The 1,104,036-nt window shown below is 36.8% G+C and overlaps 6 protein-coding genes and 1 non-coding gene across 14 annotated transcripts; 2 read left to right on the forward strand and 5 right to left on the reverse strand.

Moving 5' to 3' along the window:
* Positions 1 to 53,250: 53,250 nt before the first annotated feature.
* LRRIQ3 (leucine rich repeats and IQ motif containing 3) lies at positions 53,251 to 288,579 on the reverse strand. Its single transcript, XM_067726576.1, has 9 exons — positions 288,408 to 288,579; positions 285,955 to 286,019; positions 267,242 to 267,490; positions 261,935 to 262,258; positions 228,114 to 228,247; positions 170,928 to 171,084; positions 129,805 to 129,913; positions 60,369 to 61,098; positions 53,251 to 54,427 (listed from the first exon to the last, which is right to left on the reverse strand). The coding sequence occupies exons 3-9, from the start codon at positions 267,488 to 267,490 to the stop codon at positions 54,271 to 54,273; spliced, it is 1,860 nt and encodes a 619-aa protein (XP_067582677.1). The 5' UTR covers positions 285,955 to 286,019; positions 288,408 to 288,579; the 3' UTR covers positions 53,251 to 54,270.
* A 49-nt stretch (positions 288,580 to 288,628) lies between these two features.
* Positions 288,629 to 601,397, forward strand: TNNI3K (TNNI3 interacting kinase). Of its 2 annotated transcripts, XM_067726575.1 has the most exons (27): positions 288,629 to 288,810; positions 290,142 to 290,309; positions 291,470 to 291,562; positions 321,252 to 321,360; positions 331,512 to 331,597; positions 332,693 to 332,790; positions 353,828 to 353,938; positions 399,869 to 399,967; positions 403,734 to 403,872; positions 410,321 to 410,465; positions 410,551 to 410,655; positions 414,415 to 414,509; positions 415,107 to 415,256; positions 428,120 to 428,206; positions 428,780 to 428,836; positions 429,789 to 429,881; positions 429,968 to 430,025; positions 430,153 to 430,347; positions 431,083 to 431,187; positions 499,329 to 499,381; positions 499,926 to 499,978; positions 503,814 to 503,946; positions 517,155 to 517,264; positions 542,770 to 542,829; positions 545,999 to 546,168; positions 597,660 to 597,739; positions 600,892 to 601,397. In XM_067726575.1, exons 1-27 carry the CDS (start codon positions 288,729 to 288,731, stop codon positions 600,966 to 600,968), a joined length of 2,811 nt encoding a protein of 936 aa, XP_067582676.1. In that variant the 5' UTR covers positions 288,629 to 288,728; the 3' UTR covers positions 600,969 to 601,397. The 2 variants fall into 2 exon arrangements, with proteins under 2 accessions (XP_067582676.1, XP_067582675.1); XM_067726574.1 differs by lacking the exons at positions 321,252 to 321,360; positions 331,512 to 331,597; positions 332,693 to 332,790; ... (19 more) ...; positions 597,660 to 597,739; positions 600,892 to 601,397 and adding an exon at positions 293,613 to 295,942 and having other exon boundaries at positions 288,642 to 288,810.
* LRRC53 (leucine rich repeat containing 53) lies at positions 522,607 to 535,915 on the reverse strand. Its single transcript, XM_067715947.1, has 4 exons — positions 535,828 to 535,915; positions 532,718 to 533,509; positions 527,566 to 528,063; positions 522,607 to 524,942 (listed from the first exon to the last, which is right to left on the reverse strand). Exons 1-4 carry the CDS (start codon positions 535,913 to 535,915, stop codon positions 522,607 to 522,609), a joined length of 3,714 nt encoding a protein of 1,237 aa, XP_067572048.1.
* A 9,606-nt stretch (positions 601,398 to 611,003) lies between the features above and the next one.
* On the reverse strand, positions 611,004 to 611,141 carry LOC137220322 (small nucleolar RNA SNORA70). The gene has a single exon (XR_010941625.1). It is a non-coding gene; the product is annotated as a small nucleolar RNA SNORA70 (small nucleolar RNA).
* An 8,455-nt stretch (positions 611,142 to 619,596) lies between these two features.
* On the reverse strand, positions 619,597 to 732,610 carry ERICH3 (glutamate rich 3). 4 transcript variants are annotated; one of them, XM_067726577.1, is made up of 15 exons: positions 732,206 to 732,610; positions 697,786 to 697,879; positions 695,187 to 695,312; positions 691,441 to 691,512; positions 689,700 to 689,828; positions 684,910 to 685,068; positions 680,356 to 680,574; positions 672,333 to 672,513; positions 664,459 to 664,645; positions 658,881 to 659,182; positions 653,678 to 653,908; positions 644,052 to 644,501; positions 629,817 to 629,942; positions 622,610 to 624,872; positions 619,597 to 621,991 (listed from the first exon to the last, which is right to left on the reverse strand). In XM_067726577.1, exons 1-14 carry the CDS (start codon positions 732,226 to 732,228, stop codon positions 622,645 to 622,647), a joined length of 4,527 nt encoding a protein of 1,508 aa, XP_067582678.1. In that variant the 5' UTR covers positions 732,229 to 732,610; the 3' UTR covers positions 619,597 to 621,991; positions 622,610 to 622,644. The 4 variants fall into 4 exon arrangements, with proteins under 4 accessions (XP_067582678.1, XP_067582679.1, XP_067582680.1 ...); XM_067726578.1 differs by lacking the exon at positions 689,700 to 689,828; XM_067726579.1 differs by lacking the exon at positions 680,356 to 680,574 and having other exon boundaries at positions 732,206 to 732,609.
* Positions 732,611 to 771,505: 38,895 nt separating this feature from the next.
* On the reverse strand, positions 771,506 to 796,219 carry CRYZ (crystallin zeta). 3 transcript variants are annotated; one of them, XM_067726582.1, is made up of 10 exons: positions 796,078 to 796,208; positions 791,311 to 791,360; positions 791,071 to 791,194; positions 789,279 to 789,431; positions 784,989 to 785,152; positions 780,606 to 780,657; positions 776,121 to 776,270; positions 772,886 to 772,987; positions 772,690 to 772,785; positions 771,506 to 772,243 (listed from the first exon to the last, which is right to left on the reverse strand). In XM_067726582.1, the coding sequence occupies exons 3-10, from the start codon at positions 791,179 to 791,181 to the stop codon at positions 772,079 to 772,081; spliced, it is 993 nt and encodes a 330-aa protein (XP_067582683.1). In that variant the 5' UTR covers positions 791,182 to 791,194; positions 791,311 to 791,360; positions 796,078 to 796,208; the 3' UTR covers positions 771,506 to 772,078. The 3 variants fall into 3 exon arrangements, with proteins under 3 accessions (XP_067582683.1, XP_067582685.1, XP_067582684.1); XM_067726584.1 differs by having other exon boundaries at positions 791,311 to 791,406; positions 796,078 to 796,179; XM_067726583.1 differs by lacking the exon at positions 791,311 to 791,360 and having other exon boundaries at positions 796,078 to 796,219.
* Positions 796,205 to 815,637, forward strand: TYW3 (tRNA-yW synthesizing protein 3 homolog). 2 transcript variants are annotated; one of them, XM_067726585.1, is made up of 6 exons: positions 796,205 to 796,479; positions 799,011 to 799,091; positions 800,183 to 800,281; positions 800,500 to 800,571; positions 802,772 to 802,905; positions 812,960 to 815,637. In XM_067726585.1, exons 1-6 carry the CDS (start codon positions 796,306 to 796,308, stop codon positions 813,186 to 813,188), a joined length of 789 nt encoding a protein of 262 aa, XP_067582686.1. In that variant the 5' UTR covers positions 796,205 to 796,305; the 3' UTR covers positions 813,189 to 815,637. The 2 variants fall into 2 exon arrangements, with proteins under 2 accessions (XP_067582686.1, XP_067582687.1); XM_067726586.1 differs by lacking the exon at positions 800,500 to 800,571.
* The last annotated feature ends 288,399 nt before the right edge of the window (positions 815,638 to 1,104,036 follow it).

Raw genomic sequence — 1,104,036 nt, forward strand, 5'->3', positions numbered from 1 at the left:
CTCCCAATTCCTTGAAAATTTTGCAGAGCAAACAACTGTCTGTTCTTCATATCTGTCATGTCCTTCAACATGTCTGTCTTAATCATGAATAAACCCCAGTGAATAGAACCCCATTATGAATCAGAGTACTCAGCAAAAGAAGGGCTCAATGAAGAAATGTACATCTCCAATTGAAGGATATTTGTTTATACCCAGAGTACTGGGGAGAAAATCATTTAAGCTCAAGTAAGAATTCAACTAACCTGCCATTTCATGTGCATGCTGTTTCCAAGTGATAAAAATATCTCACTTGATATTTTATAAGTCTGAATGGAGTATTAGCAGGAAATCCAGAAAGGAGCATGGCTGAATCCCCAAGTTTAAGTTATGTAAAATTAAATGTATTTTGCCTCATGAAATCTGCAACACTTCAGGGACCAAAAGGTTGGGTAGTTCTCTCCAAGCCAAAGCAAATTCTGCCTTGGTTTATGCTATAGACTATGTAGGATTAAGCTATTCAGTTCTCCATCCAAGGAAGAAATATATGGGAAGCTGACATTTAATCCACATTTGTCTTTTCTTCTGTCATCCTGTTTAGAGGAGAAGCATCATGCATTATGGATGTACTTTTATGTTAGCTGGAGAGTCTTCCCTCATCTACACTCAATCTGCATCCTTTCCATCCAAGGCAGAGATAAAGAGCCTCCCTCACCAATGTGAACTTCCAGTGAATATACGGATGGAAATACACAAACTAGTTGCAAAGATATGAAAAGAGAAGAATAGATTTGATCACCTGAAGGGAGCAAGGATTTCTCTTTCTGATACCAGGAAAGGCTGGATCACCTGACCTCAGCAGATCAGTTCACAAACCCTGAGCTGCCCTGGAACATGAATACTTTCATTTCAGCAGGCCTGGGGTTGTGATCCAGACCTGCAATGGAGGATTCTGCCATTGTTAACCACACAAAGGCATCCAGCTAAGAGGACAAGAGGAGACTGACATCTAGTTCACAGGCCAAGACATGCTTCTGGAAGAAGTAACATGTTTTTCTAATTCACACAGAAGTGTTCTCCTTTCAGAAACCATGGGCTTGAAGGACTTCACCTGCTCTGATGGAGTGCTTCTCCTAATTCCCTCAGAGGCATGGTATGGGCTAGTATTGGCCTAGAAACAAATACCAAAATAAAGCTGTTTAATCTCTCTTATTAAGAGATAAATAATACTAAATACAAAGTGGAAATAGTATGTCTTAAACATTTACTATGCCTCTGGCACTCTATTAGTTGTTTTCTTGCAATCTATTAAACCTTCCATAAACTTTATAAGGTAGATGCTATTACAAAAAACCTTCTTCTTAAACATCTTTCACATAAAGCATTCTCTAATCATTTGACATTCTCCACCTCCTCCCTGAAACATACTGAACAATGTTCATCAAACACTGAATGCTTGTAACCACCAGGCCACTCTTTAATACTAAAGAGTACTGAAGAATGCTTTTTCTTCATCCAGAGTTTGAGTTTTATGCTAATCAGCTGAGGTGGATTCTCAACATTTTAAGGTCAGTTGTCATTATTTTGAAATTATGTTATTTTAATAACTTGTAAACCAAAAAAAATTCCTTAAGAAAGAAAGTTGTTTTCTATAAACATTAAGTAGAATATTTAGGGAGTTGAATAAAGATGGGTCAATAAAAAGAAAATCTGTGGAATTATATGTTTGTGCAACCACTTTAAAAACAAAAATAAAATAAAAATAGAGAAATATTGTAAACAGACTACTTCCCAAGTGTCTAAGTTCTCACTCCTTTTAAAGAAACTAAGGCTGAAAATCATAGAAGAAACGTAGTGGGTATGGTTTATGCAAGACCTCACAGAAGCCCAATCAGCAGAGCTGTACTAAAATAAATGTTTTTTATTCTTTCTCAAACTATTGGCAAATGAGTATGTGTTTAAGTTATAATCAAATGCTTAAGTCTGTATACATCACTTTTTGTGATTGATCACTTTAACTTTTTAAGAGCATTTCTACTGTATTATTAACATTAGAGATGATGAAAATGAGTCAGCTTGGTATGTGAGTTGCAAAAAAATCACAGCGAAGAGACAACAGAGCCCCACATTTACCTTTCTATATCCAGCCCCGAGATATATCTTAAGATCCTGTTAATTTGACCTTGCCTCAGATCTGCAGCCTCATCTATTGCCAGCACTCCACTCATATTCTAAGCTAGATCCATGATAAACTGCCTTGAGTTTCCCTAATGCTCTATGTTCTATCATTCTCTCTGACTTCTAAGCCTTTAAACTTGGAACCACCTGTTAAAAACATTCTTCCCTTTCCATATTACCTGGAAAACATTTATTTAATAGCCTTAAAGTCTCGAAATTGGTGTCATTTCTTTTAGGATTATATCTATGACATTACTCTCACTAAGGATTAAAGCCCCTTTTTATATAGCATCTTTATTTAAGCCTTTTAATCTTTCATCATACTAGTTATTGCCTCTTGCTTATAATTTTGTCCCAAATAGAGTAGAGGCACATGTATTTTAAGCTCAAGATCTCTGTATATCCCATCATTGTATACATAGTATCAAATCTAATGTCTGGCACATAATTGGTGATCAATACATATTTGTGGAAGGAAATCAGGAAGGGAGATACTCTGAGAGAATTTTAATCAATTTTTTTATAAGGTAGGAAAATTATAGTGTCACCAAAAGATTATGAACTGTAAGAATGAATAACATGCCATGAAATTCTATATTTTAAAATTTCATTGCCATTACAGGAATTACATTATTTCAGACTCTGCTAATTAAAAATGTATAATTATTCAGTCGTAGACTAGTAAATTGTATCCTTGTAAATCTGAAGGATAAAAAAAGTCAACTTTCAAAGCCAAAGAAGAGTATGAAAAAGGATTACAGGGGAAATATTTATCTGATTTAAAAGAATTACTCAAAGCTCATTATAAGCATTTATCTGCATAAAAGTAATCAATAGTATAAGTGCAATTCATTGTTTTCTGTTTTTTACAGCTGGTTCCTTAGCAGGTTTTCTGTGCAATTCTTTCTTAACCTAGATTAGGTTACCTAAAATTAATGAAATCCATTTTAAAATTATAATTTAAAATTTTAATCAATTTAAATATCCTTCTATTTCAAGCAGTTCTCAAACTTTTTTCTACAATACACATGAAGGATCATCATTTATCTGATCATTCATATACTCATTCAATGAGCATTTATTAAGAGCCTACTATTTTCCAAGACCTTTGCTAACACTGTAAATATAGCAAAGAACAAACAGATATGACCCATCTTCTCATGGAGCTTATATTGGACTGGAGAAACAGAAAAAACAAACAAACAACAACATGAATAAGTGACAAGTGCTCTATGATGAAAATAAAAGTGTGATGTGACATGGAGTTATTTCAAACTGAATGATCAGAAAAACATTTTTCTGAGGAGGAGATATTTAAAATAAAACTGCATAGTAAAGAGGAACCAGCCATTCAAAATGCAGTCAAAGCATTCCAGGCAGGCGAGCATAAAATAAGGGCAGAGAGATTAGCAGGGACTGGATCATGGAGAGCTTTGTAAACTAAGAGCTTGGGTTTTATTATAAGTGTAATTGTGTGTAACTGGAGATTTTAAAGAGATGAGAGATCGAATGTGATTCCAAATGTCCTACACATACTCTGTAAAGACTGGTTTAGTAGAGACACAGGTTAAGGAGGAGGGGAACAGAATGGAAATACTGAAATCACTAACGAGGCCATTTTATTTGTCAACATGACACTAAATGGTAGCACTGGAGAAATAAAAGAGTGGACAATTTTAGGAGATTTTAAAGGAAGAGTCTGTAGAACTTTCAAATGTTTGTCAGAGGTGAGGAAAAGAGAGGAAAAAAGATTGACTCCTATGTTTTGGGGTTGAGCTACTAAATAGTAATGACATTCGCTCAGATGGGAAAGATTAGGGAAAAATTCAGTTGGGATGGAGGACCAAGACCTCTGCTTTGGATACTTAATAATTGAGATACTTATTAACTACCCAAGTAGATAATTCATAGAGGGTTGGTCCATGAGCCTGGTGTTTAAAGAAGAGATTGAGGTGAAAATAATAGACTTAGGATTCACCAGCAGAGAGATTGAATTTAAAGCCATAAAATTGGATGAAATCACCTAACAAAAGAGTAGAGACTGAAAATGGAAAAAAAAAATGGTACCCACAAAAAAGATGTATGACACACCAATATTTAAAATTGTGCAAAGGCATTGAAGACAGTGGAAGAGAAGCAGAAGTCATGAGGGAAAATGAAAGCCAACAAAATGTATTACCATAGAATCCAGAAGAAGAAAAAATTCCAAGGAGGAGGCCGTCATCTACTATGACAAATGCTGTTGAAATCTAGTAAAATGAAGAGAGACCAAAGTGGACTACTCACTTTGGCAAGATAATGATTATTAGATACAAAACATGATGAACAATTTTAGTAGAATGGTAGCCATGGAGGTCAGATTAACATGAGTTGAAGGAATGATGAAAGTGGAGGAATACAGAGAATACAAATGGATAACTCAAGAGATTTTACTATAAAAAAATGAAAAACCAAATGAGGATATACTTGAAGTGGAACATGACCTCAAAAGAAACTGAGTAAAAAAGACCTGTTCCTCAACCTAGTTCTGACTACTGTCAACTAGTGGGACCTTGGGGAAATTGCATAATTTTCATAAACCTCTGCAAAATGAGATTTCTCATCTGTACCTCACAGAGTTTCTATGAATATCAAATTTGATCACATATATATATATATATATATATATATATATATATATATATATATATATATATATATATAAAGTTCTTTGTGTAATTGCTGGATTGTATTAAGCCCTCTTTTATGGTAATGTTGTTATTATTATTTTCCTCTTTTCCTTCTGAAAAACTGGCATTAATGAATATTTTCCTCCTTGTCTTCAGCACATCTTACAAAAAGAATCAGGCTTAAAATTCCATTAGGGTATCTGTCAATTCTGGTGAAGGAGAGCAAGTCTCTTATAATATTATTAAGACAAAAAAAACCTTAAGTAACAGTATGATACCTATTTTATATTTGCTTCCAAAATGATAAGAGGTCAATTTAACATCCAGTTAGAATTACTATATAATCCCAAATTTTGGTTATATTTCTAGCTTGTCAATAGATTTTATTTTTGTAATTATTTTACAAATATATATGACACAGATATATATGTATGTCAAAATATATTTGTCTTTAATTGTGAGTTAATTATAATTTATGGTCAGTTTCAAGAATTCCAAAGATAATAATTAGAGAATCTAAGAGTTATCTTTCAAATATCAGCCAGAAATCTAGTTGGTCCTAGGATGGATTTTGACACTCTCTTAAGTAAAAGTCATTTACAAAGTCCTCACAAAGTTAAAGTCAAGCAAATATGTATAATAAGAAATTTAACTATTAATTTGTTCATTTCAGGATGGAGATCGGAACATTTTATGTTGTTTTGGAATTGCAGCTAAAACCTCAAAGTTCACTCAAAAGAAAGTCACCAAAAATGTGCCCCCAGGACTTACCGAACCATCATTCCTACATAACTCCCCGTCTACCTATTCAAGTAAAAGTCTAGGGAGTTTGAGGAATTTCTCCAAGTAGCAGTTACCCACTAAGAGAAAGAATGCAATCAGAAGACGGTGTTTCCACAGACAATTGAGGAGATGCTCCAAGAGAAACCACTCACAGAGACTGAAGTTGCCTGCATGTGTGGCGTTTTCTAAAAACGAAACAGTTTCTTCTCTAACACCGACCAATTCTCTAATTCTCTGACACCAACTGGGGTTCAACAATTCAATTCAATTCGTATACTAACTACCCAGAGTTAGCACAGACCCCACAGGTTACGGGCTCAGCCCCACAAGCCCGCTGAAAATAGGGTGCCCAGGCTACCCACACTTTTGCCCAGATGATTACAAATTCAAGGGTCATCACAACTTCATCTTCAGGTTTGATAATTCAGTAGAATGACTCACCACAATTCAGTAAAGCACTTTACTTACAAAAACCAGTTTATTATAAAAGATAACTCAGGAACAGCCAAATGGAAGAGATGCACAAGGCAAAGTATAGGAGGAGGTGGTACAGAGCCCATGCCCTCTCTGGGCACACCAGCCTCCCAGCACAGTGATGTATTCACCAACCTGGAAAGCACCCTGACTCCTGTTATTAACAATAAATTCAGGTTTCATTATGTGGGCAATTAAATCACTGGCAATTAATTATTGAACTCAATCTCTAGCCCCTTTCTGATCCCCCAAACCTGGGGCTGGGACTGAACGTTCTAACACTCTAATCATGCATTTGGTTTTTCTGGGGACAAAACCCCATCCTGAAACTATCTAGGGGCCCACCAAGAGTCACCTTGTGAGCATTCCCAACAGTAAATTGCAAGGAGCTCTGTGCCAGGAACTGGGGACAAAAACCAAAGTTATTTTTAATTATATCACACTGCATTAAAGGCAAACTGACACCTTATTCCTCTTGGATATTTGCAGTGGCCTGATAACTGTCCTTATGCCACTTCCAGAAAGGGGCAGCTTCTGGTAAAGCAGAGAGGGTGCACTGAGCTTTAGTTCTTTTAATATTTGCCTGAAACTTCCTTTAAAAAAGGTGAAGCAAGAATTAACATAACTAATTTGAGCATGTTAAGTAGAGTTTATTCTTCTCTAAATTGGTTACTTATTCATTCAATATGAATTTTTTTAATGCACCAAGCCAAACACTGTTCTATTTGTGCTGAATACAACTACAAACAGAACAAAGCCCCTTTTTTGTTCATGGACGACACATTGTGATGGAGGAGACCAGAGAGTAAAGAAGCAAGCACATATATGTAATAGTTTCAAAGGAAAGTGCTATAAAAAAAAAAGCAGGGTAAGAGTACAGGGACTTGGGGTAGGAAAGTGAGGCTATGCTAGAGAGGCCCTCATTGTGGAGTTGATATGTGAGCAGAGATTTGAGGGAAATGCAGGAGCAAGCCACATGAAAATCCAGTGGACTTATTTTGCTATTTCTCAAAATATGAATGAATATGGGAACTTTAAAATAACTAAAGAAGAAATTCAGGTTAAAGTAATGATAGTCTAAAGTAGAAAAGGAAAGCTTAGTCTAATTATCTGATAAGCATGTCTTGTTTACAATTTACCAACAACCTCTCTTTGTGTAGCAATCTTAACAAAAATAAAGGAAACATATCCAATTTTATGTCTTTCACACACACTAATGCTTTACAAGAACTTATTTTTTAAATCATGTAAACTGTATATTGCCTTCCAATCAATATGTGGAAATCAATGATGTAATGATACCTAATGAGATTTGAGGGATGTAATGCTTCTTCTTGTTCTTTAAGTGTGGAAGTTTGAATTACATGGATCAATAGACAATGATCTAAACTGCCCTTTCTAGCAGACAAAAGGGTATATCCAACTAAAGAACTAGGTTATGCAGGCACTTGGTGCAATTACTTTCTCCTTTAAAACCCACTAAAGAGTTTTCTTATTTTTCTGCTATGACATTTCCCTTATTTGAATTGTGGTCAATTCTGGATTTCCCTTTTGACCACTACCACACTGTCTGCTACTTTAGAAGAGGAACTGTGCTTTACTCATTGATTTACTCCTCACTCAGCAAGGGCCTGCACATACTAGGTAGAAATAAATGTTTGCTTCATTTAATTTTAAATTCTAGCTTTAATAGATAATATATTTGAATTGTTCAACAATCAAAATGGTATAAAGAGAGCTTTTACTCCCACACCCCTCCATCCCCATTGCCCAACCCCCCACCTTGCCCAACAGTTAACAACTCTCTTGGATCTTTTTTCAGTTTCTTTATCTAAACAAACACAGATATAAATAAGTGTAAACCCTTATTTTCTCCAACTCTTACACAAAGATGAATATAACCCTTTATTGTTTTACTTCTGACATTTTTCTAATTTAATAATGTGTCTTTCTGTAACCAAATGCCTTTATGCTTTTTGTTGCACCTGCATAGTACTCTGTTCTGTAGCTGCATTTCCACTGTCCTAAATGGTATTATAATTAATAACCTTTGCTTTGTGGTAGGTAGAATTCTATGACCACTGATGATCGACACCTTTATATAATCCCCCAGCCCCTGAGTGTGGGAGGGACCTGTGTATACGATGGATTATCACTCCCATGATTAACATGTTATATGGCACAGTTACCTTAAGAAAGAGGTTCACCTAGGTGGGCCTGACCTAATCAGGCAAACCCTTAAAAGGGATGGGGCTCTTCTTGAAGAAAGGAATTCTTTTTTTTTTTAAAATGTGGTCTGTTCCTTTACTGCTATCTTCCCCACTACCACCACCAAAACCAGGTAGGGTTTCCATTCGCCGTCCCCTCCCCCGAAAGGCACTACCTCCTGCCCAGGCAACAGTTGAGGGAGGACAGGACTTCAGGCTGGAGCTGTCATTAGGCCCTCCCCCAGCCCGGAGCCAGGGAGGGGAAGTGACAGATGGTGAGGGATGGATGGATGGATAGATGGACAGAGGGCTGGAGAAGGTGGGACCAGGAAGGGGACAGGAAGGGCTACTCCAATCAGAGGCCTGCTCCTTCCAGCCTTGCCTCTGGGGATAGGAGAGGCATGACTGACCATCAGGGCGGGGATGGTGCCCAGCTGGGCCACAACTCTTCTGGGGTGTCCAATAAACACGCAGACTCAGCACGGCTGATGCCTTGTGTCTCAGGGCTGCAAGAGCCACACACACCTTGGTTTCCCCTCAACAAGCCTAAGGGCAGCAGGAGAGGGTGGAAGAGGAAAGCAGCCCCTGCCCTGGGAGCCTCACAGGCTGTACCAGGAGAGTAGCCAGCCTGGGGTAGGGGCAGCCAGGTCTCGGAAGTGGCTAACCCACACATCATAGATGCTTTTGTTGGGTGGCACCCCCTGGAAGAGGGCATCTGGATCCCAAGAGCAGCCTTGGGGGACCGCAGGTTTCAGAGGCCACCTCCCAATAGCCTGTGCTGTTTGAGGGGGCCACCAGGGGCAGGAGGTGGGTGGCAGTGGGACCAGTGGCATTACCATGTTGGGAGTGTAAATGGACATGTAGGAGGTGGGCAGCTGCCCCCAAAATGAGGCCCTGTGACCTCCACCAGAGAGTCCCGCAGGGTCTGGGGTACCCTGCAATAGTGGAGGGGCCAGGCTCTGGGCTCAGGGGAGAGGGGTGAGGGCCTGCTCTTTCCCCCCTGGGAAGTTTCCCCCTCTGCTCCCATGGGCCCTGGGAGGGGGCAGATGGGCCACAAAGGCCTCTCAGAGGGCAGGAGTGGAGTGGGTACCTTGAAGAAAGGAATTCTAAGCAAGAAAAAATACTCCATGGCTAGATTTGAAAAAGGGCAGAGACACATGACAAAGAATGTAAGCAACTTTTTAAAATGAGAGCAACCCCAGCTCCCAGCCAGCAAGAAAATGGAGACCTCAGTGCTATAACTGCAAGAAACTGAATTCTGCCAAGGACCCAAAGGAACTTGGAAGGGGACTCTAAGTTCCAGATGATAAGACAGCCCAGCCAGCATCTTGATTTCAATCTGTGGCACCCTGAGCAGAGAAGCCAGTTATGTCACAGCTAGACTTCTGACCTACAGAAACTGTGAGATGGTACATTTTGTCATTTTAAGTCTTTCAAGTTTGTGGTAATTTGTTACGTGACTCCTCTTTATCAGAGTTTCTCAGGCTGTTCTTACTTGCTTAATTATTTTCCATATAAACTTTTTAGTTCTAGAAAAATAAAACTATGGTATTTTTAAATTAACTTAGGGACAATCGATAGTTTATTTAAGCATTATTTTTAATTTTAAGCATCTCTATTTTAAGAACATATTAATTATTTCCATTTTATGTCTACTTTTACTGAAAAAAAAGTATCCATTCAGGAACTATCCAGAGGAAAGTATCCATGGAGGTAACTTGCATTCTCTGTTGTGTAGCATAGATTTCTTTCTAGGAAACTGTTAAGCTTGGAGCTTATGGTAGTTTCTCAGGGCTGCCATAACAAAGTACCACAAACTAGGTAGCTTAAACAATGGACATTTATTGTCTTATAATTCTGGATGCTAGAAGTCCAAAATCAGGGTGTCAGCAGGGTTGATTTCTGGGAGGGTACATCTGTTCCATGCCTCTCTCCTAGCTTCTGGTAGTCTCAGGCTTTGATTTATAGATGATATTTTACCTGTGTCTTTATATCATCTTCCCTGTATGGCTCTCTATCTCTGAGTCCAAATTTCCCCTTTTTGCGATAAAACAACCATATTGGATAGAGCCCACCTTAGACCTCATCTTAACTTGATCATCTATTTCCCAATATGGTCACATTCACAGGTACTTGGAGTGCAACATCTTTTGGGGAACACCATTCAACTCACAGAAGACCTCTTCAGTGGTTTTTACACAGATATTTGGTTCCAGCTCCAGTAAAAATATGAAGAGTGATTTTTAAAAAAATCTTTTCTAAACTCTACTACCTTATAACTAAGTCACAAGAGACTTTTTTATGGAAAGATATTAAAAATAATAAAGAGTTAAACTTTTTAAAGCCCAAGACTCTTCACAATTCTTAAATGATGAGCTCAGCTTAAACTATATAAAGCATGTTTTCTTACAGAAATTTCTGACTCATCATATTCTTGGGAAGAAAAATCAAACAAACTGAACTCCAAACTTGTCAACTACCAAGATATTTGGGGGAAAAAAAAAAAGCTTAATTTTACTTTATTGCATTACTTGAAGTTTAGTTAGCATTTCATAGGGAAGGTACACCTGATCCTTTCAGAGTTTAATGAGTTTCAGTTCTTAAGTAAACCTTTATTGGACGAAATTAAGATCTTGCAAGATCATAAATGGAACAAAAGCAAAATCAAAAGCTAGTGGTGAGGAAGGTCATAACCTCAGATACAATCGTTTAGTCACTTGTTACCATATGCTGGGAATTCATTAGACTTCAACCAGCAGCTGTTGAGAGCAGACTCACCTGAGTCTGAAAATAAGAAATGACTTATATGCCTTGGAGTCAAAGACTAATCTGGATCAGATCTAATGGACAATTTACTATATTCTTCCACTCTTAATTTAATCTAACACGTGCATATGCAAGTGTGTGTGTGTGTGTGTGTGTGTGTGTGTGTGTGTGACTTTCATTGTGATGAACATGGTAGTCCAGGCTTAAGGAAGAGGAGTGGAAAGAAGGAATGAGATTGATCCAAATTTCATTTTCCTTTTGATAACTGTAATTCTACTCCTCTGTATGCATTTTTTTTCTTTTCCCTTCTATTTCTGAAAGAAAAATTGAAAGTCTAAAGCAGCTTCTTTTCTTTCTCTTTTCCTCCTGCTTCCCCCTCTGCCTTTGTCTCCCTCTTCCACTATTGCATCTAATGACTTTGTCATAGACGCTAGCAATCAGCAGTGAAGGCTGATCATCTTATTGGAATCACCTCTGCATTTATAATATCACCCTAAATTCTATCTTTTCTTTGGAAGCGGAGCACCCTTGAGTCCATAAAAATTACACCAACTCACTCAGCTTAGGAAAGTCTTCTTATTGTTTTAATTACTATTATTGACATTAATGTCGTTATTTTTATCTTTGCTTATTTTTTTTTCCTTTTCATTTATGCAGATTTGTAGAGTATTGAAGCAAAGGGAGGAGGAGAATCAAGTTGTCCAGAGTAAGCAAGCTTCTAGATGGACAAACTGAAGATGAGATGCTCAAGTAGTCTGTGCAGGGCAGTCTGCATAGAAAGACAGACCTTACTTTATCCTTAGTGTAGCCATGATAACATATAACAGCAAGGGAACCCTAGAGATCCTCTGGTTGGGTCAAACCTCCACAGATGAATAACCTGAGGCCACAGTCTTGCAAACAGTCGCTATTGTAGAGTCCACTGATTAACCCCAATACACATTCTCTCCTCTTCCCTTTTAGCAGTGAATTTTGGCTTCATAGCTAGAGACTATATTTCAAAACTTCCTGAATTAGATTTCTATTGCTGCCATAACAAGCTATCAAAATTTATCAGCTTAAAATAACTCCCATTTATTATCTGTCACAGTTCTGTAGCCAAGAAGTCCAGATGATTCAGCTGAATTATTGACCCAGGGCCTCACAAAGCCAAAATCGGGATGGTGGTTGGACTAAGCTCTTACCAAAGACTCTGAGCAAGAATCTGCTTCTAGTCTCAGATTGTTGGCAGAATTCAGTTCCTTGTCATTTTTAAAACTGAGGTCTGTCTTTCCTTAATACACAACCCTTCATCTTCAAATCAACAATGGCACATTGAATTCTTCTCATGCTTTGAATCTCTGACTTCCCTTCTGTTTCAACCACAGAAAGATCTCTGCTTTTAACGGTTCCTGTGCTTATATTAGACCCAACTGTATAATCTAGGATAATCTATTTACCTTAAATTCAGCTGATTAGTCATTTTAATTACATCCCTTTTGACATATAATTAAACATATTCATTAGAGAAACATTAGAGGGCAAAGGTTATGGATAGCACAATTCTGCCTACTACACCTGTCTTGCAGTAGAAGCCACCATGCCAGGGCCACCACTCTGCACAACACCAGGGGGCATCATGATCATGAAATACAATGCAAATGTTGCCTCTTGGAGGTTTACAACATGGGAGAAGCATACTATATAACTAGGTTTAACCAGTGGGATGTAAATGGAAATTATATGTATGACTTCACATTATTTTAAACACAAAGTCTATTGCCCTGTTTTTTTGTTCTCCTTTTCTGCTAACTTGAAAATGGCAATAATGTGAGCAATCTTATTAAGTAAAAACAGGAAAATGATTCTCTTGTGTTTTATGGTTTCTTTGTTATGGCAGTTTACCTTGCTAAATGTGTTGCAGAATCAAGATTAAGATCCAGGTCCCTTGATTCCCAGTCTAGGTCTTTTTATTGTCATATTGTCTCTCCTTAGTCACATATGTGTTTAGTTCTAAACACTGCAACTAAACATGGGGCTTATTGCTTTAAGTTCCTTCCCACTTGGTAGTCTAACATATTCTGGTCTCTCCTCCATTATCCTCCTCTTGTGTTCTCCAAAAGTTCTGTAAGAGTCTGAGATTGGGGAGAGATGGCAGGCCTGGTTGGAGTTTGAAAAGGCATGGTTTGTGTTAGTAATAATAAGGGTGAGGGACTTAGTTGGGTGAGGCTGACTTATGTAACACCTCAAGTCTCTTTAGATAAGAAATATGGGAGTAAAAGACATTTCATTATCTATACAAATTCCTGAAAAGTGGTGAATAATTTTAGCACAAAATATAATGTACCATAATAAAGAAAAAGCAAAAGATATGTTCTAGTAAATATAAAGAAAATATCAAGCATGTTCATTTTAGACACATCGATATGAAGAGTAACTAAATAGTTTACAGAAAAAATTGAGTACCTAAAAGTATGCATTCATAAAATAAAATTATTGGCAATCCCCCATCAAGTAATAGATAGCATTTGTGTATATCCAATAGCTATATTTTTCTGCTTCTTCATTAAATGACATTCAAAGTCTTCGTCATGTTCCAGATTTAGCAATTTCATTAATCTTGGCATCAGTGTGAGTATTGTTCTGATGAAGCCCTCTCTAAGGAGAGAATGCAGCTAATGTCTGTGATCTCTTAGCTCTTTTCATTCTGGCTGATAACTTTCCTCTTGACTCCAATTGCTTCTACAGTGCTGAGCTTCCCTGAAATGTTACTGATGATTTTCAGGCATTATTTATATTAAAGAAGATAAACCTCAGAAAACATGTAAGTGTACAGAGTGTAATCTAAGATAATTTAAGGAGTACAAAATCCCAAGGTAACTGGGAATGCAGATGTTGGATGAGAAATTGCCTTATATCATGCTGAATAGTTTCATATTAGGTTTCGCCTTGATATTTGGAAGTGCTTTTGAATCAACTACCAGTATGACTAACAATATAATCCCCACCTTGCAAAACATTATGTAAATTGTGTAATTATACAAGTTATTCCTATATATTAATAAAGGTGCTTTTTTTCACTCTATTCTCAAAAAACATGAAATAATTATGGACAGATTGGGTTGCCAATTTATCAGCCACAGATAGATATTGTTTCTTCTAGGGATGGCTGAGGAATTAAAGGCGAATGCCTAGGAAAGGTATAAATAATATTAATAAACAGAGAGGAGACAATAAAAGTTAGCAGGGTCCTGGGAGTCAGGCCCTTTGCTATCTACACTGCCTTTTGCAAGTTACTAAATAATTCTGAGTCTGCTTCCTCTTCTAAGACATGGGGATCCTAGTACCTGCCTCTCCATGGATTTTTGAGAATAAAATGAGGAAAAGGTAGAGAGCATATATCCATAGTTCTTGAAACCTAGTTGGTACCCGATAATGGTCTTCTCTTAGTTCTTCCAGACTTTGTAGGGGAGACTGAAAAGGTAAAGATTTAGAGACTGGGATATTCCCTGGGTACGAGTTCATTACCAGCCTCTACTAGTAGATAGTAGAGGAGTACACCAAGCCAAGCTACTCTTTCTTAAAGGAGGCTATTATACCTAAGTTTACCCCATGTATTAGTTTTCTTTTGCTGTGTAACAAATAACCACAAATTTAGTGGTTAAAAGCAACACAAATTTATTAGCTTAGTTTCCATATGTCAGGGGTCAAAGTAAGGCTTGACTGGTCCTCTGCTCCATGTCTTATCAGGGTATAACAAAGGTGTCAGCTGGGGCTGTGTTCTCATCTGCAGTTCATGGTCCTCTTCCAAATTGTTGGAAGAATTCAGTTTCTGCAGTTTTAGGACTGAGACTTCCATTTCTTGATGGCTGTTGGCTGTGAGTCACTCTCAGCTACTAGAGGCCACTGCCAGGTCCTAGCCAAGCTGCCACAACATTGTTCCTTAATTCCTCAAAGCAAACAGACCCTTGTATAACACAATCTAACCAAGAGAATAACTGTAAAATCATATTCTCAGGTCCTGCCATGCTCAAGGGGAGAGGACTATATAAAATTCTTATGCCAGTTGGTGGAAATCTTGGGGGCCATCACAGAATTCTGCATACCATAGTCTACTAACTTGTTTCAAAGAAAAATAATAAGATTCTGAGTCAGGAAGAAATAATATTTTTCCTTCATCAATATCTCTTTGTGGACCCAAGTGTTGCCATATCCTGCTGGTGTATCACCCTTCACAAACTGATTAGAAAAATCTTAGATATCAGATTCTAATCCTCTGCCATTCTGAAAAGACATTACTAGTCAGTCCCTTCATTCACATAGAAAATATGTTTTTGTCTTTTATTATTGATGTACAGTTGATTTACAATATTATAGTAGTTTCAGGTGTACAATATAGTGATTCAATATTTTTATAGCTTGTACTCCATTTAAAGTTATTATAAAATAATGGCTACATTTTCCTGTGCTCTACAATATATCTTTGTTTCTTATTTATTTTATATAAAGTAGTTTGTGTCTCTTAATCCCCTACCCCTATCTTGCCCTTTCCTACCCCGTATTCCACTGGTAACCACTAGTTTGTTTTCTATATCTGTGAGTTTGATTCTGTTTTGTTGTATGCATTCGTTTTATTTTTTATTTTTTACATATAAGTAATAACATAGAGCATTTGTCTTTCTGTCTGACTTATTTTGTTAAGCATAATACTCTCTAGGCCCATCCACATTTTTCACAGAACTAGAACAAATAATCCTAAAATTTATATGGAACCACAAAAGACCCTGAATTGCAAGCACAATCTTGAGAAAAATGAACAAAGCTGGAATTATCATGCTCCCTGACTTCAGACTATACTACAAATCTAAAGTAATCAAAAGATCATGACACTGGCACAAACACAGACACATGGATCAATGGAACAGAATAGAGAGCCCAGAAATAAACCCAGACACTTATGGTCAATTAATCTACAACAAATCTTCCTTCTGCAGATTCTGAGGAGAAAGTCTGTTTCCTTGCCTTTTTCAGCTTCTAGATTCTTTCCTTATTCCTTGTTTTTTGGCTACTTCCTCAATCATCAAAGTGTAACAACTTCAAATCTCTCTTTTCTATCATCTCTTTCTCCTCTTGCATTTTACTATAAGCAGCAAGAAGAAACCAGGACACACCTTCAATACTTTTCTTGTAAAGATTCTCAGCTAAATATCTAAGTTGATTTCTTACATATTCCTAGAAAACAAGTTAGGGGCATCCAAAATATAATGGTAGGAGAGGCATAGCATAAAAGTTATAGACAACCTCACTCAAAAGGAGAGAAAATGAAAAAGAGAAAAAAAGTCACTGATCTCAATTTCAAAATCCAACAAAGCCAACTCCATTACATTTTAAAGCCTAGGAATAATCCTCTGCAACTTGAGGCTCACCCCTCTTGGCCAGCAGTTCCACTATGACTCATCCTTCCTTTTTCATGAAGGGTAGCATGTTTGTAGCTAAGTGGTTTTCCTCAGCCTATTTACTGTTTATAGAATTTGGAGACTCCAACAGCCTTCCTTCATTTCATCTCCTCTCCATCCCTTTAGGGCAATGCTGGAAGTATTTCTGCTGCTGCAATAGTCTGAAAACTTTGTGGGTTTTCAGTGTATACATGGGGATTCATTCCATCAAACAGGAAGCTTTTTCACAGGTCTTTCTTAGATTATTCCATCTATATTTTTGGCTCCTCCTAAGTTGTCAAAGGAAATCCATGAGTCACACATCTAATCTCCTCAAAGAGTCTTATGTATGACTGAATACTGTGACTTGTTGTTCTTTCTGGGGTACTAACAAAAGATTGTCCAACCAGACCCTTGGTTTTTCTTCAAAGCACACTTTTCTGACAGTGAATCTCCTAACTGTAGCTTTTTTTTTTTTTTTTACAATCTACATAGGCTGAAAAATTTCAAAACCATCAAAACCTGATTCTTTTTTGATTAATAGTTGTTTCCTCAATTTATTGCTTCCTCTCTCATATTACTGAAAGCAGCAAGAAGAAACCAAGCCTCATCTTCAATACTTTGCTTAGAAATATCAGCTAAATATCCAAGTTCATCATTTACAAGTAAGCAACACAATTCAGGTAACCTTTCTGTCATACATAAAAAAGGATCCCCTTTCCTCCAGTTTCCAATAATATGTTGTTTTATTAGATTTTAAGGTTATTTTGATGGCAAGACACAATAGACTGACACTTGAATAGAAGAAAGGCAGAACTCACTGGACAGCTACATGTAAAAGGATGAGATTAGAACATTTCCTCACACCATATACAAAAATAAACTCAAAATGGATTAAAGACCTAAATGTAAGACCTGAAATCATAAAACTCCTGGAGGAGAATATAGGCACAACACTCTTTGACATAAATCATAGCAATATTTTGGAGGAACCTGTCTCCTAAGGCAAAATAAATAATAGCAAAAATAAACAAATGGGACCTAGTTAAATTCAAAAGCTTTTGCACAGCAAAGGAAGCCATTGACAAAACAAAAAGACAACCTAGTGAATGGGAGGAAATATCTGCAAATGATATGACTGAGAAGGGGTTAATAGCGAAAATAAATAAACAGCTCAGACAACTTAATATTAAAATACTTAATATTATAAAAACAAACAACCCAATTTAAAAATGGGCAAAAGACCAGAATAGACATTTTTTTCAAAGAAGACATACAGATGGCCAACAGGTACATGAAAAGATGCTCAATATCACTAATTATCAGAGAAATGCAAATCAAAACCACAATGAGATATTACCTCACACCTGTCAGAATGGCTAACATCAAAAAGTCTAAAATAACAAATGTTGTTGAGGATGTGGAGAAAAGAGAACCCTTGTGCACTGTTGGTGGGGATGTAAATTGGTTCAGGCACTATGGAAAACAGCATGGAGGTTTCTCAAAAACCTGAAAACAGAACTTCCATACAATCCAGGAATTCCACTCCTGGGTATATATCTGAAGAAAATGAAAACACTAATTCAAAAAGATACATGTACCCCCTGCAATGTTCATAGCAGCATTATTTACAATTGCCAAGATATGGAAACAACCCAAGTGTCCATCAACAAGTGAATAGATAAAGAAGATGTGGTATACATATACAATGGAATATTATTCAGCCATAAAAAGAATGAAATTCTGTCATTTGCAACAATATAGATGGAGGGTATTATATTTAGTGAAATAAGTCAGACAGTAAAAGATATATACTCTATGTAATCACTTATATGTGGAAACTAAAAAATAAAACAAATGAATCTATACAACAGAACAGAAATAGACTCACAGATTTAGAGAACAAACTAGTGGTTACTAGTGAGAAGAGGGGTTGGGGAGGGGCAAAATAAGGTTAAGGGATTAAGAGACATAAACTACTATGTATAAAATTAAAAAGCAATAAGGATATAGTGTACAGCACAGTGAAACAGCCATTATTTTGTAATAACTTTAAGTGGAGTATAATCTATAAAAGTATTGAATCACTAGGTTGTACTCCTGAAACTAATATAATATTATAAACCAACTATACTTCTATTAAAAAAAATAAAATACATATTCACACACACACACACATACAAGGGAGAGCATCCTTGTCAAGTGCCAGATGTCAGGGAGAAGCATTCTTGTACCATTAATTGTGCTTATATGTTTATTAAAGATACACTTTATCAGATTATGAAAGTTTCCTTCTGCTGCTGTCATGCTGAGAATATACACCATGATTGGAAAAAAAAAGAAGAGAAAGGCAGAACTGTTTTCTACTTACAGCTCTAAATGAGAGAAGGCTGCCATGCAGCCATTCAGAAGGTTGCAACCAGGGAGAAGGTAACAGCAAGCTGAAGCTGTAGGGGATGCTTATGTATGGTAAGTGGAGTGAGGCTTGCTAGGTTTCATAGGCTTCCCGTGGATTAGCTAATTTGAATAATTTCTCAGGCTCCGGAGCAAATGGGCTGTCCCTACTTGTCTGGTACCTGGCCCTGTGGTAATTACAGCTGGTGCATAGTGGCTCAGATATAAGTGCCTGATAAAGGAAGTGGTTGAGGTGTGGACTGAATCAGCTGCTACATAAAAGGAGACCTGGAAGGCTTCTAGCCAGGGCCTCAAATTTGGGTGAAGAGAGAGAGAAAGAGAGAAGGATTGAAGGAAGGAAGGAAGGAAGGAAGGAAGGAACGAAGGAAGGAAGGAAGGAAGGAAGGGTGGGAGGAAGGAAGGGAGGGAGGAAGGAAGGAAAGAAAGATGGAAGGAAGGAAGGGAGGGAGGGAGAAAGAAAAAGAAAGAGTGAGAGAGAGAAAGAAAGGGTGGAGGGAGGGAGGAAGGGAGGGAGAGAGAAAGGAAAAGAGAAAGAAAGAAAGAAGAGAGAGAGAAAGAAAGAAGGGAAGGAGGGAGGGAGGAAGGAAAGAAAAGAGAGAGAGAGGAAGGGAGAAAGAGAGGGAGGGAAGGATGGGAGAGAAAGAAGGGAAGGAAGGGAAAAAAAAGAACTCATGTTACATACGTTTTCAATGTCCTTCTAAGCCCTCACCAACAGATCTTTTAACAATCTATTTCTACCAACAGTCTGTTCAAGGCAATCTAGGCATTTTCTGTCTTGTTCTTCAAAGTTCTTCCATCCTCTCTCTACCCATTATTCAATTCCAAAACCACTTTCACAGACAAGTGTATTCTAAAATTGGCTTTTTCCACTAAATATATATTGGACATTTCACCAAAGTAGTAATATAGATCTACTTATTTTTCATAGCTGTATAGGCTATTCCATTATGTGGCTGTGTTCTCATTTATTTGTAAGTTCTCATTTCTGGGCACTTAGGTGTTTCTTAATTTTTTACTTTTCTAAATAGTGCTACAGTTGACATTTAGAAACTCTTTGAGTACTTATACAAGTATATATAAATTTTAAAAATCAATTTTCACATGATTTTCACAAAGTCTCTATCAGGATTTTGATTGGAATCACATTAAATGTAATGATTTATTTGCAGATAATTAAAGTCTTTACAATAGCACCCACAATATCTTTTATCTAGGTCTTCTTTTATGTCCTTTAATAGAGTTTAAAGTTTTCCCCCAAATTGTGTGCATAAACTCTTAAATTTATTTTTAGATACATCAGAATTATTGTTGCTTGTTGAAAATAGAATCTTACTTTCCATTAGTTTTTCTGGTTGTTTCTGGCTCTATAGAGGAATGCTTATTTCTGTATGTTAATCTTATATCCAGCCTCCTTCAGGACTCTCTTCTTAGTTCTAGTAGTTTGTTGAATTTTATGGCTTTCTATGCAAAGTATTATGTTGTGTGAAAATAATGACTACTTAACCTCTTCCCTCTGTAGTAGGCACTGTTCAGTGTGCCCATCCCCCAGCTGCTATGGATGTTACTGCTAATAGCTCACACAGGCCAGTCTCTCACAGGATGGGTCTTCAGTCGTGACCTGCCTCACCAAAAGGTGTCTGGGAATTATGCTCCTTCCCTCCAAGGGTGACCCATATCCAATGACTGATGGGATGAGGCTCCCTTGCCTTGAGACAGAATAAAACTTGGGTTCAATTTACACTTCAGAGATCTTCCCAGGAATTTATTTGAGACTAAACTTCATCTAAAACATTGTTTGTCAGCCCTTTGTTTTTCATTATTGTCCCCCTAAAGAGCCTTTATAGACAGTTTTGTTCCTAATCACTTACCCCCATGAAATTTTGATACCACAGGTAGATCATCTATCAACTATCTGTTTATGTACTATGGTCCTTTGGAGGGATACACCCCTCTGTAATATCTTTCACCCCTATCCCAATAACCAATTTTCACTCCCTTCAGGGTGATACTGTCCCAATGAAAGCACATAACCTAAACTACATCCTTGCTTAATTTCTTTCCCTAGCGATAGCTTCCCTCCTCCCTTGTAGGTTTCTCCTGAGCACATTCCCTGTATAAATTATTTGTACACGAATACTCATCACATGTTCTGCCTCTAGAGCCTCCAAACTAAGACACCTTACATTCTTGTCTAGTTATATACTTTTTAATCATTGTAATATAAGTTCCACATTTTTCTTTTGTGTTATGTATTTCTGAGCATTGTTCTATTAGAAGTTTAAAATATTTTTGTCAAGGCAAAAAAAAAAACTAATTGGAGCTTGATTTTAATTATATTAAACTTGCAATATAAGTTTAGACAAGCTGACATTTTAACAGTACTCAGACTTATCAACCAGAAATATGGTATACTCATTTACTGAAGCATTCTTTCATGCCTCTCAGTAAAATAGTACATGCATTTCTCATTCAAGTTATTCCTACATGTTTTACATTATTTGTTACTGCAAATGGAATTTTAAAATTATTAGTAGTATTTTATTTTCTGACTGCTTATTGTTTCTATGGAAGTGGTAAGCATTTCTCTTTATAAATGATTTCAAGGATATATTTAAGAGTAAAACCACTGCATTTTCAGATAATGCCAGGTCAAGTAGAATTGCTACTATCTTAAGAACAGGTAAGTAATTCAAAGTGAACAAAAAGTAGATAGAAATAAAATCAGGATCAAAACACAGGTGTGCACTTAATGATTTTTTTTTTAAAAAGGAGAGTCTAAAGAAAGACATTATAAATAAATCAAAAGAAGCCAAAATGGACTGAAGTCACAGGAGTTCATAAGTCTAAGCAGAAATGTAAAGTGTATGATGCTCTCTGAAAACAAACAAACAATGGGCAAGACAACTAGACTGTTAAAAAAGAAAAGGTCAAGCAAGAGCCTGCAAGTAATCATCTTTATTCAGCAATAACTGGGCCCCTGGTATAATAGTGAATTGTTGGGAGCCAACATTGCTACCAATAATCGCTTCTTTCATAGTAGTTCACTTTCTTTCACTAAATGTTTTAGAATCATCGAATCATTAATGTTGGAGTTATTTGACAACTTAGTTTGTCTTCCTTATATAAAAAATAAGGGAATGTAAGCTCCAAGTAGGCAAAGTTAAGCTCCAATTAAGCAAAATTATTTTCCCTGATTTCCCTTTTTTGGTTAAAGTCAACAGAATTCATCTAAGCCAGAAATCTGGGTCATCTTAATCCCACATGCAATCAGTGATCCAATTGCTCTTTATTTTTGAATCTTAAACACACACCTCACTAACTCATAGCCACAGAGGTATTTTAGGTCCTCATCATTGTCTCCATTCTTTCATGCCACAAGTATGTCTGTGCAGCTTCTGCCAGACACATACTGCACCAGACACTGCAAATTCAACAGCAAAATTCTGTTCGTCTCTGTATTAGGCTCCCACTTACTCCTTATTTTGATCTATCTTCAATACATTTCCTGAAGAATTGTTACAAAACACAAATATTATTACAATTTTCCTTGACTAAAATTATCAGTAACTTTCCACTACCTAATGGAACTAACATTGAACCCATTAGCTCTCCTCAATGTGATCTGTCATATGTTTTACCTCCCTTTCCTGCTTATGTATGTTTTTGGTCTACCATCCCACAGATCCTGTGCGATAGCCACAAAGAAGTATTAACGTTTACCCAAATATGACAGGTACTTTCATATTGTAAACATAGAATGTTAGCCTCCCTTTCTCTAGTATATTTGGGGGAAAGTGAGTATGTCTTGTATCTGATCCTGAGTCATCCCTTGGCTGTTGCTGTCATATGAGATATGATTTTCCCTACTGCTCTCAGCTCTAGTTCTGGTCATCATTCACTCTATGGCTGGGTAACAACTGATGTTCCAGGATGCTCTGATCTTCTATATAGTGCTGCCACTGCAGTGCTAGCTGCAGTGGAAGGTGATATGGGGACAGACACTCCTTCCTTTATGGGCCCATCCTGTAATTCTCCACAAGAATCAAGACAAAAAGTCTTATGTATGTAACAGACTTTACTGCAGTGTTGATAACTAGAAGAATTAAAATGAAGGTAAACAAATCTAGATGCTATGCATGATTGTTCCTTGTGTTCAAGGAAAAAGAATCCTTAATTCCTTTGTTCCTAGAATTGCTTTCCCATCCTGACATTCCTCCTCTTTCTCTTTGAAGGAACTGCATTCTTCAGCGCATCCCAGGGTTAGTATTCATCCCACCCTACCCCTGCCCCCTTCCCACCAGAATACTCTAACCCATCCCTAAACACTGAAGTTGCTCTAGCTTTAGAAACATGAGGCTTCAGCAGTACAGTCCAGGGAGTGCATTAGAAAACTCCAAGGAATGTTTTGTCACATCATGTATATTCCTTTAAGATCGCCATCACGGTGTGAGGTACCAATATACCTCCTAATTCTTCCTGTAGTTTTGGGGTAGGTAACTATTGAGACATGTACACACACAAAGAAGCCCTTTATAAGAACATTAGAAATGAGTCTAAAACCACGTTAAAGCAAGTTTTTTCTATATGTAAAAGGCCTGCACTATTTCCCCTGGTCACAATTTATGTAGAACTGAATCTTAAAAGAGCAAATTTACCTTCTTTGTACATTCTTTTTATAAGTCCCAGAGAATGCCCAAAGGATTATTGGATTTTTAAAAGTAGGCCATTAGGATACCTTTACAAACATTAGAACCATCCATTGCATGCTCCTGTCCAGAAAAACAAAAAGCGAAAAACAAAAAACAGGGGTTAGGCATGTGAGTGTTAGAGAGAGAAGGAAGAAAAATGATTGCCTTTTTATTTAAAATATTTTCACATCTTTTCACTTATTTCTCCTGCTAAAAATGCCACTTCTTCTAATGAAGAGATTCAAGGTGAAATGTGTTCTCTGGGATGCCTGTCCCTACTCCCCTGCAGTTTATCCAATAGTCTCCCCTGGGCCTCACATTAAATAACCTGCATTTACCTCCTCTATAGCTCTTAACACATTTCTGTGTTTGTTTACACCTGTCTGTCCCATGTAGCCTGTGAGTGAGCTCCTGTGAAGACAAGAGCTATGTTTTATTCATCTTTGTCTTCTAGTGTGTTATCACCATAGGTACTTAATAAACTTTTTGTGAATAAATGAAAGAAGGCATAAATTCCTAAAGTTATACAAGTTAGTGGCAGAGTAGACAGCAAAACTCAGACTTTCTGACTCCTACTCTAGTATTTTCTACAAACATTACCTAATTTAGTCTCCAAGTAACAATTAATTTCCAAATTGCAGGCTTGAAATTCAAGAGATTTAATGAATTTTTCAAGGTCATACTCATAATGTCAGAAGTGCCATTATTTCAGTCAAGATAGGGTAGATTATGCTGCAGAAATGACCTAAAAATTCCAAAGGCTTAAAACAACAAAGTTCTATCTGTCATTCCTCCTACAGTTTCACTATGGGTTAGGAGGGGGATTTAACACCTTCATTCAAAGACAAGGGCTGATAGAGCAGCCATAGTTGCGAGCATTGCTTATCTCTGTGCCAGAGGAAAAAAAGTGTTTTGGCACTAGCTGCCTCATGGAAGTTACACATGTTGCTTCCATTCGCAACTCATTGAATAAAACTGGTTATGGTCCCCACCCACCAACAAGGAGATCGTGAAGTACAATTCTACCATGTTCCTAGATGGAGATAATTAGTTAGCAACCATTTTTCATAGAAATTCAGGTTGGTCAGGACTATTGCAGAGACATCTGTAAGTATACCCCAGATGTTTAAGTTAAGTATAATTTTCATGTCTAGACTAGAATTCTTTCTCCCAAGCAGTTCTGGGATCTCCTTATTTCAGGAAAGATACAATAGATGTGGGTTATATTTTAAGATAATTCAGATTAAATAAAACAAATGTGAAACTGTTCAATAAATTATACATCTTGGCTTAAAACTAAGATATCTGAATGAAAAATAGCTGACTTCAACCATAGAGAAAATGATTATAGGAAAAACCATGAAAAGTTTTTCTTAGATGACTCAATATAAAGAAATGGACTTAAAGTCAATTTATAAATTTAAATTGGGTGATTTTCATAAGTTATATAAAAATGTCATGGCATACAAAAAAAAGGATACAATATTCTAGACCTAAGTTCATCATTAATTAGCTGTGTGTCTTTGGGTCTTTGGTAAGCATATATCTTGCTATATAAAATGAAAACTGCAAGAGATGTATAAGGTTCCTTGCAATTTAAAATTATTTGACCCATGTCATTCAGCTTGTCATAACTCAATTTAGGAGCAACTGCTATAGTAATTAGAGTGATAATAACTGCTGTAGCAAGTACACCCCAAAAGTTCAATGGCTTAAAATAACATAATTTTATTTTTCACCCACATAATAGTATTCCTATCTGACAGGTGGCCTTTTTCCATACTCTGATTCAGGGACCCAGATTTTTTCCATCTAGTGGCTACATCCTCCACTGGAGCCTCAGAGTTCTCTACCACCAGTCAGAAGAAGCAGGGAGAAGAGTGGAGAAGCCCAGTCCAGAAGTGGCACACATCACTTCTGCTCACCTTTTGTTGGACAAGGTCCTCACTGGTGAGAACACATGGCCTCATCTGGATACAAGGGAGACTGGAAAATGCAGTCCCCGGCTACAGACTCTCCTCTCAGCACCAACTTCATACTGTGGAAGTAGGGATTCAAATTTGTGGAGAACATCTAGCCCTCATCTAGTCTTTCTTGATGGCCACCTCCCTCCTTCAAAGAATTAACCACTCCTCTCTGTTGCTCCCCCTGTACTCAGACAGAACGCTATCCTGGTACCTCCATCACTTGATAAATATTCAAGGGCAGGGACCACTTTTTATTTAGTCTTGCACTTCTCAACACATGGTCCTATTCCTGGAACAAAGTAATTATTCAATAACAAATTTTGACTAAATGAATTTTCTCAAAATCCTCTCTGCCACCTTTGTGTTTTGTCACAGTATGTGAACTTGGAAAAGTACCTTAAATCTAAAAGAATTTTGTTATAGAACTTTATCAGAACCCAATGATCCTGCAAAGCTGTTAGGGATATTATATGAAAAAACTTATTAAGTGTCTAGATACAAATGATGATTCCCAGCCCTTAATTCTCCACTGGAAACCACAACCCCTTCATAAGTAGATGGAGGGCAAGGTTCTTTTTGATATCCTGATTTTAGGGACAGGGCTTGAAATATTCCTTCATTCTTTCAGTTTATGTCCATAAACCTTAGGTTTTTAAATGAAAAAGATAAGTCATATCATACCTCTAGAAAGACAGAATAATTAGACTGTGTAAACTTACAAAAAAATATGTATGTGTACCCTGAAAAACAACATTTAGACTTTATAGAAAACACCTAGAAGATTTTGTCCATAAGCAACAATGAGACATTTTGGAAAAATCAAGTTTTAGGTCAATTCTTATTTAGTCCGGACCAATATATAAATATGTAATGATATGTTTATTGCAGAATCCATTCATTTATCTGACAAACATTTATTAAGCACCTACTTTGACTTATGAACATAGACTGTTTAGGAAAAAAATCAAGCCATTTTTTCATATTACCTGGATAATTATCCAGGTGCTCATCATTGGATATGCAGCAAGATCTTTGGGGAGCATTTTAAATTATAACATACATGGCTCTTTAAGGACAAGAGGCCACATCTACCCATTGCTTGAATACCCAATAAATATTTATAGAATAAATTATTATCAAAATAAATCCTCTGGGTTTTCTTCAATCCCTTATTAAAACATTTTACCTATGACAATGTTGAACTTTATCAGAATCCAGTGATTCTAGAAAACAGAAATGTTTAAAAACAAACAAACAAAACATCTTTTTTTGTTCCAGGCAGTGGTTTACTGCAAAGAAACTTTCCCCATGTGAGTTAGGTAAGAATAACGGATGCTCCCCTTGTTTACCTATGACAAAGCCAAACAAAATCCCTCTCTTTGACTTACTAATGATTAGCTGAACTGTTTGTCTCCACTGATCAATCAGAACAGAATGCTTATTAAGCAAAGTTTGGTTAAGCCTCTCTCCTTCCTGCAGGCCTCTGAACTTTGACCTGAGCCAGCATAAAACTCCTTAAGAATCCAGCCTGAGAATAGGCAGCGTTAGAGTAACACACTCTCTGATCCACACTTTCATCCCACTTCCCCACATTCTGTTTTTTCTAGCCTTGTTTATTTTTCCCTATAAAAGACAAAACCCTGTCTGACTAATTTTTGAATGCTTGCAAATCTCATGGCTCATTGCAATAGTCCCCATCCCCCTATTATAACAGACCCTTTCCCCCATTGCAATAATCCTTTCCAAAAAGTCTCTTCTTTCTTCCAGTTTTGTTTTTTATATTATACCTACTTTAAAAGAAAATTACTCTCCCCCAACACACCCCATACACAAATGTGAACTAAATATCTAATAGACTCCTGACTTTATTTTTCCATCTGACCTCATAGGTATGATTTTATGACTCTCTGACATAAAAATGTGTATTAAAATTCAAGCTGAGTAAAGGTAAATATTTATACCAAATAAATATAATTTTGCAAATAAGAGTTCTGCATTCCATCTTTGGGTCTGGGGAGCACTTATAGAAGGACTACCTGAATGTTAGGGGCTACTCTGTTTTTATTATCAAACTCTCTTTCCTTAAGATTGAATATGTACTGCCATCTACTGGTAAGTGGTACATAATCAAGTCAATACAAATAGTGTTGCTTCCACAAAATTATGCGAGCATACTTGCTGAAAAGATGGTCTTCTCAAATATATAACAGACTTAACAACAGATATTCATGTTCTGTATGCATTATATATTGATCCACCATGTTTAAATACTCTTTTGTCTCAGATTTTCTCAAAAACATTTTTTAGTTGGTAAAATATTTTTAAATGATTTGGGGTTAAATATCTGAGCAAGTCAAATCATTACATACATTGAACAGGGTAGTAAAGTTCAGTATAACATAGAGCTCTGATGCAAAAAGTATGGTGTGTAGACTAGGAGTACCAGTATCATTTGGAAACTTGTTAGAAATGCAGAATCTTAGGCTTCTCCCCACACCCACTTGAACAGAATCTGCATTTTAACAAGATCATTAGGTAATATATATGCACATTAAAGTTTAAGCACTGATACAAAGTACTGTATAGCACTGTATATCAAAAAACTTTTTTTCTTTAAAGGGAAGTGCTCAAGAATTTTGTCATGGTTTCAGAATCATTTTTCAACCTTCAAATGGATTTCATCTTGCAATTAATTTTTTTTGAATCACTGTAAGATCAATCAAAGTAGTCTTGAAACAAATTATACCTCTGTTAAAGAAAGATAAAGAACAATACCCTCAGACTATATGTTAATATTACATTTGTGCATATTGAGGTTCATTATACTGTTCAGCAGCATTGATGAGACTTCCCATAAGATTAATTACTGAAATAACCATGCCAGCAGCCTTCCAAGTAGGTCAAGGGATAGATAATCAAGGGAAAGATCCAACCAAACTAAGGAGTTGGAGTTGAGAATACGGTCAATTCAGGCAGTAAATCACATGCACATGGGCACATATACATACATACATTGACAAGGAACTACCAAAATCAAGTTGACAGGCCACAGGGGCCAAACTTCAACAGTTCCCTGGTTGTTCATGGGTCCCACAATTACATGTATTAGAAGGGGATTCCATTGCCTCAAGCAATTTTATTTACGGTACCAGATGCCTCTTACTTGAAAAAGGAACACAGATAAAAGTGTACATTCTACAGACTAAAGGGCATAGCCTCAGTTTTTTATGAGCTATATATAAAAGGCCATTTTGGGGGGAAATTTGTTAAGACTTTCTTCATGGTTGAACACACAATTTTTAAACACTTCATGTATGCTTGAAAATGTGCATTTCCTAGTTATTGGGTGCTAAGTAGAGAAATCAAAATTGTTCATTGTTAATTATGTTGTCCACGTTTATACCATTACTAACTTTTTTCTCTGTCTGACCCATCAATTAATATACATACATTAGTGTCTCCCACTATGATGATGAATTTTTTTAAATGTATCTTGTTCTACCAATTTTGCTCCCTGAATGTTAAGGCTATTCTACTAGACTGTTTATATTTTTCTGAGGAATATAGTATTAAAATTATATTGTGAACCTCTTCATTTTTAATAATGCTTTCATCTTAAATTTTTATGATTTATACTACCCAAAGTAGGCCAAACCCCACAGGTTAAGGGCACAGCCTTCCACAAGACTTCACTACAAGCAGTACCCACGAGTTCAGGTGTCCAGAGGGCCACCCTCACTGCTAACCAGTTGGCTATAATTTCGTATAGGTTCTTTATATATGTTGAATATTAACCACTTACCAGATATATGATTTACAAATATTCTCTTCCATTCCATAGGTTGATTTTTCATTTTGTTGATGATCCCTTCCTGTGCAGAAGCTTTTAGTTTGATGTCATCCCACTTGTTTGTTTTTGTTGTCTTTTCTTTTGGTATCAGTTGAACTTTAATTTTCAAAGACAAAGACCGCCTTTCTAGGATTTCCTTTGTGTTGCCTTTTGCAGCAGGATTGAGATGACACTATTCATATCCACAAATAAATCTTCTGTCCATTCTCCTCCAGCAGTTGTTTCAGCAACTGCTCATTAAATTCCTAGCCAGGTGTCATTTTCTAATATCAAGGGTTCTAAGGCATCTAGAAGTCTAGGCATTCTATCATTAGTAGAGGTATAGGCAAAACCTTTAGCTAACTCACAATACACAAAGAGAGGTGGCGAGATAGACACTGGAACTGTAATGTCTCTTCAACTGTCTCATACTCCAGTTTTCTGTTGCCTAAATTAAAGCCTCACAATATTCTGCCTAGATTATTTTTAACAACTTCCTAATGGGCTTCCAATCTTGTCCCCTTCAAACCCATTCTCCACTTTACACGCAGAATGATCTTTCTAAATCACCCACTTAATTATGTCACTCCTGTCCTCAAAATCCTACATTATCTTGCAGCTGCTCTTAGGATAAAGTCCCAAATTCTGATAATACCTTTCAGGCCTTTTAAAAAATGAATTTCAATTAGTTCAATTCACTCTGCTATCTTTGTCCTTCAGGTCATTGCTCTTGCTTTTGTTTCTACCTGGAATACTCTTTCCACATCATCTCTTCATGTGGCTAACTCAGCTAAACCCTTAATCCTTGCATAAAATGTTCCTAAATTTCCAAAGGCCAGATGAGATGCTGCCCTCCTCTACCATCAAGTACTACCGTAGAACTCAGTACTTAACTCATTGCAGCACTTATCACTCTCTTATAGTTACCTGTGTACTCCTCTGTTTTCTCAACCGCTCTCTAAATTCCTTGAGGGTCAGCATCATATCTTAACTTGTTCACTATTCTATTTCTAACACCTAGCAGTGCATTCACATAGTAAGTGTTCAGTAAATTTTTTCTGCATGGGTGAATTAGTAAAATAACAAAATTATTCAGAAAAAGATATATGTTTGTTTTCTGCCAATATTTTCTTCTGTGAGTAGAACTGTTCCCAAACTCATTTTTAGAGAATAATTTTCACTAATCTGAATACATTGGAATGTTGCTCTAAAGTTAACAGATACAAAGAAGTAACATTTTATGTAAAATAAACTCATGTTGGACTCCATCCAGATAGAGTTAGTTGCTGATGTTCCCCAAAGTACTTCATTATAAGGTGGCCAGATTTGAGAGGCTTGGATGCCAAAATGACTAAAACATGTCTCTCTTACAAGGTAAGCCTTTCCAGCACAAGAAATGCTCCAGTGCTTTGCTTCAGAACACTGAAGTGCTTGACATGTAAGGAAATTTGTTAAAGACGATAGGTATTTTGAGATATTAAAAAAAGAGTAGAGAAGTGAAGCTTTTGTTCATAAAATAGAACTCTTTTGTTTTGCAAATCGAGTTTAATTCACACAGACACAAATATCCGCCACTCACTGGAAGAAAAGTGTGAATTTTTTTTTTTTTTTAAGGGGGAGAAAAATACTGTACTTTAAATGATCTTATTCTCCTACCTTGCCAAACTGGAATCATGCATAGCTCTTTATAATACTTCATGTCACCTTGCAAGAATGAAAACAAAACAAAAAGCTAGCACATTTTTTTTGTAAAATAAAGAAGCACAACCCACACACATATGGTCACCTTATCTTTGATAAAGGAGGCAAGAATATACAATGGAGAAAAGACAGCCTCTTCAATAAGTGGTGCTGGGAAAATTGGACAGCTACATGCAAAAGAATGAAATTAGAACACTTCCTAACACCATACACACAAAAAAGCTCAAAATGGATTAAAGACCTAAATGTATGGCCAGACACTATAAAACTCTTAGAGGAAAACATAGGAAGAACACTCTATGACATAAATCACAGCAAGATCCTTTTTGACCCACCTCCTAGAGAAATGGAAATAAAAACAAAAATAAACAAAGGGGACCTAATGAAACTTAAAAGCTTTTGCACAGCAAAGGAAACCATAAACAAGACCAAAAGACAGTCCTCAGAATGGGAGAAAATATTTGCAAATGAAGCAACTGACAAAGGATTAATCTCCAAAATATACAAGCAGATCATGCAGCTCAATATCAAAAAAACAAAAAAACCAATCCAAAAATGGGCAGAAGACCTAAATAGATGTTTCTCCAAAGAAGATATACAGAATGCCAACAAACACATGAAAGGATGCTCAACATTACTAATTATTAGAGCAATGAAAATCAAAATTACAATGAGGTATCATCTCACACCAGCCATAATGGCCATCATCCAAAAATCCACAAACAATAAATTCTGGAGAGGGTGTGGATAAAAGGGAACCCTCTTGCACTGTTGGTGGGAATGTAAATTGATACAGCCACTATGGAGAACAGTATGGAGGTTCCTTAAAAAACTAAAAATAGGGCTTCCCTGGTGGTGCAGTGGTTGCGAGTCTGCCTGCCAATGCAGGGGACGTGGGTTCGTGCCCTGGTCCGGGAGGATCCCACGTGCCGTGGAGCAGCTGGGCCCGTGAGCCATGGCCGCTGGGCCTGCGCGTCCGGAGCCTGTGCTCCGCGATGGGAGGGGCCACAGCGGTGAGAGGCCCGTGTACTGCAAAAAAAAAAAAAAAAATACTAAAAATAGAACTACCATACGACCCAGCTATCCCACTACTGGGCATATCCCTTGAGAAAAACCATAATTCAAAGAGACATGTACCACAATGTTTATTGCAGCACTATTTACAATAGCCAGGACATGGAAGCAACCTAAGTGTCCATCGACAGATGAATGCAGAAAGAAGATGTGGCACATATATACAATGGAATATTACTCAGCCATAAAAAGAAATGAAATTGAGTTATTTGTAGTGAGGTGGATGGACCTAGGGTCTGTCATACAGAGTGAAGTAAGTCAGAAAGAGAAGAACAAATATCGAATGCTAACACATATATATGGAATCTAGGGAAAAAAAGGTTCTGATGAACATAGGGGCAGGACAGGAATAAAGACGCAGATGTAGAGAATGGATTTGAGGACATGGAGAGGGGCAAGTGTAAGATGGGATGAAGTGAGAGAGTGGCATTGACATATATACACTACCAAATGTAACACAACAGCACAGAAAGATCAGCTTGGTGCTTTGTAACCATGTAGAGGGGTGAGATAGGGAGGGTGGGAGGGAGATGCAAGAGGGAGGGGATATGGTGATATATGTATATGTATAGCTGATTCACTTTGTTATACAGCAGAAACTAACTTAGCATTGTAAAGCAATTATATTCCAATAAAGGTGTTAAAAAAAAAAGAAGCGCAAATGTGATAATTTGGTGTATTATTGCAAACAAAGCACACGTTTTGAATGCTTCAGAGAAATATAACACTGTAGGTTGTTTCTTTCTTTTTTTTTTAACATCTTTATTGGAGTATAATTGCTTCACAATGGTGTGTTAGTTTCTGCTTTATAACAAAGTGAATCAGTTATGCATATACATATGTCCCCATATCTCTTCCCTCTTGCATCTTCCTCCCTCCCTATCCCACCCCTCTAGGTGGTCACAAAGCACCTAGCTGATCTCCCTGTGCTATGCAGCTGCTTCCCACTCAAGCTAATAGGTTATTTCTTATAACTGTATGCCAGGATGCCTATCAAAAGCACGTGCATGTCTAGTCAAGAGGCTGACATAGTTTCAAAGAGAGACCATTAATCTGGTGACAGCGCTCCATTAAACTAACTCTGCAAATCATTTTGTTGGAGGAATGAAATATTGAAGTGAGAGTAGGACCCTTGTTTAATCGTCATTATTGACTAATTACAACACGATTGCTTAGGGACAAGCCAATTTTTTGTACCATGTAGAAAGATAACAAAGATAAAGAAACTCCCATTTGGAGCAACTCAGCTTTTTAAGGGCATACATTTCTCCTTTTGACTCTCCACAGAAAACAAAGAGAAAGAAACTTGTTCTTCTATTTTAGTTAGGATGGATGGGAGCAGATTTAATTTAAGGTAACTTACAATTACTATAACACATTTTTATTCTGTGAATAAACTGTATGAAAAATTCAATAGAATTCTGAATAACTTATTATCTAATATCTCCACTTTACACGCTACTAAAGCTGATTATTTGTCTCTCAAAAAATAAAGTTTCTTAGATTTTGGTTTCCAATATAGAGATATGATAATAACAGCCAGAAAAATATTGATCTAACTAAAGGAATCAAGTATCTGTTAAGGTTGCATTTACCAGCTTTTTAATTTAATCTAAGTTTGCCATTAGGAAAACTCATGAGATTCTTTTTGGAATCATTCTCCCAGATGTACACTCAATTCTTGATTATCTAAGATAGCAGAATGTAGATAATAGCAAAGATAGCTAAATCTACAAATCACTCCCTTGCCTAAATCTCTACTAACAAATTCCACAAAGCAACTTCAAGTTAAAGTATTAATGATCAGGAAAATGACCAAAAGGTGAGTAGCAAAAGAGAAAAGAAAGAAAAGAGGACTCTGGAAAATGTGTTAACTGCAAGATTAACTCTCAAAATATTCCTTTATGAGGCGGTGGGGGGTGGGAGGAGAAGGATTCTTCCATTGAATAAAATGTAGGCCAAAGTTTGTCCTGCTGCGTGTAAGTAATATATACACAGAGATATAATATATTATGAGATATAAATAGAGTAACTGAACGGGCTGCATGGGACAGTGGAATACAATTTAGTTCCTGTAACTGCAGAATGATGCAGTAATTGGTTAAGCATTTTTCACCCACATATAAAATATCCTGAGTGTCTATAGTTGCTGTGCTAGGTGCAGGAACAGTGGTCAGTAAGACAGGTACAGTAACTGCCTTCATGAATCTTTAGAAAAACAGATATTAGGTAAATGACTACAATTAATTAATAATTTATTCATCAACACTGTGAAAAGTCTATGAGGAAATAAAGGGTGCTACAAAAATACAAAAAAAGGACCTGACTGAGTCTGAGACGGAATTATCCTCCGAGGAAGTAAAATTTAAAGGTGACAAGGGGGTAATTCCATTTAACAAAAACGTTATTGAGCATACGCTGTGTGTAAGGTACAACACCTTTTTTTTCCTGAACAACAGTGGTAGAAGGCATACCTCTAAATGTATTCCCAGGACCAAGAAAGGATAGCAAAGTCTGAATGAATAGCTTGCATTCTGTACTTATTAATATCTTGCCCAAGAAAGAGTCCTCTCAACACATGTTCTAGGACCAGATCCTATAATGATGTGAAAACAATGGTCCCAAGAAGCCTCTAGAGCTGGACTTTCTAGTGGAACATGGGTGGTTATGGGGCTGATAATTTGGGTACATGAAGCTCCAGTTCTTCTGGCTTCAAAAGCTTCCATTTTATATTTTATATATATATATATATATATATATATATATATATATATATATATATATATATATATAAAATATATAATTACTCAGCCATAAAGGAAGGATAAAATAATGCCATTTGCAGCAATATGGATAGACCTAGAGATTATCATGAAGTGAAGTAAGTCAGACAAAGACAAATATCATATGATACCATTTATATGTGTAATCTTAAAAAATGATACAAAGGAACTTATTTACAAAACAGAAATAGACTCACAGACATAGAAAACAAACTCATGGTTACCACAGGGGAAAGCGGGGGAAGGGATAAATTAGGGACTTGGGATTAACAGATACACACTACCATATATAAAATAGGTAAACAAGGACCTACTGTATAGCACAGGGAACTATATTTGATATCTTATAATAACCTATAGTGGAAATCTGTAAAAGAATATATAACTGAACCACTTTGCTGTACACCTGAAATACTGTAAATCAACTATACTTCAATTAAAAACGCATGAAAAAGATAAAAAAAAATACACCCCCACCCCCCACCAAGAAGAAACCTTCCATTTTATGTCTCCTATTCAGTAGGCTGAATTAATATCAACCTTAGGACATGGGCTTCTGTTTAGGAAAATGGTAGAAACCTGCCAGGCTGTTTTTAGCCTTTATATCAGTAGAAATCCTGGACTCTATAAATCCAATAACATTACATGTATGGACGGTACTTCAATGAGTGAGTACTCAACTGGTAATGAGTATCCATGTAAAACAGTATTGGTAATTTGTCAAGTGAATCTCAATGAACAATATGGTTTGCTCCATTCTTTTAAGAAGAAATATGAGTGCCTTAGTAGGTAGATAATGATGAAGATCACCATTCTCATTATGATAACAACTCATGTTTATTAAGTGCTTACTATGTTGCAGACCCTGAATAAAGCATTGAATATACATGATCTCACTTAAGTCTCCCAATAAGTCTATGAGAAATGCTGTAATCATCTTACAGATGAGAAAGTTTGGTCACTTATTGTCATTCAAAAAATATATTTTATACCAGGCACATTTTCTGTACTCTGAGAACACAAACCAGATCAGTATTTGTAAAGTGATGGAGGCTACACTCAGCAAATAGTGGACCCAGGATTTGAACCCATAATCTTATCTACCATGCTTTTATCCTCCCATTGTTAATGGTAGTCAATATTCAAAACTTTAATGAAATTTCAATTTTAATACAACTCTGAGTTGCAAAGTTCAGAGATAAAGGCAGGAAAGAGGTCTCTTGAGGAGAAGTGTTTGTTGTTCTTCAAGTCACATTCCTTACAGCTACAGTGACTCTCACTTGTTGCACTGGGCCTCCACCACCTTCTGGGCAAAGCAGATCCCATGAAAGCTATGGTCTGCGTGTGTTGTTTGATTTCAATTTAAAAAGGATTTTTAAAGTAGCCAAAAATTTTAAAGTCAGTTTAAGAAGCATATTTTAAGGTTTTGTTTTTTGGGTTGTTTTGTTTTGTTTTACACATTCATCTGATTCAGTGGCCCTTTATTGATTTTCTCGTGTTGTGTCTCCTCTTTGCTGTTTTCTTGGAAAGTGAATCTATTCCTTCTTTATTTTCTTGACACTAATATAGATGGTCCTATCACCTAAAAAGGTAAATTAAATCTGTAAGAGCTACAAGTTTGCTGGTTCAGTGATGACATGCCAGGGTTAAAGTAAGTTGATTACAACTCAAGACACCAGAAATGACCAAAGAAGAATCACTGGTATATGTCCATATTTACTCACTTAATGAAGGAACAAAATGATATTATATGGATGACAAAGTACATTGTAGTAGTGACTAATCTGATTTTAATTGCTCCAGAGTCCCAGTTTTTCCTTTCTCTATTTTTGAATAATGTTCAAACAAATCAATTCTTTATTCGTAGAAGACTTTTTTCACATTATTAAAATTGAGAAAAAACCCTATATATCATTGTGCTATTGGTTTCCATTTTAAATATGCCTACACATTTTCATTTGGAAATTGTTTGGAATTCTGGGCTAAAGCCTCTGTGAGTATTTGGCCAATTATGCCAAAAAGCTCAAGACAAATGAGACCCCTCTGAATGATCTAGTTTTGCATACAATGGAGATAAAACAATTGATGAGAAAACAGATCATTATCTAAGTCTTGCAGATTTACTTTTAACAATAAGATTGTTGATTTTTTTAACTGTATGAAAAATGTACCACTGTGACCTTCTGAAAATGAAAATTTCCATGGATACTGTAACAATTTCAAGTACGAGGTCATCTGAAAAATGTTCTTGTGATCATTTCTAGCCTAGCCATTTAGCTAAGGTTAAAAGCAAACAATACCAGTTATTTTTATGTTTATTCAAGTGTTGCCTTTTCAAACTTGAATTTATACAGTTTACTTCATATTGTTCACCTGTTTTAGCTATTTTTCATAGTTGGTAAATTCATTTCAGGTACATAAAATGCTTTTTTCTCTCCCCTCCCGTTTTTGCTCATTTCCAGTTTGGGAAGCTTATAGGTAGTATGAGACAGGAATTGATACAGTTGCTGCTGTTAACTACATTCATCAACTGTCAACTGTGTGCATGATATCAGATTGCATTAAGTACTGTGGAAAGTTATAAGTAGATAGATACTTAGCTTCTGCCCTCAATGAATGTGCAGTCTAATGAAATTCATATACACTCCTGGAAAGGTAAGATACCCTAGAGAAACATATTACAAGTATTTAAAGAGCAATATTTTCAAGTGCCAGTTCAACTGTCATAGAGAAATGTCTCTCATTCTTTGCTTAAAAAAATTTCATTGGGATTCCATTGCTAGTACTATTAAGAGCAATAGATATCAAAAGGGCCATGAAAGACCTAAGGATCTACAAAGATAACGTGGTAATTAAATTTTACAGAATGTCTAATAAATGCCAAGCCGGGGAGCTTTACATACATCATTTCACTTAATCCTCATGACAACCCTGCCTACAAGGTTTATCCCCATTTTCCACATGAGGAACTGAGGCTTAGAGAAATTAAGTATTTAGTTAGGTTATATAGCTAATAATGGCAGAGTCTGGAATGAAAACAAATTATTCTAACTCCAAAGTCCAAACTTTTCCCATTTCCCCACATGGCCTCTCAAGCTTCTTTACCTGGCCAATCTAATTTTCTCAACTATTTCTCCCTGCTATATTGCCTATGTCTACTCTCTGACCTCAGCCAATTTTTCATTATCTCCTCCTCTTTCTTTTGCACCTTTCTTCCTGGGCTGAACTGTATGTTGTCACCTCACTGGATGACACCAGCACCACCACCAGGCACTGCAACTTCTTGAACTTCTGTGTGGGACCCAGCCTCTCCAGCCATGCTTCTGGCTACAGTCAGTGACTGGCTGTCTAATCCACCAGCTCCACTTTCAGACGTTCCCTTCCTTCCCTCCTCACACATTCTTTAATCCCTAAACTCCCTTTAATCCCAACAATACCTTTTGAAACTGAGACTTAGACAGTTCCCAATTTATAAAGCTCCTCTTTCTCATCATCATTCATGTAATTGCAATTAATTTTTAATAGATAATTCTAGGGAAAGGGGATTAGTATTAATTGAGCAGTTTCTGTGCCTGACAGACAATGTCTGCTGGGTCTTGTGCATCTTACCTGGTTTTATTTCCAATAAGTCATTATATCTAAGGTAACTGCTCACTCTCCTGAGTGTCCAGGGTATTTATTAACTCAACTCAACAAATGTTTACCAAGTGCTCATTATATATCAGGCACTGTGTGGGTTGCTGATGAGAAAGTGATGAAAGGACAGGTCTCTACCCTCAAGAATCTTACAGCCTATGGGAAGAAAGGCAATGGACAAATACAGCACTATGTCATAAAAAATAATCACAGCCATGATTAGGGTCATATGCACATATGGAAGGGACACCAGACTCAGAATGGGAGTAGGAAGGGTAAAGTGAGAAGGAAAATTTTCCGAGGGAGGTGTATACATAGGCTATCTCTCAATTCTGAATATGGCTAAGCCAAAACAAGTAGGTGGTAGGCTAGAACACTGCCGGAAAAAAGAGGCACCATCTTCAGAGTGGCTGCGTGTGACTGGAGAACAGTGTAGTAGATGCTGGTGGCGAGCTAGAGGCAGAAGGAGGAAGCACATCTCAAAGGGCTTTGTGTGCCAGGCTAAGTTGCCTAGACATTAATCTTAAGGCAATGGGGAGGAATTAACGGTTTATTTTTAGCTAAGTGAGTCTAGATTTATACTTTAGAAATGTTGATGTGCCTGAGGTTTGGAGGTAGAAAACCTAGAAGAAGAAGAGAATTAAGGAGAGAAGTTAAGTGACTTCTCTGCAGTATATCCAAGACAAAGATGATGAGTGTCTGAACTAGTGAAGGCAAAACGTACTTTGCTTTAAGAAATAGATTTTAAAGATGTTAAATAGAAATGGCCTATAGGTTACTAGATACAGGGAAAAGAGGGGGACAGTGGAGCAGTTGGATCTAGGATGATACCTTGGTGTCTGCTTTGGATGGTGGGGCCCTGGGGAAGAGCAGCATTTGTCGGATGGAGGAGGAGTTGAGAGTACCTTTGGTTATAGCTTGAGGTATCTACCAAACTTTCAAATGCCCAGTGTACATTTCTGTATGAATCGATTGGGATGTATCACATGTTCATTTTTATTGTAAATTACTATCTCATGTGCATTTTTAATCTGACCAAATATTATTTTTTAATTATTTGAGCAAAGAGTGGGCATTGCCTTTTAATTCTTTGCATTCATCACTGGTCAAGCACAATATACTGCTTATGGTGGGAGCTCAGTAAAGATTTGTTTCTTGACAATTGAATTGATTGATTAATTGCTATGGGTTGACTCTAATACATACCAAGTAAAGTTAGATAACGTTTGCCTGCAAAGGCTTCATAAAGGTTTTATGTGTGAAGGTTAGAAGAATAGCAGCATAGTATAATTATGAAAACTTTATGTATTTTTTACATGTAACCCTAAATATGTAGTATCCTAAGAGTAATTATTTATATATATTTTGAGAACAAAGATTGTCTTATTTTGCCCTCCATCTTCTCCCCAGCTTTTATGGCATGAAGTAGGTATTCAAAATATATTTTTTGAATAAATGTGAAAACCACAATCACTAGGTCACAGTGTATTTAAATAGCTATCTACAGTTTATATACCATAATTCCAAATTATGAAAACCTATATTTAATAACAGTTACATTAAATAATAGATGGAGTTTACCCAACTTTTACCATCCAATAATCAAAAAGTATCTTTGTTTGCTATGTTTGTAATATATTTGCAGTTGGAGTCTGTCCCTTTATATCTGAGCAATTCTGCCTTCTGCTAGTGATGTCAGATAGAGGAGAGGCAGGGAGACCAAGAGATTAATGAAACAACCCATCAAGTTGTTTGAAAGGCAAAAATATATAAGAAAATCAAATCTGTTGAAATGCCCTATCCAAAGAGTGATGGTTGCATATTGTGTAAATTTACAGTTTCTGGAGGGAAAAAAAAAAAAAAAAAAAACTAAAGGAAAACTTCTGGGAGATAAATTGTTAATGACTTGTAAAGATGTCCATTTGGAAAAACACAGACTATCATCTTCTCCTCAGTGTCTACGTTACACCCTGGTAGCAAAGAACATTAACTCATTCTGACCATAAGAGTGAAATTAACTACACCGGGGAGTACTGAGTCCATTAGTGAAAATAGTTTCCCAAGGCTCTTGGTTAGTGATGGACTCAGACACCATGAAATAAGGGGGCAAGCTAGTCTTTTCAAAGAAAACTCAGTACTTTAGAACAGAGTTATTGCCTGTAATTTATAGGAGAAAGGAAAGGCAAAATCAGGTGAACCCTGCTGTATCTTACAATTCTCCAGAAAGTAGTAGTGAAAATGGAGTGGAAAAAACACACATACACAATATTTTAGGACAGTACCAGACTTAAGCCAGTGGGAGGTAAAAGGTAAAATAATATCCCTCAAATAGTGCTATAATGCAATAAACTATATTATTCAACTCATCATACAAAATATATTCTAATAGCAATAAATTCACTTTAAATGTTGGTAAGTTGTAAAATTGCATGACAAAGAAAAGATATTAGTAATATTTCAAAGGAAAAAATACAGAATGAGAAACTATGTTTAAATAACAATCATAAGAAGTAAAAAAATCTATATATCACTCAAAACAAATATCATTAATAAAATAATCATGGAAACATTCATTGAATTTAGATAATTTCCCTCTTTAAAGAAAACTCCTATTTTCTTAGTTTTCCTTCTCAGCTCCTTCTGAGGCAAGTGACAAGTCGATCTGTAGCTGACAGTCAAATTCTCCCTGGACCTATCTTTGCTTTTCTTGACATTTAATTTCTCAAGGTCAGTTTTTTGTTTAAAAATATATCAATCCTAGTAAGAATTCTGAGTTCAAATTCTTTTCTAAACCTGGCTCACTTGACAGAATATAAGATTTTTGAAATGCAAAAAAATTTATTTATTAAAAGCCACAATCAGGTCAGACTTGAAAAGAGATATAGAAAGAAGAAGAAGAAGAAGGAGAAGAAGAAGAAGCAGGAGAAGAAGAGGAGGAGGAGGAGGAGGAGGAAGAAGAAGAAGAAGAAGAGGAAGAAGAAGGGGGAGGAGGAGGGAGAAGAAGAAGAGGCAGCAGCAATGCAAAGTTATAGTATTAGGACTTACTTGATGTACATTTTAGGAACACATGCTTGCTTTTTGAGTCTTACAGGAATTAGAGTCACCGTGAATGATCTGTATTCATTCATTTATTCCTTCATTCACTCGTTTATTTTAAAAACATTTTTAAGGACTCTTTATATACCAATTACTATTCTAATTATTAAATATATATGGCATAGATCTTAAGTTTCCATATATGTGTAAATATGAGAAATGAAGTCTCCTTGGAATTAGCAGTTAAAAAGAATACCCAAATATTCTCCATACTATAGGTGAGTATGGCTGTGCATGTCCCAAAACATTTTATCTGCTCCCCAGCATTTCTCAAAGCCCTTGTGTTAGGCAAGTCCATGTGAAAATTTCTGGACAAAGGGCTAAAAGCAAATGTGACATATATCACTTTGGAGCCAAGAAATTTATGGGCTGTTGGACTATGTTCTTTCCACTATGCTCCCTTTCCTTGCCATAGCAGCCTTGGAGATCATGTGTAACAGATGCTGAAGCTATAAAATGGTGATGCCTTCCTCAGGCCCATTGGACACGTAGTATCAGTGAGAAATGAACTAAGTAGGACTAAGCCACTGAGACTGGAGGGTCTGTCACCCTAGCCTGACTATTTCAGGTCAAACAGCATGAAGAGATTATCCTGAAATGATAGAGGAAGTGCTGATATGAAATACAAAGGTTATATTTCAAACATGTCTTGACTTCTAGAAACTATGCATATCAATTCAGAAGTATTGCATATTATACAAATACAACATTCATTTCTCACCTGGTTGGTGACCATCTCTATTCATGAGAGTATGAAAGAAGGTTCTGTAGCTCTGACAGTCACGTTTTCTCAAGGATTCTTTCCTTCCTCATCAAGAGATTTCCAGGTTTCCAGTCTGTGGAGGAAGAGTTATACTGAAGACAAAGGGACTTTTAAATTTTAGTACCCATTGTTTTATAGGCCCCTTCCAAGGTCTTTTGCCTAACTTTATATTTGTAATTTCAGATAATTTTTCTAAAAGAGGATTCTCTCAAGTTGAGTAAGTTTCAGGACCAATAAAAACCTGGATCCAGCCCTACCTGGTCTTTTATATTACACTTCTTACCTAGCACTAGATGTTATCTGTTTTCACCAGGTATTGTCACTCTCTCCAAAAGTAAACTATATGAAAAAGTACCTCTTACCTGGCACTAGGCAGTATGCTTCCATTTTCATCAGGTATATACCTCACTCTCCTAAAGTAAAGTAGATAAAAAGGCCTTTTCTCCTCATGGTCTGGGAAAGTATCATGTATATATTTCCCTTTTAGGCAATTAAACCCAAGAGATAGTTCCTTTGGCTGAGTGTTTAAACCACTGCTTTTCCTAGCTTCAGTTATTTTCAGTAGCTCTCATTTGCACATATAGACTGGCACTGCTTATGTTCAAATGGAAACACATACATACACCCACAGACTTAAGAGCACACACAGTAAGTATATTTTATGATGTGCTGTGTTCTTTTTTGCCATATATTAAGGTGACTTTATAATAGAGACCTTTACCACAGGCCAATATCAGGTAAACAAGGCCAGTGTCTACAGATTTCTGACACACAAGTCATCCATTTTCATGAGGCCCAGCTTATCTCCAAGGCCACATATTGTACTCTGAGGCAAATTACCTGAACAATTAAAAGCCTGTGCTGATTTTTTTGGAGCTAGCACTCCCTGGCCCTTCAAATATAAGAAAACCAATGTTTGTATGATAAGCAGGTGGCTTTCGTCTTTTGCAACGCACTTTACTTTGTGTATCATAAGAGTAGTGGCATGATCGTGGCTGTCATTTTCATAGGGAGCCTAACTGCAGTCTGTATTCTGGCTAGCAGAATGGCAGCAGGAGAGGAGAGAGGAGGCCAGGAAAAGTATAGTTAACAATTATGCATGCAGGTAGTGTGTTAGGAACTCTTTCCAAAGCTATGATAAAGTACTTCATTCTTTGTTTAAACTCTCATAATCACTCTTCTTCTTTATCTAAAGAGTCACATTTTTAGAAGAAGCAAAATTCTAAAAAAAAAAGTCAGCTTTCAAGTTTGTTTTTTCCCTCTAAATGTGGGAAAAAGGGAGAGTAGGAGGTTTTTGAAATTACTATAAATGGGGCTTTTAACCTAAAAGTTGATTCCTCACCAGAACAGTTGAGATGGTTAATTCAAAGAATAAGGCAGATGAGAGTTTACTTCTTGAAATTTTAGTGGTACTTAATGACTTTATCTCAATTTTATCAGTCTGTAAATTATATTCATCAATCTGTTGCCCCTTCACAGGTGAGAAGATTTTAATAAAAACAAATATCTTAAAGGACAATCCTTTGTTCTTGAAACTATTCCAAGGACTAAATAGTATACAGAAAAAAATAAAAAATATACTATTTTCTTAGCACTGGGATACAAAATTAAATATAATACTAGTCAAATGGGTGGAACAGTATGTAATCAATTTTGTTGTAATGTCACGTAATAAATATTATAATGGAGGCATGCACAGAAGCACTGTAGGAAAACTCTTGCAGAGATACCCTTCAACTCTAAAAGATCAATCAGAAATTCTCCAAGCAGAAAAGAGGATAAGGGAAATTAAGACAAAGGAATTTGAGAATTGTGAATAGTCAAATGGCTGGAACATTGGGATTGAGAGTTGGCTAGAAAGGCAGGGGTTGGCAAGGTCATTAAGGATTTTTTTTTCTGCTAAATGAAAAGGGTTTTGACTTCATCCTATAACAATGGAGACACAACCAAAGAGTAGATTTGCATTTTAGAAGGATATGCGAGGCAGATTTGAGGAAAGAATTAGTAAGAATTAAACATTGCCATTGGAGAGTCACAGATGGAGAGTTTTGAAAGCCTAAATAAGAACATGGACAAGATTTGATTATATAAGGTATGAGGTAAAGAAGGATATTTGGGATGACCCATAGGATAGGTTCAAAACAGAAAGAAAGTTATTTTAGTTCATAGCATGTTGAGTTTGAGTTCTGTGGAGGACATCCAAGTAAACATATGCAGTGGATGGTTAGAAATATATCTGGAGCTCAGGAGCGATGCTTTTAGGACCTGTTAGAATATAAGCTATACCATAAACTATGGCCCTGCATTCTGTCAATCAGAAAACAAATATGGACTGAGAAAAAAATTGTAGACGGAAGGATGAGTAACAACAACATTTAAGGAAAAAGCAATAGGAGTGCAAAAAAAGGTCAAAGAGTAAGGAAGAATATGAACAGCACATGGTATCATGGAAGTTGAGGTGTAAAAAGATGTAGCAAAGAGGAAGAAATCAATATTATCCAATGCTTCCACAAATTCCAGAAAAATAAGGACTAAAAATTGCTGATTTAACCAATAGAAGATTATTAGTGATAGTTTTAAAGGTGATGCCACTGGAGTGTCATAGGAGGTAATAGAAATCTGATTTTACAGAATTGACATGTATATTTCAGTACACACACTTATAATAAAAATAAATATATATAAGCAGTTTTTCTGTTCTTTTTTTGGATGTAGACTTTAAGAAGAATCTTTCAACTTAGTTATCAAGGTGAACACACACTAAATCACAGCTGAGGAAGACATCAGTGAATGAGCACTGAGGACCACCTATAGTGTACAGGACTCTGCTAGAGACAGCTGGGAACAGAAAAATGGTGACACACATTCCTGGCCCCAAGGATCTTATAACCTAACTGGAGATGTTAAACAAGAAGACAGATGATCATAATACAAGGGAAGATGAGTGTCACAGGGCTGTAGCCTCAAAGTACCATGATTGACTTTTAACATGTGTCTTCTCATTACCAGCCTCTGATGCATGCCCTTCCAATTTCCCCAAAAGTTGAAAAGTTACAGCACTGAAAATGATTAACAATAATCATTTATTAATGTAAATATAAATTAATATAATAATTAATAACATTATTATAGCATTTCTTATGGCCCTGGCACTGTTCTGGGTGTTTTACATTCACTACATTTAAAATCTCCATGATTGGTTATTATAACCATTTGACAAATGATTAAGACAAAAAGCCTACTGTGCCACTTTCAGAAAAGAAATCATTTACACTTGAAAATTAAGGTTTGTTGAGATCAACTAAGTGTATTAGAATTTTTCTTATTCTTGCATGCAACTGACAACATTGCTAGTGAAACAATAAATGTACTCAGTGGAAGGATATTAGGTAACTCATATCAACAGGAGAAATCTGGGGACTGAGCTCAGAAAAATGAGCAAAAACCAAAGGAGGCTAGGTAGCAGTAGTCCAGGCTGGACAACGCCACAGAAATGATCAACTTTTGGTTTTCTAATGCTGGAAATTTGATGCTGTCACTATTGAACTCTTAATGCCACTGTGAATGACCTCTTGGTCTTTGTACCACTTTTTCAGGATGAAAAGTACTAGCATGAGCATCAAATGGCTGGTAGAAGTTGGGGTGACAATTATTTGATCCTTCTAAATTTTGTGTTGGGACACAGGTCCATAGCTCAAAGCATGATCTAACCAAAAGTATGTCCCCTGAAAAAGGGTATTCAGATGATATAGAGACAAAAACGCAAAAAAGAACTTGACAAATACCCAGCTACACCTTTCTTCTGATGCTAACACTTCTCATTCCCCCCAAAAGTGACTCAATTCTAATACAAATATTCTTTATTCAACAACAAAAAAAAAACCCATACATCCATTTCTATAAAGGAAACAATCCAAAGTCTCATTAGTTGCTATATCCTACTCAGAACTCAGGATCACTGTATAATGTCCCTTCCTCTTTAGGCCTATTATAATTACATTAATATTACACATATGGACTAGGGGAAATGGAGAGGAAGAAAAAAAGATACCAATTAAACTATAAAAATATGTTCATGACACAACAATGAAAATGATATGAGTAGAAGCTCTAATCTTTATTTCTGTATGTATTTATGAGGCCATAGTTAAAATATATGACTCCCTCCACTGTGGTAGACAGGCCTGTTTATTCCCTAAAAGCCCACAAAGTGGGAGGGTTTTCTGCAAATATAAGAAGGGTGTTGAGATACAGATTTTTTTTTTTTTTTAAAAAGGTTAAATGCCCACCAAACTGAGAAAAACATTCTCTAGTCTATCAGTACTTTGCCTCATCAGCTGAAAAAACTCCACTTTCCTAAAATAAGGTAGGAAGATAGATTATTCCCCTATCACTTCTTCCTCCTGGTTCAAACTCAGGATCTGTAGTAGCATAAAAATGGGACAACTCTTTCCCAATATGTGCAAGTACTGCTATTTACACTTCATTCTGCTGAATGACTCTGTATATTCATCCACTTATGATACATGAATTACAATAAACAGTTGATCAGAGAGAGGATATGCTTGGGTGTGTTGGGTGATGCTGATATTAACCCATATTAGACCTAGTTACCACAGGGGTATGTGTGAGGCCAAAGACAAGAAGAGCTCAGCTAACAGTCATGTATCAGTGACCCAGAAAGTGGTAGAGTGGGGTGGAGGGGTTGGGTGGGAAGCAGGGAAGAGAGATTGGTGAAAAGGACACACATACACACCTAAATCTGAAATGAAAGACTCCAAAATGTTAACAGTGATTATCTATAGGTTGCAGCCTTTTAAATGCTATTAATTTTATTTTATAAGTTTTAATGTATTCTCTACTTTTCAAAAATGATATTGCTTTTATAATTGAAATACAATATTTTAAGTACTATCGTGGTTCAGAAGATGTAAAATACATCTAATTGAAATAATCAGGCAAATTTTCATAGACCACATTATTGGGGTATTAGATATCTTGAGAATTTATTCTGCTAGTATTTGTGATATGGAGCATTCCAGCTGGGAGGGAGAAATACTGACATCAAAGGAGGAAAGCAGAAAATCATGGCATTTTTAAGAACCATTGGTATTCAGCATGATTGGAACATAAGTAACCAAGAATACTAGTAGAAGATAAATACTAGAAACAAATCAGGGAATTTGATAGCACTTCTAAAGAGAGAATTCTGGGCAGAGATCAAATATTGTTCTTTAATTTTTTTATTGTGTATATGCCTGTACATACACGGAATCTGTGTCTGTCTATGGGTAGAAAGATAAGAAATTATCCTGATTAAGTCTAGAATCTGCACAGAAGGCAAGAGTCATTCTATGAAAGAGTGAAACAGAATTCTAAGAAACTTTTAAAAATGAACTGGCTAGAAGAGTGGAGTAGGGAAACTAATTTTATATATATATATATATATATATATATATATATATATATATACACACACACACACACACACACATAAATTTACATATATAAATGTACATTTATATATAATATACAATATATATTACTATCTCAGTTTAATTGAGAAAAACTTTCTGTGCTGATTTTAGACATAAGCAATCTGAAAATACTGACATTCAAAGGCAGTGGAGGGGACTAACATGGGTAACACTTAAACGCCAGTAACCAGTAACACCAGTAACACTTACATGGCTTTCAGTAATTATTTGTAAGACAGATATGAAACAAGTAAAAAAGTATTTGTTATGAATTCTCCATTTCTCAATATTCTTTGTTCACTTTGAATTACTTCTAGATGAGAAAGCCTCAAATATTTCATATATATATATATATATTTTTTTTTTCCCCCTTTGTGTGCTCTATTTTGGGTAATTTCTAATTTCTCTTGACTGTCTTCAAGTTCTTTCTGCTCTGCCCAGTATGCTAATAAACCCACCCAATAAATTCTTAATTTATTATATGGCATTTTTAACTTCTAGAAATTGACTTGGTTCTCTTTTAGAGATTTTATGTCCCTGTTAAAATTCTCCATCTTTTAATCCATTTGGTTGATTTTTTCCTCTAATTTTAAAAATATTTATGAAACATTTTACATAAAGTTCTTGTCTACTGATTGCAACATCTGGGGCATCTGTGGTCATATTTTCCTACGTACTCATGTGTCTCACAGATTTCTTTATTGTATGTAAGACACTATGTTTAAAACAACTTGAGAGAATGGAGTACATTTTGTTTTCCCTTAAAGAGGGCAAGACCTTCCAGGCTGTTAAAAGCAAGGAATTGATCACTTCTATCCAATTAGGGATTGAGTAGGATGGGGGACCTATTGCAGCTTTAGTATTTTTTTGTTCTGTGGTTTTGAGGGTGAAAGCAACCATATGTATATTACCAATTCCTCATTCTAGCAGGTCTTTGGAATCTAACCATGAAGGTTACACATCTCTCTCTCTCTTTCTCTCTCTCTCTCTGCTTTCAAGCACAGCCTTCCAGCTTCCTGAATTACTAAAAACTCAGCAGAAGTTCCACTGGAGAAATTCAGCAAGGAGAACTAACTCTGCATTTGAGGGTTTTAAAGATTCTAATCCATTATACCAACCCAAAAATCTTTGTAAATTTATAAATTATGAAACTATAAATTTATAAATTTTAAATTAACCCAGTAAAATCTCTGCCTGACGAGTCCAAGTCTCAGCCTACCCATGCCCAGATTTTGGCATTTCTACTCAGCTAGGAAGGGGTCCTCCCTATTAAGAATTCAGTGCCTACACTTTTCCTTGCAACTACAGCTCTCCAACTGTCAGACAGATAGATACATACATGCATAATACATAATACACACATACATGGAGATAGAGGGAGAGAGAGTCTGAGAGAGAATGGTTATCCATTTTGGCTAGCTGTTATGGGGAAATATGACTTCCTATTCTACTCCCGCTATTGATTTCGAGTTTCATAGCATTGTGTTTGGAAAAGATACTTGACACGATTTCTATCTTCTTGAATTTGTTGAGACAGGTTTTGTGGCCCAACATATGATCTGTCCTGGAGAGTTTTCTTTATATGCTGGAGAAGAATTCTGCTGCTGTTCAAAGGAATATTCTATGTATGTCTTCTAGGTCCATCTTGTCTAAAATATTCAAATGCACTGTTTCTTTATTAATTGTCTGTCTGATGACTTTTCCATTGTGTGAGTCAAGTATTAAAGTGCTCTATTATTGTACTGTTGTTTATTTCTTCTTTTACTTCTGTTAGTATTTTTTTATATATATACTTAGGTGCTTCAGTGTTAGGTGCATAAATATTTACCACCTTATCTTGTTGTGAATTGACCCCTTATCATTATATAATGAGCTTGTTGTCTTTTGTCACCATTTTTAGCCTAAAGTGTATTTCGTCTGATATAAGTATAGCTACCCCTGCTCTCTATGGTTACCATTTGCTTGCAATATCTTTTCCTATCCCCTCACTTTGAGCCTATGTGTATCCTTAAAGCTAAAGTGAGTCTCTTGTAGTCATCAGTATCACTGGATCTTATTTTTTAATACATTCAGTTATTCTATTTCTTGATTGGAGAATTTAATCCATTTACATTTAAAGTAATTGTTGATAGTTAAGGTCTTACTATTGCCATTTTGTTAACTGTTTACTGACCGTTTTGCAATTTCTCTGTTCCTATCTTCTTCTCTTGCTGTCTTACTTTTTGATTTGATGACTTCTTGTGGTGGTATACTTTGATTTCTTTACTTTAATCTTTTGTGTATCTACTACAGGTTTTTCCTTTGTGGTTACCATGAGGTTTACATAAAATGTGTTAAAGTTATAACATCCTATGCTAACATATTAACATGATAACAACTTAACTTTGATAGCATACTGAAACTATACTTACCCCCTTACATTTTAGGTTATTGATGTTACAAAATACATCTTTTTATATTGTGTAACCAATAACAAATTATTGTAGTTAGTAATAAATAGTCAAAATAACAGGCAGACTAGCCAAATAATAGGAATAAAACTTTTATCTGGGAACATTTTGAGAGTCTCTTACTATGCTTGCCCTTGCATGATTATGTGAATGAACGTATATGTACATAATGGCTCCTTTCTCTTGCTTTTGTCTTGTCCATCCCTTTAAACTTCCCAGCAAACGACTTTAGATAGGTCTTTTTAGCTTCTGTAATTCCAAGGCTCACTCCTGCTGGCAGATAAAAATGCAATTTTAGGAAATATTTTTTTCAAAACACAATACAAAGGTATCAAAAAGACACTAGGTGAATTTAAAGAGAATAAGTCATTTCTTATGAACTCATGAAATCTCTACTGCCTTTGTATGTAAGTATGCTGCCATGAACTGAGTGCTTACCGTGATATAGTAATATCCTAAACACTTTACATACATCATCTCATTTATGAATGAAGAAACTGAAATTTCTATTGAACTTCCAAAGAATTTAAGCTCAGGTCTTTCTGATTCCAAAGCCTGTGCTCTTAATCATTGCACTCTATTATTATAGAGCTTGGACTAGTGGATTGATTATCAGACAGAAAATACAAATTTAACCTTGGTTCTAAGAAAGATAAAGAGGAAAAGCTTGCTAAGTGACCTCTTAATTTTCTTCTAAGATGACATGCTGCTGCTGTAATCTCTGGATACTGCTTCAGGCCTATAGTGGTCACTGCTTCTGTTAAGGAAACTCTAGGAAGAAGTGAAAAGAAATCTTTTCTTCTAACAGTATCTGACTATTCGAAGAAAGTGCTCACGGTATGTCACCTCTTTGGCTCTAATCCCCTTTTTTTTTCCATCACCCTCTTTTTTAGTGTAACCTGCTGCTACTTCTTCCTGTTAACCTTGACTTCAGTATAGCACTTTCCTATTTAAGCAAATTTTGTCCTGGTGTTTGTACATTGGTTTCAATGATGATTTATTTTGAAATACTTCAGTATTATTAGCATATGTAAACAAAGTTATTTTAATCTGTAAAAATACTTTAGGATAACCTTATTTGCATAAGGAATGTTGTAAGTAGTTATTTATTTGAGAAGTTGGTTATGTTTAACATTTGTATTGGGTTAGAAGAATCTAGCACCCTTGCATATATAAGGTCTAAAAAATTGCAAGCCCAACTGTCTATATTAAGGGTCGGGAAACTATCACCACCCATGGGCCAAATCCGACAAACCTCCTGTTTTTGTAAATAAATTTTTACTGCAACACAAGCACACTCATTTTTTTTTTTCATCTTATCTATGGCTGCTTTTGTGCCACAACATGGAATTGAGTAGTTGCAACATATACCATATGGTCCACAAAGCTTAAAATATTTACTGTCTTGTCCTCAGTGAAAAAGTTTGCCAAGGAACAAAACACGTGTTCTTGATCACACTACAAGCAATGATTTGGGAACCCAGACTCTTTTCATCTTGTGGCTCAGCCATCTTTAACATGTGTTTTCCAAGGTGGCAAAAGAAGAGGAAAAATAATGGAGGACAGTGCATGGTATATACCTGGAAGGGCTGCCAATCACTTTTACCTAGATTCCATTGGTCAAAATTCAGTCCTTTGCCTTGATTAACTGAGTAAGGAGGCTGGAAAATATGGGCTATTTGTGTCCTGAAGAAACAGAAAACAGGTTTGGTGAAAAGCTAGCCAGTCTCTGCCAAAGAGACCTTCTGCAAATTGAATTTTTGGGCTTCATATTTAATATGTGGTGAGGTAAGAGAAAGAAGTCAAAGGTATATTCTAAAATTTTAATATGGGAAACTTTAGATGGTTATGAACCTAGGGAAGTTTGGGAATATAGAAAGAGAAGCAAGATTGGAAAGGGAGGGAAATAGTAAAAAATAATAATAAATTCAATTTCAATGTATGATTTTTTAAAAGATTTCATGCATTCAAATTAGAGGTATCTAGCATGCATTTGGAAATATAGGAGATATATGAAATTTAAGATATAACCTAGAGACACAGATTTTTGATTCTTCAAAACATAAACAGCAAGCAGCAGTAAAAGTCATGAGATTGACCTGGGACCACACATAAATAGGAAAACAGAGCTATAAACAGAAAAAGCATTGTGTGTAATATGATATCTGCATTAGTACAAAGTAATAGAAATACAGAGATGAGTAAAATTGTCTTTGCCTTAAATAAGCTCACAGTTGGGCGGAAACTAGCAAGGAAATTATTGATTACCTGTTGTGTGATAAAGATTACAAAAGATCTGTAGTATGGAATGGGAACATATAAAAAGGGCAACAAATAGTAAATAAAGGTATTGATTGAATGAATGAATTATATTCAAATATATAATACAAAAAATTCTACCATTCCTTGAGAAAGCATCCCTCAGCTCTTAGATAGTTGACAAATCCTCCTATAAGTACACAGAAAAGACTTCTGCATCCACTACTACACACTTACCTTTATTAAGTGCCTACTCTGTGGAATGCACTATGTTGCTTTTTGTGTTTTTCTCATTCAAGTCTCATAACAATGCTACATGACATGGACTATTATTTTTAATTAAATCCCAAAAATATATGTATTATTTCCAAATACAGAACAGAAAAATGGGGTAACAGAGAGATTATCTAATTTGTTATGGAAATCTACATCTGTCATACTTTTACCACTTCACTGTATCCCCCTTTGTTCTTTTTGAAGAATAATTAGAAACACCAATACGACTTGCTCATTAGTTATCTGCAAATTAACAAGAAAAGGGAGAACTGATACCATGGATTTAAATAGACAGCTATTATTTTACAGAACATAAGGAAAATGCTACTAGCATTTTTTAGCAGTCCAGCATAGAAGCACAATGAACAATTGCTGTTGTAAAATATTTAATTTTGGGAAATTTACCATAGACTAATAAAATTAGAGAATTTTAAAAAGAAACACTTAAAAACTTGCATATATAACTGATGAGTATTAAAGAGAAATTTTGAATGGCATTAGTTACATTGTATTAAGTGAGCAGTGTCATAATAAGTGAGACATTTATCTTCCTAGATTGAAAATACTATTGAAAATCGACTAAAATTTTACAAAGAATTTTTGTATCTTTTTATATTGTTCTTTATTTTTCAAATTCTACACCATGAATATGTATTAAATAGACTTAAAATGAATATATACCATTTCTGAATACTTTATGATCACAATTACTCAATTACATGCATCCTTTCTCTATTTCTCCTCTCTGCCCCCCATATATGTAAAGGCAAACACATTGAAAGTAAATACACAAAAATCTTACAATCTACTAGGAAGTTAATAAGAATGCTTAATTTCCCTTTTACAATTTATATTTTCTAAATTTTTATAAGAACATGAGTCACCAATATAATGGTGAAACTTTTATTTTGAAAAAAGAAATTGTTTTAACAAAATAAACAGGAAATATAATTAAATATATGAAAGCAGGCAAAGAAACTAATCAAAGAACACAGTGTCTTAATAAAAGTCAATAGCTGGGGCTGAAATTACTATTCTAAGGTTGCCAGAGAAACTGAGAATGGCTTACAAATTGCTGTACTCAGGATATGAAACAATACAAGCAATGCCTTTGCAGTATTTCCTGCAATAAATTAAATCACTTTTCATTGTTCCTTGGATATCTGGATATGTAAGGAACCTTTAGGTGAGCCAACTCAACATGATTTAGGTTAAATTATGATCGAGAAGAGAAACATTTTAATCACTCTTTATATTTTTAGAAGATTTACATACAAATCCATCTTGTGACATAGAGTACTTCTTCTTTTATAGTATTATTTCAAAGTGCTTTAACTAAAAATAATGGCCATAAATCAAAATGACCATAGAATGTGATCTGGCATTGGTTCACTTTGTCATTCCATTGGGAACTTTAAGGATTAAATTCTTTTTCACAATTGCAGCTTTTGTTTTAGTATCTTGAAATCCTTCACAAGCTTTTTGAAAGGCAATTATATCATTAACAATCTTTTCTTCACAGTGTCCTTTATATATTTCTTGAGCCCTAAGAAGAAAAAAGTAAGGTAACAGAATAAGATACTTTTAAATGACTAAAACCATAACAATCAATCTAATTGTTAATTAAATGTCTTCAAAATAGATATATACCAAATGGGAAAAAGATAGAACTCCATTTATTGCTTAAAATATCATTATATCATTAAATAATATTCATCTTGGGCTAATATTTCTAAGTTTTCTATTAGCTATAACTGAGAATTTTTACAAACGCTGGCTTAGATTCCCAAAGAGGCATCTAACCAAACTATGCCATGACTTGCAGAACTTTTACTTAAGCCTCACTAAATCCAAGGTCTTTCTAGGACTCTACTATGGACTGAATTATGACTTCCACAAATTCAAATGTTGAAATCCTAACCCACAGTATCTTAGAATGTGACTGTATTTGGAGAAAGGCCTTTTAGAGGTGTCCTTATGAGAAGATGAAGGAACACCAAGGATGTGTATACACAGAACAAAGGCCATGTGAGGACACAGTGAGAAGGCAGGCATCTTCAAACCAAGGAAGAGAGGCCTCAGGAGAAACCAAACCTGACAACACCTCCATCTTGGACTTCTAGTCTCCAGAACTTGAGAAGACAAATTTCTGTTGCTTAGGTTACCCAGTCTGTGGTATTTTATTATGGTATACCTAGCAGACTCTTATTATGTTAGAGAAAGGTGAACCAGGTTACTCTGGCAAACCTGAGAAATGTCATGGGCCTTAGGAAAATTCATTCATTCATCCTCATTCATTCAAGAGTTATGTATTATAGTGCTTGGCACTATCCCTAGATCCTGGAAACATAAAGATAAATAAGACATGATATAATTTTGAGAAGCTTATAGAAAGTAAAGAGAAATAAAGGTATATGAACATATAAATGAAATACATATATTTATTTGTATTTAAGTATACTCAGAAATGTGGACTTAGGGAGTGGAAGAGAGGCCTAAGTCTAGAAAGTCTGCAACTTATTGACTATGTGATTTTGGACAAGTTACTTAAGGTCTCTCTATCTCATTTTCTTCATCTTTAAAAAGGGAATAATTCAACTCATGGGGTTTAGTAAAGGACTAAATGAGTTAATACATTTAAAATCCTTAGAGGAGTACCTAACATTTAATAATTTATTTTGTTGTATGGATAACAGTGGCATTCATCAGGATAGGGAACTTAAGAGCAGCCAGATGGGAAGAAAGATTAGAATTCTATTTTGGTAATACTGAGTTTAAAGAGCCTGGCTATCTATATGGAAATGCCTAGGGAGTTGAATACAAAGAAACCATGGCTTATGGTTAGGAGTACACATAGTGAAACCATTCTGCTTGGATTTGAAATACAGATCTGCAATTTACTGATTGATTTTTGGACAAGTTATTTAAGCTCTACATGCATCATTTCTTCACCTTTAAGAAGGGACAATCCAACTCATAGGGCTTAGTAGGGAGTAAATGAGCTAATACATTTAAAATCCTTAGAGGAAGGCTGGTATTTAATAATCACTCAATGAAAATTAGCTACAACTCGTTTGAAATAGGAGCTCTGGAGAGTAGTCATGTGTGGACATGCAACAGAGTAGAAGTCACAGAAAAATAGACCTTGCACATGTAATTAATTAATGGTACTAATTCAGTCTAAGACATTTATTGAAATAGCCCTCCTACAGATAACAATTATAAACTTGGACAAAATTTAAAAAACAAACTATTTAAAAGAATTGAAGAGTGAAAAACATAATAATCTATTATATCAATGTTTATATATACCAGAATCGAACAACTGGAAAATGAAATTAAGAAATTCCATTTACTATACCATCAAAAAATAAATACTTTGACATAAGTTTAATAAAAAGCATGCAAGGCCTATACCTGAATATGATAAAATATTGCTGAAAAAAGTTAAAGAAAATTTAAATTAATGGAGAGTTATATCGTGTTCAAGGATTGGAAGACAATATTACTAAGATGTCAGTTCTCCCCAAATTAATCTGTGAAGAGATTTTTGGGTAGAAATTAACATTTAAATTTATTTTAAATATATATGTGATTAAATTTAGATTACCATTTATTTTAAATGTATTAACTTTAGGTAATTTGAATGTTTTAAAAGCTAATTGTACATGGAAATGCAAAGGTCCTGGAATAACAAAGCAATTGTAAGAAAGGAGAAAAAAAGAGTCTGTATTTTCCTATTGCTATAAAACAAACTATTATAAAATGTATTGGCTTACAACAACCACCATGTATTATCTCATAATTTCCATGGGTCAGAAGTCCAGGAACAGCATGGCTCAGCTGGATTTTCTACTTGGGTTCTTACAAGACTGAAATCAAGGTGTCAGCCAGAGCCACGGTTCTCATCCAGGTCTTGAGGTCCTCTTTCCAAGATTGCTGGTTGTTGTCAGAATTCATTTCCTTCTCACTTTTTCTACATGGCTCCCTTCATCTTTAGGTCAGCCGTGTCATGTCAAGTCTTTCTCCTACTTTGACTCCCTCTGACTTTCTCTCCTGCCTCTGCATTTCAAGGCTCATGCAATATGCTGCCCCCATCTGAATAATCCAGAATAATCTTCCTATTTTAAGGTCAACCCTCAATTACATGTGCAGAGTCCCTTTGCCATGTAAGGTAGCATATCCATGAGTGTAGTATTGATGGGGACAAGGGCAGGCTTCCTGAAGATATGCCACTCTGGAATGCGAATTATTTTGAGCTAAAAACAATCCAGGCCCCAAAGAACCTTTGAACTTCCCCCTTACTGCCTAAATGAAATTAAAATAGGGGGCCTGTGTCAGGAAGAAGCTGTCACCATAGTTACTATAGTAAAGTATTAGGCATTGTAGACAGGGAGGAACCTAGCAAAGCCCATTTGATCAAAGTGCCTTATTGTCTTAGGATGGCCCAGCAAACATGTTTTTACCAAACATTAACTATTGTTGTTCTTCCTGTGAATAACCTTACTTCCCCTTGAAGCCTCAGACCCTCACCTTCTTCTCCTTAGTCCAGAGTATATATATACCTTACCTTGCCTTGCTGACTTTGGAATACTTCATACTTACATGGATTCCCTTTGCACATGTAATACATTTGATTTTCTCCTGTTAATCTGCCTTATGCTATTTTACTTGCCAGTCAAAGGAACTAATAGGGGAAAGAGGGGAAATTTCCCCTCCCCCACCATCTCTTATCCTATTTTTAGTCCTAGGGATCAGGGCATGGTATCTTCTTGGGGGCCATAATTCTGCCTAGCACAGAGGTCTTGCATTACCCACTTCCAGGCTTACTAAGAGCAAAAACAGAGGGATTATTAGCTCTTAACAGGAAAATGGGAAACTAATCCTGAGACAGTAGAAAAGGAAATGAGGATAAATATAGGATATGTAGAATTTTATAGATAGGGAATTGGAAAATTGAACAAATTCAAGCTTGAAGGCCTAAAATTCCTTTGGGACAGAGTGACTTGTTGAGAAGGAAAGGTCAGAGGTTGTATGTGCATAGGAAGCTCTATAGTTGATGAGGTTTAAAATCACTTTTGTAGGTAATGGGAGAAAGAGCAAGCACCTGAGGGAGCAGCTAAAGTTGGAGGCCATAGAATTGATATCAGCATAAATCTACAAGTCACTGATGCCTTCTAGCCATTTTTACCTGAATACAAAAAATGAAGATAGATAATTGGATTGTTCCAAGGTAGGGGCTGAGGTGGTTAGTATGGTGGAGGCAATGAAAGAAAAAGACATCAGCGACACTGGGTGAAATGGAAAAAAGAATAATCGAATTAAAGAACCCTGGAAGCTACACTAGAAAGTCTATAAGAAAGGTTACTTGAGGGATGAGTGCCACAATATATTTGAAGAATACATGTGGTGAAAGTAAAGGAAAAAAAGAGTTGAAAAGATAAAGATTTTAGCCATAAGTAAATATATGAGTTTAAAATTTAAGAGGTGGTGCAGTTCCAAGTGATGAGGTGGCATTTATATGTCTATGGAAATGAGTTTAAAGGGTTCTGGGATCCAAAAATGTTTAGATTAGGCAATTGGGAGGGTTGTTCTTCTGAATTTGGAAGTTAACAGTGATAACGGCAGAAGCTGGATAAAGAAAAGCTTTATATATCAGGATATAAGGACCACAGGGAATGAAGAGGGTAGTCAAGAAGGTCAATTGATGACAAAAATAAGGACAAGAAGAAGATGATGTAATTGGATAACTGACTTAGGTGCCAGATCTTCCAAGTTAAATGATACTCTACTTCAAAATGTACACGATGCTGTTCTGCCCTGAGCAGTGTCATCACTTTTTTCAAGTAGGGACAAGAATATTTGGGGAAACTTATGACCAGCTTTTACCTGATATAGAAATTCTTTCATTTTAAAGTCTCTTTTTAATTCATTCTTAAACACTCCTATGGGTATTTTATCAATTTCCTAAACTAGAGCTTTATGGTTCCCCTTTCTTCATTCATTTTTCCTCATTCCAGAGCAGGATCAGGAAGTTATATTCTCAGTAATGACTTCACTAGTTATTGAGATTCACCAGAATGCTTTTAGGTGAAGTGTTTGATACGTTAATGAAGAATCAAATGGCAGAAAAAGAACTGAGAAACTTCTGAAGTCTCTAGACAGATTTTACTTTTTTGAGTCACAGCTCTTTTCTGCACATTGATAATCTTTATTTGAAAACATTTATAATAAAACTCAGTAATGCCTTTTAGGATACATTATTGACATAACCAGAACATTGCCTTATTCCTGTGTACTCTCAAGGATAATATCTGTGCAGCAGCTTACAAGAGAAGATAATTCAGTTAATACACATTAGGAAGCTCACTTGACTGTGTATCCTCTACAGATTAATGATGGCCAGACATTCAATTTGCTGTAATAAAACTAAGCTGCTTAAAAATTTTCTTTAACATTGATTTGTGCTAGACTTACATTTTGATATACCAGACTAGCTTTCATTCTCTTTTCCAAAATATATATTTTCTATTACATTATAAAAAAATTATTTCCAAAATCTTTCCCTCTCTCTCTCTCTCTCTCTCTCTCACACACACACACACACACACACACACACACACACACACACACACACAAAGTATACATTAAGGAAAATGTTTTTAAATTTTGGAGGAGAAAAATATATTTTTCATACTTAAAAAGATATTATATAAAGTACCTCAGTAAATAGTTTTAAATTTGCTTATCGCTAGGAAAAGACAAATGCTTTCTTCCTATTTTACACTCCTTTCTAGTACAGACTACTTTTTTAAACAATAGCATTCTAAAATGTAAATGAAATAAACAGTTATAATGATCTTTAAGTATTTCTAGATAAGCCTTAAACATACGTATTCACAGTTTGGTCACTTAATATATAACCAGGATAAAACTGGCTGATAAGCTTCAATCTAATATCAGAAGAAAAAAAAAAAAGAAAAAAAAAACTATGTGAAAGACACACAAGGGTAAAAAAGGGTAAAATAAAATTACTGGGGGTCCTGTCTGGTGTACCCTTTAGAATTATCTGTGTCTTTTCATCTCTTTGAGCTATTTTACAACTCTATAAGCTGAGGAAGAGGATGACCAAACCTCTAGAAACTTGATGGAGAAGACAGGTGACAGATCTCTATGACAACCTTACCCTTGTTTACTGTGCTTTTCCTGGTAACCTCTCATAATTGGTTCTCCGTCCTCAACACCTCCTTTTGTCTTTAGCTGAAGATGGTATTTAAGGTGATGGCTTCAGCTACTTGGGGGAGTTACTCAGTTTTCCTGGGTCTCTCCCACGTGTAGATGTTATTAAACTTTTGTTTGATTTTCTCCTGTTAATCTGTCTCACATCCATTTAGTTCTTAAACCAGCCAGGAGAATCTAGAAGGCAGAGGAAAATTTTTTCCTCCCCAGCAACGTAAAAGCTTCTATTATATCAAAACTGTACTTACCTAATTTCCTTCATTTGTTGAAGTAAATCTTTTTGATATTTTTCAGTTGCCAGTTTTTGCTGAACAATTAGGCTCTTCTCTTTTAAGACAGCCTGCTTCTTCTTCAATCTGTCAATTTTAGTCATTGCTTTGGTCAAAAGAGTGCGCTCATTATTTAAGTTTTGAATTAATAAACGGTCTTTAGCCTTTTGTTGTTTTTCTTCCAGAAACAGGACTCTCCTCTCTTTTACTTTCTCAAGGTAGTTGGATCTGTCCTGCCGAAGTCGTTGTAAACCATTCTGAATGGTCTTATTATCTCTTGCAGTTAGTTTATGCGTAGCATGTATTTTCTTATTTAAATTTTCTTGAATAGTTATTCTAACTCGTTCTTTGGCCACTTGTGCCACGCTTACAGCTGTTACTTTATTTTTATAGCTTGCCTGCTTCTTTTGTTCTGAGCAATATTTATCAATATCATAAAGTGCTTGGAGTTTCATACCAGTTCTTTGTGTTGTAAGAAACTCTCTTCTTACACTCTTCTCCAACAGCATGTCTTTTATTTTAATTACTGGTTTTTGATGAGTGGTAGAAAGTGGCTCGGTATACATAGGAAAATAATCTTGTTCTTTTGCTTTCAATAATGCAGTATACCTCAGTGAATCTGAAGTATGTACTGGTAGTTTGAACACTGATATCCTAAAATCGACATCCAATTCTTCATCCTTAATTTTATCTTCAGACTCTTTCTGACCTACATCACACAGCAGACAAATATAATCCATTATACAAGTGTTAAGCACAGTTTATTTTCTGTCCCAATTGTTTTGAAAGCCACATTAATAAAATTGACAAGAACCAGTTATTTACTTTATTAAGGGGCATTTTTCCCAACTGATATTCCTTTTCAATTTGTGATTTAATCGTGATTTTTGGGGAGAAAAATCACTATTGGAATATTTTAACAAAGAAATGCACTGATTCCTATATTTCCTTTATTATCTCTCACAATTATTTAACTTGCACTGACTCAATAGCAGCATTTTACCTTATACTTATTACTTAATCATACGTATTATTTTTACATATAGTTATTATTATCTCATATTTGCAAAGGACTTTGTAATTCATTTTACCTTATTTTTCTTAACTCTGGTGGAAACTAATAGCTGCCTTAAAAATTGCTTTTCCCTTCATTGGATACTCAAAGAAATGAAATCTCTCAGCCTCCTTTGCTATTATGTGTGGCTGTGAGACTAAGTCTTCTCTAGGACATTGTCAGCAAAAGTTATATGTGTCATTTCTGGTCCAAGGCTATTAAGAAACAAATGTGCTTCCTCTATATTTTCTTTCTTCTTCTGACCCACTGCACAGAGATTAGGATAAAGTGCTAGAAGATGGTAGATCTACAAGGTAGAAGGACTCTGGCTCCCTGAATCCCTGCTTGAAAAAGTACTCGCTGACCAGGATTATCCAACTTGGACTCTTATGGAAGCCAGAAATAAAAGGTAATTATATTTGATCAATATATGTTTCTGGGTTTATTTGTTATCAGAGCCAAGCTATCCAATATAAAAACCTGAATCACATTGTTGTTCATTATTTATTTCCTGACAAACCAGTTGATGAATTTAGGACCAGGTGGCAAATACAGGTAAAAAAAGAATGCTTATTAATCTTCAGAAAATATGTTTCCCGTGTTTGACTGATTCCCTCTCTCTATTGAAATTGAATCTCTGCTAACTCTAGTCTATGAGGGTTTCATCTTTTCTAATCTTTTAATCTTCTATTAGAAGACTCTCTTAAAGTTTTTATATGTCATAATGCCAAATCTGATGGTGGAACATTTATGGAAGTCAAGGTGACCATGAAGAAGGGCAGAACCTGTGGGCTAGTCAGGCAGTAGGAAAGAAGTGAACAGGTAGGATTTTCACTTGAGGCCACAGGAATATTAACAGTAGAAAAGGAAGCAGAGCCTAGAGCAAAGTAGAAAAACAAGGCTAGCAAGTGAAAGCCGAAGTGTCCAAATATAAAGCATTAAGAGTTTGAGTCCAAAGCAAGGCACTAGAGACTCAGAGGAATGAAAGCCAGAATTTCAAGTCTAGAGTAAACAGGGTGTGGTCTGGAACAACTACCTAGAAAAGGTACTCTTATGGGTAAATTTAATTTTATGTGTAAACCTTGACATGGGAAACCTGGTCAAGAATAAAAGATCAGGGATAGAAAACACAACACTAAAATGTTCCTAAAGGTTCTGGTTTGTGTGGAGTGAGGGAGTTTTCTCATACCACCAAAGGATGCTCTGACACAAGCTGGGTGTCCTACAATTCAACTTAATTCTGATACTACCTACCTGGAGATAGGATCAGATTCCACAGGTTAAGAGCTCAGTCCTACCATCCTGCCCTCCCCCCTCTCTCTTTGGATGCTAATTGCAAGTCTAAGATAGGAGGGAAGGGGGCAGGGCACAACCTTTAAAAGAATGCCACAGTACATGAGGATACACAAAAACTGGTTAGAACCTACTAGGCCCAAGATGGCTTAAGACTGGACTTCCAGGGGCTTCCCTGGTGGCGCAGTGGTTGAGAGTCCGCCTGCCGATGCAGGGGACACGGGTTCGTGCCCTAGGTCTGGGAGGATCCCACATGCTGCAGAGCGGCTGGGCCCGTGAGCCATGGCCGCTGAGGCTGCGTGTCCGGAGCCTGTGCTCCGCAGCGGGAGAGGCCACAGCAGTGAGAGACCTGCGTACCGCAAAAAAAAAAAAAAAAAAAAAAGCAGTATATCTTGAGCCTCATTATACGCTCACTGTAATACATCAGCATGCTAAATGACACTCCCACAGGTGCCATGACAGTTCCTAGGCTAACCATAAAAGGCCAAAAAGTGGGCAGTGGCCTAATTCTTGGAAATCGCTGCCCCTTCCCCAAATAGTTGGAATAATCCTCCCACTTGTTAGCCTATGATATTACCCAGCCCATAAAGCTAACAACCCTATATCCTGGGGCCTCTTGCCTTCTGAGACAGCCCACACTCTGTCTATGGAGTGTATCTCTCTCTGAATAATTCTGCTTTCACTCTATTTCTGCTCGCTCTTGAATGCTTTCCTGTGCAAATCCAAGGAACCTCACTTGGCGGTCTGTCCCAAGGACTTGCCCAAGACCTGGGATGTGACCATTCTCTTGCACCCCATTTCCTGCAACAAGTCCATCTTATCATGTGTGCTTCTGACCAACCAGCTATAGATTGGAGGTTCCAACAACCCTCTCCTTGGTATCAATTAATTTGCTAGAGCAGCTCACAGAACTCAGACAAACATTTAAGTTAGTAAATTACTGGTTTGTTATAAAAGGATATAACTCAGGAACAACCAGAGGGAAGAGATGCATAGGGCAAAGGACTGGAAAAGGGTGAGAAGCTTCCATGCTCTCTCTCTAAGCACATCACTCCCCCTGAATCTCCATGTGTTCACCAATCTGGAAGCTCTCTGCACCCAGTCCTTTTGGAGTTTTATGGAGGCTTCATTACGCAAGTGTGATTGATCAAATCACTGGCCTTTGAAAACTGAACTCAATCCAGCTACTCTTCCCTCCCCAGAGGTCAGGTTTGGGATTGAAAGTTCTAACCCTCTAATCATGTGGTTGATTCCCCTGGAAACCAGCCCTCATCCTTAGATGAGTTCCAAAAGTCACCTCACTAACATAACAAAAGACGTCTTTGTTGCTCTGCTCTCATCACTTAGGAAGCGTCAGGAGCTCTATGCCAGAACTGGGGACAAGGACCAAATATATCTTTCTTGTTATAAATCACAACATCACAGTTACCAATCCATATATGTTTGTCCCTTAATAGTTTAATGTAAGTAAGTCTTGCCTCCTTGGTGAAACTGGAGGCTCTTTGAAGATAGAAGCTGTACTTCATTGTGTATACTAACTATAATTACTTTTTGGCTGATGATTGACATTTTTCTCAGTGGTTGCTTGAACATAATCCCATTAGCACTTTTAAAAACCTCCCAGTTTCCTTCTCTGCTTCAAGATATCACTCACTGCTATACAATTCATCTTTTAAAACTAGGACTCTAATCATGTCATGCCTTCCACCCAGACGAAGGAAAACAAAACCTTCATGGTCCTTTACAGTTAAGCTTAGGATCCTATATTATAGGAGAAGAGCTCCATTTTCCCCCCCTATACATCTGCCACATCTTTCCATCTTTGGGCTTTTGCTTATGTTATTTAATGTTTTGTCCAGTATGTTGTTTTCCCTATTTACGTAAGTTCACATTCTATGCATTTTTCAAGGTCTCTTCACATGTCACTTTTCTTTATTCTTTAAATAAGAGTGGATAGTTTTTAAATTCTCATATCACTTCCTTCCTTATAGAATTTACCACACATTTCATTGATATTAAAGCTCTATGTAGTAATTCTTTGCCATAGTAGCAAGCTAGATATAATTTCCTTAGTGGTAGGGACTGTACTTTTCTTTTTTTTTTTCATCCTCCATTCTTAGTATTTTGCAGAGAGTAGGGTTTTCTTTTTAGGGGGGTAGTGGGCTTAACTAAATAGTAAATGCCAATAAATATATTTGTTGGATGGATGAGTAGATGAATGAACGAGTGAATCTGTTGCTCAAGATCAATGTCCTTTGCATAGTGGTGAAAGCCTAAAATCTGGAGACAATTTGGCTGGATTTGAATCTAGTTCTACTATTTACTAAGTGTAGGCAAGTTATTCGATTCTCTGGGCTTCAGTCTGATAACTGTGGATGATAATACCCAATTTATAGGGTTCTAACAGGATTAAGTGAATTAATAAAATGAAAAAAGCCTGATAAAGTATAATATATAATTATTAGAGCAGGGCCTGACAAAGAGTAAGAACAATATGTTATTGTTTTTTTCATTATATTTGATATGGAAAACAAGGAGTTTATCTTATCTCTTTAATTCCATCAATGGCATAGTGTTCAAATAGCCACATAATTTAGTAATGACTGGGGAAAATACAGCAAAGCATTTTATCACACCCCTCAACATCCACTGGACAGTTAACACAGAACATACAGGAAAGGCTTCTTTGTATGTATATTTTGTTTCAGCACTTTATAATTCATCTCATTCATTACAGTAAAAACAGAAGTCAAGTGATGGAAATGTTCTCATATTTCCATAACCAAATTTATAAACTTGTCTGTATATTCATGCATCTTCTTCTACCCTGATACAATGAAGGAAGCATCCCTTCTTTCAGCAGAGGCCAAATTCTTTACATGTGCTTTGGTCCCATCCCCCTTTAGCTTCGCTTCTGCAATTATCCTAACTCTCTCCTTTATCATCCCCTCACTACTGGATCATTCACAGCCATGTTTAAACTACCATAATCACCTCTACCACCACCAATGCAAGAACAAGACTCCCTTGACCCTCATTGCCGTCTAGCTACTATTCCATTTTTCCTGTTTGATTTCAGAGTGAAAACTACCATGAGAGTTGTCTCCCTGTACTATGCCCTTTTATTCACCTTTTATTAATTTTTCAATTTATCAATTTTTTATTTATATATGGATTTCAACTCTACTGTACTCACCCACCTGTTGAAACTCTCCCTAACAAAAGCTTCTATGGTGATAAATACAAGGGACACATTTTTTCTGTTCTAATCTTTCTTGAACTCTCAATGGCATTTAACACAGCTGATCATTTCTCCTCCTTCAAATCTTTTTTTTTCCATATTTTCTGATTTCCAGATTCTCTAAAGCTCTCCTGATATCCTGAAGATATCTCTTTTTTTTTTTCCCTATGTTGTTTAAAACTCTCCTGATTTTTCTTCCAGCTTTCTGATGACTTCTTCTTAGTCTTGTTTTCAGACTCTTTCTTTTCACCAAATTTCTGGAGTTGTTGAGGACTTGATACTAGGTCCCCTTCCCATCTCTATTTTCTCTTCTGAAGTGAATCACGTTCATGGCTTTAAATATCAATCTCTATGCTGATAACTTTCAAATTTATCATTTCCACTTGGAAGTCTTATAGGTATTTTTCAAACTTGGCACATTCAAAACACATTCAAAAGATCTCAGTTGCTACCAATAATTAATTCCCTCTAAAATCAGCCCTTTATCTCAACAAATAACACCTAATAGTTTATTCATATTATCGATCAGTCTTGTAGAGTTTACCTCAAAAACATAGCCAGATTAACTGATTCTGTTCTTCCATTTCCTTGCTATCACCCTAATTCAGGTTTCTATCAACTCTTACTTTGACTATTTGCAATGTCTTCTTAAGTAGTCTCTGCGTTTCCCAACACACAATTTCCCACACAGTGATGAAGCCATAATAATCTCTTGAAATTGTGTCTTTAAAGATCTATGGCTTCCATATGCCTTCATGATAAAATTCAAATTACTTGTCATGGCCTATAAAGCCTTGCATGCTTTTATACTTGTTTACTTACCTAATATAATCTTCCAACTACAATTTATCATTTTCTTTAATATTGATTACCTCATAAGAAAGATATTACTGATCACCAATCATAACAATACAGTTAATATTTACTGAATGGTTGCTACACGTCAAATTGTTCTGAGTCCTTTAAACAAATTATCTCATTTAGTCCTCTTACCAATCTTATGAGGTAAGTACTGTACTGTTTTTATCCCCATTTTCAGATAAAGGAACTGAGGCTTAAAGAAGTAGTCAACTGTTGAAGTAAGATCCTAACATCTACCTAACATCTGGCAAAAAACAAAACAAAACAATCCTGAGGACTCTGGAGAATGTTCAAAAGCAAGTAGTTTTTAAGAGTGTGTTTTAAAAAAGTCAACATTCTTATAACAGAATCCAGAGGATTATGTAACATTTGCAATGCCAACAATATAACCCAAAACACATAACTATTAATGAAAATTTTTTCATGAAAGATAGCACTTCATATAAAATACACAACTCATGCAACCACACCTGCCATTTAGGCTCCTCCTTTCTGTAGTCTCTGTGAAGTGGTACAATATTAAGTAGATTGTGCTAAATTAAGGATTTATATTATAATCCCTAGAGAAAATAAATACATAAGGTGAAGAGGTTCAATGAAAAATCCAACAGATAAATTAAAATGGATTATAAAATGTATTTGAATAATCAAAAAAACAGGAAAAAAAGAAACAGAGAAACAAAAACTGAAGACATATACAAACCAGAGCAGAAAACAAGTAAAATGGTCCTGATCTAATAAGATTAATGTCCTTAAAAGAAGAGATACCAGACAGCTTACTTTCTCCACCTCTCCATGCACACAGACTAAAATGGCCACATAAGCACACAGCAAGATGTCTGGCGTGTACAAGCCAGAATGAGAGGCCTCCCTAAAAATGACCATGCTAGCACCCTGATCTTGGATTTCCAGCCTCCGGAACTGTGAGAAGATAAATTTCTGTTGTTTAAGCTCCCCATTCTGTAGCATTTTATTATTGAAGCACGAGAAGACCAATACAAAAGGAGTACTCTCTCTTCTGAATTTCTAAGCACAGTTCCCCAGCTGGTGTGATGTGGCAGACTAGTGAGCTGTTAATGAATAACGGAGTGCCCAGAGACACTGATCACCCTTGTGGAGAGTGGAGTTACTACAGCCTCTAGGCACCCCTTTGCCATAAATTTTATCTAGAGCCTTTGGAGTCAAGTGTGATCTGACACTACTCTACAGTCATGGCAATAGAATGGGGCTCAGGAGGCTTTCTATCACTTGAAAATGTACTTGAGCAGTGAGTTACTGTGTGTGGCGCTATTTACTATTGACAAGAGACTCATGAAATAGGTGCATAATATGGCACATAGCCCAAGGTGCGGCTGATCTAGGGTAGTGGCTCTCAAATCCAGACTATAGTCATCCCTCCGTATCCACAGTGGGTTGATGCTCATGTCCCTTACGTAAAACGGTGTAGTATTTGCATATAACCTATGCACGTACTCCTGAATCATCTATAGATTACTTAAAATACCTAACACAAGGTAAATGCTATGTAAATAGTTGCCTGTGAGTAGCAAATTCAAATTTTGTTTTTTCAAACTTTCTGGAAATTTTTTTCTGAATATCTTAGATCGAGTTGGTTAAATCTGTAGATGTGGAACTGTCAGATATGGAGGGCTGACTATACACGTATATCAGATACTTCAATCCATTTTTGGTTGATAAACATTTTTAATGACATACTTCCTAGAAGCAGAATGGCTTTTCTTCTGTAAATTAGAGTTTCATCATAATTTTGAAATATAGGATGATATAAAAATTCAATTAGATTTGAAGTCCATTCACATTTTCACACACATACAATCAAGTTTATACTTGTCAATGAAAGAAATGGGAAAATAAATTCTTGCACACAGAATCTTTCAACTATTGGAAATGTCTGAAAGTAAAGTAAAAAGTTTTATATTTTTATCAGTTATTCAGCCTAAATTACTTGTTATTGGAGACGATGAAGACTTAAAAATGATTATAATTAAAACTTGGTATATTAAATACCTATTGCTACTTAACGAATTACTCTAAAACATAAAGGCTTTAAAACAATAAACTTTTATTATTTCAGTTTCTTTAGGGTAAAAATGCAAGAGTAGTCTAGCTGGGTGGCTGAGGCTCAGAGTTTCCCAATGATATTATAATTAAGATGTCAGCCAGGGTTGCAGGCATCCAAAGGCTTGACTGCAGTTGAAGGATTCCATTCCAAGTCTGCTCGTTCACCTGACTATTGACAAAGGTCTAAGTTTCTTACTGGCTGTTGGTTGAAGGCCTCAGTTCCTTGCTGTGGGTCTTTCAAAATAACTACTTGGTATACATATGTGTTCTTCTGACATGGCAGCTGACTTTCCCCCAATCAAGTGATCTAACAGAGAGCCCAGAGCAGGACAAAATATCTTCTGTGATGAGTCTTATGAGTCACATATCATCTCTTTTGCCATATTCTATTCTTTATATTTAAGTCCCTAAGTCCACCCCACAAGGGGAGGAGAATTAGGCTCCACTTTTTGAAGGGAAGAGTATCAGTGGATTTGTGGACATATTTTAAAAATCACTGCATCTTGTGTAAATATTTTATGTTCATGGAATTCAAGCTCAAGTCCAACAATGAGATGGTTTTAAAGACATTATTTATAAGTTTTATATAAACTCAAAATTTGATATCTAATATTTTATATTCTATTTTTATTACTGTAATTAGATAATTTAAACAATAAATTTTCTACTAATTACAAACTCTCTCTCATTTTAACCTAGCACACTTTACAAATATTATTATTATTGATTTGTGCCATAACTGGAAGCACTGTCTTATAGCAGTGGGACAAAATCCACTCAGATAGTTCATAAAGAATTCTGCTTGTGCTATAGCTGCGCATCTTAACTCTTTTAGTAAGTTTTAGTTTTTAAAGGATAGGGGATATGTTATATATATCTTTATATCCTCTACTACAGTTAGCATAGTGTTCTGCATTTTTGGTATACAATTTTAAAAATTCAACTATTTATTAAATATAAGTATTATATACAAAACTAGAATTTAAAAAATACATGTGAAATGACTTTTAAATGTATTAATTTTTCTCAGAGACAGTTTGTGTTTTATAAGGAAGTCAAGAGTTCCACTACAAGATTTAAGTATAGCAGAGGGATGACCAATTTGAATTATCTGATATATACTTTCCTCATCATGTTAACTTATTCTTTCTTTTCCATTTTTCCCTTCTACTGACATCTTTTTTTCCGCTTAACAGCATTTTTGCTTCACCTGTGTATTACCTGACAATGGCATCAAGGTTCTTTATTAGATACAGCTGACAGCATTAAGAGCCAAACAGTGACTATAATAATCTAGGAGGTTGCAAAGTGAACTTTCCATACAAGCAAGTATAAGGTCTACATGTATAACAGCTTTGTATTGGTGACATTTTCCCTGCTTCTTTTATATTATTACAAGACAAAAATAATAATCACAAAAGTCACTTATATACAAGTTCAAATCTGTGAGGCAGATTGGTGATCTGAGCAGCTTCTATATAACCTGGAGTGACTTGATATCCAGTAAGAACTTGTCAGTAACAATAGGCCCCAAAATGGCATTCTTTTTTGTGAATTAGGGAATTGACAATAAATATAATCCAAATGAAAAGGCCTGAAGGTCACCTATCTAATATATATAAGGCAAGCAATACTATAAGGGGCAACACCTTTGAATATGAAGGGCATTGACATAAAATATTGCAAACAAACTGTCAAAACACAGTTCAAATAGAAAAGGAAAAACATGACATGAGGAAGTTTTGGTACTGCATCTCTGACCCAAACTTACCATAGGAAAATGCCTAGAGATAGATTGTTGCATATTTCCTAAACATTGCTTGACACTGTTATGGAGTTAATCCTTTACCTAAACTGCTGAGTCACATAAGAAAATAATTTATATAACTCTATTTAACGCTCCTCCTTGTATAACAATTTTTTTCAGAAAAAAAATTAGAACTGGCTACTTGAATTACAGGCTTAAAAAGGACAATTACTTGGCCATTGATTTAAAGAACTGTCATAAGATTGAAGAAAATAAGGTATTAACATAGTTTCTAGTTGCACACTTAACCTGAAAGACAAGAGCAGGGTATCAGAACCATGACTGGGTACACACATAGGTGTTCTCAGAAACCCCTGGTTGAATTTTTAAATGACAAGAAGCTCTTTAACACTCACCATTAAATTATTATTTATGCTTCCTCCATATAAAACGAGATGTTTAACAAATTGTAGCTATTAAGCAAATAACATGAAAATCTGAAACCCAAGCAAAATTCATGCTAGGTTTTTTTTTTTTTTCTTTAATGCTGCTACAAAAAATGGAAAGGAATCTGTCCATTAAGCAATCCTTTAATAAAATTATGGAGTCACATTTGGATGTCATGCCTGCCAATGATTTCTGTTCCAAAATATGTAGTAAAATGGCCTAAAGACCTTCACACTTAGAGAAACTCCATTGCAAGGAAGTCTTTTATATCTAACACATCACCCCACTTTAAAAAATAAAAAGCAAATAACACTCAGGGTCCAAATATACTCAGAAGCTTTTCTGTTTCTTTGTTTTCTCTTTCTTTTGCTATTTCTTAAGCAGAGGGCTAAAAGGAGTGCACACACACACAAAATGATGAAATGTTTAATACTGTTTTGGTAGATAATAGAGGGCATAAAATAGCTCTCTGTCTTAGTGTCTTAAAATGTCTTAGTACTTATTTTAAAAGTACATAGTTAGTTTATCATGTTGCTTTTTAGCATTCTTTTCTTTCAACTTGAAGAACTCCCTTTAGCCATTTTCTTGTAAGGCAGGTCTAGGGGTAATAAACTCCCACAATTTTTCCTCTAATATCAGGAACAAAGTAAGGATGTCATTCTGTCCAAAATAGTACTGGAAGTCCTAGCCAGAGTAATTAGAGAAGAAAAAGAAATAAAAGGCATCTAAAATCAGAAAGGGAGAAGTTAAATTTTCCCTATTTGCAGAAGACATGATTCTGTATCTAGAAAACTCTAAAGACCCCCCCCCACCACACACACACAAATGATTAGAACTGAGTAATCCAGTAAAGTCACAGGATACAAAATCAACATACACAAATCAGTTTCATTTCTATACACTAATGACAAACTATGTGAAAAAGAAATTAATAAATCAGTCATATTTATAATAGCATTAAAACAATGAAATACTAAGAAATAGATTTAACAAAGCAGGTGAGAAATCTCTACACTGAAAACATTAAGACATTGATGAAAGAAAATGAAGACACAAATACACAGAAAGATATCTCATGTTCAAGGACCAGAAGAATATTGTTAAAATGTCCATACTACACAAAGCAATCTACAAATTCAGTTCAATCCCTATCAAAATGCTATTGGCATTGTTTACAGAAATAGAAAAAGAACAATTCTACAATTGATATGAAAGCACAAAAGACCACAAATTGCCAAATCAACCTTGAGAAAGAACACAGCTAGAAGCATCACACTCCATGATTTCAAAATATATTACAAAGCTACAGTAATACAAACACTAGTGCACTGGCAGAAAGACTTTTAACAAATGGAGAATAGAATAGAGCCCAGAAATAAATCCGTGCATATACAGTCAACTGATCTTTAACAAAGGTGCCAAGAATATACTAGGGAGAAAGGATAGTCTCTTAAATAAACCGTGTAAGGAAAACTGGATCTCTACATGCAAAAGAATAAAATTGAAATCTTATCTCATATTAAACACAAAAAATCACTCAAAACAGACTAAAGACTTAAATATAGGACGTGAAACACTAAAACTCCTAGAAGAAAATATAGGAGAAATGTCATGACATCAGTCTTGACAATGATTTAATGGATATGACACCAAAAGCACAGGCAACAAAAGCAAAAATAGAAAAATGAGATTACATCAAACTAAAAAGCTTCTGCACAACAAAGCAAACAATCAACAGAGTAAAAAGGCAACCTATGGAATGGGAAAAAAATATTTGCAAATTATATGTCTGATACAGGTTTAATCTCCAAAATAAATAAGAAACTCCTAAAACTCAATAGTAAAAAAATTAATATTACAATTTTTAAAATAGACTAAAGACATGAATAGATATTTCTCCAAAGAAGATATACAAAATGGCCAACAGACATATTAAAAAATGTTTGGAGGGGGAGGGATAAATTGGGAGATTAGGACTGACATATACACACTACTATATATAAAATAGATAACTAATAAGTACCTGCTGTATAGCACAGGGAACTCTTCACAATACTCTGTAATGACCTATATGGAAAAGAATCTAAAAAAGAGTGGATATATGTATAACTGATTCACTTTGCTGTGCAGCAGAAACTAATACTACATTGTAAATCGACTATACTCCAATAAAAATTTTAAAAAAAAGCACGTAGCGGGTAGTGAAAGGCCAAAAAAAAAAAAGGTTCAATGTCACTAGTCATCAGGAAAATGTAAGTCAAAACCACAATGAGATATTACCTCATACCTGTCAGGGTCAAAACAGCAAAAGACAAGTGTTGGTAAGGATATGGAAAAATTGGAACCCTTGCACACTGTTGGTGGCAATGCAGCCACTATGGAAAACAGTATGGAGGTTCTTAAAAAATTCAAAATAGAACTACCCCATATGATCCAGAAATCCAATTTCTGGGTATTTGCCAGAAAGAACTGAAATCAGGATCTTGAAGAAATATTAGCACTCCTATTTCATTGCAGCATTATTCACAATAACGAAAATGTGGAAACAAATGTCTGTAACAGATGAATGGATAAAGAAAATGTGACATATACATAGAATAGAATATAAAATATACTCAGCCTTAAAAAAAAAGGAAATTCTGCAATATGGGACAACATAAATGAGCCTTGAGGACATTATTCTAACTGAAATAAGCCAGTCTCAGAAAGACATATACTGCATGATTCCATTTATATGAGGTATCTAAAAGAGTCAAATTCATAGAATCAAGTGGAATGCTGTTGCCAAGGGCTGGGGAGAAGGAAATGGGGAGTTACTAATCAACTGGCATAAAGTTTCAGTTAAACAAGATGAGTAAGCTCTAGAGATCTGCTTTTCAACATGGTATCAAGTAGTCAATATACTGTATTGTACACTTAATATTTGTTAAGAGGGTAGATTTCATGTTAAGAGTTCTTACCAGAACAAAATAATTCTTTTTATAAAAGTACAGAGTTAGGCCTAATCCACAAAATGCACCTCCCCACTTTGAATTTAACTAGTGTCTACAATGCAATGATAGATGTATTTCCTCCTTGCTTTCACCCTTTCTTTTATATTTTTCTTCAGTTTAAATACGCAGAGACCAAAAGATATTGTCAAGTTTCAGTGCAGCAATTAGAGTAGCCAGAACAGCTAGACCTTAAGTGTTATTTAAATAAGTCCCTTTAAGTAATTCTTAGGATATCAACCTCGAAATGACCCAATTTTATGATAAGATCCAATGATACAAGCTTCAAAGTATAAATCAACAAATAGAAATGTCAGAAACCTCATAGAATCTTCAGAGACTATATACAGTTCACTGTAATGTAGATATTTAGGATTTTTAATTGTTACTTGTGGTCATATTAGAGTTCATTTTTCTCTTTTTTTCTCATTACTAAATTATTAATATCCATTTCATTTCTATTATAATTCATTCTGATATGTTAATTATTCTTCTATTTTAATTTCTTTTTGGATAATTTACCTAGTAAGTCCAAGACTCTGTGAGCATTTATCCAGGCTCACATCTCAACTCTCAATTTCAGTGTTTTATTAATGTAATAGATACCAATTTCTCCCAATGGCAGCTACTTAAAATTACATATAGTCTCAATGAAGACCTTAATAGCTTCAAGCTTCCTAGAGTCATTTTGATTTATTCATCTATTAATTCATCTATCTATCCATTCTTCCATCCAACCATTCGTATTTCAGTAGCTTGAAAATTCAGTTGAAATTCAAGAATAAGTGTAAAATTTCTTATTCAAACTCCTTCCAGTTCTTAATTTTCTTAATTTTTCCTCTAAATTTTATCTTCCTTTTTAATTGTTTTAGAATTATTTGGTTTCTATGGATATTTTCAATCTTTCTTTAATAAAAAAGTTTTTTGCTGTTAAATGTAGCAATCAGATAACAAATATAATATATATGAAAAATGTATACTTAGCATTGAACATTTGCTATGTGTAAGACACTTTTGTAGACAAGGGAGGTGAGGCATTATGAAAGACACAGTCTTATGGAACTTATAGTGGGAGAAGACAGATAAAATCATAAACAAGAAAATATCAAGGAATAAGTGCTCTGATGAAAATCAATCAGGTTAAAATGACAGCAAGTCTAGTAATTATATTAGGTAGACAAGAAAGATTTTTTAAAGGAAATTCAATTTCATCTCAAATCTGAAAGATAATAAGGAATATTCAGTAGGAAAATTTTGGGGAAAAGAGTATTCCAGGAGAAATGAGAAGCTACTGAAAAAATAATAGGCAGGAACACATGGTCTGTTAGGGATACAGAAAGAAAGCCATTTTTGCTAGACCTCAGTGAGCAAAAGGAGGGTGGTGTGAGATGTGGTCAGAGAAGTACGGCAGGAACCAGATTAAATGGGACATTGTAGGCCACAGGAAAAAAGTTTGGATATTATTCTGAGATATAGAGCCGTTTAAGTAGGTGAGTGATATGATGTGTGATTTCACCATGAAGAAAATGGATGTGAACGTGGACCGCGAGAGGATAAAGGAGGGAAACTGTTTTAAAGGCTACCATAGAGGCCCAAACAAGATTTGACGGCAGGTAGGGCTAGAGTGAAAGCAATGAAGTTGCACAGAAGAGGAAAGATTTAGAATATGCTTTAAAGGCAAAGCCAATAAGGCTTGATGACAAATCAGATCACAGAGGAGAGGGGGAAAAAAATACAACCAAGGATGAATGCTAGCATTTTGGATTGAGGGACTGAATGGATGGTGATGCCATGTGTTGAGACAAGAAATACAGGAGAAAAATCAGATTTAATGACCTAGATTAAATATTCTTATACGCGTTAATCTTTTTGAAGTTCATAGCTTTCATACTCAAACACGAGCTAATGTTTCACTAATGGCGCATTTAAATTCTTTATTTAAAAAAATCATTTTCTGTTAATACAATGTCATTTAAAATATTTTATCCTAAAAATAAGAAGATCATTTTGAACTCATACTATTTGCTTCTGTTTACATGACTACTAATAATACTCAGGTAAAAATTGAGGAAAATGACATCTTTGTATACTTTTTATTTAAGAACACCTGGTAATTTTGAGGTACAGCTACAATTTCCACAAACTGAATTATTCAACGAAGGGCAACACAATTTGTTTAGATATAGTTTACCATATGAAAAATAAATATTTGATAAAAAGAAATTATCCTTATATTTGTACTTCATATTAACTTCTCTATTTAAGAGCAAAACAACTAGACCACATTATAATCAATTTATTTTCAATTATCTCAACAGTTTTACTGTCACATGAACCTTTAGCACTCACAGGAACACAGAAGCCAGTAACATTTGTGGTCAATGGAGCTTATCTGGTTATTCTAAATGTATTATACATTTATGAGCCACCTGTGAAGAAACAAGTGGTCTAAGACTTCAGTGTAGCTATGATATGAATGCTCAAAAATGGATCTGAAGCAGTTGATCTTTTCAACAAAGTGTATGACATCTCAGCACAAGTAGATGGCCTTGTGTGGTAAATAGGCTTTGAGTCAGCTTTGAGTTCTGGTGAAGCAAAGAATAGGAAGGAAAGGACAAAGAAAGTAAATGTAAAGAAAAAAGCAGAGACAACTTCTGTCATGCACTGAGTTTTCCCTGATTTAGGCAAATAAATGTCACTGAAATTACAGTGACAGTGGCCATTTTCTTCCAAGATGAATTTTCTTTGTAACAATACAAAAGTGTCTGAGGTCTTCCACTACCCCATCCCATTACATATATGCACAAAATGTGGTATAAATGGCCTAAGATATGATCCAAGATCATCATCATAATTGAAGGTTACAAAAAACTGTATATCTCACATGTAACAGAGTTATATTGGAAACTGACTGCAATAGGATAGAAAGTTAGAAAGATGCAGAGAAATTATCTTTCCACTTAATACCATTAATGTATTTCTGAAAACTAGACATTCTGTGTGAAACTACTACACAGGAGCCTATTTGTCTATATTCTACATGGGAAAAATTGTAATGTATTACAAGTTAACCACAAAAACCTATAATTTCCAAAAACAATGCCTTGAAAGTGATAGCAGTACAATACATATTTATAAGCACCTTACATACTAATATGTAAAATACTTAAAATATTGTTACTTGATCATCAACTAATAAGGTTGCTTACAAATTGTTGTTTTGATTTCAATGTTGTTTCAATTGCTCCTGTTAATGACAGCAACATCTCAGATAAACATCACCATTGCTGACATCCACATGTTTTAAAAATGTTTATCTGTGACTTTTTCAAGATCTTTACTGAGATATATTTAATATACCATGAAAATTAACCATTAAACCATTAAAGTGTACCATACAATGATTCTAATATATTCAGAGTTCTGCAACCATCACCACAATCTAGATTTAGAATATTTTTATTATGCCAAAAAGAAATGCTACAACCATTAGAGTCACTCTCCAGCCCCCAGCCTCCACCACCTCACCACACCTAGGCAATGACTTATCTACCTTACATCCCTATAGATTTATATATACTGGACATTTATTACAAATGAGATCATAAATATGTGGTCTTTTGTGATGAGTTTCATTATTCCAAAGAACTCAATTGCAGCTTTATGACTTCTTTCCTTTTTAAGTTTGCCTTTTGTATAATTTTAGAAACTTCTACTTATCTGGTAATTTTAGATAGAACAAAATATTCAAAAAATTCCATGCCTAGCCATAAACAGTGAAAACCAAAATAAATTTCCCTCTGGGCAAATGTTGGCTCAGTATTAAGGTCAAACTTTCTATAGGTTCCTGAATTACAATGAACCAGTCTTTTGATGATTATATTATTTTCCTTTACCCAGGTCCACCATTTCTGTAATCTTCTAAGGAACATGATGCCTCCGTCTATTTTTGCTCCAACAGCAGGATCTTAATTTGAAGATCTAAACTTCTCAACCTAATATCCTGTCAAATATGCATTCAACTTGGACCACACTGACCACACAGATCATACTAGTCCAACTCTACTGAAAAAATGGTTTGCCTCTTCCATTCTGTTGATTTTGGACCATTGGACAGTAAGAATCACTGTTGGATAGTGATTAGGCGAATAAAACCAAGAACAAAATTAGCTGGATTTCTGAAATGCCATATCCTAGTATTTCAGAAAGTAACTTTAAACAAGATATTTAACTTCCAAGGCCACAGTTTCTTCATCTATAAAATGGAAGAACAAAACTGCCTACTTTACAGATAAGCTGTGAGGATTGAGTGAAAAATGTTTGTCACATTGGAAAAAGTTTTTAAATCTAGGTTTTATTATCTAAGCTATAAATTTCACTTTGAACTCTACAAATTCTCACTTCCTTGATGATGACAGACATTTCATTTACACAAAGGCCTTTTTTTCCACACTCCTAGCTGTTGTCTCAGAATCTAAAAACAGCACTGTAGGAAGAGTGCTGCAATTAATCAGAATACACTGTGAGCCAATACACATTTACTATCTTTATCTGAGATAATAAATTTTGATTAACCTTTTATTATACAATAATTACAAATCCCTTCTGGAGCTTTTCTCTCTTTATAATATACTTGAACTACACTTCTTCGCCTCAAATATCTGTCACACCTGACTATTTTCAAACAAAACAAAATTCTAGATTGTGTAAATCTTAAAACTGATATTAATCCAGATTTGCAATTAATTTTTAGTTTAAAGGTAATTGTTTATCCATTTATTTGTTCACTATATTTTCAAATGACATGTTTATTGAGATATAATTCACATACCAAAGAATATATCTTTTTAAAGTGTGCAATTACAGTAATCAAGACAGTGTGGTATTGAGGAAGAATAGAAAAACAGACCAATGGAACAGAATGAAGAGCCTAGAAATAGACCCACATAAATATAGTAAACTAATCGTTAACAAAGAAGCAAAGGCAATACAGTGGAGCAAACTAGTCTTTTCAACAAGTGATGCTGGATCAACTGGACATCCACATGCAAAAAAAATGAACCTAGACACAGATTTTATGGCCTTTACAAAAATCAACTCAAAATGGGTCATGGACCTAAACCTTAAGTAAGCTTAAAATTACTTTCTGAAATACTAGGATATGGCATTTCAGAAATCCAACTAATTCTGTTCCTGGCTGAATTCTTAGATGAAAATACAGAAGAAAACCTAGATTACCTTGGGTATAGCAATGGCTTTATAGATGCAGCATCAAAGGCACAATCTTTGAAAGGAAAAATTGATATACTGCACTTTATTAAAATTAAAAATTTCTGCTCTGAGAAAGATGACATCAATAGAATGAGAAGACAAGCCACAAACTTAGAGGAAACATTTGCAAAAGACATATCAGATAAAGGGCTAGTATCCAAGATATAGAAAGAGCTCCTAAAACTCAACAATAAGAAAACAAGCAATTTAATTAATAAAATTGGCATAGATAAAAACAGACCCCTCACCTGAGAAGATACATAGTTGGCAAATAAACATATGAAGATATTCAACAGCATATATCATTAAGGAATTGCAAATGAAAGCAACAAAGAGATATAGTACACTCTATTAGAACTGTGAAAATCCAAAACAATGACAATACCAAATGCTGGGGGGGGGGGTATATGGAGCAACAGGAAATCTCATTCATTGCTGGTAGAAATACAAAACGGTACAGCTACTTTGGAAGACAGTTTGGCAGGTTCTTACAAAACCAAACATTGTCTTACCATATGATCCAGTAATCATGATCTCCGGTATTTAACCAAATTAATTGAAAACTTATGTCCACACAAAAACCTGCACATGGATATTTATAGCAACTTTATTCGTAATTGACAAACTTGGAAGTAACCAAGATGCCTTTCATACATGAATGGATAAGTAGACTAGGAACATATACACAATGCAATATTATTCAGCACTAAAAATAAATGAGCAGTGCAGAAGATCTACAAGGATATAGAAGGCTTCACCAACACTATAAGTTAATCAGACCTAACAGACCACTCAATGACAGAATACATATTCTTCTCAAGTGGCCACATTCTCCAGAATAGACCATATACTAGGCTATGGAACAACACCCAATGTGCAAAATGATTTGCTGAGATCATAATTGGTATTGTTTTAAAATTGTAGATCAAGTTGGAATATTGGTAATATTGTGTCTCCCTATCTATGAAAACAGAATATCTCTCCAATTATTTAATTCTTTGATATTGTCCACCCTAGTTTTATAGTTTTCCTCACCAAGATACTGTATATAATATATGCATGTAGATAGATAGATAGATAGATAAATTCAGATTTAGATTTTATCTATTTCACTTGGGGGGTTTGCTAAGGTGAATAGTAAGTTTTTCTTTTCAGATTCCACTTCTTAATTGCTGGTATGTAGGAAATTGATAGAATTTGTACATTAACTTTTTACCATTTAACCTTGCTATAATCACTTAATAGTTCCAGGAGGGCCTTTAAGGAAAACATTTATGCATAGAAAATAATGTTATTTGCAAACAAAATTTTATTTCTTCTTCCTTAACATGTTTATATTTCATTTCCTTTTCTTGTATTACAGCATTAACTACAATTTCCAGAGTGATGTAGAAATGCAGTGATGAGAGGGAATATCCTTGCCTTGTTTCTGATCTTTGTAAGAAAAACTAAATGGCTGAATGCATATGACAACAAGACTCATATATACACTGACTAGAGGAGACTCACTTCAGGTCTAAAGGCACAAAGAGACTGAAAGTGAGGAGATGAATAAAGGTATTCCATGAAAATGGAAATCAAAAGAAAGCCAAGGTAGCAATACTTATACCAGACAAAATTGACAATAAAATAAAGACTGTTACAAGAGACAAAGAAGGACACTACATAATGATCAAGGGATCAATCCAAGAAGATATAACAATTGTATATATATGTGCATCCAACATAGGAGCACCTAAATATATAAAGCAAATATAAATAGGCATAAAGGGATATATCAAGAGTAACACAATAATAGTAGGGGACTTAAACACCCCACTTATATCAATGGACAGATTTCCAGACAGAAAATCAATAAGGAAACACTGGCCTTAAATGATTCATTAGACCAACTGAACTTAATTGATATATATAGAACATTCCATCCAAAAGCAGCAGAATACACATTCTTTTCAAGTGCACATCATTCCAAAATCTATGGGATGCAGCAAAAACAGTTCTAAGAGGGAAGTTTAGAGCAATACAAGCTTACCTCAGGAAATAAGAAAAATCTCAAATAAACAACCTAATCTTACATCTAAAGGAATTAGAGAAAGAAGAATAAACAAAACTGAAAGTTAGTAGAAGGAAATAAATCATAAAGATCAGCGCAGAAATAAACGAAATAGAGAGGAAGAACACAATAGAAAAGATCAATGAAACTAAAAGATAGTTCATTGAAAAGATAAACAAAATTGATTAACCTTTAACTAAACTCATCAAGAAAAAAGAGGGCCCAAACTGATAAAATCAGAAACGAAAATGGAGAACTTACAACTGACCCAACAGAAATACAGAAGATCATAAGAGACAACTACAAGCACTACATGCCAATAAAATGGACAACCTGGAAGAAATGGACAAGTTCTTAGAAAGGTACAATCTTCCAAGACTTAACCAGGAAGAAATAGAAAATATGAACAGACCAATTACTAGTAATGAAATTGAATCAGTAATTAAAAAACTCCCAACAGACAAAAGTCCAGGACCAGGGGCTTCCCTGGTGGCGCAGTGGTTGAGAGTCCACCTGCCAATACAGGGGACACGGGTTCGTGTCCCGGTCTGGGAAGATCCCACATGCAGCGGAGTGTCTGTGCCCATGAGCCATGGCCACTGATCCTGCACGTCTGGAGCCTGTGCTCCACAACGGGAGAGGCCACAACAGTGAGAGGCCTGTGTACCACACACACACACACACAAAAGTCCAGGACCAGATGGCTTCACAGATGAACTGTACTAGACATTTAGAGAAGAGTTATACCGCTCCTTCTCAAACTATTCCAAAAAATTTCAGAGGAAGGAAAATTTCCAAACTCATTCTATGAGGCCAGTATCACCCTGATACCAAAACCAAACAAAGATATTATGAAAAAAAGAAAATTATAGGTCATTGTCACTTATAAACATAAATGTAAAAATTATCAACAAAAATACTAGCAAACTGGTGCTCGGTTCAAGATGGCGGAGTAGAAGGACATGTGCTCACTCCCTCTTGTGAGAGCACTGGAATCGCCATTAACTGCTGAACAATTATCAATAAGAAGACACTGGAACTCACCAAAAAAGATAATGCACATCCAAAGACAAAGGAGAAACCACAATAAGATGGTAAGAGGGGCACGATCACAGTAAAATCAAATCCCATAACCACTGGGTGGGTGACTCACAAACTGGAGAACGATTATACCACAGAAGTCCACCCACTGGAGTGAAGGTTCTGAGCCCCACGTCAGGCTTCCTAACCTGGGGTTCTGGAAATATAGGAATAATCAGTATTGTGAAAATGACTATAATACCCAAAGAAAAATCTACAGATTCAGTGCAATCCCTATCAAATTACCAATGGCTTTTTTTTACAAAACTAGAAAAATAACCTTAAAATTTGCATGGAGACACAAAAGACCCCAAATAGCCAAAGCAATCTTGAGGGAAAAAAACGGAGCTGGAGGAATCAGACTCCCTGACTTCAGACTATACTACAAAGCTACAGTAATCAAGATAATATGGTACTGGCACAAAAACAGAAATACAGAACAATGGAACAGGATAGAAAGCCCAGAGATAAACCCATGCACCTATGGTCAACTAATCTATGACAAAAGAGGCAAGGATATACAATGGAGAAAAGACAGTCTCTTCACTAAGTGGTGCAGGGAAAACTGGACAGCTACATGTAAAAGAATGAAATTAGAACACTTACTAACACCACACACAAAAATAAACTCAAAATGGATTAAAGACCTAAATGTAAGACTGAACACTATAAAACTCTTAGAGGAAAACATAGGAATAACACACTTTGACATAAATCACTGCAATATCTTTTTTGACTCACCTCCTAGAGTAATGGAAATGAAAACAAAAAAATATAAATGGGACCTAATGAAACTTAAAAGCTTTTTCACAGCAAAGGAAACTACAAACAAGACAAAAAGACAACCCTCAGAATGGAAGAAAATATTTGAAAATGAATCAACAAAGGATTAATCTCCAAAATATATAAACAACTCAGGTAGCTCAATATTAAAAACCAAACAACCCAATCCAAAAATGGGCAGAAGACCTAAATAGACATCTCTCCAAAGAAGACATACAGATGGCCAAGAGGCACATGAAAAGCTGCTCAGCATCACTAATTATTAGAGAAATGGAAATCAAACGACAATTAGGTATCATCTCATACCAGTTAGAATGGGCATCATCAGAAAATCTACAAACAACAAATGCTGGAGTGGGTGTGGAGGAAAGGGAACCCTCTTGCACTGTTGCTGGGAATGTAAATTGATACAGCCACTATGGAGAACAGTATGGAGGTTCCTTAAAAAACTAAAAATAGAATTACCATATGACCCAGCAATCCCACTACTGGGCATGTGCCCAGAGAAAACCATAATTCAAAAAGGCACATGCACCCCAATGTTCATTGCAGCACTATTTTCAATAGCCAGGTCATGGAAGCAACCTAAATGTCCATCAACAGAGGAATGGATAAAAAAGATGTTGTACATATATACAATGGAATATTACTCAGCTATAAAAAGGAACAAAATTGGGTCATTTGTAGAGATGTGGATGGACCTAGAGACTGTCATACAGAGTGAAGTAAGAAAGAGAAAAACAAATATCGTATATTAACGCATATATGTGGAACCTAGAAAAATGGTACAGATGAACCAGTTTGCAAGGCAGAAATAGAGACACAGATGTAGAGAACAAACATACGGACACCAAGGGGGAAAAGTGGGGGGTGGGTGATGGGATGAATTGAGGGATTGGGCTTGACATATATACACTGATTTGTATAAAATAGATAACTAATATGAACCTGCTCCTTAAAAATAAAATAAAATTCAAAAAAAATACTAGCAAACCAAATCAAACACTACATTAAAAGGATCATACACCAAGATCAAGTGAGATTTATCCCAGGAATACAAGGATTTTTCAGTATTCACAAATCAATCAATGTGATACACCACACTAAGAAACTGAGGAATAAAAATCATATGATTATCTCAATAGATGCAGAAAAAGCTTTTGACAAAGTTTAACATAAATTTGTGATAAAAACGCTCCAGAAAGTGGGCACAGGGAGAACCTACCTCAACATAATAAAGTTCATATAAGACAAACCCACAGCTAACATATTCAGCAGTAAAAAGCTAAAAGCATCTTCTCTAACATTGGGAACAAGAGCAGGATGCCCACTCTTGCCACTTTTATTCAATATAATATAGGAAGTCCTAGCCACAACAATCAGGCAAAACAAAAAAAAAAGAAAAGAAATAAAAATAATCCAAATTGGAAAGGAAGTAAAACTGTCACTGTCTGCAGATGACATGATAGTATATATAGAACATCCTAAAGATATCACCAGAAAACTACTAGAGCTCATCAGTGAATTCATTAAAGTTGCAGGATACAAAAATAATACACAGAACTCTGTTGCATTTCTGTACACTAACAACAGAAGATCAGAAAGATAAATCAAGAAAGCAATCTCATTTTCCATTGCATCAAAAAGAATAAAATACCTAGGAATAAACCTACTTAAGGAGGTAAAAGACCTGTACACAGAAAACCATAAGACAGTGATAAAAGAAGTTGAAGACAACAAAAACAGATGGAAAGATATAACATGTCCTTGGATGGGAAGATCTAATATTGTTAAAAAGACCATAATACCCAAGGCAACCTACAGATTCAATACAATCTCTATCAAAATACCAATGGCATTCTTCACAGAACAAGGACAAATAATTTTAAAATTTGTGTGCAAACACAAAAGACCACAAATAGCCAAAACAATATTGAGAAAGGAACACAGAGCTGGAGAAATCACGGTCCCTGACTTCTGACTATATTACAAAGCTACAGTAATCAAAACAGTATGGTACTGGCAAAAAACAGACACAAAAATCAATGGAACAGAATCAGGAGCCCAGAAATCAACCCACACACCACGGTCAATTAATCTACAACAAAGGAGACAAGAATATACAATGGAGGAAAAAACGTTTTTTCAATAAGTAGTGCTGGGAAAACTGGACAGATACATGTAAAAGAATAAAATTAGAACATTCTCTCACAGCATATACAAAAATAAACTCAAAATGGATTAAAGACCTAATTGTAAGACTGAGAACCATAAAACTCCTAGAGGAAAGCATAGGCAGAACACTCTTTGACATAAATCACAACAATAGTGTTTTGGATCTGCCTCCTAAAGCAAAGGAAGTAAAAGCAAAACAGACTGGACCTAATTCAACTTAAAAGCTTTTGCATAGCAAAGGCAACACTGATGAAATGAAAATACAATCTACTGAATGGAAGAAAATGTTTGGAAATGTTATGACCAATAACAGGTTAATATCTAAAATATATAAACATCTCATACAACTCAACATCAATAAAAGCAAACAACCACTTAAAAATAGGCAGAAGACCTTAATAGACATTTTTCCAAAGAAGGCACACAGATGGTCAATGATGGGCAATGGGCATATGAATAGATGTGCAACATCGCTAATCATCAGGGAAATGCAAATCTAAACCACAATGACATATAACCTCACACCTGTTAGAATAGCTAGCATCAAAAAAAAAAAAAAACACACAAATAACAAATGTTGGCAAGGATGTGGAGAAAAGGGAGCACTTGTACACTGTTGGCAGGAATGTAAATTGGTGCAGCCACTGTGGAAAACAGTATGAAGGTTTCTCAAAGAACTAAAATTAGAACTGCTATATGAACCAGCAATTCCACCCCTGGATTTATATTAAAACAAACAAACAAACATGAATTTGAAAAGATACATGCACTCCAATGTTCATAGCATTATTATTTACAAGACATGGAAGAAACCTAAGTGTCCATCAACAGATGAATGGTAAATAAGTAGTAATATATGGGACTTCCCTGGCAGTCCAGTGGTTAAGACATTGCCTTCCAATGCAGGGGGTGTGGGTTCAATCCCTGGTGAGGGAGCTAAGATCCCACATGCCATGCCTCGCAGCCAAAAAAAACCAAAACAGAAGCGATATTGTAACAAATTCAATAAAGATTTATAAAAAAAGAAGTAGTAGTATATATATGATGGAATACTACTCAGCCATTACAAAGAATGAAATTTTGTCATTTGTAACAACACGAATGGACCTGGAGGGTATTATGCTAAGTGAAATAAGTCAGAGAAAGACAAATACAGAATGATATCACTTATTTGTGGAACCTAAACAATAGAAGAAACTAGTGAAAATAACAAAAAAAGAAATAGACTCACAGATATAGAGAACAAACTAGTGGTTACCAATTAGGAGAGGGAAGGGGGGAGGGGCAACAAAGGGGTAGGAGATTAAGAGGTACAAACTATAATGTATAAAATTAGCTACAATGATTCATTGTACAATACAGGAAATACAGCCAAAAATTTACAATAACTCTAAATGGAGTATAACCTTTAACAATTGTGAATCACTATATTGTACACCTCTAAATTATATAATACTGTACATCAACTATACTTCAACAAAAAAAGGAAAAAAGTCCATTCTGATTTTCATTAAAAAACAAAAAAAATTTCTAGCTTCTTGCCATTAAGCATGAAGTTAGCTATAGACTTTTGTATTCTTTCCCAAGTTGAGGAAGTTCCCGTTTCCTAGTTTACTTTGAGTTTTTATCATCAATGTGTGTTGGATTTTGTCAAATGATTTTACTGTATTGAGTGGTCACATGATTTTTCTTTCTTAGCCTGTTCATGTAATTGATTATGTTATTTGATTTTTGTATGTTGAACCAGGTTTGGATACCTGGTGTAAATCCCACTTAGTCATGGTTATGTTTCTTTTCATTCATCAGTGGATTCAATATGGCAATATTTTGTTGAGAATTTTTACATCTATATTTATGGAATACATTGGTCTGTAGTTTTCTTTCCTTGCAATATCTTTTTCTGATTTTCTTACAAGGGTAATTTTGGCCTCATAAAATTAGTTAAAAATTATTCCCTCTGCTTATATCTTGTGAAATAAACTGTAGAGAATAAGTGTGATTTCCTTCTTAAATCCTTGATAGAATTGACCAATAAATCCATCTAGGTCTGTTGCTTTATGATTTGGAATGTTATTAATTATTGATTCAATTTCTTTAATAGATATAGGCCTGTTTGATTTTCGATTTCTTCTTGTATGAATTTTGGAAGATTTTGTCTTTCAGAAATTGATTCATTTCATCTTGACTATCAAATTTGTGGGCATAAAGTTGTTTTATTCATTTATTAGCCTTTTAATGACCATGGGATCAGAAGTGATATTGCCTCTTTATAAATATCTGATATTAGTAAAACTGTGGCCTTTCTCTTTCTCTTAATTAGCTTTCCTAGAGGCTTATCAATTTTATATATATTTTCAGAGCCAATTTTTTTCTTTTGTTGATATTCTCTATTGATTTCTTGTTTTCAATTTCATTTATTTCTGCTCTAAATTTTATTATCTGTTTTCTTCTCTTACTTTGAACTATAAATTCGTCTTATTTCTCTAGTTTCTTAAGGTGGGAGATTAAATTATTGCATTTAGATCTTTCTCCTACTCTAAAATATGCATTCAATGCTCTAAATTTCCCTCTAAACCCTGATTTTGCTGTATCCCAGTAATTTTGGTAAGTTGTATTTTCATTTATTTACATATTTAAATTTTCTCTTGAGATCTTCTTTGGCTTATATATTATTTAGAAACATTTTATTTAATTTCCAAGTATTTTAGGATTTTCCAGCTATCTTTCTGTTATTGGTATCTAGTTTCATTCCATTGTGGTCTGAAAGCAGATATTGTATGATTCCTATTCTTTTAAATTTTAGTGTTTTTAATGGCCCAGGACATGTTCTATCTTGGTGAATGTTCCATGTGAGCTTAAGAAGAATGGGTATTCTGCTGTTGTTACATGAAGTAGTCTATAGATATTCCTTATACCCAGTAGTTTGATAGTGTTTGGGGTTCACCTATGTCCTTACAGATTTTCTGCCTGCTGGATCTGTCCAATTCTGATAGACAGGTGTTGAAGTCTTCAACTATTACAGTGAATTCATCTATTTCTCTTTGCTGTTTTTTTCAGTTTTTGCCTCACATATTTTGATGCTCTGTTGTTAGGCACATAAATGTTAAGGACTGCTATGTCTTCTTGGAGAAATGACCCCTTATTGTTATTTAATGCCTCTATTTATGCCTGATAACTTTCCATTGTCTAAAGTCTGCTCTGTCTACTAATAAGCCCATCAAAGACATTCTTCATTACTGTTAAGGTGTTTTTCATCTCTAGTATTTGCTTTCAGTTCTTTCTTAGAATTTTCATCTCTCTCCTTACATAGGCCATCTGTTCTTTCATGCTGTCTACTTTATCCATTAGATTCCTTAGCATATTAATCATAGTTGTTTTAAATTCTGGCCTGATAATTGCAACAGCCCTACCATATCTGAGTCTAATTCTGATCTTTGCCCTATCTATTCAAGTTGTGTTATTTTATGTCTTATAGTTTTTTCCTGATAGTGGACAGGATGTAGTGGGTAAAATGCATTGCTGTAAATAGGCCTTCATTAATGTTTGCAGTAAGGTGTCAGGGAAGGGAAGCATTCTATGGTCCTGTTATTAGGTCTCAGTGTTTTAGTGAGCCTTGCCTCCGGAATATAAACTTCACATGTGTTTTCAGTCAACTCCTCCCTTAAGTGGGATAGGAATGCTAGATGGTAGTTGTATTTCCCATCTTCCATGTGGAAAGCTAGACTTGGCTTTGGTTAGGTAGGTATTTTCTTTCAAATCAGTTAGGCTCTGATTAAACCTCAGTAGTTTAGGCTCTTGTTATACAGTTTCTCTTAAGGGCAGACCTTGTTGTTAGGAAGAATAGAATGCTCCTGTGTATTTCAAAGTGATTCCTTTCATCCTCTCTTTGTGAGAAGCCTGAAAGTGCATTTCTCCAATATTTACTGTGAGAACTTATTTAAAACTCCAGGAGGTAAAACTCACAAAAATGTGGGGGTCCCTTAATGGCTGGGTCCCCTTGTCACTTTTATCTCTCAGACTTTCCCACATTGTGCCTCTAGCAATCCATTAATTATTTCAGGTTTTCCTACTCTGGCATTGGTTCCTCCAGAGGTTTCTGCTCACTGTTTCTCATTGAAAACTGTTCTGATTGCTCCTGAGCATGTGCACAGAACTTCTTGATCCTCAAGGTTGACTGTGATCCCAGAAGTATTCTTTGCTGTCCTTTCCCATGGTATCCCTGTTAAACTTCTGGGTGTTCTGTCACTTCACTTGTTGCTACCAGTTTCATGGAACTATCAACACCCTCTTATTGCTCTCCACCAAAATATCCATTGCTTTAAACAATGTCCTTTGGCAAGGAATTTTCCAACTGTTTCAGATAAACTCAATCACTTTAGTCAGAGCTCCAGAACTCTTCATCCTTATGGTCTGCTTCACCTCCTAGGCAGAACTTCTGTTCCACTACATAGAAGGTGGGGTGAGGGCAGGGGCCTGTTTCTACTGGAATGATAGTCCTGCTCTATGAGCAGACACATGGAAAGAAAAGTGGTAGCCTCTGGTCTTATTTGTTTGCCCCTCCCTGTATGGAAGCTCTGACCTAAGTGGAAGCTGGAGTAGGGGTAATCTAGTCCCAGTTTTCTCACCCTTCCATGCCTGAGGTAGAGCTTCCACTTCGGAGTAGAGGCTAGGAGAGGGTAGGGGTCTTCTGTCTTTGTCAGACTGGAATAAAGCTTCTGCAACATAGGGCTAGGGGAGGGAGAAATGCCAACAGCCTACCCCTCCAGGGTATAACTGTAGCCCTACACTAGGAACTGAAGGAAAAAAGAACACTCTTTTCAGCCTCATCTGTCCAGAGTAGAGTATCCTAGGTAGAGGTTCTGTTTCTTTAACTTGGAGCAAAACTGAAGTGGGCAAAGAAGCAGGTCATGGCTCACATGCCACAAACTCTCACTCTTTTTACTGAGATTTAGTAGATTTTCTTGAATGAATGTTCTCCATTTGCTATATGCCCTTTGGATAATTTACAGGGACTTTAAATGATTGCTTTTTATAATTTTCACCAGTTAAATGGTGGTTTTGCTGGAGAGAGGGTCTGACAGTCCTCTCTGGATGTCCCCCTTCTACATAGGATTTTGACTTTATTAAACTTGCAGTGTGACTCTAGGCTTTTGCCACATATTATTTTGCTTGGGGTTTGTTGGGGTTGTGAATGTAATTTTTTTCCTTTATGAATATGGCTAGAAAAGGTTATATTTAAAAATAACTATGAAGAGGAGTACAACAGGGTAGGCCTGAGTTCTAATATTCGGGTTACTTACAAGCCTCTTCCCATTTAGCCAAACTTATCATTCTTCACTCACTATACATTAGGTTCATAGGACTTCATTTTGATCCTCAAATATATGAAGCTTGTTCCTATTTTATAACTTTTGTTGTTGCCTTTGCTTGGCATACTTTTTGGCATACTACAACGTTCACATGGATCTTTCCTTTTCATCACAGAACAAGTACTATCTCTTCAGAAGCAACCTTACTTTTCTAAAGCAGACTGACATATAAAGAAGGTTGTGTTACCTAAAGTACCCCATCACCCTTCCCTAAATTCTCTATCAGATTTCTATTTTTAATTCATATTACTTACTACCATTTTTTAACATAGATCTTTACTGGAGTATAATTGCTTCACAATACTGTATTAGTTTCTGTTGTATGACAAAGTGAATCAGCCATATGCATACATATATCCCCACCTCCCTTCCCTCTTGCATCTCCCTCCCACCCTCCTTACCCCATCCCTCTAGGTCATTGCAAAGCACGGAGCTGATCTCTCTGTGCTATGCTGCTGCTTCCCACTAGCTATTTTCCATTCAGTAGTATATATATGTCGATGCTACTCTCACTTCACCCCAGCTTCCCCCTCCCCCCTCCCTGTGTCCTCAAGTCCACTCTCTATGTCTACATCTTTATTCCTACCCTGCCGCTAGGTTCATCAGTACCATTTTTCTTTTTTAGATTCCATATATATGTGTTAGCATACGGTATTTGTTTTTCTCTTTCTGACTTACTTCATTCTGTATGACAGACTCTAGGTCCATCTACCTCGCTACAAATAACTCAATTTTGTTTCTTTTTATAGCTGAGTAATATTCCATTGTACATATGTGCCACATCTACTTTATCCATTCATTTGTTTGTTTATATTCCTGCTTTAGAATGTAAACCCCATGAAATCAGGAATTTTGATTCTGTAGTCAGAGCACCTAGATCAACTTCTTATTCAGAGTATCACTTTATACCTTTAAAAATTGAGAACTTTGAAGAGTTTTTTAAATTTATACCATATTATAAATTAAAATAGAATTTTAAAAATTATTCATTTAAGAATAAAAAAGTCATTACATGTTAAAGTCAGTGATGCTATCATCACATATGTAGCCTCTGGAAAACTCTACCTATGAGAGAATGAAAGTGTAAAGGACAAATAATGTCTTACTATTATCATGAAAATAATTTAAACTTTGTAGACCTCCAGAAAGAACTGCTGGCCTACAGTGTCTGATATTACAGTAGCAACCTAAAGACAATGTATTTACAACCGAAGAATTACAAACTATGACAAAATAGATGGCACTACAAACCAGCCAATTAATTTTACTGTTTTTTCATATACTCTCAGCAAATGCTTATCCCAGCTTTTGCTTGCATACTTTCATTGAAGGATGTCACTAATTCTTGAAGTAGTTCATTTTAATTTTAAGCTTCTCTAATTTTAAGAAAGTTTTTGTATCAAGAAAGTCATCCCTTGCTTAATTCCAAGCCCCATAGCATCATAATTATACTTCCCTAAATGATCTTCCGTTGGTTATGATGCTTTTAAAGGGTGAACCATAATCTGAACACCAAGTACTGGTGTAAGAGTCCTGTCATTAGAGTGTAACAATAGGCTTTTCTTTCATTCTAAATGCCATAATATATAAAACCAAAGATCTACCAGCTATTGAACAGACACAAAATACACTCTCCATTCATAATAAGATTGAGGGCAACTGAAAGTCTAACTCTATATCACATGAATTTGCTTTAAGCCATGTATCCTTTAGTCTGTGTTTAAATAGTTTTTTTTAGGTGAAAAATTTATACCTATTCTTATAAAATATTATTTTATGGGATTGAGCTTATTGTTTCAGTCTCAATATTCATAATCCTATTCTTTCATTGGATATTAGCTAACTCTTCCAGCCTCATGAAATATATAATCATGCTGTTTATACTTTATACTAGGTCTTTCCTAAAAATAGTGAAATAAAGAGGGGGTACCAAGCTATTCCATTAAAAATATAACTCCAAGTTAATACTGATTCATTTATAATTGTTGTTAAGTATTAGAAAAAACTGTACCTATGTCTAAATATTTTCCACTTTATCCAGAATGTTCTTATGAGAATCTCTTTAATTCAAAGATATACCTGAAATCAAGATAGACTGTATAGAAATTATCTATCTATTGTTGTTTTAATACATAAAAATGGAAATTAGATTTAATTGACATAATTTGTACTCAGTAATCCCCTATGGGCCTCTATCATTTACCACCTATCTTGGTAAATTCTCAAAAATATTTTATGCAATGGATAAATTTCTTGGTGAAACCACAGAGAAATTTCATAGATAAAAGCTCAGGTCTATCGGCATATGAGGTCTAACAATAACAACAGAAACAATAACAGCAGCAGCTAACATCTATTGAACATTTACTACATGCTAGATATTTTACTGTGTGACTGAATTTATGCCATGTGCTCAGCCTTATGCCAAGTACTATACACATCTGTTATTAATTAATTTTTATAGCACACTTGTGGAATACCTTTTTAGTACATCCTTTTATTATACCCTTTTGACTAAATAAGATGCAATACTATAGTTAGAATAATTAACACTAGCAGATAAAACCTAAAATCGAATGGTTAACAAAGGTTGATTTTTTGCTCATGTAAATCTAAATTAGATGGGACCCCCCTCTTCTACAGTGTAGCGAGACCATCTGAAACATGAGCTCTCCAAGGACTTTGAAGGAAAAAAAGTGAGGGAATGGTGTGCTTAACTACCTTATCCCAGAAGTAATGTACTTACTTTGAATGGCAATCTACTGACTAGAACTAAATTTTATGGCCCCAATCAAACTTCGAGAGAAGCTGGGAACTGTACAGAAACAAGTGGAATATTTTGTAAGCACAAAACCATTGCCAGAGGTCACCACAGATCCTTTGATCCCCTTTTTTTCCTAAATATAAAATATACTCCTGAAGAAAAAAAAATTGAAAGTCCCATCAAGTTCAGCATCTCTAGATGTGTGCAACAGTCTTTAATCAGGTCTGGATAAAGTTTTGTCTAAAGACTAATGAATTACAAAGACAAGTCATCTGCCTCCTGCCCCACCCATCCATACACATACTGAATATACATACTGGTATAGGGAAAAATCAACTACAAATGGGAAGAACTGGAGGCACACACTAGTCACTGGTACCCTCTGTGAAGCTCTCCTACCTTTAGGTGTGGATGGTTCCTGGATTAGTCCTGATACTGCTTTTTGTGAGGAGTTCTGTCTTTCATTATCCTCCTTGGCCATATCTCAGGTGGGGCAAATTGCCTACTTTGGAGGCTACAAAAGCTTTCTCAGTGTATTTCCTGCTTGCTTGCTAAAGACTGGAGACTCAAGTGTATATTTAAGTCTTGGATGATCAAGGATACTTCAGACTAAGATACTCTGGTAATAGCTCTGCATTAAAATTTCAGATGTTGATCTATTTCCTTCTGTCCATTCCATGTGCCAGTAATCACATTTAGAAGTCTTTTGGAGTCATACGTAGCCCTCAGATCTGTTTTTTGGGGTTTTTTTTTTTTCTTACTTTCTTCCAATCTCTCTAGCAATTAATGGAAGTTACTATGAAGCTATCTGCAACAATAGGTGGGAAGCCCACACACTTAATCTAATCTCTGTCCTAAGTCACCATTTTCAACTAACAGGTTTGGGCCTTTGTCTCAAAGCCTTACTAAATCTCCTGTTTTGTTTTACTATTTGGGATTATAGAAGCAGACAGATTTTCCATAGGTGCAAAGCCCTAAACTTCTGAACTCTCCATTCTCTTTTATTTTGCTTTGAAAACCAGCTACTTTGCTGAGATTTTCTTTCTTTCTATAGGGTAATTTGCCAAACACAGTCCAGAATCAAAACTCTGTTTTTCAACTTTTTCCCCTAAAGCCATAAGTTAGTAGACACATAGTTTGCCTTCCAAGTTATAACAGGGAAATGCTTTGCTACTACAAAACTTAGATTGCCATTTTTTCTAGTCTCTATCAGTTTTCGCATCTGGTCACTAAGATGAGACAATATTTAAGGTTTTGCTATGGTATCAATTTCTGTATTTATCAGCATAATTAACCTTAATCTCTATAAACACAGTAGCTTAGCACAGTAAAGATTTATCTATTTCTCATCTAAGAACCAATGTGTGTCAGTAGTACCTTTCAGATATGCTAATGGAACACATGGCCTCCAAGATCTACAAGCAGGGAAAGAGAATGATGCTCTTAATTGCTTTTACTCTGAAGTGATTAAGTTTCACTTTTGCTCACCATCAAGTAGACGGAAATAATCACATAAATCCTAAGTGCGTGGGAAACTGGGCAATGTAGGAGAGTATATGGAATATATGGTATTGTCGCTTAGAATCAGAAAGTAAATCCAAATATATCTGACTCAAAAACCTATTTTCTTTCCATCAAGCTATACTTACTTTCATTTGAATTTAACCTTCCCCTCTCCGTTCTTCGTAGTAAGAATATTAAATATACTTGAAAAGGAATGTGAATTATTATACTGATATAAAATATATTTTTGTTTTCTTTGAATTTTATATCTGGCAACAAAGGTTTCTAGTTTTATATGCATGAGTATACTCTAATTACTCATCTGAAGTAATTTAGTTGATACTGCTTTATATCCTGGACTAAAATTCAGTCATTCCAGCAAACAATTTAGGAGAAAAGAAAAAAAAAAAAAGCACTGTTCAAATTGCTTAAAGCACAAATGGATTGAAATCAGCAAGATATGATGAATTGGATGAATTTGGAAGAAAAATGTTGGAGGCAGAAAATGTAATGTGTTTCAATGGAAACCATAAAATATCCTTTAGACTCTTCATTGCAGACTCATAAGTGGATTTAGAAAGACAAAGTATATAATGGAGGTAAAATAACTAAAAGTTGTATAAATCTGATCACAGGCACTTGGATATAATGACCGTCAAATAATTAACCCTGTGACCTTATATTCTGAATTGGAAATAGCAGTTTTGTTCTCAGAAATGTCTTTTATATAACAGCTGGCACTTTCTGAAAAATATCTGAATTTGCTTCCTCATAACTGTACCTGAAATATAAATGCTGTCTGAAATAACTGTATAGAATTGTCCCATCTTTCAGCTATACTTATAATAGAGGGTTAAGAAAACACTAACACACACTTGTAGGGCTGCAATGTCTGTCTGGTATGCCATACTCTTTCAGTATAAATCAAGAAATTTATGTCTAATTTCTAACAATGGAAAAAACTCAAAATACTAGATAGAACAGGTATTTGTGAAGCATCATGTCTCTTTAAAACATCTGACCTGCAGTATTTCACAAAGAAAAAATAAAATATTTGGTTAAGCAATATAAAATAAAAACTAGAAGTGATTATAGGTTTAATTTAAGTTAAATAAGATAAAGCATATATTTATTACAAGCTAGTAATTAGTAAAAGGAATACTGGATAATATAAAAAACAATCAGCAGTTAAGCTGTCATGTATAATTTGACTGATTTATTTGCTAATATAAATGAAACAATGTAGTATATATCCTTATTCATATGTTACAGGTAGGGCTTTTTAACTTCATAATCTTACAGAAGTTCCACTGACACATGTAATATCATGTCTACCACTAATATGCTAGTTCCATGAGGGTAGGGTTTTACATGCCTTGTTTACTGTTGGATTTTGAATACCTAGAGCTGTTAAAAAATATATATGTAGTAATAACCTAAAGTGTAGTTTTAAAAAATCTAAGTGTAATAAAATACTCTCTAAATTTCAAAACCTGTGGGAGGTATGGGAGGAAGGAGTTAAAGTATCCGAACAGTGACCCATTCATTCTGTTTATGAGGTGCCCATGGGGAAAGGAAAGAATGCAGATGATCTGGTCTAATTCCCATGCCATCTGGAACTCCAGAAAAAAAAATGGGCAATGATATTTTCTAGGAGGAAGAGACCTTATCTATTGAATGACCTTAGCAGGATGGTGCCTGGCTAAAGGATTGCTTGTATTAAATAAACCTAGAATGTATGAGGTTACACTCTCTGGAGAATGTCATAGAAACTATACAACTTTCTGAAATATAAAGTAGAAATATTTCATAATGGAAACACTAGTCTCTGTATGAGGTAAACCCATAAACCTCACTAGAGATTTCATCTATTTTGCTGGGCCATACGTGCAAATGCTTCAAGGGAAGAAAGAACCGGGAAAGCCACCCCAACGTCCCAGATCTCTCCCACTTCATCTGAGCCTCTTGATTATTTGTAACCTTGAAATTATTAGTAAAGTTTTAAATTGGCCTATGGATGAGAGAAAGTGAGAATGACACATAACTTATGTAATCATATAATATGTCATTCAATTTGGGACATGTTCAAGACTGAAAGGCACTATTACTAATAATTACACCAGGCACTAATTGAAACTTTCCAGAGCAAAAGTGAGACACATAGTCATGGTACAAATAGCCATGGGTGCTTCGTTCATTAGTGTATTTGTTTATCTGATAAATATTTTAAAAGTTTTGGCAACTTGAAATGTCATGGTGAGAAAGTAAACAGGGAAATATGGTCCCATGTAGGAGTTTCAATACTCAGCATGTATAAACTATGAATTATTCTGGCTGGTCTTATAGTAACAATATAAGGATCAGAAAAACCACAGTATGACATAATTATGTTATTTCTAATTAAACATTAAAAATCATATATTACCCTTGTGGATAGTTTGCTTCCCCACATTATGTTTATCCATTTGCTTACTTGTTGCCATGCAATTTCCCTCTCTCAGATAAATATAGTTTTCATTTCTACATTGATCAAGATCACTTAAGAATACTCTGTGTGGGTACGATACACTGCCAAATGTTAGGGAAGACAGAGAGAAAGAAAACCCAGTCATTATTTTCAATAAATTCATATTTTGGCAGGGGGAAGTTTGCCAAAAACGATCATAATAAAAAGTACATATAGGAGTTCCCTGGTGGAGCAGTGGTTAAGAATCTGCCTGCCAATGCTGGGACACAGGTTTGAGCCCTGGTCTGGGAATATCCCACATGCTGTGGAGCAACTAAGCTCATGTGCCACAACTCCAGAGCCTATGCTCTACAGCCCACAAGCCACAACTACTGAGCCCATGCTCTGCAGCAAGAGAAACCACTGTAATGAGAAGCCTATGTACCAGAACGAAGAGTAGCCTCCACTCGCCACAACTAGAGAAGGCCCATGTGCAGCAATGAGACCCAAAGCAGCCAAAAATAAATTAATTAAATAAATAAAAATTTTACAAAAGTACGTATAGAGTGTTATGAGATGTGTAAGATGAAGGCATTAATTGTAATTATTGAGGAGAACAAACGCTTCGTGGAGAAAACAAATGTAATCAAGGTATTGCAGAACAAGTGGGTTTCAACAGGCAAAAATGGATACATTTCAGTTGGAGGAAAAAACATAAGCAAAGGCACAGTGTCACGTTCTTGGAATTATAAGTAGCACTGTATACGTAACTGGAATATAGCCTTTGTAAAGAAGGATAAGCATTGAGATATCAGAGAATCTCTGGGAATATGTTCTCACAGGTTAAAATAAAACTGTATCAAGAAAAAGATAACAATCTGGACAACAGATGCTACAAGAAGCAAAATTAGAATAAAAATTTCAAATAATTATATTGAACTTACCAAAAAAAGTAAAGGGAATAAAAAGCAATATAAAACAAGAATGAGAAAAATTAGTAATAAAGGATATAAGTGAAAATCTTAGTTAGGTAGATGATACAAACAGTAAAATGGATGTTACTAAAGAATAATTCATGAGTTTAAAGATCAGACTGAGCAATTTTCCCAAAAGAAGCCTGGGAAGGATGAAGAGATACAAAATTAAAAAGAAACTGAAAGATACAGAGAAGAGAAGTAAAAGTGCTTAGGTAACTGGTGTCCCAGAAGGCGAGAAAAATAAAAATGGAGAGGAGAAAATATGTGAAGAAATAAATGTAAGATATGCTAAGTAGAAGAAAGAGTAAAAATAAATAAATATATATATATAATATAACCATATTGTAGTGAAATTTAAAGACCAAAGACAGAGAGACAACTTTAAAAGCCTCTAAAGGAATAAGAATAAAATGGTATCAGATTTCTCAACAGCAACACTGAATGCAAGAAGACAATGGAGTGATAGTTTTGAAATACAGGCATAATTCAGAGATACTACAGGTTCAATTCCAGACCACCATGATAAAGCAAATATAGCAATAAAATGAGACCCACACATTTTTTGGTTTTCCAGTGGATGTAAATTATATTTACACTATAGTATATTTTATTAAGTGTGCAGTAGTCTTATGTTGAAAAATGTATATACCTTAATTAAAAGTACTTTATTACTAAAAACTGCTAACCATCATCTGAGATTTCAGCAAGTCTTGGGAGATCTTGCCCTGACATTGATGGCTGCTGGCTGGAGTGTGGTAGTTGCTGAACATCAGGGTGATTGTGGCAATTTCTTAAAATAAGACAGTAATGAAATTTACCTCATCAATCCACTCTTCCTTTCACAAACAATTTCTCTGTAGCATGCAATGCTGTTTTATAGCATTTTACCCATAGTAGAACTTTCAAAATTAAAGTCAATCCTCTGAAACCCTGCCGCTACTTTGTCAACTAAGTTTATGTAATATTCTAAATCCTCTGTGGTCATTTCAACAATGTTCACAGCATCTTCACCAGGAGTAGATTCCATCTCAAGAAACCACTTTGCTCATCTATAAGATGCAACTCCTCATTTGTTAAAGTTTTATCATGAGATTGAAGCAGTTCAGACACATGTTCAGCCTCCACTTCTAATTCTTTTGGTATTCCCACCACATCTTCAGTTACTTCCTCCACTGAAGTCTTGAACTCCTCAAAGTCATCCATGAGGGTTGGAATCAACTTCTTTCAAACTCCTATTAGTGTTGGTATTTTGATCTCCTCCCATAAATCATGAATGTTCTTAACAGCATCTATAATGGTGAATCCTTTCCAGAATGTTTTCAATTTACTTCGCACAGATCCATCAGAGGAATCGCTTTTTATGGCAGCTATAGCTGTACAAAATATATTTCTTAAAATAAGACTTGAAAGTAGAAATTACTCTTTGATCAATGGACTGCAGAATGGATATTGTGTTAGTAGGCATGAGAGAAACATTAATCTCATCACATATCTCCATCTGAACTATTGGATGAGCAGTTGCATTTTCAATGAGCAGTAATGTTTTGAAAGAAATCTTTTTTTCTAAGTGGTAGGTCTAAACAGTGGGTTTAATATTCAGGAAACCATGTTGTAAAGAGATGTGCTGTCATCTAGGCTTTATTGTTCCATTAATAGAACACAGACAGAGAAGATTTAGCATAATTCTAAGGACCCTAGGATTTTCAGAATGGTAAATGAGCATTGGCTTCAACTTAAAATCCCCAGCTGCATTAGCCCATAACAAGAGAGTCCTTTGAAACCAAACATTGACTTTTCCTCTCTAACTATGAAAGTCCTCAATGGCGTCTTCTTCCAATATAAGGCTGTTTTGTCTACATTAAAAATCTGTTGTTTAGTGTAGGCACTTTCATTAATTATCTTGGCTAGATCTTCTGGATAACTTGGTGCAGCTTCTATATCAGCACTTGGTGTTTCACCTTGCACTTTTATATTATGGAGATGGCTTCTTTTCTTCAACCTCATAAACCAAACTGCTAGCTTCAAACTTTTCTTCTGCAGCTTCCTCAGCTCTCTCATCATTCATAGGATTGAAGAGAGTTAGGGTCTTGCTCTGGATTAAGCTTTGGCTTAAGGGAATGTTGTGGCTGGCTTGATTTTCTATCCAGACCACTAAAACTTTCTCAATATCAGTAATAAGAATGTTTTGCTTTCTTATTATTCATGTGTTCACTGGAGTAGCACTTTTTAACTTCTTTCAAGAATTTGTCCTTTGCATTTACAACTTGACTAACTGTTTGGTGCAAGATGCCCAGCTTTTGACTTGCCTTTCTCAATAAGCTTAATCATTTCTAGCTTTTTTTTTTTTTAATTTATTTATTTTTGGCTGTGTTGGGTCTTCGTTTCTGTGTGAGGGCTTTCTCTAGTTGAGGCGAGCGGGGGCCACTCTTCATCGTGGTGCGCAGGCCTCTCACTATTGTGGCCTCTCTTGTTGCGGAGCACGGGCTCCAGATGTGCAGGCTCAGTAGTTGTGGATCACAGGCCTAGTTGCTCCGTGGCATGTGGAATCTTCCCAGACCAGGGCTTGAAACCGTGTTCCCTGCATTGGCAGGCAGATTCTCAACCACTGCACCACCAGAGAAGCCCCCATTTCTAGCTTTTGATTTAAAGTGAAAAATGTATGACTCTTCCTTTCACTTGAACACTTTGAGGCCATTGTAGGGTTATTACTTGGCCTAGTTTCACTATTTTTGTGCCTCAAGGAATAAGGGAGGCCCAAATAGATGGCAAGAGATGGGAGAATGGCTGGTTGGTGGAGCAGTCAGAACACGCATAACAATTATTGATTAAATTAATCATCTTTTATGGGCATGCTTTGTGGTGCCCCAAAACAATTATAATAGCAATATAAAATATCATTGATTACAGATCACCATAACAAATATAATAATGAAAAAGTTACAAATACTGCAAGAATTACCAAAATGTGAAACAGAGACACAAAGAGAGAAAATGTGGTTGGAAAAACACTGCCAATAGACTTGCTTGATGCACATTGCCATAAGCCTTCAATTTGTAAAAAATGCATATCTACAAAGTGCAATAAAGCAAAGTGCAAAAAAATGAAGTATATCTGTATTGAAAGAAAATAATCTTAAACATAGACTTTAAAATTTATGGTACTTCCCTGGTGGGCCAGTGGTAAAGAATCTGCCTTACAATGCAGGGGACATGCGTTCGATCCCTGGTCCGGGAACTAAGATCCCACATGCCGTGGGGCAACTAAGCCCGTGTGCCATAACTACTGAGTTTGTGTGCCTCAACTAGAGAGCCTGCATGCTGCAAACTACAAAGCCCACATGCTCTGGAACCCGTGCACCATAACTACAGAGCCCATGTGCCCTGGAGCCTGCACGCCACAACTAGAGAGAGAAAAACCCACATGACAAAACTAGAGAGAAGTCCACACACCACAACTAGAAAGAAGCCCGCATGCCACAACTAAAAAGAAGCCTGCAAGCTGCAATGAAAGATCCTGCATGCCTCAATGAAGATCCCGTGTGCCACAACTAAGACCCGACGCAACCAAAAATTAATTAATTAATTAATTTAAATTTAGCCAACTTATTGTTCAAATGTGAGGGTAAAAAATTATTGTCTACGATAAAAGGTAAAAGGTTTTCTACTATAGCCTCATATATTAAACACTTTTGAAGAAATGTGAGATGAAACAAGATGAAAAAGCAGCCTAGGAGTTGCAAATGGTATGGAAAGTAAGGTCAAACCAACTACTTGATAAGATTTATCGTTTCTTAAAAAAAGTTTTTTTTTAATAAAATCAAATAGAAAATAAGGAGTATATATATGATGACACAACTAAAACCTAAACAATAATAGGACTTGATCCTGGACAAAAAATAGAATATTAGTCAGATAACTGGCAAAACATGAATATGGTTCACAGATAAGATAGTATTGTATGAATGTTAATTAAATTTCTGGTTTTGATAATTGTGCTATGATTATATAAGATGTAATATATGGGGGACGGGTGAAGGATATTTAGGAATAATTTGCAATTTTTGTAACTTCTGTAATTTGAAATGATTTCAAAATAAAAAATCAAAGGCAAGAAAAAAATGTAGATATCAAATATGAAGAAAAATAAGAAAAAAAGCAGAAACAGAAAGGGCAGAACAAACTGGAAAAAAAATGCAGAAGCTAGAAATAGGCGCAACTATCTCAATAAATATAGTAAAAATAAATGGAGTACAGAAACTGGACCAACAATTTCCTATTTTCATAACACACACACACACACACACACACACACACACACACACATATATATATATATAAAACAAAAATTCAAAAGTGAAAAGATGAAAAAATATATTAGGAATATTTTATCCAAAATACACCTGAGCAGCTATACAAATATCAGACAATAGAGGGTATGAGGAAAAAGCATTATCAGGAATAAATGAGATAAATATATAATAATAAAAGATTCAATTTACCAAAAATATGTAGCAATTATAATCATGTGGGTACTTCATAAAATAACTTCAAAATTTGACAGAATTAAGGAGAAGCAAACAAATTCACATTTTTAGTGGAAGATTTCAACGTATCTCTTTCAATTCTTGGTTAAGTAGACAAAAGAAAAATCAGCAAAGAAACAGAATATTTGGATAACAATGAAAAGTGTGATCCAATGGACTTAAGAATTTGTCATAACTAGTTTTTTACAAACACCAAAAAATAGGTAGAAGCAGGGATTGAAAAGGATTCGTCTTATGAAAATCATGAAAGTTAAAAGAGGCTGCTTCCTATGGGACTGCAACAGCACTCTTCCCACTCAGTACTCTCAGAATTGCTCATCTTTCAATTTAGAGTAAATTAATAAGTAGCCCAGAAAGGTTTGCATCTCAAACACAATGGTTTTACGTAATAGTAACTAAATAGTAAAAGGAGGAGACTGCCAAACTTCCTAATCTTCCAAACTAAGGTTTGTTGAACCCATATTTGAGTATGGTCAGAGAAAGAAATTATACCAATCATTCTGAAAGGAAATCTTTATACTGAAGGAAGGAGAAACACTGCTAAGAAGAAAAGGCATTTCTCATCCTGTATGACCTTAACTATATATTTGAATATGTTATTATTTAAAAATTGGTAAAGCGGATTAAAATGATCCTAAATAGAAAAATGTAATAATTGCAAAGTAACAGAAAATACTACTTGGTTAAAGAAAATAAAAGTAATTTTTAATAGTGACTTGATGAAAACTCATGCTAAAAAAATAATAATAAACTGTTGAAGCAACATCAGTACAATTTCTGGCTGCTTTAAAATTGACCAATTTGTTAAAGCAAGTATAAGTTAATTGTGATTTAAATAAAATAAATATGGGGGGGAATGTTATTTTTACTTTAATTCTTCTAATTATAATGATTTTAGATAAGTAAGATACTCTTTAACTCTCATGGCTTTTTTTAAACATCAGAAACATTAAAATAAATGGGAAATAATAGAATTTTATATAAAATGGGGGGGTCCACAATATTCGGAATGATAGCGGGAGTGACAGATTTTATTAGGTTTCATAGATTCAGATAGCTTAATCTAATACAACCATATTTCCATACATATGATTTAATTATTACATAGTGATACATTTACAGTCCTCAGGAGACATCACAGTGAAACAGAAAGGGCACTAGATTTTGGATCAGGAAACAGAGCCTGAGAATAGTACAGCTCTGAAACTTTTGGATTATGTGACCTTGGATAAATTATCTTAGCTCTTTAGACTCACTTTCCTCATCTGTAAAAGAGAAGTAATAAAATTAAATTAAATGTTACAATGTGACATTATCTAGCACTGGGATGGTTAACACATTTTAATGTTCATGATCCATTGATTGTGGCTCCACAAAGCATTCACTTGAGAGGGAAGTCAATCAGGATTCAGCATGATTTATAAGTGATGTTTTCCAAGGGTTAAAACATCCCTTGTCTGTAACAGAATATGTGCTCCAAAACTCCCTATTCCCTCCTTTTCACCTTCCTACCTTTCCTTACTTTTCCTTACTTTCATATAGTTAATATAAAATGTGAATACAAGTTGGCTCAATTTAAAATATCAATATAGATTTCAGATAAAAAAGAAAGAGTTAAATTGTTTAAACATATTAAGTTTTTTTGTTTCCTCCCTATACCCCAGTACCATAATCAAAAAGAAAAGAACATGTAAAGACAATGAGACAGAAAGAAATAAAATAGCAGTGACACCAAAAAAAACATTTGGAAGCTGGAAAGCAGATGAATGAAAGGTTACAGACAACAGATATTATAAAGTTTAAATTTAATGCAAGGAAACAAAGAAGAAGAAAGCTGATTCACAATACAGAACACTAAAAAGGCAGGGAATTTGAAACATGGTTTAAATAATTGTTTGAAAGGCATAATTAGGTCAACAGATCGTTCGGCAACCATATATAACCAAGTGACTCCTCCACCCTTTTGTCCTGATGGGAGACTAAAATTCATCCTCCAGAAAAGTTAAACCAGAGAGATTCTGCATTCAGGGACATCAAGGACAGCTAAGGATTCAGGGGTACCTGACTGAAAACTGGGAAATGAAACTCCTCATGCCAAGTTTTGCTGAGAACAGTGACAGTTACTCAAATATCACAGGCAAGATATTGGAACAGTCAACTTTTAAAGAAACCACATATTACAGGTCCTTGAATAAAGAATATTTATTCCCCAATTAATTATCCTACATTAAAGCTCACAAATCAATAAAACCCAACCATATGTATGAACAGAGTATCTAAGTGGCATTTTAGAACCTTATCTTTTTTTCTTATTCACTTTTATTTTTAAAATTTTTATTGGACTATAGTTGATTTATAGTGTTGTGTTAGTACAGCAAAGTGAATCAGTTATACATATACATATATCCACTTGGTTTTTTTTAGATTCTTTCCCCCTATAGGCCATTACAGAGTACTGAGTAGCATTCCCTGTGCTATATAGCAGGTTATTATTAATCTATTTTATATATAGTAGTGTGTATATGTCAGTTCCAATCTCCCAATTTATACCTCCCCTCCTTATCCCCTGGCAGCCATAAGTTTATTTTCTACATCTGTGACTCTACTTCTGTTTAGTAAATAAGTTCATTTGTACTCTTTTATTTTTTTAAGTTTCCACATATAAGCGATATCATATGATATTTGTCTATCTGTCTCTGACTTACTTCACTCAGTATGACAATCTCTAGGCCCATCCATGTTGATGTAAATGGCATTGTTTTGTTCTTTGTTATGACCAAGTAATATTCCATTGTATATATGTACCACATCTTCTTTATCCATTCCTCTGTTGATGGATATTTAGGTTGCTTCCATGTCCTGACTGTTGTAAATAGTACTGTAATGAACATTGGGATGCATGTATCTTTTTGAATTATGGTGTTCTCCGGGTATATGCCCAGAAGTGGGATTGCTGGGTCATTTTTTTTTTTTTTGCCGTACGCGGGCCTCTCACTGTTGTGGCCTCTCCCGTTGCAGAGCACAGGCTCTGGACACGCAGGCTCAGCGGCCATGGCTCACGGGCCCAGGAGCTCCACGGCATGTGGGATCTTCCCAGACTGGGGCACGAACCCATGTTCCCTGCATTGGCAGGTGGACCCTCAACCACTGCGCCACCAGGGAAGCCCCTCATTTTTAAATATGAGTGAACAAAGAAGAATTAGCAGAATTTTTTAGAAAATCTCTAAGAATAAAGAAACTTGGAAGAATAGCAGAACATAGCATGCAGAAGAACCACCCACAAACACACAAACAAATCTATATGATATTCATATCCTCAGAGATATAGAGAAGATATTGCATCTATGAACTAAGAACAGTGTGTGTGTATTTTAGAAATTTTATTACATAATTTAAAAAATAGAGTTAGAAGAAAAAAATGAGTAAATATCCCACGAAAGTGGATAAATATAAATAGAGATGAGGAAATAAGTGATAAAAAGTAGAAAAATAAGTGATAAAAAGTAGAAATCACTACAGAATGACTAAAATAACTTTATAGAAGCTTTGGAAATGAGTCAAAGATTTACAGCGACTAAGCAAATACCCAATCAGGAAAAAGCCACATTCAAAACATTAAGATATTTCATAGCATTTTTACTTGCAGTTTCCCACCCCCACCCCAGGGTGGTGAAGCACAGTCAGGAGGAATCAGCCCATTTTTAGTTTCTCTTCCTTAGGATGGAATGAACAGAGTAGAACTTGTTTGGAAAGTTCTAGCCTGTTTCTGGGCTGAAGGAGGACTGGTGTGTGTCTCACCTGATCCAAGGCTCAGAAGAGAAATGGAAATACAGTTTAGACTCCAGGCTAGAAACCAAAGAAATAGTAGTGAGCACCATAAAAACTGCAGGGAACTGCTGATCCACAGACCCCAGGGGGAAAACAATGTGGACTGAGAAATACAATAGAAAAATCTAGGACCCCAAAATAAAGCTGGCAAGAAACCTTTGGGAAATTAAGACATTTCACCAGGGGACATAAAACAACAATAAACAAATGGGACCTAATGAAACTTAAAAGCTTTTGCACAGGAAAGGAAACCATAAACAAAAGGAAAAGACAACCTAAAGAATCAGAGAAAATATTTGCAAATGATGCAACTGACAAGGGATTACTCTCCAAAATATACAAACAGCTCATACAGCTCAATATCAAAAGAAACAAACAACCCAATCAAAAATGGGCAGAAGATCTAAAAAAACATTTCTCCAAAGAAGACATACATATGGCCAAATGACACATGAAAAGATGTTCAACATTGATAATTATTAGAGAAATGCAAATCAAAACTACCATGAGGTATCACCTCACACTGGTCAGAATGGCCAACATCAAAAAGTCTATAAATAATAAATGCTGAAGAAGGTATGGAGAAAAAGGAATCCTCCTACAGTGCTGGTCTGAACGTAAATTGGTACAGCCACTGTGGAAAACAGTATGGAGGTTCCTTAAAAAACTAAACATAGAGCTACCATATGATCCAGCAATCCCACTCCTAGGCATATATCTGCAGAAAGACATAATTTGAAAAGATCAATGCATCCCAGTGTTCACAGAAGTACAATTTACAATACCCAAGACATGGAAGCAACCTAAGTGTCCATCAATAAATGAATGGATAAAGAAGATGTGATATATGTGTGTGTGTGTGTGTGTGTGTGTGTGTGTGTATAATGGAATATTACTCAGCCAAACAAAAGAATGAAATAATGCCATTTGTAGAAACATGGATGGACCTAGAGATTATCATAAGTAAAGCAAGCCAGATGGAGAAAGACAAATATCATATGATATTACTTATATGTGGAATCTAAAACAGTGATACAAATGAACTCATTTACAAAACAGAAACAGACTCACAGACATAGAAAACAAACTTATTGTTACCGAAGGGGAAAGGGTGGGAGAGGAGGGATAAATTAGGAGTTTGCAGTTAAAATATACACACTACTATATATAAAATTGATAACAAGAACCTACTGTATAGTACAGGAAACTATACTCAATATATTATAATAACCCATAATAGAAGTAAATGTAAAAAAAGAATATATATATATATGTATGTATATATAACTAAATCACTTTGCTGTATACCTGAAATTAACACATTATAAATCAACCATATTTCAATAATTTTTTTTCAAAGTACCTGGGAAAAACTGAAAGAAATGAAAAGCCACACATACACTGACCCAGACAGACTGCCTGCCCAGAAAAGACCCAAGAAGACCTTAAGCATTCACCCTGAGCTGAACTCAAGACTCAGGAGTTCACTAAATAATAATAATCTTCCATGCAAGTCTGCAAAGACTGGAACAGGTGGCTATTTTACAAATGTCTAATTTTCAACAATCAATCACAAGGTATACAAAAGAAATAGGGAAACAAGGTCCATTCAAAGGACAAAAAATAAATCCCCTGAAACCATCCCTGAAGAAACATATATATCAGCCTTACTAGACAAAGATTTTAAAACAACTGCTTTAAAATTTGCTCAAAGAGACAAAAGAAAAATATAGACAAAGAACTAAATAAAATAAGGAAAAAAATATGAATAAAATAAGAATATCAATAAAGACATAGAAATAATAAAAAAGAATCAAACAGAATTCAGGGGGGCAGAAAAATAAAATAACCAAATTGAAAAAGTTCACTGGAGGGGTTCAAAAGTAGACATTAACAAAAAGCAAGCAGAATCAGCAAAAGTTAAAGACAGCCCATTTGAAATAATTGAGTCTGAGAAACAAAATGAAGAGAGAATGTAGATAAGTGAACAGAGATTAAGAAACTTATGAGATACCATCAAATGCACTGATATATGCATCACGGTAGATCCAGAAGGAGAAGAGAGAAAGGAGCAGAGAGGTTATTTGAACAAATAATGGCTGAATATCCCAAATTTGAGGAAATACATAAATTTGCAAATCAAAGAAGCTCTGTGAACTCCAAGGAAGATAAACAAAATCAGACCCATATTGAAAGACATTATAAATAAACTGTCAAAAGCCAAAAGCAAGGAGAGCACCTTGAAAGCCAAAAGAGAAAAGTGACTCATCATATACAAAGCATTTGCAATACGACAATAAGCAGATGTATCAGCAGAAACTTTATAATCCAGAAGTCAGTGGGATGATATATTTAAAGTGCTGAATAATTATTTTAAAACTGTCAACTGAAAATTCTGTATTTAGTAAAACTATCTTTGATAGTCAATTTTATGTGTCAGTTTAGGCAATGGTACCCAGATATTTGGTCACACATTATTCTAGATGCTTCTGTGAAGGTATATTTTAGATAAGATTAACACTTAGCCAGTAGACCATGAGTAAGGATATTATATAATAAAATAAAGACAAAAAAGACATTATATAATAAAATAAGGACATTATATAATAAAGACATTATATAATAAAAGGGTTGATCACTAAGAAGATATAATAATTATAAACACACATGCGCCAAACATCAGATTTACAAAATACATGATGCAAACATTAACAGAATTGAAAGCAGAAATAAACATCTCTGCATTAAATAGTAGGAGACTTCAGTGCCTCACTTTCAATATAGGATAGAACAACAAAGAGATCAATAAGTAAACAAAGGAGTTGAAAAAACTATAGACCAATTGGACCTAAGAGACATATGCAAAACACTCTACCAACAACAGCAGAATATACATTTTTCTCAAGTGCACATGGAGCATGATCCAGGATATGCAATATGTTAGGTTGTAAGACAAATTTTAATAAATTTTAAAATTAAAATCATACCAAGTATACTTTCCAATCATAAGGAAATGAAAGAAATCAACAGCACAAGGAAAACTGGACAATTCACAAATATGTGAAAGTTAAATGGCACACTCTTAAACAGCCAATAAATCAAAGAAGAAATCACAATGGAAATTATAAAATATCTTGAGACAAACAAAAATGAATACACAATATTTTAAAACTTATGGGATGCAGCAAAATCAGTGCTAAGAAGCAAGTGTATGGCTGTAAATGATTACATTATAAAAGAAGAAAGGTCTCAAATAAACAATCTAACTTTATACTTTATGGAACTAGAAGAACAAACTAAACTTAAAGCTAGCAGAAGAAAGGAAACAATGAATATTAGAATAGAAATAACCAAAATAGAATTATAAAAACAAGAGAATGTCACTGAAAACAAGATTTGGTTCTGCAAAAAGATAAACAATATTGACAAATCTTTATCTAGAAAGACTAAAGAAAAAAAAAGAGATAAGGATCAAATAACTAAAATCAGAAATCAAAGGGGACATTATTAAAATTTTAGAAAAATTTAAAATATAAAAGAGTACTATAAACAACGGTATTCAAATAAATTGGATAACTTAGATGAAATGGTCAAATTCCTAGAAACATGCACCTACCAGTATTAAATCATGAAGAAACAGAATCAGTAATCAAAAACTTCCCAACATTTTCCCAAAAAAAGTCAAAGACCAGATGGCTCTACTAGTGAAGAAGAATAAACAGCAATCCTTCTCAAATTCATCAAAAAAAATTGAAGAGCAAGGATTACCTCCTAACTCCTACGAGGTTACATTAGCCTGATACCTAAGCCAGACAGAGAAACTATAAGAAATGAAAACGAATATCCCTTATGAATACTGATGTGAAAATCCTCAACAAAATACTAGAAAATTCAATTAAACAGCACATTAAAAATATTATACACCGAGACTCTGGGAGGGCGCACACCAAGGAGTACTTGACAGAACTTCTGCTGCCAGTGTTCTTGTCCCCACGGTGAGCCACAGCCACACCCCGCCTCTGCAGGAGGCCCTCCAACACTAGCAGTTTAAACCATGATGATGGAGGAGGCTTCTGGGAAGATGGCGGAAGCGTAAGATGTGGAGATCACCTTCCTCCCCACAGATACACCAGAAATACATCTACACGTGGGACAACTCTTACAGAACACCTACTGAACGCTGGCAGAAGGTCTCAGACCTCACAAAAGGCAAGAAACCCCCCACGTACCTAGGTAGGGCAAAAGAAAAAAGAAAAAACAGAGACAAAAGGATAGCACCTGCACCAGTGGGAGGGAGCTATGAAGGAGAAAAGGTTTCCACACACTAGGAAGCCCCTTCGTGGGCGCAGACTGCAGGTGGCGGAGGGGGAAGCTTCGGGGCCGCGGAAGAGAGCGCAGCCCCTGGGGTGCGGGCAAAGCGGAGAGATTCTCGCACGGAGGATCAGGGCCGACCGGCACTCACCAGCCCGAGAGGCTTGTCTGCTCACCCTTCAGGGCAGGCGGAGCTGAATTTCGGCTTTGGTTGGAGCACTGGGAGAGGACTGGGGTTGGCAGCGTGAAGACAGCCTGCAGGGCGTTAGTGAACTACAGCTAGCCAGGAGGGAGTCTGGGGAAAAGTCTGGACCTGCCGAAGAGGCAAGAGACTTTTTCTTCTCTCTTTGTTTCCTGGTGCGCGAGGAGAGGGGACTAAGAGCGCTGCTTAAAGGAGCTCCAGAGACGGGCGCGAGCCTCGGCTAAAAGCGAGGACGCCAGAGACGGGCACGAGATGCAAAGGCTGCTGCTGCCGCCACCAAGAAGCCTGTGTGCGAGCACAGGTTACCATCCACACCCCGCTTCCAGGGAGCCTGTCCAGCCCGCCACTGCCAGGGTCCCAGGATCCAGGGACAACTTCCCCAGTAGAACGCACGGCGCGCCTCAGGCTGGTGCAATGTCACATTGGCCACTGCCGCCGCAGGCTTGCCCCGCACTCCATGCCCCTCCCTTTCCTCCGGCCTGAGTGAGCCAGAGTCCCTGAATCAGCAGCTCCTTTAACCTCGTCCTGTCTGAGCGAAGAACAGAAGCCCTCTGGTGACCTACACGCAGAGGCGGGGCCAAATCCAAAGCTGAGCCACTGGGAGCTGTGAGAACAAAGAAGAGAAAGGGAAATCTCTCCCAGCAGCCTCAGAAGTAGTGGATTAAAGCTCCACAATCAACTTGATGTCTGTGGGATACATGAATAGACAACAAATCATCCCAGATTGAGGAGGTGGACTTTGAGAGCAAGATTTCTGCTGTATAGCTTTGCTTCCACCATTTGTCCTAGGGTTCTATCTGTCCTTTTCTTTCTTTTTCTTTTTTTTTAAATTTTTTCTTAATAATTAATTTTTTATTTTAATAACTTTATTTTATTTTATCTTTACTTTATTTTACTTTATCTTATTTTTCTCTTTCTTTTTTCCTTCCTTCCCTCCTTCCTTCCTTCCTCCCTCCCTCACTCCCTGCCTCCTTTCTTTCTTTCTTTCATTTGTTACTTCTTTCTTTCTACTTCTACTAATTCTTTCTTTCTACTTCTACTACCTCATTCCTTCTACTTTTTCTCCGTTTTATTCTGAGCTGTGTGGATGAAAGGCTCTTGGTGCTGCAGCCAGAAGTCAGTGCTGTGCCTCTGAGGTGGGAGAGCCAACTTCAGGACACTGGTCCACAAGAGACCTCCCAGCTCCACATAATATCAAACTGGGAAAATCTCCCAGAGATCTCCATCTTAACACCAGCACCCAGCTTCACTCAGCGACCAGCAAGCCACAGTTCTGGACATCCTATGCCAAACAACTAGCAAGACAGGAACACAACCCCACCCATTAGCAGAGAGGATGCCTAAAGTCATAATAAGTCCACAGACACCCCAAAACACCACCAGACGTGGACCTGCCCACCAGAAAGACAAGATCCAGCCTCATCCACCAGAACACAGGCACGAGTCCCCTCCACCAGGAAGCCTACACAACCCACTAAACCAACCTTAGCCACTGGGGACAGACACCAACAACAATGGGAACTACGAGCCTGCAGCCTGCAAAAAGGAGACACCAAACACAGTAAGATAAACAAAATGAGAAGACAGAAAAACACAAAGCAGATGAAGGAGCAAGATTAAAACACACCAGACCTAACAAATGAACAGAATATAGGCAGTCTACCTGAAAAAGAATTCAGAATAATGATAGTAAAGATGATCCAAAATCTTGGAAATAGAATGGACAAAATGCAAGAAACATTTAACAAGGACCTAGAAGAACTAAAGTTGAAACAAACAATGATGAACAACACAATAAACAAAATTAAAAATACTCTAGATGGGATCAATAGCAGAATAACTGAGGCAGAAGAACGGATAAGTGACCTGGAAGACAAAATAGTGGAAATAACTACTGCAGAGCAGAATAAAGATAAAAGAATGAAAAGAACTGAAGACAGTCTCAGAGACCTCTGGGACAACATTAAACACACCAACATTCGAATTATAGGGGTTCCAGAAGAAGAAGAGAAAAAGAAAGGGACTGAGAAGATATTTGAAGAGATTATAGTTGAAAACTTCCCTAATATGGTAAAGGAAATAGTTAATCAAGTCCAGGAAGCACAGAGAGTCCCATACAGGATAAATCCAAGGAGAAATATGCCAAAACACATATTAATCAAACTGTCAAAAATTAAATACAAAGAAAACATATTAAAAGCAGCAAGGGAAAAACAACAAATAACACACAAGGGAATACCCATAAGGTTAACAGCTGATCTTTCAGCAGAAACTCTGCAAGCCAGAAGGGACTGGCAGGACATATTTAAAGTGATGAAGGAGCAAAACCTGCAAACAAGCTTACTCTACCCAGCAAGGATCTCATTCAGATTTGATGGAGAAATTAAAACCTTTACAGACAAGCAAAAGCTGAGAGAGTTCAGCACCACCAAACCAGCTTTACAACAACTGCTAAAGGAACTTCTCTAGGCAAGAAGCACAAGAGAAGGAAAAGACCTACAATAACGAACCCAAAACAATTAAGAAAATGGTCATAGGAACATACATATCAATAATTACCTTAAATGTAAATGGATTAAGTACTCCAACCAAAAGACACAGACTGGCTGAATGGATACAAAAACAAGACCCATATATATGCTGTCTACAAGAGACCCACTTCAGACCTAGAGATACATACAGACTGAAAGTAAGGGGATGGAAAAATATATTTCATGCAAATGGAAACCAAAAGAAAGCTGTAGTAGCAATTCTCGTATCAGACAAAATAGATTTTAAAATAAAGACTATTAGAAGAGACAAAGAAGGACATTACATAATGGTCAAGGGATCGATCCAAGAAGAAGATATAACAATTGTAAATATTTATTCACCCAACATGGGAGCACCTCAATACATAAGGCAAATACTAACAGCCATAAAAGGGGAAATCGACAGTAACACATTCATAGTAGGGGACTTTAACACCCTACTTTCAACAATTGACAGATCATCCAAAATGAAAATAAATAAGGAAACATAAGCTTTAAATGATACATTAAACAAGATGGACTTAATTCATATTTATAGGACATTCCATCCAAGAACAACAGAATACACATTTTTCTCAAGTGCTCATTGAACATTCTCCAGGAAAGATCATATCTTGGGTCACAAGTCAAGCCTTGGTAAATTTAAGAAAATTGAAATTGTTTCAACTATCTTATCCGACCACAACACTATGAGACTAGGTATCAATTACAGGAAAAGATATGTAAAAAATAGAAACACACGGAGGTTAAACAATACACTACTTAATAACAAAGTGATCACCGAGGAAATCAAAGAGATAATAAAAAAAATACCTAGAAACAAATGACAATGGAGACACAATGACCCAAAGTCTATGGGATGCAGCAAAAGCAGACCTAAGAGGGAAGTTTATAGCAATACCATCCTACCGTAAGAAATAGGAAACATCTCGAATAAACAACCTAACCTTGCACCTAAAGCAATTACAGAAAGAAGAACAAAAAAAAAACCCCAAAGTTAGCAGAAGGAAAGAAATCATAAAAATCAGATCAGAAATAAATGAAAAAGAAATGAAGGAAACAATAGCAAAGATCAATAAAACTAAAAGTTGGTTCTTTGAGAAGATTAAAAAAATGGAAAAATCATTAGCCAGACTCATCAAGACAAAACTGGAGAAGACTCAAATCAATAGAATTAGAAATGAAATAGGAGATGTAACAACAGACACTGCAGAAATACAAAAGACCATGAGATATTACTACAAGCAACTCTATGCCAATAAAATGGACAACCCGGAAGAAATGGACAAATTCTTAGAAATGCACAACCTGCCAAGACTGAATCAGGAAGAAATAGAAAATATGAACATGCCAATCACAAGCACTGAAATTGAAACTGTGATTAAAAATCTTCCAACAAACAAAAGCCCAGGACCAGATGGCTTCACAAGAGAATTCTATCAAACATTTAGAGAAGAGCTAACACCTATCCTTCTCAAACTCTTCCAACATATAGCAGAGGGAGGAACACTCCCAAACTTATTCTACGAGGCCACCATCACCTTGATACCAAAACCAGACAAGGATGTCACAAAGCAAGAAAACTACAGGCCAATATCATTGATGAACATAGATGCAAAAATCCTCAACAAAATACTAGCAAACAGAATCCAACAGCACATTAAAAGGATCATACACCATGATCAAGTGGGGTTTATTCCAGGAATGCAAGGATTCTTCAATATATGCAAAACAATCAATGTGATAAACCATATTAACAAATTGAAGGAGAAAAACCATATGATCATCTCAACAGATGCAGAGAAACCTTTTGAAAAAATTCAACACCCATTTATGATAAAAACCCTCCAGAAAGTAGGCCTAGAGGGAACTTTCCTCAACATAATAAAGGCCATATATGACAAACCCACAGCCAACATCATCCTCAATGGTGAAAAACTGAAAACATTTCCACTAAGATCAGGAACAAGACAAGGTTGGCAACTCTCACCACTATTATTCAAGTTTTAGCCACAGCAATCAGAGAAGAAAAGGAAATAAAAGGAATCCAAATTGGAAAAGAAGAGGTAAAGCTGTCACTGTTTGCAGATGACATGATACTATACATAGAAATTCCTAAAGATGCTAACAGAAAACTACTAGAGCTAATCAATGAATTTGGTAAAGTAGCAGGATACAAAATTAATGCACAGAAATCTCTAGCATTCCTATACACTAAGGATGAAAAGTGAAAGTAAAATGAAGAAAACACTCCCATTTACTATTGCAACAAAAAGAATAAAATATCTAGGAATAAACCTACCTAAGGAGACAAAAGACCTGTATGCAGAAAATTATAAGACATTGATGAAAGAAATTAAAGATGATACAAAGAGATGGAGAGATATACCACGTTCTTGGATTGGAAGAATCAACACTGTGAAAATGACTCTACTACCCAAAGCAATCTACAGATTCAATGCAATCCCTATCAAACTACCACTGGTATTTTTCACAGAACTGGAACAAAAAATTTCACAATTTGTATGGAAACACAAAAGACACCAAATAGCCAAAGAAATCTTGAGAACGAAAAACGGAGCTGGAGGAATCAGGCTCCCTGACTTCAGACTATACTACAAAGCTACAGTAATCAAGACAGTATGGTACTGGCAGAAAAACAGAAAGATAGATCAATGGAACAGGATAGAAAGCCCAGAGATTAACCCACGCACATATGGTCACCTTATCTTTGATAAAGGAAGCAGGAATGTACAGTGGAGAAAGGACAGTCTCTCCAATAAGCGGTGCTGGGAAAACTGGACAGGTACATGTAAAAGTATGAGATTAGATCACTCCCTAACACCATACACAAAAATAAGCTCAAAATGGATTAAAGACCTTAATGTAAGGCTAGAAACCATCAAACTCTTAGAGGAAAACATAGGCAGAACACTCTATGACATAAATCACAGCAAGATCCTTTTTGACCCACCTCCTAGAGAAATGGAAATAAAAACAAAAATAAACAAATAGGATCTAATGAAACTTCAAAGCTTTTGCACAGCAAAGGAAACCATTAACAAGACCAAAAGACAACCCTCAGAATGGGAGAAAATATTTGCAAATTAAGCAACTGACAAAGGATTAATCTCCAAAATTTATAAGCAGCTCATGCAGCTCAATAACAAAAAAAACAAACAACCCAATCCAAAAATGGGCAGAAGACCTAAATAGACATTTCTCCAAACATATACAGACTGCCAACAAACACATGAAAGAATGCTCAACTTCATTAATCATTAGAGAAATGAAAATCAAAACTACAATGAGATATCATCTCACACCAGTCAAAATGGCCATCATCAAAAAATCTAGAAATGATAAATGCTGGAGAGGGTGTGGAGAAAAGGGAACCCTCTTGCACTGTTGGTGGGAATGTAAATTGATACAGCCACTATTGAGAACAATATGGAGGTTCCTTAAAAAACTGCAAATAGAACTACCATATGACGCAGCCATCCCATTACTGGGCATATACCCTGAGAAAACCGTAATTCAAAAAGAGTCATGTATCAAAGTGTTCATTGCAGCTCTATTTACAATAGCCCAGAGATGGAAACAACCTAAGTGTCTGTCATCGTATGAATGGATAAAGAAGATGTGGCATATATATACAATGGAATATTACTCAGCCATAAAAAGAAACAAAATTGAGCTATTTGTAATGAGGTGGATAGACCTAGAGTCTGTCATACAGAGTGAAGTAAGTCAGAAAGAGAAAGACAAATACGGTATACTAACACATATATATGGAATTTAAGGGGAAAAAAATGTCATGAAACACCTAGGGGTAAGACAGGAATAAAGACACAGACCTACTAGAGAATAGACTTGAGGATATGGGCATGGGGAAGGATAAGCTGTGACAAAGCAAGAGAGAGGCATGCACATATATACACTACCAAACGTAAGGTAGACAGCTAGTGGGAAGCAGCTGCATAGCACAGGGAGATCAGCTCGGTGCTTTGTGACCACCTGGAGGGGTGGGATAGGGTGTGAGGGAGGGAGATGCAAGAGGGAAGAGATATGGGAAAATATGTATATGTATAACTGATTCACTTTGTTATAAAGCCAAAACTAACACACCATTGTAAAGCAATTATACTCCAATAAAGATGTAAAAAATATATATATATTATACACTAAGAACAAGTGGGATTTATTCCTGGATTGAAAAAATGGCACCATATATGAAAATCAATGTAATATACATTAACAGAATGAAGGGAAAAAAACACACAATTATCTTAATCAATTCAGGAAAAAAATTGACAAAATTCAACACCCTTTGATGATAAAAACACCCAACAAACAGGGAATAGGAGGAAACTACCTCAACATAATAATGGTATATAAGAAAAAAGCACAGCTAACATCGTATTCAATGCAAAACACTGTAAATTTTTCCTCTGAGATCAGAAATAAGAAAAGGATGCCTGCTTTTATCATTGTATTTAATATAGTACTTCAATTCCTATCCAGAACATTTAGGCAAGGAAATGAATTAAAACACATGCAAATCAGAAAAGAAGAAATAAAATTTTTTCTCTTCATAGAGTACATATCCTATATGCAGAAAACCCTAAAGATTTTACACACACACACACACCCCATACTCACAAAATTCTGTCAGAATTAATAGACAAATTTAGCAAAATTACAGCATACAAAGCTAACACACAAATATCATTTGTGTTTCTACACATTAACAGTGAGGAATACCAAAAGGAAATAAAGAAAACAATTCCATTTATAATAGTATCAAGAAGACTAAAATATATAGAACAAACTTAACCAAGGAGGTGAGCAGCCTGTACACTGAAACCTTAACGTGTTGCTGAAAGAAATTAAATATGACACAAATAAATGGAAAGACATCCTGTGTTTATGAACTTGAAGACTTAATATTATTAAGCTTCTATTCAAAGTAATCTACGAATTCAATGCAATCCCTATCAAAATCCAGTTGTTCTCACACATACACCCCCATTTTAAAACTTACTACAAAGCTTTGGTAATCAAAACAGTGTGGCCCTGATATAAAGACAGACATACAGATCAATGTAAACAGAATAAGAGCCCAGATGTAAACTGCACACATGGTCAAATATCTTTCAACATGGGTATCAGAACTATTCAATGGGGAAAGGACAATCTTTTCAACTCCATTCCATATGCAAAAAAGTGGGTTCCTTACTTAACACCATATACAAAAATTAACCCCAAATGGATCAACAGTCTAAATATAAGGACTAAAACTATAAAACTCTTAGAGGGAAACACAGGGCAAAATGCTTCATGACATTGGATTGTTCAATGACCTCTTGGTTATAACACCAAAAGCACATACGACACACAAAAAACAAATAGCCTGTACTTCATCAAAATTTAAAACTTGTATATCAAAAGTAAAAAGGTAACCCACAGCATGGGAGAAAATATTTGTAAGTCATATATCCGATAGAGGATTGATATCCAGAATACATAAAAAATCATACAACCCAGCAACAAATATCAAACAATCCAATTAGGAAATGAGCAAAAGATATGAATAGACATTTTTCCAAAGAAGATATACATACAGTAGATAATCATAATAAAAGATACCCAGGGAGGGACCTTCAAGATGGTGGAGGAGTAAGACGTGGAGATCACCTCCCTACCCACAAATACATCAGAAATACACCTACGTGTGGAACAATGCCTACACAACACCTACTGAACACAGGCAGAAGACTTCAGACTTCTCCAAAGGCAAGAAACTCCCCATGTACCTGGGTAGGGCAAAAGAAAAAAGAAAAATCAGACACAGAATAGGGATGGTATCTGCACCTCTGGGAGGGAGCTGTGAAGGAGGAAAAGTTTCCACACACTAGGAAGCCCCTCCACTGTTAGAGACGGGGGGGTTGGGGGGGAAGCTTCAGAGCCACGGAGGAGAGCACAGCAACAGGGGCTTAGAGGGCAAAGCAGAGAGATCCCCACAGAGAGGATCAGGACTGACCATCACTCACCAGCCTGAGAGGCTTGTCTGCTCACCCACTGGGGTGGGTGGGGCTGAGAGCTGAGGCTTGGGCTTCAGAGGTCAGATCCCAGGGAGAGGACTGGGGTTGGCTGTGTGAGCACAGCCTGAAGGGGGCTAGTGCACCACAGCTAGCTGGGAGGGAGCCCAAGAAAATACCTGGAACTGACTAAGGCAGGAGACCATTGTTTCGGGGTGCGCGAGGAGAGGGGATTCAGACCACAACCTAAACAAGCTCCAGAGACAGCCGCAAGCCACAGTTATCAGTGTGGACACCAGAGACAGGGGCATGAAATGCTAAGGCTGCTTTTGCAGCCACGAAGGAGCCTGTGTGCAACCACAAGTCACTAACCACACCTCCCCTCCAAGGAGCCTGTGCAGCCAGCCACTGCCAGGGTCCTGTGATCCAGGGACAACCTCCCCAGGAGAATACACAGCATGCCTCAGGCTGTTGCAATGTCAAGCTGGCCTCTACAGCCACAGGCTCGCCCTGCATTCTGTACCCCTCCCTCCCCCTGGTCTGAGTGAGCCAGAGCCACCTAATCAGCTGCTACTTTAACCCTGTTCTGTCTGGGTGGGGAACACATGCCCTCAGGCGACCTACATGAAGAGGCAGCGCCAAATCCAAAGCTGAACCGAAGGAGCTGTGCGAATAAAGAAGAGAAAGGGAAATCTCTCCCAGCAGCCTCAGGAGCATCGGACTGAATCTCCACAATAAACTTGATGTATCCTGCATCTGTGGAATACCTGAATAGACAACGAATCATCCCAAAATTGAGGTGGCAGATTTTGGGAGCAACTGTAGACTTCGGGTTTGCTTTCTGCATATAATTTGTTTCTGGTTTTATGTTTGTCTTAGTTTAGTATTTAGACCTTATTATCACTGGTAGATTTGTTTATTGATTTGGTTGCTCTTTTCCTTTTTTTTAAAAAAAAATATATTTTTTTCCTTTTTCTCTTTTTTTGAGTGTGCATACGTATACTTCTTTGTGAGATTCTGTCTGTATAGCTTTGCTTTTACTATTTGTCTTACAGTTCTGTCTGTCCTTTTTAGTTCTTTTTTTTTTTTTTTTAATACAGTTTTTAGCACTTGTTATCTATTAGTGGATTTGTTTTCTGGTTTGGTTGCTCTCTTCTTTTTTCTTTCTAATTATGTTTTTATTTTTTTACTTTTAATAATATTTTTCTTATTTTAATAACTTTATTTTATTTCTTTCTTTCATTCTTTCTTTTTTTTTCTCCCTTTTCTTCTGAGCCTTGCAGCTGACAGGGTCTTGGTGCTCTGGCCAGGTGTCAGGTGTGAGCCTCTGAGGTGGGAGAGCCGAGTTCACGACATTGGTCTGCCAGAGACATCATGGCTCCACATAATAACAAATGGCAAATGCTCTCCCAGAGATCTCCATCTCAACACTAGACCCAGCTCCACTCAAAGACCAGGAAGCTGCAGTGCTGGACAGCCTACGCCAAACAACTAGCAAGACAGGAACACAACTCCACCCATTAGCAGAGAGGATGCCTAAAATCAAAATAAGGTCACAGACACCCCAAAACATACCACCAGACGTGGTCCTGCCCACCAGAAAGACAAGATCCAGCCTCATCCACCAAAACACAGACACCAATTCCCTCCACCAGGAAGCCTACACAACCCACTGAACCGACCTTAGTGACTGGGGGCAGACACCAAAAACAATGGGAATTACGAACCTGCATCCTGCAAAAAGGAGACCCCAAACACAGTAAACTAAGGAAAATGAGAAGACAGAGAAATACACAGCAGAGGAAGGAGCAAGGTAAAAACCCACCAGACCAAACAAATGAAGAGGAAATAAGCAGTCTACGTGAAAAAGAATTCAGAATAATGATACTAAACATGATCCAAAATCTTGGAAATAGGATGGAGAAAATACAAGAAACGTTTAACATGGACCTAGAAGAACTAAGGAGCAAACAAACAAGGATGAACAACAAAATAAATGAAATTAAAAATTCTCTAGAAGGAATAAGTAGCAGAATAAGTGAGGCAGAAGAACGGATAAGTGACCTGGACCATAAAATAGTGGAAATAACTACCGCAGAGCAGAATAAAGAAAAAAGAATGAGAAGAATTGAGGACAGTCTCAGAGACCTCAGGGACAAAATTATACACACCAACATTCAAATTATAGGAGTTCCAGAAGAAGAAGAGAAAGAGAAAGGGACTGAGAAACTATCTGAAGAGATTATAGTTGAAAACTTCCTGAATATGGGACAGGAAATAGTTAATCAAGTCCAGGAAGTGCAGAGAGTACCATAGAGGACAAATCCAAGGAGAAACATGCCAACACACATGTTAATCAAACTATCAAAAATCAGACACAAAGAAAAAATATTAAAAGCACCAAGGGAAAAGCAACAAATAACTTACAAGGGAATCCCCATAAGGTTAACTGCTGATCTTTCAGCAGAAACTCTGCAGTCCAGAAGGGAGTGGCAGGACATATTTAAAGTGATGAAGGAAAAACTTACAACCAAGATTACTCTACCCAGCAAGAATCTCATTCAGATTTGATGGAGAAATTAAAATCTTTACGGACAAGAAGAGCTAAGAGAATTCAGTACCACCAAACCAGCTTTACAGCAAATGCTAAAGGAACTTCTCAAGGCAGGAAACACAAGAGAAGGAAAAGACCTACAATAACAAACCCAAAACAATTAAGAAAATGGTAATAGGAACATACATATTGATAATTACCTTAAATGTAAATGGATTAAATACGCCAACCAAAAGACACAGACTGGCTGAATGGATACAGAAACAAGACCCATATATATGCTGTCTACAAGAGACCCACTTCAGACCAAGGGACACATACAGACTGAAAGTGAGGGGTTGGAAAAAGATATTCCATGCAAATGGAAATCAAAAGAAAGCTGGAGTAGCAATTCTCATATCAGACAAAATAGACTTTAAAATAAAGACTATTTATTACAAGAGACAAAAAGGACACTACAGAATGATCAAGGGATCAATCCAAGAAGATGTAATAATTGTAAATATTTATGCACCCAACATAGGAGCACCTCAATACATAAGGCAAATGCTAACAGCCATAAAAGGGGAAATCGAAAGTAACACAATCATAGTAGGGGACTTTAATGCCCCACTGTCACCAATGGACAGATCATCCAAAATGAAAATAAATAAGGAAACACAAGCTTTAAATGATACATTAAACAAGATGGACTTAATTGACATTTCCAGCGCATTCCATCCAAAACCAACAGAATACACTCTCCTCTCAAGTGCTCATGGAACATACTCCAGGATAGATCATATCTTGGGTCACAAATGAAGCCTTGGTAAATTTAAGAAAATTTAAATCGTATCAAGTATCTAGTCAAACCACAATGCTATGAGACTAGATATCAATTTCAGGAAAAAATCTGTAAAAAATACAAACACATGGAGGCTAAACAATACACTACTAAATAACCAAGAGATCACTGAAGAAAACAAAGAAGAAATCAAAAAATACCTAGAAACAAATGACAATGAAAACATGACAAACCAAAACCTATGGGAAGCATCAAAAGCAGTTCTAACAGGGATGTTTATAGCAATACAATCCTACCTCAAGAAACATCTCAAATAAACATACTCACCTTACACCTAAAGGAATTAGAGAAAGAACAAAAAAAATCCAATGTTAGCAGAAGGAAAGAAATCATAAAGATCAGATCAGAAATAAATGAAAAAGAAATGAAGGAAACAATAGCAAAGATCAATAAAACTAAAAGCTGGTTCTTTGAGAAGATAAACAAAAATTGATAACCATTAGCCAGACTCATCAAGAAAAAAAGGGAGAAGACTCAAATCAAAAGAATTAGAAATGAAAAGGAGAAATAACAACTGACTCCAAAAATACAAAGGATCATGAGAGATTATTACAAGCAACTATATGCCAATAAAATGGATAACCTGGAAGAAACAGACAAATTCTTAGGAAAGCACAACCTTCCGAGACTGAACCAGGAAGAAATAGAAAATATAAACAGACCAATCATAAGCACTGAAATTGAAACTGTGATTTAAAATCTTCCAACAAACAAAAGCCCAGGACCTGATGGCTTCACATGCAAATTCTATCAGATATTTAGAGAAGAGCTAACACCTATCCTTCTCAAACTCTTCCAAAATATAGCAAAGGGAGAAACACTCCCAAATTCATTCTACGAGCCCACCATCACCCTGTACCAAAACCAAAAAACGATGTCACAAAAAAAGAAAACTACAGGCCAATATCACATAGGTGCAAAAATCCTCAACAAAATACTAGGAAACAGAATCCAACAGCATATTAAAAGGATCGTATACCATGATCAAGTGGGATTTATCCCAGGAATGGAAAGATCCTTTAAGATACACAAACAACCAATGTGATAAACCGTATTAACAATTCGAAGGAGAAAAACCATATGATCATCCCAATAGATGCAGAAAAAGATTTTGACAAAATTCAACACCCATTTATGATAAATACCATCCAGAAAGTAGCCATAGAGGGAACTTACCTTAACATAATAAAGGCCATATATGACAAACACACAGACAACATCATTCTCAATGGTGAAAAAATTGAAACCATTTCCACTACAATCATGAACAAGACAAGGTTGCCCACTCCAGCACTATTATTCAATGTAGTTTTGGAAGTTTTAGCCACAGCAATCAGAGAAGAAAAAGAAGTAAAAGGAACCCATATCGAAAAAGAAGAAATAAAACTGTCACTGTTTCCAGATGACATGATACTATACATAGAGAATCCTAAAGATGCCACCAGAAAACTACTAGAGCTAATCAATGAATTTGGTAAAGTAGCAGGATACAAAATTTATGCACAGAAATCTTGCATTTCTACACAAGAATGATGAAAAATCTGAAAGAGAAATTAAGGAAACACTCCCATTTACCATTGCAACAAAAAGAATAAAATCCCTAGGAATAAACCTACCTAAGGAGACACAAGACCTATATGCAGAAAACTATGACACTGTGGAAAAAAATTAAAGCTGATACAAACAGATGGAGAGACATACCATGTTCTTGGATTGGAAGAATCAACATTGTGAAAATGATGGTACTACCCAAGCAATCTACAGATTCAATGCAATCCCTATCAAACTAACAATGGCATTTTTTACAGAACTAGAACAAAAAAATTTCACAATTTGTATGGAAACACAAAAGACCCAGAATAGCCAAAGCAATCTTGAGAGAGAAAAACAGTGATGGAGGAATCAGGCTCCCAGAATTCAGACTATACTACAAAGCTACAGTAATCAAGACAGTATGGTACTGGCACAAAAACAGAAATATAGATCAATGGAACAGGATAGAAAGCTGATAGATAAACCCAAGCACATATGGGCACCTTATCTTCGATAAGGAGGCAAGAATATACAATGGAGAAAAGACAGTCTCTTCAATAAGTTGTGCTGGGAAAACTGGACAGCTGCATGTAAAAGAATGCAATTAGAACATTCCCTAACACCATACACAAAAATAAACTAAAATGGATTACAGACCTAAATGTATGGCCAGACAGTATAAGACTCTTAGAGGAAACATAGGCAGAACACTCTATGACATAAATCACAGCAAGGTCCTGTTTGACCCACCTCCTAGAGAAAAGGAAATAAAAAACAAAAATGAACAAATGGGACCTAGTGAAACTTAAAAGCTTTTGCACAGCAAAAGAAACCATAAGCAAGACGAAAAGACAACCCTCAGAATGTGAGAAAATGTTTGCAAACGAAGCAACTGACAAGGTGTTTTCTCCAAAATATACAAGCAGCTCATGCAGGTGAATATCAAAAAAAACAAACAACCCAACTCAAAAATGGGCAGAAGACCTAAAGAGACATTCTATAAAGAAGATATACCAATTGCCAACAAACACATGAAAGGATGCTCAACATCACTAATCATTAGAGAAATGCAAATCAAAACTACAATGAGATATCATCTCACACCAGTCAGAATGGCCATCATCAAAAAATCCACAAACGATAAATGCTGGAGAGGCTGTGGAGAAAAGGGAACCCTTATGCACTGTTGGTGGGAATGTAAATTGATACAGCCATTATGGAGAACAGTATCGAGCTTCCTTAGAAAACTAAAAATATAACTACCATATGACCCAGTAATCCCACTAGTGGGCATATACCCTGAGAAAACCATAATTCAAAGAGAGTCATGTACCACAATGTTCACTGCAGCTCTATTTACAATAGCCAGGACATGGAAGCAACCTAAGTATCCATTGACAGATGAATGGATAAAGATGTGGCACATATATACCATGGAATATTACTCAGCCATAAAAAGAAACAAAATTGAGTTATTTGTAGTGAGGTGGATGGACCTAGATTCTGTCATACAGAGTGAAGTAAGTCAGAAAGAGAAAAGCAAATACTGTATGCTAACACATATATATGGAATCTAAAAAAAAAAAATATATATATATTGGTCTTGAAGAACCTAAGGGCAAGACGGGAATAAAGATGCAGACTTACTAGAGAATGGACTTGAGGACATGGGGAGGAGGAAGGGTAAGAAGGGACAAAGTAAGAGAGTGGCATGGACATATATACACTACCAAATGTAAAATAGATAGCTAGTGGGAAGTAGCCGCATAGCACAGGGAGATCAGCTCAGTGCTTTGTGTCCCACTAGAGGGGTGGGATAGGGAGGGTGAGACGGAGATGCAAGAGGGGGGAGATATGGGGATATATGTATATGTATAACTGATTCACTTTGTTATAAAGCAGAAACTAACACACCATTGTAAAACAATTATACTGCATTAAAGATGTTAAAAAAAGATGCTCAACATCACTAATGATTATGGAAAGGCAACTCAAAACCACCATGAAATATGACCTCACAGCCACTAGGATGGCTACCACTACTACAACAATAATAACAGAACAACAACAACAGCACAAAATAACCACTGTTGGTCAGTTTGTGGTGAAATTCAAATTCTTGTGTACTATTACTGAGAATGTAGAATGTTATAGCCACTGTGGAAAAAAGTATGGTAGTTCCTCAAAAAAGTAAAATAAAATTATCATATGATCCAGAAGTTCCACCTCTGGGTATACACACGAAACAGCTGAAAGCAGGGTCTCAAAGAGATATCTGTACATCCATGTCATAGCAGCATTATTCGCAATAGCTGAAATGTAGAAGCAACCCAAGGGTCAATTGACAAATGAATGGATAAAAATGTGGTACTTATAATGGAATATTATTCAACCTTAAAAAGAAAAAAATCTTAGATGTTACAACATGGATGAACTTTTACGACCTTATGCTAACTAAAATAATCCAGTCACAAAAGGACAAATACTGTATAATTCTGCTTTTATGAGATACCCATAGTAATCATACCCATAGGAATTCTAGAAACAGAAAGTAGAATGGTGATTTCCAAGAGCTGGGAGGAGGGGAGAATTGGGAGTCATTGTTTAATGGGTATAGTGTTTCAGTTGAAGCATATGAAAAGGTTCTGCAAAAGGATGGTCATGATGGTTACACAAGAATATAAATATGCTTAATGTACAGTTAAGATGGTTAAAATGGTATGTTCTGTGTTATATATATTTACCATCAAAATAATACAAGTGAAACATACATAAATGAGTGATATAAAATTTCAGATTAAAAAGTCACAATAAATTGAATTGAAAGAAAATCTACACAAGCAAACAAAAAAAAATAGCTGAGCCAAATCACTGTGAAACTGAAGAACACCTAGTACAAAGATAAAATGCTGAAAGTTTCTAGTCAGAAGAGAAAAACAATGAACAGAAGTTCACACACATCAGACTGAGAACTGAATGGCAATGGACTTCTCAAAGGAAACACTGGAAGCTAGAAGACAATAAAATAATTCTGAGAAAATTCTGAAGGTTCTACACAGTTAAATCATCAATTAAACATAAATGTAGCATAAAGACATGCTTAGATTTTCAAGGTTTTAAAAAATTTACCTCCTATATATAATTTCTCAGTAAACTAATAGAAGAAAGCACTGCATTAACTTAAGAAAATAAACCAAGAAAGAACAAGATACAGAATCCTGGAAACAAGGGTCACAACACAGCATAGAAACAAATGAATTCTCGGGATCACAATTGAAATGACGTACCAAGATGACAGCTGTTAAGAACAAGTTTAGAAAGCAAGCAGTCCTGATCAGAAAATTAAGGGCTCAAACAGAAGTATCTTGAAAATAGATATATGTGGGTGTGCTTGGTGATAAGTGGAGGTTTGACTCCTATGAGGTTTCCAAACAAGTTTTAAAAAAATAGTATAAGAAAGAAAACATAGCCTAATATATTGTGTGATTCAGTTGTGAGTAGTATTTACATAGCCATAATAATAAAAATAATAAAAATTAATTAACCCCCAAATAGTGATAATATAATTCTATTGGGAGAAAAGAGGAAGGAACATGTTAAGAGTGTGTATTAGGGAGGATTTATAAGATAATTAAACCTCTATCTTTCACAGTAGAAATTGTATATAATATCTAAAATTGAAAAAGAAATTTTAGCAGAATAAGCATATTACTAGGAAATATAAAAGTAAATAATAGAAGAGTCATTAATAATTATTAAATGATTATTGTCTTGGGTAGCAAGAAGAGTGAGTGGGGAGGTATGGAGCATGGGACTATTATTTTTCCTTCATTTCATTTTGGTTTATAAACCTAGGAGTTCAATAACTGGATTAAAATAAAATTACTTTTAAATAAAAGATGCAGAGCTTTAGGAAATATATAAAGTACATGAACCTTATAAAGAAGTGAGGAAATAATAAAGCCTGACAAATGAGGATCTGGTAGAGTTCGACAAGCTCACATACACAGAAGAAAAAAAAATCAATAAGGATAAAGACACTACCATGAATTTTTAAAAAGGAAAAAAAATCAAATATTTCAGAATTAAAAGGATGGAGGGAGGGGAAAATGGGAAATTGATGTTTAAAGATTATAAAATTCCAGTTTTACAAGATGGAAAAGTCCTAGAGATCTGCTGTACAACACTGTGCTTATAGCTAACAATACTGTATTGTGCACTTAAAAATCTGTTAAGAGCGTAGGCCTCATACTAAGTGTTCTTATCAAAATAACGTTTAAAAGGTTTAAGAGAAACCTTGAGAAAAGTTTTAAGAACTTCAAATTATTTTACAAAACTGTTTTTATGATTCTTCTGTGAAAGACAGAGGTAAAGAAAAGAATGTCATCTGATCATAATACATTTTAACAGAAGAAATTCTGCAAAAACAAAATAAAAACAGGTACACATATGATGACCAAAATTTTATTAACACCAAAATGTATTTTTGTGTACAAAAAATAATTATCTTCAAAGCCTGAAGGACATTTAATATCATTTTAACTGAAATAATTTATATTAATTAATCTGATACTTGACAGATTTCCTGAAGGAGGTAACATACTGGCACAGCCATATGGTAACAAAACTATCAATTCAATATGGTTCTCGCTAATACTTATTTCTCCTAATTCCCAACTTCTACTCAAAATCAGGTCCTTCATATCCATGAAACAACTTTCTGCATATATATATTTAAAACTATTGAAAGAGATATGAATATTTTATCTAGAAGTCTCAACATGTATTTCATATTTATAGTTCAAAATTAACATGCCCAACATCTAACAAATTTAATTACTCTTCATCAAAATATGTTCATTAAATATAATTTTAAATTCATATAACTAACCTTTTTGAATGAGATGTCTTGGTTTTCCTGTTTTTAATTCATATAAAATAGAAGAAACATGTTTTCTCTGTTCACTAGAATATTTTAAATCAACAGGAGAATGTATATTCTGTGGAAACAAAATAAAAACAATGACAACAATAATAATATCTCATATATGTTTTAGAGTTCTCAAAGAACCCTCACATGTATTATAACACATTATCATAATTGACTTTTATTTAAAAAACAACAGCAAAAACCTGTGAGGTAGGCAGAGTTAAGAAAAGATGAAAATAGTTCCATTATGTATGATTCTGATAAATTATTTTTCTATTAAGAGTTAATGATATACTTTGGACAATATTCTAAGGGAAATTGAGGGGAAGGGGGACCTATCAGGAGGGTGCCATGACAAAAGGAATCAGAGGGGAGGAGAAATAAGGAATAAACAAAGAGAAGCAAGATAATGTTGCCCAGGAAGGCTGATGGAAGATTCAGAGTAAGAAAGGAGGGACACAATTATTTTACAGAATACTAAAGGATAGTAAAATAGGTAGAAATAAATGGGGCCAGAATTATCACAGGCCTTAAAAGTACAAATGGATCAGATATGTGTGGAAGGGATAAGTAGAATATTGATAAGGAGCTTTGTGTAAAGCAGAGGCACTGTCAGATGTAAACTATACAATGTCTGTAAACTGGTTGAGGATGTTTTAATAATTGATAACTGTGTTATCTCTCTTTCTCTTCACAGACCATTCAGGATTGATACAGAGGAACCAGGTCAATAAAGAATCCAGGCTCTTTCAAAATGTATCATCTCTATCTTACTGCATCATCTACATGGCTTCCAGTCTCAAGATTTATTCATGAGTCAAGATAGCTACTAGAGCATCAAACACCATGTCTACATTTCAGTCAGCAAGATGGAGGAAAGGATAAAATGACAAAAGGGCACAGGCCATGTGTCTTAAGAAACTTTCCCAGAGGCCCTTCCAATAATTTCTGTTCATAACTCACTGACCTCCCACAGCTAAAAAGGAGAGGGTAAGAAATGCAGGCTTTTAGCTAGGTACTTTACTTCCTGGAGTAAAATGGTGGGTCTGTTACCAAGAAAGAAGAGAAGGACAGATATTTGTAGGCAACTAACAGTCTGCTACAGGAAATAAAAATATCAGAATCTTGGGAAGGGACATATGTTTGTATTTGGAAAAACTTTCCCAGGATATTATGCTTTCCTTGATGAGAACCACTGGTCTAAATTCTGAAGATTCACAAATACATACCCTCAGATAGATCTCTTTTCTGAGGTGCTTGGTTCTGTATATTTGTTTATGGAATACTTGTACAGTGCTTACCATTTGCCAGTATTTTAAGCTCTTTATAGATATTAATTTATGTAATACTCATAACCACCATGAGCTGTGTCTTTCGCCCTGGAAAATCTCACAGACACAACATACTCAAGAGATTTGAAGTCATATCTTTCCTCTAAACCTATTAATACTTATTTCTAGTTGTAGTGAATAGCATTACCTTCATCCAAGGGGAGAAAAAGTCACATAAATTCTCTAACGTGATAGCTGATAGAATTTTTAAACAGATAATTTTTTCATATTTCGCCTGCCTTGACTGTCCACTTATCCAAACCTCCTTTACTCTACAATTTAGAAGAAACACTTGGATATGTGTCCTAGTCTCCTGTACTTACAATTTTATGCCCAAATTCCTACACCATATAATACAGATATATTTAATTAAATATCCTTGAGCTTATTTATTTATTTATTTTTTTGTGGTACGCGGGCCTCTCACCGCTGTGGCCTCTCCCGTTGCGGAGCACAAACTCCGGACGCGCAGGCTCAGCAGCCATGGCTCACGGGCCCAGCCGCTCCACGGCACGTGGGATCCTCCCGGACCGGGGCACGAACCCGTGTCCCCTGCATCAGCAGGCGGACTCCCAACCACTGCGCCACCAGGGAAGCCCCCCTTGAGCTTATTTTTATCTTTTAAATTTTATATGTAATGTCATTTAACTGATTTTTTGAAAACATAGTCTCTATGCAGTGACTCATTGTGCAACAATATTTTTTAATGCTCATGATAGGTACTAGGTATTATCTCACCCTGGAATGAATCTGTTTTTATTCCTCTCTAAAAAATCCTTTACTATAACTCTTACACAACACTATTTTCAGTCTTTACATGACAAAAATATTACTTTTTGCTAGAAAGACAAATAAATAGCTACTTTTGAGTTAACCTATTCTCTATATTTAGAATTTTTTTTTAGGTTGTCAAGAATAAATATAATATAATAATACACTATCAAAACATGACTATTTTAAATAATGCTGTTTCTATTTTCATTTGGGCTCAAATCTTACTATTAAAATATGACAAAAAATGTAGACCACTGTTTTGCAATCAAATCTGTAACAATCAGTTCTAAATGCTTTTTCAACCTCAGATTTGTCCATCAATCTTCTTCAGGCCATATCATTCTTATATCTTCTTACTTCTATGAATTTTGCTCTATTTTGGTAACTGCTCTCTGTCTTTCCCTCCTGACAATGCAATTCATCATATGTTAAAAAATCACCTCAAATTCTACTTCAATCATAGAAATGGACCCTTTCTGTGCTCTAAATCTCACACTTATATTCTCCTCATGAGAAAATAATGAAAGTGGAATGAAAGGATATGTTCAACAATTTTTTCTACTAGTACTTATTTCTTTACACCCCCGAAAGAATAAGGAAAAATTTAAAAAGGTATATATCTATCTGTCAAATCTGAGTATCCAGACTCTATCACAAATAAAGTTAATTTGCAGAATCATGAAATTTAAAAGCCTCCAAGTCAAATCAGTAGCTAGCTAGTTCCTTTTAGAAATATATTTTCTTTAGTTTGCCAACTCAGCCGTTTTTATATACTATCCACATATCATTGTTTGTCATCATTTAAAATAACTTTCCCTTCCTTGGCTTTTATAAAAGAAGAACCATGAAAAATGGTGCATATGTGAGAGTGAAACAAATCTATAGAAAAATGATCAGAGTGTCTAAAGCCCTAAATGAACTGAGGCTTATACAAGCTGCCATCATAAAGAAAATGGGATGTTTGCTTTATGTACTGTAAGAAAAAAAAGAAAGGATGTGCCCATTTATTGATTGATCTTCAAAATGACAGAGAAAACAAGTTATGACAACACTGGAGAAAATCTAATATCTTGTTTTCAATAACAGAAAGGATATTCTATTAACTAAAGTGCCTTAAATTTAACACTGGTCTTCAATAATTTAGGAAAACATTTAAAGGATTTTTGGTAGCATTTGGAAAAGAAATAATCACCAAGGAGCAATATATATTGAAAATAAATGAATTACATCAGATATAATTTTATTTTTAACAGGGTCAGAATTAATTCAGGTTCCAATATCCTTGATATGATAAACCTGCATTTCAGCAACATGTTTGATAAACACTTTCACTACTTATTGAAAGACAGTATGATTAGGTGGAGATCAAAGATGTTGAGCTATCACATGGAAAAGAGTAAGGATTAATAAAATGATGCCAACCTGAAGGGAGATCTCTAATGTCTTGATATGTGGACATGTTCTTAGCCCTGTGTTGACAATAGTTATATGAATGATGTGAATAAAAATATAAAGAAAATGCTTATCAAATTTCCAAATGGGGTGGTAAAAGAACAAAATCAGTTAATTCTGGACAAATTTAAAAGATTATCAATAGACTGGAGCAATGGGTCAAATTGAATAGATGAATATTAATAGCAATAAATATTGCAGTTGGGCAAAATGAATTTAATCACTACAATAATATGATTTAAAAACATGAATGATAAAAAATATTTTAGTTAAGAGTAAATTAAAAGTCCATTGTGTGATGACTTTATGCTGTATAAGCATTCCATCTAGAATGAGGGAAATGGCAATCTTACCATTTTCATTTCTGAACCATAGCTGAAGTACTGTTTCAGGTCAGGGCAACATATTTTCAGATAATTATAGATAACCTGGAACATGAAAAGAAAGGAGCCTACCTACAGAATTATTTTTAAAGTAAGCCCTATGTAAATAAGCCATGTATAAATCTAGTGTAGAGAAGAGATCCGGGCTTCTCACATCCTCCAACTGCCATCTTCCTCATCTTGTAAAATGTATCATTATCTTATTCAAACCATAAAAATTTAGGATTTCATCTCTATTTTATCCTTTTTCTGAAACACTTTATCTAAGTCATCAGCAAATCTTGGCAATTCTACCTCCTGAATCTATTTCAAATCTGTTCACTTCTCTCTGTTTTCACTTTATTTCTCTAGTGTAAGCTATAATCATCCCTTCCAAACAGAAATAGCTTCCTATTGGTCTCTGCCTTAACCCTAGCTGTTACAAGATATATTTATATTTGTCAAAAGGTAAATATGATCATGTTTCTCTTTAGCTTTAAAATCCCATAATGGCTGTCCAAGGTGCTCAGTTCTTACTATGAGGTACAAAAACCCAGCAAAATATGGCCCTTGACTACACAAACACATCTTGTGCTACTCAACTTTGTTCACTATACTCATGCCACACTGGATTTCATTCAGTCCCTTGAACCCAACTCAACTAAAACAAGTTACTTCACACCTCAGATCCTTGTGTAAGCTCTTCCCTCTGCCTAGAACACTCTCCTTCCTATACTTTGCATGGGTAGCTTCCCATCCTTTAGGTCTTAATTGTAAATATTATCTTCTCAGATAAAAACATTCTGTGACAATCCTATGAGAAGTGGGCATCCTCCTATTATTCCCTATTTCAGCACACTATATATTTAATTCATAACATTTATCACAATTTTATTTGTTTGTTTACTAGGGTTACATCTTGTTTTTTTTTTTTTCTTTTTCCTTAGAATCTAGTCCACAAGGGGCTAAGGACTTTGCTTATCTTGTTTACTCAAAGCCAGGAATGGCCCCTGGCACTCAGCAGATACTCAATAATTATTTGTTACATGTTGAATGAATAGTACTGAAGCGAAGTGCTAGAAGGAATGAGTGAAGGTTTAGGAACTTTGGCTAACATAAAATAATATAAACTTCATTTGTTGGAAAGCGTCTAACAACTAGACATAATTTTAAAATAAATTCCTAGCTTACATTTTTAAAGGACTCTACCCCAAGTAACACTTTTCAATATTCTATTCTTTCATTCCTGATATTTTTCATACTCTATGGTTTCATATGGTTTCATACTCCAAAGTATGGTTTCATACTCCAAAGCATTTCACTGAGCAACCCTTTACAATTATCCTATCCCCTTCTTCTAAGCTCTTTATCATGTACATCAACACAGATTCTCTAAATTTTCTGAAGTATCTTTTACTTTATCATTTCTCAATACCCACAAAAAAAAATAAACATAACCATCTGATATGAATAATTATGTATTTATTCAGGCACATGTCTCTATCTACCTACATCACAATGACAACGAAATAACTCTTCTTTGATGGTATTGAGTGGAGGATGGTATTGAGTGGAGGAGCTAAGAAAAAATCATCTATAAGAGGTATGGAAATAGGGAGAGATAATCTGTATATGATTAAATATCATTCAATCATAATGAGAAAAAAAATTCTCAGAGTACTACTGAAAATTGGAATAGATTAACTGAGGATCTATGGAGCTTCCTGTAATTGACAAACCAAACACGTACATGGTTGTAAAATATCAGATGGATGACTGGAGTAGATATTTAATTCTCCAAAGAGAAATAATAATTTATCATTTAATACTAAGGAGTGGTGACAGTGGTAACAATTTCCTCAAACTCCTTTCTAGATCAAGGGTAAATAATTTATTTCAAATTTTCTGTCTTTGAAAATCAAGATTCCTTTTCAACCCTTAGTGGTTTGAGTTTCTAAACTTAGGCTAGTTAGTGTTCTGAAGATTGTTTGGTTTTGTTTTCACATTATATATTATACAAATCAGAGTCCTTTGACTTTAAAGGAAATTATAAGTCTTTGATCAAAGCATATTGTTAACAGAGACTCATTGTTATGTTATCTATTTATCCCTGTACTATCTATACTATCCTATACCCGAGCAAGTGTTTGTTTTGTCTATATTATATATTATTCATTGTAAGTAGTCTCCATTTCAAGGATGATTCCAAAAACCTCTTTAGAATCACAGCCAAGACACCAGCCCCTTGGTATCCTACCCCATTTGTTGTTTTTGTTATTGTTTCTGTTGCCTTTCCTCTTCTCAGTCAAGACATCATCTTTAAAAGTGCTAATCCAGATCTTAGGTCTTCTATATAATACTCAAAGAGATAACTTTAGGAGTATGCTAAAAACAAAACTAAAAAAAGTTGTTCTTTTATGTCTGAATGAAAACCTGTTAGCCCTAGTGTTTGACTACACACCCTCTCATTAACTTAGCAAGCAAAGCCTTCACCAGAGGGGAGGCTAATGTATAGTGATCCATGTATTGCAAGGTCCACTTGATCTCTGCTTTAAAGAATAAGTGCTAGTTAACAGGAAAAACCATGGAGGAAGGGGGATGGTTTAAGATAAAAATTTTATGAGGAAAACGTTACTTTTTAAGATAGTCCCCTTTAAGCAACTGGCAGGTTTAACTGATATTTGAAAAATTGCTACTACTTTGTATTTGATCCCAATCTTACTTTATCTTAACAATGAAGACTAGAAGTGAAGTGATAATATTCTTGATATGTGGGGAAGAGAATTCACAAAGGATGACCTGGAAAAACAAATACAGGAGAAACCTAGTAGATATAGAAAGAAATGTGACATTTCTCTTCTATACAAAAAAGTAGCCACGGGAAATGAGGATGGCTGAAATTATATTTTGCTGCAATTGTCCAGTTAAAGAACATGTGGGAAAAAAGCATTATAGGAAGATATGCTCCCTCAGTTTAAGAATGATTAAAGTCTAAGTTCTATCCTCACCAAGATTAGAGGTGCCAATGAGTAAATCATTGAGGCTCACTCTTTGCTATATGACACTGGTAATACAGCAACTGCTTAGTAGTAGTGGTTGTCAAACCCAGTAAAAAAGAGATGCTGCAAACTTCCAGAGTTTAGACTAAGTTACAATTTCAAGTTCAGAGAACACAACAGTAGTTCATGAATAGTAAAAATTGATAGTAGGCAGAGTAATGAAAGTAAAGGGCATGAAGAAATTTCGGAGTATACAAGTTTATGTTTCTTTGAAAATTCTCTCCAGAAATATATTTGATTACTATTTACATGACAATGCAATTCTATTCATAATCCTTTTAAAAATATATTTTTACATTGTCTAATAGACAACATATTATATAGTAATAATTGAAAATAATTCTGTATCTTGTTTGCCTAAGGATCACATTTTAAAAAGTGTAACTCTACATAATCGATACAATTTTGTTCATAACTTTCAAGCACTTATTGTGTTCTACCTTATATAGTAGTTAAGTACATTTTTCGTCCTTAGAAGAAATTATTCTCTCTGAGGACTGGGGCCATGGTTTACTTATCTCAATATCCCTGCACCACTTTGACTGGATTCTTCAATCTCTGTTGCAGTATCAACTCACAAATAACAAAAAAGGATTGAGACATTTGATTAGTTTTTTTCAACAAATATGTATTGAGTGCCAGCTATATCCATGACACCATGTTAGGCATAGGTACAAAGTTATTATTTTGTGAATATTTAAATTCTGTACTTCTCAAAATATGGCATAATTTAATGATTAACCCTATATATAGATATAGAAAACATGAGAAGCAAGATAAAGACATTGAAAGTGAGAAAAACATAGTAGAAAGCACAGGTTGAATGCTAAACACATTCCTGATAAAATGTGCATTTTATTAAACCTCAAATGTTAACTCAATTGATTAAAATAATATTTAGTAAATTATTTAGTAAATAAATAATTTTTAATCTAATCATTTTTAAATGAAAGGGATATAGTATGTATTAGTAATATAAGTTAACACTGCTTAAGTAATCCCCAAATGAGACCACTCACATGCTAGTATAGAATTTAATGATGGGCAGTGAAATATAATTTTCTAGGAAAAAAAACCCTTTTTTCCTTAGCAATAAAATATACAGCTCAAGAATCTATATTTCTAGGTATATTTGAACAATGTTTATATTTATGAGAAGAGGAGAAAAGAACAAAGAGACCTCCAATATTTTATGATGTTTTAGGTTGATCTCTAACCTATACACCTTAAGCAAATCTAGCATTTTAGAAAGTTTATGGTTTAAATTGGTTTAGAATCTGAAGAGGGGTTTATATTACCATAAAGAAAACATCTCAATAGATTAACATAGTAGCCGTATATATAATCATGTTTCTAAAGTAAAGCAAATTATAACCAACTTAAATATGCTTTATAAATACATACTTATAAACTATTAAATTGACTCAGTAACAATTACTTGGATAATACTTTCTAGAATTGAGGATTTAGCCTTCCGCAACTGGGAGTAATATACTCATTTGCGGAATTCAGAATATTTGTAAATGTTGCTTCATACAAGCTCTTATTACTAGACTAAGGACTAAAACAACTGTTTCTAATGCTGTATAATTATACTTCTTCCCTCCAAATGACACATATATCTCAGGAACTGCAGGGACTGTTTTGAGCAAAAAATAGATTATATAATATATATGCATACACATGTGTGTGTGTATAGAACAGTATATGTACACACACTTAGGAGATAGATAGATAGAGATGTTCAATAAAGTGCTTTACCTGACCCTGAGTTGCCAGCCTGCAAGTTCTACAGCCTCAGTACAAATCATAGTCTGTCCAACTTCACAATGTATCCAGCACAGCTTCCTAAACAACCTCAGCCCTACTGCTCTTATTGGAAATATTTCTGCCATGGTCCAAATGTTTATTATTTACATGAAGTCCAACATTCCTGAGGCGGGATAAAATGACTCAAAACTGCAGTTACCAAACTTTCAAATGCAAACAGGCTTATTTTCAGTTCTTAAGCTAATAAAGTAGGTATTGTCAGAATCCTTATATTTTGTTAAACAAAAACTTATATATAAAGAAATGCCTGCAATTTATTGTGAGTCTCCACAGGCTTTCTAGGTGGATATAATCACCGAAACCCATGCTTAGATGGAATATCTCTAAAATTATCTTAAATAGATCAGAGAGCAGCAATATGATTCAATAATTAATATTTTCCATGTCATGGTACCTAAATTTGTTTTGCAAAAATTCAATACTGTCAATTTCTAGGTGAGTTATAGTACACAAATCTTTGTCACTCAAGGCTTAGACAATATTAAAATACATTGAAATACCCACTCTCTCTTACCTTGAATAAACGAAAATTCATTTTAAGTAAGTGGTAAAGAATAGTCATTTTATTATCTTTTTATTTAAAAAGATGGACAGCTTGAAAAGTTTTGCATTAGCAGTCTTTGCAAAGCAAATTTTTTTTATGCTGGTACATTTCACTGGACTTAAAAATAGTAATATTAGCTTTCTCGCATGAGGAAGTAAATAATTTCGTGAACAGTTTTATGCAAGTTTCAAGTCGTTAAATTATGCTGGCTTGGATGAATTATTAAGTATATTTCTCTTTTCAACTTTACACTTATCTTGTGTTTACAGCTGATATCCCTAGTGTCCAATCAGAGACAGGTTTTCATCCTGTTGTCCAGGGAATGATGGGCACAATTCCTTTTGACACTGATGAGAGGTGAATACATAAATCCAGCCCACTTCAGTGAAAATTGACCCATAATTTTTTTTTACCCTGAAGAAAAATACAGTAATAAAGTTTAAAGATGGAAAAAAACTCTTGAGGTGTACCATTAGCTAACGATAATCAGCAAACATTATATTTTGCCTTGAGGACAGTGAGCTCCAGATTTGCTTTTTGGTGCTCATGAATTCTAATAATCATGGCTCTCTATATGATAGCAAGAAACCTAAAAATATGAATGATAGGTTTTTCACATTTCAATGAACTCAAAACTTAAAACTAAAAGGGAAAGGCATAAGTTTAAAATATTCTTCTACCTCTTCTCTCCCCTAAGATTTTTCTTATGAAATGAGTATATGCATTTCCTATAAATATTTAGTAATTGAAAATATACACAATTTCTCACATAAAGATTATACACCAACTTAAAAACATGTGGATCTTGTATAAAATTCTAGTGATGTTTCTGAACTAGCATTTTCAAAATTACATCAGCATTCCTAAGATTTACGGAAAAGAATGACTTGGCATAGTATGTCAGATCAATTGCCCCTAAATCAAATATCCCACCCATAATAGTAGCAAAAAGAAACACTGTGAACAGTTAAAGCTATCCAGCAAAACCATTTTCATTTACTTTAATATCCCATTAAGGATCTGCTATTAATTAATTTATCTATATAATTTAGTTTGTTTATACCATTGGCCTATAGCATTTCCAGAATAATGAGTTTTATTCTTATTACCACAGTATGGTAATCCCTTTTCCTTCTCTATCTTTGAAAGGTGTTCTAAGTTCTAGTGTAACAGGACCAGCAAGAAAATCTGTTTTACCTGCATAGTTCGTAACTTTGTAAGGTCCCTTTGAACTCTGTATTTTACTTTTGTCTTGCATCTTATTTTAATCTATCTTCTTTCAATGATAACCTTAATTCTTCCTGCTCCCATACAAAGATCTCAATGATAAGCAGAATTCTATTACCTACTCTTTTCATACTAGCACAGTGGATTAATATTTTCATAAAATATACTAAAATGACTCCATGAGTTATAAATTATGACTCAAAAAGTATAAGTAGAGTTTGGATTACACTTCTTGCAAATGCAACAAATAGTATTTTAAATTAGTAAATATTTGTTGAGTGCCTCCTATGTGCATATGACTATGCTAGGTAAAAGGTGGCAAAACAACTAAATTACAACCTGCCATAAAGTGGCTTATATTCCTAGAGTTAAGACATTCACATAATACAGTATGGTATAAATAAATTTAAATAGAAATATGCGTAAGACAAATACTAGTAACAATATTCCAACTAAGAGAAACTAATTTCCTCTAACATTAAAAAAGAAAAAAATCTTTGTTCTGGATGATATCAGGGACTTTATCCTTTTATTTAATGCTGTAAGCTGAAGACAGAAATAAAGAGGTGCAACTGTAGGAATAATCTCATCCTTAAACAAAAGGAAGTAAAGATGAGATTCCAGGAAGGAGGTTTTGGCCTTGACACCGAAAACTTAATTTAAGGTGAATGAACAAAGGCATTTCAGTGCCTACTTTGAGATGGAGACTGATGGTGTAATTGTAGAAAGAAGGCAATGTACTGGAATGAAGGTGAATTGGAGGGAACACATAGCAATGCTTTTATATATTAGCCCTATTGCTGAAAAAGAAGAGATTTTGCTCTCAATAACTGGCTAACTGATTCATAGTAGCCAAGATCAAATATAGTTAATTCTACAGAGCTTAATTCTCATACTAGAATCTTTCACAGTATGCAGTAATGGTTCTTTGCTGAAGGAAAAGCTGCTGGCAAGATATAATGCTCTATTTCTGTAATCATCTTTTCCCTCCTTTGGAGCTACTAAATCTCCAACATACAGACTCCATTCTCCTTGCAATTCTAGGACCTAACTATGATAGGAGATAATAAGACTAAGTCTATAAAACAATAAGACTAGTCTCCAGACTAATACTTGGAGTTCCCTATTAATTTACCTTTGCTCATAGCATAACACATAATTATGGTAATTAGTATTTTGTGTCATTCTGAAACCTTCACCACTCTGTTCTGCCTTTGAAATGTTACCAGTTCTACCTTGACATCTACCTTGGGCCATTTCCCAAGCCTCCATTCTAGCAATCCAGTCTTTAGTACCAGTTTTCTTTTTAAAACAGTCATTGAGCACAGTGTCTAGGCTTTGATACTCAATAACAGACTTCATTAATACCAGCTTTCTTTCTCAACCTAACCCAATTTCAATGTTGCTCAACTTTTCATATTAGTTGGTCACTTGCTGCTAGCCATGTGGACAGTGAATAGAGCTCACTGGATATAAAGCTACTTACCAGACTGACCCTCCTTTGTTAGTTCCTAGCACTATAACCATTCTGTCTCCTGTACTGCTCCAACAGCCAAGTCCAAATTCTTTCTTAGCCTAACCAGTTTTGCTTTAATTAATATATCATTTCCCATGAATTGCAAGATAAAATGCATGTTAAAGTTCCAATTTGCATGATACTTTTTTAAATGTAAATATTATCAGAACGTTGAGCTCACTGGAAAGCATATTGAAGAAACTGGGAACATGAATTAGGCAGATGTGAAATAAATAGATAATGCTTAATTTACATAAGGAAAACATGAGGCAAACAGGAGACTGAAGAGAAAGGTGAAGAGACTGAATCAGCTGACGTGTACTGTGTACAACAGAATAGTAAGCAAGAAACAGTTAAAAGATAAACTGACACAAAATTATAAAATGCCCACAAACTACTGGAATCTATGGTCTCTATTATGCTCTTTCATCTAGCCTCAGGAAACCTTACTACATTCTCTTGTCCTTTATCTGTGACATTTTAATACATAGAAAAATTAAGGCTGATAGCTATAAAATTTCACTCTTTACTCTCTCCTTTACATCATAAATAAAATAATTAGATACTCATCCTAACATCTGATTGCCCATTATCCTACACAAGTTGAATAGCAAATGTAACTTGTTAATTCTTAGTAATTTGATAGGTATGTAACTGTGCCTATGGTATTAAAATGTATAGAGAGAATTTTTCTTGCTAAATAATCATTTTAAACACTCAAGTGAAAATTAAAATGTCCATTAACGGCCCTATCCAACTTCAGTTTCCACAATTCCTCTCATAGTTTCTTTCCCATTCACACATTTTCAAAGCTAATTTTCACCTCCACAACTTTGTTCATATAGTTTTTTTTTTTAAGTCTGACCCTTGATCTTTTCTTTTTTGACATTCATTTTTTTATATGTTCCATCACATATTTGGTGCTTATTTATATAGATGTGTTGGTCATTATTCTATTACCTCATCTGAAAAACAAATTCTGAAAGAATGAAAATTTCCACTCTTCTTGATTTTCCCATAGTATGCTGAGCACTGAAGTTAGAGCAGAGTACTCGAAATTTATGCTCTGTGGTGACCTAAACGGGAAGGGAATCTAAAAAAGAGTGGATATATGTATATGTATAACTGATTCACTTTGCTGTACAGCAGAAACTAACAAAACACTATAAAGCAAATATACTCCAATAAAAATTAACAAAAAAATAAAACCAAGTTTTAACACTCATATCAAAAATGGTTATATTGATACCTATTTATATGTATAAATTTATGCCAGTATATATCTATTACATTTAAAGTTTGCAGGCAAAGTTGATTTGTGATTATGAAGGCCACGAAATTTGCAATATACCATGTGGTCTATCAATGGGATAAATAAACGTTCTATGGATGGAAAAATCAATTGTCTCTAAGGTCTTTGAATATTCTTTCCACTTGTCAACTCTTAGAAACTTTATCTCCACATCAAATTATCTATCCATCCATGAATCTTAAAACTGCAAACTTTTCAAAAATTTGGAGGTAAATAATATATCATTTGTGCACATGAGAGGAGTTTGTTTGCATGTTGATTTATCTTTGAATTTGAGTATGATGACATCAAACACAAATTCGAGGTTAATAGATTTAAATCTAAAGTATAACACAATAGTTAAACTACATTGCTAGAGATTCTTAAGATATTGGGCTTTTTTTTTCAGTAGCATATTATTTAAATAATAAAACTTCTGGAATGACAAAATGATTGTGGGGGATAGATATACAGATCAATGGAATAGAGTCCATAAATAAATCTTTACATATGGTCAATCAAGTTCTCACAAGGGTACCAAGATAATTCAATAAGAGGAGGATTTTTTTTTCTTTCTTTTTTCTTCCAAAAAAAAAAAAAATGGTGCTAGACAACTGGATATCCAATATAAAAGAACGATTCTGAACCTCTATCTCATACTATATAAAGATTAGTGCAAAATGAACCATATGCCTAAATTTAGGAGCTAAATTTATAAAACTCTTAGAAAAATATATAAAAATAAATCTTTGAGACAATGTTTAGAAAATGGTTTCTTAGATGTCATAAGAAAAATGTGTGACAAAAATACCCATGTAAATTGGATTTCATCAAAATTAAAAATTTACCATTAAGAAAGTGAACAGACAACCCACAAAACAGGAAAATGTTTTCAAATGATATGTATGATAAGAGACTTGTATCAAAATATATAAGGAATTTTTATAATTCAACAATAAAAAACAACTTATTATAAAATGATCAAAGGATTTTTGAATAGATAGCTCTCCAAAGAAGATATACAAATGGCCAATAAATATATGAAAAGATTCTCAGCATTATTACTCACTAGGGAAATGCAAATCTAAACCACATTGAAGTACCACTTCATACTCACTATGATGGCTATAATTAAAAATACAGAAAATAATAAGTGTTGGTGAGGATTTGAAGAAATTAGGACTCTCATACATTGATGATGTAAATGCAAAATAGCACAGCTGCTGTGGAAAACAGTTTGGCAGTTCCCCAAAAAGTTAAACATAGAATTACCATATCATTCTGTTATTTCACTACTAGATATATACACAATAAAACTGAAAAGTATGTCTACACAAATATTTGTACATGGATGTTCATAGCAGAATTATTAATAACAGTCATAAATTGGAAGCAACCCAAGTAATAAATGGATTTTAAAGTATGGTATATTCATACAGTGAAATATTATTCAGTTATAAAAATGAATAAAGGACTTATACACGTTACAACATGGATAAATCCTAAAAATATGCTAAGTGACAGAAGCCATACACAAAAGACCACATATTTTATCTTCCAATTATATTAAATGCCCAGAATAGGCACATTCATAGAGATAGAAAATATCTTAATGGTTGTTAAGGTCTGTTGGGAATACTGCTAATATGTATGGGATTTCATTTGGGATTGATAAAAATGTTGTGGAATTAGATAGTGATAATAGTTGCAAAAGTTTGTAAAAAGACTAAAAATCACTGAACTATGTACTTAAGAAGGATGAATTTTGTATTATGTAAGTTATATCTCAGTAAAGATGTTACAAAAAATATTGTGAAGTTAACAATACAGTTTTGGTAGTGCTTGTCAGAATTCTAATGAAATGTCAGAATTCTAATGAAATGTCAAAAATGTGAAGTACCAAAAAATAATAAATAGAAAGAGACCTGATTTTCCAGGTGATTTAGTTTTCAAGTTTTCAAAAAACTGTAAAGTATTGTTCTTCATGATAATTCAACAATGTAAACAAAAAGCCAAATAGACATGCAGAATTTTCTTTTAGCATTTGCTAAAACTGAAGCATAAAATAACTAAACCGTGTAAAACAACACATTTATCAAAAATTAACCATATAACACTTTCAGAACCTTTGAATTTATTAATAGAATTTTAATATGTTTTATTTCTTTTTGAATCCTAAATACAAAAAATTTAGTGGCATTTACAAAGTCATAATGAATCAAGTTTCAAGTTATATTACTTAGAAACAGAAACCTACAAAGCCATTTTTTTTAAAACTGAGGTAAAATGCTATTAGAATTCACCTGTAAAAAAAAGAGTGCTGACAATTATTAGGTACATATTCCCCCAAATACAGAATAGTTGCTCAATATCAAGAAGCAATGTACAACATACATGGGCTTCCCTGGTGACGCAGTGGTTAAGAATCTGCCTGCCAGTGCAGGGGACACAGGTTCAAGCCCTCTTCCAGGAAGATCCCACATGCCATGGAGCAACTAAGCCCATGCACCACAACTACTGAGACTGCACGCTAGAGCCCGTGAGCCACAACTACTGAAGCTCACGTGCCTAGAGCCCATGCTCCACAACAAGAGAAGCCACTGCAATGAGAAGCCCATGCACTGCAATGAAGAGTAGCCCCCGCTCGCCACAACTAGAGAAAGCCCACACACAGCAACAAAGACCCAATGCAGCCAAAAGTAAAAATAAAATATAAAAATAAATTTAAAAAAAAAGTAATGTACAACATACAGACTGTTATGGCAGTGATAGGAAGAAGAAACACTGACTAATAAATTTAACACTTTAAACTATAAAATCAACATAAAGTAAATCAGATTTGAGATTTAAAACATACTTGAAAAAAGAGAGGATGGTTATCAGGTCAAAAGAAAACTGTACTAATTATTTAATAACAGAAGGGAAACATGGAGAGTCAAGATGCATCCACAACTGGTAGAATAGAAATTTGGGCCAATTCTGAAGTTTATAAATGCCAGATGAAAGAATTTTTAAGTCTTTTGAAAAATAGGAAAGATTTATCAAGAAAGTCTGGAAGGCAAGACACCAGTGAGGTAAGCCCAGCACTCAAAGCAGCTTTTGTTCTCAGACTACCTGGATATCAGGAAGAAACAGCTTTTAAACTAAAGTACAGGTTTGGTGGCTCAGGAGATCAGGAGTCAAATATCAAAGCCCATGTCCACTCAAGGAGAGGATGCTGTCCACATTCAACTGGGAACTCAAAGGGCTACATGATGAAATATAAGTGAACAGCCCTAAACTAAAATGAGAGCTTCATAATTCATAAAATCCCAAGTTTTGAACTTTCAGGTGGCCCAGTATTGGTGGTACTTGGTGACAGCAATGAAAATATTATCTGGAGGAAAGTATTTTCATTCAAGGGTCCAAAATTCCCACAAATAACATTTCAAATATAGTGAGCAGTACGAAAGACCCAAGTTACTGAAATTAATTGATGCAGACTATAGAGTTACTCTGTTTGCTATGTTTTAAAAAAGAAAAGTCAAGTTTGACATAGCTACAGAAAAAAAACAAAAACAGAAAATGTAAAAAGGAAAGTTTGGAAAAGAACCAAAAAAGCCTTAGAAATCTGAAGACTAAATCCATATCAATTAGGAACGAAAATGGATGATCCAATGACAGATTAGACACAGCTAACAAGAGAATTACTGAACTGGAGGAGAAGTTGAATAAAAATTTCAGAAAGAATCATGGAGAAACCAAAAAATGAAATATGTAGAAGAGAAAAGAAGGATCATAGAGAATGCAAGTTCATTAGTAATAAATAGTAAACATCCTATTACAAGATTTTTGACATCAATGGAACTTAGCTTTGCTTTAACTGTATCAGGTGAATATATTAATTCAGATGGAAAGCTGCATGTCATCTGACATTTAAGTATTAATTTTATTTCATAATATTGTATCATAATATTCTACATTTATTAAATACTTCCTTTCTTTACTTCTTATTTTCTACCTTCTTTTCCATTTGTATTCTATATATCTGCTCTGTAGCAAAGGTGGCTATTTGTTCCCCAATATTGGTTCTTCTTCACTTTCATAATAGAATCCTTGATTTTTGTCTGGATACATTTCTGCACAAAATAAAAGCTACATATTTTAAGACTTCCTTGTAGTTTAATGTAACAATGTGACTAAATTCTGGCCAAAGATATATTGTGAGGCATCATTTAGGAACTTTACTTGAAAAACATCTACAAGTCTCCTCACTCCTTCTTCCTGGATAGCTGAGGAGTACATATGCTGGCTGAACAAGGGCAGTCATTTTGGATCTTGAAGTGATCTCTGAATGGAGGCTATGCACAGAGAAGCATAAGATAAAAAGAGTATGAGTCACTAAATATTTCATGGAATGGTGCCATCATATCAGTCCTAAACTGTTTACTTCTAGAATTTTATATGAGAGAACAAACTACTACCTTGTTTAAGTTAGTAACATTTTGAATCTCTGTTACTCAGAGCTGAATCTAACTTAAATTGACACTAATGTGGTAGTTGGAGGTGGATGCTACAAATAAAAGGTATAATATACAGCACTATCTTAGTACAGGATATTGCATAACAGGTGGTAAGGACTCAAGATATTGCAGGCTGACGAGCTCATGAGCTCTGTTATTATGGCTTCAAGACATTTCCACTTTGAAAGGCAGACTATATGCTGACTGAGGCTATGACGTTAGAGGAAATTATATAACAAAATCTGAATTTAAGAGTTAGGTGTTACCTGTAGCTTTCTTTTTTTTTTAAATTTTTATTGGAGTATAGTTGCTTTACAATGTTGTGTTAGTTTCTACCATACAGCAAAGTGAATCAGCTGTACATATATATATATCCCCTATTTTTTGGATTTCCTTCTTATTTAGGTCACCACAGAGCACTGAGTAGAGTTCCCTGTGCTATACAGTAGGTTCTCTTTAGTTATTTATTTTATACGTGGTATCAACATTGCATATATGTCAACCCTAATCTCCCAATTCATCTCACCCACTCACTCCTTTCCCCCTTGGTAGCTTTAAGTCTTATGAGAAAAATAAATCTGGCTATAGCTAGCCAGCATGAATCAGAGATGGAAATAGAATACAACTTTTATAAGGCATGTACTCTAATCTGGAATCTTCAATTTAAGTTTACTGAGATTATAGTAATTGAAGCCTTGGATAGATGAAAATGTCAACAGCTCTATTCCTCAAATTGAAACATTTTCAACAGGGGCTTCAAAGTGGAAATATTGATACCTGGAAGTATAAATGTCTATAGGCAAAGATAAGATGAAGAATTTTCTCGTCCCTCCAAAGCCTTTTGTTTCAGAGAGGCCAACCATGGGAGATCATATTAATTTGAAAAAAGAGAAAAAAGAGTCGAGAACAAAAGCCAATAAGTAAAAGAACAGAGTCTGCAGGAATATAAGCTATGTTTAGACAAGATCATTGTAGTTACCTAACCATAAAACTTACTGAAATCAGGTAAGTCAGAAGGCTATGAAGTTTTTGAAGGAAATGTGTTGCCAAAGAAATTAAAGTCCAGCCTGAAAATGCCTGTGTTTTTTCAGTCTCTAAAGCAACCCATAGGCCCTGAAATCTTTCAAGGCTATAAAACTGTTCTACACTCAAGAAGGACAAATACTCTGAAGTCCACTTCAGATGTGATCATAAATGATTATGGACAGATAAAATCTTTTCACAGAGAAGATCCAAAGAATTTCCAGATGTGCTTACACTACTGTGAAAGAAGAAAGTTTTCACTATTCCTGTCAGATAGATTTGGTAACTGCTATGGGGCCAGTGACAACTCTGCTTCTTACTCCCCTTTTCCAAATGGGAAATTTTAATTATGGTTATTCTGTTTCTATGCCACCTTATATACTGTGTATGTGGAGGGCATATTTTATATTTTAACTTATAGGTTGCTAGATCATGAAATGTTACCTTTTTTTTTTTTTTTTTTAGGTGAAGAAGACTGGACATCCACTAGTATAACAACTGAAATTAAGCTTCACTGAGAGTAATAAAATATTCAATTTCATTGATTTCTGCTCTAGTTTTCACTAATTTTTTTCTGATTTGGATTTAAGTTGCTCTTCCTTTTTTCTCTTTTTTCTAAAGTGGAAGCTTAGATTATTGCCCTTAGATCTTTCTTCTTTTCTAATATATGCATTCAATGCTATAAATTTCCAAGAACTGCTCTCGCTGTATCCAACAGATTTTGATAAGTTGTTTTCATTTTCAGTTAGTTCAAAATATTTTAAATTTCTCTTGAGATTTCTTTGACCCATGTGTCATTTGGAAGTGTTAGAAGTTGTTTAATCTCTAAGTAATTTGGGATTTTCCAGCTATACTCTGTTACTGCTATCTAGTTTCATTCCATTATGGTCTGAGAAAAGATGTTGTATGATTTATGTTCTTATAAGTGTTAAGGTATGTTTTATGGCCCAGAATGTGGCCTATTTAGGTGAATGTTCCATGTGAGCTTAAGATGAATGTGGATTCTGCTGTTGCTACAAGAAGTAGATGTCCATTTTATCCAGTTGATTGATGACACTGAGTTCAACGATGTCCTTACTGATTTTTTGCAGGCTGGATCTGTCCATTTCTGATAGACAGTTGTTGAAGTCTCCAACTATAATAGTGGATTCATCTATTTCTCCTTGGAGTTCTACCAGTTTTTGCCTCACATATTTTTGACATTCTTTTTTTTAGTTGCCTACATATTAAGGATTGTCATAACACCTTGGAGAATACACATTTTTACTGTTGTGTAATGCTCCTCTTTATTCCTGATAACTTTCCTTGTTCTGAAGTCTGCTGTGTCTGAAATTAATATAGCCATTTCCATTTCCTTTTGATTAGTGTTAGCATGGTATATCCTTCCCCAACCATTTATTTTTAATCTATGTGTCTTTAATAATTAAAGTGAGTTTCTTATATACAACATGTAGTTGGATATTTATTCAAAGTGATTATTGTATAGTCAGATTAATATCTATCTTATTTGTTTCTATTTTCCATTTCTTCTGTTCTTTGTTCTTATTTTTGTCTTCTATACTACCTCTGATCTTTGTAGTTTTAATAGAGCATTTTATATGATTCCATTTTCTCTCGTTTCTTAGCATATTAGTTAATGCGTTTTTTAAAACTTTTCTTTTTGTGTGGTACACGGGCCTCTCACTGTTGTGGCCTCTCCCATAGCGAAGCACAGGCTCCGGATGCACAGGCTCAGCAGCCATGGCTCACAGGCCTAGCCGCTCCACGGCATGTGGGATCTTCCCAGACCGGGGCACGAACCCGTGTCCCCTGCATCGGCAGGCGGACTCTCAACCACTGCGCCACCAGGGAAGCCCTCTAAAACATTTTTAATCATTGCCCTACAGTTTGCAATATAAATTTCCAACTCATCCAAGTCCCCTTTTAAATAACACTATACAGTTTCACAGGTAGCATGAGGGCCTTTTAATAATAAAATAGTCCTAATTTTTCCCTCTTGTGATTTGTATCACTACTGTCATTAGTTAGACTTATATATAAGCAGCCATAAGTGAATATATATGTATATAAGCTTACATCATTGAATACATTATTGCTATTGTTATTTTGAACAAAGTGTTATTTGTTAGATCAATTAAGGAAAAGAAAAACTAAAAATTTTAATTACCTCCACTTATTCCTTCTCTGATGCTCTTTCCTTTTTTATGCAGATCTAAGTTTCTGATTTATATAATTTTCCTTCTCTTTAAAGAACTTCTTTTAAAATTTCCTGTAAGTCAGATCTGCTGGCAACAAATTTCCTCAACTTCTGTCTGTGAGTCTCTATCTCTCCTTCACTTTAGAAGGATAATTTCCCAAGGATCAGAATTTTAGGTTGGTGGGTTCCTTCTCTCAACACTTTCCACCCATTATCTAACAGTTTACATGGTTTCTTAGGAGAAGGCAGATGTAATTCTTGTCTTTGCTCTTCTATAAATGAGGCATTTTTTGGCTTCTTTCAGGATTTTTTCTTTATCTGTGATTTTCTGTAGTTTGAAACAATATGCCTAAGTGTAGCTTTTTCTTCATTTATCCTGCTTGGTGTTCTCTGAGCTTTCTGGATCTGTGGTTTGATATCTGACATTAATTTGGGGAACTTCTCTGCCATTCTTGTGTCAGGTATTTCTGTCTCTTCTCTGTCTTCTCTTTCTGGTATCCCCATTATGTGTGTTACAGTTCTTAGATATTCTGTTCTAAGTTTTTCTAATTCTTTTTTTCCAGTTTTTTGGTTTGGTTTTTCATTTTGAATGTTTTATTGAGATATACCCAAACTCAGAGATTCTTTCCTCAGTGTTCAGTTCACTAATAAGCCCACTAAAGGCAGCCATACTTTCTGTATGGTGTTTTTTATTTTTTTTTAATCTTTAATATTAGTTTTTGGTTCTTTAATGGAATTTCCATCTCTCTGTTTACATTAGCCACCTGTTCTTTCAAGCTGTCAACTTTATACATTAGATCCCTCAGCATATTAATCATAGTTGTTTTAAATTTCTGGTCTGATAATTACATCTCTGCCACATCTTAATCTGGTTCTGATGCTTGTCCTGTCTTTTCAAGTTCTGTATTTCGCCTATTAGTATGACTTGTAATTTTTTCTTGATGGCAGGTATGATGTACTAGATTAAAGAAACTTCCATAAATAGGCTTTTAATAATGTAGTGGTAAGATATGGGTAGAGGGGAAGCATTGTGTAGTCCCATGATTAGGTTTCAGTCTTTCAGGGAGCTTGTGCCTCTGGACTGCAAACCCCACACATGCTTCTCAGACTCTCCCTCCCTTAGGTAGGACTGGATGATTAGAGTGGGCTGGAGTTGGGTATTTCTCTTCCCCTAGGTCAGTTAGTCTCTGATAAAGTCCCAGCAGGTTAGGCTCTGGTTAACTGTTTTCTGCTGAGGACAGACCTTGTTAAGAAGAACAGAATGCTCTGGCCTATTTCAAAATGGTTCCTTTTCCCTTCTCCCTGCTTGAAGCACATGGAGATTTTTCTCACATATTTACAGGAGGTAAACTTACAAAAGAGTGGGTATGAGACCAACTCCCCATCCCCCCCCCCCCCGCCTCCCAACAGCAACTGGGTCACCCTGGAGATTTTATTACTCAGACTTGTCCACATTGAGCCTCCAGGAATTCATCAATTACAATTCAGTTTGTCTACTACAGCATTGGTTCAAACAGTGGTTTCAGTTCGTGGGTTTCTGCTCTGGTAAGTGTGGCTCGCTGTATTTACCTGTCAGTCTCTCAATTTTTGGTGGCAGTGTTTTGTCTGTGACCTTACTTCTCTCACAAATCAAAGAGGGGTTGACTTTTCAGTTTTTTCAGTTTTTTAGTTGTTGTTAGGATGGAGTGGCAAATTTCAAGCTTCTTCCGAGCTGGACCAGAAATGAACAAGTGGTGACTTATTCAAGATAGGCATTTATTTCCATCTTACATGAATATCCAACTGTAAGATGTCCAGAACTAGTATGACAATTTGCTTCAATCTAGGATACTTCCAGCTTTCCACTCCACCACCCTAACTGTAACTTCATTCTAATGGTCTAATATGGAATTCCAGCCATGATATACATGTTCCAAGTAACAGGATTGGAGGAAGGCAGAGAAAAGAGACAACAAAGGCATTACCAACTGTCTTTTAGTGAAATTTCCTGGAATCAGCCACATCATACTTCCACTCATGACATGGTGTGGTATGGTAAACTGAATAATGGCCTTCCTAGATGTCTGCACCCTAATCCCCAAAACCCTGTGAATGTTACCATATATGTTAGTCTACTCAGGCTGACATAACAAAATACTATAGACTGGATGGCTTAAACAACAAAAATTTGTTTTCTCAAAGTTCTGAAAGCTGAAAGTCTAGGATCAAATGCTAGCTGATTTGATTTCTGGTGAGTGTTTTCTTCCTGGCTTGCAATGAGCCAGCCCCCTTTTCTCTGTGTCATCACATGGCCTTTCCTTGGTGCATGCATGGAATGGAAGGTAGGGGGAGAGAATACATTCTCCGGTGTCTCTTTTTATAAAGACACTAATCCTGTCAGATCAGTGCCTCACCCTTATGACCTTTTTTAAACTTAATTATTTCCTTAAAGTTCCATCTCCAAATATAACCACACACACTGGGCATTAGGGCTTTAATTAGGGTGCAGGAGGACCCAAATACTCAGTCCATAAGACATTGATAAAAAGGGTTCACAAATGTGATTAAGGATCTTGAGATCAGTTGATTATCTGGGGGAAGGAGAGTATATGATTTAATCACAAGAGTCCTTATAAAAGGGGGCCAGGCGATCAGAGAGGAAGTAGGAGCTGTATCAATGGAAGCAAGGAGTTGGAGTGATGTGAGATAAAGGTTATAAGCCATGTACGGAAGGCAGTTTGCAGAAACTAGAAAAGGCAAAATAATGGATGATCCTCTAGTGCCTCCAGAAAGAACCAGCCCTGCCAACACTTTGATTTTAGTAAAACTAATTTCAGATTCCTAGTCTCTAGAACTGTAAGATAATAAATTTGTGTTGTTTTATGTTACCAAATTTGTGATAATTTGTTACAACAGCAATAAAAAACTAATATACATGGCAACATATACTTTCAGGAAAAGTTGGGAAATGTAGATTATTTGAAGCAGCTAAAATATGGGAGTTCTATCACTGAGGAAGAAAGATAGAAAAGATATTGGGGAGCAACCATCACTCACTGCCACACCCAGAGATGCTGAAATTTTAGCTGAATATAGCAGTGGCATAGCCTTTAGGTTTTTCTCCTTTGGCAGAGGTTTGTGTTCTGTGTTTGGGAAGGATATATGAGAATGTTTGAAATTGTTCTTCAATATTCATTAAAACCTTCCTGTACAATGAAAGAATGCCATGCTTTAGCTGGGCATGTGTCTGGTCAGAATGAGACTATATTTTTTAGCCTCCTGTAGCCATACACCTAATTTGTAGTCAACCAGATGTAAGCAGAATATTGAGTGTCGGCTTCCAAGAACTTCCCACAAAGTGAACACAACCCCTTTGCTCCCTCCTCCTTTATCCCCGCTTCTTTCCTTCTAGTTACACTGAAGATCTAATGCCTGGAGCTGGAAAAGCCATCATGGACCATAAAATGACCCTGGGGATAGATGCCATGCATGGTGGGGCAACAGGGTAGAAAGAGTTAAGGACTCTGAGAATGTTTTGATGCAAAGCTGGTATACCAGCCATGCACTATCTCCAGATTTTTATGTGAGAGAAAAACAAATTTCTGTTTTAAGTCACTGTCATTAGGGGTCAATTACTCCCAATTTTAACTAATGCTCTCCCTTCCTTCTCTTTTAATACTCTCATAGAACTTTTCACTTTACTTTGCACTAGTTTTCTCTAGATACACACCCATGACATGTAGGACAAAAGTCTGCCTTTAAAATATAACACTGGTGCAGTCACTTAAAGATGCATGTCTTGTGAACTATTATAAGTAAGAGATTTAGAAGGAATCTCATTAATTAAATATATGATGTCTAGATAAGTCTCATGAGCAACTAACATTAGGCTCAAAATTTCTAGGTAATTAGTAAGAATGCATCTTTATGTAGACAGCAAATACACTCTAAAATTATAGCCATGTGTAACTACATTACAGCCACATAAGACATGGCATACAAAAAATTAGAAATACATTTAGGTCATTACTACTAATAGGTTTATATAAAGCATACCTAATTCAAGTGTTCCTTTATCATTATGTAGTTTCATTTAAAAACAAATGACAAAATTGCATCTGATAGAGTTGATGTTTAACACAGGCTCTCAAATTTTTGGTTACAGGATTCCTTTATACTCTAAAAAATTATAAGACCCTCAAAGAGCTTTTGTTTATGTGTTTATATCTTTCAATATTTACTGTATTAGAAATTAAAAGTATAAATGTTTAAAATATTTATTAATTTATTTTGAAATAGGAATAGCAAATCTGTTCCATGTTCACAGAAGTTATACAATTTTATAAAACAGAACTATATTTCAAAAAGTAAAATGATTGGGAGCATTTTACATTTTTGCAAATGTATTTAATTTCTGGCTTAGTAGAAGGCAAGTTTTCACATTTGCTTATACAATCAATCTCCCACAAGTCATGAAGTCTCTGGGAAAGCTTCATGATATAAGAGAATGAGACTGAAAAAAATTAATAATGCTTAGTGTTATTATTAAAATTATTTTGGCATTGGAGATAACCTTAAAGGATTTCAAACATCCACAGCAGTTCCTGGATTACACTTTAAGAACCAGTATTGTACAGAATAGCTATAAAAAACCACCTCACAAATAGAACTTATTATAAGAAGGCCCGTCAAAATGTACAAAAATACTCATAACTGTAAGGGAATACAATTTGGAGATTATATCAAGGTGACAGAGTAGATTCTAAAAATAACTGTTTTCCACAATTTCTCTTGGGTCAGGAGAAAGGGAGAAAAAGGAAAGAATATTTAGAAAATAATGAAAATAAGAGTACCTAAATGCATAAAGCAAACATTAACAAAGATAAAGGGAGAAATTGACAGTAAAACAATAATATTAGGGGATTTTAACACCCTATTTACATCAATGGACAGATCATCCAGACAGAAAATCAATAAGGCAAGAATTGCTTTAAACAACACATTAGATCAATGGACTTCATGGATGTGTATGGAACATTCCATCCAAAAGCATCAGAATACACATTTTTTCAGGTGCACATGGAACATTCCCCAGGACAGATCACATTCTAGAATGCAAAACAAAGCTCGATAATTTTAAGAGGATTGAAATCATATCAAGCATCTTTTCTGACCATAATGCTATGAGATTAGAAATTAACTACAAGAAATTAACTACAAGAAAAAAGCTTCAAAAAAGACAAACACATGGAGACTAAACAATATTCTCTAAACAACCAATGGGTTACTGAAGAAAGCACAGAGGAAATAAAAAAATACCTGGAGAAAAATAAAAAAGGAAACATGATGATCACAAATCTGTGGGACACAGCAAAAACAGTTCTAACAAGGAAGTTTACAGCAATATAAGCTTACCTCAGGAAACAAGAAAAATCTTAAATAAACAATCTAAACCTACACCTAAAGGAACCAGTTAGAGAAGAACAAAGCCCAGAGTTAGTAGAAGGAAAGAAAAAAAATAAAGATCAGAAATAAATGAAAGAGAGACTAAAAACATAGAAAAGATAAATGAAACTAAGAGCTGTTTCTTTGAAAAGATAAACAAAATTGATAAATCTTCAGTTAGACTCAACAACAAAAAAAGAGAGGGAGGGTCCAAATAAATAAAATTAAAAATGAAAAAAGAAGTTAAAATCTACACCACAGAAATACAAAGGATCACAAGATACTACTATGCACAATTATACACTAATAAATTGGACAACCTATAAGAAATGTACCAATTCCTGGAAATGTAGAAATACAAAGGATCACAAGATATGACTATGCACCATTATACACTAATAAAATGGACAACCTATAAGAAATGTACCAATTCCTAGAAATGTACAATCTTCTAAGACTGAATCTATAAGAAATAGAAAACATGAATAAACCAATTATCAGTAATAAAATTGAATCAGTAATAAAAAAAAAGCTCCCAACAAACAAAAGTCCAGAACCAGAAATCTTCACAGGTGAATTCCACCAAACATTTAAAGAAGAGTTAACACCTATCCTTCTATAACTATTCCAAAATATTGTAGAGGAAGGAATGCTTCTGAACCCATTCTATGATACCAGCATCATCCTGATACCAAAACCAGACAAAGACACCAAAAAAAAGTAAAGTAGAGGCCAATATCATTGATGAACAAAGATGGAAAAATCCTAAACAAAATGTTACCAAACTAAAATAAACAACATTAAAAAGATTACAGACCATGATCAAGTGGGATTTATCCCAGGGTTGCAAGGATGACTCAATATTCACAAATCAATCAATGTGATACACCACATTAACAAATTGAAGAACAAAAATCACATAATCATCTCAATTGATACAGAAAAAGCTTTTGACAAAATTCAATATCCATTTATGATAAAAACTTTCAATGAAGTGGGTATAAAGGAAACATTCCTCAACATAATAAAGGGCATATATGACAAGCCTACAGCTAACATCATACTCAACAGTGAAAAGCTGAAAGCATTTCCTCTAAAAAGAGGGAAAAGACAAGGATGCCCACTCCCATCACTTTTATGCAACATAGTACTTGAATAAGTATGAGTTATAGCAATCAGACAAGAAAAAAAAATAAATAAAAGTAATCCAAATTGGAAAGGAATAAATAAAACAGTGGCTGTGTGCATATAACATGATACAGTATAGAGAAAATCCCAAAGATGCCACAAACAAAAACTATTAGAGGGCTTCCCTGGTGGTGCAGTGGTTGAGAGTCTGCGTGCCAATGCAGGGGACATGGGTTTGTGCCCCAGTCCAGAAAGATCCCACATGCCGTGGAGCAGCTAGGCCCGTAAGCCATGGCCGCTGAGCCTGTGCATCTGGAGCCTGTGCTCCGCAACAGGAGAGGCCACAACAGTGAGAGGCCTGCGTACAGCAAAAGAAAAAAAAAAAAAAAAACTATTAGAATTCATCAATGAATTAGTAAAGTTGAAGGATACATAATTAGTATACAGAAATCTGTTACATTTCTATACACTAACAGTAATCTATCAGAAAGAAATTAAGAAAACAATTCCAATTACATCAAAAATGATAAAATACCTAGGAATAAATCTACACAAACTTGATAAATTGTAAGACTCTGATGAAAGAAACTGAAGATAATACAAACAAATGAAAGATATACCTTGTTCATGGATTGGAAAAATTCATATTGTTAAAATGATCATACTACCCAAAGCAATCTACAGATTGAATGCAATTCCTATCAAAATATCCATGGCATTTTTCACTAAACTGAAAAAAAATTCTAAAATTTGTATGGAAATACAAAAGACCCTGGGTAGCCAAAACAATCTTGAGGAAGAAGATCAAAGCTGGAGGTGTCACACACACTGATTTCAACCTATACTACAAATCTACAGTAATCGAAACAGTATGGTTCTGGCACAAAAAAAAAAAAAAAAACTTATAGGTCAATGGGATAGAATAGAGAGCTCTGAAATGAACCTATACTTTATGGTCAATTAACTAAAACAAAGGAGGCAAGAATATACAATGGGGAAAAAAAACCTCTTCAATGAATGGTGTTTGGAAAAGTAGAGAGCTACATGCAAAATAATCAAACTAGACTACTCTCTCAATCTATATACAAAAATAAAATCAAAATTGATTAAAGACTTAAACATAAGACCTGAAAACTTGTAGGAATAAAAATCCTACAAGAAATTATAATCAGTATGCTCTTTGACATTGGACTTAGGAATGCTTTTTTGGCTATGCCTCCTCAGGCAAGGGAAACAGAAACAAAAATAAACAAATGGGACTACAGCAAACTAAAAAGTTTTTGCCCAGCAAAGGAAACTGTTAATAAAATGAAAAGGCTGCCTACTAGATAGGAAAAGTATTTGCAAATGATATATCTAATAAGGGATTAGTATAAAAATATACAAAGAACTCATACAACTCAACATCAAAAAACAAATAACCCATTTTAAAAATGGGTAGAGGACTTGAACAGACATTTTTTCCAAGAAAGATATACAGATGGCCAACAGACACATAAAAAGATGTTCAACATCACTAATCACCACAAAAATGCAAACCAAAACCACAATGAAATATCACCTTGCAGTTGTCTAAACAGCTATTATCAAAAAGACAACAGATAACAAGTGTCGATGAGAATGTGGAGAAAAGGAAACCCTGATACACTGTTGGTGGAAATGTAAATTGGTACAGCTGCTATGGAAAAAGTAAGGTGGTTCCTCAAAAAATTAAAAATAGAACTGCCATACAATCCAGCAATTCCTCTCCTGGATATTTAAGCAAAGAAAGTGAAAACACTAATTAGAAAAGATATATGCACCACTCTGTTCACTGCAGCATTATTTACAATAGCCAAGATATGGGAGAAACCTAAGTGTCCATTAATAGATGTATGGTTAAAGAAGATGTGATATCTATACATCTATATATAGATACACACACACAGAATGGATTATTACTCAGCCATAAAAAAGAAAAATCTTGCCATTTGTGACATGGATGGACCTCTAGGGTTATATGCTAAGTGAAATAAGTCAGACAGAGAAAGACAAGTACTGTATGATTCCCCTTGTATGTGGAATCTAAAAAACAAAGTAAATGAACAAACACAACAAAACAGAAAAAGAGTTACAAATACAGAAAACAGGTGTTTGCCAGAGAGGAAGGGGATGTGAGGGGGAAAGAAAATAATGAAAATGAGACTACTATTCTCAAAACTATAGGATATAGTATTATCTTCACTGAAAGGTAAATAAAGGTATAATGTTGAATGTTCATTAGAAATCAGAAAAAAAATTGAGAAAATTATGTATTCAAATAAATAAGTGTGAAAAATATCTTAAAAGTATATCTATAAAAATGCTGGAGGGCTTCCCTGGTGGTGCAGTGGTTGAGAGTCCGCCTGCCGATGCAGGGGTCGCGGATTTGTGCCCCGGTACGGGAAGATCCAACATGTCGTGGAGCAGCTGGGCCCATGAGCCATGGCTGCTGAGCCTGCGCGTCCGGAGCCTGTGCTCCGCAACGGGAGAGGCCACAACAGTGAGAGGCCCGCGTACCGCAAAAAAAAAAAAAAAAAAAAATGCTGGAAAGTCAGAAAGAGAAAATAAAGATAAACATGATACAAAGTAATAATTTTTAAATTATTTAGTTAAAAGAGACAATTTTAATTACATTCAAAATTTGTTTACTAAGGCTACTTAAGAATTCCTAAAATCTGAATCATATAATGATGAGAAATGACCAAATTTGTTGTCAAAGATTTACAATTCTCTGACAATTTAAAAAGTCATATGAACTTGACAATTGCATGGGCAAGGCTCCTTAGTAAATATTCAAAAGATACCTAATTCCTATATTCCTGAAATTGTTTCAAAGCATAGGAAAAAAGAAAGTGTCTTAAGACAGACGACTGTCCTCAAAAAGCAGGCACCAAAAGAAAACAATACAACCTCACTCATTATTACAGAGGGTAAAATCTTAAAATAAGTATTAGCTATCCCAACTGAGTGATTCCCATTCAAACAAAAACACACAATGACTAAGGTCTGTTTTAAGAATGCAAGCACGGTTCAAAATAACAAGATATATTGATTTAATTCATTACCTTAGTATACTAGAAAAAAAAATGAAGACTCTCAATAGAATTAGAAAAGGCATGTAATAATGTTCAACAAATACTTGTGCTTTATATTTAATCCAACATCTCAGTACTAAGATACTTTCTTAACATGATGAAGAGTACCTACCAGAAATTTTGCAATATCATATTTCAAGATGAAATAATAGTGGTATTAGGATCAAAATCAGAAATAATACAAGAATTACAAGAATACCCATTTACCACCAATATTATTCTTGAATTTGAAATCTACTCAAGAAAACAAGAAAAATAGGAAAAAGTATGATTGTTGAAAAGGAAAAGTGATCATTTTCTAAAGAATACTTTGACAATCTAACAGAATAAACTGAAAAATCATTTCAAATAACAAGATAGTGACTAAAAAAATCAACACTAGTATTTATAAAAATACTAGTCTGAAATTATAATTTAAAAAAAATTCAAGTCTCAACATAAAATAATTGTTTTTATGTTTTGTTTTGTTTTGTTTTTTTACGCGGGGCCTTTCACTGCTGTGGCCTCTCCCGTTGCAGAGCACAGGCTCCGGGCGCGCAGGCTCAACGGCCATGGCTCACGGGCCCAGCCGCTCCGCGGCATGTGGGATCTTCCCGAACCAGGGCACGAACCCGCGTCCCCTGCATTGGCAGGCGGACTCTCAACCACTGTGCCACCAGGGAAGCCCTGTTTTTATGTTTTACGTATTATTTTTGGAATAATCTTAATGTGCAAAAGCTACGTGAATAATACTACACAACCTCAGCGAAAATCATAGAAATAACTGAATAAATAGAAATATATACAAAGGTCCTTAAGCAAATGACTCAACATTATAACATGTCTATTCTCCCATAATCACTTTCTAAATACAGTGCCATTAAAATAAATACCTTTTAATACACAAAATGATTTTAAACTTCATTTGAATAAATAAAACACAAAAATAGCCAATAATAATGAAAATTGGTTTGCCTTATCACAAATCAACATCATATAGCTAAAATATTAAAATGATGTTGTTTTCGAATAATTAGATACAAGGAGATTATCATGTGATAAATGTACTATTTTAAATACCTGGTAGAATAATACTTAACAAATGGTGTTGGAATAATTTACTATATATAAAAATATAAAGTTTTTTTCTTTTCCTCTAAAATTAATTATTTTTTTAAAAAAATTGAAGTACAGTTAATTTATAATATGTTAGTTTAAGGTGTGGATCATAGTGATTCAGTATTTTTGCAGATTATACTTCATTATAGGTTATTAAAAGATAATGGGTATAATTCCCTGTGCTAAATAGTATATCTTTATTGCTTATCTATTTTATATATAGTAGTCTGTATCTGTTAATCCCATACCCCTAATTTGTCCCTCTCCCTTTCCCCTTCTCCCCTCTGGTAACCACAAATTTGTCTTTTATATGGTGAGTCTATTTCTGTTTTCATATACTTCAATTTCTATTATTTTTCAGATTTCACATATAAGTGATATTATATAATATTTGTATTTCTCTGTCTGACAGTTCACTAAGCATAATATTCTCTAGGTCCATCCACATTGCTGCAAATGGCAGTATTTCATTCAAATATGTAGTTTTATCCTTACTACAACCCCAAACTAAAATAATTTCCAAGTGGAATGATATATAAAAGTAAAAATATAAAAACATAAAAATGTCAGAATAAAATAACTCATCTTTTTATAAGCCTAGAGCTGTGAAGAACATTTTTTAGCATTCTATGAAGAATAGACACCCCAAATACTCACTGGTTTTACCACATTAGAATTAGTTTTCTGAACAGCAAAAGACACTATAGATAAAACTAATACACAAGTGATAAACTGGAAAGAACATATGATAAGGGAAAATTTCACTGAAATTGTCCCTTCCAAGTTAAATGGAGTAAAATTCTATATAGCAAGTCCATACCAATAGAACAATGAACAAAGGATATGAACAAATAAAGAAAAAGAAAATAAACAAAAGCAAGTACAGAATAAAAGTGGTCAACATAAAAAAGTTATCTTTTATTAATGATAAGTATGATGTAAGTTAAATCTGCATGTTTCTTAATAAAACTATGTTAGCTTATTTGTTTAGACATTCCCAAAGGAGTTTAAGTTTTACAAATCAAAATCATTTAACTTTTACAAATTTTTAAAATTCATTATCAAATTTTGACATAAGAGGGAAGAGCAAATGAACCATGGGATGTCATTTAGAAGGGAAAATTAATAACTTGGAGCAAAATGGAAAGAGAAATTACAGTAATAGGTCAGGAGCTTACAAGGAGGGGGGCCTACAGCAAATTTATTTTATTTCTAGGCAAGGAGAAGAATAAGCAAAAGGACAGCTATCTGGAAATGTGCAATAGGGATATGGTTTCAGAAGCACAGAATGAAAACCATGATCATGCCAGAAAACCTGTCTTAAAAAGGAGTGGCAAAGTGCCTACAGTCTGGAAAATGAGGCAGGACAGAAGGACATAAATTTGATCCAGTTTTCTTCCTGTTATAAAATCAGTCTTCACCTCTGAGTCAGTTGCCCAAAAAGACTGAGAAACTTTGAATACTGAAGAGAGCTAAGCTGAAGGGTACCAGGTAGATTTCCAGTCTCTGCATGAAATAATTCAGGCAGGAATACTCCTTGTAGTCCTTGGAAATGTAGACACAATATCTTTATACACAGAGTAAAAGATAACTTCCACATTGTGTATTTTAACAAAAAAAGTTCTGTGGTTACAGTGCCAGTTGTCCTCTAACTGGTTCTAAAATGTCAGGATAGCATGCAGATATATGAGTGTTCTGGGTGAACAGCTGAGATGGAACTATGATTACAAAAAACATATGTTTCAATAAAGGAAAAATGGACACTTTATTGAATAATATTAAGAATAAAGGAATTTTTACTTACATTTGTATTTATATTTGTCTTGTGACCCCTAGGAGAGAGTCAGTGTATCGTATGTTACTGATATTACAGCTCTTAGGTATGTGCATGGGACCAACAGAATTGGTTTTGCAAGATGTTAAAAGATGCCAAGAAAGTTACCATCTGGCATAACTTATAAGTATCTCCCTTATGATTTTTTTTTTTTTTTTCGGTACGTGGGCCTCTCACTGTTGCGGCCTCTCCCATTGCGGAGCACAGGCTCTGGACGCGCAGGCTCAGCGGCCATGGCTCACGGGCCTAGCCTCTCCGCAGCATGTGGGATCTTCCCAGACTGGGGCACGAACCTGTGTCCCCTGCATCGGCAGGCGGACTCTCAACCACTGCGCTACCAGGGGAGCCCCTCCCTTATAATTTTTTTTCCTAATTTCTATCTATTTCAGGTTTAAGTCACGTAATTTTCCTTTATTCACCTCAATTCACAAAGTATTTGTTGAAAGGTACTATGAGAACTTCATAGTTCCTGTCCCTATGCCTTTCCCACATGTGTTATGCTATAAGATAAGTTGTCTGCTCAATTCTCTCATTTTCCTAGTGATCTCTCTGTTGACCTTGGCAACCCTCACAGTTGAACAACTCAGATTATGTATTAATCTAGCATCCACTTGCTGCTTTTTAAAAATAATTCTGAAATTGCTTGGTTATAAAAATTTTCTTATCCATATCTATGGAGTCAAGCATAATATATGGTGTCACAGGTTTTTCCAGAAAGGAGATACCAAGACATTTAAGTGTGCAAAAGGTTTATTGGGAAGTAATACTCTTTAAAGGAAAACGGAGGAAGTGGATTAAGCAGGGAGAGTCAAGTTTCTGCCAACCGACCAGGAGCTCTGAAGCAAAGTCTGTCTCTATCTGAAGGTCCAACAATGAGTAATAATGGCCAGGCCCTTGTAACACTGCCTTACTTAGTAATTGCCTGAAGGCTGCCTAGAGAATAGTGTGACCTCGACTTGAAAGCAGAGGTGGACCCTGAACAATCTAACAGCTGGAGCTGTCAGCTAGTCACACTCCTTGCATCTGAGCAGTCACAAATGGTGTCTAATATTACCCTTGTATGCCTCTGTCCTAATCTTATTCATTTAGCTCCAAGTTTTCTCCTTGCAGTCTCAGTAAAATCTTTGATTAAAGGGGACAGGCTTTACTTATTTTATTTTTACTGCCAGTGACAAGCAGGGGACCTGATATTTAGAAAGCACCTAGTAAACATCTGCGAAATTTTATTAAATGGATAAAGTTAGCCCATTATGTGTTGATTAAGTCAAAAAGCTACAGCTTCACTTTTAAGTCATCAGTTTTGCTTCTTTGGACCCCAAAACATAGGTGAATTAAACTTAAATTAAATTACCCTTAGCACCTGCTAGCCCTTAGTGACTCTTCTGATAAATATCTCATACTTCTACCTGACCCTAAAAGCCATTATTTCCCATAAGTCTTAATACTCAGGACAACTCCAGCTCCTTTGATCAGATCCTTAGATGTAGGCAACTGACTAAACTGTATTTGAATTTGTATACTCCTTTCAGTTCCATACTTTATATAATCAGTCCCTACCTAGTAAGTTATTCCTATTTCTTTCCCCTCTCCCTACAAGTTCCAGCATAGGAATTGTTTTATGGCAATCTTCAAGGCCTTAGAATTTGTTACAGTGCTAAGGACACTCTAAATATTCAAAAAAATACCCATTTGAAATGAACTGTATTGCTGATGGGGCCTGAAAATGACTGTTAGGCAATAACAAAGAGCGTGTAAGAATGTCATTACAAAGCTTTTTTCTTAAGACTTTCCTAAGTTAGTACAACATCCCAGAAACTCATTGATAATAAAGGCCACTTTCCAGTGTAAGGAAAGACTCTTCACAAAACACTGAAGTTAAAAAAATGAAATATCTAACCGTAAGTTTCTTTTTAACTCTCCACATAATAAAATAAGATGACCCATTCCACATCTCCTGAATCTGATATGAGATCAATGCTCACAATACTTTCTTAGTATCATCTACTGTTAAACTAAACAGAGAAGAGGGAAAAAGTCGTTTCATTATTTTTTGGCTTCTAAAACTATGGAGCTGATTATTCTTTCTCCCTGCCCCCCTATTTACCTGAATTCAAAGTAGGCACAAAAAATCCCAAACTCAAATATAATTAGTAACTTGGATTTGTAAAATTAATATTAGCACAACTTCACCCTGCCATGCAAGCTGTGCTCCACACAACTCCAGGGAATGTCATCCACACAGACTGTGATGTAAATGCACTCATACAACGTGCAAAGCAGCAGCCCTGAGTAAGGTAAAGTCGTCTCGTTCCTCTCTTACTCACATAGGCCATGTGATTATAAATCATTACATTTTTTTAATAGTAAAAAGAGAACTATACCCCAGTAAAAGATATACGGATGGCAAGTAAACATCTGAAAAGATGTCATCATATGTCATTAAGGAATTGCAAATTAAAGCAACAATGAGATACTATTGCATACCTATTAGAATAGCCAAAACCTACTTACACTGACAGTACCAAATGCTGGTGAAAATGTGGAGCAACAAGAACCTCATTCATTGCTAGTGGGAATGCAAAATGGTACAACCACTTTGGAAGATAGTTTTGCAGTTATTTTTTTTTTCAAAACTAAGCATCCTCCTACCATAAAATCCAGCAATCACGCGTCCTTGTATTTATCCAAACAAGTTGAAAATTTGTGTGCACACAAAAACCTGCACATGGATGTTTATACCCACTTTGTTCATAATTGCTAAAATTTGTAAGTAACCAAGATGTCATTCAATAGGTGAATGGATAAATAAATTGTTGTACCTCCAGACAATGGAATATTCTTTAGTTCTAAAAAGCAATGAGTTAATAAGCCATGAAAAGACATGGAGGAAACTTAAATGCATATTACTAAGTGAAAGAAGCCAGTCTAAAAAGGCTACACATGCTACATACTATATTATTCCAACTATATGACATTCTGGAAAAGGAAAAACTATGGAGACAGTAAAAATATTATAGGTTGCCAAAGGTTAGGGGAAAATAAGGATGAATAGGCAGAACACAGAGGATTTTTAAGGCAGTGAAACTATTCTGTACAATATTGTAATGGTGGATATATGTCATTACGTATTTCTCAAAACCCATAGAAGGTACAACACCAAGAGTGAACCCTAATGTAAACTGGACTTTGGGTGATAATGCTGTGTCAATGTAGGTTCTTTGATTGTAACAAATATACCATTGTGGTGCAGGATGTGGATAATGGATACTGTACATATGTGGGGACAGGGAGTAACATGGAGACTCTCTATACTTTCTGCTAATTTTGCTGTGAACCTAAAAGTGCTCTAAAAATAATGTTTATTAACTAAGAAAAGAGAATTGCTAATGTGGAATATAACATAAAATAGAGGTTCCTGAAGACAATATTTCTATATTTTTATTATAAAAAATGGAGATAAAATGTTTTTATCCACAATGCAAAATCTTTGTTTTTATTATATAAACAAAACATGATTTCTGATTAGAAAGAATATACAAAATTGTCAGAAAGAAAGGAATAATCACCTAACATTCTACCTCTTAAATAACCACTATTAACAGATTGATGATTGTGATTTTCATGTATTTTTAATGCATATGTGGTACAATTAAAAAGTTACTTTATATTTTTGAAACCTTATTAAAAATTATAATATATTAAAAGACAAACAGTTCCTCAGGTATGTACGTGTGTGTGTGTGTGTGTATATATATATATATATATATATATATACACACACACACACACACCTTTAAGAAAATGTATTTAATAGTAATCAATGGAAAGGGTTCACAGGAGGATTATCTTCAAGTATATTTTGCTCTTTTTTGTTTTACAAAAATGGTATTCAACATGGAATGTATATAGTTCCATCCATATTAGTTATGAGAAAAATGTATCTTTGGAACCAAAGGAAAATCAATAAAAATATCTTAGAATTCAACCAAATCATCAGTTCTAAAGCAAATCTTACTTTAGTATAGATGACTGCCATATTATGTTTCCAGGAATTATAGAATGCCATAAAGGAGAACAAGATGTGAACATTCAATGCACTAGAAGTGGTTCAATGTAAGAAATCTCTTCCAGAGAAATTGACTGGCTTGCCCTATGGATCTTTTTCCTCATTCTATTGATAACTAGGGAGAACATATGCACACTCTCCAGAAGATGAGTCAAGATAAAGGGTGTGAAATTCCAATATTAATGCTTCAAGGCAAGAGGGTGTTGCTCAAGTCCTAAGAAAAAATTAGATCATGATTCTAGGATGTGGGCTGTCAAAGAAAACAGAGATCCACAACACATAGATTTGTTCTATCTTTCCATGAGGTTATAACAGTAAGGGTTCCTGGCCATCACTCTTTCTTACCTCTTAGATGCTTTCTTTCCTTCCTAACAACATATGACTAAACCAGCTTAAGGAAGCTTCAAATGTGAGGGTGTGGAGGCAAGAGGAAAGAGGGCAACTAATCTTCTCTGAGATAAATATATGGCAAATTTCTTTCCTCTTCTCTTAATCTCTGTCCTTTTGGCTATAATGAGTGTGACTTTCTTTCATACTATACCCCTTCTAAAATTCATGTTTGCAATATAGGAAATAACTATTCAAGATAAAAAAGCATGGGTAACAAAGAATATCTCATAGTCTAGCCCAGGTTACTAAAATTTTGCAATGGAATTTTAGACCAAAGCCTCAGTTAGGAACTGCTTTGTTTGCTATTACTCCCAGTACATATATTTTCCTTGGTAACTTTTGAGTAAAAGGATTGACTGTGCAAAAGCAGATTTCAAATAGCTTTGGGTGCCCCAGCAAAACCCATCATAATAGTATCTAGATTTCCCTAAAATCCCACATAGTAATATACAAATGTCCCTAAAGTTTGATCTAATTGACCACCATAATTCTGTATTTATGTCAGTCTATTCAATAACAGAAGAAAAACCACCCTCTGACCAATATCTGTAAGCCATGGATAAATAATATCCCTAGCAATTGTTTTAGATCCTCAATGTCTTCTACTCCGATCCAGTTTTTTATCAGATTCTTTCATCATGGCTTCTAACTTTTGGTTCTGTATATCATTTACAGTTTATTTTTGCACCATTAACTCTGGATGTTTATATGGACTTCTGGCTTTGCACCACAGTATTTCCTAAATGAATGTGACTCGAACTCACTCCTCTGGTTCTTTCCATTTTAGATTACCATTAATATCAGAAATTTTAAGCCCTTGGGAGACCAAGCATGTTTCATCCCCAAACAGGAGCAGATTCAGACAACGATTGCTTTATCTAATTACTGAAACTCGAATTCCATTCTTGATTAAGCTTTACATTACTTTGCTCACAGTATCTTTCTCTAATGCACTCCCAGTATTAAATGCTGATATTTTCTCAACCCCTCCCCTTTCCCTACTCCCTAACTCTTTTAATGTTTTCTGGATCCTAGGTTCTCTTAGGTATTCTATAGTATTAACTGCTCTCACTATAGCTTCTAATAAATCAAGCTCCAAGTCACTAAAGACTAGACATGTGAGTAGTAAAAAATAATAAAAGAATAATATATCAACTGAGTGAGCTGAAGAGAAGACTAAAAATGAGGCTAGCAGAAGATGGAATGACAATTATATATAGAAGAAATAGATTCAAAGATGAATCTTACAATGAAAAATTATTTCAGTTACTATAAGAAAGTTAGCTTTGAAGACTTCATAATGTTGTATGAATAGTAGCTATAAACAATGAAAAAAGCATAGGAAAATGTACATATTTATAGACTATGAAAGAATAATTTTTAATAAATGACATTAGTAGTGATGTGGTTAGTAGAATTACTAATATCAAAGAGCTTTAGAAAACTCCTTATAATTAATATATTTTAGCAAAAGATTTATAACATTCAAAATACTTCCAAAATCTTGAAATGGTATATTACATGTAACTTCATAAGTATTAAATAACGTAACATTTATAATATATATTATTCCTATTTATGTATATATAATGGTCACTTGCCATGACACAACATATATACAAATATACATATATATGGATAGGTATATATACATCTACATTTATATATGGGTGTTGGCTATCAGTATATCCAAATTGGTTATCAGTATACAACATACCCATATCCAACTTGGATATCAGTATACATCAGTGAAAGTCTTCTCTAAATAAAGCTTATAAAAAGCAGGTGACATGCCTGAAATCAACATGTTTATATTCTACAAAGAGGGCAAAAGACACTTCACATAAACTTTATGGAGCATACTATCATCTGGAGCAAATTAATACAGTTGGCCCTGCATGCTAATGAGGAAAAAGTTTTGCATAAGATACATTTGCCTTTTAAACCTATGTTTTTATTCAATGGATACATTTTGGTGGGATTTAAGGGCTTGAGGACATTACTGTACTATATCTAGAACACGTGTCCTCAATTACATTGAAATCAGACTAATGTCAGTCTGGACAGTTTGTATTCCCTTCTAATTATGTTAATGTAATGGAAACATTTGTAGCTCAGGCTATTCAGGTACAGGTGCAAATATGAAGGAGTTTACAGACAAACAGAGTGCTTTATAAATTATAAAAAGTTCATTCCAGTTAATTATACTATAATGCCGAGTTTTCATTTTTACCATTACCTAATGGTAAAAGCAAAACAAAATTCTAAAAATAAAAAAGCACAAACTTTGGAGTCAGATGATCTCGAGTTAAGGCCTACCAATGTCACTTAACTGTTTGGCTTTTGGTAAGTTAATCAACCCCTATGAGCCTTAGTTTCCCTAATCATAAAAAAAGAGGTAAAAATACCTCTTACAGTATTGTGAAGAATATATTACATACCACATGCAAAATATCTAGCACAGTGCCTGGTACATAGTAGGTACTCAATAAATATACATTTCTTTCTATTTTTATTGTGTCCTTAAAGCAATAGATGATTTTGCACAAAATACTGAGTGAATATTATACTATATGTATAATTATCAGCCTTTAATAAACTAAATATTTCTTTATGTTTTCAGCTACTGAGAATATATTTTATATTACTATTAATAACTACTTCCAATAATTAATAAGAGAAAACACATATATAAAGCATAAATTATAAAATGGTTCTGTTAAGAGTGATTAATACACCACAAAAATTACATTTATTCTACATTATATGACTTTTATCACATCAAGAAAATCTCAAGCATAATATTAACAATGGAAGACATTTAAAAGAGATTAAAGAAATTATCACTAATAAAATATAAACTATAACTATAGTGTCTTAAAAATATTTCAAAGAAGAGTAATAAAATAATTATACTTACATGTTTCCAACATGCACGCTTTTCTGTTATATTGGTTCCAGGATGAAATAAGAGATCCTTAAAGAGCTTATCTTCAAATCCTTTGTGTTTGCAAATCCATTTTTTTTCACTTTCACTAATAGTTTTTTCCTGATGTTTTTCATACAAGAACAAGTGGCTGAATATAAAGGGGGGGGGGGAGAACGGTCATTTAGTTTTTTTGCAAAAAAAAAAAAAGAAAACTACTTATGAGTTCACTTACATCTTGCAAAACATAGTGGTAAACTTAATGTAATATTTGTTTCCATATTATTACTATATAAAGCTAGGCATTAGGGCTGGCTCATCAACATTCATCAAGGGATGAATGAGTGCTGAGAAATCTCTGGGGACATGAATGCACAAACAATTCTGTAACTACATCTGGCTATGCATTTTATAATATAATGTCAGAGAGAACATGACTAAATTATCTATAGAAATATGTTAACAAATATAAACTCTTTTTATCTTTCTTCTCCAGTAAAGAAATAACTTATTTCCACCTAGGAAAACTACTTTACAGCAGTACTGTCCAAGAGAATATAATGCATGCCACAAAGTAACTTAAAATTTTCTATTAGCCACACTAAGAAAAAAGTAAAAAGAAATAGGTGAGATTAATTTTAATACATTTGACCCTTGAACAACACAAATGTGAACTGCGTGAGTTCACTTATATATGAATTTTTTTCAGTAAAAATAGTACTATACTATCTGTTATTGGTTGAACCCACCACACTGCGGAACCCGCAAGTACACAGGGACAAGTGTAAAGGACTAGAGCATCTGAAGATTTTGGTATCTGCAGCAGGTCCTGGAACCAATCTCTTGCAGATAGCAAGCGATGACTGTATTACGTTTTATTTAACCTAATGTATTCAAAATATTACTAGATAAATGGCATCAACAAACTAATATCACAATAGTAAAATACTAAATGTTAGCTCTGTAAGATCAAAAACAAGGGAAGGATAACATCTCTCACCCTATCTATTCAACATTGTACTCAAAGTCCTACTCAGTCCAATAAGGCAATAAGAAGAAAACCATATACCAATATAATCTTTGAATACAGATGCAAAAATTCTAAATGCTAATAAAAAGAATCCAGCAATGTAAGCAAAGAATAATAAGACTATGACCAAGTATTACAAAGCTCATTACATAAACAATTTAATGAAGAGAAAAATGTAAGAGTATATAAATGGATGAAGAAAGACATTGGATAAAATTCAGCAGCCAATCTTTATTTTAAATTTTTTGTAAGAGAGGATATCAAAGTAAACTACTTCAATATCATGAAGACAAATTACCAAAAACCAATAATATTCATTATATGTGATAAAAGAGCAAAATCATTTGAATTAAAATGATGAAACAGGTAGGAACTTTACTGTTACATTATTAAATAGCAAAGGAAAAACAAAAATGACCAAGGAAAGCAATTTTTCCCTTTCTCAGATTTTTAAAGTGGGCTCCACCTGTTCATTCCTTCATTCAGATATTTTCACTGATGATCTACAAATTAGTTAGGGTGAAATATATTGAGAATAAAACTTATACTGGTTCAAATAAGACAGAATTTTACTTTTCTCACATGCAGTCTACACTGGTGGAGCAGCGCTGCTCCATAAAATAATTCAATCTTGCCTCAGCATACTCAAAGACACTGTCATTAACCCACATGACTAATGCATTCCAGCCCATGGGAAGGGAAAGGCATGAAAACAAAGGGGGTATAGTTACCATTTAAGTATTTGAAGCAGCAGTTGTAGTCATTAATTCTGTTCACTTACAAATCTAACAAAAACATAGTCAGATGAACACATTTAGCTGCAAGTAAAATTGGTTAACAAAATCTCTAGTAGTTACTCAACTGCTAAAAGAAAAGAAAAGAATGGATTTTCAAGGAAAAAGTAGTATTTTGAAAATGACCACTATGTGCTGTCTGAAGAGAAGAAAGTCTGTAATACCATGAATGTTATATTCTCTAATAAGTAGAGTTAGACAATATAGAAATAAAACACTAAATATATAATAAGTGAATTGCTTTTCACATAGGCTGGATTGGGATAGTATTGCTAAGAGGAAACAAGCTATAGTGAGAATCTCAGAAAAACATTCTAGTAAAGCAAATGACAAGTACAAAAGGCCAGGTGGAAGTATGCTTAGGGAGGCAAGAACACACTTGGCATGTTTGAAGAACAGGAAGGTCACTGGGATGGACAGTTACTGCAGAGTTTTAAGCAGAAGAGTGGCTTTGAGATCAGAGAAGATCAAGATGGTGAAGTAGGAGGATGTGGAAATAACCTCTCCCCAACGAACACATCAAAAATACATCTACATGTGGAACAATCCTCACTGAAAAGTAAGCAGAGACTGGAAGAAATATTCCTGTACAACCAAAGCTGTGAGAAAGATCCCCACAGAATCAGGTAGGAAGGAAGAGATGTGATCAGGTCAGGACCAGTGCCCCTGGGAGGAGACTCAGAAGAAAAGAGATACTACACAGATGGAGACCCTCCCTGAGGAATGAGCAGTTTGAGCCACATATTGAGCACCCCAGCCCTGGGGTCCGACACTGGGAAGGCAAGCCCACTTGTTTGGTTCCAGGGCCGGTGGGACTAACAGCAGGGCTGTGGGAAGCCTGCTTGTGAGGAGTATGCACAAACTCCCTTGCTCCTGAAACAGTGCAGAGGGGGTGCATTGAGACTGCAGGGTGGCTGGCTGATTTCCTGGAACTGCCCTAGCCTGTGTACCAACCTAAGGAGAGTGGTCACTCATGATGCAGCTCCACACTGGGGAAAGGGCTCTGTGGCTGAGGGACAAAGGACACTCAGACACAAAGCAGCAACTGAGAAAAGCAGGGGCAACCATTACTGGTGCTCACACAGGCAGTGCATTAGAAACAGTCCAGGTCCCTGCCAAGGCCGGACCACCAGAGCTTATGCCCTAACCCACACCAAGCCCACATGCTAGCCACTCTTGCCCCATCATTGCTTCCCTCTGGGGTGAGAGTGCCGGTGCTGGGTGTGGGAAGAGCAAACATTTAATGGGAACAGACAGAGCCAGCTTGAACATGACCCCCAGGGCTTCTGCTCCAGCAGCTTGGGACAGGCCCCGTCCCCCAACAGGGTGGTGACAGCCACTGAGCAGAGGAAAAGCCCCAGCTCACTCATGGCTCTGGACCTAGCCACTCCTTCTCCAGCCCCACCTCCTACTAAGATGATAGCTGCAAGCACACCTTGAGGAAAGATGTGACTACTATTGTCAGATCTAGCTCTCCCATCAAGGCCACTGGGCACACACAGACTGTAGAGAAATGCTTCCACACAAGGACATTCTTTCAGGACTGTAATAAGTTACTGTTTCACCTAATTTCATAGAGACAGAGAAAATTAAGCAAAATGAGAAGATAAAGGAATTTTGTTTCAATTGAAAAGGTAAGAGAAAACTCCTGAAAAACAACCAATGAAACAGAAGGAAATAATTTACCAGATAAAGAGCTCAAACCATTAGTAATAAGAATGCTAAATGAGAGAAAATTATAGATTAATAAAGTGCAAAATTTAACAAGGAACTAGAAATATAAAAAAAGAACCAATCAGAACTGGAGAATACAGTAACTGAAATGAAAAACAAACTAAAAGAAAAACCAACATTTGCATGATAGGGATCTGAGAAAAAGAGAGAAGAGAGTTGAAAATGTATTTGATGAAATTATGACTGAAAACTTCCCAAACATGCAGAAGGAAATAGATATCCAGGTACAGTAAGTACAGTGGGTCACAAACAAGATGAACCCAAACAGACCCACACCAGGACATATCATAATTAAAATGACAAAAGTTAAAGAGAGGATTCTAAAGGTAGCAAGACAAAAACAAAGTGTCATATACAAGGGAACCCTCAAAAATCAGCTGATAGCCTCATAAGGCTATCAGCTGATTTTTATGCAGAAAAAATTACAGGCCAGAAGGGAGTAGCATGATATATTCAAAGTGCTGAAAGGGGAAAACTGCAACCTAGGACACACTACCCAGCATGACTATCATTTAGAAGTGGAAAGATAACTTCTCAGACAAGCAAAAACATAAAGAGTTCATTAATACTAAACCTACCCTAAAAGAAATGTTAAAGAATCTTTTCTAAGTGGAAAAGAAAAGGCTATAACAAGAAGAAAGAATCTATAAAGGAAAAATCCCACTAGTTAAGGCAAATACATAGTAAAGGATGAAAATCAACCACTTAAATAAGCTAGTACAAATATTTAAAAACAAAAAATTGTAAAATCAACTATCACTACAATAGTCAGTAAAGGATACACATGAAGATATAATATATGACATCAAAAACAATATGTGTGGGAGGGGAGTAAAAAGTGTAGATATTTTAGAATGTGTTTGGATTTAAAGGACTACCCATTTTAAACAAATAGATATAGTTACAGGTCAACATATATGAACCCCATGGTAACCATAAATCAAAAACCTACAACAGATACACAAAAACTAGAAAGGAACACAGCATTCAATTAAAGAAAATCATCAATTCATAGGGAAGAAACTAATAGAAGAAGAAAACAACAGAGAAGAACTACAAAAGCAACCAGAAATAAGTGACAAAATGACAATAAGTACATATCTATCAATAAGTGATAAAATGGCAATAAGTACATACCTATCAATAGTTACTTTAGATGTCAATGGACTAAATGCTCCAATCAAAAGACATAAGATAGCTGACTGAATTAAAAAAAACAAGTCCTATCTTTAGAAAAAGCAGAACAAATTGAGACCAAAGTTAGCAGAAAAAGTAGAAAAAGAATAATAAAATGATCCCAAAGTTAGAAGAAGGAAGAAAATAATAAAGATTAGAGAGGAAATACATGAAATAGAGAACAGGAAAACAATAGAAAATATAACCAACCTAAGAGTTGTTTCTTTGAAAATATAAACAAAATCACAAAGCTTTAGCTAGACTAAGGGAAAAAAAAAAAAGAGAAATGACCCAAATTGACAAAATTGTAAATGAAAAATGAGACATTACAATTTATACCACAGAGACATGACACATCATAAGAGACCATTATGAACAACTATATGCCAACAAACTGGACAACTTAGAAGAAACTGAAAAATTATTAGAAACACAACTACTCGAAACAAATCAGGAATAAACAGAAAGTCTGAATAGACCAATTAACAATAAGGAGATCAAATCAGTAATAAAATGTCTCCCAATGAAGAGAAGCCCAGGACCAGATGGCTTCACTGGTGAATTTTACCAAACATTTAAAGAATTAGCACCAATTATTCTTAAACTCTCCCAAAAAATCAAAGAGGAGGAAACACTCCCAGACTCATTTTATGAGGCCAGCGTTACTCTGATACCAAAGCCAGTTAAGGACACTAACAGAAAAGAAAACTACAGTTCAATCCCTGTTGAATATAGGTGCAAAAAGTCTCAATAAAACATTAGCAAACTGAATTTAGCAGCACAGTTAAAGATCTTTCACCATGATCAAGTGGGATTTATACATGGAATGCAAAGAAGGTTCAACATATGCAAATAAATGTGATCCATCGCATAAATAGAATGAAAGAAAAAAGTCATATGATCATCTCAAGAGATGCAGAAAAAGCATTTGACAAAATTCAACTTCTGTTCATGATAAAAACTCTCAACAAATTAGGTATAGAAGGAATATAACACAATAAAGGCCATATATAATAAGCACTCAGCTATTATCATACTTAATCATGAAAAGCTGAAATATTTTCCTCTAGAATCAGGAGTAAGATAAGGGTGCCCACTCTCACCACTCCTACTCAACATAGAACTGGAAGTCCTTGCCAGAGCAATCAGGCAAGACAACGAGAGAAAAGAAATAAAAGAAAACATAGGAAAATGTTGGAAAAGAGGTAAAATTATCTCTATTTGCAGATGACATGATTTTATATACAGAAAATCTTAAAGACTCCATTAAAAAAAAACTGTTAGATATAATTGAAAAAGTCAGTACAACTGTAGGATACAAAATTAACACTCAAAAATCAGTAATGTTTCTACCACTATCGACTATATGGAAAAGAAATAGAGAAAAACATCCCATTTAAAATAGCATCAAAAACAATAAAATATCAGGACTAAACTTAACTAAGGAGGTGAAAGATTTCTACTCTGGAAACAATAATTAGTGAAAGAAATTGAAGACACAAATAAATAGAAAATTATCCCATGTTCATAGATTGGGAAAATGAATATTGTTAAAATGTCAATACATCCAGAAGCCATCTACAGATTCAATGAAATCCCTATCAAGATTACAATGGCATTTTTCATAGAAGTAGGAAAATATCCCAATATTTATATGGAGCCACTATATACCCAAATAGCCAAAGCAATCCTGAGAAAGAAGAACAACACTGGAGGCATTACATGCCCTGATTTCAAACTATATTACAAAGTTATAGTAATTAAAACAGTATTGTATTGACATAAAAACAAGCCCATATATCAACAAAACAGAATAAGGAGCACAGAAATAAAACCGTGCATATATGGGTCAATTAATTTATGACAAAGGAGCCAAGAATCAACAATGGTAAAAGGACAGTCTCTTCAATAAACAGCATTGATAAAACCAAACAGCAACATGGAAAGAATGAAACTCCTCCACTATCTTACAGCATACACAAAAATTAACTCAAAATGGATTAAAGACTTAAATGTAAGACATGAAATCCTTGGAAGCAGACATAGGAAAAAGGTCATTGGCATGGTTCTTGGCAATGATTTTTTGGATATGACACCTGTAGTACAAGCAACAAAATCAAAAGTAAACAAGTGGAACTACATCAAATTAAAAAGCTTCTGTGAAGCAAAAGAAATAAGCAACAAGATGAAAAGACAAGCTACAGAATGTGAAAAAATATTTGTAAGCCATATATCTGATAAGGGGTTAATATCCAAAATATATAAAGAACTCATAGAACTCAGAAACAAACAAAACATGAATAATCCAATTTAAAAATGGGTAAAAGACCTGAACAGACATTTTTCCAAAGAAGAATTCCACATGGCCAACAGACACAAGAAAAGATGCTTAACATCACTAATCATCAGGGAAATGCAAATCAAAAACACAATGCAGTATCACCTCATACCTGTTAGAATGGCCATCATCAAAAAGACAACAGACAACAAATGCTGCCAAGGATGCAGAAGGGAAGGAAGACTTGTGCACTGTTGGCGGGATTGTAAACTGATATAGCCACTATAAAGAACAGTATTAAGAATCCTCAAAAAATTAAAAGCAGAACTATGACATGACTCAGCAATTTCACTTCTGAACATATATCCAAACCACCCCCCACCCCCAAAAAAGCACCAACTCAAAATTATATCTAAACCACAGACATGCCTTATACAAAATACTAAAGGAAGTTCTTCAGGTCGAAAGCTAGTGACCACAAACAGTAATTTAAATCCACAAAAAAAATAAAGAGTGCTGGTAAAAAATTGTGTAATTATAAAACAATATAAATTCAAATTTCTACTCGTTTCTTCTCTTAACTAATTTAAAAAACAATTGTATAATATAATATTTGTATAATTGTATTTTGTCTAAAACATGTATAAATGTAATGTATTTGACAATAATAGCACAAGACAGCAGGTGGAAGCAAAGCTGTTTTGGAGTAATAAAATAATACTAGATGGTAATTTAAATCCACAGGAAAAAAATGAAAAGAACTAGAAATATGATAAATAGTATTGTCAATGTAACAAACTCAATGAATATATACTTGTTCTTCTTTTTTGCCTTAGCTCCTTTAAAGGACATAACACTTTATAAAGTGATAATTGTAATAATATACTTTTGGGTTTGTAACATATATATATGTAATATGTATAACATTAATAGCACAAAAAGTTGGAAGAGGTGATAAACATATACAGAAGTGACATTTTTATTTTTATTTATTTATTTTTGCAGTATGCGGGCCTCTCACTGTTGTGGCCTCTCCCGTTGCAGAACACAGGCTCCGGAGGCACAGCCTCAGCGGCCATGGCTCACGGGTGCAGCCGCTCCGCGGCATGTGGGATCTTCCCGGACCGGGGCACGAACCCGTGTCCCCTGCATCGGCAGGTGGACTCTCAACCACTGTGCCACCAGGGAAGCCCCAAAAGTAACATTTTTATATCTCACTAAACTTGTCACTATATACCTGAAATAAATAAGTTCAGATGCATATTCTAAGCCCTAGAAAAACACCAAGAAAATAACTAAAATTATACAATTAAAACATCATGAAAGAAATTTAAATGTTACACTATACAATATTTACTCAATACAACAAAAGTAGTATAGGAGTATGAAAGGAACAAAAAGATATGAGACACTTCTGTGAATGATGTTAATATTTAGGTTTATCTTAAATTAAATTATCTTATGTTTTTGATCTCTTAGATTATTAAATTTACATGGCTCCTATTTTAAATATAATTTTACTTTTTAATACATTTTTGTTTTAAAAAATTTCTTATTTAATGACTTATTTTTATAATGACATGAGGTAGATCCATAGATTGAGAAGAGGTAAAAATCATTTCCACAACCTGTTGATATTAAAACACAGTTTCCTTTTCATCAGAGTTATTTATTCATTTACTCTTTCATTTATTGCTCAAACACTTATTCAAAATGCACTGCTCTAGACTCTGGGAATATGTTGTAAAATTCCAGAGTTCCTGGTCTTATAGAACTTACACTGGAGGAAATTCTTGGCAGTAGATTCTCTTTTTCCTTATAATACGAATTATAAGAGAAAAATCTTAAAAAGTAAGTTTTAAGGAGATCACTTATTTCAGTTCAAAAATATTTGCTTAGGGCTTCCCTGGTGGCGCTGTGGTTGAGAGTCCGCCTGCCGATGCAGGGGACACGGGTTCGTGCCCCAGTCCGGGACGATCCCACATGCCACGGAGCGGCTGGGCCCGTGAGTCATGGCCGCTGAGCCTGCGCGTCCGGAGCCTGTGCTCCGCAACGGGAGAGGCCACAACAGTGAGAGGCCCGCGTACCGCAAAAAAAAAAAAAAATTTGCTTAATACTTATATTCCATTTTAATTTTACTTGAGGATCTCTAAGCAATTTTCCAGTTAGGAACTGTCTTCTTATTGACTACTGGCCAGAGGACCTGAATCATCTCGTCTCCTTAAAAACTCTCATTAGAAAATAGAAAATAGTTCATGAGTTTAAAAAAATGTGGGTTGGTTGTAAAACTTAGGTTTGCCTCTTTCACATGGGTTCATTAATCCATCAAGATTCTTCTTGGACAGTGTGAGACGGTCTAGATCTTAAGAAGTCAAGGAAAGTTGGGGTGGGTGGTTGTCCACAGAAGTATTCACATTGACTCTAATTTTCTAAGATTAAAGGCTAAAATGTGAAAATAAAAAAGTTATGGTATATGCCAGAGTTTAACTTAGAACTGAACCCAGTGAAATTGTAAGCACATTTTATTTGAGTATGCATGTATAGATTACACTGGAAATAATGCCTATAACTTTCATCAGATTTTCAAAGGAATCTGTGACACCCCCCCCCCCAAGTTTAAACCTTGAAACAGACATTAAAGTAAATAAGAATGTTCTAAAAGAGTAGAGGAATCAAAGTAAATAACAATGAAAACGATAAGAAAAAGCAAGTCTCAAACATTTAAAATGCATAACGGGTCAGCAAGATGACAAGGAAGAAGCCCTGGGCCCCCATTTCCCCCCAACAAACACACCACTTCAGCAACAATTCAGGGACAAATTCCTATTGTGAGAAATCCACAAGCTGATTGAAAGGCTCATGCATCCTGGTGAACATGAAACTAGGCTCACCAAAGCAAGTAGTGAGATTCAGGACATCCTTTCTTCAGAATCCCTACCCCTGGCACTGTACAATATGATCAAGAAGAGAACTCCTAGCTCCCAGCTTCTTCGAGGGGAGGGAAAGAGCTAGTTCATATATCCAGTGTCCCCAACTTTTCCGAGGGACCTCTTCAAAGGGTTGGCTTCTCTCCTGCCATTCTCAGATCTTTGACAGTCTGACACAGTCTAGCCACCTGGAGGAGAATGGAGACAGATGCTTGGGTTGGTAGATGCCATAATTCCTTTCCCCTGGCTCACCACTGAGTAAGTCGACAGAAACCACAGAATGCCACAATTTTTTGGGGGCTGCCCAAAGTACTGGCTTCTGACTTGCTAACAGTTAAGTGCTGATAAGACCTGGCATAACTTAGCTTCCTGGGGACTAGTGAGAGTAGAGATGGAGATCTGGGTTGGCAGTCACCATATCCCTTGCTCCCAGTTCAGCACAGAGCAAGTAGACAAAATGTCTAGCTCTCAGTGTCTCCCTGAGCAGGTGTGGAAACACTTAAATGCCCATCAACAGCAGAATGGATAAATAAAATGTGACATATGCCTAAAATAAAATATTATTTAGGCTTAAAAAAGAAGCAAATTTTGCAATATGCAGCAACATATATGAATCTTGAGGACATTATGTTAAGTATATAAACTGGTCACAGAAAGACAAATACTGAATGATTCCACTTACATGATTCACTCTGTCCTTTTATAACTCTGGAAAATTGGAATCATATATTAAGGAATACTATAATGACTTGAAACCTGATGACTAGAAAGCTAACATAAGGCCCCATAAATAGTTTCTAAAATGAAGACATATATTCACCAGATCCAATGCTCCTCCCCACTGATCAAAGATCCAGAAGAAATGTTAGGAAAAGAAATTGTGATTCTTTTCTATGGGATTAAGTAACAACACAAATTATTAGATTAATTACTAATTTAAAATTCAACATAGGTATTATAAATAACAAAATTATAGGATGATTGTTTAAAAGTTAAGTTTGACTTCTTATAGTTTGCTGTTGGTTACCTGGCTTCATCAGGTATATCAAATTATTAAAAAATAATCATTATAGTCAGTAAAACAAAAATAGTCATCATCTTTAGAATACTTATATCTCAAAATATGATATTATAAAGAGAAGTTAATACAGGAGCAATGATAAATTATAATTTTCCAGATAACTTTTACAGTGGTTGAGAGAAAAAATATAGATAGATGTTAAATGTATGCATAGAAATATTAGTAGTTGACACAGCCTTTAAATACTTCCTCCAACCACATTCACCCAAGTGGCTCATTACATTAAATAAAGTTTACTTAATGATAAGATTCTCATCTAGAAAGTATGACGCAAATTTTAATAAGGTCTTCTTTATTATACTTATTAGCAATAGTCATATTACTAGCAGAAGTAATACAATAACAGCTATTATATTCATAATATTAATATCACATAGTATGACAATTACTACTACTAGTAATAAAATGATAAAAAATAGAAATTTATATATCCATTTATATGCCAATTCAAATTCCAGAAATTGCTTCTAAGTACATAATAATGAATATGCATAAATATATGTTTATGGATTTTTATCCCTATAATTTTTATAATTTGGAGAAAATAAAAACAATATTAATGTCCAACAGGAAAGCTCACCTAAGTAGAATATATCTATTTAAAAGAATACATCTAGCTATTAAAAATTCTTATACAATAACATTCAACACTACAGAAAATAAAAACAAGCATGTTAGATAAAATAAGAGGTATAAATACAATCATTTTTGTAAAAAATTATATACATATATATACATTTAAAGAAATACAGACACAGATTATCAGCCTTTACCATTCCCTCTCCTTACGCACCATTGCCCAACCCCCATCTACACATTTGGTTGTATATTTTTCCCTTCCTCACATGGATACAAACTTTTGCCCTTGCTCTTTTTTATTTATTTTTTATTTTTTTGTGCGGTATGCGGGCCTCTCACTGTTGTGGCCTCTCCCGTTGCGGAGCACAGGCTCCGGACGCGCAGGCTCAGCGGCCATGGCTCACGGGCCTAGCCGCTCCGTGGCATGTGGGATCTTCCCAGACCGGGGCACGAACCCGTGTCCCCTGCATCGGCAGGCATACTCTCAACCACTGCGCCACCAGGGAAGCCCTTGCCCTTGCTTTTTATAAACACTGGATTTTGCTATATATATTTCTTTGTAACTTGCTTTTCTCTTAATAATCACTGAAATCTCTGTTAAATAGAGTTTAGAACTGTTATTTTTTAACAACTGTAGAGTATTTTATACTATCTCTGAATCATAAACTTTCAACAAAGGATACATAAGTTTTTCTAGGTTTTTTTTTTTTTTACTACAAATAACACAATCTTGCTCCCAGCTTGCCCCTCACAACTCTCTCCTCTCCCATCTCCCTCCCTCTCTCCCTCTCACACACACATACACACACACACTTTATCTTTCAAGTAGAAATTTCAAGAAGTGTTATTGCTGATGTGAGAGTGCATCAGTCAAACTTCAACAGAGAAACAGAACAAATATACGGCGAGGAGAGAGAGAGATTTTAAGGAACTGGTCCGTGCAATAATGGGACCTGACAACTCTAAAATCTGTAAAGCAGGTCAGCAGGCTGGAAATTCAGGGAAGAGCCGATGCTGGAGTCTTGAGTCCAGAATCTGCAGGTTGGAAACTCAGGCAGGGTTTCTACCTTGTAGTCTAGAAACAAAATGCTTCACCTGGAAATTGCAGTCTTTGTTCTTAAGGGCTTCAACTAACAAGATGAAACCCATCCACAACATGAATGGTAATCATCACTCAAAGTCTACTGGTTTAACTGTTAATCACATCTAAAAAATACCTTTACAGCAATATCTAGACCAGTTGGGCATCATAGTCTAGCCAAATTGAGACATAAAATTAACCATCATGGGGAAGGGGGCAGGGACAATGAATAGGCTGAACAGGTATGAGTTTTAGGGCAGAGAAAATACTCTGTATGACACCATAATGATAGATACATGTTATTATACATTTGTCTAAACACATACAATGTACAACACCAAGTATGAACCATATGGACTTTGAGTGATTATGATCTGTCAATGTTAGGTTCATCCTTAAATCCTCATAAGAAACATTATCACAATTTTTAACCTTTGTCAATCTGTTAGAAAAAAATGGTATCTCATTGCTTCTTTAGTTTGCGTATCTTTGACTATTAATGAGATTAATAATCTTTTCATATTTATGTTGGTAACTTATATTTCTTTTATGAGCTGTCTGTTCACATCTTCCACCCATTTTTTAAATCTGAGTTGTTTTTCTTTGTCCTACTATTTGTGTGAGCTCTTTATATGTTAACATTTTCTGATTTATCCTGACACATTCTTTTTTGGGTTTTTTTTTTTTTGGTTTTTTTTGGCTGTATGGGGTCTTAGTTGCAGCATGCAGGATCTCTGTTGAGGCATATGGGATCTTTCATTGCGGCACATGGGCTCTTCATTGCAGTGTGTGGGCTTCTCTCTAGTTGTGGCATGCAGGCTCTGAGAGCACATGGGCTCAGTAGTTGTGGTGCGTGGCCTCTCTAGTTGTGGCACATGGGCTCTAGAGTGCGTGGGCTCAGTAGTTGCGGCACATGGGCTTAGTTGCTCCACAGCATATGGGATCTTATTTCCCTGACCAGGGATCAAACCCGCGTCCCCTGCATTGGAAGGTGGATTCTTTAACCACTGGGCCACCAGGGAAGTTCCTGGTGCATCCTTTTTAATGTAAACACTTCTCTGTTTACAGCTTGCTTCTCTCCCACCATAAGGTTATAAGAATATTCAACTGAATTATCTTCTAAAGTTTTATATTTAATGCTTTAACCCATCTGAAATATATATATTTTAATATGGCATGCAACAGAGAAGCAATTATGGTTTTGTTCAGAAAGATAACCAATTTTGCCATTACCAATTATTAAATAAACCATCCTTTTCCCATATTAAAGTATTACTTCCATTCGTTAGGATCTCTTTCATATACAGAACTTTTTAGGACCCTTTATTCTGTTCATCTCATTTCTCTATACCTGTGCCAATGACCAAATATTGATTATAATGGCTTGGAAAACTGTTCTTTTTTAGTTGTTTCTTGACTATTCTAAGACATTTATTCCCTCAGAAAATTTAAAAGCATATTTTCAAGTGTCTCTACAAAACCAGGATTCTAATTAAAATCACTGTAGTACTAAAGTATTTACTATTGAAAAACACCCATGCGTAAGTGGACCTTCACAGTTCACACCCATGTTGTTCTAGGGTCAACTGTACCTATAGAATTATTAAAAAAAAAAAAAAAGGTAAAAACGCATTTTCTTCTTAAAGATGTGTGTGTATGTATATATACATATGATATATATAAAAACACAAAGGAGGGGGAAGAACGTGGAGCTCTTTTAAAGAAAGGAAGCTTCCACTTTAAGAAATTTGGGGGAAAAAAAGAGTAAATCAAACCCACAGGAGGCAAAATGAAAGGAAATAAAGATTAGAGAGGAAATCAGTGAACTAGAAAATTAGAAAACACATAGGGAAATCCAATGAAATTAATACATGATTTCTCGAAAACATTTTTTAAAAAGGCAAATCTCTAGCTACGCTAAGAAAAGAAGTCATAAGTTATTTAAAAAAAAGAAACTACATTACTGTTGACCTTACAGAAATTAGAAGTGCCATAAGAGAACTCTAGGAACAGCATTAGGTCCAAAAAGTAGACAATTTAGATGAAATGGAAAAATTCCCCAAAAGATACAAATTTCCAAACCTAACTTAATAAGGAGTAGAAAAATGAAACAGACTTATAACAACCAAAGAAACAAAACCAAAAAACCCCACTGAATTAGTAATTTAAAATATTACAATAAAGGAAAGCCCAGGCCAAGATGACTTCATTGGTGAATTCTACCAAACATTTAAGGAAAAAATAAAATCCTTCACAAACTCGTCCAGAAAATAAAGGAGGGAACATATCTCAATACTTCGTACGACTCCAGGGAGAGTTTTGCCAGCAGGCCAGATAGTGATGGATTCTTCTTTTTTTTATAAAAGGAATGGAAAATTCTTTGTAATATGGAGGTTTCACTGTAAAGGCATTTGCTTTAGCAGGATTACCTTAGAAGCAGGAAGAAAGATGACTTTTTAAAATTACAGGATCCAACTCCTTTGCCAGTTCTGTTATAAGAAAGATGGTGATTTAAATACAAAATAGCAGCAAACTGTGGAATCATAGAATCATAATACTTCTAAGAACTAACATTTGTAAAGCTCTGCCTATGTACCAATCACTCCTGAGCACCTAACAGGTATTATCTCAGTCTGTCCTCACAAACATTACTGTCCCTGTGTTTTGAGCCTCAGAAGAGATTCAGCTCACTCAAGGACCAAGAGTTGGAGCAAGGGCATACCAGTTCTCCCAATTTCTAGGTCAGGTCACTTCTCACCTCCCAGAGAGATTCTCTGGCAGACCGGTAAGTAACTTTGCAGGACAGCTTTCTGGCACTCTAGTGGGTGGCTTATCAGCAATTTCAAAAATAAAGAATTCCACAGGCATCCAGGAAGAATAGATGTATCTAAGTCAATATATATTAGAGATGGCAAAAATTCCTCGGGATTTTTGGTTATGTGGTTGGCGTTGTTCCTTATTTTGAGCATTAATGAGTTCTATCTACCTTCTCCACTCACTACTCACAGTTTTTGCTTTTGCTTTGGTTATTCTAGTCAGATTCTAAGAGGCATGTTGGGAAGCCTGTTCTTCGTCATTATTTTTCTTCATTGTGAATAAAAAAATTATCTTATCCTACTTCATTATGTCTCCTCTCTTCAGCAGAAGTTAAGGCTGAAGGGGGAAACATTTTAGTTCATTTTCATACTGAAACTCAAAACCATAAACAGTTAGAACAGGAAAATTTTAGAGTCTCGTTTTCCAGTTTTCACCCTGGATCCTTATTTACCTTAGTGTCAAGTACTAAATTAAGTTTATTGTTGTCCAGTTATTGTTAAAAAAAATCTTAAGTATTTTTAAAATGCTGTAAATTTATGACTGTTTCTTTCATTTATGATTTCTTTTGTTTTCAACTGTCAGATCTTATGGGCCAGGAAGGTCTTTATAATTATCAGAATAAAAATGATATATATTTAATAGGCCATATATCTAGCATAATTATAGGAGAAAAGTGATCAAAAATTTAAAAACATCCTATATTTAAATTTTGTATTCATTCAAATTTGATTTGTAACACTTTATTTTTTATTAAATAACAAAACCCAACAAGACACAATAGTTTGCATACTATTTGCTACTGCAGATTTCATATAATCAGCAACTTTGAATAAACTCTAAAGATATATATGTAAAATCTTAACAAGTATGGAATTGCGATTGCTATTAAAAAGGTAGATAATAACTTCAACCTGCTAAGGAAGGAAGCAAGGGAAGAAAAAGGAAAGTGGAGGGAGGGAATGAGTAAGGTTTGGCTACTATTCATGTAATCCCTTAAACCAAAATCTTTAGTGACACCCACTGTGTACTAAATTTTTGTGTTAATTTTAAAAATTATTTCTAACGAATTTTACATTTTAGAGCAGTATTAGGTTCACAGCAAAACTGAGAGGAAGGTATAGAGAATTCCTATATACCCTTTGCTCCCACACATGCATAGCCTCTTTCATTGTTAACATCCCTCACCAGAACAGTATGTTACAATTGAAGAACGTACATTGACACATCACTGTCATCCAAAGACCATAGTTTACATTAAGGTTCACTCTTGGTGGTATACATGCTGTGGATTTGGACAAATGTATAATGACAAGTAATCATCATTATGTGAGATACTGAGTATTTCACTGCCCTAAAAATCCTCTGTGTTCTGCCTATTCAGCTCTCCCACATGTCAACCCTGAACCACTGATCTCTGTACTATCTTCATAGTTTTGCCTTTTCCAAAATGTCAGATAGTTTGAACCACAAAGTATCTAGCCTTTTCAATTCTTTCACTTAGTAATATACATTTAAGTTTCCTCCATGTCTTTTCATGGTTTCACAGCTCATTTTTTATCACTAAAATTATTCTATTGTCTGGATCCAACATGTTATTTATTCATCAAGTCACTTACTAAAGGATGTTCTGGTTGCTTCCAAATTTTTGCTATTATGAATAAAACTGCTATAAACAACCATGTACAGGTTTTTGTGTAGGCATAAATTTACAACTGCTTTGGGTAAATACCAAGAAGCATATGGTAACGATCATATGGCAAGAGTATGTTATTTTTTAATTTCATTGATTTCTGCTCTAATTATTTTGTTTCTCTGTATTTTAATTTGCTCTTTTTTCTAGTTTCCTAAAGTGGAAACTTACATGACTGTTTTAGACATTTGTTCTTTTCTAATATATGCATTTAGTCCTATAAATGTCCCTCTAAGCCCTACTTTCTCCGCATCCCACAAATTTTGATAAGTCCTGATTTAACTTTCATTTAGCCAAAAATGTTTTAAAATTTCTCCTGAGATTTCTTCTTTAAACTATGTGGTATTTGGAAGTGTTAGAAGTTTTTTAATCTTCAAGTAATTTGGAATTTTCCAGCTAAATTTGTTGTTGATGTCTTGTTTCATTCCACTGGGTCTGAGAACAAAACACTGCATGCTTCCTATTCTTTTAAAGTTGTGTTTTATGGCCCAGAATGTGGTCTATTTGGGTGAATGTTCCATGTAAGCTTGAGATGAATGTGGATTCTGCTCCTGTTGTTGAATGAAGTAATCTATAAATGTCCTTTTTATCCAGTTGACTGATGATGTTGTTGAGGTGAACTATGTTTTTCCTGATTTTCTGCCTGCTGGATCTATTTCTGATAGCCAGTGTTGATTTCTCCCACTATAATAATGGATTCATTTGTTTCTCACTTGTAACTGTTCATATTTTCTATTTCTTCCTGCTTCAGTCCTGGGAGATTGTGCCTTTCTAATAATTTGTCCATTTATTCTAGGTTGTCCATTTTATTGGCGTATAGGTGCCTGAAGTAGTCTCTTATGATCCATTGTGTTTCTGTGGTATTGGTTTTAACTTCTCCTTTTTCATTTCTGACTTTACTGATTTGAGCCCTCTCTTATTTTTTTTCTTGATGAGTCTGGCTAAAAGTTGATCAATTTTGTTTATCTTTTCAAAGAACCAGCTCTTAGTTTCATTGATTTTTTTAAACTGTTTTAATCTCTATTTTATATATTTCTACTCTGATCTTTATGCTTTCTTTCTTTCTACTAACTTAAGGTTCTATTGTTCTTTTTCCAGTTCATTTAAGTGTAAGGTCAGGTTGTTATTTGAGATTTTTCTTGTTTTCTGAGGTAAGTTTGTATTGCTATAAACTTCCCTCTTACAACTACTTTTGCTGCATCCCATACACTTTGGACAGTTGTGTTTTCATTTCCCTTTCTCTCCACGTGTTTTTTAATTTCTTCTTTGATTTCTTCAGTGATTCACTGATCGCTTAGAAGCATATTGTTTAGCCTCCATGGGTTTGTGTTGTTTGCAGTCTCACAGCACTGGTTGGAAAAGATGCTTGATATCATTTTAATTTTATTAAATTTACCAAGGCTTGCTTTGTGGTTAGCATGTGACCTATCCTGGAGAATGTTCCATGTGCACTTGAAAAGAATGTGTATTCTGCTGTTTTTGGACTGAATAAAAAGAATCCCAATTGGAAAAGAAGTAAAACTGTCACTTTTTGCAGATGACATGATACTACATACAAAAAAACCCCTAAAAATGCCACCAAAAAGCTACTAGAGCTCATCAGTGAATCTGGTAAAGTTGCAGGATACAAAATTAATATATAGAAATCAGTTGCATTTCTATACACTAACAACAAACTATCAAAAGGAGAAACGAAACAATCTCACTTACAGTCATACTAGAAAGAATAAAATACCTAGGAATAAACCTACCAAAACAGGTAAAATACCTGTACTCAGAAATCAATAAGACACTGATGAAAAATATTAAAGATGGCACAAACAGATGGAAAGGTATAACATATTCATGGACTGGAAGAAGTAATATTGTTAAAATGACCATACTACCCAAGGCAATCTACAGATTCAATGCAATCCTTATCAAAATACCAATGGCTTTTTTCACAGAACTGGAACAAAAAAATTAAAAATTTGTGTGCAAACACAAAAGACCCTGAATACCAAAACAATCTTGAGAAAGAAGAGTGGATCTGGAGGAATCATGCTCCCTGACTTCAGACTATACTGCAAAACTACAGTAATCAAAACAGAATGGTACTGGCCCCAAAACAGACATATAGATCAATGGAATAGGATAGAAAGCCCAGAAATAAACCCACATACCTATGGTCAATTAATCTATGACAAAGGAGGCAAGAATATGCAATGGAGAAAAGACCATCTCTTCAACAAATCGTGCTGGGAAAACTGGACAGCTACATGTAAAAGAATGAAATTAGAACATTCTCTAACATCCTATATAAAAATAAACTCAAAATGGATTAAAGACTTTAATATGAGACTGGAAACCATAAAACTTCTAGAAGAAAATATAGGCAGAACACTCTTTAAAATAAATCATAGCAATATCTTTTTGGATCTGTCTCCTAAGGCAAAGGAAACAAAAGCATAAATAAACAAATGAGACCTAATTAAACTTAAAACCTTTTGCACAGCAAAGGAAACCATCAACAAAACAAAACAAAACGAAAACCTACTGAATGGGAGAAAACTTTTGCAAATGATATGATCAATGAGGGGTTAACATCCAAAATATATAAACAGCTCATACAACTTAACATCAAAAATCAAACAACCCAATTAAAAATGGACAGAAGATCTGAATTGACATTTTTCCATAGAAGACATATAGATGGCCAATAGGCACATGAAACAATGTTCAACATTTTTAGTCACCAGAGAAGTGCAAATAAAAACCACAATGATATCACCTTACACTTTCAGAATGGCTATCATCAAAAAGACCACAGATAACAAATATTGGCAAGGATGTGGAGAAAAATTAACACTTGTACACTGGTGGTGGGAATTTATATTGGCACATCCACTGTGGAAAACAGTACAGAGGTTTCTCAAAAAACTAAAAGTAGAACTACCATATGATCCAGTAATTCCACTCCTGGTTATATAGCCAAACAAAAACACTAATTCAGAAAGATACATGCACTCCAATGTTCATAGTACTATTATTTACAATAACCAAGAGATGGAAACAAACTAAGTTTCCATCAACAGATGAATGAATAAGGAAGAACAGATGACTGGTGTGTTTGTGTGTGTGTGTGTGTGTGTGTGTGTGTGTGTGTGTGTGTGTGTGTAATGGAATGTGACTCAACTATAAAAAAGAATAAAATTTTGCCACTTGTAGCAACATAGATGGACTTGGAGGGTATCATGCTTAGTGAAATAAGTCAGACAGAGAAAAACAAATACTGTATGATATCACTTATATGTGGAATCTAAAAAATTAAAACAAACTAATGAATATAACAAAAATGAAACAGATTCACAGATTTGGAGAACATACTAGTGGTTATCAGCCAGGAGAGGAAAGTGGGGAGGGGCAAGATAGGGGTAGGGGATTAAGAGGTACAAAATACTATATATAGAATAAATAACAGGGATACATTTTACAACAGTGGGAATATACCCAATATTTTCTAATAACTATAAATGGAGTATAACATTTAAAAATTGTGAATCACTATGTTTTACACCTGAAACCTATATAATATTGCAATTCAACTATACCGCAATTTTTTTAAAAAAGTTATTTTACTTTCACTTATTCCTTTTCAAATGTTCTTCCTTTATGTAGCTATGTTTCTGACCTAAACCATTTCTTTCTCTCTAGAAAACTTCTCATTTCTTGCAATTCAAGTCTACTTATAACAAATTCTCTCAGTTTTTGTCTGAGAAAGTTTTTATTTTCCTTCACTTCTTAAGGATAATTTTGCAATGACCAGAATTCTAGGTTGATTTTTTTTTTCTCTCATTACTTTGAATATTTCACTCCACTCCCTTCTTGATTGCATGGTTTCCTAGGAAAAGTCAAATTTAATTTTTACCTTTGCACCTCTATAGTAAGATGTATTTATCCTCTGGGTTTTTTATGGATTTTTAAAATTTCTTTTGATTTTTCTTAGTTTGAATATGATATACCTAAGTGTAGGTTTTTTAGCATTTATCTTGCGTGTTGTCCTCTGATGTTCTTGGATCTGTGGTGTGGTGTTTGATACTAATTGGGGGAAATTCTCCATTGTGCTTGTTGCAAACATTATGTCTGTTCCTTTCTTTCTTTCTTCTCCTTCTGGGATTCTTACTAGGTGTATGTTATACGTTTTGTAGTTGTCCCACAGTTCTTGTATAATCTGTTGTGGTTTTTTTCCAGTCTTATTTTGCTTTTCAGTTTTAGAGTTTTCTATTGAGACCAGAAATTCTTTCCTCAGCCATTTATAGTCTTAAACAAACAATACTAAATTATTTTGGAAAATTTGGGCCACATTGTCTTCCTTTGTGAAAAATTTTCCTAGTCCACTATGGTTTTCATTATCAAAGGTAACCAATATATAAACTCAAATGGAGTTTTATCATTTAATCCTGGAGAGAGTAAACTAAGAATAATTACTTTTTCCTCTAAAGCATTCTCATTCTACTCTATTAAAAAATACTGCTTCTCAAGTTCTTAGCTATCCTACTAAATGAAATAAGGAAATTCATATTCCTCAGAAATTATTAAAGCTTCAATTTAGGCATGCTCTCCTACTGAAAGTATTCTCTGACTTTCTACAAGTAAAGTTAATCTATGCCCAGTCCACCCCAAGGAAATACTTCATTGTAATGAGACTGACTTTGTTTAATAGACTGTCCTCTGAAATAGTCAAAGCCTATAGGTCACAGATACAAAGCTGGCTGTTAGAGTAGCTTAAATTTAAGTGCCATGTTCCCCATGTGATTTATTTTGAATTATATATTTTTAAAGCATACTTGCTTCTCAAATGGCCACACACATTTGCTTAAGAGAGTCAGAACTGTACTAATCTGAATCCACAAGAGGAAGCAGACAAAGGGGATCCTTCTATGATAGCTTGAATCATCAGGGCATGCACCAAGGTCATGCTGCTCTTATTATACCTCTTGAATTCTGCTGATTGATGTGCTGTTACTTCTCTAAATGCAGAAAGACCCACTTGATGTTTGAATGAGTCTATCCACCTCCCTATGCCATTAGTCAGCTACCGAGTTTAATACGCACAAGGAGATGGCAATAAAGCTTGTTTGTGTATCTATGTAGAAGTCCATTCATTTTGAAAGAAAAAAACATGCAAAATATTCTGAGTCTTACATCACTTCTGAAAATGGAAAACTAGTTTCTAAAAAGACTAATAAAAAGTCTTTTTTATTCTGAGTTTCAATGGAATAAAAACATCTTGTAAAGTATTAGTACAATTAAAATTATTCTGCATAAACTTGAAATAAAAAGAGAAAATGATTCAGTCTAATTCTTACAACTTAAGTAGAGCCATTATTCAACTTAGTAAGTTGAACGTAAGACCTGACACAACCTATTTTATTGATATTAAATTATTAAAATTGTTTACTGAATAATGAAATGTTCTTGATATTTTACTAATATTTTAACAATGATGATTTTTGGTTTGCAAATAGTAGAAGAAAGCACATCTGTGTACCAAGATAGCATTAAGCTAAGCTAATTTTAAAGCTGAAAATTTTAGATAACATTGGCTTGAATATGACCTTGAATTTACAAATTATGATTAATGATACCCACCATATGCAAAGTTAGATATTATTTTAAATTGTCTACATCTGGCAAATTCACCTTACTAAATATTTTTCATAGGAATTTTCACTTAAATTTATCATTTAAAATAGAATTTTCTTTAAAAAGAAATTGTGCTACTACTATCTTCAATATACCTAGTTTTTAAGGTAGAAATTAACTTAATTATACATAAATAGTCATTGTTGAATAAAATCAGTATTCAGAATTACATAATTTACTGTAACAAAATGATAGACTATTATAACTTTTCATCTTGTAATTCCAATATGAGGTCTCAAAATGTACTCTTCAAGTAGTGAAGGTAACTACCATCTGAATAATAGACATAGTTCTTAAAAGTTGCATATAATGCTTTTATATTATGAAATCATGTTAAGTACCTTATAAATCCTTATACTTAAAGTAAATCTTTTATGTGAATAATTTGAAAAGATATAATCATTTCCTGATTCCTATATATTACAATATTACTATGTTGAATACTATTTGATAAATTTATCCCTTTAAAAACTAGTGAAGTATTAATAATGTACATAAAATGAATGCATTAATAGATGTTAATATTCAAAGTTTGGGTTTCAGAATTAATTACAACCCATTTATTCCCTACCCTGTTTGTGGGCCTTCCAGTTAGTAAATCTTGTTTGTTCTCATTTCCCCCAACAAGGTGCCCTTAAGTTTGGTGGACCTATTGGCTACCCAGTCCTGACCTATGGTCTAATTCCCTAGATTATAACCAGCATCTCTTTCTTTCACAGGAAGTGTTATTTGCAAAATATTGGCATGATTCCAGAATATTCATATATCAAATATTTACTGAGTAATTAACAATATAGATTTCTAAATTATCAGATCAGAATCTACCTAGAACAAATTTCTGTAGTCCTGTTTAACATGACACACTTCTATGCTTTATATAGATTTTATAGTTCAGGAAAACTAAACTGATATTTTTCTACCAACTTAAAAATTATGAAAAAATGTTTTGGCTTTCTTGAACACAGGTTCAAGCACACCTCAAATTCAACTCAGAGACCAGTAACATATATAACAAAAACCAGCAACAAAATTATCCATCATATCATAAACTTAATTAAATTAGAAGTTTTCTCCTTATCTTCATCATAGCCTTCTATAACAGGGGTCAGAAACTTTCTGTAAAGAACCAGAGAGCAAATATTTTAAGCTTTGCAGTATACATTTGGTTTGTCCCATATTCTTCATTTTTTCCCACAACTGTTTAAAAAAGTAAAAAGCATTCTTCTTGGCTTATAAACCATATTGGATTTTGCCTACAGGCTGTATTTCGCCAACCCCTGATCTATATCACATTCTGAAACATAAATATATGTCCATACACACATACATATACACATTTTCCTCCCATTTTGCCTTAGAGACTTCTAGGGGAGAATGGAAAACAAGTGCATATATACATATTTTAATATAGATACATAAGTACATATACAAACTTACTGTAAACTAACTTTTTTAAAATATACATATTTATTTATTTATTTATAACTGTGTTGGGTCTTCGTTGTTGCACAGGTGCTTTCTCTAGTTGCAGTGAGCAGGGGTTACTCTTAATTGCAGTGCACAGGCTTTTCATTGTGGTGGTTTCTCTTGTTGTGGAGCATGGGCTCTAGGCACATGGGCTTCAGTAGTGTGGCTTGCGGGCTCTAGAGCGCAAGCTCAGTAGTTGTGGTGCATGGGCTTAGTTGCTCCACAGCATGAGGAATCTTCCCAGACCAGGGATCGAACCCGTGTCCCCTGCATTGTCAGGCGGATTCTTAACCACTGAGCCACCAGGGAAGTCACTGTAAATTAAATTTAAACTGTAGAAATGTTCTAGAGATCCCATATTAGTCTTGTCTATTATGATGCTATAGCTATACAGATAAAATGAATTTAGTGTACATTTAGTAGAGGTGCACAGCACCTGAAGAGCCTCCCATTCTGGCTTCCTATATTGATATATTATTATCTTCAATGTATGGATGGCTTAATATAAAAGATAATAAAAGATATTCCCTTTTTCATTTTCCTAAGAGCTAAGACATAGTCATATTATCTAGCTTCAGACAATTTAATGCTTTCTCCCTGGATTTTCACTTTCTAGGGAATTATCCAAAAGCACAAGGACAATGCAAGTGTTGACAGCAGCTGCCACAGAATAACAGGGTGACAAGTAGCTAGTAATTACAGACAAATGGAAGCACTCTGAGTAAATTGTTTCTCTGGTGGAGTCTTGGTTCTGTCTTCTCATTGCTGCTCATTTTTCAAGCCCAGTTGTGTGGCTTCCTGAACATTGTGTGAGCTTCCTGGATAAACCTCCAAGAAATTACATCATTGCCTAAGTGATTTAGAGTTACTTCTGTTATTTGCAAGAACTCTAGGTGCTACAAAATCTAATATTGCAAATTTTTATGCAGGAAGGATAAAAAAGTAATTGCTTCAATAATTTTATGAAAGAAGTAACAACTCATGAGCTATTCAGCATGATATAACCAGAAAGCCACCATAAACATATTACAACCTCTCTGAGAGTGATGATACCTATATAAATTTGAAAAGAGTTTTGTGAGATATTCTACTACTAAAATATAATGGACTAGTTTTCATCTTTTTAAATTTATAGTAAATATCTAAACATGTACATTCTTTTCTTTTTATCTACCTTTTAAGTGAATCCTCAATTGTTTCTATTATAATATCTATCAAGTAATTATATCTATGTCACATAACTACTGTGAGGATTGAGTGAGCTAACAAATATAAAAGTAGACTTAAAACCTTAAACATAGAAAAAGTATATTTCAGTAAAAATCTATTAACAATAAAGTCATTATAAGTTATGTTTGTAAAGTAATATATAATGTACCATTATATAACATGTTCCACTATATACAATTATGTGAAAATAAGAATTCCATTAGATTATAATCTCCATGAGAACAGTGATTTTTTAGTGTTTTGTTCACTGTTGTATCTTCAGGATCTAGAAAGTGCCTAGCCTATAGTAGGCACTCAATAAGGTTAACAGCTGATCTCTCAGCAGAAACTCTGCAAGCCAGAAGGGAGTGGCAGGACATACTGTAAGTGATGAAGGAGAAAAACCTGCAACCAAGATTACTCTACCCAGCAAGGATCTCATTCAGATTTGATGGAGAAATTAAAACCTTTACAGACAAGCAAAAGCTGAGAGAGTTCAGCACCACCAAACCAGCTTTACAACAAATACTAAAGAAACTTCTCTAAGCAAGAAACACAAGAGAAGGAAAAGACCTATAATAATGAACCCAAAACAATTTAGAAAATGGGAATAGGAACATACATATCGATAATTACTTTAAATGTAAATGGACTAAATGCTCCCACCAAAAGACACAGATTGGCTGAAAGGATACAAAAACAAGACCCATATATATGCTGTCTACAAAAGACCCACTTCAGACCTAGAGACACATACAGACTGAAAGTAAGGGGATGGAAAAAGATATTCCATGCAAATGGAAACCAAAAGAAAGCTGGAGTAGCAACTCTCATATCAGACAAAATAGACTTTAAAATAAAGACTATTAGAAGAGACAAAGAAGGACACTACATAATGATCAAGGGGTCGATCCAAGAAGAAGATATAACAATTGTAAATATTTATGCACCCAACATAGGAGCACCTCAATACATAAGGCAAATACTAACAGCGATAAAAGGGGAAATCGACGGTAACACATTCATAGTAGGGGACTTTAACACCACACTTTCACCAATGGACAGATCATCCAAAATGAAAATAAATAAGGAAACACAAGCTTTAAATGATACATTAAACAAGATGGACTTAATTGATATTTATAGGACACTCCATCCAAAAACAACAGAATACACATTTTTCTCAAGTGCTCATGGAACATTCTTCAGGATAGATCATATCTTGGGTCACAAATCAAGCCTTGGTAAATTTAAGAAAATTGAAATTGTATCAAGTATCTTTTCCAACCACAACGCCATGAGACTAGATATCAATTACAGGAAAAGATATGTAAAAAATACAAACACATGGAGGCTAAACAATACACTACTTAATAACGAAGTGATCACTGAAGAAATCAAAGAGGAAATATAGTAGGCACTCAATAAATATTTTTAGAATGAGCCAAAAAATAAAAATTAATAATTGTATGTCCTACCTGATATCATGCCATGAGACAAATAAGGTACACTAGTATAATTCTATAATTTGTAAATGAAAATTTCATTGAAATGTTATTTTCTAAGATCCTAGCAAGTGGTAGCAGAATAATAAAAATGCTTCATTTTGATCTGATCTGTAAGAGTTAGCGTCCTGTATCTATAACTTACTAGTTTTATAACCTCACAGAAGTTATTTATAGGAATGTTTACAGGATTAAATGAAATAGATTACATAAAATGTCTGGCACAAAATGCCAAACCAGAACTTGAACACATGTCTGCTAACTGTAATCCATTGCCAACTTTGGATAATACCAAAAAATTCACTGTAGTTAAGGATACCTGGTTATGCCAAAACAATTTTACATTATTTTCTAATAAGTGAAAAAAAGAGTAGGAGGTAGTCTTTATAAGAATCGCCTATGACCAATAAAAATTAAAAACCAAATTTGATCTGGCATTTAATCTCTAAAGCTTTCTATGTTTCTCAGTGTATAAATAAGGAGAATTTTTTTTTTAATTCTCTATATAAGAATTTTTCTCCTTTGATATACTCATTTTCTTTTATCAACCATCAAAGATTCTAAAATTACTGATGATTTTAAACCCAGATAATTTGATATTTGATAATAACATAAACTGCTACATAACCATCATAAGTAAAAATAATGTCGTCAAAATGCTAGTCATTTCAAGAGAGCTTTCCAATATCCAACATGATATTCAGAAAATGAAGTAAAAGTATGAGAACTCCTAAAGATTTAATAAAAAGTGTATGCATAATTGATACAAAAATAAAATATATGTGACACAGCTTTAACAAAATAAACACTTTACTTTCAAGGGAATTAAAGTAACAAAAATGCTTTTCTCAAGAAAAACTGGGGCAAAATTGGGCAACAGCAATTAACTTCATTTGATTTTTAATGTTTCAGTAATTTCAACATTGAAAATATGTGACAATGGCTATAATCAGTAGTCCAGGTCTTTTATAAGTGGCAACAATTTATTCCATCTTACAATCTTTAAAAATTAAATAAAATTATCTATAAGAGCTACACTTGACATATTTTGCTAATTTTACAGTAGTTACTAGTGAATTAAGCCCCTGCAGATAATTTGTATGCTACTCAATAATTCAAAAAATATATTTCTAATAAACATACTTATCAATTAGCAGCTTTTGGTTGTAAGAAACAGAAAACTACAAAGTTAAGGTGGCTTAAACACAAATGAGAAGTTACTGGCTACCAAAACTGAAAAATCCAGGGGTAAGTCTCCAGGCTTGGTTTGTTTGGAACTCAGCCCCATTCCTCTGAAGTTTTCTTGGCTCACCCTTCTTCCACGTGTCAATTCTACCCCAAGCAGGTGTATCTTATGTTGGAAAAGAAATAAGTATAGTAATAATCCAGGAGAAAGATAATAGATGATACATGATTACCAAAACCAAAAATAAAACAAAAAGCTTGTACCTCATGCTCATTTGGGTCAAACAGAAATTAATTCCCATGAGCAGGGAACTAGTATGGACTGGATTGTGTAAACCTACCAATCCCTGTGGCAAAAGACATAAATTTACTCTAACTGGCTCAGAACAATCTGGTCCCACCTCTAACATCTGAGTGTTTGATTTATCCTACTCTTCACAATGGTGAGTGGTGGAGTAGATGTTAAGTATACAACAAGAAGGTCCATTAAAATCTACCTTTTTGGAAATCAATATCAATTTCCTTCTCATACACATACCTACCAAATCAGCAATGTCTAGATGAAGTATATGCACCCCTCCTTCAAAAGGAAAGAATCCAAAAACACACCTAACATTGAATCTAGGTCCAAGTTCCGGATCCTTGGTAATTCATGGTCCAGCAACTCTGGATTAATACTCAATTATCCATCCCCAACCTACCTACCCAATATATAAATGTATATAAAAAATCATAATGACTACAGATGAATATAAAGTGGTCACTGGACCATAACATATATCATATCTTGCCAAAAAAGAATAGGTAGGACTTTTTGCCTGGGCAATACAGTTCATCCTCTGCAGTAAAGCTGAAAGCATTCCACTGGGCTTTCATCCAGGCACTCCCTTGAATACTGCCCTCTCCTTGAGATGAGCAATTATAAGGATGTCTGGAAGATGTTACTATAGCAGAAGACTATGTCATAAGAACTGGAATACTGGATGTGCCAAAGGCCTTGAGAAAATCAACATTTTCAGAAAAGTTTTAGATTTATCTGGCCACTTAATTCCCCTAAACACTTAGTAAGCTGTTCATATTTTCGCTGCCCACCCCCGAAAACAAACAACTTTCTCAATGTAGAAAAATCTTTCTTCAGCATAAAAACATTATGCTCTGCCCTTCCCACAGGACTAAGTTTAATGACTTGTATCTTCAACTGGGCTTTGCCTGGGGTTCCTAATATTTCTTTATGGTTTTATCACCAAATCAAAGGCTCTATCTTCCTAGTGAGGTTTACTATTCTTTGAGTCAGGAAGAGACTGCTTTATAGCAGGTACTAATTTCTTCTAGTTTCTTACCTTTCCAAGTCCTAAGTTTATCTTGGGGTAAATACATCATCTTTTCTATTGACAGACTCTCAGATTAACAGACGTTTCATCAAACTGAATTACAGATCATGGGCGAAAAAGACCCTTCTTAGCAAAGTCATATTTTCTTCCCGCACTGCTTTCATTTATATACATTTCATTATATACAATTAACATTTCAAGTTAATTATGTATCTTTCCTAAACTAATCTACTATTAGAGTTAAATATAGAGGAGACAAGCAAAATGCTGATGATACATAGGACCACAGAAGTAATCAAAATATTTCAGTATCTGGTACTTTTTCCTACTAATCCTCTCAACTTCATACCTTCCGTAAGCAAAAGTCAATGTATAATATAAATAAAAGTTTAACCAACTATTTCTTAACTACGCAAAAAGAATGACCAACTTGCCAGCTTAGGATAAATAATTTTTCCTCCTCATTCTCTTCCATACCTCAGTTTAGCCAGTTTTACAGTTTGAAGCCTATTCTTTATAGTATCAACTTATTTTTACACATAACAACAAGAAGCTCAAACTGGTATAAATATCAAAGGGTAATATCAGGGGTAGGGTAGAATTAAGGTTTTATTGGGGATTCCAAATCAATTTCTTGAGGACTGTTCAGTCACGTAAATCAATATATCCCTTTATTGTTTACACTAGTTTGTCTTGGATATTCTTTAATTTCTTCTACTTCTTTTATTAAGATAATCAAAACAATCCTAATAAAACAAACTGCCTTGTATCAGAAATTACTCATCTGGGTGTCAAGTGTATGGTCAAATCAGCCCAAATCACACTGTACATAAGGGGGAACAGTTAAATATAGAGGAGACAAGTAAAATGCTGATGATACATAGGACTATTGGTTCTATTTATATAAATTTTTATTCCTTAAATCTTGTCAACTATAAAATATTTCACAATAGGTGGTTAACATTGCTGGAATTATCAATAATTGCTTATTTATGTGAGTTTATTTTTAATATTATTAAGAAACATAAATTAGATTTAAGACTATAGAAAGGATGAGAATGGATGCTTGATAAGAGTCTTTTCATTGTAAGTAGAGTGTAGAGAGGTAAAATATGTGGCAATTATCTTTCTCATAATGCAGAAACCTAGATCAATTTATTTTTTAAAAATGTTATTTGTTTTTTAAAATTCTTATATTCCTTAGAATCTAAACACAAATTAAAGCAACAGTTCAAAGAAACAAGAAGTGGATCTGAACCCAGCTTTCCACCTCAGGACATTTACTTCACTCAGATAATCTTGACCTTTGGTATTACTGGTAGGCTTGAGTATTACATGTAGAGAAGTGCTTAGGGTCTCATTAGGATGGAGATTATAATGAGAAACCTTTACAAAAATCTAGGATCAGATGAAATGCACCTCCTGTGCACCAATATCATTATTCTCCTCACTCTACAAATTGCCAGAAGAAGAAAATTATCATCTTGGACCTACCTTGTCCCTGCATGAAAGAAAGAAAAACAATCTTCACTGAAAAATTTTAAAAGCAATCTATTCCTCACCTGGGTTTTCATTCCAAATTCAGACTACCGGAGTAATCTGTAAAACTGGAGATGATCCTTTTAAGTTCCAGTATACACTTAAAAGTAATCAAAACATCCTCTATGGGAAAACCAATCTTCATAACAGAGTGTCAAATAATTTAGAAAAAGTTCCAAGGCATATGAGTTCACACTCAAAATCACAGAACGCAGAAGGGAATGACATACAGTAAGTGAAATCCGCAGTAAAAGCAGACCGTAAAATCAAATCTGTAAAGATAGCAACTACTGGAATTATAAGTTACTCAATGAAATCAGTATGTTTAATATGTTTTACAAAATAAAGGGAAATTTAAAATATGAGGAAAGAGCTATTAAGAAAACAATACGAAAATCTGAAAGAGAACCAAATAATACTTCTACCTATTAAAATTAAAATTTCAATGGCTAGATTAAGTAGCAGATTGATTATATATCACTGAGGAGAAAATTATTCAACTGGAAGATTAATCTAAGGATCCTCCTTATAGGATGTAAAATAGAAATAATTATAAAAGAAAGATTAACAGACATTGTAAATTTGTATTTGTTGCATGATTTGAGAGTATTCAATTATGTGTTAAAGGGAAAGAGAACAAGCAAGCAGAACAGGCAAAGCTTGTAAGATGCCAAGTATAGATACTGAACTAGCAAATGAGAGCTACAGATAAGATTCATAAGACGTCTTAGGTATACATAATAAGTAAGGTACTAACCTGAAAAACACATTATATAATAGATGAAGCATAGGTGTGTGAAGAATACTGATATAATGGAAGAAATAATGTATGGAATGACTAAATAACATTTTAAAACATTCATAAGGCATTTATCACATCATTTTCAGATGGACAGTTGTGTCTCCCACCAAATCAATCATCCATCAGCAACCTAATATGACCTCATGCATGCTATTCTCAAAACATGAAAGTAAAATTCATCACTGCTTACTAAGTTATCAGTTACATAGTTTATAGCTAAGGTGAAGGACACTTGCTTGCTCCTACATCTCTCTAAAATGTCAAGAGTGTGTTGGCTCAAATCATTTTCTGGCTGTTGAAGACCCTCACTCATCCTCAACTCTGGTCCTTATAACCTAACCATCAGGGAAAGCCTGAGGGAACATAGTGAGAAACAGGACATATGAACATTGCATAATGCAGGATTCAGATAGTGTGGTCACTTCACCCCACTTGTACTCACATCTATTCCATTTTTCTCCCTTTCTTCTTGCTGTATGTTTTAAGTAGATTAAATAAATTAATTCAAGTATCTTAATTTGATCTCTGGGCTTTTTACTCTGTGACATCTGAAATGGCCTGCCTGGTAACTTACTTGGAGGTTATAATAGCATCTAGGTAATTTTCCACCACTACAGCTGGCAATAACAATGGGATGCAATTAAAAGGCATTCTAAGTAAATTATAAGAGAAATAAGATCATGTTTCACAAATGAATTTTACAATCAAAGCAATATTTAAGAGCCTGAACTACTAAAACTTACCCATAATACAGAACAGAGAAGAAACTAAGCTAGAGATTAGAAAATAAATCCAGAACAAAACTCAGTGGAGGCCTGATTACCCTCCCCAACAAGACCTTGGAATCAACAGGAAGAAACCCTAAGCCAAGGGTGTTACCAAATACCAACATATTAGTCTGTGAAGATGACCTCTGCTGTAGTCTACCTGTTAATATACTTAGAGACCACCATTGCAAAGAGGTAACTTCCCACCATAAGAAAAATGAGGAATATAGTAAAAATATTTTGAAGAGATTATCAATAAATAAAATGATGACTGGAAATTATCTAGAATTGATAAAGGAGAAACCAATCCTTAGATGCACACAGCCCAGCAAGTATCAAATTGTAAAATAAAAATAAATTGATTCTTAGAATTGTCAAAGTAAATATCTTCAGAAAACCAACAGAAATATCTTAGATTTAAATGTAGAGAGAGAAAAGGAAGATAACCTGTAAAGGAACAATTAGCCTAACAATTTACTTTTCAACAGTAACAATGGAAGCCAAAAATAATGAAAATATATTCAATGAGCTAAAGGAAAATATCTATCAGCCTAAAATTAGAATTCCCAAAAAAGTATATATCAAGTTTGATAGAGGAAAAAAAAGCCCCTTAAACTCTTTTATCTCCATTTTTTAATTTCATTTGTTTTAGCTTATAATTTTAGAGGCATTATGGCTATACTTTCATCTCTAAAATAAAACACTAAATATCTCAGTTCAGAATGGAATAGGAGAGTTTAACTGATTCTAAAACAGAGATTCAATAAATGCTCCTATTTGCAGGAGCATTTACAAGAGGTTCCTAGAATCTTTAAATCCTAATCATTCCTGGGTTCTGCAGTATGCATCAGCCTCAATCTTTGGCTTCTGATACTTTCAGGACAGGCTATAGCAGATGTTGGCAAACTTTTTCTTTAAAGAGCCAAATACAGACAGTAAAAATTTTAGGTTTCTGGGTACTACAATCTCTATCTCAACTACTCAGCTTTTCCATTGTAGCTTAAAAGCACATTGATAGACAATATATAAAAGAATGGGTGTGACGGTGTTCCAATATAATTTATTGACAAAATCAGGTAGCCATCTTAAAGACCAGAGATTTCTGATCTCTAGCTACAGGTTCCTAAGATCTGCAAAGTCAGTTATACATACCTATCTGCTTCCTAGTTTGCAAAATTTTGTTGTTCTCTTTCTCTTTGCCCTTCTCTTGCCCTCCCTCTGCCTTTCTAAATTCTCACACTATCAGTTTAATGGGATTTAGAGAGTGAGTAGAGGCAATTTGAAATGCCAACACAATATTATTTTTCAAAGTATGTGTTATTAAAGGAAAACTGCTAGAATTTTGTTGAGGAATGCACTGCAGAGACAGATCAATTTAGAAAGAACAGACATCTTTATTACATTGATTCATCCAATATCATAAAAATGATATATTCTTATATTTATTTTCATCTTGTTCTATCAGTAATGTTTGGTAGCTTTCTTTTCAGAGGTAATTCACACCTTTCCTTTCATGTATCCTTAGTCCGTGGTTTATGACAGCCATGGAAGTGCGCCGCTCAGATCTCCTTGAAGAGAATCCACTATGAGGAGCACAGCTGACTGACAGCCCCAGCTGCTGCCTCTTTAGATCCATCACTACATTTTTGCCAAGGCTATTCCCAGTCAATGACTGAGGTATTGTACTAGTGCTGGCCCATTTCTGCCTGATGCAGGATTCCTCCAACGTTCAAGTTTTGCTCAGGGATTCCCCAATGGTCTGGCCTAAATTTCTTCAGAATTGTGTTACTGAGTCTCTTTCTGCCCAATCCATTGTCTCTCTCCCTTCACAGGTGTCAAATTATCATCAGAGTGTGAAGGTTTCTCCCTGCCTATTCCTACTCCTTCCTCCTTTGTCAAAGGTATTTCTCCCAATAAATTTCTTGTACAACTAATCTTGTTTTTGTGTCAGCCTCTGGAAGACCAATCCAACAAATGGTGAGGCTTTTATACTACTATAAATGGTAGCTTTTAATTTCATTTTCCAATTGGTGATTGTTATTATATATTTAAATACTATTGGTTTTTGTATTATTATTTTACTAGCTTGCACATTCAAAATCATGACATCTATAAGAAATTACAATTTTCTTACTTTCTAATCTTTTAACTTCCTTTTTATTTTCCTTACTTTGTTCCACTGATCTATGCTCACCATTGCAGTACTAAATAAAAATGCTAACAGTTGACACCCTTGTTTTGTTCCTGGCCTCAGGGGGAATAATTCCAATATTTCACTACTAAGTATTAATAAATGTGTTAAAATATATGTGTTGATAGATTAAGAAAGTTTCCTTCTAATCCTAGATTGCTATATATATATATATATATATATATATATATATATATATATATAAACCTTAAATGACTGTTGAATTTTATGATTTTGGTGCAGACATTGAGAAAATTGTATACAGGTAGACCTCACTTTACAAGGTACTGCATTAATGAAACCCTGCATATACCAGAACTATAACCTCACTTTGCACAACTCTATTATATATTATTTTTCTATTACTGAGTAACAAATTGCACAAACTTTGTGGCCAGTCTGGGTTCTTTCTTATCTGGAAAAAATCTGCTTCTAAGCTCATTCAAGTAGTTAATAGAATCCAATTTTTTGCATAGGACTAAAGTCTCCATTTTTTTGCTGGTTATTGGTGGAGGGTCACTCCTAGCTCATAAAGTCACTCTCATGTCATTTAAATGTGGTCCCCTTCACCTTTAAGATAGCAACGGTACATCAAATCCTTCTTGTGCTTCAACTTTCTCTGATATCCTGTTCCACCATCAGCCAGAGAACACTCTTTGTTTTTAAAGAGGTCATTTGATTAGGTTAGACCCACTCAGATAATCTATCTTAAGGTCAACTGACGAGTAAGGAACCTTAATGACATCTGCAAAATATCATCTGCTGCATAATATAACATGATTGTGGGAGTAACACCAGGGAACAAAGATCATATGGGCCATCTTGAAATTCTGCCTATCACAAGTTAGATGAGATCAAGTCTCAGTTACTTTGGAACCTTGAAAAATGAGGACACACTCATTCAAAATATACACAAATTTTAGTTAACCTGATACTGGGCAAAGTGAGAAGCACTGAGGTGTTTTCCCCCACTCATATTCTGTTATGTGATTCGTTTTCTAATGTTAAACTAATTTTTTATTCTTCAAAAAACGTATGTTGGCTATAGGGTATTAACTACTTTGTATGTCACTAGATCTAATTTTCTAATATATTTTTAATAATTTTTACATGTGCATACATAAGACAGGCCTGCAATTTTCTTTCTTGTAAGGTCCTTTTCAGGTTTTGCTTTTAATGTTATGCTGACTTCTCAAAACATGAAAAGCATTCTTATTCACTCTTCGGAAATTTTGGTTAAGATGGTGTTATATGTTCCTTAGATGTGCAGGATAATTCACCAGCAAAGTCATCTAGACCTGAAGTCTCTTTGTGGGAAAGATTTTAATAATGGATTCAATTTCTTTAATGTATGAAGGACTATTCAGCATTTTTATTTCTTCTGTCAGACTGAAAATTGTGTTTCTTCAAAGAATTTGTCCATTTCACACAAACTGTAAAATTATTTGGCATAAGTTACTCATTGTATTCCCTTTAACTTCTGTGAAGCTGCAGCGATGGTCTTTATCATGGTAATTTGATTTTTGTCCTCTATCTCTTTGTTATAGCAGTCTTGCTAGAGCTTTATCAATTTATTACTCTTTGAAAATAACCAATTCTTGGCTTTATTGATTTTTTTAACATCTTTATTGGAGTATAATTGCTTTACAATGGTGTGTTAGTTTCTGCTTTACAACAAAGTGAATCAGCTATACATATACATATATCCCCATATCCCCTCCCTCTTACGTCTCCCTCCCACCCTCCCTATCTCACCCCTCTAGGTGGTCACAAAGCACCGAGCTGATCTCCCTGTGCTATGCAGCTGCTTCCCACTAGCTATCTATTTTACATTTGGTAGTGTATATATGTCCATTTGGCTTTATTGATTTTTATGCACATTTTCTCATGTTCACTGTATGCTTGTTTTATATTTCATCTATTTCTGACACTATTTTTATTATTCCTTTCCTTTTACTCTTTTTGGGTATAACTTCTGCTACTTTTCTATCTTCATGAGACAGATGCTTAGATCCTTGATATGCCAAACTTCTTCCTTTTTTATATATGAATTTAGATCTATTAGGCAATAATTATAATTTTGTCTTTTGCTTTCAAATATGCTGTGGTAGAAACTGCTAACTACCTTCCAATTCAAATCCTCCCTTTTAGCCTTTGTAACAAAAGCCAAATTTCACACAAGTAGCAAAATGGCCAGATAAAAGATCCTATTTCTTAGCATTCCTTGTTGCCAGTGTGCCCATATTACTAAATTCTGGCCAAGGAACTGTTAAGAGGAAATGCTTTATTCCCAATTAGGCTGATTAAAGTTGCTGTTTTAGTGTGGTGATGTGCCCTTTCTGCCATTCAGTACTGCATGAGCCTTCCAGCATGCAACCAGATATAGCAATTGGAACTTTGGCAGCCATTCTGAAACACAAGTGAACTTAGAACACACAAGATAGGAAGATAGAATAAAAAGGACACTTGGGTCCTGATTTTGTGCAGAGTCACACTTGTACAAAGTACACTTTGTACTTCTTGGACTACGGACTCCTCTAATATAAAAAATAAAACTTTTTCCTAGTTTAAACCATTATTTTAGGAGGTCTCTGTTACACAGAACTGAATCCAGTTATGACTAAAACATACAAATATATTGTTTCTTCTTTTAAATAAAATATTATCAAATTAGATAAAGCTTTCAGTAGTTTTAATATAATAATGATGACTACAGGCCTCTGTATTTTGCTCCTGGTCTGAATAGGATCACATATTATTTTCCTATTTATATACATATCTGATGGAACTATTTTGGACTACCATATGGTGCACTTTCCTCCTCAGGTTGCCATGGGACATTTGGCTTAGCACTGAAAATTCTTGATAATAGTGAATGGACACCAATTCTACAGCATTACCTTTCAGACACTGAAGAATCCCTTCTTATTGTTATGCAACACCTGGCTAAGAACGTAATCATGCTGAATTGTGGGCTTATAAAGCACATGACTATCAAGAACAAGTATATGATGTCTAAGCATGCTAAGATCAGCTCCCTAGCACAGCTGGATTCTGCACTAGTTCAAGATTTAGCCAAGGCTGTGGCAAAGGTGTAATTTGTAAACTTTGGAATGCTGTCATATCTGCAAATAAAATTGGCACCATGTGCCATCTGTACACATAAAAAAAAGATGTTGGATGTTATACATATGTGATCTCTGCTAAAACCCAGTTTATTACAACACTAGCATGCAGACAATTCCTACTTTAATACTATATGTCAAAAGAAATTTATAACCATACCATTCAGACAATCATAATAGTTAGATATTATTCTTAAAAGACAAGCTGAAACCTGTCTTTCTGAAAGTCCCATCCTTATTCTTGATCCTTTTATCTATTCTATTTACTATTTGTATATAGCATATATATACTAACAGTATACTACACTAGTATATATTGTACATATACTATTTTATAGTCAATATCATATACTATTCAGCTATTTTGAAATATCCTTAAGTAACTCTTTTGATATGTAAATATCCAAGTAACCCTAACCATTCTTCCTTGTAATTGTAGGATATTTGATTTCTGCAACCCTCTTATATTTTTAAGAAATAAATCCAGCTAATACATATCTAAAATATGGAAGTCACAGAAATTTAGCTTATTAGAAATACCTGGTGAATGATGCTGGTCAACCAGCTTCATGTTTTACAAGGGCACTCTGAAATAATAATCATGGCAGTCACATATTTTTTAAATCTACCCATATTCCCATGTAAAAACAGATATAACAACTAGATAGTAAAAATTTTTCATTACCTATAACAACATTATGTGAGAAGATATCCCCAGGAAATCTAAAATTTATAGGAATACGGAAAAACCACTGACATCCATCAGACCACTGTGATATTAGCAATTATGCAGTAGGAAACAAATGAAAGCAATGCATGTGATGGATAGAAATAAAACAAAAAATCTAAAGACACTTCCTGGAAAGCTTGGAGAGACAATTTAAGAACAGAGCTATTTTTAGTTTTTTAAGGAACCTCCATATTGTTCTCCATAGTTGCTGTCCAATTTACATTCCCACCAACAGTGTACGAAGGTTTCCTTTTCTCCACACCCTCTCCAGCATTTATTGTTTGTAGATTTTTTTGATGATGGCCAAAATCAACTATACTTCAAGAAATTTTTTTTAAAAACAACAGAAGCTAAATCCTAGTGGGGTTTTGCATATTCTAATAGTGTGTGGATACAAGGGTTCAGTGGTAAGATCTGAAGGTCCTAGAGAATTCTGGGCCTATAAACCCACAAAACTAATTAGCCAGTGCTTTTCTCTAGGTTAAAGCCCAAAACTGAGAAGAAACTCCTGAAGATAGAATCAAAATTGAGCAGCACAGAAACAATGGAGAAAAATAGAGAGGAAAAAAAAAGTCTGCATTAAAAAGGCAGTGCTTGAGACCAGAGAAAGAGAATTCAGAAAGTAAGCCATGATACTTCCGGAAACGACACACACACACACACACACACACACACACACACACACAACAAACAAGAACAGAATAAAGAACTTTAGAACCTGAAAAAAAGCTTCTTAAAGTTGATTAAAAACATTTCTCATAAAATGGGCAATACAATAGGATCACTATCTAAAGCCATAAAGATTATAGAGTTATTATAAAGCAAAAAGACAACAAGAAGCAAAGTAACATCACTACAGACAATAAAAGCAAGCCAGACAGTGAAGCCTGCAAAAAAGATAAAACTATAACCTATTATTTCAAAATAAACTTAAGTCCAGTTCTGCATATTAGGAAATTGGAAACTGTCATTCTGTCCTAACAACAACTAAAAAGCTGAATAGATTGAAAAACCAATGACATTTCTTGGATCTCTAAGACAGAGGAGAACACAGGGCACACTGTTGCCTTAAAGATTTGAGAGACAGGTGAATATAAATCATCACAGATTACCTGAGCAAACAGTCATAAGAGGAAACTGCCACCAAAACCAGTGACAATGTAGGAAAATCTGAACTGTCATTGACAAATTGCTGGAGGCTCAGTGTGCACAACACTGAGAGTTTAAAACTCCAGGGGTACTCAGTCATAAGGAGACTGCCACAGCACTGTGAGATTTACCTCCAGGAGTTCCACCAGATTCCCACAGTAAACATCAGAGAAAAATCTCCTTGTGCTTCCAAAAGTGGGAGGGGAAAATGAAACAATTTGAAATATATCAGAGCACTCTGTTCTTTTTAAACAAGGCCTGACCTCAGGTGAATGTAATTAACTACAGCCTAACCTACTGGGGTATTATCAGAGCCTAACTGACCTGGGAGAAGGGAAAACCCAACTGCAACTGGCCCAAGCCTTCCACATGAGAGAAAGGAAATAGAGTTGAACCTTGAACAACATGGGGGTTAGAAGCATCAACCTCTCACACAGTCAAAAATCCACATATAACTTTATAAAGTCAACCCTCCATATCCACGGTTCCACATCTACAGATTCAACAAACATTAGATCATGTAGTACTGGAGTAAGTATTTATTGAAAGAAATCTGTGTATAAGTGGACCCATGCATTTCAAACCCATGTTGTTCAAGGGTCAGCTGTACTAAACTCCAGCTCACTCTAGCAATCCAGTCACACCAAAGGGGGGAGAAAAAAAATGAGAAGCTCTTGTCAGTTTATAGTTCACATTCACAGACTCACTACAAGTCTAAAACTTAATCATAGGAGTATAGAATGCTACCCCTCCCCACACCTCAGCATCAGTAACCAAGACCAATTTTCAACAGTTCCTTTTACCGGGTACATAATGTCGAGCTATCAGAAAAAAAATGACAAGGCATACCAAAAGGAAAAAAAAGCACAATTTAAAGAAACTGAACAATGATCAGAAACACATGGCAGGGAAGTTGGAATTATCAGACCAGAACTTTTAAAACAATTATGAATAATATGCTAAAGGCTCTAATGGATAAACCACACAGCTTACAAGAATAGATAGGCAATGTAAGCAGAGAGAGAAAACAACTAAGATAGAATCAAAAAGAAATGCTAGAGATCAAAACACTGCAACAGAAATGAATATGTCTACAATGGGCTTATTACTAGATTGGATATGGCTAAGGAAAGAACATCAGTAGAATACTTGAAAAAAAAGCAAAGAGAACAAAGACAAAAAAAGCAGGATAGGATATGCAAAGGCTATGGAACTATAAAGGTGCAACATACCTGTGATGGAAATACCAGAACGAGAAGAGATAAATGAAAAGAAGAAATATTTGAAACTATAATGATGGAGAATTTCTCCAAATTAAAGCCAGACAACAAACCACAGATCCAGGAAGATCAGAGTTTACAAAGCAGGAAAAATGCTGAAACTTTACATCATTTTCAGACTAAAGCATATCAGAAAGAAGTCAAGGGAGAAAAATCTTACCTATAGAGGAATAAAGATAAGAAGTATATATGACTTCTTCACAGACATCATGCAAGCAAGAAGAAAATGGGGTGACATGTTTAAAGTATTGAGAGAAAAAATCTGCTAACCTACAATTCTATTCCCTATGAAATTATCTTTCAAAGTGAAAAATAAATAAAGACAAAAACCTAGGGAATTTTTTTGCCAGTACTGCTGTATAAGAAATGTTAAAAGAAGTTCTTTAGAGAGAAAAAAAATAAGTCATTATCTTGCATTTACAAAGAGTAAGGAGGAGAATCAAAGAAGGAATAAGTGAAGTTAAAATAAAATCTTTATTTTTCTTATACTTAAGAGGTAACAGTTTGTACAAAACAATAGCATCAATATATTCAATTATGTATATATATATAATATATACACATCTACATACAGCATACATACATATAAATGCTAATGTATGTATCAGTGAAATAACTGAAGTCAGTGGTACAAGGGACAGGAAGGGGGAATTAGGATTGTTTTGTTATTATATGATACTAATACTACCTGTGAAATTGTATAGTGTTTGAAACTGGGCTTGGATTAGCTATATATGTATATTGCAATCTCTAGGGCAAACACAAAGAAAGTGGTAACCAATATGCGAAGAAAGGAGAGAAAATGGAATCATATAAAATGCTCAATTAAAACCACAAAAGGAAGAAAAAAGTGGAATGTAAAATAGGAAAACAATGGCAACAAATAAAAAACAGTAATGGATATGACAGATATTAATCAAACTGTATCAATTATCACTATAAAGTTAATAGTCTAAATGCACAAATTTAAAAACAGAGGTTGCAGTGTGTTGCCAAGATGGAGTGGGAAGATCCTAAGCTCACCTCTTCCCACAGGCACACCAAAATTACAACTATTGATAGAGCAATTATCTATAACAACAACCTAAAGACTAGCAAAAAAGTTTTTCTACAACTAAAGATATAAAGAAGCAACCATAATGAGATGGGTAGGAGGGGCAGAGCTGTGATATAATCAAGAGCCCCAACCCCAGTAGGTAACTGACAAATAAGAAGATAATAACAACTTCAGAGGTTGTCCCCAAGGAGCAAGGGGTCCAAGCTCCACATTGGACTCCCTAGCCCATGGGTCCTGCACTGGAAAGATGATTCCCCAGAATGTCTGGCTTTGAAGGCCAGTGGGGCTTGCATATGGGAGAGCTTGAAGGCTGTAGGAAACAGAGACTCTGCTCTGTAGGAAACAGAGACACATTGCTCTGAGTGCCAGTGCAAACGCAGTAATTTGAAAAGAGCTTGGTCAGATCCACTAACTGACCTTAGAGATCCTCCCAGAGAGGCAGGAGGCAACTGGAATTCCTTATGGGGACAAAGACTCCGGCAGTAGCCATTTTGGGGAGGTCATTCTACCACAAGGACATTAACACTGGCAAGAGCCATTATGAAGTCCTCCCTCTAGCCTATTATTACGTGTGCCAGCCCCAACTGCCAGCACACCTATAGTAGTCAGCCCCACCACATTAGAAGGGCCCATGCAACCCACATAGGGGACATCCCCTAGAGCATATAGCTCTGGTGACCAGAGGAGAGTATGCTGCTGGGCCCCATAGGACATCTCCCACATAAGGCCACTTCTCCAAGATTGGGAAATGTAATCAACCTAATAAATAGAAATAAACACAGAGAATTAGGCAAAATGAGGAGACAAAAGAATATGTTCCAAACAAAGGAACAAGGCAGAACCTCAGAAAAAGAATTAAATGGAATGGAAATAAGCAATCTACCTTGAGGAATTCAAGGTAATGATCATAACGATGCTCAACAAACTTGAGAAAAGAATGGATGAACATGGTGAGAATTTTAATGAGGATTTGGAAAACATAAAGAACCAAACCTAGCTGGAGAATAAAATAACTAAAAGTAAAAATACACTAGAAGAGGGCTTCCCTGGTGGCGCAGTGGTTGAGAGTCCGCCTGCTGATGCAGGGGACACAGGTTTGTGCCCCGGTCCGGGAAGATCCCACGTGCCACGGAGCGGCTGGGCCCATGAGCCATGGCCGCTGAGCCTGTGCGTCCGGAGCCTGTGCTCCACAGTGGGAGAGGCCACAACAGTGAGAGGCCCGCGTACCGAAAAAAAAAAAAAATACACTAGAAGAAATCAACAGTAGATTAAGTGACACAGAGGAACAGATCAGCAAACTGAAAGACAGAGTAGTGGAAATCACCCAAGCTAAATAGAAAATAAGGGGAAAAAAGAAGTTTAAAAAATGAGGATAGTTAAGAGAACTCTGGGAAAAATAAAGCATAATAACTTTCACATTATAAGGGTCCCAGAAGGCAAAGAGATAGAGAAAAGGGCAGAGAACTTATTTGAAAAAAATAATTGTTGAAAATTTCCCTAACTTGGGAAAGAAAACAGACATCCAGGTCCAGGAAGAACACAGAGTCCCAAATAAGGAGAATCTAAGGAGGTCCACAACAAGACACATTATAGTTAAAATTGCTAAAATTAAAGACAGAGAGACAATCCTAAAAGCAGCAAGAGAAAAGCAACTAGTGAAGTAAAAGGGAACTCCCATTAAACTGTCAGCTGACTTTTCATCAAAAACTTTGCAGGGCAGAAGAGGGTAGCACAATATATTCAAAGTGATAAAAGGAAAACCCCTACAACCAAGAAAACTCTACCTGTCAAGACTTTATTCAGATTTGAAGAAAAGATAAAAAGTTTTTGCAGACAAGCAAAAGCTAAAAAAGTTCAATATCACCAAACCAGTTTTAAAAGAAATGTTAAAGGATCTTTTCTAAGCAGAAAAGACCAGGACTAGAAATATGAAAATTATGAAAGGAAGAATGTTATCAGTAAAGGCAAACATGCAATAAAAGTAGTGAACCAAGCACTTATAAAGCTAGTAGGAAGGTTAAAAGAGAAAAGTAGTAAATTTATCTATATCCACAATAAGGAGTTAAGGGATACAGAAAACAAAAAAATATAAAATATGATGTAGAAAGAGGAAACCTTCAAGATGGTGGAAGAGTAAGACATGGAGATCACCTTTCTCCCCACAAATACATCAGAAATACATCTACATGTGGAACAACTCCTGTAACACCTACTGAACACTGGCAGAAGAACTCAGACCTCTCAAAAGCCAAGAAACTCCCCCACGTATCTGGGTAGGGCAAAAGAAAAAAGGAAAAACAGAGACAAAAGAATAGGGATGGGATCTGCCCCTCTGGGAAGGAGGAAAAGCTTCCACACACTAGGAAGCCCCTTCACTGGCAGAGACAGTGGGTGGCAGGGGGGAAGCTTCGGAGCCACAGCAGAGAGCACTACAAGCCCTTTGCCTTGCAGAGGGCAAGGCAAAGAGATTCCCGCACAGAGGATCAGTGCCAATCAGCACTCACCAGCCTGAAAGGCTTTTCTGCTCACCCGCTGGGGCGGGTGGGGGCTGGGAGCTGAGGCTCCAGCTTTGGAGGTCGGATCCCAGGGAGAGGACTGGGGTTGCCTGTGAGAACACAGCCTGAAGGGGGCTAGTGCGCCACAGCTAGCCAGGAGGGAGTCCAGGAAAAAGTATGGAACTGTCGAAGAAGAAATAGACTTTTTCTTGCCTCTGTGTTTCGGGGTGCACGAGGGGAAGGGATACAGGGCACCGCTTAAACGAGCTCCAGAGACGGGCGTGAACCACGGCAATCAGCGCGGATCTCAGAGGTGAGCATGAGACGCCAAGGCTGCTGCTGCAGCCAATAAGAAGCCTGTGTGCAAGCACAGGTCACTATCAACATCTCCCCTCCCTGAAGTCTGTGCAGCCCGCCACTGCCAGGGTCCCGTGATCCAGGGACAATTTTCCCGGGAGAACACACGGAGCACCACAGGCTGTTGCAACGTCACGCTGGCCTCTCCTAACACAGGCTTGCCCCACGTTCTGTACCCAACCCTCCCCCCTGCCTGAGTGAGCCAGAGCCCCATAATCAGCTGCTCCTTTAACTCCATCCTGTCTGAGCAGGAACAGATGCCCTCAGGTGACCTACACACAGAGGTGGGGCCAAATCCAAAGCTGAGCCCCAGGAGATGTGTGAACAAAGAAGAGAAAGGGAAATTTCTCCCAGCAGCCTCAGGAGCAGCGGATTATATCTCCACAATCAACTTGATGTACCCCACATCTGTGGAACACCTGAATAGACAACGAATCATCCTAAATTGAGGCAGTGGACTTTGGGAGCAACAATATATATAAATATATATTTTTCCTTTTTCGCTTTTTCAATGTGGCTGACAGGGTCGTGGTGCTCTGTCCGGCTGTCAGGCCTGTGCCTCTGAGGTGGGAGAGCTGAGTTCAGGACACTGGTTCACTGGAAACTACCCAGCTCCACGTAATATCAAACAGCAAAAATATTCAAGAGATCTCCATCTCAACGCCAAGACCCAGCTCCACTAAATGACCAGCAAGCTACAGTGCTGAACGCCTATGCCAAACAATTACAAGGATGGGAACACAACCCCACCCACTAGCAGAAAGTCTGCCTTAAAGCATAATAAGGTCACAGACACCCTAAAACACACCACCGGCCGTGGAACTGACCAAAAGAAAGACAAGATCCAGCCTCATCCACCAGAACACAGGCACTAGTGCCCTCCACCAGGAAGCCTAAACAACCCACTGAACCAACATAGCCCCTGGGGGAAGACACCAAAAACAACGGGAACTACGAACTTGCAGACTGCGAAAAGGAGACCCCAAACACATGAAGTTAAGCAAAATGAGAACACAGAGAAACACACAGCAGATGAAGGACCAAGGCAAAAACCCACCAGACAAAACAAATGAAGAGGAAATAGTCAGTCTACCTGAAGAAGAATTCAGAATAATGATAGTAAAGATGATACAAAATCTTGGAAACAGAATGAAGAAAATACAAAAACCATTTAACAAGGACCTAGAAGAACTAAAGAGCAAACAAATAATGATAAACAACACAATAAATGAAATGAAAAATTCTCTAGAATGAATCAATAGCAGAATAACTGAGGCAGAAGAATGGATAAGTGACCAGGAAGATAAAATAGTGGAAATAACTACCGCAGAGAGGAATAAAGAAAAAAGAATGAAAAGAATTGAGGACAGTCTCAGAGACCTCAAGGACAACATTAAACACATCAACATTCGAACTATAGGGGTCTCAGAAGAAAAAGAGAAAAAGAAAGGGACTGAGAAACTATCTGAAGAGATTATAGTTGAAAACTTCCTGAATATGGGAAAGGAAATAGTTAATCAAGTCCAGGAAGGGCAGAGAGTCCCATACAGGATAAATCCAAGAAGAAACACGCCATGACACCGATTAATCAAACTATCAAAAATTAAATACAAAGAAAAAATATGTAAAGTAGCAAGGGAAAAACAACAAATAACATACAAGGGAATCCCCATAAGGTTAACAGCTGATCTTTCAGCAGAAACTCTGCAAGACAGAAGGGACTGGCAGGACATATTTAAAGTGATGGAAGGGAAAAACCTACAACCAAGATTACTCTACCCAGCAGGGATCTCATTCAGATTCGACGAAGAAATCAAAACCTTTACAGACAAGCAAAATGTAAGAGAATTCAGCACCACTAAACCAGCTTTACAACAAATACTAAAGGAACTTCTGTAGGCAGGAAACACAAGAGAAAGAAAAGACCTTCAATAACAAACCCAAAACAATTAAGAAAATGGTAATAGGAACATACATATCAATAATTACTGTAAATGTAAATAGATTAAATGCTCCAACATAGACTGGCTGAATGGATACAAACACAAGACCCATATATATGCTGTCTACAAGAGACCCACTTCAGACCTAGGGACACAGACAGACTGAAAGTGAGGGAATGGAAAAAGATATTCCATGAAATGGAAATCAAAAGAAAGCTGGAGTAGCAATTCTCATATCACACAAAATACACATTATAAAAAGACTGTTACAAGAGACAAAGAATGACACTACAGAATGATCAAGGGGTCAATCCAAGAAAAAGATATAACAATTGTAAATATTTATGCACCCAACATAAGAGCACCTCAATCCCTAAGGAAAATGCAAACAGCCATAAAAGGGAAAGCAACAGTAACACAATCATAGTAGGGGACTTTAACACCCCACTTTCACCAATGGACAGATCATCCAAAATGAAAATAAATAAGGAAACACAAGCTTTAAACAATACATTAAACAAGATGGACTTAATTGATATTAATAGGACACTCCATCCAAAAACAACAGAATACACTTTCTTCTCAAGTGCTCATGGAACATTCTCCAGGATACGTGATATCTTGCAACAAAAATCAAGCCTTGGTAAATTTAAGAAAATTGAAATCATATCAAGTATCTTTTCTGACCACAATGGTATGAGACTAGATATCAATTATTGGAAAAAAATCTGTAAAAAATATAAATACATGGAGGCTTAAAAATACACTACTTAATAACCAAGAGATCACTGAAGAAATCCAAGATGAAATCAAAAAATACTTAGAAACAAATGACATGACGACCCAAAACTTACGGGATGCAGCAAAAGCAGTTCTAAGAGTGAAGTGTATAGCAATACAATCCTACCTTAAGAAACAAGAAACCTCTCAAATAAACAACCTAAACTTACACCTAAAGCAATTAGAGAAGAAGAACAAAACAACCCCAAAGGTAGCAGAAGGAAAGAAATCATAAAGATCAGATCAGAAATAAATGAAAAAGAAATGAAGGAAATAACAGCAAAGATCAATAAAACTAAAAGCTGGTTCTTTGAGAAGATAAAAAAAATGGATAAACCATTAGCCAGACTCAACAAGAAAAAAAGGGAGAAGACTCAAATCAATAAAATTAGAAATGAAAAAGGAGAAGTAACAACTGACACTGCAGAAATACAAAGGATCATGAGAGATTACGACAAGCAACTGTATGCCAATAAAGTGGACAACCTGGAAGAAATAGACAAATTCTTAGAAATGCACAACCTTCTGAGACTGAACCAGGAAGAAATAGAAAATACGAACAGACCAATCAGAAGCACTGAAATTGAAACTGTGATTAAAAATCTTCCAACAAACAAAAGCCCAGGACCAGATGGCTTCACATGCAAATTCTATCAAATATTTAGAGAAGAGCAATACCTATTGTTCTCAAACCCCTCTAAAAGACAGCAGAGGGAAGAACACTCCCAAACTCATTCTACGAGGCCACTATAACCCTGATACAAAAACCAGACAAAGATGTCAAAAAAGAAACCTACAGGCCAATATCACTGATGAACATGGATGCAAAAATCCTCAACAAAATACTAGGAAACAGAATCCAACGGCACATTAAAAGGATCATAACCATGATACAGTGGGGTTTATCCCAGGAATGCAAGGATTCTTCAATATACATGAATCAGTCAATGTGGTACACCATATTAAGAAACTGAAGAATAAAAACCGTATGATCATCTCAACAGATGCAGAAAAAGCTTTTGACAAAATTAAACACCAATTTATGATATGCCCTCAAGATATGCCTTCCAGAAAGTAGGCATAGAGGGAACTAATTTATGATATGCGTTCCAGATATGCCCTCCAGAAAGTAGGCATAGAGGAAACTTACTTCAACATAATAAAGGCCATATATGAGAAACCCACAGCCAACATCATCCTCAATGGTGAAAAACTGAAAGCATTTCAGGAACAAGACAAGGAACAAGACAAGGTTGCTCACTCTCATGACTATTATTTAACATAGTTTTGGAAGTTTTAGCCACAGCAATCAGAGAAGAAAAAGAAATAAAAGCAATTCAAATTGGAAAAGAAGAAGTAAAGCTGTCACTGGTTGCACATGACATGATACTCTACATAGAGAATCCTAAATATGCTACCAGAAAACTACTAGAGCTAATCAATGAATTTGGTAAAGTAGCAGGACACAAAATTAATGCACATAAATCTTTTGCATTCCTATATACGAATGATGAAAAATCTGAAAGAGAAGTTAAGGAAACACTCCCATTTACCATGGCAACAAAGAGAATAAAATACCTAGGAATAAACCTATCTAAGGAGACAAAAGACCTGTATGCAGAAAATTATGACACTGATCAAAGAAATTAAAGATGATACAAATAGATGGAGAGGTATACCATGTTCCTGGTTTGGAAGAATCAACATTGTGAAAATGACTATACTACCCAAAGCAATCTACAGATTCAATGCAATCCCTATCAAATTACCAATGGCATTTTTCACAGAACTAGAACAAAAATTTCACAATTTGTATGGAAACCCCAAAAACCTGAAATAGCCAAAGCAAACTTGAGAAAGAAAAATGGAGCTGGAGGAATCAGGCTCCCTGACTTCAGACTATACTACAAAGCTACAGTAATCAAGACAGTATGGTACTAGCACAAAAACAGAAATATAGATCAATGGAACAGGATAGAAAGTCCAGAGATAAACCCATGCACATATGGTCACCTTATCTTTGATAAAGGAGGGAAGAATATACAGTGGAGAAATGACAGCCTCTTCAATAAGTGGTGCTGGGAAAACTGGACAGCTACATGTAAAAGAATGAAATTAGAACACTCTCTAACACTGTACACAAAAGTAAACTCAAAATGGATTAAAGACCTAAATGTAAGGCCAGACACTATAAAACCCTTAAAGAAAATCATAGGAACACTCCATGACATAAATCACAGCAAGATCCTTTTTGACCCACCTCCTAGAGAAATGGAAATAGAAACAAAAACAAACAAAAGGGACCTAATGAAATTTAAAAGCTTTTGCACAGCAAAGGAAACAAAACGAAAAGACAACCCTCAGAGTGGGAGAAAATATTTGCAAATTAAGCAACTGACAAAGGATGAATCTCCAAAATTTACAAGCAGCTCATGCAGCCCAATATCATAAAAACAAACAACCCAATCCAAAAATGGGCAGAAGACCTAAATAGACATTTCTCCAAAGAAGATATACAGATCGCCAACAGACACATGAAAGAATGCTTAACATCATTAATCATTAGAGAAATGCAAATCAAAACTATAATGAGATATCATCTCACAGCAGTCAGAATGGTCATCATCAAAAAATCTACAAACAATAAATGCTGGAGAGGGTGTGGAGAAAAGGGAACCCTCTTGCACTGTTGGTGGGAATGTAAATTGATAGAGCCACTATAGAGAACATTATGGAGGTTCCTTAAAAAACTACAAATAGAACTACCATACGACCCAGCAATCCCACTACTGGGCATATACACTGAGAAAATCATAATTGAAAAAGAGTTATGTACCACAATGTTCCTTGCAGCCCTATTTACAATAGCCAGGATGTGGAAGCAAACTAAATGTCCATCAACAGATGAAAGGATAAAGAAGATGTGGCACATATATACAATGGAATATTACTCAGCCATAAAAAGGAACGAAACTGAGTTATTTGTAGTGAGGTGGATGGACCTAAAGACTGTCATATAGAGTGCAGTAAGTCAGAAAGATAAAAACAAATACCGTATGCTAACACATATATATGGAATCTAAAAAGAAAAAAAAAAAAAGAAAATAGAAGAACCTAGGGGCAAGATGGGAATAAAGATGCAGACCTAGTAGAGAATGGACTTGAGGATATGGTGCGGGGGAAGATTAAGCTGGGACAAAGTGAGAGAGTGGCATGGACATATATACACTACCGAAACAGATAGCTAGTGGGAAGCAGCCGCATAGCACAGGGAGATCAGCTTGGTGCTTTGTGACCACCTAGAGGGGTGGGATAGGGAGGTTGGGAGGGAGACACAAGAGGGGGGAGATATGGGGACATATGTATATGTATAACTGATTCACTTTGTCATAAAGCAGAAACTGACACACCATTGTAAAGCAATTATACTCTAATAAAGATGTTAAAAAATAATTAAAAATGGGGGAAAAAAGTGGTTATCACTGCATGATAAGGTAAGGGAAATTTTAATCTAACTTTGTAGCTTTCTATATTTTTGTAACTATCCACAATAAGGTATATTATTTTCTTAGGCACAAGGAGAATTTTTTTTTTTTTTTTTTTTGCGGTATGCGGGCCTCTCACTGTTGTGGCCTCTCCCGTTGCGGAGCACAGGCTCCGGACGTGCAGGCTCAGCAGTCATGGCTCACGGGCCCAGCCGCTCCGCGGCATGTTGGATCTTCCCGGACCGGGGCACAAACCCGTGTCCCCTGCATCGGCAGGCGGACTCTCAACCACTGCACCACCAGGGAAGCCCCAAGGAGAACTTTTTAAAAACTTTTCTATATGCGGATATATGTATATGTATCGCTGATTCACTTTGTTATAAAGCAGAAACTAACACACAATTGTAAAGCAATTATACTCCAATAAAGATGTTAAAAAAAATCTGAGGAACAAAAGCAAATAACTAAATAAATAGGAGATATTCCATGTTCATGGATAGGAAGATTTTATATAGACAAGATATCAGTTCTTCTCAACTTATCTATATATTCAGTGCAATACCAATCAGAATACCAGCATGTTATTGTGTAGGTATTGACAAACTGATTCTAAAGTTTCTATTGAGAGGTACAAAATCCAGAATAGCTGAGACAATTGAAGGAAAAGGACAAATTAGAGGACTGAGATACCACCCAACTTCGAGATTACTATAAAGCTACAGTAATCAAGACATTGTGGTACTGGCAAAAGAATATATCAATGGAACAGAACAGAGAACTCAGAAATAGACAGAAATATAGTCAACTGATCTTTGATGAAGGAACAAAGGCCATACAATGGAGCAAAGATAGTCTTTTCAACCAATGATGTTAAAATAGTCATGTGCAGAAAATGAATACACAAAAAAACTAGACACAGAAATTACTCCTTTCATGAAAATTAACTCGAAAATGGATCTATTACATAAATGTAAAGTGCAAAATTATAAAACTCCTAGAAGATAACATAGGAGAAAACCTAGATGACCTTGGGTATGGCAATGACTTTTTAGATGTAACACCAAAGACATAATCCATGAAAGAAAGAATTGACAAGCTCGGCTTCATTAAAATTAAAAACCTTCTGCTCCACAAAAGACAAAGTTACAAGAATGAGAATATGAGCTATAGACTAGGAGCAAATTTTTGAAAAAAGGCATCTATAAAAGAACTGTTATTCAAAATATACAAAGAACTCTTAAAACTCAACAAGAAAAAAAAAAAACTCAACAAGAAGTAAACAAAGAACTCATTTTTTTTAAAAAGCCAATACCTTAACAGACATCTCACCAAAAAGATATATAGATGACAAATAAGCATATGCAAAGATGCTCCACATTATATATCACCAGTGAAATACAAATTAAAACAACAATAAGATACCACCACACATGCCAAAATCCAGAACAATAACACCAAATGCTGGTGAAGATGTGGAGCAATAGGAACTCCCATTCATTGCTGGTGGGCATGCAAATAGTATAGCCACTGGAAAAGAGTTTGGCAATTTCTTATAAAACTAAACAAAATCTTACCATACAATCCAGCAATTGTGCTCCTTGGTATTTATCCAAAGATGCAGAAAACTGTCCACAAAAAAACCTGCACATTGATGTTTATAGCAGGTTTATTAATAAATGCTAAAATATGGAAGTAATCAACACATCTTTCAGTAGGTATATGAATAAAGAAACTGGTACATCCAGACAATGTAGTATTATTCAGCTCTAAAATGAAATTATCTTATCAAGCTATGAAAATACACAGAGGAATCTTAAATCCATGTTACTAAATGAAAGAAGCCAATCTGAAAAGGGTATATACTGTATGATTCTAACTATATGACATTCTGGAATAGGCAAAACTATGGAGACAATAAAAAGATGAGTGGTTGACAGAGTTAGAGAGGGGGATAGGGATGACTAGGCAGAGGACTGAGGATTTTAGGGGGCAGTAAAAGTAAACAATGTGATTCCATAATGATGGATATATGTCATTGTACATTTGTCCAAACTCACAGAATGTTCAATACGAAGAGTTTACTGTAAACTATAGATTTTGGGTGATTATGGTATGTCAGTGTAAGTTCATCAATTTAAAAAAAAAATGTACCACTCTGATAGGGAATGTTTATAATGGGGGAGGCTATGCATGGGCAGGGGCTGGGAGTATAATGGAAATCTCTGTACCTCCTGCTTAATTTTTCTGTGTAACTGAAACTACTCTAAAATAAAATAGTCTTATTTTAAAAAGTAAACTAAAAGGTATCAAGAAAATTATAAAAGACACACAAGACCACATAAACTAGAATTAGACTAATTTAGAAATGCAATGATAGGGCTCAGAATAAGACATTTAAAACTCATTTTATAAATAAATACTAACCTAGGAGAAGGATAATTATAATGAACATAACAGAAAATACCCTAAGAGAAATGGAAGATGAAAATAAGAAAGATTTTAAAAATTAAAAAGAAATAAAATCATTAGATAAGGAACTAATATACTATGATTATACTAAGTACCCATTCAACAATTATTTTTTAAAAAACAATTATTTTAACTATATATCTCCAATCTAAAGACAAAAAAATCCTTTAACACGTTTTAACTTTATTAAATGTTTCTTGTTGATAGTAGTTTATGTATAGTAATCCTGAAACTATTTTGTGTTTATTAGCATTCAGCTAATGAGTAACATTACTGATAATGTTAGCAACCAGAATTCACATGGTGGAAGAAGGGAAGTGTAATATGGAAAGAAGAAGGCAGTGAAGAACCTTCTGTGTTGGACTAGCATTAGAAATTTGAATTTATGATTTAAAAAATCCATTTTCTATTCTGTCTGCTGAAACAGCCTAAGAACCATGACACTCCAGTAGCAATGAACACATTTAGTGCCCAGACCTTGGTTCCTAAATACCATTCCCTACTAAAAATACTAGGGCTTTTTGGAAAATAGCTGTTTCCAGGTCTTCAGAAATAGAAGTAAAAAGAGCACAGAGTTTGGGCTATGTTAAACAAAAGAACGTAACACTTGTAGATTTAACATACGCCGTTTCATCTCTTTATAACTGACCACAAATATCCAATACACCATAGCTGTCTGCCACTGGATACATATCCCAACCTCTCAACCAAGTTTAAATTCTTAATTCTTCATCCATAAGATAGAAAATGCAGGACAAACTCAAAAGCTCTGCTGTACTAAATGATATAAAGTGGATTAAAATACCTAACATGGTATTTGCATACCAATTTGCATACACCACACATTCAATAAATGTTTGTTTCCATTCTTTTACCTTTTTTTACATCCCATTGACCCAACTAATAATCCTCCTTGTGACCTCAGTGTAGTTACCCTTACTTAGGTTTAGGAGGCTGCCAATCTGATCCTAATATTTCATTCTAAGAATAAAAGTATGCCTCCCTTGTACCATATCATTTATATTAGAATAATACCACTTCAAAACATACAGCATCATGTATACATATATCCCCATATACATATAACTGATTCATTTTGTTATATAGCAGAAGCTAACACAACATTTTAAAGCAATAAAGATGTTAAAAAAAAGATAACAGCATTAATCATAATAATTTTCTAAATTTAGACAGTACTTCAAGGCTGTATATAAAATTACAACCAGTTTAAGTGAACAAATTTCCAGCAGAGTACAAAATATTTGCACCTAGGGAGACATTTCTTATTGCTAGAAATAGACATATGAGAGGACTACTAACTTGGAGCTTTAGGTTGGAGGAATCCACAGGCACCTCTCAGGGCAGTTTTGCATGTTTCTTAGATGTTCCTGTTTTTGCTTTTCCACAAATGAATCCAGAAATACTTTTCTTATTCTACCTTGCACAGTCTCTCTATTTATTAATATATTCATCAATTCAGCAAATATTTTTTGAGCATTTAACATGTGTCAAGCACTCTGTTATATACTATAGATACAGAGTATGTAGTACATTTGGAGATACAGATAATTATGCAGACAACTTCAATTCAGTATTGTAAGTGTTGATAATGAAAGTATGTGATAAACATTGCAGGGGCAAATATCACAATAGTTTTCCCTAAACAAATTGAGAGCAACTTGAGGATTTTTAGGTTGGTGAATAAGATTAGGTTTATAATTTTGAAAGATTGCTCTGCGCATGCTGTGGTAAATGTAATTGGAAAGGAGCAAGAAATCCAAGGAAAGAGTAAGTTTCCCATAAAATCATATAATGCAGAGAGCATAAGGTAGAAGAACAGCAATAATAATATTTTTTAAATAGCAGCTAATAAGAATGTAATATCCACATTTGCCAGATGCTATGTGCTTTATATTCATGATCTCAATTCTCATAAGCATGCAGCGAACTAAGTACCGCTATTAGTCCCTGCTCTCTACCATGTAACATATGAGGAAATTCAGGCCCAGAGTAGTTAAGTAATGTGCCTAATGGAACAGCATTTTAAAGAGAAAAAGAATTCAAGTCAGTCTGTATTGAACCACTGTGACATATTATTACTACTGACATTTCTCTCCACAAAGCTCATTCAAATTCTTTTCATGCATGCTGAATTTTCAGATATTGTTTCCATGTACAAAGTTTTTATCTCATGTTACAGGAATATCAAAGGAAATTTGATTCTAAGAGAGAAAAACTCAGTCCCAGGGGCATAAACTAAAGACAAATCCCTTTAATTAGATGTTTATTTCACAGAAAATGCATACTTAATTTAAATGGAACATATGAGATAGAAATAATATTTTAAATAAATATGTACCTGTTAGCAATTGCCTGATTCTTTTCACATCTTTTATTCCAAATCACTTTACTTTTCCCCCACTGATGAACCCACTCTCTCTCACACTTTGACCTTGGTTTGAAAAGTATATGGAACCTCATCCTCAAAAGTTGCAGGCACTATATTATGTTCAGTTTTTTTCTCTCATACTATCTCTCTTAGTCAGGGCTATTGCCATCTATGATTTAGCACACGCAGGCTAACACATAAGAACATACCCTCTGTCTTACCACAGAATGTTGAATATCATTTCAGTGAAATGTCCTAATCTTTCTTTCTCAGGGAATGTCTATTTGCCAGCTCCAGATCTATTTAATCCTACCTATATTTCAGGGCCATGTTCTATCTTATGAATTCTCCCATTTAGTATCTGAGAATAAACTATAAGAGAATGTTCATTTCTTTTTTCATATGTTTGATGTTTGTCATAACTAAAATAAATTGATGACAGAGTATCCTATCTTATCTCCCCAAGTACAATGTTAAGAGATTCTTATAGGAAAAGTTTTCCTCTGTTTGTAAAATGTCAGCTACCCGAAAGGGATGTAAGGAACAAAGAGAGAGGAAAAAGCATTAATCAAAGGGTAATGTAGACTGATGTGGTACCAGATGTTTTGGCAAAACTATCTTCATATTCAAACAAAATGCAAAATCCTCATATATATATATATACATACATATATATATATGGTTTATATTTCTCTCATGTTGTACATGGCTTATATTTCTATTATATCCCATTACATGAGAGAAATGTAATATATATTTTTGACTAATGTCTTTAAGTTTAATTTAAAATAACTATCAGAATTACTCAGACAATGATTAATAAAAACTTTAATGATTAGTTATTTATATGGTCAATTTAAAAGAAAAAATAAGAGAATCAAATTTTGATTATGCTGAATATTATATTACTATAGAATCTGTGGTGTGTTCCTAAAAATTAGTTTAAATAGTCTATAAAGTACCATTTTGACAGGGAATACAAAAAAGCATATATTAGAGAAATGTCTTTTTATCATCTTTTAATATTCAAATAGTGAAGAAAATAAAACATACCTCACTTTTTTCCTAACTAAGAAACCACGTATCCATCTTTGAACAATCAAAACTGGCGAGTTATGAGCCAGAATTTCATTAATTTTTGAAATAATAACTTTGATATTATCAATTTCATTCTCATAGGTTGATCCCTGTATAAAGAAAATATATTTAATATTTATAGCTCATGAAAGTATTTCCAAAAGATAGTTTAACTTGGTAGTCTGATGGTATAAACTATTAAAACATTCACGGGTATCTTATTATACACATAACAGTTAAATAATAAATCTATTTTCATATCTATTTTTATTAGATCAGAAGACCAAGAATTAGTAGCACCAAATAATTTTAATTCTCTACAAAAAAAATGCAAGATCAATGAGGATAACTTTCTCCATTCTAGATTCTTCTCACAATCTGCTATCATAGTTATAAAATTTTGCCCATAATCACGTTGATATCTGAAAGATAATGGCATGAATAGACATCCAATGAAACTCTAAAAGTATTCTGTGGATCATCACAGAGGAAACTGATACATGATGGATTTATAAAACAACTTACAGTAGTTCAAAACTTTGTGGCATCTTAACTAGAATGTTGCACACTTTTACTGGAAGACAGCACACTCCCCTGGCGAAAGATATTCTATATTGCCTTTAAAGAAATTATCTCTAAGATTATTGTTCCTGCAAATTTTTTATTTGGGATCATAGACTCCTTATATCCTACTGATCATTTGACTGGCTAGAAAAAGCCACTCTAGTTATGTCTTGAATGTAAAAATTATGCATTAAAAACCTAACACATTTCTTTGTAAGGTACCTACTCTGAAAATTATCAACCCCATCATGTTTAAAAAAAAATACCTTTACTACATATACACTTAATCAGCTCCAAAAAAAAAATCACAAAGCCTTGTAGATTAATACTACTTCAGATTTATACTTACAAACATTCATTGCTAATTAGCAAATCCTTTACTTTTGGCCCTGGCTTGCTTCTGTTTCCAACAGGAGCTACTGTAAACCTTCAGTACTATTCTCTATAAAGCCTTTTCCCTAGCACTAACTAAACATCTTGCTTCCTTCTCACAGAGAATATAGGACTATCAAGTCTGAACTTTATCAACTAACACTCCTCCCTTCCCTACAAATTTAACTATATTCCCACTTAACTCTTATATATCTAAACTGAATAGAAGCAACTTCTACTTAATCTTAAATCAAGAAGTATCTCACTTCCTGTCCAAGATTGGCTCTCCATCATGGTTAAGTTTAATCTCCCTGTTTTCAATTACTTCCCTGCTACTGTCCCTATGTCTCACCTATAAATATGATGTAGTCTCACCCATCTGTAAAATGCACACACACAAATAATCATACACATCCCAACCCTCCATCCTTTGTATCTAGCTTTTATTAAGAGTCCTTGAAACAGAATTCCATATTTGCTGTCCCACCTTCTCTCTTCCTGTATCTCAATCCACTGACTTCTATCCCTATCATCCTATCTAATACTTTTACAAAATTATCATTGGACATTTCTCATTGAAGCACTTCCCTTGGCTTCTATACACCACACTCTTGGGTTTTCCTATAACTAATGTTTACTTCTGGACTTTTTAAAGACCTATCCATACCCTACTTAATGTCACACTGAAAGGATTTTCTCCATTTTGTCTTTTTTCAATCTGAACACACTGTCCAGATGACTGCAACCAAATCCACAGCTCCAACACTCACCTATGTCCTGATGTCTCTCAGATTTCTCACTTTAAGCAGGAACTCTCTCTGGAGCTACAGAACAATATGGTCATACTGATTATCCAATTACAGGCTTACCTTGGAGATACTGCAGATTGAGTTCCAGACCACCACAAAAAAGGGAATATTGAAATACAGCAACTCACATGAATATTTTGGTTTCCCAGTACATATAAAAATTATGTTTACACTATAATGTAGTCTATTAAGTATGCAATAGCATTGTCTAAAAAAGCAATGTACATGCCTTAATTTAAAAAATATTTTATTGCTAATAAAGCTAACCATCATCAGGGCCTTCAGCAAGTTGTAATCTTTCTACGGTAGAAACATCAAAAATCACTAATCATAGATCCTCATAACAAATATAATAATAATGAAAACATTTGAAATATTGTGAGAATTACCAAAATGTAACACAGAGACATGAAGTGAGTAAATGCTGTCAAAAAAAATGGCACTTATAAACTTGCTCCATGCAGGGTTGCCACAAACCTTCAATTTGTGATAAATGCATTATGTGTGAAGTACAGTAAAGTGAAGTGCAATAAAACAAGATATTCCTGTAAACTCAACTTGCCCAAACATGAATCTTCTTCCCTAACCTGCTTTCTCACATGCTCTTAGTGGATGGTGCTATTGCCCATATGAACCTAACCCAGAAACCCTAGAACCATCCCAGGCTATCTTTCTCTTTCACTTCTTCATATCCAAATATTGCTAGATCCAATATATTCAACATCCTAAGCATCTGATCTCTACATTTTCTTCTGTTCTCTACCATTGCTTTATTGCATGTCTTTATCACTTCTCTAACTTACTAAAAATGTCCTGATATCTGAAATAATCCCTACTCCCTACTCCCTTCAAATCATAATATGCACTATTGCTAGAATGAACTTTTCAAAATGCAATGATATGATATGATGATATGGCATTTTTGCTGGTATATGATTGAAAGATTAATTACAAATTTCTTGACTTGGCACACAAAATCCTTGATCTAGTCCCTTCTTACCTTCTCAATCTCATCTTCCTTCACCCTATATATAATACCTTCCATTCTGGCAATATTCAACCACTTGCATTCCTGAAAACTACCTGATAATCAAACCTCAATGCTTTTTGCATGCCATTCCAGTTTCTTGACTGCCCTTCTCAATTACTTATCTTACAATCTTAGTCTTTTGGAGACTCAGTTCTTTCCTCCAAGAAGCCTTTCTTGACATTGATCTGAGTTTAATATCCTTCTACAATATTATCCTGTGTTAATAACTTATTTGTCACACTTGGCAATGGTGAATTTTATCTGAGCCCTGTGATCCTGGAAAACACTGAAGGTTAAGAAATCTCCTTAACCCTTTATTTCAGGAAATGGTTTTATACAAAGAAGAACGCTTCCACCATATTACTTAGATTGTACCCATGAACGTCCCTCTTGTTCGTCTTTGACAAGGCCCTGACACAGACTTTCTAAATTCACATTCTTTGCCTGTTAATGATTAGTTTAACTGCTTTGTCTATACTGAGCAGTCGGAATAAAACGCTTGTTAACCAAACTTTGGTTAAGATTCTCTCTCCTTCCCCTAGTCCCCTGGACTTTGCCCCACCCTCAGCCTGTTACCCTAAACAAAAACATACACACACACACAAACACACACATGCACACACACACACCATGAGACCAAATGTGATGAAAAAAAAAACCCATAAAATTACAGGAAATCACAACTATACCAGAAACCAGTAAAGGATAACATTTAAACAAAAGATTATATCATAGGGGCTTCCCTGGTGGTGCAGTGGTTGAGAGTCCACCTGCTGATGCAGGGGACACGGGTTCGTGCCCCAGTCCGGGACGATCCCACATGCCACGGAGCGGCTGGGCCCATGAGCCATGGCCGCTGAGCCTGCACGTCTGGAGCCTGTGCTCCGCAGTGGGAGAGGCCACAACAGTGAGAGGCCCATGTACCAAAAAAAAATAATAATAATTTACTTGCTCATAAGAGGCCTACACCCTCCCTCCCTTTCCTTATTTAGATGGTATATAAGCATGAATTCTCACCTCGGGGAGTTACTCATTTTTCCCTGGGTATCTTCTCAGTATACATGAGGTATAAATGTTAGTAAACTTCTGTTTGTTTTTCTCTTGTAATCTGTCTTATATTACAGGGGTCTCAGCCAAGAACTCAGAAGAGTAGAGAGAAAATTATTTTTGCTCCCCTATAGTAGTTTGGGAGCAGGGAGGTTGATTGCATAAGTAAGAAGGGAGGGAGAAGAATACAGGAGGGAATTTAGATGACTAGGTTTAAGTGGTCCTGGTCAGATGCTGCAGTTCTCACCAGCAGAGAACCATTAAGCTCACACTGCAGTTTACAGCAGAGTCCTGCTTCCCACCAATGTGTGAATAACTCATCTCTTTAAAGAGATAAACGAATAATCATCAGCTGTGGGTGGAGTTAGTGTCCCTGCCAGAAAACAAGTAACCTCAAGACAATACTCAAGTTTTATGATGTCCTAGAACAATTATCCAGTAAAATGCCAATAAAGATATCACTGCAAACTTGAAAAAATGGCATAACCATTTGATATCTGAGGACAAATGGATGTATCTACTTTCTAAGGGAAAGTAATGCATTTCCTCCACCATGTGAGTGATGACTCTGCAGAAAAACTGCCTGGGTTTAAATTCCAGTTCTACTACTTGCTAGCTATGTGATCTAGGGTAAGTAACCCATCTGTCCCCTATTCATCATCTGTAAAACAGAGATAACCTCACTGGGTTTTTGTGAGAAAATATTTGTAAAGCACTTAGAACAGTGCTAAAACATTCCAAGCATCCAAACAATGTTATCTGTCAACAGTTTAAGGACTTCTGTATACCTTATTTGATACTTAAAAAATTAGTAGAGGAATATACTAAGCAATTTATCCAAACTAACATAATGTAAAATTTAAAAATTAATAAATTAACTATAAAAGATGATTAGTACTAATATTTTCAATCCAATGAATGGAATTAAAGAATTGTAGTAAAAGCTTAACGAAGGACAACGCATGCTTAGGCAAAATACTATCAAGAATCAACAAAACAGATGATAGAATAATGAAATATCTATACTCTACCACTTGCTATTGTAACCCTGGGATGAAAATAGGGCTACTGTTAACCCTGGTATAAAGCATAATGGGGCATTTCAAAAGAAAAGTAAAGACTTTTGTAAAAATGACTCAGATGGAAGAGAGTATTTTGTGTTCCAACAGGAAGAGTACTTTAAAAAAAAATCTAAAACTACGTTCCATTCAGACTGCATGTAATTACATAAAGAGATTTCCAATTAATCTGATATTCTCAGTACATTTGTACGTATTTAATTTTTTCTTTACTTTTTCCATGTTTTTATTTCTTATATATGTATCTAGTCCCTAAAGTCTACCTTTTTCTATTCCATTTGTTTTTTTTTGTATCAGAATTTCCTAATTTGACACAGATTTTCTCAGCATAATTGAAAAATGTAAATCACACTAATCCCACAAGTATTTATTTAAAATAGAATTAACACATGCAGTTTTCACTTCTTTATTCCATCTGTAATATATTCACTTTAACAGTCACATGAAATGGTGAGTACCTGTGTGAAACTCCCCACAAAAGCTAGGAAGATTTTTTATTATTTTATAACTATTTCTAAGGATCACTGGTAAACACTTTGGGAACACACTATAGTCAATTCACAAAAAAAAAAAAAAAAAAAATTTCACCTGAAGCAAGCAACATTAGATAACAAAATAAAATTTAGAACCATAATAATAAAACACAATAACTTTTTTAGAAAAGAAGAAAAGCATAGACAAGAACAAAAACTTTACACAAATTTCCACCACTTGAAGTACCTATTATCATTTAAAAAATGTTCACTTCCAAATACTTTTCCCAGCTCTGAGCTTATCTTTTCATTCACTTAACAGGGTCTTTTACAGAGCACATATATATATTTTTTTAATTTGATGAAGTACACTTTACCATTTTTTCTTTTTAAACACTGTGCTTTTAGCATCACGTCTAAGTCTTTGCCTCGTCCTAGATCTCAAAGGTTTCTTTCAGTTTTATTTTCCTAAAAGTTTTTTAGTTTTAAGTTTTACATTTAACTCCAAGATCTATTTTGAGTTAATTTTTGTATGAGCTGTGAAACTTACATTGAGGCTCATTTGTGTGTGTGTGTGTGTGTGTGTGCGCGCACGCGCGCGCAATTGTTCCAAGTAACATTTATTGAAAAGGCTATATTTTATCCATCAAGTTCTGTTCATATTTTGTTAGATTTACACCTAAGTATTTCACTTTTGAGTGACTATAAATGACATTATATATTTAATTTTGGTGACCAGGTATTCATTTTTAGTACATAGAAATATGATTGATTTTTGTTTGTTTACCTGGAACCCTGCAGCCTTGCTAAGCTCACTTTTTAGTTCTAAGAGATTTTTTTGGTAGATTCTGTGGTATTTTCCACATACGTGATCATTTCATCTGCAAAGAGTTTTATTTCTTCTTTTCTCATCTGTATGTTTTTTATTTCCTTTTCTTACTTTATTGCACTAGCTAGACTTTCCAGCAGCATGTTGACAAGAGAAATGAGAACAGGTATCTTTGCTTTGCTCCCAGTATTGGGGAGAAAACATTCAGTCTTTTACCATTAAGCATAATGTTGGTTGTAGGTTTTATCTTGATGTTCTTTATAAAGAAGAGGAAGATCCCTCTCTACCTATTTTTCTGAGTTTTTTAACAATGAATGGATGTTGAATTTTGTCAAATGTTTTTTTTCCATGAATTGATATGATATTTTATATATATATATATATATATTTAGTCTTTTGAGATGGTGAATTATATTAATTGATTTTCAAATATTGAACCAGCCTTGCATACCTGGAATAAGTCCCACTTGCTCACGGTATATACTTATTTTTACATATTGCTGTATTGCATGTGCTAATATTTTGTTATAGATTTTTATGCTTACATTTGTTAGGGATATTTTTATCCCAGGGATAAATCCCACTTCATCATGGTGTATATCATTTTAATGTATTGGTGAAGTTGGTTTGCTAATATTTTGTTGAGGGTTTTTGCATCCATGTTCATCAGGGATATTGGTCTGTAATTTTCTTTTCTTGTAGTGTCCTCAACTGGTTTTGGTTTCAGAGTAATGTTGACCTTGTAAAATGAGTTTGGAAGTGTCTGCTTAGCTTCTATTCTTTTGAAAGTGTGAGAAAAATTGGTATTAATTCTTGTTTAAATGTTTGGTAGAATTCACCAGTAAAGCCATCTGGTTCTAAACTTTTCTTTGTTGGGAGGTTTTTGATTACTGACTCAATCTCCCTACTAGTAATCAGTCTGTTAAAATTTTCTATTTCTTAATGATTCAGTCTTAGTAGGTTGTATGTTTCTAGGAATGTATCCATTTCTTCTAAGTTGTCCAATTTGTTAACATATAATTGTTCATAGCAGTCTCTTATAATCCTCTGTATTTGTGTGGTATCAATTTTGATGTCTCCTTTTTCATTTCTAATTTTACTCACTTAGGTCCTCTCTCTTTTCTTAAGTCTAACAAAGGGTTGGTCTATTTTGTTTATCTTTTCAAAAAAAAAAAAAAACCTCTTAGTTTCACTTATTTTTCTGTTGTCTTTTTAGTCTCTATTCTGTTTATTTCCACCTGATCTTTCTTTATTTCCTTCCTTCTACTAACTTTGGTTTAATTTGTTCTTCTTATTTCTAGCTCCCTGAGGTGTAAAGTTAGGTTGTTCATTTGAGTTCTTTTTTTTTTTTCTTAACATAGGCATCTATCACTATAAACTTCCCTCAAAACAACTTTTGCTGTATCCCATAAGTTATGCTGTCATTCCATTTTCATTTGTTTCAAGATATATATTTTTTATTTCTTCTTCGATCCATTGGCTGTTGTATGTTGTTTAATTTCCACATAATTGTGAATTTTCCAGTTTTCTTCTTGTAATTGATTTCTAGTTACATACTATCATGGTCAGAAAAAATACCTAATATGATTTCCATCTTCTTAAATTTGTTAAGGCTTATTTTGTGGCCTAGCATATGATCTATCCTGGGGAATGTTCTATGTTTGCTTGAGGAGAATGTGTATTCTGCTGCTCTTGGATAGAATTCCTATGTCTGTTAAGTCCATCTGCTCTAACAATTAAGTCCAATTTTTCTTTTTGATTTTCTGTCTGTATGATCTATCCATTGTTGAAAGTGAGATATTAAAGTCCCTTACTATTATTATATTGTGGTCTATTTCTCCCTTCAAGTTTCTTAATATTTATATATTTAAGTGTTCCTATTTTGGGTATGTAAATATTTACAAATGTTATACCTCTTATTGTACTGACCTTTTTATCATTATATAATGAACTTCTTTGTCTCTTATTACAGTCTTCAGCTTACAGTCTATTTTGTCTGCTATAACTACACTTGCTTTCTTTCAGTTTCCATTTGCATGGAATATGTTTCCATTTGCATGGAATACATTTCCATTTGCGTGGAATATCTGTTCTTTTTTATTTTTCAGTCTTTTTTCTCTCTGTTATTCATATTGGGTAATTTCTATCTTTCCTTTCCTTCATTATGTCATCTTTCCCCTCCATTCTACTGTTTAGTTCATTTACTGTGCTTTTTATTTTGGTTACTGTATTTTTGAGTTCTCAAATTACCATTTGTTTCTTTACCGCTACTGTTACTCTGCTGAGGCCTCCAATATGTACATGTTTCAAGCATGTTTATAATTGCTCATTGAAGTATTTTTATCATGGCTACTTAAAATTTATCAGATAATTTTAACAATTCTATCTTCTCAGTGCTGGCATCTATTGATTGTCTCTTTTCACACAGTTTAAGATCTTTCTAGTTCTTTGTATGTTGAGTGACTTTTGCCTGAAACCTAGATATTTCTGTATTATAATACTTTCATTGTTATTTAAAATTTCTGTTTTAGCTGGCTTTGTCTGACACTGTTCCAGCAGGGGAAATGTGAGTCATTATCATGTTACTTCAAGCGGGAGGTAGAAGTCCAAGTTCCTCACCACTCAAGCCCCTACTAACCCCCAGCTGGGCAGGAGAGCTCATTGTTACTTCTGTGTGTAGGTGGGAGTTTCAACTTCTATGTGCTCTTCATTGACACTGCTATGGGTGTAGTCTTGTTATAGCTGAGCAACTGTGAAAGTCTTGATCTCCATTAGGACTCCTCTGACAACACCCAATAGGTGTTGGGTGGCCTCATTAGAGCCTCACAAGGATGGAAGTCCAGGATCTCCATTCAGGCTTTACTGGGATGGGTGCAGGAAGGACCAGTTTTCTCTCTGTGGTTATTGACTAAAAGTTATCTGTTTTACTAGACTGAATGTTTCTTGGTTGTTTGGATAGAAAGGATACTTCTATTTGTATTTCTGGTATTTTGTTTTTTTGTTTGCACCCTTTGGCCGTTCTGGGTTACTGCCTTCTTCAGCTAAAATTTAGGATATATAAAGGAAAAAAAAAAAAACAGCAAACTCACTCCATCATTTTCATTCCTCAGGTTCATTTGTTTAATGAACAAGTTTCTGCTCTTCATTACTCATAGTCTTTTTATGTTTGTTCTGTATATAATGTCCAAGGAATTTCTATAATATATAACATTATATAATACCTTATATAATAAATAGTAATTATATAATGTATATAATGTCCAGGGAATTGAGCAGTACTTTACAAGAGAAACATCTACTCTGTCTTCCCAGACGTGAAATCCTGTACCCTTATTTTTTTTCCTCCAGTTTTATTGAGATATAATTGACATATAGCACTGCATAAGTTTAACGTGTACAGCACAATTATTTGACTTATGTACATCATAAAATGACTACCAAAATTAGGTTTGTGAACATTTATCATTTCATATAGATTCAAAATAAAAGAAAAAGAAAAAAATATTTTCCCTTGTGATGAGAATTCTTAGGATTTACTCTCAACTTTTATAACATGTATAACATAAAGCAGTGTTAATTATATTAATCATGTTGTACATTACATTCCTAGTACTTATTTACCTTATAAATGGAAGTTTGTACACTGTGACCACCTTCATCCAATTCCCTCTCCCCCAAGCACCCTGCCTCTGGTAACCACAAATCTATCTCTTTTTCTATGAGTTTGTTTGTTTTCTGAAGTATAAGTGACCTACAACACTATATTAATTCCTGGTACACATGTAGTGATTCAATATTTCTATACATTACAAAATGATCATAACAATTAGTCAAGTTATCATCTGTCACTACACAAAGATATTATTATTGACTATATTTCCCATGCTGTACATTTCATCCCCATGACAGTATGATTATCTTTTTTTTTTTTTTTTTTTTTTGCGTTACACGGGCCTCTCACTGTTGTGGCCTCTCCCATTGTGGAGCACAGGCTCCAGACGCGCAGGCTCAGCGGCCATGGCTCACGGGCCCAGTAGCTCCGCGGCATGTGGGATCTTCCCGGACCAGGGCACGAACCCGTATCTCCTGCATCGGCAGGCAGACTCTCAACCCCTGCGCCACCAGGGATGCCCAGTATGATTATCTTTGAATACGATAATTTATTAAGATAAATATGTTATGTTGGCCCTATACTATTTTTTATCTATCTAGTCTTACATTTCCAAAAATATTTCTGTTATATATTTTGTATAATACAATTTTGTACATTAATGCCCAAACAAAAATAACTTTATTGTAGCTGTTATTTTTTATATCAACTGAAACAGTTCCTATTTATTCCACTTAACGTTTTGTGTACTGAATCCTACATTAAGATTAATGTTAAGTCTTTTGCTTTATTCCAATTAATATATATTTGCTTAGCATTTTACTTTTACTGCATTACTTTGGTTTTGGACATGATATTGCTAATAAACATCTTGATTTTGGTTTTTACATTTATTTATAATAAAATTATAATTGGTGTACATTTACTTATATGTATATCACATTCATAAATGTAAATATATAGTTTTTACACCTATAGTATTACTTTTGATATGTTGTCTTACAATGTTTTTGTATTTCATATTGACTGTATTTTCTCTTTTATCTTTTTTTTTGGAAAGCAAAACCATTTTAGATATTTACAAATATTATGTAATCTATATTACTCTATTAAGTCAAGCATGAATTCATTTAAAAATATTAATTTGGTAATTATATATACTATATGTCTATATATGCAGTTTTAGTTTTCTTTTGAAATTTACATTGGAATTAAGAATAAAGAGACGTTAAGTGTTTGAGCTAAATATCTCTACCTTGGAATATCAATCCTGTACCGCGTTTTCAATTTTTTCACCACGTGACAGAAAGTATTAACTGCCTTCTAAGAATCTATATTCCTTTCCTCCTTATTAATAGAATATTGATGGTCCTGGGACAAGATGGTGGAGTAAAAGGACACTGAGCTCACCTCCACTCATAAGCACACCAAAATTACAACTAACTGCTGGACAACTATCAATAAAAAAGTCTGGAACCTACCAAAAAAAGATATTCTACATCCAATGATATAAAGGAGAAACCAAAAAGAGATGGTAGGAGGGGTGCACTTGTGATATAATCACATCTCATACCACCTGGGTGGCACCTACAAACTGGAGAATAATTATATTGCAGAAGTTCTCCCACACGTCAGGCTCCCCAGACTACAGGCCTGGCATCAGGAGGAGGAGCCCCAAGAGAATTTGCCTTTGAAGGCCAGCAGGGCTTGACTGCAGGGGCTCCACAGGACTAGGGGAAACGGAGACTCTACCCTTGGAGGGGGCACACAAGATCTTATGTGCACCAGCACCTACGGCAAAAGCCATGACTCCATAGGAGCCTGGGACAGACCTACCTGCTTGTCTTGGAGGGTCTCATGGGATGATGGGAGGCAGCTGTGGCTCTCCCTGGGGTCATAAAAGCTGGGGTGGACATATTGAGAAGTGTGCATCTGCATGAACTCTTGCTGGAGACAGATATTTTGCTTGAATCATTCACACAAACAGCCAGCCTCACCGAACAGCCTATAGGCTCCCGTGTGGAGACACTTCAGGCCAAACAACCAATGGGGTGGGAACACAGCCCCACCCATCAATAGACAGGCTACCTAAAGACTTCCTGAGCCCACAGCCACCTCTAGACATGCTCCTTTACATGGTGCTGCCCACCAGAGGGCCAAGACCCAGACTCATACACCAGTCAGCAGGCATGGGCCCCTCCTGCTAGGAAGCCTGCACATGGCTCTAGACCATACTCATCCAGGAGAGGGCAGACACCAGAAGGAAGAAAACTACAATCCCACAGCCTGTGGAACTGAGTCCGCAAACAGATCAGAATCTACCACAGGACCAACTGGTCCCTGGCCCTTGGGTGACAAGAAGGGAGTGTACTGCTAGGACATCCCCTCCAGAGGGACACTTCTCCAAGGTTGAGAAACATAAATAACCTACTACATAAATAAAAATACAATTAGAAATTTAAACAAAATGAGGTAGCAAAGGAATATGGTCCAGACTAAGCAAGAAAAAACAGCAAAAATACAGCTAAGTGAAGTGGAGACAGGCAATATACCTGAGAAAGATTTCAGAGTAATGATCATAAAGATGATCCAAGAACTATGGAAAAGAATGGAGGCACAAACTGAGAATATATGAGAAATGTTTAACAAAGAGCTAGAATACATAAAAAACAAACAAACAAAGGTGAACAAATGAATAACTGAAATGAAAAGTACACAGAAGGAATCAATAAATGAGGCAGAGGAACAGATAAGTGAGCTGGAAGACAGAACGGTGGAAATCACTGCCGTGGCACAGAAAAAAGAAAAAAAAAGTGATAACATTAAACACACCAACATTCACATTATAGAAGACCTAGAAGGAGAAGAGAAAGGGCTTGAGAAAATATTTGAAGACATAATAGCTAAAAACTTCCCTACCATGGGAAAGGAAACAGTCACCTAAATCCAGGAAGTACATAGAGCCCCATACAGGATTAAACCAAGTAGGAAGACACCAAGACCCACAGTAATTAAACTGACAAAAAATTAAAGGCAAAGAGAAAATCTTAAAAGCAACAAGGCAAAAGCAACAAATAACATACAAGGGACGCTCCATAAGACTATCAGCTGATTTTTCAGTAAAAACACTGCAGGCCAGAAGCAAGTGGCATGATACATTTAAAGTGATGAAAGGGAAAAACCTACAACCAAGAATAGTCTACCCAGCAAGACTTTCATTCAGATTTGACAGATAAATCAAAAGCTTTACAGAGAAGCAAAAGCTAAAAGAATTCAGCACCACCAAACCAGCTTTACAACAAATGCTAAAGAAACTTCTCTAAGTGGAAAATAAAAGGGCACAACTAGAAAGAAGAAAATTACGACATGGGAAATCTCATGGTAAAGGCAAACATACACTAAAGGCAGGAAATCATCCACACATATATATGATATCAAAACCAGTAGGCATAGGAGGAGGAGAGTACAAATGCAGGATATTTAAAATACATTTGCAATTAAAAGATCAGCAACTTAAAACAATATATAGACGGCTATACCAAAACTTCATGGTAACTGCAAACCAAAAATCTATAATAGATATACACACAAAAAAGAAAAAGGAATCCAAACAAAACACTAAAGGTAGTCATCAAATCACAAGAAGAGAACAAAAGAGGAAGGAAAGGGAAAAAGAAGGCCTACAAAAGCAAATCCAAAACAATTAACAAAATGGTAATAAGAACATACATATCAATAATTACCTTAAATGTAAATGGTTTAAATGCTCCAACCAAAAGACAAAGACTGGCTGAATGGATACAAAACAAGATCCACATATATGCTGTCCACAAGAAACCCACTTTAGATCTAGAGACACATACAGACTGAAAGTGCCAGGATGGAAAAAGGTATTCCACACAAATGGAAATAAAAAGAAAGCTGGTGTAGCAATATTCATACCAGACAAAATAGACTTTAAAATAAGGACTGTTACAACACAAAAAAAAGGACACTACATAATGATCAAGGGATCAATCCAAGAAGAAGATATAACAATTGTAAATATATATGCATCCAACATAGGAGCACATCAATATATAAGGCAAATATTAACAAAACATAAAAGGAGAAAGCAGCAGAATACACATCCTTCTCAAGTGTACATGGAACAATGGAACATTCTCCAAGATAGATCACATGCTGAGCCACAAAGCAAGCCTCAGAAAATTTAAGAAAAGTGAAATTAGAAATCAACTATGAGAAAAAAAACTGAAAATAAACCCATACAAAAGTGAAGGCTAAACAATATGCTACTAAACAAACAACGAATCACTGAAGAAATCCAACAGGAAATCAAAAAATACCCATAGACAAATGAAAATGAAAACATGACAATTCAAAATCTGTGGAAGGAAAGAAGTTTATAGCAATACAATTGCATATCAGGTAATAAGAAAAATCTCAAATAAACAACCTAATGTTACACCTAAAGCAAGTAGAGAAAGAAGAACCAACAAAACCCAAAATGAGTAGAAGGAAAGAAAGCATAAAAATCAGATCAGAAATAAATGAAAAAGAAATGAAGGAAACAACAGCAAAGATAAATAAAACTAAAAGCTGGTTCTTTGAGAAGGTAAACAAAATAGATAAACCATTAGCCAAACTCATCAAGAAAAAAAGAGAGAAGACTCAAATAAATAGAATTAGAAATGAAAAAGAAGAAGTAACAACGGACACTGCAGAAATAAAAAATATCATGAGAGATTACTACAAGCAACTCTATGCCAATAAAATGGACAATCTGGAAGAAATGGACAAATTCTTAGAAATGCACAAACTGCCAAGACTGAATCAGGAAGAAATAGAAAATATGAACAGACCAATCACAAGCAATGAAATTGAAACTGTGATTTAAAATCTTCCAACAAACAAAAGCCCAGGACCACATGGCTTCACAGGCGAATTCTAACAAACATTTAGAGAAGAGCTAACACTTATCCTTCTCAAACTCTTCCAAAATATAGCAGAGGGAGGAACACTCCCCAACTCATTCTACGAGGCCACCATCACCATGATACCAAAAACAGACAAGGATGTCACGAACATAGATGCAAAAATCCTCAACAAAATAGTAGCAGACAGAATCCAACAGCACATTAAATGGATCATACACCATGATCAAGTGGGGTTTATTCCAGGAATGCAAGGATACTTCAATATACATAAATCAATCAACGTGATACACCATATTAACAAACTGAAGGAGAAAACCATATGATCATCTCAATAGATGCAGAGAAAGCTTTTGACAAAATTCAACACCCATTTATGATAAAAACCCTGCAGGAAGTAGGCATAGAGGGAACTTTCCTCAACATAATAAAGGCCATATATGACAAACCCACAGCCAACATTGTCCTCAATGGTGAAAAACTGAAAGCATTTCCACTAAGATCAGGAAAAAGACAAGGCTGCCCACTCTCACCACTCTTATTCAACATAGTTTTGGAAGTTTTAGCCACAGCAATCAGAGAAGAAAAGGAAATAAAAGGAATCCAAATCGGAAAAGAAGAAGTAAAGCTGTCACTATTTGCAGATGACATGATACTATACATAGAGAATCCTAAAGATGCTACCAGAAAACTACTAGAGCTAATCAATGAATTTGGTAAAGTAGCAGGATACAAAACTAATGCACAGAAATCTCTGGCATTCCTATACACTAAGGATGAAAAATCTGAAAGTGAAATCAAGAAAACACTCCCATTTACCACTGCAACAAAAAAGAATAAAATATCTAGGAATAAACCTACCTAAGGAGACAAAAGACCTATATGCAGAAAATTATAAGACACTGATGAAAGAAATTAAAGATGATACAAATAGATGGAGAGGTATACCATGTTCTTGGATTGGAAGAATCAACATTGTGAAAATGACTCTACTACCCAAAGCAATCTACAGATTCAATGCAATCCCTATCAAACTACCACTGGCATTTTTCACAGAACTAGAACAAAAAATTTCACAATTTGTATGGAAACACAAAAGACCCCGAATAGCAAAAGCAATATTGAGAATGAAAAACGGAGCTGGAGGAATCAGGCTTCCTGACTTCAGACTATACTACAAAGCTACAGTAATCAGGACAGTATGGTACTGTCACAAAAACAGAAATATAGATCAATGGAACAGGGTTGAAAGCCCAGAGATAAACCCATGCACATATGCTCACCTTATCTTTGATAAAGGAGGCAGGAATGTACAGTGGAGAAAGGACAGCCCCTTCAATAAGTGGTGCTGGGAAAACTGGACAGCTACATGTAAAAGTATGAGATTAGATCACTCCCTAACACCAAACACAAAAATAAGCTCAAAATGGATTAAAGACCTAAATGTAAGGCCAGACACTATAAAACTCTTAGAGGAAAACATAGTAAGAACACTCTATGACATAAATCACAGCAAGATCCTTTTTGACCCACCTCCTAGAGAAATGGAAATAAAAGCAAAAATAAACAAATGGGACCTAATGAAACTTCAAAGCTTTTGCACAGCAAAGGAAACCATAAACAAGACCAAAAGACAACCCTCAGAATGGGAGAAAATATTTGCAAATTAAGCAACTGACAAAGGATTAATCTCCAAAATTTAAGCAGCTCATGCAGCTTAATAACAAAAAAACAAAAAACCCAATCCAAAAATGCACAGAAGACCTAAATAGACATTTATCCAAAGAAGATATACAGATTGCCAACAAACACATGAAAGAATGCTCAACATCACTAATCATTAGAGAAATGCAAATCAAAACTACAATGAGATATCATCTCACACCAATCAAAATGGCCATCATGAAAAAATCTAGACACAATAAATGCTTCAGAGGGTGTGGAGAAAAGGGAACCCTCTTACACTGTTGGTGGGAATGTAAATTGATACAGCCACTGTGGAGAACAGTATGGAGGTTCCTTAAAAGACTACAAATAGAACTACCATATGACCCAGCAATCCCACTACTGGGCATATACCCTGAGAAAACCATAATTCAAAAAGAATCATGTACCAAAATGTTCATTGCAGCTCTATTTACAATAGCCCGGAGATAGAAACAACCTAAGTGTCCATCATCGGATGAATGGATTAAGAAGATGTGGCACATATATACAATGGTATATTACTCAGCCATAAAAAGAAATGAAATTGAGCTATTTGTAATGAGGTGGATAGACCTAGAGTCTGTCATACAGAGTGAAGTAAGTCAGAAAGAGAGAGACAAATACCTTATGCTAACACATATATATGGAATTTAAGAAAAAAATATGTCATGAAGAACCTAGGGGTAAAACAGGAATAAAGACACAGACTTACTGGAGAATGGACTTGAGGATATGGGGAGGGGGAAGGGAAAACTGTGACAAAGCGAGAGAGAGGCGTGGACATGTATACACTACCAAACGTAAAGTAGATAGCTAGTGGGAAGCAGCCGCATAGCACAGGGAGATCAGCTCGGTGCTTTGTGACCGCCTGGAGGGGTGGGATAGAGAGGGTGGGAGGGAGGGAGACGCAAGCGGGAAGAGATATGGGAACATATGTATATATATAACTGGTTCATTTTGTTGTGAAGCTGAAACTAACATACCATTGTAAAGCAATTATACTCCAATAAAGATGTTAAAAAAAAATAGAAAAGATCAAAGAAACTAAAAGCTAGTTCGTTCAAAAGATAAAAAAGAATTGATAAACCTTTCACCAGACTCACCAAGAAAAAAAGCGACAGAGCCCAAATCAATAAAATCAGAAATGCAAAAGGAAAAGTTAAAACCAACACCACAGAAATGCAAAGGATCATAAGAGACTACTACAAGCAATTATATGCCAATAAAATGGATAATTAGAAGAAATGGACAAATTCTTAGAAAGGCACAATCTCCCAAGACTGAACCAGGAAGAAATAAAATATATGAACAGACCAATTACAAGTACTAAAACTGAATCTGTGATTGGAAAACTCCCAACAAACCAAAGTCCAGGACCAGATGACTTCACAGATGAATTCCAGCAAACATTTAGAGAAGAGTTAATATCTATTCTTCCCAAACTATTGCAAAATATTGCAGAGAAAGGAACACTTCCAAACTCATTCTAAGAGGCCACCATCACCCTGATACCCAAAACAGACAAAGATATCACAAAAAAAGAAAATTACAGGACAATTATCACTGATGAAAATAGAAGCAAAAATCCTCAACAAAATACTAGCAAACAGAAGCCAACAATATATTAAAAGAATCTTACACCATGATCAAGTGGGATTTATCCCAGGGATGCAAGGATTTTTCAATATCCACAAATCAATAAGTGTGATACACCACATTAACAAATTGAAGAATAAAAACCATATGATAATCTCAATAAAAAAAACTTCTGACAAAATTCAACATCCATTTATTATAAAAACTCTCCAGAATGTGAAAAAGAGAACATGCCTGAACATAATAAATGCCATATATGACAAACCCACAGCTAATATATTCAACAGGGAAAAGCTGACAGCATTTCCTTTAATATCAGGAACAAGACAAGGATGCTCATTCTTCCCAACTTTATTCAACATAGCTTTGGAAGTCCTAGCCAAGGCAATCACAGAAGAAAAAGATATAAAAGGAAACCAAACTGGAAAAGAAGAAGTAAAACTGTCACTCTTTAAAGATGAAATGACACTATACATAGAAAATCCTAAAGATGCTATCAGAAAACTACTAGAGCTCATCAATGAATCTGACAAAGTTGCAGGCAGGATACAAAATTAATACACAGAAATCTGTTGCATTTCTTTACACTAACAATGAAAGATCAGAAAGAGAAATCAAGGAAAGAATCCCATTCACCACTGCATCAAAAAGAATAAAATACCTAGGAATAAACCTACCTAAAGAAGCAAAAGACATGTACTCCCAAAACTATACTACGCTGATGAAAGAAAATGAAAACAGCACAGACAGATGGAAACATATACCATGTCCTAGGATTGGAAGAATCAATACTGCTGAAATAACTATACTACCCAAGGCAATCTACAGATTCTATGTAATCCCTATTAAATTACCAAAGGTATTTTTCATAGAATTTTAACAAAAATTTTAAAAATTTGTATGGAAACACAAAAGACCCTGAATAGCCAAAACAATCTTGAGAAAGAAGAGCAGAGCTGGAGGAATCAGGCTCCGTGGCCTCAAACTCTACTACAAAGTTACAGTAATCAAAACAGTATGGTACAGGCACAAAAATAGACATATAGATCAATGGAACAAGATAGAAAGCCCAAAAGTAAACCCAAGCACCTGTGGTCAATTAATCTACAACAAAGAAGGCAAGAATATACAATGGAAAAAAGATAGTCTCTTCTATAAGTGATGCTGGGAAAACTGGACAGCTACATGTAAAAGAATGAAATTAGAATATTCTCTAACACCATATACAAAAATCAACTCAGAATGGATCAAAAAGGTATGTGTAAAACCAAAGAACTCCTAGAAGAAAACACAGGCAGAATATTCTTTGACATAAATCGCAGCAATATCTTTTTAGATACATCTCCTAGAGTAATGGAGATAAAAACAAAAATAAACAAAAGGGACCTAATTAAACTTAAGAACTTGTGCACAGCATAGGAAACCATAAACAAAATGAAAAGACAACCTACAGAATGGGAGAAAATATTTGAAAATGATGTGACCGACAAGGGATTAATCTCCAAAATATACAAACAGCTCATATACCTTAATATCAAAAAAAACCCCAAACAACCCAATCAAAAAATGTGCAGAAGACCTAAATAGACATTTCTCCCAAGAAGACATACAGATGGCCAACAGGCACATGAAAAAATGCCCAACATCACTAATTATTAAAGAAATGCAGATCAAAACTACAATGAGGTATCATCTCACTGTGGTCAGAAGGGCCATCATCAAAGTGTCTACAAATAGTAAATGCTGGAGTTGGTGTGGAGGAAAAGGAACCCTCCTACACTGTTGATGGAAATATAAATTGATACAGCCACTATGGAGAACAATATAGAGGTTCCTTAAACCACTAAAAATAGAGCTACCAGATGCTCCTGCAATCCCACTCCTGGATATATATCTGGAGAAAACCATAATTTGAAAAGGTACATGCACCCCAATGTTCACTGTAGGATTATTTTCAACAGCCAAGACATGGAAGCAACCTAAATTTCCATTGACAGATGAGTGAATAAGATATGGTGTGTGTATGTATGTGTGTGTGTATATATGTATATATATATATATGCATGCATACAATAGAATATTACTCAGCCATAAAAAAAGAATGAAATCATGCCATTTGTAGCAACATGAATGGACCTACAAGTTATCATACTAAGTAAAGTAAGTAAAGTAAGCCAGAGTAAGACACAGAAAGACAAATACACTGCTTATGTGTGCAATCTTAAAAAATAAAAAAAATGAACTTATTTACAAAACAAATACAAAAAGAAAACAAAGAAAATGAAACACAGATAAAGAAAACAAACTTATGGTTACCAGTGAGGAAAGAGGGAGGATCGGAGGTTGGGATTAACATATACTCACTTCTATGTATAGAAAAGATAACCAACAATGACCTACTGTATAGCACAGAGAACTATAATCAACATTTTGAAATAAGGGAAAAGAATCTGAAAACGAATATACATTTATACATATATATAAATACATACTGTATACAGTATCTATAACTGTATCGCTGTACTGTATACCTGAAACTGACATGACATTGGAAATCAGCTACACTTCAATAAAATTTAAAAAATAAAACAACAAAAATAGAACATTGGTTTTGTTTAAGAATTAAATATGCCCAAGTAAAAATACTCATCATAGAAGATTCTCTTCTCTCATGCTAGCCATGTGATCTAGTTCTGGTGGTAGAAGTCTTTCAGGTGGAATAACTAGAGGAGCTACTCTTTTCCTAATACAAAAAGGTAGACTTAGCTAACATGTGCTTTGTGTTCCTAACAATCCCCTTCCGCCTGATGTAAGCACATGCCTGGACATGAAAAAGCTCACTTCCTATGAGGGAAAATGTTCATTTGTTAAAGATACATAGCAGGAAGCTAGAATAAAGCTTGGTCCTTCACAACTTCCTTGAGAAGCTACACAGAAGGATTGCCTACCTCTAAATTCTTTGTTTCACAACAAAAATAAAATCCATTTAGCTTCCTTTCTATTACATGCAATCAAAAAACAATGCCAATTGATAGCACTGATTCCTTGCCCAGATCACTCCTATCTTAAAATTATAACTATATATCCCCTACTATATGTTTTTAGATTTTTAGATTAAAAAGCACTTCAAATTTCTAGCTACTTTGGTTTCATATAGTGAAGAAGTACTTGTGTTTTCCCATTTCTTCAAGATATAAGTAATTTCCAACTAGACACCAAAAAACCAAAGTCTATAAATTATATGTCACAGTTAAGAATAAACAGGTTCCTTCTAGACAGCTTCATTGTGTTATAGGGCACAAGTTTTTTTTTTTGTTTGTTTGTTTTTAACATCTTTATTGGAGTATAACTGCTTTACAATGGTGTGTTAGTTTCTGCTTAACAACAAAGTGAATCAGTTATACATATGCATATATCCCCATGTCTCTTCCCTCTTGCATCTCCATCCCTCCCACCCTCCCTATCCCACCCCTCTATGTGGTCACAAAGCACTGAGCTGATCTCCACGTGCTATGTGGCTGCTTCGCACTAGCTATCTGTTTTACGTTTGGTAGTGTATATATGTCCATGCCACTCTCTCACTTTGTCCCAGCTTACCCTTTCCCCTCCCTGTATCCTACAGTTCATTTTCGAGTAGGTCTGCGCCTTTATTCCCGTCTTGCCCCAAGGTTCCTCATGAGCTTTTTTTTTTTTTTAGATTCCATATGTATGTGTTAGCATAGGGTATTTGTTTTTCTCTTTCTCACTTACTTCACTCTGTATGACAGTCTCTAGGTCCATCCACCTCACAACAAATAACTCAGTTTCATTCCTTTTTATGGCTCAGTAATATTCCATTGTATATATGTATCACATCTTAATTATTCTTTCATCGGTTGATGGGCATTTAGGTTGTTTCCATGTTCTAGCTATTGTAAATAGAGCTGCAATGAACATTTTGGTACATGACTCTTTTTAATTTATGGTTTTCTCAGGGTATATGCCCAGTAGTGGGATTGCTGGGTTGTGTGGTAGTTCTATTTGTAGTTTTTTAAGGAACACCCATACTGTTCTCCATAGCGGCTGTATCAATTTACATTCCAACCAACAGTGCAAGAGGGTTCCCTTTTCTCCACACCCTCTCCAGCATTTATTGTTTGTAGATTTTTTGATGATGACCATTCTGACTGCTGTGAGAAGTTATCTCATTGTAGTTTTGAGTTGCATTTCTCTAACAATTAATGATGTTGAGCATTCTTTCATGTGTCTGTTGGCAATCTGTATATCTTCTTTGGAAAATGTCTATTTAGGTCTTCTGTGCATTTTTGGATTGGGTTGTTTGTTTTTTTGATATTGAGCTGCATGAGCTGTTTGTAAATTTTGGAGATTCATCCTTTATCAGCTGCTTCATTTGCAAATATTTTCTCCCATTCTCAGAGTTGTCTTCTCATCTTGTTTATGGGTTACCTTGCTGTGCAAAAGCTTTGAAGTTTCATTAGGTCCCATTTATTTATTTTTGTTTTTATTTCCATTTCCCTAGGAGGTGGGTCAAAGAGAATCTTGCTGTGATTTATCTCATAGAGTGCTCTGCCTATGTTTCCCTCTAAGAGTTTGATGGTGTCTGGCCTTACATTTAGGTCTTTAGTCCATTTTGAGCTTATTTTTGTGTATGGTGTTAGGGAGTGTTCTAATTTCATTCTTTTACATGTAGCTGTCCAGTTTTCCCAGCAGCACTTATTGAAGAGGCTGTCATTTCTCCACTGTATAGTCTTGCCTCCTTTATCAAAGATAAGGTGACCATATGTGTGTGGGTTTATCTCTGGGGTTTCTATCCTGTTCCACTGACCTATATTTCTGTTCCTGTGCCAGTACCATACTGTCTTGATTACTGTAGCTTTGTAGTATAGTCTAAAGTCAGGGAGCCTGATTCCTCCAGCTCCGTTTTTCTTTCTCAAGATTGCGTTGGCTATTCGGGGTCTTTTGTGTTTCCATACAAATTGTAAAATTTTTTGCTCTAGTTCTGTGAAAAATGCCAGTGGTAGTTTGATAGGGATTGCATTGAATCTGTAGATTGCTTTGGGTAGTAGAGTCATTCTCAAAACGTTGATTCTTCCAATCCAAGAACATGGTATATCTCTCCATCTGTTTGTAACATCTTTAATTTCTTTCATCAGTGTCTTATAATTTTCTACATACAGGTCTTTTGTCTCCTTAGGTAGATTTATTCCCAGGTATTTTATTCTTTTTGTTGCAGTGGTAAATGGGAGTGTTTCCTTAATTTCTCTTTCAGATATTTCATCATTAGTGTATAGGAATGCAAAAGATTTCTGTGCATTAATTTTGTATCCTGCTACTTTACCAAATTCATTGATTAGCTCTAGTAATTTTCTGGTAGCATCTTTAGGATTCTCTATTTATAGTATAATCTCACCTGCAAACAGTGACAGCTTTACTTATTCTTTTCCGATTTGGAATCCTTCTATTTCTTTTTCTTCTCTGATTGCTGTGGCTAAAACTTTCAAAACTATGTTGAATAATAGTGGTGAGAGTGGGCAACCTTGTCTTGTTCCAGATCTTAGAGGAAATGGTTTCAGTTTTTCACCATTAAGAACAATGTTAGCTGTGGGTTTCTCATATATGGCCTTTATTATGTTGAGGTAAATTCCTTCTACACCTATTTTCTGGAGTGTTTTTATCATAAGTGGGTGTTGAATTTTGTCAAAAGTTTTTTTTTCTGCATCTATTGAGATGATCTTATGGTTTTTCTCCTGCAATTGGTTAATATGCTTTATCACACTGATTGATTTGCGTATATTGAAGAATCCTTGCATTCCTGGGATAAACCCCATTGATTATAGTGTATGATCCTTTTAATGTGGTGTTGGATTCTGTTTCCTAGTATTTTGTTGAGGATTTATGCATCTATGTTCATCAATGATATTGGCCTGTAGTTTTCTTTCTTTGTGATATCTTTGGTTTTGGTATCAGATTGATGGTGGCCTCGTAGAATGAGTTTGGGAGTGTTCCTCCCTCTGTTATATTTTGGAAGAGTTCGAGAAGGATAGGTGTTAGCTCTCCTCTAAATGTTTGATAGAATTCGCCTGTGCAGCCATCTGGTCCTGGGCTTTTGTTTGTTGGAAGATTTTTAATCACAGTTTCAATTTCAGTGCTTCTGATTCATCTGTTCATATTTTCTACTTCTTCCTGGTTCAGTCTCAGAAGGTTGTGCATTTCTAAGAATTTGTCCATTTCTTCCAGGTTGTCCACTTTATTGGCATACAATTGCTTGTCGTAATCTCTCATGATCCTTTGTATTTCTGCAGTGTCAGTTGTTACTTCTCCTTTTTCATTTCTAATTTTATTGATCTGAGTCTTCTCCCTTTTTTTCTTGTTGAGTCTGGCTAATGGTTTATCCATTTTTTTATCTTCTCAAAGAACCAGCTTTTAGTTTTATTGATCTTTGCTGTTATTTCCTTCATTTCTTTTTCATTTATTTCTGATCTGATCTTTATGATTTCTTTCCTTCTGCTACCTTTGGGGTTGTTTTGTTCTTCTTCTCTAATTGCTTTAGGTGTAAGGTTAGGTAGTTTATTTGAGAGGTTTCTTGTTTCTTAAGGTAGGATTTATTGCTATAAACTTCCCTCTTAGAACTGCTTTTGCTGCATCCCATAGGTTTTGGGTTGTCGTGTTTTCATTGTCATTTGTTTCCACGTAGTTTTAGATTTGCTCTTTGATTTCTTCAATGATTTCTTGGTTATTAAGTAGTGTGTTGTTTAGCCTCCATGTGTTTGTATTTCTTACAGATTTTTTTTTTCCTGAAACTGATATCTAGTCTCATAGCATTGTGGTAAGAAAAGATACAGGATATGATTTCAATTTGCTTAAATTTACCATGGCTTGATTTGTGACCCAAGATATGATCTATCCTGGAGAATGTTCCATGAGCGCTTGAGAAGAATGTGTATTCTGTTGTTTTTGGATGGAATGTCCTATAAATATCAATGAAGTCCATCTTGTTTAATGTATCATTTAAAGCTTGTGTTTCCTTACTTATTTTCATTTTGGATGACCTGTCCATTGGTGAAAGTAGGGTGTTAAAGTCCCCTACTATGAATGTGTTACTGTCGATTTCCCCTTTTATCGCTGTTAGTATTTGCCTTATGTATTGAGGTGCTCCTATGTTGGGTGCATAAATATTTCCAATTGTTATATCTTCTTCTTGAATTGACCCCTTGATCATTATGTAGTGTCTTTCTTTGTCTCTTATAATAGTCTTTGTTTTAAAGTCTATTTTGTCTGATATGAGAGTTGATACTCCAGCTTTCTTTTGATTTCCATTTGCATGGAATATCTTTTTCCATCCCCTCACTTTCTGTCTGTATGTGTCCCTAGGGCTGAAGTGGATCTCTTGTAGACAGCATATATATGGGTCTTGTGTTTGTATCGTTTCAGCCAATCTGTGTCTTTTGGTGGGAGCATTTAATCCATTTACATTAAAGGTAATTATCGATATGTATGTTCCAATTACCATTTTCTTAAATTGTATTTGGTTTACTATTGTAGGTCTTTTCCTTCTCTTGTGTTTCCTGCCTGGAGAAGTTCCTTTAGCATTTGTTGTAAAGCTGGTTTGGTGGTGCTGAATTCTCTTAGCTTTTGCTTGTCTGTAAAGGTTTTAATTTCTCCATCGAGTCTGAATGAGATCTTTGCTGGGTAGAGTAATCTTGGTTGAAGGTTTTTCTCCTTCTTCACTTTTAATATGCCCTGCCACTCCCTTCTAGCTTGCCAAGTTTCTGCTGAAAGATCAGCTGTTAACCTTACGGGGATTCCCTTATGTTTTATTTGTTGTTTTTTCCTTGCTGCTTTTAATATTTTTTCTTTGATTTTAATTTTTGACAGTTTGATTAATATGTGTCTTGGTATGTTTCTCCTTGGATTTATCCTGTATGGGACTCTCTGCACTTCCTGGACTTCATTAACTATTTTCTTTCCCATATTAGGGAAGTTTTCAATTATCATCTGTTCAAATATTTTCTCAGTCCCTTTATTTTTCTCTTCTTCTTCTGAGACCCCTATAATTCGAATGTTGGTGTGTTTAATGTTGTCCCAGAGGTCTCTGAGACTGTCCTCAATTCTTTTTATTCTTTTTTCTTTATTCTGCTCTGCAGTAGTTATTTCCACTATTTTATCTTCCAGATCACTTATCCGTTTTTCTGCCTCAGTTATTCTACTACTGATCCCTTCTAGAGAATTTTTAATTTCATTTATTGTTTTGTTCATCAGTGTTTGTTTGCTCTTTTGTTTTTCTAGGTACTTGTTAAACGTTTCTTTTATTTTCTCCATTCTATTTCCAAGATTTTGGATCATCTTTACTATCATTATTCTGAATTCTTTTTCAGATAGACTACCTATTTCCTCTTCATTTGTTACGTCTGGTGGGTTTTTGCCTTGCTCCTTCATCTGCTGTGTGTTTCTCTGTCTTCTCATTTTGCTTAACTTACTGTGTTTGGCGTCTTTTTTTCGCAGACTGCAGGTTCGCAGTTTGTGTTGTTTTTGGTGTCTGTCCCCAGTGGCTAAGTTTGGTTCAGTGTGTTGTGGTGGAGGGGATTAGTGCCTGAGTTCTGGTGGATGAGGCTGGATCTTGTCTTTCTGGTGGTTATGTCCAAGCCTGGTGGTGTGTTTTGGTGTGTCAGTTGCCTTATCATGATTTTAGGCAGCCTCTGTGCTGTGGATGGGGTTGTGTTCCTAGGTGTTTGGCATAGGGTGTCCAGCACTGTAACTTGTTCGTCGTTGAGTGGAGCTGGGTCTTGGCATTGAGACGGAGATCTCTGGGAGATTTTCACCATTTGATATTACGTGGAGCTGGAAGGTCTCTTGTGGATCAGTATCCTGAACTTGGATCTCCCACCTCAGTGGCACAGCCCTGATGCCTGGCTGGAGCACCAACAGCCTCTCCTCCACACGGCTCAGAATAAAAGGGAGAAAAGAAGAAGGAAAGAAAGAATGAAAAAGAAAGAAAGAAAGAAAGAAAGATTAAAAAAATAAAATAAAGTAAAATAACGTTATTAAAATAAAAAAATAAGGAATAATTATTAAAACTTTTTAAATAAATAAATAAAAAATAAACTGGACAGACAAAACCTGAGCACAAATGGTAAAAGCAAAGCTATACAGACAAAATCACACACAGAAGCATACACATACACACTCACAAAAGGAGAAAAAGTGAAAAATATATATATATTGTTGCTCCCAAAGTCCAGCTCCTCAATTTGGGATGATTCGTTGTCTACTCAGGTATTCCACAGATTCAGGGTACATCAAGTTGATTGTGTAGATTTAATCCACTGCTCCTGAGGCTGCTGGGAGAAATTTCCCTTTCTCTTCTTTCTTCGCACAGCTCCTGGGGTTCAGCTTTGGATTTGGATCTGCCTCTGTGTGTAGGTCGCCTGAGGGCATCTATTCTTCGCTCAGACAGGACGGTGTTAAAGAAGCAGCAGCTTCGGGGGCTCTGGCTCCCTCAGGCTGGGTAGAGGGTGGGTTATGGAGTGCGGGGCGAGCTTCTGGTGGCAGAGGCCGGCGTGACGTTGCACCAGCCTGAGGCACGCCATGCGTTCTCCAGGGGAAGCTGCCCCTGGAGCACGGGACCCTGGCAGTGGCAGGCTGCACAGGTTCCTGGGAGGGATGGTTGGATAGTGACCTGTACTTGCAAACAGGCTTCTTATTTGCTGCAGCAGCAGCCTTAGCATCTCATGCCCATCTCTGGGGTCCACGCTGATATCCGCAGCTCACGCCCATCTCTGGAGCTCCTTTAAGCGGTGCTCTTAATCCCCTCTCCTCCCATACCAGGAAACAAAGAGGCAAGAAAATGTCTCTTGTCTTTTCGGCAGCTCCAGACTTTTTCCTGGACTCTCTCCCGGCTAGCTGTGGTGCACTAGCCCCCTTCAGACTGTGTTCATGCAGCCAACCCCAGTCCTCTCCCTGGGATCCGACCGAAGCCTGAGTGTCAGCTCCCAGCCCCCACCCATCCCGGCGGGTGAGCAGACAAGCCTCTTGGGCTGGTGAATGCTGGTCGGCACCAATCCTCTGTGCAGGAATCTCTCCGCTTTGCCCTCCGCACCCCTGTTGCTGCGCTCTCCTCCGCGGCTGTGAAGCCACCCGCAGTCTCTGCCCACAAAGGGGCTTCCTAGTGTGTGGAAACCTTTCCTCCTTCACAGCTTCCTCCCACTGGTGCAGGCCCTGTCCCTATTTTGTCTCTGTTTTTTCTTTTTTCTTTTGCCCTACCCAGGTACGTGGGGAGTTTCTTGCCTTTTCGGAGGTCTGAGGTCTTCTGCCAGCGTTCAGCAGGTGTTCTGTAGTAGTTGTTCCACATGTAGATGTATTTCTAATGTATTTGTGGGTAGGAAGGTGATCTCCACGTCCTACTCTTCCGCCATCTTGAAGCTCCTCTTCTGGACACAAGTTTTTTGTTTTTGTTTTTTTTTCGGTATGCGGGCTTCTCACTGTTGCGGCCTCTCCCGTTGCGGAGCACAGGCTCCAGACACGCAGGCTCAGCGGCCATGGTTCATGGGCCCAGCCGTTCCATGACATATGGGATCTTCCCGGACCGGGGCACAAACCCGTGTCCCCTGCATCGGCAGGTGGACTCTCAACCACTGCGCCACCAGGGAACAGGCACAAGTTTTAATCACATTAATTTGTTCTTTTAGAATGAACATAGACTTCTTAAATTTCTACGTCCATGCCCTTCTGATAAAAGAATAATACTTACTGAAAAAATTGTGTGAACTATTATGAGGTTCATTATAATTTTTCAGTTTTCATAATGTTCTTATACTCAATAAGTGGAACTAAATGTTTTGAAAATGTATTTCAAACACTACTAAATAAATAAATATCCCCATAGGTTGTCATTTATTACTTTCTCAAGTGTTTGTTTATACTGCTATAAATTAAATAAAATCTTTCAATAATCAACGAATAACCAAAAGAACATTGCTTCTATCAAAAATAATGAATAAAAATTTATAGGTAAACTGAAAAACTTTTATTCAAATAGATTTCTTTAAATCTCTACAACTCATAAAAATTTTGCTGGAATTTGGTGTACCTATATCTTTTTCAGGCTTACTCCAGTTGTGATGCATTATATTAATGCTTTCTCCACAACATTTTTCTTCAATTATTCCCTTTTTAACCTCTTTTTAAAAAATTAAAACTAATTTCCCTCAGCTTAAAAATACATTATAGTATCATGTCACTTTTTTTTAAGGCTTTCCATTAATCTTATTGTCTACAGTTAAGACATTATGTTTCCTTTGTCCAAAATTTTCTCAGAAAAGTTTCTATACTTGGCAATCACGTATTAACCATTACAATTTCATATATACCCCTACAAGTTAGTGAAATTCCAAAGACGTAATAACCTCTTCACTATCAAAAAGACTTTCAAAATAGTTTTGCATCAGTGCTACCTTTTATTGGTTCTTTAAAAACATTATTCTATTTTAAATCACTCTTTTCTCTTAAGTGGTAATAAACCATGCCTCTGTTTTTCCCCCTATGTCATTGGATCAATCTCTGTTTTCCTCATTATTTCCACTGCTTTCTATGCACAAAATGAGACTGCACTCTAAGGCTCTGTCCTTAGCTCTTAGACTTTATTGATCCCTACATTTTTGTGTGACAGCTTGGCTTCAACTATGAGCTCGAGCAAATGACTATTGGATTTACATCTTAGACCTAGAACACTATTTCTGAATTTTAGTTCTTCATTTCCAATGCCTGGCTGATATCTCAATATCAATATCCTTCCTCAAATAAACATGACCAAACTTAACTTTCTACCAAAACTCTTCAAATGCTACCATTTCTGTTAACTAGGTTATTTATTTCCCTGATTACTGATTCCCAAAGTTCAAAATGCCAGAGGAGTCTTTCTTCACTTATTCTTCTCCTATTGCATTCAATCAATTTTTTAAAAAAATCTTGCCAAATCTTTGTACTGGTCCTTTGTAATGTAATGTTGATTGTAGGACTAAGACCAAGACAGACCTGAAATCTCACCTTCATGACTGTCTAGATGTCTTAGATAAGTTCCTAAACCCCACTATATTTAATTTTCTTCCATAAAATAAGAGTAATACCTTTCCAAATCAAAGGATATGATGAATAGATAAAACACTTTTCAGAAAGTCCTTCCCCATCCACCCTAGCTGAAGTATTAGCCTAAATCTCTACCCGTTTCATCCTATGTTACCATTTTATTTTATTTAGAAATTAACACTATCTGACATTCTATGGTTGACTGATTGACTGTTTTTTGCTTACAAGTTTATTCCCTATGTCTTTCCACTGGAGTTCATGAGAGCAGGACCTTTGTCAGTATTATTTACCACAGAATCCAAAATAATCCCTCTCACATATTAGGTGCTCAATACATATTTGGTAAAGGAATGAAGGAATAAAATACATGAAGTGCCTGACACAATGGCTTCTAGAGTGTCTGTTCTCTACTTTATGCTGTCTTCTTTATTCTTTGCCACTGCTATCTTCCTGTATCAACCCTAATCACATCATTTCTGGCCTACAATAATTGGTCTCTCTGCCCTCATCTGTCTCTTAATCCCCATTAATCTGCTAGTAAAATCTGGATTAATCTCTTTTAAAAAAACTTTTTTTTTATAAAAACAAGTTATTCATAGACACCAACTATGACAGAATGTCTTTTAATTTCCTACTCAAACTACTTCAACAGCTCTTCATAACATTTATTAAGAAGTCTAAACTCCTTAGTATATCATCCAAGATTCTTTTCAGTACTCCCCCCCATCTCTAATTTCCAACTAATTCCTTATACAAAACTCAGTCATTTTGATTGTCCTTAAAAGGGTCATGTCTGTTCCTACCTTTGATTACACCATACCACACAACTAGAATACCTAAATGAAATTCTTCCTTTAGAGCCCTGGTTAAGATACCATACTTAAATACTGCCTTGTTTTATATTTCCCTACGTTTTTTAAACTATTATTATAGAATCATTAATATACTCATAATTTTTAAAGAATCATATGCAGCTATAAAAAGTCTTTCAACTTTCTAATCTCCAGCCTTCCCATGTATAATCACTGTTTATTGTTTATATATCCTTTCAGATGTGATTAATATTCAAATGCTTTTAGATTTTTCATCAATATTCAATGTTTATATATGTAGAATTATATATACTTACAACATATTATAAGCACTGTTCTGAAACATACATCTTTACTTTCTATATCATGTACCTGACTTGTCTAACACCTGCAGAATTAACCACTGATTTTGAATACTTACATGACTTAATTGCTCTAATATTCATATGACATGAAGCATGTTTTCTTCTATTTTTGTCTATCCATTTAAGTATTTTGTAACCTCCAACTAGATATCAAATTTCCCAAATACTTCTTTCAACATTTTAAAAGTCAACATACAATGGTGATTTGAACATGTAATGTCACCATATTAACTATTTAGAAATTGAATATTTTATCCTCTTCCATTAAAAATCCAAATAATAATCAAATGCCTGGAATTAAACATTGAAAAAAAATAAACTATTTCCTAATGGAATCATTCAAATATGGAAAAAAAAAAAACAGATCCACTTTCAATTAAAAAACAAATATTCTGAGTCAACCAAAAACTTCTAAAACTAAGAAATGAGAATAGCAAAGTGGCAGATATCAGATTAAATAAAATTTTAATTGTATTTCTATATGCTAATAAAAAACAATCCAAAATGAAATTAATAAATGATTCCATTCATAATATCACAAAAATAAATAAAATGCATAGAAATAAATTTTAAAAAATTAAGTGAAAGACTTGTACACTGAAAACAACAAAACTGAGAGAATTAAAGAGTACTTAAATAAAATGACAGTTCATGTTCAAGGACAAGAATACTATTATAATGATGGTAATTCTCCACAAATTGATCTGTAAATTCAATGGAATACTTATCACTATCCCAGCAGGAATCATTGTAGAAACTGACAAGCTGATCCTAAAATTCATTTGTAAATGCAAGGAACCCTGAATAGCCAAAGCAATATTGAAAAAGAAGAGCAAAGTTGGAGAACTCACACTTTCCTATTTTGAAACTTAACTACAAAGCTACAGTAATCAAGACTGTGTATACTGCCATAAGGACAGCTATATAGACCACTGGAATATAACTGAGAGTCTAGAAATAAATGCTTACATTTATGGCCAACTGATCTTTAACAAAAAATATCAAGGCAATTCACTGGGGGAATGGGGCTGGTATAATTGAATATCCACATGCAAAAAATGAACTTAGACTCTTACTTCACACATGTAAAAAAATTCATTCAAGGTCAAAAATAGACATAAATTTCAGAGATATAATTATTAAAATTTTAGAACATAAAAGAAAAATTTTTTAGCCCTGAATTAGGCAGAGTTCTTAGATATAACACCAAAAGCATGATCCATAAAACAAAAAATTCTAAATTGGACTTCATAAAACTCAAAACTTTTTGCTTCAAAAAAGACCATTAAGAAAATGAAAAGACAAGCTATAGGCTAGGAGAAAATATTTGCAATTCTTCTATCTGATAGAGGACTTATACCCAGATATCTGCTGTTACAAATCAATAATGAGACAAACACCCACTTTAAAAATGGGCAAAAAATTTGTATAGACATTGGACCAAAGAAGATATATGCATAGTTAATAAGGAGATGAAAAGATGCTTATCATCATCATCACTTTTTAGAGATATACAAATTAAAACCATTGTGAAATACCCTTTACACCTACTAGAATGTCTATAGTGCAAAAGATAGAAAATACTGTTTGCAAGGACATACAGAAAATGGAAACTTCATGCATCAGTGGTTTACACTTTTTAGAAAACAATTCAGTTTCTTAAAAAGTTAAACATAAACTTACCATACATCCCAACAACTGCACTCCTAAGTATCTACCCAAAGAAAATGAAAATATATGTCTACACAAAGACATGTAAGTAGGTGTTTACAGCAGCATTTTCATAATAACAAAAACTAGAAATAATCCAAATGTCCATTGGTGAATGAACAAAGAAAATGTAATATATTCACATAATGGAATAATACTCAGCAATCAAAAGGAACAAACTACTGATACATGCTACAACATGAATAAGGCTCAAACACACCACCCTAGGTGAAAGAAGGCAGGTGATAAAGACTACATATTCTATGATTCCATTTTTATAAAATGTTTAGAAAAACAAATTAATAGAGACAGAAAAGAGATCAATGGTTACCTAGAACCAAGTTGGGAGTGGGGATTAACTGCAGATGGGAAGGAAGGAAACTGGTGGAGTGGTGGGAATTTCTAACACTGGATTGTGAAGATAGTTATACAGCACTGTTAATTTACCAAGATTATGGAATCATACATGTAAGATGGGTGAAGTATACAGTATGTAAGCTATACCTCCTTAAAGCTATTGAAACATAATGGAGACCCAAAAAAGTCAAATATTTGTTTCTCTACAATTTGATAATCCTAAACTCAATAATTTTTAGCAGTAGGCATATAGGCTTTTATAATTTTTTAGTTATAAGACATTCCTAATATATTCACTAGTTTACTATATTTTATGTAAATGATAACAAATACTGGTTTATATAATTTAGGTAAAGAATTTAGAAGCTAAAATTTTACTTCTATACATTTATTTAAAATGAAACCGTAATGAAGCCAATTACCTTTTTCAAAGCAGGGCAGAAATTAAAGAAAAGTCGGTGGTTATATGTTTTGAATCTTTCAGGAAGATGCCAGCTCTGAATTATTTCTTCATCAGAAATCACATGATGATCCAGTGCTTTGAGAGACCATATACTGTTGACAAGAACATGTCTATATCCTTTTTTAAGGCTTACTGGACAATCAAACATAGTGAGGGCAATGAGGCTTGGACAAGCAGATAACATACATACATTCTTTAACTTTGCAAGCCCATTGTCATGTAGATAGAGAAGTTTTAGGTTCTTCAATCCACTCCAAAATCTGGTATCTGGTAGACTCTTGATCTGAAATATCATTAATAATAATATGTTAAATACAAATATAAATTTTCCATGAATTACACTGAAAAAGGAAAAATATTAAACATCTTCTATAGGTCAATATTTTCCCAAATGGCAAATTTCTCATTAGTAAGCAAAAACAGAATTTCTAATTACCCAAATGATGACTGGGGTAAAGCAAAATACACTAGGTGTCTGTAATTATTAGTGTAATTAAATAAACATATATACTCCATTCAATAAAAGTCCCTTTGTAATAAGCAAACTCTTTAAACTTTTATAAAATATTTTCCTTACATGAAAAACTTAAGGGGTCAAATCAATCAATGTTATAGTGATACTCCACATTAACAAAATGAAGGATAAATATCATACAATCATCACAATAGATATAGAAAAAGTATTTGACAAAATTCAACATCCACAAAAGACAACCCTCAGAATGGGAGAAAATATTTGCAAATGAAGCAACTGACAAAGGATTAATTTCCAAAATTTACAAACAGCTCATGCAGTTCAATAACAAAAAAAAAAAACAACCCAATCCAAAAATGGACAGAAGACCTAAATAGACATTTCTCCAAAGAAGATATACAGACTGCCAACAAACACATGAAAGAATGTTCAACATCATTAATCATTAGAGAAATGCAAATCAAAACTACAATGAGATATCATCTCACACCAGTCAGAATGGCCATCATCAAAAAATCTAGACACAATAAATGCTGGAGAGGGTGTGGAGAAAAGGGAACACTCTTGCACTGCTGGTGGGAATGTGAATTGGTTCAGCCACTGTGGAGCACAGTATGGAGGTTCCTTAAAAAGCTACAAATAGAACTACCATATGACCCAGCAATCCCACTACTGGGCATATACCCTGAGAAAACCAAAATTCAAAAAGAGTCATGTACCAAAATGTTCACTGCAGCTCTATTTACAATAGCCCGGAGATGGAAACAACCTAAGTGCCCATCATCGGATGAATGGATTAAGAAGATGTGGCACATATATACAATGGAATATTACTCAGCCATAAAAAGAAATGAAATTGAGCTATTTGTAATGAGGTGGATAGACCTAGAGTCTGTCATACAGAGTGAAGTAGGTCAGAAAGAGAAAAACAAATACCCTATGCTAACACATATATATGGAATTTAAGAAAAAAAAATGTCATGAAGAACCTAGGGGTAAGACAGGAATAAAGACACAGACCTACTGGAGAACGGACTTGAGGATATGGGGAGGGGGAAGGGTGAGCTGTGACAGGGCGAGAGAGAGGCATGGACATATATACACTAACAAACGTAAAGTAGATAGCTAGTGGGAAGCAGCCACATGGCACAGGGATATCGGCTCGGTGTTTTGTGACCGCCTGGAGGGGTGGGAGGGAGGGAGACGCAAGAGGGAAGAGATGGGAACATATGTATATGTATAACTGATTCACTTTGTTATAAAGCAGAAACTAAAACACCATTGTAAAGCAATTATACCCCAATAAAGATGTTAAAAAAAAATTCAACATCCATTTATGATTAAAACTTTCAACAAGCTGGGTATAGAGGGACTGTACCTCAACATAATAAAGGCCATATCTGACAAGCTCACAGCTGACATCAATCTCAGTGGTGAAAAGATAAAATATTTTCCTCTAAGAGCAAGAGTAAGACAAAGACGCCTGCTCTCACCACTTTTATTCAGCATAGCACTGGAAGCTAGAAGTCCTAGACAGAGCAATTAGGCAAGAAGAAGGAACAAAAGCCAACCAAATTGGAAATGAAAAAGTAAAACTGCCACTTTTTGCAGATTACATGATATACAGGCATACCTCAGAGATTTTGTGTGTTGAGTTCCAGGCCACTGCAATAAAGCAAATATTGCAATAAAGCAAGTCACAAAAATTTTTTGGTTTCCCACTGCATATTAAAGTTGTTTACACTGTACGGTAATCTATTAAGTGTGCAATAGCATTATGTCTAAAAATACCAATGTACATATCTTAAGTAAAAAATACTTTATTGCTAAAAAATGCTAACCATCATCTGATAATGTGAGATTGCCACAGACCTTCAATTTATAAAAAATGCAGTATCTGTGAAGTGCAATAAAATGATGCCCAATAAAATGCAGTATGCCTGTATGTGGAAAACCCTAAATACTGCACAAAACTATTTATTAGAACTAATAAATAAAATCAGTAACATTTCAGAATACAAAATCAATACACAAAATTATGTTGACTTTCTACACATTAAGTATTAACTATCAGAAAGAGAAATTAATAAAACAATCCCACTCACAACTGCATCAAAAAGAATAAAATGCCTAGGAATATATTTAACCAAGGATGTGAAAGATATGTACACTGAAAACTATAAGACATATTGAAAAGAAATTGAAGAAGACATAAATAAATTGAAAGATACTCTGTGCTTGTGAATTGCAAGAACTAATATTGTTAAAACGTTGATACTACCCAAAGCAATCTACAGATTCAACACAAGCCATACCAAAATTTCAGTGGCATTTTTCACATAAATAGAACAAATAATCCTAACATTTGTATGAAATTACAGAAAACCTCAAATAGGCAAAATGATCTTGAGAAAGAACAAAGCTGGAGCCCTCACACTTCCTGAATTCAAGGATATTGCAAAGCTATAGTAAAAAAAAAAAAAAACAGTATGGTACTGGTATTTAAAAACAAACAAACAAACACATAGGTCAATAGAACAGAAAGATAGCCCAGAAATAAACCAACACATATATGTTCAATTGATTTACAAAAAAGGAACCAAGAGTATACAAGGGAAAAGAAGAGTCTTGTCAATAAATTGTGTTGGGAAAACTGGACAGACACTTGTGAAAGAATGAAACTTGACCATTATCTTATGCTACACACAAAAATTAACTCGAAATGGATTAAAGACTTGAACACAAAATCTGAAACCATAAAACACCTAGAAGAAAACATTGGTGGTAAGCTCCTTGACATGGGTCTTGGCAATATTTTTTTTTGATTTGACACCAAAAGCAAAGGCTAAAAAAACCAAAGCTGAGCAAGTGAGATGATGTCAAACTAAAAAGCTTCTGCACAGTAAAGGAAACCATCAATGAAATGAAAAGGCAACTGGGACTTCCTTGGTGGTCCAGTGCTAAAGAATCCACCTTACAATGCAGGGCACGTGGGTTCGATCCCTGGCCAGGGAACTAAGATCCCACATGCCGCGGGGCAACTAAACCTGCATGCCACAAATACTGAGCTCGCGCACCTCAACTAGAGAGCTTATGTGCCACAAACTACAGGCCCATGTGCTCTGGAGCCCACGTACCACAATGAAAGATCCCACATGCTCAACAAAGATCTCGTGTGCCGCAACCAAAGACCCAACGCAGCCAAAAATAAATAAATCTTACCAAAAAAAAGGCAACCTACTGAATGGGGGAAAACATTTGCAAATCATATCTGAGAAGGGGCTAATATCCAAAATACATAAAGAATTCACACAATAGCAAAAACCCAAACAATCCAACTAAAAAATGGGAAGAGGATCTAAGTTAATGTTTTTCCAAAGAAGACATCCAATGGCCAACAGGTACATGAAAAGATACTCAACATCACCAATCATCAGGGAAATGCATATTAAAACCACAAATTCAGTCACCTCAAACCTATTAGAATAGCTATTATCAAAAAGACAAGAAATAACAAGTTGGCAAGGATGAGGAGAAAAGGGAACCATGTGCAGTGTTTGTGCAATTGTAAATTGGTGCAGCCACTATGAAAACAGCAAGGAGGTTCCTCAAAAAATGCAAAATAAAGGGCTTCCCTGGTGGCACAGGGGTTGAGAGTCCACCTGCCAATGCAGGGGACACAGGTTCGTGCCCCGGTCCGGTAAGATCCCACATGCCACAGAGCGGGTAGGCCCTTGAGCCAAGGCCGCTGAGCCTGCGTGTCTGGAGCCTGTGCTCCACAACGGGAGAGACCACAACAGCGTACTGCAATTAAAAAAAAAAAAAAATTCAAAATAAAGCTTCCATATGATCCAGCAATTCTACCTCCAGGAATTTATTTCAAGGAAATGAAAACACCAGCTCAAAAAGACACATACATCCCCATGTTCACTGCACCATTATTTATAATAGCCAAGATGTGGAAGCAAACTAAGTGTCTATCTATAGATGAATAAGTAAAGAAAATCTTGTGTGTATACACAGTGGAGTACTGCTGACTCATAAAAAAGAATGAAATCATGCCATTTGAAACAAAATGGTGGATGTTGAGAGCATTATGCAAAACGAAATAAGTCAGACAGAAAAAGACAAGTACCACATGATCTAACTCACGTGGAATTTAAAAAAGCAAACAAACAAAAACCAAACTCTTAGATACAGAGAACTCATTGGTGATTCAAAGACAGAGGGGGTGGGTGAAATGGTGAAGTTGCTGAAAAGATACAAATTTTCAGTTATAAAATAAATGAGTCCTGGGGATATAATATACAGCAGGGTGAGTACAGTTAATAATACTGGATTATATATTTGAAAGTTGCTAAGAAAGCAGATATTAAAAGTTCTCATCACAAGGAAAAAATTGTAACTCTTTGGTGATGGATGTTAACTTGACTTATTGTGATCATTTTGCAATATACACAAATATTGAACCATTATGTTTTATACCTGAAATTAATGTAATACTATATGTCAATTATATATCATTAAAAAATTAAGAAGTCAAGAAGCAGTCTTAAGACTATGGATTTAAGAAGTAAACCAAATCACATACTGTTGGTCTAGATATTTTAAATAAAAAATGTTTGCTTATACTTAAAATTTTTGTGCTTATATATATTTTTTATTTAGTTTTGAATTGTTTATATTTCACATATAAGACTACCTGGGAGAAATACTGTACATAGATAACATAAGTGCTTATTAAATATCAACTTCATTTATATGCAGATAACTGAAACGGCTATTGCTTACGTGATTTCCATGGAGATCGAGTTTGACTAATTTTATACAACTCTGAAGTGGACGAATATCTGTAATAAAATTGTTTGAGAAGATGCACACTCTAAGAGAGATACAAGATTGAAAACTTTCCATAGATTTTAAATGAAGGCCACTGAACTTCACAAAAACAAAATCTTTTTGATCTTCTATTATATTTTCATTATAGTGACTCCATTCTCTATGATTGGTTAGCTCTTCTGTGACTGTTCCATGAAACATCTAGGAAAAATGGGAAATTTTGAACGTTTTTTTTCAACTTTCAAAAATAAATCTATATGAAAAAAATACTTTCTAATAGACAGTGAGAATAAATGGGTAGAAAAGTTAAAATTTTTAAGAATATAATTTCCATAAAACCTTCTATTCCAAAGCATTTTAAATATATAACATGTATATAATTACAACTCAAAAATGTATCATTTCTCTCACCAATGAAATAATCAGTAAAAGGAAGAAAAACTTTCTTTTTCCTGAAATACTTAAAGAACATGAAATTCAGTGAAATAGCTGGGATAAAAACATCACCTCTAGGCAATATAACTAAAACAAACATAGAAAACTATACCCCTCAGACTTCCCCCATGGTGCAGTGGTTAAGAATCTGTCTGACAATGCAGCAGACACAGGTTCGAACCCTGGTCTGGGAGGATCCCACATGCCACAGAGCAACTAGGCCCATGTGCCACAACTACTGAGCCTGCACTCTAGAGCCTGCAAGCCACAACTACTGAGCCCGCATGCTGCAATTACAGAAGCCCATGCTCCGCAACAAGAGAAGCCACCGCAATGAGAAGACCGTGCACCACAGCGAAGAGTAATCCCTGCTTGCCGCAACTAGAGAAAGCCCATATGCAGCAACAAAGACCCAACATAGCCATAAATAAAAAAATAAATTTATTTTTTAGAAAAGAGAAAACTATACCCTAACATACCTTGTATAATAATTTTGGTTAAAAGATGTTGTTAAATAAAGAACAGCATTGAATGATAAATCCCCAAGTTAGGAGAGTGATCATCTTTGTGAGAAAGGCTGATAAATGCAGCTAAATGAAATTAAGGGGCAATAAAGGGCTACAAGGATGATTCAACAATGTAAATCAATCACTGTGATAAACCTCATAAATGGAATGAAGGATAAAAATCATATGATCATATCAATAGATGCAGAAAAATCATTTGAAAAAATTTAACATCCTTAAATAAAAACTCTAAACAAAGTGGGTACAAAAGCACTGCAATTCAGCATAACAGAGGCCATAAATTATAACCCTGCAGCTAACATCATACTCAATGATGAAAGGTTGAAAGCTTTCCTCTAAAATCAGGGAAAGGAAAGTGCCCACTCTCACCATTCCTATTCTACACAATACTGGATATCCTAGCTGGAGTAATCAGGCAAGAAAAAGAAATAAAATCAGAAAGGAAGAAGTAAAATTGTCTTTGTTTGCAGATGACTTGATGTTATATACAGAAAATCTTAAAGACTCCATCAAAAAACTGTTAGAACTAATTTAAAAATTCAATAAAGTTGAAGGGCACAAAATCAACATGCAAAACTCAACTGCATTTTATATTTGTTAACAATGAGCTATGTGAAAAAAATAAAGACAATCCCATTATAATAGCATCAAAAATACTCAAGTACTTAGGAATGCATTTAAACAAGGAGGTGAAAGATCTGTACACTGAAAACTGTAAGACATTAATGAAAGGAATTGAAGAAAACAAAAATGATTGGAAAGCTATCTTGTGTTCATGGATTGGAATAGTTAATACTCTTAAAATGTCCATACTACTACTCAAGTCATCTATAGATTCAGTGCAATTCCTATCAAAATTTCAATGACACTTTTCACAGAAATAGGAAAAGCAACTCTAAAATTCATATGGGACCACAAAAAAAAAAATAGGAAAAATAATCTTGTGAAAGAACAAAACTGGAGGCCTCATACCTTCTGAATTCAAAACAACATATTACAAAGCTACAGTAATCAAAATAGTATGGTACTAGCATAAAAACTGGCACATAGCTCAAGGCAAAAGAATTGAGAGCCCAGAAATAAACCCATAAATATGCAACAACAATATCTGACAAAAGAACCAAGAATACTCAATAATGAAAGGACAGTATCTTCAAGAAATGGTGTTGAAAAAACTGCCTAAGAATGAAATGTTCACATGCGAAAGAATAAAATTGGACCCCTGCCTTACACCACTCACAAAAATTACTGGATGGGGCTTCCCTGGTGGCGCAGTGGTTGAGAGTCTGCCTGCCGATACAGGGGACACGGGTTCATGCCCCGGTCCGGGAAGATCCCACATGCCGCAGAGCGGCTAGGCCCGTGAGCCATGGCCGCTGAGCCTGCACGTCCAGAGCCTGTGCTCCACAACAGGAAAGACCACAACAGTGAGAGGCCTGCGTACCACAAAAAAAAAAAAAAAAATTACTGGAAATGGGTTAAAGACTTAAATGTAAGAGCAGAAACCATAAAACTTCTAGAAGAAAGCTTAGGGGAAAAAAAGTTTCTTTTACATTCATTCATCCTGGTAATGACTCTTTGGATATGACACCAAAAGCAAAGGCAACAAAAGCAAATACCAACAACTGTGGCAACAAACTAAAAAGCTTCTGCACAGCAAAAAAAAAAAATCAAACAATCAACAGAATAAAGAGGAACCTATGGAATGGGAGAAAATATTTTCAAATCATAGATCTGATAAATGGCTAATTTCCAAAATATAAAAGGAACTCATACAAATCAGTAGAAACTGATAATAACAAAAACAACAACCTGATTAAAAATTAGGCTAAGTACCAGAATAGATATTTTTCCAAAGAAGACATATAAATGTCCAACAGATACATCAAAAAGGTGCTCAACAACACTAATCATTAGGAAAATGAAAATCAAAACCACAATGAGCTATCACCTCACACCTTTTAAAATGACTATATTCAAAAAGACAAGATTACGTGTTGACAAAGATGTGGAGAAAAGGGAACCCTTATACACTGTTGGCTGTACCAATGTAAACAGTATAGAGGTACCTTGAAAAATTAAAAGTGGAACTACCATATGACATAGTAATCCCATTTCTGGGTATATATCCCCCCAAAATGAAGTAATTATCTTGAAGAGGTATGTGCATCCCCATGTTCTTTAGTCCCAATGCCTAAGTCATGGAGGGAACCTAAATGTCCACTGACAGATGAATGGCTAAAGAAAATATGATATCTATTTTATATATACACACACAATGGAATATTATTCAGCCATGAAGAAGAAGGAAACTGCCATTTTCTACAATATAAATGCCACTGGTGGCCAAAATGTGGTGCAAGAAATGGGGAGATGTTGGTTAAAGGGAACAAACTTCCAGTTATAAGATGAACAAGTTCTGGGAATATAATGTACAGCATGGTGACTATAGTTAAAAATACTGTATTGTATACTTAAAAGTTACTAAGAGAGTAGATCCTAAAGGTCCTCAAACACACCGGAAAAAAAAAAAAAAAAAACATAATTATATGTGGTGATAGATGTATTATGAATCTTACCATGGTAATCATTTTTGCAATGTATATATGTATTAAAGTATCATATTATACATATTAAACTTATATAATGTTATATGTCAATTATATCACAATAAACCTGGAAGAAAAGATTTCTAAGTACAAATAATTAGGTATGTCTCATTTAGATTAATATTTGTTGTTAATTCCTTGAAATCCTTCCATTTGAATTCTCTACAACCAATATCCAATGTCCTGCAAAAAAGAATGCACATTCTTTTTTCATTTATTTACACTGTGTAACAAAGCACCCCTAAACCTACTGCCTTAATAAAAACACCATTGATTATTTCTCAGGTCTGTGGCTTAACTTAGTTCAAGTGGGCAGCTCTTTTTCAAGGGATGTTGACTTAATAAGATTCAGTCTTGTGGGGCTCATCCAAACTAACACCTACAAGGTGACTAATTTACATATGTGAAACACTGGCAAGGAGAGCAGGAAGGTAGGTTCAGCTGGAATGCTGGGATATACGGGTCTCTCTCACCATACTATCCCAAGGTCTCTCCATCTACACCAGTACTCACAATGTCATCCTCTCACAGGTCTATTCATGTGTCTCTGTAATAGGGAAGTAAGACTTTCTATATGGTTGACTCAGGGCTCCAAAATGTATAAACACAGAACCTGTAGGGCCTTCTGAAGGTTTAGGCCCATCTGGCAGAGCTTTACCTCAACCACATTCTATTACTTAGAGGAAGTTATTCTGATTATTTGAACTAGTTTATAATGTAGTTAGAGAAAGAAGAAAATAAAATATAAGTTGTTCTGAGCTTGGTGACCTCAGGCAAGTTATGTATATCCTCAATTTGTTATGTATCCAAATTATGTTCCTCAGTTTCCTCATCTATAAAACATGGATAGTAACAGTATTTGATGGAAATAATTGTTATGAGGACTAAATGAGTTGGCCTGAAGGCTTTAGAACACTGTCTGGCACATAGCAAGCACTGTAAAATGAGTATTACTTAATAAGGCAAATACCTAGCTCAATTAACAACTCAACATAGACTGCCCCTTCAAAAAGTAAGTTAGGGCACTTCTAGTTTCCAGTCCAACATATAAGGAGCTTAGAAGTTGTCACACCATCCTAAAAAGTAAAAGCTGAACAAAATGAAAAAAATCAACACATCTTCTTAGATTCCTCAGAAAAGGGAGGTCACACAGAGAGCCAATACCCCCAAAATCAGAGAGACAGTTAAATGGATATAGAGATTCAGAACTTACAGGAGCAGAAACTCACCAGCAGAGATCTCTGGAGGACCCAGTGCCTCCCAGGTAGGAAAACTGAACTATAACTGACAAGTTACTGCAGGCACAGTGTTGACAACTCTGAGATTAAAAATTCCAGGAAGGCCTAGTCAATGAAGGGACCACCTTGCTTTTGTAAGATTAGCATCCAGGAGCTCTAACAGGTCCTCAGGGTGAATACTGGACAAAAATCCTCTCATGCTTCCATAGGGGAGAGGAAATAAATAATTTTGAAATACACCAGAGAATTCTGTTCTTAATAAGGCCTGCCCTCAAGAGAAACTATTTAATGGACACTAAACAACTGAGGTTTTATCAGAGCCTAACTGACGTGGGAGAAGAGAAATACTCAACTCCATCTCCCTCTAGCCTTCCATTTGGAGGAAGGGAAACACCCAACTCCAGCCCATTCTTGCTATCTTGCCCACCTAAGAGTAAGGAAAACTAAGAAGCACTTGTGAAATCCACAGCCCAGGGGCACAGGCTCATTAAAAGACTAAGACCTTAATATATAACCATAGAATACTTCTTTTCTACCCACACCTTACCACCACACCACACCAGTATTTTATAAGAGTTCCTTTTACCAGTACATCATTTCTGGCTTTCAACAAAAATTACAAGGCATACTAAAAGACAAAAAACACAGAGTAAGCATAAGAACCAATATCAGCTATGGCAAAGATGTTGGAAATATCAGACTGGGAATTTAAAACATCTATGATTAAACATGCTAAGCACTTGAATGAAAAAAAGTAAGAACAGATGGACAGTGTAAGGTAGAGAGATAGAATTAAAAAAGAATAAAAAAATAATGCTAGAGATCAAAAATACTATAACAGAAACGATGAATGCCTTTGATGAGCTATTTTAGTAGATTGGACGTGGTTGAGGAAAGAATCTCTGAGTTTGAGAATATGTCAATAGAAACGTCAAAAACTGAAAAGTAAACAGAACAAAGACTGAAAAAAGCAGAACAGAATATCCCAGAACTGTGGGATAACTACAAAAAGTGTTCAATATGCATAATGGAAATACCAGAATGAGAAGAAAGTGATAAAGGAACAAAGGAGCATAAAAAATATTTGAAACAGTAATGATGGTGAAATTCTTCAAATTAATGTTAGATACAACCTACTGATCAAGTAAGCAGAAAACACCAAGCAGGAAAAAGGCCAAAAAAATACAACTAGACATATCGTTTTAATTTCAGAAAATTAAGGATAAAGGAAGAAATATGAAAGATGACATAGGAAGAAAACCTCTTATCTACAAAAAGGGAAAAATAAGAATTATATCTAACTTCCCCTAAGAAACTATGCTAGCAAGAGGAGAGTGGAATAAAGTATTTAAAGTGTTGAGAGGAAAATCCTGCCAACAAAAAAATCTATACCTTGTGAAATGATTCCTCAAAAGTGGATGAGAAAAAAAGACTCTCAGACAAACAAAACTTGAGGAAATTTCTTGTCAGTAGACCAGCCTTAAAAGAAATGTTTAAAATAGTCCTTTAGAGACAAGGAAAATAGTATAGTTCAGAAACTCAGATCTACATAAGAAAAAGGAAGAACACTAGGGCAGGCACAAGTGAAGGTAAAATAAAAATCTTTTATTTTTCTTATTCTTAGTTGATATAACAGGTAAAAGTCTGTTCAAACATTAACAGCAAAAATTTATTTGATTATATATGCACACATATGCTCAGTTGACACTTGAAAAACATGGCTGTGGGTAGGGGTGAAGACCCTTACACAGTTAAAAATCATTTGTCTCTCAGTATCCACAGGGGATTGGTTCCAGGATCCACCACAGATACCAAAGTCCATGGATGCTCAAGTCCCATAGTGAGCCCTCCACAAAACTATCCAAGGTTCTGCATCTGTGGCTTCAACCAGCACAGATTGTGTAGTACTGTATTTATTGAAAAAAAGAAAAACATAGACGTAGACCCAACAGTTCATACCCATGTTGTTTAGAAGTCAACTATATATTTTTGTATAAGTAACTATGCTATGTATAAATGAAATGAATGAGAGCAAGGATACAAGGAACAGGAAGGAAGAATCAGGAATTTTTTTTTATTACAAGATATTTATACTACATACGAAGTAGTATAGTGTTATGTGAGAGTGGATTTGGATTATTGCAATCTCTAGGGAAATGGCTTAAAAAAAGAAGTAAAATAGGTATGCTAAGAAAAGATAGAAAATAGAATCATATACAATGCTCAATTAAAATCACAAAAGGCAGAAAAAAATGGAAGGCTAAAACTGGTACAAAGAACAAGAGCAATAAATAGAAAAGATTAACAAATACAGATATTAATCCAACTATATAATCACTTTACAGTAAGTCCCCTACATATGAACAAGTTCAGTTCCAAGAATATGTTTGTAAGTCCAATTTGTTCATAAGTCCAACAAAGCTAGCCTAATTACCCAACTAACACAATTGGCTATATAGTACTGTACTGTAATAGGTTTATAATACTTTTCACACAAATAATACATAAAAAAAAACAAAAAATAAAGAAAACATTTTTAACCTTACAGTACAGTACCTTGAAAAGTACAATACTACAGTACAACAGCTGGCATACAGGGGCTGGCATCAAGTGAACAGGCAAGAAGAGTTACTGACTGGATGAGGGAGAGGAGGTGGGAGATGAGGGAGATGAAGGATCGTCAGCAATAGGAGATGGAGGGCAAGCTGCAATTTCACTCACACCTGATGTTGATGGCTCAGGTTCTGGTTCCTTGCTAGATTCAACTCTATCTACCCTTTTGAAAAAATGATCCAGTGATGTCTGGGTAATAGCTCTTTTTTTCTCATCATAGATGACACAGTAGCACTGGATTGCATCCTGAACGGCTGCTGCAACCTTCATGTACCATTCTATGTTCAGGTCCTGTGCCTCAAAAACTAACAGTGCCTCCTCAAACAAAGAAAATCCCCTTGCCATTTCCTGCATCGTGAATCTCTTCAGTGCTTCAGTTACTTCTTCTTCCTCTTGTCTCTCTTCGTCCTTTCTCTGGGACTCCAGTTCCATCAGGTCTTCACTAGTAAGCTCCTCGTGTTGCACAGCAAGGAGTTCAATGAAGTCATCTTCTTGCAGATCTAGCTCGAAATAAAGATACTGTACTCTATACAACACTGTAAAGTACACAAAGCACTACCACTTGTAGAGGATGCATGCACGTGACAGTGTATGCCAGACACACAAACTAACTTACGTGATTGGACATGTGAACACACGTTTGCACCTATGAAAGTTTGCAACTTGAAGGTTCGTATGTAGGGGACTTAATGTAAATATATCAATAGTCTAAGCATCAAAACAAAGACAGAGTGGATCAAAGTTAGAGTGGATCAAAAACTAGCCCAACCATATGTTGTCTACAGGAAAGCCACTTTATACATAAAGATTCACAAAGAATAAAGGTAAAGTGATTGAGGTGAATCTTAAAATATTCAAAGAAAAATTAATATGAATTCTTCTCAAATTCTTCCAAAATAAAGAAGATGAGGGAACATTCTGAAACTCATTTTATGAGGCCAGAATCACCCTCATACCTAAACAAAACAAAGGTATCACAAAAAAAGAAGATTACAGGGCAATTTCCTTGATGAACACAGATGCAAAAATCCTCAACAAAATATTATCAAACAGAATTGAACAATGCCTTAAAAGGATCATACACCATAATTAGGTGAGACTTATTCCAGAGAAGCAGGAATGGTTCAACATCCACAAATCAGTCAATGTGATATACCACATTAACAAAATGAGCAAGAAAAATCATACGATCATCTCAACAGATGCAGAAAAAGCATTTGACAAAATTCAACATCTCTTTATGATAAAAACTCTCAACAAACTAGGTGTAGAGGGAACACGCCTCAACATAATAAAGTTCATATGTGACAAGCCCACAGCTAACCTCATACTCAATGGTGAAAAGCTGAAAGGTTTCCCTCTAAGATTAGAAACAAGACAAGAATGCCCAGTCTCACTTTTATTCATCATAGTACTGGAAGTCTTAATCAGAACAATAAGGCAGGAATAGGAGATAAAAGGCATTAAAATTGGAAAGGAAGAAGTAAAACTGTCACCATTTGTAAATGACAACATATTACATATAGAAAACCGTAAGGACTTCACACACACAAAAAAAAACTGTTAGAACTAATAAAATCAATAACATTACAGAATACAGAATCAATACACAAAAATCTGATGCATTTTTACACATTAATAATGACTTATCAGAAACAGAGTTAAGAAAACAATCCCATTTACAATTGCACAAAAAAGAAAAAAAATACCTCAGAATAAATTTAACCAAGGAGGTAAAAACACCTGTACACTGCAAACTACAACACACCAATGAAAGAAACTGAAGAAGGCACAAATAAATTGAAAGCTATTATGTGTTCATGGAGTGCAAGAATTAACATTGTTAAAATGGCCATACTACTCAAAGTAGATTCAATGCAAACCCTATCAAAATCCCAATGGCATTTTTCACAAAAATAGAACAAACAATCCTAATATTTGTATGAAACCATGGAAGACCCCAAAAGCCAAAAAAATCTTGAGAAAAAGGAACAAAGCTGGAGCCACCACATTCCCTGATTTCAAACTATATTACAAAGCTATAGTAATCAAAACAGTATGGTATCAGCATTAAAAACAAACATATAGATCAATGAAACAGAGTAGACAGTACAGAAATAAAACCACACATATATGGTCAATTGATTTACAAGAAAGAACCAAATAATATATAATGGGGGAAAAAATTCTCTTCAATAAATGGTGATGAGAAAACACAGACACATGGCAAAGAATGAAACTTGACTGCTATCTTAAATCATACAAAAATTAACTCAAAATGGATTAAAGACTTGAAAGTAAAAACTGAAATCATATAACTCCTTGAAGAACATATAGGTGGTAGACTCCTTGACATTGGTGACAGTATTTGTATCTGACACCAAAAGCAAATACAACAAAAGCAAACATAAACAAGTGGAAATACATCAAACTAAAAATATTCTGTACATCAAAGGAAATCATCAATAAAATAAAAAGGCAACCTACTGGGTATTTGCAAATCATATATCTGATGAGGGATTAATAGTCAAAATATATAATCACACAACTCAACAGCAAAAATGATAATCCAACTAAAAAGTGGGCTGAGGATTTGAATAGACATTTTTCCAAAGAAGACACAGAGTTGGCTAACATGTACATTAAAAAGTACTCAACACAACCAATCACCAGGGAAATGTAAATCAAAACCACAATGAGGTACCACCTCGCACTCATTAGAATGGCTATCATCAAAAAGGAAATAACAAGTATTGGCAAGAATGTGGAGAAAAGGGAACCCTTGTGCACTGCAGGTAGAAATGTAAATTGGTACAACCACTATGGAAAACAGTATGGAGTTTCCTCAAAAAACTAAAAATAGAACTACCATATGACCTACTTCTGGGTACTTATCTGGAGAAAACAAAAACACTAACTTGAAAAGATACCTGGACCCCATGTTCATTGTAGCATTATTTACAATAGCCAAGACATGGAAATAGTCTATGTGTTTTGTGATGAATGAATGGATAAAGAAGATGTGATGTGTGTGTGTGTGTGTATACACACAATGGAATATTATTCAACTATAAAAATGAATGAAATTTGTCATTTGTGAGAACATGAAAGGACCTTGAGGGCATTATGCTAAGTGAACTAAGTCAGAGAAAGACAAATACTGTATGATCGCAGTTATTCATGGAATCTTAAAAAAAAAAAAAAAAAAAAAGGAAGCCCATAAAAACAGATAACAGATTGGTGGTTCCTGTAGGTGGGTAGTGGGGGTTTGGCAAATTGGGTGAAGGGTTCAAAAGGTAGTAATTTCCAGTTATAAAATAAATAAGTCATAGGGAGGTAATGTACAGCATGGTGACTGTAGTTAATACTACTCTATTTCATATTTGAAAGTGGCTAATAGAGTAGATCTTAAAAGTTCTCTTCAAAAGCAAAAAGTATTTTGCATGGTATGGTGACGGATGTTAACTAAACTTACCGTGGTGATCCTTTCTCAATATATACAAATATTAAATCATTACGTATTACATCTGAAACTAATATGTTATATGTCAATTGTACCTCACTTAATACTACAATTGATAGCTCCTCCTCTACCTACCTAAAAGCCTGCTTGTGGAGTGCTGCTAATTTTAAATATGACCATTAAAGAGGAATCCTTTTGTTCCTTTTAGACTCCAATAATTTTACAATTACTTTGTGAAATGTACATAAAAGTATATTATTAAGTTCAAATAATAATATAAAGTTCAAAAGGCAAATTTAGTTTAAGTACAGCAACACATTAGAGAAAGCATCAGGGCTCCAATTACAGTTTCAAAGAAGTTCTAGGCTTAAAAAGAAATCAGTATCAAATGAACTTATTTACAAAACAGAAATAGACCCACAGACATAGAAAACAAACTTATGGTTACCAAAGGGGGAAGGGGTGGGGGAGGGATAAATTGGGAGGTTGGAATTAACATATACACACTACTATATATAAAATAGATAATCAACAAGGACCTGCTATATAGCACAGGGAACTAGACTCACTATTTTGTAATAACCTATAGGGCGGAAAAGAATCTGAAAAAGAATATATCTGAATCACTGTACTGTACACCTGAAACTAACACAATATTGTAAATCAACTATATTTCAATAAAAAATATATAAGTGTGTATGTGTGTGTATATATATATCAGTAAATCTTTCGTTAGTTTGTATTGACTGTAACACTAACTTTAAAATTATCATATATTATTAATCATACTATAAAAACCATGTTTTTATAAAATACAATGTACATCAATTATAAATCTCATCTTTGTTCCCAAATTTTTCCATTTAAAAAACTAGTGGTAAATACACATAGCAACTGTAAGTGCTTATGATTAATGAATATCTAAGTTAAATGTTGAAAAGTAAAAACTCTTTATTCTGTGTATTTAATTTCAAATGAATATATAAAAAATATTTAAAATATTTTTCAAAGAAATGCTTTGTAACTGTGTCAATGACCTTTAGATATCATACCCATCCACTGGAATTTTAGATACCAATAATATAAGTACATTATTTTAAGTTAAAAGTGTATTAAAGTATAATATTAGTTTTGATGATCTATGTTGCAGTACCTTATTTTGTAAACATTAGTTATGACACTATAAATAAGTGGAATGCCAGACAATGGACTCTAGAATTATCATATAAGCTGATATGAAAAATAAAATCATATAAAAGGAAAAAAAGTTTTTTTGAAAAGCAAACTGTAAGGATTATAATTAGTAATATTTTATATCTATTGTGGTTGCAAACTACTTTAGTATGTCTGCAATAGACTGAAATCCATAATATATACAGTAATTATAATTTTAAAATACTTTTTATTTAGCCATTAAATTTATTAAATCAATCCTGTTTTGATGAAGACTTGCTATGATTTTACATCACAGAGAAAATGCTCTTTAAAAACTAAAGAGAGGGGTTTTAGTAGAACAGTCAGAACAGTACATGTCTCCTGGAAAATAAAAATGGAATTTAGTTGGTTTATAAATTAATGTAAATAAGCTTGCTTCTTTGAAACATTACATGCTCATTTCAAATGACATAAAATATCATTTGGAGCAAGAAATCAAGACTCACTTGTAATCAAGACATCTTACTTTTTCCCCTGTAAATATATTTGCTTTCTAAAATTTAGAAAGCTACATATATTTGTTATTAAAAAAAAAGCTTTTGTGAAAAATGCCAGTTTTCAATTTCTGTTTCTATTCCACATTCATTGATTGTAAAATCATAAACCTGAAAAACTAAAGGGTGATAAGCCAGAAGATAGATATAAAACAACCAAAACTAATTAAAACAGCCAGAAAAATACATGGACAGAAATAAGAAAATAATAAGAAAAATTTAACATAGCAAATATTTGTTTCTTCGCTTAAAAACTTTGGTTAGCATTCATAAAACAGAGTTTGAATATTCTAAAGTTGGGTCATTAATATACTTCTAGTAAGAGTAATAAATAGTGTACTTACTAATTGAAATTTAGTTATTGACTCTCCTAATTTATATTCTTCACCACTTGCCCTCTCTATGTCCTGGAAAAAAAACTCATGCTAATATTGGGACAGGTATATTATGATTTTATTACCTGACAGTCATTTGAAATATTCTACAGAAAAACTAAGAGAGCTACAGAAAATCGAAGATAAATTCCTGAAAGAGGCCAGAAGATAAAACATCTTTCTAACATAAGAACAAAGAATTATATTTGACTTCTTCTCAGAAACCATGCAAGCAAGAAGACAGTGGAGTACAATATTTAAAGTGTTGCTAGAAAAAAACTCACCAACCTAGAATTCTGTATCCTCTGAAATTATCCTTCAAAGTGAAGGAGAAATAATGACTTTCTCAGACAAACAAATATTGAGGGAATTTGTTGCCAATAGAATTACCTGGCAATAAATGTTAAAAGAAGTTCTTTAAAGAAAAGGAATATACTGTAGTTCAGAAACTCAGTTCTACATAAAGCAAGGAAGAGCACTGGGAAAGAAAAATGTGTAGGTAAAATAAAAATCTTTTATTTTTCTTATTCTTAATTGATCTATCAGATAACAATTTGTCAAAATACTAATAGCAAACAATGTATGAAATTATCTATGCTTAATTACATATCATATATGTATGAATGCTTATATATAAGTGAAGTTAAAGACAGCAGTAATAAGGGACAGAGGAAGGAATTAGGTTTATTTTCTTATTATAAGGTAGGGTACTTACACTACCTGGGAAAAGGTATAATGTTACTTGAAAATGGAATTGGATTAGTTATAAATGTGATTGCAAACTTTAGGGCAACCACTAAAAAAAGTAAAATAAGAACTATAACCAATATGCTAAGAAAGGAGAGAAAACAGAATCATATACAATGCTCAATTAAAACCACAAAAGCCAGAAAAAGTATGGAAGGCAAAAATAGGAACAAAAAACAACGGCAATAAATAGAAAACAGTAATGAATATGGCAGACATTAATCCAACTATGCCAATAATCATTATGATCATCAATAGTCAAAATGCACCAATCAAAAGAGAATGTAAGAGAAGACTAAAAAAAATTAAAATACAAGACCCACCTATACATTGTCTACAATAAAGCCTACTTTAAATATAAAGACATATAGATTAAAATGATGGAGAAAGATATACAATGTTAATACTAATCAAAAGAAAGCAGGAGTGGCTATATTAACTTCAGACAGAGCAGACTTCAAAGCAAGAAAAGTTATCAGAGATAATGAGAGCATTACATAGTGATAAAAGGGTCATTTCTCCAAAAAGACATACCAACTGGTAAGGTTTATGCTCCTAATAACAGAGGGTAAAACTATGTGATGCAAAATTAAAAGAACTGCAAGAAGAAACAGAAGAACTCACTATCATGGTTGGAGACTTCAATACCTTTTTATCAGAAATGGGCTGATCCAGCAGACAGAAAATCAGTAAGGACACAGTTGAACTAACAACACTATCAATCAACTGGATATAATTGATACATTCAGACTACTTCATCCAACAACAGCTGAATACACATTCATCAAAAGCTCACATGAAACATTTGCCAAGATAGAATACATTCTGAATCATAAAATACACTTTAGCAAACTTAAAAGAATAGAAACTATACAATATCTGCCCCAGATCACAATGAAATTAAACTAGACATCAATAGCAGAAAGATAGCTAGGAAATCTCCAAACAGGTGGAGATTAACAACACATTTCTAAGTAACACATATTTCTAAATAACACATAGGCCAAAGAAGATCACAAGATAAATTGTTTAATATTTTTAACGAAATGAAAATAAAAATACAACTTATCAAAATGTGCAGGATGCACCAAAGCAGTGTTTAGAGGGGAGTTTATAGCACTGAATGCAGATACTACAAAAGAAGAAAGATCTAAAAATAACAATCTAAATTTCCATCTTAGTAAACTAGAAAAAGAAGAGAAAATTAAATCCAAAGTAAGGAGAATAAAAGAACTAATATGAATTAGAGCAGAAATCAATGAAATTGAAAACAGGAAATCAACAGAGAAAATCCATTAAACCAAAAACTGGTTCTTTGAAGAGGTCAATAAAACTGATAAACCTCTAGCCAAGCCAAAGAGAGAGAAAGAGAGAGAGAGAGGACAGAAATTACTAATATCAGAATTGAAAAAGGGGATGATACTACAGATCCTGTGGACATTGGAAGGATAGTAAAGAAATACTATGAAGAACTCCATGCACACAAATTTAATAACCTAGATGAAATGAACTGATTTCTTAAAAGAAATAATCTGCCAAAACTCACACAAGAACAAATAGACAATCTGAATAGGTGTATACCTATGAGAAATCGAGTCAATAATTAATAACCTTCCAAAACAGAAGCATCAAGCCCAGATGGGTTCATTGGGAAATACTACCAAAATTTAAGGAAGAAGTTACATGAATTCTCTACAATCTCTTTAAGAAGATAGAAGCGAAGCAAATACTTTGTAATTTGTTCTACGAGGCCAGCATTATCCTAATACTAAGGCCAGTCAAAGACATTACAAAACTACAGACCAATTATTTCTCATGAAAACAGATGCAAAAATACTAAAAAAAATTAGTAAATCGAATCCAACAATGTATAAAAAGAATTATACACCTACCACCAAGCTGTATTTATCCCAGGTATACAAGACTGGTTCAACATTCAAAAACCAGTTAATGTAATCCATCACATCAACAGGCTAAAAAGAAGAATCACAGATGCAGGAAATGCATTTGATGCAATCCAACACCTATTCGTGATAAAACTCTCAGTCAACTAGGAATAGAAAAGAACTTCCTCAACTTGATAAAGACTATTTACAAAAAGTCTACGGCTAACATTGTGCTTAATGGTGAGAAATTAGAAGCTTTTCCACTAAGATGAAGTCCAAGGCTAGGATGTCCCTTCTCACCATTACTTCCCAACTTTGTACTGAAAGTCCTAGCTAATGCAATGAGACAAAAAAAAAAAAAAAAGGAAATAAAAATGTACAGACCACATCTCTGTTCACAGATGACATGATTGTCAGTGTAGAAAATTCAAAAAAACAGACAAATACCCTTGGAACTACTAAGTGATTAGAGCAAAGTTGTAGATTCAGGGTTAATACACAAAAGTCAATCACTTCCCTATATACCAGCAATGAATAAGTTAAAAACACAATACCATTTCCATTATCACTACCATAAATGAAATATTTACATATAAATGGAACAAAATACGTACAAGATCTATAAGAGGAAAACAAACAAACAAATGCTGATGAGCAAATTCAAAGAATAAATGAATGGAGAAAGACAATGTTCATGGATAGAATGACTCAAAATTATCAAGATGTCTGTTCTTCCCAACTTATCTATAGATTCAATACAATCCCAGTCAAAATCTCAGCAAGTTATTTTATCGCTATTGACAAACTGATTCTAAAGTTTATATATAGAGGCAAAAGACCTCCCAGTATCTAACACAATACTTAAGAAGTACAAAGTTGGAAAAATGATACCACCTGACTTCAAGACTTACTATAAAGCTATAGTAATCAGGACAGTCCAGTATTGTCAAAAGAAAGATAGATCAGTAGAACAGAATAGAGAGCCTAGAAACAGACAGACATGAATACAGTCAACTCACCTTTGACAAAGGAGAAAAAGCAAAGACAGACTTTCAACAAATGGTGATGAAACAGCTGGACAGCCACATGAAAAAGAAAATGAATCTGGACACAGACTTTATACCTCCAGAAAGAATAATTCAAATTGGATATATGACCTAAATGTAAAACATAAAACAATAAAACTCTTAGAAGATAACTTAGGAGAAAACCTAGATGACATTAGGATGATGGTGACTTTGTTAGATACAATGTCAAAAACATAATCAATAAAAAAATACTTTATAATCTATAGCTCATTACTATTAAAGACACGATCTGCAAAAGGTAATGCCAAATGAATGAGAAGACAAGTCACAGACTAGGAGAAAATCTTTTGCAAAAGACACATCTGCTAAAGGACTCTTATACAAAATATACAAAGAACTCTTAAAATTCAACAATAAGAAAATGAACAACCAGATTAAAAAATAAGCCAAAAACCTTAACAGACACTTCAGCAAAGAAGATACATAGGTGGCAAATAAGCATATGAAAGTCTCTCCTTAACACATATCATCAGGAAAATGCAAATTAAGAAAACAATGAGATACCATAACACACCGATTAGAATGGCCAAAAGTCTAACACTGATAACACAAACTGATGACAAGGATGTGGAAGAATAGGAACTTTCATTCATTCCGGTAGGAGTGCAAAATGGTATAGCCACTCTGGAAGACAGTTCGGGGGTTTCTCAAAAAACTAAATACACTCTTACCATAAAATCCAGTAATTGCATTCTTTGGTATTTACCCAAAGGAGTTGAATACTTATTTTCACACATAACCCTGCACGTGGATATATATAGCAGCTTTACTCACAATCACCAAAATTGGGAGGAATCAAGAAGTCCTTCAGTAGGTGAACGGATAAATAACCTGTGGTACATCCATACAATGGACTGTTTACTCAGCACTAAAAATAAATTAGCTATCAAGCAATGAAAAGACATGGTATAACCTTAAGTGCATATTATTAAGTGAAATAAGCTAATCTAAAAAGGCTCATACTGTAGGATTCCACCCATATGACATTCTGGAAAAAGCAAAACATGGAAACAGTAAAAAGATCAGTGGTTGAAGGATTTGCAGGATTTGGGGAATGAGGGATGAATAGGCAGAGCACAGAGGATTTTTAGGATAGTGAAACTACTCTGAATAATATTATAACAATGTATACATGTCCTTATACTGTGTCCAAACCCATAGAATATAAAACACCATGAGTAAATCCTAAGGGAAACTACAGACTTTGAGTGATTGTGATGTGTCATTATAGGTTCATCAATTTTAACTAATGTACCACTCTGGTGAGGTATGTAGATAATGGGGGAAGCTATGCATGTGTGGGTATATATGAGGGTATACTGGAAACCTCTGTAACTTCTTCCCAAGTTTGCTGTGAACCTAAATCTGCTCTGAAGATACAGTCTTTAAAAAAATTAAGAGAGAAAGTAAAATAGAAGTTTAGGGGAAAAAAGTTTTCCTTTGCCCTCGAGAAAGATGGTAAGGGTTCCTTCAATAGGCTACAGTGGGGAAAATTAGGGAAGAAATAGTCTGAGACCAGGGTAACTGAGTAATTACATTCAAAGAAAGGAAACAGTAAAAAAGAGATTTTTGCTTTACACTCCACATCAGGAAGAGTAAGAGGAGAAAGACTGGTTTAACAGAGATGATGCACAAGTAACGGAAAAGATGAGAGCCCCAGCATGAACTGGCCAAGCCATGTACCTAAGCTCCATGGTCCGTAATCAAGGACCTGCTCCATGTGGCTTAAGCTTCTTTTTATGAATAAGAAGAAAAACTTTAATGTGCTTCTCTACAACTTTCACACAACAGTCATATCCATGCCTATAGTAATAAAAATAACCTAACAGGCATTAATTGTAGATAAGCACAAGGCATCTTATTGGGGTGATGGAAATGTTCTATACCTAGCTTGTGATCATGGTTGCACAACTCAGTACATTTACTAAAAATCATTAAAACTCACTTACAATATGTTAATGATAGTTAAAGCATACCTCAGTAAAGTTCTTAAAAAGTCTATCTCACTTCTTTTCATGCCACTTCTTCAGATACTCTCCTCCTATAGAAAAAAAAAAAAAAAAAAGCCCAAATGCCTCCAAAAAACATCTTTTCTCAACTTATTATAGTTTGGTTTGTCTGATGTCCCCCCCTTTTTTTAAATCAACAAATCTTTGAAATCTTTATTTTAAATCATATTTGTTATCATTTTGATGTCCCTTTTGAAATGTGGAATTCAAGATCAAACACATCATTTCCATTTTATACAGAATAATGGGTTTACTACAGACCTGTACTGACATATTTTATTCTGGTCACAGTAGCTTATGACTGTTTAAACAACCATTATCACACTGTCTGATTATATAAAACCTAAACTTAAATAAAATCCTTTGACTTTTTTACCCACTACAATCAACTGCCAGAAATTTACTGCCACTCACATAGTATACAACTTTTTCATTTTTTATTTAAAAATTAATATTAGTGAAAATTTGAAGAAAACAGAAAAGACAGAAGAAGGACAAAAAACATAGCCGATATAGTATATTTACGTCCAGCACATTTTATGTAATATAATCATATCAGCAAAAAAGTAGCATCCATTTCTATGGCCATTCTTCCCAGGTCCAAGAAATGCTCTAACATACATTTAACACTCTGTTATACAGTCTATCACATCACCCTGTTTTAGTCCCCTCACAATTCTTATCATTTCTTAAGTTTTCTTATTTAGTTACCTTTTTCAGCATTTACCTCATTAGTATGTACAATCCCTCAGTTTATAGGCTCTATTGCCCTTTCTTTCCTTAGGACCTCATCTAATTCTGTAGTTTAAAAATTAACTCCATCTATATGCTGACAACTCCCAAAATTATCTCTCTTAAGTCCGGACCTGTCTTGTAAACTCCAGACTCATGTATAATGCAAACACATATACATACAAACTCCCATAACATATGCACTGCACATATATACATCTGTTTACTTTCCACATCCAAAACCAAATTCTGGACTCTCCCTACTACCCCAATAACCGTCCCTACTTCCCCATCCATATCCTTTCCCATTTCAACTGGTGGTCGCTCCAGCCTTCAGGCAGTTATCCTTGACTCCTCTCTTTCTTTCACATTCCACAGCCATTCCTTTAACAAATTGTATTAATTATGCCTTCAAACATATATCCAGAATCTAACCAACTTCTCATCACCCCCACTATTCCCATCCTGGCCAAGCCTTCACCAACTCTCACCTGTTTTGCTGCAGTAGCCTCCAAACAAGTCTCCCTGCTTCTATCATTGCCCCACTCTCCGCTAGACTCTATTTTCACATTTCCATGAAATGCTCCTTTTAAACATAATGTAAGTCACATAAAACCTTGCAATGGCTTTGTTTCACTCAGTTAAAAAATAAAATCCTTTATTTAAGCCGTTATCTCACTTTCTCTCTTGCTACTTCCCCTTTTGTTCTCTCTCACCTCACTTAAGTCTTTTGTATTTTCTAAATGTTCTTATTAAGAATGTTTTGTTTTTATTAACAAAAAAGAGAGCTTTTAAACAATAAAACTATGAAAGCATAATCTGCCTTTTCACTCAAATTCTTTCGCTCTAAGTACTGAATTAAATAACAGGGTCAATTCTGTAGAAGAAAAACTAAGTTAAGTTCATGGTAAGAACTTGTAAGGCCTTGAATGCCTATGTTCCTGATGAAACTTTAATGAAGACAGGCTTCTCAACTAAATTAAACTGTATGGTGCGGTAGAATGATGTCGGAGTTTGGGATTGAAATATCTTGCTTAAATCTTCTCTCTACTACTTAACTAATTGTGAGAGCCTGACTAAGTCACTATTCTCTCTCATTCATAGCTTTCTCACGTGTAAAGATAAATAGAAGAATCTGTAAAACTCATCATAAACTTGGTGTTTTACAAGAGAAGAAAACTTATCTATCGATACCTACCGAAAACACATCCACTAAGGCCAACTTATTCCCAGGAATGCTATTGAAAGTTCTAGATTAATCTGCATACATAAAAGGTTGCCAGAGAAACAGCCAAAAAGCTCCAAACGTTAAGGGCCTCATTGCAGAATTTTATACAACTTCCAAAAGCCTCTTAAGTTATCTCAAAACTGAGAGGTGTGGAGTGGCTCACTCTCTAGTAACTGCAAGGGCAAAGAAGCCACAAAGCTTCCTGAAGAGAGTACAGATTTTAAAAGTTCAGACTATGTATGTATCTGGACCTGGGGTTGGGGCAGATGGCTTCAGACGACGACCCAAGGGGAAGAATTAACTCTCAAGAGGTCCTTGGGAACTGCCCCTGGCTAAAACAGACCACGAGTTAGAAAGGACGAACGGCCTTTGAGAGAAAGCTAGAAGCTAAGTTGTAGTTTGAACTTCTCCTTAAGCGAGTCAGTTCTCGAAATTTCGCCGCCCAAGCAGGACAACTCACCGGGTCTACCGAGCTGCAAGGCTTTATGAGTTGGTAACAAGCGGCCCAGACCCGTCACAGTCCGACAAATCACTAGGTGGCCATTTATCCGTTCCGGAGGCCGTTGCTAGGGAAACGGAGCGAAGCCCCGGGCTCACCCCGTCGTGGTTTTCCTTAGGCAAGACAAAGAGCTTCGGGGGCGTAGTTACGTGAGTGACGCACGTAGGGGGCGGGACAGAGACGAAACCGGACCAAAGAACGGGTTACGTCCCAGGGCGCATGCGTGCGGTGCTGGGCTGCGGGATCGCTGGAGGTCCTCGGCGGTGTTGGGGAAAGTGAGCTATGGCAGCCACGAGTGCCCTTCCAGGCGTATCTTTGCGAGAAGCCACCCAGCGAAGGTTGCGGAGGTTTTCAGAGCTTAGAGGTACCAAAGGAGGAACCCTGGCTCTCCCCGGCAACGGACAGGGAGGGCACTTTACGTGCTGGTGTATTTGCTGGACTACCACTTCCTTTTATTAATCACTTGCGGGCCTAGGACGCTGGCCCAGGCGCAGTTAATGTTCCTCTTAAGTTTTTTTATTCTTCTGTCACTCTCCTTTCTTTACGTTATGCTTGTTGCTTTCTTTAAGTTTATTCCCAGTTGCTTATATATAAATATATATATATATGTATATATATGAGGAGGAATGAGAAGACAGTTATTAGCCTGACTAGTGAAGCTATAAATCCAAGTTATTCGTTTGGTTAGCTCATTAGCAAAAATTATTTTAAATAAACCTAAAAGATCTAAAGCATAGTGATTTGACTCTTACAAATCCGATTTTAGCTTTCTTCCACTCCCTACCTACTTCACCAATTTGTTCCATGATGTGAACACTTACTAAGTGAAAAGCGAAACAACACGGTGAAATTATTGATTAAAAATTAAAAGGGGTAACTTTGTATCAAAATGTTTTTTTAAAGCACTATGCCACTTGTCATTTCCTGTACAACTATCTAATTGGTCATATTTTTGTTGACGTTACTGCTTTAAAAATACAGAAAATAATACTTGGATTACAGTAAAATGTTCAGGACTATTAGATTCTAGCTGACTAGAATTTGTTAAAAACGCTTATTTGTCTTGTTTATCAATAAAGAAGAGCTTCCAACTGTCAGCCAAAAGTTCAGTCTCTTATTGAGTTCATCAGGGAGCTGGGAACTTTTCTGTTATCCAGAATTTGGTGTCATTCTCCAGTAACCTTTGTAAACTTGCATGGCTCATTTTAAGGCGATTAAAAAGTAAAGTGCCCACATTTATGAACACCAACATTGTAGCAATGGGTCCTTGGATTTAATCTTTCTTAGCCAACAAACATTAGGTGGTCCCTGTATGTGAAAACTGATTTTCAAAACTGGAGATTAATTTATTCCTTTGTCTCCTCTCTTTATTTAAGAATTGAGCTCATCTTTAGCAAGTCAAAAGTACTTCTCTTAATCAAGAAACATTACAACTCTCAGAAAATCTAAATAAATGGGACTGTAGACCATAAAAGGAGCAAGTAATCTAAAAGGAAAAAAAGTAGAATTTGTGAACAATCCTCATTAGAACTATTTTGAATCCTACTAGCTGACCACTCATTATTCCCTAATTCTCAAAAGCAGAAGATACATTTTTGAAGATACTATTACCTCTTTTTTCCTTCTTTCCAAATAGGTAAACCTGTAACAGCTAGAGAATTCTGATAATATTTATCACTTTCTTCTTACACATAGGCAAACCTGTGGCAGCTGGAGAATTCTGGGACATTGTTGCAATAACAGCAGCTGATGATAAACAGGAACTTGCTTATAAGCAACAACTGTCAGAAAAGCTGAAAAAAAAGGAGTTACCTCTTGGAGTTCAATATCATGTTTTTGTTGATCCTGCTGGAGCCAAAATTGGTACACATTTATGGTCAGATTTATATCATAAATTGTGGGCAGAATAATCACTGAAGAAAAGCTTTCCTGTGGCTTACAGTTTATACTGTGTGTCTTACCACCTATAGTCTTTAAAAATTTTTTAATTTTTATGTAAGTTCACTATTTTTTAAGAAAGATAAAAGGCATGGCAACTGTTTTTACACATTGTGGACTTACCATGAAAAACTTCCAGAATGTTATGTTACTTAAAAGAGAATTTTATTAGTCTTAATAAAATTTACTCAGGTGGTGAATATTCTTTTGGACCTTATCAGTAGGACTCTTAAGGTCCCTCTGAACTACACAATTTGCTCAGAAACTTACATGAAGAGATCAAATCAGAAAAAATAAATATTTGGCCTCTTGGGACCACAATGCAGAATGCGAAAGAGCACAGTCTAATGGCATAATTATCATAGATGTTTACTTTTAAAAACCAGTTTGTCCACTTTGCCTTTTGACCTTACCTTGCAAATAAAAATACATGCTATTTTCCTGGGGGCCATTTTCCATGTGATACTTAAAGCTGAAGCTCATTGATACCAGAGTTAGGGTATGTGTATCTGATACTAGCATGTCCTAATTAGCCAGTGTTTTAATCCTCATAAATATGTGGTCAGTACTTTTCTGATTCCCATGTTTGAATGAGATTCAGGCACAAAATGTTAAATAACTTGCCCATGGTAACTAGTAAGTGGAAGTTACATTTAAGATGTTTTTTAGGAAAACAGGTTCTAAAAATCTTTTTAGAAAGTAAATCTAACACATATATATGATCATATGGGAGAATTATTTTAATGGGTTTTACAGTTCATTACTCCAAGTGAACGTGTAAACTTACAGTCTTATAGTGTTGCAGATTGCTTAATTTATCATTTCTTTCTTTTTACTACTATTTTCAGGAGAAAATTAACTCAACTTTTATTACCAAGGGCTCATCTCTGGGTTTTATTACTAATTATTTAATTGCTAAGAAATGTGTATTTAATTTGATTGTTCTGCCTATACCTTTGGTCTCTGCCTGGTTAATTGTAGCCAGAGGTCATATCCTCAAAGTTATAACACTTAAATTTACTGTAATAACAAAGTTTTTGTAACTTTATGTGAAATAAATTGAGCTTTTTAACTTTGTTTTCAAGGAAATGGAGGATCGACACTTTGTGCCCTTCGATGTTTGGAAAAGCTTTATGGAGATGAATGGAATTCTTTTACCATCCTATTAATTCACTCTGGTAATGTTACACTTTACTAATTTACATTTTCTTTTAGTATATTACCTTTTATATCCAAGGGGCCTTTTTCTCCATTACTAATACTATCCCCTTTTTTTTTTTTCCTTTTGTCTTTGAAGTTATACTGCTTTGGAAACAAATATTTTATGCTTTCCTTGATATTTTTAGGTTGTAAGTAGCATAATATTTTTCACAAAATTTAACCTTAAAATTGTAGATCACATACATCCTCAACTTTCATGTATTGTTTTTGGTATACATATCGAAAATTATTTTCCTAAGATAGAACTCATCAAAATATGAACATTTCTTGACAATGCTTTAGAAAGGATTCTTGCTGTAGGGGAGAGGCTGGTTTAGTACTGTGATTACCACACTTTACACAAAACCTGTTAACACATTTTTATCTAGTTATTGGTGACCAAAGTCCATAATCCTTAGGAGTTTAAAAACAAAAAGAAAAGGTGGTGACAGAACATGGAGTTGACAAGAAAGTATAAAAGAGGGAAAATCACACACCAAAAAAGGGAACAGAAGGGTAGGAAAGAAGTAATCTCAGAGTATAATTTTTTAAATTGGACAGATTTGGTTGTATAAAAATTTGGGTTATGTGAAAGAGACCTCTGTTATTTTTCCTCTATGTACTGGAGGCTGGCGAAACTTTGTCATGGACTTGTACCAGTTCAGGAACAGATATTTTAGAGCCACTCATCCACATGGTTACCAAGGCACTTTTCATTTTTTAGGATTCATATACGGAACAATGATTCTTTTTAAAGATGATATCAAGTAAAACATCCAAGTTCTGATTTTAAGACTAACTGAAAAAGTAAAAGAAAAATTCAAATTTACAGTTTTATTCCAGAACGAGTATTATAATTAATTTAGTAAAAATTAAGTTAGACACCAGAAAATATATTTTAATACAATCGATCCTTGCAAATATATAATAATGCATTGATCTGTGAGTGGTGCTGAACCCTCACACAGTCTAAAATCTGCATGTAACTTCATAGTTGGTCTTCTGTATAGGCAGTTCCACTCTCCATAGCCACAGTTTCTCATCAGGGATTCAACCAACGTCGGGTCATATAGTCTTACAGTATTTATTGAAAAAAATCCTCATGTAAATGGACTGGTAGAGTTCAAACGCTTATTGTTCAAGGGTCAAGTGTAATTAAAAGTAGGTAATTCTTACAATGCTGAACTTTACTGTTGGTTAGTATTTGGAAAATGAAAAAGAAAGTATTAGCTCATTGGTTGAATGATGTACTCTGTAGTAAGTGCTTTGCATGTATTGTTGATCTCATAAAACATGATAAAGCAAGTATTTACATCTGCTGATTTAGTGTTAAGTCCAAAGATGAACAATTAAAAAGTGGTGAACCAGAATTTGAACGCATTTTTGTGTGACTCTTTCTACTATGCCTCTCACTATAATTAGTTACGTAAAAATGATGTAAGCTATTTAATGTACTTAAGCGAACACACTTTTCAAGGAATTAAGTCATGAGGCTCATCTTAGAGGGAAAGGCCTTTTAAAATTAAAAACAAATATACATTGTAAAGTGCTTTTAAATAAATGCACCTTTACTTCCTTTAAGTGTATGTAATTGAGGAAACACATTCCATTTGGAAATTACTCTTTAATAGATAATTATGTATATTAGTTTTTTGTGACTTTTTTTCCCCATGAAGTGGATTTTTAATGTAGGCGTTTAAACATGGTTGAAATTTGTTGTGTGAAATGTAGATATACGGTCATATTTTAGCTCATTGTCCTTTTTACTTGTTATCCAGTTGAGTTAAAACAATTCATAGTCTGTAAAGCATGTTACAGGTCTTTTCTAATCTAGAACTGCATTATAGCAAATCTCTACAGAATTGCTCTGTGAATTTGTCATCTGGAATTTATTATTCTTTCCTGGGATACAGTAATATATTGTATATTTTAAATATCTTTAGAGATATTTTGAGTTGTAACTGATGCTCCTGGGTTTTTAAATCTTATAAACATTTTAAAACAGTTATTTTGTTTAATTTTATATAGGTGGCTACAGTCAACGCCTTCCAAATGCAAGTGCTCTGGGGAAAATTTTCACTGCTTTACCTTTTGGTAGCCCCATTTATCAGATGTTGGAATTAAAACTAGCCATGTACATTGATTTCCCCTCACATATGAATCCTGGGATTCTGGTTACCTGTGCAGATGATATTGAACTTTATAGTATTGGAGAATCTGAGTATATTAGGTTTGACAAACCTGGCTTTACTGCTTTAGCTCATCCTTCTAGTTTGACTGTAGGTACAACACATGGAGTATTTGTCTTAGAACCTTTTAACTATTTAGAACATAGAGACCTCGAGTACAGAAGTTGCCATCGTTTCCTTCATAAGCCCAGCATAGAAAAGATGTATCAATTTGATGCTGTGTGTAGACCTAGAAATTTTTTTCAACAAAACTTTGCTGGGGGTGACATACCCTCTCTTAAATTAGACCCTGAGTATGTCTACACAGACAGCCTATTTTACATGGATCATAAAACAGCGAAAAAGTTACTTGCTTTTTATGAAAAAATAGGTACACTGAACTGTGAAATAGATGCCTATGGAGACTTTCTGCAGGCTTTGGGACCTGGAGCAACTGTGGAATATACCAGAAACACATCAAATGTTACTAAAGAAGAGTCAGAGCTGGTAGACATGAGGCAAAGAATATTTCATCTTCTTAGAGGAACATCACTAAATGTTGTTGTTCTTAATAACTCCAAATTTTATCACATTGGAACAACTGAAGAATATTTGTTTCATTTTACTTCTGATAGCAATTTGAAGTCAGAGCTTGGCTTACAGTCCATAGCTTTTAGCATCTTTCCAGCAATACCAGAATGCTCTAGCAACAAATCCTGTATCATTCAAAGTATATTGGATTCAAGAAGTTCTGTGGCACCTGGCTCAGTTGTAGAGTATTCCAGATTGGGGCCTGATGTTTCAGTGGGGGAAAATTGCATTATTAGTGGTTCTTGTATCATAACAACAGCCGTCCTGTCTGCACATTCTTTTGTGTGTTCCTTAAGCTTGAAGATGAATAGACACTTAAAGTATTCAACTATGGCATGTGGAGTGCAAGACAACTTGAAAAAGAATGTTAAAACATTGTCAGATATAAAGTTACTTCAATTCTTTGGAGTCTGTTTCCTGTCATGCTTAGACATTTGGAATCTTAAAGTTACAGAGGAACTGTTCTCTGGAAACAAGACATGTTTGAGTTTGTGGAATGCTCGTATTTTCCCAGTTTGTTCTTCTTTGAGTGATTCAGTTACAACATCCCTAAAGATGTTAAATGCTGTACAGAACAAGTCAACATTCAGCCTGAATAAATATAAGCTGTTGTCCATTGAAGAAATGCTTTTCTACAAAGATGTGGAAGACATGATAACTTATAGGGAGCAAATTTTTCTAGAAATTACTTTGAATAGAAAACAGTCTGATTTAGAGACATCTTAAATATTGTATACTCTGCCTTTCTTGATTGAGCAAGATTGCAGATGCAGGAATTTTCTGTAGACTTGTTTTTTAATTGAAGTGAATTAATGAAAATTATATTAACATGCTTGCTGTAGCATAAAATTAATAACAAAAATAAACCATTTTTAGATGAAAGAATAGCTTAAGGATGTAAGTTCAGAAAAGTGATTTTTTTTTATATTTATCACTATTTAAATTTTTCTTTTATAAAGATGACTTGTGGAACATTATTTTGTTCACAAAATACTATAATTGTTTTAAAGGTAATTTTCTAAATATACCTTCAGAATTTTTTCATCTTCTTTTGGGCTTTGGTTCCAATGAAGTTAGATGTATTCATTGGCAGTTCTCTCCTCAAGTGCATTAGACCTATTCTGATGAACTAATAAAAATGTCATACTGTAGGGTCTTCAAAGCACTGTAGGAATACTGTAGAAGTACTTTTTCAGAAACAAATCCATGACTAACAGAGTCAAATTAAATGAATGCTTAAAATATTGTGATAGTCTTAATTAATAAATAAGTATTAATAGATACAAACCATTCTGAAATTGATGATAAAAATCTATGTGACTTATCAGCAACCCTCAGTTGTGATATTTATGTATATATTTTTCAAGTTTCTTCCCAAGGAGTAAATAAAGATATATGGTAGCCATTTTTTAGCATTTACTGATTTACTTGCATAGATTTCAGAGGATGTTATGTGTTTGTCACTCATTAAAAGTTCAATGCTGTATTTCTAATCTAATTAATCTAAGGTGTCATCAGTTCTTAAGAATCGCCATTATTTTATGTTCCACTGAAAAAGAGAAAACACTACCAATAAAATATGCAATGCTTTTCTTGTTACTTGAAGTTTTTATTTATTGGAAATCTTTTTTAAAACCACTTAAATATAGATTTATGTCATTTAACCCTTTTGCAAATACATGTAGAGGAACAAAAAAGTGAAATATTAAGATACAGTCAAGACTTTTCTGAAGCTTCACATCTAGAGTCAAACTTTTCTAAAGCAATTTTCAACTCAAGAGTGGTTGATATCCATGTGCTATCTTCTAATACCATCTAGTACCATCTTCTGTGCTATCAAAGGTATTGATAAAACTTCATATTCTGCAAGTGCCACCACCACACTGATGCCTGGATTTACCTTCAAGCTATGGACACCAGATACCTGTTCTGCAAGTGGATGCTGATGCTGTTATTACTTTACAGAGTTGTTTCACTTTTACCTTAGTTAATCACATGTCTCTAGAACGTAGTTCTATTTAAATCAGTGGGAGGTTTCTGACAAATTGGTGGTCACCATGTTAATCATATTCCTGCACAATGTATGGATTCTAGTTGCTTTGAAATGTTATCTGTTCCAAAGAATTTGGCAGTGTCTCTTTCCTTGATATGCATCGCTTGGTGTGTAGTACCACACATGTATCACCAGCAGTGTATCTAACTCAACCAATGTGATAACCACATGCATGAATAAGTAATAAATTGGACATTTTCTCTTGATTTATCATTTTTATTTCGTAAAATCATGGCCCTTAAATCGTATACTTTCAAGGTTTGTGAAGGACAGCTACAATTTGTAACTAAATATATTCTGTAAACTTATTGATGAGTTAATAACAATGATCAAGAAGGCATGGGAAAAAATGCAACTTTTGATATTAATCTCCCTTGGGCATTTGTCTTGCAAACTAAACAAAACAGAAATAAAGAGTGTGCATTAATGCATACTAAGTGGGAATAAAGCTTTGAAAATCCAAGTTATATGCTGCTGAAAATCACAAAAATTTGATGGAATGAATCCAGAATCAATTCTCACAAGCTGTGATGATCCACTCATCTTCTGAGGCTAAGCAATACTACTTATGTTATATAAAGGTTACCAGATTTAGCACAGAGCCAAAATCAAAACTTGCCTGCTGCAAATTATATGTATAGCTATCACAGCTGGTAACTGGTGTGCTACACATGCCATTCAGATACACCATAATGCCTTTTGGACTTGAGCAACCTGGAGACCCAGAATTTAGGAAACTTGTTGTAGTCTAGCAGAATTAAAATAGAAAGAAAGAACTAAGGAAAAAAATATTAATTTGTTCAAAATTGTCTAAGGGATTTCAGGTGTTCTTTTTGTTGTTTAGCTGAATGAAACACAAGTCTTCATCTATGTCTATAACTAAATTATTAATAAAGAAAAGACCTTTTTAAAGGTACTTGAAAGTTACCTTTATAAATTCACTTAGTGCAGGAGAAATAATTCAAGCTACCATTAGCTGCTTAGTTTAACTTAAATTTTTTGTGCCTATAAAATATGTTTAGACAAAGCTGATTTCTATTGTGGTTGAGGAACACAACTTTAGTTGTTTATACTTACTGAAATTGTATTATTAATACTCTTTGTACTGAACTTTGTCACAAGTCCAACATGCTAGTGTTTGTGTTCCCATTTGTCTGTATTCATAAAAATTTTGGACTAGTTTATTTGTTTTTTGGGGTTTTTTTTTTTTTGTTTATTTGTTTTTAGACTTCTTTGTTTATTTGTTTTTATTCAGACTTGCCAGTTTGGCTGTTCTATAATAGACCACAATTTGGGATCAGGTTGAAAATTGGAATAAAGGATCTAACTTAAAAATGGGCAGAGGATATGAATAGACATTTTGCTTCTGGAGCTTTGGCCTGAGGGGCAGGCTTCAGGTTTATCACACACCTAGAGGCCTACCAAGCTGCTCTCAAGGAACATAGGCTATGTACACCATCTTGGTGCTCTCCCACTGCCTCGCCCCAGCTCATTGGTATCTCCCAGGAAAGAGCTCATTCACTTGTCTGGAGCCCTGATTTTTGCAACTGCTGCATAGGGGACACCTCCAGATTACCTGTCTCTGGTGGCCAGTAGGGCTTGGGCTTGTGGTCCCACAGGACAGTATATATTTGCATACTCTTGAAAGCTGCTGCATGAAGGTCTGGCTTCCAGTCAGCCTGAATCTAGGTACTGATATCCTCCCCTTTGGAACATTGACAGGTTTGGAGCATCCTTATCTAGTAGGAGCTATTAAAAATATAATAGCTGCTTGGACAAGCACAAAGGTTTGAGGGACAATCAAGAGCTGAGGTGGGTTGAATGACAAGGTTCACCTCCTACATGAGATCACTCCTTCAAGACAGGGTGAGGTGGTTATTTCATCTACTGTATAGAAACCAACAGAGTGTTAAGCAAAATGAGAAGAAAAAAAAAGATGAAGAATATGCTCCAAATGAAAGAATAAGATAAAACCTCATGAAATTACCTTTAAACAGAGATAAGTAATTTACCTGATAAAGGGTTCAAAGTAACGGTCACAAGGATGCTCACTGAATTTGGGAGTTATAATGACATATACATGTCAGTGTAACAAAGAGCTGGTTCTTTAAAAAAAAATAAAGCTAACAAATATTTAGCTAGACTCACCAAGAAAAAAAGACAAAGGGCTTAAATAAGTACAATTAGAAATGAAAGAGGAGATGTTACAACTGATGCCACAAAAATACAAAGGATTATAAAAGACTACTGTGAACAATTAAACGTCCACAAATTGAACAAGCCAGAAGAAATGGATAAATTCCTAGAAACACGGCTTTCCAGAACTGAATCATGAAGAAATAGAAAATCTGAAGAGACCAATTACTAGTAAGGAGATTGAGTCAGTAATTTCAAAACTCTCTACAAACAAAAGTCCAGAACCAGACTGTTTCACTGGTGAATTCAACCAAACGTTCAACAAAGTTAATACAGGAGCTTCTCAAACTCTACCAAAAAGTAGAAGGGGAAAGAACACCTCCAAATTCATTTTATGAAGCCAGTATTAAGCTGATACCAAAACCAGTCAAAGACACCATAAAAAAGGGAAATTACAGGCTAATATCCCTGATAAACATAGATGTAAAAATCCTCAACAAAATGTTAGCAAACTGAATTCAACAATATATTAAAAGGATCCTACACCATGATCAAGTGAGATTTATTCCAGTGATGCAAGGATGGATTGACATCTGCAAATCAGTCAACATGATATATCACATTAACAAAAATGAAGGATGAAAATCATATGATTACCTCCATAGATGTAGAAAAATCATTTGACAAAGTTCAACATCCATTTATGGTAAAAACTCTCAATGAAATGGGTATAGAGGAACTGCACCTCCATATAATAAAGACCATGTATGAAAAGCCCACAGCTAACATCAAATTCAGAGGTTAAAAGCTGAAAACCTTTTCTCTAACTTCAACGAGAAGACAAGGATACCCACTCTTGTCACTTTTATTCAGCACAGTTTTGGAAGTCCTAACCAGAGCAGTTAGGCAAGAAAAAGAAATAAAAGACATACAAATTGGAAAGGAAGAAGTAAAATTATCACTATTGAAAATGGCATGATACTATATATAGAAAACCCTAAAGACTCCACAAAATAAAGTGTTACAACTAATAAAAAAATTAGTAAAGTTGCAGGGTACAAAATCAGTACACAAAAATACGTTGCCTTTCTATATACTAATGAGAAACTATCAGAGAAATTAAGAAAACAATTTCACTTACAGTTGCATCAAAAAGAATAAAATATCTAGGATTAAATTTAACAAAGGAGATGAAAGGTCTGTATATTGAAAATTATAAGACATTAATGAAAAAGTTTAAGAAGACACAAATAAATGGAAAGATTCTATGCTCATGGACTGGAAGAATTAATATTGTTAAATGCCCATCCTACCCAAAGCAGTCTACAGATTCAGTGCACTCCCTGTCAAAACTCCAATGGCATTTTTCACAGAAATAGAACAATCCTAAAATTTGCATGGAACAACAGAAGATCCCTAATGGCCAAAGCAAGCTCGAGAAAAAAGAACAGAGCTGGAGACATCACACTCCTTGATTTAAAACTGTATTATAAATCTATAGTAATTCGAACAGCATTTTATTGGCATAAAACCCACCATGTAAATATACAATAGAGAGCCCAGAAATAAAACCACACGTGTGGGCTTCCCTGGTGGCGCAGTGGTTGAGAGTCCGCCTACTGATGCAGCGCGCTTGGGTTCGTGCCCCGGTCCGGGAGGATCCCGCGTGCTGCGGAGCGGCTGGGCCCGTGAGCCGTGGCCGCTGGGCCTGCGCGTCCGGAGCCTGTGCTCCGCGGTGGGAGAGGCCACGGCGGCGAGAGGCCCGCGTACCGCAAAAAAAAAAAAAAACCACACGTGTATGTTTGATTAATTTATGATAATGGAACCAAGAGTATACAGTGGGAAAAGAACCACCTCTTCAATAAATGGTGTTGGAAAAACTAGACAGCAACATGCAAAAGAATGAAACTTCTCCATTATCCTGTGCCATACACAAAAATTAACTCAAAATGGATTAAAGACTTACTCAGTTTTTTCTGTAAGATGGCTCTAGTAGTGCTTAGCTGTCTTTAACTTCATTTGAAACAATTTTGTTAGATTGTATTGTGACAGCTCTCATATCATGCATTAAAAAAAAAAAACTTATCAAAATTGGTAAATTTTTGTGTAGCCTTTTTTTTTTTTTTTTTTTCGGTACGCGGGCCTCTCACTATTGTGGCCTCTCCAGTTGCAGAGCACAGGCTCCAGATGCGCAGGCTCACCGGCCATGGCTCACGGGCCTAGCCACTCCACGGCATGTGGGATCTTCCCGGACCGGGGCACGAACCCGTGTCCCCTGCATCAGCAGGCGGACTCTCAACCACTGCGCCACCAGGGAAGCCCTGTGTAGCCATTTTAATATTGAAGATGAAAGAAAAAAAAGCAACATTTTTGGCATATTATGCTTTATTTCAAGAAAGGTAAAAATGCAGCTGAAACACAAAAAAGAAGATTTTTGCAGTGTATGGAGAAGGTGCTGTGACTGATCAAACGTGTCAGAAGTGGTTTGTGAAGTTTTGTGCTGGAGATTTCTCGCTGGATGATGCTTCATGGTCGGGTATATCAGTTGAAGTTGATAGCGATCAAATTGAGACATTAAGAACAATCAGGAGCTTCCCTGGTGGCACAGTGGTTGAGGGTCCGCCTGCCGATGCAGGGGACACGGGTTCATGCCCCAGTCCGGGAAGATCCCACATGCTGCAGAGCGGCTGGACCCGTGAGCCATGGCCGCTGAGCCTGCGCGTCCGGAGCCTGTGCTCCGCAACGGGAGAGGCCACAACAGTGAGAGGCCCACGTAGCACAAAAAAAAAAAAAAAGAACAATCAGCGTAGTACCACACAGGAGATAGCTGGCATACTCAAAATATCCAAATCAAGCACTGAAAATCATTTGCACCAGCTTGGTTATGTGAATTGCTTTGATGTTTGGGTTCCATATAAGTTAAGCAATAAAACCTTCTTGAACATATTCCGCATGTGATTCTCTACTTAAATGTAATGAAAATGTTCTGTATTTAAAACAAATTGTGATGGGACATTAAAAGTGGATACTGTACAATAATGTGGAATGGAAGAGATCGTGGGGCAAGCAAAATGAACCACCACCAACGACACCAAAGCCCGGTCTGCATCCAAAGAAGTTGATGTTGTGTATATCGTGGGATTGGGAGTCCTCTATTATGAGCTCCTTCTGGAAAACCAAATGATTAATTCCAACAAGTACTGCTCCCAGTTAGACCAACTGAAAGCAGTACTCGATAAAAAGCATCCAGAATTAGTCAACAGAAAACTCATAATCTTCCATCAGGATAACTCAAGACCGCATGTTTCTTTGGTGACCAGGCAAAAATTTTTACAGCTTTGCTGGGAAGTTCTAATTCATCTGCCATATTCACCAGACATTGCACTTTCAGATTTCGATTTATTTTGGTCTTTACAAAATTCTCTTAATGGAAAAAATTTCAATTCCCTGGAAGACTGTAAAAGGCACCTGGAACAGTTCTTTGCTCAAAAAGATAAAATGTTTTGGGAAGATGGAATTATGAAGCTGCCTGAAAAATGGCAGAAGGTAGTGGAACAAAACAGTGAATATGTTGTTTAATAAAGTCCTTGGTGAAAATGAAAAATGTGTCTTTTATTTTTACTTAATAGAAGGAAACTTTTGGCCAACCCAATAATACCTGAAACCATAAAACTTCTAGAAGAAAACATAGGCAGTAAGCTTCTTGACATAGGTCTTGGTGATGATTTTTTGAATCTGACACCAAAACAAAAGCAACAAAAGCAAAAATGGACAAGTGGAACTACATTAAACTGAAGCTTCTGCACAGCAAAGGCAAACATCAACAAAATGAAAAGGCAACTTACTGAACAGGAGAAAATATTTGCAAATCATATATCTGATGAAGGCTAATATTCAAAATATACGAAGAACTCATAAAACTCTATACCAAAGAAACAAAAGATTTGATTGAAAAATGGCCAGAAGATCCAAATGGATATTTTTCCAAATAAGACATACAGATGGCCAAAAGGTACATGAAAACAGGTTCAACATCATCAATCATCAGAGAAATGTAAATCAAAAGCACACTGAGATATCACCTCATACCTGTTAGAATGGATATATTTTAAAAGACAAGAAATAACAAATGTTGGAAAAGATGTGGAGAAAAAGGAACCCTTGTGCATCGGAGGAATGTAAATCAGTACAGCCACTATGGAAAACAGTATGAAGATTCCTCAAAAAATTAAAAATAGAATTACCACATGATCCAGCAATTCCTCTTCTGAGTATTTATCCAAAAAAATGAAAACATGAATTCAAAAAGATATATGTACTCCCTTATACATTTCAGTATTATTTATAATAGCCAAGATTTGGAAACAACCTAAGTCTTCATTCATGGACGAATGGATAAAGAAGTGGGATATATATATATATATACACACACACATATATATATACACACACACACATAAACATATATATAATGGAATACAAAGTGGAATTAAAAAAAAAACAAAAAAGCAACAAACAACAAAAAAATTAAAATTAAAACCAACCTCATAGATATGGAGAACAGATTGGTAGTTGCCAGAGGTGGAGAGTGAGGGGTGGGCCACATGGGTGACTAGAGTCAAAAGGTAGAAACTTCCAGTTATAAAATAAATGTCATGGGGATGTAATGTACATTATGGTGACTGTAATTAATAATACCATATTGCATATTTGAAAGTTGCTAAGAGAGTAGATCTTAAAAGTTCTCATCAGAAGAAAAAAACGTCTATATACATGGTGATGTATATTAACTAGACTTATTGTAGTGATCATTTCACAATATATACAAAATTTAAATCATCATGTTGTCTACCTGAAACTAATATAATGTTGTATGTCTATTTAACCTCAGTTAAAAATGCCCTCAAAATGGATTAAAGGGATAATAAATGCTGCTGATTCCCTACTGCATTGATATTTGCAAAAACAGGAGGTTAAGGGGGAAACTACCTGTGAATTAGTCACTGCCGTCATCTACCAGTGCCACAGCTTGATTATTGACATTTGTGTCTAAAGATGTTGAACCCAGGGATGTTATTACCCATGTAAGTAAATGATTTGAAACTAACAGACAATGTTTCCTTCTGGGCTGGTTGGACAAATAGTCTATCTTTTGAAGCCTCTGGCTACAGGAGTCTAGTAGCCTTCCAAAGTATAAAATCCTATCATTCAAAGAGAGCAATTCATCCCTGATTGTTGCAGATTGGTGCAATCCATCTGCTACTGTCATTTCCTAGCTCTCTATGCCAGAATTATATTTCTTTAACTGTGCTTCAATGCATCGCTGAGACAATCAAAACTCTAATGTCTATATTCTTTGGGCACTCTCTTATGGTGTGTTACCAATCTGCTTGTTGAATCTCCAGCCTCCTTAAAGGCTCTCAAAATCTTTGCTACAACCAACACTTTGTGGCTAAGTAATGTGAATGATTTTTAAAATGTCTTTTCACTAGTATCAGCTCTTTTCTCTCTGCAGATCATTCAGATGGTTCAAGTTAGTTTTCATTTACCATTTCATTGTAGGAGAGTATCACGTTGCCCTGAAAAGAATTAAAGAATTTACATCTTGAGGCAAAAATCTTTTAAAACACAACTCTGGAAATCAAGTAAGTATTTGTTTCATTTGCAGGTTGAGAAATGTTCCACTACTCAATGAAATTTTACATGATTGGTTTCTTTCCTATTATGTTTAGCCTTGGGGTTTGAGAAAGTAAATTATATCCACCAATATGCTATTCTTCAGAGAAATTTCAAACACTTTTAATAAAGCCTAGAACTAGAAAACTTTTACTACACAAAGAAATAATGAGTATAGCAAGTGGTCTAAGTACAGTTTTAAATGTACAGGTGCACTGACAGGATCATAAATTAACTTATGAAATTCACTGCTTATATATCAGTGAGATCAATTTTTAATGAAATTTAATAATAAAGATCATCACTCATTATAATTGGTTAAAGTTAATAGGGTTTCTAATTAACCATTATCCAGTCAAATCAGAAACTGTCTGTGGAAGCTAGTCTATGAGAAGGGAGGGAGAAAGTGTAGAAATTCTTTTTTTACTTGTTACAACTGCTGGTGTTTAAATACAAAATAAGTTTTTGCCATGAGTTTAGTAGAAAAAGTAGATTTTTTTGTTCCCTGAAAAATCTCTTTCCCCTCACTATATATGTATGTAAATCATGTAGATTATCTCTGGAAAGTTTAATCCTTCTCATTCTAATAGGTTGCCCAGTTCTGCTCTCTCCAGACCATATTCCAAACACTAGGCTGATCTGCACATATTCAGACACATCAGGATACTTAACAGAACCTAAGGGCTTTTCATTACCAAGATACACTTTCATTAGCAGGCTTTACAGATATAAATAGACATTTCCCCCTGTTATAAAGGTGCTTTCTTTAACTTTGAAAGTTGAGCATAAGGTAAACTAGTACAGCCAAAATGTGTTTCTGTTATTACTGACTGACTGGGCACATGTCCTTACTATAACCCTTTTCTAAGTAATAGCCTCTGCTACATATTTTTGGATGATGATTTACTGTGATTATGGGAGGAGGCCAAACTTAAAAGATGCTATGAATAGTATTGTATAAAGAGAATTTTTGTCTATAAAAACTAATATATCTTACTCTTATCAACTGAGCTTGAAGCATTTTATTTTCTACTCTCATGAAATCAGAAGCCCTGTAAGACTCTGTAATCTTGTCTGTGTCTTTGCTGCAGTATTCTAGTGACTCCAAAGAAGATACAACTTCTGAAATGGGTTCTAGGAATATAGTATATTATTCCTGAAGTTGCCTATCCGCAAATGAACGTATACAGTACTTTGAGTTTTCTAAATCACCATCATTTAGCAATAAGATCATTAAAACATGATTTTCTTTGTAATTTTACATTCTTTTGAACAGGGATACTACTCCAACAATTCTCTCTTCTCTCTTGTATCAACAGTTTTCCCTCTCTACTGGGTCATTCTCATCAGTACATAAATATATTGTTATTTTTCTAATTAAAAAAAAGAATTCTTTCTTGACTCCACTTCCTTCAGCTATTACTTCATTTCTCTGCTCCCTTAACACTAAAATTCCTATAATAAATTATCTGAACTTCCATTCTGCAATATATTTTATCCCATTCACTCTCCAACCTAGTTCAGTCTTTACCTCTTTACTTTACTCCACTGAACTTGCTCCTCTGAGGATTTCCAGGACTCTTTGTTTTGATAAATCCAGTAGTATCTTTGCAACAGATAGTAACTAGACTTATTATCGTGTTGATCATTTTGTAATGTATAGAAATATTGAATCTCTATATTGTACACCAGGAACTAACATAGTGTTAAAAGTCCATAACACTTGAAAAAACAAGCAAACAAACAAGCTGATAGGAAAAGAGATCAGATCTGTGATTACCAAGGGCAGGAGGTGGGGGGAGAGGGAATAGGATGATGGTGGTCAAAAAGTACAAACTTACAATTATAAATAAGTACTAAGGATGGATGTGATATACCACATGAATAATATAATTAACACTATATGTTATATATGAAAGTTTTAAGATAGTAAATACTGAGCTCTCATCAGAAGGAAGAATACTTTTCCCTTTTATTTTGTATCTATATGAAATGATGGATGTTTACTAAACCTACTGTAATCATCATTTCATGATGTATGTAAGTCAAATCATTATGCTGTCCACCTTAAAGTTATACAGTGATGTATGTCCATTGTGTCTCAATAAAACTGGAAGAAAAACAATTCACTATTCTATCTAGTTCTCATCTTCAATCCAGTTCAGCAGCATTTGTCTCAAGTAATCACTCCTTCTTTGAAATGCATTCCTCATTTGGCTTCAAGGAACCCCACACTACTAGTTCTTTTCCTAACTCATTCATCCCTCTTTTGAAGTCTCCTTAACTTGTTCCTCATCATCATTCTTACCTCATATCACTGGAAAGTCACAGGTCTTTGTGTTTAGGTTTCTCTACCCACATTTACTCCTTTGGATATCATTCATTCTCATATCATCTGTGTGCTATCAACTCTCAAATCTATATTTGTAATTATGAAAGTATAATTCTCAAAGATGTTAAAAATGTAATTCTCCTATAAATTGTGAGCATTCATGAGAATGCCATTTAATTCATTAATGATTAAATCAGTAGGATGATGAAGTTGGTTTCATATTGTTTCAGATGTTACAAGGAAGAAAGTGTTTATACAATATTAGAAATAACTTTGCTCAATAATAGAGTGAATTGTCTTATGAGATACTAAGCTTCCTAATGCCAGAAGTACTGAAGCAAAGTGATTGGGATACAATTTACACAAGAGTTTTCCCAAGAAGTACTTGTTTTAGATAAGAGGTAGGATTAGATAATGGCTGCTGGTTGAGTGTTCTGGAAAGCAGGATCTGAAATGGAGTTTAGAGTGCTGTACATTTCTTAATAAGTGCTCTTGAGACTAATAATTGTTCAAGGAAGGGAATAGAAGCAGGATTGAGAAGAAGAGAGAAGTCAAACTGTGATGCAGGCCCAATGACAATCTTGATTGGCTAATCTCAGGAGGAGTTCTGGTGCCAGAATGGCACTTTAGTGCTGTCCTGAGTTGGACCAGAGTGGCCACAATTTATAGCCCAAATCAATCATCACTGGATATGGCCATCTTGGGAAGGAGTATCTTGGGCAAGATAGCTCTCTGTGGCTGAGGCAGTCTGTGAATGGGGCTGACAGCTGAAATGTGTCTCCTGACAGCACTCCTGGTAGCTAAAGTAATAAGGTAATAAGCCCTTCACTGAAGAAAAAATGTGGGTGCCACATCACAGTGTCCCCTACAGTAACCTATAAAGTCTAACCCAATGCCGAGATTCTCTTTTTATATGCAACTATTTTAATAAAACATTGCATGTTGTAATTCAAGTTGAATTATGATGACTTCCAAACTAAGCATGCCATATTATACATAGTTTAAGTGGACTCAATCAATGATGAAAGAAAGGAACTATGCTTTAGTAGATATGTCAATCATTGATTTATAGAAGCAATTTTTTTATAATATATGTCACAAATCTACATGATAATCCCAAGTGCCAGATTTTACTTTTGACTAGCTGAGCAAGCTAAAATATTCATAAATTCACACGGAGCCAGATGGCTTCCCACTGAATATGCATTTGAATGATTCCTGTACATTATTTATTCCAAGAAGTGCCCAGAATACACCATCATCATAGCAGGGACTCCTAATAATTTTGTTTCAGACAGGAATCAAGGAATAACAGGTGTCCAGTGCTTACCATATTTTGGATTGAGCTTTGAGTCCATGTGTGTTTAAGAATTACTAAGAGCTCTAAAAATTCAAATGTGTAACACAATAAAATTGTTAACCATTTTTTATTAAGTTGATCAATAGTTTTTGGAGGGTGTATATTTTTTTCTTTTCAGTTTGAAATTCAAGATGTGAATTTCAAGTGAAAACATAATTTAGTTGGTTTCTTGACAATATTTGGACAAAAATGAAATGAAAAATTTCTGATTTTTAATTTTTCTTTTTACTTCATAGGGTTTCCTTTTCATTGAAGTCTGCTTTTCCCTTTTTAGAGTTTCCTGTTCTCTAGAGATAGTTTATCATTGTCATCTCTCTTGTGCTTACCCTTTCTTTTTTCCTTTAACATTGTCATCTCTCTTGTGCTTACCCTTTCTTTTTTCCTTTAAATATGGCAAGCAAGCACAGTTGTTTTATAAGCTGCATTTGATAATTCCACTAGCTGAAGTCAGTGGGGATCTGCTTCTGATTCTTGTTTTGCAGCTCACGTTGCCATGCTTTCCTGCGTGTCAGATTAATTTTGTTTGCTGCTCATTGTCCTTGGTAAAGTATCTGTAGAAATTCCCCATGGCCTAAGATGAATGGACCCTGCCCCTGGGGCTTTGCATTTGCTTCTGTCAGGAGACTGGAGAGACATTACCAATTGGTAACAATCTTAAACTATGTTCAGCTGAGGTTCTCTAGCCCCAGGCTGTGCACATCCACAGGACATATCCATAGTGAGCATATTTAGGGCCATAATTTCTCAGGGACCTTATTTTACTTTCTTTTTAATTTATCATGTTTTGCTCAATGCCGAAGCAGCCTTTCCACAATTCTTTTGGTCTGGAGTATAGTATGACAGATTTACTTCTAGTTGATCCTTAATCTGAAGGCATATTTTGAGGGGAGTTCCAGCTTAATATATCAAAAATCCCCTCTAAGAATTTCCAACATGTGGGAGCCCTGGGCCACCCTCTGATTATTTGGAACCTAAGACCAAATGTGTGTTTTTAGCAAGTTCCTCAAGGCAAAAATGTACTCCATTTTCCATTTATATTTCTTAGTTCAAGCTTTTCTCTAAAATGGTCTGTAAATACTCCGTTATTATTTTTATTTCTTCATTATTTTTGTGATTATTACTTTTATATTTTGTTTAAAATTTAAAAATCAGTCATCTATTCTCATTTATATGAAGCATAAATTATAATTCTTTAATTGACTTATTATTCAGTATTTTCCCTAGTGATGGTATATTTTTAATAGTAGAGGGCATGGTATGTTAGTGGAGGGGATGGCACCAGTAGATGGAAACTTTTGTAATGGATGTCATGGTCATGGACTGTAATGATCATGGAAATGCTAAATTTAGGAAGGGTTAAGAAGGAAAAAATGGGTTAAGGTAAACATCTAGAGCCTCAACCCTTTTAGTCTGTATTAAAGTAACCATATAATGAGGTAGACAGCCCAGCACCTAGCATAATGCCTGTTACAGAGATGATAAACTAACTGTTTTACAGAGGAAGTCAGGGAATGCTTAAGCAGACAAAGGCATGTTCAATGTATGTGCTTTGAAGCAGGAAATGAATCTACATAGTTCCTTCAAAAATAAGATGATAGTTTCAAACAGATAAATAATATAGACCACTGCTATGCCCTCTCTAACTTCAAATTATCAAATGTATATTGAATGTTAACTATGTGTCAGGGCCTTTGCTACACACTAGGGCTATTTTTCCTTGCTCTCAGGGTTTTCCAGTCTAGCAAATGATAAGACAGGGGAAGAAAAAGCCATTGCAGTCACTTGTGATTAGAGCTACAAGAAGCAAACTACAGGATGTTATGGGAGCTTCCAGGATAAGGGACTAACAAAACTACATGATCAGGAAAGGCCTCTTGGGGGAAGTGACGGAGAATATGGTTGGCCTGTTTATATTTCTTTTATTGTTTTTGTGGCGGGTAGGAGGAGGGAGAATGAGCAAGGGAATGTATATTAGCAGTGAGAACAGTGTTTGTGAAGATTGGGAGGAGAGAGTGCCTGGTCATAGGAGGGTCTAAAAGAGGTCCAGTCTGAAGTATAATGTGTGAGAATGAGTGGCTTGGGGAAATGTCTACACTTTAGGTTAACTTCGAGTCTTTTATAAAAACGTCTAGGTACCTTATTAGAAATTAAAATGCTGACCAAAAATAAGATTGATAATCTTTTTCAGAGAAGAAGGGAGGAAGTGATGTAGTTGTAGCAGTGGTGGTAGTAGTAGCAGTAATAGTAGTACTAGTAGTAGTGTGTGTGATGGGTGAGGGTAATCGTTCTAGTATTTGACTACCAAGTGACAAAGTTGACACTAGACTCTGTTGAACAGTAAGAAATAGGGAAGTAAAAAAAAAAAAAAATCCAGTGTATCTCCACAGATCACTTCCTAGTAAAACTATAAATTAAGGGAAAGTGGTGATTCATGTGATAAGTTTTCTTAACCATAAGTAGTACATGCTGAACTGTGTAGAACTGAACCAAGAAAAAGCTGGGAAAAAGAAAGTTCACAAGCAGGTTAATATAATATAGTATTTCACAGAGGCTTATTTACTTTGAACCTGAAAAAAAAAAAGCTGATTGAATGCAACACTTTAGTATTTAATCCTGTATTTTATATTCTCTTTAAACACATATTTCTGGGGAATGTTTTTGTTTAGGCATGAAGAGCTACCTTTTGTCTTTGTAAGATTTTATCATCATCTGTGCTGAACTAAAAATTCAGTATGCAGGTGACTTTTATTAATATATAAATGATACCACATATGATGTTATTATATCAATCTGATTTAAAGAGCAAAAAGAATGTGTTTCTGTAGTAAGATACATAGTAGAAAGCTACACAGTAGAAAAATAACATCAGTAATAACCAAAATACTTACATAAATACATATTTTTATAGCCCATAATCAGATATTAGCAAAAGCAATGAAACCATCTTCAAAGTTTTCCAGTGAGTCAAAATAGAATAAAATCTTCTACTTAAGCAGAAAGCTCAATGTAGAGCAAAGTATAGAAATTGGACAGTGTTTTAGATTGGTTCCTAGGTTACCATTAGCTCCCTGTGATCTGCATTAAGCCATAAGTTAAGATACATGAACATCAAAGGCCACTGGGCAATGTAAGTTTGGAATGGTTTGATAGAACTTACTAGAAAGCCTTTTGCAAATTTAAATTTAAAACAAAATACCTTCTAAGTGGGTAAAAATGTGCAGCCCATTCAATTATGATATCTAGGAAAATTTAATGGAATTGTTAAAGGAGCATTTAGAGAATATGTACAATTACTGTCTTTAGCCAGAACAAATATATTTCATAACCCATTTCTGTATTTCCAAGAAAAGTTTTCTTTCTTTGATTGTTCTTTCTTTCATGATAATGAGGTAGGTGTCCAGCATTGAACACTACATATCAAATGTAATCTCAAGAGACTTACAACAAGCAAAATTTTTATTATCCTCTCTATGAAATGATGTCTGTCTTTACACCACTCAGTTTCCTCAATGTTTCTTGCCGTAATGTACCAGGAATTCATATACAGTTTGCATAGTCCTCTCACTGATAGACACTGGCTTATGCTACTCCCCAGGTGCTTTTCTCCTCTGAGAATAAAAGTTTTCTTATTTTTCTAAGCTTTCCTGGTTTGACTTTTTTTTTCCTTTTGAAACTCTTATTAGCGTTCCTGTTCTTATTTTTCCACCATTGCTACCACTTTATGTACTGTTATTTGATATTTATGACTTTGCCCAACTTAATCTCATCAATTGTTTAGTCTCAAAAAAATCAAAATTAAGTTTAAATTACTTTGATCCCATCAGTTTTGTTTAGTTTGTTTTACTGTATAGAGCAATAATAGGGATTTTAATGAACATCATCTTAATAATTTCTCTGAACTCTCTAATGATATAATGATTTAAATTGTGTCCAAGCTCTCAATTTATCATATGCTCAAGCTTAGTTATTTCTGTTCCAAGATTTTAAAAACTCCACAAGAAGTAAGACCTATTTAAGTAATGCTATGTTCAAAAACGCTTCTTTAAGGCTTCCCTGGTGGCGCAGTGGTTGAGAGTCCGCCTGCTGATGCAGGGGACACGGGTTCGTGCCCCGGTCCGGGAGGATCCCACATGCCGCAGAGCGGCTGGGCCCGTGAGCCATGGCCGCTGAGCCTGCGCATCCGGAGCCTGTGCTCCGCAACGGGAGAAGCCACAATAGTAAGAGGCCCGCGTACCGAAAAAAAAAATATATATATATATATATTTATCTTTGCATGGAATTTCAAAATGCTGCAGTATTTTGTCTACAGACTTGATGATGGCTTCATCTGTATTCACTTTACCTCTGTTCCAGAACTGAGAAGGGAAATATTCAGTAGAATTTCCCTTACTGAAGGGATTGATTCTACTCACTTCAATTGGTTCAATCTAATTCAGTTTGATTCAATTTAGTTCAATTCAATTCAATGCAAAACAATTAAATTTATATCTATATCAATCAGGCACTGTGCTAGGCTGTTGGGAATGCAAAAATGAGTAAGACATAATTTCTGCTCTTAAGTTGCTCACAGCCTAACAGAAGAGATGAATGCATTAATTCTGTCTTCCGTAACGGATGCTTTAATAGAAGTAAGTGTTTCCCTCATATAGGCTTAACTCAGAGTAGGACTTTACAATGTCAGTTTGTTTTATTGTTACTCTTGTAAAAAGTATAAATATATATATATTTATATATATATATACACACATATACACACTGTATATGTATATAATGTATACATATTTATGATATATAATCTATATGCACTCACATATATAATTGTAGTGCATACTTGCCAAATATAAATGTTTGACCATAAAAAAGGAAGAGATATAATAACCATCCTTAATAACATCAAAGGATGCTGCCCTGATAGATCATCTTAAGATGATTTTGTGAATTAGTACATGTCCAGATTCAATAGAAAACATGAGAATTTTGGAATAGTTCAAAGAGAGGAAATGTGGTGTTTAGAGGATCCATAGATAACTATTGTGATTAGTTAATAAGTTAACCATTATGTAGCTAAATGAAATGGATGCCTTTCAGCATTATGAGAAGTGAAAGTTTGAGAAAGATGACCATGGAGTTAATTTGTTAAACCCCAATTGTTGACAAACATTCATCTCTCACTGTTCCAAATCCTCACAAGTTCCAAATCCTTCATAGCCCTTCACCAAAGGCTCCATCATTTTTTCCATGGCTGCATATATGAAGAAGGAAAATATGGGGACAATTTTAGGTTAACTGTTTGTGTAATCAGACCTAGACCTCAACTCGGAAAACTCTGGGCAACAATTAGGAAATGTTATCACATAGTAGACCAACTTAAACAATTAGAATTAAGACTTGGAATTTAAGTCTAGTATATTCCACCATGGCTTAACATACCTAGCCATGTGAGACACCCAGGTTGCATTATTTGCTCTAGATCTCAGGGGAGATTGTGATCTTAAAAAGTAACGTTTGTATTATGGTAAGAGTGGGGATCCTCGGGCAGGATGGAGGTGCTTCTAACAGTTTCTACCACTCTGTAATTCACAGAAAGCTTCACTAGTGTGGTTGACAATTTTTAAAAGTTTTTAGACTGAGATAAATCTACTAATTCACATCTTCCTTCCCCACATTAGTATGAAGCTCAAGTGCCACAATATGGGTTCCAGAGACAAAGCAGAATCTAGATACAGCAAGAAGAAGGTGGCATAAATAGTTTATGAAGTTGTAAACACCCCTCCAAGGTGCTGACACCTAAACTGAGTCCTAAAGTAGGAATACTACTTTTCATGGGAGACACGGGCAGGAATAGTAAAGGCAATCACTCTCCAGGTTACCAAACTGGGAAAGTACAATACACACTTCAAATGTAGTGTTAACTTCTAAATAAGGCTTTACATTAAAACAAATAGTCTTGAAGTTCACGACAATTATAGCCTACTCTTGATAATCCATGTTAAAGAAGGGGGTAAAATTGTGAAGAAAACATGTGTAACTTGTTCACAAATTCTAATTGAAAACATAATTTTTTATATGTACTTAGATTATTAAACTTGAATTCTGAATGGGAAGGATATATTATTTGGATGCCAATAAAATTAGATGTAAATATATTAGGGCATATATTGACTATATAAAATTGGAAGCACTTGGGTTTATTATCAAAAGTCTGCCTGGTATTAAAGATATTCTGAAACATTACTTGCTATAACAAGTCCCCTAACAACTGGCTTCAGAGACAATAGCCCCTGCAAGAAGAAATCAGATATTGGGTGGACCTATAAACTGTCCCAACCAAATACTTTCACCCAACCAAAAGTATTGATCTGTTAATGAAGATGTGGGTAAAAATTGACTTTTTTTACCCCCAACAACTTTACACTAATTTAACCATAGCACCCCTTTTAATTTATATTTAGGACATTCAAGATTATATGTTATAAAATTTCAGCTGTGAAGGGAACCAGCTCAGTTCCACAATTATAGTATAACATGGATAGAATACATTTTACAATTCAGTCATTGTCAGTTCTGATTGGTGGTATACTGAACTGGACAATGTAAACTGAAGGGAAATCAAGAACTTTTGAGTACATGCCAAAGGCTGATGCCATTTCTGACACTGACATGGTATCAAATGGGAAGAAGGGGGGCATGAAAGTGTATGGCATGATAACCATTAATCACTATTCTCCCACTAAGAAGACATAGGAGGAGATATAACAAAAATAATGATAACTGTGCTTAGACAGACTACTTACTGAGATTGTTTCTGCTTGGAGGGACTAAACAAAGAACTGTTCATATAGAATCACTCAGCAAGCTCTCTAACAACCACATGTTATATAGATCCATTTTTGAAACTTTAAGTAATTTGTCTTACCAACATCAAGTTAGTTTTCACTTTGAGGAACAGCCACAACTGGCTAATTGATAAGTAAAAAAAAAAACTTAAGTAGAACTAATTTTTTTCCCTTCTCCACCTTTTTTTCCTTTGTTTTTAAATGACAAACCTCAAGACATGGAAATAAGGTATTTGCCCAAAGACAATAATTAGTTATTAATTGAACTATAATTACAACACAATGTTATTTCCTTAGCAGGCCAGCTGACTCTTAGGAGGGGGGAAAGAAGGATGAAGAAGGAATGGAAGTGGCCTGAGTCATGAAGTTTAGATTGTTCTGATGGTTTCAATGCCTCAGAGAAATATTTTCCAATTGAAAGGTAGGTTTTATTAAATGTATCTTCTCATTACGAGTCATGTATGTCTCTATCATAATACAGATGCTTTATTACAATTGCCTATTTACATGTCTATCCCTGGCCCCGTGAGCTCTTTGGAGTGCTTGGTACAGTGCATGCTTATTGAATGAATAATGAATCAATCAATGAATAAAGAGCTAAGCTGACAATTGAAAGAAGTACTATCAATTGGGGAAAGAAAGTTTTAGCCAATGACAGAGATATTACTGTTTAATTTAGATTCTTTATAAACTTTACTTCATGTTCACCCAGCAACAAAGGAAGGCACAAGAAAGATTAAAATCTTTTCATTTTCAGTCATAGTATATTAGAAACAAAAAGAGTAATATTTTTTCTTTCTTTAATATACTCTTACAGTTAGAGATATTGAGAACACCTGTTTAAATTACTATGCTATTGATTTTTTCACATTTACTTTCATTATTATATAATAGTTACTTTCAATATTATATAACAAGTCCTATTCATTTTTGAGGATTAATCTGAATATTACCTCAACAATGTTCAGATTCATAATGGTGATTTACAGTTCCATCCAACATACCATAAATTTAGATATTCCAGTGGAAAAGAGAGGAAATTTGTTTGACAAATAAGAATCTTACAAATTATGCTTGTCTAATGCAAAAATATATTGTTTAGAGAGAAATTAAAGAATGATTTTACTTGAATAGGTATAGACATCTTAGTGCTCAATTTTTCTTTTAGATAACTTTGTTTCAATATGAGTAATTTAATGTTTATTAAAAGAAGGAAAAAACCTAAATATATACCAATTAGTAATTCTGGTTTACTGTGTTTAAAGCAATGATTCTTTTAATTGCTTGTCAACCAGATGCAACACATCAAAAATTTAAACTTTCCTAAAGCTTGGGCACATCTTAACAAGAACTCATATACAATGGAAGAATGATCTAGCTTTTAGGTGTAAATGAATTCACCATCCTAAATGTGCTAAAAATTATTTTAAGTGTATCAGTTTGATTTCTTGGGATACATGTTCTTTATAATTTCTCTGTTAGAATCATAAAGGTAGGAGAAGTGTCAAGGTCAAATTTGTATTTTTCATCTTAAAAGCATCCTTTTAAATATTTATGAAGAGACTAGTATAAAATATAAATAGCAGATGCACAAGTGTAGATTGGGATAAATAAATCATATAACCGAAAATAAAGGAATTCAAAAAGAATGTAAATAGGCTTATTGAAGGAGTATTAGAACATATCTATGTATATGCTGAAGTGTTCTGATAAATCAGTTGAAAAGATAAAGGCATTAACATTAGATTTAGGCAATTCAGTAGAACAGGAAGGTTGGTCAAAAAGGAATAGCTGAAGAAATAAGGTATTTACTAAATCTACCCTGACATTCTGACTGAAAAAAAAAAAAAACAAAAAACACAAGCAAGTGTAAAAGAAAAAGAAATGCTATTAGTTATGTATTCCTTAGAGAAGGCTTTTCCTTATAAGTTATAAACAAACATTCCTGGAAAAACTCAAATGGTCTTGTTAAAGAATTACTGTTTTTTGGTCTTATTTATTTATTGTTTTATATTTTCCTTAATTAAAAAAAATTAATAAACCTTTTTGTTAAAACAGTTTTAGATTTACAGAAAAACGGAGCAGAAAGCACAGTTTCCATATTCCTTCCCTTCCCCCCTCCTGGCCCTCCACAGTTTCCCCTATTATTAACATCTTAAGTTGGTTTGGTACATTTGTTACCATTGATGAGCCAATATTAATACATTATTATTAGCTAAAGTCCATAGGTTACATTAGTGTTTTACAGTTCTGTGGTTTCTTCCAAGTGTATAATGGCATATATCCACCCTTAGAATATCATACAGGAGAATTTCATGACCCTGAAGATTTCCTGTGCTCCACGTATTGCTCCCTCCCGTTCTCCCTGCTCCCCTGGCAACCATTCATCTTTTTACTGTCTCCAAAGTTTTGCCTTTCCCAAAATATCGTATAGTTAGAACCATATAGTATACAGCCTTATCTGACTGGCTCTTTCAATTAGCAATATTCGTTTAAGGTTCTTCCATGATTTTTCTCGGCTTGGTACCTCCTTTCTTTTATTGCTGAATAAACTTCCACTGTATGAATGTACATGCACATTCATTTATCTATTCACCTGTGAAAAGGCATCTTGGTTGCTTCCACTTTTGTGATTCAGCTTTACAATATGACACTATATATGCACAGCCAAATCATCTATTGCCTCACTGATTACCATAGGATAGAACCCATTGAGAATGTGAAGCAATCTTATTTTTCTCTTTATTTCAGTTTTCTCTCCTCTTTTCTCTTACGTGGAATTCAAAGGCTCAAAAACCTTCCAGTGAGTATGCATCTCACTTTAAGCCATTTTAAAATAGTGCTCCTGGAAGTAAGCTACAAGTAGCATCTACGTTAGAATCACTAGGGGTGCCTGTTAAAATTCATATTCTAGGCCCTACTCCTGATGTACTGAATCAGAATTTCTGGGTATGGAGCCCCGGTTTCTATTTTTTTTACAAAGCTCCTCAGATAGTGTCTACTCTCACTAAAGTTTGAGAAGGTGACCATTTTTGTAATTAGGTTGTGTTTTTTTTTTTTTTTTAATTTATTTATTTATTTATTACCTTTGTCTGTGTTGGGTCTTAGTTGCTGTGCATGGGCTTTCTCCAGTTGCAGCGAGCGGGGGCCACTCCTCGTTGCGGTGCACGGGCTTCTCACTGTGGTGGCCTCTCCCGTTGTGGTGCATGGGCCTACTTGCCCCGCGTCATGTGGGATCTTCCCGGACCAGGACTCGAACCCGTGTCCCCTGCATTGGCAGGAGGATTCTTAACCACTGCGCCACCAGGGAAGCCCCTAGGTTGTGTTTTTGATAATATATGACATTCTGCACTTCTGGAAATCTCACAACTGGTAGAGTAGAGTTCAATTTAGAGCATGTTATCAACTCAAGGTAAAAAGAATTTTTACAGAATTTTTTACAGAGAAGCGGAGAAAATATTTTCTGCTTCCATGTGGATGCCCTCCAGGATTCTTTAGGAAAGAAAAGCAGAATTGTTATCCTGGATCATTTACTTATTCCAGCCTTTTCTTCACAGCCCTGAAGGCACCTCCATTGCCCTCAATCCATGACCTAGACTCACAGTCATAAAAGGGCTAATAGATAGTGTTCCTTTGGAAGTAGGAAATTCAATAACATTTAATATGTTAGGTATTGAGATTATCATTTTCACCATTCTTTAGCAAAATTTATTGCCTCAGGGTGTAGAAAAATTCAATTGAGTTGCTGATTGGATTTCCAAACTCAGCAAAAATTGTAGCTTTGAAAGTCTAAGCTTTCATTTGTAAGAGCCAGCCTTTCTGAGAGAATAAAAATATTTTCAAAAATTAAAAGGAAAAGTTCTAAAAATCAGTGCATTAAACTTATGTACCAAAGAGGAAATTGGAAAGACAACGTAAGATGATATAAGAACTAGCTTTTCTTTCATCGGTAGAGGCAACACACAAACACACACACACAAACACACACACACAAACACACACACACACACACACACACACAGGTATAAGATTGGAAGTAGTGGAGAGAGAAATAAGAAAGAAAATCGGGAAAAATAGACAGACTTAGATGTCCTGAAGAAGGTCAAGAGCCCTGGCTCCCATCCCTGTCCCTCTGGATTCAAGGTATGAAAGCCATGGAAATCTGAGAGAAGGACACTTGTGCATTACTTCCCAAGGTGTAGCCCTGGGAGATTGCAAGCCTCTTAAAGAAGACTATCCAGTTTGGTCTTTAGGACTGTACTGAATGCTTGGTCTCCAGTACCAAGCATTTTAGGAAGTCAGGTGCATAGGCTAATGGGCCTGAGGGCAGCATGTCTGGGGAAAGCAAAGACTTTCTGACCTGAAGGGATGGGGGTCACACAAGTGCTGAGAGAAAGCTGGTGTAACTGAAGATGTCTGGCCTTCAAACAAGGAAAATGCAGAGTGCATGGATCAAGTAACCAAAGGCCACCACAGTGTAACAGACATCAACGGCCATGGCAGCATATACTGAGGAGGGGGGATAAGGAAAGTTATATCCAGGGGAGGACAGAGATGTCCATAACCCCAGATACCTGCTTCTCCAACTGTATCTGATCAGTATGAAGACCCTCCATCTGGAACTTAAATTACCTTTGCTGAGAAAAAGTAGTGAGGAATAATAAATTTGTCTAAGCATTTGCTTCAAAAGGAAACAGTTGTTTGAACATTCAACTATAATAAATATAAAATTCATACCTATTACATTGAAACTATAGCCTCTGGAGATGAATTTCAAGACTGAAATGTATATATTCTAGGTATAATTACATTATCCAAAAGAAATATATAGTTAAAAATTAGATAACTTTTCTTTCTGGGTTTTCCATTTATTCTCCATCTTACCCTGAGTTCATTTATATCAATAGAAATATGCATGTACAAAGAGAAATGCCCTCATGAAGTAAATGGAAGGTGAATTAAAGAGGAATTATGGGAGACATCAATAATAATATCTAACTTGGACTTTAGAATCATATAGACTCAGAATTGATTCCAGATTCCTCCACCTGCTAGCAAATATGGATTTTTCTCATCTATAACATGAGAATAATATATACCTTGCAGGATTGTATGAGGTATAAATGACAAAATGTATGTAAAGCATTTAGACTAGTGTCTGGCACACTGTAAGCATTCCATCTTATTATTTGTGATATTATTCTTGTTATTTTATGAATTGCTATTTGTAGAACTCTGTCATATTCTTAACTATGACTCTTATGGTCAATATAATCAACAAGTGGTGTAAATTAATCATGGTCTATGTTGAGAATTTCTTCCTACAAAAATAATTTTACAGCTCTACTCTAGGCCAAATTTATATTCATTTCTATTAGTAGCATGCCATAAGATGTGGGTTTCCATTATATATATACTATAGAGACAAGTTCTATCACCAGTCACTCTTTTCCAATTGTCATTACTTTGTCTCAGGAGAAAATGATCCTGAAAGAAGATCTAGGTAGTTTTAATGGCTCTTTGTGAACCTCAGATGTAACTGAATCATTTTCTAGATTAAAGAAATGCCCATCAAGGTATATATGGGTAGATAGCCAATTGATGAAGGCAAATAATCTTATGGAAGCATTTACTATTTATCTTTGATACAGCTCTTTTAAACAGACTGATTAATTCCCTTTATGATTTCACCCTTGAAAGCACAAACTATTTTGTTCTTTGTCACTGTTGTATGACATTCCATTTGGCGGTCAGCTTATTTTTAGCCAGACTATCAAAGTATTTTTCAACTGGACTGCCACTTCACTTGAACTTGGAATCTTGTAACCTGAGGAACTGCACTTGGGAAAAGAAGAATCTTCTAACAAATGGGAAATTATAAATCCAGACCAACCCAAACTTGTACTGGTAATTATTCTTATATCTTTAAATACAATATAGTTCAATAGTTGTTATATATAGTTAACATTTCACTGGAATATCTGCTAATTTTTACAAGAGTATAAGATAACATATTATATGAAAGTGTTAAGAAGATTATCTGAACTCAAATTATTTTTCTCTGAAAGATCTTTAGAGAAAAACAGAAAATTTCTTATAATTTTCTGTTTCTACTAGTTCCTAGGTATAATGTTACAGAAAAATTTTTGGAATACTGTTGAATATAGGGATTTTAGGATTACATCTTAAGTATCTAGTATTTAAAACCTAAAAATTCTTGTCTGGCAACTAGAGATTGCTATAATTATAATGCAATAAAATCAAATGAAATAAGTCAAATATATTCTTCTATGTAAATATATTATCCAATATCAAATGGGTTCTTAATTACTACGATTCAATATGATTGCATTTTAAATATAAACATCTGCATTTTAAACTCACAATCAGTAATTTAAATTAAGTATTGTATAATTCAGAGTAAAAAACAGAGTTTTAATCACTTGTATGTTATGATCTGTGTCTACATTTTGCAAAAGAGCTATGAGTCAATCCCTTTTGTTTTTCCTTACTAGATGAATGGAAGAAGAAAGTCAGTGAATCTTACGTTATTGTAATAGAAAGATTAGAAGATGACCTGCGGATCAAAGAAAAAGAACTTACAGAACTAAGGCATATATTTGGGTAAAGTTGTCAGTTATTATTTCTCTGTATAAGTGTTTTCATTGTTGATCTAGTTTTTAGCTGTATCTGTGTTTAAAAACACAACCCATATAACCTCCTATGTTAACCTTAGAATATAAGGTTATCTCTTCCTGCCCATTCATATAGCCCCTAAAATGCAAATATCTTATCTCCTTAAAATATGCCTTGCCTGTTCCCATCACTAAAGTTTAAAGAGAAAGGAACCTAAAGGCTAGCCTTTGAATACAAACGGTTGCTGATCTGAATAATCTTCTCTAGAATTAGATCATTCTTGTGAGCCATGCCAGCAACAAACAGTAAGACTTCTCTTCCCAAATGGTGGTAGAATGTTGGCCACATTTTTCTTTTTGGACTACTAGAGAACTCCAATTTTAACAAACCCTTTGGTCTCTTGACATTGAAACGCTGTCTGTTAATGAAACTGTGTATCATTCTTCCCCTGAACAATCATATACCAATGTGTAATATTGGCTTCAGGCTTTCAGTGGGTTTTGTTCCATGATAACAAGATAAAAATAATCTGGCATATTGTCACAACCTTGTAAGACACAAAATGTTCAGAAAAGAAGGGCAGAGCCCTTATATACACAAGCAACCTTTTGGAGAAATTGAATCTTGGCATTGAGAAACAATGTATTTTGGAGAGTCAATTTAAGTTAGCTGCCTGACTGAGGAAAAGTTCCACAAAAGCCAATTAGCCATGTTCACTTACAGCTGTGTTATTCATGTAACCCACTAATGACAAAGGATTCTAACAATTTTACTCGGAAAACAAGTGTAAAGCAATGACCAAATGACATACTTTTCAAAAGAAATTTCAGATATTGTAAACATACAAAGCTCACATAACTGGCAAATAAAATTACCCATGTATAATATAGTTTATATAAAATTTGTCAGTGGGTTAATAAGGCCTTCATAAGTATTCAATTTATGGTTTGGGAAGTAGTTAATTTTCCATGTTATTTAGCCCAAAATGATTAACTCAGCTTTGACACTCATGATGAGATACACTGGGATGACTTTTGCAAGTATTATCATATGCTCACTTATGGGAAAATATTTGAAAGCCCTGTAGAGATGTGACTGGCACTTTGGTATAATAGATTTATACACACATATTAATTTTGTTGGAAAAGAGCTATAAATGTAGAACTTAATCATAAACCCTCTAGCTCTTATTGACAGATAAATATGCTGAATGAAATGTGATCAAATTGGAGATTTTCCTCAACTTTATAAAGTTAAAATCTCATTTATTTGTTGTTATTTTTTAAATTTGGGAACTATTATGCAAATATGTCAAGACTAATTTAAACAGACATATCCTTTTAAGGATTAAGCTTGAAATGTACTTTTTTCTCTTACCACATCAACAACAAGCAGCTGTTTCTGCAGGTCCTACGGTAGCTGGATTTATTGTACCAGCTATATTCAAGGTGTTATTCCAGACACATCAAATATAAACCATTATTTAATCTACACCATGACCCTGTGTGATAGATAATATTACTTCTGGTGGATAATAAAGTAAGGAGCAGAGACGTTGGATTTGTCAAAGTCATATGGTCAGTAAGCACTGGAACTGGGATTTGTAGCAAGGTCTCCCCAGCTTCCTACTACACGCTGATTCTTGCTCCCAGAGTTTCACAATCTGGTTGAAGGGAAAGGCATATATAAATAACTCACAGAAGACAGCCTATGACAAGTGCTAAGTAGAAGAAAAAACAAGATGGCTTTCAAATACAAAAAAAGAAGGTTTGTTGTCTTGATTTATTCATTGGTTTTGTAAAGCATTCCAGATAAAAGGCATAGTTGAGGAAAGATATATAGGCAAGAATGGATGAGTACCATGGAAAGTCTACTGGTAGCAAGAAAACTTAATGTCTTGACCATTTTACCTAAGCTGAGTCAGAAAGCTGTGTCAGTCAGCATAAGGATTTTGCAACCATAGTTTTAAATCCAGTTTCTTTTATTTACAAGAAATGTATCTTTGGGTATATTACTTAATCTCCTTGAGGCTTATTTTCATCTGTAAAATGAGGTTAATAATAACGACCTTACAGGACATTTGAAAAATGATGTCAAATGCTGAGTACAGAGACTAACGCACAGTAAGCATTGAATAACTGGAGGTTTCTATTATCATGATTGATTGGGTAAATAAGGGCAGTCTGAAAGACTGAAGACTTTATTACCAAGTGAGAGTAACAAATAGTTTATTCAAAGTTAAGAAGTGAGAAAATTAGGATAAAGTGTTTTTATATCAAGAGGATGTTTTCAAAAATAAAAATGTAAAATGTTAGAACAATTCAAAATGGTGCCAAAATCTGAAGTATAACTTTTAAAGATTGTAATCAAGAGGTATTTGAAGAATTTTCAGACTAGAGTATTAGAAGGCTCATCAAAATGGATGTCAAATTCCCTGAGAATAATGGTAGGGCATTTTGAGGAGAGGAAGACTGGTAGCCTGGTGCTGAAGCCATTAAAGAACCTACAGAAATGTCCCATTAGCCAGAAGTGATAATAATGAGGCTGAGGAGAGGACTACCCACAGCCTAGAATCATGTTTCTCCAAGGGCTAAGGACCTCCCGCAGTAAAATAGCCAGCAGTTCTTGCAAAAATTTTAGAATCCATGATTCTACCCCATATCAAATGAATTAGAATCTCTGGGGATGATTTCCAGGGACCTGAATTTTTAACAAGCTCCCCAGGTAATACTTTTGCATGCTAAAAATGATAATTCAGCTAAAGTTTGAAAACTACACTTCTAGAAAGATACCTAAGTTGCACTGAGAACTCTGTCTGTGGTGATGTGGGTGAAGGGATGAGGAATATGAAAACAGAAAGCAGGCAACTAGTATGGTCTGCAGAGAGTCAAGGGAGCAAACAAACAAACAACCAGAACCAGAGCACTCTGCTTTGTCTGCTTCCATCAAGGCAGATAGCATCATAGGGAAAGAAAGAAAGTCGATCCTGCCTAGGGCAGAGTTCTCAGGATTTTCTTTTCTCTAGAATAATATGATGGATGACAAGGAAAGAAAAGAATGGAATATTGAGAATATAAATTGTCTTACTCATTGGCTTACACACCAAAATTTTCAGAGTAGTTGGGAAGTTTAAACATTATATTGTATGAGATCACATTTAATCGAGTATCTAGGACATTTTAGGTGTTAAATCTTAGAATCTTTCTTTCTCATCTTTATTCATGATTTATGTGATGTAAGAAATACTTTTGTGATGGACAACTGTGTAATGCTGCTTGACATCAGGCTTCCTCTAAACATATAGATAGAAGGAAAACTATAAGGTGCCTAAAAAGGAGTATTTAATACTAGAGTCATAGATCACTAGTGTAAACATAGATTTGCCTGTGGTTTTTCTTTTTGCAGCTTTTTTGGTTGTTTTCACTTATTGACAAGTTTCTTTATAGCATTCATGGTAGATACTAATTCCACTCATTAAAAGAGATTTTCTGCATCATAAAGCAAAACTTATGTCACCTCAAATACACAACCTCCTGGAATATCTTTCACCCACAATATAGTACAGAGCTATATAAGTTCTAAACTTAAAAAAGACAAACAGAACTAAACCATTATCTTGCTTATGCCAATTTATAGCAGCTTTGAAAAAAGAGCTTGCTAATGGAAATTGAATGTTCCTTCATCTTCCACGATAAAGTTGAATTCATTCATAATTTTAAACATTTGTTGAGATAAAAAGGAGAGACTGGAACAAATGAGGAAATAGAGAAGGCAGAAGAAGGAAAGACAGAAGTGGTACACTGGAGTATATTGTGTGGTTATTTCCTCCTCTTTGCTCTCTCTGATCTTTACATTTATCAGTATAATAGCACTTACTACCTGGTGCTGTCTTTATTCATTTTACAGGTCTGTCTAACCACTAGTATACATGTTCACTAAAGGCAGCTTCTTTGTCTACTTAGCTTTATTTATATTTGTATGTATTTGTAATAGCTATTTGTATAGCACTTGAAAGAAAAACAAATTAACAACTTAGCACCTACCATATGCCAGGCATGCTTCTAGGTATTTTAATATGCATTAGCTCATGTAATCGTAAATGTATATATGTAAGGTGCTTTGAGCTCGGTGACTGGCACATGGTAAACACTCAAAAATGTTAGTTAAAAACTAATCGTCATTGTTTATGTTCACATCCTTCTGGAGTAGGTATTGAGCTTGCCATTTTATACCTGAAGAAAATAAGACTAATCAAAGTAAACTGGCTTGAGCCAGGTTACACAACTGGTACAGTTGTGCAGGGATTCCACCCATCTGTACTTCACTTCAAAATGTATGATCTTCATGATCTTAGTTCTCAAACTAGGAAGGGGAAAGAACTATGGATAAGAACTATCTTTGAAAACTTTTCACCTACCCCGTGCCACTCTACAAGTTTGCTATGTCCTGTGTACTAGAACTGTCCCTGCATGTGGGAGTGGAAGAATATATTTTACACTCCCACTCCCACACCTTGGTGATACACGGGCCCTTACATGAACTTTGAAAACCACTTACATGATGGGTCTCCACATGCAACTTTTAAAAGGCTTCCAATTAAATTATTTTGTTTCAATGTTTTTAAATCTTTAGAAATTTTAGAACTATGTTTTTCTGATTTCATTGTCAAGCCTACTTTTAATCTGCTTAATCTGTAATATGTCTATGAAGAGATTCCAAAGAAGTTATAATTTTTCAGTGCTATGACTTTTCAACATAATCAGAAAAACCCTATTTTTTCTCATTTTTAATCTCATTTTGGCATTGAGTAGATATACCTTGGTCAATAATGCTAATATCTCACTTTGAAATTGATTAGGTTTAATAAATAAAAGTAGTCAAGAGGATGCTCTGTTCCATGGGAAAGCACTTGCACTATTTAGAAGAACTGAAAAAGAAAAAAAACGAAGGAAGTTTTCTGAGATGTACTTTCCTGCTTATTTTCTCCCTGAAAAGTTCCTCTGGGCCCAGCTGCAGTCCACCATACTTATGATCCAAATGAAATATCTTCCAAAAACCTACTTTTTCAGAACTATAACCAATTATGAAAATTAGCTATTATAAAATGAATAGCTCCAGAAACATCACAGACTGACCTTACCAAAGGAGAGTAAAATTCTCTATCAAGGTGCTAAGTAGAGTATTGAGGAAGTAAATTCCATCTTAAAAAAAATAAAATTGAGTGAAAGGATTATTTGGTATGTTTGATAAGTGCATTGTGTTAATTAGCAATGAAACAGAAAACAACAACGAAAAGACCTCAAACCAAAAAGCAGAGACTTCACATTGTCCCAAGACTGTCTACCTCTCTATTTCTTTTCTTGCTTGTCTAGGTAAAACTAGCTAAGTAATAGTTTTACAGGAATATCTTGTAAAAAACCTTGAAGCAGCCTGATATCAAACACTGTTTCTGTCCCTGTCTCTGTCTCTTTCTCTCTAGTTTAGTACATCACTCGCTCTCACTATCTCTCCCCCTTTTATCCTCCCGCTATTCTTCCCTCCTATTCCATACTGCCTCCATCTTCCCTTTCACTTTCCTATCCCCCTTCTCAAATGCAAAGCAAAACAATAAAAAAGTTAAAATAATATCAATGCTTTAGAAATAAAAGTTATTATAGCAGCTAGTATTTATAAAAGTCTTAAAAGATCTAACCCATTTAAACCTCACAATAACCCTATGAGATAATAATTATTATTGTACCAGTTTTATCATCCTTAATTATTCTTACCCTGCCACTGTAGCTCAATAATTGTTTATTGTATGAATGAAAGAATGAATATGCTTCATATTGTCAGTTTGCAGATTTGATCTGGAAGATATTGGACAAATATGTTTCTGGATGTTTCTTGGGGATATATCTTGGGAACAGATCTTATTGATGATTCTTCTGTTTTTATTGTTTGGGGGAAAATCAGCAGCAGCCATCAAGAACTGCACAAGAAGTTACAACCAGCCATTTGAAACCTAAATTATCAATTTTGGAAACTAGATGATCCATAACAAATTTTTACCTTCTTTCTACTTTCTTGGCCTTTACCTACATTTCAGCCAATGAATTAATTTAAGAAATTTTTCTACCTATCTGAATATTTTGGCTTTGGCCAAGTGTTCAAATGTTACATTTTAATAAGTTTCCATTTGTGAACATGTCAGATATCCTCTTGAAAGGATGAGGTCATGAGAAGTTTAGTTGGATCACAAAACTGCATACTTTTCTGGATAAAAGGTAAAGGCTAAGAAAAGAGTTCATTATGCTACAAGAAAGAAAGTAACCTTTGTGCCCAAAACTACCATTTTTAATGATGAAGGACAGAATTTACTATTAGAAATATATTCATATAGTGACTTCATTTTAATTAGGAACTTCATTCATGCACCAGCAAGCACTGTGAACTCATTAGGATATGTTAAGTTACAGTATGGCATGGCAGGTGATAAAAAATGTAAGGGAAAATTAAAAAATAAATTGAGCTTAGGATATTAGAATACATAAGTGATGCTCAACTGGCAGTCAATTTGACACATACAGTTCCTATAGAAGAGGCAAAAGAAGGGAAAATATCTCCCCTAGGAATGATTGCTTTAAAATCTCGAATATTTTAATTGCATGTATCAAACATTTGACAGGAACATTTGACTAGAAGTTAACAGGAAGTGAGAATTAGGATTCAAGTATAGCCCCAAAGTAACTCTCATTAAAAAAAAATTACATTCCAGTTATTAAAGTTAAGATAAAAATGTTACTATTAAAATTGTGCTTAACTGACAAACACTGTGGGAGTCTATTCTCTGTTTATTCATTTTGTTGGCATTAATAGAAGTTGCATGAGTTCAGGGAAAATAGAATTCAAGAGGAAAATAAAAGTAAGAGACTACAGCTCAGTTTTGACAAGGAGCTATTTAGGACTGTATACTGATTTACTTATGAATGGTCAAATCTAGCGTAAGATTCAGTAAGTTAAAGAATGATTGTTGAATAAAAAGTCTCTAATATAATTCATACTTTCAGTCTTATTTATGTAAACAATATACATTCATTTAGTGTGTTTTTTTTAAATAAAGCAATAGACTTTATCACCTTATTTTTTCTGTTTATTCAGTGTTTACTTTCTTTGCAAAGCTGCTTGGAGCATTAGAGATCAGGACTAATGCTAAGGTCAACTGCAGGATTCTCTCTATTGTGCGTGTTCCCAAGACTGATGCACTTAAATGATCCAGGAATTAGTGAACAGTTCCTATCAAGTAGACTGTTGAAAACAACCTGAAATGAGCATTAAGAACAGAGGTGGAGCACACAGTTGGGTGTTCAGTAGGTGTCGTGCCAGACTGATTGAATATACCATCAAAGTTAGAACTTGGAAAAAGAAAGCAATTGAGTCTACCTTCGCCATAAAATGATTTTCAGCACAACCATTTTTTCCTTTGGATTTTGTTGTTCTTTTAATATCTCCAGTGTTGAAAATGCCTTCCCCATAGTAATGATGCTGCTGGACTTGTATTACAAAACTGTGATTCTAGTAGTTGCTCTGAATCACTGATAGGTATTAGATGTCACAACAGTCAACTTGGTCAAAATAGGGAAATTTTACAGGTTGTGAAATGTGAGAGGTCAAAGAAGTTCAAACTTGGTTTGAAAATTGTGCTAAAGTTCTCTCAAGACTTAGACTACAAAAGGAGAGTTGTACATTCACAGTAAACTTGCTAAAAATAGTAATGATAACATATCATGTACCAAGTACTATAGTAAGCACTTAATTCCATTTTTCTTCACAACACAATGTCATGTGAATCATTTTGATAATTTTATAACTGAAGAAAGTGAGACTTGAGGAGGTTAAATAACTTGCCCAAATTGGAGAAAAAGAGAAAAAAAAAAGCACTACTTAAAGACAGGAACAGGATACGATTTCAGTCCTGGTGTGAATACAAGGCCCAAGATTTAAGTACCTACACTGCTGAAATGATTTTTTCCACTTTTAAAACATCAAAACATGGTATGTATTGCTGTATAATATTAGAGATACACATTGAAAAACTAATTTTTCTCAAGGGTTTATTGCTACAGAGGCGCTCTCAAGCTTTATCTTCTTTCAGTATTTGCCATTCAGTTTGTTATAGTTAGCTCAAAAGAAAGTGTCAATACTTCCTTCTCCCTTTTTCTCTTAGGCTGAAGGTTGTATAGTTCTTTACATTTAACAGAAGGCTTCCCTCTCCTGCCCCACTCCAATACTTTGTTTTCTGTCTTGTGTTCTTATTGTGTATTTCATTTGCTAGATAATGGAAGGACCAAGGAAGGAAAGCCAAAGCAGCTCAGAGCTTCTGAATCACTGTCAATCAACATCTTCAACTGCTAGCTACAGTTTTATTTTCCTTTTTATTTATGGACACTAATTTCCTATAAACTTTAAGAGAGAAATCCAGTCTACCTAGCTTTAAAAGCAGAGTTCAGCTCTTCAGAAAACCTGTACTATTTGAAATCATAACCACGGAGAACTATGAATGCATTTCCAAGTTGGGCTGCTGAGTGTACTTTATTTAGTAGTACCTATTAGTTGAATTTCTCCAAGACATCTATAATACACCTGGCTTTGAGAATTCAGATGTCTGGCTCAGGCAAAGGCCACATATTTCCAAGAACCATATTATTTTGTAAAGTTTCTGTTCATACCATGAAATAGCTATACCATTTACAATTAGGCTCCTTTGGTAGACATTTTAAATAGTGGTATTTTCATCAGATTTTTTTGTTTGTTTGCATTGTTCATTCAGCTGGGGAAGGTGCAGATAGAAGTGAGTTAAATTCTTAACTATTTTTCATGAAATCCTGGGCTCCTTGCTATATTATATTAGCAACATTTGTAAAAATGACTTGGTGTTCATTGTACTTCAACGTGTGACATTCCAAAGCAAGTTGAGGTATATTTCTCAATGTGAGTAACTATGTCTGTGGACTTTGCTACTGGGAAGTTGAATATGGAAAGCAAGAAAGTGAAGAGGGTGAGAAAGTTCTGCAATATTTCCATGTCTATGAAAACAAACCACTGGACTTGCCATTTCTAATTAAAGCATTTCACTGAAATCCTTCAAAAATCCCTGGAATTAGAGGCTTCTCTTTTTAGCAGCAGCCTGGAGAATAGCACCTTTTCTTTTTCTGTTTTAAAATTTCAGTAGCTTTTGAAGTTCTTAACTAGGTGCCTTGATGATAATGTTCTGAATTTATAGTACCTTTCAAGTGTAAGTACTTTACAAATGATATGGAAGGCTCATTCACCAAAGACTTTGCTATCTCACTAAAGCTGCTGGAGATTTAAATAGGTAGGAGGCAGCTTGAAATTAACCTGGGAGGCCAAAGATATGATCTCATTTCTACTGAAAAATGTCCTGGCAGTACCAGTGACCTCAAGAGCTCGAGAATTTTAGCTTTACATTTTTTTCAAAGGCTACCTATGGTTCTCTAGGGCCCTCCTGGTGCAATGGTCTTTGTTCAAAGGCAAGGATTTCATTAATTGAATCACTAACACTACTTCTCTTCCCACCTGGGACTGTATCATAGTACCTTATCAGAGTTTAGACCTTCTTTATCTGTGAAATCTGACCCAGTCAGAGTATAAGGAAACTTTGCTTCAGGCAGAATTTGTAATACATTGGGACTGTATTCCTTTCTCCAGTCTCTTATCAAATGATACCTTTTTTTTTTTCTTTTTGGAGAGAATTTCTTGAATTTCTCCCTAAATATTATATAAGGTTTTGATTGTGAGAGAAATGGGTTTATTTTCAAATACCTGTGTTTTCTACTTATACACAAATTTTAATTCATTAAGGTGTCCTGAAAAGTTCAAATTATATGTAGAACATAGAACTTGTATGATAGTCTTTAATTTAAACTTGGTCTCTCAAACTTTTAATATTATTTTCTCATGATTTTAGTTATTATTCATCTAGAGGTATACTCAAAATTCTTTTCTCTAGGTACAAAAGAATCCTAGAAAAGATATATTTCTGAATTTGTAGTAACAGGATTCCCTATTATAATTTTTCAAATGAAAAATGATAAACTAAAAGCTGAAATTTGTAATCATCTGTAAAATATTTTTTTCAGTTCTGATGATGCCTTCAGTAAAGTCAATTTAAATTACCGCACAGAAAATGGTCTGTCTCTACTTCATTTATGTTGCATTTGTGGAGGTGAGTGCTTGGAACTCAATACTTTATAAGCTGGCTATATGTTTATATGGTCAGTGATTTGAACTGATTAATAGTCTGCAAGAGAATTCTATTCATACCCGATTTCCTCTTTTGCTTTGCCCCTAGAACCCTGATAACCTTTAGCTGAAGAAGTAACTAACTACCAGGCAGATATTACAATTGATTTAGCTCTGAATTTAAGTTTTATTGCGCTCCTACCTTGAATCAAATTTGCTTGGGGGAAAAAAAAAGTATGTTTCAGTATCGGGCATGGCAGTCATGGGTAAGGTTAAATTCAGAAGCACTTAAAGCATTTCCCAAAATATCATCAAGCAGTTGCTTCACAGTCTGTAGTAAGATATGTGGAAGGTAATAAATGCCAAAGATAAAATCCCGAAGTGAAGACTGATCAAAGTGAAGACTAAGAGTTTAATTCCGCTCATATCTTGTTATGTTTGGTTCATTAATATATCCCAAGCACCTAGGATGGTGCCTGGCTTATAGTAGGTACTCAGTAAACTTACTGAATTAGTGAATGAATATTTTTTTGTTAATCCAAACTAGTGTCCTTTGAACTCAGTTTTTAAAAGAACACTAATATATAGTATTGATACTAAACATATCCCTTAACCACTCCTCCCAAACAGACCCTACTTAACAGATCTTCTTCCCAAATTTAAACACGCCTTCCCAACCTTAGGCATTTTCTCCAGATTTCTCTGATCTAAATAATCTCCATTGCTAATGATGTTCTGATGAATCCTGCACAGCTAGATTTCTATCTAAGCTTTTTCACAAATAGTTTACTAGGGTGAATTTTTTCATGTTTTTATGGTTTAAAACATGATGAGGAGAGCACCAAATAAAAAATGTAACACAAATGCATTAAAATATACAGCACTGATACAAAGTTTTATAAATGTAGAATTGTTCACTACTAAGGCTGTCAATTAACAGAAAACTTTACAAATGGCCTCCAGAACAGCAGTCTGACATTTTCATACATCAGTGTGATATTTATCATTAAGTTAAAGAGAGATTTTTAAGTCACTTAGTCTATCCCCACAATTTAACTTTTTTCATTTTTTCTCTAAGGCAACAAGTCACATATTAGAACCCTTATGTTAAAAGGTCTCCGCCCATCTCGACTGACAAGAAATGGATTTACAGCCTTGCATTTGGCAGTTTACAAGGTACAAAAGTTTTGTATTAGAACCAAAGATGATGTGTATCTGTAGGCTTTTTTTTTTTTTGCAAATTAGTGATCATGGAAAATATGCAGAGTGACCACAGAATTACATTACTGGATAAACTTCTAGCTAACTCTTTGTTGAGCAGATATCATCAAAACACATTCTTTTTTATTGCTTTCCATGTTTATCTCATTTAATTTTCACAAGAACCCTGAGAATGAATACTATTATTATCTCCAGGGTTACATGGATAGCTAGTGGTTAGCCAGAATTTAAGACTTGGCAATCTGGTTCTCTTGCCAGAGCTCCCTACAAGGAGACCAAGCTGCCTCTGTGCAGAAGATGAGGCTGCATTTGAGGATGAAAGAAGCACATTGAAGCTGCATTTTTCTGCATGTTTTCCTTAATAAAAATATACTTCTAGGGTTCTCTTTAGCGTCTTTCTTTTATTTCTCCTACTTTTGCTTCAGTTGTTTTTTTCCTTACATTAATCCTTGGTTCCAACATAATCTCAGGACCTGATCATAAAGTAAATATAAAAGTGGATTGGAAAGGCTGGGATACTCAGTGTTGGGACAGATCCTTGAGATTGTCATAAATATGAATTTATGTAACATATAAATTAAATATAAATGTTCATTTTCTGATTGTAGTAAGTTTCAACTTACTCTGTACTTATTATGAGCTAAATATCACTCTAGGTTTTATATACATTATTTCTTCTATCATTAAAATAACTTGTTGAGTTTCATATTAGTCCTTATTTTACTGAAAAGAAAATTGAAGATTAAAGTTGGTTATCCAGTAAATGTTAGGATAATGATTAGAATCAAGTACAGTTGAGTCTTACTGTTATATTACAAAATATTTTGTTCTTTCTCAATGTCATGTGAGTCTGTGACAGGATTTTATTTCAGTTTTGTATGTGCAGGTGTGGTGGTGGCAGAGGTGGGGGCTGGGGACAGCCCTTTGCTTGTATCTGGATCACTTTCACTTTGCAACCCTCCCCCAACCTTTAGAGAGTTTATCACTGTGGGGGAAGAGAGCCATATTTTCCCATGATTCACATTCACATATTCCTGTGATTCATCATGCAAATGCTCTAATACTCATCCTTTTTCCGGCCCCATCAATGCCTAGTCAATTTGTCCGATTCCTTCTGGGAAAAAGTGTCAGTAAGTGCTAAATTGTCTTAATACCTACTAATCATCCTACAAAACTTGAATGGAGACTGAGTTCAGGGTGTAGGAAATAGAGTCTGACACCGGCCTTTCTGCTGAATGGCAGGAGGTTAAAGTAGAAGAGTTTCAAGGAATAGGAAGCTGGTGGTGGATAGTCAAGGTGGTATTGTGAAACCATGAATTCTGAATTTGACTGTCTGGGATATTCTCTCTGTATTAGTTCATTTTCCCAAGATTTAGCATGACACAGCCACACAAATGGGTTCTGAATGACCTAAGGCTACAATCTTAAGAAAATATAGTTCTTCCACCTCTGTTTATCAAACCTAAATTTCCATTTTTAGAGTTCTCTTTGCTCTAGTTATTCTGTTTTCTTATACTTTACAGAAGAATATATGGACTATAACTTTTTTATAACAAATTTAAACAAATTTAGAATCTTAGGACACAAGGTAGGCAAAGATTCTTAAGAGGCCATAACAGAATGCATGATTACTTATTTCTTAACAAAGATAAAAACAAATTAACTTTACCATTCCACTTTAAACATAGAAACAATATAAAGTAGCCATTCATACTACTATTGTATTAAATATAGTTCTAATTATACCTTCCCTGGACTACTGCAGTAGGCATCTGATTCATTTTGGGCTGTGATTCTCTTCCCCCATATATTTTAATTCTTATTTTAGTTTTATTTTTTTTTTCTTTTCTGTATGCTTTTTTTTTTTTTTTTTTTTTTTTCTGTACGCAGGCCTCTCACTGTTGTGGCCTCTCCCACTGCGGAGCACAGGCTCCAGACACACAGGCTCAGTGGCCATAGCTCACGGGCCCAGCCGCTCCGCGGCATGTGGGATCTTCCCAGACTGGGGCACGAACCCGTATCCCCTGCATCGGCAGGCGGACTCCCAACCACTGAACCACCAGGGAAGCCCAGTATTATTTTAAACAAAATAATTTCCAGACTATTACAAGAAACTCCTATATATACTTTATCCAGATTTATTAATTGTTTATATTTTGTCCCATCTCCATCATCACTCTATTTTTTTTCAGAATCATTTGGAAGTAAAGACAACATTCCCTATAGCTACTAAATACTTTTATCTTTATTTCCTAAGAAAAAGGAAATTAACTTACATATTCACAGTACAATTATCAAAATCAGAAAATGTGACATTGATACTATGCTCTTTATCTAATCTATACCCAAAATGCAAATGTGGTCAGTTATCCCAATACTGTCATTTATAGCTGTTTATTTTTTTGTTGTTTAGCATTCAATCCAGAGTCGTATATTTTTAGTTTTCTTGTCTCTGTAGTCTCCTTTAAACTGAAGGAGTTTCTCTGCCTTTCCTTGCCTTTCTTGATCTTAGTATTTTTGATGAATACAGAACAATTATTTTTATACTGTTCTTTGGATTTTTAGAAATATTGCAATTGAACTTTATTGTTAATACTCACAAAATGAATAATGTGATTTTCAAATCGTTTTATTGGCCACATTCAATTACACACCCCCGAATGCTGGGCCTGCCTCAGACCTGAGTATTTTTCACAAATGAGGGCATCTCTGGTTTCTAGCAACATCTTGACTTTTTTTTTTTTTTTTTCTTCGGTACGCGGGCCTCTCACTGTTGTGGCCTCTCCCGTTGCTGAGCACAGGCTCCGGACTGGCAGGCTTAGCGGCCATGGCTCACGGGCCCAGCCGCTCCGCGGCATGTGGGATCTTCCCAGACCGGGGCACGAATCCATGTCCCCTGCATCGACAGGCGGACTCTCAACCACTGCGCCACCAGGGAAGCCCTGGTTGAGTTTTTTTAAGGGGTCAAATTTATTGAGGTATAATTTATACACAATAAAATTCACAATTTTAAGTGTACAAGTTGATGACTTTTGAAAATATATATATTCATGTACCATCATTGCTATCATGATATAACACTTTTCTATCATACACAAAAGTTCCCTCATACCTTTATGCAATCAATTCCCTCCTCCATGTCACCTGACCTCTGGAAACCACTGATGTCTGTTCTATCCCTATAGTTTTCCCCTTTCTAGAATTTTATATGAATGCAATCTATTCAGTTTGTTTTCTTTTATATATGGTTTCTCCCACTTATCATAATGCTGTTGTTGTGTGTTTAGTAATTCATTTCTTTTATTGGAAAGTTGTATTCCCTTATAAGGATATACCACAGTTTATTTAACTATCCATCTGTTGAAGGATTTGTTGATGGTTGTCTTTACATCTTGACTATTATAAATAAATTTGCTATTAACGTTCTTGTACAAATCTTTGTTTGAACTATGTTTTTATTTCTCTTGGGCAATATCTAGGAGTGAAATTGCTGGGTCATATCATAAGTGCATTTTAAATTTTAATAAGAAAATGCCGAACTCCTTACCAAACTAGCTACATCATTTTCCATCCCATCAGTAATGTATTAGAATTGTAGTTGTTCCACATCTTTGCCAACACTTCATATGGTCAGTATATTTTATCTTAGCCATTCTATTAGGCGTGTATTCGTATCTCATTATGAATATATTGAATTGCCCCAGTGACTAATGAAATTGAATAGATTTTCATTTGCTTGTCACCAAATTTTTTTTGGTATAGTGTCTGTTGAACACTTTTTCCCATTTTTAAATTTGCTTTATTGTTTTCTTGAATTGTAACAAACTTTTATATATTCTGGATACAGATTCTTTGTTGGATATATATTTTGCAAAAAATTTCTCCCATTCTAGGCTTGCTTTTTCATTTTCTTAACAATGTCATTTAAAGAGAAAAAAGTACTATGCATTATTTTTTAACTGATGACTCTAGTGATTACACTATAGATCCTTAACATATCACAGGTATTTTTGTTAATATTGGCCTACTTCACTTTAAATGTAAGACCCTTCCAATGATATAGTTCCACTCAATCTTTATTCTTTATACTGTTGTTACCGTATACCTTACATCTATACATGTATAATCTCCAATACGTTGTTAGAATTTTTCTGTTAAGCATTAATATCTTTTAAAGAAAGTAAGAGAAGAGAAAATATCTTTGGTTTTCAGCAGATTGGTTATAATAATCCTATGTATGATTTCCTGTGTACAATGCTTTTTGAACATTGAGTTTCTTAAATCTGTAAATTCGTTTTCATCAAATTCAGAAATTTTGACCATTATTTTTTCAAATATGTATGTTAGATTGTTTGATAATCTTCCAAATATTACCAAGTCTCTGTTCATTTTTTTCAATCCCCTTTCTGTTTTCAAAATTTGATTATTTCTGTTTATTTGAATTCAGTTTCAACACCATTTCTCTGCCATCTTCCATCTGATTCTAATCTACTAAGAGTTATTCATTTCAGATGTATTTTTCAGTTCCAGAATTTCCACTTACTGTTAAAATATAATTTCATCTTCTCTGCTATGATTACTCATCTGTTCATTTATTTTTCCATATTTTCATTTAAATTCTTGAACCTATCATTAGTGACTACTTTAAGTGCCTTATCTGTTGTTTCTAACATCTGGATTACCTTAGTGTTTGTTCTATTGAATGCTTTTCCTTTTGACTACATGTTACATTTTCTGGTTTCTTTACTTATCAATTTTTATTGCATGTTAGACATTATATATTATTTGTTACAGGAAATCTTCATTATGTCATCTTCCCTTAAAGGTGTTGAATTTTTTTTCTCAGGCAGAAGGCTAGGGCAATCATGGAATATTGTGGGGGCTTACTTTGTATCTTTCCCTTCTCCCAAGATCACAGTTCTTTCTTCATGTTCTTCATTGCCTGAGAATAGTCGTGTCATATATTTTGTTCCACTTTATAGATTTCACTTGTCAGTAGGGAAAATCCATACAAGTTATCCTGTCATGATCCCATATATTTTTAGATTGCTTCTAAAGTGATCTGCATAAGACACAAATCTACAATGTCAATGTTCATTTAAAACTTTCTATGGTCACCCATTGCCTGTCTAATAAAATTCAAACTCCTAAATTAGATATTTAAGATCCCTTAGTTCACAGTTTTGCTGAATTTACTTTCCAGACTCTTTTTGTGCAGGCTCTGAACTTCCAAACCTAATGGTTTTCAAATTTAATGTGCATGAGAATCATATGGTAACTACAGGCTTAAAATGAATATTTCCCTCTCCATCTCACACCAATCTAATTTGGTACATCTAGGATAGGCTGAGAATATAAATTTTTTATCAAAGAGTCAAGGCAGTTTTGATGCAAGCAGTCTAAGGCTACATGTTGAGGATCACAGTTCAAGTCTTGCAACTCAAATTGTGGCCAGAGAATCAGCTGCATCTGCCTCAAATGGGAGATTTTTAGGAATGAAGAATCTCACTCCCTATTCAACCAGAATTTGCTTTTTTTTTTTAATCCCAGAAAGCAGGTTTGCAGGCTAAAGTTTGAAAAGCACTGTTCTAGATTACTGCATTCTTTAGTTTAAGCACTTTCATACTTCAGTGTTTTTATTCTTGTTATTTCTTCTGCTTAAATACTTTTTAATTTATTTTCCTGATAGGAAAGTATTATTTATTTAAAACCAAGGTAAACTGAGTCTTCTTGAGCTTTCTTGAACTCTCAGATTTTACTGTACTATCTTTTGGGTTTCAGTTACACATTCACATTCTTTTTTATTACAGCACTTGTAATTATTTGTTTATTTCTATATTTCACATGTTGGACTGTGAAATTCGAATTTGGTAGTGAGTCTTTTTCTTTCTGATTCCTCAGTGTATAGGACCTGTAAAAGATCCTTGATAAATACTCTTGAGAAATTAATGAGTACCCAAACATTAGTACAAATAATACTTGATATTTATTGATATAATAATGTACCTTAATAAATACTGTTAGCTTAAAAGCTACACTATTCATGTTCATATCTCAGTTCTAAGACTTAATAGTGTTCATCTTCAGGCAAGTTACTCTCTCCCACTGTCTCTCTGAAATGGAGCAAATAGAATTACCTATTTCATTGGGTGGTTTACAGTTTTAAAAAGGACAAATCATATGCAGTATGACATGCAGCAAAATACTAACACATAGTAAATACTTAATAAAAGCTAATTATTATTGTTGAACTTCTATTTCAATAAACATTTAATAGAGACCTAATGTGTCAGCTATTTTACACAGAAAAATAAAAAGAAAAGGACCATGTCCTCTGGATTATTGCATTCTGAAGAGATGAGAATACCTAATAATAGATATCAAAGAAATGAAGTCTATACTTAGATCAATGGACTCCAAACATTTTTTATCATATGCCATATAAAATTAGCACCTCAAAATGCATATAATTTTTTATAAATTATAATCGTGAATAAAAATCACCAGTAAATAGCTCAAGGCAAAGTAAACTCTTTGGCAGACAGTGTTAAAATTTGTGGACATAAATTCATACTTCAAATATCATTTTTGATAATATCAAAATATTTTGACAAATTTATACTCAAAGATAATTAGACTGACATTAATTTTACCTAGAAATTTAGCTTATACAAAGCTCAGGTAAGTAGAATGAAAAACGCAGCTCTGCCATTTTCCTTTTCTTCTTCTTACATTAATAATATGTATTTGATCTATAGTTTCATCACAGGAATTTTCTGAAGATAATATGCCATTTTTTTAAGGATCAATTCAGTTAAAATAAGATATTAAAATCTATAAATCCACTGAATTTGGCTCACATAGCTATAATGAATCCTCATATACTAAATGCTAAAACTCATATATTAAATGCAGGCAACTCTCATCTTCTCTCTATTTGGAATTCCAAGTATTGATTTCTTATACTTTGGGTACTGTATGTAACACATGACAAACTGATATATGAACTGAGACCACCAGTGTAAATTTTCATGTTAAATATTGGTAAAATTTTATTATCTTTATATATAAATAAACATAAGCAGAATTTCTAGTATTTTCTTCTTGTACTTTAATGAATATTTCCTTACAAGACTCCTGTCATATTTGCATTCCACTTTGGGGCATACTTCTTTAGATGGTATCTAAATTGTACTCCTAAAATGAAATACAAGACTTTGGGGAAAAAATTGAGATTTATATAGTTTCAAAGATTTTAAATAAGAATGTTAATGGGGCTTCCCTGGTGGCGCAGTGGTTGAGAGTCCGCCTGCCGATGCAGGGGACACGGATTTGTGCCCCGGTCCGGGAAGATCCCACATGCCGCGGAGCGGCTAGACCCCGTGAGCCATGGCCTCTGAGCCTGTGCGTCCGGAGCCTGTGCTCCACAATGGGAGAGGCCACAACAGTGAGAGGTCTGTGTACCTCACAAAAAAAAAAGGAATGTTAATGAACAAAAGTTTATTAGATCATCTAATTTAACCTCACATATACAGACAAACCACTTGATGAAATTTCTTTGTGAATAAAAAGTAGCATTTTGATTAGTCAGATTCTTTTTAGCATTTCACGGGATAAAAGCAGATATTGAATGATCAGTTATTCTATCCTGTAGATGTCTAGCAAGATCTCATTCCAGTTATTTAGAAGAATTATTTTATATATTTATTACAAAGGGGAAGGACAAAGAAGGAGGGAAAAATTTAATTCAAGCCTATTTCTGTCTGGGTCACTAGACCTAGGTTCTTATTGCTACACAACCATGCCTATCAGAAAACTCTGTGTTTTCTAGTCCTGGTGATTCATAGCCTGGAAACCACTGTTTCTTTTGTCCATATATATATTTTTTTCCATAACATATGTGTTTGATTGCAAATTTGAGAGATTTTTTTAAAACTGTCCTAAATCCAGGACCCAAAGCACTTTTGCATACTTACCTTCCAGTTAAATTGCTACTTTTTAACACTGACTTGATCCATACTTTAAGGAACTAGGGAATATTTATACCCACAAATTAGAGCAATCTTTAAAATGGATTTTTTTTATACTCACATTTCTTCTTAGTAACCAAATACTTCATAATCTCTTTCTAAATGGACATGTTCTCAACGAAAAGATAGTAGGATTATAACTAAAGATGTTAACATATCCTTCAGTTCTTATTTTGGACAGCACTATTTCTTGAAGAGGATTCCCTGACCCCATCCCCCCAGGGCTGGATTACATACCATGTACTCTTAGCACCTTATCGCACTGTGAATAATGCTATATTTCACTTTCTGGTTACTTCTCTTCACCTTCCTCTAGATTAGGGGTCACAATCTCTCATGCTTTCAGGAATGAGGCAGTTAACATAAATAAATGAAGGTGTTAGATAATATAGCAAAGTTAAATGGGAACTAATAGACTCAATGTTTTTGATATACAAAAAGCAGTGGACACTATAGCAAGTTAGAGAATTTATGCCCTATGTGAAGGGAGCAGTCAATATTCAGGTCCAGTTAATCGTTGCCATATAGGAATGTAAGCCCAGTATTGTCCCAAATTTCAGAAAATCAGAAATTATATCAAGTTTCCTGATACTTGTTTGTTGACCATTAATTCACAAATTTTAGTTTTAAATACATGTACACATATACAGTACAAACCATGTACCTCATTTCCCATTGAGGCCTGTTTGTAACCTCTGATAGGAATTATGAGCACTACTAAGGCAAGGACTGGATCTAAATTGCTTATTATCTTATTTGAGCTCTTACAACAATTCCTGGTATATATTCATCAATATATGTGTTACATAAATAAACGAATAAAGTTATAATTCTGTGGTGACTGGGAAAAAGGAAAGTACTTCAAAGGAGGAAGAATTATGTTGACATTGAACAAAATAGTGTCCTATTTTGGTCATTAGAATTGGAAATTAGGAAATTGTCAGATATCTCTGTAAGGGATATTTTAGTGAATTTGTGGGAGTAGAAAGTATGAAAATGGATTGAAAATAAATTGTGTTAGGAAAAAGGAGGCAATGAATATTGATTGCTCCTTCAAAAGGCAATATTGGGCAGTGTCTTGATAAGTGGTGGGATCATGGAAAGATTTCTACGATAGTGTTTTTGAGTCTTTTTTTAAGGTCTTGACTCTTTGGATAAACATAAAAATTCACAGTCTGTTAAAATTTTTTTAATTATAAAATAAAATATAAGTGAAAGCAAATTAAAGAAATTATAATATTCAATTTGCTTTTTCAAACAGCATGTATTTGCATTCTCCCAAACTTCCAGAGATTCTGATTAGCTCCTCCCTGTTAAATCATATCTATATTATTGAAAGAGAAGACAAACATACTCAAAGGCCAATTGGAAGCAGCCCACAGGAAGAAAGTGATTATGGGAAACTGGAAAAGGGTCAGCAGAGGTGATGAGAAAAAAAAAAATAGTGCAAAAGCAAATTTGGAGATATTACCCTAGTAAGAGTACATGTACTCAATCTAAGAGTGTGTTCCTTCTCTTTTTTCTTTCATTTTTTCAAAATTTCAAGCAAAGTCAAGTATTTCCACCACACTGAAGTCTTTAATCATTTATATCTTTTGTGAAGATAAATTCAGAATTATTTCAACAAGAGGCATGTAGGTGTGAGCAGTTATTTTTACACTGATTAATGGATCCTTTCATTGGCAATGTCTATGACACATGAAGCAGCTTTAGTCCATTAAATTTTTATACCTGGAACTAAATATATTTCATACTGAAGCCCTGCATAGTTCTTTGTCCTAGAAGAAACCTTAATGTTCTTTGAAGACTACAAAACTGCTTATATTACTTTTATCTTTACAAACACAAACAGGCTATAACAGTTGCTATGTCGGGTTAATTAGGTTTATGAAGAAAAAACTGCTTAGGTAGGCACATTATTAAAATATTTATTTATATGTCTTATTTTCACACTCAGAAACGCTGTCTTCTTTCCAAAGCAAGTTTGGTTCTGCCTTGCAGCTTGATGGGGCACTTCAGGGAGCATTAATATCAGAGTTGGATAGGATATTACAGAAAACAATTTAGTCCAATTCAGAAATACGTCCAATCCCAGAAATACTGGGAAACGTCCAGTATAGGTAAATCTATAGAAACAGAAAGTAGATTAGTCATTGCCTACAGCTGAGGAGGATTGCGATGCCGTAGCTAAAGGTACACCGTTCCTTTCAGGGTTGATGAAAATGGGGGGGCTTCCCTGGTGGCACAGTGGTTGAGAGTCCGCCTGCTGATGCAGGGGACATGGGTTCGTGCCCCGGTCTGGGAAGATCCCACATGCCGCGGAGTGGCTGGGCCCATAAGCCATGGCCGCTGAGCCTGCGCTGAATATACTAAAAACCAGTGAATCGTACATTTTAAAGGGGGTAATTGTGTCTGTGTGTTATATCTCAATAAAGCTGTTACCAAAAAAAAACAAAAAGGAAAGAAATTGACGTATTACATGATTTTTTATTTTTTGTAATTTTTTTAACATCTTTATTGGAGTATAATTGCTTTACAATGGTGTGTTAGTTTCTGCTTTATAACAAAGTGAATCAGCTATACATATACATGTATCCCCATATCTGAAGTGGGTCTCTTGGAAACAGCATATATAAGGGTCTTGTTTTTGTATCCATTCAGCCAGTCTATGTCTTTTGGTTGGAGCATTTAATTCATTTACATTTAAGGTGGTTATCGATAAGTATGTGCATATTGCCATTTTCTAAATTGTTTTGGGTTTGTTATTGTACGTCTTTTCCTTCTCTTGTGTTTCCTGCATAGAGAAGTTCCTTTAGCATTTGTTGTAAAGCCGGTTTGGTGGTGCTGAATTCTCTTAACCTTTGCTTGTCTGTAAAGGTATTGATTTCTCCGTCAAATCTGAATGAGATTCTTGCTGGGTAGAGTAATCTTGGTTGTAGGTTTTTCCCTTTCATCACTTTAAATATGTCCCTTCTGGCTTGCAGAGTTTCTGCTGAAAGATCAGCTGTTAACCTTATGGGGATTCCCTTGTATGTTATTTGTTGTTTTTCCCTTGCTGCTTTTAATATTTTTTCTTTGTATTTACTTTTTGATAGCTTGATTAATATATGTCTTGGCATGTTTCTCCTTGGGTTTATCCTGTATGGGACTCTCTGTGCTTCCTGGACTTGACTGACTATGTTTTTCCCATATTAGGGAAGTTTTCAACTATAATGTCTTCAAATATTTTCTCAGTCCCTTTCTTTATCTCTTCTTCTTCTGGGACCCCTATAATTCAAATGTTGGTGCATTTAATGTTGTCCCAGACGTCTCTGAGACTGTCCTCAATTCTTTTCATTCTTTTTTCTTTATTCTTCTCTGCAGTAGTTATTTCCACTATTTAATCTTCCAGGTCACTTATCTGTTCTTCTGTCTCAGTTATTCTGCTACTGATTCCTTCTAGAGAATTTTTAATTTCATTTATTGTGCTGTTAATCATTGTTTGCTCTTTAGTTCTTCTAAGTCCTTGTTAAACGTTTCTTGTATTTTCTCCATTCTATTTCCAAGATTTTGGATCATCTTTACTGTCATTACTCTAAATTCTTTTTCAGGTAGATTGCCTATTTCCTCTTCATTTGTTTTGTCTAGTGGGTTTTTGCCTTGCTCCTTCATCTGCTGTGTGTTTCTCTGTCTTCTCATTTTGCTAAACTTACTGTGTTTGGAGTCTCCTTTTCACACGCTGCAGCTTTGTAGTTCCCATTTTTTTTGGTGTCTGCCCCCAGTCACTAAGGATGGTTCAGTGGGTTGTGTAGGCTTCCTGGTGGAGGCGACTGGTGCCTGTGTTCTGGTGCATGAGGCTGGATCTTGTCTTTCTGGTGGGCAGGACTGCATCTGGTGGTGTGTTTTGGGGTGTCTGTTACCTTATTATGATTTTAAGCAGCCTCTCTGCTAAGGGGTGTGGTGGTGTTCCTGTGTTGCTAGTTGTTTGGCGTAGGGGGTCTAGCACTGTAGCTTGCTGGTCATTGAGTGGAGCTGGGTCTTAACGTTGAGATGGAGATCGCTGGGAGAGCTTTTGGTGTCTGATATTATGTGGACCCGGGAGGTCTCTGGTGGACAAATGTCCTGAACTTGGCTCTCCTACCTCAGAGGCACAGGTCTCACACCCGGCCGGAGCACCAAGACCCTGTCAGCTGCACGGCTTAGAAGAAAAGGGATAATAAAAGAAAGAAAGAAAAAATAAATAAAATAAAATAAAGTTATTAAAATAAAAAAATAAAGTATTTTAAAAATAAAAGAAATTTGAAAAGTAATAAGAAAGAAAGACAAAAGAGAGCAACCAAACCAAAAAACAAATCCACCAATGATAACAAGTGCTCAAAAACTATACTTAAAAAAAAAAAAAAACAACCAAAAACACAGACAGACAGAACCCTAGGACAAATGGTAAAAGCAAAGCTATACAGACAAAATCACACAAAGTCCATCGCTTCAATTTTGGGATGATTCGTTGTCTGTTCAGATATTCCACAGATGCAGGGTACATCATGTTAATTGTGGGATTTAATCCGCTGCTCCTGAGGCTGCTGGGAGAGATTTCCCTTTCTCTTCTTTGTTCGCACAGCTCTCGGGGTTCAGCTTTGGATTTGGCCCCACCTCTGCATGTAGGTTGCCTGAGGGCATCTGTTCTTCGCTCAGACAGGACGGGGTTAAAGGAGCAGCTGATTCGGGGGCTCTGTCTCACTCAGGCCGGGGGGAGGGAGGGGCACGGAATGTGGGGCGAGCCTGCGGCAGCAGAGGCCAGCCTGACATTGCAACAGCCTGAGGCGCGCCGTGCGTTCTCCCGGGAGAGTTGTCCCTGGATCACGGGACCCTGGCAGTGGCGGGCTGCACAGGCTCCCGGGAAGGGAGGTGTGGAGAGTGTCCTGTGCTTGCACACAGGCTTCTTGGTGGCAGCAGCAGCAGCCTTAGCATCTCAGGCCCATCTCTGGGGTCCGCGCTGATAGCCAATGCTCCATCCATCTCTGGAGCTTGGTTATGTGGTGCTATGAATCCCCTCTCCTCGTACACCCCGAAACAAAGAGGCAAGAAAAACTCTATTGCTTATTTGGCAGGTCCAGACTTTCTCCCGGACACACTCCGGCTAGCTGTGACGCACTAGCCCCCTGCAGGCTGTGTTCACGCAGCCAACCCCAGTCCTCTCCCTGCGATCCGACTAAAGCCCGAGCCTCAGCTCCCAGCCCCTAGCCACCCCGGTGGGTGTGCAGACAAGACTCTCGGGCTGGTGAGTGCTGGTCGGCACCGATCCTCTGTGCGGGAATCTCTCCACTTTGCCCTCCGCACCCCTGTTGCTGCGCTCTCCTCCATGGCTCCGAAGCTTTACCCCCGCCACCCACAGTCTCCGCCCGCGAAAGGGTTTCCTAGTGTGTGGAAACCTTTCCTTCTTCACGGCTCCCTCCCACTGGTGCAGGTTCCATCCCTATTCTTTTGTTTCTGTTTTTTCTTTTTTCTTTTTCCCTACCCAGGTGCGTGGGGAGTTTCTTGCCTTTTGAGAGGTCTGAGGTCTTCTGCCAGTGTTCAGTAGGTGTTCTGTAGGAGTTGTTCTACATGTAGATGTATTTCTGATGTATTTGTGGGGAGGAAGGTGATCACGTCTTACTCCACCATCTTGAAGGTCTCCCGCATTGCATGATTAAACATCTTAGAGTCAGAGTGGACTGAGACATAAGGTGAATATTCCCATTGAATTAGGTCAGTGTTGGGGACAATACATTTAATATAAATGTATAAATTTGTAAGGATGTGGGGTTTACTAACATTTCCACATGCTTTATTCCATTTTGTCCTCATTGCAGTTACATAAGATGGATTAGATCCAGCAGGTATTAGATCCCTTTTCTGTGAAGAGCACATGGTCAAGGCTTGCACATGAAAGGCAAACATTTTGGAGTAGAAGGGTGGTTGGGGGTGGAAGGTAACATATCATTCAGAAAAGCATAGGATTCAGTCAGAAGACCTAAGTTCAAATTCCAGGTCAGTTTTGATTTAAATGCACATTAAAAGAAAACATTTTATCATATGGTATGCCTGTTTAGTTCTTGAATAGCAAACTCTGAAAGGGATTTAGGAGTGCAAGAGATTTATGTGGAAGTGACACCTGTGAAAGGAAAAGGAAGGAAGGAAGAAATGTTGGTCAGCAGGAGCTGTCAGACCACAGTGCAGACTTGCTAAAATCTCTGCCAGCCCAGTGGGAGCTCCAGAGCACACATTGCCGTTTAGAGGGGTGTCACATTGAGTGGAAATGGCTAGGTCTTTTTACCACCACCTTTCTCAGTCACTGACTGGGGGCCACCATGAAGAAATCGTAATCTCAGCTCTAATGCTGCAGTGAATCCTGAATGAGCTAGCTGAGGGAAGCTGCCAGCTAACCACCCTCCTGGCACACTTTCTTGAAGGGAGATCTGAGTGGCACATCTCTACATCTTCCAGACATGGGGAGATTCTCATGATTTTATAGTAAATGAAAAAGGGAGATTACCTACCTCTATGTGTAGTATGAGCTCAATTGTGTACATAGTAATTGATGATAAAAATTGTTTCAAACACTGTGATAAATGCATTACATGATTTGATTTAATCCTCACAACTCTATGAGATTCATACTATTATGAACTTCATTTTACAGAAAATAAAAAGAACCCACAGCTCAAGAGGTTAAGAAATGACTTCCAAATGTAGGAAGTGGCCATCAGTATGCAAATACAGGTTTGCTTTGCTGTGCTAATCTGTGCTCTATGTAGTTTTATGAAGGTACATACCTAGGAAAAAGAATGAAAGAAAATAAACACACACATAAATGATAATAGTGATTAATGGTAGGACTACAGGTTATTAAATGTTTATTTATTCCTTTATTTTCTATATTTTCTTCTATGAGATATTTTGATTATCTGTTGAGGCAAAACCAACTACCCCAAACTTAGTCCTATAATACAACAATCATTTTATTATTCTCATGGATTCTCATTTCAGAAATTCAGACAAGACATAGTGGGGATGGCTTGATTCTGCTCTACTGTATTTAGGGCCTTAGCTGAGAAGACATGAATGACTGGGAGTTACTCCATCAGCTGGGGAATTAGAATCCTCTGGAGGCTTCACATGTCTGGTGCCTGGGCTGGGGTGACTATAAGGCTGGTTTTAGATGGGTCATTTGATTGGAGAATCTTTATGTGCTATGTACCTTCTCCATATGGCCTAAGCTTCCTTACAGCATGGTTTCCTCAAGTTAGTCAAACTTCTTACATGGTAGCTCGGAGCTTCAAGAGCAAGTTTTCCAGAAAACAAGGAGGAAGCTATGTGGCTTTCTATGGCCTAGCCTTGGAAGAAACATAGCTCACTTCTGCCTTAGTCTTTTTTTATTTTTTAATAGATTTATTATATTTATTTATTTATTGGCTGTGTTGGGTCTTTGCTGCTGCACGCAGGCTTTCTCTCGTTGCAGTGAGTGGGGGCTACTCTTCATTGCAGTGCATGGGCTTCTCATTGCGGTGGCTTCTCTTGTTGCGGAGCACGGGCTGTAGGCGCACAGGCTCAGTAGTTGTGACTCACGGGCTCTAGAGCGCAGGCTCAGTAGTTGTGGTTCATGGGCTTAGTTGCTCCACGGCATGTGGGGTCTTCCCAGACCAGGGCTTAAACCCGTGTCCCCTGCATTGGCAGGTGGATTCTTAACCACTGTGCCACCAGGGAAGCCCTGCCATACTCTTTTGGTCACAATCCACCCAGATGCAAGGAGATGGGTCATAGATTTCACATCTAAATCATAAGATTGTAAATGAATGCTTGCTATATTTTAAAACTTCCAGAGGGCATATTTCCATAAACAGAAGAAAGTAAAATTTAGACATTAAATAGTCCCAGTTTAATTTTTATTCTGGAATAGAATTGGCAAAAACATTTGTGTGTGTGTGTGTGTGTGTGTGTGTGTATGTATGTGTGTGTGTGTGTTTTTAATTTATGTAATTTGGTAGTAGAGAATCTGAGCTCTCTGACACTAATAGCTACTTTTCCTGGAATTATCTATAGTACCAATTACAGAGTTAACAAGAAGCAAGAGAGTAGATTCTGTATTAGAGTTTTATGCGTAGGACAAAGTTGGAGTCGATACCAGTACAAAAAATTTTCATCCATTTACATAAATCTTCAGAGGTCTATTGTACCCCCAATTCTATTTTTCAAGGAGATAGTTGGACTGATTTTTTTGTCCAAGCTTCACCTTTCCACATAAGGATTTTCCTTTGTTTAAAAATAATAAGTATTGTACATGTGAATGCATTACAGAGGCTTATTTACCCCCGCAGTTTAGAATGCTTCTGTGTGGCCCACTGAATAATAATAATGTAAATTTGGCTAGAGAGGGAAAAACCTAAGGGAAAACCTGTCAGTTCCCCAGAATAATATTCCTAATGCAAGTCTTAAGAGGCTTTCTTTTAAAAAACTTGCCCTCAGATACTTTAGTATATTGCAGAGTACAAGTAATAAGTGAGATCAGCTTTATAATATTTAAAATTTGCCTGATGTTTTTATTTTCTATCAATTTCCTTTCCAGGAGATGTGCACCAGATTGCTGAATTTTAAAATTATTCCATCAGGAAACAATATTTCTGTAGAGTAGGGGAGAAATATTTGGGACTTGTCAGTTAAATACAACAAAATACAATAAAATGGTATCCTCTCAACTGTTTCCTTGAGCTTGGCACCAAAGAAAGACCAGTGAAAGCACTATGGAAAGTCAAAAGTGAAGTATGGACTTTGGAATCATACAGACCTGAGTTTGTATCTAGCTCCAACACTTACAAACTACTTAAGGCTCTGCAAGTACTTTAAATTCTTGAAACTGACTGTCATCAACTATAAAATAGGGTTTATAATATTTTTCTCATAGGTAAATTGTGAAGTTGGAAAGAAATGATTTTACTTGGTACTTAACCCATAGTAAATAATTTATAAGTAGCAGTGATTGTTTTGTTACATTTTAGCATAGCTTGGTAAAATTAGAGTTCTATTTTTATAGTACTTAATAAATACTAAGATATATTTAGATCAATCAGAGGTCAGCTTGAGAAATCCAACAAAGATACGAAAGGGTAATTTATTACTTTTAACTTTTGACCACACTATTTGCCTATTCTGAAGGAATCACAACACGCTTTCTCTTAAAATCCACAAATTCCAGCTAAATAAAATACAAAGACAGTTGAGGAAAAGATGAACGTGTGTTTACAAGAATCTGCCTGATAGATAAATATTTCATATGCTCCATGATTTTCATATAATTTATTTTAATTTAGCCTAATATGGTACTTGTCATAAGGTAGATGTTCATTAATAAATATTTGTTGAATTAAAGAATATCCATCTTTTTAATGATTTGTATGAGTTCTTCATATATTAAATATACAAACCACTTGTCAGTTTTATATGTTGTGTATATTTCTCCAATTTGCCATTTATCTTATAATATTGTGTTTTTCTAATACTTTTATTTGCTCATACTTCCCTCTATTAAAAAAATGATTTTATGCTTAAAAATACCATCTTCACCTCCCTGCATTTAAATGCCTGTCCATCGGCAAGGAAAAATGTTTTAAGGTGATGGCTTTCCCGTTTATCTAGACTATTCATGTCTTTAGCCCTCCCCATTCAAAATTAAAGGTTATTGGTGAGGTGGGAGTGAATTTCTGTGAATTGTTTTTTTTTTTTTTGGAGGAGGCAGAACTAGTAGACGTTTCTTAATTTCCAGTACTGGTTCAGAGCTTTTTTATGTTTTATTCTTTTGATTATTTCCATGAGTAACTAGTGAAGCAGAAGTGAAGTGTGGGGAGGAAGTAAAACGAAAGGAGAAAGAGGAGCTAGACGATGGAGTCAAGTCTATATCTTTTTTGGAACCTATACTGAGTCTGAGACGTCCATGTCTAATGGTAATGAATTTACTTAGTATTGTTTTGCCAGGTACCATTTAAGTGCTTCAGTGTATATGCATTATCAAATCAATTGTGGATATACAGTTTATATATGCATCAAATCAGGTGGATACAGTTGTTGTCCCCTTTTTTTATAACCAAGGAAATTAGTGTAAATGTATTATGTAACTTGCCTTAGATTACATAGTCATTAGCAGAGCTGGTATTCTAACTAGGGACGCTAATTCTAGTACCCACAATCTTAACCCTGCATCGTAAGTATACCAAATTTAACATGTGAAAAACAAAACATTTTATTTCTGCCTCAGAAACTACCTTTTCCTGTTCTTCCCTATCTCTGTGTCATGTCATTCTACTGCTATTTATTGCTCTTGGAAAAAATTTGAATACCCAATACAGTGGCCTGCAAAGTCCTACAAGATCAGATATCTTTGACCTTATCTTGCACAATACTTTTTCCTTCTTTTATTTCTTAACCTTATACTCAACACTGGCCTTAAACACACTAAGCTTACTTCCATCTTAGGACTGTTGCACTAGCTATTCCCTGTCATTTAATGGCCATCCTCGAAATTGTGACTTAGATTTCCCCTTTTTGGAATTTACCATTTATCTCAAAGTTTACCTCCTCAGTGAAGCTTTCCCTGACTACTCAATTTAAAGTAGTCATTTTATCATTTGCCTCTTTCCTCTTATAGCCATTGGTACTTTATGACACTGTATATAATATTTTTTATTTGTTTATTTTCTCTGTCTCCTCTCACATATATACACAGTAAAAATATAAGCTCCATGAAAGCAGGGATTTAACTATCTCTCTCACCTCAGTGTTCCCACTGCTCAAACATTGTTTCAACACATATGTTGTGAGCATATTTATATATTCAAGAAGTTTTTGTTGAGTGTATGAAAGGTTTATTGAAAAGGAGAATGATGTGGTCAAAACTGTGTGTAAGAAAATTTATCTGCTAATAGTGTAGATGATGGACTGCAATGAAAAAAGGCTTAGTCAAGGAGACCATTCAGGAGGCTATGTAGGGTGATGTTGGAAATAAGGAGAAGAAATGTGAGAGGTACTAGTGAGTCAAAACCAGCAGAATTCTGAAACTGATTGAGTTGAAGTGACTCAAGGTCAGTTGGAATAAGAAAGTGCCATTAATGTGAATAAGGAATGCTAGGAGATGATAAGTCACACTTGGGAAATTATGAATGGTATTCACAAGAGCGCTTTTGAATTTTTAATTTGAGATGCCATTGGTAGGCAGGATATATGGAATTTAGACTTAACAGAGAAGTCAGGACCAAAAATGAAGTTATCAGATTGTATAAGAATTACCAAAGGTGGCAATTAGAATGAGAAAATAGCTTAGGGCTAAGTTCCTAAATCAGTCAATTTTTGGAGACAGAAAGGATATAGATAAAATTAGCTTACCTCAGTGGAAAAAATGCTGGGGTTTTTTTGTCTGTTTGTTTGGTTTTTTTAGAATGGAGAAAACGTTAAGTCTGTAAACTGAGTAGAGGGAGGCAATGGAAGAGTAAAGGAAGATGAAATCTTTAACTTTCTTGCTAGAGCAGGTGTAGAGTGGAAGATTTGGAAACTATAACATTAATTTTTTTATATGAAGTTCTTTGCTAAAGTTTTTCAATTTTTATAACTTCTCAACCTTCACTTATGTGTGACAGCATTAAGAAATCAAACTTCATTTTTTAATGGAAGGATTTTCTTTTTTTTTTTTTTTTTTGCGGTACGCGGGCCTCTCACTGTTGTGGCCTCTCCCGTTGCGGAGCACAGGCTCCGGATGCGCAGGCTTAGTGGCCATGGCTTACGGGCCCAGCCACTCTGCGGCATGTGGGATCTTCCCAGAGGGCACGAACCCGTGTCCCCTGCATCGGCAGGCGGACTCTCAACCACTGCACCACCAGGGAAGCCCTGGAAGGATTTTCTTAACTGACAGTATTTGAAATTTTATGTATATGCATAAATGCAATGCCTATCCCATGAAGACTTGATTTTCTTGCCACTGGGTGTGTTTGAGATATTGATGGGCCAAGTATTATAGAAGTTGTGGTTTGAATTCTCACTTTGAGGGAGAGAGTTAAACATGAAGAGCTTTCTTTGCATTCCCTTCCAGATCTGGAGTTTTGTGAATATGTGGCCCTCCACATTACTCTTTTGAGTGTTCTGACTTATAAAATGAGGTTTATAGTAGTTATTTTTCATAGGATTACTTAGAGAAATATTTAATTCATTTTTTATCAACAACTATTTTTGAAGTCTCCATGTGCCAGGTTTAAATAAGTTAATGGGTATGAAAGTTTAATTACATAATAAAAATTCAATGAATGTTAATTTCTATTAATATTATTAAAAAGCATCATGTCTCTCCAAAGATAGAAATACAGTGCAAATAATAGTGTGAAGAAAGGAAGGATTATTTTGGTCATTGCATAAAGTATTCTAATTTAAATGCTCAAGCAATGTTTCAAACATTTTCACTGAGCGAAAACATTTTAATGAGTCAAGTTAAGAAAGACACTACTGATTAATTACATATAGAGCCCATGACACTATGTCGTTAATTATGTATAGGACCCATGACACATATGTGTTAGAGGAAAATCAAGTACTGAACTACCATGAAGTGGCCCACTGCAGCCAGTTCAATAGTGCAGTTTCTGGAGAAAGCACATTTATTGGAGTGACCTACATGTACGTTTGAGTTGAGTTTGCAAGAGCCTCACCATAGGTAAATGTCCTTTCTGTCTTTCATGGTCAAGTGGTAGAAGATTGATTATAATTGAACAGCCTGTCATCTGTTCCTACATTTCAACCATCTGAGAGCTGCTCTTTGCTTTCTCATGTGCTCTTGTGCCAGAAATCACACTTAAGTTTTCTTTGAGCGCCTAAATTGGCTGACAGTCAGGGAATCAATATATCCTGTTGCACAGTGTTCAAAGCTGCTATTGAGAGAAAAATAACACTAAAGATGTGTTTCCTTGCAGGATAGTGCAGAATTGATCACTTCTCTGCTTCACAGTGGAGCTGACATACAGCAGGTTGGGTATGGCGGCCTCACTGCCCTGCATATTGCTACAATTGCTGGTCACCTGGAGGTAAGTCATATCTTGGCCACCTTGAAAACAAACCTACCTCTTTGGATTCTTGTTTTCAAATGGTGGCTTTTGAGATTCTAGGGGTTGGTTTAATTTTAACTAATGAACACACACACATTTCTTTTGGGGTTCAAATTAAGCTATATAAATATTCTTTTGATAGTAAATTCAGTCTATTTTGTAACAGTGTAATCAAACATCAATTAATATAAAGATGGCTGGATATACAGAGGCTATATAGCAGTGATTAAAAGCATAGGTATTGGAGTCAGGCAACTGTTTCCACCACTTGCTATATTTACCTCAAGCAAGTTACTGTACCTTCAGACACCTCTGTTTTCCTCATTTATAAAATAGAAATAGTGATAAGCCTATTGTAATGATTAAATTAGATAATCGGTATAAAGCACTTTGCAGATTGCTTCATTCATGGTAAGGACTCAATGAAAAATTATTCATTAATTCATTCACGTGTGCATTATTTGATTTATTAAGCATCTGTTGTGTGCCAGATACTGTTCTAGTTACTGAGGTGAGAGTAGCAATTAAAACAGGCAATTGTTTGAAATTTAGTTGTAGTGTTGTCTATCCCTCTAGGTGTACACAAAGCACCGAGCTGATCTCCCTGTGCTAGGCGGCTCCTTCCCACTAGCTATCTATAAGGAAACAATAAGGAAAAAACAAACAATAAGGAAAAAATATTATATAATGTTAGTAGTGAGTACAAGAAAAATAATAAAATGAGGTAAAATGAAAGCAGAGTGAAGAAGTGGACACCATTTTAAATAAGCTATATAGTGAAGCTATCATTAATATATATAGTAGTATCTGCAAAGGCCCTGGGGCAGAAAATAGCTAAGTGTATTGGAGGGGCATGAGTGAGCCAAAGTCACTAGTGTATATGGGCTGGAGGCAGAGTGATGGAGACAAAGTCAGGTGATGGTTACAAACAAGATTGCAGTGTTTTAAAGGCCAGAGGAGGGACTCTGGCTCTTATCTTAAACTTAATTGTTGAGATATTAATTTCATGTATGCAGAGCACTTTAATTTACATTGTTTATTTAATTTACTGAACATATCCTCATGAAATAGTTTTTATTGTCACTGCCATTTAGTAGTTATAAAACAAAGGCTCTGTACAGTAATTGTTTTTACAGATTACAAAGCCATTGAGAAAAAAAAGCCATGTCTGGAATCTTGGTCATTTTACTCAAACTTCCATGATTTTCACACTCTATTAATTGTGGTAATCACATGTAAGCTCAACAGTGTAATAAATAAGCAGTCTTATGTCTTCATTATTAAGTAGTTATCTATTTCTCCCTTTTAGTCATGTTGCAAGTTAAAGTGTACTTTCCTCACTTACACACACATGCACAATTGTGAACAAATAGAGCTGCATATAAAATCATAAATAAAACCTGTAAAATAGGTGTGAGTCATCCCTCTTAACAGTGTAAAGTTGAAGGGCTCTTCATTCAATAAATATTAATATATCTCAATGGGAGCGAAATAGTTTCCTTCATGTTGACATTTCCACTCCTTACTATATTTCCCTGAAAATAAATTATCTTATTTCCCAGAAAATAAATCTTTCTTATGAAATTTATTATAAATATAAGTGAATTTGTATTACTTATTAGGAGAGGGGAAATCCCATTAGAATCACTTAAATGTAAATGGTTTCCAAAAAAGAAACCGAGGTTAGTGATAAAGGGAAGGTAATTATATGAAGTCTGGGTAGAAGAATTAATGAGGTAGACATTAAGTCCCAGTGACTAACACATTCAACCTCTTAATGCCAGGAAAATGACAGAAGTTTGGTTTTTTTTTTAACATCTTTTTGGAGTATAATTGCTTTACAATGGTGTGTTAGTTTCTGCTGTATAACAAAGTGAATCAGCTATATGTATACATATATCCCCATATCTCCTCCCTCTTGTGTCTCCCTCCCACCCTCCCTATCCCATCCCTCTAGGTGTACACAAAGCACCGAGCTGATCTCTCTGTGCTAGGCGGCTGCTTCCCACTAGCTATCTATTTTACATTTGGTAGTGTATATATGTCCATGCCACTCTCTCACTTCGTCCCAGCTTACCCTTCCCCCTCCCCATGTCCTCAAGTCTATTCTCTATGTCTGCATCTTTATTCCTGTCCTTCCCCTAGGTTCTTCAGAACCTTTTTTTTTTTTTTTAGATTTCATATATATGTGTTAGCATATGGTATTTGTTCTTCTCTTTGTGACTGACTTCACTTTGTTTGACAGTCTCTAGGTCCATCCACCTCACTACAAATAACTCAATTTTGTTTCTTTATGGCTGAGTAATATTCCATTGTATATATGTGCCACATATTCTTTTCAGAATATGTTTTGCAAAACAAAATCCTTTTTGTCTAGTACTGAGCTAATCACATTTTTGAGTGATAGAATTATAACAGGGTCAAAAACAAGGTGGTTAAGAGCTTGGTCTCTTCATCTCCTATTCAAATAACTGTTTTCTTGCTTTATCATAGTATGGAAGGAGATATTATATTGATTCTACCAGCCTTAGGGCAGATTTTACCAAAATAATTCCAAATAGATCTCTACTCTTGTCTCATGGTTCTCCATGGGTTCTCCAACTTCCTTCATTAGCTCTGATATAACATTTAATGACTTTTATAGTCAATCATGGATACTGCATAAAGCAGGTATGTATACGTTAGTCTTTATTCTCTTCTTATCTAATGAGCTAATTAAGTTACAGATCATATAGGAAAATGGTATCCAAAAAACCTGAAAGCATCATATTCAAAATACAGAATTTTTTAATTTGAAATATTTCCTTCATAGCTGTTAATTGCAATACCCACTTTTAATGCATTTCCCCACACACACACTCATTCATCCATTTAGCAAATATTTTTGAGCCTCTACTTTTTCCATAACATTGTGCTAGAATATGGGAATGATACAAGAAAATAAGGCATAGATTTTCCCCCTAAAGACTTTATAGTGTAGCTGGACACACAAAATAAATACACAAGAAAGTTTATATAAGCAATTCAAAAGTAAAATATCAATATAGTCATAACTATAGAAGAGAAAGAGTCAAAGATCAGAGTGGGTTTGATATTAGGAATAATTAGAAATATGATCATTACATAGCAAGGAATGGCAAAGAACACAAATTTAGAAGTGTTAGGATTTTACTGGGAATAGAGATCAAGGTGGACTAGAAGATTTAGGGAAGGATTTATGAGAGGTGGTTTGAAATTGGGCTGAACTTTGAAAAGTGGTAAGAACTGGACATAGAAAAGAAGAGGAATCATGTCTAAAACTGAGGACAAATGAGTCGAGTACATTTAGGGGAGAGTGAATAGAATGATAGCATGAAACAGATTGTGAAGGGTCCTTGTAGGATGTTAGGAATGGACCAGATTAAAGAAACCGAAGGGCTTCCCTGGTGGCGCAATGGTTGAGAGTCCGCCTGCCGATGCAGGGGACACAGGTTCGTGCCCCAGTCCGCAAAGATCCCACATGCCGCGGAGCTGCTGGCCCGTGAGCCATGGCCGCTGAGCCTGCGCGTCCAGAGCCTGTGCTCCACAACGGGAGAGGCCACAACAGTGAGAGGCCCGTGTACCGCAAAAAAAAGAAAAAAAAAAGAAACTGAAAATGGAAGTCCAAGGAGTTTAACTCAATTCAATAAGTAACTATTATAGTTTATGATGTACAATACACAAGACTATATGGTGTGGTAGATAAACAGATGAATAAAACACAGAAGTTCCCACACTTAAAGACACTTACAGCCAATAGGATTTTTTTCCACTAGGAAATGAGGAGCCATTGAGACTTTTTGAGCAAGAGAATGATTGGAGACATGATAAATAATGTGTTGAAGAGGATTTCTCTGACTTCAGTATTTAGTGTGGATTCCAGAGTGATGATATGATGATTAAATAGACAAAGATAAAGGATTGGATAAAGGATTTAATTCTGAGGAAAAACCAGTTACCTCCAGACACGTTGATTTGCTGATCACATACAAGTTTTCAAGTGGAAATGTTTGTTAATCATTTAAAAATATACAACTAGTATTCAGTGGAGAAGTTGGGACTTAATGAAAGTTTTTGGAAATTATACGTGATATTTGCAGCCATAACAGTAGCTGAAATTTGGCCAAGGGCTAAGCCTAAGAGAACATCCACAGAGACTTTAGGAATTACTGAATAGCCATTGAGGAGACAAAGAAGGATTGGTCAGAGTGGTGTGAGGGAAACAAGGATAATATAGTCTCACAATAATTAAGGGTATAGAGAGTTTCAATAGATAAAGATCCTGGGTATCATATGGTGTAGAAATGTTGAGTGCAATAGGGTAAAATATACATAATAGTATTTATTTGCTATACCAAAAATTTAGATGCTTATTCCACTCCTAGTTTTTACTCTTGGTTAGCAGGAATGGTGGCAATGGATCAGTGGGAGTTTCCTTTCATTAGTAGTCACTTTCCTTTATTGCCCACATTTTTCTGTGAAACGATAACTGATGCTAAGTCTGACAGGCCTCTTTGTCTACGCATATCAAATTCAGACCCTCCATTAGTGTCTCAAGTGTGTTTGTCCTCCCATAATTGTAAATTCTATTAAACAATTTTACAATAAAATTTACATTGACTAGGCAGCTGTCTTCTTCAATAATAGAGGAGAACACGTGCTGCAAACTCCTAGACATGCTGACTGCAATTTGAGACTCAGATTTAGATTTACTGTGCTCTGAAAAGCAGGCAAATATTGGTTGTCCTGAGTCTCACTACTTCTCCCTGACTAATTTATCCATCTATCAATACATATGCATGTGCTGCTTTATGCAAGGCCGGAGATTCTGTCGACAATCAATAAACATGCATTAAACTCTCTTCTCCCCTTTGAGTCCAGAGGGTACATGAGTCATATACTCTCTCAAGCATGGAAAATGAGAACAATTAACTAACATGTGATAGTGTTTTATCATTCACATACGTTTGTCGTTTGGTTCACCTGTGAGATAGTTACCTTTAGACTCAGTTTACCAGTGAGGAAACTGAGGATTGAAGAAGTTAAATGACTTCCACAGGACCATGCAGATAATAAATAAATGAGATGGATAGGACTCAAACCTGGTTATCTGACTTCACATCTGTAGTTTTGTAATTAAAAAAAACAATTACTCCCTTATGACTCTTGTATGTATTGCTGAAACAGGGCTTGCAGCCATAAGACACCAAACAAGTATTGAGAAAACAAAACAGAAACTGAATATGTTACTATCTAAGGCCCAGATATTGCTACATGTACAATTAAAGCAATATTAATTGATTCAAGTATAACTGTATATGGCACTTAGTAAATGGGCATAAGAACTCATGGAGATATAATGCATGTATGTGAGCATTCAGTACAGACACATACCCTCACATGCACACACATACATACACCCCAAGTGTATACACCCCACTTCATACTTAGTCTCGAGTATCTCTTTTAAAAGCTGTTACACTTTGGTGTTTCACGCAGTCGTTTCTGCAGTTATCAGGAGACAAATCAATTATGTGTAGCTTTAGGCAACTGAATAGCAAAGAGAAAAGCATGTCTGGGATGATGCAATATATAATGTATAGGAACTATGGAGTGTTTTCTTTTTCACAGAAAGGCATAGTTTCATATATACTTTGTGCAGGTGATAATATTATTTTCATAGTTGAATTTATTCTATCCTACCTCATCCCATTTTTGGATTGTAAGCACTTACTCAAGCACTGCTTCACAAATGCTTCCCAGTTCTTTTGGAATTTATATCTGATTTCAAGGAAATGTTGATGTTGTTCCAGTTCATTCTTAACTAAATCATCTGAATGTTTCAGGAGAGAGTTTTGTATACCAAGAAGCTTCTGACCCTGTTATTTCTTTTAAAATGGCTTGAGTTTTCTTTCCAAAGGCACAAACAAGTGAATTCTTGGAATTATAAAATGTGGTTTCTCTCTCTCTCTCTCTCTCTCTCTCTCTCTCTCTCTCTCCCTTTTAAAGAGATAATATACTCATGAGTTTTATAGCTTAAAAGTATCAGATATGCCTCCAGTTTATAACTAGGCAATAATCCCTTATGAACTTCATCTGGAATCAGAAAACTGACTTCATGTTCATTCAAAATTTTATCCTCATTTCCCAGATGAAAAAACTGAGGCAGAGAGGAGTTATGTAACTTGTCCAAGGTGACAGAGGTAATAATTGGAAGAGTGGGTGTTTACATGCTGTGTGGTGTCAGAGCCAGCTCTCACAATGCTACACTGCCCTTCTTTTAATCCAAACAGCAACTTCTCAGCCCACCTGACCAGAATTTAAGCTTTGGAAGTGGTAGATAGAAACTTAGAATTTAAATGTCAGGGAAATGTGCTCTATTCTCAGCTCTGAATTGTCTCAAAGACTAAGCACATCAAGGTATTCTGGTGCCTCTTTATATGAAACCCATTCTTCTAAGCTCTATTCCTTATCTCTGATATTTCTGCATTACATTTTTAAACAGCTTTGTTGAGATAAAATTTATATGCCACGTAGGTCACCCATTTAAATGTACAATTCAATGGTTTTTTTAGCAAATTCACAGAATTGTATAATCATCACTATAATTTTAGAACATGTTTATCACCCAAAAGGAAACGTAATATCCAATAGCCATCAGTCCCATCTACCCTTCACTGCTTAGACCTAGACAACCACTAACATACTGTCCATCTCTATAGTTTTGGCTATTCTAGACATTTCATATAAATGGAATCATAAAATATGTGATCTTTTGTGATTGACTTCTTTTATTTAGCATAACATTTTCAAGGTTTATTTATTTCAACAGGGTTTGTTTATATCAGAATCATGTTATAATTATAAATGCCTTTATTTAGCAAAACAGCAAAATGTATACAGTTCAACCAGTAGTGTAACTGGAGTTCTTTTCAACTACTCCTCTATTTTCATTATAAATTGATGCTGGAAGAAAAATTTCAACTAAACCTTCAGGTTCCAAACCTGCATTATGTAGTCACAGCATGTGTTCAAGTTGTCAGGCTAGGAACACCTCCATTAGAGAAAGTGGCCAAGTAGGGCCTCTTCCTGAATGGGTGTACCACCTCTTACATGCTAGATAAGGCCCCTGTTCAAGATTATCAATTCCCCTGCCTACCATAGACTCACTCTTTAGATTTTGAAGCAGTTATAAATTTTAGGGCACCTCTGTAAAAATGCAAAATTTCCTAATCCTTGAGGTTAGCTCTTATAGTTAAAATCCTAGTAATCAGTTCATACACTAAAACCTTGCTAATTGAAATATGATCCACTGACCAGCAATGTAGGATCATCAGGGAACTAGTTAAAAAATAGAATCTCAGACCTACCTAAAGTCAGCACTTTAACAAGATTCCCAGGTGATTGATATACATATTCAAATTTAAGAAACACTACCCTAAAAAGTATTAGGAGAAATAAGATTTAAAGATATCTGAGAGAAAGGTAGCTTGAAAATATGAATCAATAATTAGTAAGAGGTACCACCTTCGTTTGTTTTACAATTTTGCTTTTGGCTGACCCAAATTCAAATTATTTTAATAACTTTTGAAGCATCATTCAGGGCTTCTTCTAGAGCTCAGGATAATGACTACTCACTATGTGTAACATGTGCCTCGTACTATGACACACAGTAGGCACTCCATGCATATTAACCTCTCTTTTCCTTTCTGAGATGTAAAATCTTACAGGAGCAGTATTTAATATAAATGAAAGTTTAAAATATAACGGAGATACAACACAATAATTATAAATAACCCCGTTAAAACATAGGCTCAGGATTTGAACCGACATTTCTCCAAAGAAGGTCTACAAATGGCCAAGAAGGACATGAAATGATGTCCATCATTAGTCATTAGGGAAAAGCAAGTCAAAACCACAGTGATATACCACATCATATCCAGTAAGATGAATATAATAAAATAAATCATATAAAGAATTGGTAAGGATATGGAGAAATTGGAACACACATACATTATTGGTGGGAAGATAAAATGGTACAGCTGCTTTGGAACAGTGTGGCAGTTCCTGAAGAAGTAAAACATAGAATTACTATAGGACCCAGTAATTCCACTTTAGGTATATACCCAAGACACATGAAAACTTGTACATGAATATTCATACCATTATTATTCATGATAATCAAAGAGTAGAAACAAATGTATATCAGCTGATGAGTGAATACATAAAATTTGATATATCCATCCTATGGAATTTTATTCATCAATAAAAAGGAATGAAGTACTGATACATGCTACAACATAGTTGAACCCTGGAAATGCCATTAACGTGTGAACGCTGATGTGGTAGGAGGGGTGTAATGGACTTATCTTTTTAACATCCATGATTATTTATGCGTATATTTGTAGCTGGGCAAAAAGGGTATGTGAATTTTATATTTTGATAATTATTTCCAAAAAGCCTTTCAAAAAATGGATTTATTTACCTTTTACAGTATGAATACCTGCTTTCCTTTGCATAAAATAGCAATATCTATTATCTTTCCCAATTATATAAATAATAAAATCTTGTTAAGTATAAGGGATTGAGGTTTTTTTAATTGATACACTGTTGATTCTTTGAATTTCTTATCCTATAGGCTGCCTATTTTTGTATTAACTTTGTTTTCTTACTGACTTGGAAGATACCCTTGTACATTGAAGATTTAAGCTTTGTCATATCTGTTGCAGCCTATTTTATTAGTTTCCTCTTTAAGCATTTTTTAATATATGTTTTCAAATTTATGTGACTAGATTTTGAATTTTTTGCTTTGTGGCCTCTGCTTAGAAAGACTTGGTCCTTTAAAGATTGTGTAAAAAGGAAATCACAAATATTTACCTCAAGTACTTTTAATTTTGTTTTCCCCCCATATGTAGATTTTATCAGGAATGTCTTTTAGTATAAGGAATGAAATAGGAATTCAGTTTTTATTTTTCTTCCCAAAAGGTTATTCAGGTAGTCAAACAATATGTATTGAATACTCCTTATTTTCCCCTTTGTCTTGTATTTGGGTCTATCTGTGTATTCCAATGCTAATAGCAAACACAACTCTTTTATTAGTTAGTGTACCTTTAGGTTATGTTTTAATATCTAAAAGTGCAGGTACCCTCCCCTGGCACTTCTTTGTTTTCAGAATTTCCTTACTATTCTTACATTTTAAATTTTTATATGAACTTTAGAGTCACTAGATTACAATAGTAAAAAGCATGGACTCCAAAAGACTCTCTACATTTAAATCTCAGAAAGTATCTGCCACTTACTAGCTGTATGCCATTGGGAAAGTCATTTATCCTTTCTGGGTCTCAGTTTTCTAATTTTAGAAAGGAGATTATATTATTACCCACCATGTTGGCTGTGTGTGTGTGTGTGTGTGTGTGTGTGTGTGTGTGTATTAAGTGACTTAATATATGTTAAGTCTTAGGCACTGCCTAGAACACAATTGCTAACAAAGTAGGCTGTCATTTTTTATTTGTTCTATTTTGTTTCTGATTTTATTGTTATTGGCTTTTTTTTCCTAAGGAAAAAATGTGATGGTATCCTAACTAGGTTAAATCCTAATTTATATATTAATTTAGGAAAAATAAATAATCCCATAATATTGGGTCTTCCTATTCAAGAACAATATGTTTCTTTCCATTTATTTAAGTTTCTGCAGAATATTTCCCTTGTGAGTTTGTTAAAATTTATTCCTAGGGATTTTATCTTTTAGCTGCTAATGCAAATGACATTGTTTTGTTTGTTCGTGGTACGCGGGCCTCTCACTGTTGTGGCCTCTCCCGTTGTGGAGCACAGGCTCCAGATGCAGAGGCTTAGGGGCCATGGCTCACGGGCCCAGCTGCTCCATGGCATGTGGGATCTTCCTGGACCAGGCACGAACCCATGTCCCCTGCATTGGCAGGCGGACTCTCAACCACTGCGCCACCAGGGAAGCCCCACTGTATTTTTTTTAATTTGTTATAGTTTATATATAGGAAACTTTATTGATTATTGATTTTTAATTTTATAACCATTGAACTTACTGATTTATTGTTTCGAGTAGATATCTTAGGTGAGTCTTTTGTATATTCCTGGTTGACAATTATATTTCCTAGATGTGGTAATAATATTGCTTCCTTCTAATAATTAAAGTCTTGTTTTTCTCTTTCCTAATTGCATTGGCTGATGCTTCCAGAACAATTGTCATTCTTCCATTGAATGATTTTGTACTCCTAGAGTGATACAATTGGTCAAGGCACATTATTCTCTTAGCTTGCTACTAAACTTGTTTTGCTAATATTTCATAAGTGAAGTTAGTCTATGGTTTTCTTTTTTGTGTTATTATATTAGTTTGCGAGGTCTTCCATAACAAAAGACCACAGACTAGATGACTTAAATAACAATTTATTTTCTCACAGTTTGGAAGCTAAAAGTTCAAGATCAAGGTGTAGGCAGGTTTTGTTTCTTCTGAAGCTTCTCTCCTTGGCTTGCAGATGGCCTTCTTGCTGCGTGTTCACATGGTTGTATTGGTGTACAGATGTCTGGTGTCTCTCTGTCTCTGTCCTAATCTCCTCTTCTTATAAGGATACCAGTTGTATTGGATTAGGGACCACTGTAACTCAATTATGTCTTTAAAAATCTTATCTCAGAATACAAGTACATTCTGAGGTACTAGGGTTTAGGGCTTCAACATACGAATTTGACAGAGTTCAGGACCCATTCAGTCCATTGCAATGATCTTTGTTGGGCTTTGGAATCAATGCTGGATTTGTAAAAAAGTTTAGAAACTTTCTGTCTCTGGGTCCGTCTGTCTGTATTTCTTTCTCTGAGATTCTGGTATGTAACTCTATGTGATTTCACAGTATGCAGCACTGTTAACTTATCTCTGATTTCTCCCAAATTTTGCAGACAGAGAAACAAATCCTATATGAACATAATGGGCTACCACAATTCAGGTACAAAAAGCATAGGCAAGGACCAACTATACCAGTCAATGCACATCATTATAAATTATTGCTTAAATATTACTCTATCCATTAATGATGGATAGGTATTCTTATCACTATTCATTGGTATTAACTTTAAACTTGGTCTGAATAGTCATTTGCAGTTCCATGATGGCAAAATCTGAGAAAGCTTCATGTCAAATTCGTTAAGTCTGAAACTAAACACACAGTCTTAAATAACTGAGACTTGATTTAGGAACACTATATCTTCTGTGGCATTCAAAAGTGGTTTTCTCAGAAGTCGAAGCCAGAAACTCTATGCTCCAGTTACTGAATGTGCCCTGTGTTACAGAATACTCTTTATTAAAGGCAAGGAGGCAGTCTCCTACTGTCTAGGCTTTTGGTCTGGAAATTGAGACAAAATCATAGATCATGCATCATAATCAGTAATTTTATGGTCTCAGAAACAATGCTTTAAGTATGTATTAATTGTAATAATGATGTAAGGGTATGCTAGCTAAGTGTCACTTTTCTTTTTCACACCTAAGTCTTTGCCATAGATTCTATAAGCTATTTTTAAACATTAAGTATTGCTTTCGGGGTAAGGTAAAAAAAAAGCATAAGCAGGAAAACTTTATAGGCTAATAAAAATGTAAATGAGATGTTCATCAGCTTGCTACCCTAAAAAGTGATGAAAGAAACATTACCTGAGAAATTAGATTTAAAGATTATTGCTAATCAAATCAATCTGAATTAGAAATCCCTTTGTTAACAGTGTTTTTTGTGAATTTGCCTCTCTATGCCAACGCTTCTATGCACTGAATTGATTCCAATATCCTAGGTCCTTCATACATTAAAAAAAGCTAGGTAGCTAGCTAGATAGATAGATGTAAATATAGATATAATGATCTTTATATATCATATATAATTCATATATAAATTATACAATTATCAGCTACAGACATAATTTCCTTGTTAGGTATATAAGAAACAGCTATATATTTTGAGGCATCTGCACTTAACTTTCTTTTCCCATGTCATACTCCCTACGGTATTTGAAAACTGAGTTTTGAATCAAGATTTCTATAGCTTGCTCAAGTCACATCCCCAAAGTTTCAGAGCCTCCAAGCTTCCTATGTCTCAGGAGGGCAAAAAATTATTACTCTTCTTCCCCTCAATTAGGAATACATTGGAAGACCAATATTTTCTACCTGACCTTCAAATCCAACAGTAAATAGATAACAGTAAAGTAGATTGTGGGTGCCAAGTAACTTTCTCTCAGGAATGCTTCCTTCTGGGATGGTATTTAGGGAGTAGAGTCCTTTAAGTATTTTATCTTCTTTGAACATTGAGTGAGTTATTCTCCTTGATGACTCCCTTTGGTGGATATCCAAGAAACCTTTATAAATTTGCTGAGGTTAGGTGGAGTGAGAGGCTAGAACCCCCATGACTGGTCCTAGCAGCTACCCTCTCTCACAGCATCTCTTTTCTGAGATGCCCCTTAAGGGCACTCAGCACCTCTGCCTCATCACATGTTCCTGCACAACTGAATATCAGACAGATGTAGCTATTGTTAAGCATGGATCAATTAAGAAAGGCACATAAAGCCTTCTAGAGTTACTTTGAGAAGCAATTCAAGTGTAACCCCTTGTAGCATCTTTAACCTTGCTGCCCTTTTCCTTTTTTCTGTGCCCTAAAGCCAGCTACTAACTAACTTCCTAATCTCTGGGCTAAGCTATCCCATAATTACTGCAGATCTCCACACCTGGACAGGTCCTGACAGAAGTTGAAAAATCATTCTCATAATTCCCTCCTGAAAAGGTATGCATTGACTATCCAGGAAACTTGGAAGAAATTCCAAATTAAGTAAGACAAAGGGCTATGAATGCAAATCTTTTGTCTAGAGCTGTAAAGGACTGTCGTCATCCTCCTGTACTTCTTGTAGTAGTACTCTGACTTATAAGACTGTCCCCCAATATTTTATAGTTCACTTCATCCTAAAAACTAAAAATGTACCAGGTTCTCTAAAGCATGACTTTGATAAAGTCACTCCTCTGACCAAGAACCTTGGTGACTCCAAAATACACCCAGAAGTAATGACCCAGCTCTCCTACCTTTTCAGCCGTGGGTCCTCATATTCTTCATTTTGCAACCCATGCTCTAAATTAAATTAAATGACCCATTTATATGCCCTGTGCTTTTTATCACACCATAGTTTCTTTATAGTTTGCCCCTCCCACCCATCCTCAAAGTTCAGCTAAAATGACACCTTCATGAAAATGTTGGATCCCTCTACCTTGAGGTGTTTCTATGCTCTTAACAAGCACAGCACTTTATACCTTTATTGTAGCATTTAATACTGTGTGTTTTATAAACATGGTTTTATTTGATTGTTTTATTATATATTTTTCTTGAGCATAGGAACTGCATGTTAAAATCCTTACAGCCTCACAGGTACAAGTTTTGTGCTTTTGCATATAGTACACATTTTTAATAAATGTTTGTTGAATGACTAAATTAATGTTTAAGTGTTATTTTAGAAATTATACAAAATGAGTAAAATCATTTCTCCTCTCAATAAATGCAGAAGAGATTCTAATGATACCTTTTATGAGAAAAGTAGCTTACCAAATCACAAGCAATTTTTCTGAATAGCTTCATACAAATTACTCTTACAAATTCTATAAAATGAAGTATACAGCCTATGCAAACAAAACTAATGATCAAGTTTTACCTTTAAAATTTTTTCTCTGTCCATTCAGTATATCTTTTGACCTATTTAAAACATAAAGGAGGAATTTGGACTTAATCTAATGATGAAGCTTGACCCTAACAAAAGAGAGTAGTAGAATTTAAATTTAATTCTACTCCACAAAAAGGGAACATTCACTGTGAGATCTGCATGTCTCTCTATGACTTGGCTGAACTTTACTAATCCCCATTCTAATCAACAGTGTTGTCTCTAATCTAACATGAGAATTGTGCTCTCTGGCATAAAATCAGTTACTGACTCACAGTGCTGTGCTATCACACAGCCTCAACATTCATAGCTTGTGATCCATTTATGAAATGTCAAGATAAATAAAGATCTTTGGATTATTTATATCCACTTCCCCCCCCCCGCTGATGTAATACTTAGAGAATTACTATATGTCTAGTCCCTCTCCAGTTTGATTTTATATCTTTTAGTGTAATTGGTTGCCAAAGTGAATACACAACCTTTAAACTGATGATGCTAAGAAGGGTTGAAATGTGTTGTTCTAATACGGACTTAAAAAGTTAAGTTCTTCTAACTTTTCTGTGTTTTCCCTGTGAATCTCCTGTGAGTCAGGCAAACTTAGAATTTCCAGCTAAGTAAGCACTTTCTGAGCATTTCCACATATGAGGTAATATACCAACTATGGAGTGACAGGGATGTATGGGATACATTCTTTGCTTAAGATATTTTGGCATTCTACATTTCTTTCTTTTTTCAAGAGATCAAGTCTGGGCCCTTGCTGGAATTATTATTGTGTCTAATTTTGGTAACTAAGCCTTTCGAATCTCTCTGAGCTTACATAACATTTGTAATTGAACAAAACCCAGTACCAATATGTGAATAATAAATTTACCATTGAAACACTGCTGTCAAATTATGATAACTTCCTGCATTTTTGGCCTTAAAATTTTGCATATGTTATGATCCAGCAAATCCACTTCTAGAAATTTATTTTATGGAAATTATAAGAAATTGAATTGCAAGTGTGCCCATGTAAGATAAGTAAGTAAAACAAGCTAAATGCCCAGCAATAAACACTGACTAAATCAAAAAGGTACTTGGTAATGAGAACCTACCGTATAGCTCAGGGAACTCTACTTAATGCTCTGTGGTGACCTAAATGGGAAGGAAGTCCAAAAAAGACGGGATGTATGTATATGTATAGCTGATTCACTTTGTTGTACAGTAGAAACTAACACAACATTGTAAAGCAACTATACTTCAATAAAATTTAATTTAAAAAAGGTACATGGCACAGTGGGGTAGTCTGCAGTCATTAAACATAACATTGTGCAAGGCTATACATTGACATGGAAAGAGGTAAACAAGGACTTGTGAAATATATAATGTTATTTAAGCTTACTTATTACATTTAAAGTTTTTTTCTATCTTATTACTATAGTGAATACATTTTCTTAAAAAAAAAAAATTTACAGAAATGACTATACAATTAATGGCTACCTCTCCCCAGTCATTGTTACCCGAAGGTAACTGCTTTTGATATTTTGATGGATATTCTTCAAGATATTTTCATATATACATATTTTCTTCAAAAATAGAATCATACCAAATGCTTCTAAAGCATCTTTTGCTTATTTAAAAAATACTTTGGACAGCTTTCCAACTGTGCAATACATTTTTTATCCTTTCTAAAATTTATTTTTAATTGAGGAAATTATCATGCATATACAAGGATATATATAAACTTATAAGAGCTTCCTCATAAGAGCTTTATGTGACCTTCTGGTTTCATCTTGTTTCCCTAGAGTAATTGCTCTCTCTCTCTCTTTTGACTTATGATAACTATTCTCTTGCTTTCCTAGATATTATGTATATGTATGTGTACGTGTATAACATCATGAATTATATTGTTTTTAATTTTTTATGTTTTGAGCATTGTGTAAATGAAATCACACACATAAAATTTTTGTGACTTAGTTTATTTTGTTCAACATTATATTTGTAAGATCCATGTTAATTTGTATAGCTGTGATTCATTTATTTTCCCACAATTTATTTATTCAATTTAATCTTGAATGGATATTTGAACAGATTTAAATAATTTTCTATTACAGACAAGGTTGTAGGATAATTTTTGTACATGTTTCCTGGAGTATTATCATAAGATCTTCCCTAGGATATAAATCTAAGAATTGCTAGGTTATAGAGTATGTGAATGTTCAAGGAATTGAACTATTTTACAGTCCCACCCAGTGGATGACTGAATATGTGAGTGTTTTCTTGCTTCACATTGTCACCAACATGAGTATAGTAGACTTGTTTTTTCCCCCAAAATGGTGGCTATGGAATGCTGTTACATTTTGGTTTTAATTTGCATTTATCTGATTACTTATGAGATTGAACCTTTCTTATATGTATGTGGCTATTGGAGTTTACTCTTTCTGTGAAGTGCCTTTTTGTATTTTTCCATTGAATTGTAAGTCTACTTTAATTGATTCATTGGAATGATTTTCAATGTATTATGAATAATAATAATAGATTTATACATGTTTACAGGGGTTATTATGTGCCAGGAAATGTTCTAAGCACGTTATACAAATTATCTTGTTTTATCTAGGGGATAGACATCATTGTTAATCTTGTTTTACAAATTAAGAAACTGAGATGTAGAATGGTTAAATAACTTTATGTAGGTCACATAGCTAGTAAGTGATGTAGATGGTGTTCTATCCTAGGTTGTATGACTTCACAATCCCTGACCTTAACCACTGTTATAAACTGCCTCTCCTTTCTCCTTTATGGTTGTATGTGCTATAAATGGCTTCTCCTGATTTATGGTTAATGCTTGCATATAGTGTTCAAGAATTCCCCCAGACCTAATTTCATGAAGCTATTTTCTTCTTAAAGTTCTGCTGTTTGTTTTTAATATTAAGTGTTTTACCCATCTAAAATTGATTCCAATTTATGGTGTGAGGTATGGGTCCAGCTTAATTTTTTTCTATGTTCAATTGTCTCAACACTTATTAACAAGCCTATATTTTCCTTATTGATGATCTACAATATCAACTCTGTGATATATTGTGTCTATCTGTGAGTCCGCTTCTAGATTTTATTCTGTTCGATTGGTCAATTTGTCTATCCATAGAATATTATCACATTATCTTAATTAATAGAAAAAATCTTAGACTTTCTATCTAAATATTCAAACATCACATAAAATTGCTTACAATATCCTCAGTAATTTTAGTTTTCTACAGTATCAATAGTGGTATATTCTTTTTCATTCCATTTCATTTCATTATTTTGGTGTCTCTTTTTACTTGTCACTCTCATCAGAAGTTTAGCAATTTTATAAGTCTTTTCAAAGAATCAACTTCTGGCTTCATTGTTTATTACATGTTTGTTTTCTTTTTCACCAACTTCTGCTCGTACCTTTCTTTCTTATCTTACCTTCAAACTTATTTGAGTTAATTTTTGCTATTTGTTTCCTAATTCCTTAAGGTGGATACATAGCTTAACTCACTGATTTTTAGCCTTTTTCTAATAACTTTTAAGGCTATACATCTCAATATTCTATTTTAACTATACTGTTCAAGTTTTGGTATGTCATATTTTGTTATTATTCAGTACAAAATATTTTCTTACTTCTACTCTGAATTCTTTTTGACCCACACATTAGTTAGAAGTAAGTTTCTGGGCTCCCTGGTGGTGCAGTGGTTGGGAGTCTGCCTGCCGATGCAGGGGACACGGGTTCATGCCCTGGTCCGGGAGGATCCCACATGCCACGGAGTGGCTGGGCCCGTGAGCCATGGCCGCTGAGCCTGCACGTCCGGAGCCTGTGCTCCGCAATGGGAGAGGCCACAGCGGTGAGAGGCCCGTGTACTGCAAAAAAAAAAAGAAGTAAGTTTCCAACTTTACAAACAATATTTTTTATTTACCCTTTTGTTATTAATTTTTAAGTTAATTTGCACCATGGTCAGAAAACTTCATCATTAGTTTTCACAGTATTTCAAATATATTAAGTGTTGCTATATGGGCCAATATATGATCAATGTTGTGACTGTTTCATGTGCTCTTTCAATGAATATGCACTCTGCCTTTGTTTGTTACTGTTTTGTGTGTGCCAATTAGGTCAAATATTTGTGTCCTTCATATTTTTTATATCCTTTTGGATGGGGGGGCTTATTCTGTCAACTATGTGTTGAAATCTCCCACCATGACTGTGCATCTGTTTCTTGTTTTAATTCTGTAAGGCATACCTAGTATATACCTAGTATATATACCTAGTATATTTTGGTGCTATCTGTTATTAGGTATGCAGAAATTTAACATGATTATAGTTTCCTGGGGAAATGATCCTTTCGTTACAATGAATAGACCTTCTTTATCTCCTGCAATGCTTTGCTTTACCCAAGTAGTCTAATTTTTCTCACCAATTTTTCCTGCTTAGAATTTATTGGGCATATCTTTTTTTATCCTTTTAGCTTAAGCCTTTATAAATACTATACTTAGAGGTGTTTCTTATAAATAGCATAAAATTGAATTTTATTTTATCCTGACCCAATATTCATTTTTTTAATTTAAAGATCAATCCATTTGCATTGAATGTTATTACTTATATATTCAGTGTTAAATCTGCCAGTTTGTTTTGTACTTCCATTTGTTCCATCTTGCTTTATGCCAAAAATTAGGTGTCTGTAATCGTGATGGTCTGTTTCCGGACTCTTATTTTGTCCTACTGCTCTATTTGTTTGTTGTATGTCAAAACCACTCTGTCTTCATTGTGGAAGCTTTATAATGAGTTTTGATATCCAGGAGTATAAATGTACTAATCTTGTTCTTAAGATTTTTCTTTGCCAGTTTTGGCCTTTTACATCCATTATAATTTTAAAAATCAGTTTGTCAGTTTCTGGGATGTTACAACTGTGTTGTTTTTCATTTATTTACTTTAATCTCATATTCAACATATACTCACCCCTCCAATGTCACTACAAAAGCCATATTTCATTACTACATCATGCTCAGATTCCAGAATCTCATAAGATAATTTAGGTCCAAATGTAGATGAGGCTCCTTGAGTTCAGTATCTCTGCTATGATTTATCTCAATCTGAATTCCTGTGAACTAAAGAGACAAGTTATCTGTCTTTCATACACCCAGCATACAGTGGTGAACTAGGCATAGATTATCACAATAGGCATACCTGTTCAAAAAGTAGACAATGGGGCTTCCCTGGTGGCGCAGTGGTTGAGAATCCTCCTGCCGATGCAGGGGACACAGGTTCGTGCCCTGGTCTGGGAAGATCCCACATGCTGCGAAGCGGCTGGGCCCGTGAGCCATGGCCGCTGAGCCCGCGCGTCCGGAGCCTGTGCTCCACAATGGGAGAGGCCACAACAATGAGAGGCCCGCGTACAGCAAAAAAAAAACAAAACAAAAAGTAGACAATGAAGGTACACAACAGACAACCTGATATTGGTGTCACAAAGATTCAAACACCACAACATAGTCAGGGAATGCAAATAGTAATTCATGATTGTAGTGAGCTGTGAGGGCCCTTGGGCATTTATACAATTTTGAAGGTAAGCATTAAAGTAATAAATTGTGGTGTGTGTGTGTATAAGTTGCATTTAAATATAAATGCACAACTACAAATTGATAACTACAATTTTTATTATGCTATATATTAGCTAATATTTCATCATTCAACTTTGGAGTTAAATCATCTAAATTCTTAGAGGTATCATAAATTTGGAATAGATCAGGTCTTAGGTATTTGGATAAATCATCTATCGTCCTTATAAATCCTCAAATCATATCATAATTTTATACTTATCAAGTTTGGGCTATGAAAACTGAGCTTCTTCTCCCATATACTATATAGGACATGCTTTCCTGTACCTTATATGAGAGACACATGAGGGAATAATACTTAAGGTCATCAAAATAGTAGACATCTCATGGTTAATGAAATTCCTAAAACATTTTAGTTGTTTTAAATTCTAAAGGAATCAGAAAGTGTCCATCTTGGCTTATAAAAATAACATCAGTATCTCTTCTTGCAATGCCATAAATAAGACAGCAACTGGAAGATTTATTATTGATCTATGTTTAATTTAAAATTGTTTTTGGAATATAGGAAAAGTAGTGAAAGGAAACTGACAGCTTTGAAGAGATATATGGTCTGAAACTCTGTACTACATCACTCATTTTAAATTAAGACTTGATATTATTCTTTCTGAATTATATCAGAGGTGGAAAGAGACAAGTGAAGTCCTGTTCTTCAGAGGGGGAAAAAACAGAGATAAAGAACCTCTTGAATTATTGATTTTGTGAAACATGTCACATTATTTGCCACCATAAAGATAGTAGCCTCTAACCTGAGGTGTGCTGATTAGTGATGACCTTATGTGTTTGAATGCTTATGGTTATTGGCTTTTGCACTTACATGACAGAATATTGAAGTGTATTTTGCACTTAGATAATTTATCATTGTATATGTGTATAATCTGTTTATCTTGCTATTTATCATGCTGCTAGTGTGAGCCCAGGTTTTACAGTTACATGTCACATAAGCAGACTTCAGCATTTTTGAAAGAAACATCTTGATATAGTAGATTTCCACTAACAGTATGTCATTGGCTAAATTATTGGGAAGTAAAATATAACACAGATTAAGCCACCTGTCTGTGAAAACAACTTTTATTGAGTGTTTTCAAAATGCTAGTTATTTTCAAAGCACTTTACATTGATTATCTCTTTATATACTCATAATAACTCCATAAGATAGGTGATATTATTATCCTCATTTTAGAGATGTGGAAGCCAAGTCACCCTATTTGATGTGGGAACATTTGAGGTGGAGGAAACAGTACAAACAAAGTCACAGAGGCAAGAAACATCATATGTGGGGGAATACAATCAGTTCTGTGTCTGGACTTCGAAGTTTAAGATAAGGGGATTTGGAAAGACGATGCTAGAGAGTTAGGCAGTGGCTCTTTTATGGTGAGACTTGTATGTCACCTTCAGGGGTAGGAAACCAATATTTGTTATATTGTATTAAACTGAATTATTTGCTGATATTGGCATCTAAATAAATATGTTGAGTTAAAGAGGTACCAAATGACAAATTTTTTTATTCTTTTTCTTCACATTAAAAAGCTTTCCAAACTTTCTAGCTAATTTTATAACTTAGAATTCTATATATTTGTTTTCATTTTGAGTTCACAGTTGTGGATAGAGAACTATCTTCTTCACCTCAATAATTTTGTGGGCAGGATTAAATGGAATCTGTCATAATTTCCAAGAAACAAAAATCTAAGCAAATCATTAGACATCTAAGGACATGGTAAGAAACATTTCTGAAAAGACTTATTTGGCCAGAGGTGCATTAAATCCAGGCCGTGGACCACAAGAATTGTTTTTGTATGAAAAGTCAACTTTTAAAAGACCTAGAATATTCACAAAGTTATATATTTTACAGTGTATTTATATAGCTACATATATCAGTATCTCAAGTTTCTAAGGGTTTGCTTTCAACACAACTCATACGTGACCTCCAGCCAATGTTAGTTACCATTCCTGATAGAAACACCTTGAGTGGAATTACAGAATTATCATTTCAGTATTAGAGCTGAAGATGAATCACATAAATTATTTGCCAGAGAGCAAAGTGAAAGTCAGGAGAGTGTCTGGAGAGGAGCGTAGAGCACTAAAATCTTAAACCCAGAACGTTGGTGCTCTATGTCTAGTAAAAACCACACTTCTACTAAGATATTACACTAGAATTGAGCATGATTATTCATAATTCCTATCCCAGTTTTGAACAGATACCAGTCCTGAGGCAATATACCTATTGGTTAATACTGTGGTAATGCTCTGGAGACAAATTTAGGTTTCCAGTGTCAATTTTTCTGTTTACTACCTGGTTGGCCTTGGGTTGGGGTGGGGTGATTGCTTTACCTCTAACCCTAAATTTTTTTCTCTCTAATCTAATCGTGATAACAATATTTACTTTGTACGTTGTGAGGAATAACTGTAATGAAAGAACCTAGAACTCTGATACTGATATATGCAGGTTCTGTTTCCTTTATTCAGCATAAATACGCTGATGAAGTGTGATTGCGTATTTCAATGTAAATGTATATAGGAACTCTGGAAAAGATATGACTATAAAATACATAGACACTCCCTTTGTTTTGTTTGTGGTAAGAACACTTAACATGAGATCTGCCCTCTTAACATTTTGAAATGCATAATACAATATTGTTAACTATGGGCACTATATTGTACAGCAAATTGCTAGAGTGTATTCATCTAGCATAACTGAAACTTCATATCTATTGAACGACAACTCCCCATTTTCCCCACCCACCTGTGGGCTGCCACCCACCTGGCAGCCACCACTGTATTCTCTGCTAGTTATACATCATATAAGAAGAATCATGCAGTATTTGTCCTTCTGTCCTTCTGGCTTATTTCACTTAGCATGATGTCCTCAAGGTTCATGCATGTTGTTGCCTATGGCAAAATTTCTTGTTTAAGGCTGAATAATATTCTATTGCAGTATATAACACATTTTCTTTATTCATCTTTTGATGAACACTTGGGTTATTTCCATATATTGGCTATCTTGAATAGTTCTGCAATGACCATGGGAGAGCTAATATCTTTTTGAGATACCGTTTTCAATTCTTTTGGATGTATATCCACAAGTGGGATTGCTAACTCAAACAGTAGTTCCATTTTTAATTTTTGAGGAATATCCATACTTCCATAGCTGCTGTGCATTTTATATTCCTGCCAACAGTATACAAGAGTTCCTGTTTTTCCACAACCTCACCAACATTTGTTCTCTTCTTTTTTTTTTTTTTTTAAATAACAGCCATCCTAACAGGTGTAAGGTGACATCTCATTGTGGATCTACGTTTTCTGGATAATGATATTAGGCAATTTTTACATTCACGTTGGCTCTTTGTATGTCTTCTTTGGAGAAATGTCTGTTCAAGTTCTTTGCCCATTTTTAGTAGAACTGTTTGTGTTTTTGTTATTGAGTTGAGTTCCTTGCAGATTTTGGAAATTAGTCCCTAATCAGGTATATGGTTTGTAAATATTTTCTCCCATTCCTCAGGTTGCATTTTCATTCTGTTGATTGTTTCCTTTGCTGTGCAGAAACTTTTTAGTTTGATGTTGTTCCACTTGCCTGTCTGTGCTTTTGTTGCCTGTGCTTTTGGTGTCATAGTCAGGAAACTCTGGAAAGTGATGGATATGTTTATTGCCTTGATTGTAGTGATAATACCATGAGTGTTTTCATATATCCAAACTCATCAAATTGTACACATTAAATATATGCAATTCTTAGTGTATAAATTATACTACAGTAATACTGCTTAAAAATAAAATATGTACACATTTCTCTCTTGTCTGTTAGTAAGGAGTGATATAGAAAATTGGAAGTAACCTAGATAATTTCAGAAAAGGTACGAAAAGAGATCAACAGCAATAGTCATATTAAATGCTCAGGTGGAGAAAGAGTCTAACAGAGAATTCAAATTCACAGAATAGTCACAAGTCCCCAAAACAGAATTGAAACTGAGTGTGGAGAATTGACCCACTGTGTTCTGGGAGATGAAGTCTTTGGATGACCCTAGTGTGTCAGAGCTGCTCGTCAAAATCTATGTTCTTTCCTTCTTCCTGGATGTTCACGAAGCCTTCATTTCCCAGTCTTTCTGGCAGTTTGGTGTGGCCTCTGACTGAGGACTCAGTGAAATTCAGGTGTACCATTTCCAGGTGTGGCCTCCAAAAACTCCCTTAGCTGCTCCTCCATATGTTTTTCCCCTTTTTGTTGACTAGAATGAAGTCACCTCTCAGAGAAACCTTGGAAACCATTTGGTGAAAATAGCAGAAACTTCCAAACAACTGTGTAGAAGAGGGCTATAATGCCAGTTTGTTTACCTATTGATTATTGGTAAATGATCAAACAATGAACTTCTATTGGGTTTGAGACATAAATTTGAGGGTCTGTTTATCATAATAGCTGGTGTTACCATATTATAGTTATTAATTACAATGATATGGTAATGATATAATGAAAGTTACAGTATACTGAAATAAGACATCTGCTGTTCATTTTTGTGAGCCTCCACAAGAGGAGGAGGCATGGAGAGAGGAGTTGAAAACGGTAAAAGGATGGAAAGAAGTGGACTCTATCTCTAGATTGTGTCTAAGTCAGACTGTCAACTTTGACATTGATCCTCAGGCAGGATGCAAGCAGTTAGATGTTCTTTGAGAGCCAGATTAAAGTGAAAGCACTCTGGAAGCCTACCGTGGAACTCACAGGAAGCAGACTCACACAGACATTAAGTTCAGGATGTTTATCGGAGCCTGCTTTCAGAATCAACACCTATAGGGAAGGGGAGAAAGTAGGACTGAGCTGGGGAGAAACTGGACTGTGATACAGTGTCAACAAAAGCTCAGTCAATCCCTTAGAGAGCTCTGAGGATGGAGTGACCTCTGAGAGTTTTACAAGTTGGAATGAGGAGGCTGGGCTTTTATATTGGCAAAATAACCAATCATTAGATTCTAATGGTTGCAAGGCAGTTCTCTTTAGCCAAGGGAAATCTCCAGAGAAGGCAGACAGCTGAGGGCTGTGCTGTTGGCCCATCAGTATTCCCAGCAGCTTAGGTAATACATTCTTCAGACATTACCAAGCCTCTTATCTCAGGTGATCAGGACCCACTGATAAAAGAGAGAATTTGGGCTTCCCTGGTGGCGCAGTGATGCGGGGGACACGGGTTCGTGCCCCAGTCCGGGAAGATCCCACATGCCACGGAGTGGCTGGGCCCGTGAGCCATGGCCGCTGAGCCTGCGTGTCCGGAGCCTGTGCTCTGCAATGGGAGAGGCCACAAAAAAAAAGAGAGAACTTATATTCAAATACATACTATAGTTGACTATTTTGTTTTCATTTAACATATAAATACACATTTATTCATAACTCTTTTGATATGAGGCCAAGGCCTTTACTTTAAATGCAAGTCACTAGGTTGGATTCAGAATCCTCTTTCCTGCTTAAACAACCCTTACAATGGATCAGCTACAATTTATTGTTTTAGTATCTTTTGAATGAAATAAGAATTTAAAGATATATGCAAAGTAATCTGAGTATAAAATTTTGATAATTTTTATCACGACTTTTATCTGGTTATATTTCATTAGTCTTCTTTAATATTCATATAAATTACATATATAAAATAACAAGAAAACTAGCATTATCAAATTTGAGATGAAATATGACTTATTTTTGGAAAGCAGATGGTTCAAATCAAAGGAAGTGAAGTTCTAGAAAGAGACCTACCAGTTGCAAATGTTTGGGCAATATATCACCAGTCTCTGTTTTACTTTATAAGCAGCAGTCACTTTGGAACAGGCTATGTGAGCTCCCACTGCAGCTCTTGTTGCTATGCTGATGTTTTTTAAACTTTATTGAGGCATGATTGACAAATAAAAATTGTACATATTTAAGTTGTACCACATGATATTTTGATATGCGTATACATTGTGAAATAATTACCACAATCAATCTAATTAACCATCATTTCACATAGTTACAATTTTTTGTGTGTGTGATGAGAAGACTTGGGATCTACTCTCTTAGGAATTTAAAGTGTACAATACAATACATTATTATTAACTATAGTCATCAAGCTGTACATTAGGTCTCCAGAACTTATTCATCATATAACAGTTTTTAGCCTCTGACCAACATCTCCTTATTTCCTCCATCCCCTTAGTCCCTGGTAACCACCACTCTACTCTCTGTTACTATGAGTTTGATTTTTTTTTGAGTCCACACATAAGTGAGATCATGAAGTATTTATCTTTTGTGTCTGGTTTAATTCACTTAGCATAGTGTCCTCTAGGTTCATCCATGTTGTTGCAAATGGCTGGATTTCCTTTTTCTTAAGGCTAGATAATATTTCATTATATATATTTATATTTTCTTTATCCATTCATCTGTTGATGGGCACTTAAGTTGTTTCCATATCTTGGCTACTATAATGCTACAATAATCATGGATGTGCAAATACCAGTTTGAGATAGCGATTTTATTTCCCTTGGATATGTACCCAGAAGTGGGAATTGCTGGATCATATGATAGTTACATTTTTAATTTTTTGAGGAACGTCCATACTGTTTTTCATAATTGCTGTTCCAATTTACATACCCATCAACAGTGTACAAGGGTTTTCTTTTCTCTATTCGCTTATCTTTTGACTTTTGGTAATAGCCATACTAACAGGTGAGGTAGTATCTCATTGTGGTTTTGATTTGCAAATTTCTCTGATGATTAGTGATGTTAAGCATCTTTCATATACCTATTGGCCATTTGTGCGTCTTCTTTGTAAAAATTTCTATTCAGATCCTTTGCCCATTTATTTATTTATTTATTTATTTTTTACGGTACGTGGGCCTCTCACTGTTGTGGCCTCTCCCGTTGTGGAGCACAGGCTTTGGACGCGCAGGCTCAGCGGCCATGTCTCACGGGCCCAGCCACTCCACGGCATGTAGGATCTTCCCGGACCGGGCATGAACCCGTGTCCCCTGCATCGGCAGGTGGACTCTCAACCACTGCACCACCAGGGAAGCCCTCCTTTGCCCATTTTTAAATTGACTTCTTTGGTTTTGTCTTGTTTTTTTTTTTTGCTCTTGAGTTATATGAGTTCCTTATATATTTTGGATATTAGCCCCTGACCAGACATATGCTTTGAAAACATTATCTCCCATTCCTTGAGTTCCCCCTTCATTTTGTTAATTGTCTCTTTTGCTCTGCAGAAACTATTGTGTGATATAGTCCCACATTTTTTTTGCTTGTGTTGTTTGTGCTAAAAAATCATTGCCAAGACCTATGTCAGGGAGCTTTCCCTTATGTTTTTTTTCTAGGAGTTTTATGGTTTCAGGTCTTATGTTTAAGTCTTTAATCCACGTTGAGTTGATTTTTGTGCATAGTATAAAATAAGCACCCAATTTTATTTTTTGCATGTAGATATCCAGTTTTCCCAATATCATTTATTGAAAAAGCTATCCTTTCCCCATTGTGTATTCTTGGCACCGTTGTCAAAGATTAGTTGAACATGTGTGCGTGGGTTTATTTCTGAGTTCTGTATTCCGTTCCATTGGTCTAAGTGTCTGTTTTTAAACTGGTACCATACTGTTTTGATTTTTATCACTTTGTAATTTAATAATTTGAATGTAGTGAGTGTGATACCTTCAGTTTTGTTCTTACTCAAGATTGCCTTAGCTATTTGGGCTCTTGTGGTTTCCATATAAATTGTTTCTTCTATTTTTGTGAAAAATGCCATTGGAATTTTGATAGGGATTGCACTGAACCTGTATACTGCTTTGAGAAATATGGACATTTTAACAATTGTAATACTTCTAATCCATGAACATGAGATATCTTTCCATTTATTTGTTTCTTCAAATATTAGTACAACTGACTTTGTGTTTTGATTTTGTTTATTTCGTGTCTTGCATTTGTATTGAATTTACTTAACGATTTTTAAAGTTTTTTTAACTCGGTTAGGGTTAGCATTAGGGTTATGGTTTAAGGATTTCTATATATATGTCCTCTGTAGAGCAGGCCGCTGGGTCCATACCAGTGTACACTGTGGGGTCCTCCATTGTGAAAGCTGTGGAGGGTCTGTGACTGCTATCTGCTGTGGAGGCTATTGAGGTCTTCAGAGAAAAGGCTGCTGGGATCCTCTGCAGTGCAGGTCACTGAGGACCATGGTGGTACCCACTGTGTGGTTGATACTGATATCCCTCACCCTTCTTTGTTCCTAGCCCTCTCCAGACATCTCAGCTATCCCAATCTCCTCATAAATCCTATGAGTGTGATTGTTCTCCAGTTTTTGCTCCATTGCGTTGCTGCTGGTTCTTAATTGGACTGTTGGGCCATCCCAGGGCTATTTTCCTTCATGGATAGCAGTCTAACTGTTGTCTTATTGCTGGAGGGACAAAGGCTGGTATCTCCTACTCTACCATCTTGCTTTATCACTCCCAGATGCTTCTTCACTATGCTGAATCTGCCTTGCTTCTGAGGATGTAGCTGACTATATGTAACATGATGGGAAATCAACCCCTTCCTGTCTAGTGCACAAGTATCTGCCATGCCTCCTATTTGAATTTGATGACATGACACCTCTTGTTCATTTAGTTTCACTGATGGGGTACCTCATTCTAGCCAAGATGATAGAGGATGGTCAAGTACAATAATCTCCACCACCTCATTGTATTTTCTCCTTTGTACTTACAAACAAAACAAGGCTAACTTTTAGACAGCTGTAAGTCAGGTGGTCCCCAGTTAAACATTATTTCTTTTCAGGATAGAGATTTCAAATTATAGAACACTTGTTGCTGGCTTAGTTCATTTTTAATTTTTTTCACAACTAATCTTAAAATGCAAGATTCATTGACTTTGAACTATATTATATATGGTAAATTTAGAGCTGTTTGATATTTGAAAACATAACTTTTAATCATTATTCTTCTTTCACAGATGTGGAGCAATTTAGGAGTTAAAGTGAGTTATACTAATAAGTTTTCAGTTCTCATAACTAGAAAATTAATTCAGAACTTGTAGGTTTCTAGGTGTCAGGAAAAAAAATCCGTCATGTACAATGGAGGGTTTTTAAAATTATTAATTAATTTCCCTCTTAATAAAAAGAAAAAAGTTATTAGTCCAATTATAAGTCCGCTTGATTTCAAATGAAGTAGGATTAGATATGTTATGCTCCCTATTTTTTATATGAAAATAGCTATAAATATATTAACACAGAAGAATATAATACCTGAAACATGACAAAAGTAGATGCAAGCCCTTCTTTTTATAATAGACTCCCAGAGCACATTTTATGACAGTATCAAAAGCAGTAAACTGTTTTTAATATGGTTAGGAAATTTCTGTTATCTGGACCAAATTTGAGATTTCTTTGTTCTTTGGACATTTTATCATGTAAATGGGAGTGAGTCTTGCCATGGGTTTGAAAATGAAATTTTGGTCTCTTTGTTCACACGTCTCCTCTGAATACTGAAATTTTGTGCAGAGAAAATCCCCTGCTTTTTATATAAAGTTCTGTGCTAAATGATGAATACAATATATATTGTGTAGGTGTGTGTTGTGAAGGAATTTACAAACTTCACAGCTTTCAGGCCTAATCATGAGTGATTAAAATATAAATGATAAATCTTTGTATATTGCCTCTCTAACTTTATAAAATTAATAGCCTTTATAACCGCTGTGATTTCCATTTCATATCGTATGTATTAACATTCTGTGAGTTCCCTGTTCCCTTGCTTTTTTAAAGAAGAACAGCTTTCTGGGGATATCTGATTATTATATTGATACTTCTTGTGTGGAAATTTACATATGTTTATTCATTTATTTATTTTTTAATTTATTAAGCATATGGTCATAAAAGGCAAGTCAGGAGGGAGACGTAAATACAGAGAAATAGTGGAACCTCTCTTTTATAGATTATTAAAAATAGGATAAATCAACATCAGTCTCACTTGTTATAAGCAGTCACCTGCCTAAGAAGCCAGCAACTGGAGGTCCTTCTGGCTTCTCAGTGATCCTCTATCCCAAGATGTACATGCCCTATAGTGTATGGCATTGGCTGCTTTGGGTCCAGGGCAACACATTTATATAAGATACAAGGCTTATCACAGAATGTGTTCATGGAGTTGCAGCAGAGACAAGTTAAGGGCAAACAAAACATAAGGACAAAAGTCAGGGTGTCTTCTACTGAAGTTAGATCTACTGAAGACTGATCATTTCTTTGCAGACTTACTAGAAGATGGTGATGAGGTCTTTTTCATTTTCAATCTAAATAAACATAAAGAATTTAAATTAAGAGGAGGGCTTAGATCAAGAGGTCAATTCCTGATTATTCTGGACTATTTTCTACTTGGCAAAGTGGTCAAGCTAACCTTGCCATATGGTCTTTTTGGCCATTTCTGTCTTTATCATCACCTTGATTGGATGGTTAGGAAAAGAAGAGATCATGGCATCTGGCCTTTTCACTAGTCACTGATTAAAGATTCCATAGAGGAGAAGGGGAGAATCTTAATTAAAATGAGAATCAGGGATTATTATAATAATTATAATTACTACAATAATTATCATGAAAGAGTCACAAAATAGCTTTTACTAAACCTCCACTAATTGTGACCAAAATACAAGCATATGGAAGTGTATTTCTGGAAAGAAGCCACAACTCATTGGAACTTCTCTCTTATATGAATGCTACATAGTCCATGATTTGCATACAAAGTGTTTATAGAAAGAAATTAGGTTTTGTCATGATTTAGTAAGGGGAATTATTTGTGGCATAATGAAAGAGAGCTCATAACAGCAAGTTTACAAGTAAAGGTGTCTTAGAGAAGAAAAAGTAATCAGAGACAGTGAAGAGTCCATTATTGGCCTGCTATTCCTAAGCCTGGTGTTTAAAAACATTATATATTTTCAGCCCAGCAAAGAACCACTAGAGAATGAATAATGTATTTATTGTGCATTTCAAATGTATCAAGTATTCCCAAGCAAAAATATATTTTTATTGCATATTTCAGTCAACAAATGCCTACATTTGTACATTGCAACGTTAGTAAACTGGACTGAGACTTGACTGGTAAATATTGTAGATTTGATTTTCTCAGTGTATTTTTGACAAATATGACTGAGTTTTTAGTTTCTTGTTTTAATTGGATCTGTTAGAAAACAAGATAGTTTGCCCCATTATTATTGCTTTCCTAGAGGCAATTTTACTGCTATGATTATAAATAAACTTCTATTATAAAGTCTTATTTCCCAAAAGACAAGAAAATAATCATCATTCGTTCTCCCTTGTGTGAGTTTCATAGTTTCTGGCAATATGTAAACCTTAAGAGTTCATGTTCCCTGTTTAGACTTTTTAAGGCTTATCTTGACTTATAAAACTTTTCTTTTGTTATTCTACAGATTTTTCTTCAAGAATATTTATAGTGTAGAAGATGTAAAAATCGACTAGGGAAGAACAAATCAAGTCAGTAAATGCTTACTGAGCATTTACACACAAGAACGTAGTCTAGTTGTGGTAGAAATGGACAAAAGTATAAAATATAACTTTAAATGCCATCTAGGAGCTTGCAATGTGGTAAAGTAATCAAAGAGTAGAATATAATAATATGTATTCATTCTTTCTTTCACTCAGTTATTCAACGAATATCTACTGAGGAACTAATAGGTTCCAATATCTGTATTTTGACACTGGTAATTTAATGATGAGTAAAACTTAGTCTCACAGAGCTTACAGTCTGGTGGAAAACATAGACAATCAAAGAATCACACAAACAAACAGAATTGCCACTGTAATAAGAGCTATGAATGTCACCATGGTCCTATGCCTTAAAGAGGGTAATTTAGTCTCCCTTCTTCTGCCCTTTCCCCTCAGCCTATTCTGACAAGGCAGCCTGAGTGAGCCTTTTAAAATGTATTTCATTTAGAATTTGGAAAAGTAACTTCCACCTTTTTATTATTTGTTGTTTCTCAACTTTAAGTTCCTCAGACATACCAGGCATGCTCCTGCCTCAGGGCCTTTGTATTGCTCTTCTCACTGTCTAGATTGCTCTTTTTTACTAACTGAATATTTTACTCCCTTATCTTCTTAAGATCCTGGTTCAAATGGAATTTTCTCAATAAGGTTTTCCCAGATCATCATTTTTTAATGAAACGTCAAATCTCTGGCACTCTCTACTCTCTTTCCTCTTTTATTTCTCTCCAGCACTGATCACTATATTACAGCCTATTATTTATTTACTCTGCTTTACCGTCTGTCTCCTGTGCTAAAATATAAGCTCAACAAAGACATAACCTTTGTTGTTGTTTTTTTCTCTCTGTTGTCCTCAGACACACAATTAGCATTTTTAAAATGAATATGTCCATAGTCATTGAGGTTAGGAGTGAATCTCTGAGTAACTGTTAATTTGGCTTATAACTCAAGGACCTAAGTAAATGTTAAGCAAGTAAAGAGAAGAAGAAATAATACTGATAGTAGCAGTAGTAACAATAACAATTACCTTTAGTGCTAGCTAAGTACTAAATGTTTTACATATATTAACTCTTAATCCTTTAAATAGCCCTTCAGAATAGGTAGAATTATTATCTCCACTTTATGGATGAGAAGTTGAGACACAGAGAGAGCTTTCCAGGAAGAGGAAATCATATGTGTAAAAACTTTCTGACTATAGGAAATACATCGAGGAAACAGTAAAAGTGTGTGTGTGGATGGGAGCTGATAGAGTTGGGGTATGTGGTGGAAAAGGAAGAACATGGAGAAAAAGGTTGGGGGCCAGGTGACCAATGGATTTATTTGTAGAGTGACTCATACTCCTGATTCCTCAGGAAAGTTCCTGTTCATACCTGTTGGCCTGGTGTGATTAAGTGAACCCCCTTTTACTCTCAAAATCTCCCTGGGTTGGATGATAAACTGAGTTAAGGAGTTCTCTCTCCTTCCTAAGAGTAATAAGAAGCCATTAAGAAGTGGTAACGTGATCAGATTTCCATTCTGATAAAACAACTCTAGTTACAATGTTTAAAATCAACTGAATTTGAAGAATTTATGCAGGCAGGTATATTTGGAGGCAATAATCTATAATGATTGCCTGGGTATGGGTGGCATTAGTAGAGATGGAGAGACAAACACAGATTTGCAAAATATTTAGAGGGTAAAAATCAAACTAATTTGGTGATGGGTTACCTATGAGCGGGATGTAGGAGAAGTTGGTGTCAACAAAAACTCCTGGGTTTCTGGTGTCAGCAACTGAATAAAGGATTTCTACTTCATTGTGATGGGGAACAATGGAAGAATATCATGTGTGTGTATCTGTGTGTAAAATGGAAGGTGGAGGGTTGAGGATCCATAAATGTGAAGATTTTAAATGTCAGTTACATGATAAATGATCAAATAAGATGTCTAGTCAGTAGGTAGGATTTCATTGTTTGGATATGCCACAGTGTTTATCCACCTGTTGCTGGACATTTGAGTTCTTTCCAATTTTTAGGGATTACAAGTAAAGCTGCAATGAAGATTTCTGTACAGGTCTTTGTATGGACATGTGCTTTTATTTATCTTGGGCAAATATTAAGAGTAGAATGGCTAGATCATTTGGTAGGTTTATATATAACTTTTTAAGAAATTGACAGACTGTTTCCAAAGTGATTGTACTTTGACAAACTGTTGTACTATTTCACATTCCTACCAGCAGTGCATAAGGGTTTCAATTATTCCATATCCTCAGCAGCAACACTTGGTATATTCGATCTTTTAAATTTTAACCATTCTAATAGGGAATGAGTGGTATCTCATTGTGCTTTTAATTTATATTTCCCTAATGTCCAATGAGTTAAGCATATTTTTATGTGCTTATCTGCCCTTTGTATAACTTCTTTGGTGGACTGTCTGTTCAAGTATCTTGCCCATAATATTATTTGGTTGAAAAAGACTTGATTTCCTCATTGTGTTAAAAAGATATTTTCACTAGATATAGGATTCTAAGTTACTTTTTTTTTTTCAATTTTGGTATTTTAAACCTATTACTTACTGTATTCTTACTTGCATTATCTCTGACAAAAAATCTTCTGTCCTTTTTATTTCTGTTCCTCAATGTGTGTTTTTCTCTGGCGCCTTCTAAGATTTTCTCTTTATCACTGATTTTGAGCAATTTAATTATGATTTGTCTTAGTATAGTTTTCTTCTTTCTTGTGTTCAGGGTTTATTAAATTTCTTGCATCTGTGAGTTTATAGTTTTCATTAACTTTGGAAATTTTTCTGCCATTATTCCTTTAAATACTTTTTTCTGTCTCCTCTTCAATTACATGAACATTTGTCTGTTGGATGTTATCCAAATCCTCAATGATGTTCTTTTCATTTTTTCAAAATTCTCTTTTCTCTCCGTATTTCATTTAATAGAGTTTCCATTGCTGTATCTTCAAGTTTATTAACTTTTTCTTCTATAATGTTTAATATACTACTAATCCCATCTAGTGCATTTTTATCTCCCATATTATAGCTTTCATCTCTCAAAATTTGATTTTGGTCATTTTTATATCTTTTGTGCATCTACTTTCTAAACATATAGAATACAGTATTAATAACTATTTTATTGTCCTTGTTTGAAAACTCTAACATCTGGATCAATTTGGGGTCAGTTTTGATTGATTACTCTTTCTCTTCATTATAAGTCATATTTTCCTGCCTTTTTCATTCCTATTAATTTCTGATTGGATTCCAGATATTATAAAATTTATTTTGTTAGGTGCTAGATATTTTGAATTCCTATAAATAGTCTTAAGACAACCCCTCCATCTCTACTGGGATGCAGTTAACTTACTTAGAAACAATTTGCTCCTTTTAGGTCTAGCTTTTAAGATTTGTTTGGTGAGAATGGAGCAGTGCTCAGGGCAAGGCTAATAACCAACTACTGAGCACTGAGGGAAGTCTGTTGTGAGTATTTTACCCAATGCCCCATGAATCATGAGCTTTTCCAGTCTGGGTGATGAGAATAGGCATTATCCCTGGCCTTGTGTGAGCACTGGGCAAAATTATCACTAATCTCTGTTGGTTCTTTTCCCAGTCAGCTGTAGTTGCTTCACAAGCACACACTAATCAATGCTCAGCTTTACCCTCTAAGGATACCTTCTGCAGATCTTTGTATTTCTCTCTTTATGCAATTTTCTTGTGTCTAGTACTCTGTCTTATGAATTTTAGCTACCTTGGCTTCTCCAGATTAGTCCTTGTTACTCCATAATGGATGCATCTAAGAAGCTTTTTTTTAATGCAGATTTTTAGTATCTAGCAATTCTGATTCAGTAATACCAGGGAGGGTATCTATAATAAATTCTTCTTATAAAGCCTCAATGTCTTTCTAAAGCTATTGGGATATTTAATCACTTGTCTCAGTGATGACATCAATGAACCTAGAGGTCTAAAAGGATTTCATGAGGCAAGTAGAATTTGAAGTAGGTTTTAAGAAATAGTAGAATTTGGCAAACATATATTCTGTGCTAGGTACTGTTGGATGATCAAATATGTTTGAGGGATGAATGAATTGATTGATCTTCGTTTTTTCACTTAGCAAACTTTTACTTCAATTTCCAGGTACATTCCCCCTCTACAGATTTATTTATCTTTCCCAGACCAAATTTATAACTTATACCTCCTTTCTTTTGTTATGATAGGCCATATTTTATCTCCATCAACTCCATCTTTATATCATAGTCATTTTGTTTTGTTTCTTCTACTAGCCTGTATATTGCTTTTGAACAATTAATTTATCTTTGATCCCCAGAACCTAGCACACTGCTTAGAAAACTTAGGTGCTCAAAAATATTTGTTGGTTTGCACTGCTGTTCCCCTTTTAATATTCAGAAGTGGGCAGTAGGAACTATTTTAATGTAGAAGTCAGTTATGACCTGGATATTTTTAGTAATGAATTGACAGACACAATAGTATATTAGCTAACTTTTGCTGCATAAAAAATTATCCCAAAACTTTGTGGCTTAAAGCAACAAACATTTGTTATTTTGCCATTTTCGTAGCTCAGGGTACCTTATCTGGGTCCCCTCACTTAGAGTCTCTCACAAGGTTTCGGGTGGGGCTGTAGTCATCTCAAGGACTAAATGGAGAGAATCCACTTTTGTGTTCACTCTTGTAGCTGTTGGCAGGCTTCATCCTCCCGGGCTGTTATCCAGAGACATCAGTGCCTTGCCACGTGATCCTATTCATAGGAAAGCTCATAATAAGACATCTGGTTTCTATCAGACAGAGTAATGGAGAGATCAAAAGAGGGCAAGTTAGATGAAGTCACAGTCTTTTTGTAACCTGATCTCGGAAGTGACATTCCATAACTTTTGCCATGCTCTATTCATGAGAAATGTCAAGCCCACACTCAAGGGTACTATTTAGCCTCATAGATAATAATACCACTTATGTTTTCTCAAAAGCAATAACAAATATATACATAGATGGATTTATAGAGGGATTATGTGTTATGTCTGGAAGATAAGGGCTCTATTAACCCAAGAAACTTGGCATGATTCTATACTCACGTTATTTGGCCCTGTCTTTTCTTAGAATCAAAGAGGACTAGCAGGTAGATATAGTGGCAATTCTATTCTCCAAAAACTAGCAACTCTCTTTTGTTTAAAAATGATTTCCAGTATGCACTCTCTGGATGTCTAGCATTCCAGTGGTACCTCAGAGGTTATTCAAGGAGAAAGGAAGGAGTGCTAAGCTCATGCCCCTTACATTCAGGTGCCACCCAACCCAATTCTATCATAGTACCTCTGCTGAGTACTTATGCTGAGTTCATTAAGTAAAAGTTTGAAAAATTGTTTAAAATGTTTGAGAAACTGGGATTCTAGAGCAATGTTTTTTGGCTATAGCAGTATAGTATGGCATAGTCATTAGGTATGTGGGCTCTGGAACCAGACTGCCTAGGTTTCTTTGTATCCAGGTTCTGTCATTTGCTACACATGTGAAGGGATTGAGAAGTCTGGACTTGATACCACCCACAGTTATTTCTTGGCCCTTTCTGTGTCTGAAGCCAAAACTACTTGGGCAGATTTCATATTGCGCTTCTTTTCATTTTCATTGTAGGCTTCAATTTTTAGTCACTCTGTATTTATCTTAGTTTAACATGACCAATGGAATGGTTAATACATTTACCACCATTATTCCTACTGTTTTCTGTCCTGATAATAGGTCTCTGACTGAACGCTGTGTGTTCTTTTAATAAACTTCTTATCTAGAAAGAAAATTATCTATAATTGATTTCTATACCTGTCAATGCATACTGTTTCATAATCAGTTAAAATATTTTTACAACTGTGGATTTACCAATATCATTGTGTCACTTATTCTAAGTTATTGCAGACCAACATTTTCAATTATCTTGTTAAATAAAGAGCCTGTAGGATGTAATTGATTACCTACATCTGCTGTTCTAAAACAAATTTAGTTAGTATCCTGCAGTTCAACAAATAGTGAATTTTCTGGCTTAATTAATGAGGAAGCTCAAAAAGGGAATCACTAAATATTCCATATACTGTGCTCATAACTGTTAACTCATTAACTGTGCTCATAACTGTTAACTCATTAACTGTTAGCTCATTAACTGTTGATGCTGTCTTTTTTGTTTTTAAATTCTAGCTGCTGGAAATTAATTGATCATTGAAATAATTTTTAGAAGGATTCTTATTACTCATTTTTATCTAAGAGCCAAAATCTTTATGTGTTCCTTCTTACGTTCTATTAGTTTACTGCAACTCACCTTCAAAGTGTAATGTAGAAGTTGATTTTTCAAGTAGAGGCAAATTACATGTTTTCAATAGGTGACTTGGTCTGGAGAACAAAAGTCATGAGAAAACTCTTTGTCATATGGTACTCGCACCTCTCCATGATTATAATGTCCAGAGTGTGTGCAGTGTTGGGAGGAACATCACTGAAAGTGAGCCTAACTTGTACTACAGTTTTCAAGTCTCTACAATAGCAATATAGTGAAAAATGTTGGACCTTTGGCAAGTTATAAAAATAAACCTCATAAGAAAAAAATTGTGGCTTTTGAAATGCATAGAACATGATGTATTCATAACACAGTGAACATTGAAAGCCTGTTTTCTCAGCCAGGGATTTTAAAATAAGACCCTCACATAAGGAAATGCTGCAAAAAAAGTATATCTATAAGGAAGAAAATAGCACAGCAAGATGATGATTAGCTGAAAGGCTCAGATAAATTTGCCCCTCTTTTCTTAAAAGTTTCTCTTCCATGGGCTTCCTTAACAGGCATTCCTTTGTTCTCCTTCCTTCCCACTTTTTAGCCATAAATATCCCACAAATATGTCCTCTTACCTTCTGGAAGGGGTGTTATCTCCTAGCTTTAATTATTACTTTTCTAAAATGGTACCACTTGTATCTTCAGCCTTGGCCTCATGGCTTCTCATCACTCTTCATCCACCAGCTTTTCTATTTATGCTATCATAATTTCCTGAGAAGCTATGGATTTATATAATCAATGGAATTCTTTTATTATATGTATATAAGTTGATATATCTTTAAGCTGTATTTCTACAGCTTAAGAATATGGAGCTTCCCTTTAATTTCTTTGATAATATTATCTTGTGGAATCATTTTCTGAGTAATTTTCAAACCAAATTTAATTTTAACCTGAGATAATAAGAGGAAGATCACATGAGAACCTCATTTCTGTGACAGCCTGAAGAAACTATTTTCCAATAAGTTTTTGTACTCAAATATTTAATTTGAGCTATGTCAGGTTAAAAAAAAAGTCATTACAAAAATAGTGTTTTAAGTGAAAACCTCTATAACTATATGATAGAGTTCTCACTGAACAGTTGTAATGGGTGTCCAGAAGTCAGTATATATACATAAAAATAAAAAATTCTACAGAAAATAGAGCATAAAGTCAAAAGAAGTGCTTATTAAATTAAAGCAATGCTACCATCTAAAATGCTAAGTAATGTAAGCCTTGAATCCAAATGGATAAGCAATTAGTGGTATTTTTAACTGGTACAGCTTTTGGTAGTTGTTTGAAAACTCTAGTTTTGTTCACATTTGATTGAGGCATTGACCCTAATTGAAACAGCTGTGGTGTTGGAAAAGATCACAATGAACTGCTAAGGGGAATTGGAAGAAACTAGTTATGACAAGTGATTAATCGGAGAGATAGAAACTATAGGTGACTTACTTCACTCTGTACTCCAATGAAGATCTATAAAAATAAATAAATAAATAAATAAAATACCTAGACAAAAAAAAAGAAAAATATATATATATATATATATAGGTAATGTTCCTACTTCCTAAATTCATGAATTAGGCACAATTTTATCCTCATGCTCATTTTCCCATATAGGCTTCCTCTTTTACAGTCATCATTTATTGATAACTTCCATCATCTCTCCCCATCCCCAGTATGCTGAGTCATGTGATTCTACCATCTTAATGCCTCTAACACCCATTCTCCATCTCTAGGCCACTACTTCTACCTCAGATCATTTTTATCCTTATCTCTTTCTTTTCAACTTACTGCAAGACCCTGCTAACTGACCACTCTAGTTTTGCTCCTTCTTCAATCCATTTGCTAGACTTTTACCAGAAGGATCTTTTGAAGATGTAAATCAGAATATATTTTGCTCCTACTTGAAGTCTCTTGGTGAAACCCCATACGGAAAAAATTTAAGAAAAATCCTAAACTTCTTGTCCTTGTATATATAACTCTTCAAGATCCCTAACATACAACTTCTACTTAGAATAAGTTTTAACTTTATTTATTTTTCAGTCATCTGCAAACAATTACAAAGTCAGGATCATTCTTTTTTTTTTTTTTTTTTTTTTTTGTGGTACGCGGGCTTCTCACTGCTGTGGCCTCTTGCGCTGCAGAGCACGGGCTCCGGATGCACAGGCTCAGCAGCCATGGCTCACGGGCCCAGCCGCTCCGCAGCATGTGGGATCCTCCCAACCCGGGGCACGAACCCGTGTCCCCTGCATCGGCAGGTGGACTCCCAACCACCACGCCACCAGGGAAGCCTAGGATCATTCTTATTGATATACTGGCTATATAGGTATCCTTGAAAATCCTTGAAGAGCAACATCAACCAAGAGCTATATCCTGTACAGGACTATCTGAGATGGCAAGGAATTGCTAGCTGGCTCCAAATAAAAGCACACATAAGAAGACAAACAGTGGACTTCCCTGGTGGTTCAGTGGTTAAGAATCCACCTGCCAATTCAAGGAACATGGGTTTGAGCCCTGGTCTGAGAAGATCCCACGTGCCGTGGAGCAACTAAGCCCATGTGCCATAACTACTGAGCCTGCGCTCTAGAGCCCGCAAGCCACAACTACTGAGTTCATGTGCCACAACTACTGAAGCCCACGTGCCTAGAGCCCGTGCTCTGCAACAAGAGAAGCAACCGCAATGAGAAGACCACGCGCCGCAATGAATAGTAGCCCCTGCTTGCTGCAACTAGAGAAAGCCCACGTACAGCAATGAAGACCCAACACAGCCAAAAATTAATTAATTAATATCTTTTTTAATTAAAAAAATACAGTATGGGGTAGTATGGTACTTTGGACTCCTATAGGTCTGAGTTTAAACTTTGGTGCTTTTCCTTAAAACTGTGTAATTCTTAACCTTATTTTTCCTATTTTTAAAATGGGGCTGTTAGTAACAATTCCATGAGATTGTTGTGACCATTAAATGAGATATTCTCATTTAGCTCATAGATATTCTCAAAGCACACATTCTAATGCTTCATTCACATTAACAAAAATCAAAGGACAAGTGATAAAGATGAGATCAATGCAGGGGACAGTATAAACCCAGAGTAAAAGTAATTGGGAAATAGAGGGGAAATATATAACCAGACTATGAGTTGCCAAATAAGGTAGACCCTGTATTGGAGGAAGTCTGGGAAAAACACATGCAGCTGGAGAGAGAAGAGAGAGAGAAAGAGAGAGAGAGAGAGAGAGAGTGTGTGTGTGTGTGTGTGTGTATGTTTGTGTCTGTGTGTGTTGTAGAAATAGTAGCAGTAGTAGTAGTAATGATAGAATCAACTAGAGAATGTATAAGGCAAGATATAGCTAATAACTACCACATACTGAATACTTATTAGCTTACCAAGAATATGTCCCAAATTCTTTCCATGTATTAACTTAATTAATACAAGAGAATTAAAGCAGACAAAGGAAATCAGGAGAAAACATAAGATTTAGTGAGGAAAAAGCAACACTTAAGAAACACTTAAGAGATGAACAGAGAGTCACCTCTATAGAGGAACAATAAGAAGTTGGCAGAGAGGTAGGGACCAAACCCAAAGATCGTTATGTCAATCAATCTAAGGGAGGATCGGATCTTAAGGGGAAGACAAATAGTAACAAATGCTGGAGAAGTATTAAAATAAGGAAAAGAGCCAAGAGTGTCCATTGGAATTGACAATTAGTAGGCCTCTGATGTCATGTTCTAGAGAAGTGAGGTCTGAAGTCAGATTGTAGGTGGGCTGAGGATTGAATAGGAGGTGAGGATATGTGAATGAAAGGTGTAGACTACTCTCAAAAGAAATTGAAAATTTTAGGAGAGAAGGCAATGGTTCTATGGGACACAATTGGAACTGGTTATTGAAAGTTAGAACTGGAAATAATTGAAAATTTTCAAATCTAAATCCACTTGCATGTTAATATCTTTGGGATCATTTTGAATTCCTGAGACATAAACTTTAGAAAACATTTTCCTCTAAAGCTTTGATAATACAGATTTTCTACTAAATGGAAATGGATATTAACCCAGAATAGCTTCATGGTTCTGCTCTCTATAAGTCTCAGTAATAAAGGTTAGATAAAGATATACAGAAGAGAAAACTGTAGCTTTAAACAAACTATAAATCCTAAGGAAAACATCAGTGTAAGTTTGAATTTGAGGAAAACTCCAAAGAAGTCATAGGAAATGAGATATCACTTAAAGCCCAGAAAAATTTAATTTCAAAGTGTAGATATTTATTGAAGGTCTACTTGGTAGTATAAGACACTATATTTAATTTTGGCAATTTCAAATCTGATTGATTGCCATTTTATCCCATGTAGAATTTACCGTATTCTACTTTCTCTTCCATGAGACATTTAGTCCCTATTGATACAGTCTTTTTTTTCTTCTTCATCGCTGTCATTGATTTTCATAAGATGAAGTTCAGAGGGAGAGCCAAATGGGACCAACTCAATAAGTTAAAGTCCTACTGTAGGAGAAACATTCAGCAAACAAGAACAATGAGGACCTTTGTTCTTGTAGGCATTACTTTTTAAATCTCTGGAATTTTAAATCATGAGGTCTGGCTATTTTAGTTAGAAGGATTAAACTCCAGTACCTCAGGTAAAAAAATCTTTTTAACCTGGAGTCAAACCTTCTTGTACTTCATTGAGACAAGCTTAGAACATGAAAAAATAGTTTTAAAAAATTGATATTGTTATAATAATCGTTTACCCACAGTGATAATTAATGAAAAGATTAAGTTGTGAGGATAAGTAGTATAAGTATTTAGAGAAAGAAATGCTAAATACAGTAAAGGATTTGTGGAAGGTTCTCAGAGAACCTGGGAACTGAGCTTGGCCTTGAGACTGGGTATGTTATAGGCAGAGAAAGAGAACAGAGGTTTTCTAGGAAGAAAGCAGAATGTTTGAATAAGTGTTTAAATTACAACCTGGAAATTGTAGAGACTCTACTTGGATCTTTTGAGGAGTCAACTGGCAAATAAAAATATCTTTAAAGGGTAATGTATACAGTAATTCCCTTCTATCAAAACAAAGGGTTCTGATCCATTTTTTTGTGCTCAAAAAATGACCACTTAATGATAGACATTTTTGGTGCTTATTTCTTCCATCAGTAAAGGATACCAAGTTACTAGCCCAAGTTATTAGCCCCTTGGTTCTTTAATAATAATAATAGTGATATATATGTCAGTTATACAAATCTAAGTATGATAAAATTCATTTCTATAAAGAGTTTAAAGATTATTAAGATATCCTTTCTGTGATAAGACTTGTTTCAAGTATACAATTTCACCAGTAGTTTTGTTATTTTTGGGGGGAAAGAAATCAAAACTATGTATTTTCTCAAAAATTTTTAATACAACAGAATTTTATGCCCTGCAAAAATCTTAATGAGACAATGTATGTAAAACTCCAGTCACAGTTCCTGGCATGGAGCAGGCACTTGGGATTTGCTAAAGGTTAATTCAAAATAAATGATCAATAAATGTTCGTTGAATTGAATTGTTTAAAATTTCTATCATATAATTGGGTCCTAATTGTTAATGTTTAACTTCCCTTCTGACTGATGGTAGATATATATATTCCTTTTTTTGTTTTAACTAGAAATACAGTCCAATTCAACCATTATTTGGATGCCTATTCTCTGCTTAGCATAGTGATGAATAAAAGAGATTCAGTTTGGGACTTCATGGGACTTCATGTAGTGGAAAACAGGTGAAGTTGACCTACCAGCTCTTTCAGGTTCTGGAGTAGGGGAAGCATGGTTAAAATGATCTGATAGGGCTTCCCTGATGGTGCAGTGGTTGAGAGTACGCCTGCCGATGCAGGGGACACGGGTTCGTGCCCCGGTCCGGGAAGATCCCACATGCCGTGGAGTGGCTGGGCCCGTGAGCCATGGCCGCTGAGCCTGTGCGTCCGGAGCCTGTGCTCCGCAACGGGAGAGGCCACAACAGTGAGAGGCCCACGTATCGCAAAAAAAAAAAAAAAATGATTTGCTAGATATATGTTCCAGCCTAAACAATATGAGTGCATTTGTCTTAACCACATGACAGGCATATTTGTATATCACAATACATTATATCCCCATAAGATTGCTAGGAGATACACTCCCTATCATGACTTGAAATATAAGAATCAATAAATGCATTCAACTTATATAAATAACCTGTGAAATTATTCAGATAATTCCAGTGTACATTGCTCTCAATAGTTAAATATTTCCTTGAATTTTAAAACAAACTAAATAAAGCCTATAGTTCAATAATGACTCTGTGTGGTTTCATTAAAACTTACATTTTGAAAGTTTCTTAGAAGGCCAACACTTCATAATTAATGACTGTTCAGCAAAAGGTTGACCTTCTGAATGACTGGATAAGTGCAAACTTAGGAGGAAAAAAAAATTGCTTTGGACTATTTATTCAAGCCTAAAAGCCATTATCTTTTAGAATGAAAGTAAGTTCTAGAACTATGCCTAAGAAATTGGCTCTATATTTTAACATTTGAGAATCCTTTTTACAATAAAAATTCATGCTGTCTACTTTCTTTTATGCTATATATAAAATAAGAGAATTTGTAAAAAGCTTCATTTACCTTGATCGTTTGTGACCTCCTTTAAAGGTTCCCAAGATTGAACTCACAGGCATGTGAAGTCTAAGATACCAGACATTTGATATAAATGGCTCCAGCATTCTTTCCAAGCTGAATCTACAAAGCTTCTACTTTCTACTCTACTTTCTACTCAGAAAGCTTCCTCTTATCTGAGATTGAGTCAGTTAGTTCATTTACTTAAAGGTTAGTGTTAATGAGGTCAAGGTCACAGGAAGGGCCTGATGGAAAGAAACTTCGAAGTCGAACAGGCCTAAATTTGAATTCCAGTTCTGCTTCTTACTAGTTGTATGACCTCAAATAGGTTACAAAGCCTCCCTGAGGCTCAGTTTCTTCACCTTTAAAATGGGAGAGTAGAACATATCTTTCTATGTTTTGGAGTGAAACAGAGGCACTCCAGTTACCATTTATGCACTTAGTTCAGGGTCTGATACATAATGTGCCCTCAATAAGTGTTAATTGTAATTTTAATTTTTTTATTAGAAAAACAACTCACTGTACACGTTGTGTATTCTGTTGATCATTAGTCAGCAATATCCAAATTTAGCAAAAAGCATTGTTCTTGGAATGTATAGAAGCCTATACACCTGCTTATTATATTTTTGGACCCACCAGAAATTTCAGCTGTTCCAACAAGAATTCCTTTTCTCTTCGTATGACAATTACAATCAGTTCTAATGCTACCCCACTGATTGAATAAACTGTAAGAATAATCATGTAAAATAACATCATTTCAGTTCATATATGCTCAATGAATGGTGTATTGACACATGAACAAATGGATGATTGAATGAATGAACTATTTAATACTCTGGAGCACTTGGAAACAAAGCTTGAGGTGAGAGACTAGAGATTCACTTCCCTGCTAACACTGACTTGCTCCATGACTTTGAGAAATTTCCTAATTCCTTTGATTCTTGATTTCTTCCTCTTTAAAACATACTGGTTTGTTATGTAATGTCCATGACCCCTCACCACTTCTGAAGGGCTCTGATTCAAACAGGCAAGGAAACTTGACTTAGGAGGCAGTTTGTTTCTAGGAACAGAAGAGGTGTGGGAGCATATGTTCCTTGAGCTCTTGGATCTCATCTTCATGTTCTCTCTTCTAAGTCTAACAGACTTTTGAAAATTTCCCCAAATGTGTATTGTTTTACCAACTGAAGAATAGAGAGTGCATTAAGAAAATTCACAGTGAAAATGAACACATCTGGAGGAAATGATTTCCATCAGTTTTCTAGAGAAAAGAGTCTTAGAGATGAGCCTTTAGTAGAAGAAATCTAAAGGGTGAGCAGATTTGTTGGCAATCTGTGCCTTTCATTGGCCAATAGCTCCTTCTAGTTTTTTTCACTCATTCATTCGTTTATTCATTCATTCATTCAACAAATTCGTGTTGAATGATTACTATTTGCATGGCAACATGCTAGTGTAGGATTATAAAGATGAATTTGATATATACTTTGTCCTTAAAGAATTTGCTCTTTAATAAGGATAAGGCATGTATATAGATTTTTAAATGTTCTAAATGACATGAAAAAAATTTAAATGAGATTTAAAAGGAAGGAAGACTTAATTTTAGCAAATCAGTTGGCAACGAAGGGAGGGAAAGTAAAGAAATCTTGGAAGAGATGGCATTTAGCTTGTGTTTAAACATCTGTAGATTGGACAGAAGAGAACTTTTTTTTTTTTTTTTTTTGCGGTACGCGGGCTTCTCACTGCTGTGGCCTCTTCCGCCGCGGAGCACAGACAGGCTCCGGACGCGCAGGCCCAGCGGCCATGGCCCACGGGCCCAGCCGCTCCGCAGCACGTGGGATCCTCCCGGACCGGGGCACAAACCCGTGTCCCCTGCGTCGGCAGGCGGACTCACAACCATTACGCCACCCGGGAAGCCCAAGAAGAGAACTTTTGACTGAGGAAGTAATGTGAACAAAGACTCTGAGAAGTAGGAAATTGAGTGCAGTTTGTTTGTACAGTTGGGTTTATGAAAGGGAGTAATGGGAAATACATTTAAAAGGATACCATCAGATTGACAGGACCTTGAATGTGATAGTGAGGGGCTTGGTTTTCATTTTCTAGGCCAAAGCTAGCCATTGGAGATTGCAGAGAAGGGAGGTGGAAGAAAATTGTGTTTTAAGATGGTGACCCCCGAAGGAGAGTTGTACATTGTAATTGTAAAATGAATTTTGATGGGCAGATGCCACCAATGAATCTCCTAACCCAGCTCTCCTTCTTGTCCAGGCTGCTGATGTACTACTGCAACATGGAGCTAACATCAACGTTCAAGATGCAGTTTTTTTCACTCCATTGCACATTGCAGCATACTATGGGCATGAACAGGTAAGTCAGTGGCATTTCCGAAGCCTGGGGCATCACTTAAGTGTTCCAGGGTTTTCTTGAACTGTACTAGGTTCAAAGAAAGGATATTTAAGATATCCTTTGAATTAGTTTTGCCATCTGCTCATCAGTTCCCCCCTTGAAGAGCTTTTGTAGATCCATAGAAACATAGCAGCTACCAAGTTATACATTTTTACTGACTACTTTAGTACACGAGGGAGGCAGTAGAGTATATGGGTAAGTGGGTGGCTATAGAAATCGGCCTGAATTTGAAAAATTACTAGCTTTATGACCATGTGTAGGTTGTATAATATCCCTGATCCTCACTTTCTTGTCTACAAAATGAAAAAAAAATATTAATAGCACCTACCTCATAGGGTTGCTCTTATGATATTAATTTAAAGTGTTTGGCAAATGCTCAACAAATGTCACTGGGATGATACTAACACTAACAATAAAACAAATCATAAAGCCCATTCCAAAAGTTCTCTGAAAATAGATAACTTTTAGAAATGGAATTTCCTCTTTTCTAGTAACCTGGCATGTGGTAGGCTAAAAAATGTCTACCAAAATATGTTTACATGTTCACGTTCTAATTTGTGGAACCTGTGAATGTTACCTTAAAAGGGACTTTGCAGATGTGATCAAGTTAAGGATCTTGAAATGGGGAGATTATCCTGGATTATCTGGGTGGACCTGATGTAATCACAAGGGTCCATATAATAGAGAGCAGAAAATCAGAGTGAGTAGTAGGAGATGTGACAATGGAAGCAGTACATTAAAGTGATACAAGAAGGGGCCACAAGCTAAGGAATGCAGGCAGGCTGTAGAAGCTGAAAAGTAAGGAAATGAAAGCCTCCAGAAGGAATGCAGCCTGCCAACACCTTGATTTTGGACTTCTGACCTCCAGAACTCTAAGAGAATAAAAATGTGTTTTTTTATCCAATAATTTTGTGGTAATTTGCTACAGTGGCAATGGGAAACTAATATATGGGATAACCTAGATAAACTAAAAAACAATCACTAAATGTGCTTTAAATATATAATTTTCTTTAAATATATAGTTATGTATCAGAAACATATTTATAAATTTTGATAATCTGTAATTAAGTAATGATACGTATAGAATGCTTTAAAGTTTACAATGTAGCGTCATTCAACAAATAATTTCATTTGACCTTCGTGACAACCTTATGAACTTAATAAGAGTTACCATGTGAGCAAACTCATACTATGGGACAGGCACTATGTTAAGGCCTTTATGTGGATTTTTTTCTAATTTTGCCCCAACCCTAAAATCAGCTGTTATTTATCCCTTCTAATCAATGATACATATGGAGCTTACTCAGGTCAGGTAGCATGCCAGAGTCATGCAGCTAATAAGTAGAAGAGCTGGAGTATGTATTCAGGTCTGTCTGATCCCAAAACCCATCTTCATTCTGTTGTACCGAAGAGCCTCTTCTTACCCCTCTTCTATCAGTGAGCGAAATCATAAAGTCCAGGCCATTTACTGAAGTAGTGGAGCTAGAATTCAAGGCCTGGTGCTGTAATTCCACAGTCCGTTGATTTTCAACCTTAACATATTGAAAGAAAAATTTTATATGCTCTTTTCAAACACCATCTTTTAGCTATACTCAAGAAACTCAATAGAACCAAATAAAACAGAAATACAAATGTAATTAGATAATCAAAACTTAACTGTTCTTTTGACATTCTGTTTTTACTCTTCCTCATTTTATCTCTCTAGATCTGGTCTCAGTCATGCAGCAGAATTATACCTTTTTACCTTTGTACAGGTCATGCCATTGCACTGCCTGAGGATCCCAAGTTGAAAATCAAACTTCCTTGTGTCTCTGTGCTGTTCTAGTCTTTGTGCCTTTATTTCTTTGCTGGCTGGCATGTGCCTGGACAGTCTCAGACCTGCAAAGTGTGACCTCTAACTAGGGGAGACTGCTCATTTCATTGATAGGCTGCTCAGACTGCACTGGGGTGCCCTGGAGAGCTGAGCACTGAAAACGCTTCTGAAAGTACTGGGTCCAAAACTCAGGTGGCGAAAAAACTTTATACTTTTCTGACTTCAGGCACAGACAGGATATACACAGTGCCTGTTATTTGTAGAGTCATCCTCTTTGGCGATTAACCTCATGACCCAGCAGAAACATAAAGAGCTTCTATGCATGTTGTGTGGAGACCTAAATTTGTTTACTTTCCCTGAATATATAGTCACAGTATTATAAAATTATGCTAAAATGTGGATGGCCCTTTTATGATAAGGGACTCACTTCCTATGTGCAAAGACAGCACATAAGTAATTTATGGAAGCTATTGTCATTTACTAAAATATGCTGACAGGAGAATGGCACATTCGATATACTAATGTGCCATGTTCCTTGCCATTTGCTTATTTACTTATTTTAAGTGGAAGAGTATTTTACCAACAGCAGTAGTTCCTAGGTATATAATAATAGTGCTTAATAGACAATCGATTTCAAAGATAGTTTAACTCTATCCATTATAAAGTCACATAATCAGAATTTATGGAGCCTGTGTAAGTGGAAATATCTGCTTAGGAGTGCAAGGTTCTTGAAACTAAATGTCTACTGTTCAGGTTTCTCTTGAATTAAGTATTGGTCTGCTCGTTAGCCAAGAAATAGATAAAATACATGTGTTTCACATTGGTGCTACCACTTCTGCTATCATTTATTGAATACCAGGCACTTTTCTAAGTGCTTTATGTGTAATAACTTATTTAATTCTCACAACAACTCTATGAGGCATTCCCATTTTAGCAACGAAGAAACTGAATTTTCAAAAGGCCAAATAATTTATTCAAGGTGACATACCTAATAAGCAGAAGCCCAATTTCAGAACCTTTGTTCTTTACCTACTGCATGCAATAGGAAGTTTTCCCACATCCCACCCAGCTAATTTTTCGCCTAGAATTTCTATCGAATATATACCATATTCTTGAGAGGCTTCCGCTCAAGATATATTTATTTGCTGCCACAAAATAGTTTTAGAGCTTGAATTCACTTTTATGCTGATGCCACAATGGTCAAGACTTTTGAGGAGTCCTCCCATAACTGTTATTTTAATGGCACGGGTGCATCCTAACTTATCTCTTGGGATCACTATGATGAGTCCTAAAATTCACAGGGGAGGTAATGTCAATTTTAGAGAAATTATTTGGAAGGTTCCTAAGTGAATATATAAATAATTTGAAGGAATCCCGTAAATTACCTGAAACAACCCCTGGAAACTCTTGAGTTGTTTCTTACTTCATCTCTCTCTGTCCTCTTGGATGTGAATCTCAGCTAATTTGGGAAGATGCTGGGGGCTAGTGTGGCTATCTCCTGTTTACTCACAAATCAAAAAAGGACCCAGAACCCCAGTAGCAAGATTACCATTGGTGACCTATGTATGGAACCACTATGAAAATCAAGAATCAAGTAAGCACTGCTGGCTCTGGCCAGAAGGAAACTTTAGAAAAAATTGTTCAGAGAAGATTATGGGTGACTTGAGAGAAGGTTATTTATGTATTGATACAATGAAGACCCAACCCTGAAATTGCTCCAGTTTTAGATTTCTTGCTAGGTGATATAATAATAAATTCCTTATTGTTTAGGCCAGTTGAGTTAGGATTTTCTGTTATTTTCAGGCAAAAATTATCCAAGAGAAAACCTAAATGATATGTCTCCTTCCCTATTGCTGAAGGCATTGCATTACTGTTTGGCATTTGATACTAATTTCAAATGCATGGATCCTTTAGGTAACCCGCCTCCTTTTGAAATTTGGTGCTGATGTAAATGTAAGCGGTGAAGTCGGAGATAGGCCCCTCCACCTAGCATCTGCAAAAGGATTCTTTAATATTGCGAAACTCTTGGTGGAAGAAGGCAACAAAGCAGATGGTAAGATTATGTTTAGAAGAAGAAATTTGCTATCTTTTACTTTATGTATGCTTTTTACTTCTACTTTACTTATTTATTAGAGAATAATCTAAGTTGATTAATCTTGTACGCATGTACTAATTTGTTCCACAAGTCATAATTTATTATTTTTAATATATTAATTAAACCTATATGTTAATCCTTCTTTACATATTTTAGCTCAACTCTTAATGTATTAGGTGCTGCAGTAAAAGTAAGGGGTTTTCCTAAATTTTTCCTACTTTTTGTTATTCACTAATCTTTTTTTAATTGAGGTAAATTTTACATATAGCAAAATTCTCAAATCTTAACTGAATATTGACTTAAGTGAATATTTGCTTGTGGATACACCCATGTAAAAGCCACCCAGATCAATATATAGACATATATTCATCTGGAAAGTTGAAAATTTTTCACCTGGAAAGTTCCTTGTTGCCCACTTCTTAGTAACTAGCTTTCGCCACCAAAGATAATCAATATTCTGGCTTCTATTGCTATAGGTTAGCTTTTTTTCTGTTCTTGAAGTTGATATAATTTTGTGACTGCTTTCTTTTGATCGACAAGATGATTTTGACTTTTATCCATGTTGTTGCATGAATCATAATTTGCTCTTTTTTATTACCGAAAATTCTATGAATTTCCCACAATTTAACTGTTTATCCGTTCTCCTTGTAATGGAAGGTTAAATGTTTCTAGTGTTTGACTTTTGTGAATATAGCTGCCAGAAACATTCAATTCTTCTTGTGAATATATGTGTTAATCCCTCTTCGTTGTGTGTGTGTGTGTGTGTGTGTGTGTGTGTATTTAGAGAGAGAAAGAGAGAGAGAGAGAGAGAGAGAGAATTACTGCATCAAAGGGCATGCACATGGTTAACTTTTTAGGAAATTTCAGACAACTTTCCAAAGTGTTCGCAATATTTTTCACTCCCACAGCTATATATGAGAGTTCCAGTTGCTCCCCACATCCTCCCCAGTATTTGATACTACTGTTATTTTTAATGGAAATAGAGTTAGAATGTGATCAGGTTGGGGGAAAAAACCTTTAGAATACACAGAAAGATTTTAGATGCATTTAGTAGAATAGAATTTCCTGCAACTTTTTAGTTTTTTAATTACAAAATGAATTTTGGAAAATTGAAAGTATTGAAAAAAAGCTTTCTCTTTTTTTCCTCTTCCTCACAAACTTAATTTTTTGACACAAATTCACTCAGAGTTACATCTTGTCATTAAATTCTCTCAGGCATATCCAGCATTCTGATCCCCAAGAGACCTAATTAAAAGCCCAGCTGTAAGAACTGCTGGCCTTTGCAGCAGAAATGATGCACATTTCCAAAAGCACAAGGTTGTCAGATCTATAGAACTGCCATTTCCTTGGTCCAAAATTGAGATTGATATTCAGTTAATAAAACTAATCAATGTTTTCATTACTCTAAGGAAAACACAAAGGCTCCCAGAGACAACTGTAGCAAGAGGCTAGGGCAATTTCATTTCCATGTTGGAAACAGGGCCATTTTATTTGGTAACGTTTGAGAAACGTAGTTTGTATCATTTTCTGAGCCAGTGTATAATAACTCAGGAATTTTTTCTATAGCATTATCATAAACAACTTGTGTTGTCAGGATGCAAGGAATGCTGTTGTCTGGACCTTGTTTAAGCAGTCTCTTTGATTCTGTTGGTTTAGGATAGGCAGAGGTACACCAATGTGAATCACCGAACACATAATTGTTTTTGAAACTGCCTCACTCTTCCAAGGGGTCAGGAACCACTCACATTTTTCCTTTATTATCAAGGCCAACGTCAGCCTTTTATTCCTCTGCACAACTCCAAAGCTCAGTGGTGTCAAAATGAGTGTCATTTATGATCAGCATGTCTCCAGGATCAAAGGGCTCTTCTACAAAAGGCATTGAAATGTGTACTGCACCCGGATTCCCAGTACATACCAGCGTCATATGATATAATTTTTAACATTTTCTTTCTGACTCACACAAGCACTACATGCCTCCTACTCAATCATTTAAAAAAAAATCAAGTGACATGACTCAGATTTTTAAGTATTTTTACTTCCTTCTAATATACACTTGATATTTAAGTCCCTTTTGTACTTCAACCAATTGCAAAGAATAAATCAGAAAATCTTTTGTGCTGGTGGACACTGCACAAGATTTATTATCAGCTGGTTTACTTATTCCAAAATGTATCTAAGTCTCCAGATGATTTATTTTAGATCTGGACTTTGCCTGTGGTTAATGGACATAAGGGGAAGAATAAATGAATGACCCCAAAAGGAGTGCAATTTGAAATCTGGTATTTACAGCATGTTTCCGTGGTAACAGAATGTCACAAATGAAAATAAATTCAAGTTGCAAATTAGCCAAAATGTATTTCCGAAAGCACGTTCCGCACGTTTGTGAGGTTGACCTATTCAGTCACATATGTTTTAAGTCTCTAGTCTTCTTCCTTATACCTCGTAGGGCAATTAAAAAGGAGAACTGCAATGCTTATCGAATGAGATTGAAAAGGTCAAAATATTGCTGGACTCCATAGGAGGAAAATAGAGACACAATTCTCACAATTTATCATTTTAATAAGTTAAAAATGGAAAATGTTAAATTCAGAAACTATTAATTTTTTGTCATCTGAATGTTGAATGCTATAGTTCTCTTAACTGGAGAACTGGATACTAGAGAAAGTCACAAAAATTTCTAGGGCATGGTCAGTAAGGAGAAGTAATTTATTTTTTAAAATGTGTCTTGTCAGAACTATCACACAGATTTGTTACTGAAAATTTATTTAAGACACACTTGGGAGTTGCTTTAGAGAGCTGGTGAGAGGTCCTAACTTTGCTGGGTTAATATGGAAATGTTTATTTTATCTTTAAGATCAATGAGCAGAAATAAGCAAGAAGTAGCATCCAGCTACCTACCCATTCATCCAATCTTTCTTTCAAAAGACATTACTGAACATTTACTCTCTTCAAAGTAGAGGACTAGTGACCAAATATTTTCTTAATAATGATTTACATGTATTCCTTTGCTTGAAATTTTCCTTTACTTAAATCTCTAAATAAGATGTTAGAGCAAACAGAATATCATTCATACATTCAGTTTTCCTCAGGTAAGAATAATAATATATGCACTTTTTGTTTTTGCAAATTGGTCCAAGACAGAATTAAGGAATCAGAAGGACTGAAGCAGAAATACGGGTATATATATATATAAACTCTGCATCTGATGCAGATTTCTCCTGGCTTGTCCCTTTGGTTGGTATTTTATATCTTCTTTGATGAGAATAATGTCTAGGCCATTGCAGGTAATTCACCAAGTAAAGAGTCTGCTTTGAAGTTTATTGATTCAACTAGAGAAGAATAATGTTGGGTGGGACCAGGTATGGCTAAAGGAAAATTATGAATTAATGGAATATTGTGCTTCATTCTGCTTTACAATGTCCCCTCTGGCCCTCAAGAACTCACATGTGACCTCCTGATGCCCTGGACTCCCTGCTGTCCTCAAGCTTTGACTCATGGTATTGACTTTCCCTGGCTTCCAACAGAATGTGAACAAAGGAAAAGTATCTTAAAAAGGAAGATAATCAAAACAACCGGGAAAATTCTTCTGAAGGAAGTGTGTCCTTCTGAGCCACTCATTAATAGAAAAGATTCAAAGATTTATTTTTCAATAACAGTCTTGGGAGGAGGAGTTCAGGAACTTTGTTAAAGATTTCCCTTTGGCTTAAGGGCTTGCAGGTTGATAAAATAAGAATTATTGTCTACAAATATAGCAGCTATAAGGCCTAAACCAGTGTTCATTAAATGTTAAATGATGATTATATTTGAACTTTTTAAAATTAACTCTTATCTTGCCTTTCTTTTCCTTCCAACCCTTCATCATTAAAAAAGTAATTCGATCAATTCTTTTGGCTCTATGGATAATTTCTTTTATAGATATATAAGAATGAGAATGAATGGGATTTGTTAAGGGCTATTATTTTCTATTTTGAATAAAGCACCCTGTACAGATGGACAAAGTAGTAAAATAATAAAACAAGTGATTGTAGAGCAGTCGATCTGGTTATTTTTGGTTTTAAAAATTGTGCTAAAGCAGATCTAGAATTTAGCAGCTTGGTGTTGATTTGTTATTACTTCAGGCCTGTAATTATTGACTATTCAACTAGATTGTAAGTTATTTGAGGGTATAGACTCTATGCATTTATAGCTTATTTGCCTTAGCACCACTTAGCAAAATTCTAAGAGGGAAATTAGTAAAAAGGGAGAGTGAAGATTTTTATTAAGTATCTAATTTGTGATAAGCATCATGCTAGACACTTTCTAGAAATGATCTCCTTTAATCCTTTCAGCATCCCTGCTGCACCAATAGTGTTATTATATCCACTGTTACTTATAAGAAATCAATATCTCCAACACCTAGCACAGTGCTTGGTGCATATTGATTATTTAATACTTGTTGAGGAATGACTATGTGTCAGTCAGGTGTTCTTATTTGCAAGTGTTGGAAACTAATACTTGCTAATTTAAGCATTAGGGGAAATATTAAAGGATATCAATTAGCACACAGAATCTTCCCCAGGACAGAGTAGAAAGCCAGGTTTGGAATTTTCACAGTGAGAAATGGTGTCCAGAATCACACCCCAAAACTAATCCTTTGAAGGCACACTGCCACCCCAGCTAGGCACACACACCAACACTTGTGTTTCTGGCACCAATAATGCGGGGCACCCAGTCTGTGGCTGGACAACATTACCACTGGAAATTAGATGGAGCTATTCTACCACTGCTACTTTGCCAAGATAGAATAGACTCTCCTTTTGTGTGTCATCAGCTCTGATGTCAGAGTCTGAAATAACATGTTGATTGGAAGAGCCTGTAGATAAGAGTCCAACCAGGACGTGGTTGAGAGTGAAAGGGTCACTATTAAAAATTATTCTAGGATAAGAAGCCTAAACCAGGACATATGGTCACCCTCTACTAATTCTGTGCCCCTAACTGCAAAGGAGGCTTGGAAAGCATATTTTCGGCTTCTATGATAAAAGGTGATCTTGGCCTCTAGTCAGTACTTTCAGTATAGGGAATTTCCCAAATGTCAGAAGAGGTTATAAGTCTTGATTGGACAAAGAGAAGGTCAAATGCCCACTACTGAGTAATCAATTTAACAGTTAATGTTAAAAAACTATCTTAGATAATACAATTCATGAGGTCTTCCTCACTCTAAAACTTGCTGTCTTTTCATTATACCATGATTTGTATACCGCAACATGACATTTCTCAGTTAGGGGGACATCAGAACCTCCTACACAGTCTTGCGAACATACAGAGTACTAGGCCCCACGCTAACATATTGAGCCAAAATTTTGGGAAATGGTGCTCTGTCCAGAGTATTAAAATTTTAACATCTTCTATGGGGGTGAAAGGGGAATCAATTTGAAAGGAGATGCTTGTGGAAATAAGGCTATGAGTACCTTTTAGATACTTACTAGTTTCCTGAACTCTTCCACTGTGCAAGGTAAATTTTTTTAACATCTGTATCGGAGTATAATTGCTTTACACTGGTGTGTTAGTTTCTGCTTTATAATAAAGTGAATCAGCTATACATATACATATATCCCCATATCTCCTCCCTCTTGTGTCTCCCTCGCACCCTCCCTATCCCACCCCTCTAGGTGGTCACAAAGCACCGAGCTGATCTCCCTGTGCTATGCGGCTGCTTCTCACTAGCTAGCTATTTTACATTTGGTAGTGTATATATGTCCATGACACTCTCTCCCTTCGTCCCAGCTTACGCTTCCCCTCTCTGTGTCCTCAAGTCCATTCTGTACATCTGCATCTTTATTCCTGTCCTGCCCCTAGTTTCTTCAGATATATGTGTTAGCATACAGTATTTGTTTTTCTCTTTCTGACTTACTTCATTCTGTATGGCAGACTCTAGGTCCATCCACCTCACTACAAATAACTCAATTTTGTTTTTTTATGGCTGTGTAATATTCCATTGTATATATGTGTCACATCTTCTTTATCCATTCATCGGTCGATGGACACTTAGGTTGCTTCCATGTCCTGGCTATTGTAAATAGAGCTGCAGTGAACATTGTGGTACATGATTCTTCTTGAATTATGGTTTTCTCAGGGTATATGCCCAGTAGTGGGATTGCTGGGTCATATGGTATGCAAGGTAGATTTGATTAGATGCATTCCATAGATTTATGGGAGCTAGAAGAAAGCCTGCTTAATGTGGAAATAGGCTATAGGATAGAATTCTAACTTTTTAAATTGGTGGCACTTAATTTCCTTTATTATTGTCATTAATTGGCAATTTCCAGGAGTCTCTCAGGCACTTAGAAAAATCCCTGATACTACACATGAGCAGGTTGAGAAATAGAGGATTCCAGATAACATATGTTTCCCTTTCTTTTGATGACAGTGAATGCTCAGGACAATGAGGATCACGTTCCACTCCACTTCTGTTCTCGCTTTGGACACCACGATATAGTGAAGTACCTGCTCCAGAGCAATTTAGAAGTTCAGCCACATGTTGTTAATATCTATGGAGACACCCCTTTGCACCTGTGAGTATTATGTATACTTCCATAGGTACTGCAGGTATACTACGTGTACCTTCTTACTATTCTCAAAATATTTTCTTAACTCTAGGGCATGCTACAATGGCAAATTTGAAGTTGCCAAGGAGATCATCCAAATATCAGGAATAGAAAGTCTGACTAAAGAAAACATCTTCAGTGAAACGGCTTTTCACAGGTAAAAGAATATTTAAGTGCAATAGCCTCTAAACTTAGCTAACACCCTACAACACTGGAAGTCATGTACATGAAGCAAGAATGAATAGTGGCAGATGTTGCAATCAGAGAGCAAGACCAGAGGGTGGCCAGAGGACAAGGAGCCCAAGCTAGATGCACAGAGAAAAGGTAGACGCAGATGCTGCAGCCAGTACAACAGATGGGGCCAGAGCCAGATGCTGCCTTCCTGGCAGCAGCCACAAAGACAGGGACTGATGTTGCCAAGGCAACAGGCATATCAACATCTGTAAGCATATTGCTCCTATTCCACTACACTCTGCAGAAAGCTGCCAAAAGGAGCAGTGCCCATAATCCTCTTCCGACAAGAATATCATTACCAGAATTCATCAGCATCAAATGTGACATTTTTTCCTTACCACTTAAACCTTATGTGCAAATGTATCTACCTATCTAAGACATCCATCTGTCAGCCTGTAAGAGCTTAGTCAGGGTGGCCACTGAGGTACCTAAGAAGGCATTAGCTCCTTGCTAGGAATCGATTACAGTCCTTTGCAACGTGCTCTGGAAAAGCACCCTGAAGGAGCAGCTGGGTTTGGAAAAGTTGTGACAAAGAAAAAAAGAAAGAGAGAGAGAGAGGGAGGGAAAAGTTTGCTAAGAACTCAAGCGCATAACTCCCTAAAATGTCCTAAAGGAAAGCAGATGTTTTATAAAATTTAAAACCTCATTTTTTAACAGGTTACTGTTTTGCTTATAAAAATAAAAACGTAGTCATTTGAATTGAGTAAACCTTGAATATCAGATTATTTACCTACATATTACAGATCTCTTGGCTGTTAGCAACCTCTAAAACATGTATTTGAGACTAGTATGTTATTTACGTAGTGTTTGTCCTGTACTAGTGAATAAGAGAAATGAGACACTTTTTTTAAATACTGAACTAAAATTAAGCTTACACTTCTGCATCAGGCATCAACTTGTCAAATTTCACTTGGATTTCCAGATTTTTCTTATCACCCAAAGAGGTCAGACAAAAGGGAGGTGAAGAAAACTACCATTTATGGAACAGTGAATATGTGCTGGATGATTTGCATCCATTATCTCATTTAATCCTCCTAACCATTTTATGCAGTTGGATTTACTATCCCTTTTTTACCAATGAGAAAATTGAGGCTCAGGAAAACTAAGTAACTTGCCAAAGATTCTTATGGCTAGAAAAACATGTATTACATGCCTGACTAATTCCAAATCCTGTGTTTTTATATATCTTCATGTTCTAGTACCAAAATATTTTGTCTGTTTTCTACACACTCTGTAACAGAACAGATGCAAGAACTCTTCAGATCATGCCTTCAAAGTGTACCAGTGGAATTTGTCCCTGAAGGGGACAGTTGGCAGAACTGATATGTACGGGTTATTAGTGTCCTCTACCCATTACGTCATTCTTGTGGAGGCTGACACCACAGGCTAGTTTTCAAATCATTTTGCTACTTTGTGCACATAAATTGAAACCGACTATAATCAGAGGGTTATTGTCACCTTCAGAAGATTGTCTATATGACAAGATTAGTGAAGTGAGTTAAAACTAGGTATCCAATTGTTTTATTTTGTGCAAACCTGTGGCTGCTAGGAATAACGTATTAATATTTTCATTCTATTCATTTTAAGTACATATTTATAAAAGAAATTCTCCTTTTACATAAGGAACTGACTACAGTTATGAATTTTTCTATGTACAAATCACAGTGCTTTACACATAGTCAGCACTTAGTACATTCCTGTTATTGTTTTCATATGTCTGTATGTATACACATTTGTATACACACGTACACACACACACACACACATATATATATATATATGTTCTGAATTCGTCATTTCCTATAAATAGTTGCTTTGAACAGAAATAATGAGGTAATTCAGACAACGGAACATTAAAAGTATAGTGTTGGGCTTCCCTCGTGGCGCAGTGGTTGAGAGTCCGCCTGCCGATGCAGGGGACACGGGTTCGTGCCCCGGTCCGGGAAGATCCCACATGCCGCGGAGCAACTGGGCCCGTGAGCCATGACCGCTGAGCCTGCACGTCCGGAGCCTGTGCTCCGCAACAGGAGAGGCCACAACAGTGAGAGGTTCGCCAACAAGTATAGTGTTAATGGTCCTATTTATAATACAAATAACTAATGGTGATACGATCTATTACACTGAGATGGTTGTTTTTTATTCACTTAATTATTCAAGAAAGGCTTGTTAAGGACCTGTCTTGTGTTGTTGCTGGTAGGAACATTAACATGACACAGTCCCTTCCCTCCTTAAGGGAACTCTATTGTAAGGTATCAAAACACACAGAGGTGTATTCATTATCATAACACAATATGATAAGTGCCATAAAACTGAAATTACAAGGAAGCAGAGGAGATAGCAATGAACTCAGCCTTTGGTTCATGAGAAGACTTCATAAGGAAGCAATAGTTCAACTAGATAAATAATGGCATTTATTTAAAGAAAATAATAATATCCCATGAGAGAAAAAGGATTTAGGTAAAGTCATCCCAGGGAGAGGAAAGAGTAAGACCCAGTGAACTACCACTTATAGAACAAATCTGGAAGGAAAAAACACTGTTTTTCTGTACTCTACCTCAACATTCAATACCTCACTTCTGAAACACATGATACCAGTTTTGTGTGAGATTTTTCTACACCAAACAATTCTCCAGTTCTCTACAGACAACGAGTGGGTGTCCTAAAATTCATTTCAGTTTGGCACTGCCTACCTGGAATTAGCATCAGATCTCACAAGACTGCCCCTCTTCCCACTTCAGGTGCAATCACAAGTCTAACTTGTCACCTAAATCTCTCAGAACCTTCCTGTGTTCCCCCATTCCATTCAGTTGCCCTGCAGAATGCCTAGAAAAGAATTAATATCATAGGAGATATTTAATAAGAAAATGCTAGAAATTTTATACAGCTCCTTTCTTTTTTTTTTTTTTTTTTTGAGGTACGCGGGCCTGTCACTGTTGTGGCCTCTCCCGTTGCCAGAGCACAGGCTCCGGACGCGCAGGCTCAGCGGCCATGGCTCATGGGCCTAGCCGCTCCGTGGCATGCGAGATCTTCCAGGACCAGGGAATGAACCCATGTCCCCTGCATTGGCAGGCGGACTCTCAACCACTGTGCCACCAGGGAAACCCACAGCTCCTTTCTTGAAGGCCCATATTTGAGAATCTTAGGATTTTATTGCTTTATGTGCTTTTTTTCTCTTATCACCTCCTTCTCCTCTCTCTTTCCCTCCTTCTCTCATCTTTTTGGCACTTATATAAACATCTGCATCTAGAATAGCCTGGGTGAATCAGGGCTGTTTTAATTTTTTAGGGCTACCATAACTAAATACCACAGACTGGGTGGCTTGAACACCAGAAATTTATTTTCTCACAATTCTAGAGGCTGGAAGTCCAAGATCAAGGTGTCAGGTTTGTTTTCTTCTGAGGCCTTTCTCTTTGTATTGCAGATGGCCACCTTCTTTTTGTGTCTTTACATGGTTGTCCCTCTGTTCATGTCATCTGTATACTAATATTCCCTTCTTATAAGGACACCAGTCATATTTGGAGAGGGCCAATCCTAATTATTCCATTTCCACTTAATTACCTCTGTAAATTATACCTCTTTAAATTATAGTCACATTATAAGGTTATGGGAGTTAGGGCTTCAACATATTAATTTGGAGTACATACGTTCAGCCTTCTATTTTCCCTGTGTTATATTTTTGCAGTGCTTGTACCTATGGCAAGAGCATTGACCTGGTTAAATTTCTTCTTGATCAGAATGTCATAAGCATCAACCACCAAGGAAGGGATGGGCACACAGGTAAGACTGTGGTGAGAACATCACCAGTTTCTGATGCATGTGAATGCTTAAGAAAAGTGGTGGGCTTGGGGGGTGGGGTGGGGGTGGGAGTGGTCAACCCCAATGAGGGGGAATATTTTATCAATGACATCATTTAAATTGATGGTGCATGGTGATAGTAAAAGGCAGACTGACTTTGCTCAGTTTCATTATTGTGCTAAAGTATCTACAGTCAATGCACCCATTATGATCTGCACCAGGAACAGACTGATCCCACTGCCTTGCCCTTGGCTTGCTGCTGAAAAAAAACCCTTGTTTGGGGTCTTTGTTCTTTGATTTGTACAAAGTTGCTAACATTTATTCTGGTAATTACAGTGGATAGAGAAATACTAGAAATTGTGCTAAGCAAAAGGTAGTCTATATAGATCAACTAGGTACTTCTTTTCCTAAACTATGTCTTGTTTGCGCAAAGACAGAATTAATTCTTTGTCAAAGAAATCAACCCTTGCTGTATATCTCTGGCAACAATTCTATTATGTGGTAGTGACTGTCTTTTGAAAATTGGGTTTCAGTTTTCCCTTTTTCTCCTTTCACACTTTCATTCTTATTCTATCATAGGATTGCACTCTGCTTGCTACCATGGTCACATTCACCTGGTTCAGTTCTTACTGGATAACGGAGCTGATATGAATCTGGTAGCTTGTGATCCAAGCAGGTCTAGTGGCGAAAAAGATGAGCAGACATGTTTAATGTGGGCTTATGAAAAAGGTATACTTTTCACCATTGCATCTCTATAGTGATAACATTGAACTCTGTGCACAGATTATGCCAATGCATCAATAATTCTTTTGCTTGCATGACTTGTATACTCCCATTTCCTCTGGAGATTGTATTTGAATCGTTGGAGACTTGGATCAAAGAGTACAATAGGGAAAGCAACTCCTGGGCTGCAGATGAGCTGAAGGCATTCTTGGTATTGGCATTTTGAAGGGAGAAGGAGATATCACATTTCTAGACACTGGAGAAACAAAATTGTGATAGGTAATGATAGCTACTTTCTTAGAGTAGATGCAGAACTAGTCTTTACCTCTTATATAGGAGAATTTTGATGTGGATTCAAATTATTAAAAATGAAATTAATGCAAAGAAAGAAAGGGAGTATTTGTCACATCTAACCCTGCTAACAATGCCTGCACTAGAAAAAGTAAGGCAACCAATGTTTAGTGCTTAAGTATAAACTTATTTGAGCTCAAAGAGGTGAAAGCTTGGGCAGAACACCTGGTTTTAAATCAAACCATGTTGCTTGATCTTGAGCAAGTTATTTATTCTTGCTAAGCTTTAGTTTTTCATCTGAAAAATGAGGACAATAACAACTTCATAAGATTGTAAAGATTAAATTAGATAATATGTGCAAATTGCTTATAAATGTGGCTGGCACAAAATAAATACCTAATAATTGGCATTTCAGTAATAATAAGAGTGGTAATAGTAGTAGTCCAGAAATAAAGATTATTAATAGTGAATTTTTCATTTTAAAGGAGAGGAAACTAGACACAATTAGAAGGTCAAATAGCATCTTTGTCATTGTTATTACAATATACTATACCTCTTAAGAGAGCTCTACATAAATGCATAAACTCCAACAGAGTGTAAATTTTCAGGTGACATGGAACAGTACTGAAATCAGAGTTACAACTAAATACTGTAAAATATATCAGACTTTGATGCCTGCATTGTCTTATTAGGATGTTTAAAGTATGTAAAGAAGTATTCTTATCTTTTTAAATGTTAGAATCTTAGAAAACCGTACTTAAAAAGAGCAATTACTAAACTGGAAGAGTTCTTAGGCTACCAAGAGGATCTAAAAGGTTTTCTACCTTGAAATAGGTAGAGGTCCATTAATGAACAGAGAGATGAAGTTTGATGGATAGAAATAGAGAGCTATTAGACAAGGAGAGCTATAGAGCTCTCTATAGCTCTCTAATACCACAGACTGGGTGGCTTGAACACCAGAAATTTATTTTCTCACAATTCTAGAGGCTGGAAGTCCAAGATCAAGGTGTCAGGTTTGTTTTCTGACATAGCTGATATAGCTATTAGACATTTCTGATATAGCTATTAGAGAGCTATAGACAAGGAGAAAGAAAAACATAGGTCTGAAGACTGCTAGTGAGGAAATGATATAGGAGTTACTTTACTATAGACAAGTGAACAGACATGGAACAGCAAGGAATGAGTTAAGATATAGGCCTGTTATGTTTTTTACTTTTTACTTGAGTATTGTATAAACACACACGCGCATGCGCACACGTGTACTTGCACATTATAGCTCAATGAATTTTCACAAACTGAACTCACTCAGCGTCCAGATGAAGAAACTGAACATGGTCAGCACCCAGAAGCCCTACTTACATTGTCTTCCACTCACTCCCCAAAGAGGGTACCCCTGCCTTTTCGAGGCATAGACTAGCTTTACCTCTTTCTGTACTTAATATAAGTGAAATGCTATGCTACATACATCTTTATGTCTGGCCTCTTTTGACCAACAGTTTGTGAGATTCATCCATATTGTTGCAGGTAGCTCTAGACTGTTCATTCTTGTATGGTATTATGTTTTTAATTATATCACAATTCATTCATTCTGCTTTTTCAGGGCATTTGGATAATTTTCAATTGGGGACTATTAGGAACACTGTTGTTATACGTGTACATGTCATGTACGTGTCTTTTGATGAATAACTATATACATTTCTGTTAGGTATAACTGCCTTCTACTTTGTGTAAAAGAAAGTCCAGGTAATTGTATATTTGCATATCAGTTGGAAAATCTTACATATTCTGAAGCCTCGAGAGGGCTTACTAAGTTCTAGTTATGTTGCATTTATTCCAATGATTCTCAGACAGTGTCTCTCAATAAATTTGAGTTTCAGAGAAAGACTGTTTACAAGTCATTAGTCTTCCGGAAGACAGCTCCGAAGTAGCTGCTGCAGCTTATCTCTTCACAGGGTTTGGCTTTGTTTGTTTTTACTTGATTGAGAGTAATGGTTGAAAACTGGCTTTACTTTTATTTTTTGTGGAATTCCACACTTTATAAAACAGTGAATCATTGTGTAAGCTCCTAAGATTTCCTACCAAATGACAACAATAAAAATCCTTTAGCTTAGAGGACTTACCCACTGGTCTCTGCAATATATGCCATACTTGTCACCCTTATTTGTTCAACTAATGTGCCAGGCATCAGTGTTGCATTTCATTATTACTATGAATTTTAACAAATTGAATGTTACTACTCAGGAGACAGATGGATGTTTTGCATATGTTCTAGGGCAGAGCAAGTTAAACCAACAAAATAAATTTGTTGCTATTTTCTCTTGCTAGAGAAACGTTGCATTGTTTTCATGTGTTCAGGGAAGATTGAAATGGCCTTGTTAAAATATTGTCAGCAGTGCGTTGTCCCTGTTTTCTTTGGCTTTGCTTTCTCCTTCAGAGCGGGAGTCACCAAATTAATTGATATGGTGTACCAAGGATTTTCTTGAGCAACTTGGAGATGGAGTTGAAAAAGCACTAAAACTTCACTTGGAGTTCTTTCTTTGTGGAATAGAGATGATGTAAAAGTGGCCCCATCATGGCTTGCCCTGTACCCTATCCAGTCCTTAGAAAACTCAGAAGAGACTTCATAACCAGGGTCTGTCTATTTAAAAAGGAATACTTTTGAATGTGCCCAGTTTGAATAGCTCATCTTAGTCTACCCTCTTAAGATAGAACTAGGAGGCTTTCTCAACAGCACTCATCTCTGAATGGTTAGAAGGCAAATTTTTCATCTGTCCCAAACAAAATTTTTAGCTGACCCTCTCTGCTATTCTGTTATAGCACATTCAGAGGTGCTTTGGAGTTCTGAAAAGAATTATCTACTATCTTTTGGAATATTTTTAGCAAAGAGTTTACTCACTATGACTCCCTGTGGGATCAGGTATGAAAAATATTTTCCATTTACTTAGCCCTTTTAACCTAGAGATATCAAAATCAATCTTAGAAATAATTTGCCTGGTGACCTTGGTTCTAACCAGTAACCAAAAGCCTACTGGTTTAAGTTTCAATATTTCACTGCCAGATTGCTCAGAGCTCCAATTTTATAATACTTAGAATGTTTCCTCTCCCCAGTCTGTCCTCCCTCTTCTTTTCTACCGTTCCATCTGAGAGTAGCCATAGCTGTCTCACTCACTTGGATTTGTTCTGCTCTTTCCCTTGGGTACAAAGGACTTCTATGAATCAATTTAAATTAGCCAGAAGAAATAGCCAGCAGCCTGCTTATGTTCAAATCCTCTGCCCTAATCACCAGTAGGGAAAACCCATTGAAAAGACCTACACATAATCTTACATCCATTGCATTAAAGATGAAACTGCTGAATTGAAAAGATCTCAGCCAATTAGAATTGAGCACATAGCTCAATAGTGTGTCTGGCAGTTAGATTTGAAAAGGCTGCCTTTGACAAAGAAAAGCACTCCTTTATGTCAGGCTGTTTAGGGTCAGAAAATAACCCAAACTAGAAACAGAACTAAAACTTATTTGCTTCAGTACTGACACCAGTTAAAGTAATTTACAGAGGCTCCTATCCCAATATCTAATTACCCAGAATACAATATTTGTATACAGCAGAACTACTCTAATTCACAGTGACAGGGAGCTGCAGTTGGAGAATTAGTGAGTAAGTGAGCAAAAACAATAAAAATCAAGGTTCCTGTACCATGATATATACTTTGTTCATTCCTTTTGACAAGTGTAGTGTGGTGTGAATTATTTATAGTAAATGTACCATAGTGTATTCTCTAAAAGTAATGAAGTCTTACAGTTGTGAGTTTCTACAGCTTTCAGCCAGTAAAAAATAACTAAGAGATAAGGGTGAGGGAGGAGTAGAAGGAAGAAGAGGTGGCGTCCTTAAATATTTTGATAACTCTTCATCCATGGATTATAAACTCCCAAACTTCTTCTATATTGAATTCTTACCTCTTTGGAGTTTACTTAGTTTAATGAACATAGTTTAGTGTGCTAGGGTGGATTGGGTTGGGATAGAGGAAGGAATAAACAAAAGATTTAGATGGCATTTTAAAATCTATGTGCAATTTTGTGTCTACTGGTTACCTTTCTACATGTTTAGTTAACTTTTTTAAAAAATAAATAAATAAAATAATACCAACTCTCATTAGAATAGGAAGAACTTTTACTCTTATGGGGGCTAACACAAAAATTTTGAGACATAACTGTGTAAGAAGCTACAAACATTAATACAAACAGCAGAAGAGAACTTACAGTAATTAATCACTTATTACATATGCATACATAATATGTATATAATTTAATTATCAAAATAACCCTTTAAATTGGTATTACCTTTGTATTACAGATAAAATGTTTGAGACTTGGAGGTGTTGTCACACTAGCTCGAACCACACAGCTCTTAGGTGGAGAGCTGATACCAAACAGAGGTCTGTCTCATTGCACAGTTCAACTGCTTACCACCTCACTCAGAATCAGATAGATCTAAGTCCAAATCCCATACTTATTACTTAATGACCTTGGGCAAGTTATTTAACTGAGGCTTAATCTTCAAATTTAAAATGAGTAAATTAATAACCACTTTAAGAATTCTGCTGAGGGTTAGCGATAAGATGTAAATGTCTGGATCACAGATTCTCAATAAAAATAGTGGTATCTGTTGTTATTAAGTGGATAGCAGAGATACAATCATGCTCCCCAAAGCTTCCAAATCTTACAGTCTTTCCTCATTTACAACATGCTTTAGTGTCCAGTAAGAAATATGACATTGACATATTAGGATAATGGTCATTTTCTTTAAACCTCCTAATGAAGCATTTTATACCTGCCAAACACCACTAGACAAACCCGGAATATATAAAAGCTTGTGTTATTTGGTTGTATATATATTTCTTGTTTATGACTTAAGTAATACCATTCATTTAAAACTTAAAATTTAAGGACTACAGCAAGATCAAAGAGGTTTTGAAAATCACTAATCAAAATATTAAGCAATTTAAAATCATTGTTCTAATATGTATAGTTGCATGCAAATATATAACATAATATTTTAAAATTTTAGTACAAATTTGCAAGTCTCTTTACTACAGCAGGGTTTTCCTCCTCAGTCATGGAGAAGTATCAAAGATTCTGTGGCCATGTTTTCAAAACATCACACCATCTGACGTGCTGGATCCCTTTACTTGGATACCTGAGGAGCAATTAAAACTCAACAAGTCCAAAGTTGAACTTAATATCTTTTTTGTCCTCATCAGTCGGGTTCTTCTACCATATCCCTTATTCATTATGTCATTTAACGGCATTGCCGTTCACTTAGCACCTGAGTCAAAAATCTGGATTGATGCTTGACTACTTTTTCTCTCTCAACCTCCATTCCCCCATATCCATTCAATCAAAAAGTCTTTTTATTTTACTTCATACTTACATTTTGAATCCATCCTTTTTTTTTATTGTCACTGTTTTAATCCATAACCTTATCCTCCTTCTCCTGATCCATTTTAATAGTCTCATAACTACTTATTTTTTGTCTTTGGCATCTTTTGATTCCATTTTCTAACTGTAGTCTGAAAGATGTATCCAAGCTGTAAATAGGACCATATCATTCCCAGCTTAAAATCCTTCACTGACACACTATCACCTTAGGAAAAAAAAGTCTCAGTTTATTATCATGGCATACCTGTGCCCTTCTTACCTCTCAAACCTCATATCCAGTCCCTCCTGGCACATGAGTGACCCCACATGCTGCAGTCGTCATCACATTCACTAGATCCCTACCATTCACTAGGGTTTCACTCTGTGCCAAGCACATTCTACATCACATTATCCCATCAAATCTACACAACAACCCTGTTAAGCCAGCATCTGTTTACATGGTAGTTATGCAAAACTACTCGCTCCTCTATGCATATCATGTTATTCCATGCTTCCAAGCCTTTTCTCAAGCAGTCCTCTCTTTCTCTACACCCTCCCACCCTGCCTACCTGACTTCACTTCTTAAATTTCTTAATTGTATTTAACCTTCAAGACTCAGTTTATGGATCCTCTCTTCCAGAAAGTCTCCCCTGACATTCCAGCCTAATACACACATCCTTTCTTGATGTTTTATTGTGCCATACGCACATTTCTATCTCATGTTGAAACCCTCTCCCCCTAAACTTTTTGAGAACAAACATTTGGGCTGTTAATCTTGATCTTCCAAAAACTTAGTTCAATGGCTGATTCCTAATAGCTGCTCAATACACATTTGTTGAAGTGAAATAGAGAATGAGCAGATATTTCAGTCATAACATTCTATTCCATGTCTCACTAAATGGCATCTGATCAGTCATAATATAGTTGATCTTTTCAAGAATACTAATTACCGCTATTCTGTTTTCTCTGTAGGGATTTTTGAAATATCATAGGTTTTTTATTAACTGAACAATCCTAATACTCAAATTAATAGGCAGAAGATTTTAAAGAATATTCTAAATACAGCTCCTCTTTCTATTCATTGGAACTGCAAAATTTTTTACTCTGACTAGAATTCTTTTATTTTCCTTTTTTGCTTAATCAACTCATGCTTATCTTTCAAGTTCAGCTTAAAAGACAGTTCCTCAAGGAACTCTTCCCTGACCCCTCCAGCCTATTGTAAAATAGCATCGTTATGCACATTCACAGCATCCTCTACCTTTCCTTCCTAAAGCTTGGCTAAATACAATTTTGAGTAAACATTTATATATATTTTTTCTTTTCTACTATATAACATTCATTACAACAGTAAAGAGCATTTCTGTTTCAACATTACACTCTCGTACTTTGTACCATTCATTCGTTCATTCAAAAAGAGTGTTATAAACTTAATATATTCTAGACAGTATACTAGGAACCGAGGTAAAACAGTGAGTGAAACAGACAATATCCCCCTGCGCTTAAAAAGTTTGCATTTCTAACAGAAAACACAGGTCACGAGCAAGATAACAAATGGAAACTATCAGATAATAATAAGAGCTATGAATAAAATAAAAAGTAAGTAAAAAGTTGCTAAGTAAAAAGTAAAGTAAAAAGTACAAAGATGGTAAGTAAAAAGTTCAAGGACACTAAAATGGAAAAGTCACAGAGGGCTTCCCCTGGAAGATGTTGTTTGAGCTAGTCTCTCATGGGCACTCAATAAATATTTGTGGAAGGAAAGGGAAGGGAAAATAAAGGCAAAATGGGAAGGGAGAAAAAGAGGAAAGAGGAATGTTAAATGGCTTGGTTTGTATATAATGTCCTTTTGGCAAAAGCATTCATCCTTGTGGATTTTATCTCAAGATGAAGGAGGACTGGTGACATTCTTGTCTGGGCCTGGTGATTAAGGGATAAGAATCATGGAGGAAGCAGGGGGTGTGTTCTCTTTCTTGTGATATCAAAGTAAAGTATCTTTCAGATTTAAGTCATGAGAAGATGTAGCAAGTCTGGAATATTTGTTGCCTCTGATTTAATTGTCAGTGAATGGGACCTGTACTGTCAGGAGGAAAATGAGCCATAGAAGTGCAAACATCAGGGGCCATCCTCTGATCTCACTTTTCAATGTTTCTGGAAAGTGCATTTTTAACATGATGGGAAAGGGGGATAGTAAAATATTGAGCAAAGTCTCTTCAATATCATTGCTGTGAGAGTTTTATTTTTTGAGGCACATGTAAAGAATGGCCCAGGGCTTCCCTGGTGGCGCAGTGGTTGAGAGTCTGCCTGCCGATGCAGGGGACACAGGTTCGTGCCCCGGTCCGGGAAGATCCCACATGCTGCGGAGCGGCTGGGCCCGTGAGCCATGGCCGCTGAGCCTGCGCGTCCGGAGCCTGTGCTCCGCAAGGGGAGAGACCACAACAGTGAGAGGCCCACATACTGCAAATAAAAAAAAAAAAAAAATAGCCCAGACTGCTCTTTTGATGACCTGGGCATGTGGTACATACAAGATCAACAAGAATTTCTTGGCTTCCGTAATTAAGATCAAATCTCCATGTTTTCTACTTAATCTCAGACCCACAGGGTGTCAGAATCACAAAGGTCTTAGTACTGGTGTCATTCACCATTAATCTTCAGATCTAATTCTTAAAATGATTTTCGTAGCAAGCTTTCTTCTATGTTCTTAAAATAATTTCTCATAGCAATGAACAGCATTCATTGTTTCTAAGATGAAATGGTGGAGACTGAGAGACAACCTTATAGGGAAATAATAAAATTTGTACTTTTTCTTCTTGAATAATTAGGAATCCTCTGTTGTATACATGCCTGTGATGTAGATACTAAATTCTCCATGTAACAGCCCTTTGGATGGACTTGTAGCCTTAAAGAACAACCTAGGTTTTAAAATAAAGAGCTATTCAGAAAGTTTGGGGGGTGGGGTGGGGAAAATCACTCCAAATGTAAGGAGTAAAGGAACATAAGAAAAAGACAAATGAAAGGGGAAGCGTGGCATTTTGGGAATATAGACAAGACTGGAAGAGTAGGGAGCAGGAAATGAAAGGCACTTCAAGCCAGCAGGAGAGTCCCATTTGCCAAAACCCTTGGGGGCACTAATGAATAATACTCTGAAAGTACAAATCATTATTCTAACTGCATTAGGCTAATATCATAGCAACCTCCTATTTGGGTAAAATACTTGGATGTAGATAGTACATTCTTAGATATGGGAAAACATTTTATTTAATTAGTGGGACTTCGATTATCTCTGGACATGTTCCATTAGTGTGCCTTGGTTATCTGGTTATATCCATTATCAGGAGTTTGGCTTACAAGTCCATTTAGTGAGTTCCATCAAGGCATTTTTCTGCTTAACCCCTCATAGCCAAGTATCAGGGAGCTGGGTCCTAGTGATTTTCAGGTTTCTTTGCATACACTTGTAGTTTGTCAGTGCAGTGAGAGCAGAGGAGAATTTCCCATACATGTGTGCTTCAGCCCACAGTTAGCAGGAGGTGGGAAATCAGGCGGAGATGCCTTCCAGAGCCAACGGGGCCTCTTGGCATTTCCCTGGCAGCCTCATGCTTATCACCAGCCAGAACTCAGGCACTCATTAGGCTCTTGATGAAAAGCATCCTAAAGAAAATGCCAGCAAATTGTACCACTGCGCTGGCAGGAAATTAAAACTGCTCAGAGCAAGTGGAGCCAAGAGAGCTGTTGAGATGAAAGGTAACATCAAGGGTGTGATCACTGACTCACACAGGCCTTCAGGATTCAAGATGTGGCTTTCTGCTTCACTAGGGAAAGCAGGAGGCCCTCTCGGCTGTCAGCCACAGTCAGCCCAGCAGAGGGGCTGGGACAGGTGAGGAGGTGGGATCTGTGAATTAAGCTTTGTTGTACTTGGGTAAATGCTTGTGGTTTGGGTTGTTTTCTTTCCCCAAAGGAGCCTGTCCTAGGAAAAACAGAAATAAGGGGAAAAAAAGCTTGTTTCTGATTTGTTTTTCCTGGTCCCAAACACTTAAAGATCAAATTAAGTAGAATAAAAACTCCAAAAGCACCACAGGTCCTGTTAAAGTAGGAGCAGACAGTGTGGATAGGAGCAGATAAAACCTTAGAACCTAAGAATCTAACAAGGGGACAGATGAAGGGATGTTTTAATTCCAGAGGAAATTCTTGGTGGTGGTGCTAATTTATCCTTAGGCTCAAATGGCCATTAGCAATGGGGAAGAAAGAAAAGCTGCGCCAACATGCAAACAAAGCACACTGAGATTTGATTTTCATCACAACTAAAGGTGGTAGGCAGAGCAATGGCCCCCAAAGATGCCCGGGTCCTATTCCCTGGAACCTGTGAGTATGCTGCCTTACATGGCAAATAGCAAAGGGAATTAGGATTGCAGATGGAATTAAGGCTGATGACTAGCTGACTTTGAGAGAGAGAATATCCTGGATTTTCCAGGTGGGCCCAGTGTAATGACAGGGGTCCTTAAATATGGAAGCAGAAACAGAAGCCAGAGTGATACGATGTGAGAAGGACTCAGGCCAGCTGTTGATGGCTTTGAAGATACAGAAAGGGGGCCACAAGCCAAGAAATGTTGGTGGCCTCTAGAAGCTGGAAAAGGCAAGGAAACTGATGTTCCTCTAGGAGGAATGCAGCCCTGCCAACACCTTGATTTTAGCCCAGTGAGAACCGTGTCGAACTCTGACCTCCAGGACTATAAGATAACAAAGTTGAATTGTTTAGGCCACTAGATTTGTGGTAATTAACAATGGCAGCAACAAAAATTGAATATATTGGTATTTAGAAAATTTATCTGAAGTTCCGAAAATGAGTTTCCAAGTTCATTTACAATTCTTGAGGCAAAATAGTGAAGCAAGAAAGCAGTGAAAAGATCCAAAAGGCATATTTATGTGTTAGAACTGTTAGGCATATTACATATATAATCTATCTCACTTAGTCTTTACAACAGCCTTATGAAAATGCATCATCAGTTGTAATCTGTAAACAAGGATATGTTTGAAAAATAAAGACAAACCGTGTCCTTCAGTTAATTAAAATCCTCTAGTAGTCCCCCATCTCATCTGCATTAACACACAAACTCCTTATCCTAACCTATAAAGCTATAAAGCTCCACATCAATAATTTCAAAGTGTGGACTGCTGATCAGCATCACCTGGGACTTTGTGAGAACAGCAACTCTCAGGTCCCACTACAGGCCTTTTCAATCAGGATCTGAGAGTAGGGCTCAGGAATCTGTAGTTTAACGTGCACTCCAGGTGATTCTCATACGATAACATTTGAGACGCACTACCCCACATGTTGTGCACTCACCGACTTCTCCAGCCAAGCCTGGTACCACTCATCCTTGCTTGCGATGCTCCAGCCACACTGGCCATCTTTCATTTTCTGAACGTGTCATGCTTTCTCCCATTTGGGGCTCTTTTCATTCTCTTTTCCTTCTGACTAGTAGGCTCTTCCTTTAGAAATTTACCTGTTGGCTTATGTCTTTCATGTTTTGAGGTTTCCCTGATTGTGAGCACATGAGAGTCCAAAGAAAGAGTATTGATGGGACTGGTTCCCCATTATTTCATCATAACCTGTGTCTATGATTTGAGAAAATCGTAGATCTGCCAGCCATGAATAGAAAGCTATGGATGATAAGAAAATGGACACTAGTTGTTAACTCCATAGATTTAAGTTTTGCTACAAGTTTTAACAATCATAGTCACAATTCTTTTTTTGCTTTTTTTTCTTGAGGAATCTGGACTTGGAATGTTACATTTGAAAAAGCTTTTAGTGCTGATAAACATCTTAATCATTTCATCTTATGATCCTGCATGCTCTATTAATTTTAATTCTTTTCTGAAGGGAGGATTTAATAAGCAGGCACAACTCACAGCATATACTGTATACATTAGCTAGGTGTATTCAAACCAGTGTTAACTCTGAACCCTTCATGGTGGATAAGCACTTATACTTTTTCAGTTTCTAAATTTTGCCCTTTTTACAGTGAGTTCTGTTGCATTTCACAAGTTTCTTGGCAGGGTCTTTAAGGTCGATTTTGTTTTCTTCTTGTATAAATTAGCTACAGTAGATTATTTTCTCAGTTAAAGCATAAGATAGTATCAAAGTGTAGTTCTATTGAAAATTGTTTCTACTCAGAGGAGCATTTAGCATTTTTATTTTTATATTTTATTTAGCATTTTCACAATTATAAGTCCCTAGTACAATTAACAAACTCCCCAATTTTGGTGGTGTTATGTAATAGAAATTTATTTCTCAGTCATGTAACAGTCCAGGGTGGGTATTTCTGATCAGTGGATGGCTTTCTCCCCTCCCGTATGGCCTCAGAGCCCTCTGCATCCAGCCAGCAGATAGGGAGAGGAGAGAAGACTCACTTATTTCTTACAGTCCAGGCCTGGAAGTGATTTCACTTTTGCTCATATTTACTTGATGGGAATTTGTCGCAAGGCCACAATTGGCTGCAAGGGGGATACGGAGTTGTTGTCCCTGGGTGGGCAGCCATTCCCAGTGACAAAATCACTCTGTGAATGGGAGCTACAAATATTGGTAGGCAGCCAGCTGTCTCCTGCCACAAAAACCTATGCAGATTATCTTAATGCCCTGTTATACTGCAGTTGCCAGCCAAATGTAATGCTCAATCACAGCAAATACATCTCTCCTTCCTGGTTACCAAATGTGCTTTTCGCCCTTTTAATCGTGCTCTTATTATATACTCCCATAGCACTTGATATGTACTCATTTAGCAATTCTCATCATTTTTATTATTTGTTCAATTACACTAAACTTCCTGAGGGTAGGACCATAGTTGCCTTGTTCATTGCATCCCCCATACCCAACATAGTGCCTAAAATAGCACATCACATATATCAGTCTTGTTTTTTGTTAATTGAAGTGTACTTGACTTACAATATTATATTAGTTTCAGGTGTACAACTTAGTGATTCGATACTGTTATGCATTACAAAATGGTAGTAGAGTTTGAATGAATGAATGAAAGCACTAAATTCCTATTGCAGTGTATTACCTCTTAAGATTAATCTTGTTTCAGGCTACCTTGGTTACTTTTCGATCAGGTGGTGAGCTGAATAAATCAAACAAGAATTAAGACTCTTTGTCCTTCTTTGTCTTTTCATAAAGGACATGATGCAATTGTCACACTCCTGAAACATTATAAGAGACCTCAGGATGAATTGCCCTGTAATGAATATTCTCAGCCTGGAGGAGGTACCCCCTTTCTTATTAAATTTTCATTGTTAGTGCAATATTGTGCCTAAAGGTAAACCTGTGTTTCTATCACCAACATTCTGGGGTTAGGGATGAAGGCATGTCAGATCAGCTTTATTTTAAGAAGATTTACGTCTGGGTGAGGCTGAAAATAAAGAAGCCCCCACTTAGGCTACTTTCTGACTCACCAGTCTGCAGTTCCTCCAAGTTTTACATTCTCTGGACTGGATGTTTATGAGGCTGGTGCATGACTGGGAAGGCCTGGGTAAGCTGAGAGCAGTCATTTTCCATTTCAGTAATCTATTAAGGCAGAACAGAGAATACTCATATGCAGACACAAATTAAATCCACTGGAGTCTGCTAGACCTTGGATTTTTATTTTTAATCATTTTATGTACCCTCTAAATAAACACTTGCTGTACAGTTTCAGTATCTAGAGAAAAACCTAGAGTTAAGTTATAGTCTCACTTGGTGTTCTTAGCAAATTTCTTTTGTCACGTGCTACTTTTCATAGTGTTTAGCTTTTATGGAAAAAAATGTTTGCTACCTTTAACTCTATAATTTGATTTCTAGATGGCTCCTATGTGTCTGTTCCATCCCCTTTGGGGAAGATTAAAAGCATGACAAAAGGTATTTTAATATGGGACAGTTGTTATATTTTATTACTAACAATAGCTATTGCCTCAAATATGATAACTTTCTATTTTGTTTTATATATTACAAATGACTGTTTTCCAAGCATAAATAATATTATTAACAGACCGTTCTTTCCATAATTAACCTCATCTGCTATGTTATTTTGCATATGTCCTCTTAGTTCATGAAGGTATAATGGTGAAAATTCCATATGAATATTAAAAGAAGATCAAATTCACATAGACATTTGTATTTTTAATGAAATATAAATTATAAATATTAATATCTTTAAGGAGAATTGGGAAAAGGTTTGTCATAGGGAAAAAAATTGAAAAATAAATTATTTTTCAAAAGATCCCAAATAAGTAATACTTTGGGAACTTTTCTGAATGTATGCTATACACAGAAATTAATACCATTGAATCAGGAAAGTAAAAAATATTCAACTGTAAATTTATATTTATTTAGAATTTGAAGTTTTAAAAAATTATTTTTGGTTTTGAATGTTTCTTCTGAATAATTCATATGCTTATTTCCTAATTGGCACCTCTTGAAGGTTTAGTTTATGGATATTTGACTAAGCTTTTTGTGACAGGTTGCTGGCATTGACCAGATAAGACTCTTTATATCATGATGTGATATGGACTGTTCTCCAGAGTTGCCACATCATACAGACAAGCTAGTGGTTGACCAAATCAGGAATAAACCCTTAGCTCCAATAACAAAGGTCGGGTAACAGAGACAGAGAACTAACGGGCTTTTAATGTAGGGGAATAGGGATCATTTGTGATAAGGTTTTAGTATCTCCAAGTAGTCAATTACAGTCGGAAAATTAAATGTTACTAGGGTATGATGTTTTTGGTTAAGTATACATGTGCATGTGTGTGTAAGCATCCACATGTGTGCTTTTTATCTTAAAAAATAAAATAATAATTCCTGTTTGCAGAGAAGGCAGATGTTCTCCTTCTAAGGGCTGGATTGCCTTCACATTTCCATCTTCAGCTCTCAGAAATTGAGTTCCATGAGATTATCGGCTCAGGTAACCTAAGAAAATACTAGTCTGTTTCAGTTTAATGAGCTCAGTTTAATAATATGTGTTTACTTGTTTCTCTTAAACAATTTTAGGTTCTTTTGGGAAAGTGTATAAAGGACGATGCAGAAATAAAATAGTGGCTATAAAGCGGTAAGCAAGCAAATGAGAAAATTTAGCATCCAAGTAGAGCAGTAAACTCTGAGAAGTATATGCATGGCTAGCCCCTTGTTTTTGATTCATCTGTTGACTGAAGACTTCCTGTTGCTGTCATTTCCAGTTATCGAGCCAACACCTACTGCTCCAAGTCAGATGTGGATATGTTTTGCCGAGAGGTGTCCATTCTCTGCCGGCTCAATCATCCCTGTGTCATTCAGTTTGTGGGTGCTTGCTTGAATGATCCCAGCCAGTTTGCCATCGTCACTCAGTACATATCAGGGGGTTCTCTGTTCTCCCTCCTTCATGAACAGAAGAGGTATGGTCTCTGACTTATCATTTTACATGTCATTGGAATTACAGTTGCAACACCTCATACGCGTTCTGCTTAGGTGAGCTTTTACCTTCTGTTATCTCTGAGTGCTAGGAAATGTGACATTTTAAAGATGGCTAATAATTTATGTCCAATAATTGTGTTTTAATGACTAGAAAGATTTCTCTGCTTTCTTAACAGGAATTCAGTTTAAGATAACAAATTCAAGGAATTTAAATTGGTAACTGAAGCTTATAATAATTAGGCTAAACTTGACATACCAGTAAAGCAGATATGTCTAAGATCAGAATAAAATAATTACCAGGGGTCACAGTATTTATTTTTTAAAGTTTTAAGAAAGAATAGTCTTGCACAAGTCTAACTTGAATTCACTTCCTAGATCTATGCATATGATAATTAGAATGTGGTTTTTACTCAGTGATTAGATTCCATTTTTATGTTATTACAAAGAAATTAAATATAAAATTACAAAGATTATAAAATCAAGTTGACTGTTTAAATAAGAGGGGTTGGTATCTGAATTGATCTATAATTAAGCATTATCAGATGTAGAAAAGCTATTTTTCCAAATGTGTTGAATTTTTAGCTTAATGTTCAATCAAGCAAAAACGGCTGAAATTATACAGAATAACAAATCACACACACTACTGATTCCTTTTAGAAAGGTATGGTATTGGCTTTGACCATTTCATCCTCATTAAATCTATTTTTAAATTCTAGGATTCTTGACTTGCAGTCTAAATTAATTATTGCAGTAGATGTTGCCAAAGGTATGGAGTACCTTCACAACTTGACACAGCCAATTATACACCGTGACTTAAACAGGTATTTTTTTCCCTCTAAATAATGAACTTGGAACTGTGTAACTTACTAGGAGTCTAAGACAGATTTCAGTGAAGATACATTTTAGATTTATTGCAGAACACAGTTTTCTACTCTGTGGGTAAGGGAACAGGCTACCATAAGCCTAGGGGATAGAAAGGTTTGTCATTGTCTTTTACAGAAATAGAAAGCTGTATAACTGCCTCTCAGGGACCTTTCAAATCTGTGAAAAATATGCAGAAAGACTATGACATCTGTAAGATTCACCAGCTAGCTAGTTCTCAGGCCAGTAAAGTCAGATCAAGGATTGAGATCAATGACCATTATAGAATGTCATGTCTCATACAAAGTCAGGTATTATAGTAGGACCTGTTATAAAATTGTCTGAAATGCTACTTTTGTGCTAACATTTTGTTATTTTTTTCTTATAATTATAAACTCAGCCAAAACACAGCAGCTCATTTACCTAGTTATCATGTGAAGATGTTTTCATGTGGAATGGAGACTTGAAACGAATATAGAACTAGAATGTTTTGGTGGTGAAACCCCAAGGTTTTCTTTTTTTTAAAAAAATAGTGAATGCTTTCTCTAAGAGAAGTCTTAGAAAAAGGCTGATACACAAAAGGAGCAGCTTTAGTTGAAGGCAGAGTATATGGTGCAAAATTCTGTTCATTTACCACTTCCCACTGCCAAAGAGGGAGATCCTTGAACCATCTCTCTGGAATCTCAAAGGTGCTAAGGAGAATATCTGGAAAACCACCAATCTGATAAACCACTGGTTTATGAAACAAGCTGGATTATTCAAAATCAATAACTTTCATTTCATGGTTGCCAGTAAGTCAAGTAGATCCCATATATGATCCTTTATACAAAGCCCACAGTTCTAAAACTGCTCAATATTCATTAATTACTCCAGTCATTTGTTCAGTAGCTATTTGGGTAACTGCTATGTTCAAAGCCTTTATACTTAGCACAGTAGAGCCAAGTGAAACTTCCATAGACTCCATTCTCAAGGAGCTTTCCTACTCTAGTAGAGGAGAAAAATACCTAAATATGCTCTAGGTATAAAAATAACAAGTTCTCTTAAGGAAATAGTGAAATATTTTCTATAAAATTTCAGAAAGAAGAATATTAATTACTTCTGAGAAATTTAGAACAACTTTATGGAATAGGTGACCTTCGGGCTTGACCATAAAGGATGGTTAGAATTTGGAAGAATATCCTAGGCTTAGGGAAGACATGAAAAAATAAAAAAAGAGATTAGAAAGTTAAAACCATGTATAGGAGCACTGAATAGTTTCACTTCAGTAGATGAAATGTATAAATGTAGGTAGTGTATTTAATGTGTGAAGAGGACTCTTGGGAAAGAAAAATAAACTGAAACAAGAGCACAGAAATTAGTGAATGCTAGAGTAAGGTAGTTTAGACCTTGTTCTGTAAGCAGGAAGGAGGCACTGAGGATGTTAGAGCAAGGAGTCACAAATTTGGGACTGTAGTATGGAAAGATTAATTCAGCGTCTTTTTTTTTTTTTTTTTTTTTTTTTTTTTGCGGTTCGTGGGCCTCTCACTGTTGTGGCCTCTCCCGTTGCGGATCACAGGCTCCGGATGCACAGGCTCAGCGGCCATGGCTCACGGGCCCAGCCGCTCCGCGGCATGTGGGATCTTCCCGGACCGGGGCACGAACCCGTGTCCCCTGCATCGGCTGGTGGACTTTCAACCACTGTGCCACCAGGGAAGCCCCTAATTCAGCGTCTTTATAACAGATCAACTTGAAGGGAAACTAGTGAAGCAGTTGTTGCAGTGATCTAGATAAGTAATGAAAAGCAGAAGTTCACTAATGGCAGAGGAAATGAAAGGAAGAGACAGATAGGAGAGATAAAATAAATTAGATATGAAGAGTGGTTGAATCTTAGATATTGGAAGTAAACATATATAGGACTCAATCTATTTATAGTTGTTTACTAGTTTTCAACAAAAAGTTATTTCTTCCCTGTTATTTTCTTTACCTCTCTTTTAAAAATATTTTTTGTTAATAAACATTTTTTCTCTGGGTTTCAGTAACAATGTTCAGGAAACAGATTTAGGTGATAAATTAGCATAATTCCAACTGGCGATTTGTGAGTTTTAGGAGTATTGTTTCGTTATCCCAGCCACCTTTTCATGTATCATTGAAACAAATATGCTCACTGAAAGTTTTCTCTTGCTGCAACGCTTCACTTGTGGGGCAACTGAAAGTGTGTTCTGTTGCCCTGTGAGTCAGTGTAAGTTGTTGCCACCAGGTTATAAAGCAGGACCAAAAATATAAATGTTATTGATTAAAAGTGAAAATAGAACATGTATTATGTAACAGATATAAGTTTATATTTACCATTTTTTCTGTCTCTAATCTAATCTAAATACTTAAATTGTGCCAAAAAGTCTTCAAGTCTTATGAAACACTATTTCATGGGTGCCTTCAATGTAATAGAGTACCAAATTCTTGCATTCATTATTTGTGGACTATTTTCTACTGCTCTTTAATCTGGTAGCAATAAAACATTTTTTCAGTTTAATGCAAATGTAGCATGTGTACTGCCCAAAAGAGTCTAAGTCCTTCTCCTCAGGGTTTATTACTACAATCTGGTTAGGGACATAAAACATATGCCCAGGAAGCAAATTAATTGCCATTTAAGGTGGAAAATGATTAAGGGCCAAAATGATTAATCAGCAATTTTCAAAGGATTTTGAGTAAATTAAAGATCAAAGTAGAATGGAAAGCTTCCTGGAGGATGTAGAGCTAAAACTAGACTTTGAAGGATAGGCATGTATCTTTCCTCAGTCTTTTCATAGCATACTAATCCTTGTATTTGCACAATGCTTACAAAGTCCCTCCCATTGAAAGAGGTAGAGGGAAAGATGTACATCATAGAGTGAGGAACTCAGGCATTACATTTGTATTGAAATGACCTGTTTCCATGTTTCTCTCCCCAACTTTTCTGGGCAGGTCAGGGCCTCAGGAACAGCAATCCTGCGCTCTTCATCTCAGATTTCCAAAACTAAACATAGTGTCTTACACAGAGGTGTTCAGTCAATGCATTTTTAACTGAACCAAATTCTTGAGGCATTTCGATGAATGTCATTTCAGAAAGCAATGGCCTAGTTGGTACAACTATGACTCCTTGTAGATAGAGTCTGACTAACTTGCCCAATACCTTTTATAGTTCTAAAAGAAAGAAGTTGTTTGAGCTTACAGATCAGCCCACTGAGAGGGGACACTTCTATCTTTGGTTTTGTGGTTGTTAATTTATTTGAGAGAAAGGAAAACACTTTGCCTTTTCCCTTATAAGTTTCTTACCATATAAATCAAGGAATGCTTAAGGAAGTGGTTCTTTCCAATGATGATGATGAGAATTTATTCAGTGCTTACAATGTGAAAGACCTCTGCTAAGCCCTTGTTATGTATGCACTCATTTAATTTCACAGCAATCCTATAATACAGTTATTATTATGTCCATTTTACTGTAAGGAAACTGACTAAAGATATTAAGCCCACAGCCACATGCTTATAGCTATGTTATGCTGACGCAACCACAACAGCAAAACCAAGTCGGTACAGAGAGATAGGAGGAGGCTGGGTGATATTGGATGAGCATCGACCTCATTGATCAACCTTGCTCTTTGTACTTCAGTCCTATAGGCGCAATTCCTGTGACCCACCATTTCTCATACCATCTCCTTGTGCTTCTGTGTTTCTGCTTTATTTCTTCTTCTACACCCCATGTTCTGCTAGTATGGAGCAGAAGTTGCATATGAGGCATACGGATATGTCTTCTTTGGCCCATAATGTTTAAATATTTTTAAATGTGTAGTTTTAGGCAGGAAGGTACTTTTCAATTTGTCATAGACCCCCCCCCCCCACCTACCAACTTACCAGTTTATACCTTGTCCAATTTATATGCTCATTTTGTGGCATTGGAGTTTACAAAACATGGTTTACAGCTAAACATTTTAATGTTTTTTACTTAATACTAGCAGCTATCTTTGTTTTCTTGGTAAAGTCCATTTTCCAAATTTTTTGATGTTGAAACCAAACATCACTGCAAACATCAAATAAATGGTCTTTTCTGTATTTAAGTAAATAATATAACACTGTAATCAATGAAACAGTGATGTTTCCAACAGAGTGGCCATGGCACTCCCAAGAGAGATATAGAAGAAGCACTATAGAAATACCAGTTGTTATTGTGATTAATCCCTCACTTGTTCCTTTATAGGTCAAGAATGTGGATGGAAAAACACTCCACAGTATTCTCATCCATACAGATATTTATTTTTATATAACACAACTAATTAATTGGGGGTCTAGGTCTAGATCTGAGGGCTGTTTTTGAGTGTCAGCTTATTCGAGTGACTATAAAGGAAAATAATTAGTGATAATTTAAAAACAGCCAACTTGCTGATGACAAATGACAGATAATTTTAAATGACAATGCTAGTAAAGGCTAAAAGAATTTTAATTTTGAAGGTGGATTTAACTAAGTTAGTGAAGATTTCAGAAGGTATTAAAGAAAAAATTGATTAAAATTTTTAATAATTCTTTTAAGTTGATGTATGTGTTTGCCTTTCAGTTGAATACAAAATATAAAAACCCTGCATTTTTTTAAAAAACAGCAATCAAGTACAAATTAACAAATTATTAATTGTTTTTCTGTTACCTATTAGGTACAATTGTATTCCTTGATTCACATAGATTACAGAGTTCGCTCTCAGCTATTCCTTTCACTTGTGACTTTTCTAATAAGTGATTATACAGAAGGAATTTAGCATTCACTGGCAAATACCATCTTGCAAAGAATTCTAAGTACTTGAATGCAGGCCAATTAATTGATTACATTGCAATATTTATGGTAAGTCTTAAAAGAGAACCCTTGAAACTCATGAAATTCTTCACAACTCTACTTTTGTAAATCTCTAGTATAAAACCAGTCACAAGTGGCATTTTTAATTTTGTCTTTTTTTCCACTTATTTCCACTTTAAAATTAAGTGAATTAATTAATTAATATAAAATATTTGAATGGTTGATGTGAGCCAGAGTCTATGCTATGCCTGGAGGCACAGCTGAGGATGACAGACCCATAGCCCCTCTCCAGCAGAGCTTAGAGCCTAAGTATTATTTCCCAGTCATAAGAATCACCTGGGGACCCTCATTTAAGAATCAAAAACTCCTTCCTAAAAGGCACAGATTGAGAATGTCCTAAATTGGACCTGAGAATCTATATTTTTAAACAAGATTACCAGCCAATTCTTATAATCAAGCAAGGAGAGAAAACATTGTTCTAGTTGGAGTGGTTCTCACATTTGGCTACACATTAGAATCTCTAGGAAAACTTTAAGAAAACCCTGATGCTACTTAAATCAGAATCTCAGAGTTGGGGCCCAGGTGTCATATTTTTAGAGAGCAATACAGGTGATTCCAATATACAGGCAGCATTGAGAACTACCTTCTAGTCTAATACCAATTACTCCTCTTAACCATTTGCTATACAATCTCATCCTTCTCTTCTTCCAGGGTGGAGTGGGAATATTGGGAAATCTAGTCACAATGTAATTCCAAATGTTTTGTGAATCATTGCCCTAAATACAATATAATCATTCATTCATTCATTCAATAACTAACGCAAAAGACAGATCCACATGCTCATGATACCTATGGCACAGAGTAGGTTCCAAGATCCAGCAGTTTCCATGGGAGTTGTGCTATGTATACTAAAGCATTCTTGAGCACCTAATTTATAATTCATACTTAATATTAGAAAAGTTCCCAGGAGTGTAGAATCTTCATAAGCAGCCAAACAGAAGTAAAAGTTTCAATATTAGATAACTGAAGTGCACACAGTTCATACGAGTATTCAAGGCTATAAAACCCTGGAAGAATATAGACCTATGTATAGTAAATCAATACACACATATATAGAGAAAGACTCACATAAATGTATATGTGAATATTATACATCAATGCACATATAAGCATGCACATTTTCATGTTTTTGTAATGCTTCCATTCTTTCTCATCTGCAGTTCTGAAGAAATTAAGCCCTATGGAAAAGGATTTGAGAGATATTTTTCTCAATTCTCCCAAGGATGAGACCTAGCTGTTACCATTTGGGATTCATAGAGAAGTTAATTAATTACATACAAGGGATGCCTTGGGGCTTAGGGCCTGAGGGCTTAAGGGGTGCCTAATTATGAAATGTCTATATCCAAAATTGTAAGATGACTTCAGATTTTCAAAATTAAAAAAAAAAATTTAAGTAATCAGTTTCAATCTGTGTCAATTTCATTACTACTATGAGTAATGAGGGGAAAAAAAAACTAAGCTATACAGCTTTCCAAGATGAAATTTGGATTTGTTTGGCTAAGGTATCTGCTGCAATAACAGACCTCAAAATGTATAATGTTTCAAAAACAATAGAAGTTTGTGTCTTGATTGTGTGAATTAACAGGTTGTTGTGGTGGTCCCTTACCCATGAAGTTGTTCAAGACCCATTTTCAGCATGTTGCATCTAGGTTCTCCTTGAGGATCATCTCTATTCAAGTGAGCATAAATGGGACAAGAATATGTGAGACGTGCATGAAATGCTTTGTGGGCCAGGTATCAGAGTGGCATATGTCACTTTCAGTCACATCTCATTGGCTAGAGCTCAAATGGCCATGACTGACTGCAAGGAGTACTGGGAAATGTAGTCCAGCTGTGTGCCCAGAAGAGGAAATGAGTTTTGATAGGCAGCCAGCAGTCTGGGTTACATTCACCTTATTTGCACTAGTGACAACAGGTACTAGGGTTTGGGTAGAAGGGTGATCTAGATTTGCCTGAATTACTTGCACAAACAATGTCAACTGCATACTAAATATTTTTAGTTTATAAACACATTTTCACAATGTATAAACTAATACCACTAATTGGGAGATGTGGTGAAAGCTACTCAGTAAAGCATATTATATATAAGTTAATTTTGAAATAATTCTCATTCACTTTTTTTTTGTTACATTAAAAACATGAGAATAGCTTTGGGAATGTGGGGACATGTGTCCCTGAACCTAAACATGGTTCAAGAGTAAAAAACATGTACTGTAATAAGATGTAATAGTATGAAATAGGCTACATAAATTCAAAAACATCTCACAGTTCCATTTGCTCTAGGTCAATGAAAACACACACACATTTTTCTTTAAAAGTGAAAATTAAAACACAGACTCTGATCACTCTACTCATAGAACCTTATTATACCATATCCATCTGAAAGGGTTCCTCAGACATTTAATTCTACAAATGAATCCTATTTGCAAGGCTTCCCTGGTGGCACAGTGGTTAAGAATCTGCCTGCCAATGCAGGGGACACGTTCGAGCCCTGGTCTGGGAAGATCCCACATGCCGCGGAGCAACTAAGCCCATGCACCACAACTACTGAGCCTGTGCTCTAGAGCCCGTGAGCCACAACTACTGAGCCTGTATGCTACAACTACTGAAGCCTGCGTGCCTAGAGCCCGTGCTCCGCAACAAGAGAAACCCACGTACCGCAAGGAAGAGTAGCCCCCGCTTGCCGCAAGTAGAGAAAGCCTGTGCGCGGCAACGAAGACCCAACACAGTCAAAAATAAAATTAATTAATTTTTTAAAAATCCTATTTGCAAGCTTCACTCAGGTGTTGATATTCAGTCACATTTTCCATTCCCACGTCTGACATGATTAAAGTCAGTCTGTCTGTCCTCAGCTCCCTGAACCTCCAGATGAAGCAGACAGTTCCCTCTGACTCTCAAGTGCCTACCTGTTATTTAAATAGAAATTCACTGTCCAGCTCATCCTCCTCTTCTCTGATAGTAGATCCACCTCTGCCCTCTAACCTGATTCCCACAGTTCCCAGAGGGCCAGATGTGTCCCAAACATTCTCAGCACATTTCAATTTGGTTCCTCATCCTGAGCCAAAATAGCAGTCCCCCCTCCTTACTCTATCCTATAAGGTCCCTTAGTCCTGAGTTGTGCTTTCTTTGTACTCCTGTGGAAATAGCTAAAGTTTCCTCCCAGGCCCAGTTAAAACATTCTTCCTCTCTCAGCTGCCTCCATTAGAATGTCTGGTTTAATTTTGGCTGCATCCACCAATTCTAAAAATAGTGCTCGTACTTAACACCTCATTAAGTAAATTCCCTTAGACACATACTCCCTTTAAATTAAAACAGGTATATTTAAATCAGAGGAAAAGCTCCTTCATTCTGCCCACACTATCATACTGCTAACACAGACCTAGTCAAACCTGCCATCTTTCGCTGAAACTTCCATCAGAATCTTTGCCTCAATCCTCCCAGTTAGACACATCCCTGAATCTCACATCTTAGAGGTGGACTCTTAGCCACCCTCTGCCATTTGACACCATACACAAGATTATGTGTGTGTACAAAATAAATGTATCTGTGTGTAAAGAGAACATAGAAAGTCAGGGTTTGGCCAAAAACAGGAATTCTGTGATACCAAAATTCACTTTTGATTTGACATAAAAATGCTACTAGTCTGCACTGGAACCCGGCCTTAGACTTTCTTACACCCATGCTTTTTGTGGTGAAGTGGTTCAGTCTGCTGCCTCTTTTCTTCAGTACAACATGGCCATACCCTGGGAATTCCCAAAGCCAGAGACTGGAGTACTTTCCCTGTGGCAGGGTTACCTTCTGTCACCCCAGGGTGGAGCTTGGAGGAGAAGGGATGCACCTTTCGACCTGCCAAAACCTTTCCAGTGCTTCCCTATGACTGGCAGTGAACTTGCTGGCCTGCAATTTTCTAGTGTTGCTGGTTCCTCACATTGCCATTTTCCATCCTTTGGGGATATGGCCTGTATAGAGTCAGCTTTTGAAAATGTCAACAAAGGCTTTTCTCTGTTCGGCCTTGTTCTCTGCTCTCATTTCTTGGGAGGCACTGTGAGTGCCCCTCTTGGCACCATGTCAATTTCCTAAGCAGCCAACCTTTCAGTAATGATATTAATGCCACCTTGTGGTTATCTGTGCATTTCTCAGTTCATCATTTTCAATCTTTGCTTGCTGAGATTCATTTATGTTGTTGTGTTCTTCAGATCCTGGAGTTTATAATAGAGAGCAGCCTGACTCGGAATCCAGAGCCAGAATTGCTAGCTAATAAATGAGGAACAATCTTAATAGGTAGATATTTTTCCACTGATTGAATTTCAATAGCTCTACCTTTAATGTGGCCTAGAAAAAGAGATGCAGAAAATTATAAATTTTCTTGCCTTGCTTAATATTTTCTGTCTCAAAATCCTCCTTGTCAGCCTTGTGAGGAAGCAACTCTTCCAACAATGTTAGTCTTCTTTTGACTTGCAGCACGAACAGTTCTGGGAATCTGTGTTGGTGTGGGTTACCACCCTATTCGAAGGCCACAGAATGAACCAACTGAGATTGCAGGCTACGGAACCAGACCATGCGAGTTCAAATACCAGCTGTGTTACAGCTTACCTTGGGCCATTTGTTTAAGTACCAGTTTCCTAATTTGCAAGATGGCAATAATAATACTTACCTTATTGGGTTTAAATGAGAAGATGCATTAGATATTATTGTCATTATTTTTCTTAAGGAATATTTTCACTACTTAATATTCTTGAATGCCCAAGTTTCTTTACTAAATTAAATATTTCTAAGGACCTGTCTCCCCTTTTGATTGTAGTATCACAAACTTTGTTTATAATATCTCAGATGGCTAGTTTCTTCTTGTCATGAAGATGTAAGAGCTAACTGGATTGTTTGAAGATCTCATATATATATATAAAGATGGGCCAGGGAATTCTAATCCTGTATTACTTTCTTCACTGAGACCTCTCCATCCCATCATGGTTCAAACTTGCAACAGGGATTCAGTTTGACACTCCCATTGGGTTGATGCAGATCTAGAACAGAATTTGGATAAAAACATAGCTGAGGGTTGACAGGGTTATTTGATTATTCAAGATCCTTCTCAGTGATTGTTCTTCCTAAGGCTCATTCACAAAACTTAAGCATACAATTTAAACATCTGCCATTCAATCATTCAACAGTCATTTGTTGGGAACACAATGGCAGAGAAGGGGAAGCATCATCAAAGGCACATAGCAGAGTTCATGCCAGGAAAAAATGTCAAGTAGGAGAAGCCCTAGTTTTGCAGAGGATGTATGGAGCATCTATGTAGTTAGGCATCTTTCCTTCCCTATGCCCAGTTAGCTCACCAGGCTACTCAACTGGGATATTGTCCTTCTCACTCTAAGGAGCAAGGATGTTTTCAAAGTTAACACTGAGAAGGTTGCCCCCTGCTCTTCTTTCAATAGTCAAAGAAAAGAAAGAATTCATCCCTTCACACCCTCTTGATTCCCAAAAGACAGTCATTTTTCTCATTTCTATTTCTGTTCTCATGTGTCACTGTTGTGATGTCACTTGACTTCTTTCTGCCTCAGATTCCTCATTTGCAAATGGAGATAATGGTGTCTATGTCTACCTTCACAGAGATATCCTTGCAGTTGATAGGGGGTGTCAGGGCAAAAGTACATGGAGCACATTAGAGAAAGACTCTGCAAGAGAAATCAGTATATCATTTTTATTAATCACATGGAACTGAGTTGCCAGAAAGTCTCAGAATAAGGTTCATTTTGCATCCAACTGCTGGATCTCTACTATTTGTAGAGTAATCTGGATTATCTTCTTCCCACTGAGGGTGAAAGGTGTTGTGGTTATTAAATGGTATGGGAGACAACACACTTCTTTTCTGAAAGGCTATTACCTTGACCAGCATGGAGAAAAGAGCATGTGAGCCTCACAGAATGATTAGAACTCTTTAATCCTAAAGGGATGGTCTTTGTATCAATTACATTTTAAGCCTTGTATGTGAAGAACGTATTCTTAGTCACTAAATCCTCTTTTAATGGCTTTAACAACCTACAGAAAGTTAGTGAAAAGCATGCCTGGTGCCACAGATGAAACAGTGTTAGAGCATTGATGATGTCTGTCTTCTTTTCTTTGGGGAGGGAAATCCCCTTCTAAATTCTTAAAATAGCAGTTGGCTTTCATTAAATCTATTCAGAGTTAAGGGTCTGAGGATCTTGAGTGACCCCTTTCTTCGGGAACGGAGCACATTTTAATAGGCTTTTTCCTGTCTGTGGTCCCTGAAAGATTTAGCGGCTGGCAGGCCTCCTGAATTGCTGGGATTTGTAAAGGAAAGGATTGATTACATGCTTCATCTAATTCTTTCTCTTCCTTTAATTTCTTTTTTCCCATTTCATACAAAGAATGAGAAAGATATTCTGAGTTTCCTCCTATTGAGATATGGTTGGCCTTTAGGGCAGACATTTTAGCACTGAACTTTTATTAACCTCTTCTGGGTTTGACAAAGTTTCTTTATTTTTTTGCTTCCTAAATATGAGGCTGAAGAGCTTTTATTTACCAAGCCTGTTCCGCAGCATTGTAAGCAGTAGGGAGAAAAAGGTTTGGGGGGGTTTTCTTTTGTTTTCTTTTGCCTTTCTGTTTTTTGTTTGTTTTGGGGTATTTTGTTTGTTTCTTTCTTTTTTGTCTTTATCCACTGAATTTCATCTGTATTCTCTATCTGAAAAGGTAAATTTAATATAGAGCTTAACACACACTATTCGTTCTGATGAAAATGCCCACCCCACGATACCTTCTTCCCTTCTTCCCCTCAGTGTCCCTTCTCGCCCCTCCTCCAGTATCACTTTTCTCCTGGCTAATTCCTATTCCTTCTTCCAGGAATTGCTCCTAGGTGTTCCTACAGCACACCATGCTCTTACTTATCTCAGGATAGCACTCTTAAAATTGCTCATGTATTTGAATATATTCCCTGCTATACACTCAGGACAGGGGCTGTGGATTTTATTCCCAAATGCTTAGCACAGTGACTGAGCCCTAATAAAAGTTCAAGTAATATTTGTCAAATGCATGAATGAATTAATAACATTTTAAGGAATATGAGAGTATCATATATTAATGTTTCTTTGTGCCAGGCATTGAGCTCCATATTTCCAGGCATTGGCTTATTAAATACTCATAACTCTGTATGATAGCTTTTTTAAAAAGATAAAGTATAGAAAGGCTTAAAAACACTAAGCAAATTATCAAGGTGATACAGCTAGTAAGTGACAGACTAAGGTTATTCCCCATACTATATACTCATGTAGTCCAAAACATAGAGATATATAGTCATTTAGTCCCACAAACCAGGAGCGGCTCTGACTGAACAGCTAAGCTATTTGAAAGATTGCCTTACCAAGGGAGGTGTAGTTTATAGAATTCATAACAGAAATGAGAAGGTAATTTTTACTTAATATTGAACAATTCAAGTAGCATTTAATAATATGAAAGTCATTCTTTGGCTCAATTAAGACTGCTATCCCACAGGTCACTTACCTGGCTGTTTTGTGCTGCAGATAATTATTTGCATGCTAGTCACTAAAGCTTGTCCAAAGAAACAGTGAAGACTATAAGAAAAGAAAATGTAATCAGCTTTTTGACTGCTCTGATTTTCTAATTTACACAGGTGAAAAATTAGCCAAACAAGCTGGTTTTGCAATATAGATATAGCCCAAGACTATCTGATGATTCTTAAGAAAAATACAATCCCAAAATTCTAGTAATTTCTAGTCACTACTGACCATGTAGATTTGAGCCAATACCTGCTTTTTCTGAATTGATTGATTTTCCTTCTCAAAAGCAACATTTTATTTTCTAACCTGCAGCATTTCTATGCCTGACTGGAATATTTTTGCATTTGATTAATGTTTTCATTTGACTTTCAATGAGGTATCAAAACAGTTTGGCTTGTCACAGTCAAATTATTTAAATATCCTCTGAAAAGAGTATGTGGGAACTAAAATCAGATTCATGTGAACCTGAAAAACCAGTGGTGACATTTCCTGAACTTGTTATATTTTTATGTCTAAATTAATCGTTTCACAATTTTGCTTTATGTTGACACTCGACTTCTTAAATACAGTGATTATTGGATGCCTTAATGGAAAAGTTTTAATTTTTAACTGACCCAGAAGTTATTTTCTGGCAAGGATTTGTGTTCCTTTTTTAAATATTCCTTGTAATTTCAACAGCACAAATATAATATGCCATCTACTTATATTAAGATTTTTTTCCCTTTTTTTTTAACACAAATACCTAAGTTATCCTTTTCACTTCTTAGTTACTTTTTACTCCTAATTGATCAGAATTATCCCAAATATGGACTCAAATATGGTCAGCGTTCTCTGTCTACATTCAGTTTATGCCATGTTAAAGAAGGCAACATTAAAGAGTACCTACCATAAGATTTCATTTACATACAATTTTAGAAAATGCAAACTAATCTCCCGTGTCAAAAAAGCAGATCAGTGCTTACGTAGGGCTGAGTTGAGAGAGGAATGAACTATATCCAAGGGGAGTGAGGAATTCTGTTGAGGTGACAGAAATGTTTTGTATCTTGATTGAGACAGTGGTTTCACAGGAGTATATGTCTCTTAAAACTCACTGAATTGTTGTCTCTAAATAGATGAGTTCTTCCTTCTAATGTGAATACAAATGAATTGTCTAATGTAAGTAGTAAATATTAAGTGAAATCCTTAAAAAGAGATAAGCAAAGTAATATGAATTGTACCTTTCTAATCATGAACAAAAGGTATGTATTTGCTCTTCTTAAAACCATAAAAAGGAGAAACAAACATTTGCCAAATAATCTCACTGAGGATATCAAAACCAATTCTAGCTAGAGAAGAAGAATCAACATAACTGGATTGGAAGAAGAAAGGTTTACTCAGATGCCGTCACTGAATAGAAATCTGTATCACACTAAGGTCAAGTTAGGTGTCTGCAAATGTTAGCGTTCAGTCAAAGGACCGTAGACATTGACAGGAAGGGAGATGAGAGAGTGTCTTTGAGACTATGCGCTTACCCTCTATTTACTCTTGCTGGTTCTGGTCTGATGCAAATGATATTCAGTACCAGAATTTACTTCTCAGCCAAATGTGAAAGTGCATATATTGAATGGCGAAGAAAAGGCCCAGAGTGTTTATATGTCATCAAAAAACTGGTGGGATGAAGACATTAGATCTCAAGAATGGCAAACTGGCAGATACAACATCTGGAAAGAAAAAAACTACCCTAATATCACTAAGTTGATTAAAAGCGACGTGCTGCTAGATATGCAGCACGAAACTGTGGATCATGGGGGTGCAGCCTGAATGGCTTTTTTCAGTTTTCAAAATGTCATTTATGAGAGAAGACATCTAAAGTATCTAATGAAAATTGATGCTGTGATTCAGGAAAGATACAATGAAAGAATTAATTTACAATCAAGATCATGGAAGTGAGATTGCATGAGCAACATAACTCACGTGCAAGAAATATAAAATCAGATTCCTTCAAAATTAGAATTGTAAAGCACTTCTATATAAGTGTGAACAAATGAAAAAGTATATGTCAAATAACTGGTCTGTGAAAAATGTTCTCATTTGCACTCTGATCTAAGGTCAGTGTAGCCCAAATTCAGAAAATTGAATTGGACAATTCAGAATTAGCTGGGACAAGGGCATGAGCAATGTGAATGTTTAAGCTTCAACAATAAACACAATGAAGTTGTGATAAACTGAATCTTCTCTTTATGACTATAAATAACTCAGAAATGTATAGTTCAGATGGTTCTCATTTGAGCAGTAGTTTATTTAGTTTGCTAAACTTAGCTGGATACTAAGCTCCTCTACTCATTTGCAGGGCAAGGCAGGTTTAACCACTTCAGAGAGCCATTTGTTTACTTGAAAATGTTAAAATTTCTATAAGTAAGTTACACGGTATGTATCAACTATATATATATTATTCTAATTTAGCAAATACATTTAACAAATAGTTTTTGCTACAAAAACAAACAAGCACTAAAGGAAGCTGGAATTGTCTAGTTTCAAAGTCTTACCTCTTCTGGTAAAATGTCTCAACAATTAGAGATTACAAATACCTTATTTTATGTATTTTTTATTTTTACTTCATATTTTTCAGAATATTTTAAGGAAAAGTATGTTTTTTGTCTTTTGGGGTTTTTTGATACATAAACCCTACTATAGTGAGAACTAAGAGAATATACTCGGTGAAAGAACCCCCCCCCCAAAACAAGCAAGTTAATTAATACCTTTAATTAAAATTTATATTTTGAGCATTTGATCAATGAAGTGCTGTTAAAGTCATAAATTGGTCAAATGCTTGTATAACCAGTAAGTTTACACAACTTTATGCACAAGAAGTTTCTGCTCTGGAGGCCAACACTCAGAAGTGTGATTTGTTACGAAAAGAGGACTTTTGAGACTTCTCAAACTGAGGCTCTTCTCTCAAAAGTTGGGCTTGGCTTGCCCGCACTAGCTTACAGTATCATTTCTTGTATGAAAAAGTTACTGTAGGTTTGGGCCAAAAACATAGAGACTAAGAATTTAAGAATTAAGGTGGCAGTTTTAAGAGCAGTTTAGTATCAAAGAGAACCTATATCCCAGGTATGTGCATTTTCAAGTCAGAAATATCAAGGCTTGATCTGCCATTTCCTAATGCTGTAATGGCTAACAAGTTGTTTCTAGACATCGGTTTCTTCATTTATAAAATGGGGAAGATATCTACCTTACAGCAGTGTCTAGCACATAGTAGACATTAAATAAATTTTAGCTCCTGGTTCCAGACGTAACTTATTTGCATGTATGTTTACCAAGGTTCCAACTCTTATATATTTGCTACAAATAAGAGTTGCAAAGAATATTTGTCAAGAAAAATACTTAGTAATTATTTTTCTGACTTCTCACTCTCCCACTCAACCAAAATTCCTGGTGATCATAACATGTTTTGTTTAACTCAGCTAATCAGAGTGGGGTGGGTGTGGAGAGAGAGAGAGAAAGAAGGAGAAGAAGGAGGGGAGGGAGAAGAAGGAGGGGAGGGAGAAGAAGGAGGGGAGGGAGAAGAAGAGAAAGAAGAAGAAAGGAGGAGGACGACAACAACGACAACGAAGAAAATGTGCAGAGGCAATAGCAACGAGAAGAAATAATAGCCTGAAGGTCATTATTAAAAATGTACCTTCTAAAAGTCAAACCATAAATAGTCTCTTTCTCCTCTCTTCTGCAGTGTCAGACCTTACACAGCCACCTGAGATGCAGATAGGTAAAAAGGAAATATTGGGTCACCATAAATAATTCATAGGTGTATAATTGAGGGTTAACAGTACCCTACTTTTTGTTAATGTTTTGTTTAATCATAGCTTACATCTTCTGACTTATCTGGGAAAAAAAGAACAAGGGAAATGGTTGTTATATTTAGACATTTTCAGGGTATTTTATTATTATTATTTTATTTTATTTTATTTTGCGGTAAGCGAGCCTCTCACTGTTGTGGCCTCTCCTGTTGCGGAGCACAGGCTCTGGACGCACAGGCTCAGCAGCCATGGCTCACGGGCCCAGCCGCTCCGTGGCGTGTGGGATCCTCCCGGACCGGGGCACAAACCCGTGTGCCCTGCATTGGCAGGCAGACTCTCAACCACTGCGCCACCAGGGAAGCCCTATTATTGTATTTTAATTCTTGGAAAATCTACCATCAAATCACATGCACAGAATCCCATTCGAAACTTTCACGCTGCCCTGAGAAGCATCTCTCAGGGATGTCTCTCCTCTAGGCTTTCAAATGGGACATGACTGGGAAGTCCAGGAGAGTGCAGGAGATACCATTCTTGCTAGGAATTCTTGTTCCCTGTCTACAATATTTGCATGCTGCCTGCAGCAGGCAAATACTGCAAAAGTTTAGCCATCCTCAAAGCACCCATGCCACTGTAAGAACGTTGTTGAGTGGGGAGAGCACGTCCTACTTCATTGTTAGCTAACAAGCAAGGGGATAGACCACAGTTTCAGGACGCCATAAGATAAAACTTCATAAATCTCTCTGGCAATGTTACAGAGAGTTGCTTGGTATAGAAGCATTCACCATAGGTTGGGAGAAGTTAAAATAGCCCAGGCCAGAAGTCATAAGGGTATGAACTGAGACAGTAACAGTGGGAAAGTAAAGGAGTGTAAGGATTAAAGATCTATGGTAGAGATGAAATTGACTGGATCTGGTAACTGATCTGAAGTAAGTGTTAGGAGTAGAAAGGATTGAAAGATAGCAAGATGTCAGCCATGTATGTTTGAAATGCCGGTGAAATAATCATCATTACTTTATGTAAAATTGTGAGAAATATGGTATAGGGCATTTGGAAGTTGTCAGGAGTCCCACTGTTTTAGATGCAAAAGCCCCTGTTTCAATTTCTTGCTGGAATGGATTCTCTACAAATAAGGATAATCCTCCCTTTCACGTTTACTCACTTGGTTGACTTCCTGTATTCCACACTCTTCTCACAACAGGCTTTGCAGTTTCTATTTTCTGAGACTTTCAAATAAATGTGAGTTTGTATTGTGACCAAGTACCTCCCAAAATGCATAATTTTCCTCCTTTATCATTTTTGAAACAAATAGATGAAATGCAAAGAAGCTACACTGATGAGATGTTTAATTTGAGGTTTTAATTTTGTGAGCGCTGGGAAGCATAACTAAAGTTCAGGCCGTACATAAGTGTCTTCAGGAATACAAAATAAGCTATATTTTGTATCTAGAATTTTGAGAACATTTTCTGCTTAAACACAAACCTCTTATAGCTGTTTTTCTTTGTTACACAAGCACCCTGGGCAGAAGAAACAGAACATGTAGTCCTCACAGAGATGGCGAGTAAACCGCATGGTTGTTATTGTGACAACTAGTAGAAAACAATATGCTGGAGGAGAGGTGGAGGTGGAGGTGAAAAGGAGTGGACACTGGTTTTATATTTCTTTTATTCTCAGAATTGCAGGGCAGTTTTCTTCAATTTCATTCTAGATGATATCTCAGATAATTCAAACAGTGTGGAGAGAAAGGAATAATGAATTCGAAGGAGATACAAATAGGCTGGTAAAGACTGGGAAAAATGTGAGCACAGAAATGATTTGAAAGCTTAAAAAAAAAAGTTATTTACAAGCATTTCTCTGGATCAGCATACCACGTAAGTATTAAAAAAAAAAAAAGAAACGCACAGATGTGACTCATTCATCAAGATGGAAGAGGAAAAAAAAAGTGAGTTTATTTTAGATGGTGCAGAAAGCTACTGAAATGGCTATTTCATACCTAAAAATGCAAATGAAAATTTCCCAGGCAATTTCAATCTCTTAGGCAGTGTCTAAACACAGAAGCCAGTTTGAACAAAATTAAGGTGAGTCAAGTAACAAGTACTCACAATATTGCTTTTTTCTACTCTTTTTGGAATAGTATTTTAGATCTACAGTATAAAAATAGTAAAAATATATTGATTGATGCATTCATTCAATAAATACTTATTGGGCTTCTATTAGATTGAACCATGTGAAATTACCCTTTTTTGGTCAAAGTGGTTGCAAATTGACAATAACATATGATTCAAGGTAATACTATCTTTGAACTAATGGAGAAAATTTCTTTTATAATTGAAATCAATCATATGTATTTACTGAAGATGAACTGTAGATTCAGGACTGCACAGATGTTCCAAATCAGTGGTAGAAAATATTTTGAGTATGATAATCTCTTTTAGTATTAAAAGCTAGACTTCAGGGGATGCTGTTGTACCTTTAGAGTCCATCAAGTGAGAAAATGCATAACCAAGTTGGCGTAATGTCAATAACACTTATAAACAATATTTCTGTGTTTTATTTACTACAGTAGTGCTACATATATTTGAAAAATAACAGCATATATACACACATATGTGTAAACAGTATATATATATATACACATATATGTGTATGTGTGGTACATATACATTTATATATTTAATTTCTAGACAAAGCTTATTGCAAACTTGGATTGTTAGGCTGTATTAGACAGCCTTTTTAAGTTGCAAATTGCAGAAAACCCAACTCAGACTGGCTTAAGCAAAACAGAAAATGATTTTTGCTTATGTAACTGAAAAGTCCAAGAATAGATGTGTTTTAAACATGGCTAGATCTAGGATTTCAAATGATATCATCAGACTTCTTTTTTCTCAATCTCTAGGCTTTTTTTCTTACTGGCTTACTTATTCTTGGCTTTATTCTTAATCTTCAACTGGTGGCCACCGCGGCAGTGTAAAGTGGTCCCCTAGTTCCATATTACCAACACATGTCCTAGAATTGTATATCTATAATAGGCTCTGAATGGCCTTGCTATAGCCTCATGCTTATTCCTGAGCCAATTGCTATAGATGGGAGAATGTGATGTTCTAATTGGCCAGGTAATTCATAAACCACTCCTAGAATCCTAGATGTACATGAACCTCATGAACTAAAAGTAAGGAGGGAGAGAAATTCCTCAAGGAAAATAAAGAAGTGTGAGTGTATGCTAAACAAACAAAAATAAAAGTTTTCCAACTGTGTAATCCCTGTGAAATAACTCCTTTGCCACTAGGGATGATGGTATATGGTTTGACATCACTGCTATAAAGATTATACAATGAAAGATGTCTGTATAGCCTTGCCTTGTTCTTATAGGTAATTGGCTTATTCGTTTATCCCACAAGAATTAATTGAGAATCTATTGTGTATTATGTTTTGTACCAAGAGATTCAAATTTGACTAAGACATAGTTTCTGTTCTCAAGGAGCTCTAAACCTTGACAAAATTGATAAGTGATAAACCAACTATTATGAAAGTACGGAGGAAAGTATAATCAACTCTGTACAGAGAATATGAAAGAGCTCACAGGCGTAGTGATACTTGAGGTGGAACTTAACAGAATAGGAATTTTCAGCCAGAACAAACAGTAAAACAGCAGTGATTAAAATAAGCAAGGGTAATTTGATGCTTAAGAGGGATTCCTAAACTATTACTACTGTATGAGTTGAGAGAAGAAGGTACATAAGGGTCAGGAGGGAAAACTTTGAGTGTTCACACATACCACAGACACAAATACCAATGGGGTGAGGAGGGTCTGGAGCAGTTTAGAACATTATGGGGATTTAGAGAAGAATCCTATACAGCATCTCAGATTACTGCTTGATACTACAACTTTTCTCAAGAGCTATTTAACAGTAGAGAAGCCAATTAAAAAAGGGAGGAAAAAATGGGTTCACCAGTGCCTCCTGGTGAGAGAGAGAGGAATGGGAAGAAATTCACATTACTGCAGCAATGTCTTTGGGAGCAGAGTACTGAACCATTTCAATTTCTCGGCCTATGAGGAAAGAAGAAAACATCAGAAAAGTTTTGTGTGATTTTTACAATCTAAAATAGAGCTGACCTCGGTAGCATTTAGAAATAGGATGTCAGGAATATTGAAAAGTTTTAGTCTTAAATTCAAGATTCACTTTCTTTTCAAAGTTGATGATGAGCCTTGTACTAAAAGTCAGTTTTTAAGTAGCTATTTTGGACTGGCAAAGGGATTGAGTGAGCATAGCTTCTATGGGTTTTTTTTCTTCTATACAGATACAGCTATGACAGAGACATAGATATGTTTCCTTCTATAATTCATTCAAATCCATGTGCACACATACATATGATACACTGAATGCTATATTTGTTGATTTTTCCAGGTCATAGAAATTCTGGTACTTTGTACGTTTCTTTGTGATGAGGTAAAGAAGAGATTTTTTTAATGCATTCATAGTAGGAAAAAAGATTTTCTAAATTCTTTTTATTTATTGGTTATAATACTTAACTATATAATTCAGCCCTTTGTTATTCACAAGTAGTATTGAATCGTTAATAACACTATCAATGAAAAGGCATGTACCTGTCTGCATTTTGTAACAAAAAGCAGAATATATAAATAGCTTGCCATTGTTTGGTAAATTCTACTGCTCAGTTATGGGGAAGCTAAATAATCCATACTCCATGTGAACAAGTTAGAAAAGAGCATTTAATGAGCTATAGAAGGAAGTATTTTCAGAGTACCACACTCATTTTCATAAATGTTGCTGAAGAGGCAATTCCTCAAATATAATTCTCCCATTAGGATGTTAAGAGAGATAATAACACCTAAACACAGAAGGAAATAAAAGAAATAAGATGTCAAATATGATCAGATCTGTCTTTGCCATATGAATTCGAACAACAAAATTGCTACGTAATTATTTTAAAACTCTGCTTATTTTATTTTTCGACATTAAATTCTTCAACCAAGGGTCTGCCAGTACATTTGGACTTTGGATCATCCATAGTATTTGCACTTGAATGGAACTCATTACTTTAAGAGGAAAGAATGCAATTTCGGATCTAACCTTATTATTGCCATCTTAAATGATATTCATAGAGATGATACAAACTTTAGATTGGTATATATTGAACATTGAATGATAAACTCAAGTTGGAATAATCTGTGTTCTCATCTTTCATATTTTTAGTTTATTTCTTTGTATTATAATAACTAGCTTTTATTCCATCATAAAGAGTTATCCAACTGTAGATAAATGAAAATGATACTGGGTCAAGTGACCTGATTTCTTATATCAACTCATTACAGAAATTTATGTGACTCTTGGAAGTGATAGAATGGGGCATTATTAAGATAATTCAGTAGGCAACCCAGGAAGCCTAAAGACTACCTTGATGGTGATTATACCTCTCTTCCTTTAGAAGTCCCTGAGGAAATTTAGTACAGAGAACCATGACAAAGCAAGGAATGGTAAGGAATTACTGGCTCGGAATTTGGGCCCAAAACCTACTGAAAAATGTGTTTCTGCTCTGGACCATATGGAAAACTCATTTTCTCCCCTGTACTAGAAATACACTGAAGTCTTAAACTGTGGTAGGTCAGATCTTGAACCACCAATCATTACCCCTTCCCTGATCCTGATGTGTAACACCATGGATTAGTTTTGCCTGTTTTTTAGCTTTATATATTATATTCATAGACAGTGTTTTATATCCGGCTTCTATTGGTCAACATTCTTTTTGTGAATTTATTACAGGGTTCTTGGCCTCCTTAATCAATAGAAATTGATCAGAGCCCAGACAAGAAATTCAGGCAAGGCTTTATTAGGGCCCCTGCTGCAGTGGGGGGAACGAGAACAAACAACAGGTTCCCTTGCTTGTTCGCTCCCTGAGGGGGGGCTGGCGAGCTTGTTCCTTGTATGGGGTAAGGGTAGGGGTGTGTCCACGGGTCTGGCCCAAGAGGTGGCTTAGGCGGCTTACCCACACGTTAGGTGGTGGTGTGTGCAGGGGGCGTGTGCAGGGGGCATGAGCAGTACCCTGCTTTTGCTCCAGACCCCCTGCTTTTGTTCCGGGCTCTTCAAAAATGGCAGCTGGGTTTTCTGATCTCTTTGTATCTTTTGTCCAGAATTTGCCCCAATGAGCATGCACACAGTTACTTTTAGTCCCATATAGTTTCTTTGTATTTTGTTGCTACAGGAAAGGTGTGTCCAGGTGCAAGCATTGCAGCACTGCAGCAAAGGGGCCCAGGTCCCAGCATGTCTCATATTCATCCATTTAAAACACTCTACAGTATTCTATTCTTTTTTTTTTAATAGATCTTTATTGGAGTATAATTGCTTCACAATACTGTGTTAGTTTCTGTTGCACAACAAAGTGAATCAGCCATATGCATACACATGTCCCCATATCCCCTCCCTCTTGAACCTCCCTCCCACCCTCCCTATCACACCCCTCTAGGTGGTCACAAAGCACCGAGCCAATCTCCCTGTGCTATGCGGCTGCTTCCCACGAGCCAACTATTTTACATCCGCTAATGTATATATGTCGATGCTACTCTCACTTCACCCCAGCTTCCCCCTCACTCCACCCTCGTGTCCTCAAGTCCATTCTCTATATCTACATCTTTATTCCTGTCCTGCAGCTAGGTTCATCAGTACAATTTTTTTTTTTTAGATTCCATATATATGCATTAGCATATGGTATTTGTTTTTCTCTTTCTGACGTACTTTACTCTGATTGACAGATCCTAAGTCCACGCACCTCACTACAAATAACTCAATTTTGTTTCTTTTTATGGCTAATATTCCATTGTATATATGTGCCACATCTTCTTTATCCATTCACCTGTCCTTAAAAAACTAAAAACAGAACTACCATATGACCCAGCAGTCCCACTACTGGGAATATACCCTAAGAAAACCATAATACAGTATTCTTTTCTACAAATATACTTATTTTTCCATTTCAGTGTTGATGGGGATCTGGGCTATTTCCATAGTGTAAGAGTATGCTGTGCTGAAGATTCTTTACATGTTTTTTGGTGGTCATATGCATGCACTTCCATTGGTTATTTATTTAGGGATGGAACAGGGAAATTCCCAAAGGGGGAATTGACCCCTCAATTCTAGGCTCACATCTCTGGGTTTCCTTCTCCTCCTTATCTTAGCCCCTTAATTCTGCACTGTTTTTTAGCCATTTTGTGCCTTCAGATAGATTTTTTAAATGTTTGTATAGCTCCTCTCAGAATGAAGTTTGAGGTGCTATAACCAAAAGTGGAACTCTGAAGACACATCCTCTTTTAACTGATTTTAACTTGTCAACATAAAGTTTCAGGTTCAATTCCATATAGCAAATAGGATTATATTTTGTTCTGAATTTTCTTGCTTCTGAAGTAACATTTGTTTCTCTCTTCTTCTGTATTACTGCCAAACTTTGGGTATCTCATTGCTAATTTAATTAGGCATTGCTGAACATATAGGGGGATTCAATAAACATTTGATCAATAGATTCAAAACAATAGCAAGTTACCCAAGGGGGTAAAAAAAAAAACCCATTGTATTTGCTATAGCTATCAGAACACCTACATGACAAGTGAAAATAAATCAGTAGCTTTGTTTATACAGTGCCAAATATGCAGATTTGGGGAAATTCCTAAATAATCTGCTAGGTTTTCATTTTTATATGAATCTTTGGCATCATGTACACAGCCACATGGAAATTGGGTTCCTTGTTAAGAATTCTTGTGCATAGTTAATGAGAAACAGAGTTGAAAGACTTGGTTGAAGTCCATGCTAATTACATTACTGTGGATGATGGAAAATAAGCTATTTGTTTTTAAAGTGCTACTTCTGTGCTTCATCTTACCCGCATCCGATTCTCATTACCTTTATTTGAGTAAGGAGTTGAAAATTGTTCCGTCTTCTTTATGTGTTATCTGCTTAGGAAAGTATGTCAGTTAAGAAGCTGGTTCCCACCCCAATATCCTACTATTTGAACTAGATTAACTACTTCCTACCCATGCTAACACCTTAGTTCTGGCTCCAAGTCAGGATGTTTGGATAAGGATTCTAATAAGCTAATGCCTCTCACCTAGGAACAAGAGGTAATACATATCTGAGTCACCTAGAAAGACTTTATTAAATATGAATTCTTACCTCTATCTATTTTATCACACCAAAGGATGTATCAGAATCCATACTTCCCATTGCCCCTAACCTATTGAGACTTACCACCTTAGGAAATATTGGCTCAATATTGCAATCTTATTTGCTTTTTTTTTCCCCTGTAATTATTTCTCTATCTCTCTATATCTATTCAATTCCATCAGGATTGATAGCTTAACTTTTTATATCTAGTGCCTCTTAACTTTGCCTTTTCTTCCCAGCAACTTGATCCCTTAGATATTTGACACTGCTTGCTAAGCTCCAAGTGCCTCATCTTATTATCTTGGCCTATGCCAGTGGTTCTCAGACTACCATCTGGAAGCCTTATTAAAGCACTGCTTTCTGGACTCCATTCTCAGAATTTCCAGTACAGTAAATCTGTGTTAGGGCCAAAACTTTGCATTTCTAACAAGTTCCCAGGTAAGACTGATGCTGCTAGTTTAGGAACCACATTTTGAGAACCACTGGCCTATGCCGATCCCCCAGTTCCCTACAGTTCATCCCCTATATGAGTCACTTATGTTTGGGCTCTAATTCTTATCTGTATTTATAGCCCACTATATTCCTGCTAACTAAACTCCTGTTTCTGATTCTGTTTTTTTTTTTGTTTTTCTGGGGGTTTTTTAGCCCTGAAAGCAACCAGAGCTCTGTTAACTGATTTGATTGATTCATTGATTCATTCACATTATTTATTCATTCCATCATTCATCACATATTACTTAATGCCTAGTATGTGACAGTCGTTGTCTATACAAATGAGAAAAATACATGCTTTATTATTAAGAAGGCTATAGTTTAAGAAAGAGCGATCATTGAATAAGCTGATGTCAGTACAATACAATAAGTTTTATGATCATATTAAGCTTGGGTTCTACAAAAACACATAGATGAAAGATCTAACCCTGACTACACAGGAGCAGAAAAGGCTTCTAGAAAGAGAAGGTGCTTCAGTTGAGCCCTGAGGTACCAATTTGAGTTATCCAGTTGACAAAGTCAAGGCACCCAGAGAGGGTGGAGCACATACAAATAACTGTGAAACACTTAAGAATCTCAGTGTGGTTGATCAAAAGGTAATAGATGTGAGTCTAAAAAGAACATGAGGCTGAAGAATTAAGCAGGGGCCAAAATATACAAGGTTGTTTAGGCCAAGCAATGAGTATGGATCTGTGGGGAGTCATTGAAGGATTTTAAGCAGGTAGATGATCTGATCCTCATTACATATTTAGAATTAGAAAGTGGTGAAAAATACTACTCTTAGGAAAATAAGCAAAGCTCTAAGTAAATGATAATGAGAAAATAAACCCAAATAGTAAAAACTGATATTCAGTGAACTAAATTTTTAAAAACTATTAATGAAATAGCCCTTATACAAATTCATGACATAAAAAATAAAAATAGCAAGGATTATTTCACTATCTTATGGCAGAAACAATTGGCACACCAGAAGGAAAAATTGAAGAGGCTAGTTAGACAAAAGAATGAAGGTTAAAAAGAAATTTTTTTAGAAATGGAAAGAAAGAAACATGATTTCTTATGATCAACTGTTAGGTTCCCTGTAAACATCTGAGTAATGATAGAATAAACCAACTAAGATAGTATTAGTCCCTCATGATTTTCAAAAAGACAACTGAGTGCTAATTTGAATTTTTTACATCTGAATGTTGACCTTTTTCTTATATGAACATCTTCACATTTAGTTATATTCATTAATTAGTTTCTGCCAATTTGTCGCTGCTGCAAAAATTTACCACAAATTTAGCAACTTAAAACAATATAAACTTACTACCTCACAGTTCTATGGGTAAAAATCTGGGTTGGCTTGGCTGAGTTGTTTGTTTTTTTGTGCTTTTTTTGGCAAAAAGAAAAAGAAAAAAACTAAACAAAACAGGGTGCCGGTCAGTCAGGCTCTTATTGGGAGGCTCTGGGAAGAATCCACTTCCAAAGTCATTCAGGTTGTTGGCAGACTCAGTCCTTGTGGTTGTAGGACTAAAGTCGCTGTTTACTTGCTGGCTATCAGTTGGGAGCTTCCCATAGCCCCTAGAGACCTCTCTCCAGTCTCTGCATGTTGGCCACCATGTCTCAGAGCCAGCAAGGCACACTGAATCCTTCTCATACTTGGGATCTCTCTGACTTTCGCCACATCTCTTCTGACTCCAGGCTGAGAAAGTTCTGGGCTTTTAAGGGCTGTGGTGACTAAATTGAGCACTTCCAGTCAGTCCAGGATAATACCCCTATTTTAAGGTCTGTAACTTTAATTCCATCTGCAAAGTCCTATCTATCACATATAGTTAACATATTCACAGTCAAGGGGATGAGAGTGTGAACATCTTGTGCAGCCCATTCTACATACCACAACTCATATTAGGCCTTTCCATTTACTAAGGTAAAGAGAAACCGTAGTCCAGTGTGAATGGCCTATGCCATTTACCATTGTCATTGCAGAATTTCTCTGCTTCTCCTCTGTTGACACAAAGAACCTCCATAAATAGGCCACATGAGGCTAACTGCTTTAAGATTACCTCTTTACTTCTTTCTTTCTCCTCCTTTCATCACTCCATTTGTCAAAGTTAGTGTCTTTAGTATCAGTGAAAATGCCTTTGTGTCAAAGCTGTCTACAATAAATCAGTTGTTGATTTGAGCTCTTTTTAAGCTAATGAACACACAAGATTAGCATGTATATTTGAAGGCATAATATTCGATGAAAGCCAAAGTTAATGAGAGAATCAATGAAGATTATTTGCTCACATTTTTGCCATCCCTTCCCCACTAAAAGTCAACATTGCATGACAAATAATTCAACTATTGATGATGTAGTTAATATATACTATGAAGTCTACCAGGGGCTTCTAAATATGCTATTAACTCAGAACTCCTTGGAAGATGTAATTGTATAATATTCTTTATTGCAGTTATTATGCTGCTTTGCCTTCCAGCAGGGATTTCTGCCATATCAGATACACAGAAATGTAATTCTGATACCTAATGTGTAAAGGAAATGTGATGGCAGGTATCAATAGGGAATTAAATTAGTATTAACTTTTAATAAAATTTTGTTGAGGGAAACATTTTTTAGGTCTTATGATTAAAGATTTGCATTTTTGCACTTGATACAATCACAGGTTTTATTGTTATTTTGTTTTTCTAAAAATATATATTGGAGTAGAGTTTAGCTGGATCCTTATGTCTTCTTCAGACTCATACAGTTTCTTCATTTTGAAATACTTGGATCTTATGTGTTACTTTCTTTTAGTATTACAGAAAAGATGGAAGCATAAGCCACATTCCTTGGTGATTTGGAAGAATTCGGCAAGACAAACAATTATCAGAATATTTCTCCTGTCTTTGCTGGCCTTTTTCTGGTTCCTTTTTTAAATCTCCAGAAAAGAAGAATAAATTTATTTTTTGTAAGCCTAAATCCTGTGGTGTCAGAGACTGAGAGAAATACTTAAGATGCCAGGGGGATGAAAAGTACTATGCCCAACATAAAAAGCACTGCTCTCTAAGTACAGAGAATGTTACAATCCAAGTAGAGATGACGTCGTCTGATACCTGACAACTCTCTGGTCTCTAACCTTCATCCCCTTTCTGTATTATGAATTGTGCAGGATGTACAAAATAGAACCTCTTCTTAGGTCCTGGAGAAAGAGTTGGGGCTTTTGGCTTCTCTAGATCTGCTAGAAGCTAATGTAAGGAGACACCACTTATGATGCCTAAACAGGATAAAGGTGGAACTCTGGCATTAGAGTAGCCACCTACTCCTTGTGCAGGCCCTGCTGGGCGTGCTCATGGTTATCACCAAGTTTATCTCTTTCAGTTCCATGATGTCACTCATCATCATAGATCTCACTCGTAAATGTGATCTACTTTACTCTCGGCCTCAGTCACTGCTTGTACCACTACTACCACCCCCATGGCCAATATAATAAGCATCCTTCTCCAAGAAATCCCCGGATTCCTAGAAACCCCTCCTCTACCACTTGAAGAACAATATGTTTTTCTCTCAACCTCACCACACATATAATGGCTACATATGAGAGCCTTATACTTAGTAACAAACAGTCAACCTTGCTTCCTACCACGAAGTTCTATAGGTATGTGGGTGGGATTCTGAATGCAAAGCTGATGACAATTTTTCAGTATGGCTAGCCTTTCTTATGGAGTATTGGCTTTAGAAAGGACCTTAGCAGTCACTGAAACTCATTTACCTCTTCCACTTAGTAGCTCATGGATAAGATCAAATATTCCATTTTATTCACTCTCACTTTCTTCTTCCATAAAAATTGGAATTAATATTGCCATCTGCACAGTATTCCTGTTCCAATGAAGACTGAATAAGGATATGGTTCTAAGATACCTTTCATACTGCCAGGTGTGTAGCAGATATGTAACAAGTATGTCTCCTTTCCTCAGTTCTCTCTTTCTTGCTTTTGTCAGGTTTGCATTCTTATTTTCCCAGCCATTCATTCTCTCTAGGCAATATACATCTACCTGACACATTTTACCCTCCCCCAAATCAAATTCAGAAAAGATAGACCCCTAATTTTGTGTTCCTTATTAATCAAGTTAACTAACATTAGTCAAAAGTCATAGGCCTAGAATGTTAAATCCTTCTTTATTTAGTGTGTCTTGATAAACAAATCAAAAGTCCCTGCTTCAAATCCAAATGTAGCATAGTGTTAATTTTTGAAGTCCTTCAGGCTAAGGTTACAGTTTGACATTCAACTTGACAATTTTATAAACCAAATCTGTATACTTTGTGGTATTGTACTTTTTTATAGAAAACCTATTTCAACTCATCACACATATCCCTTAATTAGAAAAATCTTTCTCTTCATTATATGTAAATGTAGAAGACTTCGAGAAAGTAGACACTGAGCTAATGCCTCCACATAGCCAGAAGAACAAAGGCTCTTCATAGTACCAGATTTAGCTACTGCTCCATCAAATAAAATTACATTGGCACAGCACTTTGCAATTTATAAATACTTTTCCATCCATTACTCATTTGATCTTCTCAACAACCTGTAAAATAGTCAGGAAAGACACATTTATCACCAATTCGCACATGAGGAAATTGAGGCTAAGAGAGGTTATGTTGCTTGCCCAAGGTCACATAATTAAGAATTCCAGAGGCCAGTGTTCAAACTGAAGTCTGATTAAGGATAAAGCCCAAGCTTCTCACCATTATGATAAGAAGTCACCCAAATCTCCTTACTCAAAGTGCAGTGTTTTTGGCTCTAATTTGTGTTGTCAGCTTTTTGGGGTCATTATTTTAAAATATGATGAAGGGTTCTTTATTGCTTTGATTTTGCTCAAGGTTCCATGCATAACACTTTGAACTATGTGTTCTGCAATATATAAACTATTCCATATTTCTGATTACATTTATGTATATCTCAAAATTTTATGTAGAGATTTTGAAAATAATTTTTAGTTATTTTTTTATTATTAGCACTTGGATAGTATAGTGACTTTATTGTGAAAGCCAATGAGTAAAGTTGTAACAGCATTCCAACTTATTAAGTATTCCTAGATACTCTAAGAAACACAGGTTCTATGGAAATACCTCAACACCTGACTTCTGCTAAAGCTGCCTAGGCAAAAAGTTGTCTTAGTAGAACTAATTTAAAGCATAAATGAAAGAACGATTTTGTTTTAAAATAATTCTTGACTGATGAATATAGTAATGGGATTCTGTATGATGTATTAATTCTGATAAAATATTAGAGGACCCAGGCTCCTAATCATACCAATAAAGGCAATTTCTACTTTTTAATTATATATTTCCATCTATAGACTCTCACCTCAAAATATACAATTAAAGTAACTATTAACTTCCAATTCTTTATTTTAATAATGTATGACTTAATACTTCCTAGAGAGGTTATATTAATTCCCCCCAAATCACACAGAGAGTTAATGGTAAACAGAGATTAGAGCTCTGCCCAACCCTGCCTGTTAATCCTAGTGCTTCTTCCACTACTCCAGTCTCCCTCAATATTTGAATTTCCCAAATTTCATGAAAAAATAAATGTTGTGTCTCTTAAGAAGTAGAAAAGTATATTAATTTCTAGCAGAATAAGAAATTTCTATTTTTATCTGCATTTCACAATTGACCTCAAGTTATACTACAGCTCTTTCATAAACATGGTTTCAGACCTTGTCCTGTATTTCTCTTATGAGCTCACCATGTAAAATTAAGCCATGAAAGACCAGATATAAACTTGACATCTAAGAGGAGAATGGGGGAAAAAAGCCTAGTATTCCTTCCAAGATAAAATAGTATAATAGCCAAGATGATGAGATAACTATCAAAAGCCAATAGGGATCTTGAATTGAGACTTATTCTTTGAAGGCCTAACTATACTCTTAGGGTGCTCTCAAAATCAATAGTCTCGTATGAATGATCACAGCCTAAGACTGGCTTTGAATGATCTCACCAAGAGTTTCAAACAGACTGATTTCTTTCAGTGCTCACTCATGTCCTGTGGCAATTAAGAGATTGTTGAAAAAGAAAGGTTTCTCTCCTTGACAAATGGTGGGTTACTGTGGAAGGAATTTTTTGTCTTTATGTAGTTGTACCTTAGAGCATACATTGCATGCTAAGTTTCAGGGCTGGAAGAGTACCAATGGTCTTCTACGTTCAATTTTATACCGTAAAATTGATGTTTCTGGCAAAATGCATAGCATCACTAACTCTATCAGCTCCTAGGCTTTTATGATATCTATATACCATAGGTTTTTATATTTGAAGATTTCTCAGTGAAGGAAAACAGCATGACCATTCCATTAAATAATAAGCATGGCTGTAAGGCCCCTGAACAGGTAAGGTTCTATTCAAATGCTAATTATCATCATTATAAACCATTTGGGTTGCAACTAAGTGCGGATACCCTGAGATAAAAACTTTTTATCTAAAAGAGAGGATAATAACCATGGGTAAAACTCATTGGCTCTTGTACATATCAACCCGAGACAACCCTCAATTAGAAATTCTCTTAGTACAAATGCAGCAAAAAGGGGTCTAATGAGTCTGTCAAATAGGTAATAAACACTGTGGTGTGCACTGAAGAAAAATCTCCCCTCACCCCACATACACATATGCACAACTCTTGTCCAGAAATAATGACTTTAAAGAACTCCGCCTGCTGCCTGAAATTCTGCCAACACATTTATTCACTAAATCTTTCTTGATTGCCTATTATGTACCTTGCCCTGAAGAATAGAAGAATGAATACAAAACAATCACTACTCTCAAGAAGATAGTAGGATAGGTAAAGAAAGAACATTCAAAAGAAAGAATAACACAAGGGATACAGATAAAGTAGGGAAATATTAACATCTAACTGCTAGAGGAGTGGGCATGGGGGAAGAATTAATAGAGAAGGTGTGTTTGAATCTGACCTTGAAGGATGGACAGGATTTGGAGAACAGGCATTCCAGGTTGAGGGAATTAGATAATTAGAGAACTGTTTCCTAATAATGTTCAAATACCTCTTGAATGTATGCCTATCAATTGATGCCAGGTGACTCAGATTAATTTACTAGCTTCAACAATAAGACAGGTAGATGAGTCAAGGAAGGCTCATGGCTTCAAAATCTTTAAGTTTCTACTTGTGAGAATTTTTTAAATGTTACATATTTTCCTGTCTTTAGAGAATTAACAAACAAAAACATAAATTCATTGATTCCACTTTTCCTTCCAGTTATCCCAGTAGGTCTCTCCCCATCACAGGCAAGCTTCTAATAAAAATTGGAGACACCAAGCCATCTCTATTTCTTCTCCCATTCCCTATTCTGTACTCATTAATCTGAATTTCTACCTTGATTATCCCATGAAATGTTTTTTTTCAAAACCGTGACTTTAATTATGACTTTAGTTATGATTTCAAAATTTTATCTTTGGCACAGACCTCTCCTCTGTGCTCAAGGCCTAAATATCCAACTACGTATCTCACTTGGATAACTAAAAGGAGTCGTGAACGCAAAATATTTACCACCAAGCTTGTGATCACAACATTGTTCTTATCCAATGTTTCTTTTCTCAGAAACGGTACTGCCGTTTACCCAAGTGCACATACCAAAAGTTTTAGAGTCATCCTGCATAATTTCTTCTCTCTCATTACCATATCCAATCATACCAAGTCCTTTGATTTTTAACACATAAGTAGCTTTCAAATTTACTTGCTATTCTCTATCACTTTGCTACCCTCTTGGTTTGAGCTACTAATATCTCTCCCTTAGTGGCTGAAATAGGCTCTCAACAGGCCCTCCCAAATTTCTTCTTCCTCACATTAGTCAGTTCTCTACTTTGTGTCTGGGATGACTGTTTCAGAATATATAATCAATTATGTTACTTTTTGCATGTTGTTATGTTAAGCCCACCCCACCGCAGTGAATCATGCCTCTTGGGTATCCATATCCCTGCGTAGTCTGTTCTTACCCCAATTCAAGGCTCAGACAAGTGACTAAATTTGGCCAAAGGAGAATCAGGAAACATGACACAAGCAGAGGTTTGATAAGTGCTTGTTCACTGAGACTTGCCCTCTGGAACACTGCTGTTACCATGTAAAGAAACCCATGCTAAGAATGGGGAAGAGGAGGTGGATGCAGCTAAAACTAGGGAGGAGGAGGTGAATGCAGCCAGTGTAGCAGGTTTTTGAATATTTGGGATATTCAAGATTCCTACTAAACATTGTCTCACCTTGACTCTCTAATAAAAGGCCATATAATTTTGTACTGTTTCTTGGTCACACTCGATCTCGATTCCCTGTTCCTCAAATATAGACCATGAGTTCTAAGTGGGCTAGATAAGCAAATGTAGGTAACTCAGGAAAAGACAGTCATTTTGGCTAGAAAAGCAATTCAGTGCAAGGTTATAAGAGTGATGTCCAATTAACAATGACTTGATTAATCAGTTGGTCTGTTAAGTCATTCATTTATCTGTTTATTCTTTCACTTGTAAGGTAACCATCTATTTAAACATTTATTAAATGTTTACCATGTGTCAGGCATTGTCGTAACAGAGAAAGGAATAAGACAGGCTCTTCTAAAAAGCATTAAATAACAAGTAGATAGATATATTGGTTACACTCATAAGTGTGCTGAACCCAGAGGAAAGTCCTAGTTAGTATTAAGTAATCACTAGAAGATGTGATTTGTTTAACTTTTCTAGCCTTTGCCCAATATACTAACACAATACATTTCACTATATAAAGCTTATTTCATACTTCTCCTAAACAATTCCAAACTATAGTGGTTTCTAACATAGTGGTAATCAATTTTAAAGGAATGGTCACAGGAGAGCCACATATTCTTCCTGAATTTCAAGAGTGTTGTAAATTCTGATTTGTTAGTGTTCAAGAAATTAACTGATCTCCTCTGATGAAATGACTTTAATGCAAATTATACATGTCATTGCGTTTAACGTAATTTTGAAGATTCAACTGTCATGGAAGTTAATTGGAGGCCCTTTAAGTTCTATATGAAGAATATTGAGAGTTCTGCCTAACTTGAATGCAAGGAAGTACCAAAAATATGTTTATAGTGGGGTAATACATTACACTTGGTTCTTTAGTGTGCATCCAAGTTATTTCACTTTTTAGTGTTATTTCCTAAAAATGCTCAAGATGTCTTTCAAAGAGAATAGAAAAGAATGTGTAAAGCTAGAACAATATATAGTTTACAGTGCAATCAGTTGCAATCAGTTTTTTCAGCTGCATGATGGCAGGGAATTTAAAGCCGATATATTTATTTTGCATTTAGAATGCCTTAAGATATATACTATCTATTGGATTACACAACGATGAGCAGTCCTTTTCAATGGCTATTTGCTGTGTGGTAGCAGAATAGAAGCATTCTGCTAGTTTTAGTCTCATCAAAACCAACTATAAAATTTTTGAATTAGTGGATCACTGAGTGCATTGAGAGTTAACAATTTTATAATTGAGCTGTCGTGTTTATTAGTATTGTACTGGTAGCATCTGAACTGACCACATTTTAAAAGTCCTTTGAAGTTTTGATTTGAAAATGTTCCAACCATACATAACAATCTATGCTGATTATTTTACAACTTTGATTATATAGTACCAAATGTATTGTGCCTTTTCTCTAAAAGTTATATTTTGAAATTATGATGTAAGAATCTAATAGCAGTTCATTTTAAAGAATAAAATATGCATGGAATTTTGCATGAAAAATTATCACAATGAATGAAACATATGGCCATTTTGTCTAGCACACGAATCTTAGCCTTTCTTTTAGTTCTACTTTAGATTCTTATTCTGCTCGTGAATTTACGTCAAGTAATGGGCTGATAATTCTTGAGTGATGTTGAGTGCATTTTACATTGTTCTGCTTCTATTACCATCCCACAGTGCTCATTTTAAAATATCTGTATATAGAAATTAAATTAAGTTTAAGAATATTGGTTGTGGGCTTCCCTGGTGATGCAGTGGTTGAGAATCTGCCTGCTAATGCAGGGGACACAGGTTCGAGCCCTGGTGTGGGAAGATCCCACATGCCGTGGAGCAACTAGGCCCGTGAGCCACAACTACTGAGCCAGCATGTCTGGAGCCTGTGCTCCACAACAAGAGAGGCCACGGTAGTGAGAGGCCTGCGCACCGCGATGAAGAGTGGCCCCTGCTTGCCACAACTAGAGAAAGCCCTCGCATAGAAATGAAGACCCAACACAGCCAAAAATAGATTAATTAATTAATTAAAGTACCCTTAATTAAAAAAAAAAAAAGAATGTTGGTTGCTTGTTATAAGGCAAATACTATGTTAGTGCAAATGTTCTAAGCTGAATAATAAATTTATTCTGTCATCATGGAACTTAAAGTCTTATAAGGAAGATAGACAAGCAAATCAAGAGCTACAAAAGACATCTAACCAATCTGGAAATTCTGTCAACTCTTTCTTGAACATATGTCCAGAACTGGACCATTTCACACTCTGTGCACCACTACCATCCTTATCCCAACCACTCTCGTCTCTCTCCTGAACTATCAAAGTAAATCTCTAATTTATATTCCTCTTTCCATTCTTGGTCCCCTCAACTCTTCATTCTATTCTCAACAAAGCAAAAAAAGGCAGTTTTTTTTTTTGTTTTTTTTTTTTTTTGCGGTACACGGGCCTCTCACTGTTGTGGCCTCTCCCATTGTGGAGCACAGGCTCCGGACGTGCAGGCTCAGCGGCCATGGCTCACGGGCCCAGCCGCTCCACGGCATGTGGGATCTTCCCAGACCGGGGCACGAACCCGCGTCCCCTGCATCGGCAGGCAGACCCTCAACCACTGTGCCACCAGGGAAGCCCTTTACTGACTTTTTTAACATTTCCTTGCTATTTCCTTATGTCTTTTGTGTATAGACTAAGTTTTCTTTATATTCCTTTTCCCCAGTGATTTGAACAGTATACACCCTGTTCTTGGTTCTAGGTTGTGGTCATCTTTACATTTTTACAGACCACTGTTGAACTCTTTCTCTCTGTTTATTATGAGGGAGATGGGAGTCCTAGCTTTTTGGCCAAGCTGTGACTACTACGTATGTGTAGCCATTTCTGGTTTCCTTTTCAGGAGAGGCTACTTTTAGATGGTTTGCTTGACGAGCTCTGTGTACAGAAAGAGCACAAAGAACTATCAGTGTGGAAAAGGGAGAACTAGCATAGATCAGGCTCAGTCTGGTCCTAGACTCCTCAAGTCTCAGTTTTGAAATCTTTAAGGGACTATACATTAGAGTAATAGCTATTCTTTTCATAGCAACATTGTGGTTCTCAAATGTCCGAATATGGCACATAATGGCGAGAGGGAATTTTTCCTGCTTTGACATGAAGCATAGCACAGTTTGGAATTCAAAGACCAGAAGAATTCAAAGAGCTGAGTCAGTGTTTCAGTGCATGATGTGCAGCAACCTCTGGTAATAATCACCTTGCACATCATGGTGGGTACTACCAAAAGGGACCATGGTGTGGTGCCCTGGAAGGGCTGTGCTAATGATAAAGCGTAATGAGCAGAGCTGAAGCAGCAAGGACTGTTGAACAGGCATGGAGCAACTGAAAAGAAGTATTTGTTAGCACATATGACATAGTTCTAAGCCTCCTAGAAATTATTAAAGTAGACTTTTCCAGGAGATAGAGGTCTTAAATTAGTAGTTGGGGTTGTGGAAAGAGAGCTTATATAGTTAAATCCAAGAACGGTATTATAACTTTGGACGCCCCCAGTTGAAAGCAAGGATTCTAATATGCTTTTATTTTTCCACTCCTTAATATTTTCTAATATTATTTGAAATTAGATACATATATTTTTATTAATACATTTTTCATACTTTTATTAAATATCTTGTCTTTCAAGAGTAATTTTAACTCTTGCAATTTAATTTTGTTGTATTCACCACTCTCATTTGGAAAAACCTACCTATTTTGCTGGTATCAATGTTCTCTGGAGTTCTGTTATACTGCAGTTTCTCCATTTCTATCATTTTATTTTCTGTTCATTTCTTCTAGAGTAAATCTTTGTGTAAGACTCCATGATGTATAATTTGAACCTTTGAATATCTGCTAATTTCCTCCTAGTACTCTTATTTTATTTATTTATTTTTGGCCGCTTTGGGTCTTCATTGCTGCACACAGCCTTTCTCTAGTTGCAGCGAGTGGAGGCTACTCTTTGTTGTGGTGAGCAGGCTTCTCATTGCGGTGGCTTCTCTTGTTGCGGAGCACAGGCTCTAGGCGCATGTGCTTCAGTAGTTGTGGCACATGGACTCTAGAACGCAGGCTCAGTAGTTGTGGCGCACGGGCTTAGTTGCTCCTCAGCATGTGGGATCTTCCCAGACCAGGGCTTGAACCTGTGTCCCCTGCATTGTAAGGTGGATTCTTAGCCACTGTGCCACCAGGGAAGTCCCCTCCTATTACTTTTAGATATTAATAAAGGTTTGGCTAGGTTGTCTCTACCTTTTTACTCTCCACTGAACTCCAGAAGCTTATAGTTAACTTCCCACTGGTTATCTCCACTTGAACATTTAAAAGATATCGCAGAATATATCAGATAATGTAATTTCCAGGGCATAATAATGGCAATGGTAGGAAAATATTTCTGTTCTTAGGAGATACATAATGAAGTTTTAGATGTTATAGCAACTATGAAAATGTGCTGCTCAGATCTTCTATTGTGGGGAGCATAGTTGACTGCTCTGATTGCTGCTCTTATCGTTCCACCTCCAAGCAGTCATCTTAAACCATGAGACAACACATCAGAGAGTGCAAAGCAGAAAAGAAAGGAGTCTGGATTCCTAATGTCTGCAGTTAGCACAAGAGCCCTAGACTTTCTACTGCCAGGATTCTTTAATAAGAGAGGGAAACAAACTCCCATCTAGTTAAAGATGTTGTTATTTGCTATTGAGTTTATTTAGACAGCTAAGTTAAACTAAAACCAAAGATTTGATTTCTATCCCCACTCCCAAATCAACATTCTCCTTAGCCCATTCTTCTAGATTCTTAGGGGAAAAATCTTCCAAAAATCTGTATTTATTTATTTTTCACTGAAGTATAGCTGCTTTACAATATTAGTTTTTTTCAGGTGTACAACATAGTAGTTCAATATTTTTATAGATTATGCTCTATTTAAAGTTTTTACAAAATAATGGCTATATTTCTCTGTGCTGTACAATATATCCTTGCTGTTTATTTATTTTATACATAGTAGTTTGTATCTCTTAATACCTTACCCCCATCTTGCCCCCCCTTTTCCTCTCCCCAGTGGTAACCTCTAGTTTGTTCTCTATATCAATGTTTGTTTGTTTTGTCATTTACATTCTCTTTTTATTTTTTAGATTCCACTTATAACTGATAACAAAGTGTTTATCTTTGTCTGTCTGACATTTCAGTAAGCATAATACTCTCTGGTTCCATCCATGTTGTTGCAAATGGCAGAATTTCATTCTTTCTAAGGCTTAGTAATATTCCATTTTATATATAGAGAGACATTTTTTCATGTGCATGTTGGCCATCTGTATATCTTCTTTGGAAAAATGTCTATTCAGTTCTTCTGCACATTTTTAAGTGGGTTGTTTGTTTTTTGATATTGAGTTGTATGTAGCTGTTTATATATTTTGGATATTCACCCCTTATCAGTTATATGATTAGCAAATATTTTCTTCTATTCAATAATTTTTTATTTTGTCTATGGTTTCCTTTGCTGTATAAAAGCTTTTGTTTACTTAGATCCCATTCATTTGTTTTTGCTTTTTTTTTTTTTTTTTTTCAGCCTTAGGAGAGAGATCCAAAAGAATATTGCTACGATTTATGTCAAAGAGTGTTCTGCCTCTGTTCTCGTCTAGTTTTATGGGTTCAGGTTTTACATTTAGATATTTAATCTATTTTGAATTTATTTTCTATATAGTGTGAAAAAATGTTCTAGTCTTATTTTTTTAACATGTAACTCTCCAATTTTCCCATCACTACTTATTGAAGAGACTGTCTTTTGTCCACTATATATTCTTGTCCCCTTTGTTGTAGATTAAGTAATCATAAGTGTGTAGGTTTATTTCTGGGCTCTCTATTCTGTTCCATTGATCTATGTGTATATTTTGTTCTGCTACTATGCTGTTTTGATTACTGTAGCTTTGCAATATAGTCTGAAGTTAGGGAGTGTGATACCTTCAGTTTGTTCTTTTTTCTCAAGATTACTTTGGCGACTCAGGATCTTTTGTGGTTCCATACAAATTTTAGGATTAGTTGTTTTAGTTCTATGAAAAATGCCATGAATATTTTGATAGGGATTGCATTAAATCAGTAGATTGCTTTGGGTAGTATGGATATTTTAACAGTATTAATTCTTCCAAATCAAGAACATGGAATATCTCTTCATTTGTTCATATCATTTTCAAATTCCTTCATCAATTTTTTACAGTTTTCAGAGTAGAGGTCTTTCACCTCTTTGGTTAAGTTTATTCCTAGGTATTTTATTCTTTTTGATGCAATTTTAAATGAGATTTTTTTTCTTGCTTTCTTTTTCTGATAATTCATTATTATTATAGAGAAAAGCAGATTTCTGTATATTAATCTTGTATCCTGTAACTTTACTGAATTCACTTATTAATTCCAATAGTTTTTTGGTGTAGACTTTGGGGTTTTCTACATGGAGTATCATATTATCTGCAAAGATTGATAATTTTACCTATTTCTTTTCAATTTAGATGGCTTTTTCTTGTCTGATTGCTGTGGCTATGACTTTCAAGACTATGTTAAATAGAAATGGCAAGAGTAGGCATTCTTATCTTATTCTTGATTTTAGAGGAAAAGCTTTCAGCTTTTCACCATTGAATATGATGTTAGCTGTGGGTTTTTCATAAGTGGCCTTTATTAAGTTGAGATATATTCCCTCTGTACCAACTTTGATGTGAGCTTTTGTCATGAATGAATGTTGAATTCTGTCAAATGCTTTTCTGTGTCTGAGTTGATCATGTGTTTTTTATCCTTCCTTTAGTTAATGTGGGGTATCACATTGATTGATTTGTGAATATTGAACTACCTGTGCCTCCTTGATCATATACCCACTTGACTGTGGTATATATGATCCTTTTTGAATACACTATTGTGGAATAGTTTGCTAATATTTTGTTGAGGATTTTTTTTTTTTTCAGTATGTGGGCCTCTCACTGTTGTGGCCTCTCCCATTGTGGAGCACAGGCTCCGGACGCGCAGGCCCAGTGGCCACGGCCCACGGGCCCAGCCACTCGGCTGGCATGCAGGATCCTCCCGGACTGGGGCACGAACCCACGTCCCCTGCATCAGAAGGCGGACTCTCAACCACTGCGCCACCAGGGAAGCCCTTGTTGAGGATTTTTACATCTATCAGTCAATAGACATATTGGCCTGTAATTTTTCTTTTTTTTGTAGCACCTTTGTCTGGTTTTGGTGTCAGGGTAATGGTGGCCTGGTAGAATGAATTTGGGAGTGTTCCATCCTCTTCAATTTTTTAGAATAGTTTGAGAAGAATAGGTATTAGTTATTCTTTATGCATTTGGTAGAATTCTCATCTGAAACCATCTAGTCCTGGACTTTTGTCTGCTGGGAGTATTTTTTTAATTACAAATTCAATTTCATTCCTAATGATCAGTCTGTTCAGATTTTCTACTTCTTCCTGATTCAATATTGAAAGTTTGTAAGTTTCTAGAAATTTGTCCATTTTTTCTAGGTTTCCAATTTGTTGGAATAAAACTGTTCATAGTTTTCTCTCATGATTTTTTTGTATCTCTGTGTTATTGGTTGTTATTTCTCCTCTTTCATTTCTTATTTCATCAATTTGGGTTATCTCTCTTTTCTTCTTGGTTAGCCTGTCTGGCTAATAGTTTATCAATTTTGTTTATCTTTTCAAAAAACAGTTTTTGGTATCATTGATCTTTTCTGGCTTTGTTGTTTTGGTGGTGTTGTTTTATGGGTTTTGTTTGGTCTTTATTTTATTTATTTCCTCTCTTTATTATTTTACTCCTTCATCTGACTTTGTGCTTTGTTCTTCTTTTCTAATTCCTCTAGATGGAAAGTTAGGTTGTTTACTTGAGATTTTTTCTTGTTTGTTGAGGTAGACCTATAGCACTATAAGTTTCCCTCTTAGAACTATTTCTGTTGCATTCTATAGATTTTGGGTAGTTGTGTCTCGATTTCATTTGTCTTGAGGTCTTTTCTGATTTCCTCTTTGATTTCATCATTGATCCATTGGTTTTTAGTAGCATGTTACTTTGTCTCTACATGTTTGTGTTTTTCCCATTTTTCTTTCTGTAATTGATTTCTAGTTTCATACCTTGTGGTTGGAGAAAACACTTGATATGATTTCTGCCTCTTAAATTTTTGAGCCTTGTTTTGTGGCATAGCATATGATCTGTCCTGGAGAATGTCCCATGTGCACTTGAAAAGAATGTGTATTTTACTGTTTCTTGATGGAACTTCCTGTAAATAACCAGACTATTGTGTCACTTAAGTTCACTGTTGATTGATTGATTTTTCTGTCTGGATAATCTGTCCATTGATGTAAATAGGGTATTAAAGTTCCCTACCATTATTGTCTTATTTCCTATTTCTCCCTTTATGTCTATTAATATTTGTTTTATATATTTACGTGCTCTTGTACTGGGTACGTATATATTAACAAGTGTAATATCCTCTTCTTGTATTGCTCTCTTTATCATTATATAATGTCCTTCTTTTCCTTTTGTTATAGACTTTGTTTTAAAGTCTATTTTGTCTGATATGAGTATTGCTACCACTGCTTTCTTTTTTCCATTTGCATGAAATATCTTTTTTCATCCTCTCACTTTCAGTTTGTTTGTGTCTTTAACTCTGGCATGACTCTTGTTAGCAGCATGTATATGGGTTTTGTTTTTTAATCCAAAAAGTCACCCTATGTCTTTTGATTGGAGCATTTAGTTCATTGACATTTAAAGTAATGATTGATAAGTATGTACTTATTACTATTTTGTTACTTGTTTCCCAGTTGTTTTGGTAATTCTTCTGTTATTTTCTTCTTTTAGTTTCTTCCCATATAGTTCAATGATTTTTTTTAGTGGTATGCTTATGTTCTTTTCTCTCTAGTTATTATATATATATTATAGGTTTTTGATTTGTGATTACCATGGGGTTTATATGTGTTGACTAACAGCTATATCTACTTGTTTTAAATAGGTAGTCTTTTAAGTTCAAATACATTCTAAAAGATTTACATTTTTTACTCCCCTTCCCCAAATTTTGTGTTTTTGATGTCATATTTTACATATTCATGTTTATCCCTTTACTGATTCTTGTGGTTATATTTGATTTTACAATTCTTTGTCTTTTCATCTTCATACTAGCTTATATAAGTGGTTGATCCTCAGCCTTTACTATATATTTGCTTTTACTAGTGGAATTGTTCCTTTCCTATATATACTTCTTATTATAGCCTTTTCTTTTCCACTTAGAGATGACCCTTTAACATTTCTTTCAGGGTAGGTTTAGTATTGATGAACTCTTTTACTTTTTGTTTGTCTGAGAAGTTCTTTATCCCTCCTTCAATTCTAACTGATAATTTTGCTGGGTAGAGTAACCTAGGTTGTAGGTTTTTCCCTTTCAGCACTTTGATGTATCATGCCATTTCCTTCTAGGCTGCAAAGCTTCTGCAGAAAAATCAGCTGTTAACCTTATGGGGATTCCCTTGTATATGACTCCTTGTATATGTATTTTGCCATTTTAATTATGATATATCTTGGTGTGGGTCTGTTTGGGTTCATCCTGTTTGGTATCCTTTGTGCTTCCTCTACCTTGATATATGTTTCCTTCTTCAGGTTTGGGAACTTTTTAGCTGTAATTTCATCAAATACATTTTCTTCCCCCTTCTTTCTCTCTTCTCATTTTGGGGACCCCTATAATGCAAATGTTGGTACACTTGATGTTATTTCAGAGATCACTTAAACTGTTCTCAGTTTTTAAAATTTGTTTTTCTTTTTGCTGTTCTGACTGGATGATTTCCATTATTGTATCATCCAGATCACTTATGCACTCTTCTGTGTCACCTAGTCTACTGTTAGTTCCTTCTAGAGTGTTTTTCATTTCAGTTATTGTATTCTTTTGTTCTAGTTGATTTGTTTTATATTTTCTAGTTCCTTGTTAAAATTCTCACTGTGTTCATCTGTCTTATTCACTAATTTCATTAGCATTCTTATTACTAGTGTTTTAAATTCTTCATCTGGTAAGTTGTTTATTTTTGTCTCATTAGTTGTTTTTTCAAGGGTTTTCTCTTGCTCTTTCAGTTGAGACAAATTCCTCTGTCTTCTCATTTTGCTTAACTTTTTCTGTCTCTATGAAATTAGGTGAAACAATTACCTGTTGTGGTATTGAAGTGTTGTCCTTATGAGAGAGCAACCCTATACAGTCTCTGTGTACTCAGTGGCTTTGATGGTAGAGCTGGATTTGATGTGAACTCAAGTCTCTTTCCTCAGGGTGTGCTTGCAGCTATCACATTGGTAGGAGGTAGGGCTGGAGATGGAGAAGCCAGGGCCATAGCCAGGTGTGAGCTGGGGCTTCCCCTCTGCTCAGTGGCTGTTTTCACCCTATTGGGGCAGGGGGTGGGATCAGATTCCAAGTTGCTGGAGCAGAACCCTGAGTGTTGAGTCTGATGTGGCTCTATTCCCTTAAGTGTGTATTCTTCCTGCTTCCAGCACTGACACCCTCACCCCAAAGATGAGGAGCGCTGGAACAACAGGGGCCAGTGTGAGCACTCAACTTGGGCTGTGGCAGTCCAGTTGGGGTCAGGAACCAGGACTGCTTCTGATGCACTGCCTGTGTAGCTCCAGTAATGGCTTCCCCCACCCTGCTCAGATGCTACTTTGAGTATATAATTCTCCTTTGTCCCTCACGGCTGAGCTCTCCCCTTGGCCTCTGCCACCTCTGGCCCGCTGTGGAGTGTACCACAAGGCAGGCAGGGCCTGTGCTGGCTCTCAGCATGTGACAAGGTGCAGGCTATGGCAATCTGGCACCATCAGAGATCGGGACTGCTTCTGGTTTGCTGCCTGTTATAAGTGCCAGTAACGGCTGCCCCACCCTGCTCAAATACCACTTTGGGCCTGGGCTGCCTCTGTGTCTAATGGCCAATTTCTTTCCTCATTCATGGTAGCCCTCATTCCAGTGAGGAGCTGTGTCGTGAAGCAAGCAAGGCTGGAGCGTTTGCTAGGCTCAGACTGGGGTGCACACCGAGCAGTCATGGGAAACCAGCCAGTTACTTATACATTCTCAAGCCACACTCTCACTCTAAACCCTGATTCAGAATCAAGCAAGCATTTGCATGCTCCTCACAAGCAAAGTCCAGGCTTCCTACATCCCTCCTGTTAGTCCCACTGGCCTCCCACCAGCCAAGGGGGCTTGTCTTCCCTGTATCAGACCCCAGGGCTGGGGCACCCAATATGTGGCTGGAACTGCTCACTCCCCAAGGGAGGATCTCTGCCTGTATAATCTCCCTCCCCTTCTGAGTCTCCTCCCGGGAGCACAGGTCCAGACCTGATTGCTTCTCCTCCCTTCCTAGCTGATTCTGTGTGGATCTTTCTCATCGTGTTGGTTGCACAGGAGTCTTTATGCCAGTCTCCAGTTTGTTTTCCATGAGAATTGTTCCACATGTAGATGTATTTTTTGATGTGTTCTTGGGGGAAGGTGAGTTCCACTTCCCCATGCTCCAGCATCTGGATCTGATCCTATTATCAGATCACTTTGAATTTCCTTCACTTCAATCACCCTAACCCATGCATCATGTCTATCTTGGATTATTGCAATAGCCTACTAAATAGTCTCCATACTTCTGCCTTTGTCCCTATTATTTAATTTCTAGAGTGATACTTTTAACAGATGGGCTAGATCATGGCACTCTCACTTCAAAACCCTCCAGCCTTCCCCATTTCACTAAAAGTAAGATTCAAAATTTTAACAGTGTATTCCAAGATCCTGTGTGCTCTGCCCCCGACCCCTTCTTAACTTCAGCTCTTACCATGCCCCCCTTAGCTCAATTCTCTCCAGCTGGCCTTTGGGCAGTTGCTTAAAGTCCCTAAGCACACTCCTGCCTCAGAGCCCTGCAACCTGTAACTTCTGTCAGGAACCCTCAGCATCAGATATCATTCTGGCTCACTCCTTGACTTTCTTCAAGCCTCTGCTCAAATATCACCTTTTCAGAGAGGGTTTCCTGACCCCCCTATAAAAACTAGAACTCCCATCTCCATATTCCCTTTTCATCTTACTTTATTTTGTTTCTTTTCATGACATTTATCACTATATGATATATAGGTATTTGGTGTCTATCTTTTCCACCTTGAACGTAAATCTTATGAGAAGAACATTTTTTTTTCCTGTTTTTCTTACTGCTCTGCATTATCAATGACTGTAACAGCACATAGCAGAATTTCAAAAAATAATTTTTAATAAGTGAGTGGGGATAGAATGATTTGGTTAAAATCATGTTACCCCAAAGTGCTGCAGAACAGTATTCCATTGTCTTCTGGCATGCAAGTTGTCATGCAAAAACCTAAAGTAGACATGATTTTTATCCCTTTTGCTTAACTCAGTTTCTTTCTTGCATGCTTATAGGATAGCTTCAATTATCAAATTTTTAATAATTTATCAGGATATATTTAGATGTATCTGAATGGTCCTACCTAATAGGTAGTAATAATTGTCACGGAGAATTTGGATGCCTTCTCCTAGTTCCTCTTTTGTTTCTGGTGTCCTTTGTTTGAAAATGCTATGCCTGATTTAGCAGGGAATTATTTTTCTATCCAGTCCATCTATGTTAGTTTCCTATGGCTGCCATAACAAATTATCACAATCTCGGTGGCTTCACACAGCACAAATTTATTCCCTCACAGTTCTGGAGGCTGGAGGTCCAAAATCAAGACATCAGCAGGGTTTCATTCTTTCCTGAGGCTCTAGGGGAAATTCTCTTATAGCTTCTGGTGGTTCTTGGCCACATCATTCAATCTCTGCCTGTCTTCAAATTGCCTTCTCCTCTGTGTGTTTGTGTCTCCTCCTCTTCTGTCTCTTATAAAGACACTTGTCATTGGATTTAGGGCCCACACAGATCCAAATAAGATGATAATAATAATAAGACTCCAAATAAGATAATATTCACAGGGTCTGGGGATTAGAAGATGGACATATCTTTCTGAGACCACCATTCAATTCATTACACTATCCATGCTGCAGTTAAGGGGGTTTCCTTCAAAAGATTAGCAAGTGGGCTTCCCTGGCGGCGCAGTGGTTGAGAGTCCGCCTGCCAATGCTAGGGGACACGGGTTCGTGCCCCGGTCTGGGAGGATCCCACATGCCGCGGAGCGGCTGGGCCCGTGAGCCATGGCCGCCGAGCCTGCGCGTCCGGAGCCTGTGCTCCGCAAAGGGAGAGGCCGCAACAGTGAGAGGCCCACATACCACAAAAAAAAAAAAAAAAAAAAAGATCAGCAAGTCACTGATTTGTGCCATTGTATATTATGTGTATATCACAGTACTATTGTGAATTTGTGTATATATATTTGTGATGTGTGTGGACACATATATGTGTGTGTTTGGGGTTTTTTTATATTTGAAAAGGAAGCTCAGGTGTGCCTAGTAACAAGTGTCTACAACTTAGATAATCAGGACCTATATTAAATGATATGATAGATAGTTTCTCAGGCAAAAGTTTCATCCCAGTTTTCTTCCACAAGGTAGAAATTTTTGATAACCTACATAGGATGTTATCAAAGTAGCATAGCAAATGGAAACTGATGGCAAAAGCTAAGTATTATTTTATTTATTCATTAGATACATATTTCTGGAATGACTGCTAGATGCCAGGCACAGTGCTAAGTATAGAGGTAATTAACAAAGATGCCACAATATCTTAGCAGAGTATGATATAATGTAAATGTCTATACATCAAAATAGAAAATACTAAGTATCCAAGAAGAGGATGAAATCACGTGGCAAGGGAGTCAGGGACAGAGACAGAAGACAAACATTTTAGGAGCGATGTGCATTACAAAAAAATAATAGATTATTTTTTAGAGCAACTTTAGGGTCACAAAAAAATTGAGAAGAAGTCACAGAGGGGCTTCCCTGGTGGTGCAATGGTTGAGAGTCCGCCTGCCGATGCAGGGGACACGGATTCGTGCCCCGATCCGGGAGGATCCCACATGCCACGGAACGGCTGGGCTCGTGAGCCATGGCCGCTGAGGCTGCACGTCCGGAGCCTGTGCTCCACAGTGGGAGAGGCCGCAACAGTGAGAGGCCTGCATACCGCAAAAAAAAAAAAGAAAAAAAGAAATTAGCTTTGAAGTGGGCCTCAAGGAACAGTCTACAAATATCGGCTGAGAGCTGATCATGCGCCAGGAAATTTCCTATACATTGGGATATAGTGGTGACCAAGACAGGCAAAGAGCTTATGAGCTTACAATGAAGTGAGGAGGAAATGAGGCTGAGACAAAGGGGGAAAGAAGTGTAGGTCAGGGAAAATCTTGGTAAATGCCAAGAGTTGGGAATGTGTGTAGTCTGTAAGAGGAGTAAAAGAAGGATGTACTTACTAAATTGGAGACTACATGCTGGAGTGTCATGGGGGGAAACTGAGTGGAGGTGGTGTTGGATTACAAGGGAATTTGAAAGCCAGGGAGGGAATTCCAGGCTTGACACAAAAAGCTAGCAGGTTTTTATATATAGGATGCAATGCTCTAAAAGCAAGGGACTAGTGTTCAAAAATAATCTGAGGTACTGAAAGAAAAAAAAAAAAGTCATTCCTATCCCCACACATGCATAGTGTCCCACATTGTCAACATCCCCCAACAGAGTGTTACATTTGTTACAGTTGATGAACCTACGTTACACATCATCATTATTACCCAGAGTCCAAAGTTACATTAGAGTTCACTCTTGGTGTTGTGCATTCTGCAGGTTTGAACAAGCTTATAGTGGCATGTATCCACCATTATGGTACCATACAGAGTAGTTTCACGGCCCTAAAAATCGTCTGTGCTCTGCCTATTCATCCCTCTCTCCCCACTAACCTTGGCAACAACTGATTTTTTACTGTCTCCATAGTTTTGCCTTTTCCAGAATGTGATCTAGTTGGACATACAGTACATCATAGAGTATGCAGTCTTTCCAGACTGGCTGCTTTCCCTTAGTAGTATTCGCTTAAGTTTCCTCCAAGTCTCTTTATGGCTTGATCATTTCTTTTTAGCACTGAAAGTATTCCATTGTCAGGATGCACCACAGTTATTTATCCATGCATCTACTTTCAAGTTTTAGAAATTGTGAATAAAGCTTCTATGAATATCCATGCACACGTTTTTCATGTGGACATAGTTTTCAACTCTTTTGGGTACATACTAAGGAGTGCAATTGCTGGATCTTTTGGTAAGAGTTATGTTTCGTTTATTAAGAAACTGCTAAGCTGTCTTCCAAAATGGCTGTATTATGTTGCATTCCCTTCAGCAATGAATGAGAGTTCCTGTTGCTCCACATTCTCACCAACATTTGGTGTTGAGCTGTGCATTTTGTTCCTTTACCACATAGGTATGAAATGATTAAATAAATAGATTAGCATGCATTTTTATGCATATGTAACTACCAGAGGTGTAGAAATCTGTGTAAGTATAAACCAGAAAGTATGTGGAAGAAATTCTAACATACTCGGAGGAGTAAAACTGCAAATAAACATTTGCTATATGTTTTCTATGTTTAAATTTATACATTTAAAAGCTGCGGTTTGAAAATAAACATTTTAGATTTCATATATTCCATCTATCTAATTGCTCAAAGAAAAGGAGGAAAAGAGAAAGAAAGGATTCTAGCAAGACTGCCAGAGGCAGGTGCTGGGATTTGCTTCCATGAAGTGTCTTTCCTGACTTTCACTTTGCCTTTGAGGTTAGGCACAGGGATTGAGAAATACTTCAAAGAAGTTTTCTGGACATCTATGTTTTGCCAAGCTGTTGTAGCTTTCTCAAAGCTTTCAAAATTATCAAATACCGACATACATCTCCAACATCTCCATTTGCTTTATCAGGAAAAGACACTGCAGACAGCATCGCAACTTTCAGAATTCTTTATCATGTCATAAAGCAACAGCAGCCAAGATACCTCACTCAAGCTATAACAAGGCAATGTTGACATTAAGATGTAATGTTCCACAGATGCCAGTTTTAGCAATAGCTATAATAGGTGTCAGAGGAAACATTATCACATGATAGCTCTTTCAAGCTGGGAATGTGACTTTTATCCATCTTTGAAGGTAATTGTTTGACTTCAAGTTTACCTGCCACCTTCAAATGGGGAAAGTTAGTTTGTTCTTACGTGAACTGTCTGTAATTTTAATTAGTTTTGCTCTTTTTCTTATGTTTCTTAGTTTTCTTATGTTTTCTTAGTTTTCTTCTTTTTCTTTTTCTTGAACATGTTTACCTCTGTCCATTGTCATCATCAGTCACCTATTAGCTTCTAGGTGGGAGAGAAATTACTGGAACTTTCTTAAGAGTTCCTATGAAGTTTAAAGGCTCTTCCTGCTATTTGACAATTCCTACAACACTGCCAGCATGGATAGTATCTACGGAGTGCCCTGTGTGCAGAAAAAAAACCTAAAACTTCACCAACTTCTAATCCCTGAATATTCAAAGACATAGAAATGAGGGCTCATGATTTTAAGGTGCTTACAGCTGGGTGGAGGATGCAGAAATATACACACGATGAATGGTTACATTTATATAGTGTTCTACGTATTACTGAAGTCATACAGACTTGTTTTTCATCCTTACCATAATCTGAAAAGATAGCTCTTATAGATAAGAGAATTTCAGGTAACAACTAATTTGAATAATTTTTTTCAAAACAGACTCTCTATTGGGAGAGCTAGATTAGAGTCCAAGTCTTGTTTCTCTAAATCCACTGTTCTTTCTACTACAATATAGCTGGAAGGGTTTAAACTAGGAAGAAAGATGATTGTAAAATAAAGAAATTGGTAGAGACTTCACAGGAGAGGTCTAATTGCCAAGGATAAGAGTACTGACATCACCTGAAAGCTGGCAGGAGTAAAGATATAAGTCATGTCATTCAGGTGGGCGCCTGCTGGGCCTTCTCAGGCCCACTCTATAGATTACCACCATAAGCACTCTTGCATGGAATGCCCTACTGACAGCCAAACTCTCTATTTAGCAACCTTCTGAAAGCTTCCTTCCCACTTGAGCAAAATCTGAAAAACTGAAGAGTAACATGTAAGTCAAGGAAAGAGACCTGGATTGTTTTGCTTTTTAATTTATTCAGTTCAATAGGTTCTTTTTAGGACCTATTCATCCTAATAAAGGGTTTTCTAAATCTGGGGGTTAAATCAACCCTTTTGAGATATGTAATGACTTGTAATCTTTGGAACCAATAAAATTTTAGCACATCTTCTGGAAGACTTAATGCTTTAAGGTGATTTCTCCCTAAGGTTATTTGTTCTTTTGAGCACAGTTTAAAATTGTTCGTACATCCCCATTCATATGTCATAAAATGAGGATATACGTATATTTTTTATTCCATGAGGAACGTATCATTTGTTTATTTGTGTTGTCATCTTTGTGTCAGGTTTATGTGAATAAACTATGAATGTTTTCACAAGCATTATTTCATTTAATATTTATCTTTAAAAAAACTCACAATGCTAAAGAAGAGAAATTTGAAGTTCAGTAAATTAATTTCTTCCCCCAAGTCACTCAGTCGACTAAATGGCAGAGCTGATATTTGAACCCAATTGCTCTGATTCCCAAAGCCTTACTCATTCCATGTTCCATAAATGCCCTGTAGCCAACCTCCAAGGGTCTGAGTCTGGGGCCACTCCAAATCATCATGTCCTCTGGAGACCAGACACTCAAATAGATGTTTGCATTTGTTTCCTTGACTGTACAGCATGTGTGGATAACATTTATAAGATTGTTGTTTCCATCATCATTGAGTTAAATAGAAGGGCTATACACAAATCAAAACCAAAGCCAAAAACAACAAACAAAACAAAAAACCACTAAATACTTTAGGAACAAAATGTTCTGCAGCGCTGGGTAAGTACAGAATACAGAGTATCCACAACATGCTGGATAGTAGATGTTTTTAGAATAGTAATCATTTGTCACTTCCATGCTGAATGCAAAGACTGGGTAGACGGTAAACTTGAATAAAATCACCGGGTATCTTTTGGCTTTGTTTCAGCTGGTAGATTCATGAGTAACCCAGTCACATAAGGCCAACGTCATGAAATATGCATGTTGTTGAACTATTTAGTCACATATCATATTTTCTATTAATACATTCTCATTAGATTTTCTAAGCACTATCAAGGACATTCATCCTTTCATGTTCCAGCTAAGCTCCCCCTTCCAGTCCCTTCCATCACCAGCACCCCTACCTAGCTGCTCCACTCCCACACCTCACCTCTCTCCTTCATTTGGTCCCTTTTTGCTCCCCTCTCCATGTCCAGCCTTTTCTCCTTAGTCATCATTTTCTGTCCTTTGTTACATTTACTTTCTTTAATTTATAGACTTCACTATTTTAACGCTCATCCTCTTTGATTTCATAAAAAACAGTATTCAAAGTAAATGTTCCTAAATTAATGCAACATATTAGAAATTAGGCTGTACCTTCCAATTTAATTTTTCTTAAACTATTCTCTGTGACCCTGTCAGAGCATGTGTGGAGAAAAGTAAATGAATTTTCAAGCCAACTAGATGTGGATTCTAGCATAATTCTGACATTGTTACCAAATGTGTGGCCTCAAGGAAAATTATTTTAAGTTTCTCAGCTTCAATTCCTCAGCTCTAAGTCGAAATATTAATACCACCATAGAAGGCTACTATGGAGACTAAATGAAATGAGGAATTCAAACTACCTAGCTATGTTACCTTAGGGAAGTTACTTAACCTTTCTGCAATTCAATTTTTTCATGTTTAAAATGGTATAATTATTATACCAACCTCATTAGGTTCTGTGACAATTAGATAGGTTAACATATATTGCTTAGAACTGTGCTTAGCACATAGTTCTATTTAAGTGTTACTTACTGTTATTACCTAATATCTAACACCATGCCTAACATTGAAAGATCTCCTATCGATCTTTTCTACAAATGGGATTCTAATCAACATTATTGACTTGTCCATAGGGAATAAGTGCTCAATATGTAGGAGGCATAACGGGACAGATGTAGAACATATTAGAAGGTAGAACTGATGGTACATGGTGACATTTTTAAGAAGGGATTGAAGGACAGGGAGGAATCAAGTTTGGTTCCCTGGTTTTTATTTGGGTAACTCAATCATGGTGATAACTTTCACTAAGAGAAAAGAAGCAAGCTTTGGCCAAGAATAGGAAGGGCTTAGGATAGAATATGGTACAAGGACCAACAGCCTGTGGCATTTAGCAAAACAGAAGTTCACATTGGAAAAAAGAGATTTTTTGGAGTGGCAGGATAAAAAGTGAGAATAGCGTATTGAAGAGGGCATAGTCAGTAAAGAAGTAGAAGCAGTAAATTTAAGAAAACCCTTCAAGAATATGGACCAGAAAGAGGAAGAGAGAAATAGAATGTTGTCCAGAGGGTTACTTTGAAAAAGGCAGGATGTTGTATTAGTAGCTATATTGATTATTCACAACCATAATGTTTCTTGAGCTGCTGTAATTTGCCAAGTCCTAGGAGGCAACATATAATAAAATGTTTTAAGAATAGTTTTAATGTATCTGGGGGAAATAAGAGATATATAGAAAAAGAAGAAATAAGAAAAGAGAGCATATTCTAAATACCAAATGTATGGAACTGAAAATAATGTTGTAGGCATTCAGTTTCAGAGTCCCGGACGTGGGCTAGAATATTTGGGTAAGCTTGTTCTTGAAGCTGTTGCTTGCACAAGGGCATGGGGGGAGGGGTCAATGGGGTGAATAGAGCTTCAGGCAGAGCAGTCAATGATCAGTGGGGGAAAGTACGAAATGCTTATTCAGCTCATCTCCTTATCTTTAATGGAAAGGTGGGTTTGTTCTAAAGCTTTTTCTGTGTTCAGCAGTATAGTAGATGCCAAATAAATATTAACCAAATATTTGTTGGGTAAATGCTGATTATACAGGAAATAGACGGATAAGAATTTGCCTGGAATAAGGCTAAAAAGTGAAATCAAGGTTTTAAGTCTCAGAGAATTTATTTTGAGTCACAAATTTGGATCTATTTTAGAAAATAGAAAACAACAGTTTGGTCAGAGTAGCTACAGAATTCAATTCTATGGAATTTAGGAAAAGTCAATGCTGAATATAACCACCCCTTAAAATCCCTAATCATTCTAATTCTTTCCTTACCTTTACTTCTCTAGGATCAAGAAGAAAATTTAATTCAATAAGAGTTTATTATCGATCACCAATAATTTCCCTGGTTCATGGATCTTGTGCCCGTGGAGCTTATAATCATATTGGGGTCAGGTGCTGGGAAAGCCAGGATAAGAAGAGATCACTGGACTGGGTGCTGAAAAATGGGGATATTTATTTAGAGGAAAAGTTGGAAGTGAATTCACATTTGGAGGAGACAACAGGAACAAAGTGAAGGAGAGAGGAAGGAAGGCCCAGGGGCCATGGTGGGGACAGCCACGCAGCATTGACAAAGTGTTAGAACTAAAATAGCCCTAAACCTTCATGGCTGATGAGTTACATTTCTGTGACTAATACTCTATCCCCCAGCGATAGACCATCTAGTGTCTGGAAAAAAACTAAGAGCCCCTCTTCTCAGCAACCAAAGAGACGCTGAACGATTCGGCAAGTTTAAAAAAGAAATAGATCTGTTCATTCCTTTTGAATTTTCAAAGTGTCCTTGAAGGAAGGCATGCAAGATTAAGTACATTTGTAACCTGCCCTTTTGCAGACATGGGCACTTCGTCTCCCTGTGCTCCCTGAGAGGGATGGAGACGCCATAGTAAAAGTCGTAGCGTCAGATTAGTCCAGTAGGTAAACGGTTTCCTTTCTTGATTTACCTACAAATCCCTGCTTCCCGAAGGACCGCAAGCAAGTTCCCCTGAAGCCACACTGTTCAGAACACTCATCTGTGGCTCATTCTGAGAGTTAGAAGGAGACCCTCCTTAGAGGCCGAGCTCTGCAGCAGCACAGCCTCTGTTTGTCAGAGACAGAGCCTACTCACCTGCTCTCATGGAGCTGCCCGCTTCCGACGCTGCTCTGTTTAATACGGAAACCTTATTTGTTGATAAAGCCCAGCTCTCCTCTCAGCTGTTATTTTTAAGCTCAGCCCTCCTCTGCTCTACACGTGTACACCTACTTTGGGGTCTTTTAACAGGAAACTTGGCACATAATCAATGGTGTTTGTCACGCCGAACTCAGAGATTTTTCTTCTTTTACTTGTATTTCATATATTTCAGTTCTTATTCCATGCTCTCTCTGGCCTTTTCTTTTTCCCTATTAATGTCTAGGAATTAATTTTAACATGCAGAGATAGAGGGTTTATCACAGGCCTTTTGTGTCTCAGTGTTAAATAGATGCTCAGAAGGCCCATGGCACATTCCCGAAGAGTTGGTACTGGATCTGCTCTCTTAAAAGTGGGTGAGAAGAGTCCTATGACACTTTTGGGTACAAGTGAGTCTGGGTCGTCTGTAGTTGGTGCCCTTAGCATCTATGTCTCTGTATTTAACGTGGGCTTGGGTCTTCAGAGATCAGGGAAAATGAAGTAAGTGAGGCAGGAAAATGAACAGTTATTAGGAAGTCCAGTAGTGACCTTGACAGAAAACAAAGCTCTTCAAATTCTTCCTTTATAAACAGATCATTTAATAATTTCTAATATCCTTTCAAATTCTAATATATTGCTTGCTATATCTCTTGTTTGTCCTAAGTCCCCCAAGTTTTTGCTTTCATATTATTTTCTGTGTTTTGTTTTGGTAGACTTATGTTCTCTCCTCAATGTAAATAAATGCCCAGTGCCTTTCAGGGTTTACATACAAAGTGGGGTTTGCATATGAAACTTCGAGGTTTTAGTATTATTAAAAATCACTGTGTTCGGAAAAGTGACTAGGAAGCAGTATTGAGATGATAGTGGGAGCAACAAAAGCTGGAAACTTTTTTGATGCTTTTGATTTTGTGGTTTTATTTTGGTAATCAGGCCAGCTAATTATTACTTTTCTAACTCTTTGATGTCACATATCTTTGCCATTTTCATCCTTCCTCAAAATCCTGACCATGTGCTTTGTGGGAGAAAAGTTCCCCCACTGTCCTGCGACTGCACCCCCCCAAACATAGGTTTTACAACCAAATGTCTGAAGCCAAAACCCCCTGTTCATCCAGGGTCCCAGTGCATTAGAAAAATGTTAGATCCTGTGAAGGAAACATAGTGAATATGATGTTTTCCAATATTCCCTTTTTCAATTTTAAATTAAAATAAAACAAATGATATGTAATGAATGCATAGCTGTTGATGTCTGTGATATCGATTGTCCCTTTGTCATTCAAAAATGTTCCATTTTGCAGTTTGTGTACCTAAGATTCCTCATAAGATTACGCTCTGTTAAGAAGAATAAGCAATAACTTTAGCGTAGAAATGGAAATCATACTTGATTGTTGATTCTAGGGCACTATTTCGAAGAAACGTCACAGCCAATAGTGTGTGTGTGTGTGTGTGTGTGTGTGTGTGTGTGTGGTTAGATTTATTCAGGCATTATCACTGCTCCACTCGCGTTTCATGGTGCTGAGCAAATAGTAAGTGAAGAAGAGTATGGAGTTTTTTCACATTACCCTCAATAAATGGGTTTAACCACAACATAAATCTTATAATCCACCTCTTCAATCCCACTGGCAATGGGACAAATCCAGTAGTTTTAGAAGTAAGCCTTCAAATATACTTCTACTGACAGACTGGAGTTTGTTTTAAGAAAAGTCAAGGTTTTGCAATCCTTTGCATTTATTGGAGTTTTCTGTTTCCATGGTTTCTGAGAGTTCACTGAAATTAGGCTTTCAGTGTTTAGAAGTTCATGATATGAGACTTTGGTTAATTCCTTCTCTCTTACCTAGATTATGTTCAAGATTAGCATATTGTTATTCCTGAATGAGCTTGGGGGAGCTATCGTTCTGTCAACATGTTTCTTCTCCTGCATGCCTTTTCCAAAGGACCAGGGCAGTCTGTATGAAGCCAAACTAGGGTCACTTTTCGGCAGCATGGAAAAATAAAATTACAGTTCTTATTTTTAGTGAAGAACTACCTTCAAAAGATTAATAGAGAAATCCAGGCTTAGGCTTCTCTGGCCTTTGGCAAGGAGGGTGCCCTGATGAAATAAAATCTTAAAAATGAGTTTCAGAGGCTTCACACTTCCTGCAGAAGGACAACAACAAAATTTTCTTTTCGTGGTAGGCATCCTGGAATAGTTTATGTTGAGCCCCAAGGTACAAAGGATGTATCAAGAATATACGTAGGGGCTTCCCTGGTGGCGCAGTGGTTGAGAGTCCACCTGCCGATGCAGGGGACACGGGTTCGTGCCCCGGTCTGGGAAGATCCCACACGCCGTGGCTGGGCCTGTGAGCCATGGCCGCTGAGCCTGCGTGTCGGGAGCCTGTGCTCCGCAACGGGAGAGGCCACAGAAGTGAGAGGCCCCCGTACCGCAAAAAAGAAAAAAAAAGAATATACGTAGAGGCTTTATTTAGCTATGAAGCAGAGTATGTGATTTCTGATGTTACTATACAATTGTTACCAGGTTTCTACATGCAGCCAAAATTGTGGAACCCTCAAGTGGTTGCTGAGGGTCCCATTACCACATAAACATAACATAATAAGTAAATATCAATAAGTTCTCTGAACCCAAATATGCTATCTCCATTATCTGGGGCTCAAACCCAAGACCTCCAGCAGTTACCCCTCATGAAGATAATGAGTTTTTGATTAACTGTTGTTACCTAATGAAGTAGGAAGCAGAGATGATAGAAAAAAGTCAGAGGCAGAAAGATACCAAAAAGAAGAGACTATGAGAATATGTGTAGACGACAAGGCGCTAACTAGATGATTTGGAAATATTTTTTAGGAAAGGGTACAGAGCTCCAAAGCAAGTAGATGTGAGTTGCACTGCATTTCAAGGGTCTAGCTAACACCTTAGATTATACTTGAAACAAATTGGAAGCAGTTCAGAGTATGGGGGTCACATACTCAGAGGTAAAGAAGCCACATTGAGTTTGGCAGTGGCAGTTGCTCAAGGATGACTGGAGAGGAGAGAATAATGTGGTTGCCTATGCTGGAGGTCAAGAAGGCAGTGCTCCCCAGAGAGGGGTCTTAGGCAGGAAGAGAGTCCCAAGTGATCACATAGCTCTACCACCCCACCAGCAAAATGTGGCAGCAGGCAGATCCAGGGCCCCTCAGCCTCAGGTCTGAGTGATTGCTTGTCAGGCACATGTGTTTGTAAACTAATGACTTTCACAGTGTGATGAGATTGAAAATGAAGCCTAATTGCTTCCACTGATTTAACCCTTGGAATGCTTCCAGGCATGCCGATAGCCATGTGTCTTTAATCATGTGAGTTAATCACCATCAGGCATATAACAGAAAACAGTGGCTTATAGGAAGTCTGGGAAGCATTGCTGTTCTGTTACTAGATTTACAGTTTAGGGGCTGTCATCCCTTCAAATAAGGACACTGAGAGGTTAGCCATGCAAACTAGTGTTCGTTAGTAGCCACTGACATAGGCAATTACATGGTTGTATAATTCAGAAAAAAATGAATTAATATTTATGTGATTTTTTTAAGTGGCTTAAAAAAACTCTTAATGGCAGTGGAGTGAGAGTTGCAAGTCACCTTGATCCTTCTAAGGCCACCATGAACTTCGGTCTTGCTCTGGAAGAAAGTCAGAATTGGAAAAATCGTCTCATAAACAGGCCAGTCTGATTAATAGTGACAATTAGTACTGGACTATAGTGCATAGCCAACTGATTATGAATCATTTGAGCACTTTAGGTAAATTTTCAATACAGGCAATTAAAATGAAAAGACTCATGATGCTTACATAATGACTTCATTAAATTAATTCAGTTCTGAGGTTGGAGAAAATTTTCTTTTGTCACAAGGAACCAGCAGAATTTAATTTCCATTCACTTTTGTTTAAAAGAAAACTGGAGAAAACACTTAAAAGATATAAACACACACACACACACACACACACACCCCACATTGAAAACAGCTTGCTCTTTTTCTGAAAATGAACTGTTATTACTGTGGAAGAAAGAAGTGAAGGTCAGAGCATGGGTTGTATTCACATCACTTATTTGAATGAAGTAAATCTTTCCCTCAGTTACATTCTGTATTCTGCTAAGTGCATGCATTGTTGAGGTTAAAAGAACTTTACTGTGGAGTGATCTGTAAGGGACAGACACTTCAAAAAAGATAAATACTCAGTTCTGTTACATAAACAATTGACCCAAATCATTTGCTTCATGATGAAAGACAAAGCTGGAGCCAAGTCCAAATACTGCAGTATCAATGCAGTCAGGGAACCAAAGATTCTTTTAGGTGAAATGCAGTCATTCAATCAAGCAGCAGTAGTATTGTACGTTTAGACAATGAGAAAGGAAGGAGAAGAGATCTAGGGCTAAAAGTGAGTTGAAATATTCCATAGTAAAGTCAGTTTCTTTTTTTAAAAAAACTTTTTATTTTATATTGGAGTACAGTTGATTATCAATGTTGTGTTAGTTTCAGGTGTACAAAAAATTGATTCAGTTATACATATACATGTATCTATTCGTTTTCAAATTCTTTTCCCAATTAGGCTGTTACAGAATATTGAGCAGAGTTCCCTATACTATACAGTAGGCCCTTATCAGTTATCTGTTTTAAATACAGCATTGTGTATATGTCAATCCCAAGCTCCCTAACAATCCCTCCCCCCACCCTTCCGCCCTGGTAACCATAAGTTCATTCTCTAAGTCTGTGGGTTTTGATTCAGGAAATCACTTCAGTTTCAAGACTCATCACTTAATACCCAACATGTACACGGCTGTATGGTTTACAAAGCACATTTGCCTTTAAGTCATTACAAACACTCCGTAAGCTAGGTCCTATGTTTATTAACAACAACCAATACTGGGATTTCTGTGGTGGCACAGTGGTTAAGAATCCTCCTGCCAGTGCAGGGACATGGGTTTGAGCCCTGGTCCGGGAAGGTCCCACATGCTGTGGAGCAACTAAGCCCGTGCGCCACAACTACTGAGCCTGTGCTCTAGAGCCCACACGCCACAACTACTGAAGCCCACGCTCCTAGAGCCCGTGCTCCGCAACAAGAGAAGCCACCGCAATGAGAAGCCTGCACACTGCAACCAAGAGTAGCCCCTGCTTGCCTCAACTAGAGAAAGCCCGCATGCAGCGAGGACCCAATGCAGCCAAAAATAAATAAATAAATTTATTTTTTTAGAAAACCTATTTAGCAGTTCACAGTTTACAAAATTCCATGTGTTATCTCTTTTAATATCCTTCATTCCCCTCACAATTTTTAAAGATAGGAAAGGAAGACTTGAAAAGTTCAAGTATTATGATTTAATCACAGGACTAGAAACAGCAAAAACCAGGTATCCTGAATATGGGTCCTTGTCCTACCTACTACCTCTTATCCCTCCTATTCTTAAGACTCTTTCTTCTCCTTTGTTAATGATCTTTTTCAGAATTAATTCTTACATTCTCTGGATTCTTCTCTAGGTCTTTCACAGTGAAAACCACTTTAAATTCTAGCTTGTGATGATAATGTCTCTCCCTTTTAGTTTGCATTGCATTCCCAACCAGACTGCATTCTCTTTGAAGGCAGACACTGCAGTTTCTAGCCCAAAACTAGACCTTCACAGCAGGAAGAGTAAAGCTGAGCAGTGCTCACAGGGGTGACCATGATTGCAGCTTATCATTTCTCCTACAACACAGGATGACCCAGGGCAGCAAGAAAGCCGTTTCAGCTGCTGACACTGCCAGGTTGACCCGGCACACTTGTCAGCCAAACAGCTTGCTTCTGAACATAAGCCTCACTTGTAACAACAAAATCACAAGTTAGCAAATAACATGGGCTTTTAAAATCATACTCACTTAGATTAAGTCCAAGTGTTAAATCCAGAAATGCCAAAAAATCGCTGTAAGAATTAAGGACCAGTTGACCTTTATCTGCTTAACTTCCTTTAATGGTTTTACCAAACTCCCTGCTATCTGGAGAGCACTCCTCAGTGACACTTCGCCCTTAACCACGTGTCTGGAGAGTTTAGAAGGCAAGCAGCGTGTGCTGGTGGGCGTGGGCGCTGTTGTGTGTAAAGATTGGTGTATTATAGTAGCTGTTCTCTGCCTTCCTCTCGGGGTAGTCTATCTGATCTCCTGCCCCTTACCTCCCCTGGATTCCTTTCCCAGGTGGTAGGATTGGGGCTAAGGTGCTAGTGCCAGCAGTTACTGACAGGTTTCTTTATCAAATTCAAATTAAAAGGGTCTGACTCAACTGTTTCCACCAAATGTGACCATGTGCGTGAAGGTGCTCTGTAAAGCATCAGATATAACAGCAGACTCCCACTCCCCAGAACCTTCCACAAAAGCAAAGAAATAAAAATGAACCTCCCAAATGGTCTTCTGGGGGAGACGAAGTCTCAGAATTCCCATCGCCTTTCTTTTATTTCTCTCTTTTGATCCTGATGATAGCTTCCAAGCCACTGACACTCCTCATATGCCTGGCTTATTTCCCAGGTCGGATTGCAAGTACCCGTTCACAGTGACTGTGCTTCATTCCTGTGTATGACACATTAATCATACTCTGGGAGGGAGGAAGGTTAGTCTTTGCCTGCTGTGTCTTGGTGGTACAGAGGTGTACTAGATTACTTTCCATGTAGCTTGTTACTTCAGTCTTATGACCTTACAGTCATATACTGAACACAGGTATTTTAGACACTAGTTGGTAGACCATTCTTCACCCAAGCAAAATTTCTGGAATATCTGTCCAGAAATCCAGGCTTAGCAGTTTGGGCTCCTCAGGGCCCATCCAGACGATGCAAGGGTCAGCTTCTCCTAAAAAGGGCAGACTTTGGAGACTGAAATTTGACTGCTGGATTCACCTCTTACCAGCTATGATACTGGCCATCTTACATAACCGCTCTGAGCCTCCATTATCCATCTGTAGAAGAAGTATGCTAATACCAACCACAAAGTGGCTCCAGGAGGAACATAAAAATCTTGAAAGCACCGGCGTGTGCCCACAGGAGGCTCTCACGCAATATTTAATCCCTTCTCTCTTTACTACCACCCTTTCTGTTACTGTCACATGACTCCCACAACTTCCACTATTCTCACCCTTCTCAAAACTTGCAGTTCACGACATATCTCAGTAATAAACCCTTGAGCTCATCACTAATAATTATCACACCACTTCTATTATCCCAGCTCCCAGGTCAGCCCTTTCCCTAGGAACCCTCCGCTCCAATGCCAGTGACCTGTCAGATTACCTCTCTGACTCTGATATGACACCCATCAGGAGGCATTTGTGCTGTCACTAATTAGCACAGATTCCATCAACTTCATCCTTACTTGTCCCCCTCCATTTGCTTCACTCTAGATAGGAAGTATGGCTTAGCACTAAACTAAAAAATTAATGGGTGAATCTTAGAGGTAGTTCTAAAAATTAGTTTTCTTTGTTACTGAGCATTTAAAGAAGAAATGGACAGATCCAAAAGACTATCTTGAGGTGAAGAGAACATTTCATTTTATTCCAGCACTTCCCAAAGTGCTCTCATTCTGCAATGACATTTTCACAGCATCCTTTTTGACATTTGGCCCCATTTGCTGCTATGAACTCACATTGTCCTTATGTTCCTAAATTGTCACTACATCTTTGTTTTGTTTAATTTGCTATTGTTTGTTAAGGACAAAAGAGTTCACTTTGAATGTTATTTCAGTTTAGTAAAAATAATAGCTATTTATCTGGTGAGTCCAATCTTGCCAAGCACAAAAATGACTTTAGTCAAGTTCCTTAGCCTCCCAAGTCAGCCACTATACTTTTCATAAAAAATTCACAGGATTTTTAGTAAGACAGCCATTTCAATTTGGATATGTTATTGCTTTCTGCTTAAGTATTCCAAACTGGAAAAGTTGAAGATGATCCTAAGTTTTCTTTTTTTTTGCGGTACGCGGGCCTCTCACTGTTGTGGCCTCTCCCGTTGTGGAGCACAGGATCCGGACGCGCAGGCTCAGCGGCCATGGCTCACAGGTCCAGCCGTTCCGCGGCATGTGGGATCCTCCTGGACCGGGGCACGAACCCGTGTTCCCTGCATTGGCCCGCGGACTCTCAACCACTGCACCACCAGGGAAGCCCGATCCTAAGTTTTTTGTTCCCTTTTTTTCTCTATATCTAAGTTGTCCCAAGATCTAAACACTTCTTTCAAATATTTTGATGGATTCATCCTATTTTGTTTTGTTTTGTTTTGTTCTCCACTTTACCTTATTACTTTTGTCTTTCAGTACCTCAAATTATTTTTGAACACTAGTCCCTTGCTTTTAGAGCATTGCACCCTATGTATAAAAACCTGCTAGCTTTTTGTGTCAAGCCTGGAATTCCCTCCCTGGCTTTCAAATTCCCTTGTAATCCAACACCACCTCTGCTCAGTTTCCCCCCATGACACTCCAGCATGCAGTCTCCAATTTAGTAAGTACATCCTTCTTTTACTCCTCTTACAGACTACACACATTCCCAACTCTTGGCCTTTACCAAGATTTTCCCTGACCTACACTTCTTTCCCCCTTTGTCTCAGCCTCATTTCCTCCTCACTGCATTGTAAGCTCATAAGCTCTTTGCCTGTCTTGGTCACCACTATATCCCAGTGTATAGGAAATTTCCTGGCGCATGATCAGCTCTCAGCCGATATTTGTAGACTGTTCCTTGAGGCCCACTTCAAAGCTAATTTCCTTTTTTTTTTTTTTTTTTTTTTTTTTTTTTGTGATACGCGGGCCTCTCACTGTTGTGGCCTCTCCCGTTGCGGAGCACAGGCTCCGGACGCACAGGCTCAGCGGCCATGGCTCACGGGCCCAGCTGCAGCATGTGCGATTTTCCCGGACTGGAGCATGAACCTGTGTCCCCTGCATCGGCAGGCGGATTCTCAACCACTGCGCCACCAGGGAAGCCCAAAGCTAATTTCTTTTATAACTCCACTGTTTTCTTTGAATTCTTATGTTACCCACACTCATCTAAGCTTTCGTGAGCTGAATTTAAGGTCTTTGAGGATGGAATCTATAATGTTCATCACTTTGCATCTCTCATAGTGTCCTTTTTTAAAAACAACATATAGTTATTCTTTTACATTTGTGGAAGTCAGAGGATCAAAATTAGTTTTCCTGGGCTAAACTCAAGGAATCATCAGAGACAGTGCTTTCTACAGGCTCTAGAGGCGAATCAGTTTCTTGCTTCTTCCAGCTTCCAGAAGCTGTGGCATTCCTTGGCTTCTGGATGATTTGCTTTAGTTGCTGCCTCCATCATCACATTGCTTTATGATTGCTAAATCAGTCCAATGTTAGCATATATTTATATGCTTTTATCTTGATCTCTCCTTGCTGGGAAACCCAAGCAAAAGCAACCGTTGTTATTTGAAAGCCACTGGAGAAATAAGAACAGCTAAAAAAAAAAAAAGACCTTGAGTTATCCTTCTTTGTATGTTTTATTGTTATTCTTCTCTCAAGGTTCAGGTCATCAAAGAAGTGGTGTTAAAAAGGCTGAGTTTCTAAGGCAAAGTCAAGTTAGCAAGGGTAATTAACATTGCTATTGAGTTTGTGTTATCCTAAAATTCAGTTAGTTATCTAAGGTTTTGACTTAAACCGTAGATATACGAAAAATCTCTGTAGGGAATATCCTACAAACTTGACACTTTTCAAAAAAACTTTATTAGCGTAGAGTTAATTTACAATGTTGTGTTAATTTCAGGCATACAGCAATGTGAATCAGTTATACATATGCATATATCCACTCTTCTTTAGATTCTTTTCCCATATAGGCCATTAGAGAGTATTGAGTAGAGTTCCATGTGCTACACAGTAGGTCCTTATTAGTTATCTTCTTTATATGTAGTAGTGTGTATATGTCAATCCCAATCTCCAAATTTGTCCCTCCCCACCTCTTATGCCCAGGTAAATATGTTTTTTTTCTACATTTGTAACTCTATTTCTATTTTGTAGATAAGTTCATTTGTACCTTTTTTCTTAGATTCCACATATAAGCGATACCGTATGATATTTGTCTTTCTTTGTCTGACTTATTTCACGCAGTATGACAATCTGTTGTTCCATCCATGGTGTTGCAAATGGCGTTATTTTGTTCCTATTTATAGCTGAGTAATATTCCACTGTATATATGTAGCACATCTTCTTTATCCGTTCCTTTGTTGATGGACATTTATGTTGCTTCCATGCCCTGGCTATTGTAAATAGTGCTGCAATGAACATTGGGATGCATGTTTCTTTTCAAATTATGGTTTCTTCCAGATATATGCCCAGGAGTGGGATTGCTGGATCATATGGTAGCTCTATTTTTAGTTTTTAGGTTTTTGTTTAAATATCTTTATTAGAGTATAATTGCTTTAAAATGGTGTGTTAGTTTCTGCTTTATAACAAAGTGAATCAGTTGTACATATACATATATCCCCATATCCCCTCCCTCTTGTGTCTCTCTCTCACCCTCCCTATCCCACCCCTCTAGGTGGTCACAAAGCACCAAGCTGATCTCCCTGTGCTCTGTGGCTGCTTCCCACTAACTATCTATTTTACATTTGGTAGTGTATATATGTCCATGCCACTCTCTCACTTTGTCCCAGCTTACCCTTCCCCCTCCCCATGTCCTCAAGTCCATTCTCTAGTAGGTCTGCATCTTTATTCCCATCTTGCCCCTAGGTTCTTCATGACCACTTTTTTTTTTTTTTTAGATTCCATATATATGTGTTAGCATATGGTATTTGTTTTTCTCTTTCTGACTTACTTCACTCTGTATGGCAGACTCTAGGTCCATCCACCTCACTCCAAATAACTCAATTTTGTTTCTTTTTATGGCTGAGTGATATTTCATTGTATATATATGCCACATCTTCTTTATCCATTCATCTGTCGATGGACACTTAGGTTGCTTCCATGTCCTGGCTATTGTAAATAGAGCTGCAATGAACATTGTGGTACATGACTCTTTTTGAATTATGGTTTTCTCAGGGTATATGCCCAGTAGTGGGATTGCTGGGTTGTATGGTAGTTCTATTTGTAGTTTTTTTAAGGAACCTCCATACTGTTCTCCATCCTAGCTGTATCAATTTACATTCCCACCAACAGTGCAAGAGTGTTCCCTTTTCTCCACACCCTCTCCAGCACTTATTGTTTGTAGATTTTTTGATGATGGCCATTCTGACCGGTGTGAGATGATACCTCATTGTAGCTTTGATTTGCATTTCTCTAATGATTAATGATGTTGAGCATTCTTTCATGTGTTTGTTGGCAGTCTGTATATCTTCTTTGGAGAAATGTCTGTCTAGGTCTTCTGCCCATTTTTGGATTGGGTTGTTTGTTTTTTTGATATTGACCTGCATGAGCTGCTTATAAATTTTGGAAATTAATGCTTTGTCAGTTGCTTCATTTGCAAATATTTTCTCCCATTCTGAGGGTTGCCTTTTCATCTTATTTATGGTTTCCTTTGCTGTGCAAAATCTTTTAAGTTTCATTAGGTCTCATTTGTTTATTTTTGTTTTCATTTCCATTTCTCTAGGAGGTGGGTCAAAAAGGATATTGCTGTGATTTATTTTTTAAGGAACCTCCATGCTGTTCTCCGTAGTGGCTGTACCAATATACATTCCCACCAACAGTGTGTCTTGATAATGTGGAGAAAGTAAATAGCATGCTTTGGGGAAAGGTCCATAATATGACACAAGAATAATTCATAAAATTCACTGATCACCTACTATTTGCCAGGCACTTTTCTAAAATCTGAAATGCTGGCCTAGATGAAATGGATTCTATATCTTCTCTGCCACTAGCTACTTATATAATGTCTGTTGATACACTTAAATTCTCTGAGCTTTGTACTCCTCCTCTGGAGCTAAGAGGGTTAAACTAGGTTAGTTCTAATTTATCTTCCAATCATATGAGTCTATGAATTTTAAATATTTATAGACTGATGAATGATATTCAATAAGTACTTGCTGATTAACTAATGTAATCTTTACCCTTCCAAACTTGTGACTTTCTATTTTAAGTTTCTTTTATTTGTTCAAGAAATGGTTATTGAGTACTCCAATGTGATAAGGAGTATAAGCAGTGTGCCAAAAATAAGCACATGCTAAAAATGTTGGAGATACAACAATGAGCATAATCCCTGCATCCTGAGACATCCTGCCTCTCTCATACCAGGAAGCACTGGGCAGCCCAGTGACCAAATTCACTTGTTTCTTTTGCTAGAAGAGTAAAATTTTGCTAAACATTTCACTACCCCAACTCCAGTTAGCTGGTATTGTCATCCTTATTCTTGTTAACATAAAATATTTACTTTAGAGAAATTTAAACAAACAAATGAATAAACAAAATATTTCCTAGACATGTAACTTATTTGGGGGCTTCTCTACATGCATAGTTTTAAGCTATTGCCTCAAGGACTGCTATTTTTGGAAAAGGTGAAGCTTAAGTAGGGGTTCTGTGAGCCTTTCCCTGTGTTTAACTAAGGCAGCTCCATTTACAAATCTGTTTTCTATATTGAGAATATGCTGCTAGTTGTTTTGATAACCATTGTTCTAGATAATTAATTTGAATCAAAATTAAATTAATAGATAGGGTACTATACATATAATCATTTAATTTGACTGGTGATTCATGTTCAGCATGTGTTTTAATGATATCTATGAAATGTAACACTCATTATCCTTTGATAGGCTAAGGGATTGTGGTACAGGAAGTCACCTAAATCCTTCAAGGAATCTAGTGGTACAGCATTTTGATGCATTCTTCTTGCTGCCTTTGAACTTCCAGAGAGTTCCTGATGCTGTAGAGTTCTTTATCATGATAGTGTCATTCTCATAGCATGTATTAATTGGTAATTTACAGCTAAAGAGAACATATTGGGGTTTTTGTTTCAACACCCTATATTACTTCTACACTGAGCTCTTCCAAGCAAAAAAAATCTTGAACACATTCTAGATTTTTGGTAGTTGAAAAGAGGATTAAGTGTATACCATAAAAGTAAAATTCATTTATGATACAAGAGAAGTTCAAAACTAACTTTCTTATAAAGCTCAACTCAGCACCTGGAAGCACTTATATAAATGGTTCAATATCATACTGGACTTATTTGGGACTAGAAAATAATAAAATTTTCCTTTTTTGATCATGAAGCAAAACAATTAAGTATAGAGCAGATAAATTAATATAGTATGGCCTATGTGCACTAAAAGAAACCCAGTAGGAGATCTCCTAATGCTGAAATGACTCATTTAGAAACCAAATGTGAAATAAGCATAAAAAAAGGCATTCAGTAAGAAACACTCAAAGGCAATCTTGGGTCACAATACATTTGTCCATAAGATATCCCACAATTCAGTTCACCAATATGTGGGAGGAATGACCTCTCTTTGGACTGCCCCAGCCTTGATTTACTTCTTGAAAAAGACAGCCTTGATCTAGCTTGAATTCTGGTTTGGAAAGGAGACTTTGAAGACCTTTATATGTTTTCCTCTCCAAGACCTTAAAAAGTAGATTAGCCGGCCTCATTTCTCAGGCCTTAAAAACACTTCTTTGTCCTGGGATTCTAGCTAGAACATAATGACCAAGACATTGTCTGTAAAGAGTCCTTTTCCTATTCATGTCAGGTGCTGCCTTGAACTGTCCTTATAAGCCTAGGGTTCTAGCAAGCTTATTCCCTTGCTCTGACTCTGATATGCTCACAGGTACATTTTACTATTGCCTGTAGCCAGATTTTGTTAACAAATGAACATCAAAGAGCTGAAAAACTGATCTTCAGCTAATGGGTCTTTTTGACATGTTTAGAAGGTTTATCTAAAGTAGAACACTTTGTATACTTTCAAAGTCAGATATAAAATGACCACATTTTATAAACATTCCTTTCAGATTAGCAAAACTAAGAAAACCAGAGTCACTAATCTGAGATGTCTGTTAGCCTTTTGGGAGTCATTTATCCTCTGGGGTAAACAAGTGATGATTAGCATCCTCTTCATTGAGAGGCCATTCAGATTAGGAAATAGTATACTCAATATCTACTTTTTTTTCTTTTACAGTCACAATATTCTTCTCTATGAGGATGGGCATGCTGTGGTGGCAGATTTTGGAGGTGAGATTTCCATGAATAATGCCCAAAGTGGCATCCGTTTCTTTCTCCATTACTCATTGGTGCTGATATTATATGATGAATCTGAAAATGGATTTCACACTGACAGCTATACTTCTCTAAGTCATTCATATTTCAATGAATTTTAAAAGTATATCATTTATTTCGGTTTTTCCTCTTTCATATTCTCAGCTAAAAGAAAGGAAGTGAAAATTTAAATAAGTTAGAGGTTTCTTGGCATTTCAAACTTTTAGCTGTAATCTTTGACCTTGGTTTTTTTTTTTTTTTTTTTTTTTTGCGGTACGCGGGCCTCTCACTGTTGTGGCCTCTCCCGTTGCGGAGCACAGGCTCCGGATGCGCAGTCTCAGCGGCCATGGTTCATGGGCCCAGCCGCTACCGCAGCATGTGGGATTTTCCCGGACCGGGGCACGAACCCGTGTCCCCTGCATCGGCAGGCGGACTCTCAACCACTGCGCCACCAGGGAAGCCCCTGACCTTCGTTTTAAAATATTTCCTTTGACATTAATTTGTTTTCTGTTTCCCTCAGAATCAAGATTTCTGCAGTCTCTGGATGAAGACAACATGACAAAACAACCTGGGGTTTGTTGCTGTTCGTGTTCCCTATAATTATGAAACAATTGAAATGTGTAAACTCAGCATGAGAAGAAGGGAGGTGAAAGCAGCTTTAACTGGAAGAAATGTCATTCTCCCAAGGGCGGGATAATGTTTTATGTTTCTATTTTCAGTAAGCCCCCAAAAGAACTATTTCAAGGCTCTGTTAGAGAAATAGATTAGATATATATTTGGAAAATGTTACAGAAAAAATAACAGAATTTGTTTCAAATATAATCGAAAAGTACATGGCAGGCATGGATAATTGGCATTCATGTTTAGATCTCCTTATTAAGTGGTAGAGTTAACACTTAATAGGTAACCATAAAATCCATAGTTTACCCGTATCTACTAACAATTCATAGTTTTCCATTTTAACATTGTAAGGCAATAGGTGATATAGTCAAGCATTAATGTTTAAGAAAAATATAAATGCTAACATCTGAAGCAAGCATAATTGTACTCAAAATGTCTGCAATTAGGTTCATCATCTGCTTTCTCCCATCCCTTCCACACAAAGAAGTGCACTTTTCTTTCTGGACTAGCTGTGTTATTTAATTACCGAAGCTTGGGCTAATTTTCTGTTCCTTCCTTTTCCTGCTTCTGCTTACACACTGCTCCATCACTTTTTCTGTTTGTTTCTATTCCTTTTCTTTATTAAAGTTCATCCCAAACTCTCATTTACCACTGCCTCAGTTTGGGTCCTCTCCATCTTTTTTCTGGACCATTGCTCTAGGCTTCTAACTACAGTCCTCTCTTCCAGTTCATTCTTTGCAACATCAGCCAAGTGTTGTGTTCTGACAATTCACTTCTTCCTATAAACCATCGATGATGCTTAAAATGTTATACCCCCCCACCAGATGTGACCCCAAGGCTCCTCTGTGACCTCCTCTCCCACTAAACTTCTCTCAAGTCCCTTATGCCCCCGGCATACAAGCCATCTGGCTATTCCCCAAACATTTCATTCACTTTCACAGCCCTGTGACTCTGCCAGCATCATATTCTCTGCCCGTGAAGCCCTTCACTGTACCCCACCTGGAGGAAGTCTACTCATCTTGCATGGCCCAGGAAATTGTATCCATTTTAAGTAACTTCCCTCCCATAAACTTCCTCCCCCCTTCTCCTCCCCACACACTTTTCTCTCTGTGCTTTTGTAGCACTTTGTTTGCACTGCTATGTAGTACTCTGACTCACCCAACAAACATTTATCAAGGACCTACAGTGTGTCAGGCATCGTGCAAAGGGCCAGGAATACAAAATGCAAATAAAAGCTTAGTCCTTGATCTCAAGTAACTCATTTTCTGTCGGAAAAAACATAGTAATAAGCAGATAAGATTGAAAGCAGTGGGGACGTTCAGTGACAGAGATGTGACAAAGCATCATGGGAGCTCAGGTGGAATGAATAGGGATAAATAAGTTCAGACAGAGTGAACAACAGCATGAACAAAGGCACAGGGGAGGATGAGAAACACCAGACCTCCTGGGGGACTTCAAATAGCTTGGCATTGTTGGCATGCTCTGTGTGAGGAAGACAAAATGAGAGATGAGTTAAGAGAGGAAGGGCAGGAACGACATCATGGACCATGTTGTATTGTAAGTAGGATTAAGCATGCTGGTTTCCCCAATTAAATTTCACTCATTCATTCAACAAGTATTTATGGAATACCTACTAGATGCCAGACATTCTAAGGAACTGGGGATATTGCAGTGAACAAAGTTCTTGTGTTTATGGAGCTAATATTCTAATAGAAGAAGATAAACGTTGAACAAATTAACAAAATATATACCAGACGGTGATGTGTTATGAAGAAAAAATAAAGCAGAGTATATGAATGGAGAGTGATAGAGGGAGCCATTTAGATGAGAGAAAGAGAAAGATAACGTTTGATAAGAGACCTATGGTGGAGTTATCCATGAGAGGAGAAGAGCAGTGTAGAAGGGGGAACAGTAATATCAGAGGTCCTGAGGCAGGAGAGTCCTTTGTGTGTTCAAGGCCAGAGTGACTGGAGTGGAGTAAACAAGGAGGAGAATGGTAGGAGATGAGAGGTGGGAAGAGTGAGTCCTTTATTGACAGGACAAACAGATCTCATCTAGTACCTTTGACATAGAGATAGCTAACTCAGTGGATCTCAACCATGGCTGCACATTGAAATCACTTTGGAAACTTTGTAAAAGCATCCTTACCTGAATCCAACCCCCAGCAATTCTGATCTCGCTGGCCTGAGGTTGATCTTGGGTACATGTATCTTTTAAAAGTTCCCCTAGGTGATTCTAAAATGCAGCCAGTTGAGACTCTCTGACTAAATAACCTTTTGTCAAATGGAATTGAATTGAATTTCACCAATAGCAAGTAATATTCTTTTATCCTAGCAGTGGAGTCTTTAAGCACAGCACTACTCTAGATTTATTTTGAAGGTTATTTTCTTTCTTACTAGTTATGTGGCTTTATGTAAGTTTGCTAATTACTCTATTACCCTCCCCGTGAAAAAAATGGCCAGACTGTATGCCTACTCCCCCTTATGCAATGTTGTGACACAACACATAATATGCTATATAAATGGAGGCTATTTGGAATGTGAAAGCTCGTGTGGAAGAATTGCATATAAGCACCATAATCGAAATGAAGATATTCTTGGAAAGGTGCAATTATGCATGACTTCAAAATAATGTAGACACTTCAAAAGAATTATCAGCAGGCAACACTACACACAGAATTTCACTAGGAGTAATAAAAGAATACTGGTTTCTTTCAGTGGAAATACAAAGAAAGCAGGTATTTGGCAAAATCCATTGATACAGCTATGGAGCCATGGGGTTTTGGAGCTGGAAGGGGCTGCCTCCTCAGTCTTGCCCTTGAGGAATCTGAGGTCCAGGAAGCATAGGAGACTTTCCCAGAACTGCCCAAATAGTCTGCAGTAGAGCCAGAACTAGAATTTGCATCTCCTAACTCAAAATCTAGTCCTCTTTTTCCTAAACCACAAATAAACCAAATTTATGCATCCCAGAACGGAAACTTATATTTAAAAATTAAACGGAAACTTATATTTAAAAATTAAAAATACATAACTGCAAGTAAAAAGGGTGTAAATGATGCCGTGAAAACATGAGGGTAGACCTTTGTACAGGGAAACTCGTAACGTTTTATGGGCTTGCTTTCTGGAATATGGCGCGAACAGCATTCAGAAATAACACTGCTGGGAAACAAAGGAGATGTGACACACCTGATCCTGCCAGTGAGGAATCTCCTTCACACGAATATTCTGGGCACTACCCTCAGGCCGTTTCTCTCCTCAGTCATCAGGGCATTATTTATGGGTCTAATTTAGTGACTTCCTAAACTACAACCTGAAGCTCCAAAGGAGGGAAGCTTCCTCCCACAGTGCGTGACTCACCCCCAGGGAGGCATAGAGTTCTTAGATGAACCCATGGATGGCTATTCAGAAGCTTGTAAGGCTTCCAGGGGAAAGATGCTCAGAGTTACACAAAAAATTGCTGCTGCTGTGATCATCATTTCATGAGAGGCAGTGTTACTTGGTGATTAATATTGTTACAATATTTTGGAAAGAATTATGGATTTCATGATCTTCCAATGATAAAAAGAAAATGCCCTTTAAAAAACTAAACAGCAGCAGTAAACACACTGTTTTTGTATGAACGGGCCAGTTTATTGCGCACACTGAGGGCAGTATCGATGTTATTTTAAGTTTATATTTTTGAGAACTTCGAGAGAACACTTAACAAATCCTCACTAAGAAGAACACTATTCTACAGTAGAAGAACTAAGCACTTGGTAAATGACTTGTGGATGTTTCTTGACCCACAGAACCTCCGCTGGATGGCTCCTGAGGTGTTCACACAGTGTACACGCTACACCATCAAAGCTGACGTCTTCAGCTATGCTCTGTGTCTGTGGGAACTTCTCACCGGCGAAATTCCGTTTGCTCATCTCAAGCCAGGTAAGCCATGCCTCAATTAAAGTTTCTCTGAGGGAATTCCCTGGAGGTCCAGTGGTTAGGAGTTTGTGCTTTCACTGCCAAGGGTGTGGGTTCAATCCCTAGTCGGGGAACTAAGATCCTGCAAGACGCGGGGTGAGGCAAAAAAAAAAAAAGAAGTTTCTCTGATTTCCAGAGTTCTGTGCATTTTCACAAATTCAAGAAACATTTTTTTCCCCAAAATGACTATTCTTGGTGGATTGGCAAGGTGAGAGGTAAGGAAACGGTCTCAAATTGTTTAAAGGTGTGGCCCAATCCAGAAAACTTAATGGCCTATAACTATGTGGTTTTAGATACAGGCACACAGAAGTGTAGGCATATTTTATTATTAAAGTTTAGGGCTTTGATGTATCTGTTGTTAATAAAACAAGCAAATGATAATGGCCATGTGGAATGTGGGTACAAATAATGTGAACAATGCAATATTTACTTTTTGAGATTAGATTTAGAAGTGCCTTTCTGATGTGCATATAAGAGTGAACTGAAAGTAGCAACACATAAAAATAACCTATCAGGACTGCTTTCTGCTTGTCTCACATTATACAAAAGAGAATTGTTTTTTCTAATTTTGTATTACATATTTAGATGCATTCTAAAAATGGAACTTTGTGAGTGAGGCTATAATTTTGTTGTTGATAATATACATTGATACTCTGTGTACATGTAGAAGGTAGAGGTAGGGAATCTAATCACAGGAAAAAATGTACAAATATTTGAGGTAAGTTTTATTTGCATCTCTCTCTCCATTTTATTTGGGTTGCTCTTGTAGATACAACAGCACTGTCTCACTGTTTACTTACTTGTATCCACTGTGAGTCTAAAAACTCCTTGACTTTGCATCCCCAGAACTTACCGTGCTTGAAAAGTTGTTTTCAAATTAAATCGTAAATAAATTTTAAATGAATTGTATTGTAAGCTTCTTAAGTGGCCACCCTATCACAATATATCAGATGGATCAAGTCAAAAGGGATGTTAGGGAAAGACATATCTTACAAATGTGGATGCTCACGAGTTCAAAGTCTTAACCAGGATCACAATATTTATTAGTACTCATGTGCAGAGCAAAAGCCATAACTCATATTGTCTATTCAAGGCATTTTCCCCCTAATAACCATATGGTCTTTAATTACACTCTGCATAGTGTCTAACAAAGTACTTTTCACAAATTATATGCTCTTTATTTAATCGTCCTAATCTTTCTCTATATGCTTTTATGGTTTTAAATGATGAGATCTGGCCCTTATTATAGGGTGGATGAGAAGACTCTATTTAGAACGGGACCAAAATTGCTATTTGTAATGTCTTGCTCTGATATGCTGCTATCTCTCTACCTCTTAGAATTTGCTTTCTGGTAAGGCTTATGAGTATATGTTAAAAATCCACTATAATTCTAGACACATTGTAGTATTTTCACAAGAGAGAGATATGTCTCTCTTCCTCTCACCTCCTGTGTCAATCCATTCACATCCAATCCATTCCTGTGGATTTTACATCCTAAGGACATCTTGGATCTACCTACTACTTACCGTCATCTACCACCATCCTAGCTCAAGCCACCATCTTCATCATTTAAACTATTGCAATTGTCATTTTTAAAAATCAGGTTTAACTTATATAGTATAAGTTGTAGTATCACTTATGTAGCAAAATTTACCATTTTAGACTAACATTTCAATGAGTTTTAACAAATATATATTTAACAAATATATACAGTATAATCACAGCTACAATCATAATATAGAACATTTCTGTCACTCCAAAAAGCCCCCATGCATCTTTGGAATCAATTCACTTTTCCCACCTCCAGCCCCTAGCAACCACTGATCTGATTTATGTCCCTACAGGTTTGCCTTTTCCAGAATGTCATATAAATGGAGACATGTTAGTACATTTATTGGTAATTTATTCTTTTTCATTCCTGTGTAATATTCCATTGTGTTGATGTACCTCAATTTATTCATCCACTCCAAGTTGATGATCATTTGAGTTATTCTCACTTTAGGGCAATTATGAATATAATTGCCAAAACCGTTCAGGTTTTTGTGTGGATGTTTTCATTATTCTTGGATAAATACATAAGAGGTAATTACTAGATCTTATGGTAAGATTTTTTCCAAGGCATTTGTACCACTATGACTTCCCACCAGCAGTGTATGAGGATTTCAGTTGATCCACATCCTTGCCAGCACTTTTTTATTGTCTATTTAAAATAAAATATTAACCATTTGAGTAGGTATATAATGGTAAATAATTGTGGTATTATTTTATATTTCTCTAATAACTATTAATGTTGATAATCTTTTTGTGCATTTATCTGCTGCTCATATCTCTTTCTTTGGTGAAGTATTTGTGCAAATTATCTTATATACTAATGAGTTCTTAGATTCTAGGTAAAATCTTTCATCTGCTATGTGTTTTGCAAGTATTTTTCTCTAGTCTGTGATTTGCCTTTTCATATTCTTACCAATGTCTTTCAAAGAGCAAAACTTTTTAATTTCAAAGAAGTTTACCTTATCAAACTTTTAAATATTTTGTGAATCCTGTCTAAATTATTCTTGCCACACCCAAGATCACAAAGTTTTTCTCCTGTGTTTTCTCACAGGAATCTTGTAGGTTTAGATATTATATTTATAAGATTTATTAGAGTTATTTTTTTAACACTACAAGGTAAAAGTTGAGTTTGTTATCCTTTTGTTAATTTATTTGTTTATTTTTCAATATGGATACCAATTTTTCAGCATGATTTGTTTAAAAAACTTTCCTTTATCCATTAAGTTATTTTGGTGCTATTGTCAAAAATTAATTGACCACATATGTGTGGACTCTATTCTGTTCCATTGATATAAGTCTACCCTTATACCAATACTACAATACATTGATAAGTTATAGTAAATCTCAGAATCATTTACTATGAATCCTCCAACTTTGCTCTTCTTTGTTAAAATTGCTTTTGCTATTATAGGATTTTTGCTTTTCTGTATAAATTTTAGAACCAGCTTATCTATTTCTACAAAAAAAAAAAAAAAGCCTGTTTGAATTTTGATTGAAGTGCAGTGAATTTGTAGAGCAATTTGGGAAGAATTTACAACTTATGCATATTGAATCTTCCAACTGATAAACATAGTATGTCTCTCCCTTCATTTAGGTCTGATTTCTGTCATCAGCGTGTTTGTAGTTTTCATCATAGAAACCTTACACATATATTTTTAAAATTATTTCTATGAATTTTGTGTTTCTTGATGCTATTTTAAATGTTTTTTTAAATTTCAATGTATAATGTGTTTTGCTAGTATACAGACATGATTAATTTTTAAATAACAACCTAGTACCCTACAAATTTGCTAAATTAACTTATCAGTTCAAGTATCTTTCTTGTACATTCTTTGGGATTTTGCACATAGATGATTAGGGCATGTATAAATAAAGAAAATTTTATTTCTTTCTTTCAAATATGTGTGTATTTTAAATCTTTTTCTTGCTTTCTCACACAGGCAAGGACTTCTAGTACAATACTGAATAGAATTGGTGAGGTATATACCCGTATCTACATCTAAATTTTTATCTACCACCACTCTAGTTCAAACTGCCATCTTTATCACTTTAACTACTGCAATAGCTCTTTGATCATTCTCTCTTTATTCTTCTCTTCCTCTCCAATCTCTACACATCTACTAAAATGACATTTTAAAAACAAACCTGATTATGTGACCATTGCTTAAAATCATCTATGGCTTCCCATGTTCTTAGGATTAAATCTCAAAATTCTTACTATGTCCTGCAACACTCTACATGATTCAGTATCTCTGATCTTGCTTGCACCATTTCACTTTCTATGCTCCAGCCACTCCAAACCTTCTTTCCTTGCTTCCTTGAATGTGTTGCATTTCCTCTGGCCTCTGGGCTCTTTCACAAGCTCAGTTTCTTTGGTAAGTGCAATTAATGATGACTCCACAGAGATTACTGTGAGGATCAAAAGAGATGATTTTGTGAACTTTGTCAATTGAAATCTCTCTGCAACTGTAAGATGAAAGATAAGGGCAAACTGTAATATAAGGTCGAGGCTTCCTATGATTCTGTGCTTGAGTGGAGTTCTCATTCTCCAGGGAGCCAATATAAAAACTTCAAAGTCACCATTAATTTTTCTCTTTCCTTCTTTTCTTTCTTCTTTCCTCCTTTTTGTCGTTCTTCCCTTCCTTCCTTCCTTTTCTTTTCACTTGTTTTCTTACTTTCAATCCCCCTTTCTAAATATCTTTCAAATCTATCCACTTATCTTGCTCTCCACTGCTACTTCCTTATTTCACAAGTAGAATCCTGCACAGTATCTTAAATGGTATCCTTGTCTCTAGTTTTGCTCACCATCTTTTTTTCACCAATTGCCATACTATAACTACATTTAGCTTTCTAAATACTCAAATTTGATTATCTGACTCCCCTTACTTAAAGTCTTCAATGTGTTTCCTTTGTTCTTAAGATTTAAAAAATTTCATAAAACAATCTACAAAGCCCCCATAGTTATGCTTCTTCTTTCCTCCCCAGGTCTACTGCCTGCCACTTGCAGCCTGTCCTCTATGTTCAGCCACAGGGAACTATTTCATTTCCCCAACATGACACATTTCCTCTCACTTCTGTGTCTTTGCACACGTTAGTTGTTTATCAGACACACTCCTCCCCACTTTTCATCATACTAACTCCAATTTACTTTTAGGCCTTAGTTTAAATATTACTTCTTCCAAAAATATCTTCCTTAATTCTTCACTATTCAGTTAAGTGCAGTGTCCTTGCAATTTTCTCTACTTTGTTACCCTTTGCTAATTATAAAATGAATAGTTCAAAAAGATAAAGATCCCCTCTCTCATGGGCCCTCAGGAATATATACTCTTTTTGGAGGGAGAATATTATATAATAAAACAGTTAAATATCTTGCCTAAGAATAACTTGAATCCAATATCTCAGATACTGGAATTTATAGTACTTTATTGGCAAAAGAAGTTGTTCATGATAGACACTGAATTTTTTAAAGTTGGACAGTTACCATGCATCAAGAACTGAGGCTGTTAATATCATCACAGTGGTTAGGCAGTCTAGCAAATGTTCAGCAATGAATTATGTGAAGGATCAGATTCAATATAAGCTACATATTAGCCATTTACAATGAGCAACAAATCCATGACTACAGTGTGGGACAGGATTATCAATTATGGGAGTAGCAACATTACACATGGCTTATCCTCCTGGATTTAACAGAATCCTATCTCCTGGGTGAAATATATAAATAGAATACAAATATTAGCATTGACTCCTATGCAAGTGATGAGTATGCCTTCAGAAGAACTTGAAGTTAGGGTCTCTTTTACATAGTATATGTTCAAATTAACCTTATAATCTCAGGTTTAGAAAAAAATGAAAAAGTCATTACATGCACTGTCCCAAGGGTCACAAGATCAAATGCCTACAGGATCAGGGGAAGCAAGAAAACCCTTGATGCAGGATAATGTGATGAACTGGAAATCACATGCTCTGACTCAAGGGGACAGCTGCTACCCAGCCCCAGCCAAACAGTGCCATGAAGGAAGTATAGGGATGCTTGCTCACTGTTGCCATATCAACTAATTTCTGTGTGTTTGTTCAGATATCGAAAGATTTTTAAATATTGGCAATTAAGCAATTTTTAAGAAAATATTTTTCAGGCTAAAGAGACTTGGCATAAGTGTAAGAGCATGAGTCTTGCAAGCTTACTCAAACTGCTTAACCAAGCTATACTTCAGTACCTCAGTGTCTTTATTTTTTAAACAGGGATACTAGTAGGACTTGCCTCAAAGGTTTGGAATGATGTCTGGCAACAGTAAGCTCTCAATAAATATTAGCTATTATTATTATATTAAGCCATCCACAGTTCTGGCCAGGAACTGTGCGAGAAAACAAAGAGGAAAAGGGCATTCCCTTGTAGTGCAGAGACGGCATGAGAAAAGTACAGTCAGCGGAGTAAATCCCAGCTAGAGGGAAACACAGAGGGCAACAGCTCCTCCTTCGAGGGATCTCCTGCCCAGACTGGTGGGTAAATCAAGGAAGGATTCTTAGAGCAGATGATACCTGAACTGCATCTTTAAAAGATGAGTACTATTTAACTGGTAAATAGTGGGGAGATGGTGAAGGTGTCCTGGCAGAAAGCAGCCTGGGCAAGGTGCAGAGCATGAGAGATTCACACATCTTTCAGTAGCGATGAATCAGAGAATACAAGGGAATCAGCAGCAAGATACATGCTGTAAATGTAAAGCTAGAGCTACATGGTGAAGGACCTTCTGTGTCAACAATGGAAGTCACTGCAGAATTTTAAGCAGGGCAATAGTACAACTCTATTATCTTAGAACGCTCCCTCTTGCTACAAAGCAAAGGCTGGATTGGAGAAGTTTGAAACAGAGGCAAGGAACCAGGTAATCTAGAAGAGAATGTATAAAATCTTAACTAAGGTAGTGAAGAGAAAGGAGAGGCTGGTTTTGAGAGATTTTAACAGGACTTGCGGACATATTGAGGTGGAAGCACCAGGGAGAGGGAGGAGACCAGGAGGACTTCCAGGCTTCTGGCTTAGCCAGCAGGAGGATGATGGATACAGGAAGAGAGAAGGGCAAGGAGCCACGCTATGAAGTCAAGCAGAGAGACAAGAACCAGGCAAGATGAAAAAAGAGCTGGTATGACCTGGCAAACAAGACCTGTCCTGGATACATTTTAAAAAAAGAAACCAGCACCTGCTTCCCATAGTTTATTTCTCTCCTGGGCCTGTCTCCTTTGGTACCTCATGAAAAACCAAAGAAGAAATCTGGGATGAATTAATCCATCAGTCTGTATTTTATCCAATCCCATTCCCTTATTACCAGGTACCCAATTTTGTGGATCACTTTCAGATTATAGTTTGCAGCCAAAGAAGAGACCCTGTTATTTTTCTTTTGTTTTCATGTGTGGTGCCATCTGGTTCACAAGGAGACTCAGCTCAGTGTCCTGGGTTTCCTTAATGCCAGACTCTAAGTCTGGGACATGGCAGCAAATTAAGAACATCTGCCGATTCAGTCTAGCCAGATTCTGGTGAAACTTCGTATTGAGGCTTTACCTCAGAGTTGCAAACTGCAGTCCAGTAGCCAAATATGACTTGCAGACATTTTGTGTATCACAGGTGGTTTTAAAAATTATGAATTAATGTAATTTAGAGACCCAGTTATGTCACAGGTCTCATATATTTATAGCCATTTGCATTTGCTACACCTGCTTAATATTAGATGATTATCTTCTGCTCATATATAATTAGGATCCTAAAGCATCTTAAATATAATACCCTCAAAGGGCATAAGCACATTGATGATGTGGACTGTGCTTTGACAGGTGATAGGAAAATAAGAGTGAACTAAAGTTCTGAAATCCTATGTTTGCTATGCTGACATCTTTATCAGTTTATCACTGAGAAGAGTAATGCCAGCCACTCACTACACAGATCACTGGAAAGATCAAATCGGTCCAACGGATGGTGATATTTCTATGAAAATAGCTGATGTTAACATGCCAATACTTCATTACACTGACAAAGATTGCAATGAGAACAGACAATGGTGCAAATTAATCTATTCTTCTGACAGTCTGTAATGAGAATGGGATGTGGTTTTAAAAATTAAGCCATTCTTAGTACAATCTCAAGATTGCAATCTCATGGTCTCTCTCAGATGCTGTATGCTCTGGTGATACATCACTGAAAAGTGTCAGTTTAACAAAGAATGTGTCTTAGCTCTTGCTGGGATGGTAGAATGCATTTGCTTTGTCTCACCACAGCCCTGCCCATTAAAAACTATGAAGTACAATCAATTGTATTTTTTAGAACACACATACACACCAACTAGAAAAAAAATTCTGGCAATTTTATCTTAGTCAAAACTTACAAACAATATATTGTACTTCATTTCTCTCTTTTTTACTTTTATAAAACCTAAGAGAGGAAGCGATAAGTTAACTTTAGGAATTCAGAAGCTAGTACCAATTTATCCAAAAGCAATATAAAGCTAATTAAGTTCATCATGGAGAGCTGCATAGTCATCCTTTCTATAATGGCCACGTTGCGTTATAAACTGGGACTGACGACAGATGAGGTGCTTTTTTTTTTTTTTCCTTTTTGCGGTACGCGGGCCTCTCACTGTTGTGGCCTCTCCCGTTGCGGAGCACAGGCTCCGGACGCGCAGGCTCAGCGGCCGTGGCTCACGGGAGCAGCCACCCCATGGCATGTGGGATCTTCCCGGACTGGGGCACGAACCTGTGTCCCCTGCATCGGCAGGCGGACTCTCAACCACTGTGCCACCAGGGAAACCCAATGAGGTGGTTTTTAGCCTTGTGATTTGCAGTAACTCAATGCAATGTTTCACTTGGTATTCATGCTCAAAGAAACCTCACGAAGAACTAAGATTTCTCATCTAAACAGAATAGAAAATATACAATAATATTTTTGATATCTAGTTCTCTAGGTTCAGACTGAAAGGAATCAGTCAGAGCCTTAGATCTGTAGATAATAATTAAAGCAACCATAACAGCTAACACTTGTTGAGAGCCAACAATGCAACAGATGCTCTATGAAGACTCTTTTAATTCTGCCGATAAGCCATGGATCAGATTCTATTAGGATAAGATGTATGCTCAACATCACATGCTGGTAAGAGGTGTAGTCAAGACTTAAAGTCATGGCTTCTCGTCCCCAAAGCCCACACTTGTCACCATTACAGTGTGCCCTCACTGTTTCATCTTACATTTAGAGAAATTAATACTCACAGAGGCAAATTGGCTTAATTAGGATCTCCCAGAGAGTTAAAAGCAAAGACAGACTGAAAATTAGGCCTCCAGTTATGCTAGTTAAGGACATTTCTTAGTATTTATACTGCTTCAGTTTATTGAAGCCCCCTCCCAAAATGTTTTGAACAAAAGATAATATTATGGACTAAATATGCCACCAGATCGCAATAATTTATCTAAGTATGTTTTAATTTCACATTAAACTAAACATTATATTCATTCTACAGTGTTTCTTCATAGCTATGCATTATGTTCTGTCCTAAAATCATAATAATGGGCAATATATTAATTGGCATTAATCCATCATCTTCATTCATTTGTATGGTAAATGTGTACTGCGTCCTGTATACCATGATCTATATCATTTCCAATGAAATCGTATTTTGAACTATCTCATTTATTGATTCATTCACTGCATATCTATTGAATACCTACTAATTGCCAGTCATTGTGCTAAGCACAGGAGACACAATGCTGAAAAGACACAGTCCCTGACCTCAAGGAGCTTGTGATCTATTTGCAGAGACAAGCAAGTAAATAGGCAGTTAAGTTTAATATAATACATACTATTGTAGGACAGAGTGCTATGGGAGTCCATAGGAAGGTCATCCAGAGAGAATTCATCTAAGTTAAAACCTAAATGACAGTAGATGTAATGCAGAGAAAGAGGGTAGGGAAAAAGGAATTACAGGGGAAAAAGAATCATATTTCACAACTTATGATTGAACCATTAAATCAGTGAAATATACAGTAATTCATTTCTTTATTATTATTCATCCATTTACCAATTTCTTTGGAAAAGCATAACACTTCGTTTTTTTCTGCCTGTTGTCACTCACATAGAATGTTCAATACATTTTGAATAAATGAATGAAGGTTAACACATGTTGTATTGAATGCTTGTTCTGTTACTGGCCTCTTTTGAGAGACAACAATCACGATCTCCTTTCATTTCTTTTCTTGATAACGAAGAACTTGAATCCCCAAATCAACACCATGGTTATGCAGACCCTTGAGGTTGACTCACAAATTTGTGTTTAATTTGTCTCATTCAGGATAATGGGAGCTATGCTCTAGAATTGTGCTGTCCAATGTGGAAGCCACTAGACACACATGATTATTTAAATTTAAATTTATATTAATAGAAATTAAGTAAAATTAAAAATTCAGTTTCGCAATCACACTAGCCACATTTTATGTGCTTAATAGCCATATGTGACAGTATTGAACAAGAGAGAAGGACACTTTCATCATTGCAGAAAGTTCTTTTAGACAGTCCTACTCTAGAATCTAGATTATAAATTTGCCAAACTATTGATAACTATCTTAGGGTAATACTGAAGAAATAATAGGCACTCAATATTAAGTTATTGATATTTTCAAATGTATCCTTATTTTCTCTTAATAGCAAAGTTTCAGTCGTGAAAGTGGAAACCAACGTTTACATAAATCATTTCACATATTTTATGTAGCAATCAAGGTAAAAAATTGATTAATGGGTGACAGTCTCTTTCCTGAATCTGGAATACCAGAAAAGTTCCCAGCAGCTAGTGTAGCATGGCCACTCAGGCAAGACTGACAAAGCAATCTCAACGGTGACAAATTTCAATTCCATGACCCTTCACGTTGTATTGCCCACTTTCTGGCAGAGGTGCTAATGAGTAGTATCACTGCCAAGGGTGCGTAAAGCAAAAGGGAGAAGGAGATGCCGAGACCTTGCAGAATCTACTTTGAATAATGAAGAATTAAATATTGTTCATCTTAAACTGATTTTTCAGACACAGTGTCAAGAAGCAAACAAGTAACTTTATATACTTGATATCACAGTCTAAGAGTTTCAGAGGAGACGTTTGGCACCTGCATCTGAGTTTAACTCACTTTATGAATAGTCCCTCCCCACCCATTGGGATATGTATAATTAGTTTAAATGTGTTCACTACACCGGTTTATGTGCTTATAGCTGTACCAGCTCAACAATATCCAACTGATCATAAGGTGAAAAAGTAGAGTTAGAAGATCAATGATCATTAAGCATCAGTTTATTTGTTTGCTTATTTATGTACCTCATTCCAAAAAGAATTAAAAATAGTCAAGAGTAGCTACTGGAAGGAACCTAAAAAGCCTAGGTTTTTGTGACACAAAAAACATATTTTTTGAGTCATGTTAAGTTTGCTAAATATGTTTTGAGCAGTCTTTTGTTTCTTTGTTTTCTTAGTGTCAGCAACTGTACTTGATAGTGGCCAGAAATGGTTGGAAAATGTGATAATGCAAATATGTTACAAAGGACATTGAAGACAAAAGCAGGAATGAAATTCCTGACTCTGCCCTCAGCCTGGAACCATTGTACAATTAGATGACTGTTGCAAGGAAATATTGAAATTCCAAGTGGGCAAAGGACATGAACTTAATATTTTAAATACAAATAACTAATAAATATCTGGGAAAATATTAAGCCTCACTACTTATCAAAGAACAAAATATAAACAGCAGCAAATGAGCTGATATATTTACCTCTCATATTAGCAAAATCTTTTATAAAATGAGAAAACCTAATTCTGATTCAGGTATAATAACAACCCTCTCATACACTTGTTATTGAGAGTATAAATTATTACAACTGTTTAGGAAAAGTGTTTATCAGTATGTATCAAAAGTCTTTAAAGTGGTTGTGCCCTTTGACATATTAACTCACTCCTCAAAGTACCATAAATGATCTGTGAAATTGGGAAAGTCATATTAAAAAACATATTCTTTGAAGTGTTTACACTCAAATTTGAACAACCTGAAATTGAGAAATAATTAAGTAAATCAAACTAAACGCAGAGTCAATAAAAATATGTTAACATAGAATTTTAATAACATGAGAAAATGCTTATATTTAATTTAGGGGAAAAAGTATTACATAATTGTATATTGGACATGAGCTCCGTGATGTGAAGAATATATAAGAAATGCTCAAAATATTTTTACAATTGCTTCCTCTGAATAATAGGATTTTATTCTTTCTAATTCTCCTAATTTTCTGAATTTCTATGAAAAACAAGTATTAATTTTACATTTGGCAAAATTATATAGTAATTCTGAATGATCCATAAAGCAAAATGTTAAGTTGCATTGTATATAATTTCACTACATCTGCTGGATGCAGATCTATAAACAGAATTTAGCTGGAGTAAACTTTGGTGGAAGAGAGATAGTAGTTGTGGGTCACATCTCAAAAGTCATTAAGATATAGACAGATGATTGTGACATCACAATCGAGAACACAGGCAGCAGTATCCTGGAACTTTAGCATCCCACGGGTGCAGAGCAATTTTTCAGAGGAATAAAAGAGTTTCATGTGTTATTTACAAAGTGCTTTCAATGTGAAATGGCTGAAGATAGCATGAAATCTGAAAAAAGAAGTTGTGCAAACTACTGGTTATATTAAAATTTTTATAAATTAAAAACTATTTACATACACCACACACACACACAACCCACACATAACAATAGCACTTACCTTGCATGCATGGTTTAAAAGGATCGAAAGAACTTATGTGTATATCTACCATGATACTTGGTACAAAATGTGTTCAATAAAAGTAGCAAGAAGCTTGGTTTCCCAGGGATTACAGAAATCACTGGTTGCAGAACAGAAAAATAATCAGCACTCAGGAATCCACAAAGATGTCCTGAGAATCACAACACAGTGATGTGGAGTTTCAGATGAGCAACATTCAGACATCCAAGCAGGTAGGCCACACTAGAGAGTCCAATCAATGGGAACTATTAGCTAAAATGATGGATTTGGAGTATCTAACAAGAGTTTAGCAAATAGTAACTACTTTATAAATATTAAAATTTAAAATCCCAACAATCTTGTAACCAGTAACCAGAGTTAAATGTAAAAAATAATCTATTTTGCCCAAGTGATACAGGTGCTCTCAGGGGTACAAAGTTCCGGGGCATCTTGTCTTGCTATGTGTAGTATAAGCTCTTTAGCCTGGGATTTATGCATTGTATAGGCTGGTCCAATCTGCCTTTCAGTCTTTACTTCCTGAAACATCATGTACATACCCTGTGCTGCTTGCTATTTGTTCCTTTGTCTGTTCCTTTGTTCCTATATAAATCCCCGCTGCTCACCATTTGTTGAATGAACAACCGAAGAAACGAACAATTATAAAGATAAACTTACGGTAGCATATTATCCACTATTTTGCTTAAGCATATTAAAAAAAAACAGCATAGAGCCCTCTTTGAATCTCTGCTGATGTTGCACAGATTGATTTTTAATTATTTTTTTGTTGTCTGTTCATATGTTTCTTGAAATAAATATGTGATTTTCAAGACTGACGTGACCATTTGGTTTGCAGCGGCTGCCGCAGCAGACATGGCTTACCACCATATCAGACCTCCCATCGGCTATTCCATTCCCAAGCCCATATCATCTCTGCTGATGCGAGGGTGGAATGCATGTCCCGAAGTGAGTAATTTTTACTTCCTCTTAGAAAATGTGTTATGGTCAACATCTGTCACAAATAGTGTAGCTCCAAAGTCTACTTTCAGTGTGTATTTTAAGACTGTCAAGGCAGGAAGACTGATTTGCTTTCTGCTCTTTAGTCTCTAATTGCCTCAGTCTGAGTATCTCATATTTCTTTGCTGTTGCTCTCTGATTCTGAAATGTTTCTCACAACTGATTAGTAAGAGACCCTGGTATGACAGATGACTCAGTCTCGTCTCAGCTGCAATTTTATTAACTACGCCTGAACCACACTTAGTCACTTTTTTCAAGAAAGAAGTTTGGCACAAGATGGATTTGTGTGGGCTCTTCACCATGAGGCAGGCCTGCAGGTGAAGACCCCATGACCAGTGGTCTTCTTTGAGCCCTGGCTCAAGCAGGAGGCTAGCCCTGGTCCTAGTCCTTCTCTAACTCTCTGAGTGGCTGTATGACAAAGTAGCTAAGAACATAGATTTAGAGTTTAAATGGAGGAATCAATATTAGGGAAGGGGGCTTCCCTTGTGGCGCAGTGGTTGAGAGTCCACCTGCCGATGCAAGGGACGCGGGTTCGTGCCCCGGTCCGGGAAGATCCCACATGCCGCAGAGCGGCTGGGCCCGTGAGCCATGGCCACTGAGCCTGCGTGTCCGGAGCCTGTGCTCCGCAACGGGAGAGGCCACACAGTGAGAGGCCCGCGCATCGAAAAAAAAAAAAAAAAAATAGGGAAGGAATAAGTAAAGTAGGATATGTAAACAGTGAAAAAAAATTAATACGATCATAGATCTGAGAGAGTAGAGGGGAACAGTCATATAATCCCAGAATGAAATCCCAGATCATCTGTCTGTAGGAAAGGATTCTCCCGAAACGTACCAGACAGATTGGTGTCTACTTTGTTCTCACAGATTGACAAAGGAGGAGATTTCATAACTTCTCTCTTGATATCACAGTTTCATATAGTGTCTAAGAATCCCCCTGCCAGTATGTCTGATGTCTATTGAAATCCTTGTGTTTTGACGTCAGCCCGCATTGATTCTTCTGCTCTACGTGGAGGGAACTAGTTCACACTCTTCACACTGGAGATCCTCATACACAAAGGCCCAATAGCCCTTAATTATCCGGTCCAAACCATCCTAGTTATTGTTATCCTTTTCTTATATGACCTTGATTCTGATCCTTCCCAGACACTTTACCTCTCTTCAACAAGGGAGCAGATAAAGTAGACTGTTCGTATCTCACCAAAGGAGAAATAGAATAAACCCTAGTCTAGATGTTTGGAGAGAAAGCAAATTTCCCATTCTGTTTCTAAAGGCAAAACCAGACCACGTCATTACCCAATCCTACAAGTATACACAAAAACTCTTATGAAGAAAAAGGAAGATAATTATGGAACATGGACTGAGTATCTTGGAAGAAATAACCTCTTCCTCTGACCATTTAATTCACCAGATTATATATTTATTTGTGTAGAATCTTCTCTCACTACCAGAATGTTAGCTCCATAAAAGCAGGGACTTTTTTGTTTGTTCATTTTGTTTTCTTTGCTGCTGTAACCTCCTTACCTAGAACTGTACCTAGTAGATGCTCAAAAATATGTGTTGAGTAAATGAATGAATATCACTATTGCTTATCAGTGCTTCCAATCCCCTCATCTGAAATTCAATGTTTAGAAAATTGTCTTGAAAAATTACATGACTTAAAATAGTTTGGGGAAAGCTTTCTTTGTCTTTCAGTATGAATCTCAGGCATATTTTCTGGGAATAACTGTGTCAGGCACCTAATCCAGAATTTCCTTCTCTCCTTGGGGTATGAAATATTCTAAAATATACCATAACAATCAAAGGGAATCCCTTTTGTTTTTATTAACTGACTCTTCATGATTATAGATAAGGGACATGGAAGTTTTAATTTGGAGTAAAAGCAAGTCATTGGCACTTCTAAAAGCATTTTTTAGGTAGGATGGGTACCAGAAGTAACAGTTTGGAAAATGAGAAAGAGAAACCAGAATAGAATCAAAGGAAAATGCTATTAAGGATTAAAAATAAAAATACTAAGAGGTCAAAAATTGAGTGCTTAGTAGAAAAGTCTTGTTGTTAAGCAGGGAAGTACAGGGCTCTGGGGATGAGGTTCTCTCAGAGGAGGATGGAGAGAAAGTATAATAGGAAAGCTAAGTCTCTGACTGGCTGGCAATATTTGTACTTGTCAGTCAGGTGGCTCCCGGTTTGGCTGTGGTATCCATCTCAGCATTATAAATTTGAGCTGCTTCTGTATGTGACATGCCTAAGTCATCATTGCATTGCCCAGTAAGGTCTTCACCTAGTCAGTAAGCTAAGTACTGAGGAGAAAGGGAACAATGGGCTAGTTTTCACTCTTTCCTTAAATAATTATTTACTGAGTCTCTACTATATACAGCCCCAGGGATGGGTGAGGAGATTCAATGGAGATGTGCTCTTAATGGCGCTTAAGGTCTAGCGGTTATATGGAGATTAATAGAATAAACACATTACTGGTTTTATAGTTACAAGCCAAGGTGAAGGAAACCAAGATTAGATGAGAATGAATGCTAAAGGAACACTAGCAAGTGGGGGACAAAGAGCTAGGTCAGGGAAGGCTTCCTGGAAGAGGTGATACTTGAGCTGAGATTATAAGCATAAATAGGAATTTGATGAATGAATGGGGTTGGTGAGAGAGAAAGAGTTTAAGGAAACAGAACATGGGCCAATTCATTGTGAGAAAAGACACAAGGGAGAGACTTAGTTATTGGAACATTGTAGCTACTGAGGGGCTATACCAGACCCTCATTTGAAACAAATTCATATTTAGATCTAAACACTAACATCATGCTGCCTGGTCATTTTTTGCTAGGTTATCAACTTCACTTCTCATTCTTTGTTTTATGTCTGTCTTTGCTTCATTCCTTAAATTTGAAACACATTATTGTCTCCTGTGCATGTCTTCTTAGTCAAGACCTATAAAAATAGAAGAGGACAATGAAAACACTAGCCTATTAGAGATAGAGGGTGCTTGCTGGAAAACAGTGAGAAGTGGGAAAAAGTTCTGATAATTAGATGGAATCAGATTTTGGAAAGCTTTGGAAACCAGACTAGGGAATTTGGACATGAAATTAGACAATTATATTTTGTCTCTAAAGTAGTGAAAGATATGATAAAAGTAATTTTCTGGAAAGTTCATCAGAGTTTGGTATGAAGGATTTATTCACTTAAAGACTTGTATGTAGTTCCTGTGGTGAGGCAGGCACTGAATTATCTCATAGTGTGCACTGGAATAGCTAAGCATTGTTTCTTAGTGTAGGCTGTGTATTATATGCTCCACATTACCCTGGAATGTTTGTTAAAATGAAGACTCTGGGATCCTATTCTAAATCTACTGAATCAAAATCTCTGGGATGGAGCCTGGGACTTTGCATTTTAACGTGCACCCCAGGTGATTTGTGCCCAATAAAGACAGAGAACTAGTGGGGTGACACAGAAGCAAAAGACACTGAAGTCAGAGTCTCTAGCTGGGCTGCTATTGCAGTAGTAATCCAGTTGGTTACAACACAAAGACTACAATGGTTACCATGGGGATTCGGGCGCAGGGGTAAGTGTGAGAACTACTTCAAAGGAAACATAACAGAAGGAGGGAAAAGACCGGATTTAGGAAGTGGATGAGAGGAAAGAGTCCAGGAGAACTGTCATCACTGCCTTCTGAATGAAAGCTAGTGAACAGAGTACTTTTAAGCCCTTAGATATGAGGGACATTGTTGGCAGTGACAAACAAAGCTAACAGCTCTGCAGTAAAATGAAGGTGCTTAAAAGAAAATAGGAAAAGGGAAAAGAAAGATAGTTACAGAGAAAAAGAGTAACCTGCTCTACAAAACTGAGGGAGCTGGCAATTAGAATACAGTAAACTTAATGTGCAAGAAAAAGTTGGCATAGATGCTCTTCTTATCTTCAAGGTGCTTGACAAAAGGAAGTGGGATCCGGGGAGGCAGACAGATGGCATAGGAGTTGAGCTCGAGGAGGGAGGGGAGAAGAGTCAGAGTTAAAAGCAAGAACATTTTGAATCCAGGGAAAGAAGAGAGATAATAAGTTTAGGAAGTTTTCAAAATAAGAAAGTTGTCATTTGCTACCAATTCTGAATAGGAAAGAAAACAGGAAATGGAGCATGTAAGCAATATTTACATTGTTCTAATAGCTTTTAAGCTTTATAATATTGCCGCATGTAGCTATAAAGATATAGAGACTTCGATATAGAGACAGGGGAAGAGAAAGTTAGTTGCATTTGTGACCTTTTTTCCCACTAGAAAATATGAAATATTATAGTATTCTATACCATGATGTTAGGCTTTCAACATTTTACTAGGATATCACTAATAATATTGAGTATACCTCTATCTTTCAAATAAGTGTGGCTTTGAATAAGAAATGCTTATTCTACTATGGCTTTTAAATCTAATATTTATAAAGACATTTCTCTCCTGTGCATAAGGAAGAATACTCACACCAAACAGTAGTGGCATGCCAAACTCAAGAGCTCAAGCCTTGAAAGCTTACATGCTAATGGGTTATTTAGTTTTCAAAATCTTAATAACAATTGGCAATAAAGCTTGTTAATATTCCTTTTGTTCTGGAGCTATTGTGTTGATTTTGAAGTCCCATTTGTTCTAAAATGATTGAAGTCGAGATCTCCACCTAGTGGATTTATAGGATTTTACAGATTTTACAGAAATGACCTACTACATCTGGAAATCCTTAAATTTTTCTCTTAAAGAAACAACAGTTTTTAAAGACTTCTACTTAGGATCTAGCATAATTGTCAATAGAACAGTCGCAAATGGTTGAAATATGCCAATATGCATATCAGCTAGACTACAGTTAACAAACAAAGCTCAATTTTTATTTTCATACCATAATTAGGAAAACAGATCAGGCACAAGTATGAATGTATAATCATCTATGTCGAAAGAAATATTGTAATACCACTAATTGAGATGTGTATAGTAATTTCCATAAAATAATCATCAAGTGTAAATCTGCTCAAGTACTTTTTCTTATTTAATCTTTCATTTGCTTAAGGCTTTTTTTTTAATGTTTGTTTTCTTTTCCAGGATGAGGCACAACTCCTCTTTCCCATTTTCCCATTCCTTAGAGAAGCAAACTCAATTAATTGTGTCAAACATATCTCGTGGCTCTTTGATTTTTGCATTATATTCAACTGTGTACTTTTATCTTATTGATAACAAAGAGTTAGTGAAGATTTTTCCTCCAAAATACTGCATTTGAAATGCATGCAAAGGCTAGGGAGTGTCTGTGTGTCCTTTTGAAGAAAGCTAAAGTAGAAAAGGATTATTATTTGAGTTATTTTTTTCACTTTGTTCTGCCTCTAAAGGTGATGAATTAACGTATTCAGCAGAGGGTGGACACAATGTAGGTTTAGGAGCAGAGCTTTCAGCTTCATTTATTCTTCTAAGAATTAGAGACACCTTATTTTCTGCCTCAAAACTAATGTCTTTTAACTCTGGTAATGTCTCCCCTGTCATTGCACCTTCTTTATGTGCACTGTTATCTTTATCTGTTTGAAAATCTTGAACTTCTCTCAAATCATGCATCTTACTGTTAATTTTAAGATCTGTTTCACTACAAGGTAGTCTATTTTTGGTTTCATGGGAACTTGTCATTCTCAAATCCTTAGCTGTAATAGTCGCCTCAACAGAGTTTGAATCATATAATATATGTTTTTCACTTTTTCCATTTTCCCAAGTTTGTTGCTTTTCTTTTGTGGTGCCATTTAAGGTCATCTGTGTGGTCCTAATTAACATACTAGAATTTGCCTTGCTTTCATCGAACATTTTTTTCTCTTCTTTCCCTACTATTTTTATCTGCAGTGCTTCAGTGCCATCATCTCTGGGCAATGCATTTGTGCTGTCAATTCCTTTTTCACTACTATTGGTTAGAGGCCAGATGGCTTGAGTACTAAGAGAGGTACTGATATCCTTGGGAAGCTCTCTTTTATTTTGGTATGGAATAGAATTTGTCTTCATAAATGTAAAGTTGCCCTTGGATTGTGTTCGGGAAATAGGAGAGGAATCATAAGTTTCTGTTTTAGGAAGTTTCTTTTCTACATCATTTCCCTCACCCATAACACAAATTTCCACAATTGGATGTGATATTTTGGGTTCTGTCATTAACGTTTTTTCTTCGTTTCCAAGTTGTTCGTGACTTGAGAGTTGCTCTGCATGTTGTAAGGTTTGATTTTGATCTAAAGTATGTTCCTTGTAGGTTTCAGTCCTGTGGATTTGATTCCCCAGGGACAAAGAAAACTGATTTAGCTCACTAGTCTTTGATTTGTCCTGCTCCATGTTTTCAGTGGATTCTGTCACCCCTTGGTCAGTAGCCCCCTTAAAATGGTGGGATGGTAAAATATCCCTTCCTATGTTTTCCAAAGTCGCTGGTAAATAACAAGGAATGCCCAGTGCAAGGCGAGCTGCACCTCCCACTTGCTCAGTCGAGACGGGGGAGTGTGACTGCCTGTGTTCAGTCACAGTGGGTGTTGGCTGACGCAATGTTGATGGGTTTCCATCAGGAATATGACCCGTAGGGTGACAGTTGCCTTCCATAGAGCTCTGGTTGGCCACTGACAAGTTGTCAGCACTGAAGAGAGGAGCCTTTTTAATGTTTTTTCTGTAATATGGGGTCTGCTTTGGGGCATGTTTGAGAGGCAGCCGTTTTGCAGTGAATCTAACATAGTTGTTACTCTCTGACTGTTGGTGAAAATCTGCAGAGGACACAAGGTTTATTTTGGCTTCTTTCTCAGAAACTTTGGAGAATTTATTAGAAGGTGACAACACTTGTCTGCGTTTCTTTGGGAATTCTGGCAAGGATTTTTCTGGATGGACTCTAACTTTTCTAAAAGGATTTAAATTTAATTTTATCCTTAAATTTTGTCCTTTAATTTTCCCTTTGAAGTCAGATTGATTGGTTCTCTTCTTTTGCAGAATTTGTGGATCAGTAAGCCATTTTCCTCCTTTGTTTCTCTCCTGAGGATTGCTACATTTTTTGAGATCCAAGTTGGTCAGGTGGTTACTTTGATTTTTCTGTTCTTTCCAATGGCTTGATGTTTTGGATGACATCACCAAACTATTTTTTTCTACTAAATCAGGATGATGGAAGCTAACCCTCTTAGGGGAATATGTTTTCTTGATTTTTGTTGATAACCCCAATAACTCCATGTTGTCCTTACTCATCAGGAATTTTTCTATTGCTCTGTTAATTTGGATTTGCTCTTTCTTGGGCTTCGAAAGTTCTCGACGACTTGGCTTCCTTTCTTTCACATAATCTTGAAATTGATCACAGGGCACATATTTACAGATAAGACAACTGTTTGGCTGCAAATACCCAGGCCTGCTTCGTGTTAACAGCCCACAAGGATCATCATATTTTGATCTATGTTTTTGTAAGGTTTTTTGTACAGAGTGTTCCTCAGGCTCACAAGGCTTGGATGATGAGCCTGTAATAAAATGTCTCAGCCTGTGTGGTTGTAAGCCATTGTGTCCTTTTTCTATTGGAGGCTGCCATGATTCATTTGTTAAATGCTCTTCAAGACTTTCTCTTGCCAAGGCTGAAGCGGATGTTGCATATCTTCTACTAAATGTGTCACTGCTGATATCTGCTGAACAATAAATGCAGGAATTTAGCACTGAGCAGAGTTTTATTACCCCAACCAAACAGACGCTTAGAAGCCTTATGAGAGGTGCAAAAAGGACTCCTCTGATTATGGCAATTCTTGAAAATTTCCTGATTTTTAACCAAATCCTCAAGGGACATTGGGCAGTTTGGTGTGTTTGCAATGGCACTCTTTATGGCCACATTTTAATCAGTTGTGATGCTGATGTAAAAGTTGTGGAATTAGAAATTAAAATATTCATAGTTGTAAATCTTTAGATTAGTTGTCCATTAGGTTAGCTTTAAATATGAATAATATCTAAATTCCTTCCAAGTGGCTATAGTAATTTTTTTCTCAATTCATTTACCACTTGGGACTAAATATTAGGAAGAACATAATAAAATATTGAGTAATATATAGGTTTCAAGCAGATAATAACCTCAACAATAACAGAGAAATACTTGTGATGTTACTGGTTCCAATAAGGCAGAGTCTGTATCTGGTTTACTTGGCATCACTTAATATTCATTAAATATTTGTTAAATGAATATGTGGTTTGGACTATGGCCTGGTCTGTGTTGAAAGAATCTGCCTGAGACTCTTAAATGGTACATGTTAATACAATATTTATTAATGATACATGTTAAATAATATTAATGACAAAAATATTAGTATTAATTAATTGAGCATAAGAGGTAGGCATTGTGTTAAATATTGTACATTCATTTTTTCATTTAAGAGACCTGATCCCTTGGACAAGTCCTATTTTCCTAGCACATTTACAGAGGAAGAAACAAGTTTAGAGAGCTTGCATGTTTTCTCCCAGTTACATGTCAACTAAATGATATGGCAGAATTTGACCCAGGTCTGTCTGATACTAAACCGTATCCTCTTCCACAATGCATATTAAGTTTAAAATTACATCTTACCAGTGTACTTTTTCTTGTTTTGTGAAATTGGTTTATCCAAAGGAAGAAAGAAGTATTCCTTTCAGTGATAGAAAGAAAGAGGTGAAATAAGCCCCAACTTGCATCCAGTTCTAATCTAAGATCTAACTTCAACTCTCTGAGTAACCTTGAAGAAGCCATTTACTCGCTGGATATCAGAAGATTAGACTAGTGGGAACTTTATGTGGGTATAAAATTCTTCCAGGGAAAGAACTGCTAGCCTTTAACATATTCTAAGAGAGTTCTGTGGCCCAAAGATAAATATTAAAAGCTATTGGACTAGATCACCTCTAAAATCTCCTCTACCCCTGACATACTGTAATTCTATATTTCCGAGTTAGAAGCCCTAATTAGAGTGATATTGCCTCTTACAGACTTCTATTCTGGAGCAGGTGTGGTCTTGAACGTTTTCTCTCCAATAACTGTCCTTTCCAGCTTCAGTTCAATGCCTGGCATGTAGCAAAATTTCAAGTCTTTCTTAAAAGTAATTGTATTGATTTGACAAACCAGCATTTGTGTGAAACAAGAGACTGGGTTTTAAATGGTTAAGAGGCCACTTTCCCTTTAGTATAGGAGTTTCCCACAGAGAAGTGAAGGCTCTGGACAAAGCTAAAATGAAACATCTACCTAAGGTATGATTCTATTGAAAGGCTAAGTGCTTATTGCTTTATAAAATAAAACCTATCTGATCGGGTTTCTATGGCAGATGTTTTCTTCCTTAGCCATTCCTCTTTTCAGTCAAATCATCAGGCCCCCGAAACTGGTAAGATCTGAAGTCTGGGGGATGCAATGGCATAAACTCACATCCTGCTTTATACCACATATGGAATAACATACAGTTTCGTTCTTTTCCAATTGTCCCCAAATCCATCCTTAGGGCCAGATCCCCATGGTAAGAATTTCTTGGTGCAGCACCTCTGTCATTCATATTCTGAGAGGAAGTTCTGCCTGTTGTAAACCAATTCAAATAAATGACAGGAACCTCTTGACAGAGCAGCTGTCAAAGGTTTCACTGTTGAGCCTGAGAGCATTGCCTTACTATTCAGGGAGAAAAAGGAAGACATTTAATTCATTGCCTCCACCTAAATATTGACATCGCCCATGTACCGTGGGTAGATGTCACAGCCAGATTCACTCGGCTCCCAACATGGGACAATGAATTAAGTCCTGACTTTCCCTGAACTGGGAAGTTATCATCCCTGACAGATCAGCAAGCAAAGTATGTGTCTTGACATCATTCCTGAAATGAATCACTAGCATTAGAAGGCCGATTCTTCTAACATGTCATGCTCTGGGAAGGTTGCTTACTGTAGAACTAGCATTAGACTCGAAGGATGTTGGAATAGAAGCCAATACTCAGCCTCCTATAAATCTTAAGAGCACCGTTGCTATTTAAAAGGCTTCTTAAAAACAAACAAACCAAAAAAACACATTGTTAGGTGTCGGGTCACAAAATTCACTTGCCGATGGGCACAAGGTGTACTCTCAGCTCCTGAGGTTGGGAAGTGTTCATCTACACCCCACTCCATACGCACAGATACATGTCCATTATCTTTAGGAGAGGAATAGGCTGGTGCCACGATGATTTTTATGGCATTTCTCTTTTGAGGAAATCAAAGGAGGCTACCCTTTCAGAGGGATTTAAACAGAGTGGGATTTTCTAAAACAAGACAACTCACCTATTGTTCTTGTTACATGCTGTGGCAGAGTTTGAGGTTGGATCTCCCCAGGCTCACGATTCCTCAGCTTTTCAACTCTCTTTGGACAATATCTTGTAGGTAAGCTGGCTTCATTAAAAGCTGCCATATTCCCAGGAGGCTCTGAACATCCTGACTGCAGCAGTCTGCCACCAAAGGAGAAGAAAGTACTGTCTGCCCCATGGCCCTTCCCTTTCAGGTTAAGGGCTGTGGACTCAGAGGCCAGTACTGCTTGATGGCTGTTTTCCTGTAAGAGCGGCATTTCCTTTCTGGACCCCACAATGGACATGACCTTTATCTCGTTTTCCTGGGTTAAGTGGCAGTTACAGCATCCCTCAGCGTGGTAATTTCTTGCCTCATGATCACGCAGGGATTCATCGAAGGTTCTGCAAGGAAGGTTTTCTGTGTGTTCATTTGCTTTGCCTTGTTGGAGTTTCCAGTTAAATACAACTAAACCCAGGCAAGTGAGACCAACAGCTCCTGTGACAAATAGAGAGACTATTAAAAGATAACATCATAGGAAGAAACATATAAATCATCAAATGTGAAATCCACAAATATCAAGGTTAATGGCTTAAAGGGTGTCAAAATGGGTGGGAAATCTATCACCATTTGGAAAAATATTAGTCCAGACAGAGGATATTTAATCGACATTGTTCTGTTTTCCAATTTGGATCTTTCTTTGTATTGATTAAAAATTATAAGAAACAATACCATCTGGAATGTGTTTGACAGAAAAAGGGGTTTTTTTTCATGGACTGAAATTCATTCAAGATAAAATAATTCCTGCATTAAAATTCCTTTTCTGCTTATGGGAAATGAAACTTCCTATTTCTTAATCCCATAGTCAATAAAAGTAGACCACATTTAGCATTATACCCTGAAATTCTCATGTATAATAACCTCCTCCACCCAAAGAAAAGAAGATTCTACAAGCTATTGCCATATTTTAATCACCTCTAAAGATTCATCCGCTATCTCAGAATACATCATTGGCTTCTATTAGCATAAAGGTCAAACTACTTGGCATTCAAGACTCAGTATATTCTTGCCATAACCTTCTTTCCTAGCCTCATTTTTTATCATTTCCCACATTCAAACACTATGTTTCAAACTCTTCAATTCATTAGTCTTAAAATGTACTTCTAAGCCTTTGTATATTCTCTATGATGCTTCTAATACTTTCTCCTATCTCTGCTTATTTGAATTTCATTTATCCCTTAAAATCTAAGTCTTTTGCTATTTTTTTCCCATCTTGCAAAGATCACTCCCTTCTTTGAACTACCACAATAAAATTATTGACATCTAATCTCAGAATTCCTGGTACAGTCAATTCATGTTCTCTATAGGCTAGCTTATCCTCTAAATAACATTGTAAACGGCAGTGTTTCTCAAACTCAAGTGCAGAGTCTAACCTGTTTCTACCTCACTGTTTCTCATCTTGACAAATGGCATCCTCAACCACATAGATGTTCATACCAAAGTCTCTGAGTTACACCCAACTCTCTCTCTGACACAGTGATTTCCTTTTTTCTTGGCACTTATAACAGTATAAAATTATTGTGTTCACTTATTCATTTGCTTGTTCACTATCTGTCCTCCCCTGCTAGAATTAAGCACTATGAGGAAATGGATCTTTTCAGTCTTATTTGATATTGTATCTCCAGTGCTCTCAACACTGGCACAGAGGAGGCATACCAGAATTGTTTATTGAATATTCTTAAATAAACAGAAGGAATTCTGTTTATGAATCCTAATAATGAAAAGCACTGAGTGGTCTCATCTTAAAAATCTCCAAAATGATGATCAGGAAGACATGGTGTCAGTATAGACTGAGTTTGGATTTCTGCATTCAGAGTCCAGCTTTACCTATAACTTGCTGTGTGACCCTGGGCAAGTCAGTTGCCCTGGAAAACTCAGTTCCCTGACTCTGGAGATGAGGACACTGAATAAGATGATACCAGTGTTCTAGACTCCTTGATTGCACTATGCCTAGTTCTCTCCACTGCAGACAACTTTAATGAAAATGTGATGATATTTTTTAAACTTGAAAGAAAAGAGAAGGGGTCAGGGATAGTTGTTTCATTTTTTTCTGTTAAAGATGAAGATTAACCAAATAGAATAGCAGTTTCTGGCAAAATCTGCCAACCTTTTTGTAGCTTACCAGATCGTAACGTTTTAAGCCCCATTTTTATTTCTTTGACAACAATACACTCTTGGAAAGTGCTACAACATATTGAAATTATGAAATCTCTATTAAAAACACCATGTTAAAAAAAAAAAAACCATGTTTTTTAAAAGTAGTGGCAAAAGTTAGATCAGAACATTTTAATTGCCAAATCCTAGAGTCTGGGTTTTTCCAAAGGTTTTGGTTTTTAAATGTTAAAAACATGAAAATAATAAAATTTTAGAAACATCTCTGTATCTCTTACATGGAGTAAGAAAACTCAGGATTCAAAGCTCTGTTCTGATACTTTTCTTGGGAACATTTTCTAACCTCTCTGAGCCTTATTTTTCCTCCTCTATCAAACAGGAATAATTAATACCACTCAGAGGTCAAGTGAGATAATATATGCGACATGTTTAATACAGTATTTTGATATAGTAAGATTCAGTGAATCGTCATTGTTATATGTTATTGTGGTTGTAATTGCTGCTGCTGCTTTTTAGGCTTGGTATTGTCCTATTAGATCCTAAAAGCCTCAGCTGTTAGGAAAAAAAATCCAAAACAAATCATTAAGAGAATACTATTATGGCTGATGCAGTTACTAAACCAAATAATAAAGGAAAGAAAGACCTAAATTTTCTTAAATGCATGAATCAGCCACTGAAATGAGAGTAGGCGTAATCTGATTATGGGATAGAGTTTCTCAGTAAATTGTGTCCAAACCACGAGGAACCACTGACTCTCCCGCTATTGATGCTAGAGCTATGTCTGTGTCACATTACCACTCAGGTATGGTCACTTTCTATTACTGCAGAGAGCAAAAACAGCAGATTAAGCTCGTAGGTAGGCTGAACCTACTATCAAGAAGATGGCTGAATTTTCATTGCCATGGGCATTGTTGCAATTTTTAAAAAGTATTCTAAGAATATTTCTGAGTTAGAAAGACAACAAAAATGCAAAATTAATGATAAAAATCTCATTGAAGAATTGGAAATGTTAGAGCTTCATGAAAGCTTTCTCTTTTTATCCTCCAGTTCACAGAATAGGAAGTGTCAAGAGGTTAGGTGCCAATTAGCCACTTATCAGTTTTAAATTCACCAAATATGATTTTACATATTACTTGGAATTGTGATGATTTATCTATAGCCAAAGAAGACAATAGAATCAGAGGCCAAATTTTAGTTCTAAGTCTTTTTCCCACAATCTAGAGGGATAGATTATTGACCACACTTTCACTTCAGGAGGAGTAGCACCTTCGAAGGAGTAAATCGGTATCAAAAGTCAGAGCTGTTTTAAAGAGGAATCTCACTTAAAAACAACATCAAAACAACACAAAAACAACACAAAAAAACACAACAACACACAAAAAACCATTACATTTTTATGGTAATTTCACACGCAATAACTTAACATGCATGTAATAATATTCATAATTTATCAACATGTTAAGCTTCCTATCATTTTGACAAAGCCTTTGGAACCTTCCAGAATTTTTATCTATTTCTACACTAATGCAGAGTTGCTAACTTGGCAAAATCTTCTCTAAAACTAGACATAAAAGATACCTATAACATACTAAGTATTCTAAGAAACACATTTAAGGAGAAACTCTGTTGCTCTAGTGCTTTTGTCTTTTGTGGGAAATTATTTCTTAGCACGTAAAATTACTGTCATGGTTACACATTTTCTAAAACAATTTATCTTCCTGAGAGAATTCCAATTCACTTCCAAGTGAATTTGATTACTGCTGGTGGTAGTTTCACTGTCTAGACCTGACACTGGTCTCCATCTATCCTGATTAAAAGGAGCTAAAAATCTGATGTTCAAGTGATTCACTGGAAACCTGCTATGGAATAATTATTTATGGCACATATTCAAAGTATATCAGTTCAGTCCTGAATGCCATTTGCAAGCCTCTGGTCCTCCAGTGTTGGGGAACCCCCCACAAACACACACATCCCCACACACACACACTTCTCATCACCATGGCTACCCACAGGTACAAAGGATTTCACCATGCACTGAAAGCATACAAACATCTAGATATCTTGACAAATCTCAGGCATATTTGGTCTTTGACTAATGCCACAAAGCATCACATTAGATCATTCATCCAGTGAGTTGTAATGATAGCTGATGCATAGTTTAAAAAATTTTTAAACTACCATAGAAAATTTAAAGGATTGGATAGTATCCTCTCCTTAGTCAGTTGGGGGGTGGGGTAATGCTCCAAGTTTATAAACAAGTTAGACAAACAGAAATCTTAAAAGAATTCAAAACCCCCAAATAGAAGAAAACCAAGGCTCATAGCAGATTAATCACTTGCCCAAGTCACACAGCAAGTAAGAGCAGAGCCAGGTTTCAAACCTGGATAATCTAACTGCGGAGCTCATGCTTGTATAAGCTGTATATATGCTCTTGTATAAGCTTATAGAGCTTGTATAAGCTCTATAGTACTTATACAAGCACTATAGAGCAGGATGCACCTGGTTGTCATAATAGCATCTCCCCCTGCACTTGGTAAAGCCCACTGATTCTCACTCCACCACAGAGAAGCACACCAATGGGAGTGCCTTGAGGAAATAGACTATGTTTCATCACTTTTTTAACCCCTATCTCCCAGCATCTTAATGAATGTACCAGTACTGAAATATAGACTATTCCCTCATTACAGACAAGAAAACTGAAGTCTGAATAGCAGGTTAATGTACTCAAGATCACAGTGCTAGTTATACCAGGACTAGAGCTCTTGAATTCTGGTTCAAGACCCTTTCCTCTATGTTAGACAACTTCTTTGCAACAGGTAGTTTTTTCAACCTATGCCAAATCAACTAACATCCTCCCACACTACTGACAACCTCTCCCTTCCACAAGCCCTGGAAACGTTCCCCAGTTGCCTGAGAAAGGCATCATTTAGTGTACTTCAAGAATATGGAGGAAAGCTGGGCACACTTCTCCCTGTCATACCTGCAAAGCCAAGGACAGTCAGCAGGGCCACATCCTGCCCTGGGAAGAGGGGACTTCTGTCTTTTAGAGCCAGAGTGAGGTTGGCAGCCTTGGAATTGCAGTTAGTCTCAGACAGCCTTAGCACACTCTTTGCAGTGGCCACAGCCATGGTGGATGGCTGACAATTTAGGTCCTTGGCATTTCTGTGCGTGTGAGCAGAAGACTTTACGTAGTTTCTTAAGAACCAGGCAAGGGGGTAGAGATCACAAGTGCAGCTCCACTGGTTCTTATCTAAGCTCAGAAGGATTAACTGCTTCAGTGGAGTAAAAACACCGGGCAGGACTACTTCCTGTAGTCGAGGCAGCGGCCGGAAGGCATCTTTCCCAATGTAGGAAATACAACTGTTAGATAAATCCAGATGCCTGCGACTGTGGAGATCTGTGCCTCCGAAAGAACTGTCTGTCAGTTTAGTGACCTGATTCCCATCCAGCTGTAGCCGGGTCAGGCCCCTGGTGTTTCGGAACCAAGACCCTTGCGGGGCGCGGAGAGCGTTATTGCTAAGCGGCAGCACCTGCAGACTGCGAAGCTTGCTGAAGCTGTGATCGGTAAGCGAAGAGCTGGATATTTGGTTGTGCTCCAGCAACGACGTCCGCAACTTTGAAAGGGTGTGCAGGGCGTCTTCCCGAACATCCTCGATGCCATTTCTGCTCGAGGAGAGCAGAGCAAGATTAAACAAGAGGGACAGATTTGTGCTCTCTATAGAGGAGAGATATCCATCAGTGATGATTAAAACCCTCGTGGTCACAGGGGCTGCTGTGGAGAAGAAAAGCACAGACTAGAAGCGAGTATACACACGTGGGAGGGGAACACAGTGGAGAGCAGAGATAATCAATACCCTCTGAGTACAATCCTATCACCTGGGTAAGAACAACAAACAAAAAGAAAATGATTCTCTGATTTCTCAGTTTAAGGGGAAGGTGGCTCTTTTCAGAATGATGGATTTTTATATTCTTTGTTACCATGACATGTTTATTTGAGAAACACAAACCCATCTGTTCCTTTAGATGTTAAATTTAATTCATTGTTTTGGATTATCATCATTGATGTTTTTTTGAAAGTGGCTTTTCAGGCTTTCTCTCTGTGAGGCTGTGTACTGACCTGCTCCAGCCCTGCTGGCCCAAGACAGAGTCACTCAACAGCCGAGCCTGTATCTGAGCTTCCTAACCAGTTTTCCACAAGCAATGTATATTTATGCTGTGAAGCCAATCATCTTTTCTCTCAAACATAAAGGTGTGGATTGGGGTGGCAGAAGTGAGAAGGACCGTTGGTTTCTGCTTTTTAGCTCCAGGCTAAAAGTTGGCAACTTGGTAAGGATCTATGTTCTCTCCAGACAACCTGAGGATCTGTCAGTGGGGTTCTCATTAAAGTCTGGGCCATCTTGGCCTCCTGTCTAATATCTGTTCCCACCAATGAAGTCCATCATGTAATGACAGGTGGTACTCAGGGCTTCCAACTGTTAAATCCCTTCACCATAATCACCCTAGAGCTATCACTGCTCTGTCATTAGAAATCAAAGCGTTTTAACTCGATAAAGATGTATTATAATCAGGAGTTATTGTAACACATCTTTATCATGCTAAAATTGTTTTGACTGCAAATGACAGTGTCATAAGGATGGAAGAGTCCATTGTCCCTGGGAGGTCTACAGGTGATATTAGAACAATCAACCATGGGGGAAGCAAATCACAATTCCCTTATGAAATTCAGACTACATCACTGAAACAAAGAGATTTAAAAAAATGTAAAAGACAAAGGATTTCCACAGTGCCTTCTTTTGGAAGAATTGCTCCCATCTCCATAGCACGAGTCATGGGGCTTTTGTTTAGGGGTGTTATTTTTTTAGTATTTATTTTTAGTATTTATTACTGATTATTTGAATTCTATTAATTCTAACCAGTTTGGCATTTTGTTCCTTTCATCATTGTTTTTCATGTGGGCTGAGGGAGTTTTGTTTTTAAGGATCCTCAGTCCTCTAGAGATTTCTGACTCTGAGGGAGCAAGCTATTGTTTCTGTCAATTACTTCTTGTCTAGGACCAGACAGGCTCCACTTGCAAATCATCCATTTAAGTCTCTGTGTTTATGAAATCTAACTTCACAAATGTGACACTTTGTAAATGAGAAGGAATATATAGAGGTGTAGCAATGTAGATGAGTGATATTTGTTTCTTACAAACAGCTATCTCTGATCAAAATTTAAAAATGTAGTGAAGTCAGATCTATTTGAGAGGATGGGAGTTTAGTGTTTGTTAAGTGTTTTCTATACAGATCGGAGACGGTATACAGCGAACTAGCCTTGAAACTCTTTCCTGTCAGGAATGACAATGCCATCTACCTCTTAATTCTCATGGGGTCATAGGATTTTAGAAATGAAAGAACTCATTTTCTTCCACTCAATCTTAGATTTGTTTCTGAAATTTTTCCATTGGCATGGTTTATAGCTTGTTTATCTCTTCTTGGATATCAGGATGTAAATCACATTCTCCTCAAATTTGTTAATAAGGTGTCTTATTAAATTGTTGACTTAAGCAAGCAATATGTAATGAATACAGGCAGTGTATCTTGTTAGCATTTCTACAGCTCATTTACTACCAATAAAAAAAGACTACACTTTCAAAATTAGATGCACTTTGATAATAATCTGTTTTGCTGGTACATCACTTAATCTTACTAATGCTGAACAATTGCACTTCAGGTTCCTGATTCATTGATATTTCTTCCAGCCTGTGGTAGGTTTCAAATCTGCACAGAGTGTGGACAAAATATAATTAAAGTGATCATTTTTTTTCTTTTATTAAAAAAAGTATGTAACAATAAAATGGTGGTATTCTTTTATAAGAGCAAAATACCTCAGTTACCTCTGAAGGTCTTAAAGTAGTTTTGGTTAAGACCACCAGGGACGAACAGGAAAATAAAATAATATTATCAATCTTTAGTCACTAAAGAAAGCTTGCTCTTTAAAAGTTTACCTCTTTCAGACTGAGCCGAGAGATCAGTCAGTACAAAGAAAGGCATAGCAATGAATTTGTCAGGTACACTGAACACTGCTTTTTAGAGTTACTGGTTTTATTACCTACTATATAGGTTATCTGGTGACAGAGGGTTACATCCTTGGTGCACACCATACATGATGCAGGGCAGGCTGCCACCAACTGCAGCATAATAGCAAAGAGATGAGCCATCCACCTGAAAGGAAAGTAGAGAGCAATGCACGTCATAATGTTGGCATTTATTATCCAGGGATTTCAGTATATTCAGCTCATGAGGCATTTTGGTGATTTCTGCTTTTCAGTGGGCACTTTGGCTTCTCACATGATGCTAGATAAATGGCTGAAATCCTTAATTTGAATAGAATTTAAACTGAGCCGTTATAAGGAGCAAGGATATAGTGTGCAGCACAGAAAAATATGGCCATGATTTGTAATAACTTAAAATGGAGTAAAATCTATAAAAATATTGAATCACTATGTTGTACACCTAAAACTAATATAATATTTTAAATCAACTATGCTTCAACAAATATATATGTATACCCACAATAAACAGAAACACAAACTGAACTGTTAAAGCATTTGACCATAAATTCAGAGAACTCACATCCAAGGCACAGCCATTAATATAGATTATTAAAAAATTAAGTTACTTTTTAAAACACTTGATAGTTTGTTGAGCTTTTGCAAATACATTACCTTATTTAATTCTTTTAATTTGGCAATTCAATTTGAAGCTGAGAAAACTGAAGTTCAGAATGGTTAATAAACCATCCAAAGTCACATAGCTATTAGGTATTTAACACCAAGTCTTTTAACTCCAAATCCAGTGTTCTTTCTAGTATGCAGAACATAATCTCAGGCACTGAAACATATATTTATAATGAAATTATTCTTCACAGATATAGATGCCACAGATAGAGAGGGAGAATGAAGGAGCATAAAGATCACAAGCTCTACCTAGCTTTGAATTCAGCTCTCCTATTTACTGACTGTACTATCTTAGATAAATTATTTAATTTTTCTTATTTTTTCCTTTTCATGTTTAAAATAGAAATAATAAATGCCTACATTACAGAGCATTATGAGTTAGATAAAATGTTCTAAGTGTTTAGTAAGTATCATAGTTTTACCATTATTTCAGCTCTCCAATGAAATATTAACACCGTTTTGGATTTAATGTTCAAAAAAAGGCCATTCATTTATAATGTATTCCCTGATTGGTTTAAAAAAAAAACTTAAAGCAAATTATAATAAAAAACCTTCTACCCATACAAAAAGTTTGAAAATAAAATAAAATGTAAAAAAACATAAAACTATTAATTCTATCATTCTTTCAACAAGTATTTATTGAATTCCTTCTGTGCTCCAGGCATTGCTGAAGGCACTGGAGATAGAATAGCGAGTGATAAACTCCTGCCCTCATTGGATGGACATGCTACGAAGGGATGTAAACAATAAACAAAAAATATGAAAATATGTATTAAGTCATCTAGTGATAAGTTCTATGGAATAAGTAGGGCAAATATGGTGACAAGAAAAAACTGATAAAGTAACATTTGAACAAAGACCTGGGAAAGATGAAGGGTGCTGATCAGTCCAGGTGGGAAGAATGGTAAATGCAAAGTCCCTGAAGGCATGTGTGCTCTCAGCCTGAGGAAGTCAGCGTGGCCTGCTACACAAGAGGAAGAAGAAACCAGGAAATAGCAGGGGCAGGCTGTGCATGCCTTGGAGATGAATGCAAGAGCTTTGTTTTTTTATCCATATAAGATGAGAGTAATTGGAGGCTTTTGTGAGTGGCATTACTTCATCTGTAGCACATTTTTAAATAATTATTTTGGCTACTGTGCTCGTTACTATAGCTTTGTAATACAGTTTGAAATCAGGGAGCATGATACCTTCAGCTGTGTTCTTTCTCAATATTGCTTCAGCTTTTGGAGTCTTTTGGGTTCCATAACAGTTTTAGGATTGTTTGTTCTATTTCTGTGAAAAATGCCATTGGAATTTTGATGGAGATTACATTGAATCTGTAGATTGCCTTGGGTAGTTTCAACATTATTAATTCTTCCAATCCATGAGCATGGGACACCTTTCCATTTATTTGTGTCTTCTTCCATTTCTTTCCTCAATATTTTGTAGCTTTCAGTGTACAGGTCTTTCACCTCCTTGGTTAAATTTACTCCTAGGTATTTCATTCTTTTTGATGCAATTGTAAATGAGATTGTTTTCTTCATTTCTCTTTCTGATAGCTTGTTAATAGTGTACAGAAATACAACAAGATCTTTGTATATTGATTTTGTATCCCTGCAACTTTACTGAATCTTTTTATTAGTTCTAACAGTTTTTTGGTGGAGTCTTTAGGGTTTTCTATATCAACTCATCCACATACAGTGAGTTTTATTTCTTCCTTTCTAAGTTGGATGCCTTTTATTTCTTTTTTCTTGCCTAATTGCTATGACTAGGACTTCTAATACTATATTGAATGAGAGTGGACATCCTTGTCTTATTCCTAATCTTAATGGAAAATCTTTCAGTATTGAGTCTGATGGTAGCTGTGGATTTGCTACCATGTTGGGAACATACTTTTAATAGGCAAAGAATAGTAGCAGCAAAAGTAATTAGAAGGAAACTATCATAATACAAGCAAAAGATGATGGTTCAGACAAGGATGAGAGGTAGTCAGATTCTGTGTAATTTTTTATTATCATGATGCAATTTAATGTAACAAATTTGAGCTCAACTAAGCTATCCTGTGCAGTGGAACATGCTAGGTATACAGGAGTAAACAGGCCTTTGCTTACCCGCAAATCATGTTCTAGCTAGTGATATAGACATGTAAATAGCTAGTTGTAACACAAGAAAGAATGAAATAAATCTAAATAATAGTGAAAAATTATTTTGCGAAATCCTTGGATACTTTATAAAGGATGTGTCTTATGAGTTGGGCTTGAAGAGGACAGAGGGTTTCCACAGGCAGGAATAAGAGTTAGATAATTCAGACTGAAAAAATAGTAAGAACAATGTCCTGCATTGAGCAAAATATCTAATCTCAGTTCACTTCTTTTAGCGTACCTGGGCTGCTTAGAGTCTGCCCTATGCATATGTGGTTCAGAGGTCAGCCAGAGAATTAGGCAGAGTTTATATGCATATTCTGGGGCTCCCTCTCCCAGACCCCTTTCTTCTAGGATTTCCCCTCATTTTCTAGTGCTTACATGTGATAAGCAGGATTCTAGGATGGCTCCCAAGATTCCTTCCACTTTTTTCCAGGAATACCACCTACGTTTGAGTTTGGACAAAACCTATGAATATGATGAGATATTACTCCCATAATTATGTTTCCTCATATGGCAAGACAAAGATTATTCTGTGTAGGTATGACCTAATCAGATGAGCCCTTTAAAAGCAAAGAATATTTCTCCAGTTGGTCACAGGGGAAAAAGTTTAGAGAAACATGCCCTTGCTGGCCAGAAAGAAAGCAAATGGCTATGTTGTGAACTGCTTATAGGAGCCATGTGGCAAGGAACTATGGGCATCCTCTAGAAGCTGAGCGTTATCCCTGAACAACAGTTGGCAAGAAAACAGGGACCTGAAGGAAATGAATTCTTCCAGTACCAGTGAGCTTGGAAGAGGCCCCTGAGCCTCAGATGAGAATCACAGAGTGAACTAACACCATGATTTTAATCTGGTGAGGCCCTGAGCAAGGGACCCAGTTAACCTGTACTAGACTCTGACCCACGGAGATAATAAATGGGTTTTGATTTAAACCACTTGTGATAATTTGTTACAAAGCCATAGCTAATTCACTCTACCCTAGATGCCCTGAATTCTATCCTCGGGTTCTTCAAGCAGGCAAAACTGCAGGCTTACCGCCATCAGAATTCTAATTGCTCTCTAAGAGGCAGATGGGGCCTACTCTTAGGGAAAAGGTTGTAAAAAAAAAAAAAAAGATAAGAACCTTATCCTATGCCCTTCATTTCTTCTGTGACTCCCCTCCAAAATCTACCTGCTCCTGTTCACTCTCTGTTTCTTTCAGGTCACAGTCTTTTACATTTTATCCAGAGTTTACAGTTGTTATCTGGGGGAGGGTTGATCCAATATAAATGCAGTTTGTTCATTCAGATTCTAGATACATTTTGAAGGCAGAATGATTATGATTTGCTGGTGAATTAGAAGCAAGAGTATGACAAAGAGATAATTCAGATATTATCCTGTGGTGTTTGGAAGCAGAAAGGATAGAGTTGCCATTTACTGAAGCAGAGAAGACTATAAATGCAAGAAGTTGCATATGTGAGTTAAGAGTTCAAGAAAGAGTACTAAGCTAGATATAGATATTTGGAAGTTGTTTTTTAAAGCCACGAGACTGAATTAAATCCTCAACAAATTAAATAGAGAAGAGACCCAAAGACTGAGGCCTGGTGCAATTTAAAATTTAAAGATAAAGAGGAGAAGTGAAATCTAAAGAGAAGACTGAGAAATAGCAAGTAATAGTGAATTAAAATAATGAGAAAATAGTGACCTCAAGTCCAGTTGAAGAATGTTTCAGGGACAAAAGAATGATTATTTGCATTTAATGCTGTGCCAAGTAAGATGGATTTAGCAATGAGGAGGTAAATCTGTATCCTTGACAAGAGCAGTTTCAGCAGAGTGTTATAGGAGAAAACCTGATTGGGATGGAGGACAGATGGAAGGAGAATAAGAGTCCGCAAATTTAGGCAACTCTTTAGAGCAATTTTGGTGAACAGAGAAATGGAGTAGTAGCTTGAGGAAGAAGTAGAGTCAAGAGTTTTATTTTGTTTTTGTTTATATGTTTTTAAGATGAAAGAATTTATATGTCTGTAGGTTGATGGGATAAAACAATAGAAAGGGAACGCTGATGATGCAAAAAATAGAAGGGAGAATTATTGTCAGAGCGATGTCCTTGAGTAGATTAGCAAGGATAAGATCTAGTACACAGTGAAGGAATTGCCCTCGGATAGAATCAGGCAAAGTTCATCTGTAGAAAAGGGAGTGAAGGCAGATGATGTGAGTTTAGATATAGGTGGGTGGTTGAAGTATTAGCGGGAACTAGAGGTCTGAGGAAAGAGGAGAAGGTGCAAAACAGCCATTTAGAGAGTGAGAGAGAGTGAGCTAGGAATACAAAATAGACTCTCTAAACAGTACTGAGGGTCCACTTCAGGTTAGAGGGTCATAATTTTGAAATAAGAGCCGTCAGGATGGATTTAATCAAGACTAGGATTTTTCCAACTGTGTACAAAATTCATGATAGGGCAAGGGAGTTGAGGCTATGTGGGATGGAGTGAATATGATTGCCAGTGTAATCTAAGCTAAATCATGGAGGAAATAAGGTGACTGGATGATGGTGAAAAGATGGTAACAGGAACAAAAATTAGGGGAGACATCTGATGATAGACAAAAAGATAGAACAATAGTAGCAAAAACATGGTTTTTAAGGCTGAGTGATATATATATATATATATATATATATATATATATATATATATACACACACACACACACACACACACACACACAGGGGTTTATTGCACTATTTTCCTTTACTTCAGGGTACATTTGAAAATCTTCACAATGCAAAGCAGCATCTTCTTAAGTGGTAAGATGGTTTATGCAGTCAAAGTTGTTGGAGTCAGAGCTCCAGACAAAGTGAGCTGGGTAGAGAGGAGGTAGAGCCCCAGGGCCATCTGACGGAAACTGTGAGGATGCAGAGCACGGAGGAGTTGCAGGCATCGCTGGTAACAGGGCCTAGGGTATGAATGACCGGGGAGCTAAGTGACCAAGGGAAGGTGGAGGATAAGAGCATTGCAGAAGAGGAGATAAAGGGCCCCAGAGGTCAGGCCACCTTAATGATTATCTGCATGGATAATAAAAGCACTGAGAGTAGTGCTAGAGAGCATGACAGTGAGCCAGATGCAAAACCTTCAGAGAAAGGAGAGGGACTCTGGGGAAAAGCTTGACAAACTGGTGGCTCTTCCAGGAGAAACCATTTGGAAGTTACAATGTCAGTGAGAAAGACACAGACCCCCCCCCCCCCCGCCCCCTGCTTACCCCCAGTACCATCCCCACCCACCTAGAAGTACAGGAATATGTGAGAGAAAACAGCTTCCTCTTGAGAGAGCTCTGGGGGAAGCAGTGTCCTCAGGGGAGGGCTAGATATTAAGGGAGAAATTGTTCTACTAAGAATCTAAATTAGTTGGTTACTGTACCTGAATGTTAAATTGGGCTATCCACCTCCTGGCAGTGAAAGTTTCATAAAGGGAGAAATGATAGGTTATGTAACATGTCCTTAGGACCTGAAAAAAGAAGGCATATAATTTCTTCAAAAGAAACCAACTTTTTCTAAAATCCCGAGAATTTTTTCCTTAGATCCATAATCATTTATATATCTCTAGCAACTAGAACAAAGCTTGGAATATAATCAGAATACAAGAAATGTTTATTTGACCAAACTCATCTGACACGAAGGTTCATAGTGGACAATATCTTTAATGACAGTTTTTGAAGATTAAAAGCTCATCTTAACCCCTAAAGTAGGGCATAGTCATGAGGTTGCTATTGATCTTAGTTTTGAATCTGAGACGGTATTTTCAAAAATAAAGCTAATTATAAAATCAACTGTAGCAGTTCTTTCCCTACAGACACATTGAACAGTGTATTATAGGGCACTGAGATAGTTAATAGTTTTTAGTATTCACTTTTATTCTTTGATTTTGAAGAGGCAAACCTGCCGCGTTAAAGCGCACAAAGCTAATTAAAGCTTTTCCACTATTTCATTATCTGAATGTAGTTGCAAATTCTGACTTAAAACTCTTATCAGAGGGAGACTCAACATCCCTCCATGAACAGCAAGTGAACATTCAATTAACACTTCAATACAAGTGTATTTTAAATAAAAATCTATTTTATTGTTAATCTCATTCTTTGCACATTCAAATATCCAATTTTAAAATCCAAAGACAGATGCATCCCTTTTATTCTTTGGGGAAAAGAAGTCTTTTCTTTATTTACAGGGAAGACCTGAATTTTCTGAAGTTGTTACCAAGTTAGAAGAGTGTCTCTGCAACACTGAGGTAAGAACTTTGGCTTCTGAAATATGTCCATTACAAAGGCTTGAATATCTAATGACGTTGGGGAATGTAGTTAAGGTGGTGCTTGTGGAAAGAAAGTGTGTGTCCATAACGCCATTCATATTTTCACCCTGTCAATTAAGTTCTTAGGGTGGAGGAGAATTGACTGCATCTGTAGGGCAAAGGCAAATTCAGAGTGAATTGGGGCCCTTCCAACAAATAATCAGGCAAGCAAATAGACATGGGTATGCATAGCTTAAAAAATTGATATGTAAAAATTTAAAAATAACAAATGTGTTAGAAAGTAATTATGTAAATCATTACCTTCTATACAAAATTTCTTACAAACAATGAAATGTAAGCTAAAACATTAAGCCATTGTCCATTTATGTTCAATAAGAACCAGAAAAATTATTACTAAAATTAGCACATAAATTAATTGGGAGGCATTGCTTTTATACCACACATACTTTACATAAAGTGATGTGTGTTGGTAATGAGACTAATGGAATTTTCTTTCCTTAATATCAAGGAGCTGTTTGCTTTAATTTTCTCTATAATTGCCTTAATTTTCTATACACCTGTTCAGGAGATAGCATTTGAAAATAGGCAAGGGAACTGAAACATGAGCGTTAATTCAAAAATAATAACATATTCCCAAATGCAACTGAGTGCTACAGGAGAGAGGGATGGACATCACACATACAGGCTCACGTATAAACGAGTGTATGGAGGGGCAAAAATGCGGAAAAACAGCATCAACCTGAGATTGCACAACTAAATCCCAAAGTGGAACCATCCAAGGAAAGTTTTCTTTCCTTAAAATCTTAACAAAGAGTGACTGGAACCTAATCTTTTTTTTTTTTTTAAATATTTATTTATTTGGTTGTGCTGGGTCTTATTTCTGGCAGGCGGGATCCTTAGTTGCAGCTCGTGGGCTCTTTAGTTGTGGCATGCAAACTCTTGGTTGTGGCATGCATGTGGGATCTAGTTCCCTGGCCAGGGATCGAACCTGGGCCCCCTGCATTGGGAGCACGGAGTCTTAACCACTGCACCACCAGGGAATTCCCTGGAACCTAATCTTTTGGAGAAGTGTTCCAGGTCTGCGATTACTGCCTGAAGTGAGTGGCTCTGTCTCATGAATCTTTACTGGAACTTACAAAGAGGAAGCTTTACTCTTTAAACATAAAACTTCCTTTCCCTTCTCTTCAGTCCTGAAACAAATGAGGTGGAGAGAAGTAGAAGTATATTTGGTGGGACTACAGCAGCCCCTACTAACAAGAGCATCTGCCAGAGGCTTGTTGAGAGATGTTTTTCAGGCTTGAGTTCCAAGTAGCTTCTCACTCTGAACCTTTGTGTTTGACAGAGCAAGGCTGTGCCAAGCCTGGGATATATCCAGTTAGATCAGAGAGAGAATTCCAGAAACAGGGACAATGGTAGGATCTGCTAAGCTAGCTAGTCTTGTTATATTGACCAAGCCTCTTAGCACAATCTCCCCTAGTGGAAAAGACGAATAACTATGGGCTATATGCAAAGAGAATTTGCTGAACTGCATTGCACTAATTAATGAACTAGAATCATCTTTAAGGATCTTAACTTGTGTAGCTCCATAAGGCTCTATCCTCTCTACCCTTCAACTTTTTAGTCAGTGGTTAAGATCAAGGTGAGGAAGGCTCTGCTCATCACATTTGTAGATATAGTAAAGTTGAGAGAGACAACAAATATTTGAAAGCAGGAAAAGTAGTAGGACATGTCTAAGAAATAATTTAATAGGAATAAATATATCATCATACACCAGAGTCAAAGAAACAATAGTAAAAGAATCAAATGTTGGAGATATGGTTTAGGAGCATCATGAAGGTTAGTGGATAATAAGCTTTTGGTGAGTTAGAATATGAAGTATCTATCTTGCATCTGAATAAAGAATGTGATCATTCCTCTCTCTCCTGAGATGGCCAAACAAGATAGTTCCCAGTTATGTCCTTTTAAAGGGATAATTAAAACTGGAACACAAATTTTAGGGAATAGAGATCAGAGTGGTGAATGGATTGAAAATCCTGTATGTGAGAGCCAATTAGAGGAACCAGGGATGCTTATCCCAGAGAAGACAAATCTAGGATGAGTCAACAGCTGTTTTTAAACATCTGAAGAACTGTCATATAGGAAAGGGAATGGCCTAGTTCTCTGTGGGCCAACAGATGGAAATGAAGTACAATAATAGAACTGGTTAATTGTGAGGAAGAACTTTCCATTGGTCGGAGCTGTCCTAACATAAATGAATGGATCTGGAGACAGTGAGTTCCCCATCACTGGAGGTTCCCCATCAGATTGCATAGCTGACTTGAAAAGGATGCATAGAAGAGATTAAATCATTGAAGAGTTTGAAGGTTCATTTCAATACTGACATCACATGATTCTCGGAGCTTTACTTAGAAATGTCTTGGCTACTGTGAAGAGTTTAGAATTTATATATATTATTTTTTTTTAAACCAAAGTCTGCTCTCTACATGTCTTATGAAATTATAATGTCAAAGCACTAATATTCTCAGTCGTGTTATGTAGAGTGCATAAGTAACAAGGGTGTCAAAAGTTCAAGAAAACTACTTTCTTATTTTTTCCTCTTCTCTTTCTCATTTTCTTCCCTCACACTCTTCTATTTTCTAACTATACTTAACTCTTTGTAAATATTTTTTAAAATTCTCTTACAACAACTCTATTTAGTCCTCATGCTTGCTGGACATTAAAGCAGCCTTCATTTTATAAAATGGATGTATTTTTGGGAAAGTGTGTAAATTCATTTTATGTAAAGGGAATAATTGTAAGCTCCAATTTAAAGGAACTCTGCCATGAACCTCATCACCATAGTGAAAAATGTAGAGAATCTTTTAACCATTAAATAATAATGTTCTATTTTATGAATCTGATTTGAGCCTACTGTGTTTTGTTAAAGACAAGCATAAGTTTTATGGGCCAGCTCTTATCACAGAACTGGGTCAAAAAAAGCTAGCCAGGTGTTGCCATCAGAGGCTGAAAGGAAAAGCAAGCTGAGATGAATAGAAATTAAAATATGAGAAATCCTCGAATGGAAAGTTAAAATAAATCTACATTCTATACTATGATGTTAAGCCTGTTGGATTTATTAATTGATTGAAATTGCCCCTCCTTCACTCAGCTGATGTCGCCTGCATCAAGTAATAGCAGTGGGTCTCTCTCACCTTCCTCTTCTTCTGATTGTCTGCTGAGCCGCGGAGGGCCTGGCCGGAGCCACGTGGCAGCTTTACGGAGTCGTTTTGAATTGGAATATGCTCTAAATGCAAGGTCCTATGCTGCCTGGTCCCAAAGGTAAGTGGTAGTTGACAGTTACACAGTCAAGTCAGATTCCAGAATTTCATCAAGATAATCACCTGATTTGCTTAGTATCAACAGGGAACTTACCACCCCTGTGGCAAACTTTGAAAGGGGAGTTTTGAACCTATTTTTCCTCTAATATTTTGACCAAAAATTAGAAATTTTGTTGACTGTTAGTCTAGGTTCTCTAAGCTTCAGGTTAACTCTTGCTTAAGCAAGAATTGTCTAACTACAGCAAGAACTGTCTAGCTACAGCAACAAAAGGAATTTATTGAAAGTATTCTGGGAGTTTCTTATGGAATTTAAGGAAGAATTTCTTGTGTGGGAATCAAGAAGCAACTCTGAAGGTCTGAGCACCAAAAGTTCAGTGTTCTGAGAATTACCTTATGACCCAGCAATTCCACCCTTAGGTATATTTCCAAAAGAATTGAAAATAGATACTCAACAAATACCTGTACTCAAATGTTTATAGCAGCACTATTCACAATAGCCAAAAGGTGGGAAAAAAAAATCCATCAACAGATGAATAGATAAAAAATGTGGTATCCATACAATAGAATATTATTCAGCCGTAAGAGGAATGACGTACTGATGCATGCTACAGCATGGTTGAACCCTGAAAACATGCTAAATGAAGGAAGCCAGAGACAAAATTCACATATTGTATGATCCTATTTATATGAATATCCAGAATAGGTGTACTAGTCAGTTTGGGTAGCTATAACAAAATACCATAGATTGGATGGTTTAAACAACAGAAGTTTCTCACCATGGAGGCTGGAATCTGACATCAAGGTGCCAGCATGGCTGGGTTCTAGTGGGACTTTCAAATTTTCCTGGTTTACAGATGGCCACCTTCTCACTGTACCCTCACATGGCAGAGAGAGCTCTGGAGTCCTTTTATCTTTTGATAAGGGCACGAATTCTGTCCGATCAAGGGCTTCATTCTTCTGATCTCATTTAACCTTAATCACAACCTTAAAGGCCCTATTTCCAATACAGTCACATACGGGGTTAGGGCCCCAACATATGAATTTGGAGGGAGGGGGGACACAATTCCGTCAATAGCAATAGGTAAACCCATAAAAACAAAAAAGTAGATTGGTGGCCCCAGGGTCTGGGTTGGGGAGGAGGAAATTGGGAGTAACTGCTTAATGGATATGGGATTTTATTTTGGGGGGATGAAAATATTTTGGAATTAGATAGAGGTGGTGGTTACAAAACATTGTGAGTATACTAAATGCCACTGAATTTTTCACTTTAAAACGATTGATTTTATATGATGTGAACTTTACCTCAAAGAAAAACAAAAGCCACAAAAAAAAGTTTAAGCAAAGGGGCAAGTCAGAAAAAGAGGAAAAAAGAGTTCAGCTTTCTTCCATAGCAAACTGTGCCATTTACACGCCCCAATCCCCAATACACAGTCTCCTGCAACCTACAACATTCCTTGAGCAAGTCGCATAGCTGAGTCCAACATCGATAGGGAAAGAAAATATACTCAGCCTCTAGTGGGAGGTCCTACAGAGTCATATGGCAAAGGACATAAATACAAAAAGCATAACGAAGTAGGAATAAGTACAGTCTGCCATGCGAGAAAATATGATTGGTCCCTTTGGATTATATGGCCACCTCTGGTCTAAACAAATGTGGTTGGAGTGAAGGTGGGGTCATATTTCATGTATGTAACCCTGGTCGCCAATGGCCTGATCTGGATGGAGAACAATAAAGGCAGGCACTGTGAGCTCCATGGATACCCTACAAAGTGCATACTGCAACTCCTGGAAAGTCAGAAAAGACTGGCTTAAAATCTCTGTCCTTCCACATGTGCTCCAGAGCATTTGTACATGAGCCATTACACATGCGCACTTATACACACACATGCACATATACACATTCACACATTCTGTCATCAGAGTCAACATTTTTATCCTGAAGGTGAGGAAAGATTATCTGGATTTAGCAAGGATCCTATACCATCTACAAATTGCTACTGTTGCCTTTTTAGCCATAGTTATTATATTCCTGGTCTGACAAAAGAGTTGCAGCTGCAGCTATGAAGAGATGAGAACCTGAATCATGAACTTTAATCTATGGAATGTCATGAAGTTAAGTATCAGCAGGCTTGATTGATAACAAGGCAAACTGAACACAATTCTTTATTGGACTCCAGTCTCTCACATAATTTCATAAGGGGCTCATAGGCCAAGATTAGATTAGGTTCAGTCACAACATCATCTTCAATTCCATCTGCTCTTCTTCTTCTTTACTTGTGGTTTTAAAATTAATTATCTGAAGAGACAGATTTTGGTATTTCCAAAGCATAGTCACCCAAGCTTTGTCCACTTGAGGCAGAGATTAAGAGGATGAGCTGTGGAGTCAGATCTGAGGTTCAGTCTTGGCTTTACCACTTAAGAGCTCAGTGACCTTGGGCAAGTTACCTACATCTTATATGTAATATACAGATAGTAATACTAGCTCTTAGGATTGTTACTGGGAGAGGCAGTATTGTCACAAGAGTGACTGAGTGAAAAATGCCAACAGACCCAAGCAAAGAGTGCAAGTTCCCATAATGTAGGTAAGTCACACAACTTATAATACATAGACAGCTACCCAGATGGGAGGCACAGCAGCACACCCAACTGGATGAGCTGGGGGTGGAGGGAACACAGCTGCTCTGGCCTTCAAGAACCCGGAAGAAGGTACACCACTACTCCTAAAACTGACCAAACAGGGTGGGAAAAAATCATCAGGTGTTTTGAGATGCTCCCTTTGATATTCTCACATGGTTTTTTATACCTCCCTGGCCCTTCGGGACAGTTATGGAACCCTGATAAGTACTTGTCTGTCTACTTGGTACAAATTTCTCTTAACAGCCTAGCACACCCTGAGTATTTGTTGTGAGGGTGCATTGAAGGTCAGTTTGTAGTTGTATCACTCCTCTAGTAAGGTCAATCTTTGGACTGCTTGAAATCAACTCCAGAAATAAGTAAAGCATTTAGCTAAGTTGTAAGATGCACCATGTCTGTTTTATTCATATCTGTAACCCTAGTAGCTAGCAGTGTAATTGGAATGAAGTCAATATGTAACAAATATTTGTTCTGAGGATAAAAAAATTGGATAAATTGGCTCAATAATTTGTAATTATTATTGTTTTGGAGCATAATCAGTCAATAAGCTTTAATTATTTTCTCTATTCTTTCCTTTTAAATAGCTATCACTATTGCATTTCTACTGCATGCCAGGCACTATTTTAGACACTTTGAATACTCATTTAAGTAAACCTTAGAAGTTAGGTATTCCAATTTTTATAGATAAGGAAACTGAGGCTCAGAAAGGGTAAGTAACTTTATTAAGTTTATTGAAGCAGAATTGGAGTCCTCACGCAGGACTCTCCTATGCTTTCTGAATTTCTCTGGCACAGGAGGTGTCACTTTTCAGAAGTTTGACATATTTTGCCAATACTTGTATTTGCTGGACTTCTTCCAATGTCTTCTGGAAGTTGGTCAGGGAAAGAATTCAATTACTCCTCCCAAGCCTGCCTTTTCAGCATGTGTATAGGAAAGAGCAAATAAGACCAGAGATCAATAGGTTCTTCAAGTCAAAGAATCCAAGGATCCAGCAGGGTTGTGAGTTTAACAACCTGGAATTCAGCCGGCTCTTTGGCTGCACATTAAGAATCACCTGGGGAACTTTTACAAGTACCAGTGTCCGGGACCAATTAAACCAAAATCCATGGGGATGGCATCCAGACTTCAGGAGCTTTTAAAGTTTTCCAGGTGAGCCCAATATACATCCAAGCATGAGAAGCATGCTCAAAGAGAATACTACAATCTAACCTTCCAGTCAATCTGATGCAACTGATGGGGTAAACAAAAGAGGACCGTGAGTGCCAAGGTGAAACAGCAGCTGTGACAAAAGGCGACCATTCTGAAGGCTGATTACCTGTGTGGTCTCTCCCAAAAGTCCTTGCAAGGTGCTAGCAACCTCTGATCTAAGAGGCTTTCTAACTAACTCATTACAATCACACACGGTGTAATTTTTAGCCCAACATTATTTTTTCCTAAATAGCAACAAGATATGGCCTGTAGTCCTCACCCAAAATGTTCCCAATTTTGGGTCTTGGAGCCCTCAACAATGTCTTAAAAATAGTGCATTTATTTTTTCAATTTTGGGGTTATGAAAGTTACAGCCTGTAATTTTGTAATTCTTGATTTGGCGGGGGTTTTGGTTTCTATTTCCACATTTGTTTTTAATTATTATTTTCCTTTATAAAATAAATATCAAGGTGGGAAACTGTGTCAGATATCTTCTCCAAAGGTAATAGACATTTGTTAATTCCTGCTGCAACCCCAAACTGATGAAATCTGAGTTTGGGGAAGGCACTCCTGAAGTTCTGCCTCTTTTAAAATACTTTGTGTCTTTAGATATATTTGGAAAACTAAGCATGTGGCACTTGCTCCTCCCACAGGGTATGAAATCTCCCATCTTGTACATGGATTACATCATGTAAATTTAGAAATGACAAAGTGATACACAACCTTTCAGATGTGAAAACCAATTAGTGTTTATGTGGGGCTGGGCTCTGAGAATAGAACGCTATGACCTAGTTAGCTGTCCAGGAGAAGAGAGCAGAGATCCAGAGATTGGAACTGTGAAACAGATTGATTTGGAATTAATTTTTCACATTACAAAAGGGTCCATGAAAGGGTTCCTTTAAATAGAAAGCTTGCCTAGTGCACTTAGAATGCAATTCAACTTATAAAAGTTGAATATGTTATCAAATTTTAACTTACACATAGTTTTTCCAGAATGCAGCAACTGTGTAAGATGATAGCACCATGAAACCAATGCTCCTAGGAGGAATGAAAAAAGGAGCGGTGAGGGGCTTGTGTCCACTCGCTTCTGTGGAGCAGGATGGTTTATCCAGTTTCAGCCGTAGTGTGGTGTCTCTTCACCACCGAAGGGCAAATACTCCCCTTTTTAGTCTACTGCCTCTCCTCCATGCTTCTTCGTACTGAAACTTCCCTCAGGCCTCTTAAATATTCACTTTTCTTCCAATCCCTTCTTCATTCCCAATTTATTTCTCTTGCCAGCTCACCACAATCAGCAGTTTCAACCCATGGATCCAACTCTCTGTCTCTCTCTCGCTCTCTGTGTCACACACACACACATACAGTTAGCCCCCAGTCCATATGTCCAAACTTGGCTGCTCTGCTTTCTTTGTCATGTCTTTAAATTCTCTCCCTCGAGTCCCAGCTTCCCCATGCCATAATCCACTTAACCCTCTACTGCCAGTGTAATCCTCCTTCTGTAGACCTCCAATTATATCACTACCCTACTTTAAAACTACCAATAATTCCACATTGCCTCTAAAATTAAGTGACGTTATGTCATCCAGAATCCAAAATGACCAGTGAAACACATTTCCAGTTTTACCCCACAGTGAACATCAGATGTTCCAGTGGTTCTAGACATTGATCCCATCACTTCTCTTCTCAAAAAATTCTCTAGGGTTTTGGGAACTGTAAGACATATTTTTTTGATATTTTGGTATTTTTGGTATTTCCCAGTGACAAGGGAGGTGCCAGTGATATTTAGTGGGGGGGGCAGAGTGTTGAATTTCCTACAATGTTTTGGACAATCCCACAAAATAAAGAATTATCCTGCACAGAATAGCAATAGCATCCCTGGTGACACACACTATAGACAAACTAGAAGTTCTACTATTTCCCATACACACCCCATGTTTAATTTACTGTCAACCTATTCCTATATCCTATTTTTTAACCTCAACAGTCCCGCCCAATCTTATCAAAATATTAATCAGCCTTCAGTAATATCTAGTCAGCTTGATCACTATGTCATGAAAGAGCCTTTTCTGGGACTAACTCCTCCTCAGTTATGCCTTACCAAAGGCCACGGTAGTTTGTGCCACTTTATACATTTGTGTTATTTTGTCTTTTATTATGATCATTTATTTTTAATTCCCCATTAGTTCATAAATACTTTAAGGGAAGAAATTTTCTTTTGTGTTTTTTTTTTCTGGTGCCTACAATATCTCATTTATAACTGAACTGTAAGTGGTGAATATTAAATATTTTTATCTATAATAAATTAGAGGAATCATTAGTTGGCCTAAGAATACCATGCTTTGTATTTCTGAAATTTGAGTAAAACTGTGGCGCTCAGAATTTTGACCCTTACTTTCCGGTCAAGTTCAAATTTTTTTTGTCCAAAAATAATGAACAGCCAGTTAATTCAAACTTCTTTCCATCCCACCCCCTCACTATTAGGGCATTAAATATCTGCTTACTTCTTTGTAATAAAAAAAAGAATAGAATTTTGATGCTGGAAACGTGTGAAAAAAGAAGGCACTGACACATTCATTCCCAGTGTGTTTTAAAAGGGGAGTTTGCTTTGAGTTGAGGTAGTTGAGAAAGGTTTCACTGAAGAGAGAGATGATGGAAATATAGTTCAGGTATAAAGAGAACAGGATGAACAAACATGAAATAACGACCATGAACTTTCTTTTCCTCCTTTTTAAAAAGAATAGTCATCCCTTTCTCAGTGATCTATAAAAGAAGTTCTTTCACATATCAAGGATCTACCTTTAGATAGGTCTGTTTTCAGTTTTTCTATTCTGTTCCATTGGGACATTTGTTTATCCCTGTGTCAGTTGTATACAATTTTAATTACAATAACATTATTAAACTCTTGATTTCTGGTAGGGCACAGCCCATCTTGACTATTCTTGATTATTCTTGACTTTTTTTCTTCCATATAAATTTTATAATCAGCTTGCATTTTTTCACAAAAACGTAAGATTTTGATTTTAGGTATTTTAAACCTGTAGATGAATATGGGAAGATATGACATCTTTATGACATTGAGTCTCCCTTTCCATAAACATAGTACTTTTTGTATTTATTTAGATGTTCTTTAACATCTTTTAGTTAGGTTTTATAATCTTCTCTGCAAGGTTCTTATACCTTTTGTCATGTTGATTGTTACATTCATTGTGATTGCTGAAATAATTTGAATTCATTGCTACCATATTATTTTATTCTCTCTGGGTTTTTTTCTCACTCTGTCCTTTGCCTGTTTTCCTTTGGATTATTTGAATAGGCACTCTGGTTTTCTGTTCCTTAGTGGGTACCCTAGAAACTTTAACATATTAAACTTAATAAATTTTATATTAATATACTTGTCCTACTCCCAAATAAAAGAGATATTTTAGAGCATTTTAGTTTCATTCATTCCCTCCCAAATTATATAATTCTATCCATTATTTTATTTTATTATGATTTTTCTAATTCCACAACTTAGATATTATTTTAATGTTTTACACAGCTATGGTTTATTTAGACTTAAATAACGCAAGCTCAGTAGTTATGGTGCACAGGCTTAGTTGCTCTGCGGCATGTGGGATCTTCCCAGACCAGGGCTTGAACCCATGTCCCCTGCATTGACAGGTGGATTCTTAACCACTGCGCCACCAGGGAAGCCCTCTGTTCTCTATTTTATGGCCCCGTAATGGGAGATATGTAACCAAGTTTGGAAAAGCTATGGGATCTCTCATGAAGCTACATAAAAACAGAGGGATTTTAAAAGCTGCTGGGATGTTTGATGTCAGAAGAGGCTACCCAGGTAAAAGGCCAAAAAGAACAGCCTTCCTTCACAAGAGCTTTAGTTCATGAACACATTTGTCCCCTTAGGTAACTCTCACCTGAGATTCTCTTATCTTACTATTGAACGGAAAAGGAGTTTTCCATTCTGAAAACACCTTTATTTTCCCTCTTTCTTGAGGTATATTTTAGTGGATATGGGATTTAAGGTGTTTAATTATTTTCCCCTGAAACTTTAAGGTGCTTTTCCACATCTTTGTTGTTGTTGCTGCTGTTAAAATATTATCTGTGAATCTAATTGTCATTTATTTTATTTTTAATCTGCCCTTTCTAATTGCTGTTAGAATTTCTCTTTGTTTTTGGTATTGTACAGTTTAACTATGTTGTATACAGGTATGGATTTATTTTTATTTATCTTGCTTTGAATTTATTAGATGTCCAGAATCTGAAGATTGATATCGTTCATAAATTCTGGAAAATTCTCAGTCACTACCTCTTCTAATATGTCTTTACTCCATCTTCTCTCTTTATGGACTTCTAATTAGATGTATTTTAGATCTTCTCACTCTATTTTCCACATTTCTCAATCTCTCTTTTTTTTTTAAATTTTCCACCCTTTACTTTCTCTATGCTGCTTTCTGGTAATTTCTTCAAATCTATCCAGTACACTTGGTAGCTGGATCTAATACGCTGTTCTCTTCATTGCATTTCTAATTCAATTCATTTCTAATATCTATTCCAATTCTAGAAATTGTATAGCTTTTGCAATTTGACTAGACTCTTTTGAAAATCTGTTTCTTCTACACACTTCTAAATTATTTCTTCTTTTCATACACATTTATTTTAGATTCTATTAATATATCTGAATATCTGCTATTTCTCTATCTGAAGTTTTTGGATATAATTATGTAGTTCATTGTTCCTGATAATTCTTGCTCCTTGTTTTAAAATGTATTTAGAAATTTTTGTTTCTATTGTAGCTCATATTCCTTGGAACTTTATCGCTGGCAATTTTTTGACCTTTATTTGGTGTACGTTACTTCACAGATGATTTGCTTTTGCTCTTTCTGACTATCTGGGGACACTAACCCACCAAACCACTTAAAAACTTCAACTTGGAGTTTTCCATAAAACACATGTAGTGATATTTTTGTCTTAAAACTTGCATGTGAATGGGCTTGTGCATTGGACCTCTCAGGGAAAATATTTCATTTTTTCATTTTTCTCAGTTTATCTGGAGCCAAGGATAACATAGAGCAATTATCCTCTGTATCTTCCTATGTAGAATGGATATTATTATTCCTGGCTCACTCAATCTTGGTGTTGTCCTTCAAAGATTTTAGCTTTATACAGGTGTTTATTAACTGACCTCCCACCTGGCGTGGGCCCATGCTATTTCTCCCATGTAGTCCAATAAAATTCAAGCTTTAGGCCCACAAGAGTCAGTAGAATAGCTTCTTCATGGCACTTACATCTGCCTGGAAGTATAGTTTTAGCCAATCACTTACTTTTTTATTGGTATCTACACTAAATTGTAAACATCATGAGAGCATGAATATCTCTCCTTTTTGATTCTGTGTCTCCAGTACTTAGAATAGGGTCTAATAGTTGCTAAATACATACTTGTGGAATGAATGAATGATCATGATAGGCCTCACAACATGATTCCATTTAATCCTCACTTATGAAGTAGGCCTCCTGGTTTCCATTTTTCAGTTTGTTTTACAACTGAGACTCCAACGATTTAAGTAATTTTAATGAAACTGTATAGTGGAAAAATGGTAATTAGTAGTTGAATCTGGGCCTATCTGGTGGTGTTTCCATTACACCATGCTGCCTCTGGAGACTATGCTTGGCCAACGTGTTTGAACTGTCTTTAAGAAGAAACTTCTAACCTCTGGTTTGGGCTTTGAGGATAATCAGCAGGGAGCTATCCAGAGTACTGAACTACCTGCCTCGAAAACTCTTCCAGCTTCAATGGAACGTAGCTCATTCTCAGTCTATGGCCAGTACAGCCTTTGATTGAAGGAAAAATTTCCCTTCTCACTCTGACTACTTCTGATACTAGCCACTTTACCTCAGCTTATGCCTGCTCATAACAGATCTTTATAATCAGCTGCCTGCACTGATACACACCTAACCTGAACAAAACAAATTCCATATCTGCTGCCTCATTCACGAGCAGACTGTGGCCTAACCCTGTCCTCTCTCTCTTCTTTAATCATGTCTCTGGAAACCAGCCTGATTCCCTGGCCACATTTCTAGAAGCAGCAAAAACTAATCAGGACATATAAAAACATAAACTCCTTCCTTCTAAATATTTGGGGACCAGTTTTGAACATTACTTTAGTATGATTTCTTTATTGAATTAAGTACATTGTAAAACCAGACATCTTTTTCTCATTAAATGTACTCTCTACTATAGTAGTCAATTGAATTCACTGTATTAAAAACAAAAAAAGAAACTTTTAGCTGATATTTTTGTTCAACAAAATAAAACCTATCCAGTGATGAAGGTTTCATGAGTTTTTCAGTCCTGGAAATGAAGACAAACACTGCCCTTTAACTCATAAACACAATGAAGGCCCAGAATATTTTAGCTGATTCTACATAGAAATAATTTTAAGATCTATAAATTTAAGAAAATAATAAAAAGCATCTTTGGCTTTCTGAACTCTTTTTTACTTGTTAAACATTGTTGATTTAAAATATCACATCTAGTGTTTACAAAAGAACTCAGTGTGTATCAGAGCATCACATTAATACCTAATCCTCAATTCAGCAATGTATTTTGAGCTTGTAGAGAGTGGTCTAACTCATTAAGTTCTATGGGCCTTGTTCACATTGTTTGTATAGTGAGGAGAGTAAGACATTGCTTGCCTAATCAAGGGAGAAGGCTTTTTTTCTCAGGACAGTTATCACCTCTGGGATGTATAATTTTTGTGACACTCACTTTCTGAAGGTCAGTAATCAAGCTCATTAAGGGTCTGTGCTGGAAAAATATAAAAGCCAAAGGAGAGCAGCTGGAATCTAAGCAAGTGGCGTGATGCCTGTCATTTGCCTTTTATCTCTTTCTTTTTAAGCTCAAATCTGTCCATAAATTTTTTCTAATTAACAAAAGCAGAGAATTTCTTAATGTCATGGGGTATGAGGTTGAGAGAGATAATACATAGCTACACATGTTGTGTGAGGGTGTGAAAGCACTTCTTATACCTCTTCATAATGTGCTTGAATGTCATCTACTAAGGAGGGAAAATTAAAGAAAATGGAGGAAGTTAAAACTATTTCCATAAAGGTCAAAAAATAAGCATATCCATCTATTTATATTTATACAAAACCTCTTCACCACAGCCCTAGGTACCATACCCAGAAAGCACTGTAGTGAAATAAGAAAACAATTCCCAGAGGCACACATACACACAAAAAGTAAAAGGAAAACAGAAGACTGTAAATTGATTGCTGGTGCTCTCTGCATCTCATGTTGCTGATATCCTACAAGTCATCAAAATTGGAAATAGTCTGTTCTGAAATGCAATAGGGCTCAATGTAAGAACTTCCTTCCAGCTAATGTGGACCTACAGCAGATGTGTTAGTAGCTCTTTTCTAGTTGCCTTGCTCTCTAGCGCCACCTAGCAATCAGTTGACAAAGCACGGGTGAGGCCTTCGGCCCTCTGACTGCTGTACTGAGGAGACAGGCTTAGAGATTTCACTGAACAGAGGCATTCAGCCTTAAAGTTAGGAGCAGGTGAAAAATGTCAATTCTTTCCTTCAGTTCCTTGACTTTAAAACCACCCTTAGTTTGAAACAGCCTTTCTCCATGAAAAATGTAAAAGAAAGAACATCAAACAAAATATTCTGTTCAAAAGAGGAAGTGATGAAAAATAGGAAATTAATAAAAGTGAAGATATGAGAAGAGCCCTACATGTGTAAAATTGACACCTTTTTTATAAGCTTCAAGGACCTGATTTATTGTCAAGCAAAAAAGATTTGCATGAAAAGAGTGAGCAAGTGACATATGTAGGTTACTACATATGCACTCGAGAGAGGGAAAGATGCAGCTCTTACGGTGGCTGATGCTGTAATCTTGGGTTCTTTTCTATCCTTCAGCAGTGCTTGTTAGCAACCTAAAATGGGCTCCCTCATAACCCAAAGGGTGAGCCAGAGTGCATTTCCCTCTTCAAGCATTTTGTAATACTAATTAACTAATTCCCAGCCACAGGAAGGGAACCTGCAAAGATTCGCCCAAGGCAAACTGCTAAATGTGACAGATTTCTCAGTTTTCAATTAGGTGAAATGACATATTGGGACAACGACTAGCCTGACTTTCTAATGATAAGAGTTTCATGAGTTTTTCATTCCTGGAAACGAAGAGAAACTCTGGTCCTTTCTCCATTCATAACCAAAACGAGGGCCCAGACCCACTCTTGCCTTCATCAAAGCACATCAAAGCACCGCTTTTGGCGGTGATGGTTGTGCACGACTGATAGTAAAAGACCTGGTCCAAAAAAGCTGCTTTTGAGACTGCTGCTGCTCTACTGAAATGTCTGACAGGACACAGCACGGGGACCAAAGAGAACAACTGGCCTAATTAAATCTGTACAGGCAGCCCTGTGCACTGTTCAGCAGCCCTGACTCCAGCTCGGGCCCCGCCCTGCTCCCTCCTGACTCCAGTGTTTGTGCTTCGAATCTCTTGCTAGCATGGCAACTGTTGCCATGTTTGCAGTAATAAGAAGTGGGTGATGCTGGTGTCTCTGTAATGCTTCAGATACAAGAGCAGAGATTTCTAAATAGATTTCTGAAGAAGCTCTTACAATGGCACTGCACAGTTTAGCAGGTTTAATTCCTCATAGATTTTTTTTCTTCTTTTCACCTTTACCACCTTCCAGGTAGACTGAATCTAACCCTCATACAATGCAAAAACTGCAGCATCCTTCTTTTGCATGCCAGTATTTGAAACAGGAAATTTCTCATTAGAGAAGACATTTCACAAATCATTGTTTCTTATTATCTCCTTGAAAACCATGAGATTGAGTTTTTCTTAGTATTTAGGCAAGCAGTTAAGACAGCCTGAAAAAATCATGGACCCAGGGAAAAAAAGGTATTAACCAAAGTGGAATGAAAAACGTCTATCATTAATATTTTTTATATTGTCTGAGCATTTTCTATTAATGAGCAGGTGTTTTAAAGGCCTCAATTGCAAAAAGAATACCAAGAATGCACTAATGGAATATGTTTATTACCTTTTTTAATCCTTTTCCAAAGAGACAGCAAAAAAAAAAAAAATTAAATCCTCTATATTTGGCATTAATCAGGGACCTATTTGCCAACCAGTGTTAATGGCCCCCCTGCATGTCACTGGATGCCAATACAGCCTAGGACCTAGGAGAGAGATGTCAGAGATGAAGCCATGTGCACTGATGACAATGTTAACCTGGTCAAAAAAGCAAGAGAAGGCACATTGCGTGTTTTGATCACTTACTATGTTCCAGACACTATTACACATTTTCTTGTATGCCAGTCAGATCATTGACTTATCACAACTCTTCTACAAGTTAGGAGTTATTTATCAGTATTCTACAAATGAGAAAACTGGAGCACAGAAAGGATAAATAACCTTCCCAAGGCTTTGTAACTAGTAAACAGCAGGGCCAAGATTGAGCGTAGATCAACCTGACTCCAAAGCTTATAATCTTTTCACTACTTGCCAAGCTGCTGCAGTGTGAGACAGAGGGCTGCCCTCATACTAATCAACCCTGTGGCTTGGGCAAGTCCCTTCCCGCCCTGGGTTTCAGTGACTATTCTGAGGCATGTGAACTGGACCTTGCTACTCAAGGTGTGGCCCACAGACCACCAGCTTCAGCATCACCTAGGCGCTTGTTAGAAATTAAGACTCCTAGGGGCCACACAGGCCTACTGAATCATAATCTGCATTTTCAAGATTTTAACACGTGACTTGTGAATGTACATTAAAATTTAAGAAGCACAGGACTTGCCAATCTCTGTGGACACTTCTAGCTCTAGTATATTTAGAATGTTGTCCCCATTGTCTCTATATTTCTAGATCCTACCCCTTCTTCAAGGTTGCATCACCTCTCCCTACAAGCATTCCTAATTCCATCCTTACACTTGATGGAAAGAGTTTTCTCTCTTCTAAGAAAGGTTTCATTTACCTTACCTCACTTTCTACTTAGTATCATGTCTATGTTGTGTAAGTTCCTTGAGGGGGATACCCAACCATGTGAAATAATTTTATACTTGCAATACCAACTGGCATAGTCCATTACACTAAAGAAAATATGTTGAAAGAAATGTTGAATGAATCATTATCTGAATTTTGTTACAGATATCATATAGTGCTCCAGTTGCAAGATCCCCGTATTATCCATTATCCATATGTCAAGGCAATCACATTCCAACTTGCAAACAGCACACACAAGAGCAGTTTTCAAACTTCCTCACCCCACCTCCACCTTCTTAGCACACAGATACATGGAAGAGTCAATGAAGGCCAAGCTCAGCTCCAAAATCTCTTCTTCTTGGAAGTCTCCCTGGATACCTTCAATTGGCTAGATACACATCATGTTTGTTGCCATCTTATCCCGTGCATATCCCATCAGAATCAGAAACTATATTATAATAATTATAATTATTTCAGTTGTCCCCCTACACACAGACACACATAGTAAGTGGTAGGTACATGTATCTTAAATGAATGAATGAATGGCTCAATCAATGCAAACCTTTTGACTGACTCTAAAGTCTACTTTTTGTTCCACATTAGGGTCCATTGAAACTAAGAACATGGAGAAGCACAGTTCTGTGGTGAGATTTAAGCACTTGTTTTAGCCACACTGGCAATCCCTAACAATACAGCACTTTAATTTAGTGTCACATGAGCTAGTCATCCAGGCACACGAGCCCTGATGCGTAGGAACTTGAGTGCCTTTTAGATACCTCAAGGTTGAAAATCGAAGCACTGTTTGTTTTCTTTCCTGTCTCAGTAAGTCAATCATCCATTTTACATAGTGCCTGCATCATACCAGGAGTTTTCTAGGAATTGGAGAAGTCAAAAAGGGTACATAGTAAAATTTTTCCTGCCTTTAAGTAGCCTAGTATGGAATATAGACCCCAAATGTATTTATAATACAATGTGATTATACAGTATAAGACTCTTGGGTCAGGTAAACACAGAGGGAGGTATTTATGAGAGTGAGGAGAGACATACCATTGGCCTTGAGGTATGTCCAGCAGGTTGCCCATTTGTCCTTCTCTGGAAATGACAGTGAATTAGAGAGTAAGAAGAACACTAGCTATGGATTGCCAGGCAAAGAATCTATACTGAAGAGGAGAGACACTGAAAACATAGGAAAAAATAAGGAAAGCTGGTGGGGCATGGACTCATTAGTGGCACATGGTATAAATTTAAACAGAATTTATGGGAAATTTGTTACCAGATGACAGAGAAGGAAGATCCTGAGCTCACCTCCCCCCATGAACACACCAAAATTACAAGTACTTACAGAGTAACTTTCTATGAGAATAACCTGAAGACTAGCAGAGAAGGTTTTCCACAACTAAAAATATAAAGAAGAAACCATAATGAGAGAGGTAGGAGGGGTGGAGACATGGTATAGTGAAGACTCACACCCTCAGGTAACTGACTGACAAACAGGAGGATAATCACGATTGCAGAGGTTCTCCTCAAGGAGCAAGGGGTCCAAGCTCCATACCAGGTTCCCCAGCCCAGGAGTCCTACACTGGGAAGATGAACCCCAGAATGTCTTATTTTGAAGGCCAGTGGGGCTTGCATATGGGAGAGCCAGAGGGCTATAGAAAACACACTCTACTCTTAAAGGGCGTGTGCAAAATCTCACATACTCCAAGTCCCAGTGCAGAGGCAGTAATTTAAAAGGGACCTGGGCCAGACCCACTTGCTGATCTTGGAGAACCTCCCAGAGGGGCAGGAAGCAACTGGGACTCCCCCATGGGGACACAGATGCAGGCAGCTGCTGTTTTTCAAAGCTTATGCTACCACGAGGACAGTGGTGCTGGCAAGTGGAGTCTTCCCACTAGCCTATTAGCTCCGGGTTTACCAGCAGGTCAGCACCAGGCCTGGGACCCTCCAGGCCACACAGTCAGCTACACTGGGGCTCAGCCCTGCCCACCAGTGGGCTGGCAGCCAAGAGGGCTGAGTGCTAGCCCCACCTACCAGTGCACCCAGAGTAGTCAGCCACATCACAACAGAAGAGCCCATGCAGCCCACATAGAGGGCACCCTTAGAACATTAGAGGGGAATATGCTGCTCAGCCTCATAGGATGTCTCACACACAAGGCCACTTCTCCAAGATTAGGAAATTTAACTGAGCTACCTAATGCATAGAAATAAACACAGAGGGTTAGGCAAAATGAGGAGATGAGGAATATGTTCCAAACAAGGGAACAAGACAAAACCTCAGAAAAAGAAAAAAACAAAGTGGAGATAAGCAATCTACCTGGTAAGGAATAGAAGGTAATAATCAAGAATTCAAGGTAATTATGCTCAATGAACTTGGGAGAAGAATGAATGAACATGGTGAGAATTTTAATATAAAGTTAGAAAATACAAGGCAGAACCAAACAGAGCTGAAGAATACAATAACTGAAGACAAAAATCCACTAGAAGGGATCAAAAGTAGATTAGATGATAGAGCGGAATGGATCAGTGAACTGGAAGAAAGAGTAGTGAAAATCATCCCAACTGCACAGAAATGAAAAAAGAATTTTTTAAAATGAGAATAGTTTAAGAGACCTCTGGGACATCAAGCATACTAACATTCACATTACAGGAGTCCCAGAAGTAGAAGAGAGAGAGAAAGAGGCAGAGAACTTATTTGAAGAAATAATAGCTGAAAACTTCCCTAAGCTGGGAAAGGAAACAGACATCTAAGTCCAGAAAGCACTGAGACTTCCAAACAAGGTGAGCACAAAGAGATCCACACCAAGACACATTATAGTTAAAATAGCAAAAATTAAAGGTAAAGAGAGAATCTTAAAAGAAACAAGGGAAAAGCAACTAGTGACATACAAGAGAACTCCCATAAAATTATCAGCTGACTTTTCAGTGGAAACTTTGCAAGCCAGAAGGAAACAGCATAACAAATTCAAAGTGATGAAAGGAAAAAGACCTGCAACCAAGAATACTCTACCCATCAAGGCTATCATTCAGACTTGAAAAAGAGATAAAGAACTTTACAGAATAGCGAAAGCTAGAAAGAGTTCAGCACCACTAAACTGGCTTTACAAGAAATGTTAAAGGGACTTCTCTAAGCAGAAAAGACAAGACTACAACTAGAAATATGAAAATTATGAAAGGAAAAGATCTCATTGGCAAAACAAGCATATAGTAAAAGTAGTAGATCAACCACTTATAAAGCTAGTAGGGGGGTTAAAAGAGAAAAGTAGTAAAATTATCGATATTCACAGTAAGTAGTTAAGGGATACACAAAACAAAAATGTGATGTCAAAAACATTAAACATTGGCCAGGGAAGTAAAAACGTAGGGTTGTTAGAATGCATTCAAAATTAAGAGATCATCAACTTAAAATAATCACCTATATATATAGGTTGTTATATATGAACCCCATGATAACTATAAATCAAAAGCTTATAATAGATACACACACAAAAAAAGACAGAGGAATCCAAACATAACTAAAGATACTTATCAAATCACAAGGTAAGAGAACAAAAGAATCAAACAAAAATGGGCTACAAAAACAATCAAAAAACAAAATGAAAATAAGTACATACTTATACATAATTACTTTACATGTAAATAGACTAATGCTCCAATCAAAAGACATAGAGTGGCTGATCATGTACAAAATCAAGACCCATATATATGCTGCATAAAGACCTCACTTCAAATATAAAAACACACACAGACTGAAAGTGAGTGATGGAAGAAGGTATTCCATGCAAATGGAAATAAAAAGCTGGTGTACCAATATTTATATCAGACAAAATAGACTTTAAAACAAAGACTATAACAAGAGACAAAAAGTACAGTACATAATCAAGGGGTCAATCCAACAAGAAGATATAAAAATTGTAAATATATATGCACCCAACATAGGAGCACCTAATTACATAAAGCAAATATTAACAAACAAAGGAAAAAGTTGACAGGAACACAATACTAGAAGACTCTAATACCCCATTTACATCAATGGACAGATCATCCAGACAGAAAATCAATAAGGAAACATTGGCTTTAAACAGCATATTAGACCAGATGGATTTAATATATATATAAATAACATTCTATCTAAAAGCAGCAGAATACACATTATTTTCAAGTACATATGGAACACTCTCCAGGATAGATCACATGCTAGGCTACAAGATAAGTCTCAGTAAATTTAAGAAGATTGAAATCATATCAAGCATCTTTTCTAACCACAAAGGTATGACATGAGAAATCAACTATAAGAAAAAGCCTGCAAAAGAAAAAAAAAAAAAATACATGTGGAGGCTAAACAATATGCTACTAAAGAACCAGTGGGTCACTGAAGAAATCAAAGAGGAAATCAAAAAATGCACAGAGAGAAATGGAAACACAATGATCTATGGGACACAGCAAAAACTGTTCTAAGAGAGAAGTTTATAGCAACAAAAGCCTACTTCAGGAAACCAAAAAAATCTCAAATAACCTAAACTTACACCTAAAGAAACTAGAAAAAGAAGAACAAACTAATCCCAAAGTTAGTAGAAGGAAGGAAATGATAAAGATCAGAGCAGAAATAAGTGAAATAGACAGTTAAAAATGGAGAATATCAGTGAAACTAAGAGCTGGTTCTTTAACAAGATAAACATAATTGATAAACCTTTAGCTAAATTCATCAAAGAGAGAGGGTCCAAATAAAATCAGAAATGAAAGAGAAGTCACAACAAACACCACAGAATTACAACAATTATACACCAATAAAATGGACAACCAAGAAGAAATGGATAAACTAGAAATGTACAATCTCCTAGAAATGTACTAAATCAGGAATAAATAGAAAATATGAACAGATTAATTAACAGTAATGAAATTGAATCAGTAATGGAAAAAATTCCCATCAAACAAAGTTCAGGACCAGATGACCAGATGACTTCACAGGTGAATTCTACCAAACATTTAAAGAAGGGTTAACACCTATCCTTCTCAAACACTTCCAAAAAAATTGAAGATGAAGGAGTGTTCCTTATTCTACAAGGCCAGCATCACCCTGATACCAAAACCATAAAAGACACCAAAAAAAAAAAGAAAATTACAGGCCAATATCACTAATGAACATAGAGGCAAAAATTCTCAACATTAGCAAACCGAATTCAACAACACATTAAAAGGATCATATACCAAGATCAAATGGAATTTATCCCAAGGATGCAAGGGTGGTTCATAACTGCAAATCAACCAATGTGATATACCACATTAACAAACTGAAAATAAAAATCATATGATCATCTCAGTAGATGCAGAAGAAGCTTTTGACAGAATTCAACTTCCATTTATGATAAAAACTGTAAACAAAGTGGATACAGAGAGAATATACCTCAACATAATATGTGACAATCCTATGGCCAACGTCATACTCAACAGGAAAAGGCTGAAATCATTTTCTTCTGTGATCAGGAACAAGACAAGGATGCTCACTCTCTCCACTTTTATTCAACATAGTATTGGAAGTCCTAGCCACAGCACACAAGAAAAGCAAATAAAAGGAATCCAAATTGGAAGGAAGAAGTAAAACTGTCACTGTTTACATATGATATGATATTATATATAGAAAATCCTAAAGATGACACCAAAACACTATTAGAACTAATAAAAGAATTCAGTAAAGTTGCAGGAGAAAAATTAATATACAGAAATCTGTTGCATTTCTATACACTAACAACAAACTATCAATTAAGAGAAATTAAGGGAAAAATTCCATTTACAATTGCATCAAAAAGAATAAAACACCTAGGAATAAAATAAAAGACTTGTACTTGGAAAACTATAAGACATTGATGAAAAAAAACTGAAGATAACACAGACAAATGGAAATATATACTGTGCTCATGGATTGGAAGAATTAATATTTTTAAAATGACCATACTACCCAAAGCAATCTACATATTCAATGCATTCCTTATCAAAATTCCAATGGCATTTTTCACAGAATTAGATAACATAATTCTAAAATTTGTATGGAACCACAAAAGACTCCAATTAGCCAAAACAATCTTGAAAAAGAAGAACAAAGCTGGAAGTATCACATACCCTTATTTCAAACTATACTACAAAGCTACAATAATCAAAACAGGATAGTACTGACACAAAAACAGAGCAATGGAACAGAATAGAGAGCCCAGAAATAAACTCCCACTTATGTGGTCAATTAATCTATGACAAAGGAGGCAGAATATACAATGGGGAAAAGACAGCCTTTTCAATAAATGATGTTGGGGAAAGTGGACTGCTACATGCAAAAGAATCAAACTGAACTACTTTCTCACACCATGTTAAAAAATAAACTCAAAATGGATTAAAGACTTAAATGTAAGACCTGAAACCATATAACTCATTGAAGAAAACATAGGTAGTATGGATTTTGACATTGGCCTTAGCAAGAAGCTTTTGGATCTGTCTCCTCAGGAAAGAGAAGCAAAAGCAAAAATAAATAAATAGGACCACATCAAACTAAAAACCTTTTGCATAGTGAAGGAAACTATCAACAAAATGAAAATACAACCTACTGAATGGGAGAAGATATTTTCAAACAGTGTATTTCATAAGGGGTTAATGTCCAAAATATACAAAGAACTTATACAACTCATTATCAAAAAAACAAACAATCCAATTTTTAAAAAATGAGCAGAGGACCTGAATAGACATTTTTCCAAAGAAGACATACAGATGGCCAACAGACACATGGAAAGATGTTCAACATCAACTAATCACCAGCTAAATGCAAATCAAAACCACAATGAGATACCACCTCATGCCTGTCAGAATGGCTATTATCAAAAAGACAACAAATAACAAGTGTTGGTAGGATGTGAAGAAAAGGGAACCCTTGTGCACTATTGATGGGAATGTCAATTGGTACAGCCACTATGGAAAACAATACTGAGAATCCTCAAAAACTTAAGAGTAGAACTACCACACAATTCAGCAATTTCATTTCTGAGTATTTACCTGAAGAAAACAAAAACACTAATTCGAAAAGAAATATGAACCTCTGTGTTCATTGCAGCATTATTTACAAAAGCCAAGGTGTGGAAGCAACCAAAGTGTCCATCGAAAGACGAATGGATAAAGAAGACATGGTATATATACACAATGGCATATTACTCAGCCATTAGCTTTCTGCTCACACTAACATATCAAATAGGAAAGCTTTCAACTGAAGGTAACAGAAAACTCAGTGATAGTTGTTTAATAAAATAGGGGCTCGTTTTTCACACATAACAGGAAGTCTGGAAGGAGATAGTTATGGGCAATGGTACTGCTGCTTGCTGGGCTTTAGAAGACCCAGGCTAATTTTTTTCTCCTTCATCATTTTGAGCATATTGATCTGTCTTTTTCATGTTTGTAGGTGCTTGGTCACAAAATGACTGCAACAGCTCCAGGCATCATGTCTTCATTTAAAGCAGACTTAGGGAGCTAGCAGGTACCAGCATGGTTTTCTGTCCTATATACTTTTAGCAGGAAATCAATAGCCTTCTGGGAATATCAACTGCAAGTTAATGGTCAGAACCTGGCATGGAACAGGTGTCAGGTAGAAGAGAGGCTCAGGAGGAAGGGGATGATTTGCTGATAACAGAAGTGGAAGTTGGTGTGCTATGCTAGAAAAGGGCAAGCATCTTGGAGCCAGAGATATCTGTGTCAAATCCTGGTTCTGCCTCCTAAGCACAGTGTGAACTTGGGCCTGAGCTTATTAAAATAGTTATCATGATATTACCTTGTCTGGTTTTTGCAAGGATTGGAGGAAATACTTATAAAACACTTCAAATCATCCCTGGGAAGTTTGTGTTGTTTGTTTTAAACTAGAGCTAATTGTCCACTACTTCATAGCTCTACCCAGAGATGTATAAACACCATTCTGAGGCTGAGAAGAGAAAAATTCTGTCTGCCAGGAATTCAGAATCCTAATTCAGGCACTCTCTTCTCCTTTTTATCACTTATTCTCTTTGAGATAGTAGAATACTCCTTTTTTCTCATTAAATAGCAGCTTTACCCATAAATTTCTCATAGCTTGCCCTGACCCATCTACACTACTTGTTTGTCAAATTCAACATCGTTGACCATTTCCTAGTCAAGCTGCCATTTGGATTAAAGTCAGGGTTTCTGGATGTTTTCTATCCAATAGCTATTTGCATGAAAATGACAGAAATCAGGGGAAATGACTTTCAAGGATTTCAATTTTTCTTTCTTTGTAATCCCTGAAAAGAAAACTGTAGTTAATTGTAAACGTGCCTGCTAAATGCTAGAGTGCTACATGAAAATGGAAAAGATTTAAAATGCTTTAGAAACAACACATCTAAATATACTGTTTTTACCCAAATGAGCATTTTTCGTTCTGTAAAAGAAAAAAAAAATCCTTTATCGTTCAGGACAACATGAGCCTTATACATTTTTCTTCAACAATATTTTACCAAATCAACATAGAGAAAACAAATTATGGAATCTTAAAATAAGTAAAATAAAAATTGATGACAGGGCTTCCCTGGTGGCGCAGTGGTTGAGAGTCCGCCTGCTGATGCAGGGGACACAGGTTTGTGCCCCGGTCCGGGAAGATCCCACATGCCGCAGAGCGGCTAGGCCCGTGAGCCATGGCCACTGAGCCTGCACGTCCAGAGCCTGTGCTCTGCAATGGAAGAGGCCACAATGGTGAGAGGCCCGTGTACCGCAAAAAAAAAAAAAAAAAAAAATTGATGACAAAAAACCATGTTAAAATGTTGGTTGTTGTTTTTGACACATGACATATGTTAAGGAATAGAATACTTCACTGTGAAAAGTACCTGTGAAGTACTCTCTGGTACTGAGGGATTTGAACTTCATTTTTTTAAACAATTTTTCTGTTGCTTGTGTATTCTTTTGCTATTTTCCTTCTATTTTAAAGGGCAGACAGTTCTGAGTTTAAAGACTACTTAGAAAAGTTAAACTACCTTATTCCCCTCCAGATTTTTACTTCCTGAGATCTTTAGCATGAAAGGCAATAAATTACCATCCTTTTCTTATATCTGGATGGAAGGAGAAAAGTGAGATAATTGAAATATTATCAAGTTTCTTGTATTTTTTTTTCAATTACTGACCACTGAATTAGGCCAGCACCTTACACTATAGTTTGTCCTAAAGATCTATGTGTTACATTTGTTTAAATAAACTCCTCTTTATCTTAGAGAAACAGATATAGGAACTTGAACAGTATATACAGTTTAATTGAATATGGCTAGAATTGAAAAATTCATGGAATTAATCAGTTAACTCACAAATATGTGTTGGGCTCCTACTAAGTACACAGAACTACATCTGGCCCTATCCAGAGAGCCTCCAATATTTTGATAGCTAGACTTGTATACAAACTCTTGGAAAATTGAATACATTATCATTTGTTCTTTCCTACCTCTTTGTCTTTCCCTTTTTTCTTTATTTAAAAGGATTAACAATATTTTACACATTGATGAGAAAATCCCAATGAATATGTCATGTTCCCTATTTCTCTAGCCCCTTCATTTCCAGGGCTAGATTCTGTCGCTTTTTCTCTAGGTTGTTCCACTGGAGATGCATTCATCTAACATTTACTAAGCATCTAGTATGTGCCAGATTCCGTAATGGATATTGGGAATACAAATATGGATAACATATCTCCCTAGCCCTGAGAGAATGCAGTCTAGTGGGGAGGTCAGAGAAACCAACAGGAAGCTAAGTACTGAACCAGGTGTGGAATGCCCTGGGAGTCTGGGGAAGGTCAGAGGAGGCTTCCTGAAGCCAATGCTATTTAACTTGAATTTCGGGGAATCAGCCAAGCAGAGGAAGGAAGGAAAGGTATACTAGGGAAAGGAAGCAATAGGGGCAAAATTAGCTGGATGAGAACCAGTGTGATGCATTTGGGAAATAGCAAAGAGCTGGGTGTGACTAGAGCAGAAGAGATTCATGGAGATTTAAAGTGAGCAGAAGTAGAAATAAGAGAAGAACATGGAGACAAGGGAGTTCAGTATCCAAGGAGTATTGGAAGGAAGAGAACAGCTTTCCTTTATGTAGTTTCCCATCCAGTCGCTAAGACCTCAGACTTTGCATCCAGACGGCATGTAAGGCTTTGGATGGGACTAGATACAGCAACCAGTAGTCTTTGTTGAGACTGCACTGGAGCATGTCTCTAAATTCCACGTGACTCCTAGTGAGCATGATTTCTGCAACTGTGAATAGAATGGGTCATTGGAGAGACTCAGGTGGGTAGAGAAAAGGTGGTAATATAGATGAGACATCAGTGACATAGACACAGTAAAGCTCCAGGAATGGCCCCTGGGACTATGCACACCAGATGGCACTACAGGGGTGGCTCTTGACACTCAGCTAATTGATGACACCATGCACATGATCATCTGTTTATGAGGCTGTCTCTTTAAATGGTGAACACAGTGAAATAAAGATGTAAGGATCCAGGCATCATGATTTAAAAAAGAAAAAGAAAGAAATTAACTTACCCAAAGGTTTCACAACCTGTAGTTTGCTTATCCCTACCTTGAAAGGTGGATGATGAAACTAAGACCTACTGAGGTAACGGCCCAGCATCTCAGCCATATGCCTTATTCCTCTTTACATGCGTCTCCACTCCCATCTGCCTCCATCCTTCAATGACTAGAGTAGCTCCTGGCACATGGTAGTTCCTCATCAAAAGTTCATTGAGTGAAAGAACCAGCACCTACCACTGACAGAGTGCTATTTATACTGTTCCACGTTCCCTGTTGGGAACGTCATACTTTGTCCTTCAAAATGGGCATGCCACTGCTGCAGGCCTCACTCCACATGGAAAAGTTCTCTCTTACAAAGCCCTACGACTGGGCAGGTTGCGTGCACCCAAAGTTGGCCTTTTCTGCCTCTCACCTGGGAAAATGGCTCATCATGGAAAGTCATAGATGACTTTTGCCATCTTCTGATCATTACTCATGACAAGACACTAGAAGAAGAAAACACTCTTGACTCTTTAAAGTTGACGCTAGTTTGTGATGGTTAACACAGGCTTTGTCAAAGCATTTTGTTGTTAGATCAACCGAGCACATGGGTTCCTCTCCCAATATGTTGACTGGCCTGAGATCACAGCTCAGGTGCCTGAGAAGAGGAATTGGCTGTAGAGAAAGAGTTGGCATGACCCAGAGGGCCACACGTGCTTTTCTGGTTCATTCACTCAGCTGACGTTTATTGAGCACTTCTAGTGGGATTTGGGAATATACTTGACTAAGACCCCATCCTTTCTCTCAATGAACAAATAATTTTAACCCAGTGCACTAAGTGCTCTTGTCAGAGTGAGTCCGTGGAAAGGTGGAGACACAAGGGCACTGCCAGGAGTTGAGAACCTGATGGTGACTCTCTTGCAATGTTCCCTCAGGAGAAAAGGTTTGTTCAATAGGCACATGCCTCTTCAGCATCGTCCACATCTGCAGAGAATTTTGCATTCTCACTGCAAGAGTAATTCCTTTTCCGTTCCTCCCTCTTCCTTCTTCTTTTCTTCCCCCTTTTTCTCTAAACCAAACCTAAGCAAGTCTGCATTATCCAGAGGCAGCTGGTGCTACAATGGAAGAATGTTAAATGTTTAACATCTTGTCACTTGCAAAACTGATGGAGTCATCCTTTTTGTTTCAGAGTTTCATGTTTAGGGGTTGAAAAGCTAGATTGATGAGCATTACCAGAGAGAAATATTTTTTGAGAAGTAAGTGAAGCTGATGACACGTTACTTTACAGTTTAGTGAAATTCAGCAAATCTAATTCTATTATCCTGTCAAAGCCTCACAAAAGGGAGACCTGAAAGCACATTTAAGATGAATCTTTAAAGATTTCGGAAGCCACAACCACATCTGCAAAAATCAGATGCATCTGGTGCTGACAGACCTTTGTTTTTTGATAGACTAAAGGGAGTAAATAATCTTCCAACAACTAATTAAGTTTAAATAAAATTATCTTGGTGATGCAGCACCTGCCTCTTCCGCCTTGAAAAGATTGTCAAGCAGTAAACCATAACCATAGTTTCTTTTTTTAATTCAAAGGCTTTTCAAAGTTTACATGGCCAGATTTGTCCAGGCACACCAAAAACAGAAGTTTCCTTTATGAATCAGAGAACAGAGTACTGAAAAGCAGATTTTATAGAGCACCTAAAGCCAGATCACTTAGGCCCTTGTTTATTTTCACAATCAAGTATGAGATACAGTCTAATAAATGCATTCTTACCAAAATGTCAGGAGTGATTGTTTTAAAGCATTTATTCACAACTCTGTTTTTGTTTGAGGTTCACTAGCTGACAAACTGAAAGGGCTTTATCATGCTTTTGACAATTGGTGTGACTGTGTACATACTTGTACTGAAATGTTCATTATTAAGTCCCAGAGAAACATTGACGTGAAGGTTCCTCTTAATAGAAATTGACTTTTTCTCTTTCTGCTATTTAATAATCATTCATTAAAGAAGGAAATTCTCAATAGAATTTATTGAGAACTTACTATGGACTGTACATACATTATCTAATTTAATATTCCCAGCTACTTTGCAAGGTAGAAATGTATCTCCATTTTGAAGATGACAAAGCTTGTCAAAACAGGAAATATGCCCTGAGATGGTAAATAGGGAAGCTTGGGTTGACCTCAGTCTGACTAATCTGACTAATCCCAAAGCTCATATGTGCTCTTTCCAGGACAGCGTAAGAAATTCTCTTTGGAACTCATGATGAAAACAAACTCATGGCTATGGTTTAAAATGTGAGAGGGATGTCCCCAGGTTGAATTGTGTCCCCCAAGAAGATATGTTGAAGTCTTAACCCTCAGTACCTCAAAATGTGATCTTATTTAGAAATAAGGTTGTTGCAGATGTAATAAGTTAAGGTGAAGTCACACCAGAGCATGGTGGGCCCTTCATCCAAAATGAGTTGTGTTGGTATAAGAAGAGGAGAGAGAGACGCACAGGGGAATGCCATGTAAAGACAGTGAGGCAGAGGTGGTGGCATCTACAAGCCAGGAACACCGAGAATTGCCAGCTGTCACCAGAAGCTGGAGACAGGCATGGAACAGACTCCCTCCAAGCCCTCAGAAGGAACAAACCCTCCCAACACCTTGATTTTGGACCTCTAGCCTCCAGAACTGTGAGAAAATTAATTTCTGTTATTTTAAGCTGTCTAGTTTGTGGAACTATGTTACAGCAGCCCTAGGAAACTAACACAGGGTTAATAATAGAGCTATACCAGGACCAGCCTGAGACTTGACGTTAGGCGGATGCCCTGCATGAGAAGTAACAGTCACTTATTTTTCCTTCATCATTTGTGATTGTACAGAAAACCCACCCCTAACCCAGGATGAGAATTGAAAAACATCCTTTTGGTGAGTTCTCAGAAAAAAAAGTATGACTAACCAAAGTTATGGTTAACCTGTAACATTTTATAACACCCATACATGTCCCAAGGACACTGGGAGAGGAGGTGTTTTAACTGAAGTTTCACCGGTGCCTTTTTGATGGTTGATGTTTGCAGCCCGTCCTACAAGAGGCACAAGCGAAGGCCTAACTAGGGCAGGGGTCAAGAAGCGATTGCAGGTAATTGAGGTCAGACACAACTGAGGTCGGGCAGGTGACTGACATCCGATGTAGCCAAACTAAGAGGATCAAGGTTTGAGGCGGGCAGAGACAACAGGTGAGGACTGGAAACTGAACACTGATGGAAATTACATTAAATTAAAAGCTGGATCTGACAAGGACATTCGAGCTAGGTCAAACAGTAAATATAGAATCTAAGGTAAGTCTGAGGTTTTCATGTTCAGAAATCTAGTCTCCCTCAACTGGCTCTTTCTTTTGTCTGGAGATCTTCGGTTCTTAAAAGAACTGTACCCCTACCCATGCTAGCCTAATGCCCAGTGCAGCTAGTTTACCTCCTTAGTTCCCTCAAGATGCTGATACCTGACTCAGCAGAGAAGGAGGAATTTGCCTTCTGTGGAAAACGTGAATGGAGAGTCCAAAGTACTGACGTCCTTAGGAGCCTCATGGAGAGGAAGGAGAGATCATCCACCTAACCCTTGATGAAGTCGTCCTCTGGGCATCTTGGAGCCAGAACTAGTCTAAGAATGTAAACTTTAAGTGCAAATCATCCATAGCTATACTTTTTCCTAGTGATAACTTTGGTATTTCAAGATCTTTAAAAATCTGGCCATTTCTCTTTGTTCTAAAATGTCCCATTAGCCAGAAAAAAATTAGCTCAGGTTAAGACTAATCAGTGAATGCTGCTTTCCACTCATTCATTCACTTGTTTGGCTGAGCGTATTTGCTGGAATGGGGAGGGGGTTCCTAACTTCCAGATGTTTTGATAAATGCTGGTTCCTGACTTAAGATGATAACAGTTCAGTCAGGAAGGCATTATCAAGTCCATAGAATACAATACAATAAATGCCTGTAATCAAGAGAGCAAGTGCTTCCACCGTGGGGATTCCTGTGTGAGGGAAACCGTGAGAAAGTTTTCTGCGGGTGAAGCCTCTGTGAGGCAGGCAGCAGCAGGGTGGAGAAGTAGACCTGGTCTGTGCTGGGGACCTGAGCCATGGGGACTCGGCAGAAGGTTGCATGCTCAGCCTTGTTTTATAGGAAGACCGTTTCCACAGCTCTGCTGTGGCCTCGAGGCGGGGAAGGGGCTGCCTAGTGGCAGAGGAAATTCGTTATAATATTGTCCTAATCAGGCTTTAGTTAATCTTGCTGGGTTTAAAAGAGGAACGACAAGACTTGGGGAGTATTGCAGGTTACAAATAACATGGTGCCTATTTAATATACGAAGATGGCGTTACGTATTCCCAATCACTAATTCAAACATTTTATTTCTCCAGTACTAAGAATGGATATGTGCCCTCCGTATCTACACTCTTTTTCCATCCATTTTTATGACAGGTTAAGGCAGCTTATTCCTGGGATTTTCCAGTGTTAGAATATTCTTAGACAATATATCCTTACTGACAATTCACACAAACGATCTCAGTAATTGTTAACCACATGATAGACAATATTTTCTTTAGCAATCTCTCTCCAAATGTGACAGAAGTCTAAAAGAAATATTTACAGTGCATGTTCCCATAAGCAGAATTATAGGAAACACCGATAAAAATTCAAAACAGAAACACCATTGTCTCCAGCTCTGTTGATGTAGATTATTCATAGCATGTCCCCATTTCAGCAGATGCGATTCATTACAATGTATCACAGGAATCATTCTCCACACCTGTGGGCACTTTTCAGGTGCAATGTATCTGTAGGGGTAATTCTTTTAAAGGAGGTTAATAGCGTTAATCCCATTTTACAGATGGGAATAAAAGCAACTGGTTTATCATATTTTCTCAGGTCAGAGAGTAAATCAGTGCCTCATTAACATTCATTAGAATTTTCACTCCATTTAATTTCAAACTAAGCTCCTTCCCTAAGGCACTTAATTAGTATCAAGAATTTTCTGGCATTTACTCCACACTGATACTCATGTCAGTTGAGCCCATATATGAGCAAGGCACTGGGTTAGTGGTACAAGACCTTCCAGGAAATAGTGAGTGGGAGAGCTGAGCCAGCCTGCAGAAAATAGGATCAGTGTAGGGGGTAGCCTTTAATAACAATAGCTAGCAATAGTGATATTTAAGGAGCGTTCCATATGTGTGGACCCTGGGTTGAGCATTATTTATGATCTGTTATTTATAACTCTTAGTGGCCACCTCAATTCGACCCCATTTTTAAAATGAAGAAATGGAGGCTCAGAGAGTGACTTGTGTAAGGAATACTCTAAGTAGAAAAAGAATTTGAGACTATACCATCTGAGGCCAGAGTTCATGGTCTCAGTCACTAAGCCAGAAGTTCTCAAATTTTAGTATTCATCAGAATCATCTGAAAGGCTTCTTAAAGCACAGACTGTCAGAGTTTATGCTCGGGTATGTGTGATGCAGGGCCAAAATTTTGCATTTCTAATCAGTTCCCAGGGATGCTGAGGCTGGTGATCCAGATACCACACTTTGAGAACCACTGCTTTAAGCAATACTTAGTGTAATCATCTCTGACTGTGTTCAGCACAGAGTGGGAAGCCATTCAAAGTTTTTAGGCAAGTCATGACCTGGCCAGAGTTCTGCTTTTAAAAGATTAATCTGGCAGCTCTGTATAGGGTACTAGAGGACAGATGGCAAACCAGGAGTTTTCCATGTCAGGCAAGTAAAAACAGAGAAAGAGTAATAGATGTGAGGAAGCATTACCTCAGTGGAGTGGAGTGAGAGGACTTGCTGACTGATTGAGGGAAAAGGAGTCATCAGACGTGACCCTCGGCTTTTTGGTCTGAATGGTTAGAAGAATTGTTGCACCGTTACTAGAAACTGAGAGGACAGAGGGAGATCTACCTTCTTGTGTATTTCATCTGTTTCCATATAGTTTCCTACCATTTGCTGTCTTTATTTACTCTTTTTATTTATGAGATTTCCAAAGCATTTTCCTTCCCTTTACCTGTGGGACCAATGTATCCAAAGTGCACCTGTAGACTCTTGCTCTCCTCTGAGATGCTATTCGTATTGCCAGAAGACCTCGGAATCTCCCACTTTCCCCGTCAATTCCTCCTTTATAGCATGGCAGTGTAGCTCACACTCTGCTCAGGGACCTTAATGGATTCTACTAATCATGACTGAGTTCATGGTTTCTGTGTTTTACCTGCAGCCTGTCTGGAGAACACACTGTCAGTGACAGAGGCCTCATAAGCCATCATGAACGGTGTGCAAATAATATCTGTTTTTAAGTTCAAAATTACTGTATTGGTGTTTTGGTCTCACATTTTGCTTTTATGTAATTTCTTTTCCATAAATAAAGAATGCGTTTTTAAAACCCCATTTACAAATAAGCATCCTTGAGGGAGTATTTAGTCTTCAGTTTAAAACAAATGATCTTACCTTAAAGGTACAATTTTTAGCAGTCCTTAAATTGATTTTTCTAAACTAAAATAATAGGGAAGCTAGAATAATAGGAAAGAAAACTTCTGAGAATCTCTTTCTAAAGTAAATGGTTCTACAAATCAACCCCACAGAATGTATCTTTAAAAGAAAATTAGATTTTATACACGGAAATTTTCTAAAGTGAGGATAGGTATCTGTAATGAGGATATTTTATGGCTGAGATAAACCAAAGGGGTTAACGTTTATCGTGTTCACTGTTCTATTGTGAAATGCTTGTTGTCTATGCTTTATGAATGACAATTTGTTTTTTCAAAAAATTGACTGAACTAGAATCTTTAGTGTCAAAATGTAAATGCATGACATTTCAATACACTCAGAGTTCACCTGCTACTTTTCTTAAGAATCTGAGACCATCTCCCATGATTGCCACCAACTTTCTTCCTCAGTCCCTCCAAACCTCTCAAAAACCTCATGAATCCTCTTCTCTTTACCTTCAGATAGAGAAACAGTGTCCCTCCTTTCTACAGCTGGCGCCTCCCTCTCTCCCAGGCCTTGCTCCCTCCACTAATGTCCCTGTCACCTCCTCTGCCTCTGGCTCATTCTCCCTCAGCCTCTGCTTCAAACTTCTCTCTCCCCCACCAAAGCTGGTGTCTCACAACTTTTAAAAAGTGATAAGCTTATCATTCCGTCTCCATTTTTAATATAATAATAGCAAAAGAGGGGGAAGGAGGAAGGGATCCCTGGAACGCAGTAAGAGGTTTTGGGGGCTGGTCCACTTCAGGGTGACAAAGAAAGGAGTCCCTCTGAATTGAAATATGTCTAAGCAGCTGGGTTGGGGGGACTTGAAGTCAGTCTAACAGAAGGCAGGGGAGGCCCTCACTAAACTAGACCTGGAAGTTCCATGTGTAGCTGAGTCATTTTGGGGTGTTTGCTTGGGGGCTTCAATTTGCTTAGTTTTGAATAGTGGTGATGTGGGAGGCAGAGGGAAGCTTGAAGAGTCCCCAGCAGTCCCATGGTGGTGTCGGGGTCTGATCCATGAGAGCGCAGATCCACTTCCTCCGTGCTCTAGGCGTGCTGACTGGACAGTGGTCTTACAGCCCAATCCTCAGCTTCAATTTCAGAGCGTTTTTAGAAAATGTCCTCTCTCCATCCCGTTAAGGGTTTACAGAGGTGAAAATGATGATATATATGGAGGCTACAATCACGATATAGTAGTGATTAAGACCAGACTGTCCCAGTCAGACAGGCTGGGTTCACATTCAGGCCATAACATTTCCCACGTGTGATGTTGGCCAAGCTGATTATAATTAACCTCTTTCTATTTGCTGCCTCATCTATAAAATGAGGAAAATAATAGTGCTTCATGATTACTGTGAGGGTTAGGTGAAACAGTCTATGTAAATCACTTAAAACAACAGCACATAGTTACTGCTCAATAAATGTTAGCTATTATATGAAGTATGTATTCTTGTACCACAAATTCCTACTTTATCATACACATGCAGCACACACATATATATTCTATATTAAGTGCTACTATTTCCATAAAGCCTTTTTCATTTCTTCCTTCCTTTGTTTAGCAAGTAATTGGTAGGGACGCACTATATTCCAGGCACAGAGGATACAGTGATGAGTAAGATGGACCCAATCCCAGTCCTACAGAGTGGGTGAATGGGCCATTTCAGCAAAGCATGATAAGTTTTATGACAAGAGGGAGACAGAGGCTAAGAAGTGAATATATGAATGAATAAATGGGTGAATGAATGTTTCTAGCTATTTTTTACTTAAATGTTAAGTGTTTTGATCCCTGAAAATAAGTAAAAATTTTTTAAAACCTGTGCTAGTGTATTCATAATGCCATTTCTACTATGAATCATAACTGCTCCAAAGCCCAGAGTGATTGTGGGTCTGCAGTCAACTGTTGTTAATCTTCTAAACAGTTAGCTGGGATACAGGTAGAGCAAAAAGTCCAGATGAGGGAGATATTTCAATATCCTTCCAAAGATAGATGGTGGGAAGTAATTACTATCTGTCTCAGTTCCTACCCTTCTCACTTTTCCAGCTCTCTCATGCTGAGATTCACTGGCCAGGGATTGTTCTTTTTTAAAAATCTAGTTCAGGTTCTATTGTAAACTTAACATAGCAGGTGATGCATTCACGCCCGTGATGAATCGGGGCCAGACACAAATAGAAGGCTGTGGACTCAAGGGTTTCAAAGAGAGACATTTAGGGCGGTTCTGCACTTGGAGCTGCTGCTTGCACTTGCTCAGAGCCAGATTCCAAAGGAGGCAGCTGCTGCAAATGCATATAAAAAAGGGAGCATGTTCCTGGCGTTCCTATGGGAACCTGCGGCAGCTTGGATTACCCATTCCCCAGACACCGTTTCTTTTTAGCTTGGTGTCTCATATTAAAAGGGGGACCGAGGGATACACTTCCTGAGGGGTACTTGGGGGACATTTGTGGTGGGAGTTGCATGATTCATTCTCCCAACATAGTATAGAAGACTTACTACTGAGGATATTATACATTTAAAAAGCAGTATGAAAAAGAGGGACTCTGTCTTTTTTCCACATATTCCAAAACTGTAAGCGGTTGTTTTTCTAAGTCCCTAAAGTGTGCAAGTGTGTGTGTGTGTGTGTGTGTGTGTGACAGAGAGAGAGAGAAAGAGAAATATCTAAGGAAGTAATCCCAGAATAACACTATTCATTTTCTGATTTGAATATTGATTGCGAGATTTAAATCTGGATAAAAATCGGTGTTTCTTCAGGTTCAAACTCTGTTGCCTTTTTACCTTAGCCTCTGACTTTAGTGGAAACTTTGCCTATAGAGGGAATTCGAGATTAGACTGTGAACACATAAAACCTAGCACTGCATGATCCAAAGCTTCAATAGGTTCATGACCAGAAGCCCGAATTTCTAACACCGAGCCCAATCCTCCACTGGAAATTGAAAAATCCAAATTGCTAATGAGAGAAAGAACCCCATGTGTTCCCTTGCTCCAGCAGATCACAAGGCTTTCTCTAATGCAGCAATGCAGTAGAGCAGAAAAACAGGGGGCCACAGAGTGTGTTCTGATCGTACTCCTCCCGTATTAGTGACCAGGTCACTCACCTCTGCCAATAACCTGACCTCTCTGCCCTTCAGTTTCTTCAAATAATAATAATAGTAATAATAGTACCACCCATCCTACATGGTTGCTGGGAAGATGAAATGAGAAATTAAATATATATGTGAGATAGATGTTCTAACATTTAGGATTTTAAAAAGTGCTTTTATAGGCATGATCCTAATTGATGCTTGTGTGGAACTTAATGGCTTTGTAGAGATATGTATCACAGAATGGTGAGTATGATATTTGTGTTTTGCTATATTCTCTCTGTCATGTGTCTAAGAAAACAAAGTAGTTCTCCCAAGCCACAGTCCCAAAGGCAGGGGTGCATGTGGAGTTCTTGCTCTCCCCAGAGAAGTGGTTTTTGCAAAATGTTGGCATTTGGCACCAGCCCAACTGTGGCCACAGCCACAGACAAAGTCAAGTGATTTTTTCCTTCAGTGTCCACAAAGGCTTCAGTGAATTCTTCTATGTGAAAAGTCTTTAAAACACACAGTAACTATGTGGTACTTGGCATTAATAGTGTTTGGAAGCATTCAAAAGAGCCTGTTGGGTATTTCAACAGCCTGATCTCTGCCCCATTCAGCTCGTTATGGAAACCTGCAGCGGAGCTGCCTCTGTGGGCCTGCCTGGAGTGGAGGGGGTTTGGCCCTTCCAATAGTGAGGTGCAGGCCCTCTGCCCCTGGACCTGGATGCTGCTGCCTAGTCCCCCAGGCTGTGGCCAGACCTGGGGTAGAACCAACTGCTAACTCCCTGCAGGGCCTCCTATTGTATAGGAAAATGCGTTAACGAAAGGCCACATAAATTATTTTTTCCAGGAAGAATTTCATAAAAGATTTTCCATTTGTCTCAGTTCTGAGAGCTATGAATATTCTTTAATTTAATCATTCATTTAGCAAATGTTTATCCAGGGCTTAGACTTCTAGGTTCTATGGTTACTACAGCAAATGAAACAAACAAACTAGGAGTGACACTTTTTTTTTCAAGTAAATTATGTAGTATATTAAAGCAGGGTTAAGGGATAGAGAGTGAGAAAGAGATGTATTCTGTATTTTTAAATAGGATGGTCAGGGAAAGCCTCACCCAGAAGGTAACCTTGGAGCAAAGCTGTGAAGAGAGAGAACAAGAAAACCACAGGCCCCCAGGGAAGAGCATTCCAGATTATAAGAACAGCAAGTATAAATTCCTCGAGGCAGGATCATGTCTGTGAATTCAGGGAACCGCCAGGAAGCCAAAAAGAGCAAAATGGTCATAGGGAAGAGTAATAACAAAGTAGAGACGCAACGGGGGCCAGATCATGAAGGAGATGTAGATCCTTGGGAGGACTTGGGATTTACTGAGATTGAGAGACATGCCAATGCAGGGATTCAGCAGAGAAGTGCTATGATTAGGCTGCTTCCTAAAAGGATCACCCTACCTGTTGTACTTTATGGCACTGAAAGGAATAGTGGTCAATTAATTTGCTTTTTAAAAATTTTTTATTGAAGTATAAATTTTTATTGATTTACAATATTATGTTAGTTTCAGGTGTACAATTAAGTTATTCAGATATATATATAATATATATATACTTTTTTCAGATTCTTTTCCATTATAGGTTGTTATAAGATATTGAATATAGTTCCCTATGCTATACAGTAAATCCTTTTTGTTTATTTTATATATAGTGGTATATATCTGTTAATCCCATACCCCTAATTTATCCTTCCCTCCCCCCTTTCCCCTTTGGTAACCATATGTTTGTTTTCTATTTCTGTGAGTCTGCTTCTGTTTTGTAAATAAGTTCATTAATTTCATTTTTTTAGATTCCACATGTAAGTGATAGCATATGATTTTGTGTTTGTCTGGATTACTTCACTTAGTATGATAATCTCTAGGTCCATCCATATTGCTGCAAATGGCAATATTTCATTCTTTTTTATGGCTGTGTAATATTCCATTGTGTGTATATGTGTGTGTGTATGTATGTGTGTGTGTATATATATATATATATGCCACATCTTCTTAATCCATTCGTCTGTCAATGGACACAGGTTGCTCCCATGTCTTGGCTATTATGAATAGTGCTGCTATGAACATTGGGGTACATGTATCTTTTGAATTAGAGTTTTTGACTTTCCAGATATATGCCCAGTAGTGGGATTGCTGGATCATATGGTAGCTCTATTTTTAGTTTTTAAGGAACCTCCATACTGTTCTCCACAGTGGCTGCAATTAATTTGCTCTTTTAAATCTACTTTTCATTCATACAATTGTTTAGTAAATATTTTATTTAGCAGAGGCTGTGAGCTAGGTACCAGGGGAGACAGACAAATTTAAAAAGCAACGATGAAGGCCTTCCCTGGTGGCGCAGCGGTTGAGAGTCCGCCTGCCGATGCAGGGGACACGGGTTTGTGCCCCGGTCCAGGAAGATCCCACATGCTGTGGAGCGGCTGGGCCCATGAGCCATGGCCGCTGAGCCTGTGCATCCAGAGCCTGTGCTCCGCAACGGGAGAGGCCACAACAGTGAGAGGCCCGCGTACCGCAAAAAAAAAAGCAACGATGAAAATGTGATAAAGAACATAGCAAAGAGGGCAGCTGACCAAGTGTTGTGCAGGAGGAAGCCCGGGCCTGAAAGCTGAGTAGTGTTATCCAATGGGAAAGGAGAAGGAAAGAATGCTATAGGCAGAAGTGCTCATGAGAATGAGGGTGGTGTGTGTCAGGGATTCTTCTACCTACTTTACATGTATATCATCATATAATGCACACAAAGACCCTATGACTATGGTAGTTACTATATTATTATCCTCTGTTGTGCAGAAGGAAAGCGAGGCACAGGAAGATTAAGTTACTTGCTCAAGGGCCACAGCTAGGAACGGGAGGTGCTGGGACTGGAAACCTTACTCTGTTTGACTCAGACCTTAGGCTCCTGACCACTTGGCCAACCTGCACAGAGCACTGAGGCTGAGAGATGGAGCTGCAGAAATGACCAGGAGTTCAGTTCTACCAAATTCATTTTTAAAATATGTGTTGAGAGCATACTCTGTGCCAGGCCCCAAATGCCAGGGTGACAGAAATAAATAACAAAGCACGGTTCCTGTACCACAGGCGTATACAGTCTGCTGTGCCACACATCAAGGCTCAATAAATACCAATATAAAAATGGCCATGCAGGGCTAGCTGTGCAGACAGCCACAGAGAACTTCCTAGAGAATCCACAGTCGTGTTCCTGCCAACTCAGAAGGCAGGGGCAGTGGTGGGCCCAGCAGGCACTGTCAAACCCCGGGGCTGCCCCAGGAGTCAGAGAAGCATCACAGCACATCAACCCAGAGTAGGGTAAGAGCCCCCATATTACTGGCATGAGAGAGCTTTTCAATGAGAACAAGGCACCCTAGCAACCTAATACTATTTTGTTATTCAGGGTCTGACAGCAAAGAATACACAGAGGAAGACAGGAAAGCTTTGGTGTTGTGTGATGAGGCAAAAGGTCCCAGAGGTTTGGTATACATTCACTTAAAACAAAACAAAACAAAACAAAAAAACATTGCTTATAATTTTGTAACTCCTTAGGGTGTTTCAAATGGTTTGTGAAGATCAATGTTCTGCATGTTCAAAGAGTTTAGGGAGTTTTAAAATCTTCCCATTCAGACTGGCCTGTCATAAAGAACAAAGGAACATGGAATTTCTTGCAGGGATCTGACTTCATACAACAGAGCCTAGAGATGTAAAATCAACAGAGATGGCCTTTGAACTTTCCTCAATCCAGAAGGGGAAAGAATACATACTGCTCTATAGGTGCCTCTGTAGTTGCTGCTTTCATCTTGCATCAATACAATTGGTTTTATGATTTTTATTTACAAACCCACCCAGTGGCCATTATTACGAAGTAGTGGTTAAAAGGTTGGGCTCAGATGGACCTGAGTTCAAGTTCTATCACTTCTAAACTGTGACCTTGGACAAGTTAGTTGATCTCTCCAAGCCTCAAACATCTCCTCTATAGGATGACAATAAGAATATCCGCTTCTTCACAGGGTTGCAATGAGGGGTAAGTGAGACTACAAATTGTACATGTACAGTAAGCACTGAATAATTGTAGACTATATATTTTTTCTGTTTTGTCATTAGCTCATGTATTTTAGTCTGGATTATCCCTCTTCCAAAAGAAACTGTTACAATGAAAGAGTGGATTCCTACTTTCACTGAGGTTGTGTTGTTTGGCCCAGAGGTGGAAGGCAGCTTAGGGGAGCAACACAAATAGGGTTTATCTATTGCTCTAAAGCAGAGCTTAATAAACTATGGCCCATAAGCCAAATCCAACTTCCTGCCTGTTTTTGTAGAGTTTTAGTAGAACACACTCATACTTATTTACATATTGTCTATGTCTGCTTTTGTGCTACAACATCAGCAATTGTTGAATAGTTGCAAGAGTTGTGATCTACAAAGCCTAAAATATTTAGTGTCTGGTCCTTTATAGGAAAAGTTTTACAGAAAAAATCCAATCTTTCCAAGTCACATAGCTCTGAAACCGCATACATTGGAAACTCATCTCCTCAAGGGAAAATATAAAGGGTACCTTCAAGAAGTCAGCACATTTACTTCAACTCATCAATGCCAGGTGCGAGTGTGAGTCCTCGGGAGTTAAAGACTCGTAAGGCAGCATCCTTCCCCATGAAGAATCCACAGTCCATTTGGGGATCAGGTGAATATGCAGTGAGACAAATTCTGTGTCAATGATCAGAGCAAATGGCTGGGGCCACACTGAGGCCACTGTGGTTCATTCTTCCTTTCCACATGGCCATCAGCTCTGTCACAAAAAAGGTGAATCTTGAACAGAGGCTCTCTGTTTTCCTCCATTTCACTTTCCTATCTGTAGGAGAGTACTGAGAACCACCGAATGGTTGAGGATTATCATAATGGAGAGTCATTCTTAGAATTTTCTGGCAATGATGTGGAGGGTGGAATGGGCTGGGCAGGGAATAGGAACAGGAAGCCTTCTGCAAAGCCCACTGCTGTCATGCATGAACTGTCAGGGGAATACAGCTTATCCTTGAGTGGTGGCTAAAGAATTGGAAGGAGGTTGACCCATGAATCAGAAGTAAGCAAACAAAGTTAAAAATGGATGAAGTTGCAAGGAAAGAATCATCATTCGTTCATTCAATTATTCATTGTATTCTTATTTATTGAGTGTATAGTACATGACAATCAGTTTAAGGCACTGAAGATCTAGACACAGAAACACCCAAGAACATACTAGTCCTTGCCCTATGCAACTTACACTCTAGTTGGGTGAGGCATGCCATCTTAGTTTGCATCCCTCCAAAAACAGACCTGCTTTTCTCAGACATGGTCTCAAGAAGCACAGGGAAAGAAAGCGAAGGAAGGAAAATAAATAAGGGGCACATTAGTGCATAAGTCACTGCTGTGTGTAATTGAGGTTTAATCTCGTCTTATAACCAATGAGGGTATAGAACATGCCTCAGAATTTTCCCGGTGAGCAGCAAGAAAGCTGGAGTATTGATCCAACAACTCTTATTCCTCATTGATTTAGGGTCATTTGGGTATGGGGGGGAGCATTAGCTCTCCCCCTCCTTTAAGGACAGACATAGGAAGCTATAAGCATGTATAGAAACATCTGAAGGTACTTCTCCAGTAGGCCAGGCATGTAAGCAGAGTACTGTATCCACCTATACAGGTGACAAACAATGAATAAATATTCAAGAAAACTGAGATGGTGATAAGTGCTATGCAAACAATTAAAACAGGTTGATGGGGTAAAGAATGACTGGAAAGCTAGTTTAGATGGGATGGTTAAATGGCAAACACAAGGAAGACCCTGGAAAACAGCATTCAGCAGAGCTAAAAAGCAAATGCAGAGTTTATAAGACAGAAACAAAGAAGAGGAATAGAAGGCCTCTGTGGTGGACAGAGGGTAGAGAGCAGGGGGAGAGTGGTACAGGATGAAGCCCCAGATAGGCAGAGGCCAGACCATGAAGCAAGGGCAGGACACTGGGATGTTGTTTTCCACGTGCGGGGCAGTCACTGAGGAGTTTTAGGCAGGAACATGACATGATCTGATTAATATTTTTTAAAGTTCATCCTTGTTAGTCTTCTTCTCTCTCTTCCCTTCCTGAATGTTTAATACCAAAAGCCATTAGACGGGGCTGAGCGAGGTCAATTTCCCCATGGGGGTGGAGCAGGATGTCTGAGTCCAGGTAGGGTGCAGAGAATGTCCACGTGGATGGTGAGAGTGGTGAATGGCAGCTGCCAGGCAAAAGGTTAGAAGCCAGAGTGGAAGGGTGACAGGGTTTCCACAGGGGTTAGGGCTGCCCAGCCAACGTGCTCGAGCCCAGGTATGATGAGAAGGGCGTCCACATGGGAGAGCGACCTGGCATGAGAGATTGGAGTCCAAGCCTGGGAGGGAGCAATCGCGGGAGGGGACAGTGAAGCAGTGGTCCACATGGAGTGTCAGAGCCCAAGCACAGTGAGAAGGATGTTGACACAGGGAAGTTGTGGCCACTGTGGTCCCGTGCAGATCGAGACGGGGATCTGCACAGGAAGGTATCAGGTGTGAAGAAGTTGGAGCATGAGAGTGGTGAATGTATAAGTGCAGGTAGGCAGTCCAGTGGCAGTGATTGAAATCCAAGCAGGGTGAGGAGGGCATCCACTTGGGGCACCCAGGTGGGGAATATCCCAGAACAGGGTGTCAGAACACAAGATGGGAAGGAGGGCATCCTTGTGGGGACGGCAGTGGGTATGGGATGTTGGAGCCCAAGTGGGGTAAAGGAGGGTGTCTGTGTGCATTGACGGGTGGGCACGCAACAGCAGCCAAAGATTTATACGTTCGGGGCACTGATCAAATAAGTAAAGATATTAAGAATAATGGGAACCAGGTTTCTCATTGTCAGAGAAGGCATTATAGGTATGGGAAGGCAGGAAACTAGGAGAGACCCTGTGATGATTTGAATTGGAGATATGTGTGAATTTATTATTTGAGGGCAAGGAAGAGGTCTAAATGTGTTTACACATGTGTATATACATGTGTGTTCTCTAGCTTTGCCTGCTCAGTGAGAGGACCTGGGGGCATACCAAGCACCTGGATCTTGATTTCTAAATACTCTTCCACTAAAAGGAAACAGGATACTTTGGAGAAATGGCAGATTTCGAGTCTGGGACAAGGAATGTATAAAATATGCCTGGAACGTCTTGCGCCAGAAAAGAAAGAGGTACTCAGAGAAAGATGGGTATATATCAAAGGGACAGCGTGAGGGGGCTCCTGCATGTCAACTATGAGATAATGTGAGCATTAAAATAAATAACGACCATAACATTATTATCCATTGAATGAAATAGCAACTTTAAATCCATACAGATATAAATAAATGAAGATAATGAAAGTTGGTTGAGATATAGGATCTCTCCCCACAAAATACTTATTAATTACAAAGAGAAAAAGAGCAATTTTGTAGTGGAGAGTCCCGTCAGACACCACCTTGATTGAGTAATCAAAATTAACAGCACAATAATGGGATAAATCAAATGTATGAGATACAATGAAAAGAATACAGCATCACTTCTGTGGTACTTCTCACCAAAGATGCATAATCTTAATTTAATTATTAGTAAACCTCAGATAAAGCCAAAATGAAGGACATTCTGCAAAATAATTGGCTTGTCATCTTCAAAAATGTCGTGAGATTCAAGTAGAAACTGAGAACTGTTCCAGATTGAAGGAGCTTAAAGAAATATAACTGTGTTTTTCTGAATCGGATCTTTTTGCTATAAAGAACATTATTGAGATAACTGACAAACTTGAATGGAGTCTGAGAGTTGACAGTGGAATGAAATGGCTATATTGTGCTTATGTAGGAGAATGTCTTTATTTTAGGAATCCACTAATGTATTGGGGAGATTATAGCATCAGATTGGCAATTTACTCTCCAATGGTTCAGGTGAAAAAACATACCATAGTTGCAACTTTTTTTGAGATTGCTTCAAAATGAAAACTTAAAAAAATAAATATTCGCTTTGGCCACTTAATTTCCTCGGTCTTTGCACATGCCCCTACCCCAGCCCTTTCCCCAGAATTTCCCCCTTGGGAACCCTTGCTTGTCCGTCATGTCATTTCCTCTGTGTAGCGAGGGTACCCTTTAGAACATGTACCATGTTCCCTGGCATTAACGTTTACCTGTCTATGTCTACAGTTCTATTTACCCCAAAGCGTAGAGTCCATGCCCATCACACTCATATCTGTATCCCTAGTACTTAGCACAGCACCTGGCGTTGTGCTTGATGAACAACCATGTGGAGAGGGAGAGAGACAAGATTATAGGTGTAAATTTGGGAAACGCTTCTAGAGCCAACAAGGTCAAGTGGGGAAAGGAGGAGATTTGGATACTGCCTAGCCTAGGTCTGAATTATACAGCTGGGTGACCCTAGACAAGACTTAGACTCCCTGAGCCTTGGTTTCCTCGCGTGTAAAATGGGTTGTTAGGTGAAGCAAAGGTAATAAGCTTTGTAAGTCATCTAGTTGAGTTCCTGGTGCTTAGCAGGTATGCAACAAATTTTAGTTTCCCTTTTCACTTAAAAATAAGAATAAAAACCATCAAAGAAGACTAGAAGTTTAGAACTCCAGCTTATATGCCTGACTTTACTATAAACTTAGTATATGAACTTGGATACGTTATTTCACTTTACAAGGCTTCAATTTGCTTCTCAGTAAAATGGAAGGTGGAAAAATGGAGGGAAGAGGAGTGGGCTTAATGACTGTCATGCTACCAAGATCTCATAGTTCTAAAATTTAACAAGATTTTCCTTCTGGGTAATAGTGAGTACAGACAATGAAGGATAAGAAAGATTCTGCTATATTTAAAGGATGTTCCTCAGTTTAAGCTTAGCAGGCGAAGTCCGCCTGCTGGACTGTACAATTGACTCGTTTATACCTGTTTAAAGCAGAGGTAAATTGAGAGGTGGTAGCGTTGTTAGGTTACTGTTGAGCACATTAATAATTTATGAGCCGTCAAGGAATTAACACACACTTTCAGTTCACACTGCATTTTTCCTTATTCATAATTCTTTGCCTAATTGCTTTTTCCTTTAAAAATAAGGGAGCTGAGACCTTGGATATTTGCCTAATGGCTCAAACAGAGCCATGACCCATTGCCAAGTCTTTCAGTCCTTTTATAGCCTGGGGACATTTGCCATTGAAAGAAAGCTGATGGGTTTGATTTTCCTGAAAGAGATACTTTGCACTGACCTCTGGCCCCATTAGATACTTTGGTCATTGCCCATTCACTGTAATGGGTGCAATAAATTTGTTTTAATTTAGGACATTATCAAGTAGGGAATATTGACAAAGACAAAACAATGTTTTGAAAAGAGCCAGGATGAAATCATGAATAAATAAATATGTTGAATTTAGCTGATAAATTAACAAAGGTTTATTCATAAGAGTCTGACTAGACTATTTCAAAGTTAGGCCAAAGGTGATTCCATTTCTAATAGAAATGTCGTCTTTCTCTTTAGGCCAGAAGAAATGTGTGCATCATAGAAAGACATTGCAAAGTGTAGAAAGGCATTTATCCCTTCTGACAGATCTGTTTTAAATAGATCTGTTTTCAGCTAAATGCCAAAAACAGCCCGATGAGTCTCGTAGCCTTTTCTTTTCTACAGCAGGGCATTTATTTTCTTTGTGTAAATACCTTCATTAGGGATCTCAGCAGGCTGTTTCTCCACCTTTTCTTTGTATGAGTCCTTTAGAGTAGTGTCAAAGCACTGAAATTCTGGTTAAGTATTACCTGTCTGTGTTTCCTTTTGAGTGAAAGAAATGACTCCTAACTTGGATATATTCCTCTTGAGGAAGGGGATAAGGGTGCATATGGCACTGATCCTTACGCTAATATTCTTACACAGGTAACATCATTCGGACAGACAGCAGAAAGAGCCAATAAACCACAAAGCATATTTGCAAAGCTGTGAGGCCTTGGATGGTGTTGTTTTATGCAAAGTCCAAATGGCTAAATCTTCCAGGTTACAGGTAGCCCGAGAGCATTTTTAGCTGCATAAAAACTAATTGGAACAACTTGAATGGAAGAACATTTTGCCTGAAGTCTTTAACCACGCTGGTAACCTAATCGTTTTCTGTTCAACTTAGGGCAGTTTTAGGAAAATGAATCCATGCATGCAGCTTAGGAAACCTTACACAAGCCAGAGAGTTCGGGAGAATCATAAAAATCTCATTTAGAAAGTTTGGTGTGTGTGTCTCATGTTTTGACATCACTGCTCAGGGACAGGAAAGCCGTAGTTAGATAGGGGAAAGTATAATTTTTTAAAAGGTCTAACAAAGCAAGACAAAAGAAAGCTGATTCTGGTTTCTCTATGATGATGAGGAATATTTCTCCATGAGGAATTTATTGATCATCTTTATATGCAAAGGATCCAAAACTTTGTAACTCATGACTACTTCAGTGAGCTCTCCACATGGTAACACACCAACAGTTTGACATGTGCTGCTGTTAACTGAAGTGTATTTTAGAAGAAAAAGCGTGGACTGGAAGTCTGAAGACCTTTTGATCAAGTTCTGGTTCTGCCTCTTGCTAGCTCTGTAAGTTTATACAGGTTATTCAAACTTCTTGAGCCTGACTTTCCACCTGCATGGAATGAATACTTTCTCAGACACCTCATGGAGGTTTTGGAAAAATTCTTTAAGCTAGTCAATAGAAAAGTATGTGCAAGCTATAAAGCCCTCTGCAAATACAAGAAATTATTTTTATATCACTATGATAGGATAATGCTCTAGGTCATTTTATTTTTATTTGGTTGTTTTAAGTTCACCCTTGCGTGTAGACTACATGCATTTGCTGTAATTCACCAAATCAAAATCCCCAGCTCTGTAAAAGCCACACTTGGAAGAACATGATAAAAACAGTTTCGTTTGGACTGTATGCCCATCTGAAGTCTTCTTTGGAATGTAATTCAGTCAGAAGAAATTATGGCACTAGTAAATATTCTGAGAATTCATGAAATTCCACAGCCCAAACCATGATTCACTGCTTCAGTACCAAAAGCATTTGGAAGCCACAACACTGGCTGCTTCTGAGGCTCTAAATGGGGCCACGTGCACTCACTGTGGCACAGCCTGCTCCCACCACTCAGGAGAGATGGCACTCAAATTCCCCGGAGTCTCTTCAAACAGTATTTTTCTTCCTTCCTCGTGGACCTTCCTTAACAATGTACCTTTCCTTCCTCGTGGACCTTCCTTAACAATATACCTTTCTGGATTAAGAGATGACATAGTGTTTTAGGGTTTTTCTCCACCCCTCAGGCATTCAACATGAGTATTCTACAAATTTATCTTATATAAAAACTTTGTGAATCAGCGCTGAATTTTCCAGTACCAGCCTTAAACAACCTGTCATTCAAATCCTTAAGGATGGGTTTATGTGAAAGTGATTTCTCCACACTTGCCTTTGCTTCATCTTAGATGGCAGTGTGGTTCTTCCTTTGAAAAAATCACTAAGGGAGATGGTTCCTTCAGGCAACTAGCATGGTTCAGTTACTATATCAAATGAAACGTATATAGACAAAAAGCTACAGGGCTTCCCTGGTGGCACAGTGGTTGAGAGTCCACCTGCCGATGCAGGGGATACAGGTTTGTGCCCCGGGTCTGGGAAGATCCCACATGCCGCAGAGCGGCTGGGCCCGTGAGCCATGGCCGCTGAGCCTGCGCGTTCGGAGCCTGTGCTCCACAACGGGAGAGGCCACAGCAGTGGGAGGCCCGCGTACCGCAAAAAAAAAAAAAAAAAAAAAAAGCTACAAACACCAGCTTGAGTAGCAGCAGGAATGTGTAGCCAGGTATGCTGTGGCATGTGTGTGGGACTCAGGCATTCAGCCCTGGCCAAATGTCAGACAGTGCAGATAAGGCAGATAAAAATCTTCTGCCTAAGTGGGAACTGTGTAATCTCACTCTGTCTTTCCAACACATCGGAACTAGTTTCACAAAGTCTACGTGGTTCCCAAAATCCTTCTAAAGCATCATAGAATGTAAGAAATAGAGGTCATGTGACCTCCAGGTGGATACTTGGATTCCTCTGTAGCACCCTGCGCTACCAGATGCTCCAGACATAGCTTGAATACGTCCAGGGATGGGATGGTACCTCCTTCTAGAACATCTCAATCTATGTTTGGACAATTCTAATTTTAGGAAATGTGGTATTTTGTTTTAACTATTCCCAATGTCTAAGGCTCTACTTAACCTGTGGGGAATGTCACCTATCTGAGGTCTGTATTGGTTCTGAATATTCAACCAGTGGCAATCCCATCTAACCACTGGCAATCCCATCTAACCACTTGTCATCTGGCACAGATCTCCCCTTGTTACTTACAAAGCAATCAGAAGAAACTCTGCCCATTATCTGAATCTAGCTCTATGTTCTAACCTATGGATTTCCCCTTTAAATTTATCCTCACCAAAAAGAAATAAAGCAAATCTAGCATGATTTTTTTCTTACTAAAGCCATGCTAGCTTCTAGTAATCAGAACTTTTTTAAAAGGTACAGAAAAACTCTGTTTTAATATTCCTTTTGGGAGTTTTGCCCATATGTGCATTAACCCACCAGTTTAGCTTGTAAACTAACTCCTGCCTTGAAGAATTGAAGCTATATTTGGGTATATTCTATCTATTCTATCTGCTATATATAGTAAATGAACCTGCTAGTACTTTTCCCATTCTTCACAGTTCCTCTGTATCTTACATATATATTGATTTACTTCTCATTGGATAATATTTTTGCTCAACGTGCTTGTCATGAGTGTCACTATCTCTGCATTCATTTCAGCCAACATAGCCTCATATTTTAGTTTTGAATGTCCTTGTTGTCTCTGCTCAGGGTACATGAGTGACTGCAAACAGGCTATTTTGTGCTGACAAACCATAGTCTGAATGGTGTGCAGACACAAAAATACAAATTGCATGTTTTGGATTTGGGTTTGAACTGGCCTCATTAGCAGCCCATCTACTAGGTAGTCTATACCCATAAAGCATGGATTGAGAAGCAAAAAATAATTTCTGAATTTTGGTTCTGCTCTTCATGCTGGATAAATTATTCATTCCCTAGTGCACCTTTATAAGAGAAAATAGCTGATGATTATGCTTACCTTTACAGATACATCACAGAGCTAATATGAACTATTTAGCCTAAAATAACTGAAACATTTTTAACACTAAAATCAGATATATCAATATAATGTTGTAGTATGCAAAAACTAACCTAAAGACTATCTTGTTCTCTTTAAAAGAGAAAGTTTTATTCCATTCCCATAAAAGGTATACATAAAATTACATTATAATATTATATATCATTCATATATATGCCTATATATGATATATATTATCCTTTTAGCATAAAGAAAGCTACCTAGGTGACCAGGAGTATGAAACACTGAAAAATTGAGTGTTTTCCTTACCTGCCATTAGTTCACATTTACTTTCACTGAATTCATGGGGCAGCTGCATCCTGGAAATGCCTATTTTCACTGACCACAACTTCAGCAAACGGAGGTCCCGGTGTGTCTCTTAAACTCTGGGCTTCTGTGAAACTCCTGGTGAAGTCTGGATACCCGTGGGTTGAGATAAACTAGTTCCACTGATCAGGGTCTGGTTTCTTCTGCTTTGTTTGACTTGGGTGTGCTTAGCTTCCATCTGTCTGTCATCCTAGAATAGCAGCCAGAGACAGCCTGTGTGTTATCTCTTGGGCAGGAAGTTTAAGTCCCCTGGCATGAATTGCATTCAGCAACTAAATAAATAAGATACCTTGGAGATGGGCTTTTATTCATAGGAAACCAGATAGCCTTTTTGATGATAAAATATTTATTCCCTATTATCCTCTTTTTGCCAGGACTACTGCTTATGGCACGTTTCTTAAGAGGAGCTAGAGTGATAAAGAGGTTATAGGAATTAGTAGGGTAATTTTTATTTTCAAGAAAGTCTTGAATGATATTATATTGCCAAGAACTGAGTGTGATTTGTCATTTAATGTTGATTGAGATCACACCATGTCCCACTTTAAGTCAATACTTCTTCTTTTTAATCATTGTTTTCCTCTAAGCAACAACATTTTCACTTTATAGCTTAAGAAAGTGACCAAACGTAGTCACTTTTAAGGCAGCTAAATGAATTAATCAATGTGAATTCATGTAAGTGTTTAGAAAAATCTAACTACTCAAAATGAACATTTTGTGATAACTTAACTTTATTTAACACAATTTTATTATTTTAACTATTTACAAAGTACCAGCTAAGTCCTATTGGAGACCCAAAGGTGTTAGGGTCTCTGACCTGCAGGAGCATTCTGTTTAGTAGGGTATTAGTATACAAACACAGATCATTCTACACCAAGGCAGACTCTGATAAGCACTGTGCTAGGAGTACAAAGTACTAGAAGGATATGGAATTCTGACTGGGAGTATCCAAGAGGACTTTGAGGAAATGCTGTCTTTGAGTTGGAACTTGACAAATAACAAAAGTAGGTAACATTTATTGAGTGCTTCCTAAATGTCAGCACTGTTCAAAGTACTTTAAACGTATTAATTCCTTTAATTCTCTTGATTAACATTATAAGCTAAGTCTGTTATAATTCCCATTTTACAGTTGTACAAACTGAGGCACAGAACAGTTAAATAATTTGCCAAAGGTCATAGAGCTAGTAAGTGATGGAGTGAAGTTTCAAATTCAAGGAGTCTTGCACCAGAATGCTTACTGTCATTCTTAACCATAACACCATACTACTTCCTGTCAGGGAAAAATAAGATGTCACCAAGCAGATTCACAGCAGCAGCTCAGCCACAACCATGGAGAAGGGAAAATTCAGGAATGTTTGGAAAGGCCAAAGTTTATTAGTGTGGCTTGAATGTGGAGAAACAAAAGATGGATTTAGGAATTGTAGACTGTAAGATATAAACAGAATGCAAGGAGGTTTGGATTGCAGAAGGTTGGATTTGCAGGTCTGGCCTGAGGAACAGCAGTGGGGAGCAGGGAAGTGCCTGGTCAGATATTTGTCAGAGGAAGACCTTGTGGAGAGGAGGATTGAGTGACTGAAGAGAAGGACATCCTTTAGGGATCTATTAATTAAATCATTAAAAAAACAATTTTTGAGCTTCTCCTATGTGCCAAGCACTGTTCTGAGTGCTGAGCATATAGCAAGGAATAAGGGAGACAAGATACACAAGGCTTCCAATTTCATTGTTTGAAAGAATGTGGAAATAAATGGATGAATAAGCAAGATAATTTTATATAGTCCTGAAAGAAAGAAATAGGTCAATGTGATATAACAGAAAGCGACCATTGGCAGGGGAATGGCCACTTTGGAATGGTGGTCAGGGAAGACCTCTCTGAGCAGGTGACATTCCAACTGAGGCCTGAATGACAGAGGATCCAGTCATGGGGAAGGAAGTGGAAGGGTTCAGCAAAACAGGATTTGGGTTTATGAAGAAAAGCAGAATTAACAAATGCAAAAGCTCTGGACTGGGAAAGAGATTGGAAGGTTCAAAGGACAGAAAGAACGCCAAAAGAAGTGCTTAGCAGAGATGGGGAGGGATACAAGGCAAGGTTGGAGAGTTAAGCTGGGCCAGCGCCTTGTAGGTTAGGGTAAAGTATTTGTGTTTTATTTTAAATGAACTGGGAAGCAATTGGAAGGTTTTAAGTATGTTTTAAGTAGGTGAATGGCTTACTCTGTTTTATATTTTGAAAAGATCACTCTGGGTTATATATGGAGAATGGATTATAAGGGGACAGAAGTGAAAGCAGGAAAATCAATTAGGAGGCAAATTGCAGAGGTCCAGAAAAGAAAGAGATTATATGGCCTAGACCTTGAAGGAGGAGAGGTGGATGGATTAGGGTTACATTTTGGAGGCAAAGTTAAAAAGATTTGGATTAGGTGCAAGACATGGGAAAAAGAAAGGTACCGATGATGACTCCAAGAATTTTGAACCCACTGAATGGTGTGGTGCCTGTAATGAGCTAGAGAGAACTCTAGAGAGTTCTCTAGAGAACAGGGGGAGTTACGAGTTCTGCTATGGACATGTGGGGCTGTTCAGGGGGTAACTAGGTCGCCTCTTTGAGGATGCTAAAATATGGATGAGAGAGGTGGATACCACAGGAATTACAGTTATACCATTAACTGACAAATGTGACTAGATATCAGGGCGAGGGCTTTGATAACTTCAGGTTTGAGTCTGAAAAGGTAGAAAGGAAGAGATCCCATTAACCAACATGATAGAGTAGGAGAGGTTTGGCAAAGAGAAGGCTTAATGAAAGCCAGGAACCCTGAGGAAATTCCCATTTGAATAGTGGACAAAGGTACAGACTTTAGAATCTGAAAGACTTGGTTTTGCATCCTAGGTGAGCCGTTTACCAAACCCGTGTAACAAGTTACCTGGTTGCCTCAGCCTCTGTTTCTAATCTAGAAAATGAGAGAAATGATTTGGTAATGATAAGATAGTGATAAAGAGTAAATGACGGGCTTCCCTGGTGGCGCAGTGGTTGAGAGTCTGCCTGCCGATGCAGGGGACACGGGTTCGTGCCCCAGTCCGGGAAGATCCCACATGCCGCGGAGCAGCTCGGCCCGTGAGCCATGGACGCTGAGGCTGTGCGTCCGGAGCCTGTGCTCCGCAACAGGAGAGGCCACAGCAGTGAGAGGCCTGCGTACCGCAAAAAAAGAAAAGAGTAAATGAAATTATATATGTAAATGCTTAATACATAGGAATCATGCAATAAATACTATTATCACTGTCTCTTATAATTACTATTATAATAACAATATAAAAATAGCAATAACTGTTGGGATGTGTTTTATTTCTGTTGATTATTACTAAGATAATAATGTTCTGACTATTAGTTCCTTTTAAGCAAGGCTTGCAAGGATATTAATCCAGATTTGATATTCAACTCTTTTTTTTGCTATATTTAATCATCAAAACAAATTACAGGGGCTTCCCTAGTGGCGCAGTGGTTGAGAATCTGCCTGCTAATGCAGGGGACACGGGTTCGAGCCCTGGTCTGGGAGGTTCCCACATGCCGCGGAGCAACTGGGCCCGTGAGCCACGGCTACTGAGCCTGCGCGACTGGAGCCCGTGCTCTGCAACAAGAGAGGCTGTGATAGTGAGAGGCCCTCGCACCGCGATGAAGAGTGGCCCCTGCTTGCCACAACTGGAGAAAGCCCTCGCACAGAAACGAAGACCCAACACAGCAAAAATAAATAAATAAATTAATAAACTCCTACCCCCAACATCTTAAAAACAAACAAAACCAAATTACATATTATTTATGTACTTTTCCCAATTTACAGATCAATGCACTAAGGCTCAGAAAGGGTACCATGTGTAAGATTACACAGCAAGGAATTGGAGCCTACCTGGAAGAGCCAGGACTCACGCCTAGATCTGACATGCTCCAAATAATCCTGAACTCTTTCCCAACAAATCACCAGTAAGATAAAAATACCATTGTACCACTTTGCCAGTTCTCTGGGATCTATGCTGAGTGAATAAATTCTGTTTTATAAAAATGTTATTAGCAAATCACCACCGTGGTTTTCACAGTGTCTCATGGAATTTTCCAGTGCTGGACAATGTGCCTCTCAAGGCCTGTCTTTGGAGGACATGAAGAAAAGTCTTCAGTTCTCACCCATTGACAAATATGGTAAGTATACAGATTCGTCAGATTGACTAAGGAAACTACCCCTAGGAAGGCGATGTCTGTTTGATAATGAGGGAGAAAGTATTCTATTTTGTAATAAGTAGAGATGAAGGGTACTTTACAAATATTATATCATAAAAGTGCAAACTTTGCTCTTGTAAGTCTTGTATAAGTCTACAGTTACCTTTGCATTTAATAATGTGTGCATAAGTGTGTAAGTGTATGTGGAAGTATATGGGAGTGTGTGTGCCCGTGGGAAAAAGTACAGCTCTTTTTTGAAAATAATCTCCTGCATCTCGTGACATTCCAAACACCTTGTTTCCGCCTTATTGAGTCTACTACCTTGAAGTCCCATATTGTGCAGGTATAGGGAGGAGGAGAAAACTCCTCCCTACAGGAGGAGATGAATTTCCACAATTACATCATATCCTTGCTAAAGAGGAGTGTTTTCTCTTTAGCAAGTGCCGGAGGGTAAAATGTGAACCCCGCTATTCGCTCAAAAAGCTGGAGAGGAGGTGAGGGTATCACTGATGGGATCTGTTTTGCACAGGACTATTTTAGAAAGAATTAATAAAGCTCTTTGAAATAGTTAACATAGCTCTGTGCTCGCCCCTGGAAGCCAGAGGATAGGCAGCACCCCTTATCAGCTGCCATATAAATGTGCCAGGCCTGTGATGTCCTTTCTCCCACCTCTAAGCCTGAGAAGCTCTATATTTAATTGGAATTTTAGTACAATGGGCTCATTTATTCCTGGGAACTTCCTTTGACAATATGGAGGACTGAAAAAATGTATGTCAGTTAAAGAGAACAGATTTATTCCAAGGACTGGGTCTGTGGGAGAATAAATTCGGTGGTGTGTGCCTGGTTCTGTGATATAGATGGCAATAGGCCCTGCAGCTTTAGAATCCTCACCAATGCACCTCGGCTGCAGAGTATCATACCTAAGGCAATAGGAAGCCTCTAAGAAACGAAGAAGAAAATTGTCCTGGATAGATTCGACAAACTACTTGGGAACGCTAAAGAAAGGAAACTTTGTGCTTCCGACTCCCAGTACGTGTCTAGAATGCAGTCGAGTGCTTTTTATCATCAGCTTTACAACATAATTGGCCAATCCAGTAACGGGGGAAAATGTGCTCTAAGTGTCACATCATCACATTTTTTATAGATATAATATCGTTTTTTCAAACCTTTACAGATGTGACTGCACAACCACAAAATAGAGGGCACCCTTTGAAATGTGTGCTTTGACCAGAAGTCTTTTCTTTCATGGTGGAGTTTCAAGATGAAGCATTTCTTAACGATCTGTTTCTTAAAGGGATAAGACGTTGAGCAGAATTCCTCAAAATGAAGTTAGACAAAAGTGATGCAATGATTTTAAAAAGTAGGGTTTTCCTATGCATATATTGTACCCGGGGTAGAAGAAGACATTAGCATGTCTGAATGGAGTGACAGTCCCAATAGACAAAAAAGATATATTCAATATCTCCCACTAGGAACATCACATCGTATAAGAAAGAACTCTTTAATTGCCCTCCATTTCTACTTCATAAACTAGTTGTGGTATAACAGCAACTTTATGAACTGTTTCTTCCCCACCCACAGAACAGGGCTAGAGAATGAGGATAAAATTAAGTACCTAGCTGTACTTGAGACCTTTCACCCTGAAGTAACAAAACATGTAGACATGGTTCAGTCTTTCCTTAAAGCCTGTGTTCAAATTTCATTTGGTCCCTCTTAAGCTGAGTGACTGCACAGAGTCTGTCCTTCAACTCTGGTGATGATGGTATCAATAATAAATGTGAGCATCCATGCCCTGCTGATTTTGCTACCCGTCTCCGAAGGTGAACCCTCCCACACTAGAAGGATGGATGCTCACAATCAGATTTCCGCTGGAGTCCTATGGAGAGAGAGGCATGGAGCATCATAGGCCAGAAAAAGCACATGTGGTACATTAAAAGGTTGATTATAGTAATGAAAGGATTACGTGCTTATTAAAGCATCTGTCTATGCCTGGGATGAAGTTGCAGTTTCAGTCTGGACAAAAGGAAATATCTTTGCTCTAAGGTGTAGATATTTAGTCTGCCCAGAATTAGGATTCAATAATGTGTATCCTGCTTCCCCTAACCTAATCTCAGCTGGCCAGGGCCAGCCCCACTAGCAGGAGAGGACTGGTCACAGCAGCACTGGCAGCAGTGGTGCTGCCTCTCGGGAGAGTATATGTGCTGCCTAAGAGATTTTGACAGAGACCTTTCTTATGAAAATAAATATGCCCATCGAACTGCATATTGCCAGAAGTCTTAATGAAAATGTGGATAGCTGAGTTGGTTCTGAAAACTCGGCTATTAAAGGGAAGCAAAAGCAGCATTAGCTATTGACAAATGTGCCCATTTTCACAGAAACAATGAATGGTTTCCCTACTTGGAATGGAAAGGTAACTGCTTCCCTGCTCATGTCCTGCGTTCTCTAGGACTGTGGCCAGATTCTGAGGCACTAGCTCAATTCTCTGGACACACCCAGGGCTATTGTTTCAATGAGCATCAAATGCCACTAGTATTCAGACCTAAGCACTAAAAATTGGACTTTCAGATAGAAAAAAAAAAAACCAGAGCCAACCTGTTATAGAGAATACTCTTTCCTTTTCTCTACTGCCATCTCCACCTCCCTTTTCAGCCATCAACGGCTTTGCACTCACTGTGTGTCAGACACTGTGCCACTTGTCTGTGCATTACCAGCCTTATGACCTCTCCCCTCTACAAATGAAGACACAGGCTCAGAAAGGTTAACAAAAGTCGCAGAACTGGTAAGTAGTGGAGGCAGGGCTTAAACCCAGATTCGCCTGACCTGAAGCCCGTACTTTTAGCCATCATGATAAACCACCTTCCTGAACTGTACCCTTCTTTACTCCGAATTCAAAATGTCACCTGGCCAAACACCCATCGCTGATGTTCCTCTGGTCTCAGCTCTCTGTTTTCATTGTAAATTCTGCTTTTGTTTTACAATTGCTTGTCAGCAACTCGTGTCCAAACTCTCTGTTCACATGAGCCAGGAGAGGCTGCTGGGCAGCTGTGCGTTGCACTGGCTGAGGCTGGTTAAGAGAAATGGGGAGATGGGCTGAAAGGCCGATGAGTAACAGCTGAACTTCTTTCCTGATGCAGGCTATGTGTCTGATCCCATGAGCCCGATGCATTTTCACTCTTGCCGGAATTGTGGCAGCTTTGAGGACAGCAGCTGAGAGCATTCCGCATTTACCTAAGGAGAGTTTTCCCCCAGACTGACAGCAACAATTCTAACCATGGCAGCCTTGCTTCCATTTATATTTTACCCTCTAAGGTCTCCTTAAATTGGCTTATTCATACTGGTCCTATTTAATTCCCCACCACAAGTTGGGCTCTGGATTTGTGGCTGAGGAATGAAATGCAAAAGAGCCAAAACAAAATTTATTTGAAGAATTGTTTTTAATTTTGTAAAGGAAAAAATAATTTTATGTTGTTGGTTGGAGATGGGGCCTTAGTCGTTGGTGGGGACTTAACAATTGTTATGTTTTCATAGACTGAATTAAGTAGACGTGTTTGAGAGTCATGTGTTTGATTTCTTAGAATATTGTTCATTTTCTTATCTCATTATGTTACTTAAAGTGTCCAGCCCTGTGATTAAAGGTTCTTTGGTGACATACAAAATTGACTCAGAAGTGTATTTCATTCCAACAAGACTTCTACTGAGTACACCTTTCTTTCAGATATATTGGTAAAAATACGTATTGATCTTCAGATCAAGAAGCTTGCAGAAATACAACACTTATTATTTGGCCTCCTCTCTACATGGTACCTCTGTGCTCTGCTTGGGTGACCTGTTGCTGTCAGCACCGAGGTGTCACAAATGCCATTGGTACCATCATGAAACCGACCCATGCATGCAAAGCTGCCATTCATACCAGGGTCTGGAACAGTGCACTGGGAGGATGGTTGAGGTACCTGCTACCTTCAGAAAAAGAGAAGTCTTCCCTCCACACTCCCAACAAGGAAGACAGGAATGCTTCCACCAACAAAATAGTTTTGCCATTGAAAGACAGACCTGGAAAAAGACAGACAGGAAACCATGAAAATTCAGTGTTATAATTACTGCTATTCACCTTGGTAAGGGAAATAACATTAGTAAAGGAAGATTGGGCATCCTCTAAATCAAGGTTTCTGGATCTCAGAACTATTGGAGGGAGTAATTCTTTGTGGGAGCTGTCCTACACACTGTGGGATTTTTAATAGCTTCCTGGCTTCTACCTCCAGATGCCAGTAACAGCTCCCTAAGTCACAGCAATCAAAAGTGTCTCCAGACTTTTCTTAATGTGCTCTGGGGGACAAAAATCTCCCCAGGTTGAGGACCACTGCCCTAAATCCTGAGATTAGGGGGCTGAAGAGGAATGAAAGAAAGATAGAGCCTGACTCTGACTGGCTGCGTTTAGGCAAAACTGCTCTCTCCTCCTCCTTAGTAGTGTGGATCCGTAGACAAATGGAGCTCAATGAGTGCTGATTGCTCCTTCTATGTCTGTGGCAAGCTGCTCCGTTCTCCCCTCTCCCCTACCAATTAGAAATTATGTTGCTTGCGGGCAATTTCTATCAGAACAGCAACATCCCCTGTATTCCTTCAGAGCTTTTCCTTATGACCTGTGGTCGCGAAGTTGAAAGTCCCCACATGTTCTGAAGAGCTTGGCGACAGCCCAATGCGAATCCAGAGGTAGCAGTGAAAACCATGGTACTTCCAATTAAATTTATCCTTTTTCAAAAAAAAAAGGTCATGAAGAACCTAGGGCTAAGACGGGAATAAAGACACAGACCTACTAGAGAATGGACTTGAGGATATGGGGAGGGGGAAGCGTGAGCTGTGACAAAGTGAGAGAGTGGCATGGACATATATACACTACCAAACGTAAAATAGATAGCTTGTGGGAAGCAGCCGCATAGCACAGGGAGATCAGCTCGGTGCTTTGTGACCGCCTAGAGGGGTGGGATAGGGAGGGTGGGAGGGAGGGAGATGCAAGAGGGAGGAGATATGGGCACATATGTATAACTGATTCACTTTGTTATAAAGCAGAAACTAACACACCATGGCAAAGCAATTATACTCCAATAAAGATGTTAAAAAAATATATATCCTTTTTCAGCGCCCAGCCTTTTCACTTTCCCACCCAATTTTTCTGGAGTCACAGGTACTCTATCCCACCAAGCAAGTTGCCAAGGGGCTTTACCATAAGCAGGACCAAGGAGCTTGAAGTGACCATATTGGCAAAACGCCTTCTGGCAAAGACAGAAAAAGAGAAAAAGGGGGCTGGTTAAAGAACACCAGTCTCCACAGATCTCCCTCTCCTCCTTTGCTCTAGGTACTTTAGGAAACCAGCTGGCACCAGCCTGGGAAACTTTGGGGCTTAATCCTTTTGAGTTGAGTTGAAAGGAATAACTTTGAAAGTTAAAAATTTTTAAATATATACATACATACCAATTTTAACTAAAAGATTCACAGTAGATGTAATGCTGAATGTGTGTCTAATCAGGATTAAAGCAGGAATCCTCCCAGGTTTCCACTGAATGGAGGTCAGATCCAGAGGAATGACTGCTTCTGAAATACCCCTCTTTTAGAGGAGGATTTTCTAGAACAAATTTGTCAGGTTCCCTTTCTTTGTTTCCTTTAATTAATCACCTCCTCTCTCCACACTATATCTCCTCATGTTGCTGCTTCCCTCTGGCTCTTGTTAGGTATCTGTGTCTTGATTCCTGAGAAGGGTAACCTTTTCACAGATGCCAACCTATAGCTCACAAACCCTTTTCATTACTGCACTTTTAATGGGGCCCAGGGATCATCTGAGAGCTTGTCTCGAGACCATGGGGATTTTTGTGCTTTTTTTTTTTCTCCTTGCTGAAAAAAATGTCTCACTAATTGCTTTCTTTTTGTGCTGGTAAAAATGAACTTCTATGATCGTGTTTTTGCATGCTTAGCACATTAAATTTTTTTTTCCATGTGCATGCAGCACTGAGCTCACTTAGAAGATGTTCAATTAGCTATAATTGTAAGCCAAATTACAGCAGCACCAGGAGAGAGTTATTCCAACACAGTGATTATTTGGGTTAAATTATTTCCAAAGCTGACATTTCCCTGGGAAAGAGGAAAAAATGGGTGCCAATAGTAGGAAAAAGGGCTAGCACTAGACAATCCATCTGAAATGAAGGACCTGATTTCTTTCTCTCTCATGCTCTCTGCCTTTCCTTAGTTTCTTCTTACCTTCCTTCCTCCTTTTCTCCCTCCAACAATAATCATTAGCTTTGGAGTCACGTGGACCTTCTACAGTAGTTTTGTGACCTTGGGCAAGTCACTTTACCTATCTGAGCTTGTTTGTAGGATGGTGATAATAAAAATTATGTTGTAAAGTTGCTGTAAGGATTGCAAATAATATAAAGTGCATTGAATAGTTCCTGGCACACCATAGTCAATATTGTAAATGTTGTTGTTGTTTATTTTTATATTATGTCACCATGCAGCCAAAGAGCTATTCTACAGAAGTCGAGCATGAGAAGGGTAGAGATTTTTCTCTCTTGTGGAAATAACCATCAACATCCCTAAAAACCCCACCTTTGCAAAAGCAAACTGCCAAGCTTACGCTTTTGAGGCAGTTGGAGCCAAGATGCATCAGCCTTAGACAGTGACCTCTTATTTACACCTGAAATAAAATCTGAAGAGAAATGAAATCCTTTAAATCAAATACAAAAATCAGAAAGAATTTCTCAAACAAGGGGGATGATAATTAAAAATAGAAAGAAAACACATTTACTGAGTATCTGCTATATGGCAGGAAGTGTTTTAGATGATTTTAGGTGTATTTTTTCAATTAGTTCTCAAAATTGCTCTGGAAAGGGAGAATGCTCTTCCTGATTTTTCAAGTAACAAATCCAAGCTAGCATAGAATGGAATCAGGTTTCAAAACTCGGCTTATCTTGCACTAGCATCCATGAGTTTTTCACTACACAGTACTGCCTCCACTGTGATGGAGAAAAAGGAATAAAAATAGGAAACATTCACAATCCAGAATTGTGGTAAAAGCAAACAAATCTGCAGTTCTGCAGTCCTGAGGAAAATTTTGGGAATTACCCAGGAGAAGTTGCAGGGACAAAAATAAAAACAACCAAACCTGGGCTTCCCTGGTGGCACAGTGGTTGAGAGTCCGCTTGCCGATGCAGGTGACATGGGTTCGTGCCCCGGTCCGGGAAGATCCCACATGCCGCGGAGCGGCTGGGCCCGTGAGCCATGGCCGCTGAGCCTGCGCGTCCGGAGCCTGTGCTCCGCAACGGGAGAGGCCGCAGCAGTGAGAGGCCCGCGTACTGCCAAAAAAACAAAAACAAAAAAAACAACCAAACCTGTCTTGATTACTATGGCTCATGATTGCAAAGTAAAACCAAAAAAAAAAACACATCATCATTTCCTCTGTTTTAATTATGGAAAAAAGAGGGCTAGAACAATCTCAAGGTTCAAAAAACATACATTATTATTTTCTAGGCACAAAGAGCCAGAAATGATTGACAGAAGCAAGACTCTCACCGTGATAAGCAGGGACAAAACAATTATGAGGGCAAAGCACAGTAATTAGGGAAGCCAAGGAGTTTCACATTTTCCTCTCCTTATTAGCACACTGGTTAGGGAAAGTGAGGAGAGGTGGTGTAGCCATTACCAGTAGGATTTGAATACCTTTTTCCTTCCCAGTTTTGTGTTGCTTGTAGTTACTCAAGCATGCAGACTGCAGAGCTCCCCCTGATCAATTTCCTTCCATATTTCAGGAGGCACAAGGGCAAAGATGAACCATTTGACAATTGCAGTCCCTTCACAGGGGATCATTTGAGGGCTCAGCTGCTGCAGTAACAGACTGTGGTCCAGGACTGTCAGCTCAATTAGCACCATATGCAAAACATGATGGAGAAGCAAAGTTCCTCTCCCTCCTTGGACATCCTACCTTTTGGAAGGCTAACTAGATACAAAAAGAGCAGGGGTTGTACCTTTCTCCTCAGGCCAGAGATCCAAGGCAGCACAGCAGCCAACCCAACGGCAGGGTACTAATTAAATTAGGCTTCTAGAATTAAAACACTGCCCCAGGTGCCAGGCCCCACTGATGAGGATAGGTCTCCAAAGCACTCTCAGTCTAACTTTATGTTTAATTAGTGAGATAAAAGAATAGTATCTCAAATATCTGTCTTTTAATCAATGGACTCATATGCAGGAAAAAGGTATCTTTGCCATCTTTAAAGAAGGTTTTGAAGCTCACTAATTTCACTAACTTCCATCGCTTCTTTTATCTCAACTAATCAGGAAAGGGTGAGATTCCAGCAAGATCACGAAATGCAATGAAAATAATTTGAATGTTGGTTTGCCCTTCAGTTTTTACTCATAATAATCCATGGTCTGCTTAACACCACTTCAAAAATTAATCCACAGTGAAGAATGGCAGGTTCTTCTTTCAGAGGTTTTCTTTTCCCATCCTTAAATTCAAATCAGTCAGAGGGAACAGAATTAATGTCCAGATTGAGGATAGTTTGAGGTGAGAAGAATAAAAATGGACGGGACACTGGATGACATATGTTTATCCTGTACCAGGCATGAAATTGTAGGAGGCAGAATAGCACAGAGAAGTTCTCAAACTTTAGCCTATGTCAGAATCACTAGAGGGTTCATTCAAATGCAGATTGCTGGACCCCGCCCCAGGGTTTTAGAATCCGAAGTTTTGCAGTGGGACCCAAAAGCGTGCATTTCCAACAAGCTCCCCGGAGACCTGATGCTGCTGGTCCCGGGACCACACTTTGAGAAGCACTGGCATTGTAGTGAGCTTTCGAGTCAAGCATGGGTGAAAATCTGGTTCAAGTCCTCACTGTGTGTGACCTTCCATGGGCAAGTTACTCAGTCTTTCTGACCCTCGGATTCCCCATCTATAAAGTGGAGACAATGATTCTTACCTCATAGAGAGCATTAAGTAAAATAATGCATGAAAATCACATATCACAGTGCCAGGCACATGATAAATGTTCCATAGCAATCAGCCATGCTTAATATAACATTACTGGGAGAGCAATCAACCAAGCACGAAGGGCTAATCTTTAACTTCCCGGATGCTAATGAAAGGATTATGGTTTGAAAGAATTTAAGTGTTTGTAAGACAAACAAACCATATATTAGCATCCTATAATCCAGGTTATACAACAAAAAGAATATGAGAATAATGTAAAAAGCACAACATGAATAAAATTAGAACCAAATTTGCAGTGCAGTAAAGTTAAATATAAATGGTTAATTACTAATGTCTCCAAGGAACATGTATTAGACTCCTCTTCTGTGTTACCTCAAATCTTCTTGGTCTCACCTATGCCACTGGCCACTGAGTCATCTACCATCACCACAAACCAACTTCCTGTGGGCACAACTTGACCATACCTTGCCTCATATCAAGCCTGGTTCCTATTGCCTTGTACCCCCCACCCCCGCCCCCCAGATCACTGCCATTGGGGCACCCCTGTTGCCCTGAGGAGAGATGTCACAAGTTCTTGAGGCCTTTGCAGCTCAACCTAGCAGTTAACACTTGGGGACCTATGGAGTAAACCTTTGACCGATAGGGATCAGGGCCAGGGAATAAGGGCCCTTCAGGGATCAGGGCCCTTCTCCATCACATCCCAAATGTCCCAAGGCACAGTCATTCTTAGAGTCTCAGAAGAGTTTAGTGAGACTGACAATCAGTTGCCCTTGATTCCAAACACTGTCCAGCTCAATACCACACTGTAGGATTGGCTCTCCCTCCTACCCTGCCTCACTCCTGCTCTCCTCATTCCCACTTACATGGGATTGCTTTCCCTAAAGAAATAGTAGCACATGAGGTTTTTGCTCAGGCTCTGCTTGCTAGAGAGACCAAGCTAGGATAGACAGTATGTAAATAAATGAATTTTGACTGCTAGTTTCTCCTTAGTAAGAGGTGGTTTGTGGAATGAAGGAGTGAGCAATTGGATAATTAAATGAGAGTAAGAATGAATTAACAAAGGAATGAAGGGATTCGGTAGACTGCTGGGCTGAGATCATTTTAGCCTTGTTTCTTTCAGCCCCTTTGACTCTCCTATTGTCTTTGTTAAAAGATAAACTGTGGCATTTAAAAAGATTTAAGAATTTATTTGAGCAAAAGTTCATTTAAAGTGGGCAGTGCCAAATCGGAAGTAGTTAGGAGCAATCTACCTGCAGGAACCTGGGGCAAGACTTTTATGGAGAAGAAACAGAAACAAAGCAAAGCAGTTATTTGATTGGCTCTAGCTTAAGTGGTTGCCTTATCTGGGAAAGCCTAGTTGGTTGTTTGTGATTGGTGGTCCTTAGATTTTGATTTCTTAACCTTGAGGCATTTACAGGTTTAGGTTTGGGTTGCTTATGTAGGTTGGTAAGGCGTTAGAAACACCTGTCTAATGGCTTCCTTGTTTAATTAATTTAACACTGTTTTCACGCTTTCACAGTTTCTCTTTTATGTGTGGGATGCTTGATTATGCCCTTTGTAAGTAACACTGTCACCAGCAAAACTGGCTCTGTGCTGCTAGGGATCTGCTACCTTCACTCTAAATTTCTATAAGTTGATTTTTCCTCTCCCTGTTTAGTTGTTATTTCTCTCATTCTACCAATCTGCTTACTAATTTTTCTACTTTATCAGTATATTCCTATTTAGCATTCTCATTATTACTGCTACTCTTTCTCCTCCCTAGTTGTGTGTTTAGTGTCTCTACAAGTTGGAAATGACTTTTTACATGCCCTTCAGGGAGTTCTTTCATTTGCATGAAAATGACCAGTTTCCTGGCATTGCCAGGAGGGTACTAACCCCCCAAACAAACTCTGTCTCTATGGTGCTTCTTGTTCTTTCAATTTAATCATCCCTCACCCCTTGCTTGGAAGTCTAATGAATGAAATGATCTGTCATTGCTTTTGCGTTTAACTCTTCAATGCTCCTTAAATATGGGCTCCATGCAATTTTTTTCAGTAGCAGTCACAAAAGAATAGGGAAGCAAAGCTCAGATTTTGTTAGAGTCAATCCCCACCTACCATGTTACAGTTCCTCCTTAGTACAGTAATTGCCTGCCCATCCTTCAAGCCATAGTTCTTCACATAGACAACAAGGAAGCTGAATAAAATATGAACAGAGGGACTTCCCTGGTGGCGCAGTGGTTGGGAGTCTGCCTGCCAATGCAGGGGACATGGGTTCGATCCCTGGTCCAGGAGGATCCCACATGCCGCAGAACAACTAAGCCCATGCACCCCAATTACCGAGCCTGCGCTCTAGAGCCCATGAGCCACAACTACTGAAGCTCACATGCCTAGAGCCCATGCTCCACAACAAGAGATGTCACTGCAGTGAGAGGCCCATGCACTGCAGCGAAGAGTGGCCCCCGCTTGCTGTCACTAGAGAAAGTCCGCACACAGCAACGGGGACCTAACACAGCCAAAATTAAATAAATAAAATAAATAAATTATTTTAAAAAAAATGAACAGAATAGGGCTGGATTGGAAAGTCACCAAATTAAAGGCAAAGACGAGGATGAAAAGCAATGGAATAGAGGCATAGGGTTGTTAGTCTACCGCTCAGTTCTGCGGAACCCTAAATGTTCAAGTTTTTTGGCATCCACATATTCACCAAAAGTCTTCCATTTCCTGTATCACAAAGTCAATGCATTCTGGGGGCAAGTTCAACTGGTCAAATCTATGCAAAGCAAGCACATTTTAAAAAATTCTAGCAATTAAAATAATTGGCTAGCTAAGAAAAGACTGTCCTAGTTAATTGGTCTCCACTGAAGAAACATTAGGCTTAAGGGAAAATGTATGTTTAATAGAAGTAATAAGTTATTAACACAAATGGAAATCCTGCAAAATGTAAAACAGTGAGTAGTGAAAACTGTTCAAGTTGCTTGCTAAAGCTAAATTAGTTTGTTCCTTTCTCCCACACTATCCATTAAGCTGTTAACTGATTTAAAATATTAATAGAGTTCAGGAATCACAGAGAAACACCTCCTTATTTGCAATTTTTCTGTCAGATGTCTTACTACTGTATCAAAAATGATTATTCATAGTACAAGCGTATGCTGCAATTAATCAAAACCATACGGCACAGCAAACAGGCGTGTTTACAAATGTTTCTAGAGTTCTTAGCCTGGTTAAAAAACAGATCCTGTATCCCCTTATAATTTTAAGTGATCTGCCTTAAAAGTCATGTTTTCTCTTGTTTATATTATAGATTCCATAGAGTTCAGTTTTCCTGTGGTGCTAATTTATGGTATTTATTTTGTAAACCCGGCATTAATAACTATCAAAAAAAAAAAAAAAACCCACCATGCATTTAAAGGGAGCTATTAGTTGCATCTCCAAGGAGAAGATGACTAGTTTTCTGTGCCCTCGTGCAGCTGCCTGTCACCCTGCTGGGTCACTCAGGGGTTTCATAATGTACAGCAGGCAAATGAGTGTTTGTTATCATTTCTTAGGGCTTTGTTGCACAATGACTTTGGAGAACTGGGATAAACCACGAGTGTGTCACACAAAGCCCCTTTTTCCCATTCTTTTAAGGCCTGGTCAGAGACAGAAGCAACATCCTCATTCACACCCTCTTGTCTCTAGACCTTACCCTAGTTTCCACTCTGCTCTTTTTTTAACTTTTTATTTTAGATAATGATCAATTCACAGGAATTTCCAAAATAGTATACAGAGAGGTCCTGTGTATACTTCACCCAGTCTCCCCCACCGGAACACCTTGCATAACTACGGTGCAATATCAAAACCTGGAAATAGACATTGGTCTACTCCCCTTTTTATTTTTGAAAATTTTTTATTTTATTTTTTGACAGGAAAATAGGATTTATTGATGGATGTGAGTAAGGAGGGGACAGTGCCATGGGTGTCAGGAGCACAGGGCCCACCATTTGTCCAGAGGGCCATGATTAGGGATGTATTTGACTACACAGCCTGAGCCACTTTTCTGTCACCATGTTTTCAAATTCATCAGCAGTAAACTTAGTAAATCCTCACTTCTTGGAGATGTGGATCTTCTGGTGGCCAGAGAACTGGAACTTGGCCCAGGGTAGAGCCTCAATCACATCTCCTTGTTCTGCAGCTTGGTGCGGATGGACATTATGATTTGGCTACCGTGCCCTGGGGCTTTCCAAAGGCACTGTGCATACCTATCTGGAGCCTAGACTGGGGATAGCATTTCCAGTCATGAATGTCCACTGGAAAGGGCTGCTGCCAAGGTCCCTTAGGGCAACACATACAGGCAACAGGCTCATACACTACCCTACCTAGGAGGCTGCTGTTTGCAACCATTGCACACCAGGCCCCCAGGGGGAAAAGAGCATGGAGGCTGAATTGGCTGCAAGGTCTACTCCCATTTTTAAAGGGGCCTATTACTTACCTCTGAGTAGAAAGAGTCCCTGAGCCCATCTTATTTTACTAGCTACAGTGGACAAATTACAAAAGAGTGAAAAAAGAAATGAAAACTGAGGTATTCGGAAGGTAGAATACTCCTTTGCTTCTCTACTAGAAAGTTTCATACAACCTAATTGTTTCCTTGACCCATATGTGAACTCTTCCTTGAAGTTGATATAAGGGAAGAAATATCACTAACAAGAGCATTACAATTTTAAATGCCACTAAAAAGAACATTACAATGTTAAGTGCCAATAACAAGAGCATTGCAATTTAAAAATCTCTTCCCAACCATTTTAAGACAATTGTGTTAAACCATCATTTAAGAAGCTTTAGTTGTGGAAAAATTTAGTCTCAATCGCTAGTAATTTCATAGTCAACCCGAACTTTACTGGGAATTTGTAACTGTGAATATTTGAAAAAATATATTCTCTCACTTTACAATTAAATGATATAAATATTTTGAAGATTATGTCAAAAGTCTGTCTTTCATAACATGAGGACTCAATAATTTGAAGGGCTTTCCCAATATAAGTAGAACCTGCATAAAATTAAAATTTTTACTTTATTGCTGAATTTGCAGTGAATAAGGAAACACTTGAAAAAAAAAAAAAGGTGAGCTAAAACCATCAGTGATCAGGTAAAGACAAGGGAAAAGCAAGGTTGCCCTGAGGGCAATGGGCTATTAGTACTGAAATTGGTGACTAAGCCTTGTGCCAACAATGAGGGGGAAATTTATTAAAAATTGGCACATTAAACTGGACCCTGAAAGGATTATTCACAAACTAAAATTAACACAATATCACAGACAAATGAGAAACAAACCACCATGAATGAAAGTCAACAGAAATAACAAGCTACAGTTCCAAACACCGAAGATATCAGATATTAGAAGAATCGGTTTCGGAATAGAAAGTAGATACACATACAGTACTTAAAGAAATCCTAAAAATAAAATGACACAAAGTAGGAAAAAGTTAGCAAGCAGCACGGGACCATCAAAATGAACAGATAGATTTGCAGTTTTGTAGTTAAGGGAGAGGGTGTTGGAGTAGATAATACAATCACGTGCCTGGTAGTAAAATGAAGAAATAGGTCTAGTGTTGGTAGTAGACATCTGGTGGGTTGGGAGATGTTCTGACTAATAAATGAAAATATAATATCGCTGTGCATCTATTCATATATTTTTAAATTTGTTTTGCTCTTATAAGAAAATTTGCTCTTAATACTATTGATGATTATTGCCACTGTAATATTATCCTAGAGTTTTATCATGCAGTTTTATAGACCCTTTCTCCACTTTAAATGTTGATAGAGGTGGTACAGATACATATACCTTAGGTTTTTGGCACCCTTTGGAGATTCAATTTAGTTTCTGTATAAGTTGTTTTTATATTTCTCTTTTTTCCCCTGTAGTCAATTACGTTTCATTCTTATTTTATGCCTATTACACAAAAATATCAAAAGTTTTTGTGGATACCAGTGACTTACAATAAATAGTAAGTTTTAACAATTCTATATCACTTTTTAGCTATCTTTGGATTACATATTAACTCATTTTGAATATTTCAAAATCAATATTGAATTGTATTTCAGTATGTCTCTCAATATGCTTTGAATATAGACACGACTAAGGCTTACTGATGGACTTGACATGGAATGCAAAACAGAGAGATGAACAGTTTTTGTGAAAAAAAATGAACAGGTAGACTTGGATTAAAGATTAAATACAACTTTTAAGAAATGAAAAATAAAATTATTGAAAGTACAAGTACAATGAATGCATTAAATAGAAGATTAGACAGATAAATAGAGAAGAATTGGCAGATAGCTCTAAAGAAATTACACAGAATACAACTTTAAGGAACAAAAGGTGAAAAAGTCTCAGAACTTTTTTGCTCATCTCTAAAATAGGAATTAAAATACAGTCATTCCTCAAGGTCCATTCATGTTACTGCAGATGATAAGATTTCATCTTTTTATGGCTGAGTAGTATTCCACTGTATATGTATTATACCACACCTTCTTTATCTATTCATCTGTTGATGGACACTTAGGTTGTTTCCATATTTTGGCTGTTGTAAATAATGTAATGAACATGGTGGGTGCATACATCTTTTCAGACTACTGTTTTTGTATTCTTTGGATAAATACCCAGAAGTGGGTCATATGGTAGTTCTATTCTTAATTTTTGGAGAATCTCCATACTGTTTTCAATAGTGGTTGCAGAAAAACTAATAAACAAACACAAAATAAATGAACAAACCAAACCAAACAAAAACAGACACATAGACACAGAGTAGTGATTACCAGAAGGGAAAGGGTGAGGGGGGCAGAGAATGGATAAAGGGGATCAACTGCATGGTGATGGATGGAAAATAAACTTTTGGTGGTGAGCACATTGTAGGGTATACGGAAGCAGAAATATAATGGTATCAGCTTAAAGAAAAATGCACAACATAAAAGTTATTAAGTTTTATTTGGGGAACTTACTAAGGACTATAACCTGGGAAACCGGTTCTCAGTTTAACCTGAAGAGGTAGGGGTGGAGCCAGGATATATACGAATTTTTTGGCTGGGAAATATGTATAGTCAAGCATACATATTGGTAACACTTCACTGCTAATCATAAACAACAGTTAATCTCAAGTTAATAATTTTAGTGCTTTTCTATGTATGGGAAGATGCGAAAATCTAGGGTCAATGAAATTCTTCCTTAGATATGTATCTTAACTATCTACGTGAATTCTCCTTAGGGTGCTCTGTCAGTGGGTGACTGCAATGGATTGTGACTTAACATTTGTATATTGGGGTGATGAGCAACACTGTTTGTTCTTTTTGTTTACATTATACACATAAAACTTATATAATATTATAAATCATTTTTAGCTCAATTAAAAAAAATACAGTCATCCCTTAGTATCCAAGGGGCATTGGTTCCAGGACCCCCCCCCACCATGGATACCAGAATCCAAGGATGCTGAAATCTCTTATATAAAATGGTGTAGTGTTTGAATATAATTTATGCACATCCTCCTGTATGCTTTAAATCATCTCTAGATTATTTATAATACCTAATACAATGTAAATGATATGTAAATAATTGTAAATAAAATGTAAATGTTATGTAAATAGTTTCCAGTACATGGCAAATTCAAGTTTTGATTTTTGAAACTTTCTGGAATTTTTTAAAAAATATTTTCAATCTGCCATTGGTTGAATCTGCAGATGCAGAACAGAAGATAGGGCAGGTACAGTGGGCTACAGAGGGACAACTGTACCTGCCCTATCTTCTTCTGCTTGCCACTAGATTCTACTTCATGAGAACAATGCAAGGTATGTGTGATAGTAACCTATAAGTGGAAAACACTATTATATACCAACAGGTAGAATGGAGACTACCTCTGTCCCTTTCTGTCTCTTTCCCTCAGGCTATCCTTATCTAATTTATTTTTCTCTTTGTTGGTTCTCTTCAAATCGTTCTTGTTCATTATACTCTGATTTTCCCTGGACATAACTGTTGAGAGGCAAAGTGAATATAATCTGTGATTTAGCCCTTCCCCAACCCCTTAGGATCAACTGAGGCACCTGTTTGCCAGGTGTGGACTGGACAGGTGTGGAGCTATTTATCATACTGGTTAGAGGTGTTCAGCTGAGAGGCAACCCCTTGACTTGGGTGGCTCAGGGTGTACAATCCTTTTCAAGGATTGAAAAGTGCACTGAGCCTTAGGAGACACATGGGCTAGGAATTGCCAGGAGCACAAGTTCTTCTATTGAGAAGGGACACTCAACTCTCCATGGCTGTCCAGAGGCTAATCAGCCACAAATCTACGGAGACTCAGCTTCACAGATCCTACAGTTTGCAAATAGAGATTAAGATTTGAAAACAACAGAATCTAATTGCTATTAAGAAGCAATCCCCTCTAGAAGAGGCCTCAGCAGCGAAGAGAAGGATATTTATTGTCGTCTAATAGGGTATGACTCAAATACAGCCTCTCGGGCAACAGAAAATGATTCCAGCATTACCCTTGCAATTGTAGTGGTACTTGTGTGTTGGAAGCCCTCATCTTTGTGGTGTGAAGGGCAGGATACAAAGTTCTGGCTAAGAGAGTAGACTCTAAAGCAGTGGTTCTCTACCCCAGCTGCACGGGGAACTTTAAAAGAGACGGGTAGGGCTTCCCTGGTGGCGCAGTGGTTGAGAGTCCGCCTGCCGATGCAGGGGATGCGGGTTCGTGCCCCGGTCCGGGAGGATCCCACATGCCGCGGAGAGGCTGGGCCCGTGAGCCATGGCCGCTGAGCCTGCGCGTCCGGAGCCTGCGCTCCGCAACGGGAGAGGCCACAACAGTGAGAGGCCCGCGTACCGTAAAAAAAAAAAAAAAAAGAAAAAAGAAAAAAGAGACTGGTACCCAGTCCTACGCCCAGAGATTCTACTGGTCTGGGTGCAGCCTGGACGTAAGGATTTTTCAAAACCTCCCAGTGAGTTCTAATGTGCAGCCCAGGCTGAGAACACTTCAGAACGCTGGTTCTCACAGCTCAGCGTGCATCAGTGTCACCTGGTGGCCTTTTTAAAACACAGTTTGAACTCTAGCTTCTCAAGGTCTGGTCCCTGGCTCAACAATATCAGCGTCATGTGGGGATTTGTTAGAAATGCAGATTCTCGGTGCCTTACAGCCCTAACTAATTGGAAATTCTAGGAGTGGGACCCAGCAAATTTGAATTTAAAAGGCCCTCCAGGTGATTCTAATTCAAAGCTAAACTTTGAGAACCCCTGCTACAGACGGAGCCATTTTTTTTCTGGGTTAACCCCCTTCTGTGACGCTTCCTAGCTTTACAACTTGAATATGTTACTTCTTTTTGTGTCCAGCTTCATCACCTATAAAATAGGGCTAATAGTACCTTCCTCATAGCATTGTGAGGCTTAATGAGTAAAGAAATAAAAGAGTAAAAGAATAAAATGAATAAAATAGTAAAAGCATAATGTGTTAAACTGTATTATACCGATTTAAAGTAGGCTTCTGAAATCACATTAACATCTACCTTTTCATCTCAGTAGTTATTCAGAATTGAGATCTGTGGAGAAAAGCCTTGGCTCCAAAACAGTAATCACCTGGGGAGATTTTTTTAAGTCCTGTTGCCCAAACCTCACCCCTGGAGATTAAAAGAAATCTCCTCCGGGGAATTCTAAGGTGTAGCCAAATTTGAGAACCAGTGATTCAGATTTGAGTTTGTTAAGCCGATTTGTTTATGCTTAGATAGGTTTGTAATTTGTTGAATTCTCCTGGAGAGTTCTGTGCTTAGTAGGGAGCCACTAACATTATGATTAGTTCAGTGGGGAGAGTTTCCATTCATTTTCAAAGATTTCCTTTTCTTTAAATTAATCGATGGCAGGTGTGTGTGTGCACATGCGTGCACCCGTGTATGCATAAAATAACTAGTATGTGGTGCTTCTGCTGTCTCTAACCATAAACCTTTGCATTCTCAGTGGGAACTACAAACAGGCAATGACAAACCTCGGGACATCTGTAATTCAGACGACCAAAATATTTCACTTAAGCCGCATTTGAAAACTTGTATTTCAGCATTTGCAAAGCAAGAACAAAATTAGCTGTTCTAAAAAACAAAACCGAAAAAACACCAAGTTTTAGAGAGTGCATTTGATTAGAAATTTGGATTCTGTACCTCTAACAAGAAAATCTCACTAACGAGGAGCAGCATTGTGAAGTGAAAGAAACTCTAGACTAGAGATAGGAGTTGCAATCCTGTTTTGTCCCTCACCAGTGTGTAGCCTATTCCTCAGACCCGCTGGGTCTCTGTTTTCTCAATCTGATACCTACAGAGGTGCTCGTGGAACTTTTGATCTCCAGGGTCCCTATTACCTCTAATGTTTTATGAAAATAATGACCAATTTCTCTTCAGTCCACAGATTCAGATACTCCCTGCATCCTATCAACATCCATTAAATTTAGGCTTAAAAACTTCTAGAACGTGTAACAGAATTACCTCTGCATTTTAGTTGTCATTCTTTTACCAGATATTTATTGAGTGCATGCCATGTCCAGCCACTGCTCTTGACACAGGGAATTGAACATGGACCAGAGCAGACCATGTCTCTTCTCTCATGGAGCTGACATTCTATTGCACAACAAGTCAGCCTGTGTTACAGGAAATGTAATTGTCACAACTCTACAGTTCCTTTTCCCTTCCTCACAACATCTCACACTTGCATTCTAACAGATGGACTGGAGAAGATGGTGACGGTGTGGAAGGAGAGATTGAAAACCTGGCTAAAGTGAAGCTTTTTAATAATAGTCTTAAAAAGAGAGGAAGGTTGTAATAAATCATTCTTACTCCACCGAGGAGTGAAAGGACAATTAGTTCCTTTGTGCCAGTTGTTTCCAAACTTTTGTGACTAAGGCACATTTTTGAAAACTGAAATGTCTGTGGCATATGAAACGGTGAGGATTAGTCTCCTTGGTTATAGAAGCTGATTGCTTTTCAAAAGCACAGGTTAACAAATTACAGTCCTCGGGCAAAATTTGGCAGTCCACCTTTCTTTGTAAATAAAGTTTACACACCCATTTGTTTAAGTATTGTCTACAGCTGCTTTTGCCCTGAAATGTCAGGATTGAGTAGTTTTGACTGTGTGTACTGCAAAAATCACGGACTGATGAAATACCAAAAATGATTTCAGTGGCTTATCAGCTGACAAGTCAATTAGGTCCTAATTTAATGTTCTTGAAAACAAAGAATTGAAAACCCCTTGACTTGCAGAAGGATTTATTAACCAGCCATTAAGGTCATTCCCTTTCTCAATATCTGCACCATATTTCAAATTGTTCCTTTGTCATTTGTGTCATCCCAGAGACAACATAGTAAAATTGGTAAATGGATGAAGAGTTGGTCTCTATTATGAAGAGAGAATGGGAGATTGGCAAAAGGGAGATTAGTCTTGACTGCAGGCTAGCTCGCAGACAGGTCCATTTTATGGAGGTTGACGTCTACAAAGTAGCCTTAGCAGTGAATCCCTTGAAAAGCTTCATCTCCCCTCAGAGGTACACCCACACCAGCTTGAGGGTCTCTGTGTCACATTCGTACCAAGCTCCTGAACAAGTGTGAGATTTCTCCTATAATTTTGCCCTTTCTATGCCCTTTAATCATAAGCAGATATTTAATAGGACCAGAAAACACTTGACAAAAGAGACAGAGAGCTAGTTCTTATATATTCTTTGGTATCAGCTTATCTGTTTCAGGTATCTCTGTGTACCTCATTTTCCCTAGTAAAAAACGGGGTTTGCATCACTCCAAAATATTATAAGTTTGCAAAGATTATTAAACAGTCTGAGACTTCTGATAGGAATTTCAAAGGGAATGTGCATTCTCAAACATCCAGCATTTTATTGTAGAGTTTATGTTTTCTGTTATTTTAAAGAGCATGGTTTTCCTGTCACAGGGCATGATATTAGAGGGAAGGAGAAAACATAATAAAGAGGGAAAAATGAGTGAATTTGAGAGCAACTTTTAAACAATCCCAGCTGTATTTATTCCCTGTTCTTTGTACCTCTTGCTGCTGGCCACGATAACTGGGAATATCTTTCAAATGACACAGGTGGTATAGGAGACTAGAAGAAAATATTACCCAAGGTCAGAAGTGGTCTCTCAAGGGCCACAGTCCTTGAAGCTGTTGGAATACTTCACATGCTAGATGAATCTTTTTACAGCCTTCTTTTCTTTTCTCAAATAATGATCTCCAATGGCAATCACTGTGGCAAAATTATTGATCTTAGAAGTTTTAAACTACTCAACTATAATTTAAATTTACAACACAAGACTTTACAAAGCCATAGAAAAGGCTTAACTCAAGAAATTCAAATAACCTCATTCTGTCTATCTTTACTTTGGTTGTCTATTTCTCTCTTGAATTATTTAAATAATCTATCATATTCTTTGATCAATAATGACTGGAACTATAACCCTTTTCTTATTGATAAAAGACATATGCATGAGATTTGGTTTTTACTTCTACAAGTAAACAAAAATATGTAGAGATTCACATTTAGCATCTTAGTACCTATTTAATATTCCTCTTCCTAGAAGGAAGTGTATGTGATTAAAAAAGCCGGAGTTTGGAGTGAGAACACATGAGATTGGCCATGATTTTAGACAAGTCACTTAACTGAGCTTCTATTTACTTATCTATGAAATAATGATAACAATTTTCCTCTCTGATATTATTCCGTATATGTAAAAGACATATATGAACGCAGTCAGTATAAACACACATATTCAAAAAGTACAGCCCAATGAAAATAATTCTCTCTGCTCTACTCTATAGAGTTTAAATTTTGTAAGGAAAAGAAAAAGAAGATTTTAAAAGTCTGGTCTTATTTATAAAGGGACCATTCATGTCTTCTCTGTAAACATATGGTTTATTTATGCTTTTAATAACGAAACTAAGATAAATAATCAGTTCAAACATAAAATAATTTTATCAATATAGTATTTGCAGAGAAAGAATTCACTTCATCGAAATATCACAACACTGAATTTCACAGTCAAACCCACATGCAGACTGTAGTATAATTTTACAGAAAGTTTTGATGGAATGTGTTAAATACAAAAATAATCCAATGCAATTTCCATTTAGCACATTGTACAAAACTCATTCTTCAATGGAATTAACAAGTTTACAATCTTTCCCATAAGGTGCTATGTATTCAAAGTGCTCTGTAGCAATGAGGTTGAGATCAGCGAAAAAATACTGTAGAACATCACAGTAATACAGCTCAGTAATAAATGAAATTGGATATAATGTAGATGAAATCCACTCATAAAATGTAAGACAATGGAGATCTATGATGTGCCATGAGTGATGCTCGTCCCCAGTAGGGGATGGGGCTGAAGGACTTCACATATATATCATTACATGCCCAATAAAAATGAGTTTAAAGTTGAGGTCATCACTTTTATAAGTGAGTACCATTGCTTAGAGAAAAAAGAAAAAGAGAGAAGAGAGACAGATGGTAAAAGAGAGACAGAGAGACAAAGTACACAACGCTTCTGCAATCCATTTTCCAACTGAGACCAATCCTCAAAACAATCAATAGTCTGTGACAGCAGTTTTCAGACTAGAGGGTACATGAGAATTACCCAGAGGGCTTGTTAGAACACCAATTGCTCTGCCCCACCCACTGAGTTTCCAATTTAATGGGTATGAGATGAAGGCAGAAATTTGTGTTTGGAACAGTTCTGGGTGATGCTGATATCCTGATCAAGGGACCACATTGTGAGAACCACTGGTCCATTATACCTTTGATCACTGAATGACTCCTTTATTAAAATGAAACACATCTATAAAGATTAAAAAAAAAATAAAGATAATATGCCTGGTCCTTAGGGACACAGGGCAGCCAGTATGGATTGTATAATGATTAGGGCAGCAGTACTCAATTTTGCCTACGTAGTAAAACCAACTGAAGAATTAAAAAACAAAAAACTGATGCCTACACCCATCTAAAACTAATTCGATCTGAACCTCTGGGGTAGGGCCAGGGATTGAATCATTCATGAAAGTACCCCATGAAAGTCTAATGTGTAGCATAACTGGAGAATCACTGCTTTAGGATGTTTTCTTTCACCTCCTCACATAATGAAAAGATGGCCAAACATATGTGCCCTTTGGGGCACTGGCATATGAACAAAGAAAGATATCACAAGGAAATCAAAATCCCCAAGGGGCACACTGATACACAACTATTCCTAGTGATATGGGGGCAGGGGTAATTTAGGAAGAAGTGTGACCATGGATTTGCAATGCACTGCAGGGTTAGTTCACAGGTTTGAAATAACAGAACTTGGGAAGGTGAGCAGCATGCTAATTTAATCCAAGTTGAGTGACACCAACCGGAGTCTAGAGTCTAGAATGTTGCTGTATGGACTGATGTGCAATGTTTACCTGCTATAGTGGTTGTTACTCATTTTACGTAGCTAAATTATTTACTACATTGATTTAAATTGAGTGGCCCTATAAATAAGGCCCCCAGGAGTGAAATGCCACAAGCATTTACCTGTCTACCTCTAAAGCAACACTACAGAAACACGCAAAAACAAAGGGCAATTTGAAACAAGATTTACACTTAAAATTACTCATCTGGCATAAATAGAAAGCGTGATTATTTCTAAGTGTAAGTGAATAGATATGCCATGGAATCCTTTTCTAGAAGGACTTACAGGTCTGGAGCAATCTTTACCACTGAGTATACCGGGAAGGACGTTTAGAGCTCATTTTTACAGGCAAAGCCACAGATTGTAAATAAAACGCTCATGTGTGAAACTGGGACTAATGTGTGATTATAAATTAAAAGGAATTTAAACAAACCCCAGGCATCAGGACTGGGACTTTCAGGTAATCTTTGGTAAAAGTCAAACATTTGAAAACTATCAATTTGATTTGAATATAGACATGTTAACTACGTAGACTTAGATATCAGCCTCCTCCATTAGGAACCAGCACCCTAGGGAGCGTCTGAGCAGCTCTTCTCAAGGTACTTGAGGTGCTACAGACCAGCATTGGCAGACTGGGAACAGCTCAGACAAGCACAGGGATTTAAAAAAAAAAAAAAAAAAGAGAAAATCTAAAGTCCTCGTTAGCTGATTCACCTTGTTAGAAAGCAGAAACTAACACACCATTGTAAAGCAATTATACTCCAATAAAGATGTTAAAAAAAAAATCTAAGTTCCTGGTGAGATGCTCAGGTGATCCTTCTCTACTCTAAGTCTTCCAGAAGACATCTTGAAAATATCCTGAAAAATAACAAAAAGGATAGGACTATGAATATAATCACTCAGGATAGTAGAAACCAGGCACTAAGGATACGAGGGCATCAGGGAAATAGCAGGAACACGAGGAAATGTTGGAAATAATTTTGGTCTTTAGTCTTCAATATTTTACATATATACATATATTTTAACACATTTTAAATATTTTATATATGTTGCAGATATATGCTATATATATTTATTAAACTGCACAAAAGTGCAGAATGGAGACACAGAGCCCATTTAAAGGCGGACAATCACAAAGGGAAATTAATTCTGGAACAGAGTTTAAGCCTTTCCTCCTGTGACCTGTCCTTGTGACACCCTCTCTCCTCTGCACCCATCTCTGGGGCCCTGTAATGGAGGCAAGGAGGATCTCACTGCTTCCTAGAGCTGTGCTTGCCGAGACGGGGGCTGTGACTTAGAGCTGTGAAGGGAACAGAAACTGGTCCCTGTCCGTCTCACCCAGCCCCCTGTCCTGATGGGCTTGGGGCTCAGCAGCCCAGAGTTGAAGGGTGTGTGTGTGCAGACACTGAGAAAGGGATGAGCCAACCCAAAGGGGGGATCTATTTAATCCTGCAGACAGGGCAGGCTTAAACTCACCATCAGCTGCAAAGTCTCTTAGGCCTTCCTGGGGTTCAGCAGAACATCTGGGTCTTCACTTCCTCTGTGCACTGCATGCTCTCGCTTCTCTTGGGCCCCAGTGCAATTGGGCTTTCCAGTGAGTGTTCCTGCGTCCCGTGCACTCTCTCCCCTGGGCTCTGACCCTCTGTCTTGGGAAAATCCCAATCTGAATTCTTCAGCTGCCCCGGACTCCACACGGACTCCGCCTCCTGTGTGGGTTTAGCTTCCCCTCCCTCCCGAGCCGGCCCTGGCGGTGGGGCCCTCCCTTCCAGGTCAGAAGGTTGCCCTGGAGCCTCGACCTCAGCCTCCGTCTCCCAAGTCACTGTCGCCTCCTCCCTGCTCAGCACTGTTTCCTCTACAGCCACCTTGTGTGCAGCTGCCGTTTCTCCGAGTGTCTCATCCACTCTGTGCCGGCTTTCCTCCCCAGCCGCATCTGAGAAGAAGGCTTCATGCGCTTCTGTTTGCCCCCCAGCTGTCTTCGAACCTGCCAACGCCTCCCGCTCTGCGGCTGGTCCTGTCTCTCCTCCTCCTTGGTGGCGACCTTCCTCAGCTACAACCACGCCCCGCGAGCCCCTGTCCCCCTCGGTGTCCCCGTTCTTCATCAGCCCGACCCCCAGAGTGGGCTCTTCAAAAGCCACCTCCTCTGGGTCCTCACCCATCACTTCTTCACTCAACTTTCCTGCCATGGTGGATTCTCCCTCGGGAACATCTTCTTGTGTCCTGGCTGGGACAGCCGCTCCCTGTGGCCCCTGTAAAGGCCCTTCTTTATCCCTCCCCTCCCAGCTCATCAGGCTGTCTTGATGTTTGGCTGCACACTCCCGGGCCTCGCCGGCAGCCCCGGGTGTCTGTGCCTGCCCTGAGAGCTCGCTTTCAGGGGCTCCTGACATCCCCCCTCCTGCAGGGCTCGCGCCCTCGTCCTGCTCTGCGGGGCCCACGTTCTCCCCGAGGCGCAGCCCTGCTCTGCCTCTGCGCCCTGTGTCTCCAGCTTCTCTTGGTCTTTCTCCTCCTTCTTTCCCCCAAACCGTTATGTTTTCCAGGGACTTTTCAAATCCAGGGGATGCTTCAGACATGGTCAGTGAATCCTCTCCTTGCGGCCCTGCGTCTTCAGTCAGTTCAGATGCCCGCACGGCTGCTTCATCCTCAGCCCCATGCCCCATGTCATTTTGGGGGGCTTGTGTCTCTTCCTTGGGTCTTACTTCCTTCATGGGTTCCCCCTCTTCCTCTTTCAACTTTTGCTCTTCTTCTAAAGTGTCTTCATCCTGAGGCGCCTTTGTCCTTGCCACCGCTTCCCTCTCAGAGTTGGTTTCCCCCAGAGGTGTCTTTGGCCTCTCAGCTTTCCTTCTCTCGCACGCTGCACCTGACTCCTCAGGTGACATTTCTTTCCTCTCATCTTCCTTCTTAGACTCTGACTCTATCTCAACCTCCTCCCTTTCCACAGGGCCCTTACGAAGTTCTTCAAGGCTGTCCTCCAAAACCCCCGTCCGAGTTGCCTGGGCCTTCACAGAAGTCCAGGAGCTCAAGGGCGTTTCCCTTCCCAGAACTGCCCCCCTCTCCTTGGCTGGTGCCTCTCCCCACAGGATGGCCTCCTCTACTTTCTCGGGTGTAGCTTCTCCGGGTCCCACGTCCTCTAGGTCTGTGGATGCTTCCCCCTCACTGTCCTCCACACCTGGCTTTGCAGACCCGGCCTCGCTCACAGCCGCTCCCTCAGACTCTCCCTGCTCCGGCCTCGCTGCCTCTCTCAGGGCTGCTGCCTGGCTTGTAAGCACCGCCTTCTCCTCACCCTGCTCCGCGTCAGAAGCTGCCGTCTCCGTCTCCAGCACCGTTTGCTTCAAGGCCTGCTCCTCAGAAGCCTCCCCTTCATTCAGACCTCCAGAATCTCTTGCTGCTTCTTGTCCTCTGGGGTCTAACCCCTCCTTTTGTTGCCTTCTATCCCCTTCTGCTTCTGCCTCTGCCCCACTTACTACGCCCTGAGGGATCGTTCTTTCCTCTGTAAACTGTCCTACTAATGCTGGCTGCTCTACTGTTGGCTTCCACTGCCCCAAGGGAACTTCATTAACCCCTGCTTTTCCCCACGGTGCTGCATCCCCTTTTTCTTCTGTGTCAGCATCCCTGTGTTGGGGACCTCCATCTTCCTCCACTGCTTCTTTCTTCTCCAGTGTATGCTTTTCTGATGCAACTTGCTTGGATTCCTTGTTTGAGCTGAGTGCTGCCCTTTCCTCCACCGCTAAATTCCTATTCAGTGCTATAAAATAAGGTTAGAAATCAAGGTTACTTTAATCAAAGTGCAGGGAGGAGATATTACAAAAAGTCTTAGATATATAAGAGATATTTATATATAATATCAAGGGGCTACTTATATTATCTATACAACATTTTCTTGGTTCTAGGATGCCATTGACTATAACATGTACCATGATTTAACAATGGCTTTTCGTGATGAAAAGAAAAGGTATCAAATTTAATGGGCACATTGGTATTAAAGGAAAATTGAACATCAGAAATGTTGAAAACAAACAAAAAGTCCATGTCTTTAAATAATAAAATCTCTCTCTTTCTCTCTCTCTGTCACACACACACACACATAAACACACACACACACACACACATATCCCACTTTCATTTGAAATATTATGGCTTGCAGAAAAAATTATGCAACAAGGAAAATAGTGAGGACTTACTCTTAAGAATCATTGTTCCCTACAGCACGTTAATCTTAAGAATCATTGTTCCCTATAGCACCATAATATGCCTGTTAGCTTATGTTTCTTGTACTCATATGGGCATTTAGCAACAGAATCATAATACAATGTGAGCTGATCATTCATTATCCCACACATTACTCCCATTAAAGCTACTATATCTAGATATAGTCATCAAATAACTTTGTAGTTCAAGGTAAGACTTTTTACTAAATACACAAATTTGTATTATAGGTCAGAATACCTCCCATCTACATTCAGAAATTGATTTGCCTTTGGCAAAACAGGATCACAGAGCAAGACAGGACTTTTTAGTCTGGGACAATTTTCAATATAAATAACCTACTTGAAGTATTTCATAAGTTCTCATCCATAATTTCCTGCAAATCTGGGTGTTCTAGCTTTCATACTTCAATAAATACAAGTTCAATATGTTTCTTAGAAGGCTTCAAATAGATTTCTTATTATTTAGCAAATACATGTATTTCTGTTGCAATGATCCATGCAAAATAAATAAAGGCATTTCAGGCCAAATACCCAAAGCATTTAAATTTTCCAATTGCAGAATAATACTTAGGGAGATAGCTTCTAAAATGGTCACCTCAATGTTTTCTATCAATCTAATTTTTTTTCATTTGTAAAACATACTGGACTAGGTGCTATAAAATAAGTTATAAAACCAGGGTGTCAACCTCCAAATTATATAAATTTATAAAGTAGGCAAGTGTGTCTTCCTCACATTTTTTTCTCTTGCTTGCCCTTTTTTCTAGCCATCTCACCCCCACCCCATCACCAACAATCTCCCAGAAACCTAAAGCCCTAATCTTACTCACTTCGTCCCTATTCTGATACCCCATCTGGGAATGTCTTATAACTCCAGTTCCTCTCCTGACGCCACACCTGGCTGTCCTTTTTGCTTTCCCTTGGCCTCTTGCCAGCTATTAAAATAAAACATTTTGAAGTAAGACAATAATAGCACATATTACATTTCCCTTAAAAATGCATTTGGGGGCTTCCCTGGTGGTACAGTGGTTGAGAGTCCACCTGCTGATGCAGAGGACATGGGTTCGTGCCCCAGTCCAGGAAGATCTCACGTGCTGCGGAACGGCTGGGCCCATGAGCCATGGCCGCTGAGCCTGTGCGTCCGGAGCCTGTGCTCCGCAACAGGAGGGGCCACAACAGTGAGAGGTCCGCGTAACACAAAAAAAAAAAAAAAAAAAAAAAAAGCTACAGTAATCAAGACAGTATGGTACTGGCACAAAAACAGAAATATAGATCAATGCAACAAGATAGAAAGCCCAGAGATAAACCCGTGCACATATGGTCACCTTATCTTTGATAAAGAAGGCAAGAATATACAATGGAGAAAAGACAGCCTCTTCAATAAGTGGTGCTGGGAAAACTGGACAACTACATGTAAATGAATTAAATTAGAATACTCCCTAACACCATACACAAAAATAAACTCAAAATGGATTAAAGACCTAAATGTAAGGCCAGACAGTATAAAACTCTTAGAGGAAAACATAGGCAGAACACTCTATGACATAAATCACAACAAGATCCTTTTTGACCCACCTCGTAGAGAAATGGAAATAAAAACAAAAATAAACAAATGGGACCTAATGAAACTTAAAAGCTTTTGCACAACAAAGGAAACCATAAACAGGATGAAAATACAACCTCAGAATGAGAGAAAATATTTGCAAACGAAGCAACTGACAAAGGATTAATCTCCGAAATTTACAAGCAGCTCATGGAGCTCAATATCACAAAAACAAACAACCCAATCCAAAAATGGGCAGAAATAGAGATTTCTAAATAGAGATTTCTCCAAAGAAGATATACAGATCACCAACAAACACATGAACGAAAGCTCAACATCACTAATCATTAGAGAAATGCAAATCAAAACTACAATGAGGTATCACCTCACACCAGTTAGAATGGCCATCATCAAAATATCTACAAACAGTAAATGCTGGAGAGAGTGTGGAGAAAAGGGAACACTCTTGCACTGTTGGTGGTAATGTAACTTGATACAGCCAGTATGGAGGTTCCTCAAAAAACTAAAAATTGAACTACCATACAACCGAGCAATCCCACTACTGGGCATATACCCTGAGAAAACCATAATTCAAAAAGAGTCATGTACCACAATGTTCACTGGAGCTCTATTTACAATAGCCAGTACATGGAAGCAACCTAAGAGTCCATCAACAGATGAATGCATAAAGAAGATGTGGCACATATATACAATGGAATATTAGCCATAAAAAGAAACGAAATTATTTGTAGTGAGGTGGATGGACCTAGAGTCTGTCATACAGAGTGAAGTAAGTCAGAAAGAGAAAAACAAATACCATATGCTAACACATATGTATGGAATCTAAAAAATAATTTTAAAAAATGGTTCTGAAGAACCTAGGAGCAGGACAGGAATAAAGACGCAGTCGTAGAGAATGGACTTGAGGACACGGGGAGGGGGAAGGGTAAGCTGGGATGAAGTGAGAAAGTGGCATTGACATATATACACTACCAAATGTAAAATAGATAGCTAGTGGGAAGTAGCGGCATAGCACAGGGAGATCAGCTCGGTGCTTTGTGTCACCTAGAGGGGTGGGATGCGGAGGGTGTGAGGGAGACACAAGAGGGAGGGGATATGAGGATATATGTATACGTGTAGCTGATTCACTCTGTTATACAGCAGAAACTAACACACCATTGTACAGCAATTATACTCCAATAAAGATGTCTAAAAATAAAGTCAGTTATGAAAAATATTTAAAGAAAGTCCTCTGTTTTGCTAAGCTGGCCTCTAAATTTATGGAGTTAAAGAACATTCAGAAATACAGGGTAATAAAATTGACTAGCCACCATGTAATAATATACTATGCCTAAATTCTAGGAGAGAAAGTGCTAATGGCATCCAGCTGAGCTATTACATGCAAACACACACACACACACACACACACACACACACTCACACACACACAGGGGAGTCAGACATGACATTTCTGAAGCAAGGGAGAAAGAGTAATTGAAGCTCTTCTAAGAAATATCAATACAAAAATATGACATGTTCTTGATAGCAACCTCATGGGCTTTTGGGGGGAAAAAATAACGAATATAAGAAAGTGAGCAATGTTCACAAACAAGGGAAATCTGATTTAGTGGCTGAGTGTGTACTTGGGAGTCAGGCAGACCTGGGTGAGAATGCCAGCTCTGCCACGTAGTTGTATGAACTTGGGAAATAACACTTCTCTAAGCCTTCATTGTCTTATCCATATAACGGGAATAGCAACACTTGACTCACAGAATCCTTGTGAGAGTAAACCATAAAATGCTTAGCACAGTGCCTTGTTAGGAAGCCCTAACAAACCTTCCTTACACACTCCCCTCCCACTGCGTACAATGTATGATATTTTCTTGCTTGAATTGGATTTAATAGACAACAACAACTCTACCTGCCTTGCAGAAGTTTGGGGAGGTACACTAGAACTCCTCTGGTTGAACGCCCACTACGAAAGATTTGGATTCTCGAAGTTCAGTGTCCTTCTGCAACTCAGCCCACTGCAAGTTCAAGTGTCACCTGGTCCTCTCCACATTGCTCCGGGGGAACGGGAGCTCAGGGAACCAGCACAAGTGCAAATCGTCTGGCTGCTTCTATTTATTGTGAGTAATAAAGTCCTTTTTCTCTGACCGAGGAGTTTTGTGTCTTCTGATGTACCTGTGGCTGGCTAACTTATTTACTTGATAATAGAGTGAAATCTCATATACCTCCCAGCACTTGATGCCTGTTATTAAAAATTGGAGGTGGGGGTACTGTGACCATATGAGGAATAAAATGAATCACCCTCCCCCTGCCAACTGCCACACACACATACGTGTATTCAAATCAGGGTGTTTTTTAAAATTCATCCACTAAATATAGGGAAACCTGATTTCAAGGGCACGGGCTGTTTGACCAGATATGTATGAGTCATGGTCTGTTGAATCACTCTAATGTGCACTCTTGCAGCTGGAATACTCATCACCAAGAGCCAGGTCATTTGCTGATGGCAATGAATACTTCCCGAATTTTAAAAAATAAGGAGTTCAAGTAAATCCTCGTGAAATGTGCCTGGGCTCTTCATGTCTCCAGTGGGTCAGTTAGGTATATCCACCTACCTGGTCAGCTAACTGGGAAGCAGGCTAAGAAATAAGACTGGTCTGAAAATCCCTACCAGTATTTTTCATTATCTGAAGTCCTTTTTTAAAAAATTCTAAGCACCACTGTATTCAAAAAAGAATGATAACTTTCATATCTGCTGTCAGCTCCAAAGCTCCCCTTAATGCTTCCACCTCCTGCCATCATATTCACTAGTTGAAAAGAAAATAAAGGTAGTAGAAGGAGGAAACAAGGATAGGAAGATGAAAGATGGAAACAGCACTGTCTTTTGCAGAGGATTTCTGAAGGTCTTTCCTAGGTAATGATGTGCCCTTACCTGCACCTGTGTCAATCTCCACCTTCCTTGAGTGCTTCTCTCCTCTGTCTGCACTGCTAACACCAGACTCAGAGTCATAGTGGCAGTGGCAGCCGGGACCCACATCTTCAGCTACTACCTGTCCAACTGATTGGAGACCATATAAAATATCAAAACGTGTTTAAAACAGGTCATGGAAACATTGTAAGTGGAACAGCAGCAAGTGGGATTAATTTAAAAGCATTCACATTAAAATATGACTCTTTTTAACATTTATTAAGATTAAACAGAGTTCAAGCTATGATTTCAAAAAGAAAACACAATAGAAGATCATGAAGTAAAGAAATCCATGTAAAGAAATACTTGCATTAAAAAAAAACAAGGCAACAGCCAGAAGCAGTGATGGATTTGCCAAATACACATGCAATGAGATGACTGGAAAGGAGTTTAGTTGCCTTTTGCTTTTTAGAAACATGTTATGGCTTTTATAATCCCAATCATCACTGTTCCATTAGATTTCTAAAACTACCAGAACTGACTATACTATAAGCATTTCATCCATTAGTAGATTTTAGTGATTTGACCCCAATACTCACTCCATGTGACCAGAGCAAAAAAGCTATTGCATGATTCTTATAAATTTGACAGTAAAAGCTGTTGTAGAGATTCCTGTTATCTGCAGCTGATTACTGGCCCTGAACTTTAGGAACACAAAGACCTAAGAAGTTCAAGTCCCATACTAACTGTGTCAGCTTGGGTACGTTCTTTGGCCTAAGCCTAAGCCTCAGTTTACCCATCTGTCAAAAAGAGATATCTACTCAGTGGTTATATTGGGAGGATTAAATGAAATAATACCTGTAGAACACGCTTATATTTCACTTATTAGCAAGTGCCTGAGCACCTAATAAATAATAATAGATGATAAAATGATGAGCATGTCTATTATAAGTATTATCGCCCAACCTGATAATTCTCGACAACACTTTAATATCCATTAACTTTGTCTTTAGTGTCTGACACATCCCTGTCTATATCCCTTGCCTATCATCTGATGACCTGTGTCTCTAAATCCCTGCCATCTTTCATTATGCCTCCTCCTGGTTAACAAAAGTTCACTCAAATAACACTAGACCTAGATTTGCCCTCCTAGATAAGAGCACAGTTTCTCCAAAATACCCTTTCCCCCCTCCCTCCCTCCCTCGCTCTCTATCTCTCCCTTTCCTTCTCTGCCTACCTTCTCTCTTCCTTTCTTGCTTTATTTCCTCTCAGATATTCTGAGCAATTTGGTCCAAAGACTGTACTTCAAGAAAAAACACAACTAGAATGTGGACCCTTGCTCAGTTTAAGGTGGATTGCTAAGGAGCAGTTAGTTACTTACTGATCCCTCTGTGTTTGGAAACAAATAGTGAAATATCTGCCTCATGTGGCTTTTGGAGAAAAAATGGAAAGACTTAACTATAGTAATCCTAAGATAACAAACATGGAAATGAAAAGAGGTGCATCACATAGTTCCAATGTATTCTCTTTAAAAATTTTTTTGAACGTCAGTTTTCCTCATTCATCCAATACACCAAATAAAAAATGTCTTTTACAGTAATTTAAAGATGACATCAACTCATGAAACTTAGGTTATAGTTGGATTTTTTAAAACCAAGTCAACCTTTAGTTTAGTAACTTTATAACACAGTACCTATAAGTTAAATATCATCTTACCCACAGCACTGTATAACTAGAGAGTTTAAATAAATAGTGTTTTAGGTCTTTGTGTATAAATCTGCTTTGCTGACTAAGCAATAGAAATCCCAAGAATGGTAGGCAGGAGGGTTGGAGGAAGCCTGATTTGGTATCAATTACTGAAGCTTTGTTTCATCAGAGCCAACAGGACATCTAGGTTTCTCCCCCAAGTAGTCCATAGGCTAAAGAGAAATATGGTTTATTTTACAAATATTGAATCATTATGTTGTACACCTGAAATTAATATAATGCTGTATGTCAATTATACATCAATTGAAAATTTTTTCAATATGGTTTACAAAAATAATAATAAACAATTAGCAGCTATTGAACCAAAAGACTATTCTAAGAAGCCAAACAATACTAGCATAATCTGAAAATTACAACTCACTCAGAATTGCCTGAAGCATGTAATCCTTCTGTCTCAGGACTGTAATCACCACTTGCCCATGTCAGCTGGCTTGCCCCTGGAGGATTAGGCTTTGGAAGTCGATGAGAGCCTGGACAGTTAGGTGCTGCCTGCTTCAGATTCAGCAAGAATGGGACACTGGCCTGAGCATTAAGGATTTATTAGGTGTGAGATCAGAAAAGACCCCACTTGGTCATTTTTTTCTCAGATGTTCTTCTGAAACTGAAACTTAAAAGCAAGACCTTGGCCAGTGTCTGACTTTGACTGTTTTCCACCTACAGTAAAGGAGGACTATGCATGCTGAGACTCCCACACCAGCAATGTGACACATCACCCTGTTTCCTCTATCTATTTAGCCCTTCATCCCTCAAGGCTCCGCTCCTTCACCTTGCTATAAAGATGACCATTAAAGCAAAGAGAGTTGTCAGTTCCCACAGCATCTGTAGCAAAATGGAAGAGGCTCAAACAGAGAATTTCACAGAAAAATACTTTTTCCATTCAAATGATATAGGATATTTCAAGATGTTTTTAAAATACCAAAATATTATTGCATTCCAATGTGAGCTTTTTTTTATTATGAAAACAAACATATTTTAAAATAATATAAACATTGTACTTCCCCAAAATATGAAAATAGTACATATTCACTACTTAAAGCTTGAAACAATAAAAAGTACAGAGAGGAAAACAAAAATATCCTAGTTTCACCACTCAGAAACAAATACTAGTTAACATTTTGGCAGATTTCTAAGTATTTTTTACTCTTACTTAGATGACATTTTGTATCCCATTTTATTCATTTAGCAATATATTGTGACTATATCCACATATCATTATATAAGAACTATTCTTCAATAACTGCACAGAATATTCTAATAAGGTTTTACTAAAATTTGGCTAACCAACTGCCTAGTGTTAAATATTCAATTATTTCCATTTTTGTGATTAAAAAGCTACTTAAAATACTACTTATAATTATTTTATTATTTCTGACTATTGCCTTAGGATAAATTGTTGGAACTGGAATTGCTGGGTCAAAGAACATGATAATTTTTAGAAGCTTTTGATATATGTTTCTCTTTGTACTTCAAAAAAGGAGGTATCAATTAACAATTTCACCTATAATGATGAGAGGCCTTATGTCCCTGTACTATTGCTGACAGTTCTCAATTTCCACCAATTCTTTCTAAATTTGATAATTTAGTTATTGAAAAGTGGTAGCAAGGATATGGTTTGCAATATTAGTAGGCAAGCTTTCCAAATTCATTCCCTTTCCTCTGCTTGCTTTGAAACTACACAAATTGTTCCCATCTTAAAACATGCTAAGAAGAATAACTGAGGCAGAAGAATGGATAAGTGACGTGGAAGATAAAATAGTGGAAATAACTACCACACAGCACAATAAAGAAAAAAGAATGAAAAGAATTGAGGACAATCTCAGAGACCTTTGGGGAAACATTAAATGCACCTACATTTGAATTATAGGGGTCCCAGAAGAAGAGAAAAAAAAAGCGATTGAAAAAATATTTGAAGAGACTATAGTTAACAACTTCTCTAATATGGGTAAGGAAATAATCAATCAATTCCAGGAAGCGCAGAGTCCCATACAGGATAAATCCAAGGAGAAACACACTAAGACACATATTAATCAAACTATCAAAAATTAAATACAAAGAAAAAATATTAAAAGCAGCAAGGGAAAAGCAACAATTAACATACAAGGGAATCCCCATAACCATCTTTCGGCAGAAACTCTGCAAGCCAAAAGGGAGAGGCAGGACATATTTAAAGTGATGAAAGGGAAAAACCGACAACCAAGGTTACCCAGCAAGGATCTCATTCAGATTCGATGGAGAAATGAGCACCTTTACAGATAAGCAAAAGGTAAGAGAATTCAGAACCACCAAACCAGCTCTACAACAAATGCGAAAGGAACTTCTCTAGGCAGGAAATACAAGAGAAGGAAAAGACTTACAATGACAAACCCAAAACAATTAAGAAAATGGTAATAGGAAAAAACATATCAATAATTACCTTAAATGTAAATGGATTAAATGCTCTAACCAAAAGACATACACTGGCTGAATGGACACAAAAACAAGGCCCATATATAGGCTGTCTACAGGAGACCCACTTCAGACCTAGGGACACATACAGACTGAAAGTGAGGGGATAGAAAAAGATATTCCATGCAAATGGAAATCAAAAGAAAGCTGAAGTAGCAATTCTCATATCAGACAGAAGAGACTTTAAAATAAAGACTATTACAAGAGACAAAGAAGGACACTACAGAATGATCAAGGGATCAATCCAAGAAGAAGATATAACAATTGTAAATATTTATGCACCCAACATAGGTGTACCTCAATACATAAGGCAAATGCTAACAGCCATAAAAGGGGAAACTGACAGTAACACAATCATAGTACGGGACTTTAACACCCCACTTTCACCAATGGACAGATCATCCAAAATGAAAATAAATAAGGAAACACAAGCTTTAAATGATACATTAAACAAGATGGCCTTAATTGATATTTATAGGACATTCCATCTAAAAACAACAGGGTACACTTTCTTCTCAAATGCTCATGGAACATTCTCCAGGATAGATCATATCTTGGGTCACAAATCAAGCCTTGGTAAATTTAAGAATATTTAAATTGTTTCAAGTATCTTTTCCGACCACAATGCTATGAGACTAGATATCAATTACAGGAAATAATCTGTAAGAAATACAAACACATGGAAGCTAAACAACACACTACTTAGTAACCAACAGATCACTGAATAAATCAAAAAGGAAATCAAAAAATACCTAGAAACAAATGACAATGAAAACACGATGACCCAAAACCTATGGGATGCAGCAAAAACAGTTCTAAGAAGGAAGTTTATATCAATACAATCCTACCTTAAGAAACAAAAAACATCTCAAATAAACAAACTAACCTTACACCTAGAGCAATTAGAGAAAGAAGAACCAAAAACCTCCAAAGTTAGCAGAAGGAAAGAAATCATAAAGATCAGATCAGAAATAAATGAAAAAGGAATAAAGGAAACAATAGCAAAGATCAATAAAACTAACAGCTGGTTCTTGAGAAGATAAAAAAAATTGATAAACCATTAGCTGGACTCATCAAGAAAAAAAGGGAGAAGATTCAAATCATTAGAATTAGAAATGAACAAGGAGAAGTAACAAGTTACACTGAAGAAATACAACGGATCATGAGAGATTTCTACAAGCAAATATATGCCAATAAAATGGACAACCTGGAAGAAATGGACAAATTCTTAGAAAAGCACAACCTTTCAAGACTGAACCAGGAAGAAACAGAAAATATAAACAGACCAATCACAAGCACTGAAATTGAAACTGTGATTTAAAATCTTCCAACAAACAAAAATCCAGGACCAGATGGCTTCACAGGCAAATTCTATCAAAAATTTAGAGAAGAGCTAACACCTATCCTTCTCAAACTCTTCCAAAATATAGCAGAGGGAGGAACACTCCCAAACTCATTCTATGAGCACACCATCACCCTGATACCAAAACCAGACAAAGATGTCACAAAAAAAGAAAACTACAGGCCAATATCACTGATGAACATAGATGCAAAAATCCTCAACAAAATACTAGCAAACAGAATCCAATAGCACATTAAAAGGATCATATACCATGATCCAGTGGGGTTTATCCCAGGAATGCAAGGATGCTTCAATATACACAAATCAATCAATGTGATAAACCATATTAACAAATTGAAGGAGAAAAAACATATAATCATCTCAATAGATGCAGGAAAAGTTTTTGACAAAATTCAACACCCATTTATGATAAAAACCCTGCAGAAAGTAGGCATAGAGGGAACTTACCTCAACATAATAAAGGCCATATATGACAAACCCACAGCCAACATCATTCTCAATGGTGAGAAACTGAAACCTTGTCCACTAAGATCAGGAACCAGACAAGGCTGTCCATTCTCACCACTATTATTCAACATAGTTTTGGAAGTTTTAGCCACAGCCATCAGAGAAGAAAAAGAAATAAAAGGAATCCAAATCAGAAAAGAAGAAGTAAAGCTGTCACTGTTTGCAGATGACATGATACTATACATAGAGAATCCTAAAGATGCTACCAGAAAACTACTAGAGCTAATCAATGAATTTGGTAAAGTAGCAGGTTATAAAATTAATGCACAGAACTCTCATGCATTCCTCTACACTAATGATGAAAAATCTGAAAGATAAATTAAGGAAACAGTCTCATTTACCACTGCAACAAAAAGAATAAAATATCTAGGAATAAACCTACCTAAGGAGACAAAAGACCTGTATGGAGAAAACTATAAGACAATGATGAAAGAAATTAAAGATGATACAAACAGATGCAGAGATATTCCATGTTCTTGGATTGGAAGAATCAACATTGTGAAAATGACTATACTACCCAAAGCAATCTACAGATTCAATGCAATGCCTATCAAACTACCAATGGCATTCTTCACAGAACTAGAACAAAAAATTTCACAATTTGCATGGAAACACAAAAGACCCTGAATAGCCAAAGCAATCTTGAGAACGAAAAATGGAGCTGGAGGAATCAGGCTCTCAGACTCCAGACTATACTACAAAGCTACAGTAATCAAGACAGTATGGTGCTGGCACAAAAACAGAAATATAGATCACTGGAACAGGATAGAAAGCCCAGAGACACACCCACGCACATATGGTCACCTTATCTTTGATAAAGGAGGCAATAATATACAATGGAGAAAAGACAGCCACTTCAATAAGTGGTGTTGGTTAAACTGGACAGCTACATGTAAAAGAATGAAATTAGAACACTCCCTAACAAACACCATACACAAAAATAAACTCAAAACGGATTAAAGACCTAAATGTAAGGCCAGACACTATAAAACTCTTAGAGGAAAACATCAGCAGAACACTCCATGACATAAATCATAGCAAGATCCTTTTTGACCCACCTCTGAGAGAAATGGAAATAAAAACAAAAATAAACAAATGGGACCTAGTGAAACTTAAAAGCTTTTGCACAACAAAGGAAACCATAAACAAGACAAACAGAAAACCCTCAAAATGGGAGAAAATATTTGCAAACGAAGCAACTGACAAAGGATTAATCTCCAAAATATACAAGCAGCTCATGCAGCTGAATATCAAAAAATCAAACAACACAATCCAAGAATGGGCAGAAGACCTAAATAGACATTTCTCCAAAGATATAGAGATTGCCAACAAACACATGAAAGGATGCTCAACATCACTAATCATTAGAGAAATGCAAACCAAAACTACAATGAGGTATCACCTCACACTGGTCAGAATGGCCATCATCAAAAAATGTACAAACAGTAAATGCTGGAGAGAGTGTGGAGAAAGGGAACCCTCTTGCACTGTTGGTGGTAATGTAACTTGATACAGCCAGTATGGAGGTTCCTCAAAAACTAAAAATTGAACTACCATACAACCGAGCAATCCCACTACTGGGCATATACCCTGAGAAAACCATAATTCAAAAAGAATCATGTACCACAATGTTCATTGGAGCTCTATTTACAATAGCCAGGACATGGAAGCAACCTAAGTGTCCATCGATAGATGAATGGATAAAGAAGATGTGGCATATATATACAATGGAATATTACTCAGCCATAAAAAGAAACAAAATTGATTTGTTTGTAGTGAGGTGGATGGACCAAGAGACCGTCATACAGAGTGAAGTAAGTCAGAAAGAGAAAAACCAATACCATATGCTAACACATATATATGGAATCTAAAAAAAAATAAATGGTTCTGAAGAACCTAGGGGCAGGACAGGAATAAAGACACAGACGTAGAGGATGGACTTGAGGACATGGGGAGGGAGAAGGGTAAGCTGGCAGGGAGTGAGAGAGTAACGTGAACATATATACACTACCAAAGGTAAAACATATTGCTAGTGGGAAGCAGCTGCATAGCACAGGGAGATCACCTCAGTGCTTTGTGTCCTCCTAGAGGGGTGGGAGGGAGACGCAAGAGGGAGGAGATATGGGGATATATGTATACGTATAGCTGATTCAATTTGTTATAAAGCAGAAACTAACACACCATTATAAAGCAATTATATGCCAATAAACATGTTTTTTTAAAAAATGCTAAGTATTTTGAGCAATTCTATATCAGAAGAACGTTTTGCCAAGAACTTTTCATTTGAATTTTAAGAACATAAGAAGGCAATAAAAGCTGAGTAAATATATATGCAGGTTTATTCCAAGTTCCCAGTCACCTTGAAAACTATGCGTGTTCTTTGATCATTCTTTGTGTAGCCAATCAATTATCTTCCCAACAACTCACTATGACAAAATTCATGACTTACATCATCTACCTATACAGTAAAGATGTTCCTGTGTTACCTTTGTCATTGAAACATTGCTTACAAAGATCCAGGATTAATCACAACTCAAGACCACAGCTGTTTGAAGATAACATACTCAGAAAGCTAAATTCTGTCCTCCACACAGTAGCAAGAATCTTTTCAAAACTTTCAGCTCATGTCATTTGTATGCACTAATTTTTCCAATGGCTTCCTACCTCAGAATAAACTCCTCCCAACGGCCTATAAGTTTTTCCCTCTGGCCTCATTTCCTCCAGTCTCTGGCTTGTCCATTCTGCTCCTGTCACACTGACCTCCTTCCAAATTCTTCACTCAACAGCGATGCTCCCAGTTTAGACTCTGTGCATTTGCTGGGCCTTCTGCTTCCTGTGCTCCTTCTTCACATGACAGAGTGGCTCACCCCTGCACCTCATTCTGGTCTTTGCTCAAATGTCCCCTCACTGAGAGAGGACAGCCCTAAAAAATACTACCCCTTCCTCAAACCATCACTCTATGTCCTTACCTTGACTTTCTTTTCTGCTAGCACTTAGCCCAGATGCCCCATTACATGTTTACCTTTCACTTGTTAGGCACATCTCCTCCTTGAATATAATCTCCCATATAGGGAAGGACTTCGTTATGTTCACACCAGGGACAGTGTGGCATAAAGCAGATACCTAACAAATATTTCAGAAGAAATCTATTGAAACAAACAGCTATATGCTTTCACAATTCATTCAGAAATTGTATTTAGACTGCAACTCATAACACGTGATTTTCTTGTTCTTTCATCGAGACCATTCTATCCTGCCTATGTGATGATAAAATTGCATTTTACTTTAGTCCTAACAATTTTTAGGTCTATATTACCTGGCCAAGCACTATGACTTCCACTGATTCATATGTAAAAGTATAAAATGCCTACTTCTACATACATTTTACTTTATACTATATGATACTTTATTCTTAATATATTATTTATATTCATAATGTATAAATTATATTAATTTCACAAATCCACATGAATTGTTCCATCATTAGAACACCATGTGTCACAATGCATTAAGACAGCTTAAATTAAAAATAACAGAGAAAAATAAACACACAAAAATAACACTATGCCCTATAATACTGAATTAACTCTCAAGGGCACTATCTCATTGTAGCTAGCAATTATAATCTTTTACCTTATCCACTTCACTGCATATGACATATCTTTTATATAAATTCACCTGATTTGTTGGTGGACTGGACAAAGCCCAATTAAGTGTGACATATTATAAAATAGTTAGAAGGAAGTTATCATTTTATGTTATCAGCCTGAAAGGTAAGAAGGCATTGACTGTAGTACTTTACAAATTTATCCGTTACTATGATCTTAAGTGAAAACAATTCAGATTAAGTTGTATTAACTTAGACTCAACAAAACATCATTCATTGTACATCATTTTTTCAGCCCATAGACTTATTCTTAACATAATCACAATTTTTATTCTAGGTCTAGTTGAAATTGATTAATTCAATGCTATACAAAATGAGATAGAATCTTTTACACATTATCTCAGCCCCCATTTCACTGCAATCTAAGGTTCTAATCAGGGAGCTAAATAAAATACACACGTTTCAATCTTCACCAGCCTTCTGATCTAACTCATATAAGCTGTGACCTAAATGACCTTCATTTCAAGCATATAACTTTGATTCTATCCCTCTCTCCCTCAGCCACCTTACTGAAGGCTCAGTTAAGGAGGAGGAACCACCATAACCTCTTTGCTTGGCATCAATATCAATATAACTCACGATACTTTCAAGACCTGGCTTATTTTATCTGAAATTTTCTTAGGAATATAAAGGCTTTTGAGAATATCTGTCACTTCCTTTAGTCTATTATTCTAAATATTTACAAATTTATTGCATCATTTCCTTGAGTTTATTTTAAAAACATTAGCACCCAGCTGTCATAATCTACTAATCCTTAGGTTTTGGTACCATAATCCTTCTACATCGTTCTGAATATTTTACATGGTCTTTGTTTTATTTTGCTTATTAATATCTTATTTTCCACTGTACTTTATTCACTCTGCCTCTGGGCCTCTGTAATAGAGAAATTTTGTTCTTTTGTGGAAGATGGACCATAGAACAAATCTACCAGTTCTTACAAAGAAGGCAACATATTTTTAAGAAAAGTTGCAAAGTTATGATACCAAGGCAATACAATGGCATAACATATACAGTAAATAAGAATAAAAGTACAGTTATATGTGCTGATATAAAAAGATATTCAGGATACAGTGTTAAGTGAAAAAAGCAAGTTGTAAAACAAAAATGTATCATGTTTCCATCTGTATATAAAAATAAGGTCTGTATATACATAATATATGAATGCACTTATATATGTGTGTATATAGAGAAAATTTTCTGGAATCATGCACACAAAAAAACTTTTCCACAGTTATCTATCTCTCAGGAAAAAGAATAAAGGCCAAGGAAGGAAGCCTTTAGCTTTCATCTTATTCTCATCTGTTCTGTATAAACTTTTCAACCAGTCTTTTCTAAGAAAAAATTTTTTTTCAAAAACCTTAAAATGTCTATTACCTTTGATCCAGAAAGTAAACTTCTTGGAACCTAGCCTAAGAAAATAATTATTAATTTCAAATTATCGTAGGTAATAAGATACTAGAGTACTACTAGTAGTAGTAAAAATAGGAAAAATAGGGAAATGTTTACATTATGAACAAACCACAGAATGGAATAATACACAGACATTAAACATATTCATGAAGATTACATAATAACATAAAAATACTTATGGTATAAGGTTAAGAATAAAAAGCAAAATATAACATTTTATGGAAATATGAAAACATAACTTGTAAACTCTAACTTTAGAAATAAAAAGACTGACCATATGTTAAAGGTGATTTTTGTGTGTGATAAATCTATAGATAATTTTAAGCCATCTTTTCTCTATTTTCTAAATGTTATTTCATAAGCTGTTAATGAAAAATAAAAACTGATAAAGAGGTTTGGTACATATATTAGAGCATAAGAGAGATAAATAATCATAAACGTTGTCATCTAGTGTTGAACCCACCTCAATGAAAAGATAATAACAAAATGTTTTAAAATTATAGATGTCACCAAGTCAAGAACACAAGTTTCCCATAATAGTTGAGAAAAATAATAAACCTATACACTCTTCATTTCACAAATCCAGAGGGGGGAAAATAAAACCCACTCTCGGGCTTCCCTGGTGGCGCAGTGGTTGAGAGTCCGCCTGCCGATGCAGGGGACATGGGTTTGTGTCCCGGTCCGGGAAGATCCCACATGCCGCGGAGCGGCTAGGCCCGTGAGCCATGGCCGCTGGGCCTGCACGTCCGGAGCCTGTGCTCCGCAACGGGAGAGGCCACAACAGTGAGAGGCCCGAGTACCACAAAAAAAACCTCACTCTCTTCCAAGTGATATGATCCTAGTCGAATACTTCTGTTATTCTATTTATCCCCTAATTTCAACCTATATCATGTGCATCTTATTTTACAAAAAGTTGTCTACTTCCATAAATCCAGGTAAACAATCTAGTTTTCTGAAGTGGAAATAAAAGAAATACTAGTAATAATGTCAATGTTGCTACTGAACTTTAACATCCGTACCTTTTTGGTCAGCAGTTTGCCAAATTGTACAAATTTTCTAGATTATACATTACATGTACCAGAATTGAATGATAAAATCCAAGATCAAAAATTTGAATTATTTTATAAAAGGGCTTCAAATGTATGGTAATAAGAATCTTTACTCACATATGGCAAAATCATTTTGAAAATTTTGGGGGTCTTAATGTTATAATTCTAAGGCAGAGGTTGGCAAACTTTTTCTGTAAAGGGCCAAACAGTGAATCCTTAGGGCTTCGTGGGCCATAGGGTCTCTGTTGCAGCTACCTAACTCTGCCCTTGTAGAGCAAAAGCAGCCACTAAGAATATGTAAATAAATAAGCATGACTCTAGTCCAATAAAACTTTATTTTCTGGCACTGAAATGTGAATTTAATATAATTTTCACATATCACATATTCTTCTTCTTTTGATTTTTTCCAACCTTTTAAAAATGAAAGAAAAGAAAAGAGAAAAAAACATTCTTCACTCACAGGCAATACAAAAAGAAAAGGTGGTAGGCCAGATTTGGCTCGTGGGCTGAAGTTTGTCAAACTGCTCATTCTAGAGTTTTTGTTTAACGTATTCCAAGGTTATATCCCTTGCTACTTCCTGCTGTTTGGCATGCTTTATCCTCCTCCATTCCACCTTCAAAATCTTATCTAACCTTTAAAGCCTTCCTCAAATATGTCCTTCACGAAAACTTTCAAGGTGACTTCATCAAATGAGTCTTCTCTTCCTTTGAAGCCCCATAACATGTGTACCTTCTCTGGTTTTACATGTGACTACTGACCTTGTCCAGTTATTGGCGTGCCAAGCCTTCCTCTTAACATTTTATGGAAGGAACCCTCTCTTACACATTTCTTATTGACCACAGTGCATAGTAGAAGGTTAATGATAATGACTGAATGGAAAGATAACTATTCAACATCCTCAATTCTTAGCTGTAGGTACCAGTGGTTTAATAACAGCTTTTAAGTTTCTAAAATAAATGTTATAGACATTAAAAGCATTCATAAGTTTTCAAACGTAGATGAATTTTAGTACTATTAAAATGTGACAACAAATTTTACCTTGGAGTCAAAAAGAATTCCCACCATGTTGGCAGGGTAGACAGATGGGAGAGATTAGGGAAAGGCCTGAGATACAAGTTATAGGGCACAGCGTACTATGTGAGAGCCAAATAGCTGCAGGCACAACCGGCCATCCACAGGACACAGCTCAATCCTTTAACTGTCCTCCTAAGGTTGAGAAAAGTATCAGACCTTCCATGTGTCTAAGGTACTGGGGCCTGATCATCCTAGGACATGCTTCAAGACTTTCTATGTCAAATGGAACTGCCTAACACACCCAAGAAACCCCTGGATCAGAAAGTTACTCCGTTTCAGAGAACTTAAAGTGCAGTTTGGAGTTTTCTATGAAATTTTTATTTAACTATAAATTCCTATTGCACAGATAAAATTGGAAACCTTTAGAAACTGGCACCACTCTCCCTGAATTCAAATCCTAGGAATGCTTCTTATTAGCTGTATGATGCTTGACATCTTACTTAACCTCTACAAACCACAGTTTTGTCATCTGTAAAAAGGAGATAATGATAATAGAACCTAACTCATGGGGATATTGGGCTGTTGTGAGGATTAGACGAGTTAATATATGTAAGTGTTTAGCACCAGCACATAGCAAGCACCTATCAATGTTAGCTACATGTACATATAAATGCATATTTGGATAAGAACAAATAGCATTGCTAATACTAAATAACTTCTAAAAAGCTACACACACCCTTGCCTTCAGACATGTATTGTGCTTTATTTGATTCTTGAGATAGAACTGTCATAGGAAGGAATTTACAGAAAATAGGAAACAGGCTACTTAAGAATTATCAAGTAATTTTTTAAATGCAGTAAAGGAAAACAAGCTGAAAATACACGTATGATCATGTGACACAGAGAGAAATAGGAAAAAGTTGAATCCCTCCGGCATTATCACAATAGTATTTCCCAAGCTTTGGCAGAGTGCAATGACCAAGATCAGCTTCCATGCATAGAGACAATGGCAGGTCAACTCAATGGCCATACTTACCACCTTTATCCATCCTACGGGGACCTGCCTTTTTGTCCTTCACCTTAGCAGCGCTTCCTTCCCAAAGGTTACTCTTACTCTTTTCCTTGTCTTCCTTGGAAACATGTTCCCTGGACTTCTCAGATAAGCCCTCTGCAATCACTCGGGTTCCTTTCTCTGCTTCTTCTTCAAGAACATTCTCCAAGTTTTCCTCTATTGGCAGAGGCTTGGTCTCCACATCTACTTTTATTATTTCTTGGTCTTCAGTTTCGATTTCTAGAGAATTCTCAAGTGGAAGGTGGGTTTTTCCTGGCTCATCATTTTCACTCAACTCCTGGGAAGATGGACTTCGGACACTTTCATTTGGACTGTTCTCAGCGTGGGCTTCCCTGTCCCCCAGTGCAGATTCATCCTCACTGCAACTAGAATATGGGTGACTTTTGGATGAGGTTGATGAAGCAGTTCTTATATCTACAAAAATTAAAAATGACAACATCATTGCTTGTCCATAAAGGGAAATTTAATAATAATAATTGTGGGAATTATGCTAGTAATTAATCATACTAAAATTTTTAATATAGTTTAGTAGATTTGATACCCTTTCCCCATATAGTCCACATAATCGTCATGATAAAGAAAGACCTATGTAATCTGTGAGTCTATACAATTTTCAATACGAAGTCATATTTAACTGAAAACCAATTGTATTTGTTTATTTGTTGAAAGCCATTTCACTGGAAAACCTTTGCTAGTATCTATTTTGTTACAGAAGAAATTGAATAATCTTTCACTTGTTCAGCAAGAGCACTTATCTCATTATCATCTTGGATGTATCCACAGTATTCTCTGTGCATAAAGTTTACATTTTTATCTACTGTAACACCCGCCATACTGGTACACCCTGGTAGCTCGGTATGGTAAGAATATCTATGCATTTGCATAATACCTAGATACTTAATACTTTGAGATAATGCTTGTGTGTGTGTGTCTGTGTGCATGTGTGTGTGTGTGTGTGAGATCTGGTCTTTTTTATGGGTTCCCCAGAAGCAGACACTGAGATGAGGACTCATGTTCCAGTGATGTATTAAAAATATGCTCCAAGAGAAACTCTTCTGGGTGTGGGTAAAGCAGGGCAGGGAAGGGAAGAAGTCAATCAAGAGAGCTATTTCAAGCAACATCTCAGCCTCAGCCTGATCCCATGGGAACCTCTGAAGTCTAAATTATATTAGAATTTTTCTTCCCTTGAGGAAGGAGCTGGGCTTCCATACTCTGCTCCAGTCAGACATAGCTACAGGCCACCCTGGGGGGAACATGAACTCTTGGCACTCCCTTGCTCTTTGTGCCTGAGGGTGAAGCAAACCCAGTAGCCCAGGGCTGTTCTCTGAAGAAGACAGAGGATGCAGAAGCTGGAGATGGGCATACAGAATCGGCAAAAGAGATTCTAGGCTATCTATGCAGTACATTGATGTGATGCTACAGACATGCAGTCTGGAAACTTACCAGAGCCAAAAATGGTTGTGTATTTATTACCCACAAAAACTTTTTAAAATCTCCAAGAAAGTAACACACACACACTGACTCTGTAAGGAAGATGCACTGCCTTGGGCCAGAAAAATACAAACTTGCCTTTCATTTTTTTTAACCAAATAGACCTGTGTTTATAACTTTTTTATAGAATATATTTTTCAAATGAAATAGCCCATACTTACAAGCTGCTTAGCTTTTTTGTTTGCTCCTCTCTGTGTGCTCCTGATTCTTTTTTCTGTTTATGTTTCTTTCTGCTTGTCAGCTACCCAGATGGCTGTAGCAGCTGAGGCAGAGTTTAAGGGAAGAAATACCTGTCTTTACTCTTATCCTCTTCCCTCTAGACCCAATGGCTCTCCATGACAGGGCTTAGCATTTTAAGTATAGTCACTGAGACATACTGAGTTCCCACAAAGATGTGAGAGATTCTACACAGCAGTAAAAAATAAACTCCAAAAAGCCTTTAAGCAACAGAACCCCTTAAGTACAATTCCATTTGTTCTTATCTTCCAACTACCTTGACAGGCACCAGATGACCACTGTTTCTTAAAGGAATCACCTACTTCAGCCACTCATTCTTTATCTCCATTGTATAAGATCTGGATGTGCTGTCTCTCGGTGGGGAACGTACAGATCAAGGACAGTCGTTCTCTATCTTATTTGTACTAGTTCAGAAATTTCAGGGACTATGATTTCCCCCTCTCTTAAGCATCTCACATTTGTTTTTTAAAAAAGAAAAACAACTCCCAGTGTGCTAGTGGTTTGTTTGATCAGTGGTTTTCATTAATTGCACAATTAGCTAGGATACAATGTTATAATGGTTCTGCACGTCCAAAAATATCCGTATCTACCATCTGAATGTTGACACCAGGACTCTCACTTTTGGCTCTGAGAGTTGTTCACATAATTTAAAAAATGAGTGCTCCTCTTTCTTTAGCAGCTTCTATTAATTGTATTATTTTATTTCAAAGGCTGAAACATGCTCTGGTTCAATTTTGAGTCAGTCCTTAAGAAAGATCAGGTGAATGAATGGCCGCTGAGTGGCAAGGCTACCTGACCTCCCATAGAAACTCATTTCAGTTTTCAAATTTCTCTCTAACCTCCCTGTATAATTTCATTTCACTCTCATTTCTCACTCTCATTTTCATACAGACACTGAGGCCAGGCTGTGCCTACAAAAAAGCTCAAAATGCTTTAGGGCCATGGAATGGGATTTTCTACACTAATTTTATATATTCTCTTAGAAATAAAGTTTTTATGTGAAAACTTTCATATAAAGGAACGTTTTATATAAAGGAATTTTAGGGCCGATATGTAAATTGTAATTTTTGTTTTTCATTAGGAGGGAAAAAGTTGTCTTGGAGGTATGTTAGGAAACAGCTCTGCCTCCTACCAAATTCCATTTATCTCTCCAGTGCTCCCTCCAGGTACTGATGCTAAGAATCTGCCCTTGGTCTTCATGGTAGGGACCTGATCTGCACCCACTGCCTGAGTCCTTGGCCAAAGCCAGTGTGTTTGGTGCCATGGTTCTACACCCTAAGTAGGATCTCTGACTTTTCTCTTTCCACATTCAATCAGTCCCCAATCCTTCACTGTTTTCTCTTTTCATGTCATCATAAGTGTTCATTGATAACTATTCCTTCTTTTCCATCACTACTATTTCACGCAACACGAACTTGAGAGAAAATACTATGTTTTTCTGTAAGACAAACTTAGGTGTTCCAATCATGACTAAGCTACTCATTAGCTTTGACTTTGGTTATGCTACTTAACTTCTCTAAGGCTCTGTTTTCTTGGCTATAAAATGGGAATCAATTCCAATTATTGCTCTCCATAAATCATTGCAGAAATTACCTGATAAAAATTAATCTCACCAAATCAAATAATCATTGCTTATGATTTTCAGTCTTCTTCTCTCTCTGATATCATACATGATAAGTATATTCTAATAAATTTCTTTCTTGTGATTTCACCCTGTATATCACATTAAGCATAGTAGTCACAGTTACCACTTATTGAGGAAAAAAATAAAACCTGATCATGATTATGCACCTACTCTGTACCAAGCACTGAGGTAAGCACTTTACAAACATCTCATTTAATCCCATGGAGTAGTTAGTTATCTTCTTTTTCTAGATCTAGAAAGTAAGGCCCACGGAAGTTAAATAATACCCAATGTCCATTAGCTATAAAGGAGCAATTTTTGTAAAATACTTCTTTTGTAATGACCCATTGTATTAAAACCAAGACCACTCTATCTGCCAAAAGGCCTTCAAACAGAGGGCACCCACTGTCATGAACCCACTATTGCTTCTCTTAGCTAGATTTCCACTGTTACCACTCCAGGATGACAAATGGAAAATAGTTTTACATATTCTACTATATATGTATCAGTAATCTCCACTGTTTGCACTGCCTGCCTAGTCAATTTGATATACACCTGACCAAAGGTACCAACCACACACACACACATCCATAGTCAGCACCAGTCCAGCAAATTCAGGATGAACTCTGCTCTCTCTCCGTAACTGAGGTCCTGAGTTGTCCTCCATCTTCCTAGCCACTTACAGAGATTCATTCATTCACTAAATGCACATTGAGCACATCCTATGTTTCAGGCAATGTTCTGGTATTGAGGACACAATGGAGTAAAAAGCAGGCTAGATCCCTGCTTCCATAGAGATTACACACTCTAGACAGACATTGCTTCCTTTGGCATGAGTACAATAAATCAACTACACATATTTATTAAGGTATTTGTTCATTCTCTTAACAGTGACCATGGGTAGCTCTCTCAGAAGCTGTTGTACTCTTATTGAGATCCATAGCTACATAGTTTGTTTTGAACCAGTGACAAGTCCTGACCTCAGTTTTCAATCATTCCTTCACCCACTAGCATGATGCATTGTTTTACTACAGTTTAAATTCATTATTTCCTCCACTAATGTCCTGATTTTAACTACTTTGTTTTTAGCTTACTAGCTTGAAGCCCATAGAGACACCTCGATTTAAGTTCACAAACTCAAATATGAAAATTCAGTTAAAAATTTAGATCACTCCAATAACACACCATGTATCTCAACCCAGTGGACCCAATACTGCTCTAAGTTCTAACACAAATTATGTCTCTTTCCCAATTCCTTGGTCCAAGGTTTCACAGAAAAATCTGCATAAGTGTCACACCTATTTTCTTCAAATTAGCCTTGACATATGAATTTTTATGTCCTACTATTCCTTATATTAACAGTTGTAGATTATACTCATGAGTTCACTAAAATCTGTTCATATTTATAGTAGATACTGTGGTTTGGTCAATATTTTCATGTACAATAATACCTGATTAGACAAGTGCTTTGTATTCAATAAATATCATCAAATGAGTGTATGCTTAATGACAATAGAAGCAGAAATCACTGAATTCCATCCATGAACAGTAACTAGTTATTTGGTGTAAGGGAGAACATATGTCCTCATACTGGTAACTCATTATCAATTTACCAATGAGACAAATATATACATTACTTTGTATATATATATACATATCTAAAGTGAATGCAGGAGGAGAAGAAGAAAGCTTAAAAGTTCCTCCTTATTTACCTTTAACTGGATTTTCTAAATACTTAAAATACCAAGAATATAATCAAATCATGTATCACATTTTGCTGCTTAAATCTTTTTACATTTGTCCATTAATCTAGTCAACCAGCCATGCATTTCACAAGATTTTATTGAGTGCCTCAGTAGTGCCATCACTATGTACAGGGCAGATTCAAAATTGTAGAGAAATACCTCATAGAAAAGTATTTTATGTGAACTAAAAGATGATGCTGCATTTAAGTATTCACCTGAAAGCCATGACTTCCTATTTCAACAATCCAAAAGTGAAGATGAATTGAGGAATTCTTACAATTAAGAAAAATTAAAATGTGACTAATCATGCAAAACATCACAGACATAGATTCTAGCCAAAAGTTGCCTACAATCTTCCCCTAACCCTCTCTGGTCCGAGGAGGAGTCAAGTGACACTGAAGTCCACAGAGCGTGGTCTCATAGCATGTACAATTTCAACACAGAAGGAGCAGGCTTCCCTCATATGCATCCCTTCAAGCCCATAGTCAGGCCCAGAAAGGAAGAGTGAGATACTGGAAGTCAGTAAATCAAGTAAACAGAATATTTTTGTGATTCTGAGATTTTCAAAGTCTTTAAGGCCTACTTATTCAACAGACTGAAAAATAGCACAAGTAAAATACTATCTTTCTTACTAGAAAAAAATTTCACTTTAATTCTTATGTTCTTTTCTTTGTATTCTGGGAACAGATTCTCTCTCTCTCCCTCTCTCTCTCTCTCTCTCTCTCTCTCTCTCTCCCCCCTTCCCCCCGTTCTCTTTCTCACAAGGAGCTACTTAGTCTTTACCTCTTACTCATAGGTACTATCATCCAAACTGTCCCTAAAAGTGTATTCTCAGCAACATGACACTTTTCCCCTCAACTTTATAACATTCATCTATGACAATATATTTTCAACTGGTGAATTAGCTCCTGGGGTTGCCAACACAAACACAGAAAAAAGGAATCTGTCATTCTTTTTAAACGATGGGAAGTCTCACACATCATTCCTAAAGCAGGGTCCTCTGTTAGTGGGCACGCAGTCCCTGGCACTCCATCACTTGCAGGCTGCTCAGCACAGTGTATTCATCAAGGCGGGCCGATGCAATTGCTCACTGGCAGTTTAAATGGGGCCGACTTGTCACAAGAGTGACAGCCCGGGCAATTGTTTGCCCTCTGGGAACAGGTGCAGGCAGGTTCAAATGAAACACATCCAAACACTAACAGCGAGATTCTTAATCATGTCAATAAAAAGGATGTACCAGTGTCTAGGATTCAGTGGTCACAATATGCCTCTTACACTTTTGAAGATGAAGTGCTTTCTGGCTTTTCAATAGATTGTTCCAAGGAATCTATCATGTCATTATCATTTTTAAAGCACATTTCTTGTTTGCTGGATGAAATATCTAATTCTGATACTCCTCATGCTACAAAGCATGTTTTTGAATAACACAGGGTCAGGTTATCAAAATAAAGGGTTGGAAAATAAAGGAGCCTGGTGGTGGAGGAAAGAAACAGTAGTAAGCAATGAAATTTTACTTCAGAATAATGGCAGAGTTTTAATGTAAATACTGAGGATGCAAAGGAGCTCTTTAAAAGTATTATTTAATAACATCCTTATTGAAAAAACAAAATAAAATAGTTAGCCAGTTTAATTTTTGGCTCTTAAATCTCCCAACATTGTGGACTAGATTTTATATGTTCTGATAGCTTTCATTACACATCTATTTAAAATATTATATGTTCTATATCTACATAATGCAGCTAACTCTATACAATGTTTTTAATAAAATTCCAGTAATAATCATATAGTATAAATGTAACTAGATATCGTGGCACTAACAAAAGTATTTTAGTATTCTTGGTGTTAATCAAGTAACTGCTTAATATTCACAAAGTATCTTTAGGAAATTACCTCTGTGAGGAATAACAAAGACAACATACAGTCCTAGCTTTTGTAGTATAATTAATTTGTGTGTTATTAAATTAGCTTGAGGGGCAAAATTTAATACACATGAAACAATGAGTGAAAAATCAACTACTGAATGATAGAGTTTCATAAAATAAAGAGCTCAGTGAAGGCTGCCGAAGTAGGAGAGTCTCATGGAAGAGGAAGGGGATGAATTGGAAACAAGCAAAAGGCCTGGAAGTGGATTGGGGGAGTCAATCCAGGAAGGAGAGAGGTAAATTTGGGTAAAATTAGAAAATGTCCATTTTAATTTCCTCCGTTTAAAAGTAAAACAAAAAACAGAGGCTAAAAAATAGGATAAGATGAAGAGCTCAAGGTAAATGCCTCTAAAATGTACATTCTTAAGGAAACAAAATCCTTTTACTGGGGGGACTTGCTTTAATTTTAGATAAGTGGACATTGGCTGATTTGGAGAAATGTCATATTGTTTTTTTCCAAAATTCAGGCTCTGAATTTTGCGTCTTGGCTCTACCAGTTTCTGGCTGTGTGAGTTACTCAGTCTCATCATTTCCACGTTTCTTTACTAGTGAAATGGAGATTAAAAGTACCTGCTTTTTTTTAAGGTTTTTTGAAGTAAATCAGATAATTCATGTAAAATATTTAGCACAGCACTTAGCACAAAATAGTCTTAATGAACAATACCTATAGGATACCTTTTTAAACATAAGATTCCAGTTATTTAAATGCAAGTAGTATTCAGTGTTAATGTTGACCCATCACTATCAGTTATTCAATAATTACAGGTCTAAATGATTAAAGCCTTCCCTTGAAGTAAGATTCAAGTACTGCCTACATCCTTGTCTGCTTAAACAGAAAAAATTACTCTATCTTGGAAAAAAATCCATTTGATCCCAAGAAAGCAAGTTGATTATGCAGTACAAAAATAATCCCCAGATTACCATATGTTGAAATAATGTACTGACCCTTTGTGAAATCAATATTTGATAATTCACCACCATTATTGAATAAATTAAAAACTGAGTCCTTCTTTGTTCTGAACCGGTTATATTTATATGCAAACACACTTTCAATCTTTTTCCAGGTCCAAGTCACTTGTATAGTTTCTTTAAAATTTGATTCAGGTGACATCACTTTTCCATAGAATTCTTAAACTTTTTCTATGTCATATAGGAATATAAACTTAAATCCAATATTCATATTCAAAATGAGGGGAAAAAGCTATGTTTCGGCATGCCTAGAAACATAAAATGTAACTATTGAGAAATTAAAGAAAAGGCCTAATTTAAGACTTTACAAAAATTTTTCAATGCTAGATCATTAATATAGAGTAGTTCTTTCAACTATAATAAAATGGCAGCAAAACTTGTTTTCAAATATATTGCAAGTTAAAATCACTCTAATTTTTCACATTGTGCTTCACTCTTTACTCTGTCAGGAAGTTCAGGATTAAATTTTTAGTTCAAGCATAGTCATGGTCTCATGTGCAGTTCCTAGTAAAATTATCTTCTTTCTTACTCTAAATAATTTCTGTTCTTTATTTTATTGTCTTGTATATGTCTGCATGAAATTTTAGAATAGGTTTGCTTGAATTCGTTCTTGAACAGAATAGAACTACAAACTAAATATTTGTTCTTGTGATTACTTTATTTACTCTTATTTTGTATAATCCCTATGTATTCCTTGAATTCAAAATTTTGAGATCTTATACAGAAAAAAATTTGAGAGGTGAAAAGAATGAGGAAAATTGACAGCAATTCAAAAAGTCATCATAATGTTACCTCATTCTCTAGTCTAAAGCAAACTACAAAGACATACACATACTTAAATATAAGACAGGGTTATTATTATCACTGATAAATGCCCAGAATGTACCAGGGAAGATATTTTATTTACTAAGACCCACATAGCCTTGGCCAAACCCTTTCATGGGACAAAGCCAGAAATGTTTTCCTTCTTTGGACATTATTTTGGTAATTTAAGGTGTTTAAAAAGGTCTTAAATATTTAAGATATGCCTCAGATAATGAGGGTTTCTTTATCTACCCGAAAAGCTCTGTATTTTCCCTGTGAACATTCAGAGTCGTTTTAGGTTTGAAGATTATAAGGGGTAAGCTTTGCCAAGAGCAATAATCCTTCCATAAACTAATATGTCAGCATCTGCATTCCAGGTAAGTTAAGAAAAAAACATGAACATAAGGGAGGAATTTTCAACTTTTCCCTTAATTGAATGGGAGCTACTTTTCATTTTGCCAAAGCCACAAAAATGGTGTATATGTGTGTGTATATAAGAGGAGATAGTTTGAGATGAAAAAAGGGTAGTAACTTTCTACGTAAATAGAAGATGTGTCACTACAAGCTTCACGTGACACCCTGCTGAAAAATCCCAGCAAACTAAAGAAAGAGAAAGGATTGAAGAATGACTCCATAATTTGGATATCTATTGGAGAGGGGTTGATCAGCATCCTTGGTTAGGGAACCAGGTTCTGAACAGTCTCTTAAAGAAGATTATCTCATTAAATATAAGGAAAAGAAAAGTAGTGAGTACACTTGCTAAACAGCCTATGTCAAATGATAAGCTAATCAACTTGCCATGTTTATCCTCTTCCAATTCACTCTCAGAGCATCCATCAACCTCATCTTTCACACTGTCATCAGCATCTGATGCCTTCCACGAGGTTTCACTCTCCTTTTCAGCATCTGAAAGATCTTTTTCATCATCTGAGGGTGACTTTGGCATTCCATTCATTGGATCATCAGCCTGTCCTTCATTAGCTTTCTCATCTTGTTTCTCCTCATCTGCTTCGAAATCTTCTTCATATTCTGAGAAAAGAAAAGCTCCACTATGAGAATGAAAATAGAATCCCTAATACTTAACCCATTTCATTTTAATGAGAACTTTGACTCCATTATCCTCTCCTCTCTAGGCTTTTCTTCACTTCTTTTTCACACAGTTAGTGAACATGGAAAACTAATAGCAAATGATCAAAGATTGCAATCAGTTACATATACAAGAGCAGTAAAGAAATGAAACTCCAGGGGCTTCCCTGGTGGCGCAGTGGTTGAGAGTCCACCTGCCGATGCAGGGGACACAGGTTTGCGCCCCGGTCCGGGAAGATCCCACATGCCGCGGAGCGGCTGGGCCCATGAGCCATGGCCGCTGATCCTGCGCGTCCGGAGCCTGTGCTCCACAACGGGAGAGGCCACAACAGTGAGAGACCCGCGTACCGCAAAAAAACAAACAAAAAAAAAGCTCATTTACAAATGGACATCATCATCTACAATAACCAAAATGGACAAGAGAAGAACTTGATAGAAAACAATAAATTAGAAATAAATTTAAAATGAAGAGAACAGGATTATAATAATGAAAGTTAATTTGGAGACCCAGTGAGGCCATATTTTATAGGAAGAATGTTCAAAAGATTTGGATATCAAGTTAATGAATAGTGAAGTGGAAAATATTCAATTAATCAAGTCCAAAGGCCCTGAGAAGTAACACTGTGAATAGCACATTCTTTGAGAGAACCAAATGGACATCAAGAAAAGGCATTATGAAGGATTCTGTATCTGGGCCAGAACTGAAATCATATGCATTATTCATCCCTACAATCAATAAAATAATTACATTCCAAGGATAAAAATTCTTATAAAATAGAATATTCCTGTCACAGTCATAAATTTGCTTCATTTCTTCAGAAGTGTAACACATCTGTAGCAGAAAAAGGAAACTGTCACATCAGATAAACGCCATCTGTCCCTTGTGGTTATAATTTTTCACCTTTCATATTTAATTGTTCCCCTTTTTCTTCTGCCAAAAACTAAAAATCTTGAAGTGACAACATGCCAAGGATAGAGAGCAAAAGGATTTCATGCAGAACCAATTAAGCAAATAAACAATTATCTTTTAAAATAAAAATTACAGGAAAAATAAAGTTTTCCCTATTTTGTGTGTTTTAGTTATTAGATAGTCTGGCTTCTTCTCCAGCAGTGGGGGCCTTTCGGGTAATTACTTGAGAGCTGTCCACTCTGCCACAATGAAGGAAACTTAATTTAGAAATGCATGCCCTGTGCATATGAAGAAAGCTCTGTTAATGCAGAGAAGGGATGAGGGCGATGTGAGAAGAAAAGTGAGATCAGAAACTGTAATGGAAAAAGGCAAACAAAGAGAACTCACCACGAGAAAGTTTTCATGAAAGAGATTTAATATGGAGAAAGAGAAATGTGAATCAGTAGAACAAAATTATAAAATAAGCAAGAAGTTGAAAAAATTAGTTTATATTGCATGATGGAAACAAGACATACTAATAAAAACAAATATTTTGATTCAAATATTTCAGGCCAAGTAATGGGATAGCTTCTCACTTGGTTTAGTCAGCTGTCAATCAATAAGACTTTATTGAGACCCTTCTATTTGGAAGAGGCTAAAATTGCAAGATAAAAGACATTACAGTAACACAACCCCTGCCCATCAAGGAATCTCCAATTTTTGTTGAGGAAATAAGACGTAGGTACACAAGAAATACTGTACTCATGTTAGAAGAGTTTTTATACATGACCCTCAGTAATGTTCGTTTTAACACTATTGGGCTCAATTGCTGTAGATTTTTATATAGGACTCATGATTAATTATGTGCAATAGTGTCAAATAAGTGGAATAGAGTCAAACAAGGGTGGAAAGTCATTTGGAGATTGTGGAAGACTTCCTAGGAGTGGTTGAAGTTAGCCACAGAATTCACACACAGAGAGAAACACATTAGAAACAAGAGATATTTGCTGCTGGTCACAAGATAAGCAGGGGCCAGACAGTACATGAGTAAATTGCTGCAAGTCCATCAACAGTATTACAGCGTGGTGAAATATGAGGGTTCTGGAGTCAGGCTGTCATGTGTCCAAGTACCAGTTAAAGCACAGCTGTGTGACCTGTCAATTTGCTCAACATCTTTAAGCTTCAGTTTCTTCACCTATGATATGGGTGGTACCTGCCTCACAATGCTATGGGGACTATTAAAAGCAATAATCCCTAAAATATGCTTAGTATATTGCCAAGGACAGTAGGCTCCTAATAAACGTTAGAGATTAGTAGTAATCATGATTGATTGGGGGTGGAGAGAGTTGGTCATAGAATAGGAGCAATCACACACGATATGTGCTTTATCAACAGCAATACACTTTAATGGAGCCACCTGGTTAAAATCAGAGTCGTACAAGTGTCCACAATTAGGACACAATCACAGTTATATTATTGAAGCAGACCATAAAACTGAAGGATCATGTAGTGAACCACAAGAACAATCCCTGAATCCTATTTGGCAGGAGCTTCAGTGTTTTCTCTCAAAACACGAAATTCAAGGCTGCCCTGGCTTTGTTCTATCATCACATTTAAATATTAGCCTTCTATTAACCAGGAACACTGCATTAGCATCACAGCTCAAAGCACACCTCCTTTGTCTCATCTACTCATGTTTTCAATATGAATGAACTAGTGGCATGCTTTCTGTATCCCTGTTCATAATTTCTTCTGTTTCCCCATCTCATCTTTCTTCTTCCAGAGAAGGTAATTAGCTTGTTGTTTACCATCCCCACTAATGAGGAAGCAAGTCAACGCGAGGTCAACATCAATCCCTCCGCAGCTCTCCCTCGCTGACCTCCTCACAGGCTTCTTGCTGCCCTGACCATCAGCGGCTGTTCTACAGAGAGCTGAAGCCTTGCTCCACTGTTTCTTCTTTCCTTAAATGGAAATGGGCATTTAAAGTCCATTAAGGAGCCAACACAGAAGGAAGAACTTGGGAAAAGCTGTTTAATAGTCATAAAGTATGCTACTCATAGCACAGGCCATGTTGGTTTAAGAAAAAAAAATACAGAAATTGAACATGGCCTAAATAAACATACCTGTATGTTGTGAAAGTTAAAACACGAAAACACATCCCATTTGTTAATTGCTCTGCTGTTGCTATTGTTATCTACAGATATTGTAAAATTTTCAGTTTAAGATAAGAATAAAGACTAGAAAGGATCATGGAGAGAGGTAAGCTGGGTCAAAGTGTTAGGAGGGAAATCTTTTTTAGATAGTCACATTATTTCAGTAATAAACAGATATAAAGTCCAATGCTGTAACAACTCTGTAATTATTTTCTTGGATTTCTGAAACTGTTGGGCGGCAACTAGAGAAGGTGGGAAGAAGAGACCTAGGAGATGCCCCTTTCCTGATACCAGCCCTTCCACACTCATCCCAGCCAATGGCTAGCGCTCCTCTAATCCAGGCTTTGTCTCCTGGGTGCAAGAGGGACACTCAGGCAGCTCCCCTTTTCTGATTCTTTGGACATATCACCCACAACCAGGTAACATCAAGGATAGCTTGTACAGCAGAGGAGGTTATAAGTACAGTGTTTGAAAGTTTGGGCTTTGGAATTAGACAAGCCTGAGTATTAAAGGGTAGCAGAGTATGCCACCCCAAACTATGCCACTTGGGCATAAGGTTTATTTTGAGCTGAAGGCAATTGAGAAGTAGTAAATAGAAGAGAAGCTCTCTGCCCTCCCCCCATTTCCCTAAAAGCAGGACATACATTTTTGAAGGTGTCTTGCCTCCCCTCTCTCCCAGCAAGGACAAAAGTTAATCATAGGAGACAACTCTGATCCTTAGCAGCCCAGAGATGGCACCAGAGGAATCAACATAACACACTTCACTAGAACTAGCCCTTATCTGCCATTAGTTTCCACATAATATTTGCCTTCCCACAATTTGTTGCCCCTGGAAGCTCAATGTCCTTTTCCTTTGCCTTGTCACTTCTTGAAAAAATGTATTTTTCTTTTATTAAGATACCATATAAGCCCAAGTTCTAACCACCCCTTTGAGTTACTCAGCTGAGTGCTCCCGTACATATGCACGATGCACCTGCTAATAAACTTTTGCTTGTTTTCCCTTTTTAATCTCTTTTGTCAGTTTCATTTCCAAGGATACAGTTAATGAACCTAAGATGGGTAGAGGGAAAAGTTTTTCCGTTCCTACAGTATGAAATTTAGTTCTGCTACTTTCTCTCTGTATGTCTGAGCCTCATTTTCTTAAAATGGAGAGAGTAATAATATCTACTACATCAAAAGGTGAGGGTATGTATATATATAAGGTAAGGAGATATATATATATATATATATATATAAATGTGTATGCAGTTAGAGGAGGGAAAGAAACGAGGAGAAAGAGGCAGAGGAGAAGGATGAAGAGGAAGAAGATGAAGAGGAAGGAGAGGAGAGTGAGGGGAAGGGAGGGGAAGGGATAGGAGGGGAGGGAAGGGAAGAACAAGAAAACAAGAAATGCGGACAAGCTCCAGGACCCCAGGCCTACATCAAATGTTTTCAGTTATAGAATACTCTATCACTATATAATCATATAGGTTGTTCCTACCTGATGCCAAAGCATCAGTTTCACCAAAGCAAGTACATCAAATACTGAAAAAAACAGGCAAAATTCTGTTTGGTGAAATGGTCTCTCCCTGCATAAGTGAACAGAGCCTCTGGCTCACGCAGACGCAAACTCTCCTTTCCCGCCTTCCCCTCCAAGCACCTCCAACCCCCTGGAGTTAGGCTGCCCTCCTCTAAGACAGGCCACACAGAACTCCTTGCAAAATGGTTGAGAAGGTGGTCAGGGATTCCTCACCTGCAACACAGTTGCCTGAAGATCGAAACTGAGTAACAACATTTAATGGATATTTTTGCAAATTTTTATAATCACATTGTAAAGTCTTAAACAAAACGACCACACAAGGCAACAGCAAAAGGACCCAGTGTTACTCATTACCATATTTAAATATGTTTTCTTGGTCATCTTCCCAGACTTCTTGTCCTGGCTTTTCTTTACGTTCCATTTCTTCGACAGCAGTTCTCACTTCGCCGATCCCTGTATGTAGTTCTTGAGCTGAAAAAATGGCTGAAGCTGAGGTTTTGCTCCCCTTCATCTCTCTCCTTCTTGGTATCAGGTACTCTCTATCCTTCCTCAGTTTCCCGTCACCCTTCATCAATCCCTCTCTTCTCTCAACACTCTTTTCTTTCCTAGGTTTTGGTGAAGTTGTTTTTTTGTCAAGGCCCATTGCAATAATGCACCTAGAAAAAATATTAACATAAAGTGTTGATTAACCTTTATATATAGCACAATGGAACTGCAAAGATCTTTAGATCACTTCTCTTATTCCAGTAAGAAATGTTACAAGACACATATTTATCATAGTACACAGAGTTAATTAAAATAAACTACTTTCTCCTTATTAATAGCAAAATCTTGTAAACACAATTCTTAATAGTTTTACCCACAGTAATTACACAAGAAAAGAAAGCAACTTAACAGCAATGAATTATAGTCTCAAACTAAACTTTGCTCCTTAAAGTATATATTTGGCCTTATAACAGAGATAGATAGATAGATAGATAGATAGGTAATTTAAGTCCTTATATTAGAATTATGTGATAAAAGAACATTCAGGTTTATCAATAAAAGGAAGCTGAGATAAAAATTATCAGAAGAAAGATGTCATTCGGTCTTTGATAATTTATTATTCAACAAGACAACAACAAAAAGACTTACATACAAAATTGACTCTAAATAATTATGATAGAATTTTTAAGAAACACAATCAGTTAAATATTTTTGTGCCCTTTAAATAAACACTTCAGGAGCCTGAATGCTCATTTTAACAGAACTGTCATTATTGCTTTTAGAATGGCCTTTTGAAACCTGTACCACAATCTTTTGGTGATTTTTCCTGGCAATAAGCTTTTGTTTTGGAAAATGGCAATAATCTATAGAGGTCATAAAGTCATTCTAAGTCAAATCTGGTGAGCCAGCAAATGATCTGAATGTTTTAAGACATTAAAAAATATTTTAAAAAATCAGTTATAACAAAAGTAACATTAATAAATTCTTCTATAGCTTTTATCCTATCTCTCAAGTTAATATCAAAATAGGAATTCCAATAACTGTAATACATACATTAATAAAAATGATGACTATGATAACAATAAGAGTATCCAGCACTCCTTCTGTGCCAACCTCTTTACTGGGTACTTTATATACATGGTCTTATATGATATATTCCCCTACAGACCAATAACTTAAGAACTATCATTATCACTTTACAAATGAGGAAACTGAGGCTTCAAGGATTCCATGACTTGCCCAATTTCACCCAGCAGGTTAGTGATAAAGCTGGCTTTCAGCTCAGGACTGTTAGACTCCCATCACCTCCCACTGAAGTACACCCATATAATTAGATTACAGGTATAGCCTTCTCAGATGACTAGTTACACAGACAAATGTTACACTGCTGGGCTTACCACCAGGGCGTGCTCACAGTCTCCTCACAAAGACTAACAGAATGTGGAGAAGTTTTCACCAAGGCCTAGAGACAATCCCTGACCTGAAAGAGGTGCCTGGCAGCTACCAGTCTCCCCACTCCTCCTCTAGAACTTCACACATTCCCTTCTCTCTATGTCACACAACTATTGGGGAACTGGGTCAATTAGAGTGGGGTCAGAATGCAGTCAAGACTTTCCAGTCCAGGAAGAATAGAAACAATATGTAAAATCTGAAAATTGCCTCTATGTGAATCAAGTCCAATGGCAATTTCTTAAACTGAAGATATCACTGAATTTCAGCCATCCCTAGACTAGCAATAGCATAGGAATTGATCTTAATTCATTCTCCCAACAAGTAAATATGAGAACTTAGTTATATCACTTATCCTTTCACTATCTCCCCATAAAATAAAGCTAAAAGGATATGCGCTCAAAGTAACTATCAGGCTGTGAAAAATGGGATAATCAGAACATACTTACCTCAGCCATATTAAGCATGATAAATTATTTCTTGACTATAATGATGATATACGTAGCACACTGCTTTCCTTGGAATAAAGGTGTCATGAATCTTCAGAGACTATGATTACTAGCATTCCTTCTGTTCAAGCTATTCTTCCCTTATCAATGGCAACACCAAATACATTGATTTGGAGCCTCTGATATGCTGTTACTTTTAGTTTATGTTGTGACTGTGTAGAGGCTTTGATGCCTCCCTACTGCATGCACAGACTTTTTATTGCCCATCTGCTTAAGGGAAATAGGCAAACAAAGTGGATAACATCTGTGCTCTCCTCCTCACTGACTACCTATTTGACTTCTGAGTATAATATGAGGTGTTGATTCTCATTACTAAAGCTCAAAGCAATCTGCATTCTCTTGGTTACGCAATTCTTTTTCCTGTGTTTCACTTTAGCAACTGAAAGTAACTACCATGACTCTTCAAAGAGTTCCCATGATTGAGGGATGGATACAAGTGTGGAACCACCATACTTTGGAAGTGAACACTGCTAAGCTTTTCTTGTTTTCTAAGGACCTTAAACAGGTAACTCCAAAAATTTCTAAATCCTTCCTCCTTAAGCGAGAGAAGAGGTGTGAAAGAGTCATCTAGCAAGTGGGACAGTGAATGGTCTAGGGCAATGTATCAGGAATGCCTAGGTATATTTAGGACCTACCTGAGGTTGCTTTTCTGTTCCAAGTCAAATATGTGTTCTCCATATATGTGGACAAGTCATTTGTGGGCAAGTCATTTGTTTAACTCCCAGGAAAGCTAATGAGTTTGTATACAATCATCCATGTGTGAACACATTGCACTCTTTGGGAACTGCTGTATAAATCCAAGCTATAAAATGTTTGGTCCTAAACACTTTCTATCGAGGTTTAATAATCAGTGCCAAAATCTGATGGATGGCATCTACTCTCCTTTCAACACTTAACTAGCTTCTGTACAATTCTTTATATGATTTCACTTGGTTCTCTCTAGCTTCTTTCTTTGAAGTTTTCAAATAATAATAACAAAATGGTTGTGATGTTTAAGAGTAAGTTCTATTACCCTCAACTAAAATGCACAGTTCTCATATGACACTGGTTTTCATTTTTTTCTTAGCTTCATAATCAGCTGAAGTTAAGGCTCCAATCACTCTTTGACTGGAAAATAGAAATAATCAGCAGAGAACTTCCAGTGGATCCCAACACAGCCACCAACTTGCATCTCTCTCTGCCCTATATGCCATCTTTCTTCCTGTTACTACAGAAGAATGCTTCCTCTCATCTAAGGCTAACACCTCCATTTGAGCCCTATATCCCATCTCCTCTAGTCTACTCAAGCACTTTGCCCCAGCAATTTCTCTCTCTATGTCACGCCTGATCAATGTGTTTTTGTTCCCCCTAGGGTATCAACCCTATCTATCAGCTTATAACCATATTATAATATCTCCCATCTTAAAATATAATAAGCCCCCTTGGGCCCCTACATCCTCCCTCCTGGCTGCCACCCAGTTTCCATCCTTTAGAGCAAAACTCTTTAATAAGAGCTATCCATCATCTCTGGCTTTAGCTCTTCTCCAATTATTTCTTAAACCCACTCCAAACAAGCCTGCATTCCTACCACTCCACAATAGCAACTTGTGCTGAGATCACCAATAACCAACACATGACCAAATAATCATGCTCAATCCCGAATTTTCATTTTGCTTCACCTAACCACACCTTCGACCCAGTTGATTATGTCTTATTCTTGAAACATTTTGTTCATTTCCAGGACATTGCTTTCTCTGGGTTTTCTGTCTAATCACTGGCCTTCCTTCCTAGGTTTTTCCTGGTTCCTCTTTATCTTCCTCACCTTTGAACTAAAGTGACCAGAGCTTATTACTCAGGCATCTTCTCTTACTGCATTCCATTCTTAAGCAGTCTCATCCCATCTTATGACTCTAAATGCCATCCATATGTAAACAATTCTCAAATTTATATATCTCCAGCCTGGACCTCTCACCAGACCCCAGATTCACAGATCCAACCACCTACTCAACATTTCTACTCGCATATCTCATAAACGTCTCCAACTCAGGGTGTCCAAAACCAAAATCCCCTCCTTCCACTCCCAAAGCTGCACCTTCCATAGTCTTCCCCATGTTAACTGGGCATCTTTCCAGTTGTTCAGGTTAAAAACTTTTCAATCATCTCTGACTCTGCTCTTTATCTCATGCCCTGAATCCAATCCATCAATAAATCCTGTAAACCCTACCTTCAAAATATGTCTAGAACCTAATCACTTGTAACTCTTCCTACCACTCTCTCTCCTCTGGATTAAAGTAGTTTCCACCCTTCCCCACACCCTCCCTATTTTATTTTTCCCATAGGAGCTACTATCAGATCATGACAGGCCATTGCTCTAAACCTACCTGAGAGGCTTCCCATCCCTCTCAGAATAAAAGTCAAAGTCTTTGCAATGACCATAGGACTCTATATGACTTGACTCCACTGTCTCTCTGACAGTGACATCTTCTATCACTGTCCCTTTCTCACTTTTGCTCTGATCACACTAGTTTACATACACCAAGCATAATCCTGTCTCACACCCTTGGTATATGCTTTTCCTCTACCTGAAAACCTATTTGAAAAAGGAGACATTTTTTTCTGGTTTCTGCTCGAAAGACATCAGAGAGGCCTTTACTGACCATCCTACATAAAATAATACTGCCTTCTGACACTTGTCCCCCCTCATTCCTTATATCTCCCTTACCCTGCTTTGCATTCATCACGCATATTACCATCTAATATACATTAATTGGTTGTTGTATTATTGGTATATTGGCATGGGGTTATTGGTATATTATTTTCACTTCCCCTGTCAGAAGGCGCTCTATGGGTCAGGTTCTTTGGTTGGTTCACTGCCATGTTCTAGCTTGGCACAGAGTCAATTCTCCATGAGTACTTTCAGGAAAAAATTAAGCAAAGCCTGCAAGAAGATCTCCTGACTACCAACAGAATGTCCAATATGAAAACTGATGAATAATAGTCAAAACTGACCTTTTATCATGTATTTTTTTATGTCCGAGATTGAAATTAGGGGCATGAGAGTGATCATGGGGCTACACGATAATGCAGGCACACCTCTATTATGCAAAACCTATAATATGCAATTATATAAGCCAGATGCTTGACACATGCTCCAGAGCTCAGCTCAAAATAAATTACTACGAGGAATGAGGGGGGGAAAGCCTCTCTCTTTCCCTTTAGAGACAGAACTTAAAGCATCATGAGGAAAGGAAGAGGTAGAAAAGAAACAGAATTTGAAACACCACCAGCTTTTATGCCCACTATATAATAAATCTGAAAATCTACTTTATATCTTATAATTTTAAATACAACACACAGGATTGTGATAAACAACCTTTAACTTAGATATTTTAGGCTCATCTACATTGATATGATTCTTAACAAATCGTGCTGAGAAATACATCAGTAAAAGCATACAAAGAAAAATGTAGCAAAACTTGCCCTCTACCAAAGGACATTTGTTTCCATACTTGTAACAAGGAGATGATCTCTCGACACACACAAACCCAAAGTAGCCTCGTTTGCCTCCAAGTCTGGAACCTTTTCGATGCTTATATTCACAGCAGGAACTTAACCTGTCCACCTGTATCCCGTTCAGGAAAAAGGTGAGACTGAAGGGGAAACCATAGTGCCTTTTGGAAATAAACTGAAAGGTCTCTGGAATTTAAAAAGGAAATACATTAGTGAAAGCAACTGACTTTGAACTAACATGTTTTAAATCACATTTTTCTGTTATATAAGTACAATATTATTTTCTAGATCTCCTTTTTAACTTGAGGACAATTTTTTAACCACAAAAACACATTCTATTACTTATATATATAATAAATACTCCAAGGCATTATAAAACTCTTTGACTTGTAATAAAATAATAAAACCTAAAATTATATGAGCATTTAATATGGCCAGGCATTATGCCTAATTACCTTGGGTGTGTTATTTCTCAACAACCATATGAAGTGGAAATATTACTATCATTAGTTTCCATAATGCAGAAATTTAGGTTTAGAGCTCAGTAATTCAGCCAAAATCATACAATAAGTGGGAGAGTTAATGTTTGAATCCAAACGTCTCTCTAGATTCCACGCCTCTATCTTGCTATGTTATCTAGCAATAAAGTACATAACAAAAGGCTGCTGTGAGTTCAGTAATGCTTTTATATGACTATTTTTTTACTCAGTAATGCTTTTAAATAAATTTTTGTCTTTAGTTGTGACTTGAAACATCCTGATACATGTATGGATGAGGCAGAATTATTCCATCTTCAATCCATTCTCAGTTCTGCCTAGATTTGAGACCCCTTCTTGATTCCTAACCCACCCAAAAGTCTCACCAATAAATTAAGAACCACTGCTTGGATTTCCTTGGTGGCGCAGTGGTTGAGAGTCCGCCTGCCGATGCAGGGGACACGGGTTCATGCCCGGGTCCGGGAAGATCCCACATGCCACGGAGCGGCTGGGACCGTGAGCCATGGCTGCTGAGCCTGTGAGTCCAGAGCCCATGCTCCGCAACGGAAGAGGCCACAGCAGTGAGAGGCCCGCGTACAGCAAAAAACAAAAGAACCACTGCTTGCAATTAAAAATTTTTAATCATTTCAAGTCTCTATAATGCTTTTTGAAGAAGTCTCACCCTATACATCCCAAAACCCAATTCTGAGAAACTCTATGTTACAGAGTGACTCAGAAACCTGCTTCTCATGACACTTCTAATGTTACTTCCTACAATAAGCCTCCCTGGACTCTTCCACTTCTACCAATAATAGGCTTGATAACTTTTGCCTCTCTTTTGCAATATTTCCTATTGTTACACTTATTATTAAAATATGGCTATACCAGTGGTTCTCACGTTTTAGTGTGCATCAGAATCACCTGAAAAGCTTATGAAAACATAGATTTCTGGGCCTCACCCCAGAGTTTCTGATGCTACAGGGCACAAGAATTTGCATTTTTATCAAGTTGCCAGGTGATGCTTTATGCTGCTGGTCCAGGGACCACACTTTGAGAACCTTGATCTAGATGTTTGCTGCCCTGCATGTTTGTGAAATCCATGAGAGTTTAAATTTCATTTCCCCAGATCCCAGGACAATGGCACAGGAAGCCTCCAATAAATAATTAGTGAATCATTATTTTAACTCATTCTTTCATAGTCATCTAGAAATACTTTGTATATACCATACTATGCCCCTAAAAAATCTAAATCAGATGCAACTTATACTAAAGAATAGACTTATTGAAAAGGTAATTCCATCATTTATACCTTAGTATTTGTGATGTGAAATTAAACAAAATAAGAAAGAGAACATTGGCAAGTTAGTTTCTGGAGAAACTAAGGTACAATAGATATTAAAATCCACTTGTCTTTATATATGGACTTTTTTTTTTTTTTTTTTTTTTGCGGTACGCGGGCCTCTCACTGCTGTGGCCTCTCCCGCTGCGGAGCACAGGTTCCGGACGCGCAGGCTCAGTGGCCATGGCTCACGGGCCTAGCCGCTCCGCGGCATGTGGGATCCTCCCAGACCGGGGCACGAACCCGCATCCCCTGCATCGGCAGGCAGACTCTCAACCACTGCACCACCAGGGAAGTCCCTATATATGGACTTTTTAAGTGCTAACTAGAAAGCTAGTTTGACTCCTCTTATTACAGAAACTTGAATGAGACATTCATGTAATATGATCCATTCTGCTGCAGCATCACACCCCTTAACTCCCTAAGGACCCAGCCCAGGAAGAGAGTAGACTCAAGGAAATGCTGAGAATGGGCACAGGAGATCAGCTCTTGGACACGACTGCCCTTCTATTTTGTACCCACATGGTTGGAGAGCACATCCATATATTATTTCATTTCTTCCATTGTTTTTCAAACTTATTGAACAGAAATTGACACCCTCTACCTTTGGTCCCTTGTTACTTATTTTGTCATTTTATATTTTAAAATTTAGTGACACTTCCCAACCCTGACTTCATGGTTTCTGCATGGAGTAGTGGAAAGATTATAGACCAGAAATTAGAAGATTTTGGTCCATGTTCCAGTTCTTCACTTATTAGTTGAGTGTGCCTTGATGAGACATTTAACTTTGCTGCATTTCAGAATTCTCATCTATAAAATGAGGGTGGCAGGGGGAGTGCATGAGGAAGTGGAGTGGAGGGGGTGACTCAGTTTACCCACTTCACAGAGCAGTCTTAAATATTATAATGGGCACTATTAGAAAGCATCCTATAATATTTGTAAAATGTAGTTATTCGTTGTTGACTGACAGTGGTAGCACTGTTTTAGGCACTAAAGAGACATAAAAATACTGAAGAAATATCAAACGTGTTCTCCTCCCTCAAGAAGTTATAATTTAGCAGAAGAGACAAAAAGCAGTGTACCAGACTTCTAGAGTAAGGTCACCAAATCCTCTTCCCTTAAAATTTTGTCTCTGAAAATGGACCAAAGACTTAGAACACACTGAGCAGCAGTTTTTCATGAAAAAGTACTGAACTTTTGGTATGAACAGTGGGAATCTGTGGCATTCTTGCCTAGGGCTACTCCCATTGCCCTCTCCTGCCACTGCAGTTCTAGAAGGGAAGGGCAGGCCATAGGTAACCAGCAGCTTCACTGTCAGTAGAGGCCGACTTGATTTGGAGCAGAAGACAAAAAAACCTTGGTCAGTGGCATTACTAGTAATAAGCAGCAATCTCAGAGCAAACTGACAGGGAAGGTCAGAGGTTCTGCTGAGACTATAGTTCTAATTAGGGCAAGCAACAGGTCAATGGACTAGCCAGAAATTTAACAGGGAGATACAGGCAATAAGGCAGTCATAGACACATTCAATAAGCTTTCTGCACATCTCCAGCTAACTGGAAGCAGCATGGATTGGAGTTGGCCCAACTTATTCACACAACCCTGTCCTATTGCAAGCTTGCACCTGTGTACAAAGGAAACATTAGATCCTGGTGGAAAATAAAAGTTGGAACAGACTTGAAAACTGCCTGAACTTTGAATGTACTCCTGAACCCACTACAGTGTGTTGAATATTGCCCTCCAAAAATTCATGACCACCCAGAACTTCAGATTGTGACCTTATTTTGAAATAGGGTCTTTGTAGATATAATCAGGGAAGGATCAAGATGAGATTATCCAGAATTTGTTTTGTCCTAAATCCAATAACTGATATCCTTATAGGAAGAGGAGAGGATACACACACAGATACACAGAGAAGAATAACATGGGAGGATAAGCACAGGTTGAAGTGTTGGAGCTACATGCCATGAAACACCAAGCATTGCGGGGAATCACCAGAAGTTGGAAGAGGCAAGGAAAGATTTTCCCCTTCCGCTTTCAGAGGGAGCATGGCCCTGCTAAGACCTTAATTTTAGACTTCTGGCCTCCAGAACGTAAGACGATAAATTTCTGTTGTTTTAAGCCATCAAATTTGGGGACATTTGTTATGTCAGTCCCAGGAAACTAATAAACCTACACACTGATTCACTGGCAGAAGATGGAGGCTATATTGGCTCAAAGTGCTTGAACATGACCTCTGACAAATCACTGAATGTTCACTAAACTATGAAAACACAGAGACAACCCTAAGAGATTAGCCTAAAAAGTAAAAACAGAACAAAAAAAAAATCTGAGCAGAGACACCAGTGGCTGTATACGAAGGAGAGGGGACATGAATTTCACAGCTTTGCTCTAGATAAGCTACTAAACAAACAAACAAATAAAAAACCCAAGGAAAAAAAAGTGGGAATTCGGAATCCATAGTTGCTCTAATAGATGATCTAAATTGTCCTGTTTTCAACAAAAATATCAAAAGACACAAAGAAACTGAAAAGGGTATGACCCATACTCAGGAAGCAAAAGCCATCACACCCACTCCTAGGAAGCTGCTCAAGAGAAATGACAACTGATGTCTACACACACAAAAAATTGTCTTTGTATATTCATTACAGCATGACTTATAATAGTCCCAAACTGGAAACAATACAAATATCCATCAACTGGAGTAGATGAATAAAATGTGGTATATCCATGTAACAGAATGTATTCTCAGCTATAAGAGAGCAACTATTGACAGATGCTACAAATGGATGATTCTTAAAAACACTATGCAAAGTGAAAGAAGCAAGACACAAAATACTACCTATTGTATGATTTCATTTACAAGAAATGTCCATAGAAGGCAAATCTGTAGAGCCTGAAAGCAGATCAATGGTGTCCTAGGGCTGGCTATGAGAGTGAAGATTAATTGCCAAAGAGTGAGCACAAAGGAACTTTTTGAAGTGATGGAGATGTTCTAAAACTGTGATAATGGCTGTACAACCTTATAAAATTCCTAAAAATCAGTGAGTTGTACACTTACAGTGGAAGAATTTTATGGATTGTAAGTTACACCTATTTTTAACAACTAAAAAAGTCAATATATGATAAAGAGTAATAGAAAAAAGAAAAAAACAGTTAATGTAAGTCAAGGTACAATGAAATGCTTTGGTTTTAGGTATTAAGAGCCATTGTCATCAAAAGAGAGGGATAAAATGGAATAAAAGTCAGTTGGGAAAGCTTCACAGTCTTAATCTGAATCTTAAAAGATGGATACGGTTTGAACTTAAAATACGATTTTGAATTTAAAATCCTTTGTCCTATTGCAGACAAAGGAAAGAGCACAGGAAAAGATGATAACAATGTGGGGCGGGGCGGGGGGTGGGGAGGCAGGAGGCAAGGGGCTGGTGAAGCAGCCGCTGTGTTTGTGAAGAAGTAGTGAGGAATGCACAAATAGGTACAACAGGATCAGGTTATGGAAATACAAGAAAATGGGGCAGAAAAGGAATTATAAGAGAGCCAGAAAAAAGTTACTTTGTTCTTCGTATCCACATGAAGCCTAGAGGCCAACGTCTGCCTTGTTTGATAGGATGAATGATAAATAAAACTGCCTGTGAAGAACTGTACTCTTTACAAATAGCAGAAATATTCCATGACTTCATAGGTGTACATAATAAACAATCGATCTGTGGCCTGATGTCTAAAATCAAACTGCAACATATCATGAATCACTATGATAATAAAAGATGCACTTGCCATGTTCCCAAATAATTAATTGTATTGTTATTCTCATCCAAAAGCAAGAGAAATTAATGAATGCTACATTTTGAAGGTGTTTACTGCTCCAAGCCTAACTGTAAAGGCCCTTTTTTTTTTTTTTTTATTTTGCGGTACGCGGGCCTCTCATTATTGTGGCCTCTCCCGTTGCGGAGCACAGGCTCCGGACACGCAGGCTCAGCGGCCATGGCTCACGGGCCCAGCCGCTCCACGGCATGTGGGATCTTCCCGGACCGGGGCACGAACCCGTGTCCCCTGCATCGGCAGGCGGACTCTCAACCACTGCACCACCAGGGAAGCCCCATGGCCCTTTTTTTAAAACAGAAGTCTCCTAAAAACCTATTCACATTTCACTGAATCATGCACAGCTTTGATTTGTAAAAAGGGCGGATTATTTTCAGTCCAGCTAAATTGCTAAGATTGCTGAACCACAAGTCAACTCTGAGTCACCCAACTTTTCAATTTTGAACGATTACTTTCATGGCAATCAAGGGCAAGCTGAGACAAAACTATTGTGTGGACAGGATTCAATTACTTCAGTCCCCATTCCAACCTATTACTCAAGACTGTTCAATGACATAACAAAAAGTCAGTTCTGGGATCAATATGCACGCAAAATAACACGTAGCCAAGTAACATTCTCCCGTAACCTTTGGTTTTGCAATCTTATCACAGAGTGGACATCATCTCCCAGAAAATCATTCAGCTAAGCCTTGTTCTTTTTTCATCTGTATGTGCCACATTTCCCAGCAGTCAAGTAGCCATTTTAAATGAACTCTATTGATTAAAGCATGATCTAAGACCCAGGAAAATTTCATTATGTTAACTCCAATTTGAGACTGTAGCTAATTTCAGCTATTCATCAAAATTAATAGTTGAAAGTGATACTTTTAAAAAATAAGTGTATCTAATCACTATTATTAGGGGTTTCATACCCCTCTTGTTATGGAGATATAGGAAACCCTTTGCTACTGAGAATAGCTAACTGGGGCTGGATAGTACTAAACAAGGCTCTTGCACCTAGTCAGGGGGCTGGGATCTGCTCTCAACCCTGCTCAGAACTGGACGGATGACCTTGGGGAGCCACTGTACCTCTGGATGCCTCTCATTTTCCTCATCTACATAATGGAAGGAACGAACTCTCAGATACTATGACAAAATGAAACAAAGTAAATTACGTTTCAGCTAAGTATGTAAAATGGGAAAAAGTTTCTGGCATTATTTTTTAAAAAGAAATTTTATAGATTTTTATAAAGAAAAATGTTTTTTCATTATAATACAATATATATAATTCATTATATAATTCATTATAATATATAATATTTTACTTTAAGTCAAAACCAACATTCAAGTGTTTATCCTTTCTTATGTTGGTAAGTTTTCAATATTTTATCCCTAAATATGTATAGTTCTCTTTAAGCAGTTGAATTTTTTTAAATCAATAGTCACTGTTTTTGATTGATGAAGGAAATCAGAAAAGCCAAAAGTAACAACCCCATGTTTGCCCCCAACTCCTCCCTTTAGTCCCTAAGTCTATATCTAGATTACCCAAATATAAATATTTCTTTTAATCAGTAAAAACACTATTACTTTCTAAACAGAGTGTCTTAAGCAAGGAAATAACAAACATAATCCTGTAACAACTCTTCCTTTTAATTGCTGTGCCACAGAACTAAATACTGACAAAAAAAAAACCACTTTGGTACAATATGTGAAATCCTATATTGGATACAAAAATTATCTTATGCTAACAAACATGGATTTATGATAAAAGGGAAATGAAAATGTAATAAAAACATGTAGCCAAATTTTGTACTGTATTATTTAGGTGTGATTCACCCTGATGTTTATTGGATTTGTGATTTTATCTCAGCATAGTTCTAAAGAACAAATTGCCAATCTGGTATTTTTCTCTTAGAATAAGGTATGATGCAATTCACTATGGCAAGACAAACAGTTAACTTGTAAATTGGGGGACAGTTTATTCGTACAACATTTTAATGATCATATATCTCTATTTCAAGATTAATCTGTTACTGGGTTAAATCACTCCACATTTCTTTATTCCACAATCTGCAAGAGTAATTGCTGCTTCAGTTTCAATCATGGAGCAGTAAATCTGGATTTACTTTTAGGCAGCTGGTTAATAAGTCCCTGGATATGCATAATTTCATAGAGTGATTAAAGTCATTTTGATATTATACCAACAATAGCTTATCTAGAGCATCAACTGCAAGCAATTAAAACATTCACATTTTATGTGTACCTTTTTCAAGCAGTTTGCCTGCGTAGACACACAGGTTTTCCCCACCACAGTGCTGCTGATAAACTTTTATTTCATCCCGGAAATCTGAGTGATCATAAGCTATGTGCACATTTTTCCCCAAATAGATCATTGTAATAGCTGCATTACTATGCAGTGGTGTTTTGTGAATCCTTCTTGAATCCTAGAATAAACAAAAAAGGGGGGCTTATTAACGAATTACCTTCTAATCAGAGTGTGATCACCTTCTAATCAGAGTGTAATACAAAGAATAGAAAAGGCTATTTTTATGTACCTTGCAACAAAACCCTTATAAAATGTCAATCTATATACAGTGCACAAAAAGTCAAGCCCATTACAAAACAAATGCCTTTAACAATTATAGCATATATACATATTGGCTTTGTAGTTTTAATGTAAATTCTGGGGATTTGGACAAAGTTTGTCACCTTTTATCTTACGTGTGTGTCTGTGTTTTACATGCAACAAAAATATCAGTGACGGGAAGAGGAAACTACTCTTGGTTGTTTTTGCTAGTTCTCAAATAAAAATTCAAATCAAATTAATTAAATAAATATTGGTGACATAATTTTGTTCTAATTCAAATTGACATTAACTGTAATTTAGCAATTGTTTTTGTAATTGAGTGTTATCTTTATACTTGAGCACTGACAATACATCCTTCCCTGAGCTTATTCTTTGTGGGAGGGAGATGCACACATTTGATTCCTTCTATGGTCACTCTCAGGATCAGGAACAATGTATGCTGGGTACCTGGGGTTATCCAGTTTCACAGGAGGCATTCAGTTCAATGAAAAACCAACATTATTAATATTATTCTTAATATCAAACAATAAACCTAACAAAAAATATCACCTCATAAACCTAGTTGATATTCTATGGCATTGACCAATTTAAATTACTTATAAAATAAACACTAAACTTAAATACCAGAGATTAAATATCCAATGCCTTGCCTCCTAGTTTATATTCTGAAGTATTTTCACAGTAGTGAATAAGTATAGTGTTTGCCTAACCTCTAAGAGGAAGACCTGGAAAGAGAAGCAAGAAAAGGAAGAGGAAGAAGAGGCAGAGAAATAGGAATGGCTCCTTGAGAGACTTTAAGAGGTCCTAGTAAGAATATCATAGGTTTCTAGAACTATACAGATACAAGGCATTACTTTTAATCTACTTCACTTTTCTAAAAATCAATTTTTAGCTAAATGAAAAATGTGAAGAGACCAACTTTCAGTGAATCCAAGGCAATTATTTGACTTTGATCTCACTGAATTACAGATGCCGTGGAAGCATGCATTTTTTCAAGAATGACAAAGCTGCAAAAAAAATTTCTGAAGGAACTACTAAAATACTTCCATCTCCAAAGCCATTCCCTTCTACCTCAGAGGATTTTTTTCTCATTCACTCCTATTTCTTTGAAGCAAAAACCAGAAGTAGTAAATTTGATGAAATTCAGCAAATGACAGTCTGAAAAGTGTAAATGGGCGGGAGAGTCTGAGATTTAAAGTTTGAGCAAATTGTCTTGCCTGTGGACAGAGCTCCCAAATAGATAATCAAGAGAAATATTTCAGGGACACCAGGAGCCATGAACGTAAATCAGCAAACTGGATAATTCTTTGCAGATTAGAAACATCTCCTTGAGTCACAGTTGAAAGCAAAGGGATGATGGCAGGCCTGGCTCTTGGTTACAAAGTCATCTCATGTTTCCTCTTGCCTGAGCAACTGTGGAACGTGACATGCACATGTGCAACCCAACCCACAATCACCAGCCTAAGGCAAATTCAGCTCCAAGCTCCCTGGAGAGAACATTTATCATGTGCACACTAACCAACTGAGAGCCCACATCCACCCTCACCCTGCCTCTAACACTCTGGGCCAATATTCCCCTGCCCCAGCACCAGGTACCAGACAACTCAGGACAGCCCAACACCAGAGCCTGCCAAAATCATTCATACTATCCCATCCTATGCCTGCTTACCCTGCATTGCCCAATTCTTCCTCGGAAACCACAACAGAGGCTCTTTCCCACCTTTTCCTCCCACGCCTCTCCTGACAGCCCTGGTGCTTCCCTGGGTGGCCCTGCATGGCCTGGTGTGATGGTTAATTTTATTTATCAACTTGGCTGAGAGACAGTGCCCAGATATGTGTCAAACAATATTCTAGATGGAATTCTGACTAAAATAAACAGGGATGTCCCTTCCTCTTGAGAACTGTAAGGGACAAACTGTCTTTTTAAAGGTAAGTGTCTTCTGACCTATAAGTCTCAACACACCCGAATAATCATAAAACTGACATTTTAAAAGTCAGGCAGAAGAATTACTCGCTTTCATTAGGAAAGGCGAAGCTAGTGAAAGGTTTTAAGCAGGGGAGAAACATGTTGGGAGCTATTCTACAAAGTTTAATTTAACATCATTATGTAGAATCTACTACTACTGAGATGGACTCTGCTTACTCTCTTCTCCCCCTCCTGCCTTTAACCCTCTGCTTCCTGATTCAATCTGCTAACTTACTACTCACCTCTCAGACATCTGTAATTGCACAGGGCTTATCTGGAGTCTAGGAAGTAGATAGGGGGCCTCAACCAGATATGGAGAAAGCCCCAGACTAGTTCATGCCTGAAGAAGTTCTTTGCTTTCTCTATCATAAAACATATAAAAACGTAAAACAAACTGTTTTATTTTTTAATTGATAAGCATAATAATTAAGTAGGTTCTTATTTGAAAGCCTGTATTTTCACATATATAAACACTATTTATAGTACCATCCACATTTTCAGTAGGCTGCTGTGTGGAGTAGGTGACCAGCAGTTCTGAGTGGAAACACAGAATTTCTGCAGATGATGAGGTAAACCTCAGAGCAAAATCTAACTAGTCACATAGATTCTGTAAAAGCATTAAAAAAAAACTCTGCAGGTATTATATCTCCAAATTATAAAGCAACAGGGCACAGAAGCCATGTGCTGGGCTGTAAGATCTACACCCTGTCATTTGGTTTCCTAGACTCCAGATAAGCCCTGTGTAATTACAGATGCTTGAAAGGTGAGTGGGAAGTTCATGGATCATGGCCTAGAGACACAGACCACAGAAGCCAGGGACCCTGTTCTATACATTCACAGAGGAACAGGTGGCCACCAGCAAGCCACATTTCTTTACCTCTTTCATTTACCTCTTTCTTACCTTTTAAGAGCATTTGAAGGATGCTTTGGGATGTTAGTCATGAAATGAAAGAATGAATTTAATGTGTAAATTAATCATGAGAGCCATCTCTCCGTAAATGAATCTTTTCTAGATCAAAATAAAATAAATCTAAATACTAAAGTAAAAGAGCATGATTGGCATGAATGAGATGCTCAATGTCATCGGTCATTAGAGAAATACAAATTTGAAACACAGTTAAGATACCACTTACCCACTAGGACAGCTAGAATCAAAAGACAGTAACAAGTATTGCTGAGGATGTGGAGAAATTTGAACCCTCATACACTGTTGATGAAAATGTAAAATGGTGTAGTCACTTAGGAAAACAGTTTGGCAGTTCATCAGAAAGTAAAATGTAGAGTGATCATATGACCCAGCAATTCCACTCCTAGGTATACATCCAAAGAAATGAAAACATATGTCTATGCAAAAACTTGCAGGCAAATGCTCATAGCAGCACTACTCATAGCCAAAGAGTGGAAACAACCCAAATGCCCATCAACTGACAATGAGATAAACAAAATGTGGTACAACCATATGGTGGAATATTATTCAGCCACAAACAGAAAGTACTGATACAACCTGCAACATAGATGAACTTTCGAAACATTATGCTGAGTAAAAGAAGCCTGACACAAAAGAATATTTATTGCATGATTCCATTAATATGAAATATCCATAAGCAAATCAATAGAGACAGAAAGTAGATTAGTAGTTGCTAAGGGGTAGGGAAAGGAAGATTAGAGAATGACTGCTTATGGATATGGGTTTCTTTTTTTCTGGGGTGATGAAAAAGTTCTGAAATTAGATGGTGCTTATGGTTGCCTAACTTCTGAATATAATAAAACCATGAACTGTACACTGTAAAAAAAAATGCATAATTTACCACACTGTGCCAATTTTATTCTAAACCCCAGGACCTAGGAGCTAGTGACAGGTCCAAGAGACATCTAGAAAGCTACCGAAGCCATGTGGAAATGTGACCGCATTTTGAATAGAAAGACAAGTGTCAAGGTCTAAGCCTATGGTGATGGCCAGGTTTAGGGGTGAAGATGAAAGAGGCACAGAGGAGCAAGATGAGAGGTCAAAGGAGAGAACAAAGAACCGTGCAAGTAGAGTGCCATGGAGGCAAGAGCGGGAAGCTTTGAGGAAAAGGCAATAACAGCATAAAATGCTACTATTAAAGACAAATCATGGTAAGTAGAAAATAGAAACTAAGATGGTAGAAGTAAACCTAAATATACCACTAAATAAAATAAATGTCATTAGACTAAACCCACTTATTAAAGGAACAGAGATTCTCAGGTTGAAATAAATGCAAAGCACACATATGCTGCATAAACATATTTAAAGTCTAAAGCTTTAGAGACATTGAAAAACTTAAAGTAAAAGAAATATATATGTATAAATATAAATATATATTTATGTATATATATACATATATATTATCTAAAGAAAATAAGGAGAAATACTATTAGACAAAATAGATTTTAAGGCCAAAGTAATAAGAGATAAAGAGGATCATTTTTTAATAATAAAGAATATCTTCACCAGCAAGGTAAAGTATCCCAAATCTGAGAGCATATAACCAGGTATTCTCAACATTTACAAAGCAGAACTTGACTAATTACAAGAAGAAACTGACAAATCCACAACTACAGAGAATGAATTATCACTAGAACTCAGGAACTAAGAGACCAAGCAGATAAAAAAGAATGGTAAGGATGTAAAAATATGAATGACATAATTGGACATTTCTTACCTATTGAACATTTATAGAACTCTGCTCCCAACAATTAAAGAATCACATTTTTTTACAACGACTGAACATATCTTAGCCCACAAAGCAAGTCTCCACAAGTACCAAAGAATCAAAATCATGCAGAACAAGAATAAGATGCTTTCTAAATTACATTCAGTGAACTAAAAGGAGTTCTAGGATTTAAAATATGGCAGGAAAAGAAAAATGTCAATAGCTCACAGATATAGAGAACAGATTTGTGGTTGCCAAGGGGAAGGGGGGTGGGGGAGGGAAGGATTGGGAGTTTGGGATTAGCAGATGCGAACTATTATATATAGAATGGATAAACAACAAGGTCCTACTGTATAGCACAGGGAACTATATTCAGTATCCTGTGATAAACCATAATGGAAAAGAATATGAAAAAGAATATATATATGTATAACTGAGTCACTTTGTTGTACAGCAGAAATTAAATAGAACATTGTAAATCAACTATACTTCAATAAAATTTTAAAAAAGAAAAAATAAAAATTTAAATGGAATGTGTGGAAGATAAAATTGAAGAAATCTCCCAGCAAGTAGAGCAAAAAGGCAAAGAAGTAGAAAATGGGAGGGAAAAGCTAAGAATATTAGAGCATCAGTCTAGTAGTCCCAACATTCTCAAAATAAGGATTCCAAAAAGAGAGAACAGAAGTTAAAAAAAAAAAAAAAAAAAGACCAAGTCAGACTAAAGCCCTGTGAACTCAAAAGCCAGACATGCCAAGGTCTGTCAGAGCCAGGATGCCTGCTGACACCTGCTGTGTTTCCAATCTGAAATAGAATGCCCAGGGGAAGCCAGCTCAGATGCTTATCCGTGCTTCACTTGTCATGACCACAGGGTGGAGAAGTTGCTGCTCTCTCCTCTGTGCCCAACTACAGAAGCCCATTTGCCTGATCATATTCCTCCTGGACGTCCAGTGTCTGGCCCACACGAGGACCTCATTAGATGCCTTGACTCTGGTGAGCCCCATTTTTCTAGGACACACTCATGACCTGACCTCTCTCACCTCCCCACAAGGGGCTCTTAAAACTGTCAAGGAAATAAACCTAGATAGTGACCCAAAGACTCTATTCAGTTTATTTTCTCCTAGATATATTATTCTTTCATTGCAATGCTAGGTTTGCGCTTATTTTGAAGTTTTATGCATACAAGTAATAGAACTCCAAAGAAAAGCAGGGACTCAGTTAACACATTTGTCAGAATAGTGGTTGCTCTGGGAAGGAGAAGAAGATGTGACAGGGCAGGAAACAGGGGGTTTATCGTATGACAAAAGTGTTCTACTTTGTTGGAAAGTAATGGCATATACACAGGTGTTTGATTGTTGTTTAACTTGAACATATAGATTTTACATATTCTTATGGTTTATATGAGATTTAAACATGTTTTATAAAGTATGACCAGGTAGAGTTCGCCCTAGTAATATATTCTAGCATCAGAAAATCGAATGCTGCCACCAAATGAGGATGATGAGGAAGTCACCATTTTTGCAAGTGGGGGCCACAGCCTTCAAGAGAGCATGTTTGTTGGCCTGGTAGAGAACAATGCCAGCATTCAAAGAATTCAAAGTAAGTTTTAGTGGATGTGGTAGATTCTATCATTGCCCCCAAATATTCACTGCATGTCTCTATGAGAGGATGATACTTCCACTCCATTGCTGTCAGGCTTTGGTAATGGAATTCAAGTGTAAGTGACATGTGTCACTCCTGAATGGAATCTTCAGAGCATTCCATGGCTCTGCTGTCCACAAGGCCAAATACCCCAGGACAGGGACTACTCATCCAGTCTGGGTCCCAGAATTGCCATTGACCAGCAACAGACAATAATGAGAAAAAGAAATTAAATGTAAGCTGAGTTGCCAGGGGTTGCTTGTTAGACTGAGCTACAGTAAACTACTCTTCAGAGAACTCTGCAGTAGGAAAGGAGAAAACAGAAGTCTCAGGCTACAGAATGTGAGGAAAGGACTTGGTTACTCTATGCCTGGGTATGTTGAGAGACACAGATGAATACTAGAGGAAGGAATAAAAATCCAAATAGGAGAGGAGAATGACAGACAGTGCAAAGTGCCATGGCAGTGGAAAAGGATAAGATCAAGGAACAGGGCAGAGGGTGGGCCTCGGAGATGGGGGGTACAGGCTCTCTCAGAGACCGTAACAAAGAAAGAATTAGTGAAAGGTGGATTGAAAGGAGGAAATTTGAGCAAGCACAAGGAAGACAGTCTCAACTTTTAGAGAAGGTTATTGGTGAGGCAAGTTATTGGTGAGGCAAGCTGCTGGGAGGGAGATGTGGACAAGCGGTAAACAGAGCACTTGAACGAGGCTGGTTTTGGAAAGCCAACATGCCGTCAACATGCAATGTTGACACTTCGCTCCCTGATTCTCCATCAGGTGAAATGTTGACCCAGCCATCTGCTAATAACCACAAAAGTTACATATAATTGCTATTAGTTGTATACTTACACTCCAAAACTTAAGAGATCTTTTGCCTTCATACTAGCCTGTATCTGTATAAAGTATAACTGGCCTTAGGACCATTTTCTTTATCAGTATTTTAAGGAATGATTACAACAAGCTACAATATATTTTAAGAACACTGAAAGGAAAATATTTATGAATATTATACAGTAATTTGCCAAAAGTATTAAAAGTGAGTGTTAATAATTATTTTATATGGTACACTGTGTTTTTCGATATATTTAAAACCCTGAATATTCACAAATTAAATGTTAAAATACTTCCTGACATGTGATTGAATGGGCAAATTAAAGGAAATAAATGATTTGGAAATGGGTATAATACAAACTAAATTGGAATACAAGATTTACTTGATTTTTTTCTCAATTATGTTAAATTACTCAACTGAATTACTCAAATATTTGGTTTCAGATTCATTCAAGCTTACAATTACTACATTTATAAAATTATTATATTTCTTTATGCAAGTCATTTTGCATTAGATTTCATCTAGAAATCTAATAGTGTAATGTAATCGGTGCTAAATTAATAAAAGAAAATTTGATTCTATAATCACCCTGGTAAAGAGAGGTTCTAAGCCATTTGGAGCAGTGGTTGGACGAACTCTTCTCCTTCTCCATGTTTCAGGTCTATTTTCCCTTGTGATTTTTCCAGTAGGGGGAGGAAGTGGAGGAGGAATAGGCATCATGTAATGGTTAATCTTTGGAAATCGATATCGATTCAGTCCCTGTGAATTGTCCATGGAGTTCCTGAACTTCATCATTGCCTTCTTGCCCTGTAATCACATTTCATGACATAAGAACAAGTGAAGTAGAAGTGGTGACCCAACATAACCCAAAATTAAAGACAAGACTGTATGATTGACGTTGTGTGCAAACACAACTGATATCAATAGACAAACTTAAAACACTTCAATCTGTTGAAAAATGGCATTTTGTAGTACCCACAGCAAATTAAATTTTCATGGATTTCTAACCTTATTTAAGTATATTTTTTAAACCAAACATACAGTGATGGCATTTTTATAGTATTTTGGGGATTTTCCCTCAACAATCCATTAAATCTATGGGGACCCAGTACAATTAAACAATTTAAAATCAAGAAGTTCGAAGTGTTATACTTTGAGATAGGATTGGATAGTTCACTTAACGATAGGGTATTTGCACATTTTTTACACTGATTTCACCCACCCAGGTGTTATAACATTCCTTGGTAATATGGTTTCAAGGAACCAAAACCCCAGACTCTGACCCAAAGTCTCTATTCAGCTTATTTTCTCCTAGAAATTCAACTTGTGGGAATAAATTTCACCCAGATAACTACACAAGTACACTTATGTAAATGTGTATAAGGATACACACAGACACACACATGCACACACACATATGTCTAAAAAATTTAGTTGATCAGTTTGGGATTGACATGCCCATGCTGCTATATTTAAAATAAAATGCCTTTCCATGAAAAAAAGAAAAGAAAAAGAAAAAAAAGTTTAGTTGAACCACCAAGTCCATCAGTAGGAGGATATTTAACTAAATTTTGCTTTGTTCTGATAATAGATTCTCATCAGGCTTTAAAAAGAATAGTGTTAATCTATTTGTCCAGAGTCCTGACATAAAAAGGTCCATACAGTGTGATCTTACATTTCTTTTAAATAATTTATATGTGGATTTTGATAAAATCAGGGATGACTGGAAGACTCGGAACACAGGGTTGCCTTTGTGGATTTGAATCATTGTGGGGTGGTGAGGGCATATAAGTTTAGTCAACATGTATTACCTTAATGATTAAAAGCACCTAATGTATAAACAAAAACTTTATGTTTCAGGTATATTTGAGCCTCTGAACTTTCACATATTGAAAATTTTTGTATATCTGAGGTAGTTTCCCAAACTTTAAAGTATCTTTAATCATTTTTATCCGTTTTTTACCAATTTATTTGGTATTGTTTTAAATTCATTTTCAGCCAATTTATTCTTTATTTTGAGATGCTTAAATTGTGAAAAGTTATTTTTACGAAAGGAACGTCATTCCCCAAACATTCTCATTGCTGAATAAACAAAAGCAGTTTAAAGAAAGGCATGTATACGTCATATTTTGATTGAAAACAACATTTATGTGAACAGAAAGGGATTTAAATAGATATTCACCAAGGGGTTTAGAATTGTTAGAATGCTTGACATTGCAGGTATTATTTATGCTCTCATTTTTCTTTTCTTACATTTTCCAATTTTTCTGTGATGGTGTGCATTGACATCGTAATCACAAATATAAATTAAAGAAGTGAAAACAAGATAATAAAACAATAAAATCAATGAATCCAAAACTTTCTGGGCCTGGGGTCTATCTTTTAATTTCTAAGTAGTTATCAATCAATGGCATACCTTATTTGGAAATGGTTTAGTAAATTTTAAAAATTAACCTTCTGCTCCTTACCTTGCTTTTTCTTAGCCCAAAGCATCTTGGACATCTTCCCATGCCAGTATAAATAATTTACCTTATTTTTTAATATACTTTAATATGCCATAACATTTTTAAACAATAAATTCTTAGGTGTCTTCCAAATGTTCACTATTGCAAATATTACAATACTAAATATTCCTGAATCTGTTTCTTTCCACATGCGTGTTCCTAGGATAAATTTCAATATGCTAAAATGCTTGAGCATGTTCATTTAAAATGTTGATAGATATTCCCATATTGCCTTCAGAAATAGTTGTACCAATTTCTACTCCTATCAAGAGTGTATAAGAAACTCTCATTCTAAGGATAATCATTTTCAATCACACCATTAATTTTACTCAGTAGCATCTCAGCCAGTCTGTTTTGACCAAATTGCTTTTGCCTAAATCAAAGCTCCTCACCCCTGATACTTAGAAAATTCAACCTGCTTAAGTCTGTTGCACCTTCAAACAATTCCCCCATGCATATATTTTACTCTTTTAGTGGGTGCTTACTACATACTCCGCAATCATGCAGACTATTATTCTTTAGGAATTTCTTGTCTGATTTTATATTAAGTAATTTTTATCATCAATGCCATTGAAAGAATTGTATGTCCTTCCTGGCAGTATATTTTGCCTATGTACATCACAGTATAAGCTGCAAAAAGTTAGAGAATTTTGTCTGCTTTGATGGTTGATATATCACCAATGCCTAGAGCAGGACCCGGTCCATAGTAAGTGCCCAATAAATTCCACTGGATGAAAAATGTAAGTTTAGCTAGTTGAAATTAACATGGAATTGATCTCAATCTTGTCGGCATGTGTAAGCTACCATTAAGTGCAATCCCTCACTCACTCACACCCCAAAACTTGGAAATGGTAGACTAAAAGGCCCCGTGCAGATTTAATTAATAAATCTACCCAGTGGCTCAGAGCAGGTTTGGAAAATCACCTAAAAGAAAAATCGTTCGCTAGTCAGAAAAAATTAAATATTACCTGATTGACAGTGTTCACATATCTAACATAAAGATGGGTCCGATCGAGAAGAGTTAATAGATATAGGAACTTAGAAAAGAATAAAATCACCTTGGCAAATGTGGAAAGTGCCCATCTGAGTACTAACTAAGGGACAGGAAATCCATTGGGCTTTGAATATTTCCGGTCCTAAAGGCAAAGTTATCCCTGGAGGATAGAGAGGGCTTTAGCCAAAGACCTTTGAGCTTTCTGGTACCTTTGCCAAGCCCATTCCTAAGAGGAGACAGATGCATCAAGCTAAGATGACCTGATGCCATTAACATTCCATTCTACCATATTCCCTCATTCTGATTCCATACTCACCAGGCAACCTTCTCATTGTGATCTGGCTTCCCATGTAGGTCTGCCTATAAGGGGAAAATGTACTGCTCCTACAAGCTTTGATTTAATTGTTATCTGATGAATTAATGGTCCCTAATTATGATTTGATTCCCTATTTTGATTTACTATAGTGAGGAAAAATGGGCTTGTCATGTGTTATTTTAGTTAGCTTGAGACAATCTCTCGGGATCTGACTATTCCTGGACACTAGCTTGAAATGGGAAATCTCTGGACATTTAAAGTGGAGACCAGATCCAAGAAAGTGTCAACCTAATTGGCTTATGACCCAATTAGTTCCCGCCTAGCTTTAAGCAGTCGTCCCAGACAAAATGCCACCACTTTTGGTTTAATTTCTCCTTCTTTCCAAGAAACTACTATTAAGTTAAGTAAGGTTTGTGAAAAATGCTTCACAAGGTGAAAAGCATATTAAATGCATTTAAATATTATTTATCATTTTAGGGTTATTTTTGTACTTTTAATGTAAAAAAACAACAATTTATCTGTCTGAATTAATTTCTTAGTGTCAAGGTCATCTGTCAGCTTTAGATAAAAATATCTTAATTTCATATGTCATATGTTTCCTAATAATTAATGGAGCTAAATTCACCCATTTGAGCATAATTACAATTGTACTCATAACACAGATTCTATCTTAAGCTGGCAAATGTTTCTTCTTGGTCTTAAAAATGCAAACAATACCTTCCCTAATTACTAAATGTCCCAATTATCCTTCCCTTTTAAGTAACTCATATTTTATGGCTACCATACCTCCTTCCTGTGCTCTATTAAAATAAGTGAAAATTACCTGAGATATAACCTTGAAAAGGAAGCATAGTCAAGCTTCTGTGTGTGATTAATTCAGGATTTTTTTAAAGATGGACATTCTTTTCCTTCTATATCCAACCTTCTCCAGAGTCAAACTTGAAGCAATTTCATACACTGATGGTAAAGTAAGTCGGCATGCAAATGCAAACCTATTCTTGGAAAGTTTCATTTTCTAGGTTTCATGCATTTAAAATTTGGAAGCAGTCAAAACTTGGTCTATTCTGATAGAAGTCATATCTAGCTATAAAAAGTTCCTCTTTGTTTTTCACACAACCTTTCAAATTCATGAGAGATCATCTTAAATTATTACAAATCTATTCCTTACTCTTTTGCCCCAAAACACAGAAATTATAGGCCTTCCAATTAAAGTAAGAAATAATTAAACAGACATACATGGCAAGTGCTTAATAAGTGCACAGTATATATTTCACTAAATAGATTAATTGAATCTAGCATCTTAAAGACTGTGAAGAAAAAGCATTTACCCCAATGGGAAATGGAGCTTCATTTTCCAGCAATGAGGTTTTTGATCTGGACCCCGAAGTTACCTTTGGAGCAGTTCCTACTGCAGGATTACTGGGAAGAGGTTGTAATCGAATTGGAGGCTGCATATTTCCTGGGGCAGTGTATGGTCGAGGGGCTGTCTAGACAATTAGGGAAAAAAATTCCATTTAAATTAGTATCTTGACATGTTTCCAGGACCAATTAATAGCTCAACAAATTGCCTAGACTAATTAATGGTGCCTTTTTACTGAACAGATTAACCTTTAATTATGTCCTTCCATTATACATACTCTTATGACCCACCGTATTTGTTAAAACATATGGTGTGGAAGTCCTCTACACACCTAACTGCCGCAATTGTAGAGTATTTTGGATAAAGGAGGTGTTCTCTGTTAGGTTCCTGTATTTTATTCACACTGTGAACTCGCTTACAATACCTAACTGATGCTGTACATTGAATGGCTTTGTTCAATTAAATGTTAAGTTGAATAATGTTCCTAATTTAGACATCTAAGGGCCTATGATTAAAATGAACTCATTCCTGTTTAAATGTTTTCAACATCAACTCTAGTATGAGTCCTTTAGGTCTTAAGATTGGTGCTGAAGTAAAAGCAGACAATACAATTCAAAAAGAGGGAAGACAAATACTTACTTCTAATGCATTACCATTTATTCAACCTCTTCCTTGAAATACCAGGAAAACGAAACTGAAAAATTGTAACTGGCAACTTTGGAAAACACTGTCAAAATGGAGATGTTTTCCAGGCTGGATAGTTTCCATTTGCCCCTCTTCTCTGTCTCTTCTGTTCTGCTCTGGCTGCTGGGAGTTATTTCTTTATGGACTACGTCAACTAACCTCAGGATTCCAGTTGGATTTGGCCAATGAAAGACACTGGCAGGAGATCAAAAGACAGGAGGGAAGGAGACTGGGGTCTTAAAGCTCCTGGACCCTTCCCAACCAAGGTTATGATGGGCCAGCTGGGTCCCTCCAACAAAGTCCACAGCTCCTATCAGGAAGTCCTCTCCCAGAAGCTGCCAGCTGGTTCTGGTATCCAAGTCCTCTCTTTCCCCCTAAGCCTATGTGGTGTGGTTTCCCATTGTATTCACCCCAGCCTGCTTTACATCCCCAGCTGGTTTTCCTTAACCCCACCTGCATCTTTCTAAATAGTTTCTTTATTAAACCCTTCCTAATTACCCTATTTGTGTGAGCCATCTGTTTCCTGCTGAGACCCTGACGGATGCATTTTCTAATCAAGAATGTACTACAGAGAAAACCAAAAGTGCCGGTTCAGAGCATTAGATGTGTCTTTTGGAGCACTGACAGAACGTTGCAATAAAGATCAGCAATGTTTCAAAAATGGAAAAAACAAGATGTTTGGCCCAGTTGTTCTATTACAATAAAACAGTAGAAAACCTGTTAAGAATAATACATGCAAATTTGGGTAAGAGGGTATGAGAACAACATATATAAATGATAAATGAATAAGATTTATTACATTGACTCATGGTGTAATGGTGACAACAAATATTCAACTCTGGAAAAGTGTTGTATAAATACATAAAAAATGGTGATAGGGCAACTCCCACCAACCAAAAGTTGGTCTTAGCGCCATCTTGACAAGCATGTTATATGTTGCCAAAACTCTGATTTTGTTAAGTTAACACTTATTGAATTCCAACTCTAATCACTGTGAGATGAAAAAGTAATTTTTAACATCTAATGGCAACATGAGACAATTAGTTTCAAATGAACCACACAAATACTGCCAAAGAGACAATAACAACAAAATACCTGAAAACTAATAGAACTTAAAACTAAACGTTATTTGGAATAAGCCAATGAGACTAGTAAAAATTAAAGTTTCACAAAAGTAATTACATTTTATCCAAATGAATGAGCAAAAGAAGAAAATGATAAGGAGAAAAGAGGAATGGTAAATTTGAACATCCAAGTAAGAAGAGCCAGTTGTGAGCCAGACATGGGAAGGGGAGCAAAGAGACTATTCCCCAATATCTGTTTTCCTTTCTTCATGTAATAGAATATTTATTAGGGAACATGCCTATCACAAATAAAGACTGTATTTCCCAGCGTCTCTTGAAACTCCATATAGATGTATGCCTCAGTTTGGGCCAGTAAGATGTGAGCAGAAGTGCTATATGAAACTTCCAGATCATGCCCTTAGAAAGAAAAAATGTGTCTTCACTTTCCCCTTATCCCCTTCTCTCTGGCTGAAAGAGCCACACAGTGATGTATATACCATCTTGGTATACGTGGATGAAGGCAACTCACTAAATTTGTCAGATCAATGACACAAAAGGAGTCTGAGCTTTTGATGCCTCATAGAGTAGAGATGGTGCAGGAGCTGAGACTCATGCGTGTGTGTTGAGGCGGGGAGTGCATCCTTACGTTAAAGTCGTCATTTTTGGTCTCCGCATACAAACCTAGACAAGAAGCCAAGTGGACTGACTAAAGCAGCGCTTGGTTTAAAGAAAAAAGACATAAGCCTCTATGAGCCAAAAGGTGAAAGGTCTTAAAACCCACAAAGAGAAATCAGACTAGAAGTTTTCTGAACAAAGGGATCAGATCATGCAAAAGAATTCTTTTGATCTCTGTAAAACAAATATGGCTTAAAACCCACTCCTGTCAAAAAATCCAACTGAACACAAAAACATTGAATGTAGGACTTGGAAAGCAGGTTACTCTAAACTAGAACATGATCTATTGGCTGCTATGCGCTAGATGTTACTTCCCCACATTTGCATTCAGTTAGATGAATGTGGCAGTCAAATGTTTAACCGATTACATGTATCTCTAAAAACAAATCTGCGCCGTTCAACTAACAGCTGTGAACTACAAACTGTTGTAGTTCACATCAGGAGCCACCTTAAATTTGCTATATTTTAAACTGTTCGTAATATATTTTCTTGGAATATATATGGCACTGTAGCTTAACATTTTCAAAACTGTACCTGAATGTGAATTGAAATTGACTACCTGGTGATTACTCAACTTAGCTGAGCATTTCTAATTCTTAGAAGATCTCTGGGGGTGAATTTTCCAAGCATGTACAAAATTAGTTGAATAACTTCCACAGTTGTAATGGCATGGTGCAGCTAAAAGCCTACATGCTATTTTGAAAGTTTAGGTGCAATTGGTGACCAAGTGAAGTAACTATTCACCGTATGCTCTCCTTATTCACTCAAGAAAATTTAAAGAGAAAAATGGATGGCAATATCCCAAAAGGATTATTATCTTTATTCCAATGGCACCTGGAGGTCAGGAATCCAATTCGGAGGATATGTAACCAAGTTAGGAAAACAAAAAAGAAGGACTTGAATTTCTGTAACATGGGAACTGCAATTCCAAGATCACAATAGGTATCCTCTATGAGGCAGCAGCACCGCAGGGGGTGATCAAGTGAAGAATCCTGGCTTACCAGATAGAAAGGCTGCTAAAGTGCTGGTGTCAGTGGTTCCTGTAATTTTTAAATTACTTTCTCACACCTGCCACATTAACATCTCCTGGATGTATCATAAACTACTTATTGAGGCTGTTCAGCTGGAAAATTGAAAAGAAAGACTTTCAAGGGTTTTTCCTCCCTGAAACAGGTAGGAAGATAGAAAATGGCCCTTGTTTCTTTTGTTTCACCCAGGATAAGCTTTTGAGAGTCTAGTGAATTTGCCACCCAATAAAAGAATTATTTGTGTACATATACATTTAAATGAAGCCTGGAAATATGATAACAACAAAGGGAAGATGGTTGCTTTTCATAACTTGAGCTGTTCATCGAGAAATGTCAAAACATATTTACCTTTTGAAAATGTCAAAGCTTAACACTATATGTGATGAACCTACTTCAATAATCTGTGAAAGTGTTGCAATTCCTCTACAAATATTGTGGAATCCAAAAAAATGTTCATGCTAACAAGGAAATACATTAGGCCACACAAAGCCAGAATAAAGATGTCATCAAATCAATTCATTTAAAGCTGAAACCATCAACTGCCAGGAAATATTTTGCAAGTCTTTTCCTGTATCTATATTGTTTCAAGCTACCTTATGTTCCTTCAAGCAAATACCACTCCTAGGTTATAAATGAATCGAAGTGGAATGAAATGTCAGTGTGCGATTTCTTTAAACATAATTTCTGTACATTTAATTATTTTTATCTTAGACTGTGTGCATATACTTTTGATAAAAGAAGCTCAGATGTAAGTATCTGGCCCGACACGTTGTGCAGTACCATTGAATTTGTATGCATAAAGAAGCTTTAAGATAAGGTAAGAGTAGAGGAAACAGCAAGAAAAAAATCCAGAGGTCAGAAAATATAGAACATGCATGGAACAACCAATGGTTCAGTTGTGCTGCATTGTAGGGTGCTAAAGGGTAATCGTGGGGAAAAGTATTAGGATAGCCAAATTGATGTCATGTGGCTTGGGGTCTTAAATGTCAGGTGCAAGAGTCTGGGCTTTTCTATAGGTGACACAGCGCCAGTGAAGGTATTTGGGCATGTAAGTAACATAAGTAATCCTGCACTTTAAGAAAACTAATCCAGCAGTAACAAAATGGATTTGACAGGGGTGATACTGAATGAAGGCGGGACAACCAGTAAAGACAGAGTTGAATGGATACAAGATTATGTTTTCACTCAGTAGGATTCCCAAGATGATACAACCATGTACCCAGAGAGCGTTCTTTCTGAGAGTAATACAAAATCATGAATTAATTAGTTGGCATGGTGCAGGTCAGAGTGTTATTCACATGACTCACCAGTGTTACTGGACTGGAATGTCCTTCATCAACCAGAACACTATGGCCATGATTAGTCTTGGGGCCAACTGGGGGGCGGGGAGACAGGATTGGCATGTTATTTCCTATAGTCCATCCTGCGTGCTCTCCCTAGAATAAGAAAGTGATTTAACAAACCGAAGCATAATTAGTAATCTAGGTTACGTTAGTGCCTGCCGGATAAGAGGTGTTATATGACTAGAGAAGTTCTTTCTTATTCTTTTCAAAAGTACTCCCTCTGAGGACCATCATGATAATCAGGAGATGTTTCCACAGCTGTAATGGGGACTTGGGTGTGGTAGTGAAAGGCAGGAAATTGAGTATACTTTATCCAAAGAAATAGCTGTGCTCACAGTAACAGCTAGAGATGCAGTGTATCCTTAGTTTCAGCAATAATATTTATTAATCTGCTTTAAGCAGATCACTACAAGAAGCACAGTGTTCCTCACTACTCTGATCAGTAGAGACTACCAGAAAGTATTATTTTTCTGGCTTAAAAAATTATTAAATAATGCCATAAGCAAAGGGTTATATATTACATATGGGGGACCTAAAATATAGGTCTTTCGCCAAGTATAGCTATAGGTGAAAATGTTATGAATAAAAATCGTACAGAGGAAATGAAGTGTCTATCAGGAATTTCTGCCAGTGCTAAAATGTGCCCATGTATCTGGTTAGTATGTCTGGCAATCTGGACGAGAGTGAATAGAACACTGTTTCAGGAACCATTCTCCAGTAACTATTTTTTCGATCAACATTTCGGCAGATAAATTATAGAATCTATCAGTCCTCAATATAGGACACTATTGGTAAAGTTGACTTAACCACAAATCTCTACACACCAACTTTTCTGATTTTGAAAAACTGACTTATTGTCTGTTATTTAACAACACTTTTGTAATAAGAGTATGTTTTGACTAAGATAAAATAGATTTGAGTCTATCAGGCAAGAGGGAAAATTACTGTTTCCTATGGCGAGTTATTCCACAGAAGCTTTACGAATATTCATCAGTTTGTGAAATGTGTCTTAAGCCCCACATTTGTAATACCCTGAAAATGAAGAACAACACGTGGGTTTGAATGGCTCAAGAAATTGAGTAAAACTGCCAACCTGAACTGAAACCTTTCAAGCATGCCTAATTGAATCTCTCATCTCTTGATTTAAATTTACACATCTTCTAAGTTGACTGCAAAGATGAACTATCAAATGCAAAGTAAAAAACAACGAATTTTAAAATGCCTTCACAAAATGTCTAAATCTTAAGCTTTTGTTTGCTAACGTAGATCTTTCGTACCATATATTTTCAAGGGTCACGTTCACATGAAAATGTACCATTGGATAATTCTTAAAATGCCCCATTTTCCAACCCATTGGGAATATCACCATCTATTTTTACCTTTTATGACAAACAAATCTTTTGGCCTCTATCACAAATCAATCAAGAAAATACAAAAGCAAAATTTCAAACTTGAGAAGAACGGTTTCAAGTTTTTCTTACAATGACTTGTGCCTTATACAGTTTCTCTTGCACACCAGCTCCTATTTTGTCATGATCTTCTGTAATAATAGTGGCCAAGATTTAAGCCTGGTGGAACGATCGTTTGACCTCAGTTATGAGTTACCCCAAAATAAAGTGCCCCCAAGCCACTTCAATAATAATACCATTGGCCTTCAAAATCATGAAATAATATTATGAAGTAAAAGAGTTATGTAGCTCCTTACCTTAAATCTCTGAATTCGCTCCTTCCTAGCTAATGTCTCCAGTTTCTTTTTAATTTCAAGCTGATGGTAACGCTAAGCACACAGGAAAGAGTGGAGGAAAGAATCATATCAATTGTAGCAAAGAAATTTTTAGAGGAAAATAATCCCACTATCTAACTGTATTCTCATTTACCCCTCTTGTCATTGAGATGGAGAAGAATCACCTGCATAAGTGTGCAAGCAGGAATACAAATTGGTACAACTCTTTGGAAAGCCAATTCCTAACATACATTAGGCAGTTAAAAGTGTTCCTACTCTGTAACCCATAACTTTCATTTCTAAACTTAAGGAGAAGTCTGAATAATAAAAAAAAATTGTTTTATGCACAAATATGTTGTCTGAAAGGTTGTTTTTTTTTCCTTCAAAGCAAAAATTCAGGAGCAACATAAACTTTAAAGAGAATGGTTTAAGTTTTTGTTGCATCCATATAATGGAATAGAATATAATTATTAAAATAAGGTTCCTAAAGATTTTGGGGGTTTTTTGTTTTTTTTTTTTTAAAGCACTTTACTGAGGTATGATTGACATACAAAAAGTTGTACATATTTAATGTGTATAACTTGATGACTTTGGAGATAAGTATATACCTGTGAAACTCTCAACTACAATCTATGTCATAAACATATCCATCACATCTAAAGGTTTCCTCCCACCTTCTTTATTATTATTAGTTTGTGATAAGAACACTTAAGATCTATCCTCTTAGCAAATTTTTAAGTGTACGACACAATACTGTTAACTATAGGCAATAGATCTATATAGTAGATCTCTAGGGCTTATTCATCTTGCATAACGAAACTTTATCCCCGTTGAGTAATACCTCCTCATTTTCCTCTCCCCCAGGCCCTGGCAACCACCATTACACCCTCTACCTCTATGAGTTTGACTAGTTTACATTCTTCATATAAGTTGGATGTGGAGAAAAGGGAAACCTTGTACATTGTTGTTGGGAATGTAAATTGGTGCATCCACTGTGGAAAACGGCATGGTGGTTCCTAAAAAAATCAAAATTAGAACTACCCTATGATCCATCAATTGCACTCCTGGGTATATATTCAAGAATTGAAATATTCAACAATCTCATGTTCATTGCAGCAGTTTTCACAATAGCCAACACATGGAAGCAAGCTAAAGGTCCACCGACGGATGAATGGATAAAGAAGATGTGGTACATATATACAATGGGATATTATTCAGCCTTTAGATTTTGTTTAAAAAATGGAAAATGCATGTAATGCTGATAAAAGTAGGATGCAGAACTGCACAGAAACACAATTTTATTGGTCAAGCTCACATTACGTGCGTATCTGTGTGCTGGGAAAGTGCTTCGTGTGCATCATCTCCTCTTGAACAATTCCAATTGCTAAGCAGTCTCATTTTACAAATGAAGAAACTGAAGCAGAGGGTCGTGAACTTGCCCCAGGTCATACATCTAGTCAGTGGTGGAACTGTAATTTGAATCTTGGTCTATCTGACACTAACTTCCTGTTTGGCTTTTTTTTTTTTTCATAAAAACCCAGTAGTCATCTTATTGAACCATTCTGCAGCTTGAGACCCCCCTGGCTTTCAGGACACCACTCTATCAGGTTTTCCCACTGTTTGAAGGTTCTTATCTAGCCCATGTTGTTCTTCCCAATTTCCTGCAACGCACACACCACGAAGCTAGAAACCTCAGAGTGGCCCTGGGTGTCTTCTTCCCCGTTCCTCATCCAGGCAGTGTCGGTCTCTCTCCCTGTTCCAGATCCCTGTGGGCAGCGGCATTGCCCCAGTATGTCCACTACTGCTGTTAGCCCACACCCTCTGGCAACAGCTTCCTAGCTGACCTCCCACCTCCAATCTTTTCCAGCTCATTAATCCATCTTCCACATTTTTAGCAACATCATCTTTCTAAAACAGCTCTGCTCATTTATTTCACTCCATGCTGAAAAATGTTTCATCGTTTCATCACCTACACTGCAAACCTAGCTGGGAATTGAAGGCCTCCAGAAACAGGGCCCCAACTTATTGGAGAGTGTCACTTCCTGCCAGTCTTTCAACCAACTCACAGTGTAGTCTGGCCTCAGTGAGCTTTCCTTTCCATCCACAATGTCCCCTCACACCTCTGTAACTTCACACCTGCTGTCTTCACTCTCTGGAATGCCTTGCTTATCTTTTCATGTCAAGTTTCATTGAGTCCTCCAGGTTCAGTTCAAAAAGCAGGACCTCTGTTCAGCTTCCTCTGACTCTCACAGAGGCAAGTCATCATTCCCTTCTTTTCTGAGCTCAGTCTATTTGTTCCTGTCTTCTAGCATTTGATCACTTTCTACAGCATTTTTTAAAAAATTATATCTCACAGCTACATCACGTAGCCCCATACTGGTACATGGTAAGCTTGCAGTTAATGTTTATTGCATGAATGAATATGTGAATAGTAATACAACAACATTAGTAAACAGCATCAGCATAAACTAAATGTGAGACAAATGTAACAATTTAGAAATATTTTATTTTTAAATTATATTAATATATTATATATTATATAAAATTATATATTACACATTAACATTTATCTAAGCTATTTATTCCAAACTTTAAGAATACACAAAGACTCTTTAATAACAGCACATTTAACAGTTATGATGTGTGCATTACAGGAAATTTTGGAAAACGAAAGTTCAAGAATCAAGGCTAAGATAGAACTTGGTGCCTACCGATTAAGTTTGAAATTATGTATAATTAATTTTACGCTGTACTATTTTTTCAACATTAGTTGTAGGATTCCAACTAATACTTTTATAAAGAAGTGAATTTGGGAGCCATAAACAATGATTCTATGTAATTCATGCACATGACATAAATCACAAAATGAATTCCTAAATGAACAAATCATATACATCCGAAGAGAGCACAACACTTGCTCAATTTAATAGTAGCATAATAATAAATATTTTGAGTGGCACTACACTTAGTATTGGTTTACTGATGATTCTACAGTTGGTCATAAATGTTTAGTGCACCCACAGGTCAATGGTTTTATGAGCCAAGTTTTCTGATTTACAGCTACTTGGTCAAGCAGAGAAGTGACATGCTTTTTCACAGACATTAAAACGGTATTGATGCTTGAAACTACAAGTTCCATGGAGCGAGGCTAAAATAATTTATCGAGTTAGCTAGATATCCTTCTAAAAATGCCATGTCAGACTGAAAAAACAGTTGTTGATACTTGGGTTGTGAATCTGTGCTGACCAACGTGGCCTAAAGTAGGAGGGACAGCAGATGTTTCAATGCCTGCTCCTTGAAATTTAGCATACGGCTGAGCTTCGGAGCCTTCAAAGAATAACAAATCCGAAATAATTCATGGCAGTGGAATTACTGATATTTAAACAGATGTCACTTTTTTTTTTAGCAAATGGAAATTGAGGTACAGATGGTGAGGGCTGGTATGTTTTAAAGTAGCCATTACGGATTAAAACTCTACATTTGTTAAATTAAATATCACAAAATATACAATGATGTCCATATTTTTCCCTAACTGAAATGAAGAAATGCTTACTTCAGTGTCTTGTCTCCTCACTACCTAGAGAGATATAGAGTATTTCTCAGGTCACCTTGTTCCCTTCCTTTTTAATGAAATATAGGAAGAATTCCCCTGCTTCTGGGTACAGAAAGTATTATTAATTATCATATTAATAAATATCAGTTGTAAAGAAAATAGTTAATACTTGTACCTCCATATCAAGAACCTTATGGAAAATAGCCTGGGCTAAGCACTCCCGGATATATTTTTGGTGATCCCTCTTCATGATATTTAGCTTGTATTCCTTTTCAGAAAGTATCCTCCCATTTCTTGTGATCTGTCATGAATAAATAAAACATATATAGAAATACAAAGCAGAAAATGTATTGTTAGTTCCCTAAGAGAGAGAGATGGACCGTCAGTTGATCAGACAGAGAAGGAAGCAGTGTCTTTTAAGGCTAATGAGGTGTAGTGCTATGGCTGATAAATTTTCACTTTTAATGAATGTTTCATAAGGAAAAAAAAAGAGAAAGGCAGTCTCCTATACCCATCATTATGAAAACACATACAGGTGGTGCACTTGACGTTTAAAACAAGGTTTTCATTAGAGTAACAATTTTCCCTTAATGGAACCCAGGTGTTCTTTTCATTTCTTTTTTTGAACACGTTGGGGAAGAAGGCGTGGGGTGCTACCTTGAAATGATGAATAGGAGCAGTGATCACAGGACTGATGATCTCACAGGAAATACTTTGAAGGGCAAAACATGTAAGCTACAGAGGATCTCATCAATTTGTTTTTAAAATAATTGGTTTCATTACTTTGTTTTCACACTGCTTTTCTTCTTTCATTCTCTAGCCCAGAATGTAATTTAATTTGCTGTGATTCAGATTATACAGTACTGCAGATACAAAGTATTTCAGATTGGTTTCAAGTGACATCACTGCAAGTCCCAGGAGTGATAGTTTCTGAATTTTATTTACTTGTTTTTCTTTTATTCCTTCCTATGGGCATATTTGTTCTATTTTTCTACATCTTCCCTAAACTGAGGATGTTATCCTTCCTGGAATGTTCATCTTCCTTTTCACTTATTTAAACCCTGCTCTTCTTTCCATACCTAATTCAAGTCCACATATTTCTTAATTTTGATAACTAGTATTTTAGTACTGTTGTTGCAACCTATTGGAGTATCGAGATCAGCTAGAGTTGTGCTACGAGTGATTGATTATTGATCATCTTTTTTATGAATGCATTTTCTAATGGAAGAAAGCAGTGTGGTTATAGAAAGTGTGCTTGGAATTACGAATAACTCAGTTAGTCTTTGAAGTGTGTTGTCCATGGGATATCATGTCATGACTATCCAACCAGGAAAAACTGTTAAGAACTTCCTGCACTGCCCCTCCCTTAGCAAGTAACTTGTCATTGATATTTCTCCTCTGGGAGTATCTAATCTCCCCAACTAGACTGGAAGCTCCTATAGGGCAGAAGTTCTTAAACTTGAGCCAGCATCTGAAGAATCACCTGGAAGACAAGTGGAAAAAGACTGATGGACCCCACCCCACAGTTTCTGACTCAACAGATCTGGGCTGGGGCTCTAGAATTTGCATGTTCTAACAAGTTCCCAGGCGATGCTGAACACTCCTGATTCAGAGACTGTATCTGAACTGCTCTAGAGAAAGGGCTGCGTCCTTCCTGTTTGAGTTGCCATGCACATAATCAGTGTTCAATAAGTGCTTGTTAATGACGTTGATAAGTAAATACAAAGTCCTTCCCATTTATATATGAAGCTCACAGACTTTTATCTGAAGAAGTAGTGTTAATGCTACCCACAACAATTACAACAACAATTTATTACACATCTCTAATTGCTACAACAATCTTGAGAGTGGGGTATCATTATCTTTATTATCGTGGTATCATTATCTTTATTATCGTCCTCAACTGAAGAAGTTGGAGCTGAGAAAGTTAAGTGTTTTCCTGAACATTCTGTCTTGTAAATGGCAGAGCCAGGTTTCAGCCAGGTGTGTCTGATAACAAAGCCCCAGGAGACAAAAAGCAGGCTCTCTGAGAACTACCCAGACAGAGTGCCAAGCACATAAACAACAATTAGAAATGCAATGCATATCCTTTCAACACCATGGCAACAATAGTTAAGGAAACCCACAGTGTTTTAAGAAAGTAAACAGCTAAAATTGTTAGTCACACTTTCTATAACCACACCCCTTACTTTGAATGGAAAACTACAGTGTTTTTTAAAGGTTTTACATTATAGACATTTAGAGAACTGGAAATTTTCTGGAAATGATAGTTTTGAAGCTAACAAAAGACACTAATGTATCAATAAACCATCACATGAAATGAAAGAGTTTTTAAAAATTTAAAGGAAAATTTTGAACTGTTCATGTCTTCCACACCATATCCTGTGATTATTAAAAACAATATTTTTTTTCTGAAGACAGTAAAGTCTTTTCTATCCTTACTCGCTAACAGTTCCTGGTTTATACAATATGTTCAATAAATATGGGTTGAATAAATGAGTGGTAAATAAACAAATGACATATGCTCTTGAAAACTCCTAGGGATTTTCCTCAATAATTTATAAGTTGCCTTAGCAGCCATCATGACCTCTCTTCCTATCTTTTGAAACACAGCCTCAAATATATAAATCAGAGCTTTGGAAAGGAAGTAATTTGTCTAAAATGAGGGAAGGGAAAAGATGTCACCGATAAGCTCAAAGAGGAAACCAGAAATGATAGGGAATTATTGGATTTAATGAAACAAGAGGGCAGGTAGAAATGAGACCAAATCTTACCAGCCCTGATCTCAAGAGATGCCGCCTTATCCTTGTATTGTTAAAATATCCAGCCAGGTGTTTATCCGTAAGACTATTATATGCTGCAAGTAATCTGGAACAGAAAAATGAAACCATTAAGGTTTTATGAAGTGTTGCTTGATAACCAAGGCAATTCTTGACTCTCATCCCCAAACTGTGCATAATCATTCATTCATCCAGCCAGCCAGTCATTTACGTATGTGTTTAAAAAACAAGTATTGAGCACCTACTGTTTTCTAGGTTTGATGATAAGGACTGAGAGACAGCCCTGATGCTGTTTTATCCCACAGACAAGTACAGAAATCAGACATGAACAATTAAGTTGGTTATGAAAAATCCAATAATAGAAACATGCAAAAAATCGTGGGGACACAGAGAAGGAGGCCACCAACTCCAGTTGTCAAGAAAGTCTTCGTGGAGGAAGCCTGATGGAAAAGTAGGGGCTTCCTCAGAGGACCCTTCAGCCTCTGGTTACACACCCTAAATTCTAGTCACTCAAACTTCCTTGCACTCCCTAAACATATTCTCTCCTGTCTTCAGGACACGATGTACAGTCCCACTACTGGGAAGTCCTTTTCCTCAGCAGATATTAGCTAATGGAGAACATCTGTGATGCACAAGCATCTCTTCTCCCAAGAAACATCCCCTGATACAAACTGGGTGTGCTGTGTTACCCTCCCCTCTGTTCCTCTAAGACCTTGAGTTCCATTACACATCCACGATATGTTACTGCTTATTTCTTAGTCTACTCCTGTTGGTTTGCAAACTGGCACACACACAGAGAGGGCAAGGGAAGAGTGAAAAAAAAAGGCAGCCACTCCAGATTGGTAAGTGGCAGGATTAATAAGCAAAGGAACTTCCTTAAGAGGCTTGTCTTGGGCAGCTGCAAGATGAGTTGCTCTCCGCACCTGCCCATCAGAATCTTAAAAGTTTATATAGAGGCCTTAGCTGGGTTCAATCATGTACAAGGTCTCGATGACCTCCACAACATATTGCTCTCTTAAGTCTGCACCCTTGAAAATGGTCCCCACTGTGGGAATGGCGGGCAGAACGTATGCATTCCAAGGACAGGGGAGAGGGTAAGGAGCCTCTGATTGCCCAGGTCCGGCTTGAGGCGGTCACATCCTTTCAATGACCTCCTCCAATACCTCTGCTAGATTTGAAGGCCAGGATGGCGCATTATTCTCCACATCCTTATTTATTATGTACCTGAATAACGATGTGTTCAACACATGAAGATACAATTTTGTTTGGGACTCATTCTTACTGGTATAAATTTCAAACTAAGCTTCAGCTCAGCATTTAGAAGTGTTAACTTCCACATATATATACAGACAATTTCATTAATTCCACATCCAGAACCAAAAAAAAAAGTTCATAGATTACTGCTGATTTTTACGGTCTTTCATTTAAAAGAGGACAAATTGGTTCCTTGGTTACATGGTCAATATAAGTCTATAAAACAAAGTTTGAAACTACTTTTTCTAAGTTTTAACCTATCCCTCATTAATTATTATCTTACGAAAGCAGGCACACATATACATATACATGTATGTATACATGCATGCATGCATGTGCATCCATGCGTGTGTGTGTATATATATAAATATATATATACACACACATACACATATAAATGTGAGTGTGTGTATATAGAGAGACACAAAGAGACAGAGGGACAGAAAGAAAACACGCAAGCCTAAACGTGGTCCTAACGTAAAGTTGTCCTAAAACAAATGCACACCCTATTACCCGCCACAAAGATTTATAATCTATACATTTCATGAGCAGCTGATCCCTAACTTATTCTGAAACAAGAACAGGGACTCATAGAATCGAGTAAATATCATTAGCAACAATTTTATTTAGCTATTTGCACTGCCTTAATTACATGGAGATGGTATTGGTGGCCTTTTCCTGTCTCTTTTCTCCTTAATGCCCATCTCAGGAAAGTTCCGTGCTGTCAAATGGTAAGGAAAGTTTAATTTTGTCCACAAAAGAGACTGAAAAGCAGTTACAAAGCCCAGAAGCCAAGGTGCCACATGAGAGTTGCAGACCCATGAACAGCTGCAGAAACCATTATTTCACTTGGTTTACGTAAAAAGACAACCTGAGAGCTTCAGTAATGCACATACAAAACCAGCCCCGGATAATGCTTTGAAACCATCTTTTAAATGAACCGTCTTGGTGTCCTATAGTTCATCAAAGGTTTCCTGTCTCCAAAAGGTCAACGTTGTATCCCTTACCCTTTCTGAATCTCAGAATACCTTTTCAGCAACTCATTTCAGAAAGGTGAGCAGGTGTCTCTCAGTCCTAACAATCATGATTCCACAGTTCACAGATTCTTAAGATAAATCATTAGACTGACATCATATATAGTCTTTTGTCTGTTTTTCAGGCTCACATTTTAAAAAATCAATAGTTTTGGAATAGCTATGAGTGCTAAAACCCTGATTAAATGTAGTAGGGTCAAAATGTTAAGATAACGTGGACCTCCACTTCCCTGTTGACTGTAAAATATCCCATTCTTTTAATTCAGACTTTGAAACACTTCTAATATTTAGGTCTTAATAACAAAGCTTAGCCAGCTTTGGCACTACCTCATTCTAATTCTGCTCTCTCAGGCTCCTATTGAATGAGTCTGTGTGTGTGATGCCCCTCCAGTCTTACTGACAAGTGGAATAGGTCCAGGCGAGTTGAAATCTTTGCACACAATGATTTTCTCACCTCTTCCTGTTTAGGAAAGAATGAAGGTCCCTGGTTGGGACGCCATTTTTAAAGCATCTTTTTCCATGACTATGAATAATAACCAGCTGGGTCTCCCCAGGCTCAGCCATTTCTTTTTCAGAAAATGCCTTAATTTTTTTAACTGAAACTTTAGATAAATGAATTGTTTGCTAACAAGAAACTATACTAAATTATATACAGGTTTAGTAAAATGGTTATTATGGACTGAATATATGTTTCCCCCCAAAATTCATAGGTTGAAACCCTATCCCCCCATGTGATGGTATTAGGAGATGGGGCTTTCAGGAGGTGACTAGGTCATGAGGCTAGAGCCCTCATGAATGGGATCAGCACCCTATAAAAGAGACTCCAGAAAGCTCCCTTGTCCCTTCCACCATGTGAGGACACAGGAAGAAAATGGCCATCTGTGAATCAGGAAGCGAGTTCTCACCAGACACTGAATCTGCTGGTGCCTTGATCTTGAACTTACCAGACTCCAGACCTGTACGAAATAAATTTCTGTGGTTTAAGCCACCCAGTTTATGGCATTCTGTATAGCATCCTGAACAAACTGAGACAGCAGCTAATGCAAACGTTTCCACAGTCTACATATAAATGTCAACCTCATTCTGACCAACAAGCTTCCTTCACAGGGAGAGAGTAATAATCCTGTGGCTCGGTCACAACCATGATCTGTTACAGCCTTCCCACTCTGCTCCTCTTCAAGGGTGCTTGGTATGGGTTTGCAGCCTCCCTTTGCACGTACTCAATTACAAGAGCTTTACTGACCCAGCCACACTTTGATTTAGTAGAGCTCTTCTCATCTTTCTGCCTTTCCTCTCCACTCACTGCTACTGTTTCTCCTCACCACGCACATTTCTTCCTTGCACTCAGCACAACCCTGGGCCAGATGAGGTCACCTCACCTGGGCTTTGGGTTGTGTTGCACCTTGAGTATTCTACTCCCCTTGTAAGTTACTGCCTGCATCTGTTGCCAAAGCTGGACTTCGTGGTCATGCTGCCTCAGTCCTGTGATCCTCTCCTGTTCCAATCCACAATATCAACAACCACATTGGTCACAGCGACCACCCGGCCACTGTGACCACATCACTCAAAAGCCATGCTGTTCACACAAAGGCCCATAACTAACTGGCCAGACCAGCCTGACTCGCTGGCTTCTTTATATGACAGACAAGACTATTTACCAACCCCTGTTCACTGGGTAGAGAAAGACCTCCTTTCCGGTTCAATGCGCTGGAAAACACTGTCTCCCAGGAAACAAAGCAACCCTATCTCTATGATGGTTACCATTTCCCCCACTTCAATCCACACCTCCCTGTCCCTGCAGTGCCTGAGTATTAAGGAGCAGCTGCTGAATCACTGGGAGAGCCGCCTCCCCAGCTATAGCCTTTCAACGCTTGACCCCTGAACCCCTACTGCCCACCATGTAGATGACGTAATTGGGGCTCTGAACTAATAAGGTCAATTCCTATCAAGCCCTCCATTTGCCCCCAAAGAGAGAAAGAGTATTCCATAGAAACCCAGACTAACAGGAAAGGCACTATCATATTAATCAGAAAACATTTATTGTATACTATTCTCAAGGCATTCTGTACAGCACCAGGGATCCAGAGATGGCACAGACACTACATTGACAGTGCTCCCAATTCAGTGGGGAGGTATGCATGCACATACAGTGTGTGTGTGTGTGTGTGTGTGTGTGTGTGTGTGTGTACTTGATTTCTTCCTGTGTCATAGGTTAATTCTTTCACAAATAGTACTGAGTGTCCCCATGTCAGACACTGCGCCTTCAGCTGGGGAAGGAGTATAGTATCTCTATCCCATTCTGCAGATTACAAAGCTCTTCCACATACGTAGTCTCATTCATTTGCTTTCAGGCCTCTGGAATGTGAGTAATATCTAACTGTCACAGCTTTTCCATCTTCCTAAGATGGAAAAGCTCCAAAACAAGATTATTGCTCAACATGAGTGAGTCCAAGGAAAACATGCTGAAGGTAAGGTCTCCTGGACCATACTGATAGAAGAATCTCTTGAACCCCAACCTTCTCTCCCAGCATGCTGGACCCCACACTGTCTACTTGTGTGGAGGGAGAGGGATGTAGTGGTCAAGACTCCAGCTCCAGTCCAATCCTGGCTCCACCATTACTGGCTCCATAACCGGGAGCACGTGACTTAACTTCCCTGTCTATGCCTCGATTGTTCTGCCTTCCACAAGACACTTGAACACTCACACAATTCAGCCAAGTTATTTGCCACTTTACAACAAGGATCACCTTTCCTCCAGTTTCCAATAACATATTCCTCATTTCTGTCTGAGACTCCATCAGAATGGCCTTTACCATCCATAATTCTACCAATGTTCTGTACATGATGTGCTGTGTAAGAAGATGGATGCTTCCTCTCCAGCTCCCTTTTCAGAATCACCTTAAAAGTTCCTTCAGGAGAAAATATTTTCAAACCATATATCTGATAAGTGGTTAATATCCAAAATATATAAAGAATTCATACAACTCAATAGCAAAAACAAAAACCTAAATAATCAGATTAGAAAATGGGTAGAAAATCTGAATAGATATTTTTCCAAAGAAGGCATACAAATGGTCAACAGGTGCATGAAAATGTGTTCAGCATCATTAGCCATCAGGAAGTTGTAAATCAAAACCACAATGAAATATTACCTCACACCTGTTAGGATAATTATTATCAAAAAGACAAGAGATAACATGTTTTGCCAAGGATGTGGAGCGAAGGAAATCCTTATGCACCATTGGTGGGAATTTAAATTGGTGTAGCCACTATGGAAAACAGTATGGAGGTTTCTCAAAAAATTAAAAATGGAACTCCCATATGATCCAGCAACCCACTTCTGGGTACATATATACAGGAAATAAAATTACTGTCTCAGAAAGGTATCTGCACCCCCATGTTCATTGCAGCATTATTCACAATCAAGACATGGAAACAACATAAGTATCCATCAACAGATAAATGGATAAAGAAAGTGTGATACACACACACACACACACACACACACACACACACACATACACTTGAATATTATTCAGCCATAAAAAATAAGGAAATCCTGCCATTTGTGACATGAACAGAACTTGAAGGCATTGTGCTAAGTAAAATAAGTCAGATTGTGAAAGACAAACACTGTATGATCTCACTTATATGTGGAACCTAAAAAATCCAAACATATAAACACAATAGATTGGTGGCTGCCAGGGGCTCAAGGGCGGGAGAAATAGGGAGATGTTGATCAAAGAGTACAAACTTCTGATTATAAGATGAATAAGTTCTGGAAATCTAATGTACAGCATGGTCACTTCAGTTAACAACACTGTACTGCACACTTGAATGCTGCTAAGAACATAGATCTTAAATGATCTCACCACAAAAAAATTGGTAATTATTTGAGGCTGTGGTAGCATTAACTAAACTTACCGCCAAAATCATTTTGCAATACATATGTGTATCAAATCATTACATTGTACACCTTAAACTTACACAATGTTATATGTCAATTATATCTCTATAAAGCTGGAAAGAAAAGGTTTTGCATCTCACAACTTTTCCAGCCTCTACCTATTACCAGTTCCAAAGCTGCTTCTACATTTCTAGGTATTTGTTATGGCAGCACCCCACTTCTTGGTACCAATTTCTATCTTAGTCTATTCAGGCTTTGTAACAGAAATAGACTGGGTGGCTTAAACAACAGACATTCATTTCTCACAGTCCTGGAACCTGGAAGTCCGAGATCAGGGGGACAGCATGGTCGGATTCTTGTTGAAGGCCCTCTTCCTAGTGTATAGATGGCCACATCTTCTCATTTGTTCACATGGCACAGAGAAAGAGAGAGGCAAGCTCTCTGATGTCTCTTCTTATAAGGGCACTAATCCCATCACAAGGGCTCCATCCTCATGACCTATTTCCCCAAAGCCCCATTTCCAAATAGCATCATATTGGGGATTGTGAATTCAACATATGAATTTGAGGAGTATACAAACATGAGACCATAACAGAAGGCATAACTGTCTCCATTTTGTAGATGAGGAAAACAAGACTTAGGTTAAGTCACTTGCCAAAGATTATGTAACCTAAATCTTGTTCCTGATAACATACACCAAATCACAGTGAAACACACTTATAAGGGCTTGCTAAGGTGTGGACCAGGATGTTAAGTATAATAACGGAAAATTGTGAATCATTAAATATTCACAGAGATATAATTCCATCAGTTTCTAGTACAGAGATAAGAAAACTTTAAATAAAAATTCTTCAGATGAAAATTAGCTAATACATACCTGTCATTTATAATTAGCCATATCATTAGCATAAAAACAATGTACTGAAATCTTTAAATCATCTTACTCTCTTAAATATATATATTTCTGCAATCTACTTTATACTACAAATTACCTGGTACACTTGTTCAGAGAGAACATAAAGAATGTTTTTAACACAACCAGTTTTATTTAGCTCAAATTCTTGTGACTTAGCCCATCTGAATTAATGAAATTTGTATTCGTTTATTATTGCTCTGTACAAAACTATCACACGCTAGTAGCTTGGAAACAACACAAATTTATTATAGTTCTGGATGTCAGAAGTCTCATACAGGTCTCACTAGGTTAAAATTAAGGTGTCGGCAAGGCTGCATTCCTTCTGGAGGCTCTGAGAGAGGATTCTTTTTCTTTCCTTTTCCACATTCTAGAGGCTGCCCACATTCTCTGCCTACATTCCTTGGCTCCTGGCCCCCTTCCATTGCCAAAGCCAGTCAAGAATTTCTCATGATGCCATCTCTCTGATTCTGGTTCCTCTACCTCCCTCTTTCCCATTTAGGGACATTTGTGCTTACATTGGGTCCACCCAGATTAATCCAGAATAATCTTCTTATTTTAAGATCAGCTGCTAAGCAACCTTAATTCCATCTGCAACCTTAATCCCTCCCTTGCCATGTAAAGCAACATATTCACATGTCCTGAGGATTAAGACATGGACATCATTTAGAGGCCATTATCCTGCCTACCACAAGGTCTTTCTGTATCCAAATGTCAGGAAGCAGAAACACTGGACACTGAATGTGATGGCGTTTGGGCAATGATGTATATTGTCCAGTGATTTATCATGCCAACGATCCCCACTTTCAAAAAGTACACTTCCCAGGTAGAAGAAGGCAGTTCTTGGAGCCACACCAGGATGTACAAAACAAGTTGGGACCTACTTTGCTGATCTAATTTTGATATGCCACATGTAAGCACTAAGACAAAAGGACAAGAAGTACACCAAGGAACATCTCAAACAATTTACATTTTTTTCTCATAAGGATAATAATAGAGAAGTAACTTGCTTTAGGTGAATCTAATTTGTGAAAAGACAGATTATCCCATAGGACATAATTATATTCATGTCAAACACCATCTATTCAGCACTTAACACATTTCATTAAATTCAAATAATTATTATATAGAACACTAAGAAAGAAGAAAGCTTTACCAATTATACTATGACATACCATTGACTGTAACCTGCAAATGATTTTAGTAATGTGAAACGTGAAAAAAAATCATTTAGTATTAATGAAATAGATTTCCACGCTTGTTTACTACTACACATATTTAGACACACCTGGGAAAGAGAAAAAAGAAGGGATATAGAAGAATATGGAAGGGTCCCCACCATTAAAAGCCTCAAAATGAGGTTAGAGAAAAGGATTTTATGCATAAAACAATTAGAAAGCATATAAAAGTATACTTAAAAAGCACTCACAGTGGTGTTTTGGAGCTTGCCTATACTGGCTCTCATAAGACAATTGTTAAAATGTTCAGGAATTTTGCAAGCCATTGTCAGCTTGAAATTGGCCAGCTTGGGAGTATTTACACCACAGAAATTGGAAAACACTACAAATCAGGGCTCTTTTTTCTTTCTGAAAAGCCAGTTCACCAGCACACCAATGACTAAATTTAAAAATAAGTGGCAAGATATATCACATGGGATAAATCAAATGATTCATTATATGAGCCACATGTATGCTTTACATCCTTTTAATCCAGAAATTCATCTTTTGTATGTAGTATTTGACCAAAGGGGCTCATATTCTTATTCAACTGTTTCCTATCCCTAATAAAAAAAAAAAACATAAGGACTCCCACAAATACACTGACATTTTTCAGCAGCATTTTAAGAAATGTTATGCAAGATATCTCTTTACATTGCCACAAATGGAAAGGTTCAACTCACCTACCAATCTGGAAAAACTGATTACACTATTTTATGCTTAATAGAATCAAGTGAGACTTAGGTGAATGAGCACAGTTTTATTACTAAGGATGAGAAGCCGAGTGCAGAGGTGCTTTGCATTTCAGAGGTTACGAAATCTGCAATTTGTAGAGTTTGATAGTGTCCAAGGAGGGTCTATATCAAATTTCCACTGCTAAGGCAGGCTTCCAGGCAGATAAAATGTTTCTGCAACTCACATATTAAGTGCTTGTACTGGGAAAGCAAGTTAAACAAATCACAGGATACTGTGGCTTGATTGCTTTCATGCTACAGTTCATGAGGAATAGAGCTCCATCCACCAACCCAGACACCTCTCTTACTGTCCATCAGACAATATTTGCAAGAATCCACCGAATTCCCGCTCTACGAAGAAACTCAAGCCACCCAAGTTGAAGATTTTGAATCTCAGTAAGAGTCTTAGCAAAGAAGTTAATAAAATCTAAATTGAAACAACTTCCTCAAATAAAATATCTGAAAGCAACACTAATAACCAGAAAAAGCTTTTTATCATTAAAAACTGCATGTCTGATATTTAAGAGTGAGAAAATTTAAGAAATATGTGACCAGACACCTCAACTCTTAAGAGGCGCAATGATTTTCCTGTAATTATTTAAGGCAAATAAATCTCTAATACTTCCTGCCCAAAGTAAAAGAAAAGGATGAGATTTAGAGCCAGAAGGCTTGAGGTCAAATTCTAACTCTACCCCTTAAAAGATGCCTGCCCCTGGAGAATTCAATCTTCTTCTCTTTACAATTATTATCACCATGAAGTAAAATGCTGTGACTGCTTCCTGAAGTGGATGATCTGTGTTTCCTGGCCTGGAAATAGATTTACCTGGAGCTATTACATCATTGGATTATAGAAATTCATATGTGAAAAGGTCTAGTCAACTCCCTCATTTTATATTCAGGAAACTGAGGTTCTAGAAGTAGGCATGATTCATCAGTAAACTCAGATCAAAGTCCTCAAAAAGAAAATGCAGAATGTCACAGGATTTCCCATAAAATTGTCCCTATCCCTTTCCTAGGGTCCTTGTCTTGCTACCTTCCACCAGAATTTCTTTCACCCATGTTTAATCACCCCCTTTAGATTCATATAAGATTCTTTCCTGTATGCTTCTCACAAGTTGTAGAATGGAGCCATGCCCACAGTAAACACTCAGCCAAAACTGGCTGAATGAATGATTAATCAGTTAATAAAAACAAAATATATTGGTCCAATTCCCTGACCTATAACCTTTTTAAAAAAATCCCTGTGTAAGAATCACATTTCTTCTGCTTCAGGATAATAACTGAAAATAATCTATAACAAAACATACCCCAAAGCATGCTTTATATATTTGGACTTTTTTTTTTAATGCAGAATTCTCAGTGTGGATGAGCACACATTGCTGAAAATGTTAGTTTTGTTGTTTTGGTTTTGTCAAATAAGTGCCTTTGCAGTGTGCTACAAAATTGCATTAGAAGAAAAAGTTCCCAGGGAGACAGGAAAAAAACCTTTTGAGGAAACTTGAAGAACGACCAATACAGAAGAGCAATTGACATAAGGGTCAATTATTTTCCAAGCCCTTATAAGAAAACTCTTTGCCAACTAAAATTAAACCATGAATCTCTGCTGCCTGCCACTTTATAGAGGGTGACTGAACTGATATTGTATAAATGATTTTATATTACATTCTTCATTCTTTTTTATTTGCATCCTAACCTGCCATATCTCAGCAATTATGCTAAATATTGATTTACAATCTCTCAGTTTATTCTAACGATGCAGCCAGATGTGAACCATCATATTGTTTTATTTATGCCTTTAATATGATGGTTTGGAGTGACTAGTAAAAACAAAACTAGTCTCCAAACTATGCTGACTGCTGGCAAGATAGTTTTCCAATGTTCAGAGATGAGGCAATAGGAAAAGAGTGCATGGGGAATCAGCAGGCCTGAGACACACTAAGGTTGACTAGTTCCTTATAAGAACTGATTTGAGCCTCCAAGCTATTCTCTGGAGACTTAAGAATTTTATATCTTTGAATAGCAACAACAAAAAAAATTGTGGCCACTTAAAAAATATTCATTAATAGAAACATAATATCCAAATTAAGGGAGAGAATGAGGCTGTTTGGAGGAAAGGTGACCAGCAGGAAAGTTCCAGAAACAAATCATTTTTATCACTAGCATTTATTGATCATTTCTCTTTTTTGTAGCGTACCGTAAACTCTCTCTATAACATGCACTATGTATTTTAACTCTCAAAGCCACCCTGCAAAGTACTGTTATCCTCCCTCTTCACAGATGAGTAAACTGAGATGTAGAGTAGTTAGATAACTAGCTCACAACTAGTTAAAGGCAGATTCAGGATTCAAATGAGGGACCGCTCTGCTTTAATCACTAAACTGAACTATGTTCTATGAGGCACAACTGTCCAGTGGAGCTCAGCCCGGGGAACGAAAGGCATGTAGGGTGTCAGATAAGTGAACAATCAGCCTTTAAAGGATGCTAAGAAGGTAGGACCATCACAGATGATGATTGAAAATTCTGGGAGGATATTTTGGCTCAGTAAAGGAAAATTGTTTAAAAATCAAAGGAAGGGCCTGTAAGACGGTGTGCCCCATGCTCCTGGGACTGGATGGTTTTGTGACAGTACTGAAGGGTTTTAAGCAGGGAAATGGTATGACCAGATTTTTTTTTAACATCTTTATTGGATTATAATTGCTTTACAAGGTGTGTTAGTTTCTGCTGTATAACAAAATGAATCAGCTATACGTATACATATATCCCCATATCCACTCCCTCTTGTGTCTCCCTCTCACCCTCCCTATCCCACCCCTCTAGGTGGTCACAAAGCACCAAGCTGATCTTCCTATGCTATGCGGCTGCTTCCCACTAGCTATCTATTTTACGTTTGGTAGTGTATATATGTCAATGCCACTTTCTCACTTCGTCCCAGCTTACACTTCCCCCCTCCCTGTGTCCTCAAGTCCATTCTCTATGTTTGCGTCTTTATTCCTGTCCTGCCCCTAGGTTCTTCAGAACCAATTTTTTTTTGTTTTTTAGATTCCATATATATGTGTTAGCATATGGTATTTGTTTTTCTCTTTCTGACTTACTTCACCCTGTATGACAGACTCTAGGTCCATCCACCTCACTACAAATAACTCAATTTCATTCCTTTTTATGCCTGAGTAGTATTCCATTGTGTATACGTGCCACATCTTCTTTATCCATTCATCTGTCGATGGACACTTAGGTGGCTTCCATGTCCTGGCTATTGTAAATAGTGTAAATAGTGCTTAGGCAAAATACCACCAAGTAGTACCAATACTGCCACTCCTTGATGTCATAGCTGATTACCTTTGGGAGGCCTCTTTTTTTCCTTCTCATAATCTAATCTGACAATTTCTATGGTAACTCTCATTCGAATTACTTGTAAACAAAATTCAAATTCACTAAAAGAATATTGAACTTTGATTCTATGTGCTTCTGGATGCCCATATTTTCCAAGGCTAGTTTTATGCTTGTATTTAATATTCAGCCCTTCTGCTGGGTCAGTGATAATCATGGTAGACAGCTCTAGGTATGGGGCTGACCTGTCAGGGAATAATCAACAAACACCTATGGGCAGGTCCACAAGCAGCTGTGCACTTGGCAAAGAAGTGCTGTGTTTTCTAAATGTACTTTTGATATATCACATGAGGGGAAAAACTAAAAGTGTACTGAAGAATTTCTATCACACTTCTGTTGCTTATGTCCACCAAAGTTTAAGTTAGTTTCACAAGGGCTTGTTCTTTTAAAAATGTCCTGCTGTTTCTAATCATTTTTGAGACCATGTTACCAGTGGGTTGTCCACTCACCCCACCCTCTGGAAACAGAGAGATAGTTTAAGTCTTCTATTGCTACTTTTACTCTATAAGTTTCAACAAGTTGTTTAATCACATTATCCTCAGTTTCTTCATCTGTAAAAGGGGGGAAATAATAGAGCTTCTATTAAAGATTAAATAAGACAAAGCCAGTAAAGCACCTAGTGCAGTGCATGGCATCATTCGCTACTGTAGTGTTTAGCAAAGTTTTATCCTTAAATGAACCATATATACATTTGCCTGTGCTCAGAAAGGGGTAAACACACCATGCTTTGTGATCACAGAGGAGGTACATCAAGACTTGAGAGTAGGGGGACAATTCAAAAAACCAGAAATGAAATGAAGTCTGAGCCAGTAGAAGGAAACATAATAAATGCCAGGCCATGTGAAGAGGGGGTGAGGGAACTTGACTGTTCTAGGAAAAGGGAATATATGCAAAGGCCCAGGGGTGAGAAAGCACCATGGTCCCAGTCTTTACCCTATACTCCTGCATGCACACACACACACACACACACACACACACACACACACATCCAGAACCCCCATATGAAGCATGGAGGATTCCACTGTGTTTCAAAGGCCAGAGGATAAAACTGAGAGGAGGGTGGTCAGCATGCCAGCTGCCAGACATGCAGGTGTTTCATACAATTATTTTATGCAACAAATACAGAGTGCTTATTAGGTAACAGGCCCCGGGCTGTTGTAAGGTTACAAAGTCCCTGCCCTCAAATTATTTAAAACCAAGAGGAAATACAGGCATACCTCAGAGATATTGTGGGTTTGGTTCCAGATCATCACAATAAGGCGACTATGGCAATAAAGCAAATATCATAATAAAGTGAGTTACATGAATTTTTTGCTTTCCTGGTGCATAAAGAAGTTATGTTTACAACATAATTGTAGTCTATTAAGTGTGCAATAGCATTATTTTAAAAAAAGTAATACCTTAATTAAAAAATACCTTATTGCTAAAAAAATGTGCTAACCACAATCTGAGCCTTCAGTGAGTAATCTTTTTGCTAGTGGAGGGTCTTGCCTTGATGTTGACGTTGATGTTGATGTTGACTGCAGGGTGGTGGGTGCTGAAGGTTGATGGCTGTGGCAGTTTCTTAAAATAAGACAACAATGAAGTTTACATCAATTGACTCTTTCTTTCATGAACAATTTCTCTGCAGCATGTAATGCTGTTTGATAGCATTTTACTCAGAGAACTTCTTTCAGAATTGGAGTCAATCCCCTCAAACCTTGTCACTGCTTTATCAATTAAGTTTATGTAATATTCTAAATCCTTTACTGTCAACAATCTCCACAACACCTTCACCAGGAGTAGATTCAGTCTCAAGAAACCACTTTCTTTGCTCATCCATAAGATACAACTCCTCAACCATTAAAATTTTACCATGAGAGTTCAGCAATTCAGTCACATCTTCAGGCCCCACTTCTAATTCTAGTTCTCTTACTATTTTCACCACACCTCCACTGAAGTCTTGAACCCCTCAGAGTCACCCATGAGGGTTGGAATCAACTTCTTCCAAACTTCTGTTAATGTTAATATTTTGACTCTTCCCATGAATCACAAATGTTATTAATGACATCTAGAATAGTGAATCCTATCAAATAATAAGAATCTTATTTCTTAAATATATTTCTTAAATAATTGACTTAAAAATTGAAATTACTCCTTGATCCATGGGCTGCAGAAAGGATATTGTGCTAGCAGGCATGAAAACAACATTAATCTCATCATACATCTCCATCAGAGCTCTTGGGTAACCAGGTGCATTCTCAATGAGCAGTTGTATTTTGAAAGGAATCTTTTTTTCTGAGCAGGAGGTCTCAACAGTGGGCTTAACATATTTAGTAAACCATGTTGTAAACAGATGTGCTGTCATCCAGGCTTTGTTGTTCCATTAACAGAACAGAGGCAGAGTAGATTCACATAATTCTTAAGGGCCCTAGGATTCTCTGAATGGTAAATGAGCATTGGCTTCAGCTTAAAGTCACCAGATGCATTAGCTCCTAACAGGAGAGTCAGCCTGTCCTTTGAAGCTTTGAAGCCAGACATTGACTTCTCCTCTCTAGCTATGAAAGTCCTAGATGGCATCTTCTCCCAATGTAAGGCTGTTTTGTCTACACTGAAAATCTGTTTAGTGTAGCTAAAGTTTTCTGGTTTGTTTTTGTTCCTGGAAGTCAGTAGAAAAGCAGTTGTATGTGGTTATATTAGTGTCAAGATACTTAATTTGCTGACCTTATTATTTCAGAAAAAAAAATTGTATGTATTATATTTGTGGGAAGTTAAAATAATGCTTTGAGATTTTTATCAAATATGGAGAGTAGGTATTTATGAAAAACAAAGAAATGTCTATTTGTTCCCAATTAATGTAGATAAATTTTAAAGTGCATTAAAGCAATGGTAAAGCAAGAAAAAAAAAAGGGGCAACACCTTCATGAATTATCTTAGCTAGATCTTCTGGTTAACTTGCTGCAGCTTCTACAACAGCACTTGTTGCTTCACCTTGCACTTGTATGTTATAAAGATGACATCTTAAACCTCGTGAACCAAACTCTGCAGCTTCCTCACCTCTCTCAGCTTTCATAAAATTGAAGAGACTTAGGGCCTTGCTCTGGATTAGGCTTTGGCTTAAGGGAAGGTCGTGGCTGGCTTGATCTTCTATCCAGATCACTGAAACTTTCTCCATATCAGTGATAAGCCTGTTTCACTTTCTTATCATACATGTGTCCACTGGAGTAGCAATTTTCATTTCCTTCAAGAACTTGTCCTCTGCATTCACAACTTGGCTGACTGTTTGGCACAAGAGGCTTAGCTTTCGGCCCACCTTGGGCTTTTGACTTACCCTTCTCACTAAGCTTAATCATTTCTAGCTTTTGATTTAAAGTGAGAGATGTATGACTCTTCTTTCACTTGAACACTCAGAGGTCGTTGTAGGGTTATTAATTGGCCTAATTTCAATATTGTTGTGTCTCAGGGAATAGGGAGGTCCAAGGAGAGGGAGAGAGATAGGGGACCATCTGGTCAGTAGAGCAGTCAGAATACACACAACATTTATCAGTTAGGCTTGCCATCTTACAGGGCTGGTTCATGGAGCCCCAAAACAGTTACAGTGGTAACATCAGAGTTCACTGATCACAGATTATGATAACAAATACAATAATGAAAAAGTTTGAAATATTGCAAGAGTTACCAAAGTGTGATACAGAGACATGAAGTGAACAAATGCTGGTGGAAAAAATGGTGCCAATAAACTGCTCCATGGAGGGTTGCCACAAACCTTCAATCTGTAAAAAAAACACAATACCCTTGAAGCTCGATAAAGTGAAGCACAATAAAATGAGGTATGCCTGTAACGGCAGGATAGTCTGATGTGCTACAATCATAACGGTTTATCACGCCCAGCATGCATGAACTCATTTAATCTTCAAAACACTCTATGCATCCGATTTTTAATCCCATTTCACAAACAAGTGAACTATGCCCACACAGGATGGGTATCCCAGAAGAACTGAAATCTTAACTGGGTCTTGAATGACAAGTCAAGTGTTGAGGGAGGGAGTAAAATGTAAATGGGTGATGACAGGGGCAGAGGTGCTATCCAGACTCATGCTAAGAAGGGGGAAGATCATATACAAAATGTCCCAGAGAGACAGAGCACAAATTCCCAGTACTCAAGTTGAAACTTGTTAATTATTTACCATAGAATTAGCACAACCAAAGAGAGTTGAGTTCTGTAGTATTATTAAATCTTCAATTAAATCAGTTACATATCATATGTCAAATAGGCTTTAGTGGGTTGTCTTGGCTTAGAAATCTGATCACTATTGATACTTGACCTTGGAATATAATCTTGGATAGGTGCAAAGAGCCCATTTAAAATAAAACAAAAACAAACAGCCACTAATGAGGGCAACGCCAATAAAGCTACCACACATGTTGGGTGGGAAAGGGTGATGTAATCAACCCCTTTAAAAATCTTTTCATTCCTCTAAAATATAATTCTTATGTGCAGTAGTAAGGTTTAAAACAGTAAGGACATCTGGTCAAAGGTTAAAGAGGTTGACTAAATTTTAAATGATCAATCATTAAAAAAAGTACTCATAATATCTCACCAGTCCTTCTAGCATTTGTCAATGTCAAAGTAATGATGCAGTTTCCTGAGTTTGTCCTGAATCCTTGAATTAGATAAGAAAAGTAAGTATTCTGGAGAAGTAAAAATGCTCTGGGTTAGAGTTTCCATTTTTATAAAAATTCTCAGTTGCCCAGATCATGGTTTCTTTAAAGGGGAAGCCTCATTTACGGGATTATGAATAGGTGGATCAGTGCTCATTTTTACTGTAAAAATTCATGAATTTAAGAACAGGTTACTATTTAAAATAAATTAGTTTAATTGAACAAGAAAGTGATTTATGGTCTGGAAATACATTCCTTGTTTTCTCTTCCAATTAGTTTAGGCTATCTCTGCTTATTTTGAGCTGTATATTTATGTATTTTTGGTTGATGTACTTTGAGAATTAAATCTTAAGGATGTGTTAACTAATCTTATTATAGTAATCACTTCATAATATATACATATCTAAAATCATCACTATTGTACATCTTAAACTTACATGGTGTTATTTGTCAATTATATCTCAACAGGCTGGAAAAATAAAGCTAGAGAAAGAAAAACAGACAAAAAAAGACTTAAGCAGCATATGCTTTGTGCAAAGATCAAAGTAAATACCCATCAGCTGCCATTCACGGAGTCTCAAATATGTGCCAACAGTCCTGCAAAGGAGGTATTTATCTGCCCCATTTTTGAATGAGGAAAGTGAGACACAAAGAAATTCACTTCTTGAGTTCACATAAGGCATAACTGAGATTCAAACCTATGTCTTTCTGACTCCAAAAGTATTCCTCTCTCTACTGTAGCATGCTTATCTCATATTTTTTAAATGAAACATTGAGTTTCCTTTTGGAATATCATTCCTTTTCACTTAGAAGAACAAAAAAAAAAAAAAATAAGGACAATTTTCAGACAGTTCCAACTCTGCAGATACTTCAATCCCTTGCTCGTATCTCCTTTGCAATGCTCTAGCTTTCTGCCCACACTGTCCACTACACTTTCCTAATTTCCTTGGGTCCCATCTCCCAGCTTCCTTCTTGAGCCCCCTGGTTCCTGTCATAGGATTTTGGGATCTGCTTCCTGCTCCATGCTCTTGCATTCGGCCCTGAAACTTCAGACTTTTTCCCTCCCCTGAGTCAACAACCTCACTAAGGACTGGAACCTCAAACCCCTCTCCACAGACTGTAGCCTGAGATCAGCCTCACCCACTCCCTAAGCGTACATCCAATTCTGGAAGATTCCAGCCAAGGTCAAAGCTCTCCGTCTCAAGTTTGACTGAGGGGAAAGGAGGCTTTGTAAGAAAGAATTTAACAGTTATAACCTTATGTAAATGCCTGTGAATTGTGGTGAAAGAGTCATTTTCTGGCAGTTCAAGACAGAGATTCCAATTTCAAGGAGAAGAAATACTCAAACTCACTTTTGAAAAGGTTTAGGAGATGAACAGAAATAAATCTGAAATTAATTTCTGACTTAGAATTGAAGGCAAAGATCTTTCAGTTAAAAAAGAAAATCCTTGTGTGCACACTTGGTATTGTATCTGAGGTTCCAAAAAATGAGCAAGAGAAAGTAAGAGGAAGTTAAAGACAAAACCAAATTTGAGGTATCGACTTCTCAGGCCAGGCCAGCTTTTGCTTGGTTTTATAGCAAAAAACATGCCTTGCCTGCTCCCAAGAGCTTGTCAGCTAAATAAACAAGCAACGTTATTGTCTCCTCTCACTTATTCAAAGTCACAACTGGCTACTATTGCCCTGGCAGTGATGATTGTAATTATAATACTATGTTTTTATAATACTAGAGAGTAATTTGTACTTTCCTTAAATGTGTCCAGATGTTTCTCCCCTCTTTCAAAACTCACCCCCCAAAATTTAATCTCTCTAGGATGCCTTGTCCAATTAATCCAACTCTACATCTAGCTCAGGACTTGGGTATGGCAGTTCTCCTACAGAAAGCTGGGCATACTCATGTATGTTGCATCTAAGCTACCAGGCACTAAGTTAGCACATTAACACTTACTATGTGCCAGGCCTTGTACTAAATGCTTTAAAGTATTTCATTCAATCCTCACAACAACCTACAAAGCAGACATATGTTCCACCAGGATGAAAAAAGCAAGAATCAGAGAGACGATACAGAATTTATGTAGGGTCACACAGCAGCTATGTAGCCAATCTGAACTCAGACTATCCACATCCAGAGCCAGACAGCTCATCACTAAAGCTCTGTGCTGGACACTGCTCACTGGCTACCAGAAGCCATTCCCAAACACTTCTCCCTTGCCTATCGCCCACAGAAGTTAGGAAAGTCAAATCTATTCTTTCCCACTCTCTCTCTTGTAACTAGGCGTGTTCATTGATGCAGTTCTGGGCAACAAGGTATAAAAGAAAGTCTACTGGAAAGTTCTGGAAATGTTCTCCTCCCAGATTTTGAAAAAAATGTCGTTTTTTGCATCCATCTTTTTCCTTTTTGTTTGGGATGGCTTTATAAAGCTACTGCGCATGGATCTAGGGTAGTCATCTTGGTACCATGAGGAAAAGACCCAAAAAATTATAGAGATAAGGATGCTGATATTACGATAAAATACAATTGCCTCCCTCCAGACTACTTGTGAAATAAATAATAAGTGTTGTTATGGTTTAAGCCACTATTCATTTGGTTTTCTGTTACTTGCCGTTGAACATATTCCTGACTGATACCTACTAATCACCCTGCTGCCCGAGGATGGCAAAACTCAATGAAGGCTAGTGATTTTTAAATCTTTTTTAAAAACTCACTATTCAGGCCTTTTCCAGAACTCAAATGAATTTCTGGAACAGAATACGTGCTGAATATGGTAGCTTACTGACTAGCATTTAGTAGGAACTCAGTAAATATTAATTGAATCGATGAGCAAACATACTCTTGGGACTTACCATAAATGATCACTAAAATAGGTGACATATGTCAGCAATTACTGAGCTAAGTCCTGGGGATACATGGAAGATGTAGAGGGGTGTGGTCTGCACCCTCAAAGAGTTTGTAGTTTATAAGGGAAATATGAAGACAACTGGAACGCTATGAGGGAAGGGCCCACATGGTGCTTGTTGGTTAACTTTAAAACAGTAGTGTCTTAGAAACATCTTTTTAAAACAGTGGCCCTTTGTTAAAATAGGAATAATCACTTTAAAAATAGGAATAATGCACGGGAAAATGGAGAAGAAAGAAAATGACCAAAATGCTAACTAGGATTATTTATGGATGGTAGGATTTCAAGCAATTTTTACTTTCCTCTTTGAATTTTTCTGCTCCAAGTAGAAAATTTTCAAAAAACAGATAAGTAGGGCTTCCCTGGTGGCGCAGTGGTTGAGAGTCCGCCTGCCGATGCAAGGGACACGGGTTCGTGCCCCGGTCCGGGAAGATCCCACATGCCGCGGAGCGGCTGGGCCCGTGAGCCATGGCCGCTGAGCCTGCACGTCCGGAGGCTGTGCTCCGCAACGAGAGAGGCCACAACAGTAAGAGGCCCGCGTACCACAAAAAAAAAAAAAAAAAAAAAAAACAGATAAGTACAAGGAGGAAAATTAAAAATCTCTTGTCACTAGTACCCAGATATTTGAGATCCCTTCTATTAATCTAATTTATAGCAGATTAGTTTTACCTGAATCTAAGCAACAGAAACAATATTATTATAAATATCTTGGAGCAAGCTATGAAGAGAGACAATCTTAAAGTGAGAGCCACATAATATTCACAAATATGAAATATAATCCATAGCATATAGAGAATGCCAAATTAACTGCTACTATAAAACATTATGATTCAATTCAATTTAAAATCCTTAGTTTTTAATGCTGTTTCATAACTACTATGTGCAATTTATATTGTCTGTTTAGTTCCCTGCTGTGTCTTCCCTTGTTTCAATCTTTTGCCCTAAGAATTTTCATTAATTTATAAATATTTATTATTATTATAAGAAAATAATAACAGTCATGGAAAAATGGATCACCAGCTTAAAAGGTTCAGTTACCCCAAGTAGTGTCAGACGGAGAGGTGGGAAGTAATTTGATTACTAATCAGACTTAACAAAAGAAAAGCTTAATACTTACCAGTAGAGATCATTGACTTACTGCCGTAATTATTTCTCCTCACTAGTCCTTTAATCACATTTTCCATTTGCTTTTATTTTTATCTACCTTTTTGAACCTCTGGCTTCCAAGCTCCACTCCCTATGACCCTCATATTGTTCAATCGTTTATTCTCAGTGACCCTACACTTCTCATAAAAACCATCTTCAGCTTTAGCAGGACCAAGTGGGGAAAAAAAAGCATCAGGAGTTGAAAAGAGGTTGTATTAGTGTGCTAGGGCTGCCATAACAAGTATTGAAGACTGGATGGCTTAAACAGAAATGTATTGTCTCACAGTTCCAGAGGCTGGAAGTCCAACTTCATGTTGTCAACAGGGTTGGTTTCTTTTGAGGACCATGAGGGAAGGATTTGCTCCAGCCTTTGTCTTAGGCTTACAGTTGGCCATTTTCTCTCTATATCTTCTCATAGTCTTCTCTCTGTATGTACATGTCTGTATCCTAATCTCCTCTTCTTAGAGGGACACCAGTCATATTAGATTAGGGCCCACCCCACTGACCTCATTTAACCTTAATTAACTCTTTAAAGACCCTACCTCCAAATATAGTCATATCTGAGCTTCTGGGTGTTAGGACTTCAACATATGAATTTGCAGGGGAGGGAAGAGACACAATTCAGTCCAAAACACAGGTATAAAAAGAAAGGTGATCAATTTAAGTATGTAACATGGATTTAGACAAAAGTAACAAAGAATATATTTCCTGGGTACACAGAAATGCAAGCTGCTGCATTATGCTGAATTATGTGCTGACAACCATAAAATGATCACTGATGATCCATCCAAAGAGGGAACAGATACCTTCTGGATCCTGCCACGTCCATTCAGGTAGCTGGGATGCATGAGAAGAGGATAATGAAACTCTATAAAGAGAGTACCCAGAGCACGGGGCAGAAGAAAAAACTGCACCTCACGGTAATCTGCCCATAGACCAAAAAAAAAGAGTTAACCATACAAAAGGGACAGGAGATAAGAAGAATGAGTGAGAGGAGACCTGCCAGACAATGAGTAATTATTAAAAAAGTCCAGATCCATACATCTACACTTTGAAATGGTCTTCACTTTTAAAGTATGTTTCTTGTGGCTCACTATAAAAGCAACGATTTGGATCTTACATTTGGGTTGACTTTTTTAGTCAGCACAAGATACAAATGTATTATATGGTAAAAAATTACCCTTAAAAATTTAATTAATAAAGTACTATAGTCATGGTTTTGGGTATACCACACTATTCAGTAATTCTTTGTGTGCTTAAGTTTGAGAACAATGGAGCTAGGTGAAAGAAAGGAACTAAGGGAAAATCAAAGTGCAGTGTCCATACACTCAAATAATTTGCTTTCGAAGACACTAACCAAGTCTTGTTCAATGCGGTCAGTGAGACAGGCTGAGACCTGAGACCCTTTGCTGCAGTGCTGCAATGCTTGCTCCTGGACACACCTCTCCTTGAGCAACAAAATACAAAGAAACTATATGGGACTAAAAATAGTTGCATGCATGTTCACCTGGGGCAAATTCTGGACAAAAGATACAAAGAGACCCAAAAACCCAACTGCTACTTTTGAAGAGCCTGGAGCAAAAGCAGGGTACTGCACACACCCCCTGCACACACCACCACCTAAAGGGTGGGCTAAACACCTAAGCCACCCCTCTGGCCTGACCTATGGACACACCCCTACCCTCACCCCATATAAGGAACAAGCTCGCCAGCTCCCCCTCAGGGAGCGAGCAAGCATGGGAATCTGTAGTTTGTTCTCACGCCCGCCTCCTGCAGCAGGGGCCCCAATAAAGCCTTGCCTGAATTTCTTGTCTGGCCTCTGACCAATTTCTATTGATTAAGGAGTCCAAGAACCCTGGTCGGTAACATATTGGGTTGGCTAAAATATTCGTTCATGTTTTTCCGTAACATCTTATGGGAAAAACCCAAACAAATTTTTCAGCCAAGCTAATACTTTGTGACAACCATGAAGGGACTATTGTTCCCTTCCCAGAAGAGGATCTGGGCACCTCTGGGACCACCAAATGCAGCTTCCCTGTGGGTGACAAGTGGCCACCTGAACCTCTTGTTTCAGCGTCACCACATTTGGTAAGTCTGCCTTCCTGGCCCCTGGAGGCCTCAGTACCCTCATTCAGGCAATGCTTTCCCCTCCCCTTTGTCCTTTTTCTCTCACTACTTTTCCTTTCCCCTTTGTCCCTTTCCCTTTCCTGAAATCTCTCTATTTCTCTCTCTGTCCTCCCCTCTCTCTTACTTCTGTCCTATCCTTCTGAGAGAGTGGACATCAGACAGCAAAAGCATCACTCCTCTCAGCTTGTGAGACCATGCTCCCTTCATCCACAATGGCTCACCTTGACAGGCAACAAACAGAGGTGGGAGAAGCTCGCCTCACACCGTGCAGACCGTGGTCCAGCGGGCTCTCCCTGACCAGAGATTTATGGGAGTGATAGAGGTTCAAACCTCATATCTTGTAGAGGCTGGAAGTCTGATCATCCCAATATTCTCACCTTTATTTTCCTGCCACCAAGAGAAGTCCTGCTGGGAATGGGCTGAGGCGGCAGATTTCTATAAACTGGTGTACGTGTGGGTGAGAGTCCCACCTGAGGGTTGCAGTCCCACAGACGAAGTACAGCTCGCTGGCTTCCAGGTTTGATCACCTCTCCTCCTTTACCTCTCCCTTGGTCCTCATACCTGCACTCCCATCCCCTTCATCCTAAAAACGTCTTGTTTGTGTCTTTAAGTTTTGTCATTGGTATCTTTGTTTTATGTAGTCTTGTCTGTCCAACTGCTCCCGCAAGTGTCAGCTGACATTGTGGGCACAGTGGAGCACGCAAGCTTTGAAATACAAACACAGCCCACATTACCTGAGACACCAGCCTGGGGTTACTTAGCGGGATTTTAAAGAACAAAAAGGAAAGGGGAGGGGCTTGCATCTCTCTCCTCTCCCTTTGCAATGTAACTATTCTGCCTGGGCTCCCAAGAACTACCTGATTCATCTATAGTCCCCCACCCTGAAGGGAAAAAAGGGGCTATTTTAAATTCAAGTGGGAAAACTGTGAGATCTCTGGTTCTGTAGAAATTGGTTTGTCTGGCTTTAGCTTGTGGGTTTAGTTAATACAGACCTGCCTTTAGAGCCATCAACATTAAGTATAATACTTTCATTGTACCTAAGGTTATTGGAAGTCAATAAGGGCATATTGTTTCTGTTATAAAATCTGTCAACCAGGAAAATAAACTGATATGATTAAATTTTTAAGTAAATGTAACTGGGATAAGAACTTTTTGGTAAACTCTATAGGAATAATTATGTTTTGGAAATGTCCATCTAAAACAGTCTCTCCAAATTTTGGTAATTTGAAACTAAATTAAGTTAAATTATAAGAATTCATTGAATATTCAGGCCATTTCAAATAAGAGAAAATATTGGAACATTAATTGCTAAATAGGTCTAAATTTACTTACTTTTATCTTCTTATGAGACAGAAATTAAGCTGTTTGGTGCCGCCTTGAGATGTTTTTCTACCAATTTACGGAATGCTAATGTAAAAGACAGTTCATGGCTGCTTAAGGAAGGTAGGATGTGTGTTTTCAGAAAAGAAGGTATGAGGAATGGAAATATATTTTGTTAAAGGAAAAAGGGTGATTTTTTCCTAGAGCTGGCTATTTCTGAATGGGAAAAGAATATGGGATATATTATGGCTACATGAAGTTACAGAAGGTTTGAGAAAAAGGAACATTGGTTAAAGATTTTCGTAGGTGGTCAGGACTTTCTAAGGCTGGATTAAATTTAATTAGGAAAATGAATTTTATTAAGAGTAGGTTGATAGAAGACTGGATTTGGTTTCTCTCATAAGAGAACAAAGTTTTCCTGGAATGCTGCTTTTAATAACAGATTGTGTGAGTTCCTATGCCTTGAAGTGATCTATATTTAATTTTGAGTTTTTTTCCTCACCTTAGCTCAAGGAATAAGTATTGTTTCACAGCAACCTATGATCCTATCTAACCGGGCGTTTTAAAACTTTTAAAAATTTTGACAGACTTCCCAAATACATCATGGTTATTCTGGCCCACTGTTGCACCCCAGATGAAAAGGAGTGTATACTGAGAAAGGCCAGGGAACATGCAGATGGCCTACTGGCCACCAATCCATACCACCAAATTTATCAGGTGGGTGGGGATGCAATCCCAGAACATGACCCACACAGGCACTACGAAGATTGTGTAGGCCAGGCTAGGATGACACATTATATTACTTGTCTATCAGAAGAAATGAGAAGGTGTATGGTGAAGCCTGTAACTATGATAAGGTCTGAGAGGTTACACAGGAGAAAGATGAAAACCCGGTAGTCTTTCTGAGCTGGGTGACAGAGGCAACTCTGAGGCTTTCTCAGGATGGCTGGGTTCTGTCATACCTGGATACTAACTTATGGCCTAATAGCAAAACCCCTATATGAGGCTCTAAAGGGAGAAGAAAGGGACCCCCTTCGATGGAATAGGGACCACCAGTGGGGCTTTTAGACTCTAAAGACTGAGTTGAGTAGAACACCAGCACTGGGGTTTCCAAATTTGGACAAGCCCTTTACCCTGTAATTTCACGAGAGGGCAGGAATAGCTCTAGGAGTCCTGACCCCAAAGCTGGGACCGGATCAGAGACCAGTGGCTTACTTTTCAAAACAACTGGACTCAGTAGCCCTGGGATGGCCAAGCTGCCTGCGGGCAGTGGCAGCCACAGTCCTGTTGGTTAATGAGGCTTCCAAGCTCACCTGGGACAACACTTAGATTTGTTAACCCCTCATCAGGTACAATCTGTGCTGGAGGTCAAAGGACATCACTGGTTGATGGGGGGAAGCTTAACAAGATATCGGGCCCTCCTAATGGACACCCCTGACATTACCTTAAAGGTGTGCCAAATGCTGAACCCAGCAATTCTGCTTCCAGTGGCCAAGGGTGGAGACTTATTGCATCAGTGTATAGAGACCAGAGAACAAACTCACTCCAGCAGGTCTGATCCTCTAGATGAGCCTCCTGACAGCCCCGAGGTTGAAAGGTTTACTGATGGGAGCAGTTTTGTGGAAATGGGAACCCGAAAGGCGAGGTAGGCCATAGCTAGTCTAGACGAAATCACAGAAGCCAAGGCCCTGCCACCCCAGCCATCAGCCCAGAAGGCTGAACTAAGTGCATTAATGAGAGTTTTGCAATTACAGAAGGATAAGTAATTAAATATTTTCACTGACTCTAAATATGGGTTCCACGTGCTACATGCTCATGCTGCCATTTGGAAAGAAAGAGGAATGTTAACCACTAGAAATTCCCCCATAAAACATAAAGATTTGATTCTGGCTTTTTTAGAAGCAGTGGTAGCAGTAACCCACTGTAGGGGCCATCAGGGGGATGGATCTTTTGTGAGCCATGGGAACAGCAAAGCTGATCAAATTGCAAAACAGGCAGCTCAACTGCAGGAACCTGAACAAGTTATAGCCCTAGTGATTGGCCCCCCTGAGCTCCCTAGCCTTCCCCAGTATTCCCCACAGGAACAAGAAAATGCTGAGAAATGGGGCTATGAGAAGGGAAGCACAGGCTGGTATAAAAAGGAGAATAAGGTTCTAATCCCTGAGGCCCAACAATGGAAACTCACTAAGAGCTTACATGATGCCACCCACTATGCGAGGGATGCACTATGGGACTTGATGCAAAAGGCTTTTTCAGGGAAGGGGCTTAAAAGAACAGAAAAACAACGCTTACTTGTGATTTATGTGCCCATAATAACCCACAGACCCATCCAAACCCCACTTCATTACTCAGGCCAATTCAGTGCCGAGGGACATATCGGGGGAAGACTGGCAGTTAGATTTCACCCAAATGCCCCCACGATCAGGATATAAATAACTTCTGGTGTTTGTTGATACTTTCACAGGATGGGTTGAAGCCTTCCCCACCCAATCTGAAAAGGCTATGGAAGTCTGTTAGTCCCTTTTAAAAGAAATAAATCCTTGGTTTGGACTTCCAAAGTCCCTCCAGAGTGATAACAGGCCCTCTTTTACAGTCAAAATCACACAGGGGTTCACAATGGCCCTAGGGATAGACTACAAGCTACACACCTCTTGGCACCCCCAGTCTTCAGGCATGGTAGAGAAAATGAACCATACTTTAAAGAAAACCTAGCAAAGTTCTGCCAAGACACTGATGAGCCCTGGACCAACTTCTTCCTATTGTACTCCTCAGGGTCTGTGTAGCCCCCAGGAGTGGTCTGAGGCTTAGCCCATTTGAAACGACCTGTGGGGGGGGGGGCTTTTCATACTACTAACATTCTACTGGATGAGGAAGTGAACGTGGCCCTGAGATATATTATTAATGTAGGACAAGTTCAGAAGGCAATCCAGGACTATGCCAACAAGGCACTGACAGCTCCCACTAAAAATACAGAGGAAGGAGCAGTTCCTTTACAAATAAACCCCAAGGACCAAGCTCTTCTTAAAACCTGGAAAGAGGGGTCCCCTGAAGACCAACGAATGCCAAAATGGAAGGGCCCCTATAAAGTAACTTTAACCACCCCCGCTGCTGTCAAACCGCAAGGGGTATCTAGTTGGGTACGTTTGTCCAGACTAAAGCTTTTACCTTCAGAAACCCCACAGGTCAAAACAGATGAATACACCAGTGGAAGAGCTGAGATACCTATTCAAAAGCCAGACGCCACCAACAGGTAAGTAAAACGATGGATGTAGGGAGCTGGCTCCTATTTGAAACCTTAACGGGACTTGGAACCTCTCTCGTTTCCTTGGCTGACGTGGCTCTTGACAATTGTCTGGCCCCTGATTACCTTCTGGTAGAACAAGGTAGAGTTTGTGCGATAACTAATACTTCCTGCTGCGCTTGGAACAATGCGACGGAACAGGTAAAAATTAATAGGAAGGAAATATACGCCCAGGCAGAGTGGTTTCACGATTTTGACAGGGGCAATATCGCCTCCACTGTCTGGTCAACAGTTAAAAAATAAAAACCCTCCCAAAGTTAACATGGTTCCTTCCCTTTTAGGCCCTTTAATGGCTATTGTTCTTCCCCTTTCTAGCCCTTGTTTATTTAACCTTTTGATTGAGTTTGTGTCTTCTAGGCTCCAATAGTTTGAAGTAAGGCTCATGATGGCTCAAGGGATTCAACCCATTCCAGCAGAGGGTGGCCCAGGTCCCTACAGGTCCTTGGAACAGTCAACAAGGGACTTCTACACCTCTAGGGTAGGCTAGGGTCTGTGGCCCCTGTCCAGCAGGAAGAAGTTTCAGAAAAAGACAGCTTCGGCCCCTTACTGCTTAAGAATAAGGGTGTAGGGTCTCTCGGGGGGACTGAGACAGGCTGGCACCTGGGGCCCTTTGCTACAGTGCTGCAATGCTTGCACCTGGACACACCTTTCCTCTAGCAACAAAATGCAAAGAAACTAAATGGGACGAAAAATAACGGCATGCATGCGCAGTTGGGGCAGATTCTGGACAAAAGATACAAAGAGACCAAAAGTCCCAGCTGCCACTTTTGAAGAGCCCGGAGCAAAAGCAGGGTACTGCACACACCCCCTGCACACACCACCACCTAAGGGGTGGGCAAAACACCTAAGCCACCCCTCTGGCCTGACCTCTGGACACACCCCTACCCTCACCCCTTATAAGGAACAAGCTCGCCAGCCCCGCCTCAGGGAGCGAGCGAGCATGGGAATATGTTGTTTGTTCTCACGCCCCCCTCCTGCAGCAGGGGCCCCAGTAAAGCCTTGCCTGAATTTCTTGTCTGGCCTCTGACCAATTTCTATTGATTCAGGAGACCAAGAACCCTGGTCGGTAACATCAGGACCAATAACTGATCACTTAAACAAAAAATTAAATTAATGAGATAAGTATAAATACATTTACCTTAAATCGTTTATTTTAATTGAAAGCATAAATGTATGTCCTTTTCCGTAGTGCCAAGGGTTTCACTCTGAATGACTCAACTGATTCTCCTCTTTCCTCATCCTTTTTAAAAACATAAATCATATTCATAATAGATGATTTGGGATTTCAAGTTTAGAGAAAGTTGATGAAAGACACTTGCAAACCAGTATGGATGTGGAATCCTATTTTTTTTTCTTTTTCACAAATTTTACCCCCGCCTAATTTGACAGTTTATTTTAAACTGATGGACATTTATGGAATCATTCCAAAGCACACAATATTTTCAACTATTTGTGTGGGGAACTGAGTAAGCCATTGGAGGGAAATTCAGTCTGCATCCTACTTCTCTTGGTCTGTACCAAAATTAGCAACTAAAGTTTAAAAGATTATTTAAGTACTATATTCCAGAATCTGAAGTTTTCATTGAAAATGATATTTCTGGAAACTAAAAGTCTTGAAAATAGATAAACACCCCAGGTCAAGACTATTTGAGGTTGACTTTAGAATTGAAAATTGAGTCAGAAATGTTTTATTTTCTTGTCTCCCTGAAAAACTTTTCATAGCTATTAATAATCAAGATAAGTTGGGGAAGTCTCTACTTCTTACAGCTAGAGATTCCTTTCTTCAGTAGACTGGGAGAAAGGAAGTATGGACTGCTGCAGCATCCTGCATTTGACAGCACCCTGTGTGCTAAACCAGAAGTTTATAAACTGGGATATGTACTCCCCTGGGATACCCAGAGACTTTCCTAGGGGAACCCAGGCAAGGATTGTTTGAAGGGAATCAATTTCTAGACGCTCAGGTTTCCTCTGTACTCTCCTAAAACTGGTCTGCCTAAAAATGCACCTCCAAGCCATGTTGATCCACCTCCCTCCTCTCCGTTTTATAATCATCTTTCTACTTTCACAAAAGAAAGGCACACCTCTCACCATATGGTGTCTTCTTAGGATGTACTTAACTTAGAAAAACATCTGAGACAAAGGGACAATTTGAAGTATTATGTAGATGTTGATACAATAAATGGTTTTCTTGACTTGTCAATAAATATGATTGCAAGTAGTTTCCAAGCCTTTGCTTCCAACACAACTAAAGGAGGACCTAATTGAGCTGTAATTTGAAAAATCAGTGAAAAAAAAAATTTTGGTGACAGATCACTATGTGATTTTTGGCATATGACTCTGAAAAATTCAAAGAATTGAGTGATGTTGTATAACAAACAACAAATCCCTTTCCATTCCCATCTAGTTATGTGAAAGGTTTGTCAAGCCAAGGGATAAGAAAAAAGAACAGACTCTATAACAAAATTATCAGAGAGGAAATCAAGACAAATCAGCATGTTCAATTCACCTCGTTTAATCAGAAACAATTTACTCCTTGAAGTCAAGTTGTTAATATTTAATAGGAGGGTAAATAGAAACTACCCAATTTGAATTGAAATGTTTAATTACTTCAAATCTGAAATTCTGTGTCACAGATAATTTTGGTGGTAGGAGTGGTGAGCAACAAAGAGACGAGACCCCTACTACAGTCATACAAAGTACTACACTGTTTGCTAGGAAGGCAGAGATACCGTAAGAAGTCTCATTAACATCCAACACCATACATAGTTACAAATTGTGTGTGTGTGATGAGAACTTTTAAGATCTATTCCCTTAGCCACTTTCAAATTTAAAATACAGTATTATTAACTATTGTCACCATGATGTACATTACATCCACAAGACTTATTTACTTTATAACTGGAAGTCCGTACCTTTTAAACACCTTCACCCATTTTTCTACCCCCTACCCCCTACCCATAGCCACCATCAATCTGTTCTCTATATCTATGAGTTCATTTTGTTGCTGTTATTGCTGTTGTTGTTTTAGATTCCACATATAAGTGAGATCATTTGGTATTTGTGGTGATCATTTTGCAATATATACAAATATCAAATCATTACCTTGTACACCTGTAACTAATATGTTAATTATATCTCAATTTTTTTAAAATAATATATAATACCATGTTGGATTGAAAAAAAAGGCAGAGACAAAGTGCAATGGACACTCCATATGTAAATGACATAGTGGGTTTATAGTCTTTGTCACTTTTATATATACACATCCACTATCTAAAAATTGACAATTTTACCTATAGCACTTTGTACTCTGCCTTTGATGAAATAGGACTGAGTGATCAGGGAGTACTAAGGATGTGTTCATTCTTTCTATACCACACTTCAGTATACTCTGTTACTACAGAAACACTTCTTTACATTAAAAAGATATAAATTAAGAAGTCTAAACCAAAAAAAAAAAGCTTCTAAACCTTGGAACAATCTTTCCCAACATACAGCATCTTCTGCATTTTTATTTTGTTGAAAACTATAATGCTTCCCATTCTTCCAGTTCCTCAAAGCAAATTTACAGATGAGTGTGACTATCTCTACTCAGAGCCAAGCATATCTTTCACACAGGGAGCGCAGTGCACATGGATTCAGTGAGGATCCTTTGAAGGAGTCAGAAGAACCATATCATTTTATCCTCATGCATGACTGAGAGGTATAAAAACCCCCATTCCACCTCTAGGACTAGTGCACAACCCACAAACACCCACACAAACAAATAGCAACTCAGGATGAGATAGAACAAACTAGAGGGACTATCAATTGAAATTTTCCACTCTAAAACAGTTTCATTAGAGATGGCAGTGCCAGAAACAGTATTTTATAGTTGACTTCCTCCAAATTACAATGCAGCTCAGAATCAAAGTCTCTATTATAATCTTTGGCAGAAGTTTTTAAGACCATTTTTATTTACTCCAAACTATTGGAACGAAGTCAGCATAGGGCCTTTGCAATTTGTATGTCAAGTGTTTCCTGCTGTAATTAAGGAAGCAGTGGAACTCAAAGGAAGCACCAAAAGAAAGCATCAGGGCGTCCCTTACTGATTGGTGGAATTTTAGAAATTTTAAATTTCTGTTTTGTTGTAATTGCACTTTATTCTTAAAATGTAATAAATACAAACTGCTTCAGTAATGATGGAAAAGCCTTCTCGGCTTTAATGAAAACCTTTTATTTGCTACTGAAACTTTTATTATTTCCAAATAGTAGCAGGCAAGAAAAATAATGACTACTTATATTGAGGGAAAACTTTAGCAATTTGAATAACTTTGTTCTTGGGTGACTTTCACGGCATTAAAAGTTGTTATATTTATTGTTTTCATTTATTTTTGATGAACTGAAAACAAAAAATATATACCTGTAGACACCATCACAAAATTATTTTCTAATTATACATCAAAATACTAGATAGCTATGTACAGCTATCACCTGTCAGAGGTTGGTCTGATCTGGGTAAGAATTTCCATGTATTTAGGGCTCCCCTACATCTCAGCTGTTGACCATGAGAGGCAGCTAGTGTAATGGTTAATCACACAGGCTCTGCAACTGGACTCCTTGGCGTTTTATTCCAACTCTGACCCCTCCTACCGTGAAATCCTTGGAAATTTCTCAGTCCTCTGTTTCCTTATCTGTGAAAATAATGGTGACTAGAATCTGCCTCGCGGAGTGAGTGGGAAGATTAATGAGGTATTTCTTGTTACACAGTAGCCTAGAGCCTGGCACATGGTAAGCACTTGATAAATGTTTAGCCCTAATATGGTTTTCTTTTGTGAATGCGTCCACCTCTAGACTGGACACACTGTCAGATGATATCATTCATTCCATAGACATCTGTTGAGCATTTCTTTATACAGGAATAAGCAAAGGGGGCACAAAGATGAATGAGATATGGTGCCTACAATTTTAGTGCAAGATTATCATTGCATCTTACTGTCTTTCTTGCAGAGTACCGTGAAGCACACTCTCTCCCGAGATCACACATTTTCCTTTTTTTCCATGTGCTTGGAACTAATGGAGCTTCAGAAAAATTTCACTTTAGTTTCTGAAATCTTAATCATGCACAATTTAATAAGCAGCTACAGGTTTTTTCCACATTTGAAAATAGATGATTAAATGGTCTAATCAGATTCTAACTTAGCCAAAAACCTGAAAAACATAGGAAGACAACCCTAACTGATACATTCATTTTCCTGAATGTGGACACACTGCAAAGAGCAGCTGCAGAAAAATAGTGCCATTTACATCCCACTGACCCACAGCAACTAAAACTGCCAGGAGTTCAGCATCAAAGCGTTCAAGTACCTAAACTAAACTCTGAGATAAATAAGAAGCTTGTTTAGAACAGCTACATCACTTTCCAGAAAGTTCTGAAACTGACTTCCAGTATGGCACCTTATATGCCTTTAGGTTTTTCAAACATTTTAGTTTATGTCTAACGCTCAGAGAATTCATTAAAAAGTAAAATCTTTAAGTTTGACTGTAAATCCAAAGCACAACGACTACTGTGGTATTTCAGACATCACAAGCTCCAAATGATCTTAAATATGTTGTCCTCTGTTAATCTGCTGCTCTTGAAAATGTGCAATAAATTCAATTAAAAAGGAAAGCATCTTCAAATTAGTTGCAAGATCAACTAGGATATTATCTGCTTACTAGATGTATCATAATAAAAAAACATCTAATATGCATGACACTGTTTAATTCAGAAGGAAATTGGATACTCCGTCTTCCAATAAAAGAACCAAGACCGGTTGGGGGTTCGTTGTGTTTTGTTTTGGTTTTTTTTCTCTTTTTTCAACAGCCAGTAAATGACTGTTAACTTCCTAAAACAGGTTGAATAATTGCCAAAATATGTCTTCTGAGGAGTCACCCTGCCCAAAGCAACGGGAGCTCATGTGTAAACACACAGGCACATAGCTTCTTCCTTCTCACCTTCCTGCGTCACACCACCTCCCCTGGCCACAATACTTTTAAAATACCCCCTATGATCCTTTTGAGATCGGGCAGATAAAAATCCTGAAATAAGGGGTACCCCTCACAATGAAACCTCCCTCAATATTATATCAACTCACACCTCACTTGTATGCAAGACGCCGCAGTGAGGATTTATCTCTAAGCCCTGATTCTCCAAACGAATGCATATGCTGTGACCTCTATTATTGCATTAAAACACGTATGTTCCACAACACAGGATCCTCTTGATTCCAGCTAACGTCCCTGCTTAATGTATGCGTTTTTCACATCCATTTTTTAATCCTTCCTGAGTGAACATTTCAAAGCGAGCGAACATCAGTGAAAGGCGAGGGAGGAGATACGAAGCCTGGGATTTCTGCCATCCTCGCTGCGACCCAGAATCCGTATTATTTTTCTCCTCTCCCCAAGCCCCCTCTCGCCCCCTCTCGCCCCTTCCCTCCGCAGCAGGAGGGGGGCGGAGGGGCCGCTGGCTGCGTCGCCACCTGCCGCGGCGTGGAAGAGCTCCGTTTGTCACTTACCCAGCGGGGTGAGAATGGCTCATTTTTGCAGGATCCCTTTTGGACCCGCGACGGGTGCGGAGGGTGGGTGCTTGGGGCCCGTGCACGCCGACGCCGCGACTGTCGCGCTCGCGGGGTGGCTCCGCACTGCGGTCGCCCGTGCGCGGGGCATTGGGGCTGGGCCGCCGCCGCCCCTGGGCGCCCGGGCTGCACGCAGCCTCCCCGGCCCCCACCCGCCGGCGGTATCCACAGCCTCCCTGTTGCTAAGGCAGGAGGGAAGGCAGGCGCGGAGGCTCTGCAGAAGCCCGAGGCGCTGCTGGAACTGAGCCTGGGGAAGCTGGAAGTGAAGCTCAGCTTCCAGCCCTTTTTCTGGGCCCAGATGTGGGAGGAGACCCAGGCCTCTGCTCTGTAGCTCTGGGGCGCGGGGTCCCTAGGCACCTGAGATGTGAAAACACACACACGCAGGCACGCACACACCCTGTTTAGGCAGGTGTGCTTCCTGCTAGGCCCTGGGGAAGGGAGGGCTAGGTGATGGGCCGAGGGTAAGGTAATTAAGAGCAGGGAGCAGCTACAGTGTGCTGCCTCGGTTTCCAACTGTAAAACAGACCCTAGATTGCAAGTTCCAGGAAAAGAAAGCTTTGAGTTTTGTTTCTGCAACTGCCAGAGATTGCAATTGGTGGATCTCCTCCTTGGAAAATCCCCATCCTTGCTCCTAGCTGAGGTCCCCACCTCCAGCAGGCAGGACTGACAGTTCTGACATTCAGAAGGTGGGGAAAAAAGCTGTTACTCAGTGAAGCATGCTAGCACCTGGAACTGAACTTGTATTTGAATCCAGTAGCGAGAATGCAGGGCTTAGACGAAGAAGCCCGGATTTACGTGAGAGGGCCTTGGTGTGGAAGAAGTTTAAAGCACTGGATTCAGATGAGCTATTCCTAGTCCCGTTTTTGCTTCATCAGGTTCTACACTGGGTGATTTGATCTCTGGCCTCAGGTTCCTCATGTGTAAGTGAAGGGCTGGACACATCCACGGTGACTGAGCTCTCAGTGGATCTCAATTCTATCTCAGCCACACTTACGAGTTGGAAGGACATCAGCTCATTAATGGCATTCTGCTTTTCCACACATCATAAAGGCCCATCGAGCATGTTAGAGTCCAGCCTCCTTTGCACGACATTCAATGCCCTTTATCATCTGTCCCCAGCATCCTCACCAACCTCATTGTGACCACTTTCTCTACCTCTGCTACCCTAAACTCTAGCAAGACCAAATTTTGCACTATTCCTCTCATGGGAACATGCTTCCACCCTGACAACCTAACAAACTTCTATTGATCCTTCAACACTTACCTCAAACCCTGCCTTCTCTGACGTCCCCAGGTGAGTTGATGGCTCCCACCTCTGGGGCCCCACTCTGCCTGGACAGACCTCTGTCTCACCCTCACTTTCTGATCTATGGCTGTCTTTCCTACTTGAACCTGAGCTTCTCTATTTCATGGTATGTGTCTATTTTATTTTTCTGTATTCTCAGAGGCAAACAGCAGTTCAACAAATGTTTGGAGTATAAATGAAGGAAAACAATCTCTTCAAAGTGGTAGCATTTTTATTGAGTACTCACTAAATTCTCTCCTCCGCCCTTTATTGAGCACTTACTAACTGTTCATTATCTCATTTAATCCTCACCTCTACTCTCTGAGGTAGGTTTTCTCCTCCATTTCATAAGACAAACTAAGACACAGAGAAGTTATTTTGCCTGAAGTCTATAATAGCTCCTAAGTGGAAAAACCAGGATTCAAATACAAATCTGATTCCAAAGCCTGTGTTTTTAACAATTACAAATTCCTTTTCCCATAACCCTTGTGCGTTGCTGCAGAAGTCAAATTTTCTATACTGTCAGAGTTTTCTGACCTGAAAGACCAAGAGCCATCTCAGTGGAGACAAAATAGGGTTCTAGCTCAATAGCTTAGATCCAGAGATGGAGGACTCAAATCTGCTTTGGGAAGCACATGGCTAGAGCAGCTGGAGAGGGGCAGAGGCTGTCAAAGAAGGAAGATGTGAGATGTGAAAGTGGTACCTTATGCTTAAACAAGGAAGCCTTATAGATACCTAATCACTGCACAGACATAAATGGGACTTGAACCCACTCTTTCCCCTATAAGCTTATCCCCATTGACTGTCGTTCCCATTGGATGGTGTCCTTAATGCTTTCTGTAAGTAGATTTCACCTGGATAAAAATTGGGAGGGAAGGGGGAGGGACTATAGAGAGACTTTATAATTTTCCCAAGTGCTACCAACCCCTAAGGATGGTGTAAATAATATAATCTTATATAGGTACTAGTTGTTACATATTAATTCATTCGTGCAAATAGAAAATGGTAGTCTCTCACTGGTGGAATGAGAAAGGAAATTAAAATACACTATTTACATACTCAGGGTTCCATAGGAAAGACTCCATGGCACTCCGCAGATGGCAAGGTACCCTCAGCAGCATGTATTAATTCATAAATGGGGTTTGAGTTCTCCACCCCTGTGAGCTGCACAATTTCACATCCCTGATGAAAACTGCAAGGAAGCTACTAATTTTCACTTCAGAAAATGCTCACTGTGAGACTGTATTGGGAATTTAGCCAGAAGGAATTTTTATGTTAATTTCTAGGATGGAGATAGGAAAAGGGAAAAAAGAAAAAAAGTAAATTAAACTGTTTCAGAGACCAAATAGTCACAGGAGTCATTTTCATTTTCTCACAGGAAAGCAAGTGCCCAGATGTCCCCAGTAGTATCATAAATTTATAAAAGATTTCTGTTTTGTAGGAAGACCTGTGGAATTAGGGTTTAGCGGCAAGAGATTGATAGAAGCAGGAGAGAAGAAAAGACAAGAATTACTCCTACAATGCTGATTAGATCACTGCTTTGGTTGAATAGGAGCTAGACTTGAGAATCACAGATCTAAACCATTAGTGACCATCTCCTAGGTCAGGGGTGGGAAATCTATGGGTCAAGGGTCAAATTCAGGCTGCTGCCTATTCTTGTACATTCCACAAGCTAAGAATGGTTGCTACATTTGTAAACGGTTAGAAAACATCAAAAGAAGAATAACATCATAGGATACATGAAAATTACATGAAATTCACATTTCAATATCCATAAGTAAAGTTTTGTTGGAACATAGACACACATTTGTTTGTGAATCACCTATGGCTGCTTTGGTGCTACAAAGGCAGAATTCAGTAGCTGCCACAGTGACCTTATGACTCACAAAGTCTAAAATATTTACTGTTAGCCCTTTACAGAAAAAGTTTATCCACCCTGGTTTAGATTGTCACTACAAGCAGAGAGATAATTTACCCTTCTAGACTTTGAGAACAGATATCACATCTTTTACCTTTTATCCCCAGCACCTACCACAGTGCTTCTCACAGAGTATGTGCTCAATAAACAAATGAAGGAATGAATAAACAGATGGGAGGAATAAGTTTTCCCATGGGTTTATCTTTCTCCCACAGATAAAGATCAAGTCATTGAGATTTTCTCCTCAGATATAACAGACATGCCTGATGATTTGATGTGATCCCAGGGCTCCCTTCTTTTAGCAACACCGTATAAAACTCCAGTAAGAAGTAATGTAAGCATTTCATCAGGACACAGTTGTAGACGGTTAAGTTTACAAGAGAGCTTCCTAATACCTTACATCCTCCAACATTAGCTTGGGTCCTTCAAAGCTGCAACATTGAGAAGTTGGAAAATGAAGAACAAATGTACAAGGATTTAACTTCAAACCTGAATTGTTTTCCAGCCTTCCCTAATAAGCTTCCCTAATTGACTTAATTTCAGTGAGCCATTTAGTGAAGCATGGTTTTAGGTATAGGAAAGGCTGAGAGGCAAGTATAATGGATAGAGCGACAAATTCAAGGGGGAATCCCTAATTCAGAGTTCTGAGCAACCAGGATAGGCAAGATGTCTCCAAACCCTTCTACCCTTATTTCTGAGCTGGGTGGAATCTACAGACAGATTGGAATGGGGCAGTCACTGGAGTCATTTAGTGGCCATGGGAAATCAGTGGTATTTACTATGCTTGAGGTCTCAAAGATGAACAGAGGTCCTGTCTGCCCTGAAGCTTGAAGTCTATTGGCTACACAGACATGCAGACAAAGAATGATGTGGTGCCAAGTGCTGTGATGGAAGTACAGATAAGGTGCAATACAGAGGTGCCTTCTGACTAATGGTCCTATCCTACCCCCATCGCCCACCATTTCCAGCCATGTACCCGCTCTTTGTGATGCTGAACACCACTTCTCACTAATCACATTATTATTTCATCTAGCCTTGACACCCTGATTATTCCTCACCATCCTCTCCCAGGGATTCTATGCCAGGAGAGGAAAAAGACTGGCCCTGACAGAGAAGAGAGAAACATAGAAGCTGTTGGGGAGGCATAACCACTAAGGAATCTGTAAGGAGAATACAGGATATTTGTGTTTTAATTGTCTTCAAACAATTATATTACTGATAAATACATCCCCATTCCTATCCCAAAAAATTTCTCTAGGGAAGTCAGAGAAGGACTCACAGAGGAGGCAGTACGTAAGATGAGGCTTAAAAGATGTGTCAGAGTTGGCCAGGTAGATGGGGCTTGGGGGGAAGAGGATGTCTTCCCCAAGCCAAGACCTCCCCATTTAAGCCTCTCAAGCTGACGGTGGACTCAGTGTCTATAGACCCTGTCCTAGTTTCTGTAGCCCAAAAATTAATGGAGGTTGCGATTTGGATGAGAAAAAAGGAAGAGGAGGAAAAGAAGAGGTAGAATTGATGGTTTCATCAAGGAAATGGGAGTTGAACAGGACTCAGGTGTGTCAAGCCCCTGCTGCGGGGCCACCCCCCTCTTCTGACACAATGTCTATACACTGGGTGCTGTATACGCATATACTGTGTTGTTTGCATTCATATCTTATCTCCTCCAACTGCAGGCTGAGTTTCTGCTCTCTCTTCAGCCCAACTGAATTGCCATGAATTTAAGTACTTAATAAGTATTTGTTAAATAAGTGATACAAGGAGTGTAATTCATGTTTTCCTAGATGCTCCATTTGGAGGAAAGGATGTAAAGCAGGTGACATAATTAGAGTCATAATAATTCTTTCCCTGGCTCTGTCTCCACCCATGTATGAGTGAATTTGTTAGATGTTAACAAGCTCACCATGTCTGTGATTATCCACCATTAGCCAAAAATGCTTTCTAAGTCACAGACGTTGAATCTGGGGAGAGGAACGGAGCAGAGATCTCACAATGGCTGGATGCAACGGAAGACTATGTTTGCTTATTTGGTCCAATGTTTCCTAAGCAGCTATAGACGGCTGACACTACTGTTTGCCATGAGAAATAGCATATGTGGAGTCCATAGAATTTCACGCAGGCTCTGCTTGGCCTAATAGCAGAGAATATCTGTTGACTCTACTGTGTACCAGGCACTATTATAAGTGCTTCACTCCTTGGATCCTCACAACTGTAAGGTGGGTGTTATTTTTATTCCTGTTTTACAGATGAAGAAACTGAGATTCAGGTAAGTTAAATATCACCTGCTAAGTGGCACAATTGAGATTCAAATTCCATTTTCCGTGATTCCAGAACCCACAATTTTAAACACTTTGCTCTATTCCCTCCCACCTTCCAAAGGTAAGGAACATAACCACGCATGGGGAGGGTAATAATTGTAAGGTCACTGATCCAAGGAAAGTTGTTCTCGATTGTACCAAATATTCTCCCAGCTTTCCCCATGCACAATGGCTCAGTAATGTGGCTGGTGAAAAGAAACCAAAGACTGGGAATTTCATTTATTACCAAACATCTGTTTTCTGACAGAGTATATAGGATGTTCCACATCCTCTAGCCCTTAAGAGCAACAATCTCTAAAAAGTTTTACAGCTTCCTTTGGTTTAAATGGCACTGGCTCTTCCATGGAAGCAAACAGCACTGATCTTCAAGCATTCTGGCATCGTAAACTGCTGACTGAATTTTCTTTTCTCTAGCCAGAAGAAAAGGGGGAATGTATATACTCTATACAATGGAGTTGATTGTATAGAAAAAAACATTGCACTTCTTAAACTCAGGTTAAAAGTAGACTCATGGCATTGAGCAGAAGACTGGGATTGTTCATATAGGAGGTGGACGATAGAGAAGCTCATGAAACAAACAATCTGAACTGTAGTATTTATTTTTAAATAACAGCATAGCTTTATGACCTACTAATTCATATTACAACTCAAACTAGATTAAGGTCTTAATCCTAAAATTAAGGTGCTACCTGATAAGGTCCTTGAGAAACAGATATTGACTAAAGGTTTCTTTTTGGTAATTCACAAATTAATTTCATGTAAATGAGCACCCCTGGAGGAGCCTGAGTGTGCTTCCGCTAAGAATTGCTCAGCCCACACTTTCTCCCTAAGAGCACAAAGGTTAAAAAAAAAGTTGTTTCATTGTTGGAGTGATCATGGATTCTGAATGAGTGAGACTTTCCTATCACAATAAAAGAAATGGACACGTGGACCAAGCATCAAAAACATACAAAGGGGAAAATACCGTCCTGGAGTGCGAGCTGGAAACTGAGATTATCCACCAGTCAACTAACTGCGGGAAAACCCAAAACAGTGAAAATAAATCAATAGGTAGGCAGATTAAAAGAGCAAAATCGTGAGCTCCTGAGCTCTACAAATTCATTTGGGAAGAAAAATCTGGTGATTCTTTGAAATATGGATTTTGTAACACAGTTCCCATAGCTGACCCAAAGTCAGAATTGTGGGGTTTCTCCCTTCCTCTGAGTTTCTTTTTTAAGTAAGTTTTTCTCTCGTTTAATAAAGTGCACTTCAGATTCCACAATTTGGTAGAAGAGGAGGAATCATGACAACAGGGTTTACTGTCTGCACCTGCACAGGGCTGTTGCCATAGGGAGCTTTTGTCCCTGAGCTAAATGGTTGGCCTAGGCAAGGATCCAGGAGACGGGCTCTGTTGAGCCAGAGCTCCACATCACTGGACATGAGAGCAGGAAATTGCATGGCCTTGTCCCTCTGATGTGTTCTATAGGCTCACACAGGAACTGAGACTATTTCTTCAGCTGTAGCCCAAAGGGAAAAAAAGTGAAGCTGTTAACACTGGGGTGTGCTGTGGTATGGAGAAGTTTTGGCAAGCAGGGAAAAGAAGTCAAGAGGAAAAATACAGCTTTACTGACTTAAAAGGCAATAAGTGACATAGAAATAGGCAAAGTCTTAAATGGAAGGTACTTAGTTTCAATTATCTACAATCGCAAAAAGTAAGAAATGCATAAGTCCCCTTCACTTTGCTTGGCATCACGTCTTCGCACTTAAACTTGAGCGGTTATGCATATATGACATTTAGATTGTGGGAATTTCTTCAGATGTACCAATGAAGTCATGTTATAAAGAACTGGTTTAAGAAGAGGTAGAGACCTGGGTCTGAACTGGAATTCTGTCACCATGTGAGGTGCTTCTATTCACCCATATCTTCTTCTTTTCCACTTCAGATGGGGCTTGCACGTCTCTGTCACCTTGACATTAGGCCCGGCCATAGGTCTTGTTCTGGCCAATGAAATATGAGTGAAAAATGTTGTGTGTTACTTCAGGGTAGAATTGTTTGAGGGCTCCTGCAGGATTCTCCATCTTTTTTCCCCTGGGCTCAGCAATCAGCAACATTCCAGATGGTGGTGCTTTCCTTAGCCTGTTGTCCAAACTAAGGACAGCATGGAGCAGAGCCCCCTGCAGGCTCATGATGGACATGAACACAAATGAGGAACAAACCTTTGCTTTTTGAAGCCACTGGAGTTTATTGGCTATCACAGCAAAGCTGGCCTATACTACAGCCACAGAGTGCCTATGTGACTTTGGGAAAGCTACTGACATGTGCTATCCCTCAGTTTTCTCACGGGTAAGCTTTCAGAAAATGGCAGCTTGCTCATCCTCATAATAAGAGCTACACTTTAATAACTATCTACCCTGTGCCAGTCACTGTCTTCCCTTTACCTATGTATCTCTCATCCTCACGCCAATCTTATAGGTGAGGTGTTATTGATCTTTTTATAGATGATGAAACCAAGCCTCAAAGAGACTTACTAGCTTAATGCAAGTCAACCAGCTTGTAAGTAATCAGAACCAGATCTTTCTGATCCAGAGCTCTGACTTTTCCCACCATGCCTACTCCCCTAAAAGTAGTAATTAAGATAAACATCTTAACACTAAAGAAACAAATAAAAAGGGAATAAATTATTTAGTTTTAAATCATCTTTCTCACTAAAGACTTGGTTTTAATGACTCCAGCTAAAGCCATACCCAGAAATTCCTAATCTGAGGTTGCCAACTTCTAAGGGTGTATTAAAGTAATAATATGGGTGTGCAAGCTATTCTCAGGATTCTGGAAGAAAAAAGTAGACTTGCAGAGAGCAACATAGCTAAGCTAAATAAAAATAGCAGTTTTCTTTTTTATCAGAATTTATGGGTCATCTCACTGTGGTCCATTTAGCTTTCTCTTAGGAAGACAATATTTGTCATCATTCCTGAATAAAAATGCAGTATTTGTCAAAATATTATGTTTATGATGATTAAAAAAATAATATACAAGGAGCTCTTGGCTATAAAATGGTTGTTAAACACTATTATATCCCAAACCTCAGATTTTGACTAGGACAAGCCTAAATTTACTTTTTTCCACCTTTTTGCAACTTAACTCCTAGTAACCCAGTTTGTCCCCCTAGAGTCCAGAGAGGTACTAAGAAGCTGCACAGCAGGAAACATAGATGACACCACAGGAGGATGGCAAAAACTGCAGTATTAGTAGAGGGACCAGCAGGGGAGGGAATTCAGAGGAACCCATGAGGGAAGCAACTCCTCTGTAGTTAATTCGATAAAAGGAAGAGCTGACGGATGAAATGAAAGGGGCAGAATCAAAGTAACTTGTCAATTTGGGGGATATGATCACGACACCTAGAGTTTGGGAGAGGATCCATCTCAGAGGCATTTGCAAGAGATCTTTGTAGGAAATATGAATCAGAATGAATGAGAGGCAGTCAAATGAGGTTCTTTGGCCACGCCTCCCTCCACCTCCCACTTCTGGAAATTGGCTACTCATTTTCGGACTGATTAAACTAAATGTGCTCCAGGCGTCCACAGAGCAAACACTGTTAAATGTGTTTCAAAGAGACCTTTTGTCCAGAATTCTGGAGGACAGTTTCAGGTCTTGTCATCAAAACAAATAAGCAACTATACTATAGTCGCAGCAGCAGTAATGATAATTAAAGAAAAAATATCACCGAATATGTGCTGAGTGCCAACTTCTGTACTAAATACTTTAAATGCCATGTTTCATCTTACACTCAAATACTCTTATTTCCCCCTTTTAACAGAGAAAGGTGCTGAGAAGCAGGGAATTGGAGTAATTTGACCAAGTCACAGGCTTGTAAGGGGTGACACCTTCTTAGCAATGGCTCTCAGCCCCTGTGTTACACTGTGCCCTACATGGTGGCTGGAGATGAGCAAAACCACAAATGGAGGGTGTCATCAAGAAGGCAGAAGGGGACTTCCCTCGTGGCGCAGTGGTTAAGAATCCGCCTGCCAATTCAGGGGACACAGGTTCGAGCCCTGGTCCGGGAAGATCCCACATGCCACGGAGCAACAAAGCCCGTGCGCCACAGCTACTGAGCCTGTGCTCTAGAGCCTGCGAGCCACAACTACGGAAGCCTGCGTGCCTAGAGCCTGTGCTCTGTAACAAGAGAAGCCCCCGAAATGAGAAGTCCACACACCGCAATGAAGATTAGCCTCCACTCGCCGCAACTAGAGAAAAACCTGCGCGCAGCAAAGAAGACCCAACACAGCCAAAAATAAATAAATAATATAATCAATCAATTAATTATTTTTTTTAAAAAAAAGAAGGCAGAAGGGAACTGGTGTCTATCAAGTGCTGCCAGTGTGCTAACCACCCTCACACACTAGCTCATTAAATCCTCACAATTCCAGGGTTGCAGGAAGAAGAGGTATTATTATTCTCATGGTACAGGTGAGAAAATTGAGGCTCAGGGAGATTAATGCATTGGCCAGATAAGTAGACAAGGTGAGACACAAACCAAGGCAATCTACATCTATATTTAATGATGCTGCCTCTATAGCAAGTTGATTCTGATTAGACCTCAAAAAAAAATTATTTGCACAAATAAAATATCAAGATATCTGAACCAATTGCAGTTCATATAAGAAATACCTAGACGTTTGCTTGGAAACTCAGTATAAAGCCATTTTGTGACATGGCAACTAAGACATCAATGTGATACTGGTCTATGTTCTCAGATGGACAAGTTCTTCTGTGTTTTTCATTGATCTGATCACATCTGGAACACTGTGCCCCCATGATAGGGTTCTAACTCAAGGTGCTTATGTCACTGCATTCTCCAAGTTCAGAGGCAAGGTCCAAGCTCTCTGAGTGGTGCTCTGAAAGCCCTCTTCATTTGGTTTAAGGTAAGGGGAAAGTGGTCCCTCTCATCCATGGTAGGTAGTTGTGGAAACAGGGAGAAATCAATATGTGTATAGCTTTATTCAATGAAATCTTCACCACCAGCTTCTTCTTTCTTGCGATGAATTGTCTTCCTTCTTTTACCCTGGTAGTGAGTGTGTGATGGGCTGATGCACATCCTATAAGTGTGCCCAGCACTTCTTTCTAAGAAGTGTCTGGGACACCCATGTAGGGTCACGAAGGCTGTGCACAGCACGCACAATTCCAGAGTGTACTGTTCACAGACCATGATGTGAATGGTGCCCCCCTGCAGTTGTGCGGCTTGGCAGTCCTATTGGCACATACTGCTTTGTTCTCTGTCTGTTCTCTGCTGAAATTAAAATACAAAAGACTGTTTCACTTACTTCTAGGTATTATTGTATGGATAAATTTAACATTCCAAAATAAAAGAGTTACAATATCAAGTGTAAGTTTAGTAAAATGGTGAATACTCTGGAAACCATTTCATAGGCGAAACCACTGAGATAACGGGTGACGTCTAAGTTAAACATGATAGGACTATGGAAAGTATCAATGTCACCAAATATTTGAAAGGATTTCATACAGTAGAGAGAAGAGCCTGAGAAGTTTCATGAGAGATAATTAGGAGAAGAATTTCTAAGATGATTTTTGGCTCAGTAAAAGAAAGAACTTTCCAGAATCAAACAACAATCCTACTGCAACAACCCTATGAGTAGGAGTACACTTCACACCCATGTTATAGAGAATGTGTCCACAAATGGAATGGGCAGTGTTTGATGGTAGAGAGCTCATTATTTCTAGAAATAATCAAGAGGAAGAATCAGAAATGTTTTAGAGGAGATCCTCACACAGAGCTATATTAAACTAAACGGATTATAAGGCTTCTCCTAGGAAATCTTAACTCTGTGAACGCATGATGGCGGCAATCTCCTATGATCCTCCAGCCCCGGAGGAAGGAAATTCCTTCACCTCCCTCCTGGAAGGAGGCTGAGGCCTTATGTGAAGTGCTTGAACCAACCCTCATATGTCACAATTTCAAAATTTCTGTCAGGTCTTCTGTAACTAAGCAAACAGCCACAAAGAGTATATGTTTTAGTAAATGACCTATAGTTTTCACTCCTGGAAGACCCAAGAGTCACAATTTGAAAAGGGAGTGGGAATAGAAATAAGGAACCTAACACCTCTCTGTATATTAATGAGTTCTGCTGATTCCACTGTGTCCAATCTAGAATGTTTTTCCTCCTCCTTAAACCAGGAGTCAAAAACCCAAAAGAGGAAGAAAAACATAAGACACTAGGGGTGGCAGGCCTGTAGCAGATGAGGTCATATGGTCTGTCTAAACCTGGGCTCCAGAGCTCAGCTGTTTGTTGCCTTCTAGAAATGCCTTGTAGAACTTCCAAAGAAGCTAAAACGCCAGATGTTTTTGGTGAAATTTTCTCATTCTTAGAACATTATGTAAGTGAAACAAAAATTATCTGTGGTTAGAATTCTGCCCACTGGCTTCCAGTTTATGACAGCAGATGAGGACTCAACTGCCTCTGGAAAGGAAGGCTTGTCCTTCAGAGAATGTGGGTGGGAGGTCCGTGCATGCATCTATGTCTCCACGTGAGCCAGCATATGTCTACTGGGCGACTGAAGCTAAAGCAAAGTATGACCAGCTGTAGTGATGGGAGGATCTAAGGAAGGATCCGTTAGGGTTACTCCCCGACGTGGGACTGCTCTGCAGGATTTGAAGGGCTACATGCCATCCTGCACTGTCCTGCTGGAACCCCTGCACGTTCCTCTCTCCACCCAAAATCAAACTGGGGGAGACCACTGTACCCTCAGGTGATTCAAGCCCCTGTAGGTGGGGAGTACATTTTCCCCAAAGGCTACATGAAATTTCTCAAGGCCAAGTTTGACAAGAAAGACATTCTTAGGGAGAAGCAGAGATCTTAGGAAGTTCAGCAAAGATAGAAACTGGGGATGGCCACCAGGAGACCCTCGAGAATGTTTTAATTCCTTGGAAGCTTTTCCCTCAGACTGGGGGAAAAGTCACACTAACTGTATAATCTTAAGTGTCTTTCCCTGACTAAGGTAAAACCCTTTAGTTCACAGCACATCTGACTTCAGCCCTGTTTTTCTGGCAACTTGTTCATATGGATTTCAGTTTCAATAGAATTTTGGTTAAACGACAGAGCACTAGAAACACCAAAAAAGTGACAGGTGCAGAATAACTCTGTTTAACTGTATGGGGGAATGTGTTTAAAAAGAATAAATGGAGAAAGAACAGAATTTGAGGTACGGTTAGATTGTAAAGGTAATGGATATTATATACAGATATTGTAATAATCTATTTTCTAATCATGTGTGTTCCCTAAAATTATAAACAAGTCTCAGAGAGGCAGTCCTCAATTTTCTAGATTGAGAAGAAATGTGGTGAGTAACTCCAGGGCTTCTGCATTGTTTTTCACTTACCTAGTGAAGCTTGACACACTCAGCTATTCAGAGAAATCCATCAGCGTGGAGAGGCAGCCGCATGATGAAACGGCCGGCCAAGTCAGGCCAGATGGCGTCCAGCCTGAGCCGCCCCTGCACACAAATGGGTGTCAGACAAGGTCATCAATAGACCCTAAGCAATCCAGCTTTCCCTGCGCAGGGATGGTCAATGATGCAACAAGAATCGTGAACATCTGGGTGAGAACGTGCAGCTGCGCCTCCCCAGAGCTCTCTGGTCTCATCAGATGGCTGGCCTCCACTACTGTCTTTGGGGCAGGCCAGCTCTGAGTGACTGAGTGCTAATGACTATGAACTGGAGGGTCATACACCTGAGGTTGTATATCTGGTTGTCAATCATTTCTCAAAGTTGGCACCACTGCACAGGCTGACAATTAGCCTGAATAAAACTAAGGTGATGTTTTTAGTTGCCCCAGGCAAATCGGGCAAGCAACCAAAAATTACCATCAATGACGTGGAGTTAAAAGTCATATCCAATTCCCACTGCCTGTGTAGGCGGTTTGCTATCTAATAACAGGTCCTCTGCTCTGCTTTTCTGTGGTTCTTTGAACAGTCACCAGTAGTGGAGCTCATTATCAGAACAATGAGTAACAACCCATTTTAATAAATCCAGCTTATTTGGGGGAACTTGACAGACAGGATTTGCGGTGATAAAGCATCTGATTTATCGGATAAAGACCAAAGTGCAAGACTGCCCTGCTGTCTAGTCTCCTCTGTGGATGTAAAATTTAGTTCATTACCATTACCTCCTGGGATAACATTAATTCCACTCTGTACCAAACATCAAATGGCAGCACTGGTAAACCTGTCAAGGAATAGAGCTACTCATCAGCAATTGACATAATATTTGACCTGCCTTTTTAGGAACTGGCAATAGTTACAGTTCAACAGCCATGGAAATAATGAAGTTTTGCAGAAGTGCACAAGAAAAATCTATGGAAGTTATAATCCATTGCATAAATTGCTAATATTCTAACAGTGTTTGTGTAATAATGATCTAAACTTCTATAATTTTTTTAGGAAGAGAAGTTTAATTTCCTGCACTGTTTGGTTTCTTTTATCAGCAAATAGCTCAAATGCAAACTCTATAAAAGCCAAGGACAAATAAAAGGAGAGAATGTTAGGATTGAATTGAGGACATAAACTGCTGTAGGGTTTGCTTTCTGCACCTTAAGCTGGATAACATCTTGGAATTTCCTTTCTCTCTTTCACTATCTTATTTTTTCCTACTTCTTTCTCACCAAGCCCATGTGAAGTTCATTAGAATAATAACATTCTTGATTCCAATGCATCCAAAAGTGTATATTTTCAAGAAAACATATTTTGCCTGTCCAAATCGAATTACTTCTGGAATGGAAGTCACAAACTACTAAACAACTTAAAATCTTGTGCATGTAGTGAAATCAATAAACTTAGAAATATAGCTTGCTAACACTGCCAGGAATAGAGACTGATCTTAATTTATTTAGTAAACATTATTCTTATTGTCTCAAGGTGTCATCTTCCAAAAACTGGTTTTACCCTGTAATAGAAGAAAACTTTGACTTAAAAAAAATTGTCTCATCTATCTGCCCAAAAAGGTCTAAGAGGTATATGTGCTCTTGATGTGATGACAGATTCCTTTACATCTTTTTCCTTCAAAAGAAAACTTTGAGCAGGAATCTGCTGGCAAACACATCCAGAGCTTCCTTAGAAGCACTAAGTCTGACTCCCCACTACCACAAGCCAGCTGGGTGCTGAAAACTACCAATTCTGATAAAGCCCACCCCTCATGAAGATCCTTCAACGTTGAGGGATGGGTAGTCATATCTATAATTTTCCTATCTGAGACATGTGTTTTGGAACACGGAGATGGCTGAGAGTGAAAACAGTGAGCTGTGGTTGCAAATCACTGACTAGGCGAGTCTTGCCCATTGGAAGAAATTGAAGGTATTTTTATGCCAAGTGCCCCCCCTCCCCACAGCACTTACCTGCCACAGGGTAGATGCTAAACAAATGTTACTTTCACTTTTCTCCTCTAATACTACTCTATGTTCATATAGCATTTCAAAGAACATGAAGAGTATTAACATGCATTATCTTATTTGACCCTCACAACACCGTTTGGATATCAGCTTTATTTTATGTTTGAAAATACAGACAATCTAAGAGGACAATCTATATAGCCCTAGGTCACACAGCTAGTCTTAGGATCCATAACCCTGATCTTCTGATTTCAAGACTCAATCTCCCCTTTACTGCACTGAGCTGCAAGTATTTGGTAATGCGTATCTGGTTATTTTCTATCTTATTTTTAAAATTCTCTTCACTGTATGCCTTCATACTTCCAGGGATCATTTATCATCGCCTTTGTTTCCTTTTCTGTCTGTTTCTCTGGTTCCCTGGTTCTCAGGTTGTGAAAGTATTACAGGTATAATGTTCATAGGTCTGTGATTAAAAGTTCTTTATGCAGGATCTTGTCCTCAAAGTTAAAGATATCCTACAAACAAAGCACATTTTATTCTGGACCTTGTTTTTCTTTAAGCACTTTTGGTCAAATATCAAACACAATTTGCATTTTGCTTGTGAGATGGAAAGAAACAGTTGTGTGGCTATAGCTATTATTGTGCCATTACCATTCTGAGGTGTTGATTTCGTGCTTCACATTTTTCCTGTGTTCTTAACTTGATGTCCCGTCTTGAATTTTTATTTCACTCTAATCATTTTTTAAATTTGAAGTCTTCTTTTTACTTTGGCAATTTCAGTTGGAACACTACGTTTGAAAAAAATGTTCACAGAAAAACTGAAGGTTAAATCAGTTTTATTCTGTAAACAGTGCCTAAATTATCATCTCCTTCCCATAACAACCCAATTAATATGTTAGAGCATAACGGAAAAGCCAAAAACCGTGCTGAAAACGTAGAGCTAGTGCGACACCTGCTGGTGAGGAGCAAACTGTATTTTGTCAACAGCAGCAAAAACTATTTCAGATGAGGGTCCTCCCGGATACATTTTATTCCAACAAACCTGTCTTTCGTGACTATCCGGTATGTCTCAGGCTCTGTGACAGGTACTGGAACTACTAATAGGGCAAGATATGATCCTCCCATTCAATAATCTAACCATCTACTGGGGAAGAAATATCTGTCTGCACACCGATCTGTAGGGAGATTACAATTGTGTATGTCAGCACAGTAATTGGGTTGGAGACACACAAGATGCTACAGGGGCCTACAGAAGCAATTTACTCTCATGATCAGGGAGGGCTTCACAGAGGTGGTGATGCCAAAGTCTTGAAAGATGAATAGGTCTTCTGAGGCAACTTTTAACTGGGGCCAGTGTAGAATCCCAGAGCTGATCTGCAAATCAAGTTACTTTTATTTGTGTGTGAGATTGGGTGACTTTTCTAAGAGAAATAGGGGGACGGAGGGTTGGCTGCATTTTTTTTTTACCTAAGTCAGGGCAGGGAGGGGAGTATCCTACTTTTTACAATATTTTGGGGTATTTTTTCTATTAACATTTCCGTTTAGCCTTGAATTTTTACTAAATTTCCTCCTGTTTTTAAAACCTTGCTTCTAATCTGAGAATTTGAAATCTAAGTACTTAACGCTACACCAATTTTTCCAAAGAGGTCAAGCCACTTTAACACCAGAACGTGGTTAACAACTTGCAGCCATTCAACCAAGGTAGGAAGCAGGGCATGCGGAGGGGAAGGGGCTGCACCTTGGAAATCAGAAGTTATTTCAACTCACCTGGAGCACAGCGAGCATGGAGAGAGATGTGGCTGGAGAGCTGGAGAGGGCCCAATCCCAAGGGACTTTGAAAACTCAAGTAACAAGTGTGGGTTTATGAACTAGGCTTCAGGCACCACTGGAAGGAAGATGTAAGCGTGACAGTGATACAATCAGATTTTCTCATTAGAAAAATCACCCTGGCTGCAGTGTGGAGGGAGGGAGGAAGACTAGTGAAGGCCAGGCAGGTGAAGTAGAAAGCTGTTTAAAAGAGCGCTAGTGACATGAGAACCTGAATTGGGGCAGGAAATGTGGGGATGGGCAGAGTAGAAAGTGCTTTGGAAAGGAGCATCAGCCAGTATTAGAGGAGGTCTGGATGTGGACTCTGAGAAACAAGGATTTTTAAAGATACTTTATGCTTATATGGCTAAAAAGAAAAAGAACATTTCTTTTCCTTAAACAAAGAGAGAAAACCCTGTCTCTTAACGCAGATCTCTTCTTTTTCTTTGTATGTGACGTTAGGAAAGAGTTAAAATATTTCTCATCACGTGAAAGCGTAATTGCTCCACAAGCCAGGCATGCAATTTTACAAACTAAATTTGGAGACTTTCAAAAAATATTGATTACACCTGAAAACATTTAATGCACGCAATTTGTAAACAAGGGCCCAGAGACAGCAATTTGTATCAACAGTGCCTAAGTACTCCCATAAAAACACCCACGATCTTTGGGAAATTCAGATCACCATAATATTTTTCAAAGGAAGGTTTAAAAATCTTAAATGAACAGCTATGATTATAAACTGAGAAATTACGTATAATACAAAAGAGAGCATGGTTTCCCTTGCTGTCGAAGTAATTCTAAAGAATACATTTTGTCCATTGAGTATCAGAAAAAGGCATGCACTTATATTCATTTATTCTACAAAAATTTGCTGGGTGTTTGGATGAATGAGCTGCCAAGAAAGATACAAATATGAAAAACAGTATAAATCCCTCACCTTCCAGGAATGGATAGTTCAGTTCATTTTTCAAAATATCTGTATGTACACACTACATACACATATATGTATGCGTATATGCACACATGTATGTATGTGTACATATATATCATATACATCCATCAAACAATAGTCTTAAAACCATAAAGTGTGAGGAAATTTTCTAGAAATAAACTAAAAATCTCTTCTTCAGTAAACATATTTGACCTGTGACAGTTGAAGTGTGACAACAGATTATTTAATTCAAGTCTTTTCTATATAAAAACATAACTTTACAGCTTTAAAACAAACCTTATACTTTTAACCATCTATATCTAACTAACTAACCATCTATACTACCTAACAATATAATGTCCCTCCTTTAATTGGGTACATTAAATAAAACATAGAACCTTTAAAAAAGAAATCAGGTAACTGTTGGATTAACAACCCAAAGTTATAATATATATATAATATATATAAACTTCTTTGGGTACTACCTACAGAAGATATGCATTTTTAAAATAGTTTCACTTAATACATTATGTGGTTCCACAAGAATAATTGTTATACACAGTATTATTATCAGAAAAAGTATGTATTGAGTATATTAAAAGCAGCACAAAGGAGAATAAAAATTCACAACATAAAGTGAGTCAATGTTGCTGGGTAATGTGGTTATAACCATAACTTGCAAACATGTATCCTATAGTAACTAAACAGGCAAGCTGAATTATTTTTACCTGTAAAAATATTTGATCAAGAAATAAAAATTAGGGCTTCCCTGGTGGCGCAGTGGTTGAGAGTCCGCCTGCCCATGTAGGGGACACAGGTTTGTGCCCCTGTCCGGGAAGATCCCACATGCCGCAGAGCGGCTAGGCCTGTGAGCCATGGCCGCTGAGCCTGCGCATCCGGAGCCTGTGCTCCGCAATGGGAGAATGCCACAACAGTGAGAGGCCCACGTACCGCAAAAAAAAAAAAAGAAAAGAAATAAAAATTATGTTTATTACAAAGTCTACTTTTGAATCATCTGCTTAATATCTACAACATGTATTTCAGATGCTAATTTAAATGTCATCAGGTGGCATTTATTCATATTTTGGAATTTTACATTGGTCTGAGATGCAAGAATTGAAAAAAAAACAAAAACTCCAAGTTTCTTATAAAAAACTAGCTTTGGCTACATTATCTTGATTTCTTTATGGGAATGTTTACCGCATCCTGAGATATGAAGCAATGAGCCTTGGGGAGACCTTCAAAATGGCGGAGGAGTAAGATGTGGAGATCATCTTCCTCCCCACAAATACATCAGAAATACATCTACATATGGAACAACTCCTACAGAACACCTACTGAACACTGGCAGAAGACTTCAGACTTCCCAAAGATATATATTTTTTATTTTTTCCTTTTTCTATTTTTGTGAGTGTGTATGTGTACTCTTCTTTGTGTGAGTTTGTCTGTATAGCTTTGCTTTTACCATTTCTCCTAGGGTTCTGTCAGTCCTTTTTTTTACTATAGATTTTAGTGCTTGTTATAATTGGTGGATTTTTTTTTTCGTTTGGTTGCTCTCTTCTTTTTTTATTATTACTTTTTAATTTTTAAAAAAAATTTAAAAATTTTTTATTTAATAACTTTTTTTTTTTTTAATTTTCACTTTCCTTCTTTTTTTCTCCCTTCTGAGCCATGTGGCTGACAGGGTCTTGGTGCTCTGGCCAGGTGTCAGATCTGTGCCTCTGAGGTGGGAGAGCCAAGTTCAGGACATTGGTTCACCAGAGACATCCCAGCTCCACGCAATATCAAACGGTGAAAGCTCTCCCAGAGATCTCCATCTCAACGTGAAGACCCAGCTCCACCCAACACCTAGCAAACTCCAGTGCTGGACACACTACGCCAAAAAACTAGCAAGACAGGAACACAATTCTACCCATTAGCAGAGAGACTGCCTAAAATCATAACAAGGTCACAGACACCCCAAAACACAACACTGAACATGGCCCTGCCCACCAGAAAGACAAGATCCAGCCACATGCACCAGAACACAGGCACCAGACCCCTCCATCAGGAAGCCTACACAACCCACTGAACAAACTTTAGCCACTGGGGACAGACACCAAAAACAACGGGAACTACGAACATGCAGCTTGCGAAAAGGAGACGCCAAACACAGTAAGTTAATCAAAATGAGAAGACAGAGAAACACACAGCAGATGAAGGAGCAAGGCAAAAACCCACCAGATGAAGAGGAACTAGGCAGTCTACCTGAAAAAGAATTCAGAATAATGATAGTAAAGATGATCCAAAATCTTGGAAACAGAATGGAGAAAATACAAGAAACGTTTAACAAGGACCTAGAAGAACTAAAGAGAAAGCAAACAATGATGAACAACACAATAAATGAAATTAAAGATTCTCTAGAAGGGGTCAAGAGCAGAATAATTGAAGCAGAAGAACAGATAAGTGACCTGGAAGATAAAATAGTGGAAATAACAACTGCAGAGCAGAATAAAGAAAAAAGAATGAAAAGAATTGAGGAAAGTCTCAGAGACCTCTGGGACAACATTAAATGCATGAACATTCGAATTATAGGGATCTCAGAAGAAGAAGAGAAAAAGAAAGGGACTGAGAAAATATTTGAAGAGATTATAGTTAAACACTTCCCTACTGTGGGAAAGGAAATAGTCAATCAAGTCCAGGAAGCACAGAGAGTCCCATACAGGATAAATCCAAGGAAAAACATGCCAAGACACATATTAATCAAACTATCAAAAATTAAATACAAAGAAAAAATATTAAAAGCAGCAAGGGAAAAACAACAAATAACATACAAGGGAATCCCCATAAGGTTAACAGCTGATCTTTCAGTAGAAACTCTGCAAGCCAGAAGGGACTGGCAGGACATATTTAAAGTGATGAAAGGGAAAAACCTACAACCAAGATTACTCTACCCAGCAAGGATCTCATTCAGATTCAACGGAGAAATTAAAACCTTTACAGACAAGCAAAAGCTGAGAGAGTTCAGCACCACCAAACCAGCTTTACAACAAATGCTAAAGGAACTTCTCCAGGCAGGAAACACAAGAGAATGAAAAGACCTACAATAACAAACCCAAAACAATTAAGAAAATGGTAATAAGAACATACATATCAATAACTACCTTAAATGTAAATGGACTAAACGCTCCAACCAAAATACATAGATTGGCTGAATGGATACAAAAATAAGACCTGTATATATGCTGTCTATAAGACACCCTCTTCAGACCTAAGGACACATACAGACTGTGAGTGAGGGGATGGAAAAAGATAGTCCATGCAAATGGAAATCAAAAGAAAGCTGGAGTAGCAATTCTCATATCAGACAAAATAGACTTTAAAATAAAGACTATTACAAGAGACAAAGAAGGACACTACAGAATGATCAAGGGACCAATCCAAGAAGAAGATATAAAAATTGTGAATATTTATGCACCCAACATAGGAGCACCTCAATACATAAGGCAAGTGCTAACAGCCGTAAAAGGGGAAACTGACAGTAACACAATCATAGTAGGGGACTTTAACACCCCACTTTCACCAATGGACAGATCATCCAAAATGAAAATAAATAAGGAAACACAAGCTTTAAATGCTACATTAAACAAGATGGCCTTAATTGACATTTATAGGACGTTTCATCCAAAAACAACAGAATACACTTTCTTCCCAAGTGCTCATAGAACATTCTCCAGGAGAGATCATATCTTGGGTCTCAAATCAAGCCTTGGTAAATTTAAGAAAATTGAAATTGTATCAAGTATCTTTTGTGACCACAATGATATGAGACTGGATATCAATTACAGGAAAAAATCTGTAAAAACTACAAACACATGGAGGTTCAACAATACACTACTAAATAACCAAGAGATCACTGAAGAAATCAAAGAGGAAATCAAAAAATATCTAGAAACAAATGAAAATGAAAATACTACAACCCAAAACCTATGGGATGCATCAAAAGCAGTTCTAAGAGGGAAGTTTATAGCAATACAATCTTACTTCAAGAAACAAGAAAAATCTCCAATAAACAACCTAACCTTACACTTAAAGCAAGTAGAGAAAGAAGAACAAAAATACCCCAAAGTTAGCAGGACAGAAATCATAAAGATCAGATCAGAAATGAATGAAAAATACATGAAGGAAATGATAGCAAAGATCAATAAAGCTAAAACCTGGTTCTTTGAGAAGATAAACATAATTGATAAACCATTAGCCAGACTCATCAAGAAAAAAAGGGAGAAGACTCACATCAATAGAATTGGAAATGAAAAAGGAGAAGTAAGAACTGACACTGCAGAAATACAAAGGATCATGAGAGATTACTACAAGCAACTATATGCCAATAAAATGGACAACCTGGAAGAAATGGACAAATTCTTAGAAAAGCACAACCTTCTGAGACTGAACCAGGAAGAAACAGAAAATATAAACAGGCCAATCACAAGCACTGAAATTGAGACTGTGATTAAAAATCTTCCAACAACAACAACAAAAAAATCTTCCAACAAACAAAAGCCCAGGACCAGATGGCTTCCCAGGCAAATTCTACCAAACATTTAGAGAAGAGCTAACACCTATCTGTCTCAAACTCTTCCAAAATATAGCAGAGGGAGGAATACTCCCCAACTCATTCTACAAGGCCACCATCACCCTGATACCAAAACCAGACAAAGATGTCACAAAGAAAGAAAACTACAGGCCAATATCACTGATGAACACAGATGCAAAACTCCTCAACAAAATACTAGCAAACAGAATCCAACAGCACATTAAAAGGATCATACACCATGATCAAGTGGGGTTTATCCCAGGAATGCAAAGATTCTTCAATATATGCAAATCAATCAATGTGATACACCATATTAAAAAATTGAAGGAGAAAAACCATATGATCATCCAATAGATGCAGAAGAAGCTTTTGACAAAATTGAACATCCATTTATGATAAAAACCCTCCAGAAAGTAGGCATAGAGGAACTTAACCTCAACATAATAAAGGCCATATGTGACAAACCCACAGCCAACATAATAAAGGCCATATATGACAAACCCACAGCCAACATCGTTCTCAATGGTGAAAAACTGAAACCATTTCCTCTAAGATCAGGAACAAGGTAAGGTTGCCCATGCTCACCACTATTATTCAACAAAGTTTTGGAAGTTTTAGCCACAGCCATCAGAGAAGAAAAAGAAATAAAAGGAATCCAAACTGGAAAAGAAGTAAAGCTGTCACTGTTTGCAGATGACATGATAATACATAGAGAATCTTAAAGATGCTACCAGAAAACTACTAGAGCTAATCAATGAATTTGGTACAGCAGCAGGATACAAAATTAATGCACAGAAATCTCTTGCATTCCTATACACTAAAGATGAAAAATCTCAAAGAGAAATTAAGGAAACAGTCCCATTTACCACTGCAACAAAAAGAATAAAATACCCAGGAATAAACCTACCTAAAGAGACAAAAGACCTGTATGCAGAAAACTAGAAGACACTGATGAAAATAGTTAAGAATGATACAAACAGATGGAGAGATATACCACATTCTTGGATTGGAAGTATCAACACTGTGAAAATGACCCTACTACCCAAAGCAATCTACAGATTCAATGCAATCCCTATCAAACTACCAATGGCATTATTCATGGAACTAGAACAAAAAATTTCATAATTTGTATGGAAACACAAAAGACCCTGAATAGCCAAAGCAATCTTGAGAAAGAAAAACAGAGCTGGAGGAATCAGGCTCCTGGTTTTCAGATTATAATACAAAGCTACAGTAATCAAGACTATGGTACTGGCCCAAAAACAGAAATATAAATCAGTGGAACAGGATAGAAAGCCCAGAGATAAAGCCATGTACATATGCTCACCTTATTTTTGATAAAGGAGGCAAGAATATACAGTGGAGAAAAGACAGCCTCTTCAATAAGTGATGCTGGGAAAACTGAACAGCTACATGTAAAAGAATGAAATTAGAATACTCCCTAACACCATACACAAAAATAAATTCAAAATGGATTAAAGACCTAAGTGTAAGGCCAGAAACTATAAAACTCTTAGAGGAAAATATAGGCAGAATGCTCTATGACATAAATCACAGCATGATTCTTTTTGACCCACCTCCTAGAGAAATGGAAATAAAAACAAAAATAAACAAATGGGACCTAGTGAAACTTAAAAGCTTTTGCACAGCAAAGGAAACCATAAACAAGACCAAAAGACAACCCTCAGAATGGGAGAAAATATTTGCAAACAAAGCAACTGACAAAGGATTAATCTCCAAAATTTACAAGCAGCTCATGCAGCTCAATAACAAAAAAAACAAACAACCCAATCCAAAAATGGGCAGAAGACCTAAATAAACATTTCTCCAAAGAAGATATACAGACTGCCAACAAACACATGAAAGGATGCTCAACATCACTAATCATTAGAGAAATGCAAATCAAAACTACAATGAGGTATCACCTCACACCAGTCAGAATGGCCAATCATCAAAAAATCTACAAACAGTAAATGCTGGAGAGGGTGTGGAGAAAAGGGAACCCTCTTGCACGGTTGGTGGGAATGTAAATTGATACAGCCACTATGGAGAACAGTATGGAGGTTCCTTATAAAACTAAAAATAGAGCTACCATATGACCCAGCAATCCCACTACTTGGCATATACACTGAGAAAACTATAATTCAAAAAGAGTCATGTACCCCAATGTTCATTGGAGCTCTATTAACAATAGCCAGGACATGGAAGCCACCTAAGTGTCCATTGACAGATGAATGGATAAAGAAGATGTGGCACATGTATACAATGGACTATTACTCAGCCATAAAAAGAAATGAAATTGAGCTATTTGTAGTGAGGTGGATGGACCTAGAGTCTGTCATACAAGGTGAAGTAAGTCAGAAAGAGAAAATCAAATACTGTATGCTAACACATATACATGGAATCCAAAAATCTATCTATCTATATATATATATGGTTCTGAAGAACATAGGGGCAGGACAATGATAAAGACACAGACGTAGAAAATGGACTTGAGGACACAGGGAGGGGGAAGGGTAAGATGGGACAGTGAGAGAGTAGCATGGACATATATACACTACCAAATGTAAAATCGATAGCTAGTGGGAAGCAGCTGCATAGCACAGGGAGATCAGCTCCATGCTTTGTGACCACCTAGAGGGATGGGATAGGGAGGGTGGGAGGAAGACGCAAGAGGGAAGAGATATGGGGATATATGTATCCTGATATATGACTGATTCACTCTGTTATAAAGCAGAAACTAACACACCACTGTAGGGCAATTTTACTCCAATAAAGTTGTTAAAAAAAAAAAAGCAATGAGTCTTCATGAGGGTCAGATAAATAAGCAATGTTGCCAAACATGCAAGCTGTTTTGGCCCTCTTCCACCCTGTGGGGGACCAATTGTCCTTAACCAGTTTTCCCATAAACTTTGACACGCTTTACATGTAGCCAGGTGGATTCAAAATAAGGGATAAACTGCTTTCTCTTTTGATGTTAATGAGTGAAAGAAAACTATTTTAAATCTATTGAAATCTTTGGATGTATTTAACCATCATAGGCAAGATGATTTTAAACTAAGCTTTGATTCATATAGCCATACATGTTTCACCCTTGGTTTTACAGAATTGTTTAATCAGTTTTCAGTAAGATCACACACGTATATTTCCGCAAGATTTAGAGATGCAATCTGTTTTGTAGTAAAATACATAAACTGTTGAATGAAGGAAGGAAGGAAGGAAGGAAGGAAGGACATCAGTTTAATGAGTGAGTGGACTTAGATTATAACATTTCTTCTAACACAAGATTACACCAAACACCGTTATCTCTCATTGGATCATTGTAATGGCCTCCCATTGCATATTCTGTACACCAGCGGTCCCCAACCTTTTTGGCACCAGGGACCGGTTTCGTGGAAGACAATTCTTCCACGGACGGGGTTGGGGTGGGGGTGGCTCACGCGGTAATGCGAGCGATGGGGAGCGATGGGGAGCAGCAGATGAAGCTTCGCTGGCTGGTCCGCTGCTCACCTCCTGCTGTGCGGCCCGGTTCCTAACAGGCCTGGGGGTTGGGGACCCCTGCTCTACACAGCAGCCAGAGTGGTCTTGTTGAAACAACTCAGATCATGTATTTCCTTGACTTCTTCCTGTGGCTGCCAGTGGTGGATAATAAGTGAATTGCCAGTGATTACATCTCAACTTCTATTGGGGCCTCCTTCTAGTCTGTTTCCCTGTATTGCAAACACCAAAAAAGGCAAGTTTTATGCCTTTCCCTTCCAGTGATGTTCAAGGCACTTATTCTCTGTATAAACCACTCCCTGCTTTACAAAGTGTTTTTATTACTGTATCCAAACCCTAATGGGTACACTTCTAACTGAGATTAAAAATCTAAGTATTTCCACATCTATAAGGCTCCCTGTTACTGCGCTGTCACCTTCTATTACTCTCCCTCCCCCTCAGTCACAGCTCCCTGATCTTCCTGAAACCCACCACATGCTCCTTCCTCAGGGCTTTTACTTGCTATTCCCTCTGCCTGGAAAGATCTACATCCAGATATCTATCTGCATGCCTGACTCCCTCATTTCTTCTAGATCTCTTGTTCAAATATCACCTTCATGGGAGGCATCCCTGACCAAGCTACATAAAATAGCAATTGCTCCCAACCCTCGCTTGCCCCTTACTCTGCTTTATCTTTCTATATAGCTCTTATCATCACTCAACATTCCATGTACTTACCTGTCTATCTGCTTATCACTGTCTCTCTCCACTAAAGTGTAAATGTTATGAATTTACGGATGTATATTCATTGATGTATAACCTGCCTATAGAACAATGCCTGCCTGAGAGCAGGTGCTTAACAAATATTTGTTAAGTGGATGATGTTTATTTGAAGTAGTTACAAAAGGTTTTCATCAGATGGGAAAGGTAGAGGTTTTCACAATTTACCAACTACTTACTATGTGCAAGTACTAGTCTCTACCTTACTTGAGACAAAAGACCATCACCCATCCCTGGACAAACAAACAGAGCAGTGGGAGTCAGACAAGTCAAAGGTAATTGTAGTCAATTATACCTCAGTACAACTGGGAAAAATCGATGATTGCCATTCATTCACTCATTTAACAGGTATTTTTTGAGCACTTAATTGAAGAGAAAGAAAATTTTCACAAGCTTTCTCTGGGCCAAGCATTGTGGGAAGGCACAGTAAGATTTATGTAATATATTTTATGGCAACCCAATATGGTAAGTAACTATTATCCCTGACTTACAACCAAGAAATCTGAGGCCTACTAAGTAAGGCCCCAGGTTACCCCACTAGTGAAAGATAAAGATTAGACCCTAGTTCTGTCTGACTCAATACTGTTATTCTGCTTAAAGGGATGTGGAGAAAAGCCATCTAACCTGTTAGTGAGATCAGAACAGCCTTCTGGGGTAGAACACTGACTACCTCCAAAAGTAATATGCTGGAATTAGGCAAAGATTGGAGGGTAGGGCATGCCTCCATGAATGGCGTGCATGAAATATCGTGATACTCTACTTTCTATAAAGAAACACGGGTCTTCTGGGCTTCTGTTTTCATTAATCAAGTAGGCTAAATTTTGGCCCTCTGAATTACAATAAACACACACACACACACAAACACACACTCACACTCACACACACACACACCATTAGAAACAATGGCAAAATCAATTTAATATGTGATATAACCCAATCATGCAAGGCAAATAATCAGCATGAAGGAATTACATATAAAGATGAGACTGAGGAAGATCTAGTATTCCAGACTCTAACAAAAGAGATATGATTGCCTATAAACAATATTTTCCATTTATAGCATATAATTAAATAACTTATGTGGCAATTAAATTACATGCCAATTAAATAGAATTGCAAGTTTTAATAAAACAAGTTAAAAACAAGTGGAAGTTATTACTGAAGCACATCAATTGCTTTTTTTTCTACTAAGTTGAATTGACATTCTAAAAATTAATACTGACCTATGTTATGCACTTTCAGTAGTTAGAATATAAGTATAAGAATTAGGCTGCTAAAAGTTTTCAAGGTAAAAATTAAATAAGGTTAAGAGGGTTACATGCTTGTTTCATCCAAATGAAATAATATAGGAAAATAAATGTTTTGATGGATTGGTTTTATTTTTTTAAGCACATCTTTTTTTCTCTTAATCATCCAAAGTGAGGTTTTCTTTGAAGCAAGATGGCATGAGCTGAGCTTTGATAGCACATACTTGATCCAAATATCAATTTTGTAATTTATAGTTAAGGTACAAACATGTATACATACCTCTGTGTGTTCTTCTGGGACACAATTTAAACTTCAGATTAAATATATACATATGATATACATTGTGTGTGTGTGTAACTTGAGAAAGAAAATTACAGGTAGGAAAACCTAACCCACCCTTATACTCTTGATTCCTCAAACATTTGAGTGCCTGCCCTTGGCTAGCACTCTGTGAGGTCTTATTCCTCGACTCAAGAAGCTTAAGTTCTAGGGCTTCCCTGGTGGCACAGTGGTTGAGAGTCCGCCTGCCGATTCAGGGGACACAGGTTCGTGCCCCAATTAGGGAAGATCCCACATGCTGCGGAGCGGCTAGGCCCGTGAGCCATGGCGGCTGAGCCTGCGCGTCCGGAGCATGTGCTCCGCAACGGGAGAGGCCACAACAGTGAGAGACCCGCATACTGCAAAAAAAAAAAAAAAAAAAAAAAGAAGCTTAAGTTCTAGTGCAAGACAGTAGTTAAATGGAAAGATGAAAATATTCACTCTTCCTGATTAGCAACTGCTTATCATACTAAGATTCAGCCATTCCATCTTCTTTCCTATTCTGTTTTTTAAATTTATAGAAATTTGCTTTCATAAATGGTTTGAGTGACATCTGATGAATAGCTGCTCCCACATTCCACCTACTTACCGGAGGGAAGAATGTCTTGCTCATCTTCTAAATACTGCACACAGGAATACATACAAATCATCTTAAAATTAATCAAATGATTACTTTCCAACTTTATCTGGAAGAAGGATTATAAGTGGGGAATCAATGGCATGGACAGGAGTAAAGTAAGTTCTGAGTCTGAAGGGCAAATCAGAGGGGAAGGCTGAGCAGCACATGCTACATTCGATTGGCTAAACTTAAGTAGATGAAGCCAAGTGGTGAAAATAAGGCTGGAAATTGAAGGTTGATTATGGGTTTGGTCCAGGGTTAGGTTTCATTGAGGAGCTTTTGTAGGACGGTGTTTGAAGGTAGTTGAGGGTGTTCTAGTGACCAGCCTAGGCTTGATGGAATGTGAGGGCTGGTTAAGACCAATGGACTGAGGGGCAATGAGGGATCGAATGAATGAAGGGACTAAGTGAAGGTGAAGAGCAGGTATAATTAAAATAAGGGAAAAGGATTTTAAACTACCTCTGCTCTGGAAGCTGATTTCTCCCCTCTAATCACTTTAGAAAGGAGTATGATATTTTTCCAGTCCTCACCCCCTGGGTACTGGAAGTGACGTAAATGAGGTCACAGTCACAGTAATAACACAAATTCTGTTATTTGAATTCAGTCACTGGCTCAGGGCATCCAGCTCCCTGAAAAATCTTCCCCAAGTATTTCTGGGGGACTCAGGGCTGTCTAGACTGAGTCTACTTTCCAAGAACCTGAGTGCCGCTGCTTTTCTACTGGGCACTCCAGTCCCCCAGTCTGCCTCTGGCCACCCCCCACCCTTGGGAAAAATGGGCACAGTGCTTGGACCCACCTGGTTGCAAATTCCCTATTCCTTGGTGAAATCATAGTGGCCTGAATTTTTACTTTTTTTTTTTTTTTTTTTTTTTTTTTTTTTGCGGTACGCAGGCCTCTCACTGTTGTGGCCTCTCCCATTGTGGAGCACAGGCTCTGGACGCGCAGGCTCAGCGGCCATGGCTCATGGACCCAGCCGCTCCGCGGCATGTGGGATCTTTCCGGACCGGGGCACGAACCTGTGTCCCCTGCATCGGCAGGCGGACTCTCAACCACTGCGCCACCAGGGAAGCCCCGAATTTTTACTTTTAAAACGCGCTGTGAGTAAATTTTAATGCAACAATTAGGGTATGTTCCACAAATTAATACACAATGAATATTTATTGATTTATTCAAGAAATGTTTGCTAAGTTCCTTCTGTGTGTGAGGCACAGAGACGGATTTAGGAAATGAAAGACAGAGCTCCAGCACTCAAGAAAGTTACACCACTCTGGTCAGAGAAGCAGGCAAATAAATAGTAAACTGCAACAGCGTACAATGTGCTTATTTGGTTCTATGTTTGCGGTGTGTGTGCGTGGGTGTGTGTAGACCCATCTTCTTCCAAAAAGAATTTAAAACCCTAGGCAGGGTGGCAAGTGTTCAGTTTTACTCTAGGAGCACAGAGGAAATGTGCCTGATTCTGACTAGGGGTGGTTAGGGAAGACTTTCTCCAGGAGCTTATCCTGTTGGAAGGCCTGAAATTCCATGTGCTGCCTTGACCTCTTTGAGCCTCACAAGGCTCTGAAAGTTTAGCCATTGAGTTCCTCTGCTCTTGCCAGATAAGCCCTCACCTGGCGGGAAAGTCTCCCCACCCAGCTAGTTCCTCTATCAGTCGGACCGGCTGCAATCTATCCCATCCTCAACTTAATGGGTTTTCCCTCAATGCCAGCCTGTGAAATGCTTCAAACAGACAAGTCTCATCCCCCAGTGGGAACCACGGGGTCCCCTATCCTCTTGTTCCTACAAGGCCTGCTTCCCACACGCCATCTGACTTCTTCTGCCCCCAAGTGCACCTCCCATGTGGCCCCACAGCGCATTCAGTGCCCTCTTCTCCGGGCTGCGAGGATATGTGACTAATAACTCTTGCTAGTCTCTTCTAACCAGTGTTGGGTTGTGTGTTGAGCCATCTCACACTATTTAGGGCAAGAGATCCCTCCTTCACCACCTGGGTGACTAGAAGGTGATCAGAACAGTCATGCCAGTTAAGTTTTGATGAATGAATAAGATTTAGGGAGGTGGAGAAATGGAGAAAAGCATGTCAGAACAGAGATATAAAAGGCTATGGTATATTGTAGGAAGGACCAGTAGGTTGGTAAGACCCGCACGTAGTGAAGGCTCAGGCTAAAGAGGCAGGGCCCTTTGTGCAAAGCTATGGAGCTCATCATTCTTCCTAAAACACATTAAGAGATTTTAATCAGAACTTTTACAAAGAACACTCTGGCAGTGTGTGGTCAATGGATTTAAAGTAGGGCAAGAATAAAAGCCGAGCAGCCAGTGAGAACACCATGACAGAATTCCAAGCAGGAAGCACGGACAGTTCAGACCAAGGCACTGGCAGTGAGTCAGGTTCCATAGGTACAAAGAGAATAGAATCCATTCAACTTGGTGGCCACCTGGATGAAGGACTGGGGACACAGGAGAGGGAAGAAGAGAGAATGACTGCTGGACCTTGGTCACCAGGTTCAAGTTGTCTTCATGCACTGAGACAGGAAATACAAGAAGGAATAAAAGGTTTGTGACTGGGAAGAATTCAATTCTGGACATACTGATTTGGAGAGGTTTGTGGAACATCCAGCTGGTTTCCAGTGGAGAGTCCATATATAGGCCTTAGAGCAGGCTGGAGATAAATGTTGGAGAGTCATCGGCTCAAAGGTGATACTAATGCCTGTGTTCAGTATAAGGGAATGCATAAAGACAAGGGGGATGCCAGTCAAGGACAATGTACACAGGAAGGAGTCACAGAAAGTAAAGCACATCCACATTTAAGAGGTGAGTGGAAGAAGCGATGTTTGCAAAGAAAACTGAGAAGGGTCCAGGGGTATCAGGAGAATGATGTTCTGGAAGTCCAGATGGGAAAGAAATTGAGGTGTTTATATTTTAAAGGAGATAATGAAGGTACAGGATTAAGGGGATAAATGATAGCGCAAAGTTCATGAAGAGGCCAGAGCAATGGCATTCAGAGAAAAGACAGAGAAATTATGCTTAATAAGGGAAGTTATCACTTCCAATGAAACAGGAGATAAAGACAAAAGGATGCACATAAATTTGTGTGAATAGGGTTAGTATTTTCTTCATTGAGAGAAAAAAATTCCAGATAAATTGCCTACCACTGGGTGGAATAAAACTCTGGAAAACAGTGTTCCTCATTTGGTTAACCAGCAGGCTGATGATAAGGAGGCAAAAAAATTACAGCCACTTTAGAGTTTTCATTTATGTGGAAATGTAATTGGATAGACATAAAAGGAACATAATCTGAGATGCACTTAGAAGCTAGTGATAGGTCTGTAAACAAGAATATGTGAAACCAGTTAATAAACTCAAAACCTACTCTAGGATGAAAGAAACTGCAAGACATGTAAAAACTCAAACTACATGTATAAACTGTGAAATAGAATTGCAGTGTTAATTCCTAAGAAAATAATAGTTCGCCAAATAATACAAGGGTACGATTTTGTAAAAAAGCATTTGTCACACCTACTAAAAGTGCTTTGATTAGAAGTGATGCTTTCAGTTGGATCTCAAATGTGATGCTGCAATCAAAATAAAGGTCCAAAACAAATTGATGAACCCAGGTTCATCTTGGGTTTTATTTTAACCGTGAGTGAAGTCTGAGAGTTCATTACTAGGAATGTAAACACAAAATTTTCCCAAGATCAGAGAGTTCTTATCATCTGAAGAATACTTTATCTTTTTAATAGAAAAGGGAGTATTTTCAGAGGACAATGTATTATTTCAAAAAACAAGAATAAAATAAATAAATCATTATGATCCACTTAGTGCAAATTTAGTACAAATACACTATAATTTTCTATGGAGCATGTCATAAGAATAAATCATGAATTATCAACACAGGTAAGAACTAATTCTGAATGTGCAGATGTACAATTACAGAAGATTCAAGGTAAGATAAATGTATGACTCTGAGATGTAATGTCACTTATTTTGATTTTTGATATTAAACTCTAGATCTTTTATTTTAGAAAGCATTTCTCTTAAATAGAATTTAGCTACTGATTTGTCAGAAATAACTTTTTTGTTAAAAAATATTTGAGGGCTTCCCTGGTGGCGCAGTGGTTGGGGGTCCGCCTGCTGACGCGGGGGGCGCGGGTTCGTGCCCCGGTCCGGGAGGATCCCGCGTGCCGCGGAGCGGCTGGGCACGTGGGCCGTGGGCCGTGGCCGCGGGGCCTGCGCGTCCGGAGCCTGTGCTCCGCGGCGGGAGAGGCCACGGCGGTGAGAGGCCCGCATACGGCAAAAAATATATATATATATATTTGAAACTGTTGGAAAAATAAAAGTGTTGGGGGAAATTATATCTATCCCCCCCACTAAGATAAAACATTTTGATAAATACCTACGAGGTATGTCTTGCAATGCATTAAGTAAACACAGACAACTATATGGAAGTAGAATTATATTATGTATATTCTGTATCTGCTTTTTAAACTTAATATTCTTAATACTATGTCTTGAACATCTTCCCATGTTAGTAACTAAAGATCTACAAGATCATTGTAATTGCTACATTATGTTACACTGTATGAATGTATTAGCTTTTTAATCACTCAGTTGATGAAAATTTAGGTTGTTTCCATCATTTTACTATGATGAGCAATGCTGCAATAAAAACAATCTTGACATGTATCTCTACACACATGTCTATCTGTTTAGGATAAATTCCTGCAGTGGAGTTAGTGGATTAAAGGGAATCCACATTTTAAAGACATTGCCTATCTGTTCTCCAGAACAGAAACAATTCTCTACTCCCATCAATAGTCCTTTGGTGCCCACTTCTTGTACTACTTAAGAGGTTGAACAACTCTTTCCATAAGTTTGGAGCCACATGTATCTATTCTTGTACAGATTATCTACTCATGACCACTTCTCTTGTGGGGTGTTCATCATTTACTAATTAATTTGAAAAATTCTTTTTTAAAGTCTACTAATCTTTATCTGTTACTGGAGATCTTTTTCTACTTTTCCTAATTTGGTCTTCCTTTCATAATTTGGGCTTTTGAGTAATAGTAGGAGGGACTTTTCACCTCTCAAGATTGTGAAAATATTCAATCATGTCTTTGTTTTTTATAATTTCATTTATTACATTTTAAATGTTTGAACCATCTAAAAGTCTTTTGATGTTGCATGTGAAGTCAGATTGTAGTTAGTTTTTTCCAAATGGGTAGCCAGTTCTCTCATTGAGTAACTTTTCCCCCACTGAAAAGCCTTTTTTATCACCCACAAAAGTGAGAAGCCTTTCTAGATTCTATTTTGTTCCACTGCTCTATGGTTATTCTTGGACTACTATGTCTCTACTTTAGTAACCCTAACTTTGGGGAAAAATATTTCATATCTTCTGGGACTTGTTCCAACTCTTTTTTTTTCTGAAGAGTTCTGGCTATTTGCCCTTTTTTACACACACACACACACACACACACACACACACACACACAAACTTTAGAAACATTTTTTCAGGTTTCTAAAAAGTCCTATTGAGATTTTAGTATGAATTACTTTGACTTTCCAGAGTATGAGGGGAAGGAAAATCTTCACATGAATCTGACCAAGAATTCTTTCTTTGAGTGTTCTTCTATGTCACCCAGGAGAGTTTTATAGTTGTTTTTTTTTTTTTTAAGATCCTGTACATTTCTTGTAAATTTGGTCACTTATAATTTACCATTTTTGAATTAGTAATAGTTGTATTGCCATTGTGAATGGGATCTTTTCCCATTACATTTTCTAACTGATCAACTGTTTTGTATTAAATTTTTGTATATTTATTATGCAATTAGCCACCTCTCTGAACTCATTCATAGTTTTTCTATTTGTTCTCTTGCATTCTCCAGGTTTTAAATAACAGAACTGTAAATGATTCTTCTGCACACTCCCTTCCAATATCTGATTATGTAAAATTTAAGAAATTTAAAGGATATGCTTATTACTAGTACTTTTCATTAATTTTGCATAGACATAATATATACTATCAGTGAATAGACTTAGCTCTTTTGGTTAGCTCAGTAAAGATTTCCCTAACTACTATTTTTTCCCTGGGTTTTTTGGAGGGGGCACACATAATTCAAAAGTTGCATTTGTATTTGTTTTTTATTTGCTCTACCTTATTTTTTTTTCTCATCCCGTTTCTTTACATTTTTGGAGAGGGATAAAATTTATCCATATGACCAATGAAGTTTTCTGTAGTCAGTAATGCTGACCTGTACCTCCTATTTGTAAATAGAGAATCTGTGTTGGGGGTTTCCTTTTATTTTTTGCATATTTCAGGATGCTCCCTCTTCATTCCTCCCCTTTTTCTCAACTTATTCTTTATGGCTAATAAAAATGAAAGAATAATTATTTAGACACATCTTTGTGTAAGACAGAGTGCTAATAAGTACTTCATAGACATTAGCTTGTTTAATTTGTACAAACTCTGAGGTAGATGTTACTACCATGTTACATGTAAGGAAACTGAGACTCCAAATCACTAGGCAACTTGCCCAGGACTCCACAGCTAGTCAGTAGTAGAGCCAGGATTTAAAGCCAGGTCTTTTGCCTCCATAACCCATGCTCTTAACCCTACCAGAGGGTTTCATGTGCCCTGGCTCTCCTCCCTGCTCATGAGGGAGCTCAGTTCTTTTCAGATATACATCTGGAGTGAGGTGGTCTCCTAAGTGCTTGTGCCAGTTCCAGTGCCTGCTCAACTAGGGCATGAGCATCTTCTGCTGTCACCTACAAATTGGCACTTGCCATCTACCTCTACAATGATCAAATTATGAGCCACTGCAGCTACTGACATTCAACACCCACTGAAAGGAGTTCAGGGCGGAGATCAGGAATGAGCACTCTGTGCTCTGGGAAAAACTGGCAGAACAGGTCTTCAGATAACTATTTTCAGGAGAAAATTTTATGAGCCCAATTCTTGCATCTCCTCGTATTTAGAAAAGCACTAAAATCCTTCATGGTGACATCTGCTCCTCGTGACTAGCAGTAATCTTCTGCAAAAAATATGTGCTTGATTGTATGTACTCCCCCTTCACCAAAATCACACATATACTGACCTCCCCCACCCTACCTCTTTGGAGCAGTTTCTCAGAGCTATCTGGTCTCCCAGGCTATAGTCTTCATTCTGTCCCAAATAAAAAACTTAACTTGCAACTCTTACATTGTGCTTTTTCTTCTTTTTTCAGTCAGCAGCTCCACAATTCTTAGTCTGGCTTTGCTACAGTCAAATGTTCTTTGCATGAGTGCTGTATACTCTCCAGCATTTGCTGCAACCTGAGAGTCTGCTACTCTCCATCCATCTACAAGGCCATCTCTGGGGTGACTGTACATCCGAGAGTGCAAAGTTCCCCTTCCTCCTGAATCTGCAGTTGTACTAAAAATTGAATCCTGTAGTCTCTAAAGGAGATGAGGGATCCTGAGGGCTGGGCATACATCCCTAGCTGGCTCAGATAATTTCTGTGTAATAAGGGGTTTGATTCTCTAGGCAGTGTATCTCTTGTGGCCTGCGTTAGAGGCAGTGACTGAGCGGAGGCTTTTACTTACCTACTCTGCAGCTAATGTGGGTCAATAAATCAAATGATTGACACTGAAGTTAATATAAATTCCCAACGGACTTTGGTACAGAGTTTCTTCTTATCTTTAGTTATTAGTAGTGTCGCAGTCTTTGTGGGTATTTTTACATGAAACTAGCAAAGGATAAAATCCAAGACTGCTCATCTGTGGCCACATTTGAAACACAATTAATGAGCATCTGTATCATGCAGTCAGTTTGGGATCAGTGTTAGACTCCCTCTTTTTTTTTTTTTTTTTTTTTTTTTTTTTTTTTGCGGTACGCGGGCCTCTCACTGCTGTGGCCTCTCCCGTTGCGGAGCACAGGCTCCGGACGCGCAGGCTCAGTTGCCATGGCTCACGGGCCCAGCCGCTCCGCGGCATGCGGGATCTTCCCGGACCGGGGCACGAACCCGTGTTCCCTGCATCGGCAGGCGGACTCAACCACTGCGCCACCAGGGAAGCCTTAGACTCCCTCTTGAAGAACATATGTGGACTGTCCCCATCAACACCTAGTGGTCATTGACACAGGCCAAAGTGGATCTAGATTTCTTTCTATGATACATTTCCTAGGCTCTTTCCTTGGATGGAGGAAGCTCCCACAATATGAGCTATTCCTAAGCCCTATGGATTAAATTGTCTTATGACAATTTTAAATGACATTAAAAAAAAGTCGCTCTACCAAAAGAAAAGGTAGTGTTGGAAAGAGAATTAAGGATTGAGCTAAGGTGTTTTCCTGTCTGTGAGACATGGCTGAGGAGGCTGAGAGAGCCAAGGTCAAAGTGACCTGATCGGTCTTGCTGTTCTTGAGCTGTCTTGTGCAGAGAAAAAGCTTTTACACTGTGAATTGTGGAGGTCCCTTGGAACACATAGGATTTCTTGTCTCAGTAAAGCTGAGCTAAGGACATTATACAATGCTCCCTGATTTTTTTTCCCTTTCAGAAGCATCCAAGTTATTTTGGTACTTCTATGGCCAAAGCTACTTTGGATAGCAGGAGGTAACAAATGCATTGAAATATTAAATGTGTAACTGGAAATCCCAAGCTACACTAGGTGCCCCTCATCTGTATCCCCATGTCACCCCTTTGTGATGGTCAGTTTTGTGTCAACATAATGTCATCATGTTTTATGTGTTTACAAAGAGTCACCTGATGATTTTAAGTAGAGTACCCTCAATAACGCAGGTGGGCCTCGTTCAATCAGTTGAAAGCATTGGACAAAAACTGAGGTTTCCCAGAGAAAGAATTCTACCTAATACTGCAATATAAAAACTCTGCTAGCCTACCTCATAGATTTAGACTTGTCGGGCTCCATAATTGTAAGAGAAAATTCCTTAAATTAAATCTCTTTATACATACACATGTTTTACTCAGCTCTCATCCCTACTCAGCTCTAAGCTCAAAGATGTTGACTATGTCTTATACATCTTTGTATCCTCAAATTCCAGCATGGTGCCTTCTGAAACTCTAAGTATTCAATAAATACTCTGAAATAATGGATAAATGGATAAACCTTTGGCATGACAGTTTGCCTTCTTAGGCTCAGGGTGGCTGATCCATTTGATCTTTTAACACATTATATGATCCTAAGCAAATACAATTCTAAGGTCAAAGCAAATAGGAACAGAAATTCAAATGGTTGAAATGCAAAATAATGCTTGTTGATTCTACAAATTATTCTCTACTTCGTATCAGGGACAGCACTGATGAATGGGGTAGTAGCCCTTGGTCTATAAGCACCAACAGTGCAGTGAACATAGTTTGCTGAAAATTGGGACAAGAGCAGAACTAGAACGACAAGGAGATTTGTACAGGGAACATGCCCAATGCTACATAACCATAAATATGGTAGTTAATGCACAAACTTTGGCTAGTTTTGCCTTTGAAATTAACTGAACTGTATCAATGGACTGTGCAGTGTTAAGTGAGCAGTATGCCTTAGCTTATTCTATAGATGAGGCAAATGTGAAAACAGATTAAACTGACTTTTGCGGAATAATTATTCCTTTATCTTTTTGAATGGGAAGGAATCTTCCATTTTGAAATGTATATAAAATGCTAATCTCTAGGTTCATGACATTGTTTTTTTAACAATTTTTTCAAACATGCTATTTTTCACTCTACAAGACTCTAACCTGTAAAAGAAATAATAAATAAACTTGGAAAATGCTAACAGTAAAAACACTTCAGCCATGGCATGTAGAGCCAGAAGCCAACGACAGCCCTCACTTATAGAAGTTAGCAGTGCTTTCTGTTCACTGTGAAAGCAGGATTCCACATTCAAACAAGAAATTGTCATTCAACAGAACAAATCAGGTCAAGAGAATCAACCATATGATATACTAACAGATAGGAGGCTGTGATCACATGAAGAAAAACAAGAACAAAAATAACAATCAAACCTCATTTCCTGGGACATAATATTGATGGCAAGATTTCTAGGTAATCATTCCTTAATTTAGTTTAGATAAAACTTCCAACGCAGAACACTGTTAGGAAGTAACAGTGATGTAAAAGTGATGTAAGGCAAGTACTATATGTAAGACAAACTAGAAAAAGAGTTTTTAATTTCCTCTAGAATTTACTGTAGTTACCATGTCATAATAACAAAAGCAGATCATTCTTAATGTGTAAATTCATTTATTAATTTAAATAAAAATATATGATCCCCACCACATAAACAGGTAACTCTAAATCTACTTTGAAGTTGAATCAATCAATAAGCATCTATTTGGAAACTATGCACCTAGTATCATATTATATCAAAGATAAGGCTCCTGTCCTCACAGAATATGGATCATTGGTAATCAATCATTAACCTAGTGAATGTCATAATATATCGAGGAATATATTGGAAAACTAACAAATTTCTCTGGACATCATTTATCTTGCCCTTCTGAGAGACTTGTAGATCTAGATGAGATTAGTTTGGAAAAGGTGTCTTGTTTAGTCCAGAAAATCTTCAGAGTCCAATATAGTTCTGGGCTAATCAGAGACTAAAGAACCTTTATAAGGTTCTTTTTTTTTTTTTTTAAGATTTTTGGATGTGGACCATTTTTAAAGTTTTTATTGAATTTTTTACAATATTGTTTCTGTTTTATGTTTTGGTTTTTTTGGCCCCAAGGCATGTGGGATCCTAGCTTCCCAACCAGGGAACAAACCCACACCACCGGCACTGGTAGGCGAAGTCTCAACCACTGGACCACCAGGGAAGTCCCTATAAGGTTCTTATAAAGAAGTAGGCTTGGAAATCAAGCAGTCTTACTTTGAATTAGCATGTTTTAGTCAAAGGTATGGAATCAATGATCAAGTATCAGTTAGGAATTTCTGTAATGCCCTCCAATGCCAAGTGACCACTAATATTCTATTTCCTACTATGATGAATCCTTGATGAGAGGCAGAAGGCATAAAGAATATTCCCAGCTATAAAATAAATTGCACTCCAATGTCTATGATTGCTAAAGATAAATTTTTTTTTTAATATAAGAAACTCACTGAATCAAATGAATGCTAATTAAAGCAAATGTAGTGTACGTAAAACTGAGGTAAGAAACCTTTAATTACGCAGGAAATCTGTGGAAGGATTAATCATTTTAAGAGAAGAATCATTTTTCCAGTAGCCCCACTGCTATGAATGATATCTTCATGAGCCTGGGCCACCTTCTCCAATGGATACTGGGGACCTATTACTGGTCTCAACCAACCAATTTCCATTCCAGCTTGAAGGGCTGCTGCAAACTGCTGAAATTCCTCCTGAGGAAAAGAAAAAGTTTTTTCAGTAGAGGAACACATGACTTAATTTTCAGAAGCATTAAAGTTTTTCAGAATCTAAGAGAACATTAAGAATTTCTCACAAATACGTAGCTTTTGTCAACTTGTCCAGAACTACAAAAAAAGTAGTTCTCTATAGGTTAACCATTAGTGCAATTTGTCTGTGACGGTCTCAGTTTACAAAATACCTATCGTCCTGAAGTAATTAGTAATTGCGAATAGTATCTCCTTTCTCTTTCATAAGTGCCTTGGCTTGGAAAATAAAATTATACTGTCACCCTATCTTCTAGGGATGTTATCTTCTAGGGATTAATCCTTAACCCACTTAGATAACTAACTTTAACATCTACTTAAATTTTCAGTCTGCCTGACTAGACAAATTATATCAATGTTTAAGGTACCAAAATCAGAGTCACTTCTTTTCCTACCTTGGTGGATGAATAGAGAGCAACTCCTATTATGCTAGATTCCTTTGCCATGGTGTCCCGTGGGTTTATTTCAATAGGACCCCTGCTGCCAACAACCTAGTATGAAAAACAGCATGTCTATAGTTAAAGATGACTGCAAAATAGAGTTAAATTACGATAAAACTACAAAGTGGTAAAAAAAAAATGAAATACTTACTATTACTCGTCCTCCATGTGACAAAAGATTCAAATCATTGCTAAGATTTACATTAGCTAGCATTTCAATAATGACATCAACTCCTTTTTCACCAACAGATTTCTATATAATATAAAAGAATGCAGAGTAGATTAGGAAAAATAATCTATATATCATAGTCCCATATATTACAGAACTGTGTTTCAAATGACATAAGATGCTATATTTTAAAGACTAATAATGCAAATTTTAAGATAATGTAATTATATAGTGATGCTGTAATTCCAAGGTACTAGCTACAACATCTAAAATGATAAAGGTCTGTATTAAATAAATTGCTATAATGAAATAAAATTTGTCCAAAATTTTCAGGTGCTTAGACTCAACTTGACTATAAAGTACTTTTTCCTTAGCTGAAAATTTTCTATCTTCAAAATGTACTTCAATAGAGAAAGAAGGAACAAATCAAAAATCCAAAACTGGATATTGGGTTTCCCATTTTTATTAAAAAACAGAAAACAAAAGAAAAAAATCACTGGCTGTTTGCTGTTGCAGGATTGTGTGTGTGTGTGTGTGCATTCAGTTTTGTTCTAAGTGGTCTACAATCAGCTTGGCAGACTATTTCTTTTCCTTTGGGCTCTCAGAGGTCGGTTCCCAGCATCTAAAACTGGATCTGAAATAAGCTATACATATCTACCTTATATTCATTTATTTTAACAAAAAAATGAATACCTGTGTCAGGCACTGTGAGAGGTACTAGAAATGCCAAGATGGACATAAAGAGCTCAAAACAAAGTGAGGAAGATGGAAAACACTACAATCTTCGCTGTGATGTGATGGGCTAAGTACTATATTAGCAGAAATAAACCACAGGTTATGGAGGGAATAAAAGTTAGAACTCTGATCACCTGTAAAGGTCAGAGAAAATTCCACAGAGATGATGACCTGGGCCCTGAGGGATGAGTAGGAGTTCCTTAAGTAAAACAGAAGGAAGAGGGCGCAAGAGGAAGTTAGACATGAGGCAGTCGGTCTGGACAAAAGAAACAGAAAAGCAAAGATGTAGGGACTAAGAGTACAGGTTGGAACTGGAAAGTGGCCCAGCAGAGCTGAAGTACGTATCTGGGAAAGAGATGGGAGTGGGGGAAGAGGTGGGAGACAAGAAATTGCAAATTGGTTCAGACTGTGAAAACACACCAAATGCACGTTAAAAGATTTGGACTTTTGGGGGGCAGGTGTTCATTAATTAATTCTTGTGCCAGACACTGTTTTAGGCACTGGAGGTACAGCAGGGAACAAGAAAGACAAAAATTCCTATTCTCAGGGAGCTCTCATTTCAGTTATTTCTGAAGACTTTTTTCTTTCTTTCTTCCTTTTTTTAAACAGAGAACCAAATAATGCTGGAGACAGTAGAGAAGACAGAGGGGAGATTAGCTCAGCTGGGAATAACAGTCAAGGCTGAAGAAGATGAGGACTAAACTAAGTCACAACGATGACTGGAAAAGAGAAACAGAGACGTATATGAAAGGCATGTCAGAGAAGACACTGATAGATGAGGTGACCAATTTGATGGGTAGGAGGGAGAATGGTGATTAAACAACAGGGACAGGAAATGAAATGTGGGTTTCTGTCCTGAGGGACCAGATGAGTGTCAATATCTAGTAGGCTGATGGCGTGAAGGAATGAAACAGGCCAGAGGTAGTGTTGGAAACCAGCAGTATAAGGGTACGTATGAGATGAATCAGGATGGAGGTGCAGCACCAGAGAAGATTAGAGAGCAAGGGGGAAGACCTAAGGAATACCAACATTTAAGTAAAATGAAGAGAAGGGAGACTGAAAATGAAGTCGGAGAAGTAAGAAGAGAGCCAGCTTCTAGGAGGTGTGGTCAGGGTCAGACAGGATGAGGACTGAGCCAAGAGCAGCTGCCTGGTAACTAGGCGCTTACCAGCACCCCTGACAAGCCCTGTAAGTAGCTGGGGTGGAAGCAAAACTGCAGTGGAGGTAAGGAAGTAAGAGCAGTAAGTACCCCTGACTTTTTCAAGAAGTGTGGTGGTAAAGGAGGGGGAGATAAAAAGTTAAGAGAATGTTTTTGGAGAATAAGAGAGACTTAAGCATAAGGAACCAGTAGAAGAGACGGAATTAGACTGTAAAACAAAAACATATTCTTAAAATAACTGACAATTTTTCATCTCTGATACTGGTATCCTGAGTGCACACTCAATCAATTTTAGGTTCCCTCAACATATAACAAAGGAGTGCCTTTACTCAGTTTTTTGGCAAGATGATTTAGTGGTAATAAACTCTCGGTCATATTTTTCCTCAGTTTGTAATGACCTTGTTTACGCAGTAATCGGTACCTGGAATATACCAATTCTTTCTCAACATGAGCAAGTAGTTTGGGGATTAGCAAAGTAATAGGTGTTTAGTAAACTGCTACTATAGCACAAATGGAGAACTTCAGAATCTGTTTGAATTCTATTGCAGCAATGGAATGGATGCAATAATAACTAAATTCTATCTCGTGCTTTGGATGAGGTAGTGCTCACTCCTCCAAAGTATCCAGTAAACAAATAAACTTTACTCCCTAGGCCAAACAGATCCAGTTTTTAATCAGTGGATAACTTCTCTTCTATGAAAAATATACACCAATAGAAATTATATTAAGACTACCTTTTTGTGGCCAGAGGTGGGGTGGAGGTGGGGGATGGGTGACAGGGGTAAAGGTGGGATCAGAAGGTACAAACTTCCAGTTGTAAAATAAGTCAGTCATGGGGGTGTAATGCATAGCACGGTGCCTACAGTTAATAACACTGTATTATATATTTGAAAGTTGCTAAGAGAGTAGATCTTAAAAGTTCTCATCACAAGAAAAAAAAATTTTATAGCTGTGTATGGGGACAGATGTTAACTAGACTTGTTATGGTGATCATTTCACAATATATATTTAAAAAAAAAAACCTGCCTCACAGCTGCAAATACAAAGCTGTGGCTTTACTTAAAATGTGATTTGCATTAAAGAGTACCAGTTTTTATAGCTATAAGCCTCTAGAGAGGCTATATTTTACTTAGTAAAAATAAACAAGACAGAAATGATAGTGAAGGTTTGAAAACTAGACATCTCTGTTAAACTAATTAAATCTTTAAAACACACATAAGCAAAACAAACAACTTTAAGAGAGTAGTTGATAGAAGAACTTACCAAAAAAATGTCTCCCATGAAACAAAATTTTACTTTTATAAAATTATAGAACAATTTTACCTTAATTTTATCAATGTAGTTAGCTTCTTTGTGATTAAACACTTCGTGGGCTCCATTTTGCAAAACAATCTTTTGTCCTTCCTCAGTACCAGCTGTGCCCAAAACCTTTAAGCCATAAGCTCTAGCAATTTGGCATGCTGCTATTCCAACCTGAAAAACAAAATATGGCCCAACATTTTAGATTCTTTGCATCCCTGCAAACATTTATTAAATACATATAATGAACTTTAGGTTCTTCTAGGTTCTAGCTATTGTTAAGAAGTTTAAGAGCCTAAGCAAAGAAATAAGAACAACAGCTAACTATTACTGAGCATTTATAATATGCCAGGTATTACACTCAATACTTTCTATGTATTGCTTCATTTCATCCTCACAAGAAGCCTATGAAGTAGATATTGTTATTGTCCCTGGTCCACAGATGAGAAAATTGAAGCTTATGTATATGGAAACAGGAGCTGGACCGAATCAGACTGCAGAGCTTGAGTTTGTAACCACTGCACAAAATGTTCATTTAGCATCTGCTTTGTGCAAAAGATACAGGGTTTAAAGATGATGAAAATGTGCTCAATGACTTCATACTTTATTTGTACATATAAAATATTACATAACAAAGGTAAGGCCTCTACCACTTAAGTGGAGGAGACAGGTACATATATGACCAAATTAACTTATTCACTAATATGATGAATGTTTATTATTTATTGTGTGTAAGACATGATTCTTCATGCAAGAAATTTATGTTCTAAGGTAGGGGGAAGATAATAAACACATGAAAAAATAAATGAATAAAGTAAATTCAGAAAATGAAAAGTACTTGAAAAAAATAAAACAGCCTATTGGGTTATAAAGAGATAGGGAAAGGGGCCAGTTAGGTCATCAGGAAAGGCTGCTCTGAAGAGGTGAGACCTGAATGAAGTGAGGGATAAGCACGTGACGGTCGGGGAAGCCTGCTGGAGATGTTGTAGGCAGAATGGTCATGGTTGAACCAGGAATGAGCTTGGGGCCTTCAAAGGTCGGAAAGAGGGTCAATGTGGGACTTCCCTGGTGGCTCAGTGGTTGGGAATCCGCCTGCCAATGCAGGGGACACAGGTTTGATCCCTCGCCGGGGAAGATCCCACATGCCCCAGAGCAGCTAGACTCGTGTGCCACAACTGCTGAGCCTGCGCTCTGGAGCCCACTGGCCACAACTACTGAGGCCCGCATGCCTGGAGCCCGTGATCTGCAATGGGAAAGGCCGACGTGGTGAGAGGCCCGCGTGCCGCAATGAGGAGTGGCCCCCGATCGCTGCAACTAGGGAAAGCCCACGTGCAGTGGCAAAGACCTAATGCAGCCAAAAATAATAAATAAATAAATAAATTTATTTTAAACAAAAAAATGAAGAGGGTCAATGTGGCTTGAGGGCGGGACATGTGGGACAGCAGAAGATGAGGCCAGAGGGGCACAGAGAGGCCAAGGCACACAGGGCCTTGGAGGTAAAGGCTTTGGATTACATTTAAGAGCCATGCAGAACTACTGGAGAGTTTAAGCAGGAGAGGGGTATGATCCAAATTAGGCTTTTAAAAGAAATTCCAATTATATGAGAGGCAAAAGGAAGGTAGGGGGAAATGGGAGTAGGAAGACCAGGCCTGTCTTATAGATTGAAGGTGGAAGGTGAGGAAAAGAGAAAAATTAAGGATGTCTCCCAGGTCTTTGGCCAGATTAACTGGGTAGATTGACTAGGATAAGAAAGATTAGAGAGGATCAAGTTATTGAGAGCATTAAGAATTCACTTTGAACATGCTGAGCTGTATATTGCTCACCTAACTGAAGATGTAAAGTCATCAGCTGAATATGGGTATGGGCTAACAAGAATTCAGAATTGGAAACGTAAATTTGAGATTCATCAGTTTAAAGCCACGGGACTTGATGAAATGACTAGAGCACTAGATAAATGTGCTTAGTATAAAGGAGAAATAAAATTATTTTAGGATAAAATAGATAAAAGCAATTATTTAAATTGCAATACTAGGAAATACGTTTGATCACATGCCAAATGAATGGCGCAGATAAGGGTCCCATACATTTAGAGCAAGCTTTCTCAAACTTGGCACTATTGGGCCGGGTATCTCTTTGCAGTGGGGACTATGCTGTGCAGTGAAGGATGTTTAGCAGCATGCCTAGCTTCTATCCACTGGATGCCAGACCCCTTTACCCAGTTGTAACAACCAAAAATGTCCCCAGACACTGCCAAATGTCCCCAAGGGGGAGAAGAGATGATAGAAAATCACCCCTTATTGATAACCACTGGTTTAAAGGAAGGTAAAATGATTATAGATTGGGCATGATAGAAAAGAATTAAGGTGAAAAATGACGATAGAAACTAATTAAAATTGTAACAGAATCACAGACTCCCAGGCCTGAAATAGACGTTAAAGATTGTATGGCATATGGGAGTGATGAGCCTGAACCCACTTGGGTTACAGTGAGGATCTGTTTGATTTCACCAAAACAAACACTGGGAACTCACTGTGTACTGAGTACAACAGACATTCAATTCCATGAAATAACAATACACTATGTGGTTAGCATGACTGATTTTTGCTACTTTAATTTTCAATTAAAAAAACAGGGGGCTTCTAATAAAACCACATTTCAACCTAAGAGTTAATGTAAATATACCTCCTTATGCTCTAACTACTTCAAAGGGGCACTCAGTAGCTATTTTAAAGGTGCTGTTTATTCTATTCTTGTCAACAATTATACTAACAATATTCCTTCAATAGATTATATGTCATGATGTGTCAACTATTTTTTCTTCTATTTATTTTGCTGACACTAAAATAGGGCACTCCCCACCAACATATCGGAATAATAGCTGTGTTCATACATTCGACACCATTTTAAATACACAACATAATCCCAAAGGAATTTGATTTAAATGAGGACAGAAAGTACAAACAGAAGCAAGACAAAACCCAGCACTGTTTCCCTCTGATAGGGCAGGGAGGATCAGAAGTGCTTCACACACCAGGTCGCCAGCCTATCCCCGCCAGCCAAGGATTTAACAAACTCAGCCAGCACAGGGAACACTGCGGATTCTGCCTTTTAAAAAAAAATCATGGTGAAGCAACCTGGCTTTTTACAAGAGAGTAAAGGGAATAAAAAGAGATTTTCTTTAAACTCTTCTCTCCCCTTCCTACTGAAATCTCTCCCTTTGATACAGAGCACAAGGTTAGCTCTCTGAAAGCCAAAGCAATTTAAATACATGAATGTTTGACAGATCCTTTAGTTATTTAGGGTTAAATTTAATTTAACCCCCAAATAGCCTCTTCGCTGAAGCTAAACAATGGGCGTTTTTTGACAAGGTATATCTGTCATATTTTCTCAAGCCCCAGAAAGACAATCTTGGTGTTTTTTAGTAAATAGTCTGATCTGTGAAATCCTTCAGAATTAATCTATTGAAGGTACACAGGAAGCTGGGTGTGAAACCTGGTGATACGTTCACATTAAGTAACAGATAATGCAGAGGTCTGAATTCTCTGTTTGTATTATCTGGCCACGTTTAGAGGTAAATTCACATTCTCAGGATGCCTCTCATTATTCTGGGAACAATGTGGCATTAATAGGTTACTTCTTTCCCTCTACTCTCTGGAATACACAGTGCCCTGAAAGGGTTAAGCAGCTTCCTCAAGGTGAACCATCCAGCCCCAGGCCCTATATTTTAAAAATGCGAAATCCTGTCTCCAAAATTTCTAAAGCCTTTACGTGCAGGATAGAAGTCATGTGGATTTCTTGTTAAATTCCAACCTCAGAGCTCTAACTTTTCCTCTAAGCTCCTCGGAGGCAGATTGACAGCCAGTTTCTTGAAGAGGTTTCTGACAGCCTTGCGTTGCGTGATTTCACTGCAGGGCTGATTTTATAAGTTCTGAGTCCCCCTCCCCCGCAGCCCCATTAGCATTTTAAGCCATGGGTTGTGGTGTGAGGGACACAGCTGTATACTATGTACCCCACGAATGTCATCAAAGCGCAGCAGGCCAGGGGGAAGGGAGCTAGAAAGGACAAAGACTCTCGCAGTGTGGCTTTGCAGTGCTGTCTGGGGCAACAGTGGTAAAGCTTTAATGAGCCTTAGTTTCCTTATCTAAGGGAATGTGGAATTTACATTAACCTTAAAGAACTGTTTAAAATTCTAAATAAATATTCTTGTAACATTCATTACTTGAAGAGAAAAACAAAGCCAGTTTATCTTGGTCCATACCCAACACAGGTGGAAAACCTAATGCATACGTTTTTGACCTGGTAATCTATTGAATTAACCAAGAAATGCTAAACTAATGACAGGGAATCACCTTCAGAAGACGGAATTTAAAGAAGCCTCGCTACAAAAAGAAAAAAAGCACCCCTGACTATATTTACAAATTTGGCTTTTAAAAACAACTTAAAGAAATACAACGTGAAACGCACAAACGTAAGCTCTTTTAAAAATAAACTTAAAGAACGGATACTTACCCCTCCACTAGCCCCATGAACCAGAACACTTTCTCCAGCTTTCACACGGGCACTGAAAAAGAAAGCATAGCTTCATCACCTTACTCTGGAGCTAATTAAGCTCAATGCTTGTCATAATTCTTAAGAGAACTCTACCCTCAGTTCAACTAACACTTACCCAAAGAGGAAACTCATCGTGATATATAACCCAAGATATTCTCCAAGCTCCACAGGATCAAACAATGGTTCTTCAGAGCCACAGATAAAAGTAAACCTTCAATTCACTTATTCATTCAACAAATGTTTATTGGAAGTCTATCACGTTCCAGGCACCGTTGGGATGCTGGGATCACGTTATTGGGCTACCTTCTCAGAGGCCTTGTTGGTGTGTTAAGTGAAATTGCTTCACCTAGAGGAACTGGAGTCCGCCATTCATTCCCACAGAAAGTGTCGCAAAACAGGGTCGTTACAGCTCAGTCTTTATTCCATGGTAAACACAGAGTAATACCCAAGTAAACATAGCAGCTACTGCCTTCCTTCTCCATGCCTTTGAATATCTGGCTGCACAGCCTCTAAGCCCTCGCTTCAGGAAGCAATGCTGAGTCAGTGATGGTAAGAGAGTATAAAACACAATAAATCCTGTCACACAGGTTCCCCTGTCAGCCCCTAAAATGTCCAGACCCTCTGGTGAAATGACATATTCTTTTTACTTCTGGTTCATACCACTGTTTTTCTATTGCACTGAAAACATGGAACATGGAACGTGCAGCAAGACAAAAAGGGATGCCTTATCATTTCAGATGGACAAGTGCTGATGTCACAAGCCAGCAACCAATGTGTGATCCAGAGCTGACGCCCAGCAAGGATCCTTTACTCACCAGGACAATAGGGCGTGGCCACCCTGTACAGACATTATGTTCAATCTGGGAGTGAGAACACAGTAACCTGGAGTCCTGCTCAAGCCCCCGTGCCAACAGCTGACAAATGACAATTGTGAGTCAGTAAATGAAGTTTCTCCAACATGCTTGCTTGGAGATGAGGGGTTGAGGGCAGTGAGTTAAACTGAGGGTTTGCAACGATAAACTGAGATAGGTATTACCAAAACATTTAAAAAAGTAAAATACAAATGTAAGGGAATAGGATTACTAACGTTATGCCATGGGTCATGAAATGCTTCCCAATGATTGTTTTTTAAATCTTATAAACAACTCCTCACACACTAAGCACATTCTCCTAAACCTCTGGGCCTGCAGTGGGTGGAGCAAAAGCTGGCTAACCCTCTCCTGGATCCCCATGGCTACGATCCTTCTATCCTTGTGTAGGGTCACTGTGATGGTTAATTTTATGTGTCAGTTTGGCTGGGCCATGGTGCCAGATATGAGTCAAACATTCTGGATGTTTCTGTGAAGGTGCTTTTTTGGATGAGATTAACATTTAAGTCAGTAGTCTTTGAATAAAGCAGATTATCTTCCATAATGTGGATGGGCTTCACCCATTCAGTTGAAGGCCTTAATAGAACAAAGACAGACTTCTCCCAGAGCAAGAAGGGATTCTGTCAGCAGACTGAATTTGGATTTGAACTGCTGCTCTTATTGGGCTCTAGAGCTTGCCAGCCTCCCCATCAGATTTTAGACTCACCAAGCCTCCACAAGTCAATCTATCAATATATACATTCTGTTGGTTCTGCTTCTCTGGAGAACCCGAACTAACAGTCCTCTGTCCCTGGGGCCCATGGCAGGCCTGGAGCATGTGGCCTGGCCTTCTGTGCTGCTGTAGCACCCCATCGCAGTTACTGAAGACTAGGACCTGGCACATAGGCTTCCTCCTCCACCCCCAATCCAGCCCCAATCTGGGAGATTTCAACATTCGTGGGAGGAAACCCGCAAATCACAATTCCTGAATTCTCCTCTGCTTTTATCACTCTCTCCCTACACCTGGTAGCCACCCCTAACCATTCTACCTGAGGAATATGAGACACTAACAAGCAATATTAACCTCCTATCCTGATTCTGTCCTATACTCCTCCTATCCCATACTCTCTCAAAACTTCTTCTTCAGCTTCACAGATCGCTGTCTCTCAATTGCTCCTTTTCTGCCCTCTTGCTGCTCCTGGTCTCACTTCCCTCCCTAGTCAGCGTGGACCCCATGGTACATTGCCCCAACTTCTCTCTGTCTTCCTCCTTCAACGTCTCACCTCCCTGCCCACCAACGTTCAATAATTACACTACCTCCTCCAGGCTTTACAGATGAGTTCTCCTTTCGACTGAAGCCAATCTCTCTATCTCTGTCCTAAGTCGTCTCCTTGCCCTGCTCAGGATCTTGTTCCATCTGCCACTCCGCCCTCTCTTCCAAGCCTTCCATCTCTCCCTCTCTGACAGATCCTTTCTCAGCTACAAACATGTCCAAGTCCTGTCCATCCTTAAAAAAAACCTTTTGTTCCCACACTCTCCTCAAGTACTCTTCTACCCCTTCCTGCCTGTCTCGCCCACTTTTTAAGAGTAGTCTCCATTCAAGAATCGATTTTTTTTTCCTTCCTCAACCCACTCAATCAAGCTTCTGTCCACCACTCTACTGAAAATGAACTGACGAAAGCAACCGATGACCTCCTAATTGCTAAGCCCGGCTGGTATTTTTCCCCAAATAGCCCTCACTGCTGCATTTGACAACTAGCTTACCTCCTTGTTAGCAACATCAACTACTACCCCTAACACTACCCACACTGACTGTACTACTCACATACTAAGAGCTTTACATGCACTAATTACCTCATTTAATTCTCAGCAAACCCCATGAGGTACGTGCTATTATTATCATCCATGTTTTTCAAGTCAGTAAACGACAGTTGAGACAGGAAAGCAACTTGACCAGTAGTAGGTGGAGACAATACTATAACCTAGGTATTCCTGTCTTCAACACCTACGAGCTTAACAGATGTTTAACAGACGTGGTGACTCTGGACTCTCTTGCCCTTGGGATACACTCCCTTTGGTTCCCTTAGGACTCTGTTCCCTACGTTTGATCACACTCTTCAATGCTCACTAAGGTTCTAGTCTCACTCCACTGTTCTTCTCACTCCCTGAGGGATTTCAATGACTTTCATTTTGTCAGCTCTCCACATGCTGACAGCCCCAAATTTATACCTCCAAGCTTCAAGCTTCAGACTCTTTCATCCGACAGACTGCTGGACTTCTCCATGACGATGTCTGTCTTAGTTTCACATTCAAAACTGAACTCAGTTTCCCTTTGAAACTTTTTCCTCCTTCTCTTTGTCAAAGTAAACATTACCCAAGTTTAAAGCTGTAAGTATTCTTAAGCTCTTTCTCTCCCTCATTCTCCACATGCAGTCACCAAATATTTCTGATTTTACCCCCTAAACAGTTGTCCTTTCCTCTCCATCTCTACCACGACCCTTGCTCTAGCCCTTAAGTATTGCTCCTAGAGGGTACTTCTATAAGACCCTCCCATCTCTTTCTCCATTCCCGTCATCAAATCCATCCTTCGCATAGCAAATAGGTGATCTTACTGAAACACAAATATGACAATATCACTCTCCTGAAAAAAACACTGTATGACCCCCCCAATCCCTTAAGGAACAATGTGTGAGCGCTATAATCTAGCTTTTTATTATCTGAATCCCGCCTATTTGATAATGGCAGCTAACATTTATTGAGAGATTACTATGTTCCAACCTTATTCTTCAGCACTCTTTGCCTTGAAATCTTCTATCTAACAAAAGCAAACTGCTATAGCTCTTTCTCCCCAGATACCATGATGTTTGCCCCCCACACCAACTATTCCCATTGTCTAGGATGCCCTCCCCACTCCCAGCTACCCTTCCCCAGGATAAGTCCCTCTGATCCTTTTCAAATATCTAGAGAATTTAATTACAATATAGATTCTCAGGTATCATCCATGGAAACTGACCAGTGGGTCTAGGGTAGAGCCCTTTTAAGTTGCAGCAATTAGTTTCTGGAGCTGGATAACAAGATTTTTGAACCATGGCTTTAAAATAATCCAAGTCTTACATCTTGCCACGAAGCCCTAGCTCATCACCACAGGCACATCCCTTGTGATCCCATAGATACCTATGCACATCTCTACCACTGTCCTTTCCACATTATACATCAATATTATTACTCTAACTCCCTTACTCCCTTCACTTACTAGACTGTGAGCATGACGAAGACAAAGACAGTGTTTTGCTCTTCTTTTTTTTCTTCAGTGATTAGAATAGTCTCCCAAATTAGCAGTTTCTACTCCATAAATCTTAATGGGAACCAAATGGGAACCAAAAATGACCGACGGTGGACGGGTGGTAGGAAGCATAAATTATATATTATCCTCCTCCAGTTAATGTTGCCCTCCTCTAGTGCTGATTATAAAGCTGACAGAGTGTGTTATTACCTGTGAAGCAGAGCTCGATAGGCAGTAAAATACGGGATCCCGATGGCAGCTCCTTGTTTAAAGTCCAGTTTTTCTGGTAGTGTGTAAACAGTGTGATCGGCTGCCAGAGCATATTCTGCGTAGCCCCCAGAGATTGTGCTTGTAGTGAAAACCCTGTCACCTTTCTGGGGAAAGCAATAAATTAATAAATGCTTTAGGGATTAAAAATGATGTCAAAATGGGTACGATCCTTTATAATGCAACCTTTATAACAGGAAATAAATGAGTATTTATATACTGTTTTCTACATCCTAAGGTAGATAAAATAACTTCATAATACTTCATAAATATAACTTCAAATATAAAAATAAATAACTTCAAAATACCGAACATTTTAAAATGTTCTATTAATGGGAACTAGTAAAATAAAAATAACTTCAAAATACCGAACATTTTAAAATGTTCTATTAATGGGAACTAGTAAGAAGTAAAATCAAGGGAAATAGGAAAAATAAAAGAAAGAATGTCCAGCATGGTCTAATAATAATGATGATAACTAACCTTTATTGAGTGCTTGCTGTGCTAGGCACTGCATTAAGTGTCTAATGAGTATTATCTAATTTGATCTTCATGACAGCCTATGAGGAAAGTACTTTCATTATCTCCCTTTAGATAATCCCACTACACAGATGAGGAAACTGACGCACATACAAGTTCAGTAATTAGCTCAGATCAAGCAGTTAGTAAATGGCAGTTAATATAAAACTTTTTTTTTCTTTTTTTGGTCCAAAATACCAAGGGAGAAGAAACAAATAAAATGTAAGGTTTCTTCCACACACCAAACACCTGTTCTAAATCTTTTCCATAGATTTGTTTCTGTATTTCCCTCATTTTTCATGCATACACCAAACAGCAGGCAACTCTGCCTGGATCTGACCAGCAAAGATGAGCCAGGACAGATGTCTTCACCTGTCACAGCACTAGAAACATAAAAACTCTCAATAAACAAACGTCTGCTGGGTCCTTGCTACTGGAAAGCAGAAGCATGACTGAGGGTAAGGTAAGGCACCACACAAGCACTACAGGCCTGCCCAAAGTAACCTGCACACTAGGGAAATTAGACTGCCCAGTACAAGCACCTCTCCTAACTCCTATTTCTTTTTTTTCTCCATAATACATGGAAATCTTATAAGATTTCTTTTTAATTGAGCATGAAATAGGCAACAGAGTTGTTGCCACCTATGTAGGATTACAGATTCAAGAATAAATATATATGAGAGTGTACACACACACACACAACAGTTTACAAAGATACAGGAAAATAAAAAACACCTGTAGAAAATAGTTTTCATGTTACTTGTTATGCAGGTCAGCCTAAAACCAAACTTAGTGGCTAAGTTTGAGAAAGAACGGTCTTCCATTCCTTTCAGTAATAGAAGAGTACACTGTACAATGATGAAAATCATTATCATTTTTTGCCTCTTCTCATTATTGCCCCCCTGCAACACACACACCCAAGATAAAGTAAGAGAATACAGTTTTTCATAATCTATTTCACAGGTCTATTAAAGAACTAGCCTCAACAATCTCAATGTAGTAGAGAGAATATGAACATTAGAGTCTGCCATACCTACATTCAAATCCTGGCTCAGTCATTTATTAGCTGAATTCTATATCAGCTATGAATTACAATAAAAGCTAACTCTTATTTCTTAAAGAGAATAAAAAAGGAAATACTCCTCGGAATAAGCAAAACAGTAAGGCAGTAATTCTCAGTATACTTAAATTTGCCCTATAATAAAGCACTATGTGGTGAGGTAGAGATAAAAAAGGTTCAAAAGGCATCTAGGAGTCAAAGACAAGCATCACTGCTTAACAGTGTTGCCTGCAAATGGTCAAGTATGACTAATGTAAGATTAATTCTGTTTTTACAGCTTAAAAACACATTGCATTGATTTCAATATAATTCAAACCTGTTCTGAGAATCCACTACGGAAAGTAGTACTTCAAGTTCTGTGATGGATATTAATAGCAAGACACTCTCCCTAATCTCAAGCTTCTTAAATGCTAGGAAGAGGAAAAAAAAGGATAGAAATAATTACAAAGCAAGGCAAATACGATGGGCCATCAAAGATAGGTACAAGAAAAAGAAAGGAATTATTTCTAAGTTGAAGGACTCAAGAACAGCTTCACTGAGAAACTAGTATTTGAGGTAGGCTTTGAAGGACAGAACAAGATCTTGAATTGAAAACCAGACCTGGGAAAAGTCATTATGGATGAAGGAAACAAAGTACATCAAGGAACAGTGGCAGGAATAGGTGCTGAGAAATCATCAGCATTCATTCCCAACGAATAAGTAGTTTAATGTGTGGAATGTAATAGTTTCGGGAGATAAAATGAAAAGAAATGAAAGCTGGAGGGTAAAAGCCCTTGAACCCATGTATATAAGTTTCAGTTTAGTTCTGCCACGCAGAAGAGCCAATATGAACAAAGACACAGAGATGAAAGAGCATGGGATATGCAGGGAAGAACAAACAGTTATTACTAAAGAATAAACTACAGGGTGAGAAGGAATGGGAGATAAGAATGGAAAAAGATAGGTGGGGGAGAGAGCACGAAACAGTCTTCTTTCATAACATAAGCAGTTCCAGCAGTACCTTGAAATCTACAGAGAATTAATGCAAGAGTTAAAACAGAGATGTAGAATAATCATAAGTACATTTTAGAAAATTACTCCTTATAGAGCAAGGATAGATTCTCAGGGGAAGAAGGGAAGGTGGTAAGTTGTACCTATTATAGAAATCCAGGTAAAGGACCATGTAAGATAACCAGAACTACACTACAGGCAGTGGGGAGGAAAAGAGGAGAGAGGAAACAGTTCCAGTAAGGGAGAGCTGAGTGAGGGAGAGTGAATGGAGAGGTAAGCCTCAAACCCCAGATGTCACCAAGACAGTCACATGAGACAGCAGCAGATCTGCTGTGAGAAAAGATGAGCTCCCTTTTAGACACAATGAGTAAGAGGTTTCTGGAGGTTGCCGATGTGGGTCCTGTGCCCTGCAACACAACCTTCTGTGATGATGTAAATGCTCTGCATCTGCACTGCCCAATAGGGTAGCCACTAGACACCTGGGTCTATTAAGCATTTGAGTAAATGAACTTTTCATTTTAATTGAATGTGAATTTTAAATAGCCTTGTGTGGCCAGTGGCTACTGTATTTGGACAGCACGGGTCCAGAGTTTATTAGAAGATTCTAAGCTAAGGATATCACATGTGATAATGGAAACCAAGGGTGTGTATGAGACCATCATGAGGGAGAAAATATAAAAAGCAGAGTCTAAGTAGGGACGGCGAGCGCTGGGCAACACACCAAGATGTGAGGGGCATGCAGAGAAAAGGGAGCTTGAAAAAGGATGCCCAGAGAGGAAGGGAGAGAGAGGATGTCACAGGAGCTGAAGAAAAAGATTTTTAAGAAAAGTAAGTGGCTGAGAGTGTCAAGTGTCACACAGAAGTCAAGAGAGATAATGACATAAAAGGGCCCATTAGCTCCAGCAATATAGAGGCCATTAGTGACATGAGCAAGCATCGTTTCAGCGGAGCGGTGGGGGCAGAAGCCAGACTGCCACAGGCGGAGGAGTGGAAAGCTGTAGGAATTTGCCTGGCTTCCTGGGCCTGGGCCACGTTAATCTTCGCTGTCTCAGTTCAATTTTGGTAAATGTGCTGCCATAGTTGAGCAGGTCAAGGAATCATGAGGAAAGATGAAAGAACATGAATTTACTATGTTTTTTATGTCTTTTGGCACATAAATAATGAAAGCCCTGATCATAACATTTTCATTGACTCGGACACCTTGGTCTGAGTCACAGCTCTAAAAATGTAGAGCTGACCTTGCATTTTTTCATCTTTTACTGATTATTCAAAAGAATTAGCCTTCCCTGTATTCTGTGAAACTAATTTTATAGAAGAAATAAAAAACTATGCTGGCTGTGTATTACCAAGAGTTAGGAAATAGTATAATTTCCTTGTTTCTTTTCTTTCCTTACGTATTTCTGTCAAATCAAAGGATCATAGTTCAATTCTGCGGGGATATGGAAACACAGAAATGACCCAGCACTTATTCCCAACAATCAGACAAGCAAGGTCTCTGGATAAAAGGTAATTTCTTTTTTGACTAGAGGAGTCCCCCAAGTGGCAGAAATTGTGTAATGGGGCCTTTTAAAGACTTAAACACAGATATACTTTACAGCTATGTTAAAATGTTAAAAAAATACATACATATTAAGCTAAAATAGAAATAATTAAAAATGTAATACCTTGAAAGCAGATACACTCTCTCCGACAGCTTCTATTATTCCGGCCACATCTAAGCCAGGAGTATAGGGTAGAAGTGGTTTTCTACTGTAAGTACCAGAGCGAATATATGTGTCCACCGGGTTTATACCACATGCTTGGACTTTAATTAGAACCTGCAATAACAATGTACTTCAGTTCAAACAGAGCATTTAGGCATTCATTCAGCATTATGCTAGGACTGTAGTGATTATGGAAGCTATAAAAATGGTGAGGAAAACCCTGCCTTCAATGAGCTCACGTTACAGTTTTACAAACCCAACATATACACACACTATAATATTTAAAATAACTAATAAGAACCTGCTGTCTAGCACAAGGAACTCTACTCAGTACTCTGTAACGGCCTATATGGGAAAAGAATATAAAGAAAAAAGAGAGTGGATATATATATATATGTATAATTGATTCTCTTTGCTGTATACCTGGAACTAATACTACATTGTAAATCAACTATACTCCAATAAAAATTTAAAAAATAAAATAAAATCTGAGTGCACTAATAAAAAGAAAAAAAAGATAAGACAGAATGGTTTATGTGCTATAGTATAAACATTTGGGAAAAACAGTGGTGGAAATATGAGCGGATGTGTGGCAGAGACCACTATGTGCTCATCAAATCTATTTCCTCCTCCTCCTAGGCAGGTAGGAAGAATATTCCTTCCTGGCTCCTTCACAGTTTCGAGTAGCCAAATGGAATGTGAACAAAAGTGATGAGAGCTCCTTTCAGGCCTGGCCCACAAAGACCTTCCTAGGCAATTCACATAGTGTCTCCACCCTTCCATAGCAAACTCAGAAGAAAGGTGTTGAAGGTGGCAGAGCCACATGATGGAAGAAATCCAGGTCCCTAAATCACTTTGGAGGAGAACTCTATCCACCAACATTTTAGAATTGTGGAATTTAGTGAATGAGACATCATTTTCTATTGTTGAACCCTTGACATTTTGAGGCTACATCAACAATAGAAGCTAATTTTACCTTAACTGATACAGAACGATTACTTCTGCTATAAAAGTAAGGAAAGGTCTTACAAAGGAAGTGTATTTGAGCTAGGTCTTAAAGAATGAGTAGAAATTCTTTCAGAATGGGAGAAAAAGGCTATTTCAGGTTAAAGGAATAGTATGTGCAAAGACAGAAGGAATGACAGGACCTCTTGGGGAAACCAGATAAAGCTTGTGTTGTTACAGCAGTCTGTTGAGAAGGAATGATAAGAAATAAATCTTTGCCAAATTATGGCCACACTGTAAAAACTCTCATAAAGCTTGCTAAGGAAATTAGACTTGAGAGCCATGGAAGGTGCAATAATAAAAATACACAATTTTTATTGAAAAAGTATATTGTTGAAGTCACCGGAAATGATTAAACTCTGCATTTAAATTTTCTTATATGTGAAAAAGCATGTATGCAGAAGAAAATTATTTTCCCCATGCATAAAACAAAGATCATGACTGAAAGTCTGTAACAGAATAACTTGTTCAAACCTACTTATGACTCCATTCAGAAAAATCCAATTACACAGATGATTCTCAACTTTAAAACTTTTCTTACAAGATGTTATTCCTTTTCATACATTTACTTCACTAGTTAGAATTATGTTAGCCTTGTCAGAGCTTATAGAGGCAAACAGTGTAAACTCTGTCCTAATTCAATGTCTTTATAAAGCATTGTGAGTTTGCTTCTTTCGAACATTAGCTTGATGTGCTAGAGATGCACACTCAGTGTAATTATTGCCTGTTTTTAAGTAATGATTTCCACCTGATGGTCTTTCGGAATTGGTATGGCAACATTCGACTGGAGTTTCAGCACTTCTGGTCCACCAAATTCAAAAACTCTAATAGCTCTCATCAACTTCTGTCCAGTCGCCATGGTGACCTAGATACTAAGGAAAAAAATTAACATATTGTCATATTGTATCTAGGCTATCACTATGTTTTTTTCTCCTGGAGGGAGAAGATCAAACAATTTTTCAAACAACAGTTTAAATCATGAGCTTACCACTGATCTCATTTCATGTTTGAGGACCTTTCATCTTACAAATCCTTCAGCTGCAAAGCAAAGTACTTCATATTACTTCCTGTAGGGATTCAGTGCCTTCAACAAGGGAATCAAACATACAAACAAAAACATCTGGATAGGTGAGACATGATACAGTATCTTAGGTTTCCTTTGGTGTAAGCTTGGGCTGCAACATCTTGGAATTCTAGGAGCTAATTTAAGTTTTCTTAACATTAGATAAATAGATCTTCTTTTGTTAGATTATGTAATATTTCAAATATAGAAAGAAATATAAAGAATATAATAAACATTTACCTGCCACCCAGCTTTAACAAATCTTAACATTGTAAAAACCTAAAACATGTACATGTAACCAAAGCCTCCGGTACCCATCCCCAATCCCATTTCTGTCCCACAGTTTTAAGAGATGACTATTCCCATAAACTCAGTGCTCATCCTTCTCAGGCAAGATGTAATACCACTGCCACATGTATTTACATTGGTAAACAATATGTGCTATTGTTATTGTTTTTCATGTTTTCAAACTTTATTTAGATTGGATCATATTGTACTGAATTCTGAAACTTGCTTTTTCTTCTCAGCATTAAGTTTTTGAGATTTATCAATGTTGAAACACTTAGTTTTATGAAGCTCATTCATCTTAACAAAGAAGAACAAACATTAAAAACTAAAAACACTGCTTTGTATGTAATCTTTTTTAATAATGAGGGTAATTTATAGTTAACCTTTCTCCGCTACCACTGTTAATATTGAAATGAAAACTCAAGAGTTAAAATAAGTTCAGAAAAGGTAAAGTATTTATATAGAGAATTGGATAACTTTGAAAATCTTATACCTATAGAGATGCAATGAAAGGGCTTTGACTGATCTCCATAATTTTATTTGTGTGCTATGACAATTTCTTGAAATTAACCATATCAAATATCGTTAGACTCTGCCACCACCGGGAACATCTTTGCTAACTTCTGGAATAATCATATTCACCAACCACGAGCCACTGAAACATCAAAAAGAGTTGCAGAAACTAGGGCTTGAGATGAAAGATCTTTGCTGTACTGCAGTCCAACACAGGACTCCTCAGAACGGAGCCCATGCTAACTATAAAGTAGCGTTCCATGTGTGAAGGGAATCAAAGCACTTTGATGGTATTAATGGGAAGTTCTTGATATAATTGATCAAAAGTTGTGTCGTTTAAAAACCCTTTATTTAAAATGATTTAATATAGTACCTAGCACAGAGGAGAAAGTAAACTCTCCATTGCTAAAAGGCTGTTTACCAATGACATATCCTGAAGGGCAGCCCTCTTATAAAAAAAAGGGGGGGCAGAAGCAGGCATAAGCCTCACTGCACTGTAGAGCACCAAGCAGTCCTAGGGTGAGAAGTCCTGTGCAGGGAGCTAGGACCAGGAAAAGGCAGCTCACGCCATACCTACTACCCAGCAGTCTCACTACCGCATTTCTATTTGGGTCTTCGCTCAAGCTGAGTATTTCTTAGAGAAGAAAGTGAAATATATACATAAAGAAAATAAAACAGAAAAAGAAAAGGTTGCACAGATCAGACTTTTCCACTCTGAAAATAAGAAGATAGTTCTTTTGTTTTTTCCTTTTTGTCTTCAGCATGGTGTTGTGGAAAGAGTGTGGGCTGTGGAATCTGACAGTTCTCAGTACGAATCCCAGATCTATCATGTACTAGCTGTGTGGTCTTGGGCAAGGAAGTCACTTTTTTTGAGCTTCTTCATCTGAAAACTTGAGTTCCACTCAGGGTTACCATGCAAGAGACGGCAAGTATCAACCACAGAACCTGACAAATGTTTACTCCTATACATAGTGATATCACAGTTCCTTTCCCATCTATTTTCTCCTTTCCAATTTCTTATTCGTTAAAATATCTTTGGTTCTATAATTCTATAGTCATCTTTGATTTAATGTGACAATATTTACAGCACTTTTTTGTAAAATCAAGTCCTTAGCCTCAAAGAGTTCACAGTCCAGAGAATCATTTAAACAAAACACTAATACCAAACACTGGTTGTTATTCATTCAACATGTATTTTTTGAACGTTAACTGTAAGCAAGGCACTGTACCAAACTCAGAGAGCACAGAGGGCAAAGAGAACAAGCCCCACCTCTCCCCAGCTCCTGCCCACTCCACCCTCATCTCCCCCAATGCACACACACACCACGTTAAGAGGAGTAGCTCTTTTTCCACTTTCAATATCTACCTACTTCCTACCTATTTATTTCTTTCAAGCTCTCACATCTATCTTTACACCAACAGACATCACTGGTACCCTCAAAAAGCTGTAGCAATAATAAAGCAAAATTACCCTGAAATAGGATCTGTCAAAAATATCTAGCACATACATTTTTTCCCCTCACTTTTGGACATTTGCTAAGTTGGAAGAAAAGAACAAAGGAAGGAGGAGACTCATCCTTAATCCTGGATTTAGAAGACCCCCCTTCTTTGCCCAGTACTACACCTTATCCTATGGAGCTCCTAAGGAAACAGGGCATGACCTTTACAGCTCTGACTTCTACTTTGTTTCTGGCAATCTTACTTCCCACTGAGCCTTTGCCACCATGATTGATCAGGCTCCAATCTGCACTCATGGCCTTTGAACCCCCTCAACTACCCACAGGATCCTCATCTGCTTCATAATATAGGTACTATGCTAAAAAAATAATAAAATAACACAACACACTAATAGTAATTACAATTCTTAAACCCTTGCGATACCTGATTTCTTCTAAAAAGCACATCTTTCACACCCATTGATATAATTTTCACAATAGGTAGAAAAGCAAGCTATTAAAACCACCATTTAATTGTGTGCAGAAGTGGAAATAAAATCACCATCCATGTTATGGATGAGAAAACATTCAGGGGGTTAAGAGACTCACCAGGGTCACACGGAAGCACAGCTGGAACCCAACACCTTAAATATTGTTAGGTGTTTTTTTCCCCTTACTGTAAAATCCTTTTCATCTCACCCTTTGAAATGTTGGCATATAAGACCTTTAATTTCTTAGAGATTGCAGGTAGCATTACATATTTTATGATTAAGGTATCTGCTCTGAGTCTGAAAATTTTCAAATGCCCATAAGTTAAGGGCTCTACTAGAGATACACTGGATGTGATTCTATTAGGAAAACTAATAATTTCCCTATCTGTAAAATGGGGCCAATACTCCCTAGCATAGGATCCTTGTGAAGATGAACTGCAACAGCACATGGTGAGTGCTTCAGAGCACGCCTGACATGCTGTAAGCTCTATTATTCAGAGTAAATCATTTGCAGTCAGCAGCAGGCTTGTCACACTGCTTGTGTATTTTAATTAAGCCTATACTTCAAATAGGTTTTTCTATTTATCAAATATAAACTTTAAAGAACTAGAGCACCTTGGTTTAATGTTGGTTTTACTTTTTACCTCTGAAAGGCTGCCAACCATACTTTGCAAATGGAGGAAATACAGAATTTAAAATTCTTCCTCAAACAGTGATCTTTTCCAAGCTACACTTGAATCTATTTGGTTTAAATGAAAATTAAAGAGATAGGGAAAATGTGGGAAATATATTTTCACACAAAATGAACAGATCAATTCACAAAGCCAAAGCAAAGGCATATCATAAAAGCAAACAGAAAATTCTTAAATAATTCTTAAGAATTTCTAGCAAGAAAAAAAACTTGGAAAGAGAATCAAACATTACAAAATGTGCTGCTTTTGATCAAGAATGACTCATGTCAGCATATTATTTATTATTCTTAACCCAGAAAAAATTTTAACAATTAAAAGTAGCCACAGAAAAGTCTCTTCCTGGCCATGTGACCTTGTCGGGTTACTTCACTGGCCTGGATCTCAGTACCCACTTCTGTTAAGAAGGGGTGGAGAAGGAGTTGAATAGATAATTATTCTAAACCCCTCCAGGTATTCTGAGGAAAAGACTGGATGGAGCGGAGCTCGGTGCGATTTACTACTGCTGACCAGACACTCATGGAGCATCCCAGTGGTTTCAGTGGGAAGCACACCGCCATTTCTACTAGTTGCGGACTAATAGTCCAAACCTTTGCCTTTCAGTGGTTCAATCATTAACACACCTTTCTTGGTCACTGAGATAACTTTCCTCTACGAACTGCGTAAATATCCCACGATGTGTTCACAAGGTGTTTTGTTAATTTTCTTTCTTTTGAAAATTCTTCTAGGTGGGAGCCATGGGGCGGGGGGGCGGGGGATGAAAAAAATCTACACATTTCTCTCCAAAAGTAAGACGGCAACTCTGACGGCAAAGCAGGAGGAAAGGCCGGACAGAAAGAGCCCTGGGAAACAGGAGCCTGAAAGGAGAAATTGGCTCCTCCGGCTGCCTGTGGCGGGGGTCACAGCAAACGCGCGCGGCCGCAGGAATCCAGATCCCAGGCCGGGCCGAGGGGAAATCTAGAGGGAGGATAGGCAGGGGGAGCGGGATGGGGGGAGTACCAACAGGCGCCCCACCATGGGACCCGAAACGCTCACCCTGCCAGAAAGCAAAGCCGGGGTCTCAGGACCAGCAAGTAAAACTGCCCTGGTGATTTACGGATGACCAACTTGCAGCCCCTGGAGGGGAATAACTTCGGCCACGAACACCTTATTCATTGGTGCTAGGGGAGGACGGAACGCAGGACAGGAGCGCAGTCAAAATCCAGCACGGTTCCTTTGGGACGAGCGCGGGGGAGGTCCGCAGCCTGAACTAAGGGGGCTTTTTAAACCACTTACCCGGTTCTAGAGTGGGAAATCAAAGTCTCTGAGGGATCCCTCAGGTTCCACGGAAAAAAAGCACGGGCCGCGTCATCCTCGGCGCTTTCAGGCTCCGCCTAGCCCCGCCCCCAGGGGCGGGCCCGAGGAAGGAGTTTGGGCCTTTCCGGCCACCACTGGCTTCAATATGGCTGCCCCCAGGGAAAGGCGGGGTTAATGTGAAAGTACAGACCCTGACTCCCTCGTCGCATGGATCGTAGCGCAGAGTTCAGAAGATGGAAGGCGCAGTGTCTGAGCAAAGCGGACCTCAGCCGGAAAGGCAGTGTGGACGAGGATGTGGTAGAGCTTGTGCAGCTCCTAAATGGGCGAGAACAGTTTTTCACCACCAGTTCCTGCGCTGGCCGCATCATCCTCCTAGACCGGGTGAGCAGGACCCTTTGTGTCCTTCCAGCGCCTGCCCTGTAGTGTGCAACACCAGGAGCCTTGTGCTCACCCAATGTAACACCCTGTCTGTGTTTGTTCTTCTGACCGGTGGTCTCGGTTTCTTTATCAAGGAAACTGAGAGGCTGACTTAAACCAATGCTTCTAAAATTTTAATGTGTATGTCAATCACTTGGAGATATTTTAAAATACAGATTCTGATTCTGTAGGTCTAGAGTAGGGTCTGATCTGTATTTCTAACAAGCCCCCAAGTGATGCTGAAACTACTGGCCTTGGAATGATCTTGAGTTGCAAGGGTTAGAGAATTTTATTTTTTTAATACTAAGGAATTTTAAGGACTTCCCAGCCTGGCGAGGCGTCTGTCTTCTCGTTAACCGCTCTACCAAATCGTTGTTAACCACTTGATTGAAGATCGCTATGGTTAAGAAGTTCACTGCCTCCTAGTGGCTCACTCCGTTATTACAACTCTGGTAATTTTTATATTACCCGAGAAAGTACGTTAGTATGTAGTCTGTAATAGTGGTCAGTCCCTCAGGCTTTGGAGTGATACTGCTTAGATTCTAAATCAGTTTTGGGTATTATTGGCTATGTGACTTTAGGGAAGTTATCTAAACTTAGCCCCTTCTTGTCCCATGAACTAAGGATAATAAAGAGTATCCACTTCATAGGGATTCTATGTAGAGGAAATGGGATAATTTATTTGAAACCTTTAGCACCGTGCCTGGCATATTAAGTGCACTGTAAAAGTTAGCTGTGTGTTCATTTTAACATTAGGACTGAATTCAGAGCATGGAAGACAGCACACTCAAATTCATTCTTTAGCTCCTCACTGACAGACCATTTGCCTGTCTCCCAGGTTAGCAGGGCCTGCTCATTCTTATATTGCTTCCATTGCCCCCTGAGCACTGGCACTCTTGCTCGTCTTGATCTCTCTCTCTTCCTCCATTTCTCCTGCCCTGTCTTACCTGGATTTCTGCAGTGGTTTCCTAACAGGTCACTGAACTCTACCTGTTCACTGAACTCTACCAGTCTTTCTACCCCAAACCATGTTACTTAACAGATTCCCCTTTCTGAAGCACAACTCTGTGCATGTCACTCATCTATGCTGAAATACTCTAATATACCTTTCAGCTCTACTTTCCACTGTTTCTCTTCATCTTAATCTGTTTATTGAAACAACTATTCTCTTTTCTCTCTTATATTTATCTGCCTTTGCTCATGTTTATTTTTCCTAAAATGTCTTCCCCCGTTTCTGCATATCTGAGACGTACCTCCCCAGACTCCCCTTTTCTACCTGAATACAAACACACACATCCATTTGGAAGCCATGACTATTTCTTCTGAACTGCCTTAGGACTTTTTCTGAACCTCTTTTCATTTTATGTATTATCTTATACCTTGTGTTTATTTTCACTTTGCCTTATTTCTGGAAGAATTTGGATCAACTTACAAACAGGCAATACAAAAAGAAAAATAAAAAGTGAGAAAATCTGCATAAAGGGAGTATAGATAAGATAAAGCAGAGATGGCATTAGTTCTCAAAATATACCACTAGACTCTGTAAATTTGCTAGAGGTGGGCCACACATTTGGCTGTAAGATTTAGAGCAGCCAGCATAAGATCAGAAACATAAGTCACTGAGGTCATTCAGTGAAAACAAATCAGTTATTTAGGACAAGCACAGCTCTTCTCCTTTCCAAAGCCAGACAGCAAAGTCCCCTGTGTACCCACTGTATAAAAGTTACGTTGTAAAAAAAAGAAAGAGAAAATGCATAACTTTAAGGAAAAAAAAAAGAAGTTACCTTGTAGAAGTATAGTGATTTAAAAGTGCATGTGTTTCCTGCATCCTCTTTCCAGTGTCCTTGAGGGTAGGATCTGTTTATATCTAAAGTACCTCATAGAACTTAGCAAATAAACATTTTTCCAGTTAATAAGCAAAAAGTTATGTTAAAATATTTGCCCTCTCTTAATTTTGATCCTTCAATCCTAGCTCTGCCCTTTGGGACTACACATAAGGTCTAATCCAGAGGTCACAAATTTATGCCTATAACGACTAGGGACATAGGAAGGTATGAACAGATCAGGTGTCAGTAAAAAGTGGTAGGTCCTGTGTGGGACTGGAACAGTGCTTTCTTACAAAAGGAATTCAAAAAAAATTTTTTTTAATATTGTGCTAATCATATAAAACAGCTAGAGTACAATTTAGGGGCTATTCGTGTACAGCCCCTTGTGATAATCCCTTTGCTCCTGACAAAATCATGACCGTATTTCAGAAAATAGTTATTAAGTTCTTTTACCTTAATAAACAAATTACTTTCTATCTCAAATAATTTGGTTTCATTTTTGTTAACATTTACGTTAACTTTACCCAAAAGCCTGTTGAATTGTTCTCAGTAATACTTAAAATCACGTGGGATTATTAATTTAAGAAAGCCTAAAATATGCTATACTTTGTACTTATTATTTTGTAAATATTATATGATAAATTAAATTATGTTATTTTTTCACTTTAGGGTATAAATGGTTCTGAGGTTCAGAAACAAAACTGTTGCTGGCTACTAGTCACACACAAACCCTGTGTGAAAGATGATGTGGTAAGTTTTTATATATAAATTTAGAAATAAACTTTAATTCACAGTCACTTTAAATACATATGAAAAGAATAGAAAATTCAAGGTGGTTTATGTATAGAATCATAATGACTGTAGATTATAAAGCCTAAAGAGAATTCATTACAATGGCTTTTTTTTTAGTTGTGGGAGGTTATTATCTGCCCTGGGTTATTTAGTTTCCTAAATTAAAATGTTTAGATGAGTTCATATAAGTTTGCATTAGTCAGGCATTTTACATTACTGGCTCAGGTGCTTAAATGTTGTCTTCAGAGCTCACTCAGTCTCCATCTCCTTTGGGTACTGGTTCTCTCTGTATGTTTGCCCTTCTCTTCTGTGGCAGATAATCACTGTGGCAGGAAAGATAGCTGCCAGCAACCCCAGCAGAAAAAGATTTACTTTTTAAGATCCGTGTATCATTTCCAAAGGACACTGAGTCATCCTTCCTGGTTAGGTGTTCTCCCCACTGAGATCAGCTATTTTTGCCAGCAGAATGGAATGCTATCCTTGATCACACCTAGGCACTTGGCGTCTCTGATATTATGATAGTGGCAGTGATGAGTGACAGGGTCACGCTTGACAGTGCCATCAGAATCAAATGATGTGAAGGAGGGAGGATGGTGCAGGGAGACTAGGCAGACAGAAGTAACAACTGCCTTATATAGCTTCTAGCTGAGACATGATAGTATATGTGTCTCAAACCTCAATCTAACAGCAAAACATTTAGACAGACCTTCTACTACCTTCTAGATCTTCTAGTCTTTATGTACCACATTCCTTAATGAAAAATCTGCTATGGAATTAAATAGAGTAGTAGTTGACTTTTTTGAGGTATGGTTGGAAAGAATGACACAGAAGGTTTATGAGAGAATTAGAAATCAGGTCTCTTAAAAGAATAAGCAGATCAATAAGTTTTGGAGAAAGAGGACCAAGAAAACAGAGTGAAAAGTTACTGTGGAAGGATGCAGAATGAGTGTGAAAGTTCCTTGGGAGAATTGAAGTTACATAGGATAAAGGGTCACCAAAGAACAGGATCATGTACTTGTGTCTGATCCTAACATTTTCCGTTTATTTAGATTGTAGTCCTAAAGAAAGCGAATGGCGATGCCATTTTGAAATTTGAACCACTTGTTCTTCATGTGCAGTGTCGACAGTTGCAGGATGCACAGATTCTGGTAAAATTTTATGATTATACTTGAATTTATAGGTATGTGAGTAGATTTAATTTTAAACTTTTAAATTTTCTACCAAAATTAATGCAATGCTAGTTTAATCAACTAGTGTTTTATATAATTATAGATTTGGGGTTATAAGTGTTTCTGCAGTTTGTAGGGCTAAAGTGTTTATTTGATTAGCCAGATGTTCCAAATTTAACAAATTTATTTTCTTACAGCATTCAGTGGCAATAGATTCTGGTTTCAGGAACTCCGGCATAACAGTGGGAAAGAGAGGAAAGACTATGTTGGTACGACACCTTTTGGCAAAAAGCAATTTTTTGATCATGAAGTAATCCAGATTATTGAATAACCTTCTACTCAAATCTTCTTGTCATTCCCTTGCCCAGAAACCTTCAGTGACTGACTTTTCTGTACAGGGCGAAGTCCAGAGTTGTTAGATTTACATTTGAGGTCTTATTTTACAATATTCCCCTCCATTTACTTTTAACTTGATTCTCTCCGTCCTCCTCATCCTAAATAGTCAAGGCCCAGTTTAATCAGCACCATGATGTAGTGGAAAGAATCACAGACAGGGGGTCTAAAGTCTTCTGCCTGGATCCATCAGGGACTGAATTGTCTCAGCTATATCAGGGATCTATCGAACTACTGCCCTAGGGCCACATTCAGCCCTCGGGTGGGCAGTTCTAGTACACCCATTTGATTAATTACTGTCTCAGGTTGCTTTTGTGCTATGATGGCAAAATTGAGTAGTTGTGACAGATATTATATGGCCTGCAAAGTTGAAAATATTTATTATCTATCCTTTCACAGAAAAGGTTTGCCGACCCCTGGACTAGAAGATCTTTAAGGCTCCTTCTAAGTCCCACAGCCTCTCTGAGTCCTTTCCTGGCCAAGCCAACCCCTAGTGATTTTGCCCTATTCTCTCTGATCACACGTGGTAGCTACTGTTTGTGTTTACTGTTTGGCATGGTGTACATTGTTTGCTTTTGAACTACTTCAGATCGGCTTCCATTCTAGCTCCCTAGACTTTACTTTTTTCTATTTTTAACAGATAGCCTGTTTTCCAAAATGAGGTGGCTTAAGAAGAAGACATCTGTAAAGCATGACTAAACAGAAAATGAAAGCTCGTAGTACTGATTTGCATCCCCATATCAGTCCCCACTGCATGTGGTGGCCCAGGCAAGAACAGAGCCACTCTTTCACTTTCTCTCCTTTATCTTCCATATTCAATTAGCGACAAGTCCTGTCCCATCTACCTCTGATTTCTCACTCCTGACTCCACCTCTCTAAGCCCTCTGCCACTGTGCCTGCTTGAGCCGTCATCGTCCCTCACCTCTATCTTTATAGGGGTCTCCTGACTGGTCTTCCTCCTACCCATCTTCTCCTTCAGTCCCTCTAGCCAATACTGTCAGAATCCCCCTTTTAAAGAAGTCAAGGTCTCCTGGTGTTTTCTCAGGCCTTATTTATGCTCATGTTCTGCCAGCATACTTCCACCCCAGCCAGACAGAATACTATTGGTTATTTCCCAAATGTATTATGCTTTTCATGTTCCCATGACTATAGAAAAGTTAATCCTCTGGCTGGAATGCTCCCCTTCTCCCATTTTTACATCTGGTGAAATTACACTTACCCTTTAAAATTCCAATTCAGATGCCACATTTCCCATAAAACCACGACCTGTCTCAGTTAGTTGCTCCTCTTCTACATTTCCTTAGCATTTTGTGTGCACATGTACGTGCATGCATGCACATGTACACGTATGTGTTTCTTCTGTCATAGCACCATGATGTATTGTGATTCTCTGTTCACTTGTTTGTTTCCTGTTCAGAAGTGTTAGCTCTTTTAAGGGCAGGGACCATGTTATATTCATCCTGTACCTTCATACCTTACATGGGGCTTAGAACACTGCAGATGCTTAGTAAAGGCTTGTTGAATGAATTTTTATGCCTCATAATAGTTTTTGTTGTTTCTTAACCTATATCCAGTGTTTGGATTTACTTGGAATATGTTGACTGTTTCATCGGCAGCCCTAAAGCATTGAGAAAGCAGCCACTTTGTGAGATAGAAAAGGCATGGTTTATCTTGTAACCACCCTGCTCAAGCAGTGCTAAGAGGCCCTTTAGCATCCAGTCCATTTTGATTTTCCCTTGAAGCTTCTGTTGAGGTTTCATTTATTTCTTTTCTTTAAATAGCGTATTAAAGCTCCCTTAGCTTTAGTGACAGTGATACTGTTAAGTTCATTGGATTCTTTGATAATATGTGCTTCTCTGAAAGACAATGTATAGAATGACTTGCTTTACAAATGATTTTATACGATGGGAAAATCTATTTGACTCTCCTTTGATTCAACTGTATTTGACTAAATTATATCAAAGCACAAACTTAAATGTTGTAATGGAGCTAAACACAGCCCTGACTGGGACTTTTCTTTAGTTATCTTCAGTGTCTCTAGTACATAAGTCATCATATATAAATTGCTCCTTGCAGGCTGTCCGGAGCACACATGGCTTAGAAGTTCCATTAACCCATAAAGGAAAACTGATGGTGACAGAGGAATATATCAACTTCCTGATAAAGATAGCAAATCAAAAAATGGAGGAAAACAAGAAGAGAATTGAAAGGTATAGTCTTACATGCCTAGGTCTTCTTTGAAACTATTAATATACACCATCTTCAGTTTATACTCCCGACTGCTTTTATATTTGTAGCCTTATCACGAATAATTAAGATGATGCAAGTAACTGATTAGAGTAGGCCAGACTGCAATGGGTACTAAACGGAGCATAAAGGGGAGGAAGCTCCATGGAGGATAGTGGGACACGTGACTGCCAGCAACAGGCATAAAGGAGAAACAGTCACTCAGGTAAGAGAGCCCAGCAGCCCCAGGGACCATAACTGATCCAGTTGAAGGCAGCCAGGGAGGAGGTACACTCTACCTCCTGGGTGTGACCTACTGAAGACTACCTAGAATCTCCTTTTGAGGAGAACAGCCTGGTTAATTTTAGTCTGATAAATATTTTATACCTCTGGCTAGCTCAGAACCCCGCTCCTGTCATGCATTAGATTCGAATTGGCATAATTGTACCAGTCAGAAGGATTATGGCTATCAAGTCACATCTTTATATTTCTCTTGTTCTTAAACTTCACCTCCTGGTAGATTAATTTTACATGACTTTCTTTTTCAACTTTTTCCTAAGAATAGAATCTTTGATGTAAAGAAGTGACTATTATGCTGCCTTTTATATATGAAGATAAATGCCACTGACCTACCATCAGTAAGATGTAAATTTCTGAGTTATTTAAGGACTGATGGTCATCTTGTTGTCATTTATTATTTTCTTTTTGCTTTTTCCCCCACCCCTTTGGTCACCTCACAACTAGCCAATCACTACCTAAATAACTCCTGAGTCATTCTTCTCTCCCCACCCTTCTTGCCGTGTTCTTTATTCAGGACCATTGCAGTAACCTTATTAGCTGGTCTCATTGTAGAATGCTTCCAGTATGTCTCTCTGCTAAGCCATTCTCCGTATCACCATCAGAATCCCGTCTGAAATGAAAAGGAATACTATTGCTTAATTTGCCTGCTTAAAATTCTTTAATACCTAGAACTTTTTATGAAGCAGCTAAGGCCAGAAGTGCCAATGGCAGCAGTGTGGCATGGTGGAAAGGGGTAGAAATGGGCTCCAGAGGCAGAACTGAGTTTGAATCCTGCTTCCCCCACAACTTACTCAACTCTCTTGGCTTCATTTTTCTTGTACCTACTTATCATAGAGAACAATTTTAGTATACAGTAGATGGCATATGTATAATGACAGGCCCTGTCCGTGTTATGTCATGGATTCTTAGGATAGGATAGCCTTTCTCCTTGTTCACCGACTCATACAGAGAATAAACCTATAATCACATCAGTAGCCCCATCCAGGCTTTCTTAACCAGGGCTCCTTATTTGAACCACAGAATTAACAAAATTATTCGAGTGGCTATTTCTCAGTTCTCCCAACAGTGGTATATAACTTGTACTAGTCTAGATACATTGGAGAGAAGTAATTCATGACATACAATGGATGTCCTCAGGCATTAGCACTGAATTTTTTAGCGGAAGCCTGGCTGAAAAAAGCTGAGAGGTTACCTGGCCACAAGGTTCTTTGAGCAAACATTCTAAATATAGTGATGATTTCAAGTAAGCAACTGAAGGTACCCAGCCACTCCACCAGACTACAGAGTTTGAACTGTATGTAGGTACTTACTGGTAGCATTCCAAAAGTTGACTACGGTTGTTAGATAGTATTCTAGTGAGACTGTTTGCGAAAATGTACAAGGTAGCAAATCAATTTCTCTGTTTCCTTACTTGAATTTCAATAAGATTATAAATATAGCCCAAGATCAACTAACTATACACCTGGTGAAGTTAATTGAGTCACGTTCACCAACTATAAAATCAAATTATGCTTTAAATCCATTGACTCAAAAATATGTTTCGAGATTATGGTGTGCATGCTGCTATCAAGAGAGTCATGCTCATCATATAAAATCAGTGAAAAATTAAAGAAGGGTAAAAAGTTTCTTAAGATACTGATTAGAAGATTACATGTGAATTCAGAAAGGGTGAACAAATTAGGGAGCTGCTTTGGGAACAGCTGTATATTCAACCAAATGCAGAGAAAGAGTTACTCTTCTGCTGTGGAAAAGAGAAAAAATAAACACTGGAGGTGATGAGTTCTGCAATCAGACGTTGAGTACTAAAATTGGTTTCTCACAGGACCAAAGTTTCATAATTCAAACAACTGTAATAAGAGAATTTTTAAAATTTAAAATCCTAATGTGTAACATTCCAGCAATAAGAAATATTCTTGAGATACGAAAATCAAAAGGTAAAATAATTTTAATAGAAAAAAAAAGCCTCTTTTGTAAAAAAAACAATTCCTAAGCCCACTTCTTAGTGGGAAGAGTAAGAAAATTTCATACATAATGATTTCCAGGTAAAAAAATATGAAGTTTGGAGATCTATTTACCCATTACAAGTGGAGGGCTATCTTTGTAGCCGTTAATAAGAGATCAGGACTGACTTGGGTTGGATGGAATTAGCCATGTTCTTCTCACCAACTGTAATAAGACAATAAATGTTAAATAAAATGTAGAATAAACAGAAATAGAGTTATAGATGTAGAAAACAATCTTATGGTTACCAGGGCAGAAGGGGGTGGTGGGAGGGATAAATTGGGAGGTAAGGATTGACATATACACACTACTATATATAAAATAGGTAACTAATAAGGACCTACTGTATAGCACAGGGAACCCTACTTAATACTACGTAATGACCTATATGAGAGAAGAGTCTAAAAAAAGTGGATATATGTGTATGTATAACTCATTCACTTCGCTGTACACCTGAAACTAACACTACATTGTAAGTCAACTATACTCCAATTTAAAAAAACATGGCATCTTAAAAAAAAATTTTTTTTAAATATAGAGTAAAAGGGCCAAATATATTGGCATATAATATTGATAAAAATAAAGCAAATTAGACTGAAAAAGTAAATGAATATTTCCAATGGTTGGTTTTTTTGTGGTAAAATATACATAACTAAAATTTATAATTTTAATCGTTATACAGTTCATTGGCATTAGATACACTCACATTGCTATGCAACCACCACTATCACTGCTATTTATCTCCAGACCCTTTTCATTATCCCAAATTGAAACTCCATGCCCATTAAACAATAATTCTCCACTCCCCAAACTCCCAGCCCCTGGTAACCACTCTTCTGTTTTCTGTCTCTTATGATTTTGACTATTCCAGGTACCTCATACAAGTGGAATCATACAATATTTATCCTTCTGTGTTTGGCTTATTGCACTTAGCATAATGCTGTCGAGGTTTATCCATGTTGTAGTGTGATCAGAAGTTTACCTTATTTTTTTTTTTTTTGCGGGTTTGCTGTTTTCTTTTTTTTAATTTTTATTTTATATTGGACTATAGTTGATTTACAATGTTGTGTTAGTTTTAGGTGTATAGCAAAGTGTTTCAGTTATGCATATACATATATCTATTCTTTTTCAAATTCTTTTCCCATTTAGGTTATTATAGAATATTGAGCAGAGTTCCCTGTGCTATACAGTAGGTCCTTGTTGGTTATCTGTTTTAAATATAGTAGTGTGTATATGTCAATCCCAGACTCCCAATTTATCCCTCCCCCCACCTTTCCCCTTTGGTAACCATAAGTTTGTTTTCTAAGTCTGTGAATCTGTTTCTGTTTTGTAAATAAGTTCACTTGTATCATTTTTTTAGATTCCACACATAAGTGATATCATATGTTATTTGTCTTTCTCTGTCTGACTTACTTCACTTAGTATAATAATCTCCAGGTCCATCCATGTTGCTACAAATGGCATTACTTCATTCTTTTTAATAGCTGAGTAATATTCCATTGTATACATGTACCACATCTTCTTTATCCATTCATTTGTGATGGACCATTTAGGTTGCTTCCATGTGTTGGCTATTGTAAACAGTGCTGCAATGAACATTGGGGTGCATATATCCTTTCCAACCATGGTTTTCTCCAGATAGATGCCCAGGAATAGGATTGCTAGATCATATGGTAGCTCTATTTTTAGTTTTTTAAGGAACCTCCTTACTGTTTTCCACAGTGGCTGCACCACTTTACATTACCATGAATAGTGTAGGAGGGTTCCCTTTCTCCACACCCTCTCCAGCATTTATTTTCTGTAGACTTTTTGATCATGGCCATTCTCACTGGTGTGAGGTGATACCTCATTGTAGTTTTGATTTGCATTTCTCTAATAATTAGTGATGTTGAGCATCTTTTCATGTGCCTCTTGGCTATCTGTATATCTTCTTTAGAGAAATGTCTGTTTAGGTCTTCTGCCCAGTTTTTGGTTGGGTTGTTTTATTGATATTGAGCCACATGAGCTGTTTGTTAATTTTGGAGATTAATCCCTTGTTGGTCGCATTGTTTGCAAATATTTTCTCTTATTTGGAGGATTGTCTTTTCGTCTTGTTTATGGTTTCCTTTGCTGTGCAAAAGCTTTGGAGTTTAGTTAGGTCCCATTTGTTTACTTTTGTTTTTATTTCCATTACTCTAGGAGACAGATCGAAAAAGATATTGCTGCGATTTATGTCAGTGTTCTGATTGCATTTTCCTCTAAGGGTTTTATAGTGTCTGGTCTTACATTTAGGTCTTTCATCCATTTTGAGTTTATTTTTGTGTATAGTGTTAGGGAGTGATCTAATTTCATTCTTTTACACGTAGCTGTCTAGTTTTCCCAGCATCATTTATTGAAGAGACTGTCTTTTTTCCATTGTATAGTCTTGCCTCCTTTGCAGAAGTTTACTTCTTTTTAAGGCTGAATAATATTCCATTGTATTTAACATATATTGTTTATCCATTTATTCATCAATGGATGTTTGAGTTTTTTCTACCTTTTAGCTATTGTGAATAATGATGCTGTGAACATGGGTATACAAATATCTGTTTGAGTGTCTGCTTTCAGTTATTTTTGATATTTACCCAGAAGTGGAATTGCTAGATGATGTGGTAATGTTATATTTAATTTTTTGAAGAACCTCCATACTCTTTTCCACAGGAACTGCACCATTTTACATTCCCACCAACAGTATACAAGGGTTTCCTTTTCTCAACATCCTTGCCAACACTTGTTGTCTTTTGTTTTTCTGATAATTGCCGTTCTGACAGGTGTGAAGTGATATCTCATTGTGGTTTTGATTTGCATTTCCCTGATGATTAGTGACATTGAGCATTATTTCATATACCTGTCGGTAAGAATTTCTGTTACATCACTTTGCTGCTTTCCTTCCTGTTTATGGTGCTTTTTCTTAGCTTCCTTCTGGATTTCTCTTGTTATTCTATATGTCGGTTAAATGCTGTCGTTCTCCAGGATTCCTTTCCTGGCCCATTGCTTTAGCTACTTCCCCAGATACTGGTAGATCTTCCAAATCTCTCCTGAGTCCTGGGCCCATATGTCTAATAACCTATTGCATATATCTAACCAAAATATCCCATCAGCCTTTCCTTAATATCTTTCTTATCTTAATCTCAACCTCATTTACCCATTTCCTTGGTTCAAATTCTCATTATCATTTACCAGCATTATTACAGTTTATGCCTCAGTGAAAACAGAAATGTGAACCATATTAAATTACAGTTGTTTAATTGCACATATGTCTTTTTTTCCCCAGTACAACTTGGTCACATTGTGTATAGGACTGACTTTCCCCTCCCACCAACCAAACACATACCCATACATACACACACTTCAAATATCTCTCATCCTAAAACCTTATAGAGTGTCTGGCTCACAGTAGCAAATATCTCTCATCCTAAAACCTTATAGAGTGTCTGGCTCACAGTAGAAACCCAATAAATGTTTATTGAGTTCATCCTAAACAATAAAGGAACTTAAAAGTTAACACATTATATTGAGTTCACCAAAGGCAAAGACAGTTTCTTATTATTTTCTGAGTGTCTGACAGGAGCATAGTGGTCAATAAATATTTGCTCAATTTAGCTGACAGACTCTAGCAGTAGTACTACTTTTATGGCTTCAAAGCCTTAGGGTGATTATTCTGGAAGATATAAAATGGCTCACTCATGGGGCAAGCAGGAGTAGGCTCTTGCTACACAGTCCAGGCAAGAATTAACAGGACCCTGAGTAACAAAATGAATGGGAGAGATACTGCAGAACATAACCCGAATGTGGCAGCAGATAGAAATGGGGGGAGAAGAGAAGGAGTCAAGTCTTATTTTTTTAAATGGAACTAAAGCTAGTAAATAAATAACTCCCTATATACTTAAGATCAGAGAAGTAGATACTGAAGATCAGAGAAGTAAATAGTGAAAACACGTATTTTCTGATAGTTCCTCCTTGGATGTCCCCTCGCTTCAATTTTTCCTCTCATAATTCCTCTCCCTTTACTAGCCAGCTTCCACTCATCCTTGCAATTCAGCCCAGGCATTGGTTTTTTTTCCAAGGAATATTTCATGATCTTTCATGGCACGTTGAATGTATCTTTACGGCTCTGCAGCCCCCATTAAACCCTGAGCTCCCTGAAGGCACAGACCACATTTCTTATCTGTTTCTAGCACTGGCACAGGCCCTGTCACATACATGTTTTTTATTTTTTATTTATTTATTTATTTTATTTTATTTTTTTGCAGTATGCAGGCCTCTCACTGTTGTGGCCTCTCCCATTGCGGAGCACAGGCTCCGGACGCGCAGGCTCAGCAGCCATGGCTCACGGGCCCAGCCGCTCCACGGCACGTGGGATCTTCCCGGACCAGGGCACGAACCCATGTCCCCTGCATCGGCAGGTGGACTCTCAACCACTGCACCACCAGGGAAGCCCACATATATGTTTTTTAATAAAAAATTCTAGAGCTTAAAATCAGTTAAAAATCCAAATACATGATATATGAGAATAGCCTTCTTTTGTTATTTGTTAATAATGGAAGCCTTAAAAGGGTATGAAATTGTGCCTAGATTTCATTAATTTTACGTTCCTATTTTGGAAGTCAACGAAATACCAGCTTTTTATTGCACATGGTCCTCTAACAGATCCGAGAAACAAGAATTCATTTTCCCAGGACTGTTCTGAAAAGTTCTCTCATGAAGAGAAGTATATACAGGTTGCCCTATGTCATGATAGTCTTGACAGTGGAAGCAGAAAAACTGAAGACAATTTGATTTTCTTTTGAGGGGGGAAAAAAACAGTTACCTGAGCATACATTTCTTTTTATACTCCAAACTCTTTTTGTTGCCTTTGAGAGCTGAGAAAATTACACTTTGAGAATTGGGCTTTAGAATGCTGTATAAAGGGTCATATCATGAGAAGAGAACATGTAATTGGAAAACAAATTTCTGACTTATTGAGTAAGATAGTTTCCCAAAGGACATTTTAAAAGTTGCCTTAACCAAGGAAAACAAAAAAATAGTTGAAGTTTTATTCTTGGCTTTCAACATGGAAAGGTCTTTGTTCCATTTTACCAGTTGTTTTTTTGGTACCCCAAGGATATAGCTTTGAATTCTTAGGTTGTTTGATAGAAGATTAAAGTAAGGCACCTGTTCCTCTTTAATTACCTTTTTAATGTAATTGACAAGGTATTTTACACAGCTGTTAATTCTCTGTGATCATAAAAGAGGAATTTAGTCTTATCTTTAATTTTCTAGGAATGCAGTAGAATCCAGAGAAAAGACTTGGTTACCTAAGTTTAAAGAGCAGGGTTGGGTAGAGAGTGATAGAAGATAAAGTTGCACATCATGAATAACCTCTTGTTATCAGATAAGGGTGATTCATACCCTTTTGTAGCATGCTTGGATTTGATTTAGATAAAATGAGTTATGCTACTGGGTCATTTTTTAAAACCATTCTAAATAGGCATTGTGGAAGATGAGAAGAAAACCAGTCATTGAAGTCACCCAGAATGATGGCAAGACCTGGAGACAAAGATAAAGCCAAGTGTAGAAGTTTCCATGAATGTAAAGGACTGAACAGAATATTGTTAGATGACCAGAGGGGCACATGAAGGAGTTTAGTCTGGCAAACTGTTGGTGAGGCAGGTGAATTCTGACCTTATCACTCAACTCTGAGGCAGGGTATGGAAATAATAAGCAGTCTTCACTTAAGAGGAATGCAGGGCAGTGGTGTCTTTGTGGGAAACCAGGTTTCAGTTAAGTAAGGATATAAGGAATGCATTAAATGAAAAGGTTGTTACCATGTTATGGGGTCTAAAAAATTAAACATCAGTTAATTTTTTCAAAGCCTTTTGCTATAACTCTTAAAATACTGTTTTCCCTTTTACTGTACCTCCCTCTTTGAGATTGATTTATTCATTTTAGAAATATCAATTAGCCCTTATTATCTGCCAGGCATGGTGCTGGATATCAAGGTGTACAGTGATGAGTATATAAGTTCTTGAAATATGGATAGGATATTAGTAATCATGTTAGGTATATATTAGCATTGTGTGGAGTATTTGGCAAGAGGTGATTATCTTGGGTTTTTAAGGGCAGTTTTAGAGCTTTTGCAAGCAGAACTTAGCCTGTTCATTGAATTAAAGAAAGAAGAAAATTGGCCCAAATAGCAATCTCTTCTGCAGATGTCAGAAATTTCCTGTCATAGCCTCCCATTATAATAGGATATTAAAGCATGATGAGATCCCGACAGTGGCAAAGGAGTTCTCAACCTTTAGGTCATTTTATTTGGGACCTAAGATAATACATCCATATTTACCTTTTTGTTCAGTAGTTATTTATTCACTTATTTGGCATATTTTTACCCAAGTGTGGCTGTACTGTACTCCATGCTAAGAATATAACAGAAGACAAGATAGATGGAGTCCTTGGTCTTATGGAGTTTATATTCCATAAAAATAGTCGTTTTTGAGAACTTACTCAGTGCCAGGCAGTGTGCTAGGTACTTACATATATATCCCTCCGATAGCCCTACTAGGTACAGGATAATAGCTAGTTTTATAAATGAGGAAATCGAGAGTCAGTGAGGTTGGAATTAGCCAACCTCAGCTTTCCCAGGGGACCACTCGTGTGAAGCACACACAGCATACCAAGCCATCCTGCTGCTTTCCAACGTATGCTGAAAACTAACAAAAACTCCAGCAGGAAAATGAGTAAAGGAAAAGAATAATTTACATTAAAAAATTAAAATAGCTAATAAAAAATGTTCAATTTCACTTTCAAACAAAGCAATGAAAATATAAATAATGAGAGACCATAATCACCTATAAGTAAAGCGTGTTTTTTGATGTAATATTCACTGTATGAGTGAAGTGGTCTCTCAAGTTCTGCCCTTAGAAGCATATTTTTTGAACACGCATTCTGGAAAACAGGTAGTACTTATCAAGAGCCTTAAATATTTATAACCTTTAACCACGCAGTTACATTTCTAGGTATCTATCCTAAATAGCTAGAAACTCAGATCACATTATTTCCAAAATGTTTATCACATTGTTGTTTGTATTGGGAAAATTTGAAAGTAAATTAAGGTCAATCTAAGTGGCATAATGTTATACTACCATTAAAAAGTATTATTTTGTAGTTCATTTAGTGATATGGAAAGTGTTTTCAATAAATATTAAATTTGAAAAAACAATGTAAAACTTTATATGTAATATCACAATTGTATAAAAGACAGTAGGTGTATGTATACATGTACAGATGTATTAATTCAGAATACACTAATAAACTGGAAAGAAAAAATATGAGAGTCATTATTTTTAGGTAGTTATGTACAGGTGATCTGTATTTGTAACTTCACATATTTTGCAAATTCTCTAAAATGAGCCTCTATTACATTTATGATTCTTTTGAAAGAATATATATTTTTTTTTAATCTTTGTTTGATTCCTATATCTGGAATAGAAATTAAGGTAGGATAGAGGTTATCAAGAGGTGATTCCAAACCAGTTTTCAGGACTGTTCTTAAAGAACTGAAACATTTCTTTTCCTAAGTAAAAAATCATAAAAGCAAGAAGCACGTTATTTCTGTGATTTATTCTATATCTTTAGGTTAATATGAGACATCAGGTTTATGTAATTTATAAATTCTAGGTGTATTTCATTTTGTTTCAGAACACACAGATATAACAATAATACTTTATTTCTTTACAGGTTTTACAACTGCCTACAACATGCTTTGGAAAAAGAACCTATTTCTATGACCTCATATCCCAAAGAGAAAATCAAAGAGAAAAATAACTCATCATATACTCACAAGAAAAAAAGAAACCCAGAAAAAGCATGTGGCAAATATATTACTGAAGAAAATAATAAAGAACTTGAAAATGATGATCATGATGATCCAGGAATCAGTGTTACTATCTTCCCTGAAGATTACTGAGATTTGGTTCTGAAGTGTCTTGGTAGAATAATGTTTCTAATAGATATTATAAAGCTGCTCTTTATAGGAGTATTTTAGTTAGTTGAATGTATCAGCCTTTCAGAAAAACAAGATTTAATTTTTCTCTATATTTTAGGGAAACCCTTAGCTTTTAAAAATAGCTGTGTATAATATCAATATTTGCTCTTAAATACCATTGTTTTTAGTCACATATTTTAGTCATTGCAAAAATAAAATTATGATTTTTAATGCTTATCCTTAAGTTACAGTTTCTACTTCTGTAAAACAGAAGAACTATAATACCCTTTCAAGAGAGCCTTAACATTAGGAATATTAGAGTATAGGTCCTACAGTAGGACCTTGTTTATCCATTCTATATATAATAGTTTGCCTCTGCTAATCCCAAACTCCTAATCCTTCCCTCCTCTGCTCCTCTCCCCCTTGACAACCACAAGTCTGTTCTCTATGTCTGTGAGTCTATTTCTGTTCCATAGAAAAGTTCATTTGTGTCATATTTTAGATTCCACATATAAGTGATATCATACGTTATTTGTCTTTCTGACTTCACTTAGTATGATAATCTCTAGGTCCATCCATGTTGCTGCAAATGACATTATTTCATTCTTTTTATGGCTGAGTAATATTCCATCGTGAATATGTACCACATCTTCTTTATCCATTCATCTGTCAATGGACATTTAGGTTGTTTCCATGTCTTGGCTACTATAAGTGCTGTTATGAACATAGGGGTGCATGTATGTTTTCGAATTATAGTTTTGTCTGGATATATGCCCAGGTTTACTCCTTTTTTCTATCATGGCTCTGAACTCTCTCTTTGGCCTTTAAAGTAAGATACTAATATTTCCCTTAGTCATTTTGAGTCCTCCATCTTCTTGCCATCCTGCAACATTTGGCCCCATTAACACTCTTAGACCCCTGAATCTGCCCTTTCATCAGCATCCTGAATGCTTTCTTCTCAATCATTTCCCTGTTTATAGTGAATCATCAGTTGTTTTTCTCTCCAACACTTTAATATTTTTCAACATTTATTGCACCTTAGAATCATCTTTAGAACCTTGAAAAAATGCAGAAAAGACCTGAGAATCTCCAGGGATAAGCACGTGTATTTTTTCTTTTAAAGCTCTCAAGTCGTTCTCTAATTGGAAACTAAAGGGTAATAACGCTGTAGGCATTCCCAAGTTTCTGTCTTTGGCCTTCATCTTGCATTCCTGTCTGCACCCCAGCTAACTCATCCATCCCAGTAGCCTTCACCTCTGAGACAATGACTCCCGCCTCTCCTGTCCTGGTCTGTCTCCTATGCTCTGACTAACTGCTGGGCCTCTCCAGTAGAGCTGTTACTTTTCAAGTGTTTTCTTGTTTGACTGTTTCCTGGTTCTTTGGCTAGAGAAAGCAGACTTTTGTTGGGGCTTTTTGTTTGTTTGTTTGAGCCCATTGACATTTCCGGGTTGCTGGCTTTTCCAATGCCCAGTCTGGGATATGTGAGGTAAAAAGAAAACGCAGGGAACTCACAATTATGTTGTTCTTTAGGTCCCCAAATCCCTAGCTGGTCTACCTTTCCCTTGTCACCTCTCAGAGTCTTCTTATGTTTATTCTATACATAGTGTCCAGAGTTTTTATTTTTATTTTTGGCTGTGCTGCGTGGCTTGCAGGATCTTAGTTCCCCAACCAGGGACTGAACCCAGGCCCCAGCAGTGAAAGTGCCAGGTCCCAACCACTGGACCGCCAGGGAATTCCCTGTCCAGAGGTTTTAGTTGCACTTAGTGAAAGGAATAGGAAAAAGAATATCTACTCCATCTTCCAGAATCAGAAGTCTAATATATTTTTTAAATTAATAATATTATCACATCATGGGGTATTGTTGAGGATACCTCTGGAACCCATCCAGATTGCCCAGATAATATAATCTACTTAGTGCTGTGCCCCATCTCCCAGTTTGTATGCTTGGCTGTTCTTGCTTTAGGCTGCTGGAGCATCTTCATTCTAAAATAGAGGAGAAAAAGCCTGGGAGTCTGTTTCCTGCCCTCTACCCACCCCCACCACACACACACTCACTGTCTCACAGCCAATAATGACAAGTGCAGAGTTTCAAAACAGTTCTGTTGCCCAGAAATGGGATAAACTTGGATGTGCAATTGCCATTTAAGCTCCCAGCAGCATCAGGCTAAGGCTAGGACGTCACCTTAATCCTATCATGTTTTTCCCACTCCCTTCCCCATTTCTTCTGGGAGCTCCTGCTTAATAAATCACTTGCACTAGAATGGTGTCTTCTTTTACAAGAACCTGACCTAAAGTACTGAGGTTATTTTGTCTATATTTGAGAAAGTGATGGCATATGTTTATTATAAAGAGCTGATGTTTTAATGTGCTACAAATTATATCATTGGTAGTGATTTAAACTTATGAGGCAAATAAATTTTTATATTAAGTACAGAGTTTTAAAAATTCTTTTGGGGGAAGTATCGAAACAATATTTGAGGATCACTTCTACAATACATACTGTTATAAGAACTTGGCAGGAATAATTGATTCTAGGCAACGGAGTACTACCATCACAATTCAAGGGGATACCATGTCATTTAGGTTTTAAAGGCCAAGAAACAAGTTCACTTGACAGAAAAATCCAAGCAAAACTCTTGTAGACAGAGGAATGTGTAATATGAGGCACCAAAGAACATGATGTATTCAGTGATGGTGAATCTTCCATTAAAGCTGAAATACAACATGTGGCATGAAATGAGTCAAGCTGGTTGAAGCACAACTGTGAAGGGCCTTGTGGTCCAGCATGGAGGTAGACCAGTGTTTCCTAAACAGGGCTGTTCAGCAGAATTCCCTGGTGGGAATGGGACTGGGCATGCCAGGCTGCTTTCTAAAACACTGAATCCCAGGCCCTACTCTAGACCTCTCAAGCCAGAATCTTCAATCTAGAGTCTTGGAATCTCTTTTTATTTTTTCCTTTCTCTCTGGGAATCTTTATTTTTTAAACGACTCATCCAAATGCTTCTGATAAAATCAACCCAGCCCTTTTAGAAGCCACTGGTAACAGACGTAATCCTGAAGGCACTGGAGAGGAATTAAAGATTTTTTAACGAAAAAGGAAAAAGCAACGATTATAGTTGCAGTGTATCTATATCACAGATTTTGTGTATTCATGTTATATTCATGTCATAGCTCCTCCTATAATATAGGAGGAGCTTCCAATATTTTAATTAGTTAAGTCACTGTCCTTATCGTTAGGTCTCAGGCAGCTGCCAGGAGGAACAGCCACATGCATAGCTATGTGTTGGACTCTCTACAGCTCCAGGAGAAGGAGACGTTCCCCACAGATGACAATGTGCATGCCACTCTGAAGTCGTGCAGTGCACATTCTTATATACAGTACTGCTAGGAGGGAATTTGGGGAGGAAAAAATCTTAATCTCAGAATATCTGGAACATTTCTTCTAATTTAATGAGTAGAATATGGAAATACTTGCCAGGCAGGTAGATGGAAAAAGAAGGAAAACAATTTTAGAAAATAAGCCCTAAATACATAAGAATTGTAGGAAAAGCATGTGCATGTAGAGGACAGCATCCTGTGGTGGAATGACTACACATTCTGTTGTTTAAAAATCTCTCTAAAGGCCTTGTAATCCACTGACTTTCTTTCACTCATCCAAACTGACCCCCAAGGGAACTATGTTTCAAAGATTCAATAAACAACAAGGTCCTACTGTAAATAAACAACAAGGTCCTACGGTGTAGCGCAGGGATAAACCATACTGGAAAAGAATATTAAAAAGGATGTATATATGTGTATAACTGAGTCACTTTGCTGAACAGCAGAAATTAACACAACATTGTAAATCAACTATACTTCAATAAAAAAGAATTCTATAAAGTATCTGCATGAGACTCTGGAAGAGAGGGGCTGCTCCCTAATCCCTTTGCCTGATGTAACAGAACCACCCTGGACCTTTTAGGTTAGAGAAGAGTGGCCAGGCGCTGCCAAGAGCCCAAGAAGACACTGAATCCCACTCACTCCTTAACATGTCCCTTAACATGTTATTTTACTTATATATTCAATCCACATGCCTGATCAACAATATTAATAACTGCGGCAGGGATATTTAGTAATAAAATACAAGATAACCTATTGAGAGTTGCCTTGTCGTTTGTTTTTATTGTCATCGATCCATCCATAATGAAAGGAAATTTTTTCCCTTCCCCCAGGACGGAGGCAAGCACCTATTGCTAAGTCCCGGATTCTCCATTGTTTAATTTTGTTAACTACCTTTGTGTACTAAAAGAGAGGGAAAAGTTTATTGAGTCAAGTTTATTGAGAAACAGAGAGGGAAATTAAAAAACATGGTTTTGTTTTTGAAATCTTAGGCCAGACATCATAAACTAGTGGCTGAGTTACAGCCAAGCACATGTGTTTTGTTTGGCCCACACAGAGGATATTTTTCCTAATTGAAACAATATTTTAAAATATGATGACTTTTTTTAAAGTACATAGTTTTTCTTGAAAAATTGGAGGATCTGGCTACACTGAGCCAGCTCTTAGCAGAGCTGAGGACTGGCTCCCCCTTTTGGACACGCTTGTTTTCCTGCTCACTACAGCTGCAGCACCCCCTACTGGCTCCCTGTCTCACCTGCTGCAATCATTCACACTTCAACGCTTGGTTCCTGTGGGCACCAGGGTTGGCAACACTTGGTTAGAAATTCGGGGGAGTTAAACTATGATGTTAGTGTACTATATAATAAATAAGGGATTAGAGCAGGACAGGCTATATAATTTTCAGAGGACACTGCAAAATGGAAACTTGGGGCCCCTCGTTAAAAATATTTAAGATAAACAAGGATTTACTGTATAGCACAAGGAACTATATTCAATTTCTTGTATTAACCTATAATGGAAAAGAATCTTAAATATATATATATATGTATAAATGAATCACTTTGCTGAACATCTGAAACTAACACAATATTGTCAATCAACTATACTTCCATTGGAAAAAAAAAATCCTTATCCATATACACACATTGAAACAGAATTTTCATGTAAATCCCAAAGAAAAGTTAATGGATTTACAAAAACATCTAATGCTTTCTTAAATAAACCTCATCTCACGGTTTAAAAAAGAAAAGAAAAGAATAAACCTCCATTGTTTTCAGCTAAAAAAATAATATTTAAGAATTACAGGGACGTCCCTGGTGGTGCAGTGGTTAAGAGTCAGCCTGCCAATGCAGGGGAACATGGGTTTGATCCCTGGACCGGGAAGATCCCACATGCCATGGAGCAACTAAGCCTGTGCGCCCCAACTACTGAGCCTGCGCTGTAGAGCCCGCGTGCCACAACTATTGAAGCCCGCACACCTAGAGCCCGTGCTGTGCAACAAGCGAAGCCACCGCAGTGAGGAGCCCACGCACCGCAGCAAAGAGTAGCCCCGCTTGTCACAACTAGAGAAAGCCTGCGTGCAGCAACGAAGACCCAACACAGCCAAAAAAATAAATTAAAAATAAAATTTAAAAAAGAAAAAGAATTACAAAATGGGGCTTCCCTGGTGGCACAGTGGTTAAGAATCCACCTGCCAATGCTGGGGACACAGGTTTGAGCCCTGGTCCGGGAAGATCCCACATGCCACAGAGCAACTAAGCCCGTGCGCCACAACTACTGAGCCTGTGCTCTAGAGCCCACATGCCACAACTACTGAGCCCACGTGCCACAACTACTGAAGCTCACACAAGAGTCCACAATAAGAGAAGCCGCCACCACAATGAGAACCCCGTGCACCACAACGAAGAGTAGCCCCCGCTCAACACAACTAGAGAAAGCCCACACACAGCAACGAAGACCCAACGCAGCCAAAAATAAAATTAAATTAAAAAAAAAAAGAATTACAAAATGGTAACAACAGAGCATTAAGGTAAGTTCAGGGCTCTTCTAAGCAGGGGGACCTGTGCAACCACACATGTTATTATACCCATAAACCAGTCCTGGATTGCGGGCTTGGTGCTTCAAGAGCTGAAGACAGCAATAGCTGCCAGGGTGTTTAACCCTCCTCCCTCACTAGGAAAGGGGCAGAGTGCTGCAGGTTCTGTGATGTGCCTGAACTTGGAGCACCCTTGAGGTGGCGGGACCACGGGGGGCTGTTTGGGAGCCTGCAAGGCCTGAGCACTCATCACTGATGTTCTGGAAGCTAAGGCAAAGGTCTCGAGGGCTAAACTTAACCCCAAAGAAATAAAGCCTCCTTCAGAGCCACCTGATTTCAAATGAGAGCAAAAACGGTGATGAGCACCATGTTTTGAAAACAAGGGCCTCCCCCATTTTTGACAGGAGTTGTGTATGTTCCTGGGCTAAGTGTTGAAGAATCTTGAAAAATGGCTGCTGTCACCCTTCTGTGGGTGGTCCTTGAACAGGCTTTAATTTGGTTGTTGGTGATGGGGGAGTAAATCTAGCCCTACCTTAGAAGTTTTATAATAAGGAATATTTTTTGTTTAGGAATTTTGGCCTTTAAAAATGAGCTTTGACCCTCAAGCCTCTCCTTTTCCTGCTCTACCATACTGCTCTCAACATGCAAACTTCTTTTACTGCAAAAGAATTTTAATATCCATAAATGCTTATGTTCAATGTCCTGGATTTTTAATGCATTTGTTTTTTGCTAGTCATTTATTTCTCAGCCCTTTTTCTTTTTGCCTCTAAAATGGTTCAATTTAAACTTTAATTTTAACCCATTGCATATGTTACTATTTATTTATTTAAATCGATTTTATTTTTTAGAGCAGTTTTAGGTTAACAGAAAAATTGAGAAAAAAGTACAGAAAGTTCTCATACATCTCTCCACTTCCCCCTTCCCTGGCACAGTTTCCCACTTAAATTAGTGTGGTGCTTTTGCTACAATTGAGGAGCCAATATTTAAACAGTATTATTAACTAGAGTCTATAGTTCACAACTCTCCTCATCTTTATTCTCTCCTTCTGAAATTGCTATTAGTCATATATTGGACCTAGTTTATCTATTCTCTATCTCTCTTAACCTTTTCATCCACCCCCAACCCCTGCCCCCATCTCTTTACTTTATGTGCTTCAATCTGTGTCATTTATTCAGGTTATCTTTCAGTAAATGCATTCCCTCTTCAGCTGTATCTAATCTATTGTCTAGCTGGCCCACTGAGTTTTACATTTCACAGACTATACTTTATTATTTTATTATTTCTGGACATTCTCTTTGGTTCACTTTCAAATCAGCGGCAGATTATTTAAATGCTCTAGGAATTTCTTTCCCTTTCTATATACCTTTTTCCAGATTTCTGTCAATTTTATTAACACAAACTTTTCACACATCTGAATATCACAGAAGTGACCTACTTTCTTTAGCTATTCCAAGGATAACTGAAAAGAAAGTCCTTCCTCCAAATATACACCATGAAAGAGGAAAAGTGAAACCTTTCCCAATAACCAAATTGTTTACTTGCCAGTAAACAACTGTTTACTTCACAGTAGGTCCTTATTAGTTATCTATTTTATATACAGTAGTGTATATATGTCAGTCCCAATCTCCCAGTTTGTCCCTCCCCGTCTGTCCCTTAACCCCTGGTAACCATAAGTTTGTTTTCTACATCTGTAACTCTATTTCTGTTTTGTAGATAAGTTCATTTGTACCCTTTTTTTAGATTCCACATATAAGCGATATCATATGAATTTTGTCTTTCTCTGTCTGACTTACTTCACTCAGTATGACAATCTCTAGGTCCATCCATGTTGCTGCAAATGGCATTATTTCATTCTTTTTTATGGCCAAGTAATATTTCATTGTATATATGTACCGCACCTTCTTAAAAACAATAAAAAAGGGCAGTTTAACATGTATTAATTGCACATATACATATCCACCACCACCACCGTATTGAACTTTGACTACTTGAAGGAGAAAGCTATATTTCCATCATTTTTGTATCTCCAATGCCTTGCACATTGTTGGTTTCTAACAAATATTTTTCCAATTATTTTAATGTATAGTTTGTTTCCTTTAATTGAGGTATAATTGACATATAACATTACATTAATTTCAAGCGTACAACATAACCATTCTATATTTGTATACATTGTGAATTATCACCACAATAAGTCTAGTCAATGGTACATCACCATACATAGTTATAAAAATTTTTTTTCTTGTGATGAGAACTTTTAAGATTTTTCTGTCTTAGCAATTTTCAAATATGCACTACAGTATTATTAACCATAGTCGCCATGCTGTATACTACATCCCCATGACTTATTTATTTTATAACTGGGAGTTTGTATCTTCTGGTCCCCTTCACCCATTTCCTCCATACCTCCCCCATCTCCCACCTCTGGAACCACCCATCTGTTCTCTGTATCTATGAGCTTGATTTGGGGGGTTTTGTTTTTGTTTTTAGATTCCACATATAAGTGAGATCATACAACATTTGTCTTTCTCTGACTTATTTCACTTAGTATAATGTCCTCAAGGTCCATCCACATTGTCACAAATGGCAAGATTTCTTTCTTCTTTATGGCTGAATAATATTCCCGTGTGTGTGTGTGTGTGTGTGTGTGTGTGTGTGTGTGTGTATATCACATTCTCAGTCAAAGAGATCTTATTCCCTGGCATTTAGAAACTACATTCTGAACTCTAGGTGTGACATGACAGCAAGTGGCTTTTTTTTAAAATAATTATGGAATGATTCATCAGTGCATAATAATCAGTTACTAAGTGATCGTCATTCAAAGGTTGGATCCAGGAGTTTACACCATCCATGAGATGTGATGACAGAAATGACATATAAAACTGTCTACTAAGTTCATTCCTCTGTGATGTAGCAGCAGGAATGTTCATATTAATATGTGGAAATGCTGTTTCATTATATTCATTTAATGAATTCCTTTGTTCTTCAGCTTTTCATGACTTAATATCTATCCCTACCTAGTTTGCAGAATATGGTAAGACTTAACTAAGCTGTTCCTCACTCTTTGGAGGAAAGCACTATGCAGAGATGAAGAAATTCTAGCTAATTTCATTTTACTTAACAACTGCCAATAACTTATGCGAACCTCCTGTTAATCTTGCAGCTAATTTGTACTGATGCTTTGAAATGAGGCAAGAGAAAATTAGTAAGTCACATGAACTAGCCAGTGTTTCCCATAGCAACAGGCATATTGTCAAACTGAAGTTTAATTCATCAGTTCTGTAAAGGAGAGGGTAAAGGAAAAAAAGAGAAACACAATGTCCACACTGTCTAGATCTTTCACAAGTAGCCACCAGGTGGCAGAGCACCACACACAGTGGACCTAGCAGAGCAGTTAGAGCATCACTTAAAACTGAGATGGTGTGGGTTTTGCTTTGTTTTATTTTCTTTACAACACCAATACAGAATATTTTGGTGTTTTTATTTTTAAGAAAAAATAGTACTAAGAAAATTAACTCTCCCACTTACTCTTCTAAAAAATAAGATCACATAACATCAAATGATATTTTCATCATTTGGTATTTTAATAACAGAAGCTAAATATCCAGAAGCTTTCACCTTTGTTGTTCCAGTATGCTATTAAAATTACATTATGTCTAAGGCACAAAATGAAAGAAATACTGGGAACAAGCTATACTTCAAATTTTTAGTCTTCTTGAGTCTAAACTCTACATAGAATTATAAGATCATCTTCATACCTTTAAATATTTTTCATACATATAAGTCATGTGTCTGCGTAAAGAATTCACAATAAACATTTTTATAAATTCAAAAGATAAATCTATATATCTATATGTGCATAGGCTCCGAAGGAAATTGCTGTCTCTCTCTGTACAGTATATCTGTATTCCACCTACAGGTGTCCTAGAAAAAGGGTGGGTAATTATAGTGAAATTTATCTGGATTATAGATTGCCATGTCAAACTTTTTCTTTAGTGTTTTTAATGTTACTATGCCTCATGCAGTCCTGTTTATTCTTTATGTTAAATATAATGTTCAATACTTAGACAAGTAGTTACAAAATTTAAATATCTACATTCAATCGCCAAGTCTATAAATAATCCATTGCTGTTGATTTAAAACAATCATTCTAAGATTGATGTTCCTTGATTCCTGATGACAACGTATCCTAGATTTTGTACAGGCACTGACAGAGTTTTTTGATCTTTGGATTTTGAGGGACTTCTGTGACACTGAATTATTTTCCTGATTGTTTAGGTAAAATGTAAAATGTACACTTTCAATTTAGAGTATAGTGCTGAGGATTTCAAAATACAGCACAGCTGGGTACTTAGGACTACAATTGTAGTTTGGTGTGGATGTGAAGCCTGGTATGAAAGAGTGTCCTTAAAGATAAAGTTCATCAAATGCTGACAAATCTTCAGCGATTTCTTTCTTTCTTACTGCTGTTGTGTGTTAGATGTAGTCACAATAACACCTGGTTTGTCCTTGTAATCTCTAAGTTACACTTTGCATTTGAAAAATGAAGGAGCATTTTTCTTCAATATTACATTCTTATTTTCACTTACAAACTTCTGGAAGGACTTGGCATGTTTCCTCCGTGAACTTAGGTTTTTGCTTTCTTGCCTGGATCTCCTTTTTGGATCCTAAACTTAACTGTTTCCCCAGACTTCTCTATACTGCACTCTAAGCAAATCAACCCTCTAAATGGGAAAATACTATTTGTGGGGACATTCTTTCACTCAAGGAATGAAGAACAGTTTCTTAAAAGAGTTACTTTTCATCAGCCATTTCTACAGTCACTACTTATTTCTGTTTTTCCATACTTTTTTAAATTGGAAAGCTACGTAGGATGCCTTAACTCTTGGTTCATCAGTCAGTGGACTGCCGCAGTGTTGACGCTGAGCAGTCTAAATATAGAAATGAGCATATAGCTTGCATCAGTTCCAGTATCATGCCTTGTTTCTATGGAAAATACACGATTCAATTTAATTACATAATCTGCTATTCTCTAAGACAGGGCTTCCAACAGGGCCAAACAATTCTGAAGCAGATTCCTCTCTTTTTTTAAGACGGCTAATCAGAAGGGATTTGTGATATTGAAATCACTAAGAAGTAATTATGAATGATTTTGTGCAATTCAGAAATGAAAAATTCCTCCCCAAAGCCCCAAATCTTCGAGTCTATTTTGTTTTAAAAAAATGGAAGTTTGTTGCTTCACTTACCTTTCACGTTAGTGTTGTGCGTGGATTTCTCAAATGCCGAAAATGAAAATATATTCCTATAAAGAAAAATGAATAAAGAAAGATGAATGGATTCAAAGTGACAATAAGAAATGACACATAATGTACTTCTGGAAGCAGAAATTTCCACAATGATGAAAGACAAGAGAATTTATTCCATGAAAAAATATTAATAATGGGTTTCAACAGTGAGATTTTTTTCATTGTTTCTTTACAGTCAGAGAAGAAAAATATTTTCCAGAAAACTTTCCATAGTCTGTTGACACGAACATCAATTTTTGCTATTAAAGTAGAAACTAGTTATTACATTTTTTTAAAATGACAGTCTGGTAATTATATATTTTAAATATGAATCCCAATGTTTAATTAGGTCATATGACTGTAATATCAGCTTGCATTAACAGCAGATTATCAAATCCTAGCAATTCATCCCTTAGAGAAATACAAGAAGAAAAGGCTGCTATAATTGTGAGATTTAAATAGAATAAACCATAATGCAGTACAATATTCTTTAAATATTTTAATGTTTACTGATGTTATTGAGTAATGAAGTTTATCATCATGGCATATTCTTCTTAGATAATTACTCTGGCAGCAATAAGCACATAGGAAGAAACATGGTGTTTTCCTCTTTCAGGAAATCTTTCAAATTAAACTGAGAACAAAATTCAAAACATATATTTGAAAGTAGTTTTGTGTATTTTTAACATGCAAAATGTATGTAATATTAACTTATTCTGAATTTAATTACATTGTGCTTCATGTTAGGTAAGTAATTTTGATTTTTTAACCTATATCATAAATCTGTATTTTATTAGCTCTTACTTTTACATTTTTTTCTAATATTCATTGATAAATTATGCAGTGCAAACAAAATCTCTTATTTTAACATAAGTAGCTATCATTTACAATCAATAGCTTCTAAAAAGCTTAAACATATGCTTATATTTTGTATTTTAATGTTTCATTTTGCGTTTACTCATTTATCACAAGCGCAAGGTTTTTTTGTTAATTTTTGTTTTCTTTCCTCTTTGCTTCTTAAACCACATTTGACTTTACTAGTTTTATTTATTTTCCACACACATAAAAAAGTCATAATTGTGTTTAATTATTCATTATTGAATCTTAATGCAACCTTCCTTCGGTACTGTTTTTCTTGGTAAAGAGATCCCTTTACAATGCATGTGTTGCACTTCTTTGTTACCTTGTGGGAACTCTATTCCTTAATGTTATATTTTCCTTCCAAAATTTTCTCTTTAAGATATAAAAATTAACTGTTAAATGGCTACTGCAAAATTCTTGCGTGTAAGTTTAATGATACAAGTGCTTTTAAATACTTACAAATTGTAGAGTTTCGTTATAATGTGTCTAATGATTTACACAGCTAAAACAGCTTGAATAATTCCCCATTTAGTCCATAAAAGCTAGGATTTCTTATACAGAGGTAACGTACTACTCAAGAAGCCTGCCTTGAAATTGTTCCACACACTGTCCTTGACAATGCTACCAGAATTTTTATTAAAAAATCCTGCCTTTTTTTCTCTTCGTAGTTACATCTGCTATAACTCATAGCTATAAGCATATGTTTCACAATAAGAAAAAAGTCCTTTCTGAGGACAAAAATGTAAAATTGCTTGAGTGGATCTGAGGATTACATATTCTTTTATTTAATAGGCAAGAGAAAAGAGATTGCCTATCATATGCTTTATGTCTTTGTGTACGCTAAAGCTGCTTATTGTATTACAAACAGTGACAAAATGTGTGTGCTAACATTACTATATTTATAAATGATATTGGTGCTTATGATTTACCCTAAGGGATCTATTTCCTAACACTAGGGGTCATTTTTGCTTGTGGAAATATTCTAAGATATTTAGTTTTAATAAAATAGAAGGTTAGGAGTATGACATTTCCTAGAAAAGTACTGTCCTTGAAAAACTTTTTCCTGGGCTCAGATCCCTAATTTTTCCCTTAGTTGGACTGTGAATGAATTTTGTTACTTTGTCTAATTTTAAAACTGTAAAACAAAAGTATGCTTTGAGTTTCTTATCTAAAGTTCATTTTTGTTAATTCTACCAAAATGCTTAGGCTACTTCTGAGGGCATGATGCTTCATCTCATGTTTTTGCCTGTGGTCACTACTTTATATTTTGTCAGCTTTCAGGTTTACTTGGTCTTTTTCTTCAACGCGTTACATTCTGACGCTCCTGAGCCACAGTGAAAGTCTTATTGATTTTTTGCTGATTTTCAAACTGCTGTGAAGTACAGCAAATGTAGCCATTAGAACAAAGCTCTTGCCCTTCCAAAACAAAATGAATACCTCCCATTACAATATCTCAGATTTCCTACTCTTAAAAGTTTTAAAATTTCAAGCTCCTTTCTAAAGTACTTTGTTGTCCCACTCTGGGACTTAATAATATCAGTCCCTTATTTCTTTTAAAAAATTCATTTTAAGGCCATGGTGAGGGATGTGAGAGATGATATAAGAAAAAAATTTTTTCCAGAGTAGCATTATGTATTTTAGAATGTGCTACAGATTATGTAATATGAATTATTATCCTGTTTACATTGAATGGAGTGGGTAATTGCAAGCTATAAATCATTTTTGGGTATCCGAAAAATTTAGCCTCCTTACTCCAGTTACACACATAAATAAAGATAGTTATATTTGTTTTTCTAAATCCAATTTTTTAGATCTGCTTAAAATCTGTTGTTCTTCAAAAAGCATAGTATATTATGTTTAACATTTTCAATTTAAAATCAAAGTATTTCCTTTGATTCAAAAATTCAAAAAATTAGGTATATTTTCTATACCTAGTATTTGCTAGACATATGGAAAATACCAAAAGGAAGTTATTTTTTCTACTAAAAATGAATAAATAATTTTCAAATGCTCATTACGTTTACATTCATTCAAACGATAGGGAGTTGCACTTTTTTTAACTTAGAATCGGAATTATGGCCTAATTTCCCAGACATGTCAATTGCCTTTTGTACAGCTGCAGAGGCCTGTAGTCTGCCCACAGAATTCTTCTGCTGGTTGTCTACCTGAAAAGGGAATGAAAGAACAATACTGTGTTTTGGTTCTGCTACTAATTGTCTATTCTGTTTTGGGTAACTGGTCTTAATTTGGGAAATTAAAGAGAAAGAAGTATATATTCAACTGATGATATTTTAATCATCTTATACGTAAGGACAAAAGTGTTCTAAACTACAGCGAAATTTTACTACAAGGATAATGGAAAGTGGCGAATTATGTAGAAATAATATTATTGCTCACATGATAGGCTTGAAGCTGCATGTTGATGTTAAGCATATCCTATTACAAAACTCACCAGTGTCTGCACTATATGAGGCTAACATGGCATATTACTAAAAACACATAATTTAAAGCCACTTCGAAGAATGATATTGAAAGAATAAGATACAATGCAAAAGATGTGGTGGTGGGACTATGGATATCCAAGTCTTCATTTAATCTCTGTCACTTACTAGCCTGTGACCTTCAGGAAGTTAGTGCCTCTTTCCAGCCTTTGTTTCCTCATTTGCATAATAATTAAGAGGCTGAATAGGGTGAACTCCACTATCTTTTCTGCCATTGTGATTATATATATTCCTCTGTCCCGTACTCTTATCATCTAATTTTCTTTCTCAGAAAGCAGCATGGTCCAAATCTGTTTCTTACATTACGTGAAATACGTATGCTCAGCTGCTTTGTGAAGAAAATGTTACATACACGTGTGTGTGTGTCTCGCTCAGTAGAATATAATTACATTAATCTCCAAAATAGTACCAATGTAAAAGGTATCTCACGTTTATGAATGTAAAACGTTAATGAAATGATTGCCACATATATATCCATTCTAATGTACAAATTCAAAAGTAAAAGTGTAGAAGATGACTATATATCACTATATTTCTATTAGCAGAAACCTTACCTGAGCCAAATCCATCAACACTGCAACACTGAATGAAAAACCCCATGGAGCATTTAACGGTATTATTTTTTTATGAAGTCAAATTCTTCAAAAGGTCAAAATCCTTTCCAAAACAGAGATATTCAAGGACATTCACTCAGACTTATCTGAGAATAATGTAGGTAAATGTGTACAAAAGAATTGACAGCTCCTCTTCCTGCCTTTTTCTTTGGAGACCCATAACTTGGACTGTATTGAAATACGTGACATGGCATAAGATATCACCATTAAAAAAATATTTCCAATATATATTAGTTGCTATTCTAGCATGGCAACAATGGGATTTGATGTCACATAAATGGTAGCCCACAAGAAAAACATGTTACAAAAGCAACTCCTTTCCACCCTCCTCCCCTCCCCCTGAAATAATAACAATTTGCTAAATTGTTGGGAAGTTGTTATAATTCCTTTTCCAAATTATTACTCGCCCTTTAGATTAGAAATGAGGCCAGGGTTAGCAATCAGCTATAAATGGTAGGATTTTTCAAGTAAGAAGCACTTGTCTGATTGTGAAGTGGAGGCCATTACTGCCTTGATTGGGCCTTTTTTTTTTTTTTTTCTCAGCTTGCTTGATTTGTGGTTGAGAGCGCGTATTCACTCCTGTACTGTGAGCAATCAGAGCCTCCCCTCTCTCTCATTTTTGATCAGTGATTTAGGGTCCACTACTTTGGCACAGCTGCCACCTTTTAGCCTCCATCATGCAGAATATATCCTTTAAAAAAAAGGGGTGGGGGTGGGGGATGGGAGCAGGTAACTAATGTACATTTGGCTTCTTAATGTGCCTATTTTACATTTTCAGAGAGAACTTTTCACTCAAAATAACAATCATGTTGGAACTTGGATTTCTACACTTAATAAATAAGTTTGGACAGAGACCTGAAATTTGTTAGAACATATTTTCCATTTCTTTAATTATCCCACCGGTGGGGGGAGGGGAGACAGGTATGGGGTACAAAGCTGATACTAAGGCATCTGAAGGCACATGTAGCTTTTGTACTACCACAGTCTTTGTTCTCTGGGAAATGATACAGAAACAAGGACCTTTTTCTTTACTTTTGCGGAGGGAGCATTTTATAAGTTTTTCACTAGATTTAAGGTCTATAGGAAGAAGGTATTAACAGCTCTTAAAATTGGAGTCCTGCTGTCAGATTTAAAAATTATTTAATACCTCTTCGGATTTAAGACAATCTATTCTTGTTGTCAACAATAAAGGATTATTTTTGTTAGGAGTTAAGTTCAGCACATCTTACTCCTTGGAACTCATTAGAGAACCCCTGGAAGAAACTGGAGTTTCAAAGTTGGATTAGCTGATTATCTTGGGCAACCTCCCAGATCCTGTTAACCACAATCAAATAATAATGCACATATAAGAGCATGTGAACATCCCAATTCTGCTCCTCTTCCTCAAAATCAAAATGCTCAGAAAACTTCCATTAAATAAATAGCAAACTTGCATTTTTCTGAATACACTAAGTCTGGAACATAATAAACCTGTATAATAAAGTGAGGCTCACCAAAATTAAGAATACCATCTGGTAAGTAGTAGTTTCCCTCAAGATCTGAGTCAGAACTCATAAGAAAACTTTTTTTCCACCAGTTTTATTGAGATATAATTTATCAACCATAAAATTCACACATTTCAATGTTCAATTCAATGCATTTTAGTGTATTTATAGTTGTATACCTGTCACTACCATCTAATTTTAGAATAATTCCATAATGCTGAAAGAAATGTACCTATTTACAACCACTCTCATTCCCACTCCCAGCCCTATGCAACCAGTTTTCTACTTTCTGTCTCTATATGTTTGCCTTTTTTGAACATTTCATTTAAATGGAATAATATGTGTTCTTTTATGTTAGGCTTTTTCACTGAGATGTTTCTGAGATTTGGAGGTTCACCCATGCTGTAGCATGTTGTCCCTTTTTTTTGATGAATAGTGTTCTATTGCATAGATGCACTATATTGTGTCTATCATCTCATCCGATGATTGTTTGTTCAGACTTTTTAGATATTTTTATTGATGCTGCTTACAAACATTTGTATACAAGTCTGTGTATGGATATATGTTTTCAAATTTTGTGGGTAGATATGTAGAAGTAGGATTGCTGAGTCATATGGTAAATCTATGATTAATTTAAGAAACTGTTTTGCAAAATGGCTGCATTATTTTCCATTCCATTTTCCATAATAATTCCATTATTTTCCATTTCCACTGACCATCTTTTTTTACTATAGCAGTTCTAGTGGGTGAAAAATGGATCTCATTGTAGTTTTGACTTGTATTTCCCCAATGACAATGATAATGATGATGACAATCTTTTTGTGTGCATATCAGCTATTTGTATATTTCTTTGGAGAAATGTCTCAAATCCTTTACCCATTTTTGAAAATTGAATTGTTCTCTAGTTATTGACTTGTATAACTTCTTAATATATTCTGGATACAAGTCCCTTATTGGATATATGATACACAAATATTTTCTCCCAGTCTGTGGCTTGACTTTTCACTTCCCTGATAGTGTCTTTTCTTTTTTAAATTTAAAAATATATATATTTATTTATTTTTATTTTTGGCTGCATTGGGTCTTTATTGCTGCGTGGGCTTTTCTCTAGTTGAGGCGAGCGGGGGCTACTCTTTGTTGCGGTGCACGGGCTTCTCATTGGGTGGCTTCTTTTGTTGCAGAGCACGGGCTCTAGGCACGTGGGCTTTAGTACTTGTGGCACTAGGCCTCAGTAGTTGTGGCTCACGGGCTCTAGAGCACAGACTCAGCAGTTGTGATGCACAGGCCTAGCTCTTCCGTGGCATGTGGGATCTTCCCAGACCAGGGCTTGAACCCGTGTCCCCTGCATTAGCAGGCGATTCTTAACCACTGCACCACCAGGGAAGCCCCTGATAGTGTCTTTGAAGCATAAAAGTTTTTAATTTTAAGCAAATTTCTTTTGAACTCTTAATAGAGCACATTCCATCAGCTCTCAATATAATTGTTTAAAGATCAAAGAGAAAGAGAAGTAAAAGGTTAACAATAAAATCAATAATTATACTTGGGTCAGTGCAAGAAAAGGAAGAAATAGTTTTGCTAATGCATTTCCTTTAAAATAATATAAAAGCTTTCACTAGGAGAATAAGTATTTTTTGTTTTTTTTAAACTCTATTGTTAACTTCATGTGGGTCATTTGAATCTTTTCTTAACTAGGGTAGCAAAAATTCAAAATTCAGCCTTGCCCAGGTCAGAAGTGGTTTTGAACAATGTTCATATACAGATGAACCTCATGCCACAAACTCCACTCTTTGTGCTTCTACCTCTGAGTAACAATAAATGGCTTAAGAAAAATCAAGATACAAGAAATTATTCTTAGACAGGAGACACTGAGCTTTGCCCTCCCAGGCCCACTGTATTACCTTATTTTCAAAATGCCTTCTTCTCAGGTACATCAACATAAGTGATTAGTAGCAGCGGCAGCTTTGCAACCACTGTTGAACGCCAAGTTGTTCAGGCAAATTTGGTAGAGATGTGGATAAACTGTTAGCATTCAATGCATCTGTTTAGAAACTCCTTGTGGGAGGAAAAAAGAAAAAAAAAAAAGGAAAGAAAGAAACCTACTTGTGAGGTGGACTTAGAACTTGTTCATAATACTACACAGCTCAGCTCAGACTAGCAGAGGTGCATGTACCTTGCTTTTAGCAGTAAAAGTGGTAAACATCTCAATACTTTCCAGGGCCTACAATTTAAGAGTACCCAACAATGAACCTTTCAGAAATTAACTAATCAACTGTTAATAGGTTTATTTTGCAAGTCCAGATTTTCCTCTGGCATTTGCTGTGTATCATTAATATGATATACCCATAACACAGTTTGGTTGCCCTGGATGCCTCTCACTTCTTTCCCATCTTTGTATCATTATGAATTTAGCCACCAGTACACACACAAAAAGCACATACAGCTGCACAAAATATTGAGAAGTACTCTTGACTTTACAGTAAACTCCACAGTGCTTTTTAAACCAAAATTCTGTATATAACTAAGAATTCAGTAACTACCACTGTTACATTTTATCTTATAGATGCAAATGTTGTTGCAAAAATAGTGTTAAAAATGGCAATGTTGTGTGTCCTAAATGTTTCTATCAAATTCTGTTGCACACAAGTAAGAAATCATCATCTTTATTTTTATACTCAACACAGTAGTATGTGTCACATGGATTACTTTTTTAAAAAGTGAATTTCAGGAGTTTCAAGATGGCGGAAGAGTACATCATGGGGATCACCTTCCTCCCCACAGATACATCAGAAATACATCTACATGTGGAACACCTCCTATAGAACACCTACTGAACGCTGGCAGAAGATCTCAGACCTCCGAAAAGGCAAGAAACTCCCCACGTACCTGGGTAGGGCAAAAGAAAAAACAATAAACAGAGACAAAAGAATAGGGACGGAACCTGTACCTCTGGGAGGGAGCTGTGAAGGAGGAAAGGTTTCCACACACTAGGAAGCCCCTTCATGGGCGAAGACTGCGGGTGGCGGAGGGGGAAGCTTTGGAACCACGGAGGAGAGCGCAGCAACAGGGGTGCAGAGGGCAAAGAGGAGAGATTCCCACACAGAGGATCTGTGCCGATCAGCACTCACCAGCCCGAGAGGCTTGTCTGCTCCCCCGCCGGGACGGGCGGGGGCTGGGAGCTGAGGCTCGGGCTTCAGTCGGATCCCAGGGAGAGGACTGTTGGCGTGAACACACCCTGAAGGGGGCTAGTGTGCCACAACTAGCTGGGAGGGAGTCCAGGGAAAAGTCTGGACCTGCCGAAGAGGCAAGAAATTTTTCTTCCCTCTTTGTTTCCTGGTGCATGAGGAGAGGGGATTAAGAGCGCTGCTTAAAGGAGCTCCAGAGACGGGCACGAGCCGCGGCTATCAGCGCGGACCCCAGAGACGGGCATGAGACGCTAAGGCTGCTGCTGCCACCAAGAAGCCTGTGTGCGAGCACAGGTCACTATCCACACCTCCCCTCCCGAGAGCCTGTGCAGCCTGCCACTGCCAGCGTCCCAGGATCCAGGGACAACTTCCCTGGGAGAACACATGGCACGCCTCAAGCTGGTACAACGTCACGCCGGCCTCTGCCGCCACAGACTCCCCCCACATCCTTACCCCTCCCTCCCCCAGGCCTGAGTGAGCCAGAGCCCCCGAATCAGCTGCTCCTTTAACCCCGTCCTGTCTGAGCAAAGAGCAGACGCCCTCAGGCAACCTACTCGCAGAGGAGGGTCCAAATACAAAGCTGAACCCTAGGAACTGTGCGAGCAAAGAAGAGAAAGGGAAATCTCTCCCAGCAGCCTCAGGAGCAGCGGATTAAAACTCCACAATCAGCTTGATGTACCCTGCATCTCTGGAATACCTGAACAGACAATGAATCATCCCAAATTGAGGATATGGACTTTGGGAGCAAAGATATATGTATCTTTTTCCTTGTTCTCTTTTTGTGTGTATGTGTATGCTTCTGTGTGTGATTTTGTCTGTATAGCTTTGTTTTTACCACTTGTCCTAGGGTTCTGTCTGTCCGTTTTTTTCTTTGTTTGCTTTTTTTAGTATAGTTTTTACCGCTTGTTATCATTGGTGGATTTGTTTTTTGGTTTGGTTTCTCTCTTCTTTCTTTCCTTTTTTTTAATTAGTTTTTTTAAAAAAATTTAATAACTTTATTTTATTTTTTCTTTCTTTCTTTCGTTTTCTCTCCCTTTTATTCTCAGCTGTGTTGATGACAGGGTTTTGGTGCTCCAGCCGGGTGCCAGGCCTGTGCCTCTGAGGTGGGAGAGCCAACTTCAGTACATTGGTCCAACAGAGACCTCCCATCTCCATGTAATAACAAACAGCGAAAATCTCCAAGAGATCTCCAACTCAACACCAAGACCCAGCTCCACTCAACGACCAGCAAGCTACAGTGCTGGACACACTATGCCAAACGACTAGCAAGACAGGAACACAAGCCCACCCATTAGCAGAGAGGCTGCCTAACATCATAATAAGGTCACAGACACCCAAAAACACACCACCGGACGTGGACCTGCCCACCAGAAAGACAAGATCCAGCCTCATCCACCAGAACACAGGCACTAGTCCCCTCCACCAGGAAGCCTACACAACACACTGAACCAACCTTAGCCACTGGGGGCAGACACCAAAAACAATGGGAACTACAAACGTGCAGCCTGTGAAAAGGAGACCCTAAACACATAAAGTTAAGCAAAATGAGAAGACAGAGAAACATACAGCAGATGAAGCAGCAAGGTAAAAACCCAACAGACTAAACAAATGAAGAAGAAATAGGCAGTCTATCTGAAAAAGAATTCAGAATAATGATAGTAAAGATGATCCAAAATCTTGGAAACAGACTGGAGAAAATACAAGAAACGTTTAACAAGGACCTAGAAGAACTAAAGAGAAAACGAACAATGATGAACAACACAATAAATGAAGTTAAAAATTCTCTAGAAGGGATTAAGAGCAGAATAACTGAGGCAGAAGAACAGATAAGTGACCTGGAAGATAAAATAGTGGAAATAACTACTGCAGAGCAGAATAAAGAAAAAAGAATGAAAAGCATTGAGAAGAGTCTCAGAGACCTCTGGGACAATATTAAATGCACCAACATTCAAATTATAGGGATCTCAGAAGAAGAAAAGAAAAAGAAAGGGACTGAGAAAATATTTGAAGAAATTATAGTTAAACACTTCCCTACTGTGGGAAAGGAAATAGTCAATCAAGTCCAGGAAGCACAGAGAGTTCCATACAGGATAAATCCAAGGAAAAACATGCCAAGACACATATTAATCAAACTATCAAAAATTAAATACAAAGAAAAAATATTAAAAGCAGCAAGGGAAAAACAACAAATAACATACAAGGGAATCCCCATAAGGTTAACAGCTGATCTTTCAGCAGAAACTCTGCAAACCAGAAGGGACTGGCAGGACATATTTAAAGTGATAAAAGTGAAAAACCTAAAGTCGAGATTACTCTACCCAGCAAAGATCTCATTCAGATTCAACGGAGAAATTAAAACCTTTACAGACAAGCAAAAGCTGAGAGAATTCAGCACCACCAAACCAGCTTTACAACAAATGCTAAAGGAACTTCTCCAGGCAGGAAACACAAGAGAAGGAAAAGACCTACAATAACAAACCCAAAAGAATTAAGAAAATGGTAATAGGAACATACATATCGATAATTGACTTAAATGTAAATGGATTAAATGCTCCAACCAAAACACATAGACTGGCTGAATGGATACAAAAATAAGACCCGTATATATGCTGTCTATAAGAGACCCACTTCAGACCTAGGGACACATACAGACTGAAAGTGAGGGGATGAAATAAGATATTCCACGCAAATGGAAATCAGAAGAAAGCTGGAGTAGCAAATCTCATATCAGACAAAACAGACTTTAAAATAAAGACTATTGCAAGAGACAAAGAAAGACACTACATAATGATCAAGGGATCAATCCAAGAAGAAGATATAACAATTGTAAATAATTCTGCACCCAATAAAGGAGCACCTCAATACATAAGGCAAATGCTAACAGCCATAAAAGGGAAATCAACAGTAACACAATCATAGTAGGGGACTATAACACCCCACTTTCACCAATGGACAGATCATCCAAAATGAAATAAGAAAACACAAGCTTTAAATGCTACATTAAACAAGATGGACTTAATTGATACTTATAGGACATTCAATACAAAAACAACACAACACACTTTCTTCTCAAGTGCTCATGGAACATTCTCCAGGATAGATCATATCTTAGGTCACAAATCAAACCTTGGCAAATTTAAGAAAATTGAAATCGTATCAAATATCTTTTCCAACCACAATGTTATGAGACTAGATATCAATTACACGGGAAAATCTGTTAAAAATACAAACAAATAAAGTCTGAACAATACACTACTTAATAACCAAGAGATCACTGAAGAAATCAAAGAGGAAATCAAAAAATACCTAAAAACAAATGACAATGAAAACACGACAACCCAGAACCTATGGGATGCAGCAAAAGCAGTTCTAAGATGGAAGTATATAGCAATACAATCTTATCTTAAGAAACAAGAAATATCTCACAAAAACAACCTAACCTTATTCCTAAAGCAAATAGAGAAATAACAACAAAAAAACACCCAAAGTTAGCAGAAGGAAAGAAATCATAAAGACCAGATCCAAAATAAATGAAGAAGAAATGAGGAAAACAATAGCAAAGATCAGTAAAACTAAAACTGGTTCTTTGAGAAGATAAACAAAATTGATAAACCATTAGCCAGACTCATCAAGAAAAAAAGGGAGAAGACTCAGATCAATAGAATTAGAAATGAAAAAGGAGAAGTAACAACTGACAGTACAGAAATACAAAGGATCATGAGAGATTACTACAAGCAACTATATGCCAATAAAATGGACAACCTGGAAGAAATGGACACATTCTTAGAAATGCACAACCTGCCTAGACTGAATCAGGAAGAAATAGAAAATATGAACAGACCAAACACAAAGCCTGAAATTGAAACTGTGATTAAAAATCTTCCCACAAACAAAAGCCCAGGAGAGATGGCTTCACAGGCAAGTTCTATCAAACATTTAGAGAAGAGCTAACACCCATCCTTCTCAAAATCTTCCAAAATATAGCAGAGGGAGGAACACTTCCAAACTCATTCTACGAGGCCACCATCACCCTGATACCAACACCAGACAAAGATGTCACAAAGAAAGAAAACTACAGGCCAATATCACTGATGAACACAGATGCAAAACTCCTCAACAGAATACTAGCAACCAGAATCCAACAGCTCATTAAAAGGATCATACACCATGATCAAGTGGGGTTTATCCCAGGAACGCAAGGATTCTTCAATATACGCAAATCAATCAATGTGATACACCATATTAACAAATTGAAAGACAAAAACCATATGATCACCTCGAAAGATGCATAAAAAGCTTTTGACAAAATTCAACACCATTTATGATAAAAACCTTCCAGAAAGCAGGCATAGAGGGAACATACCTCAACATAATATAGGCCATATATGACAAACCCACAGCCAACATCGTCCTCAATGGTGAAAAACTGAAACCATTTCCACTAAGATCAGGAACAAGACAGGGTTGCCCACTCTAATCAATACTATTCAACATAGTTTTGGAAGTTTTAGCCACAGCAATCAGAGAAGAAAAAGAGATAAAGGGAATCCAAATCGGAAAAGAAGAAGTAAAGCTGTCACTGTTTGCAAATGACATAATATACTATACATAGACAATCCTAAAGATGCTACCAGAAAATTGCTAGAGCTAATCAATGCATTTGGTAAAGTAGCAGGATACAAAATTAATGCACAGAAATCTCTTGCATTCCTATACACTAATGATGAAAAATCTGAAAGTGAAATTAAGGAAACACTCCCATTTACCACTGCAACAAAAAGAATAAAATACCTAGGAAAAAACCTACCTAAGGAGACAAAAGACCTGTATGCAGAAAAATTTGACACTGATGAAAGAAATTAAAAATGATACAAACAGATGGAGAGATATACCATGTTCTTGGATTAGAGGAATCAACACTGTGAAAATGACTATACTACACAAAGCAATCTACAGATTCAATGCAACTCACAGATTCAATGCAATCCCTATCAAATTACCACTGGCATTCTTCTCAGAACTAGAACAAAAAATTTCACAATTTGTGTGGAAACACACAAGACCCCGAATAGCCAAAGCAATCTTGAGAAAGAAAAATGGAGCTGGAGCAATCAGCCTCCCTGACTTCAGACTATACTACAGAGTTACAGTACTCAAGACAGTATGGTACTGGCACAAAACCAGAAATATAGATTAATGGGACAAGATAGAAAGCCCAGAGATAAACCCATGCACATATTGTCACCTTATTTTTGATAAAGGAGGCAAGAATATATAATGGAGAAAAGACAGCCTCTTCAATAAGTGGTGCCTGGAAAACTGGAAAGCTACATGTAAAAGAATTAAATTAGAACACTCCCTAACACCATACACAAAGATAAACTCAAAATGGATTAAAGGCCTAAATGTAAGGCCACACACTATAAAACTCTTAAAGGAAAACATAGGCAGAACACTCTATGACATAAATCACAGCCAGATCCTTTTTGACCCACCTCCTAGAGAAATGGAAATAAAAATAAACAAATGGGACCTAATGAAACTTCAAAGCTTTTGCACAGCAAAGGAAACCATAAACAAGACCAAAAGACAACCCTCAGAATGGGAGAAAATATTTGCAAATGAAGCAACCGACAAAGGATTAATCTCCAAAATTTACAAGCAGCTCATGCAGCTCAATATCAAAAAAACAAACAACCCAATCCAAAAATGGGCAGAAGACCTAAATAGACATTTCCCCAAAGAAGATATACAGATTGCCAACAAACACATGAAAGAATGCTCAACATCATTAACCATTAGAGAAATGCAAATCAAAACTACAATGAGGTATCACCTCACACCAGTCAGAATGACCATCATCAAAATATCTACAAACAATAAATGCTGGAGAGAGTGTGGAGAAAAGGGAACCCTCTTGCACTGTTGGTGGGAATGTAAATTGATACAGCCACTATGGAGAAACAGCATGGAGGCTCCTTAAAAAACTAAAAATAGAACTACCATATGACCCAGCAGTCCCACTACTGGGCATATACCCTGAGAAAACCATAATTCAGAGAGTCATGTATCACAATGTTCATTGCAGCTCTATTAACAATAGCCAGGACATGGAAGCAACCTAAGTGTCCATTGCTAGATGAATGGATAAAGAAGATGGGCACATATATACAATGGAATATTACTCAGCCATAAATAAAACGAAATTGAGTTATTTGTAGTGAGGTGGTGGACCTAGAGTCTGTCATACAGAGTGAAGTAAATCAGAAAGAGGAAAACAAATACCATATGCTAACACATATATATGAAATCTAAAAAAAATTAAAAATCGTCGTGAAGAACCTAGTCACAGGACAGGTATAAAGATGCAGAACTACTAGAGAATGGACTTGAGGACACAGGGAGTGGGAAGGGGAAGCTGGGACAAAGTTAGAGAGTGGCATGTACATATATACACTACCAAATGCAAAACCGATAGCTAGTGGGAAGCAGCCGCATAGCACACGGAGATCAGCTCGGTGCTTTGTGACCACCTAGAGAGGTGGGACATGGAGGGTGGTAGGGAGTGAAATGCAAGAGGGAAGAGATATTGGGATATATGTATATGTAGAGCTGATTCACTTTGTTATAATGCAGATACTAACACACCATTGTAAAGAAATTATACTCCAATAAAGAAGTTAAAAAAAAAAAGTGACTTTCCATCGAGGCTCTGCTAAGACTATTACTGAGTTTTAAGGATACAGTTAATGTATTTTTGACAGAGTTGTGTATTTGTTCAAATTAATACACTGAAACCTGAATTGAAGGTTGATTGTAAACAACCTAGTTGATTATACAGTGCTAATAAGTAATTAGTTTATATAAAAAGGTATATTAAATATAGTTAAGATTCACTAGAAATAAAAACAAGTTGAGAACAAGAAATTGTCTAATAAATGCCAGGTAACTAAAGTGGTTCCTAGTAGCTTTTATACAATAAAAATAGAAAAGACATAGTCCCACACAATAAGCTGTTCTCGAGAAAGAGAAGGGAAAGGAAAGGGAGGGAAGGGGGCGAAAAGAAGAGAGGAGAGGATGGCAGAGGAGGGGAGAAGAGGGGAGAGGAGGGGAGGGGAGGAAGACTATATTGATTTCTCCCAGGAACAACTGGAACTGTTAGTAGAATAGCACCTGTTGTTTAGATCAGTAAGGTTTATTCTAAACAAGATGAATATTCTTTCACCTCTTCTGTGAATGTATTATGTCAGCTGAGCAACTTTACACACAAGAAGGAAATAAACCACTTTCCTGCATCATGAAAGTCCCAGAAAAAAGGAATTAGATTTGTTACAATTTAACAAAACCCAAGTTCAAGCAGGCCTCAGCAGCTTATTTTATATCTGAAGTAATATTAAAAGTAGTCATGCAGTCTTCATTGTTTGTTGCCCCTACACGCTCTATAAGACCTCAGAGCTCTGAAAATTTCTCAGTACCTGTTCCTGAGAGTTCAGAAGATATCATGTATTTATGAATAAACCAAATGAGTGATCTTGAGATATTTGCTGTTCTACTGTTCCCATGGATTGTTAGCACATTTAGTGACCTTCACTGCTGCTTTTATTAGGTACAAAATCCTATACCAAACATCACTATTCCTCCCCCTCTCCTCCTCCTCCTCCTCCTTTGTCTCCTCCCCCCACCTTTTTAAGTTATAGCCCTGTCTCCAAGGGGATTGTCTAAGTACAGATCTAAGTGCCAAGCACCACACACCTAGTACTCAGATTTGCTCCTCTAACCCAGTTTGAATCGATTTTATAGTTTCCATGTCTGTGCTTAAATTTATCATCTCTTCATGCATGTTTTTAATCTTTTCTATTAGATTCTTTAGTAATATTTTGTATCACTGTTATTTAAAGTTCTGGTCTGATAAGTCCAACAACTGGGTCATCTCTGGGTCTGTTTCTATTGACTGCTTCCTCTGTTGAGCACATTTTCTTGCTTCTGTGTGTATCTTGTATTTTATTGCATTCTAATTACTTTTAATTAAAAAAAGAGAAAATAAAATAAATAATATTTACTTCCAGAAGAGAGTACACACCACTTTTCCTGCCAGGCTGCTTCTATGGTCTTTTTGCAGCATTAGTTTAATTCAGTTCATGACTGGCTTTAAATGTTTTGAGGATACGATTGAGTTTTTTTTTTCTCCATCAGTAGGAGTTAGGCTCTGAGCACTGATGAGATTCCTGAGATCTCTTTATGCTTTACAGCAATGCCTCCAGCTTTCTGAACTGCAGGAGATCTCCCTCTGCTTACAGAAAGGATGACAGATCCTGGATTTGCTTGGAAGTTCTCTTTGCTCTCCAGGATTTATGAACTTGATATCTCTCTCATCACTGTTACCCTGCTGCCAACTTCAAAGGGTAGCTGCTTACACTATGTGAAGGTCCAGAATGCCTTGGGGAGCTTTTTCTTAGCTCTCCTGCCCCACCTCAACATGGGTGACTGAAATCCTGGAGTGCTTTCAGTGGGTTTCTTCAATGCTCCTGCCCTATTCCCTGCTTTCAGGTGGCTGCCTGTCTTGCACTTTCTCAGCTCTCCTGTTCTGCCTTCAGGCTTTGGTATACTATCCCCAAACACTCAGTGAAGACCTTTGAAAAGAGTTGGTGGGTGGATGCCAGTCTGTCTGAGGCTGAGGTTCCTTGAAATACTAATCTGTCATACCTGAACTTTGGCAGCCATTAAAAGTTCTTTAAATGTTCCATTGGTTTCTCCTTATCCTATCTCTGGTAAATTCTTCCTCTCCCAGTGTTCCAAAAGGCATGAGAACAGCCAGGTGTCTTTTCTCTTCTATGAAGCCATGTCTTTTTTTCTAGAATATGATTGATTTATTTTCTTTGTGTTCTCAGCTCTACAATGGTTTTTAAATCGTAGCTAGCTTGTTTTTGTAACTGGGGTGAGACCAATGGTTTCTTATGACTTTTTTACACCCCAACCAGAAACCTCCCCAACTTGCTTTTCAGAGAAAAATAATGCTCTTTCACTTTCATATGTTTATATAATATTCAATTAGTTTAGTTAACTGTTACAACTGAATAGCTGTCATGATTGGTTTGGAGACAAACAAAACTGAATCTGGGTGAACAGTACTTAACTGGTAGAAAAAGAAATGCAAGGACACTATTAGCCTCACTTCTGGCGTGGACATCAGTAAGTAGGTTTTAAACTGGTGAGAACTCTCAAACAACTAAAGAAAAAACCCACAAGATTTTACTATAACAAAATCAAATTTACCTGTAACAAATCTGACCCTGTATAACACTGACATAAAAGTAGTGCTTTAAACAAATGACAACTCTCCCTTAGGAGTGCTAATTATGTACATTACTCCAACTAGCAAACAAAGTATAAAATCTTTACTGATCCAACTCAAATATCAGTTTAACAAACATTTTTATACTTTCTATATTGCTAAGTCATTCTACTTAGGTTCGTTACTGGAAATTGATTATCCATATGTTGGATTGTCTCTGTTTTGCATACTTACTAATTGGCACCTCCTAATTCCGTTAATCTTTTTTTTTATCTGTATTTTTTAAATAATCTTAAACAATTCCATTATGTTAGCAATTTAATTTTCAGCAATGACTATTCTGTTCATTGTCTTTGATATTTTATCCCTTGATTTCATAATGATGTTTTAATTATCAATTTGTTTATTTAGGTATTTAGTGCCTCTCTTTTCCCTCATTTTTTTGAATTCATGACAAACTCACTCAGTCCCATGACATACACCCATTCATTTATGTACAAATACACATACACACACACACACACACACACACACACACACATTCTGATGCTTCTTAAATTTATATCCCTTGCCCAGATTTCTCAGAACTCTACACTTATATATCTAATCTCTTATTTGACTCGACCTCTTGACTTAAATGTCTAATAAGTCTCTCAAATACAACATGTCTAAAAGTAAGCTCCTTATCTCTTCCACCCACCTACCTGAACCTATTTGTCTACAACCCTTCCTAACTCAACTAATGGCAATTCCACACTTTCAGTTCTTCACATCAAAAGAACTTGGGATTATCCTTGATGCCATTGTTTCTCTCATACACACATCTAAACTTGTAGGCTCTACTTTGAAATTATATCCAGAATTTATTTAATTATCTTTTCCCACACCACTGCTACCATCCACCATCTTGGTCCAAACCACCATGATCTCTTGTCTGGATTTTTTGTAATAATGTCCTAATCTATCTGCCTGCCTGTATATCTACCCAACTATCTATCTATCTATCTATTTATCTATCTGTCTATCTTCCTTTCTCTCCTATTATATTTGGCCAGTAGTTATTTTCTTAGATCTTGTTACATGCCTTCCATAGTTCCACAGGGTTTGCAAAACTACTTGGGATGGGGGTGGAGGTGGGGTTGTGCCATCCTGTGTGAAAAACACCCTCAGGCTTTGGCTTGTTTCAGTTGAGTTACCAAAATGCTGTTTGAACAGGGTAGAAGGTGGAGGTTGAGCTTCCACTCAGCTTTTTAATTCCACGTTCTTAAACATATAGCAATAGTTAACAATCACTAGACCATTGAGCCACGCATCTAATATGGAATATTGAGACCCAAATTAATAAATAGATAAAAGAAACTTAGAAGAAGCAAAGTTATGCAGGAAGGAGAAATATTGAAAAATACAACTATTATTAAAATTCTCTGAGATAAAAGGAGATAATGCATCAGCAATACATGCAGAGAATTCTATAAAAAGGAAAAGGGACATTCAACAAATAAAAAAGACCCTTGAAAATTAAAAATATGATTGCAAAACACTTCAATCACACTTTTGATATCCAAGGGATCTTTTTATTCTTTGAATGTCTTGTCTCTTTTTATAGAATTCTGTACATGTATTATTTGGAAAATGTAAAGGATATTTTCTATTTGTCCTTACACTTCCATTTTCTCTTGCCACCTGTAGAGTACAGACCCCAAGTTAACCAGCCCCCAGTGGTTCACACCCTATAAAATCCCTTCCCTTTGAGTGTGGGTGAAATGTTGACTTGCTTCTAACTAATAGAATAAGGCAAAGATGATGGGATGTCACTCCCAAGATTGGATTACATCACATGGCAAAGGTGATGGGCTGACAGTAGGTTAGGTAATATGGTAAAGGTAGTAAGATGTCACTCCTATGGTTACTTTATCGTATGCATATACATATGTAGAGAGAGACTAGAAAAATGAAGATTATACATATATAAAGGTCTCAGAGGGAGAGAGAGAGACTTCCTGTAGAGAGAGGAGCTAGCAAGATGAAGTCATCTGCCACCTTCTAGTATGCACTAGAGAGACTCTCCTGCTGGCCTTAAAGAAAGTTCCATGTTGTGAACTGCCTATGGAAGAGTTGACATGACAAGGAACTGCAGGTGGCTGCAGCCACCCAAATACAGCCAGCAAAAAGCCAGATTCCTCATATAGTTGCAAAGAAATTCTTCCAACAAACCTGAAAGAACTTAGAAGTGAATTCTTCCCCAGTCAAGCCTCCATACCAACAGCCTTTATTGCAACGTGCTGAGATCTTGAGGCAGAGAATGCAGCTAAGTCAAGCATGGATACCTGATCCACAGAAACTGTGAGACAGTAAATATGTGTAAGCCACTAAATTTTGGTAACTTTGCTATTCCACAGCAATAGAAAACTAATGAAGCTTTACAGAACTGCCTCAGCAGTTAACAGGTTGTACTCTGGGAACAATTGCCTGGGTTCAAAATTCAGTTCTGCCACTTACTTGAACAAGTCACTTAACCTCTTTCTTCCACAGTTTTGTCATGTATAAAATGGGGATAATAATGGTACCTACCTCAGTGAATAATTATGAACATTAAATGAGTTAATATATATATAAAGCACTAGAATAGTGCCTGGCACATAATAAGAACTATGTGTTTGCTATTATGATAATTCTAATAATAAGCTAATAGATATGAATAAATAATATAAAATAATAAAATGAAAGAATATAAACATAATTAAATAGTTATGATAATATAAAATAATTTTAAAATAATTAATACATTACTATCATTATATCAATCAGAATAGACTAAGTTATGCTGCAGGAACAAAAATCTCAAAATCTCAGTGACTTTAAGCACAAACATTTATTTCTTGCTCACATTAAATGTCTACTGCTGATAGCAACATTCTCTGTTTACTGTATTCTCATTGACCCAGGCTGATGGAGCATCTACCAACTTGAGTGTTGCCAGTCACTGTATCAGAGCAAAAAAAAAATTCTGGAGAGTTTCACTTTAGTAGTTAAATGCTCCAGCCTGGAAGTGACACACCCCATTTTTGCTACAACTCTTTGGCTCCATCCATCAGGGAACCCAAAACATACAATCTTACCATACACTCAAAAGTGGAGAAAAACAGAAATGTTTGGCAAAAAGAATACTACGCTTGTTATTTTTAGTATTAGTATTTGACTCTTTAATCTATGAACATGTTTTGACTAATATAAAAACTAAATTTAAGAAAGAAAATAAGGTGCCATCTAGATTCAAAATGGGTTAATCATAATTATCGTTGTCTGAAGTTGTTTCAGAAATTAGACTCCTCCAAATCTGACTTGGATGTAAGTTATTGAAAACAAATCACTGATTTTTCAACATACTTCAAATACACCAAGATACCTTTGCCTCTTAATACTACAGATATTTTATTGAATAGATATTTTCTTTTGTAATGTAAACATTGCAAATTCTACTTGTTCCACTGTGATATAAAAAGCATAGCTTTTTATTTCTTCAAGATAGTATCTACAAACAGAAAAACTACAAGGACCATCACGTGGAAAAGCCTCACTGCATCCGGTCAGGGCCCCCAAATTGTATAGTCATGCTCTATTTCTGGAGCTTGACAACTCCTCCTCCCCCTGCTCCAAGAAACCAAGCCTATAAACAAGGATTATCCTGGGCTGAGAGAGAGCCTCAGAGGCCAGGAGCAGACCATAGTGACCATAGTTCATTGTAGTTTTGTTGTCTTCTGAGACTAGCAATGGATCTTCACAATTGCTGTTTTTTGGGGGGGAAAAGATATATCCCTACTTCACATCATATACTTAAATAATTCCAGACTAAGTAACTTTTAAAACATGATACATATAAATAGATGATCTTCAGGCGGTAAATGCTTTCCTAAACTTGACTAAATAAAATAAATACATTTGGCAATGCACAGAAAAAGACAATCATAACTGAGAAGTTTTTTGTTTTCTAAGAATAACAAAAACAGAAACAATGCCAATATAAATGGAAAAGAAGATACCTACAATATAAATGAGAGGAAAATAGGTTAACGTCATTCTGTATAAAGATAATATATAAATATATTCAATAGAAAAGGATATTGTCACAGAAAATAGGAAAAGGGAACATTTTCAAAAGAATACAAATGGTTAATAACATATACATAAAGTATAATCTATTTAAAATCAAAATGAATATTAAAACGATATTTTGTTTTGATTCCTTGCTAAAAGATAAAATGACTTATAATAACCATCATTATTGAGCTTGTGGAAAAAATAGGCACTACGATTTGATAATGGTAATGTAACTTGGTTCAATTTTTCTGGAAGGTAATTTTCATTATGTATCAAAACCCCTAAAATTATCCATATTCTTCAACTCAGCAATTTTATTTCTATAAATTTCCATTAGGAAACAACCAGCGGTAGATTGAAAGCAATCTAAATGTTCTATAATAAGAGATTGATTAAATAAATTATTATAATCCAAATGATGAAACACTAGCAGGCATTTTACATTATTTAGTAATAAGAGCATTAAATGAGAAAAGTATCATGCTTATTGTTAAGTGAAAAAGGAAAACTATAAAATATTAAGAATGGAATAATCAGAGTCACTAAAATAATAAATAATAAAACAATATGTTAAAATATCTATACAGAAATAAAAGCTGGAAAGCTAAAAAACCAAGGTTATCAAAATGGCTATATATCTCTAGACAGGGAACTCACAAGTGACTCTTCTTTGAACATAAAAAGTTTATTAATTTTGAAACAGTCTCAAATTTACAGAAAAGTTGTACGTACTGTACAAAGAAATTTTATTTCCTGAACCATTTGAGAATCACTTGTCAACATGTTGCCCCAACACCCCTGAATACTTTAGGGTGTATTTCCTACAAATGAGAACATTCTTATACACAGCCACATATCATATCAAACATAACAAAATCACATCAATAACATATCAAAATCACAAAAATAACATTGATACATTACTACCATCTAATCCTCAGTCCCATTCAATTACTTCCACTAAATGTCCACAAAATGCATATTACAGCAAAATAAACCTAGTTCAGAATCACATGTTGCATTTAGTTCTCATGTCACTTTAGTCTCCTTTGTCCTCAGTTCCTCAGTTTTTCCTTGACTTTCATGACCTTGACAGTTTTGAAGTTTATAAGCCAGTAATTTTGTAGAATGTCTCTCAATTGATGTTTGGTACGCTCTCATATTAGATTCTAGTTAAGCATCTGTGCCAGGAATATCGAAAAGTGATGATTTGTTCCTCTCATTGCATCCTATCGGGTAGCTCATGATTTTGATTTGTCGTAATTACAGTGATGCTCACTTTGATCACTTTATTAAGGTTGTGTCTCCCAGGTTTCTCCACTGTAAAGTTACTCTTTTCTCACTTGTAATTAGGAAGTATTTTTGTATGGAGGTATTTTGGGACTATGTAAATACCCTCTTCTTCATCAAACTTCAATTTTTAAATTTATATCACTAAGGACTCATGGTTTCCTATTTTATTATAATTCATTAATAATATTATTTATTCTCATGCTTAGTTTGTCTCCTGTTTGAACAGTGGGAGATTATTTACACTGGTTTCTGTGTCCTTTCTTTCTTCCTTTTTTCCTTTGTCCCTTTCCCCCTCCTTCTTTCCTTCCTTCCCTCCCTCTTTCTTTCCTTCTTTCTTTCTTTTGGTCGGGGGACATGCCCCATCATTTGTTGAGTACTTCTTTGCTTTCTGTCACAAGATGTTCTGGGCTCTTACTTTCTTTGCCCCAGTCCTGGAATCAGTCATTTTTCCAAGGAGCCTTGGTTCCTTTTAGTGGAGAATGGTATTTAAAAGCCAAGATCTCAGAGCTAGATGTGCTCATTGTTAATGGTGTGTCACTGTTCTCAGGCCATCTCAGTTTACAGAGCTGGGGAATATATGTATTTAAATGCATATTTACATCTATATTTACTAGTATATCTATCTATAGTTATTAAAATCTATGAGTCCACACAAATGCCTTTAATTCCAATCAAACATCATAGGGTTCTTTATAGTTTTCTCCTTTTTCATATTTGCAAATCCCTTTCCTGACATTGATAAACTTAGCTCTCATCATTCTTCATATATTTACTTATATGACTCATTCCCCTGTATGTACCAATCTCCTGTCCCACTAGGGCTCTGAATCCCCAAGGCAGGCCCCTGCCACCCCATCCCTCCTTGCCCCACTAGCACTCTGTACCACATGTTGGGCTGCCCATCCACAGAGGTGCCCTCCCCATCTTGCTCAGGATCTTGACTCCCTGGGGAAGTCCTCCTATGAAGATGTCCTCCTAATTTCTCTAGGACTCCAAGATGATGGGGTAAGGAGATCCCATGCTCTGGCCTAAGGCAACTTCCTACCACCAGGAACACATGCCTGCTCTGTCCCACCAAATGGCCCTAAGATCCAATTGGTCAGGGAAGATAAGGGAATGAGGAATAGAACGAGTATTGGAGGTTTTGATATTTTACTAAGTTCTGATTCTGAAACATTAAACCAAAGGTTAGCAAACTTTTTCTGTAAAGGGCCAGATGTTAAATATTTTCAGCTATGAGGACTATATAGTATCTGTTGCAACTACTCAACACTGCCATTGTATAGGAGAAACAAATGGTCATAGCTAGTTTCCAACAAGACTTCATTTACAAAAGCAGGCAGCAAACTGTATTTGGCCCGCAGGTCATACTTAGCCAACCCTTGTACATGTACGTAGGATTTGGATGCAGTAGACCAAGGTTTGGCCTGAGCACTCACTTTCAGTATCAGTGAGACCTTGGACAAGTAACTTAACCTCTCTGAGCTTCATTTCAGATCTTTATGAGGTTCTCAAGTGCTATCAGATGTAAAATACATTGTAAATAGTAAGGTGTTACATAATATTTACCTAGAAATGAGTTCTGAGAGGGTGAGGTAACGGAAAACTTTGTAAAGATCATGCAAAAGAGTTTGGATTTTATAGTAGCTCGTGGATATTTACTATATGAAAATGGAATATGTGGAAGATTAATATGACAGTGATTGAGGGGATGAAAAAATGAACTTAAAGCTGTGAGCTAAGAAGTATATGCTAGGGCTTAGGTATGACAACAGGAACAATTAGTTTCAATATAGACTAAGGAGGAAGAGGCAGTGGGTCTTTATGAGCAATACATCAAGGGAAACAAACGGTGGGGAGGAGAAAGGAGAAAAGAGAGGAGGAGGAGGAAGGGAAAGAGTAAGATTGAGAGAGGTGAAGGAAGAGAGGATTTTGTTAGATTCATTTGCATAATGAATCATCAAAAACATTCTGTTAACAGGCTGTAGCCACTTACACTGAAATTTTAAATATACTTAGGCTTAAACTGAACATCGCATTTTTTGTATCAAGGAAATGAAACAGCAAAGATTTGCCTAAGATGCCAAGTACGTTAATTTAAAAGCCTCAAAAGCCAAAGAAGGGAATAGCTACATGTTTCGGTAAGAAATGTGTTTAATATGGTGTTGACGTAAAAATAAACAAATTTGTCTCGGTTTCTTGCTATGTTACTTCCTAGGATCTAGGAGGACTGACCAGTCTTGAGAACATCTTGTTGATACTTCCCCCATTGTTTGTCTAACTTCACATGTTCATGAACTTCTAAACTCCTTAGCATCCATTGATCCCTGATACTAGCTTGTTGGTGAGAGAATGCTCAAGATGAAAAGTTCGTCATTAACCTTCATAGATCTATTCTGAAAATTGTCACAAAATTCCCAATGAGCCTAAAATTGGGCTAGGAAATTTTGGCTTATTAGAAGAAATCTGTTCTAGAAATGACCAAATTTAGTTTTTAGTATCAGCAAAGACATTAGCTATGGATCTCAGGCAAAATAATTATCATAATGTGGCAGGATAACACTTCGAAAAAATAAATTGTGTATTCTTTCTTCTATAGGGCTATCACCTACACTGCCTGGAGAAGTAAGGTTACTATCTACACCATGGGATTAATTGTTAAAACAGAACCAAACACGACATAAAATCCTTTTTAAGCTTAAAAACAATGAGTCCAGGTGCCAGAAAAAAATGTAGAAAGTAGAAGCAGAAGTGGTTTTTCTTGCTCCTAAGTTTCTAGTTTTGGCTGTGCTCCTTTTTCAGGACAGAGGATCTTATCTTATTCCTGCTCTATTACAAGCATCAAGGTCAGTGCCCAGCAATTGTAGGTGCTCAGCAAATGAATGAATAATTATAGGGCCTCAGGTAAGTCATTTATCCTATCTGGATCCATGTTTAAATTTCTAAATAATATTCTCATTTAAATTTAATATGAAGAGATAAAATGTGCTCTATCATTACTAAGTCTAGTGATGTTGACTTAATGCGATGATTAGAAAATGGTACTGTGATGTCCCCAGATTTTGCACATTTTTTCTTCTACCCAGGGAAATATGGACCCTTTGACTGTCAAGAGCAAGTAGAATTGAAACTTGTATAGAAATCTGGAGGCAAATCTTTTTCTCTAATTTAGAGAAAGAACAATGTTTGGGTCCCAAGATAATCCCAGACCCAACATTCTTCTAGCTGGAGGAAAGATGAGGGGTACATAGGGAGAAAAGTTGAAACATTCATCTGTATGTGACAAAAGAGGCCGTTAAAATTCTTCAGAAAAGGTAGGGACAAGAACACTAATGGACTGGCTTGGGCACTTGCTTTGATGCTTGAACATAACAAGGAAGAGATCGCAAGTTACCCAATTCCCAGCCCAATGCTACAGCTCTTTGTCGCTTATTTTACATACTTCCTCTTTAATAAAGTTCTAACTCAAGGGTCTATGTCAGATGGGGATGATTTGGAATCGTTTTAGGGACCCAAGGCTTATCAAAGTACTTAAATGGCCATGGAATGATTAAAAGGAATGTGTGTGTTCAAATACAAATGAAGAATGATTTGAAGGTTGGGCACAAGGGATAGCAGATGGTAACTATTAATTATTAACCTATTACCAAGGCTTCAGTCCAGTCAGAAAGAAGGTATTCTATGTCTGAATCATCATCATCTAACCCTTGTAATGCTTCGATTTCTTGTAAGAACAGTAAAGGAAGACATTTCCTCCCTCTGTTGATGCCAAGAGATCTCTCTGATGTTCAAGAGAGAAGAATTGTGTGGCTATTGATGGAATAATATCACATTAAATTCTTGAACATATGTATTAAGGGCTCAATAGACAAAAAAGGACAGAGACATTATTATTCATGCACAGTTTTTGAGAAATTATTCTGAATCTCTTGTTCTTAATTAGCGCGGTTCTACAAAACTGAGCTGGGCACATGGAGATTTAAGACCTCCCTTGTCTGTCAGCCTTGTCTGCATTTAGGTAGCACATAATAAGCGTGTAGTCAGTTTGTGCCCTAGTCAGCGGTTTTAATAAATCCCTACAAGCATTTCAGATCTGAAGCCGGCAAGGGTGTGTGTGGGGTAATGCTAGACATGAGTTGAGCCCAACTTTATGAATGAAGTGCCTACATGTCATTAATGTTTCAATAGGTCCTCTAACAAGGGTAATTGGGCCTCCAGGGAGCTTCTCCAAGCCTCCGAGTTAAATCTGCCAGTGGTGAGGATGCTCAGTCCTTGAAGGCAAGCGGAACCATTCCTGTTTTACCCTGAACCCAAGGGTCAAACAGGCCTAAGGGAAATAGTTTGGAACTGTCGTTTAACATTATCACCGACATGTACTGTATTTCCAAGCAGCCTGCAAAGGGAGCCAGTGGCATGCATGCATGGCCCCGAGCTGCAGGGTGGTAGCATGTCACATGTCTGGTAACAGAAGGGGATAACCATCCCAGTACAAACTTGACATATATAAATTGATTACATAAGTGGGCAGTGGTGGTCCTTTCAAGTACACTCCTTTTGTTTGAGCTTTACAGTAAAATTACCAGCAGCAGTTTACAATTAAGGGGAATAATAATAACTGGATATGCTTTCATCTGCACATACAATTACAATGAACTGCATGCCTTAATAGGATTGTGAAAAATCTGCGTTTGACCCATACAAAAAGTAAACATTCTTGTTCTGGATACTATATCATTATCACAACAAAGAGAAACTCCTGAAATCTGATGATTTAAACATCTGGAGAATGTTAATCACTTCAAAATGACGGATGTTTTTTATTTCAGCTTTTGACAGACACACTCCTTTCATAGATAGATGATTATTTACATAAATTACATCATCAATGTGAAAAAAATCAGAATAACTTCAAAGGAAAAAATGCTTAATTAAAAAGAGACTTGTATTTCTATTTTTCTCCCTTTCTCTGTGTTTTTCCTTTAAAGGAGGAGTAAAATACCCACTCACTTGGCAAAGTCACCAGCTCCTTTGAAGGTGAATATGTAATAAAAAAATTATCGTCTTGAATTTCTTCATGTAGAAGACAATCACCTTTAAGAATGAATTGCTCTGTTTTTAGTGCCCCGAAACCTATTAATTGCTTTGGGTCCACTTCTAACTCCTAAAGTTTCCGTTTTACTAAAAATGACAGTTTGGAGTTCACTCTGTCACTCCAGTGGATGAAACCAAACAGATTCAAGCTCAAGTTGAGTCTGAGATTCACCCTCAGTTCCCATTCAGACTCCCAAATTAGCCTTAGTAGATGGAGAAAAACCTTTTAAAGCAACTCAGCTCTAAACCATTTCATTGTTGATGAGAGTGGGGGGAGACTGGAGGGGTTGGGGGAGGGGGTGGGGAGTAAACTTCAAGAACTGCCCAAAGAGAAAGACTGGAAAACTGCTCTTCAGAGAGCAGCCCCAGGCTGCGGCGGCTGCAGGCCCTCAGGGCAGGCCTCTGACTGGCGGCGTGCTGCCTGATGCTGGTGGGTAGAGCTGGTGCAATTTGGCCGATCCACTACAATTTCCTCCTACACTCGGAGCTGATCTGCAGGCTGACCTTAGACAATTTGTCTTCTTTCAGGGAGAAATGTCACCCGAAAGGAAGCTATTAAGTCAAGAAGGTAATTCTCTCAGAACAGTCCACTGTATAAACAGAACTTGACCTCAGGTAATTTATTGCTGGTCCCTAACAAAGAGACTTAAGACATAGGCCTGATATAGTTGAGATCCGAATCTGTCAATAAAAAGGGCAAGCCAGAACCTCATAAGGTTTCTTTTGAGTGGCTATATTTAGAGTACAAGCCAGATTAATACATATTCTTCAAATAAGAAGAGTGGTGTTTTTGGTCGTTCAGAATGAAAAGTTTGTTTTATTAACAAATCAGAAGTTTCTGCTTGCATAGGGAAGCCACTAATTGTTTTGTTCTTTAATATATTCTTATTAATTTTTGTTAGGCTAACACCTAAACGTGATATAAAGGTTATATTTTCTTAAAAAAAAAACTGGTTGCATCTTAAAAGTTCTCATTACAAGAAAAAAGTTTTAACTATGGATGGTGGTAGATGTTAATTAGATATATTGTGGTAATCATTTTGCAATATATATAAATATTGAATCATTATGTTGTTTATATTAAGGCAATGCTATGTCAATTATACCTCAGTAAAACACACACACACCCGCAATGGGTTGAATTCAGCGCTCAAGATCCAAGTATATTCCAGATTGCTAAGAAGTTGATTTTTCTGTTTTAACAGAGAGTGGAAAATGAAAAATTAAATTTCCTAATTGAGTGGAATTAATTGTGTTACTTAGAGTTTCAGAAAATAATAATGAGAGTATCTCATGGTTCAGGAATTGAGAAGGTCAGACTGCTGGGCTGTCTCTGAACAACATCCCCTGGGCCACCTTTACTGGATATTGGAGAGGCTTCTGAAAAAAAGAGGAAAGAAAGGAAGAGGAGAAGAAAGCATGGAAGGAAAAGAAACAAGTATATTAGGGAAACTGATTAACTCACATTTAAACTCTTTGTTTTATGATTACTAAGGGGAAATTTCCCATTTCTTATGCCCAAAAGAGGATTTCTGCCTTTTCTATTAGAGCTCTAAATAACATTGCCATAATTAATTGCTTGCTTTATACTTTCCCTTCTAAGCTCTACATTTTCTACTCTAATGTCTAGTTTCATTGGGAAAAGCTTTTCCCACCTGCAGCTCAACACCCATAGCCCTCTCCTCCCCAACTACTTCTTTCCTTTACAGGTCCCATCCAATTCACTAACCAGCTCTACTAGGGTCTGCAGCCTGGAGACCACCCACAGCCTACAAGCAGGAAAGTGCTGAAAACCTGTCAGCTACAGCTGACACAGAGTCCATCATGTTAGATTCTAATGCTGTGAACATTTTTCTGAAAATTTTCCACAGAGCACAGCCTGGTGTTGACATTTTAGGTCTAAGAGTAGCGACTCATACTTTGCTTCTTGACTGGCCCTAACTTTCAAAGTGACAGGTACAAAATCCTGGAACTCTCTGAAATCTCTTTTTGTCCCGAATATAAAGTGGGGCTAACACAACTACTGAGTCCCTTGGACAAACTGCAATGCCTCCCTTGAATGGAGGGAGTGCTTTGAGATTCTCACAGGAAAATTCTAAAAGAGGAATTGGAGAGTATAATGATGTTTTTCTAAATTGAAAGTGACAACCAGCATTTACTGGGGGAATCAGAAGATAGAATTGAGAGCAGGAAGCCTTATATTCATTACAACAGATGGTTTAGTTTTCACTGAATGATGAGGATGAAGCTGAGTGAATGAGCAGCGGTACGTCCTTAAAAGATTCAGCAGCCATCCAATTACACAGGAACAATCTAGCAGGCACTGAAGACTTGGACTGGTCTGTATTATACAAAATAAAGCATCCCTACTGGATTTGACTTCTGTTGGTTGAAGTCATAAGGCATAGTGTTCCACTATTAAGTTAACACTGGCATAATTATTATTGGCATGTCTTTTCTAAAAAATAGGATTTTGTTCAAATTCCTAGTACAAAAATAAGTCACATAGCAAATCTGTAATACGTGCTTGTTGAAAAAGTAGTGAATGATTTTCAGTTCAAGGAATTGCTTTCTTTTACTGCTTGGTCTTTCTCTCATCTATTGTCCACCTCTTCTTTCCTTTATAAAAAGATATGAAACATTTCATATGAAATATAAAACATGCAGGAAAGTACGGAACATAATATAACAGACCTCTGTTTTCTACCACCAAGATTAAGCAGATGTTAACATTTTTCAATACACGCTTGATACCTCCCTCTTTTTTAGTCATAAAATGTTATATATGTATATCCTCCTCTGTTCATCCTTTTATCCTCACCCCTCCTCGGAGGTAAGAACTGATCTAAATTTTTTTTGTATCATTTTTTTGCGTATGTTTGTACTTCTATTATATAAGTAGGTGTTCCTGAACACCTGAACACTATCATTTCGTGTAACAATTTTCATACATGTCATTATGCTGTATTTATCCTTTTGCAGCTTTCTAATTAACATTTTTTAAAGATTTATTCACATTGATACACATAGATTTAGTTCATTCAGTTTAACAGCATTCCTTTATGTGTACTTAACCCATAACTGCCTGAGAGACCCATCCAAGTCCTCAGAAATTGTTAGATTAGCCCCATTTAATAGGATGACAAGTTGTTTTTTCAATCAAGTATTTTGATTAATATACACATGTATGAGAGTTTACAGAAAAATGTGCCTCCCGATGGAACATTTATTTTTGTTTTATACTATTACAAACAAGGCTGAAATGAACATTTTTGTACATGTACCCCTGAGCATATATAAGAGAGTTTTCCTAAAGAAGAAATCTAGGAGTCACATTGCTAGATCCTATGGAATGATCATCTTCAAACTTATCAGGTATTATCAAGTTGCTTTCTAAAATTGTTGTTAACAGTTTACCCTACCATCAGCAATAAATAAGAATTGCTGTCTCCTTACATCATCACTAACCCTCGATGTCAACCCACTAATTAATTTTTGTCAATTTAATGGTCGTGAAATTATACCTCACAGAGATTTTGATTTTAAGAATATCTTTGAGAATATTCTTAAATCATTAATTACTAATGATTTTGAGAATATTTTTATATTTTTATTGACTGTTTACACTTCCATGAATTGTCTGTTTATATCCTTTACCAATTTCTTTTTCTTTTTATTCTTCTTACTGGTTTTTAAGATACAGGTTGCAAAATATGTCCCTGTCTGTGTCTTTACTTATGATATCTTTTTTCATGAAAATTGCTTTAATTTTAAAGTGCTCAAATTTATCGAACCTGTCTTTTATGGTTTTCGCTGTTTGTATCCTGTTAAAGAAATGCTTCCTTTAAAAACTGCCATGAAGATACTCTCTAATTATTCTCTAATGTTTTCTTTCAAAAGATTTAGTTTCTCCTTTTATATTATTTTAAAATTTTATTTCTGCATAAAATATAATATGGGAATCTGTTTTTAGCATGTCCCTGTGCCAAGTACTGGATAACTTATCTTTAACCCTATTCTTTGCAAGTCTCCTTTCTCAAAGAAGGACTAATGCTTCTATGAAAAGCTAAAGGCCTAGGCTTCTAACATATTCATGGTTCTCTTTCTACGTCTTTATCCTTATAGACTTATACCAATGCCACACTGTCTCATAATATAATTCTAAACTTGGTAAGTGGCGTGATAGGCAGAAAAATGGCTCCTGAAAGATGTTCATATCCTAATCCCTGGAACCTGTGAATATGTTCCCTTGTATGGCAAAAGGACTTGACAGATATGATTAAATTAAGGACCTTGATACGGGGAGATTATCCTGGATTATTCAGGTGGGCCCAATCTAACCCACAGATCCTCAGAGGGGAGAACTTTTACCCACTGAGATCAAAGTGAGAGGGAGATGGTAATTCCTCTAGAGGCTCTAGCAATGAATATGTGAAAGAATATATGTCAGCCCTGCTGACACCTTGATTTTAGCCCAGTGATAACTGAGTTGGTTCTAATCTGCAGGAATGTAAGAAAATAAATTCGAGTTATTTTAAGCCATGAATTTTGTGGTAATCTGTTATAGCAGCCATAGAAAACTAATACAAGTGAAAGAACAATTCTCTTCTACTGTTTTCCTTTTTTAAAGTTTATCTTGGTTATTTTTGGCCCTTCACTCTTCTACTTGAATTTTAGAAAGAATTTATCAAATTGTGTGGAAAATGGCATTTTGGAAAGAATTGTATTGATACATTCTAGCCAGTTTGGCAAGAATTGCCATTTTCATGACTATCTTTAAACGTGGTGTGGTGTTAATTTTGTGTCAAATTGACTGGGCCACAGAGTGCCCAGATACCTGGGCAAACTTTATTCTGAGTGTTTCTGTGAGGGTGCTTTTGGATGAGATTAACATTTAAATTGGTAGACTTAAGCAATTGTTCCCACTAGTGTGGGTAAGCCTCATCCAATCAGTTGAAGGCCTGAATAGAACAAAAAGTCTGACCCTCCCCTGAGTAAGAAAGAATTCTACCTGACTGCCTTCAAACTAGGACATCAAATTTTTTTTTTCTTGCCGTCAGACTCGACCTGAACATTAGTTCTTCCTGGGTCTCCAGCTTGCCAACGCGCTCTGCAGATCTTGGGATTTGCCCCTTCCATAATTGTGGAGCCAATTCCTTATAATATATGTTTACATATATATATACTATTGGTTCTGTTTCTCTAGAGAACCCTAACACACGTGGCATATTTCGCTAATTATTTGGGTCATCTTTTCTAATTTTTCTCCATATAAGTCTTTCTTTTATATCTTTTTTAGATTCATGCTTGAGTACAGGTTCATGCAAAAAGTACAGGTTTTATTGGTATCATAAATAGTATCTTTTTTATGATTTCATTTTATAATCTGATGCTTGAGTATAGATGTTACATAAGTGAATTTTGAATACTCATCTAGTTTCCAGCAATATAACTGAACTCTGCTATTGTTTCTAATACCTTGTCAATTCTCTAATATTTTTTGTCAGCTCTCTTGGATATTCTTTACAGACTATCACACTAGCAAAAATTAACCATTTTATTCCTACTTTCTAATCTTTATGCACTCCTCCTCAATGTTGTAAAGTGTTGGTAGTGTGTGTATTTGTGAAAGCAGGCTAAATGCAGTAATAAACAAATGAAACATTTCAGTGGCTTATTAGAACTGAATTTTCATGTGAGTTGGCAGGGGGACTTTGCTTCATGTAGTTAGTCCAGACCCAGGTGTCTTTCACCATGCAGCTCAGTTGTTTTCTAGAACCCCATTCTCTTCAGCATTTAGCCACACAGAGAAAGACAGAGAGAGCCTGAAGCGTTGTAGGAAAGATTTCATTATAGCTTAGGTCTTGAAGTGGTGTACGTCACTTTTTCCCACATTTCATTAGCCAGAACTTAGTCACATGACTCTACCTAACTGCAAAGGAAACTAAGAGATACAAGCTATGTGCCCTGGAAGAAAGAGATACAGGATTGGTAAACACATAGCAGTCATTAGTAGTATCCCAGTTTTCTTTGGATAGCTATTCAGAATGAGAGTTGATAGGCCAAAGCATATGCATGCTTTTATGGTTTCATATTATTTTTAAGCTTTATTTTTGCATACAATGTGACCTGAAGATATTGATACAATTTCAAACTGTGCTCCCTCAGAAACTTTATAGCAATACACAATTAGGACTCATTTAAAAGAAATTAATCTAGCTCTGTCCAAGACTGCTGTCCTCCACGAAGTTATAGCAAAAGCTTAGTATTTCTTCTATCTAAAAACAAACTTTTAACAGAGTACATTGATCAGGGGCTGTTAAGGAGCCATCTCTGGGAAAAAAAGAAATGCATTATCTTTGCCATTCCATTTGAGGCATCTTTATCAAGTGAGAATAAAAATGAGGAAGAAAATTCATGAAAGAACACCGTGACGGCTTAGGGCAGGAGGGGAGTGTCTTGTTGGTCATGGAGATAGTGGGGGTAAGAGTGTTGAGATGACTCTGAAGTAGGCAGAGGCCACTGGCCTTATCTAGCTCTTGCTGAAAGAAATTCCTCTTTCTATTCCAACAGATGCCTCTTCAAACCTCACTCAACTCCATGAAGCTCATCACAAAAATACACAGTTTTATTTTTATCAAATTTTAGTGCCTGAAGGTATAATGCTTCCTCATTGTTTTCACTTCTGCTCTTCAAACCCTCACTTAGGAATCTGTAAGAAAGTCACCATTCCATTGGTCAACTAAGCACTAAGTTCTCTGTGATGAGCATCAACCACTAATAGGCTACAGATCTAACACAGGGGGGCTCCTTAATCATGAAGAGTTTTAGTTTCAATTTACTCTATAGAGGAATATAAATCAGGTGTGATGATATATTTAGGGATCCAGCATCCAGATTAGATATTACCTAGGTAATGAGTAATTACATAACAACAGGAGAAGTACTGACCTGACCATTTGTATGTGACCAAGGGTTAGGTTACTAATCATGATAACCATCTACAGCTCTGTTTGATTTTTCCAATCTTCCCTGTTATTTGAGCCCTGAGGGCTAGTCAGAATAGGAGAGCTCCAAGAGTATCAGATCTGGGTATAATTTTGCCATCCTGTGGCACAAAAAAAAAAAAAAAAAAAAAACTGTAGAAAAACATCCTCCCCTGAGAAACTCAGTTTAGCCAACACATTGCTAGCTGAAATTCCTAACTGTGAGAAAGAGCAGCAAAGTTGCTAATCAGACTTCAAAGAAGGTGGAAACAATGTGATAATTTATACTGAAGGCTAAATTTAAAAGCAAGCTATACTAATACTAACCCCAAAATCTACTTAGCGCCTTCTCACATTTTTATTTCTTCCTGTGTAAATATGTACTGGAATGGCCAAGAAGTTCATTCAGGTTTTTCCATAGCATCTTATGGAAAAACCCAAACGAACTTTCTGACCAACCCAATACCTCTTTTCCCTTTCTGCTTCTAATTTCTTTTATCTTGTATCTCTTTCATTTTCTCTCATTTTTCTCTTTTGTCACTTTTTTTCTGCTTCTCTCACTCTTTCCTTAACTTCATTATCTTCTTATTCCCCCCCTCCACTTTTTGTCACCTTCCCACAAGACATTAACTGGCCTTTATCACAATATTAAGTATATTTTTATTATTGGCCAACAGTGTTAAAGACTGCTTTTGTTTCTTATTCCTTGGTCTTAATATAAAATTCAGATTAATTGAATGTTTCACATACAAATTCAAGTTATCTAACATTTCCTGAACACTTGTTTTAGAGTGGGACTGGCAACTCTACATTTTTACCAGACATCCGCAGGTGATTCTGATGTGGGTGTTCTGTAAGATCATACTTACTGAAATTCTTTACTATCTTTCTTTTTCTTTAAATTTATTTATTTATTTTTGGCTGCGCTGAGACTTTGTTGCTGCGCATGGGCTTTCTCTAGCTGCGGCGAATGGGGGCTACTCTTCGTTGCGGCATGTGGGCTTCTCATTGCTGTGGCTTCTCTTGTTGTGGAGCACGGGCTCTAGGTGCACTGACTCAGTAGTTGTGGCTCCCATCAGTAGTTGTGTGCACGGGCTTAGTTGCTTCGCGGCTTGTGGGATTTTCCCAGACCAGGGCTCCAACCTGTGTCCCCTGCATTGGCAGGCAGATTCTTAACCACTGTGCCACCAGGGAAGTCCCTCTCATCTTTTTTTATTCTCAATACTACCTTCCTTGTTACCAATTTCTAAACCTCTTCTTTTCTTCTTAAACCCCAATACCCACTATCTATAGATGACCTTGCATATTACTTTACAGAGAACAAGGTAACTATGGTGAATTTCTTCAGTGTCTATCTTTTGACAACCACTAAGAATGTCTCTTGCTATTCTTTTTTTTTTTCCTGAATTAATCCTTGCACCCCTCCTCTTTATATCAGGGGAAAGAGAACCTCTTATCCAAGGCTGACAGTGTGTCCTGTGCATTGATACCATCTGCAACTCCACCATTTGGAAGACAACTCCATCTCCTCCAATTCCCATCATTCTCCCTCCCTCTCTCCCTCCCTTTGTCCCTCTTTTTCATTCTCCCTTCCTCCCTCTCTCTCTTTTCTTCTTACTCTAATAATTCCTTACCTTTCTGGTTGTGGTGGTTGTTATTATTATTGATATGAAGATTTATCTCTTACAAACTGATAAGCTTCTTGAGCACACCCCACATATTCATCTTTGTATATTACAAATCACCTAGTTCAATTCTTCAATAAATCTTGTTGAATAATTAGTTGAATTGGTTGCTTTGTCCTTATGTATGTTCCTCCACAGAGTGTTTTTCTGAATCACAGACGTGACAATCCCCATCCTGGATTAAGGAATTAGAATGGCAGCTGGATAGCTGTTCAGAAACCAGCAACATTCAGAAAATGTAATAAATGTTCCTATTCACATTGGCAATTAAATCTGTAAGACATTTAGAAATAACTTTCTCAAGAAATGTGATATTTATACGTAGGAAACCACATCTACTGAAACATAAAAGAAACTAAAAAATTGGAAAGGCATATTTACCTCACTGGGAACTGAAGGAAGAATATCATAATAATGTTATTTTTTCCAAAATTACTTTATAATTTTTCAGGCCATTAAAATCCAACCCAGATTATGATAAGACTTTTGATTACTTGTCCAAGGGGAGGGGGAAATTTGAGAAGCTTCCATGTAGTGTTTGTCACTGTGCTATCTCTTATTCCATAGGACAAGGAACCCATGGGAGAGTTCTGCCAATTACCAAGCATGTTCATTTCAATTATACACTTAAGGCCTGGGGAGCTGGCCACTGGATGGGTTTGGGTCCTGAACACAGTGGATCCATTGTGAGCGAGACCAATATTAGGATTCCGTTTATTACTGGCCCCCACTGCCTCTAATGGCAGGGGCTATTGCAACACTTTTTTCAACGTCCAGGTGTTCTCCAAATGAGTATTCCCTTTTCCCCAGTGTATGCTCACCTAAGTAAAAGTCCCTAAGTCACTTTGGAGAAGGATAGGGGAAATCATTACTATAAACACTTGTCATGCTGTCCTAGGATCCTTCCTCAAGGTGACAGTGCATCTTTTTTAGGCAACTCTGAAAATTGCCTAGTTCAGGTCAAAATCGCGAATCATGAGTTAGGCCCTCAGCCTCTGATCATCCAGCTTCATTTCTTTTGGTTAAATAAATTAAGCATATCCTTATTGGCTGCCCACTATCTTGCCTGTAGGAATACTGTGTTCTATTAACTATCTTTACAGTTCTATGTGGGTCAGGGCCCTTGGCTGTCACTCTGAAACTGCTACTCATTATGATTATTCTGCTCATTTTGCTTCTGCTGGTTACATGCTGCCATTTTTGCCTCTGTTATTTCAGAATCCTTTCATACTCATTGCCACGAGGGCACCCAATTCTAGAATAGCCCAGGATTGCAGCAGATAGCCACCACTGATCTTCTCAATGATCCTAATGTCCCCTTCACCTTATTGCTTTGACAAGGTATCCACCATCTAAACACAGTTGACTAGTGCTTTAGCTGCTCACCTATGAGCCTTTTAATCCCTTCTGTCACCATCTGCCATGGCAATTGTGGGCACTTCTCCTTTATTTAGTATGAGCTGTCACTTTTTCCAAGCTTTCAACAACCATTCTAGAAGCATACTAGTGCTGTCTCCTGGAGTCCTTGCCAGGTCAGTAAATCCCGTGTGTTAGAAAAATGCTCTCATACTGATAAACTCTCTTTTCTCCAATTCTATATTCTTGATTCAGCATCCTCAAAATCCAGTCACATACACACTCTCATGGCTTTTGGATGGGGACTGTCCCTTGGGAGAGGGTAACCTTGCACAAGGCAGCTTTGTTTAGTAGAGGGCAATTTTAGCATCCACTAATGATTCTTGTTGTAAATAATTATTATCATGGCTGCTGAAAGGAGGTTTTCCAATTCCTTCATCACTTTAGTTTGCATATTTCTAACACCCCAATATAACAAAACAGAGAAAATAGAGTGCATATAATATTAGAAAGAGAAAATATAATCCCTAAAATGAAAAATGTGATATATCTCCAAGAATCAAAGAAATGCAAATTATGACAAAATTCAGTATTTCATTGAAAAAAATTGCAATTAAAAAAATATCATACTCATTTTTGGCAAGGGCATAGTGAAATGTGAATTCTTATTTCCTCGTGAAGGGAGTGTAAACTTGTACCATTTAACTCTGTGTATTGAGAAACAGGTAATTCCTCCTCTAGGAACCTCAAAAATTCCCTTCCATCTCAGTGTGCTTCCTTTTTTCCTCTTAAATTCAGATAAAATTAAATTTATATTTTTAATAAGTATATATCATCTCACCTGTCTTAGTAGCTCAGGCTGTCATAACAAGTACCTGAAATTTTCTTCCTTGCAGTTGTGGAGGCTGGAAAGTCAAGATCAGGATTCCAGCACAGTTGCTCTCTGAAGAGGGGTGTCTTTCTGGCTTATAGATGGCCATCTTCTCACTTATGTTCACATGACAGAGAGTGCAAGAGCAAGGAGGAAGGAGAGAGAGAGAGAAAGAGAGTGGGAGAGAGTCCTTCCTCTTCTTATAAGGACACAGTCCTAACAGATAAGGGCCCAACCCTCATAACCTCATTTAACCTTAAGTACCTCCTAAAGATCCTATCTCCAGATACAGATACCCTTGGGGGTTAAGGCTTCAACATATGGATTTTGAGGGGACAAAATTTAGTCTATAGCATAATCTCTTAAAATAATTACCTTTAAATATCTACCCTACTATTGGTATATTTGCAAAGAGAGTTGTCAGAACTAATATTTACATAACATTAACTTTGGTGATTTCTGAATGATAAGAATTTTTTATTTTGGCTTTCCTCTGCACTTTTCTATCTATTGCTTGAATGTTTTTTTGTTTGTTTGTTTTTCAGTATGCGGGCCTCACATCGCTGTGGCCTCTCCCATTGCAGAGCACAGGCTCGGGAAGCGCAGGCCCAGCAGCCATGGCTCACGGGCCCAGCCGCTCCGCGGCACGTGGGACCCTCCCGGACCGGGGCACGAACCCAAGTCTCCCGCATCGGCAGGCGGACTCTCAACCACTGCGCCACCAGGGAAGCCCTTGAATGTTTTTCTGGTTACTTTCTTAATTATACACTTTAGAAAACAGTGTCTTTTCAACAGTACCCTTTTTGTTTGCTATCACGAAGGCCTGTTAGTGATGAAAGACTTCTTCATTGCCATGAAGACTCTTTGCCTCTAATTTATCAGTGTTTCTAAAATGTTCCCACCAAACACTCCTATGAACACAAGAGAGGAGGAAGAGGTATGCAGTGGAAGGAATTTCTGAGGATATAACCAGAGGTATCCTATGTCAAGTATGAAATTTTTTATAAGTCTTATGTTGTAATCTTTAACTTGATTTTTCCATTTTCCTCCATAATAGAGACTTGTTTGTTTCTGTATAGAAATAATACCTAAAATTACTTACCCTTGAGTAAAATTCATGTTCAAGGAAAACATATCATCATTTATCCTGGGGTTTTAAGTGTCCCTTGATTCAATCAGCTTACATCTGGGGGCACTCTTATGAGAGGTATTGGCCTAAGTTAATTATTAAAACTATAATTTGCCTGGACCTCTACAAATTGTAAAATACTTCCACATGAATTGGGCCTCTCAGCATCCTCTTTTCCAGGTTAAGTCTACTTTACCTAATCTTTAATCCTGAAATCCCTCCAAGCTCAGTCTTAGGCCCCTTTCTCTTGTAACTTTATATTCTTTCCCTAGATGATCACTTTATTATTTTTTTTTTACCATGGTTTCAATTACCTTGTACATTCCAGTGATACCCAGATTTACATCTCCAGAACCACCTACAGAACTGTTTGCCTGACATCACCTCTTGGGTGTCTCACAAGTATTTTAAGCTTTAAATATCCAGTATGGAATTCATGATCTTCCTCCAAACCTTGCCCTTCTTCATTCAAAAGCACCACCATCCATCTAGCTGTGCAAGCCAGAAACCAGTATTATCGATGACATCTCAGTATCCTTCACATCCACATCTAATATATCACCGATGTTTATCAGCTTCTAAAAATGCCGCTAGTGAGTCTATTTCTCACAAATTCACTACCACCATCACCACCACAATAGCTTCCTAGTCAAAGTTATCATAATTTTTCCCTTGCTACTGAAATAGACATTTACATTTCTATTTTGATGTCTGGTAGGCATCTCAAAATTGATGTCCAAACAGAACTTTTGACTATTCACTCCAACCTGTCCTTTTCCCATCTTCTTCATGGGAAGTGGCATCAACATAAGCCCAGTTTCTCAGGTGAAAAGTGAAGAGAATTCTAGATTCCCCATCTTCTCTCACACCCTATACCTAATTCTCATTGTGCTCTGCTGACTATACCTTTAAAATATATGTCCATTTCATCTTTTCTCTTCATTTCCATTGTTAACACAGTATTTATTCTAAGCCACCATCACTTCTCAACTGGATAACTGCAGAAGCCTCCTAACAGGTGGCTTCCTAACCTCCTCCTAACCTGCTTCTACTCCAAGCCTCCTATCCTGCTTCTACTCTAGTCTCCTTGCATTCTACTTTCAATGAACTTCTTGTTAATACTATATATAAGATAATGGTGCAACCATACATGGAACCGGCCACACTCAGAAAAAAAATCCTTCAAGTCCTTATATTATCTGGTCTGTTTACCTCTCCGACATCGCCTCTTACCACCTCTCTGTGTTTCACTAAACACATTGGCCTTCTTTCTGCCCCTGAAACTCTGGAAGCTTATTCCCACTTTAGGGCCTTTATACTGGTGTCTTCTCTGCCTAGAATGCATTTATACCAGTTTCTGGCATGATTCACTCCTTTACTTCATTCATATCTCTGTATAAATGCTGTCTCCTCACAGGGGCATCATCCAGCTATGCTAGTACCTCCCAGTCACTTCACATGCTCTTACTCTTTTTTTTCTTCAGCAAACCCTAAATTATATATCTTTATTTGTTTACATGTTTATTGTTTATTGTCTGTTGTCCATATCCCGCACAAAGGCAGGGACTTCATGTATCTCATTCACCACTATATCTTCATTATCTAGCATAGTATTCGCAAATAGCTGGTGCTAAGTAAATGTTTCTTGAATAAATGAGTGAATAAATGAATGACAACCTTGTGAGTTAGGACTGATATTAATGTATACCTGTTTTCCAAATAAGTAAATGAAAGCACTAATGTTCATCCCAGGTTTTATAGAGCATTGCCTTCTTCCAAAGAAAACAGAAACAGCTTACATTACTGAGCTCATACTACATGCTAAGCATCATTCTAAGCACTTTATATATATTGTGACAATCCTCTTAACAACCCTGTGAGGTAGGTACTATTATTTTCCTCATTTATTGATGAGGAATCTGTACAAGTGAGTAACTCAGAAACTTACCCAAGGTTACGAAGCTAGTAAAGAGTAGATCTAAAATGTGAATCTAAGCATTTCTACTTTGGAGCCTGTGCCCTCACATACCTTATTAAATGTGTTAAATTAATTAATAAAGGTGAAGCACTTAAAACAGTGTCTGGCACATAAGTGTTTGTGAAGTAGATATTAGTCTTATTATTTTGCTTTGTTGGTTAAAGTATTGTTCAAATATTTTCCCATGTTTATTGGTTCTACCAGTTTGTGGTTTGCCTTTTTGTTTTCTTAGTGATGTTTTTCAATGAGCAAATATTTTTCATTCTGATGAACTCCAATTTATCATTTTTTTCTTTTATGTTTTGTGCTTTTGTTTTATCTAAGAAACCTTTGCATGTGCCAGAGCACGAAGATTTTCTCTCCTATGTTTTTCCTAGAAACTCTAGAGCTTTAGATCTATATTCCTTTTTCCTCATGAAGATATTGAGTTGATCCACTACCATTTGTTGAAAAGGCTTTTGTTTTCTCCATTGAATTGCCCTGGCTCCTTTGTAGAAAATCAATTGACTATATATGCATTGATCTATTTCTAGACTTCCATCTCTTCTTTTGGTCTATAAGTCTTTCTCTTTGATAACACCAAACTGTCTTGATTAAGGTAACCTTACAGTATGTCAGTACAGTTATTAGTCCTTTAAATGTTTGAAACAGTAACCACTAACTTGGCTATTTCAATTTAAATTAATAAAATAAAATAAAATTAGAATTTCAGTTCTTTAGGTGCAAGAGCCTTGTTTCAAGTGCTTAACAGCCACATGAAACTAGTGACTGCTATATAGGACAGCACATAACTATAGAACGCGTCCATTACCACAGAAAATTTTATTTAACAGTACTGTAGAAACTCTTGAAATCAGGTAGAACTTTATTCCTACTTTAAAAAATTGCTTTGGTTATTCTAGGTTCTTTGTACTTTCATATGAATTTAGAATCAGAGTCCACCTCTACAACAAAGCTGGTAAAATTTTGATTGGGATTGCATTGAATCTATAGATCAATTTGAGATGATCTGCAATGTTATCAAGTCTTCCAATTCACAAATATGGTATATCTCTCCACTTACACAGGTCTTCTTTCATTTCTCCCAGCAATGTGTATTGTGTGTTTTCGTATACAGGACTTGGACATCTTTTACTGTATATTGTTTTTGGCATTATTTCATTAAAATTTTATAAATTTCATTTCCAATTATTTGCTGTCAGTATATAAGAATAATTTTTGTATACTAATCTAATATCCTTTGAAACTTCTAAATTCACTTATTAGTTCTAGCAACTGCTCTGTAGATTTCCAAGAATTTTCTACATAAATAACATATCAACTGCAAATAAGAACAACTGTATGTTTTCCTTTCTGATCTTTATGTCTTCTCAATCCTTTTCTTGACTTATTACAAAGCTGCTGTCTCTAGAACAATGTGTAAAAGAAATGTTGAAAGTGGGCATCCTTATTTGTTTACAATTTCAGAGGGGAAAAATTGCCCTGTATCAGTTTAAGAAAGTTCCCTACTGTTCCTATTTTTCTGAGAGTTTTTACTATGAATGAGTGTTAATGCTTTTCCTGAAAATATTGAAGTAATCACGTGGGCTTTTTCCTCCTTTGGTCTGTTAAAATGATTAATTTTTATATGTCAAACCAACTTTGCATTCCTTCTGAGATAACCCTACTTGATCACCATGTCTTAACTTTTTAAATATATTGCTGTATTTGTTTTGCTAATATTTGGTTAAGAATTTGTATATCTATATTTTTGAAGAAAGTTGGTCTATAAATTTCAGTTTTTTGTAATATCTTTGTCAGATTCTGGTATTATGATGGCCTTATAAAATGAGATGGGCAGGATTCTTCATTCTGTTTATTGAAATGTTATGTAAGACTGGAGTTATTAGTCCTTTAAATGTTTCAGAGAATTCACCAGTGAAACCAACTTGGACCTGAAATTTTCTTTTGGGGAAGGGTTTTGGTAAAAAACTCGATTTTTAAAATAAATATAAGTCCATTTAAATTCTTCTGGTTTTTTCTTATGTCAATATTAGTAAGTTGATCATTTAAGAACATTTTATTTAAGTGATCAAATTTGTTGCCAGGAAGTTATTCATAGTATTCTTTTAATGTCTGCAAGACTTATGGTAATAATTCCTTTTTCATTCCTAATATTGATAAATTGTGTTCTCTTTTATCTTGATCATTTTAGATACAGGGTGGTCAATTTTGTTGATCTTTTCAAAGAATCACATTTTGGGTCTGTTAATATTTTCTATTATCTACTTTCGTTTTGTTGACTATTTTTCTTTATTGCTACCTTCATTCTATTCTTTTGGCTTACTTTGTTGATCTTCATCTGACCTCTTACAGGGGAAATTTAGGTCACCAATTTTAGATATTCTTATCTAAAATAAGAATTTAAAGTGATGCTTTCCTCTCAGTACAGCTTTAGTTACATCCAACAAATTTTGATATGTTGTATTTTTTGTTGTCATCAGTACAAAACATATTGTAATTTCCCTTAAAATTTTCTCTTTGACTCATGAATCATTTAGAAATATGTTGTTTACTTGCAACATATTTGAGGTTTTCCCAGATTATTAACACTATTTATAAATAACTGATTTATTGTCAGAGGATACAGTCCATATAATTTTGATCCTTTAAAATTTATTGAGGCTTGTTTATGGTACAATGATTTTCTTAATGAATTTATCGCATGCACTTGAAAAGAATGTGTATTCTGTAGTTGTTGAATGTAGTATTCAATAAATGTCAATTAGTTCAAAGTTTTTAATAGTGTTGATCAAATCTCCTATGTATTTACTGATATTTTCTCTATTTGTGGTTTTATATTTCCTTGATGTCTAAAGATATTCTTTTCATGTGCTTAATGGTTATTTATAACTTTTTTGTGAGTTATCTGTTCAAATCTCTTGGCCATTTTTCATCACACTGCAATAAGTTTGTCATTATTCAGTTATAAGATTTTTTTCTATACTCTGGATATGAATACATTGTCAGAGATATGAATTGTTAATATTTTCTTCAAGTCTATTACTTGATTTTCATTTTCTTGATGATATTTTTTAGAACAGAAGTTTTAAATTTTGAAGAATTCTGTTTCATCAAATTTTTTATGACTGGTGCTATGTTTGTCCTGAGAAATCTATATGGTATCCAGGCTCATGAAGATTTTTTTCTGTTTTTCTTGAGAAGGTTCATAGTTTTATCTTTAATGTTGAGGCCTCTGATCCATTTTGAGTTCATTTTTATATATGATATGAGGTAAGGTTCCATATATGTTGAGTTTTCCATATATATTGAGCTTCTCCTGAATAATTTGTTAAAAAGACTTTTCTTTCCTCATTGAATTACTTTGGCAATGTATAGAAAGTCAATTGACTAGGGGTCTTTTTCTGGAACTCTCCATTGTGTTCTACTGATCTGTGTTTTTATCCTTAGGCCAATACCACAGTGTTTGGACTGCTGTAGCATTATAATATGTCTTGAGATGAGACAATATAAGTGTTCTTAACTATATTCTTATTCAGGACTATTTTAGATATCTAGGTTACTTGCATTTCCATGTAAATTTCAAAAGAAATTTGATAATTTTTATCAAAAAGATTTGCTAGGATTTTGTTTGGGGTTGCTTTGAATCTATAGATAAATTTGGAGACAAGTGACAACAATATTGAGTTCTCTAATTCATAAAAATACATATCTTTAAATTGGCTTAGGTTTTCTTCAATTGCATAAGTGTTTGCTAGTTTTCAGTTTATAGAACTTGTACTGTTTTATTAAATACATCTTTACATCTTATTTTTTATACTACTGTAAATGGCATTTTTTTCATTTTCAAATTTTAATTTCCAATTGTTTCAGTCTTATATATGGGAATGCAACTGGTTTCTGTATGTTGACTTTGTATCCAGTGACCTTGCTAAGCTCATTTATAAGTTCTAGTAGCTTTTCTTTAGTTTTGTTGGGATTTTCTGTTTACCCATTCATGGTGTCTATCAATAAGAGAGTTTTATTTCTTTCTTTTTAATCTGCATGTCTTTCTTTTACTTGCTTTAGATGTTTAATAGAATCTTGAGGGAAAGCATTCAGTCTTTCACTCTTAAGTATGAAAACCTGTAGATTTTCTGTAAACACATTTTGTCAAACTCTGGAAGTTCCCTTCTGTTCCTATTTTGAAGAGAGTTTTTTTTTTTTTTTTAAACCAATCATGGAAATTGAATTTTGTCAAATGCTTTTTCTATATCTACTAAAATAATATATTTTGGTTTTTTAAATTCAATTAATATGAGTAATTACATAAACTGATTTTCAAATGTTAAACAAACTTTGCATAATTGTGATTAAACCCACCCAATCATGATATAGTGTCTTTCTATGTGTTGCTTTCTGCTAATATTTTGTTAAGGATTTTTGAGTCTCTGTTCACAAGGGATACTGTATTATACTTTTCTTTTAATGTATTTTCCTGATTTTGGAAACAGGGTAATGTGGGCCCCATAAAATGAGTTAAGGAATCTTCCCTCCTCTTTGCTTTTTTGAGAATTTGTGTAGGACTGACGTTATTTCTTCCTTAAATATTTGATAGTGGGGTATTGTTTTTAATAGATGTCAGGCACCAATATGATGAAACACATGCTATATAAACATGTATAGAAATGCAACAGATTTTGGTGTATTAATTTTGTATCTTGCAACTTTACCAAATTCATTGATTAGCTCTAGTAGTTTTCTAGTAGTGTCTTTAAGATTTTCTATGTATAGTATCATGTCATCTGCAAAACAGTGATAGTTTTACTTCTTTTCCAATTTGGATTCCTTTTATTTCTTTTTCTTCTCTGCTGTGGCTAGGGATTCCAAAACTATGTTGAATAAAAGTGGTGAGAGTGGCAGCCTTGTTTTGTTCCTGATCTTAGAGGAAATGCTTTCAGCTTTTTACTGTTGAGTATGATGTTAGCTGTGGGTTTGTCATATATGGCCTCCATTATGTTGACGTATGTTCCCTCTATGCCCACTTTCTGGAGAGTTTTTACCATAAATGGATGTTGAATTTTATCAAAAGCTTTTTCTGCATCTATTGAGATGATTGTATAACTTTTATTATTCAATTTTTTAATGTGGTGTATCACACTGATTGACTTTCGAATATTGAACAATCTTGCATCCCTGGGCTAAATCTCACTTGGTCATGGTGTATGATCTTTTTAATCTATTGCTGGAGTCGGTTTGCTAGTTTTTTGTTCAGAATTTTTGTGTCTAAAAATAATAAATGTTGGAGAGGGTGTGGAGAAAAAGGAACCCTCCTACACTGTTGGTGGTAATGTAAAATGGTATAAACACTATGGAAAACTCAACTCAAAACAGAGTTGGAGGTTCCTTAAAAAACTCATATAGATTTGCCATGTGATCCCTGAATCCCACACCTGGGCATATATCCAGAGAAAACTATAGTTCAAAAATATACATGCATCTCAATGTTCATTGCAGCACTGTTTACAATAGCCAAGACATGGAAGAAAACTAAATGTCCATCGACAGATGAATGTATAAAGAAGATGTGGTATATACATATACAATGGAATATTACTCAGCCATGAAAAAGAATGAAATATTGCCATTTGCAGAAACATGGATGGACTTAGAGATCCATCCATAATACTAAGTGAAGTAACTCAGATACAGAAAGATATCATATGACATCACTTATATGTGGAATCTAAAAAAATAGATCCAAATGAACTTATTTACAAAACAGAAATATACCCACAGACATAGAAAACAAACTTATGTTTAGCAAAGGGGAAGGGAGTGGAAGGGATAAATTAGGAGTTTGGGATTAATAAAATTAGGAGTTTGGGATTAACATATACACACTACTATATATAAAATAGATAATCAACAAGGACCTACTGTATAGTACAGGGAACTATACTCAATATTTTGTAATAACCTACAAGGGAAAAGAATCTGAAAAAGAATATATATATATGTGTGTGTGTGTGTGTATATATATATATATATATATATAAATATAAATATATCTGAATCATTGTGCTATATACCTGAACCTAACACAACATTGTAAATCAACTGTACTTTAATTTAAAAAAAGCATGTAAATAAAAAATACTGTTCCAATTATATAATAGTATGCATTTTTATATATCCCACTATATGAAAATGATTCATATTCTCTTCAGATTTTTTCTTGGATTAGCATGCAATTTATTCTGATTTCTTGTAGAATTAGGGGAGGCCAGCCCACTAATAGTAGACACCCTCAAAGCATTACTAAGAGAGGAAGAGAAGGAAAAGCAACAGGGTTCACATTTACTCTTTTGTGACCCTATATATATAAGTGCTTATTTTTATGTGACATTCATACCAAGTTCAGGTCTGAGATTTAGGGCGATTTCAGTGAAACTCCCCTAAATCTACCTCCTCAATATGCCTCTTATTTTAAATACCTCAAACCTAAATAAACTGTAAGATTATCATTTGACTGTCAACATTAATAATAAAATCAGAACCAGGGATGGAAAAAAGGATGAACATATGATCAATATTTCTTATAGGTGATTCTCTATGTTTTATGAAGGAAATGAAGCTACATATAAAGAGATGAAGTAGGTCATGAAGATATCAATATCATCAAGTATCAATGATAATATTTTAGGTCATTCAAAGAAAGAAATATTTTATTATTATAGTTTAGTATAATACTTTCTATGTCATAACACTTTTATTGCTAAATTTTTTAGTTAAACAATGAATTTCTAACAAATTATGTCCAAATAATTAAGGCTGCTGGGAATAATGTATTCTTGAAGAATGTTTTACAATTTCAAACAAAAATTTCGGGAGGAGGGGGAAGGTGGCGGAAGAGTAAGACGCGGAGATCACCTTCCTCCCCACAGATACATCAGAAATACATCTACATGTGGAACAACTCCTACAGAACACCTACTGAGCGCTGGCAGAAGACCTCAGACCTCCCAAAAGGCAAGAAACTCCCCACGTACCTGGGTAGGGCAAAAGAAAAAAGAATAAACAGAGACAAAAGAATAGGGACGGGACCTGCACCAGTGGGTGGGAGCCATGAAGGAGGAAAGGTTTCCACACACTAGGAAGCCCCTTAGCGGGCAGAGACTGCGGGTGGCGGAGTGGGGGGCTTTGGTGCAGTGGAGGAGAGCGCAGCAACAGGGGTGCAGAGGGCAAACTGGAGAGATTTCCGCACAGAGGATCAGTGCTGACAAGCACCCACCAGCCCGAGAGGCTTGTGTGCTCACCCGCCGGAGCGGGCAGGGCTGGGAGCTGAGGCTTGGGTTTCGGTCAGAGCACAGGGAGAGGACTGGCTGCATGAACACAGCCTGCAGGGGGTTATTGCACCACGGCTAGCCGGGAGGGAATCCAGGGAAAAGTCTGGGGCTGCCGAAGAGGCAAGAGACTTTTTCTTGCCTCTTTGTTTCCTGGTGCGCGAGGAGAGGGGATTAAGAGTGCTGCTTAAAGGAGCTCCAGAGACGGGCGCGAGCCACGGCTAACAACACGGACCCCAGAGACGGGCATGAGATGCTAAGGCTGCTGCTGCCGCCACCAAGAAGCCTGTGTGGGAGCACAGGTCACTCTCGACACCTCCCTCCCGGGGAGCCTGTGCAGCCCGCCACTGATAGGATCCCGGGATACAGGGACAACTTCCCCGGGAGGATGCATGGCGAGCCTCAGGCTGGTGCAACGTCACTCTGGCCTCTGTGGCCGCAGGCTCGCCTCGCACTTGGTATCCCTCCCTCCCCCCGGCCTGAGTGAGCCAGAGTCCCCGAAGCAGCTGCTCCTTTAACCCCGTCCTGTCTGAGCGAAGAACAGACACCCTCCGGCGACCTACACGCAGAGGCGGGGCAAAATCCAAAGCTGAACCCCGGGAGCTGTGCGAACAAAGAAGAGAAAGGGAAATCCCTCCCAGCAGCCTCAGGAGCAGCGGATTAAATCTCCACAATCAACTTGATGTACCCTGCATCTCTGGAATACCTGAAGAGACAACGAATCATCCCAAATTGAGGAGGTGGACTTTGAGAGCAAGATTTATTATTTTTTCCCCTTTTCCTCTTTTTGTGAGTGTGTATGTATATGCTTCTGTGTGAGATTTTGTCTGTATAGCTCTGCTTTCACCATTTGTCCTAGGGTTCTATCCATCCTTTTTTTTTTTTACTTCTTAAAAAAAGTTATTTTCTTTTTTTTTTATTTTCTTAATAATTATTTTTTTGTCTTAATGATTTTATTTTACCTTACTTTATTTTATTTTCTTTTATCCTCTTTCTTTCTTTATTTATTTCTACTTTTTCTCCCTTTTATTCTAAGCCGTGTGGATGAAAGGCTCTTGGTGCTGCAGCCAGCAGTCAGTGCTGCACCTCTGAGGTGGGAGAGCCAACTTCGGGACACGGGTGCACAACAGACCTCCCAGCTCCACGTAATATCAAACGGCAAAAATCTCCCAGAGATATCCATCTCAACACCAACACCCAGCATCACTCCACAAACAGTAAGCTACAGTGCTGGACACCCTATGCCAAACAACTAGCAAGACAGGAACACAACCCCACCCATTAGCAGAGAGGCTGCCTAAAATCATAGTAAGTCCATAGACACCCCAAAACAAACAACCAGATGTGGACCTGCCCACCAGAAAGACAAGAACCAGCCACACCCACCAGAACACAGGCACTAGTCCCCTCCACCAGGAAGCCTACACAACCCACTGAACCAACTTTAGCCACTGGGGACAGACACCAAAAACAACGGGAACTACGAACCTGCAGCCTGCAAAAAGGAGACCACAAACACAGAAAGATAAGCAAAATGAGAAGACAGAAAAACACACGGCAGATGAAGGAGCAAGATAAAAACACATCAGACCTAACAAATGAAGAGGAGATAGGCAGTCTACCTGACAAAGAATTCAGAATAATGATACTAAAGATGATCCAAAATCTTGGGAATAGAATAAAGAAAATGCAAGAAACATTTAACAAGGACCTAGAAGAACTAAAGATGAAACAAGCAATGATGAACAACACAATAAGTGAAACTAAAAATACTCTAGAAGGGATCAATAGCAGAATAACTGAGGCAGAAGAACGGATAAGTGACCTGGAAAATAAAATAATGTAAATAACTACTGCAGAGCAGAATAAAGAAAAAAGAATGAAAAGCATTGAGAACAGTCTCAGAGACCTCTGGGACAATATTAAACGCACCAACATTCAAATTATAGGGGTTCCAGAAGAAGAAAAGAAAAAGAAAGGGACTGAGAAAATATTTGAAGAGATTATAGTTGAAAACTTCCCTAATATGGTAAAGGAAATAGTTAATCAAGTCCAGGAAGCACAGAGAGTCCCATACAGGATAAATCCAAGGAAAAGCACGCCAAGACACATATTAATCAAACTGTCAAAAATTAAATACAAAGAAAACATATCAAAAGCAGCAAGGGAAAAACAACAAATAACACACAAGGGAATCCCCATAAGGTTAACAGCTGATCTTTCAGCAGAAACTCTGCAAGCCAGAAGGGACTGGCAGGACATATTTAAAGTGATGAAGGAGAAAAACCTACAACCAACAGTACTCTACCCAGAAAGGACCTCATTCAGATTTGATGGAAAACTTAAAACCTTTACAGACAACCAAAAGCTGAGAGAGTTCAGCAGCACCAAACGGCTTTACAACAAATGCTAAAGGATCTTCTCTAAGGCAAGAAACACAAGAGAAGGAAAAGACCTAAAATAACAAACCCAAAACAATTAAGAAAATGGGAAGAGGAACATACATATCGATAATTGACTTAAATGTAAATGGATTAAATACTCCCACCAAAAGCCACAGACTGGTTGAATGGATACAAAAACAAGACCCAAATATATGCTGTCTACAAGAGACCCACTTCAGACCTAGAGGCACATACAGACTGAAAGTGAGGTGATGGAAAAAGATATTCCATACAAATGGAAACCAAAAGAAAGCTGGAGTAGCAATTCTCATATCAGATAAAATAGACTTTAAAATAAAGACTATTAGAAGAGACAAAGAAGAACACTACATAATGATCAAGGGATCAATCCAAGAAGAAGATATAACAATTGTAAATATTTATGCACCCAACATAGGAGCACCTCAATACATAAGGCAAATACTAACAGCCATAAAAGGGGAAATTGACAGTAACACATTTGTAGAAGGGGACTTTCACACCCCACTTTCACCAATGGACAGATCATCCAAAATGAAAATCAATAAGGAAACACAAGCTTTAAATGATACATTAAACAAGAAGGCCTTAACTGATATTTATAGTACATTCCATCCAAAAACAACAGAATACACATTTTTCTCAAGTGCTCATGGAACATTCTCCAGGACAGATCATATCTTGGGTCACAAATCAAGCCCTGGTAAATTTAAGAAAATTGAAATCATATCAAGTATCTTTTCTGACCACAACGCTATCAGACTAGATATCAATTACAGGAATAGATCTGTAAAAAATACAGACACATGGAGGCTAAATGATACACTACTTAATAACGAAGTGATAGCTAAAGAAATCAAAGAGGAAATCAAAACATACCTAGAAACAAATGACAATGGAGACACGATGACCCAAAACCTATGGGATGCAGCAAAAGCAGTTCTAAGAGGGAAGTTTATACCAATACAATCCTACCTTAAGAAACAGGAAACATCTCGAATAAACAACCTAACCTTGCACCTAAAGCAATTAGAGAAAGAAGAACAAAAGAACCCCAAAGTTAGCAGAAGGAAAGAAATCATAAAGATCAGATCAGAAATAAATGAAAAAGAAATGAAGGAAATGATAGCAAAGATCAATAAAACCAAAAGCTGATTCTTTGAGAAGATAAACAAAATTGTTAAACCATTAGCCAGACTCATCAAGAAAAAAAGGGAGAAGACTCAATTCAATAGAATTAGAAATGAAAAAGAAGAAGTAACAACTGACACTGCAGAAATACAAAAGGTCATGAGAGATTACTACAAGCAACTCTAGGCCAATAAAATGGACAACCTGAAGGAATGGACAAATTCTTAGAAATGCACAACCTGCCTAGACTGAATCAGGAAGAAATAGAAAATATGAACAGACCAATCACAAGCACTGAAATTGAAACTGTGATTAAAAATCTTCCAACAAAGAAAAGCCCATGACCAGATGGCTTCACAGGCGAATTCTACCAAACATTTAGAGAAGAGTTAAAACCTATTCTTCTCAAACTCTTCCAAAACATAGCAGAGGGAGGAACACTCCCAATCTCATTCTACGAGGCCACCATCACCCTGACACCAAAACCAGACAAGGATGTCACAAAGAAAGAAAACTACAGGCCAATATCACTGATGAACACAGATGCAAAAATCCTCAACAAAATACTAGCAACCAGAATCCAACAGCTCATTAAAAGGATCATACACCATGATCAAGTGGGGTTTATTCCAGGAATGCAAGGATTCTTCAATATACGCAAATCAATCAACGTGATAAACCATATTAACAAATTGAAGGAGAAAACCCATATGGTCATCTCAATAGATGCAGAGAAAGCTTTTGACAAAATTCAACACACATTTATGATAAAAACCCTGCAGAAAGTAGGCATCGAGGGAACTTTCCTCAACAAAATAAAGGCCATATATGACAAACCCACATCCAACATCGTCCTCAATGGTGAAAAACTGAAAGCATTTCCACTAAGATCAGGAACAAGACAAAGTTGCCTGTTCTCACCACTCTTATTCAACATAGTTTTGGAAGTTTTAGCCACAGCAATCAGAGAAGAAAAGGAAATAAAAGGAATCCAAATCGGAAAAGGAGAAGTAAAGCTGTCACTGTTTGCAGATGACATGATACTATACCTAGAGAATCCTAAAGATGCTACCAGAAAACTACTAGAGCTAATCAATGACTTTAGTAAAGTAGCAGGATATAAAATTAATGCACAGAAATCTCTGGCATTCCTATACACTAATGATGAAAAATCTGAAGTGAAATCAAGAAAAAACTCACATTTACCACTGCAACAAAAAGAATAAAATATCTAGGAATAAACCTACCTAAGGAGACAAAAGACCTGTATGCAGAAAATTATAAGACACTGATGAAAGAAATTAAAGATGATACAAATAGATGGAGAGATATACCATGTCCTTGGATTGGAAGAATCAACATTGTGAAAATGACTCTACTATCCAAAGCAATCTACAGATTCAATGCAATCCCTATCAAACTACCACTGGCATTTTTCACAGAACTAGAATATAAAATTTAACAATTTGTTTTGAAACACGAAAGACCCCGAATACCAAAGCAATCTTGAGAACGAAAAACGGAGCTGGAGGAATCAGGCTCCCTGACTTCAGACTATACTACAAAGCTACAGTAATCAAGACAGTATGGTACTGGCACCAAAACAGAAATATAGATCAAAGGAACAGGATGGAAAGCCCAGAGATATACCCACGAACATATGGTCACCTTATCTTTGATAAAGGAGGCAGGAATCTACAGTGGAGAAAGGACAGCCTCTTCAATAAGTGGTGCTGGGAAAACTGGACAGCTACATGTAAAAGTATGAGATTAGATCACTCCCTAACACCATATACAAAAATAAGCTCAAGATGGATTAAAGACCTAAATGTAAGGCCAGAAACTATCAAACTCTTAGAGGAAAACATAGAACACTCTATGACATAAATCACAGCCAGATCCTTTTTGACCCATCTCCTAGAGAAATGGAAATAAAAACAAAAATAAACAAATGGTACCTAATGAAACTTCAAAGCTTTTGCACAGCAAAGGAAACCATAAACAAGACCAAGAGACAACCCTCAGAATGGGAGAAAATATTTGCAAACAAAGCAACTGACAAAGGATTAATTTCCAAAATTTACAAGCAGCTTATGCAGCTCAATACCAAGAAAACAAACAACCCAGTCCAAAAATGGGCAGAAGACCTAAATAGACATTTCTCCAAAGAAGATATACAGACTGCCAACAAACACATGAAAGAATGCTCAACATCATTAATCATTAGAGAAATGCAAAACAAAACTACAATGAGATATCATCTCACACCAGTCAGAATGGCCATCATCAAAAAATCTAGAAACAATAAATGCTGGAGAGGGTGTGGAGAAAAGGGAACACTCCTGCACTGCTGGTGGGAATGTGAATTGGTACAGCCACTATGGAGAACTGTATGGAGGTTCCTTAAAAAATCTACAAATAGAACTACCATATGACCCAGCAATCCCACTATTGGGCATATACCCTGAGAAAACCATAATTCAAAAAGAGTCATGTACCAAAATGTTCATTGCAGCTCTATTTACAATAGCCCGGAGATGGAAACAACCTAAGTGCCCATCATCAGATGAATGGATAAAGAAGATGTGGCACATATATACAATGGAATATTACTCAGCCATAAAAAGAAACGAAACTGGGCTATTTGTAAGGAGGTGGATAGACCTAGAGTCTGTCATACAGAGTGAAGTAAGTCAGAAAGAGAAAGACAAATACTGTATGCTAACACATATATATAGAATTTAAGAAAAAATAATGTCATGAAGAACCTAGGGGTAAGACAGGAATAAAGATGCAGACCTACTAGAGAATGGACTTGCGGATATGGGAAGGGGGAAGGGTAAGCTGTGACAAAGTGAGAGAGTGACATGGACATATATACACTACCAAACGTAAAATAGATAGCTTGTGGGAAGCAGCCGCATAGCACAGGGAGATCACCTAGGTGGTTTGTGACCACCGAGAGGGGTGGGATAGGGAGTGTGGGAGGGAGGGAGATGCAAGAGGGAAGGATATAGGAACATATGTATATGTGTAACTGACTCACTTTGTTATAAAGCAGAAACTAACACACTATTGTAAAGCAATTATACTCCAATAAAGATGTAAAAAAAATAAAGAAAAAAAATTTTCAAAAAATAAGGAGTTTCTATTTTACTTTCTTCCCTTCCTAATATCTACAAGTAAATAAAAATTACTTGCAGGTGTTTTTGCAGAAGTGAGGCAGATATGTAACTTTTATGTAAAAAAAAAAAAAAAAAAGATGGAGGACCAATATACCTAACTTCAAAGCCTCTGTCAATATTGAGTCTTCCAGTCAGCTTCCGATACTTTGCTTGGAGGAAACTGATTTGCTGGTTTTCAGAGCTTTAGAGTTGGCATTGTGCTTGTAAAAAACTCACATCCAGTTTATGCTTTGTGTCCTAATCCTTACGATACATTGGGGCCATACTGCATTAAAACACAAATTTCATACAAATAGTTGGTCCAGCAGCTCTGGGAAACAAATACTGTATTATAAAACAGTATACCCTGTGTTCTTTGATTGCCATTCATTAACACAGTTTCCAGTGAGAGTGGCATTTCCAACTAATGCAGAGTTGAAAGCAGATCCTGTACGAAATCCCCTTCTTCTGCACCTGGTTTCGCCTCCCCCTTCCCTGCTAGCCCCTCCACAGTGGAGGGCGGCCCAGGCCTGGTTCCTGTCACTAGCCAGGCTACAGTCTCAAATCCCAAGCCTGTGTTCTGGCTTCCCTCTGGGTCTTACTAGAGGTTTATCGACAAAACACAGGCTCCTCATAATCTGTTTGAAAAGCCCACTGTGTTCAACAGGAAGATATGATCATCCTTTAGTGGTTAATACAGTGCTGTGTGTTGTCATTATGGAGAAAATGTTCTACAAGTGTGTGTATGGAGGGAAGTGAACTGGGGGGGTTGGATGTTTTCACTCTACTAGTGAAACAACCTCCTCTCTGCCAAAAACCTAAGATCTGGTCCCCTTTGGGGAACTCTCTCTCTGGTTTTTACTTTGGAAACCATCTGCTCTCTCCATGAGTATTGGCTCCCCAGGGAAATCCTGACCTCGCAAATTCTCGGTCTCATGTCCAGGGGAATTCCATACACAAGCCAGCCAAGACTTGACTTGTCCTTCTTGGAGAGAAGATTTTGTGGACTCAGCACTTTGCACATGTTTATCCTTTGGGCCAAAGATAAAACTAAGCTTTCTAATTATGCAAGTCAGTACCAAATATTCATTCTCTCTCCTTCTCCCCACCTCTCTCTCTTATATTTAAGAAAGTCATTATCATACAGTGTAAATAGTACCTGAATTTCAGTTTCAGTTCTGCCAGTTAACCACCACATGACCTAGGACAAGTTGTACATGAAACCTGGATATGGAATGGGCTGATCTCAAGAGGATATGAGCAGAAAAGCAAAATAACAAAAATCAAATAAGATGACTTTACTATTTTTCACTGCTGTCCCTTCAAACTTACTCTGTGGGCTATTTCTTCCTCACCACTAACAGTGATATCTTGGCAGGGACTTTCAAGTATGCTCAGATATGCAGTACTCCAGTCACTTTTATGAATATTCATAGTCTCATTACAGGACTAAAAATGTCATAATCACTGCTCCTTATTCTTATCATTGCCACTACCCCTTACATCATCCTTCTACCTGAGTTTGGTATTGCTTTAGACCTGGAGACCAGAATGGGAAGAGTGTGCTCTTGACTCCTCTCTTTTCTCTACCTTCTCTTCCGCTCACTGTTTTCAGGCCTTCTCTGAATCTATCAGACTTCAAGGTGGGGTAATGAGGGAGGACAAGTAAGCAACAGGAAAGATCATACTTGAGTGGCATGCAAGTAACCTATGATGGAACCCTCTGAGGGTGGCAGTGTTCCAAAACCAATTCTTCCTCTTATGGGATGCTTTTGTGAGTTCTTCAAAAACAGCCCACTGGATCTTTCCAATCGCAACTTTCTTGTTTCTTACTTATCACTTGTTGGCTGCTTAAAATTCTTTCTTCAGCCTTTGAGCATGTGGAAGAAATTTCTCTCATTGGTGTCACACCTCCATCCACACAACTTGATGGGGAGGGGAGTGGAATTCAAAGTAGCTTCATATTGCCTCTCTCTCATGTGATCCATATCTGATCCATAAGAAAAACTCATACATCCTTGTCCTATCATGTTGTTGATAGAAGAGCTTTTTATTCCCAAGGTAGTCCTCTTTTCCTCTGTTCTACTGCCTTGGGCCAGTCTGTCTCCAGCTTCTCTTGCCATCCTGATGCTTCCAGATTATAGGATAATAGGTCAACACCTATAAGTAATTCCCTTGAACTCCTCTTTCTTATTTAGATCAGGGGGAGGAGGAAGCACCCCTTCTATCCCATAGGAGTGGAAATACACAAAACATCACCAGCTTTCTCCAGAGTAATCCTCTCCCAGCCACTTTGGCTTCATTTTTTAAAATCTTCATGGTGGATGATGGCTCAAGATCTCAAAATCAGGTCTATATAACTCCAAATCTTGTACTCTGAGTAAGTAGGTAATATATATTACATCATTATAGATTAATAAAACTTGATAGCTCTCTAAAAGGAAATTACAATTGATGGGGAACAAAGACTTATGGATGGATTCAGGTTAGGCGTTTTTGGCAGAAATGCCACAGAGGTATCCTTCTTAGTGCATCATATTAGGAGGCAAATTCTGTCTATTTTTCCTATCACTGTGGAGGTTAACTTTGAGCACAAAATAATGTGTGCCAGGTTTTTTCACTATAAAGTTACTATTTATCCTTTGTAATGAATAAATCTCATGTTGGAAGATATTTTGACTATGTAAATATCCATATTTCTTGTCAAACTTTCACTCACTAGTTTCAGAATCCATTGATGATTCTTGCCTGAAACAATTATTACTGCATTAGTAACAAAACGATAGTAAATTAGTATATTTTTAATAAACTAACATAAAAAATAAAGAAGTGACATTAAAAAAAAGAGAGGCTTAGAAAAAAAATACCAGATTTGAAAAACAAAGAGAATGACTAGAAATGAAAGACAACATCACTGAAATTACCAAGTCAATGAATTAATTAAATACATATTAAACACAGCTGAGAAAAGAATTAACATACTAGAACATGGATCTGTGATTATTCAGAATCTAGTCCAGTGAGGTAAAGAGATAAAAAATTTTAAAGAAAATAAAGAGAAGTGGAAAATAGAATAAGAAAATTATAGATGCTTAAGAGATATTTCAGAACATAAAATTATTAAGTGTTTCTGAAGGAAAAAAGGAAAGAGAAGTAATTTTCAAATAGATAGCGAATGAAGATTTTCCAAAGTTGTTAAAAGTCATGAATACTCAGACTCAGGAAATGTAACAAGCAGGATAAATAAAACTAAATCCACACTACATGGATCTTAGTGGAACTGCAGGACATCAAAAACTAAGAGAAATTTAAAGAAGAATAAACTATACAAAAAGGACAGATTTGCTACAAAGATTGAAAATTCAACTGACAGCATACTTATCAACAACAACAGAAGTCAGAACACAATAGAATAATATCTCAAGCTGAGAAAATTACTGTCAACATAAAACTCTATATCCAGCCAAACAATCATTCAAGAGTGAAGTTATAGAAAGATTTTAAGACAAGAAGATACTGAGAGATTTCACCATTAATAATTTCTCTTTAAAAAAATCTTTAGAAGCTTATGTGTTAGGAAGAATTCTAAGATGGCCCCTTGATATTCACCCCTGTTGTAAACACACCTTCTACTAGGTATACCACTAATCTAATCACAGGTACTACTGTGAAGAGATTTTATGATGTATTGACATCCCCCAAATAAGTTGATCTTAAGACAGAGAGATTATAACATGAGTCCTTTAAATTTGGGCCTAGGGGTCAGAGACAGAGGAAATCAGAGTGATTCAAAGTATGTGAAGGAATAGAGAGAGGGCCACATGAGAAGGGACTCTGGGCAGCCTCTAGGAGATGAGAGTGACCCCGGCCAACATCTATAATGGAATGGGAATCTATGTCCTATAACCACAAAGAACTGAACTCTGCTGACATACTGAATGATCTTGGAAGCAAATTATTTCCTAGAGCCTCCAGAAAGCAATGCAGCCCAGCTAACAACCTGATTTCAATCTTTTGAAAAACTAAGCGGAGGTTGAAGCTTTTGGTGTGTGTCTGGACTCCTCATCTACAGACATAGAGATAACAGATGTGTGTTGTTTTAAACCACTAACTTTGTAGTAATTTGGTATACTGCCATGGAATACTAAGAGTGTAATTTAAGAAGATGGAAACTGGAGATATAAAAAAATCAATGATAAACTCTAAAGAAGCATTGACTATATAAGAAATGTAAATAATAGTAATAATGGGGCCATATAAAGAATTGGAAATAAAACACTAGCAAAAATTATATTTGAAGCAAAAATTATATTTGAAACAAAAAGATGATCAGCATTAAAAGTTGGAATCTATGTTGTTTGGTAAGATGTTAAATATATTAACATTAAATTATGTAAAATCAGGTATACCTATTAAAATACAAAGGCAGTCACTAAAAATTATAGCTTCCTTTTTGTTGTATTGTAGGTAATTTCTTAGACCTATTATTTTTCATACCACATGTTCTCTCTTTAGCTGACTCTAATCTGCTTTTCATTATTATCATTGAGGTTTTTTGTTTGTTTGTTTACATTTTTTCTTTGCTTCATCTTCTTACCAAAAGAAGACCTAGTGTGTGTTAATTTTTCTATTATAATGTTGAACGTAAAAATTCTGGAAACATAGGAAATCGCAAACAAATCAACCTCCATAATTCACCACTATTAATTACTATATCCCTCTGTTTGTATACATAGAGTTTATATAGATACACACACACACATATACATATATATATGTGTGTATATGTATATGTACATATACACACATACACCCTTATTATAGTTTTGTGATTCATACTTTTCTTAGGCAGTTTACGGTGATATAGTTAAAAAGATAAATTTTGGAGTCAGAGATACCTGGGTTCAAGTACAGCTCCATCATTTATAAAGGTATGTGAACTTGAGTGAATTATTTAACCTTCTGAGTCTCAGTTTCTTTATCTGTTAAACGGAGAAGATGATGATAGTACTTTCTTCATGAGATGGTCATTGGCTTTTAAATTTCAATGACTATCTTTAATTTCTAAAATGTCCTTTTACAAATAATCTTGTTTTTTCTTATAGTGCATTATAATTTCATAAAATTTCTATTTCCTCATTTTATCTGTTTAATCAATTTTAAATATGTTTATTTTATAAGGTCTTTTGGGTAGTTGTATCTTTACCAGTTCTTGAGTGAAAATTCTCCTTTTTTGTTGTATTTCTCTACCTTTTGATGAATTGTTTCTTTGGGCAGTCTACATTTTTTTTCATGGGCAAATTTTAGGTCCATCTAGGTGCTATGTCTTTCTGGTCCATGGCTTCATGAGCTCACATGATTATCATTAGGGCTATTGTTCACTCTTAATTCTAACCCTTATAGGTTCCTTTCCTTGCTTGCTTGGCTGTGTATTAAGTTATTTTATTCAGCACTTCTATGTCTTTGTATTGTCAAAACTATAGGAACTCATCTCCATTAGTAAAATTTTAGACATGACTATAAAAACTGGGAAAAAAATTTAGAGTGGACACTTAGCTTCCCAGTACACTCAGATAATAGAATTGTAAGCACCAATTGTTTCTAGCAAAGGCTGATCTTGACTCACAGACATGCTAAATCATCAGCTCCCCTCTCCTGATTCAAAAGCATACAAGCCACCATACTAGTTAAGCAAAGCATTCTCATTTACTATCTGAGCTGAGGGAATAAGGAGGGGCCTGGAGATGCTTATGGAGGGCAGGAGCAAAAGTATAGAGTATGAGCTGACTGTTGTAATAGTCTGAGTTCCGAGTTAATCAAGAATTTGCAGGTTTAATGTGCCTTTGCACTTTAACATCTCAGATATTCCCCCAGACGCTTCCCTAGAGAGAAATGCTTAGTGAGTGTTAAGAGAAATGATCAAAACTATTAGAATCACTTTGTGTCATCATGAAACTTTACAAGATACTTTCACACTAGAAATTAGCAATAGTGTAACTGTATTACATTATGTGCTAAAGAACAATGTGACTAATAACCAATAGCAGGGCTTTTAACATAAAACCACAGATTGAGAAAAAAGTAATATAATCCACATGTACTGAATAGCTGTAAATTTACAATAAAGAGAAGTTACTAAAAAATCTTAAATCATGAATCTGAAAATTATAATGCAACTCAGACAAACATTTCAGGTCCACCCTGAGGCTAAAATAGTCCCTAATGGTGCTATTTTGTGCTTCAGCTTGTAAACACACTTCATAGCATCATTACAGCATGCACATTTCAGGTGAGGAGGCCTTATCTGGAGCATAAAAATTACACTGAAGACCTTATACAATGAATCCCAGACATCCTAGAAAGACCTTCTCTAAAGAAACGTTAACATTAGATGAAGTTAACATAGAATCTGATTTACTTTCCAGCAAGATTTGGAAATGATCTGGCTTGGTGGAGACTTGGTTGTTAACAGGCATACTATACTTAGTTTTATTCCCCTAAAGGACCTTAAGGGTAGGTTAAATAGTAACAAAATACATTTTTCACAACCATGCTAAGAAAATATTTTTTTCTCCCCTCCTGGTCTTCAAAGATTCAAATCCCAACTAACACTGCCATTTTACTACTCCATGCCCATTTCCTCATCTAAAGATGTAAATAATGCTACCTACCTCATGTGCTGGCTGTGAGGATTAAATAAGCTAAACTATAGTTGCTATTATTACTATACTATTATTACTGTACTATAATATTATCACTTTTCTCACTTTAGGCCCTCTGGAAAACAATGATAATGATGATAATGCAAAGTTACTTTACAAGAGCCTTTCTATGAGATGCATCTACTGGATACTTATATTCATTATATCTTCTTTTTCTAACAATACTAAAAAGGAAATACTTTGATCCCCATTTTACAGATGATATAAATGTGATTCAGAGAAGTTAAATAACTTAACTGTAAGCACATAGCCAGGAAGTTGATTTGAAACCAAATCCGTCTGTCACCAAAAGGTCTATGCTCTTTCTACTCTTTCTGTGGATCCAAGGAAAACATGACCTGAATATGAAAGTGATCCTGGACACTTCTATTTTGCTGGAAGCAAGTCTGGTTGGTATGGAGCAGAGAACATACATAGAGCTAATTACTGTAAAGAGGACTGGAAACAGTTTCTGAGCTTCCACTGACAGAGTCTATGATTGTGAGTCATCTCACCTCTCTGATCCTCATTTTCCTCATTGGTGGAAAGAGGAACTTGAACTGGGCTAGTGCAACTAACCATTTAATTTCTCTGAGTCTCAGTTTCCTCATATATGAAACAGGAATATAAGCTTGCCTGCTCAGGGAAATTGGGAGGTAAAAGTGATTTTTAAAGTGTGTTGTAGCTCTGTGAAAAATGCCATTGGTAATTTGATAGGGATTGCATTGAATCTGTAGATTGCCTTGGGTATAGTATAGTCATTTTGACAATATTGATTCTTCCAACCCAAGAACATGGTATATATTTCCATCTCTGATTTCTTTCATCAGCATCTTATAGTTTTCAGAGTACAGGTCTTTTGCCTCCTTAGGTAGGTTTATTCCTAGGTATTTTATTCTTTTTGATGTGATGATAAATGGGATTCTTTCCTTAATTTCTCTTTCTGATCCTTAGTTATTAGTGTATAGAAATGCAACAGATTTATGTGTATTAATTTTGTATCCAGCAAATTTACTGAATGCATTGATGAGCTCTAGTAGTTTTCTGGTAGCATCTTTAGGATTTTCTATGTATAGTATCATGTCATCTGCAAACAGTGACAGTTTTACATCTTTTTTTCCAATTTGGATTCCTTTTATTTGTTTTTCTTCTCTGATTGCTGTGACTAGGAGTTCCAAGACTATGTTGAATAAAAGTGGTGAGAGTGGACATCCTTATCTTGCTCCTGATCTTAGAGGAAATGCTTTCAGCTTTTCACCATTGAGTATGATGTTAGCTGTAGGTTTGTCATAGATGGCCTTTATTATGTTGAGGTATGGTTCCTCTATGCCCACTTTCTGGAGAGTTTTTATCATAAAAGGATGTTGAATTTTACCAAAAGCCTTTTATGCATCTATTGAGAATAAAAATGTTTAAATTTGTATGGAAACACAAAAGACCTCGAATAGCCACAGCAATCTTGAGAAAGAAAAACAGAACTGGAGGAATCAAGCTCCCTGACTTCAGACTATACTACAAAGCTATAGTAATCAAAACAGTATGTTGCCGGCACAAAAACAAAAATATACATCAATGGAACAGGACAGAAAACCCAGAAATAAACCCACACACATATGGTCAATTAATCTACAACAAAGGATGTTTCCATGCCCTGGCTATTATAAATAGTGCTGCAGTAAACACTGGGGTACATGTATATTTTCGAACTATAGGTTTCTCCACATATATGTCCAGAAGTGGGATTGCTGGATAATATGGTAGCTCTATTTTTATTTTTTTAAGGAACCTCCATATTTTTCTCCATAATGGCTATACTAATGTACATTCCCACCAACAGTGTAGGAGGGTTCCCTTTTCTGTACATCCTTTCCAGCATTTATTGTTTATAGATTTTTTGATGATGGCCATTCTGACTGGTGTGAGGTGATACCTCATTATAGGTTTGATTTGCATTTCTCTAATAGTTAGTGGTGCTGAGCATCTTTTCATCTGCTTTTTAGCCATCTGTATGTCTTCCTTGGAGAAATGTTTGTTTAGATCTTCTGCCCATTTTCTGATTGGGTTGTTTGCTTTTTGATATTGAGCTATGTGAGCTGTTTGTATATTTTGGAGATTAATCCCTTGTTGGTTGCATCATTTGCAATTATTTTCTCCCATTCTGAGGGTTGTCCTTTTGTTTTGTTTATGGTTTTCTTTGCTGTGCAAAAGCTTTTAAGTTTAATTGGGTCTCATTTGTTTATTTTTGTTTTTATTTTCATTACTCTAAGAGGTGGCTCAAAAAAGATCTTGCTGAAATTTGTGTCAAAGAGTGTTCTGTCTGTTTTTCTCTCAGGACATGGAAGCAACCTAAATGTGCATCAACAGAGGAATGGATAAAGAAGATGTGGTACATACATACAATGGAATATTACTCAGCCATAAAAAAGAACAAAATAATGCCATTTGCAGCAACATGGATGGACCTAGAGATCGTCATACTGAGTGAAGTAAGTCAGACAGAGAAAGATAAATATCATACATTATCGCTTATACGTGGAATCTGAGAAAAGGGTACAAACGAACTTATCTACAAAACAGAAATAGGGTTACAGATATAGAAAACAAACTTATGGTTACTGGGGGGTAAGGGAGGGAGGATAAATTAGGAGATTGGGATTGACATATACACATTACTATATATAAAATAGATAACTCATAAGGACCTACTGTATAGCACAGGGAACTCTACTCAATACTCTATAATGGTCTATATGGGAAAAGAATCTAAAAAAGAGTGGATATATGTATAACTGAATCACTTTGCTATACAAATGAAACTAACACAACATTGTAAATCAACTATACTCCAATAAAAATTTTTAAAAAAATTTTTCAAAACTGAAAAAAAAAACAAAAACCCAAAGAACTAAAAACAAATTTCTATGACAAAGGAAGCAACGATATACAATGGAGAAAAAGACAATCTCTTCAATAAGTGGTGCTGGGAAAACTGGATAGCTACATGTAAAAGAATGAAATTAGAACATTCTCTGACACCATAAAATAAACTCAAAATGGATTAAAGACCTAAATGTAAGGCCGGATACTATAAAACTCCTAGAGGAAAACATAGGCAGAACACCCTTTGACATAAAGCGCAGCAATATCATTTTGGATCCATCTCCTAGAGTAATGGAAATAAAAACAAAAATAAACAAATGGGACCCAATTAAACTTAAAAGCTTTTGCACAACAAAGAAAACTATAAACAAAACAAAAAAACAACCCTCAGAATGGGAGAAAATATTTGCAAATGATGCAACTGACAAGGGATTAATCTCCAAAATATACAAACAGCTCACATAGCTCAATATCAAAAAAGCAAACAACCCAATCAGAAAATGGGCAGAAAATCTAAACAGACATTTCTCCAAGGAAGACATACAGATGGCTAAAAAGCAGATGAAAAGATGCTCAGCATCACTAACTATTAGAGAAATGCAAATCAAAACTACAATGAGGTATCACCTCACACCAGTCAGAATGGCCATCATCAAAAAATCTACAAACAAGCTGGGATGAAGTGACAGAGTGGCATGGAGTTATATATACTACCAAATGTAAAATAGATAGCTACTGGGAAACAGTCGCATAGCACGGGGAGATCAGCTCAGTGCTTTGTGACCACCTAGAGGGGTGGGATAGGGAGGGTGGGAGGGATTTGCAAGAGGGAGGAGATATGGGAGTATATGTATATGTATAGCTGATTCACTTTGTTACAAAGCACAAACTAACACACCATTGTAAAGCAATTATACTCCAATAAAGATGTTAAAAAAAATCTACAAACAATAAATGCTGGAGAGGATGTAGGGAAAAGGGAACCCTCCTACACTGTTGGTGGGAATGTAAATTAGTACAGCCACTATGGAGAACAGTATGGAGGTTCCTTAAAAAACTAAAATTAGAGCTACCGTATGATCCAGCAATCCCACTCCTGGACATATATCTGGAGAAACCCACAATTCGAAAATATACATGCACCCCAGGTTCATTGCAGCACTATTTACAATAGCCAAGATACAGAAGCAACCTAAATATCCATCAACAGATAAATGGATAAAGCAGATGTGGTGTGTGTGTGTGTATATATATATATGTGTATATATATATATATACACACACACACACACACACAATGGAATATTACTCAGCCATAAAAAAAAGAATGAAATAATGCCTTTTGAAGCATCATGGATGATCCTAAAGATCATCATACTAAGTGAAGGAGGCCAGACAGAGAAAGACAAATAAATGATAACGTTTATATATGGAATCTAAAAAAAAAAAATGATACAAATGAACTTTTTTACAAAACAGAAATAGACCCACAGACATAGAAAACAAACTTATGGTTACCAAAGGGGAAGGGGTAGGGAGGGATAAATTAGGAGTTGGAGATTAACATACACACACTACTATATATAAAACAGATAACCCACAAGGACCTACTGTATAGCACAGGGAACTATACTCAGTATTTTGTAATAACCTATAAGGGAAAATAATCTGAAAAAGAATATATATATGTATAACTGAATCACTTTGCTGTACACCTGAAACTGACATAACATTGTAAATCAACTACACTTTATTTAAAAAAAAAAAAAAAACCTTTGACCTGCTCAGCCTAACAAAACAGGTTCACCAAAAAATAAGAATAAAAATAAATAAAGTATATTCCAGTTATCTATTCCTGCATAACAACCCACCAAAAACAATGACTTAAAACAATAACTGTTACTCATTTCGATAATGAATCTGGTTTTGATAAGACCCAGATAGACAATTTTTGCTCATGGTATCTCATGGAGTTGAAGTCAGACAGCGACTACGACTTCAGTCACCTCTAAAGCTTCCTCACTCACGGTGCCTAGGCTGGAAAGACACAAGTATTGGGGGAGTGAAGGAGGTAGGGCTGTTTCTCTCTCTCTCCATATGTCATCACTCCATGTAGGCCGCCTGAGGATACAGACTAACTACATGGTGGCTTCAGCTCCAACTGTTAGTGTCCCCCACAGATAACTAGCAGAAGAGGCATAGACGTTCCTCACCCAAACTCAGAAGTTACACAGCATCACTTCTGTTGTGTTGTGTTCATCAAGACAGTCAGCAAGTCCTCCTCAGGTTCATAGGAGAGGACATACACTCCATCTCTTCATAGGAGGAATGTCAAAGAATTGCAGACATCTTTTAAAACCACCACAAATTGCTATAAAGTGTAGGTATTGCTATTATTAATTTTATCCAGATGCAGATCAGCAAATGTAAAACATTTCATACTGAGTCGATTCTAAGTCTGCCTTTTCCAGACGTGAAATTGTTGTGTTCTCAGGAAGTATCCACCAACTTTTATATTAGCCAAAGTAAAACATAACGTGGAAAGAAAATTCTCACAAAAATATTATTACACATGATGCTGTCTCAAGTTAAGTACATGTTTTAAAGCTCATCTGCTTAAAAAAGGTTATCCTCTATTTTTTCTGTCTGTTAACATGGATAATAAAGAAGTGCCTGTAGTAAGTATACTGGGGCATTTGGTTACTTTTGCAAATGTTAGTGATGCTTTGATCTATGATGTGGGCATTTTAGCTATGAGGTATGCAGCCTGTGGAGCAAGAAAGGTTGGATGTATGAATACTCCTATAAGAGTTAACAGGCTCTTAGATGTATAGCAGTCCCGTCACTCATTAAAGATGAAGTTCTGCTGAAGAGCCTAAATGACTTAGCTCAGGCTTTCTGGGAGTTATCTGCTTATCCAAGACTGGAATCCAGGTCTTCTAACTCTTACTCCAGTGCTCATTCTATTATTGTGCACAGTTTTTCAAGATCACTGCAAAACTTTCATGGCTTTCTGCTTGGGTATAAAATGCATTGAAAAGTTTAATATCTCTAGATAGTGATTACATGATAAATGCCATGCTGATTAAGCCCATTCCTATCAAATTGACAGTGGTACCAACATATCTTTTCAATAATAAGTTCTTTTATCTTACAAGTAAATAAATCAGTAAATAGATACCAGGAGATATTGGAAAATGCCTTTAAAAAATATCCATATAACTCAGGTCCAAAAGAATCAACACAATAAAGTCATAAAAAAACAGAAAAATTACTTTCAACCTAGAATTCTTTACCCAGCTAAATTATATTAAGTGCTAGACTAGAATGAAAACATTTGAAGTTAAAATATCAAAACATCTACTTGTCCCATATCTTAAGATGATATTGTATTCAATAAAGTTGCAGGACACAAAATCAATATACGAATGTCAGCTGCATTTCTATACACTAACAACAAACTATCAGAAAGAGAAATGAAGTGAAGTTTCAGAAAACAGCTTTGGAGAGTACTGGATAGATGAAGAAATAGATATTAAAGTGCAAGGGAAGCAGTTCATCATTCCTTACTAGGTGATCAATAGTTTTTTCAAAAAACATTCTATTAAAGATTTATTAAGTACCTACATATGCCAAGCACTATGCTATGCACGACATTACAAAAATAACTTATTTAATCATCATAAAGATTTTCTAATGTAATTAATTTAATTCATGGCTTTGGTTTTAATTTTATACAGTACTAACAGTTGAGTCAAGCAAAATAATAATGCATGCTTATGCTTATTCTTTGTTCGCAATAGCTAATTATTGGTTAAATACATATTTTTTCAATGTGTGCTGTGTTGAGAATCTCTACTAGAGGAAAATTAAATAAATCACTGGGTGAAGAAAATAAATATCAAAGTAAGGGCAAGGTACTCTTCTATTGATTGTTGTTGGTCAAGTTCAGAAAACATCTGAACTTGAGCCGAGACACCTATGAGACTAAGTGAATGGAGCCTTGAGACCTTAAACCTCTGGCGTTCGTACGTCACAAGTTTGTCTTTTCACGGCAATGGATAGCCTAATTGGGTTAAGATCATTATTCTTAGGGTATGCTGAAGTCATTACACACTTTTTCTAAATTTAAAGTGTTATTTGCAGAGAAGAAAAAGAAGCAATATCTGCAAATACCTTGCCTATGAATTGTTCTATCACTTTTTTAGTTATGTTCTTAACTACAGATGGAGGAGAAGAAACCTGTCCTTTGTCCAAATAAGGCAAAAGGAAGTTGTAATCAAATGTTTCCACAGACTCTTACATTTTTCCTCAGGAAAAGCCATAAAGCAATCAGAATATACCGCCCCTTTTTGAACAGGTCACTGGTTAACCTCTGTAGGGTTCTGGCTGTCATACAAGGCTAAAAACCTTTGCTCCCCATCCTCAGCATTAATGGACTTGATCACCTCTGGGGCTGCAGGTCATTCTGATGACTGAGAATTTCCACATTTCTGCAGACCACTGGAAGAAACATGGATTTTGTTCGGATACTGCAGGGTGATAATTTGATAAAGAATTAAGAGCATATAAAATCCTTTGGCTAGGAGCTTCCCTGGTGGCGCAGTGGTTAAGAATCCACCTGCCAATGCAGGGGACACGGGTTCGAGCCCTGGTCCAGGAAGATCCCATATGCCACGGAGAAACTAAGCCCATGCGCCACAACTACTGAGCCTGCGCTCTAGAGCCCGCGAGCCCCAACTACTGAGCCTGCATGCCACAACTACTGAAGCCCGTGTGCCTAGAGCCCGTGCTCCACAACAAAAGAAGCCACCACAATGAGAAGGCCACGCACTGCAACGAAGGGTAGCCACGCTCGCTGCAGCTAGAGAAAGCCCGCACGCAGCAACGAAGACCCAACGCAGCCAAAATAAATAAATAATTTTTAAAAAATAAATAAAATCCTTTGACTAGTCTGTCTTTGGATAACCTGGTATTTTATCCCATTCTGATCAAAAGAATCAAAATAGGATCTCTTCATATAGGGTAGCTCTTTAAATTTGGCAAACCCTACAACACACAATGACGTAGAGAAATTAAAAAGTAAAAAATTACCCATACAACCCAACAAATCCCACCAAACAAAACCCATCAAACAACTTGTATAGAGCAAAGAGGGGCGTTTGTACTACACTGATCCAAACTATTTTGCCATACTCATTAAACTACCCCGGTTATGTTTCATTTATCAATTTTGCATATGTAATATGCAGTGTATGAGAAGTTAACTTGAACAGAAAAAGCTTAATTTCAAATTTTCAAAACTCTGATATCGTTTGTGGAACAAAAGATAATGATTAAGCAAATCATGCTCTCTTCTATGCAACAGGGCATAGGGAATAGTGGCTCTTACTCCTCATTATGTACTGAAGGCTGAAATTATTCACTACTTAGATCTACAAAGCTTGTCCAGCACTCAAACAGCCCTGCCTTGCACATACATGCACTTAATAAATATTTCTGGATGATGTTTAAAGCTCTTAAAGTGCTAAATAACAACCATCACAGACCTTGGCAGCATGCCCTATGAGCACATATTCAACTGTTATATGAGCAGCCTTAAGCAAAAATTAGCCCATGAGGCCCCTCTAAATACTCGGCTAAAAATAAGCTTCATCATCTCTCATTTCAGTGTTCATGAGGTCACAAGCATCTCATATACTCCAAGGGCTTGTCATGTCAGTTCCTTTGAGCTCAGGAAGTTGGCATCGAAAGAAAAAATGTCAATATTTAGATCCTAATGGATTCCAGGAAATAGATTATCCCCTTCAGGACTGAAAAACACATGGAGCTTTCAGATTACTGATTATGAGAACTCCAGGTAGAGATCAGTATACTATGAAAAGATTAGCAATGATTTTCTCTTCTGATTTTTTTTAATTACCTGCTGTCACCTGCTCAAAGACTTAAGATGCCCCGCAGAGGCTTAGCACATAGCTGTTGTTATTGCTACAAATGACAGAGTCCATAATCAAAAAATTAGAAAGGACCTAAGACATGCACATCTCATAGTGTGTTCTGAGAGTTAACTGAAGTAAAATAAGTAGAGTACAAAATATAGTACATTGTAAAATTCAAAATATTACCTGCTAGCACTGTTATTCCCGTTATATGTCTAAAAATTCATTTCTTAATGATCTCTTTGCAGTATTTTGATTTCTCAAAATATCTGGTTTCTTTTTCAGCAGTAAGTCATACAATCTTCTCTAAGTAGAACATTTTAGCTTTTCTCCAATGTCTAAATGACTATGCCTAAATTAAACTTCCTTTCCTTTTTTTCTTAGGATATGTCTTCATTGCTGGGACAGCTTACAGTATCAGTTCTCAACAACCTCTGCCAAGTGCTCACCTGATCCTTTGGATGATAAGTAGACATCACTGGCACACCAGAACTCATGCATAACCCCAGGTCAGAATCAAGTTCAGTGTTCCAATGTCAAAGGCTTCCCCAATAGGGAGTGAGAGTGCCTCATCTTACTTGTTCCAAATATGTCACCTTCTTTCACGAAAATGTCCTAAGTATTTAAGCACCTCATTTTCCATTATTAATGACCCATGATCCATCAGTCTCTAGGGCCTCATACTAAATTAATATGAACTGTTAGATGCCCTCATTTAACTGAGCTCCCACAAGTCCAGAGCCGGTTGGAGAAAAAATAGAATATAAATTGCACATTCTTATAAATATTCAGGTTCACATATTTTCATCCACAGTTCATTCTGTTAATGTCAGCCTTCTTAATTTATTGACCATGCAAAAATATTTTAGCATGGAAGTTGGAGAAAATGAATGAGAATAAATCATTCAGGGTTCTTCCACAAGCCACAGCACAGTCAAGAAGACCTTCATTTTTAATTTTGCATTCAAGTGCCAGTTGAGACAAATTGGTCAGCAGTTCATCATGGGAGCAATTCCAGAGCTCATTCATTTAGACTTTAAGGACTTTTCAGCATCACCAAAGGCAGCCAGCACATAGCTGGTGACCTGAGGAAGAACACAATACTTGAAGATTTGAAAAAAACTACAGTCTATGCTTCAGGCCTTAAAATTCATCACCTAATTTCCTCTCTCTCCTTTCCACTGGGTAAGAAACATCTGTCAACACATTTGCCATTGGCCTATTATTCTTCCTAAAGCGGTTACTGAGCTTGACTCTGTACACTCCGCCAGAGGAAAGTTGTTCTGACACACGTGCAGGCACCGTGGGGTAATATGATATGCAAGGGTTAAAATCACTCACCCCTCAGCCTCATCCATATGAATCTACCTAGAGATAAAACCATGCATTATTTTAAATAACATGGCTCTTTCCCATAATCTTATATATTAGGAATTTACATTTTGAAAGTTCACTTTATTATTTTTTTTCTAACAGAACATATGCTATGCTTACATTTGAAAGCAATCTCAGGGAAAGGGCCTGCATGTGAATGCAATTGGCTGCGAGTTCACATTTCCCTTAGACAAAATTGTGAGTAAAACACATGTTTTTCCATCTAAGTTAGAAAATGGAAAATCATGCATTATTTTTTAGGCTTTTGCGGCATGCAGTTTAAAATAATGCATATTTCTTCATGCACATTTTCACAAATGTCAATGTTGATACTATCCGTCAGATCTGATGTGCTCAATCCCTTCAGCACCTGGAGAACTTGTACTCTTGAAAATATTTTTTCCTCCTAACTTTTCAATTTGCTCCTGAGAATTGTAATTCTTTTTGACTAGTGATAAGTGAGAAACAGAACCCTCCATCTTTGTTTCCTGCTAAAGGAATAAGAACTTTTTTTTTTAACATCTTTATTGAGGTATAATTGCTTTACACTGTTGTGTTTTTACATGCTCACTCTTAATTCCAGGTAAATCAAAGAATGGCTGTTTCACTCACTGCTACACAACAATAAGCTCTTCAGGTCCTCACAAAACTCAAGGACAGAGAAACTAGCCACTAACATGTTGTAGGTGACATCAGATAATGTGATATAAGCAGGAATGACCCAACCACAAATACATTGCAAATAAACCATCAGAGATCATTATTTTGTCAGAAAACTACTCCTTTCTACTTGTGTTTAGTAAAAAAAAAAAAGGAAGCTTTTTCTAAAATTCTAGTTTTTAAAACATAAAATGTGACTAGAAGAGGGAAATTGTAGGCCTCATTTTAGCTATATACATTTAAGAATAAGGTTACCAGGAAGCCAGTCAGAATGATTGGAAAGGAGAGAGAAAAGGACATGCCCCATGAATAAAGTAATCTATTCAATGTAAGGAATGACAGGATGCCAACAACAGACAGTGTATGAAGAATGACTTCCCTCAATTTATGAAGAAGGGGTAGAGGTAAGCAGGCCGTATATTATTTGCTAAAAGTACCTGGAGAGATGGGTAGAGTTTTACCTTTACTGCTTTCAAGTAAAGACTTCTTTAAAGTACATGATTGATTTTGAAATGGGATGGACAGGAAAGCTTTCCACTGAACTGAGAAAATAAAGAAAATTGGAACATTTTATTCACTTACTCAACATCTGAGTAATTTAAGAAGTAGTGGCTTTTAAAATCAAGAGCAAAATTTTATTTTGTAATATGCTGTCAGAACCAATGTGCCTTTAATTCAGCCATTTCTGCATATCACTTCTCATGACTTTGGCTACAACCAAATGTAATATTTCTAAGTTAAATGACTTTATAGATATTAGCAAATGACATACCTTAGAGAGGTAAGTATTATCTTGAGGCTACAGGGTCAAGGTAAGGCCTCTTGACCTATAAAATATACCAAAACTTACTCCTTCTCTACTTCAGATTAAGGGATGAATGTACTTTCTTTTAACCCCAAAATAGCATAATGCATGTAAAATAGGTAAATAAATTAAACTTTATTTTAAAATCTGTCATAACTAAAAGGAACACTAAAAGAATTAAATCTCAGTAGTGAGATTTAAAAAATAGGTTGCATAAATATAAATATTTACTCCAATGAGCAGCTCAGTCATCAGCATTTATTCCAGTTTTCAGAGCATGAAGTAAAATTAAGTTGGTGGTTAACTAGCATTTCAAATTATAAAATCAATGTTAAGCCCTCTTTGAGCATAAATATAGGGACTACGAATTTCAAATAGGATCAAGTACCTCTCCTTAACAATCCCTAAAGGGGTTCTTTTAACATGAAAACGTGTAACAACAACAACAAGATTAATTCAAATGCCTTGAATCCTTGCTATGGAGTGAGCACTAAATAGTTCACCCACATTTAATGTAAGTATAAACAATCACAGTAAACTATGTCATGCACAGGCCCACATTCAGTGTGCCTATTGATCAATCCTCACTAGCAACTGGCGGGGCTCTAAGCCTGGGGTGACTTTACATTCTAATTTTGTGTTTGAGAAAGTTTCTTTGTAATAGTGCCCCTTTTATTCTCAAAAGAGTCGTAGCTTAGATCACACTTTTATGGCTACATTACCTAAGCCCCAAGTGGTTGATATGGTGCCTCTCAGCATGAATTCTCTTATTTTCTTGTTTTCTACATGGCTTATCTCTAGTTGACCCATACTAGTCTGGCCCTCCTGGGTAACATTATTAATATACTTATTAATATTTATTCCTTTCCCATAAAGAGATCAACAAGTACATGTCTTATGATCTTATTTCAGTTAGTAATTGCTATCACTTAGATGTGTGTAACCCACATTCTTCCAGATGTCAAAATGTGCAATGCACTCTAAGCTTCCATGATTTGGGGCTGCATTCACCTGCCTTAAAACTCTCCACCATCACTCAAAATAACTTTCCTCTATTTTTGCCTTCGTTCATAATTGTCCCCCACCCCAAGGCATCAGCAACAATATAATTGTATATAATTAAAATTGAACTCCAGAATAAAGTACAAAACTCCCCACCCAGGATAAATTGCTGCATGGATGAGGCCTTTGCTATTTACTTCTTCATGCCCACGATGGATTAGTTATACCTGGGAGTCAGAAAAGATATTTGGAGGCTGAAATAATCCCTTGGACACTACAGTTAAGATTTTTTTGGTAGAAAGGAGCTGGATCTGAGTTGCTCAGGCCCAATTCTTGGATGCTGACTCAGGGACATTGTGAATGTTCATACACAATCCTGAGCAGTCTCTCATACAATACCAGCCCAGCCTCCAGCAACCTGTGTGTTTCAAGTTTCTTAGCAGAGCCCCAAAACCGAGAGCTAGACTAGACCTGTAATCACTGTAAGAAGAGAGGCTTCCCTGTCTGAGAAGATCTGGGTGGTGGGAATGACAAGAGTTATCATGATAAAGGAAGCAGCACAAAGTGAAAAGTCGTGATGACAAATGCCATCAGCGAAGCTGGTAGCCACACCTGAGGCATCAGAGCTGGTCATTTCTGACAGCTTCTGACAGCAGCAATAGCTGCTACAGAAGATAGCCAGGGGTAGATAGAATGGAGACTATATCAGCAAGGGTAGCCAGAAATCATCAACTTTTACTAGTGGTGGGAAGATGGCAGGGGATGGGGCATGAGGAGAATGGGGTTTGGAGTTAAAAACCACCTTGTCAGATCCCTATTCTCTGACGTCACCAAGGTTGGTGTGACCTGTAGAAATAAGGGTATTTGGGATAATGATCAGTTATCTACTTCACTTATAGCTCTTAGGCAAACACAAGCTTTCTGACACTTAACAGTAGCAAGGAAACGATTCCCACGGTAGCCTAGAGAGTTGTATATATCTATCTCATGATGGTTAAGCAAAAATTGAAGGGAAAAAGAACATCTGTTGAAAGCCTTTCCATAACTTTGTCATTTAATACTCACACCAACACTGCAAGTTTTGTAATCAGGAAACCCATTTTGTAGATGACTAAAATAGGTCTTGGAAAGATTTAAGTGATTTGCCTAAGTACACAAATAAGGACATAGCTGAGATGTGAACGCAGGTCTGACTAACTCCAAAGCCAATGCTCTTTCCATTTAGACCCTGATGCCTCCCAGGGAATCTGAGACAAATGATGGCAACAATCACCACAGACACCCAGCCCAGCTCCCAGTCTACCTTCTGCCCCCTGCAGAGGGAAGCAGATGTCAAGCAAAATATCCATAGTTCTGGGCTCTGAAACCTTCCATTTCTGAAACTGAAATCCAAAAACCGAGAAGTTGCTGACACTGCTGCTGAGTTCTGCCAAGTCCCTTGCTCTGAGGGCAGTTTGGTGTAAAGAATGTTGATAATCACTGTAAATGGAGGAGTATGACTCTCAGCCCGGGAAATGAGGCTAGTGCATAAGTAGTTTTGGCAGCAGCATCTATACTGTGGTACTGGGAGGTACATGCTTTTCACATAGAAAATAAAAAATAAAAATAAACAGATTGTCTGGAAATCTTCCAGCACCCCCCATCTGACCCCCAGGGCTTATAACACAGTGTTCTCAGTCCCAAATGTGGTTTTCCCTGTTAAATGCTTTCAGAAACCAGGTGAGGTATTTGTTGCTCTGGTGGATAGTGATTTTATCTCAAGGGTACTGGTGAGGTACCGGGGAGTGATGTGATTTTGGTTGCTGCAAGTCCAAAGGGGGAAATGAGGTTCTTTCAGAGGCAAACAGCATCTGCAGTTTCACATGGAAGATGGATGTCCCAAAGAAAGATAGCCTTTCCCGGACAGGGTAACATAGTGGGAAGTCTCTTTAAGCCCCTCACTGATGTCAAAGAATGAAGGAGAGTTTGGAAGAATCACAAGCATAGGAGGTCAGTTTCACTCTTTAGTTGGCAGGTAATTCTTTACATGTTTGAATTGACATCAGGGTGGTTTTCTCTAACGTCAACATGAACAAGGACTGACTTGTGCCTAAAATATCATTACATTGAAGCTACGAGAATATTCCTAATGAGTGGGAATCCACTTCTAATATTTCTTTTATGTATCTTTTCATAGTTAAATCTGTGGAAAAAGACAATACTTCCATATCGGCACTAAAATGTATTGAGCATATATTCTGTTCTGTTCTCTGTGGTAGGCTTTTAAGTGTATTTTCTCAGTTACTCTTTTTTTTTTTTTTTGCAGTACGCGGGCCTCTCACTGTTGTGGCCTCTCCCGTTGCGGAGTACAGGCTCCGGATGTGCAGGCTCAGCGGCCATGGCTCACAGGCCCAGCCACTCCACGGCATGAGGGATCCTCCCGGACCGGGGTACGAACCCGTGTCCCCTGCATCGGCAGGTGGACTCTCAACCACTGCGCCACCAGGGAAGCCCTCTCAGTTACTCTTTACAAAATACTTGCAAAGTATTTTACAGATAATAGTTGATATTTATTGAGCATTTAGTCTTCCCTATTTGGAGTTGCTTGTATATATTAATTAGCTTAATCCTCCATAAAGTAATATGATTTGCTCCATTTTATAGACAGAAATAGAAATAATGAGGAAGGAGTGATTACTTAGATATAATAATAGCCATCATATACTAAAAATTACTCTATGACAGGCACTGCTCTAAATACTTTTCATGTATTAAATAACTCTGTGAAACAAGTACTATTGTTATACCCATTTTACACATGAAGTATTTGGAGAGGTTAAGCAATTTGCCCAAAATTACACAGCCAGTGAGGATTAAAATCCAGTCAGTTGGATTTCAATATCTATTATTTTAACCTCTGAATAATATTTCCTCACAACTTAGTAAAGTAAGACTCAGAGAAGTTCAATAAACCATCTAAGTTCACACAGTTATAAAGAATAGACTGAACCCAGTCCCAGGATTTTGCTTGTTTGTTTGCTTTTGTTTCTTACTTCAAAGTCCATGTTTTTCCACTTCACCACCAAGTTGCCTTTCTAAGGAGTATTTCTTTGGAAATGAAATTTTACCATAAAGCCCACAATACAAACTCTCAATTATCAACACCCATTGAGTTCTTTTGTGTATATAACATGGAAAAGAGACACTCCTGGGCCTGAAAACCTTGCTTTTTAGGCACACTGAAAGGCTGAAGATGGTACTTTGAAGTTAACAAAACTGTGCAAGGTGTTATGAACAGGGAAAAGAAAATTGGCACTTTTGTCTTAGGCAGAGATAATATGACTTGAAATGGTTCTTTTTAATCTAACTTTCATGACAGGATATGAAAATAAAATGTTGTTTTCTCTAAGAAACAGTATTTCCTAAGTCAGCTACACAACTGAATGGCCAAATATCTGATCCAGCCTGAAGCAAATTTTCAAATGACTTATTCAGGTATATAAGCATGAATTCATAATGATGGCAAAACAATTGATCTCTTCTTACACATATTAGTATGCTCATATTCATCCCTTTCTAGTCCTGAGATAGATGCATAAAAATATATCCATTTGTATTTCTATAAAGACATTCTTAAATGGGACTTAAAAAATTTTTTTTTTACTGATGTATAGGATTTACAATGTTGTGGTTTCTAAAAATTTTTTTTTAATGGGACTTTTAAACTGAAGTAAGCAACATGCTGTATCACTTACACATTTTGTTTTGGCATGAATCCACAAGTCATCTTTTATTAGTGGAAGTGCATTCTGAAGTTTTATTGATTATTTACATCTCTTAAAACTCTGATGAGTACATTTTCAATGTAATTTGTATTCCTTTATCATTTGCTTTTCAATTCTTTCATATTATTGTCTGTGATGAGTTGAAGTCAAATGCAAGGACTAATTTCGTACAGAATACATAAGCCATGCCCTCACCCTATCATGAAATAGATACAACACCAAACCCTTAAATGCTAACCTAAGTTTTGATTTAAATGCATGCAGCTTTCCTAATTCCAAATTCAATCTAGGCTAGAGTCAAATGTGAAATATAATTTTATAGATGTGTGCTATCAAGACCGTACCTTCCCATCATACCTGTAATTGACACTGAGATGGCTCAAAGGAAAAAAAAATATTGCGAGAGAGAGAATTAATACCATCTTTATTAGGATCTGAATATTCTGTATGCTTCTTACTGGCTGTATCACTCAATTCATTTGTCATGTACTTATTGGTAACTACTTATACAGGATTATCTAGAGTAAACTTAAATTTAAATATATGAATTATATGTACAACTAATGCAAGTTGCATTATGTTGTAATTATTTATGCATACACTTATATTCTTTATTAAATGATAATATCTTGAAGGCTAGAGATCAATATCTTAAGTAACTTTGTATCCTATATTGTGCATTAGTACAGTGCTTTGTATACAATATATTGTCAAATACATATTAAATAACTAAATAGTCATTTGTTATTTGGAATTGGATTTGGCTGAATACACTGTAATAGAAAAATCCAAAAATAACAGTGGCTTAAACAAGATTAAATGATATATATTTTTCATGTTAAAAAAAGATTATATAGGTAGGCAGTCCAAGAGTGGTATAATAGCTTCATAATGTCTTGCTATTCTGTCATTTACAGAGCATTGCCTCAATATCTGGAGTGGTTGCCTGAACCCAGCCATCATATCTGTATTCCAGGGAGCAGAAAGAAAGGAGAAAAGAATATCATGGCTCCTCCTTTGAAACAGGTTTCCAAGGAATCCTGAATCACACTTTCAGTTAGATTTTACTGAACAAAACTTAGTCACATGGCCACACCTACCACAAAGAAAACTGGTAAATGTAGTTCCATAGGGTGATGTACTGGTGTTTCAAAATTTAATTGATAAATTATAAAATTACTATGAAGGAATATTAGGGAAGGCATATATCAGTCTGTTACAAGTACCCATTTAAGATGAACAAAGCTAACTATTTCTAATGGAATATTTGAGAGTATATTCCAAATCTTTAACATTAATTTTAACTTTCAGTTTTTTCTGTTTGTTGCACTTCAGCAGCAGCTGATTAGCCACATATCATATGTCAGACACACTTCTCAGCATTAGAAACAGTTTCTTTGAGGAATTATGACTAAAGTAGTCAGGACATTTTATATTGACAGTGACAGAAACCCTATATATATATATATATATATATATATATATATATATATATATATCTCCTCTTGTCATATCCAGTGAAACAAGAGATGGCTAGATTATACAACTTAGGCTACTACTGATATTCATTCATTCATAAAAATGTATTTAGTGACTACTGTACACCAAGCATCATTCTAGGGATGCAGCAGTATAATAGACAAAAAAATTCCTGCTCTCATGAGCTTGTATTACAGTGCAGGGAAACAGAAAATACCCAATGAAAGTAAGTAAAATATGTGTTTGTCAGAAGGTGATAAGTGCAAAGAGAAAAATAATAAAGAAGGAAAGGAGGTTATAGAATGTCAGGAGGATGGAAATTCTAGGTGGGGCAAGCAGAGAGGGCCTCTCTGAGAAAATGGCATTTGAAGGAAGGAGGTGAGATAGCAAGTCATCCAATATTTATACAAGAGCATTCTGGGCAGAGAGAATAGCAAGTGCCAAAGTCCTTCTGGCTGCTGTGTTGCAAATAGATGAGGCATATGGGGCATGAAACACAGAAACTAGTTAATCCAGGAGAGAGGTGATGGTGGCTTGGACCAGAGTAGTAGCATTGGAAATATTGAAGAGTAGCCAAATTCTGGGTAAGTTTTGTAGATGGTGCTTGACAGGATTTGTTCTGAGAGACTTGATGTGACTTATGAGTGAAAGAAAGAAATCAAGGATGGCTTCAAGGTTTCAGCCAAGGCAGCTATAAGGATAGTGATATCATTTACTGAGATGGCGAAGACTAGATGAAAAAAAGCCATTGGGAAGAAAATCCCAGAGACAAGGGAATATAGAAAATTCTCTGTTGAACTTCTCTGTTGATATTCTAATTTCTCTCTAAAGCCTCTTGTCAAGTTGAGCATTTAGATTTGCTGTTCACTGTGCCTATACTTTAGGGGGCCATGACACGGCCTTCCCCTGGCCACACCCCTTCTCATAGGGTGAGGCTTCCATGGAACAAAGATGATGTGTCACTCAGCCTCTTCTTCTAGATTCTTCTCCACGTAGGATTCTGGGATTCAGTGTTAAATGCCCGAAATCCACTCCCATGGTCTATATAGATGTCCATCTTTCTAAGAGCAGGCCAGACTATCGACACCTGTACTTCTAGGCCAAGTGCATAGCTGAGGGATGGCTGAATGTGGGGTAGGAGGGGTTGTGGATTGAGTTTGGGGTGAGGTACCCACACACGTCTGGGCTAGGCCCTTTGCCGAGTGGGACACAGGCAGGCGTGGGAAGAGAATGGGGGCAAGCCACAGGCTAGTGGTTTTCTCCACTCTGCCCCACATTCTGGCATGGAACTCTGAAGGGTCAGAATTCTAAATTTAATGCCATCCTTATAGGTCATTATAAAAGTATATTTATCGAGGTAAGAAGACAGTACATATTTTAATCAACAGTTTGATGGCTTGACTTAAATATTTAGATATATGGTATGTGGGCCTCCATATACACTCTCACTCCAGGCCTGAAAATTATAGACTTTGGCCTATGTTGTTGAACATGCTGACATTAGTATCAGATATATTTATTTTTGCAGATGGAACCCTGAGAAGTAGGGTCAGGCCTGCACTGCTGTATATAATGTCATAACTTTCTTCTTCTCTGGTAACAGACATGGATTTATTTTTTTCATACGAGACTCTAAAAGGAGTTCTCTCTATATGTACTCCCATAGTCCTGAGCTCAGTGTTGAGAACCCATGCTAAGTGTTGGTAAACTACTGATCCTCCCTAGTCTCAGTTTCCACACTTTTAAAAGGAGGCCAACACTTACCTCAAAGGCTGCTGTGAGAAAAAGTAAGTAAAATAATAAAGTAAATAAGTAAAATGCTAAGCGTGCTGCCTCACACATAGTAAGCACTTATGTGATTGTTGTTGTTCTATTCCCAGTAAACAGCATCTTACATTTTTATGCATTCTTAACTTCTAGAAAAATATAAATAAGTGCAGAAGCGAAGGGAGAATTTAAGTGTTTTTCTAATGTCAGCTGAATTCTCTCTCCTTTGAAAACGTGGGAGAACATCTAGATGGAGTTCAGTAACTCTTGTATTCAGTTGCAGGAGCTAGTGCTGTGCTTTATTTTGAGTCAAATACAGAATTCCCATTAGTGTTGATGGTAATTACCCCTACAAAACAAAGCATGATGAGTGGAGCCCCTGCTGAGGAATTACTTTAATGACTTTGAACTTTAAGAAAGAAACTCAAAAAGCTACACATGATGACAACCTCAGGGCCTGAATTTCTGGCTGCCTCCCTAACTACTATTTTCAATTGGTGGTTCTGAGTGGGTCACTTCTGGGGCCATGTTGTTCTTTATGACCAAACAGTGGAAAGCACATTCCAGAAAAAGTGCCTCAAATTAGGAACTCAACATTTGATGGTTCATATGGTACAGACTCCTTGTCTACTGTAAAATGCCCCAGATATCAACTCAAAATCCAATCTATATCATAGCCAATCTATAGTAGTGCTGGTATAGCAGCAGTAGTAGAAATTGTAATATAACGTCCACCTTATATTATTATCATTATATATTTCTGATCACCAATCTAAACTGGGATTTCAACTCTAATTAGCATTTTTAGTATGATCTTACTGTGTTCCTGTTATGACATTCTCCTATTCACCATGAAACTATCTTCTCTATTGTTCAGTCTTCATTGAACTATGCTGGGAAGCAAACCACACAGGTGTGAAAACAAATTTCTAATCTATTAAGTTAAATTATACTAAATAAAACTTTTTATTAAAAATAGAACTATCATATGACCCACCAATTCTTCTTCTGGGTATATGTCCAAAAGAATTGAAAGCAGAGTCTTGAAAAGATATTTGAACATCTATGTTTATAACCACACTATTCACAATAGTCAAGATGTGGAAGCAACCGAAAAGTCAACGGATGGATGAATGGATAAACAAAATGTGGCACGTACATACAAATGGAATATTATTCAGCCTTAAAAAGGAGGGAATCCAGGCTTCCCTGGTGGCACAGTGGTTGAGAGTCCGCCTGCCAATGCAGGGGACACGGGTTCGTGCCCCGGTCCGGGAGGATCCCACATGCCACAGAGCGGCTGAGCCCGTGAGCCATGGCCGCTGGGCCTGTGCGTCTGGAGCCTGTGCTCCGCAACGGGAGAGGCCACAACAGTGAGAGGCCCGCGTACCGCAAAAAAAAAAAAAAAAAAAAAAAGGAGGGGAATCCTGTCATATGCTACAGCACGGATAAACCTTGAGGACATTGTGCTAAGTGAAATACGCCAGTCACGAAAAAGCAAATGATGAATTATTCCACTTATATGAGGTATCTAAGGTAGTCCAATTCAGAGAAACAGAAAGTTGAATGGTGGTCACAAGAGGCAGGTGGAAGGGGGAAAAGAGGAATTGTTTAATGGGTATATAGTTTCAGATTTACAAGATGAAAGAGTTCTTGACATCTGCGTCACAACAATATAAATATACATAACACTACTGAATTATACACTTAAAAATGGTTAAGACAGTATTTTTTACATTTTTTATCACAAAAAAACCCTGAAAAACAAACAAGCAGAAAAAGAAAAAACTCTTTTGCTCTGCTTATAGTTGTTCAACAAATATGCTTATATGCTTATTACATTAAACACCCTGCTCAGATTCAGTATTTTGGCAGTATTTATTTAGAAATCAATATTAGAGAGTTGGTAATGTGGTAGTATAATAAAATTTAGAAACACAGCAACATAATTCTGGGTTTTATCGCCTTAAAAATGATATGTGAAGGTAATGCTCTCTATTGCTGGGGAAATCCTGTGTCAGTTTCTCCCTCTTTCCTTTATGCACACTTTAAACACCTTTCTTGATTCCGCAAGGCCAAAGCATTCACAAAAAGCATCAGCTATATAGCAAAAGGGACTTTAAACAGCCTGATAGGCATTCCTTGGCCTGAGATCACTTGGACAAATTCTAGGAGGAAAGACAAATTTGGTGTTTACCTATGTACAAAAGCAGATGCATTCCTGAGAAACTGTTTTAAATGCAAAATTCTGAATGGCAAAGCATTTTCTCACTTATATTTAAAAATTGGAAAATTGTGTTTATGGAAAACATTTCCAACCTGAGACATAAGTAGTGTTCTAATTACATCTACACATGCAGTGTTTCAAGAATGCATTTACTCCATTGGCAGAGTTCTTGGCAAAAGGCACAAACTTGGACATTCTGTCAGCAAATATTTTGCCGGTCATAAGATGACTCTGACTGGCAAAACCCCTGGCAGACCTAAAGAGTCACCAGTGAAGCCAAAGACACTCAAAATTCCTTACCTTGGACTTCCTAAACTTTTTTTAAACTGTTGTTGTTTTCTTTTTTCCTTTCTTTTTCTCTCCATCCCCTGAAGATGTCAGAAATCAGGGGTTGGCAAATATTTTCTTAATGGGGCAGACAGTAAATATTTTAGGCTTTGCAAGACATAGTCTCTGTTGCAACTATTCAGTTCTGCCCTTGTAGCAGTAAACCTGCCATAAACAATAAGTAAATAAAAGGGCATGGCTGTCTTTCAATAAACCTTTACTTACAAAAACAGGTGGCAGGCTGTATTTGGCCTGTAAAGCTGTAGTTTGCTGACCCCTGTTTTAGGTCACAGTGAGGAATTTGGATTTTATTCTATTGGCAGTATAAACCATTGTGTAGTTTTAAAACAGAGAACCAAAATAATCTTACTTAGGCTTTAAAAATATCACTTTGGTTACTGTACAGAGAATGATGAAAGGGAGTAGCAAAAATGAGAGCAGGAGGCTGGTGCAATAGTCCAGGCAATATATGAAGGTGGCTTGAGCTGAAACAGTGGCAGTGAAGGTGAAATGTAGTTGAATTCAGGGCATAGGCCAGGACTGGAGAAACAATTTTGGAGTCAGTAGCATATTGATGGTATTTAAAACCGTAGAACTAGGTGAGATTACCCAGAGAAAAGCTGTAGGTTAAAAGTGTAGATAGAGAAAATAGCCAAAGACTGAACTCTGGGGCACTCTCACGTCTAAATGTGAGGAGGAATAAAATGAATCCCAGGGGTTCCGTAGATGGGTGCCCAGACCATTGTGAAAGAAGGAATGGCAGAGTGCATATGTAAACTGGTGGATTAGTAGATTTGGTGGTAGGAGAAATATAGAAGTTCTTTTCTGATTGCTTCTATATGCTCAGTGAAATTTTAAGTAAAATCACTGTTAGGTCAGAGAGGTAGAAGCAGAATGCTTGAGAAAAAAAGAGGACAAGATATAAAGTGGTCATTGTGAAAAGCAGGGAAGTGCACTTACCAGGGCACTCTTTTACTGTTGGCACTAGTGAATACCCATTTGAAATTTTTTGACATAAATTCTAAAGGAAATCCATGGGCATGGGTTGTATAATTTTCTCAAGCATCATTCAGCTGTTCCAGTACAGGAAATGATGAGGTAGATATTTGGGTTTAACCAGAATTGGTTTTTTTGGCTAACTATGATAAATGGAGAGAGGTGCAAGGGGGTGATTCTGTTCTCCACATTTTCCCTCTCTTAAAGACTTCCAGAAATAATATGTTATGAAAAAGTGATTATGTATGATCACTTGATAAGAGTGATGTCCTCACTTACCAATAAGACTTATCAGTAAATATCTATTATTTTACACCAGCTAACTTGCACTCATTGCTCTAAAATTATAAATCATCGTTAAAATAAATATACTCATGCTGCTACTCTCCTGGAGTACCCATACAGACTTGTCCACGTGAGAAATAATGGAATTGCAAATCAACATCTATTAGCTGCTCAACAGAATAACTGCCTATTTCTTTGAGGTAGCTTCCAGGGTGCCCAAAATTAATTTTTGTATACCACATAGGCTACATGTGATGCATACACACACACACATATCTACACACATATATTTAAACAGCTTTACTATATAATTGACATACCATAAACTGCACATATTTAAAGGGTACAATTTTATAAGTTTTGACATGTGTACATGTAAAACCATGATCACAATCAAAATACTGAACATATCCATCGCCTCAAAAGTTTCCTAGTGCGGGCTTCCCTGGTGGTGCAGCGGTTGAGAGTTCGCCTGCCGATGCAGGGGACACGGGTTCGTGCCCCGGTCTGGGAAGATCCTACAGGCCGCGGAGCGGCTGGGTCCGTGAGCCATGGCCGCTGGGCCTGCGCGTCCGGAACCTGTGCTCCGCAGCGGGAGAGGCCACAGCAGTGAGAGGCCCGCGTACCACAAAAAAAAAAAAGTTTCCTAGTGCATCATTGTAATCTCTCTGTTCTATCACTTCCCAAGAAAGCACTGATCTGCTCTGTCATTAGACTTTTATTTAAATGGAATCATATAATTTGTACTTTTTATCTGACTTCTTTCATGCAGCATATTTTGAGGTTCGATTCATGTTGTTGCATGTATCAACAGTTCATTTTTATTGATGAGCAGTATTCTAATACATGGCTATACCACTATTTCTTTATCCATTCATTTCTTGATGGACATTCAGGCTGATTTCAGTTTTTGGTGATTACAAATAAAGCTGCTAAGAACATTTATTTAAAAGCCTATCTATAGACATATCTTTTCTTTTCTCTTGGGGAGATATCTAGGAATGGAATAACTGGGTAGTATGGCAAGTGTATTTCTAACTTGTAAAGAAACTGTCAAACTATCTGCTACAGCAGTTTTACATTCCCACCAGCAGTGTATGAGATTTCTAGTTGTTCCATACTCTTACCACTACTTGATATGGTCAGTCTTTTTTATATTAGAAATGTAAACAGGTGCGTAATGATATCCCATTCTGGTTTTAATTTGCAGTTCCCTAGTGACTAATAATGTTGAGCATTTTGCAGCATTTGACCGTTCGTTAATTTTGTTTGTTAATATCATTATTTATCCACATATTTGCTGGTTATCTTTTTGGTGAAGTGTCTGTTCAAGTCTTCTGTCTGTTTGTTAATTTTGTCGTTTGTTTTCTTATTGTTGAGTTCTGAGAGTCCTTTATATATTCTGAATACAAGTCCTTTACTAGACAAATGATTTGCAAACATTGTCTCCCAGGTTTTGGTTTATTTTTTCCAGTCTTTTGAAGTTTAAAAATTAAGACCAAATTACCAGTTTGTTCTTTGGTGTCATATCTAAGAAATCTTTGACTAACTTAAGATCACAAAGTATTTTTCCTATGTTTTCTTCTAGAAATTTTATAGTTTTACATTGATCCATTTTGAGTTAATTTTTGTATATAATGTGAGGTACGTATCCAAGTTCTTTTACACACACACATAGATAAATATTCAATTTTTCCACTACTATTTGCTGAAAAGGTTATTGTTTCTCCACTCTATTGGTTTGCACCTTTGTGAAAAATCAGTTGCCCATATAAGTGTAGATTTATTTTTGAAATTCCTATTCTGTTCCATTGGTCTATTTGTCTAAATTTATCCAATACAATGCTGTTTTGATTATTGTAGCTTTGTAATAATTCTTGAAATCAGATAATGTTAGCCTTCATCTTTGTTTTTTTTTTTTCCAAATTGTTTGGTCTATTCTACATACTTTGTATTTCCAAATGAATTTTTGAATCAGTTTGTCAATTCTACAAAAATACAAAAAAAAATCTGCTGGAATTTTGACTGGGATTTTTCTGTTATTGATTTCTAATTTAATTCCACTGTGGTAAGAGAACATGCTTTGTATGAAATGAATTGTTTAAATTTATTGAGATTTATTTGTAACCCAAATACAGTGTATCTTGGTAAATATTCTGCATGCACTTGAAAACAATGTGCATTTTGCTGTTGTTTGATGGAGTCTTTGATAAATGTTAAGTTAAATTTAGTTGTACTATTGTTCAAATCTATAATATTCTTGTAGGTATTTTACCTGTGTTCTAGACTGTAATTAACAATTTCCCTGTTTATTTATTCTTGCAGTTCTATCAGTTTGCTTCATGTATGTCACAGCTCTCTTATTAAGAGAGATAATAATTGATTATGTCCTCTAGGTTAACTGGCCTCTTTATTATTATGAATTGAGCTTCCTTATTCCTGGGAATATCCTTTACTCCGAAATCTACTTTATTATTATAGCCATTCCAGGTTTTTTTTGACTAGTGTTAGCATGGTATATCATTTTCCATCCTTTTCATTAAACATATTTGTGTCTTTATATTTAAAGTGACTTTTTTTAGGCAAAATATTGCTTCATGAGTGAGAGAATGTTCCTTCCTCTTCTATTTATTGGAAGAGTGTGTGAAAACTTGATAGTAATTATTTTTAAATGTTTGGTGGAGTTTACCAGTGAAGCTATTTGGGCCTAGGCTTTTCTTTGTGGGTAGCTTTTAAATTATGAATTCAATCTCTTGTTACACGTCTTTTTAGATTTTCCTTTTCTTTTGGGGTCTATCTCTGTATATAGAATTTCCAGGAATCTTTATCCCTCACGTAAGTTTTCTAATTTGTTAATACAGAGCTGTTCATGGTATTCCCTTATAACCCATTTTATTTTTACAAGGTTGGTAATAATGTCCTCTCATTCATTTCTGATTTTATTAAGTTCAGTCTTCTCTCTTTTTTTTTCAGTCAGTCTAGCTAAAGGTCTGTCAACTTGTCCACCTTTTCAAAGAACCAAATTTTGTTTTCATAATTTTTTCTATTGTTTTTCTGTTCTCTATTTCATTGATTTATGCATTAATCATTATGATTTCCTTCCTTCTGCTTGCTTTGGGTTTAATTTGCTCTTTGTTTTCCAGTATCTTAAGATAGAAAGTTAGATTATTGATCTGAGATATTTCTTCTTTTTTACCATAAGCATTTATAGGTATAAATCCTCTTTTAAGCACTGCCTTAGCTGCATCACATACATTTTGGTATGTTGTATATTTATTTTCATTCATCTCAAAAAATTTTCTAATTTCACTTGTGATTTCTTCTTTTAAACCATTAATTATGTAGGAAAGTTTAATTTCCACATATTAAAAAATTTCCCAAATTCTTTCTGTTATTGATTTCTACTTTTATTTCACTGTATTCAGATGATACTTTGTGTGATTTACATCCTTTTAAATTTACTGAGGTTTGTTTTAAGGCCTAGCACATGGTCTGTCCTGGAGAGTGTGCCATATGCCCTCAAGCAGACTGTATATTCTGCCACTGGAGGTGAAGTATTTTATAGATATCTTTTTGGTCAAGTTGGTTTATAGTGTTGTTCAAGTCTTCTGTTTCCCGTTGATCTTCTGCCTCCTTGTTATAACATACCCAGTGTTGGAAGTAAGATATTGAAGTGTCCAACTATTATTGTTGAATTTTCTTTTTCTCTCTGATCCTGTTACTTTTTGCTTCATGTAATTCCAGGCAAGCAACAGGCTCTTAGCTCCATCTCCTGAACTCAATGTGCCCTCTGGGCTCTGCCGGGGGTACCCCTCCACCACCACAATCTGAAAATTCTGTCAAGATAATAATATGGGGTGATCATAGGGCTTACCTCATTTTTTTCTTGCCTCTGAGGGATCACAGTCAACTCCATGACATCCAAAATGTTGAAAGCTGTTGTTTCATATGTTGTCTCACTTTCTTGGGTTATTTAGGTGAAAGGGTAAATCTGGCCCCTGTCAGTCTCTCTTGGACAGATTATAAGCTATAGTTTAATTTAAATTTTTGCTAGATAATACCGTAAAACAGGGGTTAACAAACTTTCTCTTAAAGGGCTGGAGAGTATACTATTAATACACTATTACTATTACTATAACAAGTTTGGTCAACAAGTTTCTGACATAAATACTTAACTCCACCATTGTAGCACAAAAGCAGTCATAAATGAACTGAGTCAGAATGAGTGTTACACCAAAGATATGGCTAGGGAAGGAGGTGGCCAGACTCAGACATAGAGAACAAACCAGTGGTTACCAGTGGGGAGAGGGAAGGGGGGAGGGGAAATGTAGGGAGAGGAGAGTAAGAGGTACAAACTATTAGCTGTAAAACAAGCTACAAGAATATATTGTACAACATGGGGAATGTAGCCAATATTGCACAATAACTATAAATGGATTATAACCTTTAAAAATTGCGAATCACTATATGGTACACCTGTAACTTACATAATATTGTACATCAACTACACTTCAATAAAAACTTTTTTATAAAGCAGCTGTAAATGAGTGAATGTGGCTGAGCCCCAGTAAAACCTTATTTACAAAAACAGGTGGCTGATATCTGGCTATAATTTGCCAACCTCTAACTTAAGATATTACTCTTTGTTCTTTTCCAGACTTCCTTTTATGTGACCCTTCCTCATCTCAGCCAAGTTAGGTAGTTAGTCAATTAAAATTTTTATAAATGGGATAGAAAGAAAAAAGAAACTAAGTTTTTTAAACTGCCAAAATGGGTTATTGAGAATTGAAACTGAAATTTTAAGAGAAGAAATGTGAAGAGTTTATTCCATAATACCAGAAATAGGATAGAAAAAGAGCCAGACAATACATAAATACTCTTGTCATCTTCCCCACCCTACTCTCACCCTTTATCCTCAAGGGAATAGATGATAGTCACTGGAATTGAGGAGATTAGGAAAATGGAGATATCATATTCCCTTGGTCAGGGGTCTAGAAATGATAAAACATAACAAGGACAAAACACACAGAGAAGACAGGAGTGAGCTTTAGGAGGCTCTGATTACAGCCGAGGACCAGCACCAAGGAGACTCCCAAAATTTGTGCCAATATCTACAGACCATAATTTGTGGGGGCACCATTACTATTCTTTTCATATCTGTAGGGTAAGGGACTTATGTTGACAGCCCTGGTATATGACTTGATATGTTATCATTCAATAGGATATTTACCCATCCACAGCCTTTGCTGAGCCTTACCCAGTCTGCTCCATGTGGATATTCCCTCTCTTTAATGGCCAAACACTCTTAAATTGTCACCCCTCAAAACAGCCAATGGGATCCTTTTTACTTGGAAAGGGGTAGTGGTATAAAAAGGGAAGTTCCCAATAAATGTTTTGAGTAAAAATTTAAACTGCTGAAACGAATCTTTTTATATCAAACTATCCCAAATATATCCTCCAAATTTAATGAAAATCTTTTTTTTTTTTTGAATGAAGTAGTACTGGACAGAGACTTAATTGTCTTAATTAGTAGTGTGATCCATAGTTGCTGATTTAAGGATTCAGTTTTCTTAATACTTCAGTGTATTTTATTTTCTGGTTGTCTTAAGGTCTTTGCTATTTGCCTGACTCTGATTCTACTAGTTAGCGTTTCCACCTACACAATTACCATTTAGGCATTCTACAAAAATTTCTGTTCTATGTCAACCACCATGGGTGATGGCACGTTTGGAGCACCATCATTGGCAGAGTTTATCAGAGATTATCAGAGCTGCAAGGGCACAGAAAATCATCACTCCAATTCCACATCTTACAGATGAGGATATTGAGGCCCTGATGAATGAAGCAGCATATCCAGCATCATACATGCAGTCCTCAGGCTAAAATTAGAGGTTTTCTGACCCCCATCCATGTTCTTTCCACAACCCTATGCCACTGGTGATGTCATTTAGTTCAAAAGTTTCCGGTAGAGATTGAAATATGTCTTAATAATTATTTGAGATTCCCTAGGCAGAGGATCCTCCCTTTTAGCACAAAATAATTTTCAAAATAAATATAAAAATAATCAGTGACCAACTGTGACATTCCACTAGCCTATTCAGATGTCACCAAAGACAATACAACTGATGAGAACACTCATCAGGAGTGTGAAGTGTCAGTTCACATTGTGAACTATTATCTCCCGCAACAAGAGCCGGTAGCTTTGTTTCTGGCTGCTGTTCTCTGTGACCAACATTATTTTTCTTCACAGTTAGGTCCCTTAGAATTGATTCCAAAAAACTGAACCACACCTAAGCCGGCCTTAGTAATGAGAGATTTCTAATGAAGAATCAAGGATATTTCCAAAACCCTAGGGCAAGAAATTCAGCTCACACTTTATCAAGAATTCTCTGGAAGCCCATGGTTTCTCACCTCCTCCACTTTGCATGTCTGCCCCCCATTCTTCTGTTCTGTTTGTCTGTGTAAACCAGGTGTGTTCTGTCAGTGCTTGCTCATTAATCTACGGAATCTAAAAATTTCTGCTGAGAAACAGCAGCCTCAGTCCTCTCAAGTCCACATCCTTTACAGGTAAAGTACCTATTCTAAAAAATTTGTGGGAGCATAAAGTTAGTTACTGAAATTTCTAATATAACAAAGTATACAAATAATGCTCACTGTAAAAATTCCTTATATAGGTGTAAAAGTGTAGAATTTAAAAAATGCTTCCAACTCTCTTATATTTACTTCACCTTAATCCCATAGAGGAGGCAGCCAGATGTCACTGACTCCATTTTACAGCTAGAAAAACAAACTCAGAGACTTTAAGTGATTTACCCAAGCAGCAGAGTCAGATCTTGAATCCAGGTTTCTAGGCTTCTAGTCCATTTGCCCTTTCAATACCCACATGCATAGCCACTGGCTTATGAAAGGAAGAAATCGTGGTGATGTTGCGGAGGTGATGACAGAGGCCAAAGAGTAGGTGAATTGAGTAGCCACCTGACTATTTTAAAACTTGGTTCAGAGTTCTGTCATTCCATAAAATGTTTATTATTCTTGGACCCAACTGTACCTTTTTTTTTTCCCCTGCTCTTCCATGTGAACACACCAAATTATTTTAATCTGTGTTTTCAAATTTTTACTTAACTTTTAACTTCCTGTAGACTGATTCCTTTTCCGATAGTGAACCAGGAGTGACCTGCAAAACTGGCAGAAAATAATGTGGATGATGATAAAAATGACAATAACAATTACCAAAGCCAGTCATCTATAGGATTAGAGTTTCCTTTGAAACTGAGAAACAGCATAAAAAAATGTGAAGAAAAATGTTAAATATCTGCAACTAGATGAAAGAATTCCTTATTCAGTGATTGATATGAAGTCTGAGGAACTAACTCCATGTGTTAAAACAGAACAGAAAACATGAGTACAAAGGTATTATGCAAACAAAGAACAGCATTTCCATGTGTACAAGTTTAACTGGGGCTGAAGTGAGCTCTGGGGCACCTTCCCCAGCACAGACAAGGGAATCTGGGATTCATATCTAAAACATTTTTCACAGTTGGATCATTGTTTACATAAATGTAAGGTGGTAGTTTCCACTAGGGTATCATGCGTCAGAATCCGCTAGTGAATAAAATGGGCACAAATTTTAAATGTTTCCAAGGCATATATAAACAAGCACAATGTTAATATGCAATGATAGCATCAGGCTACATCAAGTAAAGAGGATAATATCTCCATGTAAGATTTCTTCCACCTAGAAGTGTGCCATCTGAGAACACTAAGGATTAAATCTTGAAGAAACAAATGTACCTTCTAAACTTAAAAAAAAAAATCTATTCATACGGCTCATAGGCCCAGCCTAAAAGAAAACTTGTCTGTAGCATTTTAATTCCAATGGAAACTACAACTGATCCTGCTCACTAAAATGTTCGTTTACATAACTTTAATTAACTATCATAAAATGGATGTGTGCTTTGTGCTCTTTATAAAATGACCACTGCATCAAATAATGTCAATTATTATACTAACAATCAAGAAGGAAAAGAAAGTAATGTCTCTTATCTGGGGAATGAACATTCTTACAGCAACTGCTAGTCTTCCTTTCATTTAAAACTTCTTCCTTAACTCTGCTTAAACTCAATACACATAACTCTCCTGACTCCTGATCACAATTTCATCAAGTCTCTGTTCCTCCATATTCACCTCTCCCTAGGCTGATACACTGGACCATAAGAGTGATGGGAAACAATGGAAGAAACAACCAAACCAGGCTATGAGGATAAAGGAAAAATGTTAGCAACAGAAATCCAGTCCTTTAACCCTGAAACCTCAAGGTTTAGAAGTTGGGGGGAAAAAAAAAGAAACTATGGAAGAATGCAGTGAACTGAACAGGTGAGTAGCAATGAAAGTAAGCATCGCCCTTTCCCTTATTAACCATGAGGATCTCTACTGGGTGCAACCAAGTCACTTAATCTCTTTGGCGGTCAGTTTCCTTATTTGCACAAAGGGAACACTTAAACCCCCCCCCCCCCCCAGTTTAGAGAGCTATTGAAGGAATCAAATGTAAAAGTTTTTTGGAATTTATTTTTCTCGATAAAGCACTTTATAAATATAAAGGGACTTTAAAAAAATTTTATTCTTGTTTATGGCCTATTTTCTAATCCTCATTCTCCTGTTCTAACTTCTCATTAACCCCTTTTTATCTCTCTTCAGTCTGTATTTAACTTTAAAACATGAAAGACTTTTATTACAATTCACACATAGTTGAAAAACCACTTTGGCCTGAGGTAATACTTCAACTCACATAAGTGGCAAGTTCTCCACACGCTTACAAGCTCAATGTCAGATCTCTTCACCCAGGGAATGCTAAGCCCATCTTATTGTGGCCAGTTAAGGGTGGATGGAGTCTTAAAGCCCCTTCTCTTCTGGGTTTGGTTGGTGCTCAAAACCAACTAAAACACCCCGGTACTACATAAACAGTCAAATCTGGAAAAAAGTGGAAATAATTATGGTTTTATGGAGTCACTTTAAAAATACAAGCATCTTTTCTATTATTTTCCTTTTCTTTTAAATAACCCAGAAGTAATGAAACTTCCCAGGGATTAATTTGCTCATCTGACCAAATCTGGCTCAACATCCTGACAATGTCTGGTTAAAAGATGTGACCACCACAAACATAGTTTCTCATCCCCAACTCCATGTTTTACTCATTACCTGGCAAAGGTACAAGCCAAAATTCTTGTAAACCTCCTGATTTCCCGCTCATAATTTGGGGAAGTAAACCATGGCCGAGAAACCACATGAAACTCCATTAAATGAATCTAAATAAATGATATTTCTGCAAATGAATCACCACTTACCCAAATTCCATGCACTGCAAAGAGACACAAATGGTCAATAAATACCAGATTCCCAATAACCACAACACACAGATTCAACCTCAGGGACAACTCCATCTCAACTGGATGTAAAGAGTAAGCAATATCTATGACTCCTGGTCACGGCTACAAACGAGCAGATTAAACAGCAGCCCTTGAGTGTCTGTGTAACAACTGCCTCACAATACAGGGTAAGTTAGGAAAACTGAGTCAGAACATTAAAATGGATGCTGATTTTAGACAGGAGCAAAGAAGAAAAGATTTTAAGGACTGAGCACTGCTTTGAAAGAATACACATAAAGTAACTTAAATTGTACAACATTTTCACGATCACAGTAACACCATTTTCTCAGCAAGATTTACAGCATTGCCCTTTAGTTTTTAAACAACGTTTGTGGAGTTCTTATTGGTTTTAGGGACTGCGCTAAGTGCTTGGGACATAATAAACAACAGAAATATACTTCCTACCCTCACAGGCCAAATCCAATCCACTGGCTTTTTTTCATAAATAAAGTTTTACTAAAACACGATAATTTGATTAGGTATTGTCCATGACTGGTTTGCCATGACTATGCTACAATGAAAGAATCAAATAGTTGTGACAGAGAATGTTTGGCCCACAAAGCCTAAGATATTTACTATCTGTCCCTTACAGAAAAAAAAAAAAATTGCCAACCTCTGATCTAGAGGGATAAATGGACAAGAATACAGGAAATTATAATACTGTTTAATTAGAGCTAGGATGTGGGAATTTTGCAGTTCCATATCAGGATTTGGAGGATCAAGGAAGACTGAGGTAATATTTAAATGGAGACCTTGAAATGAGTAAGTAGCAGCCAGATGATGGGAAGAGAAAAAGTATTCCAAAGGAAGGTCACATGCAAAGGCAGGGAGGCCAGAGAGAATGTCCCATTCAGGGAACTGAAAATACAGTAGGTCAACTTGGCTGGAACAAGGAGAGGGAGGGGAGTAGGGATGAGAGGTGACGGCAAAGAGAAAATCAGGATCCAGATTACAAATGTTCCTCTATATTAGCCTAAGAAGTTTTGAAATTATTCTGACGGTTTACGTCGTGGAATGAATTAATTGAGCTGTAGGAATTTAGTGTTTATAGAAGATTTATGATAAGGCTTATTTCTGACATAGCCACCAGGAAAACAAAAGCAATGAACTTTGAAATTGATATTCATCAGGAAATGCTAACATTCAAATTAACCTAGGCCTTCAACCCCTACCAACCCATGGCTCTGGGAATTAAGTGCCTGTGACAGCATAAAACTAAAATTTCCTGTAACTCTTAACACAATGCTTCAACTCCAGTTTGTGCTGACAGTATAACCAAGGCACATCTGAAAAGATAGTCAGTGAAGGTGCTGAAAGAGGACTCCAACCTGCCCTGCCTGAAAACTGAGGCAGCTAAGGCAACTTAGGTTTGATATCTGCCCTTTCCATAAAATGCCTATATAATCACCTATGGTTTTCACCCTCTCATTGGCTGCTCCATCTCAGTCTTACTTCCTTGTCTTCCCTCTTGTCCTAGACCTCTTAATGTTGGAGTCCCTAGCACTCAGTCTTTAGCCCTATTCTCTACCTACACTAACTCATTTAGTGAATGAATCCAGTCTTATTGCTTTAAATATCACTCAGAAACTAATGTTTCCCAAATGTTCTCCTGAACTTCAGTCTTGTGCATCCTCTTGCCTATTTGATATGCCTACTTCGGTGTCCAGTAGATATCACAAACTCAATACATCCCTCACCAAACTTCCTCCTCTCAAAACTACTCAACCTGCAATCTTTTCCATTTTATTTGATAGTAACTACATCACGTCCATGATTCAGATCAAACATGTTGAGGTCATCCATGACTCCTCTCTTTTTCTCACACCCCTCATCCAATCTGTCAGGAAATCCTCTTGGTTCTGACATTAATATAGATACAAAATTTAACCTTTCTCTTCACCTCCACAGTTGCCACCCACCACCATTATCTCTCACCTAGACTACTGAAATAGCTTCCTAACTGTTCTGCCTGATTCAATCCTTTTCCCTTCAAGTCTATTCTCAACACAGGAGTTAGAGTGATTCATTTAAAATAGAAGTCAAAATGTAATTTTCTTCTGTTCATAACTTTGTACTGACTTCCCATCTCACCGAAATGGCTATGCTCTCCCCATTCCTGGTCCCCATTACATCTCCACTCTTTAACTCCTACAATTCTCCCCCTCATTCACTGCATCATAGACCTACTGATCCTTTTGCCGTTTCTCAGATATACCAGGGATAAACCAGGGATGCTCCTGCCTTTGGGTTTATGTACTGGCTGCTTATTCTACCTGATATGCTATTACCCCCAGATAATCACACGGCCAATTACTTCATAGCAGATTGGATAACTGACCTCAATTCTCTATCCTTCCCTACATCCACACTCTTGCCTCATCATGGGTATAGTATACTTCCCTGTCCCTTGACCTTAGGCTTGGTCATTTGACTTCCTTTGCCAAAGGTAAATGGGCAGAAGCAACAGTGAGCCAATATGACATTAGTCCTGACGAAGATTGCTCCTTGAATTTTCATCACTTTGAAAAGTCTTTCCCCTACCTGACTGTATTATTTAGGTTATGTCCTAGAGTGAACATACATGGAAGAGAACTACTCTAGCCAACCTACCAACCATTGAGCAAGAATAAATGATTGCTCTTTTAAACCAGGGATTGGCAAACTTTTCCTATAAAGGGCCAGATAGTAAATATTTTAGGCTTTGGAGACTATATAGTCTCTGTTGTAACTATTCAACAACACTAGCTTGAAAGCAGCCATAGACAATATGCAAATGAACATGGAACATGTCTGTGTTCCAATAGAACTTATTTACATAAATAGGCTGGGGTGAAATAGGATCGGAACTGGCTCTGACTCCAAAACCCTCTCACTGTCTATTAAATCATCATAATATCATTTAATTTCATTAAGGTCAGGGGTCTAGGGAAACTCATGATATTTTATTTAAAAAATGAAAGCAACAATGATCAGTGGATATTGATGAAATATACATCTATCTGGTTCAAATTTTACTTCATCATTTTTTTTTTGACTGACAATCTTATAAGGATCATCCAACCACTTTATATCTTGGTATATCATTGCTGATTTTGCCAAATTCTCCTTAATTGAATAAGGACTTCTGACCTGCTTTGTACCCATGTTCCTGACTTAGTCTATGCTTGCCTTGAAGCTATTAGACGAAGCTTCCTAAAGTTAATCCAACATCCCTAAGTTCCAGCTGGCATTTGGACTTTCTTGGTCTGCTACTCCACTTGACTTTGCATTTGAATTACCTCAGTATGTACTAGGTCACTGACAGTACTCAAGAGCCACATTTCTCTCTAAAGTCCCACTGTCTCTCTAGCCCAGACTTAGAAAGTATACAATGAGCTATTGATCTCTCAATATTCTATGAGTGTTCACTTTCACAAGTTAGAATCACTAACACTGCCAGTTGATGTTAGTTCTCATCCCTCCTCCTTTGTAGTAAACTAGAAATTTTAAATTTCAGCTTCCAGAAAACAGAATTTTGGAATCATATTTTTATTCCTTGTAGGATTTCAAATGTACCCTACAGAGGCCTTTTTATATCATTCATGCCTAGAGGCTATCAATGCCCTTCAATGAAAGCCTATACTATGAAGTCAAATTAGACCAGCCTTTAGATACTGGTTTCACTACGAAATAATTGTGTATATTTGGACAAGTTACATAATGTCCTCAGTTTCTTTATCTCTAAAGTATTTTACTGAAATTTCACTTCATAGTGTTTGTTTGGAAGGTTAAATGAGATAATTAATGGGTGCCTTGATAACATTTTTTAGAGATAAGTATGTGTGTGTGTGTCTGTGTGTGTGTATGTATGTATGTGTATATATATATATATATATATATATATAAAATATCTTCCCCCCACACACTGCATTTTCCTCTTTTATTTACTTTCTGGAAAGTTGATAATCACCTCCAAGCCTATTACTACAGAGAGAGATGTGTTGGGGGAGAAAAATAGAAAGATCCTATAAGGATGACTGGCTTTTGCTTTAAAAAAAAAAAAAAAACAACAGTTTAGGGGAATGGATTCATGAGCACAAAATATCTTGAAGATATATGAAAGCAAATGTTTTTTAGCATAGAATGTAAGGATTCCCATGTGCAAGGGAAGGAGATATGAGGAAAAAGTATCTGGATCTCAAAATCAAACAGGACGTATACCTTGCTTCTGGCAGTACCAGGGCTTTGGCAAGATCCCAAGAAATTACATATGCCTGGCATGTCAGGTTTATGAAAGATTATAATGAGAGGAAAATCTAGGCAGGTAGCTTGGGGTCAGATTTTGCCACTTTACAGAGTTTGTACTTTGTTTAACAGAGAGTGACAAGTTTTAAGGTGAGGTGAGACTTCATTCAACAGCTATTTTAGGAAGATTAATCTGAGGTAAGTCATAATTGAAGGACAGAGAAAACTGAAGGAGAGAGAAACTGGTGGCAAAGAAAGACTGGAAGGAAAGATAGGAGTTAGGGCTTACTGTAATAGCCAGAGCCTGCGGGGATAAAATATTAAACTTGTATTGTTTGAACCTCCCAATTCCTGGACTTTAAAGGTTGGGTGAAGAAAGCACTTTGGCCAAGATTTCAAGATGCTCTTGGCCTTGCCAGATAGAATTACAGCCACCTGTGAGCTAAACCAGAGCTTGAAACACACATGTGCTACAAATCCCATTTAACCTGGCCTCAGTATCCTAGGTGTATTATAGAATGGATCTTTTGTCTTCTTTTCAGCAATTCACTTATGATAACCTCAGGTCTAAGAGGTAGGAAATCAGATGCTACTAAAAGGGTCAGTCTGTGAGAGGACTGAGTAGCTCACTGATTGTAATGGCTCCAGAATCAGGCTTCCTGCATTCTTAAAAGCAAAGGGTGTGTGTGGTGGTTTTTTTTACACAGCACTCCAGGATCTTTTTACCTATTTGAAAAGTCATTATTGCCATTAAAATACAAACTGTACTTTCATTGGCATTAAACAACATATATTAAAAAGCTTTGACGGTTGACAGTTAGGCTTAGAGAAGCTCTTTCACAGCTCTTGGAGCTGTTTTCTCTCACCAACAAGAAAGTCAGAATCCCTCTGATTACAATAAAGTATTAACAAAATACTGACTCTGCCTAAAAATTTAGTAACTATTGAATATAGAAATAAATGTCACATGATTGGTTATCCAGTAACTACAGAAAGTAGCTCTGGCCTAAAGATTACTTACCTAAGCTCCATCTTGCCTTAGAGTGGAATCTAGAGAGAGGATTAAATCTCAAATCTTCTGAGAGTCCACTATGTTCCGAGTACTTTGCTAGGTCCTTAGCATGCATTATTTCACTCAAACCATATAACAACTCGATAAGCTAAATATTACTATGTTTATTTTACAAAGGAGAAAATAGAGCCTCAGAGAAGTAAGATCACATGACAAAAATAAATACATAAAAATGTATCGATGCTGGGGTTTTACTCCAAGATTGTTTCTCAACTTCTAGAAAAGATAGTATAGAGATTCAGGAGAAGATGGCGGAAGAGTAGGACGCGGAGGTCACCTTCCTCCCCACAGATACATCAGAAATACATCTACACGTGGAACTGTTCCTATAGAACACCCACTGAACGCTGGCATAAGACCTCAGACTTCCCAAAAGGCAAGAAACTCCCCCATGTACCTGGGTAGGGCAAAAGAAAATAGAAAAAACAGAGACAAAAGAAAAGGGACAGGACCTGCACTAGTGGGAGGGAGCTGGGAAGGAGGAAAGGTTTCCATACACTAGAAGGCCCTTCGCCGGCGGGACTGCGGGTGGCAGAGGGGGGAAGCTTCGGAGCCGCGGAGGAGAGCGCAGCCACAGGGGTGCGGAGGGCAAAGCGGAGAGATTCCGGCACAGAGGATCGGTGCCGACCAGCACTCACCAACCCGAGAGGCTTGCCTGCTCACCCGCCAGGATGGGCGGGGGTTGGGAGCTGGGGCTCCGGCTTCGGAACTTAGATCCCAGGGAGAGGACTGGGGTTGGCGGCGTGAACACACCCAGAAGGGGTTAGTGCGCCACGGCTAGCCGGGAGGGAGTCCGGGAGAAAGTCTGGAGCTGCCGAAGAGGCAAGAGATTTTTTCTTGCCTCTTTGTTTCCTGGTGCGCGAGGAGAGGGGATTAAGAGTGCTGCTTAAAGGATCTCCAGAGACGGGCGCGAGCCGCGGCTATCAGCGCGGACCCCAGAGACGGGCATGAGACGCTAAGACGGCTGCTGTCGCCACCAAGAAGCCTTTGTGCAAGCACAGGTCACTATCCCCACATCCCCTCCCAGGAGCCTGTGCAGCCCGCCACTGCCAGGGTCCCGTGATCCAGGGACAACTTCCCTGGGAGAACGCACGGCCTGCCTCAGGCTGGTGCAACGTCACACGGGCCTCTGCCGATGCAGGCTTGCCCCGCATCTGTACCCCTCCCTCCCCCCGGCCTGAGTGAGCCAGAGCCCCCGAATCAGCGGCTCCTTTAATCCCGTCCTGTCTGAGTGAAGAACAGACGCCCTCAGGCGACCTACACGCAGAGGCGGGGCAAAATCCAAAGCTGAACCCCGGGAGCTGTGCGAACAAAGAAGAGAAAGGGAAATCTCTCCCAGCAGCCTCATAAGCAGCGGATTAAAGCGCCACAATCAACCTGATGTACCCTGCATCTGTGGAATAACTGAATAGACAACGAATGATCCCAAATTGAGGAGGTGGGCTTTGAGAGCAAGATAGATTATTTTTTCCCTTTTCCTCTTTTTGTGAGTGTGTATGCTTCTGTGTGAGATTTTGTCTGTATAGCTTTGCATTCACCATTTGTCCTAGGGTTCTGTCTGTCCGTTTTTTGGTTTGTTTTTTTGTTCTGTTTGTTTTTTACTTTTTAAAATTTTTTTCTTAATAATTATTTTTTTATTTTAATGATTTTATTTTATTTTATCTTACTTTCTTTTATTTTATCCTCTTTTTTCCTGTCTTTCTTTCTTTCTATTTTTTCTCCCTTTTATTCTGAGCTGTGTGGAGGACGGTCTATTGGTGCTCCAGCCAGGCATCAGGGCTGTGCCACTGAGGTGGGAGAGCCAAACTCAGGACACTGATCCACAAAAGACCTCCCAGCTCCACGTGATATAAAACAGTGAAAATCTCCCAGAGATCTCCAACTCAACACCAACACCCAGCTTCACTCAATGACCAACAAGCTGCAGTGCTGGACATCCTATGCCAAACAACTAGCAAGACAGGAACACAATGCCACCCATTAGCAGAGAGGCTGACTAAAATCATAATAAGGCCACAGACACCCCAAAACACACCACCAGACGTGGACCTGCCCACCAGAAAGACAAGATCCAGCCTCATCCATCAAAACACAGGCACTAGTCCCCTCCACCAGGAAGCCTACACAACCCACTGAACCAACCTTAGCTTCTGGGGACAGACACCAAAAACAATGGGAACTATGAACCTGCAGCCTGTGAAAAGGAGACCACAAACACAGTAATATAAGCAAAATGAAAAGAAAAAAAGACACAGCAGATGAAGGAGCAATGTAAAAACCCACCAGACCTAACAAATGAAGAAGAAATAGGCAGTCTACCTGAAAAATAATTCAGAATAATGATAGGAAACATGATCCAAAATCTTGGAAATAGAATAGAGAAAATGCAAGAAACATTTGACAAGGTCCTAGAAGAACTAAAGAGGAAACAAGCAATGATGAACAACACAATAAATGAAATTAAAAATACTCTAGAAGGGATCAATAGCAGATAACTGAAGCAGAAAAACGGATAAGTGACCTGGAAGATAAAATACTGAAATAACTACTGCAGAGCAGAATAAACAAAAAAGAATGAAAAGAACTGAGGACAGTCTCAGAGACCTCTGGGACAACATTAAACGCACCAACATTCGAATTATAGGGACCCCAGAAGAAGAGAAAAAGAAAGGGACTGAGAAAATATTTGAAGAGATTATAGTGGAAAATTTCCCTAATATGGAAGAGGAAATAGTTAATCAAGTCCAGGAAGCACAGAGAGTCCCATACAGGATAAATCCAAGGAGAAACATGCAAAGACACATATTAATCAAACTATCAGAAATTAAATACAAAGGAAACATATTAAAAGCAGCAAGGGAAAAACAACAAATAACCCATAAGGGAATCCCCATAAGGTTAACAGCTGATCTTTCAGCAGAAACTCTGCAAGCCAGAAGGGACTGGCAGGACATATTTAAATGGATGAAGGAGAAAAGACTACAACCAACCTTACTCCACCCAGCAAGGACCTCACTGAGATCTCACAGAGAAATTAGAACCTTTACAGACAAGCAAAAGCTACGAGAATTCAGCATCACCAAACCAGCTTTACAACAAATGCTAAAGGAATTTCTCTAGGCAGGAAACACAAGAGAAGGAAAAGACTTACAATAATAAACCCAAGACAATTAAGAAAATGGTAAAAGGAACATACATATCGATAATTACCTTAAATATAAATGGATTAAATGCTCCAACCAAGAGACACAGATTGGCTGAATGGATACAAAAACAAGGCCCATATATATGCTGTCTACAAGAGACCCACTTCAGACCTAGTGACACATACAGACTGAAAGTGAAGGGATGGAAAATGATATTCCATGCAAATGGAAACCAAAAGAAAGCTGGAGTAGCAATTCTCATATCAGACAAAATAGACTTTAAAACAAAGACTATTATAAGAGACAAAGAGGACACTACATAATGATCAAGGGATCAATCCAAGAAGAAGATATAACAATTGTAAGTATTTACGCACCCAACATGGGAGCACCTCAATATATAAGGCAAATACTAACAGCCATAAAAGGGGAAATCGACAGTAACACAATCATAGTAGGGGACTTTAACACCCCACTTTCACCAATGGACAGATCATCCAAAATGAAAATCAATAAGGAAACAGAAGCTTTAAATGATACATGAAACAAGATGGCCTTAATTGATATTTATAGGACATTCCATCCAAAAACAACAGAATACACTTTCTTCTCAACTGCTCATGGAACATTCCCCAGGATAGATCATATCTTGAGTCACAAATCAAGCCCTGGTAAATTTAAGAAAATTGAAATTGTATCAAGTATCCTTTCCGACCACAATGCTATGAGACTAGATATCAATTACAGGAAAAAATCTGTAAGAAATACAAACACATGGAAGCTAAACAACACACTACTTAATAATGAAGAGATCACTGAAAAAGTCAAAGAGGAAATCAAAACATACCCAGAAACAAATGAAAATGAAAATACGATGACCCAAAAGCTATGGGATGCAGCAAAAGCAGCTCTAAGAAGGAAGTTTATACCAATACAATCCTAACTTAAGAAACAAAAAAACATCTCAAATAAACAACCTAACCTTACACCGAAAGCAATTAGAGAAAGAAGAACAAAAAAAACCCCAAAAGTTAGCAGCAAGAAAGAAATCATAAACATCAGATCAGAAATAAATGAAAAAGAAATGAAGGATGGCTTCCCTGGTGGCACAGTGGTTGAGAGTCTGCCTGCCGATGCAGGGGACATGGGTTCGTGCCCCGTTCCAGGAAGATCCCACATGCTGTGGAGCAGCTAGGCCCGTGAGCCATGGCCGCTAAGCCTGCATGTCCAGAGCCTGTGCTCCGCAGCGGGAGGGGCCACAACAGGGAGAGGCCCACGTACTGCAAAAAAATAAATAAATAAAATAAAGAAATGAAGGAAATGATAGCAAAGATCAATAAAACAAAGAGTTGGTTCTTTGAGAAGACAAACAAAATTGATAATCCATTAGCTAGACTCATCAAGAAAAAAAGGAAGAAGACTCGAATCAGTAGAATTAGAAATGAAAAATGAGAAGTAACAGCTGACATTGCAGAAATACAAAGGATCATGAGAGATTATTACAAGCAACTATATGCCAATAAAATGAACAACCTGGAAGAAATGGACAAGTTCTTAGAAATGTACAACCTGCCAGACTGAACCAGGAAGAAATAGAAAATATAAACAGACCAATCACAAGCACTGAAATTGAAACTGTGATTAAAAATCTTCCAGCAAACAAAAGCCCAGGACCAGATGGCTTCACAGGCGAATTCTATCACACATTTAGAGAAGACCCAACACCTATCCTTCTCAAACTCTTCCAAAACATAGCAGAGGGAGGAACACTCCCAAACTCATTCTACGAGGACACCATCACTCTGATACCAAAACCAGACAAAGATGTTACAAAGAAAGAAAACTACAGGCCAAAATCACTGATGAACATAGATGCAAAATCCTCAACAAAATACTAGCTAACAGAATTCAACAGCACATTAAAGGATCATACACTCTGATCAAGTGGGGTTTATCCCAAGAATGCAAGGATTCTTCAATATATGCAAATCAATCAACGTGATATACCATATTAACAAATCGAAGGAGAAAAACCATATGATCATCTCAATAGATGCAGAGAAAGCATTCGACAAAATTCAACACCACTTTATGATAAAAACTCTCCAGAAAATAGGCATAGAGGGAACTTTGTTCAACATAATAAAGGCCATATACGACAAACCCACAGCCAACATCATCCTCAATGGTGAGAAACTGAAACCATTTCCACTAAGATCAGGAACGAGACAAGGTTGCCCACTCTCACCACTATTATTCAACATAGTTTTGGAAGTTTTAGCACAGCAATCAGAGAAGAAAAAGAAATAAAACGAATCCAAATCGGAAAAGAAGAAGTAAAGCTGTCACTGTTTGCAGATGACATCACACTATACATAGAGAATCCTAAAGATACTACCAGAAAACTACTAGAGGTAATCAATGAATTTGGTAAAGTAGCAGGATACAAAATTAATGCACAGAAATCTCTGGCATTCCTATACACTAATGATGAAAAATCTGAAAGTGAAATTAAGGAAACACTCCCATTTAGCATTGCAACGAAAAGAATAAAATATTTAAGAATAAACCTACCTAAGGAGACAAAAGACCTGTATGCAGAAAATTATAAGACACTGATGAAATAAATTAAAGACGATACAAATAGATGGAGAGATATACCATGTTCTTGGATTGGAAGAATCAACATTGTGAAAATGACTCTACTACCCAAAGCCATCTACAGATTCAATGCAATCCCTATCAAACTACCACTGGCATTTTTCACAGAACTAGAACAAAAAATTTCACAATTTGTATGGAAACACAAAAGAGCCCGAATAGCCAAAGCAATCTTGAGACAGAAAAACGAAGCTGGAGGAATCAGGCTCCCTGACTTCAGACTATACTACAAAGCTACAGTAATCAAGACAGTATGGTACTGGCACAAAAACAGAAATATAAATCAATGGAACAGGATAGAAAGTCCAGAGATAAACCCATGCACATATGGTCACTTTTTCTTTGATAAAGGAGGCAAGAATATACAGTGGAGAAAAACAGCCTCTTCAATAAGTGGTGCTGGGAAAACTGGACAGCTACATGTAAAAGAATGAAATTAGAACACTCCCTAACACCATACACAGAAATAAACTCTAAATGGATTAAAGACCTAATTGTAAGGCCAGACACCACCAAACTCTTAAGAGGAAAACATAGGCAGAACACTCTATGACATAAATCACAGCAAGGTCCTTTTTGACCCACTTCCTAGAGAAATGGAAATAAAAACAAAAATAAACAAAGGGACCTAACGAAACTTAAAATCTTTTGCACAGCAAAGGAAACCATAAACAAGACCAAAAGACAACCCTCAGAATGGGAGAAAATATTTGCAAATGAAGCAACTGACAAAGGATTAATCTCCAAACTTTACAAGGAGCTCATGCAGCTCAATAACAAAAAAACAAACAATCCAATCCAAAAGTGGGCAGAAGATCTAAGTAGGCACTTCTCCAAAGAAGATATACAGATTGCCAACAGACACATGAAAGAATGCTCAACATCATTAATCTTTAGAGAAATGCAAATCAAAACTACAATGAGATATCATCTCACACCAGTCAGAATGGCCATCATCAAAAAATCTGCAAACAATAAATGCTGGAGAGGGTGTGGAGAAAAGGGAACCCTCCTGCACTGTTGGTGGGAATGTAAATGGATACAGCCACTATGGAGAACAGTATGGACGTTCCTTAAAAAACTAAAAATGCAACTACCATACAAGCCAGCAATCCCACTATTGGGCATATACCCTGAGAAAACCATAATTCAAAAAGAGTCATGTACCAAAATGTTCATTGCAGCCCTATTTACAATAGCCAGGGACATGGAAGCAACCTAAGTGTCTATCAAAAGACGAATGCATAAAGTAGATGTGGCACATATATACAATGGAATGTTACTCAGCCGTAAAAAGGAATGAAACTGAGTTATTTGTAGTGAGGTGGATGGACATAGAGACTGTCATACAGAGTGAAGTAAGTCAGAAAGAGAAAAACAAATACCGTATGCTAACACATATATACAGAATCAAAAAATAAACATAAAAAAAGGTTATGAAGAACCTAGGGGTTAGACGTGAATAAAGATGCAGACCTACTAGAGAATGGACTTGATGACACGGGGAGGGGGAAGGGTAAGCTGGGACAAAGTCAGAGAGTGGCATGGACGTATATACACTACCAAACGTAAAATAGATAGCTAGTGAGAAGCAGCCGCATAGCAGAGGGAGATCAGCTCGGTTCTTTGTGACCACCTAGAGTGGTGGGATAGGGAGGGTGGGAGGGAGGGACATGCAAGAGGGAAGTGATACGGGGATATATGTATATGTATAAGTGATTCACTTTGTTATAAGCAGAAACTAACACACCATTGTAAAGAAATTATACTCCAATAAAGAAGTTAAAAAAAAAAAGCTGGTGAATGAAAACTGTAACACAGAAGAGATTTAAGAGACACTTTGTGTCATGGAAGTTATATAATTGATATCAAACACTGCCTCACGAGAGCAAATCCAGACCTACTGATATACCTTCAGAAAGCAACACTAGCTAGACCATAACGGAAGATACATAGACACTGGCAAGGGGAGGATTCTTGCTTATCTAATCAGACTCTCTTCCTTCACCCTAGAGTAATGCTACTATTTCTTGATTTATCACATACAGATCTTTGCCATTGGCTTTTTGTTTTGGCAGATGAAGACACAACTATCTAATATCTCATCCTTTCTCCATCCTCCCCACATATCTGTATTACAATTTTTAGTTAATGGTTACAGCTTACATTGGTATGACTCTGTAAATATCTACTTCAGCACCTCAAGTACCATACAATGGTTGCACATTCTCTTTTATATAATTAAGTTTGTTTGTAGTCCTTCAATATGGACTGGCTGCTTTCTAGGCCTGATACCCCACGTTATCCTGAGACTTCCTTACACAGTTCTATGGTGGTTATACTATTCCCTGGGTACTACACTTTTCTATTACTTGGTCTATTCCTTGTTTTGCTGCAGGACCTCATACCTTCCTATACAGTTGTGCATTTCCACCTTGCATTTTTGAAAATTTTATTTATTCTGTTCTCACACTTCATTAATATGTGGTCTTGGTACAGAATTACAGAATTCTGAAACATATCATAAACATCAAAAAGTTGTAAAATACTGGCCCCATATATCAAAGCCAGTGTTGCTAAAACCAAGACAGAGAAGATTAGGGCAATCTTGAAAAAGGAAAACAGTGTATGAATCCAGTGATTGTTTTTGTTTTTGTTTGTTTTTAATAGTTTTTAGCTGAATTTCACAAAGAGAAGGGAGTACCTAGAACTGTGCCACTAATGAAAGGAAATCTTATCTAAGAAGGTGCATTTCTTTACCAGAGCTGTGTCATACCATCCTTTGGGGCTTCTGCTAGAAAAGTGGAATCAAATCTCAAATAATGTCTTTTAAATTGTATTCTCCAGTATTACAGATGAAGGACAGTACTGTATCATATCTCTGTGAATGTAAAATATCATGTACCTACTTTACAATACACAATAGTGATGGTGCTTTGTCAGCACTGTTTTTAATGCCATTATTCTGGAATGTTTTCTTTCCGGATGATGATTGAGAAGTTAACTAAAATAGTGCCAGATATCAGAACAGTAACAGAACTTCGCTTTTTCCTCGGGTTTTGTTTTTTCTTCCTTTTTAATGGAATGTGCTGGATTTTTCGTTCAGATGACTATAGAACCTCAAAAATCCGATGCTGCTACTAATGTATAACATATTGGTCTTTCCGAAAACATAAATATGTATGCTTATATATGTATAATTTGAATTTTTGGAAACTTTAGGCCTGCTGTCAACTTTGGAAAAAGTATCCCAGTTGTACTATGTTGAGGTGGCACTGTATAGAAATTAACAGCCATATTGGTCTAGAAACAAGCATATTTTTTTCCATTTGTACAAGAGTAAAACACTGTATTAAATATGTAAGGTCTTATCAATGTGAGTTTGATTACAGAAACTAATATTCTCTAAATAATGAAAAAAATAATAATAATTTTGAGATGACAACACAATAGCATTAAACTAAGCATGGGAGTCTTCTAAGGGCACGGTCCTGTTGACTGCACAGGTCATATATCCATGAAGTTGGCCCTAAGTGTTAAAGAAAGAAGAGAGTAAATAATTACTCCAAAGTTTTGCCCTGAGCAGCTGGGAGAATGGCTTTATCATTTATTAAGACTGGGAGAACTGAGGGAGAAAGAAATTAAGAGTTTGGCTATATAGGTGTTAAATATAACATATCTATAAGTCTCATAAGTGGAAATATCAAATAGGTGGTCCAGTATACAAGACTGGGATTCAGGGGGATGGTTGAGACTCAGTATATAAATATGAGAGTTGTCATCACATAGTATAGAGTTCTGGATGAGATTATCTAGGAAATGAACACATATAACAGTTCTCAAATGTGAACTCTTCAACACGTCAATATTTAGAGTTTGAGAAGATGAAGAGGAACCAGGGAAAGAGCCTAAGGGTAACCATGAGCAAGGAGAAGAACAAAGAGGCAACCTTGGGCTTCCCTGGTGGTGCAGTGGTTGGGAGTCCACCTGCCAATGCAGGGGACACGTGTTCAAGCCCTGGTCCAGGAGGATCCCACATGCCACGGAGCGACTAAGCCCGTGCGCCACAACCACTGAAGCCCACGCGCCTAGAGCCCATGCCCTGAAGCAGGGGAGGCCACCACCATGAGACGCCTGTGCACCGTGGCAAGGAGTAGCCCTCGCTCACTGCAACTAGAGAAAGCCCACGCAGCAACGATGACCCAACACAGCCAAAAATAAATAAAATAAATTAATTAAAAAAAAAAAAAAAGAGAGGCAACCTTGGTGACCTAGAGACTAAGTGAAGAAGAAATCCCAGAATAAGAGTGACCCCCTTTGTTAAATGCTGAAGATTCTTCAAAAGACTTGGGACTGATAACTGACCACTGGGTCTGGAAGTGTGAATCTTATGGGAGACCTTGATAAAAGCAATTTTGGTGAAGTGGCAGTGACAAAATCAATATTAGAATGGGTTTAAGGCAGAAGTGTAGGAATGGAAATTTTTCTATAAAAAGGAGTCAAGAAATGGGTTGGATAAGCTACTATCAGTACTTTAATCCTTACAACTACTCTCAAAATTCTTATTGTCCCCATTTAACATATGAGGAAACTAAAAAACTGGTGAAGATAAGTAACACCCAACACCACACTGTTAACGATAGAACAGCCAGGATTTATACTCAAGTGTTTGGTCTCAAAGTTGCAATGATTCTGCCCCATTGTCATACCACAGTCATCTGGGAGTCTATTTAAACATATACTTACCCTAGATTGGAGTTTCTGAACATGTGCTATATGAGTTCCATAAGATATTAATGGATATTGCATAGATAGGGACTTCTGTGATCATATATATTTCCAAACTTTCAGACCAAATGAAATTCAACAGATTTCTTGAATTCAGTCTCCAAGAAAACATGAGAACATAATGAAGTCTCCTCACTTGAAATATATAAGTAAAATATAAACACAAGTTTGAAAACATTTAGACATACTCAAAACAAGAAGAAAATCTCCATGGCCTAAGATGAAGAAGAAATTCAGAATGGCAAGTGGGAGCTATAGATTTTAGATCACAAACAAGACAAAATATGATGAGTGAGGAGAGAGAGGTTTTCCAAAAACCACAGTTAAATAGGGTAATAAATGTGTCCCACAATTGGAGTAAATGAATATTGGGTTTTCCATGAGAAGTTGGCATTTAGCACCATACTTTCTATGAAGAACTGGACCTATTCCCACTCTCTTTGACCCTCTGATTTCAACTGAAAATATATTGCATTTACCAGGAAAGATTAAAAAAAAACTACATCTGTAATACAGTGATTTATAATAAGAAATATATAGGCTTCATCCTGTTTCTGGCATGGAGCTCCTAAAACCCTTGGAATTTCCTGTGATGACAGTGATAAAAAGTGTCTTTTGCTATGTTAATGAGATGACTTTTTAAATTTCAACATTTAATTTAATTAAATCATTTTATTGAATATATTTGACATGTAACATTTTGTAAATTTAAGACGTACAATGTGTTACTTTGATACATTTGTATATTGTAATGTGATTTTCATAGTGACTTTTATCACATTACATAAGTATAGTACAATATTGTTACCTATATTCATCACACTGTGCATAGCTCACTATGGCTTATTTACTACTTAATGAGGTAAATGACTTCTGGACCACACGTAAGGATGGGAGCTGGTCACCAACAGAACCAACCATATTATTAGAGAGTTGGAACTTTCAGTTCCATCCCCCGACCCTTGAAAAGGGAAGAGGGACTGGTCTCAAAGTTGAATCGATCACCAATAGCCCATGATTTAATTAAGCATGTTTATGTAGTAAAGCCTCCATAGAATACCAAAAGGATGGGGTTTGGAGAGCCTCAGGGTTGGTGAACATGTGGAGATTCGGAGAGAGTGATGCACTTGGAAAGGGCATGGAAGCTCCTCACTCTTTCCCTATACCTTGCCCTCTGCATCTCTTCCACCTGGCTGTTCCTGATCTAATCAGTGCAACGTTTCTCTGAGTTCTGTGAGCCGCTCTAGCAAATTAATTGAACCCAAGGAGGGAGTCCTGGGCACCTCTGGCCTATAGCCGGTAGGTCAGAAGCATAGGTGACAACCTGGATTTGAAACTGGCACCTGAGGGGGGGGGGGAAGGGAGGCAGTCTTGTGCCTCTGAGCCCTTAACCTGTGGGATGTGACGCTAACTCCTGGTAGATAGTGTCAGAATTGAGTTGAATTGTAGGACATCCGTCTGGTGTCAGAGAAATTGCATGTTGGTGCGGGGAAACCCTCCCCACACACGTTGGATTTTAAGGTCTTAGTGTATTTGGTTATAGTAGCCTGAGTCGTGATGACTGAGCAAACCATGCCTCAAGCTGCTAAGGTAAAATCTGATTTGGAATCATTTAACCTGGAGAGCTGAGCTGAGACAAGCTTGAAACCACCTGACAAGTAAATAAGCCTGAGGAAAAAAATTTCAAAAACCTATTTTCTAAGAAGAAGTCAGGAAGCAGTGAAGAATTCCAGTGCAATGAATAAATGAATAAGTGGGATATTTTACACTCAAGGAAATAGAGATAATGACAAAATCTGAAGAGGATTTTAAATTAAGTGTATTTGAACTCCTCAAACAGACAAAGGAACTAAAGACAAATTTGTAAACATACAGATAGATATATTAAAGAGCAATTTAAAATCTTTGAAATTAAAAATATACGTTGAAATAAAAGCCTCAGTAGATGGCACAATGAACTGGCTAGAGCCAGAATGAATTTGATGAAAGATCTGAGGAAATCATCTAATAAAGCACAGAGAGATAAAGAAATGTAAATTTTAAAAGATAAAATACAAATCCTGTAGAATTGAGACGTTTCAAAAGAAGTCTCTGAAGAATAAAATGCAAAAACATTAAGAAGAGGAATTATCAAAAAAAGCAATAGCTGGGAATCTTCCATAACATAAGACAAGTCCCTCAGATTGAAAATGCACTCTCCAAAAGTAAAGCAGTATAAAAGGAAAAATAAACACACCCACACCCACAGACACAAACAATGAAACTTGTGGTTTCTTAGAAACTACCAGAGAGAAAAGACATATTTTCTAAAAGATATTCTTCAGGCAGAAGATGGAAGATGAGATATGCAGGAAAGAATGAGAATAAAGAAAGTAGTAAATATGAAAGTAAATATAAAGTAACTTTGACTATATAAAACAATAATTACAATAGCATGTGAATATTTAAAAGATGGAAAATTCACAACAGCAATAAATGAAAAGTTGAGAGTGAGATGTTGTAGTTAAAGTGTCATAAGTTCCTTAAACTCCAGGAGAATAATAAAAGTACTAATTTTAAACATTGATAAGTATTCATGTTGTAACTTCCATGGTAACCACTTAAAGACTAGAAAGACTGGCTATAGCTTCTAAACTAGCCAAAGGAAACATGTATCGATTTTTTTAAAAATTTAACCCAAAAACAGCAAGAAAGAAGACTAAAAGGCACAAGAGGGGTAAATGCTTTTCACAGAAGATCTCTCTAAAATATGAAGGTATAGAAAAATTGTAAGTAAAAAGTATGGGTCAAAGAGTGCCATGGAAATACTCATGAATAGAAAGCTGGTATAGCTATATTACTATAAGATAAAATAGGTTTTAAGTCAAAAGCTTTCCTAGATTATAAAGAAAGCTATGTAACAACTGTCAATTCTTTTATTTTTTATTTTTTGCGGTACGCGGGCCTCTTACTGTTGTGGCCTCTCCCGTTGCGGAGCACAGGCTCCGGAAACGCAGGATCAGCAGCCACGGCTCACGGGCCCAGCCACTCTGTGGCATGTGGGATCTTCCCGGAGCGGGGCACAAACCCGTGTCCCCTGCATCGGCAGGCGGACTCTCAACCACTGCGCCACCAGGGAAGCCCTGTCAATTCTTATATATTGCACAGAGCCTCAAAATAAATAAGGGGAAAAAAGTGACAGAACTAAACAAATAGAGAACTTCATAATCATAGTGGGAGATTTTAAAACAATTCTTTCAATTATTGAAAGATTAAGCAGACTAAAAATTAGTAAAATATTATTTCAACAAAATAATTAACAAAAGTAACCTAAATGGCATATGTTGAATACCGTATAAAAGACATGTAAAATACACATTCTTCCAAACATTTGAGGAAATTGAACATTTAATGCGATATAAGACACAGCACAGCACATTTTAAAGGAATGAAATTATATAGACACTGTTATTTGCAATTAAGCTAAAAATCAATTTTTTAAAGTAGAAAAAAACTGTTCAGAAATTAAGATACAGACTTTTAAATAACGTATTATTAAAATAAAGAATTATAAATATAAGAAAATATTTTGAATTGGGCAGTATCAAAAGTACTAGATACCAAAACATATGAGATGCAGCTAAGATTGCACTTAGAAAGAAAATTTATAGCCTTAAATACACATATTAAATAAGATGAAGTACTGAAATTTCATGAGCAAAGCATATATCACAAGAAGTTTGAAAGGTTTATCTGTATTTTAAGGTGGCTGTGATTCATTTAGTTTGACTGCCAAATGATAGTACACTGTTTGAATATATCAAAAATATAGTTACCTATTCTCTTTCAGGGAACATTTGGATTTTCCAAGTTTTTATTATAAAGTTGCTACAGACTTTATTATACATTTCTCCATAGTAAAATTTAAGAGTTCTCTCAGGTAAATATTAAAGAATAGACTTGTTGAAGTGTAGGGTTTGTGAACAACTGAAGTTGTTATACTGTTTATATTCCAGCAATAATTAAGAGATAGTCTACATTCCCTTCAACACCTGGGTTGTCGGACTTTTTAATATTTTCCAAATGAATGTGACATGTGAACGTCAAATGACACCTCCCTGTGGTCTGAGTTGTATTTCCCTATCATAACTAGGTTTAATATCTCTTCATGTGTGTATCAGACATGATTTTCCCTTTTTTATGGGTTTTGCTCATTTTTCTATTGAGTTGTTTATCCTTTTCTCATAGTTCTTTTATATTCTTGATTTTAATGCCTTGAAAGTTATAGCTGCTATAAATACCATCTCCCAATTTGAAACATAATTTTTGTATTATGGTAAAGTATATAAAACATAAAATTTACTTTTTTTAAACCATTTTTAAGTGTACACTTAAGTGGCATTAAGTATATTCACATTGTTGTGCAAGCATCACTACTATTCATCTCTAGAACTTTTTCATTACCTCAAACTGCAACCATGTACCCATTAAACAATAACTCCCCATTCCCTCCTCCCCCTGCCCTTCCTAACCAGTATTCTCCTTTCTGTCTCTATGAATTTCCTTGTTCTAGGTAACTCATATAAATGGAATCATATAATATTTTTCCTTTTGTGCCTGCCTTATTTCATGTGCCATAATGTTTTCAAGGCTCATTCATACCGTACAATAATATTCCATTGAATGTATATACCACATTTTATTTATCCATTCATCAGTTGATGGCCATTTGGATTGTTTCCACCTTTTGGTTATTTTGAATAATGTTGCTGTGAACATTGGTATACGAATATCTGTTCAAGTCCCTGCTTTCTGTAATATGTATTTTTACTTTATTTAAAGTTTCTTTGATAAAAAGAGATATTAATTTTATATAGTCTTGCTGAAAATCATTCCCTACACCAAGATCAAGAAGGTATTCACCTATGTTTTATTTATGCAGCAATATGAATGAAGCAATACAATATTGATTTTAAGTCCCAGAATATTATATACAATACAGTATCTTTCTTATAAAGTAAATAGCAATTAAAATTAAAATGTTCTTTTAAAGGAATACATATGTATGATAAAACAATATTTTAAGACATTAAAGAAATGATTGAAAACAAGATTCAGGAGAGTGGTAGACTGGAGGAGGGAGGGCAAGTAGATGAGTTGGGGTAGGAGGACATAGAAATAAATGTTAAGAGGATTGGAAAAGAAGAAACAGAACTGTCATTATTCACAGATGGCATGGCCTGGTATGTAAGATAATCAGAAATCTAAAAATGTTATAATTAATTAGAGTTTTCAAGGTTAGTGGATACAAAATCTATAAACAAAAACCAATTAGATTTCTATATACTAGCAAAAAGTTAGAAAATTATATTTTAACATACATAACTCTTAAAAAAGTACAAAAATACAACATACATAGGAAGATGTAGAAGACCTTTATAGAAAAAGTATACACTTTACTGAAAGACAAAGAGAATCTAAATAAATGGAAAGACATTATTTTAAAGACATCAATTCTCTCTCAATTGATCTATAGACTCAAAGCAATCCCAGTCAAAATCCTAAACAGATTGTGTGCGTGTGTGCGTGTGTGTGCATGTGCAGGACTAGAATAGCATATTCAGTAGTGTACATAGGGCCAAGGACAACCAAGATCTCCCAGATAAAAAAATGTATTATAAAGCTGTAGTATTTAAGACTGCATAGGATTACTGCTTAAGGAGTTAATTATATGTTAAGAGATGACAGCAAAAAATACAAACTATTCAACTTGACCTTGTTTCTATATGCTCCGTAATATATTTTGATTTTTCATATGGCATTAGGCTACATTTCTGTTAATAATGATTAAACAAGTAGGACAAAAAGTGTTGATGGATGTCAACTTGAAAGGGAGTTATGCTATAGGACTCTGTCCCTGCACTTTTTATATTTATTTTTAATAAACAACATGGAATGATGAAAGACTTAGGTTTCACAATTATCTTGACAATAATTTTCTTTAAATTTACATATAATACACATTTTATAGGCACAATCATATTTAATCTTTATAACAAACTTATGAAACAGAGAGAGAATGTAATTTGGGATAGAATAAATTGGAACCTATTATTGCCTTAAGTCAACAGGATGCAATGGCCTGAATTAGGCTTAAAAAATGAATTATGCAAATACAAATGGAAGGAATCTAGTTTAATGGTGATTCTTAAGTGGAGTTGAAAAGGAGTCTTAGTATGAGAAGAGATAATGCTAAACAGAATTAATGAAAGTCTTTTAGTCTGTTTAATAGTAGCAAAATATGCATTTCAAGAGAAGTGATAGCAAGCTGTACTCTGCATTGGTCAGAATACTAGGAATGCAGAGTTCAGTTCTAGGTACTGTATTTTGAAGGACATTAATAAACTAGAGAACATCTGCTGGAGAAAGACCAAGATGATTAGAAAATTAAACTGTCAGGAGAGGAATGGTTGAGATTAGCCTGGAACATGAATGCTCTCATCAAATATTTTAAAAGGCATCATGTAAAAAGAAAAATAGTATTATTTAATGTTGTCTCAGAGAACAGATATACAGCCAACAGATGAAAATTATAGTAGTGCATATTTCAACTCAGTAAAGGGAGAACTTTTCTAATAATTCACTGTTCAACCTAACCTCAAGGTTTGGTATTGTGCAGCTTAAATAACCAGATAAGTGCCTCATTTTTCATTTTTCATTCTTATTTATTGAGGCATAACCTGCATAGAATAAAAGTGCACTGATTTTAGATGTTCTGTTCAATGAATTTATATGATTTATCCAAATCAAGATAGAGTACTTTTTCCAGAACCCCAGAGATGAAGGCTGTGCTCCCATGGAATTTACAATCTAGAAAAGAAGGCAACATTAGAGAGGTGCAAAATAGTGTGACAAAGGGGAGGTTCTGAAGGTTCTATGAGGCATATAACAGGGAATTTAACCTGATCTAGGGGTAAGGTAATGTATCCCAAGGATGAGACATTTAAACAGAGACTTGAGAGATGGGAGAAGCTAACCTGGCAAAGGAAGAGTTTGGGAGTTTTTAGCAAAATGGGTACAGTATGTGGAAAGCTCTACCTTTCAAAAGGCAAGAGAGAGCATGGAATGTTCAAGAAACAGAAACAACTGGGAAGGAAAGACAGAATAAAAATTCAGAAAAATAAGCAACTGCATTATTTTCTTTTAGCTGACCTTAAATAGCTTCTATCATCTTCATGTAATATTGATGAGAAATAAACTAATTGCCTCGAACAAAAAAAGAATACGGTAATTTTTCTCCTCATGTCTGAGTTTCCCAGAACCTTCTGTAGATCAAACATCCCCTTTTCTAACTCTGTCCTCTCAACTCTTGCCCAGTCTCCCTTTGTTTTATTTCCTACATCTCCTGGTACCTGGTCTTTCGAACAGCTTACTACATAAATATTTCTCTTGGGATTCTGTAGGTTTTCAGGGAAAAGACTTGATTTTTACTTACTCAAGGATGAGAAAGAAGATGATAGAAGCAACTGATACTTTGTTAAGAAACATCTTTACAGAATAAAAATTATTAAACTACATCTATATTACTATACAATAATTACTAATACAGTAACTAATAGTTACTATAAGTTAAAACTTCACAACTTTTTGTGCAGTCTTTTCAATTATATCTACACTTTTTGTGGCATGCCCTGATTATAACTTTCTGTGAATTGCAATAATAACTAAAAACTTCATTGAAAGCTTACTCTGACCAGGCACTGTTCTAAGATCTTGACATGTATTTATTTATGTAATTCTTACAACAATCTATGAGGTAGCTGCTATTATTATGACTATCAACAGATGAGGAAATTGCCCAGGGTCACAGAACTAGTAAGAAATAGAGTCTAACCCAGGATCTGGCTTCAGATCCTCCAGTTCTAAAAGAATACTTATTAATGACAAAAATGAAATAATTCTAACTGTAGGAAGTATCTAGTTGACAGAGTTTCTTATATATATCATTGAGGCCATTCACAGAGAGAGTACTTGCAGAGTGCCATATATTTTTTCTTGCATAAATAAGCCCCATAAAGAATTTCTGAAAAAGGACAATGGCCCACAGAATTATTATAAAGAACTTTATAAATTATAAAGTAATGGGGAAAAGTATATAAAATTATTGACATGTGAATTAAAAACTCTATAAGGTAATCTTATTTCTGGAGATAATGTTTTAACCCATAGGATGAATTTTTATGAATACACTGTCAAGTGATGCAGGTAACTGATATAGGAGTTAATCTGGAGGCTCAGACAATCTTTCTGTATCCTTTGAACAAACATCAAAACCAAGTGTCTCTTCTTCCCTATAACTCCATATTGTACTCAGGTACATAATTTAAAGTATATATCTGTCATAATGAACATTTACTCTTCAATCTATTAGCAAATACATAGTCTGAATTTTTTTTTTTTGGAGGAGGGGGTTCGAGGGGCTACGCCGTTAGTGACTGCTTTGCTTTCATACTGTACTAGTCAGTCCCCTGAACAGTAAATTGTTCTGCATGCACATCCTAATGAACACCAAGCCTCAAAGAGGTCCCACAGACATTTCAGCAAGATGCCTTCATTTGGTACAAACCCCAGATTACTGTTGGAAGGCTGTTTTGTGTTTGAATGCCTGGAAAATATACTACCTTTTAAAACTATAATCAACTATTGCTTTCTTAAGCATAAGTCATTGAATTTGGACATGTGCCACCTCTGGATTTGTTGATATAAATTTGTATTTGGGAATATTAACAGCAGAATATAATCTACAGTCTTCGTTCACACAAATTGCAGTAAATTACAGTTTACTAAATTGCTGTACTAAGAGGAATAGAAATGGTTGTAGATTTCATAAAGCAAACATAATATTCCAAAAATAGAGTTGTTACCTTAAAATGGCCAGTTGTTTCTCAAAAGGGATCAATAATAAGTATAGACATTTTCATCCCATGTTATATTTCATTGCCTTTACAGTTACCAATCCTTTTTTTTCCAGTATTTATTTTAGAAAAGTTGGTCTTTTTATTTATTCTTCTGGTGAAAAAAGTAATATACAAAAAAGACACTAAAACATTTATATGGATATGCAAATTTCATTTGTAGAAAATTATATGCCACTTCTGTTATATGATTTATTAACTAACAACATAATTTATTTACTATAGAGGATTTGATGTATTTTAAAACCCTAGGAAGTAAAATCTATCTTTTATGTGTTTGTTTTGTTTTGCTTTTGAAGTAATGCTCTCTTGAATAAGCTAAAGTTATTAGGAAACAGCCTTTTTAAGCTTCCACTGTCCTGTGCTAACTTTAGTTTTATAATAAATCAATTATTCTATGCATATGTAAATGCTCACACAATATACAAGTTTCTCATATACTAAGTTTCTATTGGAAAAGACAGAGAACACATTCACTTCTCAAAATAAAACTACAAAAAGAAAAAACACTTTAAAATCTATGTTTAGCCCTGATTAGGATGACTGATAAGATCTTCCTGGAAGCCAACAAGTACACCAACATGGAAATTAAGAATTTTCCTCTAAAGTAAAATTGTAATCAAAATGTTTATCAATAAAAGTCTACAGGTCTCTATGTTTTAATGACTTTCAGAGTTAAGTAGAAGTATCAATAATTCAAGTTTGATTCCAAACCATTTTATACCATTATACATCTAAAAAAAGTTCACCAAAAGCTGATGAAACCTATAGTGTTTTAGATTGTTTTATGTAAGCTCAACTCAGGGAGGGGGGAAGTCACAAGGGGTTGATTTTTAATGCTAATTTTGATTTCTAATGCTTACAATAAATTAAGTCAACCACTTTCCAAGTTCCGGACTGCCACACATGATCTAAACTGCTCTGTGGGGATAAAACACTTTAGAAGCTTATAGTTCCTACAGAGTGTTTTGATTATTTTATATAAACTAAACTCAAACAGCAAAAAATTTCACAAGGGAAATAGTTGTGTGGTTTAAGGCCACATAATCTGGTTTCAACCCTTGTCTTTGCCTTGAGTTAAAGGCATACTCATTAACTTAAAACAATAAACTCAAACTTTAACATTTCTGGAAAGAATTCAAATCAGGACTTTGGCAATATCAATGCCAAATATCACACACAGGCTCGATATGATCTTATACAGATATACAGGACATGTAGGTGATGTAGGCAACACCAAAGTTTTAAATGAGCTACAGATATATTGCACTTCATTGCTTTATATATGTGTACTGCACACACACACACACACACACACACATACACACACACACACACACACACACACACAGTTTTCCAGCTTTCTATGTTTCCTAGACTTTCCAGTACTGGATTATAAGCTGTGGTTATAACTTCAATATTTATTTAGACTAGAAATGTAGAATAGAGTTGGAGTGGTCTTAATTAAATACCATATTTTAAAAACCTGGGCCATGCAAAAGTAGACTAAAAATATAACTATCCATTTGATAGTTAGTCAAAAGGGAATGACACGGGCTAAGTAAGCAACCTCTTAACACCTTAGCAAAATGTGATGGAATTGAATAAGGCGTTCACATAGAAAAAAAGAGGAAAAAATGTATTTTTGTAAATGGATAACAGGTTTTTTTTTCTTTTTATAAAATGAGCGTCAATTAAATTTAGGTGAAAGAAATAGTAAGATGCAGCATATTGAAAAGATAAGGAAACATTGTAGGAATGAGTAGAGAAAAAAAGAAAAGACCTAGAAAGCAATGAGGCTGAGGAAAGCAGAAATTATGTTCACAAGTAAGAGCAGTCCACAGCTCAGCACGTATTTCACTTAGGTGTGTCTAAAACAAAATCAGATAGTTTAACTCACTCAAACTTAAAATAAGACTATGAACAGGTAAGAGAACAATGGAACTCGGTGATTCCAAGCAGTTTTTAAAAATTATAACTGTCCCACACTAGCTGCACATTTTCCTTTGTAATAGCAAGGTTGGAAATCATTAATTCATACTGAACTGGCAATTTTTTGAAAAATTATCTTATAGCCAATTTTTTAAAAAGTTAGACTACTATAACAAAGTCAAGAGATGACCAAAGAAAATGCCATTTAATTAAAAACAGGCTTGCCAAAAGGAAGCCCATCATTTCAAGTCAATCTCCCCAAATTTAGAGACAGTTTTCAAAATTTTACTGGACTGTAAACAAAACATCCACTGCTGCCACTATTCCCTCACCCCCTGCCAGCCCCTCATCCCAAACACTAAGAATTTTTAGGACATTTGTTGAATAAGCCCTAGCTCTATCTATATTTTCCAAATCAGACACATATTTACTGCATGCGTGAGAGACACCAGGCTAGACCCACTGTTACATGTTCTATTTTATTATCGTATCACTGAGTATTAAGAAGTATAATGTTGTGGAACTGTATTTCAGGTCCCCAAACATAGTATATCTTATACCATGTATGTACCATAAATGCAGTATTGATTCAAAGCCTTCTACTGGCTACTATTCTAGTGTATTCTCATTTACTCACTCATTTAGTTGACCAGGATTTATTGAGTGCCTATGATGTGCCAGGCACTGGCACTGTTAATAGACATTCATGAATCACGACATCGAGAAGACTAGTACTTAGCAGAGTATTCTGACAAGTTTCAATATAATATGGTAACTGCTAGGATATGGAAAGTACACACTATTACAGGAGCACATAAGGGGAAAACCCAACTGATGGGCTATAAGATGAAGAGTCAGGTAGGCTTCCTGGAGGCTCAGCTCCAACTGTGTAGGAGACCAGGAAAAAAGTTAACTTTTAATTTATCGCCTATGTCCTTGTACAATCCTATCAGTTACTAAAAGACTCTTCACATATTCCTTTGGCTTAATTAAATACCTTCATGGCACATTCTTCTTTAAACCACTGCTATTCTGGTCATTATTTCAATATTCTTCATCCATCTAAAAGGGTTGCCCTTTGCCTTTTTAAAACTTAATTTATCAAATACTGAGGGTTGGGCACTCATTCTATGTATTTTATCCTCTTTATCTCAATAATCCTCCTGACAAGTTTATGAGACAGGTATTATTACTGTATTCACTTCACAGATGAGAAGACTGAGACTTAGAGAGGTTCAGTAACTTACTCAAGGTCAGAGAGCCAGTAAGGTGTACAGCAGGACTTGTACATGGTCTCATTTGAATCCTAAGCCTGCATTCTTGGCCACCACACTCTACTGCCTTCTTCCCTTTTGCTCCTTCAAAGCCCAGGTTAACCCCATCTCCCTTTCTGCAGAAGTTGAGGTGAATGTCACCAGCCGCAAGAAGAAAACACTTTTTCTCAAGAAAAACAAAGTGGAACATTGGACCTAAGCCAGCACTACCCTAATAACAAAACCAGACAAAAACATTATAAGAAAATAAAATCTACAGACCAATATATCCCATGAAGATAGATGCAAAAATCCTCAACAAAATATTAGTAAAGTGAATCCAACGTATAAAAAGAATTATACACCATGACCAAGTGGGATTTATTCCAGGCATGTAAAGCTGGTTCAACATTTAAAAATTAATAAAATCCATTACCTTAACAGGCTAAAGAAGAAAAATCACATGTTCATATCAATAGATGCAAAAGAAAAAATATTTGACAAAATCCAATAACAGCAAACTAGGAATAAAGGAGAACTTCTTCAATTTCATAAAGAAAATCTAAAGGAAAACCTATAGCTAACATCATGTCTAACAGTGAAAAGTTAGAAGCTTTTCCACTAAGGTCAAGAACAAGATAAAGATGTCCGCTCTCACTGCTGCTTTTCAACAATACTAGAAGTACTGGAAGTCCTAGCTAATGTAATTAGAGAAGAAAATAAAATAAAAGGTACACAGATTGAGAAGGTACAAATAAAGCTGTCTTTGTTCATAAATGACATGATTGCCAATGTAGAAAATCCCAAATAATCAACAAAAAAACTCCTGGAACTAATAAGTGATTATAGCAAGGTTATAGCAAAGTTAATGTGCAGAAGTTATTCACTTTCCTATGTACCAGCAATGAGCAACTGGAATTTGAAGTTAAAAATACAACACCATTTGTATTAATAGCCCCCAAAATGAAATACTTAAGTATAAATCTAATAAAATATATACAAGATTTATATGAGAAAAACTACAAAACTCTGATGAAAGAAATCAAGGAACTAAAAATTGGAGAGCTATTCCATGTTCATGGACAAGAAGACTCAATATTGTCAAGATGTCAGTTCTCCTTAACTTGACAAATAGATTAAATGTGATTCCAATAAAAATCCCAGCAAATTATTTTGTGGATATCTGATCTTAAAGTTTATGTAGAGAGACAAATAACCCAGAATAACCAACACAATATTGAAGGAGAAGAACAAAGTTGGAGGACTGACACTATCCAACTTGAAGACTTACTCTAAAGCTACAGTAGTCAAGACAGTGTGGTATTGGTGAAAGAACAGGCAAACAGGTTAGTAGAAAAGAATATTGAGCCCAGAAATAGACCCACACAAATATAGTCAACTGATTCTTGACAAAGGAGCAAAGACAATACAATCGAACAAATACAGTCTTTTTAGCAAATGATGCTGGAACAGCTGGGTATCCATATGCAACAAAATGAATCTAGACACAGACCCCTTCACAAAAATTAATTCAAATGGATGATAGATGTAAATGTAAAACAAAACTATGAAACTCCTAATTTTACAGGAGATATGAAGACAACATAGGAGAAAATCTAGATGACCTTGGGCTTGTGAGGACTTTTTAGATACAACACCAATGGCATCATCCATGAATGAAATAATTGATAAGCTGGACTTCATTAAAATTAAAAACCTTAGCTTTGTGAGACACTGTTAAGAGAATGAAAGGACAAGCCCCAGACTGAAAGAAAGTATTTGCAAAAGATATATCTGATGAAGAACTGGTATATGAAATATACCCCAAACTCTTAAGATTAATAATAATAGTAATAATAATAATTTTTAAATCCCATTTTTAAACAAGCCAAAGACCTTAGCAGACACCCCATTAAAGAAGAAAAATAGACGGCAAATATGTATATGAAAAGATGCTCCACACCACGTGTCATCATGGAAATGTACATTAAAACAAAATTGAGATACCAATACACACCTATTAGATTAGTCAAAATCCAGAACACTGTCAATACCAGAGGCTAGTGAGTATGTGGAGCAACAGGAATGCTCATTCGTTGTGGGTGGGGATGCAAAATGGACAGTTTGGAAGACAGTTTGGTAGTTTCTTACAAAAGTAAACATACTCTCTTACCACACAATTCAGGATCGTGCTCCTTGGTATTTACCCAAATGAGTGAAAGCATGTACACACAGAAGCCTGCACACAGATATTTATAGCAGCTTTATTTATAATTACCAATTTTGAAAGCAATCAGTCATACTGGATCAGGAAGATAGAGAAACAAGGAAGGATGTTTCTAAGGGAAAAAAGTAGAACTTATCTATTATCTATGAGGTTTGACAGTAACAAGAGGAACTTTCAGAGTTTAGAAAGAAAGGTTGGGGTTGGATGTGAGCAGGTACATAGATAACTAAGCAAAAATGAACACATAAGATGGTTAACTCTGGGAAAAACAGTAAGTAGATTATGAAAATGTAATAGATTATTATATGTGGGTCAAATTTATATAGTCTTAATAATATAAACATAAAATTATTTAACCAAAAAAAAGTTGGAGAATGAAGGTAGGGAAAGTATGTTTAGTCAGAAAGTATAAGAGCAAAAGTCTTGTGTTCCATAGTAGAAATCAATATATATAATATCTAAAATTTAAAAATCAAGAATTTACAGTATTGAATGTTATTTGGATAAATAGTTCTCAGTACAATTCCTGAAAAAAAGAGCTCCCAAATATAAAATACTCTTTAAAAAGGCAGCAGAAAGAGTTTAAAATAATTGCCTCTGAGAAGCAAGAATTGGGGAACAAGGGATATTGTGGACAGGGACTGCTTAAATCTGATGACCGTACATCTGACTTTTCTCAAAAATGTCCTGTTTTATGCCTGTTTTCCCAGTGCCCTATCCAGTCAGCAAGCTCCTTTTGTTCTCAAAAGTCCACAAATTAAATGTTCAACATAATTACAAGATTTGTAGTTATTTTATTTCTAACCTATGCACATTTATTACTGTTATAAATAAAAGATTTTTAAGTGGTGCTCTAGAGTTGAAAAACTGGGTTTATGTTCTATTTATGTGTCTTAATATTTTGTGATTTGGGGCTAATTGCCTAACCTGTTTGTGCCTCCCTTTTTTTCACATCTACAAAGTAAGGATTATAACAGTTCCCATCTCATAGGTTTGTTATAAGGATTCAATAGACCACTTTGCACAGTGTTTTGCACTTAACTGATGCTCGATAAATATAACCGATTATTATATTAAGTGTCTATGAAATTTGAGTTGATTCAGAGTGGATCTAGTTCCTCATAGTGGATTTTCATCTAAGCTTTTAATGTTATAATTGGAAATTAGTGACAAGTTTAAAGTTACATTCCTTTTTCTTAAATCTATGGAACATACTGAATAGGCTCTCTGCGTGATTGTGTGAAGAAAAGGCCAAATTTGTAACTTTTTACTACAAAGCAAAAAGATAGTAAAACTATAGTGATTTAGATTTTTTTTATCTTCAGATCATAATTAGAGAAATAAATGTGTCATTTATTTTCAGATCTTATTTTTTCCTACATATTTGTCTATTAATCTGCATTTACTACTTGAGAGTACATTCTGGACAAATAACCATGTATAATCACAGATTGCTAGCTATTGTGGAAGCCTGGCTGATTTTCCTATCTGGTTCTGCAAGATTTCTTAGTCACTGCATTCTATGGAATTTTAGGAATACAACACTGTAAGGCATCTGTAGTCTCTGGGTTAATGAACCATGTGAACAAACTCAAGAAAATGCATCTAAATGCACTAGGCAATGTTTCCAACATTACCTCATAAGACTTCTATCAAGAGCTAGCACTATTTTATAGGTCAAATAAGGATTATGTAGATCATTTTTGTAACATTGATTAGAGGACTTTTATAACATTGCCCAATAGCCTTATAGTCATTATTCCAATGAGTTGCTTAATTTAAACATAATGATTGGTTAAGCTTCTCCTATGCTTTAAGTCTCACATCTAATTTTTTATGTTCCAGCTTCCCAAATGTTGTGCATAAAAAGTCTCACTTTCTCTATGGTCCTTTTGCAAGAATTCCAGTCTATATGGTCTCCCTTCCTTGAACTCAACTACCATTTTGGCAATTTGGTTTTGTTTTTTGTGGGGGTTTTTTGGTATAACAGATTATTTTATAAATTTTTCCAGCTTTATGGAGGTATAGTTGACAAAATTGTAACATATTTAATGTGTACAATGCGATGATTTGATATATGTATACACTGTGAAAGGATTTCCATAATCAAGTTACTTGCTTCACTTCACATAGTTACCTTTTATTTACTTATTTACTTATTTGGAGCAAACTCTTAAGATCTACTCTCTTAGCAGATTTTAATTATACAAAACAGTATTATTATTAACTGTAGTCACTATGCTATTCGTTGGATCCTCAGAACTTACTCATCATATAACTGAAAGTTTGTGTCCTTTTATCAAGCTTTCCCCATTTCCCTCACCCTCCAGGCCCTGGCAACCCCCATTCTACTCTTAATTTCTGAGTTCGACTTTCTTTTTTAGGTTCCACATATAAGTGTTACCATGCGGTATTTGTCTTTCTCCGTCTGGTTTATTTCACTTAGCATAATGCCCTCCAGATTCACCCATGTTATTGCAAATGGCAGGATTTCCTCCTTTTATAAGGTTAATATTATCCCATCGTGTGTGTGTGTGTGTGTGTGTGTGTGTGTGTGTAGTGTGTGTGTGTGTGTATATGTATACCCAGACCACACTGACAATTGTTTTTTTCTGCCTTCAGTTATTTTTAAAAGTCTTACATGTATAGGTCTCACAAAATTTTAATCTGCCTAATGTCAGTGAACTTGTGTTCACAGCGTAAGTTCTGAACAAGAATTCAAAAAAAAGTAATATGCCCAGATGAAAACTCTTCTCTTCAAAGTAGTCACTGTGGGACTCAGTCCCTATTCAACACTCCTGCCATTTATAGTGCTATGAAGCCTATAGTACATTCTTCTGTACAGCTTCAGAAACAATGAATTTTATTTCTTTGAAGATGAAATTTATTTTTTTAAACAGTCAGTAGTTATTTGTCACCAAATCTAGTACCAAGGTAAGTGAGTAAGCAGTGTAGTGTTCAGACTGAATTTTGTAGCTCAAACTGTTTTGAATATAATCCTTGAAAAAAGAGCTCCTCAAATTTTTCCAATGTAGTAACTTTCAGCCTCCTATTGTTTGACGTTGTTGTAGACTTTACTTATTTTTATATATCATCTTAGGACTGTTTGTTTGTTTTTAGTCTCATATCTCCCCCTACACTTTTCCTCAGTACAATGTAAAATGAGGACACATGATGGGCACTCAACCAACATCTATAATATTGAAACTTCTCTGCCCTTCTTTCTGTAGGAGGCAACAAGCAATCAGAAAGAGATGTAATAAAAACCACCTGGGCAATTCCAACCAACTTAGAGTCCCTAGATTGAAATTAGTGGTTCCATTTCCATCAGAAATTGCTTTTTGGTTTGTTTCTTTTCTTCCATTTTTAGAACCAAAGACACCCATTTCGATACCTCGTAAAAAATTACAGACAAGTCTGGGTTTCAAATTCCAGAAAACTAAGATAGAGCTGCTGGAATACTATGCCCAAATTCTCCTGGCTTTACCTCCTGTACAAATAAATACATCCACTGCTGTGCTTGGCCAGGTGACAAAAACAGCTGCAGGGGCAGCAAAACCTATCCTGGCACAGGCTCTGAGGCTGACTCCCTCTCTTAAGGAGTCTCACCATTCTGGCAGGTGGGCCATGCTGGACTGACAGGACAAGGTGAGGCAGCGGCGGGTGGAGGGATAGAAGAGTTAAGCTCACTGACCCTTGATTGAGCTCTGCTTCCAGCTGTCCCCAACCTCTGCAATTTGGTAACCTTTTCCACTCTTGCCCTGGAGATTCCTATGGGAATGGTGGACTTCCTGAACCATAGTCCTACAAATGGGAAGAGATGTTACAGGCTTAACTAACCCAGAGATGAGAGAAAGGAAGAGAAGAAAAGGAATTTGAAAAAGAATAGATACATGTATATGTATATCTGAATCACTTTGCTGTACACATGAAACTAACACAACATTGTTAATCAACTATACTCCAACATAAAATAAATTTTTTTAAAAAAAGAGAAGAAAAAGAGGTGGAGAAAAAGAAACAAAATAAAAAGAATCAACCAGGGTTGGATAAAGGAAGATGCAATGGCAGATCCGGGAATGAAGATCGAGCAACAAGAAATTATTGGGTATTTTTTAAAGTGGAATAATGGAGAAGGGGAAATAAAATAGCCAAAAAAAAAAAAAGCATGTCTGAAAATTCAGGTGAATTCTGCCTGTCGAAGGAGGATTTTTCCAACCATCTTTTATCCTCGGCAGCTACTCTTCAAGGTAATGCCCCTACACCTGTGTCTAGGTTAGGCATTAAGAGCATAGACTTTGGAGCCAGACTTCCCTAGATCTATCACTTCCTAGATGTGTGACAATTACTTAACCTCTCTGTTCATCAGTTTCCTCATCTGTAAAATGTGGATGATTATAGTGCCTACCACGTAGGATTATTATGAGAATTAAATAGAACTCAAGAGTTTCAAGTACAGCATGTCATATAGCACACACTCAATAAATTTTACTTGTTATATTTTGATGGTACCAATACATAGCTTCTGATAGTTAAATCACCTGATGGAGGTGATCCAACTCACCAGGCATATTTATTTATGTCTCTGTCAGTTTTTCCTATCTTGAAATGCCTACTTTTCCCTTTTTATCTCAACCTAAACCCACTCATCCTTCGAACATGTATCAGTCACATACACTTGTCCAACCTCCTCCATGAAACCACTCTTGATCTCACCTGTGAACTCGTATAACATTTAACATGCATAAGTTTGACACTTAATGGTTCACATACCATCTTGATATACATGGTGCCTTGCAAGTGGTGACTGCTAGATAGCAATAATTCCAGATTAGCCTCTCTTAGCCTACTTTGCAATAAGAAAGGAAAAAAAGAATGGTCAAAGAATATATGTACAGACTCCATGCAAAAATATTTCTGTGTCTTTGTCCACTGTAAATTATGTAGGTCTCTGGTGGTGAAACACCCTCCCTTTTTGAGAGTCTTTTGAAGGATGAAGTCTCTTTTGGTGGTGGTAAGAAAAAGAATAAGTGATCTGGCACAAGTTACAAAGGAAGGCAGAAATATCCAGAGTAACTCACCTATATCCTCAGTTCTTAATTGTAACTGCTAAAAGACATCACCAAATGGTAGGAAAAGTATGGGCTTTGAAGTCAGACAAAATAGGGCTTCGTCCTTAGCCTTCTACTTACTAGCTGTGCAATTTTGGAAAAATGTGTTAATATAGATGAGGTTCAGTTTCCTCATCTGTAAAATTAGGGTAACAATGTCTTCTTCACAAGGTAGCTGTGAAATTTAAAGAACTTACTACAGTGGCTGGCCAAGTAAGCATTCAACAAATGTCATTTCCCTTCCTCTCACCTAGAATCAGTGGAGGCAGTAAACACTAAATAAAATAAACTGTTCTTGAACCAAGTAATTTCATCTAGTCTATGGCCGAAGTCAGTTTTTCATAGTGTGCCTTTTTAAATTCAAAGAGCCACTTAAGTCACTATAGTCATTGCTATGACTGAATTAGATCCTGTTCTGGAGGATCACAGTCCCAGGAGTATATCATCTCAGCAGACAGAGTTAAAATCATACCCACAGGGCTTCCCTTGTGGCACAGTGGTTGAGAGTCTGCCTGCCAATGCAGGGGACATGGGCTCGTGCCCCGGTCCGGGAAGATCCCACATGCCGCGGAACGGCTGGGCCCATGAGCCATGGCCGCTGAGCCTGTGTGTCCGGAGCCTGTGCTCTGCAAAGGGAGAGGCCGCAACAGTGAGAGGCCCGCGTACCGCAAAAAAAAAAAAAAAAAAAATCATACCCACAATAAGTTGGAGGAATAAAAGGAATAGGTCATAAACAGCTTTTGTTTTTCTTTTTGGTTGCTGTTATAGTTTGTTTGCTTACTTGCTTTTCATCATAAGCAAGTTGTAGAATGCCAGGGCTTCAAATGAGTTTGATCAATTTTTACCCATTCCTTTTTGCTGTAAGTTTATATCAAGTACAATGGAAGGGAAATAGATAAAGAATTCCAAAGTTCTTAAGTGCTTTTTCAATGGGAAGTAGTTCTTTCTGAGCAGGGATTTGCCATGTCATAATACTAGAAGAGGCCTGTGAACTAGGAGAAAAGAAATCCTTTATAATACTGTATTAATTTGTTTTCTGTGGAAATACTACTCATTATAACTTTCTGTCAGAAAGCTAACACTTTATTGCCCAAAATGAGGGTGGTATATAAGTAGTCTTTTTCATCTATGGACATAAATGGACAAATTTAATACTTATAATCAGACTCAGAGAAAACTGTGATTACTGAAACTAGTAAGACTAAGATGTGTGAAAGTTCATGGGTGACTAGCAGAGACTTAGAATCAGATTGACAAGTATGACCATTACAGCCAGAGTGGCCAACGTGAGCAGAAGAAAACCTAGAGTTAAGTGATTGACACTGTGATCAAGCAGAAGTCCCTTACTGTGACCTGTACTTTTGGGGTAGTGTCTAAAAAACAGCCTTGAGAGTGGAAGAGAACGGCCCTGTAAACACAAATGCATAAATGTGTAGATACAGAGAAAAAGGAGAGATGTAGGCTAGAAACAAGAGCAGGCACCACAGGAGCTGCAGGAACAGAAAAGAATCAGAGATGTGTTGGCCTTATGGGAAAAACAAAAACAAAAACAAAACTTTCATTCATTCAACAAATATGTATTGAGTACCAACCAGGTGTTAGATAAGGCTACAGATATGAAACGACAATCCTTGCCTGCAAGAAGTATAGTGAGGAGAGAAACACGTTTAGTGGGGATTAGGAGGAAGGAACCCTAGCCTGCCTGGGGGAATGTTATATTTTTACTGAAACTAGATGGATGAGGTGTCTTCTAGGCAGATGAAACAAGGGTGGGTTCTAGCAAGAAGCATCAGTATGTTCAAAATTTCCAAAATGTGAAAACGTAATCAATGTTTGGGGAACTTAAATTGGTACTAAGTGGCTAGAATATGATATTCAAGGGAAGTCATAGTTGATAATAAAGCTAGACTGAAACATAAGGGATACAACTGGAAGAGTTTTGAATGCCATGTGAAGAAGTTTAGATTTTATTATATAGGTTTTGAAGAACAACAACTTTTTTTTTTTTTTTTTTTGCAGTACGCGGGCCTCTCACTGTTGTGGCCTCTCCCATTGCGGAGCACAGGCTCCAGACACGCAGGCTCAGCGGCCATGGCTCACAGGCCCAGCCGCTCCGTGGCATGTGGGATCTTCCCGGACCGGGGCACGAACCCGTGTCCCCTGCATCGGCAGGCGGACTCTCAACCACTGCGCCACCAGGGAAGCCCACAACTAAAATTTTTGAACAGAGTAGTAATAAGATCAGAGTTTCACGGTAGAAATGTCAATTTTGGTGTAAGTGGAGATAAAGAAGATGAGGACAAGGAGGCCAGAAAGGAGGTTATAACAATAAATAGCATAGGGATATTAAGAGTCTGAACCAAACAAAGTAGAGGGATGAGAATGGAAAGAAGGAAAGATTTTAGCCAACAGAATTGATAAGTATGTATGTGTAAAGGGCAGTGAAGGATCTAAAAATACTTCTAGATTTCAGGTGTGGACAACTGGTGGCATATGGAGCCACTCACCAAAGTAGGAAATACTTGTGAAAGAGTATGTTTCAGGAAAGGCAATGAACTGATTTAATTTTCAATACTCTATGTTTACATGCTTTTGTGATAACCAAGTGGAAAGGGCTTATAATTAAGTCTCTGCAAAAGGGAATCTATAAACTCCCTACATTATATGGAGGAGGGTGGGAATTGAAAAGAATTAGACAATGAAGGTACTAAGGACTAAAAAGATAATAGAAGCATCATCTGTGCCAAAGTGAGAGTTCCTAATAAAAATTAAACAAAACAAAATAAACAAAAGAAAACAGAATATAATCTGACTAGGTAAAGCTGAAAGGGGGACTTAATATAGGATATCAGGTGAAGGATTTTGAAGGCTAAGGAATAAAGACCCCCAATTTCTCCACCAACACCAGGAACTTGACTTTACTGCAAATACTGGTACCACCATCATCAGTGCTACGGGTGCTTCAGAAACACAACACTACAAATACTGGAAAATTAATCACCATTGTTGCTCCTACCATCTGCACCAGGAAAACTGGAAGCTCCATTTACAGCTTCTCAATCAGAAGCATACGTCAAAGACAATTTAAGTATAAGGGAAACTTGGAATTTGAGTTCGGACATATCACTTGGGGGAAAGGGGAAAAAAGAGGGGATCAAACTGGATTGAAGTGAACAATAGAATAAACAGATAAGAAAGGGAAAAAAGGAATAGGAATTCTGTGACTAGAAGGATATTTTTAACTCTATGGACAGGAACTGGCAAATATAACAATAAAAATAATAAAATCTATTGTTAATTTAGCAACTATTATATGTCAAGCACTGTATATACACTACCTCTAAACTTCATAATAACCCTTTATGGCAGGTATTACTATCTCCTTGTCATAAATGACAAAAAGAAATCAGAGAAGTGAAATGACCAACATCACAGAGCTAGCAAGTGGCTAAGCCAAGGTTGAGAGCAAGTTGGCCGAACTCTTTACACTCTCCATGTTCTTCTTTCAGAATGCTGTCAACCTAGAATGCCTGTAGTTAGGTAAACATTTCTACATGAATAACTTGGTGAAATTTATTTATACTTTGTATATTTTAAGTTTTTCTGAATAGTTGCTTTGATTCTAAAAATCCCGGTCAATGGCATCTATCACATGTACTGCTGTAAAAATGTCCAAGCCTAGGCAAATGCTAATGAACAGGAAGTCAAGAAATGTTTCTATTCCGAGCTAGCCACAGGGTAGAAAATGTTACACAGGTGACTCTAGACATGAAGGATGAAGAGGTTCTTTCTGGCCTCAGGAAGATGACAGAAGTACACCCTCCTGAGAATGGGAAGATTGGATCAGGCCATTATCCCCCCGTTTTTTTCTTCTCCTACAACAAAGCAGGCTTTTCCTGACCAATAAAGGCCCTACTGATGAAACACAATACAATGGTCCTGCCATTTTAAAAACTTCCAACAGGTTTATCATCAGGACATATTTTTACCTTGTGAACTTCCATTCATTTTTCTGCCAAAGTGCTAGAAGATGTATGTTCTGGCTGACATTATTTCAGGAAGATTTATTAAAGCTCCTGGTAGTAAATCTACTTGTGGAAGAATCTGAAGGCAGCAAGCTAATTCCTTTACTTGATTTTGCTACATTGACATTTCTCTTTCAAATCATCCTTGGAGATTTCAATAATGTGGGCTCATATCTGTATAATGTGTGTGGTATAAATGATTCACTTCCCATGAACAATCCTTTCTTTATTATCAAAATGAAAGCATACTAGAGTGATATATTTAAAAAGTAAATTGGATCATGTGACTCCCCTGCTTAAATCCCTTCCATTGCTTTTATGAAAGAATCCAAACTCCTTGCCATAGTGAAAGACCCTGCATGATCTGGCTCCGGCAGACCTCTCTAACCTCTTTTGGTATCACTCTTCCTCTGGCATACCATGATCTAGCTACAGGCCTCATTTTGATTTCTCAAACACACCAAGCCCTTCCCCACTCCAGGCTTTCACATGAATTGTCCCTCTGCTTACAGTGCTCTTTATCCAGTTCTCTACATGACTGCCTCTTTCTCAATCTTTGGGTCTCATCTCAAATGCTGCCTGCTCAGAAACACCTTCTGTATGACCCTATCCCTAATGGTCTACTCCCTCTCATCACTCAGACATTTCAACAATACCTGCACATTTCTTTTGCAGTACTTATCACAATATATTTGTGTATTTATCTGTTCATTATCTTTCTCATCCACTAGAGTATGGACCCATGAGGACAGGGATATCATCAGTTTGTACTGCTATATCCTCAGTACATCTAGGAGGTAGCAGTCACTCAACAAATTCTAACTAATAGAATAAAGGAAACAGTGGAAGAACAAAATCAGTATGGCCTGTACCATCCATCCTGCCTGAAAGTTTTCTAGCTTTTTATTCCATGCCACAACTTGTTATCCTAGTGATACATAATACATGTTCCTGCAGTTCCTGGTTGGTTTTTAATGCCCTGCTTCTGCTATCAACAAGAACATCTTTACCTAGTTTGACTCCCTTTTCTTCAAGGCTTTTACCTCAAAAGCTATGGAGTCCCTATGCCACCCTCAATTGTCCAGAGAATCTGAAGTTTATTCTATGGCTTACCCGTTATGCAAGCTAGAATTTAATGCACTCTGTGACGTAATCTATTTGCTACTATAATGTAGCTATTGTCAGCCAATGGCAAGGCCACAAGACTTCCCCAAAGTCACTTCACTTGCAGCCCTGGTGCCAGAAAGGTGTCTCAGGGGTGTCTCAGGAGTGTTGAGGAATGATTTTAGAGGCTCCTGAAAGCAACAGATTAGGAAGCACTTTATTTATTCTGAATAAACTGGTTCCTTAAGACATGAAATGACCTAACAATGCAACAAAATATAGTTTTACTCATACAGGTAGGAATTTATTTTTTTATAGCTGGACAAAAAATTCCTTTTCCATATGTCCTACTCCCTTAAAAATTAGTCGCTGTGCCCATAATACCAACTGTGAAAATTCCAATCAGGTAATTATAGGTCTAAAAAAATCTCACATGTGCTAAGATAGAAGCTAAACTAAACTGTGCAGAGCAGAGACTGGCTAGTGTTTGAGCATCCTCGTGCATGTGTTTAAAGGTACTTAGTGACGTTGCTTATCATGCAGTATAAACCTTATTTTCAAAATAATTTATTTAATTGTACTTCTCCTTGGAGGGTTAAATTATAGTTGATAAATGAACCTCTTGTGCAATAGCATACCCAGGGCAGCTATTCAATATCTTATACCATACTTACTCTTATGTCATGCATTCTTTACAAAACAGTATTTGAAAGAAACACTTCCTCATCATGACTGAGAATGATTTTACAATGGCTATCAGACAACTAAAATCTCTACTTTCCAAAGAAACTCAGTGTTTTCTGCATTAATCTGTAAGTTAAACGCTAAAAGTTGAAAACTAAAAAGGTACACGCTCTTTAAGTACATAAAATCTTCATTTTTATGTAAGTATGTTTGTAGTGGACAATAAACATTGCATATTTTACTGTGTCTCTTATAATGATTCCCAGTACTGTCACACCAAAATATCTCTGTCCTTCATCCACCTACTATAAAAGCACATCAACACATACCTAGTCCCAAAACTAAAATCCTTTAAGACTTTTTGTTTCTCAACCTCGACACATCCCCAGTCATTTACTGACCCCTTAATCTTCCAGATACAGTTGCAATTCACAGTTCTGTGTGTGTGTGTGTGTGTGTGTGTGTGTGTGTGTGTGTGTGTGTGTGGTGTCTGGCTGGATAATGATGAGCTAAGCTTAATTATATCAATAGGCAGGAGGCCCCAGATCTCCTGCTGCCTTCTGGGACTGATTGGAATTTTAAAATATTATTTTCACTTAGTGGAATCCAAATTAGATAAATAAATTCCATTAAAAAAGAACTGTGGTGCATTTGCTGTTGATTTTTGTCCATTTATGATTGTGCCAGAAGATGAGGTGCCCAAAGGGGTATACGGTTATATTCTGGCAAACACCTGATTGTACCATTTAAAATATAACAGGCAAGACTTTTTCTGTTGTGCTAGAATATACTTATTTTTTATAATGTCTTCCTTTTATGGTACCTCTAATATATTTCCCAAATATTATTCTATCCCTCCCAATTATTGTTTAATGTAAGTCATTATTGTATGATTAATGGGCTTATGTTTTTGTTCATATTTTTATATATTTATTTCAAGGTGACATTTATGGCTCTACTGGTCAATGACTGCAATCGGAGGAAGGCAGAGAGCTAACCTCTTTCGCTCTGTGTTATTCCTAGCTAAGCTATGGGAAAGATAAAAAGATGGGAGAATTTAGAAATCTGATTTGGGGTCCTAAAAAGCCAAAAACATTAGGTAAGTCCCTTTAGTATTCCTCTACAGAGTCAGACTACTTCTCCTTCATTTAAGCAAGGTTATAAAATTATCTCTATCTTTCCTAATTAAAGACCTGAAAAACATGAATTTTAGGTTGCTTAGAGAGCTGGGATTGGGTTTGAGGCACCACAGGCCACCCAAGGAAAATCCAGCTGCATCGCATTTGGAGCTGTCCTATCACAGTCTGGAAAAAATGCTCCAATCTTAAAAATATGTCTAGACCACTTTATTTCACTCCTGTGTGATCCTTAGGTGAAGTGCAGGGTGGGGTGGAGACAGATGGGTAAGATGGGGGTGGCAAATGAGATTCTCCATGAAAAACCTTTTCTAAAAAGAAGCCATCAATCCGTAACAAAGTTGATTTACAGTTAAAAAACTAACATTATAGATCATGTGTGTACCCCCTTCATCCGTCTGTAGTAGGGAGTTTTACACACTGCCTACAAATAAAGAGCATGCAAAATATCCTCCTCTACCTCAGGGACTCAGGCATGGTCGCAGGCATGTTAGGGGCAGAGGGTCTCACTTCCCTACAGGCCTGCCCCTCCTTTTTACCCCCATGCCTCCATGATGCCCAGATCTTCAGACTCTTATGAGCCGCAGTTTGCCTGGGTCTGTTCTCTCCCTAATATAGGATATATCCATTCTTCATAATCTCATGAAAACTTACCTGCATTCACTTATGACCCTATTAAATAAATTGCTAATATTTCTGTTTAGGGGCAAAAATGGTCTTGGCTAAAAATGCCTTCAAATATTATAAACATAGAATCTTGGATTTTTGAGGAATGGGACCTCAAAGATTATTTTACAGATGAGGAAGCCAATTCCCAGAGAAGTCATCTAATTCCCCCAGGGTCACACAGCTACTTAATTATTTTGCTGGAACTAATATCTATATTTCTCAGTTCCTAATCCATTGTTTTAAATGCATAGCACCAAGAGCTTGATGTCTCAGCCTTCTAAGGAAATATTATCATTTAGACATAGGCTTTCTAATTCCTTAACCAAATGAATAAGATGGAGAATTTAGGCTCTGATACATGTTCTTAAGATGTAACGTAACCAGTCCTCTGAGGATTGTCTTTCTAAAACAAACCTTTAAACCCCACAACTTATTTAACTGAAACGGTTTGCATTCCTGCTCATTTGTGGCTGGCAATGCCATCTCTTAATCACAGAAGAGGAAGAACTGCAATAGTTTCTTCTAGAAACATTGGCAAGAGTCATTCCCTTGAAAAGCAGTAAAGAATCAGTGACTCTTGTCTTTGGTTAAGTTGATCACTTAATGTAGAAGGTGGGGACAGCCTAGATATCCCTTTATGCCATCCCATTAACAAATGTGAGTGCACGAGTGCAGGGGGGTATCATTAGGGTAAATGAACAGGACTTGGGGATTAATGCTGTTAACACTGCTGCCTACTGATAGTAAGAGAAGGCAATCTCAACCTGTTAAATAGCCCACCACCTGGGAAGTTGAACGGCCCACAGTCTGCAGAGACTGACATGGTATCAAGAATGAGCTACAAAAACATTCTGAGCCACAGGGATATCACAAAGAAAGAGGTGCAGAGAAATCTTTAAAGGGAAAAAGAGAGGATGAGAAAATTAACCAAATTAACATGTTAAGCTATCTTGTAAGACCTAGGAGTACTGTGGAGTGATTGATTTGGTCCTGAAGAAATACTGGGTGCAGGTGTGAAGTATTTTGGCTTTTCTAATATTCCCATTAAATCATTTGCCAAGGTCACATTGTATGGGGGTTTCAAGTAGTTTTTAATGATAACTTTTCCCAAAATACCTCTGTACTACCACTCTTATGAATATATTCATAAAATATGTCTGTGTCTTTCTAACAATGGTGTATCAGCACACAGTGTGAGCTCCTTTTCCCAAAGTCAATCCTGGAGGAACTACAGACTTGAGAGAGAAACATGAATCTGAATAACTAATATAAAAATGGTGAGGAAACTCCTAGGGAGAAAGCTGTGGAAGTCAATGTCTAGGGTGGCAGCAGCCTGGGGCAAAAGCTACTGTGTCACAGCATTAAGGACTGGCTTAGGGAGAGCTTTTAAATTCTGTTTTTATCTGGGGATGGTCATTGTCTGCCCTATCACCAACGAATTTACAACAGTCCAGGTCACTGCCATGGGATAATATCAGGATAGAGTAGAAGACCTGATGGAGTGAAACTATATTCCCACAAACCAGTCACATGTCATGAATCACTCGTATACTTCTTCCCTAACTAAACTCCCACTTGGTGGGATTATAACCTAAGGGGATTGCCTCTGCCCAGGAACATAAAGGAGATGCCTGATGGAGTGCAGATTAACCAAGATGTTCTGTAAAAATATGTCCTAATATAATAGTGATTACAATAAATTTAAATGGGTTTAACATTACTTAAAAGACAGAGATTCTCATACTAGTTTTTAAATTAAAAGAAAAACAGATTCAATAACATGCTGTTTGTAAGAAGGGTCATTCAAACAAGAGGATACAGAAAGGATAGGAAAAGGTAACCTGGCAATTATTCAGAATTTCAAAGAAAGTTGGAATTGCATTCTGACAAAATTAAAATTCCTGGGGAAAAATATCATAAAGGACATTGAGGAATATTATACCCTGATAAAGGTAATAATAAAGCAAGATTTTGTCATCATGAACATAATTGCACCTAACAACAGAGATAGACAGCACTGTGGGGGAAAAATAGATAAATCAAAAACTGTAACTGGAGACTTTAACATGCACCTTCTGAAATGGATAGATCCAGAAAATAAGATTAAGTTCTAGTTTCTTAACTAGAAAAAAAAAATTTTTCTAAATTAAAAGATTAAAAAATTAAATTAAAATTAAATTAAATTAAAATTAATTTTAAATTAAAATTAAATTAATTAAAATTAAATTTAAAAAATTAAATTAAAAAAAATTTCAAACCCATGTCTTAAATCTACAAAATATGTATGAAATAGCCTTTGGAAACTATAAGAGAAATGACAAAGTATTTAGAATTGAATGATAAAATTCATACTACATGTTAAAATTTGTGGGGTACATCTGAAGCAATATTTATGAGGAAACATTACTTTGAATACATTTTTTAGGGCACAAGAAAGACTGAATAAAAATATAGCTAAGCAAGAAGGTGAAAAAAAGTAAGAAAATATCCTCCAAAAGGAAAGAAATAATAAATGAAAATAAGGGCAGAATTCAACTAAACAGAAAAAAAAATTTTTTTAAATAGAGTACCATAACCCCAATGTTCATTATTTTAAAAAATCAATAAGTCAAATAAAACTTGAGCAACACTGATTGTAAATAAACAATATATAGTATTAAAAGGAGAAATAACTATAAACTCAACATAAATTTTTAATAATAATGAAATGGTATTATGAAAAGTTATATTCAAGTAAATTTGAAAACCTCAATGAAATAGATAAATTTATGGAAAAGTATAAAATGCAAAAGTATATATAAGACAAAATAGAAAATGTGAAAAGACAAATTAGCATTTAAAATACTTAAGTGGTGAGCAAAGACTTTCCAAAGAAGTCTCAGGTCCATATTTTTTACAGTTGAATTCTATCAAACTTTCAAAGATTAGTTAATCCTATAAATAGAAAGGGAAAGAAGACTGACCAGTACATATTATGAGGTTAGTGTAATCTTTATTCAAAAACTGTGTAAGAGGGCTTCCCTAGTGGCGCAGTGGTTGAGAGTCCGCCTGCCGATGCAGGGGACACGGGTTCGTGCCCCGGTCCGGGAAGATCCCACATGCCGCGGAGCGGCTGGACCCGTGAGCCATGGCCGCTAAGCCTGCGCGACCGGAGCCTGTGCTCCGCAATGGGAGAGGCCACAACAGTGAGAGGCCCACGTACCGCACAGAAAAAAAAAAAAAAAAAAAAAACTGTGTAAGGATAATACAAGAAAAGAAATTTATATATCATTTCACTTATAAGTATAGATGCGAAAATTTTAAATAAAGTATTAGTTACATGAATTCAACATTATATATATATTTTAGCCACAGAATTGTCAGGTAGAGTTTATTCCAGGAATACAATGGTATTTACCATGAGAACATTTTATCAATAATATACACTACATTAATAGACTAGAGAACAAAATCAAAGATTTTAAATAAATACAGAAAAAGTGATAAAGTTCAACACCTTATAATAAAACCTTTTATCCAACTAGGAATTAACAGAAACTTCCTTAACCAAATAAAAATTATGTTCACAAACCCTTCAACTTTCAACACATTCCCTTTAAGTTTAGGAACAAAACCAAGATACCCATTCTCTCTGCTATTGTTTAACATAGTACAGTAAAGTATTAAAGGGGAAGAGATAAAACTCATTATTTGAAGATTTTTTACATAGTAAAAACAAAAGTCAATATATAAACAATATTGACTAGTAAGAGATTTCAGCAAGGTTGCCAGATTCAAATTCAATACAAAATCAATAGCATGCAAAATCAACAGCATTTCTCTATATCAGCAAAATCAACAGCATTTGATTTTGCTATAACTATAAAATTTCTATGAATTAAAAAGTACTAAAAAAAAGTACTGATGTTTTATAGAGATAAATTTTAAACTCTATTGAATAGAATAGAATAGACATATATTCTATATGCTTGAAGAGATGATAATAGTTTAAAGATCCAGGTTTTCTTCATATTAATTTATAAATTCAATGTAATTCAAGTCAAAATTTCAAGGACTCTCTTTTTAACAGTAAAACTTATTCTGAAATTGGTTTCAAGGGATAAGAATATATGCTTAGTTTAAGGCAACTTTAGAAAAAAAGAGTAAATAAAAAAGGATGGTACGGTATGAGACAAATAGATCAACCGACTACAGCAGAGAACTCAAAACAGATACAATGCAAATATGAGAACATTATATATGATTAAGCTGGTCCTACAAATTGTGGTGGTCATAAAAATGTGTAACTCAGAGTTTCTGTTGCAGAAACATAGTTGATTGATGACCCCTCTGCCTCCACAACCACATTCACGCCTAGGCCACACTTCCTGGAAGTGTTCCCAGCCAATGACTGAGCACAGTGTGGGTACTAATTCAGGCCCATTTGCATAAGACACGGTACACCTCTGACAGGCAACTTTGATTTGAGGACTCCCCATTGGCCTGGCCAAAACTTTCATTGTATGACAGTCTGAGATTCTTCCTACCCAATCCGTCTTCTTTCTACCTCTCCTTCACAGGTATCAGATATTCATAGGAGTGGTCTTCTATGGACCTCTCTCCCCCTTTATCTTTCACATCTGTTTCCCCCAATTAACCTCTTGCATATCTAATCACATTTTAGCTTCTGATTATAGGAGGATCCGAACTAAAATACAAAAAATGAAGAAAGGAGAGATTGCTCAATAGACATTATTCAACGAATTGCCTCCTATATAAGGAAAAATATAATTGCATTCCTCTCTCACACCAAAATTGCAGGTGAATTCCAGATAGGTTAAAACTAAATTAAAAAAGTATAACTAAAAAGTTTTTAAAAGATAGTCATCCAGTGGTAGTGAAAGATTCCTTAAACAAAACTTCAAAAGCACGAATAAGACCAAGGTATTAATTTGAGAATATCAAAACTAAGGATTTCTGTTCAGTGAAGGACACTGTGACACAGACTACTAATGTCCCCCAAGTTCATTACCCCTCTCTCTAAACCTAACAGAATTCCTGAATTTTAGGTGGGATCATGGCTACCTGGGTAAAAGATTATATTGCCCAGCCCTCCTTACACCTAGATATGGCCCTGTGGCTACTTTATAGCCAATGAAATGTGAGCAAACTTCCAACAAATGTGCGTAGCTTCTATATCGTGCCCTTAAAACAAACGGATTTACCACCCTCTTCTCCCTCTTTTCCCTTTCCCAGTGGCTGGTAAGAGTCACACTGCATCAAGTTAAGAATGGCAATACCCTAGAAATGGTGAAATAGTAAGACAGAAGAATCTCCTCTTTCCATACTGTTACTTGAGAGAGAAATAAATCTCTTTCTTGAGCCATTGTTAATATGGAGCTCTATTACAAATGCCACAGTTACCTCCTAAATAACAGAAACACGGTGGGCAAAGTTAGTGGACGGATGACAAATTGGGAGAATATATTGGCAATGTCTAAAATCCAAAAGGCATAATATTTAAAATATGAGAGGAAAAAACCTCATGCAAGCAAATAAACAAAAAATGGAAATCAGAAATGGTCAAAAGCTGTTAACATGCAATTCACATAAGAGGAAACCAAAAGACTAAAAAGCATATTAGGGGATGCTAAATTATATTAGTAATTAGAGAAATAAAAATTAAAATGATGTTATATCACTTATAACCATAAAATTGGCCAATACTGAGTAATGCCAAGGATCAAGGATATAGGGACATAATATAAAAATATAGGGATATTCTTGAAGTTTTTGGTAGGAATGTCCTGGAAAACATTCTGGAAAATAGTATGACAAAGCCTAGTTAAATTAGGAATACATAGGCTCTTGGATCCAGCAATCCTGCTCCTGAGTAGATACCCTAAGAAATCCTTATGCAGATCCAAAAGGAACTACATACAAGACTGTTCATTGTAGGGCTGTTTCTGGTAGTAAGGAAATGGAGACATTGTAGATCTCTATCACTGAAGGAACAGGTAAGTTAAATGTGGAATACTATTTAGCCATAAGAAACAAGGGAGTTCTAATACATATGACACACAGATATTAAAAATATAGTGCTGAATAAAATAAGCAAGAAACAGAATGAGATTTATAGCAGATCATTATATAAATAAAAAGGCATGCACATGAAAATAATATAATATACATTTATAATAAATAGGTAGTAAAATAAATACATATTTTACAAAAACACACCAAAGAAACACCACATTAAAATGGTTGAGGAATAAGGATAAAAGGCAAAAAAATAAACAAGGAAGGGTCATTGAATAGACTAATGATAACAGTGTACCATGCACTAAATATGACTAACTGCCTTCTGCACTCGAAGTCCAAGAAAAGCAATAATAAAACAATATAAAATTTATACAAATAAATTGCTACAACATTAAGTCTGCCTTTCTTTATTAAATATATTACTACTTCCTTTGAATACTCCTTGAGGTATTTTCCTAATATAATAAGCAATCCTGTGAATCCTGTGACAATTAATTTTCACAGGTCAGTAATCTAGGCAGCTGACCAGAGGGTAGGGGTAGTAGGAATACTGGGGATAGAGAAGAAGGAACTTAAATGTTATTCATATTATCTCTGAAAATGTGAGTTATTCTATTATAGTTCCTAGTATTATCCTCCTTCATTACTTAGGCTCAGTAGTATAAATCTATGTTCCTAATGAACCTCCCTTGTCTCATAATAGCAAGCCAAAAAAGAAACGGCAAGGAGGTTAGAGAGAGAATAGTAGAGAGCCATGTATCTGTAGAGAATAGTAGAAAAGCCATGTATCTGGCTTTTCTATTCAAGGTAGACTCCAATGTCTTTAGGGATAGTCAAATAAAAGAACTGCTTCCCTGGTGGTGCAGTGGTTGAGAGTCCGCCTGCCGATGCAGGGGCACGGGTTCGTGCCCTGGTCCGGGAGGATCCCACATGCCGCGGAGCGGCTGGGGCCGTGAGCCATGGCCGCTGAGCCTGTGTGTCCGGAGCCTGTGCTCCATGACGGGAGAGACCACAACAGTGAGAGCCCCGTGTATCACAAAAAAAAAAAAAAAAAGAACTTAGTGTGGAGCTCAGTCTTTCCATCAATGAGACAACCCAAAATTCATCAGAATCCTTTCACGTTCCATCTCCTTCTTGGCCAGCTAGCTCTGTTGCTCTATAAGGTTCTCAATGGCTGCCAGCCAAAACTGGTTGACTTCCTCCATGTTCCATAGCACTGTAGATACCTGGACTTATTTCCTATCAGAAATGAAGCCACAGTTTTATTTTCAAAAATAGACTTGGACTTATTATTTGCATCTCACTTTGGCAATTCCTTACTATAAAAAATTGAGCTTTGGCTTGCTAACAGGGCTCCCTCCAAGCCCTGTGGCCTAGAGAACTTAGGGGAACCGTGCTCCCCTACAGTGAAAATGGCCAATTTTCCTTGATAAAAGGAAACCTAAAACTAATCCTTGCTTCAGGTGAACAAGCACTGATGTTTTCATTATACTAGAGCAAATGGATAAAAAAGTAAACAACTATCACAACAACAACAACAAATATTTAGGGAGAAGAGGGTCAAGGCCACAGTATAACCATAAAGGCCAAGTATCTTCCTTAATAAAATGTATCTTACATTCAGGGCTGGCTTCATGGCTGTACAACCAGTACAGTCCACGGGGTCTCATGTTCAGAAGGGCCCTGCTGGGGGTTTAATGCTCTGTGTTTGGGGTTTAATGCCCTAGGGTGGCCTCCTTGAAATTCTCCCAGCTCTGGTCTACCACTGCTGCTGCTTCTCTCTGGGGTACAGTTTGAATTGGCTGGAGGAGGCCACATCTCCCTCCTCCAACTGCCTTCCCTGCTCCCTGATGGGTCCAGGTCAGGTACGCACTCCACTGCATACAGGGTGCCAGTGTGTTCAGTGGATGACTCCATTGGATCGTTTCCTGAATCCCATCCAGGTATCAAGTGAGGCCTGGCGCAGGACTCCACCTGCAGTAAATTGGGCAGGAGCAGGTTTATATGAAAAGGAGACTGACTTCCCTACCCCCAGCTGGGGCCCCACACTTTCATTGTGCCCTGGGCCCTACAAATGATGTAGCCATCTCTGCCTAAATCCTTCCAGGATGGGTACTGGAAAGAAGACTTTCCTGGTGGGAATAAGAAGCTTACCAAGTAATATGACTCTGTTCCTCTGAGTTTGATCTTCTTGGCGGTCTCCCACTGTGGATCGTCGTGCCACATCACACTGGCCTCTGAGGGGCACTCCTCCCTTAACTACTCTGTAGATTCAAGTATTTCTCTTTACGCCACTTAGTGCAACTGAACCAAGCCAGAAGTTTCAGACAGGATTTGTTAAATAGTAAAGAAAACAGAAAAATAAACACAGAATCACAAGGAATAGAAATAGTCCACCTGACAGAATAAAGACTGTGGTCCTAGGATAGCGGACTTATTCTTAGGAAGCCAATGACTCAACCATTCCACACAACAGCCCGTTCTACTCCCCTTACCTCCCCACACACGTTCCCTTTAAATGTTTTTTTTTTCCTTAATTCTTTTAGACAGTCCTAGGTTCCTCTCAGAGAGAACTCTCTCTTCCCTAGATGACTAATACCAGGAATTAAGTCATAGTTCAAAGGAAATGCTGCCTCCTCTTCCTCTAAAAGAAAAAAAAAGGAGTTTTAGCTTGGTAGGCCTACTAGGATAACCATATTTTAATAAAGTACAAAATTATTTCATTCCTATGCTGGGAAATAGGTAATATAGTAGCAAGGGCATTGTTCCCTAATGCTGGAAATGTTAGGATATTTCTGTTTTCATTTTAACTCCGCTACATTCAAACAATGATGTGTTCTACAGGTTCTGCTAAAAGAGTGACATGGATATCAGTGGCAGTGAAAAGAAAGTAACGTGTTTAAGCTTCCCTCTAGAGCTCTGACATTCTGCTGTTCCTAAAAGTTTTATCCTATTTTAATTCCTGATTGATTTTTTTTCTAAAATGTATGACTTAATTGCAGGAGTATCTGATGGCTTTATTGTTCTTTTGGGTGTCACAGCTTGCAAATTTTTTTTTCATATTTCTTCCTCATGCAGTTGGTTGACCTCTGGCTATAACAGACTTTTTGTACCAGCTTATCTAATAAAAGGCAAAGCTCTGCCAACTCATTTCCAAATTCTCCTAGGTTAGCAGATGCATAAATTTTGGATTTCACAGGATATTTTTTAAAGTGAAGGTAAAACCTACAAATAATTGCCAACTTTTTATCTTATCAAGTAAAGACATTTAAAAGTAAAATATACTAATAATATTATTTCATAAAAGAAAGGACATTTTAGTTCTGAAGGAAGTCCTTTTAACTGAACAAATTAAGCAACAAACTCACTACATTTTCATTTCTCTGGGAAATGCTGAAGAAGAACATCAAAGATCATCACCAGGCAGCCTCCTGAATCAGAGGTTTGGCAACTTTTTAAAATTCTTAATAAATATTTCCCTCTAAACTTTTCAACCACTTTAAATATTTCTGTAAAAATTTTATGAACTCCTATGTATGACAGACAATTCATGAAATTCAACAGTATGGACTCTGTGGCTTTTCAAAGTCATCCTAAATTTTAAAACCTTTCAAGTAAGCATTTCATTATGTCTTTTTTTTTAACTACTAAGAACATTATACAGAAAGCACTGTAAAGTGCCATTGCCTTCTCTGGAATTATCTTTACATTCAAAACTTTCACTTATAAAATAGAATGCCACATATCACATGATTGAGATATACCACAGGTTATTTTCAATACCTATGACATTACTTCATAACTAATGGCTTAATTTGACACAGTAGGCCTATCGTCTCATCACTTGATATTGATATAAACGCTTCCACTCTTTAAGAGTCTCTCTTCTACATTTAATTCCTCTTGGAAAATATACTTTATATACACACACACAGATGAAAATGTGTCAGGAAATTTTAAAATTCTGACGAAGTTCTTTGCTTAATAAATGTGTTCCTATATGTATTTTAACCATATCGGTTTAGAATATTTTGTTACCTGCCCAGAAAGCAAAACACTGTATAGAATTAATAAGCTCTGACTTGACCTTCACCCTTTACTGCATAATAATCAATGTAAGATGTTACAAGGAAGTATTTATTATATTAAAACAAAGGACATTATTCTGATAGCTTGTTGGGTCTAAAATGTAACATTTGACTTTCAAAGCAAGTAAATCAGTAAGTTCCAAATGGGGACTTAACCAACAAAGGATCATGAAGTTAAAAAGTCTCTGTTAATCAATGACAAATTTAGTACTTGTTGCTACAATTACAAAGATAATAGTTCCTTTATGTCAGTGCCTTTGGTTTTGCAGCTGTAAAATAGCTTTGAAATTCAGCATTTCAAGGAACAGAAATTAATAGGAGGTCATTTCTACCAGAGAAATTTTAGGGGCCCATCCTCTCTAATCATCATTAAAAACTAAATCCGTAGGAGAAGAGGCACTTTACTGATTGTCAAGTGGAAGCTATTATTCATTTGATGAAGCTCTTGGCACCGTGCCATTGATTCTGCACTACAGCCTGCTGCTTGTTCTCCTTCATCTCCAGCAATCAGCGTTCTTTCTGCCTGCCAGGAGCTATTTATAGAGCAAGGGGGTGGGGGGGGGTGCAGAAAAGCTGGTATGTTCTCTTTCTTGAAAAACAACTTTCAAACTTTGTAAGTATAAATCTGTTTTCCTTGTCACTGGACTGTGTCTGCTTTTTCTGTCAATGCAGAAGATAAAGAAGCTGACTTCAGGACAACTGCCCTTCTTAGTAATGACTAAGGATTTGGTGGAGTCACAGGCTACAGTCACACTGCATCTCACTCCCCAGGATTAATATTCCTCAAAACTACACACACCTTCTTATCTCTGTGGTGTAATTCTGACATTTCTATACCTCTGAGTCCATTCCAATTCCATGCCTTGAAAATTTCTAAGCACTCCCTGCTTTCCTATACTTATTAAAAGCAAATATATTTTGGAAAAAAAACCCTCAAAATATAAGTGTAGGAGAATATTTGGTGGCTCAATTTTTTAGGAGTTGGTTCAAACTGAATTAACAGTTGGGTGTTGGTGAAATTGTTCTTCCTACGATTACAAAACAAGTTGGATTTTCAAAAATTTTATGTTAAAATATTGGTTATCCCAAGGCAATATAAATCTCTATTATTTAAATTTATCCACATGATATGGACATGGTATTCTCAAAGGTATCTGCAACTCTCACTGTCCTTAGTTGCAGTTGTGAACATATTTTAAAACCTAAACTCTTCAGAATCTTTATTTTTGGAAGTTTCAGGCTTTATTTCAGCAGTTGCAAAATTCATTTAAAATGTTTTATCCTCTAAAATAATATATAAAGAAAATAAAAATAAAACAATAGCATGCACTTAAAATACTTTAAGGATAGCAATAGAAATACTTCTGATTGCTAATATTTAACTTAATGGAAAGGAATTATATTTGTTAGAATACAAAACAACAAAACCAAAACCTGAACCTTAGAAAAACATATGAAAATGTCAAAATCACATAGCTGTGAATTGCCTGACATAGATTCTTTTGAGAAATTTAGTTGATGATCCATTTTATTGTAAAAAAACAATAAAATGTTTTAACAAGCTACAATTTTTTTAAAAGTAGCCATAGAGGGTCACCATTAAATGTTCGGTTACAAGTAGAACACTGAAGACCCCCTTAATCATTTGAAAACATAACAGCGGATCAAAGTAGTCACTTAGCAGAACAACTTGATTTAGCAAGGTGGGAAACAGGCCAAAAATTTGTTTGTTTTGTTTTGTTTTAATTTCATAGAAGACCTACACTTCAGTGTGCCCTTTGAATTTTCAGAGCCCAGGGTTGCAGCAGGGACCAGAAAGGTATATTTACCTATGAGGCTGCAGTATCTTTTCTCCTCAAACCCTACATGCCTACCACCAAGACAGTTACCTAAAAGAAGCTAAAAAATAAATAAAATGCTCTGTTTTAGACAAAGCTATAGAATATGAAGTGAAATTAAGTATATCCAAGTATTTTAGAAAGTCAAATGCAATAAGAATATAAAAAGTCCATTTGATTCTGAATTGCCCAAAATAACTCTGCATGGTCTGAACGGCTAGGTAATTTCCAACTCCTCCTCCCCTTCACTTTTAGTTCTCAGGACCTTCCTCTGTGGTCTTCCATTCCACACAATGAAAAAACTGAGGCATTTTTAGAACAGTATTTTGACATCTCTGCCATTAATTCAACTAATTACCACAGGGGCTCAGAAGGTTAGGCTTGCAAAGCTAATTCCCATCTTAAACATTCAATAATTCATTCAACAAATAGTTACTGAGTACCTATTATATTCCCAGCACCATTCTAATTGTCAAGATACATCAAGGAACAAAAACATGCAAAATTCCTACCTTTATTAAATTTACATTCCAGTGGAGCTCCAGCTAAAACAAAACAAAGATCATCAAAAAAACTTCTCTCTTTCATGAGCATAGTTATATACTTGTCACAACTGCACAACATTAAATTGAAGAGCAACACCTTCATAACATTTACAATTTCTTGAGCATGGGCCATATATGCCAGGTACCATGTTGATTAAATTTTCATACATTGTCCTATATAATTAATCCCTTTTAATCTTAATCTTCAAAAACAAAACCCACTATACAGATCCAGAAATGAATACTTAGAAAGGTTAAGTAACTTGTTAAGTTTACATGAATAAAAAGTGGCAAATTTAACACAAGTCTCTCCCCTCTATGAGAATAGTAATTTCAGGCAAGTCTTCTACTAAGGACTTCGCAGCATTCATACATTCAGCATTTATTCAACAAATATTAACAGGGTGCCTAATACATGCAGGCACTGTTTTAAAACACATGGAATACATTAGTGAACCAAAGAGGTAAGATCCCTGCCCTTGAGGAGTTTAAATCTTAGTGGGAGGAGACAGACAACAAAACTAATCATAAGTAAGCAAATACATATGTTAGAAGGTTAACATTTAATTCACTGGAAAATATAAAGTCCAACTTTTTTCCTAAGGATCTGAATTCTTAAGTTAGATGGAAAGACAACTTTTAATATTAAAAAAAAAAAGAAGCTCATGAGTCTTGACTTAAGCACCCCCAAAAAGAAAATGTGACAGCAGAACACAGTGTTAGAAAGAACTGACCTCATTCTGAGGGAACTGACACCTGTTTTCCACCACTGTGGAGAGGTGAACTTGTTTTATTAAGTCTTTGTTATTTTGATCATGAGAGGCTTGCAAATAAAGGGCAGAGCAGGGCATCAGTAATTGCCCATCTGGAGTACAACAAACACACGTAAATCACTGGAAAATCACGTGCGTGATTTTCATGATAAAAATCATTTATCCACTTTGGTTTCCACTGACTGACATGCCAAACCCCAGACACCAAAATGACTAAGGCTGGGGAATAAATACCCATCATTAAATTTCCAGTGGTTTAATAATTACCCCTCTTCCTGGGGACACGATTAAACCTCACACAACAGCAAAACTCCAACAAACTAAATTGCTGGCCGTCAGAGGTGAAGAGAAAACAAATGAGAAAAAGAGAAAGGGTGAGAGTAACAAAGGAAATGAAAGAAAAAAGAGAGAGAATGAAAGGACGAGACAACACGTAAGGGAAAAAAATCTCTTTGGTGGTTATTGTCAACCATCCTCTGGCTTAAGACATCACCCACAGGCACTAAACAAAATGATTAAGCAGCAATTTTGATGTGTACCACATTCTCATCATTCCAGAGGATGGGACAAGTTGCCCCAGCGGGAGCAAAAAGTGCAGTAACACAGGAAACATAATCCCACCCTCATGCCAAGTTTTCCTTCTAGGGGTAAGGATGAGGTAGATCTCTTTAGCACAAAAATGGTGAATTGTAGCTCTTCTGGGAATACTAACTGGCTTTGGTCAGTATTGCTTTCTTAAGAGGAAAAAAATGGACCCCTTCTTTTAATATTATATTAAGTGGTCCCAGAGTTATAACTGACCTAAACTAAATCTGACTCAAAGTTCCTTGTAATGGTTGAAAAACCTGGAATACCTTCATATCCATGGAGTTTCCAGGCATAGTCTACGGAAAAATTCCCAGTTACTGACTGAAACTAAGAGAAGTAAATTGGCTACAAGATGACGATAAATCCCATTTGAGATATGATACCAGGGATTACATATTAGTTGAGATCCAAGTCAGTGCTCCTTAAGTGGGTTCCTTCTTAATTTTTCCTATTTAAAAACTGAAAATATCCTAGCAGGCCAACTACAGAAACCATGTCTATGTTCCTCACCACTGTATCTCAAGGACCTTGCACAGTACTTAACAAATAATAGCACTTAATAGATATTTGACAAAAAAAGTGCAAATGAATGAATTTATTAATATTATTTGTCTATCTCACAAGAATATGGTATTATTTTATATATAACTATTTGGTTCCCTGGATTAACTAAGTACCCTACAAAGTCCAAAATGACTGTAAAATTCATTATATTTCTATGCCTCCATATTTACTTTTTTATATCTTTAATTTTATCTTAATAAGCAAAATACCACATTAGTCTCTGGCCAACATAAAGCAGGAAGGAGAAGAAGTAACTAATATTTATTTAGAACTCACTAAGATTGGCATGTGCCATATGCCTTCATTTGCATTGTCTCATTTCTTAAACTACTCTGATATAGTAGATATTATTAACCTCCTTTTAATAGAGAAAGAAGCACAGGCTTGAAGATGTTAACTAACTTGCCTAAAATTGTAAAATTATAAGTGGCAGAACACAGATTCAAACCCAAGCCCTTTTGACTTCAAAGTTCATTCTCTCTTTCTATTATATCAAACAGCCAAAGGAACACTTAATCAAACTGCAAAAACAGCATCTATCTGTCAAAAGATAAACTTCTCTTCAAGCTTGGGGTGTACCTGTGCCAGAATGTATGTGTTTTCACTATGATAAACAATTCCAGCAAAGGAGAAGAGTGCCAATTGAGTTCAAACACCAAAATATCTTTTATTTAGAGATTTTATTTTATAATAGTATGCTAAGAAATTATTCTTCTTTCTAAGGAGGCATTTCATTATAAATGTTTATTTCCTTCTTGTGTTTTAGTTTGACTTACCTTTAGTCAGACCAATCAGGAAAAAATGCACTTCAAAGAAAGTCATAGATGGAAGCAAAAAACACAGAGAGAAGAGAAGTGGAGAGACTCTGAGCAGCACCCCCCAAAATCAATGATTCCCACCAAAGAAGCCACGAAAAGCAACCTTTCTCCATGAATGCCAGTTCCCTGGAAGGAGGCAATCATGCTCTTCTCTTCTAAAAAGTTACTTAGAAAAGCCAGCATGACCTCTGCTCAAGTCTCCTGTGAATAAGTTCTAGAAGAGGTCCATGGAGGTACAATCCTACATGAAACTGAACAATCCTCTGGCAATTAGATAGTGAATTTGAGGCTTAGAGGAAAAGGTCCTATGTTTGTAAGTGAAGTAAACATTATTGGTGTTTTAACCACTCACATCACCTGTACATGTACTTAACTCAAACCACTGAATTAATAATTACCAGAGTTCAAAACCAAGACCTCAGTTGTGTGAGTACGTCTGTGTGTCTCCAGGACAGAAAGAAATCCTCAGAAAAAAAAGGCTCATCTTTCGACTGGCCTAATATGAAAAACTCCCTGAAATAAACATGTGTCGAGTTAAAGAGGAAATCATTCAGCAAAATTTATGAAGAAAAATCCGTTTGATAAACCTCTGGCAGTCTCAAATTTAAAGTGCTCTAACTGGGGAAAGTGGGGGGGGGATGAACTGGGAGATTGGGATTAACATACAGACACTAATATGTATAAAATAGATAACTAATAAGAACCTGCTGTATAACACAGGGAACTCCACTTTGCTGTACAGCAGAAACTAACACAACATTGTAAAACAACTATACCCCAATTAAGAAAGAAAAAAAACTGGAAAAAAAATAAAAGTGCTCTAATTATCTGATCGAAGTTTCAGCATGGGTGTTGCAAATCTCTACAAGTGAGATCCTGTCAAAAGCAAATATTAGGCCATAACCATTAATAATCAGAATCATAACCTACCAAAAATTGGCTTATGTTTTCTTTTTATGTTATCAATCTGTACTGTACCTCAGTCTCCCTCACCCTAAAATAGAGTTTATAACAAGTAATTCCTATCTAAAAGAAGATATGAACAGCATAAGTTTTACACATAAGCAAATATCTATGTGGTTTATTTTGAAGAATAGCAAAAGGTCCATGTGTCCCCCAAGTGTATCATCCTCTCTCATGCACTACTCGTTGCAAACTAAGAAATTCACGGTTAATGGCCCTTCTTTGAACTAGGACATAATATATGTAAATTATCTATAAACATGCATACCCTATCCTTTAAGAGCAGAGTTTGAAGCAACAGACAGAAATCAGGTTTATTTCAACAGGGTAAAGAGAACAATTTGGAACATCCATGGAAAAAGTCAGATCATTAAATATTAGGAAGATAAGTAAAGATGCCAGAAGATATAACAATAGAAAGTTGAAGCAAAGGAAAATTTTCTAATATAATAATAACATAATTCATCTGGCTCACCTTATTTAGGAAGATTAAGTAATATATGCAGGGCTCTCTAAACTACTTGAAAAAGAAACCATAGAAATACAGAGAATAATTATAGCTACGTCTTTTAGTTCTAAATAAGTCTTGGCTGAAAGCCCCATTAGCTCATTCATATCAGCAGACTATCACTTAGTAACGAAAAAAAATAAAAATCCTACATGCTAGTCAAGGAGCCAAAGAGTCAAATGCAGCCTGCAAGGGCTCAAAATCTAATCAGAATTCAACCTGGGCAATATAAGAATCTGGTTCACATATTTTTAGTGGGTATCTTTCAAACACTTAAGGGAGAAAGAGATTAATAAATTATCTCCAAACCCTATCCCTAACATGTAAGGAATGAAAAGGCTGCCACCTGTCTAGGATTCGAGTTTCACAGGCATGTTCACTACATCAAAGCATCAAGGGAAAGGCTTCAAGGGAAGACAGACAAGATCAAGAGACTTGCATATTTTAAATAAGACACAAAAATTACAACATAAAAAAAGGATCAGAACCCCTCTATTCATTCAAAAATCTGAGGGCCTTTAGTGGGTTAGGCTTAAATTTATATGTCCTAGAAAAGGTACCCTGTTTAAAAAGAAGTTTAAGGGGGAACAAATGTATTTCATGGGGTTTTATAAATTAATGAAAGTGTTCTGCAAGGTGCTTTGAGATTCAGAGATTAAAGAAAACTGTGAAGCCATATAAAGTATTTACTTTCCCTAATGCTGTGAGAATAAGAGTGACTTTTCTCAGCTGTTGTCAGTGAAACTTTTTCATATTCTTTCTTGGTGCTATCTATACCAAGAGTAATAACATCTTATATTTAAAGTAAGCTTTAAAGATTGCAAAGGGATATTATATATGCTTTTCTGATCCTTAGATATACTCTGGAGATAGTTATTTTTATCTCGATTTTATAGATAAGTCAACTAAGATTTAAATATTTAGTAATTTACTCAAGGTTACACAATAGGTAAGTAATAGAACTGTGTCAAACCCTTGTCTTTGGACTCCAGGTTCATGACATTTCTTCCCACCAGCCTAGCAAGTAACAAGACAGACAACTCTTATTTTTATTCCCTGCTGATTTCACAAGGTAGACATTCCAACTAGACCTGTTAAAATAGTCAATATTATTATTAAGGCAAAAGTATAGTAATTTTCATCACTGATAGCATAGTGAAGGTACAAACTACAACTCTTTCACATGACCCACACAAAGCAAATTGAGTGGAGGCTTCAAATTGTTCCTGGATCAATCTGTGTGTGACCATCTTGCTAAAGCAAGGGGATTTCTTTATTCTGGACCTTAGCTTGTGAAACTGAGTCTTGGCAAATTTCAGAATGTGTTGATGCAATCCACATGTACTGTTATGAAAGTGTGCCTAAGCCATGGGCCCTGGGGCAGGTGTACAAACGTACAATGACACGAAATTCTTTTTCTGCCTAAATCTCATTCTTTCAGTAGTAAAAGAGTCTGAAGGAGAATCCTGGGAGAATAGAAACAGCTTCAGAGGCACTTGTTAGAGTGGTTCTTGCAATAGCAATAAAAATAGAAGTAAAGAAAAAAAATCAAGAGTAGTGCTTTTTTGTCATAGCTTATAATAAAAAGCCCCCACAGTACAATATTTCAGTTAGACTTTGCTGCGTAACAAACCATCCCTAAACTAAATGGCTTAAAATTTTTTTATTACTTCTTACAATTCTGACAGTTTGGTTGGGTGGTTCCTCTTCTGACCTCACCTGTCCTCACTCATGTGCTGTATTCACCTGGAGAGTCAGCTAAGGGCCTATGGTCAAGGTGGAAAAATAGACTCCACCAGTTGATGGGAGAAGTCACATTGCAAAAGTCTGTGGACACAGGGAGGCATAATTCTTTGGGGTCCATTATAGGTATAACAATCAATCACACTAGGGTTTTTAATCCCAGCTGTACATAGAATCATCTGGAACACTTTGAACAATTACCAATGACTGAGTCTCACTTCTAGAGGTTCTGATTTAAGTGGTTTGGGATGAAGCCTAATCATCAGCAGTTTTAAAAGTTCTCCAGGTGATTAAAATTAAGCTAGATCTAAGAACAACTGCTATATTTCATGATTGAATTATAGTAGTTGTAGAATGAGTAAACAAGAAAACTTTGCAATAAAAATTCATACCAATGGAGATGATGAAGGGTAAGAAAAAACAGGAAACAGAAATAGAAGACAGAAATATATTGGATCAGAGTCAATAACAAAACCAGAACAAAGATATTAATTCAGTCAAAACCAGCTATGGGTTTTTATCAGTACCCTAATGAAGCGAGATTGGTAATTAACACCAGAACAAAACTGATGACCTATGTAACTATGTGTTATAGTTTTAACTTGTTGTCTTCATACTTATAGATATGCTTAAGTGTTTAAAACCCAGTACACAGTTCACTCATTGTGTTGATCTAGTTTTTCCCAATTGACTCTGTATCTTCCCTCTAATACATGGGTTCTCAACACAGTCTGAACCTAGGATGTTTTTAAAGACTGCTGATGCAAAAGCCCAAACCCAAGTGTTCTGATTTAATTGGCCTGCAACAGAACCCAGGCATCAGCTACCCAGGTGATTCTAATGTGAAGCCAAGTTTGAGAACTCCTGCTTTACATGTCATTTTTTAAGCAAACCTTAAAGTATTTATAAGGAGAGTTGGACATTAACTCTGATGGAACTAATCAATACAGTGTTCTCCATTAGGGTTTAAAATAGTTCTCTGAGGGCTGGACCTATATATTTTTTAACTGTGTGTATCAACACCCTGGCACAATTCATGGCATAAGACCTAGACCGGTAACTGTCTTACAGAATGAACACCCTAACTTATTGCTGCGTGAGTTTGAGTGAGGGCTGAACATACCACAGCTTCCAGGAACATTAAATACCTTGAATTCATCAAAAAGTTACTGAAAAACTACTGTTGGCAAAGCACTGTGCCAGTTACTCCACGTACATACTCATTGTAAATATTAATGCCAGGCCACTGTAAATATTTTTTTATGCAACTGACAGTTACATCCAGGGTAAGCTAGTAATTAGAAAACCTCATATTGCTTGAATACCCAAGGATTAACTGAAATAGTCCTCTTCATCAGACAGAGACAGAACTTATACTTGAAACACAGGCCATTAACAGTCAACACTTGTACACTCCAGAGCCTCTACCATAGACTGACCTCCCCAGAGACACCAGCCTTCGACACCCCAGCTCAATGACAGGCAATTATCCTTTATGCTTCTGATACCTCCTATCATCCATCCTTGCTTTTCATTCCTCATTCTGTTCCTGCATCTACCCAATTCCTAAATCTTCTTAGCTTAACTTTCTCTTCCTGACTGAAAACTTAGTCCCTGGAATTTGTTTTTTCTAGTTTCAACCTTCCATCCTCTCTAGAACACAACTTAGACTGATTCCTTGACTTTTCTTACTCTCAACCAACATCAGAAAATCATGTCAGTGAAGCTCCAGCCATGGGACACCATCTATGAGGTCTCACTGGCCTATGTCCCATGTACACTTCTTCCCCAACCCACACATTTTCAGGTCAACCGCACACTGGGATGGACCCTCATTCTGCTGGTTGGCTGTCAAATCCCTATTTAGAATATGTGAACTCAGGGGACTTCAGAAGTCAGGGTTCCCAAACTTATACTGGGCACTATCTTAGAGAAAAGAATTTGTATAAATATGGGAAATACTAGCTTTAGCAAAATCGAAAAGATTTCTTTAGTGGAGTTCTTCAAAGAGCCTTGATAAATATTGTGAATTTCTACCACCAGGTGTCTTCTAATGCTGCAAAAGAAGTTTTGGTGGCTTGAAAAAAATGTGAGAATTCTCACTAAACATCCCAAACGTGGAGATAAGTAAACTGAGATGAGAAGATCTCCTTTTTTTCTCTCTCTTTCCTGATTAGCTTGAAAGAAAGGGTATGAGGTAGATGTGGAGAGGGATGGTTTAGAGACTGGTGAAATCAGTGCAGTTTTTAGGGTTATGTATTAGAAACAAATCCTATGGGGCTCCTAACTGAACTAAGAGAGTTACTTAAAGCCCTAAGGAATGGGACATATTTGTGATAACGAGAAGTGAATTTTGGTAGGTTATATTTCACGAAAACTTAGGAGAGCAAAGCTCAGGGTATTGCAGTTAAACTTCATACAATTTTCTCTGACCTCTAACCAACTCCAGAAGCCCTCCAGGCTCTTCGTTGTGGTGCGCGGGCTTCTCTCTAGTTGTGGCATGCAGGTTTTCTCTTCTCTAGCTGTGGCTCATGGGCTCCAGGGTGCGTGGGCTTTGTAGTTGTGGCACAGGGGGTATAGTTGAGGTGCGCAGGCTCAGTAGTTGTGGCACGCAGGCTTAGTTGCCCCACGGTATGTGGGATCTTAGTTCCCTGACCAGGGATTGAATCCGCACTCCCTGCGTTGTAAGGCAGACTCTTTCCCACCGGACCACCAGGGAAGTCCCTCTTCCATAATCTTTATAACTAACTTTCAAGGAATTTTTTGTGAAATAATAGTTCTTACAAGTAGAAATTTATTTGTGGTTGAGAGGCCTGCAACATACAGTTGTGTAGATTTTTCACTGCCCAACTCCAGGGAGTACCAATCATATTGTAATCTGAACAACTAAATGTAGTGGCTCTGGAGTTTCAATTTAGTTTTTCTTCTATTAAAATTAAATAAGACCAGATTAAATGATCTTATTTATGAGAGCATAAAATTTATGATCAATATATTTATCAAACTATTTTTAACTATCTGCCTATACATGTCTTTATCAATAAATAAGCATAGGGATATATTTTCATGTTTACCTGCTCTTACAGATTATTACTTATAGTTGCATGTAAGTATTCAATAACTATTAATTTAATTATATATAGATATGTAGCAATTTATAAGTAATATTTGGTAGTGAGGAAAATCTGTGTGCTCATTCTAGTCTTGGATCTCATAACTATCATTTTCTTTGGTGAATCTGACTATTTATCTGAAACCCATTTTATCCCTTTTAACATTCTACTCTGTCCATGTATGTCTTAATTCTAGTGAATAACCCAGATTAGGTAAGTGTTCTGAAGACACTAATTTGTCCCACACATCAAATTCCTTTTTATGGATTTAATTTCCCTCTCAGAGAGGCTGGAAGGAGCATTGTTATCTGCCATACGACCCTTCCACCATGGTCACAGCTTATTAGACAATAATAGACACCAGGTCCAAGACCAATTCTTTGCTTTAGACACAAAGTAATGAACAAATGAAAGACGAAGAAATAGAGACTATAGTAATTAGTGATAGAACTTGAGTTGGATGATAAGGGCCAGGACAGTCATGTTGGGCCATGTGAATAATTAGAGAAAAAACTAGTTGCTAAAGAGAGGAAATAATTAATTAGATACCTTTAGAAAAGCAAAAAAAGTAAGTCTTGAGGAATGTGCATGCCATTGCTCTAGAAAGAAATACTCCACCTTCAGGTTGGAGAGAAGGAAGGAGGAAGAATAGATAAGGATTTAGGAAACATAAGGATTTCAGAAAAGGAAGCAAGGGGCCTTATTTTGGTCTTTAGCCTCAGTTATGTGCCTCAATGTGGTTTAAGCTATATTTAGGGATATATGGTAGTTACAGAGAAATTAATATATTTATACTTTCTCATTTAACTGTTATTAACTTTGTATAATTTATTTAGAGGAAAGAAGAAATGAATGATACACTTCAGGTAATTGAATCTTTAAATACTTACTAGGTCCTTACCTTTTAAAGGTTTAAAAATTGGTACGCACAAAATTAAAACCCTCCTAAATTAAAAACTCTATGAATGATATAAGAAAGAGGAAAAGTGTGAAACTGAATTGTCTGCCCTATGCAAACTGAGAAACCACGAAAAAGAGAGACAGAGAATGTGTGTGCACAGAGATAAAAAGAATAACTTTTCCAGTGCTAACACATAAGAAAGCAGGCTGTTGCTCATTTCCTATTATTAAATGTTCATAACACTACCTGTTATATCCTTACAACAATTCTCCTTTATTTGGGCTAGCGTGAATGGATTTGTATTCTTTATTAAAAAGAAGAACTTTGGGGCTTCCCTGGTGGCACAGTGGTTGGGAGTCCGCCTGCCGATGCAGGGGACATGGGTTCGTGCCCCGGTCCGAGAAGATCCCACATGCCGCAGAGCGGCTGGGCCATGGAAGAAGAAGAGCTTTGGTTGGACAAGTAAAACATCATCAGTAGAGCCTGTTGTGATGTTTGGGTTCTAGAAATGCCTGTGAATGTAAGGCTTACTACTAAAGGCAGTGAGGAATAGGAAGAACAGAGACGTGAACTGAAGCCAAAGATTTTAGAAAGTGTGAAGTTCAAACCAGGGGACCCAAGCTAAGTAGACAAGATTAAAGTCAAGTTTAGGGCTGAGAAGGGAGTTAAAGAGTAGGATTATGACAGGGCATAGCTGAGTTACAATTACAGCAACAGCTGAGAAGTCTGTTCAGGCCAACCTTACCACCAAGAGCAATTAGAAAGCAGGGAAACAATTTCTAAATACTAATTAGAGAAGGAGGAGACTTCTAAGTTTCCAGTTCTGGATGTTAGGAGCTTGGAAGTTGCCACTCTGCCCTAACAACAGGTAAACAACTGCACAGACTGAAAATTCAACACTTCTTGGATCTTGAGAGGTGAGGACACAGGGAGAACTGCTGCCCTCAAAACTGAAGAGACAGGAGAATACAGGCAGTCACAGTTTGCCAGAATCGAACTCACAAGCAAAAACTGCCTCAAGAACCAGTGCTGGGGTAGGAAACCTGAACTGTGGTGAATTGCTAAAGGCTGAATGCGGACAACTTGGAGAGTTAAAAACTTCGGGGGGACCCAGTCATAGGGAGATCCTCACAATATTGTGAGGTTTACCTCCAGGAACTGGACCAGATTCCCACAGTAAATATCAGAAAAATCCCCTTGGGCTTCCAGCAGGGGGAGGGGAAAAGAAACCATTTTGAAATACACCAGAGCACTCTGTTCTTCTCAACAAGGCCTGCCCTCAGGGCAAACTAGTTAACCAGAGCCTAACCCTGACTGGGTACTATCAGAGCCTAACTGACTTAGGAAAGGGAAAACATCCAACTCCAATTAGCTATAGCATTCCACATGAGAGAAAGGAAACAACCCACCTCCAGCCCACTCTAACCATCCTTTCCCACCTAAGGGGGGAAAAACCAGAGAAGCACGGTGAAGTTCACTGTTTAGAGGTAAACTCATTAAAAGACTGAATCGCAATCCTAGGACTATCCCCCCAAACCTCACCACCACATTTCTATAGGCCTATTTATAGCAGTCCCTTTTACCTGATACATCATGTCTGGCTATCCAGAAAAAATGACAAGTCGTATCAAAAGGCAAAAGACACAGTTTGAAGAGACAGAGCAAGCATCAGAACCAGACATGGCAAGAATGTTGGAATTAGATTGAGAATTTAAACAACAATGATTAATATGCTAAAGGCTCTAATGAATAAATTGGACAGAATGCAAGAACTGATGGGTAATATAAGTAATGAAGTGAAAATCCTAAGAAAGAACCAAAAAAGAAATGCTAGAGATCAAAAACACTGTAAAAGAAATGAAGAATGCCTTTGATGGGCTTATTAGTAGACCAGACATGGCTGACAAAAGAATCTCTGAGCTTGAGGATATATCAATAGAAACCTTCAAAACTGAAAAGCAAAGAGAACAAAGACTGAAAAAAACAGAATATTCAAGGACTGTCGGACAACTACAAAAGGTATAACATGTGTAATGGGAATATCAGAAGGAGAAGAGAAAAAGGAACAAAGGAAATATTAAAACCATAATGACTCAGAATGTTCCCAAATTAATGTCAGCAACCATACCATACATCCAGGAAGCTCAGAGAACACCAAGCAGAATAATGTCAGAAAAAATACACCTGGGAATATAATTTTCAAACTATATAAAGTCAAAGGTAAAGGAAAAAAATTCTGAAAGAAACCAGAGGAAAAAAACACCTTACCTACAGAAGAAAAGAGATAAAAATTACACCAAACTCTCAGAAACCATGCAAGCAAGAAGAAAGTGAAATGAAATATTTAAAGTGTTGAGAGAAAGAAGCCACAACCTAGAATTCTTTACTCTGAGCAATTATTCTTCAAAATGAAGGAGAAATAAAGACTTTCTCAGACTGACAAAAATTGAGGGAATTTGTTGTTAGTAGACATTCTTTTCAAGAAATGCTAAGAAGTTATTTAAAGAGAAGGAAAGTGGGGCTTCCCTGATGGCACAGTGGTTGAGAGTCCACTTGCCGATGCAGGGGACACGGGTTTGTGCCCCGGTCCAGGAAGATCCCACATGCCGTGGAGCGGCTGGGCCCGTAAGCCAGGGCCGCTGAGCCTGCACGTCCGGAGCCTGTGCTCCGCAATGGGAGAGGCTACAACAGTGAGAGGCCCGCGTACCGCAAAAAAAAAAAAAAGAAGGAAAGTGATAAAGGTCAGCAACTCAGATCTACATAAATAAAGGAAGAGTACTGAAGAAGGGACAAGATTAAATTAAAACTTTTTCTTATTCTTAGCTGATCCAACAGTTAACAGTTTGTTCAAAACAGGAATAGCAACAATATATTTGATTATGTATGCTTATATATATTAATTTATATATATGCATATAAACATACATACATTTCACTTTTTTTTTTTTTTTTGCGGTACGCGGGCCTCTCACTGTTGTGGCCTCTCCCGTTGTGGAGCACAGGCTCCGGACACGCAGGCCCAGTGGCCATGGCTCACGGGCCCAGCCGCTCTGCGGCATGTGGGATCTTCCCGGACCGGGGCACGAACCCGTGTCCCCTACATCGGCAGGCGGGCTCTCAACCACTGCGCCACCAGGGAAGCCCCATTTCACTTTTATGTAAGCGAAATTGTTACTGAACTCAGGTTTGGCTGCTTGCCACTAAAAGCCAATATTTGAGAGGCAAGTGTTGGTTGGAAAGGAAAGGTTGCTTTATTCAGGACACTAGTAATCTGGGGAGAAGACAGACTTGTGTCCAAAAACCAACTATAAAGATTCTGCTCCACCATGAAAGTTTTTAAAGGGAAAATCATTTGAGGTGGGGGTTAGAGTCTTTGTTATCTTCCACATGTGCAGACTTTCTTCTGATTGGTTGGTGGTGAGGTAACAAGGCAGTGTTCCAGGAATCTTGTGCTCAGCCTGAAGTTACTATCCTCCACCTGGGTGAGGCCCTTAGTTCCTACAGAAACATTCAAAGATATTTTATATATATTTCTTGAGGAAGAACCAGGACCCTGCCCCATCACTGCACTATTGTTTCTTGACTGCTCCTCCTTTGTTTCTGCATTCCCTCCCTTCCCTGATAAGCAAATGTTTGAATCAGCCCTTTGGAACTCAGAGAAAGTCAAGGAGGCTGAAGCCTTTTTCCTACAAACAAGAAACAGGGGACACAGAAAGGATTTTGTACGCAGGAGGGCCCCACAGGGTCTTGCTCCATTTCAAAATGAATGACAACATTAATACAAATGAGAAGAGGGAGGAATTAGAATTATTTTGTTGATAAGGTATTCACACTACCCATAAACCAATATAATGTAATTCAAAGACAGAATTGGATTAGTTATAAATGTTTATTGCAACTCTAGGGCAAACACTAAAAAAAAGTTTAAAAAATAAAAGAAACATAACCGATATGCTAAGAAGAAGAGAAAATGGAATCATACAAAGTTTTCAATTAAATATCAATTAGACATTATTAAAGATCAAGGCAATGAGAATTTGTGGGACAAAATCAGAAGAAGAGAGAAGTCAAGAAAAGGGAGCCCAGAATTTGGCGTCACTTTTGTCTGGAGATGAATACTAATATCAACCAACAGTACAATAGCTGAGAGGTTAAGAAGCTGAGAAGCTAAGCAAAGCATTTAGCAATCTCATGATTCAGCGGGCCAAATAATAGTTCAAGGAGTTTCAAAGACATGGGGCCCTGTTAAAAACCTCCAGCATTTGGTTAGAAATCTGATGGGCTACATGGTAAAGAATAAGAAGTAGATCAGTCCTCAAAAGAAGTGAAGCCTAGTTTTGAATCATTTCAATCTTTACTGGATTATGGTGATCTCCCCCAAATTTGACTGTCTGCCAGAAGCAAAATTTAAACGTCTCTGGAAGAAGATATCATCTAGAGCTTAAACTATGTCTATAATTTTTCATGGACAAATGCCCAGCACTTAAATAAAAATACCCAGGCATACAATAAAACAAGACTTTCTGAAAAGGAGAAGAACAAATACACAAAAAATAAAAATATGCTGTCAGGATACCTAGGTATTGAAATCTTAGATACATGCAGTAAAATCTCTATATTTAATACTGTCAAATGATTTACATGAGATAGATGGAAATTATGAAAAAAGAATCACATGAAAATTCTAGAACACAAAATAAAATTATTGAAAAGCTCAATAATAGGCATCAACATAGCTAAAGAAAGTATTAGTGAATTATATTATATAGCATAAGAAAAAATCCAGTCTAAAGCATGGAGGAAAAAAATAAGATGTGGGATCCAGTATAAAAGTTTAATATACGTAACTAGTGTCTCAGAAGAAGATAAAGGGAGAAAGTGAGAGCAAAAAAGAGAAGAAAGATGGAAAGTAGACAAAAGCAACATTTCTAGATATAATATTCAAGAATTTTAAAAAATTGATTAAAGATATCAAGTTACACATTTAAGAAGCAATACAAACTCCATCCAGAATAAAGAAAACCACGTCCAAGCCTATCTTACTAAAACTGCTAAAAACCAAACATTAAGAGAAAATTTTAAAGGCAGACAGGGAAAAAATGTTTTTATTTTAAACAGAGCAGACTTACACTAGAACTTTATAACAGGAATAATGCATGCTAGAAGGCTGTAACATCTTCAAAGTAAAAAAGGTAAAAATACCACTAAAGAAAGAAAGCTCATATGATAACAAGATAACAGAATGAAAAATGAAATAATAAAAATTAATTATTCCAAAAGAAGGCAAGAGAGCAGGAGAAACTGAACAAGGACAGGTGAGATAAATAGAAAAAAATTCATAGATTTTCAATCCAAATATATTAATAATTATATTAAATGTAAATGAATGCTCCAATTAAAATACAAAGATTTCATATCTAAAAGAGAATCTAATAACTATATACTGCTTATAAGAAACACAATTTAATTGTAGGCATATGGAAAGATTGAAAGTAAAATTATGGAAGAAATATACCATGCAAACACTAACCAAAACAAAGCTGATATACCTATAATAATATTAGGAAAATTAGACATTAGGGTAAGAACAATTTTAGAGAAAAAGGGTATTTCACAATGATAAAAGAGTCAATCTTTCCTTTTACAATTTAAAATTCAAATTTGCGTTCACCTAATAACACAGCCTCGAGAAATATATATAGCAAAACGGACAAAAGAAACACAGAGAAATAGACAAATCCATATAAGACAGAGAATGGAGACCTGCACAGGATTTATGGGCCAGGCCTAGAAGTAGTGTATATGTGTCACTTCTACCACATTACACTAATGTTAAGACTTTTAAGCAGTAGTGGTTCTCATATCAAGTAGGAGATTAAGATTTAAATTTGAGAATTAAATAACATTTTTCCATATATATTTTTTCCAATTTCAAGTATATAATATTGTATTGTAAACTATAGTCACCATGCTGTACATTAGATCCCCAGAATGTGTTTGTCTTATATCTGGAAATTTGTACCTCTTATAAAATATCTCCCCATTTTCCCAAACCCCCAGCCCCTGGCAACCACCATTTTACTCTCTGTTTCTATGAGTTGGGTTTTTATAGAATCCACATATAAGTGATATTGTATAGTATTTGTCTTTCTCTGTCTTATTTCACTTAACATAATGTCTTCAAGTCCCATCCATGTTGTCACAAATGGCAGAATTCCTTTTTTATGGCTGAATAATACTACAGTGGGTGTGTGTACGTGAGTGTGTCTCCCACATTTTCTTTATCCATTCATCCACTGATGGACACTTGTTTCCATGTCTTGAATACAGTGAATAATGCTGCAAAGAACATAGGGGTGCAGATATCTTTTCAAGATAGTGATTTCATTTCCTTTAGATATATACCCAGAAGTGGGACTGCTGAATCATATGGTAGTTCTATTTTTAAGCTTTTGAGAAATCTCCATACTGTTTTTCACAGTGGTTGTACCAATTTACATCCCTACCAACAGTGCACAAGGGTTGTTTTTTCCCCACATCCTCACCAACACTTGTTATTTCTCTTATTTTTTGGTTTGTTTGTTTTTTGATAATAGCTATTCTAACATGTGTGAGATGATATATAATTGTGATGTGATTTGCATTTCCTTAATGATTGGTATTGTTGAGCAACTTTTTCATGTATTTGTTGGCCATGTCTTTTTTGGGAAAATATTCAGGCCCTCAGCCCATTCTTTAATCACAGTATTTGAGTTTTCTGCTATTGAGTTGTAAGAGTTCCTTATATGTTGGCAATATTAACCCCTTACTGGATACAGGTTTGCAAATATTTTCTCCCATTCTGTAGGTTGCCTTTTCATTTATTATATCTCCTGCTGTGTGAAGTTTTTCAGTTTGATATAGTCCCACCTCTTTATTCTTGCTTTTGTTGCTTGTGCTTTAGGTGCCAGACTCAAAAAATCATTGCCTAGGGGCTTCCCTGGTGGTGCACTGGTTGAGAGTCCACCTGCCGATGCAGGCGACACAGGTTCGTGCCCCGGTCTGGGAAGATCCCACGTGCCACGGAGCGGCTGGGCCCGTGAGCCATGGCCACTGGGCCTGCGCGTCCAGAGCCTGTGCTCCGCAACAGGAGAGGCCACAACAGTGAGAGGCCCGTGTACCGCAAAAAAAAAAAATCATTGCCTAGATCAATGTCAAGGACCTTTTTCCCTTATGTTTTCTTGTATGAGTTACAGATCTTGCATTTCAATCATTAAACCATTTGAGTTAACTTTTGTGCATAGTATAAGATAGGGTCCAATTTCATTGCTTTGCATGTGAAAAGAATTTTCCCAACATCATTTATTGAAGAGACTGTCTGGGGGCTTCCCTGGTGGCGCAGTGGTTGAGAATCTGCCTGCCAATGCAGAGGACGCAGGTTCGAGCCCTGGTCTGGGAAGATCCCACATGCCGCGGAGCAACTAGGCCCGTGAGCCACAAATACTGAGCCTGAGAGTCTGGAGCTTGTGCTCCACAACAAGAGAGGCCGCAACAGTGAGAGGCCCGTGCACCACGATGAAGAGTGGGCCCCACTTGCCACAACCAGAAAAAGCCCATGCACAGAAACGAAGACCCAACACAGCCAAAATAAATAAATAAATAAATAAACAAACAAACAAACAATCAATAAAGGGGCTTCCCTGGTGGTGCAGTGGTTGAGAGTTCGCCTGCCGATGCAGGGAACATGGGTTTGTGCCCCGGTCCGGGAAGATCCCACATGCCGTGGAGCGGCTGGGCCCGTGAGCCATGGCCACTGAGCCTGTGCGTCCGGAGCCTGTGCTCCGCAACGGGAGGGGCCATGACAGTGAGAGGCCCGCGTACCGCAAAAATAAAAAAATAAAAAGAAATTTAAAAAATAAAATAAAAAGAGACTATCTGTACCTTATTGAGTATTTCTATTGTTTTTCTGGTCTATTTCATTTATTTCTGCTCTGATCTTTGTTATTTTCTCCCTTCTACTAACTTTGAGCTTAGTTTGTTCTTCTTTTTCTAGTTCTTTGGGGTATAAAGTTAGGTTGTTTATTTGTAATCTTTCTCTTTTTAAATGTAGGCATTTATCACTATAAACTTCCCTCTTAGAACTGCTTTTGCTGCATTCCATAAGTTTGGGTATGTTGTGTTTCCAACTTTATTTCCACATTTTAAAAAAATTTTCTCTTTGAGTTCTTCTTTTATCCATTTGTTTTTCAGAAGCATATTGTTTACTTTCTACATAGTTGTAAATTTTCCAATTTTCCTTCTGTCTTCTTAAACTGGCTAAGATTTGTTTTGTGGCCTAACATATGATCTATCCTTGTGAATTTTCTGTGTACAATTGAGAAGAATGTGTATTCTGCCATTGTGTATTTTTATATATATATATATATATACATATATATATATATGTATATATATATATATTAGGTCCATTTGGTCTAACTATAGTTCAAGTCCACTGTTTCCTTATTGATTTTCTGCTAGAGGATCACTGTTGAAAGTAGGGTCCCCTACTATTATTTTATTGTTGTCTCTTTCTCCCTTTGGATTAGCTAATATTTGCTTTATATGTTTAGGTGCTCTGATGTGTGTATGTAATAGTTACATCTTCTTGATGTATCGACTCCTTTATCATAATATAATGACCTTCTTTGTCTTTTGTTACAGTTTTCTACTTAAAGTCTATTCTGTCTGATATAAGTACAGCTACCCCTTCTCTCTTTTCATTTCCACTTGCATGAAGTATCTTTTGCATCCCTTCACTTGAAGCCTTTGTGTGTCATTAAAGCTGAAGTGAGTCTCTCATATAGTTAGGTCTTGTGTTATCTATTCAGCCACTCTATGCCATTTGACTGGACAATTTAGGCCACTTATTTTTAAAGAAATTATTGATGGGTAAGGAACTTACTAATGCCATCTTTCAAACATCTTTTAAAACATCATTACTTATATTCTGGTTGTTTTGTAGTTCCTTGTTCTTTCTTCCTCTCTTAATGTATTCATTTACGAATTGATGATTTTCCATAGTGGTATGTTTTGGTTCCCTTCTCTTTATATTTTGTATATCTACTGCAGGTTTTTGCTTTGTGCTTACCATGATGCTTAGATAAAATATCTTATAGATATAACAATCTATTTTAAGCTGATAACTTTGATCACATACAAATCTCTACCCTTTTACTCCCCCTCTCATATTTTATGTTTTGACATCACAATTTACCTTTTTATTTTGTGTATCCATTAACAAATTATTGTACTTATAATTATTTTTTAATGCTTTTGTTCTTTAACCTTTATACTAGAGTTAAATGATTAACACATCATCATATTACACTAGTAGGGAATTCTGAATTTGAGTATATAATTACCTCTACAAGTATATTTTATATTTTCATATGTTTTCATATTACTAATTAGTATGCTTTCATTTTAGGTTGAAGAACTCCTTTCATTGTTTCTTGTAAAGCAGTTCTAGTGGTGATGAACTCCCTCAACTTTTGTTTGTTTGGGAAAGTGTTTACCTCTCCTTTATTTCTGAAGGATTATTTTGCTATGAAGAGTATTCTTGGTTGGCAGTTTTTTCTTTCATCACTTTGAATATATCATGCCTCTCTCTCCTGGCCTCCAAAGTTTCTGCTGAGAAATCCACAGATAGGCTTATGGGGGTTCCTTTGTATGTAAGGAGGTTTTTTTCTCCTTCTGCTTTTAAAATTCTCTCTTTGTTTTTTAGACAGTCTTATCATAATGTGTCTTGGAGAAGATCAGTTTGGGTTGAAATTTCAAGGGGACAGTGAGCTGCATGAACATGTATGTCCAAATCCCTCCCCAGATTTGGAAAAGTTCACAGCCATTATTTCTTTAAACAAGCTTTCCACCCTTTTCTCCCTCTCTTCTCCTCTGGGACTCCAACAGTATGTAAATAGTTTCTCTCAATGGTATCCCATAATTCACAATGGCTTCTTTACTCATTTTCTTTCTTTTTTTCATTTTGTTCCTCTGACTGGATGATTTCAAATGACCTGTCTTCTAGTTCATTAATTATTTCTTCTGTTTGGTTGAGTCTAATGTTGAAGCTCTCTGTTGAATTCTTCAGTCATTGCATTCTTCAACTCTAGTATTTCTGTTTGGCTTTTATAATGAATTCTATTTCTTTGTTGAACTTCTCATTTTGTTCATGCATTGCTTTCCTAATTTTATTTAGTTGTCTATCTGTGATTCCTTGTAGTTCACTGAATTTCTTCAAGAGGAAAATTCTGAATTCTTTGTCAGACAGTTCACAGATCTTAATTTCTTTAGGCCTGCTATTGAAGCTTTATTAGTTTCTTTTGTCGATATCATATTTCTTTGAGTATTCATGATCTTTGTGGTCTGGGACCATGGGAGCTGACCTGGTTCTGGGGCTTGCCAGGAGCCTGGGACTGTGATAACCAGCCCAGTGCTAAGGAGGGTCAGGAGCCCACAGTAGCCGGTTTGGAGTCCAGGTCCATGAGAGCTGTCCTGGTGCTGCAGTGGGCCAGGAGCCTGGGGCCATGAGAGCTATGTAGGGCCATGGGAGGGGATCAAGTGCTGATTTGGGTCAGTGCTAGTGTCCATGGTGATGTCAGGTACTCACTTCACTCTCCCTCCCCCACAGAAAGGTGTCTCTCTCCATAATGGGCTGCCTAGGTTTGGGGGAGGGATGATGGGGTAATGTGAAACTGTCTTTCCTATTCTCTTCAATGCATCTTTTCTTATTTCTGTGCTCCACCCAGGTGCTGTTAACCCTCACCTGAAATTCCTAGCTCTTGTGAAAGTATTTTCTGCATGGACAGTTATTCAAATTGGTGTTTCTGGGATAGACAAGTGCTATAAAGTCCTATACCACAATCTTGCTGATGTCACTCTTGGGGATTAAATAATTTAAGAAGAGAAAGTAGCTAGCTAAAACCCAATAAGGAGGTCAGAATCTCCAGTGTCCTGGCTAGGATTTGAAGTTAGACTTCATATTCCATGGAAGAAGAAGCAAAGGGAAAGTGGACAGAATATCCAAGTATCAGAATATAAGCAGACTAGTCACATGTGATGGAGGTTACATAGGGTACTGAAGCACAACACAGTAACCTCTAACTATGCTCCAGGCCCTTATGCAATGATGGAAAGACTGGAATAGTTCATGTCCTATTTGTTAAGTAGAGAGCGAAAGAGAGAGAGACTCTAAATCTCCCTGGTCTGTGATGAGCCTGCAAATGACATACATAATTTTAGACCATGGGTGGAAGTAGGGCAGGCAGGTCTTGACAAAAGTGGTATTTCTTCTGAGCTAAGTGCTACCTGGAAGACTCTCTCCTCACAACTCAAAATTCTTTTCTCCCAAGGTGTTTCATGTCTTTTCGTTTTAAAACTTTTCCTAACCACCTCACCGCCAACTCTTACAACTGGAGGCTGAGGTCTTTTCCCTTTAACCATTTCCTTCCCACAACATGGAGGCTACAGAAATTGTTTGTGTTAAGGCTGAGAAAGGAAAAAAAAAGAGACCTGAGCAGACTCTAAGCATAAGAATACAGAGCCCAGAGAGAAACAAAGAGTAATTAGGTATCAGAATAAGACAGAAAGAAAAATAGCAAGTGACCACAGGGGGATTAGACTGTGGATACCTTAACTATAGAAAGGTGAAAGATACCTGAGATATAAGTGCATGTCAAAGTTCTAAGAAATTAGCAATGGGAGGTTTATTTTGAAAGAATTATCAGGAAGGGGAAAGAATGTGAAAGTTGGCTGGACTTATACTAGTAAGCCTAAAAAGAATCAAGAACTTTCACATACTATTTAGAAATCCATGGTTATGTGGTTAGAGAAAACTTAAATGCTACATGTCAGTCATATGAAATTTTAGATAGATTCATCCTGTGGGTAGGGGATTTAAGTTCAAGCTGAACTTCTATGAGGAGAAATTGGCTGGAATTCTTTACCCTAGAGCCAAGAGAGGAACATCAGATACGCTAGTCAGTGATGTATTTGTGAAAAATATGAATCTAAGGAATTTTTTCCTGTTTTCATATGCTAAAGGCACAGAGCTTAGTTTGAACAAAGAAGTTAGAAGTTTGTGTTTTATAACCTCCCATTTCTTGCATGTCTGCAACCTATCTCCCTTTACATTTCTAACCTGGAGACCCAGGCCCTTCATACGTCAGTCCAAAGCTGAATTCCATAAAGGCCTGCATTCTTTCAAAGTGCCCTATATACCTAGCTTCTTTTTTTTTTTTTTTTAATAGTTAGCCTGGACAGGACCTTCAAGATTGTGGAGAAGTACGACGTGGAGATCACCTTCCTCCCCATAAATACATCAAAAATACATCTACATGTGGAACAACTCCTACAGAACACCTACTGAACACTGGTTGAAGATCTCAGACTTCCCAAAAGGCTCTTGGTGCTTCAGCCTGCTGTCAGGCCTGAACCTCTGAGGTGGGAGAGCCAAGTTCAGGATGATGGACCACCACACACCCTGCGGCCCCACGTAATATCAATCGGCAAGAGCTCTCCCAGAGATCTCCATCTCAACACTGAGACCCAGCTCCACCCAAGGCCCAGCAAGCTCCAGTGTTGGACGCCCCATGCCAAACAACTAGCAAGACAGGAACACAACCCTACGCATTAGCGGAGAGGCTGCCTAAAATCATACTAAGTTCACAGACAATCCGAAAACACACGACCGGACTCAGCCCTGCCGACCAGAAAGACAAGATCCAGCCCTACCCACCAGAACGTAGGCACTAGTCCCCTCCTCCAGGAAGCCTACACAGGCTGCTGAACCAACCTTACCCACTAGGGGCAGACACCAAAAACAATGGGAATTACAAACCTGGAGCCTGTGAAACGGAGACCCCCAAACATAGTAAGTTAAGCAAAATGAGAAGACAGAGAAATATGCAGCAGATGAAGGAGCAAGGTAAAAACCCACCAGACCAAACAAATGAAGAGGAAATAGGCAGTCTACCTGAAAAAGAAATCAGAATAATGATAGTAAACATGATCCAAAATCTTGGAAATAGAATGGAGAAAATACAAGAAACGTTTAACAAAGACCTAGAAGAACTAAAGAGCAAACAAACAGTAAGGAAAAACACAATAACTGAAATTAAAAATTCTCTAGAAGGAATCAATAGCAGAAAAACTGAGGGAGAAAAATGGATAACTGACCTGGAAGATAAAATAGTGGAAATAACTACCACAGAACAGAAGAAAGAAAAAAGAATGAAAAGAATTGAGGACAGTCTCAGAGACCTCTGGGACATTAAATGCACCAACATTCGAATTATACAGGTCCCAGAAGAAGAAGAGAAAAAGAAAGGGTCTGAGAAAATATTTGAAGAGATTATAGTTGAAAACTTCCCTAACATGGGAAAGGAAATAGTCAATCAAGTCCAGGAAGCACAGAGTCCCATACAAGATAAATCCAAGGAGAAACACGCCAAGACACATATTAATCAAACTATCAAAAATTAAATACAAAGAAACATATTATAAGCAGCAAGGGAAAAACAACAAATAACATACAAGGGAATCCCCATAAGGTGAACAGCTTATCTTTCAGCAGAAACTCTACAAGCCAGAAGGGAGTGGCATGACATATTTAAAGTGATGAAAGGGAAGAACTTACAACCAAGATTACTCCACCCAGCAAGGACCTCATTCAGCTTTGATGGAGAAATTAAAACCTTTACAGACAAGCAAAAGCTAAGAGAACTCAGCACCCCCAAACCAGCTTTACAACAAATGCTAAAGGAACTTCTCTAGGTAGGAAACACAAGAGAAGGAAAATATCTACAAAAAAAAAAACCGAAAAATTAAGAAAATGGTAATAAGAACATACATATCAATAATTACTATAAGTTTAAATGGATTAAATGCTCCAACCAAAAGTCATATACTGTCTGAATGGATACAAAAACAAGACCCATATATATGCTGTCTACAAGAGACCCACTTCAGACCTAGGAACACATACACATTGAAATAAGGGGATGGAAAAAATTATTACGTGCTAATGGAAATGAAAAGAAAGCTGGTGTAGCAATTCTCATATCAGACAAAATAGACTTTAAAATGAAGACTATTACAAGAGACAAAGAAGGACACTACAGAATGATCAAGGGATCAATCCAAGAAGAAGATATAACAATTGTAAATATTTACGCACCCAACATAGCAGCACCTCAATACATAAAGCAAATGTTAACAGCGATAAAAGGGGAAATCGACAGCAACACAATCATAATAGGGGACTTTAACACCTCACTTTCACCAATGGACAGGTCACCCAAAATGAAAACAAATAAGGAAACACAAGCTTTAAATAACACATTAAAAAAGAGGGACTTAATTGATGTTTATAGGACATTCCATCCCAAAACAACAGAATACACTTTCTTCTCAAGTGCTCATGGAACATTCTCCAGGATAGATCATATCTTGGGTCACAAATCAAGACTTGGTAAATTTAAGAAAACTGAAATTGCATAAAGTATCCTTTCCGACCACAACGCTATGAGACTAGATATCAATTACAGGAAAAAAAAAGTAAAAAATACAAACACATGGAGGCTAAACAATACACTAAGAAATAACCAAGAGATCACTGAAGAAATCAAAGAGGAAACTGAAAAATAACTAGAAACAAATGATAATGAAATCACGATGATCCGAAACCTATGTGATACAGCAAAAGCAGTTCTAAGAGGGAAGTTTACAGCAATACAATCCTACCTCAAGAAACAAGAAATGTCTCAATTGGAGAAAGAAGAACAAAAAAAAAACAAAATTAGCAGAAGGAAAGAAATCACAAAGATCACATCAGAAATAAATGAAAAAGAAATGAAGGAAACAATAGCAAAGATCAATAAAACTACAAGCTGGTTCTTTGAGAAGATAAACAAAATTGATAAACTCCTAGCCAGACTCACCAAGAACAAAAGAGAGAAGACTCAAATCAAATTAGAAATGAAAAAGAAGTAACAACGGACACTGCAGAAATACAAAGGATCATGAAAGATTACTAAAAGCAACTATATGTCAATAAAATGGACAACGTGGAAGAAATGGACAAATTCTTAGAAAAGCACAACCTTCTGAGACTGAACCAGGAAGAAATAGAAAATATGAACAGACCAATCACAAACACTGAAATTGAAACTGTGATTAAAAATCTTCCAACAAACAGAAGTCCAGGACCAAATGACTTCACAGGCAAATTCTATCATTTAGAGAAGAGCTAACAACTATCCTTCTCAAGCTCTTCCAAAACATAGCAGAGGGAGAAACACTCCCAAACTCATGCTACAAAGTCACCATCACTCAGATACCAAAACCAGACATAGATATCACAAAAAAAGAAAACTACAGACCAATATCACTGATGAACATAGACATAAAAATCTTCAACAAAATACTAGCAAACAGAATCCAACAGCATATTAAAAGGGCCATACACCATGATCAAGTGGGGTTTATCCCATGAACGCAAGGATTCTTCAATATATGCAAATCAATCAATGTGATAAACCATATTAGTAAACTGAAGGATAAAAACCATATGATCATCTCAGTAGATGCAGAAAAAGCTTTCAACAAAATTCAACACCCATTTATGACAAAAACTCTCCAAAAAGTATGCACAACTTACCTCAACATAATAATGGCCATATATGACAAACTCACAGCCAACATTGTTCTCAAAGGTGAAAAACTGAAACCATTTCCTCTAAAATCAGGAACAAGACAAGGATACCCACTCTCACCACTATTATTCAACATAGTTTTGGAAGTTTTAGTCACAGCAGTCAGAGAAGAAAAAGAAATAAAAGGAATCCAAATCAGAAAAGAAGTGAAGCTGTCATTGTTTGCAGATGACATGATACTATACATAGAGAATTGTAAAGATGCTACCAGAAAACTACTAGAGCTGATCAAAGAATTTGGTAAAGTAGCAGGACACAAAATTAATGCACAGAAATCTCTTGCATTCCTATACACTAATGATGAAAAATCTGAAAGAGAAATTAAGGAAACACTTCCATTTACCATTGCAACACAAAGAATAAAATATCTAGGAATAAACCTACCTAAGGGCAAGAGACCTGTATGCAGAAAACTATAAGACACTGATGAAAGAAATTAAAGATGATACAAACAGATGTAGACATATACCATGTTCTTGGATTGGAAGAATCAACACTGTGAAAGTGACTATACTACCCAAAGTAACCTCCAGATTCAATGCAATCCCTATCAAACTACCAATGGCATTTTTCACAGAACTAGAACAAAAAAATTCACAACTTGTATGGAAGCACAAAAGACCCCAAATAGCCAAAGCAATCTTGATAAAGAAAAACGAAGCTGGAGTAATCAGGCTCCCAGACTTCAGACTATACTACAAAGCTACAGTAATGAAGACAGTATGGTACTGGCACAAAAACAGAAATATAAATCAATAGAACAGGATACAATGCCCAGAGATAAACCCATGCACATGTGGTCACCTTATTTTTGATAAAGGAGGCAAGAATATACAATGGAGAAAAGACAGCCTCTTCAATAAGTGGTGCTGGGATAACTTGGCAGCTACATGGAAAAGAACGAAATTAGAACACTCCCTAACACCATACATAAAAAGTAAACTCAAACTGGATTAAAGACCTAAATGTAAGGCCAGACACTATCAAACTCTTAGGAAAACGTAGGCAGAACACTCTATGACATAAATCACAGCAAGATACTTTTTGACCCACCTCCTAGAGAAATGGAAATAAAAACAAAAATAAATAAGTGGGACCTAATAAAACTTAAAAGCTTTGTACAGAGAAGGAAACCATAAACAAGACAAAAAGATACCCCTCAGAATGGAAGAAAATATTTACAAATGAAGCAACTGACCAAGGACTAATCTCCAAAATTTACAAGCAGCTCATGCAGCTCAATAATAAAAAAACAAACAACCCAATCCTAAAATTGGCAGAAGACTTAAATAGACATTTCTCCAAAGAAGATATACAGATGGCCAAGAAACACATGAAAGAATGCTCAACATCATTAATCATTAGACAAATGCAAATCAAAACTACAGTGAGGTATCACCTCACACTGGTCAGAATGGCCATCATCAAAAAATCTACAAAAAATAAATGCTGGAGAGGGTGTGGAGAAAAGGGAACCCTCTTGCACGTTTGGTGGGTATGTATATTGATACAGCCACTATGGAGAACAGTATGGAGGTTCCTTAAAAAACTAAAAATAGAACTACCATATGACCCAACAATCCCACTGCTGGGCATATACCCTGAGAAAACCATAATTCAAAAAGAGTCATGTACCACAATATTCATTGCAGCACTAGTTACAATAGCCAGGACATGGAAGCAACCTAAGTGTCCATCGACAGATGAATGGATAGAGAAGTTGTGGCACATTATAAATGGAATATTACTCAGCCATAAAAAGAAACGAAATTGAGTTATTTGTAGTGAGGTGGATGGACCTAGAGTCCCTCATACAGAGTGAAGTAATTCAGAAAGAGGAAAACAAATACCGTATGCTAACACATATATAAGGAATCTAAAAAAAAAAAAAAAAAAAACGGTTCTGAAGAATCTAGGGGCAGGTCAGGAATAAAGACACAGACTTGAGAATGGACTTGAGGACATGGGGAGGGGGGAAGGTTAAGCTGAGACAAAGTGAGAGAGTAGCACTGACATATATATACTACCAAATGTAAAATAGATAGCTAGTGGGAAGCAGCCGCATGGCACAAGGAGATCAGTTCGGTGCTCTGGGACCACCTAGAGGGGTGGGATAAGGAGGGTGGGAGGGAGACGCAAGAGGGAGGAGATGTGGGGATATATGTATGTGTGTATATATATATATAGCTGATTCACTTTGTTATACAACAGAAACTAACACACCATTGTAAAGCAATTATACTCCAGTAAAGATGTTAAAAATAAATAAATAAATAAATAAATAGTGTTTATTTACATTTTTACCTGTATATTTTTGTACTTTTTTTTTTTGGTCACACCAGCAGTTAGTGGGATCTTAGTTCTTCAACCAGGGATTGAACCCTGTTTCTTGGCAGTGAAAGCACCAAGTCCTTACCACTGGACCACCAGGGAATTCCCTATACCTAGTTTCTTATCTCTTCTTTTCAGGCGAAAAAGAATGCTTAGAGTAGTTAAATGACTAGTTTAAGATAATACAGATATAAAGTTGTAGAGTTCATTTCCAGGTATTTTTACTTCTTTCCATCCTTCATACATTAATTAATTCATTTATTCATGCCTTTAGCAAATAATACAGGAAGCATACTATGCACAAAACATCTAACTTTTGCAATAGAACCTCATAACTTTTTCACATAGACTTTTCATTTAATCCCCACAATAACTCTCTGAGACAGATGAGTTATTAATCCCATTTTACAGTTGACGAAGTTAAGGTTCAAAGAGGTCAAGTCAACATGTCTTAGGTGACCAGGTTTATTAAGTGTCAGTGCTGTGAGTTGAATTTGGGTCCTCCAATGCAAAGTTCAGTGAATTTCCCATTAAACAGTGCTAAGGACACAAAGAAGGTAACAGCACGTTGTTCCTACCTTCACAAATTTTATCTAGTTGAAGATCAAGGACAGATTAAATAACGACATAAAGCAATATAGGCACTATAAAACACAGTGTTTTAAGTGGCAACTAAATTACGCAGGCAATAAGCAACAAGGATTCAGAGAGGAGAAGGATCACTGGTAACTGAGGAATCATTGGAAGCTTCACGGAAGGTTCAGACATTAAGATGGCTAAGATGGCCTTAAAAGATTAAGAGAATTTGTGTAGAAAAGGAGGAAGTACTTTCCTGGCATGGAAATGTGGATGATATGATATGAATAGTAACAAAGAAGTAGAAATACACATGACATGTTTAAGGGACAATAAGTTAATAATAAGTTAATAATAAGTTAATAATAAGCTATTAATATAATAGCTGCCATTTATTGAAAGGCAACGTGGCTTAGTGGTTAAAAGCATGGATTCTGAAGACAGACTCCTGGGTTTAAAACATGATTCAAACCCAGGATACTTCTTAGCTGCTAAGGATTAATTAATTTCCCTATACCTCAGTTTTCTCATCTGTAAAATTAGGATAATGATATTATCTATTTCAGAGGATTATTACAAGGATTAAATGAGTTTACAACAGTGTCAAAGCACTATGCAAGTTGAGTTAACTAAATAAAGTACTGAAAGTATTGTAAATATACTGTACTCCAGGCACTGTATTAATTAAGCACATCATATTATTTCATTTAATCTTCATCATCCTATAACGTATGTATTGTTACTTCCATGTTACTGGTAAGAAAACTAGAACTAAGAGAGTTAAATTTCTTAAGATCACACAGCTGATAATTTAAAAGCTAGGATGCAAACACAAATGCAAAGCCTATGCTCTTAACCACTAAGCTATACTTTCTAAGTATGGGAAGCAGTGGGAAAATAAAGTAGGCTGAAGTCAAACCTAGAGGATCTTGAATTCATCAAGCTAAGACAATTAGATGATACACTACAGGCAGTGAGAAGCAACTGAAAGTTTCTGGGCAGTGATGTATTTTAGAAAGATTCATCTGGCCACAGAATTCTGGATGGATTAGAAATTTCTGGCCATAGCAATATCAAGTAGACCAAACATATCCCAAATAAAGTTGTAGAAAGTAGGCCAATTTTTTTTTGTCCTTCAAACTTACCCTTAAAGATTCATTTATCTATGTAACCCCATTTGGTCTCTAAACCATAATCAATAATAGCTTCAGCACTAAATAACCAAAAGAAAAGTTGAGATGTCTATTGGCTGATTCCTAAATCAACACAAACTAAATAATAGTGTTACATTCCACTGCCTAAATGTAGGTGCAGACATTCATGTACATCCATAGTCTCTTTGTGATTTACAACTGAAAGGTATTTAACAACTAGAAAATGAATCACATGTGCGATGCCTCTTGATTTAATAGTCCAACTCATTCCCCCACCCAGTTGCTATCCCCAACTATAAAGCATTGCTGGAGAAAATCACATAACCAGGGATGATGCTACTACAAATTCATGATCTTCAACCTCAGCTGGGCCTGAAATGTGCCAGGCAGCTCTAGACAGATAACTCCTCTATACCCCTCAGTGGCTATTCCAAATTTTCACCAGTCTTAAGCCTTCTACACCTCTTCCCCATCCTACCATCACTGACACCTCCTATTTCACACACACACATGCTCAACTGATGACTTTTTTTGTATTTTGCTGTGAAAATAAATTTAAATGCAATCATGTAGGAATTCCTCAACTCCTCACTTGCCACCATCATGAATTTATTTGTAAACACGCTTATTTTTATGTCTTTACCTCCTGGATCAGTAAAAAAATGTCCATCTCTGTGTCCAAAGCTAATCTTTTTATCTGTACTCTGGGCTCCCTCCCAACTCTATGATATCACTCCACTGACTAATTTCCCCCATTCCTAAATTTTCAATCTTCCCTTCTCTACTGCTTCTTTCTCTTTAGCTCATTCCCTTAAGCAACTCTATTATTTAAAATTATCTTTTAACCCATGTCCTCCCTTAACTACCCCCCTACTCTTCTTCCTTTCAAAGTCAAACTACTGGAAAAAAAGACCTTTATATTCCTTGAGTTCCTTCCTCTCTTCATCTATTCTTTTGAATTTTCCTTGGACCACATGTTCACAGAATGGAACTAATCATAACCCTTGGCTCCTTACATATTCATTGCTACTTCAACCCACTTTTAATAATTTAGTTAGTTGGTCTGACAACCTGCTCTCTCCTCTTCTCTATCCTGTCTCAGACTTTTCCTTCCAGGTTTTTCCTGAAAAGCACTCCCTTAATGAATCTCTTAACCTGAATTCTCATCTCAACTCAGCTTCTGGGAAACCTGACAAGACACTAAGGATGACAGAACAGAAAGATAAAAAAGAGCCTGAAACATCAGTGAAATCTTGGACTCACCATATTAATCCTGAACTATTTACTTAACTCTGGACTTCTTATTACATAAGAAAAATAACTCATTATTTTGTTAAGCTCCTGTAGCTGGGTTTCCCAGACTTGCACTTGAGCATAGTCCCTAAATGATCCATTCTGAAACCTAGCTTCTCCAGTCCAGATCACTCTTCTAAATTTTAGATACACAAACCAACTACTTTAGTAATATCTCCATTTAGTACCTCAAAGCCAACCTGACCAAAACTGGAACTCATAAATTTCTCCCCAAATATACACTTCTTTCTATATCTTGAAAAAACGTGAATGTCATCTTGAACTGTTCACTTATCTCAAACAAAATCGCCAATTACAAACAGAACCCTGCATCCCCTACCATTCTCTTTCACATCTCTCTTCTGTCATGTTCCCCTGTACCACGCTGCCCCAGGTCGATTCAATCACTGAGTCCAGTCCCATGGATTCTGTCTCATACATATACCTCAAATATATTCTTCCCTCACCATTTCCATTGCCAACACCACTGTCTTACTTCAGGTCCTCAGCATTTTGCTCTTTGAAAACAGCCTTTTACCTGGTCTGCTTGCCTCCTAGCTTGATCTGCTCCAAATTCATTTCTTACCCTTACAAAGGACTTTGTTTTGGCGGGAGGCAAAAAAAATGTTCTCTCTTCCCACAAGTAGTCTACCATGGTAAAATAGGATACATTTGAAGTGGCTATTTCCTGAAACAGAAGGAGAGAAACAAAGAGGAAGAAATGAGCTAAATTCTACATCTGGATGGACAAGATAAAGATTAAGGATATGTGTAGGATAAGAGGATCCATACATTGAACTAATTCAGTAGAAGCAGACACTTTGAGCCGAAGGCCTAGTAAATCCAACAACCCCTTCTCTTCCCTGCTCCTCCACCAAATCCCTTGAAAGACTGGGAGGGACATAGAACTTCCTCCACTTGTGGTTTGAACTTCCAGCAAATTTCATTTGACCGTCAAATGTCCTTGTACCTTGCTGACTGCTGTGTTACAACCCAAATCTATAACATTATTCCTCCTCTTAGAATTTTTCAATGAAAAACTCAAGAAAAATGCAAACATCTTAGTTTAGCCCTATGATCCAGCTATAGCAAACAACTCAGAGTTTACTACACCAACCTACCCAGGTCACACTATGTCATGCTTCCATGACTTTTTGCATGCTGTTCCCCACACCTAGCACACCATTTTGTTTTACCCTTTCCTCTTTACTGATAAATACTATTTGTCCCAGACAATGCAGTTCAAGCCTTTTCTGACCTGCCAAGTCTAAATGCCCTTCAAATGGATTTCAGTATCACTCTAGGTGAACTTCTGTTGAAGCATTTCTAAAACTGTATAGTAATAGTTAGCAATGAACTCCTTAAGGGAAGAAAGTACAACCTGGTGTCCCTAGAATAGCTCTCAGCCTCGTGCATAGCAAGTACTCTTTCCCCAAAGTTTGCTTACTGTGCTTTTTTTGCTACCATTTACTGAGGATTTACTATTTGCCAGGCTCTATAATAAGGGCTTTATGTACATATTTTTAATCCTCACAAAACCCTATGAATTAAAAACTATTATTATTAATCTCCATTTTATAAATGGGTAAAGTGTGCACAAAGAAGTTTAGTGATATATCCAAGTTCACACAACCAGTGACTCAGCATGCATCAGCAATCTACATACGTATTAATAATAATAAATATTTGTAAAAGTTGAAGTAGAAATGGCTGCATGAAATGCAGTAGAAATGGCTGCACGTGTAAGCTAAAAACTATACTCATTCATTCACTCAACAAATATTTAATGAAGAGAGAGGGGTAGGAGATGGGGATCATGCAACTATACTTCAGTTTCTCTAAGCAAGTGTCTTATTCCTTTAAAACAAATTCACAAAATAAGTAAAAATAATTAAATCCATTTTTCCCACTAATCCTCATGGTTTTTTTTTTTTTTTTTTTTGCAAGGTGTTAGTCAGTCTCTCTGCATGCAGTTGAAAAAGAGTGTTAATATCTCTACTGAAGTCCTGCCTAGTTTTATTGAAAATCAGCTATTCCATTTATTCTTTAAAAATTGAGATAATTGGTGAAGAAAAGGAAGAAAAAAACACAAAAAGAGTTCATCATGCATGAAACATTTGGAAAAATAGTAGCCATGTTAGTCAACTAACAACAAGAGGTGGAATGATTTAAAACTGAAAGTAGGGCTTCCCTGGTGGTGCAATGGTTAAGAATCTGCCTGCCAATGCAGGGGACATGGGTTCCAGCCCTGGTCCGGGAAGATCCCACATGCCACGGAGCAACTAAGCCCATGTGCTACAACTACTGAGCCTGTGTTCTAGAGCCCGCAAGCCACTACTACTGAGCCCGCATGCCATAACTACTAAAGCCCATGGGCCTAGAGCCCATGCTCCACAACAAGAGAAGCCACCACAATGAGAAGCCCACAACGAAGAGTAGCCCCTGCTCGCCACAACTAGAGAAAGCCTGCGTGCAGCAATGAAGACCCAACACAGCCAAAAATAAATTAATTAATTAAAAAAATAAAACACTGGAATTGCAACCGAAACAAAAACCAGATAAATTCCAAGTTTCATGATGATAAATCTACACACAAAACAGCCCAACACCAACTGAAATGGATGTCCAGTCCAAATACACAGCAAGAAGAGGTGCACTCAAATAGCATTTAGTCTAAAGCTGAGTGTTCATTTGCCAAGCAAACAGGCCATTAAAAACCTGTGGTTTGGGGTGTTTTCAACTGAACCTGAATTTTCAAATATATAAATTAGTTTGCCTCCTTGGAAAGACATGATTTCCTGTTTTCAAGAGAAATGCAGGCTTCTAAAAGCTTATTTTAAAGGTTCAAAAGGCTACTTGGGCATCAAATAACTATTAAAAACAATATTTTGACTATTTAAGTGTAAACGAATCAGAAACATATGGATTAAATTTCCCTTAAATTGCACATGCTCTGAACTGAAGAGTATAAGCATGGGTGAAACCTGTTTTGGATTTCAGTGAGCCCAAAACACTCAAAAAATCATCTGAGATGTTCAGTGAACTCAAGAGTACAGCTGGATTCACCCATCCCTAATTCATCCCTATCCCATGCTTCTGGTCTTAATATAAGGAAGGGTGTAAGTACGTAAATAGCTTACAGGTAAAATGTCTAGACCTAAATTTAGAGGTAATTGAAAAAAAAAGGAGAGTGGAATAAACTTTTTAAATCTTTTCAAAACCTGTGCTTAAAGAGCAAGTCTTTCAGTTTTAAAGAAAATCTGAAATATTCTTTGGACTATATAGTTTCCTTTTAAGTCTTTCTAATTAAAGATTTAACTCATATAACTCTAGGATGGAGACTGAAGTAAACTAACATTTTTATTTGAGCTTCCACTATGTGCCAGGCACTGTGCCTGACACTTTCACATGCATTCTATCTTTATTCAATCCTACCAAAAACCAGCTTAAGATTTCCGTTATGCACAGAAGAGACAAGGCATTTGTATTGCATTCAATTTTATTCTCATTTATTTACAATAAATGGCCCGAGACTAATAGGTCAACTGAAAAAAATATATTACATTTTCCTCATCCAGTTAAGCTGATAATACTAAGAACTGAAGTCCTTAGCTACTAATAGAACTACAGGGAACTGGAGGACAGAATAGAAAGTGATTCAGAGCATATGTTTGGAGATAGCAAACTACTTAGTCCGATTGTACCTCAGTCTTTTGTACTCTTCTATATAAGTGGCGAAATAATACTCTCTAAGATCATTGTGAGTATAGAGTGAAAAGTTGTATGTAATGTGCCTTGAGTAAGTGCTCAATAAGTGATAACTATTACATAAGAAGTAAGTATATTCATATGCTCAATACTTATTTTCTCCAACAACCAGTCAGAGCCAGACTGTGTCACTATCTATAACCCTTCCCAAAATGATTCCCTCTGATCTCTCTCCAGACTCTGTGATGAATGCTTCACCAAGCACACAGTAGATAATGAATGGTCCCCACACACCCAAAAGAGGTTACTTGGAACCACTTCCACCACAAGTTATAACTCTCCACCTCATGGTGTGTGCCTTGTGGGATGCCATGCTGGCTACATGAAGATTGGGGCTATTCTAGCACATGTCAGGTTAGAAGTTACCTGTGTCTAACAGCAGGGCCTGCCATGACTCAGCTTTTGCTGAGGTACAGCACCACTGTTACAGGAGCCTCCCTCTTCCCATGAAAATCCAGCTGGCCCCTCTACTACGAGTGTAGGGAGTTTACTGGCCTCCAAGAAGTCATAGCTCTTTCTCAAGTACCCCTCAGCTCCAGCACTCTGCTCATCTATGCTGCCATGGCTGGAGGAGGTAGCAATGTGCAGACATATTCAGGATTGCACCAATGCTCAGATTTATTATCTCTGAGAAAGGAGAATAGACATCGACAGCCTCCTCCCCACCAAGCATTTACGCTGTCTTGTCTGGGGGCCATGCCTCTGCCTTCCTATGACCTCCAACTTTTGCTCAAGGAAGGAGATGGAAATGGATGGTGGGAGAGTTTCCAGAACCATATCACAATTCCATACAGGAAAATGAGCAAAGGTTTTTCTTTAACTGCTCTAACACCTCCCTGCATGCCCTTTTTCTTGGGAAAATGTCCCATTCTCTAGCACGGCAGCCCATGAGGTTTTCATAAAGTTCCTGTGCAGGTTTTAAACTTTTGAGTTATAGCAAACCTTGTCAAATTTGTTGGTTAGTCAACTTTCCATTGCGTGTCAGCAGTGAAAACCTGACTAGAAGAGGTGTTCTGGCCAGCAGGGATCTGTGAGTCACTTATCTCCATGAGCCGCATTAACTCAAGCACTCTGACAAATCCATACATAAGGTAATTAGTTATAAATGCCTAGTGAGAGGCTGCACGCGGAGCGAAGGTGTTGAATGTTGTGTACTCGCCACAGGTAAGAATTTTAAGAGGCAACCTAATGACTTGAGAGCCTTCTAATTCTCATTAGGTCTCTCATTGGTTGGTTGCTCTTTGTTTTAAGTTTGCAGGACCAGAACTAGCTTCAAATCATAGCTAAGAAGGTGAAAGTGACTGATACTTAACAGAGAGCCCACCCTTCAGCTATGTGTTCTCTGGAAGAAAACAATGGGAAAGTATGCCCTTCCTGCAGCTCACTGACATTCAATTTTAGTTCATCTGTCAAAGGCAGATGTGCTACCAAAGTAGAATTCTGGGTGTTGCTTAAGCTTCCATACCCCATTATCCACAGTGTTACCACAGGCCAGTTTGGTGCAAAGCTGCAGGGTCACCTGAAATACTGGGTCATCCAATAAAATCATTATTGGAGCTGCTGGCCTGGTCATAGAAGGTGACTGAGTGAAAACACAGGGTATGGTCATGCTGAAGGTCAGAGCAACCTCAGATATTATTTAAGATTGTCAATACCAGGGGTACATTTGTAAGACTCAGCATTGCAGAGGGGGATCTAGGAATTTACACTGGTGCCCTGCTATATTATAACTGTGATCCAAGGAATTCTGTCCACATCACAGAGGTCTCCAGCCAATGGACCTGGTGACTGTGAGGTTATCTCTAAGGGCACAGTTCCAACCCTCAAAGAGACAAATGAGATTATCAGGACCTTGTAATAGCCCGGGTTAAGGTGGGTTGCTAGATATCTAGGAGACCTGACTAGAATACTAGGAAGGGTAACCAAGCAAGCTACCACACAGAAAGTGAAGCCCCCAAACTCCTGTCTTTCACATATTTCACCCTCTTGCCACTAGCCCCAACAGTCCACTCAAGTGCCCAAGTCAGAAACCTAGGCACCATATATGATACCTCCCTCTCTCACCCCCTTATACCCAAATCAAATACCAGTGCTTTTGTTCTGCATCCTTAATGTCTTTCTTTTTAACATCTTTATTGGAGTATAATTGCTTTACAATGGTGTGTTAGTTTCTGCTTTATAACAAAATGAATCAGCTATACATATACATATATCCCCATATCTCTTCCCTCTTGCGTCTCCCACGTCTTGTGAATTTGTCACTTCTTTCTATCCCCACTGTCACTACCTTAGTTCAGGACATCATTATCCTAACTAATCCCCACTTCTTACCGCTATGTCTCCTATAGTCTGTGTTCTAGCTCTCCCCAATTACTTGTAGCTCCCTATATATGCCATGATCCCTCTTGCTTCTGGGGTTTGAACATCTTCACCTGACTAAGTACTACTCCTTCACTTCCTCAAAGAGGGGCTCCCAATTCCCTAAGAGGGGGCTTGGTACCCCACTCCTATAATTGCAGACACTATAATAAGGGCAAAAAATACCATATTGCAACTGTCTCTTTGCTTGCTTTTGTCTTTTTGATGAACTTTGTACTTCCAGCTCTTATCACACTGCCTAGAAGACAGCACACAATCAATAATATTTAATTAGTGGACTGGATTGGGTGGCTTGGGGACTACATACCTGACAGATTCTGAATAGATTATGTTTTTTTAATTAGACAAAAAGTTAAAAATAGAACTCTCATATGATCCAGCAATCTGACTTCTGGGTATATATCTGAAGGAAATGTAATCAATATCTTGAAAAGATATCTGCACCCCCATGTTCATTGCAGCATTATTCACAATAGCCAAGACATGGAAACAACCTATGTGTCCATCACAGATGAGTAGATAAAGAAAATATGATGTGTATATATATATACATATATATATATATGTACACATGCACACACACCATGGAATATTATTCAGTCGTAAGAAAAGAAGGAAAACCTGCCATTTGTGACAATAACATGGATAGACCCTGAGGACAGGGTTGCCATGGGTTGGTGGTTAGGGGAAATGGGGAGATGTTGGTCAAAGGGTACAGACTTCCAGTAACAAAGTAAGTTCTGGCTATCTAATATATAGCATCAGTGAACCAGCAGTAAACAACTAAAGAAGGCAAAGGAAAAAAAAAATACAAAAACAAAACACCAGGCAGAGGTAATAATAACTCCTCATCTAAACAGAGCTTCTTTAACTTTCTATGGTGGCAGGAAATAGTAATGATATTTGAAACTGAACATTACATGCTATCATCTGTTCAGACACTTCTTTTGGAGATTTCTATTTTTCACAAAGTCCTCCGGCCACTCATTCTAATACTGAGTCTAGATAAATATTTGTTCCAAGCTGACCATAAATTCACCCTCTCCTCGCACCCCCACACCTAAATTGTCTTTGTCTTTCCACTTTTCCCAAATCAAGGCTGTCCCAGGCATAAGAAAAACCAAAACCTAACCTCTTAACAAGTATTAACATGTTCATTTGCTAAAAATGGAATCAAAACCTTCTTGCATACCTCTTTTAAATGGAAAGCTGAACAAGTTGAAATACAACAAGAACAAGTTGAAATAAAATAACAATTTTACATAATATGAGGAAAGATCCTCAGGGCACAGTAATGTTGCATCTAAAATTGGTCAGAAAGTAAGGATTCCTAGGTCCATTTTCATTAATTAGCTAATCAAAACACTTTCTGTTGATGTACTTGATACACTTCCATGCACTGAGATTTGTCAAAATCTGCGAATCACGGTCAACTTCATGTCCTGTCTGTAAATCCTGGGCAGTTATCCTGTATGATTCTGCAGGTTGCTCACTACACAAAGATGCCCACCCAAAACAATGACTGGGGACTGAAATCCAGACTGAACTCTGCTCAACAGGCTTTGTGCCCTAGCATGGGGCTTACCTCACTCAGTGGACCAGACACCTCTTTCTAATCCACACAAAGCTACTTTATGGGTAGTAGATATCCTGCTTGAAAGGGTTAAGATTCAGATACTATCATAGCTCTCAAGTCACACTAGAAGATCAAACTTCTGAATTATATATTCCAGAGATCCCAAAGTCCCTCATCAATCTGACGGTATACCATTCTGCCCTCTAATGATCACAACTCTGAGCCTGAACCATTGAATGAATCCACTCAACCCCTGCCCATCAGATCCCTTGCTTACAGTGGAAAGTGCCAGACCATTAAACCATACAGAACAAGAAACAAAGGCTATAAAAGTCAGTTTGAGGCTAGAGAGTAAGCAAAATCCAAGCTTTTGTTTATATTTCAGACCTTCTTGATTCCAAGTTCTTTGAGTACACTTGTGCCTTTGGCTGGTAGTACAATTATCTCAACTCTCTGGGAACCCCATCTTTCCTGGGACTCAGCCCCTTAGGTATCAGCCTTCTGAATGATTCCCTGGATCTGGTGGCAGTCTCATGTCTCCGCCTTTAATCTACTCCCCTCTGAGCCTAACTACCCTTTCTACTAGTGATGAATGTGAATTTTCTACCAGGCCCAAAATTCAGCCCAATATAGGGAAAGATTTGATGTGGCACAGATAAGTGATGAGGCTGACAGTATGGTGTATTTTATGGGCTCCAAAATACCAAACTTCACAAAAGTGTTTTTCTTTTTACATATTATTGTCTTTCTTAACTACTTGTCTTAAAAACCTCAGGGACTTCCCTGGTGGTCAAGTGGCTAATACTCCACACTCCCAATGCAGGTGGCCCTGGTTCAATCCCTGGTCAGGGAACTAGATCCCACATACTGCAACTAAGAGTTTGCACACCACAACTAAAGATCCCACATGCCACAACTAAGACCCGGTGCACCCAAATAAATAAATAAATAAATATATTTTTTAATCTCATATAGTGAGACCAAAAGGAGCCATCATATCCTTACCTTTATTAACAATAAAAACAATAACAATAACAACTATATGCTCTGGTGAAGACCATAGAGCTAAGTTCTAGGGAACAAAAATTTGTGAAACCCAGGTCCTACACTCCCCAACAAATATTGAATCATGTCTCAGAACAGCTATCATTGGTGGGATGTTCTGGTCTTAGCCATGATGCCAGAGGAACTGCAGGAGGGCAGAAAGATTGAGAAAGCAGGCCTCTGCTTCAAGGTACCTGTTGGCAGTAGGACGGCAGTTTTATCACTGTTTCCCTAATGCTACTCCTGTTGCTGAATTCTCTTCTCCCTCAGCAGACTCTTTCTAAACTCAACCCAATCTCTTTACAATCGACAGCTCTTGCCTCACCCACAACTTCTCACCTTATTCTCCCCTAAATACCACATTTGGTTCTGTTTTTGCCTTTAAACTGGCCCTTTACAACTATGACTCTTTTCCATAGGACCCAAAATCATTTCTAATTCAGGACCAGGATGCAAAATCTCTATAAGCTTTTCCAGGACCCTTTAACAAACTAGGTCTACCTGAAAAAGAATCAGAATAACGACAGTAAAGATGATCCAAAATCCTGGAAATAGAATGGAGAAAATACAAGAAACATTTAACAAGGACCTAGAAGAACTAAAGAGCAAACAAATAGTGATGAACAAAACAAAAATGAAATTAAAAATTCTCTAGAAGGGATCAATAGCAGAATAACTGAGGAAAAAGAACGGATAAGTGACCTGGAATATAAAATAGTGGAAATAACTACTGCAGAGCAGAATAAAGAAAACAGAATGAAAAGAATTGAGGAAAGTCTCAGAGACTTCTGGAACAACATTAAACACAACAACACTCGAATTATAAGGGTCCCAGAAGAAGAAGAGAAAAAGAAAGGGACTGAGAAAATATTTGAAGAGATTATAGTGCAAAACATCCCTACTGTGGGACAGGAAATAGTTAATCAAGCCCAGGAAGCACAGAGAGTCCCATACAGGATAAATCCAAGTAAAACATGCCAAGACACATATTAATCAAACAATCAAAAATTAAATACAAAGAAAAAATATTAAGAGCAGCAAGGGAAAATAACACACAACGGAATCCCCATAATGTTAACAGCTGATCTTTCAGCAGAAACTCTACAAGCCAGAAGGGAGTGGCAGGACATATTTAAAGTGATGAAAGGGAACAACCAAGATTACTCTACCCAGCAAGGATCTCATTCAGATTCGACAGAGAAATTAAAACCTTTACAAACAAGCAAAAGTTAAGAGAATTCAGCACCACCAAACCAGCTTTACAACAAATGCTAAAGGAACTTCTCTAGGCAGGAAACACAAGAGAATGAAAAGACCTACAATAACAAACGAAAAACAATTAAGAAAACGGTAATAGGAACATACATATCAATAATTACCTTAAATGTAAATGGATTAAATGCTCCAACCAAAAGACATAGATTGGCTGAATGGATACAAAAACAAGACCCATATATATGCTGTCTACAAGAGACCCACTTCAGACCTAGTGACACATACAGACTGAAAGTGAGGGGATGGAAAAAGATATTCCATACAAATGGAAACCAAAAGAAAGCTGGAGTAGCAATTCTCATATCAGACAAAATAGACTTTAAAACAAAGACTATTACAAGAGACAACGAAGGACACTACATAATGATCAAGGGATCAATCCAGGAAGAAGATATAACAATTGTAGATATTTATGCACCAAACATAGGAGCACCTCAATACATAATGCAAATGCTAACAGCGATAAAAGGGGAAATTGACAGTAACACAATCATAGTAGGGGACTTTAACGTCCCACTTACACCAATGGACAAATCATCCAAAATGAAAATAAATACGGAAACACAAGCTTTAAATGATACATTAAACAAGATGGACTTAATTGATATTTATAGGGCACTCCATCCAAAAACAACAGAATACACATTCTTCTCAAGTGCTCATGGAGCATTCTCCAGGATAGATCATATCTTGGGTCACAAATCAAGCCTTGGTAAATTTAAGAAAACTGAAATCGTATCAAGTATCTTTTCCGACCACAATACAATGAGACTAGATATGAATTACATGAAAAAATCTGTAAAAAATACAAACACATGGAGGCTAAACAATACACTACTTAATAACCAAGAGATCACTGAAGAAATCAAAGAGGAAATCAAAAAATACCTAGAAACAAATGACAGTGAACACAAGATGACCCAAAACCTATGGGATGCAGCAGAAGCAGTTCTAACAGGGAAGTTTATAGCAATACAATCCTACATTAAGAAACAAGAAACATCTAAAATAAACAACCTAACCTTATACCTAAAGCAATTAGATAAAGAAGAAGAACAACAAAAAAAAACCCCAGGGCTTCCCCGGTGGCACAGTGGTTGAGAGTCCACCTGCTGATGCAGGGGATGTGGGTTCGTGCCCCGGTCTGGGAGGATCCCACATGCCACAGAGCAGCTGGGCCCGTGAGCCATGGCCGCTGGGCCTGCGCGTCCGGAGCCTGTGCTCTGCAACGGGAAAGGCCACAACAGTGAGAGGCCCGCGTACCGCAAAAAAAAAAAAAAACCAAAGTGAGCAGAAGGAAAGAAATCATAAAGATCAGATCAGAAATAAATGAAAAAGAAATGTAAGAAATGATAGCAAAGATCAATAAAAGTAAAAGTTGGTTCCTTAAGAAGATAAACAAAATTGATAAACCATTAGCCAGACTCATCAAGAAAAAAAGGGAGAAGACTCAAATCAATAGAAATAGAAATGAAAAAGGAGAAGTAACAACTGCCACGGCAGAAATACAAAGGATCATGAGAGATTACTACAAGCAAATATATGCCAATCAAATGGACAACCTGGAAGAAATGGACAAATTCTTGAAGAAGCACAACCTTCCAAGACTGAACCAGGAAGAAATAGAAAATATAAACAGACCAATCACAAACACTGAAATTGAAACCGTGATTAAAAATCTTCCAACAAACAAAAGCCCAGGACCAGATGACTTCACAGGCAAACACTATCAAACAGTTAGAGAAGAGCTAACACCTATCCTTCTCAAACTCTTCCAAAACATAGCAGAGGGAGAAACACTCCCAAACTCATTCTACAAGGCCACCATCACTCTGATACCAAAACCAGACAAGGATGTCACAAAGAAAGAAAACTACAGGCCAATATCACTCATGAACACAGATGCAAAAATCCTCAACAAAATACTAGCAAACAGAATCCAACAACACATTAAAAGGATCATACACCATGATCAAGTGGGGTTTATCCCAGGAATGCAAGGATTCTTCAATATACATAAATCAATCAATGTGACACACCATATTAACAAACTGAAGGAGAAAAACTGTATGATCATCTCAATAGATGCAGAGAAAGCTTTCGACAAAATTGAACATCCATTTATGATAAAAACCCTGCAGAAAGTAGGCATCGAGGGAACTTTCCTCAATATAATAAAGGCCATATATGACAAACCCACAGCCAACATCGTCCTCAATGGTGAAAAACTGAATCCATTTCCACTAAGATCAGGAACAAGACATGGCTGCCCACTCTCACCACTATTACTCAACAGAGTTTTGAAAGTTTTAGCCACAGCAATCCAAGATGAAAAAGAAATAAAAGGAATCCAAATCAGAAGAGAAGTAAAACTGTCACTGTTTGCAGATGACATGATACTATACATAGAGAATCCTAAAGATGCTACCAGAAAACTACTAGAGCTTATCAATTAATTTGGTAAAGTAGCAGGATACAAAATTAATGCACAGAAATCTCTAGCATTCCTATACACGAATGATGAAAAATCTGAGAGTTAAATTAAGAAAACACTCCCATTTACCATTTCAACAAAAAGAATAAAATATCTAGGAATAAATCTACCTAAGGAGACAAAAGACCTGTATGCAGAAAACTATAAGACACTGATGAAAGAAATTAAAGATGATACAAATAGATGGAGAGATATACCATGTTCTTGGATTAGAAGAATCAACATTGTGAAAATGACTCTACTACCCAAAGCAATTGACAGATTCAATGCAACCCCTATCAAACTACCACTGGCATTTTTCGCAGAACTAGAACAAAAATTTTCACAATTTGTATGGAAACACAAAAGACCCCGAAAAGCCAAAGCAATCTTGAGAAAGAAAAACGGAGCTGAAGGAATCAGGCTCCCTGACTTCAGACTATACGACAAAGCTACAGTAACCAAGACAGTATCGTACTGGCACAAAAACAGAAATATAGATCAATGGAACAGGATAGAAAGCCCAGAGATAAACTCATGCACATATGGTCACCTTATTTTTGATAAAGGAGGCAAGAATATACAGTGGAGAAAAGACAGCCTCTTCAATAAGTGGTGCTGGGATAACTGGACAGCTAAATGTAAAAGAATGAAATTAGAACACTCCCTAACACCATACACAAAAATAAACTCAAAATGGATTCAAGACCTAAATGTAAGGCCAGACACTATAAAACTCTTAGAAGAAAACATAGGCAGAACACTCTATGACATAAATCACAGCAATATCCTTTTTGACCCACCTCCTAGAGAAATGGAAATACAAACAAGAATAAACAAATGGGACCTAATGAAACTTAAAAGCTTTTGCACAGCAAAGGAAACCATAAACAAGATGAAAAGACAATCCTCAGAATGGGAGAAAATATTTGCAAATGAAGCAACTGACAAAGGATTAATCTCCAAAATTTACAAGCAGCTCATGCAGCTCAATGTCAAAAAAACAAACAACCCAATCCAAAACTCGGCAGAAGACCTACAATGACATTTCTCCAAAGAAGATACACAGATTGCCAACAAACACATGAAAGGAGGCTCAACATCATTAATAATTAGAGAAATGCAAATCAAAACTACAATGAGGGCTTCCCTCGTGGCGCAGTGGTTGAGAGTCCACCTGCCGATGCAGGGGACATGGGTTTGTGCCCCGGTCCAGGAAGATCCCACATGCCACGGAGTGGCTGGGCCCGTGAGCAATGGCCGCTGAGCCTGCGCATCCGGAGCCTGTGCTCCAGAACGGGAGAGGCCACAACAGTGAGAGGCCCGCGTACCGCAAAAAAAAAAAAAAAAAAAAAAAAAAAAAAAAACCTACAATGAGATATCACCTCACACTGGTCAGAATGGCCATCATCAAAAAATCTACAAACAATAAATGCCGGAGAGGGTGTGGAGAAAAGTGAACCCTCTTGCACGGTTGGTGGGAATGTAAATGGATACAGCCACTATGGAGAACAGTATGGAGGTTCCTTGCAAAACTACAAATAGAAGTACCATACGACCCAGAAATCCCACTACTGGGCATATACCCTGAGAAAACCATAATTCAAAAGGAGTCATGTACCAAACTGTTCACTGCAGCTATATTTACAATAGCCAGGACATGGAAGCAACCACTGCGTCCATCAACAGATGAATGGATAAAGAAGATGTGGCACATATATACAATGGAATATTACTCAGCCATAAAAAGAAATGAAATTGAGTTATTTGTAATTAGGTGGATGGACCTAGAGTCTGCCGTAACAGAGTGAAGTAAGTCAGAAAGAGAAAAACAGATACCGTATGCTAACACATATATATGGAATCTAAGAACAAAAAATGGTCATGAAGAACCTAGGGGCAAGACGGGAATAAAGACACAGACCTACTAGAGAATGGACTTGAGGATACGGGGAGGGGGAAGGGTAAGCTGGGACAAAGTGAGAGAGTGGCATGGACATATATACACTACCAAACGTAAAATAGATAGCTAGTGGGAAGCAGCCGCATAGCACAGTGAGATCAGCTCGGTGCTCTGTGACCACCTAGAGGGGTGGGATAGGGAAGGTGGGAGGGAGTGAGATGCAAGAGGGAAGAGATATGGGGACATATGTTTAGGTATAACTGATTCACTTTGTTATAAAGCAGAAACAACACACCACTGTAAAGCAATTTTACTCCAATAAAGATGTTTAAAAAAACACACCAAAAACTAGGAGCCTTCTAGAGATGTTGACTGACATTTACTCAATTCATATTATAACCAGTTTTGCACTACTCTGGTGGGACCCAGGAAGGCTTGAATTTTCCTTCTACTGTAGACCCGTTGTCCTTCTAGATGGATCTAGGCTGAAATGTTGTGTCTTTGGAGATTGAAATCCACCATGACTTCACTTACTTTTCTCAGTAGCACTATTTTTGGCTGCATCATCCCTGTGATCCACATGTTAATATCATTCATCTTGCCCTCCCATGATTCTAGTGCTCTCATAACTCAGTTACAGTTTTTGTTGTCCGAGGGAGTAGCCTTAGGATAAAGTTGATGTTGTATACGGCAAAGAGAAAAGAAGGAAAGATCCTGGGTCCTTGATGAACTTTTTTATTGTGGTAAAATCATATAACACAAAATTTGCCATTATAACCATTTTTAATTGTACAATTTGGTAGCGTTAATAACATTCACAATGTTGTACCAGCATCATCACTCTCTATTTCCAAAACTTCTTCATCATCCCAAACAGAAACTTTGTAACCATTCAGCAGTAGTTCCCATTCTCCCTCCTCTCCAGCCCCTAGCCACCTTTAATCTACTTTCAGTCTCTATAAATTTGCCTATTCTAAATATTTCCTTTTTTATTGAAATATAGTTCATTTTCTAGATATTTCATATAAGTAGAATCATACAATATTTGTCCTTTTGTGTCTGGCTTATTTCACCTAGCATAATGTTTTCAAAGTTCAAGGTTTGTGAAGTACCCATTATCAACAGTGTATTCATGATTTAATTCATATTTTGTGTATCTGGTTGTAAATTTTGTATAGCATTTAATTTGATACTTTATATAAATCCATTTGATTTGAATACAGTGGGGTGTGTGTGTGTGTCTGTGTGTGTGTGTGTGTGTGTGTGTGTGATGTGTGTACACTTTAGTTCCAAACACCTTGGGAAACACTCTACAAATAACATAAATAGATATAAATGTATAAGGCTTATTTATTTATTTTTTGCAAAGTGATACATACATTCCTCTATTTATTAAATCACTGGTTTTGGTGTTATGTAGAGATATTTGTAGATTGATTTCAGAACAGAATTAGAATATTGTGAAAATTACAGCTTAATAAATGTTTATTGTAAAAAAAAACTTCGGAACTCCATTCTATCAGAATTTCATTGCATTTTTTATTGCTGAAAAATAAATATTCCATTGTATGTATATACAACATTTGCTTATCCATTCATCTGTTTATGGACACAGATTACTTACATATTTTGACTATTGTGAATAATGCTGCAATGAGCACTGACATACAAGTATCTGAGTGTCTGCTTCCCACTCTTTTGGTTATATACCTAGGAGTGAAATTGGTGGCTCATATGTTAATTTCATGTCATGTCTAGCTTTTTGAGAAATTACCGAGTTGTTTTCCAGAATGGCTACACCATTTTACTTTCCCACCAGTAACATATGAGGATTCCAATTTCTCCAAATCCTTGCCAATATTTGTTACTTTCATTTTTAAAAAGTATTATTATAGTCATCCTAGTAGGTGGGAAGCGGTATCTCATCGTACTTTTGGTTTGCATTTCTCTAATGCCAAATGATATAGAGCATATTTTCATGTTGGCCATTCATATCTCTTCTTTGGAAAAATGTCTGTTCAAGTTCTTTAAGTTTTTATCTTTTTGTTGTTGAGTTGTAGGAATTCTTTATATATTCTGGATATAGACTCTGATCACAGATATTATTTGCAAATATTTTGCAGGTTATCTTTCCACTTTCTTGACAATGTTCTCGGATACATGAAAGTTTTTAATTTTGATGAGGTTCATTTTAACTAATTTTTTTGTTGTTTTTGTTGCTTTTGGTGTCATATCTAAGAATCTACTGCCAAATTCAAGGTCATGAAGATTACCCCTTTGTTTTCTTCTAAGAGTTTTATGATTTTAGCTCTTATATTTAGGTTGTTGGCTCAATTTAAGTCCATTTTTGTATATAATGTGAGGTACAGGTCCAACTTCATTTCTTTACATATGGAAATCCAATCGTCCCAGCACCTCGATTGAAGAGAATATTCTTTCCCCATTGAATGGACTTGGTACTCATGTCAAAAATCAACTGGCCATAAATATATGAGTTTACTTCTAGAATCTCAATTCCATTCTTTTGGTCTATATGTCTAGCTCTATGCCATGATGACTTTTTGAGTGGCTGAATTAACAAAGCCTGAAGGCCACTATATTCGTTTTCTATTTTTGCTATAACAAATCACTACAAACTTGGTGGCTTAAACAAAAACAACTTTATTACTTATAGTTCTAGGGGACTGGGGTCCAAAATGGGTTTCATTATGGTAAAACCAAGGTGTCGGCAAGGCTGTATTCTTGTCTGGCAACTCTAAGGAAGAATTCATTTCCTTTTCTTTGCCTGATTCTAGGGACCAACCACATTCCTTGGTTCACAGCCTTCTTCTGTCTTCAAACCAGTGAAGGTAGATCAAGTCCTCACATTAAATCACTCTGAATTTTATTCCATCATCATGTCTCCTTCTTTGACTTGGACCCTCTTCTGCTTCCTTCTTCCACTTCTAAAGACCCTTATGATTACACTGGACTCACCCAAATAACACAGGATAATCTCCCTGTATAAAGTCAGCTGATTAGCAACCTTAATCCCCCTTTGCATTATAACATAACATTTCACAGGTTTTGGGAAACAGTAGACACTTCGGGGGAGCCATTATACTGCCTTCCGTAACCATTCTGGTTCTGGATTTGTAGTCATTTGGTACAATAAATTTCCCTATAGTTAAAGCCTACATAATTTGAGGCTGGGCCTGATTTATTCACCATATTCTCCCTATTACTACTCAGCACAGTGCCAGGAATATAGTTTTTGATTGATATATACTATTCAAAGATATATTCATTGATTACCTTCATACCCAGATAGTTTAGGCCAGTGATTTTCAAACTAGATCTAACAGAATCCTAAAGTTCCATTGCTGTGCCATAGGGACCATTTGAGGTAGGAGGGGAAACTGATGAAGAGGAAGCTGAGTTGGGCCCCCACTCCTAGCCTAACTTTAAGCAAAGCAGTTTGCCTTTATCTATTTCATATTTTGCAATTCTGTGTCACAACTTTATTCACAAGAAGGGATTCTACTGCTACAGGAAGTTTAAAAAGCACTGGGATTAGGTCATTGAAAACATAACACAATTCACAATGTTTGCTTCATGAAGATGTTGATTTCATAAGATAAACTGAACCAGCTGTCTAGGTGAGTTACCCCTGTAACAAACCAGAAGGACGTGCTTCATGTGGTGCCCAGCTGAAACTGAGTTGAGTAGAAATGGAGCGTGAGATAGTCTCTTTAGAACTCAGCATTCATTCTAAATATAGTTTTGTGTTCAATCCCCCAAATATTTTCTTCCATTTAAGCAATTCCCTTGGCCCTGTAAGTTTCACAAAGCTCCCTGGAATTCAGTTGGAAAAGAACTGAAGCTACTGAGAGAAGAAAAACAATAGTGAGCATTATTAAGTGCTTACTTACTCTGTGCCAGGCACTGTGCTAAGCAATTTACATACATTATCCCACATGTGTATACAATTTTTGCCATAAACCTGCAAAGTATACCTTTTATCTCCATTTTGCTGATAAGAAAGCTGGGACTAATAAATATTAAGTATTCTGCCCAAGGCCACAAAACTTGTTAAGAGATCTTTTAATAGTCCCCCACACACTGCTCTTAAAGACACCAATAAGAATAGGTGACCATTTGTCTTGCTGTCCTAAAATGACCCTTTCATTTACATAATGTCCAGAAGTATTCACAGAGATTTCAGATTTATAGTTATGTTTAAGTGAAAAGTAAACTTTATAGAGTGGAAAATCTTCATAAAGACCATACCTTCACTAAATATAAAATTTCTGGTTTAGAATAATCAGTAAGTTATTTGCTGAAATCTCCACAAAGAATCTAGTATTCTTCCTGAGTAAAGCATAGTTAGCAGTTGACCAGAGGCATTTTAGAAGAGATTAACAACCTACTCTGAGAGCAATCAAACCTGGCTTTGTGTTTGAACTCCAGCTGTGTGACCTTGAGGAAATTCTTAACTTTGCTAAACTGATGTGTTCTCACATGTTAAATGGGGGTGATAATAGTGGCATTGAGAGGAATAAATAAGGAAATGACAATTGGAAGTGTCTGAAATAGTCCCAGTCATACAGTAAACACTCAATAGATATGGTTATTAGTATAACTGAAACATTTATAAAGCTTTTGGATATGAATTTTAAATATCAGTTCTCATTGTACAGTAGTGGTAATAATTAGTAGCAATGATGATAAATTAGTAAAATAGCAATAATAACTATTCCCTCTCTTTCCTGATCATCTATTGTTCCCTCGACAGGAATGATAACATCAACATCAAATCTGCTATATATACTTCATTTTAAAAAACAACTCTCCTGTGCACTACATTTCCCTCTTAACTATAACTCAATTTTTATGCTGCCCATGAGAACAAAAATCTTCAAAATCATGTTTATACTCATTGTCCATACTCTCCTCCCATTCTCTCTTGAAACCACACTAAAGAGCTTTTTTTCTTCCTAACACCTCTTTGAAAACTACTTTTGTCAAGATCACCAAGGACCTCCTCATTATCAAATCCAGTGCTCATCTTATTTGTCCTTTAAACAGCATTTAACACAGTTGACCATTTTTTCCTTTTTGAATCGTTTTCTTCACTTGGCAACCATAACAGCACTCTCTTGGTTTTCCTTCTACTCTCTCAGTTCTCTCAGGTCTCCCTTTCAATCTTCTCTACCGGTTCTGACTCATCTTCTAGAATTGTAAGAGTGCCCTGGGCCTCAGATCTCTGTGTCCTTTAGCTAACCCCCCTCTCTAGTGATCTTATCCAAGTCCATACTTTAAATAACATGTAGAGACTAATAGCTTGTAAATGTATATCTCTAACTCCAACCTCTCCCTTGAATTCCAGATTGGTATAACCAATTGACCACTGGACATCTCCATTTGGCTGCCTAGGAGATATCTCATATATAACAATTCGCAACCTGGACTTCTGTTTTCCAATTTCTAACCCCTGCCTCCACCCTTCCTTAACTCTGTACATAGCAATTCCATTTTTTAAGCTGCTCAGGTCAAAAGCTCCTTTGACACCCTCTCACACCACTCTCAGACACATCTAATACATAAGCAAGTCCTATTAACTCCACTTTCAGTCTGACTTCAGTTTAATAATTTACCCTACAATCTAATAAGCAGCCAGAGTATCCCTTATTTTAAAATTTATACCAGATAGTGTCACTCCTTTGTTTAAAAATCCTATAGTAGCTTCCCATCTCATTCAGAATAAAGTCCAAAGTTCTTACTAATGTTGCCCCTATTTCTCTGATTTCATCTCCCAGTATTTTTCTTCTAGCTCACCCCACTCTAGCCAGACAGAACTCTGTAGTGTTCCTGAATACTTCAAGACTTTACACTAGCTTTTCTCTCTGCTTGAAACATTCTTCCCACTTATTTCTATATACCCTGCTCCCTCATTTTATTCAAGTGTCTGTTCAAATGTCACCTTATCAGAGAAACTGTGAGAGTCATCCCTTCTTTTTTCTTCATAACAGTCATCACTACCTGGAATATTAATTTTTTATTATCTGTTTTCCTCATAGTAATGTAAGTTTCATAAGTCCATGGACTTTGTCTTTATTATTAATTGCTATAGCCTAAATGCATAGAACAGTACATGACAAACAGTAGAAACATTCATAAATATTAGTTGAATTAATAAATCATTTGTTAATCCCCTACTATGTAACCATTATCTTAGTATGTCATTACAACCAACTTGGGGTTAAACGCTTGAGCATTGGTATCAGAATATCATGAGTCTGATGCTAACTCTTCTACTAGTTATATCAAGTTGGACAAGCTTTTGCCTCTCTGAACCTCAGTTTCTTCATCTATATAATAGGAAATAATATCTATTTCATGGTATTATTGTCAAGATTGAAAGGGATAATGTATGAAGAGCTTTACACAATGCCTAAACATTGTATAGCATTAATATATATAAGAAAACTAAGAAGCAGAAAGGTTAAAAACCCAAAGTTAAACAGATAGGTTATAAAAATAGAAGGAGAGTAGGCTAGGATATGGAATCTAGAGCTCTAACGCTCGATGGTTTGCTTATTTGTGTTGTACTGATTCTTCTTGAAACTAACTCTAGACAAGCAGATTTTCCCCCTCCATTTGTTCCTATATCTAAAAAGCAAAATGAAGCTTTTGAGTTTTATGAGATCCTGTTGAGGTGTCCTGTTTTCTGGAATGACTACTATCAACTTTCTATTTTCATTTATTCATACTACTAACATATGACCAGGAACTTGTAATCTACTTGGGAACATAAGCCATGTGTTTTGATTACAAGAAAATCAGGAGAACTGAGAGAGTACTAAGGAAATTCAGGGACAAGAGTCATACCTTTACCTCTTTGTAGGTGAGAACACTCTCCTATTCCTTTCCTCACTCCCAATCCATATGGCAGTTTCTTTGTAAAGCCTTTGCTATGGAAACACAAATACCTACTTACTTTTCTCCTATGTGTTAAGGATTCTTGTCTAAGTTCCTAACATCAATTTCTCAAAACAAAAATGCATAGATAATCTTTCGGGGAGTAAACCAGAGTGCTTACTATTCACCTCATCTGGTTTGCACACTCTTAAGTGGTGCCTCTGGGTACACTATGAAAAGAGCTTTAATTAAGAGCAAACACGCTTGGGTTTTGCTTATCTTGGGTTCAATAATCAGACTAAAGAGTTCATGAAGGGGAAAGAAAGCAGATACTTTTTTCCGAAAGCTTTTTGTCTACTTATGCAGTTACCAAAAAAAAAAAAAAAAAAAAAAAGTTACATATATTGTATAGGATTATTTACGACCTCTGGAGAGGAAGAACATGCATTAGTGTGCATGGATACTGTCACGTGTTAAAATACACTTGCAGTGGGCCTGTAACTATAGAATTCTGAGGTTGAATTTCAGAGTTTATTGGGTTAGGGGAGTGATTCATAGGGATGTTGATATTTTGGCATTTTCTATTCAACATGGGAATTCAGAGATTATCCTAGGAGAAACGAAGGGGAAAGCTGTATGTCTCAACTTTTATTTTTAATGAGGGCAAATTTGCAGGGATGTCAAGAACTGGATAGTCCATTTGCCAAATCTCTATTTTAAATACACACTTTTTTTTGCCATCTTATTCCCCTGAAAAAGGTGTTGCCAAGAGTCATTCCTGTCATCATGTCTAGTGCCAGCACTGTCCAAATAAGAAGCTGCTCAGTGTTGAGAAAGAACTGGCTTCAGAGGCACATGTGATATATTAGTGTTGGAAGCATTCCCATGTGGAAGCCTCTATGCTTCACACTGAATAAAAGTGTATGATATTTACCACCACTTAATCCAAAGACCCCCCTCCTCCTTCTATTTGTGGTAACTGCACTGTTTTTTTTTTTTTTTTTGTAACTACATCTGGACTGCAAATATTTAAAAAAAAAAAAAAAAGGTACATTAGTTATAAGTATGGTGGTTCTTCCCATTACTGCTTTCACTCAAAAGCCTGGAACTCTTGCTTATGATCTTATCTCCCAAAGCAAAACCTCTAGGCAAACCTCTCTAAGCCTCAGAATTCACATTGGAAAATTAGGAATTATAATATCCACCACACACAAAAAAAATGTTGCCATGATTAAAAGCTATAACCTCCATTATACCACGTAGCACATACACAATAAATGCTAATTGGGAATACAAATAAATGCTAGTTGGAAGGTAAGTAGAATGCAGAGGTTTGTAAGCAAATATACCTAATTTCTATCCTGCTCTACCATTTATAAACTGTGTAACCTTGACCATCTTAATTTCTCTGAGCTTCAATTTCTTTCTCTTTAAATTGGAATGATATATTACCTATCACATGTCTCATAGACATGTGATACTTAAATGGGATAATTCATCTAAAATGCTTACCACAGTGTCTGACACACTGTATATTAACCATTATTATTAATTCATTACTTTTTGAATGCTTGTATAGACAGCATATTTTAGCATTCTTTCAGAAAAATCTTCTGTGAAACAAGTTCATTTATTTTCTTATATCAAGCATCTTTTCTGACCACAACGCTATGACATTAGAAATCAGTTACAGGAAAAAACACGTAAAAGACACAAACACATGGAGGCTAAACAGTATGTTACTAAATAACCAAGAGATCACTGAAGAAATCAAAGAGGAAATCAAAAAATACCTGGAAACAAATGACAATGAAAACACATCCAAAACATACTGGATGAAGCAAAAGCAGTTCTAAGAGGGAAGTTTAAAGAAATACAAGCCTACCTCAAGAAACAAGAAATATCTCAAATAAACAATCTAACCTTACACCTAAAGGAACTAGAGAAAGAAGAATACACAAAACCCAAAGTTACCAGAAGGAAAGAAATCATAAAGATTAGAGCAGAAATAAATGAAATAGAAACAAAGAAAACAGTAGCAAAGATCAATAAAACTAAAAGCTGGTTCTTTGAGAAGATAAACAAAATTGATAAACCATTAGCCAGACTCATCAAGAAAAAGAGGGAGAGGACTCAAATCAATAAAATTAGAAATGAAAAAGAAGTTACAACAGACACTGCAATAATACAAAGCATCCTAAGAGACTACTACAAGCAACACTATGCCAATAAAATGGACAACCTGGAAGAAATGGACAAATTCTTAGAAACATATAACCTTCCTAGACTGAACCAGGAAGAAATACAAAATATGAACAGACCAATCTCAAGTAATGAAATTGAAATTGTGATTAAAAATCTTCTGACAAACAAAAGTCAAGGACTAGATGGCTTCACAGGTGAATTCTATCAAACATTTAGAGAAGAGCTAACACCCATCCTTCTCAAACTCTTCCAAAAAATTGCAGAGGAAGGAAAACTCCCAAACTCATTCTATGAGGCCACCCTCACCCTGATACCAAAACCACATAAAGATACTACAAAAAAAGAAAATTGCAGACCAATATCACTGCTAAATATAGATGCAAAAATCCTTAACAGAATACTAGCAAACAAAATCCAACAACACATTAAAAGGATCATACACCATGATCAAGTGGAGTTTATCCTAGGAATGGAAGCATTCTTCAATATAGGCAAATCAATCATTGTGATACACCATATTAACAGTTTGAAGAAGAAAAACCATATGATCATCTCAATAGATGCAGAATAAGCTTTTGATAAAATTCAACACCAATTTATGATAAAAACTCTCCAGAAAGTGGGCAAAGAGGGAACCTACCTCAACGTAAAAAAGGCCATATACAACCAACCCACAGAAAACCTCATTCTCAAAGGTGAAAAACTGAAAGCATTTTCTCTAAGATCAGGAAAAGACAAGGTGTCCACTCTCACCACTATTATTCAACATAGTTTTGGAAGTCCTAGCCATGGAAATCAGAGAAGAAAAAGAAATAAAAGGAATCCAAATCTGAAAAGAAGAAGTAAAACTGTCACTGTCTGCAGATGACATGATACTATACATAGAGAATCCTAAAGATGCCACCAGAAAACTACTAGAGCTAATCAATGAATTTGGTAAAGTTGCAGGATACCAAATTAATGCACAGAAATCTCTTGCATTCCTATACACGAATGATGAAAAATCTTAAAGAGAAATTAAGGAAACACTCCCATTTACCATTGCAACAAAAAGAATAAAATACCTAGGAATAAACCTACCTAGGGAAACAAAAGACCTGTATGCAGAAAACTATAAGACACTGATGAAAGAAATTAAAGATGATACAAACAGATATAGAGATATACCATGTTCTTGGGTTGGAAGAATCAACATTGTGAAAATGACTATACTACCCAAAGCAATCTACAGATTCAGTGCAATCCCTATCAAATTACCAATGGCAGTTTTTACGGAACTAGAACAAAAAAATCTTTTTTTTTTTTTTTTTTTTTTGCGGTACACGGGTCTCTCACTGTTGTGGCCTCTCCTGTTGTGGAGCACAGGCTCCGGATGCGCAGGCTCAGCGGCCACGGCTCACGGGCCCAGCCGCTCAGTGGCATGTGGGATCTTCCCGGACCGGGGCACGAACCCATGTCCCCTGTATTGGCAGGTGGACTCTCAACCACTGCACCACCAGCGAAGCCCTAGAATAAAAAATCTTAACATTTGTATGAGACACAAAAGACCCCGAATAGCCAAAGCAGTCTTAGGGAAAGAAACAGAGCTGGAGGAATCAGACTCCCTGACTTCATACTATACTACAAAGCTACAGTAATCAAAACAATATAGTACTGGCACAAAAACAGAAATATAGATCAATGGAACAGGATAGAAAGCCCAGAGATAAACCCATGCACCTATGGTCACCTAATCTATGACAGAGGAGGCAACGAGATATAATGGAGAAAAGACAGTCTCTTCAATAAGTGGTGCTGGGAAAAATGGACAGTTACATGTAAAAGAATGAAATTAGAACACTCCCTAACACCATACACAAAAGTAAACTCAAAATGGATTAGGGACCTAAATGTAAGACCAGACACTATAAAATTCTTAGAGGAAAATATAGGAAGAACACACTTTGACATAAATCACAGCAAGATCTTTTTTGATCCACCTCCTAGAGTAAGGGAAATAAAAACAAAAATAAACAAATGGGACCTAATGAAACTTAAAACCTTTTGCAAAGCAAAGGAAACTACACACAAGATGAAAAGACAGCCCTCAGAATGGGAGAAAATATTTGCAAATGAAGCAACTGACAAAGGATTAATCTCCAAAATATACAAGTAGCTCATGCAGCTCAATATCACAGAAACAAACAACCCAATCCAAAAATGGGCTGAAGACCTAAATAGACATTTCTCCAAAGAAGACATACAGATGGGCAACAAATACATGAAAAGATGTTGAGCATCACTAATCATTAGAGAAATGCAAATCAAAACCACAATGAGGTTTGATCAACCTTACACTGGTCAGAAGGGCCATCATCAAAAAATCTACAAACAATAAATGCTGGAGAGGGTGTGGAGAAAAGGGAACCCTCCTGCACTGTTGGTAGGAATGTAAACTGATACAGTCACTATGGAAAACAGTATGGAGGTTCCTTAAAAAATTAAAAATAGAACTACCATATGACCCAACAATCCCGCTCCTGGGCATATACCCTGCGAAAACCATAATTCAAAAAGATACATGTACCCCAATGTTCACTGCAGCACTATTTACAATAGTCAGGACATGGAAGCAACCTAATTGTCCATCAACAGGTGAATGGATAAAGAAGATGTGCCACATATATACAATAGAATATTATTCAGCCATGAAAAGGAATGAAATTGAGTTATTTGTAGTGAGGTAGATAGACCTAGAACCTGTCATATAGAGTGAAGTAAGTCAGAAAGAGAAAAACAAATGCTGTATGCTAGCATGTATATATGGAATTTTAAAAAGCGGTACTGATGAAACCTGTGGCAGGGCAGGAATAAAGATGCAGACGTAGAGAATGGACTTGAGGGCACAGGGCGGGAAAGGGAAGGTGGGATGAAGTGAGAGGGTAGCATTGACATATATACACTACCAAATGTAAAATGGATGGCTAGTGGGAAGCTGCTGCATAGCACAAGGAGATCAACTCGATGCTTTGTGACGACCTAGAGGGATGGGGTAGGAAGGGTGGGAAGGAGGCTCAAGAGGGAGGGGATACGGGGATATATGTATACATATAGTTGATTCACTTTGTTGTACAGCAGAAACTAACATAACATTGTAAAGCATTTATACTCCAATAAAAATGTGAAAAAAAATTAAAAGCTTCAAACCTTCTTCTGGTTTCAGGAGTGAGTCAACATAACTCCTTCACTGAGTGATTACTTAGGAAACACTTTATAATTTGGAAGTGTTTCACAATATTATTCTCAATCATCATAACAACTACAGGTGGGAAGTATCAATAACTTCACCTTACAGACAGAAACTAAGGCACCAGAGATGTGAAATGACTAGAGTCTATGGTCACATAGTAACATCAGAACCAGAACTTGTACCTAGTTTCTCAGATGCCAAAGCCAACATTCTTTCCACTATACCAAAGTTTCATCCTAACCACTAATATCCCAATTTTTTAAAAGGGCTCTAGGAATCATAGGCCAGATATACTCAGGGAAGGGCAGATTAAGAGGTGAGAAACAATAAACAGAGTAGAGAGTTCTTCTGGTAGAGCGTTTTTCTTCATCTCTACATATGTTTCACATCCCTACCCCCACACCCTCCTCTTCTGGTCCTCAGTAATGATGGTGTTATATTATGGGTTTTATTGGTTGTTAAGATTTGTTTTCATGAGTAAGATATTTTAATTGCTTTAATTCCCCCTTTACTTTGACTGGGTAGACCCATGAATTCTCTTCAAAATGGCTTTGAGTTTAACTGCAGCCTTTACAAAGTGGAACCTCAACAAATACCTACAGTGCTTTCCAGCAGGGCATGGGGAAGTAGTACAGGCAAGGGAGATTTCCATATAACACATGTGTTCTAAGTACAAAATTACAATAATTAGAGATGGCAAAGACTGAGCAGTCTATCTCCAGGAAGGTCAATGAAAGATTATGAAAATGTTTAGTCTAGGCCTGGTCCCCTCTTAATACCACATAAAGTGAACAAACCATATATGATTTCTCTTTCAGACTATTGCATGATCTAATCAAATGTAGTTTTAGCATATTTGTGCAATGTCATGACCCATAACTCTATCATATTTCACAATCAGTTCTTCCCACTGAAGCATTTGGGAATCTGAAAGTACAAACAAAACACACTGATGATCTAGTCAAAGTTATTCAAAAAATATTTTGAGAGTCTATTATGGAGAAGGCCCTCTATTAGCACTGTTAGCTTTATAAAAATAGTTAAGAATAAGGCTAGCCCTCAGAATGAATGTAAAATTCTAACAGGAAAATGTCACCTTTACCTATACTTATAATTCAAGACAGAATTTGTAAGTTGTGGAGAAAGGGCTGAGAATGAAAAGAGGAATTCATAACTAAATGTAAGCATTAGGGAGCCTTTCATAGAAGAGAAAGTACCTATACTGGGTTAGGATTTCAACTGGTATAAAAAAGGGCCAACTTTCAAATGAAGAGAAAAAATATATAAGCAAAAGTAAGAAAAAGTGAAGCATTTTCAGGGGATAGTTTGATGCAAGTTTGCATGTCAGGCTAGAAGTACTGGCTCTATTTTGTAAACAATACAGAGCCAGCAGAGGAGTTTAAGGAAGGACAGCCCAACAGGGAATGCTGACCATGTATCAGGCACCACGTTCAGCCTATTTCATATGAGTGTATACTTTAATCACCACAAGCCAAACATTCATAACACACTAAGATGGGGAAACTGAGGCGTAGGAAGGTTAAATACAGAATCAGCAATGGGAACAACATGATCAGAACTATGCTCCAGGAGAAGAGTCTCACAACAAAGTAGAAAGAACACTCATTTATTATGAGAAATAAGAAGGTGAGGAAAGGATGATTTAGGATCAGGATAATGACATGCTGAGTTTGAAGTGAGTATAACACAGCTAACGGAAGATTTCCAAATAGCAATTTTAAAGGTAAGGATGGAATTGACTTGAGAGATCAGAGCTAGATATAGATTTGAAAGTCATGCCTATAGAGATGATAGTTTAAGTCATGGGACACACAGGATCACAAAAGAGCAAATCAAGAGAAGACAATGGAAGACACCACCTTGGGAAATATCACTCTTCAGGAGAGAAGAGGGAGAAGGCAGGAGGGTGAAGCAGAGAAAAAAAATGGAAAAGTGATAGAAAGATTAAGGTGGAGAATAGCAAAGCTCAAATTCCCATTAGATAATAATTTCAAATCTATCAACATAGTTGGAGTTAAAGATAAAGGGATGAAGGAAGCTGTAAGTGGAATAAGGAGGATAGAAAAAGTAAAAAGATTTGGAATAGGTGTTGTAGGGAATGCAACAGGGAATCAATCCAACGGGAAATGAAAGCAGCAATGAGGTCCAGCAAGGATATGTGGTAGAGTCAGGGAAAGGGATATTGTGACTTTCTCTAGGAATGCTGATAGCCTATGAACATAAGAAAGCAGGTAGTGAAGTAATAAGAAGTGGAGGTGAAAGGAGAATAGAGGGTGTGGAACCTATCATGGATCCCAGACTGAAAAGAGAGGCAAGTGAATTCTGCTTTCCCACTTATCTCAACAATCCCAATTATGGCTGAAATGATTTTTTTTTAACGCAAAGATCAATAGTACCCAAACTTTAAAAATTCAAAATAAGCATCCAAGCCAACCTTGTTTTCTTAGGCAAAACAGGTACATCAGCCATACTGAAAGACAAAAGTAATATATACATTGTTCAACAATGTGGAATTGGGCCAGATTTCCCCTCCAAGCTATCAACCAAATTCTGACTTTACATAAGTCCTATTGGCCTTCTCATTACTCTGTATGGAAGGCAGCTTGATCATGTAGAAAGAACTCACATTTGGAGTCAGAGAGATCTGCTTTATCATTTATTAGCAGGTGACATTTATGTTTCCACTTTGAGCTCAGTTTCTTTGAGACAGGGTTATATTACATAGGTTGAGCGAGACAGCATGTGTAAAACAGTGAATATTTATTCCAAAGATATTTATTATTAAGTGCCTTTAATATGCCAGGGTCTGTGTGAGAAATTGTGATTAAAAGATGAGTAAGACACTAAAACCCAGTTCTACACACAAGGAACTAACAGTCTGGTAGAGATAACAGGCACTTAAGTAAGTACAATGTGATAATAATAGAAGCATGTGGAAGATGCAGATGGAACATAGAGGTGGGAATGAATATCCATTTTAAAAGGTGTGCAGGAGTGTGGGTGTTTAGGAAAAACTTCCAGGAGAAAGTGACATCTAACATTTCCTAGTGCTCAATAGATGTTCCCTCCTCCTTACACATATATTTATTGATAGGACCTTGAAAACCTAAAGACCACTACTTCCAAAAAGGTTATTTCAGGAGAGGAGTTTTGAAGAGTTGCTTAAAAACTGATTATAATCCCTATGTGCTTTTCTCTTCTTTTTTATTTTTTTCTAGAATCCTAGAACTTTCAAGCTGGAAAGGGCTGTAGAGTCCCAATCCAGATCTCAAAATTTTATAGGTGAAAATATCAAAACCAAGAGAGCTTCAGTGATATATTGTCCATGATCGCACAGCTGGCAGAGCTGACCAAAACTAAGCTCTCTCTTATTGCTATTTCACAGACCCAGAAACAAGCACCAAAAAAAAAAAAAAAAAAAAAATCCCTCTAGAAGAGTTTTTAGCACAGAATGATAATTATCTTCAGAGCAGTGATGGCACTACTCCTCTTCCTCCTAAGTGTTCGTTAGACCTTTCTATTACTATGATCTTATTATAGTCCACTCACAATGACAACTCTTTCCTCTGTCACTTATCTCTCAGTTTTATGAGAAATTAGATTAAATAATACTGATAAGAAATGCTAAATTATTGGGCTTCCCTGGTGGTGCTGTGGTTGAGAGTCCATCTGCCGATGCAGGGGACACGGGTTCGTGCCCCGGTCCGGGAAGATCCCACATCCCACATGCCGCGGAGCAGCTGGGCCCATGAGTCATGGCCGCTGAGCCTGCGCGTCCGGGGCCTGTGCTCCACAACGGGAGAGGCCACAACAGTGAGAGGCCCGCGTACCGCAAAAAAAAAAAAAAAAAAGAAATGCTAAATTACCAATCTTTATTAATGCCAATGATAACTACGACCTTTAGATTATTTTACATTTTTTATAGAGCCTAAACATTTTCCAGGCAGTATAACTAATGGCATAAATAATGCCTTGACCTACAACTTGACATGACACAATGGACAGGAAAAGCAGTTTTCATGCAATGTTTGTACCTTTTTAAAGTACAGGAACCACTTGGATTTTGAAGGCTGACACATAAGGAAAAGAGAGTGCTTCTGTCAATCATTTGATCTCTGAGATACCTATCTCATTAAAACCCAGGCTTTTTTGATGATCATATTGGCTGAGTGAAAACATACCCATGGTACTCTTACAAAACTATTATGAGCCAAGAATGTTTTTTATTTTGTCTTTAAACTTCCCTTTCTGAATATGAAAAATATTTTAAATATCTTTTTACTTCCATCTTCATTTTTAAGGATAGTCTTTAATGTAAATAGGAAGAGGCTTATTTTGATTCCACAAAGAGAACTGAGGAAATCAGGTAAAAGAACTCTAGAATTTTAAGTTAGTTAAGGCTAAATCAAGTGTGTATTTTTTTGCTTATTTAAATGGCTGAGTGTTTTTGGTTTTGTTTTTGACGTAGGCCTACAACGATTCTGGTTGTCTACAAAGCCCAAATTTACTAGATAATTGCTAACTCTACAATTCACTCTATGTCTTAAATATTTAGCCAAAAACATACAGATAACTCTGCTGATTTAAGTTATTTATGAACAGTATAAATTCACGATTAGAATAAAAGAAAGCAAAAACTTGTGCTTAAACTGGTCAACAGCTCTCCCTCCATCTTCTTCGATAAGGGAGGCCTGAAAATTCGAACATGTACTTTTTACTTATCTCAAGAGTTACTTTAGAATAAGTATTTACAAATTCCCTCATACAAAGAATATGAAAATCTGTATATTTCCAAAAGGGATGCAAAGAGCTAAAAATATTTTTATTCTCTTCTTGCATGTTCGTAAATGTTCTTTCACAACTGCAATGTCAAACAGTATTCAAGCATTATAATAAAGTGCTTATTGTCTATTTTATAGGGAATTATAGCTGCTTACCACATCCCAGTTGTCTCCAAGCATCCTACCAGTTTGGTAATAATCCATTGATAAAAAGGAATTAATTGAGGGAAAAAGAATCTGGTATTCAATTACTTAAAATACAAGCCACATTATCAAGAATGATGAAAGATGGCTAAGAGAAAGTAAGACACACAAACATCTTCTATTAGTACGGAAGAAAAAGAATGCATATCTCTTCAAAATAAGGGGGATAGTCAGCTATACCCAGTACCATCTAATTGAGGGCCATCTTAACTTTTTGGGTTTTTTCCTATTCCCATCCCACTTCTGGAAAAGGATCTATTCATAGTGGAGGATAAAGGTTACTGAATAAGACTATTATAGAAAGTATGTAATTTAGAGTCATTATATCCTACATCTATATAATTTCTATAACTGTTTAGTATAAATAATAGAAAACACTTCAGTATGTTGGCTCTGTGTGTTTCCCCATTATACCATTTGTAAGTTACAATCATTCATTTTTAGCCTTAACTTTTCTTTGTACATGGTATTAAAAGCCACAGTCAAGTTAGATCAAGTTGGGATATACTTTATGCAAGGGTCATCTAGAAGCTTAAGTATACAAAAACAACCAACGCTTAGAAGCTAACTCATGTAATTGTTAGTTTTCTAGCTTCCATAACTTGTTACTAGGATTTTTTTTTTATCTTAAAGTGCTTGCAAAACAACACTTGTTTAGGGATAAGAAAATCTAACAGATGTTTTGTGTTTTGCATTGTATTGTTCACATTCCCCTTTCTCAAAGACAGATCTATAGCCAATGAAGTTTAAGTATACTGTAAAAAGCCTAGCAACGTAGAAAGTGATTTGTCACCGTTATGTTCCACATGGCAGGCAAGCTAACTCCATTGTGAATTTTGCATCAGCCAATCAGAAGACTGATCAAGAGAATAGTTCAAGTTTTAGAAGTCTACTACAAAGGCATGTGTTAATCAATCATGTTCTAAATGGAGATTAACTCACAGAGAGTGGCATGGCTATTAGACCTTATTGGGCTGGGTTATATAGTGCAAAGAAAGCTGGATCTGCAGCCAAAATATCAATAGATAGGTTTGAGTCCTTCTCCACTGATGTGCTATGCAGCCTAAAGCAAGTCATTTAACCTCTTTGTATCCCAATTTCTCATGTTTTTTTCATCATCAAATGAAGCTAATTTATAAATAAGATAAGGCAGGTGGGGAACACTTTGAAAAATTGGAAGCTTCAAATTAACACAGATAATTACTATTGTTATTATCTAGGCATTTCAAGAAAATAATTTGGGCTTCCCTGGTGGCACAGTGGTTAAGAATCCACCTGCCAATGCAGGGGACACGGGTCCGAGCCCCCATCTGGGAAGATCCCACATCCCGCGGAGCAACTAAGCCCGTGCGCCACAACTAATGAGCCTGTGCTCTAGAGCCCACGAGCCACAACTACTGGGGGGCCTGCATGCCACAACTACTGAAGCCCGCACGCCTACAGCCCGAGCTCCGCAACAAGAGAAGCCACGCAATAAGAAGCCTGTGCACCGCAACGAAAGAGTAGCCCCTGCTTGTCACAACTAGAGAAAGCCCTCACACAGCAATGAAGATCCAACACAGCCAAAAATAAATAAATTTATAAAAAAAAAAAAAGAATTTTTAGCTGTATGCATACTATAGACAATTCAATAATTTGCTCAATTTGGTGTTTGAGGTTTAGAGTCATATGGATAATTGCAGACCTTGCCTGTTCCAAGACCAGTCTATACAGCACAAAACAGTGTGGAGCATTTGTACATGGAATTTCTAGATGGCAAAACTCAAACCAGGCTAGAAAATCTCATTGTCAATTAATAACCTCTCTAAAACTCTGACATTTTCTGACACTGCTTCACGTATCCCATTAATTTAGGAAACCCAGCCATCATTGGGTTCCCCTGGTTCATTCGTTACTGAAAAACCTGGCTATTAGTCCACTTGAGGTGCTATAACAAAATACCACAGACTGGGTAACTTATAAACAACAGAAATTTATTTCTTACAATTCTGGAGGATGGGAGTCCAATATCAGGATGCCTGTGTGGTCAAGTTCTGGTGAAAGCCCTCTTCTGGGTGATAAACTACTGTCTTCTCTCTGTGCCCTCACATAGCGGAAGGGGCCAGGGAGCTCTGTGGGTTCTCTTTTTCAAGAACACTAACCCAATTCATAACCTCCTGAGGTCCTCCTGAGGTTGGGGTTAGCAGATATAAACTTTATTATATATAGAATGGATAAACAACAAGGTCCTACTGTATAGCACAGAAAACTATATTCAATATCCTATGTTAAACCATAACAGAAAAGAATATTTTTAAAAAAGAATGTACATATATGTATAATGGAATCACTTTGCTGTACGGCAGTAATTAACGCAGCATTGTAAATCAACTATACTTCAATTAAAAAAAAGGTCCATCTCCTAACATCATCACAATGGGCATTAGGATTTCAATGTATAAATTCGGGGTGGGGGGAAGACACAAACATTTAGACCATAGCACCTTCCTCCTAAACTGTTGTCATAACAAAACAAAAAAACTGAAAGTCAGGATTTATAAAAATTGAGTACTTTCTCAGAACAAGAGATATATCTGAAAATGTTACTCCCTCTTCTTTCTAGTACCACGCACTAGCCAATGTTTTAAAAATTCAGTGTCTGGTCATATTCCATCATCCAACCTACCCAGCAGAGAAACAACCTGCTATGGCTTTAGAAATACAAGAGGAAGGGAAATTAAGAGATTATAACTATCCAGTATATCATATTAGAAACAGGAAATATTTTGATATCTCAGAAGGTACTCTGGTGCTCTTCGCTGAAGAATAAACCACGGTGATAGCCCCATATTTTTAGGCATGTATATAAAATGACTAGTAAACCTTCAGTGGAAGTTTTACATATGATTGAAACTCCAGGAGAAGTATAATGCCTTAAGTCCAGTGTAATATAAAAATACTGCTCCAAATTCCAAGACCAAAAGAATGCTAGAAGTAAGCTAACTAGCTTTTCATACAAAGCTAAAAAGGGATTACAACCTCTTCTAGTACAGCATGTCTCTGCTTCTTTTGTATGCCTCCTAACACCTAAGCTGGAGATATATTACAAATATACTAAATGGTTATGGCCATGATCTGAATCTTTGTTCCCCCCAAAACTCACGTGGTAGAATCCTAATGCCCAATGCGATGGTGTTAGGAGGTGGGGCCTTTGGGAAGTGATTAGGTCATGAGGATGGAGCCCTCATAAACAGGGTTCGTGCTCTTATAAAACAGACCTCACAGAGCTCTCCAGCCCCTTTTACCATGTGAGAATACAACAAGATGTCTGTAACCCAGAAGGGCCCTCACTTGACCATGCTGCCACCCAGATCTCAGACTCCCAGCCTCCAGAACTGTATGAGCTACCCTGACTGTGATATTTTGATATAGCAGACCAAATGGACTAGGACAGTTATTATTTGAACAAAGCACACTGTAAGCAAAATTTCAGAAACTGGAATTTATTTATATTGGAATTAATGTCATCTAGAATGAAGTATTCTGATTAATCAATGGCTTTGATAAAATGTCATGTGTTATCCCAAACAGTACCATTTGTCAAGTCATTAGAACATGTTAGAACTTTCCAGAACAAATTGGATTTTTATTTGCCAGATACTGTTAAACCCTTTATATGTATTAACTGGCTTAAACCTTTTTACAACCTGTTAAAAAGATATTATTATCCAACTTTACAAAACAGGAAGCTAGGCACAAGGCTTGTAGGTGTTGAAGCCAGGATTCAAATTCAGCCAGGATTCAAATTCAGGATTCAAATTGGCCTAACTCCGCAGCAGATACTCCTATTACACAAAACCTCCCCTCTTATGGACCCATGTCTCTGAATACCGATGATTATGGCTTGAAACGCACAGCAGAAGCACCTGCAATTGACAGGATGCAGAAGAAGTAAGCTTTCTTGTTCCAAAGTCCATGTCCCCAGAGTTCAACTGCTGGTAGAACACACAAAGGAAAAAATCTCTGGGTTAAATCTGGCTAAATGAGGCAAAGCTAGAAGCACCTGGCAGGGCTGCAAGCCAGAAAATGTTGATCCAATAACCTGCCTAACTGTCTCTAAGAGCTAATCTTCCAGTAGGATTATCTGACTGCAATTCTGATGGGAGGCAGCTGTGCAAGTTGGCTTCTGGGTAGCCAGATTTCTATTATCTCTCTTTTATGGAGGGACGCTATAAACTGTCCCATGCTCTAAGGTCAACAGCAGATCTCACAGACTTTTCTAGCCACTTCCAGGCCAACTGACTATGGACACATGACTAAGAGCAAACTAAGCAAATTGAGCCTAAGCTTACGAGCTGGAGTGTATTGCTTACCCACCAGACTTCCAAACAGATGTACCAACACACAGCCAGACTACAGGATTGCTTTCCTCTGCTCTGCACAGTGGCCAGGCAGAGGAGTATGATTGCCAGCAACAAACTAGCTACCACAGGTGGAGTGTCCAATGACTCTAATCTGAAGAAATATTTCAGAACATTTCTTTCATTCTTTGGTCCTTTTCCATTAGTTATTGAGAAGCTTCTTAGACAACCCAAAACAGATGCCTTAAAGAAAATGTTATTAATATCTTCATCCAGGGAAAACTGAAAGTGACCTTGAAATCTCTATAAAATGAACATGATTTTTCCTTCAAGTGAAAGAAGAAACAAGAACATCAATAGGAAAAAGAATTCAATTCAGAATGCCACTCTTTGAAATATTAAATACCACTATATGACATCAATGCACGCATTAATAAAGAAAATATGTTTGTTGGTATGTTTAAATATATATAATTCATATTATATAATTAGAAATGAAATTTGCATGAATGTTTTTTACTTCCTTGAGCTTGGCAAATAGGTTTCAATTCATGGTTTTTCTGAGCTACATAAGTTAGCTTTATTTCCTTGAAATGAAAGAAAAGAATATCATTTGTTCATTAATATTTTATATGGTTCCTAGAGTGTATCATTTTTCCTCAAAAATTTAAATATTCTTGCATTTAACACTATAACTCCCAATTGAGAAATTTGTGAGTATAGTTAGCATCACTAAGAAAATAATTTTCTTAGGGAAAACAAACTGCTTTTTTATAACCATTATGTCACAAAATCAAGAAAATATACTTACCTTGATTTTTTAATTGATTATTTAAAATATTGTCTGTAAATTCCCTATAAAACATTCCTCATTCATTCATCTAGCATATTATCCATTAAGTAAAAGGCATATACTTAGCATTTTAATTCTCTTTATCCAAAAATCATTATAACTATTCTACCCAATAGAAATATTCTAAGTCAACAAATTCCTCTTACTTCCATCTTTACATTTAAATCTCAAAAATAATTTCATGCGATATTTGAGCCCATGTGTCCAGAATGTCTATGACTTCTCTCTATAACCGGTCAGATTAATTATCAAAGCAGCTCCAAAGATTTCTCACAGCAGTACTAAAGGAAAGATCTGCAAAGGTGAAAAAGAATATAGATTTATAGTGCCAAAAATGTCTCTATCAAATGTCTGCCTCCACATTCCAGACCCTCTTATTTCCTGACACTTCTGTGAGGTAAAGATCAGCACAATGCAGTCGCTGCATATGATCTCTACAATGAGACTTCCTGGGTTTGAGTACCCGCTCTGCTACTTAGCTGGATGATCTTGGACAAGTTGCTTGATCTTTTCAACTTCAGTTTCCTCTGCTGTAAAATTGGGCTAAGAAAGTAATGACCACATAAAGATAATTGTGAACATCAAATAAGATAATGCAGATAAAGCACTTACTTAATAAAATTGCTGACAAGTAATAAATAGTGACTACATCTAGATTCTATTATTATCTCTGTAAGATGACCTAGGAGGGTTGAGGAAGGCATATTACATTAGTGAGAAGTAGAACAGATGGAAGGAATAAGATTTAGCCAACAGGTCTAATGTTGTTATTAATGATATACAGTTAAGTACCCTTGAATAATGTCATACAAAAAATGAATTCAAAATAAAATTCTCTGCTCACAAGAAGACAATCTGATGGTCAGCTACACAGACTTCAACAGCATTGCTGGAAAAAAATGATATTAGGCAAGTAGGGCTAGGCATCCTCATGGGGGTACATTTTCCCATTAGCCTTGGTAAAAGTGAATAAGGAATAATGCAAAAGGAAGCATTTTTGGAGTGGTGAAGTAAAGACCTCTGATAATCTACTCCTCTATAAAAGCAACACAAACACTGGAAACAACCACCAAAATCAACTTTTCCAGAGCTCTGAAAATTAACCAAAGTCTTGCAAAAGATAGTTTATTAAAGGAGAATTTATTAAAAAAAAAAAAGGGGGGGAGTGGGGTGACTTCCACTGATCACTAAGCCAAGTGAACAGAGACTTGAGTGGCAACATACAATAAGGAATATAAATTTAGAGAATTCATCCCAGAAAGAAAAGGAATGTCAACCCAAAGTTCTATAAACACCAAACTATCATTCAAAAATGAAGGAGAGGGCTTCCCTGGTGGCACAGTGGTTGACAGTCTGCCTGCCGATGCAGGGGACATGGGTTCGTGCCCCGGTACGGGAAGATTCCACATGCCGCGGAGTGGCTAGGCCCGTGAGCCATGGCCACTAAGCCTGTGCATCCGGAGCCTGTGCTCCTCAACGGGAGAGACCACAACAGAGAGAGGCCCACGTACCGCAAAAAAAAAAAAAAAAAAATGCAGGGGAAATTAAAACACTCTAGATTTTTTTTTAAAAACCACAGATATTTTGTCACTAGTGCTACAAGAAATATTGAAAAGAGTCCTTCAGGCAAAAAGAAATGGATACTAGACAGTAACACAGATCTACATAAAATAAAGTGTACCAGTAAAGATAACTACATATATAAGTATAAAAGAGCATAAAATGTATTTTTGTTTGTAACTACTTCTTTCTCTTATTTAAAAGACAACTACATGAAGCAACAATTATGTGTTGATGAGCTTATAATGTATAAAGATGTAATGTGTATGACAATAATAACACAAAGGAGCAGAAGGAAATGAAGCATTATTAGAGCAAAGTTTCTGTATACTATCAAAATTAAGTTGGTATTAATGAATCTGAACTAGATTGTTTTAAGTTAAAATGAGACTTGTGATGCCCATGGCAACAAGAAAATAACTCAAAAAAATATATATGTATATATAGTAAAAGAAACAAGTGATTTAAATTGGCATACTAAAAAATACCTATTTAATACAAAATAAGGCACAAATAGAAAAATTAAGGAATAACGAGGTCACAAAACATAGAACACGAATAGAAAAATATCATGCGTAAATCATACTTTATTATAAATTACATTAAATGTAATTGGATTAAACACTCTAATCAAAAGGTAGAGATTGGCATAATCGTTTAAAAAGAACCCAAATACCTGCCATTTAGAAAAGGCACTCATAATTTACAGACACAAATAAGTTGCATCTAAAAGGACTGAAAATTATATAGCAGTAAACAGTAACCAAAAGAGAGCTGGAGTGGCTAAGCTGACATCAGACAAAACAGACTTTAGGATAAAAATGCTTACTAATTCAAAGAAGTACATTTTATAGTGATAAAAGGCTCACTCCATCAGGAAGACATAATTATTACAAACTCATATGTTCTTAGCAACAGAAGCTCAAAATACATGAAGCAAAAACTCACAGAATTGATGGGAGAAATAGACACATCAACAATAATAATTAGGGACTTCAATATTTCACTTTCAATAATAAACAGAACAAATAGATAGAAGATCAGCAAGGAAATGGAAGACCTGAACAATACTATAAACGAACTAGACCTAAAAAACATCTATAAAATGACAGAACATGCTACTCAACAGCACAATAAACACTTTTATCAGGTGCACATGGAACATTCTCCAGAATAAACCATGTTCTCCAGCCACAAGAGAATAAAGTTAGGAATCAATAACCAAAGGAAATTTTGGGAAATTTACAAATATGTGGAATTTAAACACACATTCCTAAATATCCATTGGGTAAAAGATGAAATCAGAAGGGTAAATTTAAAATATTTTGAGATGTGGGACTTCCCTGGTGGTGCACTGGTTAAGAATCCGCCTGCCAATGCAGGGGACATGGGTTTGAGCTCTGATCCAGGAAGATCCCACATGCTGTGGAGCAACTAAGCCTGTGCACAACTACTGAGCCTGCACTCTAGAGCCCGTGAGCCACAACTACTGAGCCTGCACGCCACTACTGAAGCCCACATGCCTAGAGCCAGTGCTCTGCAGCACGAGAAGCCACCACAATAAGCCTGCGCACCTCAACGAAGAGTAGCCCCCGCTTGCCGCAACTAGAGAAAGCCCACACACAGCAACGAAGACCCAACACAGCCAAAAATAAAATAATAAATAAATAAATTTTTAAAAAGAAAATAAAATATTTTGAGATGAATGAAAACAAAACCCCAATATACCAAAACTTATGTGATGCAACTAAAGCAGTGGTTAGAGGAAGATTTAAAACTGTAAACACCTGTATTTAAATAAAAAGATGAAAGATCTAAAATCAATAACCTAAACTTCATCTTTAAGAAACTAGAAAAAGAACAGAAAATTAAACCCAAAGCAAGAAGATAGAAGGAAATAATAAAGATTAGAGCAAAACAAATGAAATAGAGAATAGAAAAGCAATTTTGGGCTTCCCTGGTGGCACAGTGGTTGAGAGTCCGCCTGCCGATGCAGGGGACATGAGTTCATGCCCTAGTCCAGGAGGATACCACATGCCACAGAGTGGCTGGGCCCGTGGGCCATGGCCGCTGAGCCTGTGCATCCAGAGCCTGTGCTCCACAACGGGAGGGGCCATGGCAGTGAGAGGCCCGCGTACTGCAAAAAAAAAAAGCAATTTTAAAAGATCAACAAGACCAAATTGGTTCTATTAAAGACCAAAAGAACTGACAAAACTTCAGCTAGAAGAATCAAGGAAAAAAGAAGACTTGGATTATGAAAATTATGAATGAAAAGGAGGACATTACTACTAACTTTAGAGAAATAAAAAGGATTAAAAGGGAGCATCAGGAAAAAACTATATACCAAAAAATTAGATAACTTAGAGAAAATGGAAGATTTCTTAGATAACTTAGAGAAAATGGAAGATTTCCTAGAAAGACACAAACTGAGTAAATATACAGCAAGTATATAAAATGAATTCATAATTTTTAAATTTCCCACAAAATAAAGCCCAGGCCCAAATGATTTTACTGGTTAATTCTATAAATGTTTCAAGAAAAATTAATACCAATCCTTCAAAAATTCTTCAAGAAAAGAAGCAGAGGAAACATTTTCCAAGTCACTTTATGAAATCAGTATTACTCTGATACCAAAATCAGACAAAAGACATCACAAGTAAAGAAAACTATAGGCCAATATATTTTATGAATAAAGAGGTAAAACTCCTCAACAAAATACTAGCAAACCAAATCCAGCCACTTATAAAAAAGATTATACACCATGATCAAGTGAGATTTACTTCAGAAATGCATATTGGTTTAATATATAAAAATCAATCAAGGTAATGTACCACATTAATAGAATAAAGGACAAAAAGTGCATGATCATCTCAATATATGCAGAAAAAAGTTTGACAAAATCTAACACTTTTTTTTTAGTGTAAAAATACTCAGCAAACTAGGAATAGATGGGAACTTCCTCATTGTGATAAAGGCCATCCATAAAAAAAACCCACAGAACATCGTACTTAATGGTGAAAAACAGAATACTTTCCATCTAACATCTAAGGAATAAGACAAGGATGTCTACTGTTGCCACCTCTATTCCACATCACTTGTAGGACATAGGTTCTAGGCAGAGCAACTAGGCAAGAAAAAGAAAAAAAAAGGCATGCATATCGAAAAGGAAGAATTTTAAATATCTCTATTTGCAGATTTTTAAAATTAAAAATCCTTGAAAATGTACCAAAAAACCTATTAGGACTAATAAAGCATTTCAGTAAGGTACAATATACAAGATCTCTATATTAAAAACTGTATTTCTAAACACTGGCAATGAAAAATCTAAAAATGAAATTAAGAACACAATTCCATTTACAATAGCATCAAAAAGAATTAAATACTTAGGACTAGATTTAACAAAAGAGGCATAAGATTTGTATGCTAAAAACCAGAAAACACAGATGTAGAGAACAAACATATGGACACCAAGGGGGGGAAGTGGCGGGGTGGTGGTGGTGGTGGTGGGATGAATTGGGAGATTGGGATTGACATATATACACTAATATGTATAAAATGGATAACTAATAAGAAGCTGTTGTATAAAAAATAAAATAAAATTCAATAAATAAATAAATAAATAAAAATAAAACCCAGAAAACATTATTGAAAGAAATCAAAGAGAATCTAAATAAATGTAAAGCTATCCATGTTCATAAATCTGAAGATTTAATATTGCTGCAATGGCAATATTCATTAAATTGATCCACAAATTCAGAGCAAAGCCTGTCAAAATCCCAGCTGCTTTTTGCCAGAAATCAGCAAACTGATCCTAAAATTGATATGGCAACGCAAGGAACCCAAAATATCCAAAACAATCTTGAATAAGAACTAAGTTAGAGAATTTATACTTCTTAATTTAAAAACTTACTACAAAGTTACAGAAATCAAGACAGCATGGTGCTGGTAAAAGAATAGAGAGTATATCAACGGACCAGACTGAAAGTCAAGAAATAAACCCAAATTTTATGGTCTTTAATTTTTGAGAAGGTTTGTATGGAGACACAAAACACCCCAAATAGCCAAAGCAATCTCGAGAAAGAAAAATGGGGCGGGAGGAATCAGGCTCCCTGTCTTGAGACTATAGTACAAAGCTACAGTAATCAAGACAGTATGGTAACATTTCTCCAAAGAAGACATACACATGGCCAACAAATACATGAAAAGCTGATCAACATCACTAATCATTAGAGAAATGCAAATCAAAACTATAATGAGGTATCACCTCACACTGGTCAGAAGGGCCATCATCAAAAAATCTACAAACAATAAATGCTGGAGAGGGTATGGAGAAAAGGGAACCCTTTTGCACTGTTAGTGGGAAAGTAAACTGATGCAGTCACTATGGAGAACAGTATGGAGGTTCCTTAAAAAAGTAAAAATAAAACTACTATATGACCCAGCAATCCCACTAGTGGGCATATACCCTGAGAAAACCATAATTCAAAAAGACACATGCACCCCAATGTTAATTGCAGCACTATCTACAATAGCCAGGACATGGAAGCAATCTAAATGTCCATCAACAGAAGAATGGATAAAGAAGGTGTGGTACATATATACAGTGGAATATTACTCAGCCATAAAAAGGAACGAAATTGGGTCATTTGTAGAGACATGGATGGACTTACAGTGTGTCATACAGAGTGAAGTAAGTCAGAAAGAGAAAAACAAATATCGTATATTAACACATGTATATGGAATCTAGAAAAACGGTATAGATGATTTTATTTGCAAAGCAGAAATAGAGACACAGATATAGAAAACAAACGTATGGATACCAAGGGGGAAGGGGGGAGATGGGATGAATTGGGAGATTGGGATTGACATATATACACCATTGATACTATGTATAAAATAGATCACTAATGAGAACATACTGTATAGAACAGGGAACTTTGGTCAGTGCTCTGTGGTGACCTAAATGGGAAGGAAATCTATAAAAGAGGGGATATTTGTATATGTATAGCTGATTCACTTCGCTGTACAGTAGAAACTAACACAACATTGTAAAGCAACTATACTCCAAAAAAAATTAATAATAAGTAACTAAATAAACTAAAAAAAGTTTTTGACAAGGGTGCCAAAATTCAATGGAGAAAGATTGGCCTTTTCAACATATGGTGCTGGGGCAATTTTTTATCCACATACAAAATAATGAATTTGAACTCCTACAATACACCATATATAAAAATTAACTCAAAGATGGATTATAGACCTATATGTAAGAGCTAAAACTATAAAACTTGTGAAACACACACACACACAGGAGTATTTCTTCATGACTTTGAGTTAGGCAATGGTTTCTTAACAAGAAAAAATAGATAAATTGGACTAATAAAAATCAAACAGTTTTCTTCAAAGGACACTACCAAGAAAAAAAAAAGACAACTCACAGACAAAGAGAAAATATTTGCAAACCACTTATCTGATAAAGGACTTGTATCATGAATATATAAAGAACCCTTATGAATCAATATTATAAACAACCCAAGTGAAAAATGGACAAAGGATTTGAATAGACATTTCTCTAAAGAATATATGCAAATGGCCAAAAGCCCATGAAAAGATGTTCAATATCATTAACCATTAGGGAAATGAAAGAAACCCACAATGAGAAAGCACTTCACAACAACTAGGATGGTTAAAATTAAAAAATAAAAAAGACATATAACAAGTGCTTAGAATGTCTATAGCAAAATTAAAACGATTGTGCCTTGCTAGTGGTATTGTAAAATGGTCCAGCCTCTTTGGAAAACAGTTTGACTGTTCCTCAGAATATTAAACTTAGATTTACCATATGACCCAGGAATTCCACTCCTAGGTATACTCCCAAGAGAAACAAAAACATATATCCTCATCAAAATTTGTACATAAATGTTCATAGTAGCAATATTCATAATAACCAAAAAATGGAAACCACCCAAATGGCCATCAACTGATAAACAGAGAGACAAAATTTGGTAAATCCATACCATTGAATATTGTATTTCTTTTTTAATCAAAGCTTTTATTAAACTTCCCTCCTTCAAACCACCTGCATTTAAACCTATACCCTTCTCCCAACTTGAGAACTGCTAGGGCTATGTGTGTGTTATTGTCACCTGGAGGGTCAGATCCAACTGGGCTGCACAATGCTGAAAAGCCACGCCAAGACACACCACACTGGGCAGACCTCCATGGTTCTGTGCCCCTCAGGATCTAGGCAAAGGTTGGCAGCACTGGCCCTGGAACCAGAGCTCAAGCACAGGAGACCAGGAAGCTGAAGTCTGAGCCTCCTTGTTCCAGACCTAGCCATGCAGAGTGGACAAGCAGCTCTTGGCTACCACTGGGTGAGGCTCACGCATGTGCTTGTTCTTCTCGTCTCCAAAGAAAATTATTTGTCAATAAAAACAAGAGTACATATTCTGTTACATGCTAGAACATACATATTACAACATGAAACATGCATGCTATAACATGGATGAACTTTGAAAACATTATGAAAGAAGTTAGTCACAAAAGACCACATATTGCATAATCCATTTATATGAAATATCCAGAATAAGTAAATCCATAAAGACAGAAGTAGATCAGTGGTGGTCAGGGGCTAGAGGAGAAGTATGAGAAGAGACTGATAATAGGTCCAGTGTCTTTTTGGAATTATGAAAATATTCTAAAATTGGATGGTAGTAATGATTGTACAATTCTGTGAATATACTAAAAAGCACTGAATTGTACACTTTAAAGGGTGAATTTTATAGGATGTGAACTATATCTTAATAAAGCTATTGATATTATAAAAATAATAATACAACAAAGAAATGTAGCTGCCATAATGATTTCTTTATAAAGCGAATAGGCACAATGAGATATCACCTCACACCTGTTAGAATGGCTATTATCAGAAAGACAACAAATAACAAGTGTTAGTGAGGATGTGGAGAAAAGGGAACCCTTGTACACTGTTGGTTGGAATGTAAATTGGTGAAGCCACTATGGAAAACAGTATGGCAGTTCCTCAAAGAAAATAAAAATAGAATTAGCAGGTGATCCAGCAATACCACTTCTGGGTATTTATCCAAAAAAAAATGAAAACACTAACCCCAAAAGATATAAGCAACCCCATGTTCACTGCAGCATTATTTACAACAGCCAAGATATGGAAACAACCTATGTTGTTGTGTCCGTCAATAGATGAACGGATAAAGAAAATGTGCCACACGCACAAACACACTGGAATATTATTGAGCCTTAAAAAAGAATGAGGGCTTCCCTGGTGGTGCAGTGGTTGAGAATCTGCCTGCCAATGTGGGGGACACAGGTTCGAGCCCTGGTCTGGGAGGATACCACATGCTGCGGAGCGGCTGGGCCCGTGAGCCTGCACGTCTGGAGCCTGTGCTCTGCAACAAGAGAGGCCGCGATAGTGAGAGGCCCATGCACCGCGATGAAGAGTGGCCCCCGCTCGCCGTAACTGGAGAGAGCCCTCCCGCAGAAACGAAGACCCAACACAGCCAAGGATAAATAAATAAATTTATAAAAAAATAAAAAATAATGAAATCTTGCCATTTGTGACAACATGGATGGACTTTGAGGGCATTATGCTAAGTGAAATGTCAGACAGAGAAAGACAAGTACCTCGTGATCTTACCTACATACGGAATCTAAAAGACCAGACTCATAGATACAGGAACAGGCTGTGGTTGCCAAAGGCAGGGGATGATGATGGGAATGGTCAAAACGTACGAACTTCCCATTAAAAATAAATGTCATAGGGATATAATGTACAGCATGGTTACTATAGTTAATAATGCTGTACTGCATATTTGAAAGTTGCTAAGAGATCATAAGAAAAAAAATTTTTGTAACTTTGTATGGGGACAGATGTTAACTAGACAATATATACAAATATCAAGTCGTTATGTTGTACACCTGAAACTAATTTTTTTAATAAATTTATTTATTTATTTATGTTTATTTTTGGCTGTGTTGGGTCTTCATTATTGCACGTAGGCTTTCTCTAGTTGCAGCGAGTGGGGGTACTCTTCATTGTGTTGCAGTGGCTTCTCTTGTTGCAGAGAACGGGCTCTAGGCATGTGGACTTCAGCTGCAGCACGCAGACTCAGTAGCTGTGGCTCGCGGGCTCTAGTGCACAGGCTCTGTAGTTGTGGTGTACAGGCTTAGTTGCTCCACAGCATGTGGGATCTTCCCGGACAGTGATTGAACCCGTGTCCCCTGCACTGGCAGGCGGATTCTTAACCACTGCGCCACCAGGGAAGTCCCCAAAACTAATACAATGTTATATGTCAATTATACCTCAATCTTTTTTAAAAGTGAAAAGGGTGTGGTTTACTTTTGAAAGTGTGAATAGATGCCATGTTTTGTTTTCATTCTTGGCCTTCTTTAACAAACAGTCAGACCTACGTAAGTTAGGCCCTAACTCGACAAAAACAAGTTAGATGGAGGGAAAGTAAGAGGGCTGCACTTGAGTGAACTGCCAAAAGCATCTACAGCCAAAATCTCAATCATTTGTAGCACTTGACAGATTCAGAAAACAATTTCTGATCCATCCAAAAACCCATGTCATGAGAACAATTTATCCCCTCTACCTTTTCCTAAGACAAGTTATGAACACAAGTAAAGAAAACCAGATTGCTCCATACCAGAACAGGTAAACAGACTGTCCTAAAAAGTAGATTGAAGGTAGCTCTAAAAACAAATCCTAGTCATCCTGAAAGGTTTCAGTGCTGCTGCTCACTACAAAAAACACCTTAGCATCCATTTTCTAATTTGTACTTACTGGACTCTCTTTCCTCAGGTCTACTAGTGGAAAGAGGCAGGAAAGCTGGCGGGCTTAAACCCTGGCTCTACCACATAAGGCTGTGTGACTAGGGGAAGTCTTTCAATCTCTCTGAACCTAATTTTTTCATTACTAAAATAAGGATAAAGAAGGTCTGGGGGCTTCCCTGGTGGCGCAGTGGTTGAGAGTCCGCCTGCCGATGCAGGGGACACGGGTTAGGGCCCCAGTCCGGGAAGATCCCACATGCCGCGGAGCGGCTGGGCCCGTGAGCCATGGCTGCTGAGCCTGCGCGTCCGGAGCCTGTGCTGCGCAACGGGAGAGGCCACAACAGTGAGAGGCCCGCGTACCACAATAAAAAAAAAAAAAAAGGTAAAAAAAAACGAAGGTCTGGTCTGTCCACTAAGCAGCGTGGTTTGAAAATCAATAGAGGGACTTCCCTGGTGGTACAGTGGTTAAGAATCCGCCTGCCAATGCAGGGGACATGAGTTTGAGCCCTGGTCCAGGAAGATCCCACATGCCGCAGAGCAACTAAGCCCATGGGCCACAACTACTGAGCCTGCACTCTAGAGCCTGCAAGCCAAAACTACTGAGCCCGCATGCCACAACTACTGAAGCCCATGTGCCTAGAGCCCGTGCTCCACAAGAGAAGCCACCGCAATGAGAAGCCCGCACACCGCAACGAAGAGCAGCCCCCGCTCGCCGCAACTAGAGAAAGCCCGTGCACAGCAGTGAAGACCCAACGCAGCCAAAAATAAAATTAATTAATTTTTTAAGAAAGAAAATCAATAGACATAATGTACATGACAGAACTCTGTAAATTGTAAAATTCCACATAAAACAATTCCAAGAGTCAGGATGTTTAACTGTACACCTCTGAACTCCTTTACAGTAGTAGGGAGGATATAAATTTGAATTATTGATTTAGAGTACCTATATGGATGTCTTCATTTATCTGGCCAGCCAAAGTGAACTGTATCACTCCAAAATACACCCGACCCCTTTCATTGTCTTACATCTCATTTTACAGTGAGATGTTCTGACAAGAAGAATCCCAGGGTTAAAGGAGCATGGACTCGATGACTAAAGGAGACCTGGAGCTCTGATCATAATTTGCTGTCTGATCTCAGACAAATCACTAAATCCCTTTGTTTGAGTGTCATTATCTATAAAACAGTAGTAATTATACCTGACTTATCTGCCTCATAGAGTAAGGGTGAAAGCCATACAAAATTATACGTGAAAGCAAGGTCTTTTAAGGAGACAATCTGTTAGGTAAGGACTAGTAATGTACTGGTCTAATTTCAAATAGCAAACATCATTCCAAATAGATTCTACCTATACATTCCTTCCAGAGTAATACAAAATAATACATCTTCCACATGGCAGCATTTCATTTATTTACTGTTCAAGTATTTATTAAGCACTGTATGTAAAATATGTTCCTTTATAAAAAATGGAAACCATGAGCTCTGAGTGAGAGGTACCTGAGTCGGAATCCCAGATGTGCCATTGTGTGACTTTAAGCAAATTACAGAATATCTCTTACCATTGGTTACCTCTACTGTGAAATGAAAGTAATACTCCCCATTTTGCAAGATTGTTGTTGCATCTTAAAGGACTGTTCACTAAACGTAGCTCCTATTACTATTATTTAAGGTATAATTCCCCATATCCTCCAACTCAAGAATTCTTAACCTAGATTCCATGAATCCCTTGCAACTGCATACAAAATTTTACATATATATGCAATGTGCATTCTTCTGGGAGAAAGTTCATAACTTTCATCAAATTCTAAAAGCTGTAAAAACAGTTGCTTCAGTATAACCCTTCAATGTGATTTCCAGCATAGAACATAATATCACAGAAGTTGACCAACCGACTGGGACTTCCCTGGTGGTGCAGTGGTTAAGAATCCGCCTACCAATGCAGGGAACACAGATTCGAGCCCCGGTCCAGGAAGATCCCACATGCCGCGCAGAGCAACTAAGTGTCTGCGCCACAACTACTGAGCCTGCGCTCTAGAGCCTGCGAGCCACAACTACTGAGGCCGTGTGCCACAACTACTGAAGCCCACGTGCCGAGAGCCCACTCTCTGCAACAAGAGGAGCCATCGCAATGAGAAGCCCGCGCACCACAACGAAGCGTATCCCTGGCTTGCCGCATCTAGAGAAAGCCCGTATGCAGCAACTAAGACCCAACGCAGCCAAAACTAAATTAAAAATAAATAAGTAAATAAATAAACAAAGGTTTAAAAAAGAAAAAAGTTGACCAACCATTGGGAAAAGTTGAAGCTATTATCTCTCTTAACGCTGCTCCTTCCCACACTCATATAAGACATCACTAATCGATCACTAAACTATTTTCCTCTGAGTCTTGAAGTAGATTCATAATTCTCAAAAGATAACTCTAGGCAGATACTACTATTTCACCAGAGTAATCTCTAAAGATGTAACTAATTTGACATCTGGATCTGGAATGTGTCTAAATTTTTCCCTTTTCTTTCATTTATCGCACTTTGAGGTTACAGTCACCTAAAAGCCTTCTGTCTTTTTAAAGAATTGCCATGTCACATAAACCCCCTATACTTCTCCTCCAACCCATTACTTGGAGTTAATTTTTTGAACACTTATTAAAATGTCAAAAGTTGGCTTGAGTCTTTTGAAATCTTGTTAAATAATAATACAGTTATCCACACACTTAACCATTCATACAACAGATATTTATTGGAACACTCACTGTGTACAATTACCCTCTGTGTGACTGTTAGCCAGCTCTTCCATAAGTTTGATTCATACATAGATTTGATTTATATGCCTTTGAGTCACTGACAAAAATGATATTAAAATGAAAATATTTATTGTAATCAGTATGTAGATGTGAAACAAGATACCTAATTTAGGTTACTTCCTAAATATAGAATTAAGAGAAATAAATATGTAATGGTTAGTGTTCCAGTTACCCATTTATTGCCTCTCAGCTCCAGATCCACCCTTCACTGCCTGCTCTGCAGTCTGTAAATATTTCTCCTCTGCCAGTTGGCACAGTGTTAAACTTGTCAGCAGAAGGCACTGGAGGAGGAAGAGGTTTCTGTATCTGGTTCCAGTGTACTCCTCTTGCAAGGCTCCTGCAGTGTGACAGCCTCTGTAGTACCCCGAGGTCAGCAGCGTGTGACACATCCCTGTGAATGGCTTCCCTCGGTGCCCTCTAAGGTGACTTCTGCAGTGTTCAGCTCCTGAAGGACATGAGGCTCGGCAGTACCTGGAGCCAACAGCATCTGGTACCGCCCATGAATGGCTAGGCCCAGGCACCTCCTTGGATGGCTCTGCAATCATTTCTTAAGAACAGCACCCTTTTTTAGAAGCCTTTCTGGGGCAACCTTGGGGAAGCTTTGCAGTAGGTTCTGAGGTGTACCACCTCTTCACAGACAGCTTTCTCTAGCACCCAACATAGTCTCAGCGAGTTCTGTTGGCACAGCATCGCAGCAAACTGCTCTACCCTCCAATGAACTGCACCCTCTCCAATAAGAGCTGGATCTCAGCCCGGAGTGGTAGAGGGGCTCTTCCTTGGATGCTCTATCTTAGCCTTAGGTGTAGTAGCTACTCCCTATGCCTGCTATTCCAGTACTCTTCACAGTTCTCTTACCCAATTCTAGTCATTACTCCAACTGACTGCGTTAATAATTCTTTATATTAAACTTCCCTTATTGAAATTACTGTGTGGTTTTGGTCTCCTAATTGGACCTGGACTGATACAGACTGAAATTGTAATTGGTCCAGGAGATAGACCCACAAAGATGGGGCAAAGTTTTTAAACTTACACTGCTCACAATGAAGAAGAGTCACAACACTTGGTGGGTGACCTTGGGTTTTGGAGGTAATATGTGCCACATTTGGTTGTGATTTTCTAACTCAGTCACCAAATAACCCATAAGGTTGCCAGTTTTGAGTGGGCTCCTTAACAAATCTTTCCTATCACTTATACTTTATGACTTAACAGAGCCAATAGTATTTGAAGTCTCTGTGGAACATAAGTGCACATATATTTTATTATTCCTCATGATTCTGAGTCAGGAATTTGAACAGGGCACAACTGGAATGGCTCATTTCTGTTCTACTTTATGTCTGCTGGGGCTGGCGTGTCCAAGATGACTTCTTCACTCATGTATCTGGTGCCTCAGCTAGAATGGTTCAAACAGCTGGGAAGCAGGTAGAATGGCTAAAGTGAAATCATTTGTCTGGGGCCATGATTCCCATAAGCATCTAAATTCCTCAGTTTTTCTCTATATAGTCTCAGGGCCTCTTCTCCATGTGATCTCTCCATGTGGGCAGCTGGAGTTCTTATGTAGCAGCTCAGAGCTCCCAAAAGTTCAAAAATGGGGACTGCCGAATCTTCTAAATGCCTGAACTCAGAAATCCTAGACATCTAACCTACATTATAAGCAGTCCTTGAGCTAGTCTATAGTTAAGGTAAAGAGTCAACAACAGTGAATACCAGGTGGCATGGTCCATCAGTGACCAACAATGTAAAAGACTACTAATTAATCCTCTATCTCTTAATGATTCATATTCTTCCCACAAGTAAAATACATTCACTCACTTTCATTACCTTCAAAATCTCATTTCATTACAGAATTAGGCTGTGATTTGAAATCCAGGATCTCATCATCTAAATCAGGTATAGGTGTGGCTGAGGATCCTTGCATACAATTCTTTCAATCTAAAGACCTGTGAACTAAGGAGACAAGTTATCTTCCCTTGTATACATGTATATGTTCCTTTGTATATAGGTATACACTCATATACAGTAAAGACAGAGATAGCATAACCACAAGAGATAGTCTGGTTCAAAAAGGAGGATAAAAATGAGAGGTACAGGGCTTCCCTGGTGGCACAGTTGTTAAGAATCCGCCTGCCAATGCAGGGAACACGGGTTTGAGCCCTGGTCCAGGAAAATCCCATATGCTGCAGAGCAACTATGCCCATGCATCACAACTACTGAGCCTGTGCTCTAGAGCCCACGCACCACAACTACTGAAGCCCGCGCACCTAGAGCCCGTGCTCTGCAATAAGAGAAGCCACCACGATGAGAAGCCCGCACACGCAACGAAGAGTAGCCCCTGCTCACCGCAACAAGAGAAAGCCTGTGTGCAGCGACGAAGACCCAATGCAGCCAAAAATAAATAAATAAATTTATTAAAGAAAAAATGAGAGGTACAGGACCTCTGGTTTCTGGTTCCATATATAAGGAGCTTGGAAGTAGCCACTCTGTCCTAACAAAAAGTAAAAGTTGAGCAGACTAACACTTTTTGGATCCCTGAGAGAGGGGAGGAAACAGGGCAAACTGCTAACCTCAAGATCAGAGAGACAGGTACATACAAGCAATCATAGCTTACCAGAGCAGAGATTCACAGGCAGAAACTGCCACAGAAACCAGTGCCAGGATAGGAAAACCTGTACTGTAATTGACAAATTCCTGGAAGCTCACAGCAGAGGACACTTAGAGTAAAAAAACTTCAGGGGGGCCCAGTTATAGAGGGGGCCACACAATATTAGATTTACCTCTAGCAGCTAGACCAGATTCTCACAGTAAATATCAGAGAAAAATCCCCTCAGACCTCCAGCAGGGGAGGAGAAAAGGAACCATTTCAAAATACACCAGAGCACCCTGTTCTTCCCAAAAAGGCCTGCCCTCAGGGCAAATTAGCTCACCAAAGGTTAACCTGCTAGGGTATTATTAGAGGCTAACTGACTTAGGAAAGGGAAACATCAAACTCCATTCAGCTCTAGCATTCCACATGGGAGAAAGGAAATACCCACATCCAGCCCTCTAGCTGTCCTCTCCTACCTAAGGGGTGACAAAACTAGAGAAGCACATGTGAAGTTCACAAGAGGCATAGACTCATTGAAAGGCTGAGAACTAATCATAGGACTATAGAATACTTCCCCTCCCCACACCTCACCTCACCATAACATTTCTGCAGGCCTATTTATGGCAGTTCCTTTTTCGTGGTACATCATGTTTGGCTATCCAGAAAAAATGGCAAGCCATATCAAAAGGCAAAAGACACAGTTTGAAGAGACAGACCAAGCATCAGAACCAGACATGGCAAGAATGTTAGAGTTACCAGACCAGGAATTTAAAACAACTATGATTAATATGCTAAAGGCTCTATAATCCACACTATTAGACAAACAACACACCCACCTGTCTTTTTGAAACAGCTCTCTCTCCAATGTGGGCTAAAAGTCAGGGTGTTGTGGGAGAACACTCTTAAGATTCTTAGAGCTCTCTTGTCTAGCTGTGAAGGTCTATAAGGCATCATTTTTATTCCTTCTAAGATCTCAACAAGGGTCCTGCAGCTACATCGTTGATCTGGTTTTTACCCTGAGGTCAAGTTTACTGGTAGCTCCCTGAATTTGATCTTTGCTCTGAGGCCATTTCTTACTTTCAGAGTTTTTAGCCAGAAGAGACTAAGTGAGAAATAGTTTTATCTGCAAACTCAACAACTCCTGGTTCTTTTATACTTCCTCTAAGTTGTGCCTGAAATAGAAGTGAGAAATGGATATCTGCTATCACCATACCATTTTAACATTTGTTCTATAGATTGTAGCTTGTGCAATATGGTAAGGAAAATAGACTAGAGATGAAAGAATTAGTATGGAATAAACAAAAAAGAAAAGTCATTATTGCAGATAATATGATTGTACACCCAAAGAACACAAGAGAAATTATAAAAACTAGTAAGAATCTGCAGGAAAATATCTGGACATAAGATGAACATAGAAAATTCAATAGCAACAAAAACATTAAAATGCCTAAAATAAAAGATGTGTGGGCCCTTGATGGAAAATCAAAATGTTGTTTATGTACATGAAAAAGGTTCTTAGAAAGGACTGGATGCTTTCCTGTTAAGACCAAGAACAAGGCAAGGATGTCTCCTCTTATCATTCTTATTTTACATTGTACTGGACATCCTAACTAATGAAATAAGACAAGAAAAGGAAATAAAAGGTACACAAATTGGGAAGGAAGAAATAAAACTGTCTTTGTTCACAGATGACATAGCTATCTATATAGAAAATCTTTTTGGGGAGGGTGGGAGGGAGGGAGACGCAAGAGGGAAGAGATATGGGAACATATGTATATGTATAACTGATTCACTTTGTTATAAGGCAGAAGCTGACACACCACTGTGGAGCAATTATACTCCAATAAAGATGTAAAAAAAAAAAATCAACAACAGAAAACTCCTGGAACTAAAATGCAATTATAGCAAGATTACAGGATATAAGGTTAATATAAAAAGATTTTAAAAATCCATTGTGTTCTTAAATACCAGCAAGAAACAATCAGATTTTGATATTAAAAATAATACCATCTACTTTAGTGCCAAAAAAAGAAGAAATACCTAGATGTAAATCTAAAAGTATATACATAAAAGATCTATAAGAGGAAAACTACAAAATTCTCATGAAAGAAATCACAGATCTAAGTAAATGGAGAGACGTTCCATGTACAAGGATAGAAAGACATAATACTGTCAAGATGTCAGTTCTTCCCAACTTGATCTACAGATTCAACACAATCCCAATAAAAATTCAAGCAAGTTAGTTTGTGAATATTGACAAACTGACTTTAAAGATTATATGGAGTAGCAAAAAAGACCCAAAATAACCAACAAAATATTGAAAGAGAAGAACAAAATCAGAGGGCTGATAATACCTAACTTTAAGACTTACTAGAAAGCTACAGTTATCAAGACAGTGGGGTAATTGGTAAAAGAACAGACAAGTAGATCAGTGGAACAAAATAGAAAGCCTAGAAATGACCAAAAGAGGAGCAAAGGCAATTCAATGAAAAAGGATAATCTGTTTGATGAATGGTTCTGGAACAACTGAATATCCACATGCAAAAAAAAAAAAAAAAATAGGTACAGACCTTACATCTTTCACAAAAATTAATTCAAAATGGATCATAGATGTAAATATAAAATGCAAAACTACAAAACGCTTAGAAGATAACATACGAGAAAATCCAGGTGACTTTAGATTTGTTGATGACTTTTTAAACACAACATCAATAGCATGATCCATGAAAGAAATAATTGATAAACTTAACTTCATTAAAATTAAAAAATTCACTATATGAAACACACTAAGAGAATGAAGAGATAAGCCATGGACTGGGAGAAAATCTTTGCAAAACACATATCTGATAAAGAACTGGTATTCAAAATATATAAAGAACTCTTAAAACTCAATGATAAGAAAACAGGCAACCCAATTAAAATATGGGCAAAAGATATGAACAGACACTTCACCAAAGAAGATATACAGATGATAAATAAATATATGAAAAGATACTCAGATCATATATCGTTAGGGAATTGCAAATTAACCAATAAGATACCACCACACATATGTTAGATTGGCTAAAATCCAAAACTGACAACTCCAAGTACTGACAAGTACGTGGAGCAACAGGAATTCTCATTCATTGCTGGTGGGAATGCAAAATGGTACAGGCACTGTGGAAGACAGTGTGACAGTTTCTTACAAAACTAAACATATTCTTACCACATGATTCAGTAACCATGCTCCTTGGTATTTATACAAATGAGTTGAAAACTTACGTCTACACAAAAACCTAAACATGTATGTTTACATCAGCTTTATTCATAATTGCCAAACCTTGGAAGCAATTAAGATATTCTTCAACAGTGAGTGGATAAACGACCTCTGGTACATCCATATAACAGAATATTATTCAGTGATAAAAAGAAATGAGCTATTAAGCCATGGAAACACATGGAGGAAACTAAAATGCATACCACTAAGTGAAAGAAACCAATCTCAAAAGACTACATACTGTATGATTTCAAATGTATGACACTGGAAAATACAAATCTATGGAGAAAGTAAAAAGCTCAGTGGTTGCCAGGGTTTGGGAAGGAGGGATGAATAGGCGGAATGCAGGGAATCTTTAATGCAGTGAAATTACCTTGTATGATACTGTAATGGTGAATACATGTCATTACATACGTGTCAAACCCCACTGAATATACAACACAAAGAGTGAATCCTAAATATATATCTATGGACTCTAGTTAATATTATGTAAGTACTGGCAGATAAATTGTAACAAATTTATTACAATAATGCAAGATGTTAACAACAGGAGAAACTGGGGGGTGGGAGGTGAGAGGTATATGAGCGCTTTGTATTTTCTGCTCAAATTTTCTATAAACCTAAAACTGCTCTAAAAAAATAAAGTCTACTGACTTTAAGAGAAGGGAGAGCAATGTATCATGTCCTTAGATGGGAGGTATTGGAGTTAGAACAATTCTCCCTAATTTGATCTATACAGTAAGGGTTACTAGAGACAAAATTCAATTTTTTTCATGAAACTTGGCAAATTTATACTAAAATTCCTATGTTAATATAGAGAGCCAAAAATAACTAAGATGATTTTGAAGAGAAAGAATCGAATGAGGGCTTATCTACTTAGTTTCACGACTTACTGTAAGGCAACAATAATTCTGACAGTGTGCCATCTACAGGTAAGTGGACTAATGAAACAGAATTAATTAAAAGGTTCATGTGCATACATACGGGTATTTTATTTGTGGTGGAGAAATCAGTGGAATAAGAATAGACAAACAGCTATCCACATGAAAAAAAAAAGATAATTATTTTGGTATGCCCGTAACTCACCACACAAAAAGGTAAATTCTGGATGCACTAAATGCCTAAATGTGAAAAATATAACTATTACAAAAAACTATAAAACACTTTCTTTATGTCATAAAGATACTGTATCAGAGTTTCAATCAGAGAAGCAAAGCATTAGCAGATATACACACACACACACACACACACACACACAGTTTGTTATACAGATTTAACCTTATGTGACTATAGAAGCTAGTTAACCAGTTTCTGTAAGCCTGCTGTCTTCCCATGTGATGCTGGAGCTTTAAGTCCACACAGCAGAAAGTTAGGAAGGCAAGATAAACATGAAGTGGGGAATAGCAAGAACAATCTGGAACTCATAAGCATGAGCTGGAGCCAAAGAGAACAGGCTAAAATCTCTGTAAGATCTTGTTGCTTCTGACCTCGATCGTATAGGTGTCCAATAGAAACTAGGGCTCTTCTTCATGGAGCTTTTAAAATACACACATCTGGCCCAGGTGTTAGAACAGCTAAAGGATGATTCAGGAAAAAGTAAAGCAGTTACAGCCTGACTGCCACTTCATGCCAAAGAAGTGATCTATCAGATTTGTGATAAATATGTATGAGCTACAAAATGCCTGTTGCTTCACTTCACTCTCTAAATCTCTCACAAGAATCTCTCTTGTGGCCTACTCTAACTGGAAACACAGAAGGAAAATCTGCGGAATGTAGCTCAGCCTAGTGAAACTGACACATCATAATGCCACCACAGTTAGGAAAGGATTTCTTATGATTGCCCCAAAAGGATACATATCATAGAAGAAAAGATAGATCAACATTAAAGTGATAAGCTTTTATGCATCAAAAGGTATGATAAAATTAAAAGACAAGGGCTTCCCTGGTGGCGCAGTGGTTGAGAGTCTGCCTGCCGATGCAGGGGACACGGGTTCATGCCCCGGTCCGGGAAGATCCCACATGCCGCGGAGCGGCTAGGCCAGTGAGCCACAGCTGCCAAGCCTGTGCGTCTGGCTTTTCCTTACAAAAATATACACAAGGAGACATAAAAAGGGATGTTTATTGGAATACTTTTGACAACAAAAACGTGACGTCAAACTAATAGTCCATCAGTTGGGGACAGAAAATAAACTGGTTACTCATACAGTGGGATACTATTGTTAAATTAGTTAAGCAAAGAGACCATTAGAATAAGCTGCCTTCATTGTCTTAGTAGCCTACTTAAGCAAACAAAAACCTAAGCCTAAATGCCTCAAGGTTATGCCAACTAAAAATTGGCACTTGCCATCTGCCTCTACAAGGATTAAGTCACAATTGGCTATAGCTGCTGACCTTCAACACACCCTGAAAGGAGTTCAGGGTGGAGATCAGGAATGAGGCACTTCGTGCTCGTGCTCAGGGGTAAAACTGGCAGAACAGGCCTTTAGACAGCTAGATATTTTCAGGAGAAGATTCTATGAGCCCAATTCTTGCATCTCCTCATACCTAGAAAAGCACTAAAATCATTAACGGTGTCATCTGCTCCTTGTGATTAGCAGCAACGCTCTGCTAAAACGTGTGCTTGACTGCACACATGCCGCTTTCACTAATATCATATGTAATACTGACCCCTCCCCTACCTCTCTGGAGCAGCTTCTCAGAGCTACCTGAAATGCTGTCTCCCAGCTATAGTCCTCATTTTGCCCCAAATAAAACTCAACTCACAACTCTCACATTGTACACTTTTTTTCAGTTGACACTTAATAAATTGAAGCCTAAGGACAATCAACCACAGACAGACAACGAGGCTTTCCCAAATAAGGCAACCACTTAAGCTAGAACCAATTAAATAATTTCTTTGCTTTGTTTCCACCTCTTCTCTATAAAGTTCTTTCCCTTACCTGCTGTCAGAGTGCCCCAATCGCTTCTGGTTTGGTGCTGCCCAATTCAAATCAATTTTCGCTCAAATAAACTCTTAAATTTTTTAATATGTCCCAGTCTATCTTTCAGCACTATATAGCAATAAAAATAAACTGTATCTGCTGTATCATTATGGTTAATTTCAAAATAAATAAATAATGTATATTAATGAAGTTTCCAAAAGATACATAGAGCAGTATAATGTAAAATCCTGAACAAATATCAATAACATATATATATATACATATATATATGAGCATGTGTATGTGTATATATATGCTATTGATATTATATATATACAACCACACACACTTATGCACAGCATATGCATGTATGCATATATATTCTGGATATATACACAGGTAGGAAAAAATCTGCATAGAAATGATATATCCCAAACTCAAAATACTACCAGTTTCCCTTGATGCAAGAAAGAAAAGGAAGTGCTAGGAGAGTGGAACTTTAGCTACTTCAGTAATATTCATCTATTCTTAAGAGGATCTGTTGGATCCCTTGATCATTGTGTAGTGTCCTTCTTTGTCTCTTCTAATAGTCTTTATTTTTAAGTCTATTTTGTCTGATATGAGAATTGCTACTCCAGCACAATTGTAAATATTTATGCACCCAACATAGGAGCACCTCAATACATAAGGCAAATACTAAAAGCCATAAAAGGGGAAATCGACAGTAACACATTCATATAAGGGGACGTTAACACCCCACTTTCACCAATGGACAGATCATCCAAAATGAAAATAAATAAGGAAACACAAGCTTTAAATGATACATTAAACAATATGGACTTAATTGATATTTATAGGACATTCCATCCAAAAACAACAGAATACACATTTATCTTAAGTGCTCATGGAACATTCTCCAGGATAGATCATATCTTGGGTCACAAATCAAGCCTCGGTAAATTTAAGAAAATTGAAATTGTATCAAGTATCTTTTCTGACCACAATACTATGAGACTAGATATCAATTACAGGAAAAGATCTGTAAAAAAAACAAACACATGGAGGCTAAATAACACACTGCTTAATAACGAAGTGATCATTGAAGAAATAAAAGAGGAAATAAAAAAATATCTAGAAACAAATGAAAATGGAGACACAACGACCCAAAACCTATGGGATGCAGCAAAAGCAGTTCTAAGAGGGAAGTTTATAGCAATACAATCCTACCTTAAGAAACAGGAAACATCTCGAATAAACAAACTAACCTTGCACCTAAAGCAATTAGAGAAAGAAGAACAAAAAAAACCCCAAAGTTAGCAGAAGGAAAGAAATCATAAAAATCAGATCAGAAATAAATGAAAAAGAAATGAAGGAAACAATAGCAAAGATCAATAAAACTAAAAGCTGGTTCTTTGAGAAGATAAACAAAATTGATAAACCATTAGCCAGACTCATCAAGAAAAAAAGGGAGAAGACTCAAATCAATAGAATTAGAAATGAAAAAGGAGAGGTAACAACTGCCACGGCAGAAATACAACGGATCATGAGAGATTACTACAAGCAACTATATGCCAATAAAATGGACAACCTGGAAGAAATGGAAAAATTCTTAGAAATGCACAACCTGCCAAGACTGAATCAGGAAGAAATAGAAAATATGAACAGACCAATCACAAGCACTGAAATTGAAACTGTGATTAAAAATCTTCCAACAAACAAAAGCCCAGGACCAGATGGCTTCACAGGCGAATTCTATCAAACATTTAGAGAAGAGCTAACACCTATCCTTTTCAAACTCTTCCAAAACATAGCAGAGGGAGGAACACTCCCAAACTAATTCTACGAGGCCACCATCACCTTGATACCAAAACCAGACAAGGATGTCACAAAGAAAGAAAACTACAGGCCAATATCACTGATGAACACAGATGCAAAAATCCTCAACAAAATACTAGCAACCAGAATCCAACAGCTCATTAAAAGGATCATACACCATGATCAAGTGGGGTTTATTCCAGGAATGCAAGGATTCTTCAATATATACGCAAATCAATCAACGTGATACACCATATTAACAAATTGAAGGAGAAAAACCATATGATCATCTCAATAGATGCAGAGAAAGCTTTTGACAAAATTCAACACCCATTTATGATAAAAACCCTGCAGAAAGTAGGCATAGAGGGAACTTTCCTCAACATAATAAAGGCCATATATGACAAACCCACAGCCAACATCGTCCTCAATGGTGAAAAACTGAAAGCATTTCCACTAAGATCAGGAACAAGACAAGGTTGCCCACTCTCTCTACTCTTATTCAACATAGTTTTGGAAGTTTTAGCCACAGCAATCAGAGAAGAAAAGGAAATAAAAGGAATCCAAATCGGAAAAGAAGAAGTAAAGCTGTCACTGTTTGCAGATGACATGATACTATACATAGAGAATCCTAAAGATGCTACCAGAAAACTACTAGAGCTAATCAATGAATTTGGTAAAGTAGCAGGATACAAAATTAATGCACAGAAATCTCTGGCATTCCTATACACAAACGATGAAAAATCTGAAAGTGAAATCAAGAAAACACTCCCATTTACCACTGCAACAAAAAGAATAAAATATCTAGGAATAAACCTACCTAAGGAGACAAAAGACCTGTATGCAGAAAATTATAAGACACTGATGAAAGAAATTAAAGATGATACAAATAGATGGAGAGATATACCATGTTCTTGGATTTGAAGAATCAACATTGTGAAAATGACTCTACTACCCAAAGCAATCGACAGATTCAATGCAATCCCTATCAAACTACCACTGGCATCTTTCACAGAACTAGAACAAAAAATTTCACAATTTGTACGGAAACACAAAAGACCCCGAACAGCCAAAGCAATCTTGAGAACGAAAAACGGAGCTGGAGGAATCAGGCTCCCTTACTTCAGACTACACTACAAACCTACAGTAATCAAGACAGTATGGTACTGACACAAAAACAGAAAGATAGATCAATGGAACAGGATAGAAAGCCCAGAGATAAACCCATGCACATGTGGTCAACTTATCTTTGATAAAGGAGGCAGGAACATACAGTGGAGAAAGGACAGACTCTTCAATAAGTGGTGCTGGGAAAACTGGACAGCTACATATAAAAGTATGAGATTAGATCACTCCCTAACACCATACACAAAAATAGGCTCAAAATGGATTAAAGACCTAAATATAAGGCCAGAAACTATCAAACTCTTAGAGGAAAACATAGGAAGAACACTCTATGACATAAATCACAGCAAGATCCTTTTTGACCCACCTCCTAGAGAAATGGAAATAAAAGCAAAAATAAACAAATGGGACCTAATGAAACTTCAAAGCTTTTGCACAGCAAAGGAAACCATAAACAAGACCAAAAGACAACCCTCAGAATGGGAGAAAACATTTGCAAATGAAGCAACTGACAAAGGATTAATCTCCAAAATTTATAAGCAGCTCATGCAGCTCAGTAACAAAAAAACAAACAACCCAATCCAAAAATGGGCAGAAGACCTAAACAGACATTTCTCCAAAGAAGATATACAGACTGCCAACAAACACATGAAAGAATGCTCAACATCATTAATCATTAGAGAAATGCAAAACAAAACTACAATGAGATATCATCTCACACCAGTCAGAATGGCCATCATCAAAAAATCTACAAACAACAAATGCTGGAGAGGGTGTGGAGAAAAGGGAACAATCTTGCACTGCTGGTGGGAATGTGAATTGGTACAGCCACTATGGAGAACAGTATGCAGGTTCCTTAAAAAACTACAAATAGAACTACCATACGACCCAGCAATCCCACTACTGGGCATATACCCTGAGGAAACCATAATTCAAAAAGAGTCATGTACCAAAACGTTCACTGCAGCTCTATTTGTAATAGCCCGGAGATGGAAACAACCTAAGTGTCCATCATCGGACGAATGGATAAAGAAGATGTGGCACATATATACAATGGAATATTACTCAGCCATAAAAAGAAACGAAATTGAGCTATTTGTAATGAGGTGGATAGACCTAGAGTCTGTCATACAGAGTGAAGTAAGTCAGAAGGAGAAAGACAAATACCATATGCTAACACATATATATGGAATTTAAGAAAAAACAATGTCATGAAGAACCTAGGGGTAAGACAGGAATAAAGGCACAGACCTACTAGAGAATGGACTTGAGGATATGGGGAGGGGGAAGGGTAAGCTGTGACAAAGCGAGAGAGAGGCATGGACATATATACACTACCAAATGTAAGACAGATATCTAGTGGGAAGCAGCCGCATAGCACAGGGAGATCAGCTTCGTGCTTTGTGACCGCCTGGAGGGGTGGGATAGGGAGGGTGGGAGGAAGGGAGATGCAAGAGGGAAGAGATATGGGAACATATGTATATGTATAACTGATTCACTTTGTTATAAAGCAGAAACTAACACACCATTGTAAAGCAATTATACTCCAATAAAGATGTAAAAAAAAAAAAGGATCTGCTAAAATTTCTAAATCTGTAATCTGTGATGGGTACATGGATGTCTACTATGTTACTTTCTGAACTTCGATATGCTTACAATATTTCATAATTCAAAACAAAACATTTTAAGAAAAAAGGCACACAAGAAATTTCACACTTATGGTCGCATATGTAGGGACTCCATTTAACAGTTGAAGACCTTAAAAATAATTATGGGACCGAACAAATAATTTCTACTAACGTGCAATTAACTTTATGTTCAACCTTTGTATGTAATATCTCTCAAAGGATACACAAGAAACTGGTAACCAGCAGTTGCTTTGTTAGGAAAAACAGTGAAATGAACCAGTAAGCAGGTGTGTGAGACAGCTTTTTACTGTGTTCTATTTTGTAATTCTTGAATTTTTTCCATTTGAACCTTTCCAAAGTATGTAATTTCACATATGCAACAGAAAAAAGGGATTTAAATATTTTCCTCCATAGTATCTTTCTTCTTTTTACATGTAAATGCTCTGGGAGGAGTAACACAATGAGTCCATGATATTCTTGGGTAAATTAGTTTACAGATGACATTCTTCCATAACAGAGTATCAAATACCTGCCACAGATACCACTATTTACTACTTCATTGCTAATTTAGGTGACACCCTTTCCTGTTGAACCTAAAAACTCCTCAACGGAATGCTCCAGGCAGTCATTGCCAATTGATCAAAGCCTCCAATGGGTACTTGACAAACTTGCTCGATACTTGTCATACTTGCTTGATACTTACCCTGTTCTATAATATCAATACATTTATAGAAGAAATGAGAAAAAAACTGCACAAGAAATTTTGATCTTCAGTAGAAAACTATGCATTGTCTAAAAGACACTGTTTCAGGTTATCTGACTTTAGTCTTCATTGTCTTTGAGCTATTTTACAGCTCTGTAAAATGTACGTAACTGATAAAGATATAACTTCTGTCCTGTGAGAGATTTAATGGACTTCCCTCCCCAGCGCTGGAAAAACAAGCTTTGCCTTCATTTGCCTGCTTGTTTCACTGTTCCTAATCTATAAATCCATCTGTTTTACAGATTCTCTTTTGACCAGTTTTAACATCTGCCTGTTTCCCTCATTGAATGTGTTAAATAAAATCTTTAACCCATGTTCATTTTTATATATGTATAAGAGTCATGATTTTACCTTTTTTAAAAATTATCTTTTAGAACATTGTAGGGTAAAAAAATGAAAAGGGGTATGTCAAAAGAGCAGGAGAGACTTACTGTAGGACTTTAGGACTTACTGTAATATTTTACTTTACAGGAAGATTTCCTGCCCTGCTATTCAAAGGAATATTCCAGCAGTGTAGAAAGCTCAGATGTCTGGATTCAAGGGCTTTTTTTCTTAAAATATACCAACATGAACGAAGGGGAGATAGCTGAGCAACAATATGGAGAATAATCAAAATTAAAATTCAACATCTTTTGTCCACAGGGGCACTGCCCAGTTTATCCAAATACTAGTTATATAAAATTCACAGGCACAAACTAAAAGCATGTTTTCTTCTAAGATTTCTAAAATCTTAAAACCATTTGTTTGCTTTTAAGATTTTTGAAACATTGGCTTATTTCTATCAGGTTTCTTCCAGATCAACTTTGGCAGTGAAGCTTTAAGTCCATTTACAGGATTCTGGGTGCAGACTGAGAAGAGCAACTTTCCAACTGTGAAAATTTATGTATGCCATCAAAGGCCTTCCCCCACTGCACTCCCCGCCCGAGTCACCCGCACACCCCCAGTTCACGAGCCTTGTTTCTATACCAAGGGAATAAAGGCATGTGGTGTTTCTTTGGTTTTATACCACTATAGCAATATGACAAAGAACTCCCGTTTCTACAAACAACATTAACTAAGCTACAGTTTTACTTAACACTGACCTAGCTGCTTAAGAAAGTAAAAGCTACCTCAAATAATTTTCAAAGAAATACATAAACAACGCTAGTCCCTAGTTTTCACAAAGGATGTATCTAATTAAGGCTTTTTGAGATTGTGCCACACACCCTCCCCCCCAGACCTGCTTCCTAGAGTTACTTTTAACTGCAGAGCTTTCACAACGGATAGAAAAGAGAAAGGAAGAGAAGATTTGTAAATACACAGCCACAAAGGTCTGAGCTCATCCTCAGTGTCCCCTGGGCACACTCTTGGAGAGCGTCTGGGCCAATTAAGGTGACTGTGGAGGTCATAATCACTGTGAGCTTGCTGGGAAGTTCATGTGAATATTTGAATATTAATGCATGTAATATATGCGGAATGAATTTTCAGGAGCCAGACTACATTGTTTACGTAGCATTGGAAATTTCACTGCCTAGATTGTGTGTGTACACTTCTGAATACAGAAACAAAAGGAACAGTTAAGACCATGTTTAATGGGGTCCTAAAAGCAAGTTTTCAATGTGGAGCACCATGATAAGAAAAGTAGCAATTTCGCTTTTGGTAAAAATGATACATTTTTTCCTCTGAATTCTCTTCTTATCTCCCTTTTCAGCTATCCATTCTCAAAGATCATTTGGTTGTTGCTGAAGTTATTTATTGTTCATTTTAGAACTAAACAAAATTTACTTGGTAGCAGAAGTGTCAGGTGATTTCATATTTTATTAACTTCATGTTTTAGATAAGAAAATTGACCAAGAGAAGGTAAATCACTGGTTGACCCAAAGTCACAAATGACAGGTTTAAGGTGTGAACTCACATATCTTGACTTGGTTTTACCTGTCAGATCCGTAAAGTAATTTTGTTGAAGTTTCTTTAGTATTTTCCTTGTTAAAGGTATTTGTATTTGGAGAATCTTATCTTTTGCAGTTGGTCATGTCTCCATGCCTACACACAGGGAGCTATGTATTGCTCCAAAATATATCTCATATTTATATACTAATCTCCATTTCCATTACTATCACCCTAGTTTAAGATGAAATTATCTCTCACATTACCTACTGCAGTATACTGCCAACTAGTCTCTCTCCCTATTTCTACTCTTCCCTTCTCTATATTTTTTTTCCTTAACATAAATCAGATTGTGTGATAACTACTGTTAAATTCTTCCAATGATTTCCCATGGTCCTGAGAGTAAAATTCAAATTCCTGGCCATGATCTATATGACCTGATTCCTGGCCCATTTCTCCAATGTCATATCCTACTTTGCACTTCTCTCCCACCAACTATTTATACTGCAGTCACACTGACCTTTTTTCTATTCAGCAAATATATCAAATCAATTCTGTCTCAGGGCCTTTCACTATCTGTTTCAGTTTCTAGCCAATTCAAGTTTTAACTCAAATGTCACCTCCTCAGGGAAGCCTTCATCTCTATCAGAGTTCCTTATTTTAGTTTCTTTATAATGCTTATTACTATGAAATCTCATTCATTTACTTGTTGCTTATTTTCTGTCATTCTCTTGTAGAAGTCTGTCTTCTTTTACTCACCACTGTATCCCTTGCTTATGAAAAATTCAATAAATATTTGTTGAATATATGAATGTGTGAATGAATGAATGAAGTTGCCAAGGCCCAACTGGTAACATTTCACAAATAGTTATTGTGTGTTGGTGAGGGAGGGACAACAAGGAAGAGATTTTCGTTCTTAGCAAGGGGAGTGGCTTGTTGGAACCCTTTGAGAATATATTTATGCATAAAATTTCCTCAAGCAATTCCCTGAAGCTCATCCTTGACTCCCTACAAGGCCATGGAACCCAAGTTTAGAACCTCTTTTTTAGTATATGGTCTAATATATTATCTTGGCTTATATTAATCTGAATAATTTTACTTTTGTTTAGTCCTCCCTCCCCCTCTTCCATCTCCTTGCAATCTAAACTCAAATCATACTGGATTATTTTCAATTATAGACTCTTACTAGGCTTTCACTTGCCTCTAGACTCTTCTCTTCCCTCCACCTAGAATCCTCTCCAAACCCCCAACCCCAACTTTCATTTAACTCTCACTCATTTTTTAGGTCACTACTTAGACATCATTTCCTCTGGGAAGTCCTCTCTGACAATTAAGCATGAGTTTAGAGGCATAAAAGAGATCCACAGTTTATTCTGTACTTCTCCTATCAAAACACTTCCACAAAGCACTGTGATTGTCAGTTTATATTATGCACACTCATAAGGTCAGGGATTATGTCTGTTTTATTCACCATGGTATCAATAGTGCCTAGTATAATGCTCATACTCAATGCTCATATAACGTGATGAGGATCCAATTAATATTAGGGAATTAAAATAAAGTCACTTTTATTGGCCTCTTATTTATTTATTTCTTATAAATGGTGGTTATTTCATATCAGAAAATAGATATGTTTTATCAGTCATATTTTATAGGGCCTTCAAATTAGAGGTTCCAAATTTGGTCACAAATTTTATTTCTGACTTTAAGGAAAAGCTTTTCAGGGACTAGTACAAGTTGTGTCAATGTTTAAATTGTATCTTTCAAATATTTTGAAACAGTAAAATAAAAGGTAGTAAAATAAGTAATATGTGTAGTTGCAGTAAAACAGAGGTCTCTCTACTGTCACATTCATATCAATACTGAATTTGCCTGTCTGTAAGAGATATTGTTATCTAACAAAAACCTGAGGCTGTATAAATCACTCATTCTGCTTCTGAACTAAGCCAGCTTAAAAAATTTCCTGAACAAAGTAAAATAAAGCAATAATATAGCATGGATTTATATTGGAGGAGACCAATGAGCCTGATAAATTAAGTGTGATCAGGAGGCAGAACTAGCAAGAAATTTAGGGTAATGATAAATGTTGGTACTAATCTCTACATGACTTCCTTTGTGTCTTCCTAGTAGCGAAAACACTTCTAAAGGCAAAGAATTTTAATACTCTATTAAGAAAAACTCCTAATAATACTACACACTTCTAGTCCCATTCATCTCCAGAGGGCCTTAATATACTCCCCTTTTCTCATTTCACATACATAGGACCCCAACGAAGGAGTTGCTTTGTACTCAGAATTCCCAATGCAATGGTTCTAGTATTATGGATGATAGCCATCATTTTGTAAAAACATGTATGATTGCTAGAAAAACTCATTTTTTAGTTTATATGAGAACCAGAGATGAAATATGAATATGAGCAAAATAAGCAAAATAACAATTCAGAGATATGGCTTAGAAAAATGAAATAAAATGATGTGTTTACATAAATTATAAGCACTCCAGGGCTGGGCTATTATTCTTTCTCCAGCACTGTCAACCATTTATATAGCATTTTGCACACTTGTGGCAATATAGAATGAATAATAATAATTAATACAGTATGTTTGTTCTGAATTCTACAGACTTCTTATCAGATTCTTGCTGCCTAGTTTTCTTTTTAAGTCAATTCATAATTGACCATATGTATTTCCCAATACTTGCCTGTTAGGCTTCTTTCTCTCTTACAAACCAACTAGTGATTATTTTGGACAAATATCTGCTATATCATTACTAGCAAGGCATGGACTTCAAAGAGTTCAACTTGGATACTGTTGAAATGATTGGAATTCTGGCCAAGAGCTTTAACCTCAAAGGGGTGTGATTTCAGTGATTTCTGGTTTCAGACAGCTCAGAAATGGAAAAGAGAAAGTGGGAAATGGGTAGGGGAGTAAGGAGAAAGAGTGGGTAGAGAAACTAATTATGAAGCCATACCAGTAAAATACCAAGACACGAAAACTCAAAGGTATCTTTTTTTGCCTTCTTAGGAACTTACTTGTTGAAGGAATCAACAAATGAGTGCAGAGAGTCCCTATTGAAACAGCTTTCTGACTTCCTGACTCAAATGTTTTCCCTCGCCAATCTATCCCATACTTTTGCCAGAACAAGCTTCCAAAAATATAGTTCCAGCAATAGTTTTCCTTTAATTTTAGAAGAAAATCAAGCTAATCACTGCCTGTACAATAACTCTTTAGCATGGCCCCCCAGGTCCCAGGCCTACCTTTCTAGCTTGATCTCCTTCCACATCCCTCCACACATCCTATGTGCACGCAATATTAATCCTCCCTGAATTCCCTCAAATATCCCTGGATCTTCAATATCTCAGTGCCTTTGTGCTCATTACTCACCCTGTAACACTCTTCCTCACTTTGAGAACCTGGAAAACTTAGCACTCAAGATGCAGAACAACTGTCACCTCCTCCATGCTATCTTTCCTGACTGTCCTCTTCTTAAGTTATCTGTTTCCTCCTTATCAATTCTTAGTTCATATTACAAGCCATTAACCACACGTGCATGTTATTTGCTTTATGTGGTAGAGTCTCCTTCACTAGACCAAGCTCATAGGCAGAGATGATCTTCTTCAGTTCTGAGTAGAGATGATCTTATTTAGCCCTGGGTCAAGCATAGTGTCCCACACATAGTAGGTACTAAGTAAATATTTGTTTAATAAAAACACTGAAATGAAATATGAAAATTATATGTTTTATATATATATATATATATTTTTTTTTTTTTAAAAAAAACAAGTAATACAATTAAACTCCTGCCAATTTAAATCACCCACTGTTCTCAGCATTTGCCTCCAAACAGAATAACAAACAATAAATGGCTGGTAGAAACAATTAGCCTATAAAGCAGGTGCTGGTTCAATCCCTCAACACATTGTATAAAGAAGTTCCATTCTGGGGTTCATTCAGTTTGTGAAGCCCAGAAAGGGACTCCCATCCCCACTTGAGCAGTAAACATAAACAATACCAAGAGCTAAATCCAGCAGGCTCTAAGTGCACTTAAGTCTCATTCAAAGTCAAGGGAAATTATGCATACATGAGAAGTAGAAGGGGAAGGGAGATGATAAGGAAGATGGCTTGCTGCTTCCTGGAAAACAATCAAGAAAAAGACCACAAAGGTTCAGTTCCTGAGAAAATTGTCACCTATTTGCTGTCACTTTTTCATCTTCATAGGAATTTATTGGATTAGGAAAGACCTTTGCTATTCCACATTATCACAAGCTCCCAGTTGCCTTTGCATTAGTTAATGCCCGAGCTTCCTGGTTAATTGTGGCAGGCAAGCAGCAGGCTGCACAGATGTCAGATGTCATACTCTATCAGATGAAGAGGTTCCTGCCTCAGGCTGTTTATATATGACCTACCAGGATTTCCTGCTGCATGATGAAATAATTAGGGGGCCGCCATGCAGGGAATAATGTTGCAAGTAAGTTGTAACTGCATTACATTAAAAAACGAAAATGAAACATTTGGCCTTATCTGCATCAGAATCTTCCTAAGGTTTACTGTGAACATTCTGTTCCTTATTTTTATAATATTCACATGGGTGCTAATTTAATGTTCACTGGAGAACACAATAAGTTTAGCAAGCCTTTCTTTAATGCTTGTTCTGCAATTTGAGTCAAGAGTAAACAGGGTGAGGAGATGTCTTTTTTTGTGTTTAATTTTCTAAATAAAGTTTGTCTTTTGCCTCTTATAACAAACCAATTCTACAGACTGAACAAAGTCTGGATGGTCTTTAAAAAAATTTAGTAGTATTTTCTAAATTGATTAATTCTTAAGTCTTATTGAGTTATTTTTTATTGTCTTACTAAATTCTAAATTCTGACCCAGAAAAACGTATATATCCTGTTTATAATGTAATATTTTTTAATGGTTTTATCCATAGGAGCATAAGACCATAAGCTCTTACCCACATACGGTTTCCATGATTCAAGGGAATTATCCTGTATACAAACATGATTCAAGATTAAGAGCAAAAAATTCTAAGTGACTTTTATCATTAAAATTAAAAGGTTAGTAATGATCTCATGAATCTAGCAACAATAGCTGGATAAATGGAACAATTCAGACTAAGTTATATTAGCATGTTTTCCACCATCATCCTATGTATCCCTGTTTTAGTTCTTAACACCTTCCCTAGTAATATTGTAAACTCCCTGAGGGCTTGCATTTTTGTATCTCCCATTCCTAGTACATATTTAGCACAAGTTAAGTACTCAGTAAATTTTTGTTAAACTGAATTATACAGTGTGGAGTGAGGAATGCAGAACAAGGGATTAAGAAAAAGGTAACAATCAGGATGATTCCTCACTCCTCCATATTTTTTTTTTCCTGTGTAAATACAATGTAATCTTTCCATGTAAGTACAATATCATCTTTCTCCCCCTCAACATCCTCCCTACTATAATTCTACAAACATTTATGATTCCCAGCCCCTTCATCTGAAAAGTGGGCTTAACACTCACTGTTTATTTATAGGAGTATAATTCCTATCATAAATTTCTAAGGAAAATGAAAATCCATCTGAGCTTTATTGCTTGAAGATCACATAGACATGAAAGTGGCCAGGTGGATTCCTAGAGAACGCAGGGAACACAGTTTTAGAGCAGAGGGGGTTTTCATATTGCATTTCTAGGAAAGGTTTAAGAAAAACAAGAGACTGTGAAATGTATAAGAACAGCAAATAGTTTTTGCCCCAAGTGTCAACTCTGATCCATTAATAGCTACCATGCAAAGAAGCAGCATCCAAGCTGTGTGAGAAAGTACAATAATTGATTAATGGAGTCTGCCTTGGCCTTGGAACAGGTGGCAATATGAGTGCTATCTGCCATCCTAGCAGCTCTTCCTAACAATCGAGAAAGCTGCAGTTATTTTAGAGGAGAACTGGGGAACAAAGAGACATTCAAACAAGAATCTCTGAAGAATAGCAAGGTTCAGTAAGGCACGATGATACCCAAGTGTTGCCCTCCTTGCCTTGTTTAATAAACATCTACTGAGCACTTACCTCTCAAGTAATGCTCTCTGGCCTTAGGAAATTAATGGCCACCTATAGGAGGCAGACAAATAAATAAAAATCTTAATGTTATGTGATTAATAACATAAAAGTCTACAAAGAATTTTAAAGGAGTTCCAATTGAAGTGACTAACCCTGGCTGAGGTGAGGGTGAGGAGACGGATGTCAGGAAATGTTTCCCAGAGAAAGGGATCATGTGAACAAAGCTTTAAGGATAAGTGAAAATTAGCCAGGCCAAAAAAGAAGGAAGAAGAAGAAGGAGGAGGAGGAGAAGGAGAAAAAGGAAGGGCATTTTGGGCAGCATCTGCAATGACATTCAAGGAAATGTCATCCTTAGTTCAGTTGCACTGCTTAGTTCAAGTGCATACAGAGGATGGTTAGAGATAAAGCCAGAAAGGTAAGAACTGTCAGGACTCAAAGGACTTTGTATACCAATCCAAAGAGACCAGAGAATTTTAAGCAGGGCTGTGGCTTGCATCTTTCTTGGCTTGCATCTACTATCCCTGCTCTACTGTCTCTGTTTCCTCAATATATAAATGTATCAATATCTCTCCTCCTTTAAAAAGAAAGTATCTTTTGATCCTACATTTCTGTATCTTTTCCTATATTTTTCCTTCTGTTCCCAACCAAATAGCCAAGCTTCTTTATCGGTCTCTATTATTATGTAAATAATATTCTATACTTGCAGCCTCCACTTCACATTTACTGTTAAACCTATCACAATATTGTCCCACTGCTCCAACCAACTTCATGAGAGAAGTCTTCAGTTAACTCTGTTGTTTGTTCTAACAGACATGAACCTAAAGTGGGCCCTTAGTGACACCTGGTATGACTGATGAGCAAGCATTCTTCCCTGGCTTCCAGGACTCCATTCTCTTGCTTTTCCCCTTACCTCTCCAACCTCCCTGAGTCTCCACTGTGAGCTCTGCTTCCTCTACACAGACCTGAGATGTTGATATTACCCAGAGTTCCAACCTCTCCCCTTTCTCAATATGAATTCCTTTCTATTCTTTAAGATGCCAACAAAACACCATCTCCTCTGTAAAGATTGCTCCCTAAGTACTTTGTTTTTGCAGAAAGGGAAGGAGGGTCAGTCACTGTTACCTTCTGCATAGAAATTTCAACTCTTAGAGCTCTAAAGGGTAGCAACCCCTCATGTTACAAATGGGGAAACTGAGGCTCAGAATGGCAAAGCAGTTGACCTAAACTCAAAACTCAAGAACAGATTTTCAAAATTCTGGTTTCCTATTCTTTCACAGCCTGCCTGCTCCATTTTAAGCAAAACACTCAAATAAACAGCATGAAAATTAGGAAAGTGTATGTACTCAACAGTTCTGAATTTATGAATAACTGAATCACAGAGGAAATGAAACAATTACTTTGTACAAATTCAGGTGCCTTGTGTTTCTCAGGAGTGTGAAAGCTGAGCAACACCCTACCCTGCTAGAGATGAAGTAAATTTCTAGAAGGAACATTCCCCTGAGCTGCAGAAGCCTCTGGGAAATGTGTTTAATCCAGTCGGGAGATCCTGAGAAATGCAAATTACCCACTTGAAATAAGAAAGTACCTATTGTTCAGTCTTGATTGCCTCTGCAGGACTATAGGCAAGGGGAAAAAACAAAAAACAAAAACAAAAAAACCTTGAAGAAGAAGGGAATCTAAGTAAATTGAACACATACAGGAAAAATAAAAATTAAGCCAAACCCCAACGGGGGGTTAGGCTGCTGCTAGGCTTAGCATTTATCATCTGCTAAGCAAGTAGGGGTTATAGAGCAAAAACCATTTATGATTCTGAACCCATTATAATTTCACTATCTGTGTTCCTTTTTGTTGTCCCCTATTTCCTCATAGATGTGATAAATCTGAAATCTTTCACTTGTCCTGTGGAGCCCTACCTCACCATTAATGAATACAGAGAGTGAGAACAATTAGAGGTGTCCTTACAGATATAAAATACTGTATATCAGAGAATATACTTAGAGCAATAGGAAAAATAATCGTTTTCACTTTTTTCCTTCATTTAGACATGTCCTTCATTTAATTTTTTTTGTTCTTATCTTGCTTCTGCAAGTTCTGTTCTTTTGCCTTGGAAGGAAATATGCTGATTTTTATTTTATTCCTAACTCAATTTTTTTTGCAAGAAAAGACTTAGTCACAAAAAAAGTATTAAAACTTTCAAAGTCTGAGTTTAGAACAAAGTGAATCCTTCAGGAGAAAATAAACAAGGTGCCATTTTTTCTAACTTGTTCACCAGCTGAGAAATAAAAGATCTTGGTATTTAAACTTGAAACTTCTTTCGTCTCTTTATCCCATCTTCTTTTCATCTTTATAAACAGAAGAAAGTCTATAATTACTATACTAACAAAGAATACAGCTGAACTACACACAGGTTAAACCATTCTAAATAAAGTAGAGAATAATAAATAATAGAATAGTCAAAGGAGTTACCATAATAAACACATGAAGAGTAATACCACATCCTACAACGTAAAATGTCTCCCATTTCTAAGTATTTTAAACTTCCTGAGTGGAAAGAGACCTTAAAAAGCATAAGCTAGCCATCTATTTTCGTAGAAACTACAGAGATCATATAGTCAGCCTCTTTGCTAAATTTAAAATCCCCACTAATAATACTAAAGATAGTAGTAGTAATGATGGCAGTGGTGGTTGTGGTAGTTTCAGCAGTTACCATTCATGGAATAGTTACAGTGTGTCAGGCACTAAGCTAACTGCCATAGGCACATTATCTCATTTAATCCTCATAATAATCCTGCTGGGTGATTATTATCCCCACTTTACAGATGAATATACAGGTACATTTCTGATTAGTGGCAGGCCAGCTTCTCCTGGAACATTTTTAGTGTTAGAAAGCTTATTACCTAATAAGGCAGCCCTTTCTATTTTAAAAGAGTTGTGGTTGAAAACTATTTCCCAAGTCGCTTACATGAAAACTCCGGTCATTCATCTTAGTTCTCTTAAGGAAATAAGTCCCATATTTCTTCTAATTCACACCTCTTCAGATTTTTTTTTAACTGCCATCATGATGTCATTTGGGCTAACTAACCTGGTTGGGTGTCACTGCAACTAGGCCCAGCACCAAAGCTAGGCCAACCAATTTAAGTCCTCCATTGAAAACTCAGTCTTGAGTCAAACTCTGAGACAAAACTAGCCCTTAATCAGGAGAACTATAGAGACTGCTGCAACCCGCCGTACCCTTTATCACAGCCAGTTAACCCTAACACTGGCCTTTTTCCAGTTTATGGCCCTTGTTCCTATGACAAATATGTCTTAATTTTGTTCTACTCTGAGTGATTTCTAATAAGAAATGCAAGGCATTAGCAAACTCTACCGGGCAGATAATTTGAGGTATCACTCTGTACCCTTTAAATAGTATCTTGCTAGCAATGTTCACTGTATTTTAAAAGAATTGAGCACTTACTATTCTAAGTACTTTATATTAACTCACTTAATTCTGGCAACAATCGTATGAGATGGGTATTGTTATTATCACCACTTTAATAATGAGGAAAGTGAGGCACAGAAAGAAGTTGGCTAACTTGCGCAAAGCCCTGTAGTCTTGCAAATCCAGGAAATCTGACTTTAGTACTTTTAATCACTACATTATGCTGCCTTCCAGTAGATACTAAACTCTTCCCATGCTGGGATCTAGGAATTGTTTCTGATAGTTTGGCGTGTTTCAGAAATTTCCCAGAGAAAAGAGCTATCTGGAGCAGCAAAGTGCTTTTCCTGGGCCTTACCACTTCCTCTTTTGTGAACTAACACATCTTTCTATTTATAAGGATGCCCACTGGGTGGGCTGAGAGCAAGGAGACTTTGACTCAGCATTCAGGAATCAAATGCAGGCTGACCAAGGAAAGAATCAGTCCGAACAAGGCCTTCATGAGAAGTTGAGAAAGAGGGATGCCACTGCTTCTTGTGGTATGGAAGATACAGTTTACAATGTATATTACTGAGACCACCACTGCCACATGCAGCTATTCTCTGAAATTAAAAACCATTGGTCAACTATATCTGTATTTGGTTCAATCTGTATCTTTTCAAATCTGTCTGCTATCAGCTATAGTCAGGAGGTTAGGTCTGCTTACTGTCCTGTATCTGAAAATACAAAAATTCCAGTTGTGCTTGGAGTGGAGCCCACTGGAGTTTTATAGCCATGTTCGAAGCCCACAGCTACAGTTAGTATAGCTATATAAACTAGAGACATTTAACCTTATGGCCTTTCTTATCTGAACTGTGAGGATACAGTATAAGAAGATAAACTCTGCTTTTCATATTCAATACAGTTATGGAAATTGAAGAAAACAAAAATGACTCTTTACAGGGATTTTTCTGTTCCCTGCGGAAAAAAAAAAGAAAAGTAAGGAAAAAATCAGGCTACTTTTAAGATATCTCACCTTCTATTCAAGTGCAATTTTATATCACACTCAATTGTCCACACAATGTAATAACAATCCATCTGAAGAGTTAGAACTCAAAGAAAGAACTCTATCTATTTTGACCAACCTAATTATAACTGAATGAGTAGTTCAGTCATCTTAAGAGAAAGTTTATAGTAAGCTATCCCACATACAGGCAATTTTAACATAAACCATTCTCTCAACTTAACTAAGCAGTGAGATACTTATTTTAGAACGGAATGAATCTTCCAGATCTTGGCTCTGTCTTTCCTTCTTGGCTCCCTCCTATTTGCAGCCTGTTGTTGGTTACGTTTTCCCCCTTCACTTCCTTTCCTCCACTCCCACTCAATCCCAACCCCTAAAATACAAATATTTCTTATACATCGGACTTCATTTGGCAAGCTAGATTACTGATTCAGGCATTTTTTTTCTTTTTTGATTAAAAAAATATCACTTATCAGTTAGTTTTCTGTCCCTAAATCCCTATGCTGTGATAGGGAGAGATGAGGAAACTTTATTCTGCCATTAACTTTTTAAAGCAAAACACACCTAATTACCATGTACACACATGCGCACACACAGACACCTTCCCCCCAACACACACACACACCCTAAATCCCACAATCTTCTCAAGTTTCCAATGGATAATAATTTCTTTTTTCTAACAATACAAATATGTCTTCACTTTTCGAAAATATATGAACCATTTATCCATGTGTACCTTTACTGCTGTGAAAAGAAGACGGAGTATACTGAGAACTCAAGAGCCTTCTTCATCCTCGTCATGTGATAATTCTGAGTAGTCTGAAAAGAGCGGCATTTTCTCCATAAACGTGTGTTGTAGCTCTGGCTACATGTGCTCTTGTAACATTTTTTCATTCAATAAATCATCCTCCCAAATAGTCTCTCACAGCCTATTAGCACCTCTCCACAAATTTTAGTAGTCCAGAGCCCCCGAAATATTTCTTAGCATCCCAGTAGTAGGTTTCTTACCCAGTTCATCAGCATTTCACCTTCTGGAAAACACAGAAGAGAACAAATTCTCTGACCTGTGGGATAGAATTAGGTTCATGAAAACCTGTCAAGATAAATCCACCAGCTTCTATGGGAGAAAGCATGCAGTAGTGGAAAGTAGCGATATTCACCTTCTCAGCTTCTCCATTCTCTGGTGTATATAACTTTATTTGGAAATGGAGCCTGCTGTAGTCAGTAATCCAGAAACAGTTTTTTGTCCCTTTTTCAAAGTAGAGAGAAGTCCTGGAGGTACTGAGAAAACCATGTGCTATGGCTACATAATAATCTTCTTGATTCAAAGCTGGTCTTCTGCCTATAGCCGTGCAGGTTGGGCACAAAAGTACCCAGCCAAGGGAGCAAGTGGGGCTAAAACCCAGCTTTATTCAACTGGACAAATCCTGTACCCTCAGGCTATCACTGCTGAAAGGAGGCACCTTTTACTAATCTGTGCAAAGGCACTAATGGGCTAGAGGTGACTCTAGAGTCAAGGGCTGTATCTGCCCCATCTACCACCACATCCTTGGCATTTTGAGTTGTCCACGGCACATAACAGAAACTTAATATTTGGAAAATGAAGGAAATAAAGAATCTCTATGTGAAGTGTCTGCAAGTGCAAAAGCTCAAGCAAAGGACCTGAGATAAGTGCTCCTTTCTTTGGCTTTAGACTGTGCACTGTTGGACATGGAAAGTCAAGGAGAAAAGAAAAATAAGCATTGTATGTTGCCATTGTGTTTTTATTAATATATAAAAAAATCATGACAAACAAATTGTGTTGAGGTATATTAGACTACAACCTAATTTTTATCATTCTGACACCTTATTAGTCTAGCTAAATGTTTTTTAGGCCAAAGTATGTATGACTCTTCATTATTAAAAAATGAAGGAAAATATTTTAATTTAGCAAAATGCCATATAAACATATAAGAATACAATGCACTTCATCAAAGGTACAACTGTATGCTTTCCACTGTAACTCAACACCAAAACAAGTAGTATGATTTTTAAGTTAGGGAGGGAAACAAAACTTTTGCAAACCTACACCTACTGTATTAGGTTCCCCTGACTGTTATAACAATTTGCCACAAATTTGGTGACTTAAAACAACAGAAACTTATTCTCTCATAGTTCTGTAAGTCAGAAGTTCAAACTCAAGGTGTCACAGAGCCACACTGTTTCTGGAGACAGAGGAGAATCCATTCTTTACCTCTTCCAGCTTCTAGTGGCTATTGGCATTCCTTGGCTTGTGGCCACATCTCTCTATTCTGCCTTCAGGTTGCCTTGTTCCCGGTGTGTGTATCTTCTTCTGTTCTGTCTGTTTAACCTCCTTCTGCCTCTCTCTTATACAAATATGTGATTGCATTTAGGGCCCACTAGATAATTTGGGATAAGCTCTTCCTCTCAGGATCATTAATTTAATCATATCTTCTGCTATATACGGTAATATTCAAGGATCTAGGGATGATGCAGTGAATATATCCTTGGGGGTGCCATTTTTTTGCCTATCACACCCACATATTATATTTTACTACTATTATATTATCTGAATAAATTTTATATTCTTCTCAGTTTTCATGGTTCTGTAAATAGATTATAGTAGTTTTAGGAACCCTCTTGAAACAGCAAAAATTCCTTATTTAAGACACCAAAAAAAAATAATAATAAAAAAAAAAAAAAAAAAAAAAGACACCAGAATTTTTCATTTAAAATCTGAGAGTCCTACTTCGATTTCAATGCTTACACAACATTTTCACTTATATATGGTGATTCGCGTATACACAATCTGAACTAGATAATTTTGTACAATCCTGAAATATTCTTTACAGATATTATAAGGAGCTTTGTTACATAGCTATTGTTGGGTTGATGGTGCCAAAATATCAGGTAAATACACACTCTGACAAGCCAGCCTTTGCCGCTTTGTCAAATTCAGCTCTCATCTCAGAAAACGTTAATGAGCTGAACCAACTGGTACTTTGCATACTGCCAAAATTGTGTGTTCATATTAGAATTTTAACCAATAATGATGATGGTGATATCTACTCTCTATATTAACAACTGTAGTGGAATTCTTTAAAATATTTTGAGTAAAGTTAAGTGAGAAATTAGGGATAAAATAAAAGGAAAGGTGTTAGCTGTCCACACAGATGTGAAAAGGGCTAATAACATAATACCTGTATCTTTACCCTGAGAGGTTACTATTTGTTGTTCTCAGTGCACCTAGAGCTGAATAGTTTCCTGAATATTGATTTAGACTAGCTAAATTCACCAGAGGCTGATTCGTGAAGCAACACATTCATTTATAATGAGGAATATGTTTTTTCCAGTGACCATGGACAGAGGTCTATTATTATTATTCAGGGAAGTAGATCTTCCAAATCAAAATATCCGGAAGACTGACTTAATCAGAAAGTAGTTGGTAAGCAAGAATCTGGGCAAATTGAGTTTGGAAGAGTATTTTATCTAAACCATGGACAACTTCAGACACATATTAATGGTTTCTACAGATGCCTAATCTCATATAAAACTCAATAATTCTTACTTGTCTTACATTTAGAAAGTAGTCTTACTTCCAAGTTTTAGGGGCTCCTCACTTTGCTCCAATGTATTGACTATTCCTTGATTAGTTGGGTAGCAATCGAGTAATTGAGATGGGGCTTTCTAATGCAAGTGTTTTGGCAGCCTTAACAGTAATTCTTAAATGACTAGAGCAAGTAAATAGATTACACTTAAGGTTGACATGAAAGCTAAAATCACCCCAGCTAATCTCAATAAACAGCTTCAATGTAAAGTTAACCTCTTAACTTTGACATTGATTCTGTCAGTTACTAAAAGCTTAACAAAATGAGGCTACATCTATATTTACAACAAACACCTTTAGTAAATTCAAGAAAATGTGTAGATGATGCAAATGTGTAGATGATGAATAAGAACTCTTCATTCTGAACCAGATCTAAATCTAACGATTCCCAAATGTAAGAAAGAGGTGATTTGTTTCATTTTTTGTTATTTTTAAAAAGGAATTATAAAATTCCATTGTTCATTTTTATAAGAATAAGAATAAAGAGGCTATCCTTATTATGTGGTCTTATTTCAGTTCACAGAATTGTTCTTGCTCCCCTTTCATCTCCCACTGGGCATAATGTGCTTTTACTTTTAATGGTTTTTAAAATGCCTTTAAGGAATTAGGGTAGTACCAGTTCAATGAAAGACATTGTCCAATAATATAGGGATGGTCCACTAATTTGTCCACAAAATATCTTGAAATGTTGGAATAAACTTTAAAAAATATAAAGTACTGTTGTCCACTGGTAATGTAACCTTGAAATTTTAAGAAAGGAACATCTTGGATCTAGCAAAAAGACACATATGCTGAGTTGCGCCATATTCATTCACTGATTTTATTCAACAAGCGTTTGTTATACGCTAGGCAATTTGCTAGGTGGTAGGTATATAATGCTGAGTAAAAATACATAGCCCCTGTCTTCATGAGGCTTACACTTCTAGTAAAGTATTAAACTCAAATTCTATCAGATCAATGTATATCTATATTTTCTAGTCATATTTTGAGACTGCTTTTACAATGGCAGAGTGACACAAAATGAAGTTCTAAAGAAGTGGACAGTGACAATAAATACTGTCTATGAATAACCTAGATCTTGGTATATATGACACAGGGAAGACAAGATGAAGGAAGATATTTGAAGACTGCCGTGTAGAAGCAGAAGTAATTATTCGCTACTCTAAAGGCAGAAATAGATGGATTATAAAATGTTACATTTTGACAACATAAAAAAAACAAAATTTAATAAACTAGAATTGTGCAACAAAGATATCCGAGTAAAGGATATACATCTATCAAAAAACTACAGGAAGAATTATTGTATTAGATGGAAGCCTGGCTCATTGATTGCCAAAGTATCTTCCAGTTTTTTTGTTTGTTTTTCGTATTTTTTTGCGGTACGCGGGCCTCTCACTGCTGTGGCCTCTCCCGTTGCGGAGCACAGGCTCCGGACACGCAGGCCCAGCGGCCATGGCTCATGGGCCTAGCCGCTCCACAGCATGTGGGATCTTCCCGGACCGGGGCACGAACCCACGTCCCCTGCATTGGCAAGTGGACTCTCAACCACTGTGCCACCAGGGAAGCCCTAAAATAGTTTTAAGTTGCTTTTCAGCTCAGCTTTCTGCATAACTTAATCTTCAACAGAGAATTTTTTTAACTCAAAGGTGGAAAATTTTTAACATACCATTTCACTAAAATACCGAAATCTAACTTAATTTCTTTACTTAGCTATCATTAACCTATTCTTCACCATTTATGATTTTTAGTAATAAATAAAATTTTTTTCTTCCAAAAAGAACATATAAACCTTGTTTTCCACAGCTACACAACCCTTATGTCTCAAGTACTAAGGTTATATTTCAATAAAACTATTTTCATCCTATGGCAATTTTGGTTCAATATTCTGTCAGACTCCATTATTGTCAACATATTTCTAATGGTCATTTCTATTGTTCTATATTTCAGCAAAGGTGATTTATATCACCTGTATAGGGCTGACTTAGGTGTCTAAGATGATACTACAGAAGTAATAGTATGTAACTTCTGAGGCTAGGTCATAAAAGGCATTGCAGCTTCCGTCTTAGGTTCTTGGATCACTTGAAGTAGGGGAAGCCAGCCACCAGGTCCTGAGAACACTCAACCAGCCCAGTGGAGAGGCCCAGGTTGGGGGGAATGGAGCCTTCCCACTAACAACAGGGATAAACTTGTCAGCCTCTTGAGAAAGGCACCTAGGAAGTGAATATTCTAGCCCTAGTAAAGGCTTAAGATGACTACAGGCCAGCCAAAATCTTGACTACAACCTCATGACAGAGCCAGAGCCAGAACCACCAAGCTAAGCCACTCCTGAATTCCTGTCTGGGAGAAACTGTGAGAGATAAAAAATGTTTATTGTTTCTTTAAGTAATTAAGTTTTGGGGTGATTTATTTCATAGCAATAGATAACTAATATGCAGCATTGCCCAGATCCCACATATATTTATGCCATCATTAATATAGAGAAGAACATATATTGCTCACTTTTAAAAGAATTTTTATGATGTTTTTGTTTTGGTTGTTCGTTTTATTTTTATGTATCTTTTTTCTCTTAAATCTAACTATTTTAAAGATTAATTGCATAAGAAAATATCCATGGTACAATGTTAAATTTAGAAAAGCAAATTACAAACTCTCTACACAATATGAATTATTCCAAAATGTTCATTTCTGTCAAAGTGGTGAGATTACACATAATTTTCTTATACATAATATAAAAGTTAATTATTTTTGTCTAACAAACAATCCTCAAAGTTAGTGCTTAAAACAAGACAATAATTTATTTGCTAACAATTCTGCAATATGGACTGGATCCAGCTGGGCAGCTTATGTTTGCTCCATATGGTATTAACTGAGCTTACTCATGCATCTGCAGTCAGTTTGCAGTCTGACCAGAGCTGAAGGATCCACGATGGTTCCATCCACATGTCAAGGTCCTAGGCTGGTATGGCTGGAATGGCTGGGGTCTGGCTGAATCTCTCTTTGTAGTCTTTCCACAACAGGGCCTCTCTTTCTATAAGATCTCTCATCCTCAAGTAAATTAATTCAGGCTTTTTTACATGGTGTCTCAGAAAGCTGCAAGGCTTTTTTTTTTTTCATATAAATTTATTTATTTACTTATCCATTTATTTATCTATTTACTTATTTTTGGCTGCGTTGAGTCTTCATTGCTGCATGCGGGCTTTCTCTAGTTGCAGCAAGTGGGCTTTCCCTAGTTGCGGCGAGCAGGGGCTACTCATCACGGTGTGCGGGCTTCTCATTGCACTGGCTTTTCCTGTTGAGGAGCACAGGCTCTAGGCACACGGGCTTCAGTAGTTGCGGCACGTGGGGTCAGTAGTTGTGGCTCATGGGCTCTAGAGCACAGGCTCAGTAGTTGTGGCACAAAGGCTTAGTTGCTCCGCAGCATGTGGGATCTTCCCAGACCAGAGATCAAATCCGTGTCCCCTGCATTGGCAAGCAGATTCTTAACCACTGAGCCACCAGGGAAGTCCCTTGCAAGACTTTTTTTTTTTTTTTATTGCGGTACGCGGGCTTCTCACTGTTGTGGCCTCTCCTGTTGCGGAGCACAGGCTCCGGACTCACAGGCTCAGCGGCCATGGCTCACGGGCCTAGCCACTCCGCAGCATGTGGGATCTTCCCGGACCGGGGAACGAACCCGTGTCCCTGCATCGGCAGGCGGACTCTCAACCACTGCGCCACCAGGGAAGCCCCCTTGCAAGAGTTTTTAAAGCCTAGACCTAGAACTTGCATAACCACACTTTCACCCCGTTTTATTATACCAAACCACAAGGCCAGGCCAGATTTAATGTGAAAGAGGACTACACAGGCCTTGAAATCACATAAGCATGGTTCACTGGGAACAAATCTTCACACATATAACATGTGTATTTTCTAAATATTCTAAAATAAAAATACACTATTTTTATTTCAATAGAAAAATAATTTTTAAAAATTGATGGCCATAAAGTTAAATTCTTGGAAGAGGGTCACTGCTGAACCTGGTTTAGAGGGAAATAAGTCTCTGATCTCTACTGCCTCAACTGGGAACACAGAGTTCTTTTAGTTGATGAATACCTTGGGTTGATGCATACTCAGTTGATGTAAGCATATTTAATTATTGTTCTTACACCAATTTCATGTTTAATAGGTATATGTGATGCCTATTTTAAGAATTTCTAGGGATAGAAGCTTTCAATTCAGTCACCATTCTAAATGTTTTGTCTGCAATATTTATGGATGGTTACAAGCAAAGTGGTTATGGTAGAAAAGCTTTGGAGTAATCCATATTGTTACATTTCTAAAAAAAAAAAAACTCATGAAAAGGACAAATCCTCACGGGAAATAGGAATTTTTAAATCAATTCACTTTTATTTAAAAACCTATACATGCAAGACCCTAACTTAGGCACCATGAGGAATGCAAAGCAATAAAAGACAAACCCTTGCTTTAATGAACATTAAAAAATTAATAATCAGATCGGATGAGTCCTAAAAGATTGCCACACAATAGCTTTCTAAAACATCTTGTTAATATAAAAGTTATAAATATAACCTTCAAATTTAGCAACTTCTGGGCTTCCCTAGTGGTGCAGTGGTTAAGAATCCACCTGCCAACGCAGGGGACACAGGTTCGAGCCCTGGTCTGGGAAGATCCCACATGCTGTGGAGCAGCTAAGCCCGTGCGCCACAACTACTGAGTCTGTGCTCTAGAGCCCACGAGCCACACTACTGAGCCCATGTGCCACAACTACTGAAGCCCGTGTGCCTACAGCCTGTGCTCCACAACAAGAGAAGCCACCGCAATGAGAAGCCTGTGCACCACAATGAAGAGCAGCCTCCGCTCGCCACAACTAGAGAAAGCCCACACACAGCAACAGACCCAACGCAACCAAAAATAAATAAATAAATAAATTGATTTTTTAAAAAAATTTTAGCAACTTCTTTTCTTTAATAATAGGACTAACGGATCCATGACAGATGGATTTGGCAACAAAACACATGTCCAGCCCATAGGTAGTAGTGGCTGTAATAATGGTACTGACTCTTGAAATAGCAGAGGGATTCCTGAGTTGCCCTTTTTTCTTTTCCTTTCCTAGAAGTGGGCCATAACATTTTTGCCTTTCCTATGGCCATGAAGCAACAATCCTGAGCTATAAATTTGACTTCAGTAGGATAGCGGCCCAGAAAGCCAGCATGGTAAACTTGAGCACACCAAGTTTCAAGTCTTTTTCATTTACCCCAAACCATGCTCCAGCCTATTTCAAGATGACTGATGTCACCATAATATTATCAAGAAACAATCCTAGAAGAACTTCACATAAGAAATGAAGCATAAGGAGTTTATACTTTTTAAAATTATGAAGTGTTAGGAATTTAAAAGCTCAGAATAAACTAATCATTAGAATGCTATAATAATGGGGGCCAGGCTTCCCTGGTGGCGCAGTTGTTGAGAATCTGCCTGCCGATGCGGGGGACGCGGGTTTGTGCCCTGGTCCGGGAAGATCCCACATGCTGCGGAGCGGCTGGGCCCGTGAGCCATGGCTGCTGGGCCTGCGCGTCCGGAGCCTGTGCTCCACAACGGGAGAGGCCACAACAGTGAGAGGCCCACGTACTACAAAAAAAATAATAAAAAATAATAATAATAATGGGGGCCACCATTTATTGAACTCTTCCATGTAACAGTTGTCATTCTAGGCACTACAGCTACATTATCAGCAAGAATTCTATGATGAAGATATTATTACAAAACATGCCCCTTTTATGTATGAGGAAACTGTTTAAATGATTTGCCCAAGATCATCCAGGTTGTTAGCGGTAGTGTTGGGATTCCAGTCCAGGTTTGCCTGATGCCAAGTCAGTGCCCTTTTGACTTGCATTATACAATATCTTTTTTTTTAATAAATTTATTTATTTATTTTATTTTTGGCTGCATTGGGTCTTTGTTGCTGCACACGGGCTTTCTCTAGTTGCGGTGAAAGGGGGCTACTCTTCCCTGCAGTGCACGGACTTCTCATTGCGGTGGCTTCTCTTGTTGTGGAGCATGGGCTCTAGGCACACAGGCTTCAGTAGCTGTGGCACGCAGGCTCAGTAGTTGTGGCTCGCAGGCTCAGTAGTTGTGGCTCGCCGGCTCTAGAGTGCAGGCTCAGTAGTTGTGGTGCATGGGCTTAGTTGCTCCGCAGCATGTGGGATCTTCCCGGACCAGGGCTCGAACCCGTGTCCCCTGCATTGGCAGGCGGATTCTTAACCACTGCGCCACCAGGGAAGTCCCTATAAAATATCTTCTTAATTTAAGTAAACAATTCTGTCAAAAATTAACCCATTTCATACAAACTACTATTTTAGACATATGAATCAATCTGACATTCTAAATTATTTTACTTGTTTCTTGAGCATATATAAACTGTCGTCATCAACCTGAGAAGTTTTCTACATTTCAGACAGATCACAAGATAAACAAGTTATTTGTCTTCTATTTGTCATCTCTTGGTCATCATCGATATTATCTGTTTTATAATAACAGCTCCCATAAGACAAAAGGTTCAACTGAAATTTATTGACTGAATGCACAAGTTCTATCTTCAGCTTTTTAGTAAATAGTATCAACTCAGAGTACCTAATAAATAATAGTGATTATTACAATTACTCAATTTAAAAGTGCCAAAAGAACTCTTGAGGTTTGGTGAGCCCCTAATGGATGTTTTTCAAGTCTAAAGATGTTTGAACATTAACTGCAAGTGTGTTACAAATATTTTTGAGTTGTATATTGCAGGGATTTATCTATATATTTCCATCATTATTCAGTATCTTTTTACTTAAACTATAGGACTCAAATTTGACCTACACGTACACTTAAAATTCTCAGCCCATAATGTTTTCTTCTTAGATTTAAACTATGTCTTTTCCTTAAACTTCTTTACATTATTCATTTACATATTTTATTGACTGAGTCTGAGGAATAGTGAGTTCAAGAGATAAACCTGCTAGAAATTACATTTAAAACCACTAAAGCACGGACTTCCCTGGTGGTCCAGTGGTTAAGACTCCACACTTCCAATGCAGGGGGCACAGGTTCAATCCCTGGTTGGGGAACTAGGATCCCACATGCCACGTGGCCAAAGAAAACAAAAAACAAAAAAAAACTACTAAAGCAGTGGTGAAGGAGTAACAACAAGGGCAAATTTTCAGGTCACAGAATCGATTTGACTGAAATGTTAGAGGAAAATCTATTCCTAGTTGTCAGTTAATTAAATAAGTTTAAAGACTAATACTTGATATGGCAAGGGCAGGGGGAAAAAAAAGAAAACTAGCCTAGAGGGATTGAGTCCACTTCTTTTTCTATCCCCCTTTATTTCTGGGAGTCCATTTCATCCTTAATTTTGTTTGAGTTTATCTCAGTTTGCTTCATTCAGTGTATCTCCAAGTCTTTCCTTGATAATAATTTTATTCCCCCGTCTGCCTTCTCTTGGCAACAGCTGACCTGGATGCAAGTCTAAAACGTAGTCAATGACAAATCACTACCAGATGAGTCTGTAAGTTTTACACAGAGTGTTTCCTCCAGGCTCAGAACACTTTGAGGCCCAATAAAATTACTGGAATGATTCAGGATCACAGTGAGATCCTTTTTTTTTTTTTTTTTTTTTTGGTGGAAATCCTCTGGTTCTGCTAGACAATAAAGCACTAACGACGAATCCCATGAATTTTCAAAATCAGAAAATAGTAAGTTGTAATGGGCCAGGAAAAATTATAATAGTAACTAGAAAATTATTAAACAAATGATATCATGGTAAATCCTCAACATTTAAATTATTTTCCTATTATTTGTCTTTATTTAAAAATTGTTATAAAAATTATGCACAATAATTTTTAATTGTAACATTAGAAACCAAACTCCTCAAAGAAAAAAAAATCACACAATCTCAGCATTAAAACGTTTGACTATATCCTTTTTTTTCAGTTTTGTTACTCTTAGTTTTAAATATTTGTGACCATACAGTATTGGTATATAATATTCTAAACAACAAATAATAAAATTTTACTTTTTAAAACTTCATTATTGGGTTTATGGATGAGTTTTTAAGAGTATGTAGACAATAATTTTTCTAGGCTCTAATTAATTAAAAAATAAACAAAAATAGAAATTTCAGTCTATAACTGAATCCACAATAAAAACAAACCTACCCATTTGAATCACAAAGAAAATAATCTCAGCAACTCTTTCAGATATTTATAATGTATAATTTTTCATCTCTTAGGAGTCTTAAGAATCTACCTTTCTCAGTCCCCAACCACAGATATCAGATTTTAAAACTTTATCCTACACGCCACGTAACTTATTCTGAAAAATAGTTAGAAAACCATCTCCTAAAGATATGTGTTATAATTTGGGGGGGACATTTATGACATATCGAAGTGTTATGTATACAAGTGAAAATGTGCAAAAAGTCTATCGAATTAAAACTGAACATCTGTAAAATGCTTTGTAAAAGAATGTAAAAAACATTTATAAATCAATTTGTGGGTGTTTAAAACAATGCATATTTGCTCTGCACTTTGAAGTTTGACTTATTCTCAGGCTTAATGACGCTTTATATAGGTTTAGCCTTTGGCAAATCTCAAGAAACCAAATTTTTCTATACCTCCCTTCCCACCAAGGAATCCTCATTAAATTTTGGTGTAGTGGCAAGATCTTACAATCAGATCTCGTTTTAATCCTTTGCCCTTTATTAACTTTGCCAATTTAAGAATGTTACTAAGCAGAAGCCTCAGTTTCCACACCTTGAAAAATGGAAATTTGATAGTGGCCATTTGATGATGGCCTACTTAAGAAGGATTATTTTTAGGATCAAAACTAAAGTGAGATGATATATAGGTAAAATGCTGTTTTAAACTATAGAGCACTCCATAAAACTGCTCTCTCTGGCCTAGCAGTATTTGTGCTGCAACCTCTCTTCCTTTTTTAACTCCTATTTGGTAAGAATCGATCCAAAACATCATTTTTCTAAATCTTAGGACTCAGTTCAATTATGTGATACTAAGAGACCCAGATCACTACCTGAAAAATATAAGTGCATTTCTTGGGGCTAAGATCCTGTTCCCACCATGTTGTCTAACTAATTAGTAAGTTTCCCTGTTGGAATTAAGGGCTTTGCAGAATAACTGTAAAGCCCTACTTAAAAAAAGGTTTTAGGAAACTGACCACTTCATAAAACTGCAACCCAAGAAGGCAGAAATAAATTTGAAGTGAATAAAGCTTTTTCCTACAGCATGAAGAACACACGCAGGACAGTTAACTGATATTAAAACAAACAAAATGGGTATGTAATAAGAAACACTAAAGTTTATCCTTTTATCAGGAAAAGAAAAAATCTAGAATTACTATGCAACCCTCATTCAACCCCCATCTCCCCCACCCCTCCCAATAAGTACTGTTTGGCTGTAAGACTGACTTCTGGAAGTTGTTATTAGTTTCTAGGTAAAAGTCTAAAGGAGTCTCAGGGTTTATTAAGGTTACCATTTCTTTAATGTTGTACTCACAATGAACAAGTAAAGGACTATGCTAAAGACTATGTAACCCCTTATCCACAATCTATTGCATCCATTGGAAATTGGGGTACATTGTAGGAAATGAGCATTTTTCCTAAAGTGAAAAACTTCCACTCTTTTGAAACTTTGCCCAATGTGCTAGTATCAAGAGAATTCAACTATATTGCTTTATGGAGGTAATGTAAGAAAACAAAAACAATGCAAGCTTTTAAAATTAGTTAAGAAATTGGCTGGAGCACCATTCTTTATTGATTATTACCAGTTTTAAACTGCGAATTTGCAATGAATGCTCTGTTCCTCAGAAAAACAAAACGAATCGAAAATTACTGTTGCATGACTGAGATACACTCCCTTGGACCTTCCCAATTTGCAAAGTTTTCTTCCCAGCTTCTCCCTGTATTCCTCCCTGGCCTGAAGCCACTGCCCAAGTAAGGGCCACCAAGGGTGATACTGAATGAATTCCAGGCAAATTCCATAGGTAGCCTGACTTTTTCTCCAGTACAGAGTAGTACAGTGAATGGTTATAATAAATAAAGCAGCATCATCCACAGGCTCTAAGTGTTTAAGGTTGATGACCCTCCAAAATGAAATTTCAGTGAGCTGAAGATGGAAGCAAAAGAAACTTCAAAGGGTCACGTCTAGACGACACCTTCCTGTCTCGGGGAATTGCTTGCAACCTCCACTTAGATGCAGATGAGAGAGAAGGAAAGCCTGTCAAACCTCATTGACCAAAGGTAATGGTACAGGGTAATTTCTTCTGATAATGTCACCCAAAAAGGAAATCCTACAGACTAAACCGATTAAGACCTCAAGGGAAATATCATATGAACAAAATTGGGGTTTTTTTTTTTTGTTTTTTGCTTTTGGAGGTTGCGGATGGGATTTTTTAAATTGATTCAGGCCTCTTTTTTTGTAGAAAGAAAGAAAATGGAACTAAATTTGAGAAAAAAATTTAGTGTGATATGTAATAACAGATATTTCTTTTACAAGTTCCCGCATTAGATATTTATGAACTCTCAAAATCTTGGTTCCCCACTATCAGAAACCATGTTTCTTTTCAAGATCTGTTATTTCTTTAAAACGAAATAAAGTTGATTTTGGTAACTTGGGTAGTTTAAATTTTATTGTATGCTTCTGAGATGAGATAGGAAGATAGGGCTTGTGATTATCTGAACTGATTTTACATCAATATATATTTTAAATGAACATATGTTTATAGCATACATTTATTCATCTATAAACAGTGACTAAGGAAGAAATAAGTAGGAACAGCTAATTCTAGTACTTTCAAATTAAGATGTCTTATTTATGAGTAGATACCTCATGCTTATTATGGTACTATATATTTTCATTTGAAATGGATTTTTCAAATGAAGCAAAAACTATTTTATTTACTTTTTGCCCAAATTTCTCTTTTAAATCATCTTTTTAAAAAGCACAAGTGTCTTAGTTCTTTATAATGACCACCGATGTATTCTGAAAATTACGTGTTTATTAATGTGCTTGACATTTCAAGATAATACTTCTTTTTTTTTAATAAATTTATTTATTTATTTTTGGCTGCGTTGGGTCTTCGTTGCTGCTCGCGGGCTTTCTCTTGTTGTGGAGCACAGGCTCTAGGCACAGGGGCTTCAGTAGTTGTGGCGCGCAGGCTCAGTAGCTACGGCGCTTGGGCTTAGTTGCTCCTCGGCATGTGGGATCTTCCCGGACCAGGGCTCAAACCTGTGTCCCCTGCATTGGCAGGTGGATTCTTAACCACGGTACCAGGGAAGTCCCCACGATAATACTTCTGATGATTCTATAGCCATAGGAATGTGAACACGCTGTGAAATGTTGATCTTGTCAGCCATCCCTGGCATGTTATATGGGTAGAAATAATTACTCTTTGATAAGAATCTCTAAATTTTTTAGACTCTGTAACTAGCTACAATCTATGGTACCCAGTCAGGTGGGTCTATCTTCCTAACCTTTACCAGGGAGGGTCCAACACTATCCTGTATTGTTTGAAAATAGGATTTGCTGTACCTTTGACACCACAGTAGGCGCCATCAATAGCTCCCCTTGGTCATGGAGCTAGGACAGTGAAACAGCCACCTTCTACACCTTCCCCCATGAGACTGCACTTTTACGCAAAATAAGATTCATCTATGATAGTCATGACTATTTTAAAAAGTTATCCGTGATACTGTGAAACTTTGATTTAGTGAGAAGCATGAAACCATGCTGACAGGCACATGTGCTAGCCTTCCTGATTTGGTTTTCCACTTTTCTTTGAGTATGTTTTTCAACAGTGTGACTCAGGTAACAAAATTCTAATAGACCACCAGTTATTTGTTACTAATGAAATTACATGATTCTACAAGATTACCTCCCCAATTTAGGCTAAGAGAAAATAGTTTTCTCTACTGGTAAAAGTCTGATTTGAAACTTAAAAGCTGTTACTATTTTGCAAGTTATTACTTTGCAAGATATTACTTAAGTTATAAGTAATATACAAGTTATTATTTAAATAATTACTTTCAGGATAACAAATTTCACCCAAGCTAAATCTTTTGAAAACTTGCTGATTAAAAATTCCAACTCTTATGTATTCCTAACTGAAAAAGTAATTGGAGATACATTTTGAAAAAATTTGGAATATGCAGAAACATTTAAAGAAAAAAATAAAAATCACCAACATTTTGACATATTTCATTCGATTCTGGTTTTCTCTCCAAATGTTATTTTGCATATAGTTGAGATCATACTTTATACATGACATCTTATTTTACTTAATTACATCATAAAATTTTCTCATGTGAAAATTTCTTCCAAAAAACAACTTTAATAACTATATAATATTCCATTATATAAATATACCACATCTTAATGATTCATCTATTTTGACTATCTTGCTTGATTCAAATAGCATGCTATTCATAACAACAAAAAGTTGTACTTTTTTGCACAAATCTAAGTCAATATTTAGGATTATTTCCTCAGAATAGATTTCTAGATATGAGATAGCTGAGGCAAAGGATATGGTCCCTCCTCCCTAGTTTAAAAGTAAGGTAATTCTCATTGGTTAGTAGTAGTAAATAAAAAAGCAGTAGGAAAAAAATACCCGTAACTTTCCTCCTTGTGCAACTACATTCTATCATATTTCTGCCCAGTCTTTTTTCTTTCATTATAATGTAAACCATCTTGTATATTTACTTTTGCATCCAGTTTTTCTCATCTAACATATCAGAAGTGTTTTCATAAGACAATAAAATCATTTTTATTTATTATTAATGACTGCATTATGTTCCATCGTTTGAATGAAGCATAATTTACCTAACCATGTCCCTGAGAATTTAGATTGTTTACAATTTTCCTTTATATACAAAAGGCTGAGACAAACATCCTAGTGTATAAACCTTAGTGAGAATTTTTATATTATTTCCTTTGCACAGACTATAAAAAGGAAAATACTTCATTATAAACATTTTATAAAGCTTTTTTGCTACATATTGTTAAAAGCTGAATCAATTTTTACTTCCAGCAAGAGTATAGATGACCTTCACCCTTACCAGCATAACATACCTTTACGATTTGCTAATCTAATTTGAGTAATAAATAACCTCATTACTCTATTATTTGTATTTTTCAGATATATTTGAGGTTGAAATTTTTTTCATATGTTTCTCAACCATTTGTATTTCCTCTATTACAAAACAGTCATTTTTTTGCCCATTTATTTATGAGACTTATTTTTTTATAGAGTTTTATGAGCTCTTTACTGAACAAAGTTATCAATTCTTTGTCACATTCATTGCAAATTTATTTCATCCTGTTAGAAAACTTATTGTTTAAATAGTACACAAGACAAACTTTGTTTAACATATCATAGTACATCAAAAAATTCACTGAAATATTTTAAATATTACTAAAATAATACTGTATAAATTACTCATGAGTACTCTCCCTTAAGAAAGGCTAACTTCCACTTACACGACTATCAACTCTAAATTAGCAGAGTTTAAATTTAAAAGGTTTTTCTGAAAGTAGGTTAAGTGCACTACCTACCTTTTGTCACTTTAAAGATTAGGGATGACTATAAAATGATAATGGTAATTCACATGGGGTTTTCACTTAAGAAAACCTGTGAACATACAGAGATACTATTAGATCTGGAAATTCATATAAGGATTTCTTTTACGGCCAATTGAGCATAAAAGCATTTCCAGAAGATAAGAAACAGTGTACAGCATCAACTTCAGGTCTCTACAGCATCCTTAATTATGAAAGACCAAAATAAGCAAACAAGTTTTCAAACAATGATTTTTCTTTTAATGGAGAATAATCTAAATAAATTTGGCAAAGCTCCTCCATCCATTACATTAATAGTAGGGAACAGATTTCAAAAAATACTATTTAATTCACTCAAGGGACTTCCCTGGTGGTGCAGTGGTTAAGAATCCACCCGCCAATGCAGGGGACACGGGTTCAATCCCTGGTCCGGGAAGATCCCACATACCGCGGAGCAACTAAGCCTGTGTGCCACAACTACTGAGCCTGTGCTATAGAGCCCACGAGCCACAACTACTGAGCCCATGTGCCACAACTACTGAAACCCATGTGTCTAGAGCCTCTGCTCTGCAACAAGAGAAGCCACCGCAATGAGAAGCCCGCACACCGCAACGAAGAGTAGCCCCCGCTCGCCACAACTAGAGAAAGCCTGCACGCAGCAACAAAGACCCAACGCAGCCTAAAATAAATAAATTTATTTTAAAAAATTCACTCAAAATTATAAAAGAAAGTTATTTAAATAACAGACATGGATATTAGGTCAATATAGGCATTTATGATGATTAAACAAAATTCTCAAATAAAGGAATGTCTTTCTAGCTCCACAAAGTCTTTTAGAATACCTTTAATTTAATTATATATTTTGAAAATTATTTTGTAAATTATAAAAAGCTAACCAAATTAAGTTATTATTTATGCCCTCTTATTTTGATGCTTTGGGGAGTTTAGCAAATTTGGAGTAAAAAATACACTTAAAAACCTACTTAAGAAAGGAATTTGGATCATTCATTTTTATAAGTAAAATATATTACTTTCAATTTATTGCTAGCCAAGCTGGCTGATGAAAAAGAATTTCTACATAAGAAGTACCACTACCCATAAATGTTTTACTCATAAAAGTTTAACCAAGCATACATATTAGAATGCATTAGGTAAAACCTTGCCCAAACAATCCAGATTATTTTCAGAAATAAAGCAATTCTAAATTATTTAGATTTTTTCCTGGTTGAAAAAATATGATGCAAATTAAAGCTAACTCAAATATTCTCTATCAGTAATAAACTGAAGGTAGGGAAATGGTAAAAGGTCAACACTCATGGAACCTAACTTCAAGATATGGCTCTCTCTAATTTCTTTCATAAAAGATTGGAAAACTTCCATGTTGTTCCACACAAATATGCTCACATGTTAAATTTTACTGGCTGAAAGCAGAGCCATTTTTCTCATTAACAATGAAATCAACAAAATGCATTTTAAGAATATACACTTTTTCCATGAGATCCAACAAAGTGAAAAACAATCTTCTATCATTTTAAAATGTAACAGTCTGCGCGTGAGATGTATCGGGTTTTGTATTTGTATGCTTAATATTTTAATTTTATTATAATGAGTACATATACCATAATTATAGTTAAAAACATAAAATAATTTTTAATTAGTCCCCAAACATTTTTTTCTGATTTACCTTCATGAGGAAAAAAAAAAAAACTCTGCTTAACATAGCACTACATGTTCACTTCTATTGGGGGAAACTGTTAATAGTCCTTAAAATGAAGCCATGAAGTCATCATATCTACTATTAAAATTCATGGAATCAAATAGTTCATAAATAACAAATATTTTGGCTCAAAGTTACACTTTTTTAAAAATTATTATAACCAAGGATCCATGTATGGCTTTCTCTTCAAGCATTTCTGAATCATCTAAGGACCTCACGATCATTCCTGTTCTTTTCTCCAAAGTAAGTCAAACATAAAACAAATCTACCCTGATTCACATACACATAGAAAAGCTTTGTGTATAATGATTTGGACATCATGAAACTGCTGGAACCATGCCTTTGACAAAACAGATGGAATGCAGCTAAGAAAATAGAAAGTAAAGTTGCCAACTCTGAATGCTCTGTTACTTTGTCTAAACATAACTCATTATTTCAAATTATAAAATGTAAAAATGTATCCAGTGCTGGCATACCTTATGAAAAGCAAAAGAAAACAAAATAACCTAGGCTCTTCATTGCAGTGTCTTTGTAGTTTGATTGAACACATCAATTATTTCAAAATGCCTTCAAGTTTTTTGTTCTTTTTTTGTTGTCTTTTTTTTTTGCTTTGACATTGGCTTTCAACATTTTGGAACAGATTCATTTCTTATTTGTGGTCACACAGACGAATTCATATAAAACTAATGCCTAAATTGTAACCTGAAATTTTAATTCCAATATGTTTATAAAGACCTATAATCTTAATGAATATGCATTATATTATTCTGTTAACAGATACAAATATAATTAACAAAGGATTATAAATGTCAACTATATTTATAATTCCCCCATATGTTAAATATTACGTAATATGCAACTTAATTATGTTTAAGTATATTAATTATGAGGAATAAAACTGTATATTTTAATAGTTTGTAAAATATATACTAGTATTGGGGCTTCCCTGGTGGCACAGTGGTTAAGAATCTGCCTGCCAATGCAGGGGACATGGGTTCGAGCCCTGGTCTGGAAGATCCCACATGCCACGGAGCGGCTAGGCCCGTGAGCCACAACTACTGAGCCTGCGCGTCTGAAGCCTGTGCTCCACAACGGGAGAGACCACGACAGTGAGAGGCCCGCACACCGCGATAAAGAGTGGTCCCCGCTCGCCGCAACTGGAGAAAGCCCTCACACAGAAACGAAGACCCAACACAGCCAAAAATAAATAAATAAATTTATAAAATATATACTAGTATTTTATTATTTATTGTTACTGTAAGAAAAGCTTAAATTTAAAAGTATTACTTCTTTAATACAAAGACTGTTTAATATGTAGCTTATCAGGAGGGAAATAAACTCATAATTTCTACAGTCTTTCTTTTTTTTTCAATTTCATTTTAGTAATTATTTCAGCGGTCTACACAGAAAATATTCAAAACTATATATCACAATTTTTAAAAAGTATTTGTTTTAATATTATTTTTCCCAGAAAAATATTTTACTTTGCTAGATCCATAACAGAAGTTAATCTTTGCTGCCTTAATACTGTATTTCCCTT

The sequence above is a fragment of the Pseudorca crassidens genome, chromosome 2 (genome assembly GCF_039906515.1).
Source record: "Pseudorca crassidens isolate mPseCra1 chromosome 2, mPseCra1.hap1, whole genome shotgun sequence".
In the NCBI taxonomy this organism is placed as follows: Eukaryota; Metazoa; Chordata; class Mammalia; order Artiodactyla; family Delphinidae; genus Pseudorca; species Pseudorca crassidens.

Bases quoted from the DNA above. Each gene is read 5' to 3' on its own strand.
- LRRC53 (XM_067715947.1), bottom strand. From the start codon at position 535,915: ATGCTGCAGTTGGTGGCAGCCTGCCCTGCATCATGTATGGTGTGCACC. The intron at 533,510-535,827 runs GTAATAAAACCA...TCTTCTCCACAG, and splicing joins CCAGATAACCTATATAGTAG to CAGCCCCTGTGACCACGAGG. The intron at 524,943-527,565 runs GTGAGTTGTCTT...ATTGTTCAGCAG, and splicing joins GCATGTAACAAGAACAATAG to ATATCAGCAGTGACACATTT.
- TNNI3K (XM_067726575.1), top strand. From the start codon at position 288,729: ATGGCAGCCACGAGTGCCCTTCCAGGCGTATCTTTGCGAGAAGCCACC. The intron at 353,939-399,868 runs GTAAGTCATATC...CTTCTTGTCCAG, and splicing joins CAATTGCTGGTCACCTGGAG to GCTGCTGATGTACTACTGCA. The intron at 517,265-542,769 runs GTGAGTAATTTT...CTTTATTTACAG, and splicing joins GGTGGAATGCATGTCCCGAA to GGAAGACCTGAATTTTCTGA.
- TYW3 (XM_067726585.1), top strand. From the start codon at position 796,306: ATGGATCGTAGCGCAGAGTTCAGAAGATGGAAGGCGCAGTGTCTGAGC. The intron at 796,480-799,010 runs GTGAGCAGGACC...TTTTCACTTTAG, and splicing joins GCATCATCCTCCTAGACCGG to GGTATAAATGGTTCTGAGGT. The intron at 802,906-812,959 runs GTATAGTCTTAC...ATTTCTTTACAG, and splicing joins AACAAGAAGAGAATTGAAAG to GTTTTACAACTGCCTACAAC.
- CRYZ (XM_067726583.1), bottom strand. From the start codon at position 791,181: ATGGCGACTGGACAGAAGTTGATGAGAGCTATTAGAGTTTTTGAATTT. The intron at 785,153-789,278 runs GTATTACATTTT...TGCTTTCCCCAG, and splicing joins AGAGTGTATCTGCTTTCAAG to AAAGGTGACAGGGTTTTCAC. The intron at 772,786-772,885 runs GTAAGTATTTCA...TTTTCATACTAG, and splicing joins CACATGGAGGACGAGTAATA to GTTGTTGGCAGCAGGGGTCC.
- ERICH3 (XM_067726577.1), bottom strand. From the start codon at position 732,228: ATGAGCCATTCTCACCCCGCTGG. The intron at 689,829-691,440 runs GTAAGGAGCTAC...TTCTTATTCTAG, and splicing joins AGCGAATTCAGAGATTTAAG to GGAGAGCACGCAGGATGGAC. The intron at 664,646-672,332 runs GTACACATAAAA...TTTAAATTCCAG, and splicing joins AGGCAAACTGCTTGAAAAAG to AGACCTTTCAGTTTATTTCC.
- LRRIQ3 (XM_067726576.1), bottom strand. From the start codon at position 267,490: ATGTTTCATGGAACAGTCACAGAAGAGCTAACCAATCATAGAGAATGG. The intron at 171,085-228,113 runs GTATGTTTTATT...CTTTATATTCAG, and splicing joins TTAGTTAGGAAAAAAGTGAG to CCACTTGTTCTTGTATGAAA. The intron at 129,914-170,927 runs GTAAGTATAATT...TTGTTTCCACAG, and splicing joins AGCGTGCATGTTGGAAACAT to AATATACATTCTCCTGTTGA.